This window comes from Oryctolagus cuniculus, chromosome 4 (genome assembly GCF_051225735.1).
Source record: "Oryctolagus cuniculus isolate XC-2025 breed Fujian yellow rabbit chromosome 4, ASM5122573v1, whole genome shotgun sequence".
NCBI classification, from domain to species: domain Eukaryota; kingdom Metazoa; phylum Chordata; class Mammalia; order Lagomorpha; family Leporidae; genus Oryctolagus; species Oryctolagus cuniculus.
The window spans coordinates 159,951,709-161,105,141 of NC_142870.1; the positions used below are offsets into that span (position 1 = coordinate 159,951,709).

General features: G+C 42.5%; 4 protein-coding genes, 1 long non-coding RNA gene and 2 pseudogenes across 42 annotated transcripts in view; 5 read left to right on the forward strand and 2 right to left on the reverse strand.

Annotated features, from left to right (window-relative positions):
• Positions 1 to 19,114: 19,114 nt before the first annotated feature.
• Positions 19,115 to 421,216, reverse strand: THRB (thyroid hormone receptor beta). Of its 14 annotated transcripts, none has more exons than XM_070072869.2 (11): positions 420,861 to 420,999; positions 244,612 to 244,681; positions 139,482 to 139,558; positions 129,365 to 129,428; positions 95,538 to 95,798; positions 54,251 to 54,351; positions 47,931 to 48,078; positions 45,164 to 45,369; positions 35,866 to 36,012; positions 28,465 to 28,723; positions 19,115 to 23,957 (listed from the first exon to the last, which is right to left on the reverse strand). In XM_070072869.2, the coding sequence occupies exons 4-11, from the start codon at positions 129,384 to 129,386 to the stop codon at positions 23,716 to 23,718; spliced, it is 1,386 nt and encodes a 461-aa protein (XP_069928970.1). In that variant the 5' UTR covers positions 129,387 to 129,428; positions 139,482 to 139,558; positions 244,612 to 244,681; positions 420,861 to 420,999; the 3' UTR covers positions 19,115 to 23,715. The 14 variants fall into 14 exon arrangements, with proteins under 14 accessions (XP_069928970.1, XP_069928971.1, XP_069928969.1 ...); XM_070072870.2 differs by having other exon boundaries at positions 139,126 to 139,558; XM_070072868.2 differs by having other exon boundaries at positions 420,409 to 420,869.
• LOC100350181 (complex I assembly factor TMEM126B, mitochondrial pseudogene) lies at positions 148,083 to 148,739 on the forward strand (annotated as a pseudogene).
• Positions 388,020 to 398,448, forward strand: LOC149127194 (uncharacterized). The gene is made up of 2 exons (XR_016233329.1): positions 388,020 to 392,598; positions 392,652 to 398,448. It is a non-coding gene; the product is annotated as an uncharacterized LOC149127194 (long non-coding RNA).
• On the forward strand, positions 420,777 to 426,494 carry LOC138849401 (uncharacterized). Its single transcript, XM_089331401.1, has 4 exons — positions 420,777 to 420,997; positions 421,106 to 421,749; positions 424,787 to 424,895; positions 425,552 to 426,494. Exons 1-3 carry the CDS (start codon positions 420,777 to 420,779, stop codon positions 424,864 to 424,866), a joined length of 945 nt encoding a protein of 314 aa, XP_089187527.1. The 3' UTR covers positions 424,867 to 424,895; positions 425,552 to 426,494.
• A 21,068-nt stretch (positions 426,495 to 447,562) lies between these two features.
• Positions 447,563 to 527,856, forward strand: LOC149127195 (uncharacterized). Its single transcript, XM_089331402.1, has 4 exons — positions 447,563 to 447,599; positions 450,169 to 451,116; positions 464,778 to 464,924; positions 527,748 to 527,856. The coding sequence occupies exons 1-3, from the start codon at positions 447,563 to 447,565 to the stop codon at positions 464,786 to 464,788; spliced, it is 996 nt and encodes a 331-aa protein (XP_089187528.1). The 3' UTR covers positions 464,789 to 464,924; positions 527,748 to 527,856.
• A 116,933-nt stretch (positions 527,857 to 644,789) lies between these two features.
• On the reverse strand, positions 644,790 to 645,397 carry LOC149127196 (high mobility group protein B1 pseudogene; annotated as a pseudogene).
• Positions 645,398 to 888,903: 243,506 nt separating this feature from the next.
• The window catches only part of RARB (retinoic acid receptor beta), a 794,145-nt gene continuing 529,615 nt past the window's right edge, over positions 888,904 to 1,153,433 (forward strand). For 6 of the 25 annotated variants that reach the window (XR_016233336.1, XR_016233332.1, XR_016233338.1 and 3 more), the window contains exons 1-3: positions 888,954 to 889,126; positions 889,232 to 889,307; positions 1,125,488 to 1,125,531. The gene's annotated coding sequence lies outside the window, so the exon portion shown is untranslated. Of the gene's footprint in view, positions 889,127 to 889,231; positions 889,308 to 917,088; positions 917,108 to 926,073; positions 926,816 to 945,796; positions 946,385 to 982,867; positions 982,887 to 999,217; positions 999,237 to 999,877; positions 1,000,164 to 1,031,161; positions 1,031,535 to 1,076,158; positions 1,076,178 to 1,078,791; positions 1,078,868 to 1,081,626; positions 1,081,882 to 1,098,971; positions 1,099,055 to 1,125,487; positions 1,125,532 to 1,128,597; positions 1,128,738 to 1,129,991; positions 1,130,024 to 1,153,433 lie in introns of those variants that run through there. The other 19 variants (XR_016233344.1, XR_016233345.1, XR_016233339.1 and 16 more) reach the window with 19 other exon arrangements.

Consider the following 1,153,433-nt stretch of genomic DNA (forward strand, 5'->3'; position numbering starts at 1 on the left):
AATTAGTGGTACTCAGTGGTTAGCTGCACACTGAAATCATGGTGGGAGCTTTGAAAAAATACTTTTGGTTTGGTCTTAACTGTGGTTAATGACAACTCTATGGGAGAAGCCCAGGCCTTTTGCTTGTGAGATATTTACCAGTGATTCTTCAGCACAGTGAGATTTGAGAAATATTGCTCTAGGTCTTTGCTACTCAAAGTGCGGACCTTGGACGGGCAGCGCTGGCATCACCGTTACTTGGGGTGTTGGAAATGCCGAGTTCCAGGCCTCACCCTGGATCTACTAAGTCTGCATTTTAACCAGAGTCACGTTAGGCACATGAAGGCTTGGGAAGCATTGCTCTAGAGCACTCCTATTTATACTCATTTGTTTCTTATCTGTAATACGAGAGGATAAATTCCTGAAGGGTGCACTTCTTGGTTAGTTAGTCCTCAAATCCAGCGCATCTAGCGTAGCATCGTGTTTTTCATATGTAGGCACTTGATTAATATTTTTGAATAAGTGGATTTTCCAGTGGGTGTTACCTTGGAGGTGCCTGCCTGCTTTTCCTATTCCCACCTCATGCAGTACCTCCTTCTACCTCCCAGGCAACAGAGACCTCGCTTTGCCTTCTCAACTCTGATTACCTCCCAACTCCATTTCATTACAAAGTATCCCGTGGGTAGGAATCATTTCAGACGTTTCTGGTGTTTCACGGAAAAGCAATCTGGACACTTCAGGCTCCATTCTTCAGAACATGTTGCTACCCAGAGGTCTGCTGTGCGGGCCAAGGCTTTGGTTCATAAAAGAAGTTCACAGTCTTCTCGAAATTTCCATCACCATGGTTACTGGTGCTGAAAGGCTTCCTTTAGAATCTCAAGTGCATTCCTTTAATTATTTTTTTGTGTAGTGTGTAGAAATTAGAACAAAGATTACAGATGCACAAATCACTTGGCATCAGTTAGTCTCTTCACTAAGGTAGAAGAATTTGAACATTTCTGTGCATGGTCAAGCTCAACAACCTTGAGAGTGAACACAGCTCAGGAAGCTTCTAGAAGTAGAATGTGGTTGGCAGAATAATGCCTCTCCCCTCTCAAGTCCCAGTCAGTCCTAACTATTCTATATCTGGCTCATCCCCTCCTCCCAACATGTGAATATGTAGTCTTGTCTGGCAGAGGGTCTCTGCAGATGTGGGCAGGGTTAAGGACCTTGAGATGGGGGTTATCCTGTGTGATCCCAGTAGGCTGTTGAAAGCAGAGAAGTTTCCCTGGCTCCAGAGAAGCAGAGAGATGGCAACATGAGGAGAACTTGACCTGCCAGGAATAGGGGAAGGGGGCTGGGAGCCAGGACCTGTGCATGGTCTCTAGAAGCAGGAAATGGCCAGGAAACAGACGCTGCCCCGGAGCCCTCCCGAGAGGCACCAGTGCTGCTGCCACTTAGATTTGACCCTGATGAGACCTGTGTTGGACTTTTGACCTGCAGAACCGCAAGACAACAAATTTGTATTGCTCAAGCCGCCAAATTCGTGTCAAGTTATTACAGCAATAGGAAACGAACACAGAGAGCCAGATAGTCTTGTTTCTAGGTAGTGCTGGAGGTCAACACCAGGTTGCAAACATCAAGGAAGGCGTCTGTTCTGTTGCATGCTTTTGCATTGTGTAAATCCTCCCAGTTATCAAATAACACTTTCGTTTTTGGCATAAACCCTGCATCTAAAATTTGCTTCCTTCCCAGCTCCTGATGTGAATGCACTCAGAGTATTCAGCGTCTGGATGGAAGGATCATGATGGCCATGGCGCAGCGTTTTGGGGGTTTGAAGAGTTACAGACACCATCTCACCATCTTCTGCCCCAAATAGCTACTCTACCCATTGTCTGAAATTCCAGTGATTTGTGTCTTCTTCAGTTGCCATAAGTTTCCTCTTATCACCAGCACTTACACCTCCAGAGAGGCAGCGACTATAGGCCCCTCTCAGAGAATTTGATTACCTCACCCCTGCAGGTGGCGCAGACATCTACAGGGTAGAGTATGTGGGAAAAGTGAGGGGAGGAGCAACCTGTTGTCTTCGTATTTTCCAGACTTATTTACCTAAAAATAATCAAGAATATTTGATAAGATGCCAAAGGGACAGTTTTCTTGGTGTTTATTTAGTGCCTACTCTGTGCCAGCTGCTTTATGTAGGCTGCCTCATTTGATATTTCAGTAACTCTGTGAAGTGTCAGGTACGGGATTTTATTTGACCCTACTCGTAAGCTAATAAGTTAAACTGTTGATGTTTGCAATGGATTTTCCAGTGAGTATTTGTGTCTTATTTCTGATGCTGGCAGGAGACAGGAGACTCTTTAGCCAGAGGTAAAAGACTTTACTACTCAGTGTCTCAAGTTTTCGCATTAGCATCACTTCACTTCATTGCCATGAGTCAGCACGGGTGACCCAGGTCCGGATGGATACCAGGTTACAGTGGGTTTGTGTTGTAGCAGGGCACCTGTGAGCTTGGGGAGTCTGCCACTTTCCGAGCAAGTAGTATGCTGTTCCTTATTCAAGAGTGAGGAGACACGTCTTCATTCCTGAAGGTTGCTCACTGCAAGAGTAAATAGCCAGGGCTTTGCACTCTTGGCAAAAAACCCACAGCACATATGTGTTCAGGAGATCCACGGGAAGAATGGTTCCTCCCAATACAAAATAGTACTACTACTGCCTTATCACAAGAAAATTGAGACAGAAGAATGTTAAAAAACTTGTCCAAGGGCACAAGAGGTAATGAAGCCAGGACTGGAATCCATATCTATATTCTGAAGCCCAGGATCTTTCCATCATATGCTGTTGTCCACTGGGAGAGTGTTGGAAAAATAATTATACCACATTGGTCTTCTATTATAAATCAGTAAGGTAATAAATGAAAACTTAATATTGAAAAAATTACTCATGGCTTCCATTAAAGCATCTGAGAACATTCCCATCCTCTGAGCTGTAGCTGGAGAGGATGCTAGAATCAGTGGCTGGTATTGAAAGCGCAAGTTGACCAATTTGGTATTGGGTGATTGCCCAGTCATCTCTGGGAACACCTGTCCATCGGGTCCTGGATGCATTCCGCTGCTAGAAGGCTATAGAGAATGCTTACGTCATGGGGAAATCTCTGCCCTCTAAGCTCCCATCCCAGTGCAAAGCCCTCACTCAATGTTTCCGTTGACGTCTGTATTCCACTGTACTTGAGATGTTTCTTTTGAGATGTCACCAGGGGGAGTTGCTCCACCTGTACTCACTTCTAGTTGGCATTGGAATTTCTGTTGGGTGTACAAAAAAAATTTTTCCCCCAATTCTTCTAGATATTATTATTATTTTTTTGACAGGCAGAGTGGACAGTGAGAGAGACAGAGAGAAAGGTCTTCCTTTGCCATTGGTTCACCCTCCAATGGCCGCCGCAGCCGGCGCATCACGCTGATCCGAAGGCAGGAGCCAGGTGCTTCTGGTCTCCCATGGGGTGCAGGGCCCAAGCACTTGGGCCATCCTCCACTGCACTCCCTGGCCACAGCAGAGAGCTGGCCTGGAAGAGGGGCAACCGGGACAGAATCTGGCGCCCCGACCGGGACTAGAACCCGGTGTGCTGGTGCTGCAAGGCGGAGGATTAGCCTATTGAGCCACGGCGCCGGCCCCTTCTAGATATTGTTAAAAGTCTTCTGTGTGTATGGCTCTGGGGTGGGCGTGGATGGAAAACACAGAGAGGCGGAGAAGATTGGAGAATCTGCTGGTACGTGGAAAGTCTCAGTGCCACTTAGCACACGGTGTTTTCCACATGTTCGAACTCATGACGAGAGAGTCTGGCACTTTGACATTCAGAAAGGTTGCAGTCACATCAGTCTCTTCTGTGGCTTCTCTGGGTTTTGGTTTCGTTGATGTGTAGCCTGGGCAGCTTTGGTGGATTTTATCAATGCATTAAGGAAGAGGATACATTTTGTCTCAGAAAAAACTCAAACTCTGTTTTTAAGGTCCAACTGCTAAAAGACACTTGGAATAATTTTAATGTGATTCATTAGAAGAATTCTTACAGTTTGAACACTCTGCTCGTATGAAAGGGCAAACTCATTTTGTTCTCAAAAGTCTCCAAGGAAAATGATGGTAATTGAGAGCTAAATTGGGGGCACTTCCACGTTTCCGATAAAAGCTGAGAATGAAGAGAAATTTTGGACCCCTTTGGCCTGACTTATCTAAACACATTGCTATCAGAAACAGTTAGGTTTGTAGACCAGGGGACAGAGAAATCCTCCACACCAAGAAAGCCCAGGGGAAAATAGTGTTTCAGTGTAATCTCTTTGACTTGTCCCATTCCCAGTTCTTCAATCCAGCTAGTCATGTGATTTTAATATCCCTTTGGATTAACCCCCAGAGGTCTTTGTCAGGAATCAAGTCCACATTAAAATTTGAAAATATGATTAACAGGCTTATGTTCTATTCATGTAAAAATGTCTGGAAGGATGTTTATCTGCCCAAATGTTAACTGTGCTTGTCTGTGGTCAAGAGATCAGACACAGGTCTCCTACATTCTCACCTAGGGGTGGAGAAGAAATTCCCTCCTTGCCCTTGGCTTTCCAAGTTGCAGTGGCCTCACCCTTGGGTTGTTGTCTGCAATTTTTTTTAATATTGCAACCAGCACATGCATTTTTAAAAAAGATTTATTTATTCACTTGAGAGACATAGTTACAGACACAGAGAGGGAGAGACACAGAGAGGTCATTTGCTTGTTCACTTCCCAAATGGCTACAATAGTTTAGCATGGCCGATCCAAATCCAGGAGCCAGGAGTTTATTTTGGGTCTCCCACATGGGTGCAGGGGCCCGAGGACTTGGGCCATCTTCTACTGCTTTCCCAGGCCACAGCAGAGAGCTGGATGGGAAATAGAGCAGTCGGGACTCGAACTGGCACCCATAAAGGATGCAGGCACTGCAGGTGGATGCTTAACCTACTGTGCCACAGTGCTAGCCCCACTGTGGTGCTTCTCTAATGCTGGTGGGTGGATGGATGTCAGATGGTGAGTGAGGAATAGGAAGGGTGTGTGTAAAAGCAATGGGGGGGTGCAATGGGGGGGTCATATAATTTTCCCTTGCATTCTTTTGGGTGATTGTAGGATTACAGTTGTTGGTTTCTTTGGCTTGCTGGGCCCTTTTTCTGTTAATTCATTTGACAGCTATTTACTGAGTGATGTTGGATGTCAGGTTCTTCCTGAGAACCCAGGATGGAGTAGTAACAAAGCAAATTTCAGGATAGGCGTTTGGCATAGCAGGCTAAGTACTACTTGGGGTATCTGCTTGTGTGTGGGCTTGAGTCCCAGCTGTGCCTGTTCCCACCTTCCTGCTAACGTGCACCTTGGGAGGCAGCAAGTGCTAGCTCAAGTGCTTGGTTCCCTGATACCCATATGGGAGCCCAAATTGAGTTCCAGGCACTTGGGTTCAACCTATCCTAGCCCTGACTGTTGTGGGCATTTGGAAAGTGAACCAGAAGTTGGGAGAGAATTCTTTGTCTCTCTGCCTGCCTTTCAAATAGAATAAATACAAAATTAAAAAAATTTTCTGCATTTATGGAGTTTATATTCTATTAGGCAGTTAAGGAACAAAACTGAATTATGACAGATTGGCATGAAGCACGTGAGTGGAATGGAGGAAGAGGGGAAGGAGCTGCTTTCTATCTGTAAGGCAGGAGTTCCTCTCTGATCAGGTGACACGTGGGCAGAGACCCCAGCAAAGAGAGGGGAAGAGCTGCTATTCCAGGCAGAGGGAACAGCACACAAGGTGCTGAGAGGGCCTGAGAAGGGAGTGGACTTGGACTTGCACTCCTCAAGGAATAACAGGTAGGTCAGGAGAGCCAGGGCAGAGGGAGTGAGCTGGGAGTGTGGGAGAAGACAGAGGGGCAGCTGGGCCCCAGGCCATGAGTGGCTGTAGATTTTCCCAGCCTAAGCTGAGATGCTCCTGGGGAATTTTGAGCAGATATGTGGCTTGATAGGATGTAGTGTAGACGAATTGTTGTTATCCTATCTGATTTATTTAAGGCACTGTACAATTGATGGTAGGATTCAGCACACAATGAACTGTTTTCATTAGTGTTAAAGAAACATAGCAGTAATTATTACTGGGGGTATGTAAGAGTCCCTTTCCACATTGCACTGGAGTAGGAGTGATGCTTTCTGGAAGTGAAAATAACCAAGTAGAGATTTAGGAAGCCATTTACCCATATCTCCAGGGTGAGTACAACCTTTGTCCTCATGCGCAGGTGTATGTAAAGAGTAAATCCTTGTTTTCCCATGCATGTACTCCCAGCTGAGCGCCATCCAGCTGGCTGTTCCATTTTATATTAGGGTTTCACACAGGCCAGAGGGTTAGGATGCAGCAAAACAGTGAATCTCCAGGAGTGGTCCCCGTGTTAGAAATGCGGTGTAGATATGCACAGTGTTAAGCTGCCACTTACGGCGCTGGCATCCATACTGGAGGGCTGGTTCGAGTCTTCATTGTTCCACTTCTGATGCAGCTCCACAGGGTGGCCCAAGTACGTGGAAGACTAGTATGGCGTTGTAGGCTCCTGGTTCTGGCCTACCCAGCACTGGCTGCTGTAGGCATTTGGGGAGGGAACCAGTGGATGGAAGATCTCTCAGTCTCTCTCCTTCCATCTTTACAAAATATAGAAATCTTTACATAAGTTGAATGCAGACTTTCAATCCCCACCCCGGGCCTCCTGAGGCAGCAGGACTCAGGGAGCTGTGAAAGCGAGCTCTCGCGGTCATTCTGATGCACATGAAATGGTGTCAAGTTCTGGGTGGGCACTGGCTTGTGCTGTTGTCAGCCTGTGACACCCAGAGGCAGCAGCTGAGACCTCTCGACTTTGTTGGTCCACGTAGGGCCCGGCTTCGTCCCTCATTCCTGACCACATGCTCTTTCCAGTCGACTTCTCTCCCTCGGCTAAGTGCCTTTCTTGGGCCACCACACAGATTCTACCGCTCCCATGTCCCCTTGAGCTAGAGGAAATTTTGTGCATTTGCTAACCTCAGACCAGGCTGGAGTTCTCTCAGCCTCATAGGATCCTGCTACTGTTTCTTGTTACTTTGAGGCCTGGGGAACTTGTATCTCCTGTGTCCATTTCTCTCATGGGGTTTTCCTGTCTTAGCCTCAGCCTAAGAATGGGAGCCCAAGTCCTCCCTTTTCTCAGATTGCCCTAAATTTAAAACCGCTTAATATTAAGATTTATTTATGTATTTGAAAGGTGGAATTACAGAGAGAGGGGGAGAGACAGGCTCAGAGAGAGATTTTGCAGCTGCTGCTTTCACTCCCTAAATGGCTGCCATGTTCAAGGCTGGGCCAGGCTGAAGTCAGGAGCTGGGAGCTTCATCCAGGTCTCCCATCATCCACTGCTTTCCCAGGTGCATTAGCAGGGAGCTGGATCAGAAGTGGAGCATCAGGGACACCAACCGTAGCTCATAAGGGATGCCGGCATTGCAGGTGGCGTCTTAGCCCTCTGTGCCACAATGCCAGCCCCAGAGAGCCCTGAATTTACCTGCAGTTTTATTCCCACATTGGACTCCTGGGTGGGGCAGATTGAATACAGTTTTCTCTCTCTCTCTTTTTTAAAGATGTATTTCTTTATTTGAAAGTCAGAGTTACACAGAGACAGGAGAGGCAAAGAGAAAGAGAGAGAGGTCTTCCATCCACTGGTTCACTCCCTAGTTGGCTGCAATGGCCAGAGCTGCGCTGATCCAAAGCCAAGAGCCAGGAGCTTCTTCCAGGTCTCCCACATGGGTGCAGGGGTCCAAGGACTTGGGCCATCTCCTACTGCTTTCCCAGGCCATAGCAGAGAGCTGGATCAGAAGTGGAGCAGCCAGGTCTTGAACTGGTGTCCATATGGGATGCTGGCACTGCAGGCGGCAGCTTTACCCACCACACCACAGTTCTGGCCCCGAAGACAGTTTTCTCAGGACTCACGAGAGCCAGAGCTCATTTTACTTTCCCTCAACAGCTAAGGGGATGTTTCCTGGTCTCAGGCAAGAAGATTTGCCTTTTTCTGGAAGACCCTAGCCTACAGCACAAGATAGGCAGCAGGCGGGGGAGATGAAGACACTATGGGGAAAGATTGCAAATGATACCTGGTATCCTGGCACTGACAAAACTACTGTGCTGTTTTAAATTATTAATAGAAAATATTGTTATGGCTGTAGTACACCTTTTAAGGGATGTACAGTTTGGGACATCCTGAGCTATATTCTCAACTGGAACAAGGCAGGCTGCCTGGCGCTTTGTTTCATTGACGACCGCAAAGCATCTCCTGGGCCCAGAAAGCCAGACACCATGGGTTTGGGTGTGACCTGCCTTATTTACGTATTAACGCCGATTTTTTTTTTTTTTTGGTATTTGTTAATAGTGGTAATTAAAAGGTACTATCAGACATGAAAGACATTATAAACACAAATGCAAATGAATGACTGAAATTCTGTCTTTGGTCTTGAGGATGATCCGGATGACTGAAGCGTACTTTATGGCAAATTTTAAAAGATATGTAGCGGCTGGCGCCATGGCTCACTAGGCTAATCCTCTGCCTTGCGGCGCCGGCACACCAGGTTCTAGTCCCGGTCGGGGCGCCGGACTCTGTCCCGGTTGCCCCTCTTCCAGGCCAGCTCTCTGCTGTGGCCAGCGAGTGCAGTGGAGGATGGCCCAAGTGCTTGGGCCCTGCACCCCATGGGAGACCAGGAGAAGCACCTGGCTCCTGCCATCGGATCAGCGCAGTGCACCGGCTGTGGCAGCCATTGGAGGGTGAACCAATGGCAAAAGGAAGACCTTTCTCTGTCTCTCTCTCCTCTCTCTCTCTCTCACTGTCCACTCTGCCTGGAAAAAAAAAAAAAAAAGCTATGTAGCACCTTTGACATGAAACCAGATATTGAAAAAAAAAATGAATAAAAACTTTGTTGAGAAAAAGTGTCCTCAGAACCCCAGGGATATATTTGGGTTCAAGTCAATAATCTACTTTTTTTTGAATCTCAGAGGTCAGTAGTTTTGTTTTGTGCGCCACAGACTTTGCTTTGCAGCATTGTGGTGGTCCCTGCCATCTCTGCCTCAGTTTCCCTGTGTGAATGCCAAGTATTTGCTTTTTTTTTTTTTTTCCAGGGAGAGCACAGGGTCTCATTTTGGGAGAAAAAGAAGCCTGCATGTGGGTGTGAAATGAAGGGGTTCCTGGAGATGATGAGATCGATTGCACTTGCGATGTTTTTGTAACTAGCTGGATGGCATCACCCCTCGTAAACAGGTGACACGTAATCACTGTTTTGGAGGAAAACGTTGCGCCAGCACATTTTTAGTCTCGCTTGTAATCCACTCTAATTCAGAGTGGTCAGGATCCAATCATGCCTGCCTTTGAAAGACATTCAAAATAAGCCATCTCCTTGGCTCTGAGGCCTCCCGAGCGCCCGCGCAGAAGCAGCTGAACTCTTAGAGCAGAACGTCAAAATGCGAACACCCTGTCCCATTTCAAGGCAGCCGCCTGTCCCTGGTGCCCTCCTAACTCCCCTGTTAGCTTTCTGTAGTGAACGACCATGGCACTGAATAACCGTGCTCTGAAACAGGGGAGAAGGATTAATTCCTTGCAGAACATTTGGGAAAAAAAAAAAAAAAAAAAAAAAAAAGCTCTGTTCTCTAACCCATCAGTTGTTGGAGAAGCTCCTCAAGCAGCCCGCTGGCTGTGTTTTTTGGCTACATCATTTCTCAGTCGAGCTGATTAAGACTCATTTTGGACAAAATAAATTCGTGCCTGGGCAAACAACCAACGTGCAGAGTCTCAACCAGCGGTAATGAAATCAAGATTCACTGAATGCTGCGGACTCTTGACAACCGTGGTGTCCAGCGTCACTCTCATGAACCAGTGGCACCAGTGCGTCCCCAGTGTGGCAGATTATCCTGGAATTTAGTTGCGGTATTTTTTCCTCACTTTAGAGTTGCTCTTTGATTCTGGCACATGATTCTCTCTGGTAATGGTTTTAAATCAGCCTGGCTGATTTATGGCCGCACAGAGAAATTTTCTCAGGAGTCAGTAGGATGATTGTTAAAAAATAACACAGAGGGACAGATGGTAGACTTTATTTTACTGGCTCCACTGCTGTTGTAGGGGATGATTACGCATTCAAAGCAAGTGGTACCAGAAGTCCAATCTGAGATCCTTCTCACGTGTTTCCTTGTAGACAACCGAAGATGCAGCTTCAGGGACAGCCCTGAACCCAAGCACGTGTTGGGAGCAGAACTTGGGACCCGGTCATGATGTGACCCGGGACACGGTCATGATGTGACCCTGGACCTGGTCATGATGTGACCTGGGACACGGTCATGATGTGACCCCAGACCTGGTCATGATGTGACCCGGGACACGGTCATGATGTGACCTGGGACACGGTCATGATGTGACCCGGGACACGGCCATGATGTGACCGGGACACGGTCATGATGTGACCCTGGACCTGGTCATGATGTGACCTGGGACACGGTCATGATGTGACCCCAGACCTGGTCATGATGTGACCCGGGACATGGTCATGATGTGACCCGGGACCCGGTCATGATGTGACCCGGGACACGGCCATGATGTGACCCGGGACACGGTCATGATGTGACCCTGGACATGGTCATGATGTGACCCTGGACATGGTCATGATGTGACCCGGGACATGGTCATGATATGACCCGGGACATGTTGTGACCCGGGATCCGGCCATGATGTGACCCGGGACCCGGTCATGATGTGATCCCGGACCCGGTCATGATGTGACCCAGGACATGGTCATGATGTGACCCCAGACCTGGTCATGATGTGACCCGGGACCCGGTCATGATGTGACCCGGGACACGGTCATGATGTGACCCCGGACCTGGTCATGATGTGACCCTGGACCTGGTCATGATGTGACCCCGGACCTGGTCATGATGTGACCCGGGACATGGTCATGATGTGACCCCGGACCTGGTCATGATGTGACCCGGGACGCGGTCATGATGTGACCCGGGGCTGAAGCAGGTTGGAGAGCTTCTTGAGCTCCTTAGCTCTCCCACCTTCCTATCCCTTCTCCAGCAGGGAGCAGCGGAGTCTTCTGGACGCCCTGAGATGGGGGAACGCTCTCCTTGCATTGCAGCTGGCAGACAGCTCACGTGGACATAGTTCTTGCTTTTTTTGAGCTCATGTTTTGACCTCTGAGACTTCCATTTCTTTTCTGTCTTACGTATTAGACTTTCACAGGTGATGTTGTTGGTTGGGAAATGGGTCCTGCAGCTGGAAGACCATTTACCAACTGGGACTGTCACCCCTTTCTTTTTGTTGTTCCCATAGTCAACGCCAGGTCACCCTTGACTTCATCTCTCTGGTTCTGAGGCTGTAGATTGTGTGCTCCGACACAGTTCTGTTATCCAGACATCTGATGCCCAACATCACGCAGCAAATGCTGTAACTTGTGTGATTCGGGAAAGAGAAAGCAGAGAGACAGTTAAAATTGTACATGTTGTTTATTTTTTCTTTCTTTCTTTTCTTTTTTGTTTTTTGAGGAGCGGGGGAGGGGAAGCCGCAGGTGCAAGGACTTGAGATAATCATGTTTCTCTTTGCAGAGTTGCTAAAATCGTCAGCCTATCAAGGACCTTCTGTTTTATTTCATTTCTCTTCCTCTCTTTTATGTAGACACCCGGTCTAAGATTCTTGATTATATATAGTTCTTTGTAAAATGTGTTTGTATTTTTCACAAAGAAAATTGTTTTCTAGATCTTGATTTGTTTCTTCCATGTCTCTCTTTTTAAAAGAAAGATTTGTTTATTTGATTATTCTGAAAGTCAGAGTTACAGAGGGAGAGGGAGAGACAGAGAGAGGTCTCCTGTCCACAGGTGCATTCCCCAGATTGCTGCAATGGCCAGCACTGAGCCAGACTGAAGCCAGAAGCCAGGAGCTTCTTCTGGGTCTCCCACATGGATTGCAGGGGCCCAGGTACTTGGGCCATCTTCTACTGCTTTTCTCAGGCCATTAGCAGGGAGCTAGATTGGAAGTAGAACAGCCAGGACATGAACCGGTGCTCCTATGGGATGCTGGTGTTGCAGTTGGCGGCTTAAGCCGCTGTGGCACAATATGGCCCCATTTCTTTCGTGTTTCTGTATATAGATTTATTTCTCTGTTTGGATGCTGCAGTGATGTCCATGGGAGTAGCCCTCCAGCCAGTATTTGTCTCCTCTTCCCTAGCCTGAACTCAATGCCATGCTGTTGTATAGGTTGTGAGGCTCATGGGCTAGGCTTGTGGATCTGGGTGAGGATGTGGGGTGTGTTCCCCCAGTGTGAATCCTGGTTGCAGGGTCATTGGCCATAGGAAATATGGGCTGAAGCAGTTCACACTCGTTGTGGTAAGAGATGGGGGCTCCATCCTAGGTTCCTGTTATCATCACTTGGTATTTTCTGTCTGCGTAAATTGTGGGTGTAAAGTGGTGTCAGTTCTGTATTTCTGATTACTCATGAGGTAAAGAATCTCTTCAAGAAGCCATTTGGGCTTCTTGTTCTATGAATATTTCATTTTATTATGGCATTTTAGGTCTTTCACATGTTGAGTTGCAAGACTTATCTATATCCTGGTATCAGTCACATAACATTTCAGATATTGCATATAACTAATCATAGACTTTTGGTTTGGCTTGTTAATATTTTGTTAAAGACTTTAGTTATCTTCCATTAACTGCAAGTGAGAGTGAAGGTTGGGTAAGGGAGGCCTTTACTATCACCTGTGGAAAATTCCACAGGACATTTAACTTACTAATTTATCCCTGGGTCTATGTGTAGTCTGCAGGAAACGTGTCTACCAGTGTCAGCTAGGGCCCTCCCTCCAGAGCTGGGTTAGGCTGCTTTGTAAAATTTGTCTTCAAATTCTTTGAAATGAGGTGGTCTTAGAGTCGTGTGAATTCTGGGATCATTATATGATCAAGATCCCATAGGCCGGCGCCGTGGCTCAATAGGCTAATCCTCCACCTAGCGGCGCCGGCACCCCAGGTTCTAGTCCCGGTCGGGGCGCTGGATTCTGTTCCGGTTGCCCCTCTTCCAGGCCAGCCCTCTGCTGTGGCCAGGGAGTGCAGTGGAGGATGGCCCAGGTGCTTGGGCCCTGCATCCCAGGGGAGACCAGAAGAAGCACCAGGCTCCTGGCTTCAGATTAGCATGGTGCGGCGGCAGCGGCAGCCATTGGAGGGTGAACCAACAGCAAAGGAAGACCTTTCTCTCTGTCTCTCTCTCTCACTGTCCACTCTGCCTGTCAAAAAAAAATCCCATTGCTTCAGGGTGCTCCTGTGGCAGATCACCCCCCTACCTCAATGCCCCTTCTCAGTTGTTTCCACGAGGAATTGGTCAGCTCCACACATTTGCCAATAAGCTGATCATCTGAAGTTTGAGCAAGTTATAGCATGGTGCCACACCCTGCAAGTGCTTCTGCTGTCTGATTTGCTTGTTCTCCCCTTTCCTGCCTACTCCTCACATGGGTGCAAATTCCTCTCCTTCCATGGTGCAGAGCAATGTGGCTCTCTCTAGACATGATAGCTCAGGCCCCCCAGTGCTTGGCAAAACGAACAGGTCCCCTTTCGGACTGACATCTCCAGAAGCCAGCTGGGTTACCAGCAGGTCCTGCCCAGAGAACTTACTCTTCATGTGCAGCCTCCACAGGTGGTTTTGCGATGGACACAACCTAAGGAGAGGCGAGGCAGCCTTTCTTCAGGATGTAGTGTGTTTTGCATCAGGGTAGGTGAGCCTTCTAGGAAGGGGAGTGGCAAGCATTTCCAGGGCAAAATTGTCTTTTGCATTAGGGGCCGAGACTTTCCCTTGGTCTTCTTTGTGCAGGTTGTAAAAAAGAAAAATACAGATCTTGGAACCTCATGGACTCGGACACTTGGCAGCTGTGTGGTATTGGATAAGTTGTTTGTTCCAACTGAGAATCCACAGACCTATTGTCAAATGACAAAAACTAACACCTTCAGTTGTATTCGGAGGGTTAGAGATAACATTCCTGGCATAGTTTAGCTGAACAGGACATGGTGGCCATTATTCCATACCCCAGCATGAGAGTGGAGGGCTTGGGAGGCAGCACAAACCCACGTACGTCCTGTTGGGTAGGGGGTGCTGCTGAGTCTCTCTGGTGGTAAGCAGCTGATGAGTGGTGTTTTTGTCAAAGTGCTGAGGAAAATGGAGGTGGATTTTCTGAAATATTCAACCAGATTCTTAGAAGGAATTCATCTACCAATGGATGATTCTTGGTGATCTCAAGCTCTTCCTCTTTGGATACAGTTTATTTTTTTTCAAAGACTCTACCTGATTTTGAGTTGAGTAAATGGAAAGAAATCCTAAAAGATCTCTTTAGGAAGAGGAGCTGTTCTGCTCCAAACATAGAGAAAAGATAACGAAATGGAAAGGCGTCTTCCTGGTATGACTGGTTGTCTTGTGTAGATGTGCTAAGATATTGCCTTCTACCCCATCACGTATTAAAAGTTAATCAAAACGAAAATAAAAAAGGACGGAGTCTTATAAGACGATTAAAGATGATTACAGTCTCTTGAGGGCTAAAAACATTCATTGAAAAAAATCATAAATCCCTTAGTGCACGAATGCATCTGCAAACAGGATTGTTTCTCGTAACTCTGTATCTACTGGGATTTGTGGGCACCAGAATTTTCTAATGGGTTAGCCTGAAGGTGGTTAACTCCATATGCATCTGCCTGCATCGCAGTGAGTGTTGCCTGCACAGAAGTTAAAAGGAAATAAGGGCCGGCGCCGCGGCTCACTAGGCTAATCCTCCGCCTAGCGGCGCCGGCACACCGGGTTCTAGTCCCGGTCGGGGCGCCGGATTCTGTCCCGGTTGCCCCTCTTCCAGGCCAGCCCTCTGCTGTGGCCCGGGAGTGCAGTGGAGGATGGCCCAGGTGCTTGGGCCCTGCACCCCATGGGAGACCAGGAAAAGCACCTGGCTCCTGGCTCCTGCCATCGGATCAGCGCGGTGCGCCGGCCGCAGCGCGCTGGCCGCGGCGGCCATTGGAGGGTGAACCAACAGCAAAAGGAAGACCTTTCTCTCTGTCTCTCTCTCTCACTGTCCACTCTGCCTGTCAAAAAAAAAAAAAAAAAAAAAAAAAAAAGGAAATAAGGAAGATGTTCTCCATCTGCCCTGAGAGGAGTGCTCATCGCCATTCCATCTGACTTCATTTTCATAGGCATTGTTTCCAAAAGGGTATTTTTTTAAAAGATATATTTATTTATTTGGAAGGCAGAATTACAGAGAGAGAGGGGGTGACAGACAGAAAGGGATCTTCCCTCTACTGGTTCACTTCCCAAATGGCTGCACCAGCTTCACCCAGGACTTCCACATGGGTGGCAGGGGCCCAAGGACTTGGGCCATGCTCTGCTGCTTTCCCAGGTGCACTAGCAGGGAGCTGGACCAGCAGTGGAGCAACCAACACTCAGACTGGCACCCATTTGGGATGCCAACATTGCAGGCATCAGTTTAACCCACTATGCCATAGTGCTAGTCCTTCAAACCCTTTCTTTCTTTTTTTTTTTCCAAAAGAGTTTTAACCAAAGGAAGTTTGGTATGGAAAAAAATTTCCCATGTACTTCTACAGAATTTTCAGTACATATCTACACAGAAAATTTCCCTTTGAAAGAAACCATCCATAACAAAAACTAATGTGGCATAATTCACTGATTTGCTTATGTGTATTTAATTTTTCAGCCAGTACAGGGAAGTCAATTTTCATGACCTGTTTGTGTTCAAAGCCCCTGGGGTGGGCATTTGGTACAGCAGTTAAGACTCTGTTTTGGTTGCCCACAGCCTGTATCTGAGTGCTTGGCTCTGCCCCTGATTCCAGCTTCCTACTAGTGTGCACGCTGGGAGGCAGCACATGATGGTTCAGGTGTTGGGGTCTCTGCTACCCACATGGTAGACCTGGATTGAGTTCCTGGTCCTGGCTTCACCCTGGCCCAGTCCTGGATATTGTTGGCATTTGGGCAGTGAACCAGAGGATGGGAGATCACTTTCTGTCTGTCTGTTTGTCTGTCTGTCGGGGAACTTGCCCTGGGGCCAGGAGTGTACACCCCAGTTTTGATCATGGGAGATGAGAGCCACTAGATAACTCGCTCCCAGGTGAACCTCACAGAGACGTGCCAGTTCACGTGGCTCCTTATGAGATGATTGTCTTGCACACTTGAATGTTCAGTTGTGCTTGATACTAAGTGTGGCCAACTCAGCAACGCACCCTGGTGTTCACTCTTTTCTTCCATGTCTTGTTCCGTGAGGCCTCGATTCCTGTTTCCTTGGGGCTACCAAGCGTAACCCAACTGTGGCATGTGAGCTCAGCTTTTTGGGGAGCTCAGGACAACTTTCTTCTCATTTGAATATAAACCCCAGGTGATCCCTTCTGATGGCCCAGTCTGTACACGGTGTAAGTGGATTCTGTCTTCAAAGAGTAGAGCATGGTATATTTTCAACAAGTAGCCCATGGGTTCTCCTGAGACACATGCTCAAAGAGTGCCTGCGAACACTCCTCTACATCTCAGGAGTTCCACCAAGTTCTGCTTTGGTTTGAAAAACAGTGTTGTGTTTTTTTTTTTTTTTTTAAGAAAAGCATGATTTATTCAATTTGGAAACCTCCTGCCGAAGCGGCAAGGAGGAGGGTTCCACGAGGAAGACCCAAAGGGCTGGTCATAGGAGGGTTTTTAAGCACAATCTCAGGGAAGAAACTGTCAATCAACCTCAGGTGGGGACAAACCCACCAGAAGACCTGATTTATATTAGATTTATTTTACCCTGTCCAGCTGAACAACACTTAATGTGTCAGAATTTATGTACCTGAACTTATTGGCAGTTCTACTTATTTACAAAACTGAAGTGCTCTGAGTAGCTAAATGTGAAACGAGGTAGAACTGTCATCTTGAGGGTGAGGCTGAAAACCAACTTCATTCTCTGATTCCTTTTAACTTCCTTCCCCAACCCCCGCCTTTGTTTGAGAGGTAGATAGACATACACACACACACATACACACACACACACACACAGAGAGAGAGAGGGAGAGAGAGAGGCAGGCAGAGAGGCAGATTCTACTGGTTCACTCCTGAAAGGCTGGGGCTGGGCCAAGGCCAGAGCAGGAAATAGAAACTCAATCCAGGTTTCCCCACATGGATGGCAGGGGCCCAGTTCAAGGAGCCATCGCCACCTGCTGCCTCCCAGGGTCTGCATCAGCGGGAAGCTGAGGTCAGGAACTGGAGCTGGCATGGCAACCAGGCATTCTAATGTGGGACACAGGCCAGATGCCCATCCTTCCCCTCCACCTTAGACAACTAGAACTGTCCAGGGTTGTCACATGACCTTGGCTCCATGACCTAAACTAGGTCACTAGATATTACATAGGTTTGGGATTGGCTTTGTTGGTACAAAGAGGTTAAGCAGTTTATGTAATTGGAACGTATATGTGAAAAACTCTCCAGAACAAAATGAAAAAATGTTATTTCTTGGGGTAGGGAAATATGTCCAGTAGGATGGAGTTGGGAAGCACATATAATATACTAAAGGCAGAAATAGAAAATTGCATTCAGTTCTTTGAAAACAGAATAGAACTGAGACACTAGTGCTCTGAACTGATGTAGCCCAGGGGAGCTGTAAATTCTTGTTCCACCTTAGCTGGACTGGCCTCTTCCAGAAGCCAGGGAAGATGTGACCAAAACTGTTGTTTTGTTGGTTCAAGTCCTGGCCTAATTGGTCAGAGTCTCCTGTGTATACAAGAGGGCCAGTTGCTTTCAGAGTAAAGTTTGCCGTGAGCACGTGTGGCTTTGACTTGCCCAGCATTCTCCCCCACTTCCTAGGGAAACAGGACTTAGACTTTTCTTTGAGGAATCACCCCTCCCCCAACTCTCAGCCCCGAGTGTAGGTGTGACTGATTGTCCCTCTTTCCTCTCCCAGTTCTGGGATTTCAGAAGATCCGGCTCATTAGCATATCTTGCCTCCTCACTACAGTGATTGGCTTGGGAATGGACACATGGCTGAATCTGAACCAATGAGAATTAGACCCATAATTTTCACTGACATTGTTAGAGAAAAGAAACTCTCTTTTCACTATACTTGGAGCTGCAGGGCTAAATTCTGGGGCTATGGGGGGCCTCTGTAAGATGGAAAGTTACGTGAATATGAAATCTACACGCAGAGAGGAGCTTCCCTGACAATTCAGGGGGCATCCAGATCTAGCCATGCCTGAAGCTGTCGTACCCACATACCTTCCAGACATTAAAATCAGTAACTTCCATTATGCTCATCTTAGTCATGTCATCTTAGCGTCTCGCCACTAGTCACAGAAAGATTCTTAACAGTTCAGGGCGGTGAGGATTGTGAGTGGCGGTTAGCGTTTGAATATACGTCCCCTCAAACCCAAATGTTTGTTCCCCAGACTCTTGTGTAATTGGCACCCAGAGGGCGGAACCGCGATCCAGTTTTGGTGTGCAGGGGTGAGGGCTTGAGGAGGCGCCCGGATTAGATCGGGTTGTTTGGGTGGAGCTCCGACGACTGAATCCTGGTGGCTTTGTAAGCAACCATACAGACGGACAGACGGACGGACGGACATGAGCGTGCCCTGCCTCTCGCCCTGTGGTGCTCTGCACAGCCTCAGCACTCTGCCAGCAGGATGCCATCACAAGAGGCCAGACCAGTGGACCCACCAGATCGTGGGAGAGTGGACCACGACGCCAAATAAACCCATTTCCTTTAAAGGTTAGGGTGCCTCCGGCATCTCATTGCAGTGATGAAAAGCTGACTAATACGGTAGCAGATGTGTCATCCTAGTGAAAATTCTAGAACATTCTGATAGGAAGATGAATGAGTCCAGGCGCTGCAAAAACTCTGCCCCTTTTCCCCTTCCTCCTCTGTGGCCTCTTCCAAAGTGGTTGACCCCCCATCGACATTTCTCTTTCTCTGCTCTCCATTCTCCCTACCCACCCGACTACATGTTTATTCCAGTGGGTGTTGAGGAAGTAAATGCGCTCCATCCCATGGCCCGCCCACTGGCAGCAGCTGAAGGGAGAGGGCCTGCAGCTCCACACCTATTAAGAAGATTAAGATATTTCAAGAAAGAGACAGGAAAGTACATTCATTATAAGCTTTTTCTTTTTTTTCCTTTTTTAGAATTTAAGCTTATGAGTTTGTCTACGCCCACTATATTCATAATTACAATTTAATATCTGCATACAAAAGCTATGTAAAAATCCATTTTTCCCAAATATACAAATTTTCTTTTTTGGATAGTTTAAAACATTTTGATCACAGATGTCAACAGAGTTTTAGGCTGAAAAAAAATATTACCAATCTAGCAATATCACTTAACACTGTTTGCAAACCAGAAGTCTTCTGATGACTGTAGATCTTTTTCTAGTCTGTAGCATTTTTCTGATTCTCAGGGCATAAACACATTACGGAAAAAACAATGTTTTCTCAGAAGGAAGGATGGAGAACTGATTTGGCTCTAGGATCACACTAAAAATGCCAAATGAAAGGAAAACCGAAAGAAAGCAATGACATACCGTCAGTCAGCTCCTCTATGCCCTGACAGTTTCTGCTCAACAATACATGTGTCAAGTGTCTTCTTTTGTCTTACATTGTGCTCCAAAAATTACATGAGTAGTATCTGCACCCTGCGCAGGGCAGATTCATATTTGATTGTCTTGTGCATACGGTGGGTCAGCTTTAACTGTGCAACGGAAAGCCACAAATAGCATTTTACCTGCACGATATTGCTCTTGAAGGCGGCATTAATTAATGTGGAAACACACTAGAAATGCACTTTTTGCATTTGCAAACATTTATACAACACAGTAAAAATTCTGTCATAAGGCCAAACCTTTTTTTTTTCTCCCTATCTTTTTATTTTATTGTTGTGTGTGTGTGTGTGTGTGTGTGTGTGTTTAAAGATTAAATTGTTTTCAATTGTAAAAAATACACACCGGGCAAATCCTTACCTGGATAATAAATATCTACATCACAGTACAATAAAATTTCTTCTCTATAAAATTTAAATATGGATTATAATCTATCACTATCAAAAGAAACACTATGCTACTATTTCCATATTATTAAAATAACAGGAAAAATTACGAGCTTATTTTAGAACCCGATGCCATCACCATTGGAAAGGGTGATGAGATCCAAATGTCTGTCATCATTCCCCTTGGGAAGAGGGACTGCGGCTGGGTTATTCTTCAACTCAGTTCATGAAAAAGGTTTAGCCTTACAAACGCTGGCTACATTTCAAAAACCATAAGACTGATTTCCTAATTGATGACTCATGCAGCAGGGTTGGTGTGACACCCACAGGTGACAGTTCCGGAGAGTAGAGCTGGGTTACTGACAACGACATGCTCTGAGGGTGCTCAGCGGTGCACGGAAGGGGAGTCTGGGGGCTTAGTGTTGTGGAGGGGCCAAGGCTTGTGCACCTGTTCACAGAGAAGCAACGCCAGGGCTGGCAGTCCACCCCGGCGGCTGCACCGCAGATGGAGGAGGTGTCACTTGGGGCACGAGTGAGGGGCATCGCTGGGCTGAGGCATCAACACGCCAAGCGCGCCATTGAGGACGGAGGCTCCTTTGACTAGAAAAAGCTCTGAGGTGGCACGTGGTGTTAGGAACAGCATCGTAAAGAAGGAAAGATCTTACTTGTTTGCATTATTTCAGGAAATACTGCACATTTAGATCGGAGAGCAAAGTACACTTGTGGGTTACAAACACATGCGCACACGCACACACACACACACAGCCCCACACCACACACCCATAAAAGTGATTTCTAAGTAAGAATCCCAGCAGGACTGTGTTCTCCTCTACTGGAATGTCTCCCCAGTTGGAGTTGGGGGGAGAGGGGCAGGACAGGTGCCAAGGTTGCTGCAATGTCAGGTCCACATCTGGTTTGAAAGCCCCAGCAAAGTCAGAAAATTTTTTTTTTTTTTTAAATTCAGAGCAAATCCCACACAATCAGGTTTTATGGGATGGGGACTTGAGATGCACTCGGGGCCTCAGTCTGTTCAGGAGGAACGAGGTCATTTTCACCATCAGAGTCGTGATTCTTTCAGTCCTTATAGCTTTTCCTTTCAACCTGAGGTACTCTAAGGCCCGTCCTACTCAGCATAAAGTGGCCAACCTTCGACAATACTTCCAGATCAGCAGTTTGCCTGTTGAAGGCATTCCAGGAGCTGAGATCCACCTGGGGCTGGCTGGATGACTGTCGCTTTAGGGCACCCTCTTAGCAGTTCCAGTCCTGGTGAGTCCCACAGCATTCTAATTCAGCGAGAGATCAGCTCCGAGCCGACGCTGGAGTCCAGGTCTGATGTACTGGGCCATCTCGGTCAGACAGGATGAGGAACCTTGCCTCAGAAAGCCTGTTGCCTCAGGAGTGGCTGAACCTGTCCAGGATGCCACCTGCTGTCCTTCCTCTCGTTCCCCAGGGAAGGAAGCTTTGCCCCACCCAGTGTTACCCCAGGCCTAGAGGCAGCTGGGTGTTTATCTCTGCAAGAGAGTTTGTTCTCCAAGTAGAGTCAACAGATGGAACTGAGATGGTAACAAAGCAAGGACTTGGGGGGACTGGCTAGAGGCTGCCTAGAAAAAACAAAACCCCCAAAGCTTGTCTTGTAGCTAAGGTCAAAGCAGGTCATCTGCCCATGAACTTCATGCTTGGAATTTTAATCTCTTCACTTATTTCCTTCCTCTGACGTGCAAGCTCCATAGCAATGTTCGGGTTTCCTTTTTCCCAGAAGCCAGTATCATTGTCTGCAGGCCGTAAACATGTCCGTCCCCTCCAGGTTACCTGCAACCGTACTTGGGATTCTTAATGGTGCTCCTCACCTTCCCCCAAGAGCATCTGCTTCCCTCCACATGGGGGAGCAGTTTTGTGTCAAGTTCGTGTTTTGAATCAATGCCAAATATATGTTCTTTAACTGTGAAGTGGGTCATACTTTTTTTCCTAATGAAGCTAGAAATTTGAATGTAAAAGAAATCATTAAAAGAGTCAGATTTCTCCCCCCCACCCCAAAATCCATACAATATTAACGGCAGGAAGGACTTCAGGACTCATGACTTAGTCCTTATTCCCCAGGTGAGAAAACCAAGATTTAAGGTCACAAATCTCCCATTTGGCAGGGCATGAACTAGAACCCTGATTTCTGGGCCAGTTATGCTCCACCAAACCTAGAAAAAGTCCACTTGGCTTTCCCAGTGACTTTCATTCCTTTGTTTTTAGGTCAATCACACCCATATGGCTTATTTTCCCCAATATTTCCAGGATAAGGCAGTAAAAGGCAGGCAGAGGAACCGTTTATCTCTACTGTGCCGGTGAAGAATGAGATACATTCAGTTGCATGGGTACATTTTTTGCCCTTTTTCTGACATTGAAGCAACGGTGTCACCACTCGGGGTCTGGGCACAAGCCACTCCAGCGTCAGTCACTGGGGAGGCAGGTGGGGCAGGGAAGGGGAGTGTGGGCGCGCCAGGTGTTCTCTGCAGGTGTTTCCTGTTGAATATCTGTCAGGGTGAGGCTGTGAGAGGGACGAGGGGAGGGGTCTGCAGCAGGACCGTCCTTGTTTAGAATTAGCTAGTCAGTGCCTCAGAATGGAGGGAAGAGGGGACTAGAAAACATTGATAAATAAGCAAAGAGCACGAGGATCTAAGGCCAGAAGGCAGCATCCTCAAGCTGTCGGGACCGGCAGGGGCTCTCGGAACACTGTTTTTCCACGGACTCAATGTAACAGCGCTAAGCTCTCCTCAGAATTCCTCCAGCTTGAAACTCAAACGGCAGCTTGCAACGTTCCTTGATTTGATCCATAAGGAAGTCCGTGGTCAGCTCAGCAAGGATGCAGGCAGGATAGACAGCTCTGGAGCTCGGGAGACAACAGATCGGATGCCACTGGAGTGGTGACCCCGGAGAATAGACTGGATTTCTGTGGACATGTTCTCTGATCCTAACCTGTGACTAAGCCTTCCTCCTGGGAGGCAGTGCTACGTGCATTTTGGGGGACCGTTGAGTCATGGATGTTGGTGAAGATTTCTAATTTCTTTGGGCTCGCTGAAGACAAATGTCTTCCCTGTTGGCCTCAATCAGTCAAATAAATGAAATCCTAAGTTATAAAAATGATACTAAAAAGGCAGCTGATTTCCTGTACATTCCAAGTGATGCTTCCAGAGGAGAACAAAAGAGTGCTGGAAACAGGCATGCTCTCGGATGGATGGAGATCGGTTGTTTGAGTCTTTCCCTAGGAAGCTGAAAGCCACCCCTAACCAAAGGTGATCTGTGCTCGGCTAACTTAAGCCTTGCAAAATTCAGGATCGGATCACCACTGCCGTTCTCCTGGCTTTAAGGCTTCTGTAGTCTTTTGCAGTGCCATTTCGCTTGCCGGAGTCTCCGGCCAGGGACAGGTGGGAGCTGGTGATGGCTTGGTGCTGGTGAATTAATGATGGTCCCCACCCCACCTCCACAACTGTAATACCTTCAAAGCATTCACATCAAAGCACTGGAGAACAAAATGCCAATAGTTACAAGTACCCGCATTCAAGGGGCAATTTCATCCATGTCTATGCCAAGGACTACCTCCCTTTACCCCCCCAAATCCTTCCCAACACAAAGAAACAAAGAAACAAACAGAAAAGAGCTAGGCATTGGAATGAAATGACACCCAGTAGTGCTGTGGGAATTATGAGAATAAATCCAGTCCTTAATCCTCGAACACTTCCAAGAACAAAGGGGGGAAGAGCTCCGTGGGGCATTCCACCTTCATGTGCAGGAAGCGGCTGGCATGGCAGGCGCCAATCATCCGCAGGTCTGTCACCTTCATCAGGAGTTTTGGCCAAAAGTGTGTCACATGGTGCTTTCGGTAATTGATATAGTGTTCAAAGGCCAACAGGAAGCTATCTTGGTATTTTTCTATTCTCTCAACACAGGCGAGCCCTGGGCGATCTGGGGGAAGAAAGAAGATGGATATTCATTCAGAGTGAAAGGAGGAGGCTTGCTTTGTCCAGTTCACGTCCTGTGGTGGCAGGTGGGCAGCTCTGGGACTCGTCAACTTCCAGGACGGGTGCGGATGGCAGTACGTGTGGACTTTGGGGTGCCAGGGTAGAGGGAATTATTTCTATGAAGGGTGTCAGTGCTCTGCTCAGCTAAATGTCTCTGGTTTAGAGCAATGGCCCCCTTGGGTGCAGAGGAGGTGGCTGCCATTGCTGCCCAGAAGACAGCAGAGGCCAAGGACAAGCATGCAGAGAAAGGGGGATGTGGGAAGCGACTGGGTCTCTGTTGGGGCTGGGGGCAAAGGAGTGACACTGGACTATGAGACACTCCCTGGAAGGCCAAGGAGCACAATAACCAACTGTGGGGAGCAACTCAGACTAGACTAAGTTACTGGAATTAAGACTTATTCTATGCATCTGCTCTCCCACAATATGGGCTGGGAGAGGAGGAAACAGCTTCTACACAGCTGCCTCCAGTTCAACCAATAAACAGCAGGACCTGCTCCTGATTGGAGGAGAGCAGCGTACTCGGCATGTGGGTAGCAGAGTTGGGATTGGTGGAAGAGGACTATAAAGGAGGAGAGAGACAACATGCACCAGGAACATCTAAGGGGAACATCTATCTGAAGGAACACCTGTGCAGCCCCCGAGAGAGCCAGCCGGCGGTGTGCCATTCCCCCGCGGAAGTGGGGAAAGTGGCTAGGGGGAACCGCCCTTCCACAGAGGTGGAAGGGATGGTAGCCAACCCGAGAAGAACCAGCAGCAAACCCGGGGAGGGCCGAGCAGACGAAAGAACAACTCAGGGTCCTGTGTCGTTCCTCCATGAAGAGGGGGAGCGACAACCAACGGTGAGTTGTTTGCCAGGCCCCAGGGGTCCCTCCCTCCCTTCCTCTTGTGCTCGCAGTAAATTCTGCCCGCAGTGGCCATGTGTTGTTGGGGAATTAAAAGGAAAAAAAAAAAAAGGGACATGAGCTGTGTTTGAGGCACCCTGTATAGAGAAGGAGGGGCTGCCATGGGAAGACCACACAACACTGCAGAATCCTCCCAAGTGGCGGGAGGACCGCTGGCTTCCCACAATATGTGGGGAGGAACACAAGTAATTAAAAAAAAAAAAGATAAGTAAAGGGATGGCAGAAAAAGGCTGGATGCGTTCTCTTTGGTTTTTGCTCTTCGCAGCTCACATCAATGAGTGCACTGTTCGTGGGTGCTGTTGTTGGGAAGCTAAATGGGGCTCTTCTTCAACTCCAAGGGCAAAGCAAACTATGTGAGTTTCGGGAACACTCTCTAGGGCTCAAATGGTAACTTGTGTTTTCTTTCCTATTTGATGCTGCGACTCTGTGGATCTCCTCACCCCCCTTCCCTCTCTCCTCTCTCCCTTTGGGTGTGTGAGAAGAGTTCTCCCCAGGATTCTTTCACTCTCCACCCATGTAGGAAGTCAACATAATAATGCATTGCCTGTATTCCTTCAATGGGATCGTAACAGCCGGGGATTTGCGCATCAGAACTCTGTCCTTTGATGAGAGATAAAGACAAGATGGTCACATAGATGACACAGAAAGAACTGACATTGTGATGAAGCTTACAACATGCTAAGCAGGTCTATGAAGACAGTCACATTTTAAAGACCAAAGACTGCTTTTAACTCCTTAAGACAAATTTCATCAAAGAAATGACTTTCAGGTCATTTCCACCTTCACTCTCTGCTCACCCCTTTAGGACTTAGCAGTAGTAGTGCTTGAAAAAGGCTTTGTAGGGAAGGATGATGCTATCGTGTCATTAAAGATGCCAAGTAAAGCATGGGGCTTAGAGGACGAGGCTGAGGAGGAACGAGGGACTCGGGTCTCTGAGCCTCAGTATCATTTGCCAAGCGAACACTACCTCGTAAGTGCACTCTGGTTCTGGCTGCATTAATGAAAAGGGTCTACATTACCTGGCTGGAAAAGATTTTAGAGTTGTTAAGCACGCCACATGGCTTTCAGGCAGTGGCAACCTTGTATAAGTTCCCAGAGAACTGGGAAGAATGGTTCAGCTGGGTGTTTGGCACTGCATTCACAATCCCACCATCTCCACATGCTTGCTTAGCTACCTGACTTAGAGTATTTATTTAATAATCTGTTAAATGGACTCACGACAGAGGAGATGGCATTTTGTTCAGTTATAAAAATCCATTAGCCATAACCAAAGAGGACTACACAAATGGATACATGGGAAACCTTAATTCAATTTCTGTTAAAGCTGCTTGCTGAAAATTCTATGCTTGAGACTGCTGTTTGTTCAACAGGGAGGTTAGCAGGTGTTAAAGACAGACTAGAACCATGCTGAATCTCTCCCACTGCCTTATTTAGGAGAAACCACTAGAAGGGAAATTGTAAAAGAAATGGCTTTCTCACTATGTCACTCAACCTTATTTAAATTTGTCTTTGAACCATTAAAATCTCAGCAGAAAAGTTACTTTGAGTCACCCAGGAATACAATTCCCATGGATGGAGCTCAATTTATTTTAAAGGTCACTGAAGCCCAAGGCAGTTGGGTCACACAGGGAGTCCTTGGACAAGCTGCAAGCTGTTTCTACAGAAGCCTGAGGCCTGGGCTTCTTGCTGGCTGTGGGACCAGCCTTGGGCTCGGGAGGCCTCTGCTGCGTCCCATCCTGTGAACTTTCCTAACACTACTGCCTCCCTCATGAAGCCAGAGGAAGTCTGGTGGCAGGAGGGACTCTTACATTGTTGTATGGAATCACAGGGCAACATTGACTTTGCAGTATTCTAGATGTGAGAAGAAAACCACAGTTTCTATGCACAAGGAAGAAAAGGGATTACAGGAGCTACCCTAGAGTCTATAAGCCAGTGTACAGGGTGTTCATGATACTGTTCAATCAACTTGCATTTGAATTTCTCCATAGGTGCTGGCATTGTGGCATAGCAGGTAAAGCTGCCACCTGTAATGCTGGCATCCCATATAGGCACTGGTTCATGTCCCTGCTGATCCATTTCTGATCCAGCTCCCTGCTAACGGCCTGAGAAAAGCAGAAGATGGCCGAAGTGTAAGGGCCCCTGCCACCCATGTGAGAGACCCGGATGAAACTCCTGGCTTCGGCCTAGTCCAGCCCTCGCTGTTGTAGCCATCTGCAGAGTGAGCCAGTAGAGAGAAGCTCTCTCTCCATGTCTCGCCTCCTCTCTCTGCAACTCTGACTTTCAAATAAATAAATGTCTTTACAAAAAAGAGAAATTTTCCATAATAAAAAGAACATTTTCTGTTAAAAGGTCTATCATATCTAAATTTTCTGTTGCAAATAAATTTGCAAATTATGCTTAATTAGTAACAATAATTATATAAATTATTTAGTTTCTTAAACAAAATTTGTCTAACTAGGAAGCATTGATTCTATAAAGGATTCTCAATGTACTTGACTGATATTTTGCTTAGCTATTCAGCCATTTATTCAATAAACATTTCTTGAATTCTAAACACTGGCCAGGTGCTAGGGGTACAATCAGACACACCCGTGTCCTCCAACTGCTGGGAGGGAGGTCTAAATAAGTGAAGCAGATAGCTACACTGCAGGTGACAAGTGCTACAGGACAGCTAGCTACACTCGGGTTGCTCTGCAAACTCAAAGTGATTCTGAAACTACCGTCTGGTTAAAGACCGGCATCCCTCGCGCGATGCAATGTTTTATGTTTTGTTTGTTATGATGTAACCCCTGAGGAAAAATACGCCAGCAACACTGTCTGCCTTTCACAGGTGGGAGCTAGAGAGTGTGACCGTGAGTGAGCTGGGTTACAGATGGCAGCCGGTCTTGCTGATTCTTCCCACCTCCAGGTGGACAGTCGAACGTGGGCCACACTAGGACTGCAGAATGTGGCTGAAGTTACGCTGTGTGCCTGGGCAACTCCTACTTTGCTCTGCTCAGAGACCTTCTTCTTGGCATCCGGCAGCCACAGCAGAAGTCTCCCTACCTTGCAGAAGGAAAAGTTGCATCGAGATGGCCTGATGCAGTGTTGGATGTACCAGCCCCAACTCCAGAGTCCTGATGTTTTAAGCTACTGTGTTTGTGGTTGGTGTGCCATACAGCCACAGATAATGAATCTGAAGTTGTAGCTGAGCCATGGGCAATTCTGGCTGCCACGTGTGGTTTCCACACACGGAACTTAACACCAAAAGGTGTGGTCATGCACATCTGTGTAGTCACAAAATGCTAACAGACGTGGAGGCCCACATACTACGGGGCAGCTTCAGTGGCATCTCAGGGAGAGGGGTCATTTTAGGATCTTTAGAGTGGCTCCTCCAGTTTCCGTCTACTATCCTAGGGTGCAGCGAAAGGCATCGGACACCCGCCACGCCCCTCCATTTCTCAGTCCTCTGGGAATGCCCCAGTTTCTGGAAACCTGGATGAAATGAATCAGCACCAGACAAGCCAAAGCTCCGATGCCCTGGCGTGGCACACGCGTGGGCACACTCACCTGAGGACATCAGCAGGACGGCTTGCAGGAGGGCTACTTCCGTGTCATCCAGGTTGAACGAAGACAGAGACATGCCCAGGTCAAAGATGGCGTCCGACACCACCCCGAGACCCCCGTTTTTCAGCTGGCCCCGCGTCACCGCCATTTCCCCGTTCAAGGTTAGAGTCTCGCTGTCCGGGTCGTAGCGCACAGCCGCGCGGAGGGACATGATCTCCATGCAGCAGCCCTTCAGGAGGATGATCTGGTCTTCGCATGGCAGCTGAAAAAAGCGGCGCGGTTAGCAGGAGCAGGAGCGGGCAGGTGCCCCGCGCAGCCCCGTCCGGGCGGTCACTCCCGCGAGCAGCACTGATCTCTGTTCTCGGAGCCTGCCATTTTCCCTCCCCTACATGGCTGCAGACCGCTTTTCATGTCCAAGAGGGTTGTAATCGTCACAGATCCTAATCTCAGTGGTTTGCATGTCTCTGTGCCAAATATAGACTCCAGCTTGCATTACAGGCATGTGGGAAACTGTGCTAATCACCCCTCGTCTGGAGGTTTGTGGTGCGACTCCCTGCGTGTTTTTGGTCTTGCAGCTCCAGGAGTTACCAGCTGACTCTACTGTTTTGCTGGCAACTGTGCATCTCTGATTTTGGAAGCTCCTTAAGTCAAAGAGCGCAGAACTAAAAGGTTGCTTACAGACGCACGCTACCTGGGAGGCCCAGAGACACAAGCTCTGCCCGAGGTCTCCCAGGGAGGGAAGGGCAGAGCTGGGATCAAATTCAGACCTTGGGCTCCTAAGGTTAGATTCTTCTCAGTACTTCAGACGCCAGACTACTCACACGCTGGAGTATGGCAATCTCAATATAAGCTTATTTGGTTATGCTGCCAATTAGTATTTGTGATAATCTGATAACATTAATCATGTACTTAAAAAAAAAACTTTGCTAAGTAAAATAATAAAAAATAGAAGTCTACTTTCTTGAAGGGAAGAGTGATTAAATGCCACTATCTGACTCATTTGAAAGGCTATTAGTGTGTGAGTATTTTTGATGAACTGGCGCCGTGCCAAAGTTTGCAGGCAATGCCTTGTTCAATCCTCACAAAGCAGCAAGATGGACATTCTAATTCCAATTTTATTTATAGATCTGAAGACCCAAATACTGAGGGGTGAATAACATCTGAGGGTCACAGGAATGCTTTGTGAATAAGGCTAGGATTTGAAACTAGAACTGTCAGAATCCAATACACGGAGAAGAAAAGAAACACTCTTTTGAAGTATCTCACATATCATTGTACCCATGAATAATGAACATATAAATTAGACCAAATATTTATCACCGCATTAAAGGAGTTACAGATTCTTTTTGGGAAATGCTCTTGATAACACCAAACTAGTTCAATTTATATTATTATGTAAAAGTACTACTACTGAAGTACATTAACATTATCCATCTATCTTATTTATTTAAAAGGCACAGAGAGGGAGAGAGGGAGATGGTTCCCATCTGCTAGTTCACTCCCCAAATGCTCACTACGGCTGGGATGGACCAGGAGCTCAGTCCAAGTCTCTCATGTGGGTGGCAGGGACCCAAGTATTTGAGCCATAACTGCTGACCTCTAGGGTCTGCATTAGCAGGAAGTTGGAATCAGAATCAGATCCGGGACTCGAACCCAGGCATTCGATATGGAACATGGGCGTGCAAAGCAGGGTCTTAACCACGGTGCAAATGCTCACCCCCGAATGGATGGCATTTCAAACACTGAGTGTTTCATATTTTTCACTAGCTCAGCGTCGTCACCTTACCATTTAATTTCAAACTGCTTAGCTTTTTCTACAGAGTACGAGTCATTTCATATTTGGTTCTAGAATCCATGCATATGAATGCTCTCCTTCCACCCATTTAAAAAGAAATCAGGGTGATTTGCTTTCCTTTAGGTTGATTCACATCCTCAATTACATCCTTGGATTCCTGGCCCAAGAGCATGATAGGAAAGAGCCAAGTCAAGCAGGGATAGTCTACAGGGAAAGTGGGGAACTGGCTGGAGAGGCCAAAGGCCAGCCCCCAGCCGAGGCCAGTGGTTCTGCATTTCAGTCCCACTTGGCTCACCGAGGGCTTGTCCGACAGCCTGCTGGCCTCTCCCTGGAGGTTCTGCACTTCTCCCAGTTCCCAGCAGCTCCTGCTACTGGTTTGTGGGCCCCATCTGACAACTACTGGCATAGAACAACAATGAGAGATAACTTACTGGATCAAATCTTTAAAAAAAATCTGTTACAGGGTAACAAGGCCTTAGGCCTAGTGGTTAAGACACTGCTTGGTTACCTGAATCCACTTCAGAGTGGCTCCAATCACTGCTCCTGACTCCAGTTTCCTGCTAATGCTCGCTGGGAGGCAGCAGTCATGGCTTAAGCAGTTGGGTGCCTGCCACCCACGTGCGAGACCTGTGTTGAGCCCCTGGCTTCCTGCTTTAGCCTGGTCCAGTCTAGGTTGTTGTGGGCATTTGGGGAAGTGAACTGGCAGGTGGGAGAGCTCTCTCTCTCTCTTTTTCTCTCTCTCTTTCTCTCTCTGTTTCTCAAATAAATAAACTAATTTTAAAAATCTGTCACAAATTATGGAAACCTGGGCAGGCCCCACTTTTGAAATCAAGTCTGGTTAGAGATAAAACAAAAGTTTTCTTCTTAAAACTGCTGATGATTAATTCAAATTTAAATAAAAGCTGAGTAAGTATTTGAAAAAAATCACCCAGGCTTTAAAAACTGGGCCAGAAGCCATTTCCTGTAAGTATGTAGGTTCCTGATGAGATCCGTTTCAACATGTGGGCAAGTCCCCTCTTAGGCATCTGCCCAAACGCTGTCACCGGGAGAACACGCCCGCAAAGGCCCGGCAGGCGGACGTGGGATCCTCCTACAGATAATCCCAGCGCCTTAGGAGAACATCACTCAAGCTGGTTGGCAAAGGTAACAGTACACCCCAGGAGCGGCTGTTGTGGGCTGTTTTGGCTGTGCTGCCAGCAATGACTTTGGGTCTTGGGAAGCCTCGGGTGTCACACTTACCTCATTGGGTGGGTTGGCACGGATCTTAGTGCAACAATGACCAGGAACGTAATTTGAGCAGCAAATGCAGCAGACTGCCTCTGGAAAGAGACTCTTGGGCTCTCCAGCCTGCTCCATAGGGAGCTCAGGGGCTACACCGTTCACTAGAGAGAGACCTTAGTAGTCCCCGGAGGCCACAGACACTGGAGAAGTATGCATCTCTGTTGTAAGAGTCACTGCCTCTCTCGCTCACTCTCTCTCTCTTTTTAATCAACTTGGAGACTACAGAAGAGCAGGACTGAAAGAGAGGTGGAGTCATGACAGTGAGGAAGGCTTAAATTTCTGGGGGAAACCTGAAGATTCGACAAATTTGCCACAACTCGTGCTTGCAGAGTTCCACTGTGACCCCTCCACGTTGCCCTGGGTGTTAGCAGACTCAGGGCGTTTGCTCCTAGGTGTGGAGATGGCTTCCTTTTCCTCTCCCTTTACTGGAAATCTCTCTTCAGTGGTTGGTTTATAGAAGGCTTACGTGTTACAGAAAAAAATCCTTATGGTGTTCACTCACAGAGCCATGTGACTGGTGGCTGGCTCAGGCTGCAGAGGGGGCAAGCTCAGTGGAACAGCTCTTCAGTCACCAAAGGCCAAGGGCTGGGGCCACAGCCAGGGAGGAGGACCAGAAAATGCCCAGGAACCCAATCACCCCACTGAACAAAAAGACAAGACTGTCACCCAGAGATGGCCCACATGAGAGCGTGCACACTCTCGGCCTCAAGGGCCATCTGAGCCTTAAGAGGGCCCTGCGTCTTGGTCCTTGTCTTCCATGTCTACCTGTGAGCGGTGGATCCACAAGAAACCAGGAACACTGGTCATCTTGATGGAGAACGGCTGAGGCTGAGGACCGTGTTGGGGAGAAACAAACCTTTCATGTTGCTAAATGTAGTATTTTCGTTCTGTTTGAATTGCTTTTTTTCATGTGTACATCTTAAAATATATGCAAACATAAAAGGGGGAAAATCCTGTATCTAGAATTTGTCCTTAAGCAGTAGTCATGTAAGTGGGGAATGTTACTGAAGCACTCACTGCAGCATATATATATTTTAAAGATTTATTTATCTGAAAGAGTGACAGGGAGAGACAGAGAGAAAAATCTTCTATTCTCTCATTCACTTCCAAAATGGCTGCAACAGGTCTGGGCCATGTGGCTAGCAGGTCTGGCCCATGCCGAAGCCAGGAGCCAGGAACCAGGAACTCTATCTAGTTCTCCTACACGGGTGGCAGGGCTCAAGCACTTGGGCCATCACCTGCTGCTTTCTCAGGTGCATCAGCAGGACGCTGGATTAGAAGCGGAGCAGCTGGGACTCGAACTAGCCCTCTGTATGGGGATGTTGAGATTCCAAACTGTAGCTTACCCCACTCCACCACAATGCTGCCATCCTGCGGCATATTATTAGGGAAAGACTGGAAATGAGATAGAGCTCCACGAAAAATAGATAACTTTAATTACAGTAGGTGCATTCTTTGGAATACTACGTGGTCATTGAGAATTTTGAGAAAGAATCCTTGAGTGATATGTCCTACCACTGAGGTAAAAAATGAAGCACAGGGGTGGTGTTTGGTACAGCAGTTCAGTCACTGCCTGAGATGTGTGCATCCCATGTCAGAGTCTCTGGATTCAAGGTTCAGTTCTGCCTCTACTCCAGCTTTCTGCTGAGATGCACTCCAGGAGGCAGCAGGTGATGGCTCAGGTCCTTGGGTGCCTGCCACACACGTGGGAGACCCGAATTTAAGTTTCAGGCTCCTGTCTTCGGCCTGGCTCAGCCCTGGCTCTTACGGGCATCTGGGGAGTGGACCAGTGGTGGAAGATCTTTTTCTCTCTCTCTCTGCCTTCCAGATAATTAATTAATTTTAAAGTGTCCATTTTGTATCTTGATCTCACTGCTGGGTAAATTCGCGAGTGGCACCCTTGTGGTATGTCTACCTGGCTCTTTAATAAAAAGCTAAAAAAGCAGTTCCATAGATAGGAGCACATTATGGTATAAAATGTATTTGTATCTATTTCACCTATCTGTGTGAGCGTCAGTGTGTCCATGTACACACAAATATTTGAAAATAGAAACAGGTTCCAAGATGTTAGCAGTATTATGGGCATTTTACCCTGAGCCATTGCCTGTATTAAGCTGTGTATATCTTGAACAAATAGGGACTCCGTATTGTCCTCCAAAATGTTAGTAAATGTTATTTTTTTAAAAACGGGTGTCAAAGGCAGGGAGGTTCCATGCCAGATGGAGATATAAGCAGAAATTCCTTCCCCGGGACAGGGTGAGTCCCGCAGAGACAGGGCGTGAGTGGTTCTCCTGTGGGGCTGTGGGTGCTAGCACATCCGGCACCCAAGGGGGAAAATCCCGTATCTAGAATCAAGGGGGAGGTGAGGAGGTCTTGAGAGCAAGGCCCTCATAGAACAGACCTGGAGGGCTCCCTTGTCCCGTCCACCACGTGAAGACACAGTGAGAAGACAGCTATCTATGACCCCGGAAGCTGGCCCTCCTGAGTCTGCTGGCTCCCTGATCTTGGCCATCAGCTTCCACAACTGTGAGAAGGACATTTCTGTGGCTTAGAAGCCACCCAGTCCATGGTATTTTTAGAAGCCTGAACAGACTGAGGCACTTGGGCGCCACAATGGCATAAGAGGGAGACGGTGCTGTCTCTCTTGCTCCATCCAAGGATCGGACACCGTGTCTGGAAGCCCGTTTTCCTGTCCTGACTGTGGCTGGCTATAGGCAAGGAGAAGCATCCCCACCAGTGTCTGATGTCTCTTAGCTGGGCTCCTGTGATTGCAAACCCAAAGGCACAAGGAGCCAGAAGCCAAGGCAGCGTGGAGTCATCCCAGGCAAGGAAATTCAACTCCTTTCTAAGTGAGACCAGGATCACTTATCAGGTGGCTGATCTAAGAGGCTCACAGCAGTGTGTGGCCCTGTTCTTCTGGGGCTCCTTGGAGGTGTGAACAACAATGGATTGGCACCTGATGCAGTGTTCAAATGGAAACATTCTCCAGAAAACATAACCAACCCATTTGATTCACCAAAGTTAGAGACGGAGGGGAAACACAACAGACAATATAACAGCAGTACCAGCAGCTAAAATTTATGGAACCCTTACTACAACCCAGGCACTGCCCAACCACTTGACCTGTGTTACCCCACTACGTGGTTCCAGCAGCAGCAAGGGGCAGGCAGTATTGTGATTCCCCCCACTCCTTTTTTTTTTTTTTTTTTCGCAGGCAGAGTAGACAGTGAGAGAGAGAGAGAGAGAGAGAGAAAGGTCTTCCTTTGCTGTTGGTTCACCCTCAAATGGCCATCGCGGCCGGCGCACCGCACCTATCCGAAGGCAGGAGCCAGGGGCCAGGTGCTTCTCCTGGTCTCCCATGGGATGCAGATCTGAAGGTAGGAGCCAGGAGCCAGGTGCTTCTCCTGGTCTCCCATGGGGTGCAGGGCCCGAGCACTTGGGCCATCCTCCACTGCACTCCCGGGCCACAGCAGAGAGCTGGCCTGGAAGAGGGGCAACCGGGACAGAATTTGGTGCCCCGACCGGGACTAGAACCCTGGGTGCTAGCGCCGCAGATGGAGGATTAGCCTATTGAGCTGCGGCGCCGACCCGTGATTCCCCTTTAACAGAGGAGATAACTGAGGTTTGAAGATGCGATGACTTGTTTAAGATTCCTGCTCACGCAGCTGCCTGCAGAGCCCATGCCCTGAGCCAGTGCATAGCAGGGATGCTAAAGGTAGGGGTGAAGTGTCCCAGGGGGAGGTCTGGGGGGCCTAGAGGGTGAGCTCTTTGTGGTGCCCTGCAGCTGGGACAAGGAAGACTGGGCTTCTAGGGGAGAGGGAAGATGTAAGGCGATACTAGGAGCCTTGCTCTGGGAGGGCCATTTCACTTATTCTTGAGGTTTAAGAAGCCACCACACAGTCATCTTGAAAGAATACAGATGCAGGTTCAAGGCATGGCACGGCCCAGGATACATTCCGTTCTCTGATCTTAATTTCCCATACCTGGGGGAGGGGGTTAATACGCGCTGTGCCACAGATCTGTAAGGACTGGATCCAATGTGGGCAAATTTGAACAGTGACTAGGATGCCCCTGGAACTGCACAACGGAAGCTGCTGCACTGATCACTTCCCGATGGGCCTCACGCGGATAAGGTAAGGAATGCAGCAGGAACAGAGAAGGCAGGGGAGGGTGAATGAAAGAGAATGCATTTGCATTTTTTACTGACGCTGCGTTCCCGTGACTAAGTCTCTGCTAATGAATAATACATCATAAATGATACCCAGCATTCCTGGAAATGAGCAGAGCCACAATGGGAAATAAAGCAGAAAGAAAAACTGTGTCCTTACCTCGCAAAACATAGGCAACTTTTTGGCAAAATCCACCACTCTGGTGATTGCTGGTGTGATGATTTTTGTAAAATGGCTGAAGGCTTCCAAGTCGACCTTTCCACCTTCCGGGGCGTTTACGATTGGTGCTTGTCCAATATCTTCCGGCTGAGGAGGAGAAACAAGGAGGCTCTGAATGGAGAAGCTGAAGGGTGCTTGATGCATTATGGATCTCATATGGCAGAAAATCTCTTCTGAATGGACGCCCAATTTTCACAGTGTTTGTTAGCAAACTGCACACTTTTCATGTTATTTTTTAAATTTTTTAAAAAATTTTTTGCCAGGCAGAGTTAGACAGTGAGAGAGAGAGAGACAGAGTAATAGCCAGTGAGAGACAGAGAGAAAGGTCTTCCTTCTGTTGGTTCACTCCCCTAATGGCCACTACGGCTGGTGCTGCGCCGATCCAAAGCCAGGAGCTGGGTACTTCCTCCCTGTCTCCCATGCAGGTGCAGGGCCCAAGCACTTGGGCCATCCTCCACTACAGCAGAGAGCTGGACTGGAAGAGGAGCAACCGGGACTAGTACCCGGCGCCCCAACCAGGACTAGAGCCCGGGGTGCCGGTGCCGCAGGTGGAGGATTAGTCAAGTGAGCTACGGCGCCGGCCTCATGTTGTTTATTTCTTTAAGCAAAGATACCTATCTTGGTCATGGCTTTAATAGGCTCCCAATGATACTGTTCACAAAATTGTTGGGGGGAGGGAGGGAGGGGAAAAAGGAAGGGGAGAAGGAGAGAGAGAGGAAGAGAGGGAGAGAGAGAGACAGAGAGAGAGAAGGAGGACAGGGATTTGAGGTCTGCCTCTGAAGACACCCATGCTGTACACTTAGGTCAGATGACATAAGTTCCAGGGCCTCTGGGTTGGCAATGGCAGAGCACTGTGCACTCTGGCATGTGTAGGAGGTGCTGTGGGTAGTGATGGGAGCATGCAATGGGTGAGACCTAGCAAACAGTGACCAATGAATTCATTCTTGCTTCAGACCCAGATTCTGGGGCTCAGAGTTCCTCTTTGCCCTACGGACTCAGTTTGGGGTGGTCTCAACTGAGGGCTGAGGAAAAAGATGTCCAGGAGCCTGAGGTGTGCAAACGTGGCAGCTCAATCTAGGGTGGCAGAGGGGCTAGTGCCCAATGTCCCCAGGGCATATCTCTGCCATTCACTTGCTCAGAAATGCCCCACGGTCTTGCCGCTCAACACTTGGTGCAATGGCTTGAGTATCACCTGGGGACACTCACAGGCCCTCCACCAGGTCTCCTGGTGCAGAATCAGCATTTTAGCCAGACACCCAGGCACCTGTGCAAATGAAAGTCTTGCCCATGTCCTCTGGAGCCAAATCAACCTTTTCTTGGCATAAAGTTAGTTTCATGGTGTTTCTTTGTAGTAGAAAGCTGCATTTCTAACACGCTCCTACAGATGCTGATGCTGCTGACCTGGCCCACGCTGCGAAGTCATGGCACTAGTGGGAACCAAAGCCCCCTGACAGCATCGGCCTTTTTTGGATTATCTAGCAGGTTCTTTTGCTTTTATTTTAGGTTATTGTTTGTTTTGGTGGCAATGAGTGGGTGAAACTTGGTTTCTGTCAGGTTTTCATAAAAAATGACAATGTTTTGGGGCAACTGTTGGCGTGCCAAGCCCAAGGAAGGTTCTGCTGGCTTTCTGGATGCAGATGGAGGAGGGAACAGTCCCATGTACAGCTTCCTCCTGCTGCCCTCCTTCTCATGGGGACTGAGCTGAGGGCAAATGTCTACCAGGTCCATCAGGGCCTCCTGGGAGCACTGCTGCTCCCCATATCCCGAATCCTTCAGCTCCTCCTGGCTGGTCTTCGTGACTGCTTCTCCCCTAAAGACGGGGCTCATCTCATCTACCTCGTCCACTTTGTAAGTCTGTTAGCAGGGTCCATCAATAAAAGGAATGTGTGTGCACATTCACAGAGGTAGGGAGTTTTACCTAAAGATTACATAAATATATAACATGTCAACCAGTCAATCTATATACATACGCTCTTCAACTTACAATGAGTTAACGTAAGTTGAAAATACTGCACATTAAACTCATGCAACACATCCAGTGTACATCACAGCCCAGCCCCACTGACCTTAAGTGCACTCAGAACACTGACAGTAGCCTACAGTTGGGCAAAATCATCTAACAATGTATTGGTTTATAATACAGCAATGAACAGCCCATGTAACTTATTGGACTTTATACTGAAAGTTTAAAAAACAGAATGGTTATGTGGGTACATTTTCACATCATCATAAAGATGAAAAATCACTGGAAGCTGGGGACTCTGTGTGTGTGTATATAAGGTTTTTTTCAAGAAATCAAAATGAAATAAAAAAATTATACTGACATGGTTTCAGCCTCATTGATTCCAACCACCTCATTAAATGTTGATAGCTCTAGTCTAATTATATTTAAAAGGCATCCAGAGTCCTTTGACATGGTGATGGCTAATGCTGATGTTCATAATTTCTGTTCCATCTATGTGTGCACAGAGTGTCTGAATGTCACCTGCCACCCCTTGAAAGATTTGAAAAAAGGAGGCAAATAACACAAGGGCACACAGCAATTCTAATTAAAATTATCCCACCAGAATGTAACTGCACGAGCTTTTCCTTTGAAAAATATATGTATACAAATGTTTCAAAAAGTCTGTAAGAAATGGAGTTGTGTAACTGGCACAAACATTTTGAAATCTATGCATAGTTTTTTTCATAATAGGTATTTTCATGAACTCTTTGAAGACCCCTTGCATGCACAGATTTCAAAACTTTTTGCAGCAAAATGAACTTATCTTTTAATTCCATTTTCCAAGGGTACTTTTTGAAGTACCCTTGGTATATCAGGGTGGAACAAACTTATTTTTAAGCCTTTGGGTATTTAATGACAAATACAATTGCTCAAAAAAAAAAAAACTATATACAAAGTAAAAGCAAATAATATACAAAATAAAAGCCTTATAGTATGTGTTAAGGTTTATCTCCATAATGGATCTTGGATACTAGGAAAACATGAGTATCTATCTATCTATCTATCTATCTATAATATAAAAACTGTGCATTGACCTGAGTTAACATCAGGTGTGGGAAATCAAGGTTGAGTAATGCAACTATGCCCATGACTTTCCTGAAGATTCTTCACCTATAAGGACAACACATAATTTGACATCAGTTGAATCTGTTTGATGTCTTATTGCTCATAGCCTTGTAAACCACTACATGGAATACATTTGCTCATACCCACACATATGTATTTATGCACCTGAGACTAAGCTCAGATACTGAAGAAAAGGCTCTGGCATGCAGATTCACCAGTGTAGACATGTTGTGGAAAGGCTGTGGATCCAACAGCCTTAGCTTAATCACGAGTGAACGTCCAGCACTCATTCTGACTTCCTGCCTTTTTGCCTCATGGACCTACTGAGCCAGTCCAGCCACCTCTCCACGTCTCCCCCACAACTTGCCTTGAACTTTTCTATTTCAGTGTGGCCTTCTCTCTGGACTTGCCACTTTCTCCGAAGCAATCCCTTTATGTCCCTCATCTCTGCCCATTCCAAATCCCACCCATTCTTCAGGATCTAACTCAATGTCTATCTTCTCCCAGAGGTCTTTGTAGATGACCTCAGTTTGATATGCGGTCTACTTCACTTGAACACACATGCTCAATCATGTGTATTGCTCATATGGCCTTCAGGCATGTCTGACTATAACATCATTGTAGTTAGGCAGATAGACATCCAAGAAGTGAAAGGGTATGGAACAGGCCTTATGTGCCTTTGTTTCCCGCATACAAAGCCACATGGTGGAGAACAGAATGTTAGTTGGTTGAGTGAATGAATACATGTGTGTTGATACATTTACTCAACCAATGTCCACTGAGCAATTACTGTGGGCTAGACCTAGTTCTAGAAACTGAAGTTATGGCCATGAGCAAAGCATCCTCAAGGAACTTGCATTGTAGTGAGGAAGGACACACCGCTCATAAAAGAACTACATGCATGGAAGAGTTTCTTTTTGCGATAGGACTGGAGGTGACATGATAGGACGTGGGGGTCAGGAGATGGGGTGGGTAGCATAGAGTGGAGGAAGAACATTCAAGGGAGCAGGAAAAGACAGTGCAATTCCTCAGGGACAGAAGGAGGCCGATGTGGTTATAGCCACGCAACGGCGTGAGAAGAGGGAGGGAGGAGAGCAGGGTCCCTTCGTGCTGGGCTTTGTGGACCAGGGAGAGATGGAATGCTTCTAAATGCAATGTGGCACCAACTTAGGGGTTGCACACAGGAAAGGGGCATGGTGAGGTTCATGGTTATTGCATGAAGCAGGGATGTGGGGAGCCAGGGAGTGGGACTGTCAGGCAACAGTAGGCTGAAGTGGGCTGGGCGCAGGTGTGCAGTTATGATGGAAGAAGAAGGATTCAAAACATATTTTGAAGGCTGGAGATGGCCTGGATGTGGGATAAGTAAATCCTTTGGCATAGAGGAGACAGAGGGTACCGACAGAGACATTCTGGTGTGTGCAGGTGTGGGTGTCAGCCCTTGCTTAGCACTGGAGGTGGCTGGAGTTTTCACAAGTCTCAGCTAAGTGGCTTTCTGCTTTGACTGCTTCATCAGTATTACTCAGCGTGAGTAGGAAATGCTGCCAGTTGACGCCTCTCCAGAGGCTGGCTCAGAGCCAGGGACTTCTAATGCAGCGCTTGGGCACACGCAGCGGGGTGGGGTCAGACAGGACACTTCCCTTCTGCTTGTTCACAAAGTGTCTCCTTGCACCTGTGCAAAGCTGGGCAGGAGGCTCCAGGCTGATGGTGATTTAAGAGCCCAGAGACTTGGGACAAGACTACAGGTTCACTGTTTTCCAGGGAGGAGGAGGGATGAGATGGTGAAGGCGGTGATGGTAGGAAAGATGCATGTAGCATTGTTGTTAATGATATGCCAAAAAATGTTAGATTTCTGGTATCTGTTGCTTTTATGCCACCTGGGAACCACAAAGAACTGAATCTTCGAGGGGTGAATTAACTTGCCCCACGTCACATAATTAAAAAGGAACAGAGGCAAGCCTTGAACCCAGGCTGTCTAGTTCCAATCTCCATCACATAACTACTCCACTACTCTGTCTTCTTCAGATGCCGCTGTAATAATTTGGGGGTGTCAGATGCATTGCTGACTTGATGGCCTTTGTCTTATGGCCTGTCCACATGGACCACACATTGCCAACTCACCTACCCTGCCTGAACCTTCTGTTATGCCCCTTCTTTGAGACTACCCAACCGTGAGTGTGTGAAATCAGAGAGTGGGGCTCTGCTGGGGAAAAGCAAGGTTGCATTTTAGCCTCGGGTAGAAAGTCCATCCAAAGCCATACCTTTGCGTGGAACCAAGGAAGAAAAATAATGCTACAGTGCCAACAGACAAAACCATTGCTAGTATGGGGTTTATGTTAAAGCGATCCCATGCTGCCCTGGCGGTATGGAAACAAGTTACCCTGGGTGGGGGAAATTTGGCATCAGGTGCTACTTGTTCCCTTCATCACCATGTCATTGTTGCTGGTGAAACTGGGCATTTTTGAAGCCACAGAGATTTGAGTGGATTAGAGAAAATTATACGATTTCAATGCTTTTGGAAGATGTCTTAAAGAGTGGCTTTAGATTTACATGAAAATCTACACAGCTTTTGCAGGAGTTCCTCATTTGCCACAGACTCTAATTTTCTCAAAACCCAAACACAGATTTGAAACGCAAGTCAACCCACCAGTCTCTGTTTCTAACTTGAGTCCTGGTGTTGGGGTGAGAGACGAAATACTTCCTCTGGGGAGTAAGCCACCTACCCATTCCTGATAAATGTTTTCACGACAAGATGCCATTGCAAAGACATTTTTGTTTTTAAATTTGAGAGGGAGAGAGAGAGAGAATGAACGAGTTACCACTTACTGGCTCACTGCCCAAATACCCACCATGGCAAGAACTTGCCAGGCTGAAGGTAGTAACCAGGAACTTAATCCACATCTCCCACTTGGGTGGCAGGAACCCTATTACTTGAGCCATCATTGTTGCTTACCAGGGTCTGCAATAGCAGGAAGTTGAAATCAGGAGCAAGAGCCTGGTATCAAACCCACGTACTCAATATGGGACACTTGCATCTTAACTGCTAGGCTAAATGCTCACCCCTAATTTTTAATTCCATATTACTTTAATTTTAATACCATACTATTATTAACATAATACACCTTCTCAAGTTATTTTCAGAACAAAGTGGGACATTGACACATAAAAAAATAAATGAAATAATATACACAACACTGTTGCAAACACAACGAAAGGGTACCAGCCACACACAGGAGATGCAAATCCTAGGACATAACAGATTGTTCAGCCATGGCTACCTTCCAGACATGAATATCATTTCGTAAGTCTGTCTTCAAGCAAGGGTTCTCAATGTTCTTGCGGGAGTAATTCACTACTCAGAAGAGTGACATTTTCACTCCGAGCATAAATACTCAGTGGGAGTCTCATGTGTAAATATGGAAACTGGCAGGCACACAGGGCTTAACTGTACTTTCCCCAAGGATGGGCCTGTGGAACTGCATGCTCAGTTTAACAAGGACTGCGTTCTCTTCTGCTTCCCTATTGCTTTGTAACAAACTGCCCTCAAACTGTGGCTTAAAGCAACAACTTTGACCTCCCACAGTCCTGGGGACCGACACACAGCTGGGGAGTTCCTTCTTGGGGTCTCTCCCACAGGGGCTGTCCCAGGGCCTAGAGGGCTGGTGTTGTAGGAAGACTTCTGCACGCACACTTCTGGGGCTGGGGCTGGTTGGGACTCTCTTTCCTCGTGGTCTCCACTGGCCTGCTTGGGCTTCCTCACAGCATGGTGGTCTCGGAGGAGTTTGACTTTTTACATAGCAGATACAGCAGGTGAATTTCCTCTCTAAAAGAACCAAGTGGGAGCTGCCAGGTTTCTAAAGACACAGGCTTGGAAGGCACTCAGGCATCCCTCCTGCCCCAATCCCAGCCAGTCCAGACCCAGAGGGAAAGAGAAATCGATTCCACCCCTCGATGGACGGAATGCATCCAGTAGGGGAGAGAATGGGACAGCTGCTGTCTCAGAGAAGCCATGGCCTGTCTCAGTCACACACAGGAGAGATCATGAAGTGTCAGTTTTCGGTGAAATACGGTCCTTACCCTTGGGAGAGGCAGGGGTGATCCCAGGCACAGAGGGGGTTGGCTGGTGGGAATAAAGCTCACTGTAGACACAGAAGGAGTAGTGGAGTGCTCTGATCTCCTCACCCTTCTAAACAGGACTTGGAGAAGGAGTCATTTCTATCTGGACCAAGAGGGATGGTGTTTATACGCTGACCAGACCAAGAATGTCAAAAGACACAGGTCAGCTCCACAGGGGAGGGCAGATTGGCGGGTCAAACAATTGTTCTGGACGTGTCAGCTTCCTGAAGCACACCTCTGTGCGTGGACAGTCTCATGGACCTCACAGAGAAAGGAACGGTTGGCCACTCTGTGCCAGACCTCCTGGGTTGTTCCTCTAGGTGATCAGAATGATGCAAACGAGTAGGAGCCTTTAAGTTAAAAGACAGACCTTCAGGCTCATTCTAGTGCCTAGGTGTGCTGCTATCTTTGCCAAAGAGACTGCAATCATGAGGAGATTCGATTACATTTGCCGCATAGTGTTGGTTTCTCTGCTCAGAGGCCTCTCCTGACCACCCTGCTCAGAGATATGAGGTCTCTCCCAACTTCTGTTCACCTTGCAGCTGGCCAGGGTGGTGGGCAGGTGCATGTACCCCGGAGCTGGCTGCACTCAGCACCACCACGTCCTCGCTGTGGGAGCTCAGCCAGGTCTCCTTAACTTCGCTGCCTCAGTTCTCTCTTCTGTAAAATGGAGCCATTAACTCCCATCTGCCTACAGAGTTGTAGAGGGAGTCAGTGTGTACAAAGCTCTTGGAAGGGTACCTGGCATGTGAGGCCATCTGAGTTTGCTAACTTTGCTCTGGGTCGGAGCCATCAATAAAGTGCTGGCATTTTTAGTTTTTTTAGGACAATGAAGGTAACTGTTTCAGAGCCGGTTGAATACAAGGAAGCTCATCCTTTTCAAAACTCTCCTTTAAAGTTGTTATTATACTATCTTAACAACAATACAAAAAGACTGATTTATCACGTGGATGTTGTGGTGCGAGGATGCCTGTGTTGCTGTACCTTCTTGTTCAGAAGGGGTGCTACTCTAACGTGCCCTGGGGATACAGACAGATCTGGACCACTTGATGCCCATGGTCAGTGGGGGGACTCAGAAAGGGCTTCATATCACCAACTAAGAGTAGGTCAGTGTTTCAGATGTCAGACCCCAGTGGGTGAGCAGTCCTTCTAACGAGGAGGGTGCCCAGCCTGGACTTGCAGCAAGAAGACCTGAGCTGGCCTTTGGCTAAGCCATTTTTTATCATTGTGATCTTGGGCAAGGAACTTTAGGCCTTTGGCTTGGTTTGTGTACCAGTGAAATGGGGATAACAATTCTAGCCTCACTCAAGATGCTAGGAAGCCCAAATGAGGAATGGGAAAGCTGATGGCTTTCATTAAATGTTGATATTCCAAGGGTCAGAAAGGGCCTGTTGGGGCTGGCGCTGTGACGTAGAGGGTAAAGCCGATGCCTGAAGTGCCGGTATCCCATGTGGGTGTTGGTTCTGGTCCCGGCTGCTCCTCTTCCAATGCAGCTCTCTGCTATGGCCTGGGAAAGCGGTAGAAAATGGCCCAAGTCCTTGGGCCCCTGCACCCACATGGAAGACCCAGAAGAAGCTCCTGGCTCCTGGCTTCGGATTGGCACAGCTTCAGCCGTTGCAGCCAGCTGTGGAGTGAACTGGTGGATGGAAGATTTCTCTCTCTCTCTCTCTCTCTCTCTCTCTCTCTCTCTCTCTCTCTCTCTCTCTCTCTTTCTTTTTCTTTGTCTCTCTCTGCCTCTCCTTCTCTGTGTAACTCTGACTTTCAAGTAAACAAATAAATCTTAAAAAAAAAAAAAAAAGGAAGGGCCTGTTTTCTGTGTACACCATCCTCTGCCCATTCTGCTTCCAATTCCCATTGTCTTTCTAGACTTAAGCTCATTTAAGTTAAATGCTTTGACTTCTACTGATAGAAAAATACATTTGAGCATTTTTGGGATGCTGTATTCTAGAGGTTGTTTTAAGTGGGATATTGTGGAATCCGCCTGGGGACAGCCTCTTACTGTCATCCAGCACCACTGGGAGGGGAGACAGCACCCACAGCTGGCACAGGGCTTACCAGAAATTTCCGTTTCTGCTTCCAGTGGCTGCCTTGGGCATTGGTGGCCACGTGGGCTTCGGTGACAGTTTTGATGAGGTCCCATTCCTCATCGGTGGGCTCCGGCTTGTGCCCGATGGACTTCTGCAGCTCCTCCCGCCGCCTCTTCTCCCGGTTCTCCTCTATCAGCTTCCTCTTGGCCAGCCTCTTACTGTCATCCAGTACCACTGGGCGGGGAAGACAAGATGAGACCCAGGGCTGACTGTGTGTCCCGAGAGCCCCAGGGGAGGGCCACCCACCCTCAGAGGGGGTGGATCCTAGGGGCCATTTTCTTCCCTTGGTAGCAAACTGCCATTGGCTAGCCACTATCCCACGTGAGACTCTATCAACCTCCCACTGCTCAGCCAGTTTTCAGAACAAAGCCTCAAGGGCTTTGGACACTGGGCATCCCAGCTCCATGGAGGGTGGTCCTAAAAAGGAGGGGAGCAGAGGGGGTAAAACCTGTGTCCCCACAGGATGCCAGCTACACCTGTCTAGCCCATCCTCTGGGTTCACTCTCAGGGTTAATGTCCCCACCCCTCCTCCAACATGGCTTTCAGTAGGGGGCACTTCAGGAAAGTTCTAGAGTGATAAGTGGGAAGGAAGCTCAAGACCCCTCCCCAGAGGGGAGCCAACTCTGCATGGCTCCCTTAAGTGATAATCAGAATGTGACTGGGCCGATCTTCTATCACTTTCTACGTCAACCCTCTAAGGTGGCAAAAGAGCCCAGGCTTTGGAATCTAGAGAGACTTGGGTTTGAATCCTGACACTACCACATTCTAGCTGTGTGACCTCTGGCAAGTTACTCAGGCTCTCTGGGCTTTCATTTCTTCCTGCATGAAATGGGGTGTTTATACCCATTTCACAGGGTGTTCAGTGCAAGAAGGCACTATTGGTGCTCAGGAAATGCAGTCACAACCTTTACGATTTATGCAAAAGGGACTTAGGGGCAGTCGCCAGACACCTGTGATTCTGTGGAGAATTTGTGAAGCTCAACAGTTGCACTGGACTCCTAGTGCCTCCCAGTGAAATGGCAAGGCTCAGTTCTCCACTGAAGAATCACGGTATTTAGGAACTGGAAGGGACCTTAGATTCAATCTGGTGCAACTTCCTCCATTCGCGGAGGAGGAAAGTGATCCAGAGAGGTCGTGACTTGCCTAACGTCACACAGCAAGTTCGTGGCAGAGCCAAGGCAAGGCCCAGGACTCCTGACTCCAGTTCTACATCATTGTCCTAGGGCCATTTCTTGACGACCTGGTAGGAAAAGAAAAAAAGCAGATGTAGCAGGAGGAAGAGAGCCAAGGTACCCAGCTAGACTGCAACCAGAATCGCTACAGAACCCATGATGATCACGTAGCTATGACTGGATGGTCAAAGTGACACGAGCATTTACAGAAGTGGAAATGGTGCAAGCGGCCCATGACGTCATACTTGGGTCCCTTACTACAGGGACAGGAAGGACGGGAACAGTCCCTAGAGCCGTGCTCACCAACGCCAGGGGTCGTTGCATTTGACAGGTATTACCTAATTTAATCCCGCAACTAACTGACGTCACAGAAGGGGAACTTGAGACTTCATTCTGGAGGTCACAAAGCTAGCAAGTGGCATCTGTGGGACTCAAACCGAAGCTTCTCTGATGAGCCTGAGCTCTCTCAATGCCTCCCAAGCGGGGAAGGGGCCCTCCGCCTAGATTAACTGAGTTTTAGCCTCATAAACGCTCCTATCTGAAACCTCTCGCTAGGACCATGAAATGGATGCTTCCGGGTAACTGCTCATCGCAAGCATCACTCTCAGCGCTTGGTTCTCGGTCCATCACACCTGCTGTCCTGACCAGACACACTGTTGGCAGCCCTCCGCCTTTCTGAAGATTCCTGACTTCATCTTCTTTCATGGGAAAACCAGCACATTCCACAGATTTTTTTTCTTCCCTGCTACTGGTATTTCTCACATAAAAGTAAGCAAGGACAATTTCCTCTTGCATCTGGAAAAGTCCTATTTGCATTTTCTTTTTTGTTATTGTTGTTTTTCCTCTCTTTTTTTTCCTTCTCTTTCTTTGTCCTTTTCTTCTTCATTTGTAACTACCAGTTGAAATCCCTCCCTGAGAGGTTAAAAGTGTCTGAAGTAGAAACCATTAACATGAGTGCCCGCCAAAGGGAGGCTCAGGATTCTGAATGACGTGCTCCTTAGTTTTGTGATTAATTAAAGTGACTGGGGAAAATCCCTCGCACAGAGTGGGCAGCGGAGACCCCGAGGGCTAATCTCAGCACCATATGCCGTGGCACTCTGAAAATGACGTGGGACCACTTCATAGAATGGCTCTATGGCTAAAAATAGGGCAGAGAGCAGAAGGTGGGCTGACTCATGCCATAGCATTCGACTTCGGACTCTTTACACATTTGGATACTCTCTGTTTTCTGCCAGTGCCTCATCGCCCCAAATGTCCAGAAAATAAATTCCTGCTTTTGAAAAATTCTGGAGACTAGTCCTTAAGACTTCCAGCAGGTGAATAGGGGCAATTTAGCCACGCCCACTGCCCACTGCCCACCATCTGGCTACTTGGGGAGTGAGGAGTTGACCAGAGAGGGGTAGGATGGAAGCCTCCTGCAGCAGCCCGGGTGTCGGGGGATAAGGGGTGTGCAGGAAAGCAAGGCGTTCCCCTCTCTTTCCTTTCTGCCTGGTTGATTTCCTGGAAGCAAACCCTTTCCCAATCAACACTCCTTGAGTATGAAGCAAATGAAGTTCTACTTACAATCTGTTGCCATGCCAACATATATGCATTTCTTAAAGCGACATTCCTGGCACTGATTTCGCGTGACTTTGTCTATGACACATTTTCCTTCATATTTACAGGAATAGGATGGATGGAGATTTTTCTGAATGGTTCTTCTAAAGAAACCCTACACAAAAAAGAAAGACCCAAGACAACAATTTCATATTTTCTAAGAAGAAGTGATTTTGGCATTTAGTGTCCACATAGCTGAGCTGCATTGTTTTAAATCTTAACCTTTTTGGAGCACTTGTCTACAGACTCAGAGACAGCACAATGGGCCCCAAAGACATCCAAAGAAATCTACATCTGGGCAGAAGGAGAGGCCATAGCCCCCAGAGTCAACATCGTTTGGCTTTTATTCAAGGGAAAGAAGCCAACAGGAGAGGTTAATGCTTGCTTTTAGCTTTTCTGAACACTGACTAATACAAATAAGTGACTTTATCTCATTGGGTGTCATCTACATCAGTCTATGAAGAGCTTTGCTACTTTATCTTGGGAGATAAAAGAAGTGGATACATGTGATATTTAGTAATTTGATCCTTTAGTAATTAGAGGCAAGAATGACCTTTATTATTATTATTTTTTGAAGGCTGATTTATTTGAAAGTCAGAGTAATAGACAGAGAAAAGGACAGGGTGGTGGGGAGTGGGGAAGCTCTTCTATCTGCTGGTTCACTCCCCAAATAGCAGCAACAGCCAGGGCTGGGCTAGGCCAAAGCAAGAGCCAGGAACTCCACCCAGGTCTCCCAATAATGGCCCTTAGAGCCTTAGTTTAATTATTTTTTAAAATAAAATGCTTATTAATATTTATTTGTTTGAAAGGTGCAGCAACAGAAGGAGGGAGAGAGGGAGAGCAAGGGAGATACAAGAGTGATCTTTCATCTACTGGTTCATTCCCCAAATGTCTTCAACAGCCAGAGCTGGCCTAGGCTGGAGGCAGGAGCCAGGAACTCCATCCAGGTCTCCTGCATGGTGGCAGGAACCTAAGCACTTGGGCCATCATCGGCTGCCTCCCAGGTACGTTAGCTGGAAGCTGAATCAGAAGTAGAGGCTGGACTCAACTCCAAGCATTCGGATACGGGATGCAGGTGGTTCATTCTGTGCTACAACGCCCGCCCCTAATTCTTGCTTTCTGTCTCTTGAGAGTCAGCTCACATATCCATTCAAACAATACTTAGGGAGTGGAAAGTTTCAGGTTTTCTATCATATCCCCCCCAACCCCGACTCAAGGACAATAGGTTTTTTCCTTTCATAACACTCATTTTCTACAGTATCTGCAGGCACACAGCCATAATTTCAGTGTATCTCTTCCTTTCTCAAGAGACTGGAGAGTGGCACGGTCACAGTTTGTGTCTAGGTCTCTCAAGAGTGTGCTACGCTAGAACCTGTCTGGATATGAGCCTCACATCTTGGCAGCTGGACTTTGTGGTGAGAATTCATTGCAAAGTGCTGAATGCAAAGGTGCATTCCACATGGTTCTGTCTTCCCCACAACCCTATGCGGGAGCTACTCTTACTGTCTAAATTGCAGGGAATTAAAAAACAGAGCCTCAGCCAGGTTAAATCTCAGGGCCCAAGTCACATGGATGCTGGAACCTGGCCTGCAACTCAGGAGTTGTACTCCTAATCCTACTGGTTCAACTGTTTCTGTGCTGTAAGGTAAGCAAATTTTATTATACTACATAAACGTTTAAATGAAGGGATTATGTCAAGAATCCCTTCCCATCCCCACTTCAAAAACACTAGGTTTTATTTGTTTTGGTAGAACAGTGAAGCAAAACAGGTTTTGAAAGATGTTCTCTGTTGAAGCTGAAGGGGGGCCTCTCTGTTAGACAAATGGTAGGACTGAAATGCTGTAGACCTGGATTCACAGCCTACATTTTTATTACTATTTATTGTTATAAATATTTTTATTTATTTATTTGACAGATAGAGTTACAGACAGTGAGAGAGAGAGACAGAGAGAAAGGTCTTCCTTCCGTTGGTTCACCCCCAGAAGGCTGCTAAGGCCAGCGTGCTGTGCCGATCCAAAACCAGGAGCCAGGTGCTTCCTCCTGGTCTCCCATGCAGGTGCAGGGCCCAAGCACTTGGACCATCCTCCACTGCCTTCCTGGGCCACAGCAGAGAGCTGGACTGGAAGAGGAGCAACTGGGACTAGAACCTGGTGTCCATGTGGGATGCTGGCACCGCAGGCAGAGGATTAACCTAGTGTGCCACCGCGCCGGCCCCTACAGCCTACATTTTTAATCATCCGGTTTCATTTTCCTTTGGTTTGACTATGTGCATATACCCACTGGCATAGTCCTTGCTCAGACACAAAAGCTCTTTCTTATAATGAAAAGGTCCAAGGTAGGATTTCATACTTTGCAAAGCAGAACAACATGGACAGATACCAGGAATAACTGAGAATCACGGGCTTCATTTTGGGGCATAGATGCAAACCCCTTATCGTTTCCGTTGTTCAAGTTCTAACAGGAAAACTATCATGTTATATTTGGGTTTTTCGTCCTTGAACACTTGAGTCGATTGCTTTGAGTGATGGGGATGCACTGGGCGGGACTCACGCACTTGCACCCAGGGCAGCCGTCTGGGGTGCTAGCAGTGACCCCCTGGGTGTTGGACGGCACATTCTGCCATAGCCTGACTGCCACAGAGTGAAAAACAAGTTCTCCTGCGAACCTGCCTCCTCTACTTCTGTTACCTTATCCCAAAGATAGGGAGAGAAACTGAGAGACTGCTGGCGAGGGGATGGACGTCACAGTGGGGAGAGGACCCAGGCAGCAAACCTCCTTCTGGGGAGACACCAATCCCCAGAGGTGGAGAGGCTGAAGTCCAAGGCATCTGGTGAGAGTGGCCACTGTACTGTAGGGGCGGGGAACCGTGCTCTTTCTGATGCAGGAGCGACCCCTTTCTTCCTGGGTCCCTGAGGCTGACTTGGGCTCCAGCATTGGCGGCCGTGGTGGTGGTGGTGGGTGGGAAGGGGGATCGCAGGACGTGTTGAAGAGCAGACAGCATAAGGAGAGGATGGGGTGTGATATGCCGGACACAAAGGCTACTCTGTGTACCTTTTAATGGCATGAATGAAATAATTAATGTTTGGCTTATTTTGCAGAAAGAGTTGATGTGGCTCACTCAACTGTTCATTGCATCACCTTTCCCAAGTCCTATGATGCTCCTTGGACACTTCAGGGACAAATCCCTTGTGAGATGCTGGCCACTCTTGAGCTATAATAAAGAATATTTTTGACGTTTGATGAAGGACTCTTCAATTTGAATAAAGGTCCTTTAGTTTTGAAAGGTGACAAAAATGAACTCCTGGAAGTGAACTTGATTGGAAGGTGTTTGAAACAGTCTACTTTAGGGTGGGTGTCCAGCTTAGCGGGTAAGAGGACTACATGCTATACTGCAGGGCCTGGTAATACATTGGCTCTGGCTCCTGACTCCAGCTTCCTGCTAATGCACAGCCTGGGAGGCAGTAGGTGATGGCTCAAGTAACTGGGTCCCTGCCACCCACATGGGAGACCTGGAATTCCTGGGTCCCGGGTTCATCCTCAAAGTGTGGGCATGTGGGGAGTGAAGTTGCAGATGGGTTATCTCTCTGTCTCTCAAAAAATCAAAATAGTCTGCTAAGAAAAACCCTTTTAGAAGTGAGTTGACAAGAGGAAGGTAGCAGGGAATAAACAAGGCTGTATGTTTCATCAATGAGTTGATGAGTGGGGGTCTTGACATCAACATCAGACTCGCTTTTCAGCCTTCTGAGAACACAGGATCTGGTCCTTTGTGGTTCAAGGTGAGGCACTACAGTGGGACAAATGTCACTTCCCAGTCCTGTGTTTGGGCCGCTGTTACAGAGATTGTCTATCGTGGGGCAGTGGCAACGCTCTTCCTATAAAAGATGCACAAAAGCTGGTGCATCACAACGGAGAAGACATTTCCGGAAGATTCTGCCCCAGCACACTGTAAGGATGGGGTAGAAGATTTCCAAGTTACAAGTCCATAAACAGAACTAGGAAGCATATCCTTTTTCATCTTTTGCCGCTAATGGTTTCACTTGGGAGACTCCTTCGTCTTTATCCAAAATGTTCTGCTGTTCTCTTCAGAGCTCCACACAGCCAGCCGCCGAAGGGTGAGTCCTGGTTCTATTATGGAGGCAATTTCAGGAACAGGGTTCCCATCTGAGACCCAGGCACTGTGGTGAGAAGTCTCGCTTTTTCCTATGCAGCTGCTTCCTTTAAAAAAGTCTCAACTGGAGCTGCACCCAGACATCCTGTGATCTTGGGAAAAGATGCTGTTTGGTTTCTTCATCGTCACAGAGAGCTAAATGAGGCAGGGCCATGAGGGCAGCAGGCTTGAAGCTCCCTTTGTTTAACTGAGTCACTAATAATACTTGAAGCCCTCTGCAGGGCACAGCCTGTCTCTACAGACCCTTTGGGTCTTTAAGTGTTAAATGGAATCTTTATTACAGTCTCTCCCAGAATCCAAAATTTACCATTAGAAAGAATTTTAAAAGAATCTCAACACTGCATAATCAGATAAATAAAGTCTTATGAATTGGTCATAATTTAGAGCAAAAGGGGGCCAGTTTCAATTATTTTTGGAATGAGAGAATGAATTGAGAATTATATGGTTTTCTTACTTTCAAATCAAGCCAATGAAACTGTGCTTTCAAGAGACAGTCTGCAAGCCTTCTAATTCATAGACTGGCTAGGACTTGCTTGTGTCACCTCCATCCCATATTTTCACAGACACAAAGGCAGCCTTGAGCCCACTCTTTGCTAAAAGACTCCACAATCCAGATGAGCTGGGTCTGGATGAATGAGAACATGTTATATCACATTCCAAAACACAATCTCGTGAATATAAGGCCTCAGGACCTTAGAAACAACCTCTTTCCAATAGCTGTATTGTCTCAGCACTTCTGGCAAACTTCTCCTAATTTGATATACAGAAAGCAGGGAATCTTCAGGGAAAATCTTCTGGAAGGCGAATGGGGGATACATGGGCTGGAAACATGTTGAGTTTTGGGGATTAGAGGCAAGTGCAGGAGGAAAGGGTGTGGATGAGGGGGAGGAGAGAGAAGAGGAGGGAGATAATGTGGGTGGAGGAGTAGAGAAGATGGACTTGTTTGATACATTTTAGCATGATTGCTTTAGAGTTTCCATCTCGTGATAACGTAGTTTGAATATAAGAGGCCAATGAACCATTTAATAGAAACATTCAATAAGTCTTTTCCTGATTTAAATATGTCCTCATTTATCAAATATTGGCAGAATACTGGATAGAGCACTGGGTTAAGCTTTATTTACACTCATGGTAGACTTGACTTTCCAGGCAAAGTTGTCAGATTGAAAGATATTTTGCATAAAGTTTATTTTAATTTGGGAGATGAAGATTGTAAGTAGGCAAATTTAGGCTCCTGTGGAAGTGAACGGGCCTGTGGTCACTGCTGTTACCAAGTATCTCCTGAGGAGGAATCTGCTGGCCCAACATTAGCTGCTGGAGGGACGGAATCTGCTCACGGCAGGCTTTGCAGAAAGCCGACTTGGATGCCTTTCAGAGCATAAGGGAATCCAAGCTGCCTCAAAGATGCTTCATAATGAAACGCTTCAAATGAGCATATCCACGCGGATTAACAGGGGAGGACAGCCAGGGAGGACCAGCCCTGCCTCCTCACACGCTGGAGATCAAATAGCAGGTTCTGTGCTTCTTGACATGACAACACATGAAAGAATATCTATGCTTCTCTAAACCCACAGTAAGTGTTCATAATTTCTTTTCATTTTAGTAATTCTCTCCCCATTTAGAAAATGCAAAGAAACCAGATAGCACACTCTGGCAATACTTCTTAGGCTATTTAGAATTTGGGGGGCAAAGTTCAGTTGTGAAAATGATGAGCACTGTGTGGGCAGTTAGCCTAGTGGTTAAGATGCCTGGGTTCCATTCCTGACTCTGGCTCCTGATTCAAGCTTCCTGCTGATTCAGACCCTGGATCCCGCATTAAGTGAGTAGCCATAAGTAACTGGGTTCCTGGCAGCCACATGGGAGACCTGCATTGTGTTCCTGGCTCCTGGCTTTGGCCTGCTCCAGCCCAGGCGGAAGGGTGTATTTGGACAAGTGAACCAGCAGATGGCAGCACCCTCTCTGTCTGTCTATTTTCTCGCTCACTGCGTCTCAAATAAATAAAAACTAATAAAAATGGAAAGCATAACTAGACGCCCGGATGACCACAGGCCATGGACGTGGGAATTGGGTTTTAAGCTGAAGTTGAACTTAATGTTCAGAGCAGACCCGGGACAGTTACCTTGCAGCCTTCACACGTGATACAGCGGTAGTGATACCCAGTGGCTTTGTCACCACACACCACACAGAGCTCGTCCTTGTCCAGGTAACTGGGGATGTACCCTGCGAGGGAGACAAAAGGAGGAATGTGAAAAAAATGGTAGATCGTCCAAGTCAAAGATAGATCACAGCTAAGGTCGCCAGGCCATCACCAAAACTGGTTTTCCAAGAGGAGGTGGTGACGACGGAAAAGATGCAAGTGTGTTACAGCTGCAGAGTTAACCTCGTGCCCAGGATTTCAGAACGCCTCAGCCGAGGGGGTGCTCCTGCTGCTGTGTGGGTGGGACCAGGAAGGCTGCGAGAGGCTGAGTCCAGCAGAGGCCAGGAGTGGAGGCACCTGGAGCACTCCGAGCGCTGCACTTTTTCACGAAGCTTACGATTTCAGAACTTGCTCTCAAAGGAGACCGGATCCGCTTGGGAATCATGTTCCACGCAAAAGACTGAGAAAACTGCACAGCTGGACAGGCCCTGGTGATCCTTGGGTACTTTTACAGTGAAGAAAGAGGCCTTCCGAGGCTTGGTCTTCCTCAGGGCCTCACTGGAAGCTACCAGCAGAGACAAAACCCCAGATCCAGCCCACCAGTGTAAGCAAGGCGGGCCTTTTTCTAAAAATAGAGCATTTAAGCAGCGTGAATAAGGCCATCTAAGAAAACTCTGGTAGATGTGACAGCAATGATGCACCGTCCCATAATGCTGGGCGGCTTGAAATCATACAGGTGCTTCTATATGTTAAGGAAAAACCCAACCATGGTGCTTCTCTTTATTTATGTACTCCAAGCTGTGAGCTTTACTTTCTTGACCCAGGAAGCTGCCCATTCCCCACAAGGCTTGGCCGCTTCCCTTTTTCTTGGGGACAATGCCCTCCCAGCAGGCTTGGATTCAGCAGGGCAAGGCAGTTCACACAGATCAACGCTTTGCCACAGATGCACAGATGAGGCCAACAAATCAAGGCGTGAGTGGTTGGGATGTGAAGCAGGGAGGGGCTGAGAAATTGCAGATTCTTCTTTCTCCTGATCATAGCTTTCATGAAGTTCGTTGACTCGGCACGTTTTCCTGGGTTTCAGAAAAGATTAGCTAGGTTGGAATGACACATGACTTATTGTATATTTTACCATGACATTTTCATAGGCCTTTTCTTAAATGAGGTCACCGAGGGCTTACTTTTCTGAAAAGAAGCCGTCTTGAAAACAGAGGAAAATGAATCCTTTGCATAATTTCTTAGAAATTACTTTACTCAGACTTTAATTTAGAAAAACGCTCCATCTCGGGAGGCAGATAAATGACTTCAAAGTGAGATCTGTACTGTACAGGATTATATTTTTAAAACATCACAGCTTTTCTTAGTTTACTTCTGCATCATGCAAACCATGATTCATCTGTTGAGTTCACTGCTAGGGTTTCAAAATGCTCATCAGACATTTTTAAAAAGAGAATTCGGGGAGGGATCTAGGAAAGAAAATGGAGAACTGGAATGGGCTGTGTGTTCATTCAATCATTCATCTATTCATGAATTCAGCATACATTTATCTAGCATCTACTAGGGCTTAGTGCTGTGCCAGGTGCTGAGAATATAAAAAATCAATAAGACGAGCTTGCTTTCTTTGGGAGGCATTTGTGCAAGCAACTGAATTGTTTCTCCAGGCCTGGTTATTCCTCAGTGAAAGAGAAAGAAGTGAAAATAAAGCAAGAACATGAACGCACGCTCCAGATCACTAGAAAACAATGCACATTAAACCCATAGTGAGATATCGCCTCCCACGCACTAGGAAGGTTCTAGCAGACCAGACAGATAATAACAAGTGTTGACAAAGACTTGTGCTCCTGTGCCTGTGCGTGCATGGGGACAACTACTTCACAAACACAAAGTAACCCAACTCTTCAAACGAGAAACTTGTTCTGAGGAAAGCTCCATCTTGACCTCTCACACCTGGAAGCTATGCACAGTTGATCCAACACAGTGAATTCTCCGGAGTCTTGCACATCAAATGAAGCTCGCAGAGCTAAGGGACGAAGAGGCTCCTGTCATGTGCAGGAGCCCACTGCAATCCAGCTGGACACTACGTCCTTGTGTCTCCTGTCTGAGGAGGGACTGCCACATGGTGTCTGAGAACATGAACCACAGTCAGGAAGCTGCAGATGAGTCATCCTATCACCACCCTCACCCTGCTTCATTCCTGCTTGCTTTACCTTGTGGCATTAGCAAAAGGACATCGGAGATTTCCCTCTCTCAGCAGCTCAACAGTTTAGGTAGGACAAACTGTGTGACATTACGGTTCCTGTGAACCTTGGAACTGGTGTGTGGAACAGGCTCTTTCCATTTTTCTGATTGCTCAGTGGATCACTGGTTTGCTTTATTCCCTTATTTCTCCTGGATTATCTTCTTAGTGGGTGGAGGTGAATAAAAGTCTTTAGTCAAACTATCAAGCCTTCCACAGAAACATCTGCTTAAGTCTCCGGCAGCTGCTTGCATGATCATACTAGCACACCACACCCCTCGCTTTCTTCTCTCTAACATATTAACTCCAAACCATCTTATTTATCTAAAACAGTCATCACAAGTAATGATATGTCAATCCCTATGCCTAAGCCCATTATTCATCGTTAAATAACTTCCATCAGGGAATACTAGCCTGCTTCTAGTGCGAGGTAGGTAGGGGATCTCTTCAGATCATTGGGTCTGGGATTCTTGAAATCACGTGCTAATCCAGTCTCCTGCAGAACTTAACCACTTCTTGCTGTTCTATTTCAGTATCTTTTTCATTTTTCCTGCTCGCTGAATGAATCCCTTACTGGCTGATATGCCCAGCTAAAGTAAACACACATGCAACACTAGTTACTGGGAGTGGGAACTGATGGACATCAAAATGTCAGCGTTGGGTTCTACCCAGAAACAAATACGAGAGACACAGTCATAGAAGCTACACCGTTCATCTGAGGAAGTGTCCCAGGTGACTGCTAAAGGCACTGGCTAATAACTCCCCAGTAAACAACTGAAACCGTGACAATGTGCAATTATTTCAGGGTGGTAGGCTTTCCCTAGCTTTTATTTGCATTGTTTTTCAGACTAATCAGTGATGCTGCCACTTGATCAAGCATATTTTCATGAAAGCAAACTCCATCTGCTTGTTCAACACAGGACTTGGCGGTTTTTCTTTTTAGTTGACATTTGGCAGTGTCTGATGAGTTGCTTAAGTATTACCTCACATATGAAATAGGTTGACATGGTAAAATATTACTTTTTAAAACCTTTTTGGGTAAGAACTTTATGAAGCTATAATTCACATACCATATAACTCAATGGCTTTAAATATATTCAGAGTTGTGAAACTATCACACTATCAATCTTAGAATATTTTCATCACCCCTCAAAGAAATCCCATTCCTTTGGAAGTCATCCCTCCCTGTGCTCTAGGCAACCACACATCTACTTTCTGTTTTTACAAATCGTCTATTCTGGACATTTTATATAAATGGAATCATACAACATATGGTCTTTTGTGAGTGGCTTAATATTTTGAAGGTTCAGCTATGCTGTACCGAACACTGAGTTAAAAAAGTTGATCCTCAGAAGTTCGTGCCTTTGCCCTCCAAATTGTGCAACAGGCAGTGAACTTGACTTCTTGGTTTGTGCTAGCTTCAGTGTTTTTCCCTGTAAGGGGAAAATCAGAAGGCTGCCTAGTTTGAATCTTTAAAAGTTTTTTCTTAGTTGAGAGGCAGAGAGGGGGAGGGAGGGAGGGAGAAAGAGGAAGAGAGAGAGGAGAGAGAGCCCACTTCCATCTGCTTGTTCACTTCCCAAATCCCCAGATGCCTGCAGTGACTGGGGCTAGTGGATCCAAAGCCAGGAGTCAGGAGCCCAATCCAGGTTTCTCACCACTTGGTGTTAGAGACCCAATTATTTGAGACATCAGTGCTGCCTCCCAGGGTCAGCATTGCCAGGAGGCCAGAGGCAGGGTCAAACGCAGGCGTCTGATGTGGGACACATACAGCTTTATCACTGGGCCACACGCCCACCCTAGCGCAATTCTCGAGTGAATTTTTACAGCATGTAACATAGCCTGGGAGGAGAACCACTGGTGATCATTTGGTCACCGTGAAAAACACGTAGCCCTTAGGGAACAGAGTACAAAGCAGATTGATCTTGGTAGATCTAAAGGAGAAGGTGCCGCTTAGGGAGGCAGAGGTGGCAGAATGGAGAGGAGCTGGGTTTAGAGATGTTTCCAATCTGGCTAATCCACATAAGACCCTTGCCCAGCCGAGCCAGCCCTGGCACCCTCAGGGAGCACTCGTTATTTGTGGTAGTAGAATCTACACAGTTCTTGTGGGCAACTGCACCTGCTGAAGATGCCAAGTAATAACAGCAACAGTGAAAAATAATAAACAGGCACGGCTTGGTTCATCTTGTCCAACTACCAACTCAGAGCCAGCAAGAATGCTGAGTGGCTTGGGATAGGATACAGGATGCGATTATACAGGGTATTCAAAAAGTTTGTGGAAAATGGAATGAAAAGATAAGTTTATGGGGCTGGCAGTGTGGTTCAATGGGTTACGCTGTCACTTGCAACAGCTGGTTTGCATCCCAGCTGCTCTGCTTCTGAGCCAACTCCCTGCCAATGCATATGGGAAGGCAGCGGAAGATGGCCCATGTACCTGGGCCCCTGACACACATGTGGAAGGCCTGGAAGAAGCTCCTGGCTCCTGGCTTTGGCCTGGGCTAGTTCTGGCCATTGCAGCCACTTGGGGAATGAACCAGAAGATATAAGATTTCTCTCTGAATCTCCTTCTGTCACTCTGTCTTCAAACAAAGAAAAGAAATCTCTAAACAAAAGGTAAGTTTGCTTTAGTGCAAAATTTGGAATCTATGCTTTTTTCATAACAAGCACTTTACACAAACTTTTTGAAGACCGGTTGTATTTTAACACCCTGAAGTAAGCTTTATTACTCTTTCAACTTTATTGTGAACGCCTTCAATTCAGCCTGCAGCTCAGACCTCTCTGATTTAAGCTTCTTTTCTGCCGGTACCTTCTTCCCTAAGCCATTTCTTTACATACTTAAAAACCTCGAATGGCTTATCCTTTAGCCTTTTCCCAACATACTAATCCTGATTCCTTTTACATTTAATTCTTGGCATTAGGAACCAAGCTTTGCATCATGTTAATCTTTAACCCTGATGAACACTATATTAATTCATTAGAACTGCCCATGCACTTCTTTATTTAATAAAACATGTACGGGCCTACTGTGTGTACGACCCTCAGCCCACTTGAAGCAGTATTCACTGTAGAGAGCTTCTCTCACTGCTGTTTGCGAACTTCCTACAGAACTGCTCTTAGAAGCTTTTCCTCAGTGCAGCACCGTCTCTGTCCTCATAGATCACGGAACATCTTTCCTTCACCCTCCACCCTCTGGCTGGCCGGGCCTGGTGCTGGGGGACAGCAGAAACCAGAGGCCCAGGGTTTGAATGCATAAGGAATGTGGGTGGAGGGAGGAGAGGAAGTAGGAGAAGGACCTGGTCAGAGATTCATCTAGAATGTGGGATGACGACACAATGACAACAACTTTGGTTGTCCACCTGAGATCTTAAGGCTGAAAAGGGGCAAAGCAATTTTGGATGATTTCTCCTGGCTCAAGAACTCCTAAAACTAAAACATATACACTTACTAATTTTAAAGACTGGGCTTGGGCATACTAACATTTCACATAGAGGAAGTCCCTTACTCAACTTCCCTGTCTTTGTCCTGGAGTTGCTGACATACTCTTTGCACCCACAGTTCAAGTTCAAATACTTGATGATGCAAATTACAAAGAAAGGAAACAGGCAGGTGTAATGAGTTTCACTCAGAATTCTAATCAGGAGAGCGTGTACACTGGTGAGCTACAGGGCTTGGCTAATGGAGTGCTTAAAAAAATAGCTGATTTTTAAAACTAGGAGCTTTCTTGTTTTACATGAAGAGCTAGAAATACAGAGCCCAGATTCTCAGAAGGCAGCTATCCACTGAGAAAGCAGCCCCATGTCCCCAGAAAGAGACGTCTTTTCCAGGGCTCCCAGGCAGCACTCAAATCCTGAGGCTTACTGTTCACCACCCTTTATCTGAGTGATTGCGTTATGTCATTCAGAAGTAAAGAAATATATATATATTTTTTTGACAGGCAGAGTGGACAGTGAGAGAGAGAGACAGAGAGAAAGGTCTTCCTTTTGCCGTTGGTTCACCCTCCAATGGCCGCCGCGGCCGGCGCGCTGCGGCCGGCGCACCGCCCTGATCCGATGGCAGGAGCCAGGAGCCAGGTGCTTTTCCTGGTCTCCCATGGGGTGCAGGGCCCAAACACCTGGGCCATCCTCCACTGCACTCCTGGGCCACAGCAGAGAGCTGGCCTGGAAGAGGGGCAACCGGGACAGAATCCGGCGCCCCAACCGGGACTAGAACCTGGTGTGCCGGCGCCGCTAGGCGGAGGATTAGCCTAGTGAGCCACGGCGCCAGCCAGTAAAGAAATATTTTACAGAATTTTTATGCTGATCAAAAGTGGGGAGACAAAAGGAGTCTACAAAAGGGAACATATTTATTTACAGAAGAGAAAATATTCTCATCCTACAGCATAGAAATATTGTGTGTCTTGGATGAAAAATGTCATTAAGCAGTCTTTAGGAAAGAACCCTCCTTTCTGTCTCTCTCATTGGTATTAGCGCTCAGGTACTTGTAAACATTGGAGTTTTAGAATCTTGGTACTAATGAAATGATTTCCTGTGTCAAAATGGAGTACATGGGGGTGGGCATTGTGGTGCAGTCAGTTAACCCACCTGTTGGCATTCCCAGTTACTCTGTTTCTGATCCAGTTTCCTTCTAATGCATCTTGGGAGATGGCAGGTGATGGTCTGGTGTCCTGCCCTCTACATGGGAGATTCGGATGCAGTTCCTGGTTCCTGGATTTGGACTGGACTTGCCCTGGTTGTTGTGAGTATTTGGGGAGTGAACCGGTGTATAGAAGATTCATTCTCTCTCTCTCCCTCTCCCTCTCCCTCTCTCTGTGTGTGTCACTGTCTCTGTCTCTCTTTCTCTATCACTCTGCCTTTCAAATAGATGAAAATAAATAAACACAAAAAATGTAGCATGCGTTGGAAAGCAGTGAGGCAAAGCTTATTATAAGAGTAGGAAAGCAAAAAGAAGCAGAACGCATCACAGCAAGTGAGTGAGAGTTGCCAGGGATTTTACTTTGAGAATCTGTCTATGGCTCTGAACTCATAGAGAGGCACCACCCATAGTTATTTCATGTCCTGCATCCTTTAGAAAAATGAGTCCTTTAAGAAAACCTGAAAATCTCAGAATGGAATTCAAGGTTAAAGCTGTAAAACTGTGGGTTAGTAACTCTTCAGGTGTCTGTTATGGGAAGGGGAAGGGGCTAGTGCCTTTGTCACCAGGGTCTCCTCATGGCTGGTATCGGCTATGTGTTCTCCTTGTTGATATGTCCTGCAACTGTGGAAGACATGCACCCTGCAGAGTGTGAAGTAAGAGAAGTTGCTGCTGATGACAGACCCAGGTTGGACACAGACCAGCACACATGACAAAGAGAACCAAATCTGGACAACAGATATGCTCTATAACACATGGCGGCAAGGATGGAGCTGTATGAGTGTGTCTGTGTGTTCAGCTGTACTCCACTTGGAGACCGCTCAAGAGACCAAGAGCTAAGGCATCTGCAAAGCAGAAGAGGGATTTTCACATTATAAAAAGATGTTACTTCAGATATTCTCTCAATATTAAGCTCTTCACCACTAATGCAGTGGCTCTCGGCTGGGGATGATTTTGCCTTCCCTGCCAGGGGACATTTGGCAATGTCTGGAGACATTTTTGGCTGTGGCAATTGGGAACTGGGCGGTTTGCTAGTGGCATCCAGGGGATACAGGCCAAGGTTGTTGCTAAACACCCTACAGTGCACAGGACAGCCTCACAGCAAAACATGGTCTGGTTCCAAATGTTGACAGTGCCAGATTGAGAAACTGTAGTCTTATACACTTTATGTATATAATTTATTGTCTTTTCATTCAATGAAAATACTTATTTCAGAAAGAGAGGTAGAGAGAGAGAGAGAGAGAGAGAGAGAGAGAAATTTCATATCTACTGGCTCATTCCCAAAATGCCTACAACAGCTGGGGCTGGGCTGGGTTGGGGCTTGAAGCCATGAGCCAGGGACTCCATCCATATGGGTGGCAGGGACCCAAGTACTTGAGGCATCACTGATGCCTCCCAAGGTCTGCATTAGTTGGAAGCTAGAATTGGGAGCTGGAGCCAGGAAGTGCACCCAGGTACTTGAATGTGAAACATGGGTGTCTTAACCAGAATCTTAATCACTAGACCAACAGCCTGCCCCCATTTTTTAAAAAGGTTGCTTACATAAATGATTGAAAACTGCTGTATAAAACAAGGGATATCTGCTTTAGAAGGCAGGGCTGGTTGGAAGCAAGGGTGATGGAGAGAGTGTGGTGCTGGCTAAACAGAAGAGGTTGGTGGGAATGAGCTGTCTGGGAGTTCAAGCGATGTAAGTGGAGCAGGGCAGGACAGCACTCAGGGTGTGGCTGGCAGCGGTGGTAGCTGGGAGACAGCAGCACGGTTCAGCGTTGGGGATGGTGCAGAGAGGAACCCACGGAGACACTGGCTTTGATGTCTGGAACAGAGGGTGTAAGCAGAAGCGTGAAGCCAACCGAGAAGCGCTGGTGTTTGACCTAACAGGTCACGGCCAAGGGCTGATGCCTTGAGAAGGATCCCTATGGTGGGTGCAAAGGGTGGAGAACTGTCACGAAGCTGCTGGGAGCAGAAGGGCTGGAGGGGGTGGGTGTGGAGAGGAAGAGGGCAGGGCAACATGGCAGGAGGGAACACCAGGTAAGAAAGGTGGTGTGTGTGTGTGTGCGTGTGTGTGTGTGTGTGTACACGTGCATGTGGTGGAGGGATGGCTGGAAAGCACCCTCTGTGGGTTCCCAGGAGAACCAAGAAGATTCCCCAAGGGCAGTTGGCAGTTGGCTCTAGGGGAGCCGAGAAGAGTGTGATACCAAGGACAGCTCATGGAACCTCAGCAGTCCCAAGGCTCTGGAAAGTGGAAGAATGGTGACCAGTTGGGCAGTGAGGAAACAGGAAGAAGACCAGTAAGGGCATGGGGTCATAAAAGCCGGACCAGCAGGGATGGTGGGAAGGGCAGCAGCTTGCCTTGAACCCAAATGCACTTGAGTGCTGGGAGCTGAGAAGAAAGCTCTGAGCCCACCTGTGGGAGGTGCCCAGGCAGGGATGCCAGATGGTGGACGTGAGTCCCGAGGACAGGACATTAGGCGTGCCACCACGTCTCCCCAGGCCCGCCACATGTCTGCTTTCATTTGCTCACGTAGCCACGGACCCTACCATTCATGTTCACCATAAAGATCAAAGGCACATGCTTTAGGATGAGGTTGGGGCGTCTGGTGAAGTCCCTGACAGCTGTGCCTTTGTCTGCATCTGTGCCTGATTTGGAGACTAGTACAGCTCTTTGCGTCCACGTCTGGGTGTGTCAAGAAGCCCTTTCATTTAACTTTTCGAAAATCAAATGTGTTCTGCTTGTTTAAAAAATGAGTAAAGTGGCATGTTTTCCAGAGCGCTATTGTCTCTTAATAGTATATGGTGGCAGTGCCTAATTTAAAATGCTAACCTTACATCCTCACAATTACATACACATTGTAGAAAAGTATACAACTGCAGGGGCACTTCAGTATTACATTTTACGGAGAAAATGTCTGCAATGCTCAACAGTTCCCTGGGTAGTCTGATTACCTCTGTGTTTAAATTAAACAGATGCAGCTAGAGAGGAAGAGTGAGGACCAGAGCAGGGGACAAACTGGCAGGGCGAGAGACTCTGGGGAAATTGGGGAAACAGAGAGGGCGGAAGCAGGGAACGAGGGAAAGGCTGAGAAAGAGAATCGAACTGTTCAGGTTTGTGGTTGTGAGTGACTGTGCCATGGCGTCAATAAGCCTTCCCTGGCTTGGTGTCTTTTCCTGCTACTTTCGATAGACTGCCTACAATCCTAGGGTTTAATGGAACCCGTCTTTTGCCGGAAAGATTTCGGAGCCTCCCCACTCCCCACTCTATGAAACAGCAATCCCAATCTTTCCCTGATTTTCAAAGAGGCCAAAGGAATTCTAACTAGAGGTAGTATTTCTTTGGGGCTTAACCCTGCTTTTCAATCCAGTCCTCTTGGTGTGAGTCACTTCGAACACCCCCAACTTATCATCGAATTTCCATTTTCCAACGTCACATGGAATCAACAGTTACAGAACACACACAGAAAAGCACAAATCCCGCCGTAGACACAAAAGCAGATTCAGGAAACAGGTGTATGCGGAGCTTCCACTCCCATGACTGATTTTTCTTCCTGTCGCACTAAAGCCAGAGCATGTGCAATCAAAAATGAACTGCAACAGGACAAACACACCCATCTCCTTGATTCTGGCTCCAATCCAGGACATGCCGGTTTGAGCGAGTGGATATGATATCCAGATCTGCACGAACGCTCTAGAACTTTCTGAACATGTATTTGCTCTGAAGAGAGCTGGCACCTGGAAGCCAAGCAAAGAATGGCATAAGGAGAGCTGCACAGGACGGACTCCGGGAAGGATTCCTTTGAAATATGACAGGCAACATGTTTCCAGAGCAGCCAGAGGCAGGCTGTTTGGCACTTGGGATGCAATTGGAATTTCTGGTGGAAACAGCCAGCCAAAACCGTTTTACAAAAAAGAAACAGAAAGAGAGCGCAGCACGCCAGCTGTCACTTGTCCTCTGACTTCCAAACTGACTCTCTCCTTCCTCCTGAACCTGTGGGCGACTGGAAGTGGGCAGGTGGAACTGGGTGTGCCGACTGATTTGAACACAACCAATCCTAACTACCTTACTTGAAAGACAAGGAATAAGGAGCACAAGTCTTCTGAGTTGGTGGGATTTTTTTGGTTTGCCCCTTTCAGCATTTTGTTTTTGCATATTCCTTCTGAGATATGACAGACACTATATGCTGCATGTTAGCTCTGCTCATTGTGGCAATTACATTGTCCCCCCTCCCTCAGTTCTTGATATTTTATTTCAGATGTGATCCCATGAACTGAACTCTGACTCCTCCTTCCTCCCTTCCTTCTGAACGCTTTAGGAGCTTGTTAACTTTTTCCTCTCTTGGCTACACATGAGAAAACAGAGAAACAGCAAAAACAAAAGACAAAATCATTCTAAAACCAACCAAGAGAGAGAACCAAGCTCAATAGCAAGGTGTGTAGCCTTCCTTTATTTCAGCAATGTGCACCTGTAATACCTTCCCTGGTTTTTCTTTTGTTTCTTTTTTTCAGGGCCATGTTCCTTCATTTTTTAAAAAAAATTATGACCATCCTCTGTATACTAGAAAACTCCAATTAAAAGCTAGAGAATAAGCCATTCTAGAAAAATTAAGACAGCTGCATTATTGAAGTTACAACACTGTAGTGACAGCAACAAACTCAGTAGCAATTATGAATTTCATGAAAACAGATAAGAACTCAATTGGAAAATGAGGACTGTCCTACTGAGCACCTGTTTATAATCTTAATTTTGCCTTAATGAGACACTACTGATGTCCTTCAGCAACAACAAAAATCAATAGTGGATCAATAGGGATAAATGTGTTGGGTATGACCTTCTGTCCTCAGAGACAGTTAACAGCTGGGTTTAGTTTGACTGGGATTTGCTGGAAGACTTGTAACAGTAAATAACAGTGCATTTAAGAATATTTGCCTGCTCTGGTTTAGTGTGTTTGGCAGGTGGCAGTAGCTTTCCAGTGGCATATGGGTTTGAGAAATTAAATCAATATATGCATATAATGTGTCTTTTCCTCTAGCTCATGCATCAAAGTAATTAGTAAAGAACCCCTGGTTTCACATTTTATAAGCAAATATTTCCCTGTGCTGGCTGAAGAAAATATCACGAAAAGACAAAAGGGGAAAGACCCTGAAGAGAGATGCAGGAATGTTTAAGAATGACAGGACACATAGATGGAGACAGAAGCCAGTATTTCCCTGTGATCCTACACCACGAAAGGCATTTTCAGGTATGTTTAATGAGGCAATGCTAATTTCTCCTTTTCAAAGGAACATTATCTATAATAGTAAGTGAGACAGAGAGTACACTCAACCTATCTCAAATTCCTCATTAGGGTGTTGACACGGTGGGACCCTTATTATAAATGAGAGACTCTGATGCCTTTCAAGAGGATGCAAAACTAAGTGAAAATACAGATGAACAACTGTGAATGAATTTAATACTCTCATCCTCTTCATATTGCATACTTAGGAGTTAAAGAATAGTGTTGAATATATGGTAAATGTTACATAGAGAATTTAGTTTTAATAAGTTCTGAATTTGTTTTCATTACAGGCTACTTTTAGAGTCACATTGAGGAAAGCTAATGGTAATTTTTATAGGAAGCACAATCAAACAAGTCATATTAGGTATCGACATTAATGTCACAGAGAAATTTTCCTTCTAAGATCGAAGGTCATCATATTTTGGCAGTTATGGAAATCCATAAAGTTGGTTCCCTATGCAATAACCTGTAGGGCATACACAGAAAAATCAAGTTCCTGGAACACCTGCAGTAGAATTTAAGATATTTCAAAAGCATTTCTGTCTAGCAGTTGCCACCAAGTCCCTGAACACTACCTGTTGACTTCTATTTTAATTTTGGTAACACACAAAATACTCTATTGATAGAACACGGAAACACTGAATAGTACTAGATAGTCACAGTGTCTAAGAAGGTAAATGGATTCTGTACTTTGTTTTAATATTGGATTATCTGAAGGGCATTTCGTTTGTTATCATATAAAGAGTTCATTCGACACAATTCCAGGCATGTTATACTTGGGGACACAGTAGCAAGGTAAAGCATATTGACTCCTGTTTGAATTTTACATTCTCACAAGTTTATATAGCTGCCAATAGATTCTTTTTGTTTGCCTGGATTAGCAAATCTATGGCAATGAACATTTACAAATCATAACGTATCATTATAGACCTGTCAAAGAGATCACTGAAATATTTTAGTCATTAACTAAAACAGACTTTCATTGAAACATCAAGGAAGAGTCAAGTGAAATTTTAATCTGGACCCGAACAGGGGAGACTTATCCCACTGCCAATGCCACAACACCTCTCCAGCAAGGGGAAGCCACTTACGTATTTTCTTCAGCAAAGAAGGCGGCAATACTCACTATGGAATAGATGTACACACACACACACACACACACACAGTCCCAAACCCATGCAAAATACAGCCTAGAAACCAACTCAATCCTGCTTTCATATATAAAGAAAACAGTGCTTGAGAATTTCTGTGTTCGCAGAGTCCTTCAATCACCTAGCAACCTCCCTCAGTGCGGATTTATTTTAGTTTCGAATATTCAGTGTTCAAATTCAAAGATCCGACGAAGCAGATGCAAACCGCAACTTTCAGACAAAACGGGAAACAGACACTGAAACTTTGACCCAATGGAAGCAACGTGGTCCCTACCTTTTTTTTGAGAGTACGACGGTGACTGCCCTTGAGAAAAAGTAGGCTTTTCTTCAGTGAAATAGTCAGGATGGCTGTATTGATTCAGGGCCATGTCCAAGTCAGAGTCCTTGCTTTTAAACATGTTTCCAGGGTAACTACAGGTGTAAGGCTGATTCAGTGCCCAGGCCTGTTCCATATATATGTTGTGGCTGGGCACAGCCTGAGCACCACAGCCACTGGAACCTGGACTGTCTTCCAGACACGCGTAGGAACCAGAGGGCTGCATGGAGCGATTGCTGCCGGCAGCTGGGTGCACTTCATATATTTCTTGCATACAGTAGTTCATTTTGGTATCCTGGTTCAGTTTCTACTTTACATATACACACCCTCTACACATGCATGCAGCAGCTCCAGGCCCCCTGGGAGCCAGGCATATACGCCCAGAAGCATACATCCATACACATGAAACAGAGGCGAGGACACATAAACACCACCCCCACACTGCAGCCCAGCCGGCTTTCCTGTGCAATAGCACCTGATGTGCTAAAATCCTATTTCCACGGAGGTGTCTTTTGAGCTCTCCTGCCATTCAAACGTATTGGAAAGCAGATTTATGACTAAAGGTCTTAAGCTGTACATGCAGCTAATTCCTGGGGAAGATGGTAGGCAGGTGGGAATGACCTCCACCCAGACAGGGGGCTGACAGGCGGGCAGGTTCCTGGTACTCCGATGCTATGAAGATTCAACTTACATGCTGCCTTTAACCCCTTTCAACATGATTAGAAGATGATTACTCATTGTTATGTCAGTTTGGTTGACAACTTAAGCATGAAACATGATAAAGACATCTTAGAGAATACCCGTGGCGCACAGACAATCCAAAAATCAATAATCTAGTTTATTAGCATGAACCGGAGAAAATCCAGGAGTAATGAGCTGATTCCAAAACATTAATCCAGTTGTACAAATGTTAGTGGCTGAATCTGTTGTTGAGTGTTTATGGGTTGGCTTTTAATAGCAGTATCCAACCATCTTCCCCTATAACAATGAGCCTGCCGGCTTGGCAACCGCGCCAAGGAAAGCCACACTGGGAAAATGTTGCAGGTGTCCCTATTCCGCTCCTCAAACCGGATGATTTTCTACTTCGGTAGCACTAAACTACACAAGCCCTAAAGCTTAAATGAACTTTGCCCAATTCTGGATTCATGCTTTGTTTACAAGAGCCTGAGACAGTGTGTGCCAATACCCCTGGATGGGGAATATCCCTAAATTACGGAGATTTTCCTGTTCTGCTTATGCTTAATAGTTGCCCGGTTATCAGGATGGGAACACTGTGTATACTCGGATAGTTGTCATTGTATTCCCATTCAAATCTGACTGTAAGATCATCGTCAAGCTGTAATGCTGTTTCAGTAGTATTTACACACGTGGCATTTAAAGACAGTGATCCAAAAGGGACAAAGATTTTCTGTAAGAGAAAGAAGAAGGTAAAAAACACAAAGTCAGTGCTTGCTAAGATGATGCTAACGGCATTTCTCCCTGTGGATGGTGGCCAGTGTGTGTGTCCACATAGAGGCATGTGGTCCAGTTCATAATACTAGTAGGGGCGGGCTGCTTGCTTTTAAGCCAAGAGTTCCTTCTCTTCCAGAAACTGTTTGCAGGGCTGGGCTTCCAACCTCCAACCATGATGTTCACATCAGGGTTACTGCTGTTCCACAAATGTGTGACCTTGTTGGTATGTCCCTACTAAGGGACCACAGACAGAACAACACTGTGACATTCCAGACCGAGCCCTTTGCTTTGGCTGTACAGCTCTCATCACCATTGCACTATGGAGTACCAGGGCAGGCGCATATGGCAGAAGGGCATAAAAATCACTCAACAAAGTATGAAGTGTCTGTAGGGGACAGAGCAAAGAGGTAGGAGCCACAGGGACGTCTGTTAAAAAAGAAAAAACCCAACTCTGGTTTCTTTCCCTAAGTGGCTTACTCGCACATGTATTAAGTGTACAAGGTCAGGTGGATCAGTGCTGTGCAGTTTTTATGTGCTGATGTTTTTGTAAATGCAGTAAAGGGGCCATTGCCTCCAGGGAAGATGGTGAAGAATTAAAGAACAGGCAAAGGATGAGATAAAATATGAGAGGAACCCCAGGCGAGCCTGGGTGGATGGTTAGCCACAGGACTCTTCACAAAACTGCAAGTGAGCTACAAAACAAGGAAAGGAAACTTCCCAGTTTGTACACTTGAACCCAGGAAATGAGCTATAACAGCCTAGAAAGCATGAAAGGTACCCTAAAGAATAAAGAACACAGCTGACATCTTAGTAATGTTTTTCCTCTCTGATTACTCCTAAAACAAATGAATGATTTGTTTGCAAATGTTTTTAGGAACACATATATGTAACATTACAATTAACATTTCCTCCCCACTGAAAATGTCAAAACATTTTATTGGAAGCAGTCACTATTTTCTGCAAACCCTAGGAAAAAGGATCCAGGCCTTATGTTTTTTTGGTCTGATCTCATTTATTTATCTCAAATTTCCAAAAACTAATCTGAAAATTAACCTTTCAATAAAGCGGTTTTCTTTCCTGGCAAGCGCGCATGTTCCAAGGCCTCTTTTCTGGTTGGGAGCTGTGTGTTGAATCCATCCCGTTTTGTAGTTCTGCCCAGTGCACTTCCTGGCTCCCTCTCTGCTTCACAGAAGGCACAAATCCAGGCAATCTCTTGCTTTTCACCAGTTGCAAAATCAACTAAACTCATAGCCTCAATTTTCATTCCAAAGGAACACTTAAAAACAATTTCCAGAAATCTCTAACTGTGCTTAAAAATTAGTGTTCACCCCCGGCACTAGACATACATCCTTGCAACGACACAGGGAAGACCAATTCCTGAAAACCTTTCCCTTAATTTTTACTAAACATTTGGAAAATCTCTGAGCGTCAACATTTTTATTGACTCTAACCAACTCTGAATTCCTTCAGAAATAACTTGAATAGAAAAATAAAACCTTTCAAACCATATTTAAGAGAATCCACTTCCTCAGTAATTTCATCTTTCGTAGCAACCAGAACAACATTTTCTGGAATGCCAAAACTTTCCCTCTCATCCCAAGTGGGAATGCTGTTTACTTGGCATGAACGCGTGTTACTCTTATTACTGTTGGCTGAGACTGGAGCTCGGCACTGACACTGAAGTTGAAACATGGCCGCCCGCATCCTGATCGATGCAGTCACATCTGTTGCCTGTGACCAGTTGTGCGGCTTCCTTGGCGAGTCGATAGAGCAATCTGAACATCCTGTGGGTCACAAATGAGGTGAGCCTCAGCAAGGTTATGTTCTCATTCCCTTGACTGACAGCTCCAATTCAGTTACTTAAAGAAAAGCTTAAGAGTTATTGGACCCACAGTGCATCAAAGTGCCTTAAATAAACTTGGGAGGGCTTTAATAGTTCTCATCAGAGGTGTTTCAATCAATACTGATTCATTATGTAAATACACCTTTGTGTATGGCTCGCAGGAAAGAACCCCAAAGGACGAGACTAACTTCCTGTGTTCAGAAAGCCAAGGAGGTAAACAGCAAGCATTCAAAGTCCTTCAAAGAGGAGAATCGTTTCTCTCTTTCCCTCTACTTTTCACTGTGTTGGTTCTCAAATATGGCTGCACATCAAAATCACCTGAGAAACTTTAAAAACTACTGATGCTAAGGCTCCCCCTCAGAGAGTCTGATTTAATTAATGTGGGGTGAAACTTTAGCATGAAGGTTTTTAAAACTTCTCCAGGTTATTTGCATTAGCAGCAGAACGTGAGAACCACTGTTCTACTGAGTGCCTGACTCCAGCCCCTTCACCGTGGACTGGGGCATCCCGAGTACTCCTCCCATTTGCAGTTTCACTGCACACTTCCCTCTGTGCTTTTAAAACAATTTTTAGATGAACAAAAATCGTACATATTTGTGGAGTGCAGAGTGACACTTCAATAGACATATACACTGTGCACTGATCAAATCTGGGTAATCAAACATTTCTTCTTTGATGTTACTTTGTGATCCGAGGCTTGGAGCTTCTTTCTTCCATTTGTGCTTACAATATATATCAGGATTACAATGTTGTATATACTGTGCTTACAATATGTACTAGGGGATTGTGAACTTCAGCCTCCCTCTATGCGCTGTAACAGTCGGAACTTATTCCTTTGCTCTAACCTAATTTAGTGCCCATTATCCAAACTCCCTCCACCCCTCCCACCACTCTCAGCCACCAGTGATCACCATTCTGTGTTCACAATGAGTTGTTAAAGCTTCCACATATGAGGCAGAAATAGGCCATTTGTCTGTGCCTGACTTATTTCACATGAAGTGATATCTTTCCGTTCCAGCCATTTTACTGCAAATAACATCTTTCATTTTTTATGGCTGAATGGTGTTCCATCGTCTTTTCTGTATCCATTCGTCTGAAGTTGGATTCCTTGGTGGGTTCCGTATCTTCACTATTGTGAACAGTGCTACTATATATATATGGTGGAGAAAGTGTCTCTTGGACACATTGATTCCATGTCTTTTGGGTCTATACTCGGTAGGGGGATTATTGGATCATATGGCGGTTCTACTTCTAGTTTTTTAAGAAATCTCCATATTGCTTCCCATGGTGGTTGTACTAAATTACATTCCCATCAACAGTGTTTAAGAGTTTCCCTTCCCATCGAAAGCTAACACACTCAGGCAAAAGATGACCTAAATGAGATCTCTGTGAGTAAGATCCCAATGGAAAGAACGGGCCATCAAAGAAGGAGGCACCTTTCTCTGAAGGGAGGAGGGAGCTTCCACTTTGCTTATGGCCCTGTCTAAAAACAGACAGTGTCTGTGGACTCCAAAGGCTTCCATAGCCTTGGCAGCTCATGACAAGAGCCTCGGGTGATCACAGACATCATAAACAAGAGTGTCAATTGTTAAATCAACAACAGGAGTCACTGTGCACTTACTCCTCATGTGGGACCTTTGTCCTTAATGAGTTGTACTATGGGAATTAATGGTAAAACTAGTCTTCAAACAGTACTTTATACTTTGTGTGTCTGTGTGGGTGCAAACTGTTGAAATCTGTACTTAATGTAGAGTTGGTCTTCAGTGTAAAAGATAGTTAAAAATGAATCTTAATGAAGAATGGGATGGGAGAGGGAGTAGGAAGTGGGACAGGAGTAGGGGTGGGAGGGCGGGTATGGAGGGAAGTATGCTATATTCCAAAAGCTGTACCTATGAAATTTATTTATTAAATAAAATCTTTCTAAAAAAAAAAAAGAGTTGCCCTCCTCCTCTGCATTTGCTCCTGGCTTTTTGATAACAGCAACTGTAATAGGGACAGGATGATATCTCAGCATAGTTTTGACTTGCATGTGCCTGATGGTCAGTAATATGGAGCACGTTTGCTTTTGTTTGTCCTGTTTTGAACAACTGACCTTTCACATCTCAACCTGGTTTCCCTGGCCCTTGGGTTACCCAATCAAGTAGGGGAGAAAGTTGAAGGAGACAAACCAGGAAAGAACAAAGTACTAGGAAGTCTGATATACTTGGTATGGGGCCACAGGAAGAATCTGCCTAGGCAGCCAGAGATGCCTTCATAGAAGTGACCTGTGAGCTGGGTTTGAAGAGTATGTAGGCCTACAACAGTAGGCGGCTGAGATACGAGACAGCTGAGTAGAAATGTCTTCGGGAGAGCACCAACTTTATGAGAAGCCCTCAACAAGTTGATAGAAAATGCACGTTGTGAAAAAGTTATGCATGGATTTCAAATGTTTTTGCACCTACATACACTTAACTTTTAATTCCACTTTTCCATGACCTTTTTGACATACTTTCGTATTTGCAAAAAACTGCATAAAGAAAGATAATGAATAAACTTAAAGGTGCTCAGAGACTTCTGGCTTCTCCTCTATTGTTCTTACTTTCTGTTTGGGTAACAGAATTTCTATTTTTTGGGGAATATGTCCTATATGTATATATAGTCTTCCTTGCACCTAGATGTGTGCTGACTTCTGCCCAATGAGAGGTAACAGAAGGAGTGGTAGAAGTCGGTATCTAGGACACTTGAAAGCCTGTTAAAAGACAACCAGCATATGCCATTTGTTTCTTCTCCTTTGTTCTGTTTTCCTGCTGCCTGTAATGTGAATACAATGGCTGGAGTTCCAGACACCATTTTGGGCCACGAGGATGAGGGCCAAACTCTAGGGATGGTGAATGATCGAGCTGGGAGGGCTCTAGGTTGCTTACAGCCACAGAACTGCCATCCTAGCCCTGGACTGCCAACTTCTGGACTCTTTGCAAAAGAAAGAAATAAATTTACTTAGGTCACAGTTACTTTGTTTGTAAAATAGGGATAACAGCACCCATTTTATTGATAAACTATTCATCATGTTTGAAAAATATGGACAAGAGCCTCGGGTGATTACTGACATCATAAATAAGAGTGTAAATTGTTAAATCAACAACAGGAGTCACTGTGCACCTGCTCACAATATAGGACCTCTGTCTTTAATGTCTTGTACGATGCGAATTATCAGTAAAACTACTACTTGAACAGCACTCTATACTTTGTGTGTCTGTGTGGGTGCAGTCTGTTGATATCTTTACTTAGTATAGATTAAGTTGACCTTCTGTATATAAAGATAATTGAAAATGAGTCGTGATGAAGAACGGGGTGGGAGAGGGAGTGGGAGATGGGATGGTTGTGGGTGGGAGGGAGGTTATGGGGGGAAAAGCTGCTATAATTCAATAGTTGCACTTTGGAAATTTATATTTATTAAATAAAAGTTGAAAAGAAAAACAAGAAAAATATGGATAACAGAACGTATCTTACCGCATAGATGAAGTTAGGATACAGAAGTCAAGCACTTACAATGAACTGGTCTTGTAGGTGATATACTCACATATGCATAATAACAATGATTACTGAGTTGCCATAGCCCTGTCTTGGGCTACTTTCTCTTTCAGTCCACATGTTCACATTAGTTCAGGGTCAGTATATGGCCCGTCTCCTGCTTTATCAATAAAGCTTTAGTGGAACTCAGCCATGCTCATTTGTTTACAATTGTCTCCAGTTGCTATCGTGCTACAACACTTGAGTAGGTGCAACAGACCATATGGCCTGTGGAAAATATTTACTATCTGGCACTCCAAAGAAAAAGTTGGCCAGCCCCTGCTCTCCGGTGATCTAGTCCTGTCTCAGAGCTTTCTAGAACAGTCGCATGCTGATGACATCCAATGTGTCTCCATCCCAGATGTCACCTCTGAAATGAGAATCTCATATCCCACCAGCTGACAGCTGCATCTGCACAGCCATCACATCCAACTTAAGTCTTCCTAAGACCTGTTTCTCCCATCATCTTCCCATCTCAGTGCCACCTGCGGGCTTAAACAAACATCCTCGGAACCTTGCTTGAGTCCTCTCCTCCCCACTACCACCTACATCCAATCCATTAGCCAGTCCTTGAGATCTCCAGAAGATCCGATCACTCTGCTGCCCCCACTGCCATTATCCTCGCCCAAACGATCATCCCTCGTTGGGACACCCCAAATGCCCTCTACACTGGCCTTGTACCACTTCTGTTCTTCCTACAGCAAACAAGGAGTGATGTTTTTAACTGCCAATCAGATCATGGCCTTTCCCTGTTTGAAGCCTTCAGTGGCTTCTCACTGCAGTTGCAACAAAATCAAAATTGTTCAGCAAAAGGTAGCCCATCCTTACTTCACACCGACCCCCAGCTTCCACACACGCACTTGACTCCCCTGGAGCAGTGTCCTTGTTGTTCCTTGAACACTTGAAATTCTTGCTGCCTCAAGGACTCTTCCCGCACTCTTCCCTGCATTTTAAAGGTCCCTCCCTCCCACTCTTCACAGAATAGAGCCCTTGTCATCCTTCAGGACTGAACTGAAACGTCGCTTTCTCTGAATCTCAGGAGCCTCTCGATTCCATTGTTGGCCGGAAAGTCCCTGACACCCAGCGCAGCAGAAGCCCAACGGGCTCTCAGTACATCACGATCTTTGCGCACTTTTTTAAGAGAAAAATTTATATATTGCAACAAGTGGCTTCTTTTAGGCTTGAAATGTTCTGGAGAGACATTGATGTGCCCAAGACCAATCCATCCAGTTTTCTCTTTTATGTCTTAGCCACAAGAGCACAGAGACGGCTCAGTGGATATAACCTACCTGAAATGAAGTCATGGGACTGTGAACAGGCATCACCTCTGCTGATCACCTCCACCCCAAGAGAGGTTGTCAAAGGGGCTGAGACATTCCAGGTCCACGGAAGGAGCTACGCACGTGGAGGAAAGTCCTCATCATAAACGTCAAAGGGTGGGGATCCAGCTGTTATTGTGGAAGTGCCAGAAGTCTAGCTAAATGTCAGGCAGTGTGTGTGTGTGTGTGTGTGTGTGTGTATATATATATATACACACATAGAATATAATATATATATTAGAAACTTGAGGGGTGCACAGCAACTTCTGAGCATGCTTTTGATGGATAGAATCTTTTCTCTCATTGCTTTTATTGTTTTTATTTATTTATTTTTATTTTTATTTATTTATTTATTTTTATTTATTTTTTGACAGGCAGAGTGGACAGTGAGAGAGAGAGAGAAAGGTCTTCCTTTTGGCCGTTGGTTCACCCTCCAATGGCTGCCGCGGCTGATCCGATGGCAGGAGCCAGGTGCTTCTCCTGGTCTCCCATGGGGTGCAGGGCCCAAGCACTTGGGCCATCCTCCACTGCACTCCCAGGCCACAGCAGAGAGCTGGCCTGGAAGAGGGGCAACCGGGATAGAATCCGGCGCCCCGACCGGGACTAGAACCCGGTGTGCCGGCGCCGCCAGGCAGAGGATTAGCCTAGTGAGCCGTGGCGCCGGCCCTCTCTCATTGCTTTTAAAAAATGAGGACTCCCAACTACTACAACTGCAGAGATGGGAGCTGGGGCTCCACACCCACAACAGCCCTCTTCACACCCCAGCACATACGGGGACCCACGGAGGCCAAGGCCACTCCTTGGCTTCCCCACGGTCCCAGCATGTGACACCCAGAACTTGCAGGCTGTGAGTTTCAGGCTTATTGTAGTTGACTTGTGAGGAAGTTCAGTCCCACAGTGATGACGTGACTTGTCACCAAACAGGTGGTGGCTCTGGGACCAGGCCCCTTTCCTGCTGTGACGGTATCAGTGCTTGTAGGCTAGATGAGGTCTCCAGCTGCTCAGTTGGGCTGAGTGCTTTCGAGTTAGAACCTGCTATGGAAGGAGGGGATTCAGGGGCTTGTCCCGGGCCTGGGGCTGCTCCCCCCATCCTCAGGATTCCCATCAAATTATACAGAGACTGAAACCGCAAGGACCATACCGAACTCCAACCACTTCAGAGGATTTTATTCCCTCGGCCCCAGGTGGGTTAGTGAGCATGAGTCACCCTCTCAATGACTGTAGCTGTATAATCCTCATTAACTGAACATTGTGTCTACCGTATTAATAGTCAAACAGTATTCCTAAAGTGGTCCAATAAAACCTGCCCCAAGAGATGCTTTGAAGAAAAAAACAATACAGAGAGGTTCTATGGCCAGATGAGTTCTGAAAGCAATGTGTTGTGTACCTTCGCCTGGGAGAGTTGCACACAGACAGAATTACTGCTCTTTATACACTGAATTGTTTGATTTTGTATAGCAACATTTCCCAAACACACCTGATTACAGAGCCCTGTGTGTTCTGTAACATCTGTCAACAAGTGCTCCTTGAACCAGACTTGGAGAAACCCAGTATTGTGCTCTGTTGGATGTGTAGGCTGGCGCTAAGGCTGTTTGCAAGGATTTGCCACCTGGACGGAAGGTGTGTTTCTGACAATGCACCAGGAGCAGACAGGAGGAGCCCTGGACGCTGCAGAAGGGGAGTGCCCTGTTTTTGGTCTTTCCTTTGAAGAAAGACACTGGCCAGGAATGGCACCTGGACACGTGGAAGTGGGACTCCCTGATTGGCCACAGAACAAGACCAGGGCCTTTCTGTGTCATTAGGAATAGAAGTGCAAAGTTTTCCTCTTTTAAAATTTAAAATTTTTTCCTAACTTCTTCTCTTTTGGTATTTAATAAAAAGCTTTTGGGCCGGCGCTGTGACTCACTAGGCTAATCCTCCACCTTGTGGCGCTGGCACACCGGGTTCTAGTCCCGGTCGGGGTGCCGGATTCTGTCCCGGTTGCCCCTCTTCCAGGCCAGCTCTCTGCTGTGGCCAGGGAGTGCAGTGGAGGATGGCCCAGGTCCTTGGGCCCTGCACCCCATGGGAGACCAGGAGAAGTACCTGGCTCCTGCCATCGGATCAGCGCGGTGTGCCGGCCGCAGCGTGCTGGCCGCGGCAGCCATTGGAGGGTGAACCAACGGTAAAGGAAGACCTTTCTCTCTCTCTCTCTCTCACTGACCACTCTGCCTGTCAAAAAAAAAAAAAAAAAAAAAAAAAAAAAGCTTTTGGATAGTTCTGGACTGCTACAGCTCTACAAAAGGGTACCACGGGGAAAACTTGCCCATAATCTATCACCAAGCAGAATGTGTTTTTACAAACATGTGCTTGAAAAAGCAGCAGTGTGGTTTATTAGTATAAAAGGACTGGCTTCTGATCTGGGGCAGTGGAACAGGGCTGGCTATGACGAGAACAGTGCAGTGGGAACAAGACACCCCTAGGCTCACGTGGTAGAGCCAGACCCAGTTACAGAGAAGTTTCTAGAAGAAAGTCCTGGTGGCCTCCTCCACGTGGACCCTGTGTTTCTGGCAGTCAGTCCTGCAAGTTGTCTGTTTTGTTTCATTGCAGTGCAATGGCTGCCCGAGCACAGACACACAGAAGGCACCTCAAGCCTGGTTACGGCAGCCTTTCACGAGAGGGACTGTGTCAGTTCAGAGGGTGAGTGAGGTAAAGAACTCAGCCACAAAGATCACAGAGCAGACTCCAAAGTCTGGAGGTTAGGGAACCTCGCTCAACAGCAGCAGCAGCAGCAGCATCCCCCGACTGCTGAGAAATGCAATTCAGAGTGGACAGTGAGAGAGAGAGAGACAGAGAGACAGAGAGAAAGGTCTTCCTTTGCCATTGGTTCACCCTCCAACGGCCGCCGCGGCTGGCACACCACGCTGATCCGAAGGCAGGAGCCAGGTGCTTCTCCTGGTCTCCCATGGGGTGCAGGGCCCAAGCACTTGGGCCATCCTCCACTGCACTCCCTGGCCACAGCAGAGAGCTGGCCTGGAAGAGGGGCAACCGGGACAGAATCCGGCGCCCTGACTGGGACTAGAACCCGGTGTGCTGGCGCCGCAAGGTGGAGGATTAGCCTAGTGAGCCACAGTGCTGGCCAGAGAAATGCAGTTCTTCAGCCCACCGCACACCTGGCAGGCCCAGGGCAGGATGGAGCTTCCCAGCCCTGCAGAGAGTCTGGTGTCAGCTAAAGTTCAAGAACCATGGCGTCTGAGGAGGGCTGAAGTTGTGCCATGAGCTGATCTCCACCAGCTTTTCCAGCCTTGAGTCCTGGAAACTCAAGCTCCTTTCTATCTCCTTTTGTGTCTGTTCCACCTGGTCTTGGCAGGTGTATTGGCTTTGGCCTTCATCTGAACCATTTTAGGCCTAATTAGCAAAGAAGAAGTGGCGTGTTCCCTGTGCCCAGCTCAGCTCACCTTTCCTGGCCTTTACTTTGGGTTTTGGTGACCAAGCACTATCAGTATTTAGAGTTTATGAGTATGTAGCAAACTTTGTTATTGTCACTGAAGACTCTCACAGGGGGTGGTAACTTCTGTATCTCTGTTCTCTGGGCAGGATGCTATCCTGGAGCACAAGCACTCACCTTCCACCCGACCCCCGCAGCACAGCCTACTGAGGGCACAGCAGGAGCCCTGTACTGTGGAAACTTTGCTCACTGCCTCCTCTCTCGTGGAATAGCTCTTTCAATCTTCTTCAAGGATAATGTCCTCTGCCTGTTTTTTTTTCTTTTCTTTGTTTCTCTTTCCTTCTTTCCTTCTTTCTCTCTTTCTTTCTTGAGAAAGAGAGATAGAATCTTTCATCCACTGGTTCAGTTCCCAAATGGCTGAAACAGCTTTGGCCAGGCCAAAGCCAGGAGCCAAGAACTCCATCTGGGTCTCCCACATGGGTGGCAGGGACCCAAGCACCTGACCAGTCTTCTGCTGCTTTCCCAGGCATATTAGCAGGGAGCTGGATCAGAAGTGGAACAGCCAGGACTTGAACCGACGCTGTGATGTGGGATGCCGGCACCCAGTGCTGGCTGCTTCCCTTTGGTTCCATCCTTTGCTTCATCGACCCTCTTTTATCCATACACACGAGGGGACTTCAGGACATTCAGGGAAGTTGAAATGAAAAGATTAGCTTAGTTTAGAGCCCAAATGTTGAAAGCCAGGCCAGGCTTTTGCATATATGCATGTTGAAGCCCTATCGTGACCAGGTGATCTCATCAGCATCTGCAGATTCAGCCACTGCCCTTCTGTGCTGAGGGTGCTTAGTCCTCCTGCGCCCTCCAGACCTGCACATACAGGCACCCAGTAAACAAGGATGTCTCCAAGGGACCTTGGACCCTGGGACTAAACATATCTACGTGTCAGAGTCTGTGCTGGGTGTTGATACGCATCGCTTCATTTAATCTTCACCACTGTCCTTCAAGGGAGCCAGGACCTGTTCCACTGAAATTTTCCACAGTGGGTCACAGGGCCTGAAATTCGCAGGCCCATATGTGCTATTTCAAGGGCTGTCTGGCTGAGCATTTCTGGTGACGGAAGAGTTCCAGCACAGTGTCTTGCATATGAGAGCCCCAGCATGAAGATCAAATAATGATTCCTATGACAAAGGCAAAGCATCAAGTTCCCTGTGATTTGAGAGAAGGATACTATTCAAAAAGAGCTCCAATCTAAGACCCAAGGAGAAGGCTACCTTCACAGAAGTGGATAGAGAGAATAATGTCATTAAGGCTAGGGATTGAAAGAAGAAAAGGATGTTTGAAGGAGATTTCAGGGGGCTGGCACTGTGGTACAGTGGGTTAAGCCACCACCTACAACTCCAGCATCCCACATGAATGCTGATTTGAGTCCCGGTTGCTCTACTTCTGATCCACCTCTCTAACCATGTGTCTAGGAAAGCAGCAGATAAGATGGTCCAAGTGCTTGGGCCCCCACCCACCAATGTGGGAGACCCAGAAGAAGCTCCTAGCTCCTGGCTTCAGATCAGCCCAGCTCCAGCAGTTGTGGCCATTTAGGGAGTGAACCAGCAGATGGAAGACCTTTCTCTCTCTCTGTCTCCTGTCCCTTTGCATTTCAAATACATAAATCTTTTTAAAAAGGGATTTCAGATTGCTGTTATTAATATTGATTTCTTTTCTAAGCCAACAGTGTTTTTCATGAATCAGCAAACTTTTAACGACTCTGATGTAGGCTGATGGGGCGTGGGCATCACAGTACATGACAGATGACAGCATGTTAGTTTTGGTGGCCCTTTAATTAGAACATGGAGTAGGTGATCATGATGATGTCTACCGCATGGAACTCACTTGTCCTACTTCCTTAATGTTTTGAAAGTTTGGGGGCAACTTATTCTGTGTATCAGCACAAATCGCCAGCTCACTTTAATTATTTATCTCTTTTTTCAAAGATGTTCCTCATTAATTAATATATTTATTATGGTCAATCTGTTTGCTTCCCTTTAACTTTAGAAAACATATATGCTTTCAAATATTTTATGTTTTTTATGAATATCATTTATGCTTTGCATGAATATTGCATAGTCACTCATTCTATGGATTGTTAATCAACTATAGTAAGTAGATATGTTTTCCCTGGATTCAAAGTGTTAAGATAATTATTTCATTGTCATTCATTGAATGCTTTGATTTGAAAGTTGAGTGGCTATTGGAGTACAATGGTTTTGACATTTAATAGGCATCCTATACGGGCCGGCGCCGCGGCTCACTAGGCTAATCCTCCGCCTAGCGGCGCCGGCACACCGGGTTCTAGTCCCGGTCGGGGCGCCGGATTCTGTCCCGGTTGCCCCTCTTCCAGGCCAGCCCTCTGCTGTGGCCAGGGAGTGCAGTGGAGGATGGCCCAGGTGCTTGGGCCCTGCACCCCATGGGAGACCAGGAAAAGCACCTGGCTCCTGGCTCCTGCCATCGGATCAGCGCGGTGCGCTGGCCGCAGCGCGCCGGCCGCGGCGGCCATTGGAGGGTAAACCAACGGCAAAGGAAGATCTTTCTCTCTGTCTCTCTCTCTCACTGTCCACTCTGCCTTTCAAAAAAAAAAAAAAAATAAGACCTACTTCATGTTGACACCCCTGACATCCAAATCTAGAAATAGGGACATGAAATTCTTTATTTAACTTCAACTGCCTAAATGTTCTAGAAAGGTACACAGTGCATATCGCTTAACCTAAGATACACTCCAGTCTCAGCTGTGTACATTAAGGTGACTGGATTGTGGAAAGCAAAGAATGTCCGGACTAAGCACGAGAAGAGAAGGAAGTGCAGTGTCCGCTTGACCTCAGAAGAGCCTGCAGGGAGTGAAGGGTCTGCTCCAGACCCTGCTGCAAGAAAACCTGTTCTCCAGGTGGGGGTCACCCTGTCATCCAACCCTAAAAATGTCGGGGGTGACAGAGGAACAAGTAACTTTCCTCTTGAGGGGCTTACCCTCAGGGCACTGGAATGGTACTTGTAGGGATGACACTTTCTTCTAACCCAGTGGGAGAGCAGACCAGCTCACCACCAAGGATCCTGCCTTCTCACACACAGCACAGGTGGTTTGTGAGGTGGGGACCGATTTCTGACTTACACAGCAACATTCACATTTTTACAGGAGCAAACATCGCATGATGTGACAGTTTTTCAGCACGTCTGCCCCAAATGCATAATCTGATTCTAATCATGAGGAAACATCAATCAAACCTAAACTGAGAGACACTCTACAATACAGTTGGTCTGCAGTGTTTCAAATATGTCCATGCTATGGAAGACCAAGAAAGGCTGTGAGTCTGTTCCAGACTAGAGGAGATTAGCATGAACCTGGAGGACTTTATGCAGAGTGAAACAAACCAGGCATGGAGAGGTGGCATTACACGATCATTGTGTGTGGAGTCTCAAAAAGCCAGAGTCATAGACTCTGAGACCAGCATGGGGTTACCAGTGGCTGGGTGAGGGCTGGCAATAGGAGGGGCACATGTTGGTGAAAGGGTACAAAAAGTTTTACGTAGAGGGCAGGAGCAAGACTTGGAGATGTTGTACAGCTTGGTGACTCCAGTTAATCATGATGTATAGTACAGCTAAACAGCAAGAGATAGCGCCTTAAATGTTCTTTTCACACATACAAAAAAGGACATGGATGTGAGGTGATGGAAATGTTATTTTTCTTGGTCAACAATTTCAAAATATATACATTTATAAAACCTCACCTGGTACACCATGAGCATATACCAAATATACCTAAATAAAGCAGGGGTAGGGCTGGGAGACAGCAGACCACAGAGACAGGAAAGAACAGAGAGCATGCATGATCCCAGAGCCTGGACCAGAAAAGCAAGACTGGTAGAAGGACTACTGGTGGTGGTCTGGCCCCGCCCCTTCCAGGAGACTGACGTCACAGGAAATGGCTTAGATACAGCCCTGGTCCTTGCCCCGACTCCCTCTCCAAGGGTGGGAGATGAAGGTTTGCAGGATTTAAATGAAATCTGTAGATTAGGTAATAGCATACATAAATGTCAGGTTTCCTGATTGTGATATTGTACCAGGGTTGTCTAAGACAACTTCTATAATTTTAGGAGACAAATGGAAGTATTTAGAGTGAAAAGGGCAAGGTGCTGGCTTACTCTCAAATGGTTCTGAAAAAAATATATATACACACACAAGGTGATAAAGCCAAGCCAGTGGTGGACAAAATGACCATTACCGGTGAGTCCAGGTGAAGGGGATATGGGAGTTCTTTGCACTAGGGTGGCTTTTTGGTAAAACTGAGTTTACCTTAAAATAAAATATATAAAAAGGAATTTTTAAGTCTGCCCTAGAAGGAATTCCAAGAAAACCTACAGCTTACTCAAATTTGAAGACTTGGTCCTTGGCCAAGCCTTTCCAGCTCAATTCTCAGAAACAGACACAACTGACAAAGTGAGTCAATCTGTAATAAAACAAGTGCGATCAAAGTTGCCTTCAATTCATTCAGGAAAGTGAGTCAGATGGATTAGTGTCATTTTCTCACTTTTTAGTGGTGGTCACCAGGTTTCTATCCTTTACATTGCAAAGTCTGAAAAAGAATTCAGAGAATAGACATTGCTTTCCCTTTTGGGGGAAGAAATGGGACTCAAGAATAGAGCAATCAATCCAAAGGAAAGTTAGGAATGAGCATATCATATGTGACCAAGAAGGCATAACAAGAAAGCACCATTCTGGCTGTCTGCTCATAAATATTAAGTGGGTTGAACCCATTGCAGATACCTGTTTCCTTGGAAACACATTCAGCTGAGACTCCTGCAAAGATTAACATGTATTTTTTCCTCTTACAGGGCAGGAGCTTCTTTTACTTACACAGTTCTGACCTTTAGCTTTAAATCTTAGGCTTATTATAAGAAGTTCTTTCCACAAGCTAGGCAAACAAAGAGCCCAATAAGTATCTTTTCATTAGTTCTGAGGCTTGACTTAAAATAGTATGGCCTTTACAACTGCTCATTATGGGGCAACTATAGGGAGCAGAGGTAAAATCTACCACTCATAGACTATTGCCATCTAGACTAATACACCATCAACCAAAGCACACTCAAATGCCAAGTGGCTTTATAATATAGATCACTGAGTTAAACGGTCCTATTTGCAGCATTATTCTCTATTTTAAAAAGATGTGGTAAAGCTTAATAATGTCAAGTCTCCTGTATAAGCCACTAATGACAAATGTCATGGGAAAAGAGGTTCATCAAAGGTTATAATCCTGGGTCAGGCCAATGCCTTGGAGAATGGCCCTGGAGCATAGAGAATTTCCAACTCCCATCTCATTCCCGTAACTTGGCTGGTTCTGGATTTCTGGCTGCTTCTAGTTCTGCACATATCCTATCAATTCTGGTTCAGTCAAGGAGTCTGACTTGGTCCAGACCTGAAAGACGAATCTGGAAAGACAGCTTACTGTTAGAGTCAGGAATAGGACAGAATGACTGGAGAGACACGAGCTCTGTGCCAGGGCAGGTCCTGCGCCCGGGAGCAGCAGTTGCCCGGCACGGAGAACTCGCCTGCTCGCTCTGCAAGGCCACTACGAGAGGCTGTGTCTGCATCTCCAGGCTGCTCAGAAGCCCAAAGCCTCGCTGTCCCGGAGGACTAAGGATAGAAGCCACTTCCGGCCACCAGCGCCTTCAGGGGACTATGTCAGTTTTCAGAAACGGAGGGGGAGAAGAAGCCTACACTGTCTGGGGAACTGAAAATGGAGTCTGGACGCCCACGTCCCCAGGAGCTAGGACATGGAACGTGATGGTGTAGGGCCGCTCAGCCCGTAGTCTGTTCTGGAGTTTATACTATGCTCTCATGGTAATCACTAGCTTAGGTTTCTGTGCCTAAGTACTGAGTATTTTTGCCTTGTTTTCTTCCTAAGGGGAAATACGGTCATCATATTGGAGAGCTACTTTATTTAAAAATATTTTTATTTATTTGTGTGTGTGAGAGAGAGAGGTGGGAGGAAACATGCTCCCATCTGTTGGTTCATTCACCCAAATGCTTACAACAGCTGACGCTGGGTTGGGCTGAAGCTGGGAGCTGGAATCTCAACGCAGGTCTCCCACGTGGGTGGCAGGAAACCAGCCACTGCAGCTGTCACTGCCGCCTTCCAGGGTCTGCATTAGCAGGAAGCTGGAGTCAGGACCAGGGCTGGGCTTCTGACCCAGGCACTCCAATGCGGGACCTGGGAGTCTTAAGGGGTGTCTTCCCTGCTAGGTCCAAAGGCTGTCCCTGGAGAGTGACTTTTAAAATGGAATGTAGATTTATGTCCTTTTTTTAATTTAAAGATTTATTTTATTTATTTGAAAGACAGAGTTACAGAGAGAGGCAGAGACAGAGAGCGGTCTTCCATCTGCTGGTTCACTCCCCAGATGGCCGCAATGGCCGGAGCTGCGCCGATCCGAAGCCAGGAGCCAGGAGCCAGGAGCCAGGAGCCAGGAGCCAGGAGCCAGGAGCCAGGAGCTTCTTCTCGGTCTCCTACGTGGGTGCAGGGTCCCAAGGACTTGGGCCATCTTCTACTGCTCTCCCAGGCCATAGCAGAGAGCTGGATGGGAAGCAGAGCAGCCGGGACTAGAACCAGCACCCATATGGGATGCCGGTGCTTCAGGCCAGGGCTTTAACCTGCTGTACCACAGCGCCAGCCCCTGTCCTTTCTACCTTTGCGGTCAGTTAATCTCTGACTATGTCCTTGGTTGGAGAGAATCAGCGATTCACCCATGGTTAAATAACTGGTAAGTGTCAAAGGCAAGAATCAAACCGCAGTGGTCTGTTCTGAACATTCTCTATGTACCTGCTGGGTGCTGGGCAGCACCCCTAAGGCTCTGTGCAGGAGGCCAGCTGTGGAACCTGAGGATTCTCGAGATGTTGTGACGGCCATTCACACCTTTACTTAAATTTGTGTAGCTTCTTTGTGGTTTCAATCTGTGTTCAGCATCAGCCCTTGATGAGAAATGAGATAGGTGGCGTTTGTCTTCAGGATGTTGTGTCATAATCTTGACCAGGGGGTTAATGGCACTCTTACTTACAGCAGACAACCTGAGGACTTGTACAGTGGTACCTGGCAGTCTTGCTCCTCATCTTCTTTTTCTTTCAACTGCTAACTTCACCCTTGACCTCTTTCTTTCCATACCCACCTGGAGATGCTAACGACTTGACAAGATATCCATCCAGGAGGTTTGCATTTTGAAAGATCAGAGAGAAAGGGCAGCGATGCAATTACAGGCCCCAGGGCACCTCGCAGGAGATACTCCGGGGAAGGGAAGACTATGAATGACAGTGGTCACCCACAGCAACTTTCCCAACAAGAACTTTTCAACTTCCATGCAAAGTCAATAAATTAACCGTTCGCCTGTACGTGATCTTGTATGAAGACTACCTGTTAGAAGTATCAAGTGCAGGGCAGGCCTTTGGCCTACCAGTTAAGGTGACAGTATCCTACATCGGAGTACCAGGGTTCAATTCCCAGCTCCTGATCCTGACTCCAGCTTCCTGATAATGCAGACCCCGAGAAGCAGTGGGGATGGCTCAAGTTAACTGGGTTCCTGCCATGCACGTGGGAGACCTGGATTGGGTTCCTGCCTCCTGGCTGTAGCCTCCATCCAGCCTTGGCCATTGTGGGAATTTCGGGAATGAACCAACTGATGGGAGCTCTTTCTCTCTCTGTGATTCTCAAATAAATTATTATTAGTAATAATACACAAAGAAGAAGGGATTTTTTTAAAAATTGAAAGAGAGGCCAGCGCTGTGATGTAGCAGGTAAAGCCACTGCCTACAGTGCTGGCATCCCATACGGACGCCGGTTCAATTCCTGGCTGCTCCACTTCCAATCTCGCTCTCTGCTGTGGCCTGGGAAAGTAGTAGAAGATGGCCCAAGTGCTTGGGCCCCTGCACCCACGTGGGAGACCTAGAAGAAGCTCCTGGGTCCTGGCTTTGGATCAGCCCAGCTCCGGCCATTGTGGCTATCTGGGGAGTGAACCAGTGGATGGAAGAACTCCTCCCACCCTCTCTCTCTCTGCCTCTCCTTCTCTCTGTGTAATTCTGATTTTCAAATAAAAACACTTTAAAAAAATTGGAAGAAAGAGAAGTATGACAGGATCTGCGTCCTCTGCAGTCAGAATGTTCTTGGCTTTAGAAACGTCAGCCCTGTTGGTGCTGAGCAGTTAGCTATCCACACCCACAGGTGATCTGTAGCTCTAAGACCCAATCTGCTACTTGTAGTCTTTGCAGACGTCGGTAGGAGAATAGTACCTCCCACCGCGTGCCACGTGAGCATTCAAGAGTGCCTTCGTTTTCCCCATTCATCTTACAGACAAGAAAGCTGAGGCTCGGACAGAGTGATCTAAGCAGTGGCTGAGAGTGGCAGGACCGGAATCCGACCCCTGACTCTGAAGGTACACGTGTGCTGAGCCCACTGTCCCCATCCCGGAGGTCCGCTGTTCTGCAGCTTCGCCCAGACCAGCATTTTCCCTGTGTTTCCGGATTCCTCCCGCAGGGACACAGGGGAGACTGCAACCAAACTTCCCCAGCTCAAGTTTCAGTTGAGTTACTTCGTATTTTTCTTGGTTTCTTATTTAAGTTTTTATTTTTAAAAAGAGTCTGGAAACCTCCTTTGGTTGTTGCTGTGGACTTCTCTTTCTGGTGTTTAAGCCTCTACCAACGTTGTGTCGATGATGTTTTGTTTTGCTTCTCTGCATTTATGTTTCCGTAGTTCTCCAAGGTATTTCCAGGTCAGAAAGTATGGAAAAACAGCAGTGGGTATAGGCTCAGGGGACAATTATCATCTAAGGACAATTCAGCCTAAGGACAATTACCATCTATTTAGTGCCAATGAAGTTTCAGGCACCATGTTGGGTGCTTAAGGCTACCTTTGATTTGACAACAAATTTGAAAGCCATCTAGTATTACTTCATGGAAAACTAGGTGAATTAAGGGCCAGAGAGCTTAAAGTCTTGCCCTGATTCTTAAATCTGTATATATGAGATGCACAAAATTTGTTCACTTTATAAAAATTAAAAACAGAAAAAAATATTTCTTCACAGAAGAAAACAAAAATCCTGCCCTGAGCTGGTGAACTGAAGAGCAAGAAGCAAACTTAAGAATGTCTGATTGTAAAGTGCATGATCTTAACATTTCACAAAAATTACACATGTTGTTCATTAATGCACTCCTGCGAAAACTTTAGAATGAAGCTGCATATGGAGTTAATATCAGCATCCTCCCTACTCCAGCCTCTCCTTAAGGATCTACCAGAACAAACTGGATGTGTATATGAGCACTTTCTTCCATGCACATTCATGCATATTCAACTATATAGGATTTTTAAAAATTTACAAGACTTTTATTTTTAAAATATTTATTTATTTGAAAGGTGGTGTGATGGGGGGTGGTTCTTCCATCTGCTGGTTCATTCCCTAGGTGGCCATAATGGCCAGAGCTGGGCCAGGCCGAAGTCAGGGGTCCAAAGTTCCATCTGGATCTCCCACATGGCTGGCAGGGGCTCAAGTACTTGGGCCGCCTTCTGCTGCTTTCCCAGGTGCATTAGCAGGGAGCTGGACTGGAAGCAGAGCAGCCAGGACGTGAACCAGTGCTCTGATATGGGATGCTGGCATTGCAGGTGGTGGTTTAACCTGCTAAAGCTGGCCTCATAAATAGACTTTAAAAGCTATCATTGTGAACACAATATTCTTAATGCATGCTTGCTTTCATTAAGTATTTTTAAAATCACCTCTTTTTAGAAGCTTAACTTTTTTTTCTAGGTTACTTTAGATAGGATGTTATTTATTTGAATAATTTATTTGTATGGGTGGACATCTGGATAACTTCTAATGTATCAGTCACAAAAACAAAGGTGAAAAAAACCATGTCTGAACACAGATCTTCCTGTCCTGTGTGGCTGTGTAACTGCTTCTAGGGACACAGTATTGTAAGAGGGACCCCAGGGTCACAGGCACGGCTAAATTGTATCTCAATGAAAACAGAACTTGGACAGAACAGATTCTTGACTTTGGCATGACCTGGTTTCTGGCTTTTTCTCCTTTCCACCCTCGCTGATAGTTTTTCTTTCTTTTCTTGCTCCTCTGTTTCTGCTTGGCCTCCTTCTGGGGTGCTCTTCCCTGTCTTTGAAGAGTTAAATCACGCAGCTCTCTAACTCTGCCAGAAGTTGGTAGACAACCCGTATGCTCACGTTGATCACAGTCTATGAATCACTGCTGCTCTCAGCTGGGACGGCGGATCCTGATGCATGGTGAGGAGGGCAGCGTGGAGAGCAGAGATGGATGGGCCAGATGCTGGTGTGAGTGCGAGGGCTCAGGCTTCGTCATTTTCTACCTTCTGAAAGTCTCATTCGCCTGAAGATGTCCTTGTCCTTGACTTAAGGACAAAGATAGTGATCACCTCCTGCAAATGTGAGTGTCTCACTTGAAGGATGATCGTGCACACAATGGCTTGCATTTGTGCCTCGAGTTTTTAGAACGCTTTGTTATTTTGGTAAATGAGAACTGTACATCATTTAAAATTGCCATCACTGATTTGATTCATTTTTTTTCTCTTTATGAAGGTATGAGTTAGTAGTCTGTCCCTTTGCTGACACAAGATGCTGTTTTAAAAATTACTTTAACTTGTCTAAATCTTGAGTAGCGGTTTAATAAATTATGGTACATCTATAAGCAAGGATAATCTATAGCCAATAAAAGTCAGGATTCAGGAGAATATTTAATGACATGGGGAAATGTTCATGATATATTGTTAAGCATTAAAAGCTGGTTCAAAATCATTTGCCCAGTAGATCACATTTGTAACAAAAAAAGAAAAAAAAAAAAAGATGTGCCCAGAAGAAAGACTGAAATATAGTGAAAATTAGAGTGGAGCTTGTCCTTAGGGGATAGAATAATGTATGATTTTTAAAAATGATTTGTAATTGGGAAAAATTATGGAAAATTTTATTTTTTCTACAATGACAATATAGGGCTTTTTTTTTTTTTAAATCAGGAGATACAGTAACTTCTCACTAAAGTGACTTTGACTGTTGTCTCTTGCCTCCCTACATATCTGAGACTTGGGATTTTGATATTCAGAATCGAGCAGACCTGTGGGGAAGTCCCAGCGAGGTCACCAGATTGTTGCCATCTTTCTTCAGATACAGGCAGCGAGATGGGTCAGTCCCTGCCCTGTGTCTGCCACCAGGAAGGGCCTGAGTGACAGCACAGGCAAACGTCAAAGGATGGAGACCTCCGCCGGCTCTGTGGCTCACTAGGCTAATCCTCCGGCACACCGGGTTCTAGTCCCGGTCGGGGCTCCGGCACACCAGGTTCTAGTCTGGGTTGGGGCACCTGATTCTTTCCCGGTTGCCCCTCTTCCAGGCCAGCTCTCAGCTGTGGCCTGGGAGGGCAGTGGAGGATGGCCCAGGTCCTTGGGCCCTGCACCCCATGGGAGACCAGGAGAAGCACCTGGCTCCTGGCTTTGGATCAGCGTGATGCGACGGCCATTGGAGGGTGAACCAACGGCAAAGGAAGACCTTTCTCTCTGTCTCTTTCTCTCTCACTGTCTACTCTGCCTGTCAAAAAATAAATAAATAAATAAATAAATAAAAATAAAATAAATAAATAAAAAACCCACAAAGGATGGAGACCTGACTGGGTTCCTCAGGACTGGTGAGGTCCAGCTCCAGGCCTCCAGGCCTCTGTCCAGAAGCATCCCTGTGGGACTGGTGGGAGAGGACATGAGATGGCAGAGGGGACAGGCCTTGCAAAAACTCAGGAGAGGATCAGAGCTCCAGGCTAACAGTGTGGCACTTTCAGAAAGCCACAAGTCTCAGGGTTGAGTGTTCCCAGGTGGCGTGATTAGCAGCTGACCCTGCAACTGGCCATTAAGGTAGGCCAGGCCCAATCAAGAAATAAGCAACTCAAAGTCTTCCTGAGTACAATCAAGGAGGGAAAGAAAAGATGTACATTCCCCGAGTGCCCACTAGGTGGCACACCCTTTCCTAGACTAAGCACTTTCTGGAGGGCTGGTTCAACGCAGATTTCTGGGCTCCACTCCCCAGCTTGCAGTTCAGTAGTGCGGGTGGGGCCCGAGATACTCATTTCTAACAACGCCCAGGTGCTGCTGGTGCCACTGGTTGGCCGACAAGACTCTGAGCAGCGTTGAGTACGCATGTCAGACCCTGGGAAGGGAGGAGATGGACAAGGAACAGGATGTGGTCCACATGGCTGAGCAATCGGCTCACATTAGCACAGCAACTTCAAGGGCATGGAGATGGGGGATAGGTGTGGGTGGAGCCGGGTGTGTGGGGAAGTGAAGCGTCACTTGTTCCCACCGGACAGACTCTGATACTTGCGCACACTCCAGCTGTGGGCTCTGTAGTAGAATGTGAGGGCTCCAGCTTCCATTCTGGCTAAATGTGTTACAATTAATTTAGTTAAAATGCTTGCAGCAGACAGGGGCACAGGAGCCAATGAATAGAGAACCAGTATTCAGAGCAGGATGAAAAACATAACGCGAGATACAAACCAAAGATAATCCTAAAGAAAAAAAAAAAACACCTAAGATTACTAGAAACATAAATCAATGGTTCCATAGCTATTTGAAGTGAAAAAGCATTAAAAACAAATCTGGTCCATTCTGGACCAACGCCTGGTTCAGCGCAGGGCTGTGTTGTGTAGTAGTACTACTGCACAGTAGAACCATGGTTCTGAGCACATGTGACTGACCGGGCGAGGCTGACAACACTCAACACCCTGCTTGGAGGGATGGTTCCGCTGATCATGTATTTGCATGTCAGCTGCAATGCTCAGCCTCTCTCAGAGCTCCTGCAGTTTATCCTCAATTTCTGTACTCACATCAGTAGAGAGTGGTAATAGACAGACGGCAGAAGAGTCCTACCCACAAACCACAGAGCTGTACTGGCTTAGCCTGGCCACTTGGGGAGATGGGTTTATTTCACAACTTCAAGCAGCACCCTGCACTGTAGACTTTAATCTTTCTGTATCCTTCCAGGACACTTGGTTCTTATTGATTCATTTGGGGTCCTTCTGGAGCCACTGCTATGACTCTGTACTTGGACAAAAGGACAATGTAGTGCATGTAGTAGCCACTGGTGGATGAATGAATGGAACTGCCGCCCAGGATTGAGGTATTAGGTATAACAGCCAGCCAGGAAATGAGCATACAGCGTGAAGGGCATCAAAAAAGAACTCCCCTGACAGCGACTGCGCTTGTGTATGAGGTCCTTCAAAAATTAAAGGGGAACTTGATCTTGGAGCAAAAAATTTTGAGGAGCCCGTGCTGTGGCATAGTAGGTTAAGCCTCCGCCTGTGGCGCTGGCATCCCTTATGGGTGCCAGCTCTCTGCGAATGGTTTGGAAAAGCAATGGAGGATAGCCCCAGTGTTTAGGCCCTCGTATCCACATGGGAGACCTGGAGGAGGCTCCTGGCTCTGTGGATCAGCCCAGCTCTGGCTATTGTGGCCATGTGCGGAGTGAACCAGCAGATGGAGGACCTGTCCACAGTCTATCCCTCTTTCTGTCTGTAACTCTACCTCAAATAAACAAATCTTAAAAAAATTTTTTGAAACCTGTTCATATCAGGGATCTTTGAAAAGTTCATGTGAAATGTGTATTATGGAAAAAGTATGCATGGATATAAAAATTTTTGTAACAAAATTAATTTATTTTTAATTTCCATTATTCCACAAACTTTTTTGGAGTACTCTCATGGAGGTAACAGCCAAGCATAGTAGATGGAGAAGAACCAACTCCAGAAAGGAAAAAAAAAAAAAAGCCAATGAACCACAGTGTTTTCCTGGCCTCACTGGTGCCTCACTAAATCAAGGGTTCATTTGAGGGAGAGAAATTCAATTTATAAGATTCTGGGGCCATGAGGAGTAGATTTCCTAGTGGCATTTTCACGTTGAGTAAAGGCATTGCTTCATGCCCACATCATGCAGCTTCTGGGGTTCCTGTGGGAACCACAGGACAGTTTGCCTTAGTGGTTTCTCCTGGAATACTAGAATCTTGAGAAATGACTTTAATAATTTACTTCTACTTTCATATTAAACCATTTTCTGACTTTCAGTGAAAGAGAGCTGAGTGAATACAAAATGGATCATCAACTCTAACCACCTGGAAATGGTCTGCTCCACCCTACAGCTGTCTGTCATGCTCCTTGCTCCATTCCTTGCCAGCCACACAGCGCCAGGCAAAGAATTTATTTGATGTAATGTCGCATCCCTAATCATAATGGTGATAGCAATAATGAGAGCTGCTCTTCAGAGAGCACCAAGTGTCAGGTACTATGCTAAATGCATGCATATGTGATCTTGTTGAATTATTTCAACAATCAGATAAGTTTGCCAATGGACAGAAAGTGGAAGGGCTGGGATTCTAGCCAAAATATGTCAGTCTCAAAAATGTGTGGTCTTAACCAGTGTACCATACTTAGAGTCTTGGATTTCGACACAGACCCTTTCTTCTTGCTTTTAATGTGCACCAACAAAGTGAAAGGTGTAGGTTGGGGACTAAGTTACTGAAAAGTGATAAACATAGACGGATTCTGTGAATGAATGAATGAGCGGCTATGGGTACCACTGTGATGAATCCATCTTAGTTCACAGGGCCCCTAAGTCATGAGGACACTAGCGTTTCCTCTTACTATTTCACTGTCAACCAAAGACTGGCCCTGTTTAAATGTTAACCCATAAAATCTGAAGATACGATCTAGTCACAAGTGCTAAGACGGTCTCGATTGTATTTTGAGCAAATGTGCATGCGTGGGCGTGCTCACACAGGTATACCTCACCTACATCCTGACTCCTTTGAAAAAAACCTGGTTTAGCTCTTTTTCTAAATATTCCTTTTAACTTCTCCACTTTCCTACTAATAAATTTGAGAGACAGCTCAAACACCAATCTTTCCAAATGGGACACTGATCGCTCTCCTATCAGAGCTCATAACCAGATCTCACCATTCTATTTGAATATTTTCAACTGGGACAATCTGCACACTCAGTTTCCCAAGTAACCTGGTGCTTCCCATGTATTTCAGAAAAGTTAAAAGATCAGCTCTTTGGCAAGAATGATGAAAATGATTATGTGTTCACATTCCTTGGAACAGCTTGTAAAAGAACTTCATGGCTCATATATAGGATGCTTTATACACTGACATTCTTATACATTGGCATATGATTGCAAAATTTTTCAACACACCAAATTTTACCATGAGTTCCAACCCTTAACGAAAACACCAAAGATCTTTTTTTTTGTTTCTTTAAGCTTGAAAATTGAAAAATACAATGGGAAGGTACATGAACTTGGACGTTTAAAGACACAAATCGATTTAAGAAGCCAAGATTTTGGGAGCCCTAAGACAATAAAGTGATCAGCATGAAGACATCTGTCAGGGTGGAGGGCACTTGAGGCAAAGACGGTTTAATCTCATGCAAGTGGGAACTTAGGCTGCTGTAACAGTTTTTTTTTTTCTCCCTTATGAGGTGACAACCTGTTAACACCATAATCTCTCCTTTCAGGATGACACAAGGATTTCCTACGTAAAAGACAACAACTTAAAACCTCTCTTTTGAGCATGAATTGTCTATTTGGGTTAAAGGTAGGCTTTAAAATCCCTTTAGCTACTGGTACCCTTGGGAAGACACACATACGCACACGCACACGCACACACCCAAAGCTGGAAGTTATATAACTATAGCCATGTCTGTTTTTACTCGGATCCAAAAACAGAATGAAAGCCAAAACCAACCATGCTTCTGCTAATTAGAGAAATAAAAACGTCTTCTCCCCAGATGTCCCAACGCAACACGAAACCGAAGCACACTGCTCTCTTTGGATCCCACTTATTGATGTTTAAAAAGAAGGTTTGGGGATCAAGAATGCTCATCACAGAACAGTTGGGGAAAACACCCAGACAGGACCCCTCGAAGAAATGGCGACTGAGCGCACAGGTGCAACAGAGTGGTTTTCCTTGCTAAAACACACGATCATGTTCTTAAAGAGAAAAAGCTTAGTTACCTTTGCATCTCTTCTCTTCCGTCTGGAAGGGCTGGGCACTCGAGACGCTCTGATCGCTCACGTCCTCGGGGTCCAGGTGGAGGATGGAGCTCGTCCAAGTGGCCTGGATGAGATGTGGTGATGACTGTTCGTTTTTCAACGCGCTGCGCCTGTCCGGATGGCTCTTCCTGTGCAGGCAGGTTTCAGACATCCCTCCTAGCTTCCAGTCGCGGTCGCCGTCTGGACAGGGCTTCGGTTTGTCCCAGGCTGGAAGGCCATTTTCTGCAGGGTTGAAAAACAGGAGATGATGAGCTGTTGGCATTGTCAAGATTTTGCTGAAATGCAGAGTTTTGCAAGGCAAGTTGTTTCTCAATTCTTTTGGGCTGACAGAACTCACAGGTACCTCGGCTGGATGGCAGTGATAAGATGCAGAGGTTGTCAGCCTTGGGCATTTAGCCACGTCCTCTAGTTTGTCTGTTGCAGTAATCAACACCTTCCCCCTTATTTTTAGTGGCTGGGCAGACAGTAGCTGCTCCATGGCAAGGCTGTACTTTCGCCAGTCCCACTCCACATCAGTGGTCCTTGAGCGAGTTTCCACCCATTCATGTTACTGCTTAGATGACCATGTGAGGTCTGGAGAGTCAGGGCTGGCCGAGACCTGAGGTCAGAATCTTAGACCATAAAACAGCCAGGATTCAGCCTTGTTTGACTTGGGTTTTATCACAGGCTGACCTGAGGGACACCCTGAGCCTTACCTGGGACAGGCTCACGTGGCCACAGAGAGTGACAACTCTGTTCTCACACCCCTGATGCATTGAAAACACAACAGAACAAAACAAAACACAGAAAACCCTGGCTCTTTCAAATAGAAGTGCTGTAAATGGTTTCGGTGTAGCCCAGGAGAGGCAAGGAGATCAGTGGAAGGGAGTAGATAGGGCTTCAGTGTGGAGCAAATTAAGGGTCCCAAGGACAGAAGGATGAGCCCTACATGTTTCCTGCTGGGGTACCAGGTGGTTAATTATTTATGTAGATTATGTTGCTGTTTTCTTCATTCATCAGGACTTGAAGGTCTGCCTTCTAGAAAGTGGGGGGAAAAAGGAATAATACAATGAGAGTTGTCACACTAACTTCCAAGTGGCAAATTTTACCTCCTTGAATAGCTTTACTGTTCAAGGATAAAAACTAGAAAGCAAAAACGAGACAGCTAATAGACAGCCTGAGACATACATTTGTATGCATGCTGTCATACTAAAAAACCAGAATCCATCTGGTCATCCATATTTCCAGAAATTTGTTTTTCAAAATTAGGAAAAAATGTAGAGTCCTCCTCTTAAAGTAAAGAGTAATCTAAAGACTAGAAATTATATGTGGATTTTCTTTTATGCTGAAATAACTAATGACCACGGTGCCTAGAGAGACAATAGGAAATTTTAAGCTGCCTCTCAGACATTTAAAATGAATTTGGAGTTATACAACCCAGGGATAAGAACGCTTCAGGTTTTCATGAACACCTTCTGTGAGGCTCCCAGACATGTTCATTTGACGAGGGTTTGCATTTCCCCTTCCAGGTCTTCGCTCTACTAGGAGAAAGTGCCCAAGCACACTTCTATCCTGGGAGAAGACCATGAACAGCAGCGGCAGTAACAAAGTCATAACCAGCATCTGATTTCCTTGTTATAGGACATGAAAACGCCGTGGCTCGAACTAGCTTACATTTGGTAGTGAGCAAAGCCTTCTTTTAAAAACTGTGCTGGCTTTTTCTTGCAACATTTGATCTTATTCAGAAGAGAGCTTTGAAAGTTCCCTCTATGCAGAGAGCTGTGTGAGGCGATGCAAGAGGTAAGTTAAAGAAACACGGGTTCTTCCTTCTCAGAGTTTACCTCATTCACTGCGTGGTGACTAAAAAAGGCCTGGACTTTTCAACCATGGCAGTTACTGGTGCAATTACAGGCACTTATGCTCACTATCCATAAAAAAGGCACAGCGGATTGAGATCTTGGGAGACTGTGTTTCACGTCCAGCTAGCCATATCTATGTAGAGTTCATTCAGGTACCTCTTATCCGTGAGGGCTGGAGATTTTCCTGAGCTAGATATAAAGCTGCTGAGTGCAAGGGTTAATTCTGGGCCTGATTCCACACACATGAAAAGCCTTGTCTCCCATGCGAATGTCTCCCAGCCTTGTCTTCCATGTGAATGTCTCCCGTATCTACTTCATTTTCAGGAACTCCAAATCCTGAGCAAACTGCATCCTCTAAAGCTCAACTGAAACAAAGTGAAAGTTCTCCAGCCATTTTGTAAAGCCTCCAACTTTGGGTTTTTCTACAGAAATTCTTGAAATGTGGCGTTAATTCCCCTGCCCCAACAGAAACAAGGAAATAGAGCCCAACTGGGTAGTCACCACTGTCTAGAGAAACAATGCTTGCATGAGAAATGCTAAAAGCAACACCCCTCCAAGGGGATCTCTCTGCTTCAGGCACAGCCTGCAAAGCTGGCTCAGCACATCCCTGGGGCCGGCAGGAGGGGGTTTCTTCTCAGTCAGGGAGGCCAGGGGTGAGGCAGGAGTAGGACTGCCTTCCACTTTCCTAAGAGAAGCAGCTGAGGTGGTTCGGGAAAAGGGCTCCATTCACGAGAGGCATTTACAAGCTCATAATTACAGTCTGTAATTGCATTCACAATAATGACACTCAGTTGCTTAACTGGCAGGTTTATTGGTTGAGGCATTGCTGGGAAACCTAGAGGCTGAGAGTCCTGGTTGGGTCATGGGAAAATTCAATAGGGATTTATTAAATGAAGATTCTTGATTCTTATCCTCTCAGGAGCGGGGGTGGGTGGGAGGCGGTACATGTCATGTCCATTCCATTCCCAAAGAGCAATGAGACACCCACCACACCAGGCTTCTTGAATTCCGTCTACTGGGTGTTTTGTGAGTGGTGAGAACCACAAGGTACCTCTGTATGCATATGGTAGGAAACAAAGGTTTCAGGACTTGTCTGCTTTTACTACGTCTGATGCCCGTATCCTTTGGTTCCACCCAGAACTCACACTGATGAGATATTTCTTTATAGAGGGAGTAATATCTCAAAGTGGTAAGCCAGGGATTCTCACACTTTGGTTTGTATCAGAGTTCCCCGAGGTGCTGCTATAAAGTAACATTGAAACTCAGACTCCTGGAAGAAGCATGGGGCCTGCACAGGTAGAGGTCCAGTGGGTTTTCCAGGTGTTTCTTATACTCAGGGGGGTTTGAGATGCACAGGATGAAGGCACATTTGAGGTAAGACAATAAATTTTTGGCAGGTTTTGGATAAGTGTGATGTCTTGGAGGAAATTTGCATTGTCATCGAAAACATTCAGCAAGGTTTTGTATTTCCTGAGTGAAAAATTAGAAGTCAGATGATAATTGGATGTTATAGATTGCAGGTAGCGTTGCAAATAAGGGTTGTCATTTTTTTTATTAATTTTTAAAATTTTTTTGACAGGCAGAGTGGACAGTGAGAGAGAGACAGAGAGAAAGGTCTTCCTTTGCCATTGGTTCACCCTCCAACGGCCGCCGCGGCCGGTGCGCTGCGGCCGGCGCACCGCGCCAATCCGATGGCAGGAGCCAGGTACTTCTCCTGGTCTCCCATAGGGTGCAGGGCCCAAGGACATGGGCCATCCTCCACTGCACTCCCTGGCCACAGCAGAGAGCTGGCCTGGAAGAGGGGCAACCAGGACAGAATCCGGCACCCCGACCAGGTCTAGAACCCGGTGTGCCGGCGCCGCAAGGCGGAGGATTAGCCTAGTGAGCTGCAGTGCCGGCCAGGGTTGTCATTTTGAGCATTTCTGGGATATAGTGTACATACTGGTAGAAATTTTTTTTAAAAGGGAGATCCTATAGGGCCAGCGTTGTGGTGTAGTGGGTAAAGCTGCTGCCTGCTTTGCTGGCATCCCATATGGGCGCTGGTTGAAATCCTGACTGCTCCACTCCCTATCCAGCTCCTTGCTAATGTGCCTGGGAGAGCAGGGGAAGATGACCCCAAGGCTTGAGACCCTGTGCCTTCATGAGAGACCTGGAAGAAGTTCCTGGCTCCTGGTTTCCGCCTGGCCTAATCCCAGCTGTTTGTGGCCATTTGAGAGAACTAGCGAACTGAAGACCTTTCTCTCTCTCTCTCTCTCTCATCTCTCCCCCTCTCTCTAACTCTGCCTTTTAAATAAATAAAGAAATCTTTTACAAAATAAATAAAAAGGGAGATTCTTGAAATGATCACATCTTGTTATTCACATGAAGTATGAACCCTTTGCTTTTTTAGTGGATCCCAGCTAACACCTGGCTTTTTTTTTTTTTTTTTTTTTTTTTTTTTTTTTTACAGGCAGAGTGGAGTGGACAGTGAGAGAGAGAGAGAGAGACAGAGAGAAAGGTCTTCCTTTGCCATTGGTTCACTCTCCAGTTTCGCACTGATCTGAAGGCAGGAGCCAGGTGCTTCTCCTGGTCTCCCATGGGGTGCAGGGCCCAAGCACTTGGGCCATCCTCCACTGCACTCCCTGGCCACAGCAGAGAGTTGGCCTGGAAGAGGGGCAACCGGGACAGAATCCGGCACCCTGACTGGGACTAGAACCCGGTGTGCCGGCGCCGCAAGGCAGCGGATTAGCCTAGTGAGCCGCGGCACTGGCTCACCTGGCTTTTAAAACTTCACATTTTAGACACCAAGACAACTAACTAATTTGTCAGTTATGATGCAAAGTAATAAACAAATAGAAATTTAAAAAACAACTAGATAGTGATATGTGAACTGTAACTACAGTGACTAGATACACATTGAGCTGTGTGTCTTGAGGGAGGTGAATGACTGAGTTTGCCTTTCATGAGTGTCATTCTCACAGCTTTGAATACACAGCATTGACCTAAAGGGTTCTTTTGCAACACAGAAACATAAATCTCATTAGCATGGCTGCCTACATCCTATTTCTGCAGACTTCGCTGAAGATGACAGAAAGTCAGTTTGTCCACCGAAAAAAGGGAAATGATATTAAAATATTCAAGTATTTCAGGATATAAAAGCGAGGTGGCACCCTGGGAAAGAGCTAAGGCAAAGGAAATAGGATTATGACCGAGTGGTCACAGAGGGCCAGCTGAGTAGGCTGGGGCTGTCATGGTCCTCACAGGGACAGCATTTTTTAGCTTGGACTAAAGGCCATTAGCATTAGGTACAAGATGCCAAAGTGTATTCTGTGTTGGGGGGAGATGTATAGAATGCACTTTACAAATCCAAGGATTATGTTGAATTATCACTTCAGGGTACCAGATATTAGGCAAGAGGTCTCTACCTTCCATGTATACTTCTTACTATAACTCCTAAGTTTGAGCTTTGCTGAATTCATCGGCTATGTAAATTTCAACTCATTATTATTGTCTAGAGTCCTGGGTCACAGAAAGAGACTACTACTTGGCTGAGTACGGACAGTGGGCCAGGTGTGCAGCTACACATTTCCCCTCATCTCCACAAACACCCTGGGGAGTACACAGGGATTTGCTTTTGATTGACAAGAAGCCTAAAATTTAGGCAAGTGCTGTTGGTTGCTGCTTCTCTTTGGTGCTGTAAACAGATATGTTCCCATTATTGGCCTTATTTGATGAAGAGTAATTCATTTATTAGTAACTATGATTTGATTAGTGCTCTGAACGTTCCTTAGAAACTCTACTTACTGCTTCATTCAATTTTTCATTCATATTTGGAATTTGCTCTTGCTCTCAGCCACCTATAAACTATCGTCCACAGAGCAGCCAGAGTGACGGTTTTTGTTGGTTTAATTAGACAGACGGAAACAGCCTGACAGAGAGAGCTCCCTCCACTAGTTCACTCCCCAAATACCTGCAGCTGCCAGCGCAGAGCCACGTCAAAGCCAGGAGCCATGAACTCAACTCAAGTCTCCCATGTGGGTGGCAGAAACAAACCACCTGCTGCTGGAATAGGAGCAGAGCCAGGAACTGAACCCAGACACGACAACAGGGGATATGGAAAGCTTAACCAGTTTTTTGACTGCTAGCTCAAATGCTGCCCCTGAAGGAGTTCCTCAAAATATAAATCGGAGTATACAAGGGGTCTTCAAAAACTCCTCATGTGGACTGTGTATTATGAGAAAACTATGCATGGGTTTCAAAACAGTTTTTGCTCCTAAATTAACTTATCTTTCAATTTCACTTTCCATGAACTTTTTGAAGTACACTACTATTTCTCTCCTGCTTAAAATCTTCTGGTGGCTCCTCTCAGTATTGAGTAAGGTCCCCAGGTCTTCCTGGTCTTCCTGTGGTCCTTACGACAACCAGAGCGCACCCCTGCCTCTCCCTACGGGCCCCTCTCAGGTTCAGCTCCTCTCCTGCAGCTCTGCACCTTGCTCCTTGTCCTGCAGTCATGGCTTCTTTGAAACTCATTCCCACCAGAGAGTGCTGGCAGAAGCTCTTTCCTGTGCCTGAAGCACCCCTTTCCACATCTTTATATAACGCTGTCCCTGACATTTCAGAGAGCTTCCCTGACTGCTTCCCCAACCATTTTGTTACTTGATGCTCTTCCTAGTACTTACCACTCACTGGAACTTTCCTGTGTGTCCTCACTGGAAATGAAAGCACTGTGGGACCAGGGACTGGCACTGTCATGGTTATTACTACTTTTCTAGCACTTGGAGAAGAATCTTAGCATAGCAGGTGCTTGATAAATTGGCATGGGGGTGGGGTGTGGATATAATTATTATCCCCATTTTGCATATGGTGTTGAAGTTTAGTGAGGGACACGGATGTATATGATGCACCTGAACGCAAACCCAGGTCTTCGATCTGCTCTGGAAGACTTTTGAAGGAACGGCTCAGCTACATGTCTTGGTAGCCTTCTAAGAGCTGGTCATGAAAGAAGCAAGAAAAGAAGTTTGATTCTGGAAGTTTGGAGATGTGGGTTTTCGAAAATATACCATCGGTTTGATGGTTAAATGAGCAAATACAGTAAAAGGTCTTAGAATAGTGTCTGACAGAGAAACTCTAAGATCTTCTTTTATGCACCTGGATTACCATTCTTTTCCTTATTCCACCCTCCAAACCCAGGTCTCCCCTCCACACGATTTTTAGAGAATCCCCAAAGGAGTTTGATAAACGACTTCACATCACTGCGTTAACGGCTGAGACCCTGGGATGAGGCACTTAGCAGAAGCAGTTGTGTTTTCAAGAGGATTCTGGGAAAGTGTCAGACCATGGTTCAAGGAATGAATCACTAAAATTGGACTCTTGTTTGCTTGCAAGTAGGTAGGAGAGACATTTCGGTGGAGGGGGCATTTCCTTTAAGGTTGGCCTGACATCATCATTCCAGGCTTCATTAACTTGGTGGCTTAAATAACAATAATGAAGTAAGTGTACAGTAATAAGGTGCAGGTTTGATCCTTACTCAGTGTTCAAGGTCTGGCTCATCATCTAAGCTTCCTTGGAGCAAGCCAACCACCCTCCAACTATCCATATCACTTCCCATGCACCTCCCTCCCTCCCTGTGTTACCGTCCACCTGTGATAGAACCACTTACACATATGTACCTAATTTCCTTATTTGTTTCTTGTTGCTGTAACACGCATGGTCCCTAGCACAATATCCCAATGAATATCTGTTGTTCTCTAATCATCTGGTAACTTTGCAGAGAGAATACTGCCTTGGTGCAGAATCATTGGCAGGATTATTTTCCAAAAGCCACTGGTCTGAAAGAACGATTCATAATCACTGTGAGAAATGCAATGCCATTTTTCTACTTCTAATAGAAATGTTGTGAAAATTGAAACTGGTTTAGAGGCAGGATGCCATATACAGGCTCTGGTAGTCAGGGCTCAAATTCTGGCTACGATTTTGGACCAATTACATCTGTGGATTCCTTTCCTAAATATCATTAGCATTTGTCTATGTCTCTTTTGTCAGGCAAGACCTTAATATGTCCTCCTTGTAGTAGGTCATGGGTACACACATCCTTTCCCCTTACTACCCTGTGATCAAATTATCCATCTCTCAATCTGCGCAGCTCTAAGTACAATGTCTTAACAGGACAGGACTTCAATAGATATTTGGAAATAATTGAACATAATAAAGTCAGATCCAAATACCCTTGCAGCAGAACAGGGCACGGACAATCTTTTATTTATCCTGGATTTTCCCATTTCAGTTCTGGTCCCTCTCCCATGGCCACCTGTTATCCAGTCTACCTATGAGCTGTTTCCTTTGGAACACAGTCATTTTTGTCCTAGTAACATGCAATTGTGTGCTGTTTCTAAGATCTTATTAGAATATGTGCTAGCACTCCCAGTATGAAGTCTCAGGCCTCAAGTGACCTGAGTATTTTAGTGACTAGATACTATTTTAGTATTTTCCATAATTTAAACCTGCAAGGAGTGGATGTTCTGACCATTGAAAGACGCAGAGAGCATGGGTCACAGCCGGGAAGGAGGACCTTGCAGGCCACTGGCTTCGAAGGGAATTTGGGGTAGGGATGATGAGAAAAGCAGGAAACCATAATTATTGTTATGTGTAAGGTACTTGATATACATAATAACAACACAAGTGTACTTCAAAAGGTTTGTGGCAAAAAGAATTAAAGGATAAGTTTACTTTGGTGCAAAAATTTTTTTTAAAACCCATGTATACAAGGGATCTTCAAAAAGTTCATGAACATGAATTTTATGAAGAAACTATGCCTGGGCTTAATTTCTTTCACCAAAATAAACTTATATTTTAACTGCATTTTGCCACACACCCTTGGGAGTACCTTCCTACTACGAAGGTTAATGAAAGCCAGTGTTTACTGACTACTTACTACTTGCCAGATTCCTACATTAGGCACCATAAATGAAAATTACTGTTAGCTGAACACCTACTACCACTAAACACTTCTCATCTATGACCTCATCTAACTCATGCAGCTATAACAAGAAGCAAATGTGATTTCTGTCATTCCTGTCACCCAGTGAGGGAATGAGAGAGCAGCAGTTAACGGATGGCTGTTTCTGCTTAGCCTGTGTCCCACCCAACGCGCTTCAGTTACTGATTCGCCTGTTCGGTCGGGAGCTCCTGAAGAGCTGAGCTCTTGACTTGTTCACCCTCGCGCTCTGGTGTCTGACATGGAGCCGAGCGCATGGTTAGCGAACGCTCACTTCTTTGAGAGGAATGGAATTCAACTTAGCAGCTCTCCGCGTCTCTCTCCTTCCCTCCTCTCCCTGTTCTGCACCGCCCAGTGGGAAACAGGGGGCAATGAGACCCTCCCCCGGCTCATGCTGATCTTCCGCTGCCTACCAAGTGCTGCTCTCATGATCTGCCCTTGGTCCTCATGCTGTCTTCCCCAAACTTCGTTTCCTTCACCTGTGTCCCTTTCCTTGTGCGAAGTGTCTATGGCTATGTCAAGATCTAGAGCCGAGATCCCTAAAGAAACATGGCCCTGAGGTTTGGGAAAAAATGATGAACTTCTACTTACTTTTTTACTGGAAATTTAAAAGGAAATTACGCTTATTAATTTTACACGTACGCATGAACAGAATGAGTGAATGAGTGAGTAAAATCCTGGAGGGGGCAGTAATGTTGTCAAACAGTCCCATCAGGGCGCCCTCCTCTGGAGACCAAGTGTACTGCTTCACACCTGCGACTGTCAGCAAGGATTGCTGGGCTCCTTGTTCAGCCTCTGTCCAGCGACAGGACATGTGCTCTTAAAAATGTCTTTTTTGTTGGCAAAGACTTGTAAAATTAGCCTCTTTGTTCAGGTAGGCTGCCTTGCATTGCTATAGGGTTTTGTCTTTCTTTTGCCTGTTCATTTTCCTTGTGGGTGAGACTGGACCCCTCTGTCCCTGTGCACAGGTGACTCAAAGTGAGCTATCGCAGAGGGTTCTCCCATTTCACTGGCAGTCCATTAGGTGGGTAAGATTTGGGAGCTGCTAAGAGACAAACAAATCTTTTCCTTATCTGGCTGCTCTCACTTCTTTGGTTTTTCTGTGTATTCCATTAGGCAATCGCTACCCTAATGAAAAACAATCGTCACAGCTTCAGAAATCTCAAATAATTACTCTGAAACCAGAAACTACAGGATAATCTTTTGATAATAAGGGAAAACCATTAGCATTCTTAAAATGTGTGTGTTTAGGCCATTTAAATGGAATGCACATTAATCTATTTTAAAGTGTAGCCTGAAACAAAAAACAAAACAACAGTTCAATGGGTGTTCCAAGCCATGGTGGAAACTCCTCTTGGCTGTGTGGAAACATGGGGATGATGAGGCAGTGACTTACAACCATCTAACCACATAAGAGCAAACTAGCTACAGGGACATTGACCAAGAGGCCTCAAAGAGTGGGGCACAGCGGAATCTTCCCCTAGGAACCGTCATTTGGTTTTCCATATTCATTCTGGATTTAATCAGAGAATCCTCAGGTTGGATGACTCAAACTTTGAGGTAATTACCCTAAAGGCCACAGAGATTCCATTTAGGATATTAGAAAAACTACAGCTGTTCCAGAAACATCCCTATTAAAGAGCACAAATGCACATACAAGGGAACAGATGTTTACTGCTAGGATTAGATTTCTCCTGTGTGAAAGGTCAGAGTACAATGTTTATTCTTGTCGCCCATCTGAGTCTACATTTTTACAAACACAGAAGGTAGCATTAGGACTAGTCCCATTGTCTGTGCCCCTTCCCAGAGGAGGAAATCCTTGTGGCACTTCCAACTGAGGAAATTAGGATTGTGGTACGATTGGTGGATAGAGAACAAGCTTTGAGATTGACAGTTTCTCAAATTAAAAGGTAAAATGTGACCCCTGGAAAATCAGACCAATTTTATCCATCACACTGTAAAAGGAGTCTCATTTTACTTGGTTTATTCTTTCAACAGATTTTATTTAAGTCTACAAGTTGTTCTTCATGTAGTTTCATGGCATCTACTAGGAGTTTCCTTTTTTTGGTGAACAATGATTAGGATCAAGATCAATGCAGATACGGTCCTAGTTTAGGGGGGAAATATTTCAATTTGGAGAAGTGAGAGAGCAGGTGAGGCTCTCTGACAGGTGAAGATGCTGTGAGATTAGGTGCTTTGCACAGAATGCTGTCAAACCCTTCATAACCACACTCACTGAGTGGGCCCTAGAGGACCGGCACGGTTACCAGTAGGGAGTGTGATGTCCCCTAGGAGGCTCCAGTTTAACATCTACATCTTTCAGGTCCTGCCCAAAGGCAGAACTAGAGAGGGGAATCAGACAGTTTCCTACCTGCCTGTGTTGTGGAGGATAACTTAGCACCGCACGTGGGCAGACTGCTTGTTTCAAGCCGTTCTACAGTGTGTTAACCTTTCAGGAGAATCACGAGAAGTAGGTGGGATTTCTACCGTATTTTCCATATCTTTCTGTCTTATGTTTTTCTTAAACATTTCCATGACTTTAAATAGAGTCAGCAAGGTTGGGGCTGGAGAGAGGGCCAGGCAATGAGTTCCTGAGGCCAGTCCCCTCCCACCTGCCAGGTGAGCCTTATGTCCCCTCCACCCTCAGATGGCTTGAGAACACCTGTGGCCTTGTTACTTGGGTGTAATCTGAGGACCCAAAGCATCAAGATCACCTGGGAGCTTGTTAGATACGTGGTTTCCGGCCCCAGGCCTGCAGGGTCAGAATCTGCATTTTAACAAGATCCCCACCTAACTCACAAGCACATGGATGTCTGAGAATCTGTTTTAGGGGCACAGTCTCTATATAAAGCAAATAGAATTAGTCAAAATCACGGTTACCCAATTTAAACTTTGGTGGGGTTTAATGGTTACCATAGAGAGATCAGATCTGTGATTTTCCTATTCAGGAATCAGAGGGGAAGGTAGTATTTGATGGATTGCAGGCTGTGGAAACTCTATGCCAGAGATGAAAAAGGAGTGCTTTTTAAATGTCCATCTTTTCTCTCTCTCTCTCTCTCTCTCTCCCTCCCTCCCTCCCTCCTTCCCTCCCTTCCTTCCTTCCTTCGTTCCTTCCTTCCTTCCTTCCTTCCTTCCTTCCTCTCTTTATTTATTCATTTATTTGAAAGCCAGAATTATAGAGAGAGGAGGAGAAACAGAGAGAGAGAGAGAGAGAGTTCTCCCATCCCTGGTTCACTCCCCAAATGTCTGAAATGACCAGGACAGGTCTGGCCAGGCTGAAGCCAGGTTGAAGCCAGGAGCTAGGAACTTCCTCTGGGTCTCCTATGTGGGTGCAGGGGCCCAAGGACCTGGGCCATGCCCTTTGCTCTCCCAGGCCCATCAGCAGGGAGCTGAACTGGAAGTGGAACAGTCAGGACTCAAACCAGCACCCACATATGCCAGCACTGCAGGCCATGGCTTAACCTGCTGTTCTTATTTCTTACATGTTTAGTTGGTAGATTTAGTTCATGAAATGGAAAAATCCAACTCCAACATTTCCGATTATAATTTCATCTTATTTCTGTAGGTTCCCCCCCTCTAGAGACATCCAGCAAAATAATGACCGCAAGAGCTCACATGTTATGTTTGCTAACTGCATGTCAGCTACCCTTTCCGGAGTCCTTTTCATTCATTTCACAACAACTCCATGAGATAGAAATATTCTCCTTTCTCAGAAGAGGATGCTGGGGCACAGAGAAGTTAAACATGTTGCCCAGTGACAAAGTCAGGATCCAAACCCAGGTAGGTCCGGCTGACCATGCTGTATCCCGTCATCTTGATAGGACGTCAGCACCGAACGGCTTCTATGATTGCTACAGGGAGAAGATGTAAGTTCCATGGATTAAAATACATAGTTAGGAGTTTCAGGCAAAGACAGTCGGGCTCAGGTCACCCAGAAGGAGAAGAGCTGGGAGGGTCTTCTGCTTCTCTTCTGCGTCTTCCTCCCATGAGCTTTTAGTTGAAAGCATACCCGCTTTGGGATACAAGAAGGATGAATTGCTCAATCTCCATGCTGTTTCACATTCTGACATTTCCAGTCTATACCTCAAACACTGAGAGCTGCTCTTCTAATTAAACTCTGCCCTCGCCTTTTTTTTTTCTTCCAGTAAATTTACCAAACGCGAGACAGCTGTGCATCAAGGGATTCTATTTCCCACACTGGCTGCCCATGATGATTTTTTTAAAAGGTTAGGTTAACAATCGGCTCTGTCCCTGGGGCTCTAAAAACTTAGAAAAAAAAAAGGGCAAAACCAAAACAACCAAGGTGGAAACAACTTGTTTCTTTGCTGCCCATTTGGGAGGTTGAAAAGGCTGCCAGATATCTTAGAACTGACCAGTCATTCTGCGGACGATGCTTACGGAAGCCTATTCCAGGTCAGACTGGAGCATGCTGTATTCCACTACTCACTACAACAGTGCAGACAAGTCACAGATAGGAACACCTAGGCTGAGAGAGCTGAAAGTGTTACCCAAAGTTATAGACAGTGGGTGGGAAGCGGCGTCCACGCCACGGCGTCCCCGTGGCAAACACAGCACACGGAAGTAAAGCATCTGCCCCAGTCACAAAGCCAGGTAAGGGCAGTGGCGAGCCTGGCAGCTTCTTTAAAATGAGCCACCTGGCCTGACAGCTAGTGCAAACTTCTACAAAGATGATAGCAAACAAAGATGATAGCAACATGAACACCGCTTAGAGAGGGTCGTCTCTTCCTTAGGAAATGTCTCTGTGGGAACCAACCTCTCTCCTCGTGGAAGAATGGCATCCAAGAGTGTGTGTCTGTCTTTCTTTCTTTCTCCCTTTCTTTCTTTCTTTTTGACAGGCAGAGTTAGACAGTGAGAGAGAGAGACAGAGAGAAAGGTCTTCCTTCCATTGGTTCACCCCTCAAATGGCTGCTACAGCAGGTGCGCTGTGCCCATCCGAAGCCAGGAGCCAGGGGCCTCCCCCCAGTCTCCCATGTGGGTGCAGGGCCCAAGCACCTGGGCCATCCTCCACTGCCTTCCCGGGCCACAGCAGAGAGCTGGACTGGAAGAGGAGCAACCGGGACAGAATCTGGTGCCCCAACCAGGACTAGAACCCGGTGTGCCGGTGCCGCAGTCGGAGGATTAGCCTAGTGAGCCGTGGCGCCGGCCAGGTATATTTCTTTAGAACTGTTTTTAAGGACATTATGTCTGAATCACCAGGCTTGTCTCATGTCACCCACAGAGCAACAGAACATTGATGCTGAGCAACTTGAAGGCATAAAAACAAAGTCGCAGCCTAAAACGCAAACCTTTCCATCTTCATGCATTACGGCCTGAGATCGCTTCTGACCGAATCGTAATCAAAACAAAAAAACCACACTGTGCTGTTAGCAATGCTCCAGACAGTAGCTTCTGCAGCAAAAGCAGCGTTCCCAGAATGGTGGTGCCCAAGCACCCTCCCGGTTGGCCTGCTTTTCTTGTGTATTTTCATTGTTATGTCTCTTTAGGACCACGTGGCAACTTAGGTGGCGGTGAGAAAAGGGGGAAGAAGGCAGGAAGCTGCGGGAGTGAGGAGCCTGCTCTGGGAGAGACCCCATTCCTGCTCTTACTTCCCAGAGAGCACTTGGTGGGTCCATCGATTGGCTCAGAAAGAGATACCAAGACCCAAGATACCACGAGAGCCCATGGGGTTGCCCTGGGGCTGATGGTCTTCAGGTAGATTTTTAATTAATGTATTTTTGCCTCCCTAGGGCCACTCAGCAATGTCTGGAGACACGTTTGGTGGTCAGAACTTGGGGTATGTGTGTGTGCTACTGGCACCTGGAAGGTACAGCCCAGAGATTTTGCGAAACAACTTGTGATGCAGAGAGCAGCCACTCACAACAGAGAGTTATCTGTCTCCAATGTCAAAAATGCTGAGGTTGAGGAACGCTGCCTTAGAGAAAACTGTGAGGTGAGCAAGTGTCTCCTGCATCCTCCTGAAACTGCTCTTCCTCTGGCCCTGCGCTCTGGAGTTCCCAGTTTAGACCTGCTGTCATTGTGGAGTTCCTCACGGACACCTGCCAATCAGTGTGACCGATTCTGGGACGGAGAAGTCTGACGGACTCTCTACACTGTGAGGTGTGGATGACTGATGGAGTCAGTGCAAGCTTTAAATGACTACTCTGACCCAATGTGAGCTCCAGTGAATGCAAGCTTTACTGAGGGTGCCATGAGAGGGGTCTTCAAACTGGTAATGACTTTCAAGATTGTTTTGTACCAAAATGAACTTATCTTTTAAATCAATTTCTTACAAAATGATTTATTTATTTGAAAGGCAGAATGATAGAGAGAGGGAGAGAGAGGCAGAAAGAGAGAGGGGAGAGAATTCTTCCATTCACTGGTTCATGCCCCAAATGACTAAAATGGCCAGAGCTGGACCAGGCGGAAGCCAGGAGCCAGGAACTTCTTCTAGGTCTCTCACACGCGTACAGGGGCCCAAGAACTTGGACCATCCTCGACTGCTTTCCCAGGCACATGAGGAGTGAGTTGGATCGAATTCCATTTTCTCACAGCCTTTTGGAAGTATGGTTGTCATAATACGGACATGTATTTTTGGTAGGTGGGAAAGATGGTGGAATGTGTAGCACACTGTCGCTTCTGTAAGTCATAACCACCTGTGCACACCAGCGATGTGGCTGCCAGTGCAAAGCAGCCATGGGTGCCTCTTGTTACCAGCAGTGATGTGCACTTGGTATTCATCACGACCTCTCCCAGGGAGGGAGGAAGCGCTGTAGGAAGCTTCCCTGGGCCCTACCCAAACGTTCTTTTATTTCCCTTCTGGTTTGGATTGATACGTGTAGGTTTTGACCTGCCAGGTTTCTGTTAGGGATTTGAAATGTCCTGTCTCCATAAATCCCAGGGTGTCTTCTCTCCAGACGGAAGGAGACTTCTAGGTGGAGGACATGCACTATTTGCTTTTATCTAAAGCAATGAAGCGGATGCAGCTTGAACAACAACAATGATATGAGCAGCAGGGATAAGCTGCCTAGAAACGGAAGGTTTCACTCTTTATGCTGGCTCCCAGTGGTGCCAAGCTGAAGTGATCCTACCTTGGCTGACCCGAGCTCGGGGGAGTTCATGAATCATTCTCCCTCATCGTGCGGACTCTTTGCTCTCCGGATCATCATGGGAGGTCATGAGTGGTAATGGGCTGCAGTCATATTCATGCCCGTTTCAGAGGCAAATGAACCAGCTCAACTGTCCTAAGCCAGAAGGCTCCTAGTAAAATTCAGAGAAGAAGGGGGACTTACAGGGACCTTAGGGCCACTAATGGAACCGCCTCATCTGAGGTCCAGGAAGGTGATGCGATTTGGTCAAGGCCTCTTGGACAATTACAAGCAAAACCAAACCTTGACCCGTTGACAAGTGTGTTGACTCCCAAGACAACATTCCATCAGCCCACAGGAGGCTGCAGCACCATCTGGGCGAAACTGAGGGGAGGCAGGTGTCTGTCCTGTGGACAGAGCGACCACCTTGTCTCTGGATCTCTAACATGCCCTTGGGATTAAGGCAGAGGTTGACAATCCAGGATCAAATGAGACTGGACTGCAATATTCAGATGATTCCTTGTGCTGAGACAACTGGCAGACTTTCTGCATCCGTGTGTCCCTAGGGAGTGGCAAACAATGACATTCCATAAGGGGATGGCCAACTCTGGTGGTGTGGTGTGACGCGCACAGTGGGAGTGGCGACAGTGGTGAGAAGCTGCTGGGGTGCCAAGCACGGGAGACCCTCAGGTGACAAGTGTTCTCGCACACACAGGTAGGGCAGGGAACACTGATGTGGAAGCATTTTTGGTGAGATGACCACTGGACTGGCCCAAATGGTTCAGAAGCCCCATGCTCTGGCCAATTTAAGTTTTGTCCTGTTGGCCAGTGTATGTGAAGATCAAAGGCCTTTATTCAAGTGATTTGCGACACATGGAAAATTCTTGTGAAGGGTTAGGGCTTGACAGGATAAGGAAACGAAGAGCATATTCTTAGTCTTGGAAATTTGGACTCTTACCCCAGCCTCTGTTAGTTCTCCTAAGAAAAGGAGCTGGATAAAAACCACACACAACAAGGTCTTTAGGAATTCCTTGTCTGGAAAGGAGGGGACAATAAAATCAGATGTTTGGTGGAGGCAAGCCTGCAACAAAGGACCCCAGGTAACCATCTGCTCTTGGTACCTTCTGCACAAACATTCTAATGGGGTATTTCAAATTAATGGGTAATACTCAAGGCTCAGGCCTAGAAGATATTTCCGAGTCAGACCTATGATTCTACTTCTTGGACCATGAAATGGGTTGTTTAGGAAACTTGCAGGCATTTGTTTAATGGAGTGGATTGAATTCATTCTCTGGTGGTTTGGAAGCAAGATAACAAGACAGCTGCATTTGTTTCCTTAAGTCTTCCTGGCAGGTGCGTTTGATCAGTGGATATCGTGGTGGTAGTCATGGGTCATGATAATGGAATAAGTCATTTATTATTTGATGCTCACTACATTCCAGCCATAGTGCTAAGCACATCCATTATTTCTTTTGACTCTTACATTCCGCCACCCACATGGGACACCCGGTTCCTACCTCCTGGTCTCAGCCTGGCCTAGTCCTGACTGTTGCTACCATTTGGGGAGAGAACCAATGGATGGAAGCTCACTCTCTCTCTTAAAGTCTTTCCTTCTCTCTGTAATTCCGCCTTTCAAATAGGTAAAATAAATCCTAAAAAAGGAAAGAAAAAGTACCACTGGCCTTGAAGAAGGTCCTCTTCACTGATATTTCTCTCTTTATAAACTGTCGAGATGAAACTAGCATTGGTTTGTAGCTCCCATCACCATGTGTTAAACACTTGCAAATTAAACCTACTTCATAGAAACAAACATTCTCACCTTGTCAACTGAATCTCAAATGACAGGAACAACGTGAACCTTTCCCACTTGACCTATTCATCTCACAGATGTATCAGGATTCATCTGTTTATTCTATCTGGAATTTCTAGGAAAAACTCTATCTTCACAGCTTAGCATAGAGCTGAAAAGAAAAGGAACAGAAACGGAGGAATCCTATCTGATTTTCAGTGCAGACAATGGAGAGTAGCACAGGGAGGCAAGAGTGCTACATTCATTGAGTGTCTGCCCGTGACAATGACCGTGCATACCATTTACAGATCCGAGTCCCTTAACCTTTTGCTGTTGTTGTTGATGGCTATTTCTCCAGGTACACCACAGGGCTTGAGAAGTAGAAGGCTCTCAATAGATGCTGGCTGCTCTCATGATTAAAAGTTTCACTGCAACTCCAGGATGCTTTCTGTTCCTTTTACAATTTAACTGAAGACTCCAAGAGCTTAAGCAACCTGCTCGAAGTTACAAGGCTAATAAGTGACAAGCTGAGGATTTGAACCCATGGACACGATTCCAAAGTCTGCATTCTTTTTCCTACACTAATCCCAAGTCCAGAGGTAACTAGAAAAGGTGAGCATAGTAGACCATCCTAGGTCAGTCAAGAGACACTGATACTTCCAGGAGGAGGGTCAGGTGACCGGAACGAACACTGCAATATAAAGACCAAGCCAATCCTGAACTCATCTCCACACACTATCATGCACTTGTAAACCCTCTGTGGTACACGTCTGTGCACTCCCTGCTTCCTAGGCACACAGCTAGCCTGCATTTTTCAGCCTCCTTGGCAGTGAGATATGGCCATGTGCCTGAGTTCTAGCCAATAGAATAAACGAAAGTATGGGGCCCGTGGGGCCCATTATAGCCTCTGCCTATAATGCCAGCATCCCATGTGGGCACTGGTACAAGGTCTGGCTGTTTTACACTTGATCTCAGCCAAAAGGCCGAGAAACAATTTTCTGGCTGTTTTACTTCCAATCCATCTCCCTGAAAATGGCCTGGAAAAAAAAAGGCAGAAGATGGCCCAAGGGTTTGCATCCCTGAAACCCACAGGGGAGACCTGGAAGAAGCTCTTCACTCCTGACTTTAGTCTGGCCCAGCCCTGGTCATTGTGGTCATCTTGAGGATGAACCAGTGGATGGAAGATCTCTCTCTCTCTCTTGCTCTGTAACTATTTCTTTTTTTTTTTTTTAAAGATTTATTAATTTTACTTGAAAGTCAGAGTTACAGAGAAAGAGAAGGAGAGACAGAGAGAGAGAGAGTCTCCATCCACTGGTTCACTCCCCAAATGGCCACAAGGGCTGGAGCTGGGGAAGTCCGAAGCCAAGAGCTTCTTTCGGGTCTCCCACGTGGGAACAGGGGCCCAAGCACTTGGGCCATCTTCCACTGCTTTCCCAGGTGCATTAGCAGGCAGCTGGATCAGAAGTGGAGCAACCAGGAGTCAGACCAGTGCCCATACAGGATGTTGGTGCTGCAGGTGGTGGCTTTTTCCACTATGCCATAGTGCCAGCCCCTCTGTAGCTCTTTCAAATAAATAAATAAATCTTAAAAAAAGAAAATAGAGAGCCCCACCTCCAGCCTGGGCTGTAAACCACCTTTCATGGGTGGTGTCCTTTCTTGGGAGAAGAGGAAACTCTGAAGTTCGAGATGGGAAGGATCCTGGATGATGTTGACAAGTGTCACCTGCCAGCCAAGACCATATGGCACTAGATTGAACATGAGTTAGCATTACAATTCTATTCTATGAAGTCACTGTGATTTTGGAGTGTACCTATTATGGCAGAGTGCCTTATTTTACTAACAGATGCTCTATAATTCCAGTTTTATTATCTATGATATCATTAGCTATTTCACAACTCCCATCTGAGTCAATGCAAGCTAAAGGAGTCATAAGTGTGAAGAATCATCTATGAGAAAAACAAAGACATCTGCGTGGTGCTTTGCTGTGTGGTCACAACCATGTTACTGCAAGTTCACGGGCTTAGTTTCTCTTCCTGTAGCTCTAAGGCATTAAGTGAGACGGCTTCTAACAAACAGTCCCTCTGATTCTAAGCTACTGTGAACTGACTTCAAAAAGCTCATGGTAAAAAAAACTGTAAGTATGAGTTTATTTTCATGCCAAAAATATTTTGAAATCTATGTATGGTTTTTTCATAATATGCATTTTCTCTATATTATGAAAAAATTCTGATGCAGAAGTTCTTTTTGCATCAAACTAAACTCATGCTTTAAATTCCATTCTCAATGAACTTTTTAAAAAAAGGAGATTTATTTAAAAGGATGACAGAGAGGGAGAGAGACGGAGACAGAGACAGAGACAGAGAGACAGGGAGAGATCCACCATTCACTGGTTCACTCCCCAAGTGCCTCACCAGTTGATGCTGGGCCAGCCAAATCTAAGAGCCAGGAACTGCATCCCAGGTCTCCTGGCTGGCAGGAACCCAGACACTTGAGCCATCATCCACTGCTTTCCAGGTGCATTAGCCCGAAGTGAAGGTAGGACTGGATCCTTAGCCTCGTGATTTGCAAGGCAGGTGTCCAAGAGGTGGCTCAACCCACTTTGCCACAGTGCCTGCCCCTTGGTGGACCTTCTGAGGTACCTGGCTGTCTTCTCAGTCATTAAAAAGTATGTATTGATGTGTTCAGAAGCTCATCATTTGATATGAGGTCCTCAAAGGTAAGGACCATTTCTCAGCCATGTTTATATGCTTAGTATTCAATATCTTAAATGCTTAAAAAAATGCAAAATTTAATTAGAATTTTCTGTTGAAAACTCAAATTTAATTAGAATTTTCTGCTGAAAAACTCATTTACGAGTGCTCTGATTTATGCCAACAATTTCTTGATCTAATTTGGAGCATGGATTCCAATGACTGAAACCCCCATGAATATTTCATTATGCATTACTGAGTATGATAGGCTATTTATATTCATTTGCATAGGCTTAATCTTTGAAGAATGAGTTTATAATAATAATAATGAAAGACTTTTTTGATTAAAGGTAATGCCAGCAGTAATTGGTATTCTGATGGCTCCATTTATAGTTCTATTTAGCTAAATAATATAGGAGTATAATTTCTATTTTGAGTTGAGAAGTTTGCAGTATATGAACATTCAGAATTTTCTCATTCAAATGGCTTTGAAACTTGAGGTCCATAAAAACAGGATAGGGTTTTGTAATGAGCAGTTTAAAAACTGAGGGAAATGATACATTTACAGTGATATGATAATTTATGCTACTTTCATTAAAAAAAGTGAAAGAATTATTTTTCTTCTGTAGTGTTGGGAACATTGGCCATTACATCTTACTCATCAAAAATATCAAATTAGTAATTAAATGTATTTTTAAAAAGATTTATTTATTTATTTAAAAGAGTTACAGTTCACTCTCCAAAGGGCCACAATGGCCAGAGTTGGGCCAGGCTGAAAACAGGAGCCAGGAGCTCCTTCCCACCAGGGTGCAGGGGCCCAAACACTTGAACCATCTTCTACTGCTTTCCCAGGCACATTAGCAAGCAGCTGGGTTGGAAGCGGAGCAGACGGGACTTAGATGGCACCAGTGTGGGATGTCAGTGTCCCCAGAGGCAGCTCAACCTGCTGCACCCACTATTCCATCCCTAAATATGCCTTTGATTACTAAACACAGGTCAAGAAATTCTACAGTTTATTTTGGCAGCAAAAAGCACAGAGTTCAAGGGGGTGGGTCTGGTGAGGTCTTGGTAGAAGAATGTTGGGAGCCACCATCTGGTACTGTGCAAGTATAATAAAATGGAATTCTGAGAAGCTAGACTTCTTTTTAGTAGGAAGAATGGGAAGCTGTGTGCTCCTGCCCCTTTCGGGCTGTGGCCATGCCACTGTAAGTCCTATCCTCTGGGGAGGACTGAGCTCCCAGGAAAACCCTCCTGGGTGGGATGTCCCTTTGCTTTGGCTGGCATAGGCAATGATGCCTAGGAACCAATGAAATAATAATAATGATTCTAGTAAATGTCTTAAGGTGCTTGTTTGATCAGGGATTGCAGAAAGATAGAAACTTTTATTAAAAGTGACCTACTTCCTTTTGCATGAATGATTTGCTTCAAGTCTTATGTTTAATTCCTAGTTTATTAATGGGATGGGATACCTCAAAAAGTTCATGGAAAACACAAATTATGAGAGAACTTAATGGATTTAGAAAATAAACTTATTTTTAATTCCATTTTGGATACCCACACATCTTTCCTTAAAATAATAAAGAATAACAAAGGCATCTCTCTTTTCTCTTTCTTAGAAAAAGAAAAGGCCTCACAGTTACAGAAAATTCTATTAGGAAATCCTAAATAGGGTGCTAACTTTCAATATGACATGAATTAGTATGGGAATGGGCTAAACAAAGCTAGAAAAATTCAAGCTCATCTGCAAACAAACTTCCTAGAAAAAGTTACAGGGCAGGCACTGGGCCTTCCCGGTAAGAAGTTCCCAGCAGCCATCAGAGTACCCGGATTCCAGTCCTGGCTCTGCTGCTGATCCCTGCCTGCTTCCTGCTAAGGCAGATCCTGGAGCCAGCAGCTGAAGTCTCAAGTATGTGGGGCCTCGCCATGCACAGGGGGACCTGGATGGAGTTCCTGGCTCCCGGCTTCACCTATCTCTACTAGTTGCAGGCATTTAGGGAGCGAACCAATAGATAGGAGCTCCGTCTGTATGTCTTCTGTCTGTCCCTTTCTAACTGCCTGCCTTTCAAATAATAAATAAAATTTAAAAAACCTATCAAGATAAAAAATACACACACACACACACACACACAATTTCCTTTGTAGTACAGTAGTTCTATGGGCTGCCTCCCCATAGTTACATTAGTATTTGGTGAGGCTCTCCCTAAATGACTCTGTTGTGCCCCAATGCTCCAGACTCCATGTGAAGTGATTATTTATTTTTTAAAATATTTTATTTATTTGAGAGGCGGAGTTACAGACAGAGAGAGGGAGAGACAGAGAGAGAGAGAGGTCTTCCCGCTATTGGTTCACTCCCCAAATGGCCGCAACAGCCAGAGCTGGGGCTGGGGTGATCAAAGCCAGGAGACAGGAGCTTCTTCCAGGTCTCCCTGGTGGGTGGAGGGGCCTAAGGACTTGGTCCATCTTCCACTGCTTTCCCAGGCCACAGAAGAGAGCTGGTTCGGAAGAGGTGCAGCTGGGAGTAGAACTGGCACCGCAGGCGGAGGCTTAGCCCACTACGCCACAGCGCCAGCCCCTGAAGTGACTTATACAAACCTCATACCTCACTACAGCTCTTCTAGGAAGCCCAGCATTATTCATCAGGATTTTCAAAAGCTCCCACGTGCATCACAAGGTAGTGCAGGCTGAGCACCATGGCCCTGAGGCTACTGCTCACCAGGGAGCTAGCGCCATTCTCACGAGGCCCCAGATGGAAGGCATTTCATTTACTAAAAAGTGAAGTAAAGACAAATTACCGAAGTGCCACCCGCTAAATGCTGTCCACTCGAGAAGCATGGAATAGCATTGTAAACTCCATGTGGGATCATTCACAAAGAATCTGGGAGACAGAGAAACTGGTTTCCTCACGACTGTTCTATTTCTTCAGCAAAAAGTGCTGCCCTTGCAGACAATCCTAAAGGACTCTGACCATCTGAACTGGGGAGGGCGCTCCTCTATATAGGGCATTTAGAAAAGTGGAGATGCTGGTATGTGCTCTAAGGCGCAGTTTCATTCATGCGGGAAAGTTAGAAATAGTCCCATTCTGCGGGATGCAAGCATCAGTTACATTTCAATGTATTACCTTGGCCAGGGCGGGAGTGCTAAAGAACGATCATTCAGGGCTGTTGTTGTGGCTTAGTGTGTTTAGCCACTGCCTGTGATGCTGACATCCCACAGGGATACTGATTCGAGTCCCACCTGCTCCACTTCTGATCCAGCTGCCTGCTAATAGCCTGGGAAAAACAGCGGAGGACGGCCCAAGTGTCTAGGCCCCTCCACCCACCTGGGAGACCTGGATGAAGCACCTGGTCATTGTGGCCACCTGGGGAGTGAGCCAGCGGATGGAGGATCTCTCGCTCTGTCCTTCTTTCTCTGTAACTCTGATTTTCCAATAAATAAATAAATCTTTTTTAAAATGATCATTTAGATGTTTTTGGCATGTACTCAAATGCCCAAATGAACACCTTCCTAAGCATGTCCCATGGAGGGTTAAACCCCTCCAGATCAGTGGCTGTCAACCGGCTGTGAACCAGTCCCTGGACAACTAATCAGGCTGCGAAAGCCCAGGCACTTTGCACTTGTCATTGGGTAAGATGGTAGCACAGCGCTTTTGTTTTTCGCCTGATTTCCTATAGTTTCCAATACCTGCATCACCACATTTGAGAACACTCTTTCTTAAGAGAGGAATCACCACATTTGAGAACACTCTTTCCTTAAGAGAGGATGCACATTAGAATCCCCTGAGGAATTAAACACAGGTGCCAGAGATTCTAGACCAAGTCAGCTGGAGTGTCCAGGGGTGTGGCACAGACATCTATAAGTTTGAATGTCTCCCTGGGTGACCATAATGGACAGTCAGGGTAGCAAACCACTGTGTCCAGACTGTGGGTCTCAGACTAGGTTCGAACGACCCAGGGAGTTTTAAAAGAATATTGTCTTGGGTCTCCACCAAGAGATTCTGATTCTACTGGGCTGGGACGGCATGGACATCAGGATTTTTTTTTTTTTTTTTTGACAGGCAGAGTTAGGCAGTGAGAGAGAGAGACAGAGAGAAAGGTCTTCCTTCTGTTGGTTCACCCCCAAAATGGCTGCTACAGCCGGCGCGCTGTGCCCATCCGAAGCCAGGAGCCAGGCGCCTCCCCCGAGTCTCCCATGCAGGTGCAGGGCCCAAATACTTGGGCCATCCTCCACTGCCCTCCCGGGCCACAGCAGAGAGCTGGACTGGAAGAGGGGCAACCGGAACAGAATCCGGCACCCCAACCGGGACTAGAACCCGGAGTACCAGCCAAGTGAGCCGCGGCGCCAGTGGACATCAGGATTTTTGAAAATTCCCAGGATGAGTCTAACATGCAGGAAAGTTTGAGCAGGCAAAGTTAGATCTTCTGCGAATAGGGGGACCTGGGAAGACTGCTTAATGCACTTTTGTTGGAGATCCAGCATAAAGACCAAGAATTTCAGCTAAGCTCAGAAAATAAAATGAACCATCATTGCTACTTGAAACAATTTCACCTACCCACAGTTTCCCAGCCTTTGAAAACTGATGACCCAGAAGCACAGCAGTCCATGGGTGTGATCTTGGGCGAATCACTTCACCACACTGGTCTTAGCCTATCAGTGTGTCAACTCCAAGGCTTAGCGAAAAGGATTCTCACTTTGGCTCCAGCACGAGACAAGAATGTGCTGAACTTTGTGGATGGGGAGCTGCATTGCCACACTATTTCCTTTTTACAACCCAGCCAAATTCCAGAGTGAGAATGTCATGAAAGCCAGGACTTGAAAGGAAAGTGAAGATGGATACAACAGGAGCTTGAGTTGGGCTTTTCAGCTGGGGATGGTGGCAGGTGGCAGCCACATAAAAACAGCTCCTTGCTTGGGGCTTGCATTGTGGTACAGTGAGTTGAGCTGCTGCCAGTGATGCTGGCTCTCATATGAGTGGGAGACCCAGATGGAGTTCCTGGCTCCTGGCCCTGTCTTTAGCTTGGCTCAGGCTGGTCTTTGTGGTCATCTGGGGAGTGAACTAGCAGATGGAAGATTCATTCTATCTCTCCTCCCTCTCTCTCTCTCTCCTCCCTCTCTTCTTTTATCCCTCTTTCTCTGTAATTCTGCCTAATTAAATAATTAAATCTTAAAAAAAAAAAACCCTCTTGGCTCACTGTAAACCTAAACATGCCACATTTTCACTGTGAACTAAATTCATGTTGGGAAAAATTAATTTCAATTCCTTTGGGGAACTTGAATATACATATACACAATTGCTCCAGACTTCAGTGACCTGTGGGAGAAAGGAGAGGAACCCAGTTGTGTGACAGGTGTCATTTGTGAAGATTGTCATTCGTGACTGGTAGTGGATGCTGAGGGCAGATCCGGATTACAGCGTGAAGGAGGTGGAGATGAATTTGTCAATGATGGAGAGGATGGTGATGGTGATGATGGTGGTAGGGCAGAGTGTGAGGACAATGGCTGGGCAGGGGAAGGAGATAAAGCCAGCCATTGGAAAGGTGGCTCCCCGGAAGAATCCAGTGGTTGAGAGAGGAATAAATATTTCTCTTCAATCTTTGGCTCCCACCTCTTCCTCTCGATAAAGCCTTGTCCTCTGGACATTTTTAACTTCCTGTTCACCTGACTACAGCCCAAACCTGGAAACTGAAACTGCTCTAGAAGCAATTGTGTGAGAGTCCCCAGGAGTTCTCAGAGAACTTTCTTGTGAATGGGACTGGATTGGATGAGATTTCATTAACTCGCTGTCTCTCAGAAAGACGCCTGCTCTTCTGTAGCAAGTTTCTCCCCCAGGAGAAGTTCAGGAAGTTGAAGAGGGGCAGGATGGGGGTGGGACAGTGGCGGTCTGCACATGGGAGGGCCAGGCTTCTATAGCTGCCCCGCACCCTTCACCCACTCAGGTGGACAAAGGCCACTGTGCCTTCTGTGTGCTAAGGAGAAGGAAGCATTTGCTTCTGTTTTAAAGCGAAAGGTGATGTGACAGCTGCACAGAAATGCTCTTTTATTCTGGCTTCTTGATTTTTCCCCTTGCTATGGTGGAAATTGGATTTTCCCTTGTTGCAGTGGGAACTCATGAACTGAAGTGCTGGTCTCCTCTCCGCCCAGACACACACCAGTGTGTGTGTGTGTGTGTGTGTGTGTGACAGGAAAAGCATGTGAAAGTAAACATTTATGGTTTCCCCTTCCCTTGCTTTCAACCTGAGTGGGTTCCCCAGGAAGATGGTGAACTGAATTACTGAGTAACTTAGTAGCTGAAGATGTTACTGAGTGTTTTATCTTTAAAAATGAGTTGAGTGAGTTTGTTTCTTTTCCTTTAAAAAAACATTTTTTTTTGATGGAGAGAGAGAGAGAGGGAGAGAGGGAGAGTGAGCTCCCATCCATTGGTTCACTTCCCAAATGCCTGTAACAGCTGGGGCAGGGCTGGGGTTGAAGCCAGGAGCTGGGAACTCAACCCAGGTCTCCCGTGGTACCAGGGAATCCAACGACTTGAGCCATCACTGCTGCCCCCTAGCGTCTGTGTTAGCAGGAAGCCAGAGTCAGGAGCCAGACAGGGGTTTCTGAACCCAGGTACTCGGATGCACCTGGCCTGGTATCTGAACTGCTACGGTCACCCTCCTGCTGCTGAGTGGGGTTTTAAAAGGAGATGCACCTGGAGGAGGTGGAGAAAAGAGGCCAGGTGGAGTTGTGGGTTCTGGGGTGGAGGAGTGGGGCAGAGGGGAATAGGGAGAGAGAGGATTCCAGTTCCCGGCAGCAGGGGAGGGAGACTGCGCCCTCCACACAGGTTTTTGGCCGCTGAGGAGAGACAGAAGAGGACGGGGGAGGCGTGGCCGAGGGAGGGAGAGGAGGCTGAGGGGGAATTTTGAGAGGTCCTGCAGGATGCCTTTCCCGGAGGGCTGAAGCTTCGTTTCTAGTCCACCTGCCATGAGATTTTTATCTCTTTTAGAAGAGGGAGCAAAAGTACGCCGGCTGCATCTTGGCGCGTCCAAACACCCAAGAAATAAAATCAACGGTCTTTTTTTTTTTTTCTTCTGTAATTGGTCCCACGGGTGGCGGAGCTTCCTATTTGGGCAAGCCTCTATTTTTCTTTCTGCAGAACGACTCGTGGCAACATTTCTGATGTGTACAGTCAGCTCTATAGCAGCCAAGGCCATGTTTTATTTTTGGTCCCAACTGAGGAAACAGGAATTCGGAGAGAGGGAAAACCTCCTCCAGAGGCCCTTTAGGGCACAGGCGTCTCTGGGGCAGGCTGGGGCTAGAGGGGTGGGAGCTGCTGGTTTCCTGGTCTGCTTGGTTCCCATCCCCTCCTTTGCAGGGGAGCCAGTCCTAGTGCTGGGGGCTCCGCTGTCCTGACTCTGGGAGGAGGGGCAGAAGGCACCCCCAGCACTGTCAGGTTTTGCCCCCTTTCTCTCAAAGGCCACGTCAAGAGTGCTTTGAGCGTTTGGTGGGGTACAAAGGAGAGGGTGTGGTTGAGAAAATCTTCAACATTAACTGGATCACGCCTGTGTCTAATTAACAAGAACTACATGTCCAAATAGATGAGCTAACTTTTCCCGAGGAGCCCATTGCTTTCAGTCGCTCAGGGCTCACCAGCTGTCAACGCCAAGCTTGACAATAAAGAAATGCATCAGAAACTGACACAACAGAACTCACTTCATAGAAACTACACACTTGTGTGTATGCAAAAATGCCACAGCATCATGTCTACAAGTTATTTGTAAAGCATTTAAAATTAAAAAGCAGATGGATTTAGAGGAAACACAGCAAAGCAAATGTAATGAAACCTGAACCTTTGAGGATTTAGGGTAAGGGACACCTGAGAGTCCTTTGTATCAATCCTACAGCTTCTGAAATTGTTTAAAAAGGTAAAAGTTTTTAAGGCCGGCGCCGCAGCTCACTAGCTAATCCTCCGCCTTTGGCGCTGGTACTCTGGGTTCTAGTCCTGGTTGGGGCGCCGGATTCTAGTCCCGGTTGTTCCTCTTCCAGTCCAGTTCTCTGCTGTGGCCCGAGAAGGCAGTGGAAGATGGCCCAAGTGCTTGGGCCCTGCACCCGCATGGGAGACCAGGAGGAAGGACCTGGCTCCTGGCTTCAGATCAGCACAGCACGCTGGCCGTAGCAGCCATTTGGGGGGTGAACCAACAGAAGGAAGACCTTTCTCTCTCTGTCTCTTTCTCTCACTGTCTAACTCTGCCTGTCCAAAAAAAAAAAGTTTTTAAAAAGTAAAATACTGTCTGGGGCCAGCGCTGAGGCATAGTGGGTTGGGCCGCCACCTGCAGTGCCAGCATCCCATAAGGGTGCCAGTTCATGTCCTGGTTGTTCTACTTCCAATCCAGCTCTCTGCTATGACCTGGGAAAGCACTCTCTCTCTCTCTCTCTCTCTCTCTCTTTCTCCTTCTCTCTCTGTGTAACTCTTTCAAATAAATAAATAAATCTTAAAAAAAAGTAAAATACTGTCACAAACAAGAGACATATACTAAATCAGGAAAACTTCTTGTAACATTTATGATTGACAATGAGTTAATTCCTCAATAGACAAATCATAAGATAAAGACAAATGCCACAATAGAAAAGTTAAACAAATTCTAAAGATGAAGTTTATGTGGCCAATCAACATGTGTGCATGTGTCTAATTAAATTTATTATCAATAAGAAAAGTGTAAAGTTTTGATAAAATTTTGGCTTATAATGGCCTCCTAACATGCAAATAAGCTACCAGCAACTCCATGGTTGGAAAGTATACGGTTACAAATGGGGGTTGCAGTGCTGGTGGCTGTCTCAATTGGTCCAATAATCTGGTTACAGTTTGGTAATAGAAAAAGTTTTAAAAGCTGTTCAGTTCCTTTAATCTGTCACTTCCTTTACTTAGTAGGCTTTATCCCAAGGAAATAATCAGAGATATGCAAAATTATAGGCAAGAGAGTTCATTATAATATATATTCATCATATTAATATACACTCAGTCATTGTATACTCATCAGATATTATTTATACTAATATTACGTTGACAGCCTAACCATCCCATCAGGCACTGTATTCTGGATGCTGGGTTACTAAGTAGCTGAGAGCAAGACCCTTTCAGAGAAGGGTGATTATTGACTGTGGAAACGGTTAGCATTTTAAAATGCTACCTTTGAGTGGTGTCCCCATTTTGCTGTCAATAACCTTCTGACACCGTTGCAAGCTATTTTACGTAGGCTGTAGGACATTCACACCACTTAATTCTATTTCTGAAGCAATGGAGTAGCCATTAAAGAGTGGTTGAAAGCCTTAGGGAACAGCTGCCACTGCACATTTGAAAAATGACTTGGGTTTTTCATGAAAATACGGAGCTTTCCTGACTTAAACGTTTTGTTTGACTCTGAAAAACTGGTGCAGAAGGGAAGTCTCAAAACACACAGTGCATTTCTCCAAGGTTCACTGTCTCTTTGTACCCGACTATCCACGTATGCATGCTTTACTTTATGAAAATGTGATTTGTAAATGTTCAATTTTGAAATAAAGTGGAAGGAGAGCTAGAGATGAACTGACTCACATTCTCGTTTAGTTGATGAGGAATCAGATCTGGAGAGATCTGATTCAGATCTGACTTGCTTAGCTGATGTCCTTTAACAGTTAGAGGTGGGCATTGGGCCAGGTGGAAACCCTTAGGATGCATACATTCCAGAGTGCCCGGGTGCCAGTCCTGATTCTGCTCCTGATTTAAGCTTGTGACTGTGCACCCTGGTCGGCAGCAGGTTAGGGGTCATATGGCTGAGTCCCTGCCACCCATGTGGGAAACCTGCATTGAGTTCCGGGTTCTTGGCTTTGGCCTGATCCAGCCCCAGCTGTTGCGGGCAGTTGGGGGAGTGAACCAGTGGATAGGAGCTGTTCCTGTCTCTCAAATAAAATAAATAAATAAATAAATATTTATAATACCCTTAATACAAATATGTAAACAGCTTCTGTAAATAAGGACAAAAAAAGATAAAGACTACCATGGACAAATGGAAAATAAATATGAACAAGAGAGTTACAGATGAAGAAATGCAAATGGCCAACAAGTGTAAAAAGTACTAAATCTCAGGAGTAATAAGGGAAATTTAGATTTTTATAGACCAAAGTTACTCTTCATTTTGCTTAACAAATGAATATCTTTCAAAGCAAGCAAGCACAAGTCGATGTAAGATCACACAGTGGAAAATTCTGGAAAACAAAAACTGGACTGGCATCTGTCCATCCCTGCACCCATCACTCCCCTGGGACCCAGGACATACTCAATAATAATGATGCCTTATAGAGAAAAAAGACCCCCACACAACAGGGGAGTCAATGAACAAGGAAGTCCTGAGACAGCGCAAGGTGAAACACAGAATGAGGGCTATACTGTGCAGATGAAAGAGTTCATCGCAGTGTGGCTTTGAATTACTGGGGGCCCTGTCTCAATGAAAACGTCAAACCCTGTGCTTAGTTTATGCTGTACTCTAATTCATAAAGGCAAGTTCAGAGTAAACCTAACAGATCGTTCGTGTTGTCTCTTTGGGCACAATTAGGAGAGTTTGAGTTTTTTTTTTCTTTTTCAACCAAGGCCCAAAGCCTCTAACTTTGGTATTTAAAATCCTAGATATTCACATCTTAGAACAAATTCCTCGTTGCTACGAATCATGGTTTTATTCAAAATGGAGCTCATTATCATGTCATGAATGTCAGCAAATTCCCCTCAGATTACCTAGGAAGTGGTGCTTAATTCCACACCAATAAAATAGCACATTAAGGCACTTTCTTGCTTTCCTCTTTAAGAATCAGTCTTTTTCAATGACTGATTTACAGTTCTTAACTGCTCGAAATTAACTAGCGGGGGTAAAGCAGTGAGAGAATTTTGGCAAGACCTGACTTCATTGCAGCTGACATTAAATAACCCCAGAAATTAAACATTTTTTCCAATTGAGTAAATGCAAAATGCATAAATTCGATAAACACTGTGGCTGGAAGAGCCCACATCCCAAACATGCGCGTCTTCTATCGGAAAACGCTGGCTTGTGCACGTGCAGGAAGATGGAGTTGTTGTTCCTGACTGCTGCTCACTTAGAAAGCAGTTTTCTTTCCCTTAAGGGTTGGTTCATTTCCTGTGTTGCATAATGGGATTGTTACCTATCATGCTTTTCACCGAAAAAGAGGCATTAATTATGCTTTTAGACCAAGCACTTAGTTCCAAGGAATTACAACTCTATTATGGCCTCCCTTTAGATTTCTTTTTTTTTTTTTTATTTTTTGACAGGCAGAGTGGACAGTGAGAGAGAGACAGAGAGAAAGGTCTTCCTTTGCCGTTGGTTCACCCTCCAATGGCCGCTGCGGCTGGCGCACCGCGCTGATCCGATGGCAGGAGCCAGGTACCTATCCTGGTCTCCCATGGGGTGCAGGCCCAAGTACTTGGGCCATCCTCCACTGCACTCCCAGGCCACAGCAGAGAGCTGGCCTGGAAGAGGGGCAACCGGGACAGAATCCAGCGCCCCAACCGGGACTAGAACCCAGTGTGCCGGTGCCGCAAGGTGGAGGATTAGCCTAGTGAGCCGCGGCGCCGGCCTCCCTTTAGATTTCTTAAACATGTAGACCAAGCCTATAGCAAAGGAGAGAGGGGGAAAAGACACTTTAATTTCACACACAAACAAGGTGCTGAAGCAATGATGTCCTTACCTGAGCCCGTTGACACACTGAATACATATGTCCATGGAGCAGGCTTCTTTGAAAACAGAACTGAATTCAGTGTCTACACTTTGTGCAGATTCTGGAAGTGAAAACTCCCTGGTCCACGAGGGGGTGGTGGGGTCCCCACCTCAGCCTGCTGGCTAAAGCAGCCAAGTTTCCACAGGGTGGGGTAGAAAGCTGGCTTAGTCTGGAACTGTCCAGGAGGGAGCCTAGATTCCCACCTCAGCCTTTGAGCTGACTCAGCCTCCTGGGTCCTGCTGGGTGCTAGCATGGACTACAGCTAGAAGGGAACCTTTGGGGCCACCCTCTGCTGAGCACCAGGAAATGACAGTCCGTGGGCCAAAGCTGGCCTAGGAACTGTTTTGCAAATAAAGTTTTATTAAGACACAGTCAACTCCATTTATTTATATAAAATCGGTGGCTTTTCATGCTACAGTGGTGGAACTGAGTAGTTGGACCAGACAGCATATGGGCGGCAAAGCCTAAAATACCAACTCATTGGTCTTAATAAATAAATGCTTGCTAATCCTTGACCTGGGGGGCCTGGAGAGGGTGTTACTATTATACTCCATCTAGAACTAACCTCAGTCATCGTATGAGATGCTTTTATGCCAGGTTTTGCCATTTGCTTCTGTCTCAGAAGGATGTGTTCTTCAAGCTTAATCTTGGAAGCGAGTTCAGGTGGGCAAATTATGGAGTCTGGAGCCACCTGGTGTAGCAGTCGCTCTCACACTGTCCTTTTCAGAGGGGCCGCTTTCCCTGTTTTTGTTGTAGCATGGCTCCCTGCTGCCTAGTATCTGTGTTCATGTGGATTTGTGCCTGCAAAGGATTCAGCACCATCCCTCTGGCTGGAGATTCCCATTCGCACCAGCACGAACATGGGGGCTGCAGCTAAGGCTGCTCTGTAGCCATCCTCCACTGGATGAACAGGTTGATGAGCTAAAGGGGTGAGATTTAAGAGGTGAACAGTATGACCCAGGGGACAGTGCGACAGAATTGGGAGTGAGCAGGCTTTGGTAATGTTAATGGGAAGCAAGATGAAATGTGATTTTGTGATCCTCACAGCTCACAGGTGTGAATCATACTGGTATTCTCAGGTTCTCTTTTTGCTGCTTCAGGCCGGTACAGAGAAAGGGGACGACGCTGGGAGAGGTAATGTCTATGGCCATTTGGGGGGCTTCCAAACTTTCAGAAGGCTGCGTGGCAACGTGCAGTGGCTTCCGCTTCTCAGACTGGTTAAAGAAGGGGTTCTTGGAGGAATGGTCCTGCGTGTAGAGCAAGGGGACCTGGAAGACGCTCCAGGCTCCTGGGTTCATATCGGCCAGCTCTGGTCATTGTGGCCATTTTGGGGGGTGAACCAGCAGATGGAAGACTTTTCTCTCTCTGCCTCTGCCTCTCTGTAACTTTGCCTTTCAAATAAATAAATAAATCTTTAAAAAAGCATAAACATACTGAGTGTGCAAGGATGACTACAGATGGCTAAAGCTAACCTTCTACTGCGAGCTATCACCTCCTGCCTAACATCTTTCTGGCCAATGACGCATCTCGTGTCATTTCTGAAGGAAGTGCGTTTGTAGGGACACATTCATAGGGTTTGGAAATAATCATTGCTAAGAGCCTCAGGTTTGTCTTTTGGAACCTGTTTCCCTTTAGGTAGAATAAAAATGGAGACATATGAGAAAAGTTTAAAAAAACAGATACCTGTCATACTGTTGGGAGTCATGGGTTAGTTGTCATTCTGGGTCCGTTTCTTCACTGACATCTCCTACGGGGGAGAAAAAAAGGAAAAACATCATAAATTATAATCTCCATTTTTCCCCATAATGTTACAGACACTGGTATACACATTATTAGCTTGAGGCAGGATTTGCTGCCCTCCACTCTGAACCTGGGAAATTGAAGTACAGGTAGGCTAGGTGAATGTGTACATTTATAAGACATCTTAATTTCAACTCGGGGTTCCTACCACAAACACGATTTTTAAAATAACATTTTTAAAACTTTTATTTAATAAATATAAATTTCCAAAGCACAGCTTATGGATTACAATAGCTCCCCCCCCATAACTTCACTCCCATCCGCAACCCTCCCCTCTCCCACTCCTTCTCCCTTTCCATTCACATCAAGATTCATAAAATAACATTTTTTCAAAGTCACATTTTTCCATCTCAAGTTTTTAAGAAAGCTGCTGGCCCACTGATTGGCTGTTTTTCTTTAGTAGCTGAGATGTTTTAGCTTCTTGACTCTAGACATTTGCTTCTCAAAGGGTGGTCTGTAGACCAGCTTGTTAGAATATTTGGGTTCTGTGCCAAACCAACTCAACCAAGCTCTGCATTTGGGTAAGAACCCAGGTGATTGACATGCGACTGAATGCCTGAGACACACTGCTCTGTAGACGGAATTCGGATTTTTGTCTTTCCTTTTCTGACTTCACCTCAGTCCGACCTGAGCTCCCTCCCCCACTACCTGGATGAGATCCAACCACAGCACAGCCTGGGAAGGGGACCTGGAGGTGCCACAGGTGCACTGACTGCAGAGCACAGTACGCAGGTGGGTGACCCAGGTGGGCACCGGTGGCTGACGAACACAGGTCAGAGTTCTTCAGCTTACTGCTGATGGACCAGGGTTAGCTTTCCTTTCCTGGAGGGTGTTCTGTGTTCAGTGGTGGGCGGTGGCACCAGGTTGGCTCAGGGATAGCACTGAAGCCCAAGGCATGGGCTTGAGGGTCAATGTTGTCACTACAAGTAACCATTGCAAGTAATTTCAACGCATTGAACTTTATGATTCTTCAGTATAAAATGAGAAAATTAAATTCCTTCTCTATTTATTTCACAAGGCTGGAGTTTCTGAAGTTCAATGCTGATGTGAATGAAAGTGCTGGGTAGTCTACCATGTATGAGGGGACTTCAAAAAGTTCAGAGAAATGGAATGAAAATAAGTTGATTATGGTGTAAAAAATTTTAAAATCTGTGCATGGGGAGAGCTTCAAAAAGTTCAAAGGAAATGCATGTTATGAAAAAAAAAACTATGCATGGCTTTCAAAAACTTTTGTCTCAAAATTAATTTTCTTTCAATTGCATGTTCTGTGCACTTAGTGCAGTTCCCTTGTACTAAGTGCGTGGCCACCACTGGATGAGGAACCACCTTGATGGGAAGTAACAGACTAGAGAAGCACACGGAAGAGGAAGCATGTGGACTATGTTTTCAGCACACATGTAAACGTGGCCCTTCATTCTCTGTGTGCGTCTAAGACTGCAGCAACGCATTCATGCCTTGGACTCTAGGAAGTGTTGTATGGGAATCACAAAGTGTCCTAGGAGAGGGAAAAATATCTTAGTAAGGCTTCAAGGGTAGTGTTATTGCTACACCACTTAGTACTATTAGTTATTATATATAATACACATGTTATATATTATATAACATATTAGAGTACTATTAGTACTATTCCTATTTAGTACTATTTTCCTTCAACTATAGTAACAGTTGATACTTTAGTACTACAGTGTTACTTGTTACTATTTTATGGCAATAGTCTTAAAAATACTATGGGAAAATGGAATCAAAAGACATGTTTATTCTGCCACTAATATTTTTGAAATCAACATATACTTTTCATGATATGAATGTTTCATTAGCTTTTTGAAGATTCCTCTATGCATGGCTTTCAAAGTTTTTTGCACCCAAACACATTCATCTTTTAATTCCATTTGCCATGAACTTTTGTGAAGTCCTCTTGTATTACTATTCCCATATTACTTTAGAATCAGCTATTATTTAGCATCTAGTACAGTTTCCCTTCAGTGAGCTCCAGAATTGCAATTCCCACGAAGCCTCTGCCAGCCCCCTGGGATAGGCAGGTGTCCCAGAGCCGCAGTCCCTGGTCATTCTGTAATATGTCAGTGGAACGTTCTGTACCGGCTGGAGAAGCCCAGAGATGGTTCTCTCTTGAGCCACAGCTCAGCACCAGTGGAGGGAGATGTGCCACTTTGTGTGGTCTCTAATCCTTTTACACAGCTCATTCATGTGTGTGGTCAAGAGGCTTTGTTTGAGGCCAACTCTGCTCAAGCAAGGCCCTGGTTTTTGTTCTAGGACGATACTGCAGCCTGCCCATGAGGGGTGTATAATCTAACACAGAGAATCACAGCAAAGTAGAAAAATGGCCCAAGGATTCACCTTCAGTTGTAGACTCATGTAGACTGGGGCACAAGGGAGGCAGTGTTTCCTGCTGGGCTTATCTGGGAACGCTTCTGCCTGGAGGTGATTCCAGACCCTAAGGTGCTCTTCCTTATTTAAACATGTTTGTTTGTTTGAAAGGCAGACACACACATACACAGAGACAGAGACAGAGAGACAGAGACAGAGACAGAGAGAGAGACAGAGAGATCGTCCATACACTGGTTCAATCCTCCAATGTCTGTGACAGTTGGGATATGGCCAGGCCCAAACCAGGAGCCTGTAACTCCATTTGGATCTTCCACATGGGTGGCAGGGACCTGAGTTCTTGAGCCATCACCCACTGCCTCCCAGGAAGTTGGATCCTAAGTGGAGTAACAGACTCGAACCAGACCCTCCAATACTGGATGTGGGTGTCACAAGCAGAGGCTTACCCCATTGTACCACAACACTTGACCACTTTCTTTGAAATAGGCATGTTCCAGGTTATGGTTCACTCCTTTGTTCTCATTTATGAGCTCCTACGGCACAGGGACTACTCAGCAAGAAAGGAGCGTGGTGCAGAACTGGGGAACTCCAGTGCTCCTGTGAGTTTTGGGCAGGGGAAGTGATGAGATCCAGCTTGAGGTGTTGAAGCTTCATGGTGGCTGGTGCTTGGGCAGCAGGAGCAGTTGGGCATTTCCAGCTGGTATGGGAGCGAGCCAGAGGTGGCAGAGCTTGGGCACGCAGCAGAGGCAGCGAGAAGGCGAGGGGCGCATGGAACAGCCAGGAGGCAGAAATAAGAAGACATGATGATGACTGTGAGATGAGCCTTTAATACTGGGATAAACACTGGGGGTACAGATGGTTAAGATGTGACGTTCTCTGCCCTCGAGGAATTTACAGCCCATTTTACAAGCTGGCTAGGAGGCAGCAGCTAAGAATACAAGTCCCAGATGCCGTGACCTACGGGGTGGTGCTGAGACGGACTCAAAGCTGAACCTCCCTTTGCCTGGATCATCCACTCCCAGTCCACAGCCATATCCCTTAGATTGGTCTCGTGCCGTGGGGAAGAGTGGAAAGTGGACATTCACTTCTCACACACAACAACGCATTTCTATTTTAAAAATGCAAACTATGAGCAAATTGTTACTGAGTACTCTGAAATGGAAAAGTGAATGGCATTATTCACATCACTGAGAAAATAAGTCCAGGAACTTTGGAAGATGACAGGCTCCATGTACCCCACCCTGGGCTATGATGCCACTGACAACTCAAAGACCACCATAGACTGTATTTGTATATTCTGCATAGACAGAAATGCAGCCTGTAGGACAAGGGCCATGAGGGCTGCTACATCCTAAGAGAGATGTCTCATGCCAAATATCCTGGATGATGGAAGACAGCGTAAGCAAGTGCTGAAGGAAGTCTAGACAAGTGAAGAGCCGCAGGCAGGTGAGATAGTGGTCTTCAAATATCTGAGAAGCTGCCATGTGGGAGAGTCCAAGCGTGTTTAGTGGGCTGAAGGTGAGCAGAGATGCTGCTGACACTGCCAAGGGAGACTTTCTCTGCTCCCCCTTAGGCTCAACACCCAGGCAGTGGCAACTGCACAGATGAACGTGTCCTGCCCTCTTAAGGTTGTTTATTGTTCTCGGGGTTAATAAGCCCCTCCCAAGAGCCTCAGTGTTTTCATGCTGCAAAGCACAGGTACCGGGTGTGATAGGGTTCTAGTGGGAAAGTGAAAGTCTACTCCCTGCTCTCCGTTCAGTTTCTCCTCCAAAGCTCAGTGACTGTGGGTGTGTGTGACCTGCTCAGGGGTTGTAATGAAAGTTACAAGTTCCCTCTTGGTAAACAGGCAAGCCTTCTGGCTCATGCTTCCAGGGGGGTTCAAAGATACCACATGCATGTAAAATGCACTTTCAGATGCCACCTTAAGATTTTAATGGTCACTAAACTGCTAAGAGCTAATGGAAAAGATAAAAATTGATGTCCATAGAAGCGAGGAAATGGGATGGAAAGGAGATGTGGAAGCTCTTTGTGGTCTGGGGCAAAGAGGCAAGGACCTACCCACGAGCAGCTTGCTGGTCCCTTTGGAGAGGAAGAATGATGGGTTTCTAAGAAGCAAGGCTGGAGACTGAAGAGGAACCCTCCAACACAAGGCTATGGCTTAGGGCTGTCTCATTCATTCCATCAGACACCAGCTAGGGCTCTGGGTCATTCAAGATGAAATACAGAGCCTTTCCCCTGGGTGGGGGTGGGGCGCTTGGGTGACCAGCAGCATGTAGCTCAGGGACAGACGAGGTGAACAAGAGGGGTAAAAGATATTGCTTGAAAGGCACCAAGGAGAGTGGGATTGATTTTACTTCTATGAGGGGGCTCAATGGACATCTGAGCTTGGCTCTGAAAAAAAAAAAAAAAGAGAATAAGCTGGTATTTTCTGGGAGTGAGAAGTATCACTTGGGAACAACACAAGAGCACAGGGTACATGATTTTAGAGGGAGGGGCAAGTGGCCAAGAATGTTGTCTCTTGAATCCCTTCAGTGCTGTAGCTTTCCTTGGGCACAAGGAAACACAAGGGCTAACAGGTGTGTGGTCCCAGCAAGTACACGGTTTTCCAAGGAGGGTGTTTGTAGCTTTTTCGATCCACCTTCCTTGGTTTTCGTTGCCTGGCCTTGCTTAGGAGGAAAGGTAGCGGAGGTTCTGCAGGCTGACGTGTCTGCACGGTGAGACTAACAGAGCGTATCTAGTCACCTGCAAGTGTTTCACAGGCCCAGAGAGCTGTGGCTGTGGGGGGTTGAAGGCAGGAGGACCCTTCACAAACACTTCTCTTGATTAACTTGGAAAGGTTAGATGCCCATGTGTTAGGTTATTCCAGACTCTAGCCTGACACTGGTACCCCGGGAAGGCTCTCGGAGAAGGACTGATCCTTCTCACCTGGAGGGCAGCAAATGTAGAGGCAGCATCAGTGGCCACTCTGAACTTCCTAAATGGAAGGATTTTAGAGGCCACCTTGCTTAGGTGAGGGCATAGATTGGGGCTGTACCTTGAAGTTGTGTTTATGCAGCAGGCAACTGGTATCATGGGGTGTTGGGCACTGCTGAGAATTTTGGGTGGGACCAGAGCTCCTTATCCCTCCTGCTGGGGAAGGCAGGGGCTCCCCTCAGAGTGGGCTGCCCCCCATGCCAGGAAGTAGGAAGCCTGTGGGTTCTGGGTGCCTTTGCCCTCACTTTGGGAAGTGGAGTTTCCCCTTCTCTACCGCTGTCTCTCATAGAGAATGACCTAATTGCAGCGAGCCTTGACCCTGACATTTGGGAAGCATTTATAAGGGCAAGGTCCATCCCAGGTGTGGAGGAGACCTTGGGACCGGGGTCACTCCAGAGGGTTCATATTCCCAAGTCTCAGTTCTGGAGTGTGGGGATCTTAGAGAGGTTCCTTCATGGGGCTTCATTTGTAAAGTGGAACCATAATCGCTGCCCTCCCAGGGTTAACCTGGGGGTGGGGAGGAGGCAAGGGAGTTGGAAAGTGCTGTGTGAATGCTAAAGCCGGGCACCGACATGAGGTGCTAGAAGAGTTTTTCATTATCATGGTCACTCTCACTATGATCTGCTCATCTCCTAGCCAGACTCATCACCCCCAATCAGAGCACAAGTAACTGGAACTGTTATCCGGCCTCTACTTTAAGGTGCCCAGAGGTGGGCTAAGGACTCGTGCACGGCACAGAAGACCATGGCCTGGGACACCATCAACACCAAGATAAACTGGAGGTGAACTTGCTTCTCCCTCACCTGCCACTCTTCTCCTTCAAGGCCCTTTTTGATGTTTTGGGTTTTTTTCCTTTCCAGGTTATCTTTCATGTGCATTTAACCTTGTTAAGGGCAGGCAGGAAGGCTGGACATGGAAACAAATTTGTCTGCAACAATAAAGCATCCTAAATGCAGCTCCAATTGTCTTTCCTCCGGGTCTTTGCACCTTAAGAGTAAATCTAGGCCTCAGTGAGGTGAAAAAATGCAGTTGAATTTCTGATGGTAGGAATGAGTTAAGAACTCAGAAGGAAACAGAAGCAAAATGTACTTCAGTCTTACCAGGCTATGATCCACCTTTTATACTCGGTAACACTAACCCTATTTGAGAATGTAGAATCACAAATCGGTAACACGAGGGGCCCATGTTGCGGTGCAGCAGGTCAGCATCCCATATTCGAGTGTTAGTTTGAGTCCTGGCTGCTCTGCTTCTTATCTAGTTCCCTGCTAATGTGCCTGGACGACAGCTGAAAATGGCTCAAGTACTTGGTCCCTTGCCACCATGTGGGAGACCAGGATGGAGCTCCTGGCTCCTGGCTTCAGACTGGCCCACACCTGACTGTTGTGGCCATCTGGGGAGCACACCAGCAGGTGGAAAATCTCTCTCTCTCTCTCTCTCTCTCTCTCTGGCTCTGCCTTTCAAATAAATACAAGAATCTTAAAAAAAAACTCAATTAGAGGGACTCAATGCTCTCTCTGGTACCCTATGTGCACGTCCTGTCGCTGTCTCTCTCCTTCCCTTCCTCTGTTTCTGTGTCTCCCCAGGCAGAGGCACCATGGCATGTTGGAAGGAGTGAGGGCCCTGCTACTCACCAAGAGACTGGGGGTATTGAGAGTCAAGAGCTGCCTTCCTGACGTGGGCATCTGGTGCCCAGCTCAAGGGCCTGTGGGCGTTAGTGGGAGCAATGCACTTGCTTCCTCCTTCAGTGCCAGCCTCTGTGGCCATAGCCCAAGAGAACCTATTTCTGTTTGAGCACTAAGTCAGTAGGGGTTGAAGTGGGGCTCTTGGAGCCAGAACAAACCAAACAAAGAATCATCTGCCACATCGAATTCATTGTCACGCTCAGTGAAACAAGCAGCGGTTTTTAGCCAAATTATGGGATGACAGAAAAGTCAAGAAGAAACGAGCTGGGACAAGCCTTAATGAGGCCGGGCATGAAAGGATCCATTTGTCCACCTGCCATGGGCACAGTGCGTTTTCCCCATGGTCAGCTTTCTCCAGAGATGGCCACTCAGCTCAGAATGCTCCTGATAAACGCAGGCCAGTCTTAGCGGGAGAAAGCAGATGGATGGTTCTAGAGAAAAATTTCAACCCATGTCCTGCCGGCCAAAGCCCACCCTTACAATTGCTTCTACTGCCACCTGGTGGACAGAAGGATCGCTGCTTTGTGCCAAAGCAAAGCGAGGGAAAGTGTGTGTTTGTTGTGTGTGTGTGTGTGTGTGTGTGTGAGAGAGAGAGAGAGAGAGAGAGAGAGAGAGAGAGAGAGAGAGAGAGAGAGACACCAGGGAATTAAATAATTCCTGAGGAATGAGGATAGCATGCAGAACCAACCGCCAGATGCCTGCATATGTAATTGTGGTTAGGTGACTCATTGAGACACAAGCAAGAAAAACAACAAACAAGAACATGAAAATAAATCATTAGCACTGAAGCAAGTGATTTATTATTGATTTAAAATAGTGTCGTTTGATGATGAATAAGATAACAACAAACAACCCACTCCCTCCCTGGCCCTGGACGACTTCATAAAAAAGGCTACAGCACCTGCCCACTGGGTAGAGGCCCCACCTACAGTCATAACATAAAAGAAAACTCGATTTTGTGCCACGGAGACACTATCTCCCAGTCTGAGTTGGGGCTCTGCTGCCTCTGGAGTCGGCAGTGAGCTCCTAGTGGATTTTTTAGCCTGGGTGAGGAAGAATCGTTTTCCTAAGGAAGTGGTACAAAGACTGCTTGGCTCCTAAAATTCCTTGTAGATGAAAATAAGATTATCCTAATAAATATGGCTACAATTCATCACTACTTCGTCAAACATTGAGCCGAGGAGGAGGCTACATTGCAAAATTCCTACAGAAATAGGAACTAGATATTGTTCCCTCTCCTTCCTTTGGTTTCTGTTTGCTACTGCTTGGTTGAAGCCTCTTCATGCAACTTTATCAGCAAATTCAGCGGCTTCCTGTGGGGTGTCATGTGCCCGGCACAGTCACACTGAGTTTTGTTTAGAACGACTTGTTCCAAGGGTGATTTTCAGGAATGCCCTTGTGCGATGATTTCTTCAGATGTGCAAGAATGAACCTAGTAAGTGTAAGTTATGCAGAACGGGTTGGGAGAGTTTAGGCTCTTCTGATTTTTTTTTTTTTAGAAAGTGAAAGGAACCTGGGATAAGGATTGAGTCACAGAATGGGAATGGGAAGAGGTGGGTAGGAAGGCTGGAGAGGAGAGAAGCCCCTCAAAGACACACGTTTTTATCATTTTCTTTTAGGGTTTTCACCCTGATATTTAAGCCAGACTTAGAGTGTACATTTCCTTATGTGTGCCGGCTTGAATGCAAAATTCTGTCAGGAAGAATGAAGTCAAAATACACTGCTCCTGGGACAGCAATACTGTAACATGGAAATACCCACCTTTTCGGGTGCGTGGTACTCCTTATGTTTAATATTTTCTTCACCATGACCCTGGTTCAGAGGAAATACTTAGATGCTGTGTTGGTAAGTAACTAAGCCCAAACAGCCTAACCAACCTATATTTGCATGGTTTCTGGCATTTGTTGCTGTGTTTTCTTCAAAAGTTAAAAGTGCCCCCGCCCCCCCCCCCCCCCGCATTGGTGTGGCACTCCCAGGGTGCCTTGGGACAGAGTTTGGGAACCACAGCTATAGCAGCTTTGGGAATCTCCACAAAGCCCAAAGATCTCCTTTCACGCCTCACTCTTTGTGTCCACCATTTAGGAACATGGCGGGGACTCTGGGAGCATCCTGGCAGGCTACAGGTGGCTCAGGACGGGCACCCAGCTTCTCCACCCTGGCCAGCACAGAGCCTTCCCTAGACCACAGCCAGGGAAGAGGTGCTCACTCTCGGAAGGTCGGACCTCTTTGAAGGTGGCTTGCGTTTTTGATGGGCACCCCTGAATTTGGGACACTCCCCAATTCACTCCAGTCCTACAGTAATAAGATGATGCGAGACACGAAGTGTCAGAGAGTGACCTTGCAGTCTGCTTGTGTGTACACAAAGGCTCAGCATGGGAGCCACAGGGAGAACGGTTCTTGGTTCGCAAGGAGGAGGTTCGTGACAGAATCGCCTGAGAGACTCTGCTCTCCATCTCCAGGCCAGGCTCAGGCCTGTGTGCTGAAAATTCCTCGTGCATGATTCTTTTGAGAACTTCTGCTCCTGAGAGAAGCAGCTGAGTTTGAACATGAGTGTGGGGACAGTTGTCACCCTCTTAAAGTCATTTGCTGAGCTGCTGTGAGCCCACCTGAGTGCCTGCTGTTTGGGACCACTGGAGCTGACCCTACCGTGTCACGTTCTGTTCAGCATCCTCAGGCCTACAGAGAACTCCTCCCTGCCTCTTGACGCCTTTCCTGGGGCAGTAGCAACGTCATGGCCAGGCTGCTTTATCCGAAGCACATTGCTAATGAAAGGCTGTTCACTGTGTGCCGGAGACCTGCTACAGGACCAACAAAGCCGCGGCAGCTTTCTGGTGCACTTGGGGACTCAGATCACCCCCTTTTCACCTGCCCCAGGTTCTCAAGTGCGGCCCCTGGATCAGCAGAATCCGCATCACTTGGGGATATGTTGAAATGCTGAGTCTGGGCCAGCGCTGTGGCACAGTAGCTAGGCTAAGCCTCTGCCCGCGGCACCGGTATCTCACATGGGTGCTGGTTCATGTCCTGGCTGCTCCTCTTCTGATCCAGCATCCTGGCTGATGGCCTGCTTGGGCCCCTGCACCTGCATGGGAGACCCAGAAGAAGCTCCAGATCAGCCCAGTTGTAGTCATTTCGAGACCATTTTGGGAGCAAACCAGTGGCTGGAAGATCTGTCTCTCCCTCTGTTTGTAACTCTACCTCTCAAATAAATAAATATCAACTCATAAAAAGAAATGCAGATGCTGAGTCGAATGAGGTGGGGGTCCAGCAGCGTGCATTGTCATAAGCCCTCCAGGCAATGCTTCTGATACATGCATGGCTCTGAGAGTGACCGCTTTATAGCATTTCTGTCTTCCTCTGCCCACTGACAACTGAGAAAGTCTTCAAAAGGCAGGGCCCACTCTCCTTCCTCTCCCCACAAACTAGCACAATGGTCTGCACATAGTAGGACTTCAGGAAGCGCTTGTTATTTATTATAGCCAGGCAGCTCTGGCTCGGGTTCCTGAACGTAAATAAGCAGTGCCTTGGGTGCCACCTCCGAGGGGCTGCCCACGGTGGGTGGAAGTCGTCTCCCATGTCTTAGGGGTCCTATTATCCATATTTACAAATCAGCTCTTGCTAAATCCTCTCCAACGTTTTGACATTCCTTTCAGCTCAGGAAGCCAAAAAACAAGATGCCATGGTTTAGCCAGAGTCTGTTTCCTGCTGGGGGAGGGGCCTTTCTGCATGATTCTTAAATTCCATACTCCCAGCGTGGTGATTATTTTCCAAACAATGGGAGGAGATTGCTGATTCATGTTTGGCTCTCGGCTCCAAGCATCTTTTTCCCCTCCCGCTGTACTTGTGCCGATGCACACAATAATGTTCTATTCATCCCTCGGAATTAGAAATGCCAACAGCTCAGCTATGCGACGGAAGGTTCCCCCTCTTTCCCGGGCTTATTTAAAGCCTTCTCACAATTAACACACTCTGAAATATTACACGGTCTTTACTTCGAGCCATTTGGCTTGGGCAAGGATGGTGAGACTTTATCTTTGTATCAGCACCCCCTTGCACAATGCCTGGCACACCACCACGATTTTTCTTATAAACTGTCGAGTGAATCTCATATTCACTTCCTGAGGTTCAAGTCTTAACCTTCTATTCTGTCTTGACAAATCACAAGCCCCTCTTCAGTACAAAGAGAAAGCCTGCCTCTCACACTCAGGGGCTCACCTTTGGATCCAGCTAAAGACGGGGCTTGACTCAAGGTCAGCCGAGCCAGGTGGGTTCCAGCCAGCCCCAGCCTGCTCTGCGCACGGTCTGCAGTGCCAGCCCTGCCACCGCTGTAGCAGGGAAACCTCTGGCTGCCACTTGGCACAGCCTCACCAATCGGCCACAGACCTCATCTTGGGGGGTGGCGGCAGGGGTGGGGGTGGGTTGTTTCCTAGCAGCAAAGTCAAACCAGCATGGACACTTAGTGGTCCAAATGCTCCCCTGGGCATCCAAGTCACCTGGGCAGCTTGGAGGGAGCCCAGCGCTCCGGCTGTGCCCCAGACCACTGAGTGTTTTGGAGTTCACGGCTGCCTTGAAGCGGCCTCTACAGTAGTACCCGTGAGTTCCACTGTGTCTGCTCGTCTCCTTCTCTCTCTTCACGATGACGGTCGGGGTGGTCCCAGTGCAGTGCAGTTCAGCTGCTGCCTCCCCTCTGTTCCCTCCCTCCTCTCTCTGGTTCCTCTCCCTCTTTCAGCCTCACCATCCTGCAGGCTATTCCTTGAACACGTCATCTATGCCTCTCACCAGAGGGGTTTTGTGGCAGAAATTTTCCTCTGTCCCGAATCCTGAAAAATCTCCAGACCCCTGCTCAGGTAGCTCCTTCAACTCTGTTAAGTCTTGCACACCCCAACTCCCCAGTCCGTGCTATATCATGGCCCTGCCTGTCTAGACCCCTCACCCTGCTCTACTCCCCACAGTCATTGGCATCTTTCAACTTGCTCCCTGCTTCACTTCTGTACTTGACCACTGTTGTCCTGTTGTTTTGTCACCCCTGCTAGGAAGTCGCTTCCAGGGGGACAGGAATCTTTATTTGGTTCACTGATGACCCCCAGTGCTAGCACTGCGTGTGGCACACAGTAGGCCCTTAGTAAACACAAGCACCTGTTACGTAAGAGCAGTGCACACCTTTGTAGGTGACAGCAAAAGGCTGGTGCTGAGTGGAGGAGGGGAGGCTCAGTGAAACATGAAGAAAAGGAATTTTCTAAAAAAAATGACTGATATTAAGTTCACATTTTGGCCAGTGCCACGGCTCACTAGGCTAATCCTCCGCCTGCAGCGCTGGCACCCTGGGTTCTAGTCCCGGTTGGGGCGCAGGATTCTGTCCTGGTTGCTCCTCTTCCAGTCCATCTCTCTGCTGTGGCCCGGGAAGGCAGTGGAGGATGGCCCAAGTGCTTGGGCCCTGCACCTGCATGGGAGACCAGGAGAAGCACCTGGTTCCTGGCTTAGGATTGGTGCAGCGCGCTGGATGCAGCATGCTGGCCATAGAGGCCATTTTGGGGTGAACCAACAGAAGGAAGACCTTTCTCTCTCTCTCTCTCTCACTGTCCGATTCTATCTGTAAAAAAAAGGACACATTTTGTCATTTGCCTCTAATTACTAGGGACTGAACTGTGCACTTTCAGAGCAGAAAGTGGGTGAGCACTCGAGGGCTGGGTGGTGAGAGTGAGACTGGGGGTTGGTCTAGGGATGGGGATTCACCACTCATGGGTGCAAGGGTTCCTTTTAGGGGAATGAAAATATCCTAAAATGGGATTGTGATGATGGCTGCACAGCTCTGTGCATATGCTACAATCCATTAAATTGTCCACGTTTGATAGGTGAACATTGTAATGTAATATGTCTCAACACAACCACTAAAAATGCACTGTAAGTGACAGACACAAGCTAGAAAAGAAACACAGGCCACTGTTATTCCATAACTGGCATAAGGGTTGTCTCTGGCTTGGGTTTTAAGTGGCGGATGGGAGAGACTTCCTTAGCCTATTTGCTGCCAGGGACATTGATTTGTTGATAAAGAAATGTAACTTAAACTTCTTGATCAAGGCTTAACTCAAGAGTAATTTATTTGGACTAAACAGCTCTCCTTAACAACTCCCACATCTCCCAAAAGTCTTTTTTTTTTTCAGGACTTCAGGGCTGTTTGGGAAAATAAGCAGCCACTCTGCATGAAATGAGCTTTGTATAGATTTTCCACTTTCAAATTTATCATGCCAAGACAAACTCTAAGTACGGTGCCATTTTTACTAAGATGGCCAACTGTCTTCCACATCTCCAAGGTTACCGTGTCTGTAGCTGTAGACTGAGATGCTGCCGGCTCATAGCCCTGGGACCTGATGATCTGATAGCCTATATGGAGTACTAACAGCACATTGCGATATGGATACTAAGAACTCAAAGAAGACCATTTTTCCTCCTCTGGGAGTTCAGCAGCACTCACCGTTGAGCTCCAAAGGGGGACAGCCTTCTTTCTGCTCCTCTATGCAGGTCTCTGCTCAAAACCTTGCCAGAGCCCTGCCAGAGCACAGAGGTTCTGGGTGAACTAAGGTCAGGAGGCTGCCAAAGGCCTGGCTTCAGTGTTCTCACTAGGGACTCTCTAAGGGTGAGCAATGGGACGCTGTAAGGGGGTTCTTAGGGACAGCTGCTACGGCTCCAGAGAATTCCAGGAGGACACAGCTGCTATGTCATCAATAACCAGGACATCTGAAGGAACGGATCTTCAGAGTAGTTTCCTTCACCACGATGAAACAGGTCTAGAGGGACAGAGAACCTTGCTTTGTCTGGTGGCTGGAGAAAGGACGAGTTGGAATGCCAACCCAGGACGGTGCTCTGAACTGCTGAGTCGCACTGCTCCCCACTGCCATGTCCACACTACTCATTTGGGTGAAGGACACAAAGATGACTGACACCTACCTCTTCCTTTATGGCAAGTACAGCCTTGTAGAGATGACAACACACACACACACACACACACACACACACACACAAGATTCCAACAGAGGAGGTTGTACCTGGTCTACCGTGAGTGCAGAGTGCCATCGGAGTGTGTGGAAGACAAGAGTAACTTAAAAAAGAAACACATGCTATGCAGATCCTCATGGCTCCCTGCCCTGCCCATGGGGCATGCCAGTCTTCTTGGTAAAGATCTAATTTCAACTGAGCACCTTTCAGAATGTGGGCTAGGTGACGTGTAGGTGACAAAGCAGAAATAGTTCTGACCGTATAGCCTGCATCACTGGATACAATATCTATACCAACTTGTTTGAATATTTGTACATTTGCTCTCAAAGAAGAATAGTATGTCCCTTATGGACATATTATAAGGATTAGATGAGTTCATATGAGAAAAGTAATTAGGACACTGCCTTGCAGATAGTGAGTCCTCAGTGTGCTTGAGTTGTTGTTAACACATGGTTGATCACGGGTTCTGCAGAACTGAGTACTGGTGGTAGAGGCCTAAATCCACCCAGTCCTGGTATTTTGCCTGCATGGCCAGAGAAGAGCTGGCACTTGACGCAGTATTTTTGTCCTAGGAAGGGCATTGGGGGAAGGGAGAAGAGTGTTCACTAAGTGCTGTTGCCACCTGTTGAAAGCTTGGTTTCCTTCATGCATAGGCTGCAGAGTTGTAGTTTTGGTAAATAGCACCACATCAGATATGACATTTGTCAGAGCAAAATGATTTCTTACAAAATAGTTGCTAACATTTGGAAAGAGTGGGATTTCCAGGCCATGGTAGCTACTGTGTAAGACTGGATGAGGAGACAACTCAGTCCCCTGGGGACAGCAGGATTTGTAAAACTGACTCTTTTAAGCAGTGCTACGATAATTAATGGGTCCCATCTGAAATCTGTGTGGACCGCAGCTGCTATTTCCCCAGCGAGAGAACACCTAAATCAATATTTTTCACAGCTTCAACTTTCCCTCATAGAACACAGCTTTTATGGATGTGATCTGGGATTCTCCACTTGTCCCATCTCTAGAGAAAAGGGCAAGTTTATTGTAAACAAGACCCACTTACTAACTTATTTGCTTGTATGAAAAGGAAAGACAGTGGCCTTGGGCATCGACTTGAATTGCTGATCCTACCTATCACAGAAACATGAGTCATTTGATTCTCCAGGAAACAATTCCTGCAGCTTGAAGACAAAGATTTCCAGAGAAAGGGGAATAGTACAGTTTCTAAAACACCATAAAAATAACGTATATCCCACAGGAAATGCACAAATGTATATCTGGGACTATCTCTCAGCTCCAAGGCCAAAGCCAAGTAGATAAAGCGTGGCTCTGGGTTTTTTAATCAAAATTTGCAACAAATCTAAGGAGTTTCTATTTGTGTGTTCAGGGAAGCTGAGCAGAGAGGGAAGAAGATGACACTTTAAATATATTAATCACCACCCAGTTTGCACATCCCGTGTACAATATGGTTCCCTAAAAAGCAAGGATAATAATAATGAAAATAATAGACAACAAAAGCTATAACAGCATTTACTGAGTACTTACTATGTGCTCGGGATTCTGCCACTTGTCCTACATATGCTAGTTCCTTCCTTACTCTCAACAGCCTTTGAAGATGATACTGGCTCAGTTTTATAGGTGGGTGAACTAAAGTTACGAGAAGTGACATCCTTGTCTGAGACTGCAAAGATTTTTAAAGTGGGAGAGCCAGGTCTCAAGGACCCAGATTTTATGCTCCAAATCTACATGCATTTCTGCTTTCTCTTTATATGAGTTATTTCATCGGATGCTCACGATCTCCCCTTGTTACCTCTTTTGCAGGTAAGATTTTGAGGCTCAGATGCTGAACGTCTAAAGAGCAACACTGGCACACGGGACAGCGAGGACTTAACACTGTGCCTCCTCTAACCCAAACTCCCGCCTGAAGAATGAGGGCTTAAATCTGTTCCTAACAGAATGTTGAATAATTTTGATGTCACTACCTACGAAGACAACAATTGAACAACTGATTAACAATCACACCTACAGGATACTTTTTTTTTTTTTTAAATTAAACTTCCAGCTCAGAATATGAAGCAACTAAAATTGCGCTGCCTAAGAGACGGGATTTGGTCAGGCTGACACAAACCATTTTTAAAGTTCATTCTTTTGAGTCTGAAACTTTCACACACAGCCAACCTTGTATCAGCGAGACACTTATTACTTATGCGTCAGGGAGACATTCTTTGTTAGCCAGATGTTTTTGAGTTCAGTAGAGGTTACATGGCTGTTCAGAAAATTAGATGTTCTATTAATAATTACTGTTCCTTCTGATTGAGAATATTATTCCTATTATCTCAGGGTCCGGTTCATGAGAATAATACACCTTACGAATGTACTAATGGGGTGGGAGTTTGTATGAACTGTCCTTAAGTCTCCACCCCTCACAAATTGTCAGGCTCAATCCTGTTACGGATGCTGCTGGAGACATTTCTAGAAGGATTACCAATGAACACTCTCCTAAAAGGAAGCTTCTTTTTATGAAAAGCCAAGGGGGATTTGGAAGTGTAGGACAGTTGCCCAGAGGAAAGATTTAGGAGAGTACATGGGGTAAAGCTGGCTGTCACTTAACAGAACCATTGAACTTCCAACCCCAAAGCTGGCTGCCGGTTTGCACCTGCTGCCCTTGAGCTCCTCCAAGTCCACCCTTCTGTTTTCTGCTCCGTGATGCTGGGGCTGGGACTTTGCAAGCTGCTTCTGAGAGTTCTTGCTAGAGGGTGTTCTATGCAATTCTTCTGGTAGGACCCAAGGCAGAGTGGAGGTGAGAAGTGAGAAGAGACTTCCTTCCCTTACCGTCTCATGCCCCTCCTCAGAATCCTCCTGCAGCGGTTGCTAGCTGGGGCACCTGTCTCAGCATTTTCAGAAGCAGTCGGTTTTTTTTTTTTTTTTTTTTTTTCATCTCTCAGCAGTTGGCTGGCCCCTTTTCCTGAGGCTCTGAGCACCAGCTCACAGGACAGCTGCTCTGTTAATAGGGCCTGGAGTTCGCGTCTTTGCCTTCTGTCTCAGCTCAAGAAAGGAGATAGCTGCTTCCTGCAACTGGGCTACCTAGCACTCTTTTTTCCTCTTGTTCACTGCTCCAATATCTATGTGAGGGGTCTTCAGGAAGTTCATGGAAAACGTATATGATGAAAAACTATGCGTGCATTTCAAAACCATTTTTGAGTGGAAGTAAACTTAACTCTTAATTCCATTTTCCCATGAACTTTTGGGAACGCTCTCATATAACAAGCAATTCTCTGAACTAAATCCTTTTGAATGTGACTTTGCTTTTCTGCTTGGACCCTGACTGTTGCTTGTGGGTGGCAGGCTTGCAGCAGACAGCAGCTCCCAAGCAGTGCAGCGGCAGAAGCGATGCGATTGACTAAATTCAAACTCGTCCTGCTCAGTCTAAGAAATGATTATTTCCAGCCACAAACCGAGCCTGCTTAACAGGCTTTGTGTTCCTTGAACGGTTAGGTAGATAGCTTTCAGAAATGATATTGGAATAATATTATTAATACTGTTAATCTAGGTTTTCACACATAAAAAAAGAGAATAACAGAAAAAACAACTATAAAATGGAACCAATATTAGATGATTAAAAAAAAAAAACTTTCCCAGGAGGGACCGGTAACCAATCTTCCCACGATACAATCAACTTAGAAGCAAGTGAACAAACAAAAAGAATAGCAGATACATACAAAAAGAAAAATTACAATTAGCAGCAAACCCAAAAATTCTCTCTCTTTGTCTGAAAGGTAAATAAAACTAAAACAATAATACTTATAGTTAAATATATAAAGAATAATTGTGATCTATGTATGATCCTCAATGCAGTACTTAAAGGAAATGTCATAGTACATTAAGGCATAGTATTTGTTTTTTATGACTTAAAAATAAGTGAGTTAAGCATTTTTAGGAAAAGGACTATAAAGTAAAAGAAAGCTAGAAAAAATTAATAAAGACAAGGCCAAAAAGTGTCTAGAATTAGAAAACATGAGCGTTGTAACAGAACTGATAAGTAAATATATCCAAAAGTGGATTCCCTGGAAAAAATAAAAACAAAAGAATGAATAGATTTACTATCAGATAATCTAATTAATAAAAGTAAAAGAGAAATAAGGAATAAGAAAGGGGAATTAGTTACAGATGCTGAGAATTAAAACAATAATAAGAAATGATTTTGAGCAATTTTGTGCAAAAACATTGGATAACCTTGATCAATTTGATTTTCTTGAAAAAATATAAAGTGGAAACAAAAAGACAAATTTGTACAGATTAATAACTTTGAACAAATTAAACATGGTCAAGGAATTGACAGTGACTACGCCTTCCTGGAAAATGCCAAATCCAGATAGCTTTACGTCTGACTTAAAAAATTTGAAACTTTTTAAAAATATAAAGAAAGAAGAAACTTTCCCAGTGATTTTTTTGTGAAACCAGCATAATTCTGATACTAAAGCTATAAAAAAATCAGAAAACAGAAATCCGTCTAGATCAATTACTTGTATGATGCAAAGATCTTAAGTATCAGCAAATAGCTCTTAAGGATTCAGAGAACAACACAACAAGCAAAATGGGATAGTTCCACAACAGCAGGGATGATCAGCATGAGGAGTGAGGTGAAGCCTGCTCCAGACCTGAAGGATGCAGGTGTGGTGGGGCCATTCGGAGCTGGGGAAGTGCCCAGGGGCGCTGGATGGCAACGCACACTCATGTCAGCCCAGCCCTCCTCTATGAGATGCCAAACGCAGAAGACCCAGGGTCATCAAAATGACAGAAACAAAACCTGAATATCTTAGAAAAGACCTTAGATATACATGGAACAGTGTCCCTTGGAACAACAGCTGGTTTCTCTGACATATTGGCAAGCTTAATTTTCAGGTAAAACATGGTGCTTTGAAGACATATGCGTCATTGACTACACTTCCATTTTTGTCTACTATAGTTGCTTACAAGCTCCTTGTAAGTGCTGTTTTGTACTCAGGTAATAGAAGCAAGGGAAATTGTGTCCTTAGAAGTTCACTGATTGGCATAGTATGAGGTGTTTTATATCCCCATGGTTTGGCTTTTTCTAAAAATGGACATCTGGCAGTCAGGTATCATACAGTTCTAAGGGCCATCCAAAGGAAGGGTTTTACTTCATTGTGCTGCTGTGTCAAACAGAGATGGAAGCAATGGTAAATTCTCTAGTCTCCCAGACAGTGTGTGGAATACTTACTGGTCTACAGCATTATCCAGTATTCAAAGACACTTGAGAAAACTGTACATGAAAGTTAACCGAAGACTGAATAGATACTGACTCAGCACAATGTTTGTGTTTTTTATTATATTTCTTATGATGAGCACTTGCATATTGTTAAAATAATTAAAAGTCACTCTGGACAGATGATTTGTTTCTGTCTCTTTTACCAGCTATATAGCAGATACTTAATACTTATTCAGAAATTCAATAAATATAAATAAAAATAAATGTGAAAAATATGAGGAATGCTAAAATCATAGTAGTAAATCTACTAAGTGTAAAAGTATTTGATCTCCTTGCAATGTACTAAAATGGCATGTGATAACATTTACTGCTTGTTCTTGCTGACTGGAAAACCCATAGGAGGTTAAGACTATACAAATATTACCCTGATATAACTGAAAGTAGATGAACAATTTTGAAAAAGATGAGTAATGAGGGAAAATCAAGTCTATCAGATATTAATAAAGAGATGCAAGACTATCATATCACAGTGCCTTAACAACTAAAACAGTGCAGCATTGATGCAGGAAACGGTAGCAGATGAATGGGGCAGGACATGAATTCAGAAACAGACCTCAGAATACGTACAGAGACGTACAGTATGATAAAGGGTAGCTTATTCAATTTGCTTATTAATTACTTATTAAATTAAAATGGGATAAATAGTCAAGAAAACAATCAAAGTTGAATCCAAAACTCATATCCCATACCTGATTAAATATCAAGTGGCTACAAAATTTAAATGTAACAAAAGAAAACCCTAGAAAACAACAACACTAGAATCTTTTCATAGCTTTAAAATGGTGAAGATTTTCCAACTATGGTTCAAAATCTAGAAACCACTCATGATGGCATTTGTTATACACCTGTAGCACCCTTATCGTGAACCTCTATATGGCAATACATAAAATATAAATGTCCATCAAAGGACTTAGGTAAATAATACATATGATAGTCACCCAATGAATGCTATATGAACGTTTAAAGAGTGAGAAAACTCTTCATGAGATGATATAGAAAAATCTTTAAGAAATATTATGAGCAAAGTGAAGTGCATGGCATTATATTTGAATTCATGGCTATGTATTCAAAGAGAAAGAACCACATGACCAAGGATTATCTCTGGATTGACACATGAGAAACTAACAATTGCCTGCAAGGAGGGAACCTGAGTGGTTAGCAGATGGGGTTACTGCATTCATTTTAACACTTGGTGGGTTCTGAACCATGCATAGAGTTTGTTTTCTATTTGAAAGTATAAAACAAATACAATACAATGAAGTGGATGCAAATATGGTAGGTAAATTTGTGGGAAACTCAGGGGTAATGCACACTTTATGAAACTGTGAAGACTAAATACAATATTGCAAGTGGCATAAAAATAAATGCTAGAAAAGAAATAAAAGGTACATATGGTATAAATTTTTATACCTATAAAGGTAAATATTTGGGCTTTTTTTTTTGTCTATTGAGTATGACTCTATATGAAGGGCTGCAAACTCAGCTGCCTTCAGGGGCTGAGCATTCTTTCATTCAACAGACGTCAAAGTACCAGCAGTGAGTCAGGCACCGGGAATATAGCACTAAACAACTACAGGGAGAATAAATCTCTGCTCTCATGGAGTTGTTAGTCTCGAGGGAGATGGCCCTGGCAATGCCAGCAATCAATACCACATGGAACTACAAACAGTGACGGGGGTGAGCATGGGGTTTGAAACAGTGAGGTCACAGCGGCCAGTGGGGGCAGTGTGGGGTGCTGGTGTTGTTGCCTCCTTTGGGAGGAAGGCAGCAGGCACCCTGCTCTAGGAGAACACGGTCATGTGGAGCTGTGGGAATAGACTTTTCCAGAGGGGACCAGAAATCCAAATTTGTACTTGAAATTGCCTGATTTTTAAATCATGACTCAATTTTAAAATAAAACCACCATGTTGGCCAAACAAAACACATCTTGCTGGCCAAGGCTGGCTCAGTGGATGGCCAGTTCAAATCTCTAAAAAAAAGTGAGATTTAGTTTTAAAGCAAACATGCAAGTCTTGTAAGCCTTGTCATCTTACGAAGCTGTGTGCATTTTCCATTTCTTCCAATGTTTCTGGAATGCCTCACCAGGAACTGATCGCTCCCCAAGCATCACAGGAGAAAACCCGTGTCACTTTGGACTTACATCCCGTTTGGACCCGGATTATATTTACTAGATATGATACTTCATCACATTCGGGTTTCCTAAAAACAAGATCTACCCTCAAATGTCTGAGGATATTTAATGGTATACTCTTTTTTTTTTTATTATTTATTTTTTTGACAGGCAGAGTTAGACAGTGAGAGAGAGAGACAGAGTTATAGACAGTGAGAGACAGACAGAGAGAAGGGTCTTCCTTCTGTTGGTTCACTCCCTTAATGGCCTCTACAGCCGGCGCTGCGCTGATCAGAAGCCAGGAACCGGGTGCTTCCTCCTGGTCTCCCATGCGGGTGCAGGGCCCAATCACTTGGGCCATCCTCCCCTGCCCTCCCAGGCCACAGCAGAGAGCTTGACTGGAAGAGGAGCAACCGGGACAGAATCCGGTGCCCCAACCGGGACTAGAACCTGGGGTGCCGGCGCCACAGGTGCAGGATTAGCCAAGTGAGCCACGGCACCACCTAATGGTATACTCTTGACCTTGAAGGCAACCCCAAACAAGAAGCTGCAAATATTTGGAATAAGGGTAATGCCACTAAAATTAATACATATTCTTCTAAAGTATCTATTGAAGAGGATTGCACGTCAACATATAGGAGTCAACACACTACTCCCAGCTTTCTAGGCATTGAGTAAGAGAATCAATACTTTGGTTTCATTTCATTGCTCTCAAGTTGTTTTTCTGTTCTTTGTACCTGAGTGGATGCTATAAGGCTGTTCAGTCCAGGGATCTCAGCATGCACATCTGCCCAAACAAAGGCTTTATTCCAGACACAACCAGGACGTACACCCTTTTTATTTTCCTATGACCAACGGCTCAGTTTCTGTGGTCAGCTAACGACATTAGTCATGTAGAATCACGGTGAGGAAGAATGCAGAACTTTTAATGAGCTTGTGACAGCTTAGGTTTTCCTCCCTAACAAGATGTATGAATCAGAAGCCACAAGTTGGAGCTTTGGAAATATTTGTTCTTCAGAAAACACACACTGCACTTATTATTATTTGGTACATTCCCATGGAAATAGAGTGTCCTTGGGAAGGGGTCCACCAAGATACTGACTTTGATGCTGTCAAATGCTCATCTGTCCCTTGTTCTTGGTTAATGACAAATCTGCACAATATTTATCTAATCAGTCAGTATCTACACTAAAGTTCATTATCTTAGATCACATACATTGTAGCTATCTGTTTATCCATTCACCTGTCCCTCCCTTCCTCTATCCATTCTTTCATGAAACACTGTTTGAGCACCTACTATTGATCTACTACAGTGCTAGGTGCCAGGCACACAGTACAAAATGAATGTAATGCCTTATACCTTCTCATAAGGAGCTTGTTGTCCTTTGGGAGACAACACTAGATTAGGCACGTTAACTATGTAAAAAAAAGTCAGTGTAAAATTACAGGCATGGTGAGTGTCACACGGGCAAGACAAACACGCGGAATTTGACTTGGGGAAGGAAACCCCCCTAGAAGAAGTAAAGAGAGGGAAAAGATCCCCAGAAGGGCCTGCTAGGAGGAGCTTCAAGGACAAACAGGAGGAAAAGGACAAACAGCTGGAAAGAGACAAGAGCAATCTCAGATGTAGGTTCCAGGCACATGGGAGGGAGCCTGGCCTTGCACAAGGGGTGAGAGGAGGCAGGTGCAGGAGAGGGAGTGGGGCTGGGAGCACACGGGAGGAGGCGGGCGAGGCAGGCAAGAGCCTGGCCATTCAGGGGGGATTAATATTTGTCCTAAGTTAGAACAGGTTGAAAGGTCCTAAATGAAGGAAATGGAAATAATTGGATTTGCCTTTCAAAAATCGCCAAAGTCATTGCATTGCAAGGGTTGGGGAGGCCTGCATTAGCAGATAGGTGAGTGATGACTGAAGTGCCTGCGAGGGTGACACAGATTTCCAGCTGCAGGTGGGGTAAGAAGGTCCTGCACTACTGAAAAGTCAGGAGGCAAAGGCGAGTTAGGCAGGCGGTCTCAGGATCAAGTGCACAGGCGTGGGCATGGGAGAGGTACAAAGCACGCAGTTACACCATGGAATCCAAGGAAGGGTGCAGTGTGCAGAAGCAGAGAGCGGCTGGGGTACCGAATGCTGCTGAGGGGGTGGAGAAGATGATGGCTGGGAGATGGCCACTGACTTGGCAGCGCGGGATCCATCAATGACATCAGCAGGGTTGCCCAGTTGGCGGGAGCAGCTGAAGCCACAGAGATTGGTTGAAGAGTAAATGGGAGATGAGGACACAGAGACCCTGGTCTCTGGTGACACTGTGAGGAGCTTGGCTGTGAGTGGAAGGAGAAATGACTGGGAGTTAGATGCAGGGAATGTGTGGATGCTGGGCCTATGTGTCCATAGATTTATACATGTTTAGTTTAGAGGAGGTGTGGGAGAAAGGCAGAGAGAGAGGAGAGAAGAGAGAGAAGGAGAGAGAGAGAGAGAGAGAGAGAAAGAGAGAGGGGGGAGGAGAGAAGAAGAGAGAGAGGTAGAGAGAGAAAAGGAAAGGAAGGGAAGGGGTATAAGATAAGAGAACTGAAGAGAAGAGATTGCGGGGTGGGTGTTAAACACTTGCCTAGGTGTGTTCCAGAAGGGATCGCTCTTCTATTGTCATGGGAGGAAGGCAGGAAGGCCACATACTGCAGGGGGGTTCAAGTGTTTGGTGTCAGGACAACTAGAGTTTTATGAGATAGGTTGCATTTTCTCAAAAATAGGAGATAAGGTTATCTGAGGAGGGCATGGGGGGACGGGGTAGTTAAAGGTTCAAGGAAGACAATGGAATCTAAACCAAGATTTTTTTTTTTTGACAGGCAGAGTGGACAGTGAGAGAAAGAGAGACAGAGAGAAAGGTTTTCCTTTGCAGTTGGTTCACCCTCCAATGGCTGCTGCAGCCGGCGCACCGCGCTGATCCGAAGCCAGGAGCCAGGTACTTCTGGTCTCCCATGGGGTGCAGGACCCAAGCACTTGGGCCATCTTCCACTGCACTCCCTGGCCACAGCAGAGAGCTGGCCTGGAAGAGGGGCAACTGGGACAGAATCCGGTGCCCCGACTGGGACTAGAACCCCGTGTGCCGGCGCCGCAAGGCAGAGAATTAGCCTAGTGAGCCGCGGCGCCGGCTCAAAACCAAGGCTGTGAACAGAGACGTTTGGTAGGACCTCAGGGCAATGCTGGTGGTTATCTGGATTCACAGCAGTACCATTCAGCTCTGTTCAGTGACACTGTGTTTTTTTTTTTTTTTTTTTTTTTTTTTTTTAAGATTTTATTTGAGAGGTAGAGTTACAGACAGTGAGAGGGAAAGACAGAGAGAAAGGTCTTCTTTCCATTGGTTCACCTCCCAAATGGCTGCAAAGGCCGGAGCTGTGCTAATCTGGAGCCAGGCGCCAGGAGCTTCTTTCTGGTCTCCCATGTGGGTGCAGGGTCCCAAGCACTTGGGCCATCTTCTACTGTTTTCCCAGGCCATAGCAGAGAGCTGGACTGGAAGTGGAGCAGCTGGGACTAGAACCAGCGCCCATGTGGGACGCCGATGCCACAGGCGTAGGATTAACCTACTGTGCCCTGGCGCTGGTCCCTGACACTCTCTTTTTAATAGCTGGGCTGGCTGAACTCTGGGCAGGAGGTTAGGAGGACCTGGCTGAAGGGCTGAGACAGCCACAACTTATCATGGGACCTCACACTGGGCTGGTTCCCAGTTTCCTCAACTTATCAGATGATGACATCAGAGTTGATGAGACTTAAAGTCTCATACCAGCCCCAAAGAACCACAAATGTCCCCCACATTCATGGAGAGGCCCTTATAGCTCACCCAGAGTTTTCTGCTGATATATTTAGTTTAAACTTCAAGATGAAACAGATCTTCTAAAGATCTGTAGAAAAACACATTTCATAGGAAAGAAAAGAAAATTGCATCACTTCTATGGCTATCCTCAATAGGATATAATATTTGCAATCTCTACAATTGAATCACAGGATGGCAAACTTTTTTAACAGAACCAGGTAATAAATAGGCTTCTTAGACAGTCTTTTCTGCAACTACTCCACCAGGCCATATAAGGCAAAAGCCACCACGGATAATGCTAAGTGATGAGCACAGCCCAATAATACTTTATTTACAAACACAGGCAGCGGGCAACTTTGCACAACTTACACTTGGTGGATTATAGAATGCACCAAATACTCTAAGCAAGCAAGTGGAAGTGCGCTGTAAACACACTTGGGACATCTTCCACGGGCACTTTGAGGCCTTGTGAGTTACATGAAGGTATTTCCAAAAGTTTGTCCAAAACGAAACTGAAAGAGAAGCTTATTTTGAAAGCTTATGTTTGGCAGCCTGGACTAGTCTTTCTATGCTGTGTATTCCCCATGAGCTTTGTGAAGATCCTCACTTGCTTTGCTGGAAAGACTGGGGGGCTCAGGGAGGTGGCCGGGCCTCTCAGGCACAAAGCAACACTTCCAAAACAGCAAAGGCTTCAGCAAGAAACTGCTTGGCTTTTTGAGATCAAATGGGTGTAAAGCACTCTCTTTGTCTTCAGCTCTTTATCCTGAGTGCCTTTGAACAGATCTGAGCAGGGCAGGAAGAGAAGGTAGGAGGAAGCACGCCAGGAAGCAGGGTCAGGCTGAGCGGTTGGGGCCCAGCAATCTTGTAGGGGAAGAGGGGAAACCTACAAAGGGCACCCAGCGATGCAAACGACGCCTGAGAGCCCGCAGGCTGGGAGGGCCCTGCCAGTCTGAGGCATGGAGACAGGAAAAGTCTGAAGGGTCTGTGCTCGGGTAGCTCCCCTGGGTGGGCTTGGTTTCAAAAAGCAAAATAAACTTGGGAGACTTAGAGGAGGAAGGAAAGAAACAAACAAACATGCAGAGCTGCAGGGTAAGTTCTCTCCCAACCGGCGGTCAGGGCCTGAGCCAGGCCGCCTGATGCTGCCGGCCGTCTGTGTCTTGTCCACTGCTCTTCCTGAGGCCCTGGCTGCACCGACGCTGGCTTTGCACCCCCAGCCAGTAATAGAAGGATAAAGAGGCTACAGACCTAGAATGAGGTTACTCATAAGTAGCAAAACTGGGGCCGGTGCTGTGGCACAGTGGGTTAACGCCCTGGCCTGAAGTGGTGGCATCCCATTTGGGTGCCGGTTCGAGACCTGGCTGCTTCACTTCCGATCCAGCTCTCTGCTGTGGCCTGGGATAGCAGTGGAAGATGGCCCAAGTCCTTGGGCCTCTGTACCTTCGTGGGAGACATGGAAGCTCCTGGCTTCGGATCGGCGCAGCTCCAGCCGTTGTGGCCAACTGGGGAGTGAACCATCGAATGAAGACCTCTCTCTATCTGCTTCTCTTCTCTCTGTGTAACTCTGACTTTGGAATAAATAAATAAATCTTTCAAAACAAAACAAAACCAGCTTTCAAACCAGGTCACGTTGAATCTGGGGCGCTGCCTCCTCACCTCTCAGAAGTACCCTGCCCTTCCCAGGGATCAGAGTTGGATAGAACCCCAGAGATGCTTTGATTCAGCTCCTTATTTTTGGATGTGGAAGTGGAAAAGTGAGTGGCTTGCCCAAGGTCACACAGCCAATGGCTGAGAAGCTAACTTGGCCTTGGAACGCTTCCTTTATGTGTCTCCACGAGTACCCAACAACTCTTCTGCAAATATCTATCGAAAAGTCGAGGGTGAATGATTAGCCTGAACAGGATGTTTTTCAAGTGCTGCAAGGCGAGACATGGCATGCCACTAGGGCTCTTCCCGCACAAAGGCACACCGGCCAAGAGGAATGATTCAGGAGTTGCCTTAAATCATCAGCAACAGGAGATAAGTTTCCAACAGGGACAAGGGCACATTTCAACCACGGCACAAAAACGACTGTGCTTCTCGAAGCTTAGAACAAAGAAGCCAACGCGGAAGAGAAACGGAGGCCACGGTGAGTGCTCAGCCACGCAGCCGACTGACATGAGGATGTCCCTAACAGCACATGGCACTGTGACAGAAGAGGACCTCAAGATTCTGGGGGGAGAAAGAACCCAGCTTTGAACAGTGGAATTAACAGCAGCTTTCACCCAAGTTTTTCACAACAAAGCACTACGGAGTGGGAACTGGCTCTTCTTTTTTCTTTCCTTTTCTTTTTTTTTTAACTCTTAAAAGCAATTTTCCATATCAGAGACCAGAAAGTATGTTTTGTTTGTTTGTTTTTAATAGCTCTCAGCATGGATAGGCTCTCAGCATTTAAAGGGAGCTCTTTTTAAAATGAGGTGCAGGGGTCCTTGCCATGACACAATAGGTTAATCCTCCACCTGCGGTGCCCGCATCCCACATGGGTGCCAGTTCCAGTCCCAGCTGCTCCTCTTTCAATCCAGCTCTCAGCTATGGCTTGGGAAAGCAGAAGATGGCTCAAGTCCTTGGGCCCCTGCACCCGCATGGGAGACCCGGAGGAAGCTCCTGGATCCTGGTTTTGGATTGGTGCCGCTCCGGCCGTTTAGGCCATTTGGGGATTGAACCAGCGGATGGAAGACCTTTCTCTGTCTCTTTGTCTCTCCCTCTCACTGTCTGTAACTCTACCTCTCAAATAAATAAATCTTTTTTTTTTTTTTTTTTTAAAGTGAGGTGCAAAAGAAATCAGAGGTTTAAGCGACTTGGTTTTGCTTTCATGAGCAAGTCTTTGATTGTCATCTCTACAAATCAGTTGTATGGGTGTGTAAGTTTCCTGAATAGCTTTATTGAGATATAATTCCCATATCATGCAATTCACCCATACAAAATGTACAAGTCAATGGATCATGGTGTCTTCATTTTCGTCCCCACAGTCAATGTTACAACCTCAGAGAGAAACCCTGTGCCCTACAGCATCCCTGCCTCTCACCCAGCCCCCCAGCCTCCAGCCCTAATCAAGCACTTTCTGTCTACAGATTTACCCATTTTATATGAATGCAATCATACGGCATTGCAGTCTTTTGTGACTGGCAAGTTTAAGTTATGGTAATAATTTTGGTCAAATAGGGAAAGACGGTTAAGAGAAGTAGTTATTTTTCAATGAGTGCATGCTTTGTCTTACTGATTAGTTTGCCATTGGACTAGCCAGGCAGCCCCACTGTCTGTAGCTCCTGGGAGCCATGAACTGTGCTGGAGGCAAGATTCTAGGCCTGACTCTCTTAACAAGAGGCAAACAGCCTCAGCCTCCAGGCTGGATTTTGGACTCCCAAGAATCAGAGGTAGGCTGGTCTTCAGAGGATGGTACAATTTCCAGACTGGAAAGCAATATTTTCAAAAGAGAGAGAGGGTTAGACAAAGAGAGAGAAAAGGATACAGATAGATCTTCTACCTGCTGGTTCCCTCGTCAAACAGCCGCAATAGCACAGGCTCACCCAGGCCTACGCCAGGAGCCAGAAACTACATCCTGGTCTCTGATATACAATGCCGGCATTGCAAGCAGTGGATTAACACAAAGCGCCACAATGCCGGCCCCTGGAAAGCAATGTTTACCCATAAAGTTCAAATTTATAAGACATTAGTCATTTTTATTCATTTCCTCTGTTTTCCTCATTTGTCATGTCAACCCCAGCTGGACATAGCTGGAGAAAGACAGACTCACTGGTAATCTCAGTGTAGACACGCGACCATGAACCTTGGGCAGGCACTGAGTGTCCTGGGTGCTCACACTTGATTCCCACACTCACTCCTCTCCCATTTTCCTAGGTCACGATTTCAAATGGCTCCTGTTACCTCCATCCAGCCACTTTCTGATCTCCCTCTCAGCTGATCCCTTCCCTACATTTCACTGGGAAAACACAAGCCACCCAAAGAGAATTCCCCGCCCTCCCAGGACATCTATACGGGTTCAAGGGTACTTCGAGTACTTTGTCAAAACTGGAATTAAAAGATAAGGTTATTTTGGTGTGAAAGCTTTTGAAATCCATACATCCAAGGGATCTTCAATAAGTTCATGGAAAAAAATGTATTATGGAAAAAATCTATGCATGAATTTCAAAGTATTTTTTGCATCAAAATACACTTGTTTTAATTCCATTCCCATGAACTTTTTGTAGTATCCGGTGTAGTCTGTGGCTCTACGGCAGTGGCCTTTAGCAGGAAAATCATCAGCAGGGCTTGTTAAAGCTGACAATGGGACCCACCCCCAGAGCTTCTGAGGCAGTGGTTCTAGGAAGGACGTGAATATGTGCATTTCTAACAATTCCCAGGCCCTTCTGATGCTGTTGGTCTGAAGCCACGCCCTTGGAGCTTCTGCCAAGACGGTGTGGCTCCAGCCCTAGCTAAGGTCAATTTCTCTGCTTGTATGCCTTCTCCCAAGCCCTCCCAGTCAAGGACATGGTACCAGCAATTCTCCCCTTTCTCGTTAACCTGTTCACTCACCCTTCTTCCCTGGGCTGTCCTTCCCGCAGTCTGAGTGATCCAATCAGCCTTGACACCCGAACTGTCTTAGTGAGGGTGACCCATGATGCTCATCTTGCTATATCTGACGGCCAATTTGTGGATTTCGTTCCATTGACCCATCCACAGCATTTGATGTGGCCACCTCATCCAAACCTCCCTCCTTGGCTCTCCACAAGATGCTTTGTCGATTTTCTTCCCCATCACTGGGCACTCGTTTTTGGATCTTGCTGGTTCTTTTGCATCCACCCATCAGCACACGCCAAGACCCACTCCTTGGATACCTTTTATTCTTGTCTATCTGTGTGCACTCTCTTGGTGTTCTCATTCTGTCTCATAGTTTTGAATACCATCCATAAGCTGAGATTTTCCAAATGTTAATCTGCAGCCTAGACCTCTCTTTGAACTCTAGATTTGTGTATCTAATTGTCTGCTTTAATGGACATATAAATAGGACATGTCCAAAACTAGATTACAAACCTTCCCCTGTCCCTCTTAAAAACTCCAACATACTTGTTCCATTCTGTTTTCCTTAATGATTATAAATGACAATTCTAGATAATTCACAATCAAAACATTCTTCCTTCTGTCTCATCCCTCGCCTGGGTTATTGTGTGTTTTTATCCTTGTCCCCCAACATTTATTTTTAATGCAGTAGCTAGAGATGAATTTTCAAAATGTGAATGATAGGGGCTGGCATCATCTCACTGCAGGTTAAACCATAGCTTGAACACTGACATCCCATACTGGAGTGCCAATTTGAGTCCAGGCTGCTCTGCTTCTGGCTAATGTGCCTGGGAAGGCAATAGAGGATCCCCAAGTACTTGGGTCTCTGTCACCCATATGGAAGACCCAGATGGGATTCCAGGTTCCTGGCTTGGATCTGGCCCATCTGTGGTTGTTGTTGCCATTCGGGGAGTGAACCAGCAGAAGGAAGATCTCTCCCTCTCTCTCTCTCTCTGTCTCTCTGTTGCTTTACTTTCAAATTATATGTACATATAAATATTTAAAAAATAAATATATTTTAAAAAAAACGTGAACTACATCCCATGGCTCCACTGTTCATATTATATGTCAGTTCATTTCAACCCTCTGTGTCAACTCTGCAATGGCTTCCTATCACTCTAAGAGTAAAAATCAAATCCCCATTCCTTCGAGTCCATCTGTGGCTCTTCCTCTTCACTCGCTCCCCTCGTGGCTCACTGACCTCCTGGCTGTTCCTCAAACACATTGGTGTTGCTCCTGCCTCAGGACCTTTGAGCATGCTGTCCTAAAGCTGCCCTACCATCTACTATCGATCTTACCACCACCTTCTTCAGGTCTTTGCTCAAATGTTACCTTTTTTTTTTTTTCCCGATGGCAGGAGCCAGGTACTTATCCTGGTCTCCCATGGGGTGCAGGGCCCAAGCACTTGGGCCATCCTCCACTGCACTCCCAGGCCACAGCAGAGAGCTGGCCTGGAAGAGGGGCAACTGGGACAGAATCCGGCGCCCCGACCGGGACTAGAACCCGGTGTGCCGGTGCTGCAAGGTGGAGGATTAGCCTAGTGAGCCGCAGCGCTGGCCAAATGTTACTTTTTTAAAAAGATTTTTACCGAATCATGTTTAAAATTACACACCCCCTTCCTAATAATTTTCCAATTTTATTTCCAGAGGACTTTTCACCTTCTAGTGTACAGTATGGATTTCTGCTTTATATTATTTATTACCATAGTCTCCCCCTACATTAGACTGTAAGCATCCTGAGGACAGGCCATACTCCCACTCCCATTTTATTAGTTACTGTATCTCTAGTAGCTACAATAGTCCTGGGCACATAATAGGCATCAGATAGATTTGTTTGTTCAATTTTGTTCTGATAAATATCCTTTCAGCCAAAACTAAAACTGCCCATGTTTCTGGAGTACCTGGGCCCTGTACCGAAAGACCACGGATACCAGTACGCGACAGAGAGTGAAACTGTTCCCTCTTTGGTCTCAAAGGTAATAGAGGAAGATAACACTCATCAGCTTTTCTGTGCCTTCCTGCCAGGTACCTTTAACAGTAAGAAGTGTTGGTACTTTCAACTCTCTGCCAAGCCCAACTTGCCTGCGGGTCTGCTTCCAATGTTCTTTTCTCCTACCCTGTTCTTTTCCACCCAGCAGCTGCTGAGTACTGAGTGTGGATGCCAGGCCCTTTATTTTAGTTAATCCTTACAAAGCCTCTGCGAATTAGGGAGCATTATCTCTGTTTCTCAAGTGAGCAGACAGGCGCACAGAGAGGTAAGTGGCTTGCGCAAGATCACACCGCTAGCAAGAGGTAGAGAGAGAAGTTGCCAGGTTTTAAAACCCATGCTTTTAGAACCATAGTATGATGCTGCCTATGTGCATAATACATTCAGTTTCCTAGCATTTAAATGTTGGCCTTTTACCTTCCCAGTGATTTTTGAAGATGATACTGGGAACGATTTTTATAATATAGTAGATTGCAAACCGCATGTGGGTTGTGGTTCCAGTTACTATTTTTATTATTATTATTATTATTACTTAGGCTGACAATTCTTCCATGCCAGTACCAGGTCCTTGACAGCGTGGGAACTCAGTAAATGTTTATAAAATAGATGTCTGTTGAGTTAAACATAGACATAATTATATTGATGTCATTTATATTCAGAACATGTTTATCACTTATAAATTAGGGATTACCTCCTGAAGCTTTAAAGAAATAAACTGGTTGAAAGCAAAGGTTTTTCAGGTGTTAACACAACAGGCAGCTAAGCATATGAGTCTTAAATCCTCATCCAAAGTGATGTCTTAGTTCTTAGGATTTTGGAACCACTCCACCTGGGAAGGATGAAGAAATGATGTTTTTGCCTCCACTTGGCATTGGCTGAATGTATTTACTGGTTGCCAGATCTTACAGAAATCGTTTCATATCTGAACAAGCTCTCAGCCTTATTATATATTCGAAGAGACAAATAAATCTCTATGCTGACACCTTAGGCCTCTTAGTTGCTTAAAAAAACACTATGTTATTGCATCTTTTCAATTATTTATTTATTTCTCCTGAGAAGGTGCACACAATGCTGGGGTCGAGAGGACCAGTGTTATTCCGAGGTTTGGGAAGGGTTTTATTAACATTTCTCAAATCATCACCTTTTATAATTCTAAGTTAAATGAGATAATATATGAAAATCCCTTAGCACAATGGTTGTTACTGAGAAAGCACTCATTAAAGAGTATTATTTCACCAAAGTTATTTCACATTCTAAGTCATTCCTCTTCCAGATGGATTATACTTCAATTAATCTGCTATCTGAAAATCAGTAACTCCCAAGTATTTGACACTTGGAGAATCTCCAAACCAGCAAGCCTGCAAAAAAATGAAATGAGACTGTTTTTTAAGCAGCAATATCCTAAAAGTCCACAAGAGGGCAGTGCCTCTCACAGCAGAAGATATCAGAGAGGTAGGTGGGTGGCAGGGAACTTTTGATTCTGATCTAAGTCAATAATACCATCAGTAAGACCCATTTTTAAGATTCTTCGAGTAATACGCTGCATTGTGAAGAAAATAAAACAAGGTAATACAACAGATAACGACTCAAGGAGAAATTCATTAATGGGAACCTTAACTGTGTAGAGGACCAACCCAAAGAGGAGAAAGCGTTAGTGCCACTTCTCAAGGAGTAGCAGGGGCCAAGCTGGACATGTCTTGATCTACCTAGAGAGAGACAGAATGCCTGCATGGCTGGGGCATAGTAAGGAATGAGAAGTACACAGGGAGCATTGTATCTTCCAAATGACACAATAGGGATTAGCTCACAGGTCTTTCTACCCCAGATTTGTGCACTGAATCACTATGCGATTCTAAACTGCAGAAAAAGCCAAAGGGCACTGATCAAGACAATAAAATGGAAAGACTGAAACTAACTTAGGGAATGTGTCTTGGTACTTTTCATTAAATAAGATGTCACATGATTTTAGACCTTGAATTTATGAGGAAAAAGCACTGAAATACATCTAAAGTTATTCAAAATGAGTTATTCAAAATGTGTGTTCCAAGACTTCATCTGGAGCAAAGCAGATAAGATAAACAGTCTTCTTGATCTATAGCTCTCTATAATAATCACAATTTATTATAACATTCATTATATTATTTTGCTGACCCAAAGATTATTTATCTTAGAAATATTTTCATCAAAAAGCATTACTGGGACAGGGAATTTAGTCTACTGGTCAAGATGTTGTTTAGTGCTCCCTAATTCCATACCAAAATGCTTGGGTTTGATACTCGATGCTGGCTCTGGACTCCAGCTTCCTGCTAATGCAGATGCTGGGAGGCAGTGGTGAAGACTCAAGTGATGGTCCCAGCTGCCAACGTGGGAGACCAGGATTGCCCTCCTGGATCCTGGTTTTAGCCTGGCCCAGCCCCAGCCATTGTGGTCATTTGGAGAATGAGCCAGGGGATAAGAGATCTCTCTATCTTTCTCTCTATTTCTCTCTGTCTCTTAAATAAATAAATAATTTACAGAAGTATTACTGGGGCTGGTGCTGTGGTAGTGAGTAAAGCCACTGCCTGCCGTTCCAGTATCCCACATGGGCACCGATTCAAGTCCTGGCCACTCTAGTTTCAATTCAGCTCTCTGCAATGGCCTGGGAAAGCAGCAGAAGATGGCGCAAGTCCTTGGGCCCCTGCACCCATGTGGGAGACCTGGAAGAAACTCTTCGCTCCTGGCTTTGTTTCAGCCCCGCTCTGACTATTACAGACATTTGGGGAGTGAACCAGCAGATGGAAGACAGTTCTCTCTCTCCATCTCTGCCTCTGCCTCTCAGTAACTCTGCCTTTCAAATAATAAATAAATAAATCTTTAAAAAATACACACATTTTAAAAAATATTAAAAAATAAGTATTATTACATTTTAAGGGAAATATACCCTAATATTTATATGGTAGGATTTCAACCCATAATTCATATTAATAAAAATTATAAATAGCATAAATGTCCAACAATAAAGAATTATTTGAATATATTATCATGCTTCTAAGTTAGTAAAATGTTTCTTCCAAAGAATATTAAAGGCTCTATTACATGCTAATATGTACACAATGAGCAACAACATAAAAATCATATTTAAGGGTTGGTGTTTGGTGGAGCAGTTGAGATGCTGCTTGCGATGCTTACATTCTGAGTTTGAGATTGGGCTCCAGTTCTAAGTCCAGCTGCCTGCTAGTGTGCACCCTGGGAGACAGCGGATGATGGCTCAAGTGCTTGGGTTCCTGCTACCTATGTGGGAGACCCAGTATGTGATGTGGGCTCCTGGCTTCAGCCTGGCCCAACACCAGCTTATTGCAGGATTTGGGTATTGAACCAGTGGATGGAACATCTCTCTTTCTCTCTCTCTCTCTCTCTCCCTCTCCCTTTCCCTCTCTCTCCCTGTCTATTCTTGCCTTTCTCTACTTTTCAAATAAAATGAAAATAAATTCAAAAAATCATATATAAAAGGGAACCCACTTTCTAAAATCTATACACATAGAAGCAAAATATTAAAAGAAACAGCCAACTGATTTGAGAATGAATGGATTTTTTTCACAATGCTTTTTAAAGTTACACCTTTTTTTTCAAAATTTGCACTTATTTTATAATCACAAAAGCATTAACAAAAGTAAATTTTGGGCATGGTGGTTGGGATACCTGCATTGTATAATGGAGTGCCTGGTTTGAGTCCTGGTTGAGTTCTAGATTCCAGCTTCCTGCTAATGTGGACTAAGAGTTGGAGCATTTAACTGGGAGCAATATGGCTCCAACCCTCCATGGTTGAGAGGAGACAGTGGAAAGAGGAGAGTGGGCAGAATCCTGAGAGCCTCTGATGATAACTTCAGACCCTGAAAGGAGCGAATTGCGGGAAGTGAAGAGGTGACTTTGGAGAAAGTCAAGAAAAACACCTTAGAAAATAGTAGCTATTGTGCATGACCACAAGACCTTGCCAATGCCACGGGTCTGATGCAAACTGGGGAAAGAGCTGAAGCCCACAGCCACAGAAACTACTGCAGTGGGGGTGGGGACCTGGGCTTGGACACCTAATGGGATTTAGTACAGGGCGCCAAGCCCAGGTCTCCAGCAAATGCAACAGCTGCCCTGGTTGTACTGATGCTAGCCTATTTGCATGTACTTGCCTTAGGAAAGAACACGGAAGCCAACACCCAGCCCACAGAATGTCCTTAGAGAGGAAGATAAGGGGCTTAGAGATGACTTTGAGGACCAGATCCAGCAAAATTCATTTATACTCCCTAGAGTATGAGGAAGGCCTGGACTTGCCCAGAGGGGACTTCCCCCTGGACAACATTAAAGGCTGCACCTCTGCAGAGAGGCAGGAGAGGGGATAGAGAAGAAAATGAAGTTTCCTCTGAGTACTTCATTTAATAAAAGAAGAGAGTAAACAAGATTATGAAAGAATAGAATGAAATAAAAAGGGAGTGGGCAAAAATAAGGAAACTAATTGAGAATCTAAATGCCACAAAGATGGGAATAAAGATATCGCAGCAGTAAGGAACATAACACTAAAACAATGAGGAGAAGGAAGCCTCACGTCCCAGCCAAGGGAGGGAAGAAGTGGCCTAGATGACAGTCTGATCAGTGGGCAGAGAACAAAGACACCAGAACAGAGGGTAACTGGTCTTCCAGAGATGAGAAATAAAATAGAAATGGGATGTAAAGGCAGGAACATTGGACATTTTTTCTCCCCTGAAATAAAAGACGACTTGAAGCTACAGATCAAAGGGACATACAATGCTCTGGGAAAAAAGCTGACAAGGTACGCACAGGCTCCCCAATCTCTTCTTGGGTCCATCTGTGGCCTCCCTGTTGAAATTTAGCTTCTGAAAAGAGCTCTGCTAAGTCAGGTCAGCCCGAACCCTTCATCCTGCACACCTGATCACCCCCAGAGTCGGGTCAGGCTTCTGCACCACCTCGGGTGATGTCCAGCCATCCTGGGCTGCCTACAGCAAGAAGTAGGTGGGCTGGGCCACAATCTCCCCGTCCCCGATGCTTCCTCTTAGCTATTTTCCATCCATGACCCCCTCTCAGCGCCTTGGCTGGATCTGCCACCTGCCTGTGCTGTGCTGGAAGCCGAGTCAATCGGTTTCCTTCAGTGTTAAGTCCCACTGTTGTGGGCCCCTTACCTGTTGCAGTGGTCCTGAATCAAGTCTGCCTCCCTGTGCTTTCACAAGCAACACTGAATAAGGTTTTCCTTGACATTGCTAGCCACATCCTAGGTACTTTATCAGCGTCAGTGATAAGGAAGTCCTTTCTTGGGCAACTAGGCAGAAAGTCCCCTCTAAGGACAATAGTTTTGGCCAGCATAAGACTTTTCCTGAATCGGCAACCAACCCCCAAAGTAATGAGGCAATCATCTACAAAGTCCTGAAGAAGAGCGAGTGGACCCAGCCAGCACCACTGAGATATCAAGGAAGCACGTTCTCAAAAATGACGCACTCCGCAAGTTAAAGCCGCCCAGAGTGACTCGTGCCAAAACCAACAAACGCCACTGGCGAATGAAAGGCAGTCCGGCCTGGGACGAGAACAGAGAGGTCGTGGGGCAAGGGCTGCTGGTGAGCCCTGGGTGTTTACCTGCAGATGATGACTAAGCAGCGGGTCCAATGTCAATGTCAATGTTACAGACCCTGACAAAGTAATAGCAATAAAAGTAACAGAAGCTGGATGATGGTGTGGGTGAGGGGGCAGGAATGAGGTCCTTTAGAAACTGTGGTGGTCAATTAACACTGCTTCAGGGTGAAATACTGGATAAGAAAGTATGACCTCATCTAGAGTAATTTTTTGATTTTATAGGAATATTTTGAAATCCAACATCCCTTGGGTTAAAAAAACCCATTTTACCAATATTCAGCAATTTCTTCAATTGTTCTTCAATGCTTTTCCAATAAGTTCAAATAAAATTAAATTTAACCATTATTTTAAAAGTAGTATTTATAGTGTAATCCCATATTTATAAAATTATTTCTATTTACCCATCCTTCATTTCTTTGTTTTTTTCCTATTTTGTACATATACATGGAGAAATAATCTAGAAAGAATATCCCTCAAGTTTGATTGCTTATTATTTCTGGAGTATAGATGTTTGGGTTATTTTTGCTTTATTTCTTATATTTTTCCATTTTACTTTAACAGCAAATGCTACATTTTATCACATATACTATTTTTTTTTTTGACAGGCAGAGTGGACAGTGAGAGAAAGAGAGAGAGAAAGGTCTTCCTTTTCCGTTGGTTCACCCTCCAATGGCCGCTGTGGCCGGTGCACCGCGCTGATCCGAAGGCAGGAGCCAGGTGCTTCTCCTGGTCTCCCATGCGGGTGCAGGGCCCAAGCACTTGGGCCATCCTCCACTGCACTCCCTGGCCACAGCAGAGAGCTGGCCTGGAAGAGGGGCAACAGGGACAGAATCTGGTGCCCTGACTGGGACTAGAACCCCGGTGTGCCGGCTCCGCTAGGCAGAGGATTAGCCTATTGAGCCGCAGCGCCGGCCAACATAAACTATTAAATAATATGATTTATTATTTATATTTTATAAAAGAACAGTGTAAAAATAAGAAGAGGAAATAATTTCTTAATGCGGTAGCACTGGTGTTGCTGTGTAGACTGCACTGGTAAACAGGTGTCCTTGGCCACGCAGGCACAGTGCATGGCAGTGACCTCGTCCCATGAAAGGACGCGGAAGCATCACAGTATTGCCACATTGCTCCGTGTACAATGCGCTGATCCAACTACCTCTCCAGAAGTACGAGATGTCACCTTTTTGCCAAGGAATGTGGTCAAAGTAACAGAAATATATAACACGAATGGGGGAGGAATTAAAGTTTTAATGATTTACTAAAGCGACTTCTGGACAACAGGGCAGAAGTTCCCACCAGCTTACTGAATTGGAGATATATAATTTAAATGATTTCTGAGTAAGGGTAAGGACATCAGCTTCTGTGTCTTATTACTATTTTATCTTCTTTGACAAGTACTGTGGGCAAACAGACACTTTAGCAGACAGCAATGAAGTGTAAAAACTTTGATTTTTGATGTGTGTATTTATGATTTATACAAGAGTAATTTTGTTTCTTGTTTGGCTTTTCCTGAATGGTTTTCTCCTTAAACTCTTTCTTTTTGTTGTTACAACTAATGAGTTTGAGGATCAAAAAATGAAACAATACTATTTAACTTCTTACAAATAGGTTAGCATTTTCCCTCTTTTGGTGAAACATTTAATATATTTGAGCATCCAAAAATTAAACAATGGTATTTAACTTCTCACAAATGGGTAGGATTTACTCAGAATGGGAAGTTAAATTAAAAAAAAATGTAACCCTGAAGATCAGAACTTTATATTTTGGAAACACAGAAAGTAATAGATGGTTCTATTAAAAATAGCAAATTTGTACAACTGTACTTCTAAGGCAAGATTGTACATTTCCTTTTTATGATTTGCCTTGCGTCATGTCTTTGAAAAGCAAACAGGCCATTAAAAGCATGCTAAATTCTTAACCAGCTGTATTACTGGATGGGGTACAGTTTTATTAAACTTTAAACACATCTTAATGAGCTTCAGGTATAGTTTGTGCTGCAAAACTACCATGGATTTCTCACTCCCTGACTCACTTTACAAATGAAATACCAGTGTCAGGTCAGAGATGAGCTGGAAATCCCATTTAATTATTGAAATATTAAGACTGTAAAGGGATCTATGCTGCCATTTAATCAAGGCAGGCTGCAATCTTGGGTGCTAACATTATGAGCACTATCTATATGCTGTTACTCAGGCTGCCTCGAAATCAGATACTGGCCAGCCCTTCCAGCTGGGGCTTACTGGGAGCATTGCTAGCATCCATGCAATTCTTGTAAGGGTCTGAGAAGGTGCTCAAAGTAGCAGCGAATGAGGGTTAGTTCCCCAGGATGTAGAGAATGAAGTCAGACGGCATGCTGGGAACTGCACAGCACTGGGCGTTAGCAGTCGTGAATTCTGGCCTCACTTCTGTCCCCTGTCGGCCACAGGCTCTGGGGCAAGTCCCTTTACCCTTAGGATCTCTCGTAAAACAGAGAGGCTTCACTCATTTATATTTCTTTCTTCCCCAAACATGCTTTGGTAATGAAAAGCGTGAGTTTTCACAGAATCATGTGCAGACATAGATAGGATGCTCCCTGTCCAGTGATCTCTGACAGGTTCACGTATGATTCAAGAGTGTAGGCAGGTTCACCCCTTTCCATAATACCGTCCTCCTTGCGAGCTCCAGCCTAAGAGATTTGTCTTGGAGAGAGACATCCATGCCCGCTCTAGGCATCCGAAGACAACCTGTCCCTGTATCCTCAGAGTACATTTCATACTGGATGCTTTAGTTGTTGACCTTGTAGGGGTATGATCTGTGGCAGTGAAAATAGTCTGACTACCAAGAGGATATTCAGTGCTGGGTCCCAAAGGCCATTCCTTCTTGGTTTTATTCTTACAAAAATAAAGTCATCGTTTTTACAGAACTAGGCATTTTATACCTGAACTTATAAGAGTGTGGCTGAAGATAACACCAAACAAATCAGAACCCATTCTTTCTTCCCTAACCCACCTCCCAGAATGCACTGCTCTGGAAAAGGCCTGGTGGGAAAGAGCTTGCTGAAACTGGTTCCTTCCCCGAACGTCCTTTCCTGAGCGGGGCGAAGTGTGAAAAGCAGTGGGTGCGGGAACACATGCTGTGGTGCAAGGCCACCCTGCCGCCCACGTGGGAGCCCTGGATGGAGCTTCTCCCGGCCTGCCCTGCGCTGCTGTGGCCACGAGGGGAGTGAACCAGTGGAAGGAAGATCCCTCTCTCCACCTCTGTAATTCTGCCTTTCAAACAAATAAACAGATAGGTAAACACATAAGTCTTTTTTTTTTTTTTTTAAACAGCATTATGCATTTGGGCAGAACAGAGGTTCTCATCATAGGAGCCCTGTTTGAATTCCTAGAAGCTCCTAACATCATCAGAATTACTAAGAATGTAATAGTTTTCCTAGCCTCCAAGTATGCCTGGGATATTAGGTACAGCCCGATTTCTCAACCAAAGGTTTGTGTGTCTCAGCATATAACATGGGTGCTGTGACAACACTACGTTTTCCTTGAGAAACATCAGGGTATTTCAAAAGGTTATTGAAAAACTGAGTTGAAAAATAAATTTATCTTGGTGCAAAAAATTTGACATCCAGGAATATGAAAGATCGTCAAAAAGTTCATGAAAATGCATATTATGAAAAATCTATATGTGGATTTCAAAAATTTTTGCACAAAATAAACCTACCTTTTAATTCCATTTTTCATGAACTCTTTGGTGTACCCTCATACTTGTAAGCTAATTTGGTGGACAGGGTGTAGGGAACTTTGTTTTGCAATGTTAAAGTTAGATGGGAAAATATTTATCATGTATTAAATGGTGTGGAGAAAAGAATAAGGATCCTAAAATTGTATTTTAGCTCAAGATACCAGAGTGAAGATATATATTCAAACACATCTAAAAGAGTATAGGGTACCAAGGTTCAAAGCATAGCTAATAAAAATAAGGGGTTGGCTTAGCAGGTAAGACACCTGTTGGATGCCCATGTCTCACATCAGATTGCCTGGGTTCATGTCCCAGTTCCCCTCTGACTCTAACTTCCTGCTAATGCACACCCTGGGAAGCAATGGTCATGGCTCAAGTGAGCTGCTTCTGGCCACCCACATAAGAGACCAGAATTGAGCTCATGGTCCCAGCTTCTGCACCAGCCCTGTCACTGCTGTTGCAGGCACTGAGAAGTGAAGTAGAGAATGGGATCTCTGTCTGTCTAGTTTTCTCTGTCTCTCTAGTAAAATAGATAATTAAAAATTTTAAGAAGGGGCTGGTGCTGTGATATAGTAGACTAAGTCTCTGACTGTGGCACTGCCTGCATCCCAAATGGGTGTCGGTTCATGTCCCGGCTGCTCCTCTTCTGATCCAGCTCTTTGTTAATGGCTTGGGAAACCAGTGGAAGATGGCCCAAGTCCTTGGGCTCCTGCACTCATGTGGGAGACCTAGAAGAAGCTCTTGGTTACTGGCTTCGGATTGGCCCAACTCTGGCCATTGCAGCCACTTGAAGAGTGAACCAGTGGATGGAAGACATTCATTCTGTCTCTCCCCCTCTCTCTGTAGCTCCACCTCTCAAATAAATAAATAATCTTTTAAAAATCTTTAAAAAAAAAAACCACATCTACATTTATATTTGCAATGCTTGCAGAAAATTTTCTCCCAGTGACATCTTGTTCACAGACATCAGGTGAGTGAAGTACTTGAATTGGAAGCATTTGATATTAGCACCTCCCAGCCAGGCTCAAAGTCAGTGAGGACTGCAGACTTTTCCCTCTGCTAGAATCTCTGGATCATGTGTTCACACAAGAGCCACTGGCCCAATGTTGCTCTCCCCCGCCACTGCCGCCGGTACTGCCGAGAAGATGCGTCCTGTCTCAGCCAGTTGCTGTGCCCATGCACTAGGGCTTCTGCGGCTCCTGCCCAAACCCCAGGTGGCGCCTGCCCATTCTCAGCCAGACAGCGGGCACTGTTGTGAGGAAGTTAGGGCGAGATAAATGTGCCTCCTCTACTTGCACTGGGTCCACAGTAACCGCTAGCAATCACCAGTCTCCAGGGCTCCAGTTCAGACTCACGCCATGCTCTCCCTCAGGCTACATCCAGGGGTTGCTGCAGTCTCGTCTTGTGTCCGTCTCCAAGCTGCCACCCTTTTGGCTCTTGGCTGCTGAAAATTGTGTGTTATGTCCATGTTTGTGCTGCGTGTCTGCACCCTCCACACAGGTCCATGGCATTTCTCTTCCTCTTGTAGGATTTCCAGTGCGGGTTTCTCTCCAGTTCTCCCGAGAGTGCACTTCCTACCCTTCCTTCCTTCCTTCCTTCCTTCCTTCCTTCCTTCCTTCCTCCCTCCCTCCCTCCCTCCCTCCCTCCCCTCCCCTCCCCTCCCCTCCCCTTCCCTTCCCTCCCTCTTTCTTTTTCTTTTTCTTTTTCTTTTTCTTTTTCTTTTTCGTTTTCGTTTTCTTTTTCTTTCTCTCTCTCTCTCTCCACTATTTATCCCTAGCCTAGTGCAGTATGTCGTTCCCCAATCCGCCATCTTGGGATCTGCTACAATGTGCATGTTTAACCACATCCCCAGGTGATCTGCATTCCCCTTGATGTTTACAGGCGCTGCCTTGGAAGGGTGAGAGAGCAGATGGGAGACATGAAGGCTATAGCGGTGACTCTCATTGACTGTGATTTTTGCTGGCTCTTTTCTGTTTCCTTCTTTGGACTTTGATGAACTGACAGGGGGAAAACCAACAAAATACAGTAGCTTGGTGTATAGTTAAGTTGCCTGAGGATTTACAAACATGATGTGGAACACCGGGCATGTCCTTTAAGATTCTGATTCAACCAGCCAAGAGCAACTCCCCATAGCCCTCTTTCTGCATTTTGAAAATGTTTGCCAGGTGAGAACCACTGGTCCATATAACCTCCATATTCCTTCTCACATCTAAAATCGACAAGTTAGGCAAATTTGTTTCATTTATACAAAAATTTTGACTGGAAAGTTATGAGTTATGTTTATGTCACTTACCAACAAAGGCCATTCCACTAGTTGTAAAAATGTGTTGAATTAAGCTACTTAGAAAACTTAAAAAGTAAGTCTTCAATGTGCTGCTCTCAATTCAGCTGCTGCCTGTTGGATGGCCTCCCTTAATGGCTTTCTTGGCCAAAAGGAACATCACATAGAAGTCTGAGGTATGAAGAACTACTGGTACTCTCTCGAAAATTCAAGTTTGTTAGAATAAGTCAGCCCCTGGGCCTTTTTCCAAATAATCAAACATTTCTCATTTAAGGGGTGGCATCATTAATACACTCATGTACCACTAATAATCCAATGTTATTTGCACTCTGCATGGATATATTTTCATTAAGCTTGATTTTCCTTCCAAATAGGCAGGAGTCTAGTTTGTTTTTATCATCATAAGAGGGGTATGTGTGCTAAAGGTGGGCTAACAGAATCTATAATGATGGAGCATGGAAAAAATGTAGAAAAATCAAGGTGACCAGAATTATAGAGCACAGTATAGAAAGGATTGCAAGTACACATATTCATCCTCTCACTAATTCATACTTTCTTTGATAAAATATATAAAGTATATAAAAGATATTATGGCATTTGACTAATTTCCTTCTCCAGAATGGACAGAAACAGGCATAAAACATATTATTTGGAACTGGAAAACAAATGGGAAATAATGGAGAATTGTTAAAATTGGTAGATTTGCCAAGAGAGCTTGTGTAATGTATAAAGAATCAGGCAGATTTCAGTATATTTGTGAAGTCTGAGACTCTCTTGCTTAAAGACAGGAGGATAAAATAGTTGGCCTTGAAATCTTTGTCAGCATGTCCCATTTTTTCTTCTTGAATAGACAGCATGATATTGTAATTTTACAAAAGGACGACTTTTTTATTTAAAAAGAACCCCGGAGTTATGAAAAAGGGAGACATATTATATCAAAACCCTCTATTTAAGTTGCAACATTTGAGAAAACACGCTTAAAGAATCAGTAATCTCTTGTATGGAGATTGTCTTTTTTCTCGTCTGCAACTGCCTCCAGATTTTGAACTTCCTGTGGGCTGGAACCTCGTCTCCAGCTGCCTGAATTCCAGCAAGCAGCGCAGCACCCGAGGTAGCAGGTGCTCAGCAATGAATAGGCACCACCCATCCCTTATGTTTACATTTAATTTTCAGCTGTCACAGAACATAGCTCTATTGGTGTCTTGATTCCATTCACGGAGAAGTACAAATAGTCATAATTGGAAAAATGAACATGTGCACTCACCCAAGAGAAAACCAAAAGCATCTCATATTGCAAACCATCTGGAAAGTTCCTAAGGGAGAAGGGAATCCCTGTGGACCCAGGATGGCCATTCTCAGGAGTTCGCCCATCACGTACCAGCAAGAGCTCTTCTGATTGTTTAAATCAACTCAGAACTTCGTAGTTCACGCCTGCATTGCCTTGTGAGTCAGGCTGTAACCACAGTGTACTGAGGACGCTGCTGCTTCTCACCTATGACTCTCCCTTACTCACCTTGGGGGATTCTGGTACTTGAGGTTCTTAATCTGTGGTCCACAGGCCGTGATCCCCCAGGGTCCAAGGTTAAAGTTCTGTTTCAGTTTGATTAGTATCCTTTGTCTTCCTGTGAGCTGCATTTCATACACTGAAAAGCATTACTCTGAGAAGTAGTTCCCAGATTCACTGGGTGACCAGAGGGGTCCACGGCACAAAAATGCTTTACAAGCACCAGGCTGTCTTGGCTGCAAGATGATTATTTATTATCTCCCTCTCCAAAACCACTGGACTAATTTCTACTGCCCCACGAATCTTGTTTTCTTCCTGGAAGACTGACCATTTAAGCCAGATTTCCTGGTCTTGACCAGGTCTCAACTGCCTCCATGACCAGTGTTTCTGTGATCATATTGCAGAGTTATCTTACATCCTTAGAGGGAAAATGATTTTGCATTACACTGACCATTGAAGTCAGAAGGGCTTCACACTCTCTAACTCACACGTTGATGCCCTAATGCCCCGCGTGATGGGAGTGGCAGCAAGGTCTCTGGGAGGTAGTTAGGTGTCCATCAGGTCATAAGAGTGGGATCTTTCAGATGGGGTTAGTGCTCATGTAAGAAGAGTGAGATGGAGAGATTTCGTCCCTCCCCACCCATATGTACGCACAAGGACAGGCCAGTGAGGACGTATGGTGTCTGCATACCACAGAGTGAATCCTCATCTAACAGTGACTCTGCCAGCACACTGCTTTTGGACACTTCAGCCTCCAAAACTGAAGAAATAAATGCCTGTTGTTGAAGCCACCCAGTCTACGGTATTTTGTCACAGCAGGCAAAACAGACCAAGACATGCCTCCTCCCAGTCCTAAGCTTTCATCGACAACACAGAAAGCAATAATGCCATATTGCTATTATTACAGAAATAATAGCTTTCTAAAGAAAGCATTGTGTGTGTGTGTGTGTGTGGTTTTTTTTTTTTTTTTTTTTTTTTTTTTTTTTTTTTTGACAGGAAGAGTGGACAGTGAGAGAAAGAGAAAGGTCTTCCTTTTCTGTTGGTTCACCCTCCAATGGCCGCTGTGGCCGGCGCACCACGCTGATCCAAAGCCAGGAGCCAGGTGCTTCTCCTGGTCTCCCATGTGGGTGTAGGGTCCAAGGACCTGGGCCACCCTCCACTGCACTCCCGGGCCACAGCAGAGAGCAGGACTGGAAGAGGGGCAACCGAGACAGAATCCGGCGCCCCAACTGGGACTAGAACCCGGTGTGCTGGTGCCACAGGCAGAGGATTAGCCTATTGAGCCGCGGCGCCGGCCGAAAGCATTGTATTTTTAGTACTATTTTTCAGTTTGGTTCAAGAAGACACCCACAGATACAAAGAAAGAAATTCCACCTATGTCCATCTTTTCAACCTGTCACCCTCATGAGCAAAGAGGTCAGGGAGAAATCTTGTGCACACAGCTGACTTGATGCTTTTTTAAAAAACATTTGTGAGGCACACACACACACACACGCACGCACACACAGAGAAAGCTAGTTCCCACCCACTGGTCCACTCCTCAAATGCCCACAATGGTTGGGGGCTGATGTTGGGAGCTAGGAACTCAATCCAGGTCTCCCATGTGGGTGGCGGGAACACAATTGCTTGAAACATCGCCCCTGCCTCCTAGGGGCTGTGCTGGCAGAAAGCTGGAGGGGGGAGCCAGTGTCAGGAACTGGACCCAGGTGTCCTGATGTGGGATCTGGATGTCTTAGTGGGCATCTTAACAAAGTCTTAACCCCTACGCTACTTTTTAAAATGCTATGGTTTAATATTTCAGCCTCAACTACCAGACTCCTTTTTTCCAAACATCTCAAAAATCTGCATTTGCATGAACAGTTAGAGCACTTGTAGATATGACTGAAGAATATTGATCCATTCTAAAACAGGGTGCTTGATTCAAATTCAATCCATTTCAACAGAAGCTCTGTATATTCATATAGAAATTTGGTTTCAAAGCCTAATACATGGCGTGACTAGAAGAAACAGAAATACTATGCTGAAACAAAATTTTCTCATCACAACATCTCTCTCTCTCTGTGAAAACCATTCTTTACCTTTATTTCACTGGTGGGCAAGCATGTTGCAGTGTGAGAGAGTACATTCTACATTTTCATACCATTAGATTGGGTGGGGTTCCAGGAGGAACATACACACGGGGTTTAAAATTACTCTTCTCAATTCCAATTTCAATGTGCCTTTTAAATCAAGAAGTTGAAGATCAAAGGTGACAGAAATTGAGGTTGGGTAAATTCCAATGAGTAGAATCCGACATTCCTAAGAGGCAGGTACTGAAGCAACCCTTTCGAGGCCTTATATCTTGTAGAAATTCAGGCTCTCGAGAGCTTCCGGAAAGTCCAGTAGAAGCTGTAGACAACGCAGTGGGCACTGCACAGCCACATTATACAAGTTTCCTCCTCATGGTCTTTCCTTTGCCACTGAATAACTCTGCGTGGCTCCCCCTAGGTGGTGCCCTGGGTTTTACACGCATTTCCTTTATTCAGATCTAAGCCTTGCACACTTGCCGTAAAAGTCAGACTTTCAGGGCTGTGGGGACTTAATGAGATTCTCTTCTGCATTAGATCTGGACTGACGGGAAGCAGAAGAACCTAGCAGTTGGACTTTATGTTCGTCAGTGCTTTCATGAGTATTTATTTAATGCTCTCATCCATTCTATGAGTAGCAAAGGCCAAGAGTGGTTTTCTCCAGGGAAAACAAAAATCAGTCATAGGGCAGGGAAATTGCCACTGTTTTCTAGTTTGTAAGTGAAATGATGGTTGGCCTCAAAGGTGCTGATACCCTGGGAATGCTCTTCCAGTCCTCTCCGTTCCATTTGAGAGAGAGAGAGAGACGGAAACTAACCAACCTTCGATGGGAGAAATGTCCCAGCTTTCTTTTGCAATCCTCAAAATGTCCAAGAATCTTTATCAGGAAGCTCTTTTGATTGCCTTTTTTAACATTTTCTGGATGGCATGGGGAGTAGGACAATCTGAAGGCAGGACCTGATACTGTGTGGGAGTGAAATAATTCAAATTTAGGCTCCTGGACTAATTAGATCCGGTGTACTTTCTGTTCATCTGATGAATTCCCATCCTACTTTGGTATGTGTTTAAAAGAAAACACCAGTAGTTAAAGGCCAAGAGGAGAAAGGAACAACATTTGCTCACATAAATTATGAAAACTGCCAAGGATGGAATTTACTGTGTCCTTATCTTGAATTTTCTCTGCATTTACAGTGTCACACAAGCTCCAGCTCTGAAATTGTATGGAACAGTGTTGTGGTTTGGTAGATAAACACATCAGGGTTCAGGAGCCCTGACCATGAGCCACTGTGGGTTTTAAGAGCATCTTCTAGTCTTTGAAGAACTTCTGACAGTTTAGAAGTCAAGTTTTCACTCAAGTGGCCAGAGCAGAACACGCTGCATCCCACGGGAGTGAAAGGAATGCTGGGTGAAGGCCATGATGTGGAAGAAAAAGGGCAGTGATTGACAGCTCGGTTCCTGATCCCCCCAGAAGAAGTGTGACTGGCAGCTGCAGAGTTTTGACACCAACACTGTGGGCTCTCTTTTCCACAGCCTGCTTCTAAAACATCAATGCCTTGCTTACCACCTGGGAAAAGGCTAACCTTATTGCATTACCAGCTGAGAGCTGAACTTGGTTGCAAGTTCCCAAACTAGGTTCTAGGGGATTCCATCCACCTTCTGAGAGCATGTGGCAGTTGCTTTCTTCTTCTTCTTTTTTTTTTTTTTTAAGATTTTTATTTATTTAGTTAAGAGGCATAGTAACAGAGAGAGAGGTAGAAACAGAGAGAGAGAGGTCTTCCACCTGCTGGTTCACTCCCCAAATGACCGCCGTGGCCAGCGTTGGGCAGATCCGAAGTCAGGGGCCAGGAGCTTTCTTCAGGTTTTCCATGCCGGTACAGGGGCCCAAGCACTTGGGCCATCCTCAGGCCATCAGCAGGGAGCTGGATGTGAAGTGGATCAGCCAGACTCTGGCGTCCATGTGGGATGCAGGCACACCAGCCCCAGCAGGGGACTTAACCTGGTTTGTCACATTGCAGGCCCCCTGCAGTTCTTTTTTTTTTTTTTTTTTTTGACAGGCAGAGTGGACAGTGAGAGAGAGAGACAGAGAGAAAGGTCTTCCTTTGCTGTTGGTTCACCCTCCAATGGCCGCTGCGGCTGGTGCACCGCGCTGATCCGATGGCAGGAGCCAGGTGCTTCTCCTGGTCTCCCATGGGGTGTAGAGCCCAAGCACTTGGGCCATCCTCCACTGCACTCCCTGGCCACAGCAGAGAGCTGGCCTGGAAGAGGGGCAACCAGGACAGAATCCGGCGCCCAGACCAGGACTAGAACCCGGTGTGCTGGTGCTGCAAGGTGGAGGATTAGCCTAGTGAGCCTGGGAGCCAGCCCCCCTGCAGTTCTTTTCTTTAACCCTTTATATTCTGTCTGAGTCAGTCCTCCATTAATGTACTTAATACCTGTTTATTCCTACTGCTATTTAAAGAGACTTCTGATAGCTACCCAAGGATGTCTTCACTGGGTTCGTAGCAATGAACAATCCTGCCAAGATGTAAAATTCCCAGGTTGAATCAACTACACTAAAGCAGTGTTTTCCAAACTATAGGACCCGACCCATCAGTGGGTCGTGAAATCAATTTGATGGGTAGCAAGCGGTACCTTTAAAATGTGAAACAGAGTAGACTGGAAAGCATCAGAATCCATGGCCTTTATGGAGAGTAAGGATTGTTTGTGAAACTTTTGAGTTGCAGACACACACCTCTCAGTTGTTATGTAAAATATACATCTTATTGTGGGCTGTGGTCACCAGTCTGAAAGCCAGGGCACAAGGCAATGCCAGAAATGCTGAAAGCAGTGACTTGCTGAAGGAAATCAAGCCCTTGTGATTTCTGACTGTCGTCCAGAATGCTGGCTACAAAAAGGGAGGGGATGCTGAGACCCACGAAAAATGGACACGAGCCCAGTGTGGGGTTTCAAGCCAGAGCTTGCTGGCTAAATGGGAAGACTGGCAACTGGACAAACGAGGGCTTTATTACTGCCGCTTATTAGCTGCATGAAGACTAAGGAATTTTTAAAGAAATCAAGCACACAGGATTCAAAGCACAAATGAGACCTTCAGGTATGCAACTTCATACCTGTGAACCATGTCCCATACGCTGTGTGGTTGACGACTCACACAAAAGGCTAACCCCTTGGTAAAGGCAAATGAAAGTTCAAGTGAGTTTGAGATACATATTCTACTAGATCAAAACACAAAAAATTGCCAAGGCCTGGTTATTCTAGCCTACAAAACTGGCATTTTTAAATGAAGGTTCTGCCTTCAAGGAAACAGTACCCTTATTTTTCTTCTGGCAAACAGTCAAGTGTGTCAGTGTATATCTAGCAGTCTTTTCTTTTTGAGGGAGGAGACCTAGGATTACAATACAAGTTGCCTTTCAGAAATGAAGTGAAAGTTAAAATATCACTTGGCTTTTTATTACAGCTGCTCCTTAAAGAAAACCTAATTATCTTGAGGAATTTGTTTCTTGGTTAGTGGGTAGTAATTGCAGCCTAGGCTAAAACATCTGAAAAGGCTGCCACCTTTTTTTCTTTCATGAAATCCCTCTAAATTATTTTAAATACTCTGAGACTGAAGTCAATTTCCCTACTTACTGACAGGACAAAAATTCATTTTTTTCCCTAAAAAACAACATATATATATGTATATGTGTGTGTGTGTGTGTGAAAGAGAGTATACATATACATGGGCACACATATGAATGCTTCAAAAAGTCTGTGGAAAAGTAGAATTAAAAAGAAGTTTGTTTTGGAGTGAAAAGTTTTGATGTCCATGCAGCTCTTTCATGCAAAGCACTTTGCATGAATGTTTGAAGATCCAATGTATGTATGATTTCAAGGTATTTTTTGGGAGGGAACCAAAATAAACATATCTTTTAATTCCAGTTTTTCATGAACTTCCTGAAGTCCCCTCATAGATCAAAAACCCGGCGTATTGGGCTGTTCCCTATCAAGCCGACAAATCCAAAATCTCCTGATTCCTGTAGATTCCCTACCCACAGCAAAGACCTCCAGCATCTTTCATAAACGAGGTTCTGATTGCCAAGGGGATGCCTCACTTGTGCCTTCCGGCTTTCACCCGTGGCAGACACCGTGGCTCTCTGGCTGCCACGACCCAGGCGGAAGACATGAGCTACTCTGAGCTATATTTTTGTTCCCTCAGCCACCCAGAAGCATTTCTGCCCGACAATAAAGTTTTCCATAGTGTCTGAACTGAAAAAATAATGAGCCAAGAAAAACCCCAAGACACTGGCAAGAAAGGAAACTACTTGGTGCTTAGAGTTCTTTCTAGATACGCAGGGGGAGAATCTTCTAGAAGGTTTCCAGAGTTACTTTGGTTCAATGCAGCACACATGTTTCTCCTGGGCCAGGTAAGTCAGGGGTCTGTTTGCCAAGTTCTGCCAGCAACTGTATGAGGCCGAGCCTCTGTGGGCCCCTCGGAAGCGTCTGAATTTGACGTAAGAAGCATCTTGTCACTAAACGTTCTTTCAAATCAGCGCCTCATACTTGGCTGCATCCCTGCAAGCTTCAAACACGCTTCTCAGGGTTTGGAAACAAAAAGATAACACATCTCAGTCCCTCCTTAGATACATAAGAACTTTAGTCATGAAAGTTCTGATTTTCTGACAATGCAATTCAGTTTCTGCTCCAAGAGGCACAATGAAGTGACTGAAATCCTCCAGTTAATTAGCAGTTGGGAAAACAGTCTTTCTGAGAGGAGGAGCCTGTTCTTCCCGGCATGTGTTGATCCCAAGCTGACAGAGCTGCAGTCATGACGAACCAGAAAGCTTTTTACTCCGAGACCCAAAGCGGCCGGCTAGTCCCACAGGCCACTATGATGCTGTGCTCTGCCAGGCATGGCATAAAAGACCCCAAAACGATTCTTGAAGTTTCCATGACTAACCTGACTGTAGGGAGGTGACATGAATTCCCACAAATCTCCACACCAGAGGGCAGTGGTTGAAGCAGACCAGCTATAGACAGCGTGATCTTGGCCGGCGCCACGGCTAACTAGGCTAATCCTCCGCCTTGCGGTGCCAGCACACCGGGTTCTAGTCCCGGTCGGGGTGCCGGATTCTGTCCCGGTTGCCCCTCTTCCAGGCCAGCTCTCTGCTGTGGCCAGGGAGTGCAGTGGAGGATGGCCCAAGTGCTTGGGCCCTGCACCCCATGGGAGACCAGGAAAAGTACCTGGCTCCTGCCATCTGATCAGCGCCGTGCGCCGGCTGCAGCACCCCGGCCGCGGCGGCCATTGGAGGGTGAACCAACGGTAAAGGAAGGCCTTTCTCTCTGTCTCTCTGTCTCTCTCACTGTCCACTCTGCCTGTCAAAAAAAAAAAAAAAAAAAAAAAAGCCTGATCTTGAGTCTTGAGGCCCCAACAGGACTATGTTGAATTAAAATCAAGGACACCAGTTGGACCTCCTCCCCTTATTTTCCACACCTAATGGTAATGGAATGAAACCTTTACCTAAGACAGACCCACAAAATAGGTGTCTGGGACCACACTTCTCCTAGACAGGAGATTAGAAACCAAGTTGCACATGAACTCAAAGCTCAGGTAAGCTTTGAAAATAAATCCCTATGATGCAGCAGTTAAAGACTCCCGGAAAACCAGAGGCCTTTTGAATATTGAGCTCTGCCATTACCTTTTTTTTTTTTTTTTTTTTTAACAGGCGGAGTGGACAGTGAGAGAGAGACAGAGAGAAAGGTCTTCCTTTTACCATTGGTTCACCCTCCAATGGCCGGCGCGGCCGGCGCACCGCGCTGATCTGAAGCCAGGAGCCAGGTGCTTCTCCTGGTCTCCCATGCAGGTGCAGGGCCCAAGCACTTGGGCCATCCTACACTGCACTCCCTGGCCACAGCAGAGAGTTTGCCTGGAAGAGGGGCAACCAGGACAGAATCCGGCGCCCTGACCGTGACTAGAACCCGGTGTGCTGGCGCCGCAAGGCAGCAGATTAGCCTAGTGAGCCGTGGTGCCGGCCACCATTTCTTTTTATTAGTGCAAATGACACAGGGCTCTGCACAGACCTATCTCAAACAGATCTCCTTGCTTCCAAAACTCCAGCAGCTGCCCACTGGACACACAGGTTACTCTCAAGGACTTCTTGCACACAAGAACTTTAGCTGTCTTCAATATTGTCAATAAGAGTGCAAATTTGTTCGACAGTTTGATAATACAAGATCAACATTTCTCATCTGAAACCAAGAAAAGCTTCAAAATCGGAAAATTTTTGGTGCTGACATAACACATGTGGAAAACCTTACACCTGACCTTATGGGACAGGTCAGGATCAAAAGGCATGTGCACTAATAGTAATGTGTAACAATACCTTCAAGCTATATGTACAAGGTCTATGTGAAACAAATGGATTTTTACAAAGGCTTAGTTATTTAAAAGGGAGAGGGAGTGAGGGAGAGAGGGAGGTAGGGGAGAGAGAGAGAGAGGGGGAGAGAGAGAGAGAGAGAGAGAGAGAGAGAGAAAATCTTCCTTTTTCTAGTTCACTCTCAAATGCCTGAATCAGCTGGGGCTGGACCAGGCTGAAGCCAGGAGGCTGGACCTCCATTTGGGTCTCCCATATGGGTGGCAGAGGCCCAAATACTTGACCAGTCATTCTCTCTTTCCAGGTACAGTAGCAGGATCTTGGTCTGAAGTGGAATAGCCAGGATTCAAGCCAGGCACTCTGATACGGGATGCGCATGTCCCAAGCTGTGAAATACCCCGCTGTGTCACAATGCCTACCCCATAAACAAATCTTGTGTGTAGACTTGGGTCCCATCTCCAAGATATCTCATGTATACACAAATATTCCAAAATCTGAAAAAGTCCAAAATATGGAATAATTCTGGTTTCAAGCATTTCGGATGAAGGATATTCAGCTTATATCTGCCCAGATTCCAAGTTTACAAGGCCTTTGTCCTGTAGTTCTACCTCTTGGAATTTATTCCACAGATGCAATTCATTCTTGTAACACACACACACACACACACACACTCACTTATCACACTCTCACTTCTTTGCTCACTGTGGCTTGTGAGACATTACAACCTTCTGGAACTAACTGAAATGTCCATTAACAGAAGACTTAGAGGATCAATTTTGGAACATCTAATCATTCCGTGGAATACATGTAGCTATTACAGGGAATTAGAGAGAAATGCAGAGTAGAATAAAATTATATGGAGAAGTATAGGAAGATGTCAAAATATTACTTAGAGGAAAAGTGATATCTGTAAAAATATATGTGTATATACAAACGTGTGTATACACATAGTATATATATATGGGTATGTATACACACACGCATGCATTACACAGTTTCTAAAAGGGAGAAGGGAGAAGAGAAGGGAGGAAATATTGCTAGTGGTCACCTGCAGGAAACGAGGCCTGGGAGCTAGGGAGGGGACTTTCATGTTTCATTTTACATCCTCCTGAACTAGTCAATGTTATTTTTTACTATAAGCATACATCGCTTTTTATTTAAACACTCTTTGAAGAGCTCTGTGGTCATAGTAACTCCACAAATTTTGTCTTCCAGCCCCTAAGGGGCAGCAGGGACATACTTAATTCTGACACTTGTCTTTTTGGATGACAGTGAGGCTCTCAGCTGGGAGGTAGACACTGACCCTCCCCTAAGCTGGTTCCCTCCCCTAAGCTCTCTGTTTACTGCATCATGGGCACCACCTTACTCCATGCTTGGGGTCATGAACTATCTTTACTCATGAATGAATGAATCTCTGTTCCTCAGGGCTGTGTTTGGCAAATGTCAGACAACCAACAAAAAAAAATTTTTTTTTTGACAGGCAGAGTGGACAGTGAGAAAGAGAGACAGAGAAAGGTCTTCCTTTACCATTGGTTCACCCTCCAATGGCCGCTGCGGCCGGCGCACCGTGCTGATCTGATGGCAGGAGCCAGGTGCTTCTCCTGGTCACCCATGGGGTGCAGGGCCCAAGCACTTGGGCCATCCTCCACTGCACTCCCAGGCCACAGCAGAGAGCTGGCCTGGAAGAGGGGCAACTGGGACAGAATCCGGCACCCCGACCGGGACTAGAACCCGGTGTGCCGGCGCTGCAGGTGGAGGATTAGCCTAGTGAGCTGCAGCGCTGGCCAGACAACCAACAAATCTTGTAAGTCAAGGACTCAATGGCTTCAAATCAGCTAGAGTGCTAACAGATTATATTAAAGATTATGGTTAAAACGTCAATAGGGAGGGAGGCATCTTGCTCTGAGGCTTTTAGTAAAGTCAGCCATAAACTGCAAATTCAGAGTTTAAAGATGAGGCTCCGAACAGCTGGAGGTCCTTGAACCTGCACTCTGGAAGCCATTTTATTTAGTCTTTGGCTTTCATTTCCCTAATTCTTGCTAAAAGCCTTCTCCCTCTCTCCTGTTAAAGGACAGCTACTCCCACAACATGCATTTCAGTGGGATTTGAAACTGTGCTTTCTGGAGTCCAACTGTGCCTTCAGAAAATCTGGAAGAAGGATTTTGGCAAAATGCTCATTCAGATTGATTAAATTATTCCCTTTGCAGGATTTGTCGGGTGGGAGGGGAGAAGGAGGACTCAAGAACACACGGTTATAAAGAACTCCCTCGTTCTCTGTCCTTGAAAACCAGTAGGATGCAGTAGCTCAGCCTCTCTAGCAGTTCTGAGCCTTCTAAGTTCTAAGCCAAGCCCAGGGGCTCTCTTTGACCTTTCCTTGAGAGCCAACAACTTCCAGTAACTTTGAAGTCAAGGTGTCCTGCCTTGAAATCCAGCTCCAGCACTTCCCAGGTGTGAAACCTTACAATGCACCTAACCTTTCTCAATCCATTTCCTTAGCAGTGGAATTTGGATGATTGTCGTCCCACCCATGTCGGGGCTGTATAGAGTCAAGGAGCGGATGCCTGTAAGGAGTTTTGCACAGTATACCATTAATGGTAACAGATGCTATGAATAATTCTGTGTTTGTAAGTAATACTTTAAGTATACTTTCACAAAAACAATATCATAATGCTCTACCCAGGGGATTTTTAGCTGTAAACTCGGTCATATCCCTCTGCTTTCTGGTTCTCTTGTTGCTCTATGTCAGAGGTTCTCAGACCACGTAGAACATTGCTATGTACGTGGAGACATTTGCATTTCAGTACAAAACCAGAACAACTTTCACTTTAAAATTTAGTGAACCTTACCAGTTTCCAAAAATGCCATTTGATATAATTTCTCAGCTGCAAAGTTTTTGTTTCTCATCTTGTTTTGCACCTGCCACCACTCACTGGTCAGTCCCAGAATCAAGTGTAAAGTACTCGCTGATTTCACCCCAAATGCGGTATGCTACTTTTCAAAGTTCCCCACAGCATTCTCTGCGGTGCTCTGAGGCAGTGCCCAGCTACTCTGACACCTGAAGGCTGAAAGGTTGAGAGGTGTTGTTAATTAAGCTATTGAGCTTGCCCTAGAGTGTGGAGTCACCCAGCCCAGTGTCATAATTACTCTGAAGTGTCCCTGCTTCCTGGGCTAGCTCTTGAGAAAGAAGCGTAGAAAGAACTGAAAATCAACTAGAAATGTTGTTATTCTAAGAAAACTCCAGCTCCCTATGGCACTCTACCATTCATTTGTAATGTTATGTATGAGTACCATGGAACATGCATAAAAGTACAGAGGACAGAATAACAAAAGCAAGGACATGCCACTTCAGTTGATCAAACCTTGTCATTTTGACATATTGCTAAATTCAGTGTTTATCAATCCTACATACATTTTTATTCTGTTTACTGTAAATGTATGGTAATCTGTTCCTACCAATTAAACTTTCAAGAAAATAAGGCCAGCTTAATTCAGTTCTCTCAAATGAGATTCAGATTCAGCGTATAATTTCCTGAGCCTGGCATGCAGGAACAAGTAAGCCTCAGCCCATCTATGGAGGATATTTTCCAAGACTCGCAGGATTTGCCTGAAACTGTAAAGACTGAGCCCTATAGCCACTATTTTTCTTCCTACCCACATATATACAATTTTAATGCCTTTTTCATTTTAAACAAGCACTTTCACATGGCAGTAACTTTGACAGTGTGAAGCTGGACAGCAAAACCAGTGCAAATTTCTTTTTTCTTCACAATTTCACGGAGAGAAAAATCATTCCTACTGTATATCTTAGCAACTAAGGTATATGATTGTTTCTTATATCAAGAACTTTCACCTGTTTTACTGGCACCCTTTACAGATTCTTTGGTTTACCTGGATTCTCAGCATCATCCTCTTACACTTTGTTCACATTATTAACTAAAATAAAGCTTCCTTGAACACAAGCACTGCAATACCACAACAGGTGATCCAGTAAGCAAGGCAGACACGAAGTGACTGATGGGTGGGGTGTGTAAACAGTGTGGACCCGGTGGGCCAGAGAGTGTCTCAGGCAGGACAGAGGGGAATGGAATTTCATCACATTACTTAGAATGCAGCACACTTTGAAACTTATGTTTATTTATGGAATTTTCCATTGAAACGTTCAGACTGGCTTTGAAATGAATCCACGGAGAGAGAAACTGCAGACAAGGGAGACTGCTGTATTCCCAAAGGCTTAACTAAAGTTGCCCGTGTCCAGGTTATGGGCAGGGCAGCCAGGCAGATGCTACTGTGATGGCTGCAGCACCAAGGTTAGTTTAGACTCACTGTTCATGACCCTTCCTACTCGGATTCCTTCCCGCCAGGCACTCAGACTCTCTCACATATGCTTTCTCAGTGTGGCGCATCATTTCCACAAATGCCTGCAATAATTCCTCCCATCCTGCATGTTTTTGGCAACGTGACTTTGCTACTCCGTAGTGGACTCCCTCTGAATGGTGCTGACCCTGTGCCTTGCTTAGATCAAGAGTGCGTTAACTGACACTGTGTGACTTCTGAAAGTACTTGAAGAGGTCTTGTAGCTCCTGCTTCCACACTGTACTGGAGCAGTCAGACTAGCCCTGAGGCGACCACGCTTCGAAGAAGCCCAAGCCAGCCACGTGGAGAGACCATGTGAACACAGACAGGTGCCGGAGTGGTCCCTCAGGGAGGCCTGGGTGTTGCAGTTCCAGCAAACACCACCTGAAGCAGAAATACCACCTACGTGAGTCAAGTTCACACTGCAGAAGCAAGAGAATTGAGAAATTGGTGTTAAAAGCCACCAAGTTTTGGGGTGATTTGCTTCACATTATTGGGTAACTTCATGAGCCGTATGGACACATGGGTCAGCTCCGGCCAGTGTGATGTAACATGGAGAGGATTTCTTGATGAGATGTTTTTGTGCTGTAACTAAGACACACATGGGGAGGAGAAAGTGCTTCTCACTTGAACAGCCCTTGTCTTGACTGTTGAGGAACAGTTTTATTATTATTATTATTGTTTTATTATTTTCTTTTTCTACTTAATACCATTGGTTGAACTCTTTACTTAACACAGAATTATTCATAAGTGTTTAAATCCAATTGAAAATTCATTCCAGTAAAAAAATAAGAGTGGGAATAAGAAAGGGAGGAGCTGTACAGTTCGGCACACATTTCCAAAGATCTACCCCTAAGGGTAAAGCTAAAATCTTGCCATAGGACTCCAAATACCATTAAGCTGAGTGGTATTAATGTCATCTTACATGTTAAAGTGGTCATATTAAGTGTGTAATTAATCATATAGATAGGATTAAGTGTCAAAGGGGTCACATAAATAAGACCAAGTGTCTTATTAACAATAGACAGAATTTAAAAGGAGAGAATGATCCAACATGGGAAGCAGGCCACACAGCAAACTCATAGAATGACAAACGCCCTAAACAGCACTCTGGCCTCAGAATCAGCCCTTAAGGCATTTGGATCTGGCTGAAAAGCCCATGAGAGCATTTCAGGCATGGAGAACCAAGACATTGGCAAAAAATGATCTAGATGAAGGATCTCTGTGAGTGAGATCCCAGTGGAAAGAAGTGGCCATCAAAGAAGGAGGTACTTTCCTCTGAAGAGAAGAGGGAACTTCTACTTTGCTTATGGCCCTGTCTAAATATGGACAGAGTTCGTGGATTCAAAAGTCTTCCATAGCCTTGGCAGCTCATGACAAGAGCCTCGGTGATCACTGACATCACAAGAGTGTCAATTGTCAAGTCAACAACAGGAGTCACTGTGTACTTATTTCTCATGTAAGACCTCTGTCCCTAATGAGTTGTACTATGAGAATTAACAGTAAAACTAGTCTTCAAATAGTACTTTATACTTTGTGTGTCTGTGTGGGTGCAAACTGTTGAAATCTTTACTTAGTATAGAATTGGTCTTCTGCATATAAAGATAATTAAAAATGAATCTTAATGAAGAATGGGATGGGAGAGAAAAATAGGAGGTGGGGTAGGAGTGGGAGTGGGAAGGCAGGTATGGGGGAAGAACTACTCTATTCCTAAAGCTGTACCTATGAAATTTGTATTCATTAAATAAAGGCTTTCTTTAAAAAAAAAAGAAAAGAAAAAGAAAAAGAAAGTGCATCTCTTCAGGGCTTTGTATGCCGTACCTATGAGTCCTAGGGTTGTGACACTAAGGGCACTGCCTGGGACAAATGGCAATATGAGGACAACATGCAGGGCACCTGCTGACCCTGTCATGACACTAGGTTAATGGACTCTGCAACTAACCTCCTGCAGAATTCTCGCTTTGTGTGACAGCACAGCAACTCACTCTGGGTCTAGAATTCTGCCATTTTCAGTAAAATAACACAAACACTGTTGATTTGACTCAAGGGAGGAGAGGAAACTTCCCTTTAACACTAGCTGCACGTTGCTTTCGAATAACACACTGGCTCACAGCCCAGTCATCCAAGGTGCTAAAAGAAACAGGAGAGTGATGTCTTCACTCCAAAGTAAGAAGATAAATTACCTGTGAATGCAGTGAAATCTCTCATGGCTTTCTGAAATACCATGTCCAAAAAATTGTCCCTATGACTCCAGCTCAAATTCTTCATATAATCTCAAAAGCTGTCCTACTTTTGAAATCCCACTGCCTTAGTTTTTGAAAACTCAATCCAAATATATAATGGAATTGGTATTTTTCTATAGGAGGTAAAAAAATGGGCATGGTATTGTATGAGGGTTCTCTGAAAGCTTGTGGAAAATGAAATTAAAATCTAAGTTCATTTTGGTACAAAAGAAAATCCTTACACACAAAAGCTCTTGAACAAATTCACAGAAAATACATACTATGAAAAACTGCGCATGGGTTCTTAAATTTTTTGCACTCAAATAAACTTATCTTTTGATTCCATTTTCCCATGAGCTTTTTGCACTATCTGCCTTTTATGGAAAGAAGCTGGAGATGTAAGTATTAGAAAGAAATCTGAACATCTATAAGCAAAAGAAAGGTTGTAAAGCCTGGTAATTCACATGCATGGATGATAAGTGATACCTCTAACCACAAGCACTAGGACTTGGAAGAAGCAGATGTCCACGCTTCTTTTGGGGACATTTTACTGTACAATAATGGAAAACGACTCTATGACAGCAGCCACTTGAATTTAAGTGTGTGCATATGGGGATATTAGCATGCAACTGTCTTACCCGATGTTAAATTGGGTAATTGGATGGTGCACTTTTTAGAGACATGGTTTAGTATTTTGATTTAGGAATAAAGATATGTTCTGTTCAGAAGTTGTTTTCCATTTAATATAAACACCACGCCATGGATTTTTAACTACAAATTACATTTCTGTAAGTTTGCTTAGCATGCCAGCACTGAACAACTATTTTGCACTTTTGAATTCAACTGCAACTTGCTAGCCTTCTTCATTTTCTTTGGCTCACACAAATTATATGGTGAAAATGGGCAAACCCAACCCCAGTAGTGCTATGAGGCTAGCCCAGAGTTCCTGTGGGCTGGATCCAGACCTAGGCCAATGGTGCTTCCCTGGATCAGCTACCGAACATCTCTAGCCGTCCGCTTCCTTATCTGGAGAAGGATGGGATACACTCAGCACTGCTCAGTAGATTTTTCTTGTTTACGCAATGTTCTATATCTTCGTTGTCCAGTGTGGTAGCCATTAGCCCCAAGTGGCTATTGAACACTTGACATATGGCTACCAAGACACTGAATATTTACCACTGCTTAATTTGATCATCTATAAATACTTGTGGCTAGAGGCTCTGGTATGGGTCAGCATAGACGGATGATCTCAGTCCTTTGTTCCTCCTACTCCCTCAGCATTCACTAAGTTTTGTCTTTCCTACATTCACCCACACAACAACTCTCCTTTGCCTTTTTATTTAATTAGAATTAAAGGTCAGATACACCCCCCATTATCACTGCAGCTTAGATTCAAGAGCTTAGAATGAACCATCGGCATGAACCCATTTCTTGAAACACAGAAAAGAACCAGGTCTTAAGAAGCTCTTTGATCTTCCATTAGAGCCCTGTTGGGAAGTCAGGAGTTAGAGGGAATGAGATCCGATATTTACTGAGTCAAAAGGTAGCATTGTTGTGGCTTCCTATTTAGGATAATGTCAGCTTCAGTTAGAAGCTTTGCCCTTCAAAGCTTCTGATAGTAAACACAGAAGCACTGTCAAGACAGACAACTTGTTCCCAAACATCATCTATTGCAATTAGATGGCATGAGCCCTATTAAGTGCCAAGGCATTTGAGTAGGACTTAGGTCTCGGTCTGGACAGAGGAGTTTCTTTCCACTTCTATGAAGAACCCAGGTTTAACAGACAAGCCAGACCAGAAGGTAAACATTTATAACACACTGGGACACATCCTATGATCAACATGGGGGCATGGAATAGGCATTTGACACAGAGGTTGAAACGATCCTTGCAGCACCGGCATCCCAAACTGGAGCACCTGGCTTTTAGTCTCAGTTCCACTTCTGATGCCAGCTTCTTGCTAATGAGCACCTAAGGATCCATGCCGTCCATGTAGTAGACCTGGAGTGAATCCTGGGCTCCTGGCTTCAGCCTGACCCAACCCTGGCTCTTCTGGGCATTTGGGGAGTGAACAGTGGGTACAGGGTCTATCTCTGTCTCTCTGCCTTTGAAATTAAAAATATATGAGCAATATGTCTAAGGATACTGAAGAACAGGCACATCTTCAGCTTCCTTCGTGGAGAGTTGGGGACGCTTTCAGGAAGCATGGATTCCATGAAGGACTCTCACGGGTTCACCTCAGTGTCAAGGCAGAGGACCTGTCTCCTCCAGCAATGTGATGTAGAATAGGGCCATCCACACACTCTGTGATTCAGAGAACAAAGCAAGCAACGAGTGCTGATTTTTACCACCTCTCACTAACAAGCCCTTTCCATAGTTAAGCAATTTCTCAAATAGGTAAACCGATGCCAACCCAGGGTTCTGCATCTTTGTCAAGGAGAAACTTCTACTTCTGTATAAATGATGAGAAGCCCTTCCCCGCCCCAACCCCTTGAACGCCATCTCTTGTACATAGTACAGGAAATTACAAGGCATATTTGAGAGCAGACATCTCTCGCAGGTACAGATTGCCAGAAAGGATCCATTAGAAGTGAGGCAAAGACTAAAGAAGTGAGCCTGGTGACCTGAAGCATTGGCTTTGCAATCAAAAACCAGAGTGACTGCACCTTGAATACACACTTCACGCAGGAGAGCCTCACGTGAACCTCGGTGAAACAGGCATTTAGTCTTCCAGTGAACTTTATTTTCCTGCCTCTCCTCTTGCTACAGTGAAGTTACTGGGAGCAGATGTGACCCACCGTGCCGGCAAGGTGCAGAAGCAATTGCTGTTGCACTGTTAGCATCGCCTGTTTAATTGCGGCACTTAGCTTCCCTCACCCCTGCCATTTAGACATTTACACGCTAAAGAGAGGATGATGATGCAGACGGGATATTACGGTCCTATAAACAAACACGTATTCATTATAGAAACATATAATAAATATTTGCCTTACATGAAAGCCCCAGGCCAGAATAAATGGTAGGGTGCTAGCGAATTTGCCTTGAGGTCTCTCCCTGTTCTCAGCAGCTGTTGATAAACATATAGAGGTGAGTTCCCAGCTCTTTCCCTCTGCCTGAGACACCTGCTCCTGGGCGAAACTGCATATTAGACTTACCTGGGAGCTTTTAAAACCCCGATGCCCAGGTTGGTGCTGCACCAGACCAGCGAAGCCAGAAGCTCTGAGGGTGGGACCCCACCTGCGTAGGAGTTCTAAACTCCTTGGATGATCCCAACATCTAGCAAGTTTAAGAAGACATGGTTTAGATTTTGGAGCTAGTGGTTCAAGGAGACCCAACAGGCCAGCCCACTGCAAATGGCATTGATCGTTGATGTGGACAGCCAGGGCTTCAGCAGAAGTCAGCTTATGAAGAGCCCTGGCAGCTCTGCCAGCCAAGAGCTGGATCCCTGGAAACTGAACTGCCCTAACTAAGGGGTTGAAGGACTCCTGGGTCAGAGCCACAAACCCTGCTGTCTCTAAGCTGAGCAAAGCCCTCACTCAACCCAGCTTCCAAAGTAACCAGCGCTGTTGAGGAGATGGCCAAGTAGGGTCAGCAACATTGCAAACAGAACTGTAAATTTCCTTTTAGAGATGATGCCACCTACCTTTTATTCAGCCCAGCTCTCCTCCCAGGCCAGCTAGGTAATGGAAGTCAACAGGGTGGCTTCCCTAAGGAAGTTCACACCTTATGATGTCTCTTCCAGTACCCCATGTGAAGAGACAGATAGGCCTGGGCCTCGCACCTGGCCAGGCCTCAAAGCCCCCCTGATTATTATCAGGCCCCTTCTGTCTGGGAAAACTTGCTTGTGGTTTAGACAGCACTTTTCGTGTAAATCCTTTTTTTTTTTTTTTTTTTTTTTGGACAGGCAGAGTGGACAGTGTGAGAGAGAGACAGAGAGAAAGGTCTTCCTTTGCTGTTGGTTCACCCTCCAATGGCCGCTGCAGCTGGGGTGCTGCGGCCGGCGCACTGCGCTGATCCGATGGCAGGAGCCAGGTGCTTCTCCTGGTCTCCCATGGGGTACAGGGCCCAAGTACTTGGGCCATCCTCCACTGCACTCCCTGGCCACAGCAGAGAGCTGGCCTGGAAGAGGGGCAACCGGGACAGAATCTGTTGCCCCGACTGGGATTAGAACCCCGTGTGCCGGCGCCACAAGGTGGAGGATTAGCCTAGTGAGCCGTGGCGCTGGCCATATGAGTACATTTTTTAAAGGTTTAAAAGTGAGATTTATTAGAGTCAGACACCTCCAGCCAGAGGAGGCGGCTGATTTATTAGATTTAGATTTATTAGAGTCAGACACCTCCAGGCATGGAGGAGGGTGCTCCAAAAGAGGCAAAACCCCATGGGGCTAGTGGTAGTGTTTTTTGTTTTGTTTTGTTTTGTTTTTGAGGAAAAAAACTTGACAATCAGATTGACATTCAGTTACAAGGTGGGGATAAAACCCATCAAACGATGTGATTTGCAATCCTTTATCCTGTCTGGCTTGCTCAGGATGAAACAGAAGGAGCCATCAGAAGGGTGGGATGCCTAATTTGTTTTATAGTAAACTGGAAGCTCAGAAGGAATCTCCACTCTCCTGCTGTTCTCATGGTAAGATTGGAAGCTTTCAGGGAGTGGGCAGGCAGGCACTTTTGAACTTGGCTAAAGATTTTTGCACCCTCAATTTCCACTGGAACCACTCTGACTCCTCACCCCCCCCCAAGAAGAATGGACCCTAACTTCTGTTAGGGGAACTGGGTGATGACGGCTCTGGCTGCTTCATGCTGAAAGGGGGTGTCCTTGGGAACAGCAGCCTAGGCAGGGTCCCAGCAGGAGGTGGCCTCTGGAGGGGGACGCAGTGCCAGCTTGCAGAAACTGCTTCCGTCCCAGGTTTCATGTGCATGGCCACCTAGAATTTCACTGTTTCAAGTCTGGAGGAAATGAATCTAACAAGCAGATTAAACTCACAGGGTCTAAAACAAAGGACTTAGGCCGGCACCGCGGCTCACTAGGCTAATCCTCCACCTTGCAGCACTGGCACACCGGGTTCTAGTCCTGGTCGGGGTGCTGGATTCTGTCCCGGTTGCCCCTCTTCCAGGCCAGCTCTCTGCTGTGGCCTGGGAGTGCAGTGGAGGATGGCCCAAGTCCTTGGGCCCTGCACCCCATGGGAGACCAGGAGAAGCACCTGGCTCCTGGCTTCAGATCAGTGCAGCACTGGCCGTAGTGGCCATTTGGGGGATGAACCAATGGAAAGGAAGACATTTCTTTCTGTCTCTCTCTTTCTCTCACTGTCTAAATCTGCCTGTCAAAAAAATAAATAAATAAATAAATAAAGTTTCATTTGTTCCAATTTGGTACAATTGTGGTATAGCTGGCCTAGTTAAATGCTAATGATTATTGAGAGCTAATTAAGAAGCCAATCGTTTTTGGAGGACAAATGACCTAACATATCTTGTAATGCTCTTGTTTATGGTTATTGGAAACAAGAAAGAAGAAAATGAGGCCAGAAGACGGACTGTCCTAGATGTTCATGTATTATTAGTTACAGGGTGCAATTTCCAAACACTTTGTAACATTAAGTTTAAGCCTTGGAACTATTAGGGAAAATAAAAGTTATCATGTACTTAACAGAAGAAAAACGGAGGCATGGGGTGTTTGGCATCACAGTTAAGAGAGTGTTTAGGACAGCTGCATCCCGTATTGCAGTGCCTGGGTTCCAGTCCCGGCTTCCTCCTGATGCACACCCTGGCAGGCACAGTGATGGCTCAAGTGGTTGGGTCTTACCCACTCATGTGGGAAAGCTGGACTGAGAACAGGCTCCTGGCTTCAGTCTGGCCCCGCCCTAGTTGGTAGCTAGTCGGTACTCCTAAAGGGAGCGAACCAGCGGATTAGAAATTTGTCTTTCTCCTCCTCTCCCCTCTGGCTCTCTGCCTTTAGAAGAAATAAAGATTAAAAAAGCAAAGCAAAACGGAGCTTTGAGAGGAAGTTAATTGCCACGATTTGGCCCAGGGACCTCTTGTGTGGAAGTGCTTTGCCTTCACACAGCAGGCACATCACTACCAGCTGAGAATTTAATCTATGGAAATCAGCCTGAAAAAAGGTCTCTAAGCAGGCTTATGGGTTGTAAGTAATTTGGTTGTTTCTTTAAATAGTGATTTCAAAAATACTTTGGGGACTGTGATTCTCAAATCATACAGATAAGTTTTTTTAGATAATATGCTGCCATTTCTGATTAAAAATAATTCATTTTATGGTAGAATAAGACAAACACACACTGAAGAAGAAATTAAGACTCATGAATTATATGTAAGTGTTCTTTAAAAAAGGAAGGGCCTTAGAGAGCCCGGGCTGGGTAGGGCCCCAGCCTTGCCTGGAGCAAAGAGAATGAATTACTAGATCTTTGGATGCTTTTCAAAAAACTTGCTGTGACTAACTTATTTCTAAGTCTTCTAGAGTTGGTCCAGACCTATGTTCCATGCCATACTGAGTGTGAACAATTTGAAAGAGCCAATAAAGTCTGCCTTTATTTTGTATTTCTCCCATAATATTAAAAAAAAGTTTTTATGATCAAAATAATCAAAGAAACTTTCTTGCCTTTTTTTCCTATTAGTTAATAGTATTCTGAAATGATGGTATTTAGAGATTTATCATCAGTACATATGACTTCTTAACAAAAATTCCAGAAAGACTTGAGGTTTCTGGGCAAGTGTGCCTTTTTTTTTTTTTTTTTTTTAAAGCAAACATACCAGAGTTTATACCTTTAAACACATGTGGTTTTCTCCAGAGGAGGAAGCTGTATGCACTTTTCAGTGTTCCCATTGCTGGGGGAATTACAGGAAGCAGGAGCAAGGTGGCTTTGAGCTGCACATACCCAATACCAACTCAGTTCCTGGACTAAATGGCACAAGGATTTTCCTCACTTGTTCCGTGATGCCACCATCAGAAGCCACTGATACAGCTCTACATCTATCCAGTCTAATCACAAAACCATGTTCTCAGTGTGCCTCAGGGAGAGTCAAGCCCCTGGAGGAGACTCCCAGAAGGGAGTAGATGCTCCCAGGCAACGAACTGGAGAGATCTACAATGCCACCTCCTTGCCTGAGGTTGAGCTACCAGAGTGCCGGATGCATGTGACTGTGCTCAGCTATACCAAGGAGGAAGGACACAGTTGATGCATTATCCCAGGCTGTGACTCATAACAAAGCAATCTTTTTCACTTAAATCCTCCAACATAAATTCTGGCACCTACTACCAGTCATTTTTTCCATCAGAAAGTCTGCACCTTGTCCTCCCACATAGTTCTCAAATACCTTGTGTCTACATATCGATAATGCTGGTGTACCACAGTTACTTTTCCTTCCAATCATTCTGCTATTGTTGGGCATTCCATTTGTTTCCAGATTCTTCTTTGCCTTACCATAACAATGATGCAATAAAATTCTTGCATATGGATTGCTGCATATTAGTGTTTTATTTTTATGGGCAACTTTCCAGAAGCTGAGCCATATAATACATGATATGTGTGTGTGTGTATGTGTGTGTTTTATTAATAGAGTTTGCTAGATTGCTTTTAAAAAATTCACAAGACCACAGAAATATTTGAGGGTACTTCAAAAAATCTGTAGAAAAATGAAACTAAAAGATAATGGTTTTTTGAAGACTCCTCGTATAAGCTCCCCCTCCCCCACCATGTCTTCATGGGTATTATCATCGTTGGACGTTTTTAATAACTTTGTGGGAAGGATAGTACCTCATTTCAGTGGCTGAATGTAGCTCCCCAAGGTATTCTTGCAACATGATCCCTAGAATCTGTGACTATGATTATTTGGGGGAAAAGTCTTTGCACATACAACTCAGGTTCTCTAGAAGAGATCATTCTGCCTTGTCTGGCAGGTCCTAAACCCAGTGACCAGTGTCTGCATAACAAGCCCACGGGGCAGACAGAGCCACAGTGGGGTAGGGGGGCCACATGAGGATGGAGGCAGAGCTGGGAGGAGCACTGGCAGCCACCAGATGCTGGAACAGACAGGCAAATCTCACTCCTAAAACCTTCAGAGGCGGTGTGGCCCTGTCAATACCTTGATTCCAAACTTCTCATCTCTGGAACAGTGAGAGAGTGAATTCCTGTGGTTTTAAGCCCAGGTGTTTGTGGTCCTTAGTCATGGCAGCCCTAAGAAACTGATACATTGTTACATACATAAACTTGTGTGTTTCTCTGAAAATAACTGAGGTTGAACCATTGATCATTTGGGTTTCTTTTTCTATGAATTCATATCCTTTCCCCAATTTTCAAAGGTTGCTTTATCCCTTATTAATTTTTTTAAAAGATTTATTTATTTGAAAGGTAGAGTTACAGAGAGAGGGAATGGAGGAGAGAGGAGAGAGAGAGAGAGATCCATCCATCTACTGGTTCACTCCCCAAACGGCTACAATGAAGGGGGCTGGGCCACGCAGAAGCCAGGTGCCAGGAACTTCGGGGTCTCCCGTGTGAGTGGCAGGGGCCCAGGGCCCAGGGCCATCTTCTGCTGCCTTCACAGGCCATTAATAGGGAGCCAATCAGAAGAGCAGCAGCTGGGACACAAAAAGGTGCCCATATGGGATCCCGGCCCCGCAGGCGGTGGCTTTACCAGCTATGCCACAACACTGACCCCCTACCCTCCCTTATTAATTTTTATGAATGCTGTGAAAATACTGACATTAAAACTTTGCTACATGTCATAATACATCTAGCCTGTATTTTTTGAGTTGTTGATGTCATTTTTGGTCATAATTGTACCATGAAAAAATTACATGCTGTAATATGCTTTATCTTTTCATTTATCCTTTATAAGTCAGTTCCCTGTTCATTATCAATGTTTTCCTAACAGGTTATAAAAACATGGTAAATTCTAAGACATTTGTGCTGGACACAGAGATGGTCGCCACAGGTGTCCATGCCCTTGCTGTGGAACCTGTGGGGATACTTGCTTATATGGCAGAAGGGACATTGCAGGTGCGATTAAGGGGAGAAGCTGACATGGGGGATTACCCAGGGGTTCTGACCTCGCTCCTGGTGTCCTCAAGAGGGAAACCCTTTCCCCACTGTGGTCAGAGGGACCTGTGGCTATGGAAGAAGGCCAGAGAGATACGATTTTGTTGACTGTGAAGGTGAGTGAAGGGAGCCTCAGCCAAGGAGAGTGGGTGCTGTCTGGGACTGGCAAGACATGGGTTCTCTCCCTGACTCTGCAGAAGGGGAGGCAGCTCTGTGCACACTGCAGCCCTGCAAGGCCTAGGTCAGACCTTCCCTGCAGGACCACAAGTGCACATTTGCATTGTCTCACGGCTACGCTGAAAATGCCTTGTTATGGCAGGAGCGAAGAATAAAGCCACGTTTACTGCTTAATTGAGAAAGGGGCACCTTTATGTGTCCACCCATTTTTCTTGGGTCTTGGGCTTTTATAGTCCTTGTTTTGTGACCTTCAAATTATGATTTCTTATTATGTGTATTTCTTGTTATGGAATATTTCACAATTTCTGTGGTAATGGAGACAATTCCATCTGTATTTTTAATTCACAGTTATTTAAAAAATTAGAACGTTGAGAGGGAGAGGCAGAGACAGAGAGAGAGAGAGAATGAATGAGATACAGCAAGCTCCCATGTGCTGGTCCACTCCCCAAATACCCAGAGTGGCTGGGCTGGAACTGGGAACTCAATCCAGTCCCATTTGATGGCGGGAACTCAATTACTTGAGCTGTCACCACTGCCTCCCAGGAACCACAATGGCAGGAAGCTGGATTCAGGAGCTGGAGCCTAGAATTAAACCCAGGGACCCTGATGTGGGATGCAGGTGTCTCAACTGCTAGGCTAAACGCTGCTCTTTGCGATTCTTACAGCACACACCACATCCCATCCTGTCTCCAGGCCTTTGAACTTGCTGTTCCCTCTGCCTGGAGTGGAATGTGCTTGTCAACAATTATCTTCCTGGTACATTCCTTCTTGTGGGCCTGGAGTCTGCTCAGAAGCTAACTGACTCCCATTGATGCCCTACTGATTAGACCGGAGAAATACAGCACAGCCGCCCGGCCGACCACCCTACCTGCTAAGCACTCACTGGTCTCCTTCTCTGCCTTTCTGTTTTTCTCTGAAGCACTTGCCGCCGTGTGGCTTATTTACTCATCTGTGAATTATTTTCCATTGCTCCCAACTAAAACACCAGCCCCATGAAGAAAAAGATATCATCCCCTTTGTTCACTGCTATTTCTCTAGGAACCAGAGGAGTGTTTGGTATTCAGACGTGTTCAGTAAATATTTGTTGAATGAATGACTGTAAAGAAGACCTATTGATTTTTCTGCGTTTATTTTTAAATCAATCCGCTTTGTCAGGTATCCTTATTGATTGTCACAGCTCTTTTTTTAGACTGAAGTCCTTTGACATTTATGTGTATCCAATCATACCATCAATAAGAAAAGATAATATTATTCTTATGGTTGCATTAACTATACTAATTATGCTGAATTCACTGCATCAGTGATGAATGATACCGGTGGAGGCAAGGTTCTGTAGAGGACTGCATACAGGGTCTCACTTTTTCACTCCTCTGTGTAGCAGTGTCCTTGCGTGAATCTTGGCAATGCTCTCGTACTTGGAGTCTAAGCTTAGCCATGTGAGTGCTTTGGACAAAGGATTGCTAGCAAACACGATGTAAGCAGGGGCCAAAAAAGTGACTCTGACAGTGGGTTTGCTCTTGCTCTTGCTCCTCTACCACTGCAGGAGAACACGCCTGTGCTAGTCTGCTGAGTGAGAACACACTGTGGAGAGGACAATGTTCCCATTGTTCTAGTGCAGGCCATAGCCAGCCAGTGCCAGAGACCCGAGCAGGCCCAAGCAGCATCTCAGACCCACCTAGATGATCTACAGTCAATCATGGAGAAGGTCCCGCCCACAGCTCCTGAGCCCCATGGACTGGAAGCCACACACCTATTTATTATTATGTGCCGCTGAAGTTTGGAAGTTGTTACACAGCATTATTATAATAAAAGATAATTGATACTCTCTCTTATGCCTGACATTACTGCAAAGAACTTGAGCTTCACCATTAAAAATTTTGTTAGTTCTTAATGGATAGACTTTTTCACATCTGAGTAAAACAGTTATTATAATTAGATTTTTAAAATTTATTTGAGAAAGAGAGAGAAAGCAGGGGTGGGGGAGGGTATACAGACCAGACAGAAAGAGCTTCCATCTACTGGTTCAAGTGCCTGCAATGGCTGGGGCTGGGTCAGGGAAAAGCTGGGAGTCAGAACTCAGTCTGAGTTCCCCAGCTGCTTGAGTTATCATTGCTGCCTCCCAGGATCTGCCTTAGCAGGAAGCTGGAATCAGGACCTGGAGCTGTGAGTGGCACCTGGCCCCTCCGATAAGGAAAAGGAATGTGGGTGTCAACCTCTGTACTAACTGCTTGGCTAACTGTCTGCCTCTTAAGATTTAACAATGAAAATGGCTGCTGAAATTTACAAGTAACTTCACTTGTACTGCTAAAACCTTTTTTCCCTCCTTTAAGTTACCAATGAGACAAATTACTTGAAAGAGCTCCCAATTTTTAACCACATTTATATTCTTGGTCATAGTGTAGTATTCTTTCGAGGTGTGTTTACATCTTACTTAGAGAGGGAGGAAGAGGGTGGGAGTGTGGGTGGGAGTGGGAGCATGGTGGGAAGAATCACCATGTTCCTAAATTTGTAATTAGGAAGTGTATGACGCTTGTAACTGTAAAGCTGTATAGTTCTGCATACATTCCTAGAGAATTACTTCTAAGGGTACATTTTAAAAACTTGCCATGGGATGCCAAATCCCCTTAAATGAGGTGGTAAAAATAGCATTTTAAGTGTTAAAGTGATCATAGGGATAGGACTAAGCATTAAAGAGATCATATAGATAGGATTAAGTGTTAAAGTGTGATCATATAAATAGGATTAAGTGTTTTATAATATCAATAAGTGGAATTAAAAAGGTGTAATGCTCCAACATGGGAAGAGGTCCACACAGCAGATTCAGAGAATGATAATCGCTTATAGGAGCACTCTGACTTCAGAATCAACACTTAAGGAATTCTGGTCTGGATGAAAAGATCACAAGAACATTTCAAGCGTGGAAAGTCAAGACACTGTGGCAAAAAGTGTCCTACATGAAGGACCTCTGTGGGTGAGACCCCAGTAGAAAGAAGTGGTCATCAAATAAGGAGGTACTTCTCTCTGAAGAGAGTAGAGAACTTCCACTTTGCTTATGGCCTTGTATAAATACTGAAGGAGTTCAAAAGGCTTCCATAGCCTAGGCAGCTCATGTCAAGAGCCTCGGGTGATCACTGATGACATATATAAGAGCGTTAGTTGTTAAATTAACAACAGGGGTCACTGTGCACTAACTCCCCATGCAGGACCACTGCCCTCAAAAAGTTGTATTTTGAGAGTTAACAGTAAAACTTGTTCTCACAGATTTACTTCATTTTAGTGTATTAAGTGGAGGATGTTCTTATGTCTCATAAGTTTTACACAAGCCCAAGTGCCCAATTCCATTGCTTCTTTCCTTAGGTGCTTCTTTAATTAATGATAAAACTGTTCTCAAAGAAAAAAAAAGAAAGCATATTATCACAAAAATTAAAAGGAAAATAAGAAAAGAAGTAGGAGGAAGGGTGTGAGTGAGGAGGGAGGGAGGGAGGAAGGGGTGGGAAGTGTCATTATGTTCTTAAAACTGTATGTATGAAATACATGAAATTTGTTCCATTTGTATAAATAAAAAAGGTGTCATAAAAGTCTTAGTAATATTTCATTTCAAAATGTTCCCCTAATTGTTTATGTAGATACCCCCTTCTCCCTTTCCTCAGTCAGTATTTTCCTTGTCTGATTTTGGAATAAAAGTTCTCATGATTCAGGGAAGCAGTTTTGGAACTTTCAGAATTGATCATGGAGTCCAAATACAAGGAAGGACATAAGGGTCTGAGTGACATAATCTAAGGTTTGAATGACAGCCAACTTAGTAGATTTGTATGCAGAACTCACATCATATGAATTAATATTCGGTTATTCTGTGAACATCAGTAAAATATAAATTATAAGGCTAAGGAGAAGACTTTATTTTTAAAAAGTAGATATTTTCAAAGGCCATAATCTTAGATCACAAGCAAATAAAATTGACAGTAAATAACAATGCAATAGTAGCGAATTTTAACTACTTGCAAAATAAGAAGCATTCTTAAGAATAATTTTAGGATTAGTGAGAAAAGCAAAACAGACTGGTTTCAATGAGAAAGATAATATTTCCTATGAAAACTGCATGGAATACAGCTAAAACTATGCTGAGAGGAAAATGTACAGCTTGTAGCTGCAATAGCTTCATTATTGAAAGATTAATAAACACACACGGTACTCAGTTTAAGACACTTCATAAAGAACAAAAGAATAAATGTAAATACAGTCTGAAGGAATTAAAGACAAATATTGAAGTAGAGTAGGAAGAAAGAACAAAGAAAATTCAATAACTGATTCTTTTATAAAATACATAACCTTCTCACGAGTGTTATTAAAGGGAAGAACACACTCAGGATTGAGAAAAGAGAATACAAAGACGTAAAACAACTTTAAGAAAGTACTACATTTAACCCTTTTGCAGTAGATGTAAAGATCTAGAAAATATGGATGGATGAATTCTTAGCAAAATAGCAATTAAGTGACCCAAGAAGAAGTACAAAAATTCAATGCAAAAATTGAAAGTGATTAAATGTTTATCACTTAAAAGGAGGAAAAAGTATCAGGACTAAATAATTTCACAGCTAGGTTTCCTCTAACTTTTAAGGGGCAGATGATTCTGTGCTATTTAAAGTACTCCAGGTGATCAAAAAAGATGCAAAGCTCATAAGCTCATTTGATAAGTTAGATAGATCAGAGGTTCTCATAGCATTTCCTGGACCAGCAGTACCAGTATCCTCTGGGACCTTACTACGATGCACTTAACTGGTCTCACCCAGATCTCTGGGTAGGGGGTGGGGAGGTTCCAGGAATTTAAGACCCTCAGGTGATTCAAGTGCATGCTAAAGTTTGAGCACCATTGCTATAAGATGGAGCTGACATACATTTTTTTTAAAAGGCTATAAACTGCTTCACGTTCAGGAATATGTTTCCTACATTGTTTTCTTTTCTCTCACCCTTACATTCTATTTTCCAGATATGGTACCTTGAGCCTGTCCATAGAATTTTTTCCTCTTTCTTTTTGCAGAACAGTTCTCTTTCACGTCTGGATGTACACCTGAGCATTTACTTGGATTACCTGGAAAATCCCTTCTGTGGAGTGCAAGGTAGAAGAAGCAGGTGGGGTGGGGTGGGGGATGTAGCATCTGCATCCTGGGCTGGGGCTTCTGGATGTAACAGAAGCTGCATGTGGGGGTGAGGTCAAGGGCTTTGGTTCAGGTATCAATATTAGGATCTGTTTATATAAGAGTGTACTTCAATAACACCCTGGGAAATGGAATTAAAAATAAGCTTATTTTAGCACAAGAATCTTTTGTAATCCATGCATATAGGGGTCTTCAAAAAGTTCACGCCTATTATGAAAAACCTATGTGTGGATTTCAAAAAAATTTTGCACCGAGGTAAACTTACTTTTTCAAAAATATATTTATTTGAAAGGCAGAAAGTGAGGCAAGTGGTATAGATAGATAGATAGATAGATAGATAGATAGATAATAGGTAGATATACAGCATGAGCTTTCATCTACTGGTTAACTCCCCAAATGGCAACAACAGCCCAAGTCAGGAGTCCAGAACTCCATCCTGGTCTCCCATGTGGGTGGCATGACCCAAGTACCTGGGCTATCCATTCGCTGCTTCCCATTAGTAGGAAGCTGGATCGAAAGTGGAGCAGCTGGGCCAGTGCTGTGGCTCAGTAGGTTAATCTTCTGTCTGAGGCGCTGCCATCCCATATAGGTGCCAGTTCTAGTCCCAGCTGCTCCTCTTCCAATCCAGCTCTCTGCTACAGCCTGGGAACGCAGTAGAAGATGGCCCAAGTCCTTGGGCCCCTGCACCTGTGTTGGAGACCGGAGGAAGCTCCTGGTTCCTGGCTTTGGATTGCTGCAGTTCTGGCCGTTGCAGCCATCTGGGGAGTGAACCAGCAGATGGAAGACCTTTCTCTCCATCTCTCCTTCTCACTGTCTGTAACTCCAACTCTCAAATAAATAAATAAAATCTTAAGAAATGGAGCAGCCAGGACCATTGTTCTCATGGCATGCTGGTGTTGCGAGTGGTAGCTTAACCCATTGAACCACCACACAGGCCCCAAACTTACATTCTAAATCCACTTTTCCATGAATGTTTTCAAGTCCCCTCACATTGGTAGAAGTAATAGGTGGCAACTGAACCAAAACTAACCTAGACATGGCCATTTGCATCTTGCTTTCGAATTAATTTCTAAAGGCAAATTAATATATTTTAAGAATGCGGCAAAGGCATATGTGAACTGCATGCCACAGAAACCAGGCATTTTATCTCCCTTCTTTATTTTCTTCTCTATCTACTATAAAACTAGTTATGACTACCTTTATTTTTTGGATGAGGAAAGAAACAAGAGAAGTTCAGGAACGTGCCCAAGGACACCCAGGTCTATGCAAGATTCAAAATCAGGTTTGCTTTTCTGGAATCCTGCCTGGGCTCCTCCCCGTAAGCCTCTTAGCACTTTTTTCTGAGACTGAGTTGACTCCCAAGAAATCCGAGTCTGCCTCCTCCCCCAGCGGACTCCAGTGTCCTGCGCCCCAGATAACATACTTCCTCCCTTGTGAACGAGGATCGCTTCAAAGTTTAAGTCCTTCAGTCATGTTTTCACTGCTTTGGCTCAGAGACTAACAAATAGTTACACAGGCTACATAAAAGAAACCATTTTAATATTAATAGCGCAGTCATCTGGGAATTAAGGGTTTGGGGTTTACTTTGGCAAGCGGAAGGAATATTAGTTACCTATAATTCTGGTTTCCAGGAGGCTCATAACAGTGATAGATAACAGCTTCCCAAATCACAAGTTCCTGGCGCAGGGCAGGCCTGTGTTGGGAAGCTCTGATTTCCTGGCTGTGGACCACCCACGGGAGGAGCAGGAGACTGTCAACAGTGTGGTCTCAGCCACAAAGCCGCCTTCCACCGAGGGCTCTTGTCCTCACACTGAGACACAGTGCACACGCCAAGATGATTGGGCTGTCATAAATATAGACTCCCCAAGAGCAGAAATTATAAACAGGGCTAAGGAACGGGGAGGGAAATTCTCCCCAAGAGGAGCATAGATTTTATTTGCATTTGCCTGTGTGTAGCTAACTAACTTGGCCCCTAGGAATGGACGCGAATGCATCAGCCCATTTTTAAGGTGATCAGGACAAGGAGTCGCTTTCCCCCTGAGGCTCAGCACAGTTTGACAACTGAGTGAGGAAAAAAGTGTGGGGCCTGACATGTTGCACAGTGGCTAAGATTTTGCTTTGGCCCCCATGGACTCCAACTCAGAGTGACTGGTTCAAGTCCTGGCTCTGCTAATGTTCAGCAGGCGCTGGCCCAAGTACTTGGATCCTTCCTGCCCAAATAGAAGACCCCGATTGAATCTTAGGCTCCTAGCTCAGGCTTGGTCCAGCCCCAGCTGTTGTAGGCATTTAGGGAGTGAACCGCAGATGGACGATCTCTCTCCCTCTGTCTCTCTCTCTCTGGCTTTCACACAGAAAGAGAGAAAGGAAGGAGGGAAGAAAGGAAGGAAGGAAGGAAAAGAAAAGAAAGAGTGAAGTTCACATCTTCTCCTTCCGGTCTGTTGCTCAGTCCTTGAATGAATGTAATTCTCTACCATATAGAAAATAATATGAAACATTGTAATCTTGTTGGGTTTTGCTGGTTGACAGAACTTCTAAAGAGTACTAAAAATCTATCTGCATGAAAACAGATTTTTCTCTGTTTTCCTACAATTAACTGATAAAATTTAATTGAATAGAGAGGCACATTATATATTATGATCCAGTTAACTAGCCTATCATATTTGTTCTAACAAAAGTCACATTTCAAAAGCAAAACGAGATTATCAATCGTTCTCTTTTTCCTTATAATAAAGAATGCAGTCTCCTTTGAGAGCTCTGCGTGGTTTGTATAAATACTTCTGCTATAAATTATAAAATGCTAATATTGCTTTATTACTTAGCAATATGTTGTGATAAAATGAACTAAGTATGAACTCATTGATACTGGCAAGTAAATGCCTTATTACACTGAACACTGTCCCAAAGCAAGAATTACTTTTAAATTCACTGAAGAGAAATCACATGGCAATAGTGAAACATAACAGAAACACAAGCTAATTGTCAAAAAATAAAAAATATTGTCAAATAGACATTAGTAATGCAAATATCCAATCTCTGAGCTCTTGTTTCCTGTTGTTTTCCTATGAATCTGTTTTATCTGTAGTTGAAATTGTATCATAAATTCCCATTTTTATCCTTTCTAATATTATTATAATTTAAAGGTTTTGCCATAAACAGCACTTTTAATGACTTCAATGAGACTACAATACAGCTATAACATTATATATTTAAAATTATCCCATTGAAAGATATTTGGGTGACTCCCAAACACAAATAATGCCACAAACAACAATTCTGTGCCGACATTTGTTTCTGAACTCTAGATTATTTTTTTATCTTTTTTTTTAACTTTTATTTAATGAATATAAATTTCCAAAGCACAACTTATGGATTACAATGGCTTCCCCCCCATAACTTCCCTCCCACCTGCAACCCTCCCCTTTCCCACTCCCTCTCCCCTTCCATTCACATCAAGATTCATTTTTGATTCTCTTTATAAACAGAAGATCAGTTTAGCATACATTAAGTAAAGATTTCAACATTTGCTCCCACACAGAAACATAAAGTGAAAAATACTGTTTGAGTACTAGTTATAGCATTAAATCTCAATGTACAGCACACTAAGGACAAAGATCCTACATGAGGAGTAAGTGCACAGTGACTCCTGTTGTTGACTTAACAAATTGACACTCTTGTTTATGGCATCAGTAATCACCCTAGGCTCTTGTCATGAGTCGCCAAGGCTATGGAAGCCCCCTGAGTTCACCAACTCTGATCATATTTAGACAAGGCCATGGTCAAAGTGGAAGTTCTCTCCTCCCTTCAGAGAAAGGTACCTCCTTCTTTGATGACCCGTTCTTTCCACTGGGATCTCACTCGCAGAGATCTTTCATTTAGGTTTTTTTTTTTCCCCCAGAGTGTCTTGGCTTTCCATGCCTGAAATACTCTCATGGGCTTTTCAGCCATGCCTTAAGGTCTGATTCTGAGGCCAGAGTGCTGTTTAGGACATCTGCCATTCTATGGGTCTGCTGTGTATCTCACTTCCCATGCTGGATCATTCTCTCCCTTTTTTATTCTATCAGCTAGTATTTGCAGACACTATTCTTGTTTATGTGATCCCTTTGGTTCTTAGTCCTATCATTGTGATCAATTGTGAACAGAAATTGATCACTGGGACTAGTGAGATGGCATTGGTACATGCCACTTTGATGGGATTGAATTGGAATCCCCTGGTATGTTTCTAACTCTACCATTTGAGGTAAGTCAGCTTGAGCATGTCCCGAATTGCACATCTCTTCCCTCTCTTATCCCCACTCTTATATTTAACAGCGATCACTTTTCAGTTAAGTTTCAGCACTTAAGAAGAATTGTGTATTGATTACAGTATTCAACCAAAAGTATTAAGTAGAACAAACAAAAAAAATACTAAGAGGGATAACATATTAAGTTGCTCATCAACAGTCAGGGTGAGGGCTGATCAAGTCACCGTTTCTCATAGTGTTCATTTCACTTTAACGGGTTTCCTTTTTGGTGCTCAGTTAGTTGTCACCTTATAAGGAGAACAAGTGGTATTTATCCCTTTGGGATTGGCTTATTTCACTCAGCATAATGTTTTCCAGATTATTTCTTTAGGGAAAAAAATTCAGAAATGTTCCAAAAGATTCCAAAATCTTTTATTCATCTGATATAACTGATTGCAAATTGATACCCCAAATCATTTGCTTAAAGGGTACAACATCAAGAATTTCCCTGTGACTTCGCTTTGTCCACACTTACAAGATTTTTACTGGATTCCAACTGCCTTGAGCTAAAGCATAAAATGTCATGGACAGGTTTTTCAGACCATCCGCCATGGCCTGAGGACACACTGTCCAGTGTAGTCAGGCCTATGAGGGAACAGGGCAACCACGAGAAGTGCTTTCGCTGCTCCCTCTGCAGCTTCTGTGAATTCTACTTACCTGGTGAAGAAAGTGGGAGGTCCAGCTTTGAAGAGGCTGTGGGCTATAAGTTGGTCAGAAGACAGGGGAAGAGATACTAGACAGGACTGTAAAAGGAGTTCTATCAAGTCCTGGCTGCTCCGTTTCTGATCCAGCTTCCTGCTAATGTGCCTGGGAAAGCAGTGAAGGATGGCTCAATCCACAGGGCCCTGGCACCCACGTTGGAGATGTGGGTGAAGCTCCTGGCTCCTGGCTTCAGACTAGCCCAGACTCACCATTGCAGCTGTCTGGGGAGTGAACCAGCAGATAGAAGATCTCTGTCTCTCTCAAGTCTGCCTTTCAAATAAATAAATATATCTTTAAAAATAAATACATTAAAAAATGGGCCCCAGACCAGATGGTCTTCCTGATATAGCAAGGAGATAGAGGACATTAAAATACTAATGCTGTATCAACAATAATGTTAGGTTTGTTACAAACACAGACATACCTCCTACCAAAGGGCTGCTGGCTTTAGAACTTGGAATTCAATGGAAGAATTAGGGAGACTCAAAGTGCAGAATTGGAGTGTTATAGAAGTTTTAAGTCTCTTTGTAGAGCTTTATTTAAAATCCCTACTATGAAAAATTACCGACGGATATAGAACATGCCTCTCTTTTGAAATATAGAACAAAGCAGGTAGATAAATAGTCAGAAACTGCTCTAAAGTGAATAAATTCTTTATTATAATACCAGAGGAAAAATGAATTTGAGGTATGTGGAACAGGCCTTGTAAAAATGAGAATAGGTGACTGTTTTATTAAATAGTGCAAACTATACTTTCATATTGTATTATGCTATTTAAATTTTATTAAATGAAGAAAATTATAAGTAAATTATAATCTGGTCTTTTGTGTATATATATACTTGCATGTTAAAACTCTTGTTCATCTTTGAACCCACCATAGTTAATGCTTTGCCCACGGTAAACACTCAAATACTTGCCTGGATTTTAATTACATACGTTTCTATTGTTATTTGAATTGGGGATTTGCCCTATTTTTGGAGTGAAACTCTATTGTGTTTATGGAATCAGTTCATGCCTCCCTTTAGTTTTTGTGCCTCTATCAGCCGAAAGTTCCAGAATCTCCCTTCCTGAGGAAGAAGGAGACCAACCGTCCAGTTTCTTTGTCATTTAGGTTGCCATACCCCAGCAAGTCAGGCCCCAGGCAGAACCTTCCCCCTTGCTTCTCCATTTCTCTGGAAGACCCCTCCCCCTCTAGTCTTCTTGCAGACTGCTCTCCTGGGACAGGTGCAGCTAGAAGGCCACTTCATGAGAAAGGCCAGCCCCCACCACGCAGTGGAAGTGGCTCCCACCTCCCTGGACTTGCTATTTTCTGTCTCAGTCCCTTGGCCTTTTCATAGCATGCCTTACAACTTGCAATCTTCTCATTTATTTCAGTATTTTCAAAGTTTCAGTACTTCTCGAACTTTTTAAGTGCAGAGAGTTTGATGAAATGACACTTAAGTGTGGTAGAATGAAGTCTGGTTTCTTCACTTCATTTTGGTTTGTTTGTTAAAGAAACAATCCCAAATTCTGTTGTGACTCACTAAATGATCTCATAGCCTACTAATAGGATACAACCCAAAATTTGAAATATTGGGTTGTTTTCTCTCCATTTCTGCCCACACCCTGCACTTGGCCTACAAAAGACAAAATATGAGCTCCATGAGGTCTAAGAATATATATTGCTTTTTCACTGCTACACAGTTGGCATTTAATACTTTTTTCTAATTAATATAGGATAATAATAATTAAATTAATGAAGTCTTGCTAAATTTATCTTCTTTCTTTTGGCATACTTGTGTTTTTATGTAAAAATTATTATTTAACTGGCACATCATTTCCATTTCTGATAAAATGATTTTTTGGAACCCAATTTAACACTCAGGGATCCATTACAGCATTTCAGGGAAGATAATGACATTTCACACAATTTGAAAATATACTTTGCCACAGACTGAACAGGACTTGGCTCCCGAACTCATGCAGATGCTTAAATCTTGAAGTTTTATATTAACAGTGACGGGATTAATGCTAATGGTTGATGGATAAAGGGGGGAGACTTGATCCAATTATGGCACCCAAGAGGCAGGCCTGGTGGGAGATCTTTATGTCACTGGGGGCTTATCCTCAGAAAGTCCTTCTCTCAAGAGAGTTTTTTGCTTTTAAAGATTTACTTGATTATTTACTTGAGAAACAAAATGACGCAAGTGGTGAGGAGACAGATAAAAGATCAGTCTTATATCTGCCGGTTCACTCCCTAAATACTCTCAACAGCCAGGGGTTGGCCAGGTTGAAGTCAGGAGCCTGGGACTCCATCTGGGTGCCTCACATGGGTGGCAGGGAGCCACGGACTTGTGTCATCATCTGCTGCCTTCTAGGTGTATTTGGAAAAAGCCAAATTGGAAGTGGAGGGGCCAACGCTGTGGCTCAGTGGGTTAAAGCCCTGGCCTGAAGTGCCAGCATCCTATATGGGCACAGGTTCTAGTCCCGGCTGCTCCTCTTCTGATCCAGCTCTCTGCTGTGACCTGGGAAAGCAGTAGAAGATGGCCCAAGTCCTTGGCCCCTGCACCCATGTGGGAGATCTGGAGGAAGCTCCTGGCTCCTGGCTTCCGATTGGTGCAGCTCCAGCTGTTGCAGTCATCTGGGGAGTGAACCAGCAGATGGAAGACCCCTCCTCTCTCTCTCTCTCTCTGTAACTCTGTCTTTCAAATAAATAAAATAAATCTTAAAAAAAAAAAAAGAAATTGGGAAGTGGAGCAGTGAGGATTCAAGCCAGCAGTGTGATCTGGGATTTGGGCATCCCAAGTGATGGCTTAACACGCTGTGCTGCAACTCTGGCCTCAAGAAGACGGATTCTTGCAGCCATGTTCTGCCTCTTGTCTCTCTCTTGTCTACCAGTTCTCCTGCGATCAATCCTCCACATGCTCTCCACCATTCCCAGCCTCCACCAACTACCACTCCAGTCAGCCCCCCAATTCCGAACTCCAACTTCCAAACTGTAAATCAAAATAAGCCTTTCCACCCCAAGATGCACCTCTCACGTGTTTTGTTTAAAGTAATGAAAAGTAGCTACTACATACTTGAAAAGTAGAACTTTGAACTTTTATAATTTGTACTCACAGAATGCATTATAAAACTGCTGCTTAAACAAATCAGAGAACTCAATTCTCCTATTTAGTGCTGTTTTGGTAGAAAAGGAGAGAGTGAACAAAGGAATAGAAAAGTAATAGAAGGAAGTTAACAGAGAAGCTTTCTCTTGAACAGGTGTCTACTTCGCTTCCCCAAAACAACAGTGTCCTGGGTCAGGCAACTGACCCGCTAACCTGAATGGAAGCCACATATAACATCGGAAGCTGCATATCACAATCCTATTCTACTGGCAAAATGTATTCCTTGTGCTTATTGAAGATCACTCTTTGTCTGGGACAGTCCAGAGGAGGGAACTAATGAGTAATGGGTACACAGGTAGGGTGCATGAATAGAAGGAGTAACTTCTAAGTTCTAGAGTACAGTGGGATAATTGTGGTTGACAATAATTGATGGCATATTTCAAAATAGCTAGTAGAGAGGATTTTTACTGTCCCCAGTAGAAAGAAATGATGACTGGAGGATGGATACGCCAGTCACCCTGATCTAATCATCACACAATGCATACCTTATATTGAAATGTCATCCTGTACCCCAGAAATACACAGTTACTGTGCCAGTTAAAAGTTTAAATATATAAAAAGCAAAATAAAACCTCTCTCTGTCAATCTGATACCCATACTATCATTGTTTGATATTTGTAAACTAAGGAAAAAGAGTACAAACTTTTCATGTGATTTAAAAATTATCTATTTATGAGAATTTTCATGATAGGAAACAATTTATCAATAAGCTTTGCCTTTCAAAAAATAGCCTGGGGGTGGGCATTTGGCCTAGCAATTAAGATGCTGGTTAAGATGCCCTTGTCCCACATCAGAGTGCCTGGGTTTGATTCCTGGCTCCAGCTCCTGGCTCCAGCTTCCTGTTAATGCAGGTTATAGGAGACAGCAGGTGATGACTCAAGTAATTGGGTTCCCTGTCGCCATGTGGGAGACCTGGATTGAATTCCTGGCTCCTGTCTTTGATCCCTGGCCATTGCCGACATTTGAAGAGTGAACCAGTAGATGAGAACTCTGTGTTTCCCCCATCTGCCTCACTGCCACTCAAATAAAAATAAACATGAGATGAAGACAAGGAGGATATTTCCTTTATTCAAAATCTTTTTTTTTACACAAATAGCTATTTCTCATGAAATTTTTGTGACTTTTCATTTGCACTGGAGCAGTGGTCTTCAAGCTCTCGTGTGCACCAAAACCCCTGGTGGCCTTCATGAACACTGAGCACTGAGCAGGTCTAGGTGGTGCCAAAGAAGTTGTGGTTCTGACAGATGTTCAGGTGTTGCTGATGGTCATTCTGAGAACCACTGCTTTAAAGCAATTATGCCAATTCGGGGGCGATTGTGTCCTCCAGTGGACACTGGGCAGTCCAGGGCCACATTTTAGTATCACAACTGGGTGTGGGGTTTTTCTACTGAGATCTAGGGGGTAGAGGCCAGCGATGCTGCTGAACACCCCACAATGCACAAGACAGTTCCCCACAACAAAGGATGATCCTGTCCCAAATGCCAATAGCGCTGCTGTTGAGAAACCTGGCTCTGAAGGAAGTCTCTTTCTCATGGAAGCACATTGTTTAACAAGAGTTTAAATAACAGGTAAAACAAGAGGTACTCATTTCAGAAGCCTTCAAGTAAAGTGGGATGATGTCACAGACATTAAATTAATTGGGTGGTGTCTCAAGCGGATATCTACTGTCATCTTTTTCTGTGTCTGTCTCTCCCACATTCACATGTCCATTAAGCTTATAAAAGACCACGGAGCCCAGACATTTCCTCATCCGAAATGTAAATGAGGGCCTATGTTTGGCTGAAAAGGGACTTGGAGCCAGTTGGGATGAGAAAACATCTTTACACATTCCCCAGGGGCTGCCATTACCTTGTCCAAAGCAGATAGGATTCTGGAATACCTTGACCATGGAAAATGTAAACACCAGGCATCACAGCATAATGGACTTGGAAAGGCCTTGCTATCACCCAACAAACTCAACGTTTCTTCTTAATACTGTTTATTCAGGATGGTAGAGCTTGCTTGGCTTTGTGGCTAGGGCTTAAGCAAACTTAGGAGGGACTCCCTGATTCTCATCTCTGCTCTCTTTCTTTCATGGACTCTTTCCTCCATCTGTTTTCAGAATTTCCAGAGCCCATGCCACAAAGAAAATCTGCTCTATAATAAAGCAAAAATGCATTTTGCAATCAGATGTGACTTCTCTCTGTCTTCCTCATGGCTCTTCTCGTGCCCGAGTGCCTGTCTCAGCAAGTGCTCCATGGTGGGGCCTCAGCAACCATTCGTACTGCTGTTCTCTCCTCATCCCGAACCATGCAGGCCAAGTCCAAGTTCTGTGGACTCTCCTTTTGAAATATCCCTTCTGGATTCTCCAGCCTTTGTACTTGCACATTGGTTCACACCAACAGTATTTCTCGTCTGCATTGCAGAGCAGCGGCTTGAGTGGCCTGCCGGCTTCTGGAGCCTTCCCTCTGCTCCCCTCACCTTCCCATCGTGTCCCAACTAACCCACACTTTTCTGGGTTCCAGGAAGGTGCATGTTCTCCCTTAAGTCTGCCCCTTGCATGTGCTGTTTCCCTTGCCAAGAACACCTGAAGATACTTGGTCCTGCATAGCTGTGTGTTCTGCTCCTACAAATTCAACCATCTGCAGATCAGAAATATTGAGAACAAAAATAGCATCTGTAATGAACAGACACAGACTTTTGGGGGGGGTCATTATTCCCTAAACAATGCAGTACAACAATTATTTACACAGTGCTTATGCTGTATTAGGTATTGTAAGTAGTCTGGAGATGATTTGAGTCATACTAGGAGGATGTGCATGGGATACACCCAACTACCATATCATTTTCCTTATTGATGTATGTATTTTGTTTATTTGAGAGGCAGAAAAAAAACAACAACAAAAAAGAAAGGCAGAGAGGTAGAGACAGAGAGATTTTCCTTCTGCTGATTCACTCCCTAAAAGTCCTTGAGGTCTGGGTGGGTGGGTGGGTAGGGGTGGAATCTAAGCAAGGAGCCCAGAACTCAGTCTGGGTCTCCAGTGTTGGTAGCAGAGTCTCAACTTCTTAAGCCGTCACCACTGCCTCCAAGGATACGTATTTGCAGGACACTGGGGGCAGGAGCAGAGTGGAACTTGAACACAGGCACTCTGGGTATGGGATACAGTCATCCCAAGCGGCCTCTCAACCTCTGTCCCTCCTGTACCATTTTAGATAAGGGACTTGAGCATTTGTGGGTTTTGATATTTCCTCAGGGTGTCCTGGGAACCAACCCTGCCCCACATAAATCCAGAGGAATGACTGCACTTGCCCCCCCCCCCCCACTTCCCTAATTCTATTTGAGATTTCAACAAGAATGGCACTTCCGTTGAAAAGTCGGGATTACATGCCCTACCCACTTGTTCTTGTGGTACTTTGTAAAAATCCTCATTGCAATTATCTTCTGTTCTAATTGTCAGGTTCTTCCATTTGTTTGAAAAATGCCAAGAAGATAGGATTCCTGTGTCTCTTTTTTATAAATCCTCATAGCTCCTGTACCTAGCACCATACCCGACACAGTAAGTGTTGATGGTATATCTTGGTATAGCCCTGGAAAAAGAATTTAATGAAACTGGTGGAGAGATAAATTTTGAGATACAAAAGGACCCTTCCCAGGGGTCCCTGAAAGCAAATGCTGCTTCCTGCATTTTCTACCAACTGGCCCACATTTGCGTGGCAGAATCATTCTAGAACCAAGCCTTGTTGCTCATTTGGAGACCTGATCTCTTTCTATAGCCTTTGATCTTTGCACACCCTTTGTTCTCTATTGTGCATCTGAGTAGATCACAGAACCACAGGAAAACCAGAGTGGCTCAGCCATGGGAGCAAGTGGAGAGGAGGAAGGGTGAGATCAGTGGGGCTGGCCACAACAGGCAGGGTCTGGTAGGCCATGGGGAGGAGCTAAAGATCGTATTTTCAGCTGATCGAAAACCTTTGAAGAGTTTAAATCAAGGCAGTGAGTTCATCTCTCTGGCTACTTTGTGGCAGATGGATTGGAAGATGTGCCAAAAGTGGAAGGACAGTGACTGGTTAATAGACCACGGGACCAAACATTTCAAAGGAGTGAGGGCGGCTTGATCCAGGAAGACAAAAATGGCGGCAGTGGGGATGTGCAGACTGAAGAAATACGTTGGAGTAGACTATGTAGGAGCTGCTGAGAGTTTGGCTGGGGAGGTGAGGGAAAGAGGAAAGAAGGGTGATTTCTAGGTTTTTAGATGAAACACCTGGACACATGACCTGCCATTTTCGGCGACTCCTGCCCAGGACAGGTCTCACCTCCTCCGTAAAGGCTGTCATCATTTCCGACCTCCAACCCTCTCTCTCTCTCTCTCTCTCTCTCTCCTCTCAACACCTGGGGTGGAAAACCACTGCCTGCATCACCTGTCTATTCAGAAGTGTGTGCTAAACTCCCCAGCCTGGCTTATGTTTCTTGAAGGTGAGGAGGAAGTGAGGGACGCGCCCTAAACCCAGCAATACCTGGGACGGAGCCTTGGACGTAGTAGGAGCTGCATATAATTTTGCTGCCTGGTGAATTAACTACCATTCACCAGGCAGCAAATACTCTGAAAGCTGCTAAGAATATTCTACCACCTGCTAACTGTTCACATCCTACAGATCTTATCCCAATTGGACAGCTCAAAAAGCCCATTACCAAAAGCCTTTGGAAATTCTGTTTTTCTCTAGACTCTTAAAGACAGGCATTCAACTTCTATTATGTACTCTGTTATTACTTAGTATTACCTCTTTCACTTGATATGAAGTTACTTCTCTTTCCCATGATTAAGTATTACCTTAAAGTGCAGCCTCATTTCCTTTTCTATTAAATAGAAATTGAGAGTAAGTTTCTCCTCATTGAAAACACTCGGAATTATTTCAAGTATATTTCATTTTCTACAATGTTCATTCACATTTTGGTTAAAATGCTTTAAAAAAACACCTTCCAGATATCATAATATCACCTTTCATTCATTTTAAAAGTTTTCAAAAAATATAAATCTGATGCCTATTTGGAGTTAGACATTTACTGTACCTTCCCACATAGAGCTGCAGTGCTGTGTATAATATTCGTAACAGTAAAGACCTTATGCTGAAGCAGGAATTAAACTTTTCCTTATTCTTCCTATCAATGTACAACCTTAGAGAATTACTTAGAAAAGTTTATTTCTGTTCATAATCCACTCTGGTGCTGGGGTAAGTATAACAGAATTTGCCTCCATTTCACAGTGCGTGGACGCTGAGAGTGATTAAATAATTTCTGTGTGCACACAGCTAGAACCAACTCCATCCAGATCGTGCTGAGTCCCAGCTTTGGGCTCTCTCCTCTACACAAACCATTCACTCAGCTTCTAGTGACTGGGAGTGGATCCCTAGGGAAACTCCAGTCCACTGTAGCACTTCCCAGGTGGTTTGGGAATCCTTCCTTAAATCAAGCCAAATGCGAAAGTTTCCATTCACTCTCAGCCCAAGCATCTAGAGCATGAGTTCTTGACATGGACTTCACAGGGTTGCATGCAATCCCTGTAGTACGTACCAAACTGCTGATAACAAATGCGTGTTGTCAGGAGTAGGCCTGTGTTGTTTTCTAAACATCAGGTTTTCAAAGGGGCCTGTTAGCCCCACTCCCCCAGAACCAAACCCTTCTCCCTAGGGAAACACAAGACAAGTGTTCTCCTCACTTCTCCCCCAGGCCTGCTCCAGCGGAGAAGAGCGTTATTCCCACCTGCACTGTTTTCATCCGCAGGTCGAACACTTTCAGTGTTCTTCCCTGTCTGCAACACTGCCGTCCCCAGCCTCAGCTGCTGTAGAATCGTTCTTGGGGACATTTCCAGTTCCCTTAGGGAACTGAATGACTTTCAACATATGGCACTAGGGACAGATGACAACTTCACATTCATGTATTCGTTCAACATCTTATTTCAAAAGAGAAAGGTAAGTGATTTTCATTTTAACAGTCCTCAAAGAGCTCAAAGTTCAGAAACCCCAGCCATAGAATCTATGTCTTTTTGTTATCCTTGTTTCTCTCCCATCCCCCAGCAAAAATGCTTCAGATCCAGGAGTTATATTTCCTTTCCCTTTAAATTCCGAGTCAAGACATATGAAAATTACTGGACACGTTTGTGTAATCTTGCCCTTAGCAAGGGTAATATTGGAACTTTAAGAGAAGCTGATCATTGGAAACCCATGCCTGGGATATGGACGGATCCTGACCCACCCACTGCTTGTGACCCAGAGAGCATCGCAGAGGTGGTTCGACACTTACCCTGCTGTCCTCCGCGCTTTCGGGAGCTGCTGACATTTCCACACCCTCAGCACGAGCTTCCGTTGCTCTGCTTTCAAATCAGATGGAGTGAAGGCTTCCTAAATTCAACACACTGCTCGCAACCCAAAGCCACGTCCTGCACTTCAGCGGCTGAGCTGTCCAATTATACGCTGTTGAGATGCATCTGGGATGCCTGTCTTGGCTGACGCTGGTCTGGCGTCATGCGTGTGTATGGATTTTGCCACATAATGCACCCCCCAGACAAACAGCTCACCACATCAGGCTGTCCAGTCTCACTGGGGGCTCCTCACCATGCCTCCCGGCTGGCGACCAGAAGCCAATCCTGCAGCAGGAAGATGAGTGAAACTCGTGGTAACCTAAACCCGGAGTGAAATGAGACTCCTCCAGCTTCGGAGGCTGCCTTGACAGCTAACACCTGACATGCTACCTTATCCATGTCCACAGGCCCTCTGATGATTAGAACTTCTACGCCCCTCCTGACTCCAATTCATGTCCACCCCTCCCGACCACAATAAGAATTGCAGAGAGAAATAATTCGCTAATTATGCTGCTTATAACCAGCAGAGAGGGCAGCAACAGGATGGCTTGACATAAGATTTTTTTTTTTTTTAATCTCAATGTATTTGAAGTTGCCATGGGTTGGAAACCACCAAGACTTGGGGCTCACAATTGTGGGGATGAATGAGACATGCCTGTGTTTGTTTGTGTCTGCCTTTTGAGAAAAATGATTATTCTGAGAATGCCCATGTAGCAGAACTTGTCTGCTGTGAGGGTGCCTAGGAGAGAATCCAATTTGCTCACTGCAGTCTTTGGGGAACATGTCTCTGCGGGCGTGGAAGGCCTGGAAGCTGTCTGCATGCCAAGGCAATGCCCCCGAAATGAAGTCTTACATAAACCTGACAAATTATCTTCAGATAGAAGCAATCTCCACGGGCTATTACGGAGCCATGAAAATAACTGCTAGTGGATTACCAAAACAAAAATCTGGCTGAGCAAATGCTGCAAAAATTCTGTCTCTTAGATAGCACCAGTAATATTTCGCTGGGGATTTTTAAGGTACAGGTGTGCTTTCTTCTCTCTTGTCTTCCCATCCTCTCTTGCCTTCCTCTTGTCTTTTCCTGCTCTCTTCCGTTCTTTCCTCCCTTCCTTGTATTGTTTGATATGCATGGGTCTCTCTGTCCCCCTCTCTTTCTCCTCCTCTCCCTTTTGCTCTCATCTGCCTCCCTCACGTAACTTATATCCTCTACACCTGCGATCAGCCCGGCACCAAATTTTACAGTCAACCCACCTGATGCTCCCAGAGCCCAAATACCCCGTGCTGCTAATTTTCACCCTCTCCTGGATCATTGCCTTGTCATCCAGGCCAAGACCTTCCCGAAGGTGGTTTAACGCCTCTCCCCTTGGCCTAACAACCTTCACTGGCTTCCCACTGGGTACAAGATAAAGTCCTACTCCTTGGCACGCACACAAGACTCCAATCCAACCCCGACGGCCAAGTGCCACCCTCCCACCAGTCCCGTCCCTGCCTTCACTCTATACTGCACACCCCAAACGCCTTCCACCCGCAAGCACCCCACACACCTCCCAAACAAGCCTCGGCTCATCACAGCCCTGGCAAGTGCTGTCTCTATTCAATCCTGCGCATGGCAGATCCAGCCTGCCTTCCAGGCCCAAGCCCTCCCCTGCCTTCCTCAGGCAAAGTCAGTTACCTTCCAGACAGCCTTGCATTGCAAATGGTTACTCCCATCTGTCTCCCCAAGTAGGTGGAGAGTTCCTGGGCCAAAGGTGTTGCTGACTCACCCACCAGGCAGTTGCTCAAGAAGTGTTTGCTGAATGAACTCTGTTTCTTTGAGTTTCTGCTGGATGTCTTACAAGTGTGAAGAACGCATCATGGGGCAGTGTTTACAAGTGTGAATGTGTGGCTTCAAATTCCACCTGTGACTTCACCAAGTTACTTAACCTCTCGGTGCCTCAGCGTTTCCATCTGCAAAATGGAAATAATGATATCGTCCAGCCCTAGGGTGACCGTGAGAATCAAACGAGTTGCTCTGTGTCATGTAATTAGAATGCAGCCCAGGTAATGGAAAGCGATCCAGGCTGCCTGCGTGTTTGTTTGAGAGAGTGGAGCTGATTCTGCTAGTCTACGGCTATCCCAGTTGTGCTTGAGGGAGATGGTTCCAGACACCATTGGGGCTGGTGTGATTTAGATGAGTAGATTTTATTAGGAATACATGTCTGCCTTCCTCCTCCAATCAAAAGGACAGATGCCGATACCATGAATAAAATTCCATTCCACAAGAAAGCTAGCAGTGGGTTTTTGCCACACCCAAGGTTACAGAACAGGCTGGAGTGTTGGGTCTGGAAAGCAGACAAGAAGAAACCTAGTTATAATGCCACAGTTCTTTTCTATTATTTATTTGAGAGACAGAGAAAGATAGATAGATAGTCAGATATATAAAATGAGACATATATTTTACATTTGTTGGTTTACTCCCCAAATGCCTACAACATCCAGGGATGGGTCAGACCAAATTCAGGAGCCTGGAACTCAGTCTAAGTTTCCTACATGAGTGTCAGGGACCCAGTACTTGAGCCATTACCTACTGCCTCCCAGGGTGTGCATAAGGAAGCTGGAATTGGGAGAGGAGGTAGGACTCTAACTCAGGCACTGCCATATGGGATATGGGTATTCCTAGTGATCTTAACCTGTGTTCCAAATGACTGCCATCTGAAACTATGATTCTTAGGCTGCTATACTTAGGAAAATATATTGGTTTAAGCTGTTTACTAGAAAATGTGTTTTTATCCACAAGAGAAGCTAGAAGTCTAACATCAACAACAACCTCAACAATGAGAAGTTAAAAGTATTCAGACAACAGCCAAAAGGAAGTCTTGATTCATTTTCTTGCAGGTAAGCCAAAAAGGAGATTCTCTGGGCTGAATGTCTGTGAACTGTGGTTTCACCTCAGTAAATCCTTCCCAGTGGTGCCTGCCTGCACCTGGCCACATCTCTCGTGAGTGCCTCCTGCTCTATGCTCTAGCTGTCCCAACGACAATGGAGACACCCACACAGAGGCTTGCCCCCTGCCACTGCACCGGCAGCTACAATGCCTCCCGCCCTCTCCCTGCTGAAACACTCATTTGGGTTCCCACTGTTCCTTGCTCATTCCAAGGCCCTCAAAGCCCACTGAGCACGTGGATTTCTCAAAGCCCTTATCACACTGCACGACAGCTGTGCAAGCACTTTGTCTCCTTTCTAGACTATGAGACTTTTGAGAGGGGAATTATGTCTAATTCCCTGCTGCTTCCTCAATGACTAGAACGGTGCATGAAACAAAGTAGGGATTCAATAGATGCTCGCTGGCTTTTACTAAACAGCCAGGCTGTCCTATGTCTGCAGTGGAAAATTTATTTGTGAGGGGCTGTCCCTTGTGCACTGTATGTCAGCGCCACACCCCAGAGATATCACAGGATGGGTGTGGCTCAGGAATTTCCACATCAGACAAAGCTGGAATGATGGTACAACTAGGCAGCACGTCTCTCAAGGAGGGAAATAGTTAGAATTCCTTCACAGGGTTAGTAACTATTGCGTGTGTCACATTTGAGCCAAGAATTTGAAAGCTTCATGAACTTCAACAATATCGATGTCTCACTTATTTGAGGTGATGATGCACACTGTGGTCACAATGGGAAAACACTACACATCCATCAGAATGACTGGACAAACTGGCCTTCCCAAATGCTGGGAAGAATACGGAGCAACTGGAATTCTCATACACTGTTAGTGGCAATGGCAATTTGTACAACTGCCTTGGAAAACTATTTGACAGATTCTAATAAATTTAAGAGTATCTCTACCCTATGGCCTAGCAATTCTATACCCAGGGAGACAAATAGGGGGAATACATCAGAAAAACTGCCCCAAATTAGAAACAACAGGAGACTGAGTGACCAGTAGTGATGTATCATATGATTAATAACTACACAGCAATAAAAAAGAACAAAGTATTGATATGCAACAAGAAGTATGAATCTCACAGACATTATACTGAGAAAACATGTCAAACATGAGAGTTTGTATGATGTAAGAACTATATAAGAAGTTCAAGAACAGGTGGAAAGTCAGAGTAGAGGCACCTCCAGGGGTTAAGGGTAGGTCCTGACAGGGAGGGCGGGAAGGAAGCTTATGGATACTGGAATTGGCTTACATCTTTTACTGAGAGTTCATTATGTGGGTGCAGACCTCTATAAGAACTCACTGAGCTTTGAACACTCTTATATGCATGTCACACTTCACTAAACAGTGTTTATTAGATAGGTACATAGGTAGATATGTCGCTCCCCCTCTTCGTGGAGGAACGACACTGAATCCTGCCTAGGCTTCATATCCGAGTCACGGCACCATTATGTCGCTCCCCCTCTTCGTGGAGGAACGACACAGGACCCTGCGCTGTTCTTTCGTCTGCTCGGCCCTCCCCGGGTTTGCTGCTGGTTCTTCCCGGGTTGGCTACTATCCCTTCCACCTCCGTGGAAGGGCAGTTCCCCCTGGCCACATTCCCCACTTCCGCAGGGGAGCGGCACACCGCCGGCCGGCTCGTCTCGGGGGCTGCACAGGTGTTCCTTCAGCTAGATGTTCCCCTTAGATGTTCCCCATAGATGTTCCTGGTGCATGCCGTCTCTCTCCTCCTTTATAGTCCTCCTCTGCCAATCCCAACTCGGCTGCCCACACGCCGAGTACGCTGCTCTCCTCCAATCAGGAGCAAGTCCTACAGTTTATTGGTTGAACTGGAGGCAGCTGTGCAGAAGCTGTTTACTTCTCTCCCAGCGCCATATTGTGGGAGAGCAGATGCATAGAATAAGTCTTAATTCCAGTTAACTCAGTCTAGTCCGGATTGCTCCCCACAAGATAGATCCATTGATCACCAGAAGTCCATGTAAGTGCAAGGGACAAAACAACCCATAACTTAGAGAATGGATCATACACACCCCTTTTGGTTCAGGGGAAAAGAGACCATCAGTGAACAAAACATGACAAATAACTCAGTTGACCTGGCAGGCTAGTGGAATACAGCATTGCAATAAACTCAATGTGTGCAAACATCAAAGGGCCAGTTTATCCCTCAGCCTGGCTCATCTGCTGTGGCCATCTTGGGGAGTGACCCAGCAGGTGGAGGATCTTTCTCTCTGTTTCTCTCTCTCTCTATAGCTCTGACTTTCAAATAAATAAATAAATCTTTTTTAAAGTCAGAGTTACCCAGAGAAAGGAGAGGCAGAGAGAAAGAGAGAGAGAGAGAGAGAGAGAGAGAGAGAGGTCTTCCATCCGATGGTTCATTTCCCAGATGGCAGCAACGGCTGGAGCTCTGCCAATCCGAAGCCAGGAGCCAGGAGCTTCCTCTGGGTCTCCCACGTGGGTGCAGGGTCCCAAGGACTTGGGCCATCTTCCACTGCTTTCCCAGGCCATAGCAGAGAGCTGGATCAGAAGTGGAGCAGCCGGGTCTCAAACCGGCGCCCATATGGGATGCCAGGCCAGGGTGTTAACCCCCTGTACCACAGCGCCGGCCCCAGTCTTTGGAAAAATCCATCCAAGTTACCTGTCCAGCCTTTGCTGGCATTTAAGTCTGCAATCCTGGCCTTGAGGTGAGACCTACAGGAAGGTCAAGCATCCAGCTACTTGTTTCCTTTCTCTTTGGTCTTTGGGTCTCACCGATTGGATTATGGAACAAGGAAACAGGTAAAGAAGATGACAGAACACCGCCCCAGGTCTCTTCTTTTTACCTTTTTTCCCTGAAGAGGGAAGTGATTCAAGTGTATCTTTTGGCAAATAGAATAGGAAAGAAACATCAGTGGAAGAAAACAGAAAATCTTCAAGTCAGGAACCACATCAAAGTGAGTGACCTTCTCAGTTAGATATCTGAGTTTCCATCTCACCATACAGATTTCATGAAAGATGAGTTTGGGTGGTAGGTCTGTAGCTGAACAATTTTATTTATTATCTCTAAATATCAGGTTACAACAGCTTCATTCCTGGATTCAAGAAAGGCAGGTATTTCTAAATATTTTCCAATCCCTTCATGACTGTTTCACCCCACATACTATTTTTCCTTTCTCACAAAACTGTATTTATATGTCAAAATTACAGAGATTATTGTAAAAGAAGGCAAGATAGAAACTATTGGCCCAACTTTGGTCTGAAAATCTTTTATGGGTAGACAATTTTAAAAAGTTAATAGTAAAATATTCTTAAGTTATCTATTGCTTTTGGTAAATTAGAGTTATTTTTCATGTATGGAAATGATAAACTCTCCTTTAAAATAATTTATTGGGGGGGGGGGCGGTGCTGTGACGTAGCAGGTAAAACCACTACCTGCAGTACCGGCATCCCATATGGGCGCTGATTCGAGTCCCAGCTGCTCCACTTCCCATCCAGCTCTCTGTTACAGCCTGGGAAAGCAGTAGAAGATGGTCCAAGTCCTTGGGACCCTGCACTTGCAAAGGAGACCCGGAAGAAGCTCTTGGTTCCTGGCTTCAGATTGGCACAGCTCCAGCCGTTTTGTGGCCACTTGGGGAGTGAACCAGAGGATGGAAGACATCTCTCTCTCTCTGCCTCTCCTTCTCTCTCTGTGTAACTCTGACTTTCAAATAAATAAATAAATCTTAAAAAAATAATTGATGGGGGCCAGCATAGTGGCATAGCAGTGAGGCCACTTCCTACAATGCTGGCATCCTATATGGGTGCCAGTTTGTATCCCACTTCCACTTCTGATCTAGCTCCCTACTAATGGCCTGGGAAAAGCACCAGAAGATGGCCCAAGTGATTGGGCCCCTGCCATCCAAGTGGGAGGCCTGGATGAAGCTTCTGGCTCCTGGCCTTAGCCTGTCTCAGCCTTAGTGTTGTTACCTCTTGGAGTGTAAACCAGCAGATGGAAGATCTCTGTCTCGCCCTCTCTCTCTGTAACTCTGACTCTCAAAAATGCATAAATAAATATTTTTAAAACAATTTATGTAAATCCAAAGGTCAAAATTAAAATAATATAAGACTTGTGATGGGATTGTGGCAATTTGGGATGACCTGACCCACTGGGATGATCTTACCTCTGGGGCTCCAAGATGGACTTCTAGGACTTCATAAATCCCCTGACCATCTGTGTAGAATTGTGCACTTGAGCTTTTCTGGGGGGAAAGTTCACAGGTGTCATGAAGTTCCCTAAAGGACTCTGACTCCAAAATGCTAGGGACGGGTACCCTTGAACCTGGGCTGAGCTGCTCAATACAGTAGCCATGGCCCACTCTGCTGTGCAGCACTCGATTGGCAGCTGTGAAAAGTAAGATGGGCAGCAAGCTACAGTACACACCATATTTCAGAGACTTAGCATGAAAAAGAGAATGTAAAATAGCTTGTAAACAATTTTTGTTATGTTGGTTACTTATTAGGAAGATATTTTGGACATGTGAGTTATAGAAAATGTAGTATCAAAATAAATTTCACCTGTTCTTTTCTTTTTTAGTGGGGTTACTGCAAAATTACATTCATGACTTGAACTTGTGGCTCGCATTATATATTTGGTAGACAGTAGTACTGAGTTATGGTCTAAAGCCAAGAAAAATAAAATTATTTCAGAAGTCCATGAGAAATTACAGCTATGACTGTATTTTAAAGCATATGTATAAAGCTAGAAACTAGAGATAGATAGGGAGAAAAAATAAAGTTTTGTAACATTGTAACATTCTGAGAAAACTATATAATACAGGTATAAGTTTCACTTTGTCCCCTTAATTACTAAACCAAGTAATTAAGCCAATAGTAGGAATTTAAACTTTTTTTGGTCTTTCCAAACCCAAAGTTTAATTTCCATGTTTCCAAACACAGATAGAAAATAGTAATTTTTTAAAGGTTCCTGGGGAAAAATAGGTGAATGGGTTAAGTTTCTTTATTTTGTAACCTAATCTATATCCACCAAATAAGGAAGACTTTATTGTGTTTGCCTTGGGCCAGGCCTGGCTCCCCACCGCAGTTCATGGCCCACACAGGGTAATTGCACGGTGCAAAGTATTTAGAGGAGCTGGGAGCTCCAGGAAGGCAGCTTTCCTCTCTGGGTCTGCAGGTCTAGGGGCAGCCTGGTGTCCCCTCAGCTTTCCCTTTGGAGCTGAAAGCCCACTGCCTCAGAGCTGAGCCTCCAGGCTCCAGGGAGCAGCACGCTGCACTCTTAGGAGCAGTCCACTGAAACTCGCTTCTGGTCAAAGGTGCTTGTGTGGATGGTCGCGGACCAGCATGCGGGTGTAGTCTCACGTTCGCTTTATTACACACTCCTGCACGTCATCTTTACAGACAGGGTCACACCCTTCAGCGCCGTGGCCTCTCCCGACTATCCTGCCCCCTTTCCCAGCACAAAGACGGTTGCCTTGCTGGTGACTGGGGCAGTCCCAGGTTGGTACCCGACAGAACTCACGGACGAATTTAGCTGCAATGGTGCATGTTCCAAGGGGCTCTACACTCACTCTCACGCCCACTTGTCTCCCATTCACGCCACTCCTTACTCCCACCCCAAATTTAAAAGCACCACTTTGGACGTCCAGGGTTTCCATAAAATGACATAATTTAGAAGAGCTTTCAGTGGCACATTTTTCTCAATGAGCTGACTTGTTCAGACACACTCAGGCCTCACGCAACCACAGCTCCTAAGCTCGGGTTTTGGATCCCCGTCCTCTCTGCATTTCCTGGGAGCAGCACTTCTGCCCTTTAAGAGGACAGCAGCTCCACCAGCCGAGCAAGGCAGCAGCTGCACTGGCTTGGCTCGGCTCTGTTTTTGAGCCCTCTTAGGGTAGCGAGGACAACACCCATGGCCGGCAGCCATGGTGGAGGTGCAAGAGCACAGCACACAGACTCAGGCTTCTACAGTTCCATTGGGCATAAGAGTCCCCCGGGGATCTTGTCGGAGCTCCGATGCCGACTCTAAGCTGGCGTGGGCCCCATGAGTCTGCGTTCTCAGCAGGCTCCTTGTTGGGGCCTTTGCTCCTGGGCCACAAACCATGCTTCGAAAGGCAAAGAAGACCATCTCTAGAAACCCATCAACTCTGGATTTCTATAATTTTCTGTGACCAGACACACTGACAGCTGGTATAGATAGGGACAGATTCTCCTTAGGGACGTTCCGCTAGAAGACTCTGGAAGTCATAATGACTTGGCAGAACCAGCAGGAAGACTAGGTAGGACTAGCTGAGCCCGAAGATGTTCCTAATACTTTCTGCCTCCAGCCCTGCATTGTCACTCCCTCCTTCATGTGTCACTCCGGTACAGCCACTTTCCCATGAAGCACCTGTGTCTCATCCGGAACCAGGAAGGAGATGCCGTGAAGGCCATGTGAAAGTTAAGCACCACTTGGAGGTGCCATGGAACTCCCGGAAACCCTCACACACACCAAACTATACCTTGTTTGTCCAATGAAGGCACTACCCCCAGCCCCAGAAAAGTGGCTGTTACATGTGGGAATGCACCCTCTTTTGCTTTTGACTTCTGGCCCTTACTTCTGGGTCCTTCTCTGGCCTCCCCCCGCTCCAAAGACAACTTTCTGGCCAACTCATGATGGGGAAACTCTCTGTGTGAAATTATATCCACTCTCTCAGCCGGCCACGGCTCAATAGGCTAATCCTCTGCCTGCAGCACTGGCACTCCGGGTTCTAGTCCCTGTCGGGGCGCCGGATTCTGTCCCGGTTGCCCCTCTTCCAGGTCAGCTCTCTGCTATGGCCTGGGAGTGCAGTAGAGGATGGCCCAAGTGCTTGGGCCCTGCACCCCATGGGAGACCAGGAGAAACACCTGGCTCCTGGCTTCGGATCAGCGCAGTGCGCCGGCCACAGCGCGCCGGCTGCAGTGGCCATTGGGGGTTGAACCAACGGCAAAGGAAGACCTTTCTCTCTGTCTCTCTCTCTCACTGTCCACTCTGCCTGTCAAAAAAAAAAAAAAAAAAAAAAAAAAAAAAAGAAATTATATTCACTCTCTCTCTCTCTCTTTTTTTAACTTTTATTTAATGAATATAGATTTCCAAAGTACAGCTTATGGACTACATTGGCTCCCCCCCCCCCCCTTTTAAATAAATCCTGCTCTCTCTCCTGCAACTTACTTATGCCTCTACTCTGAATTCGTATCTCTGGTGGTAGGGCAAGAATGTGGATTAGTATTGAGATAATGACCCCCATAACAATAATGCTAGTTGTAGGTATTTCTCTAAATAAGAGAGTTCAGAAATAAAGTTTCTGAGTCTATCCTCAAACCATTTCAGGATCTTGTAAAGAGTGGTGCATGGATCAAAGCCATTACCTGCCAGTCCTTTCAAATGCATATCTAGCTAATTTCTTCCCAGCATAGCTGTGCAAACAGACCCTCTTTATGCCCCAGCAAGGACTTCAATTATGGTAGGTGCAAAAATGTACCTTAAGCTTATTCAGTAACTTGTTACATGGATCAGTTATTTTGAATCCTTATGTAAAGATGGATTTTGCTAAATAAATATTTATTGCTCAATCTATCTGTTCTGTAAATGCTAATACTCCCATGGAAGGTGTGCTTAAGTTAGGACTTATCTCTTTCAATCCACAGCTGAGAAGTATGAAAAAATAATTTATATTCATGACAAACATAAAGAGCTGCAGATCCTTCTATCACACCAATTGTTTTTCAATCCAGAGTCAGGTCTGCTGCCCAGTGTTTGATGCTGAGATGCAATTTCTTGGTATACATAAATTTAAAAAATGCAGTATGCTAAGTGGAAGTCAAAATGAAGTACAAATGTGATATTTTTAAAAAATATTGATTATTTTATTTGAAAGACACACACACACACACAGAGAAGCAGAGAGACAGAGAGATCTCTCATCTGCTGGTTCACTCCCCAAATTCCTGGTACAGCTGATGTTGTGCCAGGTCAAATCCAGGAGCCAGGGCCTTAATCTGAGTCTTCCTTGTGGGTGGCATGGACTCAAGTCCGTGAGCCAGCACCTGCTGCCTCGCAGGTTAAGAAGCTGGAATTCCAAGCAGAGCTGAGGCTCAGACCCTGGCTCTCTGATACGGGATGTAGGCATATCAATTGGCTAGTTAAATACTGCATCAAATGCCTGCCCCAGTGATTTTTTTAAAAGATTTATTTAGGTATTTGAAAGGCAGAGTTACAGAGGTAGAGAGAGAGAGAGATAGAAAGTCTTCCATCCACTGGTTCACTCCCCAAATGGCTACAACGGTCAGAGCTGGGCCGATCTGAAGCCAGGAGGAGCCAGGGGTTTCCTCCAGGTCTCCCACATGGGTGCAGGGGCCCAAGGACTTGGGCCATCTTCTACTGCTCTCCCAGGCCATAGCAGAGAGCTGGATCAGAAGAGGTGCAGCCGGGACTTGAACCGTTGCCCATATGGGATATCAGTTCTGCAGGCAGTGGCTTTCGCTGCTGTACCACAGTGCCAGCCCCCACAATTATCTACGTGTGTGTGTATGTATGCGTGTATATATATCTGTGTATGTATACATACAAACACACACACACATATTATATACACTTCTCTTGGCTACTGGCAAATGATTTTGCCACAGGCATACTATGTGCCAAACATTGTGTCAGGTGTTGGCAGTTGGGAGTGAAGGGTGAGAGACTGGCTAATACCAGCCACCAGACCCAGGTTCTCTTGAGTGGGGTTGAGGGAGATAGGAACCTGACTATATATTTCCAATAGAACATGACTGTGGAGACTCATCTATGAAACACAGAACAGAGATAGAACTGAATAATGACCTGGTGGTCATGTTGGCCTCTGAGACCTAATGCAGTTGGAAACCTAACAGAGTCTAAAGTTTTGAGGGAAACTACAGGCATGCATGCCTGGGTAACTTCTTAACACATTCATAATTCACATTAATTTGAAGCAAAGGCAGGAAGGGAATGAGCAGACTTCTGTTGCACGCCTCATGCTTTGCATAACTGGTGCCATTTAATCCCAAGGTTCAGAAAGGTCAAGATCACGAGGGTGCATGCAGCTGGCTAAGCTGCTGCTTGGGACGCCTGCATCCCATATTGGAGCACCTGAGAGCTGGCCCTGCCTCTGGTCTGCATCCACTTAAGCTTCCTGCTAATGTGCCCCAGAGACAGCACGGGACAGCTCAACCCCTGAATCCCTGACAAACACGTGGGAGACCCAGACTGAGTTCCTGGCTCCTGACTTCAGCTTGGCCCAGCAATTTGGAGACTGATGGAAGACTATAATGGATGGAAGACCTCTCTGTCTCTGTCTTTCTGTCTCTTTCACACTGGTTTCAAATAAATGAAAATGAATAAAAATTTTTTTAAAAAGCCAGGAAGGTCAAGGTCAGGAGATGGAATCTGAACCTGCCTTTGCTCATATCAGGTTTGTTAAGAAACTAACAAATTAAAAAATTCTCAGCTCTTTACAGGACTAGATTTCTTTCCCCAACCTCCCGCACCAAGTAACTACGTAAGCAATCATAGCAATAACAAACAGCAGCAGCTAACACTTAAATAGTTCATTTCTGTACCAGGCACACACCATTGTAGAGATTTTTGTAGATATTTACTTTTTACAGCAACCCCATGAGATATTATCTCCATGTTATAGCTGAGAAAATAGGAGAAGGTAAGCTCAATCATTTCTTTGCAGGCACCCAGGTAACGTGGCAAACTGGGATCTGAAGCTGGGAGATCGAGCCCCAGAGCCCCTCTGCTGCTCCGAGTGGTGTGTGCACAGCACCACGGGCATGACTCAGAAGCCCTGTTAGAACCACAGTCTCACATCCTGCCCTGGACCTCACGATTCAGAATCAGTGTTTATAACAAGCCTCTCTGGTGGTTTGATTGTTGAAACTCATGCAGCTGGTGCCACGGCTAATTAGGCTAACCCTCCGCCTGCAGCGCTGGTAACCCAGGTTCTAGTCCCAGTTGGGGCACTGGATTCTGTCCTGGTGGCTCCTCTTCCAGTCCAGCTCTCTGCTTTGGCCCAGGAGTGCTGTGGAGGATGGCCCAAGTGCTTGGGCCCTGCACCCCATGGGAGACCAGGAGAAGCACCTGGCTCCTGGCTTCGGATCGGCGCAGTGTGCCAGCCACAGCAGCCATTTGGGGGGTGAACCAACGGAAAAGGAAGACTTTTCTCTCTGTCTCTATCTGTCTTACTCTGCCTGTTAAAAACAAACAAACAAACAAACAAAAATACCTCATGCAGCACAGGTCCAAGGCACCATCATATGCTACATCTGTTGATGAAAGCCTCCTCTCTCCAAGCTTCCATCTACCCTGGCTCTACCCCCATTCTGAAAAATAGTTTTAAATTCCTCCAGCCTGTGTACACTGGCCCTGCCTCAGTTTTACCTCACGTTGACCTGAGCAATAGCTGTCCTGCCTACAGCAGATCCACCGCTGTCACACATCAGAGTTTCTCCACTGTGGATCTGAAGGTTCCTAGAGAGGACTTGCTTTGTTAGTCTCTGTCTTCTCCCTGCTGTAGTGCACAGTATTGTTCATTCATCCATCCAATCCATCTCTCTCTCTTCCTCCTTCTCGCTAGAGATGGCCCAAACCTCCCCTTGTCTCCTACGAAACAAATCCACCATCACCCAGATCCTCTGATCCTGCTCCAAGCCTGCTGGTCAAGGCATTTGTTTCCAAACAGTGTCAATCCCTTCCTTAGAGGAAGAACTTCTGTTGCCAGTTGTTACTAGATACAATTTTGTTGTGCTACAGTTACTTCTGTGCTAGCTGCTTTTTAAATGGTGAAAAATAACACACTTACAGAAAGCTGCATACACACTCCTTTCTTAACCTTCTATTTCTGCTCTCTTTCAATTTAGTGGGGAAAACAGTTGGTTTTCATTAACAAGCTATTAAATAAAAATATGAGTCATGTCATTTAGTAAAATGGCCATCGTCCATGGACCACACTTAAACTAGAAAACTTGATGTCCATGCAATCTGTTGTTTGCTAATGGGATACAGTGGCCTGTCTACTTCTTATGCTTTTTTTTTTAAAGATTTTATTTATATATTTGAGAATTGGAGCTACACACAGAGAGAAAGAGAGGCAGAGAGAGAGGTCTTCCATCCTCTGGTTCCCTCCCCAAATGCCTGCAATGGCCAGACCAAGATCAGGCCGAAGCCAGGGGCCAGGAGCTTCTTCCAGTTCTCCCATGTGGATGCTGGGGCCCAAGCACTTGGGCCATCCTCCACTGCTTTCCCAGGCCATAAACAGAGAGCTGGATCAGAAAAGGAGCAGCTGGGATGCGAATCAGGGCCCACATGGGATGCCAGCATAGCAGGTAGAGGCTTAGCCTAGTACGCTGGCCCCAATTTCTTATTCTTGATTGTTAGGAAACTAAATAGGCAAATGCTCTTGTATACAGTGAGCATATTCCAGTGCAAGGTTTCCTCAATGCAAAATTCATTTTATATTATTTAATGGGAAGTGGGAAGTGTAGAGGATGTGTGATAGTATTTTGATTAAATGGGAACAGCTAGATAAGAAGAATAAAATGGATAGTTTTAGGCAGGCTCTTGGGTCATCAGGGTCTGTCTCTTCAGATTGTGGATTAAACTACTTTGGGCTTCTTGCTCTCTGCCTTTCATCCTTGGACAGATAATATTAAGAAGCAATAGAATCAGCCAAATGTGTAGTCTATCAGATGGAATTTGTTCTTTATGAATCATTTTCGCATAAGATTTGCTGGAAGAAAAGGTTAAACTCATTACCAAACGGTGGTCTCTAGATCCTGTGAGAGAGGGAGCCCACCAGAGCAGTCTCTGTCTCTGTCAACATTGATCTCTAGTGCCTGGCACAATACCTGCCACATTTAAAGGCTTTCTCTCAAAGGAAGACAAACAGTACTGAAAGAAAGTGATTTTGAATTGCAAATGGTTTGCAAAGAGCAGGGAGCACACTTGTTATCTTTTGATGATCAGTCTAAATATAACCATCCTTACTAGATTTTCCTCATTGATTAATTTTGACTTTAAAACCTTGTCAGTGTGTCAAATATCTAAAATAAAGAAAAAAAACCTTTCAGACATCTATTCAAGATAATAAAACAATGGTCCAGAAATGAAATCATCCACTGCCTGTCGCTCCCCCTCTTCGTGGAGGAACGACACAGGACCCTGCACAGGACCCCCTCCGTGGAGGGGCGGGCCCCCCTGCCACTTTCCCCACTTCCGCGGGGGAGTGGCACACAGCCGGTCGGCTCTCTCGGGGGCTGCTCAGGTGTTCCTTCAGATGTTCCTCAGGTGTTCCTGGTGCATGTTGTCTCTCTCCTCCTTTATAGTCCTCTTCCACCAATCCCAACTCTGCTACCCACACGCCGAGCACGCTGCTCTCCTCCAATCAGGAGCAGCTCCTGCAGCTTGTCAAGTTGGTGAGAGGCAGCTGTGTAGAAGCTGTTTACTCCTCTCCCAGCACCATATTGTGGGAGAGCAGATGCATAGAATAAGTCTTAATTCCAGTAACTTAGTCTAGTCCGAGTTGCTCCCCACAACTGCCTACGATACCAGCAATGACAATATGGAAACAAAGTATCAGCATAAAGTTGGAAATGGGATTTTACATGGATAACCCTGCCTCTCCCTTTTCCCTCTGCTGTAGAAGTTAAATTCCGCTTATTCTTCTAGGCATGATACAGATTCTATTCCCTTCAATAAAGGTTACATACATCACCACCATCCACCAGTACCTCTTCCTCTTCTTGGCATCTTGAATATATAATATCTGTTCCATTCATTTGGATTTGTCAAAAACACAGATAACAACAAATAACTAGAATTCTGTTGGCCTTTTTGTGTACATGTTTCTTGACTCTGTGAAGAAAGTAAAGGTTCTTCCTGGAAGTATAACTGGCTGTCCTTTTTGCATCTCTCATTGGCATAGTGTGGGGTTTCACATAGAAAAAACTTATAGATTCACTTGACAACACATTTTCCCAAAGGGAGGCAGCAACTAGCTGTACCATATGCTACTAACAGGAAGCACAACCCCAAACGAGACACTGCTGGGCCTCAGTACAGTCTCCTCACATTTCAAGAAAAAGTTGTCTAATCATTAATGTGGTGTCTCAAAGGTTTTCCCTTAAGGAGGTTTAGGAAAGGAATTGACACAACACAGGAGTCAACAATTGCAAAAACTTGTGTTTAAAATAAACTAGGTAATTAGATCATTTTGCTAACAAGATGAATGTTTTTGATGAAATGTTTTGTTCATCCAAGTAAATGCATAGGGACCTCTGCTCATTTTCCCATTTCTAATGGGAATTAGGGATTAAGAAATTTGAACTTTGCTTCTAACTCAACCACAGACTTGCTGTAGGGATGCTGAAATAAAAGGGTTGAAAACACTCTTCAGTAGACAATGGCACACACTCACAGCTCTAATCAGACCTCTTATAGGAATTTAATACAGGATTTTCAAAGGTTACCTTATAAACTAATGACAAACAATGGAGTACTTTAAATAATTAAAAGTTGATAACTTGCAGAAAATACCTGGTTCAATATTATCATCTCACACTATATACTTAAAATATAGGCTATATGATTTAAAGAGTAATTATTTTATTTTTAACACTTATTTCTATTTGTTTGAAAGGCAGAGAGAGAGAGAGAGAGAGCGCACTTCTGTATGATGGTTCACTCCCCAAATGGCTACAGTGACCTGGGCTGGGCTAGGCTGAAGCCAGGAGCCTGGAGCTCCATCTGGGTCTTCCACCTGAGTGGCAGGAGCCCAAGTACTTGGGCTGTCTTCTACTGCTTTCCCAGGTTTGTTAGCTGGATCAGAAGCGGAAAAGCCAGGACTTGAGCTGGTGCTCTTTATGGGATGCCAGCGTTGCAGGTGGTGGCTTAATCCACTGCATCATGACACTGGCCCCTGAGAGTAATTATTTTAATTTTAAGAAAGCTTAAAAAAAAGAAACAAGAAAATGCAGCTGACTATTTAATTGATCTTCCAACTGGGAAAATATTTATAAGGACACAATGGAAGAAATAATAAAGGAAATACTGATTAAATTTTGAAAGTCTAGGACAATAGATAAAACTATAAAAGCAGTCAGTATTTATTTAACAGAAACGTACCCAGGCATTATTCTGGGTGCTCAGGCACCCAGAAAACAGGAGTTTCCTGTGTCTTGCTACCAAGGAGCTTACATTTTAGTGGATAAAGACTGGAAATGAAAGAAATACATCATATGGGGAAAGCAAAAAGTGCATTGGGAAAAAGAAAGGTAGAACAAAGAAAGGGGTTTAAGACTACTGACAGCTGAGAATACTGGGAAGTCAAAGTATTAAGTAGGGTGTCAAGGTGGACTTTAATACAAGCATGAAATTTGAATCAAGACTTGCCAGAGGAGTGAGATATTTCAGAGAAGCCTGAGAGTATTCCAGGAGAGAACCATCCACTGCTATAGCAAAGGCAAATGAAAAATGGAAAAACATTGGCAGTTCACAAGATGGGCAAAGAGGCAATATCCTAAATAGGGAATAAAAGAGTCTTGAAAATCAGTTTTTTAAAAATCCAATATTCTATGGAGAATGGGCCCACAACATGAACAGACGACCCCTGGAGAAAAGCCAACAGAAAGTGAAAGAAGTCAAATTGTACAATTAATGAGGCAAGTATCCTATCAGGATATCCAATTTATAAGATTAGGTGATGTTGGTGAGATGGTGGTGAGACAGACATTTTCCAAATTGTTAAGGAAACAGTGAAACGACACATCCTTTTGTAAAACAATTAATTTGGCTAAATTTCCCCATAGGTTTTATTTTTAAAATATTCCTTTTGGAATCAGAAACTAAGACAAATTTTGTGGAAAATGTAATCAAATGATAAGTTTATTTTGGTTCAAAGAATTTATTTTTGCATGTGAAGGTTTTTTTTTTAAATCATAAAAAGGTATTTTAGGAAACAAGTATGCACAGATTTCAAATTATTTTTCCATCAAAATAAACTTATCTTTTAAATTTATTTATTTATTTAATTGAAAAACAGAGAGACATACAGAGAGAAACAGAGACAGACTTAGAGAAAGATCTCCATTGCTGGTTCAGTCCCCAAAGGCCTGCAACACCCAGGGATGGGCCAGGCTGAAGCCGGGGGCCAGGAGCTCCATTCGGGTCTCTCGGGAACCAGTAACTTGAACTTCCCCTCTGGACTCCCAGGGTGCACATAAGAAAGAAGCTGGAGTGAGGAGCAGAGCTGGGACTGGAACCGAGGCACTTTGATATGAGATGTGGACCTCCATGCAATATTGTAACCACTATGCAAAACACCGGCTCCAACAAACTTATCCTTTAATTCCATTTTTCTGCAAACATCTGAAGTACCCTTGTATTTCCTGCATGATTATCTATAATAACACATAAACAATTAATACCTGAATATTGTCGAAGGTGAAATCTCCAGCTCAGGACATGTCTTTGAACACATGGTTCCGCTACAAGCCTGCTCCATAAATACCCCAAACTCCGTGGATCCAAACCCAAACTCACTTTCTGTAGCCCCTACTGCAGCCCTCAAATCTTCTCCTCTTGTCTCGTTCAGCAAACAGCACCAACATACACCAATTGCTTAAGACACAAACCTATGAGTCATCTTTAATAGCTTCTCTCTCATTTCCTGCCTTCTATTGGCCCTGGTGTTTTGCCAGTTCTGCTTTTGTAACATCTTGGATGCATCTCATTGAATCCATTCACACTGGAACCACCTTACTTCAACCCTCAGCATTTTGCACCTAGACTAATGAGTAGCTCATTACCTGGCTCACTGTGGCCAATCTTACCTCCAAGCCATCTGTTACATTCTTGCCATAGGATTTGTTCTATAATACAAAACTGGATCCAATCATTACTTCCTTCAAATGTTTTAAAGAGCTCCCCACTGCCGTCAGATTAAAATCAAAATACCTTGGAAACTTTCCTGATGTAGCCCCTGATGGTCAGCTCTTTTGTCCTGCCAACCTGAATTCCTTATCCACCCACAGTAGTCTTACTATGGATTACATATCATGTCTCTGTGTTTTGCACATGCTACTTCCTCTGCCTGCCTCCTGCCACGTTCACTGGTCCCTTAGTAACTTCTCTTCAGCTTTCCGGATTCTACAGAGGAATCCCATCCTTTAAGCTTCGTCTGATTCTCTAACCCTGATTCATGGGTTTGGAGGTCCTGTTTATTTCTGAAAGAACATTGTGCATGTTAATAGCAGTATGTCTTACAGTGTTGGCAAACATTGGCTTGCTTCTTCGGCTCCCGGGATTACTGCATTTGGCTGCACTGCAGTGTTAAAGTGGGTGCCATACACACAGTGTCCAACTTGCATAATTATACTGGGCCATTCTACTTCCTTTGTACTGGGGAGAAACCATTTTTAGGTCTCTTTGTGGAATGCTTGGCCCAGCTCAAGTGCTGCAATATACAGGTACAGGGGGCCTTCAAGAAGTTCATGGAAAATCCATATTTTGGAAAATGATAAATGGATTTCAAAAAATTTGTACAAAAATAAGCTTACCTTTGAACTACCTGCACTGTTTGAAGCACTCCTGCCTTTACACAGTAAGCATTTGTTTAAAGAATGAAACTGAGCAGTCCATCAACTCCAGTTTCCTAGAAAAATTCTCTGAGGCCAGTGTTTCTCAAAGCGTGGTCCCTGGGCCAGCAGCTTGAGCATTACTGGGGAACTGGTTAAAATACAGATGCTTGGGCCCCGCCCAGATCCACTGAGTATGAAACTCCAGGGGTGGGACACAGTAACCTCTTTCAACAAGCCCTCAAGGTGATTCCGTTGCATGCTTAACACTAGCTCCAGCTGCTTAGAACCAAAAGTAAATATTTCATTCAATTACTTTTCTGGTAAGGGAACATTTGCTTAATTTTGAAAACAATTTTAAATTTTGACACATTTCCCAAAAAGTATATAAAGTGTTATTAGCACCCACCATTCAGATTTACTGTACTGTCTTCATTTTCCCATGAGACATAAAGCAACACATCACCAATGGCCTATCTCCTTCCTCTCGCCCTTTTCTCACCCATGCTAACCTCTAATCTACAGTTGGTGTGTGTTTTGCTCATGTGTATCTTTATATTTTTGCTATGCAAATATATAGGCATTTTCTGGTTTTCTAATTTAAAAATTTTATTTATTCTTTACTTGAAAAGGAGAGAGAGAGCGAGAGAGCAAGAGAGCACTTCCATTTGCTGGTTCACTTCCCAAATGCCTGCAACCATTAGGATGGGGCCAGGCTGATGCTGGAAGCCAGAAACTCAATCTGGGTAACCCACATGGGTGGCAGGGACCAAGTACTTGAGCCATCAATGGTTGCTTCCCAGTGTGTGCATTGGCAGGAAGCTGGAATCAGGAGCGGAGACAGGACTTGAACTCAGCCACTTTGATATGGGATGTGGGTATCTCAAGCTGTGGCTTAAACACTGCACCAAATTCGTGCCTCTAGTTTCTTATGAAGGTTTCTTAGTTATCTTTACAATTCCTCTTCCTCTCATTCCCTTTAAATGCCTATAACATAGCCCCCCTTTTTAGCTTCCCTTTCTTTATCCAAGTGATTTTTAGTGATGCTCAAGTTTGAAAAATCACTGCTACTGGTGTTAGGGAGCCCTAGGAAAGTTCTACGTTGTGGTTTTTGTTGTATGTCTGCCTATACTTATTTAGTATTATTTATGTATTGCTGATACACTGCTCCAGTAAATCCTAAGTCAATTTTCTGTATAGAAAAACATAATGTAGTTTTTTGTTTATCCAGATGGTTTTTCCTAGAAATGCAAACGTCTATGCCTTTCTGAAGTTGCCATGTACACATTGTGCATAGGTACATGAATACACACAAACACATGAAATGTGTTCACCTTTATACACACAACCACACACATGTGTGTGCACATATGTGTATGTGTGTGTGTGTCTGAATTATGTGGCTAATTAATAATTGGTCACTTCATCCTTCCCAAATTCTATCACATATATCTATTATCTTCTGTCCTTTGATATCACCTCACTAATATAAAACTTTGTTCACCACAAACTGGCACCCTCACAGCTACCTTTTACTGCTTCCTGTTTTATCCATTGCACGCTTGGCTGCAGGGTGAGCCCCTAAAAGCACTGTCCTGATCATTTCCCTCCGTAACTCAAGAGCCTCCAGTGATCACGTACTTGTGACCAGGTCTGCTAGGTGCCTCCAGAATATTCCTTCACAACCAAATCCCACTTTCATTTTGGTGGCAAGGCACCAAGTGAAACTGTCCAGCTTTCTTTGCAACTAGGTGTTGCTAGATGAGGTTGTAGGTAGACGGTTTTGACTGGGAATGCTGGTAAGGTCCCTTAAAAAGGAAAAAGCGTATCTGGCAGTGGGTGCCTTTTAACATCCCTTCCCCCGTCTTTCCTGTTGTCTTAAATTTATATGTGAGAGCTAGAGCTGCAGCAGCTGCCATGAACCAGGAGGAAATCTTGAAAATAAAGTCATATACTAAGAATAACAACTCAGAAAGAAAGACGTTCCCTATATCCCTGATGATCAAAGAGCCATGCCCACCTGCTCTCGAGAGAAAAATAAACTTTGGATGTTTAAGTCACTTCTGTCATTGTTACTATGGGCAGGTCCCAAATAGTAATTTAATTTCTTCACAAATTTGGCTGTTTCTCCAGTTAAGCCAATGTTTTGTGCCATGTTTGTTTGGACCGATTGGCTCTCTCCTGTGAACTGGGGCTTGCAGATAGCAAGATCTGAGCTAAGGCTGAGCCCTTCAGCTCAGCTTTGGTAACTCCTCAGGCTCTGCTTCCAACTCTGTCAGCCTCAGTTTCCTTGTCTGAAAACTGAGCATGAAAAATACTACACACACGATACTACGTGTTACTTTTCTTTCAGCCTGCTTTTTGGTTGCTACTAGCCCAATAGCATGAATAGAGAAAAGAGTTGACGTAATGAAAGGAGACAACTCAAACCAGGATATTTTCTCCTTGGTTAACAACCTTACAGGCAGCTTGTTTGTTGGATACATTCATTTTGCTGCTTAAAAAAAAAAAAAGAAGTCCATGAGGAAAAATGTCACCAAAGTACACTTCAGTTATTAACATTTACCCTTTTTCCATTCTCATGAGTAACTGAAATCTGACTATACATGTGTTGCACTACCCACACAACAGAGAGAGAGAGAGAGAGAGAGAGAGAGAGAGGAGTATGTGTATGGAGAGAGAAAGAGAGAGAGAGAAAGAAAACAAACTCAAGAACATTGGCTCCAAGAGGACCACTTGCCCAAAGTCACAGGCACAGACAAGACATACAATTTCTGCCTTGGTATTTTCCATCTGGCTAAATTGACTCTTCATGCCTTGAAACAAGCCCTTTCAAATGGAATTGCAAAAAAGCAAATTCTGCTCAAACTCATACATTATGTAATTTCATTTCTGCTCTGATGCACATTAAACCAAACTGGATGGAGAAAAATCTTTTGCTAAATTAAATTTGGTTTGATTAGGAAATTTGCGTCATGTGCAGGCAAAGCACGATGTGTGTGGGTTAAAAAATGTCCTGGTTATTTAAAATGTTTTTTTTAAACAGATGATTCAGTTTTACCATAGCTTCATTAGTGAACTAAATTTGTGTTCACGTGGAGCCCTGTTGTGCGTATAATGGGTTTTGGTCCTTCGTTGGGAAATCACTCAAGTAGCAGACAGTGGGTCCTTCCTGGAGGAAGGTAATACAGTTTGAAAGGCTGGAGCCCTTGGGTCCCTCGAGATCCTTCCTGCTCTGGCTGCACAAGACCTTTCCTTGCCATTTCCCACACTGCCATCATTTCCTTCTCAAGAACAGTGTCCTTGCTCTTTCCAGCCCCAGTTTTCTCAACAGGCTTCCAAAGGCAGAGCTCACCCCCAGGTCTCATCTGTCCTGGTCCCCGTCCTGAGCTGTATTTCAACCCAAATAAGAGGCTTCCGTGTACCGCCTGGCTTCCGAAACACACACATAGGAAAATTTAAATAGGGTTGCTTCAAAGTATTTCAAGGAAAAAAAAAGTGCTTTGTAGAGGGTCAAAATGCCTTATGGGAGGGATACAGGCCCAAGGTTGCCATTTGGTAATTCTTGACACCTGCTAAAAGCAAAAAGTCCCTTGTTCTCCAAGTGTCATCGGAGGGCTGTCTTTCAACCTCAATCACAGGTTCTACCATACAAAGGTAGTTGAGGAGGAACCGTGCATTTTCCAGGCCATTGTAAAAATTATTCAGATAAGTAGGAGAAAAGCTTAAAAAGTTATGAAGAATCTGCCAAGTATTAATAGTATACATTGAAGTAAAGCATAAAGAAAGTAAGGTTTAGATCTGTGAAACACAAAGTACTGAACAATACACAACACCAACTTAAATAGCATTTTGGGTCCCTTCAGGAAGGGTTCTCCCCAAAGCAACCTGATTCTCTAGATAACGACCAACACCACACCAGACAAAGAGTTGACAGTGACCACTTAGAGCCCAGTACTGCCATGGGGCTCCCAGCTTGTTTTGAATTTTCCTCTGTTTCAAAAATATTGCTGATTGGGTCAAAATTCTCAAAATGGGCACAGGAGAGAACTTTCTTTTGGTGGGTTGTTGAAGTCAGGGTTTCCCATAATGCTTGGTCTGAGACTGAGTCGATGAGGTTCTGTTGCACAGGCCTGGATGTGCTAGGTCTGGGCCAGGGTCTGTCTGCACAGCTTAGCATGTGAAAGCCCAGGGTGCTTCCTGGAGCAGTATCATGCATGCTATCTTGTCGCTCAAGAAAAAGAACAGACACCAGCGTGATATCTAGTGAATTGGCTGCACGTTTTCACTTGTGGACCTCTCTATGTACATAGAATCTGATCAAAAGCCCAGTAGAGACTTGGATGGAATTCTTGGACCCTGGCTTTAGTCTAACCCAGATCCATTAGTTGTGGCCATTTGGGAAGTGAAGTAGCAAATAAAATCTCTCTCTCTGTCATTTTGCTTTTCAAATAGATAAATATTTATTTAAAAAACAGGGGGGGTGTTGGCACTGTGGCATAGCAGGTTATGCCTCCAGCTATAGCATTAGCATCCTACATGGGTGCTGGCTGGAGTCCCAGCTGTTCCACTTCTCATCCAGCTCCCTGCTAGTGGGCCTGGGAAAGCTTTGGGAGATGGCCCAAGTGCTCGGGCCCCTGCACCCATGTGGGAGATGCAGGGGGAGATCCTGGCTCTGGCTTCTGCCTGGCTCAGCCCCAGCCATTGGGGTCGTTCAGGAGGTGAACTAGCCAGTGTGTGTGTGTGTGTGTGTGTGTGTGTACATGTGTGTATCTTTCTTTTTAACTCTACCTTTCAAATAAATAAATAAATCTTTAAAAAAAGAAAAAATAATAAAAATAAAGGAAGAGGCCCAACAGCCAATCAGTGAAAAGTCATGGTCAATCCACATCTTGGGTAGGTGACTTAGATTACTTTTTCCAAAGTGGCTTCTAAGGGGTTTCTCGGGGTCTGTAATGCTCAGAGGACCCGCACTTGGAAATGGATGGCTCTCTTGGGCTCCTGGCACTCTACCTGGCCCCAAGTGCGAAGGGCAATGATTCTGGCCTCCGGGGTCAGTGGAATCAAGTATTGTACTAGAGACTATGACCCAGGACTCCCAGGTGTCATACCTCCCTCGGGACTCCAAAGTAGTTCCATTGTCTGGAGTTCTCTGAGAATTTCTCCCCCTGATTTTGTGGGTCATTGAACAAAGAAAGTATTGGAAAAACCACATGGTCTCCAGCTTTCAGAAACTTCTCACAATGGTCTTAGACTCCATAAACAGCCCACATTGCTCTAAAGGTGTTGACTGAGTTCAAATATTGGGCTACAGTATTTTCACTCATCAAATGCCTGATTTGTTTTTTGCTTTATTTCCCCCCTCTCTTTTTTTAACAGAAGGGTAATTTACAGAGAGTGAAATGCACAGAGGAGTTTTGACAAATGCCATGTAGTCCATACTTCTGTAAAGATAGACATCATTTCAATCACTCCATCAAGCCCCCTCATACCTCTTGCCAGGCAATCTTCTCTTCTCCCTGGGGCAGTCACTGCTTGATTCCTATCACCACAGATTCCTACTGTCTTTTCCAGAGCTATACAAAAACCAACTGATGCAATGTGTGTGCACCCTTTTCTGTCTACTGCTTCATGTACTGAGCATCTGTTGCAATCTCCCCTTAATTTCTGGTATCAGTAAGTTGAGGAGACAGCCCTGGAAGGCTGCTGCAGGTGTACAGGGGTGTCCAAGTTCTCCTGGTGTGGCAGGGGACCCTCAGAGGCCTCTCATATTGGGTGGGATGAGGAAGAGGGGGAGAGTGGAGCTCCAAGTCACCCTTTTCATCTTCAAACATGACATCTGTCTTTCCCCATTTTTTTACAAAGTGGGGGTCTGGTGGAAGATTTCATCAGAGAAAAGAAGGGGGTATTTGCCAAAAAAAAAAAATCCAAGTTGGAGAACCATTGGTTTCAAAGATTCCTAGTTCCCTTGTCTTTGAAAGTTCTATAAATGACAGCGTTTTTTGATATGAGAGCTGTGACGGGACCCCCTCCAGGGAGGGCTGCAGACAGAGGCAGCCAGACTGGGGGCCCCGAGGGAGGGCCCGAGCACCGACAGCTGTAATATTAGTACCAGTCACAATCAGATAGCACCGGCCCAACCGAGGCACCCAGACAATAGGCCAGAGGCCACGGGCAAGGGGAGGCACAATGACCGCATTCAAACGACCGGACTCTGCAGCCAGCGAGCATTTCTGCAGAGTCCACCAGAGCCTGGCCAAGCCTGGACGTCGCCTTCCGCCAGAGAGCCGCTTTCTCCACGGTGAGCTTTTAAACCAGCAAAAAAAACAAACACGGAAAGGAAAGCGCTGACACCGCCTCCAATGCAGAGACAAACCGAAACTGTGTTGTTGTTATAATGTAAACAGACTCGGTTCCAAATTATAACCCCGCTTTCCAAACAGGCTGCCCGGGAGCCCAGCCCTGGGACCAGGGGGAGCCTCCCCAAGTCTCCCAGGGGGAGGACGCGGCCCTGCGCTGCACAGGTGTGTGCCATCTCCGACTTGCTCCCACCACGGGGTGAGCTCACACGTTTGCTTGCCTTAGCACTCAAGGAAACACACATGGGAGAGACTGGTGACTCCCCCCGGCTGGGTTTTCCCCTGTGACCAGTGGAAAATCGGCCTCTTTTCCCCACTATCCTGAGATCACTTTTTTTTTTCTTCCCCCAGTAAGTCTGTAGCATGCCTTTTCTCTGTTACATCTTTTTTAGCCCGTTTAAAATTTTCTATTTTTCCCAAATACATTCATGGTTTAAAAATGATGTTAAAGGACAACAGCAGCAATGGCACAAATGAGAAAATACTTCCCGTAAGGTTAAAACAGCAACAAGTAATAGCAAAAATCAGAAGTTTGCAAAAGTTGTCAAGCCTGACATCTAACCTTCTTATTCATTCAATCGTGGGTGCGGCGCCGCCCATGCAGGCCAGCCAATGGGAGGGAAACCACCAATCTGGAAGAAAGGAAACACAAGAAGAGAAATATTAGTTTTCTTGCTTAAATTCTCCAACATTTGGTTAATCGACACCTACTCTTCTTTCTGTTTAAATAGGGTCTCCTTTCAGAGTCGATTTAGTCTCTGATTTTGAATAAATGCCGATTGAGTTAGATAAAAATCTCATTCTGGAGGGGAGATGGTCCCAGGGAGAGGGACTTGAACAGGAAAATTGTAACAGCACATTCCAGGCACCGGGCAGCTCCCATGGAGCCCACAGACCTACTTTACTGTGGCTTTTCAGGAATAGGATCCAAAAGTTCTGGACTCCCAGGCTTACTAAAAGGCACACATGAATCTCAGATGGGTGAGGTCTTTGTGCTACACACAATCCAGCTTCCCATCAGCAGATGGTTCCTGGGACAGGTCTTCACCTATGGAAGCCCTGGCTGTCCCTCATCCGGGCATTGGCAGCTGCTTACAGATCTGCACCAGAACACGAACTACAGAGGCCCTAGACTGCGACGGGTGCACGCAAGCTGGGAACACGTCCCCCAGATACAAGCAAGAGAGAAGGGCCCTGCCACCAGTGAGCAGCATCTGCTCCACCACAGAGGGCACATCTGAATTTGTCCTTGAGGCTGGGAGGACCTACTTTCTGGGGCCCTGTGGTCCTACAATGTGTGTTGTCATCCTGCAACTCAGAAGCAGAGAAAAACAACCGAGTTGAGTGCAACCAACGCCAGGGTTTCCACTACCCAGGGTGGACCATTGTTAACACGTTGTCATTTCTGCTGTGCTGTTTTTCAAATTAAATATGTAAAGACCTATCCCAGGAACCATTTTTAATTACATTAAAAATTTTAAAAGAGCATAGGTATAACAGTTCACCCCAAGCCCAGATCATGGATTTGTTTCTATTTTTCCAGGCCACTTTGTTTATTTATTTGTTTTTACATTCACATACATATCTGTATCCAAGGCAATGAACAGTGTTTGTGTGTTGCTAATGAACCTAAGCGGTATGAATCTCTGCAAATGTACCTTTCATTCTCCACTAAAAAATTCTGTTCATCTTTATTTGAAAGGCAGAGAGAAAGAGAAAGAGAGAGAGAGAGAGAATCTTCCATCTGTAGCTACTCCTCAAATGCCCTCAACAGCTGGAGTTTGGGCGCTGAAGCAAGGAGCCCAGAACTCCATCTAGGTCTCCCATGTGGGTGGTAGGGAACCAAGTACTTGATCTACTACTACCTGCTGCCTCTCACAGTGTACATTAGTTGGAAGCTGGAATTGGGAGTGGAGCTGGCCCTTCAATGCAGGCCCTCCAGTTTGGGATGTAGCCCACCCTTCATTCTGTACTTATGACTTAATATGAGAGCTCTTACTATGCTGCTAACAGCTCCCTTCCTTTAACTGCCACGCTGAATAAATAAACACTCGGTTATTGTCTCTTTACCCAGGAGCCAACGTCTATGGCACCATAAAACTGCTTGTTATATCATTAAAGTGATTGTTGGTTATGTGTGGGTGTGCGTATGTGTGCACGTGCAAATTTTCTCTGCTGCACTATCTGGGCTTCTGAAGATGCTGCCTGGCCTTGTTTTTATGGTGGCTCTTGCATACCACAGCTCCATGTAAAATGGACACTTCATGCGTTGAAAGGGAATTTGCTCATTATTAATTGTCTTCCTTTAAAACAGAGCATTAGGGAAGACTTGGGAATTGTATTTATCTATTTTCTTCAAAATATCTCTCTACAGCTCTTGTCCTGCACTTTCAACTCCAAGCCCTTCAGTGCTCTCTCACTGTTTTCTAAACAAGAAAATGACTGTGGCAGGCTGAAGAGCAAAGTATTTAAAAAGCATACCATAGTCCAAAAGCACTCTCAAAAGCTACATTAACAAATCCAGGGAGAACCTTGTGTTTTTTAACTGTTAGTGCCTTATGAATATTATGAATAAATATACACCATTACATCTGGCATTAGTAGCTAAAAATAAACAGTGCTTTTGTACCAAAACAGTATTGGACGTCACCATATTTTTCTGAGAATATAATTCTGATTCAGACTTTGAAGAGAATTGTTTGAACTTGACTCCAGGAAAACAACCTAAAAATTCTCACATGATAATAAACATTTTTACACATAATTTTTATTTGGCAAGCTTTAGGGGCTGGGTTGTGCTAACTATTTAAACTGATTTAATCCTCACACTGACATTTAGGGCAGATAGTATTAATAAATCCATCTTCCAGATGAGCAAGGAGGAGGCAGAGAAAAGTTAAACATTTTGCTCCAACAGTGAAGGGGAGGCTAGCCAGGAATCTCACCCAGGCACTCTGGGGTCATGGGCTTTGTTCTGAATGGCTGAGAACAGGCTAGGGTTTTAAAGAAACTGCTAAGAGGAGAACAAAATGGCATCACCGAGGTAGCTTCCAAATTGTGTGAAAACACAAACACTCGGCATCTTTTTCACGGTATGCCCCCAGTTGGGAACAAGTCAGACTTCTTCCAGTGGACAAATTCAAAGTGAATTCCCTGTGATGGCTGGGGGTGGGGGGGTGGGGGGTGGGGAGTGGAGGGGGGGGGTAGTACAGGGATGTGAAACAGCAGGGTCAAGGCCCAGACCCTCTCCAGCAGGGTCAAGCCCCAAACCCTCTGCATAAACACACCCATTTTTAATGCCTCTCTTCTTGAGAAAACAGGGAGCTGTGACTTTACGCTTGACTCCAAGGAGACTGCCTGGGGTTTTGTTTACACAAGATTCAAAGCAAAAATGAGAATTGCTCCCTGGGACAACTTTAGCTCAGAATATGTGTTCTTTACACATTTTTAATTGGGCCACAAATATATTAGCAGTGCGGTTATTTTGTAGTTTCAAACGAATCTATTTTGTAACTGATTCATATTTATATTTGGGATGCATTTATTTGTGGGCATGAAGCAGTTCATTTTGCTAAGCCATCTGACCCAGGTGAGGTTGGCATTATTTCCATGACTGCTCCCAATGAATGCAAATTGAAGGTTAAAGGATAAATAAGCCCCTTTAACTTGGTTTACTAATATGTTATTTATAAATGGCTCTTTACTTGGCTTTTTTTTTTTCTTTTTGGGGCAACAACTTTGTCCAAATGAAAAAGCACAGGACAAATTAACAAATACATGATGTGTATTCTATTGTAAAGTTTCAAATGGGTTAGATTTAAATTTAATTTTAAGACAATTAATATGCCCAAAATTAATCCTATTTATCTTACTATCCCTCTTCAAATCTTAGCAGTCTGGGAAAGACTGTACTACATTAATAGCTTATATTCTACTTTTTGGAAACAGCTTACTCAGTCCTTTTGATTTTTATTTTGACAGTTACATAGTATCCCATTTTATCATTCATCCAAACTCACACTAATTGAAGGTCAGTGAAGTCTTTCCTTCTGCTATTTCAAGTAGGGCTACAATGCATACCTTTGCATAACTGCCAATTCTCACATATGTAAGTTAATTTATGACAAATTTTAAGACATGAAATTAGCCATTCAATGGGAATGGCCATTTTACATTTTGATTGATGTTTCCAAATTAGACTATAGAGAGGTTGCTTCAGTTTAAATTCCACGTCTGAAAGTCCTGTTTCTCCAGACTTTGCAACATGGTATGTTATTGACCATTATCTCCATAGGAAACACATGGAATCCTAGTTTGAATTCACTTATCTCTTGAGGGTGAGGGAAGCTGAGGATCTTTTGATAAGTTTTAAAGTTATTTGTATTTCTTACTCTATAAATTCTCCTCCCTCTCCTTCCTCCTTCCTTCTTCTTTGTGCTTTCTTCCTATTGGGTTGACAGTTATTTTCTTATTGATATGGTGATACTTTGTATCTTCTAAAGAACTAAATCCTTTCTCTTGGCTTTGCTTTTGGAAACTTCGTTAATGTGCGCCCCCCCCCCCCCCAATTTGGTTTTTCTTTCTTTTCTTATTGGGGTAAAACATTTAGCATGAGCTCTACAATTTTTAACAAAAACTTTTAAAGATTTATTTATTTATTTAAATTGAAAGGCAGAGAGAGAAAAAGAGAGGGAAGGAAAGGGAGAAGGAGAGAGGGAGAGGAGAAGGAGGAGGAAAAGGAGGAAGAGGAGCTAGATTTCACATCTGCTTGGTTTATACTCTAAATGGAATCAACAAATGGGGCTGGGTCAGGCTAAAACCTGGAGCCAGGAACTCAATTCAGGTCTCCCATATGGGCAGCAGGGACCCAACCACACCAGCCATCGCCTGCTGCCTTCCAAGGTACGCATTAGCAGGAAACTGGAATAGGCAGCAGAGCCAGGACTTGAACCCTAGGCACTCCGATGTGGATGTAGGTGTCTTAAGCAGTATTTTAACTGCTTCACCAATTGAGCACCCCTTAACCCACTTTTAAGTGCACTATATTGTATTGTTAACAGTAAGTGCAGGGCTTTTCCCATCCCTGCATCTACCTTTTTGTCATATAACTTCACATTTCTGCTCACCCAAGAGGTGGATTCTATTTTCCTGTATCCTTTGGTTCACAGGAGTGAACCAAATCACAGGAGTGCTTTGGCCAATGGAATACTACCAGGTAGGCTAAATATAGAAGTTTGGAAACATTCTTGTTATGTTGAAGTATTTTCCTTGGCTCCTCTGAGACTGCCATGGGAACATGCCCTAGCTAGACTGCAGGGTGACTGACACACAGTACAATTGACTAATATCAATTGTCTCCACCAAGGCCAACCTAGATCAGCCTAGACCAGCCCAGTCCCACACTTATGAGGGAGCCCTATTAAGAGGGACAGAGCCCACTGTCTGCCCACACAGCTGGCCACAGAAAAATGAGTGAGCCCAGCTAAGATTGCAACAAGCATCCAGTTAACCCCTAGATTCATGAACTTATTAAACCTTTGAGTTTTGAGGTAATCTGTTACCAACCCGGGATACCCCAAGCAATGTTATTAGGTACTAAAAATGGTTATACAGGACTTACTCCTGTTTCACTCAAAAAAGAGATACCCACAAAGAAGATGGTTTAAAAGTAGGTAATGAAGTCTGCAGATATCCGCCAAATGCCAGGTGCATCAGTCAAGGTTGATACAGGCAAACACAAGTATAAAATGATCTACGAATCTCAACAGAAGGATTATCATACAGGGAACTGATTATACAAGTGAGGAAAAGATGTGAAGTCAAACAGGGGAGAATGAGGCACCCAGGAACTCAGCAACAGCAGGAAACTCCTACGATATCTGGACAAGAATGGAGGTTTTGATTTTGGAGATCTGGGACCAACACCACCCAACACAAGCTGCTGGCAACAAAGGGCCTCTCCGGTAGCCAGTGCAAGGATAGAGAAGACACAGCTGTTAGACTGAGGCAGAGACAGAAGAAATACCCTGGCTGCTGCCTGTCTTTGGTCTTCCAGTCTCTCTCCAAGGCTTTCTAGTGGCTGAACCCACAGGATCTCCAAACCTCAAGGAGTGACCCCTCAGTAACACAGGGAAAGGGGAAGGCAAGGATGTGAGGGCAAACAGGCAGCGGCACCATCATGGTATTCAAGGAACTATGTAAGGTGCTGAGCTTCCGAGCTACAGAAGACACGCTCAGTGCTGAGTGCTACATGGAAACGACTGAGAATCAGAACCAACACTGGGTTTGAAAGTTCAAAAGGGCTCTCTAGAGTGCAGTGAGGGGAAGGATGCCCAGCTCAGGCGGCGGCAAAGTGCAGCAAATACTGGGGGGACAGCAAGGATTCTGGTTTGGCTTAGAAGATGGTGCATTTGGGAGGGGAAGCAAGGGTGGAGAGCGTGTGATGAGACCACAAAGGCAGAAATGGGGCCAATAATTGGAGAGTTTTGGATTTTTAATCCAAGCAGGTTGGATTTTTGTTTTAAAGCCAACAGGAAATTCAGTGGTTCTGAGCAGACGGTAACGTGATCCAAACTGTGCATTAGGAATATTAATCTGATAGAAATTGAGGCATACATTGAGACAAACTAGACTAGGAGTTATTACTGAAGTGCAGACTTCAGGGATTCACAACCCTCTTTTACTCATTTGCAGAAGTTTGGGAAGCATTCAGTTTCCTGAGAGATGGTGCACAGCTTTCACAGGGAGCCCTAACCCTTGACCCCATCAAAGTGTCTCAGCACCAGAGTAAGGAAGCCATTTAAAAAGCTTCTGTTCCAAGTCTTTTAATGAGGACCAAACCTCAAACAGTGGCAACAACAACAGAAATGAGTAAACAGACACAAACACTTATGAGACAAAATCTCATCAAATAATCTAGATGGACTTGAACAGAAATAAAAGAAGAACAAGAGGTGCTGAAAGATTTAACTCTTGGTAACATCAATCTGCTACTTTTTTCCTTCCTTTTATGAAACGGGGGTAACAGCTCATGTTTCCAAGCTATCATCCAGATTTACTAATCTGGAAAGTTCCAAGGTAACCACAGGCACATGTCTTGTCACCACTGTCTCTTTCCATAGTCACCACATGCAAACTTTTCTGACTGTGAGTCCAAATGAAACCTCCAAATATTTGTCAAATAGCACCTCGTGCATCCATTGCCAACAGGTGGTGTCAATATTTGTCTACAGCCACTATTTTACTTTGCTGACTGTTCTTTGGTTTTTAAATATGAAATGAATGCATATATTTGGTAGAATGTATTACATGCAAATATGGTTTGCATATATGTACTTACATTCATACTTTCCACATGTGAGAATCTTCCTGGAACTAGCTAGGTCTTACCCAAGTTCATGAGTCCACTTACTGTTAACTCAAACATAAATTCGAGTTAAGCTGAATTAAGTGGAATGTTTTTGCTTGTATAAGCCCTTATTCTATTATCAAATACACATAAAAGTTTTAAAATTGGCCTGTTACCTCAGTCAACTAGGATTGACTTCATCATTAGGATAATTTTAAAGGATCGTAGGTAAGTAGACATATGGTATCACTATAAGCTATCTACCTTTCAAAGTTGGGTTGTTATTTGAATGTCACTGTGGTTATTTTCTTACTTGTGACATTTTTTAATATGACATTTGAAGGGAGATATAATAACCAGAGTTGCTTTCAATATAGAACCATAACAAAGACAGATTCAGATCAGTCAAATTTTTTCCACTCGAGGTTGAACAGCAAGAAAATTATTATTACTCATGTCAACATGAAGACTTTCCTTGCTTACCTCAAACTCCAAAGTATGATCTATTTAATTTGAAACAAATAACATTTTGACAACTTTATATATACAAAATATTTCCACAAAATTGAAAAAAGTATAAAGTAATAAATTCCCGGCAGTAATTATTTGACCATGATCTGCAAAAATAACTTGTTTCCATCTTCGTGTGTGTGTGTAATATAGATATACACACAATATATATATATATACATATACACACATATATACATGCACACACACACACACATACACACACACATATATATATATATACAAGTACAGGTGAGGATATGTATATCTAACTAAAGTGCAGGTTCCACAAAATAATAAACCTACTCATTTGAGGCACTTGGAAGTTTTCCTTACCATCAAATTCTGCCCTCTTCTATTTTATACACAATTTCATTTTAAAAGGTTAGTAATGACCTGCTAAACTGATTTCATTATCCACTAATAGGGCCAATCCACAGTTTGAAAAACACTACTGTAGCAAAATGACCAAAGCACTCTGACTTTATTCACCCATGTAAACATATCCACAAAGACCAATCCTGTACAACTTAGCAAGGGAAAAAAAATCTCTTGGCTTGTTCCCTAGTATCCTGGACGAAGCCAAGGTTTGCGGAGCCAACTTTTGTACTTGGTGGTTGACAATGACTGAAAACTGAAAGGCAGAGATCAAATCCTCACTCTCGCTCTCAACACACCTCTTCCGCTGGGTAATTCACACTGTGCAAGTATCAAGCTATTCAATTTTGCTGTCATTTACTGTTCTTTTTCCAACAGCAATGGAAACACAGCATCAGTTAACTGTCTTCTCTCTTAGGTAGAATTAGCTTATTCTCCCTCCTACCCTTGTGAACAAGGGCGGCATTCACGGCTCTGGAGGGCCACCCTTGAAGCTATCTACAAAGAAACCATGGCAGGAAAGTGCTACCCATGAAGGAGCAAGAGCAGAATCTGAGAACTGAGGCTGTCAGTCCAGATTATAAGCAAGAACAAGCTTGGTAATGACTCCTCGGATGAAGTCGGCACAATTAGAACTGGAGCAACGTAATTACCAGGAAAAACAAACAGACCAACCAACCATAAAAGCTGTGTGTTTCCATGCTGTCTACCACAACAAAGCTATTTATTGAAAACATTCCAATCTCTTTTCTCCTTTTACGAAGAAAAAAGTAAATAGATACTGTGCAATCATCACACCAGAGATTATCTAGGGTCTTTCTTGCCAATACTCTGGCCCTGGAATATCCTTTCTTCTATGTGGTTATTTTGACATTCATTCACTTTGGCATTCAACCATTTACTGTGCATCCTCCCCCACACCACAGTCAATAAACAGTGAGTGAGTGGACCAAAATGCTCCAATTTTTTTGCATTCTTTAATTTGGCATTCCTACTTTGCAAAACTTGTCTTAGATAAAGAATGATCATGGCTATACTTATTTGCATGGATTTCAAACATTTTAGCTTAAATTTCCATGAGCTTTTCTGAAATCTCCTCATTTTGCAAATTTGCAAAGGTTTAGTGACGTGGTGTCATTTATAATAGCAAAAGGCTAGGTGAATATACAGTTAATTGCTAAAACTGGTCATCTCTGGATGGCTGGATATTGGTGATTTCAGTTTTATTCTGTGTTCTTATTGCTATTTTCCAAAGTAAAAAATAAGACAAATGGATCAACATAACATGCCTGTGCTTGACTCTGGCAACTCTTCTGGTGGGAGATCTTCACAAATCTGATGTCATCCCTTCCAAGAGCACCAAGGCCCTGCCCCGCCCTGTGTAGGTATGCAGGACACAGGTGCTCCTGGGCTTCCACAGCAGGAAAACGGGGACAGCAACAATACCTAATGCATGGAGTTACGTTGAGGACTAAATCAAGTGTGTTACTATTACAGCGTTGAAAGTGCTGAGAAGAGTGTCTGGCACACAAAAGCATGCTATGTGTCCACTGTCATTGCCATTGTCATTTTTGCTAGCACAGGAAATGGATGGGTATTCAATTCTTTTCTGTATCAAATGCAAAGGCTCTGTCTGCACCCTACCCTGTCTTCCTTTCAAATTAATAAAACAAATAAATACTTTTAAAAATTAAGGAAAACAAAATAAAAATCCTAGATAAATGCTATTCAAATGATACAGACAGCGTAGTTTTTTGTCTTAGTGGTGAAGCTCTTGACGAGGGCACCTGCATCCCATGTGGGAATGCCTGGGTTCAACGCCTGGCTCCAGCTCCTGATTCCCAGCACTGCTAATGCAAACACTTGGAGGCAATGGGTGGTGGCTCAGGTAATTGGGTTCTTGCCACTCATGTGGGAGACCTGGATTGAATTCCTGATTACTGGCCTCAGTGCTGATCCAGCCCCAGCAATCATGGAAATTTGGAGAGTGAACTAGTGAAAAGTGAGGTGTCTCTCAAATTAATATATACTTCTTTTTTTAGAAAGAGATGCCTTTGGATAAGGATACACAAGGTGAAAAAAGAATTAAAATATATAGATTATACATTTTTATGACAGTTAACTTAAAAACAAAAGATACTACTATAAAGAAAAAATATTTCATGAATATGAAATAATCAAACATAGGAAGATGTAAGCACTCTAAATCTGAATGCACCTATTACCAACTCTCAAGATACATAAAGCCAGCCTGCTAAAATTAAAAAACGAAGCAAGCAAATTCACACACAGTGTGGAAGACTGTTAAAAAGGAGAAAGGATATAGATATGGACAACATGATTAATGCATTTAATCTAATTGACCTATTTAGAATATTGTGGCTAGGCCGGCGCCGCGGCTCACTAGGCTAATCCTCCGCCTAGCGGCATCGGCACACCGGGTTCTAGTCCCGGTTGGGCCGCCGGATTCTGTCCCGGTTGCCCCTCTTCCAGGCCAGCTCTCTGCTGTGGCCAGGGAGTGCAGTGGAGGATGGCCCAGGTGCTTGGGCCCTGCACCCCATGGGAGACCAGGAAAAGCACCTGGCTCCTGGCTCCTGCCATCGGATCAGCGCCGGCCGCGGCGGCCATTGGAGGGTGAACCAACGGCAAAAGGAAGACCTTTCTCTCTGTCTCTCTCTCTCTCACTGTCCACTCTGCCTGTCAAAAAAAAAAAAAAAAAAAAAAAAAAAAAAAAAAGAATATTGTGGCTAATAATTACAGAACACACAGGATGCTAATTTAATATCTACCAAAATTCTCCATGTGCTGCACAATAAGTAAACTTAAACAGATTTCACAGATAAAAATTTATATAGAGTATGTTCTCCAATCACAAGGAAATTAAGTAGACATCAATAATAAAATAGCCAAAAATTACATGAATTAATGGGAATTAAACAATACACTTAAAAATTTTTAAAACTTATTTGAAAGGCAGAGTGACATATAGAGAAATAGAGCGAGATCTTCCATCTGTTGGTTCATGCCCCCAACACCCGCAACAGCTAGGAGCCCAGAATTCAATCTGGGTCTCCAACATGAGTGACTGGGACCCAAAAATTTAGCCATCACCTGCTGTCTCCCAGGCAAGTTGGCTCAGAAGGAGAGAGGGGACTCTAATCCAGGCACTGATATGCGATGTGTGCATTCCAAGAGGCAGCTTAGCCATGGCATCAACTCTCTGCTGCTGTAACACACTGGGGATTAACGCATAGGTCAAGTAGAAAATACAGTGGAAATTAGACAATACTGTGTGACATGTAGCTAAAGGTGTGATTGGAGGAAAAATTTTATGCCTAAGTGTATGTACTGGTAAAGGAGAAAGTCTGAAAATCAATGATTTAACTACCAATGTCAAGAAGTCATAAAGAGAATACCAAATTCAAGTCAACAGAAGTGGGACGAAGAAAATAATAGGGAACAGTAACTAACAATACAGAAAACAGGGGAATAGTAGAGAAAAGTGGTCAGGTTAAAACTGGGAGATGCTAATAAAATTGACAAGCCTGTAGCAAGATTAATCAAGAAAAAAGAAGATAAGGCAAAAAAATTACATTATAGAATGAAATTACTATAAATTCTACAAACATCAAAAAGATAATACATGAATATTTTATGGAAATATTTGAAAATGTCAATGAAATGGACAACTCACTAAAAATATTTACCAAAACAGGGAAAAAATAAGAAAAATATGAATGGCTCTATATCCATGAAAGAAATGGAATTTGTACATAAAAATCTCCTCACAAAACATTGTCTATACCTCAGCTGCTTTATTGGTGAGATCTATCAAACACTTAAAGGAAAATTAAGTTCATCTGGAATACAGAAGAGCAATCATGCCTCACCTCTTCCTATGAAACTATTTTAGGTCAGCAGAGCTTCAATCTCATAGTTAAATAAGGATGATACTAGAAAAGAAAATTACAAGCTAATGTACTTTATGAATCTAGATGAAAAACATTAAACAAAGTGATAACAAACTGAGTTCTGAGATATTTTTTAAAAATAATACATTATGAACAAGAAGGATTTATTCTAGAAATATATGGTTGATTTAATATTGCAAAATCAACCAATGTATAGTACCCTATTAATTGAAAGATGGAAAAAAGATTGAGATTAGATCATCTCAATGGATACAGAAAAAGCATTTTATCTCACTCAGATCTATTCACACTACAAAAAAAAAAAAGTCAGTAAACTAGGTATATTGTAGATTTGTAAAACTTTGTTTTCCTGATGTCTTAATCCCCACCAGCAGGCTGTGAGCATCCTGCCAAGGCAACCAGGTATATCAGTTTGATAAGGTCCCTGCCACAAGCTCTCCTTGCTCTCCCCTGAGCTAGTGATATTCAAATATGCCAACAAGCCCTCCTATATCCACCTGTATACTCCATCCTGACCCCAACAATGTCACTGGTCCGTGGATCTCACTGTCTCTTGGCTGCCCTGATGCTCTACCCATGTGTGAGAATAATGAGTCCTTTCATTTCACACACCTCTCCCACTGTGTTTCCATGGCTGTGATGGAGTGATCCTGAATGGCCCAACAAGAGGGACTTCCGCTCCCATTTACAGCACACTGGGATTCAGAGAGAACGTTCTAGTGTGATAAAACCCTATAGCAACCATCTTACAGCACACTGGGATTCAGAGAGAACTTTCTAGCGTGATAAAACCCTATAGCAAGCATCTTACTCCATGGTGAATATGGAAAGCTCCTCATGAGACTAGGACTGAATCCAGGGTGTCTTTACAACCAACGCTATACAGTACTAATACCAGATATTCTGTCTACTGCAAGAAGGAAAAAATGTTTTAAAGAAGGAAGAAAGAAAACTGAGTATTTTCTATAGCATAGTGATTATAAGGAACATCAAAATATTCTACAAAGAAATTACTGAAATACCAGTAAGTGAATTTTGTTGTATCAAGTGACTGGATTTAAGAATATACAAAATTCTATTGAAATTCTACATCCCAGCAACAAATACCAGAAAAACCTATATTGGCATAAAAAATGTAAAGTAAATAAATAAAATAAAAAATAAGCAAAATTTCTCTATAGAAATTTTAAAACCTTCTTGAGAGAAGAGAAAGGGGGGAGGGAATACAAAATCATAAACTGGAAGACTCAATGTCAGTTCTCCTCATACCAGGATGTAAGTCAGCATTATCCCTATGAAATCCCATGAGCATTTTTGGTGGAAGTTAGTAAACTAATTCTAAAACTTATATGGAAAAGCAACAAGCCAAGAGTATTTAAGGCACCATCAAAGATAAGAATGTCAGAGAATTTTTACACTACTGGGTACAGAGGTCATGTTTATATTAGCTAAAAAAAGTATGGTACTGACCCAAAGATAGACAAGTAGATCAAAAAGAGCCCTGGCATATGTACCTCCCCTCACATGATACAGAAAAACTACTTCCAGATGGACTTCTGGTGTAAAAGTAAAAGGCAAAACAGGGAAGCTTCGAGAAGTTCTATTGGTGAATATGTTTATGATTTTGAGATAAACAAAGTTTTTGTAAACAAGGCACAAATAGCACTAATAATAAAGGAAAAAAGAAAGGAAAGAAAAAAATAAATTTTGAAAGGAAATAAACAACAAAGAAAAAATAATAAATTAGAGTCTATTAAAGTTAGGAACTTCTGTTCACCAAAATTCACCATTATGAGAGTGAAAAATTATTCACAATTTACATGACTGACAAAGGAATCAGATTCAGAATATAGAGCTCCAGATCAATGAGAAAAGACAGACAGCTAACCATAAAATGGCCGGAAGCTGTTGATATTCTAACATAAGAAGATTCTCAAATGCAAAAAAGCACATGGAAAAATTTATCCATCCTTGTCTAACTCTGCCTGTCAAAAAGAGTTATCCATCTTATGTATCATGGGAGTGCAATTTAAAAACACAACGAGGTATCTACACACATCAAGAACAGCTAAAATTAAAAACTACTGCCAGTATCTGGTGATGGAAGAGGTGTGGAGAAGCTCCAACTCTCACACATAGAATGCTGGTGGAAGTGTAATCATTTGCACTGGGAGTGCAATCATTTGGACGGTTCTACAGTCTTCTCCAAAGCTGAGTATACAGATGTTATGGACTAGCAATTCCACTCCCAAACCCAAAAGAACGTGTATGCATGTTCATCAAACTACCCGTGATAGTCGCAAGCTAGAAACAATTCAAATGTTCATCAGCAGAATGGGGGAAAAGCTGTAACCTACAGACGCAGTGGGGTAAAAGTCAGCAGCGGTAGTCTTCAAATGCAATATTGAGCACAGCCAGCCCGACATAAGAAAGTCCGTTCTATTTCAGTGTGTAATATAAAGTTCGGAACAAAGCATGGTTAAGCTCAGGTTTTAGAACTCCGAGACTCCAGGCTCCGTTTGGGGAGAGACTGAAGAGGGTATGAGGTGTTTCTGCGTCTCATCAATGTTCCATTTCAGGGTCTATATCAGAGGTGGGGACTGTCTGGCCCTCGGGCCATACAGGGCCCAAGAAATCATTAGGTCTGGACCTGCCAAGACAATGACAGGTGAGACTCGAAATTCAATAAATCTACAGCAGGTTAATGTTTAAGTTGATCATTCTGTATGGCCAGCGAATGATCTTATAAATATCCAAATGGCCCTCAGCAGGAAAAGTGTTCCCCACCCTGTTCTAAGTGGGGGTCACAAAAAACATTTACTTTGTGAAAACCTCTACTGTGTGCTTCTGATTTGTTTACATCTCTGTCTCTGAACGAATGTACGGTTAGCTTTAATAAATAAGTTTACTTGAAGAATATCATATGAGTGGTTCTTCCCTAGCACCGAAATAACGTAAGACATGTGGGGTAACATAGGCATTGGGGTGCAGTGGATTCAGCTGCCGCCTGGGACACTGGCCTCCCGTGTCAGAGTGCTGGTTTGAATCCCAGCTGCTCCACTTCTGATCCAGCTCCCTGCAAACACAGCTAGGAAACCAGCAGATAGTGGCCCAAGTGCTTGGGTTCCTGCCAACCGTGTGGAAGAACTGGATGAAGTTCCTAGCTCTGGGCTTTGGCCTGGTCCAGCCTCGGTTGTCGAAAACATTTGGAGAGTAAACCAGTCAATGGAAGATCTCTCTTTTTCTCTCCTTGTTACTCTGCCTTCCAAATAAACAAAATATATCTTTTTTTTAAAAAAAGATAAAAGCACACATCAGGGCAAAGTTCAGCCACCTTATAGGATGTCTGTCTGCCACCTCACATGGGGTTGGGGAGGGGAAGAAGCAAGCAGAAAGCCTTAGGCTATGAGAATTTTCAGCAGTGCGTCTTTCATTTTTCCCTTTTGAATAACAGTAGATTTGCTTTCCTTGTGTGTCATCATGAAAGATTAGCACTAAAGATTGTGTAATGAGTCAGTTTCTCCCCTTCCCATTGGCTTCCAAAAAACTCTACCCTAAATTGGCGTATACTCTTAGATCAGTCATTTCCAAACTTTCTTTACCACGGCCACAGATGGAAACCCAATACACAAACACACATATGAATCTGAAATATACATTTAAGGAAAAAACAGCCTACTTTGTTTAGTGCCCTCTGATACCTTCTATTCTGTTTCACGTTTTAATTCATTAGAAATGGAAGATGGTTTCATGGACTAAGAATGTGGCACAAATAAGTTTGAAAAACACTGTCTTCTAGAATTCCTGGAAAATATTAGGAACTCAATTTCAAGTTATTGAACCAGGAATGGTAGGCATTTTGCATATTTACCTGACCCCTAGCTTGGTGTTGGTGTGTAGTCTTGCCTTTCCTGGCCTGCTCACCTGCTGTTCTAATGTACATCCACTTACTATGGCACATGCATCTTTATAAGTTGTCTGATTGCTTCCAGAATAAGTTTTTAAACAATACTTTCACAGGCATACAGTAAACCAGCCAAGGCAGAGCCGGTGTCTAGGAACAGGCAGCCCAGTACCTGTAAGCCAGACACATCCAGTCGCACCTCTGTAGCCAGGTCTACAGCACCAGGGCATCTGAGAGCAGAGGGCTCCTGGGACTAGGTGACAGGTGCTCCCTGCTGCCCTTCCAGGGAGCCACTGTCACTCTTGCTTTCCATGAAGTTTTCTGGCATTTCCGACAGATGGGAGAGAGGGAGCCAGCTCATTTGGAGAAACACAAAGACACTTTTTGAAAGAGGAACAAAGCACTCTGCAACTAACAATGAAGAATGGTGTGAGCATCTACGTGCATCACTGAGATACAGGCACCCATGGTCTAGAATTTCCTTTATCTGTCTTTTCAGGGTGCAAAGTCTTTCTCAGGTCATTGAAACCGTGTGTCTACAGAGGCATTAGCTAACATGTTGGGAGGAGCTAGTTCAGGCATGTGAGAATAAAGCTTATCTTTCTAACACAGGGACAAATTTCACCTTAATAAAACTTTCATTTTAAAGTATTCTCTTTGGTCCTATTAAACAGAACTTTCCCTACAAAAGGTTCTTGGATCACTTTTGGGCAACTTGCCCGTCCTAGCTTATCTTCCACACTCTAAGAAAGGTAGACATGTTTTGGGCCAAGCCTCATGGCCCAAGGTACTGATGCTGTCGCTGTGAGGGAGGGCCATGGGCTAAAGAAGGGTTGTGAATGTCAGCTCCCAAGGGCCAGACTGAAGAAGAAGGTGAAGGGCTGCATGCATTAGCCGCCGCAAATGCAGAGAAAAATTTACAGGCGCAGATGTCTCTCAGGGGCCAAACTGGGGGTAGGAGTAGTCTTCAAAAGTGATTGTACAACTACTAAAACAAGTGTAAACTCACAATTCGAGAAATCACTATAATAAAATGTTGAATGAAAAACCATCCATATAAACTATCGGTTTGATTGTATTTTTAGAGCATATATGTGCAAGGGTACTTGATTAAATTTTGGGGGAAATGAAATTAGAAGATAACATTCATTTGTATGTAAAACATTTTCAAATCCTAGGGTAGATTTTCCACAATATACGTTTTCCTTGAATTTTTTGAAGACCACTTGTTATACATGATTTTAAATTTTTTTGCACTAAAATAAAGTTATCTTTCAATGCCAATATCCATGAACTTGTAGTGCCCTTGTATATTACATATTCACCCAAAAATTTTTGGAAGAAAAAAAATGCTGAGAGGAGCTATAAACATGGGCTAGTGAGATTAAAAGCAATAGTAAATTCCTCCTTTATTCTTTTTTAAAGATTTATTTATTTATTTGACAGAGTTACAGAGAGAGAGAAGGAGAGGCAGAGAGAGAGAGAGAGAGAGAGAGAGAGAGGTCTTCCATCCTATGGTTCATTCCCCAGATGGCCGCAATGGCCTGAGCTGGGCTGATCCAAAGCCAGGAGCCAGGAGCTTCCTCTGGGTCTCCCACGTGGGTGCAGGGGCCCAAGGCATGGGCCATGGCCATCCTCCACTGCTTTCCCAGGCCATAGCAGAGAGCTGGATTGGAAGTGGAGCAGCTGGGACTTGAACCCGCACCCATGTGGGCAGCTTTTACCAACTACGCCACAGTGCCGGCCCCTCTCCTTTATTCTTTACTTTTCAGAATTTCCTCTACAGTAAGGCTTGCTTTTACAGCCAGATTTTTAAAAATCAAAGCTATTTTTGGAAAATGTAACGATGCCTTTCTTTATGAACCCTAGCTTGTTCATTCCGTGACTCGTAAATATCTGGAAGAAATCTTATTCCCTTCTCTTTCATGACAACTTCAGGTATAACACTTCCAATTCAACAAGGAGAACAGGAAGAGTATATGCACAGTGAATCATCAGTTAAGTAAAAGCCACACATGGTTCTTACCCGCCTGGTATGCTTGCAAGAGGGAAGATCAACTGTGAAACAAAATTTCCAGAAGAGCTCCTTGTCTAATACACATATTTTTTTAATGTGGGATGTGTGGAACAATTTAAAACTACAGATTATAAATAATACTAAAGGCTTAGAAGGCCTAGCAGAAAGTGCACACAATCAGTGACGATGTCTCACAGCCGTGAATTCCCCAGTCCCTTGGCAACTCTGGTCACCCAGCTGGCTACCTGCGGAAACGCACAGCAGACCAATCTGCACAGCTGTTTGAAAAGGAAATGAAGGCAGTGCAAGGAGAGGCTGCATTCTGCAAGCTGGGAGCACAGCGCCCTCCCTGAGCCTTAGCCCGGGCACCAGCACATGGGTGAAGTCAAGCATCTTCCTCTTGCCCGTCACCTTCCTGAACTGTGCTGCCCAGTGTGGCACCTCCCCCAGGGCTCCAGGTTTCCCTGGCCAAGTGCAGAGAGCAAAGAGACAAATTAGTCTACTTTATCATTTACTTCTCTGACTTTACCCATTTGAAAGAAAATTCCATCTGGTGAAAGAAAAACAAAGGAAAGGAAACTCCTACTAAGAAATCACGTTACTGTGAGTCAATCAAAAAAAAAAAAAAAAAGGTCTGGTTTTATCCCTTAATTTAAATAAAAGGAAATTCAGTAAGCAGGTCTGTGTAGCAAATTTTAAATGTTGAGATTCTGGCAAGCAACCCCCGCTAAGCCCTGCTAACATTTTAGAACAGTTTCTTAGTGAGGTGCATGAATACAACACCACCTACAAGGTAATCTTATGACCTGATCTCAATGAAAGGTTTCTACATAAAGGTTTTAGAGGTACTTCAACTTCTATCTTAAATTGAATAGAAACATGTTTACTTTGGAAAAGTACTTGAGGCATACTGGAAGACCAGGATTTGGGTTTTCTTGTTTATATTGGTAAGGTAAACTTCTTTTTTTCTTTTTTTTTTTTTTAAAGACTTGTTTATTTGAAAGAGAGTTACAGAGAAAGGTAGAGACATAGAGAGGTCTTCCATCTGCTGGTTCACTCCCCCAAATGGCTACAGCATGGCCACAGCATCTGGAGCTGAGCCAATCCAAAGCCAGGAACCAGAAGCTTTTTCCAGGTCTCCTATGTGGGTGCCTGGGCCAAGGACTTGGGCCATCCTCCAAAGCTTTCCCTGGTGCACCAGCAGGGATCTGGATCCGAAGTGAAGTAGTGAGGACTCAAACCTGCGCCCGCATGGGATGCTGGTGCTGTAGGCTGAGGCTTCAGCCTGCTGTGCCTCAGCACCAGTTCCAGGAAGATAAACTTTTTAGCGTCTTTGAGTATCTTCTAATTCTTAGGCTGAGATGTTTGCAACTGACTTGAGAACTGACACTGGAGCCATTGAGAGGCCTCTTTGGAGGGAAGGGGAAGGAGCCTGAATACATAGGGACGGAAGCTGTGTTCTATCTGGACTACTTCTCAAAGAAGGGCCTGCAGTATTAACCCATGTGTGGAAGCGCAAAAGCTGAACTTCCAGTGAAATGAAGAACTTGGTTTGGAAACAAGATTCAGACTCCTATGGCTGTGAAGGCATTCTTGTGCATCCACCCTCCCACTATCCCATCCACAGGCAGCCCCAAGGTCATGGCAAGTAAACTGCAGCCCATGCTCAGTGATCTTGAGGGAGGAAATCTGAGACGTCTCAACACCGTAGGGTGGAGGATTTCTCCATTCGGTGTACACTGATGAAAATAAATGTACAAATAAACGAGTAACTAGGAGAGAAGAGAACGCTCTTGCTCAGAGTGGAATGCCGACTAATAAATACAGACCGAAGGACGGTGCTGGAAAACCATCAGCGGATGCTGACACTAGTGGGTGCAAATGTGGGGAGGGAAAAGATGTTTGCAAAGGCCCAAGGTATTTCCTCTCAAGCAACGTATACTAATTGCAAAGAGGAGAACAGTAACTTTACAGTGAGAAAAGCTGGCAGACAGCACTTTAACCAAGAGACTAAAATTATCAATAATGGAAGAAACTGACACTATGTCCTTCCTGATCTGACGCATTGAGAAGTAGGAAAGATCACTACTGTTAGCATAACCCAAGATTAAGGAAACAAAAAAATCCAAATGGGAGAAATTCTAGAAAATTAATTGGCCTCTGCCCCCCAAAAATGCCAAGGTCAAGGAATACACCCAAACACACGCACACACAAATTAAGGAATTATTTCCCAATAAAGCAGACTAATGAGACAGGACAATTAAATGCAACATGATTTTCTGGACTGGATCTGCACTGGGAAAAAGAATTACAATTAAGAACATAATTGGACAATTGACAAAACTAGAATACAGAATGTCAGTTTGATAATAGTATATATTAATGTTGAATTTATTGGGTTTGAAAACTGCTGTGGCAATGCAAGAGAGTGTTCTTGTTCTTAGGAAATACATGCTGAAATATTTAGTAATGAGGGTAAAAAAGACAACAAGAAGAGTGACAGAAACTTAGTAGTACAGAAACCCTATTTTCCCCCACCTGGAATTATGCCCTGGCCATTCCAGAGAGTAAGGCCAACTGGGGTGAGGCCAACTAGGAAGTGAGGCTCCATACATTCTCTGAAGGGAACAAGGATATGCACACGTTGTGCAAACACCTGGTGACAGCTGGGTTGGGGGCAATAATTCCAGCGACAGCAACGTGCACAGGAACCTGGCTTAGCATGGAAATTCCTAAACTTGGGCTTTATACAAAAATACAGGCACTCCACTCCAGCGGCCCCCGGAGTCTGAAATCATTCCAGTACCAGCCACGAAGTCCAAAGTCTTACCTAAAGGTGATCTAAATCAGAGATGAGTGAGACTTGAAGGTGACCCATCCTGAGCTACAATTCCTCTCAGCTGTGAACTTCTGTAATCGGACAATTTCTGTGCTTCCAAAATACACTGGTGGGACAGATGGAGGATAGACACAAAGTATGAACAGGAAAGAGGGGAAGGGTGAGGAGCCTCAGGCAAGTTCAGCCTCTGGCAAGGCGGATTTAATCAGATCTTAGACTTGAGAAAAATCCTCCTTGATGGGAGGATCTGCCTTTCAGTTCCACTGGAGTGGGAGCCCCATCCCCAAAGCCAAGGGCACTCAGGGTTTCCTGCCCCCAAGGCTTCAGTGGGAGATTGTCTGCCTTGTTGAATACAAAGTAGTGGCCCTGATGATCTCTGAATTGCCTTTGGGACTCTGCTTTTAGTAAATGTTTGCAGATATACAGTTCCATGGTCCGATCTTATGGACTCCAAGAAATTCAATGGCATATCTTCACTTTGCCGTATTCTTTCCACCTCCTTTTGTCCACACTGACAGTGTCTCTGCTAATATAATATATTCCTGGCTGTGCTGGGGATCCCACTAGAATCACCCTTCACATCTATATTTCCAGGAGGTGAGTCAAACTCTTTCAGCCTCTAACCATTACTCAAGTTCAAAGCCACATACACAGTTTTAGGCATCTGCTCCAGCAGCAGCCCAGTAACACAAAAGTCAGACAGGGCAGAGGGCACTGCGTGTACAGGCAGGAGGGAACAAGCTCGGGAGGATCCAGGGCTCTCCTTCTGCACACCTCTTACAGTGTTCTTACCAAAGGCCAGGTCTGCTGTGCTGGCCAGTACTAAGAACTTTCTTCTTGGGAATGGAGTATCTGCAAGTAAAACGATAAATTGTCCTTTGACAATATCCAGAGGCCTACACTGCCATTTTTTCAGCATCTTGCCATGATTCTCAATGACTTACTGCCAATAACTAACCAAAATGTACAGTTCTTATTTACTAGAGATCAAAATCAATGAAAACCTGGTGGCAGCCGTGAATGAATTTTGTTGTTGTTGCTTTTATGTATTGTTAATTAATATTATGTTTTTTACAAAAGGAACACGAATATTTCAGATCGTAGAGCTGTAAGGTGCATGTAGAAGTTACAACATTCAAGTTCCTCTCTGCACATCTTGGGAAGTGAGGAGAGGACAGATGAAGAATCTGTGTTGTGGACTTGCACCAAGACTGGAAGTCCCTCGTCTCTTTTGAAAAATATGATCAGAGTAGAAATAAAACACACTTGCAGTTGAAAGAATTTAAAAAGTTCAGAAAGGTATCCCACAGAAATTGAGCCCCTCTAGAGCTGACAACCCTTATTTTTTCCTCTCAGCAATGTTTCTTGCATGAAGATGTACCTGTACCCGCACATTCTTTTTGATTTCATTGAAGAGAGATCATGTCTGACTATATCTTGATAATTTTTTTGGCTCTTAACTTAGACATCCATATTTCAATTGAATGCCTTTTCCGAGTCGGTTGCATACTATTCCATTGTATTTAATCCTTTTATTTTATAAGACCATTCTCCTACTGACATACTTTATGGTTGTTCGCTGGTTTTGGTATCGAAAATGATGCTGTAGACTTTCAGGGTTGGGGAAACTTTCCTGCCAAGGGCCATTTGGATACTTATAATATCATTTGCAGGCTGTACAACACTATCAACTTAAAAATTAGCCTGCTATAGATGTATTGAATTTCGAGTCCAGTCTGCAGTTGCCTTGGCAGGGCCAGGCCACGGCTTTATAAAGCCCATGGGCTGCACCTTCCTCAACCCTCCTAGAGGTTGAATGTTATCTTTCAGCTGTGTCCATCTTGCACGCTTGTTGCCATATCTGACAACTTCATTAGCAGATGCTCCCCATCGTTCTTTATTCCATTGCTTTGCATAAGTTTCCATTGCAACATTCACCACTGCCTGAAATAGAATGTAATTGACTTAACTTAATTTAATATTTTTTTGTGCACTGGAATGGAAGCGCCATGGGATCAGGAGCTTAGGTTTATTTATTGCTGTCTTCTCAGTCCAGAGAGCAATAACTGGCTCTTGGTAGGAATGTGATAAACACTTGATGGATAAGTGAATGAACAATTTAGTGTTGGATGATTGGTCTTTTTCTTATTGATTCTTAAGAATTTTAATACAGTCACTAACTAAAGATTGTTTAAAAATCATTTACCAATATATTTCCAATGTGGTGATTTGACTTTGTTGATATTATTCTTTGCCATAAATGTTTATTACATAATCAAACATAAAATATCTGTTCTTTATTTTATAGCCTTTGAGTTTTGTGTCTTGGTTAGGAAGGTCTTTTGCACTTCAAAGTTATTTTTAAAAATGTGTCTGGTACTTTAATGGTTTGTTTTTATTCTGGAATCTTTGATTCACTTGGAATTTATTTTGGCATAAGTAGGAGCTGTATATTCAACTCTGTTATTTTTCCCAAGTAGTCAGCAGACTTAACATTAATTAAAGAATAATCCATACTTTTCTAAAATTCCTATAAATATTTACACCCATATCTAATCCCTATTCTCCTCTGTTCACTTGCTGTCTAGTCTTGTTTTGGTACACGTTTATTTTAATTCCTTAGCTTTATCATAGATTTAACGTCTGAGCAAGATGAGTTCCCTTGACCCTTTCCTGGTATAATTTTCTTGTTAATTCTCATATGGTTATTTTTCCTTAAGAGCATCAGAAGCCACTGAACCTGCTGATAATTCCAAAAAAAACTCTCTTATTATTCTATTAAGACCAGTTCATTGTGCAGATTAGCTCAGAAATAAACATCAATACAAAAACCCATCCAACTCCTGGATGTTCTTTTTCCTCTCTTAACTTCCTTGATTTACACAAATAAAATTCAACTTTTGTCAATGGGAAGAGTGAGTGTGATTTTTACAGCAAAAAAATTTGCTATGATGCAAACCAGCCCAAAAGTTAGTGGCTCAAAACAACTCTCTTCTATGACTTCTCATGATCTTGTGCATCAGGAATCCAAGCCATGCCCATGAGATGAGCTTCCCACCTTCACATGGTACTCACAGGGATACTCAGTGGTGTTCAGCTGGGGCTGGTCTGGTTGACAAGTGCAAGATGGCTTTATTCATTGTGACAGTTTATAGGGATGACAGGAAGGCTGAGCTCATCTGGACTGCCTCCCAGGGTACCCAGATGGAGCCCCAGCCCCAGTGCAGCTGGGACTCTTAGATGGTAGGCTCAGGCTCCAACAGCAAGCATTGTAGAGGACAAGGGAGAAGCCTTACAGCTGAATCTCAGAGGTAACAAGGCAGCTCTCCTATTGTCCTCTACTGGTCAACAAGGAAAAAAAAAATGATCAAGTTCAAGGAGGGGAGACATAGATTGCCACCTCTCCATGGGACACTGCTAAAGAATTTGTGGCCATGCTTTTCTGTACATTAATAGCACTGATTTTTCTTTTTTTTAATGAGAGAGAGAGAGAGAAAGAGGAGAGAGATCCTATCTATAGGTTCATTCCCCAAATGCCTGCAATAGTTGGGGCTGTATGAAAGCTATGAGTTAGGAACTTAATCCAGGTCTCCCAAGTGGGCAGCAGGAACTCAACTACTTGAGCCATTACTGCTTCCTCCTAAGATCTGCATTAGTAGGAATCTGGAGTGAGGAGCTGAAACCAGGAATGAAATTCAGGCACTCTTACGTGAGACATGGGTATCTTAATTGCTAGGCCAAATGCCTGCCCTTAGACTATTTTTTATTAGTTTAATAATGCAAGATTTCTCTACAATCTTCCTTCCCACTCCATCACTCTTTTTTTTTTCTTTTTGACAGGCAGAGTGGACAGTGAGAGAGAGACAGAGAGAAAGGTCTTCCTTTGCCGTTGGTTCACCCTCCAATGGCCGCCACGGCCGGTGCGTACCGCGCTGATCCAATGGCAGGAGCCAGGTGCTTCTCCTGGTCTCCCATGGGGTGCAGGGCCTGAGTACTTGTGCCATTCTCCACTGCACTCCCTGGCCACAGCAGAGAGCTGGCCTGGAAGAGGGGCAACTGGGACAGAATCCAGTGCCCCAACTGGGACTAGAACCCGGTGTGCCGGCACCGCAAGGCGGAGGATTAGTCTAGTGAGCCATGGCACCGGCCTCCACTCCATCACTTCTGACACTACAAACATTGACTTGATGCAGAACTGGAAAGTATTTAATTTTTAAAAACAAATGTTCAGATGCACTAATATTCTTTGCCTACATCCAAGGGAATGGCCCCAGGCCCCAGCAGGACTTTCTACTTCCTCCTAGCCACTCCAGAGCTTGCTGGTGTCTCCAGCAGAGAGAGGGAGTGGCAGGAGCAGAGGAACAGAATCTAAGTTGTCAATTTCTAACAAGGTATGACTTGGCAGCAATTTTTACATAAAGACAGAAAATTAAAATTAAAGTATATGTTTAGAGGATTAGCTGTGAAACTCAACCACACGTTGTAAAGAACACAAGAACTGCCTGTTCTTCCTACAATTCAAGGCCTTCTTTCAAAAATCCTTAAGGAAATATTCCAGGAATCCTACACACCTTCCTTGATCATGACTTCCTGTTCCAAATTCCAGAGATTAATTGATGATCCATGGTGTTAAGTACTTTATACATGTGAGTTATTGCATTCAGCACTAACAGTACGCCAAGGTGGGAACTGTTAATATGCACTTTGCAGTTGAGGATGCTACTGCTCAGAGATTCCCTCCCAGGGTTACAGAGCTAAATGGAACAGAGCCTGTTCCCCAACCTTTGACCTCCAAATGTGTTTAGTGGACCCGTAGCATCAGCATCTTCTGGGGTCTTGTTAGAAATCACAACGCTGGATCCAAACCCAGACCTGCCACACCAAGAGCTGCACCAGTCAAAGATCCCTTGGTGGTGCATATTCCTTTTTCCAGTTTTTTTTTTTTTTAATTTTTTTTTTTTGACAGGCAGAGTGGACAGTGAGAGAGAGAGACACAGAGGAAGGTCTTCCTTTGCTGTTGGTTCACCCTCCAATGGCCGCCACGGCCGGCGCGTTGTGGCCGGCGCACCGCACTGATCCGAAGCCAGGAGCCAGGTGCTTCCTCCTGGTCTCCCATGTGGGTGCAGGGCCCAAGCACTTGGGCCATCCTCCACTGCACTCCCGGGCCACAGCAGAGAGCTGGCCTGGAAGAGGGGCAACCGGGACAGAATCCGGCGCCCCGACCGGGACTAGAACCTGGTGTGCTGGCGCCGCAAGGCGGAGGATTAGCCTAGTGAACCGCGGCGCCAGCCAGCATTATTTATTTTTTTAACTTTTATTTAGCAAATTTTCAAAGTACAGCTTATGGATTACAATGGCTGTCCCCCCACATAACTTCCCTCCCACCCACAACCCTCCCAGTTCCTGCTCCCTCTCCCATTCCATTTGCATCGAGATTCATTTTCAATTATCTTTATATACAGAAGATCAATTTAGTAAATATTAAGTAAAGATTTCAACAGTTTGCACCCACACACAGAACATAAAGTGTAAAATACTGTTTGAGTACTAGTTATAGCATTAATTCACATTGTACAGCACATTAAGGACAGAGATCCTACATGAGGAGTAAGTGCACTCTTCCAGTTTTTAAGGTACTGCTATGTATTCTTGGCTGTTAAAAAGTCTGCTCACTAGAATCTCATGAAGGGCTTTTAAAAATCATTTATTGATCTGAGAGGCAGAGAAATAGAGCTCCAACCAACTGATTCACTGTCCAAGGCCAACAGCTAGGACTGAGCTAGGCCAAAACTTAAACCAGGTCTTCCACGTGAATGGAAGTGGCTCAGTTACTTACCACCTGATGCCTCCCAGGATCTGCAGTAGCAGGAAGCTGGAATCAGTAGCTGGAGCTGGAAATAAAGCCCAGGTGCTCTGATGGGAGACAGAGGGGTCTTAACTGCCAGGTCAAACACCCTCTTGAGAAATTTTTAGAAGTTTTGATACCCAAGTTTCTCTTCTCCCTCTCAATTCCAATATCATTGATCTGGGTGCAACCTGAACATTAAGAGTTTTCAAAACTTGCAAGGTAGTTCTAATATGTAATAACATTTAAGAATCATTATTTATAGACAAGTATACTTCAAAATGTGGAAAATTATTTTGGAGCAAAAAAACATTGAACTCCATGTATAGCTTTTTAATATGCATTTTCCATGCATTTTTTAAAAACTCCCTCATGGCTCACTTGGTACTAATCTTATCTTATATCTGGTATGATTGGTTATCATCATTTTATACACATCCTATATCTATAAATTGGTATGCATGTATCAATTCTGTTTTCAGGATAGTTTCTTGCACAAAATATGTACTCTGTAAGCACTTGCTGCTATTGCTGTAGCTGAAATGGCGCTTTAATTTGTTTCAAGCAGTAGCACTTTTGAAAAAGCTCTTCTTCTATTGTGCAGTCAGGGTTGTGAACCACTGGGTTGGCTCCTACAGCTCCAGGTGATGGTTGCTATGGAGAAAATTGGGTGGAAAAGTGCCAAATGCCAAATGTTCTGATTTTTGAAGAAGAACTTTAAAGTCTGTGTTTTTATAAGAAATGTTGACAACAAATTCCGATTATAAACCACACCTGCAGGCTGTGGGTGCCCACGTGTGCATGTGCATCTGTAGAGGTATGGGAGCCCTGAATAGGTGTAGGATCATGCACTTGGGGATCCATGACCTCGCTGGTGTCTGATGGTCATAAATCCCACCACTATTGCTGCCTTGAAAGAAACACATCAACATCATTGTGTAGCTACCCTAGCCTTAAAACAGTCAATATATTGTTTCTGTCACCGAATGAGATGAGATGAGCCCAGCAAATGAATACCAATACGCATACTTGAGATGGTGAAATCTCGGAGAAGTGTAATCCGTGCCTAATTTTTGTGTTCTAGGCAATGACTGGGTGTCCCAACAGAACCAGGGAATGTGTAACAAAAAGAGGAGGTAGGCAGCATCTGGAAGTTTTGTGAAGAAAGTGCAAGGTGCTATGGTCATGAATTCTTTCCACCGCCTAAGCTCCATTCAGTGACCAAGCCAAACCCAAGAAGAACCAGAAAGGGAAACACACGCAAGAAACCAGGGTATGCAAGAGAAGCAACACAGCCAGAAACAAGTTTTCCACCTGGTTTCTGCACCACTGGTGGTTCCTCACGTCTGGGCTCGTTTGCCTGCACTGGTAAACAGTAAGGGCCTGTAATAAAGCGAGGGCAGCGGCCTTGAGCCATGCAGCCTATGATGCTTTGAGTGAAATGCCCCAGATACTGAGTTTGCTGGCTCTAGCACCTCCTGATGATCCAGCTTTGGTGCAGATGACAGAGGACCCCAAACCTGATCCTGATGGCCCTTATCCTTGCAGTTGTCTTGTGTTGATAGGGGAGACAGAGAGGCAGGATCAGTATCAAAACAAACAATGGTGGTGTTGGTGTTGGTGCTGCTGCTGCTACTTCTACCACCATCAGTAGAGCTGTTATCAATGCCCAAAGGCTTACCATGGGCCATATCTGTTAGGCACCTTACATGTTGTTTCTCATTTATTCTCAACACAATGTCTAGACTGATCCTTTTAAAAGAGTAGCAAGATCTTGCTCTCCTCTCCTTAAAACTCATCAGTGGCCAGCGCCGCGGCTCACTAGGCTAATCCTCCACCTGCGGCGCCAGTACCCCGGGTTCTAGTCCCAGTTAGGGCACCGGATTCTGTCCCGGTTGCTTCTCTTCCAGTCCAGCTCTCTGCTGTGGCCTGGAAGGGCAGTGGAGGATGGCCCAAGTCCTTGGGCCCTGCACCCGCATGGGAGACCAGGAGGAAGCACCTGGCTCTTGGATTCAGATCGGCCCAGTGCCGGCCATAGCGGCCATTTGGGGGGTGAACCAACGGAAGGAAGACCTTTCTCTCTGTCTCTCTCTCTCACTGTCTAACTCCGCCTGTCAAAAACAAAACAAAACAAAACAAAACAAAACAAAACAAAACAAAACAAAACAAAACTCATCAGCGGCTCCCATTTCACACACTGTACAAGGCAAGGTCCCTTCCTCGTTCCGCAAAGCTCTATGTTCACCAACTGCTCTTCTGCTTCCCTGCTCATCCTCTCTCTGATCTTCTACTCTTGTCCATCCCACTCAGTCCATCCCATTTAGCATCATGCAAGCTCTGCTGACCCTCAGACAGAAAGTCCTTGCACTGTCTGTCTCCTTGGCAGGAAACTCTCTTCTTCCAGATATGCAAAGTATCATTTCTGTCATCTTCTCAAGGAGGATTTCTTATCCCAACTTTTAAAAACTGAATCTCCCCATTCCACATCCTGAATTCTTTTTCTATGTTCTCCATAGCACTTACTAACTTCTAATATCCAAAATCTTATTGACTTTCTAAATTGTGTCTTAATCCATTAGACTGTAAACTTCATGAAGGTACAGGTTTTCTTCTGTTTTGTTTGTTGCTGTACTCCCAGTGTCTAGAACAATGCCAGACAAATAGGTGGCACTTGCTAAGTATTTTTAGAATGCAAAAAATGAATGAATTTCATGCTCAGAACCAGCATAAAAGAAAGATGCTATCACCATTCTGCTTTAACAAAGGCTGGACATAAAGTAGAGAGAGGTGGCCTTCATCCAAGATCACAAGTGAGAAATTGCTAGAGATGTGAGCCAAAGACCATCTGACATTAGTGTGTATGCAAGCAATTCATGACTCAACTCGTCATTTTAACAATCTGAGGATTATCTTTGAAAATGATAAGTGTAACAATTAGAAACTGGAAGGAGAGCTATATCTTGGGTGAATTGACACCAGGGCCGTTACTGTGAATGCGTGAACAGATGCAGAGAAAACTCCAAAGTTGATTATTTTTATTTCCTCTGGTTAGATTAATTCTTAATTTTTAGAGCAATTAATACTATTTCTTGGGGGATGATCATTTGTCGAGGGGATGGATCTTCTGAAGTATTATGGTGATGGGAAATAAATCAGGAGTTAACCAGTCATATTTCCTTGGAGAAAAATAAGTCAAGGGCCCATTTGGATCTCAAGTTGCTTAAGAATTTCATTCCAGTGAGAGCCAGCTACAGGGATTTAAGAGTCCAAAGACACTGAGGGAAATGGCGACAGCAAACAGGTCCCCGGACTCTTATGGGCTCTGCAGGGAGCTCATTAACTTAGATTTTAATGTTTCCAGCATTCCCTCCTCCAAGAATATATCAGATAGAGTTCAAGTCATGCCAAATGCAGGGTGGCTGAGTGGGTGGGTTGTGCCTAAAGCCTTGGGGGCATTTGGTAAATATCGTGCAATCTACTTGAGTCTGAGCTTTCAGTGGGTCAAAGGACTTGGTCCATAAGGCATTCATTTTTATGGTGTTTGGCTAAATCTCAAGGAAGAGATGAAGAAAACATTTTTTTTTTGGAGAAAAATAGTTTCACGCATCTCTTGAAAGCTGTCTGAGAAAAAGGTATATAAGCAGGAGGTATCTATGGGATGAACTTGACAGAGGAGTTTCTTTCGTCCTTCGAACAACTTAAGGACAAGAAATAAACTAGGGATTTGTCATTTTAAGCTCATTAATTTTAATTAATAAATCTTATAATCTACATGAACATCATGTATGTCTATTTTGCAAGTAGCAAGGAACAAAGCAAATCTTAAAAAAATCAAGCAGCATTTTGTGTTCTAATATGCATAAACATATTAAGCAATTTATGGTTATTTTCCATTTCTTATATAAGGACCTAATTGTGTACTTTATCACTAGGGATGGATGGAGCCAGGAAAGTAATACAAGGTTCAAAACCACATGTCTGGAATGGCTGTCTTGAATCACAAATATTATCATTCTACTCAAGCCTTCTTGAAATAAAACAGGTGCTAGGTTCAGTTATAAAAGGCCTTGCCACCTTTCATACAAATGTTTATTTATTTAGGGCTAGCTGGCAAATCAGTATTGAAAAATAAACCTGAGAGAGGGAGGGTTGTTTTGAAAATGGCAACAGAGGAGAATTTGTGAAATGTAAACAGATACGTAAGAGACGTCAGTTACAATAAAAGAGTTTCCATCAGTGTCCTCAACCTTCTGAGGGCCTGCGGGAGTGGAAACCTGCCGGTACCAGCCTGAGTGAGACAAGGCAGGGGTTCAGGGTGGAAGGAAGCGACACTCTGCAAATGTGTCCTCGATGTCAGACTTTTAATAATATTAGCTACTATTCACTAAAGGTGTACAATATAAAAAGAACTTCACACAAATGATTTCGAATCTTCACAAAAATGCAGTGAAGCGGACACTGTTGTCCTCATTTTACAGGTGAGAAGACTGAGCCTGAAAAGGTTAAAGTGCTTGTTCTGCATTGCCTAGGTAGTAAGGAGATCAGAATTCAGACCTAGGTCTGATTCCACGGCTTACCTGAAAATGAGCTGTGGCACTCTGATGTGACTTGTGCTGTTCCCTAGGGAAAGGGCCACTGAGTGTGTTCATACAAAAAATGCAAGAGTGAAAAAAAATTTAAAAAGTAGTTCTCTACACCTTTCAAAGAAATAACAGAACAACAGGCTTTGAAAAACTCTCTTTATGAGGGCAGGCACTTGGTCTAGTGGTTAAAACACCACTCGAGACACCCACATCCCATACTGGAGTGCCTAGGTGGGTGTCTTGCCTCTACTCCCAGGTCCAGATTCCCATTAATGTGCACTTTGGAGGGCAGCAGGTGATGGCTCAAGTACTTTGGTCCCTGCCAGGCACGTGGGAGACCCTGACTTTCTGGCCTTCAGCCATTGCTGTAGGCATTTGAGGAGAGAACCAACAGATGGGGGTTTTGTCTTTATATGTATCTCTCTCCCTCTTTTTCATTTTAAGTGAAAATTTTAACACATCTCTTCATGGGACTATTTTTCTTTTTTTTTTTTTTTTAAATTTAGTTTTGTTTTAGAGAAATAAAAACACCAGACCATATCACATTTCAATGAGACAATATACATAGTATTATATGTCTATGTATAAACTCTAGATTTTTCACTTCAGAATGTTCCTTTTAAAAAAAAACCTGTATTCATTTTATTTTTAAAAAAGATTATTTATTTGAAAGGCAGAGTTACAGAGGCAGAGAGAGAGAGAGAGGGAGAGAGAGAGAGCGCCCTTCCATCTGTTAGATCACTCCCCAAATGGCCCAAATGGGCCAATCCGAAACCAGGAGCCTGGAGCTTCTTCTGGGTCTCCCGCATAGGTGCAGGGGCCCAAGTACTTGGGCCATCTTCTATTGCTTTCCCAGGCCATAGCAGAGAGCTGGATGGCAAGTGGAGCAGCCAGGACTCAAACCAGCGCCCATATGGGATGCCGACACTGCAGACGGTGGCTTTACCCACTACGCCACTGCATCAGCCCCCATATTCATTCTCACATTTTGTTTCCAGACTTGCACAGAATATGCCAGAAATGGATTCTCTATTCCCTCCATGTTAGAAGTAAACCGCTTTAAGGCCGCACAGCAGACTCATAGAATGACAAACACCCTAAACAACACTCTGACTTCAGATCTGCCCTTAAGGCATTCAGATCTGGCTGAAAAGCCCATTTCAGGCATGGAAAACCATGACATTGGCAAAAAATGATCTACATGAAGGATCTCTGTGAGTGAGATTCCAGTGGAAAGCGGGGGCCATCAAAGAAGGAGGTACCTTTCTCTGAAGGGAGGAGAGAACTTCCACTTTGATTATGGCCTTGTCTAAATAAGGTTGGAGTTTGTGAACTCAAGAGGCTTCCATAGCCTTGGCAGCTCATGACAAGAGCCTCAGGTGATCCCAGAGGTCATAAATAAGAGTGTCAATTGTTAAATCAACAACAGGAGTCACTGTGCACTTACTCCCCACATAGGACCTCTGTCCTTGATGAGTTGTACTATGAGAATTAACAGTAAAACTAGTCTTCAAACAGTACTTGATACTTTGTGTGTTTGTGCGGGTACAAACTGTTGAAATCTTCACTTAGTATAGAGTTGATCTTCTGTATATAAAGATAATTAAAAATGGATCTTAGTGAGAGAAGGAGTACAAGGCGGGATGGGAGTGGAGGTGGGAGGGCAGGTAAGGGGGGAAGAACCGCTATATTCTTAAAGCTGTACCTAGTAAATTTGTACTTATTAAATAAATGCTTTCAAAAAAAGTAAACTGATTTATATGAAAAAATATCTCTAAATTCTGTGTTGATAAGAAAAATAATTTACCTGCCACTTTGATTTCACTGCCCCCTCTCCTTTTTATGCAGGAACACAATTCCCTTTCTTCTTTTCCAAAAGTCACTTGAAAGAGTGCACTAGACCAGCAAAGAGTCACTGCATCAAGTTCACCCCCTGTGAGCTTGCAGGCATCAGGAGTGTGCAGGAATGGGCAGAGGGCAGCTTGGACACTCCCTCCGCCCCTGTTTGCCAGTTGACACACTGCGGAGAGGAAATGATTAATGCCACAGAGTCTCCAGCCAACTTCATGTCACTGGACTTCATGAAAACAAATAAACTAAAGCTTTCAACACTCTAGAACTGCTTAAACAACCTTAATATTGTAACAGCCTTATAATGTCCCTGGGCAGCTTAATCGTTGGGCATGTGGGCTGTCGATAAGATTCATTGTAAGAACACATGCATTAACAGCTCACTAGTGTCACTTTGACAATCCCAAAGATATACGGCAACAGCAAGCAAGATAGGCAATTATATGGATAGTCTTCATCTAGAACAAATAGATTCCCTAAAACACTCAGTTTTATTTTTAAGAATTTGAATTTTAAAAGTTAAAAAACTGCATGGTGTGTTATTTTCTGAAGTCTCATAAAATGACACATTATGCTTCCTGTGCTTTGCCTGTCCCTCCTTAATAACCACAGTGCTTACTTTATATGGCTTCCAGCAGCTCATGGAAAATACTAATTCATTTAGAGTTTATTTTTTTCCTCATTAATAATCTCCAGGTATCAGCAAACAAATAAAAAAGAAACTTCTAGTACCCTTTGTTACCTCTGGAAACCTTAAAAAGAAGAGAAGGAACCAAGATGTTCTAACCAGGAATATTTTGACCACAATCAAACTCATCAGCTAAAAATACATGTGATGCATTTGTAAGATTGGAATTATTTTCTTACTTGGCTACTTTCAATACGAATTAGTTGGGCTAGGCACATTATTTACATATTAAAACGTAGCATTGTCTTTTCCAAATGAAAAAGCAAAATGTTTCTGACAAATATATTTAAAATACAATGGGATGAATATTTTGAGAACCAGATCATGTAATTATCAGATCTACAGACATGCCAATCATTATACAGATGAGACCCTCAAGACCACCTTGCCCAGTTCTAGTTTTTGGCAGTAGGGAATTTATATGATATGCCCATGGTACTTGTAGCTGTCAATCATCGTTGTCAAAGGTGACTCAATCCCTATAGAACAAGCACTTTCCACTAGTTCTGACTGTAGTTGTTATTGTACCTGCTGGGGACTGGATGGAAGGGACAATTCTATAGACTAGCGTGAGATGAATCAGAGACCAACAAGATTCCCTCTTCCACTTCACTTTCACCCCTGCGCTAGGGGAAAGTCATGAGCAGGTGGCAGCAATGGTGGGACTGTGAGGCCTTGGCCCAATCTCTCTTGTTTCCTTTCTCCCCCTCTTCTTTGGCCACCAACAAGTCAGCCCCTCTGCTCCCTGGAAGCATATGCACTCTGGTCACTTCAAAGACTGCCACATCGGGGCTTGTGTGATGGCTTAGTGTGTTAAGCTGCCACCCATGATTCCTGCATCCCATACGGGCCCCAGTTCGTGTCCTAGCTGCTCCACTTCTGGTCCAGCTCCCTGCTAATGGCCAGGAGAAAGCACTGGAAGCTGTCCCATGTGCTTGGGCCCCTGCAAACATGTGGGAGACCCAGAAGAAGCTCCTGGCTCCTGGATTCAGCCTGGCCCAGTGGTGGCCTTTGTGGCCATCTGGAGAAGGAACTAGCAGATGGAAGATCACTCTCTGTCTCTCTCTTTCCTTCTCTTTCTGTGACTCTGAATTTCAAAATAAATCAATAAATCTTTCAAAAAAAGACTGTGAAGTCAAGTTATCTATATGGTCATCCATTAGGTTTTTGGTTTCATCAAATCAATTTGGTGTGTATGTGTGATGGTGTGATCTGCTCCCTTTTAAATAAAGCTAAATAGTCTTACTTAATTTTATAAAATCAAGAGTGACTTGATCGGCCCTTGTCCTGACTGTTGATGTACAACTTAATACTTTATCCCTTTTAGTTTTTTTTTGTTCTACTTAATACTATTGGTACTCTGGCAAAAAAAAAAAAAAAAAAAAAACCCTACATGAAAGATCTCCACGAGTGAGATCCCAGTGAAAAGAACAGGTCATCAAAGAAGGAGGTACCTTTCTCTGAAGGGAGGAGAGAACTTCCAATTTGACTATGACCTTGTCTAAATATGATCAGAGTTGGTGAACTCAAAAGGCTTCCAAAGCCTTGGCGACTCATGATGACAAGAGCCTAGGGAGATTACTGATGCCATAAACAAGAGTGTCAATTTGTTAAGTCAACAACAGGAGTCACTGTGCACTTGCTCCTCATGTAGGATCTCTGTCCTTAATGCGCTGTACATTGTGATTTAATGCTATAACTAGTACTCAAACAGTATTTTAAACTTTGTGTTTCTATGTGGGTGCAAACTGTTGAAATCTTTACTTAATATATGCTAAACTGATCTTCTGTATATAAAGAGAATTGAAAATGAATCTTGATGTGAATGGAAGGGGGGAGGGAGAGGGAAAGGGGAGGGTTGCGGGTGGGAGGGAAGTTATGGGGGGGGAGCCATTGTAATCCATAAGCTCTACTTTGGAAATTTAATATTAAATAAAAGTTAAAAAAATACTATTGGTTGAACTCTGTAATTAACACACAATTATTCTTAGGTGTTTAAATTTAACTGAAAAGTGATTTCTGTTAAATATAAGAGTGGGAATAAGAGAGGGAGGAGATGTACAATTTGGGGCATGCTCAAGCTGATTTGCCCCAAATGGTAGAGTTACTAATGTACCAGGGGATTCCAATTCAATCCCATCAAGGTGGCATGTACCAATGCCATCTCACTAGTCCAACTGATCAATTTCAGTTCACAGTTGATCACACTGATAGGATTAAGAGTCAAAGGGATCACATAAACAAGACTAGTGTCTGCTAATACTAACTGATAGAATTAAAAAGGAGAGAATGCTCAACATGGGAAGTGGGATACATAGCAGACTCATAGAATGGCAGATGTCCTAAACAGCACTCTGGCCTCAGAATTAGCCCTTAAGGCATTCGGATCTGGCTGAAGAGCCCATGAGAGTATTTTAGGCATGGAAAGCCAAGACACTCTGGCAAAACAAAAACAAAAACAAAAACAAAAACAACCTAAATGAAAGATCTCTACGAGTGAGATCCCAGTGAAAAGAACAGGCCATCCAAGAAGGAGGTACCTTTCTCTGAAGGGAGGAGTGAACCTCCACTTTGACTATGACCTTGTCTAAATAAGATCGGAGTTGGCAAACTCAAAAGGCTTCCATAGCCTTGGCAACTCATGACAAGAGCCTAGGGAGATTACTGATGCCATAAACAAGAGTGTCAATTTGTTAAGTCAACAACAGGAGTCACTATGCACTTACTCCTCATGTAGGAGCTCTGTCCTTAATGTGTTGTTCAATGTGAATTAATGCTATAACGTGTACTCAAACAGTATTTTACACTTTATGTTCTGTGTGTGGGTGCAAACTGTTGAAATCTTTACTTAATATATACTAAATTGATCTTCTGTATATAAAGAGATTGAAAATGAATCTTGATGTGAATGGAATGGGAGAGGGAGCGGGAACTGGGAGGGTTGTGGGCGGGAGGGAAGTTATGGGGGAAAAAGCCATTGTAATCCATAAGCTGTACTTTGGAAATTTATATTTACTAAGTAAAAGTTAAAAAAATAAATAACACTAAATAAATAATGCTAATAACCAACATTTGCAAAACTGTTGACATATGGACAAGTCCTTTAGCAAACACATGTACTGAGCGCCACTTGTGTGCCAGGGACTGGACTTGGGGCTGAGAAAATAGTTAGCTCACTTGGTGGAGTCCTCACCTTACAGAAGCTTCAAATGATTGGGAGGTTGGACATCGGATTAATCATAGCAACCGGCAGAGGTAAGGCTCAAGCTCAATGGAGACCCCTACGTGTGAGCTTGCATATGGAAAGAGATCACGGAAGCCTGCAAAGTCAGAGCAGTGGTTCACTATTTGGTCAGTTCCAGGGAGGACTGGCAAAGGACTCTTCTATATGAAGCAAAGATTAATTACTCTTAAGGTCAGAAACTGCAGCCAGGGGAGGAGTCCTGCCCTGGCATTCAACCACACTGGGATTAACAAGCACGTGAAATAACAATTCCTTGGGTTTATTTCTTCAAAGGGCACACGCCAACAATCGGGCTGCAAGTATCAGTTATGATGTAGTCTAGTAGGCTAGCTTTGGGTTCTGGGCTCTGTGTAATAGGTTCAAGCCCTATTCCGTCACCTAGAGCTGAGAGACAGTGGGCAAGCTGCCTAAGTCTCTGGTTTGTCCTCTGTCGTTTAAACAGAAGTCATGCAACATACCTTGAAGATTTCGACTTTTGCCAGGACTTCTTGCAGCAGCACAAATAGATTACAAAAAGCAAATGTTTAACATGCTGCCGGCCTTGCAGAAAATCTCTAAAAAGTACAGTGAACTTAAACAAGAAAGAGTGAGCACTGACCAAATGGGTGAACTGAGATTGCCATGGGGGGTCCGCGCCGTGGCTCACTAGGCTAATCCTTTATCTGCGGCGCTGGCACCCAGGGTTCTAGTCCCAGCTGGGGCGCCTGTTCTGTTTCAGTTGTTCCTCTTCCAGTCCAGCTCTCTGCTGTGGCCCAGAGAGGCAGTGGGGGATGGCCCAGGAAGGCAGTGGGCCCTATCTGCCATTTGGGGGGTGAACCAATGGAAGGAAGACCTTTCTCTCTGTCTCTCTCTCATTGTTTAACTCTGCCTGTTAAAAAAAAAAAGATTGCCATGGGGTTCATGGGGTTCATGGGGTTCAATACTGAACAAGCTTTTCGGGGCTCAGTATGAGGAGGCAGAATTAACAGGAGACTGAGTTAAAAATTCTTAAGGGAACTAGATTTGGACTTCTTCCTATGCATCATTAGCAAAAAAAAAAAAAAAAAAAAAAAAAAAGGTGGGGCATAGTTCTTTGATTTCTGAAGGAAGACAGTAATAATCCTTAACCTAAGTAATTGCTTTATGATTGATAAAATCTTTTTAAGATCTTACCTAACTTGATCCTTGTACAACTCCTCAAAGTTAAGTACAAAGCAAAAGGCCAATCTTCTGTCTGATAGGGCATGTCATCAAAGTTAGGTATAAACCACATATAAGACAAAATGCTACAACTTCATAGAAAGGCTAAAGAAAAATCAAAATGCTCTTTTGAAAAGTCAAAAATACTTTTTTGGGGCCAGCGCTGTGGTGTAGCAGGTAAAGTCACCACCTGCAGTGCCGGCATCTCATATGGGTGCCGGTTCGAGACCCGGCCGCTCCACTTCCAATCCAGCTCTCTGCTATGGCCTGGGAAAGCAGTAGAAGATGGCCCAAGTCCTTGGGCCCCTGAACCCATGTGAGAGACCCAGAGGAGGCTCCTGGCTCCTGGCTCTGGATCGGCGCAGCTCCGGCCGTTGCGGCCATCTGGGGAGTGAACCAGCGGATGGAAGACCTCTCTCTCTCTCTCTCTCTCTCTTTCTCTCTCCCTCCATCTCTCTTTCTCCCTCTCTCTCTCCTGCCTCTCCTCTCTGTGTAACTGTGACTTTCAAGTAAAATAAATAAATCTTTAAAAAAAATACTCTTTTTGTTGCTACTAATAGTGTCAATTATCCTGACCACAAAAATGAAATAAATTGCTTTGGCCTAGTTATGTCCTGCATCCTCTCTTTCATGTATGTTTGCCTTTTCCTCAGAAGCCAGTGAAATCGCATCAACACACCTCTGATGGCCACCTGAACTAAGCTGTTCCCCCAGCAAAGGCCAAGAAGAAAAGCCGATTCTTCCAGATTCACAAGGAACACATCACCTCACAATGCGCCACATTTCTTCTTCCCACTTTGTATGTGCAAGGTGATTTTATTCATGTAGGCAGGATTTACACAGCATTTTAGATTTAGGTTGTAGCTCAGAAATTCCCTCATTTGCATTTCCAGTTGGGGTCCAGAGTGTCAGAGTGGATAGGTCAGGTTATAAAGAGTGATCGTTAGTTCTGGAATTTTTACTAATTGCATAGGTAAAGTACTGTAAATATCATGCAGAAACTACTTTCAACTCATGAGATCTATAAAAACATCCACTTGTTTGTACTGGAGACACAAGCAAATGTCAATGCACGAAAAACGATAAAGGTGGATTTAGAAGAGAAAATTAATGTTGTATCTATGATGTGAGACATATGGTACTTTGATAAGTTAACACCTTCTGTCCATTAGGAAATGGAGATTAAACGATGCAGCTCAGTCCTCCCACATATGAGCGACAGTGAGGTCTATATTGGCTTCGAAGAGACTTTTATTGCAGAAATTGCTTCCACAACAGAGAACTCTGTATTTTGGTAACAACTGCAGAAAGGAAGTAGTATAACCAATTCCCACTGTAAGATGTTATAAGGTAGAAATCTATGGAGCAATCCACACCTCACACTGGAACTTATCTTTACATTTTGTAACACTCTCCTCCTCTCTACATTTTTTTCAACAGTAATACCATGAAGCAAACAGATTTCACATTTAAATAAAATCTGTACTTACCAAAAGAAAATAGTTTACCTCCCAGTGCACACCCTGTTTCTCTGTGTTAAATTTAAATTACAAATGAAAATTCCAGGTTGTCAAGTATTATGAAAGAATGAAAATAACACAAGATGTACATGCATTGCTTTGATCATACAATCACTGAGCATCCATCATTTGTTTTGAGTCTGTTTAAATGCACAGTACCTAACAGCCCAAGGGTTGGAGAAACAAAATGTACCCAACACACTGAATGTCATTCCAAAGCCTTAGGTACTAACTCTGGAAACTAACACGTGTAGTCAAGTCCCATGTGCTGGGGCCAGCTGGAAAGCTGGAAACACTCCAAATTAATTTCATTTGAATTTATGTTTGTTAAAAGACAGGTAATAAAAGGTGCTAATTTGGATCAGAAATATAGATTGGTAAAACTCAATAGTAACTTCAGCAATTGTTTGGATCTTAGATCAACACAATGTAATTTTCAAGGTAAGTATTTTGTGACTGACATTGCTTACAATGGGTATGATAATAACAAAATGTCAGCTTTTTTTCAGTTTTATCATTGCTTTAAAATTCTCTTCAGATAGTCTTTCTAATTGTCTGCAGTGCCTGGGAAGATTCCCTTGGGGTACCACTGCCTAGGAATCTTCATTTTGGAAAAAAAATACAAGGATGACTCTTCTTTCTGGCATACTCTATGCACTCTCCACAGTGCTCTGCGCTCCTCTCTGTACTCCCCTGTGTATTCCGGTGTTGCCTCTGGGTGTGTGTCAGGTGTGCATAAAGGAGCCAGGTCAGAACACTGCAGCATGGGATGCAGCATTCAAGCTAATGAAGAATCCATCACATGCCTACCTGTGTGGAATAATGTTCCACTATTGCAGAATATTCTCTAATGACACCCATTACTCTAGGGAAAGTCCCCTAACCAGACGGACACTCTTCAAGCACCACATCACTACTTTCTGATCAATGTCAACTTTATGTCTGATGTGTTCTGATGAGCCAAAGGCTTTCCACGCTGGGGGTTGTTGATGTGAGCTTTGGCCACTCTGGCTCCAGTTTCACCACAATGGCATTGCTGGTCAACATCCTTACTGAAGTCATCATTTGAATTCGGGCCAAGTTGCCAATCAACTCATCCTTTAAACAGGTTAATGACAACATTAATTGGGTTCTGTTTGCATGTAATTTTCAAAAGAGCCTTAGGAGAGAGAGACTATTTTTTTAGTCCCATTTTGTGGAGGAAGAAAAAGAGGCTTAGTAAGGGCAGGAAACTTTCACAAAGTCAGAGACCCATCAGCAGTGGAGCAGGAGTTGCAACAGTAATTCCCTAATCCATCCTCAATCGGTATGCTCTATTTCTTAACTGTAGGAAGATTAGAAATCCTATCTACAGCAGGCAGACCTTCAAAGTGATAAATTTGGATTACAATTGAAGTACCGAAAAAAAGAGAGATGAAGGTTTGTCTCTTTGCAATGTTCATGAATATATTTTAACCCAAGGACCCTAACTATCCCAGGTAACATCATTTGCAGAAAAGAAAAAGGGTTATAGCTGAATACCTAACATAAGATTTCAGACATGATTTTTACCATGCCTTCAACCAATAGGTGAAGGATACTGTGTGCCTTGAAGTATACTTGGTGGAGATTTGCTATTACTATCTCTTCATAGTAATCATCTGACTGTAAACCACATTATCTGAGAACTTTGCTTTAAATTTCACTTGAAACCTCTTGCAAAAATTGCTGGCAGTACTAGGATTATTCATGATTACCTTTCCATCCATCCAAATCCTAGTGTGGATAAGTTATACGGTCAGAGTTGTCTAGCTCCCGGCTGAAAGGAGAAATCCAGTCCCATCTTGTCGCCTGTGCTGTGTCATGGGAACATTAACAGAAGCATCCCATGGCTGAACCCAGGACACTTCGGAAAGTGGTGTTCACAGAATCTCTTCAGTACTCAGGGTCCCCACACCTGGGACGTGCTTATGGCATTTTCATGTATCAGCCTACAGCTCCACTTTAAAGAATGGCTCTAAGCACATTTCAGAGCAGTTCAACCTACATTTGATATTTACAGTTGTTTAAAAGCATATGCAATTTTGTGTTTAATAGATCCAGAATCAGTGACACTCTATGTGTTTCTTGAAAGCAAAGAGGTTCATTGCATGCTCATCATGTTCTTTCTCTGTCCTCTCAATAAACCCCTGAAATGAGCATGCCACCATTTCCACTGCCATCGTTTTGGTTTTCAAAGCTCTTTAACATACACTTGAACTTCCACAACAAATGGGCGAGAAAAAAAAAAAAAGAGCAGGTATTGTCTTCCATATTTAATAGATGACAAAATTGAGGCTTCAAGTGTTCAGTAGGAAGACTAGGTCTATAATTTTAGTCCTACACAATGGTTTGCTGGTAAAACACCCACTTCCTCACTAAAATATGCCCCATTTCATAGCACTTACTGACACTGTAAGCATCTATAATACGGAACTCCCTTTTAGGAACTCAGCTGCAGACATTCTTCTGCTTGCACAGATGTACTCGAGTTCTAGTGATCCGACCCTGGCTACAGCATGTTGGATCAGGGAAGTGTGCCCTTACGTGTTCAAGGTATGTTCCTTTATACGGACCTGAGTTAGAGATCAAGAAATCCTTTCAGGCCAATGCAAATGACATCACATCTTCTAACCAAAGACCTCTGGGTTTTTTCTACGTTTATCTGACCATCCCTATTTTACAGATATAGGATGCCAAAGTCTTGGAAATGAAATGACATGCTCCAAGTCAGCTAGTACATTAGTGTTGGGGTCATGAGTGGAGGTGGCTGGGCCATTTCTGGGGGCTTCTAAGCTGCACCAGGATTCTTTATTCATCGTTGTGAAAAACAAAGACTTCTGGAAACCATGGTGGAGAGCACAGGATACCCATGAAAGTAACAGACATCCTACGTGGTCTGCTTCTGGTGTGGTCTTCTGACTATGCTCTGTGGAATCGCAAGGCAGCCCAGGAGGAGCTCCGGACTAAAGAAGCAAGACTCTGGATCCCACACTGAAGGCGAATTAAGACACATCCTCTGCATTCGTCTGTTCCACACATTGGCTTTAGATTAAGATTTCTTTTGAAGAAAAGGTTCTATGACTTTAAAAGAAAGGTGGAAAACTCCAGCAAAGACCAAGGTCTAGATTGTTAATTTTCAATCAGCACTCCTTGATGTGAGATATTGGCTCTCATAAACCAAAGGCTGCTCTTTTCCCACGATCTGGAGAGATAATGTATGTGTAAACACACTGAGAAGAGAAGGTGTATGTAAACTGAAATCAACACAGGCCCTTCAACCCCAGTTTAAGTCTTTCTCAAAGAAGTGGATTTTTCATTGTCGTATGGCAACCTTACTGGTGATTCCTCTATCGTATGCTTTCTCAAACAACCCTCACTCTGCAGGTCTTAAGTTGACATATTGGAGGCCAGCCACGGCTCCTGGCTGTCTGAACAAGTGCACAAAAGTAACCACTCTTCCCATGTTTGTTGGGTGATGGTGTCATTGGCCACACAGACCTCTGACAAGTCCTCTATGAAAACAGACAAGGCAGCTAGGAATCATGTAAACAAGCACCAGGTTTCCAGACCTACAAACATGCAGTCATTTCATAATGCATCTCAGATGGAAAACCAGAGAAACAAAAGAGAAGTGTATTCTTAAGTAGGCAAGACAATTCAATCACTTTAAGCAGAAAAGGGAGACGCTGGTGATGCACCAAATAGTATTGATTTAATTTGCACTGACCTGCATTAACTAAAGTCTACTTAGAACAGATATTAAACACTATTTTCAGAGAAAGTATCATAAGCTTGTAGGCAAAAATAGACCTATACTCAAGTACATAGTGTTTTTTTTGTTTGTTTGTTTTTTGTTTTTTGTTTTTTTTTTTTGGACAGGTGGAGTGGACAGTGAGAGAGAGAGACAGCGAGAAAGGTCTTCCTTTGCCGTTGGTTCACCCTCCAATGGCCGCCTAGGCCGGCGCGCTGCGGCCTGCGCACCGCGCTGATCCGATGGCAGGAGCCAGGTGCTTCTCCTGGTCTCCCATGCGGGTGCAGGGCCCAAGCACTTGGGCCATCCTCCACTGCACTCCCTGGCCACAGCAGAGAGCTGGCCTGGAAGAGGGGCAACTGGGACAGAATCCGGTGCCCCGACCGGGACTAGAACCCAGTGTGCCGGTGCCACAAGGCGGAGGATTAGCCTAGTAAGCCGCGGCGCCGGCCTCAAGTACATAGTTTTTAAAAAGTGACGCACAATAGAAAAGCACACAAGAAGAGAATATGAGGGTGCTTTAAAAAGTTCATGGAAAAATGAAATTAAAAGGTAAGTTTATTTTGGTGCAAAACGTTTTGAAATCCATGCACAGTATTTTTCTTAATACACATTTTTTTCATGAACTTTTTGAACATTCCTTATAGACCTGGGTTTCAAAACTTTTTTGTACCAAAATAATCTTATCTTCAATTTCCATGAATTTTTGAACTATCCTTGTATGTGTGTGTGTATATATATATACACACATATATTTAAATATATATGAACTATTTAAATACATGCATGTGGGGAGCAACTTGGACTAGACTAAGTTACTGGAATTAAGACTTATTCTATGCATCTGCTCTCCAACAATATGGCGCTGGGGAGGAGTAAACTTCTACACAGCTGCCTCTCACCAACTTGACAAGCTGCAGGAGCTGCTCCTGATTGGAGGAGAGCAGCGTGCTCGGCGTGTGGGTAGCAGAGTTGGGATTGGTGGAAGAGGACTATAAAGGAAGAGAGAGACAACATGCACCAGGAACATCTAAGGGGAACATCCGGATAACACCTGAGCAGCCCCCGAGAGAGCCGGCCGGCGGTGTGCCGCTCCCCCGCGGAAGTGGGAAAGTGGCAGGGGGAACCGCCCTTCCACGGAGGTGGAAGGATCGGCAACCAACCCGGGAAGGACCAGCAGCAAACCCGGGAAGGGCCGAGCAGACGAAAGAACAGCGCAGGGCCCAGTGTCGTTCCTCCGCAAAGAGGGGGAGCGACACATGCATGTGTATGAAAGTGCTCACACATATGATTACATGTCTATTTTTATTTTTTATAGACTATTAAAGTATTTTATAGCTTCTTGTTGTAATGTAAATGTTAGGACTGGCAGTCTGATTAAAAAGGAATTAAATAGGGGCTGGCACTGTGGCGTAGTAGGTTAAGCCTCCCCCTCTGGCACCGGCATCCCCTATGGGTGCTGTTTTGTGTCCTGGCTGCTCCTCTTCAGATCTAGCTCTCTGCTATGGCCTGGAAAACCAATAAAAGATGGCCCAAGTGCTTGGGCCCTTGCACCCACATGGGAGACCAGAATGAAGCTCCTGACTTCTGGCTTTGCATTGGTCCAGTCCTGGCCATTGCAGCTATTTAGGGAATGAACCAGCGGATGGAAGACCTTTCTCTCTCTTTTCCCCTCTTTCTGTCTGTAACTCTAGCTCTCAGATAAATAAATAAAAGTCTTTAAAACGGAATTAAATAATTCTAAATATTTCAAAATATATGAATGAAAGCATTTGTAGAATCCAGGTTTGAATGCTAAAACCTATTAGGATAAGGATTTTTTTTAAGATTTATTTTATTTATTTGAAAGACAGAGTTACAGAGAGAGGTTCACTCCCCAGATGGCCACAATGGCTGGAGCTGCACCAATCCGAAGCCAGGAGCCAGGAGCTTCTTCCGGGTCTCCCACATGTGTGCAGGGGCCCAAGGGCTTGGGCCATTCTCTACTGCTTTCCTAGGCCATAGCAGAGAGCTGGATCGGAAGTGGAGCAACCAGGACTAGAATCGGCGCCCATATGGGATGCCAGCGCTCCAGGCCAGGGCATTAACCTGCTGTTGCACAGCGCCAGCCCTCAGGATAAGGATTCTTAAATATTTTATATTGTCCGAGATTTTAGTGAGGATATGAAACAAATACAAACAGGAATGAAAAGGAAAATGAAGCTAAAATTAAATTTTAGCTTATCAGGTCTTGTTAGTTCACTTCCTTTGGGAAGGGTAGATAATGAGAAAAAGTGCCTGGATCAGCTTGGTTGTGTCATAAATGATTGTAACACACTATGAATAGTCATTGGTTTCTTACTAAAAATCCAGAACACAGGTGGAGATGGAAACTACTCCTCCCTAGTATACCCGAGGCTTAGATTTCAGCATACTTGCCAGGCCTGTGAAAAGTTAATCTTTAGCAAAGCTAAAGTGCTTAAAATAGTCTATTGTTCTGAAAAGTTATAAACCTGGATTGTAAAGCTGTTAAACACTAGAGATACAAAACTCAAATACATAAATTCTTCAGCATACTTTTTTCTTCAGTACTTTCTTTTATAGAGCTTCGAGTTTTATGACTGAAGGGTTCAAAATAAGAAGCCATGCAAGCTTCTGTAGGGAAAGCCAAGTGCTCACAGCTGTATTTTAAAGTAGCATACATTGTCTTTCCTTAATAATTTTGCATTTGGTTGCTTCATCATCATGAAGCACTTTGTGTTCAAACAATTTATTAATCTTCTATTTGGTTATGCAGAAATAAAGAAAAAAGCTGTTTCAATGCCATCTAAAGTTGGGTTTTCCTAGTTCTGGCAAGCTATTATTGATGAAAAATAACAACAGTCTGGAAAATATTCTCAACATTCTCATGACCCTGAAGATTGGTATTCCAACCCTGTTTTGCATCCAAGTGACCTCAAGCCTGAGATCTTGAAGTCTACTGGGATGTGAACTCCAGTTTTCAGATACCAAGACCATTTCTATGAAGGTGATTCAGCAGATGTCCATACACCTATTTAAAAGAAAGTAAGATGATAACTTGCAACAGTGTTGACAAATTAGGAAAGAATTACTCATTTTCCACAAAGGATTCACTCCAGATTAAGTCACCAGCTCCCATAGCTCATTTAAAGAGGCTTAAACTTGTCTTGAGTATTTTACCAAAACAGCCTGCGAATATGGAGCAGCTTTGTCCATAGAATCAAGTGTAGTGAGTGACCAAATCAATCTGGGCTTCAGCTGAGGCAGCATAGAAAAAGGTGTCTGTAAGGAAGAAAGGGCATAACCAGCTATTACCCTAGACAAACGCACAAGGAAACACCTTAGCAGGCTCTGGACAACAGGCAGAACATGGTGGGGGGCCCTGGGAAGAGTAAAATAACAGGGGATGACTCCACCGTTCCCTGGGCTTTCTCCCTTTGGGCACTTTTCAAATCACAGCTCAGGGAAGCAGAGCCCCATTCCAGAGCACCTGCGTGGAGGAGGAAACAGATCAGATTTCAGGGTGGCAGGCAGGACAGGAATTTGTGGGGCAGGGTACTGGAGAAGAAGATGCACAAAAAAAAGCTACATCAATACGCATAGTACATCTCCTGGACCTCAGCCAAATATTAAACAAAGCATGAGTAAGATCCCCCCAGCAGCTCTGGTGGGGGCAGAAAGGAGGGTATACAGGCTGCAGAATGTCAGGATCACCGGCGTTTCATCTAGATGGAGGAAAGAGACTGCTGGGCACGCTCGAGATCTGGGGGAGACTCCGGCATTGCACTATCTTTGAAAGGCCACTCTAGTCCTAGAGTAAGGACCACCCTAGATTTGTCCTAACAGAGTCTAAAACCAAGCTTTGACTAGTTCCAGCTGTTCTGCCAGAAATCTAAATGCTTGCCAGAACAAAATTCACCACTCTTTATAGTTAGACAATGACATCTGAAGTTTCAGCATTGTCCTATCCACCATTAATTCAAAAATAATTGCCTGTGTGGTCTGGCAGACCTCTGAAGTGGAGAGTTGTTGTTTCTGCCTGCCCAATGTGTCTGCCTCCAAACTTGTAAGATCACGAATTCACAGCAAGAGAATCCCCTTTCATGTAGGGAACATATTGCACTGGGTTCAGCATGGCCAAGAGATCAGGAGAAAGAGAATGTTCTATCACTTGGATACAGCAGTGGGCACATACTGAAGTTGGATCAGCAAGTGTCCTCCTTGGCATCTGTCCCACGTACATGTTGCCATTCAAGATAGTGTGATATGACAGTGGGTGTGTTGATGCCACCACACGTGCTACAGAAAGGAGTCTGCTCAAGAGACAGAAATGCAGGAAAGTGGCTGCTCTTAGATTTAGCCATTTCAAAAAGACTTCGTAAAGCTAGGGTGGTGTTCTTGTTCTAGGGAAGTGTTCTTGTTCTAGATTGTTAAGGACTAAGAGTTCTGACATGACTTAGATGCTCACGGTAGCGTGTTTGCTGCACTGTGACCTAGGATTTAATTTCCTAGTGAGAGAATCAACACTGGATGGCTGAAAATCCCTTGAAAAAGCTGAATTTTTAGGGGATCAATCTCCCTCCCACCACCTGCATTCTCTACACTGAGAAGAGCAGCTCCTAGGAATCTTTACAACTACAGCATTCCGTGGGACTTAGTCAACCAGAGGGAAAGTTAATGTTAATTTATAAAAGTGATGTATTCAGGCCAACACAGAAAGGATGTATGATGAAAGATAGAGAAATCCAGTGACAAAGCTAGGAATAAAATCTTACATACGCTCTCAGTGCCCCAATTTGCTGTTTCTTTGACTAATTTTTCTCCTCTTCCTTGCAAGGTTGAACAAAGCCAACTCTACCATGCAGTAACATGGGCTCCCGAGAAACTCGCTGTGAATTAGGCAGAAATTGCATAAGGCAAGGATACTGTCCTCTCTCAGCCCAGCTGTTTCATACTCTTTCAAATTTTTAGCATAAAATTACTCACGCCCATTTAGAATGGATGCTATAAATAAAAGGGAGACAGGACACTGTGCAAATACTCTGGTAAATGTGGTGAAAGTTTGTTTGCCATCTCTACATTGTTAGGGTGCTCAGGAAGTGCCACAGAGGATGAGCACTTGCTTTAGATCTAAAGGGAGCTCCTGGTTCCCGTTAATGAAAACACATGCTACGTGGGAATTTCTCACTGTTTCTGCACAGAGACTACACTACTCCTAGTTTAGCCTTGTGATCGTGGAAGGGTTGGTTCTTTAAAAAAAGGAAGAACAGAAATGTGAATGAAGATAAAGCGACTGTGAACTATATAAACACTGAGTGTTTGCTTTCTAACCTGATGGCCTTAAGGCTGGGTGTATTTGGGGCCACTGTGCTTGTTGTGCTCATAGGATCACTGGAGTTTCAAGGAGACCACAGAGGGGTGCCCTCCATAAGAACCCAGGGAGCGGGGCCGGCGCTGTGGCGCAGCAGGTAAAGCCATCATCTGTAGTGCTGGCATTATATGTGGTCATGGGTTCAAGTCCCAGCTGCTCCACTTCTGATCCAGCTCTCTGCTATGGCCTGGGAAGGCAGTAGAAGATGGCCCAAGGCCTTGGGCCCCTGCACCCATGTGGGAGACCCAGAAGAAGCTCCTGGCTCCTGGCTTCAGATCGGCCCAGATGCGGCTGTTACAGCCATTTGGAGAGTGAATGAGCGGATGGAAGACCTCTCTCTCTCTCTGTCTCTGCCTCTCTATAACTCTGACTTTCAAATAAATAAATAAATCTTTAAAAAAAAATAAACACAGGTACTGAGAATGCTGCACTCAGAACCCCCTCAATAAACATGTATGAATTTTTAAATTCACAAATACTATTCTAAGAAGCACATTTTATGAATAAAGTGCTTTTACTATATCAATTTTGTCCTTTTATAAAGGATAACATTAGAAGAAAATTTAGGAAACAGGATATAAGCATAAACAAGGCAAAATCTGGCCGGCGCCGTGGCTCATTAGGCTAATCCTCTGCCGGCAGCACCGGCACACCGGGTTCTAGTCCTGGTCTGGGCGCCAGATTCTGTCCCGGTTGCTCCTCTTCCAGGCCAGCTCTCTGCTGTGGCCAGGGAGTGCAGTGGAGGATGGCCCAAGAGCTTGGGCCCTGCACCCCATGGGAGACCAGGAGAAGCACCTGGCTCCTGGCTTCGGATCAGCGCGGTGCGCCGGCTGCAGCGCACCGGCTGCAGCGGCCATTGGAGGGTGAACCAACGGCAAAGGAAGACCTTTCTTTCTCTCTCTCTCTCTCTCACTGTCCACTCTGCCTGTCAAAAAAAAAAAAAAAAGGCAAAATTTTCCAAAATCTTATACATTTCCAGTTTATTTTAATGCCAGCACTATTTGAAAGTATTTTATAAACATTATCTCATCTCACCAGTTGAGCAACTATATGAGGTAGGTATTATTCATATTTTGTAGATGAGGATCAGGTAGCTCTGCCTAATTCCAAAGTCTGTGCATTTAAGCACCATACTGATTTCGATGCATCCATATGAACATATAAATTGTGTGTGAATATGTGTGTGTATGCAAACATATGTGTTCAAAAATACCAGGATACTTCAAAAAGTTCATGGAATAATGGAACCAAAAGTTGTTTATTTTGGTATAAAATTTTTCTTTAATCCATACATAGTTTTTTTCATAATGTGCGTTCCCCATGAACTTTTTCAAGACTCCTCAGATTATGCATAGATTTCAAATATTTTACACCAAAAATGTGTCTCAACATACCCTTATACACATATATATTTACAAATGCATTTATGTGGCCACTTCTGCATTCTTGTGTCCACAAATACTCATAACCATAGCGTGAATATTCTAACTATACACAGAATTTTGTAATTTATACTTCTCACCACATATCAAACACAGGTTTCCAATTAGGTCACAGAAAGCAACAGACCGAGAGATAAGAAAGTTCAAGTGCTATTTGTCAGCTGCTGAACTCCCAGAAGGGAAGGCTAAGTGCAAAGATCTCAACAGAATGTTGTCTGGCATGACAAGGGATCCCTGTCTAGAGCCAGGGGAAACCCCACAGTCAGGACGCCTGGGGTGGAAAGGTTTTGAGCAATGGTAGGAGATGGGTGTTTGTTCAGTGCTTGCTTTGTCTGAGCCACTTTTACTCAGCCCGGAGTGGGAGGAACTGCTCAGCACGAGGACTCTGTGACAAGTCTCCACATTGCACGACAGAGAATCAGCAAGCAGACTTGACATCTCTGCACTCTGCCTCATCAGGGAATGTTTTAGCCTCCTGAGAGTCATCATACCACTACGTGATCAATCGGCTTTCCTCCTCCCCTACTCCTGGGACTCAATACACAGCAAACTCAATCTTACTCTCCTTAAATTGTTTTATTTTCAGTCCCCCCTTACTCCTTTTTAAAACCACTGTCACCACCAGTATCCTAGTGTCTCTAGCAGAAAAATTTGGACTCACTTTTTTTACTCTTTCCTCTACTACTCCCTGGCAACCTAACACATTGGATTCTATCAGGTCTTCCTTTTTGATATCCTGCCCATTGCCTGGGCCTTGGTCAACATTTTTATGACATTCTCATGACTGTCCCCATTATTTCACTATGAGCTGCACTGAGAAAGGGATCATTGGTAATTATTCTGGGACAACAGGCTTAAGTCTGATTGTCCTGAGACACAAGGTATATGTTCACCTACTTATGGGGCTTCCTCATCCACCCCTCCTGCCTTCCAGTTCTTTGACTGGCACTGTCACTCCTCTAAACATTGTTTTAAGTACAACCAAATCCCAGATTCATTCTACATTCAGAATACATCCAGATTCCTCAGTCAGGTCCCTGCTTATCTGTATAAGTTTGTCTCCTGCTGCTCTTTCCTAGAGCCCTGCTTTTCCAATGCAATTGTGGTAGTTGGTTTTCTCCAAAGACACTAGGTATGCTCTGTCCACAGCTTCTTGGTTTATAGTCTCCCATCTCCTTTCCACCACAGAATTCTTCTTCCTTCCAAGACCGTTTCACTTTACACAATAGCCCTGCACGCTTAGCCTTCAAGTCCTTTGTAGGAATATGTATTTACCTTTCTAGTGCTCAGACTATAACAAGAGTTTTAGAGCTCACAAAGCACCTTTAATATCTTACCTGACCAGGTCTTACAAAAGTAGAAAGAGTAAAAATAATTTGCTGTCATTTCGAAAAGAAAATTAGACCCCCAAACACTGAACAACATAGCCAACATCACACTGTCAAAAATATTTTCCTCCAAATTTAGTAGAAAGGATACAAATTTCAAACATTCAACCAAATATATCAAGAACGTTCAAATAAAGGACTAGATAAAGTCTAGTAAGATAGTATTTGTGAGATGGTAGTTGGGGAAAGAGAGACATAACCGTGTAGGGATCTAAGAATAATTTTGCTCTGTCTCCAAGCAGTTCTAGAAGATAAAATCAATTCAAGTAGAGTGAGACAGAGTTTTGGGAAATCTTACAAATGCCCTATAATTCAGAGGCAGCTGTTCAGTTGACAGCGTGGGTGGTAAATGTTTTTACAGAGTGAGCTTTTAGAGGAAAAGTCCTGACCCATCACCACCACACTGAGACCTCAGGGTGCAGACGGCACCTTGCAAGCTGCAGCTGCAGCAGGGGAAGTAAGTGCATTGGATTACATGTCTATCAACAACCAAAGTTCCAGAACTCTGTCCAAATGCAAAATAATAAGAATCAGGTTCCAATGATAGCACTGGATTATGGTTCTGGTTTTAGAAGAATAGATGCCAGTATGAAATGTTCAATGAAACCACAGAACTCAAACTATCCAACAAGAGCTACAAATGATCCTGGCTGAGTCCCCCTTCTTTCACAAGCAAAAAAAAAAAAAAAAGCTCCGTAATACCCAGCCCTTGAACTTCAGTGCTCAGAGAAGATAAACAGGTTTTAGAAACAGAGGAAACAGAAGGAAAGATTCATAACAAATATTTTGCAAATATTTTGCATCATACCAGAACACTAATGAGGGTGATTTTTGAGACAGAATTAGGTTAAAGGTGAGTCAAACAGATAGTAGAATGAAGAGAAAAAGGCGACTGTAAAACTTAGGATACAAAATAAAGATCAAAACACCATTGGAGAATAAATAAATTAGAAAAAAAAATTAAAACTAAGTTGGTAAACTTTGTTGAATGCTTTTTTGGGATCCATGGCATCTATGGGAGTGATTTATATTTTTCTCCTTTTGCTAGGTATAAGACTAATACTCTAAATAAATAAATATCTTCTACAAATCAAAGAGAAGTTCATTAGACAAATGGATGAAGATTAGGAACAAGTTAGTCATAATAAAAAGTGGCCAATAAACACACACACACACACACACACATTCTTAAAGGTAACCACAGTGTTAAAGTTATTTAAAGTTATTGATAGAAGAGGGAACAAGCTGTCTCATAAACTATTGGTGATGATGTGATATGCTGCAACGTTACGTGAGGACATTTTGACAGTATCTATCAGAAGTGTATACATTTTTAAAACTTAGATATTACTCCGATGAGAATTCATCACAGATTTGTTTGCTCAAATCTATCAAGGCAAATATCTAGTATATTTATGTTAATTGTATTAGTTTGAAAAAGCAAGAGTAGCCACTCACCTTCCACCCCTTAAAATGAACAAACCAACAACAGAAACAAACTATATGTTCATAAATGAGGAACTGGATACAAAATTATAGCTCATTAAAGAGATATTTTTGGGATAAAGGGCAAATCTTCAAAAGATATTAAGAGAATAAATGCAAGTTCAGAAAAGGGAATCTAGAAAAAGTCCATGTTTCTCAAGAAATAAACATAGATAAACAAAGTGACTGGATACCTGTTTCTTTGTTCATTGCCATTTATATCCAGTTATTAAAACATATGGCCTTTGTTTTCTAAAAGAATGTGAATTTGCATCCATTTTCTTCCAATCACCTGCTAGTTCAAGCTGTCTTAATTTTTCCCTTACAGGACTGAAGTAGCCTCCTTACTGCGTTCTAACCTAGCACTTGCCCTCACTGCTGCTCAGTCTACACTCCAGTCATTCTGGGAACCTGCAGTTCCTTGAACGAGCTTTGGCACTCCTGGTAAAGAATCTTACACATGCATGTTGACTCTGGCTGCAACATTCCCCTCCAGTGCAGCTCACTTTTCCATTCTTCCTGCATATTTCAGAAAATCAGCCTTTCCTCAGAGACACTCACAGATTCTTTTTTGTTGGTACTTAATTTATGACTATATGTAAAATTTACCTGTGTGCGATTCATATCTATTTCTCTCTGCTAGTCTATCAGCTCTAAGAAAGTTGGCAGTGTGTGTGTTTTTGCTTATCATAAAATCTCCAACAAAGCACTTGGCCCAGAAGTCAAATAAGCATTTCAGTCTTTTTCTCTTTCTCTCTCTTCCTCTCTGCCTCCCCATGGTTCTACCTGAGTACTTGTTTGTCTATCCATCATCCATCCATCCACCCACCGTGTGACTACACTATAGGTATTTGAAAGAAATCATTAGCCATGATTCATACACAGCAGGAAGGAATGGGGTAAAGCTTGCTTTTCATTTTAAATGTTTGCATTTGCATATTTGTTACCTACACTGGATAATAAAAATAATTTATCTTAATAAAACTGTTACTTTCTTGTTGATGACATGATATCAAATGTGCCCTAAAAATTTCTTCAGCTGACAAAGATAATTAACAGTAACTCAACATCCTGTCACTAGGACTATAATCATGTCACCGAGAAACTTCATACTAACATAATTCTCTTTCCTCGTCAGTTCAGTTCAGATCTATGCAGAGTAGTAAACAGACTTTTTCACAAGTGCTCTTCTCTCTGTTTGTACACTCATGGAGAGACACATCCTTTTCCTCATTAAAGGTGTTAGAAAATCCCCCAAAGAAATTCAGTCACATTGTCATAGTCTTTTCTCAGAAAGGAACTATGTGTAGGAAACAGATTCTCTTGATTTTGATGAATGAACAAAGGAATCTCTTTCATCCAATTCACCTTAGATAACCTTCCCTTGATGGAACTACTGGCTCCTACAATAATCCAAAAAGGCAAATTCTCAATAACTAGGGAACAATTCTTGGAGTTGATAGCTGAAGTGATTTTTCTTCTCTGTTTCTACTTGACTCACTGGTTAGTTCCCCTGAGCAGGTTTTTAGGTTTGGAGAATTATCTCAGTAGCAATAAGTCCCATACTTGATGTGACCATTTTTAAATGTTGCCATCAAAAACCCTTTAAGGTATCACATTTTTTGAAGACATGGGACTCAGACCTCTAATTATGGTGTCTAAACAGGAGCAATTCTGCACATAGACTGAAACCACACAATGACTCTGGAGAAGCCCTTTGGGTTAGAAGGAAAAAAAAAGCCTCTCTGGGGTTGTTTCCAGGATTCTTGATTTGTTACATAAGAGAGATGGTCTTGTCTTGCCATTTATCAAATTCTACATTCTTATATGTTCAGTATTGTCACAACTCTTAAGAAACCCTGGAGACAAGCCATGGTGTATTAAAAGGCATCACCCATACAAATCTCAAAGAAAACTCATCTAGATAGTACCCAGTTAAATACCTGAGCGTGGGGTAGTGGTAAAAGTGGGAGGAATTCAGTAGGTATTTGATTCAGTGAGAAATCTATGTCCTCTTTTAGAGGGCAGAAATCCATAAAATCATTCACCCTGAGCACAATTTCCACTACTGATATAATTTACCCTCAGTATAGTCTGGCTTTGCCATTTCTGGCAGGGATTAGTCACTTGAGCAGAAAGAGTTCCTCTTAAACAAATGACCTCTGGAAAGAAGTCAAGAGTACTTCCTAGTACTCCAACACTCTCCAATAAATACAGTTTAGACTTGATTGCCAGGGAAGTATTGCATTTCAAACTTAGGTATCCCTAACGAATGACATTGCAGTCAGAACACTGGTTTACCTTTGGGGAGATGTGAACTGTGAAAAGCCATGAAAGAATGAGAAGTCAGAAAATCTCCTAATAAAAGTACAAAGGAAGTCTAAAGCAAAAAATACAAATATATATGGAAAATGGTAAGACCAAATCATTACTTACCAATAATAACCTTGAATGTAAAGGACCTAAAATCTCCGATTAAAGATAAAGATTGGCTGGCTGGATTAAAAATAAGACCAATCTATTTGCTGTCTACAAGAAACACATCTCATCAACAAATATACATGCAGACTGAAAGGGAAAGGATGGAAAAAGATATTTCATGCTAACAGAAAGCAAAGATGAGCAGGTGTAGCCAACTTAATATCAGACAAAATAGACTTTAACACAAAAACTGTTAAACCAGACAAAGAAGGGCATTATGTAATGATTAAGGAATAAATTCAACAGGAGGTTGTGACTGTAATAAATATATAGACACCCAATGCTAGGGTGCTTGACTATTTAAAATAAATCTTAACTGATTTAAAGGCATACATAAACACCAACACAGTGGTAATGGAACACTCCAACACCACACTGTCATGGAAGCATCAACTGGAAAGAAAATCAATAAAGAAACAACAGAGATAATCTACACTATGGAACAAATGGATCTAACTGATATCTACAGAACCTTTCATCCCACAGTTGAAGAACACATTCTTTTCATTAGTGTATGGAAATTTCTTTAGGATAGACAATATGCTAGGCCATAAAGAAAGTCTCAGCAAATTCCCAAACAACTGAAATCATACCATGTATCTTTCCTGATCACAATGCTTGAAGATGGAAATTAACTACTTAAGAATATCTAGAAAATATGCAGACATGGAAACTGAAGAATATTATCCTGAATGAATAGTAGATCATAAAAGAAATAAAAGGGAAATAAAAAAATTCCTGCAAATGCATGAAAATGACAAAACATACCAAAATTTATGGAATACAGCAAAAGCAGAATTTAGAGATATTTATAGCAATTATGTCTACATAAAGAAATTAGAAAGGCATCAAATAAATGAGTTACCAATGCATATCTCAATGACCTACAAAAACAAGAACAAACCAAACCAAACATTAATAGAAGGAAAGAAATAATTAAAATTAGAGAAGAAATAAACAAAATTGAAACAAAAAATAATAATACAAAAGATCCGTGAAATGAAGAGCTTTTTTTTTTTTTTTTTTTGGAAAAGTGCATAAAATCGATATACCATTGGTACAACTAACCCCCTTCCAAAAGTGAAAAGACCCAAATTAATAAACTTAGAGATGAAAAAGCGGATGTTACAACATGGGAAAAAAAGAACCATCAGGAATTACTACAAACAGCTATATGCAAACAAATTAGAAAACCTAGAAGAAATGGATAGATTCTGGGACACATGCAATCTACCAAAATTGAGTAATGAAGACACAGAAAACCTAAACAGACCAATAACCAAAATGGAGATTGAATCAATAATAACAACCCTCCCAACAAAGAAAAGTCCAGGACCATATGGCTTCACTGTTGAATTCTCCCAGAATTTTAAAGAATAAATAATTCCAATTCCTCTCAAACTATTAAAAATAATTGGAAGGAAGGGAATTCTCCCAAACTCCTTCTATGAAGCCAGCATCACCTTAGTTCCTAAACCACAAAAAGATAAATCAATAAAAGAGGACTATAGTCCAATATCACTGGTGAACACAGAATCAAAAATCTTCAACAAAATACTCGCTAATTGAATCCAATAACACATCAGAAAGATCATTCACCTAAACCAAATGGGATTTATCCCTAATATGCAGGGATGGTTCAACATACACAGATCAATAAATGTGGTACATCACATTAACAAACTAAGGAACAAAAACCATATGATTATCTCAATGGATGCAGAGAAAGCATTTGATCAAATACAACATCCTTTCATGATAAAAACCTTAAGCAAATTGGGTATAGAAGGAGCTTCCCTCAGCACAATGAAGGCAATATATCACACACCCACAGCCAGCATCTTACTGATTGGGAAAAAGTTGGAAGCATTTCCACTAAGATCTGGAATCAGACAAGTGTGCCCACTCTCACCATTGCTATTCATTATAGTTCTGGAAGTTTTAGCCAGAGCCATTAGGCAGGGCAAAGAAATCAAAGGGACACAGATTGGAAAGGAGGAAGTCAAATTATCCCTGTTTGCAGATAATATGATTTTTTATATAGGGGAACCAGAAGACTTCAAAGAGACTATTGGAACTCTTTTATGAGTTTAGTAAAGTTGCAGCATATAAAATCAACATACAAAAATCCATAGCCTTTGCATATACAGACAATGTCACAGCTGAGAGACAACTTATAAGATCAGTCTCATTCACAATAGCTACAAAAAATTAAAATACCATGGAATAAATTTAGCTAAACAGGTGAAAGAGCTCTACAATGAAAATTACAAAACATTAAAGAAATAAATAGAAGAAGATATCAAAAAATGGAAAAATCTTCCATGTTCATATTGAATCACAACATTTGGAAGTATGAAGCAAGACTTATACCTTATACAAAAGTAACTTACAATGGGTCAAGGATCCAATTCTATGACCTGAACACTGGGGAACTCTGCAAGACACTGGCTTAAGCAAAGACTTCTTGGACAAGACCCCAGAAGCACAGGAAATCAAAGCCAAAATAGACAAATGGAATTACATGAAGCTAAGAAGCTTCTGCACTGCAAAGGAAACACTCAACAAAGAAAAATTTGCAAACTATGCAACTGATAAAGGATTAGTATCCAGGATCAATAAGGAGCCTAAGAAACTCAACAACAACAAAACCAGCAATCCAGTTAAAAAATGGGCAAAGGTGGCTGGTGCTGTGGTATAGTAGGCTAAACCTCTGCCTTTGGTGCCTGCATCCCATATGGGTGCCAGTTTGTGTCCTCACTGCCCCTCTTCCAATCCAGCTTTCTGCTTGTGGCCTGGGAAAGCAGTGAAAGATGAAGTGCTTGGGCCCCTATGCCCATGTGGGAGACCCGGATGAAGTTCCTGGCTCATGGCTTTGTATTGGCTCAGCACAGCTGTTGTGGCCATTTGGGGAGTGACCCAACAATGGAAGATATTTCTCTCTGTCTCTCCTTCTCTCTGTAACTCTACATCTCAATAAATAAAAATCTTTTAAAAATGGGCAAAGGACTTGAATAGGCATTTCTCAATAGTGAAATTCAAATGGCCATCAGATACATGATAAAATGCTTAGGATCATCCATCATCATGGAAATATAAATAAAAACCACAATAAGGTTTTACCTCACTCCCCTCCCCCTTGGAATGGCTTTCATAGAAAAATAGAAAAACGATAAATGATGGTGAGATGTGGGGGAAAAAGTATGCTAATCTATTGTTGGTAGGAATGTAAACTGGTACCGCCACTGTGGAAGACATTATGGAGATACCTCAGAAACTTGACTAAAGACCAAGCATATGACCCAGCCATCCCACTTCTGGGAATTTACCCATATGAAATGAAATCAGCATTTGAAAAAGTTATCTGTATCTCCATGTTTGTTGCAGCTCAATTCAAGATAGCTATGATATGGAATCAAGTCAGATGTATATCAGCTGATGACTAGATAACGAACATGTGTCATATTTTCACTGTGGAATACTACTCAGCTGTAAAAAATAATAAAATCCTTTCTTCCTCAACAAAATGGATACAACTATAAACCATTATAGTTAGTAAAATAAGCCAGTCCCAAAAAGACAAATATCTGTTTTCCTATCTTTGGTAACTAATATAGTACAAAAATGTAATATATATGAGCAAAATTGACATTTGAGATTTGATTATTGTTACTGCCCTTGTCTCTTTTGAGGAACACTGTTTTTTTTCTTGTTACTATTTGTGAGTTTTTCACTTAGTGGAGAGTTAAACTTGTGACTGTAAAGTGGGCTTGGATTATGTCATTGTGAAAATTAAAGGAAAGAATAAGAAAAGATGAGGAGGAAGGGTGGGGATCGGGTAGGGAGGGGTCAGGTGGGAAGTGTCACTGTGCTCCTAGGTCTGTGTATATGAAATGCATGATGCTTGTTCACCTTATATAAACAAAAAATTGAAATAAATAAATAAACAAAAGAAAAAACAGAGGGAGGGTGAGAGTGAGTGATGGAGGGAGGGTTAGGTGGCAAGTATCATTATGCTTTTAAAACTGTATAAATGAAACACATGAAGTTTGTTCCCTTTTATTAATAAATAAATTTTAAAAAATATTTAGAAGATCTGCTTGTGCTTCGATGTTCAGCTACTCTTTTTCAGAAACGGAAATCACTCTTTGCTTTTCTGCCTTGCATTGTGTTTTAGTGGTTGTCATAGAATTTTCTTCACTCCCGTTCTCACTCACTCATTGCTTTCTGAGTCTCCAGTGGTATTGCTAATTCAGCTTTTATGATTGTGGCTCTCCTCTTGTCTCACGTAGGTGAAAATACAGATTATCTCAGGAGGAATTTGCTGCCTTGTGCCTCAGTCTCTGCCTGAACACCTTTTGCAGGGCTTCTGGAGGGCCTTCTTCTCTGTACTCTGACTGGGGGCACTATCACAGCCAGCAGGTGGAGAGCGGCAAGAACCCTCATCTCTGACAAGACAATTATTCATTTTCAGTTTGTTTAATTATATTTGAGTTGCATGATTTAAGAAAATCTAAATAAATTCAGTAATGAATCTTAGAATGACAAAGAACATGTGCTATCTTTTGGACCAAATGCATTATAAGGAATAACACAATAATATAAAGGACTTGAGGAATAGCATTGCTTAAGAATGCTGACGGGGCTGGCACTGTGGCGCAGGGGGTTAAAGCCCCAGTCTACAGCACCGGCATCCCATATGGGCACCAATTTGAGTTCCCACTGCTCCACTTCTGATCCAGCTCTCTGTTGTGGCCTGGGAAAGCAGTAGGAGATGGCCTAAGTTCTTGGGCCCCTGCACCCACGTGAGAGACCCAGAAGAAGCTCCTGGCTCCTGGCTTTGGATCAGTGTAGCTCTGGCAGTTGCAGCCATCTGGGGAATGAACTAGCGGATGGAAGAACTTTCTCTCTGTCTCTCTGCCTCTACCTCTCTGTAACTATACTTTTCAAAAAATACATACATCTTTAAAAGAAAAAATAATGCTGATGAGCATTCAGTGAATACTTTGTGAAAATACCCAGGGAAAGTGTCTGTTTTAACATTTTAAAGAAAGAATGTATTCAATGAGATAATGTATCATTTGAGGATAAAATAAAATATTTTCTAAAAAGAAGGCATGAGAGAGGGAGGCTGCTGGGTGCTGGAATGTTCTAGATTTGGTCCGGATCATTTGTGCTCTACATGAATATAATACTTTGATTAAAACAAAATTTAAGTAATGGTACACTTTTTTTCTGGAAGACTAAGTGACGCTGTATTGGGGAGTCTAATTTTTAATAAGAAAAACAGTACTGCCTGATTTGAGAATTTTAAGGTATAATAAAAACCTCTTAAAAAAGATGCTTTGTAGATGGTCTACAAAGGGACCCCAATAATAACTGCAGGAGAAAGAGACTGTAATTTGAAATGCTCCATTTTTATTAAAGATCAGAAAACAACTACTAGCCTCTGTATTTTTACTAGGGAGTATCAGCTATGTCGAAAATTTCTACAACACAATTTTTCCAATCTTAGTTTTGAGAATTCCCACTTACATCTGAAAAGCACCCAAATTGTTGAAGCAATGCCAGAGAAAACTCAAATACACTACATTTCACACATGTGAGCGCGCGTGCACACACACACACACACACACAGCATTTTTGTGCGCCACAGGAGCAGGGGGGACCTGGATGTGTTGTCCCACCCTCCACATACTGGGGAATTGCTTCTTTTGCATCTAGCATAATCTACTGCTAAATCCTTCATTTTGGACTACATATCATATACACGGCTCCTGCAGTTCCATTTTTATTACAATAAAGCTACACTTCTTCTAAACAAGTCAGAGCCAAACAACAGCAGAGGATGATTTAACATAAAATTGTATAAACCAAATAGCCAACAAGCAGATGAAGTAGCTGGAACTCCCTGAGGTTACTACCATGAATGGAAAGATAGGTCTGTGTACTCAAATGGAACTGACTAGGAATCCTGGCTTCTCCTAAAACACCCTACCTATCCTAAATATCAGTCCTTACTCTGAAATCAATGCCTATGTGCCTCTTTTTGCAGCCTGGCTGCAGTAGCAGCTCCTGTCATATGAAATGACATGACTTTTAAAAAAATCATTTCCATTGCCCTTTGCATTTCCATACTTTTCAGCTTAGAAGTCCTTTCTTCAATAACTTCAATCATTTCATCCAAACCCCAGCATCTCCCTGAACTTCCAAGCAGGTGATTCTGTGGTCTTGTCTGGACAGTCTGAACCTGAGCTCAGGCTCTCTCTGCACCCCCACTTTATCAACCAAATACCCGCATGGATCATGTTATTCAAAGTGGGTATCTCCACAAAAAGAATGTAAGGAAATTCTGTCATTTGCAACAACATGAATAGAACTGGAAGGCATATGTTAAGTGAAATCAGTCAGGCACTGGAAGACAAATCCTGCATGTCCTTGCTCATAAGTAGAAGCTAAAGTAAATATTAGAAAGGTAGGGAATAGATCAGTGGTTCTCAAAAGTGAGGAGGGCAAGGGTTGGTGACGGGGGTGGAGAGAGGACGGTTAACGGGTAGAGAAACAGTTGGATAGGAGGAAAGCATCTAATGTTCTATGGCACAGTGGGATGACTATGGTTGACAATAATTAATTGAATATTTCAAAATGGCTAATAGAATTTTGAATGTTCCTAAGATAAAGACATGATTTATGTCTGAGATGATAAGCATACCAGCTGACCTGATCTTATCATTACACATTATGTTGAAATGCCACGCTGTTTCCCACAACTGTGTAATATTACTATGCATCAATTATGAAATACATTTGAAAAAGTTAGAAACAATAAAGTGGTCTTGAAGCACATAGAAACTAACCCACTAATCAACTAATGCACTAGCTACCAAACCATAAAGTGTTTGGCATGTAACAGGCCATCTAAAAGCACATGTTATAAAAATGAGTACCGTGTCACATCCCAGGGCCCCTCTATATATTTAGATTAAAATTGGTCCTTACAAATGTGCCACACACGGTCTGTAGGTCAGATCAGTGGAGCTTCCAGGGAGGTTAGAGATGCTGTTCTAGTGGCTTCTGTGGGAGGCACACAGGCCAGCAAGATGCAAGGAAGGAGAGAGGCCCAGAGACAGGATGCGACTGGGGAAAACAGTGCATCTGTGGTCATCTTTCTTCTCTTGGGCATGATGTCAGAACAGTCCAAAGACGACTGCAACTTAGCTCTTTTCAAGGCCTGCCTACCACTCTGATAGGGACTGTAATGCCGTACCTGACTCCCCTTTGAGAGGGATGGGCTGACTTCCCAGCTTCTGGGAGTGTAGCTGTCACCAACGCATATTCCTTTGGCTAAAGAGAGCTCCTCACCCAAAGTTATACCCCATCCTGAGGCAACTCACGTTGAGCAACTGGTTCATACAATAGCATAAAGGCACAGCCCCCTTGCCCAACTTGGAGCTACTCTGAAGGGCCATCCCAGTTTCTGTACCTCTTGGAGGTTGGCAGACTTCCAGGGAGAATCCATCACAGCCCAGCTTCTCCATCTCCGTTTCCCTTTCCTACTGTAGCTCTTGTTCTCAAAAACACTTCCCAGTCAACCTCCTTCTGACTTAACTGACTCAGACTCCGCTTCTCAGAAAACCTAACCTGTAACAATAAACACACCAAAACCCAGAGGTGGCGAATGGGCCCACTTTGTGGGTCCCTAGAATTGCTTGCTATGGACCACACAGAGTTTAAAAATTGTGAACTGGCAATCAACACTTAAAAATAATTCTTTGGATAAAGGTTAAGCTCTAGCAACAATGGGTCAGTACAAGGGTACTTCAAAAGTTCATGCAAAAATTGAGTTAAAACATAAAGCTAATTTGGTTCAAAATATCTTTGAAATCCTTGCATCATTTTATAATATGCACTTTCCATGCAGTTTTTGAAGACCTCATATTTGCATATGGCTCTAGGCGTTAGAGGTGAGGGTTGGTGTTTCCTCTGAATGGTTCTCACATGTTCTGCTGCAGTCCAGTTCCTACCAGTATCCTTCATTCATTTCTTTTTATGCCCGGCTCTGAGGGCATTTGAGTTGATAGTCATGACTGATCCAAGATTCCAGTTTCTAACCTCGAGGCAGTTACTTCCTTGGTCAGCTTAAATCCCACAGCAACACACACCTGTCCTCTGACAGGTCACACAAAACATGCGAGTCTGTGTGGTGTGGTCCTGGGAAGCTGTCATCTTGGTAGCTTTCCCCTGCAGATGCCCTGGGCTGGTGAACAAACAATGGTTCAAATCGCACTTGCTAGCCTAATACATTTTGAATAGAAAACCTAGAGCACTCCGTGAGTCCCAGAGGCAGTGTCCACTATCTTAGAATATTCAGGAGACTCCATAACCTTCTGGATGCATGGGGACATTTTCCAGACACACAGAGAGAAGCCAGACTCTGCTCTCAAGCTTAAGAATGAGAACAGGTTGTTGGAGTGGATTAAAACCCAAAGGCATTTCACAGCCCATATCCCAGACTGTGTTTCACGTTGGCTGACGTCCCCCAGAGCAAATCTCTGGAGAACTCAGTGGTGCAGGGCCCATGTGCAGGTAAATGGCTTAAGTAATTGCTGCCCATGGGCAGCCAGTCATACCATAGCATTGAGACTATAAAAGGGTAAGTGTTCCCACGGAGGAAAAATGATCAAGTATTGTTAGAGCGAATAATATGTGACTGCTGACATTTCACCTTTTATGATTATAGCGATGCTTTAAGAAAGAAACGTAGTTAAGGTTGTCAGAATTTCATTTTAACCCCCTCTTTGAGGCTATTAAAAATTCACTCAAGCTGAAACTTGCCTTTCAGGTTCTCAGCCAGATTTGTGCTTTGTTTTCAAGCCTTGTTCTCTAATGGAATGCAAAGCCAATGCAGGGAGAAGTTTTTTCCAGGGAGCTTTCTGCGAAGGCTTCCTACTGCAGTTCCCTTTTCCTCCTCTGCCCACCCCGTGCTCTGCCAAAAGTTTGGCTGTAACAACAAACACAACCCCAAAGATACACTCGACTGCGAGAGGATGAAAGGCTGCTGGCAGTGTTTATAAAAATAGCTTCAGCAATAAGCAACCCTCCACAAGTAGGAATCCGTTCTGCTGTGTGCACCAAAGGTGATGGTCATCTTGGAAAGCTGTCAAGGTCCATAAGCAATGGAGTTGAACCAACAGGTATTTCTAGAGCTGTCGCTGAATAGAAGGCAACCAATGACAGTTTGAAAATGTCCTCAGAGGGGTGACCCGGAGGTGACACTCTGCTAGGAAGGAGGAACCAGAAAAACTGGCCCAGGTATACCTTTGCATAGAAAACCCACTGGTTTTATTTAGACCCTGTGCTCTTGGCATTCATATCTCCCCATGCCCTTCCCCCAAGCCACTTCCCTCTGATGACAATAGAAGGGAGAGGGAGCTGATGATTCACTGGAAAGCTACTATGTGCCAGGCAGGATGCCAGGCCCCTTATTTTCATAGGATACCCTGAAGCTATCAAGAAGCACAAGAACCAAACTCCCAATTCCTACTCTCCAGCCGAGATATATTTTAGGTACATCCACTTGTGCATAAATGGCTTAAAACACTCCCATGCTTGCTTTGCTTATCTTAAAATAAAGCAGCCGTCCAGTTAGGCTTATTATGATGATTGGTATATGAGATATCCCCATACATAATAGAATATTTACTTTCAGAGACATCCCGCCAGCTTTTGACAGACATGTTAGGTCTTGCATGTGCCATTCTTCTTATTACAGTAGTCCCAGAACCTGGGAAAATGCTATAATTAGTCTTTTATTATCACAAGCATTTCTGTAATACTTTCCATTTGAAAACTGCTGAACAACCAAGTCTATTCTGTATGTCTCACAAGAAATTGGGTAGGTCACCACTTGTTAGCTTTGTTTTATGGCCCTGAATCCTCAGGCCCAGGGTTCCAAGAAATCAAGGGTTATGCAGCCAGTTCAGGCTTCAGACTAACACACAGCTGCTTATGTTTAGTCGGCCACTCAGCCTGCTCCCCAGCTGCTTCCTAATCCTTTCCCTGAAGATATATACGGATTATTTCTAAACCTTTAGAATTAAGAAAATTATGGTAAGGATATTGGCCCCTATTCTTCATTTGTAGCAGGAAGAAGTCAGCCTGGGCCTGTGCCAAATATTGCTGGATTGATCCCAGCAGGTCTGAGACAGCCCTGCAGACAATTTCCCCAGCTGGTGGGAAAACAAAGATGAACCTCCTTAGGGGCCACTTCATCTGTCCTGGAGCTGAGGCCACAAGGAAGCAAGGTGCATCTCAGGCAGAGTTCAAGTGCGTTGTTCAGCTGCACGGAGGCAGCAGTGGAACTGATGGGACAGGTGAATGGGGAAAGCTGGTTCGTTTTGGGAAACTTTGGATGACAACAGAGCTACTCAGGGACACTTGTCACAGCCACAAAAAAGTGAGGCCTGGTAGTTCTGGCCTCTCAGCATGAGATATTTAGCCGTTGTCTTAGAAAATGGATGACAGACCAGCGCCGTGGCTTACTTGGTTAATCCTCTGTGGCACCGGCATCTCATATGGGTGCCGGGTTCTAGTCCCGGTTGCTCCTCTTCCTGTCCAGCTCTCTGCTGTTTCCCGGGAGTGCAGTGGAGGATGGCCCGAGTGCTTGGGCCATGCACCTGCATGGGAGACCAGGAGGAAGTATCTGGCTCCTGGCTTTGGATCGACACAGTGTGCCAGCCGTAGCAGCCATTTGGGGGGTGAACCAACAGAGGGAAGACCTTTCTCTCTGTCTCTCTCTCTGTCTCTCTCTCATTGTCTAACTCTGCCTGTCAAATAAAAAAAAAAAGAAAATGGATGGCAAAATATGGTCAGAGGCATGAATGGATGTGTGCAATTCAGCTTTGGAAAAGGTCTTGTAGACAGACGTCCCTTCTTTGGAATCAGGCTGTTTTGTCTACCATTCTTGAATAATGCCGTCATCCCATATTTGTGGCAATAAAAACATTTATTATCCCACATCATCACTTAATCTCTGTTAACACTTGCTATTAAATCTGGAGACACTGCTTCCTTGTTAAATTTGTTTGAAACAAGCATCTTCCTGGCTCCATATATATGAGCCATAATGCTCAACCTAGTTCATGTTTAAGCTATGCTAAGTTCTGCTTAATAGAATTTTTACCTGCATCAATGAGAACAACTGTCTCACCTTAGAACACATTTATACATTAGGTATCCCTTCATTCTAATTCTAAGCCAAGTTTGTTTCTAATATTCTCTCTACTACTCTTTAAGCTGATTGTGTCAGCTTGGCCATCTCCTGTTTTCAGAACAACATCCTACTTTCTCTTGTACTCTCCTTTCTTCTAATATATTTGTTGCATCCTCCACCTCCACCACCACCTCCACCTCCACCACCCTCGCTTGAGCATTTTCTGTGGGCTGGGCATTGTCCTGAGAAATGCACATATGCTAGCTGCTAGATTCTTCGCAGCAATAGTGGGAACTATTTGTATCCCTATTTCAGAGAGATGGATGCTGACTGGGACACAGAGAGGTTAAAGAATTCATACAAGAGAGCCATGCCGGAACTGGCACACACCAATTCCGGCTCCAAGTCCATGCTCTTCTGCTGCTCATGGCGGGACCCTGCTGAGTATGTTGCCATTTCCAAAGCACTTTTTTTGTACATCTTTTGGTTTGATTCTTACAGCCACACATAAGGTTTTGTTTAAGCTGGAAACCTCCATTTTATTACATCGAAGTCTGGGGAAAATATTTAACATTTTATTATTGTTGACTTTATTAAGAATTTGACTATTTTTCCCAGATGAAAAGTATAGATTCAATCAGTAATTTATTCTAGACTTACTCTAAAGGAACACTGTGAACTTCACCTAAAAATGTTAAGGTTGTAGTTAACCACAAATCACCCTCAAATTCTTACCAATGGCTTCCTTTTTCCCATTATAAAGCAGAGTCCTACATTTCTCAAAGGGATGTGCTAGACTCAGCAGAAACAGGGAGTATATTTAAATGTGTCTTAAGTTATAACTGACTACATTTCAAAAATCAAATATTTTAGTCTTTACATATTTATAGTTATATGAGTAACATTTGCACTTACATGTTTAGATTTATATATACCAGGACACATTCCAGAAAGGATTTTCATAGATTTAGAACATTTCCTGCCTGGAATTTATATACACCTTTCTTCTCTTCTGTGATATGGAGAATAAGTAATTTATTCTACCTCTTATTATGTCTACTTATAGCCACATAGTTTGAATAAAGGACAAATGTGATCATACTAATATAAATAAATGCAAATTCTTCATAAATTAACATTTCTTTTCATTCTTCTTTATTTGTCGTGCTCCACTTCATGGTTCACATTTTTTTTTCTTTTTGTGGTTCACATTTTTGACACATCATCATTAGGCACACTTCTGAGTGTTTTGGTAGAAACAACTGGTCTTAATTCCATGGGAGTACAGGCAATACAGATGTCACTAGTAGGACCCACACACAGTTCTGGAGTAGAATCTTTCCATGCCTGTTATCTTACTGACCTCCAACACATTTTAGGGAGACCCATCGATGAACAAATCAGTATTTCCACATCATGCAAAGCTAATGGAAGTCCTCAAGAAGGGAAAACACCACTGTCACTCAAAGAACCAAGCCAAATTCCATGATGCTTCATAGTAACTTCTGAGCAGGGCCTCACACGGTTGTCAGCGTAAACATCTCTCTCCTGACAGTCATGCAGTATTCCTGCTGAATCATCAACCATTCAGTAAAGCATCTCAGTGAAGTCTGGGCTCAAATCCAGTGCCGTGGTCCATAGGTGTCTGCATCAGCAGCTCTGTGGGCTTGTGGGAGAGGTTGGTGCACAGACCTAGGGCCTAATACATTCTACTGCTTAACCTAACCAAATGACATAGACTAAGAAAGTGTTTCCAAAAGCAGGCAGCTCCATTTCATCTTTGCATATACAGACCAAAGAAAATAAATGCCTGCTGTTTTTAACAGCTGGGTACTTTGCTGGAATGCTGATGGATCACCAAAGTCATGGACGGTAGTGGTGTTTTTCTTAGGGTGGCAGGAAGACCCCATGAAGGGAGTCTCTAGAGCTTGCCAAGGAATGAGGCTACAAGACCACTGAAGGAATGGAATGATACAGGAGACACATCCGATGTGTCCAGTTGTAAATCCAACCTCATTTAGGCCAAAGGCCCTTTTCATACTTTGGATTCAAGATACAACAAATAAACAAAGTTTAAGACTTGGAGTGAATGACATCTTTGGTAATGAAAGGGCCAGAGGGATAAAATGTATCTAACTCCAAACTTTGGTGAGAGATTTACATTAAGTCTCTCAATATATCTAACAATGACCTTCACTGATATTTTTATATCGTCACAACATGGAAGAAGATGATATTCAAAGAAATAACTCACTGAACGTTACCCTGGTGGGTGGTGTGTGGTAGAGCCCGCATTTGGACTCAGGTGTATACAATTCTGTGCCTATTTTCCTTGTTGCCTTCTTGAGATAAGAGTATTTGGGGCATTTACGGGAAGTGATGGGAGTATCACGATGGCCCTCTGGCATGTGCTAGCACATCAATGAGCTCTCCTCCAGCTCAGCATGCAGAAAGACCTGTCTCAGAAGAGAAGCACAGAGGACATGAAATACGAACGCAGCTGCATGAGAATCTTTACTTTCGGAGCTGAAGAGAGGGGAGAAACTTGACATATTCCTAATCTTTGGCTCTCAGTCTAGTGGCCGGGCTGATACAGCTTTTCTCTATTTGCTGGTGGAAATGCTTCTGATTCTCCCACCTGCTGCCCCCAACAGCACAGAGCTGTGGTTGTGCATGATAGCAGCACAGCATTGGCCTTGCCTCATAGGCACACGTGATGGTTGAAGTGTATTGTGTGGGTCAGTGTAGTCTTCATTTGATTCCTAAGTGCCCTCCCCCCAGGAGGGAGACCTCCATTTACCACACTGAGGCTGTGGCATGTATTCTTTGATGGTTCCAAGTGTGTGTGAATGGTCAAGCAGTGTACCAGGGTACAGGCTTCCTAGGAGGCAGCAGAAAGAAGCTGGAACTCTGACAGTTCATTATCTGTGGAGATGCTCCACGTGCCAAGCCCATGAAGTTCAGCACACCGCCAGTTTTCAACAAGATATTCAGTCACATCAGCGAGGTTGCTCTTTACAAAACTCAATCTAGATATTTATACGACCCAAAATGAAGGTGGAACCTTCCTCACACCATAGAGAAAAATGAACTAACCATAAGAATTAAACTATAAAACACTTAGAAGAAAATAGCGGAGAAATTTTGCATAACTTTGGGTTATGCAAAGCCTTTTTAGACACAACACCAAAAGCACAAACAACAATGAAAATACAAATAGATTTGAGTTCAAAATTAAAAACTTTTGTGCTTTAGGGAAGATCTTTAAGAAAGCGGAAAGACAGCTATCAGGTATATCTGCAAATTGTACATCTTACTAGGAACTTGCATCTAAAATACAAAGAATCCTTACAATTCAATAATGGTAAGATGGGAAAATGGGCAAATAACCTAAGGAGGCATTTCTCCAAAAGTGGTACACCAATGGACAAAAAACCAGAACAAGATGCTCAACATCACTAGCCATGAGGGAAATGCAGATGAAAACCGTACTGAGGCATCATTTCACACCCACTTAGGATGGCTGTCATCAAAAAGATCAAAACAAGTGTTGGCAAGGATCTGGAGAAATTGGAATCCTGATACACTGCTGATAGGAAAGTAATTGGTACAGCTGCTTTAGAGAACAGTCTAGAAGTTTCTTCAAAAGTTATGCATAAAGTCACTGTAAGACCCAGAAAAGTATTCTAATGCCTACCCAAGAGAAATGCACATATATGTCCACATAAAACTTGCAGCAGCATTATTATTTTTAAAAAAATTATTTGAGATGCAAGTAGGTTGTGAGGAAGACAGAGAGGGAGGGAAGGAGAGAGAGAGAGAGAGAGAGAGAGAGAGAGAGCAGACTGCGACATCAGCGCCTCTCTCTCCACCCAGGCGATGCCTATTGAGGCCAAAGGTGAAAACACGGAATTTTCCTCGACCATTGATTGACCTCCATCCCATGGGTGCTTATGTCTCCTGCTACTCTAGGTGACACCTGGGAAGTGACATGTCACCTCAGACCTGTGATGCCAGTTGGTGCTTTTAGGATCACTCTAGGGAGAGGCCAAAAGATATGAGAAGGCTTGAGTGCTCCCTCTCCTACAGGCCACAGAGGACAGACCATGTACCAATGCCCATGGAAGCTCTAAACAGGTGTCTCTCTGAGTTCCTCTCTTTCACGGGGGAACTGTGATGCAGGTCCCTAGGCTCCTACTTTAGAAGCTTTGAAAGGCAGTGTTTGGAAAGGTGTTCTGTAGGCAAATGCACACAACCAAAACTTCAGCCTAATTATTTGAGGAGTTTTGCTTTTGTTCTTTTCATCTAAACCCCACAGTTTCAGAGCTATGCAGTTATGACTAGAATCACGTACAGGAAACCCACTAAAAGGGAGCTGTGCCTGCTGCCTTGCCAGTTATCCATACCAGATACACTACATTGTTGAGTAGCCAGATGCCTTCTCTTTTAAATTTTACCAATCCTTTCTTCAGTATTTTTCAGCACAAGTGTAAATCAAAACACAGGTTCATGTAACTTAAAAATAAAGATAATACACTTCCCAATGTAGAAGTTAGGAACCAGGGTAGCAATTAGAACTTGACATAGAGTATCACTTAGGTGAAGTTTTGTGGAGCAAAAAGATGACAATTTAGAAGTATACAGATATTAGCCGGCACCGCGGCTCACTAGGCTAATCTTCTGCCTGCTGCGCCAGCACACCGGGTTCTAGTCCTGGTTGGGGTGCCGGATTCTGTCCCGGTTGCCCCTCTTCCAGGCCAGCTCTCTGCTGTGGCCCGGGAGTGCAGTGGAGGATGGCCCAAGTGCTTGGGCCCTGCACCCACATGGGAGACCAGGAGGAAGCACCTGGCTCCTGGCTTCAGATCAGCGCAGCGCCGGCCGTAGTGGCCATTTTGGGGGGTGAACCAATAGAAAAGAAAGACCTTTCTCTCTGTCTCTCTCTCTCTAACTCTGCATGTCCAAAAAATGTATACAGATACTAAAGGTCTGCTGCACTCAATTTTTTTTTATTTTTATTTTTTTTATTTTTACTTTTTACAGGCAGAGTGGACAGTGAGAGAGACAGAGAGAAAGGTCTTCCTTTGTCGTTGGTTCACCCTCCAATGGCCGCGGCCGGCGCACCGTGCTGATCCGATGCCAGGAGCCAGGTGCTTCTCCTGGTCTCCCATGCGGGTGCAGGGCCCAAGGACTTGGGCCATCCTCCACTGCACTCCCTGGCCACAGCAGAGAGCTGGCCTGGAAGAGGGGCAACCGGGACAGAATCTGGCGCCCCAACCGGGACTAGAACCTGGTGTGCCAGCGCCGCTAGGTGGAGGATTAGCCGATTGAGCCACGGCACCGGCCTGCTGCACTCAATTTTTAATTAAGTGGAATAACTATTTATTAACTGAAGGCAAAAAGCATTTTGGAAGACTCTGAACACTAGAAGAGGCTTAGTTTGAAATAGACACTTTGAGTAGCCCATCAAAGAAATTTACAGTCATCGATGTTATACGTAACATGGCCATATGGCGGCTTAGAGATTTGCTCCAAGTTTCTGAAACCAGACTCATGACATAAAACCCCACCGGCCACCAGACCATAGAAACCCTTCCCTCTGTGTCTCGTTCTTTCATCGCCGTCACACAATACCGCAGGAGCCCAGAAAGCCGATGCTTCTTGCAGTCACACAGGCATTTTTATCAGGGTTAACATTCACAATCCAGCGGGCTCCTGCATGAATGCACACTTTAGCACCTTTAACAAGTCCCTTTTAATACTGCATTACCTTCTCACAGTCCATGGTGGCTTTCTATTTCAAAAGGAGAAAAGGAGCTCATCTGGTCTGAAAAACCAGCTGTTGATAGAAACAACCCACATTACACACAGAGAGAAATCCCTCTACTGGTGGCATCGGACCAAAGATTTATCCTCCTCCCTAGTTGTCAAGCTGTTGCAATTGTCGCCTCTCCAGAGACATTAAAATGTACAACATGGTGCTAATCCAAAGCCAAAAGCACCCTCTATATTGTACTGTGACTGCTTATGTGGCAATGGAGAGATGATGCTGAGTGAGACACTCAAAAGACAGGGAAAATACCTCATTTTTAAAAAATGAATTGAGGCAGGGCAAGGAAGCAAAGAAAGAAAATGTAGGCAATCAGAAATGCAGAAAACTGAAAGCAACCTCTCAAATTCACACACAAAAGTATAATGCTAACAAAAAAGCATTATACTTTTCAGTTCTCCCTCAAAGATACAATTGTAGAAAAAGTGCCCAATTTGAGGTCATCTCTGTTTTTTTTTTTTTTTTTTTTTTTCATCTAGTAAACACATTGGAAAACATACATCTCCAAAAGTCAGAACTGGCTGTATACTTTGCCTGGGTCAAAGAAAAAAGAAAATGCAGGGCCCTTGTTGGAAAATCATTAAGATCTGCAAGAGGGTGACAGCAAAGCATGGAATCAAGTTCAGAGCTCTCCCCAGCACAGGCTGCAGCCACGGAAGCAGGCCCTGTCCAGAGGTTAGACGGAAGGGACACAGGGTCAGCGCGAGCCACACACTGACCCATTGTCTTCCAGCTGGCTCAGCCCCTCTTGCCAGAATGCACACATTTGCAGCTTCTTCCGGCTGAAGACGGTTTCAGAATTTCCTTGTGTCACTTTCTCATTTATAGAAACCAACACCAGAGAAATGAAATGCCTTGTCTAAGGTTATGAGTCCAAGGACAGAGCCAGCCCTAAATCCCAGGTATCACCATTGCCACACTAACAACATGCCTCCCTCCAGTTTAAATGTCAACAACCAGAAGAGAACAACTACAAAAACAACTACAAAAAAAATTTAAAAAGGAGAGGAGAGAGTTACCTGTGCAGATCTTTCTTTGCAACTTTGCTGTCATAAAAACACATGCAGTTTTAAAGATTCACAGGCATTTTCTGTGCCATGCTTCCAAGTCCCAAGTAAAGAAGACGGCATGTGATAGCTTCAAACCGAGCGAATCACCTTTGCTGAGCGCTTGCTCCAGCCCCAGGAGCTAACAATCACAGGCAGGGTGGTTATTAGCAAATGGTTATGAGGTAACACGTTGGTAAACTAATCAGTGTTCCCGTACAAATATTTAAAATAATTCCAAGACCTTCAACACGGAGCGAGCCAAACACATTTGTAATCTGAACCCAAGGTCCTAATAAGTTACCGCCTTTTGGATGTCCTTCAACACAAGGGACATTTTTAGAAAGATTAACACTGGAGTGGAAACATAGACTGACATTTTCAATGTAAACATGAGGTCTGGGCTCCTTTTATACAAAACCAAATGCATCTCTCTTCCTGATTCAGCTACCGTCAACGTACCTGCTGTAAGGGCACAGTCATCGAAAGCTACTGTACCAATGAAATACAAATGAGACTTTGAAAACTGATGGAAAACACTCAAGCAGGCCATGAAAGAGTTCAAGGTAGCTGACAATAGTTTGATGCAATTAAAAAAAAAAAAACAAAAAACAAAAAACAAAAAACGGGCAGGCAGACAAAAGCCAGTGCTAAACTCCTTCAAACAAGACTCCACACTCCCAGCTTTCATGCCAGACAGATCTCCAGTTGGAATCTTTGGTCCAAATACACAAAGGAACTTCAGAATATTCATGGAAAACAAGAATTAAACATAAATTTATTTTGGTTCAAAAATGTTTGAAATCCATGCATTTTTTTTTTACAATTTGCATTTTCCACAAACTTTTTGAAATAGCCTATTTCGTGTTTGCAAGCTATGGTGAATTCATTTGCCAAATGGGTTTGACAATGAAGCCAAATGGCTGGATCCAATGCTTTCTACCTGTTTCTCAAAACTGAAATCCATGATTCATTCATATACTTTCAATTTCACCTTGCTGAGTGGTCCCCCCAAAAGTTTCACTGGGAAGTTAAAAATCAGTTTTGCAAGTCCAACACGTTCCACAATCTAATGCTCTGTAGGTAGCACTAAGGAAAAACAAAATACTCTGGCTCGGATGAATTTTGGCATAATTACAGGTCTGGTGTTTGGAAAATGAGGGCCAGATGAAAACGGTACAGAGACATGAATAACCCGAAGTGTCTCATTAACCGCCAATTACGGTATTCATAATTTAACACAAAAAGGAAAAACACAAACGGGCTTTTAAAAAAACATCCCTTTTATCTAGACTTCAGTTTATACTTTGCCTCTAAAGGCAGAATTAATGCAATAGGTTGAGAAAGGGAGTAGTTAGATTGAGCAATAAAAACACTTTTGATAACATGGGAGGCTGTAAAAATGGCTTGGCTGAAGCTATTAGCCAAAGACAAATAATACCCTGCAGGAGGAAAAGAAACAGCCTTTTCTGGATCATAAGGTCTGGTCTGTTTTTAAAGGTCCTGCTTTCGCTGGAAATGTAATATGCTTCTTTTAAAGAGACATTTTCAAAATTCATGGTTTCACGATATTCTTGTATCCGAAATCTTATCTCTCCTTTGGCAAGACCATGTTTTATGAGTTCTGTCCAAATGTGGGAAGCAAAATGGTCCTGAGTTATTTAGGTGGTTATTTCATTATTAATCTTATTATGACTAATGTTTCTATATTACTATTGCTATTCTTATTATTGTTGCCCTTAGCACCACTACCAGTAACGCTGGCGCCTTGCATCCTAATGAGGATATAGTCTCAAGTTTAGTGTGTTGATTGCATTTCTGAAATCTGGTGAAAACATTTTATTACTCAGTCCCCTTGCACTGGCTGGCTCTCTCCGTGAGTCTGTTTCACTCTCTGTCGGTGTGGTCCCTGGATTGGGAGCTTATTAGAAATGCAAATTCCTGGGCTCCATGCCAGTCCTGCAGAATCAGAAGGTCTAGAAGCTCACTCAAGATTCCAGTGCTCCAATTTGAGAAGCTTGCTCAACAGAGGAAGTGACTCAGGTGCTGGGGAGAAGAGGGAGGAGGGATGGTGGTGAATGGAGGATGAACACCTGAGCCGCCACCTGCAGGCTTCATCTTGTCTGTTGCGGGGCAGGCTGCCAGAGTCAAGGAGAAGAAAGCAAAATCTAGGGCAGGTTTTCAGGAAAGCGAACTCCCTCCTGACCTAGCCCGTGGCTCCGACGGCAGCTGCCCTCAGCGGTGAGGCTGCCATGAGGAGGCAGAACCAGAATCTTCCCCCAACGATGGTTTCTCTTTTGGCTGCCGAATATTGAAAATGACAAGACTCCTTATTTTTCATGGATGTTTGCATGTCAGCTCAAATTAGTCACTGTTTTGAAGTGGGTATGCCTCAAGATGTAAGTTCTGTGCACTTCAGGGCATTGCTCATCTTCCATCCACCCCCCCCCCCCAAACCAAAATCTCTGGAAGCTGTTCTGTGCTCTCACTGGACTCCTGTGCGCTGTCATATATATATATATATATACATATATATATATTTGACAGGCAGAGTTAGACAGTGAGAGAGAGAGACAGAGAGAAAGGTCTTCCTTCCGTTGGTTCACCCCCCAAATGGCTGCTACAGCCAGCACTGCACCAGGAGTCAGGTGCTTCCTTGGTCTCCCATGCAGGTGCAGGGGCCCAAACACTTTGGCCATACTCCACTGTACTCCTGGGCCACAGCAGAGAGCTGGACTGGAAGAAGAGCAACTGGGACAGAATCTGGCGCCCCAACCAGGACTAGAACCCGGGGTGCCGGCGCTGCAGGCAGAGGATCAGCCTAGTGAGTCATGACGCTGGCCGCACTGTCATATTTGAGAACTACTGTTCTACTTTTTTAGCCTAACCTGACAGTTATTTTGGAGTAAGGTTTTCAAAGAGATCCTTCAGCCCTTTCTTCTTAATTTGTAATAATGTTTCCTTGATAACAAAAGTAACTAATTAAAAAAAAACACAAAGAAGAAAATAAAAGTTATCTGTACTCCCATCACCTACTTTAATAAATATATAAGTTACAAGTATCAGTTACAAAAAATAAGGACATAAAATGACTACACAGCCCATATTAAAATTTATTCAACTATTTACTGATAATTAAACATCTAGAAGCTGTTATCCAGGTTTTCAGCTTTATAAATAAACAGTTGCATACAATAAACAGCTTTGCACAAAAATCTTTATCCTCATGCCTGATGACCAAATGACCTTCATGGTCAACATTTAAAATTGGTGTTTCTGGATCAAAAATTATGCTTTCTATTGAAGTATTTGACACAGTTGCCCCAAGAGAATACCAGACTAGAAATAGCAAGATTGTAAAATAGGGAAAGCCATGTCGGAGAGAACTTGACAATATCCCTTGGAAAACTGACAACCCAGACTCAACATCATTTAATTAAATACTTGGAATAGTAAAACGCTGGAAACAATCTAAATATCTGTTAATTCCAAAATGATGAGGCAGATTTCACACAGCAATTAAAATATATGCACTGGATCTATGTATCCACATCAACCTCTCTATAAACTTAACAGGAAATGTTGAAAGAAAAAAGCCAGCATACAGAATGCATTCATTTAAGGAAAATTTTAAAAAATATACTGGTGCAGTCCTCCTTCCAGTTTTCCCTGAGTCTGCAGGATGTAGTCTTAGCCACCTGCTCTCCCAGTCCCGGGTCTCCCCCCTGCTCCTTCCTGTCCTGCGAACATTGCCATCTTCTGCCCAAAGCAGAGGCCTAGGTGTGGATCCATGGATGATGAAGCCCTAATTTTGAAGAAGGGCATTGCTCATCTTCCATCCACCCCCCCACCCACCCAAACCAAAATCTCTGGAAGCTGTTCTGTGCTCTCACTGGACTCCTGTGCGCTGTCATATATATATATATATATATATATATATATATATATTTGACAGGCAGAGTTAGACAGTGAGAGAGAGAGACAGAGAGAAAGGTCTTCCTTCCATTGGTTCACCCCCCAAATGGCTGCTACAGCCAGCACTGCACCAGGAGTCAGGTGCTATCATGACTGTTGTTACATTGCATGGAAAAAGGGAATTTGGACAGGTAACTCAGGTTACCAGTCTATTGACCTTGAGTAATCAAAGGGGAGATTGTCCAAGAGAGCCTAAGCTATCCATACGGGGCTTTTAAAAGCAGCGAGTTTTGTCTGCCTGGGGGCAGCGGCAGAGGTCAGAGAGATTCAAAGAAGGAAGAAGGCTTGGTCTGCCATTGCTGCCTGGAAGATGTTTGGACTACGCAAGAAGGGCAGCCTATGGGAGTAGACAGGGATCTCACCTCCCGGTCAGCAAGAAAGGAGAGCCTCAGAACAACAGCCACAATGAACTGGAGTCTGGAGAAATGTTTCTTCCAGGAAAGAACCGGCCTGACCTACACCTTCACGTTGACCTCTGAGAGCCCAGTCGAGTGTGTCTGCTGCTTATCTACTGGACTGGGAGCTGGTGAACGGATGCTGGTCCATACAATCAGTAAAACAGTGCTGCGGGCACTATTTACTCACATACAAAATCATGGGCAGAAAGGATATCCTTACTTCAACACAGTAAAAGGAGACCGGGGGAGAAGTTGTAGGAATTTTAGCTGGATCCATTGTCTTTATTTCCTTAGTAATTTTTGAAGGAAGCAAGGTACAATGTTAACTTCTGTCAAACCTAGGGGTCAGTTCTCAAAATGTGGGTGAGGACCTTTGGGGAGCTTTAAGGCTCCTGTCAGGTATCCACGATGTCAAAATAATTGTCACGGGGACACTACGCCATGCTTTGCTGTTTCACTGTGCTGACACTCGCCATGTTGGTAAAAAGCAGTGGGAAGTTCTTGGTACAAGTCAAGGCAAGGAGAGCAGCCCTATGGGTACTCACACTTCTGCACAGCACACACTTGCAAACAAGGCAGTTCACACTTTCAATGTTCTTGAAGAAGCAGTAAAAATTACTTCAGCTACATCCAACCCTTGAGCACTGCTTTTTTTTTTTTTTTTTTTTTTTCGGACAGGTAGAGTTATAAACAGTGAGAGAGAGAGACAGAGAGAAAAGTCTTCCTTCCGTTGGTTCACCCCCCAAATGTCCACCACAGCCGGCGTACTGTGCCGATCTGAAGCCAGGAGCCAGGTGCTCCCTCCTGGTCTCCCATGTGGATGCAGGGCCCAAGGACTTGGGCTATCCTCCACTGCCTTCCTGGGCCACAGCAGAGAGTTAGACTGGAAGAGGAGCAACCGGGACAGAATCCGGCACCCCAACAGGGACTAGAACCCGGGGTGCCAGTGCCGCAGGCAGAGGATTAGCCTAGTGAGCCGTGGTGCCGGCTGAGCACTGCTTTTAAAACACTCTGAGCAACAAAATGGCACGAAGGCCTTCGGCACTGACATTGCTGAGTCAAGCACACTGCTCATCTTGTGGAAAAGCCCTTGTATGGTTGTTGCAATTGGGAGTCGAGCTGCCTGCTTTCTTCACTGAATATCATTTATTCTTTTAAAATATTTATTTATTTGAGATGCAGAGTTACACACAGAGAGGAGAAGAGTTACATACACAGGGAGAGATCTTCTATCAGCTGGTTCACTCCCCAAAATGGCTGCAATGACTGGGGGCTGGGCCAGGTTGCAGCCAGGAGCCAGGAGCTTCTTCTAAGTCTCCAATGTGGGTACAAGAGCCCAAGCACTTGGGCTACCTTCTGCTGCTTTCCCAGGTGCATTAGCAAGGAGCTGGATTGGAAATGGAGCCCTGGGACTTGAACCGTAGCACATATGGGATGCCAACACTGCAGGCTGTGGCTTTAAACTGCCAACCCCACGTCATCTGTTGTTGGTATTTCAGAGGAACAAACTAGTGATTCAGACTTGGATGTCTGGAAGACTTTTTCTCAAAAGTGAATGTAGAGCCTGTCACTTCCACAAAAACCATTGACAGTGTCTTAATGATAAAATTTGAGCATTCAGATGAAGATCAGACTTGTGGAAAACTTACTTCCACTTTTAGGGGCTTGACAGATTCTCAATAACAGAAGACTTTTCTGAGATATAGTAGATGGAATCATGAATATCGTATAATGAGTCTGCACATGGAAGATCTACTCCGTGAACCAGTCTTTTCAAATCAATGCATGATATTATGAAATCATGCACAGATAAGAGCGCCACTGAAATAATTGTTCTTAACTTTTGGAGACAATTATTTTGATAATTCACTGGATATTTTGCATTTCATTTCTTCTCACATGAATTTTTAAACTATTTTGTCACACTGCTGCAAGAATCAGTGCTTCTCATCTCGGCTGCATTACATTGTTGGATTACTTTGGAGAGAACTTACATATGTAAACTACTGATTCCACCTGTCAATGAGCTTAGAATGTTTCCCTGCTAAATCCTATCTTACTCCAAACTGTTTTATAGCTTTTACAGGGTAGTTTTATAAATTTATTTTTGTGTTTATTACTGGTTATTTTCTATTTTAGAGTTGCAAATGTGAGATGTGTTTTTTTTCAATTTAGTATAACTAATGAGCACATTCTACGGTTGTAAGTAGATGCCAGACTGAATTCTTGGAAGTTTTTATAGCTTTATTTCCCAGTTGGTTCTTGTAGATTTTCCCTACAGATGAAAAGGAGTTTGTTGGCATTCTCCTTCATGATCATTTTATCTAATTTTCCTTTTGTCATTATCTTGGGGAGACATTGAGAAAAATAATTATGAATTTATATTCATTTCATTGTTTCTCATTTTGAAATACATATAGAAATTTATGAATACATATTTCATTATAATAATAATCAGACTTCTATTTCTATTTCATTAGAAATTTTCATCAGCAACAAATATTAAATCAGGTATGTCTGTATATCTATGGGAATGATAGAAATTTTCTCATTCATCATTGATAAGGTGAATAGCAATTTTAATTAACAGTAAAAGTCCTTTATTTTTAAGAACAATTTCTTCCAGTCATGGTTTGTTTTCCCTTTAATATTTGCTCAGTTGACTTTGCTGGCATTTTATTTGGGACTTTTCAACTGATGAGGTTGATTTTCTAGGTTTTTTTGTGACATCTTCATTAGGATTACCCTGTCTTATAAAAGAAAAAGAAACTGGGTCTGGTACTGTAGCCTGTGATGCCAGCATCTCATCTGGGTACTAGTTTGTGTACCAGCTGCTCCATTTCTGATCCAGCTCCCTGAAGATGGCCTGGAAAAGTAGAAGAGGATGGTCCAAGTGTTTGGGCCCCTGCCACCCATGTGGGAGACCCACATGAAGCTCCTTGTTCCTGGATTTGGACTGGCCCAGCCCTGGCCATTGTGGCCATCTGGCAAGTTAAGCAGAGGATAGAAGACCTTTCTTTGTCCCTCTCTCTATATAACTCTGACTTTCGAATAAATAAATAATAAATGAATCTTTAAAAAAAAAGAAATTGAGGATGGTCACATCTTTTTTTTCTATCCCTGAGATAGATTATAGCTATTAAGACTATACTTATACAGATTGTAAGTCATAAATCAGGGTACAAAAATTTAAGATAATTAGAATAAAATATGGTATAATTTACCATACTAGATCATCATATAGAGATACCACAATCATGAGGTTAAAATAGCAGCAAAAACAAGAGTCAGACTTATACTTTAACTTCCTGATAAAGAGGGGCAATAGTGATATACCCCCACTCTTCCAAATAACAAATTGTAGATAAAGGAATAAATTTCCCTTGCAAGCCTTGAAATAATTAAGTTAACATGTCTAGGTCCATGAGGATAGGCAACGGACTGAGACCAACTATAGAGTTAATCCATTATATTAAAACACCCACAAAAAGAAAAGGTCAACTATTGGAGCCTGGACATTTTAGATGAAATAAGCTAAAGCAACACACACACACACACACACACACACACATGCTCAAACATTGGCAATGGTTGTCAGGCGCTATCCATAGGAAGGGATTAAATAGCCCAAGAGCTATAAGCATCCAGTGATGAAAAATATGTCCTCTAGTGGCGGCACAGGCATCTGCCCAGCTTCCCCACGCTCCGGAGAGATCTTCAGCAGGAATACACGCCTTTGCTGGCTCCATGCACACCACCAAACTGCTCATAAATTGGACACTTTCTGCTGATCCTGGGAAAGGTTGTAGGAGGGACCCAGATGCACAGATTGCAAAGATTTTCTGCATGGAAACATCACCCCTGTGACTTCAGGCAGGCTCATTGCCACACCCATCTCCAAGGTACATGCATGAAATATCAACCCTCCCAGCTGAAACTACACTGCGTTCTTTACCATGTGAAATACAATTGAGTTAACGAGATATTTTAGATGCTTTCAAATACATTTCAGTTTATAAAAGAATGTAGTAACTAGCTATTTTCAAAATATTGAATACTGGAAACAAATCACATGCAACATCCCTCACTGCTCATGGCCAGTCAGTCCGGACCCTCTCAGTGGGTAGCTGAGAGCTGCTGGGTGGATAATCCAGTGGGATTTATTTCCACAAATCTATGGGCCATTTCATTTAGTTATACGTTTCTAACATGGTGCAGGGGCGTTTCTTGGAAGAGTTACCATTTGACCACCATTTACTTTTCTCTGGGATTACTTTTTGTCTGAAGGGGTGGAGAACGTGTGACCCACAAAATCATTACGTCTGGCCCTGCCAAGGCAACCACAGGTGGGACCGAAATTCAATAAATCTATAGCAGGCTGATTTTTAGGTAGATAATGCTGTGTGGCCTGTGATCGTTGCTACAAAAAGCCAAATGGTCCTTAGGGGAAAAAAGGCTCTCCATCCCTGTAAGGCAAAGGTATCAAGATGCTTGAAAGAATTCTCATTGTAATTTTTGGTGAATTTGCTGTTAAGGAAGAACTACTCTATCCTTAGCGCTCCTTGTGGATGTCATGATTAAAAATGTACTGAAAATATTTGACTTGCAAGCCAGTTTTCATTTCAGTAAGTCCATTCTGGAAGTTATGCCTTTCCATACAATGAGAAAATGTGCCATCTTAAAAAACACAGCAAGAAATATTAAAAGGAGAAAAGTGAATATAGGAATTATTTTTCTGTTAGACTGAACTCTATGAATTTGCTTATACCATTTTTGATGAACAATAGATCTATTTTGAACTTTAGGGCAGTAACAGTCAAATATCAGGAATTTCATCCCATATATCTCAACCAATAATGGTTTGTCAGCCTATCTTTTGTTATAGGTGAGCAGAAATATATCCAGCAGTTTACCAATGACGAGAAAGTTACACCGAAATAAATTGGTCCTATTTCTCACTCAATTATTCAGACATAACACTTCTGAGAGGGGAATGACATTTGTTTTATGATTTACTGTCATTTGGCTTTTCTTCCTGCATCGGAATGAATGAAACAATATTGTGCCATTCTGCTGTTGTGATCACACCGAGTTTTGACATATGCTTAGTGTCTGGTTCTAAGTGCCACTGTGTCACCAGGTTCACATTTAGATCCATATTGGAACACATGTGTGTGCATGTGTGTGAAAGTGCACGCAATCACATTTGGACGTTTGTTTCCTGCTAACAGAAAGCCAAGCATATGTTTGAGACCAAGCTTCCCTTCCTTTTTGACACATTTTCTGTGATTAGATGGATTAAGAAATACAACAATGACATTAAAAATGAGGGGGGGGGGTGTGAATCTGTAAACATCAACTGTGGCTATGGCAGAGACCTGTATGTCAACTAAAATGTGTCTGCTGGAGCCATAATCCAGCCAACCGGACACATTTTCATTTACTTTATAGCACAGTTCAAATTATTACAGAAGGAAAAAAATTTTTCCATAAAAAATAGAAGTGCTGAAATAACACAGGGCTTATTTGAACATTAAACTGTCCTCTATAAAAATGTCAGCCTAACAGGATAACTTCCATCAGTGCTGGGAAAATGGAATTGGCAAATGAGATTTTGATGGCAGCAGTGAAAAAAGAATTTTTTTTCTGGTATTTCATTCTTGTGGTTTATGAGGTTACTAAAATCCTCAATGCAATTATGGTTTGACACTTTCTATCATTTTTTTTATTTATAGTCTTCTAAAGGAAGTGGTGCAAATTGCATTCTTTAAAACATCACTGAACATGTTGTTAAGTACCCAAAATGTCACAGAGAGAGAAATACAATGACTCAAAATGTGAACCAGTCTCTAGCTGCAGATTTAAAATCCATGAAAATCAGAAATGAAGTCCAGCTCCTAGTTAAATTAGCACCCAACAGGCTACATTCTGTAGTAATCCAGGTTTGGGCCATATGAAAGATTCTTGGGTATCATTTTTACTTATTTGTTTTTAATCAAATGTGCTATATAAAATCATATTATTCTTAGAAATTAAAAAATATTTCAAATTATTATGATAATGACTATCTAGAGGCAGCAAAGTCTGGCAGTTAAGAAGATGGGCTCTGAATTCTTACAGACCTAACTCAGGTTTTGGTTTGGTCATGTGTGAGTGGCATTTCTAGTACCCTGCACCTCTATCCAGGTGTAATCCTCCATTTCTTTAGTTGTACAGGGAGATATCAACAGCAGTTAGTGTATGCATTGGGTCACTGAAGAAATGAGATGGATTAATCCATTAAGACACTTTGCACAATGCCTGACATTGAAAAATGTTAGAACTCTTAGAAAGAAGGGAACATCAAGCATTCTGAGACAAGAGGTCCTGAGTACAACACTACTAATGGTAACAGACAGACATTTGAGGGGAAATGTGGTATCCGTGCAGCTGCAACCGTAGAAATCAGTTTAAAAAAAAGAAAAAAACAAATACCAGGATTCCATATGCTTCTGAATTCATTGGTTAAGAAACAAGCCACAGAAACAACTGTGGATATTCTTGCATTCAAGGCCCAATCTGGCTGACTTGTCCACTGTTACTCTTGTGAGACTCTGTGTGTTTAGGAGACCTTTGATGAGATGCAGTAAATACCAATTTCTAAAAGTTATTTTCTCTAGAAGCCACTAAAGCTTATTGCATTGTGATAAATGCATTTTAGTAGAAGAGCCTACAGTTGTTCATCACAAGAATACAATACCAACATTGTTGGTAAAATTTCTATGGATTTCTTGATAAGCCAAAGAAAAATTTTAGTAACAGTGAGAAAGGAAAATTATTGCATAAATGTTATTAGGTTCCAGGAGCTTGCCACTAGCAAAATGTGGCCTGTGATTGGATGAGTGTCATCAGAATTCAAAGACCAGAGAAAATTGGAAAGAAATAAATGTATGTTAATGCCGGGACTGAGACTATAAACAAACTGGTCTAGCTTCAAGGGCAATCATCCAATTTGACAGAGGCAGTTCAGCGGGAACAATGCAGACATTCCCAAAGCAGAATTGAGCACAATCTTTGAAATAAGGCCATGTTTCCAAGATGGTTACAATTTATATAACACATAAAATAATACTAGGGCAATCAGTCCTATGGTTCCGTTTTAATACTCTTTTGACAATGCAAAGCAAATATCAAATGCAAGTAAAACTCTATCTCATTTCAACACTTAACAAAAGTCTTTCCATTTCAATGAAGTGATCACCTGATTGAACCATTACATTTATATAGCAGAAGGCAAATATATGCTCCTAATAACCCAGCTCTCTAAGTGAACCATTCAAAAATAACTTCATGTGTGGCAGAAGTATACTTAACTTCAAATATACAGTTAGTGTTGCAACTTCAAAAACAAAAATCAAACCTGCTTAAATATTTTATAAAACTACTTCTATTAAAAAAAAAAGCGAGGGTCGGAGGGGTAACACAAGTTTTGCCTTAATGATCTACATTGGTAAACAGGCAACTCTGAGTTGTGTTTCTGTGGTGAATTGGTGTAGGAGTATAATAAGGACAGCCCGTCATCATCAAAGAGACACGACCTCTGCTTGTCCAGGCTAAATGGTCTAGGGAGTGCTGAGTTGGCAACATTCTCTGGTCTCATCTTTCTTCTGGCCATTGGCTGAGCACGGTGGTCAGGGTTAGCGGTTCAGTCTGCCACTGTGAAGCTAATTGAAACTGCAACATTGGCCTCATTATCATCTTGTAAACCCCCTCTGAGCTAACTAACTCAGACAGCCATGGTGATATGCTAAAATTGAAGGCAAGATGATTCAAAGAATCGTGGACTTAGAATTTGGGCCACTTTCTACATATCAAATGTTGTAAGACTAAAATTCAGAGCATAATTCCTTTATATATATCAATATGGTTATCAAATTGACAGCTTTCCAATATTATCATCAACATCAACTAAGTAGGGATGAGAAGTCAGAAGAGATCTCTGAGATGTTTTACTTTTAGCAATCATAATACTATTCTTCCTATGGTGGTCTTGTTAAAATCACATGGCCTTGCGCTGAGGTTGATTTTTTCAAACCCAGTGACAGTAGACCATTGTGTGATTAATTGGATTGCTCTAGGTTCAACCTGATTATATTACTGAGATTACAAAAATAATAATAAATGAATAAAAGTTAAATAATTTTATTACGATGCATGCTGGCTACTTTGATCAAATCAATAGTTCTCAACAAGGGCAATTTTGTTCCACAGGGGATACTTGGCAATATCTGGAAATTTTTTTTTGATTGGAACAATGAGGCTGGGTGGGGGAGGGAATAGGGCTACTGGAAACTAATGGAAGATGCTGCTAAATATTATCCAATGTCATGACACAATGGAGAATTATTTAATCCAAGATATCAGCATTGCTGAGGCTGAGAAACACGGATAAGCAAAGCAGAATGTAGGGATCTGACGAGTTGGAAAGCATTTGGCCATTACTATGGCTAAGGGAAAATCAGCATGCTGAGCAATTTATATGTCCCAGGACACTTCTAAACACAATGCATCATTTAGGGTTTGGGGAGAGAGAAGGAGAGGAGAGGGGAAAAATAAAACATTCTATGTACAGAGTACTCCACTATAAGGAATCATTAAAAAGATTAGTGCTAATTTATAGCAATGAAAGCTAATATAAATTGTTGGAAAGATCATCTATATGCTAGCCAGTTTGATTTTATTACACGGAATGACAACATTGCATTTGAGCAAAAGAGTAATTAGAGACATTTGATAACTTTATGATCTGATTTGCCTGTATATTAAAACATATTGTACAACATCAATCATTTCAGTCTCTCATATTTGCCAAAAATAGATTACTGGAACAGCATAAAGATCCTCCAAACAGACTTCAGTGTCTATGAGAACCTTACAAAATTACAAAGAAGCCATCACATCAAGAATACAGGGATGGGCCAGCGCCGCGGCTCACTAGGCTAATCCTCCGCCTTGCGGCGCCAGCACACCGGGTTCTAGTCCTGGTCGGGGCGCTGGATTCTGTCCCGGTTGCTCCTCTTCCAGGCCAGCTCTCTGCTGTGGCCAGGGAGTGCAGTGGAGGATGGCCCAAGTGCTTGGGCCCTGCACCCCATGGGAGACCAGGAGAAGTACCTGGCTCCTACCATCGGATCAGCGCGGTGCGCCGGCTGCAGCGCGCCGGCCGCGGCAGCCATTGGAGGGTGAACCAACGACAAAGGAAGACCTTTCTCTCTGTCTCTCTCTCTCACTGTCCACTCTGCCTGTCAAAAAAAAAAAAAAAAAAAAAAAGAATACAGGGATGGATCATCCACTAAAAATGATTTTGAGATAGCTGTTTAATCATACAGGTATTTAGTTATGACCTCAACTTCTCTCCACAGAACAAAATAAAAGTACAGATGCATTATCCAAAGAATCAGGATAAAATCAGATACATACATCTAGTCTCAGATGTGGGACAATTTTCTCAAATTCTCCTGTTTTTGCCATGGAAGAACACAAACAGAATGCAATGCCGCTTGATAAAACACTCCTGTATTAAAGAACTTAGACTTCTGTTTGTCAAAACCCAAAATCATCAAAAATCGTCAAAATTCAAAAGCAAATGACAGCCTCAGAAAACATTCACAGCACAAATTTAAAAGTGTCACTATTATCAACAATATGGATTTCATATGATTGTTAAAAAAAATTACCCAACAGATTAAGTGGTCAAAGGACACAGAGAATTTTACAAAGGAAAAAATCTGATTAAAAGATAAGGGAAAACATTTCCTTTCATTTGTGCTCAAAGAATACAACTTAAAACAAAATGCTACTTTCTATTCATCAATATACTAAAACCTTTTCCTCTGCATAGGAAGGAGCAGTTAAAGATATTTTTCTCAGTCAGGTAGATTCTAAGTTGGTACAACCACTCTGGCCCACTCAACTCACTTCTGAAAACTAAGGCAGGAGGGGCAGAGTTGTGGACAAACAGGCTAAACTGCAGCTTGCCACTCAGAATCTCATATCAGAGCACTGGTTTGAGTCCTGTCTGCTTCTAATCCAGCTTCCTATGAAGGCGCCTGGGAAAGCAGTGGAAGATGGGCCAAGTATCTGGGCCCCTGCCACCTACGTAGGAGGCCTGGATGGAGTTCTGGGTTCCTGGCTTTGGCTTGGCTCAGTTCTGGCCATTGTGGCCATTTGGGGAGTGACCCAGCAGATGGAAGATCAATCTCTCTCTGTCTCTTCCCCCATCTTTCTCTGTGCCACTCTGCCTTTCAAACAAATAAATAAATCTTTTTCTTTCAAAAAAATGAAAATTAACAGGAGAAAAAAATCTCAAATATGGAAAAAACAGCAATAGGAAAAAGATATACAATAAAGATGTTACTACAGTATTATTTTAAAGAGAGACTTATTCTGAATCATTTTAATATTCAGCCATCTTTTGAAGTGATGGTTAGTTAGGACACATTTGATGATGTGGCAAATATGATGTGACAATTCGAAAAGATGCAAAGAATTTGAATAAAATGGAAGCATTCTTACTTTCTAATATGAGGTTAAAAAGTTGCTAAAGGTAAGCATGGTGGATAAATTGTACCCTCACCATCCTCCCAAAAAAGAAATGTCCATATGCCAATCCTCTTCTAAGAGTGCCATATGGTAAACTCTTTGGGGATTAAAAACAGAGGGGAATATGCTGAAACATTTAGCCAATACTTTTAGTAAATTAAGTCTGGGGCAGGCACTGTGGCACAGCAGCTTGAGCTGCTACTTAGGATTCCCACGGCCCGTATTAGAGTGCTGATTCTAGTCCAGGCTACTCCACTTCCAGTCCTGCTTCCTGTTGGTGTGCATCTAGAAGGCAGCACATCATGGCTCAAGGACTTGGGTTCCTGTCACCCATGTGGGAGATCCAAATGGAGTTCCAGGCTCTTGGCATTAGCTTGGCCTAACCCCAGGCTGTTGTGGAAATTTGGGGAGTGAACCAGTGGGTGAAAGTTCTCGCTCTCTCTCTCTCTTTCAAATAATAAATATAAAATATAAATATAAAAGTCATAATATTTTTATATACACAATAAATATAAAATATAGACAGAAATACAACTACCATCAATAAGCTTTGACATTTTAAAATTGAAATAAAAATATTGATCTTTTATGTCATACAAGAAGAAAATCATGAATAAATAAAAACAAAGATCTCCATGAATATTATATTATTAATAACCTTTATAAATGATATCTATTTTAGCAGAAAAAACAATTTCCTAGAAAACTGAATTAACCAAGGTGCATGCTTAAAATGAAACGGCATCTACTGGAATACATCCCTAAAAGGCTAAAATAAATGTGTTCAAGAATACAGGCTTTTCCATCATGTTGCTGGAGAAGTCCCCAGGAAACTTTCAATGTTTTGCACATGTTGTGAGTAGAGGCACCTACTGCCTTTGTTCCAGGCTAGCTTTCAAGGAAATTTGTGCAATGAACAGACTTGGAGGATGGAGACAATCTTTCACTGCATCAAAGGCAAGGCAAGCTTATAGGTTACTATAAAAGATGTCACCTGCACCCCTTTGTAGTACCCTTTGCGGACTGGAACTCAGGGAACAGGCAGGAGAAAATGCTGATACTCTGCCGCCTACTACTGTGAGTAATAAACTCTCCTTCATGTCTGACCCAAGAATATCATGTTTGCTGCCATCATTTAGGAAACGGTGGCTGGCTTATTTGTTTGCTTGCAGGTAGTATGAAAATCTCAGTCTTCACAACTTTTCCCATGCAAGCATCATAGAAGGGATTGACTTCCTTTTGATCTTGAAGGATTGCCTGCGTGGTGAGTTTAGAGGTCTGGGATTAAGTTAACTATTTCTGCCTAATTTTGGATAACTACTTGCTCTTTCCTAAAAGGAAAAGACCTGAGTCTGGAGACTGTGGAAGCTAAATTATTACTGGTATTGTTACAGGAATGATTTTAGGGAATTTGATGACACCTACAGTTGAAAGGGAAAAACAAACTCAGTTTGATAAAACAAAACTATAAGATATTAGCAAACTGTTATTCTTATAGAACCATAAAATGCAGATTAAGGGATTAGAGAAACCCAGAACAATAGAGGTAGAATTATGAAGTTCATACATTTTTCACATATCCTTGTGTTTTTGCTGTGGAAATGTTGGATGGGTAACATGTCTCTTCAACATAACCCTAACTTACTTACAAAAAGTGAACCCCATTGTATTTCATAGGACAGACCCACTTGATACTTAATGACTCTAGTTTCTGAACCAATCCTCCAGACCCAAGTCCCAGCAAGTACCTCGGCATATACATGGTGATAATGGAATGGAATATGTGAAATCTATACTGTTTCAGAAAGACTGTTACAAAATGTAATTGTGTTGGATATTCCAGGCTATAATTTTGAAACTCCAGGCCAATTACCTGGAGGCATATTTTAAAAGTATATTAATGATACTGCCTTATAAGAACACAGTTATTTACTTTCCGCCCTAAGTGCTTTCCTATGGACCTGCAAGGAGTAGACATCACAAAGATGGGAAATGAGTGTAGAAGACAAGACACTTAGACCCAGAGGTAGCACAGCCCACCCGAGGAAGGTGCATGAGATACACTATAACAGCTAGCAAAAACCTCCCAGGAAGTATTGCATATAAATAGGTTGCAGAAGAGAGAACCAAGTCTTGAAAAACTCCCAGTGCCTCCCAATTCTCACTGCAAGCTGTCTTTCTGTGTTTGGAAGATAAAGAGCTAATGAGCAGTGAAAATGACTATAAAGGGGGGAACAGAACAAGAACCTGTTAGCCTTCCTTGGAGCCTGTCCCATGTATCAAGCACTCTCTTCATCAAAGATCATTTCTGTTGTTGAAGGGGGTGGTTCTTTGGGCTGAGCTAGGACTCTCCCTTCAGAAAAGTCTGTTCTTCTGCTCTCATTCCGTATTCATCAAGCACCCCATTAACCTCATCTGACCTTAAGCTAACCATGCAGGCTGCAAGGGAAAAATTCTAATAGACCACTTGGACCAGCTGGTTGTTGAATCAGTTTTGGGGTTGTTAAAAATGCAGATTTCTGGGCCTGCACCGCGGCTCAATAGGCTAATCCTCCACCTTGCGGCGCTGGCACACCAGGTTCTAGTCCCGGTCGGGGCGCTGGATTCTGTCCCGGTTGCCCCTCTTCCAGGCCAGCTCTCTGCTGTGGCCAGGGAGTGCAGTGGAGGATGGCCCAAGTGCTTGGGCCCTGCACCCCATGGGAGACCAGGAGAAGCACCTGGCTCCTGGCTTGGGATCTGCGCGGTGTGCCAGCCGCAGCGCGCTGGCCGCAGAGGCCACTGGAGGGTGAACCAACGGCAAAGGAAGACCTTTCTCTCTGTCTCTCTCTCACACTGTCCACTCTGCCTGTCAAAAATAAAAAAAAATAAAAAATGCAGATTTCTAGGCCCCACTCCAGACATCCTGAATCAATCTCCTTGGGTGAGTCCTACAGAGCTCTGCCTAGGGTTTATTTCTGTGAAGAGGTTTTTATACATTGAATGCTCCTTTGCTTTGGAACTTAATGTTTTTGAAAGTAGGCTCAATTTAGCCAAAAATTCTTCTCCAGAAAGCAGATATTTCTTCTGTGTCAGGAAGGAAAGTCAGTCTCACCAGTCCCACAGTCATCTCTTGAATCTATTTTCATTTATGCAAAATTTTCTTCTACTGATTCACTACATTTTAAAAACCACACACACACACACACACACACACACATAACACACTCTCTGTTAGGAATGATTATCTGACTGGATGTGCCCCAAACTGAAGTGTCTAACCGATAAAGCACATTTTCTACAGCTGTTTAAGAGTGAATTCATTAAATGAATATTGTGAGTTTACGCAAGTAGACTTGAGAGCACACGCTAATGATGTAAAATGAGGCAGAAAGGACAGAATGCCAGCACCGCAGTGCACCGCTCCTATCTGGCCCCTGATTCTCAGAGTCCTGGCAACCGTATTTAAATCTCTGACTACTTCACTCTAAAATACCCCTGGTGACAAGGAGCTTAGGGAACGTTTCCAGAAGTGTTGCGTTGGGTTGGGGTGTGTCAGTATACGACCAGGAATTTAGCCATTCTGCCCTCTGAAATGAAGTTGTTCTCCATTTCCTTCCACGAGTCTGCTGTCATTAAACTGAAACCCTCAGGTCCTGGCTGCCAGACTCACCAAGCACCCAACGCCTACGGTCTGCATATGACCATGAAATGAAGACCAGGGGCGGAATCTCACCTATTTGTTCTTCCCAACCCCTGAGTTGTTCGCAGTTTACCCAAGCGAAAACACTCTGCTTTGCCTGACAAGGCTTCCCCATCAGGAATCTGGCTGGAAAACTCTTATCCTTCAAAGCCAAACTCAGATATCCTCCCTTCAATAAATGGGAGTGATCCCATCGTTGGAAACATGGTTGCTTGGCTCTGTCTCAGTGTCCCCATAGCTTTTGCTTCCCATTCAAGCTTGTGAGGACAAGGACCCTGGGATCACACATTGGAGAAGAACTTAAGTTCAAAATATTTTTGTTGAACCAATGAACTGATTAATTAAGGTACATTTTGGGGTAGTCTTGACTTTAGGGAAAAGTCTTCGGCCTCCAGTTCTAGAGGCTGGTGATGCCTGTTATTGAAACCCCCCCTTTTTTTCCTGGTTCTTTTTTTCAGTTTTTTTTTTTTTTTCAGGTATGGTAATGGTGCCTCAGCGATGCTCACACCTGCTCTCCCAGGCAAATGAGGCCACACTGAATAACATCCTCAATTAGCTACACTTTGAAAGAGAAAGTCATTCTAGTTTTGACCTCTCTCCAATGAACACCATCAATTGTGCTTACTGCATGCCTGCACTCTATGTGTTGTTTTCCCTGTTAACTCTCGCCATCCTTTGTGCCAACAGTTGTGTTGTTTCCATTATTATCTGTTTCCACAAATAAGGATACAGGGATCTAGAGGAATTAAGTAATTAACTAGTTATCAGAGACCTGGTTATGTGGCAGTGTAACCTTTAGACTCAGGTTGCCTGGTCCAAAGTCCATGTCCTTTAACAAAATTGTCCTGCGCTCATGTGACTATTTGTTTTATTTGTTTTTAATTTATTTATTTGAAAAGGATAGGGGGAGGGGGAGGGAGGGAGAGGGAAAGAGCGAGAATCTTACATTTGTTGGTTCACTCCCCTAAATAGGCACCACGGCTGGGGCTGTGCCAGGTAGAAGCCAGGAGCCAAGAGCTTCTTCTGGGTTTCCCACATGGGTACAGGGGCCCAAGGACTTGGACCATCTGCTGCTGCTTTCCCAGGTACATTAGCAGGGAGCTAGATCAGAAGTGGAGCAGCCAGGACTTGAACCAGCATCCATATGGCATGCTGGCACTGCAGGCAAAGGCTTATCCTTCTATGCTCCCTATTTGTTTTAATTGCAGGACCTTTTTTAGAGCCTTCTAAACATTTGTTCTCTTCTTCCTCTTGCCTTTCCTGCCCCTGCCCATTTAAACCTAGGGCTGCTTACCACCCAAGACGCTGGCCATTGTTTAAAGTAAATTGTACCCTTAAGCTGTTACTGTGGTTTCCTCCAACCCTGTTCTCCTTTCCTGTCTGCACATTTATGTGTACACACACATGCATGCTCTCACCTCAAGGATACAAGAATGACAAAAGAAACATCTCTGTGACCTTTCCTAGTGTTGCCTGGTTGAGTAAGCTATGACTATGGGACTTTTTTAAAAAGGTCTTTTATTTGCTCCTAAGATTATTTTTTAAATTCAGATCCCTCAGGCTTTATACAGAATAATTTATTGAATCAAACTCTTTGTATTTTATGAGCCTCTACTGAACTCTAGTAACATTTGCAAGTGCTACCCACTCTTAGTACAAATGAAAATATTTCCAACTTAAAAAAGAAATTTTTTCTTAATTTTATAAAGAAGAGTTATCCAACCCACTTCAACACACACATACACACATGTACATCAATCCCTGGGGAAATGTGAAACTGTAGACTGCTGAGCCTTTTCATCCAAAGGTTTTCTAAATAAGTTTAGGAGGGGGCACAAAAATCCCCATTTTAAACAAGCTAACTACATGATTCTAATGCAAATATTCTGTGTCCCACACTCTGATAATCAGTACACATGTCATGTTTTCCATTTACATAGAGTAAATCCTCTAATAATGACTTGTCCAACTTTTGGGACTTTTTTATTATAGGAACCACAAATTTAACACTAACAGCAATAGATGCTCAGTCATCCAACAAATACTTCTTGGAAGTCTACCTTGAGCTCGGCATGGAAAATACTGATAGATGGGATGCAAGTCACGTCTATCATCCCCCTTACATTTAGTGCCTATGACAGCCATCACTTATCAAACATGACATTCTCTTCAGCTGAGCCCAGACTCATGACTGTGAAACCATTCCCTGTTCAGCTTAGAGCAACAGCTGGGACATGGCCATTGGGTCTATGTCCATCCACAGGACACTGAAATAGAAAGCAAAAGAATTATGACTGAGAAATATTGGTATGAATGTAAAATAAAATGTAAAGATCAGTTGTATTTAGTGCTTTCTCCCATCTTCCCTCCTCCAACAAGCATCCTGTACTTTCTCCATAGCTGTGTGGCAGGCTCGATGTTATGCCAGGCCAGCCACTCTGGCTACTGGGGACAGAGAGTGAAATGTGCATTGACAAGTGAGGAAGCCAGCCCACCAAGGAAGCTTCAGTGCTCTGGGATGGGGGGGGGGGTCCCTCCTCTCATCTCTTTCCTCTTCTTCTTGCTTAAAAACTTTTCTATATGGAAAGCCAATTTGAGCTGGCGCCGTGGCTCAATAGTCTAATCCTCTGCCTTGCGGCGCTGGCACACCAAGTTCTAGTCCCGGCCAGGGCGCCGGATTCTGTCCCGGTTGCCCCTCTTCCAGGCCAGCTCTCTGCTATGGCCCGGGAGTGCAGTGGAGGATGGCCCAAGTGCTTGGGCCCTGCACCCACATGGGAGACCAGAAGAAGCACCTGGCTCCTGCCATCGGATCAGCACGATGCGCTGGCCGCAGCACGCTGGCAGCAGCCATTGGAGGGTGAACCAATGGCAAAAGGAAGACCTTTCTCTGTCTCTCTCTCTCACACTATCCACTCTGCCTGTTAAAAAAAAAAAAAAAAAAGCCAATTTGGACTTCCTGCCTTTGGTATAAAAAAAATTCTACTTAGGGTTCTAACTATGATGAAACTTTTTTTTTTAACTGTGACTTCTTCACTGTAGATTCTCCACTTTCAATCCCTAGTTGAGACTCAGGGAAACCAAATTATTTACCTAAAGTTATTTGAAGTCAAAAGTAGAATTCAGGTCTCTGGACTCCTAATTTATTGCTACCCATATATTTAAGAACCTTGATGCAATTAGCTTATGAAAATAACACTGCATTGTCCTTTGTCCAGTATATCATGACTTGTGCATGTGAAGGTACTTTAAAAATTTTACAGAAAATTGACTTAAGAGATAATTTTATTTTGGTGTAAATGACTTGTGAAATCCAGGCATAGATTTTTCATAATATGCATTTTCTCAGGAGCCTTTTAAAAAGAATTTATTTGAGATGCAGAGAGAGTAAAAGAGAAGAGAGAAACAGAGGGCAGATAAAGAGTTCACTCCCAAAAGGCCTGCAATGGCCATGGGTGGACCAAGCTACAGTGAGGAGCTGGGAACTCAATCCAGGTCCACCACATGGATTTTGCAGGAACCCACTACTTGAGCCATCTCTGTTGCCTCTCAAGGTCTGCATTAGCGGGAGGCTTGAACACGGAGCTGGGCATGGGAATCAAACTCAGGCATCCTGATATGGTATGTGGGCATGTTACACATCTTAACAGGCTAAGCGTTTCTACGACACATTTGAAGACCTCTCCTACTTACATATCAGTGTTTCTCTGAGAACCTTTCATTCAGGTTCAGGTTCAGCTAGGAATAAGTTTGCAGATAGCAACTCTGCATTATTCTAAACTATATGTTTTAATAACAGTTTAATACGTTTCAGCAGAGATGGAAAAAATCACTTCACAATAATGCCCCCGCAAGGAGTAGGTATTTATTATCTCAACCATGGAGTAGACTGGAGTGGTTTAAAAAATAAGAGCATTGAAGTCAAGAGCCCCATATAAATTACTTAGTCTCTCTGAGAATCTGTCTCTTTAGCCATAAAGTGATAAACATATTTACCTCACAGAGTTGTTGTGGAGGTAGAATTAGTTAATGTATGAAAAAATGACATAAATATTTGCTTGGTATATGACAGGTACTCAACAAATGTTAACTCTCTCTCCCCCTTTTCTTTGCTGTACCAGAAATACCTTAGTCCTTAGTGTCTCTCAGGACTAGTACTGTGATTTGTGAAAATACATGGCTATTTGTTCAAAAATAGTTAAAAATTTCAAGATGGCACCGGCAGAGCAGTAAACCAAGTGTGGGGCCCTTTGAAAAGACTGTGCAGGTGACACGTCCTGGCAGGCTGCCTCATGTGTGGAAGTGTCTCTGGACAGACTTTCTCAAGTCTTCTCTCTGGCCTCGCTTGGCTGGTGCTGAAGTTCATGGTGAACAAACAGCTCAAGCTCAGAAGTCTGCTGGACTCAGACCCCAGCTCTACTACTTACTTCTCTATGAACCCTCCTCAAGTCAAAAATCTCTGAGTCTTGTTTCCGCTCCTGCAAATGGGTTGAATAATTACACTTTCCTTATAGGGTCCATGCACAGGCTAAATGAGATTAATCAGGACAACGCACTAATCCAGAGTCTACCACCAGGACCTGAATCTTGGCTGGTGTATAATGTATGTCTTCTCATACCTCTCCCAAATCTTCAGGCTTTGCTAATCCAACAGATTTGTAATTATGACTGTTTCCACAAGAAGTGGCACTTGGGGACCTGCCAAGGCACCCACACCACGCAGCAAAAAGTTGCAAAATGGGCCAAATCTGCATCCTCAATCATTTCAATGGGCAATTCAGATCTAAGCACAGTGGACTGCCCTGATTCAACATCAAATGATGATGAGGCTATTAATAGAATAAAGGAAAGAAACTATCTGGCGTTTATGGAGGGGATTTGTCTGCTAGCACTTTTGCTGCATTATCTCATTTGCTAGCCCCCTCCCCACAAGCATCTTATCCACAGAGTACATCACCATCTTCATTTTACAGGTGAAGAAACAAGGGTTCTAAAACATTTTGTGTTTTTTTCCCCAAGACCCACACTTACCCAATCCCTAGTTCAGTGCTCCTTCTACACCATGAGCAAAAATATTGCTCAATAAATGATAAATGAATGCCACATTTATCTGTCTCTCCATTATCATGTCAGCCAACAATGACTACACAAAGAATTTCATTAGTTTTATTAAGAAACAGGGTTTTTTTTTCTTCTTACTGCTTGTTGAACTCTTAGTGTAGTATTAATCTTGTGAGTATAAAGTAAACTAAAGTAGATCATTGTAAAAATTAAGAGAGTAAATAAGAGAGGAAGGAGGAGGGAGAGTGGGAACGTGGGTAGGAAAGAGGGTTGGGTGGGAAGTATCATGATGTTCCTAAATCTGTGTTTATGAAATACCTGAAATTTGCATACCTTAAATAAAATAAAATAAAAATTTTAAAACAAATTAAAGAGATACCAGGCAAGGTAGTAGGTAATTCATTTTACTTGTTTGTAAGTAGCTTGGTGGAACTTGGCAAAACATTTAAAGCTTGGAGTTCTGTCCACCTGCCATTGGCCACAGAGTCTACCTATTATGCTGTCAATTCCATAAAAATTGGACATTTAGGAAACTGAGTGGTGTGAAGAATGATCATCCCAAGCACAAGCCCACGATGAGGGCTTGTGATCCTCTGAACTTGGGACAGGATATGCATTTTATCTGTACAACACCTTGCAGAGGTTGGTATTTTCCAATCCTGCTTTGCAGGGATAACAGAGAGTGACAAGGGCCAGGCCAGGCCTGTACTGCTTGCCTCTGAAAGATGAATTCCTTGTTGCCTCCCTTTATTCTGGGTTTCAATACTTTGAGTTGAAAGTAATCCCAATCTGCTTCTCCCTTCAGTTTCCTCCCCGGATGAAAACTCATATTTCTGATTCCTTAATGACAAAATGGGAGTTGAAAGGGGTATGTGTGTGACTTCATCATTCTTTCAGCTGTGACTGATGATCTCTCACTTCTTTGGGCTCCACTAAACTTACCTTTGGGGACCTGGTGGGTCCTGCTTTGCAGAGTCTAGGCCTCACATCTCAACCTTCTCTAGACTCTCACAGAGAAGGGTGCTATGGAAGCCAGTCGCCAAAGACAGCTACCATCAATTTGCTCCTTCCCAGTGTGCACACACCATTCTTCCTTGGAGAAGTGGGGTTCAGGGGCCAGTGCTGTGGCATAGAAAGTCAAGCCTCTACCTGCAGCTCTGACATCCCATATGGGTGCCAGTTTGAGTCCTGGCTGTTCCACTTCTGATCCAGCTCCCTGATAACGTGCCTAGAAAAGTAGCAGAAGACGGCCCAAGTAGTTGGGCCCCAATGCCCATGTGTGTGACTCAGAAGACACTCCTGGCTCCTGGTTTCAGAAAGGCCCAGCCCTGGCCATTGTGGTCATTTGGGGAGTGAACCAGTGGATGGAAGATGGAAGATCTCTTTCTCTCTATGTCTGTATCTCAGCCTTTCAAATAAATAAATAAATCTTATTAGAGAAAATATGGTTTTTTTTTCTTTTAAAATCTAGAGTAGCTGTATAACTAGCTTTGACCAACAGATTTGAAGGAAGTGGTGTTCAGGTTCCTGGGACTTCATCCAAGACATGAGAGAAGTCTGGAAGCTTCTGCCGCTTCCCTCTGGGAAGCCAGCTTCCATGCCAGCTCTCAAATTATCCTAAAACAGCCACACTGGGAGGAAGCCACACAGCTATGTGGCAAGGCCACATGAGAAGCACCAGCTCACCAGCTAGTTGAGTAAATCCTTGTTGGGGATTCCAACAGCTACCAGCCCAATAAGGCCGAGTGAATGATCTCTAACCAATGCCAAGTGGAACAAGAACTGCTCAGCCAACCTTACCTGAAGTCCTGACCCAGGATTGTGAGAAACAGTCTATCATTGCTATCTGAGGCCACCAAGTTGTGGGGTGGTTTGTTATATGAACCAATAAATCACTGAAATAGCTGGGTGATCTATAGTGCAATGGAGAATATTTAGGAGAAAAAGAGAAGAAGGACTGATGAGAAAAAATACTTCACTATCAAATTCTAGTGGCTCCCAGTATCCCAGCACTGAGACTTTTTAAAAAGTGGAATTCACAACATAGGAAAATAAATTCTGCATTCCGAAAAATGAAGCTACAATGCACAATTTGGAATACAATTTTTTCAGGGGTTGGCAGTTTATTCAAAGCACTTCAGCTCTCATTCCTGAACTGGCATTAAGTTCTGATGTTCACTTATGTGTTAGACTAACGCTTTGAGTGTGAAGCACACTTGCAAGCCCAGTGCCAGGTTTGTCCTAAGCAATGCTAAGAAGGTGAGTAAAAATGCTGTACTATTGTCTCTACGCTGTAGCTGGTGCAGTGCAGTGTATCTAACATGATTATGGGTAATTTTATGTTAATCAATGCTTTTTATGGCAATCCGTTTATTGAATCTGGTTTCATTCTAAAAGAAAAATGAATACCTAAGTACATATGACCTACTCATAGCCTTTACTTACTTCACCACAAAAGGTTCTCAGATTAAATTTCTCTGCTCCAACGCAGCAGAGAAGATATTTAAATACAGACATTTTATAAAAGGGCTTTCTAGGGACATATCAACCATGTCAATGGAAAATCATTTTACTAAAACTACCTGCTTGGTTACTAAGGATCTTCAAAGTATTTATAGTTCAGTTAATTTAAGACAGAAGACTCCAGCTTCTTAATTTCTGAAATTAATATTAAAATAGTAGTTTAAAAGTGTGGTGGTAGGCAATGGTTCTCAACTCCAGTTGGCCCCAGAAGCACTAGGATCCCTTCCTCTCCCCCCCTCCCCACTCCTAAAGATTTGATTGTAATGTTTTGAGGTGGACACCTGGCAACAGGAATTTTTTAAAATATTTTTATTTTTCTATTTAGTTTTATTTCAAAGGCAGAGAGAGACAGACAGACAGAGAGTACAGAGGGTATTTCCCATTCACTGTTTCGCTCCCCAAATGCCTGCAACAGCTGGGGCTCCATTAGACCAAAGCCAGGACCCAGGAACTCCATCTGGGCTTCCCATGTGGGTGGCATGGGCCCAAGTACTTGAGCCATCACCTGCTGCCTCCCAGAGTGTGCACCAGCAGGAAGCTGGAAATGGAAACAGAGAGTGAACCTGAACCCAGGCACTGCAATATGGGATGCGGGCATCCCAGGCAGCATCTTAACTGCTGTGCCAAATGCCTGTCTCAACAGGAATTTTCTAATGCTCCCTAGGTGACTCCAGTGTCCTGCTAAATTTGAAGATAATGGTTGAAACAGTGTGGGCTTTGAAATCATCCCCGCGTTTGAATTCAAAACCCTGCTTCTATAACCTGGGGCAAATGGTTCTCAGAGTGGGTTCCCTCAGTGAGTAGCATCAGCAATATCTGGGAAACTCAGAAATAGACAGGAATCCCACCCAGGTCCACAGAACTGGAGTTATTCTCCAGCCTACAGATGAGTGTGCCACAGGCCACCGTTTAAGAAGCTGGAGAATCACTGTGCTATGTGATGAGAATCAAAATGATAACTGACTCTGTGTCCTTCCATTGTTCCTCCGCATCTTCCAGAATTTTTACAGATCTACAGCTCCTTTCCTGTTGTCAGATTATCTTCCTTTTTGTAGGACTGCGAAAGTCCAACAGCAGATTTTCAAACTATTAAATATATTGTTTTATTTCTGATTGTTTAGTTCACTTTTCTGTGTTATAATAAAAAAGAAGACATAAAGAATAAAAATAACTTTAATACTTCTTTGTAATAGTATGATCTCGGATTTTTACAAAAAGTGTTTGGTCCTCTACCACCCACATGGGAGTCTGGGATGAAGCTCCGGGCTCCTAGCTTCGGCCTTGTCCAGCCCTGGCCATTGCAGATATACAGGGAGTGAATCAATGGATGGAAGATCTCTCTCTCTCTCTCCCTCCCTCTCTCTACTTCCCTCTCTCTTTCTGTCTCTCCCTCTCTAACTCTTACCTTTAAATAAAAAATAAAACTTCTTTTAAAAAAAACTCCACTGAGTAACATTAGAATGCGTTAACATTAATTTCTTGTTAATAAAAATTAGCTGTCAATATTTGGGGTGGATTGTACTATTGCAAACCTGTAGCGAGTCTGTGCATTTCCCTTTCCTGAGACCGTACTAGACTGAACAAAATGCAGTCCTTCTCTGATGACTGGACATCTTGCCTGCCTCAAGCTGATTAGTCTGCATTTCCCATTGTGCAAAGGGACAGGGATTCAATCAGCCTGAGTCCTGGCTGCACTGGCAACCAGCTGGATGGTCCCGACTGCGGCAAGCGATTCAACCTCACTCACAGCGTTCTGGTTTCCTCATATCTAAAACAGAAATACCAAACACCCCCACCCAGTACGCTACCATGGGACCCAGTGTATGTAATGAGTAAGCACACAGAATTCAGAGCCTCACTACTGGGATTCGAATCCCAGCTCTTCTATTTCATATCTATGTGACGTGGGCCAGTCCATGATCCCTCTGGCCCTTAATTTCTTTATGTGCAAAATGAGAATAGTAATAGATGTTATCCACCAGGGTGGTTGTAAAGATTACATGAGCGAAGATTTCGTATATGATGATCTGTCTGTCTATCTACCTATCTGGCAGGCAGTAAGCACTATGTTTTAGCACAGTAATAATTATCATGAAAACAGAACTTGCCTATGATGTGCTGTCTTAACTGCAGTCCCCCAAAAAACACCAGTGAGGGCTATACCTGCTGGAGAGGCCACCAGTCTTGGTAGTTGTGCAAAACTGTGCTGAATCTCCACCAACGAAAGGCTGTATTCTGGAAATGAGTTTCTGAATAAAGTGTTGGCATCAATTTGCTTCTTGGTAATTCTCCTCTTTCTACTACATGCAGAGTGCTGGAAAACCAATCTGGTTTTTGGTGGCTGGATACTGACTGCAAAGCTAACCCTGTGAATTGATTGCATGCCTCCAACCCAGGAACGCCTCTTCAGCAGACAACCCACAAAAGGATGGTATCCAAGGTGCCCGGGGCAGGGCTGCACCAGGTTTGCTCTCATGAAACAGAACATCAAACTGATTTTGAGATTCACTGTCTACAGTTAGGTCAACTCAATTCTGTGTTCTCTCATCTATGCCCTGTGTCAGCTAACTGGGACATCTTTGGTGTGAACTCCTAATATGAATCATAACTAATAGAGAAGATGATTAAAAGAATCTCTCAGCATTTTGGTCATTTGATCAGATAAAACTCCCACTTTTGTCCCTGTGATTTAGGCTGCAAAAAAGAAAACACACCCATACGGAATACGCTTATGAATCAGAAACCAAACCAGTGCCCAAAATACAAATCAAAAACACTGTCTAGAACAACAGGCCTCAACTAATGAATTAAAATGATTGCTGGTTTCTTTAAAATATTAAGCCCATCGATGCTTGCCAAAAACCCCTTGGCTAGCTGAGGGATTCAAACTGCATTGTTCAGCTGGAGTTTGAAATCCTTCCATTCATCACTGACATGTGAGAGACAAGACAAGGTTTTTGACAAAAAGGGGATGAGGCGCCAGATGGTTTCCATCTGTATCTCCATTGATTGTACAATGAAAACCCACCTTCCCTAATCAGAAGGCTGTGCAATACATGGAAAATGAATACCCAGTGTTTTTAAAGAAGCATAATCGCCCCTTCCCAACCATAGATGTATAAATATTAATGAACACAATCTGGTTCTAAGCAAATTTAGCATGAACTTTTAGCAACCCTCCCCTGACAACTTCCTCCCTTTTTAACTGAATTAAGCTTCTCAATTCTGTGATTAAAAATAGCAAACCCTGCACTGAAATTGGATCTGCGATGGAGGAAAACCTCTCCCTTCCAGCTAGTAACCAGTTAACACAGTTCACACCATTGTGCATTTTTATCACCATATAAGGATCATAGTTTGAGTGATGGTTCGCAAACGCGAATAGTGAGAGATGGAGTCAATACAAATAGGCAGGGAATTGATTACTAACCTATCAGTTATGCCAAGCCTAGTTCCAAAGAACTTGAGCAAATATAGAGATCATTATAAGCAATCCTTGGAGAGAGTTAAGCAACTTAATTTCTGCAAATTCCTAAACTGCATCATATGGTGACCCTTAATTTTAACTTTCCTGCAAACTAATAGTATTGTGATAGTTTTGATTACTAATATTCAAAAGAAAACATCGGATGCTTTTCTGGAATAGTTGAACCTGAACCATTACTACAACAATATCTCTAACCAAGAAGACTTTATTAACCCTCTTCTTTCTTGGCTCACTCACTGGTTTTCCTCAGAAATATAAGGGACTTCGATGCGAACATTTCCATTAATTCCTTCCTTTGCTTGCTTTTCTTTTAGTTCAAACAAGGAAGGTTTGCATACTTGCTCTGGCTTATGTCTTTAATCTGTTGAAGCAATTCCATGTTTTCACCACTAAGAGCTCCCTGTGGACCAAAGTGGTCAGAATCTTAAACTGAAAAATGTCAAATGGGTCCAAAGATAATATGAGAAATTAAATCCATACACTCGGCTTTAGTCTTCATGTGACTGGAAGAAATGAATCTCTTTTTTCCTTCTTACTCAAAGGTCTTGTTCTCATTCTGTCATAAACAGATGTTTATTGAGTACCTACTGTGTGTGTGGTATTGGGGAAGGCACTAAAGATGAAAATGACAGAGTGCTGCTATTCTCAGGCACAGATGTTATTTCAGAGCTGTCCTTTGGTATGGGGTAAAGAATGTTCTTTGCCATATGATAGCAGTTGTGGACAGAGTTCCTAGGTGTCCCCATTTGAGGTGACCAAAACCTCTCTAAGCCCCAGATTCCCTTTTGGGGAAATGCTTAGTGGGATCCTTTGGCAGGGTCACCTGTTTAAGGTTCAGCTTTTTTTTTTTTTTTTTTTTTTTTTGACAGGCAGAGTGGACAGTGAGAGAGAGAGACAGAGAGAAAGGTCTTCCTTTGCCGTTGGTTCACCCTCCAATGGCTGCCGCGGCCGGCGCACCGCGCTGATCTGATGGCAGGAGCCAGGTACTTCTCCTGGTCTCCCATGGGGTGCAGGGCCCAAGCACTTGGGCCATCCTCCACTGCACTCCCTGGCCACAGCAGAGAGCTGGCCTGGAAGAGGGGCAATCGGGATAGAATCCGGCGCCCCGACCGGGACTAGAACCCGGTGTGCTGGTGCCGCAAGGCAGAGGATTAGCCTACTGAGCCGTGGCACTGGCCATGGTTCAGCTTTACCATGTCTTGACAAGTTTCTTTTCCTCTCTCTCTCTCTCTCTCTCTCTTTTTTTTTTTTTGTGACATTTCCTAGCCCAATCTGGTGGTCAGCAGCATGAACAGATGCCAGAATAACATCTAAAAGGCTGGAGCAAAGGATGAGCTAACGCTTCCAAAGCAAATGCTGAGCTTATCAAAATGCATTTTTGGTGGTGTTCAGGGCAAGGACAGGAAGGGCAGGACATGGGGCTTGAGACGGATGGTGCAACGTTAGCACTTGACAAAGGGGAAGGAAACCAACATCTTCTCTGCATTCTTTTGTAATTATCACCAACTAGAATGATCTTCAAACTGCAGAGAGGAGATCTGAAATGGTTAATTTTAGTAGTAGACTGAAAAAAAAAGTGAAGATTGAAAGTGGGAACTGAAATATGGCTGAGACTCTAGGCTTAGGCACATTGGATGATCGGAAGTAACAGAGGAAAAACAAACAAGCAGTAATAAAATCAGCTTTTTTGTTTCATATATGAAAAAAGTAAATTTTCTCCTGATTATCAAAAATGGGATCTGGGACAGTGTGTGTGTGTGTGGGGGGGGGGGTGATGGGGGGGCAGCTATGGAAATCAATACCATATCCTTAGAAACAGAAATTTTAGAAGTCATTTAAAATATGAGGTTTATGAGTAACATTAAAAGACAGTGCTAAAGTAGTCAACAAGGGGTTGGGGAGGAGACACAAATAAATGTGTAATATATAATACATGAGAAGTGATATTTGAAATATGATATATTATGTGATACATTATACACATACACACACACACACATCTCAAGGTGTACAAATGGCATACATTTATTTCAGCAAGATGCCTGACCATGTCTTGCAAGATATCCTTAGGGTAAGATGGCAGAATATGACCTGAATGACATACAAGGAATGGATGAGTTGAACATTGTTAATTAATCAATTTTAGTTGGAAGATGGAATGTAGAAATGGGCCTCTGAGTTCACTCCTATCAAGAACTTCATTGCAGTTGGAGAGAAGATTATTGTCACAGTAGATTGACTGTGGGTAGTTGATATGATACAATCATGCTTCAAAATTAATGTGAATGCATTTAGAGAATAAATATAATGCATTGCATTTAAGATAAAAATTTAAATCAGCAAGTGCAGGGTTCAGGGTTGGGGGAGACTCGGATGATAGCTGTTAAGAGGAAAAAAATGAGTCAACAGAGTAATATGGTGGCAAACATGGGAAAAAAGTGCAGTGAGATCTTAAAGAAAGAGTAACAGGACATAGTCTTTATCCTTTTCACTCTCATATCCATTGTCATCCTGGGGATGATGGAGGTTACACATACTCACAAGTGCTATGAGAAGAAGTTAGCATGAAAAAAAGGATAGTCCTCCTTGACCACACCTTGGATATGGTGTGGCTGGGGAGAGAAAGCATCTCCTTAAAGTAGCTCCGTGTCAGGTGTGAGCTTTTTCAGGAGAGAGCACACTTTGCTTTGTTACTGATCCAGGATGGAGACGATCAGGTTATTCCTAAGGAACTGGCTGGTCTGGGACATAAATGCTCCAAGGATGATAAATCTAGGATCCTTACAGGAAACCTGAAGAGTAGAAAAGGAAAGAGGGAAAGAAAGGCACACATGAGGTATTAACAGAGAAACAGACAGATTTGCCAATGAAATAGAACAGGAAGAACATCTCATTTATGTGAACCTTAGCATTGAAGATCAAAGGGGCAATCATGGACCATTCAACAAGTTATACTATTCCGACTGTTCTTCATATGGGAAAGGTGAAATCAGATCCATACCTCATGCCATATAACAAAAATCCAGGTGAACTGTATACTTAAATATAAAGAAAATAAGTAAAAACTCATAAAAGAAAATATAGAATGGGAAGGAGAGGATTTCATAAAAATTTTAAGGAGCTCCTAACCATTAAAGAAAAGACCGATAACTGACTACATTGCAGATGAGTCCTGACAGAACGGCTCCCACAGAGAAGGGGGGTGAGAAGCACTGTTCTATCATCAGAGAGGCAGTGACCTGAGAACACACTGCTAAAATTCACAAGGGCATCCAACGAACGGCCTTCAAGAACTCAAAATGATTTGTAAGTTTGAAATCAAGGATATGGAAACTGCAAATGCGTACATCAACACCAGTCTCAATAAAGAGACTTGATCTTGCCTTGATCCAAGGAATGACAAATGCCCCACACTCTGTGTGCAATTGGCAAGAAAACAAAAGGAGGATGAAGACTCACCAAGCAAGCTGTATATATTGATTACCTACATACATGTCACCACCTTCAGAACCATGAAGGTGGATGAGATCCAACCACTGATTGTAGAATAAAGCTACAAGCTAACACATGTGTTCATTAAAAAAAAATGCAACGGAAACCCAGAAATTTGCAGAATATTTACAAAGGGTTAGCATTTCTCTCTCACTCTTCCTCCATACACACTCAACACACATGTGCACACATGTGCATATATATACACACACACACAGGAAATAACCTAATTTCACACAGAGAAGAACAAAAGTGGGATATAACAGAATATTATACGGTAATGGAAAATGGACCAAAAATAGCTTTCTATACCAGATGAATAAATCTTAGAACTACAATTATGAATTTAAAAGGCAGACTGTAGCAAAGTATATATGGAATCCTACCACTTGTAAAGTCGACAGAGTAGTCAAATTCTGGAACAAATTGTTAAGGGAAACATACACATGCATGCAATAAAACTAAAAAAATTCAAATGATGAATGAAAAATTCATAATACTGGTTATCTCAATGGAGTAAGGTACAAGATGGTGTCAATGATGAACACCATTTGTTCAATATCAACATTATTGCTGAGGTCATATTTCCTAAAATTGGTGTTGGCATCAGAAATTTAGTTCATTATTAAGTTTCATGACATGCCAGTGTGTTTTTTTAAAGATTTATTTATTTATTTGAAAGCTGGAGTTACACAGAGAGGAGTGGCAGAGAGAGAGTGAGATCCTCCATCCGCTGGTCCACTCCCCAATTGGCCACAACGGCCGAAGCTGCGCCGATCCAAAGCCAGGAGCCAGGAGCTTCCTCCGGGTCTCCCACATGGGTTCAGGGGCCCATGGACTTGGGCCATACTCCACTGCCTTTCCAGGCCACAGCAGAGAGCTGGATTAGAAACGAAGCAGCCAGTTCTTGAACCAGCACCCACAGGGGATGCTGGCACCGCAGGCGGCAGCCCTACCTGCTATGCCACAGTGCCAGCCCATCAGTGTGTTTTAACTTGTAAATTTATTTACAAATAAAATGAATTAATGGAAGAGAAGCAAACAGACAGGGGAGAGACAGTCCAAGAAACACAGAGCTTCATAACCTTTCAAGGCTGATCATGTAGACACTGACAGCAACAAAGGTGGAAAGGAATGCTTTCTTTCTTTCTCTGTACTCAGAGTGGGTTATCAGTCAAGCCACAGCTCAAGATAGGGCTCTTCCTGTGTTTGTCCAATTTTCCATTAATTCCATGTCAACTGGCCCAGGTTATAGAGGTACACCTTTCAGGTGAGGAAGGAGAGCCTCTGTGCGTTTTCAGCACTATTTAAATTATATCTGTAATATCATGTTTATCTCTTGGAAATGTATTTTATGTGAAGTATTTGACAAACTAGAGAACTTCCTGGGAAAGTTGATGCAGACACTGAGGTGTTGAAAATCGATTTTCACATGAATGGCTAACTGAACATGAATTTGAGATATTCAGCTGAGAGAAATGCCTAAAGAACTTAGGAGAAATGTGATAGATGACTTCAAACATTAAGAGAAAAAAATGCTGTGAAGTTTAAAAACTTTTAGCTTTATTCTGCATATAGAGTGGCCTCCTACTGCCAATGAATAGAAATGTACTGAGACCGACTTGGGCTTTGAAAATTAAAATATCAGTTCACAGTAAGTAGCAGGATGACTAACTCTGGATGGTGGCCTATTATAGTACAGTACTCCCTACAGCTGTGAAAGAAGCTGAATGGTAAACATCCAGAACCTCCATTTTCATTGTAATGGACTATATTTTATAATTCAGGTGATAGGCTTATTATATTTTTAACCTTAAAATATAATGATACCATATGATATTTATTATCTTAAGTTATATCATGTATTAACTATTCCTTCTAACTCAATTTCAGAGAGAATGGTTAAGCAATGAATGACTCTGTTTTTCAATAACTACCTAACAGTATGGAAGTTACTCAACCTGTCCAAGCCTCAGTTTCTTCCACCCTTATTGTCCAATAAAAGTCTTTATCTGTATCAGGCTGAATAATGGCCCCGTAAACAGGTCCACATCCTAAACCCCAGAATCTGTGAATATGTAGCCTTACATATCAAGAGGGACTTTGTAAATGTGATTAAGGGTTTATGATGTGGAGATCAGGCTACAACTATGGTGAGCCCAGTATAGCCACAAAGAAGAATGATGCATGAGGGTCAGAATCAGAGGAAGAGGTTATATGATGACAAAAGCAGAGATAGCAACAACAGCCTTTTTAAATGGAGGAAGGAGGTGAGCAGTTAGCCTAGTGGTTAGGATGCCCACATCCTACACTGAAGTACTCAGGTTCAGCACCCAGCTCTGGCTCCTGACTTCAACTTCCTGCCACTGCAGATTTTGGGAGGCAGCAAGTGATGGCTCAAGTGGTGTGTTCCTACCACCTATTTGGGAGAACTGGGTTGAGCTCCTTCTCCAGCCCAGCCCAGCCCTGGCATTATAGGCATTTAATGGAATCTCTCTCTCTCTCTCTCCCTCTCTCCCTCTCTCCCTCTCTCAAATAACTATTTTTTTTTTTAACAAAGGAAGTCGCAAGTCAAAGAAACAGGCAGCCACTAAAACTGAAAAAGGCAAGGAGATGGATTCTGCCCTTAGAGCCCCCAGAAGAATCTAGGTTTGTAGGCCATGGACTTGAGCTCCACAAAATCCATACATGAATTATGACCAACAGAATTGTTAAGACGATGCATTTTGTTGCTCAAAGCTACTCAGCTTTTGGTAATTCGTAACAGCAGCAATAAGAAATGAATAAGCTCTCTATCTCAGGGGTTTTTGTGTGGATCAGATGAGCTCAATCAGGAAAGACTTCTTCATTTCTATTACTATTTTTTTTTGACAGGTAGAGTGGACAGTGAGAGACAGAGAGAAAGGTCTCCCTTTTCTGTTGGTTCACCCCCAAATGGCCGCTACGGCCAGCGTGCTGCGCTGATCTGAAGCCAAGAGCCAGGTGTTTCTCCTGGTCTCCCATGCAGGTGCAGGGCCCAACCACTTGGGCCATCCTCCACTGCCTTTCTGGGCTACAGCAGAGAGCTGGACTGGAAGAGGAGCAATCAGGACTGAATCTGGTGCCCCAACCGGAACTAGAACCCGGGGTGCCGGCGTCACAAGTGGAGGAGTAGCCTATTGAGCCGTGGCGCTGGCTGATTTCTATTACTATTATGACCCACTTGCTCACAATGAACCATATCATTGTGCCTTCAGCTATTCTCCCTCGGAAGGCATTTTTTTTTTGACAGGCAGAGTTAGACAGTGAGAGAGAGAAAGAGAGAGAGAGACAGAGACAGAGAGAAAGGTCTTCTTTCCATTGGTTCATCCCCCAAATGGCCGCCACGGCTGGCGCGCTGTGCCGATCCAAAGCCAGGAGCCAGGTGCTTCTTCCTGGTCTCCCATATGGGTGTAGGGGCCCAAGCACTTGGGCCATCCTCCACTGCCTTCCTGGGCCACAGCAGAGAGCTGGACTGGAAGAGGGGTAACCGGGACAGCATCTGGCGCCCCAACCGGGACTAGAACCCGGGGTGCCGGCGCCGATTAGCCAAGTGAGCCGCGGCACCAGCCTCGGAAGGCATTTTTCTAGCTCTGTTACATTAACGAGGTGGGGAGAGGACGCTGGACAGGAGGCAGGAGTTCACAGCCACCCACGGTGAAGGTCCTGACAGCTGCTTGACTTCCTCAGGCTTTCATTCCTCAGCTATAATTAGAGGCGGATAATTTAAGCGCTAAAATTCAATGGTTATATGCTTATGCAGGTAGCTCAGTAAGTGCCTTCGGAATCCGTACTCTGTTCCCCTCTCACGGATGAATCTGTAGCTAGTGTTTGAATTCTTGAGTGCCAGCTCCTACTAGATTATCTGCATTTTGAGCACTGAGGCCTAATTCCATGATTAAAACCTAAAGGAGGGGCCAAGCGCTGTGGCACAGTGGGTGAAAGCCCCAGCCTGAAGTGCCGGCATTCCACATGGGCATCAGTTCTAGTCCCAGCTGCTCCACTTCCGATCCAGCTCTCTGCTATGGCCTGGGAAAGCAGCAGAAGATGGCCCAAAGTGCTTGGACCCCTGCACCCAGAAGAAGCTCCTGGCTCCTGACTTTGGGTCAGCTCAGCTCTGGCCATTGTGGCCATTAGAAGTGTGAACCAGTGGATGGAAGATACCTCTCTCTCTCTCTCTCTCTCTCTCTCTCTCCTTCTCTGTAACTCTGTATTGCAAATAAATAAAAAATAAAAAAAATAAATGGAAAAGAAAGGAGTGAGCATTTAGCCTAGTGGTTAGGATGCCCACATACCACAAGAGGGCCTGGGTTCAATTCTTGGCTCTGACTCCTGCCTCTAGCTTCCTGCCAATGCAGACAGACCCTGGGAGGTAGTGCTGTTGGCTCAAGTAGTTGGGTTGCTGCCACCCATGTAGCAGACCTGGACTGAATTCCTGGTTCTTAGCTGTTGTGGATCTTCAGGATGATAACCAGCAGATGGGAACTCTCCTTCTCTATCTCTCTCTTTCTCTCAAAAAATTTTAAAAAATTAATGCTTCAAAAAAGGAAGATGACAAGAGGAGTAGTGGCTCTTACTTTAACTTTATGCTTTAAAAAAGAGCTACTTGGTGTTTTACAGAGTTTTTTCTTAGCATAAAATCCTAGCTTTCAGAGTCCATATGGATTTCCCCTGACTCCTTCTGTCTTCAATTCCAAGCAGGCGCTGGCCAGCCACCCTCACCAAGGGTTCAGCCCAGGTCCTGCTCCTTCTAAGTGGCAGGATGCTTGACACACTTTCCTTGTTGCTAAAACTGCAGATAATAGTAAGTGGGGGATCAAACGTGACTAAAGTAGAACAGACACCACAGTGCTGTTGAACACAAGCTTCCTTTCACATCTCCACTTTCTCCAGCTCCCCGTGGAGGAAAAGTCTGTGAAAAAGCTTTGCCATCCATAAATTATTCTGCAAGTGCAAAACAGTCCTGTTTCTTTTAGCTCAGCATGGGGTTGGACGTTGGTGATGGGGACCAGGATGACATTCAGCCACATGCAGGGGACGAGGGACTTCAACATGCAGGAGCCCTGGGAGCTACACAGGGGACCCTGGAGCTCTGCCAGCTGGAGAAGGCAGGAGGCACATTTTTGGGGGAAAGGAGGGAGATGTGCAAAGGCTGAGAGGCATCCCTTCAGACAGGAAGGAGTTAGCCTGCGTGGCATGGAGGGAGGAGAGTGTGGACGGGAGACAGAGAGGAGGCTAAGTTCAGTGGCTACGGGTCCGTGCTTGCCGTACTGGGTGCCTGAGCTTTATCATGGAGAATTTAGCAACCGAAAAAACATCTGAGGGGGTGGGCATTTAGACTAAGGGGTAAGATGCCTGCGTCCCACATCACAGACCTTGAGTTCAGCTCCCTGTTCTGGCTCCCAAGTCCAGCTTCCTGCTAAATGTGCACCCTGGGAGGCAGGCAGGTGCTGCCTCAAGGATTTGGGTTCCTGCCACCCACATGGAAGACCTAGACTGAGTTCACAGTTCCTGGCTTCCGTCCTGGCCCAGCTCCAGTTGTTGTGGGTATTTGGTGCATTCACAGCAGATATGAGCCTTCTCTCGTTGCCTCTCAAATACATAAATAAAAACCGAGCAAAAGCCAAAAAGTTAAGTAACTGTCATCATGGCTGAGGCATTCTAAGATTGTGTTGCTGTTGTTGTTTGTTGTGGTGCAGGGGGTTAAACTGCCACTTAGAACACCACATCTCATACCAGAGTGCCTGGTTTGAGCCCCGGCTAGTCTGAGCTTCCAATCCGGCTTCCTGGCAATGTTCCTGGGAGGCAGCAGGTGATGGCTCAAGTACTTGGGCCCCTTTCACCCATGCAGGAGACCCAGATGGAGTTTCTGGCTCCTGGATTTAGTCTGACGTGGCCCTCGCTGTTGTGGGCATTTGGGGGGTGAAGCAGGGGATGGAAGGTCTCTGTCTTTCACTCTGCTTTCAAATAAATAAATCTTTAAAAAAAGGAAAACCTGGCAGAGGAACCCAAGAAGCAGCAGTAGTAGGGTCTGTGGGAGGGTCAGGGAGGACCAACTGGATGTCATGGACGGGGGCAAGGTCTTCAATGACCAGGAGTCTCCAGCTTGGCTGATTCTGTGCATGGTGGCCTCTCCAGCCAATCTATTGAAAACCAGGGCACAGGCAGAGAAAACAAAGCATGGAAATGCAGGTACTAAACAGAATAACAGGGAGATAGGAAGCACAGGGAAAAGCAGAACCCGGACATTGGAGCCACTTGGGCCAACTGAGGCAAAGAAGTAGGCAGGAAATGCATGGATGGGGCAATGCAGGGGGCAACAAGAGAAGGCTGGCAGAGAACCTGAGTGGGAAAGGATGGACGTGGAGGGTGCTGGTCTGCTGGGCCACAGGCAGCAACATGGTCTCCTGGTCAATGACAGAAATAGCACCCCAGGGCCATATGTACAGTCCCAGAGCCCTGAGCAGCTCCACGTGGAGATGCACATCTCTCACCCTGCCTCCATGAGAGAAGTCTCGGGGCACTTGGCCTTGTACGAGGTTCGGGTTGTGTTTGCTCCGTGCAGCCAAGGACAATGAGGCTATTCCCTATTTCCTAGATGTCAGAAGGTGGAGCTGGCTCCAGCCACATTCTTTGAGCACTGAAAATCATGAGACAATGTGTAATGTGGGCCCGGGAACGAAACCGAAGCACAGGGCCACACACTCAATCAGTGGCAACGCCAGCTGCCTCCCTGGCCCTTCAGGTTGTTCCGGGAGAAGACACTACGTGGTCTCACTGTAATCGATCCTCTTTCACAGAAGTAGAAGTTAATTGCAGCTTAAGTGACTAGAGAAATCACAGAACTACATAAATGCTTATCCACACAATCATTCGATGTGCCCTTGAGAGCAGTGGCAGGGGAAAGGGGCTTGGAAGAGAATAAAAATGGACGGTTGGAGCTGAGAAAGGAATTACACAGACCACAGGGTGAGTCAGGAAACAGCATAATTCCCATCCAAGGAAAAAGAGGGGACAGAAATACTATTGGGAGGGCCTACCGGTGTCCCATAGTGCAGTGCTCGTTTGAGTCCCAGCTGCTCTGCTTCCAATCCAGCTCCCTGCTGATGCACTTGGAAAAGCAGCAGAAATGGCCCAAGTATTTGCCCCCGGAGTTTTTGGATCCTGGCTTCAGCCTACCTCAGCCTTGGAGATTGTGGCCATTTAGGGAGTGAACCAGTGGATGAAAGATATCTCTCTCTCTGTTTCTCTTTCCCTCTCTCTCTCTCTTCTCTCTCTCTGTCACCCTAACTTTCAAATAAATAAATCTTTAAAAACTATTGTGGGAACAATTGGTATATACCTGCAGTTAGGTGCAGGGCACTGTGCCTTTCTTATAATAAGGAATGTGTAAAAGAGATCACAAGAAATGCTGTCTTCCAAAAGGGAACAAACAGAAGCAATGCTAACACAAGAGGCTGAATCACAGACAGGAAAGCCCAGCACCACGAGGGGAGATAGGAACTGTGTGCACCCTTCTGGTGCTGCGCAGCCTTTGGGAAGGTCAGCATACTTTATAAACAGAGCAGGAGACAGGGCAAGCACTGGCCCATGGCAACTAAGTAAGAGTCAAAACTCCAAGTTTGCGTTTTCTTATAGAAAAAAAATAAATAATACATACACACAAGTACTTTCAAAAGTTCATAGATGTAATTAAAAGATAAATATATTTTCAGCCGGTGCTGTGGCTCACTAGGTTAATCCTCTGCCTGCAGTGCCGGTACCCCATATGGGCGCCGAGTTCTAGTACCAGTTGCTCCTCTTCCAGTCCAAATCTCTGCTGTGGCCCGGGAAGGCAGTGGAGGATGGCCCGAGTGCTTGGGCCCTGCACCCACATGGGAGATCAGGAGGAAGCACCTGGCTCCCGGTTTTGGATCGGCCATTTAGGGGTGAACCAACGGAAGGAAGACCTTTCTCTCTGTCTCTCTCACTGTCTAACTCTATCTTTCAAATAAATAATAAAAAAAATTTAAAAAGATAAATATAATTTGGGACATGCTCAACTGGACTTGCCCCAAATGGTGGAGTTAGAAATGTGCCAGGGGATTCCAATATAATCCCATCAAGGTGGCATGTACCAATGCCATCTCACTAGTCAAAGTGATAAATTTCAATTCACAATTGATCACACTGATAGGTCTAAGAGTCAAAGGGATCACACAAACAAGACTAGTGTCTGCAAATACTAACTGATAGAGTAAAAAAGGGAGAGAACGATCCAACATGGGAAGTGGGATACACAGTAGACTCGTAGAATGGCAGATGTCCTAAACAGCACTCTGGCCTCAGAATCAGCCCTTAAGGCACTCGGATCTGACTGAAGAGCCCATGAGAGTATTTTAGGCATAGAAAGCCAAGACACTCTGGCAAAACAAACAAACAAAACAAAACAAAAACAACCTAAATGAAAGGTCTCTGCGAGTGAGATCCCAGTACAAAGAACGGGCCATCAAAGAAGGAGGTACCTTTCTCTGAAGGGAGGAGAGAACTTCCACTTTGACTATGACCTTGTTTAAATAAGATCGAAGTCAGTGAACTCAAGAGGCTTCCATAGCCTTGGAAACTCATGACTAGAGCCTAGAGAGATTTCTGACGCCATAAACAAGAGTGTCAAATTGTTAAGTCAACAACAGGAGTCACTGTGTACTTACTCCTCATGTGGGATCTCTGTCCTTAATGTGTTGTCCAATGTGAATTAATGTTATAACTAGTACTCAAACAGTATTTTACACTTTATGTTCTGTGTGGGTGCAAACTGATGAAATCTTTACTTAATATATACTAAATCGATCTTCTGTATATAAAGATAATTGAAAATGAATCTTGATGTGAATGGAATGGGAGAGGGAGTGGGAGATGGGAGAGGTGCAGGTGGGAGGGAAGTTATGGGTGGGGGGGAAGACATTGTAATCCATAAACTGTACTTTGGAAAATTATATTTACTAAATAAAAACAGATAAATATATTTTGGTGTAAAAAAGTTTTGAAATCCATGCATAGTTTTCTAATAATTTGCATTTTTCCATGAACTTTTAAAAAAATTATTTATATATTTGAAAGGCAGAAAGAGAGAGAGAGAGAGAGAAAGAGAGAGAGGTCCTCATTGCTTCGTGCCCTAAATGGTCCCAACAACCAGGAGATGGGAGACTGGGCCAGAAAAAAGCCAGGAGCCAGGAACTCCACCTGGGTCTCCCAAGTGGATGGCAGGGGCCCAAGTACTTGGGCCATTCTCCACTGACTTCACGGGAGCATTAGCAGGGAGCTGGATTATAAGTGGAAGCAGGCAGGACTTGAACCTGTGCTCTGATATGGCTGCTGGTGCCTCAAGCGGTTGCTTAACTGGCTGTACCACAAGGCTGACCTCTCCATATGCCTAGATGTAAAAAGGTTTTTATTCCAAAGTAAACTTATTTTTAATTCAATTTTCATGAAAGTTTGAAGTATCCTAAAATATATACCATTAGGAATAATGACAACTCAACTCATCAGAGAGCATCCTGGCTTTCAGACATTCTGGCACTGCCCTGGAGCCCTGATTGTTACTCCTGAGTTGGGTGGTCTAGAGGATCATGGTCATTGAATTACCTGGATTCATCTTCTTTGAAATGCTCTGAGCGCATTTCATTTTCCAGGAAAGATTCACCTATCTGTTTAAACACACGACAATAAAGTGAAGCTCTTTGCATTATGACCAAAAATCCAGGAAATCAAGAGACATACTATAGAAGCATTTTCAATTCTTAGGTCTGGATGGTGCCATAAAGTTCTTTCAGACAAAGTATATCTTTGGGGTCCAGCTTTGTGGCATGGCAGGTTAAGCTACCACCTGTGACACTGGCATTACATATGAGTGCCAATTCAAGTCCTCGTTGCTTTGCTTCTGTTTCAGCTCCCTGCTAATATGTCTGTGAAAGCAGCAGATGTTGGCCCAAGTGCCTGGAGACACAGTTCCAGGTTTCTGAATTCAGCCTGGTCCAACCCTGGTCATTATAGACAATTGGGAACTGAACTAGCATATGAAGATGGCAGATCTCTCTCTCTCTCTCTCTCTCTCTCTCTCTCTCTCTCTCTCTCCCTTTCAAATAAATAAGTAAATATTTTAAAGAACAGAACACAAAAGAGAAAAGAAAAGGAAAAGGATACCCTTGAGTCTCATTGCAAAACGTTGATTCAGAAGAGACCTCTCAGTCCTTACACCAACAAATGTGTATGGACCAGACCCACTTTTCCACTAAGCACATAAAGGGGAGACAGAACTTTGCAATTTCTCTGGATTTACTCAAGGATCCTACTGCCTACTGGTCCTGAGTCAGAGAGCAGACAGAAGCAAGAAAATGAACACCTTCTGGGTCCAAGGAATAAATTGACCCAGCAGGAAATGGGTTTGCCCTCCTCTGGGCTCCTACAGAACTCTGTACCTCCTTGATAACACAGGTCAGCCCCCAGCTTAAATCGATATGATTTGAGTTCACATGTTGGCTCTCCTGCTATTTTGCAAGCTCTTCGCAAGCGGGACTGTGTCTTAATATCCTAGCAGATTAACAAACAGCTCCTGTTTGTCCAGGGCTCTACACTTTCCTAACACGCCCTCGGATGCACTACCTCCCTCGGCTTCATGAGCCTGTCAAGTTAGGTGGGGCAGGCACATGACACTCATTTCACACGTAGCCTACCGAGATTAGGAAAGGTGAAATGACTTGAAGGTCGCATGACTGCCCTGCTGATCCCAAGTCAGGAATGAAGCACAACCCAGGCTCCCAAACCTGGACTCTTGCCCCCTACCCAAGCTTCTCCTCCTCCTTTCTCTCTGCCACTAATACGGCTGGTGGTCAGCCAGATGCCCGTTAAGAGCAGGATGTCTGAAAAGCAGAACAAAGGAACAGATATGTAAGGTGGTTAAAAAAGAGAAAAGTAGAGGCTGAGCTTGGCCCAGCAGTTAGTACGCTGTTGGGATGCCTGCAGCCTGTAACACAGCACATCTTGAGTTAGAGTCCTTGCTCTGCCTCTGACTCCAGCTTCCTGCTGATCAGACCCTGGGAGACAGTGGTCAAGTACTCAGGGCTCCCTGCCACCCACATGGGAGACCCAGATTGAGTTCCTGACTTCTGGCTTGGACCAGGCCCAGTGCTGGTCACTGTGGGCATTTGGAGAGTGAATCAGTGGACGGAAGATCTCTCTGCCTCTCTCTTTCTGCCTTTCAAGTACATTTTTTTAAATAAAGAAATTGAAAGAGGAAAGGAGTTGGACACCACTGGCCTTCAGGGCTCTCTAATCTGACAAGTCCCTGAACGCTGCTGCCAAACACGCAGTGACTCCAGTCCTTCATTTCCATGGCAGAGTCAGCACTATTGCCATGGTAGATGGACCAGAAAGAAGGTTGCAAGTGTGTGTGCATGTTTATGTACATCCTTTATTTGCAGAATGAAGGGGCGTTGGGAGACTTACAGATCACTGATGTTGGGGTGGGAGGGCCCTGGTGGATGTCTGTTTCAGTATTGTTGAAGGGTCCTCAGCCAGAACAGAAAACAAGGCTGCTGGAGAATGCTCTGAAAAATGAGCTTCGCTGTCCTCAGGCCCAGAACACAAAGGGCTGGTGTCTTGGCCCAGTTATTGGCATCAAACAAGAAGGCAGAAGCTCCTACAAGTACAGGCACAGGCAGTTATACACTCCCAAAAGAATGGCAAAGGCAGTGCCATGGGTCCAGGATCCCCAGAAGTGAAGCTTGAGAAGACGCTTCCTGGGCAAGTCAGGCTCTGAGGCGAAACTTCCGAGGGAGTGAGGAAAGCATGACTGGGCAGAGGAAAAGGCAAAGAGCTGCTGTGAGTAGAGCTGTCAAGTGTGAATTACTCAGAGGTCATACTACACAGAGGCAAGGAGTCAGTGTCCCTGCCCATCAGCCGGTCTCAGGCCAAGGGCTGCCCTTGAGATAGGACTGTAATCTCCCAGGCACCTCTGGCTGAGCCAGATGTCATGCTCACGGGCAGCTCTCTGGAGGGACTGCAGCTGTGAAGACCTGGCAGCCAAACCTTGCAGCAGCTGGAGGACAGGTGCACGTTCCCAGCGAAGGCACTAGTAGCAGGTGCTTCTCAGGGAGCTTCTCACCCCTCGAAGAGCAGCATTCCTGTGAATTAGCTCTGGTCTAAGTCAGAGCTGGGTGCCCTCACATGGGCAACTGTGGTAAACCTGGGGAGCCAGTTCTCTGCCTGGATTCTACCTGTACAGTTTAAGAAACCATATCCATACTTTCTGCATGTTTTGGAGTCTCTACATTTGTTGGTATCTTTCATTCAATCACCATCTCCTTGTGGCAATGCTCATAAAAGACTTCTTTCTAGGTCTGTTTTCCTCCACCCAGATTTTTCAAGGACAATGGGATCTGTAGCTTCCAAAGGAAACCATTGTATTTTGCTAGTAACAACATGTTAGTACCTTCCTTAATAAACCAAAAATCCATTTCCTTATCATTTCCATTCACTGAAGTCATCAGAAAGAGGTCTAGCCCTTAGATACCTTCTCCTCTACAGGTGAAAGACCTGCACTGCAGATTATTCCACAATATAGGACATGATTTCAAATCTGCCTGCCCATCTGGTTCCTACCCAATGGAGAAATTCCAGTGAGTACGTGACCCCATTTAGGGAGGTACCCAGAACAACCCAACCCTCCAGGAGTGCTGTGACCCACATGGATCAACACAGGACTTTTCCACTTGTTTGGACACAGCAGTTCAATTAATGCAGACTAAAATTAACTTCAGGATTCGAATAAACTCTACTACAAGACTCATTATGCCACTGATTTACACTGACTTGTAAACAACTCATCTGCATATTTTTGCATGCACATTCAGGCTCACCCCATCTTTAGTTTCCAGATTGATTTCTTTTTTAACTTAAGTACAGTCGGCCTTCAACTTCCTTGTGTCTAAAACATTCAGGGAAAAGGATTACATTTGTATTGGACATGCACAGGCTCTTCTTGTCTTTATTCCCTAGACAATCCAGTATAAGAACTATTTACATAGCATGCACGCTGTATTAGGGATTATAAGCAACCTGGAGGTGATTTAAAGTGTATGGGAGGATTGGGCAGGTTGCATGCAAATTCTTTGCATGTTTATAGAAGGAATTTGAGCATCTGAGGATTTTCGTATCTGTGGGGGTCCTGAAACCAGTTCCCTGTGACACACAATGAAGAATGACCATAGAGGCTTTTATAGCTGTTCAATTCAAGCTACTCTTGGCCCACCATTGTTACTTGGATCCTAATTCTGTTACTAAAAGTGTTTGCAGTGCCTGCATGTTTTATGGCAATCATAACTTTGATACATACACTATCTATATGCTCATTAAAATTACTGATCAAAACGATACCTTGGTAGTTCTGAAAGTGGATTGTCATAGCTCACCAATAGAGGTCATGCTCCCAGAAGCCACTGCAGCTCTCCTCCAGTTGAATTCATGCTTTTCCAAAACCCAGCCTAAAGCTGACCATTCATCTCTTCAGATATTTACACTGATATAACAATTCCAAAGAATGCAAAATCATTTACAAAATATTTAGTTACATTAGTTTACTAGAATATAAAAGTAACATGAAACTGGTATTAATTTTCTGAGTAAAAAGAATCCAAGGAGGGGCAGGTACTTAGCATAGTAGTTAAGATGCATATTAAGACGGACTCCTATGTTTCACACTGATTCTTGGCTGTGACTCCTGGCTCCAGCTTCCTGCTAGTGGTCCCTGGGAAGTACTGGTGATGTCCCAACAAATTGGGATCCTGCCGCCCACATGGGAGACCTGGTTTGAGTTCCCCTGGTTTCATTCCTGGCTTAGTCCTGGAAACTGGGGACATTTGAGCAGTGAACCAGTAGATACGAGCTCTCTTTTTCTCCTCTTTCTCTCTCTCTCTTCCTTCCTCCCCCCCTCTCAAATAAACAAATTTTTTAAAATCCAAGGAGACAAAAGCCAACTATAAAATATGATTTCTTTTCTTTTTCTTCCCTGTGAAAGAGGATGACAAGTCTGAGAGGGCAAAAGGGGGACAACTGAGCCCGGGATAGGGACACCTGGATGCAAATTGTAGCATGGAAAACAAGTGATCCAGGACAAGAGACACCAGAGACTGACTGTATTGCTTATCCACTGATGCATAACCAATTCCCACCAACTTAGCCACTGAAAACAAAATTCATGCATCTCAGTTTCCGTGGGTCAGGAGCCCAGGCTCAGGGTAGCACAGCCCTCTGCTCACATCTCACCAGGCTGAAATTCAGGTGTTAGCTGGGGCTGCAAACTCACTTGAGGCTATGGGTCCCCTTCTGAGCTCACTGGTTGCTGGCAGAATTCAGATCTTTGCAGTTGCAGAACTGTGGCCTCTACTTTCTTGCTGGCTACCAGCTGGGGGCTGCTGTGAGCTCCTAGAGGCCACTGGCCATTCCCTCCCTCCACGTGCCCTCACCAACGTATGGCAATTTGCTCTTCAAGGCCAGCAGTGAAAACTCTCTTTTCTGCTAGGAAGGGGGCCTTAGATTATGTAAAGTAGTCTAGGGACTGTCATGTCACCATATTGACAGGTCCCATCTACAACAAAGAGAGGGGGCCATGTGGGAGTGTGTACACGGGGAATGGTGGGGATCTACAGGGTTCATCCTTGAATTCCACCTGCACAATGACTGCCTGAGACACAGGGAGGACCCTCAATAGGAGAAAGACTTGGACAGGCGTCTGCTAGGATCATGAACTTCATCGTGAAAGCAATGGAGGTGCATTAACAGATGCCTCTGCCCTTGGGGAGGTACAGGAAAAGGTTAGTGACAGAGGTTAATATCCCAGAAAGCATGCACTCTGAAAGAGTGTCACAGAATGAACTGAGACAACAGAGGCAAACACGGAGTAACCCAGCCATGCAACTTACTTGCCTGTTTATGATCTATCATCTCATGAGCCTCAGGACAGCTGCAAGAAGCCAAGACCCCGCGGGCTCTGTTGCCATCATGGTTAAGTGTGTCCTTCACACACCAATGACAAAAGAACATGTGCCACAGCATCAGAGAGCCTGTCGCAAACAGACACTCTACCTTCTAACACCAATCCCCAAAGTAAAATTAAAAAAAAAAAAAAAAAGAAAAACAACCACAAGACTTCGAACCGTTTCCTGGAAGTTGCTGGCTCCCTCAAAAAACATCTTTATCTCTGCCTTTTCGATACAGACATCTGTGGATATGAGAGGAACACACAGATAGGACAACATGTGAGGAGCTGATGTTTGTTCCACAATGAGGAGGCTGAACGGATTAACTGTAACTTTGTGGGTTATTTATTTTTCTTTAAATTCTTGCTTCACCCTTTACTAAAAGAATCCAGTTTTTCTAAAGGCTAGATTGCCCTCTAAACATTACAAATAGACACACTGCAAGGTCCAATTTGTCTTTGAGTTTTCTGTTCACCATTGTGTCTACAAACGGCAACCTCAAGAACAACCGCAGTGTTTAGTCTCGCAAACAATAATGATGATGTCTACAAGCTACTTATTATAGGCCAACCACTATCCTCAGAGCCTCACATCTTCACAGTCAGACAAGGAGTGAGGAAACAGGGGCACTGACTTCTCGGAGTTCTCTGGCTTGTCCAGGGTGGAGCTGGGGTGTGAGTCCGGGCAGACTGGTTTACGAGAGCTCAGGCTCAGAAAGAAAATGGGCGCCCATTGCTTCCTTCAAGGAACCTGTGAGGCACTCGGAAAACAACAGCTGACTAGCAGGGACCGCTGTGGAGGTGGGACAGTCAACAGCATCGAAATTCAGCTGTAGGCGCCACAGAAGTGAGGGGCAAAAATTCGGTAGGATAAATAAATACAAGAGGTAGCACGTAAAAATAAGCCAAGTAAACCTCAGAAGTATACATTAAACCATGAAAGAGAGAAGGATAGATTTTAAAACTGTAGGAATTATAAGAGAATATTGTGTTCAACTCCATGCTTCCTACTTTAAAATATTAATAAAAGGCTATTTTTTAGATATAAAATGAATTACTAAAATTTATCCAAGGAGAAATGAAAGCACTTAACAGACCAACTAATTAAAGAGAACAAACAGCAAACATAAATCACCACAAAATCTTAAAATGTTATAAAAATATTATCTGATTCAAAATGTAATTCTGCACAGATAATTTTAGTGGAAGCTTCCATCAAATTCTCAAAAATATAATTCTTCTAGGCCTCAGGAATAGAAAGAGATAAATTATCATATGAAGTTAGCATCATTCTTATATCAAACCTTTGAAGTAAAAATAAAAATGTAACCAAAGACAAGCCAACATAAAAATTGATTGAATATTCTGAAACAAATACTGAATATAGCAGTGAGTTAACAAAATATTTCAGCATGATTAAGCAGACTTTACTCCAAGAATAAAATGATGATTAAAGAATTTAATAAATCTGTGATTATCACACACTATTTAAATAGATAAAAAATTTACACAAAAATGTAAAAGAAAATATAACCGTATCAAGTGTGTTATTAAATGTATTATGAACAATGCTCACTTAACATTCACAAGACAGTTATATGATTACCCCAATACTACAGCGTAAGAAACTAAGATTGGAAGAGGATGAAAATCTCAGTCAATGATACATAATTCTAAAAGGAAGAGGTGTGACCTGAGCCTAAGTCGGTCTGGGCATAAGTGTTATACTCAGGCAAGAAATTTTTCAACATCTCAAAACCCATTTCTGATTTTAAAGTTAGCAGCATACTAGGAATGCAATAAAATTGCTTTCATATAGTTAAGGAAAACTATCGTGCAATACAGAGCTATTAAAATCAGAAACAAGATAGAGTGTCAGTATTTGTAGCATTTCTGTGGAAATTCTAGCTAATAAAAGAAAGTTGTTTGGAAAGGTTATAGTCATTATTTGTTAATTATATGATTGTTTACTAATGAAAACAGGAGAATTAAATGAAAATATGACTACCATTGATAAATAAATAGAGGCGAAATAAATTGCTTTCATAGAACAGTAAACAGTAATTAGAAAACAAGAGAAAAAAATTCCAAATACAATTAAATAAAAAGTATCTAATACCTATAAATAAACATTAAAAATGCACAGGATGTCTGCATGGAAACAATTTTTTCTATCAAGTCATATAAGACTTGAAGAAACACAGAGAGAGGTTGTGATGTGATTGAAAATTGTGAAGATGCAAACCCCTTAGGAATAATGCATAGTGTATACATAATTCACTAGAAAATACATCGATTTTTAAATTTGAAAATTAGTTCCAACATTGCCCTTGACGAATTCTCTGACTATTATTGTTCATATACATTTGAAATACAGAATAGTGAAGGGGTTAGAGGCAGCCATATCAGAAACAGAAACGTGCCATACAAATTTTCATGGGCCACACAAGATGGTAACAGGTTCTGCTACAGAAATCAATATATGGTTAAAGAAACAGAATAGGCAGCCCCAATGCAGAAATAGATAGATTTAACCACAATACAATAAGAAGACAGGGATTGTTTAATAAATGGCAGTGGATTAGCTATTTGAATAGATTGAAAATAATATTCCTATCTTATACAGCAAGTATACATCAAGACAAAGTATAGATGGATTATTTGTTAGGTGTAAGAATAAAATGATAAATGATTGTATAAAATATAGGTAACTATTGGGTCAAGCAAAACTTCTAAACATGAAAGTAGTGGAATGTATCAGAAAGTAATGGTAAATCCAACTATAGTAATAAACATGAAAAGTTCATTAACAAAACACTCAGAATCAAAAGGCAGATGCCAGATCACAGAATTAATTTCCAGAGATACCACCAAAAAAAGACAATTTATAAACAGAATACTAATATTCCAATGGATAAATGAACAAAGAACATAGTCAACAAGTCACCAAAAAACTATAAATAGTCGGCAAGCATCCAAAAAGTGTTTAAACGTGCAATGCTTCTGCGAATGCTGAGAACACAGTCTCATACAGTGTCTGTGGGAGTGTAAACTGATTTCTTTGGCCATGTCTAAGAAGAATCAGAAGTATCCATGCCCTTCGTAGGAACTGTCCAGCAGAAGCAACTAAAAATGTGGCAGAAGTAGTAATGTGAGGCTATTCAAGGCTGCATCATTCATCCTAGAACAAGCAATAACATTCTGGTATAGATGTACTTCTGAATATGCAGTTTTATACAGTCTTTGAATAATCATCTTTTGAAGACCTGTGAGTGGAAGACTAGGTAATTTTTACTTTCTATGATGAACATCAGAATAAAGACGGAATGATTGTTGACAAGAAACCAAACACATGGACATGATCTTCTGAGAAAATAAGGAAACCATTGCTCTTCATGTCTTTCTAATTTTACTGCACTACCTCACAGGGACGTGAGCCACGCAGGTGTGCCCTCAGCCATGTCAGCCTTTGGGAGGAACAGAGACAATCAGATCAGGCTGATGTCCTCTGCTCCTTCCACTCTGGCCTCTGCCTGCTCAACTCAGCCAGTCTCCACCTTCTTCCTACTTGGTGTCTGACCACAGCCAAACCACCCCAACTGAGGAAGTAGCTCTGGAGGGAGGGCAGTGTACTGGGAGATTCTCAAGGGACTGGTATCTGTTTCTGCACAAATGCATCCCTGCTAAGTTCTCACTGCATAACACTGTGCACATAAGACTCCTCAAAAACATCTATACCCTCGAAAATTCTTGCTAGGCCTACAGTGATGTCCATTTCTCCTTCACCAGTATAGCTCTGGGAGTTTTATCCTAGCCATTGCATTCAGTGTCTCAACATCATTCAGTAAATACTGACCAGGTGCCCTCTATGGTTCTGGGAAATACTATGTGAGAAAGGATGGCTGAATGATGGTCCCCAGAGACATTTACAACTTACACTGGATCCTGTAAGTTGCAGTTACCTCCCAAGACAAAAGGGATTTACATACGTGATTGAGGTAAGGATCTTTTTTTAAAAAACATTTATTTATTTATTTGACAGGTAGAGTTACAGACACAGAGAGGGAGAGACAGAGAGAGGTCTTCCATCCATTGGTTCACTCTCCAAATGGCTGCGATGGCCAGAGCTGAGCTGATCTGAAGCCAGGAGCCAGGAGTTTCCTCTGGGTCTCCCACATGGGTGCAGGGGCCCAAGGACTTGGACCATCTTCCACTGCTTTCCCAGGCCATAACAGAGAGCTGGATTGGAGGAGGAGCATCAGGGACATGAACCAGGGCCCATATGGGATGCTGGCACTGCAGGCGGAGGCTTGGCCTACTATGCCACAGCGCTGGCCCCCTATGGTAAGGATCTTGAGACACTAATTGGGCATTAAGTGGACCTAAAACAATCACAGGGATCTTTATAGGGGAAAGAGGTGAGAGAGTCAAGAGAAAGAGGTGTGAAGGCAGAGGCAGAAGTCAGAAGTTAGAGTGACATGGAGCCACAAGCCAAGGGATGCAGGCAGCCTTGCATGACAGCAAATTCTTCCCTTGCATCCTCCAGAGAGAACAGAGCCTGCTGCATTGACTGTGAACTTCTGACTTCAAGAGCTCCCACATAATCAACATGTGTTGCACTAAGCTACTAAATTGGTGGTAATTCGTTATAGCAAGTCATTGCACTGAAATCTGGAGCCACCTCCTTGTAGCCTTTTTACCAATAAAGCAACTCCTGCTTTTGCCAGAATTTCCCAATGTGTTATAGTCAGTGTAAGATATTATATATAGAAGCTGGTTTCAGGGGTGGGCACTGTTGCATAACAGGGGAAGTTACCATTTGGGACACTCACATCTCATATTGGAGTGCCAATTCAAGTCCTACCTATTCTGCTTCCAATCCAGCTTCTTGCTAATGTGCCCAGGAAAGCAGAGGATGAGGGCTCAAGTGGTTGGGTGTCTGCCAGCCATGCTGGAGATCTGGATGGAGTTCCTGGCTCTTGGTTTTGGCCTGGCTCAGCCTTGGCTGTTGTGGCTATTTGAGAGTAAACCAGTGGATGGAAGGTCTCTCTTTCGCGGTCTCTCCATCTCTCTCTGTCACTCTGCCTTTCAAATAAATAAATCTTTTTTACAAAGAAGTTGGTTTCACTTATTTTTAATCAAAAATTTTCCAAATGTTTTTGACCACAAAAGCTTTTAAATATTTGTTGGCACTAATATCACGAACAGTATCAAATATCTGTTGCTTTGGATGTGGGCTATGTGTCAAGCACTGGGTTCAGTCCTGAGATACAGGGGTGAATCCTTTCTTTAAACTACTTGCAGTTTACACAAACACTTTGATCAACCCTTTCCAGCCTGACAGCACTTGAAACACAGCAGGGTTTTCGTGTCTCACTTTATTTTACCAACAGGAAGTGGTTTTTTGTTTGTTTGTTTGTTTTGACAGGCAGAGTGGACAGTGAGAGAGAGAGACAGAGAGAAAGGTCTTCCTGTGCCGTTGGTTCACCCTCCAATGGCTGCCGCGCTGATCCGATGGCAGGAGCCAGGTGCTTCTCCTGGTCTCCCATGGGGTACAGGGCCCAAGCACTTGGGCCATCCTCCACTGCACTCCCGGGCCACAGCAGAGAGCTGGCCTGGAAGAGGGGCAACCGGGACAGAATCCGGTGCCCCGACCGGGACTAGAACCCGGTGTGCCGGTGCCGCAAGGTGGAGGATTAGCCTAGTGAGCCGCGGCACCGGCCAACAGGAAGTTATGTTCCTGCAAGGCAAGACTACTTCTTCACCTTAAACCTCTCAAATCCACAATCTATAGCACGGCCTTCGGGGAGCTCATGTTCCCGGGATAGGACATACACACAGGTAGGAGAAGTAAGATCTTTTATGGAAGAAAGGGAAGGGAGTTTTGCTCTCTAATTTGACAGGTAAACACTGTTTCTAGGAGATTAAGCCAATTGTTCCAGAGTGCTTTACTTGTAACGTCCAAAAAAGCTTCCTGTATGGTATGAACTTTTACAGCCCTGAAGAGACCATCACCCTTAGGGTGACCCAGCATACACATCTGGAGTCTCCTCTTTCAACACCATGTTCCTCTCAGTGCCCCTCCACTCCCTCTACTTCCAATCTTAATCAAAGTCCGGGCTCTTGATCATAGAATTTATTTGACTTAGAAGGGTGTAGTGGTACAGCTGGGTATTCACTGTATCAATAACACTATTATAGAAAATTAATTACACCCCTATTTTTTTCAAAGGAAATAAACCACAGTTCAACACACATTAATTCTAGACCAGCTGCACACCATTTGTTATCTTTGCAAAGTATTTTTTGCAACTTCCAATCTCCCATTCTCACAGGGGACATAGTCACACACATAGCACCTCTGTTTTTAAGAAATCAGTAATTTAAAAATAAAGCCAGATGCAATTTTTTAGCAACATATATTTTAATTACAAAATTAGTAAGCACAGCCTCCACACTTTAAAGTTACTTTTCAACTCAAATTAATCGAATTTCAAAGAATGGCTACGCACATATTTTTTAAATTCAATTAAGAAAAAATCTGAAGCACTAATGAATGTTATTAACTATAATAAATTACTGTGAAAAAACTCCATCAACCTTTTTTACCCACTATTGAATATTCTATACAATCCTCCATTCTGAACCAATTAACTAAGGTTAGCCACAAAAGAACACACAAAAAAAAGAAGCTCCTGAACTTAAAATGATCTTAACAAGTCAAACAGGTCTAAGTGAACCTGCAGTAAACGAACCATGAGAGCTTTCTTTTTAGTAAGGAGAGAGAATGCCTTTTGTCTCATCTTGTCCTGTTAATATATTAATTCTACCAAGTTCGATTGCCAGGTATCAGTTTGCAGTTGGCAACCCTTATGACACGGAGATGTCAGTACTTGCACTCCCCTCCTACTTAGCCTGGGTGTAATCGGAGGCTCGCTTTCCTTCTTCCTGGGGATGAATGGTGGTAGTCACGCCTAATGGTCATTTAAAGTACTCTACATCAAAACTCTACTCTGAGCACGGAGTCCTGGCAGGGCAAAGATGAGCAGGAACGCTGATAAATCACCAATGAGGGCCTTGAGAACTTGTGAGTGGCCATGTCTGTGCTCACAATGTGTCAGAGGTGAGCACGCTGCAAGTGGGAGGGAGGACCACTAAGGCAGTGGGCACCCCCTGGGTCTCATGGGGTCGGAACTGGGAAGAGGCAGAAATTGCTGCTTGCGGCCAGCAGGATGGCCATGGGCTTGACAGAAACAGAGAAGTGGTCATGATGACCACTTCGTTCTGTGAGCATTTATGAAGTGCCTTCCACCCTCGATGACAGACACTCTCTCTCCTCGAAACCATCATGTTGATCTGCAAGGAGCAGCTACTTGTCTCTTCACAGGACTTTAAACTGTGACAGCGTTGGGTGTCCCCCTACACCCCACAGAGCTTTCTTTCTGCACCTCTCATTTGCAAAGGGCTGACCCCTAACACATTATAAGCACAGAAGTGGTCAGGCTCTCTGATGGTCGCTTGTCTCTCATTGGTAATTTGTCATTAAAGAAAGGAGTAGGAATTGGTGCTGTGGTTAAGTCATCATTTGGGATAGCCACATCCCATATCACGTGCCAGGGTTCGAGTCCTCCCTCTGCTCTCCATTTCAGCTTTCTTCTAATGTGTACCCTGGGAAATAGCAGGTGATGGTTCAAGTAGTTGGGTCTCTGCCACCCATGGAAGAGACCTGAATTGAATTATGGGCTCCTGACTTTGACCTGGCCCAGGTCAATGTTGTGAGCATTTGATGAGTGAATCAGCAAATGGGAACTCTCTTTGTATCTGTCTCTCTATCTCTTTTTCTCCTTTTGCCTATCTCTCTGCCTTTCAAATAAAATGAGTAAATAAATAATAGTTTAGAATAACAATAAGAAAGATGAACATAACTAGTATAAAAATTGCATGCATGAAATAATCAGCATGATCATATAGAAACACAAATCAGGGGTCAAAAGACTATTCAAAAAAAGAATCTTTTAAAAGTCTCCATTAGAAAAACTCTTACTGCTTAACTTTGAGAAAGAAGATGCTCCCACAAGAGGTTAAAAGAATGAAATAGACAATGTTGGTAACATTATTGATCGCTTTACATAACTATACAAATGATTTTCCAAAGACAATTGCTATGGATTGGGAAAGCCAAAATACAAAGTAGGCCTTGCCCTGATTTGTTCCATTATATAAGGAAGCAGCCTTACAATGTGGTCTTTATTACGATAGACTGACAACTGTAGATCTCCCATCTTGCTAGGGCTGCAGCCTAAAAATTTATTTTCTGAACTGAGATATATCCCATTGCAGAACTTGTCATGAGATTACAAAATCATATAAAAAGTAGAAACTTTGGTCTTTGAACGTTTACCACAGATTCAGGTTGTTTGACTAAACACAGATTAAAATGGCCAAGGGTTAGCAAGTTCTGGGTGTGAAAATTAGCATCTGGACATGGGAAGGTCCTTGCTGTGGCCAGTGTTGGAGAGGAAGGAGAATGCAATCCAGCAGATGACAGTAAAGGACCGTGTGCCTCCAGTTAAAAATAAATGACAGGGGAGCCCACACAGAGGCAGACCAGGGAGGTGTGAGCTCAGAGCACAAAGCAGCCAAAACAAAGTCAAAGACAAAGCGAAGTCAAAAGGAAGCAGGAGTGTGACGACAAAAGCAGAATTCTGAATCTGATGGAGGGGAGTGATGGAAACCGTGCGGCTATCTAGTGCGGCACAGAGCACTGGTTCAAAAGTTGGTCCATGAACAACACAGAGAGGACAGCAGAGAATCAGGTCTTCGGAAGCCATGATCACAAATTCTTGAATGCAAGCTACTTGCACTCAGATCGCCATCTAAGCATGGTGACCAGGGTATTTCAGGATAATGAATGGTTCACATACACATGACCCATTTCTGAAATCAGAGCAGGGCACTTTCATATTAAAATGCAGTTTGTCACACCACTGTCACATTAACCGTTCCCAGGAACGTCTGAAGTTGGTTGACGGAAATGGGCATTTTGACAAGAAAGCCCCAGGACCAAGGAGCCCATGCAGGAGAACAGCACTGGAGGGAGGACAGGAGGACTGTACTTTAAGGGAAAGAGGCTAACTTGTTCTCCGTGCTCATTAATAGGCCAACATTTCCTCCAAAAGCTGAAGTGGAACTTTCGACTTTCTGCCCCAAAAACTCAAAGTCAAGTTAATGATTTTCTGCATAATGCTTGTCTACAAATTCTGTGACTGTATGCGTATGATTTAGGGAGGTAAGAAAAGAATGTTTAAAATAAGTAAGTTATTCTAATGAATATTAGCCTTTCAATGACACTGTGTGGGTGAGGATATCTTAAAGGACACAACATACTGATAAGATTTCCTGCACAAATTCCACTTTTAGCAATTGCTTGTAATAATGGGAGAAAAGAAGATTGAGTTGGGATGAATAACTGAAAGCAAAAAAATAAAAAGTATACCATCTCAACTTTAAGTTCCTAGTGCAACTCACTGTTCTGATTTAAAAATAATAATCGAAGAAGTAAGGCAATCTAACACCCAAGCACTTAAATGAACATTCTAAGAGTAACTGAGGAAAGAAAGGAGGAAGGAGGGAGGAAACTAGATCCTATAAGTATTACCACTTCATTTTTAACATTCTTACTTTATACAGTGGGAGATCTTGTTTAATTTTACAGAATCGTAGCTCACAAAGCAGGTGACATTTATTCTTAGTCTGAGAAGTCTTCATGTTAAGTCTTAGGAAATGGAGGCTGAATACTCAAAAGAGATACGTGCAGAGGGACTGGTTCCTGGACAGCATGTTTTACGGCAGACCCCGGAGCTACATGACAGCAGATTTCACACAAGCTGATTTGTCCTGGCATTTACTCTGCTTTCAAGCTCCCAGTTACCAGTTTCAAAGTTTGAAAGATACCTCATTACTCTCTTCCCCTGTGTGCATTTAAATACATAGTCTACGATTTTTCTGAAAAAGTGACTATTTGATTTATCTGCAAGGATGGACTTTCAGGCTCAATTCACAACAACCCTTGTACTTATTTTTTCTAAACACTCAAAGATGAGTTTCTGAGTTATGTAATAATGAGCGTCATCCTTCAATACAAATTAAGCCAGGCGTTATAAAGCATCAGTAAATGAAAAACTGAGTTTAAAACACACACATAGACACACACACACACACAAACAACTGGCCAATCTGTAGTAGGCTCAGCTGTTTTTGCGCGAGATTAAGGTGCATACAGTCAACTGGTATGAAGGTCACCGAACATGATGTTGCAATCTTAAAGTGCCATTGACATGGAGCTGGCACTGAGTCAGTGGCAGCGGTTTAGGATTAATCCAGGTCATCATTTTACTCTTTATCTTTTTGCCCAAAGTCATTCAGAAACATACATTACCATGGATATTTGAAGCAAAATGTTCTGAAAATCAGGATGCTTATTTCTTGAAATTGAAACAAAAATACTTAATGTAAGTTTTTAAAATGCAGCTTCCCACACTGGTTTTGTTTAAAGGAAAAGTGACCCACAGGCTCAAAATTCCACGCCTGACTTCCTCCAGAGAGATAGGAGTTACAACAAAGCTGTCCTTTAATTATTCCTTATGCACCTGCTGTCAGTGTTGTAATTAACAAATTGCCACAGTAGGGAATTTGCCAATTGTGCTAGGAAACAGCTGAAAGCCCCAAGCCAGCACATGTACCTTTAGCTTTCTAAGTCCGAGTCAGATGTCTGCAGTCCTGGTCCCATGGCCCTCCTTTCATGAGTTCTGCCTGCTCCTGAGCGGCAGTTTTCCTGTTGGCAATGACAGCTCCTTGCAAAGCAGATAGCTCGCACTCAGAGTGGAAATGCTCATCTTCTCAGTCCATGTTGCAAGCACAAACTTTCCTGGGAGTCATTTTGGGAGTGAATACAACCAGCAGCCGATAAGCACGTAGCTGACCTTTAAACTCCAGCCTTTAATAGAGCATTGGCTTATTTCATGTTGTGTTTGCTCAACAGTCCAGGGGTCACAAGGTCTGAGGTTATGGAGGTGGGGCGGACTGGGGACATTGCTCCAACTCCCATGTTGCAACTGATAGACGAGGGTTGGGGGCTGGGCCAGTAGGGGACCTCAAGCCCCGATCTCCAGTGTACCCCATATCTCTAGGCTGTTAGAACTCTTCAGCATCTCCACATAACTGGCTCACCCAAGTCCCCTGATGACAGCTACCAACTAGGGAGAAATGAGAATCTTGTCCATCACTTTCACAGTGTCCCAGAGCTAGGCCAAGCAAGAGAGCTTGAAACTAAAAAAGAACTACTAATCATGATCCTGTATTTATTCAAAAATTAATATTTGGTTTGTTATGAATATGTTGGCATTGATTTGTACATTAAAATAATATTTATCTTGATTACTTAGATTTGGCATGCCCCCTTAAATTCTGTGACCCGAGAGAGTGTCTCACTGTCCTCATCTTAGTCCTGGCCCTGCTCTGTCACCTCACTGTCCCCAGCTTGCACTGTCTGTCTAAGAATGGAAGCAGATCTAGGCAGATTGGTAGACATGCTAACAGCTGAGAGAGAAGAGTTCAAAGTCACACAGGAGAGGTATCACTGGGGCATGGATTGTGTACCAGGCATCTTCTCTACACCCTTTCTGCTCCTCACCTTCGAGAAAGAACTACTAACTTCCAGCTGAGACTGCAAGGAGCATGCTTCTAACTGCTTTCCTCCATCCCAGAAACTGGCTGCAAAAACCACTTGGTGCTCAAGCAGAGACCTTGGAGTTGGCCGTGATTCCTCCTCTGCATTTCAGGAGTTCTGTCGCCAGCCTCTCTAAGTGTTCATGATCACCCACGTGGTAAACGCAGGATGTCATTCAAAGTCAGTCTCTTTGATGACAATACCTTTACTCCTTTTTTCCTCATCTGCCACCCCTCCAGAGCAAACAGGACTCACTGAATTGTTTTGCTCTCCTATTGATCCATCCAGAGCAAGGCTGAATTATTTCCAAGTGCTAAGATATACCCAGTATATCTTAGTTGCATCTGGAACACAAACTGTGACCCAGGATGGTTCTCTGAGCACCGGATTCCAGCTGCTGGACATCTCCCCTACACTAGTGCACATCTGAACCCCATGTCCAAGACCAGACTCCTGATCTTCACCCCTCCCCACACCCCACCCTACACTCTCCACGCCTGACTTCTCTCCAGTTTCCTCCATCTTGGGAACTGGCACTATCAACCACCTGTACTCAAGCCAGAAACCTGGCAACTGTCTTTGACACCTCTCTCTTCTTCCCCATCCAAACCATCACCAACACTTGTCTATTTAAGCAGTAAACACAATGAGTAACAGTAATATTTCTCAAAGCATTCTCTATATGCCAGGCACACAGAGCATTATTAACTCATTCGATTTTCCTAACAACTCCAACAGATGGGCCCTGTTATTATTTGCATTTTACTACAAGGGACACAGTGCCAAAAGGATGCTAATTTTCCCAGCATCACACAAGTAGTAAGAGAGGGAATTTGTATGATATCCCATTCAACCTGTCCTCAGAATACACACTCTGAATCGTTACACTATATTCCCCAAGTAATACTAAATCCATTCTTTTATTGATTTTCTCACTGCCCCACCTTAGCCTAAACCACCATCATTACTGATGCTAGGTACTGCAAGCACCTCCTTCCTAGTTATCTCTGTTCTATTTCTACCTTACTTCTACACATCAATCTTCACGAAGCAAGCAGTATGATCTTTTTCTTTTTAAAACTGTATTTATTTGAGAAGCAGAGAGACAGAGACAGATAAGGAGGAAGAGCAGGCGGTAGATCCCATCCACTGGTTCACTTCCAAATGCTTGCCCTCGTTAGACACCAGGAACTCATTGAGGGCAGAAACTCAATTACTTGGGCCACCACTAGAGGCAAAGGCAATCAAAGCCAAAATTGACAAATGAGATTATATCAAATTGAGAAGCTTCTGCACTGCAAAACAAACACTCAGCAAAGTGAAGAAGCAAACAACAGAATGGGAAAAATTATTTGCAAACTATGCAACTGATAAAGGATTAATATCCTGAATATATAGAGTCCTTGGGTCCTTGCACCCACAAGGGAGATCTGGAAGAAGCTCCTGGCTCCCAGCTTCGGATCAGCTCAGCTCTGGCCATTGCAGCCATTAGGGTGTGAACCATCAGTTGGAAGACCTCTCTCTCTCTCTCTCTCTCTCTGTGCCTCTGCTTCTCTGTAACTCTGCCTTTCAAATAAATAAATAATTTTTTTTTAATCAACAAACAACAAATGCGGGTGAGGATTTAGGCAAAAAGGTACCCTAATCCACTGTTGGTACAAATGTAAACTGATACAGCCACTGTTTAAGACAGTATATGGATACCTCAGAAATATGAATATAGACCTACCATATGAACCAGCTATCCCACTCCTGGGAATTTACCCAAACCAAAAGAAATCAGCTTCTGAAAGAGTTCTCTGTACCCCCATATTCATTGCAGCACAATTCACAATATCTAAGATATGAAATCAATCTAAATGTCCATCAACTGTTGACTAGATAAAGAAATTATGGCATACATACACTATGGAGTACTACTCAGCTGTTAAAAAAATGAAATCTTGTCTTTTGCAACAAAATGGACACAACTGAAAATCATTACACTTGGTAAAATATGCCAGTCACCAAAAGAGAAATACCATAATTTTTCCACGATCCAAGGTAACTAATAGAGTACCTGAAATGTAATGTATTGGAGTGAAATTGACATTTTGAGATTCAATTATTGTCTCGTTTGTTGAGGAACAGTGCTTTTTTTCTCCATACTATTTATTGAACTCTTTTATTTAGTGTAAGGATAACTTTACAATCATTAATTTAACAGAGAGTAAATCTTTGTAAAAATTAAGAATGGGAATGGGAGAGGGAGCATGAAGAAGGGTTGGAGCATGGGTGGGAGGGAGGGTAGGGGGGAAAATATCACTATGTACCTAACCCTGTATATACGAAATACATGAAACTTGTATAACAAATAAAATTTAAAAAATAAAACAAAATAAAAAGGTAAAAAAAAGAACTCAATAATAAAATGACTACTACATTTAAAAATAAGCAGTGCATCAAAGGAGACTTTTAAAAAAGATATTAAAATGATCAATAAACATGAAAAGATGTCAAACAACATTAGTCATTAAGGAAAACACAAACCAAACCAAAACCACAACAAATACCATGTCACACACACTAGAATAGTTGTCTTAAAAGCAATTGTTGGCTAGGATGTAGAGAAACCAGAATAATACTGCAGATCAGAATGACAAGTGATCAACACTGTTTAAAATTCATCAATATTGTTTAGCAATTCATCAAAAGATCAAAGTTACTATGTCACCCAGCAATTCTACTCTCAGGTATACCCAAAAGCAATGAAAACATATGCCCATGCAAAAACTTGTACACAAATGTTCAGAGCAGCATAATTTATATTAGCCAAAAGACGGGGCAACCCAAACGCCCAACTGATGGATGAATAACTAAAACATGATATTTTATATAATGGAATATTCTATGCAAAGGAAAGAAGTAGATTCTGTAACATGCCATGATGTCCACTCTAGCCAAATTTATACACAGAGAAGGTAGAGTAGTGGTTGCCTGGGGCTGGGACTGGGATGGGGATCAAGTACTAACATGTGCGCGTTTTCTTTTGGGAGTGATAAAAATGATCTAAAATTAGATGGTGATGTTGGTTGCAAAAAGTAAATATATTAAAACCACTGAACTGTATATACTTTAGAAGGACGAATTGCATGCTGTGTAGATTATGTCTCAATAAAAATGTTATAAAAATGAATGGCTGACAGTTTTTACTACATGTTAAAACTGAACCTGTGTTTGGCATTTACAACTGTGTGGCTTAACTATAAAGTATCTATCATTCACTTCTGAGCAGAGAAGATGGGTCTCAGATGAAATTTTCTCATAAAGAATTTATTATTTCCCCTTCTTCTCAGAGCCGAATGGACATAAGAGATCACCTAATGTTCTATTTTAGAGATGAGGAAATGGAGACTTGGAGAGGATAAACCTTTCCAAGATCACAAATGTAAGGAGAATCAGAATCAGAACTTTCTACATTGAAGCATATTTCTTTTCTTCTGCTTTTTTTATTTGAGAGGCAGAGTTAAGACAGTGGGAGAGAGAGACAGAGAGAAAGGTCCTCCCTCCGTTGGTTCACCCCCCAAATGGCTGCTAAGGCCAGCATGTTGCTCCAATCTGAAGCCAGGAGCTCAGTGCCTCCTCCTGGCCTCCCATGTGGGTGCAGGACCCAAGCACCTGGGCCATCCTCCACTGCCCTCCCGGGCCACAGCAGAGAGCTGGCCTGGATGAGGAGCAACCGGGACTAGAACCCAGTTCCCATATAGGATGCCGGCGCTGCACATGGAGGATTAACCAAGTGAGCCATGGCACCGGCCCCACATCTTTATTTTCTAATAGCAAACGTAAGGTAGTGAATGATATTTTCCAAAAACAAAAACAAACAAACAAATTCCAGCCCTGAGTTCTTCACCATTAGGTTGCATGTTTGGGAAAGAAATCCTGTTTGAACTGTGAAAAGAGCAAGGACAAAATGCACACAGCGATGGCCTCTTCTTGGGCTCATTGCTTCAATAAGCCTTGATGGTGTGCTTGGCTTGGTATTAGAATAAAGGCATTCTCTGTAAAGCAGCATAGAGTAGAGAGCCGAGATTGGAGTCCCTGACCCCAAGAGTGAGGTCTGCACAGGCGATGAATACCTACACTTGCTACCTCCATTACTCAGGTTTAAGTTGACACAGAAGGCATCTGACACACATGTTACGTTTGACTTTGAATTCTCTTTTCAAGTTTTCCACCCAAAAAAACTCTCTTCTACTCCTAGATAACATGCCTTTCCCTTCTTTCCCTTCTCTGTCAAACAACTGGTTTTAAGATCCTGATAGATCTCACCCAATCTGGGGGCTTCTATTATCCCATATTTTCTTCTGTTGGCATCGGTGAGAAATGTGAACTATAAGATTGGTTTGATTCTTAGTGTTGCTGTGAGTTAATGATGCAAGCTAACTTCAGTTAAATCCTTATTAGGATTCAAATTAAAACAGTGGTGTCAATACATTTCTTAAAAACATAATCAGACTCATCACTCCGTTCAGATAAGACTTTTGAACCCAAAAGTTCATTTTTTATTTTTAGTTTTCCTTTGTCTACAGCGCTCCTTTCCAACTTTCCTCTGTTTCAGAAAATCTAACGGGCCTAATAAAGAATTCTGTCCCAAAGCGTTTGATTAATAAGCAGAAAGAGAAAACTGTATTATGAGAGTCAGTGGCATATAGGATTCATGTTGACTGGTCCATTTTAGCTGGTTGCTAATGAGAAATGAATGTGCTAGGACCAATGCCCGTCTAGTGGACTGGAACAGTTGGAGGTGCTACTGTAACATCATCATCATCATCTGTACTCAACTCTCTGAAAGGTAGTCTTAAGAATTTTACCAGCGGCATCCTTGAATTTCTCTGTAAACCATTATCCACTCAGACAATTCAGTAACAAAGAAAGCATACAGTATTTTCTTGATTGTCAGAGCAAAGCATTTAAAAATAAGTTGATCATGTTTATGCAGCTTATAGAAATGCATTCATTCAATCTCTTTTAGTTGTCACCAGATAGAAACTGCCTTTAAGGTAAGCCAGGTTCCTGTCTATTTTATGGAGCCAGGAAATAGAGTGCTGTACATGATCATGATAAAAATATGTAACTATCTTCCTGTCACTCAGCAACCTGCGTGGATACGACTTGGCATGTCAATAATTCCCTTGCAGAGACTTCTTTCATTGGATTCGTTAGTTTCACATCTGTCCTAGGTCGACAGTAAAGGGACAAAGATGGTAAACAGTGATGTCACCTAATTTTTAATTTGTCATTTTAGAAACAGTTTAGGACTTGTGACAGAGGCACGCCATGTTGGAGTGCAAGTTCAAGTCTATGCTGCTCTGCCTCCATTATGGCTTCTTGCTAGAGCAGCTGGAAAGCAGCAGAGTATGGCCGAAGTACAGGCGCCTCTGCCACCCATGTGATTAGCAGGCAGCTGGACTGGAAGTGGAGCAGTTAGGACTCGCGCTGGTGCTGACATGGGATGCTGATGTTCTAGGAGCAGCTTAACCCACCTGTACTACAATGCCGCCTCCCTATCTTTACTTTTTTATGATGTAGCAATGTTTTAACATCCATATGTCATTAGCAACTCACTGAAACAACAGATTACCAGGGAGAATGTGTAAGTCCCAACAGACAGGAGTCTAAGACACTTCTAGTCCTGAGAAACAGCAGGTCAGACTTCCCGAGAGAGCCTGGCCTCGCTGATGAGGCACCTTTGAAAGCTACATGAATTCTTCAGGGTCATGAGAGAGGTGATCATTCAGTAATTGCTTCGGGGTTTCACAGCAGTGCCTCTCAAACACGGATGAGTCACATGGGCCTCTTGTTAAGAACAGATTCTGGTCCAGCAAGTCTGAGGTGGGGCTGGGGATTCTGCATTTCTAACACATGTCCAGGGGATGTCCATGGGGCTGGCCCATGGCCCACACTACCAATAGCCAGCTTCTAACAAAATGAAGCGAGGTAAAGGAAAAGGAGAACACTTGGCTGATAACACCGGCCACGCCCATGGTCTCCATGTCCTGTCTTGTTCCTAATGGGTAAAGCCGCTGAATTTGGTTCTCTGCAGCCACACTCTCTTCAGAGATGCTTAGCCAGCTCAAGACCCTATAGGAGGGACTCAAGTGCTGTAGTGTAGTGAGCTAAGCCTCCACCTGCAGCCCTGCATCCCATATGGACATGGGTTCTTGTACCAACTGCTGCTCTTCCAATCCAGCTCTCTACTATGCTATGGCCTGGGAAAGCAGTAGAAGATGGCCCAAGCCCTTGGGCCCCTGCACCCGTGTGGAAGACCCAGAAGAAGCTTCCAGCTCCTGGCTTTGGATTGCTCCAGCTCAGGCCTCAAGGTTTGCAGGGGGAAGGTGAATCAGCAAATGGAAGACCTTTCTCTCTGTAACTCTGCCTCTCAAATAAATAAATAAAATCTTTAAAAAAAAAAAAGACTCAACTGGATAGCAGAATCCTGGAGAAAGCAAGACCACAGAGAGTGTTTTAATCAAAGAAGCTGTTAATAAAAACTGATTTGGGGACCTGTAGTTTATGTTCAGAACTGTCTTTTGAATATATTCTTAAAAAAGGCTTTCTTCCCCACCACTGGAACTCCTCTCGGTGAGTTCAGCATTTGCAACCATTTCAGGCCACTCCGTGGGGTACTGGTTAATGCACTGGCTGCTAATCATTTAGCTATTGGTTTTCATTTCCTCCACCAAACCTTTTATAAATGGTAAAATTACCTGAGTCAAGCGTCCTCTCCCTCCCCCAGAGTGCAATAAATGTGGGATCAGTAGCTTGAAAAAATGAGTGTTCCTCTGTGAACAGCCAGCTTACTACCGAGGAATGAGTTAAGCCCTGGGAGAATTAGAGTCCAACTACTCCCAAAGAGAAGCCAAACTGCCAGTCAGCAGTAACGCCACAGGAAAGATGACAGTTCGCAGAGTGCACACATCCATGAAGGGTGGCCATGCACTCTCCAGGATGCTCTGCACTACGAATGTCTGAGAAGAAAAGGCCATCAGGATGCCTGGCTTTGATTCAAATATCTTTCCTGTAAATATTTCTAATTGAGGATGTACTTACTTGTATTTCGGGGACCCAATGCCTTTTTACTTTCACATGGCATTTCAGTAAATAGAGCAATGAAATTTTAGCTGTTCAACTAATTGTTTTAATTTCTTATTTTACTTTTCATGTTTAAAGGCAGAGGAACTGAGAGAGAAAAAGAGGGAGACAGAAAACGCTCCCATCCACTGGTTTATTCCCCAAATGCCCAGAATGGTTAGGTCAAAGGCAGGGGCTAGGATTCAACCCAGTTCCTCCATTTGGGTGGCAGGAACCCAGCCACATGAAGCATCCCTGATGCCTCCCTGAGTGGCATTAGCAGAAAGCTGGAGTGGGGACCGGAGCCAGGAACTGACCCCAGGCACCCAAATGGGAGGCATTCGTAACTGCTCGGCCAAACACCTGCTCCTTAGCTGTTCAACTCTAAGAAATCCCTTCAGACCTCAGAGCCAGACAGTACGTACCATCTTACCTGCAAGGCCCATTCCTTGGCTCCTACTTCCTCTAAAGAGAACCTTATTCTTTTTACTCTAAGGTGAACGAGTCACTTTAAGTTGATTCTAACTAGCACATGTCCTCAATGGCATTGCATTATCTGGTAAGCTCTGTCATTTCAACAGTGAAAGCAAAAACTAAAGAGATAAGCTTAGTTGCAATTTATCTTTCCAAAGTCGTGTAGAAGTTATTATGTATTTTCTTGCTTTATGCCACATTGGGAAGATAAATCCACTGGTTTGAATTAAGAAGCTAACATCATTGGGGGAATCACAGAGTTCAGAAATGATCAGATAAATTGTGATGAAAAACAGTTTACTCCCAATTGTGTGCCTTGGTAATGAGAGAAGTTACACAGAAAACGTTCAAACCACTGCCTTGGTTTTGTAATGTTTATGATTTTTTGAAGCAACAGTAACAGCTTTCTTTTTATCTTAACACATTGCACAGACTAATATTTACATAATTACCTTTCATTTCTTTAGCCTCCCTTACTCTAAGGGGGGGAGGGGACATGAAGGATTCACTTCATACCTGATTAAGTGGCCACTGACCATCCTGAGAATGAATTATTTGGCCTGATATCACATGCTGGGACTTAAGTGTCAGGTACTAAAATTGTTAGGGGTCTCATCAAGGACATGGAAAAAATGAGGAATAAGTAAAGTCTGCATTTATTAACAGTCTACCCCCTCCCCCAAAAGTCACCATTTTAACTGAAAAACACTTCATGGGTTCCTATTATGGGGTAATTATATTTTAGCAGAAGATTCCCAAGCACTGAAAACGTGGGAAGACCCAACGAAAGCCTTTAAGTGAAGAGGTTTTCAAGCTAGAGGTTGAGTAGTTCTGAAATGTGATTCAAAGCTGTGCATGTTTCTATATACCATTTTCTAGGCAAAAAGAGAATCTCAAATGGATCTGCAGTCCTCAAAAGGTTAACAGCCACTGCTGCTACACGAAGTCTCAATAAGAAAACAGACTATCAGAATGATTTTGGAGACATTGGTCTCTGTCTTGGATTTTCAAGCGAGGCAGGCCTGGGTTCAAGTTTGAATTCAGCCACTTACTGTGCAACAGCAGAGTAGTCACCTAACCTCTCTGAGCTACAGTTGTTTCTATGGTGAAGTGATGATAAAGTCATGCCTACCTTACTGGGTGTTTTGAGGTTTATGTGTAATGTTTATAAAGAACTTGGCACATGACTTTGTACACTCTCAATAAATAGCAGGTGCTGTGTTTATTATGATTGCCATTATCTGTTTTGTCAGCATTGTATATCACAGTGTGAAGGTGGAGGCTTTATTTACCACGTTTAGGTAAATTATTCTAACACTTTTTGCAGCTGGCTAATAAAAGAGGGATTAAGCCATCCTTGACCAAGTCAAACCCATTTGTTCCCAGAGGTGATCTGATTCCATTTACTTCTACTACAGGAAATCTAAGCTGCTGAAATCTAGCGAATGAAATAACTTTGGGTTTCAAAGACACCCTGGCCTTCCAAGAATTTCCTAAATTATGGAACCATTATAATACGTGTACTGCGGAGTTTTCATGTAGCATGTGCAAGATGCGAGGATTTATATCCAGTCATGTTTAAGACAATATCTCTGTTAACACACTGGAGCCTTCCCAGATGGCCATGAATGACACCTAATAGGTATCAGAGTTTACCTCTAACACTGGTTGCCATCTAGCCATTAGAAACAATCTTGAGGAATGGTGTGCAATGACACATGATCATGTTCATCATACATTAAGTAAGAACAGCAGTCCACAAAACTTTATGAAGTCTGATCCTGCTCTTGAACCAGAATGAGCACAGAAATTGCTGGAAGAAAACACATCAATATTTCAACAATGGGTGTCAAGATTATGAGTGGATTTCTACAATGGTCATTTATTGCCTTTGTGATCAGAATAATAACAAAAAGGCATTAAAAACAAATGGTAAATAATTAAAAACTTATCATCAATTGGGTTCAAGGCCAAGACACAGGCATATAATTTTTTAAAGATTTATTTATTCATCCATAGAGAGGCATACTGATGGGGTAGGAGCAGGAGACATACACACAGAGACAGAGAGAGAAAGAGAGAGAGAGAATCATTCATCTGTTGGCTCACTCCCAAATGGCCACAACAGCATAACAGCTGGCTGGGCCAGGCTGAAGCCAGGAGACAGGAACTCCATCCACGTCTTCCACATGGGTGGTGAAAGGCCCAGTCCTTGGGCCATCTTCTGCTGCTTTCCTTTAACAGGGAGCTGGATCAGAAGTGGAGCAGATGAGACTCTGAAATGGGCTGCTGGTGTTGCAAGCTGCAGCTTTAACCCACCGCGCCACAGTGCCGGCCTGACGGGAGTATTTCAATAATATCCTCAGACAAGTTCCTGTCCCTCGTCAGAGCCAGATGCTGATCCTAGGAACTGAGAAGTTGCAATTAGATGATCTCTATGTCCAGCCTTGTATTCTAGAATATTAACCTGATAATCATCTTCTAAAGTCCCTGCTGACACTATGTTTGTCAAGGCACAGATAATTATGTTACAGTTACATGAAGTGAGTTTCTGCCATGTGTTTCAGGGTATTTTTTTTTACACTGGCCCACCCAATGGTAAGTGGTACCACAAGAGGGTTGTTGGGGGTAGGTCCTTTTATTTTCAATAATTCCTGTATTGTTGTTTTTTTTTTAAATAAGAATGTTATTCCTTTTAATTAAGAACAAAATGAAACAAATCATTTGAAACAGGTAAGGGGTTCAACATCAAAATGAGCTCACAAATAAGCTACACCATGCCACATAGTACATAGTGCACCTTTCAATGGATTAACACTTCATTTGATCTAAGCACATCAATCAAACACACACACACACACACACACACAACTGACAGCTACAGTCCTGGAATGGAAGACCCAAGTTGAACAAAACAGACCCTTGTTATGAAAAAATGGTGGTTTTCCAAGGAAATTCTCAGAAGTGAAGAAAAACTGCTTGATTAAATTGGAACTATCATTCACTGTGTTTGAAGAGCAAGGCTTTGTTGAGATCATAGTCCTGGTCCAAACTATTCAATATTAGGAAAATATTTATGCAATTAAAGTTAGTTGACAGTAACTAGTAGCAAGGAAATCCATTGACTTGAAGCCTCAAAATCCAAACAGTACAAAACATGCTTTAAACTGCTACCTGTGGGCTCTGTGTTTAAAATGCATGTGCAAAATCCCGCTCTCCATGAATCCTGAAAGATAGAAAGGGCAGAACATTCTTTTGTGCCTGCCTGGATGGGTTCTTCCCCTGGAACCAGTGGGCTCTCCCACTGCTAATGAGACCTTTTCCTCGAGCTGCTCCTCAAATGGCACCGGAAGCCAGAAGCAGTGACCCAGAAGCCTGGGGAAATACCCTGGTTCTCAGGCTACAGCCCCACCCTCTTCTGGGCACGGCACCCAGGTGAGTGGAGCTGGTACCCAAAAGCTGAGCAGCTTCCATGCATGGGGGAAGAAGGATTTTCCACCCACGCCATGCACCTCGCGCCCGTTGCAGCTGTAGGGTTACACAACTTGGCTTCCCTCCTGGACTCTGGGGAAGACGCATCCCACAGGATCTACTTGAGACCTACTATTGAACAAAGAGATCCGATTGGCCTGATTAGTAGGAACATGGTGCTGCTGCTTGTAGCCAAGGCCAGTGAAGAGGAGAGCGGGGGGAGTATCTGGAACCTAACAGTATTATTCCCGTGAAGATTTCTCCGTAACTTTGTTCCTCGAAAAAGTTAAAATGACTATCTTCACAGCATCTCAAACTTGATAATTATGTCTTAGAGCCCCGCTGATACTATATTTGTAAAGGCATGGGTCACGATGTTACTGTTACATGAAGCCAGTTTGAAAATAAAACAAGCAGCAGGTGTTTAGCATTGTAGGTAAGATGCCATTTGGGACACCTTCATCCCATATCAGAGGACTTGGAGTCAAGTCTCAGCCCTGCTCCCGATTTCAACTTCCTCCGTATGCACATCCCCTAAGGAAGTAGTGACGGCTCAAGTAGTTGGGATCCTGCCACCTGTGTGGGTGACCTGCATTGAGTTCAGAGCTCCTGACTTCTGCTTGGCTGAGCTCCTGCCTGTTGTAGGCATTTAGGGAGTGAAACAAATGGATGGGATCTCTCTCTCTCTCTCTCTCTCTCTCTCTCTCTTCCCCCTCTGTCTCTGCCTCTCAAATAGACTAAAAAAATGAAATAAGTTGCTTAGGGAATTTTGACCATAACTAGAAATCACATCAAGCAGTATACTTGATTGGGACCTAGAGTTTCATTGCAAAGAAACTACTTCCCAGGAATCAGGAATTAGGGAGGCGACTGGGAAGCTGTCAACAAGCACTGCCAACAGTTCTCTGAGTATTAGCGAACACTCATCAGTGCAGAGTTACTCATTTAGGTCATAAGGCCACCACTTAGGACACATACAGTAATCTGTTAAGTGCTATCCTCTTTGAGAGAGCTACTGACACTTGAAAAATGCATAAGAACATCCTTAAGAAATCACTGCATTAGCTTGGTAAATAGGGCGTCTTTCAACACAAATGCATGGATAAAGATAATTGCTATTAAACTGTGGTCAAATTATCCTTAGTGATATTATACTCTTTTTACGTCTTGTGCTAATATCTCTTTTTATCTAATATGAATATTGCCATTTTGGCTTCGTTTTAATTAGTATTCCCTTGACAAATCTAGTTCCAGCCCATTACTTTCAAATATTTTGAGTCACCATATTTTAGGTCTGATGCTTATAAATAGTACATAGCTGGATTTTACATATTTATGAAATCGGTAGTCTTTGTCTTCAGATCAAAGAGTTTGATTCATTTATCCTTATTATCATTAAATCTATACTTGCACTTATTTCAATGATCTTATTTTGTTGTAGTTTTTGACTGGTCATATCTTTCCTCTGGCATTTTTTTTTCTCTTTCCTGTTATCTATTGAATTGCTTTATTGAGTTTTCTTTATTCTCTTCCACTGGCTTGTGAGTTAAACATTCTATTTCTATGAGGATTATCTCTAAATGTGTAAAAAACTCTTAAAAAATCATTATCTCTAACCTTCCCTAAAATAAATCAAAGATTGTGAAAGATATTACTTCCATTTCTTCCCATCCATATTATTCTAGTAGTTCTTCATTATTATTTTTAAGAAACACTTATCAAAAAATAGTTTGTTGGGGCTGGCACCATGGCTCACTTGGTTAATCCTCCACCTGTGGTGCCGGCATCCCATATGGGCACCGGGTTCTAGTCCTGGTTGCTCCTCTTCCAGTCCAGATCTCTACTGTGGCCCGGGAGGGCAGTGGAGGATGGCCCAAGTGCTTGGGCCCCTGCACCCGCATGGGAGACCGGGAAGAAGCACCTGCCTCCTGGCTTTGGATTGGCGCGGCGCTGGCCATAGTGGCCATTTTGGGGGTGAACCAATGGAAGGAAGACCTCTCTCTCTCTCTCGCTGTGTAACTCTATCTGTCAAATTAAAAAAGTTTGTTGTTGTTTTACCAACAGTGCTTGTGTAGATTTCCCTTTCTGGTGGGCAGTGCTTGGGTTTACTTTCTTGTCCTGCATTGTATCCCTCCTGTCTTGGTTAATTCTCTGCTCTCACATGTGTCTCTTAGTAGTTCCCCCAGCAAGGGTGTGTGAGGGGTTAATTAGTTCAGTGTCATTTATCTGAAGACTTTTAATACATTCTCAGTTTTGAATCATACTTTAGTCAGTACAGTACGTGGGGTTCATGATTTAGCCCAGCAGTTTGAAAAACACATTCCACTGCTATCTAGGTTCTTCTGTTGCTGATGAGAACGTAGCTAGCTGTTTAATTGTGAGTTGCTTGTATCCCCTCCTCACAGCCTTTACATCTGCTTGGTTGCTTTTCTATATCCTGCCTAGGACTTAAAGTGTCCCTTCCACTTGAACTGCTGTGTCTGACCTCCAGGCTACATGATTTCATCTCCACTTCAGGATTGTTTTGCTTATCTAAATCTAAACTATTCTTTAACAAGACTTCACAAATTTTTTTTTGGTTCTTATTCTAACCAAATTTATTCTGGCAATCAAGTGTTGGATAAATGTTATAGGATTTGTTACGAAAAACTACTACCTCGTTTCCCCCTCCTACTTCCCCCTCCCTGGGGGAGATAACCACTCCAAGTTCTTTCATTTATTTATGGAAAGCGCCCTTTACTTCCAAGTCCATAATAACATGGACCATATTACATGACATTTCTGTTTCAGCCATCATTTATTTACTCCCTTCTACGGAGAATGAGGAAACATCTCGGTTCTTTCCCTGCCCACCACGCACAACGACCTTTCTCAAGTAGTTAATTAGCTGTTATTGAGCTCCTTCACCCGTACCTGATACTTCTCTTATTAAGATGTTGAAGGGCAGGCGTTTGGCCTAGTGCTTAAGACACCAGTTAAAGTGCCCACATCCCACATCAGAATACGTAGGTTTGGTTTCCACCTGTGTTTCCTGACTTCAAGTTCAGCCTAATGCAGACCCTGCGAGGCAGCAGATGATGGCTCAAATATTTGGGTTCCTGCCAGGACACCTGTATTGATTTCCCAGTTCCCAGCTGCAGTACAGCCCCACCCCTAACCATTACAGGCATTTGGAGAGTGAAACAGGGGGTGGTAACTCTTTCTCTCTCTCTCTCTCTCTGCTTCTCAAATAAAACTTCATAAAAATGTTATTGATCTGCCTAACCTGATCCTTCGATTATCTGGGTTTTCTCCTATTTACTGTTTCCATCTATTCCCTCTCCTTTCTGGATGATTGTCTCCACTTTCCCGTTCATCTCATCAATTGATATTGTTGGGCAAAGTCTAGGGTACCTCAATCAGTATCTTTACATCTTTCTACTTGAGTTTCTCAGATTTCTCTTAGAAGACTTGTTTGACTACTGCCTAGACCCTAAAGGCTTGGCTGGTGGAGTTCTGAAACCGAGCGGTAGAAGAGGCCGGCAGGTTTCTCAACCACATCTGGAGGTCCTCAATCTAGCAACACACACACACACACACACACACACACACATCCCAGTGCCTTTGCCAGGCTGACTATGCTAATCATTCAAAACAGATAAGCATCCCTTCCTCCGTGCTGTCTGCTCTCTTCTCTTAGGTAGACACCCCTGCTGAGCCATCTCAGAACTGCTGTCTGCTCCTGTCTCTTAGGTAGACACCCCTCTCAGCCATCTCAGAACTCCCTCTTTCTTAGCAGAAGACAAGCCCGCGGCTCTGCAATTGCTTCATGAACCATCTATACTCCTCCAGAACCAGCTAAACTCATCTTGGATTCTTGAGCCCACAGCACAGTTACTAACACAGAATAAGCTCAATAGTTGCATGCACTATTAATTAGTATCTACAGCAGCCTAATTGAGAGCTGCTCCTACATGCAGGAGCCACAGAGAAGCCAAGAAAGCAACTCAAGTGAACTCCACGGTCATGGGCCTTGGGCATCAACATCAGCCTCATTGTGCAACCAACCAAGGAGCCCGGCACAAGCCTGTCCTTCAGATGTCTCAGACGTTTACATGTGTAAACCAGAGAAAGCATCCAACTTAACCTTTTGAGAGCATACTGAAACATCTAAGAAAATGATTACCATCGCTTTAAAATAGGACAGTGTCAGATAAAGGCAAAATTCAAGATACATAGTTACAAAGGAAAACTGAGGTGCAAGAAAATCAAGTAATACATAGCCAGAGAAGAACACAATTTATTAACTTGTGTGGAGGGAACTTCTGAAGAGCAACAAACTATGCACAGGTGTCTGTGCCTGTGACAAGTGAGGGATGAGGAAAGAATGGAAAAGCGGTTTGGGTAGCGTATTTTTATAGCTGCCTTTGCTGTGACAGGCAGAACTGCTCAGAATCCACATAAAGCTTCAAGCAAGAAAAGGCAGACGGTAGATCAATCTGATGAGGACTGACACCTGCAGTGAAGGAAGCCAGCACTTTCTAGAGCTGTAGAACTTCAGTCACTGTGTTCACCAGTCCAGCCTCCTCCTGCAGCCCAGCAGGCAATCCATGACTGTCCTTAGAAAGGGTTGTGTCCATGACCGTCCCTTCTAGAAGCCCATTTGGACTCCAAGACAGCCCCAGGCTGGCACATTCCTGGATCCCATCCCTGAGAGGTAGGTCTGGCTGCTCTTGAGTCGTATGAGAGGCACACCAACTTTACCCAGGCTGTCACAGAAGCCTAATGCCCTGTTTTAACAATGAAGTGACTGAGTCACAGAGACGTTGGTGATGTTAGTAAGAACTCACAGCCAAGCATCAGAGAGGAGCCCACAGTGTAGAAGCAGTGCTGTGCAGTATCTAAGAATGTGGACTCCAGGTGACAACCTGGATTTGGATCCCAGTTCCACGGGGTGCTGGCTATGTGACCTTAGGAAGGTGGTTCAACCTCTCTGATCTACCCTAGGGTCGTTATGAGTGTTATAGGAGTTAACAGATGTAAAATATTTGGAACAGTGCCTGGTACTTAGTAAGCACCAAAGCACTGTTTATTAAATATATAAAAGGGGGCCAGAACTATGAATCAAAGCCAGGTTGATCAGCATCCAATGTAGATGCTCTTAACTAAGACTCTTCAACATGTTGATCTCACACGTGTCTGAAGGCAGCAACTTTCTCTCCTCCATCTGCTCCTCTTTCCTCAATGGCCCTGAAATTCCCAGAATTCTTCCCAAACTTTCTGCATCATGTCCTGACTGAAAGAGCGGGACTGAAAAATTACTACAATTCTTCAGCACAGGACAGTAAAACGATTGCCTCCCTAGATATGAGCAACATTGCTCCTCCCGCACAGTCGTTTCCAAGGCAACAGTTCCGGGAGCCTCAGTGGCATCTGTAAACTTGCTTGAGAAGTAAATTCTGCGTCTGCACCCCAGACCTTCCAAGGCACCAACTCTGGGGGTGCAGCCCAGGGCTCTGCAGCCCAGTTTTCACAAACTTTCTAGATCACAATGCAGCTCAAGGCTGAGACATATGGTGGAGGCACTCACATCGATCTTCAGTTTATGTTAATAGGATCATGGGGTAGTCTCTCAGAATCTGGGCCTCCAAGATGTAAAGTGGTGGTTTCAAATCCTCCTGCTGACCTTCTCGATTTAGACTCACTGTTCCAAACCGGCAAACTCTGAACGCACACTCTGAACGTGGTCTTTGGGTTCACCCCTCTAGCTTTGTGCCCCTGAACTTTTGATAAGCCTGCCATTCGTGTCTTCATGATGTCCCTCACAACATCCACAGAGAAGGCTGGGCAGAAAGCCAGAGGTCCTTGGCAGATCATGCCTCCTCCAGCCGGCTGCTAATCCATGGAAACGCCCCAGACATATGGTTGTTGAACTTGTGAAATTTCCTATCAGCAGCCTGCGCATCTCCATCTTGTTCAAGGGGACACCATGCGAGATTTGGAATGCTCTAAGAATAAAACTGAGACAAAAATCCTTATGTGCAGAGAAGTTATGGATATTTATCTTAAACTCCCCTTTGTTTCTTCCCTTATCCAAATCCTCCCTCTCCCACAGCCAGGAGAAAACAGCATGGAAGCCTCTGAAAACCTTCCAATCACAGGCATAGCTCTGTGAAGACCAGTTTCTTTTTCAGGTAGTCCTACTCTTCATAATTCTACATGGTAAGCAATATTTTTAAACAAACATTGTTATAGAATTGGAAATTGAAACTCAAAGAAGTTAGGCAACTTTTCCCAAGATTACATCGGCTAATTAGTAGGGGCACCCATTTTTATATTCCTGTCTGTCCACTTAGGTTCACACTGCCCGCTATGTTATATTAACATAAGCGAGACTGTACTGGATGTGGAGGGATAGATAAAGATGTTCAGAAGATATTTCAGACCCTCACAGCCTACCCTTCATTCCAGACAATGCTAAAACTCAATTACTGACTGTCCAAATAACACAGATCCCAGCTATCTGAATGGTATGCATCATCTTGAAGCATCTAATGAGATCTGGCCCTCAGTCTCTTCTGCAGGAATCTCTAAGGTGTGCAGGTACCACTGGCCACAACTCATGGTGTCCTGGAGATGACCAGTCTCTAAGTAAGAATGTCAACTCTGCAACAGGCAGTAACACAAAGCCAATTGTCTCCTCCTACTCTCTCTGCCAGTCTTGGCAAAGTCAAGTCCTGGGCTTGCTGAAGGAGGTGATTCATCTCTGTATGGAAAGAATGCCAAAACCAACTGTACAAAAGATTTCTTTCTTCACATCCTTACGTTCTGAGGTCTTGATAGTCACCTACTGTATTGTAAGTTACAATCAGCTTCCAGGTTTGATGGGCAGTTTACGTAATAATGAAAGTAAACGCCATTCAGGCCTTTTCATGGGTAGATTTCAAGACAGTCCAATCAAATTGACTGGCAGAAGACTCAGTTCTTCTTGGTGAAATAAACACAGGTACTGGAGACCACCAAGAGCAGTTTTATACTTTTGTACACTCTGTCAATTCTTCTGTCTTCTGAGGTTTGCAGAGCCATGGAGTTTGCCTGTGATTCCCCACCTGCCTTATCCTCTCATTGACAATCTATTTGCTCTCTGTTCTTCATGCAAAGGGAATGGCCAGAGCTTCCCAATAGGGTGAGTATTGAGATTGAGAACTAGAATAGACCATGAACGTGATAAATCACACAAACACAATTTCAACACATTAAAATATAACTGAAAATGTTGTCTGCCATTTTATTTTGAGAACTGGGCATGCTTTGGAAAGAGTTCCAACCATTGTTGACACTTCACTGCTTAAAGTACTATGATTATACATTTATACATAGTCTCGAGACACAGAAAACCAAAAGAGACAACCTAAAAGTTCACGATATGCTTTGTTTTACATGCTACTACTCCCAATCTGTCAGGAAACGCTTACATAGTTGCCTTGATCCACAGAGGAATTTTCCAATTCCCTGTTGAAAGAATTCTTCAGAACAAGTACAATATCCATTTAAAAAGTACAACACATAAAGCTACAGGTAAGATAATGGTGTGGGCCCAGTGTTGTGGTACAGGGGGTTAAGTGGCTGCCTACATCACCAGCATCCCACATGGGCCCCGGTTCATGTTCTGACTACTCCACTTCTTGTCCAGCTTCCTGCAAATGCACCGGGAAGGCAGTGGAGGATGCCCTAAGTGCTAGGCTCTTCTACCCATGTGGGAGACCTGGAAGAAGCTCCCAATTTCTGCCTGGCCCTGCCTCATCCATTGTAGTCATTTGGGAAGTGAACCTCTCTCTCACACTCTCCCTCCCTCTCTACAGTGGCTCTGCCTTTCAAGTAAATAAATAAAAGGAAAGAAAAGATAATGGTGCAATATCTTGAAAATGTAATCTTCATCAGGTATGGAGATAGGGTAAGAAAACACATTCACACAGCCCATCCCTCTCCCATTTCTCTTCTGTAGCAGGCATTACTAATCAATCACAACACTCTTTATTGCTAACCCCAGAAGTCTGGCCTTATACTTTTTAAACACATTAGCCCTAATAACCGCAAAACCTACTGGAGTTGACAAAAAACTACTTGCTACCCTAAGCTTTGGAACAGTTCGACCAGAATTTGTATGATTAATGGTTACTTTTTTAGTTCAAGTTTCTTATGCAAGGGAAAAAATAACCAGTATAATAATTTAAATACATATTACTTTCATCAAGGATGCTGCCTTTAGTACTTTTTTAAAAAATCTATAATTTTTGATGGATCTGAAGATAGCTGCAGACCATGCATGCTACATGTAGCTAACCATGGAGGAAGTATGGAGGAAGTTCAAACTTCGAACATTTACAGACTGGAAGAGTTCATCCAACTGTGTGGACTTGTTTCAGATGGGTGCATGCAGACACACTTGCTTTTCTTATTAATTTGAAAAGTATATATGAAATCTGTCCAACATACTGTAGACAGAATGACTTACTACAATCAACTGCACTTTTTTAATCAAAAGAACATTATATCTATGATAAATCACAAGAGGAAATCACTACACTAATGTGTGGTTTTCTATAGCCAATGTTCTAAAAACATCATGTTCTCTTTGGCACAGACCTCTTAATTGGTAATGTTCTCATTAATCTTGACAGCAACAGCACTACTTTATATTACTTTAACCATTGTACCATCATGCTACAAGAAACCAGAGCTTGAAATATGATTTTAGGGACTTTGTCTTCAAATTAGCAAAAACCTGCTACAAATACATTATGACCGATATGAACAGCTACAATCCAATATTATTTGAATTAATGTTTTATTTTGTAAAATAGAAATGCAATTTGTGAACAAGTATAAAATGATCAAACACAATGTGGAGGAATTTTAAACTAATTCAATTAGAAATAAATGTAAACAGTTATTCCTTTATAATGTCTCCTACATTCTAATATTGATTTTCAAATTATATGTTTAATCCATATGTATCAGAATGGTATATATTCCATTAATATAATTTATAATTTATATTACATCCTATCTCACTTTTATATATTTGAAGGGTCTTCAAAAAGTTTGTGGGAAATGCATATTTTGCAAAAACTATGAATAGATTTATATTCTTTGTTTTTTTTTTTTTTATTTCAAAGAGTTACACAGAGAGAGGAGAGGGAGAGAGAAAGAGAGAGAGAGAGAGGTCTTTCATCCGATGGTTCACTCCCCAGCTGGCCACAATGGCCAGAGCTGTGCTGATCCAAAACCAGGAGTCAGGAGCTTCTTCCAGGACTCCCACGTGGGTGCCGGGGCCCAAGGACTTGGGCCATCTTCCACTGCTTTCCCAGGCCATAGTAGAGAGCTGGATCAGAAGTGGAGCAGCCGGGTCTCAAATTGGTGCCCATATGGGATGCTGGCGCTTCAGGCCAGGGCATTAACCTGCTGCGCCACAGTGCCGGCCCCTTAAATTTTTTTGAACCAAAGTAAAATTATCTTTCAATTTTTTAAGGTGAACTCTTTTTGAAACCCCAACATAGATAGATAGATGATAGACAGACAGAAAGAAACACAGACACACAAAGGTCAGGTCTGGCATTTGTTTCCACGTCTCTTCCACATTATTTGTATACATAATCCGAACAGGCCATTCCCTGGCAAAAACATGGTACTATCAATGATTAGTTTTGTAGCCAAGAAACTTTTTTTTTTCCGAATGAGCAAAACCATACTTTAACACTCACACATGATAGAGAACACTAGCTGTCTCATCTTTTATACCACGTAAATTTTTAAAGATTTATTTATTTATTTAGTTGAAAAGCAGAGACGGGGGAGGGGAGAGAGATATCTTCCATCCACAACGGCCAGAACTGGGCTGATCTGAAGCCAGGAACCAGGTGTTTCCTCCAGGTCTCTCATGTGGGTGCAGGGAACCAAGCACTTGGGCCATCCTACACTGCCATCCCAGGCTCATTAGCAGGGGGCTGAATTGTAAGTGGAGCAGCCGGGACTGGCGCTGGAGCCCATAAGGGATGCCAACACTGTAGGTGGTGGCTTTACAGGCTATGCCACAGTGCAGGACCCACATAAAAATATTTTTAAATTCTCTCCAAAACACAGCATTTTTCAAGAATGCAGACAGCCTCATTTTTTTAAATTTTGATAAAGCAAAGACTCTACCTAACCGATTTACTAATTATAGAAGAAAATGAATGAAACATATGCACAGTTTCTTAAAAGCATAATTAAAATCATGTTTATGAAAATACAACAGGGCCAGCACTGTGGTGCAGCAAGTTAAAAAGCCTTGGCCTGAAGCACAGTCATCCCATATGGGCGTTGGTTCTAGTCCCAACTGCTCCTTTTCCTATCCAGCTCTCTATTGTGGCCCAGGAGGGCAGTGGAAGATGACCCAAGTCCTTGGGCCCCTGAACCCATGTGGGAGACCTGGAAGAAGCTCCTGGCTCCTGGCTTCTGATCGGCGCAGCTCCAGCCGTTGCAGCCATCTGGGGAGTGAACCAGTGGAAGGAAGACCTCTCTCTCTGACTCTACCTCTCTCTGAAACTCTTTCAAATATATCAAATAAATCTTAAAAAAAAAAATACAGCTTTACATAACTGCTGTGCTTCTTTCTAAGGAATTTCATGAACATCAGAGACCCTGAGGTCTGTGGGCAAGTTCAGAAAGGGGATGAGCCAGTGGGGAGGCTCCAGGGAGCTGCTGCAGTCCTGGGGCAAAGGCACTTTCAAAGACAATTCAGGCGCTGGCACCGTTCCCGCCTGCGAGGTTGAAAGGCCTTCCCTGGAACCATGTCTCGGGCTGGCATTAGCACCTCCCGCACAGAGCCTCTCGATTTCAGCCTGAGGACTGGCTCTTCCCACACGTGGTGAAACCTGAGTCTGCAAGGGTGCTGGGAGGTACGGCGTCACTCAGGTTGGCACCAAGCAGTGACTTGGTCTCTGCCCCTTCCACGGGGTCTTTCCGTGTCCTCAAGGGTGACTGCTACAGACTCACAAAGGACGGGTTTGGCTGTTTGCTTACTAAATTTCTTTTGCACTCATTCAGGTGTGTGAATTTTACATCACAAAGAATCGGCCATTTCAGTGGCTGCCATCTTCGATCAGAGGGACTGAAACAGAAAATGAATATGAAAAATTTACTTTTGAAAATCTGCCACACTAAGTGAGTGCTGAAGAAATGTAAGTGATGAAGTTTCCAAATAATTTGTTGTAGCTGTGTAACATTTATGCTTCTGAAAACAATGAAACCTAAAACTGCACTGAAACCACGTTGGAACATCCTGTATATCTCAGAACCTAGGGAATTTCTTTTGGGTTCAAAATATTTATCCTCCTCAATTTACTGTGGTCAGCCTACACTTGTTTTCTTGGTGTTTTTCTTTGAAGATATCCTTTTTTTTTTTTTTTTTGAGATATTCTTTGATCAAGCATTGTTTTCTTTCTTTTTTTTTTTTGACAGGCAGAGTGGACAGTGAGAGAGAGAGAGACAGAGAGAAAGGTCTTCCTTTGCCATTGGTTCACCCTCCAATGGCCGCCACGGCCGGCGCGCTACGGCCGGCGCACTGCGCTGATCCAATGGCAGGAGCCAGGTGCTTCTCCTGGTCTCCCATAGGGTGCAGGGCCCAAGGACCTGGGCCATCCTCCACTGCACTCCCTGGCCACAGCAGAGAGCTGGCTTGGAAGAGGGGCAACCGGGACAGAATCTGGTGCCCCGACCTGGACTAGAACCCGGTGTGCCGGCGCTGCAAGGCAGAGGATTAGCCTAGTGAGCCGCGGCGCCGGCCAAGCATTGTTTTCTGATACCAAATGGAAATTGAAATTCTTGTTGTAATTACCTTGCAATTGATATAATTTTAACTTTCCTATCTGCTATTTAGAATTATCATTCAGGAACGTGAGCTGGAGATTATAATCTTATTATGTCAAGTGATTATGGAATGCATGCATTTGAACACAGAAGTACTTCAAAAAGCTCATAGAAAACAGAATTAGAAGATGTTTATTTTGGTGCAAAAAAAAATTGGAAATCCATGTAGGGATTTCCCATGAGCTTTTTAAAGACTCCTTGTGTGGATGGACTCGAAAGGGTTTCGCACCAAAATAAACTCACCTTTTAATTCTACTTTCCAGGAAATTTTTGAAGTACCCTGTACTCTAAAGAGAGATATTAAGTCTTTGTGACAGTGGTTGTCAAGATTACCTCTTTTTTCAAACTGTAATCCCATCAGAATTTCCCTTGAAGTCATTAGGCAGGACATATACATAAAGGCATGTGTGTATGTGTGTGTGTATGTGTGTTCACATTGTTTTAATGAAACAAACATTCAAAAAAAATGCAGGGATGAACAGTTGGCACAACAGTTAATACACCATTTGAGACACCTGCATCTTATATCAACGCACCTATGTACAAGTCCCAGCTCTACTCCCAAGTCCAGCTTCCTGTTAACGCACACCCAGGGAGGCACAGGGACTCAAGTGCTTGGGTTCCTGTCATTCACCTGATTTTGAAATCTGGATTGAGTTCCCAGCCCTAGGTTTTGGTTTGGTTCAGCCCAAACTATTGAGGGCATTTGAGAAGTGAACCAACAGATGGAAGCTCTGTCATCCGTCAGTCTCTGTCTGTCTGTCCATCTGTGCCTCTCAGCCTCTCAAATAAACAAACAAACAAACAAAAATGTGATATACCCTAATACTTATTATTTTAGTCCTTGCTACTTGAATTTGTTTTTGATCTTGACTCCTTATGCTAACTCCAGGTGCATTGATGTGTAACCAACTTTGAAAAATAATAAACAGGGCTGGCACTGTGGCGCAGTAGGTTAAAGCCCCAGCCTGAAATGCCAGCATCCCATATGGGCGCTGGTTAGGGTCCTGGCTGCTCTATTTCTCAGGTAGCTCTCTGCTATGGCCTGGGAAAGCAGCAAAAGATGGTCCAAGTCCTTGAGTCCTTGCATCCATGTGGGAGACCCAAAAAAAGCTCCTGGCTCCTGGCTTCAGATTGGCCCAGCTCTGGTCTTTGTGGCCATCTGGAGAGTGAACCAGCAGATAGAAGACCTTTCTCTCTCTCTCTCTCTTTCTCTCTGCCTCTGCTCTCTGTAACTCTGCCTTTCAAACAAGTAAGTCAATCTTAAAAAAATAAATAAATAAAAAACAATAAACAAGGACAGGCTTACCCCAATTACTCATTTTGGATTCTGCTTTTTGTTTTGTTGTTTTTGTTTCCTTTTCTGTTCACTTAAAAATAGAGCAGGGCCCTTCTCAAACCCTCAGATGCAGATGAATTCCCCTGGTGATCTTGTTATATTCAGATTCCTGTTCGGAAAAGCACCTGGCTCCTGGCTCCTGCCATCGGATCAGCGCGGTGCGCCGGCCGGTTCAGCTTCTGAGCTGAGCCCTATAATCTGCATTTCCAACTAGTTCTCAGTGGCATGGAGAAAGTCAGACAGAGAGAAAACAGAGAAAGGCAAAGAGGGGGGGAGGAATGGGGAGGGGTAGAGAGTGAGAAAGAGAAAGAGAAGGAATACGATTTCTGATGTCTGGGTAGAATGGAGTATGGGAAGATGGGACAGGAGGTGTATCAGGATCAAGTGGCAAAAATGTTCCAGATGCAGTGAAATAGAAACAGCTTTGGGGCTGCTGCGGAGGTGTAGAGACAAGCCTCTGCCTGCAGTGCCAGCATCCCATATGGACGATGGTTCAAGTCCTGGCAGTTCCTTTTCTGATCCAGCTCTCTGCTATGGCCTGGGAAAGCAGTGGAAGATGGCAAAAGCCCTTGGGCCTCTGCACCCATGTGGAAGACCCAGAGGAAGCTCCTGGCTCCTTGCTTCAGATTGGCGCAGCTCCGACCATTGCAGCCAATTGGAGAGTGAACCAGTGGATGGAGGACCTCACTCTGCCTCTCTTTCTCTCTGTGTGTAACTCTGACTTTCAAATAAATAAATAAATCTTAAAAAAAAAAAAGAAATAGCTGCAAAGGGACATGCCACCATCTTATAACTCATGCCACTGAACCTAGGAGCCTCGCCCTCTTAGCATTTCCACAGGACACGTACAGCACACACCCTCAGCCAAAGCACGCAATCCCAATCCCCTTCAACGAAACATCAGTGCTTTCCTACCCCTCTCCTCTTTGGCCTTTGCTGGACTTCCTTCCTCCAAAACATACCCCAGCCAAAACAACACAAGCAACACAGCCTATTTCTGAGGGCTCTCAGACTAGGAGCAAATTACCTAAAAACGTGGAGGATGGCTAGATCAGGCGAAGCAGGAACGGGTCAGCAAAAACTATGTTAAAAAAAAAAAAAAAAACAGCCAGCGCCACAGCTCACTAGGCTAATCCTCCGCCTGCGGCACTGGCACCCGAGGTTCTAGTCCCGGTCGGGGCGCCAGTTTCTGTCCCAGTTGCTCCTCTTCCAGTCCAGCTCTCTGCTGTGGCCCGGGAGGGCAGTGGAGGATGGCCCAGGTGCTTGGGCCCTGCACCCCATGGGAGACCAGGAGGAAGCACCTGGATCTTGGCTTTGGATCAGTGCAGCACGCTGGCTGTAGCGGCCATTGGAGGGTGAACCAACCGAAGGAAGACCTTTCTCTCTGTCTCTCTCTCTCACTGTCTAACTCTGCTTGTCAAAAAAAAAAAAAAACAAAAAAAACAAAACTATGCAATATTCATTTACGCTTCATTTAAGAAATTTAAACCCTGAAACTGGCTTGCTGAGGTGCACTGTCTCAGTGTGACAGGAATAAATTCTATCATTCAAAGCACAAATCCATAATTCTCAACCTTGACGCTAGAATTCTCCAACTAGAAATGCCCAGCCAGTCACTGCACCTGTTCCTGGTTGAAAATCAGGCTCTATACTTTCACCTCCAGGACTGGGGGTATGCCCACATTGACAAAGCAAACATCGTCTTAGCCGCGGTAAGTTATCCTTTCCATTGTCACTTTATGTACATACCTGGAGGGACAGAGACTATATTGCTCACCACTGCACCCTAGCATGTACCTGGCACATATCTGGTGCAGACAAATGTTTGATAACAGAAGAATGAATGGACGGACATAATTTTTAAACACAGTCTGTTCCCTCTTACTATATAATTTACCAGCTGATTTCCTGAGACAGTATTTGCTGCCCTGAATTGAGTAAGACCTTTGAAAAGGAAGCAAGATGGGACCGGCATTGTGGTTTACTCCATGCAACCAATTTTACAACTTTTCTAATAATAAAATGGGGCCAGTGTTGTGGCGCAGTCGTGATGCCCACATCCCATATCAGAGCAGCAGCTCAAGTCCCAGCTGCTCTGCTTCCCAGCCAGTTCCTTGCTAATGTGCTTGGGAAAGCAACAGAAGGAGGATCAAGCTCTTGGGTGTCAGTCACCCATGTGGGAGACCTGGATGGAGTTCGTGGCTAGCTCTGGCCTGGACTAGCCAGGGCTGTTGCAGTCATTTGGGGAGTGAACCAGCAGATGGAAGATCTCAATCTCTCTCCCTCTCTCTCGCTCTCTTTCTGTCCTTCACATAAATAAATAAATCTTTTAAAAATAAAAAGCTTATGGGAAGTAGAATTAAAAGCTCAGTTTATTTAAAAAGGAAAAGGAAAGAAGGTGAGAATAAGTGCATTACAGGGACTCACAATGCAGATGGAGAAGAAACAGGAGGAGAAGGGGGAGGGGAGAGGAAGAGAAACCGGGTCCTGGTTTCTGGGCAGCGTAGGGTATGGGAAGACGGGGCAGGAGATGCATCAGAGTGAAGTGAGGAACACATTCCAAGTTCCTAGATTTTGGAATGCCTCCTACTATCCCATGAGAACTAGGATCATAAAAAATGGGTCACTATAACTTATGAGAAGCTTAGGGGAGAGAGGGATTAATATTTGGAAGTAGGGGCTGGGCATTTAGCCCAGCAGTTAAGATGCTGTTTAAGACACCTGCATATAAGAGTTTCTGGGTTCAAGTCCTAACGCTGGCTCCTGACTCCAGCTCCTGTCTAACGCAGAGCCTTGGAGGCAGCAGGTGATAACTCAAGTACTTAGATCCCAACTGTCCATGTGGGAGACCTGGATTGAGTTTCCAGCTCCTGGATTTAGCCCAGGCAAGCCAGGCATCATTCATCATTGGGGGAATGAAACAGTAGATGGAAGATTTCTCTCTCTCTCTCTCCCTCTCTCCCTCTCTGCCTCTCTCCCAAATAAATAACTTTTCAAAAGCTATTTGGAACAGAAGCTTAAAGCAGTGCTTTCCAATGGAGATGGTTTTGCCCTTTAAGGGACATTTGGCAACACATGTAGACATTTTTGGTTGTCACAGCTGAAGGTGGAGGGGAGTGCTAATGGCGCTTGTCAGGTAGAATGCCAATGACAAGAAAATCTAAAGCATTGTGGATGCTGCCAGTGCCCTGACCACACACCTGTGCACACCACTTCCATGTCCACTGTATTGACTTCCTTTTTTAAAGATTTTATTTCTTTGCAAAACAGAGCAACAGAGAGAGAGAGAGAGAGAGAGAGAGAGAGAGATATTCCATCTGTTGGTTCATTTCTCAAATGGTTGCCTTCACCAGGGGTGCCAGGGCAAATCCAGGAGCCAGAAACTCTATCCAGGTGACCCACATGGGTGGCAGCAACCCAAGCACTTGAGCCATCATCTGCTGCCTCCCAGGCAGATTAGCAGGGAGGGGGAACAGCTGAGACTTGGACCAGCACTCCAATATGGGATACTGGTGACCGAAGAGGCAGCTTAACCGGCTGCACCACAATGTCGGCCCCTGCTTTGTCTTCTGATTGCTAACATCTGCCTTTCTTTGCCTGGTGGCTTGCTCTTGGCTACCCAACTGGAAGTCCGGAAATACCAGGACATCAGTCACCTCCAGAGGCAGCTCACCTAATGCTTGCAGGTTTTCTGAATGTGTACCCACTCCCTTGCCTCTTGGGTGGGACAACCACTGGGCTCTCTCCAAGGGCTCCCCATCGCTCCCCCAGCGGCAACTGGCTTGATAGTGCTTCCTTTATTGGCGCTGCTCCTTCCTTGGCTTATTCCATCTCCCTCCTATCGGTGTTTTCTTCACCTCCTAAAATATAACTCCTCCTAAAAATAACTTCCACGTGAATGTTCAGAGTTTGCCTCTGGGGAGCCCAAACAGATGGCAAATGTGTTAAAGGAATAGTAGGCTGAGGGTTACTCGATGATCACGTGATTCTGATGTACGTGCTCCCTGGGTCCACCGCCTGCCTCCCATGGGAGGGGTCCAGGAGTACTAGAGACTGGTCAGTGTTTGTATATTGGGGTCCCGAATCTTCAGAGTCCTTTGAAACCCAGGCTCTGGCCCCACTTCTTTCATTTGCTGAGAAACACAATTCCAGGCACGTCCCATGCTCTCCCATGGAGTGAATAAGCAAACCATATCTTTAGCTCATGAACTGTAGGGATCCACTGACTTGGGAGCACAAACCTAGCCTCGGTTGGTCTCCAACAGCCCTGAAGTCACAGTTGCACAGGAAGTTTCCTTAGTATCATCGCTGACTCAGAGAGGAGGGTCTCACTGCAGAGCTGGGAGGAGGCAAAGATGAATAGGAACAATGGCCCCGGTTCAAATGAAACTTGAATGAATTACCAGTGGGCATTGAAAACCACAAAACAGCAAAAATGAAACAGTTATTTCAAAACACTGCTAGACAATGAAGAAAAATGAACCATAAAACTCCCTCGGGGCGATGCCCAATCATTCAACCTACATGTAATGGAAATTCTACCAGGCTAAACATCTTAGGGAAAAAGATGGCCACAGAAACAGTTAGGAGTTGTGAAAGCTGTCACAGGAGCTCTACACCCAAGGGGCTCTTCACAAAAAGGAAACGTAAAGAGAGAAGTCGCCTGACACTTGCCAAACAATCTCAGAAAGTTGTTCCTGCAGAAACCTGAACCCATCTCCAAGGGAGGCCCTCACCGACCCGCTAGGGTCCGGCCACCAAGGCTGGGGTCTGTTCACAGTGAGTCCATCTCCTTGCACATCCTCTGCTTCTGGACTTTTCACTGGGTTCTGTCTCTGCAGAGAACATCCCCTCCAGGGTCTTGAATCCTTGCTAACTTAGCTGATGAGAACAAGAGTCCTTCTATCTCATTTCTTACACGTGTGGATGGCTTTCTGAAAGCAACAGTTTTTTGAAGGGAAAAGAGCAGCAGAGCTTTTCTACAGGACAACCTATTCCCTTATTTATAATGCAGGACAGCAGGGCCTTGTAAGTGTATATTCTGGTTCAGCTGAGGACACAGCATGGTTCGCTTTAAAATTAGATTCATCCTAATTATATGAAAACAGCCCGCGTGGGGTTGGCCGAAACATCAGAAAAGCATTACTCAGCACCTACCTACTGGTCCTGCCTTCCAGGCAGCACCAAACTTGATGAACACACAGTCCCTGCCCTCTTGGAACTTAAAATCTAGCAAAGAAATATCTCATTGACAAATATGCAGTCTGGACACTGAACAGTGGAGAAATAAATATAGTCAATGACAGCGCCTGTGCACACAGGGGTGAGGGGAACGTCCCTGAACTGGCATGTGACCGCAGGCACACAGACAGGAGCTGGGTCTCGACACTAACTGCCCAGGGCAGGGTTTCAGGAACTACTTGAATAAAGGATATTGGGAAGTGGGACTGACACATGGGCAGGGGAAAAGGCAGACTGGATGTCAGGGAGCAGAAACGTGAATGTGGCCAACAGACAGAGCAAGAACACAGGAGGGGAGGGGTGGCTGTGGACAAAGGAAGGGCAGTGCTTGGCTAAGGCACCACATTCAGCACGAATGGGACAGCCAAGTGGCGTTCCTGGGGCTGGGATTCTGTGCTGGTAACTTAACATCTCGTACTCTGCAAACCCTGAATGTCCACCACGAATCTCAACAACAACCACGGAACACGCTTCTTGGAGGCTGAGAAGTGCTAGGGCATCCAAAAATTAGACAGCTACCAGTAAACATATCATCAAAATTTAAAAGCAAATAAAAAAAACAAATGCCACAAAATGGTCAAGGAGATTTAGAGGCTGACTTTTGGATCTCTCTCTTTGATTGCTTGCCTTTTGGAAAGTATCACCCTGTATTTTCAGGGTGCAAATATACCCCATGCCGCCAATTTTACAGTTTTTATAATAATAAAAGGAGGGCTGGCTTTGTGGCACAGTGGGTTAAACTGCTGCTTCCAATGCCCGTATTCCATATTGGAAGAATGCTTTGAGTGACTCCCAGCTGTTCGGCTTCTGATACAGCTCCCTGCTAATGTGCCTGGGAAAGCAGGAGAAGATGGCCCAAGTCCTTGCACCCCTGCCGCGCACATAAGAACCTGGATGGAGTTCCAGGACCCTGGCTTTGGCAAGGCTCAATCCCAGCGATTGTGAGCATTTGGGGGATGAACCAGCTCTTGAAAGATCTCTGTCTCTCCTTCTATCTCTGTCACTCTGTTTTTCAAACATATAAATTTAATAATAATAACAAAATGATCATCAAATTTGTTCCCATGTATTGTGCACTCACCAGGCAATAATAAATCCTGGCTATGCAGTTTAAAGCCAATATCTCATTTACTCTATCCCACAGGGTTGTGATGTAAGTATACTAGATCCTCTGTATCTGTGGGGATCCATATCCATGGATTTAAGTGACTGTGAATCAAAAATAGTCAGAAAAAATGCACCTGCACTGGCTATGCACAGACTTTCTTGTTGTGTCATGATTCCCCAAACAGTCCACTCTAGCAATAATTTCCAAGGCATGCACATTGTATTGGGTATTGTAAGTAACCTAGAGAGGATTGAAAGGATACAGAGGGGTGTGTGGGGCTCATAGGTAAATACGATCCACTTTGCATAAGCGCTTGAGCATCTGTGCATTTGGGTATCTGCAGGCCTTCCTGAAACCAGTCCCTGAAGGGTAACAAGGGACGAGTCCATCCACACTCATGTGTGACAGTGCCTCCCGCTGTGCACTGCCAGAGTGAGTGTCTCCTTTGGTCGGAGTTATTTCAAGTCCCAAGTGTTTCTGAGGTTGCAATTAAAAAAAAAAAAAAAGATGTATTTATTTTTTGAAAGGCAGAGTTACAGAGAGAGAGAGAGAGAGAGAGAGATCCTCCATCCACTGATTTACTCTCGACATGATCACAACAGCCAGGACAGGGCCAGGTTGAAATCATCAGGAGCCAGGAGCTTCCTCCAGGTCTCTCACGTGGATGCAGGGGCCCAAGCACTTGGGCCATCTTCCACTGCTTTTCCAGGTGCATCAGCATGGAGCTGGACTGGAACTGGAGCAGCTGGGACTTGAACCTGAGCACTGTGGGCAGTGACTTCACCTGCTGAGCCACAGCGCCGGTCCCATGAGGCTGCAACCTTAGAGTGTTTTCTTCACCCAGCCACTGAGAGTTCCACAATCTGTACACCATATCAGTATTATTTCCATTGTACAGATGGCATGACTGAGGCACAAAGCAGTTCAGTAACTTGCCAGGGAGATCATGGCTAGGAGGTGGCAATGTCAAGCACACATTCCATCCTCCTTCCAATACTTGTGTGGATTTCCATTGCCTAGTCTACCATTTCACCTCCACCTACCTCTCTAGTGCCCAGGCTCTCAACTAATCCAGGACCCAGGACACCCAGCCTCATACCCTCCTGCAATCACTAGGTCAGTATGGGGATGGGTTTTTTATTCTGCTTGCTCCGTGATAGGAAATTAACACAGGACATCCCAGGAGCCCACGCTGTGGGATTCCTTGAGCCCCAGACACTCCAATCGTGGACCAGAAACAAATTGGGAATTGAGAACACTGCTTGTTCCTTATTGAACAATACCAATAATTACCTGAATTTTGTGCCTAAGTGCCATGTCAGGATTAACTTCCTAATACTGCAAGTTTAAATTTTCTCCAAAACATTTCAAAACATTTTATAAATACAGACTTGTAGCATAGAACATAGTCTTATCCAGGCCCATGTAAAGGCAAGGAACTTCTCATTTTTTCTTGTCCCAGGCACGATACTTCTTTTCCTTGGACAGTCTGACTTCTTAGTAACCTGATTGCAAGTGCGCTTTGTGTCCCCTTACTTCTCAGAATAAGGCATTTTAATAAAAGTTAAGTGATAAGGTTTCGGAGGGGTAAAATGTGCAGTTAGAAGGTGAGGGCCTGTTCTTTGCAGCACCCTCTATTACCCATGCCTCTCTCAGGTTTCCTTTCAGAGGAAACCTTTCTATAGACTTGGCTAAATATTTGATAAAGCACATTTATAATTTGGGAACAAAACACGCGAACATCCTTTTTGACTAAAAGACAAGGTGCTCCATGGTAGTAAACTATTATAGGATAAACACTAGAATAAATACTAGGAAAATTCTTTAGTCAAGATATTATGTAATGAGTCATTTAAATAGTCTAAAGCTCTTAAAACTATTCCAGGAAAATAGCTGCAATACCTCTGTCAACATACCAAGAACTAGCTCGGGCCTCTGCTCTCGGCATCTCAATTAAGGCATTTACTTTTTTTTTTAAAGGGGAACAAACATTGTATTAATAACTAATGATTAATATACTATTATTCTATATTGATCCAATGCAGTAATATTTTGAAGATATCAAATAAAATAAAATATGGTATTGAAACTTACTGGCTGCCTTTTACTTATTTATAATGTGGTTGCTAGAAGACTTTAGACTGTATGTTTGGTTGACATATTTCTGTTGAACAGCGCTGGCCTGGTGGGGATGAGCAAACTACAGTCTACCACCTGCTTTCATAAATAAAGTTTTATTGGTACACAGCTATGCCCATTTGTTTACAGATTGTCTACACTGCCTTCATACTACAATAGCACACTTGAGTGGTTTCAACAAAGACAGTTGTGTCCTGAAAAGCTGAAAATATTCACTACATGATCTATTACAGAAAGTGTTTGGCATTCCTTGGCTAAAGATAACTTTGAGATTATCTAATTCATTTATAATTACCACTGTATGACTAAGGAAGTTAAAGCTCAGATGAGCAAAGAGATTTGTTCAAAATACTTTCATTTCAGTGGTATTTCCATATACCATTGTCTCATTCATTCTCCACTTATCTCTCCTCTTGATCACTATAGAAGTAAAATCTCCATCAGGTAGAAAATCAATATGTAATCCTAAATGATGAAACACAACAATGTCAAAGTTATTTTAATGCAGGCATGCAGAAGTATGTTTCTGTTTGGCAGGGGAACTGTAGGGATATAAGTTGAATGTCGGACATACCCTTGGAGTTATATTTAACCATGGAAAGGCTGTGAGGTGGTCTTTAAGTTAAACTAACTCTGAAAACACTTTTAAGAGAATCTATCGTGTAATCTATTTGCAAATGAAACTTGAAATTCCCTCAAATGTAGAGCTAACCTGCTAAAAATATTCATTATTAGAATGAAATTAGAGAACTTTTGCCACATGTTGGAGGAAGTGAAATCTTTTCCCACAGACAGACCTGGATCTCTCAGGCAAGTTTTCCCAGGGTCCCTAACTTGGCTTGGCACCTCCAGTCTCCGTCTCACTCAAGACCTTCCCCCAAAGACTCCTCTAAGATACAAATCTGATTTTCTGAACATGCTTCAGCCTCCTCACGCTGTCAGGACAAAGTCCATCTTCCTGATTGTATCCGAACAATCCTCACCATCTGGTTCCAATAGCCTCATTTACTGTCCTTTGCATATCAGTCAGACCGAGCTCTGTGCAAGGCCCCTTCCCTTCCCCCAACCCACACACCATTTTCTGTTTGTGCATCATGTTCCTTCTGCCTAGAACCCTCCCCACCTGTGATGATGTCCCCAGTGGACACTCTGCTTCCCACATCACTGAACTCATCAATCAAATTGCAATTTCCTGTTGAACTATTGGTACTGTCACCACTACGAAGAGCTAATATTTAGGAACACTTAACTGTGGGTCAAGCACTACATTATTCCATTTGATCTTCACTTATAATGGATAAGGGATCTAACCACACTCAAGGAAGCCAGGTGACGCCAGGATGTGAATGCACACATTCTGACTACGTAGCCCTGGTTCTTAACATCTGCATCAGTGGTTCTCAATGAGGCGATTTTGCCTCCCAGCAAACATTTGATAATCCCCGGAGACATCGCTGGGTGAGTGAAAGCTACTGGATCTAGCAGCATCCAGTGGGCAGAAGCCAGCGGTGTTGCTAAACATCCTATGATACACAGGATAGTCCTCTTGCCGCAAAGAGTTATCTGGCTCAAAAGGCTGACGACTCAGAGGTGCAGAAGAAATTGTCCCAAATGCTGCTAGTACCTGTTGCTGAGAATCACTGCTGTACACTGAATCACTCCCCGCAGATCACCCCAGGAGACTATGAGCATCTCTACGGCAAGGAGTTTTAAATGTTCACATGATGTCTTGTACATACCATCGTTCCTGGCACCTGTTAGGTGTCCAGTGCATTTAGGACGAATGGAAGGATGGACTTCGGGAGAAAAACAAAGTTTATTTATTTTAAGGCTCATTTTTGTGTGTGTATGTGTGTGGCAACTTCAATACAGAAATCTGAACACCTATATAAAATGAATAGAAAACATGCATGTGGAGTCCACTCAAGATCGTATTTCCACCTTCTCAACATCTTGTGTTTATTGGTGCACAAAGTCTGAGGTTACATTAATAAGCCAGGTGCCCAAGGCCACAAGGAGACATTTTTCAAATTTTGTCTAACTACTGTGCCACAGAATAAATTGATAGATTCACCATCTACCTAGGCTATTAACTTAAATTAACCTTAAAAAAAGATATTCTGAAGCCAGAGTTGTGACATAGGGCGTTAGGCTGCAGCCTGTGACACAGTCATCCCATATGGGCGCTGGTTGGAGACCCAGCTGCTCCACTTCTGAACCAAATACCTGCTGGTGTGCCTGGGAGACTGCGGAAAATGGCCAAAGTTCCTGAACCCACATGGGAGACCCAGAAGAAGCTCCTGGCTCCTGGCTTTGGTCTGGCCCAGCCTCAGCCAGTGCGGCCATTAGGGGAATCAACCAGCAGATGGAAGATCTCTCTCTGACTCTGTCACTCCCTCTCGCTCTGTGTAACTCTGCCTTTCAAATAAGTAAAAATAAAACCTTTTTTTTTTTTTAAAGAAAGATATTCTGTAAAAAGTTCCCCTGGTTTCTTCTTCTTCCTTATTTTTTGAAGTAAATAATGTAAGAGTAAACAATACTATATGTCCCCTATTGCTGCTGGAAGTTAGAACTAAACCCATTTTCTCTATCTCCGGTTAGTGGGATCAGAAATCACACTTCGGAGAAACCAAAAAAAGGCAAACACCTGCACAGCACAAATAAGCTAGTCTCCAGCTCATGTAACTCAACCAAGATGGTCTCTGACTTAGAATGGTTCACTCATGCTTTCTCCGGGAAGGAGATGCGTATTCAGTGGAAACTAGACTTCAGATTCGGGATTTTGATCTTTTCCAGGACTTCGGACCGGCGTGTGATCCTCTGCGGCCACGGTGGGCGGGAGCGGAGAGCAGCTCGCCGTCAGCCCGGCGGTCAGGACGGGGAACTCCCGGCGCTTTGCAGCGCCCCGCGCGGCCAAGCGGTGCTGTGCAGCAAGCACTTTACACTCACATTTTCAACTTACGATGGGTTTGATCGGGCATGACCCCATCGTAAGTCGAGGCACATCAGTACACAAAAACATCAGACATGAGGAAAGATATAGATCATGCTTTCAATATTTTTAAAGCAACCGGAATTGTAGCAAGATTTTTTACATCATCCCAGAACTCTTCAACAATGTATTGACCTGTGTTGTACACAACTGCTGGATTTTTTTTTTCTGTGAAAAAAAGCAAAACACTTCTGCTGTGGAGCACGATGCTGTTCCTTTGATTTGTCACTTGGTATAAAATGTAGTAAGAGGTCAAAATGGAGGAGGCTAACTTGCAAGTGTAATAGAGTGAACTGTTCCTAAAGATCTCTTGTACTGAACTTCAGCCCCTGGAGGTTTAACACACTCACACATTGCACGCACAGACACACACACACACACACAGATACACACACACACTCAAAAATAGGCAATCAAACAAGCTTTTCTACCTCCTCCCTCACCACTGCCTTGGACAACGCACACTAGTATAAAAAACAGCTCTGAAAATTTCTGCATTATGTTGTTCAACTCAAGGTTTCCCAAAAGTAATTGATCATAAAGTAAAAAAGAAAGTAGTAAATAAAAACAAAGTCGATTAAATGAGGATCTGCCCACGTATTCAGGAGTAAGTAGAAGGGACTGGAAACGAGACTAGAGGCTTGGGACACCAGCTCACCTGTGCCATGTTTCATCACCATCTGGAAGCTGGGAATGGAAGCACAGCAGAAGGCAGAGGCCTGTGTGCCTTTCTCACTGTATGTGCGAACCTGACACACATTTGTCACAGAGACAGACTCCGCATGCACAGACATGCACGCTGGTGACACATTTACGCATATGGGAGAAAAACATGAGAAAGAGGACCAAGCCGGGGAAATGTCACGATCGTAATCACAGAACATCATTTTCTAGCCGCTTGCTCTGGGTAGGCCTCACTGACATCTGGGAAAAGCCAGGGTCAGGGAGAAAGTCTACCCCACAAAGTCAGGGAGAAGCAACATATGCCGAGAGCAGCAGAATCCTCAAGAAGTTCCAAATGTCACAAATACTATGACAGAACCACGACTGCCATCTCAACTCTCCCCAGCACTAACATTCCTGGGTCCCCCAGGAGTCAAATAAGCACAGGACATTCATGGAGAAAGAAGACACATGCGCTGTCAATGTGCGTGCCTTTGGTTGGTCATGCTTTTGCATCAATCAACTCATCATTCATGACTTTCTGATAAATCCCTAAATTCTTGATCACAGAAGGGAAGCCAAAATTCCCTGAAGGCCTTCTTTTGGAACTAGCAAGTTGACTGAGTAACTGCAGATCTATCCTTTCCTAATTACTACAGGTGCCTCATCTATTGTCTACTCTTAGAGCACACACACATATAATACCTATATACTTATACATGCGTGCACAATGATAAAGAGTAAAATATGAATTTCTTTTAAAAGCAGGATCAGGAAACATCAAAATACACAGACAAGGAAAAATAAATAAAGCAAAGCTCAAACATGTTAGCCAGAACCCTCCTCATCCTGACAAGCTGGGCCATGAATTTGTCTTTTGATTTCCTGTTCTTCAAACACTTTCATGCAAATGTCATTTAATTTTTGGTAATTGTCGCCCAGCAGACAGTTCAAGGTTATATTTTCTGGCAGAAGCCTCAAACCAGATATTCTGGCTTGTTAAGAGCAGATCCACAGAGTGTGCAAGAGGGTGAACACCGTGATGAAGCGTCTTCTGGGAGCTGCATGTTAGGAGGTCTGACCGTCATGATGGGAAGGCTCCAGCGTGACTTCCTGGACCAGCAGTTAAGGATCCTGGGTTCTAATTCCAGGCTCCCCGGAATTGCTACTTGGAAGAGATACCTAAGTTCACAGCAGAGCTCCGTTTCTCACTCAATAAAAATAGTACTGCACAAGAAGAGCTGCCAGTACAGAAAGTCTCCGAAGTCCCCAGAAATTAGGACAGGAGAGACCAGAGAACATTAGCATTGAACGTGGATCACTATTCCAGCTGTCAGTTGGCCAGATTCCTGAGAGGAGGCTATGGAAATGCATTACTTGTGACTCAGTGATTTGGAGCCTGCCCGCCACTTGCTTAAGTGACATAATTGACTAACAAGTTTGGGAACTTAAAGGGCAGAGTGAGCATCCTCCTGCAGAAACTTACCGGCCTAATACATTCAGCGCACGCCACTTTGACACAAGAGAATCCTGGGTGAATCCCGCTGGAATTGCACTAATACACACAGGCTGCAGAAACCACAAAACAGCTCCCTCCTCGGGGATAAAACAACTTTTATTTCATTTGGGGTCATATGAGAAATTCTAATGGGCTATACATTTCATCACAATGGATGATTATTTATTGTAACACATGTACATCCTCTTATGGGTCACTGGGCTGCACGCTGAACTGTCAGACGCCTAGCAGGACCAGGCACACAGTAGGTGCACAGACATACGAAGGCTGAAAGAGGAGTGACAAGCAAAGAGTCAACAACTTTAAATAAAGCAAGGGGTTAACTTGCCATGCATTGCTCAACCAGCTCTGACACCAGAACAAGCCCTTCTAGCAAAACAGTCAGCTGTGATCTGGACATATGATGCAATCCAGGCAGCAAACATTCACTTTGGACAAAACCAAGTCAGAAGATGACACTTAATACCCTCACAGAAGGGAAAGAGGAGCACCGGCCCTCCCCACACCACCTTCCATCCATTCCTCCAAGTGTTTGATCTATGCTCCAGCGCTCAGCTCTTAACTGGGCCCTGGGGAATCAAGGATAGACAAACCCACACACAGCCCCTCACCACACCATAGAGGTGGCAGCAGAAATTGAAACTGACTGCTCTGTAGGAGGAGAAGGGCCACACAGACAGAAGCGCAAAGCATCAGGGCGGCTCGTTCTGAAAGGTTTATGGTCATCGAGCCATCTTCAAGCGCTGGGATGCCCTGTCTTCTCAGATTGCTCTCAGACACTGGATATTCGAGAAAGTTAGCTTAAAAAGGAATTGCTGCCCATTCATTCCTCTAGGTTTTCTGAGCTCTGTTTCTGCACTGGGGACTATGGCCAGCACCTCCACCACTGAACCATCCCAGGTTGGGCCCCCAGAGCCTAACTTGCATGCTGGGTTCCCTTTTACCGTTATGCCTTCTGGACACGTTTTCCTCTTGAAGACTGGTGAAAGACGTGACCATACAAATGGCTTTACCGCACTTTCTGTAGAAGTGAAGCTCACGTGTTGTCTATGGTACCTGAGTGTATACTAGTTGCAGGTGCCATGGTAAGCACTCTATTGTTATCTGGTCTGTCTTTGCAACTTTCATCTCCAGTCTCCCCTCTTTTTTTCCTGTTAACTTGCCTACCAAGAAGCTCAGAGCCAAATTAAATATTCTAAAGCAGCAAACACTTAGGATTTTAGATCATCTTCCAGCTTCTGCAAGACTTTGTTCTTTCTCTCTCTCATTTTGTGAGATTCTTATTATGCATTTACTCAGACACATTTCTGAAAGTTGATACTCAATAAATAAAAACAAATGATCATAATCATCACGGTCATTTCCTTTATTCCCAATTGGCAAGAATTTCCATTAATAATTAATTTGAAGATGACCCCTTGAGTATCATGTCCTGGCCACTTGAAAACTCAGATAATGCAATATTTCCCACAACCACCTGGTTCAGAATATTTTTATGAAAATGTGAAAGCGACAAGGGGAAAAGTTGGCTGATCTAACTACAGCATGTAGTAATTACCAGGCTATCTCCAGATCTATTGCCAAGGGCTACTTCTCTTCTGCAGGGTCCTGACTGTCCCTTTGTGCCCCTTCCCCATCAACCACTACTGCAGATCAAACCATGCCACCACACACTCATGGTCCCCGTAGGGCTGCCAAGGCCAGAGACACTGCCAGGGCCTGCTGAGTGAGAAGATAATGCTATCACCCAGTGATGTTTGGTCCCTGGAATCACTCTTAGCCTTGACAGTGCCTCTGGAACTCACGATTCTGCTGAAATTCAGGGAGCTGGAGGATGGTGCCGTCAGAGACTCTAGGTAACAAGCAAGGCACACTCTGCTCCTGAGGATTTCCGAGTGCTGAAGGCACGAGCTCTCGGGAGAAACTCACAGAAATGACTGCATTGTCACGGCACAGAATGGAGGGCCAGCTTTTGTCTCAAAGAAAAAGAGAGAAAAATAAGCAAAGAGTGAACTCTATGCACATACAGCACAGATCTTGGCTGCCCAGTTGGCGCCCACTTGGGAAGCTTCGTCAGACATTTGGGGGAACACAATGATACTTGGGTGCAACAATTAATTTATTCAACAAGGATTTACCCAGCACCTACTCTGTGCCAACTACTATTCTATATGCTGGAAAATCAAGCATGAGGCACCATGACCTCTATTCTCCTGGGTTCTATATTCTAGGGAAGGCAGACAGGTAATCAACAAGTATCAGTGGAAACGAACAATTCAGATCCCAAATAAGATCCAAGCAGGAAAAAGAAGGAAGCAACCAAATAGCTGAAAGGGAGTAAGCGCCTCCCTTTGCTCAGGTGGTCATGAAAGAGCTTTCTAAGAAGGTGACATATTGTTTTACACTAAAATGAGAAAGAGCGAAAGAAACCAATCACCTTGACTATGATTTCCATCAAAAGGATGAGCTTACTATAAAAAGAAACATGCAACCCATTGGTAGTTCCACACACCCCATGCTGCAAAGGATTGCAAAAATCCCAGAAAGGAAATGGAATCCACAGCCTTCTCTCATCTTAAGGAGGTTTTAGAAAATCATCCTCACTCAAATAGACTGAACTAAAAGGAACGTCTTAACCCATCACCAAATTACAGCAGAATTCACTACAAAGCAGTTAAAGGGGAAAATGAAATATTTATTTCCCTTTGTAGCCTAAGTTTATGAAAGAATGTTCCAATGTCATTGGGATTATGGGTTTGCATTGTAATGCCAACAGAAATTGCTTCCTTAAAAAAATCAAAAGCAGTTCTGTAGTTATATTCATCTACTTTGGCTCCTTATGAAACAAGGACAAATTGTATTTACTAGCAGATGGTTCCACTTCCAATATATAGTAAGCCCTTGAAATTAAATGAAAATAAGATCCTGACAGTATCTGTTTAACACGCACAAATAATAAATGGGGGTTTGTTCACCAATGCCTTCACAGAGAATACCCCACACACATCAATTAGTACTGATTTTCTGTTAGAGTCCATCAAAACGGCACGAAAACATGCACTGTTCAAAATACTTTGCACTGAACCACCTTTCTCATGAATGCTTTCTAGCGTCTGACTTCTTTCAAAATTAGAAATAATTAAGCAGCAGTGAACTGGGGAGCAAATCAGTCACCACGAATACTCAGAATGAATCACAGAACATTTTGACCGAAATGCGATTTTTACCCTTTTGCAGTGCAATGCATGTAACATACTGTTACAGCGTACATAAGCATACTCAACTAAGGCCAAATCATGAATGAAAATATGGCCCAACAGGTGTACGCGACCTAATAATATATTTGCCATGATAAAAACTGCTGTTCTCTGATACCAACACACTGCAAGGTATGCCTCACTTCTTCAACTACAGAACAGGTCTTTAAAAAGTGAATCTCACGCCTACCTCAGACCAAAGACCTGCTAAGTGGAAGAATTGATTTCCAATGTGTTTACTGATGGATCTAGACGTGCGTGGAGAGGGCAGGATGGCAGTCTGAACCTGGCTTTTCAGGTAACCGCTCTCTTCCTCCTCCGACTCACTTTACCAGTTGTTATGCTTCTAGACTCTTCTTTTAAAAATCTCGCGTTTGGCGTAAATCGCATGCTTTTTTAACCTTTCATTAATAATAACAACAACCACCCTTCGCGTTTCCTCCTCCGTGGAACAAATCAGAAGGCTTAAAATTAGCACTACGAATAATCTCACAATGGTCATTGGGAAGTCCTCCAACAAAAATGACAGCGGCAGCTCGCGAGGACGAAACGCAAGCTCCCCCGTGGCGAGCCCGACCCTGAAGGCTGGGGGGCGCACAGCCGGCACGACCACCCGGAGGCCACCCGGAGGAAGAGGCGCCCGCCCCGGGTGGCTGCCCAAGCCGCCGCCGCTGTGTGTGCGTGAGGGGGCGGAGGGAGTGGAGTCGCCAGGCACCCGCGGCAGCGCACGCCAGCCTTCGGGATCCTTCTGCTTCCAAACCCCGAATGCCCAGCCAGGAGGGAAGGGTCGGGCGCACGAGGGTAGCTGCAGGCTCACAGTCCCTTTAAACTGCCCCCCCCACCCCACCCCCGAGCCTGCCAACCTTTTCCGAAGCCCCGCGTCCTACAACTTCCTCCTCATGGAAACTTCCACTGCGCTCGGCGCTGAGGATGCCAAACTCCATTTCACAAGGAGCCTGTCAACAACTGGGCTTGGGTCGCAGGCACAGAGCGGCTGCTATCCTAGGGGGCTCCGGCCACCCCGGCCCGCCGCTGCCCACGCCGCGGCTTCCCTGGCCGCCCCCGCCACCGCGAGCTGCCCGACGCGAGCCCGGGGGGCGCCTTCTCCAGACCCGGGCGCCGCAGCCCCGCGGAGCAGGTAGCGAGGGCGGCTGACACCCCCGCCGCCCGCCCGCCCGCCCGCCCGTGCGCGCGCCCGCCCGCCCGTGCGCGCGCCCGCCCTTCAGGCTCCCGCAACGCCCGTCACCACCCCCGCCGGCCCTCCGGACAGCTGCAACTGTCGCCCCTCAGCCGCCGCCCCGACCCCTGCCGCCGCCTCCGCGCGCTCCTCTCGCCCAATTACCGGTGCCGTGGAGCCGGTGGGGTCGAGCGCCCCTGCCCGGGGAGGCAGCCTGCGGGCGTTTGCCCGAGCCCGGGAGCAGAAGGTCTCCTCTCCCAGCGCACTCACATTATTCATGCAAAGTTAATCCCCGCCGCGTCACGGCCGCCCGCCCGAGGATGTGCGCCTTCCTTGGCCAAGCCCCGCAGTCTCCACCCTCCTCCGCCCCCTCCTCCCGGCGGCGGGGTCCCGGGCAGCGCCGGCGACGGGGCGTCGCGCGACTCCTACAAAATGTCAACTCCCCGGGCGACGAGAGGCGGCCGCAGCCAGGGCCGCGCCGGCCCTCCCCGGCCACTCCACTTTTATAGGCGTAGCGAGCGAGTGCGGCCGGGATGCCCGAGTCTCCGCCTCTCCGAGCCCCCCGCGCGCGCGCCCGGCCCGCCCCGGCCCGCTTCGCGGCGGCGGCGCTGCCTTACTCCGGGCCCGGGGCGGCTGCTCCGCGCCGGATCTGCGAACCGGTGACCTGGATTCCCCTCCCGTCCTCCCGGCTGTCCGGTTCACGCGGCGGCGGCGGCGGCCAAGAGCAGGCAAACCGGGCTCCACCAGGGGCGCAGTGAGGAAATGGCCTCCTGGCCGCGCACCCCGCCGCTGCCGCCGCCGCCCCGGGCCACCGGGCCAGGACCGATGCTCCCCGCCCCCCCACTCCCCTCGCCTTTCCGAGGCCAGAGCTGCCCCATGCTCACCGCGCCTGTTTTGCGCACCCGGACCCCGGGCCCTGCGCCCCCGCCACCCCAGGGTCTGCCGCCTCCGCACCTGCTTTCCCAGGTGCGGCGCCCCCCCCCCCGCGCCCCCGCCTCCGGCGTGCCCTCCCAGGGGTAGTGACGTCGCCATGGGTTGGGTGGCCTCGCGTCCACCCACCCGACTGCGTGCGCGCGGAGGTGCGCATTTGGGCGTCATTCCTCCAGTTGGAGACGTGGAGGGAACGGGGAGCGGGTGGCACGGGCTCGCGGGGGGCGACCTTCCGGGGCACGGCTGACAGCGCGGCCCGTGCCGCCGCACCGCTGCCTCCCGCGCCCCCGAACCACTTGTGGCGCGCGCGTGTCAGGACAGCGCGGCGCTCTGGCTCCTCCTGGGGCCGCCCGCCCGGCAGGCCGTCTGGCGGTTCTCTTTGCACCACCACCCGGAGAATGGAAGTTTGGAACGTGTCCGGCCGGCCCGGACAGGGGACGCCCTTCGTCCCTGCTGCGCACACGCTGGGGAGAGGTGTGTTCGGGGCCGGGTCCCTCCGCAGGTCCCTGGCGGGACGGCCCGGGAATTCGGCTCTGCCCTGTCAACGTACGCAGCAAACCCGGAAGACAAAACCGAGTGAGGCTTCTGGGCGAGTTCTGTCCCCGGAGAACGGGGGCCACCCACCTCCAGTCCTGAGGGCCCGAGTGGGCGGGGGGCGGCTTGGGAGGACGCAGGCGGCTCGCGACGTGAACGGCCAGACCTGGAGCCGTACTGCGCACCCAGGCTCCTGAAATGGGGGCGGTGGGAAGCTGCGGCGGCGACAGCCCCTTTGGGCGGCTGAGCACGTTTGTTTTCTTAGACAATATTGACACAACCCCGACCTCGTAACTCCGTATACACGCTTATTCGTGTGGCACAGTGTCATAGAGCCACGGCGGTTTGTAGCTTCCACCGTCCGGGGAGCGTTCTAGATCTCCCGCTGGGGACACGTGTTGTTTGGGTCCAGCGTCCCCTGAGCATCCCAGGGAAAGGGGCCGGAGGCTGCCGCCGACCCTGCAGACCGCAGGGCACAACCACAGCGGTGGAGAACTCTCGCCGCCTCCTGCACGCGCAGGATCTGGGGAGCAGGCTGCAACCTCCCCCCCCACCTCCCCAGGCTCTCCCGCTACGGGAAGCAGCCTTTCTTATCGGGCTCCCCGGATCCAGTGTTCCTTGGGTTCTTCCAGAGATATCCGTGCCTTTCTCCATCGCCCAGAATAAGGTGGCACCCCAGGACTGGCGAGCGCCACGGTTCTCCTAGGCAGGGAAGTTTGCTGGGCTTTGCTCCAAAGCTGCCCCGGGGTGTTTTCGGTTGGTTAGGAGGGAAGCTGTGCAGTCTACACCACTTCTTCCAAAAAGGCGGCCCCCTGGTGGCTAACGGTGGGTGGAAAAGCTGCGGCTGAGGAGGAAGAGGCCCGGGGCAGGTGGGCCATGACCTTGAACCAGCAGATCTTCCTGCCTTGCAGGGACCACGGTGCGTTGTGGTCTTCTGCAAACCTTGAAACGAGGGGGAGAAGCGGTCACGCAAGGCCTCCTTGGAGACAGGCCCTAAAGTCTGCTGGTTCTCTTCCTGAGTTTAACTTGGAGCTTTTTTTTTTTCTTTTGCTAAAAAACTGTTGCTTCCCTTCGTTGGAAACAAAACTGTTCTTTTCATCTCATTTTCCTGGAAACTTCTGGGTCGATTCAGGCATTAACGAAACAACCCTGCATTCAAACAATCTATGAGACTGTGGCTGTAAAATATTATTTAACAATATTATTTAATGCACTGTCATTGAAGCAACAGGAACTGCTAGGATTCCATTGGAACTGACCCTCAGATTGGCCTGTTGGTAAATGGTTAACAACAAAACAGGACACTCATTTTCATAAGCCAGGACCCTGCAGGAGGATGCCATGAGGACCTGAATGAAAGCAGAATTTATTATCCAAATTTCGGAGCATGTGGGTCTGTGTCGCCAGGCAGCTCCCCGAGAGGGCACGCCATGGCTGTTTTCAGGACTCGTGATCACATTTCACCAGGTTCTATAAATTTCAAGCTGATGATTCAGTTCAAGGAAGCAGTTCATTCATAGATTCATTCATTCAGCAGCCACTGGTGTAGGAAAATGAACCACAGGATCCAAAGGGCTGAAATTAGTCCATGGTGAGTGTGGCTGGAGGTACAAGGTCTGAGCCCTATTTAAATTTTCAGATATTGTATATTATGGGTGATTATTGCATTATTTTTGATTTTTAAAAAACTTTCCATTACTTACTGAATTTTTTGGCATGTCCTTCGATTTTGTACCTAGGTCAGCTAAGCCTAGATCATGTCCTGCTGTGCCCTCGGTGTTACCAGAGTTAAATCAGAGAAGTAAAATTCAAGTTAGAATTTAGCCTGTGTGAAAGATAATTGTTAGATGGCAAGGGAGGGAGGGAGAGAGATGGAGGTGGGAGAGAAAGAAAAATCAAGGAAGGGTTCCCTGAAAGAGATGTCATTTGAAGCTGTCCATCAAGCGTGGACCAGATTTGTGAAAGCGTGTGTGGACTCTCGGGGGTACCATTCTGAGACAGAACCATGGGTATTCTTTCATTCATTAGATGGCTGCATCCCTCTGCAGCTGGCTGTGCAGCCAAATGGCTTAGCCCTGGAGATTCTGATTCTGTCTCTTTATTGTTGGTTCCTAGAACTTAATTTTGCTCTGAGGGCCCCAGGGATTGTGGTCCATAAGAGCTGGATGGGAAGATATGATCTTCACAGCCCTTTAGAAATGACAGACTCTTAGGGAAGATGACAGGTTCAAAGGGAGTTCAAGGGTAAGGGTTCAGTGAGAAAGGTATGAATACAGTCACCTCTCAGTATCAGAAGGGATTGGTTCCAGGACTCCTTCCCCCAACAGTATCCGTATCCGCAGGTGCTCAAGTCCCTCCTACAAAATGGCTTGGCATTTGCATATAACCCAAACACATCCTTCCCTATATATCAAGTCATCTTTTTCTGGATTCCTTAGAACACCTAATGTACTGTAAATGCTATGAAAATCATTATTATACTGTATTTTGGGGGAAATTATGATGAGAAAATTTTCTGTACATGTTCAGTACAGATGCAAGTTTTGTTCCCAATCTTTTTGTCTTGTGGTTGGTTGACTCTAAGGATGGGACATCTGCAAATCTAGAGGGTCAACAGTATATACCTCTACGTGAGAGCTATCAAGGAGACCAAGATAGAGCTGGAAGAATGAGAGGCTTCCAGGGAGGATTTCCTACATAAGGTCACTAGGTGGAAATTTTGATAGAAGCCAGTGAGAGGGAAAGGCAGAGCTTGCTGTGTTATTTGCAGGACCGATACAAAATGAAAATTGAGAGCTCTTTACTGAAGAAGCTGGGAAAAATGGCACCAAAGGTACAAAATGTAAAGCTGTCTCCTTTTTCCATGTTCTGTCTTTGGAATTGTCAGGATTTTTTTTATTTGTTGTTAAATGTCCTTCTAAGTAAGGGGAAACAAACCTGAAATTTTAGGTCATCTTAGTATTTTGCAGTGTCAATTTTCAGTGCAAATATAAGAGCATTGGACTCACATGTGAAATTAACGAAATTATATTATCTGTATTTTGTAGCTCACATATACATATGTGTTTTGTTCTACCAGAGCAGTGGAAACATGACATGAAACTGCCCTTCTTCATACCTGCCCATTCTACCACCACTCATTGGCTTACTGACGAGTGAGGACGAATTGCAAGGAAAAGGAATTACATGTAGGTTACTCCATTTTTCCTTTTCTTTCTATGTCATCATTTTCATAGTAAGTGATTAGTTAACACAGGGAGGTAATGTGAATAAGAAAGGACATGGTTGTTGCCTTCTTCGTTCAAACAAAGTTCCGTTTGGAGCAGAAGGCATGTGTTGTAACCTGCTTACTTCGTAGCCCCCATGAGTTTCCTGAAGTCCTGCAGTTTGTGGGTCCAATGGAATTCAGTGCTTGTGAGTGCTGTCTGTGAGTGTAGCAGTGAAAAATTGCTGTGGACATGCATGTGATATGTACATCCCATGTTCAAATACATGTGCCACTGCCCCATCAGACTTCATTTACAAGGTAGAAGTTCAAACATAAAATTATTAGGAATTTCAATCTGATGATAATAGGATATTGAACTCAGTGCCAGTCCCCTAGCCAGGCTCCATGTGCACAGCTTTAGTGACCATGAACCTGGCCTTGGGGAACAAACTTGATCCTTTGCTGTAGTAGAAGCCTAGAGTATGTTGAAGTGCAGTAGACATTTTGGCATGATCAGACCTAGCAACTCATGGCTCCTACCTGTATAACATGGCTAAACAGGATTTGGGTACTGTCCTGAATCCTCCACATAGTTTTCAAAGAACTCAAAGTATTGTTTTGCACTCCATTCCCTAGATGGGCAAGCTGACACACAGGATGACACAAGAACCTGCTCAGGCTCGGGCCCAGGTGCTGTGGCAGAGGGTGTACCCTCAACCATCCCATCATCATCATCACATCACCTGTGTGCACTAAAAGAGATCGCAGGGCAAGTGCATGAGGCTGGAAAAATGGGAGCATGTTCTGGGAGTCATGAGTCATCTTCATAGCTCCTTGCTGAAGGGACTGCTGTGCCCCAGGCCAATCAGAAGAGGGCCAGGCAGGCATTTGGTGTTAAGAGTTAAGATGCTGCTTGGGACACTTGCTTCCCATATAGGAGTGTCTGGTTTGAGTGCCAATTAACCCCCCAATTCCAGCTCACTGCTAATGTGCACCCTGGGATGATTGGGTGATAGCTCAGGTGGTTGGTCCCTGCCTCCCACATGGGAGACCTGGATTGAGTATCTGGCTCCTGTATTCCACCTGATCCAGCACCAGCTGTTGTAGGCATTCGGGTAATATACAAACCAATGGAAGCACACGCTCTCTCTCTCGCTCTCTCTCTCTCCCTCTCTCTCTCCTTTCTCTCTCTGAAGAAAAGGAGTGGTGGGGTGAGCAGGGGGGAGAAGAAGGGAGAAAGAAAAGGCCTTTTTAAAAAGTCATGCATGTAGGTAAGGCTGCAGTCTGTGATGCCAGCATCCCATATGTGAGGTGGTTCAAGTCCTGGCTGCTCTGCTTCCAATCCAGCTTCCTGTTAATGGCCTGGGAGAGCAATAGAAGAAGGCCCAGGTACTTGGGCCCCTGAACCTGTGTGGGAGACCCAGAAGAAGCTCCTGGCTCCTGGCTTAGGATCAGTGCAGCTCTGGCCATTGTGGCCATTTGAGGAGTGAACCAGCGGATGGAAGACTCTCTCTGTGCCTGTGCCTCTGCCTCTCTGTAACTCTGCTTTTCAAATAAATAAATAAATAAATATTAAAAAGGAATCATTTTTTTTCTTTAACTAGACACAGCTAAAATAATGAGATAGGTATGAGCTTATTAAACATGAATATGAATATAGGTCCTAAACAGAAGATTGGGCTAAAAAAAAAGTTCAGGGTGATAATATTTTAGGTATGTCTTATTTACATATAGTAAGAGAGACAAATTCTAAGTGTTCGGTTTGATGAATTTTTATATTTGTATATCCCCAGAACAAGACAGAAAATATTCCCAGAATGTAAAACATTTGTACTTTTTCTCTGTCGATTATTACCCCCTTCTGCACGTAACCACTGTTTTGAATTCTGTCACCATTGATGAGCTTTCCGAGAGCTTGAACTTTAAATAATTGGAATCATACAACGTGTTCTCTCTTACACCTGGCTGCTTTCACTCAGTGTAATGTTTTTAGATAACTGTACACTATTGTGTGGATCAGAAAGTGGTTCTATTTTTAATTTCTGTTTGACATTTCATATATAAATATAACATAATTTGTTTATTCATTTTCCAGTTGATAGACATGTAAGTGGTTTCTGGTTTGAACAGTTTGAGAATATCACAAACAAAGCATTATGAACATGCTTGAACAATGCTTTTTGTGGATATGTGCTCTCGGTTGTCTTGCGTATGTGCTTAGGAGAGGAATTGCTGGTCATAAATCATCTCTGAATGACTCTGCAAGTTCTCTGGGGTGTTAGCGCAGTCCTGAGCAACACAAAGATGATCAATTAGCATCTTCTGACTTTGGTTCATTTTTACAGTGATCACAAACAGAATAGTGAAAGTCTGGTAGAACCTAACTTGAGTCAATATTATACAGTATCACAACATGAAGGTGCTAAAAATAATTAGAATTGAAAATCAATATTGCCTATATACCAATTATCTAATTGCTGCTGCAAAACATTTCTTAAGAACTAAGATACAGACTAAAAACCTGTGTAAAAATGAAGATACTCATGTATTACAGTGCATCAAGAAAAATGTAATGGGGGAAAGGAATGTAGGAACACCATAGCATTTACTAATGAAGGCTTAACTTCCTCCTGTTTCAGAGATAGTTTTTTTTTAAATTTTTTATTATTTTTTTTATTTATTGACAGGCAGAGTGGACAGTGAGAGAAAGAGACAGAGAGAAAGGTCTTCCTTTGCCGTTGGTTCACCCTCCAATGGCTGCCGCGGCAGGCGCACCGCGCTGATCCGATGGCAGGAGCCAGGTGCTTCTCCTGGTCTCCCATGGGGTGCAGGGCCCAAGCACTTGGGCCATCCTCCACTGCACTCCCTGGCCACAGCAGAGAGCTGGCCTGGAAGAGGGGCAACCGGGACAGAATCCGGCGCCCCGACCGGGACTAGAACCCAGTGTGCCAGCGCCACAAGGCGGAGGATTGGCCTAGTGAGCCGCGGCGCCAGCTTCAGAGATAGTTTTAAGATGACCTCAGTCATTGCTACTGGACTGTAATGACCTATGCTCATGATGAGTGCACAAAAAATTCAATACTTTGTTAATTATTTGTCAGTCACTGAAGAAATCTAATGAATCAAGACACATACATTTTCCCAACACATGTCAATTAAGTTAACTTCTACTTCTCTTTTGTAATGTTTATATAAATAAAAATCAAAATGTAATTTTAAAAATTTAGTTAAAATACTCTTTCTGCTTAGGAATGGAATAAAGTGAATCTTATTTATTTTCATGGAGAAGATGGATGTGTTTAGATCTGATACCACATATAACATGATGATCATGATTATGGACGATTTTGAGATCTTTAAAATTCCTGAATGGGGGCCAATGCTGTGGCGTGGAAGGTTAAGCCTCTGCCTGCAGTGCCAGCATCCTATATGGGTAGTCCCAACTGCTCCACTTTGACCCGGCTTCCTGCTAATGTGTCTGGGAAAGCAGCAGAACATGACCCAAGTGCTTGGGTCTCTGCACCTATGTGGGAGACCAGAAAGAAATTTCTGGCTACTGGCTTTGGCCTGGCACAGCTTCTGCCATTGCAGCCATTTGGGCAGTGAACCAGCAGCGGAAGATCTCTCTATTTACCTCCCTCCTTCTCTCTCTGTATTTCAGCCTTTCAAATAAATAAATAAATCTTTTTTTAAAAAAATTCCTGAATGATTCAGATGTGCAGAAACAGTCATAAGTTTGAATTTACTTGTTCTGTCAGCTTAAGTGAGCTTCTCAATTTGAGGGCAACACAGGTCTTAGCAACAGCTCCTATTTTCATTCAGTGTTGTTCTTTTAGGATAAAACTCCCCTCATCCTTGGCTTACAAAGCAAGACACAAAATATTCATAGGGAGCGCCTACAAACACAACTGCAAAAACACATTCTGAATGCCTGTAACTGCAACGCTAGGAAAAACAATCAAATCCAGTGCTGATGCAAGAAAGCCCCGGGTTTTCAGTTATGCAGGCTGAGAGCAAAGCCATCCCCGCTGGGTAACACAGGTAAGGTGCTGACGAAGGATGTGAGTTTCGGCTTTGTGTCCTTTCTGTTCCTGTGATCTGGGGACATAATTTCTAAGCCTCAGTTTCCTCATCTGGAAAAAAAAAATGGACACAACTATCATACCCATCTCACAGGGAAGTCTGTAATCCTAGATGGCCAATGCTATGCAGAGGCCACGGGCGCATACTACTTAGCTTATCAATGTGATCTCTCCTTATTTTGGAAACTTAGAAAAATGACAAAAGCCCAACTTTTATCCTGAAAGGGAAAGGGCCTTTTTTTTATTTTCAAGTTAACTACTCAACAAATACTTACAAATACTCCTAACAGCACACTGCCTGCTACCCAGGCAGGCTATTCTGGGTGCTAAAGTAAGCAAGACAGCCAAACTCTTTCCCTCTGTGAGCCTTCAACGTCATTGAGTGGGATGTCAGTTCTCTGAAGGAGGGGCTTGTCTATCTTTGGCAAAGATGAGCCCAAACCTAAATACATGGCTGAATTCAGACTTGCAGAAGCGATGTCTTCTGGAGACAGATTCCTTTTGCTGATAAACAAGCACTAGCTTCTAGCAGTGGCCTTTTGGAGGAAATGACTCAATTCTTAGGGCTTTTTGTGAGTAGTTTCCCTGTGACATAAGCTAACTGCTGCAAAATTCTTAAGTTTCTCTAACATGAAGCATCTAGAATGTTGGTAACTTTTTTTTTTCCTCCAACACAGGACAAAATAGAATCATCCGGAAATCTCCAAGTATTGAATTTGTAGCTAACGTGGTCTGAACCAGGCTCATAGTTACTAGAGTGCCCTTGGCCTAGTCATTTCTTTCCTGGTCGTCCCACGCATATGAATAAACACAAGGGATCACTCTAAGTGAACCCCTCCTAGCTCTTGTGTTCTAAGAGTCCATGCAATTGTATTTCCATTCAACAATCAGAGAAAGGTCTTCATTTTGAGGAGTGCTCTCTATACTTTCTAATAATATCTTTGTATTCATTGACTAAATGAAGGAACTTAAGAATTTAATGATTTCAAAGCAAGATCTGGTCCCCTGAATGGGGTAAAAATGAAATGGACTTAAGTTCCATTCACAATGGAAGGCTCTCTGGGGAAGACATGAAAGTGCTTTCCTTTTTTTCCTGATGATTTGTAGGCATTTTTTTTCCCATTAGATGCATATATCTAGTAGCTGGAAGCTTTTATTTGCTTGTCTGGGTGAACTACAGATTGAATTTCCCATCACTTTTGCTTTTAATTAGTTGATGGTTGGAGAAGCTGAGAAGCTGTACATTCAGATCATGAAATGTTCTTTTCTGGTATTCCTTTCAATGATTGCCGCTCCATCTTCCACTCATTCATGACATTTAAAAAATGACAGTGAAGTGTGGGACTCTGCATGAGAGCATTCAAGATTTCTAAGTGGAGAACATTTCATCTAGATTCAGATTTTAAACCTCTTTATCTCTGGCCATAAAAAGTGTTATTGATTCAAGCTGTTGGGTTGATTGACTCGAGAGTATCCCTACCAGGAAGTGTCTCGCTCCCATCAAGTGTGTGCCTACTCCTTCCTTCTTCCTCCAAGCTTCAGTGCAGTATTTGAAAGAAGGCTTTGTGGCTCCTGAGGTTAGAGGAAACACCAGCAACAAGAAAGAATGTTGAATCATTCACATTATTGCCTCTAGTTCATTTCCCTGAGCCCTATGTTTCTTTCCATCTGCAAAATGGAGAAAAAAAAATCTTAATTTCTAAGGAGACTATCAAAAATCTCATTTAAAAAATGTTGAACAATGCCTTGATCAGTAAAGTTTAATTTTCCTATTCTTTTCACAAATGATCTTTCTCAGGAGTGAAGCCACATCATTTCATGATTCATGGCCAGAATAAAATGCACAAAAATACCTAAAAGGCAGGCAGGGAGCAGAGACCATGTCTCCTGAAGGGAGGCAGTGTTGGGATGCCTATCGGCTGGGTCTCAATCCCCTGTCACTGTTGACAATGTAATTGCTAGAGCCTGCATATTCAGTTTGCCTAACAGAAGAATGGTCATGTGGAGAACAAGTCTCGGTTTTCTTTACTGTAACATGGACATGTGATTTCTGTCTTTCCGGCTTCATGAAATTAAATTATGAAGAACTAATCAGATAATACAGAAGGAATAGTACAGAGGCAGTGTGCCCTGACCTGCGAAATCACCGGCTCTTCTGTAAGCCAGAGGCAAGGACTTGGAGCCTGCATTTACTTCTAAGCTGAGAACTGAAACTAGCAGACCTCAACAAGCAACCATGATAGGTGAGCAGCTTCCTCTTCTTGACTTTTGGCCCCTAATTTTAATTCAAACTTCTTGATTCTTCAAGTTCCTGTTTTTCTACTGTTTCTAATGTTTGTTTAATCAGAAAAACAATTCAGTCTAAAGCTGAGCCCCAGTGGACCCTTAAGGCCATAACCTATGAAAGACAGCCACCCATAATTCATGTTGTGATGGGTGACAGAGACCATGGCTTGCTATGACAGCAAAGACCCTTATAAAATTAATTTTTGCTATACTATCAACGTAGCAAGTTCAATTCTGCCTCAGGGCCTTTGTACATATTGTGATCTCCCTCTAAAACTGTCCTCCTTGATCATTGCATAGCTGAGATTTCTGATGATCAGAATCCTTTCATCACCATGTCATCCAATAGAGCAGCCTCTGATCACTCTCTCGCCCCTTGGTTCTCTAAATGCAACCTTCCCATCCTTGGGATCAGAAAGTCCCTTTTTGCACCTTAAACAAGTTTAAGGGACGGACGAGTTCCACAAACACTGCCTAACTCACCACTTGTAGCCATCCTGAGCAGTCAGATAGGAATGTGCTGTCTGTGATTGTATCAGTTAGGTTTAATTGCTTAACAAGCCACCCAAACATTAGCAGTGCAAAACAGAAATCATGAATTGCATTTAATAGATCTGTGGGCTAGCCAGGCAATCCCTTAACTTGGGTTTGGGTAGTCTATGATCATGTCCCTTACCTGTCTGCTGGTTGGCACACTGGTGTGTCTGGGGCCCCTCAGCCAGCATGGATTAGCCTTGCTCTTATTATAGCCTTTGTCTTCCAGCAGAGTAGCCAAAGATCCTCCACATGGTGGTACCCAAGTCCAGAGACCAGCAAGAGAGTAAGCCCCCAAGGCACAAGCACTTTTCCAGTCTCTGCTTATGTCACATTGCTAAACTTCTATTGGCCAAAGCAAGTCACATGTTCAATCCAGATTTAAGGGCAGGAAAGCATAGGCTGTTTCTCTTGAAGGGAGGATCTGCAGTGTCATGCTGCTGGGATATACTTAGAGGCACACACCAAACTTCTGGCTGGAGAAGTTTAAATGAAAACAATCACAGGTTCCATTCACTCTCCTCTTGGAATTGAGCAAAATCTTCAAGGGGCCCCTTGTGATCTCTGGTGCCTTGATCTGTGTAAGGGACTCATCACACACCAGGAATTTTTTTTAAAGATTTATTTTATTTATTTGCAAGGCAGAATTACAGAGCAAGAGGGAGAGAGGGAGAGAGGGAGGGGGGGGAGAGAGAGAGAGAGAGAGAGAGAGAGAGAGAGAGAGGTCTTCTATTTGTTGATTCACTCCCCAGATGGCTGCAAAGCCAGAAGCCAGAATCTTCTCCCTGGTCTCCCAGGTGGGAGCCCAAGCACTTGGGTTTCTTTTGCTGCTTTCCCAGGCACATTAGCAGGGAGCTGGATATAAAGGGGAGCGACCAGAACTAGTGCTCACATGGGATGCCGGCACTGCAGGCAGTGGCTTAACCCACTACACCACAACTCCTGCACCCACATACCAGGAATTTTAGCCAAAGTGTTCCCACAGTGCTTCAGAGATGGGGCCCAGAGCCAAACACAAAGGCTGTTGTGTACTTGAGTTGTAAATTGGTCTTGACCAAACTATGACCCATAGTGACAGGCGTGGGCTCACTCCCATTTTATGCACATGCACAGGGAAAATTAGGCCGAGATCAGATAATAGAGGGTGTTTGTACCTGGAGCAACCATGGCAGGGTGCACTCACCTTATCACAGAGAAGGGAAAGATCCACGCTTCAGGGATTTCAGTAGTGCTGGCAGGCAACGTACCTTGAGTAGGTAGCTTTTATTTCACCCATCCAACATTCCTTGAGGGCAAGGTGCCAGGCTCTGGAAAGATCATGGTTGACGAAGTAAATTGAGATCATCCTTTGTGAAATTTTGAAACAAGTGAGATAGAAAGACATTTAAAAGTATATCCTCCCCCCCCAAAAAAAGAGAAATAAGTATATTCCAATAGAGAGATAGACTTTGAATGCTCTCATCACAGAGAAATGACCAATATTTGAGGTGGCACCTATGTTAATGACCCTGATCTTATCACCAGCATAATGCATACATGTATCAAAACACATTGTGCCCCACACATGTTCTTATGGTCTGCTAGTGTGTGTCAATTAAAAATAAAACAAAGAAACAAAATACTGCCACCCAAGGCATGATGACTTTGAAAACTGATCTTAAGGGAAAAGCAACATAGTTAGAGAAAGGATTTTAAGGGTGGTTTGGTTATACCATTTGGAGAGATTGAAGAAAAGGCCAAGGCAGATGATGAGGAGTGGGCTTTGGAATGTAAGACATGAAATGACAAAAGAGATTTAACTGTGGAAAAGTAATAAGCACTAGAAATGTATAACTGATTTTCCAAAGGAAAGCTGTTCAATGTGTCTTAGTGTAAAGAATTTTGGGAGTGCAATGGAGGATGGCCCAGGTCCTTGGGCCCTGCACCTGCATGGGAGACCAGGAGGGGGCACCTGGCTCCTGGCTTCGGATCGGTGCAGCACGCGGGCCGCCACGCGTTGGCCATAGCGGCCACTTGGGGGGTGAACCAACGGAAAAAGGAGGACCTTTCTCTCTGTCTCTCTCTCTCTCACTGTCTAACTCTGCCTGTCCAAAAAAAAAAGTTTGCAATATGGTCTTTTACATACAACAAACACATCCTTACTAATACACCAGGGAACACTTTGATATTTTTGCTCATTTGTTAATAAACCTATTGTTGTGTGTTTGGGGAAAAAGTATAGCCAGGTAAATAGATAGCTAGATGAATGCATGGATACAGAAATGGAGTTCGAGAAAAAGAAAGAGAGGCTGTCCAAGCCAGGCTGGTGGGTGAAGGACTTGACTGAGATTGGATAGCCATGGAGACTCTCTAACAAAGTGGCATTTCCGCCAAGAACTGAGGGCTGAGCAGAAAAGACCGCAGGATACACAGCAGAAAGCAAAACCAGGGAAATCAGAAAGGACAAATGAAAGACACAGAAAGAATTAAGTGGCAAAAGGGCACCCGAGAAGGTACCCTAAAAAGGAGAGATCTGGGGCAGGTGTTGTGGTGCAGTACGGTAAGCCATCCCCTGGGACCTTCACTTCCCTGAGATCACGTCTCACCTTCACTTCAGATCCAACTTCCTGCTAATGTGCCTTGGAGGCAGCAGATGATGGCCCAAGTACCTGAGCCCCTGCCACCCCCATGGGAGCCCTGGAGGGAGCTGCTGGTTCCTGGCTTCAGCCAGGCCCAGCTCAGGCTGTTGAAGGCATCAGCATATGGGAGCTCCCTGTTTATCCATCAGTCTGTCTCTCTGTCACTCTGCCTTTCAAGAAAATAAACAAGCAAATAATTTTTAAAGGGGAGAACTAACACTCCTTGTGAAAATTATAAAACTCTTTATCCTGAAGTCTCACCAGTGTTTCCCAGGATTTTTTTTTTTTTGCATTTTATTATATTGCTGGATTTGAGCAAAAATTAGTTTAGAAGCACATCTGCTTTAAATTATCATCCTGTTTGAAAGACTGTGTTCTATAAGCAGAACAAAAAACACAAGGATAAAATAAACTTCACAAGTTAAAGACCACACTTAACCCCCACTTAGAAAAAGGAAGAAGAAATTTCATGGTGACTGGGCCTGCTGTATGCTGATTTTATAGTATATTAAATTAAAAATTATAGTATATTAAAATTAAAAATAACTAGCCGGCGCCGCGGCTCACTAGGCTAATCCTCCACCTAGCGGCACCGGCGCACGGGTTCTAGTCCCGGTCAGGGCGCTAGATTCTGTCCCGGTTGCCCCTCTTCCAGGCCAGCTCTCTGCTGTGGCCAGGGAGTGCAGTGGAGGATGGCCCAGGTGCTTGGGCCCTGCACCCCATGGGAGACCAGGAGAAGGACCTGGCTCCTGCCTTCAGATCAGCGCGGTGTGCCGGCTGCAGCGCGCCGGCCACGGCGGCCATTGGAGGGTGAACCAGTGGCAAAGGAAGACCTTTCTCTCTGTCTCTCTCTCTCACTGTCCACTCTGCCTGTCAGAAAAAAAAAATTAAAAATAGCTAAGCTATCTGAGGGAACCAACAATGGCCAGGATTCACTGTGAGGGTTCATGGAAGTGTGTTCCTTATCGCTCTTCAGACACGCAGGAACCTGTGTCTCCTCATTCCCTAGCTGAGCTCCTCCTTTAGGGCTGCTGTAGTCTCACCTTTGAAAAGGACCATGACTCAGTACGCAAAGTGCACACTGCCTCAATTGTTGTCATTGGTATTGGTACCCAACGCAAGCTTGCAGGCCCATGTCTCACAGTCTTAGCACTACAGAAATTCTGCACTGGGCAGGTCCTTGCAGGAGGCTGTGTGTTGCCCAGTAGGAGGCTGGCAGTAGGCCTGGCTTCTACCCACTTGGTGCCAGAAGAACACACATGCAACCCTCCCCCCACATCCCTCAGGTTATGACTACCAAAAATGTTGCCAGACTTTGCCAAATGTCCCTGAGGGGACAAGGTAAGCACTTCTGTTCTACCTGACCTTGTCAGAAAATCTGAGTGTTGCTGTTACAGCTTAATGATTTTCTTAGATTAAGACATGGTTGGGGCTGATGTTGTGGCATGGCTGGTTTAGTTGCTGTCTATGACACAAGCATCCCATATTAGAGCGCCACTTCTAATAGGGAGGAACCTGGGCTGTTCCACTTCCAGTCCAACTCCCTGGTCATGCATCTGAGAAGCAGCAGAAGGCCCAAGTGCTTGGGTCCCCGCCACCCATGTGGGAGACCCAGTGGAGTTTTAGGCTCCTGGCTTTGGCTTAGACCAGCCCAGCCGTTGTGTCCATTTGGCCGGTGAACCAGCAGACAAAGATCCCTCTTTCTCCCTCTTTCTGTTTCTGTCTCTTCCTCTCTAGCTCTCTGCCTTTCAAATAAACAAATAAATCTTTCTTTTTAAAAAGATCTTGCTGATGGGCAAGATCTTTAGCATCTTAAAGAAAATAAGAGAAAAATGTGGATTGATTAGCAATATGCTATTTTATCCATTACTACCTTAAATCAACCAAATTAAATAAGAATTTTAATGTTTTCCTCGGAATAGAGGGCAAATAAACATTCTGAAGCCTAACACTCTAAGTAATACACTTGTCACAAAATGCCCAATAAGCAAGTAAAAATGCGCCAAAAAGAAGATGATTTTTACAAACATTGCTGCAGAGGAAAAAAAAATCCATTAACTAATTATGAATCACCTGCAATTCTCTGGTTTGGCAATTAGTTCCCCGAAATGTAGCCAAGGGAACTAATTGCATTAGAAATACACAGGGGCCGACAGTGTAGTGTGCTGGGTAAATCCTTCCAATACAGTGCCGGCATCCCCTCTGGGTGCTGGTTCAAGTCCCAGCTGCTCCACCTATGATCCAGCTCTCTGCTACTGTGCCTGGGGAAGTGGCAGAAGATGGCCTAAGTGCTTGGGACTCTGTACCCTTGATGGAGATCCAGAAGAAGCTCCTGGCTCCTGGCTTTGGATCAGCCCAGCTCCAGCCATTGTGACCATTTGGGGAATGAACCAGCAGATGGAAGATCTTTCTCTCTGTCTCTCCATCTCTCTTTTTAAAAAAAGAAATATTGTGTCATAAAACAATTCATCTTTTTAAAATACATCAGCAGCAAACTAATCATGTTGAATGGACCCTAAAAAGGTTAATTTTTCCCAGGCCGTTGATGAGACAAAGTAATGTGCATTAACTGCTACTGCCAACATCATAAAATCACAAGAGCCAAAAGGACCTGGTTTACCCAATGGAGATTAGCTGTCCAGCGATGATAAATTAGCAGGGAGTTGTTAATGTGCCTGCCTGACCCATGACTAGTTAGCAAAATGTTTACTTCCGAAATAAAAGCTTCAGTCAGGGGAAAATTCACAGGTCATTAGGAAAGATGAATGGAAGGGCTGTCTGACCACAGCCCATCCTTGACTGAAAACATTCACTGACCATGGGACAGAGGTGGAAATCGGAGTGCCCATCACATAAAAATGACATTTTCTTAAGTGGGGCCTTACTAACATGCTGCCACCCAGGGGAAGAAGATGTGGAACAACGTGGGGAAGTAAAATGAGATTTGCTCTAGTTTTCTCTGAATTCCTTTGTATTTAAAACATTTCCTCATCCACCATCAATTGTTATACCCTAGAGCCATAAGAAATGAGAAATTAGCACTTACAAGAACTTCAAAAAAGTGGTGGAATTTGCAAAACATTTTGAAATCCACACATATAAGGGGGTCTTCAAAGAATTTATGAAAATGTGGGGCCAGCGCTGTGGCGCAGCTGGTTAACACCCTGGCTGGCCTGAAGCACTGGCATCCCATATGGGCGCCAATTAAGACCCAGCTGCTCTCTGCTGTGGCCTAGGAAAGCAGATGGGCCAACTCCTTGGGTCCCTGCACCCACATGGGAGACCTGGAAGAGGCTCCTGGCTCCTGGCTTCAGATCGGCGCAGCTCTGTTGCGGCCATTTGGGGAGTGAACCATCAGATGGAAGACCTCTCTCTCTCTCTGCCTCTCTTCTTTCTGTGTAATTCTGACTTTCAAATAAAAAAATAAATCTTTTAAAAAAAGAATTTATGAAAATGCATATTTATGAAAAAACTATTCCTGGATTTGAAATCCGTACAAAGATACAGGGCAATTGGCTTAGCATTAAGTTTGCAACCTTATTTAATGAACAACAAATATATCCTAACAGAACATACAGCAGTATTATTTTATACATTTGTAGCAACCTTTTGTAAATTGCCTTTTAGTGAAACACAATTTGTCTGCGATCTGAATAGGTGGTCGAGTCTCACCATAATACACAACTGCTCTAGAGACCAAAGTTTTAACAGTTTCATTCTTCTGGACATAAACATAAGAAATGAGAAAGCAATTTCTAAATAGCCAAACCCCACAAGCAGTCTCTGTAGTCCTCCACCCGTCTGCTGACTCAGGCATTCATACTCCTTGTCAAGTTAGTCTCTCTGGTTCTACACACCTTAGCAATGTTGAAACAGCAACCTACACACAGCTTGGGAGATGAAAACCTGTGACAGGGTAAACCCTAGGAGGGCAGAGGAGTATTGTTGAGAATTAGAATTAATTTGTTATCCTCCGGGCAGCATGGACTAGAATGCTTAAAGCTATCACCTACATGTGTTGGCTGGTATGCCACGGGGTGCTATCAGGCAGCTCTCTGAGGGTCAGAGTTCCAGGGTGAATGAAGCCTCTAAATGGACAGGAACTTTCCCTCCTGGCTTCAAGCATTTTCTTTATGCTGCCTGTCAAGAGAACTGAGCCTATGTTTTCACACTCACGTGGAATGGTAATACACTATATTCTGGTTCGTTCAGTAAGTGAGAAAGAATAAGGACCGAGGACAGGACTTCCTAGCTTACTTAAGAAACATATACCCAAGATGGCAGTCATCCATTAATCAATTCATTAATCAATCAATTCATCTATTAATTAAATGTACTTCTCGATAGTGCTTTATGCTTGCATAATTTCTCCCACTCGACAATCCAGCAATCAGAACAATAAAGGATACAAAGTCAGCCTTCCATATCCAGGCTGGCTCAGAAATTTTATCACCATCTTTTTAAAGAGATCTAGACTTTTACCAACACATTTTTGCAATGTTGTTCAGATTAATTTTAAGTCAAAAGACTACACTTTTTTTTAATCACTTATGAAATTAAGAACTACTTGATGACTTCAGTGAGACAGAAAAGTTCAATCATATTTAAAGTCCCCTTCTAGGAGAGAGAATTTTAAAAATGATTCATTTCGGAAAACCTTAGTCAAAAAATGGATAAAAATGAGAAAGTGTCCAATGGGAGATCAGTTTTGCTTTTGTGGAAAATCATTTCCAGGGATCCCTCTTGTCAGATATAGGGAGCAATTCTGTGGAGTGGTTCTCCAAAAGGGGTCCCCACTCATCATGGCATCACCTGAGAATCCACAGAAAGGTAGGGTCTGAGCTCCACCCAAGAACTACTACCAGAATCAATCTGTGTCCTAAGAAGCTGTCCAGCTGACTCTGCTGTACCCTGGAGTTTGAGCATCACTGATACAGAAGTTAAAGTAGAATTTCCAGTGTGATATTCAGCCTTCAAGCACTCCAGACTTGCTAATGGTGATGAATAATTTTAACAGATAGCCTTATCTGAACGTTTAATTAGGTACTTAAGTCTTGTGCTAAAAACCCAAGGCACTCTGTATTTAATTGTCATTAAGGTCCAGTAAGGCACTGTGGTTATCCCCATCTTCTAGAGGAGATAATGAAGTTGAGGAAGATTAAGCAACTTGCCCAAGGTCGGCCATTAAGTCTCAGATATGGGCTAACTGCCCAGGTCTAGTTCACACACACACACACACACACACACACACTTTCACAATCTAGTTTCTTCACAAACATGTCATGCTGCCTTCCAGAATCAAGAAAATAGTAATCTTTCAACTTAAACTCTCTCTGTACCCACGTGGGAGACCTGGAAGAAGCTCCTGGCTTCGGTCTGGTCCAGCCCTTGTCTTTGTGGCCATTTGGGGAGTGAACCAACAGATGGAGGATCTCTCTCTCTCTCTCTCTCTCTCTCTCTCAACTCTGCCTTTCTCGCTAGCAGTGCAGAGTCTCAGGCCCCCTCCCAGACCTGATGGATCAGGATCTTCATCCTTAGATGATCCTCCAGTGGCTCCGTGCACACTGAAATTGGAGAAGTAGTGGCTTATCTAGATCTAGCCCCTCATTTTAGCTGGGGAAAGCCAGATCCAAGGAAATTAAATGACCCAATCAAGGTTACAAATCTAGCTAAATTGGGACGGATCTCCAGTTGAACGTGCTTTTTTCTACATCTGTTCAGGCTTGAACTTTATGCTATATAAGCAATGCTGCTGCTGCTGCTGCTGCTAGCTACAATTGCTGATTTTTCCTGTGTTCTGGAAAACAGAGTGATAATCACTGTACACTGACTATCTCGTTTACTGCTTCACCACATTATGTGAATTCTGTACTATTACTGTATCCACTTTTTTTCTTTCTGATAGAGAATCCGAATCCCAGAGAGGTCGAAGGACTTGGCTGCAAATCATGTAACTTTCAAGTGGAAACCAGGGATCAGAAATCATGGAGCCTATCTGAAATCAGTAACTACTGGCCTGCATGGGTAGCTTTAAACTTTTCTATGACTCTGAAGGCTCCTGTCTGTCAGTCTGTCTGTCCCAATATTCACCTGCCCATCCATCTCTCTCTCTTCCACTCTATTTTCATTTATTTATCTGGTTATCAGGAGAGTAAAGAGTGTATAAGCTGCAGTCATTGTGTTTGAAATCTCTGTTTTTTATTTATTTTTTTCATTTTATTTGAAAGGCAGAGAAACAAAGAGAGAGACAGACAGACAGACAGAGACAGAGAGAGAGAGAATCTTGAGATCTTCTATCATCTGTTTTACTCCCCACATGCCTGCCACAGCTAAGGCTAGGCCCAGGACTCCATCCAAGTCTCCCACATGGGTGGCAGGGACCCAAGTACTTGAGTCACCATTTGCTGACTCCCAAGATGTGCATTAGCAGGAAGTCAAATTAGAAGTGAAGGAACCAAAACTCAAACTAGACAGTCTGCTGCCCCTCTCTATTTTAATAATAGCAGTTCTTTCCTATGGCTGCTTGCAAGGGAAAGCAACAGGTCCTGTAACATCCAGCCCAGCCTCTCACCCTTATGGTTTAGTTGTTCATTCAGGTCTTCCTTCTTAACCCCTCTCCTGGTTTGACCATCACTTAGGACTTGGAGGTTGTGAAGTCCACCGTTTTGTAAGGACTGGAGGGCTGTTGGTCACCCTTCCAAGAAGCACTCAGAAGGCATAGGGAAAAAAAGTGTTTAGAAGCAGTTATGATAGAGCCATGCTTTAGGTAAATTAATTACTTGTGTGTGCTTTCTTGAAATGAAGCTTACAAGAGGTTATTTCCAGTAAAAACTTTGGCATTCCATTCAACTTCATAGATGAAATGCAACCCAACAGCAAATTGGAAAGAGTCTATGTTATATTCTGATATAATTACAAAACTTCTGGTTCTCTGTAGCACCTTTAAAAAAGTGTTTGAATGTTTCAGGTAAAATGATTTTCCTTAATAGCCCCTTACCATTATGCATACATATTTGATAAGCAAAAACAGTATAGGAAAAACCCTGATCTATGGAAATGCTTAAATTTAGAATATAGCTTTTAAAGTTAAATTTGGATTAATTTTTTAAGCATTAAGAAAATAGTAGTGCATTGGCACAAAAGTCAACTTCTAAGAGACTGACTGGTAAATATAAACAGCTGAACTGCATATACTTTTGCTGGGGTCATTACGGATCTAGACAGTAAACAGATACTTTGGGAATTGTTGCTATGTGAATCACAAATAATCTTACTGCATGATTCTGCAACATGTCCAAAGGAAAATACTCCATATCTGAAAGAAATCTCTCTCTCTCTCTCTCTCTCTCTCTCTCTCTCACACACACACATCATGTCTGATTCTATTAGACTCCAGCATCCTCAAGGTATAATCCTTGCCTTATTTGAGTTTTAATTTCTCTTATTATGGTAACATGTTTTCTTGCCTTAATAAATGTTTGCTCATCTGAATACTGTACCTTAACTACATATAGCTGGCATTTTTGTTGTGAACTTTATTTAATGGGAAATGGAAAAGATTTGTGGGTTTTGTGAGACTGTAATTTTCAATCTCCTGATTTTGTGATTTTGAAGGGCTGGCCATAATGCTATATGGTTCTCTGATTTTATTTTTTTGGTACAAAAAAAGCAAAATGAATGAATTGTGATTGAGCCTTGGAACCCAGTTGCTTGCATATGTAATAGGGATTCTAAATTACTGCATAAACACAGCTGCAGTTTTTCAGTCTGAAGGCCTTGAGAAGCACGCCGACTGGTGAGTGGGGGTATTTGGAACTCTAAATTTAAGTGCATTATTATGAGCTGCGATAGACAATCATCCCGCCTTATTTAAATCTCTGGGCAACTATAAAACTAGAGTTAGTCAAGTTTCTTATCTATGCCCAAAACTGAACAAGCAAGTTTAGCTCCTATCTTAGAAGTTGAGAAATTGTGCTTTATGCTATGTCATTGGCTGCTGCACTTAGGAAGTCAGCAGAAGGTTAATGGTTTAAGGACAATATACATTTAAATTATCTCATTGTAAAAGTTATTTCAGAAGTCATACAAATTGATATTGCAGTGCAAATAGCCCCATGCAGGAAAGCAGATCAGAAGATTTACTTCTCTGTATTTTTCTGTAAACACACACACACAAGCTAAAAGTTCTATGCCTGAATTTTAGCTTGCAAAGCAATGAGAAAACATATTTAAAAATATTTTTTCACACTATTTGCCTAATCACTCTTATTTAAGGAGAAACAATAGCTTGAATAGGCCTTGTTTACTAAATTCATTTTTCAGGAAATGTGTTTCATGATTAAAACAGTGCTCTTGTAAAATTTATATATTAAATGCCTTCATTTAGATATACTTAATAATATTTAAGAGCCTTTTTAACTTAAATTAACTAATCATTGATGGAAAACAGAATCCTATTTCATGCCTGCGGGGTTCTGAACTATTCAGTTTTAGTAAGTCAAATCAGGAAGGTTTTACATACTAAATGAAAAGACAAATATCGCCTTTTCCTGATACTAATTCACTAGTACTAATTTGGGATCAGAGTGAAAGGTATCATTTGGCCATTTTTTTTCTAAGGTAAGCTAGATGTAGAAGGGTCTATTGACAAAGGTCAAAACCGGGTGACCTGCATTATAAATTACCCACTTTGTGATGTGACCCAGGACATTACAAAACCAAGTCCAATTCTGTTGTGGGTAAACTTCCTCCATCTCCACTTCAGGAAATTCAACCTAAACATTACCGTTAACCCAAATAGTGTTGAACAATAAACACTATCACAACAAACAGGCAAATAAAACCAGAATAGGTAACCTACCCCTTCACCCCTAACTATCTCAAATCATAGAGATTTGGGGTGCTGATCATAAAGCTGAATATTTCCTGCTCATTCTACTCACCATTAAAAATGTTTGCCATTGGGAATTCTTTTAAAAAATTTTATCTCTTTGAAACAGTCAGGAAAGATCTTCCACCTGCTGGTTCAGTCCTCTAAGCTCCTCAAGAGCCTGGGTTAGAACAGGTGGAAGCCATGAGCTCCATCAAGGTCTCCCATGTCAGTGACAGGGACCCATGTACTTGAGCCATCACCTGCTGTCTCCCAGACACACATTAGCCGGAAGCTGGAATAGGAAACAGAGCCAGGACTGCAACTCAGGTTTGTTTTATTTATTTATTTATTTATTTATTTATTTATTTATTTATTTATTTGAAAGACAGAGTTGCAGAGAGAGAGAGGGAGAGTCAGAGAGAGAGAGAGAGAGATCTTCCTTACAATGCTTCACTCTTCAAATGGCTGAGGCTGGGCTGGACTAAAGCTAGGAGCCAGGAGCTTCTTCTGGGTCTCCCATGTGGGTGCAGGGGCCCAAGTACCTGGACCATCTTCTGATACTTTTCCAGGCCATTAGCAGAGAGTTGGATTGGAAGTAGAGCAGCGGGGACTAGAACCGGCACCCATAAGGGTGCCAGCATCACAGGCAGCAGCTTAACAAGCTACACCGCAATGCCAGCCCCAAGCCAAGTCTTTGATGTGAGATGCAGGTGTCCCAAGTGGCGGCTTAACCACTGTATCAAATGCCTGCCCCTTAACTATTTTTTTAGATTTATTTTATTTGAAAGGCAAAGTTACAGAGAGAGGGAGAGAGAGAAATTTCCATCCACTGGCTCACTCCCCAAAATCTCTTAACTATTATTAACTGACGAAGTGTTTTTAATGTTTTTTTTTTTAAGATTTACTTTTTATTTACTTGAGAGGCAGAATTATAGACAGAGAAAGGAAGAGAGGAAGAGAGAAAAAAGAGAGAGGTCTTCCATCTGCTGATTCACTCCCCAATGGCCCCAATGGCCAGAGCTGGGCAGATCCAAAGCCAGGAGCCAGGAGCTTCTTCAGGTCTCCCACACAGGTGCAGGGGACTAAGGACTTGGGTCTACTTTTATTGCTTTCCCAGGCTATTAACAGGGAGCTGGATAGGACGTAGAATGGCAGGAACTTAAACTGGTGCCCATATGGGATGCTGGCACTGCAGGCGGATGCTTAACCTACTATGCCACAGCGCCAGTCCCCTTTTATGTTTTCTTAACAGAAGTAGCATTTCTATCATTTTTCAAGACACATGACTAATTCAAACAGCCATAAAAGACTCACATTTCCCCACCACATTAATATTTGATTTTCCGCAAAACAAATGCATTAACTATATAAAGGGCCAGCAAAAGGATTACTTTCTAGTGATTCCAGTTAATCCAACATTAACAAAGCCAGTACACATAGTACTCTATGTCTTCATCAAAATGTATATTCATGGGTAACACATCAAATATCATCAAACATTTGAGAAAGAACACTTAGAAAGTCCACATTTTAGAATCATAATACTAGAGAGTGGGAAGGAAGTTTGCTCCTGGAGATCACCTGGCAGGAACCCTCTTGCTGACCAAGAAAATTGAAAATGCCAAGTGGAAAGCAGTGACCTCAAACTGTTGTAAACCTTCAAATATGCAACACCTGTGTCTAATTCCGGGTTTCTGGAAACTGGATTATCTCAGGATCATCACCCCTTCTTCTGCAGTGAATGCCTAGCAGTCCATCTGTGCAGAATGAAGGCTGGGAGGCCACGCTGCCTAGCGCCCCCTGCATCTTCTCTGGGTCAGAGGAATACGTTCTGGACAACAGACACGAACACTAGTGCTGTGTGGTTGCATCCGAGTAGTCCTCTTGGGCGCTGTCACTTACTTTCCACATTTTACTTCTTCTTGCTGGTTGGATCATTTGAACAAGGAGCAGAGAGAGAGAGAGAGAGAGAGAGAGAGAGAGAGCCATCTTGGGAGACCTTGGCAAGGGGGTTCACCCTGGAGAAGCAGCAAGGGGGAAGGATTCCAAATTTCTCAGGGGGAGTCCTGGATCCTTGATGTCTACACCTTTCAAAGAGAGAAGATAAAAAAAGAAAGAAAGAAAAGAAAAAAGGCTATTTCATTGAAGCAATGGCTCTTATTTTTTTTTCTATCAGTCCTAGTCAGATCCAAGCTAATTCCACTCTGCTGTGACATCTGAGTCCAGCACAGTGACTGACACATGGGGATTGTTCAATAGATGTCTGCAGCAACCCGAGGCACCCTGGCCCCTTCACCTTTCCCTATATTCAACCCAGCTCTGAGTCCTGTCAGTTTTATCCCTTGACATCTCTCAGATCTGTGTACTTGTCCTCACATCCCTCTGCCCATGGGAGCTGCAGCTCTTGCCCTGCCCTGCCAAGCCTCTGCATGATCTTGCCACATCATACCCTTTTCATTTGAAACTTGCTCTTTGCTCCTTATGGAAGAAATAGCTTCTAGGCCTCACTGCACGCCATTTCAACCTTGCTATCTGACTCTCCACCCTTGGCGAATTCACTTTGATGAACCCTTCAGGCTGCCCCTCAACACCTCGGAAAGAGTTCCCTCTCTTCAGAAAATCTCCCATTGTCTCCATACAGCACCACCTAGGTCTTGATTCCCGTGCTCAGCACAGTGTGTCTTTCCCGCTACATTCTGAGCCCTAAGAAGGCAATCACTGGGAGTGCTTCGCATTATGTCCCTAGTATCTAGCAGGCTGCCTGGCACACAGCAGTTGTCTAATAAATGCCTCCTGAATGAGTAAGTGGTATTGCAAAAGCCATGTTGAGGATTGGAAATCACTGGGATGGCAATGACTGAGTTTTAAAAGAAAAAGAGGAACGGAAAGAGACAATATGCTTCAATGCCACAAAATATATTTTATGTCTTCCTTACAGAATAGCCATTTACTCACTGGATTAATCAAACACTAAGCTACTCTTACTGTAGGACTGGAGGAGCTAATAGTTTGAAATCCACTGCTTCCCCATTGCTGTTCTGAGCCTGGGATTCATTAGATCAGCAGTCCTCCTAGTGATTCAAAGAACTCCTGGGGGTCACCAAGACCATTTCTGGGGTTCATGGGACCCTCTATTTTCCAATCTGGGTGAGGCCAGGTCTTCTTCAAATCCTTTTTTTTTTTTTTTGACAGGGAGAGTGGACAGTGAGAGAGAGAGACAGAGAGAAAGGTCTTCCTTTACCGTTGGTTCACCCTCCAATGGCCACTGCGGCCAGCGCACTGCAGTCGGCGCACTGCGCTGATCCGAAGGCAGGAGCCAGGTGCTTCTCCTGGTCTCCCATGTGGGTGCAGGACCCAAGTACTTGGGCCATCCTCCACTGCACTCCCGGGCCACAGCAGAGAGCTGGCCTGGAAGAGGGGCAACCGGGACAGAATCTGGCGCCCCGACCAGGACTAGAACCAGGGTGCCGGTGCCACAGGTGGAGGATTAACCTATTGAGCCGTGGCGCCGGCCCTTCACATCCTCAAACCGAACAACGTCCAGTAGCAGACTGAGTGCAGAAACAGCTATGGGCCCCAGCTGGTTCCAGCTGTCTTACCATTAAACTATACAGGAAAAAAATTTGCAAAAAAACTAAAACAATGTCATTCTTTTCACTAAATACTTTCTTATTTTGGAATGTATAGTTATATAAAAATGTGTTATTTTTATTATTTATTGTTATTTTAATGTATTTATTTTCATTGTTATTTGAAAGGCACTAAGAGAGGAACTAATGGAAAGAGATCTTCCATTGCCTGTTTTACTCTCCAAACGCTTGCAATGGCTAGGGTGGGGCCAGGTTGAAGTGACAGGTACAGAACTCAGGGTAAGTTTCCCACATGCGTGTCAGGGATACATGTATTTGAGCCAACATTTGCTGCCTCCCATGGTGTTCATTAGCAGGATGCTGGGTTGGAAGCACAGTAACCAGGACTCAAAATCAGGCACTCTGATACGGCACATGACTGACCGAAGAGGCAACTTGATCACTGCACCAAACGCCCCTCTAATCGTTGGTGCTTTTAAATGAATTACTAAAAATATCCTAAGTATTTCTCATATTCTATTCTAATGCTAGTGATGGACACAATCTTTGAGTTCTTCAGTAGGTTCTGAGAGTGTGGAAAGGTCCCAAGAACAAAACGTTTGTGAACTGCCGCATTGAAGGTCATTTCTCTCATTGAAGACTTGATTTTCTCTCAGAGTGCAAACATGTATGACAGCAGAAGAGAGAACCCAGACCTTGGAGGTCAGTAGATGTGGCCTAGAAAGCTGATGCTGTGGCTGGCGCCACAGCTCACTAGGCTAATCCTCTGCCTTGTGGCCCCGGCACACTGGGTTCTAGTCCTAGTCAGGGCGCCGGATTCTGTCCCGGTTGCCCCTCTTCCAGGCCAGCTCTCTGCTGTGGCCAGGGAGTGCAGTGGAGGATGGCCCAAGTGCTTGGGCCCTGCACCCCATGGGAGACCAGGATAAGTACCTGGCTCCTGCCTTCGGATCAGCACAGTGGGCCAGCTGTAGTGCGCCGGCTGCGGCAGCCATTGGAGGGTGAATCAACGGCAAAGGAAGACCTTTCTCTCTGTCTCTCTCTCTCACTGTCCACTCTGCCTGTCAAAAAAAAAAAAAAAATTTAAAGAAAAAAAAAAAAACTGCCAGGGCTGGTTCAGGCCAAACCAGGAGTCCAGAACTCCTTCTGGGTCCCCCACATGGGTGGCAGGGATTGAAGTACCTGAGCCGTTTGCTGTAGCCTCCCAAGATGTGTAATTCCAAGAAGCTGGATTGGAAGAAAAGGCAGAACTGAAACTCAGGCACTCTGATATGGGATGCGGGTGACTTAAGCACAGTACCAAACACTTGCCCCCAAACTTATCTTTCCCTTACTTTCTCCCACTTACTTTCTGAAATACCCCTAGATGTGTTTGGTATCACAAAATATTAAATTCTGTCACTAACTATACATTGGTATGAATTTGTTAAGCTTTTTTTCCCCCAAATATCTGTTAAAGGTGGGAGGTGAGTTGCTGTGGTATGTATTCAAAGTTTAACCACTAGCTCTCTGGACACAATGAAGTCTGCTTTTCAGCATTTTTTGATTGCCATGGTGTAAATAAACCCCCACCTTGGTCAATGTAAATGCCAGTTGGGAAGAGATGGGCTCAAATCAGCTGTTGTGGACAGGTATAAGCCAGTGTCAGCATTAACTGTTCTGGTGCCTGCCTGAGAACTAGGCAGAGGAGTTGTAGAGTGGGAGTCTGAGTCCTGAAAGCAAAATGTAAGCTCATTCAATAGTTTGCTTCAAGTATGGCCTTCAACAGAGTTCCAGCTTCCGTTTTGGGGGAACTGTGCCCTTGGGAGGACCCCTGGAGAGTGCTGCAAAGACTCATGTACCCAAACTCTCTGTCATAGGCTCTTACAGTACACAGTAGAGTGGTTAGGGAGATAGCTTGCCTGGAGAAGCTGGTTAAAATGAGGCATCAGTGACATCCGGGCCATCTTAGGTGTCAGCTGGGAGCAGTCATCCTATCCCGCCTCCTGAAAGCACTCTGCACACAAACTCTTCCAACGTGACTCTTGGTCACTGGCTCCACGTCTAGAAAACCTGACCGAGACCCTGCGTGTCTTCGTTAGGCAACTCTGCACTGGCATCTGACTTCCCTAATTATTAACCGTGTGACCGGGGGTGAGTTAGGCAATCTCCCCAGGCCTTTGTTTCTTTCTTCGTTAAGTGGGGTTAATGAAGCTAATGATGACACCCACCTTTAGGGTTTGCTCGGGAATGAAAGGAACAGGGTGCAAAAGTCGTCCACCCCACCCCCCACCCCCCACCCCCCGCACAGGGCCTGGAGGGCGGCGCCCAGGGCCTCCTTTCATCTTCCACTGACCTGCCCTTTGGCCTTGGGCACGCTCCTCTGTTTTCTTGTTTCCTTCGCCGGGGACTCCCCGTGCATTTAACACCCGGCTACCTCATCAATGACTGGAAGTCAGAAATATGTTTTCAAGTGGTGAGCTACTTGGCAAATCCAGAGCGCATAAAACATAATGAGCACTAATTATACAACCGAGAGTGGGAATATCATGAGAGAGGTGTGGCTCAGAGTTCACAGGCCAGGTGGGACCTCCGCTCCAGCCAGGGGCTTTCCCAGGGCTAGCCCACCCAAGCAGGAGTGCAGGGGACTTAAAAGAACTTGGAGGCTGCAACCTGGCTCTGCCCAAGTCTGGCAAGCGTAGTAGAGGTGGAGGCAAATAAGCGCAGGGGAGAAACCCAACAACTCCAGGTGCACGGCCGGTCCCGGTCCAGGGTTCCTTCTTTGAAGGCTGGACTCACCACCAGGCAGTAACTCGTCGAAGTGTTTGTGGATTGTCTCTCCTGCCAGCACTTAGCCTGCTCCATCCCGAGCATATAGTGGATCCTTAACAAATTGTTGGCCTTGCAGCCTTTGGAAATCTCATAGGTGGATGTTAAAGAGGCCAAGATTCGCTGCACTTCCGAAATCTCTCTGGCCCAGCCAAAATTCCGTTTCTAAGCATCTGTCTATGCCTGTCTGTCCACCAAAAGCCAGGTACTTACTAGAATGTGCACGCTATGAGAACCACAAAACCTAGAAGCCACTCAGCTTCTCATCAAAATAGGACAGATAAGCAAATTGTGGTTTATTCATAAAAAAAGAAACACTATATAGCAATGAGAACCCACTGTCGTCAACCACAGGCCAAACTATGGCTGAATCTCCCTCCCACGATGTGGAGTGAAAAGGAACCAGACATCAAACAGTACATCGTGATCGCACTTATATAAAGTGCAAAAACAATATTGGTGTTAGAAGTCAGGATAGGAGCTACAGGTGGCTGGGGGCGGGGGGGCTGGAAAGACCTGAGCGAGGCGTTGAAGACGCTGCTGGTCAAGTTCAGTTTCTTTTTACCTCAAAACCAACAAAAACGTGCCGAGCCCGACCAGCGAGGGCGCCCGGGCGCCGGGCCCGACTTGGGAGCCTCAGGGAGGCCAGCGCCCGAGCGCCCCGCGCGGTCCCGGGTCCGGAAGCCCCAACGCCGCCCCCAGCACGGCCGGACGTTCGCGGCGCCCGCGGCAGCCCGGGAGCAGGAGCAGGGTCCGCGGGGTCCGCGGGGTCCGCGGGGCCCGCGCGCGTCCCAGGCCCGGCACTGGCACGGGACTGCGCCGCCGCCGCCGCCACCCGAGGCTGGGGCTCCGGCCGCGGCGAGGGCGGGAGACGGCGCCTGTCCCGGAGTGACCCGGCGGCGGAGGCAGGGCGGCCCGCGGCGGCGGCGGCCGCGGGCCCGGGGGACGGAGAGGGGGCAGTGCGGGCCCCCGGAGCCCGGCGCCCGGCGCGGGCAGAGCGTGCGAGCAGCCCTGGGGCCCGGGGCGGGGTGTGGGGGGTCCCTGGAGAGCACGAACCAGGGGGACAAGGGAAGACGAGGAGGAAAGACAGCTTCCCTTCCTCCACCGCGTACTAAGGGAAGGAGGGAATGGGGGCCCCGCGAGCCCAGCTCCCGGGGCTGGAGAGGCCGGGGCGGCCCCTGCAGGCTCTGGGCCGGGGGCGGCGGGGAGCTGGGGGAGGGGCACGTCCTAGAGAAGCGCACGCGACCGCCACGCGTGAATGCGCCCGTCCCGGCTCGGGCGACTTGGTGTTTTCGCTGGCGGCCCCCGGCCCCGAGAACCCCGCGGAGCCCACCGTCAGCCGCGCGGGCTTGCCCGCCTCTGCGCCGCCCCGCGGTGGAGGCGGCCGCCGGGGCCCGCTGGGCTCTGCCCCCAGGTACCGTCCATCCCGCGTCCGCACTGCTGAGGTGGGGCTGAGGCCGGGCCAGGCGGGAGGCGGGTGTGCGGCCGCAGCGCAACTCCGGCTTCTTCCAGGAAAAGTCCTCACCCCCAACCCCAGGGTCAGAGGGCCCCTTCCCTGTCCCAGGAGACTCGGCCCTGCTCGGAACTGCAATTCTGAAGCCAGTCCCAAGCGGCCACGCAGTTTCTTCGTGGTCGCCGATTTCGAGTTTCCTGAAGTGATGTTGATTTTCATCTTGGGCAGCCAGTGATAACTTCTGAAAACACCGAAGACAGAAAAATGTGCTGGCGCTCCGACTCACTAGGCTAATCCTCCGCCTGTGGTGCCAGCACACTGGGTTCTAGTCCCAGTCGGGGCGCCGGATTCTGTCCCGGTTGCCCCTCTTCCAGGCCAGCTCTCTGCTGTGGCCCGGGAGTGCAGTGGAGGATGGCCCAAGTGCTTGGGCCCTGCACCCCATGGGAGACCAGGATAAGTACCTGGCTCCTGGCTTCGGATTGGCGCAGCCGGAGGTTAGGGTTAGGGTTAGGGTTAGGGTTAGGGTTAGGGCCGGCCGTAGCGGCCACTTAGGGGGTGAACCAACGGAAAAAGGAAGACACCCCCCCCCCCACTAACTCTGCCTGTCAAAAAAAAAAAAAAAAAAAGTGCAGGAGAAAGGACGAGGGGCTCAGGAGATCAGGAGAAGGGCTCCAGGAGGCTTCTCAGAGCCCCAAATCTCAGCTGGTTTGCAAAGACCAGTGCCCTGGGTGCATTGCTTGCCCTGGTGTGTGGGGGAGATTTTACGAATACATCTTTTCCGTTTTTACCCATATCCTTTTTTGGTGCTATTTTACTTGGTCGAAGAAACACCTGTATCATATACTCAGAATTTCCCCTTAATTATAAGTTTCAAAAAAGAAAAAAAGAAAAAAAGAGGAGGAGGAGGAGGCGGAGAGGGAGGGGGAAGAGAGAAGAGGAAAAGAGACCAAATGGAAAGTGCTGGAGACGTGCGTAGAAGCCATCAGAGCACTATGAAAAGAAGGGTACTGAAGTGACCCTTGGGTGAACTGGGACCTTGCTCTGCCTGTAATTTCTGTCAGGTGACCTGATTTTTCTGCCTTTGTTTCTTCAGCCAAATGAGTGTGTTATCATAGGTGACCCGGGATCTCAAAGTCAGTTTGGGAGGAGATTTTAAAAAACGGATCCCAGTCAGTTTCCATTGGCTGTAGGGCTCCATATCCACTCCCCTCCTGTTTTAACCTGAGCAGTAGATGTCTGAACCCCTGTTACCTCGCCCTAAATCCCTTTGATCCTCTTGCGATGTTCAAAGTGCACTGCCGATGTCTGCCAGGCTTTTAGATCAGCCTGTACGGCTTGCAAATGTAGTGAGGATTACGGAGGAATGGAGGCAAGTGTGGCTGCAGGGTTTCTTGGACCTAAGACTCTCACACTTCTCTTTCCATTTTCACTCTCATTACCACACAACTTTTAAAAGTTGGCCTGGGCACAGCAACACTTTCACACATCCCTAGCTAAGATCCATGCTAATCTTTCCCACGGGACGCAATTCAATTGAATTGACAGTCTAATAAAATACTGGCGAAGACGCAATCACAGTTTCCCGGTGGTGTGTAATTAAAATAGCACATGCAGTTGCTTACGCTTCTGATAATGGCTTCCTCCATATTGTTGCTTATGAAATTCCGGGCTCTGCATTCCTGGATGTTAATAGAACATTTTAAAGCTATTCTTTCTTTTCTTTTCTTTTTTTTTTTAACATAGCTCATTGCAGTCTTAGTTTGTCATCGTTAGGAATGCACTGAATAATTCTGTTTTCAGATTGGTTTCCTCTGGCAGCTCCATGCAAAACGGCCTTTTCATCCAACTTTTTGCTTTCTGGTGGTGGCTGAGTGAGGCCTCTCCACCACCTTCAAATCTTGGATATAGATTTGTAGCAGTTTGGGGGCTGCTTGAATTTCCCAAGTATGGCATTTGGAAAATCTTCATTTTTCTAGAAGACTAATGACAGGAAGATTTGCCTAGGGTAATGAAACTCAGATTTTACTATTGCTTTTGTTTCCAAACTGTTTTGTACTGACAAATCTGCCCTGCTTTAGCACTGTCCTTGCCAACCCTCTACAGAAATACTGTGTACTTTGCATCCATCTCACTTAAAGCTGTAGTTACAGCATGATTGATAACCTTTAGGTTATAAATTAACCTATAGATAAACTTAACTGAACAACTGTACCCTTGATAGTTTTTGTTTTATGGCCAAGAAACAAGGAATTTTATGAAGGAGATGGTGAGAAAGAGGCACGTTTCAGGAGAAGGTTGAGTAGTTTTGCCCCACCTGTATTATGAAGCCGTTTGAATTAGTTTTTTCATTCCCATAATGAAATACTTGAGATAGGCTGCTTCTGAAGTGAAGATGCTTATTTCTCGTAGAGTTTTGTTTTGGAGTTTAAGTCCACACAGCATGGCAGGCTTTGGCTCTGGTGAGGGGCCCATTGTGGATGATGGATAGTGGAACAAGTGCATGGGAAGGGTTATAGGAAGAGCCAGGAAGCAGAGGGAGAGAGAGGCTGCAGCCAAATTCAGGCTTTGATCACAATCCTTCTGAGGACATGCCTCCAATGACCTAAGCACCTCCTGCTAGGCCTTCTTAAAAGTTCCCCCACCTCCCAGTAGTGCCACCCTGGGGAGCAGCCCTTCAATGCATGGGCCTTTGGGGGGCATTTCAACATCCAAGTCATGGTGCCAGTTTTTAAATTGTGTTTGTGTGTATATATATGTATGTATTTGGCAGAGCATCTGAGTTGGGGTGGCAGGTGTGGGGGTGGAGAGAGAAATCTTCCATCTGGTGGTTCACTCTCTAAATGGCTACAACAGCCAGGGCTGGGCTAGGTCAAAGCCAGAAACTTCATCTTGTTCTCTTATGTGGGTAGCAGAAACCCAGGTACTTGGGCCATCTCCTGCTACTTTCCTAGGCATATTTGCAGGAAACTGGATTGGAAACACATAGGACTCAAACTGGTGCCCTGATATGGGACTACGAGTATTGTGAGCAGCAACTCAACTCACCGTGCCACAGCACTAACCTTCTACCATTTTTGGCAGTGTTCTTACCTAGATGTACACAGTCCTATAGCATAACTTTATGGATACTGTATATTTGTGACATTCATGATATCTGATTTGGCAATGAACCTGAGTTCTGGAACACCTTAGGTAGAGGGTAAAGGTTATGTTGGAGCTGGGAAAGCCCACATCTTTTATTGGGGATCAAGGTATTTAATCACTGTTGACTCACAGATGAACTCTAAACTACTTCTACCCTTTGGAGATAGATGCTGAATGCCCAGGCCTGTGAGGAGGGGCGGGACTGAAAAGGAAACATTCCTCTGCACAGGGGAAGCTGGTGTTTGTGTTTGGATGGAGTTGAAAGAGTGAAATAAGATAGTATTCACCCGCAAGTCCAGAACCAAACAGGAGCAAATCCAAGTTCAATGCCTTCAGAACCTTCTAGTTTAGTGCAACCCAGAATGTCTTAGAATTAGAAAACTATACTCCTTATTTTTGCATCCCTTTTCCTCTGGAATTTCAATAATGCATTGCCCCCTTTCCATGTGCCCAGTTTGGACCTTATTGACAACTACTTCTAGAAAAAAGGAGGGGCTCATGTATATCTTAGATTTGTGCAGCACGAACGCTATTGGAAAAAGCTCAGAAAGAAACCTACAGTGTGGAGATACACAGAGCAAGGCCCAGCAAGAAACTGAACATTTCTGCTTGGGTTCCTGAAGACACTGCTGACCTGCTGGATCAAGAGTATTGTAAATGGGATTCCTGGCTTCTTACCAGCTGCTTTAATTAAGTGAGATAGACTGATGTAACAAATACACTTCAAAAATAAATAGTGGCATGAAGAATAGCCCATGAATATTGTTCTTGGCTGGGGTACCCTGGTGACCATACTCATTCATGTAGTTTTCTGGGACACTGGCTGCTTCTGTCTATGGCTCCTTCATCTCCCAGGGGTGGGGTGTGAGTTTTTGCTTCTAGGTGGGGTAGAAAGGGCACCAACTTTTTAAGATCTTTAAGCTGGAAGTGACAGAAAGTTCTCTGGGCTAGACCTCAGGCAAATAACCCTTCTTCTCTGTGAGAAAGCTTGGTCTGTACAACTTGACTGGTCAGTAGGGACAGTAGGGAGGAAGAAGAAAAGGAGCTGCAGTGGACAGCTGGAGCCTGGGCCATACCATCCTGTGGTCCCAAGAGTTGTGGTCACAATGACTACTACTTATTAGTATTTATTATGTGCTAAGAGCTTCATAGACCCCCCTCCCCTGCCCCACACCACACACACACTTAATCCACTCAACAATCCTATGAGACAAAGAAACATTCCAATTTCAAAAATGATGATACTGAGGTTTGGAGAAATTAAAAAAAAAAGTGTGCAACGCTGAACAGCAAAGGGAGAGCCAGGATCCCCACTTAAAATGCTGAAGGGTCAGTGTTCTTAGTGCTGGGGAAGTGACATGGACAGGGAAGCAGAGGAGACAGCTTGCAAGTATCTTCCCCATTTTTTGCAAGGGATTTAAGACCTGCTGCACCTTCCCTCTGTGCTTACAGATGCTGGGAGGCGAGAGGCTAGTGGGAGAATTGAAGGAGGGAGGTGATTCAATCACCTTCACTCTGGTTGAAAATCTCCATTTTCAAAAGCTTTCTGTTTTCACAGTGCCGAGTCTGTGAGACACTGGCCCCATTTAGAGCCAGCAGAAGAACAGCAGGCAACTTCTGACAGACTGCTTGGTGATCCAAGGTACCAATTGTATTTAAATTTCAGTATCAGTAACGCTGGCTGGCTGGAACCACATGCAACAAAAGGAAGGAAGGGTATCAGCGTACATTTTCCCTCCTTTGACTGCCCTAGGGGCTAGACATGGAAAGTTTTCTATGATCAAGTTAATTTTTTGCAACTTGAAATTTTCCTCTTCTTCAAAATTAAGGCAGCCTAAGAGAGCCATATATTTGGGCCAATATAGCAGCAAATTTATGAAGTGAAAAAGTGGAGGTTTTCATGGTGTCATAAGCTCACCCACACTGTACATAAATTTATTACTTAGAATGCTCCAGATTTTAGTTTTATTATAGAGCAAACGTGCTATGAACAAATTAACTTTGGATTATAGAGTTTTTGAAATTAAATAGCAGCTCTTAGTGTTTAAGTATTGACTTTCTTATCTCGTGTGTGTGTGTGTGTGTGTGTGTGTGTTTTATAGCACTGTTATGTCTTGAAAACAAACAACAAACCAGGGTCTTAAAAGCTTCCACATTTGTACCTAGATATGGAAAGTCAGAAACCATTCATTTTTAATTAGGCCAATGTTTGGAACTGAGAATTTAGAAATTCCTTTAAACAAAGTATTTTAGATGATCATGTTTAATGCATAATGATACTTATGTATCCAGAAGATTTGAAATCAATTAATGAAGGCATAGAAGTGGGACTAAAGGTATTTTTTTAAAGGCAGTTTTCTAAACTTCCCCGCGGAGCTCTGTTTATCCTGACCTGGCAGAGCTGCTGTATTTCAATGCAGGGCTTCTTTTGCATACAGAAGTACAGACTTGCTGAGCTGAGCCAAATCTGTCTATCCAATTACTGGGTAAGAGAGCTGACTGTAGCTTTAGGCAAAACCTGTAATCTGTAAAACACATAGTATCTGTGGCAGCCTGATGAAAGGGAAGGACCAATAGTATATATACGAAGCTAGAGGGATACACAGGTGGAGTTCCCTCTACAAAGAGCACACTTCAACACTTACACCAAAAAGCAATGAAACTTACACAGCCTGGATCAAAATATCATTTGTGTGTCTATAGCAATTTTGGTATAGAATGGTTTACAAATGGACAAATTTTCAGCCTTGTGCTGTGGATCACTTAACTGAGGATTGGTTTAAATGCATTTATGACATTTAATAAACATTTGATGTAAAAGTCTTACTTGCAGCATCTCCTTTGGCTACTTTGTAACATATGGTAAAATTATGTTTTGCTAAAATGTATGTTATTGGTAAAGAAAAGAAACTCAAGGGTAGGGTTTGATTACCTGTGGTCATATGAAATTCAATAATGATTTTAGTTTAAAATATAATATTAATCTGTATTAAAACATAATGTCAAGTAAAAAAAACTGTGTGCAAAAGTTTACATTTTGAAATATAGCAGTTATATAAAATTCAAAGGCAGACAAAAATCTCAATCTGTCACGTTAGAGGTCAAGAGAAGGCATATCTTTAAGGAGGGAAGAAAGCAGAAATGTTTGAGGGTGGAGAACAAATGCAATTTTAGGGTGTGGATAATGTTCTATTTCCTGACCTAGGTCCTGGTTACTCTAGCAAGTTCATTTTATGATAGTTAAGTGAACTATAGGATTATGATTTGTACACTTTACAGTATTTGTATAATAAGTCAATTAAAAAGGTAAAGATGTTAATCTCTACAGTGTAACATTCATGTTTTCAGAAAGAAGGAATTAGTGAACAAGAGTATAGATTGGGTATTTTTGAGTCAGATATTAGCTTTGGAACCGCAGAAGAGCTAGTCAAAGACTTTTTTAAAAGGAAATTCAGATTACTTGACACATTAGTTTATAAAAATGATATCTTTTTCTATGGGAAAACAGAATTGATTCACTCTATATTGGATTGCAAAGGGAAAGTGAATTCTTTTTTCTCATGCATAGCAATACTGGCAAGAATAAAATCAGGGCAGGTTCTACTTGAGAAGATATTTTAATTCATGTTATCAGTATATCTTGTAAGAAATCCAAAACCTCTGTAAGCAAGGTTTTGCTGTGGCCAGCATTTCTAGTGGTAATGAAGTTTCATGGCCATTATCACAATCATCTGGTAATCAATACCTGGGATATCTACTTTAGTAGAAATAAAAACCCTGGTAAAATGTTTCCATTTATAGCTCTTTAAAAAAAAAATTGAAGTGGAGCCGATAATAGATAACTTAGTAAATGTATGCTTCCATGTTGAGCAGTTACACAATTTTTAATAAATGATGGTTTAATTTTGATTTAATTTTTGTTTTAATTTCTTTCATGTGAATTTAGCTTCATTTCATAACAGCAAGACAAATGACTCGAGGCTTTTCTTCATTCCGCCAGAGTTTGTTGAAGAAGGCTTTGTGTTTGCTAGGTCACTGGGGAACAATGGTGCAGGAGACATGGGCGATGTTCTACAGGAGCTTACAGTCTAACAGGAGTATTCAATCACTCATTCAATAATGATTTATAAAAACATTTACTGCGTGCCAACCTCTGTTCTAGGTTCTACAGAGCTGGAGAAAGAGACACATTGAAAAAAAATCCTTGTCTTCATGGGATCTACATTCTACCAAAGGGGACAATGAACGTTGTATTTGAAGAACTGGCTACACTTTTTTATAACTTGCGTGTTTCTGGCAAACAGAATGTGGCTGGGTCTTGCTTTCCTGTCTGTTCTGACAATCTCTGCTTTTTGATTGAACTATTTCTTTCAATTATGCTTTCCAGTGGTGCATGTTTCCTGCCAACCAAGACACTCTCTTGCACATGCATAATACCAGCATCAGAATCAGGGAATTTCTTTCTTTTTTCTTTTCTTTTTTTTTTTTTTGACAGGCAGAGTGGACAGTGAGAGAAACAGAGAGAAAGGACTTCCTTTGCCGTTGGTTCACCCTCCATTGGCCGCTGCAGCCTGCGCGCTGCGGCTGGCGCACCACACTGATCCGATGGCAAGAGCCAGGTGCTTCTCCTGGTCTCCATGGGGTGCAGGGCCCAAGCACTTGGGCCATCCTCCACTGCACTCCCTGGCCACAGCAGAGAGCTGCCCTGGAAGAGGGGCAACCGAGACAGAATCCAGAACCTGGTGTGCCGGCGCCACAAGGTGGAGGATTAGCCTACTAAGCCACGGCGCCGGCCCAGAATCAGGGAATTTCAACGCTAGTTTGTTACTGCCACCTGATCTCCAAGCTCAATCACATTTTGTAAATTGCCTCAATAACATCTGTTATGTAAAGCAAAATGGCCCACTTTAATGTCATATATTACATTAAAATTTTTTTTTTATTTTTTTGAAATGCAGAGTGTCACAGAGAGAGGGAGGAAGGGAAGGCGGGAGGGAGAGAGAGAGAAATAGAGAGAGATACTGTGGCATTGTGGGTATAGCCACTGCCTGCAGTGCCACATCCTGTGCGGGCGCTGGTTCAAGTCCTGACTGCTCCACTTCCGATCTAGCTTTCTACTATGGTTTGGAAAAGCAGTAGAAGATGGCCCAAGTTCTTGGGCCCCTGCACCCATGTTGGAGACCCAGAAGAAGCTCCTGGCTTCAGATCTGAACAGCTCTGGCCATTGTGGCCATCTGGGGAGTGAACCAGCAGATGGAAGACCTCTCTCTCTCTCTCTCTCCCTCCCTCTGTCTCTCTGTAACTCTGCCTTTCAAATAAATAAATAAATCTTAAATAAAGAAGGAGGGGGTAGGGAGGGGAGGGGTAGAGAGGAGAGGAGAGGAATCTTCAATCTACTAGTTTATTGCCTTACTCCAGCTAGGTCTCCTACGTGGTGGTAGAGACTCAAGGTCTTGAGTCATCATCTGCTGCTTCCCAAGCACGTTAGCAGGAAGCTGAAGCAGGAGTGCAGTAGCCAGGACTCCAACCAACACTCTGCTAAGAGATGTGGATGTACCAAGCGGCTGTTTAACCCACCACACCACAATGCTGCCTTGGCCCATGTTGCTTTTAGTTTTCAGGTCTCTTTAGTCTGGAACTATTCTTCTGGCCTTTCTTGATTACTGTGATCTGAACACTTTGGAAGGCTCAAGATGCCTTAATTTTGTAGTCTTGCCCTTCAACTTTTTTTTTTAATGGTTTTCATATGTGTCAATCATGTGTCTTTGACAAGGGTAGGAGAGGTTATGCTGTGTTCTTCCTGTTGTATTACATAAGGTAGCACACAGTTCTGTCTCTTTACGGATGCCATTCACCTTGTGTATTTGATTAAGGTGATGTGTGCCTGGCATCTGTACAATAAACTTAGTGTTTTTAGCTTTATTATCAAACCTATTTTATGGAGATGTACTTTGGAAGCAAATATCCAGTTCTTTATAAGCTTTGAATTTATTCATACACACACACACACACACACACACACATGACTCAGTGATTCCAGTTTTGGACAATAGATTATAATCAATGACTTTCGTTATTTATCTTGTGGCTTAAATTTATTTGCTTATTTATTTAATTTATTTGAGGAGGAGGAGGAGAGAGAGAACACTCCCATCCACTGGTTTACTCCCCAGATGTCAGGGTTGGGCTGGGGCCACGGCAGAGGTTCAAGAACCCTGCCAGAGCCGCCTCCTGCATGGAGCCCTCCTCATCCTGCTTTCATTGTTCTTCACGTGTTTTCCATTTCCAGTGCTCCTCAATCCTTTGTGTAGATCTGGGTTTCCGCCCAGTATCATTTTCCCACAGCATGAAGTTCTTCTTTTAACATTTCTCATAGAGCAAATCTGATGGCGGTACATTCTCTCGGCATCTGTTCATCTTGAAATATTTTTAGTTTGCCTTCATTTTTGAAGGATATTTTTGCTAGATATATAATTCATGGCTGACAGCTTTCCCTTCTAGCACTTTACAGATGTCATAGCATTGTCTTCTGACTCGCTCTGGTTCTTGGGAGAAACCAGTGCCACTGCTCACCATTGTTCCCCTAGAAGGAATAATATGTCATGTGTCTTCTCCCCTCTCCTTTCAGGTCTCTTTTACATTTTTTCTTTGCCTCGATTTTAACATCACATTACAAAGTATCTATATGTAGTCTTCTTTTTTTCTTATCTAAAAATTTTTGCTTGCAGAGATTTGAGATTTTTGGATTAGTAGTTTTGCTTTTCTCTCAAAATTGGGAAAAAATTCTCACCTGTTTTTTAAAAAAACTTGCCTTTTTTTTAAAAAAAGATTTATTTTATTTATTTGAAAGGCAGAGTTACACATAGAGGGAGAGAGAAAGAGAGGTCTTCCATCTGCTGGTTCATTCCCTAAATGGCTGCAACAGCTATGGCTGGGCCAGGCTCTAACCAGGAGCCAGGAGCCCCATCTGGATCTCCCATGTGGGTGGCAGGGGCCCAAGGACTTGGGCCATCTTCCTCTGCTTTTTAGGTGCATTAGCAGGGAGCTGGATTGGAGGTGGAGAAGCCAGGACTCTGGCACCCATGTGGATCGCAGGCATTGCAGGCAAGTGAAACTCCTTATGGCACAGTGCCAGCTCCTGAGAACATTCTTTCCTGAACCCTTCCTGCCCCATTTGCATGCACAGATGTCTGCTTGACATCTTCCCACAAGTCACTTGTGGGTTAGAACGCCAGTGGCCACCAGTCCTGTGCCACTCTGGGCTCTCTGTCCAGCTTATTGTTTTTGTGGAGTCATCTCCACGTGCACAGGTTAGTGTTCAGGTAATGCCAAAAGGGAACCTTTGAGAACTTTTCCGGAGCTTCTTGTCTGTGCAGCTGCCTTCTCTCCAGTGCCCTGTCTGTCACCCCAGCAGCGCCCAAGTCTAATCTCTCTCCTTGTTCAGCAAGATCAGCAGCTCTGCTCAGGTTCCGCCCCCTGCATTGTGGCTGGGACAGTGCCTCTGGGCAGAATGCCAGGGCTTTTGTGGGGCTCACCTAGAAATTTCCCTTCTCTCAGGGACTGTGACCCTGTGCTGCCTATTGATCAGTATATAAAATATTTGTTTCATGTATTTTTTCTAGTAGATATGAGTAGTGCCAATTTAATGCCAGTTACTGTCTCATCACTGGGAATGAATAGTTAATATGTTAGAAAGTGACAAAAACAATAGAATCAGTTATAGAACATGGGTAAGGTGGAAGGAGGAGCTAGAATTCTAAATGGCAGATTAGGGAACTGGCATTACAATTCAGCCCGGCAGGTGTAAATGCGTCAAGCACCTGCATGAAGGAGTAACAAGCATCTATCTCAGTGATCTACAGGTGTCTGGGACCTAGACATGAACAGTGAATAGGAGTTACCTGGGCAATGGGATAGGTAATGAGAATGCTGGCAAGTCTTCCAAAATATTGGAAACTGAGTATTCTTTTTCAATGATTTATTTTATTTTATTTATTTGAAAGTCAGAGTTACAGAGAGAGGTAGAGACAGAGAGAGAGGTCTTCCATCCACTGGTTCACCCCCAGATGGCCCAACGGCTGGAGCTGTGCCGATCTGAAGCCAGGAGCCTCTTCCAGGTCTCCCACGCGGGTGTAGGGGCCCAACGACTTGGGCCATCTTCCACTGCTATCCCAGGCCATAGCAGAGAGCTGGATCAGAAGAGGAGCAACTGGGACTAGAACCGGTGGGATGCCGGTGCTTTAGGTCAGGGCTTTAACTTGCTGCGCTACAGCGCCGGCCCTGGAAACTGAGTGTTTTAAGGACTCAATGAGAGGCATGAGAAGAGCACAGCCATTTAGCTGTATGTAGTTTCCTGTGGCTGGGGTAATGAGAAACAGACCAAATCATGGAGGGCTTGCACAACCCCCTGAGAAGGTTGCATTTTGATTTAGGGGCCTTGAAAAGCATCACAAGATGTAAAGAACCTCTGAAGTTCCATATCCCTATCTGTAGAATGAGCATGTTGGAACCATTGCATCAACATTTTCCTTTTTTATTTTTACTTTTTAGGTATTTTATTTATTTATTTATTTGCAAATCAGAGTTACACAGAGAGAGAAAGAGAGGCAGAGAGAGAGAGAGAAAGAGAGGTCTTCCATTCACCGGTTCACTCCTCAATAGGCCACAATGGCCGGAGCTGCACAGATCTAAGCCAGGAGCCAGGGGCTTCCTCCAGATCTTCTCATGTGAGTGCAGGGGCCCAAGGACTTGGACCATCCTCTACTGCCTTTCCCAGACCATAGCAGAGAGCTGGATTGGAAGTGGAGCAGCCGGGACTCAAACTGGTGCCCATATGGGAGGCTGACACTGCAGGCAGTGGCTTTATCTGCTACGCCACAGAGCTGGCCCCAATATTTTCCTTTTATAAATCAATATATGTTTTAAATAGAGTCTTATGTTTACATGAAAAGCCAATGTTAGACTGTCTAATATAAGAAGTCCTTGAAAAGACAATGCTTTTTTTTTTTATTTGACAGATAGAATTAGACAGTGAGAGAGAGACAGACAGAGAGAAAGGTCCTCCTTCTGTTGGTTCACCCCCCAAATGGCTGCTATTGCCGGCACGCTGCGCCGATCCGAAGCCAGGAGCCAGGTGCCTCCTCTCAGTCTCCCATGGGGTCCAGGGCCCAAGCACTTGGGCCATCCTCCATTGCCTTCCTGGGCCACAGCAGAGAGCTGGACTGGAAAAGGAGCAACCAGGACTGGAACCTGGCGCCCATATGGGATGCCGGTACTACAGGCGGATGATTAGCCAAAATGAGCCACAGTGCCAGCCAAGACAATGCTTTTCAAACTTGTGTACCACATATAGAGTAATCTCAATATAATAAATGGATGGTGAAACTAAGAACATAAAACATTTGATTCCTCAATCATCACCATTAAAAGATGTGAAAGATTGAATTATAATAGAGGATAATCAATTGAATTATGACATTTGTGAATACATAAAAAAATCTAGACAGAGTGAATGAAATGTTTATACTGAAGGGTTGGTAGAATCACAAAAGATAAGGAGACTAGAAAAAGCAAGCTAGCAAACAAGAAATCAGTGTCTTTATTTCCATGCCAGATGGGCTAGATTAAAAAAAAAGTTTCTTTTTCTATTTTTTTTTTTGATATGATACTTGATTCAACAAACATTTATTGGCTTTCATGCTAGGTACTAAGGGAATGAATAAAAGATGACTAAGAACATTTTCACACCAAAGGCTTTTATAAACTTTTGGGGAAGCAGATGCTTCGTGTTATTTGTTACAAGTGGCAGAATAAAATGAATGACTTCTCTCACAAGGAGGAAAATAGTGAGCACTAAGGAGTACTTAAGAACATGCACAATAGATGCTACAAGAGAGATACAAATAGATTCCCATGGGAAACATGGAGTTAATAACTCTGAGTTAGGTAGCCAGTGCTTTCCCAGAAGACAGAGGTTTGGATTGCATGGAGGCGGAGTAAGTCCTCCACAGTTGCAGGAGGTAGAATGGTTATGGGATGATGGATGGACAGGCATGTTGAGAGAATAGCAAGTATTCATGAGGGACAGGAGCTGAGGGCAACAAATCAAGATGTTTGGCGATGGTAGGAGAGGCTGGTGCCCTGCCCCATCCCTTTTAAGAAGCGGGGAAACCTTTCTCTGCCACAGACCATCAAAATGATCAACTTAAAAATGAGTCTGCTATAGATTTATTCAAATTTGAGACCACTCTGTGGTTGTCTTGGTAGGACCAGACCACATGCCGTCTCAGGCCTTAGATGGCCTGCCTGTGATAGGCTCCCCACACCTGCTGTTGTCCCTCCAGCAAACTGCGGTGAGTGTGGGCTGCTAACAGGGTCTGAGCCCTGCACCTTCTCAAGGAAGTGCTTTTGGCTCCATGGAAGCCAGCTCGACAGAGGGCTTAACCAGCTCCTTCCTGTTTCTTGTGCCCAACCTGCAGCCAATGAGTGACAAGGAGTTGGGAGGGAGCAGCCCTTGGGGCTCCAGGTGGGTGGTTCAAGCTCCAGAGCTCCCCAGGAATCGGAGCGAAGAAGGAGTGCACCAGAAGGCTGGATGGGACCAGACTGGGAGAGTCTTGATTGCCATGGTAAGTCTATATTTTTGTTCTTGGGGCAGTAGAACAGAACTGAAGGGCTTTGAATGGGAGGAGGGCTTGCTCTTGGGAGGTAACTTTGACAGAAATTTAAATACAAATGAGATGAAAACACTGCAGACTTTTTGTGTAGGACTTGCTCAATGAGTGGATGTCAGAGAGGAGGGAAAAAGAGAAGAAAAGAGGTACTAGTGGAAAGCCAATGTGGAAATGTCCATCTAAAAGTTGGAGACTAAACCTGTGGCTCGTGGACATAATTGCAATGTTGGTTCAGGAATCAGCACTCCTTCAATTAACACGTAATTGTTTATCAACACAACCACAGATTAGACATTGTCTGAGGCAGACCCAGAAATGTCACAAGTATTTCAATAGGAAGGGCTAATTATGTAATACATTTACATTCAAGATCATGGTAGAGTAATTTATTTAAAGTAACAGATAATTCACCAAAGAGGCACACGCTAAATATCTGAAATCCATTGTTTCCTTTGATTCCTGTTGTAAGCACTTAGTGAAACTTATCCCATTTACATTGATCTAAGAATAATTTAATTAGAAAAGTACAAGACTTTTTTTTTTTTTTTTTTTTTTTTTTTTTTTTTTTTTTTTGACAGGCAGAGTCAGAGAGAGAGAGAGAGAGAGAAAGGTCTTCCTTCCGCTGGTTCACCCTCCAATGGTTGCTATGGCCAGTGCGCTACGCCGATCTGAAGCCAGGAGCCAGGTGCTTCCTCCTGGTCTCCCATGCGGGTGCAGGACCCAAGCATTTGGGCCATCCTCCACTGCCCTCCTGGGCCACAGCAGAGAGCTAGACTGGAAGAGGAGCAACCGGAACTAGAACCTAGTGCCCATATGGGATGCCGGCGCTGCAGGTGGAGGATTAACCAAGTGAGCCACAGTGCTGGCCCCAAGACATTTTTAAAAAAAGAAAGGAAAAAAAAAAACAAAACCTATGCAACATTATAGAGAGGTGTAAAAGAGGCTCTTATTAGGTGTAAAAGAAACTCTTGAGAGACAAACCATGCTCCTAAACAGAAAGTTCATATTAGGACAATGTCTATCTTTTCCAACTATATGTCATTGTAATTTTCTTAATAAAATTCCAGTGAGAATTCCAATGGAATTTGAGGAAAACTTGTCAGTTTGATAGAAACAATCACCTTTTTAAAAAAGCCCTGGGGCTGGCATTGTGAGGCAGCAAGTTAAGCCACGATTTGTGACACCTGTATCCCATATCTAATCACCAGTTTGAGTCTCAGCTGCTCTGCATCCAATCCAGCTCCCTACTAATGCACCTGGGAAAGCAGCAGAAGATGGCTCAAGTAGTTGGGCTCCTGCCAAGCATATGGGAGACCATGATGGAGCTCTTGGCCCCTGGCTTTGGTCTGACTCAACCCTGGCTGTTGTGGGCACATGGGGAGTGAACCAGTGGATGAAGATCTCTCTCTCTCTCTCTCTCTCTCTCTTTCTCTCTGCCTTTCAAATAAAAAAAAAGTGAATGAATAAATAAATATTTTTTAAAAGTCTGTGTGAAAACAGACACTGTTTTGAAAATGAAGGATGAGCATGGCACTTGTCTTCCTGATAGTATAGGAATCAAGAAGTCCTATAATGTTTATGATGCTGGCATGAAAATGTAAGCGCTTTCAAGCAACAGTAATGCAAGCTTACACAGATCCAAGAATGTATAGCAATTGAATACACCACACATTTCCCTCAACTGATAGATTATTCAATAAAGTATGTAAGGATATTTTTCTTTTTGGAAAGAAAAGAAACATAGGTCTCCATCTATAAGACATACACATATGTGCATGTATGTGATGTATCAGCTGTAATATATTAACTTGGATAAGGGAAAAATGCCTTCTTAAAAAAAACATGAAATCTAGAATCCATGGAACAAGAAGTGTGACCACATACAATTTAAAATGTCTGTGCTGTTATAAACTGGTACAGAAAGACAAGCAACAAATTGGAGAAAGATGTATAATACCTCTAGCAGACCAATGGTTAATGTAATTCATATTCAAGGAGCTTCTACACAGCAATAAAAATAAACAGCATAAAAATGGGAAGATTATAAGAACAAGCCAAAAATACAAATGGCCAATTAACACATAGAAGCTCAACTTCATTCATAATTGCAGAACTGAAAATTAAAAGAATGATACCATGTTTTCTACTCAATTGGCATTTGATCAAAATATGTTTAGAATTAGCAGTTTGTCAAATGTATTCTACACACCCCCTTGCTTTTACCCTTTTATTGTTTGCCATTTGACTTTATTTACTGTATGTTTGCTTGTAAAAATGACAAACTTCTGGATATCTACCTGTTTTTTTTTCCTAGCCATTTTAAAATTTTACTTAAAAAGATGTAAATCTTTTATTGTTCTGGAATTAATTTTGCTGTAAAGAAGTAAGTAGCAATCTTGCTAAGTTTTCCAATTAGTATTCTGCTTTCAAATACCTTTGATGAAATGTCTTTTATGTATTGACTCACAATGGCATCTTTTTTAAGATTTATTTATTTGCAATTCAGAGTTACAGAGATAGAGAGAGGGAGAAAAAGAGAGAGAAGGCAGAAAGATCTTCCATCGGCTGATTCACTCCCTGAAATGGCCAGGGCTGGGTCAGGCCAAAGCCAGGAGCTTCCTCTGGGTCTCCTATGTGGGTAGCTGTGGCTCAAGCACTTGGATCATCTTCTGCTTTCCCAGGCCATTAGCAGGGAGCTGGATTGGAAGTGGAGTGGCCAGGACTTGAACTGGAGTTATTATGGGATACCAGCATTGCAGGCGGCGGCTTAACCTGCTGTGCCATAACGCTGGCTGTCACAATGCCGTCTTTATCACAGACTAAGTCCTTATTTCTATCAATGTCTGGGTTCTGTTTCATTGCTTCATTCACCCCCCTACAAGCATAATACTACTATGATTTTAAAATTTTAAAAATGCAGATCTTTTTTCATTCCTGGTTTCTCTTAGCTATTTTTACATACTTATTTTTCCAGTGGATTTTCAGAGTCATCCAGTTTTTCTCAAGTCTTGCTCCTCTCAGCTACAAACCCTTGAGTGGTTTTTTTAAAAAACTGGGTTTCTATTAATTTTGGCAATCATTGAGATTACTTTGCGTTTTTGATGTTTCCTACCTAATATCAAGACATATATTCCCGTATTCATTATTTTTATGGCTCTCTGTAGAACTTTAAAGTTTTCTTTAATGGGGTTTGTATATATCTTATATAAGTGTTTTGAAATTTATTTATAGATTTTATTAGCTACCCAGTTCTTGTTTGTATAAAAATGTTATTGATTTTTGTGGAATTATTTTGTAACTCTTTAGAGTTTATACCTGAGATCTTTTTAGCCATAGGCTTTTGTTTTTATTACTGTTTTTTCAACTTGTAAATTTTTTAACCTCCAAAGATCAGATAAATCTTGTCTATTTATATAGTTTTTAAGCAAAAGAAGAAATACTTTCCTAATTCCGTTTGTGAAGCCAGCAAGCACTCTTGCATAGATAGTCCCTCCAAAGGAAACAGATGAATCATGTCTTTTACCATTTTGCAAGACACTGAAGAATATCTTATTGCTTCTTAATTTATTCCTTCAGTTCCTTATCTTAAATTTTTAGTGCACACTGGTACATCATCTTCAAATGGCTACAGGTTTACCTTCTCTCTCATATTAATACCTTGTATTTCTTTTGTCTAAATTCATTATTTGGTATGTTGTTTTTACAAATCTAGCTATTTCTTTTTTTTTTTTAAAGGCAGAGGGATAAGGACAGACAAAAACCTTCCGTTTGCTGGTAGGACACCCCCCCCCCCCCCAAATGCCCACAAGTGCTGAGGTGGACAAGCTGAAGCCAGGAGCCGGGAACTCCATCTGGATCTCCCACATGGGTGTCAGAGACCTAACAACTTGAGCTATCACTTGCTAGATCCTAGGGTGCACATTAACAGGAAGCTTAAAATGGAAGCCAAGCCATTCCTGGAACCCAAACACTTTGATATGTGCTGTAGGCATCCTGGGCTGTGTCTTAACCACTGTGCTGCTCATACCCACCTGTTTGGTACTCTCTGAGCAGTGAGAAGGGAGTTTTATCTCTTCCTGACATCAAGGCCCCCCACCCCCCATTTTTCACTATTAAGCTCACTGAGATGACTATCAGTATCATGTCAAGAAAGTACCACCTGCAGTGCCAGCAATCCCATATGGGTACTAGTTCGAGTCCTGGCTGCTCTACTTTGATCCAGCTCCCTGCTAATGTGCCTGGGAAAGCAGCAGAAGGTGGCTGAAGTCCTTGGGCCCCTCAACCTATGTGGGATACCCAGAAGAAGCTCCAGGCACCTGGCTTCAGATCGGCCCAGATCCGGCCATTTGGGGAGTGAATCAATGGATGAAAGACCTCGCTCTCTCTGCCTCTGCCTTTCTATAACTGTGTTTCAAATAAATAAATCTTTTTTTAAGGAAAATATCATTCAGTCCTATTTTTCTCATTTCTCTCTCTCTCTCTTTTTTTTTTAAGATTTATTTTAGGGCCGGCGCCATGGCTCACTGGATTAATCCTCTGCCTGTGGCGCCAGCATCCCATATGGGCACTGGTTCTAGTCCCGGTTGTTCCTCTTCCAGTCCAGCTCTCTGCTGTGGCCTGGGAGGGCACTGGAGGATGGCCCAAGTGCTTGGGCCCCTGCACCCGCATGGGAGACCAGGAAGAAGCACCTGGCTCCTGGCTTTGGATTGGCGCAGCGCTGGCTGTAGCAGCCATTTGGGGAGTGAACCAATGGAAGGAAGACCTTTCTCTGTCTCTCTCACTGTCTATAACTCTATCTGTCAAATAAGTAAAAAAAATTTAATAAAAGATTTGTTTTATTTATGTGAAAGACAGAGTTACAAAGACATGTAGAGACAGAGAGAGAGGTCTTCCTTCCACTGGCTCACCCCCCAGATGGCAGCAAAGGCAAGAGCTGTGCCGATCCGAAGCCAGGAGCCAGGAGCTTATTCTGGGTCTCCCCCATGGGTGCAGGAGCCCAAGGACTTGGGCCATCTTCTGCTGCTATCCCAGGCCATAGCAGAGAGCAGGATTGGAAGAGGCACAGCCGGGACTAGAACCGGCACCCATGTGGGATGCCGGCGCTTCAGGCCAAGACTTTATCCCGCTGCACTACAGGGCCAACCCCTCTCATTTCTTTTTAGGAAGAAATGTAATTTGAATTTTACCAAAGGTATCATTTGGCCTCAGTTGAAGCGACTGTTAACATTTTCTCTGAGTAGTGTGCTATTTTAAATTACTAAATTTCTTGAACTCTGCCCCCCTCCACTTTTTCTAAAATATGAGGGGTTTCCAAAAAGTTCACAGAAAATGTACATTACAAAATACTGTGCATGAATTTAAAAATGTTTTTATACCATCTAAACTCATCTCCTAGTTCCATTTTCCAAACTTTTTGAAGTACTCTTGTGTTCTATTTGCACATAATTTATTTAATATAGTTTTCATAAAGAGATCTAATGTTTCTTTTTAATGGGCTGTCTCTGTCAGATTTCTCATCAATATTTTGCTGGATTTACAAAAAATATTGAGAGTTCCTTTGTTTTGGAGCAGTTCAAATAGACTGGATATATCTGAAACTTGAAAATGCTCCCTTTTTGAAACTTACAACTAGAAAAATTTTGATAGAAAGTCCACTGTATACTCGACTTTGGTTGTGAGCTTATCTGTGAGTTATTTCTGCTTCTTTGGGGAATTTCTGAAACACAAATATTTTATATTAAGTATAATAAAAAGAAAGGGCTGAGAAAGGGGGAAGATACTTTAGATAGGATGAATACTAGTGAAAGTGACAACAGGTTGATTATTGACACACATATTATAAGATTAAGGAAAGAAAGATAAATATATGAAAGGCAGTAGCCAGAATGGAAGGGGCCACATAGAGTTGGTTGTTAAAGGCTGAAGGCTGCCTGCAACATGTGGGGAGCAAACCGGACTAGACTGAGTTACTGGAATTAAGACTTATTCTATGCATCTGCTCTCCCACAATATGGCGATGGGAGAGAAGTAAACAGCTTCCGCACAGCTGCCTCCAGTTCAACCAGTTAACTGTAGGACTTGCTCCTGATTGGAGAGCAGCGTACTCGGCGTGTGGGCAGCCGAGTTGGGATTGGCGGAGGAGGACTATAAAGGAGGAGAGAGACGGCATGCACCAGGAACATCTATGGGGAACATCTATGGGGAACATCTAGCTGAAGGAACACCCGTGCAGCCCCCGAGAAAGCCGGCCGGCGGTGTGCCGCTCCCCTGCGGAAGTGGGGAATGTGGCCAGGGGGAACTGCCCTTCCACGGAGGTGGAAGGGATAGTAGCCAACCCGGGAAGAACCAGCAGCAAACCCGGGGAGGGCCGAGCAGACGAAAGAACAGCGCAGGGTCCTGTGTCGTTCCTCCATGAAGAGGGGGAGCGACAGCAACATTACAAGGATACATTGATGACGTAAGAGAAAGTGGAGCTGATGTCAAAATCCTAAGACACAGCCAAGCAGATACTCATAAAAGGCACTTGGTAGTTTTATGTGAGTAAATTAACCTAAAATGGGACTAGCCCTAGCCCACGTCTCAGCCAAGGACACAGAAGGGATAAGGTTGGAGAAGTTGGAAGAGAGTCAGATGACACACTGACCTGAGACAAGAAAGCAGGGAGCTTCCAGGAAGAGGAGATGGTCTTCCGGGGGCAACATGGAGTGGAGATCTCCTGGGATTAGCAGATGATTTGCAAGGTTGAGAGCGCAATCTTCAGAGTAGGTGGAGAAACCAAACAGTGAGTGAATGGATGAGGAGTGAGAAGTTTTTTTTTTTTTTTTTTTTTTTTTTTTTTTTTTTTAAAGTAAAACAAAAAGACTTAAGTGTAACTTAAACAGTATTTGGTGGAGGGAAGGTTTTTTTTTCCATATGGGGAATGAATTGTAGCCAAGTTCTTGGCTAAGTAGACCAAATTGTAGTTTGCTTTGGATTTTTTGTTTGATTGCAGCCATAACAGCCGAGAGAATAATTTATTTCTTTGCTACACTGGATCCAGTTGAATCATAAAATGACTAGAATAACTCAGGAATACCCTTTTCATCCCATGATCTAATGCCTCCACATTGCTCTGAAATACGGTTATTTCTGGTCTTTGTAGAATTCTGATTATAGGCAGTTTCTTTGTAGCCTTTATTTCCATTCTGCGCAGTACCAATGAAGCAGAGTTAAAATTCACTCTTCCCAGATAAGTGGAACAGAATCTACAGGAATTCAAGTTGAATATCCACCCCCCTTATTGATGAGGGAAAGCAGAGTGGGAGCTTGGAAGTCTTGTGTTTTGGGAGCCACGTTTTCTCTCAACTGTTGCAAGGTTCATTTTGCCAATTCCTTATCTTGGTGTTTCGTTCTGAAGGTGCCCTGTCTTTGGAAGTTGGCATGGATGTCACTTGGGGAAGTGCCACCTTGCTCACAGACCTCGATAGGGCCAGGAAGCCCTTGGCATGATTTGATAGCAAATGGGGAAAGGCCAACCCTGCACTCAGTGTTGTCAGAGCTTCACACACTCCAACAGTTATTTTCTGGATGATACTAAATGTATTGTAGGTAATGGTATCCTATTTGTTTCAATTACTCAATTGCTGTTTTTTTCAGAGAGATGAAGTTATTCTGTAGGCCTTATAATCACTGTGCAAATATTGTATTATTCCTCTACTGCATCTTAGCTTGTTTCTAGGAAGCATGAAATATGTATGGTAATTGCAACATTTTTCTGTTTCAAAATAACAGAATCACTTCCATAGACTAGTACTTGAATGAAAAAAAAAACAAAAACACCTGTGTGTGTACCAAAGTATTAACTATAGTATTTTCAGTGATGACGTTGAATGACCCTGTGCTCACCTTACCTTCACTAGTATTAACTATAGTATCTTCAGTGATGACGTTGAATGACCCTGTGCTCACCTTACCTTCACCAGGGTCAATGGGAAGCTCCGGTCCAGGATTAGACAGTCCCTTGTGCAGGCTTCTCAGCTTTTGAAAGCACATACTTTCCCATCACTGCAACCTACGTAATGACTTTGTAAAGATTTAGATTTTTTTAAGGAAACATCCGATTAACAGTACATGGATAAGCTTCCTTTGAGGAACAAAAATGGATAATAAGAAGTTTGTTAAAATGTTAAGGAAGGCCAGGGGATTTACAGTTCTCCACTGGGATTTTTATTATAGACAGTTTTGTAAACAGATGTGTCCTGGGATCACTGTTGACTGCCAGAAACATGGCTTGACAGGTACAGATGTTGACAGGAGCCTTGGAGATGGATTCCAGGAGTGTGCTTGGCGTTCCCCTGAATGTTCCTCCCCTGTGCTCTTCAGTGTAGTGGGAGCTGTGGCTTAGTCAGGAGGGTCCTGGTCTCCCACAGGCCTCCTGCACAGCTAACAAATGGCAAAATACTGAGATCACCCCCAAGTCCTAAGTAACGGCCAAGCAAAGGCCTGGGGGCATGGCCTGCTCCTTTTTTTTTAAGGCTTTTATTTAATGAACACAAATTTCATCTGTACAGCTTTTAGGAATATAGTGTTTCTTCTCCCTGTTCCCGCCCTCCCACCCCCACTCCCATCCCACATCCTACTCCCTCTCCCATTCCTTTTTTCATTAACACTCATTTTTAATTGACTTTGTATACAGAAGACCAACTCAATACTAAAAAGATATTTCAACTGTTTGCACCCACACAGACACACAAAGTATAAAGTACAGTTTGAAGACAGTTTTACTGTTAATTCTCATAGTATACCTAATTAAGGACAGAGCCAGGCTAAGGGAGCCAGAGCCAGGCTGTCTAATATGGTACATGAGCATCTTAACTGCTAGGCCAAAAATGCTTTGTTTCTGATGATACTTCTGTACTTACCAGCCAAGCGGAATGCAAGGGTCAATCTTGAGAGGGTCCCTCAAGAACCAAGGCCTTGTCCTATAAAAGTAGTGGAGCATTTGTTTGGCATTTCTCAACGAGTGCCTTCTGTGAATAAGGACAGGTGTGGTGGTGAGCTCTCAGAGGCATTCACACAAAGACGGGGAGAACTGTACTTTCCAGATCTGTGGAGTTTCAGGAACTTTGTCTTTATAGTCGACATAATTGATCCTCTTTGCAACTATATGAAACAAGCATATTCATCTTTTTACACAGGAGAAACGCAGGAATCATAAGGTTAAGATTTAAGATAGAGTCAGGGGTGGGCATTGTGGCACAGTGAGTTAAGTTGCTGCCTGTGGTGCCAGTATCCCACATGAGTACTGGTGCCCCATTACCCACATGGAAGACCAGGATGGGGAACCTGGCTCCTGGCATCTGCCAAGGCTGGGCCAACCTGTTGTGGCCATCTGGGGAGTGAACCCATGGATGGAAGTCTCTCTCCCCAACCCCCAACTCTATCTTTCAAATAAAAAATAAATCTTTTTAAAAAATAACAGTAGAGTCACCATTTTTCTTCACTTTGACCCACTATGGGCCTCACAATTCAGTGGATTACTCCATATCTCTGCCTGAGCCACCTCTATGGAGGTTGGCAGCCTTGTACTCACTCTTCCAGTCACCTGTGCATCCAGGTTGGCCATGGGACCAGACCTAGTTATGTAAGAGGATGTCTCTTCTTGGGGCTTCTGGAAAAGCTTTTGAAATACTTTCGTGAAGAACCAGATAGTATTTTTGGCTTTTTGGGCCATATGGTCTCCAAAAACTACTTGACCTCTGCCCTTGTAGAGTGACAACAGCCATCGACATGACAAAAAATGGGTCTGATGATTTTCTAATAAAGCTTTATTTACAAAGAGCAGGCAAGGGCTCCTGCTTAGCAGAATAGCAAGATGTTGTTGAATGAAATAATCTGATTTTTTTCTTCATATCTGTCTATTCTTTACTACCTTGCTTAACAGTTAAAAAAGTTAGTAAGACACTTGCCACATAAAAACCAAAATGATCATTTAGGAATACAAGTTTCCTGTGTCACCTTTTCCATTGAAACATTTCTTGCCTTCCAGGCTTCCATTCTTATACAAAGACTTGATGTAAGCCTTTGGCACGCAAGGTGGGTGTGCCTAGACCTCATTATTCTCTGTCACAGATTCCTCATGTGTTTTCCTCCCAAAACCTACTACAATGGATGGTTGTATGTTCAATTATGCACATATTTATTGAATATCTGACCCATCAGGGCTGGGACAGTGTTTTCTGATGTTCACATATGGGACACTTGAAAAAGTGGAAAAATGGAATTAAAAGATATGTTTGTTTTGGCACAAAAACATTTTGAACTCCATGTATAGCTTTCTCATAATGTGGATTTCCATGAACTTTTGAAGACCTGTCATATTACACAGCCCATAGAAGATAGGTAATATTTGTAAGATAAGGTGCTTCTATGGCATTCTTCACTTATCATTTTATAGACTTAGAATATTAAGATAATTTTTAAGCTACTTACATGATGCATTTTATTGGTGATCAGTTAGAAAACCAAGACTTTGTGAAGAAACAGAATTAAGAAAAACAAGACTGCAAAGCTGCTATGAGGCAAGCTAAGGACAGGAAGTCAAAATACGGCTGCCTTGAATATGGGTCAGTTATGGCTGCCTCACCATGAAAAGGGGTGGGGGTGCACAGAAACTATGATAACATGGGATTGTTAACATGCATTCCAAGTGAGCAGTGGAGCCTCGTCTAGTCTTGTTCCCTTCAGCTTGGGAGAAGTTATGGTGAAGAATCTGGGAGGGGTTGGGGCCACACAGACAAAAGGGGGACACAAGGAAAGATGATGAGTTATGTATGAGTGAGACTGGGAGCTGGATTGAGACAGACTCACTTCTCGCTCTGATCTTCACCTGCCCAAGGGCATAATAGAACAAGCAGTGTCCCAGCCATGGTGTCTTACCTGTGGAACCAGGTGAACAGTGAAGCTAACAATATATTGAAGATTTCAGAGACTTTACTTTTTTGGACACTGGGTGGGATTATCAAGTTTCTATTTTTTGTAGTTCTTAGAGGCCCACAAATTGCATAAGCTTTAGGTTTTACAGAATTGAGATGTTTTGTTTATTTGTGGTAAAAATATGTACAGTAGCTTGGAATTAGAGACATTGGGACAGCCTGATTCTCAGATTGTATTTCTTCTTCCAGAAGGAAAGAAAGAAGAGAGGCAGAGAGGAAGGAAGAAGAAAATTATCCATTATTCATATACCCAGTGATAACACTGTTAACATTTTGGTATACATACTTTCATTTCTTTCCAACTCACAGATGTATTGGATATATTAGAGATGGAAATTTGTATTAGAGATGAAAATTAGCTTTGATGTTGAATTATGTTTAACAAGTAGTGCCAATAATTCTGGATTTTCTTTATCAAAGAGCTACTTAGCATTCCTATAAAAGGAAGGTTTTGGACTGGATAGAGGAATAGCAGAGTTCTTCCCACAATTGTGTAGATGGAGCTTGGAGCCCTGCTTAAGCTTGCATACCGTGTGCCTTGTGGAGCAGACTGGAATTCAGAGCCACCTCCCATCTTCCTGCCTGTTGTGATCTGCAAAGTGTCACAGAACAAAGTGGTTCTCAGCTTGTCTACCTACACACCGGAATCACTTGAGGAGTTTTTAAAGGTACTGATGCCCCAGAAATCGTTGTTCAATTAATTTGGAGGTAGCCTGGGCTTTAAGTTTGTTGTCAACATTGAGCCGGGCTGTTCAGCTCTGACAAGTAAGGGTAGAGAGTGACAGTCAGCTTAGGTTGGAAAGCGTTACTGTGGAGATGGGCGAGCTCAAGGGAAGGTAAGTCTGCAGGTTCACATTCATCTCCCACTCACCGGTGTGCCTACCTTTTTCTCAGGAGCTTTGAAGACACTAAATGTGGTTCTCCAACCATCTCTCATTTCCGGATGCCCTAGTGTTGATACCTATGCCACTATCGTAGTGTTTTGGCTGAATTCTTACCTTTAAAGATTCCAGAACATTTTTCAAAAATCGCTCTAATCATTCCATCAGAGATTTTGATCTTCAGAATACATATGGCATTGCTCTTCCTTTCTCACTCAAGACCATTGAAACCATTCTGAAGCACTGATGGTCGATGCGCTGATGTGAACAGTTGAGGGTGCTCGTGAGATGCCCCCTTTAAAGAGGTGTTGGGACGAAATCTCTATGCAGGTCCCTTTCTCACCTGCTGTGTGAAAGCTGATGCTCCTTGGAATTTGGCTCTCCTGACTTTGATGGATGGCCACTTCTTGCCCTTAGCATGTCCACCTTTTAGTCAAGGGTGTGTTGGGGTTTCCTAAAGCTCTGTAAATATTTACTGAATGCTGAATGATGGTGAAGGATGAGCTACAGGTGCTGTTCTGTGTATAAGCTGTCCTTGTCTCTTGGGATGTGGGGTCTCCTCTATAGATCTGGAGGGAGAGAAAGCTCCTTATTCCATTGCAAGCTCTGTGGGAGAAATTTGTAGTCTTTGGGAAGAAAAGGATTAGAAGACAAGATCACTGGAAAACATGTTTATTCCTTCAAATATATTTTAATCCTTTCAAATATAAAGTAGGTAGCAGATTTTATGTCTGGGAAAGTCATGATTTTTAAAATAATAAATGCTGAATTACTTTTCTCAAAGAAATTAGATTAGAGGGAGAAAACAAAATATATGTCTATTTTTGGAAATGATGTATTTTGAAAACATGCAAGTACTTGATTATTTTGTCCCATGGAAAATGAGAAGTTAGCTAGCATATCTATAAATGACGGTTCAGGATATGTGTTCTAGGTTGAATAGTGTCCCTTCAAATGTCATGTCCTTCTTGGAACCTCAGAATGTAACCATATTTGGAAATAAAGTTTTTGTAGATAGTTAAGTTGGAGTCACACTGGAGTTGGGTGGACCCTTAATTCATGATTGGCATCTATATAAAAAGAGAAGAGACAAAAGGACAGCACCCACATGAGGCAGAGGTGGGAGTGATTCTGACGCAAACCAAGGAATGCTGGGGCTATGAGCATCTACCTGGAAAAGGCAAGGACCCCCCCCCCCTTTTGCATAGAGCACAGCCTGGGTATACCTTTATTCCAAACCATGAGAAAATATACACATTTCTATTGTCTTAAGTCATCACAGTCTGTGGTACTTTGTTATACGTCAGGAAATGAACACCAGATATAATCATAGTGTGAATGTTTGAGAGGTCATGGAAAAGGTCTGAATATTGGGAAACAAGTTATATATCAATAAAATACTACTGCCTATAAATCTGACAAATTGTAGGCTATAGAGATACACCGTCACATTACATATGAACAGTGATGACGATCATGTAAGAACTGCATATGTATAACACTAGAGGTTTAGAAAATACCTATATTCTTTTAAGTAGCTGTTAGAATATGGTAAACAATTCTTGTTACTATTTTTTTTACTATTTAGGCATGAAAACTTAATATTTGACATCAAAACCTAACAACTGGGGGTTGACATTGAGCCTAGCAGTTAAGATGCTCATGCCTCACATCAGAGTACCTGGCTCCAATTCCCAGCTCCAGCCTCTGGTCCCAGTTTTGTGCTAATGCAAACCTTCAGAGGCAGCCAAGATGGCTCAAGTAATTGGGTTCCTGTTTCTTGCATGGGAGACCTGGATTGAGGTCCCAGCTCCTGGCTGTGGTCTGGCCCAGCTGTAGTTGTTGCAGGTATTTGAGGAGTTTCCAGCAGATAGGATCTCTCTGTGTGTCTTTCAATCTTTTTCTCTCCTTTTCAAAAACAAAGGAATATAACAATAAGTCACAAAGCCAATTTGACATAAAAATCCTATTTAACTGACTTTAACTGAGATTTAAACTAAATTTATTTCATGCATATGGCTTAATGAATTTTTCCCTCTTTTGTTGCTTTTAACCCATTTAAGCAGTATATATTTTAAAATGAAATATGTGGCCTTTTAAAGAATTATAGTTTACAAAAGACTTTAATATCTACAGGTTATATCAGTTCTCTAAAATGCTGAACTTTCTGCTAACTAGAACTGAAATATAGTGAACAACAACAAAAATAGTTACAGCCAAGAAACTTAGGGTCTAACAGGCATAGATGTTTTCTGCTCTGTTTTTGTAGAATTTAAACTATAATTAATACTTCAAACCCACAAAATGAGCAGGATTGGAGGATTTGGCTTCTGAAGAAATATTTGCAGTGAAAGTTAAGAAGCTGGCAAAACAGCTTATTAAACTAGCCCATCCCATATAAATACCATAGTCCATGTAGTGATGAAATCTTGCTGGAAGCCTCCAAGAGATTTCAGAGCCAGGGTCAATTTTCGTTATACAACTGGAGTTGGCCTTTTTGCAGGCCGGCTGGCTTCTTTGTGCAAAGTATGGTCTTTTTGGCTCCTGTAAAAATAAATAATTGCCCCTTCTCTCTCTACCAGGCCATTTTTGGACATCAGTTTGTCATTTTGGTAAGTTACAGGGATATCCATGAATATCAAGTGTGGAAAAATCATAATACAATGCAATAAGATAAGGAATCCTTGCATTGCTGACCACACCCATGTGAAATTCAGTTGCATTTTTATTTGTGGAGCATAACAGGAAATCATTCTAGAAGTGAATCATTTAGTAGGAATCAATTTACAGGGTGATTTGCATCCCTTCACCAAACCAGCAGTATTTAAAGCACCAAAGGCTTTCTGAGTTTTCTAATAAGATTTTTTCTAACTGACAACTAGAAGAACATGAATGTTGATGAGTCATAGTCCCCATCACAAAACAATCCATTCAGTAATTTCCTGAGAAAAATGTATCACTGAGAGACGTAAAGGCTATTGTTGTTGTTGTGAATTTGGATTTCTTTCCCTACCTGGGAAGGAATAGGAAAGGTGGTCTTGTAATCATCAGCAGATTAATCTTGGTAAAAATCTCGCTCAGTGGTAATCACAGGAAATTAAAGTGCACACAAAATTAAGGCACTAAGAGAACATGCACACATGGGCACACATTCAACTTCATTTTCTGATATATGGTTGAACAGTATGGTATGCAATTGAACAGCATGTAGGTCCCAGTGGGATGCTGCTTGTCTTTTGGGAATATATATATGCACACACATACCTGTACATAGTACATACATACATTCATTGATTCTGGAAGCCATGCTGGCGCTGTCTGACCCACAGTTCTTGCAGGGGAATCTGAAAGAGGCCCATGAATAGGCTGTTTTGGATGTAAAGGGTAACAAGCCTTCCTCCATACAGAGAGGGATCTAAGTGTCATCTGAAACATTTCCTAGGTTGAAATACAATCTCCAAATTGGCATTGTGGATGTGAGAATATGCAGTTGTATCTTTCAATCAAATAATCATAAAAAGAAATCACGTCAGGCCTGTCCCCTAACGTTAAGATGATTGCCACATTGCTGGTGTTATTTCTCCTTTTTCTAAATAGGCTCCATGTTCCCAAGCACACAGAGATGAAAACAAGATTGCCTGCTCTTGCCTGGGTGCTTCCTATGCAATTCCCCCACTGGTGGCTCTTTTTCCATTTGAAGATGCCTTAGTGCTTGAGTGGTGCTACCTTTTGCAAGTGACACCAGGAGTTTGCATATGTCTTTTTATGAGGGGTGATTTTGTTTGATTGCCCATAGAGAGACTTGGAATAGACATTTCTAGACTTTACATATCCTCCAGGTCATAGTTGGAGCATGAAAAGTGAACTATTTCCTGTGAGTATTCTGCAGCTTGAGGAATTTTAATGTTTTCCTTTATTGGCACTTTCTGGAAAGGATGAGTCTGAAACACATTTTTTTTTTTTTTTACATCTAAGCACTGTTAATTTCAGGGTTGAAAATTCCAAATACAGTTTACTGAAAGCCAAAAAGCTTATAATTTTTAGGCTGTTTCTGAGCTTTATGGAGCTTTATTGATGTCTGTCTTGTCTGCCAGCCCCAAAAGGGACAAAATGCAATCATTTCATGGACTCCTGGCAAGAAAGCAGATTTTAAGGGATATGACGTTACTGACGGGGCTTGTTCCCATCAGTGCCATTCATAGTGATGTCATTCTCCTTACCTCCCCTGTGCAGTGATAAAAATTACCCAAGGAAGGGCGTCTTGTTATTTAAGTCAAATTCAGGAATCCTCTGTTCTTTTACTTTACATAATTATTGAACAATAAACTATTTTCACATTTTTGGCTGTAGCTACAAAGCAAAACATGGTGAGTACTGAGTGTGGATTGGCCGGATGACTCTGTGCCAGAACACTGCGTATCTGCAGTACTGATGAGTGCCACAAATACACTACAGACAGACTAGATCGGAGAATGTCAGATCCCAAGGAACTATTTGAGGTGGATCTTTGAGGTGAGGGGATATAGGGCTGGCCCAGATTGACATTCTCACACTGTACGAGAGCAGTTTCAAGTTGAGCATTTGGTGATTCTACTCTAAGTGGTGATGGTGGTGGTGGTGGTGATGATGATGATGGTGCCCATTAACATTTACTGAGGGTACCTACCAAATAACATGTTTTCCAGGTATTATTGTATTTAATTCTACCTCTAGCCTTGAGAGGACAGTCTTATATTCACAAGAGGTAAAGAATTGCAGATTACATTGTTACTTATTTACTCTAAAAGGTAAATGTTCCTGAATTAGGGAACACTGCAAATGGAACTAAAGTTCTAGAAATCCTACGCTCCACGATCATCCAGAGAGCCATTCTTCAGGAATGTTCTATGGTTTATGGCACAGATGTTGTTGGGTGGGCAAAGTGCTGTGGCCAATTTGAACTTGTGCTAAATGCCAAGGAGATGTGAGCAAGCCACTTCAAAGCTAATCTTTGTAATCTTTGTAAACAAGGGTAAGGTTTGGAAGTGAATGACCAGCACTTTAAACCAATTTCAGTTTGTTCCTTTACCCTCACGCCATCCCCTTCACCACCAGCAATTCATTGTTTGCCTCTTAGGTTTGGATAGCGATTGTGCTGTATAGCTTATTTAAGACTGCTGGGGGCTTTATTGCTACTGGACTCAAGTAGCAATTAAATAGCAGTTTCAACTAGAGTCACTGTTATATTGTATCCATTCCTATGCCCCCTAACTACCTAGTATTTTTATCAACCCCATGAGGTGAATGCTGTTATTGCTGCTGTTTTATAGGTGAGGAAACAGTTTCAAAGAAATAGGGAATCAGGCCAAGATCACAAAGCCAGCAAAGTGTAGAGACCCAGTACTTGAAATACGTTCTATTTAACTTCTGAGTCTGACCTAATCTTCTTGATATGTGTTCCTAGCTTTGAAAACTATACAGGTATGTAGTTCCTGATGTGCTCCAAGATTCCTGGATCAGAGCATTTTGTTCTTCAGTTATTATCTCAGGATCTTACTTCTGTCTATTATGATGTCAGTGATACTTCAGAAAAATTATTTGGAAGGCAGAGAGAAAGGCAGAAAGATGGAGGCAGGCAGCAGATGGAGAGGGCTCTCATTTGATGGTTTACTCCCAGCAGCTCTCAACAGCCAGGGCTGGGCCAGGTCAAAGTCAGAAGCCAGGAACTCAATCCGGTTCTCCCTCCTGGGTACAGAGACCCAGCTGCTTCAGTCATCACCTGCTGCCTCCAGGGTGCACATGAACGGGAAGCTGTAATTGGAAGCCAGAGTCTGGACGCAAACCCAGGCACTCTGACATTGGAATGCAAGTGTCCTAACCAGTGGCTTAATGGCTACTCCAAAAACCTACCCAGTAATAACTTCTTTAGAGCTATTTTTAATTGTGTACTCTCTTTCCCCCCATTTATTCTTTTCTGGTTGTCTGGCTGTAATCAGAATCACCCAGGGAGTATGGAAAAAATACTCAGACTGCTCATCTGGTCATGCACAATCAAATCCTATCAGAACAAGTTTTTTCAAAAGCTTATCACCTGTTTCTTTCTTTTTTTTTGTTTAAGATTTATTTATTTACTTGAAAGGCAGAGCCTGGTTTTAATGTATAAACTAGGAGCAATTCTTTAATGTCTATATGTCTGTTTCTGAGAGTGGAAGTGAAAAAGCTAATTGGAAAATTTGTGTCCAGATGGTTTAGTTGATAAATTCTATTGAATGTTTAAAGAATAAATAATACTAGTATTACACAAAATCTTTCAGAAAGTATCAGATAATATACTAATTCAACTCATTTTAGGAGGTCAATATCACACTGATACCAATGCTATATAGAAGCATCGAAGAGGCACATAGAAAGATACATGTGTACTTATGAATCAGTATTCCCTCATGATAAATATTTCATCAAATTAGAAAAGGGAAATTCCTTACTCTTCTAAAGGCCAAAAATGGAAGAATCTACTCTGAAGCTCATATTGAGTGAAGTATTAACTACTAACCGGCTAAGATCAAAGCGAGGACACCTACTCTTAAAATTTGCATTCAGCATTCTTTGGGAGAGCCTGGCCTTTGCAATCAGACAAGAAAGGGAATAAAAGGCTTTAAAACTCTCTTTCTCCAGAAATAGCAATGTTTGCTTACATGGAGTATCCTAAAGAATCTATTAACAACTACTACATAACATTGTTAAGCTAATTTAGAAGGATTACAGGCTAGAAGACCAACATGCAAAATAGGTTGCTTCTTATATACTAAAAGTCAACTATAATTCTCAGCATGAGTGGGGACAGTTGCTATTTTAGACAGTCTGTGTGGTTGTTTCTTAAGCAATGCTGGTGATATTCTATATCCTTATTCTTGAGCAGATTGGATCCCCTCCAGAGCAGTTTTCCAGTTTTCTGATAAGCGGGTAAATGCATGACTGCCGATATTCTGAGGTTGGGATTTTTAGTTCTCAATAAGCAGATGTTCACTTAATCTCTGGTTTTTGTCCAAAGAATATACTCTCAGCTCTCCTTGGCATTCCAAGTACAAAGGCCTCCACTGTACCCTCTCGGGAGAATGAATCTGTAGTCTTGGGTGAAGGAAGAGATTTCTCTCATTGTTATGGAGTCAGAGAAAGGTTCAAGGGTCTTTGAAGTCTTTGAAATCTCTCCTCCTTCAGCCTAGTCCACAAGTGCCTGTTGCTGCCAGTCCCGGAGTCCTGTAGGCGTTCTGTTGTAGATCACATTGGTTCTCAGCATTCTCACTGCTTGTACAGAATCCAGGCCTGCAAAACTGGGGACTGCCTGTGCACCTGCTTTCTAGCTTCATGTCTTCATTGCTGTGTTCTCTTCTTCTGTTCCCAATCTTTGTATGTGTTTTTTAAGCAGCTCTATTATCATCTTTTCCATAAGATACCACATGGCTACTTCTCATGTGAAATTGAAATGTGATCATTGGCTGATTTCAAGGAATGACATGTTATAAAATATTCAACCATTTGTTACTTGTAGTAATATGTTATATAAATGAAGAATAATTGGGCATCTCACTTATAGAATTTAGAATAGCAGGTGTTTTACTTGGAACAGTCTTAAAACTGGAAAGTTTTAAGTTGAGATTAGAACATTTTATTTCCATTTTAAAAAGTTCCATTAAAATAAGATTATTTTAATTTCCCAATATCAATAAGGTACTTTTTATTTCATCCTGCCTCTTAAAAAAGCAGAAATATATACCTTACATTTTCACAGTAGTTTGAAAAATTTGGAGTGTAATTATACTTATGGCCCTAAAGAAATGAAAAATTCTATTTTGAATGCAACGTCAGTCAATTCTATGAAATACTTAGCATGAGACAGGCAGTGTTCCTGCTTGCTAGAGTAGGAGAAGTAAACAAAACAAACACAAATTTCTCTTCTTCTGAGGATTCCATTCCAGTCAGTAGTTTTCTGGCATTAAAGTGAGCATAATGGGGTGTGGAGTGTGGTGCTTGGACAGTGCTGTGGCATAGTGGGCTAAGCCTTCGTCTGTGGCACCAGCATCCTATATGGGTGCCGATTCTAGTCAAGGCTGTTCCTCTTCTGATCCAGCTCTCTGCTATGGCCTGGGAAGGCAGTGGAAGATGGCCTAAGTGCTTGCGCCACTTCACTGATATAGGAGACCAAGAAGAAGCTCCTGGCTCCAGGCTTCAGATTGGCCCAGCTCTGGCTGTTGCAGCCATTTGAAGCATGAACCAGTGAATAAAAGACTGGACGGTATGGGGGGGAAAGCCATTGTAACCCATGAGTCGTACTTTGGAAATTTATATTCATTAAATAAAAGATAAAAAAAAAAAAAAGAATGCATCTCAGTAATAAAATCTTATACTTGACTAAACACAATTTATAAATTGATAATAAAATAAAAAAAAAGACTTTATCTTTCCCTCTCTCTGTCTATAACTCTACCTCTCAAATAAATTAATCTTTAAAAAAATGAGCATAAAGGGGCAGATGTTGTAGGACTTCAGGTTAAGCCATTGCTTAGGATACAGTATCCCACATCAGAGTCCCCCTGCTTCTGATCCAGCTTCCTGCTAATGTGCACCCTGGGATGTAGCAGATGATGGCTCCCATGACACCCACAGGAGAGGCCAGGATTGAGTTTTTAGTTCCTCAATTTGGCGTGGCCCAGCCCTGGCTGTTGTGGGCATTTAGAGAATTAACCAGGAGATGAAAGATATGTTCTAACTGTCTATCTGTCTGTCTATCTGCCTGCCTGTCTATCTATCTATCTATCTATCTATCTATCTATTGCTCTTTCAAATAATAAAAAGAGAGAGAGAACATACAGTTCTCCCCAGAATCTCCATCAGTGAATTTCATGGAATAGGATGAACATTTCTTTTGGTACCGTTGTATATGTTGTTGACTTGTATAGTAGATATGGTTAGGAAATTGGATTTTGACTTAACCACATTTTTGTTGCTTGTTGATTATTATATCTCTTGATAATTTATGACATATTTCCAAGATACCCAATGTAATAAGTCAAAGTAGGTCTGAAAACTGAAGCAGAGTGAGAATATAAGTAGGAAAATAGGATAAAGCTAAGAATAACCTCAACATAAAAAAATGCATATCGTGAAGTCCTATTTCTTGCTAAGCACTGGCTAAGCACATATTTTCTTCTATGTTTTTGCAGGTATCTTAAAGATAGAAACATGATTAGTTTTCATAAATAAAAAAATTCAGTGATCTAGATAATGTGAAAGTATAGAAAGTTCTCCCATATATCTTCATATCTTTGTTGGAAAATATAGTAAAGTTAATTCAAAAAACACAATTATAAGTTCCACTAATTGTTTTTTCATATCTTCCAACCATATTAGCCTAATGTGTGAACTCTTTACTTAAGAGAGAGTTAAACGTCTGTTTATAGAGCCAACTGAAAATATGTATGAACTAAAGTCTAAATTAAGAAAATTCTAGAAAATATATTTTATTATTTGAATAAATGTGAATTTTGCTTTGTCCATGAACTTATAATAAATTTTCTATCATTTTTAGTTTACAAAATACTTATATATGCAGGATCCTCCAAGACAACTTTCAGGCAGATAGCTTCATACTCATAATTTTAACAATGAATCATACTTCCTGTATCTGGATGACCAACAGAGTGCTAAAATATGTCATTTTAAGAAACACTTAAATCAAGTTACAACATACAAATTGTAAAGGAGATAAAATGTACTAGGTGTGGGAAATTGAAAATTTCATGTGTAAATGCTTATGCCGTAACCACGCAAGAGGCAGAATATTTATTTTTTTATTCATTCATTAATTTTTTTCCAAACTAAACCTTTTATTTAAGGAATAAAAACTTCATGTACTTCATACATACAACTTTAGGAATAGTGATTCTTCCCACCATTTCCACCCATGCTCCCACCCCTCTTCCTAGCCCCTCTCCCATTCTCTCTCCCAGCCCCTTTCTCCATTAAGATCCATTTTTGATTAACTGTATACACAGAAGAGCAACTCTATATTGAGTAAAGTGTTCAATAATTTGCATAAAAAGCTTCATCAAGACAAGGGCTGTTTCATGTCATTGCATTTAAATTAATTTCACTTTAAAAAAAAAACTTAATTAACTTCAAAGAAGCACCCAAGAATGATAAATCTTTTGGGAGCATTTAGACATAATTATACACAGCTCTTTGAGGACAGAGGTCCTGCATGGGAAGTTAGTGCACAGTGACTCCTGTTGTTAATTTAACAATTAACACTGTTATGTATGACATCAGTGATCACCTGAGGCTCTTGACAAGAGCTGCCTAGGCTATGGAAGCCTTTTGAATCAAAAAACTCCATCAGTATTTAGATAAGCCCATAAACAAAATGGAAGTTCTCTACTTCCTTCAGAGAAAAGTTCCTTCTTCTTTAATGACCACTCCTTTCCCCTGAGGTCTCACCCACTGAGGTCCTTCATGTAGGATATTTTTGCCACAGATTCTTGGCTTTCCATGCCTGAAATGCTCTCAAGGGCTTTTCAGCAAGACCAAAATGCCTTAAAGGCTGATTCTGAGGTCAGAGTGCTATTTAAATTGATGTCATTCCATGAATCTGCTGTGTGGGCTGCTTCCCATGTTGGAGCATTCACTCCTTTTTAATTCTATCTAATATTATTACTAGACCCTTAATCCTATCCATATGATCACTTTAAAATGTAAGATGGTATTTTTATAACCCAGCTTAAGGGGATTTGGGGTCCCATTGGCAAGTTTTTAAACTGTACCCTGAGAAGTAAGTCCATTGGAATATATGCAGAACTATGCAGCTTTACAGTTATAAACTTCATACATTTCATAACTGCAACTTTAAGAACATGGTAGTTCTTCCCACTGTTCCCATCTTCCCACTCATCCTCTCACCCCTCTTCATTTTCCCTCTCTTATTCCCACTCTTATTTTTTACTGAAATCTATTTTCAATTGGCTTTATACACATATGCTTAACTTTCTGTTAAGTAAAGAGTTCAACAAATTATATGTAAAAAAAAAAAAAACAAAAAACAAAAAAACAAAACAAAACAAAAAAACTGTTCCTCAACAGTCAAGACAAGGACTGTTCAAGTCATTGCAACAGATGAGCTGTTGCAGCTGTTAAGTATGTCCAAAATGGTGCCCGTTCTCTATTGACTTGTTACAGGATGCCATTGCCCACTGATCAGGGAGAGAGAAGCATGCCCCCATCCTTTATTCTTCTCTAGTTTGGCAGGTACACTATACCCCACAGGGCTCCAAGCCAGATTACCTCCAGGCTCTTCCTACAGCTTTATCACCAGTGGCTTCAGCTGCTACAGTCTGGTTTCCCCTACCTCTCCAAAGCTGGTGCAAAGGCTCCTGGTGGCTGGGGTCCTGAGTCGCGCGTGTCCGTGCCCTCCATATAGGTCCAATGTGCCCTTCTATTTTTGAGGAGTTTCCTCTGCCATTTTCTCCCTAACTCTTTGAGCCAGAATATTAGTAACACCCCAGAAGTTTCCCTGTGCTCCTTCATCGACCTTCATCCTCCTGGAGGTAATCAACAACTGGACCTCCATGCATGAGTCACACTGTATATGTGTGTGTGCTTTTTAAAAATTTATTTATTTGAGAGGTAGAGTTACAGAGAGAGAGAGAGAGAGTGAGAGAAAGAGAGAGAGAGGTCTTCCTTCCGCTAGTTTACTCCCCAAATGGCCACCATGGCTGGAACTGGGCTGATCCAAAGCCAGGAGTCAGGAGCTTCCTCTGAGTCTCTCATGTGAATGCAAGGACTCAAGCTCTTGGGTCATCTTCCATTGCTTTCCCAGGCCACTAGCAGGGAGCTGGTTTGGAAGTGAAGCAGCTGTGACTCAAAATGACACCAATGTGAGGTGCTGGGTCCACCGGCAGAGTCCTCGCCTACTACATCACAGCACAGCCCTACATTATATGTTTTTGTGTTGTTCTTCTGCTCAGCATAATGTCTGCAAGTTTCATCTGTGATGTATATGTCATCTTTGTACCAGTAGTTGGTTCTTGCTCTTTTTTTAAAAAAACAACTTTACTGACATTTATTTCACATACTATAAAATCCATTCACTTAAAGTACATAGTTCAGCAGTTTCTATTATATTAGAAGAGTTGTGCAATTATCATCTAAATCTAATTTTAAAACATCCTAACACTCCTCATAATTCCATACAAGGTATCAGTTTTTCCCCATTCCTTCTTCCCCATCCTCCCTGCCTCACTCTGCCTCAAACCTGCCCCATACTAGGGGTGACCACTAATCTGCTTTTTCTCTGAATGGAATGGCCCATCGAGCTATTTCACATAATTGAAACTACAGTTTGTGGTCCTTTGTAACTGGCTTCATTTATTTTTCATAGTGCTTTCATGGTTCATCCTTATTGAGCACGTATGCTTATTTCATTGTTGTTTGCTGTAGTATTTCTTTTATGAATACACTGCATTTTGTTTATGCATTCATCAGCTGATAGGCATTTGGGTAGTTTCCTCTTCTATTAACATAAAGTTGTACCGAATGCTTTTGCACAAGTTTTTGTTGGGGTGTATGTTCTCATCCCTCTAGGATTGATTCCCAGGAATGTAACTGATGACTTGTTACCTATATTGCACATTTCGAGGAACCACCAAACTGTTTATGCAGTCGCTGCACCACTGTACACTTCCACCTGTGATGTGTGAGGGGTTAGCTTCTCCACATGCTCATCAACACTAGCTGTTGTCCATCTTTTTTTATTATTAAAATCATCCTAGTGTGTGTGAAGTGAATCTCATTGTGCTTTTCATTATGTTTCCCTGATGGCAAGTGATGCTTAGCATTTTCCTGTGTTTATTGCCCATTTGTATGTCTTCTTTGGAGAAATACATATTTAAATCATTTCCCTATTTTAAAAATTGAGTTGATTATTGTTGAGTTGTAAATTTATTCATATATTCTGGATATGAAACTCTTTGGGGTACAGGTTGAGTATTCATTATCTGAAATGTTTGGGACCAGAAGTATTTCAGATTTCAGATGCTTTGGATTTTGGAATGTTTGTATCTACTTAATGAGATAGCTTAGGTGTAGGACCCAAATCTAAACACAGGATTCATTTATATTTCATGCACATTGTATACATGTTAAATGTAGATGGAAGATAGTTTTATATATTTTTTCAGTGTGTTTGCATTTCAATCAAACCTGTACATGAGGTCAAGTGTGAACTTTTCCATTTGTGATATAATACTGTTGTTCACAAGGTTTGGAATTTTGGAGTGTTTCGGATTAGAGATACTCAACTTTACAGAACAGTCTTCAAAAATTTCATGGAAAATGTATATTATGAAAAAACCATGCATGAATTTCAAATTTTTTGTGCTAAAACATCGTTTAATTCCATTTCTTCACAACTTTTTGGAGTAACCTCATATGCTTTGCAAAGATTTTTTTCCCATTCTAGAGGGGGTTTTTACACTTTCTTGATAGTGTCTTTGAAGAATGAAATATTGTAATCTTAATTAATTCCAGCTTTTCTTTTTTTGGTGTAATATCTAAGAATACATTGCTTTACCCGAAGATTTACTTTTATATGTTCTGCTAGGAGTTTTACAATTCTAGCTATTCTCTTTAGGTATATGACCCATTTTGGGCTAAATTTGGTGTAAGGCATGAAGTAGAGGTACAAATTTCCTTTTGCATGTAAATATTAAGACTTCCAGTTTGGGGCTGGTGCTGTGGTGGCAGTGGGTTAAAGCCCTGGCCTGAAGTGCTGGTATCCCATATGGGCACCAGTTCTAGTCCTAGCTGCTCCTCTTCTGATCCAGCTCTCTGCTGTGGCCTGGGAAAGCAGTGGAGGATGGCCCAAGTCCTTGAGCCCCTGCACCCATGTGGGAGACCAGGAAGTAGCTCCTGGCTCCTGCCTTTGGATCAGCGCAGCTCCAGCCATTGTGGCCATCTAGGGAGTGAACCAGTGGATGGAAGACCTCTCTCTCTGTCTCTACCTCTCTCTGTAACTGTCTTTCAAATAAAGTAAATCTCGGATGTAAGGGCGATCTTACTGCAACATCTGTCACCCCATTGATTGCCAGGGTTGATTCAGCTAATCTGGCTGGCTAGGCGGGTGTCCCCTTCCTCCCTCACCACTCCATGTGCATCCCTCCCGAAGCTGCGTGCTCCGTCGAAGAGGACGACCTTCTGCTCTAGAGGAGGACCGGTCTTCGGTCAAGGGTATACGAGTAGCTGTGCTCCCCTGCTAGAACCTCCAAACAAGCTCTCAAATAAAGTAAATCTTTAAAAAAATAAGACTTCCAGTTAACATTTTCTGGAAATACAATTCTTTTCCAACTGAATTGGTTTAGGACACTCATAGCAAGTCAGTTAACCATACATGTGAAGATTTATCTCTGAATTATTAATTCTGTTCTACTTATCTTTATGGTTTATTTTTTGGGCCAGTACCTGACAGGCTTGATTACTATAGCTTTGAAATAAATTTGAAAATCAGAAAGTGTGCATCTCTCAACTTTGTTGTTTTTCAATTTTTTTTTGTTTGTTTGTTTTTTTTGACAGGCAGAGTGGACAGTGAGAGAGAGAGACAGAGAGAAAGGTCTTCCTTTGCCTTTGGTTCACCCTCCAATGGCCGCCGTGGCCGGCGCGCTGCGGCCGGCGCACCGCGCTGATCCGATGGCAGGAGCCAGGAGCCAGGTGCTTTTCCTGGTCTCCCATGGGGTGCAGGGCCCAAGCACCTGGGCCATCCTCCACTGCACTCCCGGGCCACAGCAGAGAGCTGGCCTGGAAGAGGGGCAACCGGGACAGAATCCGGCGCCCCGACCGGGACTAGAACCCAATGTGCCGGCGCCGCTAGGCGGAGGATTAGCCTATTGAGCCGCGGCGCCGGCCCTGTTTTTCAAATTTGGTTTTAGCTATTCTTGGTCCCTTCTATTTCCATATGAATTATCAGATCAGATTGTCATTTTCACTGAAAAAAGGCATCTGGGTTTTTGATAAGGTTTTTATTGAATGTTAGATAAAGCTGGAGAGTATTTCCATGCTAAAAATATTAAGTATTGTGATTTTTGAACATGATATCTTTCGATTTATTTGATCATTTGTTATTTTCTTTGGCAATATTTCATAGTTTTCACTGAAGGATTTTTTTAGGTTTTAGCTGTTACTTTTAATATTTATTTTTAAAGAACATTGTTTTGCAGAAACAATAAAGAGAAATACTGTACATAGTATGCACCATGACAGTATTAGCTAATATTATTATTGTCATTAGGTAGACTCCATTTTTTTTTAAAAAAAGAACAAATTTCATACACTTCATATATACAGATTTAGGGACATAGTGATACTTCCCACTCTACCCTCCCTTCTGCTCATGCTCCCACCCTCCTTCACCTTTCTCTGTTACAACTTTCTTAATTTTACAATGATCTATTTCAATTTACTTTATACTCATAAGATTAACCCTACACTAAGTAGAGTTAAAAAAATCATAAGAAGAAAAAAATACTGTTCCTCAACACTAGAGACAAGGACTGTAATCAGTCTTCAGATCTCAAAATGTCCATTTTACTCCTATACATTAAGTTTTTGGTACTCTAATAGTTATCACAGATCAGGGAAACCACATGGTATTTGTCTTTTTGGGACTGGCTTATTTTGCTAAGTATAATGGCTTCCGGTTGCATCCATTTTGATGTAAAAGACAGGGTTTCATTCTTTTTTATGACTAATATTCAGTCATGTATATGTGTGTATACATATGTATATTGTTTTGGATTGTTATATATATTGTTATTATATTATTCATTTATAATCCATCCTTTTTGTTTCAGTATAACATTTTATATTTTTCCGTTATTGAGGAATATTTTATTCTTCCAAGTTTTAGGATATTTTGAAAATTGCTCTTTATGAATAATTTTTAACTGGCTTTTTTGTGAACATAGATAATTTCTTGAATGTATACATTTAAGTTAAAATTTCTGAGCCATACCATAGACATAGTTTAGCTTTTACAAAGATTACAAGTCAATTTAGATGGTTTACTTTTGTTTATGTACTTTGGTTCTATCAAGAGCCAGCTTAATTAATTCACCATGATTTTTATCTGTGGTAGATTGGTATTTATCAAAACTGAAGAAATGGAGAAACTCCTGAAAGAGTAGATTAATGTGGTGCAACTGAAGTTGTGAAATGGATAGGAGGGTAAGAGGATGCATCTGAAGAAGGACAGAAGAATATGTAACTTAAAGCATCTTGAATAGTTTTTATTTTTCTAATAGAAACTATACAAGGTAAATATTGAAAACATTTTTTTCGCATTTGGACTGCTTTAGTGATCATATGTGGAGTTTAATTTAATATACATATTGTTATTGGATTGCTGGTTCATATGGTATGCCTATTTTCAGCTTTGTGAGGTATCTCCATTCTGTCTTCCACAATGGCTTTACTAGTTTACATTACAACAACAGTGGATTAAGGTACCTTTCCCCTCACATCCTCACCAGCATTTATTGTTATTGTGTATTACAGTCGTTCTAACTGTGGTGAGGTGAAACCTCATTGTGGTTGATTTGGATTTACCTGAGAGTTAGTGATCCTGAGCATTTTTTCATGTGTCAGTTGGCCATTTGAATTTCCTCTTTTGAAAAATGCCTGTTCAAGAACTTTGCCCATTTCTTTCTTTCTTTCTTTTTTTTTTTTTTTTTTTTTTTGACAGGCAGAGTGGACAGTGAGAGAAAGAGACAGAGAGAAAGGTCTTCCTTTGCCGTTGGTTCACCCTCCAATGGCCACCATGGCCGTCGCGCTGCGGCCGGCGCACCGTGCTGATCTGAAGGCAGGAGCCAGGTACTTATCCTGGTCTCCCATGGAGTGCAGGGCCCAAGCACTTGGGCCATCCTCCACTGCACTCCCTGGCCACAGCAGAGAGCTGGCCTGGAAGAGGGGCAACCGGGACAGAATCCAGTGCCCCGACCGGAACTAGAACCCGGTGTGCCGGCGCTGCAAGGCGGAGGATTAGCCTAGTGAGCCGCGGCGCCGGCCCTTTGCCCATTTCTTAATTGGCTTGTTTGTTTTGTTGTTGTTGAGTTTCTTGAGCTCTTTATAGACTCTGGATATTAGTGCTTTATCACTTGTATAGTTTACAAATGTTTTCTCCCATTATGTTGATTTCCTCTTCATTTTGTTGAGGTTTCCTTAGCAGTGCAGAAGCTTCTCAGTTTGATGTAATCCCATTTGTGTATATTGAATTTGATTGAGTATGGTTCTGGGGTTTTTCCAAGATGTCTTTGCCTATGCCAATGTCTTGCAGAGTTTCCCCATGTTCTTCTGTAATAATTTGATGGTATCAAATCACAGATTTAGATCCTTGATCCATTTTGAGTTGATTTTTGTATTAGGTGTAAGGTAGGGGTCTTGTTTCATACTTCTGCACATGGAGATCCTATTTTCCCAGCACCATTTGTTGAAGAGACTGTTCTATCTCCAGGGATTGTTTTTAGCTTCTTTGTCAAATATTACTTGGTTGTAGATGCATGGATTGATTTCTGGGGTTTTTATTCTGTTCCCTTGGTGTATGTGTCTATTTTTGTGCCAGTACCAGACTGTTTTGATTATAGCTGCCCTGTAGTATGTCTTGAAATCTGCTACTGTGATGCCTCTGGCTTTGTTTTTGTCATTTAAAATTGATTTAGATACTCATGGTCTGTTATGTTTCCATATGAATTTTAGCATCTTTTTTTCTAGATCTGAGAAGAATGTCATTATTATTTTGATTGGGATCACATTGAATCTATAAATTTCTGTCAGTAGTATGGACATTTTGATGATATTAATTGCTTTAGTCCACAAAAATGGGTTTTCCATTTTTTTGTGTCTTATTTTACTTCTTTTGTTAATGTTTTTTAATTTTCATTGTAGATCTCTTTCAGCCCTTTGGTTAAATGTATCCTAAGGTGTTTAAATAACTGATCTTACAAGTTGTTTCTCAGCCATGGCATTTTCTGTGTATACAAAGGCTACGGATTTTTGTTTTATTCCTTGCAACTTTACCAAACTCTTATGAGTTCTAATATTCTCTTAGTGGAGGCTTTTGATTCTCCCATATATAGAATCATGTCATCTATAAATAGGAATAGTTTTACTTCCTCCTTCTCAATTTATATCCCTTTGATATCTTTTTCTTGCCTACTGGCTCTGGATAAAATTTCCAGGACTATATTGAATAGCAGTGGGGAAATTGGGCATCCTGTTTGATTTTAGATCTTAGTGGAAATGCTTCCAACTAATATACTACTGTAGTTTTAATTACCTGTGATTATTTTAAAATTTACTGTATATGTGTGAAGTGGGCATTTTTTCATGCTGAACTAGGGTCTTTTTACTTTTTACTTGTTGTCTTTGGTGTAACATTATTAAGCCTTTGACTATAATGTGAATTACAAATGTTACATTGAGCATGGTGCTATCGCGCAGTGGGTTAAAGCCTAGGCCTGCAGTACCAGCATCCCATATGGGCACCAGGTCGAGACCTGGCTGCTCTGCTTCTGATCCAGCTCCCTGATAATGTGCCTAGGAAAGCAGTGGAGGGTGGCCCAAGTCCTTGGGCTCCTGTACCGATGTGGGAGACCCAGAGTAAGCCCCTGGCTCCTGGCTTCAGGTTATCTTGGCTCTGGCCATTGAGGTCATTTGGGGAGTGGGCCAACAAATGGAAGATCTCTGTTTCTGTCTCTCTCTGTAACTCTATCTTTCAATTAAATAAAAATAAATCTTTAAAATATATGTTACATCAAAAATTAAGGAAGGCAGAAGATGGAGGAAGGGAAATAATATTATATTTTTAGAATTGTACCTATGAGCAACATTGAATGTGTTCTTTTTGTATTACTATCATATTCACATGAGAGTTGGTGAGAAATGTATTGTATTGATTATCATGCATTCGCTGTGACCATGAGACCTAATGTATTAATACATTTCTTAAAAAAAGAAAAGTAAATATTGCATGAAAAGTAATTAAAATAAAATGTTAGTTAAACATAAAGAAGATGCGTATAAGTAATTTAAAGATTGTTGTTCCCATCTTGTAATTCTCATCTGATGAAAGTGATATTTTCTAGCCTAATTAAAAATTTTCAATATTAATAATCCCGTGGGTTCTTGCCACTTATTCAGAGAAGAATTCTGCATGCTGGCTTAAGTAGACCATACAACATGGTAAGTTTTTAACGATTTTATTCAGTGATAGAAATGCACAGGAAAGTGAGGGCTTTAATTAGGGGAGAAAGAAGCTAAGTTGGGACCCTGCCAGGCAGAGAGCAGGCCAGGAGCGAGCCACATGGAGCAAGCATGTAGTTAGGAGCAACTGCCCGTAGATTAGTGTGGGTAACAAAGAGAAGGCAGAAAGTGACTTTTGGGCACTCCTCACCTTTTATATGCTTTCCAAAGGGAAGTGGTTACATGGCCTGATGGGCATGAGATCATGCAGGGTGTGGTGAGTGTGTGGTCTCTAGCTTACAAATCTAATAGATTTTATCCTGCTTGCCTATATCAAAAGAAATCTGAAAAATACGTCTAATAAACAGTATTCTCATTAATCAAAGAATAGTGGTGAAGTTCGCTGTTTTCCCTTGAACAAAACCAGTGCCCACTTGTAGAATCCTTGAATAGATTGTCCCAAAGTTTCACGTGGAAAGATAGAGAAAAAATCATGAAAATGTGTTTAAACTTTAACTAAAAATAGTAAAGTGATACATTTCAACATTGGCAAGATTTTGGATCTTAATGAGAAATGAAGAGGAAGCCAAATTTGAAGGAAAAATTTTAAGCGTATTTAAAGTTTAAGGAATTTATTTTGTGGGCACTTTCTAGAACATTTTGATTGAGTATTTTTGGATACAGCTGATGGATTATAAAGTTCTCTCTCTTAGAAATCAACTTACTAGTGATCTGAAAGTTCAGAAGATTCTTATTTAAATTTTTTTGAAAAAATGATTTGACAAGCAAATTGTACAACTTTATGGAGTACTATGTGATGTTTTGGTACACGAGTATATTGTATAATGTTCATCCAGGGCAAATATATTTATCTACTCAAACATTTAGCATTTCTTTATAGTGAAAACATCCAAAATCCTACCTTCTAGTATTTCTTAAATAGAGAAATATATAGTACTTAACAATGTCACTGTTTTTATTTATATCATCTATATTCCTGCTTTCTTGCTGTATTTTTCTCCTCTTTTTTCTGTTTTCTGTTATTGATTATGTTAGTATCTGTGTTTATAACTTTTCCAATGTGTTGACTCAATGGTTTTGTCAGCCTCTTCACTTTCCAATAACTTCTCTGGGTTGTTCAGTTTGTCTGAGACTGGTGAACATTCCTGGCTTTGAAATTTTTCTATTCAATCACAGCTTCACCTCACTCATTATTTTCTTATAGAATCTGTTCTCTATCACTGAAAAATTTTACCTCCCTTTATTTACCATTCCATTGTTACCTATCAGCACCTTGCTACTTTTTGGTAAGTCATAATTAATGCTATTTTTAAAAAAATACTTATATGAATGTTAGAGTTACAGAGATAGAGGCAGAGATAGAGGGAGAGGCACAGGGAGAGGAAAAGAAAGAGGAAGAGGAAGAGAGAGAAAGAGAGAGGGAGAGAAACGATCTTCCATCCACTAACTCACTCCCAAATGGCTGCAACACTTGGAGGTGGGCCAGGCCAAAGACAGGAGCCAGGAGCTTCATCCAGGTCACCCATATGGGTTCAGGGGCCCAAGTACATCTTCTACCATGTCCCAGGCCATCAGCAGGGAGCTGGATTGCAAGTAAAGTAGCCAGGGTGCAAATCAGTGCCCACACGGGATGCTGGTGCTGCAGGTGGCAGCTTAACTCGCTACGCCACCATACCAGCCCCTAATTAATGTTCTTGTAGCAGCACAGAAAATTAGCTCTTTTTTAAAAAACTTTTATTTAGTAAATATAATTTTCCAAAGTACAGTTTATGGATTACTATGGCTTTTCCCCCCCATAACTTCCCTCCCATCCGCACCCCTCCCATCTCCTGCTCCCTCTCCCATTCCATTCACATCAAGATTCAGTTCCAATTCTCTTTATATACAGAAGATTGATTTAGTATATATTAAGTAAAGATTTCACCAGTTTGCACCCACATAGATCATAAAGTGTAAAATACTGTTTGAGTACTAGTTATAGCATTAAATCTCAATGTACAGCACATTAAGGACAGAGATCCCACATAAGGAGTAAGTACACAATGACTCCTGTTGTTGACTTAACAATTTGACACTCTTGTTTATGGTGTCAGTAATCTCCCTAGGCTCTTGTCATGAGTTGCCAAGGCTATGGAAGCCTCTTGAGTTCATTGATTTTGATCTTATTTAGACAAGGTCATAGTCAAAGTGGAAGTTCTCTCCTCCCTTCAGAGAAAGGTACCTCCTTCTTTGATGGCTTGTTCTTTCTACTGAGATCTTGCTCGCAGAGATCTTTCATTTAGGTGTTTTTTTTTTTTTTTTTTTTTTTTTTTTTTTTGCCAGAGTATCTTGGCTTTCCATGCCTAAAATACTCTCATGGGCTCTTCAGCCAGATCTGAGTGCCTTAAGGGCTGATTCTGAGGCCAGAGTGCTGTTCAGGACATCTGCCATTCTACGAGTCTGCTGTGTATCCCACTTCCCATGTTGGATCGTTCTCTCCCTTTTTGATTCTATCAGTTAGTATTAGCAGACACTAGTCTTGTTTGTGTGATCCCTTTGACTCTTAGATAGGGGTGAATTTACCCCAGGTGATACTTGGCAATATTTAGAGATACATTTGCTTGTCAGGACCAGTGAGGGTGGGTGTTACTACAGACCCTGGTAACACAGAACTATCAAATGTCAGTAGTGCCATGGTGGAAAAACTGCCCTGAGCTTAAATAGAGCCCTAATTTTGCTTCTGTAAGAAACTTACCTGATATTTTTATAATTCTGTTTGCCTCTTTGACCTCTTCTGTCCTCTGCCTCACTTTGTTACCACAGAATCTCAGAATGGAAATGAACATGTACTGACGTAATTTCCTTACATTCTACTCATATCACTGAAAAGTACATCATGGTGACGAAAGTTGCTACTCATAAGAAATTATTAAGGTTTTTTGAAAGATGAATTTTGGCCTGGCAGAGTGGCATAGTGGGTAAAGCCGTTGACTGCTGTGCCAGTATCCCAAATGTGTGCCGCTTTGAGTCCCGGGTACTCCATTTCCAATCCAGCTCTCTGCTATGGCCTAGGAAAGCACTAGAAGATGGCCCAAGTCCTTGAGTCCCTGCACCCACGTGGGAGACCCGGAAGAAGCTCCTGGCTCCTGGTTTTGGCCTAGCCCAGCTCTGGCCATTGTGGCTGTTCGGGGAATCAACAAGCAGATGGAAGACCTCTCTCTCCCCCTCTCTCTCTGTGTATCTGCCTCCGTAAATCTGCCTTTCAAATAAATAAATCAATCTTAAAAAATACATCTTTTCCTCTGGAGCTTTTTACAGTGAGCTTGCAAGTGAATAAAGCAGTGGGAACACTTCTCCTATCCCAGCCTGTGAATTGATTCTTAGCAACAGCAGCCTATGAACCTGAACCAAAATAGTTCTTTAAATGCTTGCCTTATTACAGTGAATGAAAAATTATCCTCACTGATTTTTGTGCTGAGAATTTCTTGACAATAAGTTCCTGAAACTTAGCATTCTCAAAGATAGTTAAAACCCAAGCAAGAAAATTATTTTCTGCAAAATGTGAATACTTTTGAAGCAATAATAGAATCAATTAAAAAATAGGTTGCTTATCCAGATGGGACCAAATTTGTAAGGCTCTGTTGTGGGTGTGGCTGCTCACAGGGAAGCTCCTGTTCTCAGAAACCTCAGCAGATGCCGCACTATTTATGGATGCAACTTGCCCCAGACATTTGCTTCCCGGCCTTCTCAGGGTTTTTCATAGGATATTTCTAACACGTCAAAAATAGCAAATTTCTAGTAAAATAGGAACTAACCCTAAGTTCTTCCTTTATCTTGTAACTAGCAAAACCAGTTGGAGGAGTTGCTTGGAGTCTCTAAACTTGGAAGTGATTTCTTATTTTCCTTCTTGGAGGAAAAATGCTAAAACATCCTAGGGCAAAAACCACAGATAAAGTCTTTGATTCCCATGATACAGAGTAGCTTCTATGGTTGTATTTTTCTTTGACAGAATTTTTTTTTTTTTTTAATTTCTGACTCTTTCAGGTAACTACTGTCATGCAAATCAAAACCTGCTGTGAACAGGAAACCTGTACAGAGGCCAGCATTATGGCTCAGTGGGATAAGCTGCCTCATTAGCATCTCATAGCAGAGGTTCAAAAGCTCTGCTACTCTGCTTCTTATTCTACTTCCTGCTGATGTGCCTGGGAAATCAGTGGCTGATGCCCTAAGTACTGGTCTTTGCCACCCACATGGTAGACCTGGATGGAGTTCCTGACTCCTGACTTCAGCCTGGCCCAGCCCTGGCTGTTGCAGTCATTTGGGGAGTGAACCAGCAGATGGAAGATCTCTCTGTTTCTCTCTCTCTGTCTCTCCCCTTCCTGGTCAAATAAACAAATGAAAAAATCTTCTAAAAAATGAAGATAAAGCTGGTGATGAGGATAGTACCTCTGAGGTTAGACATTTTGATACATACATGCAAAAAGTGTACATACATGCTGCAGTAGTTTTAGAAACTAACCACCCGCTTACTGCTTCCAGTGAAAGTCTCTTGAGAGTATTTCCTTAAGGATTGCCAGTGATTCAGAGAATTTTTCTGTCCATGTTGTGACCCAAGAGCAGACACAGTGAATTTCTACCAAATATGTCATGAATATAGACCATCAAACTCCATTACATTCTTTTATATTTTTCTAAGTTGTCAGGCCACACTATAAAATATTATTTATTAGGCAATGATATAGGTAGGAACTTTTTTTTTTTGGGAAAGCAGTCTGGCTAGCTGGGTGGAAGTGTTCTGAGAGCAAAGGTATGAGCTTGGAAGTGTATCAGGAATAAGTCAAAGCCTAATCCTAAGTATGACACATGCCATTAAGGTGGTAGATTTGGATGATTTTCATGCTCATAGAAAATGACTTATTTCACAATCTTCTAGAAAATTGGCACATAATTCTTTGTATTTTTCTCAAGAATTTTTTCAGAAATTAAGAATATCTAGTATGAATGCCTTTAAGTCATCTGTATAACATACCTTCCCAAAAAGGAATGATAAAATTTATAGGTGACAACTTCAGCTCTCTCTAAATCATTCATCTGAATTTTTAAAAATTCAAAATGAAGAACATAAAACAGGAAAATAGCTAAAGGAATTCAACAGAGTTCTTGCTTGACAGTAACTGGAAACCAGTGATTGCAAGCACTTGGTGCAATATGTTCTGCACAGCGCTCTTTGCATTTTATTCTTTACCCTTTCAGTGCTGCTTAAGGGAAACAAATGTTGAAATGAAATACTTGCTTGACTGCAGGAAGAAGTTCTGAAAAGAGAACTGCATTTCTGATGGACAAATTTGTATCTTATTTCATGTTTTAGAAAAAAATTCTCTTTCTTTTTTTTTTATTTGACAGGTAGAGTTATAGACAGAGAGAGAAACAGAGAGAAAGGTCTTCCTTCCGTTGGTTCTCCCCAAATGGCCGCTATGGCCCGCACTGTGCCCATCTGAAGCCAGGAGCCAGGAGCTTCTTCCTGGTCTCCCATGTGGGTGCAGGACGCAAGGACTTGGGCCATCCTCCACTGCCTTCCCGGGCCACAGCAGAGAGCTGGACTGAAAAAGAGCAACCAGGACTAGCATCCAGTGCCCATATAGGATGCTGGTGCCACAGGCAGAGGATTAATTAACTGAGCCTTGGCGCCAGCCCACAATTCTCTTTCTTAATTAAAGTTCTAAATCACCAACCTGAACATCAGAAGATGACAAAAAGAAAATACCAGTTTTGGGGTGCTGGCATTGTGGTGCAGTGAATTTAGCTGCTGTTTGTGAAGCCAGCATCCATATGGGAGTGCAGGTTGGCTCCGCTTCCTACCCAGCTCCTTGCTAATGCTCCCAGGAAGGGAGCAGATGATGGTTCAAGTGCTTGGTCCCTGTCATCCATGTGGAAGACCAGGATGGAGGTCTTGGCTCAGACCTGGCTGTGGTTGCAGTCATTTGGGGAGTGAACCAGCAGATGGAAGATATCCTCTCTCTCTGTATATGTGTGACTCTGCCTTTTAAATAAATACTTTTTTTAAAAAAGAAGAAAATACAATTTGTGAACTCAGTTCAAGGACTTGTATGTATTAGATAACATTTCTTACTTATGATTTATTAGTTAGAATCCTGACAGGAAGCAAATGGCACCCTCAGTGGATTCAGTTGAAGAGTTTAATGAAGGGACTATTTGTAGACTTGGACAGGCTAAAGGAAAACAAGCAGGAGTGTGCAGCAACCAGATATCAGCCCCAGCAGGAAGCTTCCTGTAGTCCCCAGGCCAAAGGACCCACCTAAGGTGTTAGTTGGATCTCAGGGATCTGCCCAATACTGTAACCGTAGATAGGCACAGGCACAGCAGGTGTCAGCACATGGTCTTCAATAAGGGAGTGGGGAAAAAATGGCCCAACCATGCTCTCTCTCCGCTCTAGCCTTTCCCCTGCCCTGCTCTGTGTGGCAGAGGCTGACCCCTGCAGGCTGTGCTTCCCAGAACTGCTATGTGGCTTGGCCTCCTGCTTGGCTGGGTGGATTCAATGCGCTGCTGGTGACTGGGGGACAAGTGGAAGGGAGAACCCCCAGTGCTGCCTCCCTGTCTCACACAGTGCTGGTTCCTGCTGGTCAGGAGCACCACGGTTCCAGTCACTGCCTGGTGACCTGGCCCCTGGCTCCCTAGTGCCACCATTTCCCACCTTGATGTTGGAATTGATCCTTCTGCCGCTCATCTCTGGCTTGGCTCTTGTCCTACTTTCCTCCTTAGCTTTTCTGTCATCTGAAATCAACTCACAGGTCAAAGTCTCTCAACTTAAAAATGAAAAACAGTTACAAATCCTGATGATATTTTATATTTTTAATTGTGAATCCAAGTAGTATGGTAGTTTTCTTTATCTTACCTAAAATCTGTATCTTACTATACATCACTGACATAGATTTTATATATACACCAACCTGGCTGTATTTAACATAATTTAAATGTTTTATTAATTAAAATGTGTAATGATTGTGTTATATTTTCAATTTTAAAAAATGCTTGCATATCTTATTTATTTTGCTTTGGAAAAGATTTTAAATCTTATGTTCAATGGTAGTAGATATATTAGCATTCTTTTGACCATAATCTTAATTATAATTTATAATGTTGTAGTTTTTTAGATATATAGATGTTTTCAAATTAAGAATGTTTCTATTTCTAATTTTGAGTGATTTTAATAAAAAATTTAGCAATTTACTTTACCATTACTTTTTTATTTTTATTTTTATTTATTTGACAGATAGAGTTAGACAGTTAGAGAGAGAGACAGAGAAAGGTCTTCCTTCTGTGGTTCATCCCTGAAATGGCCGCCACTGCTGAAGCTATGCCAATCCAAATCAGGAGCCAGGTGCTTACTCCCTGTCTCCCATACGGGTGCAGGGCCCAAGCACTTGGGCCATCCTCCACTGCCTTCCCGGGCCACAGCAGAGAGCTGGATCGGAAGAGGAGCCGGGACTAGAATCTGGCACCCATATGGGATGCTGGCACTGTAGGGGGAGGACTAACCAAGTGAGCCATGGCGCCGGCCCCCACCATTATTTTTTAAGTATGTGTTTAAATAATCATACACTTTTCTCTTTTAATTCTTTAATATGATGTACTTTGTAGATAGAATTCTTGATATCAAAATTTCCTTTCATTACTGGAATAAATCTAGGTTATTTATTTTTTCTTTTATAGCTTTATTTGTATTTAATAAAGGGGAAACATTTCATTTTTTCAAATAAACAGTTTCAAGAGCATAATGGTATTTCCTAACCTACCCTTCCTCCTCCTTCTCTTCTCATTTTTATATTCTTTACAATGACATACTTTCAATTTACTTTTCAATCACAAGTTTAAACCTCCACTAAATAAAGAACTCAACAAGTAGTAAGTAGAAAAACCACTGTTCCTCAAGAGTATAGACAAGAATTATAAACAATAATCAAATCTCAAAATGTCAACTTCATTCACATATATTACATATTTTTGTATTCTGTATATGTTTCCAGAAATCAAGGAAAACATTTGATATTTGAGTTTTCTAAAATTACATTGGCTAGAAGGTTTTTGTTCTATCATCTAACATCTTTTTAAATAACTGTAGATTGGATCCATATCCACATACAAATAAGGTATTTTGCCTATGTTCTATCTTGAGGTCTTTGAAATTTCAGCTTTTGTTTTGTTCAATTTTTTTTGTTTTTGCCTTTTTTTTTTTTTTTAGTGTTCTGGTTCTTTAATGACTTCAGTTTATCTTAATTATTGCTTTCATTATAGTTTCTTTGGATTTTCTCTGCTGTTCTTTTCTCAAGTTGCTGACTCCCTCCCAGCTGTTCCTGGTGGTTCTTTGCTCCTCTGTATATATTTTGGAGAAAGCATGTCAAATTGCAGAAAGCTTGCTTTTACTTCTTCCTTTTTTGGAATGAATGATAATTTTGGGGCTTTTATTCATGAACATTGCCATTCTTCCTATTTTTCATAATCCTTGTTAAATTGTCGTACTTTTTAATGTAACAGATGGGTTTAGAGCACTAGGAGGAATCTATTCTTGCTACCACTGCCTGGTTCTCTGTGAGGCTAAAGTGATCAACACCACAAGCAAAAGGCAACCTCCTATATGAAGTGCTGCCAGCCTCAGTCCTCTGGGGTCTGCAGGCAAAAGGTATCACCTTGAGGCCAGTTCAAGTCTACCAGACCCAGCAGCTCTCTATCCTCCATGCTATTAAGTTCTGGCAGTTATGGTTTCAATAAGATTTACAATCATATTGATAGAGAGGGTCATCCCTTTGAAAACCCAGAAAGGCAGAACTATGCAGGAGACTGTCACTCAATTTTTTTGTTGACTCAGGTCCCTGGGGGAGAATGGAAAAAGAATAAAGTATACTACTCACTTCTCCCATCATCTAAACAAGAAGAAAAGCAATGCATCGCAGTGTATCGGTGGGCTGCCATCTGGGTTTTCTCCACGCAGTTCCATCAGCTTGATAGAGATTTCTTCCAAATGCTGCTCTTGGATAAGTTATACTAATTTTCAGAATTTTTATAAGCTTTTGTGGATCTCAGGGACTTCAAAGATACTTTGGTTGGAAAGTGAAGAGGTTATCTCAACACCCCTTTAGGTGGAAACACCCAACTTTACCAGTGTTCACATGAAATAAATTTATGTCTTTTGGCTACACACACAAGCACACACCCAATACATACTTGTTACTGAAATTATGATTTTCATAAATGTTTAAATAAAATCCATATTTTCAACCATGACTATTTTCCCCCTTTTATGGGCATGTCATCAATACTGTGAAAACCCTAGAGGCAAAATAAATGAAGAGAAGCACGCCAGAATCACAGATGATAGTGAAATGAGTGCGGATGTCTTTCAAGATTTTACTATTTCTGTTTCTCATATTTATTCCAAGAATATAATAGTTCAGTTAAATGCTTTCCAGAGGGCCAACTATTTTGTGTGTTTGATCAACAGCCATTCCTTAGAACTAATTATGTATGATATAATATGGCAATCTAATGCCAAAATAGTATTTGCATAGTTTTCTGGTATTGATAAAAAACAATCCTTACAAATATGTTTGATCTTTTATATTCTGAATATTTAGTTCTAAAATGAAAAAATCACCTTCTTAAAGATCAAACTTATTTTTACAAATTCTTGTAGCCAGGTCTTGTCCTGTTACAACCACCAATTGCATAGAGTTTTATCAAGTCCCAGATAGCTAATACAAAAATGTAAGTTATAATAATACCTACTTTATAGATTCATATGACATTTACTTCTGTAGCAAAGTGCTGACCATAAATGAGCATTCTTGAAAAATTGGCTGTTGCCAAATATGGTTATCCCTGTGAATTTTACAAAGACTAATTAAAGTCTTCTTCTGGTTGTGTGTCTTTTAGAATAGTGGTTTCTAAAACCAATACTAGAATCTAATAAGCTATTTATAGACTGTATCTCACAAGTGAGGAAAAATCTAAACTGTCCTCATTTGCTGAACTTGGAGCATCTTGAAGGAGACTTAGAAAAATCATAAAATATGCCTGCCCTTGAAATCTTTGGTAACATTGGCCAAATCACGTCGGGATACTTCTGTTAGTCCTGTATTGAGTATGGAAGGACATACAGCTTTTAGAAACACGGCAATTCAATTGCTGTGTCTTAGTATGTTCCATCCCAAACCAATTAGAACCATATAGGATAGGCTCTTTTTGAAATGCAGTTGGGATTTTGTCCTTTCAGGAATTCAAACATCTGGTTTCCATCTCAAATATCTAATTTCTGTCTCAAATATAAAATGGAGAGTTATTCCAATAAAGACATCTGCTTTCTGTGTGTTAATCTGATATGCACACAGAAAAATTCTGATTGTGGTGTTTTTACTCAAAATGGGTCTCCTGACCAGAGAAATGGTAATGGATGCTCCAAGTTAGATCCACACCCATGAGCACCCTGTACTGGGGAGAGAGATAGAGGAAACTCACTCATGGCAATGTCTCCAATCTTCCATTGCCCTAAACAATCGAAAGGATTGGCTGCAAACACACACTCAAACACACTCCACCTGTATGTAATCGCATCTAGTCCTTTCTGTTGTAAGGTGGTTTAGTGATCCTTAGTGATCATATGAGTATTCCTTACAGATTTCTTAACATCTACTCTAAGTGGTTTATTAAATTAGTCCTACAAATCACACACACTATTGTTCTGGTTAGCTAATGCTGCATCAAAAATTTCCTGAAAACTGAGTGGCTTAGGGACAGGTGTTTGGTACAGCAGTTAAGAAACTCCTTGGGATACTCCCATCTCTTAGCCAAGTGTCTAGGAGTCCTGGCTCCACCTCTGATTCCAGTTTCCTGCTAATGCACACTCTGAAAGTTAACAGGTGATAACACAGGTAGTTGGGTCCCTGCCACCCATGTGAGAAATCTGAATTGAGTTTCCAGATCTTAGCTTTGACTCAACCAAGTCCTAACCATGGTGGGCATCTGGGGAATGAACCGGCAGATTGGAGTTCTCTCTGTCTCCTTCTTAAGTAAAACAAATATTTTTAAGTTAATTGATTTAGAGTGTTTATAATTTTATTTTTTCCATGATTATAAAGATCAGAAATTTATTCAAGATTTGATAGGGGCAACTCTTTACTAGAAACACTTGGAAATATTCAGCTGATAGTCTAAAGGGTTCAAGATATGCCCATTACCTTACAGTATAGTGCCTACTGCCTTCTCTTTCTCCTGATGGTTTCAGGGGCTCTCCATGTGGTCTCTAAGCAGGCACAATGGACTTTTTCATAGCCAGAGTAAAATTCAGAGTGAGTGCTCCAAGAGAACAAGGTAGAAGCTATAAAGCTTTTTCTGACTTAGCTTTTGAAGTCACGAAGAATCATTTCTACCTGACGCTGATGGTAAGAAGTGTCATCCTTGGCCCAGATTCAAGGAGAGGGAGTATGAAGACACTAGAAGACACAGCCAGGGTTCATTGGAGGCCTATCTTTAGTGTGCAGTCTTGGAGGAGCTTAGATAGACATAGTACTTTTTTTTTTTTGACAGGCAGAGTGGACAGTGAGAGAGAGAGACAGAGAGAAAGGTCTTCCTTTGCTGTTGGTTCACCCTCCAATGGCCGCCACAGCTGGCGCGCTGCGGCCGGCGCACCGCGCTGATCCAATGGCAGGAGCCAGGTACTTATCCTGGTCTCCCATAGGGTGCAGGGCCCAAGGACCTGGGCCATCCTCCACTGCACTCCCTGGCCACAACAGAGAGCTGGCCTGGAAGAGGGGCAACCGGGACAGAATCCGAAGCCCTGACCAGAACTAGAACCCGGTGTGCCTGCGCCTCAAGGTGGAGGATTAGCCTAGTGAGCCGCGGCACCGGCCGACGTAGTACTTTCAACTTGATATTATTCCAGTGTTACCTCTCTGGCCCATACAGTTTGGAAACGTGAGTACTAGCTGGATAGCCTACCCTTTACTCAGCCTTTGTTTCTGCCATTGACTGTATTAACTGTTCTGTGGGGTACGCCTACATCTTTGTGGGCATTTGGTTAACCTGAGTTCATTTCAAGAGCTTGATTATTCTGTGTGAATTGATATAGAATCTAAGTTAGTAGAACATAGGCTCTGGTGATTGGATTTACCCCTCACCCATGGTAAACTAGCTGGGGTACTAAGTTTGTGCCATTTCATTACCATTTAGCTTATTCTGATGTATGCTTAATATACAACATTCCCTCGGTTTGATAAGTCACAGTTATTCTGATATTGATGATTTTTTTTTTGGCAGGCAGAGTGGACAGTGAGAGAGAGAGAGAGAGAGAGACAGAGAAAGGTCTTTCTTCTGTTGGTTCACCCCCAAATAGCCAAGGCCGGCGCTGCACCAATCTGAAGCCAGGAGCCAAGTGCTTCCTCCTGGTCTCCCATGCAGGTGCAGGGCCCAAGGACTTGGGCCATCCTCCACTGCCCTCCCGGGCCACAGCAGAGAGCTGGACTGGAAGAGAAGCAGCTGGGACAGAACCAGTGCCCCAACCGGGACTAGAATCCGGGGTGCCAGCGCCGCAGGTGGAAGATTAGCTTAGTGAGCCATGGTGCCGGCCTTGATATTGATGATTTAACTGATAACAAGATTTGCTATTTATACAGTGTGAGATTGTTTATTATTGAAATAGGCATCTTCATGTTTTTTTTTTTTCTTTAGTACTTCCTCCCTAATAATTGAATATCTAAGGATATGTCAAAAATATACTATAAATCATGATCAGAACCCTTCAATGGCTACTATTGTTATTCATTAAATCCAAGATCTTACAGTGACTTGTGAGGCCCTATGTGATCTACATCCCCTTCTTTCATCTGTTCCCTTACATTCATTCTTTCTGTAGGTATTTATTTAGTTCTTACTATATGATGAACACTGTGTATAGGATAAAACCATGAATGAAGTAAAGAAAAATATCTGTTTTTATGAAGTCACACCTCACTAACTCTTCACCTGTGTTGGCCTCCTTGCTGTTTCTGGAACATCTTAAGGAAGTTTCTGTTACTCGCCTTTGCACTTGCTGCTTTCTCTGGGTAGATATCCATATGACTTTCTCCCTTATTTCATTTAGTTCTTTATGTTCAAACACACCTTCACAGTGTCTACCACCATATGTAAAATAGCAGCATCCTCATGATCAGAGAAATATCATGATTTATCATATGTTTTGGATGTACTTCTATTGTTTAGAGATATGTTAGAAATATTTGTCACCTTTTGACAAACTATGTATGCAATTTGCTTATTCCTTATCTGAGTCTTTCTACTAGAATGGAAGTTCTCTGATGTCAGAGTTTATCTATGTTCTTTAGTGCTATAGCCTGGTCTTAATCATAGTGTGCCTTCAATAAGTGTTTGTTGAATGAGTTTTTGGATCAAGAAATTGAAATTCTGTTAACAAAAGCCAGACAGATCCTTACTGATTATAAGTCCCATACTTATTTATCTGGATTGTTCAACCATGCAGACTAGATTGTAGATTAGAAATTTATTCAGGATTTGGTGACTTGATTCCGTTCTCTCAAGGTTAAATATATTATAATATATGTTTACATATAGTAGTATGTGGTGGTATATTATGGTAGCTGATTTGACTGGACCAACAGATGTCTACAGAATTGGTTAAGTGTTACTTCTGGATGTATCTGTGAGGTTGTATCCAGACAAAAAGAGGTGTGTGGATCATCTGGGTGAGGAAGACCTGTTCTCAGTGTGCTAGGGTTCCCATCCATTGGAATAGGGACTGAATGGAACAGAAAAGCATAAGATGGGTGAAAGTCGTTGGTTCTCCCTTCTGAAGTGGGCATGTTTCCACCTGCTGCTGCCCTTGTACGTGAAATGCTCGGTTCTCTGGACATTGGTCTCTGGAACTTGGGCCAGCAATCCTCTGCATGCTTTAGACCTTTGGCTTTGCACTTGGGGCTGTACCATCAGTCTCCATGGCCCTGTGGTTTCTATCTTCTTGGAGTGAGACATACTACTCTCCTCTCTGACTCTCTCATTTGCAGACATCCATTGTAGAACTTCACATCACCTCAGTGATTGCATAAGCCAATCTCTTAAAAGAGTCTCTCTTTTATATGTACAAATATATATCCTTTATTGCTTTGATTCCTCCAGAGAGCCCTGACTAATACAGTAGCATAAGGAGAAAGGCAGCAGAAACCCTACTCTGTGATTCTACACAACAATTAAAAGCTTCTTTTCAACTTCACTTAGAGAAAAACATATTTGGGAGAAAGATCTTGAGTCATCATCTTTAAATTATTCATATTTTCATATTCAAACACTACTCTCACTCCCAATTTATTCTGCTAGGCAATGAAGCAGCAAATGTTGTTTTTTTTTTAATTAAAAAGCTATTCAGATTAAACCAACATTATTTAACGTTATATTACATTAAGCAAGACCTTCATACATCATTTAGTAATTAAAACTACACTAATATAATGGAGAAATGGATAGAATATAAAAAATGTCATCAATAATGCCCAAATCAATCAATTTAGTCACAAAATGTTACTTATGTGTCATTCATAAATTTTGATAATGCTTTGCTGTGTCATGCTGATTATGTAGACAGTTTAATTTCAGTCTTTCCTGTCTTCCATTTTCAAGTTACATAAAATTTTCCTGATATATGGTAACTAATAGAGTACCTAAAATGTAATGTACTGGAGTGAAATGGACATTTTGAGATTTGATGATTTTTTATAGCTCTTGTCTCTTCCACTGAGGAACGGTGGGTTTTTTGTTTTCATACTATTTGTTGAACTCATTTACTTAGTGTAGGGTTAACTATATGAAAATTATGTAAGCTGAAAATAGATTTTTATAAATTTAAGAGTGGGGATGTGAGACAGAGGAGGAAGAAGGGTTGGCGCATGGGCAGGAGGGAGGCTGGAGCAGGGAGTATCACTATGTTCCCAAATCTGTTTATAGGAAATACATGAAACTTGTATACCTTAAATAAAATTTAAAAAATTAACACAAATTATAAATTCTAAAAAGTTTGGTTATTTAAACAATTTTTAACTCAAAAAAGGGAAAAAGTAATAATTTGTGTTGATTTCTTCTGTTAAGTATAAAAATATGAAATAAATTGTGATCATTAACCAAAAAGGAATTCTGAGTGGACTTCGTAGTTCAACAGAGAGGCAGCAAACTGAGGCTTACAGGACTCATCCTGGTCACCACGTACTTTTATTCAGCCCGAGAGCTAGGAGTGGTGACTAAATTTTTAAATGGTTGAAAAAATCAAGCAAAGACTATTTCAGCAGGTGTAAAAGTTTTATGAAATACCTGTTGCAGTGTCTAGAAGTTAAATCTGTCTTGGGAAACTCTAAAGCTCTGCAGGCAGTCCATGGTTTCAGTAGGTTTGGGACTCATACACTCACTGCACCAGGAGAACTTTAATGTGTCCTCCTGGTCAGTCCCATTAGGAATTTCCTTGTCCATTATATCCCATCTATTTTGTATACAAAGGAAAATTTTATCTCCAGCAAGCTAATGCTTTTGTTAGTTAAAAAAAGAATACTGTAGAAAATAGGTTTATTTTGCTCATATCCTTAGAACATTTTTGTTACATTTTCTGGAAATGTGGTAATTTAAATAGGTTCACATAATTTAAAATGACAAGATCTATAAAGTGATTTTACAGATATGCTACTTACCATGGAGAACAGATTAACTGCCAGTGTTCCTAAGCAAACTATCCCTAGTTTCTCATTGATTTAAATTGGGAGTGAAGGTGGTGCTCAGTTATGAATCATGCCAGGAAAAAAAATAGACTGGGCTCATTTATTGAATAAGATGTGGAAACTTGCATTCCAGTGGCTCACACATGAGCTGAGATACTAATCCACATGATCTGCATGCATTACTCTATGTCAAATGTTGGTGAGGATTTTTACCTAATTTGGAGGTAAAAATTTTTGCTTAAGTTGGAGGTACTCATTGAAACTTGAGAAATCCTCGATTTGTCTTTGATCTCTTTTTTAAAATTCTTTTTAAAAATTGCTGTGACTTATTTATCACATGAAAATATTTTTATTGTGTAATATTGTTATTTTCTTCAGGGATTACCTATCAAAAAAAGGTCAATTTTAAAATGTTTTCTTTGGGACCATATAACAAGAAATAAAGGGTAAAGAGCTAAATATGATTTGTATGACTTTTAGCTTAAAGGTGGGAAAATGAATACTTGCTCTCTTATTCGGAAGTCAAACTAGAAGAATAGTCATCTCAGTTTTGTAGATTTGTTTTCTCTAGTTTTGATGCAAAATATATTTCTAATGGAATCTCATTGTGATATCTGTAGATTCACATGCAGTTGTAAGAAATAATAGTGACCCCGTGCACCATTTACTAAGTTTCTCCTGAAGGAAATACTTTACACGATTATAGTAGAGTATCACAATCAGAATACTGACACTGATAAAATCTACCTATTTTATATATGTTTCCTCAGTTGTAATCTTCCTTGTGTGTTTAATTCCATACAATTTTATCACACACACACACATACACATATATTTATATTCTTTTTTTTTTTTTTTAAATTAATGTTTGCCTGGCAGATGTTTCTCTTTTATTTTTTTTAACCTATGTTAAAATTGAGATGAGTTTCTTCTCTGTTGGGTCATTTTTTGAAACCGTTTCTGCAATCTGTGTTTGGCTGGAATATTTAAATCATTTGCATTTCTGGCAATTATTGATTTGTCACTAATTAAATCTGCCAATGTATTAACTGACTTTTTGTGACTTCTAGTTTCCATTCCCATGTTCTATTTTCTTGCCTTCTGTGTGTTACTCAAACATTTTTAGAGTTCCATCATTGATTATTTATGGCATTTTTGAACATCACTCTATAATTTTTAGGGGGTTGTTCTGGTCATTACCATATACACACATGGCTCATCACAGACTGCTGGTCTTAGCATGCAGTTGTACCACTGCATGAGAAGTAAGGAAGCCACACTTCCATTTAAGTTCCTTTTCTTCTTCATTTCTCAGTGTTACCATAATGAGTATCAGATGGGTTATAGATTGCATTTCAGTCATCAAACACAATTCATAAAATCATAAGGAAAATGATCGTCTGTTGGATGTACCTATATGTCTCTTTGTTCTTTTTCTCTGAAACTCCAGTCTTTATTTAGTCATTTTATTTCTGTTTGAAGACCATCCTTTAGTCAATATGTAAGGGTAGGTCTGCCAAGGACAACATTTTCTAACTTTTCCTTCATTTGAAACCAAAGCACTTCTGCTGGTGTGGTGACACTTGGCTGGTGGTCCCTGCAAAAGACATGGTCATCTCAGAATCAGCCAAGGCATTCAGATCTGGCTAAAAAGCCCATGAGAGTATTTCAGGCATGGGAAGCCAAGACACTCTGGAAAAAAATGACCTATATGAAAGATCTCTGTGAGTGAGATCCCGGTGGAAAGGAGGGGCTATCAAAGAAGAGGTACCTTTCTCTGAAGGGAGGAGAGAACTTCCACTTTGACTATGGCCTTGTCTAAGTAAGGTCAGAGTTAGCGAACTCAAGAGGCTTCCATAGCCTTGGCAGCTCATGACAAGAGCCTCAGGTGATCACTGACATCATAAATAAGAATGTCAATTGTTAAATCAACAACGACAGTCACTGTGCACTTGTTCCCCATGTAGGACCTCTGTCTTTAATGAGTTGTACTATGAGAATTAACAGTAAAACTAGTCTTTAAACAGTACTTTATACTTTGTGCATCTGTGTGGGTACAAACTGTTGAAATCTTTACTTAGTAAAGAGTTTATCATCTGTATATAAAGATAATTAAAAATGAATCTTAATGAAGAATGGGGTGGGAGAGGGTGTAGGGGATCGGATGGTTTGCAGGTGGGAGGGTGGTTATGGGGAGAAGAACCACTATAATCCAAAAGTTGTACTTTTGAAATTTATATTTTTTAAATAAAAGTTTTCTTTCTTTCTTTCTTTCTTTTTTTTTTTTTTTTGACAGGTGGATTTAGACAGTGAGACAGAGAGAGAGAGAAGGGTCTTCCTTCCGTTGGTTCACCCCCCTAAATAGCTGATATGGCCGGCGCACTGTGCCGATCCGAATCCAGGAGCCAGGTGCTTCCTCCTGGTCTCCCATGCGGGTGCAGGGCCCAAGCACCTGGGCCATCCTCCACTGCCCTCCCGGGCCACAGCAGAGAGCTGGCCTGGAAGAGGAGCAACCCGGACAGAATCCGGCACCCTGACTGGGACTAGAACCCGGGGTGCTGGCGCCGCAGGTGGAGGATTAGCCAAGTGAGCTGTGGCGCTGGCCTAAACAAAAGTTTTCTATAAAAGAAAAATCTCATGGCCATGTCCTCAGTGTGGGAACCTGTGAATGTGACCTCATTTGAAAAAAAGGCTTTCACAGATGTAATTAAGAGTTTGGAGATCATTCTGGCTATTCAAGAGGGCCTACATCCGCTGACAATTATCCTTGAAAGACAGAATAAAGGAGGTAGAGAGAGGGAGCAGAGAAGGGCGTGCGGATGTGGAGCAGGATTGGAATTGTGTAGCCCTCTGGCAAGGAATGCCCGGAACTCCAGAAATGGGAAGAGGCAGAGAACAGGTTCTTTCTTGAAGCCCTGAAGGAACTCTAGTCCTACGGACATCTTGATCTGGGCTCGGGTCCTCCAGAACTGTGAACGACCACATCTCTGTCATAAGCCACCCAGTGTGTGGTAACTCACTGCAGCCGTCCCGGGAAAAAACCCAGCTGAATATAGAACGTGTGGCTGACAATACTTGAAAATCGTGTCACTTTCTTCTGTCTCCTTGGGTTCCAAGGAAAGAACCTGCTGTCATTCAAGCTGGTGTTTCCTTAAAGGTGTCGCTGTTTCCCTCTGGCTTTTTTTGAAGCCTCTTTTCTTTCTGTTTAGTTTCTAAAACTTTAATTATAATCTGCCTGATTATGTATTTCTTTGAGTTTATTATATATGGGGCTCAGTCAATCTCTGGAATATATAAATTTATGTCTTTCCTCCAATTTGCAAAAGTTTCAGGATTATTTCTTTGGATATTCTTTTAGCCTCATTGTCTGTGCACCTGTAACTCGGATGGCGTAAATGTTGCATCTTTTCTCATGGCCCCATGTGTTCCTGAGGTTCTGGGTATTTTCTGCTCCACTTTTCTCTGTGTTGTCTGAGTGTATAATTTCATTTTTCAGTCCTCAAATTCACTGATTATGTCTTCTGTCATCTCCACCTTGTTAAATCCATTCAGCTAGTGATTTTCTTAACTGTGCTATTGTATTTTTCAGTTCTATAATTTTCACTTGCTACATTTTAAATAACTTTTATTTGCTTTTATTTTATTTTCAGTCTTTTCAAGGAAACGTGTTCTTGATCATGAAAGCATTTTTATGGCAGCTGATTTTAAATCCTTATCAGATAATTCCAATGTCAAGTTCATCTCAGTATTGGCCTCAGTTGATTTTCATTCCTCAGTCAAAGTGTAATTTTCTTGGTTCTTGGTATGACAGGTAATTTTCATTGTATCATGGACATTTTGTCTATTATATTAAGAGATTCTGGGTTCTGTTTAAATCTTTTTATGTTAGCATGTAGCCATTCTTAGATGCAGAGCTTGGTGTATGTTTGTAGGTTGGGGCTCCAGTGATAGTTTAACTTGTAAAGTTTGTGTGGTGTTATTTTGGTCTGATTGGGTCTGTCTGGTGCCACTGGGACTCTCAGTGGTCCCTTCCAGTGCTGTCTTTAGGGAGGGAGAAGTTTCTCCTTACCTGGCCACTTGGTGTTTCTGGGTGGCAGAGGGGACTCCCAGGCTTGTAAGACAAAGAGTCTTCCCTGGGCAGGCTCTTGTGGTGGGAGCATTCCTACCTGTGGGAACAGAGAAATTTCTCAGGCCAGCAGCACAGGGATGGGATATCCCATGGACACTTCTGGTCCTGCGTCCCAGGCTGCAGAGATGAGGGCCTTCCAGCCAGGCTTGTTGTGGAAGGAGGCCTCTTGCTGGTCCTATGGGATCCCTCTGTGTTTTCTGGGAAGGAGGGGCATCTCGGGCCTGGTGAGAAAGGAGAATGATTTTCTTGGCCATTCATTGCTGGTGGGGATCCTGACCAATCCCCTTTCCCAGAGGGGCCAGAGGCTTAGCTGGTGTTGTCAGGGCGTCTGCTTTATCTTCAGTAAGAATGAGCCCGCTAAGACAGCCTTCTGTTGCTAATTTAGGGTCAGAAAATGGTGGGTTTGGATCTCCTTTTTTTTCCTGGGTGGAGAGTATAAGACTCCTTGCTGATAGTCCCCAAGCAGTTTCTCTTCTTCTTGCCGCATTTTAGGGTTTTCCTTTCATTGACTCTTGTTTGCTATTTCCAGGATTGGCGATTTTACTAGGCAGGAGGAGCAGAGAGAAGCGGTTTATTTTATCTAGTCTGCACCCAAAGTCTTAGGTTAATTTGCTACTCAACTATCAGCTCTGTGTAGAGAAGGAATACCCTATGTTATGGTTAAATTGTATCTCCCAGAGAGATGTTCAAGTCCTTACCCCTGGTGCCTTAGCATATCACTTTATCTGGAAATAGAGTTGTTACAGTTATAGTTAGTTAGCCTGAGATATTACTGCAGTAGGATGGACTCTCAGTCAAATATGATAGATGCCCCTGGAAGACGAGAAGGTACAGACACATGACGGTGGAGCGCCGGGTGATGATAAAGGCAGAAACTGAAGTGTTGCAGCTGCAAACCAGGACATGCTAAGGTTCTCCAGCAAACCACCAAAGCTAGGAAGAGGCACAGGAGGTGTGTCCTCTCCAGGTTCTGGAGAGAACTTGGCCTCACCAATGCCTGGACTTCAGAATTCGGCCTCAGGAACAGGGAGACAATGTATTTTTGTTGTTTCAAGCCCTTCAGTTGTGGGAAGTTTGTGACAGCAGTGTAGGCAACTCATATGCCCTAGAGTTTGAAAACCTCTTTTAGCCAAAGGAAATAAGACGTGATGAAGATATTCAACAGCTAAGGCATCGCAGAAGTGTCACCTATTTTCCTTGTTCCTGATCTTATTAAGGCTACTGGCTGCTATGAGCAGCTTTAGTATTCAGATTTTTTTTAAAAAGATTTATTTATTTACTTGAAAGGCAGAGTTAGAGAGAGGCAGAGGCGGGGAGAGATGGGCCTTCCATCTGCCGCTTCACTCCCCAGATGGCTACAATGGCCAGAGCTGCGCCGATTCGAAGCCAGGAGCCAGGAGCTTCCTCTGGGTCTCTGACATGGGTGCAGGGCCCAAGGGCTTGGGCCATCCTCCACTGCTTTCCTAGGCTACTGCAGAGAACCGAATCAGAAGTGGGGCTGTCAGGACTTGAATCAGCATCCACAATGGATGCCAGCACTGCAGACGGCAACTTTACCTGCTACACCACAGCACCGGCCCTGTAGTACTCAGATATTTCTAAGGGAGGGAGCCCAAAGTTCCTGCGTGCTTCATTCTCTACCACTTTCTATTTGAACACCTACTCGCTGTGATGCACTCGGAGCCGGGGGCTTCACTGCTGCGTGGGCGACTTTTATTCAACGTCTCCTGTTGACTCCCTGTCCGTTTTCCCACATTTCCCCCTAAATATCTCCTACACTCTGAATTGTCAGTTTCCCTCTTCCAAGCACACTGTCTCCAGAAGACCTTTCCTCCTACTCGTTTTATGAAATGCAGGCTTCATGAAATGAGTCCTCTCCCCTTCTCTCCCAGCATCTCTAAAGCAGTGTTCAAATCAGCCTTCTGTCTCTTCCCACACCTTTGTGCAAATGTTCGTCTTTGAAAATAAAACAGCTTCAGGTCAACTAAACCCATCTGGAGAGGAAGTGTTGGGTAGCAGAGAAAATAGAGTTTAGGTGTGCTGCTTGGTTTTCTTTCTTTTTTTTTTAAGATTCATTTTATTTATTTGAAAGTCAGAGTTACACAGAGAAGGAGAGGGAGAGAGAGAGAGGGAGAGAGAGAGAGAGGTCCTCCATCCACTGGTTCACTCCCCAGTTGGCCGCAATAACCAGAGAGCTGCACTGATCTGAAGCCAGGAGCCAGGAGCTTCCTCTGGGTCTTCCCACGTGGGTACAGGGGCCCAAGGACTTGGACCATCTTCTACTGCTCTCCCATGCCATAGCAGAGAGTTGGATCAGAAGTGGAGCTGCCAGGATTTGAACCTGTGCCCATATGGGATGCTGGCACTGCAGGTGGTGGCTTTATCTGCCACACTACAGCGTAGACCCCATTGCTCGGTTTTCCAGAACCTGCATAAAAAGGAGGATGTGTGGTTAGAGTATCTTTAAGGTTCCTTCCAACTTTAACCAACTGGACCCGATTTCACAAAATCATTTCAGGTGACTGACAAACCAAAGCATGGGCTATGCTATAGTAAGGCATAAGGTGTGCCCAGGAGAACTTGGCAAGTCATAGGCTAACTCCTTGTATTACCTACACTTCACTTCCTGATAGTGAGCAGTAGGCCAAGAGGGAATCCAGATGAGACTGGAAAAATCGGAGGAGTCAGTTCACACAATACAGGGGCAGACAAGTGTCCAGCATGGTGTGAAAACCCAACGGACTTACTAAGTCAGTTTCCTAGTCACAATGTATTGTAGCACTGTCATAAAAATGCCATATGAGGCAAAAGCGCAAGCCTCACACATGAGAAGCAGGAGATGAAATCAACATATTAATATATTTTATTTCACCCACCATACTGAAAATATTATTTGGAGCCAATATAAAAAGTAATGAGGCACACTATGTTCCTTGTTTTGTACTAAGTCTTTGGAAGCCTGTGTGTGTTATTTCACTTACATTACATCTCTGTTTGACAGTTTAATTGCTGTGCTCAGTAGGCCCATGTGGCAAGTTGCTACCATACTCCACAGTGAATGCCTTCACTACTTAATATTGATGACTTCTAGGAGTGTACACACTTCTTGTTTCAATCACCACCATTTATAATTTATCCCCTAGCTTTTAGGCTTTTCTTTCCTGATCTCATCACTGTTTTTTTTTTCAGTTTCCATTTTTTGTATTTAATTCTTCAAATTAGGATTTGCAAGGACAGTAGTGATGCTTGCTCACCGTTCCTTACCTTGCCTACATGAGAATATGAAAGAAAACGCAGGAGGAAAAACTCTGCAAGTTGTTTAAGACAATAGTTCATGTATTTGTGGCATTTGGCGATTCACCACGTCTCGTAGCTACAGCATCTTGTTTAATTCTCACAATAATACTGTGTTCCCACCTGCTTTCTAGACATACCTGAGGTGTCATATGTCCAGTGCTAAGAGGATAATTCTTCTGTTCTATGTGTATTTTTGTTTCTCTATTCTTTTTAAAAAGATTTAGTAATTTAAAATGTAGAGTTATGGGGTGGAGGATAAAGAGTGAAAAAGAGATCAATGTTCCTTTTTACAAATTTTATTTAAGGAATATAAACGTCATGCATTTCATATATACAAATTTAGCAACATAGTGATCCTCCCTCCCATTCTCCCACCCTTCTTCCTGTTCCCTATCCCGTTCCCATTCTTATTTTTACAAAGATCTACTTTCAGTTACCTTTATACTTAGAAGATTAACGCTATACTAAGTAGAGAGATCAACATGATGAAAAATGCTAAACAACAAACAAACAAAAGCCTTGTTCCTCAGCAGTCAAGACAAGGGCTGTTCAAAATCATCACATCATAAAGCGTCGATTTCACTCCTAGGGATTACCTTTTATATACTCTATTGTTCACCCCAGATCAGAGAGAACATATGATATTTGTCATTTTGGGACTGGCTTATATCACTAAATATAATGATTTCTAATTGCATCTGTTTTGTTGCAAATTACAGAATTTCATTTTTTTAACCACTCTGTAGTATTCCAGTGCTTATATATGCCATCAATCTTTATCCAGCCATCAGTTGATGGACATCTGGGTTGATTCCATATCTTAGCTATTATTGATTGAGCTGCAGTGAACATGGGGGTATAGGTAACTATTTCAGATGCTTATTTCACTCCCTTTGGGTAAATTCCCAGGACTGGGATAGCTGATTTATATGGTAGGTCTATATTCAGCTTTCTGAGGTTTCTCCATGCTATCTTCCACAGTGGCTGCACTAGTTTACATTCCCACCAGCAGTGGATTAGGGCACCTTTTTCTCCACATCCTCACCAGCATTTGTTGTTTGTTGATTTCTGTATGAGAGCCATTCTAGTGGGGGTGAGGTGAAAGCTCATTGTGGTTTTGATTTGCATTTCCCTGATGGCTAGTGATCCTGAACATTTTTTCATGTGTCTGTTGGCCCTTTGAATTTCCTCTTTTGAAAAGTGCCTTTTCATGTCCTTTGCACATTTCTTAACTGGATTGTTTGTTTTGTTGTTGTTGAGTTTTTTGAGTTCTTTATAGATTTTGGAAATTAATCCTTTATCAGTTACACAGTTTGCAGAAATTTTCTCTCATTCTTTCAGTTGCCTCTTCACTTTGCTGAGTGTTTGTTTTGCAGTGCAAAATCTTCTCAGTTTGATGCAATCCCATTTGTCAATTTTGGCTTTGATTGCCTGTGCTGCTGGGGTTTTTTCAAGAAGTCTTTGCCTATGCCAATGTCTTGTAGGGTTTCCCCAGTGTTATCTAGTAATTTGATGGTATTGAGTCATATATTTTGGTCTTTGATACATTTTGAGTGTATTTTTGTATAAGGTGTAAGGTAAGGGTCTTGTTTCATACTTCTGCATGTAGAGATCCAATTTTCCCAGCACCATTTGTTGAAGAGACTGTGTTTGCTCCAGGGATTGATTTTAGCTCCTTTGTCAAAGATAAGTTGGTTGTAGATGTGTGCATTGATTTCTGGAGTTTTTATTCTGTTCCATTGGTCTACACATCTATTTTTATTCCTGTACCAGGCTGTTTTGATTATAACTGTCCTGTTGTATGTCTTAAGATCTGGTATTGTAATGTCTCCAGCTTTGCTTTTGTTGTTTAAGATTGCTTTAGTTATTGAGGTTCTCTTGTGTTTCCACATGAATTTTAGAATTATTTTTCTAGATCTGAGAAGAATGTTGTTAGTATTTTGATTGGGATTGCATTGAATCTATAAATTGCTTCCAGTACTATGGACATTTTGAAGATATTGATTCTTTGCTGGTTCACTGCCCAGATGACTGCAATAGGGGTTGGGCCAGGCTGAACCCAGGAGCCTGGAACCTTGTCGGTGTCTCCCATGTGGGTGCAGGGGCTAAAGTACTCAGGCCATTGTCCATTGCCTTCCAGGTGCTTTATCAGGGAGCTGGATTAGAAGTGGGGCAGCTGAGACTCCAACTGGCACCCCTATAGGATGTTGGGACCATAGGTAGTGGCTTAGCCTGCTGTGCCACAATGCTCACCTGTCTTCTTGATTCTAAAGAGGCTTTATCATTTGCCACATCAGCCTACCTGGCATACAACCTAGACACCTACTTTACCTTCACTCTCCTTTTCTTAAGCTCCATAGCTAATTAATTACCAAATCCTGCTGATTGTCTTTTAAATAGGTCTTAATTCTAGATGTTGCTGCAACTTTCCAGATGACATATATATTTTTTTAAAATTCATCTTTTTTCCAGATTTATTTATTTATCTGAAAGGCAGGATGAAATATAGATAGTCACACACACACACACACACACACACACAGAACGAGAGAGAGAGAGAGAGAGAGAGAGAGAGATCCTTTATCCCTAAGTGATTGCACTGACCAGGGCTTGGTTACGCCAAAGCCAGGAGCCAGAAACTACACCTGGGTCTCCCATTTGAGTGGTAGGGGCCCAAGCCCTTGTGGCATCTTCTACCCCCTTCCATGGTACATTAGCAAGAAGCTGGATTAGAGGCAATGTAACTGGGACTGGAACTGGTACTTTGATATGGGAAGCCAGCATTGCAAGCCATGGCTTAGCCCATTGCACCACAATACCAGCCCCCCACAATTTCTTGATGTGTGAACCCACATCATTTCATGCCTAAACTATTTTCGTATCCTTTTAACTGGTCTCCACATCCATGCTTAGTTCCTACACTATCCTTTACAACCCTCTCTCTGTGTGTCATGACACTTGCCCATAGGAAAGTTAGTGACCCTTCACAGCCTAGATCAGTTCTTCTCTAAGTTTGATATGAGCTCAGAGTCTCTTAGCATCTTGCTAAGTGCAGATTCTGATGCAATAGGTCTGTGGCCCTAGCTCATGTGCCTTGAACAGGTGATGACAATGTTGTTGGGATGCAGTGATGGAGGTAAGAGTGAGACAGATACTTCACGAATAAACAAGATAATTAGTTGGTGAAAAATGAAGGGTGCTCACCGTGTGAATGTTTACTGTGATACAGTAAGTAATCAGAGATATTGGCATCATGGGATGGATTAAACGATCATAACTCTAGGTTACAGGGTGAAGTATGTGTCTCACTCATAGCCTTTAAGAAATGTTATGTCTCTTACCTCACAAGTTTTGCTGTGAGGGAAAGTGGATTTTGGTAATCTTGGGGGTCCTGGAGCCAAGTGCCAACTCTGTTCTGAGCACCCCCTTGGAAGCAGATAGCTGCATAGTTCCCAGTGCCCCTTCTCAGAAGAATCTCATCACAATGCAGTAAAGTAAGGGGGCCTGTCATGCTTTGGAAATTACCTGGTTAACTTTGTCCACCTTGTATACTTTCTGTGGTTTTAGCATTGTTAGTCTTTAAGAGAAAAAAGAAGGCTTTTCCTCAGTCTGTTGCATAAGTGAAGAAAATGGGACTCCGTATCAGCACAGTCCCCCATTTCTGCACTAGCAGAGGGCAGGGAAGTGATTTAAAAAAAAAAAAAAATCCTGCCGTGGAATCATGGGTCACCAGGGCTGACTGCTATCTCTGGACATCCAAAATGCTGCACATTTGAACGGAGAAGAGAATTGACTTCCAGAGGGCTTTTCTAACGGTAGTATGGGCAATATTTGGACTTAGGGAGATTTTCATGAGAACTACAGTTAAGGCAAAGTGATGAGTCACTGATACAGTGATAGTCCTAATAGTGCACTTGTGTGTCTACCAAACATACATATGAGAGGTATCCAAAAAGTTCATGGAACATGTGTTATGAAACACTATGCATGGATTTCAGAAATGCTTTTTTTTTTTTTTTTTTTTTTTTTGCACCAAAACAAACTGATCTTTTAATTCCACCTTCACATGAACTTTCGGAAGCACCTTTCTATTGAGAGATCTCTCAGGGAGTAAACCATGTAGCACAGGGAGGTAGGAAGTGAACAGACGTCAGGCTCTGGCCATGCAGGCATTCAGCAGACAGCCGTCTCCTTGAATTCAAGTCAGTGCTTTGCCTTGGGGTTGCTTTCTGATATAATTGGATCAATGAACCCAAGCACAGTTGAAAAACTTTTAAAGTCACAACTAAGCAAATGTATAAAATTGGGTAGATGAACAGAGAGCGAACTTGCAACAGCAGACTCAGTCACGACCTTCTTGGTCACCACTTTTAATTATCCAGAATTTTAGAGAAAGAGCAAAAACATCAGAAAATAAGATGACAGCAGTGTTCAGAATCTAACATTCTATCAGCCTCAGAAGTAGCACAGGGTGAAAAATATGTTCTCAATTATATAGCTTAAAAACCGAAATGACTCAAATCATGATTATTATGTATCTATTCTTTAGACTTTTGAATAAGGCAAGAAAATGAAACAAAAATTCAAATAAGAATTGAAACAAAATCAAAGTTTTATAACTAGAAAGATGAGAGCAGGATAACCACATCTTTTTTACATTCTGGTTAATTGAGGCCACTTTATACCTGTTCTCTCCGGGGGATGTGGAGCGTGTAAGCCTTATTGATTTGAGGGAGTTATGGGGATCAGCACAGTCTGACTGTGGTAGGGTGGTGGACTATCGTCTAAAACCCAGCCTTCTAGCTGAGCCAGCCAAACCCTCTGGGCCTTAGGGAATTTTTCTGTGAATCAGGCAGTCAGGGGTAAATGGAGTGCTTTGAGAAATTTCCACTTGGGGGGATCTGCTATCTGATTTCTTCTCTCTGGTGCATCCTCTGGGGTACTCTCAAGTGTGCTTTAGAGTTATTTGAGCCTTTTCCTCCAACTTATCTCCCAGTTCTATCTGTCTCAGCCCAAAGCTGCCTTGGCAGACAGCTTGGTCCCACAAGCTTAACATTGCAGCAGCAGGGGCATAGCACATTCTGGAATCTCCATACGACTCTGTGTGGTCACCAAGAAAGAGGTGCAGCCTTGTTCTCCTTAAATCTGCACAGATCAGGGACATGACACAGGCAGCTGAGTCAGTAAGGAGCCTTTGGAACAATCTTTATTCCAAACCCAGACTGATTTCCAACCCACCATTTTTTTTTAACTTAAAAACAAATAGATAAGTATGTACACATATTTCATTAAAAGCAATATAAACAAATCAAATAAAAATGGAAAGCTGGAAGGGAAAGAAGAAAGAAGGCAAGGGGCAGGAAGGAGAAAGGGAAGGAGGAAGAAGAGAAAGAGGAAAGAAGGAAGAAAGAGAAAGGAAGTGTTACGGGGAGACAGGGATAAATCACTATACCCTGTCCCCAGGGTTGCCGTAAACCCCCCTCCCACAGCCAACAACCTGAAAACACTATCGTAGCAAAGCTACTGCCCAGAACCAGGGCTGACCGAAAATACCTAACATGGCTGCCGGCTACGTCTCCATGAAGATCTGCAGCTTATTGGAATAGCAGATCCCTAGCTGACAGTTCTGTCATGCACCTGATGCTGTGACACTTCTGAGATGTCCTAGGAGAGCCAGAAGGTGGGCAGTCACCAAGTTCCCGGAAATCCCTCCCTTTCCTGGGAGACTCTGCCCACCACCCCCATGCCTCCAGAACACAGAAAGGATGACCCTGAACTTCACATATTTCAGCTTACTCGAGAGCATTGCTTCTAACTGAGTCCTTTCACTTTGCTGAGGAAGCTCATTCCTTTGCTAACCTTTCTCTATATCTGGTCCTTGCTGAAGACAAGAACCTGAGCCCTCCCCACACCAAGAGAAGCAAGGTGGGTGGTGGTGAGAGGGGAAGGGATTTGCCAGGCTGTAAGTATAAAGCTAATTATGAAGATGTGGAAATGACAACTGAGAGAGAAATCCATGCCTCCTCCACCAGGAAACTGCCCAGAGAACATCCTTAGCTGTTTCTTAAAACTTGCTATTAAATAGTAAGAATATTGCTATCATCAACATCATTAAAAAATTGGCGGTGGTAGGCAAACAACAGAAAAAATTTGCTTCCATTTTCCACTGTAGCTGCTGTTAATAATTACATCATCTCATCTTATATTTAGATAATACAGCTCAGTACAGGAAATTTTGTCCATAGGGGCATAATGTTCACAGAAGGGATCTTAGTGTTTTTTTTTTAAGATTTATTTATTTATTTGAAATTTGGTGTTATACAGAGAAAGGAGAGGCAGAGAGAAAGAGAGAGTCTTCTATCCGCTGGTGGAGCAGCTGGGACTCGAACAGGTTCCCGTATGGGATGCTGGCACTGCAGGCAGCGGCTTTACCCTCTATGCCACAGTGTTTGCCCCAGGAATATTTCTTTAAAAAATTTATTTACAGGGGCCGGCATTGTGGAGTAGCAGGTAAAACCACTGCCTGCGATGCCGGCATCTCATGTGGGTGCTGGTTCAAGTTCCAGTGCTCTGCTTCCAATCCAGCTTCCTGCTAATGGCCTAGGAAAAATAATAGAATATGGTCCAAATGTTTGGTCCCCTGCCATTGACATGAAACACCTGGATGAAGCTCCTGGCTTTGGCCTGCCTCAACCCTGGCCATTGTGGCTACTTGGGGAGTAAACTAGTGAGTGGAAGACCCCATCCTATCCCTCTCTCTGAGTTTCAAGTAAATAAGTAAAATCTTTTAAAATTTTTTATTTGCTTATTTGGAAGAGAGACAGAAACAGAGAGAGCTTCTACCCTCTGGTGTATTCCCCAAATGCCTACAACAGCCAAGCCTAGGATGCCCCCAGTGAAATTTAGGATGCAGGATTCTGATCTGAGTCTCCCTTGTGATTTGCGAGGATCCAACTACTTGAACTTGTCTCCTGCTGTCTCCCAGGATGTGCATTAGCAGGAAGCTTGAATTGGGAGTAGAGCTGGGACTAGAACCCAGACCCTCCAATATAGGTTATGGGTGGCATCCTAAGTGGTGTCTTGACTACTATGCCAGATACCTGCCCCAGAAGAAAGATTTCTGAAGTGGAAAAAAATTGGGACTGGCATTGTGGTGCAGCAAGTTAAGCCTCCCCCTATGATGCCAGCATCCTGTATGAGCACCAGTTCAAGTCCTAACTGCTCCACCTCCAATCCAGCTCCTTGCTAATGTGCCTGAGAAGGCAGCAGATGATGGCTCAAGTACTTGAGTCCCTGCCACACACGTGGGTGACTTGGATGGAGTTTCAGGTTCCTGGCTTGTGGCCATTTGGGGAATGAACCAGCAGATGGAAGATCTCTCTGTGTCTCCATCTCTCTTTCTGTAGCTTTGACTTTCAAAGAAATAAATAGATATTTAAAAACAATGAGAGAATAAAAAGGAAAATATGAAGTGGAATAACTGTTTTCTTTGAAGAAATTGTTTGCTCCTTTCCCTGTGAAAGGAGTTATCCTGTGTGGACTCTCCAGTGTATCACTCACACTCCGTGACTTGTCTCCCACTGTAGCAGTTACTATCAGAGCCCCCCCCCCCTACTTAGAGCCCCCATTTCTGGGCACCCCTGCTGTGAGCTCCTGTGGCTTTCTCTGGCCACTGGAGTCCACCTGGTTCATGCATGAAGCAGACAAGAAATGCCACACCTCCTGGGAGCCACCCCCATCCACACTGAGGACAATTGGTAGGAAAATAACCAGGCTGCTCACCCTCAGGTGGGACAACACTGAAGCCTGTTCTGTGCCGTTAAATGGAGTGGCCCAAGGAGCTGGTTTCCAGTTCTCCACCTGCTGGGATTACATGCCAAAAAGACTTCTATCACATCCTTGTCTTAGGGCAGGTTTGGGGAGTGGAATCCTGCCTGCGATATCCATCAGAGGCCAAATTTCCCCCACTTTCTTGCTTTTCTGTCCCTAACTCCCACCTGCAGTCACCTACAGAGCATCTACTGGAGCCCCCACCCCCACCCCCCCGGAAACCCCACCCCCCCCACTCTCTCCTTACCCCTGACCCAACACACGTTCATCCTTGTAAGCTGCCATTCTCCTGGAGAGGGTGACCATGGCTTGTTCTTGTTCTAAAAAATGAAGCTGTACTGACAAAATAACAGATGGAAAAGATAGGTGCTTATCAACTTCCTGCATGAAACCTTTATCAATTCATTAAGACTGGGATTTCTGAGGAACATCCGGAAATCCACACATTTCCTTTGATTGTTGCAGCTAAGATAAAAGTAAGCAGAGCAAATCTCTGATTCTACGTTCACCACCCACTCTTCCCACACTCCAGGATAATAAATTGTTTTAAATAGTTTGAAAGTACCATTGCTTTTGCTCTCATGATATATCGCTTCTGTTATTGCTTTCTATTTATACTTCTGGTCCAACAGCTCTTAGAACTGCTGATGCGTGAAGCTTAAGCCCACTGCGAGAATCTGAACAAAACTGACAGTTCTCTGTGGACTCTCTTACTAGGAAAGTCTTCAAGGCAGAGAACTGGTAAGAAAAGCAGCAGTCGTTTCAAAGCAGGTACTTTGTGATCTGGATCAGTGAGAGCCCTTCCTCTGCCCCCTGATTCGCAGTGTGTATTATTTGTATTCCATGGTATTCATTCTTTTATTTTTATTTTTTAAAAATTTATTTATTTATTTGAAAGAGTTACACAGAGAGAAGGAGAGAGAGAGAGAGAGAGAGAGAGAGAGGGGTCTTCCATCTGCTGGTTCATTCTCCAATTGGCCGCAATGGGTGGAGCTGGGCTCATCTGAAGCCAGGAGCCAGCATCTTCTCCCAGTTCTCCCATGTGGGTGCAGGGGCCAAGGATTTGGATCATCCTCTACTGCTTTCCCAGGCCACAGCAGAGAGCTGGATTGGAAGTGGAGCAGCCAGGACTTGAACTGGCACCTATATGGGATGCTGGCACTGCAGGCAGTAGCTTTACCCGCTACACCACAACGCCGGCCCCTCATTCTTTCATTTTAAAAATATTTATTTGTTTATTTATTTTAGAGGCAGATAGAGAGAGAGAGAGAGAGAGAGAGAGAGAGAAGTCTTCCATCTACTGGTTCACTCTTCAAATGGCTGCAACAGCTGGAACCGGCTGATCCAAAAACAGGAGCTTGGAGCTTCTTTTAGGTCTCCCATTCAGGTGCAGGGGCCCAAGCACTTGGGTCATCTTCTACTGCTTTCTCAGGCCATTAGTGCAGAGATGGATCAGAAAAAGAGCAACCAGGGCTTGAACTGGTGCCCATATGGGATTCATTCACCGTAGCTGGAGGCTTAACCTACTATACCACAGTGCTGGCCTGGTATTCATTCTTAAACATTTTGTTCAGTGGGCTGTGGCTTTGTTCTGACATGCATTTACTCTTTACCAGTCATGTAAGCCCCCAACATGTATAATTTTGGATGGACCAATGAGTTTGCAGAGTTTCCCACAGTGGGGTCCCAGGCTATCCACATCAGTACCACATGGGGCAGGGATTACAGCAGAAGATACACATGGTTTTCCTTGGCTTGTCTGACTCAGCACAACTTTGAGGAGACACCAAGTGATTCGTGTATACAGACATATTTGCAAAGCACTGATTCACGTGTTCAAACATGCCCACAGGGTTTAGACTGTAAAGCTCAAACCTAATCCTCCTTATATCTCCCAGGACAGAATTCATAGCATTGACCTCACTAGCTGGCTGTAGAAAACTAAGCTAATACAAGGTGCTCATTCCTAGGAGGGACAAACACTCATGCTGAAAGCAAAGAAAACAAAGTAAATAATTGTTTCCAATGAATAAAATATACCCACATTTTCTAATGGGAAAAAATATGACGTGCATAAGCACAGCAGTTTAGGGGGCAGGGACATGGCTCATATTTTTATCATTTAGTTGGCTTTCCCTTTGGGATCAAATCTTTCAGAAGAGAAGTTCCAGTTTCTTAGATGATAAAGAAAAATCAAGGAGATTGATTTGTATTTGTGTTGTGGAGAAACATGTTTTTGGTTTCCTTGTTTCCCTTGGAGATCAGGGATCCTGATTTTGGTGATATTTACAGTTGCAGTCCCCTGTGGTCTTGTATAAATGCTCGTGCTTTTTCATCTGTCAAGATGCTATTAAGTAAACTCACTCTCTTCAGAAATAATCATTGTTTCCTGGCCCTGGGTGTGGAAGCATTTCCAAAGAGGATGACAGAAGCTTGGAACAGCCTCCCACTTGGCATTGTTGTGGCAGGAGTTGTTACAGGCAGGCAGTGCATAGCTCAGCTCCGAGGGGCGGGATTTTCCTCTGGAAGTCGCAGTGAGTGTGTTTGTGGAAGTCGCAACTCACTGTGAGAAGAGAGATGCGACTGTTGAGTGAACAGATACCTTCTTCCTGGGTAGAGGATGGGTTTCAGGATTGGTTGATCCAGCAAAGACCAGAACAATCTGAATATCTCCTTAAAGCTCTCCATTTTCAGAACGAGATGTGAAATGTGTGTCTTTTGATGAATTTCACATTTGCTACTGATAAGAGGTGGCAGCCTGTGACATTTCCCATAAAATGTTTGTGTTGCTCTTTAGATCCTGCAGCCTGTTCTTCCATCCATCTGCGCGAATGCTGTCGTTTGTGGCGTGTCATTCCTGACTCATCTGAGATCTTATGTCAGCCCAAGTTTCATAGGGAGGTGTTTACTGTAAGAGTTAGTTCATGGGAATGTGGCTGATGAAAGGATAATGGGTTCTGCCCTTGGAATGGATGTAGAGCTCCCCTGTCTCTCAAGCCTGATAAGTTATGCGTTCCCTATCCCATAGTTCCCTACTTCTTTACGACCAACCAGAGATTTTCCAAATCAGGATATCTGAAAGCTCATCTATATCACTGGAGATGTGAATGAACGAGACTTTGTACTGAGTTCCTCTTTATGAATCACTGGCCAAAGGAGCATAAAGCAGTTTTTTCAGTCTTTAAATTTTTGGAACTTTTGTTACTCTACTCCTAATTCGTGTCCATTGTCTTTCAGAGCCCATTTATATATATTTATTAAAAGCAACAGTACTAAATGAAACCAGAGAATCCTTTGGAAGAGACACTGTTCCATATCTTTTATAAACACACAAGTATCCCTCTTAACAGCTTTTCCAGACAAATCAAAAGTTCTAACAGTTAAAAATTACTATTTAGTAACTTTTCCTCCATATTTTTTTCTATCTGAATTTCTGTCTCTGCATATAGTTGGCCAACTCCTTGGACATAATTATTTGAACCAATCTAAGTACTTATTTATTTATTTTTGAGAGGCAGAGAGAGAGAGAGAGAGAGGCATAGACAGAGCTTACATATGTTGGTTCATTCTTTAAATGCCTGAGACAGCAAAGTCAGGATCTCGGAACTCAATCCAGATTTCCTACATAGGTGGCAGGGATCCAATTCCTTGAACCGTCACCTGCTGCCTCCCAGGGTCTGCTTTAGCAGGAAGTTGGAGTCAGAAGCCAGAACCAGGGCTTGAGACTATTTGCTCCAAGGTAGGATGCCTTAACTGATAGGCCAAGCACCCACCTCTCAAAGTACTTTTAAATAAATTTACAAATCATATAACTCTTTAAAATACTTTGCTTTAATCAATGGCTTTTCTTTTTGTACAAGTTTTTAAAAAGTGGACTTTTAGACTTTCTGTTTCAGTTTTCATCCTAAACTCAATTGACAAACCCCAGTTGAAGCTAATAATCTGCAAATCCTTGCCACTGATGATAATTGTTTGGTCCGTCTGTGGGACCAAGCACCTGGGAGCTTGTTAGAAATGCAGAATCTCGCCGGCGCCGCGGCTCACTAGGCTAATCCTCCGCCTAGCGGTGCCGGCACACCGGGTTCTAGTCCCGGTTGGGGCGCCGGATTCTGTCCCGGTTGCCCCTCTTCCAGGCCAGCTCTCTGCTGTGGCCAGGGAGTGCAGTGGAGGATGGCCCAGGTGCTTGGGCCCTGCACCCCATGGGAGACCAGGAAAAGCACCTGGCTCCTGGCTCCTGCCATCGGATCAGCGCGGTGCGCCGGCCGCAGCGCACCGGCCGCGGCGGCCATTGGAGGGTGAACCAACAGCAAAGGAAGACCTTTCTCTCTGTCTCTCTCTCTCTCACTGTCCACTCTGCCTGTCAAAAAAAAAAAAAAAATGCAGAATCTCAGGTCCCATCCCAGACGTGTTGAACAGAATCAGCATTTAGTAAGATTTCCTAAGTGATTCTTGCACATCTTAAACTTCAGAAGGTCTGTCCTAACCTAATACTCCACTTTACGGTAGATTTTCTGAATTAGAGGAACTCAGTGACTTGGTTTAGTGAATGTCTTAAAAAGATACTGTAATGACCTGAAGATAGTGCACCTTTGAGGTAGAAGGCATTTCGAGGAGGGGCATCCGTGCTGAGTGCTTTCTGGCAGCCCACTCTGCGTCTAGGGTTTCTAAGTGCTAAGAAGCCTACATGATGTACTCCGGGCACTACGTGGGAGCTGGGGATGTGGTTGGGATGTGCGGCGAGGAAGCTCATAGTCGAGAAGAGACTCACAGGTGAGTGTATAAATGCAACACACTGTTGAGAGAAGAGTTACAGAAGTGGGACAGAGGGAGTGATTAATTCTGTGGGTGGAAGGTGGGGCAGAGGACAGATCAAGAAGGCTTCCCAGAGAGGATGACTCGATTTTAAGCATTTTACCCTGTGGGCAAGTTGGAGTATGTTCCAGGCAGATGGGCATAGAGACAGATAAGCGTCGCTAAGGAAGTTCACGTGCTTTGGTTTTGCTGAACACGAGGTGTGTATGTGTAGGTGTGTGTCAGGGTAGTAGATGGGTGTAGACCCATGGAAGTGATGGGAAATGAGGTTAAATAACAGACACAAATGGGCAAGTGTCCTAATGAGGGTAACTTTTGTCATAGGGAACCTGAAGAATTTTAAATGGAGGAAGGCCATAGCCAGTTTAGTTTCTTTATAGGTCATTTTGGATGTAGTGTGGAGAAGGGACTGGAGGCAGGGTGATACAAGAACAGAGTCAGCGAGAGCAGAGTGGAGGGGGCTGCAGTGGCCCAGGAGAGAGAGAGTGGTTACCTGGCATGAAGAGGTAGCTCCAGGAAGGGCAGCTCAGAGAGAATTGAAAAATAAAGAGAAGGAACTCATTTCCAGATGAAAAAGTTGACCTTTCTTCTACAAACCTTTCCTTCAAACCTTCCACGATGACAGTTCCTTGGTAAGTCTTTGCTTATTCAGAGCAAGTATCTCCAGGTCCTTGAGTCACTGCTCATGTGTCGTGACCTTGCATCCTTCTGCAAGTACTTCTCTTTATTTACATACCTTGCACATTGGAGTGTCAAGAGTTGGAGAAAAGCAAAGCTGAGTGATAATAGGGAATGAAAAATTACTGGATATGTCAATATGCCGGGTGTACCACAGGCATGGGCTCACTTCAATTTCATAATCCTATAAAGTAAGGATTATTACCATTTTTTAGATTGAAAAAAGAATGAGGCCTTGGAAATTGAGGCTCTCACCTTACTGCTACTAGCTGTTAATGGCAGACCTGAGGTTGCCCTCAGAAATAAATCTGCGATTTACACATCGAATTATCCGCACTGCAAGGATGCTTAGAGCAGCTCAAACTACCATTCCCCAGTGGTCAGCTGAATATATAAGGTATGATAACACTGATTTCTTTTGATACCTACCTTGTCTTTTTGACACATTCTGCAGAACCGAGGGTAAATGGAGAAGCCCTCTGAGCAACCAAGTAGATGCTACAAAACCAGATTCTCTGGAAGAAAGCATATCACAGACAGAACTGGCTGGCTTTGTTTGGATAAAATTCACCAAGCTTGGTCATTTGTTTTTGCAGCCCACAGATGATTAGAAAGAGCACATTAAGAATGAGTGGGGAGGAAATGAGATGTAATGGTTGACAGGCTGACATGAAGTGAAGGGACAGAAAAATGTAGAGTCATAGATACAAAGGCTCAAGAAGCCCAGGTCAAAGTTTCAGACTCTAACAAAGAAGCAGAGAGTTCTACAGACTAATGATTCCCAGGGCATAATTGTTACAGCACAAACTATAGACCATTACAGTCTATGCAAGCCTAACCTCCAACCCAAAAGATAAAGTCTTGATATAATGTTCCAGACCAGAAAGACATTTTGCTTCTAGTTAGCCCTTACTGGAGTAAGAAATGCATCACTCTGCATGACAATACACATCTCTGTTCTCATTAAATATCATTAGCAATGACAGAAGAGTTTTCAGGTCTGCCAACCCAAATCTTTATATTTATAATATCACCAACTGACCAGTAGTTTGTGTTTTTTAATAAGATAATCATGCAAATGTGAGGAGCTCAGGGCTAACAGGAGAGAATGGTAATCAGAAACCCCAGGACTCATGAGTGGTTTTCCGGGGCATATTCTACTGTGTCTCTCAGTTCAGTTCTGGCCTGTTCAGAGAGAGTACTCAGCTGCCTGCTATGGCAGGCCTGTGGCATTGCTACCCAATCCTAGGAAATGAAACGGTCTGTAGTAACTTTGAGCTGTAAACAAGAAGTGATCCAGTGGTATTAAGTGTTTAATCACATCTATTAACTGATTCTTAAGTCTCCTGCCCCCACCCCACCCCACACACCATGCCTGGCCATTAGGAATGGGGTCCATTGTTCATATCCCCAGCTTCGTACTTGCTGCTCCAAACACAGTGAGCTCAATAGGAGAGGGAGCAGAGTTAGGAGGCAACAGGAATGGTCTTACTTGACTGATCCATTTTACAATGGTTCCAAGTCTCAAGATAGAAGGTGCATATTAATCACGTGGACAGTCTATTTCAGTGAGGATTCTGAGGCCATAGGCTTGGGTGATACCCGAGATTCTGCATTTCTAATGGGCTTCTGGGTGATGCAGATGATGCTGGTCCATAGACCATGCTTTGAGTAACAAGAACTTGGTGCACTGCTTTTAGGCCCATTCACTGCAATTCCTGTAATGCAGACAAGACCCCTCATTTGGTGACTTGTCTTTCAATTATCCCCCTACTAGAACACAAGATTACTGTTTATGGCTGGGGAGTCTTCCCCTGGCAGGCTATTTCCTTTTCAGGGTAATGTTAGGTTCAGTTTCAAGTGGTGACACACTGGGTGTTTGGATTTCCTTGGTTTTATCTTTCATTTTAAGACAATAGCTGCTACTTCCCTAATAGTCACCAGCTGAGCAAGCTCAGAACACTGTGAGTTTCAAAGAATGAGTCAGGCCACAGTGCCCCTGTCCCCAAGATGCAGAAATGCAAGCAAGCTCTCCTGCCACATTGAAGACCACCCACTGGGCTTGGGCTTGGGAATGAGAGGATGGAAACCCACCATATAACTTTAATGTAAGAAATTGTGTCACATTTCTTCTCTCGTTATCCAAAAGTCTACCTATTTTAAATTCTCAACATGGATGAAGACTCAGGTATCCCATAAGCAGGACTAATATCTTTGAGAATTTACTCCTTGGTGATTGCTCTCACAGCTAAGTTTGGTAACCCAAAAACTACAATATATGTTTTCTCTTTGACAAACATCCCATTCAAACCAAATATGGTTTCTGAATATTCACCATTGTCTGGGTGCCTATCTTTTAGTATATTCCTTAAAATGAAGGTATCTGGAACGAGATATAATACTCCACATGGAGGCTGACTAGCCCAGAGTTACATTAAGGAGATGTGTTTACGTCTTCCACGTGTTTGATTTCTACTAATGCTCCTGACAGTTGAGTGTTGAAGGAAGGCAAAGAGAAATGAGGGAGAGGGCAATGATATTTGTAGTCTTGAGTTTATCTGGAAAATAAAATATCCTTAATAGAAGATAAAAATTCAGGTAAGGAGACTGAAGAGGGTGGTTGTCTCTTCTATACAAAGTTAATGCTACCCACGATCAGGAGAGGACAGGCTGTAATTTATCTTTTCTACCTTAAAAGATGGATTTGGATGCACTTGTCCTTCCAGAGTCCAGCCATCTACTCTCAGAGTCCTCTATGATGAATAAACGTTATTTTAAAAAAAAAATTTATTTATTTATTTGTAAGGCAGAGTTACAGCGAGAAAAAGAGGAGGAGAGACGGAGATAGAGAGAACTTCCCTCCACAGGTTCACTTCCCAGATGGCTGCAGCAGCTGGAACCGGGATGGGCTGAAGCCGGGTCTCCCATGTGGGTGGCAGGGGCCCAAGGACTTGGGCTGTCCTCCTCCACTTTCCCAGGCACACCAGCAAGGAGGTGGATTGGCATCACAGGCGGCAGCTTTACCCACTATGCCACAGTGCTTGCTCCATGAATAAACTTCTTTAGATGGAAGCTCACAGCTGATATTTGAGTAGATGACCCTGGCTTTCAGCTAAATTAATTACCTACTTCACACTCACACTGATTTAGGGTTTATATATAATATAGATTTGGGATATATTTAGGAAATAAGTTCAATAGAATCAAATATTTACCTCTAGTGATTCCATTTTCTAAATATGTGCTGAATCCTTCTTCTCTCTGTTTCCCCAGCTACCACCTTAGTCAAGTTCATCATTGTCTGCCTCTTGGATGGGTAGCATCCTCACTGGTCTTCCTTCTAGTCTTGTCCAAATCACCTCCAGTCCTTTCTCCTCAGTATGACTAGAGTGTTCTTTATTAAAAAAAAAAAAAAAGATTTGTTAATTTGAAAGGAAGAATGATAGAGACAGAGAGAGATTATTCATCTGCTGTTTCACTCCCAAAATGCCTGTGATAGCCAGGGCTGGTGCAGACCCCAATCAAGAGCCCAGAACTCCATTTGGCTCTGCTGTGTGAGTGACAGGGGTCTATGTGCTTGGACCATCATCCACTGCTTCCCAGCCACACCAGCAGGGAACCGACTATGAATCAGAATAGCAGGGACTTCAGCTGGCCCTGTGATATGAAATATAGACCCCAAACAGCGGCCTGACCACTGTGCTTCAATGCCCATCCCTCGAGTGTTCCTAAAATACACATCTTCTTGTTCCTGTGTATTTCTCTAGTTTCTCTCATGTTAAGCTTTCTTTACCTTGATTTCTTTTTTTTAAAGATTTATTTATTTATTTGAAAGCCAGACAGTTGGCTGGCGCCATGGCTCACTTGGCTAATCCTCTGCCTGCGGCGCTGGCACCCCGAGTTCTAGTCCTGGTTGGGGCGCTGGATTCTGTCCCGGTTGCTCCTCTTCCAGTCCAACTCTCTGCTGTGGCCCGGGAGGGCAGTGGAGGATGGCACTGCATCCGCATGGGAGACCAGGAGAAGCACCTGGCTCCTGGCTTCGGATTGGTGCAGTACGCTGGCCGTGGCGGCCATTTTGGGGGGTGAACTCCCTTTCTCTCCCCTTTCTCTCCCCTTTCTCTCTGTCTCTCTCTCTCTTACTGTCTAACTCTGCCTCTCAAAAAAAAAAAAAAAAAAGTCAGTTACACAGAGAGAGAAGGAGAGGCAGAGATAGAGGTCTCCCATCCAATGATTCACTCCCCAATTGGCCGCAACGGCCAGAGCTGCGCCGATCCAAAGCCAGGAGCCAGGAGCCTCCTCTGGGCCTCCCATGTGGGTGCAGGGGCCAAAGGACTTGGGTCATCTTCCACTGCCCTCCTGGGCCACAGCAGAGATCTGGACTGGAAGAGGAGCAGCCAGGGCTTGAACCGGCGACCACATAGGATGCCGGCGCTTCAGGACAGGGCTTTAACCTGCTGCATCACAGCGCCTTCCCCATACTTTGATTTCTTTAAGTCTCACTGGTTTTCTTATGATCTCTCTTAGTTCCTAAGGTCCACCTGGCTTCAGGACCTTGGGGTATGCTATTCCTCTATCTGAGACACTCCCTGGCTCCTCTTTTCCTGGAGAGCAACTATGGATTTTTCAAACATCCTGAATGTCAATTTATTAGAGCAACTCTCCACTGTTCCCAGAGCAGACGGTGCCTGTAATGTCCTATGTTGTAATGGCCCCAGCCCATTTTGTACAGTTTCCCACCACTGTGGGATTAAGTCATAATTTGTCATTAATTCTGTCTTCAGCATGCAGTTGTTTGCTTCATGCAAGTGCAGTTTGGGTCTTTCTGCTTCACCACTGTTTGTCCAGTACTTTGACGTAGTGTTTGATCTTTATGTGCACACAATACATTAAAAACAAGAAAACGTTTGTATTTAAAATGTTGTTTTTATATAGATTTATATCTTTAATTATATAAGATAAAAGTTGGTCCGTGTCTTAGGGATGGCTGCAAGCTGTTGTGGGACCAAATATTTTAAAGATTTATTTATTTGAAAGGCAAAGTTACAGAGAGAGAGAAGGAGAGACAGAGAGAAAGATTTCCCATCTGCTGGTTCACTCCCCAGAAGGCTCCAATGGCCAGGATTGGGCCAGGCTGAAGCCAGGAGCCAGGAGCCTCTTCCAGGGCTCCCACATGGGTATCAGGGGTCCAAGCACTTGAGCTATCCTCCACTGCTTTCCCAGGTACATTAGCAGGGTTTGGAAGTGGAGCAGCCAAGACCTGAACTAGCACCTATGTTGTATGGTAGCCTTGCAGGCAGTGGCTTAACTTGCTATATCACAATGCTGGTCCATGGACTAAATATTTTAATATTGAGAATTTGGCCACATGAACTCAGGAGGTCATCACTAAGGCTGAAAGTGACATTGGACAGCTTATTAGTAATTTTCAATATTAATCTTGTGGGTTCTTGCCACGTATTCAGAGAAGAATTCTGAATACTGGCTCAAATAGACCAGACAACATGGTAAGTTTTTAAGCTTTTATTTAGTGAGAGAAATGCGCAGGAGAGTGAGGGCTTTATTTAGGAGAGAAAGAGAGCTCTAGAAGCTAAGTTGGGTCCATACCAAACAGAAAGCAGGCCAGGAGCCAGCCATGTGGAGCAAGGGTATGGTTATGAGCAGCCACAGGTAGCTTAGCATGGGTAGCAAAGCAAAAGCAGAGAGAGAGATTTTGGGGTGCTGCTCGCCTTTTATATGCTTTCCAAAGGGGAGTGATTACATAGTCTGATGGGCAGGTGGGCGTTCGGGTGGGATCAGGTAGGGACGTGAGATCACACAGAGGGTGTGGTGGAGGGCTCTGCCTCCAGCTTACAAATCTAATCAGTTTTATCCTATCTGCCTGCCTATATCAAAAGGGCACTGTCCACATGGCTTCCTTGAGTTTGTGTTTCATTGTCCATTGATAATGTCATTTATTGGGGGGCTGGCAATGTGGCACAGTGGGTTAAGCTGCTAGGTGTGATGCGGGTATCCTATATTCAAGTCTTGGCTGCTGTTTCTGCTGCAGTTTCCTGTTAATGTATCCAGGGGTGGAAGATGGCCCCGCCCTACTCATTTGGGAGAGCTGGATGGAGTTCCTGGCTTCTGGCTTTGGCCTGGCTCTCCCTTTCTCCATCTCTCTGCCTTTACCTCTCTCCTTATCACTCTTTTAAGTAATTTTTTTTAAAGTCACTTGTTGATAGTTAAATGATAGTCAAGAGGATTAGGAGTGGAAGATGTTGAATAAATAGCATTCATGGCCATGACTATGAGAAGGAGGTAGTATGCACACTGAGAGGTATTATTAAGTAGGGACTAAGGAAATTATACAGATAGAGATAAAAGGAATAAAGATGTTTTCTGAAAAAGATCCATTGAATAGACTTTAAGGTTAGAGATAAGTCAGTAGTTTAGGCTGGACTAGGTTACTGAGAAAATTCAGTAATGTCTTCCTTTCATAATTAACATAGAATTGTTTTACGAACACTGAGACAAAGGTCAAGGCATGGGTAATGTTTAGAGAGAGAGATGGGGTTCCATTAGATAATTTGCTGGAAACACCTTTAGTAAACACATGTGAGAATAATGTGGAGTGTGTCTCATGACAATGAATTTGTAATCATCCATTCACCAAGAAAGCTGTAAAATAATTTGCAAAGTGTTCTGTGATAATGGAAGACTATATAAACAGTCTTACCCTAGCAACTAAAATGATAAATTAATTTTTTAGAGGATCCAAACCCTGGTATTTTGTTTCCTTGAGTGATGAGAGTAAATTGGTTTATGATATTCACCACTTCTTCACTTTTATTAAATGATTCTATATTTGAGAGATCTTTAAAAAGTTCATGGAAAGTAGAATTAGATATTTATTTTGATGCGATACGTTTTGAAATCCAGGAGTCCTTAGAAATCTCAGGGAAATGTGTATTATGGAAAAACTTCTTGAATTTCAACTATTTGCACAAAGATAAACTTATCTCTTAATTTCATTTACACCAGCCTTTAAAAGTCCCTTCATATATATACTGATTAACTATTGGCAAGGGCTGAGAACTGCTGGTGACAGCTTCAGTTTTACTTTTGCATTTCATTAAAAAATTTCAAGATTCAAAAAATGACATTTCGAGAAACACATCTGGCATGCAAGGCATCGGTGAGTTTTAAGCCTATGTATTGTGCTTGGAATGAGGCCTCTGTAAAAGCACGTGGAGAAACTCAGCATTCCTGCAGGCTGTAACTATACTGGCTTCCCCAAAGGTACTAAAAAGAGAGTTAGTGGTGTGGTTAAAAGAGAGGGAGGAAGAGAGGGAGGGAGGGAGAAACAGAGCGACAGAGACAGAAAAGTAGGGGGAGAGGGAGAAAGAGTAGTGGCAGGGAGAGGGAGAGAGGGAGGGATAGAACAAGAGAGAGGGGACAGAAGTCTCCAAATGCTGATACTCTAAATGCAGGTGTATTACCACAGAGAAGCAGAGATTTGTAACTGGCTGGATTCAGTTTTAGTTTCTTGGAGGAAGAACTTCTTCATCAACAAATCCCAGTTCAGTTCCCTCTTGGCTAATTTGTTTTCCTTGCTCCCTGGAGCTTCTCAGGGTTCAGTGAACCTGTAAACCCAGGTTGGTATTCTGGCTGTTAGTTGCCACACTACAAACCCACCAATAACACTTTTTACGTCCATGATGGATTTCTCTGCAGGTTTATAATATGCAAAGACCACGTAGGCAAGGGCTGTCTAATGGGGGCACTCTGATAATATTCAGCAGAGTCCACAGAGCAGAAGTCCACGTACACTCAAGTTGCGTGTGATTTTTAAATTGACCACCATGGTGTGTTAAGAGGGTCCCACACTTGGTAAAAGAAAATGTTGCATGGCCTCAGTGGGAGGGAAATGTTCGCAGAGGTTTAATTTATCTGTTGTCCTGTGATCAGGAACAGGTTGTACTGTCCAAATTTACTATTGTAGTTTCAGTAGAGTTAAACCTGAACAACTAGAAATTACATTACTAATTATATGTAGTGTCAACTGAAATTACTAGTCAATATAATCCCGGTAGGAGAACACATGTATGGGATTAACTACTCACAACTTCATTGGTTGCTAGGCCTGAGTAGGCTATAGGTTAGCTAATTAGGTAACATCTACTGCTTATGCACACACAGGCACAGATTATTCTCTTCCTAAAAATCTCAGGTTAACAGTAGGATAAAGGACTGATGAGCCCTGGCTCTTGACCTGTGGTGCTGCTTAAATATTCTAAAACCTGAAGCATTTCAAAGAATATTGATGCCCAGTCTCCATGGTCACTGAGTCTGTAGATTGGATTAGAGCAGGCCTGAGAACTCCTATTTTTAAAAACATTTCCAGGTGATTATAATGAGAGTCCAAGTTTGCTAGCCACAGATAAATGCCATTTTCCTGAGTCTCCTGATACCCTTAGTAAGTAGGCTTTGCCATTATAGTCTTGTGCATCAAGATACTGGCAGTGTAGTGCTAAGGCTTGGACTTTCATTTTCCATATTTTTAAGTCTATGACTTTCCCATCAATTTGAATGAGACCAGGAATTTTCATGGAAAGATACTTGCAGCTATTAAGAGAGAAAGGTCAAAGCAAATTCAATTACAGCGGATAGGCTAAAAATAAAAGATTTATTTAAACTTTTGAGCAACAATGTCTTAGGAAATGCATTGAAACTGTTAAGGTGTACCAGTATGGAGACACTCAGGAAACTTAGAAATCGGGAAATGCCCCCTTTGGAAAACCTGGCTCTGAAGTTTCAAGCTCCTCCCATCCTCCCCATTAGACATGTGAATCTTGAAAACAGGCCCCCAGAAGATGATACCTCAGACAGTTTTCTTCATATGCATTTTAACATTCTGGAAAACAAGATTTCAGTTTCCTTCATAAAAAGTGGAAAATAATCACTGTTACATATCTACCATTGTGTCGTTGTCGGGTATTTTCTTGAAATCTCTCTGCTCCTGATATTGATGTGTGGGGAATAAGAGGAGGATATGGGATAGACAAAATATCATTGTGGCCATCTTATCCCTACTGCACCCTCAAAACACAAATCATGAACCAAGTGCAAAAGTATCAGTCTGAGCTCCAGGTAGGACAGGTTTTGTCTGCGATCATGTTCTGTTTGCCTTTCCTTCCTCCCGTTTTCATTTGCTCCTTGGCACAGCATTTGCTAGCAGATGTAGTAAGAAAGTAAGGGGACGCCAACATGCTTAATCAAATCCTTATGATTGTTGTGGCTGTCACCTCAAATGTCAGATGCAGAAACACAACTTAATCAACCCATCCGCAAATGATCAGGTTCTCCAGGGGAGGAGTAATTTGCATTGACAGAATTTACAAGCAATCAGTTTGTAAATCACAATGCCAGCTTGTGAAATTACAGTGGAAAAGAATCTTGGCTCCAGAAGATTTTGCTCACAGGGGTCTTCATCTTGATTGTTACCTCTTTCAACTGCAGTTTATTGAATGCCTGTTTCTTATAAGATATTTTCACATTGGATGGTCTTCACAGTGCGACTGACTGTAAACCAGAAATGTTTTTGGTTGTTTATTGGTTGCGAAGGACAGAAACATACTTGGCTTGTTTGAGTTAAAGGAAGTTTGTAGAAAAATAATGAACACATTCTGAAATTGAAAATAGGGGTGGATATTTGGCTGAGCAGTTAAGATGCCAGTAAGGATGCTCATGTACCACATCAGAGTACCTGTAGATCCTGATTCCAGCTTCCTGCCAATGCGGATCCCGGGAGGCAGCAGTGGTGGCTCAAGTACCTTTGGTCCTATTACCCATATAAGAGACCTGGATTGAGTTCTTGGCTTCCAGCTTTGGCTTGGCCCATCCCCAGCCATTACAGGTATTTGGGGAGTAAATCAGAGGATTGGCACCTTCTCTCAGTCTTTCTGCCTCTCAAATACATTTTTTAAAAAGTAGAAATTAAATATAGCAAGTCCACTGGACTTACAGTGGTAAGTTACTATTCTCTCAGCTGCTCTTGTGCCTCCAGACCCAACATTCTTTCGTAACTACAGCTCTCTGCACACTGGCTCCTTTGCACTCAAACTTCCATTGCTTGTCCACAGCCTAACGTGTCTCCAGACTGCCATGGGTCACTAATTTAGAATGCACAAGACCCCACAGCCAGCTGCAGTGTCCGCCCCTTCAATCTGTTTAGCTTCTGGGCATCTTCGTTCATACCCCTTTGAATGGAGTCTCATTGGCTTGACCTAGACTATGGATATTTTCCAAGGTCACACATCAGATTCTGTCCCAATCATAGTATACACATTTACACCTGAGCCTATTCCCTCTTCTGGGGGGCAGGGAATTCAATTTCATGAGAAGGAGTGTGGATGAGAGAGACTTGGAGAACATTTAATGTGTTAGTGAACATGAAGCATTCTTTTCACATTCTCCTGGTGAGTGTGGCAGTAGACTTAGTGAGGGCTGTAGAACTGGGGCCAAGGGGCCATCATTGTGGTATAGTGGGTAAAGCTGCCACCTGCAATGTGAGCATCCCATACATGCATCAATTTGAGACGTGCCTGTTCCACTTCTGATCCAGCTCCCTGCTAATGTGCTTGGGAAGACAGCAGAAGACAGCTCAAGTGCTTGGGCCCCTGCACCCACAGAGGAAACCTAGAAGAAGCTCCTGGCTCCTGACTCCTGGCTCCTGGCTCCTGGCTTTGACCCGGGCTAGCTCTAGCCATTGTGGCCATTTGGGGGGTGAACCAACAGATAGAAGATCTCTCATTCTCTCTCTCTTTCTCTGTGTGTGTCTCTCTGTGTGTAACTATGCCTTTCAAGTAAATAAAACTTTAAAAAAAAAGCAAACAGACCTGGGGCCAAGCTGATGGGGCACTGGAAGGGAATGTCCTTTCTACACACCGTTGTACCATAGAATAAAGGACAGGACTGGGAGGCAGGACCAGTAGGACAGGGGCAGCACCCCAGAAATTCCTATGCTCCTGAGTACAGTTAGAATGGCACGTTGTCTCCCACGTGTAGTGTTTTCGTTCTGTTTTCTTTTCAATCTGAGCTCTTCCTGTCCTGCCCCAGGAAGCAAGCTTTGTAGAGCCCCTGAAACATGTTTGAGGACAGACAGGCCAATACCAGAAGATAGAGGTTCAAGTCCACAGAAAGAGGCTAAAACCCACAAAAGGCACTCAGTCTTTCTGGGAAAGATGCTGGACACTAGGTATAGTACCTTGACCAGTGGTCCCCAAAAGATGTGCCCGAGTCCTGAATGTAATTTCAGATGTAGTTAAGGTAAAGATCTAAAAATGAGATCATCCTGGATGAGGGTGGGCCCTAATTCCAATGACCACAGGTGTCTTTTAAGAAACAGAAAAGGAGAGGCACAGAGGCCTATAGGGAAGGTCGCATGAAGAGAATGGTTTAATGCTGTCACAAGCCAAGGAATGCCGAGAGCCTCCAGAAGCTGGGAGAGGCAGACATCTCCCCCAGAACAGAAATCTTCCCCAGAGCCTTTGGAGGGAGGCTGACCCTATTGACCTGGCTTTCAGACTTCTGGCCACCAGCACTAGGAGAGAACGCATTTCTGTGGTTTTCATCCAACAAGCTTGGGGCTATAAACGACAGCACCTTTGGGAATGAGTATGTCGGGCTGATGACACTCAGGGCGCTTTAGGAACCAGGTTTGAGCTGGGGAAGTGACAGTGCCTGCATGCATTCCTTGGCTTTCTTCCGTAGCATCTCCAGACCATGAACACAGTGAACATAGTGCTGTGAGGTGCTCAGACCCCAAGGGTGAGGTGGGGTGGAGCGCACAGTCTCAGCTGAGTCCCAGACTGAGCTAGACTGGGCAGGAGGATCTTTGCCTGCTGTGTCCATGAGATTGTGAAAGATGACCTTGGTTCAGGGTTCACTTTGCCACTGACCCCTGCATACCCACGTGCAAGCTCCTCCCGCTCTGAAGATTTCAGTACCATTAACCATCTATTTAAGCAATTATACAAAGTGACCTTCACAGGTCCTTATGTTTGGGATCTTGTGGTTCCCAGGCCTACATGGTTAGAGGAAGGGGGGCAGTGAGGCCTGAGTCAGCAGGACTTGGCCTTGAGGGCTGGCTCTCTCTGTTGTTTGTGCTAGCAAGGCCAGGTATCATGGCCTTGCTCTCCTCCCCCCCCCGGCCCGACTCCCTGACCGCCTTCTTGGACCTGATCCTCCTCGTGTCATCACCCTTACATGGAGCCAATAGGTGCTTTGTGAGGATTTGGCTCCGGAGTTCCTGCTTATAGTCTGCGTCCCTTGGAAACTTGTTTACACAGAAGTCCTTGCTGGATGTCCCCTAAGGCAAATCCTCTTTAGGACTTAGCCAAGGCTGGAGTTTTTCAGGTGACTTGGAGGACTGTGAGTGAGCTACAGGTAGCCTACCTGAGATCCTTTTTGGGGGACACAGTTTCATTTTCTAAAAAACATTTAGTTATTTATCTGAGAGGTAGAGTTACAGTGAGAGGGAAAGACAGAGAGAAAGGTCTTCCATCTACTGGTTCACTCCTCAGATGGCTGCAATGGACAGAGCTGGGCAGATCTAAGCCAGGAACCGGGAGCTTCTTCCAGGTCTCCCATGTAGGTGCCAGGGGACCAAGCACTTGGGCTATGTTCTGCCATAGCAGAGAGCTGGATCAGAAGAGGAGGAGCTGGGACTAAAACCGGTGTCCTTATGGGATGCCAGTGCCACAGGTGGAGGTTTAGACCAGTATGCCACAGCACTGGATCCCACAGTCATTTTTAATATGGAAGCCATCAGCTATCATATTGTGGCTTTTTAAACTTTAAATTAAAATTAAATTTAATTAAAAATTAAATTTAAAAATAGTTCAACTTCCCAGTTTCACACTTCAAGTGCTCAGTAGTCACAGATGGCTAATTGCTGCCATGTTGGAGTTGCAGAAACAAGCAGTTTCCATCATCCCAGAAAGTTCTCTTCGGCAGTGCTCCTCTAGAACCGTGCTTTAGATTATCTGAACAACTTGCTAAACTACAGGTTCTGATTCAATGATCTGTGTTGGGACCTGAGATTCTGCTGTTCTAGAAATGTTCAAGGTGATGTTTATCATGGTGTTTAATGCCCGTACTTTGAGAGGGAAGACTATAGGGAACATTACTGCAGGTTAAATAGAGTTCCTGTGTGAGCTGTTGTGTTGGATGGTTTGGGGGGTAGGAAGGGACTGGGGTAGCTTGGTTGGAATAGATATTTCAGAGAAGAGAGAAATGAAAGTCACTGGACTTTGTAAATGAGAACATAAATGTCAGACTTTTTCCTATGGAGCAAGGACTTCTGACCAATGTGGGAAACATCCTAGTCCAGGGACAGGCACACTTTCTTTGTGAAGGACAGTTAATTAGTATGTTAGACATTGTAGACCATGTGGTGACTCAAGTGTGCTACTGTGCATGAAAGCAGCCATAGATGATACGTGAACAAACAAATGTGTCTGTGTTCTAGTTCATCTTTACCTACGAGAACAAACAGCATGCTAGACTTGGCCCACTGGGTGCCCTTTGTTGAGCCTTGCACTAGTTGTCACAGTAGAGAAGGGAGTGTGGGGTGGGGTTATAACTTGTCACTTACAAAGTCCATATAGCCCAGAGTCTGTCTTAGCTGCACTCTGTATACTTATTGCTAATAAAAGAACAGCTAAATATCTTCCATTAGTATAATGGGTTCAATTTCAGACTCAGAGCAACAATGATTCAATTCATATTTACGTTTTTGATAATATTGAGGTTGAACTATGGTATGCAGAAATTACAGGCTGCCCCAGAAACATACAATGAAACAAAGTCTAGATAATCAATTTAAATAGAGAATCCCCTAGCTGACACCTTTTATTATTGTGTAAAAACAGAAAATAATTGTCTAAATCACAAGTTGTAGAATTGCCTTGTTTATCTTGAGTGGAAGCAAAGCCCTAGGGAGAGTCACTGGTCAATGTCCACAGTTTAATGGTTGGCCAAGATAGGATAAAACCAGGGCTCTTATTTCTTGAACACCATTTAACCCTTGCACAACATGGCATTAGTCAAGTACTATCCAAGTTATGCAAGACCCTTGTACAGACAATGCTCACTAAGCTCCAAGAAATGATACTGTGTGTGGCCGTGAACACAGCCACAGTTCATTGAACATGCCATAAATCATTTTCTTGTATTCTTAGTCTTTTGGAAGAAGGATCTAGATGATAAACATCTAAGTAGCTACCCAAGAAATTTTAAATGAAGCCTCTAGACATTCAGCAAGAAATTCATTGTGACCAGCAAGAAAATAAAATTATTTCATTTACTATCTTTTTTTCTTTTTAAGAAATAGACCATTCTGTGCCACAGTTCTATTGGAGGCAGAACTGACCCAAGTGGTATGATCTCTTAGGTCCAGGGAGGGTCTTTAGAGGCTCCTGATGGTTTTGTGGACTGAGATTCGAATTCCAGCTTGCCTTGGTCTCGCCTAATCCTCTGGTATCTTTTCATTGTAGACATGTTATCCCCCCAAAGACTTAGCTTTCTTCATATTGCTAGTTGCCGGTCATTCAAGTCCTAGATCACCATGTACAGAAGAGCAGGCCATTTCAGGGAACCTCAGGACTCTGAGGCGGGAGTTAGTCTGCAATCCCACGCCACCTCTGAGACGTGCAGGATGAGAGAGAGTGATCCCTTCTTATGGACGAGGAAACTAAGGCTTCCCGCCACTTGGAAAGTGTCATACCAGCCTCCACCTGCAGCTCTGTCTCCAAAGCCAGGTCTCTTCCTTACACTGAGTTTCACTTCTGGCAGTCTTGTCATTTTTTATATGTCTGGTGGTACCTTGGGTAGCAACGGGGCCCAGTCACAGTAGAGATAGAATATCCCAAGAGCCACAGGTGATAGGAGAACTTGGGTTCCAAATTATTTTTGTTGAACGAGATGAAGGCAGTATTTCTTGAACCTTAGTTTGTGGACTGATATTTATAAGGTGTGCCAATGAACAAGAAGCTACTCATGTGAGAACATTGTTTGTTGCCTGTGATAAGTCTTGGTCTCCATGAGCAGCACTGGCAAACCAGCATCTGGGTCTAAGTTTTGTCCTAATTCATCACAGTGATCAGTGACCAGTTTAATTTTAAAACAGTGACTTATTATTGGATTTTTAAAAATCATAAAATTAATAAATCCTCATTACGACAAGTAAAGTTTTACAAAGACACATGAAGACAAAACTCAGTTTCTGCTCTTTGGTCTCGGCTTTTCCTCCAGACCCTGACGTAATTAGTATTTTGGTGTGTAGCCACTGAAACATGAGAGTCTTCAAAAAGTTCATTGAAAATATGAAAAAAACTATGTGTAGATTTCAGATTTTTTTCACTAAAAAAATTTATCTTTAATTTTATTTGACTTTCTGTGAACTTTTTCAAGTCTCCCCTCATATATCGATAGATAGGGGCCAACTTTCTTTTCTTTCCTTCCACTCTCCATGTCTCCCTTTCTTCCTTCTGTATTTCTAAACTAAGACCACACTATAAATACAGTAAAAACTTTATAACTTGTTTTCTTTGCTTTGTGAAAAATTGCATCTTTTTGTTGTCTCAATTTCCTAAGCTAGAGTGAGATTGAGCGTATTTTCATATACTTAGTCATGATTGGTATTGCCTATCTTCTGCTTATTTTTGTATTTCACTTGCTGACATGCTGCAGATTTTAATATGTCAGGAACACTGACCATATGACTTCTAAATAACTTGCCTCTGTATACCATTTGCTTTAGTTTTTGATTATGGCATCTTTACTGCACTATTTTTTATTCTGGTGTATCTAAATCCACTTTTTCTTTTGTGATGTCTGATAAACTTATCTTACTTAAGACATTCCTCATCCATCCTTAAATTATACACAGCCACCTAGCCTATCATATTTTTATGTATAAAAATTAGATCTTTACTCCATTCATTTTTGGTTATATATGGTGTGAGAAAAGGGTCAAATTTTATTTATTCCAGGTTGATAGGCAGTTGGCTGAACTGAATTAAATAAATTACCCATCCATTTCCAGTGGATTGGAATGGGGGCTTTATCACTTATTAAATTCCTGTATATTGTAGGATATGTCTTTGAAGTCTCCTTATATTCTACTTATCACTTTGTTAGTTCATTTGGCCTCTTTTTAGAAGTTTCCAGAGCAGAAGCTTCTACCTGCTCCCAGCTCCTATTCCATGGATGAATTGTTCAGCAAACATGTATGCTCATTTCTGTGTAGAGCCTGACATATTCCACATATTTTTGTAGAACAGAAGAGGGGCTTTTGATGTGCTAAGCACAGCCTCCTATCTCCCTGTGATATCTACTGAACCCTGGCATCCCACCCCAATAATGTGAGAAAGGAGAGGGGAAGATTCTAAGGAAAATGTACACCAAGGTGTACGACACTCCTCAGATGTCTAAAATTGCTGTCTGTCAGCTTTTCTTCCAGATGCAACGTGGTCCTTCCTTAATCTCATCAGTCCTGTGACATGGTTGCATCGAAGCCAGGTCCATCCTTCAGCTGCCCATTTAGCTCTTTCTGATTCGACCATCCTCATAAATCAGACACCATAGAATATAAGGAATCCACAACAAATGAAATATTTTTTCTTTAAATACTTTGAAAATTAGAACAGTGAAGTTTAAAATTATCTCCTGGGTCTGAAGCCCTATTAAGAAAAACTGGAAATGGTAGGTTCTAGTCCAAGCTTTGATCTCCATTTCAGTTTCCTGCTACTGTGTATCCAGGAAGGCAGTAAGTGATGGCTGGATTGGTTGGCTCCCTGTCACTCATGTGGGAGACCTAGACTGAATTCCTGGCTCCTGGCTTTGGCCTGACCCAGCCTTGACTGTTGTGGGCATTTGGGGAGTGAACCAATGAATGGGAAATCTCTTTTTCTCTGTGTCTAAAATAAATGAATTAAAATTTAAGAAAAACTTGGACTGATGATAACCTCAGAGCTATTTTCTAAGGTAAGATAGAAATAACAACAATAATGATGATAATAATATACCAAAAAGTGGAAAAATTGCTTTAAATTGTTTTATGTAAGAAAATAATTCCCAACAGCTTTCTCTCTCTCTTCCCCCTGCCCTTTTTTCCTCACACTCACCAGAGACTTCAAGTTCCTAGGTAAAAATAGTTTTAAATGTGCGGGATGGCATCCTTTGGGGCTCAAGGTCTCAGTGTAGAAAGGAAATGTCTTAAATTACTCACCGGAATGGAAGACGGGGAGCCTGTCTTTTGCACCATTAAATCCTTCTCCAATGCATTAGAAATTTTTCAAGATAGCATCAAGCCATTAATTAAGATAGCATCTTAATTCTTTAGGATAGCATCATAGTTTGGGAGGGAGGGGCCCAGCTGCTAGCCATAATCTGGCCTCCATTCGAGCCTGTGACCATTTTTGACTAGAGCTCACCTGGAGACTTCAGAGCTTTGAACTCATCTGTGAAGGTGGGTTTTCAACACCTTGAGGCACCTGTGTGCCAGCCACTTTCCCCAGAGGACAGAATTGGACAATTTTGGTTACTAAATTCCTTCCAAGGGATCTAGGAAATGGCAAAAAAAAAAAAAAAAAAAAAAAAAAAAAAAACATACAAATTCAGAGAAAGACCCTACCTCTGCCTCTTCGGAATCTAGAGAACTTTGTGAAATTTATTGCCCACAAGGGACAAAAGAGCAAAACAGATGGTGGAATTTCATGCTTTTTCTGGAGAGTTAAAAATATCATCAATCACGTACTTAGAAATTGGCAGGAACTGAATTCTTGTCATTCCGTAGGTTATACCAGACAGAAAGTTTTATAAGCAAAAGAGCATAGGTGAACCACCAGAAGTAGGCATTCGCCAGTGCCTGTCTGCCCAGTGCATTGGTAGAACCCAGAAAACCCATTCTCGGCTTCAGTAGATCGTGTGACTGTGGTTCCACCTGTCAGGCACACTCGCATCCTCAGTTTGGGAGTGAGCAAGCTGAGAAGGAAGACCACATGGACTCTGCTGTGATGGCAGTAGGGGCTCCAGATTTGGGGGCACCCACAATTGCAAGCCGTAGTTTCTATTCCAGTAGTGGCCTTGATGAGAGGCAAGGGCCATTTTCCTTCACTTGTCATCAGGCCATTTCTGCTGTAGGGTTGTGGATGCTGTTCCTGGAAACCCAGCTTGGATATGGTTCTCTTTTCTCCCAACAGTTCTGTGAAATGCCCAATATTGTTTTCATAAACTCCCTTTCTGATTTATAAGCCCAAGTCTTCTGTTGCTGGCAATCAGAAGTCCCAAGTGAGGGCTGGGCATCTGGCCTAGTGATTGGGAAGTCAGAGAAGATGCCACGTTTCCCATCAGAGTGCCTGGGCTGGATTCCCAGCTTGATCTACTTCTGGCTTCTGCTAATGCAGAATGACTCAAGCAGTTGGGTCCCTGCACCCCAAGTGGGAGACCTGAATTGAGTTCCCATCTCCCAGATTTGGCCTTTGCCTAGTCGTGGCTATTGCATGCATTTGGGGAATGAACCAGCAGATGGGAAATCTCTTTTCTCTTTCTTTCTTTCTTTCTTTCTTTCTTTCTTTCTTTCTTTCTTTCTTTCTTTCTTTCTTTTTTTTTTTTGACAGGCAGAGTTAGACAGTGAGATAGAGAGACAGAGAGAAAGGTCTTCCTTCTGTTGGTTCACCCCCAAAATGGCCGCTACTGCCGGCGCTGCGCCGATCCGAAGCCAGGAGCCAGGTGCTTCCTTCTGGTCTCCCAGGCGGGTGCAGGGCCCAAGCACTTGGGCCATCCTCCACTGCCCTCCCGGGCCACAGCAGAGAGCTGGACTGGAAGAGGAGCAACCAGGACAGAATCCCGTGCCCCAACCAGGACTAGAACCCGGGGTCCCGGCGCCGCAGGCGGAGGATTAGCCTAGTGAGCCGCAGCGCTGGCCTCTTTTCTGTTTCTGTCTCTCTACCCCTTAAACAAACAAACAAATGCAAAAAATAAATTTTAGAAAGAATCCCTTAAGAAAATACTTGTCACTTTTACTTGTATATTGTAAGTGAATATGCATCCTATCTGATTTACGCCATGAATAAATTGAACTGGACAAAAGAGCTCTAAGGTGCCAAAACCTTAGGGGAGGCAGGTCTTGGAACACCCAGACATCTTTCCGGGCCTTTGAAGAAATTCACAGGACCAAAGAAAGCAGCAACTGACTGATGTGGGTCCAAAGCCCTCAACACCTTCGCACTTAGGAGTGATCATGCTCAAATCATCTTGTGTACTCCAAATCTGCAGAGTTGATGAGTTGAGGAGTTAATCTCTTAGCGCATATGAACAATTTCCTGTTATCTTTCTTTGAACTATACATGCCCTACTCAAAAACTCATGCATGAATTATGTGTGATGTCTTTTCTCATTCTGATTGAAAAGTCTGTTTGTCAGCAAGATGGCTGGAACGGATGTCCCAGGTCTGGATGAGACCCTTGAGGAAGACTGGTGAGTTAGAGACATAGTATTTTCTCAGTAAGAATTGTGAAGCATAGCACACATGCACAAACATGACTTTTAAAAACTAACAATAATGTGAACACATATATTATCATCATTTAAATGAGACTAAAGAGTGTTGCCAATAATCCACAGTCCCCCATATTTGCCCCAATAGCATTTTCCCTTCCTGCCCTTTCAGAAGTAATGATTTTCCTAACTTTCTGAGGCAGCATTCTATTGCCTTCCTTCATATTTTATCTCCCGCATTTAAATCCCCAAAATCTTGTTTAATTTTTCCTGTTTCTAAATTTTACATCAATTTACTATATGTATGCACTTGTGTCTTTTGCATAATTCTTTGGTAATGGAATTTGTCCATATTGTTGCATGTGGATGTACTTCATTCATTTTTCATTGCTGTGCAGTATTCTTTTGTAAGAACAGAATATTCTACCACTATCCACTTATCCATTCTACTTTTGATGAAAGTGTGGGTGGTTTCCAGTGGTGAGCCATGGCAATTACTGCTGTGTGAGTGCATCTTAAGGTGTGCACATGCACATATATACATGTAAGCCCAGCAGTGGGCTTACAGGCTGTGGCATATAGATGTTCTTCACTCTTCTGAGTAATGCTACGCTGTTTTCTCAAGTGGTTGCTTCACTTCAAGTGTCAGCAGCCATGTGTGAGTTCCACCCTCCTAGGCAAGCGTGGTGCTCGTCATCGGGCAGCTGTGTAATGAAACCGCAGGGTAGTAATAGGATGCACTCCCCGAGTGAGCCTTAGTATGTGTTCTTGCTTATTAATCTACTGATAACTAATCAATTGATTCAAAATTTCAGATTTCCATGAACGGCACTTTCAAATCCTCCACCCATTTCCATGTTGGGTTTTTTTGGTTGTTTCAGATTGGGTTTCTCAGAAAACAGAGCTTACAACAAGTGAACATGTGCTAATATTTTGTAGTGGGGCATGCTGGGAGTTGTGAGTGTGGAAGAGGAGAGGGAGGCCTGGGAAGAGGGAAGGCACAGTAAACACATTTTAGGACTTTTGGCCACCACAGGATACTATTTCTGATTAAACAAGATGTACTTTAGTGTTACAATGACTTGTTAATAACTGTTTATAATATTTAAGTGGAAGCATATATTTTCCCAAGATAACTCAGTACTATAAAGATACCCAGTTTTCTAGTAAACTTAACAAAATTTGAACTTTCAAGAGAAAGCAAACATCTTTTGCATGAAATATGGTTGGGAAAAACAATATAATAAAATAATGAAAACTAAGACAAATGAAAAGATTGATAGATCTGTCCACAAAATATTTAAACTCTCTACTGAAAAACACACTATAAGATGAAGTCTAAAAATAATCTAGGAAAAATAACTGCAAGATATATATTTATAGAAAAGAAAAAATAGAAGTCTTGCAAGTTTTAAAAAAATGATAAGCCACCAATTCAGAAAAAATAGCAAACTTCACAAAAATGCAAATGATAACATGGAAATTGCTTACATTTGCAGTAGAAATCAAATAATTTTTTTCTCTTAATATATTTTCAAATATTTAAAAGATCAACAAATCAGTGTATGAGACAATGTGGAGAAGCAGGAACTTCCGTACAAGTGTGGTGTGTTTATGAATTGTTAGAGTTCTACTTCGATGTGGGCATTCCATTTGAATCATAATATCACTTGAGAAATTTGTAGCATGGAAATAAACACATATACACAAAGATGTTAAAGTGTTGTTTATAAAAGTGAGAAATATAACTTTCAGTGTATTTACTAAGAGACAGTTTAAATTATATTCCACTCATATAATGAAATTTTATATTGCCATTAAACTTGGTCAAGAGTAGAATGAAATAAAATCTCAGACGTATAGTCAGTCAGAAGTAAATAATCTCAAATAAGTAAAGAATGAATCTTGCATTTAACAGAGAGAGAGAGAGAATCACTTGACCCCAACAGTTCCCATAAGATATAATAAAAAGGAAACCTGTAGTTCTTTGAAAAGTGGGGGTCTCACAAGTGTAATATGTCTAACACAATTGAAAGAAAATCACATGCCCTTAAGACTGTCAGCCAGAAAGGACAGCACAGGGTCCAAGCCTGTGTTGTAGGATAGCAAACCTTGTCAGTGTGCATGCTGGTTCAAGGAGATGTAGTGGCACATTTAGTTTGGGCTCCAAAACTGATTGCATGGTGGGTGGTACAGACAGAAAGACTGGGTAGAATCCCGAGTGGAGTCCAAGAGGAGGACAGTAACAGAAGGATTTGGCATCAGCTGTATTTGACAACTTCCCTGAGGTTGCACACCTGTGGTTCACCCCGGAATCCAGGCACTAGTCAGCTAAGAAAATGTATGCTAGGAAATTGGCGGGGATTTGCTGCTTTCTCCCATCGGTATCTGGAAAATTGGGCTTCAAGATTGGAAAAATGGGGTTGTGGTGGGGTGAATTAGTATTTTAGGGGTCCTGACAGCTTACCTCAACTCATAAAGGTTATCTTTATCCTTTATACTTGAAGAAAAGGGGAACAGTGTAGCGTTTATCAGCCTTAAAGGCCATTGGCGTTTTGGGTGGCTATAACTTTGTGCGATGACACCTGCTCTGTGCCTAGCAGGATGGTTAGCAGCATCCCTGGCCTCTACCAGCAGGATCGGTGGTTCTTTGTGTCTAGTTGTGATAATCCAGGAAGTCTTCAAATAAGACCCAATGCCCCTGGGCAGAATGGCTTCTGAGGGAGCGATACGGAGATTACTGCCAGGGGATATCTGGTGGGGGATGATATTGTCACGTGGGGAAGGCACGTTACAAAGCAGAACATGCATCTGCATCCCACATTGATTTGAGAAATGCATACTAGCACACAGAAGTGCATTAGGAGCTTGATTATGAGTGATGTCTATTTAATTCTGTGGGAGTTTTGGTATTTTCCAATATTTTGAAAATAGACATATAATTGTTACACTGAAAGAAAAACATAGATATTTAAAATTTTTAGAATATTTGCATACATACATAGAAAAAAACTCTGAAAAGCTCACAAAGGCATACCGTTCTTGGGTTCTTCTTCAAAGTTAATTAAGTTTCTCAAAAAATATAAATTAATCCTTATTTCTTAAGAAGATCTTGTTTTCATCTAGTATATGGTTATTTTTTCCCAATCCAGGACATATTATAGTTTAGTATGTTTTGTAGCTGAACTGTCATTTCTTTATTAGCTTATTTTTCTATTGGTAACTGGTTCTGTGACATTGTGATGTGCATATTTCCTATTATTAAATTCTATTAGTACAAATCAATCTTACAAAAAAAAAGAAGTATAGAGAGTGGGAAACTGAAGGTCAAGCGAGGGTTGAAACCTCTCACTTTATGGATGAGGTAACAGGTCTTGAGAGATTAAGCTGCGTGCGGTTGCACAGCGTCCTTAGCATCAGATCCACACTTAGCATGTGTCCAGTTCCTGGCCTCCAGTCCAGGTGGTTTCCTCTGAGCCCCATTCCCCCTTTTCCCCAAACCTGTTAAAATGGATTAAAGCACAGTGTGCCCAAGGCTGCTTTCCCTTAATGCAATGCTGGGTTTGTGGAAGGCGTGGGAACGCTGTGCATGATCCCTGGTGGATGAGTCTGCTCTTGGTGGATAGTTCCCAAACCTTTTGTATGTAGAAGGGAAAAGTGGTGAAAGTTGCTATTGAATCCCAATCCCAAAAGACAAGTTGTCAGCCCCAATTAGCAATAGCAAGGTGTTAAAAATGATGTGTGCTTGGTGTGGGCAGTGGAATGCAGCAGGTTAGACCCACGCTTGGGACACCCTCATCCCATGCTGGAGTGCTGGTTTGAGCCTTGGCAATTCTATTTTCTGTCTGGCCTCCTGCTAGTGCGCCTGGGAGGCAGCAGATGATGGCCTGAGTATGTGGGTTCCTCCATGTGGAAGACTCGAGTGCAGTTCCTGTCTCCTGGCTTTGGCCTGGCCCACCCCTGGCTGTTGCAGGCATTTGAAGTGTGAGCCAATTTATGGAGTCTCTCTTTCTTCCTGTTCTGTTCCTTTCTCACTCTGTCACTCTGCCTTTCAAATAAATAAATAAACCTTTAAAAGTTGTGTTCTCTCTCACAGCATGTCTGAAACTCCAGCATTTCATAATCAATCGAAGGGCTTGTTAAAAATCAGGATGCTGGTGTTTTGGGCATTTGGTCTAGTGGTTAAGAGTCCCACCTCTCATATCAGAATACCTGGGTTCAATTCCTTTCTCTAGCTCCTGACACCAGCTTCCTGCTAATGCAGACCCTGGGAGGCAGTGGTAATGGTTCAAATAATAGGTTCGGGCTGTCCATGTAGGAGACCTAAATTGATGTTCTCAGCTCCTAACTTGGGCCACTGTGGAAATTTGGGAACTGAACTAGTGGGTGGGAGTTCTATATGTTTGTACTGCTCATCTTTCTGCCTCTTAAATTCAAAAACAACAGGAAAACATATAGCTGGGCCACCTTCAAAAAGTTTTTTTAATATATTTTTTTGTTTTAAAAAGCTCAACAGACGTATAAAAATTGCACATAGTTATGGGGTACTGTGTGATACTTTGTTGCATGTATATATTGCATAATGTCCAGTCGGAGTAAATGCATTTATCCCTTCAAGCATTTAACATTTCTCCACAGGGAAAACATCCAAAAGCTTGTCTTCTTATTTTTATAGAGGAAAATGCAGTAAATTAACATTACTTGTTTTCTCCCTACTGGGTAGTAACAGAACCTCAGAACTTCTTGCTGGTATCCAGCTACTGCCTAGTACCCATCAATCATCCTCTCCCCATCCCTCCCTCCCACTGTCCCTCCCAGCCTTTGGTAAACACCATTGTATTTTTAGCTTCTCTGAGATCATCTACTTTTTTAGACTCCATATATGAGTGAGATCATGTGAAATTTGTATTTCTGGCGGTTGGCTTATTTCACTTCACATAATGACCTCTAGTTGCAGCCATGTTACTGAAATTCACAAGATTTCATGCTTTTTATAGCTGAGTAATAGTTTGTTATGCATAAGTACCAGTTTTTTTAGACATTCATTAGTGAATGGATACGTAAGTTGTTTCCATTTTTTGGTTATTGTAAGTTCAGTATGTTTTTTGGGGGTGAGGTTTACATTTTCGGCATAGTCCAAGGTGAAGCTAAGGGCGCTGGTGTGGGCTATGCTTGGACAGGCACTGATATGTTTCAGCATCACATGCTCATACACAGACATGCACACACACATGCATACGCACAGACATGCTCATCCATACATAGATACATATGTGGACACATGCACATATACACACAGACACACAGACACACACACACACACACACCATACATGTAAGGCAGGATTTTCACATTAGAGAATTGGTATGTCAGGCATCTATGAGTATACTTTAAAAAAGCTCATGGAACTAAGCAATACATTTATTTTTGATACAAAAATTGAAATCTATGCATGATTTTGCAAAACTATGCATTCGCATGAACTTCCTGAGGACCTCCCACATTTGGACAAAAACACCATCACCTAATGTGAAAAAATGCTAAGGTTTATAAATCACAGAAGACAGTGTTTTCACATGTGGTTTTCAGTGTCTTCGTCTGCTGGTCTCCGCTTGGTGGAAAGGCGACTGTAGAAACTGCCTGTGGAAGACATGTGTGCCGCAGGTGAGAGAGGGAGTTCTTTTCCTGACATATTTACAGATTGTATTCTATTGCCTTTGGGAATTCTACATATTTAGGAGAAGCTTAGTAAGCTTCCTTGTGAATCATTTACAACATTTATAGCTGTTAACCCATCATTAATTCTCACAATAGCTGTTGTTTTATGACTTAAGTAATGAACTAAACAAGGTTTCACAAGCATTTTAAACAACCTTTTACTTGAAGGGCTTTAATGTATGGACAGGAAAACAACTGAACAGATTCACTGGCTCTGGGAAAATGCTTACCTTGTCCTTGGGTTTCAGGGGCTGTAGCTGCTTTGCGATTGATCTGTCAGCCTTCAAGTGCAGCTCCCAAGCTCTTTGCTTTTCGGAGACAGACTTCTATTCCGAATGGAAAAACACATTTCTAGTCCCACATTTTTCTAAAGAGAAGCACATATGCTTTCCTTCTACATTTAATTTCAAGTCTTGCTTCTACACCATCTGTCCTCAAATGAAACCCCCGTGTTGCCTTCAGAGAATCTTCACCCAGCGGCTCCTCTCCATCCTGGAGGACTGCATTGACATGGCACCTCCTCAGGGATTCCATGACTGTGTGAAGACTGTATGCCCGGCACTACAGGCTTGTTCTTCCAGACAAGTTTCCTAATTGTGGAGTCTGAGCGTTTGACCAGAAGTTAAGGTACCATTCGGGAAACTCACACCCCACATCGCAGGGCCTGGGTTCAAGTCCTGGTTCCACTTCTCATTAAAGCTTCCTGCTAATGTGAACCCTGGGAAATACAACAGGTGATGGCTCAACTTGTTGAGTTCCTGAACTCACGGCAGAGCTCCACTGAGGTTCTAGCTCCTGGCTTTGGCCTGGCCTAGTCCTGGCTATTGTGGGTGTTTGGGGGAGTGAATAAGTGGGTGAGTCTCTCCCTTCCTTCCTTCCTTCCTTCCTTCCTCTCTCTCTCTCTCTCTTTCTCACTCTCTCTCTGTCTCTGTCTCTGTCTTTGAAATAAATACATTTTTAAAAAGTGACAACTTTGTTGGTTTAAGGTCAGGTTTGTTCTTAGACTGGAAAACTCGTGCAAGATCTCCTGTGTTTTTCCGCCTGGTGCCCAGGGCCGTTGCTTAGCCAATAGAGGGCACTGTGGCGGTCATCTTCTAGGACAGCCCCCTGATGCCCACTTCCTGGTGTCACACCCAGGTCAGCCGCCTCCTGCACAGAGCAGAGCTGGTCTGTGTAACCAATAGAGGACGGCAGAGTGATGGCACATGGCTTCAGAGACGGGGTCCCGGCAGCAAGGAGGGGCAGCCTTCCTCAGGGCTGTTCTCCTGCTTGATGGCTTTTCTGGCGAGGGCTAACTACTCTGGTGTGGGAAGCTCCAAGGCTTCTGGTCAAGAGCAGACAGGGACCCGAGCCTGCCCCCAACCCCGTGAGATGACCACAGGCCAGCAGCTTTCTACGATAGCTGAGACCTGAGTCAGAACCAAGCAGCGAAGACGTGCGGACATCCAAATCCCAGGAAACTGTGCCATCTTTGGTATTTGTCATTTTCAGCTGCTGGGTTTGGGGTGATTGATTATACAGCAGCAGATACCTAATAAAGTGCTGGATACATATATGATGACTAAGTGAATAAAAGGTCTAGGAAGGAATAGGATTCACATAATAACAATTCATTACAAGTAATTTATTTTAACTGCTGGGACATTGTCTTGCTTGTATCAGAACAAAGAATGATACAGATCAGGAATCAAAAGGACACGACGTTCTTTCATTATCTTAAACTTCTGTTTTAAAGATGGTATTTTTATATGTAGGTTGCTTACAGATTGGCAGGAAAAATGGGTTTGCCCTCATCTGTTTTTCACTAGTATTTTTTACAGTGGAGAAATTGTTGTCTGTGTCAAGAGGTAGCAATTTATTTGGCATGTGCTGTAGGCTGGTTCCTTGGAAAGTAGCCTTGAGATACATATTAGCATGCAAGGGATTTATTGGTGAATGCTTCTTTTTTTTTTTTTTTTTTTTTTTTTTTTTTTTTTGAACAGTGAGAGAGAGAGAGACAGAGAGAAAGGTCTTGCTTCTGTTGGTTCACCCTCCAAATGGCCGCTACGGCTGGCGCGCTATGCCGATCCGAAGCCAGGAGACAGGCACTTCCTCCTGGTCTCCCATGCGGGTGCAGGGCCCAAGGACTCGGGCCATCCTCCACTGCACTCCTGGGCCACAGCAGAGAGCTGGACTGGAAGAGGAGCAACCTGGACTAGAACCTGGGGTGCCGGTTCTGCAGGTGGAGGATTAGCCTAGTGAGCCGCGGTGCCGGCCTATGAATGCTTTTGAGATCAACACCTTTGGAAGGAAAAGGGAATAGAGAAGAGTAGGACTGGGTAGAGGGAATAGCTGGGCTCTGATGTAGTCTCAACAAGGCATAAGCCAGCCACCTGGCAGATCTGGCACTGGGATGGCTCCTCACAGATGTTCAGAGTTGGAGCAAAGAGGACTGGCCATTTCACCCTGTATTGGTTACAGGTCAGAAGGCTGCTTGCCTCAGGAAGGAGATGTGTTCCTAACAAAGTGGGTATCTTTAGCAATGACAATCCAAGACATGAGCTGCCCACGCGGTACCCTAGAGCCAGTCCATCATCTGTAACATGTTTTATTAAGATAGCTTTATTTTTCTTGGGGTAATTTCCTGACTTTTTGTTGTGTTCAACATGATTAAGTATACTGGATTGTTGTGTCATTTTGCTTATAATATACTGTAATTATGCCACATTAGTTAAGGACAAATGCATTTAAAAGGGAATGTTTTCTTAAGTATGCATTCTACTGTCACACTTTTGAAACAGCATCTATAATTGGTAAAAATTGCACCACTTATTGTCTTTAATTGAAGTTTTAGTCACAGAATAGCATTGCCTCTACTATCCCACTATGTTTTTGGTAACATTTTCAAATTTATGTTTGGTAAATGTGCTTCAAATCAACATTCCATTCACTATACTCCAATAATTCACTGAAGGCCACACTTCATTGTGTAGTTGTTGGAAACTAAGTTTAAAAATTGAGTGGCATTGAGATTTTTATTTTATAGTTCACTAATCAAATTTTAAAGTATGCAGAAAGGGGCAGTGGTTAATATGCTACTGGGTGGGGGCAGTGCTGTGGCCTATGGGTAAAGCTGCAGCCTGTAGTGCCACCATCTGATATGGGCGCCAGTTCAAGTCCCAGCTGCTCCACTTCTGATCCAGCTCCCTGCTAATGCACCTGGGGAAGCAGCAGAGGATGGCCCAAGTGCTTGGGCCCCTGCATTCATGTGGAAGACCCTTTAAGAAGCTCCGGATTCCTGGCTTTGGTCTGGGCCCTAACTGTTGAACCAGAGGATGCAAGATCTCTCTCTGTCTCTCCACTCTTTCTTAGCAACTGTCTTTCAACTAACTAACTGAATCTTCATATCTATCTATCTATCTAAAAGATGCCAGTTGGGACACTCACATCTCATATTGGAGTACCTAGGTCTGAGTCCCAGCTCCGCTTCTAATTCCAGTTTCCTCCTAATGTGCACCCCGGAAGGCAGTGGCTACATGTCAAATACTTGGGTCTCTGCCACCCACATGGAGAGACTCAGATTAAGTCCTCGAGTCCTGGCTTCAGCCTGGCACAGCACTGGTTGGTACAGACATTTGAGGAGGGAGTGAATCAGTGGATGTGTGATCCCTCTCAACCTCTGCCTCTGTCTCTTGCCTTTCAAATAAAATAAAATTTAAAAAAGGAGTAAATAATTATGTAGAAAAAGAACAAAGTATTCCACAGAACTTTTCTATTTTAGATTCTTTTGTTATAAGCTAGTTTGCTTTCCATATATATTTGTGGCATTGTTGTATCCCTAGAATTGCAAGTAATTTTTGTCTAGATTTGGTTATAGAAATTATTCATGTGTGTGTATAGTCATATTATACTGGAAAATTCCCCAAAATGTTCATAAAAGGAAACATTTATATTTAGGAGAAGCCATTAATCTATTAGTAATTGTTATCTATTTTACATTGTTTATGTCAGGAGTTGAGAGTGATTTAGGAATATTCAGAATTTCTTATTCTAAAAGATTTCATTCATTGAATATGCTATAATTACATTTACTTGATTTTGTATTATATGCCCTCAGCTATTGCAATATTTTGATTTCATCATTGGTATTCTTAATTAGTATTCTGACATGAAATTTTTTATATCTCTACCAACTGAAGAAAATCACCATTATCATGCTTCTAAAATTTTATGGAAATAGTATAAAGTAACTATTTTACAGAAATAATAAATTATTTACTAGAAATTGAATGTGGAAACAAATAGAGTAAGTCCAATTTAAAGTTTATAAGGAATATTAAAGGGCCCTGAAGAGCCAAAACACTTTTCAAAGAAGAAGAATGTTGGAAGTCTCAAACTTGCTGATTGACAAATCAACTAGAATGCTCCAGGAATCAGCACAATGTACTTCTGTTATAAAGACAGCCGTGGGCCAGTGCTATAGAACTAAAAGTCTAAACATAAACCGTTGCATAATGGTCAAATAATTTCTGACAAGGATACCATGGCCATTGAATCAGGAAAGAATAGCCTTTTCCACAGGTGGTACTGGGAAAACTTAAGTATCTTCATGCAAAAGAACGAAGCTGGACTCTCACCTTAAGCCATATGCAAAAATTAACTAAAACCAATCAAAGACACAAATATTAAGAAGTAAACTAAAACTCTTGGAAGGAAACATAGAGGTAAAGCTTTATGTAACTGAATTTGACAGTGATTTCTTAGATAGGATACAAATGCACAAGGAGTAAAAAGAAAAACAAATATTTTAAAATCTATTTATTTTAATCCTCAGGGCTTATCATACAGAATTCTTAGAAGTAGATTTATTTTTCTATTTGAAGGGATTTGTGTTCAATAACTTTCTGAAAACTTCTTACTTAATCCATCTTTTGGAAAATTGAAATTTCATGCTTGAGGTGAGTAATATCTAATGAGAAAGACTGTTTATTATTTGAGTTATGCTGTTTTATAAATTCCTCTATGAGAAAGAGAGAGAAAGAGAGAGAGAATGAGAACACTGATTTTTGGGTAAATTTTTCTTCTTATCCAGTTTTCTTTGGGATCCATCCATTATAATTGAGAAGGAGTTGGATAATAAATTCCTACTCTGCCCCTTTGTGATTTAATTGTGAGCTATTAGCTCTAAAAATAGAAATTACTAAAAAATATCTAATTCAAATTATTAACTCTAAAATGTTTTTATTTCTTCCACCTATTTTCCCCAACTTTATGTAATTCTGCTTAATACCTCATCATTCTGTTTTCTCATCTTAACAAAATTTTCTGTTTATGTCAAGAGAAAATTTTTTTTTCATCAACTCGAAAGAGAGAGAGAGAGAGAGAGAGAGAGATCTTCTGTTTACTGTTTTACTCTCCAAATGCTGACAACAGCGAGGGCTGGGCCAGGTGGAAGGCAGGAGCCCAGAGCTCCACCTGTGTCTGCATTAGGGGTGGCAGGGGCCAAATTACCTGGGCCAACATGCACTGCCTTCCCAAGAACTGGGTTGGAAATGGAGCAACTGGGACCTGAACAGCACTCCGTTGTGGGGTGTGGGTGCCCTAGCTGGTGGTTTAACCTGCTGTGCTATAAAGTCTTTTACCTTGGAATTTATAACACTTTAACCTGATTTTTTAAACATTGGTTACTCTTTATATTAATATAATTTCTATAATACAATTACCACAATAAAATTAGTGTAATTTTGTTTAGTGTTTATAGGTCATTAAAGGTAACAAAATTCATTTGTTGCATACTGTTTAATGACATATTTAAACAACTTACAGATTTTGATTTTGGTACTCAGCAACTCCACTTTAAGTATATACATGGCAAGAACATGTAAATAGCAATGTGGAATCTCAAATTTCGCCAATGCACAGGTAGAAATATTGAAGTGCAGCAGCTCCTTATGTAGCACTAAAGATTACCTGGAGATGTTGTTAGATCGGTCACAGATTTTAATTGTCAAGCTTCTTCGTGAAGCTGGTGTTGTGGCATAACAGGTAAAGCAGCTGGAATGCCGGCATCCCATATGGGCGCTGGTTCATGTCCCAGCTGGTCCACTTCTTTTTTTATTTATTTTTAGACAGGCAGAGTGGACAGTGAGAGAGAGAGAGACAGAGAGAAAGGTCTTCCTTTGCTGTTGGTTCACCCCACAATGGCCGCTGCAGCCGGCGCACCGTGCTGATCCAAAGCCAGGAACCAGGTGCTTCCTCCCGGTCTCCCATGCGGGTGCAGGGCCCAAGCACTTAGGCCATCCTCCACTGCATTCCTGGGCCACAGCAGACAGCTGGACAGGAAGAAGAGCAACCGGGACAGAATTCTAGTCCTGACCGGGACTAGAACCCGGGGTGCCGGCATTGCAGGCAGAGGATTAGCCTAGTGAGCCGCGGCGCCGGCCTGCTCCACTTCTGATGCAGCTCTCTGCTAATGGCCTGTGAAAGCAACGGAAAAAGGCTCAAATGTTTGGGCCCCTGCCACCCGCATGGGAAACCTGGAAGAAACTCCTGGCTCCTGGCTCCTGTCTTCAGCCTGGCCCAGCACTGGCCATGCGGCCATCTGGGGAATGAACTAGCAGATGGAAGATCTATATCTGTCTCTCTCTCTCTCTCTTCCTCCTTCTCTCTCTATAACAGTGACTTTTAAAATAAGTAAATAAATGTTTCAAAGAAATGAAACAAAAAGCTTCTTCCTACTTTGTAAGTTTTCATAAAATGTTTTAACCTAGTAAGAGTAAAGCATTTTATTTCTAGCTGTAAGAATACTGACAATATATACTTATTTGGCTAGAAGAAGAGAACTTACTGCCATCTGTCAGAAAGCTTAGAAAATTATGGAATAAAATTGGTCCATTATAAGAAAAACATGTCAAAATAATAAAGATATTTATGATACATATGACAGAAGTGGGGCACCTGTGTGCAGGGTACCACCCAACAACCAAAGGAGGGCACCCTTGGAAAGAGCTGGCAGAATGAATAATTCGAAGAAGTCTTGAAAAGATATCTATGAAGAATTACTGTGAATGTAAAACCTCTATTAAGTGTATAAAATTGGAAACCTTTTATTTTCTTTTTTTAGAGATGTATTTATTTAATCGAAAGTCAGCATTATACAGAGAGAGACACACAGACAGACATCTTCTGTCTGCCGGTGTGCTCCCCAGGTGGCTGTGATGGCTTGGGCTAAGCCATGCCTAAGCCAGGAGCGGGGAGCTTCTCCGGGTCTCCCGTGTGAGTGGCAGAGGTTTAGTAAGCATTGGGGCCGTCTTGCACTACTTTCCTAGGCTCATTGGCAGAGATCTAGATTGGAAGTGGAGCAGCCAGGACATGAACCAGAATGCGTATGTTGGTTTTGCAGGCCCTCTACTTTTTCTGGATAGGTTGGAAATACCTTGGTTCAATACTCATATAAAGTCTTCCCCTATAGTAAATAGTTGAAAAATGTTCATAGATTATTTCCTTTGCTCTGGAGTAAAATGATACATTTTTAAGACTTTTAAAAAACAATCAGGCTACATAGTAGACACTGAATAAAATATTTGCTAAATAAATAAATGAATCAAATGAGATTTTAGATATTCACAAATATAATTACAATTAGATAAAATCTAAACTTCATGTGGAATAAATTCACAAAACCGTACTACAGAATTATATATATATATACATATATCATAGGATTAAATTGTTTATATACTAAGAAAAATAAACTAGTAACATATATTCTCAAAATCTCTTATTTTGTCCAAGTGGTATGTAACTTTTGATAATAAAATCAATCAAGGTGGAATGGGCATTTGGAGTAGTTGCTAGGGCACTGGTTGGGATGCCTACATCTCAAATTGGAGTGCCTGGGTTCAAAACTTGTCTCCACTTCTGGTGCTAGCTTCTTTCTAATGCACACCCTAGGACCCAGGAGGTGTTGGTTCAGGTATTTGGGTCCCTACTACCCACGTGGGAGACACAGAGTGAGTTCTGTGCTCCTGGCTTTGACCTGGCCCACTAGCTGTTGTAGGCATTTGGAGTGAACCAGTAGATGGAAGATCTTTGTCTCCATCTCTCTCTTGCAAATAAAATGGAAACAAATAAAGAAAAAAATCACAAAAACTAGTAAATACGAGAAATTGTTAGTATACTTCTGGCCCTGGGGAGTATTTCTGTGCTGGCTGAATATCATCATGGTTAAGTTTCACAATTATGTTTAACATTACTTCTAAAAGCACAACACATTTTAGTTATAAAACTATATATGTATATGTTTGTATATGGTTCAGATATTAATGCTATTAGAAGAAAACTCAAACAGCTTAAGAAACAGCTCAAGATTCTTATACAATTTTGATTTACTACAGAAAAGTTATGTGCAAACATTTCTCACATAGAGATAAAACAGTGTTTTATGCTTAAGGAGAAAGGTATACAAAATGATGCATTGAAAAAAATTAAAAAGATTTTTAACTTTCACAGTCAAAACTATCAGCTTAGGGACAGATAACTCTGAAAATATCTATTTTCTCTTCATCACTTCCAATAAACAAGCAGAGACTCAATAGATATTTATAGTACAAGTTTTGGGCACTTACTATGTGATCTACAAACACTTATAATGTGTCACCTAATTGATGGGTATATGGTACACCTGTTTCTTCTTTTCACATTACCCACTCTTGTAATTTTGAGAGAAAACTCTGATTTATTCCTTTCTACACCTACTGGCCTTGTCTGCCATTGGCTGCTTCTGGAACTTCTGAAAGAGTTTGGAATTTTAAGATTCCATAGCACACATGCACCTGATTTAAAAAAAAAAAATCTATTTCTTGATGATTGCTGTTAATTTCTTGCCACCAAAAACAAAACAAACAAAAAACAAAATCAAAACAAAATTACAGAGAGAAACAAAAAAGAAACAAAAAAGAAATGTCAATGAGATAAACATCCTTTCAGTTCGTCTTGATTAGAAACGCCCTATTTATGGTGTGTTTTATAGAAGAAGGCCTCTGTAGATTTACTTGAGTTCTTTGTCTGTTTATATGCTCTTTCTCTGATGGGCTTTTTCAGTCTGTTAGCTGGCTGTTACCTTTGTTTATAATGTATGTAACTGAACAGAAATTGTAAATGTTAATGTGATCAATTCATTTTTTTTGCCCTCCATGGTTTGTGCTTTTTTACAAAAAATTTATTTATTTATTTGAAAGGTAGAGTTACAAAGAGAGAGAAGAAGAGGCAGAGAGAGAGAGAGAGAGAAGGGGGGGTCTTCCATCAACTGGTTCAATCCCCAGATGGTCTCAATGGCTGGAGCTGTGCTGATCCTAAGCCAGGAGTCAACAGCGTCTTCCCGGTCTCCCATGAAGGTACAGGGGCCCAAGGACATGGGCCATCTTCTACTGCTTTCCCAGGCCATAGTAGAGAGCTGGATCGGAAGAGGAACAGCTGGGGCTTGAACTGGCACCCATATGGGATGCCGGCACTGCAAGTGGCAGCTTTACCCGCTACGCCACAGCGCGGGCCCCGATTTGTACTTTTTAAGTTTGTAACTATGAAGTTCCTTCTCTGAGTCTCACTTTAGGTCACAAAAGCATTCCTCCACATGGTCTTCACTTAACAGTATTGGTTTCCACCCTGAGGTTTTTAATCTATTATGAATCCATCTTTATGAGATGTTAACCAATTATCCAGTTTTATTTTTCACCATGGATGGACCAGTTTTCTCTGTGCTAGTAAAAGGTTATTTTCATATTGGTTTGTGGTTTTCTCTTAAGTTTTCTCCCAATACATGTTTTCCCCAGAGTCTCTATTTTGTTCTATTGGTTGATTTCTCTGTTCTTGAACCAATAGTATACTGTTTTATAATTTCAGCCATACATGTTTAACACCTGATGGGACAAGCCTACTTTATATTTCAGTCAACTTAGCTTTTCACATGCCTTCATTCTTTTCTTTATTTAGCTTATTGAATTCCTAAAAAAAATCCAGGAAATTTTCATTTTGATTGCATTGTATTTATATCTATTATGTTGACATTATTATGATACAGTAACTCAATCTAATAATATGAAATATAATATGTTTGTCTAGTATGTTTTTTCATCAGTTTCTAGAAATTTTCCCTGTGGAGTATTTGTGTGTGTTTGTGGTTTCTGGATACTCTATGATTTTTGATCACATCAGGGCTATTTTTAAATTTTTGTTCATAATTTCTATTTGGTTGTATATGGTGTTGAGAAATTCTTCTAAAGTGATCTTGAATCTACCAATTTTCTTAAATTTTGACACTGTATGAGGAATGTTTAAAGTTTATGAAAAGTATGTGCTATAAAAACTATGCATGTATATAATTTTTGTCCTAAAATGAATTTATCATTTTTTTACAAACTTTTTACAGGTATCCTTGTATTAGCTTCAATTTTTTTATTCAGTTTTCTCTTTTTTTCTTTCTTAGTTTGAGAGGCAGAAAGAGAGAAACAAAGACAGACATGTCCCATCCACTAGTTCCCTTCCCAGATGTCCTTGAAGACAGCTGGAAGTCAGGGGCTCAGTTCTGGTCTCCCAATGTGGTAGCAAGGTCTTAACTGCTCGAGTCATCACTGCTGTCTCCTAGGGGTGTGAATTAGCAAGAAGCTGGAATCACAACCAGAGCCAGGGTTGGAAATTGAGCCTCGGTACTCTGACATGGGATGCAGGCGTCCTAACACGACTTTCAACAACTAGGCCAAATGCCTGTATCATTGATATCATCTCTGAATGATGACAGTGTTATCTCTATTCCTCCATTCCTTTATTTTTAATTTGACAGGCAGAGTAGACAGTGAGAGAGAGAGAGAGAGAAAGGTCTTCCTTCCGTTGGTTCACTCCCCAAATGGCTGCCACGGCTGTTCCAATCCGAAGCCAGGAGCCAGGTGCTTCCTTATGGTCTCCCATGTGGGTGCAGGGACCCAAGCACTTGGGCCATCCTCCACTGCCCTCCCGGGCCACAGCAGAGAGCTGGACTGGAAGAGGAGCAGCCGGGACTAGAACCCGGCGCCCATATGGGATGCCGGCGCCTTAGGTGGAGGATTAACCAAGTGAGCCACGGCACCGGTCCCTCCTCCATTCCTTTTTTTAAAAATATTTATTTATTTGAAAGGCAGAGTTACAGAAAGGAGAAGGAAGAGATGGAGAGAGAGAGACAGACAGACAGAGACAGAGAGAGACAGAGAGAGACACACAGAGAGATACAGAGAGAGAGAGAGAGAGAAAGACAGAGAGAGAGAGAGAGAGAGAGAGAGAGAGAAATCTTCCCTCTGCTGGTTCACTCTCCAAAATGCCACAACTGTCGGGGTTGGGCCAGGCCCAAGCTGGGAGCCCAGAGCTTCTTCCAGGCCTCCCACACAGGTGCAGGGCCCCAAGCACTTGGGCCATCCTCTGCTGCCTTCCCAGGCTCATTAGCAGGGAGCTGGATCAGAAGTGGAGCAACCAGGACTCGAACCAGTGTCCATATTGGATGCTGGCATCACAGGCAGATGCTTATCAGCTAAGCCACAGCACTGGCCCTAAAGCCTCCATTTATTAAGCCTCTTCGTTTTTTAATGTATTTGCAGAGTTGGTCAGGATTTCAGCAGGAATGAACAAAAATTTGCAGAGCCTGCATTGTGGCATGGTGGGTTAAGCCACCACTTGCATCCCTGGTTTCACATATTAGAGCAGCAGTTTGGGTCCCAGATACTTTGCTTCTAATCTAGTTCCCTGCTAATGTACCTGGGAAAGCAGGGGAAGATGGTCCAAGTGTTTGAGCCCCTGCCACCCATGTGGGAGACCAGATTGGAATTTCTGGCTCCTGGCTTCTGCCTGGCCCAGGGCTGGCTGTTGTGGCCATTTGGAGATTGAACCAGTGGATGGAAGATTCTCTCCCCTCCAACCACTGTCTGTTTCTCTCTCCCTCCCTCCCTCCCTCTCTCTTTGTTGCTCTACCTTTCAAATAAATACATCTTTAGGAAAAAGAAAATTTTCATCCTTCTCTTGTTCTCCAGAACATAACAGGATACATCTGAAGCTTCAACATTAGGTGTTCTATTTGTTCTGTTTTATTCTTTTTGAAAAGGTTTATTTGTTGGTGGGTGGATGACACAGTGATTAAGCCATCATTTAGGTGCCTGCATTTTCAGTTTGAGTCCCAGCTTCTCCACTCTGGTTCAGCTTTCTGTTAGTGCATCCTGGGAGGCAGCAGAGGACGGCAGAAACCCAAATACTTGAACCACATTCTCCTGCCTCCCAGGCACATTAGCAGGAAGCTGGATCAGAAGCAGAGCCAGGACTTGGGCCCAGGCACTCTGGATATGGGATTCTGTACTTGCTACACCACAATGTCTGTCCTTAACTTCTTTCTTTCGTTTTATAAACATTAATAGGTAGATTAAAGTTTTGGTTTTGTTAATGATAAACACGTTAAACTTTATCAAATTATTTTCTCAGTGTTTTGAGATAGTAATTACTGTTTTGCCCTTTCATATATTAATGTGGAGAATGACATTGAAAGACATTCTGAAGTTGAATAATCCTCTTATTTCCAGAGCAAATTCTACTTGATCCTGATTAATTATTATCAGTACACTTTTGGAAATACCTAGCCCCATGTTATTTAGAACATGCTTACACCTATATTTATTGTATGAATGGAGTTTCTTGTATTTTTGTTGTTCTAGTTTTGACTTTTTAAAAACTTTATTCCATAAAAGTTTTCATATCTGTTAGCACGGACATTTCTATTGCCCCTGTAGTTTTTCCATTGCATTTTTATTTATCTTCATATACTCCCATACTTTTGACTAGTTCTTCCATGTCTTACTAATCTTTTAAAAGAAACATCTTTTAACTTATTGACCATTTCTATTGATTTAAAAAGTTATCCTTATTTCATTGTTTTTATCTTGATTTTTTTCCATCATGTTTCTTTGGTGCTATTTTTTCCAACTTCTTGAGTTAAACTTTTAGCTTGCGATTTTTAACTTTCCTTGTTGCCTGGTCAATGCACTCAAAGTCGTAAATCTCCATGTGTTGCTGTGCAGTGGCAAATGAATTTGGATGTGGAATGTTTTATTACCTTCACTTTTAAGCAGGTCATTACTCCTTTTTTAGTCCGGGAGTTCTGAACCAATATATTCGTTTCTACACATACAGGAATTTTAAAATACGACCTTTTATATTAATTTCTAACTTTATTGCATTATGACAAGAGAATATAGTCATTATGACAGTGAAACTGTGTAATTTATCAAAGTTACCCTTTTGGCTTAATCTGTGGCCAGCTTTTATGACTATTTCTCATCTGTTCAGAGAATGCATTTTCCATTTTTTGCTCTTGGGTTCAGGGTCCCATGTATAAATTTGCTAATTACATTTTGTTTCATCTATCTGCTTACTTTTTGCTTGTTTGAACTTAGTTTCTAAGACATAGCATAAAAATTCTCAGCTACAGGCTGGTGCCGCGGCTCACTAGGCTAATCCTCCGCCTTGCGGCGCCGGCACACCGGGTTCTAGTCCCAGTTGGGGCGCCGGATTCTGTCCCGGTTGCTCCTCTTCCAGGCCAGCTCTCTGCTGTGGCCAGGGAGTGCAGTGGAGGATGGCCCAAGTGCTTGGGCCCTGCACCCCATGGGAGACCAGGATAAGTACCTGGCTCCTGCCATCGGATCAGCGCGGTGCGCCGGCCGCAGCGCGCCAGCCGCGGCGGCTATTGGAGGGTGAACCAACTGCAAAGGAAGACCTTTCTCTCTGTCTCTCTCTCTCTCTCTCTCACTGTCCACTCTGCCTGTCAAAAAAATTAAAAAAATAAATAAATAAAAAATTAAAAAAAATTCTCAGCTACAATTATTGATAACTGTAACCTCACTAAAATTTTGTAAATATTCTCACACTGTATTGTCAGGAGAGTATAAGTTTATGGTGACTAAACTTCTTGTCTCTTATGTTTCTTAAACTGACTTTTGCTTTGAACTAAAACTTGTCAGATATTAAAGTTTCCAGGATTGTCTTCTCTGTTAATATTCTCCTTTTATACCATATTTTATCCTTTTATTTTTAGTCTCTCTGCTGTTTGCTTCCAGATGTAGCTCTTGTAAGCAAAGTGTTGTTAAATCTTTGATTTTTAAAAACCCATGGCTGTCATTGTTTTCCCTTTCTTTCTCTGCACTTTTACAAGTTTCCACAGATGTTCTCAGCAGGAGGGCTGGGTTGATACCAGCTACTCTGTCACACTGAAAATAGAAAAATGCATTTTAAATTTTCAAAAGTCGTCTTGGTTGTTTCAGCTAAATGAGATTAAGGCCATTGTTGGAGGAGGCAGGATACTTTCTGCTTAAGGGTTTCAGACACAGGGATGATAATGCACTAGTTAATTCAGAATTCTTTAAAGGTAGGTGAACATGATTCATCAATCATTCTTGTCTTTCATGTGGTTTTTAATACCAGAATCTTCCTCACTTAAATATCAAATGTCAGTTCTGAAAAAGTACATATTTGAATATAACATCAAAACCTATGACATTCCCAGACTGATTCACTGCACAAGAGTGTTACCGGCCTGGCACAAATGACCATCACAGACAAAAGCCTTTGACATTAGAGGTTTCTCAGTTCACAGCATCGAAACGCTTCGCCCCTAGACATTTTCTTAATTTATAAATCTACTAAATGTATACTTTAGTGGTCGTTATGCATATACTGATAGCTAAGTTTTGCATGCTGTGATGAAATAATTACCAATTCATGATGTGACTTGGCTACATTGACTAGCATTGATTGTGAAGATAGCGAATGCCATTCCGGCAGTTTATTTTTGTTTGACTATTTAGAAATAACTTTTTGAAGATCATGAAGACTGCATCTTGATAGAGGGAGTGGCTGTGTCTTCATTGGATGCCCTTGTAGTCTCAGAATCTGGTACAGCCCCCAGAGTACGTAGTAGGTTTACCAGTGGAGGGTTCTACGCTTCCTTCATGAAAAATAGTCATCTTAGATATAATTCAAAGACAAACCCAAGAACTTCAAGACTTGCTTATTTTTCTTTAATTAATTATATTTAGAGGCAGAGAGACAGAGACAGGCAGATAGACAGAGACATCTCCCATGGACTAATTCACTCTCTGAATGTCTGTAACAGCTGGGTTGAAGCTAGCTGAAACCAGGAGCAAGGAACGCAATCCAGATCTCCTAGGTAGGTGACCAGCACTCAAGTATTTGAGCTGTCACCTTCTGCCTCCTAGGATTTAGCAGCAAGTTGGAATTAAAAGAAGAGCTGGGATTTGAACCCAGGCACTTCGATATGGGATGTGGCTGTCCCAAGATATGGCTCAACCACTGCATCAAACTCTTATGCCTCAAGACTTGTATTTTCTAGATCTATTGTGTCTATAACATCATGATAAAGGCTGGTGCGCCAATTCCATTCAAATCACTTAGGTGGAGCTCTGGTAAAAATAGCTTTGTGAATTCTATCTCCCATAAATGAAAATTGACTACTGTATGGCAGTCAGTAAATGTTAAATGTGTGAAGTGATTAAAAAAAACTCTTTATAGAATGTTTTCTTTATCAATTTGGTTAATTCATTGAAAAGGAACTTTTAGGACATCTGCAATTTCTGCAAAGGAATATTAAGAATATGTGGTAAATATAGACAGTGTCTTGTCTGGCTTACACACATGTTCCCTTGTGCTTAACTCCCTGGGGAAGAGAGTGAGGTGGCAGCGAGACACCAGTTAAAGACACAGGCTGATATAATTCCCACCCATTTTTGCAGGAACCCATGAATAAGATCTTGAACTTCTTAATCCACCATCCCTTTCTTGTAGTGATGACAAGAGACAGAATGGGTGAGTTAAACGTGGATTTGAGACTGCACGATGTATTTGCACTGACTACAACAAATATGGCGGAACAACAGCATACGGCAGCTATCTAGAGGTTCTCTGGACACAAGCTCAGCTTTAACCACTTTTACGCAGAAACCCAATCCCAATACTTATCGTCACATATTGTGTGTGCTGTGTATAACTTCTCCCAATCTCTCCTCTAGGGTTAGTTCCAAGAGGGAGCTGATGAGACAACCTATTTTCTATGCTTCGAGGTTTCATGATACCAGCATAAATATCTTCCTATTTCTATATCATGACATGCAGAGGGCACCCTTCTACTGTAGTAATTGGGAGTGAGGAATTACTGGGGTGGTTGGTAGATGCAACTTCAGTATTGCTGGGTTTTCAGCTCTGTTTAGTTAAGTCCACCTGTGATCTTGACTTATGTCACAGTTAAAGTCACAGTGTTGAAAAATCACAGAATATGTCCTTTACTATGTAACTGATTAACTGGGAAAGTATTCTCCAATGTTCTGTCCTGCACATTCTCTCCTATCAAGTAAAAAATTATAAGAAGGTACTTCAAAAATTATGGAAAAAAGAATTATAAGGTTAGTTTATTTTTGTGTAATTTTTTGAAACCCATGCATAGTTTTTCATAATATGCATCTTTTAAACTTTTTGAAACCCCTTATGTATATGTACACACATAAAATTCTAACACAACCACTGTAAAATACTTTAATATGTTTTCCTTTTAAAGAGTTATGCCTTGGGAAAAATGATTTTATTTCTTTTCTAGAAAAATACAACTTGATATAATAGAATTCCCTTCTTTCTACCATGTGGCACCATAGATAATTCAAAGGAATTTGAATAAAATGAATAAAGTACATGGAAAATATCAGTTGCTAAGATTAAAAAAATGAGTTAATAAGTACAAGAAATATCACCTCATTAGAGTTTCCGCATTAGAAATTTTATTCTTTAACCCTCCAGAGAAATCAACCCTGGTGTGAACAGAAAGAAGTGACAGTGATAGGATTATCGTGTCCAGATTTAAAGACAAACTAGAATGGTTTACTCCACAAATACAGAAAATATGCATGGCTGAAATTATGAATGCCTGCAGCTATTAATTGCATTTTGCTAATTCCCAGATATTACACCATTTAGAAAAAGAAAGATCGAGAGAGAAGTTGTAGGAATTAGGCCTCTCTAAGTGGGAAGGCAGCTGTGTCCCCTCTCAGTTTTCCAGTGAAGAGGAGGTTTCCAAAGGGAGCACTCAGCATAAAATGGCAGGAGGGTCACAGAGGCGAGACCCAGATCTAGACCTGGGGTACAAGCCCAGTGCAAGATGCAGGGGTACAAGCCACGCACCACAGCGCCAACTCCCAGGACACTTCATTGTACTTCAGTATCGGTATTCAAAAAATAACACTTGTAGTTAGGTTTCCTTCTTCAGAAAAAAAAAAAAAAAAAAAACTTTAGCTTGTGACTATAGCCTAGTTTTTATGTTACATATTTTACTTAGAGATATGTAGGCCATAAACTCAATAAATGAGTCACTCATCAAAGTTGGTTTATGAACTCTTTTAAAACCTGAAAACATACATACTGCTGTCAGCACAATTTTTGTAAGAATCCTAAGTCAACACATCTTTATGCCTCTTGAGTAAGCCTTGGCAGAGCGCTGAGCAGTAAATCATCTTTACTGCTCCAGGATGGCAGAAGCTGCAGGGTTATCTCAAACTTCCAGTTGCTTCCCTAGAACGTTTCATTTGCAAATCTCTGACGAATGATACTGATGAAAGGTTCGTTAGGCCTGTGATAATCTATATAAAAGGGTTTGTTCCTCCCCTTCCTGTCCACCACCCGTCTCCTTCTCTTGCCCCTCTATTTAATTTGCCTGTCCAAAACTCTTTGCTCCTAGCCGTTCCTTCGAAGGCCAGCCTGACCTGGCATCAAATGCGTGGCTTGTACATTGTCCCCAAGGGAATCGGTCCACTGCTCTTATATCAGATGTGACCAGCTTAGCTTTCTTTGTGAATGAATTGATCGCATTCTTTCGCTGCCCAAAGGGTTCTTTATTTAAAAGTGTTAGCAGTACATCCCTTAGCATTCACTGCCCTGGGTCAGTGTTATCTGTATGATGGTTTTCCTTGTTGATATATACATTTAGGTCTTTGTTAAGTTTCAGGAACATTGTTTGATGTATTTTAACATTCATGTTATTTCAGGGTTTTGGTTTTCTTCATCAGAGATTCCACCTGTGGCTGTATATGATAGACTTTGCAGTCTTCTGTCACTTTTCTTTCCTTACTGCCATTTTGTTTCCTGGGACACTTCCATCCTGAATGATCCCCATTTCCTGTGGTATCTATTTTCTATCATGCTCCCTGTTTAGTATGTGTTCAGAAATGACTGCATTTCTTCCTTCTGTGTCTCCTCTGAGTTTACCAGTTACTGTGTCCCCTTCTCCTACAGCCTGGCCACCTTTATCTGTATTCTTTTTACAGTTTCATGGCTGTGCTTGCCTCACTTTTCTTTCTGTTCTTTTTTTCTTTAAGATTTTATTTATTTATTTGGGAGGCAGAGTTACAGACAGGGAGAGGCAGAGAGAAAGGTCTTCCATCCGCTAGATCACGCCTCAAAATGCTGCAACAGCCGGAGCAAGGCCAATTCGAAGCCAGGAGCTTCTTCCAGGTTTCCCATGCAGGTGCAGGGGCCCAAGCACGTGGGCCATCTTCTACTGCTTTCCCAGGCCATAGCAGAGAGCTGGATTGGAAAAGGAGCAGTCTGTGCCACACTACACACCACAGCCCACTGTGCCACAGTACTGGCCCACTCATGTTTTCTTTTTAAATTTCAGGCCCAGGTGCTGTGGTGCAGCAGGTTAAGGTGCTGCTTTGTACACCCGCATCCCGTGTCGGAGTGCCTGGGATTGAATCCTGCCTCTGCTTCCAATTCCTCTTCCTGCTAATGTGCAGCCAGGGAAGCAGCAGGGGATGAATCAATTGCTTTGATCTCTGCCACTCACATGGGGATCCAGATGGAGCAGGCGTACATTTGCTGTGCTTGGAGAACCGATACAGATAACACTATTACCGCAAGTCCATGCCTGCAACAGTTCCCTTGACTTGTTTTTTCATTCCAGAATTCCATCCAGGGGGCCACATTACCTTTAGTTGTCGCCACTTTAGGCTTCCTTTGTCTGTGACAGTTTCTCAGTTTTTGTTTTGGTTGACCAATGATGGTTTTGAGTTTTTTGTTTTTTGTGTATTTTAGATCTAAGTTATTTATTAGATGTGTGTTTTGCACATATTTTTCGCCTTTTCATTCTTTTAACTGTGTCTCTCACAGAGCAGAATAAAGTCCCACTTAGTGATTTTTTTCTTTCTTGGGTCACACTTTCCATCTCACTGACAGTGTCAAGATTACTTCGATTTTGTCCTATGTTTATTCTAAACGTTTTATAATTTTGCACTTTCCATATGGGTCTATAATTCATTTTGAGTTGATGTTTGTAGAAAGTTGATTATCTGTGACGAAGTTCATTGTTTTGCATACAGACACTGAGCTTTTTGGTACCATTTGTTGAATGCTTCTTTTCTCCATGGATTTGCCTCCCTTTTGCCAAGTGTCAGCTGAATACATTTGTGTGGACCTGTTTCTGGGTTCTCTGTTCAGTTACTTTGATGCATGTGTCTGTCTCCTACTGACATATCCCTGGCTTCGTATTATAGCTTTCTAGTAATTCTGAAATGAGATAGGAGGCATTCTCAGATTTTGTTCTTCAGTGTTATCTTAGCTGTTCTAGGTTTTGCATTTCCATACGAACTTTACACTCAGTACGCCAATAGTTTCTCAATATCTTGTTGGAATTTTGATTGATATTGCATTGATCTATGGATCAAACTGGGAATAACTGGTACCTAAAACGTATCAAGTCTTCCATCAACAACTGTCTCTTTTAGGTTATTAGAACAAAATACTAGAACAGGCTGGCTCACTTTCTAAAGAAAAAAGGTTTCTTGTGGCTCAAGGTTCTAGAAATTCAATGGCTTGGGGATTCTTCTAGTGATGGTCTCCTTGCTGGCAGAACCCCAAGGCAGCACAGGGCATCACATGTCAAGACATGTGGAGCGCCATGTACATGTCTGTCCCTGCCTCTGTTGACAGAGCCACCAGGATTCAGCCATGGTGGCTCCAACCTGTTGCCCATACGAGGTCCTCAGCAGTCCCCAGGGACCCACCTCCAAGCACCGTAGTCAAATGCAGTTTCCTTAACACCTGACAGAGGTGGTTACATTCCTCATGTGAAGCCGTGGGAGACAACCAAGCTATATCCAAACCATAGCACGGGCTGTTTTTGCATTCATTTAAATCTGCTTTGACTTCTTTTATCAGAGTTTGATAATTTTCAGCACATAGATTCTCTATATTTTGTTATATTTCTACCTAATTATTTTATTTTAGGGGTACTATTTAATGTTTTTTTTTTTTTTTTTTTTTTTTTTTTTTTTTTTTTTTTTTGACAGGCAGAGTGGACAGTGAGAGAGAGAGAGACAGAGAGAAAGGTCTTCCTTTGCCGTTGGTTCACCCTCCAATGGCCGCTAAGGCTGGTGTGCTGCGGCCAGTGCACCACGCTGATCCGAAGCCAGGAGCCAGGTGCTTCTCCTGGTCTTTCATGCGGGTGCAGGGCCCAAGCACTTGGGCCATCCTCCACTGCCTTCCCAGGCCACAGCAGAGAGCTGGACTGGAAGAGGAGCAACTGGGACAGAATGTGGCACCCCGACTGGGACTAGAACCCCGGGGTGCCAGCGCCGTGGGCAGAGGATTAGCCTATTGAGCCGCGGAGCCGGCCACTATTTAATTTTTTTAAAAGATTTATTATTTATTTGAAAGGCAGAGTTGCAGAGAGGCAGCAGTAGAGAGAGAGAGGGAGATCTTCCATCCACTGGTTCAATTCCCAAGTGGCCACAACAGCTGGATCTGGGCTGATCCTAAGCCAGGAGCCAGGAACTTCTTCTGGGTCTCCCACATGGATTCAGGGGCCCAAGCACTTGGGCCATCTTCCACCGCTTTCCCAGGTCATAGCAGAGAGCTGGAGTGGAAGTAGAGCAGCCAGGAACCAGTGACCATATGGAATGCTAGCACTGCAGGCAGTGGCTTTACCTACTGTGCCACAGCGCCGGTCACTTTGGCAGCTATTTTAAACGGTATATGTTATATATATGCATATAAAATTCCAGTTGTTGGCCAGCGCCGCAGCTCGCTAGGCTAATCCTCCGCCTTGCGGCGCAGGCACACCGGGTTCTAGTTTCGGTCGGGGCGCCGGATTCTGTCCCAGTTGCCCCTCTTCCAGGCCAGCTCTCTGCTGTGGCCCGGGAGTGCAGTGGAGGATGGCCCAAGTGCTTGGGCCCTGCACCCCATGGGAGACCAGGAGAAGCACCTGGCTCCTGCCATCGGATCAGCGTGGTGCGCCAGCCACAGCGCGCCAGCCGTGGCGGCCATTGGAGGGTGAACCAACGGCAAAGGAAGACCTTTCTCTCTGTCTCTCTCTCTCACTGTCTACTCTGCCTGTCAAAATAAATAAATAAATAAATAAATAAATAAATCATCAATATCAAGGCCGGCGCCATGGCTCACTAGGCTAATCCTCCACCTGCGGCACTGGCACCCCGGATTCTAGTCCCGGTTGGGGCGCTGGTTCTGTCCCAGTTGCTTCTCTTCCAGTCCAGCTCTCTGCTGTGGCCAGGGAGTGCAGTGGAGGATGGCCCAAGTGCTTGGGTGCTGCACCCCATGGGAGACCAAGATAAGTACCTGGCTCCTGCCTTTGGATCAGCGCGGTGCGCTGGCCGCGTCGGCCATTGGAGGGTGAACAACCAATGGCAAAGGAAGACCTTTCTCTCTGTCTCTCTCTCACTGTCCACTCTGCCTGTCAAAAAAAAAATTCCAGTTGTTCATTATTGGTACATAAAAACAAAATTAGCCTTACATCCTATGACCTTGCTACATTCATTTAGTAGCTGTAGGATTTTTTTTTCCCTTGGTTATTCTGGGGAATTGATTTCCCCCCCCCTTTTTTTTTTTTTAAAGATTATTTATTTGAAAAGTAGAGTTACAGAGAGAGGGAAAGAGAGGGAACTCGTGAGCTAGAGAGAAAGATCCTACATCCTCTGGATCCCTCCCCAGATGGCTGTAATAGCCAGACATGGGCCAATCTGAAGCCAGGTGCCAGGAGCTTCTTTCAGGTCTCTCACGTGGGAGCAGGGACCCAAGCACTAGGGCCATTCTCTGCTGATTTCCCAAGCACATTAGCAGGGAGCTGGATCAGAAGTGGAGCAGCTGAGACTCAAACCATCATTCATTTGGGATGCTGGTGCTGCAGGCAGCTGCTTTACCTACTATACCACAGCACCAACCCCAACTGATTTTCTACATACACAAATTATCTACAAAACAAAGACAGCTTTATTTCTTCTTTTCCTATATGTATCTCTTTATTTTATTTATTTATTTTTTTTTTTTTTACAGGCAGAGTGGATAGTGAGAGAGAGAGAGAGAGAGAAAGGTCTTCCTTTTCCGTTGGTTCACCCTCCAATGGCCGCCACGGCCGGCGCACTGCGGCTGGCGCATCACGCTGATCCGAAGGCAGGAGCCAGGTACTTATCCTGGTCTCCCGTGGGGTGCAGGGCCCAAGCACTTGGGCCATCCTCCACTGTACTCCCAGGCCACAGCAGAGAGCTGGCCTGGAAGAGGGGCAACCGGGACAGAATCTGGCGCCCCAACCGGGACTAGAACTAGGTGTGCCGGCGCCGCAAGGCGGAGGATTAGCCTATGAAGCCACGGCGCCGGCCTCTTTATTTCTTTAAAAAAATTTTTTTTGATTGTACTGGCTAGGACTTCTGATGTGAAGTAACTGGGAGGTGTGAGAAATGACATGTCAGCCTTTTTCCCTCACAAGGGAACCATCTAGTTATTTAGTTCCTCATCACTAAGTATGATACTAGCTGTAGGTGCTTTGATGTTCTTTATCAAGTGGAGCAAGTTCTTCCATTTCTATTTTGATAAAAATTTTTGTCACAAATGCACATTGGCTTTTGGCAAATGCTTTTATGCATTAACTGGTAAAATCATATTTTCTTCTTCAGACTATTGATTGTTATGTCTTTTTGGAGATCCAACCCTTTTATCATCATATAATACTTTTGTTTAGCCATGATAATTTTTCTTGTTCTGAAATCTTTGTCTGACATTAATATACACATTTTAGCTTTGTTTTTGTTGGTGTTAGCATGGTATCTCTCTTTATCCTTTTATCATTTACCTATCTAATCCTTACATTTAAAGTGAGTTTCCTAAGAATAATTGTTTGTTAATCAGAGTTCAACCAATAGTACTAGAACAAAACAAAGAGAAAATACTAACATGGATAAAGTATTACATTGTACATCAACAGTCAGGACAAGAGCTGATCAGGTCACTGTTTCTCATAGTGTCCATTTCACTTCAACAGGTTTCCCCTTTGGTGCTCAGTCAGTCACCAATCAGGGAGAACATATGATATTTGTCCCTTTGGGACTGGCTTAATTCACTCAGCATGATGTTTTCCAGATTCCTCCATCTTGTTGCAAATGACCGGATTTCGTTGTTTTTGACTGCTGTATAGTATTCTATAGAGTACATGTCCCATAATTTCTTTATCCAGTCTACTGTTGATGGACATTTGGGTTGGTTCCAGGTCTTAGGTATTGTGAATTGAGCTGCAATAAACATTAATGTGCAGACAGCTTTTTTGTTTGCCAATTTTAACTGAAAAGTGATCCCTGTTAAATATAACAGTGGGAATAAGAGAGGGTGGATATGTACAATTTGGGACATGCTCAATCGGACTTGCCCCAAATGGTGGAGTTAGAATCGTGCCAGGGGATCCCAATACAATCCCATCAAGTTGGCATGTACCCATGCCATCTCACTAGTCCAAGTAATCAATTTTAGTTCACAATTGATCACACTGATAGGTCTAAGAGTCAAAGAGATCACACAAACACGACTAGTGTCTGCTAATACTAACTGATAGAATCAAAAAGGGAGAGAATGATCCAACATGGGAAGCGGGATACACAGCAAACTCATAGAATGGCAGATGTCCTAAATAGCACTCTGGTCTCAGAATCAACCCTTAAGGCATTCGGATCTGGCTGAAGAGCCCATGAGAGTATTTTAGGCATGTAAAGCCAAGACACTCTGGGGAAAAAAAAAAAAAAAAAAAGATGACCTACATGAAAGATCTCTGTGAGTGAGGTCCCAGTGGAAAGAACGGGGCCATCAAAGAAGGAGGTACCTTTCTCTGAAGGGAGGAGAGAACTTCCACTTTGACTATGACCCTGTCAGAATAAGATCGAAGTCAGTGAACTCAAAAGGCTTCCATAGCCTTGGCAACTCATGACTAGAGCCTAGGGAGATTTCTGACGCCATAAACAAGAGTGTCAAATTGTTAAGTCAACAGCAGGAGTCACTGTGTACTTACTCCTTATGTGGGATCTCTGTCCTTAATGTGTTGTCCAATGTGAAGTAATGCTATAACTAGTACTGAAATAGTATTTTACACTTTGTGTTTCTGTGTGGTGCAAACTGATGAAATCTTTACTTAATATATACTAAATCGATGTTCTGTATATAAAGATAATTGAAAATGAATCTTGATGTGAATGGAATGGGAGAGGGAGCGGGAGATGGGAGGGAAATTATGGCGGGGCAGCCATTGTAATCCATTAACTATACTTTGGAAATTTATATTTACTAAATAAAAAGTAAATAAAAATAAAAAAGAAAGTGAGTTTCCTATAAACAACATAGAGTTGTCTCTTATTTTTATCACCTTCCCCAATCTACATCATATCATTTATCTATATTCTTATGCATGTATGCAAGTATATACCATTCACATTTAATTACTGATAGAGTTGAATTAAAATATATCATGTTTGTAGTTCTTTGTTGCCCTTATTCTTTGTTCCTTGTCTTTATTTTTCTGTCCTGTCTGATTTGAAATTAGCATTTTATATGATTTAATGGTGTATCCTCTAATAGCTTATTAAGTATGCTGTTTTAAAATATTTAAAATTATTAACTTGGATGCTGCAGTATACATTTACAACTAATATAAGTCTACTGTCAAATAACACTTCATGGGTAGGACAGGATTCTTATGACAAAATATTAACTATTTCTTCCTCCCATTCCTTATCAAATCATTGTCATTTATTTCACTTATTCATATGCTACAATCACTCAATATATTATGTTTACCTCAAACATTTACCTATTATATTGATTAAGAACAAGAAAAAGCCAGTGATTATATTTTACTTTTGTCTATTATTTCTGATGATTTTTCTTTTATGTGAAGATATGGATGTCTGTCCTCCTTTATGAAGTACAAATGCATTGTGTCCAGCATGTACCATGATAGTATTATAAAAAATAGTTTTGTAATTGCCTAAAAAATTCCCAAGCTTCACTTGTTTAACCCTTTCCACCGTTCCTTCTAGTATTTCTTTCAGAGAAGATCTGCTGGCAATAAATTCCCGTTTTTAGTTTTCTGAGAAAGTCTATTCTCTTTTGAGGCAGTTTTCTGGATATAGAATTCCAGGTTGGTGGGTGTTTTTCTTTTAGCACTTTACAGTTTTACTCTACTCTCTTTGTTTCAATGTGATCTGATGAGAAAATCTGCTTCAGTTCTTTTCCTTAATAGGTAAGTTATTTATTTCTCCAGCTTCTTTTCAAGATTTTCTCTTATTTTTGAATTTCTGCAGTTTGCATATGGATATGTAGATATAGATATGTTGATATTTATCCCTCTTTATATTCTCTGAGTTTCCTGAATCTGTGCTTTGGGGACTGTCAGTAATCGTGGAAAACTGTCTTTCGTATTCATTCTGTCATTTCTTTTATTCACTTCTTCTTCCTTCTGGTATTCCAGTTACAGCTAGATTACACCATTTACAACTGTCCCATAGTTCTTGGATGTTCTGTTCTGTTAGTTTTAAGTTCTTTTCTTCTTCTTGCATTTCAACATGGGAAGTCCCCACTCTCATATATCTTCAAACCAATTGTTTCTTTTACTGCGCCCAACTTCCTGATCCATTCATCAAAGACACTGTGTCCTCTTTCTTTCTGTTCTGATACTTTTGATTTTTAGTATTGGCTTTTTGTTTTTGGGATTTGCATCTGACTGTTTATATTTCCCATCTGCTCTTGAATATTGTCTACTCTTTCCATTAGAGTTCTTACTATACCAACCACATTGATTTAAAATTCCCTGTCTGATAAATCTTAAATCCGTGTCATATCTGAGTGTGGTTCTGCTGGTTGTGTTTTTTTTTCTTGCCTTTATTATGCTTTTTCATTTTTTGTTGTTGAAAGTGTATCTTAATAGGAATTGCATCAAATCAACTTTTAGATTGAGATTTTAGTTAACTTGGAATGGAGTTTGCCTGTTTCTTGTTTGCTGTACTTGTTGTTTCCAAGGGCTTCCAATTCCTCCAACATTCTTATTTTTAATTCCCTATTGTTTTTGATTTTCCCCAAGAACTTCTACTCTAGGTACATTTGTGTCTTTTAAATTTTATTTTATTTAATTAATTAATTAATTTATTTATTTTTGACAGGCAGAGTGGACAGTGAGAGAGAGAGACAGAGAGAAAGGTATTCCTTTGCCGTTGGTTCACCCCCCAATGGCCGCCGGGCGCATCGCGCCGATCCGATGGCAGGAGCCATGTACTTCTCCTGGTCTCCCATGGGGTGCAGGGCCCAAGCACTTGGGCCATCCTCCACTGCACTCCCTGGCCACAGCAGAGAGCTGGCCTGGAAGAGGGGCAACCGGGACAGAATCCGGCGCCCCGACCAGGACTAGAACCTGGTGTGCCGGCGCTGCTAGGTGGAGGATTAGCCTAGTGAGCCGCGGCGCCGGCATGTCTTTTAAATTTTAATCCACTATTACACTAATCCAGTTGGTATGGTGGTAAGGTGTTGGGGAGGGGAAACAATTTATAATCTTAAGATTCAGTATCAGTGTCTCAGTGAGTCTGTGTCCCTTCACATCCCTCCTCAAGTATTTCCTGATGTTTTCCTTCTTTTACTGAGCACAGGGGAAGATGGAGGTAGAGAGCGCCCTACCCTGGGTGAGATAAACTCAGTAGTGTCTTCACCCCTAGGAGTTGAGGCCTCTGTTACAGAGAGTGCCTTGGGAACAAGTGTATTTCACAATGGTTAGCTTTCCTTGTTCTTCTTAGAGCCGTAAAACAGTTTCCTCTTAGAAACTCAGTGTGAAAACTTGGTGGGATTCCTGGAGGTAAAATTTATTAATGGGTGTGGCCCCCAAGATATCCTCATTCTCAAGCTACTCCTTAAACAGCCTCCAGCTATTCTCCATAATTCCTATTATATGTTTCCCACCAGTTTACGGCTGACAGCCGCTTCAGATCTTGGCTGTGACTCTGTGTTCACTTGTCTGCAGATTTCAGGGTGGTAACTTGCTTTGCAACTTCCACTCTGTGAGATTCAAGATGAGTCATTGATCTGGTTAATTTTTTTGACCTTTTATTGTATGTGTAGAGTGATGATTTCTGAGCTCCTCATATGTCGCAGGTGAAACTGGAAATCTGCTTATACTTTTCCTGAATGACTTGGCTTGTCATGGACCAGCTGTTTGCAGGAGGATCTTCTGTTTAGAGTGTGGGGATATAAGCACCGAGGACAGCTGAGTTTTTAGAGGTTATTTTTTTTACTTCTTTTGTTATAAGAATATGTATAGTATCTTAGGTTTTTTTTGAAGTATTCATTTTATTTGAAAGGCAGAGTTACAGAGAGAGAAAGGCAGAGAGAGAGAGAGAGAGAGAGAGAGAGGTCTTCCATCTACTGGTTCACTCCCCCAAATAGCCATAATGGCTGGATCTGGGCTGATCCAAAGCCAGGAACCAGGAGCTTCTTCCAGGTCTCCCACATGGGTGCAGGGGCCCAAGCACTTGGGCTGTCTTCCACTGCTTTCCCAGGCACATTAGCAGGGAGCTGGATTGGAAGTGGAGCAGCCGAGAGGCGAACAAGCACCCATATGGGATGCTGATGCTGCAGGCGGCAGCTTAACCCGCCATGCCACAGTACCAGCCCCTGTATCTTCATTTTATTCAAAGTTCTTTTCCCTACAGAGATAAGAATTCAAGGAAGAAGCATAAGTAATGTGTGTAAGCAAGAGCAGTATTTATTTAAAATTGAGAGAATGAATATGCATTCACAATTTTGTGTGGACAAACCCATATGGAGTGATACCCATCAAGAGTGAGCCAGAGAGCTGCCTTCAAGGAGAGAACCTTGGAGGAGGCCAGAAAAGGACCAGCAGCAAGGGCAAGAAACCGAAAGGCAAACAGGACGGCTGCCCTGTGTAAGTGTCCTCTTTGTGGTGTAGGGTGTGGTCCGCTAACTGAAAAGTCCGACTGGATGAGATTTGGGTGGGGTTTAGCGTAGGTGAGATTTTGGGGGAGTTTCGTGGTGCCTCCATGAGCAGTTAGTTTAACTGCCATGTGGCCATCATGGTGTGTCCTCCTTCCTGGTTGCAGATAAAGCGCAGGCTCCATTGTGGGCAGGTGGGCATGCCAGATTGACAGCGAAGGGGTGCAGTGACGATGCAGGGCTAAAGGCAGAGAGTGTGGGGAGATCTTCAAGTTCATTTATTCCTACCAACTCTGCTGCCCCTTCTCCCCATTTCATTGCCTTTGTTAGTAGTATGAGGTGCTGTTTCTTGCTAACAGGGCCTGGCTTCCCGTGGCTCTAAGAAGCTAACTGGATTCCAAGGTCCTCACCTCCTGAGGGTCCTTTACTGGCTATCACTACTAGGAGACACAGACCTTGTCTTCTAAGACATTCCTCTTCTTTTTCAAACAGGGACCCTTTTTTAAGATTTGCTTGCTCTGGGTTCTGCTCAGAGTGTTCATGGCTTTCTCCAGCTCCCCTAGCACTTATGCCTTGTTATTTTTAATTTCAGTGAAAATAGGTCTTACATTTGTTATGTCTGACATTTGATGCCAAGGACCTCTGCTCTGTTCTCCATTCTCCCCCACTACACTGTGGCAGCTTCCGGCACAGGGCTTGGCCACATTCACACATAATTTGGAGTTTGCAGATCTTTCCTGGCTCCTCCTTTCCCCAGAGATGAAGTTCATGGCTTTATTTTTATTCCCTTTGTTGCTCTGTTTTTTGTTTGTTTGTTTGTTTGTTTGTTTTTCCAGGAGGAGTAGGAAGATTCAAAACTAACCAGTTGCCATGTTCCTAAGCTCTGTTCCAAATTTGGAAATAATAAGAAACAATGAGAAAGTTACTTCCAGGGTCATTGTGTGACCTGTTGTGCAGGGCAGCGTGGACGGGGCCCGCTGTAGTACACTAATGCCACAGCCATCCCAGAGCACAGCCTCCTGGCTGTCCTCTTCCCACTGCCATCTGGACCTTGTGTCTTCTTGCTGTTGTGCGCTCCCCATGTTCACTTTGGTAAAGGAAAGGATGGTGGTGTGAATGCAATGTAATGTGCTCTTACTTGGAAGAGCCAGACTTTGAGAACTTGACTTTGATGAGATAAAATAGGTGAGAAAGGCAATTAAACTTGCTTTAAAGAAAGATTCATTTGTTTATTTGAAAGGCAGAGTGACAGAGAAAGAGAGGGAGAAGAAGAGACACAGAGAGATCTTCTACCCATTGGTTCACTCCCCAAATGCTGTACTAGTCAAGGCTGGGCCAGTCCATAGCCAGGAGCCTGGAACTCCATCCAGCTCTCAGACATGGGTAGAAGGGGCTCAAGCACTAGGGTCATCTTCTGCTGCCTTCCCAGACACATTAGTAGGGAGCTGGAGCAGAAGCAGAGCAGCTGGGACGCAAACCGACACTCTGATATGGGGTCTGGCATCAGGAGCAGAGGTTAACCTGCTGTGCTATGACAGCAGCCCCTAAAGTTTTCTTTCTTTATCAGTTTTCCTTTCTTTATCTGTGAGCCAAAACCATGCAAGCAAACTTTTCTAAATGATTGTGGAAGTCCCTCCTACTACATTAATACACACACATTCATATAGGGGGATTGCTTTGTGTATATACATAGGCAATCCAATAAAGTCTTCAGGAGAGAAATATTGAAATAATCTTAGTAGTCAATTGCCAGCTTCCTTCTGCAAGATAATTTTAAAACAAAAATACTTACATTCAATATGGTTTTCACATTGCTTCTGACTAATTGCTTACATAGTAATATCAAAATATTTTAAATATATTTGCATATATATAATTAACTATGTCCATGTTATTTGTGTTTAAAAGAAATCTGGATACTTATTTAGGGAGCTAAAACAAATATCAAAATCTGTTCTCAATAAAAACTATTTTAAGTTTTTATAAGAATGTGTGTTGGAAGAGAAATGGAATTTATTTGGTGTCAGTCATATTTTATGACAAAATTAGGCATAGATGACATAGCTTTGACTGCCTCATTAACTTTCCCCTCAGAACAGCTTACTCTGCCCCACACATTTCTGCCTGAACAGTGCAGTAGCCCTGGGGAGCAAGGTTGTCTGAAGACATTTCCAGAGCCCCTGCACACCTGCAGGGCTTAGTACAGCCTTGCTCCTAAAAAGTCTGGCCCGAGCACCTACTTTGAAACTGGAAACAAAACGGCCAGGATTACACACTCCTGAAAAAACTCTGGGAAAGGCTGGGTGCCCCTTGCCAACCCTAATGGAGCAGGTAAGACCAGACATGCCCACGGGGGAAATGAGGACTTGGAAGACAGGAAAACTTCCAGGAAGCTCTGAAGTGGCCATCCTGGGAACGAGTAGGAAGAGAAGACAGTGACAGCGACACGAAAAGCCTGTGTGGTCTAAGTCTCCACAAATGGTGAGCCTTGAAGGGGTGGAGGGGATTTGGGACATCTATCAAGGTGTAGGGAAAACAAGAGGGAAAGATTCACTTTCACCCTTGAACCTACATGAAGTTTCTCTTGAGTTTGGAAAACAGAGAGAGGAAGCAACAAAGTAGAGGATCTTTGAGTCCTACTTCCTGAACACAAACATTAGGCAGGAGGGAGCCTCCTCAAACAGCCATGGGCTTGCTTTAGTGCTCGGCTGCCACCTCTGGAACAATCTCCATGGGTTTATCTTTGACTTTGTGTTGTGTAAATGAAGTCTGATGAGAACACGGAACACGCACGTGACTAGAGGAACAATTTGGCGGTGCATCATGAGCTCACAATTCCAGAGGACACCAAGCGAGTCCTGCTTTCTCCGTGACTGGCGGAGCAGGTGGCACTGCCAATGCCAGAGTTCCTGCCTCTCACTGGAACCAGAACTTGCCTCAGATGAGAAAGACGCCACTCAAAGAAACACGATTTACCAGAACTAGGGAATCCTACCTATCCTTTCCACTGTGCTATTGCCCTTTAGTAACCACCCCGCTGTGGTGAATGGATGCCACAGAAAGAAGGGAAACAGGCAGATGTGGTTCCATTTCCCTCCAGTCTTATTCATCAGTAACCTGAAGGCAGAGTATGTTAGCAGAATGTGCGCCTATCAAGAAGCGAATCAAAAAGAGTTGAGTTAGTTTTGTGCAACATTTCTACTGTTCTGGTAAAAACAAAATACAGTCTAGCTACAAATGACAAATGGTGTAATTTAAGAGATTGGGTATTAATGCTCCCATAGTTGCACTTAAAGCTGTCACTGCACAATATCAAGGTGAACCGCAAAATTCATGCTAATGTTTTCAAATTATAACTATTCTTTATAACACATGGTGCCGTGTCAGATTGGGAGAGGCGTGGGGAAAAAGAAGAATCTTTATACTTGGTGTTTTAATGACACATTCCCTCCAGATTACTTAGCTGCCTCTAGAAGCAGCAGATGAGTTATCAGCAGATGAGTTGTCTGAGGAAGCTTCTCCAGCTCCTGTGTGCTGCAGAAGTCCTGTGGCCCAGCCGGCGCCGCGGCTCACTAGGCTAATCTTCCACCTGTGGCGCCGGCACCCCAGGTTCTAGTCCTGGTTGGGGTGCCGGTCCTGTCCCAGTTGCTCCTCTTCCGGTCCAGCTCTCTGCTGTGGCCCGGGAGTGCAATGGAGGATGGCCCAAGTGCTTGGGCCCTGCACCCGCCTGGGAGACCAGGAGGAAGCACCTGGCTCCTGGCTTCGGATCGGCTCAGTGCCAGCCATAGCGGCCATTTGGCAGGTGAACCAATGGAAGGAAGACCTTTCTCTGTTGTCTCTCACTCTCTCTCTCACTGTCTAACTCTGCCTGTCCAAAAAAAAAAAAAAAAAAAAAAAAAAAAAAAGTCGTGTGGCCCAAGGATCGCAGCAGCCACTGTGTAGGCCAGGAGGGGCTCTCCCCCAGCATTGCATCACTGTGTCACAAGCCCAGGATCTCAACACTTGCCTGTGCAAGGAGAGGGCACTCAGTAAGACTGAGGTCTACCTTCCTGTCTTGTAGTTTTCTCTAATAATTGACTGCTCTCTTAATAAATTAAAACAGGTCTGATTTCAAACCAGGTCTGTAGAGCTGTGTTCCTTGGAGGCTCTGCAGGAGAGCCCTTTTCCTTACCCTTTCTGGCTCCTCGAGGCCGCCTACACTCCTGGGCTGCACGGTCTTTCCTGTAACCCAGAAGCCAGCAATGTGATGTCTTCTCTCCCTGCCTGTATATTCATGGTGCCTTGTAAGGGTACTCATGACTACATCTAATCCATCCATATAATCTAGGATTTTCTCCCTATCCCAAGATCCTTAACTTCAAATCTGCAATGTCCCTTCTGCTACATACGTTATTATGTGTACAGGTTGCAGGGATTAGCAAGCAGACGTTTTGGAGGGGCCATGGTTCAGCCTACTACTCTTGCCCTCCAGTAGATCAAGGGCTCAGCATAGAAATTAAGCTGAGTTGTAACAAATAAAACACATTAAAGTTGAACTTAGGCAAAAGGAATAAAATAAAACAATCACCATTAACACCTCCATCAATGCTAATAACCAAAAGATAGTTTATATTGAGTAACAAGGGATACTTACCCCCGGAGCTCCTCTGTGATTACTGCTAAAAGCATTGTGAAGAAGGAACGACGTATATTTTTAAAACATCCAGTTATCCTTCAGTTCATCTATTACCATATTTGATATTCCTGACAGAATAAAACGTACCCAAATTAAAGAAAAATTGATAATGTCCTTTGTTGTGGAAGTTGGAGTTTAGCAAGTCCATGCACACTGGACCTTGCGACTCACCATGAAGCACTGTGGTCACAGAGGGGTGGTGGGGCAGGTGCAGGCCTGCCCAATGACTTCTGTCAGCCATGAAGACTTCCACCAAACCCACTCTTGATTTGTTGGGTGCTTTGCCCTTTCCTTTGAAGGCAGTGCCACTCCAACTTCAATGTGCACATGGATCTCCCAGGGAGCTAGAAAAAAGAAGATTTTGGTTTTCCAGGTCCAGGGAGGGGCCTGAGGGTCTGCATTTGTAACAAACTCCTGGGGTGCAGATGCTGCTCCTCTTTGGACCAAAGTTCTTGGCGTGAGAGTTTTGAGGACAAGGATAACATTTCTAGTTCTAAGATGGGAATCCTGAGTAGCCAACACCAAACATGGTAATCCCATTTCACTTGCCAGTGTTTGGACTGGGAATGTGAGTGTTGAGTAGTCTTTCCTTTGAGAATGGCTTACTGCTCCTGAGTATGCAACCGAGAGATCTTTTGCTCCTTCCACTCCACTTGCTGGAGGTAATTATGAGTGCTGGAGCTTCAGTGGTCATCTTGGGACTATCTGGTGAGCCAGAATGGATGAAGAACTACCCCCTAGAGGGAACAACAGTGGAGGCATAGGAAGAGCCAGCTCTGGATGCACTTGCCACCCACGCAGCCATCCTACATGGAGAATGTGTTTCCTTATTGTTTAGGCCCGTAGTTTGGGTTTTTTTTGTTATTTGCAGCCACTGTATCCCAGCTTAGGGGAAAGAGATCAAATAGCAACTTTGGAGACATTTGTCATTTAAGAAACCATCCTGGTGGGATGGTGGTGAGGGCAACAGATTTCCCTGCTTGCCAATAAGAAAGACTCATGACCACTTCAGTGCTTATGGTTGGTTTTAAAATAATGCTATGTATCAAGTAATTGCCATTTGTCCCTCCCATCTGAGGCAAATCCAGGAGATGCTGGCAGAAAATCAGCTTTGTCACCTGCCAGCTTCTAAGCTGGAACTCTGCAGGTTGGCAGCCCCATTTCCTGGCCTCCCTCTTTCCTGCCTTCCCCCACAGACTCCTCAGGTTGGCAGGTTTGAGACAGCAGTTTTCAGTTTGGGCTGCTGTTGGGATTGATTGGTGGGAATAAAAATACTTATGCCTAGGCCATACTGCCACAGATTTTGGTTAGTTTCCATAGGACTCAGGCATGGCCATTTGTTTAAGTTTTTAAAATATGTATTTGTTAATTTAAAAGTTTGAGCGATGGGGGATGAGAAGGATTGATCTTCCATTTACCAGTTTTCTTCACCAATGGCCCCACTGTCTTGGGCTGGGCCAGGCTAAAACCAAGCCAGGAACTCCATCTGTGTCTCCCATGTGCATGGCCAGAGACCCAAGTACTTGAGTTGTATTCCACTTCTTTCCCAGACATGTTAGCAGGGAGCAGGATTGGAAGTGGAGCAGCCAGAACTCAAACAGCACTCCAATACAGGATGCCAGCATCGCAAGTGGTAGCTTAGCCCACTCTGCTGTGATGGCAGTCCCATTTGGTTTGTTGTTTATATATATATTTTTTTGTTTTACAATCTCATATTTACAGAAAATTAGCCAGATATCTTTCATTCAAATTACTGCCACCCTCCATATGTCTGTGTGTGTGTGTAATTATTTTTGGATCTCTCTTTTTTTAAAAAAAAATATTTTATTTATTCATTTGAGAGGTAGAGTTACAGACAGTGAGAGGTAGAGACAGAGAGAGAGGTCTTCCATCCACTGGTTCACTCCCCAAATGGCTGCAACTGCTGGAGCTATGCCGATCCAAAGCTTCTTCCTTTTCTCTCATGCGGGTGCAGGGCCCAAGGACTTGGGCCATCTTCTACTGCTTTCCCAGGCCATAGCAGAGAGCTATATGGGAAGAGGAGTAGCCAGGACTAGAACTGGTGCCCATATGGGATGCCAGTGCCACAGGTGCCGGCCCCTATTTTGGATCTCTTTAAGAACAAGTTGTAGATGCAGTATTCTTTCATGCCTAAACATTTTATAAATACAAGGAATTTTGTACAAAACCAAAAAACAAATTTGATTGTAAGGACTTAACAATAATGTTATCTAATCTATAGCCTGCATAGAGATTCTTTCAGTGGTTCTGGTACTAGTGTCTTGTGGAGCAAAAGAAAGTCAGGGTCAGGAGTGGCTGTGTTTAGCATATCTCACCTGATGCTGGTTTGCAGCTAAGAACTGGAAAACAACCTGCATTCAGCCAAATTGTGGGCTTCAGGAGAAGGCGCTGGTGGTTACTAATGCCCGTGGAAGATTGCTGGCACTCTGCAAGGAGGTATTTGCTGGACAGTGCTTGAAAGCTGACAAGAATAGAGACAATGAAGGGTAGGCATGGTGTAGACAGCCAGTCTGACACAGCGGCTCCTCAGGCCTTGCCCCTGCTCCTCACTCTCCTCTCCCTTTCTCCTCTCCTTTCTCATGGGAAAAAGGGAAAGTCTTGGGTTTCTCATCAAGGCTGCTTTGCATTCCCTAAGGGTGGAAGTGGGTGGGTTCTTCCAACTGAAGCTGATTTTCCTGGTAATTGTACAGGAGAAGGTGGCTCGCTGAGGGTCCCTGCACCTAGCAGGTGTGTAGTGTGCTGTCGCTCCCCGTCTTCGTGGAGGAACGACACAGGACCCTGCGCTGTTCTTTTATCTGCTGGTTCTTCCCGGGTTGGCTACTGTCCCTTCCACCTCCGTGGAAGGGCGGTTCCCCCTGCCACTTTCCCCACTTCCGCGGGGGAGTGGCACACCGCCGGCCGGCTCTCTTGGGGGCTGCACAGGTGTTCCTTCAGATGTTCCCCTTAGATGTTCCTTGTGCATGCTGTCTCTCTCCTCCTTTATAGTCCTCTTCCACCAATCCCAACTCTGCTACCCACACGCCGAGTACGCTGCTCTCCTCCAATCAGGAGCAGGTCCCACAGTTTATTGGTTGAACTGGAGGCAGCTGTGTAGAAGCTGTTTCCCTTCTCAGCGCCATATTGTGGGAGAGCAGATGCATAGAATAAGTCTTAATTCCAGTAACTTAGTCTAGTCCGAGTTGCTCCCAGTTGCTCCCCACAGTGTGCAAGGACATTGCCAGCATGGACAGAGCAAGTGCACTTCTGCCAGTGCACCCCTGCCAGGCAGTGTGCACTGGCAGCTTCCTTAGTGGCCGCCTCAGCCATTTATGCCTAACAGGGGCACAGGGTCTGCCCATGGCAATGAGAGCCACGGCTGGTAATCTGGTTGGGTCAGGAGAGGTGTGGCCTGGTGACAGAGGGTGATTTCAGTGATATCAAACAGCTTGACTTCCTGTCACCTGTTCCTGGTAGAGCCAGAAGTGGGGAAATAAGCAGGGGATGCCATCGTGCCTGTGTGATTTTCCCAACTCTACTGGTATCTAGTAGGCAACAAGAGATGGTTAAAGAATGGATAGCAGCAGGATAGGTTGATCAATCAATGTTTAACACAAGAGGGGAGATGCCTTTCTCTATTTGTTTTGGTTATCTATTACTACATAACAAAGCACTCAGAAAGTTTGAGCTGAAAATAGCCATTTTGTTATTTCTCAGCATCCTGTGGGTTGACTAGGACTTAGATGAACTGGTTTTTATTTTACTTGATTTATTCATTTGTTGGTCTCATTTGGGGTCTTCTGAACAAGTGCAGCAGATGGAGACCATGACTGGAACATGAACAATGGCTTATCTCCATGGTCCTGGTGGGCGTGGCTGCAAGGCAGGAAGCCAGGACCACATCTCTCTCTGTGTGTCTGTGGTGTGTCTGTCTCTCAATCTCTCTCTCACTTTTCCAAGTGACCCTTCCACATAGTATCAAGCCTCTTTGCATGGTAGGTCAGGGCTCACCAGACTGCAGTACTGGAAATTGCCCAGCCCTTTGGGCTTAATCTCAGATCTGCTACCTCTTCTGACACATTGTGTCTATTCAAATGAGTCACAGATTCAACACTGCTCAATGTAGAAAGGGCGGATCCAAGGGTGTGTGTCCCAGGGGTCATCGCTCTTTTGGGACCTGCCTTTGGAGACTGCTTGCCACATTATTCAGGGAGTACTGATGATGTCCCAGCCAGAGACTGTAAAAAATGGGTGCTGCTGGCAACAAGGTAGTGGGAGTGTTTGTAGCTATCCCTTTGATGTGCAACCGCACATAAATAGGTTGCGGTCATGTGACACACTTAGGAGAGATGAGAACACTGAGTTCTCAGTGTTTGCAGATATTTCTGTGCCACCAAAGCGCTGACAGAACAGGAGGGACTGTGTGAACCAGGAAAGTTGGTCTAGGAGAGCACACGGGTTTGGTGTTGATGTAGGGACATTTCCAAAGCCCCTCCACCTTCCACCGCCAAACCTTGACCAAACCTCTGTGGCTGCATAGCTGGCATCTGGGGAGGTGGGTGGCACTGAGAATGGCTAAGGGTGAATATCTGTAATTGATGTGATGTGTATTTAAAGAGAGTAACATTAAGACATCTGTTTGCATACTTACTTTTGCAGCTTGAGGGCAGCTATATTGGTTTTTCATTTGATGACATTCTAAAACTTCCTTGAAGCTGTCATGATGCCTTGCTATCTTCCACATCAAGCAAGTTTTCCTACACATTTTGTTACTATTTTGCCTACTCTACTCCTACTTCATAGGTTTAATTTTAAGAGGATTATGAAAAAAATGAAATAGAATTAGATAGGATTTGAATACTTGACCAATAATTTGTAGATACATGAGAATACCAAGGGAAATAGCAATGATAATAATCTCAGCCATTTCTAGAGAAAAATTTTAAACTGACACAGCTATGTTTATATAAAGCATTTTTGTCTGATATCTATTCTTTCTCTGTAATTAGATAATCACGTTTTAAATCATCAACATTTTCACTGAAATTTTAAGGTTTTAGTTATTTTTATTAACAGTTCCTAGATGATATACTTATCATTTAAGTTTAGAATCTACTAAATTACACTATAATTTGAGTATTTTTCCTAACATTAAATATTTCTTCATGTTCTCAAGTAGGATTTAAATAACTCTAATTGTTTAAACTAGAATGCTTTGGGAAACTACACTGTAAAAAATTAAAAAGGCCAAAGCTTTCCATTTGAACTACTGGGCTTGTGTCTCCAGGGAGGAACACAGAACCAGGGAAGGGGACAGGCAGCAGAAGCCAGCCTGGTCCTCTGGTGCTGCCCGACACCCACGGCACTCACTGTCTTCCTGTAGATGCCATTTCTAAGCAGTCTGGCATTTTTGCTGTTGGTGGTAAATTGTCCTCCAAAAATAACATCTCTGGCTTCTCAATTACAGCTGCTAAAGAATGACAGACCTTACAGCATAGCGCATCTCTGGGAGCAGTAAAGGGGAGTCTTTCTCTTTCCCCTGGGAAACGTGATTGTGTTGTCCTCTTCTCAGTAATCATGACTCTTGTAACGTGGGAAGTGCACCAAACCCTCTTTTGGATGATGGATGTTATGTGCCAAAGAGGGTTAAACTGTGTATTAAAGCACTCATCATGGTGCTTGAATTTTATGTTGCATTTTAGAGCTTAAAAATTGGCATAGCATAAAAGTAGAAAAGAAAATAGAAGAAGATTTTGCAGTTTCCCAGGGTCAAGGCAGGAAAATATAAATCAGACAGGGAAAGAAAATTGCCTATAAATGTAGAATATACTGAGTGAGAATGTTTATCTTCCTTTAAAGTTTGATGTAAGTAATAAAATTGTAATTCTTCTGGGCAAATACACATGATATATTATGTAAAAGATACAACTAACTTGAGACATTTGCATAAAACAAAGTTTGTTAAATAAGGAATATGGATTGGGACTTACAAAATGATAATTAGCTTGCAACGTGAATAAAATATGAGATTTCCCTTAGAAAGTAAGGACTTAATATAGTTTGCAAATTACTCCCATAATGAGTCCATTTACAATGAATGTGAGTTGCTTCTCTATTTTCATAATAATGAATGAGGTTTTAATGAATCACATTTACTTTAACATCCAGCAGAAGTATGGAACAATAAAGCATAGAATTGAAATAGTCCTTATGATAAAATTAAATAGAAACATTACTTACGAAAATTTTCAGGTTTTGGCTTACAGATGTCAAAAAATACATACTTAAGAATCATTTTTTTGCAATTTTGTTTTTTGTGTATTATTTATTTCATTATTCTGAAAGGTGGAGAGCCAAAGAAAGAGACAGACAGAGTTCTCCCTATCTATGGTTCACTCATGAAATGCCTGTAACAGCTGGGGCCGGGCTGGGCTGGGCCAAACCCAGGAGCCTGGAAATCAATCCAGGACTCTAACATGTGTAGCAAGGATTCAACTACTTAAGCTATTGCCACCACCTTCTGGGGTCTGCATTAGCAGGAAGCTGGAATTAGAAGCAGAGCTGGGCCTTAAACCATGGGATGCAGGCATCTCAACAGATGCCTTAAGTGCTGTGCCATATGACTGCCCTAAGAATGATTTTATAAAATGCATCCTTCATCAAGTTGGCTTGGAGGTTGGTTAATCATCATTTAAAAGCTAACTAACATCCAATGAAAAAAGATCAAATACATTTGTTGGTATAGCAAATGAAAAGAGAAAAGTACTGGTCTTTGTTCAAAAGCAGGACCAGCAGTATTTCTGCAGACGTCTTAAAGGTAACACAGTGCTGTAAGGTTTTGCAAAGCATGCTTCATTCATCCATTCAACAAATGTCTGCTGAGTGCCTATTGTTAGGAACACCTATAGTATGTGCTGTGCTTACAGAACAGCAGAATGGCATTTGAAGAGTTCAGTTCCAGTTTGAAAGATGATCCCCAGGGGATTCTCATGACTCATAATATTATAGTATACTACCCTAGTGAAGATTAAATTTAACCTTGTCTCATTCAACTTCAGAGAGAAGTTTTCTCCATCAGAGGGTGGTCACATTTCCCTTTGATGGATTGAGGATAATTTACTTTAAAAAGGTATTAACATATAATTGCACTTTTATATACGTTACAATGCATTATTTCCATAATGTATAAAATGTGGAGTGATCAAATGAGTGAAATTATCATTTCCATTTCCTTACTGCTTCTTTATGTTTGGAGCCTTTGAGTTCTCTCTTCCAGTTCTTCATGAAATATGTGGTAGCTTATTGTGAATTAGTGACCCCATTGTGCAGTAGAATTCTAGAACTTTGTCCTTGTATCCAACCGTGTTTTGGTACCTGTTATCAAACCTCCATCTATTCTTTCCCCTCCCAACCTCTGATATTATCACTATTATACATTAAGGCTGACTTTTTTTTGGCTTCCATATATGAGAGAGAGAATGCACTATTTGTCTTTCTGTGTCTGGTTTATTTTGCTTAACATGACATCCACCAGTTCCACCCATTTTGATGCAAATGATAGGATTTCATTTTTTTTGGCTGTTTCATATTCCATTGTGTATATCCACCATATTTTCTTTATCCATTCATCTGCTGATGAGCATTGAAGTTAATTTCTTATCTTGGCTATTGTGAATAGTGCAGCAATGAACATGCTGTTAAATACCTCTTAGTTTCGCTGATTTCTTTTCCCTCGAATGTGTACCCAGAAGTAGGAGAGCTGGTCTTATGGTAGATCGTCTTCAGTTTCTGAGAAACTCCATATTGCTCCCCATAATGGCTACACTAATTTTCATTCCTGTCAACAGCATGTAAGGGTTCTCTTTTGAACTGAGGAGTTCTGATCTCATTCTCCAGCCTCTCCAACCCCATAAGCATTCTCTCCCCCAAGAAGCATAGGGCTTCATTATTTGGAAATGCAATGCAATGATGCATTTTTATGTTTAAAATTCTGAAAAGACAAGATTCTAGACATCAAAGATGCAGGACATAGGGAGAGATGTGTAGGTAATTGAAGTCACAGTAGCTCCTATTCTCATCTATGGAGGTAAGGTGTGTTCTCAGAAGTGGACTCCCAGCCCCCAGGACAGAAGTCACAGCCAATAGCCAGCCTCATTGATTCTCAGCTGGGGTGATTTTGCTCCCCAAGGAGCACCAGGTACTGTCTAGAGGTATTTTTGATTATCACAACTAGGAGTGCTGCTACCGGCCTTTTATGGGCAAAGGACAGGAATGCCACTCAAATTCTGCAGTGTGTAGGAAACACCCAGAGCAAAATATCCTCCAAGCTATCAGTTGTTCAGGACATCAACTGTGCCAAAGTTGGAAAACCCTGCTGTAGCCTGAGAGTTTAACCACTGTGCCATATAATATGTCAATAAATTCTTGTTGACTACATGAATGAATGCATGTTCCAATGACTAAATCATATCTTACTAAAATTGTCTTCTTTGGAAAATGATTACTTCTATCCATTAGGTGTGATACTCTACTCTTTTTCTAGTTGGACCAAAGGGACCAATTACAAATTGGCAAATGGCAACCACAGAAAAAGCAGATTTCTATAACATACCACTATTATCCTGCTGTTTGTTGGAATTAGTGTATTTTTCAGGTTTATATTCATTTAATACATATTTTTGACTACCTGCTATGTGTTAAATGCAACTCTAGATACTACTATATACAAGTTAAAGAAAAAACAATTTGTCTTGTCTTATGGAGCTTGTAGCCTGCTTAAGTAAGGGGGAAGACTACTGTATTTCTACAGATACATACATGGGTGAATTTGGAAAAAAACATGAATTTTTAAACAATATTTAGTTCTACAGAGTAGTATAGGTTTTGGCATGTTGGGCAAGGAAAATATCTTTAATGTTTGAATATTTTTACAAGAATATATTTGAGTATATTTGTGAAGTATAAACTAATTAAAAATTGACTCTTGAAAAGTAGTGCTATATGCCTTGAAAACATGAATTTGCTTTATTTTGTTAACATTTTTTTTAATTTCACATGTCCCAGTATTTGCTACATTTTTTTTTTAAACATACAGAGAATTTGAAAGAATTATACAGTGAAATTCAGGAATTTCATCTAGATTATGCAGTTAAGTAATGTTTCAACAAGGTTTTGTGACAACTATGTGCTTCTGTCCATCAGTCTATATACCATAGTTTTGACATATTACAAAGTAAGTGATGCCGATTGGTGTATTTCTTTATAAATACAGCAGCCTGAGTATCATTTATTTGAACTTAGGATTTATTCACAGTTCAGGCATTTTTAAACTAATACTATATGGTATATTCAACAGCAAATGAATGAAATGTAAACATGAGCTCCGTTGTATGAGTCTACTACTGATTGCTTTTATATAATCTGTCCATGGAGGGTCAAGATTAGAAGTAATGATTGTTATCAGACTTAAGGAGCACCTCCCTTTAATAACTTTGTATTAACTATGATTAGTCAAAGACTCCATTAGGTAGAGCCATTATTCATATTTTGTAATGAAAGAGCCCCTCCCCTGCCCTGCCCACCCCATTCCAAGTTGAGAAGACTCAGAATCGGTAGCATCCTCAGTGGACCAGCTGGGTGATAATCTGAGACAAGTGGTTTGCATATCCAGAGAGCACCGCAAGGGGTGGCTTTGGAAATCCTGCCACAGTTGGGTGTGGCAGCTTTTCTAGAATGGATATAGTGCCTGCTGGGATGAAGACAGGCAGGAAACTTGTCTCCTTTCTTATATCCCTGGTACACAGTTGAGTGATTGGCAAATAGTAGGTACTCGACAAATATTTGCTAAATGAATGAACAGGGGCCTCACAGAAAAATTGGTTTGTGGAAGGTTTCTTGGGAATTAATGAACCAGAAGGCCTGTAGAAAGGACAGGATGCTGATGACCTGTACTCACTAATTCCTACAGACCACCCCTGCTGGCATTCTAAGACATCACTGTATAGCATATTAGGAGTAATTTTTGAGAGAAATATTGAATTCAATTACTTCACAATAGAAACGAAACTACAAAGAATCACCATAATTACTTGGGAAATATTGGCTAAATGTTCACACAAACAACAGAATAAATTTTTATCTTTGTCTATTATATTGAACATAGCATCTAAATGTGTTACGGTCTTTAAAAGTGTGGCACTCATTTAGGTGGGAAAGGATGGTGATGAAGTGATCTTGATGTTTTTGCAAACATTGTATTAAGGAGGACTCCAAGACAGAGGAATAGGGAGGGAGCTTATGGCTCTCGTCTAGGGAAAGATAGCTTAAAAAAAGAATAAAAGTGAGGAAGAGTTGGAGAGAAAACAGCAGAGGAAACACCACGCAAATTAGAGGCACATTATGGATCTACATGGAGGGTGTGGAACAGCTGGACGAGAACCAGCATCCCTGTGGGATGCTGACACTGCAGACGGTGGCTTTATCTGCTATGCCACAGTGCCCACCCATAAACTTTTTTATAAAATGTAATTTTTAGGTGTTTTATACTGCATCTTATTTTTTGATTTATTACCACAAAAGTTGTTATTAATATATTTCTTTAGTGGAGGATCTGTAATTATTTTTCACTACTGCTATCAGTTATTTGTGTTTTCTTATCTCTTCTTGATGAGTTTTGGCCAAGGTATATACATTTTATTAATTTATTAAAATAGAAAAATACATTTCGTCATTGCTTTTATTCTATATTTTTCAATTTTTTTTACTTTCTGATGTTACATTTATTATTTTCTTTTCCCTGCATTTAAAGTTTAATGCAATATTCTTTCTCAGACTTGATAAGATGGACAAATTGATGTATGTATTTCATTCAGTTTTTTTTTTTCTTTTTCCTCTAGGCATCACTCCATATCAGTGATTCTCAGCCTGGGATGATTTTGTCCCCAGGGGACAATTGTCACAGCTGGGGGCAAATGCAACTGGCATTTATGAGGGCAGGACTCAGGCATGCTAGCCATTCTCCAATGCTCAGGGCAGCTTGCTGCAGCAATGATGTATCCAACCTAAATACCATTTTTACAGATTGAATGAACTTATTTAGGGCATTCTGTGTGTTTTGAAATGTAGCATTTTACAATGATTCAGTTAAAGCCACTTTCTAATTTCCATTTTGATTACTTGTGTGATCTGTAAACTTGAAGGCTTCATTTAAAAGCACATGGAAATTTTCTCCTTTTCATTTTTGATTGAAGCTTTTAATTTCCTGCCTAAATGGATTGTGATCAGAAAATTTTCTCCATGTCTTTATCAGTCCTTTGAAATTTCTTGGGACATGCTTTGTGGCACAGCAAATAATTAATTTTCTAAATGTTCAGTGTGTTTGTGAAAAGGAGGCATTTCTGCAGCTCTCGGGTAAAATGTTCCGTGTATGTTAATTTGTTGTTTATGATTAGATGGTCAGTGTTTTGGTTATATGTTTGGAAAATTCTCAAAAAATACTTTAACATTTAGCTTTGTGGTGCTACTTAATTTCTTATTGTAGAAGTATTTATCTCATATTTTGTTTTACGTATTTTGAAGTTGATTTTAGGTACATAAAAATATAGAACTCTCATGCAGGAAAATATATAACTTAATCCCTTCCTGATGAGAAATCATTGTGAACAAATCATCATGACCCTAAATAACGTTCTTTGTCCTAAAATTTACTTTGGTCTGCTGGTGTTACAGCTATGTAATCTTTCTTGCAGTTAAGGTGTATATGATGTATCTTTTGACATTGTCTTTACTTTATTCTTGGTGAACCCTTTTGATTTACGTATTTTGCAAATCATGTACATGCATGTGTATACAAATCTAGCTGGAGAACCTTCATCTGCATTCCACGTAGGCTTAGTATAATTAGTGAGACATTGTGCTCATGACTGAACTAAGGATTGACTGCCTACTTTGTGTTGTCATGCCTGTTCTGTTATTTGTGGGTTTCTCTTTCTTTATGATTGGCAACGTTTTATTTTCCTGTTGTTCCCTCGATTAGTTTTGAGGTTAAGCACATGAATACTCTTTCTCTTAGCTGCTTTTCTAAAAAATACAATCTGCGTTCTTCAGGAGTCAACATGTGAGTTTCCTTTGTTCTTATCCTTTTCTCCACACAGGAACTTGGAATACTTTCATTTTCCTTTCTCCCAACTTACATGCTGTTACTTTGAATTCCTTCAGTTCTTTCCATGTTTCATGTTATGGAGCCCCATTTTCCCTTACTGCTCATGTAGTCAAATTTGATTTAGTTCTGCTGGTGTTCTTCATCCTTCCCTCTATCTCCAAGCTTCCATTATTATTCCTTCTGCCTTCTATTTTTAATTTTTATTATTGTAGTATTTTTCATCTTCTATTTTTGCTTTTTTGTTCCTGCTCTATTTTTCATAGCGTTGGTCTGTTCACAGTAAATTTCTTGGATTTTGTTTGGCAAATTTTAAAAATTTTACCTCTAATCTTGAAAGATATTATTGGGTGTTTAAGTTCTTGGCTGATAGATTTGAGAGGATATATTGAAAAGATCACCCTGCTACTTCTCTGATTTCCGTTATTGTCTAACCACTGTTGTTTTGTAATGCTTTCTACCTCATTCTGCTCTTGTGACTTTGTTTAACTTTCTGAAGTTTTGCTATGATGTGTCTAAGTGTGGATTTGGTTCTTTCAACTTAACCTTCTTGTGAGGCCTTGGGACAGGCATTTGGTGCAGCTGCTGCTGGGGATCCTTGCATTCCACATCAGAGAGCCTGGGTTCTAGTCCTGGCTCTGCTCCTGATTCAGCTATCTTCTAATGTGCATCCTGGGAGGCAGCCGGTGATGGTTCGAGTAGTTGGCTACCTGCCACTTGCATGGGAGACTTGGATTAAGTTCCTGGATAGTGGCTTGGGTCTGGCCCAACCCCAGCTGGTACAGGCATTTGGGAAGTGAACCAGTGAATGGGATATTTCTTTCTGCCTCTCAAATTAAAAAGAAAAGTAAGCCCTCAAGGAGGTGATTATATTGTGACAGCAGAGAGCTCGTGAATGAGAATAGGGGGCCAACGTGGCATAGTGAGTCAAGCTGCCACCTGTAGCATTGGCATCCCATATCAGAGCACTAATTTGAGTCTCAGTTACTCTGCTTCTAATCCAGCTCCTTGCTAATGCACCTGGGAAGCAGTGGCCCAAGTAGTTGGCCCCCTGCCACTCATGTGAGAGACCCAGATAGAATTTTGGGCTTTGGCCATTTGGGGAGTGGATAGAAGATCTCTTCTTTCTGTCTCTCTCTCTCTTCATTTCAAATGAAATAAATAAATTTTTTTAACTTTTATTTAATGAATATAAATTTCCAAAGTACAGCTTATGGATTACAATGGCTCCCCCCCCCATAACGTCCCTCCCACCCGCAACCCTCCCCTTTCCCACTTCCTCTCCCCTTCCATTCACATCAAGATTCATTTTCAATTCTCTTTATATACAGATCAGTTTAGCATACATTAAGTAAAAATTTCAACAGTTTGCTCCCACACAGAAACATAAAGTGAAAAATACTGTTTGAGTACTAGTTATAGCATTAAATCACAATGTACAGCACACTAAGGACAGAGATCCTACATGAGGAGTAAGTGCACAGTGACTCCTGTTGTTGACTTAACAAATTGACACTCTTGTTTATGGCATCAGTAATCACCCTAGGCTCTTGTTATGAGCTGCCAAGGCTATGGAAGCCCCCTGAGTTCACCGACTCTGATCATATTTAGACAAGGCCATGGACAAGATGGACGTTCTCTCCTCCCTTCAGAGAAAGGTACCTCCTTCTTTGATAACCCCTTCTTTCCACTGGGATCTCACTTGCGGAGATCTTTCATTTAGGTTTTTTTTTTCTTCTTCTTCTTTTTTTTTTTTTTTGCCAGAGTGTCTTGGCTTTCCATGCCTGAAATACTCTCACGGGCTTTTCAGCCGGATCCGCATGCCTTAAGGGCTGATTCTGAGGCCAGAGTGCTGTTTAGGACATCTGCCATTCTATGGGTCTGCTGTGTATCTCACTTCCCATGTTGGATCGTTCTCTCCCTTTTTTATTCTATCAGCTAGTATTTGCAGACACTATTCTTGAAATAAATAAATATTTTTTAAAAAATGAATGGCATTGGAACCCTTATCAGAGGTTTGAGGGAGTGGGTGTGCCCTGAATGTCTTTCACTATGTGGGCACACAATGTTCAGCACACAGCAGCAGTGAGTCACCTTGAAGCAGAGGTTCACCCTCACCTTGGGAACACCCATATTCCAGAACCACAAGAAATAAATTTCTCTTATCTATAAGTTAACCAGTATTGGTTTTTTTTTTGTTATAGTAGCACATATAGATTGAGGTAGACATATTTTATCTTTTAAACTTTATTTCCTAAAGAACTAAGAAATAACTCAGATAAAAACATGAAATCTTAAACAGAAGCGCTTAGGATGATTAATGAAATCAAAATAAGTTATGCTGATTTCACAAAGTAAATTATAACAAAACATTTCTGGATTCAGAGCCCAGAACACTCACCATTATGCCATGGGAACCCAGAAGTAGTATCAATTGAGTAAGCCTAAACTGAAAACATGAATTTGAAGATTTTACAAAATTTGTAATTTTTTGAGCATTGACTTGATGCCACAAATTTCTACACAATGAAACTTTGTTTCATGCACAAACTAATTTAAAAAATATTACATAAAATTACTTTCAGGCTGTGTAAATGAGGTGTATAGAAAATATAAGTGAATTCAAGGTTTAGAATTATGTCCCATCCTCAAGATACCATATTATGAACAGGGAGATCTTAAAAATGTTCATGGAAAGCTTGTAGCATGATTAGATTAATGATCTCTCCTTTTTTAAAAAAAAAAAACTTACAATCATATTAAATATGGCTATATTAGTAACATATTTTATTAAAGCATTCTAAACTGTACTTCCAATTTCATTGCAATCCCTAAGACAAAGCACAATCAAAGCAGTGGCTATCAAGAGGTTGAACTGGTCCAGTCAAAGCAAATGTGAACTAATCAAGAAAAAATGCTGTATCTATTTTGTGGGGCTGCTCAAGAGGTTTGGCCAAAGAATGATAGTGTTTTCTTGTTAGGAGACTGCTTTGAGGAAGTTAAGGCTTTAGCAGAAAACACCCTGAAAATCTTCACCAGAGGGTCAATTTTAACCACGACGATGCCCCAGCTCAAACCTCTCATCAAACATGGAAAGTTCTGTAAAATTTTTTGGTGAGAAATATCTGGGTATACATCTTTTAGTCCTGATTTGGCCCCTTCTGACTTATTTTTGCTTCTCAATCTTGAAAAAAAAAAAAAAAAAAAAAAAAAAAAAAAAAAACTTTAAAGGGCACCTACTTTTCTTTAGTTAATAGTAGAAAAAAGATTGTGTTTATATAGTTACACTTCCAGGACCATTATTTTTTTTTACTTTATTTTTTATTATTTGACAGGTAGAGTTAGACAGTGAGAGAGAGAGAGAGAGACAGACAGACAGAGAGAGAGAGAGAGAGAGAAAGGTCTTTCTTCCGTTGGTTCACCCCCAAATGGCCGCTATGGCTGGAACTACGCTGATCCAAAGCCAGGAGAGCCAGGTGCTTCCTCCTGGTCCCATGCAGTTGCAGAGGCCCCAGCACTTGGGCCATCCTCCACTGCTCTCCCGGGACACAGCAGAGAGCTGGAGTGGAAGAAGAGCAGCTGGGACTAAAACCCGGTGCCACAGGCAGGGGATTAACCAAGTGAGCCACTGCGCTGGCCCCAGGCCCATTATTTTTTAGAGATATACTAAAGCACTGATATCATTGCTTACAAAAGTGTCTTGAGCCTGGTGGTTTTTATGCTGACAAAGTTTATACTTAAAATGTTTTATTCCAAAGAGAGAAATACAGAGAATCGGAGGGCTTCCAATTACAGGTTCACTCCCCAAAGTGCCCACAATGGTCACAGTTGGGGCAGGGCTGGAGCCTGAAGCTGAGAATTCAATCCAGGCCTCCCAGATGAGTTTCAGGAACTCAATCACTGAAACCATCACTGCGAACTATCAGGTTCTACATTAACAGGAGCTGGAATTGGGAATGGAGCCAGGAATTGAACCCGGCTACTCTGATACGGGATATAGGCATCTTAACTGCTGGTCCAAATGGCCACTCCAAAATGTTTTTGGTTTTTATCTTTTAATTCCAGGTCCCATGAATTTTTTGAAGTTTCCTTGTATGCAAATATTTCAAAATAAAAAAAATCCATAATCTAAAATATTCCTTCCTGGTCCCAAATATTTTGAATAAGAGATATTCAACTGATACCTCAATCAGAGGATGAGCTAAAGTTCAAATAGAAGTGTGAAATGAATCTTAGATTGTTTTGTAATCCAACTAATGAAAAGAGGTGAGATATACCAACAATGAGAAAACATTTAAGTCCCATGTTGTTTTGACAGGAGATGTTACCGTTGCTGATAAAAACATACAACTTGTAATATGTCAGTTTAATGAGGATGAAGATGACAAACTGCATATTGAATAGCATCAATTTAGGAGCGTGTAAGATTGGTCACAGTACTAGAAAATATAATAATGCCCTGAAGTCTTCCAGCACAAAATGAAGAATCAGTAGAGGTTTTCCTATACTTGAAAATACTAATAAAAATGCCCACGTTACCAATAACAAGACGTAAGGCAGAAGGAAAGCATTTCAAACACTGACTTGAAATTTTTTTGTTGAAAGATATTGGAAGAAAGACTAAATTATAATTGTACTTTCTGAATAGAATTTATATGATTACCATCTTATCATATGAAGAGGTGATTGAGGAATTTGTACCAAAAGTGTAGGAAAATACTATTAAAGTGGTGTGTGAAGCAATTTAACAAAACATGCATTGTATGCATATATGTACACCTAAGTATATATGGTAATCTTAGAGTCAAGCAACACTATTTGTATATTCAAGTAGTTATTTGAAATTGTTTTAACAAAATTCCTAGGTAGTAGACTTCTATCTCATTCAACTTATAAAATCAGGCTATCATGTAAAGATTTTTCTGTCTTGTAGTTGTTAAATTTGGATGAGGTTGTAGAATCAGTGAAGTCATCTCTGGTGGGTTCTAGTTTACTTATTTTACTTGACATTTAGTGGAAGAAAAAAAAGATTTTTATTCTTAAATCTTCTTCTAAATGACTAAAATGAAGCCAAATCAAGTTTAGATGAACTGTTAAACAACTAAATCAAGGTTGTAGATAGCTTTATATTTTTTGCCAAATTTTATGAGTTGGTAGTAGCTGTCTGGAATAGAGAGATTTTAAATTTTACTTTATTTATTTTTTTTTTGAAAGGAATTTGAGGCTGTGTCTTGCTTGAGGGGACAAAGTACATTAGAAGATTACTCAGGAGTATTTTCTCTCACTGGCCCTGTAAAACTAGTTAGCAAATATCTATAAATCTTTCTCTCGGAGCTAAGGAAGACCAAATTGATGTACTGGTATATCTCTACATCATATACTGTTATTAAAGGAAAAACAATGAAAACAATGGTCTTTCTGAATCCAAAGGAAGATTGGGACAATGGACTTATTAATAACATATATTTTTATGGATGCAGAGCCAAATTTTCTATTCATTAATGATAATTCTGCAATGAAAGAACAATTAAAATAAGTCTTTGTGTAGGCTTTGATAAAAAGAATCATCAATATTGTAAACCATTTTATCCTGATATAAACTCTATAAACAATTCAAATGCTAAAGTAATACGTTAATTACCAGGTTATTTTGTTACCCATGTAGCTCCTCTATGAGCTTTCTCTGTTTTCACAGCTCTGAATGTGTTCACTTGCTAGGAACAGAAAATCTGTTTTTGGTGAGCTGAATAGACAAGTTCAGTTCATTCGCTCAGTGAGAAGTTGGTCGGTTGGGGAAGCTGGAGCTGGTTCAGCTGTTTTAACAGGACTGTTAAGAGCCCAGATCTTACAGTCATTCTGCTCCATCGTCCTGAGCAAGTTGGCTTTTACTCACATGGATCTGTGTCCTCAAGTGACTGTGACAACCTGACACCACATACGCACATTCCAATTGATCAAAAGCAAGAAGGCCTTCTCCTCAGGACGGTTAGTCTTCTTATTTGGAATTTTAGCCAGAAACAGGTTAATTGTCCACTCCTCAGCACATTGTTTGGAGATAGGAATTGCCATGGCTTGTTTAATTTCCTAGGGCTGGAGAAGGCTTCCTCCCTCGAGCCAGAGATCTTTGCCCACTGTCTCAATGCAAAACTGGCATAGTGGCTGTGAGCAGTAGACATGACATCCCCAAAACACAAAAAGGTTTTAGGGAAAGCAGAGCAATACCATTTGAATTGGAGCATACTTTTCTTGCCAAAATACCTTGTGATAAATATTTGCCAGCTTCTTGGAATTTGAAATATAGACACATTTCTTGCAAACAAAAACAAATAAGTAAGAACATAGCCACTTATTGAACTATTGGTATAGAAGACAAATCATCAAATGATTAGCCTCCATAGTGCAAGAAATCCTGAGCAAGTCTAAACAAAGCTAAGCATAGCTAAATTGGTCATGTTCCATATCAAAAAATCTTGAATAAACTCTGGACAATTATTATTTTAACTTGTGAGTGAGAGAGTGGAAGAGAGAGTATGTGAGAGAGAGAGAAAGAAAGATACAGAGAGAGCTCCTGTCTACTGGCTCATTCTCCAAAGGCCCTCAGCAGCTAAGGCTTGGTCAGTATGGAACCAGGAGCTTGAGAAGTCAATCTTGATCTCCCACATGGGTGGTAGGAACTCAGTCACTTAAGCTGTGACTGCTGCCTCCCAGGATCTGCACTGGCTTCAAGCTTGGGTTAGCAGATCGAGCTGGGAACTAAGTCTAGGAATCCAGTGTAGAATGCTGGCACCCCAGCCACTAGACTAAGTGCCCACTCCTATGTTATTTTTGATACATTGCGTTTTTCTCATAGTCCAAGCTGCTATTTTAAATCTAAGGCTCTATTTCACTGCAGTGCGCTTAACACAAATGGGTAGCTGGCAGTGTTGGGCTTCTGGGAGAATGCTCCAGAATGTTGCTTCATTGCTCTCTTAGAGTCTGAAACACTAGACGTTAAGTCTGAACCTGTGAAGCATCTGTGATTTTACTCCAATGGCAAACTAATGAGTTATCCATCACTGTTTTGCGTACACATACTGACTGAAGACCCCGGACTCCTGGTCAGTCTGAGATGAGGACAGTTTAGGAGAATCAGCAGCCAGAGCAGCACCTTCTGTCCATTCCCAGTGACTTAATTCAGATCACAAGGTGTGTCTACTGCCACATGTTCATGTGCATGGCCAGTGCTCCACAGGAAAAGGAAGCCTGAGTTGAGGAGACACTAAGCTGTTATGGGGCTGTTGACATACCTGTCTGTCTTCCCTTTCAGAGGGGGAGGTTCTTGACTGCCGTGGGATCAGAGCGAATCTCCCCAGGCAGGACAGGCGAGCACTCCAGCTTTATCATTCTGGGGTATCTCAGATCTCTCCAGAAGGGCCCACTATCTCTAGCTTCTAAGGTTATTTGTTACGCCAACATATTATTTGTTTAGAAGCCATGAACCATGAAAGAACATAAAAGATAGAGAATTGTCCAGCAACATTGGGTTGACACTCTGGAATTGCAGGCTTTATTGAAGTCAGTAATTTTCACAAGCTAATGACGTTTAATATTTATAGCAAATAACAAAAATGGTAAATGATTTGTAATATATATTATAAGAGACATCAACTATTCCATCAATTTTTTTCTTAAATAAATGCATATCCTCATTTCAATACTACTAGGGTAATCACGAAGAGAATGTGAAAAGAAGGCATATTATGTATTCAGAATTATCTTCCACAGTGGATTTAATGACTTTTTACCATGCACTTGAAGAGTTAGACAACTTGGCTTGATCACTTTGCACTCCTGTAACAAACTCGTGTTATAGCACTATGGGTGGTTTTAAAAACAGAAGTATATTTCTCACAGTTCTGTAAGCTGGAAACTCCAAAATCAAGGACACAGGGGCATGTGGCGAGGGTTCTCTTGCTGTTTACACATGACTGTCTTTTCATCGGATCCTCACGTGGTGGGAGGAGAGAGCTCAGGACTCTCCCCCATAATCCCTTTATGGGGCCGCTGCCCTATGACCTCATTGCACCTAATTACTCCTCAAAATCTCACCTCCAAACATCATGACATCACGGAGTGGGGCTTTAACAAATGAATTTTGGGTAAACAAATTGAGTCCATAGCCCTGCTCTTTGAAAAATGACCATACTTTTTTGGTAAAATATTTTCACCCCAAACATTGAATAAATATAATATAAAAAGTAGTATCTAAATATTAGAGTTTCTGGCAAAGAAAGTCTCACCAGGTTTCTTGATTCACCAAGAAAGTATTAAATGGAACCATCTGAATTATGTGCTGCCTTCAGAGGTACCCCAAACATTTTGATTTGTTTTTATGTGCTAAGCAATAGAATGAAGAGGTAGTATCTTCAGCATCTCTTCCAGCTACTTCCCACAAATGCTATTACCCTGTTTTGCAGCTCTCTGTGTTTAGCTCACATTTGATGGTCAAGGTGATTATTTTTAAGTGAATTTGAGTTTCAATATAATGAGCCACCAAGAAGCTAAAAAAATTAATGAAAAATGTCTTGCAAAAAATAAGTACAATGTATACTAATCATATATTTTAAAAATATTATTTAAGATATTTATTAAAACATGCTTATATTTTGTTGACTTTTTTTTAAAAAAGTGTGAACTTTGATTGCAAACTAAAAATGAAGTTCTTAAGAATCTCAACATGACCAGATATGAAGCAATTTAAAAACCTTTAAAGGTTTATTGGCTGAAACACCTGAAACACACACACACACACACACACACACACACACTTTGTCATTACCTAAAAGAGATGACTGTAGGAAAAAAATAATAAAAACCCCATGCTGAATGGATAACGTAGAGAGTTCTAGCAATCTGGTTAACAGGCAAACGGCAAACATTCAAGATCCTCAGCTCCAAAGTTCTGCTTGTTCTTGTCGCTGGAATTTCATATTTCTTATTGGAGGACCAACAGGGACGATGGTGACGATGGTGGCCAGCGTCACTCAGCCTCCAGCAGGGACAAATTCTCGGCTGGCGATGGCTGCTGAGGGAGCCTCTGCGTCTGTAACTGAGCTGCAGCAGGACTGTGCTGGTGTTGGCAGCTGCCCTTGGGGCTCCCTGACGTCCCTTGTCCTGTCCTCTCTGGACTGCCTAGGTGAGGAGGGTCCCTGTGCAGTCAGGGGCTACAACGCCTTGCACATCCCTTCTCACTTTGCTCCTCTGCGCCCTGGCTGTCCGTGCCTTCTCTGCTTCCTCCTGCCCAGGAGGGTTGAACCACGACCCACGCCCAGAGAGTCCCAGCAGGTGTTTGGGTGGGAACCTTGGCGTGCCGGTGGCTGGTGCTGTTAAGGCAGGCCTTGAGCGTGCGCTGCAATCCCTCCTTACCTTCCTAGCGCTGTTTGGGTTATTCCCGGCCCTGTGCCAAGGTGCCCATGCGGGTAGCTGAAGGCGGAGGGTGCAGCCATACCTGCCTCACTGCTGACTGACGGTCCTCAGGTTTACCGGGACTCCTGGGGGCCTGTAATCAGTGTAACCTCTGTACACCTTTCACCTGCCCAGACAGCAGACTCCACAGCCTTCGTCCCCTGCACTGCCACGGCCCCTCCTCAGTTCTTCCTCAGGGCAGTGTGGCCCACCAAGTCTTCTTGTGTTTCCAATTGACGCCACCGTAACACTTTCTTCCATGAACCATTTTACTGTTCCCCAAGCCCCTGTTGCTGTGAGAACCTCATTGTCCCTGCAGGCTTGTTTGCAGTGCCCTGCTGGTGCAGGGCTGGTGCCCAGTGCCAGGAGAGCAGCTGCAGGTCTGGGCCTGGTGCTCCTGGTGGCAGTGATGGTGACCATGGAGGCTGTGGGGGCAGCCGAGGACCCTTTGAGGTCTACTCTCTCCACTACTGCCGTGGGTTGACCTCCATACTGTGTATGTGTGTGTGTGTGTGTGTATTTGAAAATCAGAGTTACAGAGAGAGGGAAGAGACATAGAGAGCTCTTCCATCCACTGGTTCACTCTCCAGATGACCACAGTGGACAGGAGTGGGCCACTCCAAAGCCAGGAGCCAGGAGTTTCATCTGAGTCTCCCATATGGGTGCAGGGGCCCAAGCACTTGGACCAGATTCCACTGCTTTTCACAGGCCATTAGCAGGGAGCTGGATCAGAAGTGGAGAAGCTGGGGACATGAACTGGCTCACATATGGGATGTCAGCATGAGATGGCAACTTTACCCACTATGCCACAAAGCCAACCCTACTTACCATGTTTTACTTACAAGATATTTTCTTGATTTTCTTTCACACATTAACTTGCTTTTGTTATTTAATATATATATATATATATATATATATATAAGATTTTATTTAACTGAGAGGTAGAGTTATCGACAGAGGGACAGACAGAGAGGAAGGTCTTTCATCTGCTGGTTCACTCCCCAAGTGGCTGCAGCAGCTGGAGCTGGACCTGTCCCAAGCCAGGAGCTTTCTCCTGGCCTCTAATGTAGGTGCAAGGGCCCAAGAACTTGAGCCATCTTCTGCTCTCCCAAGCCATAGCACAGAGCTGGATCAGAAGAGGAAAACCAGGACATGAACTAGATCCATATGGGATGCGGGCTAGAACCATAGGTGGAGGCTTAGCCTACTGCGCCACAGCGCTGGCCCCTAATTTGTATATTTTACTATCTGTGAAATTTGCTTGGATACCGCTTTGTATTGGAATCCATTGTATTTTATTTCCTATTAACATTTTACAACTTCTCAGTGAATGGCAAGTTTGTCAGAGATGAACTAAATAAATTAAGCTGAAAATAGGTTTATCAGCTTGTGAAGCTGTGCTTCTGTGAAGTCTACCCAAGCCCCTCCTCTCCCAGCCACATCTGAGGGAAAGACATGGCCCCTAGGCTTAGAATATCATTGGTTATCTAACATTTCTCGGAGACAAAAATTCACTGAAGGTGATGCAAATGTCACTTTATCATTGGGCATCATTCTGATTGTGACATCAATAATAGAAAACTGATATAATTGAATTACAATGAGGATGAAAGTTTATTATAGGAAAGACTTTTCTGTTTCTTTTAAATATTTATTTATTTATTTATTTGAAAATCATGGTGGTAGAGAGAAAGATATCTTTCCTCTGCTGGTTCACTCTCCGAATGACCACAAAAGCTAGGAGCCAGAAATTCCATCCAGGTCTCCCGCATGAGTGACAGGGGCCCCAGTACTTGGGCCATCTTCCCAAGTACAGTGATGCATTAGCAGGAAGCTGGATCAGAAGCAGAGCAGCTGGTATTTGAAAAGCACTCCTATATAGGATGCCAGCATTGCAAGCAGTGGCTTAGCCCACTGTACCACAATGCCAGCTCCAAGCTTTTCTGTTTTACTTAAGGAAAAAAATGCAATCATCCATTCTGGTCTAAAAGGAGACATGAAATCCTTGGGCAGGCTGATAAATAGGACACCTAAATATCAATCTAATACCTTTTATTTGCTTAACATTAATTAAAAGATTCAAGAGAAAAAGAAAGGATAAGAAAGGTGACCTGGCCACCCTTGTATCTTCTGTTGGCCCAAGCAATTCAGCTCAGGCCTGAAACTTGCACTCAACTCAGTGAATGAAAACCCACCATTCACCAGGCCCCTCTCCCAGGAAGGCTGTTTTGAGTTCATGCACCAGCGATTGAGTCTGGCACGTAAAGATCTTGGCATTCACAAAAGCCAATTATCCACATGTTTCTTCCAATTACACTTAATGTTTTCCCGGTAAGGGTTCCTGTAAATGAAATCTTTTTCCATCTTGTTAGGTCTTCAGCATCCTGTGTAGACTGGCTCTCCACGCAAGTGCCAAGGAGCGCCAAGGTGACCTGCATTTGGATCTGTCCCTCCAGCCACTCACTCTTTGATCCCTACAAAGCACCTGCCCTGTGCTGCACATGTGGTAGGGACAGATGTGTAGCCAAGGGCCACCCCCACACAGAGGTTAGATGCTGGCAAAGGGGGCAGACAGCAGAGTGGGGAGAGACACAGCTGTGTTTCGCCCCCGTGATGTTCTGTGAACAAGTGAGCAGGATTTGAGGAGGGCAGGGACAGCCTCCCAGAGAGGGCAGGAAACTGCAGCAAGAGCAGAAATAATCCAATCAGGAGGCTGGGGAGGGGAGGGTTGTTTACCCGCAGAGGATGCACCTGTTTAACAGAACGAGAATGGAGGGAAGGTGTCCAGGGAACTGGGGAAACTGTCGTGGGACAGCGATGTGGACAAATGAGAGTGAAGAGCGTGAAAGGTGGGGTCATCAGAAAGGCTCTTGGGCCCCATTGCAAGGTGTGAGGAGGATGTTCCCTGGGAACACTGGCACATTCCAAAAAGGCTGGAGCAGAGTACGGTCACAACAGGCTTGCATTTAGAGAGGGTCCCTCTTGCTGAAAGGTGGATATGGGGATGTTAAGGGCAATGTTACAGACACGGAAATCTCTGCTGGCTGTCTTAGTTCTCCAGAAGCTGGATCTGAAATGAGGGTTTTTATAGAAAGGATTGAGTAAGGATGTGCTGCTAGAGGAGACCTTAAGGGAAGTGGAGGAAGCAGGACAAGGCAAGGGGAGAAAGCCACGCAGGGTTCAGGCTCAGATGTTGTTCCAGCTACAGCCTGTGTTTCCTGCACCTGCCAGCTGGTAACTGGCTATGGGTTCTTTCCAGAGAAATGCAGACTCCCAGGTACTCGGAACATCTCCTTCTATGAAGGAAGCTGCTGTAGGAGACCAAGGGAAGACAGCTCACAAGTGCAAAGTGGAGGACTTGAAGCAGGAGCAGGTGTTGGGCTTGACAGTGAAGGTACTGGTTAGGACACCAGGTAAGATGCCATGTCCCACACTGGAGGATTCCCACCTCTGCCTTCTGACTCCAGCTTCCTGCTAATGCAAACCCCAGGAGGCAGTGGTGATGGCTCTAGCAGTTGGGTCCTGGCTCCCTGGCTTTGGCCTCTGCCCAGCCTCAGTCATTGCAGGCATTTTGGGAGTGAACCAGTGGGTGGGCTCGCCCTCTCTCTCTCTCTCTCTCTCACTCTCTCTCTGCTTCTCATAAATTTGAAATTTGAAATAAATTCTCATTTATTTGAAAGTCAGAGTCACACATAGAAGGAGAGGCAAAGAGAAAAAGAGGTCTTCCGTTTGCTGGTTTACCCCCCAATTGGCTGCAACAGCCAGAGCTGCGTCGATCTGAAGCCAGGAGCCAGGAACCTCTTCTGGGTCCTCCATGTGGGTGCTTTCCCAGGCTACAGCAGAGAGCTGGATTGAAAGAGGAGCAGCTGGGACTAGAACCGGCACCCATATGGGATGGTGGCGCTTCAGGCCAGGGTGTTAACCCGCTGAGCCACAGCACCGGCCCTATTATATAAATAAACTTTAGAAAGAAATGAAGTACATGCAAGCCTGGAGAGGAGCACACGAAGTTGGTGTCCTGCAGGGGCAGCTTTAGTAAGCCAGAAAATAGCAGAGAGGGAGAGTGTGGGAAAGGGGCATTTGGAGGAGAGAGGGAGAAGCGCATATGGCAGCAGGGATACGATTTTTATGTGTATATATTGAACTTGATTAATAAGTATTACATCCTCTTTTCTAAATGGTAATAAGATTCTAAAACAAGAAACAAAACAGATTCTGTTTAAATCATTGAGAGGGATTTTGCAGTATTCAGAAAGGATCCAGGGTGTCTTTCTCTATGGAATTCAAAATAACACTGGTAGCCCTTGCCCATTTTGGAGTGTGTCCTACAGACAGGATAGAAATACTTTCCATTTCAAAGACCGGGAGCAGACTAGCAATGCAAACCGTCACTAAGAGCCAATGGGTGAAAGAGATAAATGCATAAAACACCCCTTCCCCAGCTACTTCCTATCTGTCTTAATCAGACTGCTGCTTTTCTGATGAACCTCAAACCATCAACTCAGTCTGGCTGCCCAGCGGGATTTGAAAGGTATAACCAGACTTCTTTTCTGCCATATTTTTTGGGCTAATCTCTCAGAGTTGATTTAATGAAAAGAAGAGAACATATTAATTTTTCTGAAAGCCTGTTTGTTTGGATGCCCTTGGCAAAGCCAACTAGATGAATCAAGAAATTAGTTTCATTAGACAATATTAAAATTCTGCTATCTCACTGAAACATTTCATCGGCTGTTCAAGTTGATTTCACTAATGGAGAGACTGGCTAGAAAAACATGTAGGAAAACAGAGTGTCCTGATGTAATTCAATAATTTCCCTTGGAGCGCCTTGGAGAAATGCGTTTCTGAAAATGGAATTTTTATTTAACATTTTCAAAAGAGCACTCAGATAACTTAGAAAATGGGTCTGTCAGTGAATTCTTTGCCTGATGTGTATTTGACAAAAAGAGGCAGCACTGACATTCTGAAAAAAGAAAATTCTCATTGGGAGGAACAAGGAAAGCTTCTTAAGAAGAGTGAGTTCCGGGGCTCCAGAGCAGGAGGAAGCACACAGGGGGAAGTTAATGGTGCCTTATAAAAGCATGCGCAGTGCTGATGAGAACAGCACCCTTTCACCCTCCTGTCCACTGACATCAGACATACTCTTAATTCTCCTTAGCCTTTTGGGGGCCAAAAGCACTAACAAAATCTTTCTGACATTAGTAGGATTTTGACTGTGTTCACCATAAACAAGATGATAACTGTTGGAGGAGATAGATATATCTACCCTGATTTGGATGTTATGTAAAATAAATATGTATCAAAATATCACATGATACTCCATAAAATGCACAATGTTTATATGCATGAACAATTTACAGCTTTTTAATGTAAATTTTATAAGAATGATCATGGTTATACATAAATTATTAATTTTGCCCTTGTGATTTAAACTTATTGTATAAGTGAATAATATTGGGCTGTATAATTGGCTGTAATGTAGCTTTTGTTACACTTGTTTTACATTTGATTTTGTGGATTCAAAATACAACTCTTTCTGAAAATATTTCCTGTAAGAGCCTTGTAAATAGGAGGGCGCCCCCTGCTGGCATCTCATTCAATAGGGTGCAAGCTCTCCACTTCGAAAGACTGGCCTAGGGTTTCCCTGATTAACACTAACTCTCCCTCTGTAGGTAAGAGAAATCCCTAGGACCAAGAACCGTGTCATCAGCCACCGTTCTGAGCTGGCATCAATTCTGTGGTAGAGTAGGAGTGAGAACAGAGAGTAGAGAATTGTTCATGGCAATCTTAGCATAGGCCACAAGTTTTGTTTTTTTTTTTTCCTAGCTTTTTTTTTTTCTGGATGTCTATAATTTGTTTAGAAATGATATATAGAATAATAGATTAATTGTTTTTGTCCAGTGGGAAGAATTGCACCATCCAAATCAGCTGTCTCAGAATTTGACCAATTCAGTAAATTTTGTCTGCCAGACCCCAAATACTCAGTCCTTTAAAAATATAAATATCTGGGCCGGCGCCGCGGCTCACTAGGCTAATCCTCCTCCTAGCGGCGCCGGCACATCGGGTTCTAGTCCCGGTTGGGGCGCCGGATTCTGTCCCGGTTGCCCCTCTTCCAGACCAGCCCTCTGCTGTGGCCAGGGAGTGCAGTGGAAGATGGCCCAGGTGCTTGGGCCCTGCACCCCATGGGTGCAGTGCACCGGCCGCGGCGGCGATTGGAGGGTGAACCAACGGCAAAGGAAGACCTTTCTCTCTGTCTCTCTCTCTCACTGTCCACTCTGCCTGTCAAAAAATAATATATATATATATATATATATATATAAATATCTGACTGTTTAGATGACAACCACTGTAAGTTAAGCTATTATTAATGGTTTAAATTTTTCATTTTTAACAATTTACTTATTTTGAATGCCAGAATTACAGAGTGAGAGAGAGACAGAGAGAGAGAGAGACCCTCTTTCCACTGGTTCACTCCCCAGATAGCCACAGCAGCCAGCCCTGGGCCAGGCCGAAGTCAGGAGCCAGCAGCTTTATCCAGATCTCCCACAGCTCCAAACACTTGGGCCATCTTCTGCTACTTTTCTCAGACTATTAGGAGGGAGCTGAATAGGAAGTAGAGCAAATCAGACATGAATAGATGCCCATATGGGATGCCAGTGTTGTAGGCAGTGGCTTTACTCATGATGCCACAATGCCAGCCCAGGTATTACTAATGTTTAAAGGCAGGTCAATCTCAAGTTTGTATAAAGCAACCCTATTTAAAAGCTCATGGTGACTTACCTGAACAGGGACCTCAGTGTTAAATGTGTAGTCCCTTAGTCATTCTCTACTAGCTATTTGTCCCATTTTCCTATTTATCAAATAACAAAATATTCTCACACCTCTTAAATTTGTAATTTAATCCTCACCCTTCTTGCCCCTCAGGACTTGCATGCCTTGGTACAATGCACACACACACACACAAATACACACACATGTGAACATAAACACAATGCACACATACACATATACACGTATACATAATTACACATACATGTAAGCACACATAGGAACATGTACGCACAGATACAAATATGCACATGTACATATACACAGACACACCCATGCATATATACATGCAAATACACACACATACACACACATACATACACATACACACAGATACAAATATGCACATGTACATACACACAGATACACCCATGCATGTATACATGCAAATACACACACATACACACATACACACAGATACGCATACATATACACAGGTATACACATGCATATACATGAACACACACACATAGATACCCACACACCCCTATTTTTCCTCCAAGCTCCATTGTGAAAGATCCCACCATTTCTGCATCACTCCCCTCTAGCCTTGCCTGTATAGGGTTGGAGAAACTGTAGTTAGAAATCCTCACACACCATTTCTATTAAACACCAGGAACCAATCAACTTCACCAGACGTTCTTTCTACATAAATAAAATGGATTGATTTTTTCCCTTGGATAGTACTGTAGATACCCAGAATTATTTTAATGCTCATTTTTCTATGTGCCACTTTTTCATTGGCCATTATATAATCATATATATGTTGTTGCTTTCACAATGCATACTATTATCTATATTTACAAGATACTTTATTATATTTAATTTAAATATTAGAAGTCTACTAATCTCATTAAACGTTATATGTTTTCAAGGTTTAGGACCAGAATGCCTATTATTCTCACCCACTCCCACTCCCTAATCCATCTCATTCACATGCAGTAACTAGCTATATGTAAATTGTCCACATTTTTTTCTCTAGGCGAAAACTCTCTTTGGAACCTATATTTCCAGGAAGGTTTATTTGGCACTTACTATCAAACAAAGTAGCGCATTTCCAAACTCCACTCTTAGGGAAACAAGAGGAGAAACAACCTTGTTATTGTTTGTTTTCTGCATGTTCCATGTATCCACAACTCCAGGACCCTTTTGTTTGAAGTTGTAGACTTTTAAGAAACTGTTTATTTGTTTGATAGGCAGAGGGACACAGTTACCAGCCAGTGGTTTACTCCTCAAATGCTCACAGTGTTCAAGGTTCCGCTGGGGCCCAAGTCAGGAGCTAAGGAGTCAGTCCAAGTTTCCCATGTGAGTGGCAGGAACTCAGTTACTTCAGCCATTGTTGCTGCCTCCCAGGGTCTGCTCAGCAGGAAGCTGGAATCGAATCTGGAGCTGAGAAATTGAGCGGGTGTCTTAACCACTGGGCTAAATGCCTGCCCCCGAAGTTATGTGTTTTTAATTTTTATTTTGAGGTTGGTTACTTCCACAGACTTAAGAATATTTTGCCCAAGACCTGCTTTTAGTCCTGTTACTGTAGATTTTATGTGCTGTATTGTCTACTACCTTGGCCTTTCAGCCATGGAAGGGAGTTCTCTGTTGTGGATTTCAATTTGCCTTGATGTCTGCCATGCATCTTCCCGCACCACTGTCCAAGGACTTCTTGAATGCCTACTCACCCAGGTGAGAATAGAATGTCTATGACATTCTCATGGGGAACTGACTTACAGTGAGAGGAGTAAAGAAATGAGCTCCCAGGACTCACTGGTTTTATCGTGTACTGTGTTTCTTGCAAAGACAACGTAGCCTAATAGAATAATGGAATTGTTCCTTGCAACGGTAATGGCGCCAGCTGGGAGACTGCATGCTCTATTGGGTGCTCTCTTGTAAGGTTTGTCTGTGGTCTGAATGAAGGACCCAGATGGGATGTACTTTTCTTTCATACCTTACGTTAGGGCTGAAGAACCAAGTGATGGGAGGAAGGACCATGCCCATCACTACTTTTCCTCATGAGTAACTTGGGGCAAAATGTGTTTTCTTCTCCTATGATGCCTGGTTTAGTTTTAGCACTGGAGAAATGAATCCTTATAGTCAAAGCTGCTTTCTTTGAATTGTCACAGAGATTGCCACCTGGACATCTGGGGCTCCTACTGCCTTTGGGTGAGCAGGCCACAGGGGGTTACAGAGGTGGTTTGGTAACTGATACTGGCTCTCAAGGAGAAGTAGAATCGCTGCTATACAAAGAGGCAGGGGAGAGTGAGTGCGAGACTTGCAGCATTGCTCCCTGTGATGCCTAGAACCCTCAGAACTAAGCTTCAGGCCATCGTGCCAGTTAGAGAGTCCTGATCAGCTGCAAATCAGTCATTAATAGTTGAGAAAGTCCAAAAGAAGGCATAAGTGGTAACTGTGGCCAAGTGACCAGTTGTAAAAATGAGTGCTATAACCCTAGTATTTTTACCCATACATTCTTTTTTGCTAGCATGCGTATATGTTTATTAGGCTAGCTTTTATGTAATCTATGCTCTTTGTAAATGTAATTATCCTTTCTTTTTAATTATGCTAGTCTGTTATAACTTTTTTTTTTTTTTTTTTGACAGGCAGAGTTAGACAGAGAGAGAGACAGAGAGAAAGGTTTTCCTTTTCTGTTGATTCACCCCCCAAATGGCTCTACGGCCGGTATGCTGCGCTGTGCTGATCCGAAGCCAGGAGCCAGGGGCTTCCTCCTGGTCTCCCATGGTCTCCCATGCAGGTGCAGGGCCCAAGCACTTGGGCCACAGCAGAGAGCTGGACTGGAAGAGGGGCAACCGGGACAGAATCCAGCACCCAGACCGGGACTAGAACCCGGTGTGCAGGCGCCGCAGGCAGAGGATTAGCCAAGTGAGCTGTAGCGCTGGCCTAATCTGTTGTAACTTGCATGTTGGAAATGGCTGTGCAGGTGAGTCCAGAGGATGTAGGAAGACAGGATGTGACAAAATCAGAATCTACATCACCTGCGTTCCTAACCTAGATTTGGGTGCAGTAAACAATGAAATTTGAAGTTTTCTCCCATTGGCAAGACTGAATTGTTAGGAATACAGGTTGAGTCATCCTTACCCTGCAATATCCTTGGGATTAGAAGTGTTTCATATTTCATAGTTTTCTTAGATTTTGGAATATTTGCATAAGCTTTACCAGTTGAGTATCCCCAATCCAAAAATGTGGAATCCAAAACGCTCCCAAATCCAAACATTGCTGAGTGTGGTGGTGGTGGTCAAAGCATTTTGGACTTTGAGGCAGTTTGGATTTCAGCTGTGTAGATGACCGCGTATGAGGGTCCACGTATTAGACCAGGCAGGAACAGCTTCAGAATGTAAGTGCTGGGGAGCTAAAGGGGCGGCCTGTGGAGGAGAGCTGCAGTTTCTTTGTGCTGCTGAACACCCCAACCCCTTCTCCTTGTCTGAGAAGTCCCCATCTCAGAGGCACAGCCTATTCAGCCCATTTCCGCTTAGAATGTCAGAAGGCTGCATGACCGATTGTCTGGTGTAACGGGCCACCGAGAAGCAGGTAGCTAGCATAGGTGGGCAAATCATACTTACTTGGCCTTGATTCACGGCTTGTGAAAGAAATCCAAAGAAGCAACAAACCAGCCAATGATGCATTTTGCATCCAAGCAGCATCAAGTTTTTCGAAGTCCTCCTGGCTGTGGGTCTTCAGAGGAAGGGACCGTGACGACCGTGACGTCTCTCTGACGGGTCTGTGTCAGGCATGGCACGGCGACTCGCTGCCTCCCGGTGGTTCCTGAGCCCCGCTCCTTGGCCTTCAGGAAGATCCTGGCAGCGGTCTAGCACCTTTTTTAGCAAGTTGTTTTCTTGCTAAGACGTTTGAGCTACACACCAGGGAGCCCACGTGAAGGCCCCTCGCCGAACCCACAGGCCTGCCGACTGCGGGTTATGTTTCCAGCGGAACCCAGGACCCGGCTCCCTCAGAGTCCCCAGAAACGCCCGCGTGGTTGTGAAAGGAAGCGTCTATATACAGATGTTTTTCCTCAGCCATGGAGGAGCAAGCTTCGTCCTGTGGTTGCCTGGCCTGCATGATTCGCGGAGACAGCCTCAACGGTCTGAGTCATCGAAAAACCTCACGTGGGCCGTGGAGGCCCCGGAAGCATTTGTGGTATTTTCATCCTGATGTTGCAACAGGAATATGATCTGCAAATCCTGCCTTCTGGCCTCAGAAGGCCGAAAAGACATTAACATAAGCCTTAAAAAAAAAAAAAAACTGAGTGAACCCAAGAGGGACAAGCAGAAGGAAGTGGGAGCCAAAACAAGTGGCTGTTATTTCATTCACAACCATAAGAATGTTGGGAGGCAGGGCCGAATTTTCACCCTGTAGAAAATCAACAAGGAACTCACAGAAAAGACAAGTTTCCAAATCAGCAAAAAATGGTTGAACCTTTTTTGTTTGTTTGTTTTTGTTTTTCTGAGCAGTTTGTGAGCTCATTAGCTAATCTCAGGCCTAAAGGGGCAATCTGAATTACCTCGCTGTTTATTGGAAAAAGGAAGCTGGGGCATGGTTATCTGCTTTTTAATATGAAAAATACGTGGGTGTTTAGAATTCTCATAACTAGGGAAGAATTATTGAAAATGTAGCCATGGCAAGCAAATCAGATACCAGAGATGAGAAAGGGGGCAGGTTCGTGCGCTTAGGAGGGCAAATGAAAACAATTTGAGATTGAATTGGCCCTGAATGGTGCAGAAGTTCAAGTGCTGGAAGGGAATTTTGTGGCAAGGCTAGAGGAAGAAAAACCCAGTGTTTAAAAACATGGAAGGGTATATTGTGAGGCCCTGTGTAAGGGAATTTCACTAAAGGAAGGCTGTTGAGATGAAGAAAATAGTTATATGAAAGACAAAAATAAGGGCCCGTGCCGCGGCTCACTAGGCTAATCCTCCACCTTGCGGCGCCGGCACACCAGGTTCTAGTCCCAGTCGGGGCGCCGGATTCTGTCCTGGTTGCCCCTCTTCCAGGCCAGCTCTCTGCTATGGCCCGGGAGTGCAGTGGAGGATGGCCCAAGTGCTTGGGCCCTGCACCCCATGGGAGATCAGGAGAAGTACATGGCTCCTGCCTTCGGATCAACGCGGTGTGCTGGCCGCAGCGCGCCAGCCGCCGCGGCCATTGGAGGGTGAACCAATGGCAAAGGAAGACCTTTCTCTCTGTCTCTCTCTCACTGTCCACTCTGCCTGTCAAAAAAAATAATAAAAATTAAAAAAAAAATAAGGACGTATTACCGTTGGGGGACTACTCAATGTTTTACATTCATGCAGAGTAGCGGCTAATAATGGTGCATTGAAAGCAGTTGGTTATTCAGGATTACTACAGTTGTGGTGTGAGCGGGCAAGGGCTCGAAATGCATGGGGCCTGATTCGAACTCCGGTTCCGTGGGGGTCACCATTTGCTGGGCTGTCGCTCCCCCTCTTCATGGAGGAACGACACTAAGCCCTGCCTAGGCTTCATATCCGAGTCACGGCACCATTATGTCGCTCCCCCTCTTCGTGGAGGAACGACACAGGACCCTGCGCTGTTCTTTCGTCTGCTCGGCCCTCCCCGGGTTTGCTGCTGGTTCTTCCCGGGTTGGCTACTATCCCTTCCACCTCCGTGGAAGGGCAGTTCCCCCTGGCCACATTCCCCACTTCCGCAGGGGAGCGGCACACCGCCGGCCGGCTTTCTCGGGGGCTGCACGGGTTCCCTTAGATGTTCCCCATAGATGTTCCTGGTGCATGCCGTCTCTCTCCTCCTTTATAGTCCTCCTCCGCCAATCCCAACTCGGCTGCCCACACGCCGAGTACGCTGCTCTCCAATCAGGAGCAAGTCCTACAGTTTATTGGTTGAACTGGAGGCAGCTGTGCGGAAGCTGTTTACTTCTCTCCCAGCGCCATATTGTGGGAGAGCAGATGCACAGAATAAGTCTTAATTCCAGTAACTCAGTCCAGTCCGGATTGCTCCCCACACTGGGCCTGCCCCCAGGCCCCCCAGTCTGGGTGGCTCATGCTTTCTCACTGTTCTCTCGTGGCTCTCACTTCTCTTCCCAGAAGCCCAGGATGGAGGTGTGGGCAGGGCTGGGTCTTCCATGGAGCCGCGGGCTCGGGCTTGTCCTACGCCTCTCTCGTGCTGCCCGTCTGCATCTTGTTCCCTCTGCCGGGGGCTGTGGTCACGTCTCCTCTGCTTCTGAAGACACCAGTCACGGGGACTAGGTCCCTGCTAATGACCTCACTTTAATTACTTCTTCAAGACAGTATTTCCAAACAGTGCCTTTTAAAAAACCACCTGATGCTTTGTCTCATGTTCATATGATACTCTGAGAACAGATTCGTTGTCGTTCAGAGGTACAATTCTAAGAATAAAGATACTCCCTCCCTCCCCTCACAGCTCTCGCTCTCGCTCTCTCTCTCTCTCTCTGGGACAGTTTGAGGTACCAGGGCTTAATACTTCAGCCTATACATTTTGTGGGTGACACAGGACACAGTTCAGCCTGTAACACTTCCTTGCTTTGCTGTCATGGGAAAGTCATTTAATTTCCCTGGGATATCATCTTTACCTTTAATGCAGAAGTAGAGGTTTGTAGGATTAGAGGGACATCAAGAGCAACTATGGCTGGTTCACAGTGCAAACTAAAAAAAGACATTACCTGTGACTGTTATGGTCGAATTCAAGTTCAACAAGAGTTATACCTGAAAAGCAAGGAAGAGGGAATCCGTGCGCGTTTCAACCTTCCGTTGGCGGCAGCCCTCAGAGTTGGGAGGGACCTTTGCACCTCGCGGATCCTGTCTCGGCCCCTCACCGTCCTGTGTGGATGGATTTCAACCCCCTCTTCTTTCCTCGCCCTCCCCGTGATGGGCAGTCTCTCAGTCAAGGGGGCTGAGCTGGCCCGGAGCGAATCGCCACCAGGAGCAGCCAGCAGAGGGCAGCAAAGTGCCAGGCAGCCGAGGCTTGCTGGGACTTAGTGGCAGGAGCCTAGGGAGCCTGGTTGGGGCTGGCTTCCCGTCTGGCAGAGCTGCCCCGTAGAACCTTCTCTGGGACATGCGAGAGCTCCTGGGCTTAATGTCCAGGTTGCATAAGTAACTGCATTGGAGATCACTTAAATTAGCATGGAGGGAAGGATGCAGTGGATGTGCTGTGGGAGATTTGGGGGTGTATGAACCAGCACCCAAGAGGCCCAAAGGAGGTCGTGTGGGATTTGGGGAAGGACTGGGGCTGTGAAGAGTGACGAGTAGTTGGGTGTATTACTCAGATCTAGACACCGACCTCGAGCGAGAGGGCTTCAGGATTTGTGAACTGTGACAAGATTGGAAGAAGGGATGTGTGGGTCTTTTTTTTTTTTTTTGACAAGCAGCGTGGACAGTGAGAGAGAGAGACAGAGAGAAAGGTCTTCCTTTTGCCGTTGGTTCACCCTCCAATGGTCGCCACAGCTGGCGCGCTGCGGCCGGCGCACCGCGCTGATCCAATGGCAGGAGCCAGGTGCTTCTCCTGGTCTCCCATGGGGTGCAGGGCCCAAGGACTTGGGCCATCCTCCACTGCCTTCCCGGACCACAGCAGAGAGCTGGCTTAGAAGAGGGGCAACCGGGACAGAATCCAGCGCCCCGACCGGGACTAGAACCCGGTGTGCTGGCGCCACAAGGTGGAGGATTAGCCTAGTGAGCTGCGGCGCCGGCCGGGATGTGTAGGTCTTTAAAAGCTGGCCTTCAAACACATCAGATCCATGGGTGCTGCTAGTAAATGAGATGTTGTTCCACAGGTCTGATTGATGAGACTTGGCAGGTGCAAAGTGGAAGCAGATCCGTTCCGTAAGGGTAGGAGTGGAAACAAGGGAACGTGACCCACAGAGCAGACAATGGCTGACGACTGACAGGAGCAGAATTAGCCACCCACGAGCCCCTTGCAGAAGGCATGGCAGTGCTGCCCATAGCTGAGCCCAGGCACGCCTTTGTCCCATGAACTGCTCTGATGCGGATTCAAAGAAATGAGTATGAGCCCCTGAAGTCTAGAAAGCATGAACTGGGAGAGGCTTTTAAAGAGTGTCTGTGGAAGGAGAAGTTGCAGACCATAGAATTACATGGTGAGGGAGAGAGGAGAAATCTGGCTGTACTAACCACATCTGTAGCTTCCCGGGCAGAATCAGGGTGTAGCTGGGATGAGTTGATGATGGCCAGGAGGGAGAGTGACTTTGACTGCTGAATTGGGGGTGTGTTCATGGTGACTGCTGTGTAGAAGGTGGTGTGTGGTGCTGTGACTTTGTCAACCATTGGGAGAAAGGGAAATGTTGTTCCATGATGGAAACAACCTTGGATGGTTTCAAGCATCGTGGTGGTAGAAAAATAAGACAGTTCACTTAAAGTTCTGAGCGATGAGAGGACACCAGCAGCCTGCTTTGAAGCACTGGTGTTCACAGTTTAGTGCGCATCAGGTCTGTTAGAAGCTGGGTGCCCCGAGTTTCTAATTCAGTGGGCTTGAGGATTTGCTTTTCTTGTGGGTTCTACAGCGATGCCAATGCTGCAGGTTGGGGGGCTCTGCTTTGAGAACCTCTGCTTTAAAGGAAGATGTTCTGCCTCTAGGAAGAAGGATGGAGGCACAAGGAGAGTGCTTGTGTCTCTGCTAGGCTTAGGTCAGGCATTTCGACTTTGTACCAATTGCCTGAGTTCCATTAGACATGGATTCCTGGGTCACACTCCCAGAAAGCCCATTGTGACGGCTTTGCAAGTGGCCTAAGTTTCAGGGTTTGAAAAATCTGCAGGTTGGGTTTGAGAGCTGATGGGTAGCTAGCCCACCCCTGGTTCCCGCTGGTCTTATCCTGTGTCTCAGGATAGACCCAAAGCTATGCAAGCAAGATGATGAACCTGCTCCGGTGACATCTGTTGTAAGCTTTTGCTAGGTAAGTGCCATTTGAAGCGCTGCATATGGATTATCTCATTTAAACTTTGCAACAAGAGATGTATTATCCATTACCCATAAAGGCACCATGTCCAGGGTCTATGGCTGTAACAAAATGTAAAAACAGTTAAGACTGTATTCCCACACACAAAAGGAAACCTGTAAAACAGAAACTAATATTAATCCTTTCAACAATAAAATGATAGAGCTCCCTTACATGTAAAAATGATTACTCGTGTCTAATAAGACACATTAGTGAACCAACGGAAAAAGGAAGACCTTTCTCTCTGTCTCTCCCTCTCTCACTGTCCACTCTGCCTGTCAAAAAAAATTATTTATTGAAAGGCAGAGTTACAGAGGGGCAGAGAGACAGAGACAGACAGAGACAGAGACAGAGACAGAGTCAGAGGGAGAGGGAGAGGGAGAGCGATCTTCCATCCGCTGGTTTACTCCCAAGTAATGGCCAGAGCTGTGCTGATCTGAAGCCAGGAGTCAGGAGCTTCTTCCAGGTCTCCCACATGAATGCAGGGGCCCAAGGACTTGGGTCATCTTCTATTGCTTTCCCAGGCCATAACAGAGAGCTGGACTGGATCGGAAGTGGAGCATCCAGGACTCGAACCAGCGTCCCTATGGGATACCAGCACTGTAGGCGGCGGCTTTACCCGCTACACCACAGCACCAGCCTGAAGTGCCCTTTGCCAAAGAATGTCTTAGAATAGCTCTGTTCACAGCAAGTTTATGTGAGAGCAATTACTGGTAGCCTCATTTTATAGGGAAACAGGTTTTAAGTAATTTGTTGTCACCCACCCAGCTAAGTAAGGGATAAAGAAAGAATTCAAACTTGGAAATGGTGCCTTTGTAGCGTTGTGGCACAGTGTAACACACTGCCTCTTTTTACACAAACATGGACACACACACACACACACACACACAGGTCTTTTGAAAGGAATTACCCAGGGAAGTTGTAAAGGAATTGCAATTTGAACTTCTGTTAAAGGCTTCTGCAGAAGCCACAGATCACTAAGCTATTGGGCCTGTAGTGCTACAGGGCAGCACCACTGATGGCACCTGCTCAGGATGTTGAAGGATGCCCTGTGCACACAGAGCTGACAGCCGGGACCTCCGGAGTCAGGCGACGTCACAGACTGGCATTAGGACCACTAATTCACATACCTGCACAACAGAAAAGATGTTGTTTATTGTCCAGAGAGAAGAGAAGTTTAGAAAAGTATTCAGGGGTTGGCGCTGTGGCGCAGTGGGTGAACACCCTGGGCTGAAGCGCTGGCATCCCATATGGGCACCAGTTCAAGACCCGGCTGCTCCACTTCCGATCCAGCTCTCTGCTATGGCCTGGGAAAGTAATAGAAGATGGTTCAAGTGCTTGGGCACCTGCACCCATGAGGGAGACCCAGAAGAAGCTCCTAGCTCCTGGCTCCTGGCTTCAGATTGGAGCAGCTCCAGCCGTTGTGGCCAACAGGGGAGTGAACCAGTGGATGGAAGACCTCTCTCTCTCTCTCTCTCTCTCTCTCTGTCTTTCCTCTCTCTGTGTAATTGACATTCAAATAAATTAAATAAATCTTTTAAAAAAGAAAAGTATTCAGAGGATGCCCTTAGCTCTCCATAAACTGGTAAACCCCTGAGTATTATACAGCTTTTGCTGTCCACTTAGAGGTAGCCCCAAGCGCTAGGCTCCTGTGACTTGCTCCAAGTCCTACTGCCAGGTAATGGCAGGCCCTGGGCCCCCAGAGACTAGTACCCATGATGTCCACTGGCATCTTCTGTGGCCAAATTTCGGTTACCAGGGGTGTCAAGATATTACTACAGAGGTTTTTGCAATCTGTCCTGAACTAATTCTGGTCAGAGCTGCCTATGTCCTCACAGCAGGTGGAGAGGAGGCAGTTAAGCTCATGGCTTAGCTGACCAACGTTTATTTAAGCCATCATCACCTCTGGCATGCAAACGCATTACCAGTGCTTGGTTAGAATTCGTTCTCCTCTCCTGCCATCTGGTGGAGCTTCTGAGCTACACTTGAATTCAATGGTCCCGGATTCCAAGAGTCGTTTCTACAAAATTTGCTTTGTTTTCCAGGTCATTACTACTCAGATAATGAAATCCCAGTCTTAAGGAAATTTGGTGTTTTTTATTTGATATCCAGGACAAAACAATGGCTTAAGTTTCTCTGTACACAGCAGAACATTTGCTTTCTGCTGTTTTGCTTCTAAAATTTGAGTCAATCATGTTGTCGAATCATATGAACATGAATATATAAAAATCTACATTTTATAGAGAATGGAAAAATCAGGGCATGCAGTTCTACTGGCCTGGCTATTTATCTCAGCATATGAATCTTTACTTCCTTTGGTGTATCCAGCAATGGAAGAGAAAAATGCTGTTTAAAACATCTTGTGAACTCACCACTTGTCTGCAGCGCTGATTGCTGTCCTCTATCTCAGGTGGCTGCCAGCAGTTCAGTTGGAGGTAACACCAACGAGGCTCCTAGCACTGTCTACAATTGTTTTCTGTTAGGGTGGGGATTGGGCAGAGCAGTGAATATGCGACTTGAGATGCCCACATCCCACTTGGGAGTGCCTGGTTTGAGTCTTGGCTCCTGCTGATGAATACTCTGGAGGCAGCAGGTGATAGCTCTGGGCGCTGAGTCCCTTCCACGCGCATAAGGGATCCAGATGCAGTTCCTGGCTCCTGGTACTGGCCTGGCTCAGCCCTGGCCATTGCAGGCAGTTGAGGGAGTGGACCTAATCACTCTCTGCCTGTGAAATAAATAAAAAATAAATGATAATAAGTATTTGTTAGATACGTGTGTAGAACGATCCTCAACTCCTCTGCCCTCCTGCTGGTCATGGAGGTTTTATATAAAATCCCAACTCAGTGGCTTCTTTGAGAATTACGCCAGTCTGGCAAACGTTGGCTCACTCTATCAGTGCCGTCTTCTCTGTAACATGGTTTGCCTACTTGGTCTATGCCTTAGTGATCCTGAGACAGGGTCATCTCCCTTTCTTCCTAAACTCCAGTCTGGCAAATGTTTTCCCTTGGAGCCCTGGCCAACCTTACTAAGCAGTGGAGAGAACCCCCACTATATAAACATCAAATCAAAGTTCTCAATAATGGCTCAAAGGCTGAAAGATACCCTTCGCTATCACAGCCACATCTTCAACTCAAGCTAGCAATTGGAGAAATGAACAGAAAAATGACATACACATGTTGGGTGAGTGAACAGCGTACTTCCATTTACCAAATGGTAATGTGTAATTAGTATTTATTTTCAACCACACAGAGGCAACTGGTATACAAAAGATGACTGAAGGTGGTTTGTTGATTAAAGAATACAATAAAAATTATTTTCAAATTCTTAATTGCAAAGACATTTTAAAATATTGATATTAAATATTAACCAGAAATTAGTATAATTGCTTGAAAATTATTAGTCGGCTGAAAGGAAGTGCCCATAATTTGTTGATTACAGACACAATGAACATAAATGCTTGCAGGTCATTGTTTTACCAGACACACACCACTTGAATCCTCTCTGAATTTCTGGCTTGCAGTTCTTATCTGCTCGATGCTTGTGGAAAGGATGAAAAAACACGAAGTCTCCAAGAGTGTTTCATGAAATTTGATTAATGATTTGGTACCAGTGTGCTCCTTGTTCTAATGCACAATACGTCTTATTCCTAAGCTTTTAGCTTCTTAAGCTGAAGATGTTTCTGCAGGTTCGCAGTCAGGCTACTGCTCTTCTCCTTCTCCTTGCAATGTAATTTTAGAACTAGAAAACACTGGAAAATTGTCCACCTGATGGCAGGAAGCTAAAGGACAGAAAAGGGTCTTCATTTGCCCAAAATGTGCCCAGCGCTGGAAGTAGAGATGAGATGAATTTCAGGTTCCTGGCCTGTGTGCTCACTGCACTGCCCTGCACAATAGCGAAGAAATCCCAGCCAGAATGAACAGCACGTAAAGTTCTGTCCTTTACATGAAAATGAACTGAATCCTTTAGAATAGTACTTCTACTTGGTGTTTGAAAGGTGGTATATAGACAGCCTCTCAAAAAACAGGAAATCTCATCATTTGAGACAAGGATGAACCAAGAGGATATCAGGTTGAGGGAAATAAATGAGTCACAGAGAGACAAACTCCATGTGTTCTTATTATGTGCAAGCTTGTATAAAGTCTAGAACACAGAAATAGTGGGATGGTTATCAGAGGCTGGGGGAGGGAGGGAAATGTGGAAGGTTAGAGACTGGCCATCAGGTGCAAGGTGTCAGGCAGACAGGAGGAATAGGTTCTGTGGCTCTCTGGCCCAGTAGGGTGACTATAGATAACAATGTACAGAATACTTCAAGTAACTAGAAATTGAGATTTTAGTGTTCTTATCACAAAGAAATGATAAATATTGGCGTGTAAAGAATTTATTCCTTGGATTTGATCATTCCATAATGCATATGTATCAAAATATTATTTTATACTTTATAAGTATATATATGTAAATAAAATTATTTGGTGAATATAAAATAAAAAAGGTCAATTTTCTCATGAAGTCTTCTTGGGTAGGCAAGAATATAACAGCCTTGGCAGGCTAGGAAGGTGGAAGAACACTCCTCAGTGTGGATTTTCCTCTAAGAGGTTGTCTTACTCCATTCTGGCTATTGTAACAAAACACCAGACAAAATGACTTATAAGTACACTGTTACTGCTCACAGTTCTGGGGGTTGGTAAGTGTAAGACTGAGGGATTGGTAGATTTGGTGATGGCAAAGGTCTACTTTTTTGGATCCTAGAATGTAGTCTTTTTTGTGTCCTCAGTTGGCAGAAGGGGCAATGTGACTCTCTCCAGCCTTTGGATGAAGGCCCTGAACCCATCCATGAGGAATCCATCCTCATGACCTAATCACCTCCCAAAGTCTCTACCTCCTAACATCATTATTTGGGGGATTACGATCTCAGCACCTGAGTTTTTAGGATGTATCAGTCTGTTTTATAGCTATAACAAAATAGTAAATAATTGAGAAAGAAAAAAAAGGTTTATTTTGCTTCTGGTTCTGGAGGTTCAAGAGCATGGGGGTGGCTTCTGTCCTGCTCTGTTGCGTGCACCATGGTGGGAGCATGTGTGGGAGAGATCGCCTGGTGAGACAGGGAGCCAGAGGTGAGGGGGCAGTTTTGCCCCTTTTACAACAACTCACTCCAGGAGATCAGCATTAATCCCTTTCAGGAGCAGAGCTCCCCATGACCTCATTCTCTCACACTGAACCTATTTCTTGAAGGTTCCACCACCTTCCACCATTGCCTCACTGGGGACTGATCTTGCAACACATAAACCCTTGGGGGACGTGCTGAAGCCATATCCAAACCATGTGGTACACACACCTTTGATACTTCTGTCTGCACACTGCTAGACCCAGAAAGCCCCCAGACACTCACCTAATTGCCAAGATGCTGCAGCCTCCGCCATGGGTTGGATGGAACATTCTACAGGAGCCACAGGGCAGTGGGGCCAAACAGGACTCTGAGAGCCTCACAGCGGGCAGCAGCTATGAGGATAATGGATGATTTTGTGTGCTTTTAACTCTGATTTTTGAAAATTACCTTTTTTTCACCTTTTGTCCAGAACAATTTCAAGTGAGGACATGCCTAGTTTCTGGCAGTGAGTGAGGTCAAGGTTGGAGGCGGTGGACACTGTTTCTCATTCTTCTCCCAGAGCTTGCTACAGAGTTGGTTTCCCCGAGACCCTTGGACACCACGTTCAGAAACTGTGTTTATAAAAATGAAACTGCAGATCACTTGCCCACTTCTGGATCAGCTTGTTGTTTCCTAGCAGCTATCTTTGGCTTTGAGATGGGAATTCAATGCACTCCAAAGTATAAAGTCATCCTTTAGAGAATGCACACAGCTTAGTCAAATACATTTGCTCGTAAAAACTCTGGCTCTTCAATAAGCACTGAACCAAAGATAGGTATATTCTCAGTACCTGTCATTGAAAATGCTCTTTGAACACCCCCTGAAGCGATTCAAGTTTAGGTCCATGTACAATATAGCTTTTGTTCAGCAGTTTTATTTTAATCTGAATGTGCAAAGACTTTCACCAACTATTCTTTATGGGCCTGCATGCCACATAATGTTGACAAACCAGCACTATATTGACGCATAAAAGCCTTTCTAGTCAAACAAGTAGGCATGGCTATCTATTTTTCCCCTTAATATGAATGTGAATCTTGTACTTCCTGGTTCAGATAGTTTGAAACCTTACAATGGGCTGTCTTTGTACTTGCTAGAAATGCACCTCATTTAACTCTGCAGGCATTTGATGCAGGAGTGCATCCATTGCCACCCATCAAGACATCGGAGCCGTCTCCTGCTTAATGGCCTGTTGGAGTTCTGTGACTGTGAGTTCTAAACTCAGAGGACTTTGGGGGGACACCAGCTGCTATGTGAGATGTCTGATCTCACTGACACCACCGTGTGGGCGAGAATGCATGTAGGCACTGGCTTGGCAGTCCAGCTTGGCCACCGGCGCACAGTGCCACACACTGCCTGCCATGTGAGTGAGCCATCTGCATCATCCAGCTAAGTGGAACCCAGATGATAGTACCTTCAGTGGATTTTTGACTAAAACATAAGATGCCCCAACAAAAATAGCCCAGCTCAGCATTTTGTTCAGAAGGAATTTTGGAGGGTCACGGGGCAGGATGTTCATTAAAAGATTGATGAAAGAACCAGGGAGTACAGATGCTAGTGGTAGGATGATATATGTCTTATAAACCCACGGTAATCACAAATGTGACTCCCACTTTCCAGCTATCAAGGCAAAATCACTGGGACCCACGTGGTGCACTTCTACATAAGCTCTTTCCAAGAGTCTACAGCCATTCTGTGACTTTGTCTTTTCTTGGAAGCTTCTCTTGAACTTACCTGTCACGTGCATGTCTGTGAAAGTACAGTTTGCCCTTTCTTCCCCCACACAGCTCAGGACTGGAGCCCTGGCTCTCTGTGCATCGCTGGTTCTCTAGCTTCTCACCCCTGGAGTACCAGTCTTTGCTGCTGTACCATCTTTTCCCCTCCCACTTATTAGCCAAATTTGTTTCTCCTTCTTCTGTACGCTACCTTTCTTTGAACTGAATCGTAATTGATTATGAACATTTTATTTAGAGCAAAGTTTCGAATGGTAATTGCTGTGCATGTCTGGAGCAAGGAAAGAACTTCTTGGGTAGTTTGCTTGGAGAAATTATTGTGCAGAGCATTTCACAGAAATGAAATAGGAATCCTCTGCACTTTGGTTAAACAGAGCAGGTGGGTGCAGCCAGGTGATGGGGAAGACGTGACGGGAATTAACCTCCTCCACATGGGTTTTTTTCCAAGCAATGACTACAAGATTTGTTCTTTACAAGTATTTTTTAAAGATTTATTTATTTATTTAAAAGAGTTACAGAGAAGGAAGGCAGAGGTGGAGATAGAGAGAGTTCTTTCATCTGCTGGTTCACTCCCCAATGGCTGCAGTGGCCAAGGCTTGGCTAGGCTGGAGCCAGGAGCCAGGAGCCAGGAGCCAGGAGCCAGGAGCCAGGAGCCAGGAGCTTCTTCCGGGTCTCCCACATAGGTGCAGGTTATCAAGGACTTGGGACATCCTCTGCTGCTTTCCCAGGAACATTAGTAGGGAGCTTGATCAGAAGTGGAGCAACCAGGACACTAACTGGTGTCTGTATGGGATGCTGGCACTGCAGGCAGCAGCTTTACCAGCTAATGCCACACTGCTGGCCCCTACAAGTGTTTTTTAATAACCATCTTTGTAAATTCAATTTAAAGCCATCTTGTTGGGATAGGTGGTGTGGCACAGTGAGTTACCACTGCATAATATATTTCTATCTCATTGAAGTGCCAGTCCGAGTCGCAGTAGCTCTGCTTTCAATCCAGCTCTGTGCTAATGTACCTGGGAAGGCAGTAGATGATCGCTCAAGTACCTGAGTTCCTGCTACCCACACAGGAGATCTGAATGAAGTTCTTGTGTCCTGGCTTTCAACCTGGCCCAGTTCCAGCTGTTGTAGTTATTTGGAGGAGTAAACCAGTGGGTGGAATATCAATCTCTCTTTCTGTGTCTCTGCAGTTCAAATAAATAAATGAATAGATACATAAATCTTTTAAGAAAATAGTTACCCTGTCTAAAGTAAACCTTTGTCCGCTGCTAACACTACTATCATTATTAGTTCCAGCACTCCTTTTCCCTTTATAGCATGAATGTCAGTTTCTTTGTGAGCACTATAATCAAAACATTTATGTGATGTCGTAAGTTAGGTTTGGTAGTTACTATTGCTTATTTGATTCCTTAAAGACTCCTCCACTAGAGAGTAAGCTTTTTTGGGAACAGGTGGGGCATTGCTCTGCTATCTTTCTGTGCTACTGATTCAGAAGCACAAAGCATAGATCTGGACATACAGGGGGTCTTTGAAAGGTTCGTGAAAGGTTCGTCTAGCAGGAACAAACACCGTATTTATGGTGAAGCTTGGGTGGACGGATGATAAAGTCACTGAAGCTTTATGAAAAGTGTATGTAGACAATATTCCGAAGAAATCAGCAGTGTGTAAGTGGATAATTCATTTTAAATAGAGATGAGAATGTATTGGAGATGAAGCCCACCATGGCAGACCATCCACTTCAATTTGCCAGGAGAAAACCTCGTTCAAGCCATAATTAAAGAGGACTGGTAATTAACAGCAGGAGTACTACTGAGCACCACAGCCATTTCAGTTCATTCTGCTTAGAGAATTAAGAGTGAAAAATTAAAGTGGAGCAAAATTTCTGCTCGATGTGCCAAAACTGATCCCTGAGATCAGCTCCAGACAGCAGCAAAGCTTTCGATGGGGATTTTGACAAGTGAGATCAAGATCCTGAGGCATTTCATTGAAGAGTTATAATAGGAGATAAACCATGGCTTTAGCCAGGATAATCCTGAAGACAAAGCACAATTAAAACCATGGCTACCAAGAGGTGGAATTGGTCCAGTCGGAGCAAAAGGGTTGGGATGCTCAAGTCATTTTGCTTGCCAGTTTTCTGGAAGGCCAAAGAATGATAACATCCGCGTATCGTGAGTGTGTTTGGACAGCTAGCCAAAGCTTTAGTAGAAGCATGCCTGTGAAATCTTCACCAGAGAGTCTCCACATGCAGTGCCCCTAGTCCTTCTTCTCATCGAATGAGGGTAATTTCCATGGCAAAGCATTAGGCATCCGCCTTAAAGTCGTGACTTGGTCCCTTCTGACTTCTTTTCATTTCCTAATCTTAAAAACATCTTTAAAAAACACTTTTTCCGGGCCGGCGCCGCGGCTCACTAGGCTAATCCTCCGCCTTGCGGCGCCGGCACACCGGGTTCTAGTCCCGGTCGGGGCGCTGGATTCTGTCCCGGTGCCCCTCTTCCAGGCCAGCTCTCTGCTGTGGCCAGGGAGTGCAGTGGAGGATGGCCCAAGTGCTTGGGCCCTGCACCCCATGGGAGACCAGGAGAAGTACCTGGCTCCTGCCATCGGATCAGCGCGGTGCTCCGGCCGCAGTGTGCCGGCCGCAGCGCGCCGGCCGCGGTGGCCATTGGAGGGTGAACCAACGGCAAAGAAAGACCTTTTTCTCTGTCTCTCTCTCACTGTCCACTCTGCCTGTCAAAAAAAAAAAAAAAAAAAACCACTTTTTCTTCAATTAATGATTTTATTTATTTATGTGAAAGGCAGAGTGATGGGGGCAGAAGGGGAGAGAGAAGGTGAGAGGAGCGGGGGAGGGGAGGAAGGGGGAGAGGGAGAGCGAGAGGAAGGGAGAGATCTTTTATACGTGGGCTTAATCCCCAAGTGGCTGCAATACTTGGAGCTGAGCCAGGCCAAATCCAAGAGCCAGGAATTCCATCCAGGTCTCCCACATTGGTGCTGGGGACCCCTGCAGTTAGGCCATCATCTGCCCTCCCAGATGCATTATCAGAAAGCTGGATTGGAAGCAGAGTAACTTTAACAAGAACAGGTTCCCCAGTATGGGATGTGGGTGTCCCAAACAGCGGCTTAACCCACTGCAACACAATGCCTGCTCCATGAAGGACAATTCCTAGAAGACTCAATTGACATGGTTACATTCTCAGGACCCTGTGTTTAGGGATGGACTAAATGATGGGGTCTTTTTTATTTTTGTCTTTTAATTCCATTTTAAAAGATTTATTTATTTATTTGAAAGGCAAAGTTATGCGTTGGTGGAGAGGAGGAGATATCTTCCATCTGATGGTTCACTCCCCAGATGCCCACAACAGCCAGGCCAAAGCCAGATGCCAGGAACTTTATACATATCTCCCACATGGATGGCAGAGGCTGAAGTATTAGGGCCATCTTCTCCTGATTTCCATGGGGGTATTAGCAGGGAGCTGGGTTGGAAGTGGAGCATCCAGGACTCGAACCAGTGCTCATATGGAATACTGGCATTGCAGGTGGTAGCTTAATCTACTGTGCCACATACTAGCCCCTGAATTCCATTTTTTGAAGAATGCTTTTCTTGCACCTTGAGTATAGTAGGTGCTTAATTAAAAACTTATCGGGGTCGGCACTGTGGCATAGCTGGTAAAGCCACCTCCTGCAGTGCTAATATCCCATATGGGCACCGGTTGGAATCACGACTGTTTGACTTCTGATCCAGCTATCTACTAAGGCCTGGGAAGGCAGTAGAAGATGGCCCAAGTCCTTGGGCCCCTGCACCCATGTGGGAGACCTGGAAGAAGTTCTGGCTCCTGGCTTTGGATCGGTGCAGCTCTAGCAATTGCAGCCAATTGGGGTGTGAACCAGTGGATGGAAGACCTCTCTCTCTCTCTCTCTCTCTCTCTCTTTCTCTGCCTCTTCTTCTCTCTCTGTGTAACTCTGACTTACAACTAAATAAATAAATCTTTTTAAAAAAGGTTATCAACCAAATGCTGGTAATGTAATCAAAACTATCATAACAGCATTCTTATAGCTAAAATAATAAGTCTATAATATAATGTGGGCATTGGGCCACCAGAATATTTCATGGGTACTATTTTCATAAAAAGGTACAAAGACAGCTATAGCAAAGTTTGTCCAGAAGAAAGGCTGACAGTAGTGATTTCTCTGGTCATATTTTATATTTCTCAATTCTAGACATACCAGGAAAAAGTATTTGAGTATTAACAAGGTATCTTAGCAAAAACTCATAGACTTATTTTCTTATAAACAACAGAAAATCATTTCACACAGTTCTGCATACTGGAAATTGTAAGATCAAGATGACAGTAAATTTGGTATCTGGTGAGAACTGGTTTCCTGACTCTTAGATGACCATCTTTTTCCTATAATCTCACATGATGGAAAGGGTAGGGAATCTCTCTGAGGCTCCAATCCTATTGCCAAGGGTGCTATGTTCATGAACTAATTACTCTCCAAAGACCTTACCTCCCAATGACATAATCTTTGAGGTTAGGATTTCAATATATGAGTGTTGGGAGACACATTCAGAGCATAGCATGAGGACCATTCTTTCTTTTTTAAAGATGTATTTATTTATTTATTTGAAAGGCAGAGTTGCACAGAGAGAGAGAGAGAGAGAAAGAGAGAGAAGTGGGGGGGGGGAGAGAAGCCTTCCATCTGCTGGTTCACTCCACAGTTGGCCACAACGGCGGGAGCTGTGCTGATCCAAAACCAGGAGCCTCTTCTGGGTCTCCCATATGGGTGCAGGGGCCCAAGGACTTGGGCCATCTTCTATGCTTTCCCAGGCCATAGCAGAGAGCTGGATCAGAAGTGGAGCAGCTGGGACTTGAACCAGCGCCCGTATGGGATACCAGCACTGCAGGAGGTGTCTTAAACTGCTACACCACAGCACCAGCCTTAAGAACCATTCTTAACATTTTAAAAATAAAAGTCTTTAAGATCCCAAGAAATGAACTGATTTTGCATGTTGTGTTTATGAAGTCATGATGGGAAGGGAGTGGCAAGGGTTTGGGCAGAGCTATTTTTAGGTTTTTTAAATTTTTAGCATTCTAGTACATATTTTGAGCACATGATTTTGGAAGGAACTATAGATGGTGAATTTGGGGTTTAGTGTCCTCATGGCCACCTATGTGATCAGTGACCTCATTTAGACATTCTAAGACTCATTCCCCCTACTCCATAAGTTGGAGATAATAATTCCAAGATTTTAAATAATTATGTATGTGAAATGTTACTCATAGCAGCTTAACATATACCAATGTCCTGATGAGTAATCCAGGAATCCCTATTCTATGATTCTGTGATTATAAAAATTAAACATCAACATTTGCCCCAAATTTTTACATAATGCTTGTTATTTTCCCCAAATTAGTAAACAGCAAGACAGGATGACACATAAAATAGATTAAATCTAGTTTTGTTTCATTTACTTTTACTTCTTTTCACGTACATTCATGTATAATAATGTACATAAATCTTAAATTCATAGCTTGATGAATATTTTTGATCCATATGCACATGTGTAATCACCCCACTATAAAAATACAGGACATTTCCTATACCACCAATGGCTCCCTCATGTCCCACTCAGTTAATACCACCTCCAACAATAACTACTACTGTAACCCTATCCTCTATTGAGTAATTGTTTCCACTTTTCAATTTCATATGAGCAAAGTCACCCAGCAGGTTTTACTTTGTGTTTTACACCTCACGTATGTACATGTTTTTGCATGAGTGATCATGCCATTTTAATGAGCAGTCCTGAACTTGACAGAATTCTTTTCAGAAATAAATATATCACCTCATCTCCTCCCAAAATATTTGTCCGCTTTCCCCTGAATAGAGTCTGGGTGTACTCATTATTCCTCGTGTACCTTTCTGCACGGTTGTCTTCTGTTTGCTCTCTGTGATGACCCCCTCTTTATTTCTGCCCTTTGAAGGGCCTGCTCATCATATCTAATTACATAACCTAAGTCCAGCTCCATTTTGCGGTGCTATCAGATAAATAGCGACGCCTTATATGCTGGCAGTCAGGCATGAAAGAGCGCGGGGAACTGAAATTTTCACAGGTCCAGTGTCAAGGGCTTGCTGCTATCCCAAGGGTAAAATTGGTGCATTTGTTTCTGCACTGCTGATTTCATCATTCAGTTTGATTTCCTTAGGGAGCAGAGTGTTGAATGTCCCTCAGGGTCAGGTTTTGGAGTATTTTTACTTTAATTACTACAGACAAGGAGGAGGAAGTGAGAAAGCCTAAAATAGAAGAGAAATAAATTTAACTGCTCCATAATATGGCTAGCATGACTCTTGTATTATATTAAAGACCTGGCACAAATCTGACTCGACATTTTGCATTATGGGGATCTAATGTCGTTAAACATTTAAATTCTGTGACTAATTGTTCTTGTTTTATTCCCATGCTAACTACAAATTGTTATATTATAGATTGGCATGAGCTTTACCTTAATAAATATATGGAGGTACTTCAGAAAGTTTGTGGAAAAATAGAATTACAATAGAAGTTTATTGTGGGGGCCGGCACCACGGCTCATTTGGTTAATCCTCCATCTGCAGCACAGGCATCCCATATGGGCAGTGGTTCTAGTCCCGGTTGGGGCACCGGATTCTGTCCCGGTTGCTCCTCTTCCAGTCCGGCTCTCTACTGTGGCCGGGAAAAGCAGTGGAAGATGGCCCAAGTCCTTGGACCCTGCAGCACCCGCATGGGAGACCAAGAAGAAGCACCTGGCTCCTAGCTTTGGATTGGAGCAGCGCTGGCCATTGTGGCCATTTGAGGAGTGAACCAATGGAAGGAAGACCTTTCTCTCTGTCTCTCTCACTGTCTGTAACTCTAACTGTCAAATAAATAAATAAAATTTAAAAAAAGAAGTTTATTGTGATGCATAAAATGAATTTAAATACAGGCACAGCTTTGTACTTTTTTTTTTTTTTTTGACAGGCAGAGTGGACAGTGAGAGAGAGAGAGACAGAGAGAAAGGTCTTCCTTTACTGTTGGTTCACCCTCCAATGGCCGCCGCGGCCGGCGCACCACGCTGATCCGATGGCAGGAGCCAGGAGCCAGGTGCTTTTCCTGGTCTCCCATGGGGTGCAGGGCCCAAGCACCTGGGCCATCCTCCACTGCACTCCCTGGCCACAGCAGAGAGCTGGCCTGGAAGAGGGGCAACCGGGACAGAATCCGGCGCCCCAACCGGGACTAGAACCCGGTGTGCCGGCGCCGCTAGGCGGAGGATTAGCCTAGTGAGCCACGGCGCCGGCCAACAGCTTTGTACTTAATATGTATTTTCCCCACTGCTCATAGAGCTCGTTCCAAATTAATTAATTGGTATAGAGTTTGTGTACATCAGTCTTTGTGAGACTCAGTTGTTTGAGACTGATCCTGGATCAGAACAACTTTGTTGCACTGGAATTTCTGAGTCTGCCAGGTTGAGGATCTGTCCCCAAGATATGTCTAGCTTGTCTCAGGCAACACCCTAATGAGAAGACTGCACTCAATGCCAAGATTCCTCCGTCAGAACCGAATGTTTATTTGCTCAGCTTTGGGGTGGTTGCCCGCAGTCACGTCTCTTCTGGAATTGTGTTTGCTGAAGACAGTCACCTTACCCAGGCTCGTGTCCCTTACCAGCATACCCCATGGCCTTAACTGGTCAGTTAGGAGAATAAAGGCTCTGTTCACTTTTTCTAACCGTGACAGTGCTGATGTCCAGCTTCACAGTCCCCAGTGGAGCCAGGTGAGATCCTTTTTGAGATCTGTTCTTGACCAGTCGATGGATCACTTTTACCACTGCTGTTCAGTGTTTTACTGGGGTCCTAACCAGAGCAATTAACCATGATAAAGAAGTAAAGGCATTTAAATTGGAAAAGAGGAAGTCAAACTTGTTTGCAGATGGCATGATCTCATACATAAAAAACCTGTTAAGTTCCATTGAAAAAACGGTTAGAACTAATAAACGAATTCACTAAAAATGAAGGCTACAAGATCAACATAGAAAAATCAGTAGCATTTCTGTAAATCAATACCGACCCAGATAAAAAAGAAAACAAGAAAACAATCTCATTTGTAATGGGTGTAAAAAATGCAAAATACCTAAGAATAAATCTATTTATTTATTTTTAATTTTTTAAGGAATAGAAATTTCATAAGTACAACTTTAGGAATATAGTTATTCTTCCCACCATACCTGCCCTCCCACCTACACTCCCACCCCTCCTCCCCCTCCCTCTCCCCTTGCCAGTCCCGTTCTGCATTAAGATTCATTTTCAATTAACTTTGTACACAGAAGACCAGCTCTGTACTAAGTAATGATTTCAACAATTTTTACACACACACACACACACACACTCACAAAAACTGTTTGAGAACTAGTTTTACAGTTAACTCTCTTAATACAACTCATTGAGGACAGAGGTCCTGCATGGGTAGTTAGTACACAGTGACTTCTGTTGTTGATTAATTAATATATTTATTTATTTTAATAAAATTGTATCACTTAGAAGCATTCAGAATGTCAACAAAACAGCTGCAACTTTTTTTTTTTGAAATTATAGTGATATTCAGTTAACAGAGCAAAAATTATTTCATACAAGCTGCGTCGGAGACAACTGAAGATGAAAGAAATACCATCCCCATATATAACTAATCTGTGCTGTGCACCAACAAGAACATGCTTTAAATTTACATGCTAATTTACATTCCACACACTGTACCAGGCAAAGTTAGTGGCTATTGAAAATACCACCAGGACAGGGCTATCTAAAGACACATTCAGTAGTATGTTAGCTATACAAAAACAAAGACACTGTACAGTTTATTTTTTTAAAGATTTATTTATTTGAAAGAGTTACACAGAGAGAGGAGAGGCAGAGAGAGAGAGACAGAGAGAGAGAAAGAGAGAGAGGCCTTCCATCCGATGGTTCACTCCCCAATTGGCTGCAACGGCCAGAGCTGCACCAGTCCAAAGCCAGGAGCCAGGAGCTTCTTCCGGGTCTCTCACATGGATGTAGGAGCCCAAGGACTTGGGCCATCTTCTACTTCTTTCCCAGGCCACAGCAGAGAGCTGGATCGGAAGTGGAACAGCCGGGTCCCAAACCCATACCCATATGGGATGCAGGCGCTAAGGCCAGGGTGTTAACCCCCTGCACCACAGTGCCGGCCCTGATACAATACAGTTTAAAAACAAATATTAGGCCCTTAGGCCAGCGCCATGGCTCACTAGGCTAATCCTCCGCCTGCAGCGCCAGCACCCCGGGTTCTAGTCCCGGTTGGAGTGCCAGATTCTGTCCTGGTTGCTCCTCTTCCAGTCCAGCTCTCTGCTGCAACCCGGGAAGGCAGTGGAGGATGGTCCAGGTCCTTGGGCCCTGCACCCACATGGGAGACCAGGAGGAAGCTCCCAGCTCCTGGCCTCAGATCAGTGCAGCGCGCTGTCCGTGGTGGCCACTTGGGGATGAACCAACAGAAAAAGGAAGACTTTTCACTCTGTCTCTCTCTCTCTCTCTCACTGTCTAAATCTGCCTCTCAAAAAAAAAAAAAAAAGCAAATCTTACACATCCTTTCTTTTCGATTTTTTTTTCTTTAAAAAATGAGTTGTGTACAAGGAGATTAAATGCTTTATAGACAAGAAAGAAATGTGCTAGAACCTAGAACCAACTTATCCCTCATAATCCTCTTATTTATCTTCTTCCTCCTCATCCTCTTCCTCTCCTTCATCTTCCTCCTCTTCTTCCTTTTTCTTGCTCTGTTCAGCCTTGACAACTCTGTTTTTGCTGCATCAGGTTTCCTTCAGCTCAGTACGCACCAATATCCTTTTCGTATTTCTCCTTCAGCCTGGCAGACTTCTCTTCGTAAGTCTGCTTGTCATCGGCAGCAGTGTCGTTCCACATCTCTCCCAGTTTCTTTGCACATCACCAATGGATAGGCCAGGATGTTCTCCTTTGATTTTGGGGTGATACTCAGAACAGAACAAGAAAAATGCCGAAGGAGGCCTGTTGGGTGCATTGGGATCCTTGAACTTCTTTTTTGTCTCCTCTTTAGGTTGGATATAAGTTTTCATTTCTCTTTCATAATGAGCCTTGTCTGTCTTTGCCATGTCTTCAGATTTTCCCTTCTCTTTAGTAGACACGGCCTTCCACCTCTCTGAGAACTTCTTAGAAAACTTTGAGAAGTTGATGGAAGCATCTGGGTGCTTCTTCTTGTGCTCCTCTCAGCAAATTTACACACAAAGAATGCATATGATGACATTTTGCATCTTGGCTTCTTAGGGTCTCCTTTGCTCATCTTTAGTTATTTTTCCTCAGTGAGGTACAGAGTTGCCCAGTACCCATCTGGCTCTCACTTCCCCCAGTTCTATCTCTATGGAGCTTAACGTACTGCAATCCTTTTGTTAATTTAACAATTAACACTCTTATGTATGACACCAGTGACCACTCAAGCCTCTTGACATGAGCTTCCTAGGTTATGGAAGCCTTTTGGGTCCACAAACTCCATCAATATTTGGACAAGGCCACAAGCAAAGTGGAAGATCTCTCCTCCCTTTAGAGAAAAGTGCATTCTTCTTTGATGGCCACTTCTTTCCGCTGGGGTCTCAATCACAGAGATCCTTCATGTAGAATACTTTTTGCCACAGTATCTTTGCTTTTCATGTCTGAAATGCTCTCACGGGATTTTCAGCCAGACCAGGAAGCCTGAAGGGCTGATTCTGAGGTCAGAGTATTACTTAAGTGATGGTCATTCTATGAGTCTACTGTGTGGACTGCTTCCCATGTTGGAACATTCTCTCCTTTTTATTTTTATCTACAATTATTACCAGGCACGAACTTATTTCTAAGGGTACAGTTTAAAAAATTGTCATGGGACTCCAAATCCCATTAAGCTTGGTGGTACAAATGCCATCTTTATTATTAAAGTGATCATATTAAGTGTTAGAGTGAACATATAGATAGGGTTAAGTGTTAAAGTGATCATATAAATAGGATCGAGTGCCTGGTAATAATAATAGGAATAAATTTACCTAAGGAGGTAAGAACTCTACAGTGAAAACTGTAATATACTGAGAAAGAGATTGAAGAGGACACAGGGTGCCATTCTAGGCAGCAGAAAGTGACACAGTGCACCTCTTCTCTGCTTCTGCTCCTGCCAGCATCATAGTCAGAGTCAGGGCAATGTGTGGGGCAAAGAACAGATCCCCTACATCCTGCGGAAATTTGTGGGCATTAGTCCCAGAGCTAAGTTTACACACTCTGAGATGGGGGGATCTGCCTTAGCTTCTGGGAGTTAACACCAGAAGCAGTCCAAAAAAAAAATTTGCTTCCACCCAGGGAGATTTGGGTAATGACCTCATTATACCATGTAAGACCAGGACTGTGACAATTCATTCTAAATTTCCTGGTGCCACTGGACTCTACCCAGTGGACATAGGGAAGCACCTATCTGCATTCTGTCTCTGGACTCATGGCCTCCAAAGTAAAATCATTCATATACCTTGTAGTCACCCTGTAAACAAGATAAAGTTCACATTCCCTAGTCTTAATACTAGGGTTGTTGGTATTATAAGGTATAACACCAGTTGGAATCTCCTAGCAGGACCTGAGGAAGGGTCTATCTGCATTACCTAGTACCAGAGCCACAGCAATTGGTGCCATAAGCTGCAGCATCACTCAGGATTGCTAATAGAACAAGGAGACGGGCTGGCACTGTGGCTCAGCGGGTTAATGCCCTGACCTGAGGCGCCGGCATCCCATATGGGCACCGGTTCGAGTCCCGGCTGCTCCACTTCCAATCCAGCTCTCTGCTATGGCCTGGGAAAGCAATAGAAGATGGTCCAAGACCTTGGGCCCCTGCACCCGCATGGGAGACCTGGAAGAAGCTCCTGGCTCCTGGCTTCGGATCAGCACAACCCTGGCAGTTGCGGCCAACTGTGGAGTGAATCATCGGATGGAAGACCTCTCTCTCTCTTTCTCTTTCTCTGCTTCTCCTCTCTCTGTGTAACTCTGACTTTCAAATAAATAAATAAATCTTAAAAAAAATAAAAAGAACAAGGAGACAGCCATGCCTATGACCCTCAGCACCAAGAACAAGGCTCTGACTATCAAATTCTCCAGGGAGACTGATACTGCACTCTCTGTGGAACAAAGATACACACCCAAGGAAACTCTTGTTCATCTCAAAGCCACACTCCTATCCTTATGAACTGCAGCACAACTGACATTGATTACGACAAAATAAATCACTCCAAGACTATACTCCTGGGCTCACCCAAAACCAAAGCAGAAGGAACACGCCAAGTGACACCCTGCATTCCGGCTCAACCATGAACTCTTTTCCAATAAAACCTACTCCTTTAAGAAGGGACAAGTACACCAGTTGGTCAGATTTCCACATAGGAACCCAGGAGACATGAAGAAGCAAGGTAGCATGACACCTCCAAAGGAACACAATAATCCTTTAGAATTAGATCCTGAACTGAAGGAAACTATGAAATGACAGAGAATTCAAAATAATGATTGTAAAGAAACTCAGTGAGACACAACAGAATACAGATAGACAAATAAATGAGGAAATCAATGAGCTGTATGAATGAAAATATTGCTAGGGAAGAACTCATTAGGAAGAACCAAATAGAAATTTTGGAGATGAAATCTTCATTCAGTGAAATAAAATAATGATGGAGAACTTTAAGTGGAAGAAAGAATTTCTGACCTACAGGATAAGAATTTTGAAATAACCCAATCAGATAAAGATAAAGAGAAAAGATTAATAAAGAATGAAGAAACGCCTATGGGAGATATGGGATACCATTAAGTGATCAAATATGCCTACTATAGACATTTCTGAAGGCAAGGAAAAAGAAAAAGGTGTTGAAAACCTGCTAAATGAAATAATAGTTGAAAATTTCCCAGGTATTGAAAAAGACATGGGCATTTAAATGCAAGAAACTCAAACAATCCCAAGCAGACTAAACCAAAAAAGTCTTTTCCAAGACATTTTGTCAAATTGTCAAAAATTAAAGACAAGGAAAGAATCCTAAACTAGTAAGAGGAAACTGTCAAGTTACATATAAAAGAAAAGCAAATAGATTAATGTGACTTCTCAGTGCAACTCCACAGGCCAGAAAAGAATGGGATGATTTATTCAAGGGCTTAGGAGAAAAAACTTCCAACCAAGAATATTATATCCATCAAAGCTATCCTTTAAAAGGGAAGGAGAAATATTTTCCAGGTAATCAAAAGCTGAGAGAATTCACCACCACCAGACCAGCCTTACAACATATTCTGAAGGGTGTCCTGCATTAGAAGTAAAAATGAAACACATGTCATCACCAGATTCACTAACAGAGTAGGCAGTATCATTATCCAATCAACAAAATGGCATATCTTATTCTTATTTACATTGAATATAAATGGATTAAATTTGCCAACCAAAAGACTTGTTTGCTGAATGGATTAAAAAACATGACCCCACTATATGCTGCTTACAAGAAACTCATTTCACAAACAAATATAAACACAGACTGAATATGAAGTGTTGGAAAAAGATATAGCAGGCACAGGGCTGGTGCTGTGGAGTAGTAAGCTATGTCTCCACCTGCAGTACCTGAATCCCATATAGGCACTGGTTCATGTTCTGGCTGCTCTTCATCAAATCCAGCTCTCTGTTAATGGCCTGGGAATGCAGTGGAAGACAGCCCAGTTACGTGGGCCCCTACACCCAAGTGGGAGACCTGGAAGAAGCTCCTGGTTCCTGGCTTCAGGTTATTTTGGCTCTGGCTGTTGCAGTCATTTGGGGGAATGAAGATGGAATATCTTTCTCTCTGTCTCTCCCACTCTCTGCCTGTAACTCTGCCTCTCAAATAAATAAATGTGCCTTTTTTAAAAAAAATCAAGAATCCAAAATATTTTTAAAAAAGATATACCAGGCAAATGGAAATCAAAAGTGAGCAGGTATAACTATCCTGATATCAGATAAAGCAGACTTTAAATAAAAAACTGTAAGGACCAGCACTGTGGCATACAAGGTTAACCTCTGCCTGAAACACTGCCATCATATATGGGCACTGATTTGTGTCCTGGGTGCTCCACTTCTGATCTAGGCTCCCTGCTAATGGCTTGAGAAAACAGCAGAAGATGGCCCAAATGCTCGGGCCCCTGTACCCATGTGGGAGTCCATGAAGAAACTGCAGGTTCCTAGCTTTGGCCTGGCCCAGCCCCAGCTGTTGCAGTCATCTGGGGAGTGAACCAGCAATGGAAGATCTCTCTCTCTCTCTCTCTCTCTCTCTCTCTCTCTCTTTCTCTGCCGCTCCTCCTCTCTCTTAATTCTGTCATTCAAGCTAATATAAAAACTTTTAAAAATTCCTTCAAAAAATAAAAAACTATAAAAAGAAATAAAGTAGGGCAATATATTTTTATAAAAGGTTATTCAGCATGAAGAAATAACAATCATAAATATAAATGCATCCAATACAAGACCTCCCAGATATATACAGCAAATACCATTAGGCCTAAAGGAAGAGACAGACTCCAATACAATAACAGTGAGTGATTTCAACAATCCACTATCATCAATGGACAGGTCATACAGACAAAAACAAATCAATAAAGATACATTGGAATTGAAACATACCTTGAGCAAATGGACCTAAGAGACATTTACAGGATATTTCACCAAACAGCTACAAAATACACATCTTCTCATCAGCACATGGAACATTTTCTAGGGAAGTCCACATTTTAGGCCATAAATCAAGTCTGAGCAAATTTAAAAAGACTGGAACAGTGCCGTGTATCTCCTCAGACCATAAAAGAATAAAAGTGGAAATCAACAGCAAGAACAATAGAACACTCATAAGTACTTGGAAATTAAACAACATGCTGCTGAATGATCATTGAAGAAATTAAGAAAATCAGAAACTTCCATGAAATAAATGAAAATGAAAACACAATATATCAAAACTTGTGGGATACAGACACAGCAGTGTTAAGGGGGAAAGTTTATAGTGTTAAGTACTTATATTTAACAAAGGGAAATGTCTCAAATTAAAGATCGAAGGTGCATCTTATGGACTTAGAAAAGAATGAACCAAACCCCAAATCAGCAGGTGAAAAAAAATAAGGATCAGAATACAAATAAATGAAATCGAAAGTAAAAAAAATTACAAAAAATTAACAAAACAAAAAGTTGGTTTTTGAGATGATAAGCAAAATAGATAAACCTCTAGCCAGACTAACAAAGTAAAAAAGAAGAAAAACTCTAATATACTTAGATGAAAAAGGAGACATTACAACCAAAACCACTGAAATACAAAGAATCATAAGAAACTACCATGAAGAACTATATACTAATAAACTAGAAAATGTCAAAGAAATGGATAAATTCGTGGATTCATATAAACTACCAAGATTAGGTCAAGAAGATATAGACAACCTAAGCAGACCCATAACAACCAATGAGATTGAAACAGTAATCAAAATTCTTCCATCAAGGAAAGTCCAGGTCCTGATGGCTTTACTATTGAATTTTACAAAACATTAGAAGAGAAAATAACCCCAATGCTCTTCAAACTATTTCAAAATTTTGAACTGGATGGAACTCTGCCAAACTCATTTTATGAAGGCAGCATTACTTTGATTCCAAAATCTAATACATGACATTAAAAGAAAACTTTAGGCTATGTCCTTAATGGACATAGATGCAAAGATTCTCAGCAAGATTCTAGCAAATTAAATCTAAAACCATGTCAAAAAAGATTGTATATCAGGCTGGTGCTGTGTCATAATAGGTTAAGGATCTGCCGGTGGTGCTGCCATCCCATATGGGCACCAGTTGGAGTTCCAACTGCTCCACTTATGATCCAGCTCTCTGCTATGGCCTGAGAAAGCAGTAGAAGATGTCCCAAGTCCTTGGTCCCCTGCAACCATGTAGGAGACCTGAAAGAAACTCTTGGCTTCTGGCTTTGGATCAGCCCAGTTCTAGCCATTGCAGCCATTTGGGAAGTGAGCCAGCGGATGGAACACCTCTCTGTGCTTCTGCCTATCACTGTGCCTTTCAGCTAAATAAATAAATTTTAAAAAAGATTATGTATCATGCTCAAGTGGGGTTTATCCCAGAAATACAAGGTCTATTTAACATTTGCAAATCAATAAGCATTCTAAACCACATCAATAGAGTGAAGAACAAAAAACATATGATCATCTTTAATAGTTGCAGAGAAAGCATTTGATAAGATTCAACACCCTCATAATAAAAACTTCACAAATTAGGTATAGAAGGAACATTTCTCACAATTATAAAGGCTATGTATGACACACCAATAGCCAATATCATACTGAATGAGGAAAAGCTGAAAGCATTTCCCCTCAGATCTGAAATAAGACAAGAATGTCCACTTTTGCCTCTCTTATTCAATAGAGTACTATAAGTTTTAGCAGAGCAGTTGGGGAGGAGAAAGAAATCAAGGACATCACAATTGGAAAAGAGGAAGTCAAATTATCCATATTTGCAGATGAAATGATGTTGTAGATGGAAAAACCCTAAACACTCCACCAAAAAAGCTGTTTTTCTTTAAGCTAGAGTGCTTATTTCATTAATATTTAAAATTAAATAATTGACATGACCAAATTTAAGTCTATCACTTTACTATTAATTTTCATTTATCTACCCAGATTTTTTTCCTTACCAGATATTTTATTTCACATAATTCTTGCACATTTTTATAAGGTATGATGCAATATTCCAACACATGTACATAAACAAATCAAACCAGGCAACGAAACTTTCCATTTTCTTATTTTTTCCTTTGTGTCTGGAGCCTACCAGCTCCTCTTTTCCAGCTCTTTATCTGTCGTTGTGAACTGCAGTCACCCCACTGTGCTGTGGAACTCTAGAACTTGCTGTTTCCATCTGCTCTGTTATCCGACTCCTCTACCTCCTCTCCTCTGCCCTTCCCAACCCCTGGCAATCACTATTGTAGCTTCAGGTTGACTTTAACTTCCACATATGGTTAGAGCATGCCATGTTTGTCTTTCCGTGTCTGGCTTATTTCAGTTAACATAATGATCTCCACTTCCATCGCTATGAATGTCAACATTTCATTCCTTTTTATTGCTAAATAATATTCCCATGGGTATGTGTTACATATGTTCCTCATCCATTTATCCTTCAATGAGCATCTAGGTTGATTCAATATCTTAGCTGTTGTGAATAGTGCTGCAGTGAACATGGAAACACATGTATGTCTTTATTATGCTGATGTCATTTCCTTTGGATATATGCCAAGAAATGAGAGCGTCCTGTTGTATCAGGAGCTCTAGTTTTAGGTGTTGGAGGAACTCTCCATAATGGCTGTACTCATTTGAATTTCCTCCAATGCTGTGCAGACTCCCTTTCCTCCACATGCTTTCCAGCATTTTTTTTCTTTTTGAAAAATGCCATTGTAACTGGAGTGAGATTATACTTCATTGCCGTTGTAATTTGCTGCTGAGGGCTGGTGATGCTGAGCACTTTATCATGTATTGGCCGTGTTTTGTGTTCTAAGATGTGGTCTATCCTTGAAAGTCTTCCATATACTGATGAAAAGAATGTGCATTCTGTAGCTCCTGAATGGAATGGTCTGTAAATGTCTGTTGAGTCCATTTGGTTGGTGGTATATTTTAACTGTGATGTTCCTTTGTTGAGTGTTTTGTCGGTATGATCTGTGAATTAATGAAAGGAAGGTTTTGAAGTCCCCACTTTCATCAATGAAAGGAAATTCATCAATATATTTCATCAACTTTTGTATTGTGATTTTTTCTCTCTCTTTTAATAATGTTGGTTTTAGAAAATTAAATGTGCCACCATTAGGTACATATACACTTTCAGTTATCATATTTTTCATTGAATGATAACTTGTTATATAGTGACCTTCTTAGTATCTTTTTACAGTTTTTGTCTTTTTTTCTTTTTACAGGCAGAGTGGACAGTGAGAGAGAGAGAGAGACAGAGAGAAAGGTCTTCCTTTGCCATTGGTTCACCCTCCAATGGCCGCCGCACCGCGCAGATCCGAAGGCAGGAGCCAGGTGCTTATCCTGGTCTCCCATGGGGTGCAGGGCCCAAGCACTTGGGCCATCCTCCACTGCACCCCCGGGCCACAGTAGAGAGCTGGCCTGGAAAAGGGGCAACTGGGACAGAATCCAGCGCCCTGACCGGGACTAGAACCCGGTGTGCCGGCGCTGCTAGGTGGAGGATTAGCCTGTTGAGCCACGGCGCCGGCCTCAGTTTTTGTCTTAAAGTCTATTTTATCTGTCGTAAGTATAGTTATTACTGCTCACTTGGTTTCTGTTTGCACTATCTTTGTCCATTCTTTTGCTTTCAGTCCATGTGTGTCTTTACTGGTGAAATGAGTTTCTTGCAGGCAGAATATCAATGAGACTTTTAAATCCCTTCAGCCATTTTATATTTCTTCTTTTGAGAAATGTATACTCAGATATTTTGCCCAGTTTTTAAACTGTATTGCTTATTTTCTTATTAGTGAATGTTTGAGTTCCATATTTATTGTGGATATTAATCCTTAGGTGATGATTTCAAATATTTTCTCCAACTGTCTCTGTTATCCCTTCCCTCTGTTGATTGTTTCTTCATGCAGAAGATTCTTAGCCTGGCACAATACCATTTGTCTATGTCTGCTTTTGTTGCCTGACCTTTATAGTTCTTACCCACCATGCCAAATTGAAGCATTTCTCCTAAATTTTCTTCTAGTAGTTTCATAGTTCCAGTTTTGATCTTTTTTTTTTTTTTGGGGGGGGGGAGCTTTTAAAAAATAAAGTGCATATAGGTAGGTGAGTATCAGGTTGCAATCTCTGCTTATGGATATCCAGTTTATTTATTTTTATTTCCCACATGGGTAGCAATGGCTGAAGTGCATGAGTCACCATCTGCTGCCTCTCAGGATGCATTAACAGGAAGCATAATTGAAAGTGGAAGTGCTAGGACACAAACTGGTACCATGATATGGGATGTGAGCATCCTAAGAGGTGGCTTTGCCCACTGCACCACAGTGCTGCCCCACCACATCATTTATTGAAGATTGTCCTTTTTTCCGGAATGTGTTTTTGAAATCTTTCTCAAAAATCAGTTGGCTGTAAATATGTGAATTAATGTCTGAGATCTCTGTTCTGTCCCATTGGTCTACATGTCCATTTTAACACTAACACCATGCTGCTTTGGTTTCAATAACTCTTCAGTAAGTCTTGAAATGTAGCATTATGATTCCTCCTGCTTTTTGAGATTGTTGTTATTGTTGTTCAAGATTTCATTGGCCATTTGTATTTTCATATGCAATTTAGAATTTTTTTCTAGTTCTATGAAGAATCTCTTTGATATTTTGATGGACATTTTATTGAATCTGTAAATTCATTTGGATGGTATGGGTTTTTTAATAATATTAATTCTTGCAATCCATGGACATGGGGGGATCTTTGATTTTGGGGGATCATCTTAGATTTCTTTCATCCATTTTATAATTTTAATTGTAGAGGTCTTTCTTTCATTTTCTTTTTAAAGTTTATTCCAAGACATTTATTATTTTTATAGCTATTGTTAATGAGGTTGCTCTTTTAATTTCTCAGTACGTTTGCTACTAGTATATAAAAATGCTATTTTTTGTGTGGTTTTTGTGTGGATTTTGCACCTTTTCTGAATTCATTTATAACTTCTAATGGTCTGTTGGGTAGATTTAGGCTTCTCTCTTTCTAGAGTCACGTCATCTGCAAATGGGAACAATTTGACTTCTCCCTTTCTTGTTTTTTTTTTTTTTAATTTCTTTCTTTTGCCTAATGTCTTTGGCCAAAACGTCTAGTATTAAATTGTATAAGAGCAGTGGGAATGGATATCCTTGTCTGTGTTCAGGCCTTAGAGAAAAGTCTTTCAACTTTTCCCCATTCAATATGATGTTGGCTGTGGGTTTATCACATATATCCTTTAGTTATTTTATTGAGATTTATTTATTTATTTGAGGGGCAGGATGAGAGAGAGAGAGAGAGAGAGAGAGAGAGAGAACTTCCATTTGCTGGTTCACTCCCCAAATGGCTCCAATGGCCGGAGCTAGGCCAGTTTGAAGCCAGGAGCCAGGAACTTCTTCTGGATCTCCCACGTGGGTACAGGGGCCACACTTGGGCCATCTTCTACTGCTTTCCCAGGTCATTATTAGGGAGCTGGATCTAATGAAGCAGCCAGTACTTGAACTGGCACCCATATGGAATGCTGGCATTGCAGGCAAAGGCTTAACCTACTATGCCATGATGCCAGCCCTAACACATATGTCCCTTATTATGTTAAGGTATGTTCCTTATATATCTAATTTGCTCAAGGTTTTTATCATTAATGATTTTTTATTTTGGAATTATTTTTTCTGTTTCTTTTGATGTAACCATATGATATTTATCCTTTATTATGTTAATGTGATGTATTATTTATTAATTTATATGTTGAATTATCCATGTGTCCCTGAGATAATTTAACTTGATCATGATAAATAACCTTTTTGTTGTGTTGTTGAATGTGATTTGCTAGTGTTTGTTAAGTGTTTTTGCATGTACATTCATCAGGGATACTGATCCATAGTTTCCTTTTTTTCTGTTGTATCCCTGACTGGTTATGGAATCAATGTAATACAGTCCTCACAGAGTGAGTTTTGGAAGGTTTCCTCGCTTTCAGGAGGGAGATTTTTTTTAGAATAATTTGTGAAGAATTAGTGTTAATTTTTCTTTAAGAGTTTGGTAGAATTCAGCAGTGAAATCATCTCATCCTGTTGTTTTGTTTGTTGGGAGACTTTTTAGTACTGATGCAATCTCAATACTATTGATGTCAGGTTTTCTTTGTCTTCATTGTTCAGTTTGATATATATTAATATACAATATATTTACATAATATTATATCCATTTCTAGCATCATATTGTAGGTGGCTACAGGGTCACTCATTCCATTCTTTCCCCAAACGTGAGCACAACATGGAGAGAGTGATTGTCTGCTTGGGGCAAGAAGAGATAGGTGGGTGCCAAGATACTGCACAGAAACCTGGGGCTGTATCTGTGACAGCTAGCGTACCCCTTCCAGATTGAGGTTCAGTAGTCTTGCAACCCAAGAGCCCATCTCACAGGCTGCAGTCAAGACCCTCATAGCCATTCTGGGTTTGAGAGAAGCACCCCACACCCCCATGCTGCTGCCATTAATTGCTGTTGAAGAAGATATAGGAAGACTATACATCAGCACCCTCCTGGAAATGGAGATGGTCTTGCAGAGACACAATATGCCGGTGAGAAGCTGGAGGTGATATAGGTTGAAACATTTGTCCATCCTATCAGGGTGCAGGTCTCTTCCTCAAGCTAATACAGATCTAGAGGCTGTATCTCTGTGTGACGATCTGGAAATAGAGACTCTTGGTCTTTTTCTGGTTTTGGATCTCATAGCAGTAGTACTAGCTCTGAGCTTTAAGCTCACTTTCCTGTCCTACCTGCTTCCCCCACCCCGTAGCAGCTGGAGTCTTGCTCAGCTGTCTTCCAAAGGTTGGGAGTGGGACAGCAGATGCAGCTCCTTGTTCACCCAGGCTGAAACTAAGGCTGAAACATACCGAGACTCAGACCCCAGGCACTGTGCAGTCTCGAGGGTCTGCTCCCGACTGACACAGCACAGGTAGTGCAACAGGCTGAAGTGAGTCCATCTCACCAGGGCTCAGGCCTCGGCCTGACGCTGGAGCAGATCAAGAGGATCTCTGTGAGCCTTGGCCTGCAAATAGAGGCCTTTGGGCTTTGTCTGGTGTTGAGTTTCACCATGGCAGGCCCAGCACTGAACTTCAAGGCCAAGCCCGAGGGTCACTTTTCCATCCTACTCCCCAGCAGCTGGAGTCTCACTCCACTCTCTGCGGTTGAGAGAGGGTTGGTGGAGGTGATCCCTTGGTCAAAAATCCAGATGTCCTGGGGACAGAGGCCATGGGGCCCTCTCTGACTCTAATTCCCACCAGAGCAGCCCTGGTGCTGCATCTCAAGTCTAAGGTCTGATCTCTATTCCCTCTCCCACCTCTAAGTGGAAGGTGTCTCCCCAGGCTGCACGACTTTGAGCTGGAGGAGGGGCCACAGGGCAGCTTTCTCCTTCCAGACTTCTTCGATGCATCTTTTCTCATTATTTTATTAAAACCAAGTACGATGGTCTCTCATCTGACTTCCTGGCTTCTGTGAAGCTAACTTGAGGTGTGAATAGCTACATTCTGAAATACATGTATAGCTTTTTCATGATACCCATTTTCCATGAACTTCGCAAAGACTCCTCATATGTATGGGTTTCCGAATTATTGCCTAAAAATATACTTTTAATTTTGTTTTCCCTGAAGTTTTTGAAGTATACTCAGATGTAATTTTTGCTTCAAATTGTCTTAAGTATTTAAAGCTGTTAAAAATGAAATGTTTTTATAATTATTCACATACTTCTTCCAGTACTCTTCATTGTTTTATGAAAATTTACATTTTTATTTGATAACATTATATTTAGGCTGAATCAATGCTTTTGGTAGCACTTTTTATTACAGTTTCAGGTCTGCTAGTGATATAATCTCTTAGTTTTCTTTCATCTGGAAATATCTTTTTTATTTTATTTTATTTTTTAAAAGATTTATTTACTTATTTGAAAGTCAGAGTTACACAGAGAAAGAGAGTAAGAGAGAGAGAGAAAGTCTTCCATCTGCTGGTTCACTCCGCAGTTGGCTGCAATGGTTGGAGCTGTGCCGATCTGAAGCCAGAAGCCCAGAGATTCTTACAGGTCTCCCACGTAGGTGCAGGGGCCCAAGGACCTGGGCCATCTTCTACTACTTTCCCAGGCCATAGCAGAAAGCTGGATCAGAAGTAGAGCAGCCAGGACTTGAACTGGGACCCATATGGGATGCTGGCAGCATCTTCATCTGCTACTCCACATCACTGGCCCTGAAATATCTTTGTTTTAATTTGCGGAGAATATCCTGGATGAGTATAGAAATCTGGATGGCTTATTATTTTTTAGCTCTTGAGGATTTTATTTTTTCTCTTTTGACTAAAACTGTGTTAAAAATATAGCAATATTGTGATTTGTTCACTGTACATAATGTCACTTTTCTCTGGTTTTAAAATTTTCCTCTTTAGAATTTAGTTCAACAGTTTGGACAGTTTATACCTTGGTGTGTTTTTCTTTGTAGTTGTCCTATTTGAGCCTTATTAAACTTCTTCAACTATGCTTACTTATCTGTTTCACCAAATTTGGAGCTGGTTTTTTTTTTTTTTTAGATTTATTTTATTTATTTGAAAGAATTACAGAGACAGGTAGAGACAGAGAAGTCTTCCATATACTGGTTTACTCCCCAGAAGGCCACAATTACTTGAGCTTGGCTTGATCTAAAGCCAGGAGCCAGGAGCTTCTTCCAGGTCCCCCACTAGGGTGCAGGGGCCCAAGGACTTGGACAATCTTTCTTGCTTTCCCAGGCCATAGCATAGAGCTGGATCAGAAGTGCAGCAGCTGGGACTGGAACCAGTGAACAAATGGGATGCTGGCACAGTAGGCGGAGGCTTTACCCACTATGCCACAGTGCCAACCCCTATTTTAACTCTTTTAAAAAATATCCTATCCTGCTCAAAATAATGATCTTTCCTTTGAACATTTTCCTTGTGATTATGAGATTTTGAGTTTTCCTGGGATTCTTCATGTGTAGGCAGATACGTTACCAAAGCAGTTACTAGATTAAACAGGTGTGACCTGAAACCAGTAGTGGATTTAGACGAGACTTTTGTAGTTTAAGGCATTCATAGTACCACGTGACAGCTTCTCAAACCCCAGGAAATTCCCCTGGCTGTTTGTCTAGTGAGTTAGAACACTGGATATTTCATCTTTTGTTTAGAAGACAAAGTTACATTACTGCAATGTAATAGTTCCATTTTGTGGACAAGGATAGAAGCATCAGTAATGGTGTTGATGACAATACCTCTGGATTTATGGTGGTATTATTACACAGAGTGAGTGCCATGAGAATGAGAGTTTGGGAACTGGAAGGTTTTGCTATATTTCCCTACTGCTTCTGCTCCAGACCTTGTATACATATAGGGATCTAACTCAACTTGTTGACTTATTTTAAAGATTTTATTTATTTTATTTGAGAGTTAGAGTTACAGACAGTGAGAGGGAGAGACAGAGAAAAAGGTCTTCCCTCTGTGGGTTCACTCCCCAAATTGCCACAATGGCTGGAGCTGGGACTAGGGAGATGGCATTGCTACATGCCACCTTGATGGGATTGAATTGGAATCCCCTGGTATGTTTCTAACTCCACCATTTGAGGCAAGTCAGCTTGAGCATGTCCCAAATTGCACATCTCTTCCCTCTCTTATTCCCACTCTTATATTTAACAGCAATCACTTTTAAGTTAAGTTTCAGCACTTAAGAAGAATTGTGTATTGATTACAGTATTCAATCAAAAGTATTAAGTAGAACAAACAAAAAAAATACTAAGAGGGATAACATATCAAGTTGCTCATCAACAGTCAGGGTGAGGGCTGATCAAGTCACTGTTTCTCCTAGTGTTCATTTCACTTTAACAGGTTTCCTTTTTGGTGCTCAGTTAGTTGACTTTTAAAATGAAATCCGCTCATCAGTCTTCTTTAGGATGTTTTTCCCAGGATTTAAGGCTTTTCTTCAGCTATTCACACACACACACACACACACACACACCCCTTGTCCATGAAGACGGATGTCAGCTTTCAATGATATGAAGATTTTTTTCATTGAGATAGCACTTTATTCATTTATCACTACATGAAGTTCTTCTAGAAAACATCACCACACAGCACATGGCCCAGGCCAATCAAGAATGTTTTAAATTATTGGTTATAACTTTGCTAAAATTTACATGAAGTCCATTCTGAGCATCCTTTTTTAAAAAAGATATATTTATTTATTGAATGTCAGAGTTACACAGAAAGAAGGAGAGGCATAGAGAAAGAGAGAGGTCTTCCATTGCTGGTTCACTCCCCAATTGGCCACAGGTGCTTGAACTGCACCGATCCAAAGACAGGAACCTGGAGCTTCTTCTGGGTCTCCCACATGGGTGCAGGGGCCCAATGACTTGGGCTATCTTCTACTGCTTTCCCAGGCCATAGCAGAGAGCTGGATCAGCCGGTACTCAAATCGGCGCCCATATGGGATGCTGGCACTGCAGGCGGCGGCTTTATCTGCCACGCCACAGCGCCAGCCCCAATTTATCCTTTTCAACCATGATTTTGTGACTTCTACCGCTTTCAATCTTTGTTGCGTATTTGGGAGTTGATTGTGTTTTGTTTTGCTTTGTCCTCCATAAACCTAGAGAAACAGCTAAGTATCCGTCACATTCTAGAAAGGGAAATATTGGCCTCTGCTCAGTAGATGATGGGGGAATACAACCATGGTTCTGAGAACTAGAAATGTTTCCAGAGATTGCCAGATGTCCTCTTGGGGAGGCAGGAGGATTATCCCTATCCAAGAACCACTCCTCTAGGGGCTCAGTAACTATCAGACAGAAAAGTTATAACTACATGTTATAACCGTATGTTAAAACCGAGAAAGTGTCTTAAAAATTCAAATGTAAGCAATGGTATCATTCTTTTAAATAAGAGAACATATCAAATTTTGAAAATTTGTGAAGTCTGGTGACCATCTCAAGGAATGAGTTTATTAGCCTCCTAGGGACATAAATAATATACCATTTCGAGTAAACAGAGCAAAAGAATCTGTCACCTGCTTGTGCCCAAAGGTAACTATTTCGGGTTGGCAATGCTCTCATTATTCCTCCAAAGTTTTGGATCATTCACTTAAAAGGTTTAGCCCTCTAATTCAATCCAATCCTGTCCTATTAAGGCCGGGAACTATTGCCAAAGGAACATTGCCAGATTGGTAACATTCCAAAAGCTCTTCTAGTTCTAATGAAATTGTACAACCCTTTAAGAGAATAACAAGTTGCATGTGGTTATCAAAATAAAGGAACTTTATGATACAGAATTGAAAGCATAGAAGTGACATTTATAACTGACAACATTATCAGCAAAGAGGCATGCAAATAATGGATAAGGGAGAAGAGAACTCTATACCACTATTTCTTAGTGGTTTAAATTCCATCATCATTACCTAATAGAATCAATATCATTTAAACGAAATTTTTCATATATGATCAGGAGCAGAAATTTGGAAGGTTTTGACTGCTTTTCATTTTTTTCTTGCTTTATAGAATTTTCAATGACATCTTGTGGTCTTATGTAATAATCCATGACCAATGAGTCATCGTTTATTTCAGATCCCTATTTAATCCTATGATTTGCATCAAAGAGGCGATGCATGGTAAATGGTGGAAAGTATCACCTGCCAATGCAATGAGATTTGTGTTAAGCCAAAACCAAAGGATGGCGAAGGAATGGGTGGGTTTTATTGAAAATTAGACCGTTTCAAGGATGAGGGAGTATCATAAGGATGAGGGAGTATCTTAAAGACTTACAAGCATATGCATGAAAGATGTCCAGAAGAACAAAGGGAAGGCTTAAAATTTGTGCAAATGGAAGAAAGCAGACGTGTTTTGTCTAACTATCATCCATGCACATCTGAGATGCATTCCACATGTGAAAACATTTGTATTAAGCTGGGTTTTAAAGCAGCTGCTGCAATTAGGATGTGCCCAGACATTAAAGAAAGGGAAAAGTAAGCACAAAAGGAACTACTGGGAGATCTTGCAGATTGCATCTACAGAGGCAAAGTCCCCAGCAGACAAGGTCAAAATGTGGAGTATTTGGAAATTTCCAGATGTTCCAGGGAACAGTGGTCTCTTGGGCAGCAATAAATCAGATGCTCCTTTGTTGCCTTTTAGCCAAAATGTGCAGTAGGTACATCTAGTAGTAAAGGTTAACATGTATTGAGTTCTGAATCTATGCCTGAAAAATGATTGAATCCTTGCAATGATACTGAAGCAGGTGCTTTTGTTATTTTCATGTTACAGATTAGAAAGTTGAGGCCTAGCAAGGTTAAGTAACTTATCTAAGGTCACGCAAGGATTTTCATCTAAGCCTGACATATCTCAATGCTTAAGCATTTGTCCATCTTAAATCATAACACTTGGGCATGAATGTATTCTGCCAAAGGAGGAACTAAATCAGCTGTACCCTCTCATTTGGACCTATTTCTTCCCTTCCTCCAGGACACCTAAGCACCCAGATGATTTCGTGAGGTTTTTCTTGAAGCTTTGGAAAGCATACAAGATGATGATCCCCAGATTAAGGCCAGCTGTCTTGCTGAAGCCACAGTGAAGTTGTGGTGGAATTGCACCAGGAAGAATGGAGTATAACTCATACAGAGTGAATTAAGCCAGTCCCAGAGGGACAAATATAATATGTTCTCCCTGATCGGTGACAACTAACCAACCACAAAAAAGGAAACCTGTTGAAGTGAAAGGGACACTATGAGAAACGGTGACTTGATCAGCTCTTGTCCTGACTGTTGATGTACAATTTAACACTTTATCCCTTTTAGTATTTTTTTTGTTCTAGTTAATACTATTGGTTGAACTCTGTAATTAACACACATTTATTCTTAGGTGTTGAAATTTAACTGAAAAGTGATCCCTGTTAAATATAAGAGTGGGAATAAGAGAGGGAGGAGATGTACAATGTGGGACATGCTCAGTCGTACTTGCCCCAAGTGGTGGAGTTAGAAATGTGCCAGGGGATTCCAACTCAATCCCTTCAAGGTGGCATGTACCAATGCCATCTCACTAGTCCAAGTGATCAATTTCAGTTCATAATTGATCACATTGATAGGTCTAAGAGTCAAAGGGATCACACAAACAAGACTAGTGCCTGCTAATAATAACTGATAGAATCAAAAAGGGAGAGAACTATCCAACATGGGAAGTGGGATACACAGCAGACTCATAGAACGGCAGATGTCCTGAACAGCACTCTGGCCTCAGAATCAGCCCTTAAGGCATTCGGAACTGGCTGAAGAGCCCATGAGAGTATTTCAGGCATGGAAAGCCAAGACACTCTGGCAAAAAACAAACAAACAAACAAAACAAAACAAAACAAAACCAAAAAAAAACCAAAACACCTAAATGAAAGATCTCTGTGAGTGAATCCCAGTGGAAAGAACGGGCCATCAAAGAAGGAGGTACCTTTCTCTGAAGGGAGGAGAGAACTTCCACTTTGACTATGACCTTGTCTAAATAAGTTCGAAGTCAACAAACTCAAGAGGCTTCCATAGACTTGGCAACTCATGACAAGAGCCTAGGGAGATTACTGATGCCATAAACAAGAGTGTCAAATTGTTAAGTCAACAACAAGAGTCACTGTGTACTTACTCCTCATGTAGGATCTCTCCTTAATGTGTTGTTCAACGTGAATTAATGCTATAACTAGTACTGAAACAGTATTTTACACTTTATGTTCTGTGTGGTGCAAACTGCTGAAATCTTTACTTAATATATACTAAATCAATCTTCTGTATATAAAGATAATTGAAAATGAATCTTGATGTGAATGGAATGGGAGAAGGAGTGGGAGATGGGAGGGGTGTGGGTGGGAGGGAAGTTATGGGGGAGAAAAGCCATTGTAATCCATAAACTGTACTTTGGAAAATTATATTTACTAAATAAAAGTTTTTAAAAAATAACTCATACAGAAATTGTAACTACTGTGTGATTTGTAGATTTTTAGCACTCAAAGGATAATGCAGATTTATGCAGAATTTTCAATTAAATGTGAGCAGAATCAGCCCATTCCATAGTAACCCTGAACTACAGTTGCAGCAGTTCTAGGGTGCTAGTCAGAAAGAGTGGGGGATTCTGAACCTGGTCACTTTTTCTTTGTCTGTGGACTTCAAAAGCCAATTTATTTTCCTTCCTTTGACACCCTCATAGCATATACGTGACTGGGTAAGAGCATAATCTCTAAAAAGCTCCACGAACATTCTGATTCTGTGAAATCTCAAGTAGAATGAGCATTTGCTGAGAGTGATACCAAGCTGTGTTTAACAGTTAAATGACCATTCACAGTTCAGTGAAAGGTGGCTGTAACATATTGGCTTTTGAAGGTAAAGAAACATACTGGATTCCTTCTCCATCTCCATCCCATAGAAAATCTTGCATATAGATCTGTGTGATTTCAGTGTTTAGGAGTTCTTCTAATAGGCTGTTTGCCCAGACAGTGTATCAGGTGTTTGCCTTTCTTTCTTTTTTTTTTTTTTTTTTTTTTTTTTTTTTTTTTTTTTGACAGGCAGAGTGGAGAGTGAGAGAGAGAGACAGAGGAGACAGAGAAAAAGGTCTTCCTTTGCCATTGGTTCACCCTCCAATGGCCGCCGCAGCCAGCACGCCGTGGCCTGCGCACAGCGCTGATCCAAAGGCAGGAGCCAGGTGCTTCTCCTGGTCTCCCATGGGGTGCAGGGCCCAAGCACTTGGGCCATCCTCCACTGCACTCCCTGGCCACAGCAGAGAGCTGGCCTGGAAGAGGGGCAACTGGGACAGAATCCGGCGCCCCGACCGGGACTAGAACCCGGTGTGCCGGTGCTGCAAGGCGGAGGATTAGCCTAGTGAGCTGCGGCACCGGCTTAGTTTGCCTTTCTGTTGCTTTCCCATGTGGGGAGCAGGATCATGTGGTGGTGGGAATCCGGCACATATAGCTATGATGAACCAAGTGGGGTCCTTGATTCTGGCACTTATTACTTGTGTGGCCTTGAAAAGGTGAGAGATTGTTCCTGTTTGCCAATTGCTATACTTCCAATACCAGAAAGTTAAACTGCATAAAAGCATAAGAATTAAATATGCTATTGCATGTAGCATTAAAAATGACCGGAGCTGAGCTCTAACTGGCTCAAGCTAAAAATGGATTTTATTGGCTCCTTTCACCAAGTCTCACTTCAAGTACAGATAGATGCAGATGCTTCAAACTTTTCATCAGAAATCTTCTCCTCCCGGTTTAGGTTCTACATTTTTTCACTCTTGATGTTAGCTTAATTCCCTGGCAAGCTCTTCTTACTAAAAGATAAAGATGGCTGCCAGCATCTTCAGTGTGTTGGAGTGGGAAGAGAGAGCTTCACTGGGGGAAATCTCAGGTGGACCTCTTGATGTCCTGCTTGGGTCCTGTTTCCATTCCTGAACGCACTGCTATGTTTAGAAAGATGGAGCTTGACAGCTGGGCAGGTATGCCAGGGCACTCTTAGCAAAGATGACTTACGGCCACCCAAGGGGACCTCCATATTCATGCCATGTGATGATGCCTCCTGGGCAGAAAATTAAAGGAACCTTGTTGAAAAGCCCCTTTGAGCTATTTCAGAGTACAAATTGTTTATCATTTTGTGGAAGCACTGTTAGCACTAATTAGAGCCGGATTCTTGGTCAACGTTGCTTAAAACATCAGGCTTTTGTCCTGTGCCTCTCCAGGAGCCTAGAGTGGGGTCTGCCTTATTCAAAGAAAATTAATTGAGGGTGTAGGATAGATGATTAAACCAAAGAAACACCAGGGTGCAGTTAACAGAAGAAAAGGGAAATGAATGCTGGGAGGGCAAAAACAACTATGCTCAGTGCTTAGCATATAACCTGGCACACTGATCCTGATAAATGTTGTTATCTATAGAGTTTCAATAAACATTCTGAATACTTCAAGCTAAGTCTTAAATACTGGAGATGTAACAACAGAGGATATGAGGCTAATGTTGTGGTGCCACGGGTTGAGCTGCCACTTGCAATACTGGCATTGCTTATTGGAGGGATGGTTCAAGTCCTGGCTGCTTAGCTTCCATCCATCTCCCTGCCAATGTGCCTGGAAAGGCAGTGATTGATGGCCAAAGTGCTTGGGCCCCATGTGAGTGGGAGACTTGGATGGAGCTCCTGGTTTTGGCCTGGCCCAGTCTTGTCCATCACAACCATTTGGGAAGTGAACCAGTGGATAGAAGATTCTCTCTCTCTCTCTCTCTCTCTCTCTCTCTTTCTCTCTCTCTCTGTCAATCCTCCTCCCTCTTTCTCACCCTCCTCCCTCTCTCTTCTGTTCTGCCTTTCAAATGAACAGAGGATCAAGAAATCTAAAGTTGAATAGAGGAAGTAAAAAAAAAAATTAAACAAGTGATTTAACTGATGTTGAGTAGTCCACAGTAGGGTGTAAAGTAGCAATGGGAACTGGCTAGGGAGCAAAATAAGTCTTGGTCAGGAAATAACTTCCCAGAAGTGGTGACAGCAAAGCTTGGATGCCAGGTGACTGATAGGAGTTAGTCAGATGAAAAGCAGTGTTCCTCTAAGTCTACCTGGCCTGATGTTTATTGTTAGCACAAGACTAGTAAATATCACATATCTTAAAGCCTTTGGGGGCCATTGAATTCAGAGGATAAAAACAGGGTAGCTGACTTAGAAGCATGTTGTAGAAATTCCAAGGAATCATTTCCAGTACAGTAAAAGCTTATTTTGGGTGTGAGTATTCATTTGTGGGATGCCATGTAAAACATTTTTAAAAATTTTATTTTTTTATTTGTTTAAGAGACAGAGACAGACAGAAATCCCATCAATTGGTTCACTTTTCAAATGCCTACAGTAGCTGGGGCTGGGCTAGGGCCAGAGCCAGGACCCAGTAACATATTCCAAGTCTTTAAAAAGAACTCCATTCCTTGAACTATTGCCACCATCTCCTAGGATCGGCGCTGATATTAAGCTGGAGTTAGGAGCTAGAGCTAGGAATTGAACCCAGGCTCTCTGATGTGGGAAACAGGTGTTGCAGCCACTAGGCTAAATGAACACTTCTAGAAATATTTTTAAGAATAAGAGACTCACCATAATAGATCTGATTTTGGATGTTAAACACAATAAAGATTTAAATAAATTAGCAAAGTAGGCATTTTTCCAGAGGGACGAAAACATGAGATTTTCTGGAACAACAGTTTTGGCAAAGGCCCTCACCCAACTGAATGGGACCCAGCATTTGTAGTTATGAAACTAGGAGCTGGCTCAAATAGCAGTTATTTGGAGCAGAGGGAAATCAGGTAGAACTGGGGTGAGAACAAGAGAACTATTGGAAAGTCTAAGTCAGGTCAGACAGGAAGTCTGTGGAGAGAGTTGAATGTCGGGGTTCATCACTGCTTCTGTGTAACTTACAAATCTAAGCATTTAATTGGCTGACAGCATAGCATCTTATGTTTGAGAAGATCTGTTTTTTCAAAATTGTATTCAGGTTGTAGATCTAACCAACCTTACGTAACTTAAACCAGAAAATCAGAAGAGTTAAAAGAATGCTGGATAGTTTATAGACTGAGAAAAGTATTGGGAAACCAGTCCTCAACACGAAGGCTTCTGGAAATAAGTAATTGTCAAGTTTGGTATCTGAGCCAGAAACTTCAGTATCACTTTGAAACATGTTACAGTTGGAAATGCTCATCCTTATATCAGACCAAAAGAGTCCAACACCTAGAAGGGAGAGCATCAGTTGTTCCTCTATTCAACTTTAGATTTCTTGATCCTCTGTTCATCAAGGCCTCAGGGGATTCCAGTGCAATCCCAGGTTGGAGTCTCGTTGCCTACAGCCTAACACCAGAGCATGCTCATTTGCTTCTCCAGTACCACCCATGGATGACTCACTCTAAAACCATTGGTTTCCCTAAGTGTTTCCACCCAAGAATCGAATCCTAGAAAGTAGAGTAATTGGCCTCCTCTGATTATGTACCCCCTCCTGTGTCTGGGATGAAACATGTGATATGATTGACATCCCCCTCTCTCAACCACCAGAACTACATGTGATGAAAAATGGAAGTTTCGTGTGGCAAAAGAGAGCAGAACTGTTTTAAACAAGAACTGGAATTCTGACCAATTGAAAAATACATCAGATACAGGTTTTGAGAGATGAGGTGGAATTTGTATCTTGTAAAAATGTTTTTTGGCTGGGGCTGGTGCTATGGTATATTGGGTTAAGCTGCTACCTGTAGTGCCATCATCTCATATGGATGCCATATGAGTTTGAGTCTTGGCTTCTCCACTTCCAATCTATCTCCCTGCTAATGCACCGGTAATGCAGTGGGAGACGGCCCAAGTCCTTGCACCCCTGAACCACATGAGACCTGGAAGAATCTTGTGGCTCCTGGTTCTGAATCAGCGCAGCAAAGGCCATTGTGGACATTTGGGGAGTGAACCAGCAGATCAGAGATCTCTCTCTCTTTCTCAACTCTGCCTTTCAATTAAAATAAATAAATCTTTTAAAAATGTTCTTTGGCTGTATAACCGGTTGGTCCATAAATTTAGAAACACAAAGAAAGTGAGCATTTTGCCTAATGGTTAAGGTATCTCTGATGTCACCCAATTCCCACAGCAGAGTGTCTGAGTTTGACTCCCAGGTCTGGGTACTGATTCCAGTCTCCTGCTAATGCACACCCTGGGAGGCAGCAATGATGTCTCAAGTAGGATCATTTCTGACAACCAGGAGAACTGGATTGAGTTCCTGTCTCCTGGCTTTGATCCCCTGGACATTGTGGGCATTTGGGAATGAATCAGCAGGTAGGAGTGCTCTCTCTCTTTCTTTCTCTGTCTCAAATAAATGTTTAAAAGTAAAAAAAAATAGAACTTTACAGAAAGAAAGGGGATTTATTGTGTTCATTTTTCTCTCCCTGTAAAAATTCCAAGTGATTAAAATACCTAACTTATTCTTTCTGGTGATACCAATGATTCAAGTTTTCCAAAAACTTTTTTGTTTAAATTGTAAAGAAAAGGAAAAGAGCCAATACTGCACACAGACAAAGTATCTGAAAAGTGCTCCTCTTCACTAAGGATGTTCTTGTACTCTTAAGTGTCATAAAACTCTGGAGTGTTGTTAGAGCTGGGGGGAAAAAAACTAGAAATAATCTAATCTAGTTGTTCCATTTGAGAGATGAGAGTGTTGATGCCCAGAGAGTTTGATAGACTTGCTCAAAATCACATAATTTATTCTAGTTTTCAATGGATGGTATGACTATGTGGTTGGATATTAATCCAATATCTATTTTCCTATCCATGGCCAATTAAGAGAAAACTAATCCATTGGCAGTGTCTGCCTCGTAATAGATTTCTTTCTGACTTCCAGCATTCTCACTTTGGCTTCTGCCCTTTTTTTCCTCTTTCAGTCTCATTCATTTGTCCAGTCAGCCAACTAGCCATATATCCATCAACCAGTCCATCTATCCATCCAGGCAGGTAGCCAACCAGCCATTCAGCCAGGAAGCCAGAACTCAGCTCTCCATTTAGAATTCAATTAATGCCTCTTAAAAGAGCTAATCATATAAAGATGAACAAGTCATCAACTTGCTCAGATGCAGGCTAGATCACTTCTTACAGATTAAAATAACTAATAGACTTGTTGGGGATATTATGGGACCAGGAGCCAAAAGTTTGACTCAGCCTTGGATTGTCCTTCTGCCTCCTATAATTTTATTCTAATTTTTACTATGTGTAGAGTTAATGACTTAGAGTTTTCTATTCTTTGAGATGCTGGAATGAGCATTTTTGTGACTGTGGTACCAAAAAATAATCGAATATAACTACCTAGTAAACTTCTACAATCCTGCCCTAGAAAAAACACCACCGTGGTATCTGGGGCAGGGGTGGAAGTGATCCCCTTTAGAGATACTACATACTGTTTTCTGCAAAAACAAAGCTCTATCCAGCATTATATATGAAAATCCACCTTTAATTCTTCCATGTAGTTTTGAGAGATAGAGAGGAAACATTTACAAGGTTGGGAGGTATAGGTGGCAACAGCTTTGAATGTGGCAAGGGGAGTTGACCCAGTTCTAGTGCCTAGAGTTCTTTAGCCCCTAATACACCCACTCTTTAATTCTTCATCCTAACCTCCTTTACCAACTGTTAAATCTGTGGAAGTGGCTTCTACAAGTTGGTGGTGAAGTGTAGTCATACTGCTCTTTTGTTCATTCCTTGAGAACACAAAAGTCACAGTTCCCTCCTCAGTGACTTTGCATGTACTACTGCCTCTGCCTACCTGACTCTTAATTCTTCCCATGACCAACTCATTTTTCCTGCAAAAATCACTCCAAGAGGCTTCTCTGACTACTGATTTTTAAATGGCCATGTAGTCACAAGAATATATTAATTAACAAATGGAAACAACTTGTCATTACTCTCTGTATCCACAGTGTGCCTCCCATTAACAGGTAGACTTTACCTTGCCACATGTGAACCTGGGCTGGTGTTCCAGAGTTTAATCTGGTTGATGGACTGAAACTGATTTGACAGAAAGGCAAGATTATGGCTAATAGAGGATGACAGCCCTAGAGTGGAAGAGTGTATTTGTCTCACAAGGTCAGCTGATCCCCAAACATGTAAGAGACTCAGGAGAACTACCCACCCCTGCTGACCACTGACAATTGAGGGAGCCTTCCTGAGTCCACTATTGATTTAAGTCACTGATTTTTGTGGTAATCTGCTACATGACACAGGTATAGCATCCCTTACCTAGAATGCTTGGAATCAGAAATGTTTCAGAATTTAGAGTGACTTGGATTTTGGAAAATTTGCACAGACTTTATCAGTTCAATATGCCTGATTCAAAAATCCTGAATCGAAAACTTTCCAAAATCTCAGACTTTTTGAGCGTTGTGTCAGCATTCGGTATGTTTTAGGTTTTGGAGAATCTTGGAATTCAGATTTCCAGATTAAGGATACTCAGCCTTGATTATCTAACTAATATAATTACTATTTTATATTTACCACAATCTTAAATTGCCTTTTGAGTTACCTAAATTTCAAGTTTTATTTATTCAGTCATTATACTCTCCCTGTAAAGCTCTTCGTTGATCACAGTAAACCAACAAGTACATTAATAAATAGTTGCCCAATAAATATTTAACTGGGTGAATAGAAGGAAGTATTTTTATTCCTTTTACAAATGAAAAGCAAGAAACTTAAGTAATATGAAAAAAGGCCAATATATAGGAAGTTGGTTTCCTATATGAATGTGTGAAACCTACAGACCAATGAAGCTGCTTATTGGTATAGGAAAAATCACATTCTTTAGTGATGTTACATCACTTTTTTCTGTTATTGTTTTGGTGGTGTATAAATATAGCATTTTATTCCTTTAACATACTTAAGACATCAATGATGCAAGCCAAAAATAATTCATAAAGTTAAATTATTTACATGAACCAAAGTCTTACATTTTCTAAGTTAGTTAACAAGAATTCATTGTGACAGTTTTCTGATGTGTCTTTGAAAGGAAATAGCAACGCAAGGGTGGGCCTCAGGGCCGCTGTGCTTTTCGGTGGGAGCTGACACTGTTAGAAAACCTTGTCACGAGGGGAGGCTCTCAGAGCCCCTGTGTCTTGATCAAGGCTGGGCCCTCAGACCCTGTCTGGCCCGGGTCTAGTAAGGCTCATCTTCTCTACAGAGAAAGGAACCACAGGATCAGGGTCCTTAGGGGTAGGAACTAAAGGAACTAATCCCCAGTCCCATGGAGGGGAGCTGTTGCTGTGGCCTCATGGGAGACTGAGCTTTGTGTGTGGGATTTGGGGGAAGGAATATAGAAGACGATGAAGCTTTCTTTTTTTAACATTAGGGTAAGACAGGTTAAAAGAGAAAACCCTTGAAAATGAAATTTCTAAACACAGAGATAAGCAAGGAACTGAACCGCCAGGGATGGTTGGTTTTCAGACCTGTCATACATCCATCTCCAGTCCAAAAAATCAAGGGCAATGAGTGCCACATGACTGCCCTGCTTTGGACATCCAGAACTCGTAGGCATACCCAGAAACAGCTCAGTGTGATGGATATGTGACCTTCCCGAGGTGGCAATAGCGAGCAACACCACGATTTTGAGTTTGCTTTGTGCAAAGGAATCCAACGTCAAGCTGTGTTCAAACCAAAGTGTTGTGTGCAGAGGGGACATAGGCTGAGCTTCAGAGTGAGTGCAGATGGAAGTGCTATGAGCTGTGGGGAAAATGCCATGCCTCTCCAACCTATAAAAGTACCTGTTCAGCTCCCTTGCTCCCTTTGAGAGCTATTCAGTGGAACTTCTTGCTGCTGTGCTGTTTCTCTTGTGTTTAAGCAAAAAGTCTTATCTGTTTTCCACCTTGGCCTCTTTTCAATTTGCAAGTGAGCCAAAGAACCTGAGGTCAGTAACTATTTAGGAATCTCTCTCAGCCTGCACAAGCACTGTGTCAGGTATGCTGATCTAACTATGCACTTTACGTGGCAGTAAACTGAGTCTCTCAAGGTTACTCAGCTTTACCCAGGTCAAGCTGTTAGTTCCTTCCTCCTCTCTTAGGTGAATGCTCTAGAATTTGCAAGAGTTTAATGCCATTCTCCAGGAACACCCAGACTGTTGACATTACCCTTCATTTCATGTATGGTTTCTGAAAGAAGCTCACTGTCAACACATAAAGTATTTTCACCATACAAATAACAGAATCTATATGAATTTTGATTTATATTCCATGTCAACAAATACATAATATGAAAATCAGCTTATAGAAGAACTACACATCAAGAAATAGCAATTTCAGAGGTGTAACTATTCTACCAGAAAAGCTTCCTTCTCAAGAAAAAGAAATTGGCTTCCATCTGAGTCTCATATCCACATAAACTTAACTCTACATATGGTAGAAATAGAGTTACAGAGAGAGAGAGGGAGAGACAGAGAGAAGGGTCTTCCATCCACTTGTTCCTTCCCAAATGGCCCCAATAGCTGGAGATGAGCTGATCTGAAGCTAGGCGCTTCTTCCAGGTCTCCCATTGAGGGGTTCAAGCGCTTGGTCCATCTTCCTCTGCTTTCCCAGGCCATAGCAGAGAGCTGGATTGGAGGAGGAGCAGCCAGGACATGAACTGACACCCATAAGGAATGCTGGTTCCACAGACAGAGACAGTCTGCTACGCCACTGCACCAGCTCCTACATATAGTTTTCATTGAAGGTAAGTTTATTCTATTTTAGGAGCTTTCATTTAGCTTAATGGTTAAGACAACTGTGTTCCATCTCATAGTACCTGGATTCAACACCTGCCTCTAGCTCCTGACTCCAGCTTCCTGTCATTGCTGACCCTGGGAGGCAGTGATAGTGGTTCAAGCAGTTGGGCTCCTGTCACCCATGCGGGAGATCTGGGCTGAGTTCTTGGCTCCTGGCTCCAACCTCAGGCCTCCCCTGACCATTGTGGGCATTTGGTGAGTGAGCCAATAGATGGGAGATTTCTCTCTGCCTCTAAAATGGAAAAAAATTATTTAAAAATTGTTAAACATATCTATTCATCTCTGTTTGCCTAGAAGAAATAGAAAGTAAAGTCAAATATTAAAATGACTAAACATTTTATTGCCATATAGTTATTTTATATAAATATTTGGTTTAAAGAATGCCATTATTTGAATCCATTCCTGTTTTCCCTTGAACTGCTTTTCCTTGCTAGGAGAAGAGAACTAAACTTGATTTGCTCCTAATTATCCTCCAGCCCTCTTGATTTTGTGGACTGTTTGCTGTTGGTGGCTCTGGCGTCTCCGTCTGCAACCCCAGGAAGCTTTGTTCCAGAGGAGAGAGTGAGGAGTCCATTTGCTGTGAAGCTTGTATCTCTCTGTTCTTTAAGCAATTAGCTATTATTTGGATTTCTTCTCTCTTGATGATTACAGGTAAAAGTCACATTTTCTCTAAAAGCAACTCAGAAAAAAAAGACAAGTGGAAACTTGTCTCAGCTTCAAGAACACCTCATCCATGTCAACAGAAGACAGGACGGAATTGGTAAAAGTAGCATGAATGCAAATTTTGCTTCAATCCTGACAACGTAGGACAAATTCTAAACACTTTGGGCTAAAGAATTAGAGAAAGGAAGAGATGCCCATGTTCTGGTGATATCGTATCACAATGGTACGTTGCTGCAAACCATGCTTACAGTAGAAATAAATATGGATAGGTTTGCCTCCTATGCCTCAGTGAGATCATAAACATCGGTAATGGGGAGCCAGACAAAGCAATTGGAACCATGGACACATCACTGTGCCCAGGCAGACACAGTGCAGTCCCAGGCCCAGAAAACACCCACGGAGCTCTCAAACAGGGCACCAAAGAAAGCAAGGCTGCAGCTTTCCAGCAGGCAACAATAGGAGACAGAAAACCCAGCCGGGCTGAGCGTGCCCTTCCCAGCTGGCATCAAAAGAACATTGCTGGCAGAAAACATTGTGAAACCTGGCAAACGGAGAGCCCGAAATAAAAGCAGTACTTTAGCAAATGGTGGGGGGAAAGGACATACTCTTTATTTCTTTTTTAAAAATAGCATGTTTGCAACTTTGCTAATGGTATGTATTATGTCAAAACAGTCTGCTTGCCAGAACAGGAGTAGGTGCTGTTAAGATGTTCCGTGAAATGCAGGGACTTCCTGCTAGGGTAATACTGATGGCTGTGGATTTACACACAGCCTCAACTGCTTGAGACCATTGCAAGATGTTGTTGGTTTCCTGAGTCCTCCACAAGAACTTCTCAAACTTGAATGTGCATAGTACAGTCGCCTGGGGATCTTATTAAAATGCAGGTCTGGGTGGGGCCCGAGTCTCTGCGTTTCTAGCCAGTTCCCAAGTCGTAGCAACGGTGCAGGCCCGTCAACCACATTTTGGCTTGCAATGCACTCGCAAACTTCCATCAGCTTAATGAGAAATGGGGATGGCAAGTTTGGAATTAATTCTGTTATATGCTCAGGATGTGGCAGGAGAAGATGAAGGACTCCAGCATGGGGCAGGCCTGCCGTAGTGTGGGATAGCAAAGATTTCACTAACTCCCAGAAGAGCCACGCTTTTCCTGAATGCAGAGGCTGCAACGGAAGCCGCATTTTGTAACCTACCATCATCTTTGTGGCAGGAGATGTTGGCAGACATAAGGGGTGCACTCACCTGGGGTGTCATCAGACAATCCTCCTCCCGCAGGAGCTGCTCTGAGGGACAAGTGAAGGAGACGGTGGGAAGGTAGAGTTCCCTAACGAAACTGCCCCCCTGAGAAGCGGTCTGCTAGGGTTCAGGGAGTGGCCAGGATGTAGAAAAGGGGGCAGGGGAGGCCCTTCTTGCTCAAGCAACACTCATCTTCACACGTCCTGTTTTCAGAAATCTGACTCGGGTGGGTTTCTTCCAGCCTCCCTTGTCCTGGTGGCCTGGTCTCCTCCTTTCCCAGAACAAGCTCTGGAAACCAACTCAAGGGAGTGAGCCATTTGCAGTCCTCTGTCTGGGACCCTGTGCTCCTCTCCAGCCTCAACCCTACCCTCAGGGATACAAAGAGTTATCAGAGGTGACCTGTTAGGTGAGTCTTCGGGCGCCCTGTGCTGTACTGCTTCCACCAGGCCAAGGGCTACCCCTTTGTGCTCTGAATCAGTGCAAAGACTTCCTCCCATTTTAGTGTGTTAATTTCCTGTGGTCGTCATAACAAATCGCCACAAATTTAGATTGTCTCAAAACAAGAGAGAGTTGCCCTCTTAGGGTTCTGGAGCCAGAATTCCAAAGCCCCTATCGCTGTGCTGCAATCACAGTGTCCACGGGGCTGTGCCTTTCCCTGGGCTCTAGGGGAGAATCCACCCATTGTTGGCCTATTCCTGCCTCTGCTGGTTTCTGGCAATCCCTGACTCACAGTGGCACCACTCACATCTTCAAGATCAGTATCTTTTTTGTCTTTTCTTTTTAAAAATTTCTTATAGAAAAATTTTATTTAATAAATATAAATTTTGGAAGTACAACTTTTGGATTATAGCAGTTCTTCCCCCATAATCACCCTCCCACCCACAAACCATCCCATCTCCTACTCCCTCTCCCATCCATTCTTCATTAAGATTCATTTTATTTATTTATTTATTTATTTATTTATTTATTTTGACAGGCAGAGTGGACAGTGAGAGAGAGAGACAGAGAGAAATGTCTTCCTTTTGCCGTTGGTTCACCCTCCAATGGCCGCTGCAGCCGGCGCGCTGCGGCCGGCGCACCGCGCTGATCCGATGGCAGGAGCCAGGAGCCAGGTGCTTTTCCTGGTCTCCCATGGGGTGCAGGGCCCAAGCACCTGGGCCATCCTCCACTGCACTCCCTGGCCACAGCAGAGGGCTGGCCTGGAAGAGGGGCAACCGGGACAGAATCCGGCGCCCCGACCGGGACTAGAACCTGGTGTGCTGGCGCCGCTAGGCGGAGGATTAGCCTAGTGAGCCGCGGCGCCGGCCAAGATTCATTTTTGATTATACACAGAAGATCAACTCTATACTAAGTAAAAATTTCAACAGTTTGCACCCACACAGACACACAAGTATAAAGTACTATTTGAAGACTAGTTTTACCATTAATTCTCATAGTACAACTCATTAAGGACAGAGATCCTACATGAGGAGTAAGTGCACAGTGCCTTCTGTTGTTAACTTAACAATTGACACTCTTATTTATGATATCAGTAAACACAAGAGGCCCTTTTCATAAGCTGCCAAGGCTATGGAAGCCTCTTGAGTTCACAAACTCCATCATTATTTAGACAAGGCCCTAATCAAAGTAGAAGTTCTCTCCTGCCTTCAGAGAAAGGTATGTCCTTCTTTGATGGCCCCTTCTTTCCACTGGGATCTCACTCACAGAGAACTTTCATTTAGGTCATTTTTTGCCACAGTGTCTTGGCTTTCCATGCCTGAAATATTCTCATGGGCTTTTTAGCCAGATCTGAATGCCTTAAGGACTGACTCTGAGGCCACAGTGCTGTTTAGGGCATTTGTCATTCTACGAGTCTGCTGTGTATCCCGCTTCCCATATTGGATCTTGTTCTCTTTTTTAACTATATCAGTTATTATCAGACACTGGTCTTATTTATGTGATCCCTTTGACACTTAATCCTATCCTTATGATCATTTATGAACTTGAACTGGTCACGTTAACTAGTAAGATAGCATTGGTACCTGCCAACTTAATGGGATTTGGAGTCCCATGGCAAGTTTTTAGCTTTACCCTTAGGGGTAACTCTGAGGGAGCGTGCGCTGAACTGTACATATCCTCCCTCTTTTATTCCCACTCTTATTTTTTTTTAACAGGCAGAGTGGACAGTGAGAGAGAGATACAGAGAGAAAGGTCTTCCTTTGCCATTGGTTCACCCTCCAATGGCTGCTGCGGCCGGTGCGCTGTGGCCGGCACACCGCGCTGATCTGATGGCAGGAGCCAGGTGCTTCTCCTTGTCTCCCATGAGGTGCAGGGCCCAAGCACTTGGGCCATCCTCCACTGCACTCCCGGGCCACAGCAGAGAGCTGGCCTGGAAGAGGGGCAACCGGGACAGAATCCGGCGCCCCGACCAGGACTAGAACCCGGTGTGCCGGCGCCACAAGGTGGAGGATTATCCTATTGAGCTATTGAGTGGTGCCGGCCCACACTCTTATTTTTAATAAGCATCAATTATCAATTGGATTTAAATAGCTAAGAATAATTCTGTGTTAAGTAAGGAGTTCAACCAATGGTATTAAGGAGAAAAAGAAAATACTAAAAAGAGTAAAATAGTAAACTGTTCCTTGACAGTCAGGACAAGGGCTGATCAAGTCATTGCTTCTCATAGTGTCAGTTTTTCTTCTTCAGGTTTCCTTTTAGGTGCTCAGGGAGAACATATGACATTTGTCCCTTTGGGACTGGCTTTATTTCACTCAGCAAGATGTTTTCCAGATTCCTTCATTTTGTTGCAAATGACCAGATTTCATTTATTTTTACTGCTGTATAGTATTCTATATAGTACATATACAATAATTTCTTTATTCAGTCTACTGTTTATGGGCATTTAGGTTGATTCCATGTCTTAGCTATTGTGAATTTAGCTGCAATGAACATTGAGATGCAGACAGCTCTTTTATTTGCCAATTTAATTTCCCCTGAGTAAATTCCAAGGAGCGGGTTGGCAAGGTCATGTACTAGGGCTATATTCAGATTTCTGAGGAATCTACCAACAGTGGATTAGTGTGCCCTTTTCACCACATCCTCGCCAGCATCTATTGTTGGTAGATTTCTGCATGTGAGCCATTCTAACCGGGGTGAGGTGAAACCTCATTGTGGTTTTGATTTGCATTTCCCTGATTGCTAGTGATCTTGAACACTTTTTCATGTGTCTGTTGGCCGTTTGGATTTCTTCATCTGAAAAAATGTCTGTTTAGGTCCTTGGCCCATCTCTTAAGTGGGTTGTTTGTTTTGATGTTGTGGAGTTTCTTGATCTCTTTGAAGATTCTGGCTATTAAACTTTTATCAGTTGCATAATTCGCAAATATATTCTCCTATTTTTTCAGTTGCCTCTTCAGTTTCCTGACTGTTTCTTTTGCAGTACAGAAACTTCTCAATTTGATGTAATCCCAGTTGTGAATTCTGGCTTTGACTGCCTATGCCTCTGGGTCTTTTCAAGAAGTCCTTTCCTGTGCCTATATCTTGCGGGGTTTCTGCAATATTCTCTAATAATTTAATGGTATCAGGTCATAGAATTAATCTTTAATCTATGTTGAGTGGATTTTTGTGTAAGGTGTAAGGTAGGGTTCTTGCTTCATGATTCTGCATGTGGAAATCCAGTTTTCCAAGCACCATTTGTTGAATAAACTATCCTTGCTCCAGGAATTGGTTTTAGCTCCTTGATCAAATATAAGTTGGTTGTAGATGTTTGGATAGATTTCTGGTGTTTCTATTCTGTTCCATTGGTCTATCCATCTGTTTCTGTACCAGTGTCAGGCTGTTTTGACCTGGTATTGTGATGGCTCTGGCTTTGTTTTTGTTGTACAAGATTGCTTTAGCTATTTGAGGTCTCTCATTCCTCCATATGAATTTCAGCATCATTTTTTCCAGATCTGAGAAGATTGTCTTTGTTATTTTGATTGATATCACATTGAATCTATAAATTGCTTTTGGAAGAATGTACATTTTGATGATATTGATTCTTCCAATACATGAACATGGAAGATCTTCTATTTCTTTCTTTGAAGTTTTATAATTCTCATCATAGAGATCTTTGACAATCTTGGTTAAGTTTATTTCAAGGTATTTGATTTTTTTGTAGCTATTGTGAATGGGATTGATCTTAGAAGTTCTTTCTTAGCAATGTCATTGTGTATACAAAGGCTATGTTTTTTTGTGTATTGATTTTTTATCCTGATACTTTACAAAGTTCTTCTATAAGTTCCAATAGTCTTTTAGTGGAGTTCTTTGGATCCCCTAAATAAAGAATCATATCATCTGCAAAGAGGGATAGTTTGACTTCTTCCTTCCCAATTTATATCCATTTGATTTATTTTTCTTGCCTAATGACTCTGGCTAAAACTTCTAGTACTATATTGAATAGCAAGGGTGAGAGTGAGCATCCCTGTCTGGTAACAATTCTCTGTGAGAATGCTTCCAACTTTTCCCCATTCAATAGGATGCTGGCCATGGGTTCTTCATAAATTGGCTTGATTGTTTTGAGGAATGTTCCTTCTACACTCAATTTGCTTAGAGTTTTCATCATGAAAGGCTATTGTATTTGATCAAATCCTGTCTCTGCATCTATTGAGATAATCATATGGTTTTTCTTCTGCAGTTTGTTAATGTGATGTATCACATTGATTGATTTGCAAATGTTGAACCCTCTCTGCATATCAGGGATAAATCCCACTTGGTCTGGGTAGATGATCTTTTTGATGTGTTGTCGGATTCTATTAGCTAAAATTTTAGTAAGGATATTTGTGTCTATTTTCATCAGGGAAATTGGTCTGTAATTCTTTTTGTCTGCTGCATCTTTTTCAGGTTTAGGAATTAAGGTGATGCTGGCTTTGTAGAAAGAAATTGGGAGGATTCCCTGTTTTTCAATTATTTTGAATTTTTTTGAGAAGAATTGGAGTTAGTTCTTCTTTAAATGTCTGATAAAATTCAGCAATAAATCCATCTGTTCTTGGGCTTTTTTTGTTGGGAGGACCTTTATTACTGATTTAATTTCTGACTTGGTTATGGGTCTGTTTAGGTTTTCTATGTCTTCCTGGTTCAATTTAGGTAGGTTGCATGTGTCCAGGAATCTCTCCATTTCTGATAGGTTTCCCTGTTTGCTGGCATACAAGTCCTTGTAGTAATTTCTGATGATTCTTTTTATTTCAGTGGTGTCTGTTGGTACATTTCTTTTTTCAATTCTAATTTTATTGATTTGGGTCTTCTCTCTCCTTTTTTTGGTAGTTGGCCCAATGCTGTGTCAATTTTATTTTTCCAAAAAATCAGCTCTTCATTTTGCTGATCTTTCATAATTTTTTGATTCATTTTTGTTGTCTTCTTCTCTGATTTTAATCCTTTCTCTTCTCCTGCTAGTTTTCGGTGTGGTTTGCTGTAATTTTTATAGATCCTTGAGATGCATTGAAAGTTCATTTATTTGGTGCCTTTCTAATTTCTTGATGTAGGCACCTATTGCTATAAACTTTCCTCTTAACACTGCTTTTGCTGTATCCTATAAGTTCTGATATGTCATGTTGTTATCTTCATTTGCTTCCAGACAGTTTTGATTTCTTTTTTCATTTATTCTATGTCCCACTGTTCATTCAGGAGAATGTTGTTCAGTCCTCATGTGTTTGCATATGCTCTAGAGATTCCTGAATTGCTAATTTCCAGCTTAATTCCATTGTGGTCCAAGAAGATGTATGGTATAATTTTGATTTTTTTGAATTTGCTGAGATTTACCTAATGGCCTAGCATGTGATCAATCCTAGAGAAAGTTCCATGCCCCTTTGGGAAGAATGTGTATTCTTCAACTGTAGGATGAAAAGTTCTGTAGATATCTTTTAGGTCTATTGGGTCTATAGTGTCGATTAAATCAGCTGTTTCCTTGTTGATTTTCTCTCTGGTTGATCTGTCCATTGCTAAAAGTGGAGTATTGAAGTCCCCCAATACTATTGTATTGGAATCTAATTCTCCCATTAGATCCCTTAACATATCTTTTAAATAGTCTGGTGCCCTGCAGTTAGGTGCATACACATTTATAATATTACATTTTCCTGTTAAATTGATCCCTTAATTATTATATATTGCTCCTCTTTGTCTCTTTTAACAGTTTTTGTGTTTAGTCTATTTTGTCTGATATTAATATGGCTATTCCAGATCTTTTTTAATTTTTGTTGACATGGAATATCTTTTTCCAACCTTTCACGTTCGGTCTGCAAGCACCTTTGTTGGAAAGATGTGATCTTATAAGCAACAAATAGATGAGTTTTATTTTTTAATCCATTCGGCCAGTCTGTGTCTTTTAACTGGAGAGTTGAGCCATTTACATTCAATATGACTATTGATAAGTAGTCACTTTGCCCTGCCATTTTTCCAAAGATATTTCTAATTTATATTTTGAACTTCCTGTGATCTTTTACTGAGAGATTTTCTTCCTTTACCTTCTTTCATATTGATGACCGTGTTTCTGTGTTTCTATGTGTAACACATCTTTACGCATCTTTTGCAGAGCTGGACAGTTGGTGATAAATTCTTTCAATTTCTGTTTGTTATGAAAGATCTTTATTTCAAAGGGGAGAGTGATCCAACATGGGAAGTGAGATACTCAGCAGACTCATAGAATGGCAGATGCCCTAAATAGCACTCTGGCCTCAGAATCAGCCCTAAAGGCATTCAGATCTGGCTGAAAAGCCCATGAGAGTATTTCAGGCATGGAAAGCCAAGACACTCTGGCAAAAGATCTCTGTGAGTGAGATCTCAGTGGAAAGAACAGGTCTTCAAAGAAGGAGGTACCTTTCTCTGAAGGGAGGAGAGAACCTCCACTTTGACTATGACCTTGTCTAAACAAGATAAGAGTCGGAGAACTCAAGGGGCTTCCATAGCCTTGGAAACTCATGACTGGAGCATAGGGAGATTACTGATGCCATAGACAGGAGTGTCAATTGGTAAAGTCAACAACAGGAGTCACTGTGCACTTACTCCTCATGTAGGATCTCTGTCCTTAATGTGCTGTGCATTGAGATTTAATGCTATAACGAGTACTCAAATAATATATTTCACTTTGTGTTTCTATGGGGGTGCAAACTGTTGAAATCTTTACTTAATGCATACTAAACTGATCCTCTGTAAAAAAAAAAAAAAAGAAAAAGAAAAGAAAAGAAAAGAAACTATCAACTCCCAACTTGACTCTCACTGGGATTAAACATGACAATAGGTCTGATCTGATTTCATCATCATTAAAAAAAATCATCTATTATTTTTCACTTTATGTTTCTGTGTGGGAGCAAACTGTTGAAATCCTTACTTAATGTATACTAAGCTGATCTTCTGTATATTAAGATAATCGAAAATGAATCTTGATGTGAATGGAAGGGGAGAGGGAGTGGGAAAGGGAGGGTTGTGGGTGGGAGGGACGGTATGGGGGGGAAGCCATAGTAATCCATTATTCGTACTTTGGAAACGTATATTCATTAAATAAAAGTTAAAAAAAAAAAGAAAGATCTTTATTTCACCTTCATTCACAAATGAGAGCTTTGCAGGGTATAATATTATGAGATGACAGTTTTTTTCTCTTAGGTCTTAGGCCATCTCTCCTCATTCTCTCCTAGCCTGCAGGGTTTCTGATGAGAATTCTGCTGTGAGTCTAATTGGAGATCCTCTGAAAGTAATCTGGCATTTCTCTCTTGCACATTTTAGAATCTTTTCTTTACATTTCACTGTGGTGAGTTTGATTACAATGTGTTGTGATGAGGATCTTTTCTGATCATGTCTATTAGGAGTTCTGTGTGCTTCCTGTACTTGAACATCTCTTTCTTTCTCCAAACCCTGAAAGTTTTCTGCTAGTATCTCACTAAAAAGGCCTTTAATCTTTTCTTTCTTTCCTTGCCTTCAGGAACTCCTAGAACCCAATTTTTTTTTCTTTAGTATCCTGTAGATTCCCAACAATGTTTTCTGGATTTCTAATTTCCTATTCTTTTCTTTGACTTGACTGTATACTTTCTTGTGCTCTGTCTTCTAAGTCCAATATTCTCTCTTCTGCCTTACTGATTCTGTTTTTAAGGCTCTCCACTGCTTTTTTTATTTGTTCTATTGATTTTTTCATTTCATTTTGATTTCTCTTCAACATCTCAATTTAATGTTCTATTTAATTCTTCATTTCATTTTGATTCCTCCCTAAGATTTCATTTTCATGGGAGATTTTCTTTCATGTCCTGCATGGATTTCAGTAGTATGTGCATTTGCTTTTGATTACTTCTAAATAATCTTATCATCAATATTTTGAGTTCCATTTCTTGAATTTCTTCTATCTCATCATCTTCATAATCTTGTATTGAAGTGTCATGTTCTTTTAGGAGTGTCATGTTGTCTTCCTTATTCTTGTTGCTTGGATTGTTGCATTTGTTGTTCGGCATTTGTGGAGGTACTTGGTTTCTTCTTTTTTTTTTTTTCCACTGTGGTGGCTTTTATCATTGTACTATGACTCTGTAGATAAGTGGACTGTTTGCTTTCAATGAAACTCTAGAGGCTTGTAGTGGCTGTGGTCAGATATCTCTGTTCAGTTTTCCAGGGTTAAGGGCATGCCTAGGGTTACAAATTTGATGTAGTAAATCTTCTCTCTTTTTTTAATTGGAAGGGAAGTGATTCTACTCAGCTGAGCTCTTCTTCTTGATGGAGATCAGTGCCTGAGCACTAGCCCCAGTGGGTATAATATTCATCTACTCTGTCCCAAGGACCACAAAAAGGATCTGTGCAGTCCACAGTGTATGTTTAGATACCCCAGCAATGTCTCTCACTGGGTAACCAGGACCGCCTGAGCTTGTGGCGTCTCCTGTTGAAACTGTTCAAAGTCTCAGCCACACCGTGAGTTCTTCCACACCCCTTCAGTTTTTTTTTTTCACAGTCCTGGTTCAGAAGTTTCACACATTCACAAGATCCTAGCACCCTGATATTTCTCTGCACCAGAGTCAGTAGTCTCCGCACAGCTGATTGCTGAGTGGCAGACACAACCTGTTGCAGCTGTTATGTATGTCCAAAATGGCGCCTGCTCTATCAGCTTGTATGCCTTTGTAAGGTGATCAGAGAGAGAGAAGCATGTCCGTACTGTCCTTTTTTTCCTCTCCTCTAGTTAGGCTGGTGCACTTTCCTGCATGGGGCTTCAAGCTTCGGTCCCTCTAGGCTCTTCCTGCTGCTTTTTTGCCAGTGTCTCAGGCTACTGCAGTATTGTCTCACCTCACTTGCCAGTGCTGGTGCGTAGACTCTTGGCTATTGGAGAACTGAGTCATGGGCACCCATGCCCTCCACGTAGGCACACTGTGTCATCTAGTTTTGGTAGTTTCCTCTGTCATTTTTTCCCTAACTCTTCCCTGAGAATACACTATCTTTTTTTAAAGATTTTATTTATTTTATTTGAGAGTTAGAGTTACAGACAGAGAGAGGGAGAGACAGAGAGAAAGGTCTTCCTTCTGTTGGTTCACTCCCCAAATGGCCACAACGGCTGGAACTTCACCGATCTGAAGCCAGGAGCCAGGAGCTTCTTCCTGGTCTCCCATATGGGTGCAGGAGCCCAAGGACTTGGGCCATCTTCTACTGCTTTCCCAGGCCATAGCAGAGAGCTGGATTGGAAGAGGAGCAACCTAGACTGGAACTGGTGCCTATATAGGATGCTGGCGCCACAGGTGGAGGATTAACCTAGTGTGCCATGGTGCTGGCCCCACTATCTCAACTTTTTTTTAAACTATCTTCTCCTGAGATAGAGCAATAAGCTTCCTCCCTATTCTGCCATGTTGGAACCCCCAAGGTCAGCATCTTTAAATCACTCATTGCACTGTCTGCCCATTGCTTCCTCCTCTATAATCTTAAGGAATCTTAGGCTTTCTGTTATGAGGACCCATGTGACTATATTAAGGGCCCTTCTGGGTAATTCAGGGTGCTCTCCCCCATTCAGAACTCTTGATCACAGAGCTAAGCCTTTTGGTTCTTCCAAATAAGGTAATATTTATAGGTTAGCACCTGGTACTTTGAGGTTAGCACCTGGTACTTTGAGGGCTTGTGTTAGGTAGTGCACATAGCCAACTACTAGGGGAGACATGAATTATGCAGAGAGAGATTCTCCAGCATGGCGGGTCAGGATTAAGATGAATGGGGCCACTGTTGTGGCACAGTGAGTTAAACCACTGCCTACAGCACCAGCATCCCATGTGAGCACCATTCGATTCCCAGCAGCACCACTTCCAATGCAGCACCCTATTAATGCACCACAAAAGACTCGGATGATGACACAAATGTTTGAGCCCTTGCCACCCTTGTGGAAAACCAAGAAGGTGTAGTAGTCTGCTGGCTTCTGCCTGATCCAGCCCTGACCATTGTGGACATTCAAGTAGTGAATCAGCAAATGGAAGATCTCCCACTCCCCTCACCCCATATGTGTGTCTCCCTCTCTCTGTAACTCTTTCAAATAAACAAATAAATATTTTTTAAAAAGATTAAAATGAACACACATTTATTCTTAGGTGTTGAAATTTAACTGAAAAGTGATCCCTTTTAAATATAAGAGAGAGAAGAGATGTACAATTTGGGACATGTTCAATTGGACTTGCCCCAAATGGTAGAGTTAGAAATGTGCCAGGGGATTCCAATACAATCCCATCAAGATTGCATGTACCAATGCCATCTCACTAGTCCAAGTGATCAATTTCAATTCACAGTTGATCACACTGATAGGTCTAAGAGTCAAAGGGATCACACAAACAAGACTAGTGTCTGCTAATACTAACTGATAGAATCAAAAAGGGAGAGAACGATCCAACATGGGAAGTGGGATACACAGCAGACTCATAGAATGGCAGATGTCCTAAATAGCACTCTGGCCTCAGAATCAGCCCTTAAGGCATTCGGAACTGGCTGAAGAGCCCATGAGAGTATTTTAGGCATGGAAAGCCAAGACACTCTGGCAAAAAACAAAAAACAAAAAACAAAACAAACAAAAAAAAACAACTAAATGAAAGATCTGTGCGAGTGAGATCCCAGTAGAAAGAACGGGCCATCAAAGAAGGAGGTACCTTTCTCTGAAGGGGGGAGAGAACTTACACTCTGACTATGGCCTTGTCTAAATAAGATCGAAGTCAGTGAACTCAAGAGGCTTCCATAGCCTTGGCAACTCATGACTAGAGCCTAGGGAGATTTCTGACTCCATAAACAAGAGTGTCAAATTGTTAAGTCAACAACAGGAGTCACTGTGTACTTACTCCTTATGTGGGATCTCTGTCCTTAATGTGTTGTCCAATGTGAATTAATGCTATAACTAGTACTCAAACAGTATTTTACACTTTATGCTCTGTGTGGGTGCAAACTGATGAAATCTTTACTTAATATATACTAAATCGATCTTCTGTATCTAAAGATAATTGGAAAGGAATCTTGATATGAATGGAATGGGAGAGGGAGCGGGAGATGGGAGGGGTGCAGGTGGGAGGGAAGTTATGGGGGGGGAAAAGCCATTGTAATCCATATACTGTACTTTGGAAAATTATATTTACTAAATAAAAGTTTTAAAAAAAAAGATTAAAATGAGCAGTTTGGGACAGGTGTCAGCTGAAGTACCGAGACTGCCATTCATGTAATGCTGGTTTCACTGCAGATAAAGGTCTCGGTGCTCTTGATGCCTTGCTCCACTTAGTAAGGCACTGGTAGACGGCATCGTCTTCAGGAGAGTTTGGATGCTGGGCAAGTCATCTCACAGCTTGCCTTCTGCTCCCAGTTAGCAAGCATTGCTCTGTCCTTCTGTCCAAAAGCATTTCCTCTAGGACAAGAAAAATAACTCTATTAAAATAAAATCTTTGAAATGTTTATTTCAAATAGTTATAGATTCATAGGAAGTTGCAAAGAATGGACACTGAGGTTCTTGAACCCCTCCCCCAGCCTCCCCGAGTGTTAGCATCTTGCAAAACTATAGTACAATATCTTACCCAGGAATTTTTATTTGTATTTGTGAGGCAGAGTGACACACACACACACACACACACATACACAGATGGTGAGGATAGAGCTTCCATCAACTGGTTCATTTCCCAAAGGCTTACAAATGTCAGGTGGAAACCTGAAGCCAGGAGCTCCATCCAGGTCTCCCTTGTGGGTGACAAGGGCCCAAGTACTTGAGTCATCACCTGATTTCTCTAAGCCTACACATTGGCAGGAAGCTGGATTGCAAGCAGAGGTATGCTCAATAGTAGGCACTCTAGTTTAACCCATTGTATCACAACACCCACCCCTTTCAAAACTAGGAAACTGATACTGACAGAATCTGTTAGGTAGCAAGTCAGAAATTTAGCCTATGTGTATGTGGAGACAGGCCTGAAGACCAGTGCAGACCAGCACCTACTGCAGAAGCTCCAGAAGCCCAGCATCTTGCACTTCAAAGTCATGCTCAGACCCTGATAACATCCCAGCTGGTCCCAGTCCTTCTCCCAAGGAAAGCTCCCAGGAGAATCTCTCTCCTCAGGACCAAATGGGTTACCTGATAACATGGAGCAGTAAAACCTTTACAGATGCCCTAAGGGAAGCCCCCCTACTCTACCCAGGGAAAATCTGGTGATGAATTTGTTAATTCTCACCCAACAGACCCCTCTGGCAGCTTCTCCACCAAATGTCCTGGAGGAGAGGGGGAGGTGAGTAAACAGGCTCACTTAAAAACCTGGGGAATACTACATAGCAGTAAAAAAAAAGGATGAGATCTGGTCCTTTGCAACAAAATGGAGCAAGCAGGAAAACCTCATACATAGTGAAATAACCCAGTCCCAAAGAGGCAAACACCATATGTTCTCCCTGATTTGGGAGAATTAATATTAATAGCACAATGAAAATGAAAGCTATAGAAGGGAAATATTCACTTTTAGAACAAATGTCTTCAAGAATCCTTGACCTGATTGTCGAGAGATGGTTAACCATTGTTAGTTTTTAATGTGTATATCCTTTTTGTTTTGTTTTGTCAGTTTTTTCCCAGTTTCCTTCTCTCTCTCTCTCATCTCTACTTCACACTATATGCTGAACTCTCTCTATGTAACACAGAGTTAATTATATATATTTTAAGGCAATTGGAAAAGATCCCAGTTAAAAACAAAGGAGAGAATAAGAGATGGAGAAGGTAGTATAAAACTGTACAGCAGTATAGTTCTGCATACAGGCACATACAGGGTACAGCCTAAGAACTGATCATGGGGCTTCAAACCCATAAGAGTCGGTGGTATAAACACCATCTTCACTGTTACAATGAGCATATTAAATGTTAAAGGCAACAGATAGACCAGTCTAATTTTAAAAGGGATGATCAAGTACCTGGTAAAAATAATAAAATTAAAAAAGGAAGAAAGGACCAACATGGGAAGCAGTCCACACAGAAGACTCCTAGAATGACTTTTGCTGTAAATAACACTCTGACCTCAGAATCAACCCATAAGTCTTCCTGGTTGGGCTGAAAGGCCAGCAAGAGCATTTCAGGAATGGAAAGACTAGACTCTTAGGAAAAAATCCAACACGGAGGATCTCTGAGAGACCTCAGAGGAAAGGAAGGGTCATCAAAGAAGGAGACACTCTTCTCTGAAGGGAAAAGAGAACATCCACTTTGCTTAAAGCTGTGTCCAAATACCGACAGAGTCTATGGTCACAAAAGCCCTCCATATCCCTGGCAGCCCACTGCAAGAACCTCAGATGATCACTGATGTCATAAAAAAGAGTGTTAATTGTTAAAGGAACAAGAGTAGTCACTGTGCATTTGCTTCACAGGTAGGATCTTTGTCCCTATTGAATTGTAATATGAGAATAGACTGCAAATTCTCTACCCAAACTTTACTCTATATGTTGTGTGTGGGCGTGGGGGCAAATTGTTGACATCTATGATTAGCCTAGAGTGTGCCCTCTGTATATAAAGTCATACAAAAAATTTTCCATAATGAATTATTAGATGGGAGAGGGAATGGGAGGTGGGATGGGAGCGGAGTGGGGAGGATAGGGGAAAGAACCACTGTATTCCTAAAGTTGAATCTATGTAAAAATGCATTCATTAAAAAAATAAAAATCTAGGGAGTCCAAACAGACTGTGCACTCAGCTCTTTGCCTCTCTGCTCATCTGCCTGCCTACATTCAACCTTGTAACCTTGCTTTCCTCCAGTCTGAGCCACTGGGCGTGCTCTCTCTGTCCCTTCCATTCTGAAAGGTGCCCTATCCCCAATAAAGCCTTATCACATCACTCACTGTCTCATGCCTGAATTCTTTATTACATGAAGACAAGAACCCCACGGCTTCCACAGCCTTTCAACTGGTGACAGATCCACAGAGTTTATTTAAAAAACTCACACTTCAACTGATTAAGTAATAATAATAATATGGGCAGTGGGATACACAGCTGACTCATAGAATGGCAGATGTCCTAAACAGCACTCTGGCCTCAGAGTCAGCCCTTAAGGCATTCGGACCCATGAGAGTTTTGTAGGCATGGAAAGCCAAGACACTGTGGCAAGAAAAAATGACCTAAATGAAAGATCTCTGTGAGTCAGATCCCAGTGGAAAGAACAGGCCATCCAAGGAGGTACCTTTTTCTGAAGGGAGGAGAGAACTTCCACTTTGACTATAGCCTTGTCTAAATAAGATTGGAGTTGGTGAACTCAAGAGCTTCCATAGCCTTGGCAGCTCATGACAAGAGCCTCCGGCGATTACTGACGTCATAAACAAGTGTCAATTGTTAAATCAACAACAAGAGTCACTGTGCACTTACTCCTCATGTAGGATCTCTGTGCTTAATGTGTTGTAATATGAGAATTAACAGTAAAACTACTACTAAAACAGTACTTTATACTTTGTGTATCTGTGTGGATGCAAGCTGTTGAAATCATTACTTAGTACATACTAAGTTGATCTGTATATAAAGATAGTTGAAAATGAATCTTGATGAAGAATGGGATGGGAGAGGGAGTGAGAGATGGGATGGTTGCGGGTGGGAGGGAGGTTATGGGAGGAAAAGATGCTATAATCCAAAAGTTGTACTTTGGAAATTTATATTTATTAAATAAAAGTTGAAAAAAAGAATTAGTGTTAAAAATAATAATAATAAGCTTTTCATTTTGTATTTGTTTTAGAAGTAAATGAGCCGTTGTTTCAGCCTGATTCAGCACACAGAGATAAAATAGATGCTAAAGATTGGAAGTATAGAAAAACAATGGCCAGGAGAAGGCACCTTAAATGTAACAATGCAGTTTAAGAAACTCAGGAGCCAGGAAATCCATGCAGTCACTTCTCATTTCAGCTTCCCAGTGTTTCATTTGTTACAATATAACCAGGAATGAATACGTTTAAAGAGGTGAATCCAGCATTATTTTCCACATAAGAATGTGAGGTTGTTTACATGGATAGTTAGTGTATTTACACCAGAAATTTTGATTTTCATAGTGGAGCTTCATGAATACTAAGGAGTTGTAAAATACTTTTAGGGAAAATTATTATTTTCTGTGGAAAGAATATTGTTCTTTGGATGTGAAGGCTTGCATGTTCTTTGCTTTCCATTTTCCACTGCTTAGGCTGAGGATAGAAGAAAGTATTCAGGACAAAGATCAAAAGGAAGCCACTGGGTATGCAAGGAATCAGGGTCCAGCCCACTTCTTCATTAAGGTTCGAAAAATGGGGAGGGAAATAATTTTGGAGATCAATGGTAATGACTATTGATTACATTCAAATCTCTCCAAACTCCTAGTTCTTTTTCTAAAAAAATTAATAAAAAATTCGATTTCATATATTTCACAGGTATAATTCTAAGAAAATAACCATATTTCTTTCCTTTGCCTCTCTCCCTTCCTCTCTCTCCCACTCTCAATCCTCCTCCTTCCTTGCTTTTTTGTTTTTTTTAATTCTTGCAAAAATGTAATTTCAACCCACTCTATAATCACAAGGTTAATTTATTACTAAACATAATATTCAACAGGAGAAAATCAGAAAGAACACAGTTATATAGGAGTATGAATAAGATCTAAAAACAATAATCAAATCACAAGATGTCTGTTTCATTCCTATATATTTTTTGTAGAATATGTTAACTACCACATATCATAGAAAACATATGATATTTGTCTTTTGGGGACTGGCTTATTTCACTAAGCATAATGGCTTCCAGTTGCATTCATACAGGGCTTCATTTTTTTTTTTTTTTTGCTGAATAGTATTTCATGGTGTATACACATATCACTTTTTCTTTACCCAGCATCAGTTGATAGACATCTGAGTTGATTCTATATCTTAGCTATAGTGAATTGAGCTGCAATAAACATGATACTACAAATAATTCTTTCATATGCTTATTTCATTTCCTTTGGGTAAATTCTCAAGAGTCGGAGGCCTAGATCGTATGGTAGGTCTACTTTCAGATTTCCAAGGAATTTCCATTCTGTCTTCCCTAATAGTTGTTCTACTTTACATTACCACCAACAGTAGAATAGGGTACTTTCCCCTATATCCTGGCTAGACTTAATTGTTGATTTCTGAATGAGAACCATTCAAAGTGGAATGAGTTGAAACCTCATTGTGGTTTTGATTTGCATTTCCCTGATGGAGAGTGATCCTTATCATTTTTTCATGTGTCTGTTAGCCACTTGAATTTTATCCTTTGAAATATGCCTATTCATGTTCTTTGCACAGTTCTTTTTTGTCAGGCAGAGTGGATAGTGAGAGAGAGACAGAGAGAAAGGTCTTCCTTTTGCGTTGGTTCACCCTCCAATGGCCGCCATGGCTGACGCGCTGTGGCTGGCACACTGTGCTGATCCAAAGGCAGGAGCCAGGTACTTATGCTGGTCTCCCATGGGGTGCAGGGCCCAAGCACTTGGGCCGACCTCCACTGCACTCCCTGCCCACAGCAGAGAGCTGGCCTGGAAGAGGGGCAACCGGGAAAGAATCCGGCGCCCCAACTGAAACTAGAACCTGGTGTGCCAGCGCCACTAGGTGGAGGATTAGCCTATTGAGCCACGGTGCCGGCCACCCAGTTCTTTTTAAATTGTTTTTAATTTTTAATTGTTTTCAAATCTTTTTTAAGGTGAACACATTTCATTTATTTCATATATACAAATAAAGCAGGATAGTGCTGTTTTTCACCCTATCCTCCCTTCTGTCCACACTCCCACCCTCCTTCCTCCTTTTTTTCTTGTTCTTTTAATTTTCACAATGATCTACTTTCAGTTTGTCTTAGATTCATAAGATTAACCATATACTAAGGAAAAAATCCAACAAATAGAAGAAAAAAGCACTGTTCCTCAATAGTAGAGACAGGGCTATAAAGAATAATCAAATCTCAAGTTGTCAATTTTGCTCATGTAGTTTACATCTTTTGCACTCTATTAATAACCACAGATCAGGGAAAAACAATGGTATTTGTCTTTTGGGAACTAGTTTCTTTCACTAAGCAAATCATTTCCAGTTGCAACCATTTTTGTTGTGAAAAACAAGATTTCATTGTTTCTAACTTATGAATAGTGCTCCATAATAAACACACACACACACACACACACACACACACACATAACAATGTGTTTAGTCATCAGTTGATAGTCATCTGTAGACATTTGTGGTGATTCTATGCCTTAGCTCTTATGAATTGAATTGCAGTAAACATGGAGGTACAGATAACGCTTTTATATGGTGATTTCTTATTGCTTGTGTAAATTACAAGGAGTGGGATGGCTGGGTCATATGGTAGATCTGTTTTCAGATTTCTGATGTATCTAGATATTGTCTTCCACAATGGCTGTATTGGTTTACATTCTCCAAAACAGTGGTTAAGGAGCCTTTATCCAAATGTTTTTGTCAGCATTTATTTTTTTTTTTATTTCCTAGTATAGTCATTCTGACTAGAATAAGGTGAAACCTCATTGTGGTTTTGATTTTCATTTCCCTGATGGCTAGTGATTGTGAGCATTTTTTCATTTGGTGTTGGCCACAGTGCGGTATCACATTCTTTGATTTGCATATGTTGAAACATCCTTGCATACCAGGTATAAATCCCTCTTGTTCTGAGTGAATGATCTTTCTGATGTATTTGTTCTTATATGTATTGATATATTGTTTTATTGATGTATTGGATTCTTTTATTTTGTTGAGGATTTTTGCATCTCTGTTATTTAGGGGTATTGGTCTATTATTCTCTTTCTTGTATTTATTTTTTTCTGTTTTTGGAATTAAGGTGATGTAGGCCTCATAAGGAGTTTGTGAGGATTCCCTCCCTTTCACTGATTTTGAATATTTTGAGAAAAAGTAGAATTAGCTCTTCTTTAAAAATGTGGTAGAATTCAGTTCCGGAGGGTCTTTATTATTGATTCAGTCTCCACTTCGGTTACTAATTTGTTTGTTTTCAATGTCTTCATGCCTCAGTTTTGGTAGACTGTATGTATCCAAGCATCTATCCATTTCTTTTAGATTTTCCAATTTGTTGGCATATAGCCGTTTTTAGTAATTGCTGATGATTCTTTTTATTTCTGTGATATCCGTTATCAAATATCCTTTTTTATCTCTGATTTCAATGACTTGGGTTTTGTCCCTCTTTCATTGCTTATTTGGTATATCAATTTGGTTGATTTTTTTCAAAACAACAGCTCTTCATTTCACAGATCTTTTGTTATCTTTATTTCAATTTCATTTATTTCTCCTTTAATTTTAATTATTTCTTTTGTCCTACTAATTTGGGGTTTGGTTTGTTCTTGTTTTTCTAGGTCCTAAAGATGCATTGATAGCTCATTTATGTGTGGCCTTTCCATTAATTGCTATAATCTTCCCTCTCAACACTGCTTTTGCTGTATTGTATAAGATTTTATATGTTGTTTTGTCATCACTCATTCCTAGGAATTTTTGTTTTTTGGACAGGCAGAGTGGACAGTGAGAGAAAGAGACAGAGAGAAAGGTCTTCCTTTTCCATTGGTTCACACGCCAGTGGCCGCTGTGGCTGGTGCACTGCAGCCAGCGCACATGCTGATCCAAAGCCAGGAGCCAGGTGCTTCTCCTAGTCTCCCATGCGGGTGCAGGGCCCAAGGAGTTGGGCCATCCTCCACTGCATTCCCAGACCACAGCAGAGAGCTGGACTGGAAGAGGAGCAACCGGGACAGATTCTGGTGCCCCGACCAGGACTAGAATCCGGGGTGCTGGCATCGCGGGCGGAGGATTAGCCTGTTGAGCTGCAGCGCCAGCCAGGAATTTTTAAATTTATCTTTTTATTTCTTCTATGACTCACTGTTCATTCATGAGCATGTTGTTCAATCTCCATGTGTTTACATATTTTAAAGAGATTCTTCAGTTGTTAATTTCCAGCTTCATTCCATTGTGGTCAGAAATGCTAGGTAATATGATTTCAGTTTTTTAAAATTTGTTGAGTCATGCTTTGTGACCTATCAAATGGTCTATCCTAGAGAAAGTGTCATGCAATGATGAAAACAATGTGTATCCCACAGTTTTGGGATGAAATGTCCTGTAGATGTCAATTAGGTCCATTTGTTGCATAGTCTAGATTAGCTGTGTTGTTTCTTTATAGATTTTCTGTATAGTTGATCTGTGCATTGGTGAAACAGGGGTTTTGAAGTCCTCCATTACTATTGTATTGTAATTTATGTATCCTTTTGGATTCATTAACATTTGTTTTAAATAGCTAGGCCCCCTGGTATTTGGTGCATATACATTTGTTATAGTTTCATCTTGCTGTTGAATTGATCCCTTAATCATTACTTAGTGCCCTTTCTTGTCTCTTTTAACAGGTTTTGTGTTAAAGTCTATTTTGTCTTATATTAGGATGGCTACACCAGCTAGTTTACACGTTTTGTTAACATGGAATACCCTTTTCCATCATTTCACTTTCAGTCTGCCTGTATATTTGTTAGTGAACTGTATTTCTTGTAGGCAGCAAATAGATGGCATTTTGCTTATTAATCCATTCAGCCAATCTTTATCTTTTAATTGAAAAATTTAGGCCACTTACATTCAGGGTTACTACTGACAAGTTACAACTTGGGGTTTCCATTGTTCTATAAATATTCCTATTGTTTGCTTTAGATATTCTTTGTACTGTTACCAGGAGATGTTCTGCCTTCACATTCTTTGATAATGATGACTATCTGTGTTTCTGTGTGTAGCACATTTTTAGGCCTCATTTGTAAGGCTGGATGAGTGGTGACAAATTCTTTCAATTTCTATTTGTTATGGAAGATCTTTATTTCACCTTCATTCATAGATGAGGACTTTGCAGGGTACAGTATTCTGGGTTGACTTGGACTAAGTCTGGTTGACTTGGACTATGTCTGACCATTCTTTCCTATCCAATAGGGTATTTGATGTGAAATCAATTATGAGTATATTTGGAGATCTTCTGAAAGTAATCTGGCATTTCTCTTACACACATTTTATAATCTTTACTTTTTACTGTTGAAATTTGACTACAATGTGTCACAGATTCTCTGTTGATGTAATTTTACCTTATTTTTAGTGTGTGATTTTTTTACATTCCTTCATTTAATCAATGATAAAATACCTTATTAATTGGGAACAAAGCCTAAACATCATCTCTTATGTTTAATCACAAATACAGTTTGTTAAAAGTGTATGGACACAGAACACAAAATGTAGTTTTTACCTAAAGAGTTACATGAATGAGACTGTTTTTATGTTTCTTCACTGAGAATCCTATTTTAACCATTGAACCATTGTACTTAAATTAACAATAATAAAAATGTAAAAATTCAAATTTAAAGATGAAAATATGGAAAACAACAAAAAAGAACAAGAACTATTTTCATTATTAATAGATTAACAAATCTGCAGACACTCAGATACTTTCTGAGGCATATGAAAACACCTACATCAAAGGTTACATTCATTTGAGAGGTATCAATACATGTTCAGTGCTGAGAGTATTTGTAGCACTTACAGTATATACAAAGCAACATACTGTGGTTCACATTTGAGAAATACATATTTAAGCTTTATGGTAAAACTTGCCTATTTAACATTATAGCTAACAAAGTGACTGTTACTCATTTCATATTTTTTCTTCTGAAACTCAATAAGCAAATTATCACTTATGCTCATGGAATAATGCCCTTTTTCTTTTTTTTTTTTCTTTTTTTCTTTTTTTTTTTTTTGATAGGCAGAGTGGACAGTGAGAGAGAGAGACAGAGAGAGAAAGGTCTTCCTTTGCCGTTGGATCACCCTCCAATGGCCGCCGCTGCAGCCGGCGCACCGTGCTGATCCGATGGCAGGAGCCAGGAGCCAGGTGCTTTTCCTGGTCTCCCATGGGGTGCAGGGCCCAAGCACCTGGGCCATCCTCCACTGCACTCCCTGGCCACAGCAGAGGGCTGGCCTGGAAGAGGGGCAACCGGGACAGAATCCGGCGCCCCAACCGGGACTAGAACCCGGTGAGCCGGCGCCGCAAGGTGGAGGATTAGCCTAGTGAGCCACGGCGCCGGCTCCCTTTTTCTTGTAATACTAAATTTTTGTTAAATTTTATTTAATGAATGTAAATTTCCAAAGCACAGCTTATGGATTACAATGGCTTCCCCCCCCCATAACTCCCTCCCACCCGCAACCCTCCCCTTTCCCTCTCCCTCTCCCCTTCCATTCACATCAAGATTCATTTTCAATTCTCTTTATATACAGAAGATCAGTTTAGCATACATTAAGTAAAGATTTCAACAGTTTGCACCCACATAGAAACACAAAGTGAAAAATACTGTTTGAGTACTAGTTATAGCACTAAATCACAATGTACAGCACATTAAGGACAAAGATCCTACATGAGGAGTAAGTGCACAGTGACTCCTGTTGTTGACTTTACAAATTGACACTCCTGTTATGGCATCAGTAATTACCCTAGGCTCTTGTCATGAGTTGCCAAGGCTATGGAAGCCTTTTGAGTTCACTGACTCCTTTCATATTTAGACAAGGTCATAGTCAGAGTGGAAGTTCTCTCCTCCCTTCAGAGAAAGGTACCTCCTTCTTTGATGACCTGTTCTTTCCAGTGGGATCTCACTCACGGAGATCTTTCATTTAGGTCATTTTTTTTTTTTGCCAGAGTGTCTTGGCTTTCCATGCCTGAAATACTCTCATGGGATCTTCAGCCAGATCCACATGACTTAAGGGCTGATTCTGAGGCCAGAGTGCTGTTTAGGACATCTACCATTCTGAGTCTGCTGTGTATCTCGCTTCCCATGTTGGATCATTCTCTCCCTTTTTTATTCTATCAGTATTTGCAGACGCTATTCTTGTTTATGTGATCCCTTTGGTTCTTAGTCCTATCATTATGATCAATTGTGAACAGAAATTGATCACTTGGACTAGTGAGATGGCATTGGTACATGCCACCTTGATGGGATTGAATTGGAATCCCATGGTATGTTTCTAACTCTACCGTTTGGGGCAAGTCAGCTTGAGCATGTCCCAAATTGCACATCTCTTCCCTCTCTTATTCCCACTCTTATATTTAACAGTGATCGCTTTTCAGTTAAGTTTCAACACTTAAGAATAACTGTGTGTTGATTACAGTATTCAACCAAAAGTATTAAGTAGAACAAACCAAAAAAATACTAAGAGGGATAACGTATTAAGTTGTTCATCAACATTCTGGGCAAGGGCTGATCAAGTCACTGTTTCTCATAGTGTTCATTTCACTTTAACAGGTTTCCTTTTTGGTGCTCGGTTAGTTGTCACCTATCAGGGAGAACAAGTGGTATTTGTCCCTTTGGGATTGGCTTATTTCACTCAGCATAATGTTTTCCAAATTCCTAACAGGGATCACTTTTCAGTTAAAATTTAAACACCTAAAAATAATTGTGTGTTACTTACAGAGTTCAACCAATAGTACTAGAACAAAAAAAAATACTAAAATGGATAAAGTATTACATTGTTCATCAACAGTCAGGACAAGAGCTGATCAAGTCACTGTTTCTCATAGTGTCCATTTCACTTCAACAGGTTTCCCCTTTGGTGCTCAGTTAGTTGTTGCCGATCAGGGAGAACATATGATATTTGTCCCTTTGGGACTGACTTAGTTCACTCAGCATGTTGTTTTCCAGATTCCTCCATCTTGTTGCAAATGACCGGATTTCATTGTTTTTGACTGCTGTATAGTATTCTATAGAGTACATATCCCATAATTTCTTTATTCAGTCCATTGGTGATGGGCATTTGGGTTGGTTCCAGGTCTTAGCTATTGTGAATTGAGCTGCAATAAACATTAAGGTGAAGACAGCTTTTTTGTTTGCCATTTTAATTTCCTTTGGGTAAATTCCAAGGAGTGGGATGGCTGGGTTGAATGGTAGGGTTATATTCAGGTTTCTGAGGAATCTCCAGACTGACTTCCATAGTGGCTTGACCAGTTTGCATTCCCACCAACAGTGGGTTAGTGTCCCTTTTTCCCCACATCCTCGCCAGCATCTATTGTTGGTAGATTTCTGAATGTGAGCCATTCTAACCGGGGTGAGGTGAAACCTCATTGTGGTTTTGATTTGCATTTCCCTGATTGCTAGTGATCTTGAACATTTTTTCATGTGTCTGTTGGCCCTTTGGATTTCCTCTTTTGAAAAATGTCTATTGAGGTCCTTGGCCCATCTCTTAAGTGGGTTGTTGGTTTTGTTTTTGTGGAGTTTCTTGATTTCTTTGTAGATTCTGGTTATCAACCCTTTATCAGTTGCATAGTTGGCAAATATTTTTTCCCATTATGTCAATTGTCTCTTCACTTTCCTGACTGTTTCTTTTGCAGTACAGAAACTTCTCAATTTGATGCAATCCCAAATGTTAATTTTGGCTTTGACTGCCTGTGCTTCTGGGGTGTTTTCCAAGTAGTCATTGCCGGTACCTATATCTTGCAGGGTTTTTCCAATGCTCTCTAATAATTTGATGGTGTCGGGTCGTAGATAGATTTAAGTCTTTAATCCATGTTGAGCGAATTGTTGTGTAAGGTGAAAGGTAGGGGTCTTGCTTCATGATTCTGCATGTGAAAATCCAATTTTCCCAGCACCATTTATTGAATAGACTGTCCTTGCTCCAGGGATTGGTTTTGGATCCTTGATCAAATATAAGTTGGCTGTAGATATTTGGATTGATTTCTGGTGTTTCAATTCTGTTTCATTGGTCTATCCATCTGTTTCGGTACCAGTACCATGTTGTTTTGATTATAACTGCCCTGTAGTATGTCCTGAAATCTGGTATTGTGATGCCTCCAGCTTCGTTTTTGTTGTACAAGATTGCTTTAGCTATTCAAGGTCCCCTGTTTCTCCATATGAATTTCAGCATCATTTTTTCTAGGTCTGAGAAGAAGGTCTTTGGTATCTTGATTGGTATTGCATTGAATCTATAAATTGCTTTTGGGAGAATGAACATTTTGATTATATTGATTCTTCCAATCCATGAGCATGGAAGATTTTTCCATTTCTTGGTATCCTCTTCTATTTCTTTCTTTAAGATTTTGTAATTCTCATCGTAGAGATCTTTAACATCCTTGGTTAAGTTTATTCCAAGGTATTTGATTGTTTTTGTAGCTATTGTGAATTGGATTGATCCTAGAAGTTCTTCCTCAGCCGTGGCATTGCCTGTGTATACAAAGGCTGTTGATTTTTGTGCATTGATTTTATACCCTGCTACTTTGCCAAAATCTTCTATGAGTTCCAATAATCTCTTAGTAGAATTCTTTTGGTCCCCTAAATAAAGAATCATATCATCTGCAAAGAGGGATATTTTGACTTATTCCTTCCCAATTTGTATCCCTTTAATTTTTTTTTCTTGCCTAATAGCTCTGGCTAGAACTTCCAGAACTATATTGAATAGCAGTGGTGAGAGTGGGCATCCCTGTCTGATACCAGATCTCAGTGGAAATGCTTCCAACTTTTCCCCATTCAATAGGATGTTGGCTGTGGGTTTTTCATAATTTGCTTTGATTGTATTGAGGAGTGTTCCTTCCATACCCAGTTTGCTTAGAGTTTTCATCATGAAAGGGTGTTGTATTTTATCAAATGCTTTCTCGGCATCTATTGAGATAATCATATGATTTTTCTTCTGTAGTCGGTTAATGTGGTGCATCACATTGATTGTTTTGCATACATTGAACTATCCTTGCATACCAGGGATAAATCCCACTTGGTCTTGGTGGATGATCTGTCTGATGTGTTGTTGCATTCTATTGGCCAGAATTTTATTGAGGGTTTTTTACATCTATGTTCATCAGGGATATTTGTCTGTAACTCTCTTTCAATGCTGCATCTTTTTCCAGCTTAGGAATTAAGGTGATGCTGGCTTCATAGAAAGAATTTGGGAGGATTCCCTCTTTTTTGATTGTTCTGAATAGTTTGAGAAGGATTGGAGTTAGTTCTTCTTTAAATGTCTGGTAGAATTCAGCAGTGAATCCATCCGGTCCTTGGCTTTTCTTTGTTGGGGAGGGGGGCTTTATTACTGTTTCAATTTCTGTCTCAGTTATGGGTCCATTTAGGTTTTCTATGTCTTCCTGGTTCAATTTAGGTAGGTTGCATGTGTTGAAATCTATTCATTTCTGATAGGTTTCCCTGTTTGCTGGCATACAAGTCCTTGTAGTAATTTCTGAGGATTCTTTTTATTTCTGTGGTGTCTGTTGTTATGTTTCCTTTTTATTTTTTTTTTTATTTTTTTATTTTTGACAGGCAGAGTGGACAGTGAGAGAGAGAGACAGAGAGAAAGGTCTTCCTTTGCCGTTGGTTCACCCTCCAATGGCCACCGCGGCCGGCGTGCTGCGGCCGGCGCACCGCGCTGATCCGATGGCAGAAGCCAGGAGCCAGGTGCATTTCCTGGTCTCCCATGGGGTGCAGGGTCTCCCATGGGGTGCAGGGCCCAAGCACCTGGGCCATCCTCCACTGCACTCCCTGGCCACAGCAGAGAGCTGGCCTGGAAGGGGGCAACCGGGACAGAATCCGGCGCCCCGACCGGGACTAGAACCTGGTGTGTCGGCGCCGCTAGGCGGAGGATTAGCCTAGTGAGCCGCGGCGCCGGCCATGTTTCCTTTTTAATCTCTGATTTTATTGATTTGGATCTTTTCTCTTCTTTTTTTTAGTTAGTTGGCCCAATGGGGTGTCAATTTAGTTTATTTTTTTTCAAAAAACCAGCTCTTCCTTTGGCTGATTTTTTGTAATTTTTTTTTTTTTGGATTCAATCCTGTTGATTTCTTCTGTGATTTTAATTATTTCTCTTCTCCTACTAGATTTGCATCTGGTTTGCTGCAGATTTTCTAGATCCTTGAGATGCATTGAAAGCTTATCTATTTGGTGCCTTTCCAATTTCTTGATGTAGACACCTATTGATATAAACTTTCCTCTTAACACTGCTTTTGCTGCGTCCTGTAAGTTTTGTTATGTTGTGCTGTTATCCTCATTTACTTACAGAAACTTTTTGATTTCTCTTTTAATTTCTTCTATGACCATTGTTCATTCAGGAGCATGTTGTTTAATCTCCATGTGTTTGCATATGCTCTAGGGATTCCTGAGTTGCTAATTTCCAACTTCATTCCTTTATGGTCTGAGAAGCTACATTGTATGATTCTAATTCTTTTGAATTTGCTGAGGATTGCTTTATGGCCTAGTATGTGGTCAATCCTAGAGAAGGTTCCATGTACTGCTGAGAAGAATGTAAATGCTTTCTGTGTAGGATGAAAAGTTCTGTAGATATCTGTTAGATCCATTTGGGCTATAGTGTCATTTAAATCTACTGTCTCCTTGTTGATCTTCTGTCCTGTTGATCTGTCTATTTCTGAGAGTGGAGTATTGAAGTCCCCCAGTACTATTGTATTGGGGTCTAAGTCTCCCTTTAAGTCCCTTAACAAATCTTTTAAATAAACCGGTGCCCTGTAATTAGGTGCATATACATTGATAATCGTTATATCTTCCTGTTGAATTGATCCCTTAATCATTATATAGTGCCCCTCTTTGTCTGTCCTAATAGTTTTTGTGGTAAAGTTTATGTTGTCCAATATTAAGATGGCTATGCCCACTCTTTTTTCATTTCTGTTGGCATGGTATATCTTTTTCCAGCCTTTCACTTGCAGTCTGTATGCATCTTTGTTGGAAAGATGTGTTTCTTGTAAGCAGCAAATAGATGGGTTTTGTTCCTTAACCCAATCAGCCAATCAGTGTCTTTTAACTGGACAGTTCAGGCCATTAATGTTCAATGTGACTATTGATACGTAATAACTTTGCCCTGCCATTTGCCAAGGATATTTTCTAATATATGTTTTGAACTTCCTGTGATCTTTTGCTGTAAGGTTTCCTTCGTTTACCTTCTTTCATATTGATGACCAAGTTTCTGTGTTTCTGTGTGTAACACATCTTTAAGCATCTTTTGCAGGGCTGGATGAGTGGCGACAAATTCTTTCGATTTCTGTTTGCTGTGAAAGGTCTTTATTTCACCTTCATTCACAAATGAGAGCCTTGCAGGATATAATAGAAAATCTGAATGCTTTGTATCAAGGCAACTTTGCCTAGTTGTACAAAGGCTCTCAAATACAATACAGTCATAAAGTTTCTTCTTTGTAGATTCCATTAATTTATAGTTATTTTAATATGGATAAATGCAGGACTCTTACAGATTACCGGGCAACAAAAATGTCAGTGTTGCACTATCTCTATTTAAGTATGAGCACACCACAACCACAACCATGGCAAGTAAATACCCTCACATGTCCTTTACTGCTCCTGGTGTTCCTTTCCGTGTCACAGGAGCTAATTTAATTGATACTGTTTGGTTTCAACCTATGTCTCAAATTTCCTTTATTAAAAATTTTGAAACTTAACCAATGGAGGATCTACAGTCTCAATAAGCTAGTTTTTTTTTCCTTTCTTCACTAACCAGTTCAAATATAATATGTAATGCTTTAAATTTTTACAGACACCTTATTAAAATGATTAATGGTATCTATAATACTATTAGTGCGTGAAATGTTAACCAAAAATGACACTAAGACTATTTTTGAGACTATTTTTTCCTAACTAAAAAACGCTATGGTATTCATAATGAACACAGATACAATGACACTTTAATCCTGCTGTTTTACAACATCAATAACAAGATTAAATGCATGAAACACAGAAAAGAAGAGCAGGATTTCAAGGAGAAAGATCTAGTAAACACTTGAATCTTGGATGCCACAAATATAAAAGGGTTCACAGTGCTTGTAAGCACTCTCATTATTATCAAATCTTTATTCATTTCTAATTTTATTCAGAAATAAAACCCTAATTCATTACATAATGTATCTTAACAATTTCAGTTTTCAAGTATTCTAGTAATGGAAACCCAAGTAATTTCTTTTTAGGTAACAACATACTTATGGACTGAGCTTCAAAGATAGATTTAAAATAACTGATATAAACTTCTGTCCAAAGACATAATAACTTAGACTTAACACTGTAATCATACAAATGGTATATAATAAGAGAAGGAAAAGAAAGATGGTTTAATATAATCCATGCCTTCTTTAAAAAGGATTCATAAGATGATTGTGTTAATATGTGGCTTGATTACCAGTAACAGGATATTCAGAAATCAAAGGAACTACAAATGAAAAACCAAAGTTCAATTTCCCTGCCATTTTCCCATAAATGTTCCTATTGCCTACTTTGGATTTCCTTTGTAATTTTACTGGGAGATTTTCTGCTTTCACTTTCTTACGTAGTGGTGACCATGTTTCTGTCTGTTGCATATCCTTAAGAATTTTTTTAAGGCTGTAGGAGTGGTGAAAATTCTTTCAAATTCTTTTTGCTGTGGAAGGTATTTATTTTACCTTTATTTATAAATAAGAGCTTTGTAGGGTTCAGTATTCTGGGTATATGCTGCTCCTCCACACGCGGAGGAGCCGCACCGGACCGGGCGCTTGTTGTTCCCTTTTTTTACAAGTCCTTTCTATAGTAAAGTAAGAATAAGTAAACAGCAAACTCCCAAAGCAAGAATGAGTAGAGAGAAATGAGAAGGAACGAAGTAACGAACTTCCCCGCGAACTCTCCAATGCACTCTCCAACCAACCCACACCACCATGCCGTCTCTCTCCTCCTATATAGTCCTCTCCACCAATCCCAACTCGGCTGCCCACACGCCGAGCACGCCGCTCTCCTCCAATCAGGAGCAAGTCCTACAGTTTATTAGCTGAACTGGAGGCAGCTGTGCGGAAGCTGTTTACTTCTCTCCCAGCGCCATGTTGTGGGAGAGCAGATGCATAGAATAAATCTTAATTCCAGTAACAGTATAGTCCGAATTGCTCCCCACAGATCCCCCTTTCTTTTTATTTTTTGGCGTTGATACGCGCCTGTGTAAAGTTCAGTGTGATCTTCATGCTATTGACTCTTGTTTGTCGTGCTACTTCAGAGTTTGTTGAAAAATGTCCCGTATTCCAAAGATCCCAGGGATTGGTTATTCATTGTTTTCTTCCTCAAATGGAGTTTTCTTCTTCTAGATCTTCTGCTGGCAGGTTTATCAACCGAATTCTTCTCTCAGGGGTCCATATTGGTTGTGCCGCACCCTGTGGAAAAAAACAAACGGCGCCTCGTACTCTTCTGAGTAAGGGGAACGGGCCTTTCCATTGGTTGTCCTGTAAATCCTTCCACATTACCCACTGTATTGATTCCTTATCAACTGATTGAGTATGCATTTCTGCAGGTGTTTTACCGTTCTTTTTCTTGTTCAAAAAATTAATTGTATAAAGAGCTAGGGCCAAGACATCCTTGTTGGATGTGGCCATTTCCCCTATTCCCCCTTTTTGTTTAATTATTAAATTTTTTAAATATAAGTGAGCGCGTTCTACCACAGCTTGCCCCTGTGGATTGTATGGAATACCGGTAATATGGGAGATTCCGAATTCTTTCAAAAATGCAGCAAAACGCTTTGATGTATACGCTGGGCCGTTATCCGTTTTGATCACATGAGGAACTCCCCAGGCTGCAAAAGCCTGCAAGCAGTGTTGGATTACTTGTTGTACTCCTTCTTTATTCATGGCTGTGGCCATAATTACACCTGAGTATGTATCTACAGTGACGTGAACACAGCTTTGTCGCCCAAAAGAGGGGATATGTGTAACGTCCATCTGCCAGATATGTCCTGGTTTAAGGCCACGGGGATTGGCTCCCGCAGGAATCTTTGGAACTATGGTAACAACGCACTTTTCACAGGATCTAATGATATCTTCTGCTTGCTTGCGGGGAATATTAAATTTAAAACTTAAAGTGTGGGTGTTAACATGCCATTTAGAGTGATATTCTTTAGCTTGTTCCAAAGCGGTGCATGCAAGCAAGAATCTTGAATAGTGATCTGCCATCATGTTTCCTCGAGTAAGTGGGCCAGGTAAATTAGAATGAGCTCTTATGTGGCCTATGTAAATAGCATGCTCTCTTTGATTTAATAACCCCTGAATTTCACTTAGATAAGAATAGACTGAGGAGGATTTAAGAATAAGGCACTGTGTAGCGAGCATCTGAACTGCATTCACCACATATGCACTATCAGACAAAATATTCATGGGTGCGCTCTCTCTGCGTAATACTGTTGCGATAATAGCTAATTCTGCATGTTGTGGAGAAGGGGATGCTGTTAAAACAAAATATCGTTGATTGTTAAATATAGCTGCTCCTGTTCCGCCTTTAGCTCCATCCGTAAATACGGTAACTGCCCCTTGAATTGGATCCCTTCGCACCTTCTGCACCCGTTTTATTGAAACCTGTGTGCAGAAGTTAACAAATGGATGGCGAGGGTAGTGATTGTCAATCTCTATTTGTAGAATGAGAACTATGTATGCCCATTGCCAGCATTCCCTTGTAAAGGCTTCTACTGCCTCTTGAGCAAAGGGAACTACACATCGCTTTGGAGTCTTCCCCGCCATTTCTGTCGCCTTTTTTATTGCTGTTAATATTAAATCAGCCACCGCAATGCCTTGGGTGTATAGTACACGTGGTGCATGTGAATGTGGGTATACAAACAACAAGGGTCCTCCTTGCCAAATGACTGCGAAGGGATACAGCTGTTCCATAAAAATTAATATTTCTAGGGCTTGTTGTGGATCACATCTTTCCATCTGCATTGCTTTAATTTGTTTTTCAATTTTCTGTAACGCCAAGCGGGCTTCTATTGTCAATCTACGAGGGGAATCAAGCTGGGCATCTCCTTCTAAAATATTGAATAATGGCATCATATCTTCGGTAGTTAATTTACAATAGGGCCTCAACCAATTTAAATTGCCACATAATTTTTGGAAGTCATTAAGGGTCTGTAACCCATCTATTGCAATTTCAAATTCTAATGGGGTTACCTTTTCAGAAGTTACTTTAAGTCCTAAGTACTGTACTACTTCCCCTTTTTGTATTTTCTCTGGCGCTACTTGTAACCCAACTTTTTCCAAATATAATAGCAGCAGCTTATATGCTTCCATTAGGTGACTTTCACTTTCAGCCGTTATTAACAAGTCATCCATGTAGTGTAAAATTTGTACCTTTGGGCACTGTTGTCGAACCGGCTCTACTGCCTGGTCAACATATAGCTGGCATATGGCAGGACTGTTGGTCATTCCTTGGGGAAGCACCTTCCATTCATATCTTTTGTCGGGACCTTGATGATTAATGGAAGGTACGGTGAAAGCAAACCTCTGAGTGTCTTGTTCATGTAGAGGTATGCTAAAAAAGCAGTCCTTCAGATCGAGTACTATTAGTGGCCAATGCTTTGGGATCATAGTAGGAACCGGGAGTCCGGGTTGCAATGCCCCCATGGGTTGCATCTGCTGATTAACAGCCCGTAAATCATGCAACAACCGGTATTTCCCTGATTTTTTCTTTATCACGAATATTGGCGTATTCCATGGGGAGGTTGATGGTTGCAAATGGCCTGCCTCTAATTGTTGTGATACTATATCATTTACCGCAGCCAGCTTTTCCTGGGTAAGGGGCCACTGTGGTATCCACTTTGGCTTGTTGTCCAGCCATGACAATGGCAGCGGCTGCATCTCAGTGGCCCCCACGAAAAACCCGTGTCCTGTCTTTTAAAATCGCCTTTGGGCTGGGCTAGGTCCCTTCTGCCTTCTCTGGAGCCTAATCCTCTCTCCTGATATCCCTTTTTATACATAATACGCCGTCCTGTAGAACTCTCCAATTGATCCTCATTTGTTAACGTCAGTCCCAATTGTTCTAAAATGTCTCTTCCCCATAATGTGATGGGGAGTGCACTAACATAAGGTTGCACATTTCCCTTGTTCCCTTCTTGATCCTGCCAATGAAGCACCTGAGCACTCCTTGATGGTGTCATGGCTGCACCTAGGCCTACTAAAGTATTATCTCCTGGCTGAAGGGGCCATGACTTCGGCCAATCATTTTCCGAAATTATACTTACATCCGCACCTGTGTCTAGCAGGCCCTGAATCGACTTTCCTCTAATGGTTAAGGTCCACAGAGGTCGATCTGCTAGAGATAGGGACAAGGCTGCAAATTTCTCCCCTTGGGGTCCATGAACGTCCTGCGCTCCAATCATGATCAGTATTTGAGCCACAGGTTCTTCTGGTTTGATTTGAATAATACCCTTTGTAGATTGTATTAGCACTTTTAACTTATCAAAAGGTAATTGAATGACTCCGGTGATGACCATTAGGCCTCTCAAAGCATTTGTTTCTTTTCCTACGATTATTCCAAGTCCGTTATGCTCTGCTGAAATTGTTTCTGCCCTCACCTCTATTGCTTGTGGCCCCATTTGAGGTGTTAGTACCGAATATTCGGTGGCTCGTAACTCTGCGCGGTAAATATTTGGTTTTGGGACCGTGGCACCCACCGATTGTTTTGGGCCCGGGGTGCAGGGGCCCACATTCCGTTTTTTTGCTGTTGACCATATACACCTGATCTTCTTATGGGGCCTGGCTCATTTGGCATCCTCAGGGGATTGCCTGCGCTGTTTATTTTAAAGTAACATTCACTGACCCAATGATTCCCTCTTCTACAGCGTGGGCAAAGGCCTGGTCTTCTCGAGTTCTCTATGCCCTGCCGATCTCGGGCTGGAAATCTGGCCCTACATTCCCTCATTAGATGCCCTTCTCGACCACATCTAAAGCATACACGTCCCCTCATGTTCTGTCTAAATTGTCGGGTTACTGCTACTGCAGCATGTGATCCAGAAACTACATCATCCATGACATCCCTACAGATTTTCAAAAAGGTAGGGATGTCCTTATGCTGCCATGGTCTAAGAGCTTCCCGACATGTTTTATTGGCCTGTTCATACGCCAATCTTTTGACTAAGGGCATTGCTTCTTCCACGGTTTCGAAAATGTTTCCTGCTGCTTCCATTAATCTGTTCACGAAATCAGCGTAAGGTTCGGTAGGGCCCTGTACTATCTTAGTTAGGCTGTGTCTTACTTCTCCTTTTCTGGGTATCACCTTCCAGGCTCTTCTTGCTATCTCTCTCACCTGTAAGAGGACAGCTGTTGGTAATCGGGCCTGCTCATCGGGACTGGCAAATCGCCCTTCTCCATTTAACATTTCCTCATCCCATGCTTGATTCCCTGTTTGATAGTTCTGCTTTGAATATTCTCGTGCAAATTCTTTATAAGCAGCTAACCACAAGAGGAAGTCACCCCCGCCTAACACCGCCTTTACTAAGTTTCTCCAATCCTCAGGTATTAGGCCTTGCTGCCCAATGTTATCAAGGATTGCCTGAGTGTAACTTGCATGGGGCCCATACAATTGTACTGATTGCTGCAACTCTTTAAGTAATTTATGGTCAAGAGGCGTCCATCCCCTGTTTCCCTGTGGATCCTGAATTACAGGAAACACCTGGCCTGGTTCCTGGTACTGCTCCCAAGCAGGTTTTCTATAAACAGCTCCCCTTTGCTTGTTTTCGGTTCTTGGCCTTTCTAGCTCCTCCTGCATACCTACTCCCTCCATCACTCCTTCTTCTTCCTCCCACTCTTCTTCAATCTCATATGGAAAAAAGGGGCTTTTCTTTACAGGGGGAAACTTTGGTAGTACCAATGGGCGATACCGGGGTGGTGATTCATCCTTTATGGTTGAATTTGCCAGCCTTGTATGGCCAGGCATCTCTCTCGGGGGCGAGGTTCCCTCCTCAGCTTCCTTCTCCCCCCCATAAGCTTCCTGGCTCTCTAAATCCTTCTTTGATTTTCTTCTCACTTGTTCGTTACAATAGTTGCTCGCCTGGCTGCCCTGCCATAATTCTTCCTGCAATTCACTCCTCTCATTAAGCAACAACTCGATCCCTTCCGTGGGGTTCTGAAGCACCTGATCAACGAGTTGCCACAGCTTCAGCACTTCTATCGATTCCCCAGCCTCGCGCATTTTCCGTCCCACCTGCCTCCACTGCTGTAGAAACCAGGGGGACGTCTCTACGATTGCTCTTACGAATGCATGAATTTTCCTCCCCCCTCGTTTCCCTTGCTTAGAGGAAAAGCTGCGAGGAGGTGGGGAGTAGGAAGAGAGAGAGAGAGAAACCATATTTAGCCCATGGATGATCTTTAGGGAGAAACAGAGGATGGTGCCCAGCAGGAGGAAGAGGTAGCCAGTGGGCAAAGAGTAGCCAAAGAACTCCATTGTCTGTACCGTCTGTGACATGTTGGAGCAGTGGGCGCAATGGAAGACTGAGTCTCCCAGACGTTCCCAGTAAATACCTCTTTCCTAGCTTCTAATTTTCTTCCCCCGCGGCTTTTTTCCTAGGTTCTAACTAGCTTTTCACCGGCACTCTTTCCGTCCGGCCTTCCCCTAGGCTCTTTGCTAGTCTCTCTCTCCGGTAATTTCCCACTTCTTCCCGGTCTTTCCCTCCTAGGTTTCCTATCCGAGTCACGGCACCACTTGCTGCTCCTCCACACGCGGAGGAGCCGCACCGGACCGGGCGCTTGTTGTTCCCTTTTTTTACAAGTCCTTTCTATAGTAAAGTAAGAATAAGTAAACAGCAAACTCCCAAAGCAAGAATGAGTAGAGAGAAATGAGAAGGAACGAAGTAACGAACTTCCCCGCGAACTCTCCAATGCACTCTCCAACCAACCCACACCACCATGCCGTCTCTCTCCTCCTATATAGTCCTCTCCACCAATCCCAACTCGGCTGCCCACACGCCGAGCACGCCGCTCTCCTCCAATCAGGAGCAAGTCCTACAGTTTATTAGCTGAACTGGAGGCAGCTGTGCGGAAGCTGTTTACTTCTCTCCCAGCGCCATGTTGTGGGAGAGCAGATGCATAGAATAAATCTTAATTCCAGTAACAGTATAGTCCGAATTGCTCCCCACAGGTATACAGTTTTTTTCTCTTAAGACTTGGAATATATCTTGCAACTCTTTTCTAGACTGTAGGATTTCTGATGAGAAGTCAGCTGTGAATCTAATTGGAGATCCTCTGAAAGTAATCTGGTGTTTCTCTCATGAACATTTTAGAATCTTTATCTTTTACTGTGGATAGTTTGACTACAATGTGTTGTAGTGGTGATCTTTTCTGGTCATGTGTATTAGGAGTTTTATGTGCTTCCTGTACTTGGACATCCCTTTCTTTTTCCAAATAAGGGAAGTTTTCTGTAATTAACTTTCTAAAAGGCCTTCTAATCAATTCTCTTTCCATGCCTTCAGGAACTCCTAGAACCCATATGTTGGGTCGTTTGTTAGTTCCCTGAATATTAAGCATATCTATATGATCAATTTGATACTTAATATGGGCAATTTAATGCTTAGGATGGATTTTTCCACCCAGTTTAAAGAGTTTTGGGGTCCCAAGGCAAGTTTTTAAACTATACCCTTAGAAGGAAGTCTGAAGGAATGTACTCAGAACTATACAGTTTTATAGTTATAAACTTTCTCCTCCCTCTCTTATTCTCATTCCTGTTTTTTACTGAGATCTATTTTCAATTGACTTTATACACATATAATTAACTCTATGTTAAGTGCAGAGTTCAACAAATAGTATGAAGGAGAAAAAAAATCTGTTCCTTGACAGTCAAGATAAGGGCCGTTCAAATCTTTGCTTCTCAAACTGTCAAATTCACTTATACAGATTTCCTTTTAGGTGCTCTATTATCACAGATCAGGCAGGACATATGGTATTTGTCTTTGTGGCTTATTTCACTAACTATGTTGTTTTCCAGTCTTATCCATTTTGTTGCAAATGACCTGATTTCATTTTTTAACCACTGTGTAGTATTCCATAGAGGACATATTCCATAATTTCTTTACCCAATCTTCAGCTGTCAGGCATTTGGTTGATTCGATGCTTTAGCTATTGTGAATTGAGCTGCAATAAACATTGTGTGCAGATAACTCTTTTATTTTGCTGATTTCATCTCTCTTGGGTAAATTCTCAGTGGAGTTGGGGGATGGCTAGTCATCTGGTAGATATATATTCAGATTTCTGAGGTATCTCCACACTGTCTTCCACAGTGGTTTTACCAGTTTACATTCCCAACAACAGTGGATTTGGGTGCCTTTTACCCCACATCCTCCCTGGTATTGTTTGCTTGTTGATTTCTTTATATGAAAGCCATTCTAACTGGGGTGAGGTGAAACCTCATTGAGGTTTTGATTTGCAGTTCCCTGATAGCTAGTGATCCTGAATATTTATTCATGTGTCTGTTGGCCATTTGGATTTCTTCTTTTGAAAAAAAAAATGTCTATTTATATCCTTTGCCCATTTCGTAATTGGGTTGTATGTTTTGTTGTTGTGGAGTACCTTGATCTCTTTATATATACGGTTATAAATCCTTTATCAGTTGTGTGGTTTGCAAATAATTTCCCCCAACCTGTCGGTTGCCTCTTCACTTTACTGAGTATTTCTTTTGCAGTACGGAAGCTTCTCAATTTGCTGTAATCCCATTTGGTATTTTTGGCTTTGATTGCTTGTGCCTCTGGGGTCTTTTCCAAGAACTCTTTTCCTGTGCTAAAGTCTTGCAGGGTTTCCCCAGTGTTCTCTAATAATTTGATGGTATCTGGTCATAGATTTAGATGTTTAATCCATTTTGAATGGATTTTCGTGTAAGGTAGGGGTCCTGCTTCATACTTCTGCATGTGGAAATCCAGTTTTCCCAGCACTATTTGTTGAACAGGATGTCCTTGCTCCTGGGATTGGTTTTAGTTCCTTGATCAAATATAAGTTGGTTGCAGATGCTTGGGTTGATTTCTGGCATTTCTATTCTGTTCCACTGGTCTATCCATTTGTTTTTTTTCCAGTACCAGGCTGTTTTGTTTATAAGTGTCTTGTAGTTTATCTTGAAATCTGGTATTGTGATGCCTCCAGCTTTGTTTTAATTGTATAAGATTGCTTTAGCTATTCGAGGTCTCCTGTGTTTTCATATGAAATTCACCATCATTTTTTCTAGATCTGAGAAGAATGTCTTTGGTATTTTCATTGGTATCACATTGAATCTGTAAATTGCTTTTGGAAGAATGGACATTTTGATGATATTGATTGTTCCAATTGATAAAAATGGAAGATTTGTAATGTTTTGTATCTTCTTCTTTATTTAATGTTTTGTAATTCTCATTGTAGAGATCTATGACATCCTTGGTTAAATGTATTCTGAAGTATTTGATTATGTTTGTAGGTACTGTGAATGGGATTGATCTTAGAAGTTCTTTCTCAGCTATGGTATTGTCTGTGTATGCAAAGGCTGTTGATTTTTGCGTATTGACTTTATATCCCGCTACTTTACCAAACTATTCTATGAGTTGCAATACTCTCTTGGTAGAGTCTTTGGACCCCTTATATATAGAGTCATGTCATCTGAAAAATAAAGATAGTTTGACTTCCTCCTTGCCAATTTGTATCCCTTTAATTTCTCTTTCTTGCTTAATGGCTCTGGCTAAAACTTCCAGGACTATATTGAATAGTAATGGTGAGAGTGAGCATCCTTGTCTGGATCCAGATCTCAGTGGGTATACTTCTAACTTTTCCCCATTCAATAGGCACTGGCCGTGGGTTTGGCATAAATTGCCTTGATTATGCGAGGAGTGTTCATTCTATACCTAATTTTCTTAGAGTTTTCATCATGAAATGGTGTATTTTATCAAATTTCTCTGCATCTATTGAAATAATCATATGGTTTTTGTTCAGCAATTTGTTAATGTGATGTATCACATTGATTGATAAGCAAATGTTGATCCATCCCTGCATAACAGGGAAAAATCCCACTTGGTCCAGGTGAATGATCTTTCTGATGTGTTGTTGGATTCTGCTGGCCAGAATTTTGAGGATTTTTGCATCTATCTTCATCAGGGAAATTAATCTCTACTTCTCTTTCTCTATTGCATCTTTTTCAGGTATATGAGTTAAGGTGATGCTGGCTTCATAGAATGAATTTGGGAGGATTCCATCCCTTTCAATTATTGTGAATACCTTGAGAAGAATTGGAGTTAGTTTTTCTTGAAATGTCTGGTAGAATTCAGCAGTGAAAACATCCAGTCCTGGGCTTTTCTTAGTTGGAAAAGTAAACTGTACCCTTCGAAGTAAGTCTGAAGGAATGTACTCAGAACTATACAGTTTTATAGTTATAAACTTTCTCCTCCCTCTCTTATTCCTACTCCTGTTTTTTTTACTGAGATCTATTTTCAATTGACTTTATACACATATGATTAACTCTGTTAAGTGCAGAGTTCAACAAATAGTATGAAGAAGAAAAAAAAATCTGTTTTTTTTTTTCCTTTTCTTAGTTGGGAGAGCCTTACCACTGATTCAATTTCTGTATTGTTAATTCATCTGTTTAGGCTTTCTATGTCTTCATGCTTCAAATTAGGTAGGTTGTATTTGTCTAGGAATCTATACATTTCTTCTAGGTTTCCCAGTTTGTTGGCATACAGCTCTTTGTAGGAATTTCTGATGATTCTTTTTATATCTGTGGAGTCTGTTGTTACATTTCCTTTTTTATCTCTAATTTTATTGTTTTGGGTCTTCTCTCTCCTTTTTTGGTGAATTGGGACAGTGATGGATCAATTTTGTTTATTTACTTCAAAAAACCAGCTCTTCGTTTTGCAGATTTTTTATTCAAATTTCATAAATTACTTCTCTATTTTTAATTATTTTCTCCTCCTAGTTTTGGGTTTGGTTTGCTATTTTTCTAGATCTTGGGGATGCATTGATAGATAATTTCTTTTATGCCTTTCCAATTTCTTGACATAGGCACCAATTGCTAAACTTTCCTCCTCACATTGCTTTTTTTTTGTACCCCATAAGTTTTGATATTTTGTATTGTTATCTTCATTTGCTTCCATAAATATTTGACTTCTGTTTTGACTTCTTCCATGACCCACTGTTCATTCATTGGCATGTTGTTCAGTTTCCATGTGTTTTTATTTGTTCTAGAGATTCCTGCGTTGCTGATTTCCAGCTTCAATCCATTGTGGTCCAATAAGATGCATGGTATGGTTTTGATTTTTTTTAATTTGCTGAGACTTGCTTTATGTATTTGCTTGTGGTAAATCCAAGAGAAAGTTCCATACACTGCTTTGAAGAATTCTTCATCTGTAGGATGAAAAGTTCTGTAGATATCTGTTAGGTCCATTTGGTCTATAGTGTCGATTAAATCTGCTGTTTCCTTGTTGATTTTTCTCTCTGGTTGATCTGTCCATTGCTGAAAGTGGAGTATTGAAGTCCCCCAGTACTATTGTATTGGAGTCTAAGTCTCCCTTTAAGTCCCTTAACATACCTTTTAAATAGCCAGGCGCCCTGTAATTAGGTGCATATACTTTTATAATAGTTACATCTTCCTGTTGAATGATCCCTTAATCATTACATAGTGCCTTTCTTTGTCTCTTTTAACAGTTTTGTGTTAAAGTTTATTTTATCTGATATTAGGAAGGCTACAGTAGCTCAGTTTTGGTTTCTGTTGTCATTGAATATCTTTTCCCATCCTTTCATTTTCAGTCTGAATGCAGCTGTGTTGGTGAGATGTGTTTCTTATAGGCTGCAAATAGATGAGTTTTGTTTTTTTAATCCATTCAGCCAGTCCTGTGTCTTTTAAGTGGAGAGTTGAGGCAATTTACATTCAAAGTGACTATTGATAAGTAACAACTTTGCCCTTCCATTTTACCATAAATATTCTTGTTTTTACTTTGGATTTTCTTTTTACTTTTACTGGGAGATTTTCTTCCTTTGCCTTCTTTTTTTTAAAAATATTTATTTATTGATTTGAAAGTCAGATTTACACACAGGGAGAAGGAGAGGCAGAGAGAGAGTGACTACCCAAAGTCCCCACCACACCCTGATTCCTCCCACACAGCCTCAGTGTTTTCCCAGTCATGAGCACCCAGCCCCCTGTCTGTTATCCCCACCACTTGGCTGATTGCTGCGCATGGACATGGGCTGGTGCAGCTGTTACATATGTCCCAAATGGTGCCTGCTCTCTATCAGCTTGTTACAGGATGCCATTGTAGGGTGATCAGGGAAAGAGAAACATGCCCCCTCCCTTTGTTTTTTCTACTCTAATTTGGCAGGTACACTATCCCCCACAGGGCTCCAAGCCGGATTCCCTCTAGGCTCTTCCTGTAGCTTTTTTGCCAGTGGCTTGAGCTGCTGGAGTCTGGTCTCACCTCACTCTCCAGTGCTGGTGTGGAAGCTCTCAGCTGCTGGGGTCTGGAGTTGTGTGTGTCCACACCCTCCACATAGGTCCACTGTGTCCCTCTAATTTGTGTAGAATTTCCTCTGCTGTTTTTTCCCTAAGTCGACCCTGAGACTACTCTCTTTACACTTTTTTTAAATTAATTTTCTTTTTTATTATTATTAGCTAATTTATTTACCTGACCCAACAAACACCCATTACTAAGCATGGTTCTAGACATTGGTGATGCAGAAGTTAAAAAGAGAGTGCCTGTCCTCTGGAAATTCATGATCTAGTGAATGAGAGACCTATATAAATAAATAAGATATAATATGTGATAAAATAGAAAGCATAATGAACCTAATGTCATGGAAACAAAGAGAGCTATTGGGGAAGTAAGTGAGGTTTCACAGAGTTGGGTTTTGATTTCATTTGGTAGTATATATTTCTATTTGGTATGACTTAAAATTTCCATATAAAAACTGTCTTCTCCTAGACTAGAGTAGCAAGCTACCCCCCTACTCTGTATCTTAATCCTGTTCTCCACAATCAGTTTTTTGAATTCTGTTTCTGGCATTTCTTCAATCTCTTCATTTTCACATAGTGTTGTGTTCCTTTGGAAGCATCATATTGTCTTCCTTATTCTAGTTTCTTGAATTGCTGTGTTTATTTTTGGGCATTTGTTGGAATATTTTTTCCCCTTTGATTGCTTTTATCTTTGGACTATGCCTCTGTGGATTAGTGGAGTCTGCTCTTTCAGTGAGTGCCCTTGGATGCATGCTGGGTGTGGCCAGAGACCTCTCTTCAGTGCCCTAGGGTAAGGGGAGGGAGTATCCAAGGTGACACCCAAATTGAGCGTAGTAAATCTTTTCTTTTTCTTATTCTTTTTTTAATCAGAGGGAAGGATTAATCTGCTCTGTTGGGGTAGCCTCACACTCACCTCCTCTCCTCCAAGGAGACCAATGCCTGGTCGCTAGCCTCAGTGATTATATTATTGGTTCACACTGCCACAAGTGCCACACAAAGGATCCATGCAGTCCTTGATGTGAGCATGGATCTTGTGACAATGACCCTCACCAGGGAATCGGGGAGCCCCGAGCTTGTGGAGCTGCCCACAGTAACTACCCAAAGACCCAGCCATGCTGTGTGCCCTTACGCACAGCCACAATGTTTTCACAGTCCTGGCACACAAGGCTCCCACAGTCATGAGGGCCCAGCACCCTGGCAGTGCCCCCAGCCAGACTCAGGCATCTCTGCTTGGCTGGTTGCTGAGTGGGAAGACATGACTGGCACAGCTGTTATGTATGTCCAAAATGGTGCCCGCCTTTGTGGTTAATTACAGGACACCAGTGCCGAGGTGGTCAGGCAAGGAGAAACATACCCCCACCCTTTTTTCTGCTAGGTTGACATGTACACTGTCCCCCACAGGGCTCCAAGATGTACACATGCCAGGATCTTCTTGCAACTTTATTGCCAGTAGCTTGGGCTGTTGAAGTCTGGTGTCACCTCACCCTCCAAAGCTGGTACTGAGGCTCTGGGCTGCTGGGGTCCTGAGTTGTGTGTATCCTCATCCTTCATGTAGATCCACATGTCCCTCTAATTTTTGTGGAGTTTCCTCTGCCATTTTCTTGCAAACCATTCTCTTAGATTAGATTCTCTCTGCATTTTTAGGTGTGTTCCCCTAGACTAAAGCAGTAAGCTCCCTCTTTATTCTGTCATGTTGTGTTTCCTTCATCTGCATTTTTATTTGATATATCAGATTCTTCATTTCTAATATTTCAGATTGATTTCTCTTCAAAATCTCAATATCTTCTGAAAATTTTCATCCAATTTATGAATGGTTATTTTTTTAAAAAAATTATTTATTTATTTGAAAGGCAGAGTTACAGAGGCAGCAGGGGAGAAAGAGAGAGAGAGAGAGAGAGAGATGTCTCTCCACTGGTTCATTTACCAGATGGCCACAATGGCTGGAACTGTGCAGAGGCCAAGGACTTGGGCCTCCCTCCATTGCTTTCCCAGGTCATAGTAGGGAGCTGGATCAGAAGTGTAGTAGCCAGCATACAAGCTGGCACCCATATGTGATGCCAGCATTGCAGGCAGCAGCTTTACCTGCTGCACCACAGTGTCCACTCTGTGTGGTAATCTTTAACTTGTAAATATGTTTCTCACTGCTTTTGAGTTGTCCTATGGTCATCCTTTCAAGCACTTCTTTTTTTAAAATTAAAAAAAAATTTTTTTTTGACAGGCAGAGTGGACAGTGAGAGAGAGAGAGAGAAAGGTCTTCCTTTGTTGTTGGTTCACCCTCCAGTGGCCGCCGCGGCTGGTGCGTTGTGGCCGGCGCACCACGCTGATCCGATGGCAGGAGCCAGGTACTTCTCCTGGTCTCCCATGGGGTGCAGGGCCCAAGCACTTGGGCCATCCTCCACTGCACTCCCTGGCCACAGCAGAGAGCTGGCCTGGAAGAAGGGCAACCGGGACAGAATCCGGCGCCCCGACTGGGACAAGAACCTGGTGTGCCGGCGCCAAAAGGCGGAGGATTAGCCTAGTGAGCTGCGGCGCCAGCCCTCTTCACATTCTAATATTGAAGTGTTGTTGTGTTCCTTTGAGGGAGTCATATTATCTTCCTTGTTCTTGTTTCTTATATTTATGCATTTATTTTTAGGCATTTGTGGAAATACTTGTTGATTTTTTTCCTCTGATGGATTTTATCTTTCAATTATGCCTCTGTGGCTCTCTGTGGCTTAGTGGAATATCTCTTTTTCAGTGAATACCCAGAGGCATGTGTTTGGTGTGAACAGGGAGCTCTGGTCAGTGCTCCAGTGTGTGGTGAAAATCCAGGATGACACCCAGTCGAGCATGGTAGATCCTCTATTGTCAGCAGGGCAGATGGTACGATCTTTTCTATTGGTGTAGTCATAACCTCAGCTCCTATCTTCCAAGGTGATCAATCACCAGGCTTAGCCTTCAGTCAGTACAACCCCCATCCATGCTGTCACATGAACAACAAAAAGGATCTCTGAGGTCCTCAGTGTGAGCAAGGAACCCTTTGCAGTGACACACCCCAGGCTGTGATAGAGCTCTAAACCCCGACACTAGACACAGTGGTTGCCCTGAGACCCAGATACATCCTGCACCCTATTGTTCAGTCACAGAATTCCCACAATCACAGCATTCAAGATTCCCACAGTCACAGGTTGCAGAGTATCCACTCTTCCCTGTGTGCCTGTCCTTCCTATGGAGACAGGAGAGACATCCAAGAGCAGCTGCTAGTGGGTGCTCTGCTTTGGCAGTTTGTGTCCTGGAGCTTGTGGTATATTCAGAGGATGGGTCTACTTAGAGTCTTCATTGTGTGCCCATGTCCAGTCAACTCTGCTGGCCAGGCTCAAAGTCAGTGGAGAACATATATTTTCCCTCTGATTGAATCCCCTGGTCACATGCATGCATGAGAGCTGCCGCAGCCTCTCCTGGTGTCAAGATAACACCTACTCCATGCCAGTTTCCATGTGCCTTTTTTGGGCTGATGGGGAGAAAGAAACATGCTTTTCTTTCACTGAGATAGGTGGGTAACTTGCCCTTCATTAGGGCTCCAGGACATATGCAAAGACAGTGTGGTCTCCAAGGCTCTCCCTCAGGCAATATCACCAGTGGCACGGGCTGATGTAGTCTGCTCTCACCTTGCCCTCCAAAGCTAGTGTCTCCTCCAGTCCCTTGCTGTGGGAGTCTTGTGATGCATTCCTGCTTATAGCTGTGTGTCCACACTTTCCACACTACTCCTTGGATCCCTCTTTCTTCTGTAGAATTTCCACTGCAAACTTCTCTCTAACTCTGTCCTGGGAACGAACTTCCTACACTGTTATTCTATTTTTCCTTGTCAAAAACAGCATGTCTTTTTCCTTTTCAGCCATCTTGCAATACCTTTGACCATTTGTTAACTGGGTTGTTTGTTTTGTTGTTTTGAGTTGTTGAGTTTTTTATAAGTACTCGATATTAATCCTTTATCAGTTTCACAGTTTGAAGATATTTCCTCATTTTGTCAATTGCCTTTTCACTTTCTTGAGTGTTTGTTTAGCAGTGCAGAAGTTTCTTAACTTTATGTAATTTTGTTTATCTGCTTTTTCTTTTATTGTGCTTCTGGGATCTTTTCCAAGGAGTTTTTGTGTATTCCAACGTCTTGCTGTGTTTCTCCTAAGTTTTCCTCTAGTAGTTTGATTGTATCATGTCATAAATTTAGATCCTTTATCCATTGCAAGTTGATTTTTTAAGGTGTAAGGTAAGGTCTTGATTCATACGTCTGCATGTGGAGATCAAATTTCCCCAGCATTATTTGTTGAAGAGAATGTTCATTCTCCAGGGATTGACTTTAGCTTGTTTGTCAAAGATTATTTGGTTGTAGATGCATGGATTGATTTCTGGGGTTTCTATTATCTTCCATTGGTTTTCATGTCTATTTTTGTTTCAGTATCAGGTTCTTTTGAATATAACTGCCATATTGTGTGTCTTGGAATCTGGTATTGTGTTGCTTCCAGCTTCGTTTTTGTTGCTTAAGGTTGCCGTAGCTATTTTGGGTCTCTTCTGTTTCCATAAGAAATTTAGCACTTTTTTCCTCTATCTTAGTAGAATGTCTTTGGTATTTTGATTGGGATTACATTGAATCTATAAATTTCCCTGGGAAGTATGGATATTTTGATGACATCAATTCTTCCAATCCATGAACATGGAAGATTTTTCATTTTTGTGTGTCTTCTTCTGTTTATGTCTTTAATGATTTATAATTTTCATTGTAGAGCTCTCTCACACCCTTTGTTAAGTTTATTCCAAGGCATTTAAATTTTTTGTAGCTGTTGTAAATGGGAGTGATCTTACACTACCTTCCTCAGTCATGGCCTTGTCTGTGTATACCAGAGCTACTGATTCTTGTGTGTTGATTTCAGATCCTGGAATTTTACCAAACTCTCTTATGAATTCCAATAGTCTCCTAGTGGAGTCTTCTGGTTCATCTATATATAGCATCATGTAATCTGCAAACAAGGATAATTTGACTTCCTCTTTTGCAATTTGTATCTCTTGATTTCTTTTTTCTGGTCTAATGGCTTTGGCTAAAATTTCTAGAACTATATTGGATAGCTTGGTGAAAGTGGGCATCCTTGTCTGGTTCTGGATCTTAGTGGAACTTCCAACTTTTTGCCGTTGAGTAAGATGCTGGCTGTGGGTTTCTCATATATTACCTTGAATATGTTGAGGAATGTTCCTTATTTATTTATTATTATTTATATTTATTTGAAAGGCAGAGTTAGAGAGAAAGATAGATCTTCTGTTTGCTGGTTCACTTCCCAAATGGCTGCAATGGAAGGTCTGGGCCAGGCAAAAACCGGGCCAGGAGTTTCTTTTCAGTGTCCCACATGGTTTCAGGGTCCCAAGAACATGAGATAGTCTACTGCTTTCCTGGGTACGTTAACAGGGAGCTGGAATGGAAGTGTAGCAGCCAGGACTCAAACCAGTGTTGATATGGGAAGCTGGCATTATAGGGGGAGCTTTACCCATTACACTACAATGCCAGGCCTGAGGAATTTTCCTTCTATACCCAATTTGCTTAAGATCTTATCATGAAAATATGTTGTATTTCATCCAGTGTTTTCTCTACATCTACAGAAATGATCATATTGTTTTTATTCTTCATTTTGTTAATGTGATGGATCACATTTATTGATTGGCATATGTTGAGCCATTTCTGCATATGGGGAATAAACCCCATTTTCTGGTCTGGCTGAATGATCTTCCTGATGTGTTGTTGGATTCAATTAGCTTGTATTGTGTTGATGATTTTTGCATCTATGTTCATCAAAGGTATTGGTCTATAGTTCTACTTCTTTGTTCTATCATTTTCTGGTTTTGGAATTAAGGTGATGTTGACCTCATAGGTAGAGTTTGAGAGGATTACCTCCCTTTCCTCCCTTTCAGTTCTTTTGGATATTTTGAGAAGAATTGGAATTAGTTCTTCTTTAAAAGTTTGGTTGAATTCAGCAGTGAAACCATCTGATCCTGAGCTTGTCTTTGTTGAGAAGGTCTTTATTACTAAATCAGTCAGCATTTTATTTTTTGGTATACTTAATCTTTCTGTGCTCTCATGACTCAATATTTGTAGATTGTACTAACCAGAACTCTGTTTCTTACAGATTTTTCTACCTGTTTGTACATAACTGTTTGTAGTATTTCTTGGTGATTTTATTTCTGTGGGATCCATTGTAACATTTTTGTCATCCCTGATTTTATGAATTTGGGTCTTCTCCCCTTTTTTTCTTGGTTAATTGGGCCAATAGTATATCAATTTTTTTAAGCATCTCATTTCACTGATCTTATGTATCTTTTTTTGGGGGGGGGTTCAATTTTACTTATTTCTTCCCTAATTTTAATTATTCTTTTCGTCCTACTAACTTTGTGTCTGTTCATTCTTGTTTTTCTAGGTATTTCAGGTGACTTGTTAGGTCATTTATTTAATGCTTTTCCAGTTTCTTGATGTAGGCATTAATTGCTGTAATCTTCCCACTTATTACTGCTTTTTCTGTATCCCATAAGATTTTTATTTATTTATTTGAGAGGCAGAGGAGTTATGGAGAGACAGAGAAAGAGAAAGAGAGAGAGAAGGAGGGAAAAAGGAGGGAGGGTGGAAAGGAGGGAGGAAGAGAGAGAGAGAGAGAGAGAGAGAGAGAGAGAGAGAGATCTTACATCCACTAGTTCACTCCCCAAATGGCCACAATAGTTGGAGCTGGGCTGATCCAAAGCTAGGGGACAGGAGCTTCTTATGGGTCTCCCATGTGGGTGCAGGGGTCCAAACACTTGAACAGTCTTCAACCGTTTTCCCAGGCCATTAGCAGGAAGCTGGATTGGAAAGTGGAGCAGCCAGTACCCATATGAGATGCCAGCATTGCAGGTGGAGCTTAACCTAGTACTCCATAGTGCCATCCCCTATACACCATAAGATTTTTTATGTTATATTGTCATCTTCTTTTGTTTCTAGGAATTTTTATTTCCATTTTGATTTCTTTTATGACCCAGTGTTCATTCAGGAGCATGTTGTTCAGATTCCATGTGTTCATGTATTTTCTAGTTTCTTAAGTTGTTAATTTCCAGCTTAATTCCATTGTGATCAGAAAGATACATGGTATGATTTCAATTTTTTTGAATTCGTTTAAATTTGTATTATGGCATAGCATATGGTCTATCCTAGAGAATGTTCCAAGCAGTGATGAAAAGAATATGTATTTTGCATATCCCAAATATGTATTTGGGATAAAATGTTCAATAGATATCAACCATTTGGTCCATGTGTGGATTAATTCTGTTCTTCCTTTGTTGAATTTTTATCTAGTTGATATGTCCATTGATGAAAGTGGGGTGTTGAAATCTATTACAGTGTATTGGAGCCTATATCTCCTGTTGGATCCATTAACATTTGTTTTAAGTAGCTAAGCATCCTGAAATTGGGTGCATATTTATTTATTATAGTCACATCTTCCTGTTGAATTGATCCTTTAATCATTACATAGTACCCTTGTTTGTCTCTTTTAACAATTTTTTGTTAAAATCTATTTCATCTGATAAAAGGATGATACATCTGCTGGTTCCATTAGCCTCGCCCTTCTCTGTGCCAAGGTGAACCGCTCTGTGCCCTCTCCCCCAAATCACTCAGGTGCATGAACTGCACAAAGAAATCTGTGCTGTGTGAGCATGGAGTCATCCTGGGTGATAGCACAGTCCCACTATTCCCACAGTCACAGGATGCAGGGTACCTGCATTCTGAGACTGTAGGGGATCCACTGTGTGCCCAAAGAGCTGCTCTGTCCCTGAGCTGGACACCTTGGTGGGGATGGGAGGCAAGGCAGTGTGTCCTCTCTCTGTCCACCGAGTTAAGTGGGCATCCTGTCCCCTCACCAGCTCCTCTGCCCAGATCAAAGTCAATGGGGACCAGGGATTTCTAATTCTGGCAAAAACTCCCAGAGGCAGACAGACTGCCACCACCCCCGGTTGCCTTATTCAGGGAAGATGGCACTTTCCTCACTAGTGTGCCCTCTGTTCTAAAGGTTAAGTAGGCATTCTGCCCACCGCCAACTCATCCTCCTGGAATCAGAGTCAGTGGGGACCATGAGTGTCTTCCCCAGACGAGATCACCAGCAGAGCATAGGCACCTGCAGAATCCTCTCTGCTAGCTCTGGATAAATGTCCTCCCCACCAGTGGCTGGCAGCAGGAACTGTGGGCTGAGGGAGTCGCTGGTGGTGTCCAGCAAGTTGCTGTATGTCTGTATACTCCTTGATGTTTCACAGAGTCTCTGTTCTTACTGTAGATTTTCACTGAAAACCTCTCCAGCTATCTCCTAGGAACACTGATCCTCCCATTTTGCTGGTATTTTCCCATGACCAAACTCAGCCATACTGGAATCCCTAGTTCTTTCTACAGGTGACGAGAAAGAACAATTTGAGAGTCTGGTATTGTGCCACAGTGGGTTAAGCTGCAGCCTCTAATGCAGGCATCCCTTATCTGAGTGCTGTTTCCAGGCCCTCTTGTTTCCCTTCTGATCCAGCTCCCTGCTAATGCATCTGGGAAAGCAGCAGAAGATGGCCCACTCCATCTCACCCCTCCTCTCTGCGTCCCTGTGCTTTTCAAATCAATCAATCTTTTTTTTTAAATAACAATGATGATTACATAAACTCCATCCATGCCTTTTGGTACAGCAAACTCCATATTCTAGGTGGGTGTAAAAATGAACACTGCTTTCCACAGAAGCTTTTCTTTCTCTCTCTTTTTAAAATAAGATTTATTACAGAGAGGAAGAGGTAGAGGCAGAGAGAGATGAGTTTTCCATCCACTGGTTCACTCTCTAAGTGGGTGCAATGGCCAGGGCTAGGCCAGACCAAAGCCAGGAGTCAGGACTTCTTCTAAGTCTCCAGTGTTGGTGCAGGGACCCGAGTACTTGCACCATTTTCTGCTGCTTCCCCAGGCACATTAGGAGGGAGCTGGATTGGAAGTGGAGCATCCAGGACTTGAAATGGCGTCCATATGGGATGCCTACACTGTAGGGGGCAGGGTTGTGGGGAGCAACCTGGACTGGACTGAGTTACTGGAATTAAGACTTATTCTATGCATCTGCTCTCCCACAATATGGCGCTGGGAGAGGAGAAAACAGCTTCTACGCAGCTGCCTCCAGTTCAGCCAATAAACTGTAGGACTTGCTCCTGATTGGAGGAGAGCAGCGTACTCGGCGTATGGGCAGCCGAGTTGGGATTGGCAGAGGAGGACTATAAAGGAGGAGAGAGACGGCATGCACCAGGAACATCTAAGGGGAACATCTAGCTGAAGGAACACCTGTGCAGCCCCCGAGAAAGCCGGCTGGCGGTGTGCCGCTCCCCTGCGGAAGTGGGGAATGTGGCCAGGGGGAACTGCCCTTCCACGGAGGTGGAAGGGATAGTAGCCAACCCGGGAAGAACCAGCAGAAAACCCGGGGAGGGCCGAGCAGACGAAAGAACAGCGCAGGGTCCTGTGTCGTTCCTCCACGAAGAGGGGGAGCGACACAGGGTAAACTGCTGCACCACAGTGCCAGCCTCAAGAGGCTTCTCTTAAGCCTCCATTTCAAGCTGTGTCAGAGTGGGTGGGGGTGGGGAGGCGGTACAACTGTGTGAAAGCAAAAAAGAAGAAGATTGGTTGAAAGTCATCCCTAGAAAAAAAGCACCCACAGGAAATAACTTGGCATATCATCAGCACATGGACCTCAGGGAAAGGATCCAGCACAATAGGGTATCCTGACAGAGGGCCATGTCTGTGAGAGGCTCCCTCTGGGGAACAGGGTGCATAGGCGAAAAAAGCCCATAGTGATGAAGGGAGGGGTTAAGGGGCCAGCACTGTGGTACAGTGAGTTAAGCCGCCACCTGTGACACCAACATCCCATGTGAACAACTTGTTCCAGTCCCAGCTACTGCTCTTCAGATACAGCTCCCGGCTAATGAATGTGAGAAGGAGTGGAAAATGACCCAAGTGCATAGGCCCCTGCACCCAAAAGGGAGACCTGGATGGTCTTCTGGGCTTCTGGCTTTGGCCTGGCCCCATCCTCACCATTGTGGTCATTTGGAGAGTGAATCAGTGGATGGAGGACCTGTGTGTATGTGTGTGTGTGTGTGTCCCTGTCTTCTGTAATTCATCCTTTCAAATACATAGAAAAAAATTTGAGGAAAAGCAAAAGACCTAATTTCAAATAATAATAACCAGTATCCCCTGGGTGGAGTTAAGATCCTGTGGGGTGAAAGAACCCCCCCCCCCAATACCTAAGGTCATGTGATATCTTTGGCTGCTGCCCACACCCCAGTGTAAGGAGAAAGATCAGAAGTAATACCTAGAGCAGAGTGGATATTTTGAAAGTGATTGCATGAAAACCTTAGTTATTTTGATGGCTGGGTTGTTTGGTACCCCCTTAAATGATGTTGCTACCTCATTTCACACTTGTCCTGGTACTGCCTCAGTGGTCTACTGGGCAGAGACAAGCTAGCTGCCACTAAGTGTCGTCCCACAGGGAAATCCAACAATTCCAGCTCTCTGCCAGTGCTGATAGGGCAGCTCGAGGTAGGCTGTAGGTGCTGACTGGTGGATGTCAGAGCCCCCCGTACATAGTAGGATTGGTGGAGATCTGGGGGCAGTGCCCACATTGGTTGAGCAGAGGCTGTTTTCCATCATTGACCCTTCACAAGCCTCTCAGCTTCGTCCCAGCACCAGTCTGGCTGTCCTTGGCCGTAGTAGTTCTATGGACTCCCTTGATTTGTTCTACTAATAATAGCTATATGTGAGTATACGCACAGCCAACCCACTGACAGGCAGGGCCCCTCAACGTGGATGGAGCAGCCATTGAAGAAGGCCGATGGGCAACGGCTGACAGAAGTGGCCTTGGGAGAGCTGAGCCCTTGTCCTTTCTCAAGGACTTCATTAGCACCACTGAACTAAATGAGTTACAACATCTTCTCTCTGTTCTATCTTCATAGAGTACACCTCTTAATAAGCAGGGCATCTGGCAGGTCATGAGGATGTATCAGCACAAATATGGGGCCATTATTGGAAAACACATTCAAAGTAAATAATAGAATGGAGGTAGATAAAAGGCATAATGTTTGCATTTGAAAATTGTCGTGTGTTTCCTATACACAGTCTCTGTAGCTCTGCTCTGTAGGAAGGGAGGATGTGCATCAGTGAAGATAACTAGCAACAATTTTCCCACCCTATATGAGCTGCTACAGAATTTGGGGAAAAATTCAGAATGTTATTCTGAATATGATTCTGAATTTTATTTTAGAAGTAAACCATATATTTATTATGGCATGCATTCAGAAAGATTCAAAAATTGTAAGTGTACTACCCAGCAGATTTTCACAAAATTAGCATACCCATATGACAAGCACCAACATCAAAAGCTATTATCAGGGCCGGCGCCATGGCTCACTAAGCTAATCCTCTGTCTTGCGGCGCCGGCACACGGGGTTCTAGTCCCAGTCAGGGCGCCGGATTCTGTCCTGGTTGCCCCTCTTCCAGGCCAGCTCTCTGCTGTGGCCAGGGAGTGCAGTGGAGGATGGCCCAAGTGCTTGGGCCCTGCACCCCATGGGAGACCAGGAGAAGCACCTGGCTCCTGCCTTCAGATCAGCGCGGTGCGTTGGCCACAGCGCGCTGGCCACGGCGGCGGCCATTGGAGGGTGAACCAACGGCAAAGGAAGACCTTTCTCTCCGTCTCTCTCTCTCATTGTCCGCTCTGCCTGTCAAAAAAAAAAAAAAAAAAAAAAGCTATGATTAGAAGCCCTCTGGCTCCCCTTTCCATAGCAGCTACCCCACCTAATGCCTCACCTGCCACTTAATGTTGTAGACCAGTTTTTGTAATCTGTACTATATTCTGTATGACTTTTCACCTCTCATATAACTGTATTTGTCACAATAAGTGAACCAAACTCAGATTCCCCAATCTTTTTTAAATTCCATACTCCTTTTATTTCTCCACACTTCTCGGCCTCTGGTAATCAACATTCTGGGTCCAGATTATATGTTTATTTATTTTTTTTAATTTTAGCTCTCATATATAAAGGAGAATATGTGGTATTCATCTGTTGTATACAGCTTATTTCACTCACAAATTGATGTCCTTTAGTTCCAACTATTTTGTTGAAAATGGGTGGTAGAATTTAATTATTTTTATAGCTAAATATTCTGTTGTGTATTTATAACCCATTCTCATCCATTCATCTGATTATAGACACCTTGGTTGATTCTGCATTTTGGGTACTGTGAACACTGCCACTATAAATATGGCAGAGCAGGTAACTCTGTGCTACAGTGAATTCCTATCTTTGGAGTTTATACCCAGTAATAGGATTGCTGGTTCCTATGGTGGGTCTATTTCTAGTTCTTTAAGATAGCTCCCTACTGTTTGCCACAGTGGCTTGCACTAATTTACATTCACATCAATAGTCTATAAGTTCCCCTTTCTCCATTTTCACACTAGCTCTATGTCTTTTGGATAATACCTATTGTGACAGAGACATTAGTGTGGTTTTGATTTCCATTTACCTGATGGCTAGTGATACTGAACATTTTTTCATCTATTCGTTGGCCTTGTGTATTTCTTGTCTTGAGAGCTGTCTATTCAGGTCCTTTGCCCATTTCTTAAACTGTTTTGTTGTTGAGGCTTTTGAGTTGCTCATATATTCTGGATATGTGTGTGTGTGTGTGTATTCATATCCAAGTTTGTTGGGTAAGTGTTGGCAAATATTTTCTCCAATTCTGTCAGATGTCTCTTCACTTTCTTAATGGTTAACTTTACTGTGCAGAAGCATATGAGTTTAGTATAATCCCCTATGTCTGGTTTTGCTTTTGTTGCCTGGGCTTTGGGGGAGGTTTATCCAAGAAAACATAACCTTCACCGATTTTTTGGAAGTGTATCTCCAACATTTTCTTCTAACAATTTTAAAGCAATTTCTTTTCATTAATGTATGTCCTTGATCCATCTTGAGTTGATTTTTATATGTGTGAGGGGTAGGGATCTAAATTTACTCTTTACATATATGCATCCAGTTTTGCCAACACCATTTATTGAAAAGACTATTCTTTCTCCAATGTCAGCTTGGTCACTTTTGTCAAAAATCAGTTGGCTATATGCACATGGATTAATTTCTGGATGTGCTATTATGTGTATGAATGACTTGCTTTTCACAAGCACCATGTGAGATTCAGCTGTATTATCTGTAGAAATAAGTTCTTTATTGCTCCTGCTATAAAACATTCTTTTGCGTGATTATTCCTCAACTTATTTTACAGTTGATGGACATTTGGGTTGTTACTTACTTGGGACTATTCTGTATATGACTACTGTGAAAATCCTTGTGCATATATTCTTGCATTCCTGATCATATCTGGAAACATATGAATATTTTCCTTTAGGAATTAAATTAGGGGCCGGTGCCATGGCTCACTTAGTTAATCCTCCACCTGTGGCGCCAGCATCCCATATGGGCGCCAGATTCTAGTCCCGGTTGCTCCTCTTCCAGTCCAGCTCTCTGCTGTGGCTCAGGAAGGCAGTGGAGGATGGCCCAGGTGCTTGGGCCCTGCACCCACATGGGAGACCAGGAGGAAGCACCTGGCTCCTGGCTTCGGATCAGCATAGCTCCAGCCTTAGCAGCCATTTGGGGGGTGAGTTAGAAAGTGGGAAAGAAGACCTTTCTCTCTGTTTCTCTCACTTTCTAACTCATCTGTCAAATAAAAAATAAGGAATTAAATTGCTGTGTTGAATTAAAAAAAGATTATGTGTTGTAACTAGAATTATACATGCCTAGCTCAAGTGATGATTTCTTGGGACAGACAATGTGCCTCCTCCAATGGCATGAGTGTGTGGTCATCATTTAATTCGAATTTGGTAATTAGGAGAACGTTTTCCAATATGGCAATCCACTCTTCTAGTCTAATTATATCATTGCTATTATATTTAGCATCTGACTTGCCAGAGTTTCTCTTGTACATGGACATATTATCAAGCATTTTCAAAACTGAGGCAACACAGCAGAGTAGCATCTAATCTACCTCTAACAGGCAGGTAGGTCATCTCAAATCAGCACTGTTATATTTGCACTAAATGAGACATGTGCAATTGTGCCTACCAGTTCAGAACTCTGTTCTTCATGTTTTTATTCTATTGCAAAGTCTTACATGTCACACATTCTATGAGACTAGCTTCTTAAAATGTATCCAATTGTAAGACTTGCCTGTAATACTTGTTCACATAGATTGGTGTTCCAACAAGATCACCATCTGCAAGGAAGTTCTCAGGAATAACTTTTTAAAAATCAATTTATATGGTCGAGCAAGATTTAGGAAAAATACAAAAGAGTATCAAATAATTGTGATTTAGCCTTTCCTTGACATATTTGATATGTGAAAGTAATGATGGGGAGTCATGATTTCCAAAGCTTAGATTTTTTTAAAGTGTAAATAATGTGGCCAGCCCCCAGATGGTACATCTATTAGGAATAAATTACTATCCTTCAATCTTTATTCAATTATTTGTTATTATTGGTCATTCATGGAGTCTTTTTGTTCATGTAGCATTGTTTTTCAGTGCTCACAATGAATCCTGTCTTTTTTAGGAAGTTGGCTGTAATATCTCCTACCTGAAAGGGTTTCATATCTGACACACAGAACAACATCCCAAATCATGGCATTACTCTGTGAACAAAATGCCATGGGGTGTGCAAAAGGAAAATTTGTTCCTGACACCCTTTTGTCTTTCCTGCTTCTCTTTGCATATTCATCGTATTTATCCTGCTTTCACTCCTTTATATGAATAGTATTTTCAGTTAATAGGCACTCACTGGAATGTATATTAAATCTTATTGTTTATTAAAAATACAAAATCAGGAGTAGACATTTGGCATATCAGTTAAATTGTTGCTTGTTTTACCTGCATCCCCTACAAGATTACCTGGATTCGAGTCCCAGCTCCACTCTCAATTCCAGCTTCCTACTATTGCACTCTGGGAGGCAGCAGATGGTGGCTCAGGTATTTGGATCCCTGTGACCAACGTAGGACATCTGCACTGAGTTCCTAGCTGCTGGGTTCAGCCTGGTGCAGCCCTGGATGCTGTGGGACTTGGGGAGTGAACCAGCAAATGGGGTATCTCAGCCTGATTGTCTGTCTGTCTGTATGTCTGTCTCTCTTCAAATAAATAAAATAAATACCTAAAAATAGAACTCATCAAAGAGTAAATGTCAAGGTTAATATTTTAACAGATCAAATTAGGAAACTGGAAGAATAACAGCACATAATGCTGGCTCATTAGTTTCTCACCAAAATCTAAGCTTCTTAAAGACAAGAAAGATGATGATTTGCTCACTGTCCTTTTTCCAGCTCTAAGAACTTGTAGTAATTACTCGATAAATATTTGCTGAATGAAGGATGTAACTAAGTAAAAACTTAGTTACACTACTGGTGATAAAGTATATTTTATTAAAATATTAAATATTAAATAATTAAATAATATATATTTAATATAAAATACAACATCATATCATATATGTTTAATATAAATATTAAACAAATTATTAAATAATAAATAAAATATTAAAATATTAAATATTAAAAATAGATGTACCCTTTGACCTTGTGATTCTCATTTGAGGAAAGAACCTAAAAGAAAAAAAAAATCACTGTTAAGCAAGTAGGTAATCGTGGCTCAGAAGACTGATTTTCATTGACAGTCGTAATAGAAAAGAGCCTAACAACTGGATGGACGTGGATTCTGGAGATGGAATGAACTTGGATGCTAAGTCTCACCCTGCCTCTTACAGAGTGAAATGGATTTGACAATAGCAATTTCTACACTCATAAGGTTGGTGTGAGTATAAGAGGAGATAATGTGGATAAAATGAAGCCCACTGAGCAAAGCCTGGCACACAGCCAGCATTTAGAAACAAGAGCTGATCATGTGCACCTCAAACCAAGTCCTTTTTTGGATATTTTCCTGCCCTCTGTGGGAATATTGACCCAGGAATTGTGTGAATTTATGGTGACTACGGTTGTGAATGATGGCCTGTTCTTGTCACTATCATTATTACTACTAATGCTGTTCTATTGTTAGAATAAAAATGCATCCTAACTATTCCAAAAAGCTGTCTAATCTACTTGACTCAGATATACAAATCGAGAACTTTTATCGGGAGAAAAAAGTTTTATACAAACAAGTCTGTATAAATATATTGTCTGTTGGTTCCAATTTTAAAGTATCCACTAATTTCTGTTATAATACTGGTGTATAAAGATTTAAGTATCCCTTATCTGAAATGCTAGAAGTGTCTCCAATTTTTTGAGAAGGGTGTGGGATATTTACATAGATTCTACCGAATGAACATCCATAATCCAGAAATATGAAATTCAAAATGCCCCCAAATCTGAAAATGATGCAAAATCATGTCAGCATTCAAAATGTCTTGGATTTCTGAGCATTTCAAATTTTGGGTTTTGGGATTAGAAATGATCACTCTTTATAAATGCACATATTTAGATATTTATATCCACCAGCTATGTAGGTAATTTCATAGAAAATTCATGAAAAATGTGGAGTTTCTGGAGAAAGATTTTAGACTAAACCTCAAGGAAGACATGGGAAAGGAAGGAAGATGGGAATTCAAGAGAAAGGGGATGGGTGTGTAAGATGATGGGATGCTTCAAAGATCATTGTTTTTCAAGTTGCTATATTTTGAATGTTCAAGTAATTACACTATATAGAATGTTTCCATTGAATTTTCTTATCCTCTATATTGACATTCATATTTAAATGTTTTATTATTATAAAGAGAACGCATTTCATATATTTCATATGCACAATTCCAAGAAAATAACCATACTTCTCTCCCTTCTCCTTTCCCTCCATAAATCCCCACTTTTCCTTCCTTGCTTTTTTTCTTTAATATTTGCAAAAACATAATTGCAGTCCACTGAATAATCAATGTAATATCAGGTGTAAGGTCGGGGATTTGTTTTATAGCTCTGCATCATAGATACAATTTTCCCAACACCATGTGTTGAAGACTGTCTTGCTCCAGGGATGAATTTTAGCTACATCGTCAAAGATCAATTTGTTGTAGATATGTGGATTGATTTCTGGGGTTTCTATTCTGTTCCAGGGGTCTACATGTCTATTTTTATGCCAGTACCAGGCTGTTTTGATTACAACTGTCCTTCAGTATGTATTGATATCTGGTATTTTGATGCTTCCGGCTTTGTTTTTGTTCTATAAGATTGCTTTAGGTCTTTGGGGTTCCTTGTGTTTCCATATGAGTTTTATTTAGCATTATATTTTCTAGATATGAAAATATTTTCCTTTTGATTGGGATCACACTGGATATGTAAATTGCTTCTGGTATTATGGACATTTTGATGATACTAATCCTTCCAATCCACAAACATAGAAGAAATTTTCCTTTTTTTTTTTTTTTGTCTTCTTCTATTTCTTTCTTTAGTGTTTTGTAATTTTCATTGTGGGGATCTTTCATATGCATGATTAAATTTATTCCAATTTATTTGAATTCATAAATGTTTAATAAAATTTCCAGGAAGTCTTGAGGGCTCTCTACTACATTTTGAGTTTAAGGAGACAGAAGGGATCTATTTTCAGAAAAGCCTACACCTGTTTCCCAAATTGGGCTGGTTTCTTGTTTATACATCAAGCAACGTCTGTCTTCCAACTTGAGCATATTTCTTTCTAGGAATGGAAGGAAGACATGTCTCTTTGTATATTCCCCAGTCAAGCTACAGCTATTACTTGATTAATACATTATTTTAATTTTGTCTTGTTTTTCCCCATTTATACCACATAGTATAATTTCCTGCAATATGCAATTTAACTTATTTTACTAATATTGGAGATCATCTTGTGACTTTTAATGTTCTCAATAATTAGAGGAGGATTAATTTGGTTGGCTTGAAATGAACTCAATTGTGTTTTTAAATTAGTAAACACATGTTCATCCAGATAATCAAATGCTAGAAGGGTTCTTCTTCAAGGGCAGAACTGCTGGTTCTACCAATTTTGGCTTGGAAGTACTGTGGCAAGAGAACCCAGTGGCCCTGATTGTGGATCTGCACTGGAAGCACATTATAAAATTTTTCACAAGTAGAAGAAATATGATAATACAGAAATGGTTGACACTGTTCACATTACTGATAAAATAAATCAAGTTTCAGCATCGTCTGAACAGTCCACAGAGGACTTCTACAAATATATCTATGAGTACAGCCTCCCACCCCTGCCCCAACCTCATGAGGTCAACCTACAGTCCATATTTTAATAGTAAAGACAATGAAGCTTAGGTCAAATGTTTTTTTCAAGGGCTAGTAATTGGACTAATTCCAAGCTAGTCATGCCGTGGTCAGATACTAAGTAACTGATAGTTAACAGACTTAAATAGAATTTTGGCCCATTTGTTTGGGACCTTGAACCAAAGCATTTCTTTCTCCCCCCATTCACCTTTATTGAAAAAGTAAATTAATCTTTGTAATTTCGCTGAATCAGCAGCTTGATTGAAGCAGTATCACTGAGAGAAATGAACTCTCTTTAATTATATTAATGGGGAGTTAATTTTAAGATGTAATTACCAGAAACATTGTCCTTTTGCACTTATGGTAGCCTATCCAGAGCTTCAGAACACATTTAGTTGTTGTAATTTTATTTCATTCTTATTTGAATGTAGAGCATGTTGCCCAACGAAGAGAACTCAAAAGGCAGGAGTTTCGTCATTAACAGTTCAGCTTTGGATGTGGGCAGATTTTCTTCTGGTGCTTTTCTACATTAAGGTGTTGATTCCCTAATTCCTTGTCCTACAGTCTATAAAAATGTAATTTGCTAGACATGCAGACATCTCTAATTTGTCTCGAAATCTGATCAGACATCTTTAATGTCTCTTCCAAATCTATCACAGAAAGTGGGATCATATTCCTGAAAAGCCTTAAATTTAGACTGCGGAATCTTCTCCAAATCAGGATGTTCCAAGAGCTTCCTCATAGAGGAATTCAGAGTGTGGGTTCTGGAGTCAGTGCACTTGGTTTCCAATTCTGGCTCCACCTATAGTACTGGGTGACTTTAGGCAACTCACATAATCTCTTTCTGTTTAGATTTCTCATCTGTACCATTGGGGTCATAGCAATGTGAAATTGTTGAGAATGCAATGAAAATATATGCTTTACACACCTTAAAATAATCTTGTCTATTGTTAAATTTATGATATGTTAAAAGTATTAATTGTCCTGTATAACATTTAAAACACAGCATAATTTTTGTCATTATAATTAACACATAACATGAAACCTGTCCTTTTGAAGTAGATAGTATGTTATTATTAATTATAAGCACACTGCTTCCCATTTGCATGCTGAAATTCTGTATCCATTAAACAGCAACTCCTAATTTCACCCTCCAACTTCTGATAACCACTATTCTATTTTCTGTTGCTTTGAGTTTAACAATTTAAGATACTCGAATTAAATGGAAATACAATCTTTGTCCTTCTATGACTGGATTATTTCATTTAGCATAATTTCCTGGAGGTGATGCACATTGTAGCACGTGTCAGTACTTTGTTCCTTTTTAAAGCCTAATAATATTCTATTGCGTATATCCATTACATTGTCTTCATCCGTTCATTCAGTGATGGACATTTGTATTATTTCTATCTCTTGGCTATTGTGACTATGCTGCAGTGAACTTGGGAGTACAAAGATCTCACTGAGATTCATAAACATGTTTGGGAATTTCTTTAAATTGTTGACGAAGTATTAAATCTCAAGAAATGGAAAGCTTTCTGCTCTTTCATTATAGAATTCCTTTTGGTAACTTACACATGGGTTCGTGTGTTGTTTAAAATTACATAACACTCATGAAAATCAACTATGAAATAATGCTAGTCATTGAATTCTAACAGTCACTCTCCATTCTGGAAATGCAATTTGTGGATCTACTGATTTCCAAAGCAAAAATAATAAATTAATCCTAGGGGCAGTGCAGGTCCCTCCCTGGCTGCGATGCTCTTCTTGATCTTTGCAGCTCCCAGGGTTATCTCCTCGCTGAGCATTAACTCAACTAGATGTTCACTGTCCCTCCTTTAATGCCTATATAATTCCTTTTGTCTTTAGGCTTATGAGTGTGGATTTTTTCCTCCACTAGTAGATATCAAGGTCTTTTAAGGTGAAGACTCTTTTGCAATTCACCAGTTGCCTCCCTATCCCTCTGTCTCACATGTCCATGAGCATTCGCTCCTTTATTACAGGTGCAGAGCCCAGGTGCTGTTAGTATTTCCTCAAGACATCCATCTGCAAAAAGGCATCTCAAAGGTTTCAGAAAAGTGTGCGGATTGTTTTTGCGGAGGCTGATGGTGAGTAGTCCCATGGCAGAGTATGTAAACAACCTCCATCTCTGTAATCACTCTATCATGGTGCCATCTGCCCTGCCTTTATGCGATTGCCCATTCAGATTCTTCTCTCCTTAGTATTTTGGTTTTTTCCCCACCATCCTTGGATATTTGAGGGCAGCCAACTGCTAACAAAAAATTTGGGTGAACAAAACATATTCTCAGACTTTCTACAGCTTTTGTTTCCCCAGAGAATCAGTTGGCACAGCAATGTGTGTTCCACAGGGATTTAAGTGTTTGTTGGCCCAGTGAAGACATTAAATAGTTTAATATGGTAGAAGCAGGCTTGGTAAGTGGGGACACATAGTGAAGGCTTCCTGGAGAACCTTGGAAACAACTCTCTTGGGCACAGAAAGGCACTTCTCTTCTAGAATCCCCCAACAAGAGGAGCTATTCTTAGTAATAGTGGAAGCATGTTAAGCAAGGTTCTGTTCTCAAACTAACCACTACCCTTCTGGAACCCATAACCACAGGTAGACCTAATTATCATTGGTAAGCTTGTCAACAGCATCTCAATCCATGCTAAATGCTTGTGAGGTTTTATTTCTGTTAACTCTAATGCTTTAACTCTGTAGAAAGATCATAAAGGAATCCTAAACTTTCATTGAATATCTACGCAGTCCCACTATGCAGACGATGAGTAAGTAACAATCTAGGTATTACTCCCTCTGCGTGGCAATTCAGGTCAGGGGTCTCCATCTTTTTCCCTTGTAACAGGGAGAAAAGTTGAGGCTTCCCAGAACCAAGGGTACAGAGAAAGCATATTCTTTTTTAATAACAGTGGAACAGGGATAATTCCTAGCTGATTTCCATAGGAAAGAGCCTTGAGAAAGAGGTTCAGGTACTACACAACAGGCCTGGAGAGGAGATGCTGCCTGTATGTTCCTGAGGTGGTTGGGGGATAACATACTACAAGGCCAAGGGCATTGGAGTTGGGGAGAGGACCTGCATCAGAAACAGAAGTGCAGACTCGAGTATGAGCATTGTTAGAAGAATGAAGAGTACATGCAAAGACACACTTAAAAGTTTGCAAGAAATATAATTAAAAGATAACTTAATGCCCAGCTGTTTGGTACAGCAGTTAAGTGGCTGCTCAAGACACTTGCACACCATATCAGAGTGCCTTGTTTGACTCCCAGCTACTCCATGTCTAATCCAGCTTCCTGATATTGTGCACCCAGGGAAGCAGCTGGTGATGGCTCAAGTACTTGGGTCCCTGCCATCATGTGAGAAGCTTGAATGGAGTTCTGGTCCCCTGGCATTTGTCAGACCCAAGCCTGGCTCAGCCTTGGCTGATTCAGGCATTTGGGGAGTAAACCAGGAGGTAGAAGATCTCTCTCTGTATCTCTCTGCCTCACTGTTCTCTACCTTTCAAATAAAATGAAAACAAATAAAAATGTTTAAAAATAGATAAGTTTAATTGGGTGAAAAATTGAAATCCATAGGATGGGTCTCCTAAAAGTTCATAAAAATTCATAGTATAGAAAACTATGAGTGGATTAATTAATGCTTAAGCAACAGCTCTCAAAATGCAAAAGCTGCATCATACCTATTTGAGGATGGATAGACCAGCAATACCCAAAGTGTAGAAAGCAATATAATTGTGGGTGGCCCATAGCTCATTTAATTGTGCCTACACTTATGTTTATTAAAATGGGAAGAACATAAATAATTAGTATGTCAAACCCTATGACTTCATAGCCAGGTGGCAAATAGCAAGAACTGTAGATGCTGTACCCAAGCATGTCCATAATTGGTTCGAGACTTTGGGTATAGAATCTGTCACCAAGTCCATCTGTAGTCTGGTTAGTACAGATAATTTGGGCAGCTGGAATGGACTCGTGTACATTGGTCTTCCACATTCACCATCACATGCTTCCGGGAATGTGAGAAAAGTGAGGGGATGGGGCTGCTTCTCATGAAGGTGGTATATGAATAGCCAGATTTATGACAGTAGGTTAGACAACCACTTGGTGGAGATGTTGCAGGAGAGATTTAGGAACTTACTGGGACAAAATGAGCTTTGGGGTCCTTCCACTGCTGGAGATTGTATGATTATAGGCCCTGATGAGAGGTACTTTATAAAGAAAGAATACTGCAGCAGTCGTCAAAAGATCCAAGATCTCCTTAACATTCCCATAATGAAGGGCACTGGCATTATGAGAGTAGGGGTCAGTTGTGACATCTTGCACTGGTGGGGGATGCCCTCACAGTGAACGAGTGTGCATCTCACACAAGCTTCGCATGTCCTGCTGGGCATTTAGGTAAAGAACCCTTGATCACTATCTAAACCTTAACCTTTAGCCTATTTAATATACAAATGGTACCTTTTCATGTTTTTAATATAAATCCATTTTTCTAAGGATGTAATTTTCATATAATTCGCAGGGACATTGTTTGAAGAATGAAAATTCATATTAGTTTTCAATTATGTTTACTCCATTTTCTACAAATATTAGCACATAGTGTTAACTTTTAAGAAATTATTAATTTACTTGGATTCTATCATCCATTAATTTTATAGCTGGTTTTCTTTGACAATTTCTGAAGTTGTAGCCTGCTTTATGCATTTTTTCATCAACAGAGCTTCCATTCATCTGCCCCCAAAGGTCTGGTGTTGTGATCCGGTAAACATCTTATTCGGGGCTTGTGTGCTACAGCGCTTATAAACACTGTAATATCCAGGGAACTCTTTACTTGAAATTGCACATCACAGCCTGAAACTCTCTGGATGTCGACCCTCTGCCAGTCCCAAGAGATATTAGCACATTTATTAGACTGCAGATTAAGAAAGATCTCTGTCCTACAAAAATAGTCGACCCCCTATTCTTCTTCCACATTTACTTGTCATGAGATTTCAGTGTCCATTGCATCACCTGGGCCACATGTATAAAATGCATGTTCCTGGATCCTGTCATCACAGCTCACATTTCTGATGTCAGCGGTAGGTGAACCACAAGTCTGAGCTCATGCAAGCCACACTAGGTTGAAGAGTGAAAGCTACTCCTGGACCCACATGTACCATGGATTCTGTTGTTACAGATAGAGATATTCAATTTTTAAAAGCCAGTTTTTCAGGCCAGCGCCACGGCTCACTAGGCTAATCCTCCGCCTTGCGGCACCGGCACACCGGGTTCTAGTCCCGGTCGGGGCGCCGGATTCTGTCCCCGTTGCCCCTCTTCCAGGCCAGCTGTCTGCTGTGGCCAGGGAGTGCAGTGGAGGATGGCCCAAGTGCTTGGGCCCTGCACCCCATGGGAGACCAGGAGAAGCACCTGGCTCCTGGCTTTGGATCAGCACGGTGCGCCGGCCGCGGCGGCCATTGGAGGGCGAACCAACGGCAAAGGAAGACCTTTCTCTCTGTCTCTCTCTCTCACTGTCCACTCTGCCTGTCAAAAAAAAAAAAGCCAGTTCTTCAAATAGATCCCTCGGCTAACAAGGAATTATGTTGGTTTCAAAATATATATCTCAGAATGTGGGTATAAATGCATTAGAATGAATACAAAATAATGTTCCATCTAAATGACATATTTCACTATATCTCATAAATTTGTTTATTATATACATCTCCACTTATAAAACTGCTTAAGACTGAAACAGAAAAAAATTTGGTTGATATTTATTTGAATATCGATCAGAAAGCTGTTCTAAAAATTTTACATCAAAATAAACTTAGTTATTTTGGGGTTAGATTTGGCAAACGATACACCAATATTCATGTGACATTTCAGCTGCCAATTTGTGTTTAAAACTACATTTATCTAAATGGCTTTGAAAGTCTACATGGCATTAGAAAGTCTGCGAATCACCTCAAAATGGTAGACACTGGTTAGTGAGTGCATTAGTAAGGATTCTTAGGAGAAGCAAAATTGTAATATGTGTGTGCAGAGAGAGAGAGAGAGAAAGGATGAGGAGGAATGCAAAAGGGGAGGGAGAGAGTAGGTCAGAGGGAGAGATATTGATTTTAAGGAAACAGTTTGGTGAATGGCCTTTGTAGGAGCTGGTGTATCTGAAATACACAGGACAAGGCACAGGCAGGAAGTTACATCAGAGAGTTGATGTTGAAGCATTAAGTCAAAAAGGAGCACAGAAGCCAAACGCTTTCTTCTTCATGGGACCTCAGCCTTTCTCTTAGAGCCCTCAGCTGATAGGATAAATCTCATGTACATTATGGAGAGTAATCTGCTTTACTCGGTCTAATGATGTACAGATGTGTACCATATCTAAAAAAATCTTCATAGTAATGCCTGGACTGGTGTTTGGCCAAAACTGGGCACCATGGCCTCTCCCAGTTGACCCATAAAATTACCCATCACAGTAAGCTAAATAGCGACTAACCAAAATAGAACATAATAAAAGCCCTACTTAAAATATTGGTGTCAGCTTTGAAAGCTGTGCTATAGCTTTACTTAAACTAAGTTGGTTTCCCCCCATAATGATGGAAAATGCCTATTTTAGGGAAAATCTTGGCCCTTCTCCATGTCTTGAGTTAATAGATTGTATATATAAGGCAGTCGATGAAAGGTTTAGTATGCGAAGAGTCTTAAAACAAGCAGAAGCTGTTGCTTCAACTCCCTCCCCACATCTTAGCAGGAGAATATAGAGTCGCACGTAGTAGTGAAAATATTTTATTTCCTCTGGTGAAGAGACCCACCAGAATTGTTGGTGTCATTGATGACTGATGACACTATGCAATTGCTGTACAAACCTTCCATTCTTCTCAGGAGCAAGAATGGACTTCTTTTGTTCTCTATAACTATGGTTTTCCTGAGGAATATTTTGCGCTCCTGTGACATTGGGCAATGCCTGTAGACCTACTGTGGTTGTCAGCCATGGCAGGGGAGGGTACTACTGGTATTGAGTGGGTAGAGGCCAGGGATGCCGCTAAACACTCTGCAGTGCACAGGATATCTCAACAACAAAGAGTTGTCTAGTCCAAAGCATCAAGGGGGTCCAAATTGCAAAAAGCTGCTCTAGAATAGCTAATCCTGGGAGGCAAGGAGATAGACATTTTCATGTCCATGGAGTAAGATATAAAATGAACACTATCACATGAATTAATTCCCTAATTGTGTGGTAATATGAAATAATCTTATGGAATGGGACAGCCCAAGCCTTCCAATACTATGCTTTCCTGTCTGCCTCCAGCATGTTGTAATATAGCAAGTGGTAAAAGGTCTGAACCAAGAATCTTTGTCTGGTGACTCCTCAGAGAAAGGCATTTGTACCTATATGGAATTGTGTGGATGTCTACCTGGCATATATTTACTATAATTGGCTCTTAATTATGAGAGGTATGAATCTGTCTTCCTATGACTTTTCTAAATTGATTTGCTTACACAAATACTTTGGTGATAAGGTTCATCATCTTCCTTTAGTTCTTCCAGTTAATTCTGGGAAATATTTCAAAGAAACACTTCCAGTTACATGATGAGATTGAGGCAAGCTGTGCTCCTGGCATCTTAGCATCTTTGTTGATAGAAGAAAGGGGGTGGGTTAAATGGTTGCAGTTTTCCAGAGGACAGCCTGGACACTGAACTTAGACGTTTGAAAGACATGCCCTCCAAGCTGGTGAAAGCGCAAGCTCAGAGAGGCTGTGACAGGACACAGACAAGTCATTGTTGAATAATTGGACAGGTGAAGAAACTAAAAAACTGTGTAGCTCTTTCAGAATCAAGACATCATAACACCCACATCAATTAAGTTCCTGGTATCTTTAAAAGATTGAAATGAATGTGTCCAAATAGCATTGATTTCTTTTGAATCTATACAGAAATTAATTTTAAAGTGTTATTCTTTCAAAATGAGCTACCTGTGGTTTCCTTTCCCCTGTAGCAAAGCAATAAGGTAAGATGGAGGTTCTATAAGCATCAATGTAGAATATGTCTTGATAGTAAATAAAGACTGAAGCCTACACTGTATTACAATGATAAGGTCGTTGCAGGCGGAAGCCATGCCTCGTTGATTTCATAGCCAAGCACAGTGCTCAATAAGTGCCTGTTGAATAACTGCAGAAATCAAATATTGATTGTAATTAGTGTGGCATGAAAATAAGGGATATATATAAGAACACCTTGAAAAGTTCATGGAATATGTGCTTTGCCTTTAATTTCATTTTGATGAAACTTTTGAAATAGCTTCATATTAATAACTAATTAATTCATTAACAATCTTTAGACTTTTATTTAAAGTATTCTCTGAGAATTCGAGAATGATAGTTATGGCCAAATTTGGATGGAATGACTTATCTCTTTGTAACATATAAAATGATGACTTAGTTCTCAGCTTCATCTTATGGATGATAAAACTGAATTCAATTTGGCTGCTGTTTTCTGCATCTTGTGATTTTATAACTTAATTCTGAATCAAAACATCACTACTCAAACCTCATGGCCAGATTTTAAGAGGGTAATGCATTATTTATTCAAAACAAATAAGCAAATCACTCTATATTGATCTTTCTATTTGAATATTGTCTTACTAAAGTTCTTGGACCAACCCGATGCACAGATTTCTTCCTTGAGGAAGACCTTAGGAAACTCTCAATTTCAGATTTCCCTTGATTACCAGCCTACGTGTGTGTGTCCTCAGACCCTGCTACTTGTTCTCTGCCCGTCACAGTCCACTTATCTGTGGCCTAAGAATTATCCAGGAAGTCAGACAAGGGCTTCCCTTTGGTCAAGGATGAAACTTCTTTCCTTTCTCCAAGACTCTTTGTGAAGAAATGCCAGTCACATGTGTGTTGGCTTCCTTGAGGCTAATGGCCAACATTTCAGAGGGCTCTCTCTCCCCCCAGGCCCCATGTCTGCTGTGAGCCCTCCCAGGGCCTTGGGAATGCCTGCTTATTCATTTTCTCACCTCCACGTGCATGTGAAAAAGGCATGCCTGATTAGGTCCCTGCTGAAACCATTTTTCTGCCAGCCACAAACATTCTTTCTTAAGGAAACAACCTACAGCTTTGCTTTCTCACCCTCAGCTTGCAGAAAGCAAACCCAGGCTGATAGCGTTTGATTTGTGTCAAAGGCATTATTTATGTTCATTAGGAATATTGTGAACACACAAGACCTGTGTACATGTAGGAGCATTTTGCTATCCCACATTATTGCTGACTTGTTAAGTATTAACCCGTATGATTGATTATTAAAAATACGTAATTATGTCTATTTTTTAGTTCATGCAAAGTCATAAAATGTTTTATATATATTTATAAGGCTCTGTGGGTGCTTTCCTGAAAAATGGGCTTTTAGATAATGAGTCTAATAAAAACTAGTATATTGAATCCAAAGTAAAACTCACTATACTTCACTGAGAAATAGCCTCTATGTTTTTAGCACCTATGATTCATGCTTTAAGAAGGTTGTAAGAAGGATTCAAAAATGTAGAACCTCAATGTGTTTTTAGTCAATGGAAGCACTAACTGAAATTATTTATTAATTTAAAATACATTCATGGAGGGCCAGCTAACTAACTGCCAGGCGCTATGTCACTCACATTCTGTGTGAAGTGAACATCCAGCATGCAAGGTTGCAATTATCACAAAGCTCCAGTGACTGAGTGAGTATTCTGTAGGGTGAGAAATATTGAACATGTAAACCTAATAATAATAATGAATATACATGAATACCTTCAAGTAACAATAAAGAAGAATTTAAAGGAGATGGATAGGGGTATAAGAGAAAATGAAGGATTCAGTTGTCATTTCTCTGGGCCTGTGTGAGTATACCAGCTGCTAGAATAATCAAGACAGAGATACCAGGTCTTTAGTCTAATTAGGGGAAACAGCAGATGAAGCCAAAGGTGGCACCCGCTGCAGTGGGTTCTGTGATAACCCTCCTGAATGACAGGTGACGTATCCTGGGGGCCCTAGGAGCCTGACTCGCTGCATGGATGTGCCACAGAAGGTCTTCGGAGGAGGGGCCATACCATCTAGAGAGAACTTGATTATTTCATTTATGAGCACAGGGCAGGAAACATTTCCCCTGACGTGTGGATGACTTCCCTGTCCTTGCTGGAGGGAATGGCAAGAACCTGGACTGGGATGAGGGTGGAGAACTGGGGAAAAGTGTTCAATGATGCCTGAATATAGAAGTGAAGGCCTTTTGTCTCATTGCTTGTCCTGCAGTCTGTGCAGTTGAACATTTCCTTGACTTTAGACGAGAAGTGTTAATAATGTTAGGAAGGGTCATTGCCCTAAGGGGTAAATCAAGGGGAAATCCTTTTTCCTACAGCCACTGCTGGTACACTCGGAGCCCTCAGATGGGCTGTCATAAGAGAATGTGTTTTATTGACTTTCTTAGAACTTCTTGCAAAATCCAGAACTGAGAAAATTGATATTTAATAAATATCTGGTGAAGGATGAATGAATCATCAGTACAGCCATGGGCTCCTAATACCTAGTCTAGCCAGTGTCTCCAAGAGTACCATAGCTTTCAGAAATAATTCTAAGCCTGGTGCACTACAGGTTTATTAGTTGTCTATTTGTGTATCGATAAATGGATCCGCTGTCCTCTGAAGACTTGACTAAGGCTGGAAGATTCATTTCAATGTTGGTTCCGTTCTACTATGGCCTCTTCCTGACACTTCTATCTCCTTGCTGTAGGGAAGCTGCCTTCCATGGAGTGGGCAGTCCAAGGTGGATTCCAAGGGAGAAATTGTAATGCTTTTTATAACCTGTCCTTGGGAGTCACATGTGTTTGTTGTATCCTGCGGGTAAATAGGGACCATGTTTCATTGGGAGGTGACAACATGAGGGAGATAATCCCAGGAAGGGGAGATCCACTGAACCATCTCGGAGGCCCATTTCCGCTGCAGGCTTTGTAGTCCTCTCCTCACTATTTGAGAGAGGGCCCAGGGGATCTTCTTCACATGGCCATACCCCAGAGGATTTTTCTGGAAGGCCACAAAGAGGAGGTTAACCCCATGAGAAGCTACTCATGAATCGTCCATTATCTGTTGACAGGTGAAGAATCTTTGGCTTATCTCCAGCCTTTTACCAGTGATCCCCTGTGTCCCTTGGACAGCACAAATAAGTGTGTACCTCTTCAGTGGGTGTTATTTTCCTTATTAGAAATGAAAAGTTAGGGTCAAAGCACAGTTATGGGTGTAGCCTAAGGGTACACCATACATCACTGTCAGAATAGGGATTACAACTTGTAGTACCTGAGTTTCAAACTTATGGTTAGACTACACAGCCTCTGTTGCATCATGATCTGTGGTGTGTACTAACTTTTTTCAGTTTCCTTTTAATTCCACCTACCCCCTAATGAGCTAAACCCCTAACCACTCAATACCCCTCCTTCAACACATATGCACACCCGTGCATGCACAAGCACAGACATACATATGCACACACACACACATTTACACAATCTCACCTTTCCCTATATCTTCTGAAAACCCAGATAGTCCCTCTGTGACAGCCTCTTTCTTGGGCCAATAGAGGGCCCCCTGGGGATATCTTTAGAGCAAGAGCTGAGGACCCCACCTTTAGAATGAGAAAGCTGTAATTTTCATATTGTGTCTCCTTGCCAATTGTAAATCAGTATTTTAAGGATGCTTCCCATTCTTGTTTCCCTTCAGGCAGCTCTTATTCCTCTCTAGAAAAAGAAAAGATTTGCTTTATAGCTAACTGCAGGACTGAAATGACATATAAAATAGCAACAGCAGGGAACAAATGTGTCCCTAAAGTGGCAATATGGTGCCTTTTTGTGTGTTTTAAGGCTTTGCAGCAAGAGGCAATTTTTCTTTTCTGGCTTCTATTTGAATAGTTGTTGAAAATTTAGAAAACAATATGAGGTGTGTTCAGTAATGGGACCTGACCCAAGTTGTCCCACACTATTGGTAGTAGGGAAATATATATTTTTAATACATTCCAATATTACTCTGGCCAGCTACTCTGATGATATTTGTAGGGCAAAGCTATCAAGCTAATAACAAAGGTTGTTCTGTTATTAGGTGTGGGTACTTTTGTTTATTATATCATACTTTCCCACCAAAATCATTGGTGTTCTATATCATTAATCGAAAAACCGTGGAATAAAAACCAATTTTATTCCCTCCTTTATCTTTCCTTTTCCTGCCTTTCAATGTAAGAAATAGCCATTCTGACTGTCAAGGCTATTTTCTTTCATTTTTGTCAAATAGGACAATTCAAACATTTCTTTTGAAACAACGAACCCCAAAGCCATAGTAATGTCTCTATTTCTTCAAATTCCCTATAGTATCAATAAATCCAGAGGGCTGACAGCATGGGGACAGTTCTGTTCATTTTCCTCCATATTAGCAAACAGTGTGGCTATGGGGAGGGGCGGGGTCATTGTCTGGAGCCAAGACCCCTGTGTGACCTGCCTTCCCCACCATTCTGCCTGCCTGTGGTCTCCCACCCAGCCAAGCCAGCAGGCACCTTTCAGACCAGGGAAGCACCGCCTGAGCTTTCTTCTTCCCTTCTCTTGCCCCTTCCCCGCATCTCATTTTATGCTGCTAACCCACACATTCCCCTGTGCACATTAAGGTTCAACACATACAATATTAATGGGGAAATGTAATCCCTGAGGCTGGCTGTTCTGACACAGGGAACTTTCCCAGCATGCCCAGCAGCGTGGCTCAGTGATGAGGGCAACAGCCTGGATTCCCACTCTGCCCAGGTGACCCTGTCCTTTACAATAGCCCTTGACATTTATACTATTAGGACAATCTCCTTACTAGTAAGAATACTGAGGCACAGGTAGTTGAGCAAGGTGCCCAAGGTTGTGTCGCTCTTGTGTGGTAGAAGTGGCATTCACAGCCTGTACCTGCTGCCACTATACCAGTCCCCAGCAGGTGGTGGGGAGCATCATTCCCTGCTGTGGCATTCAAGGCAAGCTGAGCAGAGAGGACCACCTGACAGGGCCTGGGTAGGGCCTTGAACGGGTGAGCACTGGCAGTGTTCCTCCAGGAAGAGAGATGCTTTAAGTTATGGGCAAGGTGAGAATGTAGAGAAAGGGAGAAATAGTTCATCCTCCAGGGACAGCTCAGTTCTGAACGGCAAGAAAACCCAGTGCTACAATCCACATTGCAGGATAAGAAATGAGAGTCTGAATGCCTTTTGGGGAAGTCTAGCCCCAGAATGGGAGAAACAGGATAAGTTACAAATTTTCAGGGTCTAGTACAAAATGAAAATGCAGCACTCCCTGTTCAAAATTGCAAAATTGCCAGGAATTTCAAGATGCTTAACAACAGATCATTAAAGCAATCACAGAACCCATCCAACCATGGACCCCTGTGTCTGTCCAGGTTACCTGTCCAGGATGCCAGCCCTCATGGCAAGTCCAAAACTCCCAGACATAGGCCATGCCGCAGGTGAAGACTTCTCCTCTAGCCAAGACAACAACATCACTACCCCAGTTCGATTGATGTGACACTGAAACCTTGCTTACAGTTGCACACTGGAATCAGCTAGGGCCTTTTTATAACTACTCATTCCACATGGACACCACTTTTGCCAATTGATTTGGAAACTCTGGGTTGGGTCCAGGGAACTGGTACTTTCTGAAAGGTCTCCCAGTGGTTCCAGGGAGCAGCAGTGTGAGAACAGTGGTTTAATTTCTTGTCAATTCCAGCATCCTCAAAAGAATGCTGAGGATGGTTGTGGTTCTAGAATTTTCCTTGTGGAGGTCCTCAAGTCTGGGGTGCTGCTCGAGAGGGCATGTGAGCAAATGAAGAGTGCTGGATCTTGGAGAGACAGAAAGGAGCCCTAGAGACATTTGCAAACCCCAGAGATGGGGCAATATATAAGGCTCCTTGGTCCTCGACCACTTTTGTCCCAAGGAAAGCATCTTTGAGTGGCCAGACTTAGTTGTTCATCAAGGATGTCCAAATTGTTGAAGGAAGCCTAATGTTTACATGCCCTGATGCAGTGAAACAAAATCAGGATGAGAACAACAAAAAAATCCCCAGTGATGCTGTTCTGGCTCCACAGAAGAGTAGCGGAGCTGGCATACTACAGGAGAGCAGGTGACTTAAACACTCCTGGAGCTGAGGTTTCCCTGCATTCCCTCTGCTTGGAGAAGGGGTAGAACCCAGTCACACTGTGAGCTCTGAGCCAGGCCAGACACAGAACACAAGGGTTCTAACCCCATGCCTGTATCGTTTTCCATCATGTTGCATCTTATTTGGAGAAGAAAGACAGATTCAAAATTCAATGATTCCTCACATAGGGGTTGAAGACAAAGGGTATCTAAAAGTTCATTTCACATGAAATGCATTGTTCTCCTGATGACTTAAATTGCTAGATATGGTTTGAATTAATGCAGATACTATTTTTGACTCTATTTTTCATGCACCTAGAATGTGTGCCTGGCTTTTGGCAGTTGCTCAGTAAATATTTATTAAATGAATGAGCAAAAGAATGCATTTCACAGAGACACAGCCTCCCTAGGTACTGGTGTTTTTTTTAATTAAGGAATTCCCTAAAATAATAACTATATTGTTAGATGATACTGTAATCTGCTTGCTTGTGGTACTCAGAATATAAATCAGTGCTATTCTCCCTGAATTGAATCACTCATTGCAGAAATAGAAATATGGCTCCAACTTAAAAGTAGTTAAATTGATCAGTTTAAGTTCATAACTGATCATAAGGATAGGATTAAGTGTCAAAGGGATCACAAAAATAATACAGTGTCTGCTAATAATAATTAACAGTATTTAAAAGGAGGGAATGATCCAACATGGGAAGCGGGGTACACAGCAGACACATAGAATGACAAATGCCCTGAACAGCACTCTGACCTCAGAATCAGCCCTTAAGGCATTCGGATCTGGCTAAAAAGTCTATGAGAGTATCTCAGGCATGAAAATCCAAGACACTGTGGAAAAAATGACCTAAATGAAAGATCTCTGTGAGTGAGATGCCAGTGGAAAGAAGGGACCATCAAAGAAGGAGGTATCTCTCTCTGAAGGGAGGAGAGAACTTCCACTTTGATTAGGGCCTTGTCTAAATAAGGTCAGAGTTGGGGAACTCAGAAGGCTTCCATAGCCTTGGCAGCTCATGACAAGGGCCTCAGGTGATTACTGATGTCATAAATAAGAGTGTCAATTGGTAAATCAACAACAGGAGTCACTGTGCACTTGCTCCTCATGTAGGATCTTTGTCTTTAATGTGCTGTACTATGAGAATTAACGTTAAAACTAATCTTGAAACAGTACTTTATACTCTGTGTGTCTGTGTGGGTGCAAACTGTTGAAATCTTTGCTCAGTATAGAGTTGATTTTCTGTATACAAAAATAATTAAAAATGAATCTTAATGAAGAATGGGATGGGAGAGGGAGTAGGAGATGGGATGGTTTGCAGGTGGGAGGGTGGTTATGGAGGGAAGAACCACTATAATCCAAAAGTTATACTTTTGAAATTTATATTTATTGAATAAATTTTCTATTATAAAAGTAGTCTGTGAACTTATTTTTTATTTTTTCCCATTCTTTTTATTCTTTATTGAAATTTGCAGAATGCCAAGCAACATGGTGCCAGGAAGGCTCCCTGACTAGATTTGGACACCTTGGATTTTCAGACCTTCCTCAGATCCCATGAACCTAGGGAGCAGTAGAGGACCATCAGAAATGGTCCTCCTTTTTACAGCCCTTGCTTCACTGCTCCCTTGCTTTACATGTTGGGGGCTTTTAAATTGACACACACAGTGGACCAGGTCTTAAAGTGCATTTGGATCATGTGAATGAGGGCACAAGGGTTTCTGGTGTTTTATTTCTGTGCCTAGATATGAGTGATAATGAGCTTTTGCAGGGCAGCTGATGGTTTTGTGGGCCATTTCCCATATAGGATGGGTGGTGAATCCTATCCTAGCTCTGTGAGGGAGGAGAGTGCTACATGTATCATGACTCCAGGTTCTTGGACAGAGAATTCTCATTTGAGCGAGCATCACTGTGCTGAAGATGGTGGAGCTGAGATGTTTGGAGGCCAGCCTTTAAGAACTGTTTGAAACATCAGGTTATTTAGGGAGAAGGGCTATATATCTACCCTGTATCCTATCAGATTGTTGATCCCTGAAAGCAAGCAATGCAAGAACAGATCATGGGGATTGTCAGGGACACAGAGTCAGAGGTACAAGCAGGGATGGTTTGTGTTTGGAAGAAGGGGCTAGTCTGCTTGGACCATTCTCCTCCCCCTCCCATGTTCAAAGATGTATTAATTTGAACAATGGAGTGATAGAGAGGAAGAGATAGAGACATCTTCTAACTGCTGGTTCATTCCCCAAATGCCCACAATGGCTTGGTAGGTCAAGCCAAAGCCAGGAGTCAGAAACTACCTTGTGCTGTCCCTTCCACCATCACTTTGAGTCTCTGAAATGACTGTGTTAACAGAAGGGAAATGTGATAGCAAGGGAAGCCAATTTTGAGAAATGAAGTGGGTGTTAGGAAAATCTAGGCTCATTATGTTCATGGCTAATATGAAAGGAATTTGTGAAAGAGAATATTAAAACAAACAAATAATTTAAAAATAATAACTTCTACTGACTCACCCTGACTTTTTCTGGTCTGGTTAGCTACTGGACTTCAACAGACTGTTTTATTAGCTGATAATTGGTTAAATATTAACTTACAAAAATAGCAACTTCATAGTTTCCCCCTAATGTCTTCAGTATGTTATACCTTTCATTATAGAGAAATTAAATTTGATTGTTTTAAATCTCCTCTGAGGATAAATAGTGAAAGGATTTGTAATGGATGTTCAAAAAGTTCTTGGAAATGTGAATTATGAAAAAGAAACTCTGTAGAGTTTTAAACATTTTTGTACCAAAACAGACTTTTAATTTCATTGTGTATCTTCAAGGGACGATATTTATTAAGGGGGGAATTACAAGGCAATGACAGGGTGGGGCTGAGCAGCTGGTAAGACCCTGGGAGAGGAACCTTCTTCAGATTAGTTTAAACCTTGACATTGCATTTCTTTGCCTGAATAATTAAACACACTGACTGCTGGGGCCCTCTGCTGTCTATTGCCATAGAGGTGTCAGTGGTATTTGGGAGTGACAATTACTACAGTGTATTGAACATACAGCCTGTCAGGAAATCTATGAAGAATGTTATATACACTATCTCAATTGCTCCCTAAACAAATTAACAGTAAAAAAAAAAAAAGCACATGGTGGTTATTGCTCCATTTTACAGACAAACAGGTTCAGAGACGTTTAGTAACTTGCCTAAAGTCACATGGCTTGTAAATAGAATAAATAGTGTTTGTCTAAATGCGGAGAACTGCTCTTCACCATTATATTCTATGGGTTTCCAAAGCCAGCACTCATTTATCACTAGAGCAGCCCTGTAGGGACCAAAAACTGCACCTGCTGTTGAAAGGCTATTCTATTGGTTTCAACTGCTTGGCATTGGTTTTCCTTTTCTACTGGTCAGTTACTAAATGTGTTGTATACGTTGCTGTATGCCCTTCCCAATGCCATGACATGGAAATAAACGTGGGCTTTTCGATCCAAACCAGGGAGATAAGGAAGCAAGGTTGAAAGCTCGAAGGAAAGACAGAGAAATGATGAGGAGGCTGGAGGCTTGTATATTCCTGGAGTTAGATGGAGTCTGAGGCTTCCAACCTTGGCAGAAGCTTTGGAGATGTCCCCTTGCCCTGTGGGCAGATGCTGGGGCAGGCTGATGGATGGGGTACATGTGCAAATCATAAGACCACAGATGCAAAGCCTTTTCCAGGGTTGGATGTGGATTGGTAAATTAGCAGGGCATCTTACTGACTGAGCTGCTTAATCCTCAATAAAGTTCAACATCAGTGCCATTTTTGGACTTAGGAGTGTCGATAGGCTGGTTGCCCTTTGATGATAATGGTAGTTAGTAAACATTAGGTCCATATTCCTTTATGAAATCTCTGGTCATCAGAACAACAACCAGCAATTATTCCTTGTCCGCGGTATAATTGTAGGGCCTTTGGTTATGCGTCCCTGTGTTCATGCTGGAGGAGACGCATCATTATCCCTTTATTAAGTTTAAGTAAACAGAATCACTGAGCTCTAGGAAAATTAAATGGATGGCTCAAGGTCATTCAGTCTTTGTACCCACATCTGCTCAACTCACCACCTGGGATATTTGCCCTGTGAGGTCTCTGTTAAGGACCTGGGTGGAGGGGTGGAGTTAGACACAACAGAGCATAATACACACCTTGCTCTGTGGACATTAATAGAAATATCAAGGGCCATAGATGTGTAGATGGATGCTTGCATCCTGGCTCTGGACTGTTACTTATTAATGCAAATTTGGCCAAATTGCTTGGCTTCCCTCCCTCGGTTTCCTTTTCTGAGAAATGGACATCTAAAATTCCCTCCCTGCTGATGGAGTCATGACTATTGAATGAGAAATCCCTTCCAGGTCTGAATGGTAAGAATAAAGGCCAAAAAGCTCCACGAGGGCATGGCCCAGGTCTGGCCCACATCTCCGCTCGTCTTAATGCTCCTGAAATTCTGGCCACACTAGCCCTTCAGCTTTGTTCGGTGAGCGCGGCTCTCTCGGGCCTTACGACCCTGTGCATTTCTTATATCTTCTGCTTGCATCACTCTGCCCTTTGCTCCCAAATGCCACTTTTTCAGAAAAGTCCTCATTTCCTCCTATTCAATTCAGATAAATCTCTAAGCCCTGCTATCTCCCTATCATTTCTCTTCGTGGCTCCAGATGGTAGCTTTAATACATTAGTAAGATGATTTCATTAACCTCTCTTCCCAACTAGACTATAAACTTGTATTGGCTGGGCCTCTGTCTCTCTGGTGACTGCATCCCTAACATGTAACTCAGTGTTTGGGACGTAGACACATTAGATCTCTATTTGTTGGATCAATGAATAAAACTCACACCCTGTGTCTGGCATGTAGAAAGCATTCAAAAATAGGGTATTGCTACTATTATTAACTGAAGTGTCAAGAATCAATTGGAAGAGCGGGCATTTAGTGTGATGGTTAAGACACCACCTGGAACACCCATGCCCCATACTTGAGTGCCTGGGTTTGAGTCTCAGCTCTGCTTCTGATTCCAGCCTCCAGCTAATGAACACCCTGGGAAGCAGCAGGTGATAGCTCAAGTAGTTCAATATCTGCCACTGACTTGGGAGACTTGGATTGAGTTCTAGACTCATGGCTTTGGCCTGGCCTAGCTCCAGCCCTTGCAGGCATTTGGGAAGTAAATCAGTAAGAGATAGCTCTCTCTCTCTTTCTTCTCCCTCTACCTCTCTGTCACTTCCTTTAAAACAAATTTTTGAAAAATTTAAAGGGGAATCAACTTAAGAGTTACATTAAACAGTTGACAATACAAGTGATAGGACAAAGACAGTGTATCAGTTAGTTATCACTGCAGTAATGGTGAGTAACAAACAACCAGAAAACTCAGTGGCTTGAAGCCTTATGTATTCTTTGAAAATCTGCAGGCTGGCCAAGTGGCTCACTAGTCCCACTGCACCTACTTCTCGGCTGGAGGTTATGCCCATCTTGGCTCTGCTCGTGCAGTTGTCAGGGATTGCCTGTGCTGAGACACCTGGGGCAGCTCCACTCCACTCTTGTGAGTTCAGCTCCAGCTGACTGGCCTGGGGGGACTCATGGTGAGACCGAACCGTGCTGTGCTCTATCCTGGCCACACGTTGCACTGACTTTAGGAGGTGTGCATGGACCGGAAGAAGAGGAGATGAGGTAGGAAACAGTGGTTTCTTCCCTCGTATTAATGTTGGAGAATGATCATCCAGCTGCCAGTAGTCACAAATCGTCAACAGGAAATGGAAGAATAAATCAAAGGTTACCTGTTGGTGTCCTAAACATGGGAAAGTTTAGTCCCTGACGTTCCTGGGAGCATCTTCCCCCCAAGCAGCAGCTCCTGGTGAGTTAACTTGAGGCCACAGAGCTAAAGAGCAGGAACAGTTCCGGTTAAGCCTCTGACCCCATGGAGGCAAGATGGATACCTGGGTGTAATGAAAACGCTGAGGGTTAGATCATCAGGGCTGTGTCAATGGGCAGTGGCATTTGGAGTCCACAATGCAGGTCAGCTGATGGACTGCCCTCTGGAAAGCGCTAGGATTGCTGTGGCTGACTGATTATGAGATCACCTCTGTTCATCTCTCTATCTTCATTTTGCTTCCTTTTCCTTCCTTTCTTCCACCCTGTTTTTCTCTCTCTTTCCTCCACCAAATGACCCTTCTTCAACAATGGGTAATGAGTTATGATCTGCAAGTATTTGTCGCTCAGAACGTGGGAATGACTTCTCTTGTACTCTCTGCACAAATAGTATGTTTCCCATCACATTTTATAATGAATGCTCATGCTTTGGGAGCACTGACTCCAAGGTTTTAGATTTTTTTTAACTTTTATTTAGTAAATATAAATTTCCAAAGTACAGTTTATGGATTACAATGGCTCCCCGCCCATTAACTTCCCTCCCGCCTGCACCCCTCCCATCTCCCACTCCCTCTCTCCTTCCATTCACATCAAGATTCATTTTCAATTATCTTTATATACATAAGATCAATTTAGTATATATTAAGTAAAGATTTATCAGTTTGCACCCACACAGAACATAAAGTGTAAAATACTGTTTCAGTACTAGTTATAGCATTATTTCACATTGAACAATACATTAAGGACAGAGATCTTACATGAGGAGTAAGTGCACAGTGACTCCTGTTGTTGACTTAACAATTTGACACTCTTGTTTATGGCATCAGTAATCTCCCTAGGCTCTAGTCATGAGTTGCCAAGGCTATGGAAGCCTTTTGAGTTTGCTGACTTCGACCTTATTTCGACAAGGCCATAGTCAGAGTGGAAGTTCTCTCCCCCCTTCAGAGAAAGGTACATCCTTCTTTGATGGCCTGTTCTTTCCACTGGGATCTCACTCACAGAGATCTTTCATTTAGGTTTTTTTTTTTGTTTTTTTTGTTTTTTGTTTTTTTTTTTTTTGCCAGAGTGCCTTGGCTTTCCATGCCTAAAATACTCTCATGGGCTCTTGGATTGATTTAATTGTCAAGGTAGAAAATTATCAATCTGTATATTCCAGTTAATTATCCAAAACTGGTTAATATGATAATAGGTGCTAAATAGAACAATTTGTTATATTTCTCGTCACTACTATATTCTCATATCTAAATATTTAAAAATTCTTATTTCCAAATTATAAAAATGTATAAAATATCATACACCAAAATAACCTCTAATTTTACAAGTGAGAACATCAAAATTATAAAAGAAAGTGGTTGTTAAAAATGATTGAAGGGCCGGCGCCGCGGCTCACTAGGCTAATCCTTCGCCTGGGGCGCCGGCACACCGGGTTCTAGTCCTGGTCGGGGCGCCGGATTCTGTCCTGGTTGCTCCTCTACCTGTCCAGCTCTTTGCTGTGGCCTGGGAGTGCAGTGGAGGACGGTCCAAGTGCTTGGGCCCTACACCCACGTGGGAGACCAGGAGACGCACCTGGCTCCTGGCTTTAGATCAATGCGGTGCACCAGCCGCAGCGTGCCAGCTGTGGTGGCCATTGGAGGGTGAACCAATGGAAAAAGGAAGACTTTTGTCTCTCTCTCTCACTGTCTACTCTGCCTGTCAAAAAAAAAAAATGACTGAAGAATTCATGTAATTCATGAATATGTTCCAGTTCCTAACCAGGGAGCCATGTTGAGGCTGACTGTGAGATTTTGACACTTCTGACGAGGGCAATGAGTACCAAGGACAGGCACATGAAGGTGATCCATCTTGTCCCTTATTTCAGGTGGTGGTTCCTGGAGGTTGAGGCGAGTGACCTCTCATTTCAGCCATTCAGCTCATCTTCATAGGCTCTAGCTACTTTATTGAGCAATGCATGAACACTCATGTTTTTAATCCCTGGAGAGGCAAGCAGACAGAAGCCCACAGGATGCCACAGAAACATCTGATTTGAAAAACTCTATTGAACAGCATACTTTGGAGAAAAATTTAGTTGTTCCACGTGATGGCTGTCTTTATGTGTCTACTTGACTGGGTTACAGGGTTCCCAGATATTTAGTGAAACAAGAATCTGAGTGTGCCTGTAAGGGGGCTTCTGGATCAGGTTATATCTGAATTAGTAGATTGGGTCGGGGAAGCAGATGGCTCTTTTTTAAAAAACAAACAAACAAACAAAAAACTATTTATTTATTTAATTATTGTGAAAGTCAGAGTTAAAAGGAGGAAAGGTGGGAGGGAGGAAGAGAGAGATATCCTCCATCTGTTGGTTCACTCCCCAGATGGCCACAACAGCCAGTGATGGGCTAGGCTGAAGCCAGGAGCCAGGGACTTTATCCGGGTCTCCCATGCTGGTGACATGGGCCCAAATACTTTGGCCATTTTCTGCTGATTTTCCCCAGGCCATTAGCACAGAGCTGAACTGAAAGTGGAGCAGCAGGGACAGGAATTTGCATCCATATGGGATGCTGGGGTCACAGGTGGCAGCTTTACCTGCTATACCACAATGCTGGCCCCAGGTTGCCCCTCTTCATGTGGGTGGATCTCATCCAATAAGTCCAAGGTCTGATCAGAACAAAAAGTCTGAGCCTCCTGTGACAAGGAGGGAATTCTCCTTTCCTGACTGTCCTTGAACTGGGGCCTTTGGACTAGAAATGAAGTATCAGCTTTTTCTGGTCTTTGCCTTACCTGTCGTGAGACTGGAACCACACCATCAGGGTCCCTAGATGCTCAGCCTTCCACGTGCAGAGTCTGGAACTTCTCAGCCTCCGTAATTATATGAGCCCAGCTTGCTCTTTCTTCCACAGCCCTCCATTTTTTTTTTTCCTTTGTGGATCAGAGGTGATTTCATTAACTCCTTTCTACCACCGCCTTCCTCCTAGACCCAGCTTCCTGGAGCTGGTTCCCTTGAGTGATACAATTTATTGTCCAACCCAGCCCACAGCCCTGTCACACTTGTCTCTTTGCTGCCTTATGGTGTTTGTTTTCACCCTCCTGCCAGAGACTATAGCACTGGTTGAGGCCTTACCATGCAGAACAGACTGTACCAATGGTAATCGGCCAAGAGCCTGGACCTTCCATTGTTTTCCTCTCTTTGCTTCCCCCAAAACGGTCCAGCTGCTGGAAGAGTTTGTCATTTCTCTCTCTGAGGATGCTCTCTCATCACCAGCTATGGGGGAGGGCTGGATTTCTAAATACTCTCTCCTGTCACCTCCACCTGAGCCTGGTTCCCGCATCTCTCCTGCTGTGACTGCAGGTTCAGCTCCTCTTGTTTTGCCCCTTGGCTACACCTAATGAGTCTTTGCCAGGACACCTTGTAGGCAGTGCTTAGAAAAGGTCATGTACTAGAGAATTTCTAACATCCCTTAAAGCATTATGATCAAATGGCCCACACATGGTTGTTGTTAATTACATCAGATTTTGACTCTTTAGAACCAGTGCAACGTTCCTATGACATAACTGTTATGCCAACAGAGTTTCCAATATCCTCATCCAACCTGTAATTCACTTCAGTGTGGATAGTTGCTCAATGTCTGAAATTAATAGCACATTAAGTAAAATCACTGAAATTGTAACTTTATTATATTTTAAGTTAGATATGGGTATGTTTAATGAAGGAAGAATTGATAGAAAATAGGCTATTGTGAAAATCATCCTTGTGAATAATTTTTTATTTTGACCTATACAACATGATTATTAAAGAATTTTAAGATCCAAACAAGATCACAGGTTACTGCATATTAAACCTCAAAATAAGATTTGGAGAAATTAAATTTCTAGGATCATAGAATTTATATCAGTTGCACAGCTGGGCCAAGACCATAACAGAAAATAGAATATAAATAAATTTCAAATATGATTATCTTGATAATAACCTTCGTTATTTTAGAGAGTTAGGCTGAATTGTCTAGACTAATGAAGCTATGCTTTGCAGAGTCCATATACTGGGTAAGAGTCAAGTCAACAGTGGCTGTGCTAAAATCAGAAACACGGGTGAATGCCAAGGTGTCAGGCAGAGTCATCATCTGCAGAAGTCATCACCGGATCATTCTGTGTAGGACAGAGGTGAAATTTCAGATCCTGGGACCAGTGTTATGCAGGGAGGGTTAAGCTACTGCTTGCAATGTGAGCATCTCCTATAAGAATGACAATTCAAGTCCCCAGCTACTCTAAGACTGACCCAGCTTCCTGTTAATGTCACCAGGAAGGCTGCAAAAGATGTGCCAAGTACTTGGGTTTCTGCCATCCACATGGGCAGCCTGGAAGGAGCTCCTGGCTCCTGGCTCCTGGCTCCTGACTCCTGGCTTTGGCTTGGCCCAGACCTGGCCATTGTGCACATTTAGGTAGTGAACCAGAGAATGAAAAGTCTCTTTCCCTCTCTGCATGTGTCTCTCTCTCTTTCTCTGTTGCTCTGCTTTTCAAATAAAGAAATAAATCCTTCAAAGAAATTCTGTATCTCTTATACTCCAGTCTAATCCTTTGGAAGAAATCATTAAATGAAAGGGGATATTTAAAGCAGTATTTTGATTTATTTTCAAGAAGGCAAATTAATAACCAATGTCCCCACTCAACCACACACAATGATTTGGTGTGCATATACCTCTATCCCACCTGTTTATATAAAGAATCATCCGCACATTAAGGTGCACCTGACATCTGCCTATTAGTGAATCATCACTGTATTAAGAAGCTTTCAGCACCCAATCTTTCTAATGTTGTTAGACAACCTTGACCTTCAGTTTCTTGAAATGTGAATAATATTGAATCATATCTACACAGAACAGTGTAATCATCTTTTCTATTCGCAGCACTAAGACAGTCAACAGTATTTGATACAATCAGCATGTGTCTTGATACGGAAGGCACATGGTGACAAGCCTAACTGAATGTAGTTATTCGGCTGTCATGAAATGCACCTTATGGTGATAAACTTCCACCATAAAATTGGAAGACTATCACATAAACATGTTTCACGAAGAAATACACTAGCAGAATTCACTGCTGGGTTATTGTTGGAAAACAGTGTTCTATTTATTGTGCTGTGATTTTTACAGTATGTGTCACTGTTTGGATGCTCGTTACGTTTTACAGTGAAGTAATTACGGGGTGGTGATTTCTTTATCCTGGACAACAATACTATCTAATTAGTGAACAATAAATTGAAGCAGTTAGATTAGGAAAATTTGAATCAACATAGCAGGGCAGGCTGATTTTCAGTTTATAGAATCATTGAGTTTAAATTTAGGTTCCCAGCTACATACACATTTTTCAACTTTATGGTAAATTATTTTTTGCTATCCAACAGCTTTTCTTTTACCACAGTTTCTGCCTTCTCTCTGTCTTTGTTGCTTTCCTCTCTTTTTTTAAATACTGTTTTCTAATAACATAGCATGTGAATGTTATTGATGCAAGACTTGAGATAGACTCTTGAGGTCAGAGATAGAATCATCAAATGTTGTACTTCTCTAGCCCCTAAACTGAGGAAATAAAACTATTTAAAGACCTTTACTCTTAAGTTTTATTATGACCCTGAGGGTGATATTCATATTCTAACCTGTTCTCCAGCTCTAACGGATGGAGGAAGGAGCTGCTTATGGAATCTGCATGCTGGAAAACATTGGTTTTATGGAAGAAAAAGCTTAAGATATCATTTTCCCTTACAGGCCTAGGAACTCTGTGTTTATCTGTCACAATTGCTATTGCATATCTTAGAGATTTAGTCTCTACTATCTTGTAGACTCGAAAAATACAGTCACCTCCAAATTCTATGAATAGTAATTATAGATACTTTTTAAGAGATTTTTTTTTATTTGAGAGTGAAAGAGAGAAGGAGGGAAGGAGGGAGGGAGAGAGAGAGAGAGCGAGTGAGAGAGAGAAAGAAATATTCTCCCATTTCCTGGATCACTCTCAGAATGCCTGCTATGGCTGAGTCTGGGCCAAAGCGCAAACTAAAAGCTGGAACTCAATCCAGGTTTCCCATATGAGTGACAAAAACCCAATTACTTCAGCCATCATTGTTCTTTCTAGGTTCTATATTAGCAGAAGAAGACTGGAATCAGAGTCAGAAGTCAGAAACAGGTGTTGAACCCAGGCAGTCTAATGGGGTATGGCATCTTACTAGCATGTAAACCATTTGGCTAAATGCCCACTCCTGAAGACATGTTTTCAAAAAGTGAAAAAAGCCAAATCCAAATCATAACGAGTATTTCGAGGGCTGTAGGAAGCTGACCCAGTCTTTCCACTGCACCTGACTTCTGAGGATTGGATGTTAGTTTGAGTGCCCCAAAGGCCCATGTGTTAAAGGGAGCACTACGGGGACGTGGGGGAAGCTTTAGGATGTGAGGGCTTAGGTCATCGGTGGTGTGCTCTCAGAAAAACCTCTCACAGGAGAATTTGTTGTAACAGCCTGTGTTGGGCTCAGCCATTACCTCTGCTTCCTGGATGACCATGCGATCTTTCCTCTGCAGGAATGTGCCATTGCTATCTGCTACCCTCGCCAGACGCAAAGCAATCCGGCAGCCTGATCTTGGACTGGAACCTCCAAAACTGTGAGCTAAATTGACCTCTTTTTTTCATGAGTAGAGCTTGTCTTGGGAATTTCACTGTATGAATGAAAGCAAACTGATACACCATCATGCTGCCTGATGGTCATGTGGCTATGCTTACAGAAGTCTCAATAACCTCTTACATGATAGCCTAAGGTGCTGATGGGAGATCTCGTTCTTAGAATCTGAGTGCATAAGTGGAGGAAAATTCAGAACCTCCAGAAAAGAGGTAAAGGCTAGAATGGAGTTAAGGATTAGGCAAATAAGAGAGTAGAAGAGGATATAGTTGGAAAATAATAATCGAAAGAGAATTAACGTCACTGTGCTAACACAAAAATAAATTTTGAAGAAAACCAATTGCTAGGATCAAAAATAGACACCAAGTTGTCACCAAAAGAGCACTCCACTAAGTATATAGACTGCTGTCATGAATGTGTATGAACCTAGCAGTATAGCTTTAAAATGTATACAAGAATCACCAATGATTGATAGGGAGGAAATGAAATATTACAATTATTGCTGGAAATTCTGTCACTTGACTGATGGAAACAGACTAGAAAAAAGTTACAAGGATATAGAAAAACTAGAGATTTAAAACATCTTGAGAGTCCATTGGAAGGGGGCAACCACTACTCAGCCTCGGGGTTTTGTGGTCAGAAGGAAATGCAGACCCAGGATTGCCACAATGGGACAGGATGAACTAGAGAGGCAGGCAGGGGGCTGATCCTGTGGAAGACTGTAGGCCAGAGAAAGCTTTGAGAGTTGTGTTGAGGGTTACAGAAAGCACTGGAAAGCTGAGAGTAGGAGAGATGTATGATCTGATGCACATTTTGAAATGATCTCTCTGGTTGCAGTGTGGAATTATATAGCTCCAGTTGTCATGTGCTACCATTTAGGTGGGGCTATTTTTCCCTTGTCTGTCATTAAAGTTTGGGAAATACTGGAGGCTAGAACTCTAATATGAAGTCTTGGATAAATCTTCTACTCCAAACCTCAGTTTCCTCATCTGTCACATGGAGCTAGTACCTACTTGGCCTTCCTCATGATGTTGTTCAGGTGATTAAATGGGGGCAATGAGAAAGAGACTGAATTGGCCACCTATCATACACATGTAAAAGGCAATGGTTATTATTAACCATTACAGACTGAGTTCATACAGCAACAATTCCATTCCCAATGGGATGACATCAGGAGTCAGGACTTTTAGGAGATAATTAGGGTGAGAGAGTAGAGCCCTCCTTCTTCCACCTGAGGACACAGTGCAATGTACCATCTGCATTTAAGATTAGAAGAGTATTTCTAGAACACTGTTGGAATGCATTCATTTTTTTGTGAGGGTATACCTCAGCTTAGTAATATGAGCTAACTCTAATCTTGGTATGGTAGACGCCCAGAGAGCAGACTTTTGAAGATACCTCTTTGTGCCTTGTGGAATTCTGGAGTTATCACAATCACAGTACCTGCAAGACATCTTCTCTTAGTAACAACCCCTACCCTGTTGGGGTGAAAAGCACTTGAGACAATCCACTGAGACATGTTTTCCCAGGACAGCACCCCTCCACACTTACTACAGAACTTCATGTAAAGTTTCAGACTCAAAATACTTCTCATTCCCATCCATAGGCCTCTAGCTCACAACTCCCTCAAAGATTTTCTTTTCTAATTGGGAGAGGAAAATGAATCCTAGCTTACGGACTCAACTTGGTTGTACAATCACACATGAGATTGTCCAGGAAGGAGATGTGAGGGTGGGGATTGGTGAGGAAGGTGTGTGGTAGACAGTGTTCTTGGGAGTCACCCCTCTGCAAGGGAGAAGAGGGCAGTAGAATTGAGCAGTTAGAATCTGAGCTGCGGTGTGTTCTTTTTTTCTTTTTCTTTTTTTCTTTTTCTTTTTGACAGGCAGAGTGGACAGTGAGAGAGAGAGAGACAGAGAGAAAGGTCTTCCTTTTTGCCGTTGGTTCACCCTCCAATGGCCGCCGCGGCCGGTGCACTGCAGCTGGCGCACTGCGCTAATCCGAAGGCGGGAGCCAGGTACTTATCCTGGTCTCCCATGCGGGTGCAGGGCCCAAGCACTTGGGCCATCCTCCACTGCCCTCCTGGGCCACAGCAGAGAGCTGGCCTGAAAGAGGGGCAACTGGGACAGAATCCGGCGCCCCGACCAGGACTAGAACCTGGTGTGCCGGCGCCGCAAGGCAGAGGATTAGCCTATTGAGCCATGGCGCCAGCCTGCGGTGTGTTCTTAACAATGGCCTCAGATATTCCCAGGGAGGCCTCCGGAGGTAAAATGTCTTTTTTGGGACATCCAAAGTTGAAGCAATTGGGTAGGGCTCCTTCAGCGACCAGCCACTGGGCATGAACTTCCCTAGGTGAAGTAGTTCATTTCAGCTGAGGCCGTCTTAAAGGGGGTTACAGCTGAAGAGAGCTACTAGGCCTGCTCTTATGAGATTAGGTAGTGAGTGCTTCGATCTTGAAGAAAGAATCTGTGTCACATAGAATAGTGTTCTCCAGATCAAATGAGCAGCCGGAGGTGACAGAGTATTTGCAGAACAGCTGAAACTTGGGTCCAGTCTCCAGATTCCTGGTTTAGTGCTGTTTTTATCCCTACTTAGCCTCTTGTCCATTGCTTGTAGTACATTCAATCCCATAGTCAAAACTCCAAATCTCACCATTTTTCTCTACCCAGAGTCTCAGGAAGGAGCATTTTGTTAAACATCATCAAAAACTCTTTGTGTAGATTTTGGTTTTGTTTTGCTTTTTATATTTTTGTTTGTTGGAAGGCAGAGACAGAGACAGAGATGGGCAGAGAGATTATTTTCCATTCACTGGTTAACTCACCAGATACAACAGCCAAGCCCAGACCAAGCCGGGAACTCAATCTAGGTCTCCCACAAGCACTTGAGCCTTCATCTGCTGCCTCCCAGGATGTGCCTTGGCAGAAAAGTGGATCAGAATAGTGGCTGGGGCTTGAACCCGGGCACTCCAATATGGTATGGCGGTGTCTCAATTGTGCCATCAATGCCTACCCCATAGATTGCTAACTATCTTCCTCCTTTTGTGCAAGACCAAATAACACCTGCAACTGAAAAAAAATAAAAGAACCTAATATTAAATTCCATTAATCAGCTCGGGAGCACAACAGACAGAAAAGGTTCAAAAGGGGGCAATGAAAACAGAATTGAGTCACAATAGAAGTATATGGAATAATGAGTTTAATTTCTCCAATTCTCAATTACCCCCCTCAGTTCCAAGCATGCTTTTTTGTATGCAATTTGGCAATAATTTCAGGGTAACCTTACAGTGTATCGACTAAGAACTAATTAGTGTGTTCAAACCTTTAATGTGTCTGATTTGGGAATTGCAACTTTTGGAGTTTTTCTTTTCCGGGCAGTTTGACCAAAGCAGAACCATCTTTTGAAATACCACCTTTGAAGATAAAATCTTTGCTGGCAAGGAGGTCCCACAGATTTCTGATGGCAGTCAGGAAGCAAAACAAACACATCTCTCAGCCTGTTCTAAACTGTAAGAGTTGTTTCTCAAGAAGAGCCCTGCTGTCTAGCTGGGATAGAAATGGAGGCCACATTCACGTTTTCCCTCCTCTGGATTTCATTGGCACCTGCATCAGGGATCTTCCACAATGAAACCAGACCCATCATAAAGAACGGTGTTGGCACGACAGTGCTGTAGTCTATCCTATAATCTCAGAAAGAGTCAAGCAGTCGGTGTGCATTTGTTACTGAGTACTATCGTCAGTTTCCCTGGGGTTCCCCAATAAATAGCTCTGCTCTTCTCAGCATCCTGTTTGTCATTGGATGCCATTACCTACATCTGGCCAATAAAATGCTAGTGGTGTATCTTGTTTCCAAGCTAGGTCAGGAGAAACCCCATGAATTATTCTCACCTCATGCATCTGCTGCCCTGGTGCCAGGAAAGGAGGTTTTGTGTGGGTGATGAAGTCCTCTCGACTGCTCACAGGAGGGCTCCTGCTGGGATCCTCCAGTCGTCCAGACCCACAGTGAACTCTGACCACTGAAAATCAGTCTCTGCCTTGTGAAGCCCACACGATTTTTGCTGCTGTAATTGTAGTGTGGCCTGGCTTATGATGACTATTATACAGGGCTTCCTCTTCTGCCTCCACTCTTTCCCTGCACCAAACTCTGATCTAAGAAGTATACAGATTCCTAATCTTTTCCTGTCTGGTCTGTAACAGACAGGCTTTGCCATTGTGTTCTCAGAGAACACACGTGGATTAAAGTCTTCTGCACATTGCTAGCTTCTAAGATACGAGGTCTTCTTTCTTTATCCTCGTAGACTCTGACCTTCGTACAAGCTTAGGTTACAGTCAGTATTCAATAGATGTCTTCCTTTATTGAAAGCAGTGAATTGATGACTGAATGTTTCTCTTGGAGCCGGTGTGCAGGTATTTTTCACTAATGCTTTATAAAAAACATTTAATTCAGCACCAGTTCTAGTTGATTCTTCTCGAGTATCTTACAGAGAAGGAAAAAGAGGATGTCATAGATCTCAGAGAAAATAAGGCGCAGGCTTTGGAATCCTCATTCTCTCTCACCATTTACTGCATCTGTAACCTCAGGCAAGTTACTAAGTTTCCTTAAACTTTATTTACGTCATCTGGAAAAATGATGCTAATAGTACCTACTTTGCAGAATTTATGCAGGAGTCATATGAGGCCAGGTATGTAAAAGCTTAGCATGACACCTGCTCAGACAACATGGTATACAATTACGTACCCTCTGTGATGCCCTTCCTTTCCTTTAGCTTCCTTTCTCTACTTTTCCTCTGTCCTTGTCCCCACACAGTCCAGATGTTGATGGCTCTTCCAAGCCTGTCCTCTTTAGACTATGGCATGGACAACACAAGTGTTAATCTCCTGTGTCAGTCTGTTTCCCATTACTCTAACTAAACTTCCTGAGAGGATCCACATAGGGAAGAAGAGATTTGTTTTGATTTACAATTTTGGAGGTTCATAGTCCAATGTCAGATGGCCCCAATAGTCTGGTGTCTGATGGAGGCTAGCAGTGGTGAAGTATGTGTAGATAAACAAACATGTGGTGATCCCAGAAGGAGAGAGACACAGGGAGCTCACTTGGCTTAAATAACAAACCTTCTTATGAAAACTACCTTCCGGGGCAAGTCTCTAATGACCTAAAGATCTCCCACCAGGCCTGTCATTCAGATGACATAATTAGATCAAGCCTACCTTCTTATACCCCTTAATCCCTAAATGATTAGCAGTAATCCATTAACTGTTAACACAAGACTTTGGAGTTTAAACTTTTACATGAGTTTGGGCTATAAAATCCTGTTCAACCCATAACATATCCCTTTCAAACTATAGATAGCTATTGGCTGAAATAAGGTAAAAAAATCTAATGTCTAACACTACTATTAACTGAGAACATATCAAAAACTAATCAGCAATCTCTACCAAAACCATGTCTAGATATATGAGGTAGGAGGATTATTGCAGATTTTGCATCTTTTTTTAAAATTTCATTTGCAAAGTTGGCATTTAGATTGATACTGTCCACTCTCAGACAATTGTCAAGTTAAATTTCTATTATTGCGGGGCTGGTGCCGTGGCTCACTTGGTTAATCCTCCACTTGTGGCGCCAGCATTCCATATGGGTGCCAGTTCTATCCCAGTTGCTCCTCTTCCAGTCCAGCTCTCTGCTGTGGCCCAGGAGTGCACCCATATGGGAGACCAAGAAGAAGCACCTGGCTCCTGGCTTCAGATTGGTGCAGCGCTGGCCATAGCGGCCATTTGGGGAGTGAACCAACGGAAAGGAAGACCTTTCTTTCTGTCTCTCTCTCACTGTCTATATCACTGTCTATATCTACCTGTTAAATTAAAAAAAAATTATTATTGCTTCCTTCAAGTATTTCACAGCATCCATATAGTATCATTGATTCACATTCTCAAAACCTTTCCAGAACCTGAAGCTGAAAAATATAAATCGCTAAGGATCAGTTAATTCTGCTTTATTACACTATGCATGTACCAAATATGGTGAATATTCATTTGTTCAGCAAGCTCAAAGGAAATTCCACTGTCCTATGATAAGTTTCAACTTCCATGTGACTCTCTAGGCTGGATGTCTTCACCGTGGGCCCTGGAAGTCAATCTGTACCTTCTCCATGGAAGCATCTTCCAAGCAAGCCAGAGGACTTCCTTGCTTTCTGGCTTTAAGTGCAATCAATGAGAAACTCAGGCTAAAATTTGCAGGAGGGGAGGAGAATGATATTGAAGTATTTATTTCTGTGCCTATCTCCTTGCTGCATGACCACGGGTTGATAGAGTCCCTCTGTGGAAGGCCATATCTCCTGGGTTTCAATCACCGCCCTGTCTCCTCGGCATTCAATGTCTGGGGTGCTAATGGCCCCTCACTGCAAGTGACCTCTGGATACTACACCATCCTAAGTTGTCTTTACTAAGTGCTGTTTACACCTTTGCAAATTCTTATTTAAGATCTCATTGTTTCTTCCATGACCTTGAAACACTTCCACCAAGCTGCTTTATTTGGGACCTGGTACTGCGTCGCCCAGAGACCTCTCATCTGGTTATAGAACGTGGCTTCTGGTATCTTGGGAAAACATGTACATTTAAAGTTCCTGGACCCAACAGAGTGATTTCTGCTTATTTTGTGACAGTGTGCTGTCTTCTTTTTTTTCTCCTTAAGATAGTTCAGCTTATCCCTGGTCCAGGGCTGGAAGCAGGCTTCCAGAAAGTCTGACAAACGCACAAGCATGTCAAGCTGTGACAATCTCAATGGGCTGAGATTTGAAAAATCTTATGAAAGGTAGACTTTGAAGTGCCTTATTCAAAAGCAGTCAAAGCCCTTTTTGTAAGAGGAAGAGATTCTAATGTGGCCTGATAATTAGCAGAGAGTGGGAGCCTCCCCCTGCAAGGAACGAAGCGCCATGGCTGCAATGTGCCCTGAACTCATGTGACTGCACGAAGAGCCTAGGTCTCACTCCTGAAATTTATAACCATATCAACTATCGTTTTATGAGATACGGCATCATTTTTTAAAAAGGCTTGAACTCTTACAGAGCTATTCAAATAACCGTTGAGTCATTTGAACTGAAATAGGAGTTAGTCCAAAGTGGCAGTTCATAAATTAGAGGTGCTGTTGTTTCAAGGAGAGGGCACGCAAGGCGGGCAGTTGGGCTGACGCACTAGTTTGCTTGTGGTTATTGTGCTCTGTGTAGAGCAGTGGGGGACAGAGCAGGCAGAATCTGACTTTTAATTTGACCTTACACTGTAATTAGAGGCCATTGCACATATACATAACACACTTCGTGGGCACATTTGTTTATTCATTTATTCATGCAGCATGTTTTTTTGAGGTCAAATTATATGCCAGAGTGGAAAAAATAAGTGAATAACAAGGCAGCCCTTCAAGGTTTTTCTAGGTTAATGAGAAAGACTGTAGAATAGGATCCTGCTTCAGCATTTCCAGGGCTTTGAGGCAGTACTAGGGAACCACGGTGTATGGAAGGAAAGGTCCTGATGTAGGGACTGAAAGTGGGGCTGGGGCACAACCAAGGCAGACTTTTTGCATGATGACTGTATGAGTCTCTTCTTACTAGACCAGTGGCAGTGTTGCAGGAGTGTCAGGCCGGGAGAAACTTCCCAGCAGAGGATGTATAGCTTTGATGCCGTGGAAGCAGGAACAATCCAGAAAACTTGAGGTGCTCCTTAAGGGTTGGAAGGAGATGTTGACAGGTGGCAGGGTGGAAGGTGGCGCCTAGGTCTGGGGAGCATGGAACATTAGGAGATCTGAACTTGAATTCAAAGGCAGTGGCAATAAGCTGCAGCATGCGTTCCTATCACCAGAACTGGCAAAAATGCTGATTACAGGGCCCTGCTGCTTGGCATTCTGATTCAGAACATTGGCATAAAATTTAAAAATATGCGTGTTAAAAAAATTTGTTTTTTTTTTTTTTCCATATTTTGGGAAATGCTTCTAAAGGCGATGGAAAGCCTTGCAGGCAGCTTAAATATAGGGTGTCCAAAAAGAATGGGCAACAGGACAATGAAATTGCTTGCTTAATGAATTGAAAACTCAATTCTGGAACTATTACCAGGAGACAGGGTGACTAGTAAGGAGAGATGAGCTTTGACCAAGCTTAAGATGTCCTGGAATCACAAGGAAAAATAGAAAAAATATGTTGAATTATAAATTTTGCATTGTTTAAGGAAAGGGGAATTTATGTATTAGTGATAAATATTTTTGGTCTTCAGTTCAAGGATGAATTTGTACATGAGGATATTTTAAAGTTTTATGGGAAAATGGAATAAAAATGGAAGTTTATTTTGGAGCAAAACAATTTGAAAATTATGCATAGTTTTTTATAATACATATTTTCCATGGACAAAGTTTTCAAGATCTCTCAAATGTGTGGATTTCAAATTTTTTGTGCCAAAATAAATGTAATAAATGTATCATCTAATTTTATTTTCCACAAATTTTTGGAGTATCCTCTTACAGTGGTCACAGTCAATTATAGTTTTTTGAAAAGCAGAAAATGTGTTCCTAAGATTAACTTTTCTTCTTAAAATTTTAGATAACTGTACCTATGGAATGCATGAAATAGTTTCTCTTCCTATATATATATAATAAAAATAAACTTAAAAAAGACAAAAATGTATAAAGATTTTTAAAAGTTTGTAACCTAGTTATAGAGATGTACCAACACAATCAGAAGAAACTAAATAAAAGCTGTTTGCTGGCAAAAACGAACAACAGCAAAAATAAAGAAACCAAACTTTAGATACCAAAGCGGAGAAAGGGTCTAAAGGCTTATAATTGCAGCTAAATCATTTTTAAAGTATACTTCAAAAGTGTTGAACCTGGAGAAAATGTCACTGTACAGTAAAATGATTTATTTTCTCACCATTAGCATAAATTATTCTGAAATGATTGTTTCCAAAGTTCCCCTTCGGCTCACTAGGCTAATCCTCCGCCTTGCAGCGCCAGCACACTGGGTTCTAGTCCCGGTCGGGGCGCCGGATTCTGTCCCAGTTGCCCCTCTTCCAGGCCAGCTCTCTGCTGTGGCCAGGGAGTGCAGTGGAGGATGGCCCAAGTGCTTGGGCCCTGCACCCCATGGGAGACCAGGAGAAGTACCTGGCTCCTGCCACCTGATCAGCGCGGTGCGCCGGCTGCAGCACCCCGGCCGTGGCGGCCATTGGAGGGTGAACCAACGGCAAAGGAAGACCTTTCTCTCTGTCTCTCTTTCTCTCACTGTCCACTCTGCCTGTCAAAAAATATACATATATATATATATATATATATATACAAAGTTGTAGTGTCTTAACTAGATTCAACCTAACCCAGTTCTGCTCACTATGGCAACATCAAGGTGGTCACTGCTTGTAATGGCTGCCTTGATAACCAAAAGCTCCTCCTGCTTGGGTTTCTAGAAAGAATTCCTGTTGAAGTAATCTACTTAAAACCTTTCTGTCTGGTGAATAGATAAAGGGTAGTCAAACTCTCATCTCTGGAAATTTCAGCTTCAGGACTTGGCATGAGGATAATTGACCCGGTTTTATTTGTGGAAGTCATCATTGCCCGACTGGTCACTCCACTTTGCCCTGAGATACTGTTTTGATTAACTGTGGCCCCAAACTGATTATTTATGTGCCCACAGCTTTGCTGTCTGAGCCAGGCTCAACAGCAGAGACAACTTAGCCCTATGTCGCATGGTGCAAGTTTGGCTGATCACCTCAGTCTGGGTTATGCACTTGCATGCTGGCCTCATTGACATGGTGGACAAGATATTGTTAGCAAGCTGCTGACACTTGGGGCTGTTAGTGGGGGTCTCAGTTTTCTGTGTGGGCTTCTTCATGTGTCTGATTTGACTTCCTCACAACATGGCATCCCGATTCCAAGAGAATTGTAGCAGAAGCTACCAGTCTTCTCCAAGCCAGGACCCAGAGCTGCACAACATCATTTTCCCTGTATTTCCTCAATCAAAGCACCACAGTGCCCAACACACACAGTCAATGGGATGAATAAATGAGTTTCACAGAACCAAAGAGCTGGTGGCTAACTTTAATTCACCAAAGGAACCCAGAAAAAATACTTATCATCTTAAATTTGCTGGTAGTTCACATTTTGAGATTTTTTTTTAAAGCAAGTCAGTGTTTAGAGTTCAGTTTGCATTTCCCCAAGAAATCATCTTACAAATGATGCTTATAAATGTACTTTAGCTTATAGTGGGTACTAACCTAAGAAGGTTAGGGCAACAGGGTTTATTATCAAGTGGCCTGACTTTCAGTCCCATTTCGTGTGAGCATTACATTTGACCAGTGCAAGCCCTAGTTTTATCATCTGTCCAGTGGGGGTGGGAATAGTACTCGTGGCAGAGTTTTGACGACTAAATGAGATAATGCACCTAAAGGACTTAGCACGGAGCCTGACATACGGTAACTGCCCAGTAAATGTTGCTCTTATTATTTTTTGCCCATTGAAGATTTGTGAACTGATAAAATGAATGAGCTCTCTTTGAATCCAGGGACCCCAAACTCTGAAGTTGTCTTCAACTGTAGCCTGCATTTCTGATGAGCCCTGCATCTGAGACTTGGCAAAGCAGCGTCAAAAGGGAAACAGTTTTGGCTTGAAAGAGTTTCTGATGCTAGACCTTCCAATGACAGGGTAAAGGGGCCTGAGAAGGTTGGATAGAATGAGTAGAATGAGTAAGCACAAATGGAATCTTAGCCAGCAGCGATTGCCTAGACCAATGCTTCTCAACCTTTTTAAAAAGCCTCCCTAAGGTTCTGTTTTTATGTATTTTTTCCCTAATTGTTTCCTGATTATATTTTAATATTGAAGCTATACCATATTTCTGGTCACTTATGTGTGTCTGCTTTATAAATTAAAATAATATTAGTTTTCATCTCTGCCAAATCCACTTTTCATGTCCATGGAGGATATGCATAGTCTAGACTAGTTAATCTAAGAAAACATCTAAAAATCATCTTGTCATGTAACTGACAACTTGATTCACTTTTTTTTTTCCAGAGGTACACTCTAACAGTGTGGGTTCCAAGAATGTATGTAAGATCAACCCATGAGGCAATCACTTTTGTTGTCTTCATAAATAATTAATGAAATAACTCATTGTGAAAATCTTGCTTAATATCCTTCTTACTCAGTTATACGCTGTGTAGTGGCAGGAGCATGCCTTAGCCATTGTTGAACAGATTCCAACACAAAGTAGGCAATCAATGTATCTTGAATATTTTAATAAGAATTTTTCTTTTTAGAAATATTTATTAGAAAGAGAAGTAGGAAGGGGAAGGGAAGTATCATTACATTCTTGGGATTTTATCTTTGAACTGCATTGAATTTGTTCTTTCTGTATTACTATCACATTAACATGAGAATTGTGTTATAATTATCATGCATTGACTGTGAACTTGAGAATCTAATGTATTAATAAATTCCTTAAAAATGCATTATTTATTTGAAAGGCAGAGTGATATAGAGGGAGAGACAGAGAGAGAGGGATGTCCCACCCACTGGTTTACTCCGCAAGTGGCTGCAGATCTGGGGCAGACTGAAGCCAGGAGCCAGGAAGTCCAACTTGTTCTTCCTCTTGGGTGGCAGGGACCCAAGCACCTCAGCCATCCTCTTCTGCCATCCTAAGTCTGTCAGCAGGAAGCTGCCTTGGAAGCAAAGCCACAGGGCCTAGAACCAGAGATCTGATATGGAATGCTGGCATTGCAAGCAGCAGTGACTTAATCCACTGTGGCACACACCAGGGCCTATTAACAAGAACTTTAATCTCTAGTAGGGAAAACAGGAGAAGAGATAAAACAAAAAAGTAACATGAGCTTATTTAGAGTTCTGTATAAGAAGAAGCAAAGGCGGGAAGAACTGAAACAGCCAAGGTCATATTCTTTTACATAGCCAAGGTGTCATCTCTCCACTGAGGGGGTTTCTAGACCAAAGCTTGAGCATGGAATCCCGTCTTGTTCATTGTCAAATGCTATAAAAGTATTAACACAATGCCTTCCAAATGGTGGTGGCTATTGTTTGAATTTTCAATGAATAGTTAAGATAGAAAGCAAGTCTTCAAAAGAAACGTGTAAGTCTTCTTCTTTTATTCTTCTTTATTTAAAGATACATTTAAATGATCCCATTTTAAAATCTTTTATTAGGAGCTTTTCCAAAGGAAGCATTTTATATTTGAAGAAAAAGTATTTTTGACATGTCATTTAGGTTCCTATCTTTTATTTTTCCCTCTCTTCGATTCATCTAAAACATTATGATTCTTTCCGCTCTTTGATTTTCTAACATAGACTCTACAAACCCAATTATGACCCCTTTGGAAGATAAAAGGGCTGTAGGGAGATAAAAACCTAGAATGATTTGGATATATTGGTTCCCTTTTTTGTTACGTTTTTGTGGCTGCCGTGGGAAGACTATAAAAGCTTCAAGTCTGATTTCGTGGATGAATTCGCCACGACCTCCCCTTTCAAGGAGTGATCAGTATTATGGACCCAAAGGGGGGAGTGGCATTTCTTCAGGATGCCCATTTGATTTTATTTTTTGCAGCAACCACCTTTGTAAACCACACTAACATGTCAGAAATATGAAACTGTCTTCAGTTCATTGCCCTGTAAAAGATGTGTGGTGGAAAATAAAAAATAAATAAATAAAGCTAGGAATGCCTGAGTAAGTAATTTTATTTTTTATGATTCAAGCCCCAAAAGGTCTTGAACTGTCAGATTTATTGTCTATCCGATTTTATGACTTTTTGTTGTATTTATTCTTGGATGTTTACCATCCGCTGTGCCTACGTGGACTGTGGTCTGTGGGCTTTCCTATTGCTAAATCATTTTTTAAGCTTTAGTTGTAGCTTCTATTTAGCATCAATCCCCCGAGACACACCATTAACATGAATCATTTCTGAAAGTGTTTGGTGCAATATGAACTCCTTGTTGAGTCAATCACTCTCGAAGATGGAAGGAAATGATGACCTTCTCAGAAATACCCATCGCAGCTAAATCACTGGCTCACCGGTCAGGGACTTCTGATTGGGGTGCGCCCATTGACTTCATCTTTGCCCCCAAAGACGGAGATTGGGGGGGAGGGGGTCAGTGCAGCTTCTAGAGGGACACAGAAAAAGGCGGAGGGGAGGAAAGCTGCTGACCCGAACCACAAGTCTTTCATCAGAGGGTTGGCTCTTTCTACCTGGGTGAGTGAAATTTCCACAGCAGGGATTGAGGCTACATCAGCATTCCAATGTTTCCTCTTTAGTGCTTTATTTCAGACTCTCAGCTGTGTTTTCCTTTGCAAAAGTTTTGTGCTTACCTTCTCTGATTTTTCTTCTCTGCTATGGCCCTGCTAAGTTTTTTTTAAGATTTTATTTATTTATTCTAAAGGCAGAGCCACAGAGAAGCAGAGGGGGAGGAAGGGAGGGAGGGAGGGAGAGAAAGAGAGAGAGAGAGAGAGGTCTTCCATTCGCTTGTTCACTATCCAGATGGCCCCAACAGCCAGAGTTGAGCTGATCCAAAGCCAGGAACCAGGAGCTTTCCCCTGGGGGTCTCCCACACGGGTGCAGGGGCCTAAAGACTTGGGCCATCCTCCCCTGCCCTCCAAGGCCATAGCAGAAAGCTGGATTGGAAAGTGGAGCAGGCGGGACTTGAACTGGCGCCCACATGGGATGCCGGCACTGCAGGCAGCGGCCCACCCACCAAGCCACAGTGCCTGGCCCCCTGCTAAGTTTTGATATACTCTATATTCAGCTGCTCAGTAAATACACACCGGGGGTGGGGGACATCTCATGAGTGACTAAAAGGATTCTGAAAGAACCAACTATCATTATCACCAGTAAAGGATGTTTTTCTTGGTGTGACCCAGTGTCTAGATATTTTCAAGTTATGGGTCAGAGTAGAAAACCCTGCAGAGGCTGGGTCGCAAACCACTTGCAGACCCTCTGGTTGGCTGCCATTCTTTTGCAGCATAGATTTGATTATGTTTGCTTCCAAATCCTCCCGTCCCTCACCTGTGCCCCAGGTTTCTCAATGTCTTTTTCAAAAGAATAAAGAAAAATGCTGCACACTCTGTGAAGAAAGGAGAACACGCAGGTGTATTGCAGACTGAGCTCAGAAATCTGCAGCCCGCAGGCCAAAGTTGGCCCACTGACTGCTTTCATAGAACAATGCAACAGGAACAGAGCTGCAGCTGTTCATTTAGTTTTTGTCTGTGACTGTTTCCACATAGTGCAGTGACAGGTGAGTAGACTTTATGGCTCCTAAAGACTAAGACATTTACTCTCTAACCCTTTATACGAGGAGTTGGCTGATCCCTCTCCTAAGGAGTAGCTATTCAGACATAGTCACATTTAGTAACTGAGCTATTAATGGTTATACTTAGTGAGATTATTTCAAACTAAAAGATTAGATTATTGAGTAGAATACCAGCAAATTTGGGGGGAAAAAGTGAAGGAGAGAGCTTCTCTCCTCACTTTGGTAACTTGCTGTATTTCAGACATCCTTTCAACTGTTAGGTTTTTTTTTTTTCTGCTTAAATGAATTTTGTCCAAATTACAAATTAAGAGATAATGTAAAAAATGTATATTTTAAACTTCTAGAGCCAGTCTTGAGGTGTTTTTGTCTAGTTGTTCCTTTACACATCACTTACATTTATTTAATGCAATTTAATTAAAATTTGACAATCTGGAACAGAAAATGTGTTTTTTTTTTGTTTGAATCTGCTTTTTCTTTTTCTTTGTTATTTATTTGGCAGGTAGAGTTATAGACAGTGAGAGAGAGACAGAGAGAAAGGTCTTCCTTCCGTTGGTTCACTCCCCAAATGGCCGCCACGGCTGTTCCAATCCAAAGCCAGGATCCAGGTGCTTCTCCCCAGTCTCCCATGTGGGTGCAGGGGCCCAAGCACTTGGGCCATCCTCCACTGCCCTCCTTGGCCCCAGCAAAGAGCTGGACTGGAAGAGGAGCAGCCGGGACTAGAACCTGGTGCCCATATCAGATGCCGGTGCCGCAGGCGGAGGATTAGCAAAGTGAGCCACGGCGCCGGCCCTTGAATCTGCTTTTTCATAATTTCACAGTGGAATTTTTTTCCACATTCGTTGGTTGTCTGTATTTATTCTTTGTGACTTCTCCGTTCATGTCCTTTAACATTAATGTTGCAAAACAAGGTTTTGCTCAAATTCTTGACTAAATTTTTCGGATTCTGTATCTGTGTAATCCAGTATAGATATTCCAAATAGAATTCATACCCCTGTCAGCTCAGCCACTTATGTAAGAAGACATTTAGAACTCCCTGAGAATATGCTATAGTATCTTATATGTGTTTATTGCTTTAAAATATAACAAAATATATTTGACAGCAGAAATAAAAAACAAAGAATAAGTTAATGCTTTCAGGAAAGGCAGTAGTTCTATTAAGGATTAGGATCTCATATTTTTATGTTTTTATTTTTACTTATTTGAGAATCAGAGAAAAAGAGTGCTCCTGGGCACATGTCTACTCCCCCAGTGTCTGCAAGGGTAGGGGCTAGGCCAGGCTAACCCTGAGAGCTGGGAACCCAATCCAGGCGCCCCAGCTGAGTGGCAAGGACCCAACCATTGAGCCAATACCTGCTGCCCCACCAAGGTGACATCAGCAGGAAGTTGGAATCAGGTGGAGCCAGGACTCAAACCTAGCACTTCAATAACCCAGTAAGGGACGAGGGCATCCTGCGTGGCAGCTTCACTGCTGTGCCAAACACCCACCTAGGGTTTTACGTTGTAAAAACATGGAGCTGTTTCTAATTCACTGAGATTATAGCAAATTATATCTCCTCTTAACTGAACAAGAAATTGAAAATTGCTTGCAGTAGTTCCTTATGCCCTTACCTTACTTTTCCTAAGCCTCAATGTGCTTTAGGGCTCCTGTGATTTTTATCTGGCATGATGAAGTGTAATTGAATGGGATACTTACTTCAAGATGATCGATGCCCATGATTGAGAAGAAAGTGCTTCGTTTAAATAGTATCTGACTTATGAAGATGAATGTCTTGTTAGTGCAAGCAGCTTTATGTCTAGTTAATTTAAAAAAAAAATGTGAAACTAAAGTATCTAGCCACTCTAGGCTATTTGCATGGCGTGTCTGTGCACGTGTGTATGGCTTTATGAGGAGAGAGGGACCAAGTATATTAAACATGCGCACACATGGAATGCCCTGCTGCAGTAGAGAATGAATAGAGATAATCTCCTGATTTTTATTTTTAGTAGCCAAAAATAAAGCTGGTGGGCAAAGCAGAACTCATTTCCTTAGCTAGGGAGAAACAATGGTCATTTTCATTCATAGAACATTTCATTCATAGGGGTCCCAGAAAGAATACTATGTTGATGAATGTCAAAGAACAGGGATATAATTCACAAAGTATATGTGAAAATTAGTTTCCAATGGTGACCATCTTCAGTTCTTTCCTTGTCTGTAATGACTTGTGTGACCACTTTTTTTAAAAAGATTTTTTTTGTTGTTTACTTGTGAGGTAGAGTTACAGAGTGAGAGAGAGACACACAGAGAGGTCTTCCATCAGGTGGTTCACTCCCCAAATGGTCAAAAGGGCCGGGGCTCAGCTCATCCAGAGCCAGGATCTTCTTCCAGGTTTCCCACATGGGTGCAGGGGCACAAGCACTTGGGCCATCTTCTACTGCTTTCCCAGGCCATTAGCAGAGAGCTGGATTGGAAGAAGAGCAGCTGGGATGTGAACTGATGCCATGTGGGATGTCGGCACTGCACTAGCCTACTACGCCACAGCACCAGCCCCGTGGGACGACTTTAATGTAGTGGGAGTGACATACTGGGGCTTTCCAGGCTATGTGGCTATCAGTCCATCACCTTTGTCCCAAAGCTCTTTGAATGTTGCCTCATGGAACCCAGCCACCATCCTGTGAGAAATCCAAGTCACATAGAGAAGCCATGTCCAACAGCCCACATCTCCTGCCAGCCTTTGTGAAGGACCCATCATGGATTTCTAATCTTGTGGAGTCCTGTGTCCCTGCTCAACCTCCACTTGATCGCAGCTTCATGAAGTACCCAAAGTGACAGCCTCTCAGCCGAGCCAGGCAAACCATAGCATTGGAATACTTAAGAAAACATTGTTTACCATTGTTTGTAAAGCAGCAAAAGATAACTGATATGCTATAAAACAGTCTGGAAGCATCAAAGCAATGCAACCATTCAAAATGCATCAATAGATCAGCAAGTTTAACATACCCCATACAGCAATTATTTTGCTCTCTGCCTCCCTCAAAAGTACCTCTCATGACCAAAGAACAATCTCCCATTTATCTCAGCCATGGAGCTGGGGAGCAAGCTGGAGCCAAGAGTCTGGACTTCAGTTTGGTTCAGATGACAAAACAGATTGTACTAAGATTTAAAAAATTGATAAGAAAAATCAAAATGGAAGTGTGTATCTTAATAGTTAGGGTTAACAAGAAGAAGACTGAAAACAGAATATGTAACTTTCAAACCAGCTAATGCAGGTTTGAACAACTTATCCAGAAGATTGAGAAACAAGTTGAAGGTATAAGGAAATAAAGTAAGCAGAAAATTTCGAACACAATGTCAAAAATTAGTCTCTAAATACCAAGTTTTCATGAATACAAAAAACCATAAAATTCAAAGCTGTCATTTAAGAAGAGAAACTTTTTGACTGTGTTTTTGAAAACCCACGAATGCCTTGTCTACAAGAAGTGTACTTACTGATATACTTGTCATTTTTATCTGTTGTTTATACTCCTGTGGAACTATGGTCTTCTTACTTTTTGATTGTTGAATATTATGATTAGTGGCAAATGAAGGCTGTGAATATAAAGTGGATTCAAAATCATGTCTACAAAAACTGATGAAGAGAAGGGAGGGAGTGAAGGACATTGGGGATGGTGGGCAGGAGAGTGAAGGAAGTTGTCTTCTTGGAACTGTACCTATGGAATGTGTAAAATCCATTCTATTTGTATTAATAAAAATTTTTAAAAAGGAAGCTATATAAAAAAAGAAAATGCATGTAGAAAAATAAAAATTGAAGAAAACTGGTATAGCAATTTAGAATTTAAGGTTAAATTATACATGTAAAAGAAACTTTGAAGTAAAAAACAGACTGAGATATTACAATAAGGACTGGCATTGTGGTGAAGCAGGTAAAACTGCCACATACGACACTGGCATGCCATGTAGGCACCTGTTGGAGTCTTGGCTGCTCCATTTCTGATCCAGCTCCCTGCTAACATGCCTGGGAAAGCAGTGGAAGATGGCCCAAGTGCATGGCCCCCTGCTACCCATGTGGGAGACTCAGAAGAAGCTCCTGGCTTTAGCCTGGCCTGGGTCTGTTTGTTGTGGCTACTTGGGGGATGAATAGGTTGATGGATGATCTCTCTTTCTCTCTTTCCGTCTCTCTCTCTCTCTGTCTCTCCTTCTCCTTCTCTCTCTGTAAATTTGCCTTTCAAAAAATTAAATCTTTTTTTTAAAAAGTTACCATAATCATTCTGACTACAGCTGCCCAATGGCCTTAAAATACAGGAAGCAGCAAGCCGGTGCCGCGGCTCACTAGGTTAATCCTCCACCTTGCGGCGCCGGCACCCCAGGTTCTAGTCCAGGTCGGGGCGCCGGATTCCGCCCGGGTTGTCCCTCTTCCAGTCCAGCTCTCTGCTGTGGCCAGGGAGTGCAGTGGAGGATGGCCCAGGTGCTTGGGCCCTGCACCCACATGGGAGACCAAGAGGAAGCACTTGGCTCCTGACTTCAGATCAGCGCAGTGTGCTGGCCGCAGCAGCCATTGGAGGGTGAACCAACAGCAAAAGGAAGACCTCTCTCTCTGTCTCTCTCTCTCTCACTGTCCACTCTGCCTGTCAAGAAATAAAAAATACAGAAAGCAACAAATGACACACCCCAGTAACGATGGTCATCCCTGGTTCTTTGACTGTGATTTGTAAACCATTCTCCAAGAAAAGGAACAGGACTGTTATAAAAATGAATTATTATAAGATGAGGCAGGAAATATATAAGTTAAGCCTGGAGCATCTTGTACTGTTGGAAAGTAAGTAAATGCTAAAAAAGGGAAAATTCCCAAAGAAACAAACAAACAAAAAAGCATAGCCATACTGATATGTTTGTGTCAAAAGGAGACAGGAGCCAAGCAGCTTCCAATGGCCACAGATGAATGGTTCAAAGAACAAAATAAAAAAAAAATGGTTTATCATCTGAAATATAAAATAAATGTCCATGAACCCATATTGATGTAAACAAGTGACTGATTGGATAAATTAACAAATGGGGGTGGGGGAGAAGCAAATCTTCCATGTGGAACAAGTCCAGACACTTTCTGTAAATATTCTGCCATAAGAGAGGGGAAAACGTAACACTGACCGCTGAAAGATTGGCTGCACCTGCACATGGTGACCGTCCAGTGAGTACAGAATGGAGAGAAGTGGAAATGGCTACTGTACAGTGGAGACACGCGGTGAACGCTGCCCCAGCCAGACGATCCAGGCCGATGGCAAAAGTCCTGCGCCATGTTGATATGATGTGCTCTTCCTCCAAAAACACCTGCAACCCTCCGTGAATGAAGCGGATGTTCATAGAGCAGTGTCCCACAATGCACCTGACCAGCGATTGCTCCAGCCCCAGGTCTGAGAAGCCACCGCCGTCCAGAGGAGCCACAGCAGCCCTGATGATTAAATGGCCAGCGGGCTCTTGGATTGTGTCCTGGAAATGAAAAAGAAAAGGAAGGAAATCTAAGCAAACTATCTAGTTCATAATAATGTGTTGATAGTGGCCTATTAATGGCAACACATGTACCATGTTAAAATGCATGGTATTATATTAGTTAAAAGGGGGAAACCCTGGGCAGAAGTACATGGGAGCTCTCTGGACTCTGTTCTTAGGCTTTTCATTTTGTTTTGTTTGGTAAATCTAAAGCTGTTTGGAAACAACCCTGTTAGAGAAATAAACAAGACAGGATTACCATGGGAAAAACAAGTGAAAATTTACTCCAGATATTTTAGTGCATCACCACACATGTGCATTCTTCATGAGTACACATTGAACATTCATTAAAATGTGGCTTTGTAGTAGCCCAGACAGGATCATCTCTCCATGATGGTGCAACCTAGGGTTCTCTTCAGAATTTATCTTTTGGTGCATACCCATCTCCTGTGTGACTTCATACCATTCTTGTCTTTAAATACCAACCACGTGCTGATACTGCACAGCCTGGGTCTCACCACCCGATCACCGGTTGGGGTATGTGAGGCTGACTTAATATTTGCCCTTATTTTTCTAATGCACAGCTTGAAGCTATCACTTCCCAAACCAAGTATCTGCTTTTCTCCCACATATCTGTAAGTAACAACACCATCCTTCCTGTTGCTCCGATGAAAAACAAAGCAACATAATGCAAACAGATGAAAACCTCTTTACCTTGGCCCACCATGTTTTAGCAACTGGTAACATGGTTGGTCCTAACCTTAGTAGTGTCCTGGGCTTTGGCATTCATAGTGGATTTTTTAAAACATCTGTCACATACATGACAACATTACTTGTAGTAATAATCATGAAATAAAAATAGTAATAATGATGCCCCAGGAAGAAATGCAGACAATAGTTTAGTTTCTTTCACTGAACTTCAAATACAAAAATATTCCAGAGAAAATGAACACTGCAAGAAAGTAAAAAGAATAAAATTATAGTACATAAAAAGGATAAAAGTAATGGATGAACACTTTTTGAATGTATTATTTTTAGTTAAAAAACAAAAATTGCACTCATGTATCTACATTTTGTATTAGTGAAGTTTTGGGGCCACAATTTCTGTAAGATTCTGAATGACTTAGACTCAATTGATTTTACATATTCATATTTGATAGAGTAGAGCGAGATTTGTCAATATTTCTCCATGGCTGATTAAGGGACACATTTTGTAAATTTATATGAATCAGATCCATTGTCATAAGAGTCTTAAAGCTAAAAATCTCATTTCACAATAAAACCCAGGAATCTTTAACGCAAAATCTCTGAATGTTCCCATTATTTGAGAGCACTGAGGTCGTTTGAGTACTGTCTCTCCATCTTTATAACCACTGTGCTCCTCTAATTTTGAATCTGCAGCTTACCTGCAGTATAGGTGGTGCCACCTGGGTCGGGTCCCTAAAGAAAGCCTCAGGGATTCCCAAACGCCATACAAAGGCTCTCATCAGTGCGGGCAGTAGAGTCTACCTGTGTGGATGGCTGACCATGTAACCAGGGAGTTCTCTGAAGCAACATCCATGCAGCACACAGTGTTTAATTGCGGATATGCTAAATTATAGCTCACATGTTTGCTATTAAATATCAGAAGGGGATGGGAACTGAGGCAACATGGATCAAGCTACTCTTTGAGACACCATCTTCCCATATGAGTGCTGGCTCTTCTGTTTCCAATCCAGCTCCAAGCTAATTGCACCTGGGAAACCAGCAGAGGATGGCCCAAGTGCTTGGGCTCCTGCCACCTACATGAAAGACGTGCATGGAGTCCTGGGCCCCTGGCTTCACCTGGCCCTGTTCCGGTCATGGGGGCCGTTTTGGGGGAATGAACCAGTGAATGGAAGATCTTTCTATCTCTCCCTCTCCCTCTCTACTTCCTTTCTCTATCCCTCACCTTCTGTCTCTATCATCTCTCTGTCTCTGTTACTCTTTCAAATAAATTTTAGAAAAAAATAATAAGAAACCACAGTTGTTTAGAATTTAGACTAAGAGACATTTTCTTCACGGAGGAGTGTTTTAGCACTGGCATTATTTAAAATTACACATGCGTGGTGATGATATAAAGCAGTGTTAGCTTTAATGTCCTATAGTTTTATGTCCTTAGTTTTAATGACTGAGTTTTAATGTCCTTTATTCTCATTACTGTGTGTGCCTGAAGTGGATGGCTTCCACTGTGCCACTCTTTGGATGCCAGTGATGTGGGAAAGCTTAGATAGATAATTTTAAGTTCATGAGCTGGAAGCCACACCTCCTTCGCTCTGTGTTGCCATGTTCATCTACTTGTCAATCAGGGACCCCTCCCCAGGAAGTACCGCCTCTTACCCAGGACGTGAGGGTGGTACCACATAAACACTCCCATTTTTCTAAGCGCATAAAAAGCTAGGAAGAACGGACGCTCATGCTCTCCTCCTCGTGGACTTAGGATGAGCAGAGCAGGGTATGATAATTTCCGTTCTTTGGCCCATTCTCCCTAATGGACCTGTGTATTTTTCTTACTTTGTAAATAAAGTTTATCACATTGCATGCCATGTTTGGGCCTTATTTGGATTTCTGTAAGTAAAAGGCAAGAACCTGGAAAATTAATTTAGCCCAAATCCTAGCCCATAACACCAGCACCAATTATATCAAAGCCCAACATTTTTCCACCCCTCCATTAGCAGGTTGCCCAAAGAAACCACTGTTTAATACCTGAATCAGTGCAATTGCCTCATTCCTTTATAACAAGACTCACTGCTCACCGCTTACAACTTTCCCCACTTCCCCTCTATTCTTCACACAGCAGGTGGAAATCTTTTTAAAAATGATTTCCTTGGGGCTGATGTGGTGGCTCACTTGGTTAATCTTCCGCCTGTGGCACCGGCATCCCATATGGGCGCCAGGTTCTAGTCCCGGCTGCTCCTCTTCCAGTCCAGGTCTCTGCTGTGGCCCGGGAGGGCAATGGAGGATGGCCCAAGTGCTTGGGCCCTGCACCCGCATGGGAAACCAGGAGAAGCACCTGGCTCCTGCCTTCGGATCGCACATTTGGGGCCATTTGGGGGGTGAACCAACAGAAGGAAGACCTTTCTGTCTCTCTCTCACTGTCTAACTCTATCTGTAAAAAAATAAATAAATAAATAAAAATTATTTCCTCAAAACCTTCAGATGTAATTACTTTTCAGGTTAAAAGTCATTTTAAGAACAAGCTACAAACTAGGAGAAAATGTTTGCAGATCACATATTGGTAAAGGACTTTTAACCAGAATATATTTTAAAAAATCTTAAAATTCAATCCTAAAAATATGCACATACGGTTCACCAAAGAAGATCAACTCATGGCAAATAAGCACATGAAAAGGTACTCAGTATCACTAGTTATCAATGAAATGTGAATTAAAGCAATAATGTGATACACCTGATGCTCATTAGGGTCTGAGAGCCCACCCCCAGTGTCAGGGAGGGTATGGGGTAACTAGAACTGTTCTACATTGCTGGAGGGGAGGGGATGTGAGCTGGTTCAACTATTTTGCAAACTAATTTGTCAGGTTGTTAAGTTAAACATACCTGCCATATGGCTTAGGCTTCCACTCTTAGATATTTACCCAAGATAAAACAAAACACAGTGGTACGCACAATGACTTATATGTAAATGTACATCACACCTTTATTTGTAATAGCCAAAAATTGGAAGCAACACAATGTCTAACAAGAAGTGAATGCAGTCTGCACATAAAATAAGATATTAGACAACAGTAAAAACAAAACACACAAAAACTATGCACTATTGAAACACGACAATACGGATGAATCTCAGAGTAATTCTAGATCAAAGGAGTCAGGCAAGTGTCATATGATTCAATTTGTGTAAATTTTTGGAAACTGAAAACCAATTTATAATTATAGAAAACCAATCAGTTTTGTGCTTGCCTAGCAATGGGATAGATCTGCAGACCCATGTCTCTACCTGCCACAACCAATGACACTTCTGCCATCACTGCCATCAGTTTGGGCCAGGCTGAACTCTGGGGTCTCTGAAACACCTTTAATCACCCAGAGACAACTACTGTGTGTATGCCATGGACAGAGGCCTGAGTCTATGCCCATGTGAGCTGCTCCTACACCACCACTGATGGCTCTGCTCCTGTTGGGCACATCGCATCTGCTCGCATGCATACTCCATTGTCCCATCTGACTTCATTACAGGACACAAGTTCAAAGATAGAATTACAAAGAATTTAAAGATGCTGATATGAGAGCATTAAACCAAGTGTACAGCTCTTCTCCACTAAAGAAGATGCACATCTTGATTTTCGTGAAATGAATAAAAATATAACGGACTCATCATGGGAAGAATCAACTAATGCATGCATCCTAGGGAGGACCTGGCATTATTTAGACAGATACACAGATTCAACAACCTCCAAATTCCACTCAGAGAACGTCCCCAGGCCCACAAAGGGACATACGAGGATGCTTGTTGAAACATTCCATGTAGTAGCAGAGAGTAGGAAGAAAGGGAAGCATCCACAAAAAAAAAATAAATAAAAAATAAATGAATGAATGGATGATGTTGGAGGCATACTGTGAAGCAATGACAAGCAATGAACTTGATTAGTCGTTCTCAACTCAGCTACTCAGTTGAAGAGTTTTAAAAATTATTTATGTCTAAACCCCTATTCCTGAATTAATTGATCTGGAATGGGGATTTATATTATTTAAAAGTTCCCCAAGAGATATCCAAATTGAAAACCACAGAAGATGTTGGAATATCTCAATGTGCAAGCGTATTTTAAAAATTAGAATATGTGACACGTATTTTACTTTCATTGAAAATGCAGCAACCAGATCATATGTAAATCATACATGTATACACAAAGTATGTTTTCTTAAGAAACGTACATTGTCAAAGAAAATATTTAATAGGGGAGAGTGGTTGTGGGAGAGGAGTGAGGAATGATAAGCAAGTGCTTAGTATCTTAGGACAGTGTCGTAAATAAGAAAGTTTATGCAAAATGATGATGCTGGAGCTTAATTCTGAGTCTCAGTATAAGATAAGTTTTGGTAGCTACCAAGCACTGGTTGCGTTCCAGCCATTCTTCTTTCTAGGTGCTTTAATTTCATTATTTCATTGAGTCTTCATAATGATTTTGTGAGGTGGATACTGTTATCTCCATTCCGCAGGTGAAGGAAATCAGTCGCCTGAAGAGTAGAATGGGTTATGCAGATCACAGCACAGCTGTGTAGCTAGAGTTCTGTCAGCATCAGACAGGAGGCACTAGAGTTCTGCTCTTCACTGTTGTTTCTCTCAACAAAGGTGAACAGGGAGAGGAAAGAGGTACAGGAAATGAGAGACAGTTCTTGCCATAGAGAAAGCAGGGGAGAAAGAGACGACAGAATGAGGCAGAGAGTGCCCCCGACAGCTGTATTAAGCATTACTGATCCTGACGTCTAACTGAATTGGCATTGGTCATAGATGATCATAGTGATCAGTAACTGCTTAACATAACTGCTGCAAGTTAAAAATTTAGTGGTGGTTATGGGATCCAGGGAGGGAAGTGAAGAGGGAGGTATAGGAAAAGGCTGACACAGATGCGAGGTTAGAGCTAGATAGGAGTAAGAAGTTATAGGGTTCTATAGCACAGTAGGGTGACTATAGATTAAGTTAATGTACTGTGTATTTCTCTATGAAAAAGAGCTAGTTGACAGAGGCTGGAGTTATTCCATTGGTTAAGCTGCTGGCTACCATGCCAGGATCCCATATAGGCACTGGTTTTAGTTCTGGTTGCTCCACTTCCAATCCAACTCCTTGCTAACGCACCTGGGAAAGCATTGCAAGATGGCCCAAGTACTTGGGCCCCTGCACCCACATGGGAGACCTGGAGGAAGCTCCTGGTTCCTAGCTTCAGCCTGGACCAGCACTGGCTCTTGTGATCATCTGCGCAGTGAACCAACAGACGGAAGATCTGTGTGTGTGTGTGTGTGTGTGTGTGTGTGTCTTTGAATTTTCCTCTGTGTTAAACCTGACACTGAAATAAATAAATATTTTTAAAAAAGAAAAGTGCTAGAAGATAAGACTGCATATGTTCACACTATAAAGAAATGTTAAATGTTTTAAAGGGTAAATATATTTACCAGGCTTGGACATTACACAATATATACACATAATAAAACATTGCATAATAACCCAAAATATATGCAATTAGATGTCTGTAATTTTTTTAAAAAAAGTAAATGTTTAAAAACAACATTCCTCAACACTGACTTTTTTTTTACTATGAAAAAGAGGAATTTCAGGTAAACCTAGGTTACTATGTTAGCAATTCAAAGGTTAAAGTTAACAATAATAATTATTATTAATAATAATTATTAATAATAATTGACAATAATGTGAGGATAAACTTATGAGGTAGAACAACAAAAAATCCACTAAAAATCTATGTGAACTGAAAGGAGCAGGGAGCAGACTCTTGACGAGAGTACCACGGAGAGGAGGTGCGCTGCTCAGTGCCTCCTGCAGCCTCACACCGTGGGATCCATGTGCTTTGTTACTGGTGATGGAACCTTGATCCTGAGATTGAGGAGGGCCTGCTGGGTTCTCCTCTAAAAAAGTTCCTATTTTTCCCTTTGTCATCAATAATGATCTTGGGAGAGATACTTTGTGTTTATGAAAATAATCTAATTCTGATCATATCCTCATCCACTTATTGCAGTTTTCACGGATGCATTTTGTCTGTAACAATTAAGATTACTGTGTTGCTTTAGTATTTTCTAATTTCCTCGCTTTTTATAGGCTTATTCATTGTAATTCTTCCATAAGGAAGAGCTGTTGAATTTACTTGTTTACCCGTGTGGTCTTATGAGTGACTACTGTATTCTATGAGTTGTCTCCCAGTATATCACTGTTGTTTTTTTTTTTTTTTTTTTTTTTTTTTTTACAGGCAGAGTGGACAGTGAGAGAGAGAGAGACAGAGAGAAAGGTCTTCCTTTTGCCGTTGGTTCACCCTCCAATGGCCGCCGCAGCTGGCGTGCTGCGGCCAGCGCACCGCACTGATCCGAAGGCAGGAGCCAGGTACTTATCCTGATCTCCCATGGGTGCAGGGCCCAAGTACTTGGGCCATCCTCCACTGCACTCCCTGGCCACAGCAGAGAGCTGGCCTGGAAGTGGGGCAACCGGGACAGAATCCGATGCCCCGACTGGGACTAGAACCCGGTGTGCCAGCGCCGCTAGGTGGAGGATTAGTCTAGTGAGCCGCGGCGCCAGCCCTCACTGTTTGTTTTGTTGTTCCTGTTTTCCCAGCTGTGGCCTTTGAGAGTGCTCCCGCTCTTTCCTGTGGTTTTCTGCAATGCCCCACACCTTGTGAGCACTTTCTGACATTTGGCATTGCATGATGCAGCAGGCTTAGCGAGTGCGTTCTGACCCCCAGACTTGAATCAAGTATCTGAGGTGCCCTGGCATCTTTTATTAGGGAATGAAGATCTGGACGCTGGACGCATGTTCATTATGGGCTGCTCCCCAGCCGTCATGGGAGATGGAACAAAAAAACCACAGATAAGTATACTAAGGTATTTTAGAAAGTGTGTGGAAAATGGAGGTGAAAGATAAACTTATTTTAGTGTAAAGAATTTATGAAATCTATGCATAGTTTTTTCATGACATGCATTTCCATGAACTCTTTAAACTACCCTCAAGTGTGTATACTAATCCATGTATCTCACAAATCTACATTCACTTCAGTAGTTACCTGCATATACAAAAATAATAATAAACAAGAATTTATATTGATTATACCTATTCTGATCCAATGTTATAGGGTTTGTTTCAGGTTTTCCCCATTGTTGCAGTGAGTGTTTGGCAGGTTCTGTTTAAGATGCCTGCATTCCATATTAGAGGGCTTGAGTTCAAATCCTAGCTCTGCTTCCAATTCCAGCTTCTTGCTAACGTGCACTCTGGGAGGGAGTAGGTGATGGCCCAAGTTCTAGACTCCCTGGCACCCACATGGGAGACTCACATTGAATTCCAAGCCTTTGACTTTAGCCTGGCCCAGTCCCAGCTTTGCAGGTGTTTGGGATGTGAACCAGAAAGTGGAGGGTGTGTCTCTCTGCCTTTTGAATAAATTAAAATAGAAAATATTTTCCTGTAAGTGTTCCCTCCAATAGTGAGAAACTTACAGTAGGTTTAGTTACCTGTTCACCTCTGATGTATTCATAAAGGTTTAGAATCCTTACTGTATGTAAAGTTCAGTGATTGTATTTAGTATAGTTGTGTTGTGTATGTGAACTTACACCATCTAATCTGCATTATTTCAGTTAGAAAGTATAAAAAATTCATCTAAGTTGCAGCATATATCAATAATTCTTTACCCGGTAGTACTGGGAAGTATTCTGCTGTATAGATGGGCTGTCTGGCTTATCCATTAGCCAGTTGAATTGCATCAGGTGATGTTGAATAAAGCTGTTTATTATGATAACTTGTTCCATTGATTTAGGAGTCGGGTATTATAGTGAAGAATATTTTTGTGAGTCTGTGTATTTCTACAGTCAATTTTTGCTTTGTGCATTTTAAAACTGCTATTAGGTACACAGTCATATAAAACTGCTGCTTTGTAGGGATTTGACCTTTTTAATATTCTGGATTATTTATCCCTGATAAACAATAAATATCTACTCCTTATACTAGAGTCAATTTTTCTGATACTAACATGAGGATACTTCAAAATGTTTACAGAAAAATAAAATAAAAAAGATAAATTTGTTTTGGTGCAAAACAATTTTAAATCTATGTGTGTTCTTTTTTTTTTTTTTAATACACATTTTCCATGATGTTTTTCAAGTGCCCTTGTATAGTCCTTCTGTCTTTCTTTGGATTTATGCTTGTGTGGTATATCTTTTAGCATCCTTTTACTTTAAACATCTCTGTATCTTTATATTTAAAGTAGATTTCTTAGGCCGGCGCCGCGGCTCAATAGGCTAATCCTCCACCTAGCAGCGCCGGCACACCGGGTTCTAGTCCCGGTCGGGGTGCCGGATTCTGTCCTGGTTGCCCCTCTTCCAGGCCAGCTTTCTGCTGTGGCCAGGGAGTGCAGTGGAGGATGGCCCAAGTGCTTGGGCCCTGCAACCCATGGGAGACCAGGATAAGTACCTGGCTCCTGGCTTCGGATCAGTGCAGTGTGCCGGCCGCGGCGGCCATTGGAGGGTGAACCAATGGTAAAGGAAGACCTTTCTCTCTGTCTCTCTCTTTCACTGTCCACTCTGCATGTCAAAAAAAAAAAAAAAAAAGTAGATTTCTTGTAAGCAGTATGTAGTTGGAACTTGCTTTTGTACCCAAAATGAGTCTCTCTTGTTTAGCTTGTATACTTACACTATTCAAATTTAAAGTGATCCTTAAATGATTAGCTTGAAGTTAACCTATTGATATTTGTTTTAATTTGCATAAACTATTCTTTCTTCTTTTTCTGGCTTTCCTGTCTTCTTCTAACAGAATAATTGAATATATATTATTGTTATTCAATTTTGTCTCAATTCTTGATGTACTAGTTACATATCTGATTACAATTTTTAGAGATTGCTGTACAGTTTATAAAATATAATTGTGGGGCCAGTGCTGTGACATAGTAGGATAAGCCTCTGCCAATGGCACCGGCATCACATATGGGTGCTGATTTGTGTCCTGGCTGCTTCTCTTCCGATCCAACTCTCTGATAGTGGCCTGGGAAAGCAATAGAAGATGGTCCAAGTGCTTGAGCCCCTGTACGCACTGGAAGAAGCTCCTGGCTCCTGTCTTTGGATTGGCCCAATTCCAGCCATTGTGACCATTTAGGGAGTGAACCAGCGGACAGAGGACCTTTCTCTCTGCCTCTCCCTCTGTTACTCTGCCTCTCAAATAAATAAATACATCTTTAAAATATATTTATATATAGTAATTATAATGAGTTTATCTTTAGTGGCTAAATACTTAATATTTAGCTTAAGAACTCTAAGAAGATTAAATGTTAGATTCCCAATTTTGCATTACTGATAACATACATTTTACATTTACCTTTGATGTAAACATCAAATACATTGCTACTATTTCTGCTCTAACCAATTAATTATCTTTTAGAGCTATTAAAATGACTAAATGAATGTGTTTACTTTTACTTATTCTTTTTCTAGTTTTGTTTATTTCTTTGTGTAGATTTAAGTCTCCTGTATTTGGTATCCTAGTCCTCTTGCCTGAAGAATATCATTTCCAATTTCCTTCATTGTAGGTTTTCTGGCAATAAAACATCTGTTTTCGTTTGTATGAGAAAAAACTTCTTCTTCACTTTTGGAAAGTGTTTTCACTGAATCTAGATCCTGAGTAAACATTCAATTTTTTAAGAAATTATTTTATGTACCATCTACTGGTTCACTCTCCAAATGCCTGGGAGTTTCCATGGGGGTGGCAGGAATCCAAGTAGTTGAGCTGTCACCTGCTACCTCCTAGGACACCTGTTAACAGGAAACTGGAATAGGAGTAGAGCTAGAACTTAGTCATTGGTAGGACACAAATATTTCTCCTGACCTCTTCCCTCTATTTTAGTTTTGTTGGGCTATTGGATTGTTTCATATAAATATATAGCTCTTAATTATTATGTTCTATTTTTATTTTTGCAGTTTTTTTCAGTTTTACTTTGGCTAATATCTAATGACCTTTCACTTTCCTGCGCTTTCCTATCTGTATCAGTCTATTTACGGACCTGTTGAGGTCATTTTTCATCTCTGCTATGGTGCTTTTCACTTCTACCTTCCTATTCATTTACTTCTTAGAGAATTTTATCTCTATTGAAATTTCCCACCTGATCACTCATGTTTTCCCATATTCTATTGCAATCTTTAACACGTGACTCATATACGTTTTATCTCTCAGTTGCAAAATCAGAGTCATGTCTGAGTCTGTTCTGATGGTTGCTTTGTTCGCAAGGTGGCTTTTTTTATCTTGGCTTTTTGTATGTGTCACAATTGTTTGTTGAAAAGAGACATCTTGTATTGGATGACAGATTCTAAGGTAAGTAGCTGTTATGCATACAAGTAAGCGTGTCTTTTCTTTTGCTGGGTTTTTGTTCCTCTTTTTCTGATAGTCTTTCAGTGTGCACATGTAAGTTCATGTAGCCTGGAGTTAGAGTTTATTTCATACCTGTTATTACTATGGTTACCCTCAGTGCTCCACAGACTTCAAATTCTTCTGAGGAAACCCTGTGTTGTGTGTGGGGCTGGTTTGCGACTGGAGTTTACTTAGTATCTGCTTCATCCTTAGTTTTAGATATTTCACTTGCACTGTGCCTTAGATAGTCTCCATACTCTTGCAACTATTCCAGCAGTATTCTTTTGTTTCTTTTTAAATGCATGCTGATAAGCCCAGTTTAATTCTAAAATCTTAGGTGCAGTCAATCTCAGCTGTATTCTTCTCAACACTCCTCTCTATCTCTCAGCTATGTTCCCAGATCCAGCAAATATATATTGAAGATCTTTCCCAAGACAGCTTTGTTTTCTCTTCCCTTCCCTGGCTGCAATGTGTTTTTACCATTGCAAACAAGCAACCGTGTTTTTTCCTCTTTGCTTCACAGATGACGGCTTTCCCTTTCCTGGTGGAGATAGGAGAGAAGGTCTGGGCTGGATATGTGCTTCCCACTCCAGTACTTGCTAGTTTACTTCCCTGAACTGCACCATGAAGTTTGCTTTCTTGGGATTCTCACCAATCTGTTTTGAGAACCTTATGGGATCTGTGGAGAAAAATCTTACAAAAGTAAACTGACCCCTGTATCTTCACCTCAGTGGCTCCACAGTCGCTTCCCAGCCTGATTCTTCCTGCAAACACCCAACTGTGTCTACCTTAGTGAAGCAAGCACTCCCGACACTCTAGCGAAGCAAGCACACCGGACGCTCCCTGCAGGAACATCCATTGGTTCACTCCCCGAAAGGCTACAATGGCCAGGACCTGGACCAGGCCGAAGTCAGGAACCAGGAGCTTCCTCCAGGTCTCTCACAGGGGTACAGGGGCCCAAGCATTTGGGTCATCCTCTGCTGCTTTCCCAGGTGCATTACCAGGGAGCTGGATCAGAAGTGAACCAGTGGCTGCATGGAATGCCAGCATCACAGAAGGCTTTACCCACTACACCAGAAAGCCCGATCCTCCACAACTTTTAATGGTCCCTCGTACCATCATATCAGCAACATTGAATTTGAGACTGGACAGATAAAAACCACACAAATGCTTGAAGCCTTTCCTGTGAGGTGGCAAGGTTCTGGTCTGCTCCACTATGTTGGAGTCCCACAGAGCACAAGCACAGTCTTAACCATCAAAGTGCCCTTGAGCTACAGGACTTGCATTCCCTTCTTAGAAGGCTTTTATTGACTCTACCATTGCCTGCCATTTGCCTTTTGAATCTTCTCTCAAAGCAATTTCATAAAGGATCTTTTGCCAATACAAAGGTACTTTCCCTGTGAGGAATGTGAGAAATAATTTTCTCCCTATTATTACAGTTGTATGCTACAAAATAACAGTTTTAAAATAAAGAAAATTGGTCACTTTTATGTCATCTTGAAAAAATTACAAGAGATTTGACTTGTACAAATGAACTGGAAGAAATACCTGTTTTCCAGTGGTCTGTAGACACTGGGCTGGTTTAATATCTAAGTCCCTTGTGGGTTTACAGGGATGTGATCTGTGTGAAGTCTGATGAGTAATGCAGAGTCACCCATGATTTGAGGCACCTGATAGGTGGCCCAGTGCAATTTAAATGTGTCCTCATCGTTGTCATCATAGGGGATGATGTGAAATTTCTCAGTAATGCACAGCGCCTCTCCGTACGACATCCCACCTCCTTTCAACAGTTTAGAGGTTCAGGCCTTATACTCTTTCCCACAAAATCCTTTGTGTTGTTTTAGAAGAAAACAAAATGTTACAAACAAGCAAGGTAAAAATAGCTTGGTAAAAGGTAACCATTGACATTCAAGGTTTAACAGACTTTCCTTCTTTTAAAATCTTGCAAAACATAATAACACTGCATCATTTACCCAGGGACATAGACCAAAGCATTTGAGTTTTTAAAAGAAGGTCTTGGGATAAAAGAGTCATTCTGCATCATCACTTGGGACTGTGGTATTTAAAGGTCATCAGAAAAGCATCTTTCTGACACATCGCATCAATGGCAACCTCTTGGGATATGAACTGATAAATATACATTGTTAAAAGCATTGTGTGACAAACGGAAATAAGAATGTTTGTCCTCAAATATTTTCTGCCGCTTGTATAAATAGAAAAGACAAGGCTCATGGTATTTATTCTTCTGTCTCCTAGAACATGTTAATATTCCTATCAGAGCTCTTTCTTTATATAGGTATCTCATATGGACATATAACAACCTGCAGTGGGTTTTTAGCTGCTGATAAGTGTATTTTTGTGTTTCCTGCCAACCCCCGTAATAATATGAAATATGCTGCTTGCACTGAAGTGAGAGTAACAAAGAAAAATTTGTTAATTCAGGAACACTAAGTCACTGCATGGGATCACATATAATTATGTCTACCCTTGGATCTCTGGGTCAAATGGCATTACTTTAGTAAAATTGTCTCAAAACAGTTTCATTTTTCTGTCATGATAAATAATAGCAAATGCAGATGATCTTTAAATATGAATCCAAGAATTCCAAAAATATCTCAAAGGAAAGGACCAATTGCTATGGAAATCAATATAAGTTAGAAGATTGTTTCTGTATGTATTTTAAATTTTCCTAATTTTACATTTCAAATAATATAGCTTATTTCTCCAGGTAAAATTAGTTTGGAAGCAGGAAGATTGTGAGCTTTCTCATTTCACAAGGGTATTCTGAGAAAATTAAAATAATATTTCGTTTCCATGGTGCAGAGTTTCCCATTGAAGCTTTCTGTATTGAAACAAATTCATTTGCAATGTGAAGCACTTGGATTGGGTTTTACTTGTGAAAGACAGTTCCAGTTCTGAAACCATTACCACAGTTCAACTATAATCCTACATATTATATAATATCCTATTATTTAGTATCATATTTGGCACTTTCTTAAATACATCATTTGTTGTTGTTGTTGTTGTCGTGAACAAACCTGTAAGTATAGTTTGTGAAATAGGATGAAGTATTCTTGGTCCCAGAAAGTAAGTAGCAGACTCAACAAGTTCAACTGAAGATGAAAGAAATATTTTGAGGGTCTAAGCTGGGTTAAGGGAACAAATGAGGAATGATCAAGAACCCTGCATGGAGCTATTGCCAGCATAGACTGGAAAGAACAGTGATGAGGGTGCAGTGTTATAGGAACCTGGAGGTAGCCTCGTGCTATGGGAGAGGGACACCTGCCTCCATGAGGAGTTGTCACCCTTTCTCCCACCACAGTGCAGAAGGGATGAGGAAGGGAGATAAATACTGCAACTTCTGCATCCTTTCTGTTTTCCTTGGTAAATTCAAACCAGAAAACCACAGAACTAGGGACCTTGAGTTTTGTAACCTGTATATACCTGTTGATGTGTCATTGATATCCCTGGGTTCTGACCTCCATATCTCCAAAGCTGTTTGCTCTGGTTCACTCAGCCACCAATCCCAACTCATACACAAGAGCTTGTCATCATCAGTAATAGCACCACATCTCACTCCAGTTTCAAGCATTCCAGTTTCTAGCCACTCTCTCTGTATTTCCAATGTAGTAATTCCTTTGACCTTTGTGAGAGATCTCTGTATCTGACATTATTAAAACTTCATTTTGGAGAGACTCAAAGAACTACTTCTGACCACAAGAACATAAGAAAAAGGGAGGAACTGCATTCCCAGGGTAGTTGGAGAGAAGTTTGCAATGGAAATTCTAGAAAAAGAAGAGATGCTATAGAGCAGTGGAGACAGGACAATGTTGCAGCAGCAAGCAGGACACTACCAGCAACTCCCACAGCAAGTGGCTGTTGGGGACACCGTTGTCTTGGAGCAAGACATCCAGGAACCAGCAGGGAGGAAATGCCATCTTAATGAAGTGAGAAGAGCTGCTGTGGCCCATGTGTGACTGGGATATTTTACCGAGGGATAAATCTATGGTCCCCACTGACTTTGAGTCTGGCCTGGAGGGTTGGTGGGGAGACAGGATGCACACTTAGGCCCTTGATGTGCTCCCCTCCTCTCTATCAAGGTGCCCAGACTTAACTTGCCAAGGCAGAGCACTGACCGACCTGTATCAGTTAAGCAGCTGACTCTGGGTTATTTCTATGGATGGCTTGTGGGGCTGAGTGGATCCTCTGTACCTTGTGATTGTGTGAATTCAGTTTCTATGCCATAGGATGTGTGATAGAGCATCGGTAGGTCTTTGGGCAATCACTTTGTATGTACCTTTATGGGTGAGGTACTTAAGCACTGGGCTCAGCCTAGGCAGTTGGTTCAACTTGACAGAAAGGGGCTGATGCTGTGATTACCCCAGCCCAGCTGATCATACTCTAGCCCTTCAGGAAATAATGCAGATCTACCCTTCCCAACGAGAGTGTCACCTTGGACTTTTTCCCTACCCTTGGGAACTGGCCAGAACTCCCAGGTCCCAACCAGCAAATACTTCCAGATATCCACCAAAGGAGCAGATACTCTGCTAAGCCAAAGAGGCATATTTCAAAGATAAACGTCATCAGAGGATAAAACCAACAAGTGGTTCTATAAATGCCTAAGAACAGGTGTATAAATACAAGAAACATGAACAGGTAAGACAATATGACTCCCCAAAAGTTACACAAGAACACTTCAGTATTAGAATGTGAAGATGGATAGATTGATGAAATGCCTGAAAAAGAATTCAAAAGAATAGTTGTAATGTTACTCAAAAACACAGAAAAGCAAATGCATAAGTTAAAGAAATCCATACACAATATGGATGAAAAATTCAACCAGGAGATAGAGATATTGAACAGAAATTAAATTGAAATATTAGAAATGAAGAATTCAGCATGTTAAATAAAAAAATATATATAGTGGAAGACTTGGTGAAGCAGAAGAAAGAATATCCAAGTTAGAAGACAAATCTTTGGAAATACCTCAGTCAGACAAGAAAAACTGAAAATAGTGTTCAAAATGTATGGGATACTTTCAAATGACCAACATGTGTGTCTTAGGAATATCTGAAGGAATTGAAAGAGAGACGGGATTAGAAGACCTATTCAGTGAAATAACAGCAGGAAACTTTCCTAATTTGGAGAAAGATAGGGACATCCAAGTACAGAAAGCACATAGAGCTGCTAATAGACATAATCAGAAAAGATCTTCACTGTGATGCATTATAGTCAAACTTTCAAAGGTAAAACATAAAGAAAAGATTCTAAAATGTACAGGAAAGAAATATCAGAGTACTTTCAAAGTATCTCCAATTAGACAGAGCTGATTTCTCATCAGAAACAGGCTAGCAGGAAATAGACATTGTTCAAGTCATAAAATATAAAAAAGTCAGCCAAGAATATTGTGCCCAGTAAAACTCTCATTTATAAATGAAGGTAAAAATAAACACTTTTCCAAGCAAACAGAAATGGGAAGAATTCATCACTGCTCATTCTAGCCTTACAAATGATACTTAAGGAATTGCTACACAGAGAAACACAGAAGATAGTCATCACCATGAAAGAATGTAAGGCAGAAAATCTCCTGGTAAAAGTACCAAGGAACACAAAAATAAAAAAGGAATATTTATGGAAAGATGGAAGGACTGAGTCATTACTTATAAATAATAACCTTAAATGTAAAAGGCCTAAATTCTCTAATTCAAAGATACATACTGGTTAAATGTATTGGAAGATAAGACCTATCCAGTTGCTAATTTCAAGAAATATAACTCACAACAAAGGTACACACAGATTGAAAGTGAAAGGACGAAAAAAGATATTCCATGCTAGCAGAAAGCAAAAATGAGTAGGTGTATCCATCCAAATATCAGACAAAATAGACTTCAACACAAAAACTGTTAAAAGAGATAAAGAAAGGCATTATGTAATGATTAAGGATGAATTCAACAGGAAGATGTGACTCTAGTAAATGTATATGCACCCAATGCAAAGTCACTTGGCTATTTAAAATAAATGTTAATGGATCTAAAGGGAGACATGGGCATTGATAAATAATAATGGAGACTTCAGCACCCTACTTTCACCAGTGGACAGATCAGCTAGACAAAAAAATAAACAAAGAGCTAATCTATAATGTGGAACAAATGGGCCTAACTGATACAATGGACCTAATTGAAACAGAACATTTCATCCAAGAGCTGCATAATACACATTCTTTTCACCAGTGCATGGAACTTTTTCTAGGATAGACCATATGCTGGACCATAAAACAAGTCTCAACAAATTCAAAAAAATTGAAATCAGACTATAATTTCTGACCACAATGGAGTGAAGCTATAAATCAACAACTTAAGAAATTCTGGAGAGTATACAAACACATGGAGACTGAACTATATACTCCTGAATGAACAGTGGACCATAGAAGAAATCAAAAGAGAAATAAAAAAAGTTCCTAGAAATGAACAAGGATGATGACTCAACATAGCAAAACTTATAGGATACAACAAAACAGTATTGAGGAAAGTTTATAGCAATTAGTGCCTACATCAAGAAATTGGAGTGGCATAAAATAAATGATCTGACAATGCATCTCAAGGACCTAGAAAAATAAGAACTAACCAAACCCTAAATTATCAGGTGCAAGGGAATAATAAAAATTAGAGAGGAAATAATCAAAACTGAAACAAAACAAAAAAAGATACAAAATATCTATGAAATATGGAGCTGTTTTTTTGAAAAACAAGCAATAGTGATACACTATTGGCTCAACTCACCAAGAAAAAATGGAAGAGACCCAAACTTATGAAACAGAGATGAAAAAGTACATGTTACAGTGGATACCACAAAAATAAAAAGAATCAAGAATTACTACAAATAGCCTGTATAACAAGAAATTGTACAACCTAGAAAAAAATAGAGATTTCTGGACACAATCTACTAAAATTGAGTCTAGAAGACACAGAAAGTCTAAGAAGACCAATAACCAAGACAGAGATTGATTCAGTATAAAAGACCTTCCCAACAAAGAAAAGCCTGGGAGTGGACGGCTTCATTGCTCAATGCTACCAAACTATCAAAAAATAGCTAATACCAATTATTATCAAACTATTTTAAACAACTGAAAGGGAAAGAGTCCTCCCAAACTGTATGAGAGAGGGGAGGCAAGGAAGAAGGAAAGAAGGAAGGAAATGTAGGAAGGAAGGAAGGAAGGAAGGAAATGAAGGAAGAAGAAGGAAGGAAAAATCAAAGGCATGTGAATTTGAAAGGATGAAGTCAAATTATCCCTGATTTAAAATGGCATTATCCAACATATGTGGGAACCAAAAGTGTCTATTAGGTTATAATTTGAACTCATGGGAGAGTCTGATAAAGTTCCAGGATATAAAATCAATACAAAATATCAATATTCTTTGTGTACACAAAAAATGCCAGAGCTGAGAAAAACATGTATTATCAGTCTCATTCATAAGATCTCCAAAAAATTTAAATATCTCAGAATAAATTTACCAAGAATATGAAAGATTTCTACAATGAAACTCACAAATAATTAAAGAAATAGAAGAAGATATAAAAATTGAAAAATCTTCCATTATCATGGATTGGAAGAATTATATCATTGAAATGTCCATACTACCAAAGCAATTTACAGATTCAATACAATCCCAATCAAAATAACAGGAGCATCTTCTCAGATCTGGAAAACAATTATACTAAAATTTGTATGGAAACACAAGAGACCCTGAATATCTAAGGAAATCTTAAACAACAAAAACAAAGTCATAGGTTCCAAAATGCCAGATTTCAAGACATACTGCAGGGTAGTTATAATCAAAACAGCCTGGTACTGACACAAAAATAGACATAAACCCAAATGGAACAGAACAGAAACCCAAAAATTAATCCACATAGCAATTAAGTCATCTAATTTTTGGCAAATGAGCTAATATCAATCCCTGGAGAAAGGACAGTCTCTTCAATAAATGGCACTTGGAAAATTGGATCTATGCATGCAGAACTATGAAACAAGACTCCTACTTTTCACTTTACATAAAAATCCATTCACAGTGGATCAATGCTGTAAACCTATGATTTAGTACCATTAAGTTAGTAGAAGAAAACTTCAGGAAAACCCTACAAGATATTGCCATTGCAAAAGACCCCAGAAGGACAGACAATTAAAGTAAAAATCATAAATGGGATTACATAAAGCTAAGAAGATTCTGCACGGCAATAAAACAATCCACAAGGTAGAGGCAACTGACAGAATGGGAGAAAATAGTTGCAAAACTATGCAATGAATACAGGATTAATATTCAGAGTCTATGAAGAGCTCAAAAAACTCAACAACAACAAAACAACCTAGTTAAGAAATGGGCAAAGCCATCAACGGTAGACTGGATAAAGAAATTATGGGATATGTACTCTTTAGAATACTATACCGCAGTAAGAAACAACGAAATCCAGTCATTTGCAACAAAATGGAGGAATCTGGAACACATCATGCTGAGTGAAATAAGCCAGTCCCAAAGGGACAAATACCATATGTCCGCCCTGATCGGTGACAACTGACTGAACACCAAAAAGGAAACCTGTTGAAGTGAAATGGACACTATGGGAAACGGTGACTTGATCAGCATAGCCCTGACTGTTAATGAACAACTTAATACATTATCCCTCTTAGTATTTTTTTTGTCTGTTCTACTTAATATAACTGGTTTAATTCTGTAATTAATACACAGTTATTCTTAAGTGTTGAAATTTAACTGAAATGTGATCCCTGTTAAACATAAGAGTAGGAATAAGAGAGGGAAGAGATGTACAATTTGGGACATGCTCAAGCTGACTTGCCCCAAATGGTAGAGTTAGAAACATACCAGGGGACTCCAATTTAATCCCATCAAGGTGGCATGTACCAATGCCATCTCACCAGTCCAAGTGATCAATTTCAGTTCACAATTGATCATAATGAAAGGACTAAGAGTCAAAGGGAGCACATAAACAAGTCTAGTACCTGCTAATACTAACCGATAGAATAAATAAAGGGGAGAGTGATCCAACATGGGAAGCGAGATACTCAGCAGACTCATAGAATGGCGGATGTCCTAAACAGCACTCTGGCCTCAGAATCAGCCCTAAAGGCATTCCGATCTGGCTGAAAAGCCCATGAGAGTATTTCAGGCATGGAAAGCCAAGACACTCTGGCCAAAAAAAAGAAAAAAAAAAAAAAAAAAGAAAAGAAAAAAAAACCACCTAAGTGAAAGATCTCTGTGAGTGAGATCCCAGTGGAAAGAGCAGGTCTTCAAAGAAGGAGGTACCTTTCTCTGAAGGGAGGAGAGAACCTCCACTTTGACTATGACCTTATCTAAACAAGATAAGAGTCGGTGAACTCAAAAGGCTTCCATAGCCTTGGAAACTCATGACTGGTGCATAGGGAGATTACTGATGCCATAAACAGGAGTGTCAATTTGTAAAGTCAACAACAGGAGTCACGGTGCACTTACTCCTCATGTAGGATCTCTGTCCTTAATGTGCTGTACAGTGAGACTTAATGCTATAATGAGTACTCAAACAGTATTTTTCACTTTGTGTTTCTATGTGGGTGCAAACTGTTGAAATCTTTACTTAATGTATACTAAACTGATCTTCTGTAAAAAAAAAAAAGAAGAAGAAATTATCAATTCCCAACTTGACTCTCGCTGGGATTAAACATGACAATAGGTCTGATCTGATTTCATCATCATTTAAAAAATCATCTATTATTTTTCACTTTATGTTTGTGTGGGAGCTAACTGTTGAAATCTTTACTTAATGTATGCTAAACTGATCTTCTGTATATAAAGAGAATCGAAAATGAATCCTCATGTGAATGGAAGGGGAGAGGGATTGGGAAAGGGGAGGGATGCGGGTGGGAGAGATGTTATGGGGGGGAAGCCATTGTAATCCATATGCCGTACTTTGGAAATTTATATTCATTAAATAAAAGTTAAAAAAAAAAAAGAAATGGGCAAAGGACATGAACAGGCATTTTTCAAAGGACGAAATATAAATGGCTACCAGACACATGAAAAAATGCTCTGGATCACTAGCCATCAGGGAAATGCAAATCAAATCCACAATGAGGTTTTACCTCACTACAATTACAAAAGATATCATCCAAAATTCACAAAGTAATAAATTCTGGCAAAGATGTGGGGGAAAGGGTACCCTAATACACTATGGGTTGTAATGTAAGCTAGTACAACCATTATGGCTGAAAGTATGGGGATTGATCAGAAAAATAGATCTACCATATGAGCCAGTTATATCACTCCTGGAAATTTATCCCAAGGAAATGAAGTCAGCATATGAAAGAGTATTTGTACCCCCATGTTTATTGCAGCTTAATTCACAATGGCAAAGACCTGAAATCAACTCAGATGTCCATCAACAGGGTCCCACTTTCCTGAAATCAAATCTTCTCCTGTTAGTGAAGACAAAGGAGACAGGAATGACATATGTGGACTAGCATGTAACTAGGGGAAACACCTTCTGGTATAAATATGAGTATCTGAGTATCTCGCACTTCTTATTTGTCATTCAGACATGTACACCACTGTAGGTCATATTTAGACCTACAGTGGCTACATTTTGGTGGAGTGTTATGACTCTTCAGCTTCCTGCTAACATACCTGGGGAGGTAGCTGCAGATGGCGAAGTGGTTGGGTCTCTATCACCACCCAGGTGGTCGACTCCAATGGGGTTCCTTGATGATTTCACCCTGTCTCAGTTCTGACTGTTGTAGGGATTTGGGAAGTGAACCAGAAAATGAAAGATCTCTCTTTAGGAAACTGGATCAGAAGTGGAGTAGCAGGGACTTAAACAAATGTACCAATATGGGATAATGGTATTCCAAGCAACTGCTTAGCCCATTGCAACATGATGCCAGCCCTGCCTAGGTTTTTTTTTTAATCCTCCCTTCAACATGTGTGAAATTCATTTACTGATAATTTTTTAAAATAAAATTTGTCTAGTTGATTTAAGTATAATTAGTGTATATATATGGATTTACTTCAAACACTTTGTGGAAAATGCAAATAAAGATAAGTTTATTTTGGTGCAAAGAATGTTGAAATCCATACAGAGAATTCTTTATAATATGTATTCCCCATGAACTTTCTGAAAGCCCCTTGTATGAATTGCTTTCAATATTTTTATACCAAAATCAGCTTATATTTTAATTCTATTTTCCATAAATATTTTAAAAATACCCTCATATATTAAAAAAGTTCCAAACTGAATATCTATAATTGGATTTGCTGATTGTTAGTGTTTGTTATAGAGCAGCGAACAGCTAACATCATGGTATAATGTATAGATTTTTTGTATATCTGGTAGAATACTAAGATTCAAAACATGTTCTTAAAATGATGATATCTGGGAAAGATGGCAGAAACTCCTTGGATTTCAATAGTGAGCAATTCTTCCCCATCCTTGGTGGCACATGGATTGTCACTGGTAGTTTTTTCTAAATGTTTCCCAAACCATCATCTGTTACCAAACCCAAGATAAGGTAAAGATAAATCTAAAGAAAATGCCGAACTCCTAAAGACACCTGGAGTAAGAGGACCAGAGCAGGGAAAGCATGATGTCAAAGGTGTCACTTGTTTCAAATGTTCAGAAGAAGTGACTATCAAATAAATGTTACCTCCCCTCCTGGCAATGATTTGTAACCCATAATTACATTGATGCATGTGCTGTGTCAGTGGCAGCAGTGAAATTCATAGTATTTTTATGTGAAATGCACTGTTTTATTGCATTAATTCACATTTAATGTGTACACAGTAATAACCATAAAGTATGATAACCAAAGTTATACATTTTCTTCAGAACATTCATTTAGAGAGCTTTCAAGAGTCTGAGGAAATTAAAATATCAGTCAGTTTACCTGCAGGATATAGAGCCAAAGCAGAAAGCAGTATAACATCTTTTACAAGCCACCCGTTTCTCCCCATGTAATGCCCTTACTTCTGGCTGATAAAATATAATAGTCATAACCCTGTACATATTTTTTAACTATGGTACACAAAACAAAGGTTTCTGAAGTGAAGGAAAATATACCTCCATCCATAAAACTGCAGGGCTTCCATGGTCATGATCAGGAGAGCTGAAGGCAAGAGAAAGTGGTGACGGTGGGAGTCCCCAAACCCCTCGGCAGAGAACGGGCCCTAGAAAGATGGAGCCCATAAAGGCAGGGAGTCTTATGGAAGGAGTAGTGCAAAGCACAACCAGAATGAAAAGTCTTCGTCATATTGAGGGCTGAAAAAATATCAAACAACAGGACAGGACATGATGTCCTCAAATTCTAGGAAAAAATGAAACCAATCAATGGCCAATTTACAACACAAAATGGTTCCATAAATACAGGCCACTGCCTGTTTTTTTTTTTTTTTTTTTTTTAATCTCTTTGAGGTTTGCATATCCTTGCTGCCCCTTACTCTGTGTTCACAGGAAAGTTCACTGTCCCAGACTAAGGCTTCCTTCCAGACGCGGTTCATATTCTAGGTCCCTCAAGGGACTGCTCTTCCCTTAGTTGAACTCCTTTTGCCTTCGTGTCATTTACACAGCTTCTGCATTCGTTCATTCTTTGATTCAGTAGGGATTTATGTTTCTGTAAGTAGATGACTATGACTGCAATTTATCTGTGCATCAGGCTGTAATAAAAACATGTATAGTAATAATGTATGATGATTGAAGATTTTTTGTCACTGTTTAAAATCATTTTTAAACACAAACCATGCAGACATAATTTTTTAAAACTCGAATCAAAAAGAGAAAGAGTGTAACACAGAGAGTAAAGCTTCTTTCCTTGCTGCAACTTTAATCTCTTTCTTTACAATAACTCCTTGTTATTTTCTGGAATATTCATGTAGAAAAATAGAATATGCATATTAGTTTATAGCTTCATTTCCTAATTTTTTAAAAGATTTATTTATTTATTTGAAAGTCAGAGTTACAGAGAGAAAGGGAGAGACAGAGATATTCTATCTGCTGGTTCATTCCCCAAATGACTGTGGCTGAGCCAAGCCGAATCCAGGAGCCAGGAGCGTCATCTGGGTCTTCTACATGGATGGCAGGGATCCAAGCCCTTGAGCCATCTTCTGCTGTTTTTCCCAGATCATTGGCAAGGAGCTGATTGGAAGCAGAGCAACTAGGACATGAACCAACACCCATATAGGATGCCACTGTCACAGGTGGTGGTTTTAACCACTGTGGCTTAATGCTGGATCCTGGTATATACTTTTTTTAAAAAATTTATTTGACAGAGTTAGACAGTGAGAGAGACAGACAGAGAGAAAGGTCTTCCTTCCATTGATTCACCCCCAAAATGGCCATTACGGTCGGCGTGCTGTGCCCATCCAAAGCCAGGAGCCAAGTGCTTCCTCCTGGTCTCCGATGTGGGTGCAGGGGCCCAAGCACTTGGGCCATCCTCCACTGCCTTCCCAGGCCACAGCAGAGAGCTGGACTGGAAGAGGAGCAACTGGGACAGAACCAGCGCCCCAAGTGGGATTAGAACCTGAGGTGCCAGCACCGCAGGCAGAGGATTAGCCTAGTGAGCTGCGGTGCCAACAATCATTAAATTTTTTAATTGAATTTGAAAAGCAGAAAGACAGAGATATCCCATCGACTGATCCATGCTCCAGATGCACACAGCTCCCTGAGGGAGATAGACCCGGGTGATACCAGGAACTAGGGACTCCTTCAGGGTCTCCCATGGGGGTGGCAGGGTCCATCTACTTGAGCTATGGCCTGCTGCCTCCCGGGATGTGCATTCCAGGAAGCTGAAATGAGGAGCAGAGTTGACACCTTGAACCCTGGCCTTGCAATATGGAATATGGGCATCCTAGAAACTATTCTAAGCATTACGCCAAATACCTGCTCAACTAATGGTTTTAATGTCTAAAGAGAGCTTAATGCATGTTTTGTAAGAACCATAATTTATTTATGCCATCCCTTAACAATAACCATTTAAACTGCTAGTGGCCATTGTTATTGAGGGTACCTTCATCTTTGGTTATCTCCATAGGAAAAATTCTGAACAATAGAACTGTGCATCAGAGACACATACCTTTAAAACTTTGGTGCTAGGGACCAGCTTTGTGACATAGCAGGTCAAACTGCTGCCTGTTCCACTGACATCCCATATGGGCACCTGTTCAAGTCCTAGTTGCTCCACATCCAATTCAACTCCCTGTTGATGGCCTGGGAAAAGCAGAAGATGGCCCAAGTGCTTGGGCCCCTGCTACCCACATGGGAAACCCAGAAGAAGCTTCTGGATCCTGGATTTAGGTAGGCTCAGCCCTGGCTGTTGCAGCCATGTGAGGAGTTAACCAGTAGATAGAGAGCTCTCTCTCTCTCTGTAACTCTGACTTTCAAAGAAAGAAAGAAATCTTTAAAAAACTAAAACTTGGATGATTTGGCAGCCATATTAACTTTTTATTTTGGCTGATTTTTTTCTCCCAACAGTGTTTGAGCATGTCTCCTTTTTCACATCTTCACAGATTCTTGGGTATCATTAAATTGTTATTTTTCCAATCTAATCAGTGAAAGTTTATTGTTTTTCATTTGCAATTTTAATTTTTTTGTGTGAGACTGTCTTTTCATGGTGTGTTGGCCATATATTTTGCTTTTCCTGATACTTGAATGCCTATAACCTTTTCAGATGTTTCCAAAGGGTTATTTGTCTTTCTCTTTTTGATTTATAACAGAACCATAAGCTGCCTAAGAAAGATTATGTATGATATTTCTTGATTTAACTCCCAGCACAGTAGCTAAATACATTTGAACAATTTTTACATAGTTGAAAATACTTTCAGTTTTGCACTTCTTACCACAACTGTATAAACTGTTATCCTGTGTATTTTTAAGGAAGAGGAAATAGGGAGGTCAATGACTTATGAAGGTCAAATAACCATTAATTGGAAGAGCTGGGTAAAAACCCAGGATCTTCAGGGTGAGGTCACAAACTGTAATGGAGTTTTTTTTTTTTTCTATATGCACCTAATAGATTGCTAGACCGAAAGTGCCCAGTAAAATCATCATCATTCATCATTCATTATTCCCCATCAATTACCATCAAATAGAACAAAGTAATGGAGCTAACATCTAAGTAAAGTAGTTTACAAAGATCATTCTTTACAGATACCTACAGAAGATATTTAAAAATGAAACCCTTCCTAAGAAAATGACCAACTCAAGATCTAGGTGTGTATTGAACAGTAGCCACTGATGGATTCCAGCTGTAAAAATGGAAGCTGTTCAGTCCTACTTATTTCATTCATAATCCATTTGAGAGCATACTTTAAGTTCACTTTGTGCTTGGAATTTGATGACGAACAGTTAAATTCCTGCCCTGGAGGAACTTCAAGATTTCTAGAGAAAAATTTATTGCAAAAACATAATGGAATTACAATCCAGAGCTACTTTCCTGTAGTTCTCTACAGAGTTCCATTAAGCACCTAGAAAGGTATCAGCAATTACATTTATAATTTCTGGAAGCAGGTTCACCCAGGAGATGATCTGTAGCTACTGGCAGAGGTGTAATTTTTCTGAATAGGAGAGATTAGCTATTTTGCTAAAAGTTGAGGTTTGTTTTGATAAGTAATCACCCATATCAGGCAAAATGTCCTAAGACACATGAAACTAAATGTAGTATGGCACTAGTGGTCACAAACCACTTGGCATTATTAGTTCCCAGCATTTAGAACTTAGAAGGTGACAAAATATTCTATTCATCATTGTATTTCCCAGGGTCTGCAGCTTAGAAGGAACTCTAAAAAATATTTGTTGAACTAAATTAAATTGTATTGAATGTGATCTAGGATTCATATACCCTGATCTTAAGGCTATGTAGAACTTACAGTGATAAGATATTATTCTATGTCATTATTATATCTTCTAATAAAACAGAACAAATCTATAAAGAAAAAGTACCAGGAACAAAGATGACATCCCACACCTCCCAGTGGCACAGCTCTAAGTGGCTCTGACTGGGCAAAGGGAGAAATCAGTTGTGGTAGAAGGTAGTTGTTTCCCAATGATTTTCAATGCCCTACCCTGACACCCATTGTTAATGATGTAGACTTCCAGAGAGAAATGGCTCCTCAACCAGGACTACATCTCCCAGCATCCTTTGCATCTGGGAAGGCCCATGTGGCTAGTTCTCACCTATGGGATGTGAATGGTGCCTGTTGCCCACAACTGTCCAATTCCCAATCACCAGCACCTGCTTCTTTTTCTGAAGCCTCTCTTTGACCTCTGGGACCTTCTTTGCTCACTCACTCAGCAGGTTAACAGTGCTTTGGGCTTAACACCTACTAGACATCATTCTAAGCAAATAAATAGACAAGATGGGCATAAGTCCATCTTCCTCATTTTTTTTTTTTGACAGAGTTAGACAGTGAGAGAGAGAGAGACAGAGAGAAAGGTCTTCCTTCCGTTGGTTCAGCCCCCAAATGGCCACTATGGCCGGCACTGCACCGATCCAAAGCCAGGAGCCAGATGCTTCCTCCTGGTCTCCCATGTGGGTACAGGGCCCAAGCACTTGGGCCATCCTCCACTGCCTTCCTGGGCCACAGCAGAGAGCTGGACTGGAAGAGGAGCAACCGGAACTAAAACCCGGTGCCCATATTGGATGCTGGTGCTGCAGGTGGAGGATTAACCTAGTGAGCCACAGCGCTGGCCCCAACTTCCTCATTCTTCAAGAGGATGAATCTGAGCATGTGACCTGCACTGTTCCTGATATTTTGCCAGCAGGACCAGCTCTGCTAGTCCACAGGGTTACCTTGCTGGATAGCATCCCTCTGAGCAGCTGCCTTCTTCCTTGTCTCACTCCTTCCACTTCTTATTGGCCCTCAGATCCCTCTCTGCATTTGCTTCTGGACTATCCAGGCTAAGGCGATGTATTTCACTTGTTAAATGCTTCTTTCTATTGTTTTCTCTTGATTTGTTGGAGTATACCCTCTAGTAACTTTCTGGAAATGATTGATTGAAGGAAATTTTTTTTTTGTGCATCTAAAATTATCTGTCACACTGGGCTTATAGTTTGTACCTATATTGGATTTATAGTTTAGCTATAGGCATACAATGATAAATGTAATAATAGTTATCCTTAAGAATTATCATGTACAGTTATGCTAATTTTCAAAATAACTTCTCTTTAACCTTCAAATGACTGATCGTGTGCTTTCCCGCTTCCAGAGTTGCTCCTGAGAAGTTCAGTGTCACTGCAAACTCTGATTATCTTATGCATGATATTTTCTCTTTCTTTGAAATATTTCCTAATCTTCTCTTTAACTGTATTTCCTGAACTTCAATAATTAAGAACCTTGGTGTTGTTTATATCATCATTTCTTCACTAATCTGGATACATTAAGGAATTCTCACAACTTGGGTGCTCAGGCCTCTCAAATCTGAAAATTTTTCTCCTATAGTTTTTTTTTTTTTTTATAACCTCCCCGCTTCGTTTCTTGTTCTGTCTCCTTGAGATGCCCAGTATTTGGATATCCAGGCACCTCATTACATCTCTCATTTCCTCTATTAAAAACCATTTATGTCTTTGTTTTGTTATGTTTATGCTACAATTCTGCAACTCTCTTTATCCATCTTTCTACAATTTTAAATAAAATCTGATATACTCTAACCAGAAGTCTTGGAATTATAGCATCGAAATATATGGGCTTTTTTAGAGGTAGGTTAGTGAGGGTAAAGAACAAAAATGTGTCTCGGAGTACTAACCTCACGTGGGATAAGATTTGGTGCCAAGGGCTGCTTCTCTTGTCTACCTCTCTCTAGACCCCCCACCCCGCCCCGATTCCCTCTGTTGATAACATTCACGGTGTCCACCAGTGTAGAGTCGGGAAACTGAAATCACTCTAGTTATTTCCAACAGGAGGAACTTAACAAAGCATTGTTTACAAAATGTTTGGAAGGACTGGGGAATCAAGAAGAAGAGTGAGCTGTTACTCTGAGATAGTAGCTAAGAAGAGGCTGCAGCTCCAGAACTGGATGGACAAAAGGGACCGTGCTGTGCCCTGGATCCCGGTGCTGGCAGCTGAGCGTACTGGAGTGTCATGAGCAGCCAAGCTGCTGTGTGACCACTACCTCCGCCACGTGCCATGTCTGCAGGAAGCTGGGAGCCTGCATTCCTGCTGATTGTGCAGGTGCCCTGGAGCCCGGCTTTGCTGATGCCCCTGGAATGGCAGCCCCCACCTGTTTGTTTCTGTGCTGCAGCTGCCATAACCAAGCCACTCATGCGGCACCTGGCAGTCACTCTGCTGCAATCAGAGTCCATGTTTCTGAGTCTTTGGGGACTCTGCTGCTGCCACGTCCGGAGGCAAGGGGGACAAAGAACAGAGAAGAATGCTTTTCCCTGTCTTTTACTCCTCTACCAATATCTTCGAATGGTTACCAGGGCTTTCATGCACTGGAATACAGCTCAGAGTCCAAAGGCAAATCACAAACTCCTACATTTCATGAGCACTAAGTAGATGCTAGGTTTTTTTGTTTGTTTGTTTGTTTGTTTTTTTGACAGGCAGAGTGGACAGTGAGAGAGAGAGACAGAGAGAAAGGTCTTCCTTTTGCCGGTGGTTCACCCTCCAATGGCCGCTGTGGCCGGCGCACTGCGGCGGGCACACCGCGCTGATCTGATGGCAGGAGCCAGGTGCTTCTCCTGGTCTCCCATGGGGTGCAGGGCCCAAGCACTTGGGCCATCCTCCACTGCACTTCCGGGCCACAGCAGAGAGCTGGCCTGGAAGAGGGGCAACCAGGACAGAATCTGGCACCCCTACCGGGACTAGAACCCGGTGTGCTGGCGCTGCAAGGCAGAGGATTAGCCTAGTGAGCCGAACCGTGGCACCGGCCACATTATCTCACGTAATCTTCCTAACAACCATTGATAACAGGTACTGTTATCATTCACATGTAATAGAATGGAAACCAAGGAGTTGAGCAGCTTGCCTACGATTACATAGCAAGGAAGATGGAACTCAGTTTGTGTCATTCGTATTAAGTCCTAAGCGCATGGCCGGTGCGGAGGCTCACTAGGCTAATCCTCCTCCTGCGGCGCTGGCACCCTGGGTTCTAGTCCTGGTTGGAGCGCCGGTTCTGTCCGGTTGCTCCTCTTCCAGTCCAGCTCTCTGCTGTGGCCCAGGAAGGCAGTGGAGGATGGCCCAAGTGCTTGGGCCCTGCACCCCATGGGAGACCAGGAGGAAGCACCTGGCTCCTGGCTTCGGATCGGTGTAGCTCCAGCCATGGCGGCCATTTGGGTAGTGAACCAACGGAAGGAAGACCTTTCTCTCTGTCTCTCTCTCTCACTGTCTAACTCTGCCTGTCAAAAAAAAAAAAGAAAAGAAAAGAAAGAAAGAAAGAAAAATTACAGGGGCTGGCACAGTGGGTTAAAGCCCTGGTCTGCAGTGCTGGCACATTAAAAAAAAAAAAAGTCCTAAGCGTTTGACCATTCGACTTCCTACAGTTCTTCAGTGACTTGCCCAGCATGCCTCCCCGCTGTCCTTGGCCATGCGATCCTCCTCTGAGTCCATGAGCACCTTTGTTTTTCTCCCTTGTGCTCAAGGGAAGTCCCTTCTGGTTGTGGAGACCAGACGTTTCATTGAGGTTTCCTACAAGAGAGTGATCCTCCTAAGTGACCCAGCAATCTTCCTGAGCATTGCTACTCAAAGTATGGTCCTTGTGCCAGCACCATTAGTGTCCCCGAGAGTTGGAGAAAATACCAGCCCCTGACGTGCTGAGTTGAAACCTACATTTTCACAAGAGCCTCCGCTGATTCTGGTTTCCTTCAAGTTTGGGAATGGCTGTTCCATTCCACACTTCGGCCCTTCCCAGAGTAAACTTATCTTTTGGGGAGGTGCAAGAAAAGATGATGGAGTGGGAGTCACAGTTTTACACTATACATGGACCCATCACTCCCTTGAAAATTTATTTTTTTTAGATCAGTCTACCATGACAGATTTGTTTCTTTATGTTACTGATTTGCTTTAAGGGACCATATTATCTCTGTCCTAATAGGTTTTTAGAATCCCATTCTATCACAAGGGTCTGACCCCAAGTGTGGACTAGTCTGTGGGTTCAATAACAAGTCCTCCTTGCTCAGTAGGCCTACCTGGGGGTCTGGGAGGATCATTCAATACTCCTAGGCATTCCATTATCACAACAAAAGAGAACCCCACCCACTAGCACTCTAAGGCAGCAGGAAGCTTAGTTTGTCCTCATCAGAACATACAGCTATTCCCTTTACCTACCTGAATCCCTATCTAATTGCATTATTCATTCCCATAGACAGCAAACAGATGGTTGTGTGCCAGAAATAGAGAGAAATGAGAGGGCATGTCCCCATTTGCTCTTATTTTCTATTTCTTGTTCTTTTGCCTGATAAACGTTTAATGCCAGGCCCCCAAGCCCTGCCTGCACCGCCACCTTGAGTGATGAAAATAATACACTTGACTTGTGTGATCACCTTCAGTTTGTTTCTGGGAGCTGTTGCCAAAACCAGAGATCTAAAGAGCATGATATGAATAGACTTTTCAAGGAAACCGTAGTCATATTTTCAAGCAATACATCGTTTATTCTGCTTCTTGAACAGCTTCTTAATTCTCATTGGAGTTTATTAGTCACCCTTGTTCCCAGCTGAGTAAATTTCTTTGTAGTTGCTTCCAAGATTATATTGACAGATATTGCTCCTTAAAATTCTGAAGCAACGTTTGTGCAGGGTGTGTGCTGACAAATGCAAAAAGTGAGTGTGTCATACTGTATAGATCTGATTTATCTTTTTTATTTATTTTTATTATGATTGGGAGCCAAATGAACAGGCTGACCTTATGCAAGTAAACACAATAGAACTTAACTGGGTAAGCTGTAGAATGACTATCGTTTAGGAGATAAAGTTTTGGGGTGTGTTGTAACTGATATCCATTAAAATGATATGGAAGGAAAATATAAGTTGCTTTTAAAATGCATTTCTGGTTGAATAGAACTGGTTCTCTTTCAGTCTGGATGATTTTGAGGAGTGAGAAGCAGGTAAGACATAACGCATGAGAAAGGCTGGCTTCTTGAGTTATTCGATTTCATTTACAGAATGAAGTTTTCATTTGCAGAGTACAGATGTTAATAATCTGCACAGTTGCAAGGATGCTTGTGGTACTTAGTAAAAGTCAGTCCATTCATACATATTTTGTAGATGTTTACATGTTAGAACAAGGAGGAGTTAGTAACTTGGTTCCCCATGTGCAGATCCCTGAATCTCAGAAGAACACAGATATCATTGGCCTCTGTCAGCATTTGCCTTTACCTGGGGATGATGATCTGGTTCCCAGGTGAAGTAGTGCTGGTGTTTCGGACTTTCTGACTGGCACAATCAGCCACGGCAAGTTGGCTTGAAAGAGCTCACAGTTGGTGGCTGTGAGTAGGAGGCACTTATAGCTTCATGCATTCTTTTTGTTGAAGGATCAATGAATCTTTTAGCGTCCAAAGGAAAAGAATTAAACTACTTTGACTTTTTTAAAAGCTGTCATTGGGTATTGCATGGATAATCAGTATCTAAACACAGTGTAAGTCCCACAAGAGCGGGGATTTTCTATGTTTTATTCATTGCTCTTTTCTCAGTGCCTAGAACAGGGAGGGGCTCATGATGGCCCCTTCAAAAACATCTGTGGAAAAAAATGAATAAAAACAAGCCGTGGTTATATTGCATGCTGTTTGTTAACAGACAGGACTGGGATGTACAAGATAACCTCAGTAATTTGGAGAACATGTGCTCTGGCTTTTTGTGATGTCTAGGATGATCTGTCTTGTAGATGTGATTAAGGATTATTCAATTGGTCCTGTTAAGCACAACAAGGGCAGAAAATGATCTACTGGATTGCATTCTGCTTGATAAGTGCCAATTGTGTTTGATAAGTTCTTAGGGGTGTGAAGAAAGAGAAGACCTTTTTGCTGTCCTTAAAGGGATGATGACTGCATTATGATTCAATATATTTACCTTGTACTCTCCACTGCATGACTCCTGCCTTGGTTCTCTCTCTTGGGGCAGAACAAGGTGGGTAACAAGCCAGACTGATTAGCTTGTGTGCAGTGAGCATTGTCAGGGAAAGGAGAACGTGGAAGGTGGACAGAACCTGGGCTCTGCAGAATAGGCTTATCCTGTAGTCAAGGACAAAATAGACGCTGGAAATATGGTGCAAATCTGTATGCTGAGCAAAAGTAAAAATTGGAAAATAAGCTCAGAGCGTGATCCGGGTGGTCTCAAGAATAACAGAGGCAACTATTTAGAAATTGTTCAGAATGAGTGATCGGAAATAAGGGTTTTTGTTTGTTCTAGTTTCTTTAAATATTATTTATTTATTTAATTTACTTGAGAGGCAGTGAGAAAGAAAGAGAATACCATCTGTTGATTCATTCCCCAAATGTTTGCAACAGCTACGGTATGGCCAGGATGAAGCCAGGTTCCCAGAACTTGAACCATTCCCTGCTGCCTCCCAGGGTGCACATTAGCAGGAAGCTGGGATAAGAACCAGAGCCAGGACTCAAAGCCAGGCACTGTGGTATGAAATGTGGGTGTCTCAAGTGATGTCTTAACAGCTATGCCAGATTTTTTAAATAAACAATGTCAGCTGAAAGTTAAAAACAAAGCTGATAGCGTAAAGTTGCCACTCATGAGTGGACACTATTAACTTTTCATCCTCTTAGATTTGGGGTCCACTTCCATTCATGCAAATAAACCATTATTCCGTGGGTTTCCAGTGACATCCCATTACAGTTACTTTTTCTCTTTTGTGCTCCAGTCCTTGCTCTCTAAACACCGTTTTGGTGTTCCATCTTGTATGGATCTGACCACCACATAATGATCATATCTAAAATAACTACCAACTCATCTCTGCTCAAAAATTAGTTCTTTGGCTTCCAGATAAACTAATTAATTGTGAAAGTGCGAGGCGGTGCCAAGATGGCGGAATAGTGAGGGCGCGCACCGATAGTCCGGGAAAATTTAGTTTAATAAAAGGGGAGTTACGGTAGCCTCAGAAAAAAGAACCAGGAAAATATTGCAGAGGAAACTCTTCTGGATCGAGTGGCTGTGAATCGGAGGACCTACTGGGAGAACAAGGTCGCCCACTGCACGGAAGCCGAGCCGCGGGACCGAGCCGTGGAAGCCGCAGGGTCTGCGCGCCAGTGCTCGAAGGGGAGTGCATGCCACACAGACAACAGCGGGGAGACTTGGGACGTCCAGGGCTCCGAGTCCACACATCGGCGCTGGAAGGGGAGGTGAGCTCAATAACCCGAGACATTGGTGGGGAAACGGGGGTCAGAATCTAGAGGGGGGCCGGAAAGTGCAGCAAACTCACTACCGGAAAGAAGGAAAAAAAAGCTTCGGGGTTTCTCTTCCCGCTAACCTTGCAAAGCTTGCAAGGCTGCAAGGCTTGAAGAATCCCCAAGAGACAAAGAGCAGGCCCCCTCTCTGGATTTACATATCAACAGGTGAGAGCTAAGGAACTGAGTCACTACAATGCAGTAGCCTAGGCAACCCAGTGGGAGTCCAGAGGAGCCTAAACGGACTCTGGGGGTAGAAGCCAGAGACTGGAAGCTAAATACCATCAATTCTGCACAGCCGTGCCGTGCGGTGTTACTTACCCCCTGAATAAATAAAATAAATAAATAAATAAAAAGAGAGAGATTTACCACGCATAACCTGAGGGTGTCACCTTTGCACACCCTTAACCAGGAAGAACCAAGCAGAGCTCTCAGGCCACACCCATCTCAGGCCTCCAAGGCTCTTCCAACAGCAGGCAGTCCACTTAACACGGACATAGTATAAAATAAAAAAAAAAAAAACGCACAGTGACTCAAGAAGAATTAACTATGCCAAGTAACAAACACAGAAATCGAGGGAACAAGATCAACGATGACACTATGATGCCTCCAAATAAACAAAACACCCCAAACCAAGATTATGAAGATGATGAGATAGAAGAAATGCAAGATACGGATTTCAAAAAATTTATGATAAGAACATTTAGAAGTTTTCAAAAGCAAATCCTTGAACTACAGAAATCCTTATTGGACAAGATTGAAAATCTCTCTCGTGAAAATGAAATTTTAAGGAAGAATCAAAATGAAACTCAGAAACTAGTAGAACAGGAAAGGGTGATAGTGAAGAGAAATCAAAATGAAATGAAGAGCTCAATAGATCAAATGACAAACACATTAGAAAGCCTTAAAAACAGAATGGGTGAAGCAGAAGAGAGAATATCGGACTTAGAAGATAGAGCACAGGAAAACATACAGTCAAACCAAAGAAAAGAAGAGGAAATTAGAAATCTAAAAAATATTGTTGGGAATCTACAGGATACTATTAAAAAAACCAACATTCGAGTTCTAGGAGTTCCTGAAGGCATGGAGAGAGAGAAAGGATTAGAAGGCCTTTTTAGTGAGATACTAGCAGAGAACTTTCCAGGTTTGGAGAAGGACAGAGACATCCTAGTACAGGAAGCTCATAGAACCCCCAATAAACATGACCAAAAGAGATCCTCACCACGACACGTGGTAATTAAACTTACCACAGTGAAACATAAAGAAAAGATCCTAAAATGTGCAAGAGAGAAACGTCAGATTACTCTCAGAGGATCTCCAATCAGACTCACAGCAGACTTCTCATCAGAAACACTACAGGCTAGGAGGGAATGGCGAGACATAGCACAGGTGCTAAGAGAGAAAAATTGCCAGCCCAGAATATTATATCCTGCCAAGCTCTCATTTGTGAATGAAGGTGAAAAAAAGACCTTTCATAGCAAACAGAAATTGAAAGACTTTGTGGCCACTCGTCCAGCCCTGCAAAAGATACTTAAAGATGTGCTACACTCAGAAACACAGAAACACGGCCATCAATATGAAAGAAGGGAAAGGAAGAACACCTACCAGTAAAAGAGCATGGGAAGCTCAAAGCATATACTAGAAAATATTTCCAGGAAAATGGCAGGGCAAAGTCACTACGTATCAATAGTCACATTGACATTAATGGTCTGAATTCTTCAGTTAAAAGACACCGTTTGCTGACTGGCTCACAGAACACAACCCAACTATTTGTTGCCTACAAGAAACACATCTCTCTAACAAAGAGGCATGCAGACTGAAAGTGAAAGGTTGGAAAAAGATATTCCATGCCAACAGAAACCAAAAAAAAGCAGGTGTAGCCATATTAATATCAGACAAAATAAACTTTAATACAAAAACTGTTAAGAGAGACAAAGAGGGACACTATATAATGATTAAGGGTTCAATTCAACAGGAAGATGTAACTATTATAAATGTATATGCACCTAATTACAGGGCACCGGTCTATTTAAAAGATATGTTAAGGGACTTAAAGGGAGATTTAGATTCCAATACAATAGTACTGGGGGACTTCAATACTCCACTCTCAGAAATAGACAGATCATCCGGACAGAAGATCAACAAGGAAACAGCAGATTTAATTGACACTATTGCCCAAATGGATCTAACAGATATCTACAGAACATTCAACCCTACATCTACAGACTTCACATTCTTCTCAGCAGTGCATGGAACCTTCTCTAGGATTGATCACATACTAGGCCATAAAGTAAGTCTCAGCAAATTTAAAAGAATTAGAATCATACCATGCAGCTTCTCAGACCACAGCGGAATGAAGCTGGAAATTAGCAACTCAGGAAACCCCAGAAAGTATGCAAACACATGGAGACTGAACAACATGCTCCTGAATGAACACTGGGTCATTCAAGAAATCAAAAGAGAAATCAAAAACTTTCTGGAAGTAAATGAAGACAACAACACAACATATCAAAACTGATGGGATACAGCAAAAGCAGTATTGAGAGGCAAATTTATAGCAATAGGTGCCTATATCAAGAAATTGGAAAGGTACCAAATAAATGAGCTTTCAGCGCATCTCAAGGACCTAGAAAAACTGCAGCAAACCAAACCCAAATCTAGTAGGAGAAGAGAAATAATTAAAACCAGAGAAGAAATTAACAGTATTGAATCCAAAAAAAAAAAAAACACTACAAAAAATCAGCCAAGCGAGAAGCTGTTTTTTTGAAAAAATAAACAAAATTGACACCCCATTGGCCCAACTAACTAAAAAAAGAAGAGAAAAGACCCAAATCAATAAAATCTGAGATGAAAAAGGAAATGTAACAACAGACACCACAGAAATAAAAAGAATCATCAGAAATTACTACAAGGACCTGTATGCCAGCAAACAGGAAAACCTATCAGAAATGGGTAGATTCCTGGACACATGCAATCTACCAAAATTGAACCATGAAGACATAGAAAACCTAAATAGACCTATAACTGAAACAGAAATTGAAACAGTAATAAAGGCCCTCCCAACAAAGAAAAGCCCAGGACCAGATGGATTCACTGCTGAATTCTACCAGACATTTAAAGAAGAACTAATCCCATTTCTTCTCAAACTATTCAGAACAATCGAAAAAGAGGGAATCCTCCCAAATTCTTTCTATGAAGCCAGCATCACCTTAATCCCTAAGCCAGAGAAAGATGCAGCACTGAAAGAAAATTACAGACCAATATCCCTGATGAACATAGACGCAAAAATCCTCAATAAAATTCTGGCCAATAGAGTACAACAACACATCAGGAAAAGCATCCACCCAGACCAAGTGGGATTCATCCCTGGTATGCAGGGATGGTTCAACATTCGCAAATCAATCAATGTGATTCACCACATTAACAGACTGCAAAAGAAAAACCATATGATTATCTCAATTGATGCAGAGAAAGCATTTGATAAAATTCAACACCCTTTCATGATGAAAACTCTAAGCAAATTGGGTATAGAAGGAACATTCCTCAATATAATCAAAGCAATTTATAAAAAACCCACAGCCAGCATCCTATTGCATGGGGAAAAGTTGGAAGCATTTCCACTGAAATCTGGCACCAGGCAGGGATGCCCACTCTCACCACTGCTATTTAACATAGTTCTGGAAGTTTTAGGCAGAGCCATCAGACAAGAAAAAGAAATCAAAGGAATACAAATCGAGAAGGAAGAAGTCAAACTATCCCTCCTTTCAGACGATATGATTCTGTACTTAGAGGATCCAAAGAACTCTACTAAGAGACTATTGGAACTCATAGAGGAGCTTGGCAAAGTGGCAGGATATAAAATCAATGCACAAAAATCAACAGCCTTTGTATACACAAGCAATGCCATGACTGAGAAAGAACTGCTAAGATCAATCCCATTCACAATAGCTACAAAAACAATCAGATACCTTGGAATAAACTTAACCAAGGACGTTAAAGATCTCTACGATGAGAATTACAAAATCTTAAAGAAAGAAATAGAAGAGGATACCAAAAAATGGAAAAATCTTCCATGCTCATGGATTGGAAGTATCAACATCATCAAAATGTCCATTCTCCCAAAAGCAATTTATAGATTCAATGCAATCCCAATCAAGATACCAAAGACATTCTTCGCAGATCTAGAAAAAATGATGCTGAAATTCATATGGAGGCACAAGAGACCTCGAATAGCTAAAGCAATCTTGTACAACAAAAACAAAGCCGGAGGCATCACAATACCAGATTTCAGGACATACTACAGGGCAGTTGTAATCAAAACAGCATGGTACTGGTACAGAAACAGATGGATAGACCAATGGAACAGAATTGAAACACCAGAAATCAACCCAAACATCTATAGCCAACTTATATTTGACCAAGGATCTAAAACCAATTCCTGGAGCAAGGACAGTCTATTCAATAAATGGTGCTGGGAAAATTGGATTTCCACGTGCAGAAGCATGAAGCAAGACCCCTACCTTACACGTTACACAAAAATCCACTCAACGTGGATTAAAGACCTAAATCTACGTCCTGACACCATTAAGTTATTAGAGAACATTGGAGAAACCCTTCAAGATATTGGCACAGGCAAAGAATTTCTGGAAAAGACCCGGGAGGCACAGGCAGTCAAAGCCAAAATCAACTATTGGGATTGCATCAAATTGAGAAGTTTCTGTACTGCAAAAGAAACAGTCAGGAGAGTGAAGAGACAACCGACAGAATGGGAAAAAAATATTTGCAAACTATGCAACAGATAAAGGGTTAATAACCAGAATCTACAAAGAGATGAAGAAACTCCACAAAAACAAAACCAACAACCCAATTAAGAGATGGGCCAAGGACCTCAATAGACATTTTTCAAAAGAGGAAATCCAAATGGCCAACAGGCACATGAAAAAATGTTCAAGGTCGCTATCAATCAGGGAAATGCAAATCAAAACCACAATGAGGTTTCACCTCACCTCAGTTAGAATGGCTCACATACAGAAATCTACCAACAACAGATGCTGGCGAGGATGTGGGGAAAAAGGGACACTAACCCACTGTTGGTGGGAATGCAAACTGGTCAAGCCACTATGGAAGTCAGTCTGGAGATTCCTCAGAAACCTGAATATAACCCTACCATTCGACCCAGCCATCCCACTCCTTGGAATTTACCCAAAGGAGTTTAAACTGGCAAACAAAAAAGCGGTCTGCACCCTAATGTTTATTGCAGCACAATTCACAATAGCCAAGACCTGGAACCAACCTAAATGCCCATCAACGGTAGACTGGATAAAGAAATTATGGGATATGTATTCTTTAGAATACTATACCGCAGTAAGAAACAACGAAATCCAGTCATTTGCAACAAAATGGAGGAATCTGGAACACATCATGCTGAGTGAAGTAAGCCAGTCCCAAAGGGACAAATACCATATGTTCTCCCTGATCGGTGACAACTGACTGAACACCAAAAAGGAAACCTGTTGAAGTGAAATGGACACTATGAGAAATGGTGACTTGATCAGCATAGCCCTGACTGTTAATGAACAACTTAATACATTATCCCTCTTAGTATTTTTTTTGTCTGTTCTGCTTAATATAACTGGTTTAATTCTGTAATTATTACACAGTTATTCTTAAGTGTTGAAATTTAACTGAAATGTGATCCCTGTTAAACATAAGAGTGGGAATAAGAGAGGGAAGAGATGTGCAATTCAGGGCATGCTCAAGATGACTTACCTCAAACGGTAGAGTTAGAAACATACCAGGGGATTCCAATTCAATCCCATCAAGGTGGCATGTACCAATGCCATCTCACTAGTCCAAGTGATCAATTTCAGTTCACAATTGATCATAATGAAAGGACTAAGAGTCAAAGGGAGCACATAAACAAGTCTAGTATCTGCTAACACTAACCGATAGAATAAATAAAGGGGAGAGTGATCCAACATGGGAAGTGAGATACTCAGCAGACTCATAGAATGGCGGATGTCCTAAACAGCACTCTGGCCTCAGAATCAGCCCTAAAGGCATTCCAATCTGGCTGAAAAGCCCATGAGAGTATTTCAGGCATTGAAAGCCAAGACACTCTGGCAAAAAGATCTCTGTGAGTGAGATCCCAGTGGAAAGAACAGGTCTTCAAAGAAGGAGGTAGCTTTCTCTGAAGAGAGGAGAGAACCTCCACTTTGACTATGACCTTGTCTAAACAAGATAAGAGTCGGAGAACTCAAGGGGCTTCCATAGCCTTGGAAACTCATGACTGGTGCATAGGGAGATTACTGATGCCATAGACAGGAGTGTCAATTGGTAAAGTCAACAACAGGAGTCACGGTGCACTTACTCCTCATGTAGGATCTCTGTCCTTAATGTGCTGTACATTGAGGCTTAATGCTATAACGAGTACTCAAACAGTATATTTCACTTTGTGTTTCTATGGGGGTGCAAACGGTTGAAATCTTTACTTAATGTATACTAAACTGATCTTCTGTAAAAAAAAAAAAAAAAAAGAAGAAGAAATTATCAATTCCCAACTTGACTCTCACTGGGATTAAACATGACAATAGGTTTGATCTGATTTCATCATCATTTAAAAAAAATCATCTATTATTTTTCACTTTATGTTTCTGTGTGGGAGCAAACTGTTGAAATCCTTACTTAATGTATACTAAGCTGATCTTCTGTATATTAAGATAATCGAAAATGAATCTTGATGTGAATGGAAGGTGAGAGGGAGTGGGAAAGGGGAGGGTTGTGGGTGGGAGGGACGGTATGGGGGGGAAGCCATTGTAATCCATAAGCCGTACTTTGGAAATTTATATTCATTAAATAAAAGATAAAAAAAAATTGTGAAAGTGCATTTACTTTCTGTCTCTTCACATCCAAGTTCAGTGAAGGCATAAAAACTGAGATAAACCCATGAGAGCAAAGAAAATGGGAGGAATATTAGTGGATAAAAACATCTCTGTGATTCTGTAATTTAAAAACAGGTATAAGAGTGACGCTTGGTAAAAAGATCAGGTGAGTACTTTCTTTAAAAATATTTAGAATGGAACCTGAAAAGGGACAATGTGAATGAAGGGAATACTTTAAATCAAAGCCCGTCTCATTCTGGCATTTATAGCATGGGTAGACGAGTAACCAAGCTTCCTCTGAGCAGTGTGTCATTGATAAGCCCCGCTCAGGTCTGTGTAGCTACCAGCTAGGCTTCTGTCCTGTATGACTCATACTTGTGAATGGAACCCCAAGGACCATTAAACGCTTGAGAACAGCTTGTAGAAACAGAAGAACAGAAGAAAAAGGCAAGAATAAAATCTGAACCATGATAGAGAAAAGACTAAAATAAACAGACTGATAACCTGATCCAAGAAAATATTTTTAATTCTGTGTAGTGTTATCAAAGGTGACCTATTAATATAGCACACCCATAGACTAATGTATGTTTAAAAAATAAGACATTCTAAAAATTCTAAAAATCTTAAAAAAATGGATTTTATTTTAGGAAATAAAATTCAGTAGGATTTTTGAATGACAAAATCATATCGCTGTAAAAATCATGTGCATACAATAGAATCCTTGCTTGTTAGTATATATAATAAACATAAGGATTAAAGACTTATAAGTAATATAAAAATTAGTTGTTTTAAGATAATTTAGGAGAAAAACATTGTTATTTGGAATATACTAGGGCATCTTTTATTTATTTTTTGAAAGTCAGGGGGACAAAGAGAGCTACAGACAGAGAGATCTTCTATCTACTGGTTCACTTCTCAGATACTCAAAACAGCCAGAGTTGGACCAAGCTAAAACTGGAAGCTAGAAATTCAATCTGAGTCTCCCGTGTTAGTGGCAGGGACCCAACTATTGCTGTTGATTTCTTCTGAAAGGATTCCTTCTGAGAGGAGGAGCGTGGTGGGGGCAAGAGGTGCAGAGTCACCACATAGACCCCACGGGTCGGGTGAAAGCAGGCCAGAGGTGAGCAGCCCGCAGACTCGTTTATTTCAGTTGCTACAGCTGCTTATATCGGCAAGGCAGCCAATCCGGTCAAGGGGCGGTCTATGCTCTAACCAATCACAGCCTGTTGCCAGTCAGGCTCTTGTTGCCAGGCAGTTTCTGAAACCATCCAATCATGGCCTGCTGTCAGTCAGGCTCTGTTGTCATGTGGTTTCTGAAGCTATCCAATCACGACCTGTTGCCAGGCAGTTTCTGTTGTCAGCGGCCATCTTGGCATGATCTTTTCACCTCCTCATTCCAACACACCCAATTACTTCAAATCACCTGCTGTTTCCTAAAGTACACATTAGCAGAAAACTGGAATTGGAATTGGAATTTCAGCTCAAAGCCAGGCTCAGATATGGGACACATGTGTCCTATGCAGCACCTTAACTACTGCATGAAACACACAGATAAACCCTAGTTTCTTAAGCTGGACCCCTCCCCATCCTCAGTAACTCTCTACAGAAATAACTGCAATGAACAGTTGTTGCATGTGTGCTTCTAGAAGATGATTTTTATCTAGGCTACATATTTAAAATACATACAAATACCTCCATGCCCACATATATATATAAATGAGATGATACATGGGAGTTCATGGAAATTGAAATTAAAAGATTTTTATTTTGAGTGAAAAGATTGAAACCCATGCATAGTCTATTTGTGATAAGAATCTCCATGAACTTTATGAAGACCCCATGTACACATAGATTTTAAAATATTTTTGCCCCTAAATAAATGTATCTTATAATTACATTTTCTATGAACTTTCTGAAGTACCCTCATATATTTATTACTTTATCCAAATTATTTCATGCTATATATTCATTTCATGGGTTTTTATTTTGTTTCAGTTTTGTTCTACTTAATAACACAGTTCAGTAATCTTTTCATGTTAATACATATTTAGAAACCACATTCTTATCAATGACTAAATAGCATTCCACCACTTAATATGTCATACTTTTGTTTTTATTTGACAGGCAGCACTAGAGGGGGGTTGGGGAGGGAGAGAGAGAGAGAGAAAGAGAGAGATCATATCTGCTGGTTCATATCCCAAAAGCCTACAACACCCAGCACTAGGCCAAGCCTGAAATTAGGAGCTAGGAACTCAATCAAGATGTCCCATTTGGATGGCAAGACCTATCACTGCTGCCTCCCTGGGTCTGCATTGGCAGGAAGCTGGAGTTCAGAGCAATAGGCAGGTAGCAAACCCAGGTATTCCAATGTAGTATCTTAGCTATTAACTGCTAAGCCAATGCTTAACCACATCATATTTTTATAACTACTTTGAGTTATTCATATATTCAGAATATATAATTTAAGTCAGACTTCACAAATAATATGTATATAATATGTTACATATAACCTTCATAATATAAATATGTAATATATTGTGTGTATATATGGAATGATTTTCCTATTAAATGGCTTTTTAATTCTCTTATTGATATACTTGAAAAAAACCAATTTCATTACCTCTTTCTTCAATTTAATTTCTTTTTTCCTTCTGTTATCACCTCAATTATGCTAATTGATTTTTTTGAATGCAAATACTGTATTTTTCAGTTCCAATATTTATATTTGACATTGTTAGCTCTTAAGTGGCCTACATTTTTAATCACTATATTTTACTTTACCTCTTTTAATTTGTTAAAAAAGATTTATTTATCTATTTGAAAGACAGAGTTACAGAGAGAGAAAGAGAGACATAGAGAGATCTTACATCTTCTGGTTCACTCTCCAAATAACTGCAACTGCTGAGGCTGGGCCAGGCTGAAGCCAGGAGCCAGGAGCTTTATCCACATTTTCCACATGACTGGCAGGGGCCCAAGCACTTGGGCCATCTCCTGCTGCTTTCCAAGGCTCATCAGCAGAGAGCTGAGTCATAAGTGGAGCACCCAGGACTTGAACTGGCCCTCTTATGGGATGCTGCCATCACAGGCGCCACTTGCATCATTGTGCCACAATGCCAGCATAATCCTCTTCTGATTTTTGTTATAATAACTATAATTGTTTACAACTTATTTTCTAATATTTCTAGCATTTTGGTTAAAGTTGGAGGCTTCCTTTTTTATTGTATTTTCTCTTGAAAATGGCTTATATTTTCTTGGCTTTGTATTTTTTAAATTATTTTAAGTTAAATCCTGAACGTAGTAAATCTTATGTTGTAAATACTCTAAATTTTGTTATATTCTTCCAAAGAATGTTGATGTTTTTGTTTTACAGATCAATTAACTTGGTAAGGCTTAAACTGAAAATATTATGTTGCTTATGGTGGGTAGCAGGTCAAACTTCAATTCAGTTCTTGACACTAGCTACAAATCTATATTGAGTCTTTGTCATATATATGGGCCAATTTTATGTTTAGAATGTGAGAGTTCTTTGCTCTGGTCTCTGCTTTCTAGGATTTCCTACCCAGTTCCTAGTGGTTTCCAATGTTTGTTGTTCCAGGCTCTGCTTGTATCTTTTTTTTTTTTTTTTTTTTGACAGGCAGAGTGGATAGTGAGAGAGAGAGACAGAGAGAAAGGTCTCCCTTTGCCATTGGTTCACCCTCCAATGGCCACCATGGCTGGTGTGCTGCGGCAGGTGCAACGCGCTGATCCGATGGCAGGAGCCAGGTGCTTCTCCTGGTCTCCCACGGGGTGCAGGGCCCAAGGACTTGGGCCATCCTCCACTGCCTTCCCAGGCCACAGCAGAGAGCTGGCCTGGAAGAGGGGCAACCTGGAAAGAATCCGGTGCCCCGACTGGGACTAGAACCTGGTGTGCTGGCGCCGCTAGGTGGAGGATTAGCCTATTGAGGCGCGGCGCCGGCCTCTGCTTGATTCTTAGAACAGAACAATGGCAGGTTTTCTAAAAAAGTTGAATTGCTCCATGTCTTATCTTAAATATTTGTAACTTTTGGGAAATCTGGAAATAAGAAATTTGTCTCATACCATTCACTTCTTCAAAGTTTCATCTCCTCCATAAACATATTTTCAATTAATTGTTTTGAAAAGCAGAGAGAGGGTGATACAGGGAGGGATGGAAGGAGAGAGAGAGAGAGAAAGTAGGATCTTTCATGCACAGGTTTGCTCCCCAAATGTCCACAATAGCTGAGGCTGTGCCTGACTGAAGCCATGAGCCAGGAATTCTTTCTGTGTCTCCCACATGGATGACAGGACCTCAGATACTTGGGCCATCATCCACTATTCCTCCAGTGCATTAGCAGGTAGTTCAGTTAGAAGCAGAATAGCTGAGACTTGAACCAGTCTCCCCTATGGAAGGAGGGTATCCCAAGCATGGCTTAACTTGCTGTGCCACATTTCCTACTCCTACAGAAAAATCTTTCCTTCTTTCTGCCCCCTTTCCTTTTTCCCTTTCCCTTTCATCCCCCCCCCCCCTTCCTTTCTTTCTTTGGCTCTTCAGAAACTGAAGGTGTTTAATTTGGATTTTATTTAGAGTCTGTAGTTGTTAATTGCAACAAAATCAGTCTTTTACAAGCCCACATATGAAACTGACTTTCTTGACTAACTTGTTTGGAGTCACCCAAAGTATAAAATAGAGATCCTGCTTGTAATGTGTGTGTGTGTGTGTGTGTGTGAGAGAGAGAGAGAGAGAGAGAGAGAGAGAGAGAGACACCCACGTTCTATCTGCCATGTATAGCAGCTTCACCAGGAAGGCAACCCCATAGCTGTACTCCAGCAAAGAAAGGACTGCTGGGTAATCCCATTTCTCTTGCAAGCTGACAGGTTACAGCATAGTCTTCTGCTGACTCTTCTGTTGCTGGTGGCCAGCAGTGGCTGCCACACCCTTTCCAAAGCCTGGTCTCCTTACCCAAGGTGACTGGGCCTGTGTTGCTGAGAGATTCGAACAAAGATTAAGGACCAGTTGTTAATAACACACACATGGTTTCAAAATTAAGTGCAAACAAATGAGGAAATGGGAAATCTCAAAATATGATTTTTTTTGCTCTGTACTTCATTTAACTCAACTGACTGAATGCCACATATCCAGGATGAAGTCACAGACAATACTGCTTTATTTAAATCAGTCATTTCTAGCCATTACAATTATATTTCCTCAGATCCCTGTTCTCTCAGGACTGTCAGGAAAGTTTGTAATAGTTGCATCATTCTTTATGTGTGTCAATAGCTTAGGAAGCACAAATGACTAATGAACCCAATGCTTGTGTTTCCTTTATTGCAATCTTCTTGCATTAGGGGTTTTATACTGAGGGCACGTTTGTAGGGTGTTCTCCCTTGGGGGTGGGGCTGGGTGGGAAGAGGTAGAAATTCAGTTTCCTTAGGCACATGAGGCCGTTGCAGAGGTGGCTCATGTTGGAAGGAACTATTGCATCGCTTCCCCTCCGGCCACGGTTCCTTTCCCCCCAGCTCCTTGGTGTGGTGGTCTGTTGTGTGTTAACATGGCTCTCTCCGTCTCTCTGCAGAGACTGCTGCTGCTCCTTTAGGCACTTGGCAGGTGCATAAAGACATCATGCTAGGGCGCTTGTGGATTAACTAATGCACTTCAAATAAAATAGAAAGTGTGGATGTGACAGATCCTATAGGGCTTCTTTATCTCTAGAAATGCTGCTATTTAACTTGGCATCATTGAATTTGTCCATTGATTCGGATTAGTCTGAGTGAGGAAAACAACATTATATGGGGGATAGACCCCTTTATGTCTTTCATTCATGGATTTAATAATGAAGCAGCCACACGTTGCATGTTGTTTGCATCTTTGGAGATTTCTTCAAAGAGGATTTGCATAATTTTACTTTAAAAAGTCTAGCATCAAACCACATGCATTTGTCTTCCTCAGCAAGTGAGTTTTGTCTACTACAGACCATGTCTGTTTTCTTGATCCTGGCCAAAAATATAAAGCTGATCAAAGCCTAGTCCATCATCCACTGGTATGACCCCAGCATGAGATTCTGGAAAGCCACAGAGTGGGAGTGGCCAAGAGCTGCTGGATGGGAGATGCTCCATGGAGACCTGCATCTGTTTTCCTGATCTAAGAGGCAGAGGCCAAGTTAGTGCCAAGAGAGATGCATATCAATAACAGAGAAACAGGTTTCCTCCTTTTAAAGGGGGCTCAAATGCCCAGCATGTTTTTGGAGTGAAAGAATTGATGGTTTTAGCACTTTCTTGGCAGCTGCTGAAAAGGTCTCTCCTGTGTGTGATGGAGCCAGGAACTCATCTGCGCCCCCAATTCCTCTGACCACCCTGAACATTCTGCCCTTCCCTGGTCACCAGCCTTCCAGGTCCACTGCTGCCCCATTTCACTGAAATGAGGATATGGACAATCTGATGTTTGCGACTCAGCATTTTTCCTATATTAAGTTCAAAGAGCTCATGGGAAATAAAAGATAAGTGTATTTTGGTGAAAATAAAATTGAAATCTGCCTGTATGAGGGGGTCTTCAAATAGTTCGTAAAAATGTGTAGTATGAAATAAACAATTCAGGGGTTTCAAAGTTTTTTCAACAATAATACACTTATTGTTTAATTGCATTTTCCTCAGATTTTTTTGAAGTACCGCTGCATTCACTGCACGTGAATGCAGGAACTGCCTAGGCATTCACAGAAACGAGCCATTGCACTTGGTCTGCCCTAAACCGCTGTTGATAAAGAAAGTTCTCAGATGCTGCTACAGAGAGCCTTTGGTGGGTGTATATTGCCAAAGAATTGTAAGGAATAGGTTTTAATAAATGGGATCACGACTTACAGACAGATAAAGAAGTAAAAAAAATCTCAAACTCCTTAATCTATTAATTTCTACTACTATACTAGCCTTAACTTCTTAATCTTCTGTATTTATAAAAGTCCCACACATGCTTGCTCTCTCTCTTTCTCTCATATTTGTCTCTATGATAATTAAAGGCATGTTCCAACATAAGTTTTTTTATTTATTTATTTATTTTATTTATTTATTTATTTATTTATTTGAAAGTCAGAGTTACACAGAGAGAGGAGAGGCAGAGAGAGAGAGAGAGAGAGAGGTCTTCCATCTGTAGGTTCACTCCCCAATTGGCCCAACGGCCAGAGCTGCGCCTATCATAAGCCAGGAGACAGGAGCTTCTTCCGGGGCTCCCACGTGGGTACAGGGGCCCAAAGACTTGGGCCGTCTTCTACTGCTTTCCCAGGCCATAGCAGAGAGCTGGATAGGATGTGGAGCAGCCGGGACTTGAACAGGTGCCCATATGGGATGCCGGCGCTTCAGGCCAGGGCGTCAAACCACTGCACTACAGTGCCTGCCCCTCAACATAAGTTTTAAGGGCCCTGACCTACGTTAAAGGCCCTAAAGAGTATGACAAGGAAGATAATGGCACTGTTGTTTTAAAAATACGAATATGACAAAGAGATGGACTTGATATGGTTTTCCTTGGGGAAGGAAATAACAATAAGAACATGGTGTCACTATGTTTAAAAATGGCAGAATAGGGGCTAGTTTCTCCAACACAGAGGTGTGAAACCACTGGCATCTAATATCAGAGTGCTGGTTCTCGTCTTGGCTGCTCTGCTTCCAATCCCCCTCCCTACTAAGGCTCTGGGGAAAGCATGGGATTGATGGCCTGAGTACTTGGAACACTGCCACCCATGTAGGAGACAAAAATGGCATTCCTGGCTCCTTCGTGTGGCCATCTGGGGAGTGGACCCATGAGTAGAAGAGCTTGCTCTCTTGCTCCCTCTCTCTCACCTCTGTTTCTCAAGTCTTTCTCACTCTACCTGTCAAATAAAAAACCAAACAAATTAACACACAAATCTTTTATTTACAAAAGTGAGCAGAATACTTATGTGTACATAAGAGGTATGATGTGCTGGATTCATTTTTTCATAAGAAGCATTGAATATATCCATGTACGGATCCTTATGTGACTTCTATAGCTTTCTTCAAAACCTTATTCAAGGGCCGGCGCCGCGGCTCACTAGGCTAATCCTCCGCCTTGCGGCGCAAGCACACCGGGTTCTAGTCCCGGTCAGGGCGCCGGATTCTGTCCCAGTTGCCCCTCTTCCAGGCCAGCTCTCTGCTGCGGCCAGGGAGTGCAGTGGAGGATGGCAAAGGTGCTTGGGCCCTGCACCCGCATGGGAGACCAGGAGAAGTACCTGGCTCCTGTCATCGGATCAGCGCGGTGCACCTGCCGCAGCGTGCCGGCCGCGGTGGCCATTGGAGGGTGAACCAACGGCAAAGGAAGACTTTTCTCTCTGTCTCTCTCTCTCACTGTCCACTCTGCCTGTCAAAAACAAACAAACAAACAAACAAACAAAAAAACACCTTATTCAACACACTATGCCTGAATATACCCCAAGGATTTCAGAGATTCTGCAAGGTCTAGAGTAAAACATTAAAACCTGGTGCACCACATATTACCTTGTTTAGTTTCTACAATGTATTTCACTTTGGTGGTCCTACAGTCACAGTTTGCTTTGGTCCAATGGCCTGATTTTCTCATCTGTTCATATGCCAGTATCTATCCCTGAGCCCCATCAAGAACTTCTTGGTCATTATTTAGGCAATTTTAATTTGATGGGCAGCAGAATGTTGAAGCTTTGATGCCCTACACACCAGGTCCAATCCTGATTACAAGCCCTTGCTATGGGCCTTAGACAGGTACTAACTTGGCTGGGCCTCAAGTTTCCCATCTATGGATGGAAATAGTAATGATTAATTATCCCAAATAAGATCATGCCTGCTAGAGGTCTGGTGTATATGTGCTTAATAAATCCTGGTTTGGCTTCCCTGTGCGTCCCTTTGGAATTAGAATCAATCCCACCTGACTTGTGAGGGACACTCCCCTGCCTCCCCCCTCACTTCAGCAAGTGATATTTCTCCACTGATGTTGTTTTAGGGCACTTCTTCCCAGGCACATTAATATCCCTTAAATATTTATTGTTTTAAATCTTGGAATCTTAAATGACAAAAAGCATGTAAAGTGCTTCACATAAGACTGAACACCAAGTAAGTGCTCCATAAATATCCCTGTGGCTGCTGCTGCTATTGCAAAGGCAACCGTCACTCATGTGCCGGTGATGACAGTTCTTCCACTGAGGGGCAGAAAGGAAGAACAGTGAAAAGTTACAAGGGAGCAGGCGTCATGTGGGGCAGCAGTTCAAGGGCTGCTCGGAACACCCACATGCATCGAAGAAGTGCCTGGATTTGAGTCCTGCCTCCACTTTTGTTTCCAGCTTCCTGCTAATGTGCACCCTGGGAAGCTTAAGTGCTTGGGTCCCTGCTACCCATGTGGAAGACCCAGATTGAGTTCCTGATTTCTGGCTTTAGCTAGCTGTTTCCAGCCTTTAAGTGGTAAACCAGAAAATTGAAGATCTCTCTCTCTCTTTCTGTCTCTCTGCATTTCAAATAAAAATAAATAAATAAACAAATCATTTTACAAAGAATCCTGGTGAAAGGCATATCCTTGGCAATGAGGTTGCCTGGTTTAAAACCCCAGCTCTTACAACAGCTTTTGACACAGTAGCCTACCACTCTTGACTTTGAATACCCACAATAGTTATTCATCCCAAAGAGTTATCATGAGTATTACAATGTAGAAAGAACTTAAATACTAACAGAAGTATTTAATGTGCATGGGCTGTTGCTTGTTTTTGTTTGCTTGTTTGTTTGTTTCTTAGCATTTTCAATCCTGATTCCCTCAAAGCTTTTGAGGGCAAAGGTGTATATTTGTAGTGATCTCATCAGTTCATGGGAGCAGAATGAAATAGTAAATGGTTTGGGTAGGACTAATACAGAGCCTGAAGCACTGTGAAGTTCCGTACTAATTTTTCCCTTCTCTTATACCTTGGAGGGTAGTTCTAGGAATTTTTGTTTCTCAAGAGAATAAGTAATGTTGATTTTTCCTATATTTCTAAAGACTTCTGGATGGCTAAATAAGGAAAAAGATGTGTTAATTTTGATCACAGGAAGATAACAGAAGGAAAGGGGAGGGATTTCTTCTCCAGGGGACAGTTGGAGAGAAGTTTGAAGTGGAAAATTCTACAGAAAAAGAAAGACACCATGGAGTAGCAGAGATGGTACAATCACAAAGCATTCAAGTAGGACACCATCTCAAAAACACAGAGAAGAAAACACATGAGTTAAAGATATCTATACATGACATGGATGAGAAATTCTGTGGGAGATAGAGATATTAAAAATTTCAAACCAAAATATTGGAAATGAAGAATTCAATATGACAAATTAAAAATATAGTGGGAAGCCTTATCAACAGACTTGGGCAGGCAGAAGAAAGAATATCTGGGATAGAAGGCAAATCCTTGGAAATATCTCAGTCAGACAAAACAAAAGCAGAAAAAAAATAGAAAAAATAGTGTTCAAGATTTATGGGATATTATCAACTGAACAAACATACATGTCTTAGGAGTTTCTGAAGGTGTTAAAATAGAGAATGTATTATAAGAACTATTCAGTGAAATAATAGCAGAAAAATTCCCTAATTTGGAGGAAGAGAGGAACATGAAAGTACAGGAAGCACATAGAATTCCTAATAGACATGATCAGAAAAGATCTTCATCATAATACATTATAGTCAAACTTTCAAAAATAAAACATAAAGAAAAGATCATAAAATGTGCATAAGAGAAACATCAGATTACCTTCAAATGCTCTCCAATTGGACTAACATCTGGTTTCTCAACAGTAACCCTACAGACTAGGAGAGAATATAGTCCAAATCATAAAAGAAAAGAAAAAAACCTGTCAACCCAGAATACTATTCCCAGCAAAGCTCTCATTTATAAATTAAAGTGAAATAAAGTCCTACCAAAATAAAGTGAAATTGAAAGAATTTGTCACTGCTTATTCAATCTTACAAATGATACTTAAGGATGTGCTGCACGCACAGAGAATGATAGTCCTCATGAAAGAAAGTGAAGGGAGAAAATTTCCTAGTAAATCCAAAACAAACAATAGGAATATTTATGGAAAAATGGCAGGATGAAGCTGTTACATATCAATGATTATCTTGTATGTATATACCCTACATACTCCAATAAGAAGATATATACTAGCTGAAGGAATTGAAAGCAAGACCAGTCTATTTGCTGCATGCAAGAAACACAGTTATCCAACAAAGACACACAGACCGAAAATGAAAGTATGGAAAAAATATTCAATGCTAATGGAAAGCACAAAAGAGCAGGGGTAGTTATCCTAATATCAGATAAAATAGACTTTAGCACAAAAACTGTTACAAGAGATAAAGAAGGGCGTTAAGTAATGATTAAGAGCTCAATTCAACAGAAAGATGTCACTCTAGTAAATATATGTGCACCCAATGCTAGGGCACCTATTTAAGGCAAATGTTAATGGATCTAAAGGGAGACATAGGCTCCCATATAATAATAATGGGAGACTTCAACATCCCACTTTCATCAATGGACAGCTCAAGTAATTAAAATTCAACAAAGAAAGAACAGAGCTAGTCTACATTATGGATCAAATGGACCTAATTGATATCTATAGAACATTTTATTCCACAGCTTAAGAATACACATTATTTTCATCAGTGCATGCAACTTTCTCTAGTATAGACCATATTCTAGGCTATAAAGCAAATCTCAACAAATTCAAGAACATTAGAATCATACCATGAATCTTTTCTGACCACAATGGAATGAAGCTGTAAATTAACAACTCTGTAAAATATTCAAACAATGGAAACTGAACAATGAATAATGAATCTTAGAAAAAATCAGAAGTGAAATAAAAAAAATTCTAGAAATGAATGAAGATAACAACACAACATACCAAAACTTATGGGATACTGCAAAAGCAGTGTTAAGAGGAAAGTTAATAGCATTCAGTGCCTATATCAAGCAATTGGAAACTATAAAATTATTACAATGCATCTCAAGGATCTAGAAAAACAAGAACAAATCAAACAGAATATTAGTAGGAGGAAAGAAATAATTAAAATTAGAGAAGAAATAAATAAGATTGAAAGCAAAACTTATACAAAGGATCAGGAAAATGAAGAGCTGATTTTTTAAAAAAGATAAACAAAATTGATACAATCTTGGCCTAAATAATCAAAAGAAAAATTGGAGAAGACCCAAATTAATAAAATCAGAGATGAAAAAGGAGGTGTTACAATGGATACCACAGAGAGAAAAAGAATCACCAGGAATTATTGCAAACAGCTATATGCCAACAAATTGGAATACCTAGAAGAAATGCATAGATTTCTGGACACATACAATCTACCAAATTTGAATCATGAAGACATAGAACAGCTAAATAGACCAATAACCAAGATGGAGATTGAATCAGTAATGAAGACCTTCCCAAAAAAGAAAAGCCAAGAACTGGATGGCTTCACAGCTGAATGCTACCAAGTTTTTAAATAAAAACTATTCCCAATTCTTCTCAAACCATTTAAGACAATTGAAAAAGAAGTAATCCCTCCAAACTCTTTGAGGCCAGCATCATCCTAATTTCAAGAATAGAAAAACTTCCCACAAAGAAAGAAAATTATAAACCAATATCTCTGATGAAAAAGGTGCAAAAATCAACAACAAAATACTAGCTGATCAAATCCAACAGCACATCAGAAAGATATGCCCGGACCTAGTGGGGTTTCTCGTTGGGATGCAGGGATGTTTCAATACAAATCAATGAATGTGATATATCACATAAACAAATTGAATAATAAAAACCATATGATTATCTCAATAGATGCATAGACAGTGTTTGATAAAATATAATATCCTTTCATGATAAAAACTTTAAGCAAATTTGATATAGAAGGAACATACCTCAACACAATCAAGGCAATACATGACAAACCAACAACCAGCATTATATAGAATGGGGAAAAGCTGGAAGCATTTCAATTAATATCTGGGACCAGACAAGGATATCAACACTCACCATTACTGTTCAATGTAGTTTTGGAAGCTTTAGCCAGAGCCATATATCAAGAAAAAGAAGTCAAAGTTATACAAATGAGAAAAGAGGAAGATAAATTATCCCAGTTTGCAGATGATACACTCAGATATGTAGTAGAACCAAAAGACTTCACTAAGAGATTATTAGAACTCATAAGAAAATTTGGCAACCTACAGGATTTAAAATAAACATGCCAAAATCCGCAACCTTTTATATATACAAACAATGCTATGGCTAAGAAAGAACTTGTAAGATTAGTCTCATTCACAATAGTGACAAAAACATTTAAATACCTCAAGATAAATTTAAGCAAGGATGTGCAAGATTTCTACAATGAAAATTATACAATATTAAAGAAAGGAATAGAAAAAGATATGGAAAAATCTTCCACGTTCATGGACTGGAAGAATTAATACCATCAAAACAGTCATACTACCCAAAGCAATTTACAGATTCAATGCAATGCCTATCAAGATACCAATGACATTCTTCTCAGATCTGGAAAAAATAACCCAAAAATTCATATGGATTCAGAAGAGACCCCAGGTACCTACAGCAATTCTAAACAATAAGAATAAAGCTAGAGGCATTGCAATGCCTGACTTCAAGACACATTAAAGGGGCCGGCGCCGCGGCTCACTAGGCTAATCCTCCGCCTTGCGGCGCCAGCACACCAGGTTCTAGACTCAGTCAGGGCGCCGGATTCTGTCCCGGTTACCCTCTTCCAGGCCAGCTCTCTGCTGTGGCCAGGGAGTGCAGTGGAGGATGGCCCAAGTGCTTGAGCCCTGCACCCCATGGGAGACCAGGAGAAGTACCTGGCTCCTGCCATCGGATCAGCGCAGTGTGCCGGCTGCAGCACGCCAGCTGTGGCAGCCATTGGAGGGTGAACCAATGGCAAAGGAAGACCTTTCTCTGTCTCTCTCACTGTCCACTCTGCCTGTCAAAAAAAAAAAAAAAAGACACATTAAAGGACGTTTATAATCAAAAAAGTTTGGTACTAGTGCAAGAATAGACACTTAAACCAGTGTAACAGACTGAAGCCCCTAGAAATTAACCTATGCATCTAAAGTCAACTAATTTTTAACAAACAAGCCAACTTTAATCCCTGGAGAAAGTACAGTCTCTTCAACAGGTGGTGTTGGGAAAGCTGGATCTACGTGTGCGGAAGTAAGAAACAAGACACCTATAATTCACCTTATACAAAACAGCTCACAGTGGATCTGTGATCTGAATGTAAGGCTTGAAACCATCAAATTACAATAGGAAAACAAAGGGGAATCTCTGCAAGACATAGGCATAGGCAATACTTCTTGGTTAAGACCCCAGAAGTTTAAGCAATGAAAACAAAAACAGATAAAAGGGATTTCATCAAGCTAAGAAGCTTCTGTACTGAAAAGGAAATGCTCAGAAAAGTAAAAGGACAGCCAGCAGAATGGGAGAAAATATTTACAAACTATACATCTGATAAAGAATTGATACCCAGACTATTTATGGATCTCAAGAAACTCAATAATAATGAAACAGGCAATCCAGTGAGGAACTGGATAAGAATATGAACAGGCATTTTTCAAAGGATGAAATAAATACAAAAGGCCAGCATACACATGAGAAAATGCTCATAATCATTAGCCATCAGGGAATTCCAAATGAAAACCAAAATCAGGTTTTCCTTCACCCCAGTTAGCATGGCTATCATTGAAAAATCATGAAATAACCAATGTGGGTGAGGATGTGGGAATGTAAGCTTATGGCAGACAGTATGAAAATTCCTCAGAGATCTGAAAATAGATCTGCCATCTGACTCAGCCATTCCACTCCTGGGAATTTACCCAAAGGAATTTAAATCAACATATGAAAGAGTTACCTGTACCCCCATGTTCATTGCAGCTCGATTTACAATAGCTAAGATATGGAATCAATCCAGATGTACATCAGCTAATGACTGGGTAAAGAAATTGTGGTACATATATGTTATGGAATATTACTCAGTCATAAAAACAAATAAAATTCTGTATTTCACAACAAAATGGAAGCAAATGGAGACCATTATTCTTAATGACATAACTCAGTCACAAAAAAATAAATATCCTGTTTTCCCTGATCTGTGGTAACTAACATACAGAGTACAAAAAATGTAATGAGGCCAACAACTGTGAAGGGGTGACGACAGTAAGATTGGTTATGTTGCACTCTGATGCAATCCCAGCTGATCAAATGGAGAGCTCTGAAATTGGGACCCCTGGAAGGCAGCTCCTGGGAGGCAAAGATGATGGATAAAGTAGTTAGGTTTGTCCCACCCATGTGGTAGACCTGGATTGAGTTCTGTACTCCTGGCTTTGATTTGACTCAGTCGTGGCTATTACAGGCATTTTGTGAGTGAACCAGCAGGTGGAAGCATACTCTCTCTGTCTCTCTTTGTCTCCCTCTCTGTTTCTGTCTATTGAATTAAAATAAAATGTAGCAACTTATTATGGCTTGTAATACTGTTTACTAAGATTCTTTTCCTCTTAATTAATGATTAGGTAATGAGATGGATGAAAAAGAATGTGATATAGTAATATGTTTTTTTAAAAAAGATTTATTTATTTATTTGGAAGTCAGAGTTACACAGAGAGAGGAGAGACAGAGAGAGAGAGAGAGAGAGAGAGAGAGAGAGGTCTTCCATTCAATGTTTCACTCCACAATTGGCAGCAACGACCAGAGCGGTGCCAAGTCAAATCCAGGAGCCAAGAGCTTCCTCTGGGTCTCCCACATGGGTGCAGGGGCCCAAGGACTTGGGCCATCTTGTACCACTTTCCCAGTCCATAGCAGAGAGCTGGATGAGAAGTAGAGCAGCCGGGTCTTGAAACGGCGCCCAAATGGGATGCCGGCACTGCAGGCCAGGGCGTTATCCACTGCGCCACAGCGCCAGCCCCTAGTAAGGTGCCTGTACAGGTGATCAATGTACTATTCCATCTTCTGCAGAGTTGAAAATTTTCGTAAGTCTGTTGGGAAAAATATCCTTATTTTCATAAGATTCACTGTGTGTTTATAAAAATATTGAACTGAGCTGGATCTTTAGTAAAATAAGTGGCAGAGAGTTCATATAAGCCCCATATTTTCATAGAACCTTGTGATGAATTAAGGGCACCTCTGGTTGCATAAAACGGTAACCTGAGATTCTATGAGTCGTTCATCTTTGGAATGGAAGATGAAGGGGCATCTGGTAGTAGTGGCAGTTATTTTATGGAAGGAGACAGCAAAAAGAGATATCTTCTGTTGAGAATGAGAATCCCAAGTCTCAATTAAAATATATAAAGAGGTTAGGGATAATTGGTTCTTGCTTGCTCCTTTTTTTTTAAACTTTTATTTAGTAAATATAAATTTCTAAAGAACAGTTTATGGATTACCATGGCTTCCCCCCCATAACTTCCCTCCCACTCGCACCCCTCCCATCTCCCGCTCCCTCTGCCATTCCATTCACATCAAGACTCATTTTCAATTTTCTTTATATACAGAAGATCGATTTAGTATATATTAAGTAAAGATTTCATCAGTTTGCACCCACACAGAACATAAAGTGTAAAATACTGTTTCAGTACTAATTGTTGTCCAATGTGAATTAATGCTTGCTCCTTTTAAAGGCAAGAAAAGAGAAGAGGCAGTTGAAGAAACTTGTCAACAATCACAAAGCTAGTTTGCATCTGAATAAGACTTTATTTCTCCTGGAAAGACCACTTCCCACACCCCTACTTCCTCCCAACTGCACACAATCAAAGATCTAATGGCCAAAAGCTTGCATAAATTCTGTTTGTTGTGCAGTAACGAATTCACCAGGTGCCATGTGGAGAGTCCCTGTTTGAAATATCATTCCAATGACCTGTCATAATTACTTAAATCATTAGAAATTTTCTAGGAATCAAAAGCCTAACAAATATCTGTTAAGTGGGTTAGGCAGTGACTAGGCAAAAGATGGAATAAATTACTTACTAAGCTATTATCATTCCTCAGCCAAATTGATTACCACATTAACTAATCAGCCTTTGAAATGAGAGGAAACTGGGCTGGCATTGTGGCACAGTGGGTTAAACCACTGCCTGTAATACCTGCTTCCCTTATCAGAGTGCTGGTTTGAATCCCTGGTGCTCTGTTTTCCAGTCCAGCTCCTGATGACCCAAGTACTTGGGTCCCTTCCACCCATGTTGGAAACCCAGATCGAGTCCCAGACTCCTGGCTTAGTCATGTTTGTTGCAGCCACATGGGTAGTAAGCCAGTGGATAGATCTCCCTGTCCTCATCTCCTCTTCCCTTCCCCCTACTTTATCCCTCTCCCTCTCCTTCTCCTTCTCTCTTGTCTATCTGCCTTTCAAACAAATAAGTCTTTTAAAAAAAAAATAATAAATGAGGGGAATGGGCCCAGGGACATGAAAGTTTTGATAAGGAAGAGGAAATGAAGTAGGGTTTATCGAAAGCTTGGCATGCTGCCTGAGAGAGATGCTAATGAAAGACTCCGGGAAGTATGAGCAGGAGTGGTGGGGGAATGGCGAGGATGGGAGAATGTTAACAAGACCTCTGTGGCCAAAGACAAGAATATGTAAGAGGACTTTCTTTATATGTTTATTCTCTAGAAATCTCACCATGTCCAAGGGTTGTCATTATGTTGGGAGTGCACAGAAAATTGGGAGCCTCTTATGGGAATTGGTGTGGAGAATGCCTGATGTTCTCAGAGAATGATGTTTTTATTTTTTTTTATTTATTTTCATTTTACGTGAGAGAGAGTGCTAGAAGCAGTAACTTGACTGCTGCACCAAATGCCCAGCCCACAAAAGCAGAATTTGGTGTAGAGTCAAGCTCTAGAATAAGTTTCTTTCTTCAGTTGTTAATTTTAATTAATAATTTATAATTATAAATCGCCAAGTGGTTTATTTGGTTTTGTTTGTGTTTGGTTTTGCCATTGCCTTAGATTAGTGGTCTTCAAGCTTGTTTTCCATTGTGAAGTCCTTTATTTGCATGTAAGTTCTTCATGGAAGGGATACAATTGTGGTGGTCCTTTTTGGAGTAGAACAAGAAGAGATTGGAGGACTTAATTAAAGCGCCCTATCCCAACCATGGTCCTTCCTAAGAATACTGAGGAGCCCAGGAACTCCAAAGAGCACTGTTAGAAAAGCAGTGTCTTAGAGAAAAAGGGAACACATCAAGGTCATCCGAGACCAGAGGGGAAGCAACCACAGTGTGTCTGCTTTAAAAACCTTGAGCTCTTCCAGGCATGGAAATGTTGTTTGTTAGACTCCCCCTTTTCTTTCACTGCAGGTGGGGATATAACTGATAAGCTTGAATAGGTTTTGTTTCCTACCAAAACAAGGCCAAACTGATATTGAAAACGTATTCCAGTAAATCCCAGTGTCTATTCTGATGTGGGAATAAACATTCCTTGCATCACAGAGGTACAAAAACATGTTTACACCCCTCTCAGATAATTGATCTCAGAGCCTCATTTCTGCCTTCTCAGAGGTGGCTGTATTGATGTGATTTTCAGTGGATGACTCATGTTAGAACTTCCACATCACGTGATGTCACGTCTGTGCCCTCCTCCACCCTGTCTTTTTGCCGTTCACATCCTGTCTCATTTTGAAAACACATTAGTCGATTTTCTACTTCATTTTGTGGGAATCTGTACCAGCTTAAACACTGCTTATAATACCTCCTTGCTGTTGTCCTTCACAACTACTTACTTGAAGGAACCAAGTCTTGTCTTGTACTTTCATCGCTTATTGGACTGATAGATTCTTGGTGCGGTAAATCAATAGCTGATTTTGTGTGTTACTGTTGAATTATTAATGAAATGTCTGCAGCATGCCTCACATTGTCAAATTGTTCACCCCCACCTTGAAGTTGCACCAACTTCCTCAAGTGCAGCTCTTGTAGGTCCCCTTGAGCTTCATCACATCATGTAGATAATTCCCCTATGAATGGAAAGAGAGGTGGTGAGGAGAGAAGGGGAGAGTGAGGTGGAGTCTGGCTCTAGGTTGCACGTATGGCATGTGTATAAACATGTTTATAAAAGACAGTGTTTATAAATATTTCTCATTACCTCAGAGGCCAAGAGTATTAGTTCAGAGAGCATTCCTGAGAAGATTTTATTTGTCAGTGAAGTAAGAGCTGTTTTCTTAGTAGCAGAATTCAATTCCAGAGTTTTAACAGAAAAATGTTTCCACTAATTGAAATACAGTTGGAAGAGGTAATAACTTAATGAGCAGTTACATCGTCTGCTCAGAGAAAGTATTGAAGAATGGAAATCCATGGTTGTGTAAGATGGAAAATCTAACTGATATATTGGATTGAAATGCAATTCAAGAAGCCTTACATCTCTTGAAAAATGTTGCTGGTACCGTGATAGCCAAAGAATATTTAGCATGGCATGGAGTGCTCAGTGGTGTGTAAGTATTTGATCCACTTGAGTTTTGTTTTTTAAGAGTAACTTTCAGATATGCTACTGCCATATGTTGTAGACTTTTGTTACTTGGGGATACCTCATATTAAAACCAAATCAAAATAATAATACACTTAATTCCTATTAGGAAATAATCCATTATTTCACATGTGCAGCCTTAATAGAAATATAAGCCTTGATGTCTTGTCTCTCCCTCACCAAAGTGTATATCCATGAACACAACATGGCAATTTGACTTTCTCTTGACATTTAATTTTCACCAGAGTAGTAAAAAAGCAGAGCAAAATGTTTGGAAGTGATTCATTCTAATGGCAATACTAGCACGGCTGTTTTCATGGCTTCAGTACATATCTACAAATCCGTTTACATTCTTCCTTTCAAAAGATGGAACCTCATTTCTTTCTCTTTGAATTTGGCCCAGACTAATGACTTGCCTATAAGGAATAGAATGTATAATTTCCATTCAACCTTCAAAGGTAGGCCATGTAAATGATCCTATTTCTATATGGCTTCCATTCTCTCTCTCTCTCTCTCTCTCTCTCTCTCTCTCTCTCTCTCTCTCCCCTATCCCTCCTTCTCTCCCTCCCTCTCATTTCTATCTTTATCCTCTCTTCAGTGGGAGTGATCCAGCTTGATGTGGGAACACTCAAGCAGACCTGGAAAAGTCCAATGTTAAGAAACCAGAGACTCTTGCTAAAAGCCAGCACCACCTTGACACCCATGTGCGTGAACCACCTTGGAAGTGGATCTTGTAGCCTGGTTAAATCCTCAAATGACTGTAGCCATGGCCAACATTTTACCAGTGACCTCATAAGAGATCCTGAACTAATAATGAGCCAAACTATTCCCAAGTTATTAACCCTTGAAGCTGGGATATAACTGTTTATGACTGTTTAGGCTACTAACTGTGGGGGGTGATCTGTCAAAAGCAATTGATGACCAATCCATGCTACCAAGATTTTCTGTGGCTCTTTGACTTCCTTTTGCTTCTTCTGTCTCCTTGGATCTCCCCTTTGAATCTATAAGCCAACTTCCCCCAATTCATTTTTCTTAAGTCAGCTTCAATTGTGTTTCAATAAAGAAGCAACTTTATAACAGTGGAAATCATTATTAATTTCAACCAAAATGTGGCTTTGTTTTTGTCTATTTGCTTGTTTCTTCAGTCTGAAATATTTAAACACAGTATCTTGGTCTCCTGTGGATTTTATTTTATTTTTTAAAATTAGAGTTTTGTATACCTGCACATTTCAAATGTACACAAATTAAAGATTGCACTTCATTTACTGGCATTGTACACATCCAGTGTGATCCACCACTGATACATATGTCTCTTGATGAATATTCTTTATCACATATCATTTGTAAAGATTTATGTGATCATCTGCTATAAGGAATGTGAGTCTAAGTTGTAAAATGAAACTAAATGTTTGGTAATTAAAAAATATATTCTTTGTAGATTTAATTGTTGAATGGTTATGTTGATTTACCCCACATAATGAATAATTCAGATTTATGGCTTTGTATAGTTTGACTTTTAGCATGTTGCCCTTGTAAGTATGTGATGCTATTTTTTCTTCTTTATCTGTTTGTACAGATTTGCAAAATATTCAGATACAGAGGAAATCCACGTATTATGAAAACACATGAAATTATTCTCAATCAAATTAATTTGTTTAATATGTTAAAACAGCAGTCTGAAAGAAGAACTTTGGCTGAGAAAGTCTAATATAATAGAATTTTTGTTTACTATGTTAATACTATCAAATATTTAATGTACTAGTAAGATAGATGTCTACTCTTAAAAATCTACAAATAGGTTTTTTTTTAAGGAAAGCATACTCAGTGTGAGTTAAGAAAGTCAAAACCAAATGTCTTGACTACTCCCTTCCTTCTAAAATGTGTGTATTTCCCTCTGATTTGAGTGTTCTTATCAGTGATGATGTCTTCCAGTAAGTGTCCAGGCTGGTATAATGAAGGCACAATGGAAGATAAAGACAGAAATAAATGGGCATGTTGGTATTTTTCACACTTTATAGTCTGGTAATGAGGTGATGTGTTGGTTAGTTTGATAGACCAATGTAAGGTCTTGGTAAACTGATTGAAGACTGATTTCATTTATCAGATTACAAATGAATTTAAAATTACAGCATACGGAAGAAATAAAAGAATATATGTTAAGATATATTCTGAAATATATGCCCTATTTTTTTTTTTTTTTTGACAGGCAGAGTGGACAGTGAGAGAGAGAGACAGAGAGAAAGGTCTTCCTTTGCCGTTGGTTCACCCTCCAATGGCCGCCACCGCAGCATCGAGCTGATCCGATGGCAGGAGCCAGGTACTTCTCCTGGTCTCCCATGGGGTGCAGGGCCCAAGTACTTGGCCCATCCTCCACTGCACTCCCTGGCCACAGCAGAGAGCCGGCCTGGAAGAGGGGCAACCAGGACAGAATCCGGCACCCCTACCGGGACTAGAACCCGGTGTGCTGGCGCTGCAAGGCAGAGGATTAGCCTGGTGAGCTGCGGCACCGGCCACCCTAATTTTAATATACTTATTTTCAAGTACCAAAGCAAAATAAAACAAATGTCATAATTCTGATTCTAACATTGATTTCAAGAGAATTAACAGAATGTAAGTTTTAATTGAGATTTAAGTAGTCATAGACAGAGAAAAATGTTCCATAGCAGTGGTTTCTTTGGAGACTGAGTATTAAAGGGGTGTTCACCAGGGATCCCCAGGATAGAAATGCCATGTGACAGAACAACCTTGCTTATCACACCTGTCTTTCCATGTTGGCTTTCTATAAAGGATTTCAATTAAAGAAACAATGCTTTGAGAGGAAAACTGAGAAGCCAAGAACACTGATGATTATTTTAGAAAATGTGTGTACATGTAGAAGCAAATCAAAATTCCAACTTGTGTTTGTTATTCTTTTTTAAAAAAACTTTATTTTCATTTTATTTGAAAGGCAGAGGGACAGAGAGACAGAGGGAAAGACAGAGACAGCTTTTCATCCCATCGGTTCACTCCCCAAATGTCTGCAACTGCTATGGCTGGGTAAAGCAGAGCCAGGAACCATAATCAAGCTGGGTCTCCCATGCAGATATCAGGGAGGCAGTGTTAGCACCTGCCACCTCCCAGGCCCCAGGGTATGCATTAACAGAAGTTGGCTTGGAAACAGAGGAGCTAGGATTCAACCAAGGACTTTGATATAGGATGTGGGTGTCCCAAGTATCATAACCAGTGTGCCAAATGCCCACTCCTCCTGTTTATATTATTCTATAAGTTAAATGTGGGTGGATAATGGACTACTAAAGGCCCTCTCTCCAAACTGTTTGCAATGTATGTGGTTTTGAATACCCTGAAGTAGGTTTAGGTACGAACACAATTTGCCATTTTCCAATGCTCACCTATCTTTAAATGCATGTATGTAGCATACTTTTAAAAAATTATATTTATAATTGCATAAAATATGCAAAAATTTAAAATCTATTTGACCTTACCTTTTTGATTTTGGTGCTTTGACTTTTAAAATTTTTATTTAAAAATTAATTTAGTTGCTCATATTTATGGGGTACAATGTGATAATTTAATAATGCAGTCATTGGTGATGATCAAATCATTAGCTAGTATTTCCATCTCCTTAAACCTCTATTTAATTTTTTGATTGAAACTTAAAAACATATTTATAGACAGAGTGTGATGTTTCAGTAAATGCATACATGATATACTAATCAAATCAGAGCAATTAATGTTTTCCTCTCCTTGTCATTGCTTTATGATTGGAGACTTTGAGATCCTCTCTTCTATTTGTTTATAAAATGCATAATAGATTATTTTGAATTATAGTCACCCCACTATGCTGTAGAGAAGTAGAATTACTAGAACTCATTCCTCCTATATGTGTGTTGGTGTTAGGTAGGAAGTTAGATATGATCTTGTGTGTGTGTGACGAAGGCCTAAAGAGAAGATGTCTATGTCCAGCATCTGCATCTGCATCTGCATCTCAAAGTCATCCCGATAACTTTTCAGGGGCAGCCCAGTATCTGCATCCTGCCCTGCCCCCTCCTACCCGATAACCTGCCAGGTGGAGGTCCCTGCCCCTTCTGCCTGAGAACCTTCCAGAAGCAGCCCAGTATCTGCATTTCAAACACCCTTCTCTAGAGGGTCCTGCTCACCCTTCCTCTAAACTCAGGATGGCACCAGCCAGGCTTCCTCCTGTCTGATACCTTCAGGACAAAACTCAGATAGGAGCTTCTTAATATTTACATCCATAAAATCCTTTGTTTCAGGAGGAGATGTGTGAAGACAAAGACCCATCTCCTTAAAAACCCCCAGCCTCAACCGGACTTCGAGCTCAGCTCTCTGCCTCTCTGCTGAGCCACCCACCTGGCCTGCCCAGGTGTAATCTCTCCACTCAACCAAGTAACCTCACTCCTCCCCTACTCCAATCCCAGTGACTGGGCACTCTCTGTCAGGTCCTGTCTGGAGAGGTGCCCATCCACTCTTATGGAAGTCCTTTTCCCTAACAAACTTTGTTACTTTACTTTCCACTACTCTGTCTCATGCCTGAATTCTTTCTTGCACGAAGACAAGAACCCTTCCATTCACCAGTAACATTGGTACTATGATTTTCCTAAATGATTTTCTCCTCTCAGAGGTAAGAACAAGATACCCCAAAATACGGCAACTTGGCAAACTGACTACTTGGAACTGAAGGGTAGAAGCACATCAGAAGCAAGGTCTTTTCACCGTCTTCCTCTCCTAATCCTTTTCCCAGCATGTCATGAAAACCAAAATTTCTCTCTCCCAAAGCCAGCCATCAAGCCTAGGAAGGTCTCTAACCTCCTCCCTTCCCCCAAGTGTCCTCATGTGGCAAGTGCCTTACTCCATACCCAGGAGGAAGGAATGTCTTACAAAGAGTCTGAACACACACACACACACACACCATGCTCCTGAGGTCCTTTTAATGTCCCTCAATTCTCTTCTCAGTTTATCACCATTAGATCTCATCCTTTTTATCCACTGGTGTTTTTCCACCACTCTGTTCTTCTTTTATCAGATTTAGCATGAAAACACAATTTTCCCCAGGTCTTCAAAGATTCATTCTGAACGCTCCCAAGATACACACACACAAAATTGGTAAACCAATTTGCTATGCTTTTCTCTTACTACTCTGTCTTTTGTTACAGGAGTGTTGGCAATGACCTTGTGATGGGTGGGGAAGAGGTTTGATTTTTTTCTTCCCTTTACTTCCATGAAGTTAAAAGAAAAATGAGAAATACTTCAGCTATACCTCTGCAATTTTTATCAATGCTCACTCAAGAGATTTTGATATCTATCCATGTTTTACAGTCTGCACAGCTAATATTGTACCACTTCATGTAAAATGTGAAAACCTTACAGCACATAGTTTCTCTTAGGTCTGCCCTTTGTGAAATTGTGTTTGTGCATCTACAACTATAAGTCTCATATCCTCTGTTATAAATTTACCTCCAATAATATTTTAAAAGACTTTTTGAAGGTTTTTATTTAATGAGTACAAATTTCATATGTACAGCTTTTATGGATATAGTGTTTCTTGCCCCCATTCCTGCCCTCCCACCCCACTCCCATCCCCCCTCCCACTCTCTCTCCCATTCCATTTTCCATTAAGATTCATTTTAATTGACTTTATGCATACAGGCTGAGTACATAAAGAGAAAGAGAAAGAGAGAGAGAGAGAGAGAGAGAGCAAGCTTTCATCCAGTAGGTCACTCCTCAAATGGCCACAACTGCTAGGGTTGGGCTGGTCTGAAGCCAGGAGCCAGGAGCTTCTTCCAGGTCTCCCACGTGGGTGCAGGGGCCCAGGGACTTGGACCATCTCTCGCTGCTTTCTCAGGTGCATTAGCAGAGAGCTGGACTGGAAGTGAAGCAGCTGAGACTTGAACTGGTTCCCATATGGGATACCAACGCCACAGGCGGCGGCTTCACCTGCTAGCCACAGTGCCAGCCACAATCAAATGTGTTTAAGGGAAGAAAAGGAGAAAAATTATAGTGCTTAAATTTGCTCACATATTTAACATTTCCGTTCTTTTCTGTCAGTTTGAGTTTCTATTTATTGCATTTTTTTTTCAGCACAAAGAGCTTCTTTTAGCATATCTCCCAGTGCTAGTCTATTGCTGCTGAATTCTTTATGTTTTCATTTATCTGAAAATACTTCTGTCTCACCTTCATGTTTGAGGAATTTTCATCTAGATAAAGAATTTTGAGGGGCTGGTGCTGTGGCATAGTGGGTAAAGCCACTGCCAGCTTTATATAGGAAATCTAGATTACGTTGTCTTCCTTAGACAATGTTGAATTTTTTGACAGCTGATAACTAAATCACTAGTTAATACTTTTGTTCTGGCTGGTGCCGCGGCTCACTAGGCTAATCCTCCGCCTTGCGGCGCCGGCACATCGGGTTCTAGTCCCGGTCGGGGCGCCAGATTCTGTCCCAGTTGCCCCTCTTCCAGGCCAGCTCTCTGCTGTGGCCACGGAGTGCAGTGGAGGATGGCCCAAGTATTTGGGCCCTGCACCCATGGGAGATCAGGATAAGTACCTGGCTCCTGCCTTCGGATCAGTGCGGTGTGCTGGCCACAGCGCGCCGGCCGTGGCGGCCATTGGAGGGTGAACCAACGGCAAAGGAAGACCTTTCTCTCTGTCTCTCTCTCTCACTGTCCACTCTGCCTGTCAAAAAAAAATTCTTTTGTTCTTCCCAGGTATGCATTTATGTTTCATTACAGCTTTATTTGTATTTAGTGTTTGGTGTTCAACTTCATCCTAGGGTGTGCCCTTGCACTAGAGCCTAGTCCTTATGCTTCAGGTGTGATTTTTGTGAATCTCAATTGAATGACAAGCAAAGTCTCTTTACTTTGCCTGAGCTAAGAAGCCAATGAATTCCAGCACTGCATGCCCTCTGCTGTTACTTTTCAGCACTCAGCCCTGAATAACACAATTTGTGCTAGACTTTGTGGAGCTTCTCTGCACATAAGCAGTCCAAAACCTGGCCAAGGACGTACAGTCAGTCTCCACAGATACTGCTGAGTTCTGCTCCAGTGGAGAGTCACATACAGTAGCAGTTCCTCTGTCATAGTTGAAGGTGGAAGTCACTTCCAAGTGGATTTTTTAAACCAGTTTTCTGTAATGTTTCTGTACTTTCTTAGCAGTAACATCAGCCAGTGAGTTTCTAAACTAATCCTCCAAAGAAATGAACAAAAACTCAAAAAGCCACATTCACCAAACATATGCCATATACATTATCAAAACAGAGAACTCTCTTGATCTTTCTGTATAACATGGATTAACTCCATTTTAATAGGACCAGATTGGCACAATTGTGCTTCAGAATCTGATTAATGCCATTACTTTTGTATGCATAAATGGAAATATGATAACTATATACTTACGTGCTATATTAGGCATTGTTTTGTTTTAATGGCTTTGTATTTATTTATTTTTATTTGAAAGAAACAGAGAGACATAAGAAGGGAGAAAGAGAGAGATCAATCTTCCATCTGTTGGTTCACTCCTCAAATTCCAACAGTCGGGGCTGGGCCAGGCCAAAGCCCAGAGCCTGGAAATTCATCCAGGTATCCCACATGGGTGGCAGGGACTCCAATACTTCAACTATAATCTGATTCTTCCCAGGATACATTAACAGGAAGTTGGGTTGGAGAAAGGGTAGCCAGAACTTGAACCAGCACTCCAATATGGGATGTGGAAGTCACAAGATGTGGCTTAACTGCTGAACCACAATGGCTGTCCCTAGCATTATATTTTAAAATACTCTACCTTTATTTAGGGGATAAGAGGAGCACTATTATTTTGAATTCACCTCTGTACAGAGTTTAGAAATTATATCCAATTCAGATAGAGACTTTGTGTCTTAATGACAGGGTTCAACTAACCACACCAATTTCCACTAGGAACTTTACTTCAGTGGAAAGAAACTAAAGAAATGCCTTTGCCATTAATGTTTCTGTGTTTATATAATATAATAACAATCTAAAATTTTAAAACTCTCCTGAAGATAGAATGTCTCATCTCAGATACTTTTAACTAAACTTAAGCCGGAGTAACACTTGAAGAGTTTTGAAAGTATTTACAACATTGTTTACAGATTGCAGCTAAGAGCTTTGCACAATCCATCTTGCAGATTTAGACACATTAATGAATTTAAGTGTATTAATTTTCCTCTAGCATTTAAAATTTATTATTGGCTTGGTTTGGTGGGGAAGAGTTAAAAGGTTTTTAAGGTCTGAGTGAAATGCTTTTTAAGCGCATTGAGAATGATGAGTTATATTCATTTTAACATCACCGTGTCCTTATAAAGGCTCTGTGCTGTCGATGTTAAAGTTTTTAAATCAGAATTTCTTTTGATAAATGCCACATTGAAAGAAAAGGCCAGAACAGGCATTTAACAAACCAGGAAACACATTAAGCCAATAAATTTCTGAAAAGTGCAATATTCTACAAGTTCTTATTAATAATGTGGGAACCACAAAATAAAACCGCAATGAGATATCATTACCTGTCCAACAGATTGGCAACATTTTTTTAAAATTTGAAAATGCCAAATATTGGCAAAGATGTGAAGCAAGCAAAAACTTTCATGTGAAATACTATGGTAAGTGTAAATTGCTACAATCACTTTGGAAAACAACCGGGTATTTTTTAGTAAATTTAAGTGTACATATACTCTGCAGCCTTGCAAACCCACTGACTGTGTATACTCTCAGGAAAGTGGTGTGTGCTAACATCTGGAACAGGACAGCCAGAGCAGCATTGTTGGCAATAGGCCAAGTCTAGGAACAGCTCTGGGAAGTTGTGTTGTGTTGTGCATTCAAATACTGTACTGAAAAGCAAGAAGATTGGCTGCAACCCCTTGAAAGAGTACTGGTGAATCTTTGACTGTCATACCAAGCGAAAGAAAGCAGTTTAAGATAGCACATAATATGCTAGTCATATAAACTTACAAAGAGTGAAAGCTAATGGCATTGCTTAGGGATGTATGTGTAAGTGGAGAACGACACAGAAGACAAAAGTAGTGAGTGCTATAGAAGTGAGCTGTGTAGAAATGTGTAACTGCTGTTTCGGAAGACTGTGGTTACTATGGAGGCAGGGATTGGACAGTGGTGTTCTGAGACTTTGTGGAGCTGATCATGTCTCATTTCTTGACCAGAGTTGTCGCTCCCCCTCTTCGTGGAGGAATGACACAGGACCCTGCGCTGTTCTTTTGTCTGCTCGGCCCTCCCCGGGTTTGCTGCTGGTTCTTCCCGGGTTGGCTACCATCCCTTCCACCTCCGTGGAAGGGCGGTTCCCCCTGGCCACTTTCCCCACTTCCGCAGGGGAGCAGCACACCGCCGGCCGGCTCTCTCGGGGGCTGCACAGGTGTTCCTTCAGATAGATGTTCCTCCTAGATGTTCCTGGTGCATGTTGTCTCTCTCCTCCTTTATAGTCCTCCTCTGCCAATCCCAACTCTGCTACCCACACGCCGAGTACGCTGCTCTCCTCCAATCAGGAGCAGGTCCTACAGTTTATTGGTTGAACTGGAGGCAGCTGTGTAGAAGCTGTTTCTCCCTTCTCAGCGCCATATTGTGGGAGAGCAGATGCATAGAATAAGTCTTAATTCCAGTAACTTAGTCTAGTCCGAGTTGCTCCCAGTTGTTCCCCACACAGAGTGATGTTTGCTTTCCAACAATTCATTATATTCTGCATTCATGTGTTGTCTCATTTTCTGTAAATGTACTATGTTTCATCATAAAAATGTTAAAGTATATCCAGAAGATTTGATAGAAATAATTAGAAACAGAAAAATAGGATGGAATGAATAAAAGTGCATTAAAATATATTACGATTCCTTTGTCTGTAAGTGACACAACCTAACTCAAGGTAATCAAAATGATAAATTGTATTATCTTATAAAAGAAGAAATGCGGACGCTCCAGGTTAGATGAATAGAGAGGCCAAAGAATTTCATCAAGTTTCCAGGCTCCTGTTCTCTTTTCACTCTGCGTTTTCCGTCATATCATCTTGCCCCATTTTTGTAACATATTTGCCACAAATGCAGATCAGCGTATCTCTCCCTTTATTGATGGGAAAAAAACTATTACTATGTGAGTGCATGTGCACACACACACTGTCTCACATACCCTCACACTTTTCCTCTTGACCCACTGGCTGAAGTCCCATCCATGTCCCCACGGCAGGAAAGACTTAGAGCAGTTCTGTTTGACCCTGTGTGAGGCTTGGCTTCCCACCTCCCCTGAAGCACAACTCTGGGAAGGAATGCAGACCCTAATAGAATGGAGGTTCTGTCAGCCCACACAATGCAACTATCTGCTATAAAGTAGAAACCAGTTTCCCCCAAAAGCCTGAGGCTTCAGGTGAAGGTGTACTTAAGAGTATAAATCAACATTACCAAAGGTGGCCAATACTCAGGCATTTCCGAGTGAACCCAGTTAATTTTAAAAACTTGGGATTCCATTAGGTAAATGCCATGCAACTCAACAATCAGGTTGTATCACAATCTCAATGCTAAAATAAAGAAGGAGGAAGCTCCACAGAATTTTAAAGGGAAATATTGTTTATGTCTAAGTCTATGTATGCCTATTTAGGCCATTCTTTCTAGCCAACAAAAAGACACCAGTAGACATACATGCTTAGACATACAATGTCACTACCTTCAGGAATCTCGAGGAAAATGAAAATTGACTGAGAAAGGAGTTCCTGGTTTTCTAGCAGTGAAGGAAAAAAATCAAACTAAGAACTGAAGAACTGGGAAGGAGTGGTATTTCAAGTGGCGTTGAGTTACAAAGTTTAAAATTTAGGCTCAGTGCTCTCCTTGTCCTATAAGTTCTCATAGTACTAATGAGAAAATACACATAAAATGTTTAGTATATTTACAGGAATGGGGAGTAACACCACAAATACCTGTTTTGTTTTTTTTTTAAGATTTTATTTATTTATTTATTTGACAGGTAGAGTTACAGACAGTGAGAGAGACAGAGAGAAAGGTCTTCCTTCCGTTGGTTCACTCCCCAAATGGCCGCAACAGCCGGAGCTATGCCGATCCGAAGCCAGGATCCAGGTGCTCTTCCTGGTCTCCCATGCAGGTACAGGGGCCCAAGCACTTGGGCCATCCTCCACTGCACTCCCGGGCCACAGCAGAAAGATGGATCAGAAGAGGAGCAGCCGGGACTAGAACTGGTGCCCATATGGGATGCCAGTGCTGCAGGCAGAGGATTAACCAAGTAAGCCACAGCGCCGGCCCCGGCAAATACCTGCTTTTAATAACTATTAAAATGTCGTGCTCCAATCTCGCAGTCATTTCTCCAAGAGGCCCCGGTTCTGTTTATTGAGTTGCTGGGTACATTCATTGCTTCTGGAATGTCTTTATGTCCACGCCCATTCAGTTGATAGAGCAAGAGAAGCACATGTACCTACAAACCAGTTTATCCTAATGTTGCCACAAATATTTCTTATGCAGCCATCTGCATATGTTTGTTAAGTTCAACAAAAGCTGACACTCTGTCTCCTCCTCCAACCATTGCTCATGGGTCATTCAAGCCTCCTCTCCTTGCTTCTCTGTCACCACTCACTCCAGCAGTGAGAAACTTGGCTCCCACAATCTGCCAGTCCTACATTTACTTAGCTGTTTAATTCCAGTGTGTATGTACAGCAGCACTGTATCTCATTAGCATGGGTTTTAAAGTTGACATGAGAGTTATAAATACTTCCTGGAAGAGCATGTATGAGTCCTAAAGTTATAATGATACCTTAGATCTCACATTTCTCTCTCTCTCTCTCTCTCTCTCTCTCTCTCTCTCTTTTTTTAATTTGGAGTACTTTGGGGGGAGAAAGGTGGTGAAGGTATACAAAAATATTATATCTTGCAGGTAGTTCAATAGAGTCATTTAATTCTTGATAAAGATAATGAAATATAGGCTAACCTGTCTTTTAATGACACATAATAAAAATTATAACTTCTAGATCACTAGAGAGAAAGAGGAGACATGCACAATCCTTCTAGTGAGGAGTGGGAATATTAAAAATTAAAACATCTAATTCCAAAACTGTCCTTTGTCCTATACCAAATTAATACATAAAATTCCAACAAAAATTCCCAAGAGATTATTTCTTGACAGTCTACAAATATAATTTTAAAATTTGACTGAGTAAATGTTTAGTAATGGTGAGCATAAAGAAAACAAGTGCAAAATGCTTTGGAATAAGCCATTTATATAAAAAAAAAATACCACTTTCATCCATATGAGTTTACATGCTCCAGGAATCTGGCCCCAAAACCAGTGATCAGTGAGGACTGCGTCTTGTTCATCTTCATAATAATAGCTCTTAGTTCACAGTGAGCAGTCAGTAAACATTAAAGATGACCTTCCTTCACTTCTAATTTAAGAAGAGGTGAATTATTTAATTATAACTATGTAAAAATCAGGAGAATTGCCCTTGTGGATATACACATCACTGGACATTTGTGATGGAATCTAATTCCATTTTAAACTCCAAATAAAACACTAAAACAGAATTACTCCTGGGGTTCTTTAAATTAATGAATACCACAAGTGTATGTGTGTGTTGGCTTTTCAGAGCATTAAATACTTCTGAGGCTTGATTTGGTTGTAGACAGATGTCTGAGAAGCTGAAAAAGAGAGAGGGGGGAAAGAAGGGTAAAGATCTTTTGGGATTAAACATGGTCTTCTAAATAAGTTAAATCACCCCTAGTATTGTAACAGAAACCAGTTACAAAACTGATGTGAAATTTATAGAATTCTGATGAAGAGTTTCAGATATATCCTTTTGTGTTGATTGAAGTTGACCTAATTTCATCGTTTTCTGAAAAGCTAAAAAGGCTAGAAATAGGCTCCTTTTTTGTGCTATATGAATTTTTGGAAGTTTTACACACACATTTTAATGTGTGGTAACATCAGAAATTTGGAATATTATCTATATATTTTAATTGATTTTAATAGTCCTTATGTAAATAAAATATGAGTTTAACTTTGAAAAATCCCTATCCAAAACAACTATGCAATTGAGCTGAATTCAACAAGGAAAAAAGATTTCTGGATACAGAATTCCAGAAGTGAATTGTGTTAGACTCATGGTACAGCCTCCATAAATACTGATTTTTCTCAGAATTACATTTTGCCCTATCACTGTTATTAATATCCTGAAAACTGAGCCTTTAAGAAACAGTATGAAATAGCAGGGAAGGAGTTTTTTTTTTTTAAAGATTTATTTATTTATTTGAAAGAGTTATGCAGAGAGGAAGAAACAGAGAGATCTTCCATCTGCTGGTTCACTCTCCCCAGATGGCTGTAAATTTCCCAGGTGCATTAGCAGGGAGCTGGATCAAAAGCAGAGCAGCTGGGACTCGAACCGGACCCACATGGGATGCCAGCATCACAGGTGGTGGCTTTACCCACTGTGCCACAGCACTATCCCTGGAAGGAGATATGTTTTAAGTGGTTAGTATGAGCAGGGTCATAGGATTATCTTTCTTCCAAAGCAATTGCTACCTTTGGGTGATTAGTAGCTCACCTCCCTTCTGAGATGTTCAAGTCTAAGGCTACAGCCAATAACCAAACATTGGCAACCTATATTCAGTTATTCCTGGGCAATTTTTTTTTTTTTTTTAGATAATGGTGTGACATTAATTGATACCCTAAAAAGTGATGCCCATGGTGGAGGAAAGGGTGACTGTGAGTTCCTCCCAGGTAGCGGATTGATTTTACCACCATTAAGGAAAGCAGGGGAGGGCTGGTGGAGAGCAAGGAGGCTGTGGAAGGCAACCTATCTTTGCGGCATTCTAGTAAACCACAAACCACTCTACTTTTACTTTCATGATTGATGACGCCACTGAAAGCCCTCCGTGGGACGACTATACTGTCTTGAATCTCAAACTGGAGGCCATTCATTATGCTGTGTGTTTTGTAGCCTGGCCTGATATTGATGTGCACTGTGTTTAATGAATCATATTTATCACACTCCGTTTCAGAACAGGATGTGCTGTGTATCTTATCTTAGACTCATGGTCCAAGTGGGAAATGGAGCAAGTAAAGTCAGGGCATAGAATCCGACCAGAGGGCAGGGTAGGGAGAGCTGGACAGGAAGGAAGGTGAAAAGGACTGAAGACTTGGAATCTGGACACTGTGTCTTCTAGCTGGAAACACACTGCACATTCCAAACACGAGTGCAAACAAACAATAGGCTCCTGCCATCTGGAGGGTGGCAAAACGGAAGTGTCTGTGAAACCAGGACTCTCAGCTTCAGATTGCCATCCACATCCGCCTCTCCAACTAATGATCCTAACAGTTGCCCAAAGTGTTGAAGCCATGTGTGTATACCCAGTGCCAAGCATGCCCCCACATAAAAGCCAAGTGTTTCAAATATGAGCATGCATCTAAACTTTTTAGAAAGCTAGAATTCCAAGACAGGTTTCTTTTGCTGCAAACCATTTTTTGAAATCCATGAATTGCTTTTTACATAATACACATTTTCCATAACTGTTTGAATATCTCTCATAGCTACAAGAACTTGTAAGTAAAAAGTGAAGATGGAGTCAATTGTATGCATATTTCTAAGCTGGTGCTTTGTGCCTGACCCAACCAAAAGGAAGCAGAACAATTAGACACATGTATCATTTAACCACATATAGTTAAATGGCAGCTTTTCCTGCGTGCATTGCTAGTATCTCCACTATGTCAAGGCACGTGATGGTCAGACAGCAGGAGCCCAGTAAACACCAGTGTGGAGGCTCAGCTAAGGTAGGAGAAGGGATTCGAGGACACATCACGGGAGATAGCCAGGAGTAAATAATCCCAGATATACCCAACTTACAGCAGAGACTGAAGTGTAAACATGGAACTGCCATGTCTTGTTCAAACTGCGGATCCCAAATGCACTATATCAAATCTCCCTCCGGTCGCAGGCAGGAAATGCCTTAGCAAGATCTCGTGGGTGGATGCCATAACTTCTGGGTCACCAATGTAGAGCCCTTTTCCTGCTCACAGACCAGCCTAGGAGGGTGAGAGGGTCTACTTATTTTTTTTAAGTTTTTAATTTATTATTTGAAAGGCAGAGCTACAGAGAGGCAGAGGCAGAGAGAGAGGTCTTCCATCCACTGATTCACTCCCCAGGTGGCCACAATGGCCAGAGTTGGGCTGATTTGAAGCCAGGAGCTTCTTCCAGGTCTCCCAAACAGGAGCAGGGGCCCAAGAAGTTGGGTCATCTTCCACTGCCTCCCCAGGCCACAGCAGAGAGCTATGGAAGTGGAGTAGCTGGGACTCGAACTGGCACCCAAATGAGTTGCTGGCACCGCAGGTGGCTGCTTTACCCACTATGCCACAGCGCTGGCCCCGAGAGAGGGTCTACTTTGCCACTCTTCCCCAACGAGCACCAAGGATTTGAGAAAATCCCAAGTTTCATTTTGACATGTCTCTCTTCTTTTCACTTCAAAGCATGATTTCTTTTATCCTCTGGTTTAGGGACTGAACGTGGAAGAAGTGGAAGGGAAAATTCTCACTCTTCACTTGCCCTTAATTCTCACGTTACCTGCCTTTGTGCAGGCTGCCCTGACTTCTCTAAGGTGTCCTGGTTGTCAACGCATTGTGACACCAGGCACCCAGGGTCTGTCTCTCTCAGGTGACAAGGTTATGAGGACACTGCCATGTGTGGCACACGCTAGTTCTCACACCAGGTGTGATGTTGTCCAAGCCCCCTGGATCCCCGTAGTGTCCCACACCCTAGGGCACAGCACAGCCACTTGCAGCTGAGATTCCCTTTCCCAGTGTTGAGCCCTCTTGGGCGGGGTTTCAGCCACCCACTCATGTCTGGTGCCCAACAGGGGAACTGACAGTGAAGTAGACAAAGTCCAACCAGCCTGGGTACTCCAGAGTGTTTTACCTGTGTTTGTGTAACATCGCATCTCCAATCAGCAGCAACTTTGCCTTTCCCTTGAAGAACTATCCCCCCAGCGACTTGGATCAACCAAAACGCCAAGCAGGGTATGTCCCCTGGGAGACTGTTTATCAGCAAATTGCCAGGCACTCTCTTCAGTGAGTTTGGATATTCTGGAAGCTCAACTTAAACTCCAGAATCTAATCAAACCGTGCCAACTGCACTGGGATTTCTGGACCCTTCCTTGGCTTCCTATCCGTCCTCATTCTGTACCCTATACTCTGACCTCCGTACCCTTCTGGTTTCTCTTGGGAGCGTTTTTACAATAAATCACAGGAATCCTCACTCGGAGTCCATCCTTTGGAGCCTAGGAGCCCTAGCCTTGACACACCACTAGGCAAGCAGAGAGCCCGCCATGCTCCTCCATTTCCAGCCACCTGTTTCCAAGCAAACCCAGGCACTCCTATGTGGGACATAGGCACCTTAATGGGTAGCTCAGATTCCTGCTCCCATTGGTGTCATTTTTGATGAAGAAGGAAGGCCCACTTGCTCTGGATACCACTGGCAACGTTTTCCTAAGGACCAGAGCTTCAGGCTTCCAAATCGACCCAGAATAAGAGTTCAAAGCCAGAATCAGTTCCTAAAACCAGCAGTAGAGGCGATGGCAGTGCCATCGGTTGCTTCCTGTGGCAAATGATGGTCAGTTCCTCCTGCATTTTAATAATGACTGACACTCTGCAAAGTACAGTAGGGGGAAAGAGTGGGGGGAAGGACGCTCACGACAGATAAAATAGCCAGGTGAGTGACGAGCTAACTTTTACATGTTTTTATAACTTGAGCCAAGTGATTCCTCAGGAAGTTGAAAGAAGGATAATTAAAACAGCTTTGTTGGCAGGAGCTGGGGCTCCTTGTCTCTGATACACAGCACTTATGAATGAAAGTGCCCGGCATCCCGATGGCTCTCCTTTTGAACCGGCGCATCCATTACGGGGGTAATGATTTTCCGTCCGGGCAACAGCACAGCCTAACGCCGATTACACAGGCCACATAAAGTTAAAAAGACATTAGGCACGAAGCGCTGGCTCCTGCCGCCTTTTGCCAGCCCTTCCCCAGAGAAGATTGCCTGGTGCCGACACGTGTTTATTACACTTAATAATGTTTACATAATTCTTCCTCGAGCTCATTAGAGCTGTCAGATCAGAAGTAAATGTGTTCCCCCCTCTGTTTATCTGCAAAGACTTCGCAGTCAATAGAGAAAGATGAATGACGTCCAGGGCGCAGACAACCGCACTCAGGAGCCTTGCAAACCTTGCCAAGTCCAAGCCTGAGCCGGCACGGGCTCCGCCCGGGTCTCAAGACTTCTCCGGCCGCTTCGCTCCCCAACTTTTGCGTGCTTCGGGATCGCCCCAGGAGTTTGCTGCAATTCTCAATGCTGGGCCCCATCCCCAGGGATTCGGAATCAGGAAACGGGGTGGGGCGCAGAAATCTGCATTTCCAGCAAGCTTCCAGGTGGTGCCCAAGCTGCAGGTGCCTGGCCCTGTTCTAGAGGTCATTTCCAATCTTCCCCTCGGCTGGCTGACGGGTAGCCCTAGGTAATCTGGGATCTGCGGACCTGTGCCACGCACCGGCGAGGCGGCGACGGCGCGGGGACGAGCAGCAGCGGGTGAAGCATCCCTGCCCGCCGCCGCCGCCGCTGCCGCCGCAGCTCGCGCAGAAAACCCGCGGGGCGCACGCGGCTCGGCTCGGCGGCGGGCCGGCGTGGAGAGGCGGGGCCTGGCGCCCGGGGGCGGGGCCTGGCGCCCGGGGGCGGGGCGCGGTTCGCAGGGCTCCCGCTGTCTGCTCCCGGCGGCGGCGGCAGGGGCTGAGGGCACAGCCAGCGGGCGGCGCGCCGCGGACTCCCAGGCAGCCCGCGGAAAGGTAAAGCCGGGAGAGCGCGCCGGCGGGGCTTTCTGCTGGCCGAGCCCAGGCGTCCGGGCGCCCAGGGCATTTGCACGGCATCCAGGGACCGGCTGTCCAGCGGGGCTTTTGCGTGTAGCGTGGCGGGGCCCGGGGCTGGGGGCACGAGGGTCCGCAGCAGGAGCCCGCGGCGGATCTCTGGACGTCGGGACTCGGAGACAACTTTGAGCAGCGGTGCTCCTCCAAGTTCGCTTTATTGCTATTGTCTTAGCGCCTCCCGTCTAGACAGTCTCTCCCGGGACTCCAGCTTTGTTCTCATCGGGCCAACCCCGCGGTCCCCAAGGGCGTGAACCCGGGAGTCGGGGCAAGCTGCACCTGCCGGCCGGTTCCGCCTGGGCTGCTTGTGCATTCCTGCTGCATGCAGCGCTGTCCTGTGCACACCAGGGCTGAGCGCAGCGGGACCCGGTGTCCATTGGAGCGCAGGTTCTCGCCCTCTTCCCTGAGGGGTCTGGGCCTCGGGTGGGGGCGTCAGGGCCTCCTGGTTGCTTATGATTGGGGGCCGGAGAACGGGCGAGAAAAAGTTTGGAGCCCTGGCTGGGCCTGGGGAGTCAGCAGCGGCAGACTGCACATAGTGGGAGGCTGGAGAGAGTGCCAGGGGCTAGGCAGTGGGACCCGGGGCGGACAGAACCCTGCAGACTGGGGCTCCAAGCCGCGACTGTCAGCCGGGACCCGGCTTGTGTGCGTGGGTTGGCAGAGGGCTGTGTGATGGCAGAGATGATGGGTGGAAAAAGGGGATAAGAGACGTTAGGACCGCTGTGTCTACCCCGACGAACTTTTCCCTCCCTCTGCGTATTTTGGTGCCTTGTGGTCCCCGAACTCTGCCAGGTTGGGAGTGGGAATGGGAAGGATCGATAAGTTTTTTCCCAGCGCCGCAGCTGGCTTTGAAGACGAACAGGTGACAGCCGGTGCATGTGTGTGCGCGCGTGTGCGTGTGAGCGTGCGGATGTGGATGCGTGTGCGCGTGTGTATGGGTGCGTGTGCGCGTGTGTATGGGTGCGTGTGCGCGCGTGTGCATGTGAGTGTGTGGATGTGGTGTGTGAGTGTGCGGATGTGAATGCGTGTGTGTGCGTGTGCGCGTGTGCGCGCGCACAGCCGCTGGGGACGCTCGGGGTCTCCCCGCCGCGCGGCGAGTTCCCTGCCACTCCCGCCTGAGGCTGGCAGGCGACAGGCGAAGTGACGGCTGTGGAGAGGAGCAGACAAAAGGGTGCGCTCGGCGACCCTGGGCGGGCGCGGCGGCTGGAACGTGGCCTGTGTGTGTGTGTGTGTGTGTGTGTGTCAGCTGGGAGACACCAGAGCCAAGGCAGGTGTGCGAGCGGCGGGAAGAAACAGGAGCAGGGGACGTGACAGCCGAAATCACGAACGGGCTTGCGAGACAGACTGTAGCATTCTAAGTTCGTTTTGCCAAAAGGTTTTACAATTTAAAAAAATTGGGGGTGGGGGGCGAGTGCCTGAAGCTAAAATTTTAGAGGATGGGGGCGCAATGAGTTTGAGTGTTTAACAAAGGTATTTTATGGAACGATGAGAAAGTAAGACTGAAACGAAAGCCCCTCCGAAGTTTACTGCGGGTTTTAGATAATCTCCGGTAGCACGCTTCTCCAGCACCCGCTCCGGAAGTACCTTTGACTGTCAGAGAGAAGTAAAAGGCATATATACACAAATAAAACGCAGCTAAATGAAGTTTAAATGAAGCTTTGAGCAGGATTAAATGGCTTGTGTAACTGCTGAACGTTGCTAAAGTACTGTCAGGGCCATAAAATAGCCAGACAAAAATAAAGGAAAAAATAATTGTAACAAGAAAATGAAGGCTTTGCAAGAACTTCAGTAATGAACACATAACAATTGATGGTATGATGCAGTAATTATTTTCGTATTTACGCCATTAACGATTGTAATTTAACGTTAATGTCCTGGTATTTTATTCCTTCTCATTTGCAGACAAAAGCACATCTGAGACACCATCAGGGAGTAATTCGGTAATATAAAGTCATGAATAGAAAACACTAAACCATGCTCAGAACTCTGACAACATAAAGCGCAGAGCAAAATAACCTCATTTGCTGTTTATTATCTGTCTTTATAATTCTGTTTACCATCATTTGCATAAATGAATAGCTAAGTTGTATAGTATATCTCTTTTTGTAAAAAATACTTGATGCTTATAGATAAACTGGAGGAGAAACTAGTAGGTAATCCTTATATTAAGTATGAAGGGGAAAAAAATCTTCGTGGGACTAGAAGCCATCTGCAAATGATTGAAATGCAAATCCCACCTAGTTTAAGCATCCTTACTGTATTTAACTTGACTCAAGTAGTTTTTAACAGTGTATATATATATATATATAGACAGACCGACCCTACCCTGCTTCTATGACTAATTCTAGCCAAACCCAGCACAACTTAAACACCCCACTTTCCACCATGAGGAAATTTGTTCACCTGAAAAAAATCACTTTTTTCCTATTCAAACTTACAAAGAGTAAATTTTTTGGAAAGTGGGAAGGAAGTTCCACAGAAGCTCAAAGCAAAATTCTTCCCATAGAAACTTAAGTTGTTAATAAGACAAATATCAGATTATACACATGTTACAGCTACTGTGTACATTTTTGTTTTCAGAGTCTTGTTAAATCATACGGTAAAGGGAACAATTAATAATTGTATTAGGATAGTTCTGAAGTGACATGCCAGCCACACAGCCAGGCAAAACGTGTGACATGGGGTGGGATCAGTCAATCACATGAATCTTTTATAAAAGCCATGTATTATTGCCTGGCACACAGCATATCATCATGATTGAGAGCACCTTTTCCATTCTGTGTGAGTATGTGGGTCTCGTGTGGAACAGCACAATGAACCCAGTATTACCTGGGAATGGATTCCATGTGGGAATACAGATGCACTTGAACTACAGAGAAAAATAAAAGCACAAGTGAAGAGTGAGCTGTTTATTACAGTGGAGAATGTAATTGTATACAAATGGGGCAAGTTCTTGGTTGGCTGTCGTCATTGTATACAAATGGGGCAAGTTCTTGGTTGGCTGTCATCGACAAACTCCAGCAGTGCGATAAGTGTGAACAAAAGGCATTTTGAAGACAGGTGTAATCACGCTATTCATCCTCAGAGAACTCACTGTTACTTTGCTTCACTTTTATATCCTAAACATTTCAAAGGCTGACCAATTTCACTGCATTTTCATTGTTCTCTGAAACGTTGTTCTGAAGAGAGATTCTATATTTTTCTTTTGTTTTCAAAGCTAAAATCTGGCTTTGGATTAATTCATTTATTCACGTTTGCTGCATACATTTATTAAGTACTCATTACTTTTTAAAGCATATTATTTACTTGATAAGCAGAGAGAGAGAGAGGAGAGATGGGAGAGGAAAAGAGAGAGAGAAAGAGGGACAGAGAGAAGGAGAGAGCTCTCCCATCCACTGGTTCACTACCCAGATGGCTGCAATGGTCAGGGGCTGAGCCAGGCTGAAGCCAGGAGTCATGAGTTTTATCAAAGTCTTCCTTGAGGGTGGCAAGGGCCCAAGTACCTGGCCATTGTTCGCTGCCCTCACAAGCACATTAGCAGGAAGCTGATCAGAAAGCAGAATAGCGGCCGGTGCCGCGGCTCACTAGGCTAATCCTCTGCCTTGCAGCGCCGGCACACCGGGTTCTAGTCCCGGTCAGGGCGCCGGATTCTGTCCTGGTTGCCCCTCTTCCAGGCCAGCTCTCTGCTGTGGCCCAGGAAGGCAGTGGAGGATGGCCCAAGTGCTTGGGCCCTGCACCCGCATGGGAGACCAGGATAAGTACCTGGCTCCTGCCTTCGGATCAGCGCAGTGCACCGGCCACGGTGGCCATTGGAGGGTGAACCAAAGGCAAAGGAAGACCTTTCTCTCTGTCTCTCTCTCTCACTGTCCACTCTGCCTGTCAAAAAAAAAAAAAAAAAAAAAAGGCAGACTAGCCTGTTGTGGTACCGGTAGCATCACCACAAAGGGCCCTTAAGTGTTCCTTATTAATCATCTGGTGTTTTACTAAGTACATGGGATTCCAGGATTAGTTAGGATCAGTTCTTGTATTTAGGAAGTTGGTCCTATAATATATGCCATTGTTATTTGTCAATTAAAATAGAATAATTTTTTTTTAATTGAGGGACTAAGTTAATGGATAAAGTCAATAAAAAGTAGTACATTGTGGTCTAACCTGTGACTTTGGAATGAGATAGACTGCCACCAGCTTTCAGCTTTGCCGCTTACTCGCTGGGAGAAGTCGAATCACATATTTAAACTTTCTGAGCAGCAGTGAGTTGGCTGGCTTCTGTGAGACCAGACATTTCCAGTTCTCTTTGTTAGGCTTTTGTATTTCTCAAACTGGCTTCTTCTTCATTCCCTCATCTTTAAAGCCTGGGTCTTTCCAACCTTAGGGCTCTATCCTGGATCCTCTGGTATCTCCTCCTTCCATCTACCTTGGGTAATTTCTTTCATTCTTATGGTTTTATTTTCCTCTGATTATTTTTGAAATTTGTATGTACTTATTATTTATTTGAAAGGCAGAGAGAGAGAGATTTTCCACCCACTGATTCACTCTCCAGATGCCCACAATAGCCAGAATTAACTTGGGTTAGAACCCAGGCACTCCTCTATGGGGTATGAAAACACCAGTGTTCATTCTCATGGTTTTTTAAATAACACCCATATGCTGACTCAGTTGATGTCCCTAATCCATACCTGGCCTCTGAGCTCCAAAAACATCTAGTGAAAAATCTATTTAACTTCTCTGTTTGGATGTTTTACAAGTCTATCTAACTTCTTACATCCAAAATTAATGTCTTTATTACTTCTACCAGCAACTTCCTAAAATTATTCCCCCTTTCAGTTTTTTCAGTTTGAGAAAGGCTTGGCCACCACACTCAATGGCTCAGTACAGAAACTTAGTTGTATCCCTTTATACTGACAGATTTCTTAATTCTTCATTGTGCATTTTGTGTTCAGGATGAGTGTTTACCTGCCATAGACAGGTAGGGCTGCCAGTGCTCCTGGGTCCCATTTCTTCTGATTAACCAGTACTCTGGCCACACTGGTTGACTATCTTCATTTCTTTTGCAACCCCCAGAGTACAACCTAATGTTCTCTTTCACCTATTGTTTTTGTCCTTATTTGGTAGATTTATGCATAAATAAAGGGCCACTATTTAATACTACACTGATCTACTCTATTTTATATTGATATGAAATAAGTTCTACCCAATGCAACGCTAGGTCGTTGGGTACCAATAAAGAGAAGTTCACACTTTGCACCATCACTCACCAGTTTAAGGTCAAGGTTAATAAGGTAGACGTACTTTATGGCCTGAGAAATATGCTTCATGGATCCCAGACCAAAAGAGCAGATTATGAAAGTTCACTTTTGCCAAACTGGCACTTTCCAACCTTAGGAAAATGAAGTCTGATTAAAGTTCTACCACTAGAAAAAGTAAATTTAAGTAATCATAACCTTGAATGATTCTTTTTCCCCCATGGCTGACAGAGGACATTTAATTAAAAACCTAATCCAGCATATTTACAAGACTGAGTATCAAGCATATTCAATCTCGGCACACAGTTTTTGACAAGCAGAGGAAGTGAAAACCAAATAATCTGAGTGAGATGGATCATCAGTGTCCACTCCAGAACTGTGTGTCATCCCCGTGTTCCCACAGTCACAAGGAGGCCGTTGTTCTTAGCAAAATGTGCACCCTGAGGGCACTGCCCTTCATTTGCTGTGTGTCTCTGAGGCAAGAGGTTTTACCTCAGCAGTGCTGCGATGTTATCTGTGCAATCACAAGACTCAAGCGATCACTCAGGGATGTCCTAAAGAGAAGTGCAAGCTTCCATTTTTAGAGGTAGAGACATTTGCATTCGCGAAATGCAGGAAGAACTCATCCATTGTAGGTACAGTCGGTGTTCTTGGGTAGTGTGATTGTGTTGACTCAGACTTGTGCCCTGTGCATGGCTGAGAGGCAGAGCTGTTCTCCCAGCAACCCGGTTCTCCTTGTCTTTGCCTCCCTTCTCTCCTCCTTCTCTTCCACTGTTTATTTCCTCCCTTCTTCTTCATGTCGTCCTTCTCCCTTTCTTACTTGGTTATTCTTTTCCCTGCTTTCTCTCCTCTCTTGTCATTTTCCCTTTGTATTGTCTTCCTTCATCTTTTTTTTAAAATGAGGTTTTCTTTATCTATCACTCTTTTAATTTTTCTTTGAAAGGAAGACAGACAGGGACAGAGAGAGACAGAGAGACCTTCCATCTGCTAGTTCCCTCCCACAGTGCCCACAGCAGCCAGGAGCCCAGTGATGCCAAAACCAGGATTTCCTACACAGGTAGCAGAGACCCAAGTACTTGAGCTATCACTGGCTGCCTTCCAGGGTGCACATTATCAGGAAGCTGGAATTGGGAGTAGAGCTGGGGCTAGAACCCAGGCAGTTCTACATGGGATTTGCATGTTTGCATAACCACTGTGCCAAGCACCTGCCCATTCATCATTTTTATACAAGCAAAACAAGCAAAATAGATCTTCCTGAGCTTTTTCCCTGACTGTTTCCATCTCTGTAGGATTTTGTCTGTAGCGTTGCTGGTGTTTTGTACTTGGTGACCTATGCATCTATCATGTGAAACTTACATCAAGGACCTCAGAATTCTGGTGTTGTTTTTCTCTATGCCAACAAAGCAACCTCCAAGAGATGGAAGAAAGGTAATGACAAAGATAATGAAATGCCTTTGTGGATCCGTACTGCCATGCCCTAAAGTGGGCTTTTCTCTTGTGAGTCATCTTCCCAGTCAGGTCATATAGAGGTAGCCAACAAGGCAAATGATGGCTTCCTGAGTTCGGGTACTGTACAGGAATGTGCACGCCCTTCTTCCCAGGGTTGGTGGGAATTACCATACCAGTCTATGTGCTGATACCTGGTATGTATAGAGTGCCTGCTTGTGCCAGTCTCTGCCTACTTATTCCCCTCAGCATGCGCGCCTCTGTTCTTGGTGAGGAAAGAAACTGATTCAAGTTACAGGACTTAAGCTGAAGTTTCAGAATGAAAAGTCACCAGGTAGATTTCAAACCCTCCTAACTGCTGTATACATTACCGTAGTGGGGGCACCTCCTCAACCGCGAACAGGTCCATGTTTAGGAGTAGATTCGTGTTGACAGGGAGCTGCCCTGACCGCTGCTTTCCTGTGGGCCTGTCTCAAAGAGATGATGGGGGGTGATGGTGGCAGTCTCTGGCCCTCAGGGCTCCAGCCGCTCATGGAATCAGCTGGCGGATCTTCAGGCTGGATCCTTCCCAGTGACATGTAATAGAAGCAGTGCAACGTGGGGCTCTCCAGTGTGGTTACTGGAGTCCAGTGGGATTTTAGTCTGGGATGGCTGGCGTGTCAAAGGCTATGGACAGGATTAGAGTGGCTTCCTCAAAGTGTTCTACATTCTCTATCAAGACAAGGTAAACTTGGGGAGAAGTGTGGTATAGTTTGTGTTTTGAGGCCATGAATGATAGCACTGGAGCTGAGCAGAGGAGAGGCTAGATGCCATTGCGTAGATACAATGAAGCCTCCTCCTCCATAAACTTAGGTAGTTACAACTGGGCAGGGCAGGGTGGGTGGTCTCTTGAGTTCTCTGTAGAGTCACTGTCCCATGAACCTATGCGTGTAGGGGACTGGATATAAAAGAACAGTTGGCAACTGGTGTCTTACCAGGTGAATCCTGTTTCCTAACAAAATTCGCTTGGGAACCCGTTTGCTTTACCTGAGAGTCTGGGCAGTCAGCAGCACAGAAGTATTCCAACAGCCTCTGGACTGGCAGCCTGCTCCTGCCCTTGTCTCACAGGACAGCCAGATGGGCCTTAAGAGGATGTTAATCAGAAGCCGGCGCCGCGGCTCACTAGGCTAATCCTCTGCCTTGCGGCACCGGTACACGGGGTTCTAGTCCCATTCGGGGCGCCCAATTCTGTCCCGGTTGCCCCTCTTCCAGGCCAGCTCTCTGCTGTGGCCCGGGAGTGCAGTGGAGGATGGCCCAAGTGCTTGGGCCCTGCACCCCATGGGAGACCAGGATAAGTACCTGGCTCCTGCTTTCAGATCAGCATGGTGGGCCGGCCGCAGTGCGCTGGCCGTGGCGGCCATTGGAGGGTGAACCAATGGCAAAAGGAAGACCTTTCTCTCTGTCTCTCTCTCTCTCACTGTCCACTCTGCCTGTCAAAAAAAAAAAAAAAAGATGTTAATCAGAACCTGACCCATTGTGTTCGGTCTTCCAATGTCTCTGCCTCGCATTCTTACTAAAAGCCTAAGACCTTATAGGATCCTAGGAGGCTCTTTCTGATCTCTCTGTCATTTCCCCGACTTCATCATTTGTCCCCTTTGTTGAGGGAAGGAAGGAATGAATGGATACATGAGCCAGGCAGTGTGTAAGGTGCACTAGCATTTGTTCAATAAATAAATAATGGGAAAGTTCGCTACTTAATGGAGGTACTTTAGAGAAAATAGTGTTATTTAGTGAGCAAACGAGGATAAAAATCTGTGAGAACTACTGGTTACTTAGCAACCATTTGTTGAGCACCTACTGTGTACCAGCCAGTGAATGAATCAAAGGCTAAATGTCAATCAGTGAACAAGAAGGCACGTTCACTGGCCCCTTGGGACTGATGTTCTATTAGGAGACAGATATTATATAAAGTAACGAAATAAAACTATAATTGCAGAGAGCAGTCCTTCCTATGATGGAAACCTCAGCGTACAGCTTAGCTCTTGAATCTCATCCTTTGCCCCTTTTGTTGAATTGTTGAACAGATGTCTCTGAGCACACCAGGAAGTTCCCAAGGAAGAGGATAGTTGTTATGACAGAACCCACACCTTTCTGCTGCCAGGCATGGAACACCAGGTCATGTGTCTCCCCTTGAGCTGCACATGGTGCAGATTGCAGGTGTGAGCAAAGTCCGAACCATCTCGTGTTGGGAGAATGTATACTTTTGTCTCCTTTAAGATTTTTTCCACTTGTGAAATAAGGCTTATTTTAAGAAGTAATATTTGATTATTTCAAACATTTTTTGAGAAACTATTTCATAAAAAATCTCAAAGTGATGGCCTCTGTGAATGTGCTATGCATTTCATTTTAAGACAGTATTAGCCCGGCGCCACGGCTCACTAGGCTAATCCTCCACCTTGTGGCACCGGCACACCGGGTTCTAGTCCCGGTCAGGGCGCCGGATTCTGTCCCGGTTGCCCCTCTTCCAGGCCAGCTCTCTGCTGTGGCCAGGGAGTGCAGTGGAGGATGGCCCAAGTGCTTGGGCCCTGCACCCCATGGGAGACCAGGAGAAGCACCTGGCTCCTGGCTTGGGATCAGTGCGGTGCGCCGGCCGTGGTGGCCATTGGAGGGTGAACCAACGGCAAAGGAAGACCTTTCTCTATGTCTTTCTCTCTCTCACTGTCCACTCTGCCTGTCAAAAAAAAAAAAAAAAAGACAGTATTAACTGTTTTATTATTACAGTGGCAATTGTAGCATGCTCTGGATAAATAATTTAACAAATAAGTCAAACGTAGACTAGGTAGGTTTTTCTCACCTCTCATATCAATACATTCAATGTTACAATTCAGAGTTGATTATTGGAGCCTGTAAAGTGTGGGAGAGATAGAGACAGGATAGAAAAATGGGGGAAGGTGGGTGTGGTTTATTAATCGCGACAAACATACTGAAGTGGATGTAACAATAGGGGAAACCACGTGTGACATAGAAGAACTCTGTACTACTTTACAATTTTTGGTTTGTAAATTTAAAGCCATTCTGAAATAAAAAGGTTTTTTTTTTAAAGGTACCACTAAAACAATTAAATCCAAGGGATTTGGTTTCCATGCGATTTATACGTCACTCAGTATATTGTCTCAGTACCCATTTTGTTCCTTTTATTTCCTGTCCACGTTAATTCCTTGTGGCACTGGTAGAAAATAATACAGGCTCCAAATCACTACTATCGGCTTAGACACATGCATGATGAAGAGTAAAGTCCCATCAAAAAGGAAGCAATGAGTGCTGTGAATGAAGAAGCCTCTGCACTTCTCTGATGCTGCAGACTGGGGACCTCCATGGCCATGAACCTGAATTACTTCCTACCACTGCCTTGAGAAACCAGCACAAACTCAGTGGCTTAAAGTCACCAATTCATCATCTCAGTTTTCAAGTCTGTGTCTTCTGCCTAGGGTCTTCCATGGCCAAAAATTGAGGTTTGCAGCAGACTGGGCTTTCATCAGAGGCTCTGGGGAAATCAGCGCATCCAGGCTGGAGGCAGATTTCAGCCCATGTGCTCAGGAGGGAGGTCCCGATGTCCTCACTGGCTCCAGCCGGCTTGTTAGCTCTCAGAAGTATCCCTTGCCCTCTAAAAGGATGAGGGTATCCATCTTCCAACCAACAGTGAATTGAGTCTTTCTTGTGTTTCAGATCTCCCTGATTTCTTCTCTTCCCACACATGCCTGCTACCTGCAACCAGATAGTTTTTTTTTCTTTCTAAGGACCTTGGAATTAGATTGGGTCCACTCTGATATTCCAGGATAATCTCTCTCTCTCTCTCTTTTAAGACCAACTGATTAGTGACTGTAATTGCACTGGAAAGATTCCTTTTGCCATAACATATTTACAGAAGTGAAAACAGTCAAAATTACAAAAATATGAGGGCCAAACTTTTGCTTACCTGTGTGTTTTCCTCTGGGAATCTGGTTGTCACTGAAGACCCACCTGATAACCTGAAAACTGTGAGAAACTGTAACCTGACAGCCGTATTTGGAAGATGGTAATATTTTGGCAAAGGAGAAAATGGTGTTCTTTTAATACCTTCTCTAATAAAGTCACTATGGATTAAACACACTAATGGTATGAAACAAAGCAAAAAAAATAAGTTATTTAATTTGATGAGACATGGCTCCAAAACAGTAAGCTTAAGGAAACGGAGAGGGGCTTGTATTGTAGCACAGGGGTTAAGCTGTTGCGTAGGATCTCCACATCCTCTAAGAGAGTACCGAATTAGAGTCCTGGCTACTCTGCTTCCAATCCAGCTTCTGGCTGATGGGACTCGGACAGGGTTCAATGATGGCCCAGGTACTTAAGTCCCTGCCACCCCCATGGTTGACCCAAATGGAGTTTCTGGTTCCTTGTTTCAACCCTGGCTGTTGCAGCCATTTTTGGAGTGAACCCGTGGATGGAAGATCTATTGCTCTCTCCCCCTCTCTCTATGTCATTCTGTCTTTCAAATAGTTAAGTAAACAAACAAACAAATCCTTTTAAAAAAGAAACAGAGACATAGCTATGCGCTGGGATAGAACAGTGCGATCAGGAGTCAGGAGGGGAAGAAGCCAGGTTATATGGCAGTAGCAGTATGGACGAAGACCCCCAAGGAGGGAGCCCTACCTCGGCTCCAGGCACTGGCTTTACTCTGGAGCAGTTTCAGTCTAGGAGTGACAAATGTCTGACATTAAGTGTGGGCTTTGAAATATGAATATTTGCTGGATCTGGGAATCTGTGTAAAATCTCCAGCTTTTTTTTTATGCCAAAGGAATCAACATTTAAAATAGTAGAAGCGCTAAGAGCTAATATATTGGGGGCACTAAGTAAGTATGGCTTGCTGGCTGCCAGGTAGTAATTTATGGTTATACTCCCACTGAGTAAAGTGCATGTTTGAGTAAATAAAGTATTCAATATGTGGAAAATACTTGAATTAGGAATTGGCATCGACCACAATATTAAATCACTCCAATATAGTAAGACGAGGAGGTTTTGGACTTCAGATTTCAGATGTAATAGTACAACTTTAGTGGTCGCTGTTTGTTAACCTATGGTAGTAAACAAACAAGTTAAACAGCTAATGCTATAATGCTGTTGTTAGGTGTTGCCTTATGAGTGCTAGAATATATCTTGTCTTGCTTTTTTCTCTTCAAGTAGGCACAAGCGAAAGGGATCAGGCTAGAGTGTGAATTAGCCCACTGCCTTTCAAAGGGTGTGAATGAACCATTTGAATAGCTGGGACACAGATCAAACAGGCACAAAATTCATTTGTCTTTAGAGCAAGGGTGTATGAACTTTAAAAAAAAATTCCTGATGATGTATCAAAATGCATGAAATCTTATGCAACAGACTGACTTTGAGGTTAAAACTGCCTCCTGCTAGGTGGGAGCAAAGGTGGGACAGAGTGAGGCCGAGAGCACCGCTCTAGTCAGACACATGGGACTTTGAATTAGGGCTCTCCCACTCAGCAGCAGAGTGGCCTTTGCTAAGGGCCTGTCGCTTCTCTGAGGCTGGGTTCCCTCTCCTGCAGGGGGATGTTAGGATGTCAGTGTCTGTGAGGATTACTTGGAATGATGCCTTCACAGCACTTGGGTATTTCTGCTGTTACTCCTGTTCCATGCCTCTCCCTCTGTGCACCTGCAGCTTAGCAGCTACCCGAACAGCTGTAACGGACCAAAAAGCCCTTGCATAGTTTACCATCTCCTAGAAGGTGTATTGCAGTTCTAACGACTGTAGAATACCATGTAGTATAAGGCTATGCTGGGAATTCGATTTCAAGGGAAAAATATTCAAACAAATTTATTATAACTTCCTATATAAAAATAGAGCACTAGTTCGTCCATTTCATATTTTAATGAGTAAGAAAATTTAGACTGATAGAAGACAAATTTATTAAATAATTCTAATCCTAATAGTATTTTTAAAGTGTCTAGTATAACAACAAATAACTAACACAATGGTTTACCTTTAATGAAATAATTAGCAAATAAAAATAGAAAGTTGTATATTTATGAATGATGATAGATGGGTAATAGATTTGGACAATATAAAATGTTCAAATTTTAGATATTAGTATGTTGTGGTTATTAATGTATATGTATTGTGAATTTTATATTCTTTATCTTTCATATTATTACATGTAACAAATCACTAAACCAAAATGTGAAAGAAGCTATTGGGCAATGGCCTATTTTTATTTTAAAAACCAGAAAACATATTCCTGCATCCCTTTTTTTAATTGATATTGTCTCTTTTTGTGCTTCGAGTTCCTAATGACTCATTAAGAATTCTGCGTTTTGGTTGGCTTGATTTTCTACTGAGCAACATTCCTGATAGTCGTAGAGTGAAGCAGGGAGGCTAAGACTGAGAACTGCCCAAGATGGGCTACGGTTATGGAAATAAGCAAATGATGGGGAATAATTCAGCTTATTTTCATTTTTACCTCTTTTCAGAGATTCATTGGACTTAGATATAAAACATGGAAACCATCCCATTATAAATCCAAAGCCATAGTTAGATCAGCATATTAAAAGCTACTTCAAAATGGAATTGTTTTATCATTTTGATTCCTTTATTTCCCTTTATAGAAAAATAAATGCCAGTTGGGCTGCAAATTACAGAGGATTATCTTCTTTCCTTCTAAGGGTTAGTAATATAAATATCATTTTGTGGGGAATTTGATTTGGGGGTTGAGGGAGTGATCTTATTAGCACAAGACCCCCTTGGCCAATAATCTCATAACTATGGGCTATATATTAAATCCTTTTCTATTTATATTCTTGGCAGGCCGTTATTCACTGTTATGGTGGAGATTTTGTTAAGTAATAGTTCTCTTGAGAAATCATGGGCTTTTTTTCGAGGTCCTGATTTCCTATGAGCTTAGAGAGTGGGCCATACATCCTCTCGTTGGTTAAGAACTCACTCTGTGTTCCTTTTCTCTGACGCTGCTTTCTTCCGAGAACTTAAGCATGATGGATCACTGTTTATTTTGTGAAGTAAAATTGATTAGAGGAAACAATAAACATAATTCTTTAACCATGAGACCCAATATATTTTGAGTACTTGGCTGTGCTGCATAACCATAGACATGTACTCCCTTCCCAGAGACGGCAGGACTGAGTCAAAGACCCTGGAAACGGGCCTCCCAGTGTGCTTTCTGAAGGTTCAAGGACTCTTCCTCACCCTTGGCCTCTGTCTTTATGATCTCCTGTGCCCTGAACTGATGAATGTCCTTTGCCTTCTAGATACTTGTGCGTGTTCATAGCCATCAGCTCACAGCCAGCAGGGAAACCCAGCTGGTTGGGTGTTTTTTGTTTTGTTTTGTTTTGTTTTTTCTTTTGTTGTTTTCCAATATCCACCCTGAGGTTTTAATGATAGCCATGTCTTTTAAAAATTGGATTAATTGAGACTGCTGCTGAGCAAAGAACCACACATTGGGCTTTACTGAGTGTCTGGGGTCACCTGAGGGCAAGTCCCCCGTCTGACTGTGAGGCACGTTAAACCATCTCTTCCAGACGGGTGGCACTAAATAGATAAAGAGACACGTTAGGGGAGTGCGTGCAACATGGGTTTCAAAAGACAGACAGGCTGAGCTTCCAATCTTGTTTTGAATACTCACGAGCTGTGGGACCTCAGATGAGTTATTTCATTGCTCTGGATTTACGTTTGCTCACCTGTGAAAGAGAGGTAAGCACACCTACCTGTGAGAATTCGCCGAATTTACACAGGCAAAGTACCTGGCACGATGTAGGCTCATTATACACTGGGTTCCACACACTCATTCCCCTCACGGGAACAAAGAAATCTGAATCAAATATATACCTCCTGCCTGCCCACACAACAGCCAACTAAAACATGAGATCAGCGTGGAAATTAGATAAGCCTTTCACCGCGCCAACCCTGGTCCTCAGGTGCACTACATCCTCGTCACCTGGGAGCTTATTAGAAACGCAGAACTAGGGTCCGGCCCTACCCTGCCGAATCACAATCTGCAGTGCAGCCAGAGCCCCAGGTGACCGGCACGTGTGGCTACGCTGGAAAAGCACAAAGACAGTGACATTTATCTTTTGACAAAGTTGATCACTTGTGCTACACTCCGTCCATCCATTCCTTTCACCACTCCTGGAGTTTGGTAACTTGGTGTGGATAGAAACACACACACACACACACACACACACTCACACACGTATTGTCTCAGCCCTTGTGCCTTGGAACAGGTCAACGCATGCTCGCTTGCACACAGACCGGTGAAACAACCCTCAGCATAGGGCCTGGCACAAGTAGGTCCTCAATAAATGTTTATTGAATGAAATAAAACAGCCAACCGTCAGACGAGCAGACGCTCCCATCTGTTCTGCAGACGCACAGCAGCCCTAGGAGGGCCTGGGGAGAGATGAATGTGCTCCAGATCTTTGCCAGGAGGCATTACCCATGCCCAAAGGGGAGGAGGGCTCAGTGCTGCTGCTCTTGCCACAAGATCCGCTGAGCTCTGAACGCCTGTCAAGTGCCTGCAGCCAGAACAAAGGCTGGGAGCTGCTTTTCTTCTTTCTTCCCCCACCTGCGAGGCTGGTGCCAGTGCTGGGGAGCAGTTTTCTCGCGGTGCTTGTGAGAGACAAAGAAGGAGGCACAGTAGCATTTCCCCAGGGTCCCAGGGTTCACAACACTGGGACTAACTGGTCTACCTCGCAGAATTTCTCTATTGGATTCGAATTTCCGAGTTGCTGGTTCCCAGGCTGGCATAGGAGGAAACGGGGGAATATTACCCAGAGAAAGATGAAATGGCTGGGGGAACTTGCTGCTTTAGGGATTGTGAGAAATAGGGAATGCAAGCTCTTGAAGCTGTGGGGAACTAATTGTATCACATGATCTTGAACTAATAAAACAGAATGCTTCCTTAAGGTGAAAAATTATGACAAATATATTTACGTTGATTTGCTTTTCATTTTATTTTACTTGCAAGCAAGAAAGGGAGAGAGAGGCAAAGATCTTCCATCCACTGCTTCATCCCCAGTTGTTTACAACAGCTGAGACAGGGCCAGGCTGAAGTCAGGGAGCTAGGGGTACCATCAAGGTCTCCTTACTTGGTTGGCAGGGGCCCAAGGACATGGGCCTTCATCCACTGCCTCCCAGGGTGCGCATTAGCAGGAAGCAGAGCTAGGACTTGAACCCATGCACCAAATGCCCACCTGTGACGAATACGTTCAAATGGAGTTTTACCAGCTTCATCCTAGAGTATATTTCAATGAAGTTGACACCACTAGTCCCTGGAGAATCTGCACCCCAGCAAGTTAGCACTGGAATGTTCACTCTTGTCCCTTCTGCCAGGACTGGTGCTGGCAAAATTGTCAGTCAAATTACTTCTATCGGGAGACTCACCACCTCACTGGTGGACTCTGCCTTGATCTGGGGAATCTGGTGAGCTCAGAAGGACCTACATCCCATTCAGTTAACCCCTCCATCATTGCTGCAAACTCTACCACCCTCCACTCAACCATCAGAACTCGCTCTCCCGGGCTGGGAGCAAGTTTTCTCAGACAGATGAACCAGCATGTGAGAATAAAGTCTCCCCTATTCCCTGAAAGGCTACTTTTCCTTTCTAACTTATGTAGAATCTTTATTCATGGGAATTTGCAATAATGCAGGGCACATACAACATTGCCTCGTGCTGATTTTTGAGGAAAGGAGACATCGACTAAAACTCTGGCTAATACTAACTGTGGTATCAGGAAAATCTCCACATTTCAATGACTTACTGAAATTAAATTTTATGTGACTGGCCGGTGCCGCGGCTCACTAGGCTAATCCTCTGCCTGCGGCGCCGGCACACCAGGTTCTAGTCCTGGTCGGGGCGCTGGATTCTGTCCCGTTGCCCCTCTTCCAGGCCAGCTCTCTGCTGTGGCCAGGGAGTGCAGTGGAGGATGGCCCAAGTGCTTGGACCCTGCACCCCATGGGAGACCAGGAGAAGCACCTGGCTCCTGCCTTCGGATCAGCGCAGTGCGCTAGCCGCAGCACGCTGGCCATGACGGCCATTGGAGGGTGAACCAACGGCAAAGGAAGACCTTTCTCTCTGTCTCTCTCTCACTGTCCACTCTGCCTGTCAAAAAAAATTAAAAAAAAATTAAAAAAAAATTTTATGTGACATGCAGGAAACAGTATAACGATGGCACCCCTCGACTAGGGAGGCAGAGTGGAAGAGAATTACTCCAGACAGTGTTTCAGGGACACAGGCTAACACAGGTTTTGCTGTCTACTTTTCCCACATTGCTCTGGATGAGCACCTAGGGGGAGAGAGAGACAGAATCAGGTGTGGGAGGTTTTCATGGGGCATGACTTCTGCTCACATCTCAGTGTCTAGAACTAAATCGTGCAGCCACGTTGTACTGCGAGAAATGAAGCCCGGCTGAGTGCATCAGTCACTGCCACAGCCGTGTCCACGGACGCACAGCCCATTCCCTTTATCTCTCTCTCCTGCCACTCAGCTGAGAGGTTGGGCGTCCCCTCTCCCAACCTGAGAGTCAGTTCTCTGCCGCAGAAAGCCCCCACCACCCACCTGGGGACCAGGAATAGAATCTTGGCATGCCGCAATTTAACTCTTGCCAACAATTAATCCAGACTCAATTTCCTCGGCTTCACAAGGATGTTGTGAGAATTAATGAACGACTTTGGACGAATCCCATTCCTGAGCTCATTGCCTTCATCCTGCACTGTTTCAGTTCACACAGCGAAAGCACAGACGTGCAGAGCACCTCTGTTGGGGGGCAGAGAGCATCCTCGTACCCTAGTGACCACAGAGGGGAGCCAAGATGCACACAGGCTCACCGCCCTACCCAGGGCTGCAGGGTTACTTCTGTATGCACCTTTTCCACTACAACTTTTTTTAAAAAAACTAAAGTTTTCTGGAAAGAAAAGGTAAGATAAAAAATGAGGGTTTAACAGTTTTTTTATTAGTCTGCAGAGTCTGGAATCTGCCTGCTGGGTGACCTTGGGACCAGGTTTACTCCCTGTCTCAATTTCTCTAATCTGTAAAAGGGTACTAATTCTTGTAGCTATCTCCTGTTTTTTTTGTTTGTTTGTTTGTTTGTTTTTTGTTGTGTGTGTGTGTGTGTGTGTGTGGACTAAGTAACATCATGAATGTTAAGATAGTATCTGGGGCCCGGCGCCGTGGCTCAATAGGCTAATCTTCTGCCTTGCGGTGCTGGCACACCAGGTTCTAGTCCCGGTCGGGGCACCGGATTCTGTCCTGGTTGCCCCTCTTCCAGGGCAGCTCTCTGCTGTGGCCCGGGAGTGCAGTGGAGGATGGCCCAAGTGCTTGGGCCCTGCACCCCATGGGAGACCAGGAAAAGCACCTGGCTCCTGCCTTCGGATCAGCGCGGTGCGCTGGCCACAGCGTGCCAGCCGCGGTGGCCATTGGAGGGTGAACCAACGGCAAAAGGAAGACCTTTCTCTCTGTCTCTCTCTCTCACTGTCCACTCTTTAAAAATATATATATATATATATATATATATAGTATCTGGGACATAGCATGTGCTTCATAGATATTAGCTATTATTATTAGCTATTATTTTCCCCCTTTACTTCTAAAAGAACTGCTATCCAGTTCATGGAATCCAAATAAGGAATAACAAGATAATGTGGTCTTATGTTACTGGCAAAAGTGAAGCAGAGGTAGAAGATGTGATGACAGCACTGTGTTTACAGAGGGAAATATGCTGTATCTGAGTGAGTTGAACTGACAGGGAATCTCACCTTGCTACAAGCCACAGTTAGAGAAGAGCAGGGACTGTGGCAAAGGGCCGGGCATTCAGAGGTGCATGGGTGGCTGGCGCTGGTTCTGAGTGTGCTGGGCTCCATGGAGCGATAGTGTCCCTGCAGAGAGCCGGTCTGACGTTCCTTGAGCCAGTGCACTTGCTCTGTCAGGGGGGAGTGAGAACTCTTTTGTTCTTGTGTGGAAGGTTATGTGTTTCATCTGTCCTGATCAACAAGTCTGTGTCTCTGTGAGACTATAAACTTCCTCTTCGTCCATGGCCAAAATTTATTATTAATTATTTACTGAGTTGAGAGACAAAGAGATAGGCTGAGAGAGCTGACTGACACTTACAGGTTTACTCCCCAAATGCCTGTAACAGCTGGGGGCTGGGCAAGACCTAAACCAGTAGCCAAGGAATCAGTTCGGGTCTCCCATTGGGGGACAGTGACCCAAGGTGTTGAGCCATCACCTGCTGCGTCACAGGGTGCCCATTAGCAGAAAACTCAGTCACTCCCATATAGGATGCGAGTGTCACAAGTAGCATCTTCTTTTAAAAAAATCATTTATTTATTTGAAAGGCAGAAAGAGAGGGAAGCATGGGGTGGGCAGAGTGAGACAGAGAGAGATCTTCCATCCTCTGGTTCACTTCCCAAATGGCTGCAACATTCAGAGATAGGCCAGACTGAAGCCAGGAGCCAGAAAATCCATCCAGGTCTCCCAGCATGTTACTGGCAAAAGTGAAGTGCAGGTAGAAGCCGTCATCACAGCCTGGGTGTCAGGGTGATAGGGACCCACACACATGGGCCGTCTTCTGCTGCATTAGTGGGAAACCTGGAACTCAAACTGGAGCTCTGATCTGGGATCCCAGACTTGCATGCAGTGGCTTAGGCTGCTTGGCCACAAAACCAGCTCCCCATGAGGCATCATAACCAGTAGGCCAAATACCTCCCCCCCTGCACAAGATTCTGTTTTTATTTTTGGAAGGCAGAGATACTGAGAGACAGATGGGGGAAGATTTTCCATCTACTGGTTTACTCCCCAAATGCCCACATCAGCAGGGCAAAAGCCAGGAGCCAGGACCTCCATTCTGGTTCCCCAAGTGGGTGGCAGAGTCCCCAAGTATTTGAGCCACCACGGCTGCCTCCCAGGATGAGCATTAGCAGGAAGCTGGATTGGAAGCAGAGTAACATGCTTGAACCAGGCACACCTTATGGGATGTGAGCATCCAAGCAGTGTTTAACTGCATCAACTTAACCCTGTGCCACAGACATGCTCATCCCTGTGTTTGATTGTATTCACTACTTCTAGGTTTAAACTGGACAGTGTGAATTCCCACCAGCCCCCCTCACACACGGATTGCCCCCGCCTGTTGATTTTCCACACTTCGAGTGGCAAGGCGGTGCATCATTTTGTTTAAAGATTTATTTTATTTATTTCAAAGAGTTACAGAGAGAGGTAGGGACAGAGAGAGAGGTCCTCCACCCACTGGTTCACTCCCCAGATAGCCGCAATGGCTGGAGCTGCGCCTATCTGAAGCCAGGAGCCAGGAGCTTCCTCCAGGTTTCCCACGTGGGTGCAGGGGCCCAAGCACTTGGGTCATCTTCTACTGCTATCCCAGGCCATAGCAGAGAGCTGGATCGGAAGAGGAGCAGCTGGGACTAGAACCGGTGCCCATATGGGATGCCGGCGCTTCAGGCCAGGGTGTTAACCTGCTGTGCCACAGCGTCGGCCCCAGTCATTCTTGGGATACAGAGAGTTAGTCTTTGTACAGATGGATCAGGGGTGTCCCACAGCCACCTAAACTCCAGATAGGCTACTGGGCCCTTGCAAAATCAGAAAGCATTTTAGGGCCCTGCCCACGGCTATAGGATTGTGAGTTTTACTTTTCGTACATGGCAGTGCCAAAATCTCGGCTCCCCTGTGCGATGAATCAGCTCATCCAATCTGCAGATTTTCTTTTCTTTTCTTGTGCCTTAACGCCAGGACAGGTGATGCCTGTCGAGTCATGAGTGAGGCATTCTCAAGCCTGTCTCCTCATTTCGTGTCCTTCGATTTAATACTTGCCCTGGTTTGTGCTGAGCATCTGCAAACAGCCTGGGCCATGACTGTCTATCGTTCCTGGTCTTGTCTCCGTCTTCTGAGCAGCGCAGCTGTCCTTTGGTTTACAGCTGCATTGACCACAAGGTCTTCTGCTGTTCGCAGCGCTTCTCCTTCTCAGCGTAATGAACTTTGCTGTATCTGTGTCCCCTTTTCCTAATTGCAACACAGCAGCACATCCTAGTGCCCATCTGTTTCCATGATTGATTGTTTTTTACTGCAGGATGTCCTAGAGGATTAGTTTAAAAAAATTCCAGGTTCAGTGTGACCTTTCAGATCATCATAAACTGTGTTTATATCTAGGTCTGCTTGCTTATACTTTATGGCCACACAAAGGGATAAGAAATAACTGATTTTTGTGTCAATGAGTTGATTTCTCCTTACCACTCACTCTGGACAGGGCTGCCCTGGACTAGCTACCTTGTGATGCCTACTTGTGTCTGCTTCTGTCCTAGCTTGCACCTTTATGGCTTTGTGCCTTATGTGTTGTGGACAGAATGAGGATGGCTGTGCCTGGGCCAGAGTTAGTAATGGAGCTCAAGATGCTGCAGGCCATAGAAGTTTCAAAGTTGGTTGGTTTGCTATATAGTTAATTCTAGGTATTCATGGTAGTTATGTTTTTTGAATTGGCAAATACTGAATCATTGTAACAAGGGGAAACATGTTACGTTCCTGGGAGCCCATGCTCACAACATCTGATCAACTGATCAATACACAATTTTATTTCATATGTGTTTCTTTTCAAAGACGTAGTCTTTAATATACATGAGTTCATTAAATTGAACTCACAGCCAATAGCATTGTGTGCTTCATGCCTGAAGGAAGCTTATCTAATATATGCGTATTTTTCTCTTGGGAACACCAGATACAACTCCAGTACTATGTTTGGGGCCATATTAAACAGCAAAGCCACCAACAAATTCAAAGTCTATGAAAATCATGGCACTAAAAATAGCACAGAAAGAACACTATATACAACATGAACCAAAACAGTACGGTATAGAATGTTGCCTTGTTTGGTCTCGCCTGTTGTGCCCACTGGACAGCTCAAGCCTTTTAAGCCTTTGCACGTGTCCGTGACTGACAAAGTGTTGTAAGTATTGATTTTGGAGGTTATCAATACATTTTAGTGAATAGGCAAAGTCACAAACACAGACTCCACAACTGATGAGGATCAATTAATTGTATATTTTGCATAGCCATCCTCCCCATAGCTGGTCCTGCCTCTCTGTGGGTGGATAAGGATGCATTGAATGTCCTCTCGGAGAGGCAATCAATGGTGTTTGTCTTAAGCTGTTGAACAGCTGCTGCTTGTGTGTTGGTAGAGGTCGGCCTTTTATTTAAATGAAGATTTGTCAGCACCTTAGCCACTCCTTCCCAGACACCAGTGTCCAAAGCCCTCCTTTTATGTGCAAGCTGGAAATGATATGCAAGACCCTAGGACCAATATAAGGGCCCTGTGTTTCAAGGAACTTGCAGTCTGTGAGAAAGGCTGTTCAAATGCAGCATGGTAGCCAATCCATGCCTAATGGATAGTACAATAGATGTTAAAAAGTTTCAGATGCACTGAAGTTTGATTATGTAAACTGATTGTGTCCTAGGATTGACAGAATTTAGCTTCAGCATACTTTTCCCCCTAATATTTTAATACAAGAAATTACAAATAGAAAGATTAAAATAATATTACAGGGAATATTTGCATTTCTGCCATCTCTATCAACCACATGTTTTTATCCTTGCTTCATCACTATATGGACACTATATGTCCATCCCTCTACCTACTCATCCACCCATATCATTTTGGTATCTCACTAGTATCTGGTGAGGAACTTTTACGCAGCAGAAGGTGGAAGGGCAAGAGATCACATCTTCTCTGGCAAGTCCTCTTTATCTAATTTTTAATTATTAGAGAGAGAGAGAGAGAGAGAATGCTGTCACCTGGTGGTTCACTCTCCAATGGCTAGTGATGAGGTAGTGTTGAAGCCAGGAGCCAAGAATGCAAACCAGGTCTCTCAGGTGGGTGGCAGGAACCAATTATGTGAGCCATCACCTCTGCCTCCCTGAGTCTGCGTCAGCAGAGAGCTAGAACTGGGAGCTGGAACTCAGGCACTCTGACGGGGGGATGTGGGCATCCTAACCAGTGGCTTATGTGGTAGGCTAAATGCCTGCCCCATGAAGCTCTTCTCTATATTAGCATTAAATCATTTGTTAGAGTAGAGACCTCCTCCTCAAAAGCCCCACCTCCCCCACACTATTGCAATGGGGGATTAAGTTTCCCACACATGATTTTTGGGAGACACATTCAGACCATAGCTCACTCATGTAGTGTCTAAGGCTGCTTTCTCATCACCATGCTAGAGTGGAAGAGATCAAATACTGTACAAAGTCAAAATGTTTACACTCTGAACCTTTCAAGAAGATGTTTGTTGAACCTTGCTGTACAAAAATAAAAATTATAATGTAGACTGGGTTGAGGGGGCAACTGGAAGGGAGAGATAAATGATAATCCTGAAAATATTTTGGCAGGGTAGCATAGGACAAGGATACATCTTACAGTCCTGACAATTGATGAGTGAGTATACCTCTATATGAGAATCCTCTCTGTTATTTTTTTAATTAAAAGAAAGAAGAAAGTAATAATAAGTCAAGGTGAATCAGAAAGGTTTTGCTAAGGTGTGATGTGACAAATGGACCTCAAATCTCTATGGCCTCCAACAGCAAGTCTGCTTCCCTTCCACAGGTCTCCTTTGGTCCTGTGCCCTGTTCTCTCTGTACTTGAGTTAGTAGAGCCCTCACTCTCTGGACTGTGGCCAGTCTTGTGGCAGGGGAGAGAGAGGGAGTGCACATACAAGACATCGACTGACTCTGAAAGCTTTGCTTAGACACGTATCACTTTTGCTTACATTGGCCAAAGCAAGTCATGTAGGCAAAACTGGGTTAAACAGGATGGGAATGTTTAACAGTCCCACAGAGACAGGAAGCAGATAAATGTGAACAATAATGCACTCCTTCTCAGTCAAGAGATGTCGTTATTGTTTAACAGGGAGCTCCTTTAGCACGTGTAGGAGCAGAAGGAAGAAACCTATAGAGAGAAAGAGAAGGAAGAACTTTCTGAGCAATTAATGTCTCCTGGTGTTACTCCTAGTAGGGGCGGACTTTCAACTGGTACTGAGTTCTGGCTCTACAGACTGGATCTGGGAGACTACTTCCTGGGAATCACCTGGGAAGCTTGCTAAAGTGCAGATTCTGCTCAATAGGTCAGGGGTGAAGCCTGAAATTCTGCATTTCCAACAACCTCTCGGAGGATGCCTTTGCTACTAGTCTGTGAGCCATATTTTAAACAGCAAAGTTCTGGTTTTGCTGCCACAACAAAACAGGGAAACAAATATTCATAAGCAAACCATCTGTGTCAGTTAGGTCTACTAATGACTCTAAGAGAATGAGGGCATCTGTCCTGAATTGTGGAGCATTTGAAGCCAAATCTTCAAGAATTTGGTTTAGGAGCACAGCATGGCTTTTGAATGACAAGAGACAGATCTCATGGAGTCCTGAGTGGTGGTAGGAGAATGGGTGGGTTGAATAAGAGCTGGTGGCCAGGGAAGGCAGTGACTTCAAGGATTTTCTGCTGGAGCAGTTCCATTGGTGTCTTTGGCCACCATTCTATCAAAAACCTATTTGTAATAGAATATGAGGCACATGAAACATCAAAGCTTTTCAGTCACAGATGGGACTCCTGAAACTGACAATGAATGTGTTTTGGACACTCAGACATGAACAGCAGTTGTGAGAATGTGCATCTTTTGATGGTAGCAAGTGATGCAGTATAGTTAATAAAAATAATTCAGCATTTTCATTGCTATGAAGTATGTTTCATTTGAGTTTTAATTGTCATTAATATCTTGCTGGTTAAACCCTGAATCAGACCTGAAACTGTGGGATTTCATATTTGAAGAGAACATTTCAAGGTGAAATTGTTCCGTAGAGTTTAGGTATACCTTGTGTCGTCATTACAAACAGTTGGATATATTGCTTGTTTGTTCCTCTCTTTGATTGGCATTAGTAGAACTTCCTTGGCTCTGATTGATAAGATGAAGCCCATGTTTATATTTAAAGTGTGCCTTGACTCTTTCATGACTGATGTTTAAATTAAAGTTTTATGTCATACACCTCTGACGTTGAATTCAGATTTGCCTGCTTGCTGGTATTTCACGGGCAAAATTTTAACATATCTTTTCCTTTGTAAACTACAGATGATGTCTTGTTGTGTTAACATAGGTTAGCAGTAATATACTTAAAAGGCCTCACATAGAGCAGACTCTCAATAAATGTTGAGTGCATTTTTATGTGTGTGATACAAATTTGAAAGCACCCTTTCACATTTCTCAACATTACACGTGAGCCTTGTGTAACTATATTCTAGAAGATAATAAAGAAACTGGAACCTTCATATTGCTGGTAGGATTGTGCATCTGCTTTGGAAAACTGCTTGCCATTTTCTTAAAATGTTAAACAAAATTTGCCGTATGACTTCTAGGAAATTACCCAATGGAAATGAAAATATGTCCCAATAAAGGCTTACCTACAAATACACATAATAGTCAACTAAAATGAGTGTTCATCCACTGATTAATGAATAAACAAATTGTCAGACATCCACACAATGAATACTATTTGGGAATAAAGAAGAATAAAGAATAAATAAAGAATAAAGAACCATAGATGAACTTCAAAAATACTTCGTTAAGGGAAAGTAGTCATATACAATGGCTTGTATGATACCGCATATATGGGATTGTCAGAGCATGCAAATATGTGGAGACAGGAAGTAGATTGGTGTTTGGGGCTGCTGGGAGAAAGTTACAGAAGGGCTCAGGGCTTCTTTTTAGGATGAAGGAAAAGTTCTAAAGTTAGATAGTGGTGATAGCTGCCCCACTCCGAACTGCATGCGAACAGGTGAATCTTCTGTTCATGCAAATTATTCCTTTGAATGCTGTGTTTTTACACTTTTAAGAGTGAATCATGTTATTTTTAAGATTTTGATGAGCTGGCGCCATGGCTCACTAGAATAATCCTACACCTTGCGGCGCCAGCACACCGGGTTCTAGTCCCGGTCGGGGCGCCGGATTCTGTCCCGGTTGCCCCTCTTCCAGGCCAGCTCTCTGCTGTGGCCAGGGATTGCAGTGGAGGGTGGCCCAAGTGCTTGGGCCCTGCACCCCATGGGAGACCAGGATAAGTACCTGGCTCCTGCCTTCGGATCAGTGCGGTGTGCCGGCCGCAGCGCGCCAGCCATGGCGGCCATTGGAGGGTGAACCAACAGCAAAACGAAGACCTTTCTCTCTGTCTCTCTCTCTCACTGTTCACTCTGCCTGTCAAAAAAAAAAAAAGGTTTTGATGATTTCTGTGTAGGTTACATTTTAAGAGGAAGACAATTAATGAATTTTTTTTCAGCTTTCTGAAATGTGTTGGATTCTCCAAGCTGCTGCTTCAAGTCAGCAGAGAAGCCTTTGAATTTCAGGAGAGGGAACCTAACCCTGACAGTAATAGCCTGCAGGCACCTGCAGAAGATACTAGCCTGTGAAAACAATAGACGCCTGGTCCCTAAATGCAAATCAATAACACTGGCTGATGATTCCAGTGAGTGAAAAGAGATTTGTAAGATGGAGTGTCTTCACGCTAGCCATTAAACTTCTCATTCACCAGTTCTTCATTAAATGCCTGTCTTAAACAGGGCAATTGAATCTAAGATATCAGACATGTTTGAATTATGGAGATCAACTGCTTCATTGTTGGCCTTGGGCACAGGATAAAAGGAATTGAATTTAATATCCACCTCCCCCCCCAAAATGATGTCAGGAGAGGTAATTGGCAGCACCTGGGAGATACTATCTTGATGTGAACAACGGCTAGCGACGTGATTAGAGACCTGCAAGTACAGTCAAGACACACCAGTTCCCAACTGTGTTAAAATGCAAGGGACCTCACTCAAGCATCAGACTGAAGAGCTAAGAGAATATGCATGTGTGTTAATTATCTGGCCTTACTTTTGGAAAATGGGAGTTGCGTGACAGGTGGTTGTAAGCCCCCACCGTGTAGCTTCAACATCTGTGAGTAGAAAAAGCAGACTTGCATTTGACAGTTTGTTTCTGTTGTAGGACTCTCACAGCGGATTTTAATCCGAGCATCCCCAGAGGCTATTAGGCAAGTCGGGACAAACCCTCGAACTCTATTCACTTATTTTGGCTCTACATGAGCTAAGGGGTCTGTAGGAATAGAAGAGGTGTCAAATTTGCTTCCTCAACACCAACCAGAATAAAAAACAACAACTATATTTTCTCAGTGCGTAACAGAAGGATCACTGGTGTCAGAATCGATGTGTGGATATGAGTATGAGTGTGGAATGCGGGAGGGTGGTGCTGTGAATAACAAATTAGCAACTCTAGTGTCCTAGTGATCACACAGTAGCCAGGTCTCTAGATACTGCAAAATGTTCACAGGAGGTGGGGAGAGAGATGAAGCCATTCCGTACTGAGAACTTGCACACTGTGGCGCGGATATGCACAACCCTGTAATGTTAGCACAACTGCAATGATATCTCTGGGTGTGGGAATGAGGAATCTGTGTTTTAAAGAGTCCTGGTGATTCTGACACTGCTAAGGTTTGAAACACCATCCTAGAGGGAGAGCCAGTCAGCAAACACTTAAATGTGTACGCAGAAGGAATCACTGGGAGTGATGAGTATGCACGCTTCAGATGTGCCTTTGCTCTGTCCTTGAATGTGTGTGTGTCAGAAGGTTGGGGAGACAGGGATGGGGGACAGGGTGTTCTCCCTGAGAAGATTCAACTTGACCAGAGACTGAGGAAGTCAGGGAGTCAAGAGACAACGGGGAAGAATGTGTCATGCACAGAGAAGAATAAAGCAGAGCTCCCGGGGCAGGAGTTCCATAGGCTGCAAGGACACTCAGTAGACCAGAGTGCCAGAGTAGACAGGTGTGGCAGAAGTGTGGTTGGAAAAGAGGTGAGAGAAGTCATGAGAAATCCAAGAACAAGCTCTTCTTATTTCTGCATGAACCAGCTGTGTGTCTTGGAGTATATTCTGTGATCTCATTGGATCTCAGCTGTCACTCCTTTAGAAAGAAAACAGGAGAAAGTTGGAGACATAACATTGTCCCCTGTAGGTCTGCTCTGAGAAGATGGAAAATTAAACCTGAAGATGGATTTATGTTGGTGCAAAGAATTGAAATCCATCACAGATTTTCATAATACAAGATATTCATGAGCTTTATAAAGACCCCTCATATTGTTCATGATACACAATCAATAAACAATCAATAAACATGAGATATATTGCAAAAAAAAGGTTAAAATTAAGAGTGACCACATCATAATCCCAGAGTCAGTATTCCAGATGGAAGGAATAGACCTGTATTGAGGCAAGTTTCACCAGGTGATTTGTGAATGTGCACAATATTTTGAAAAATCTTCATTCTTCTCATATTTGCATCCTAGTTTTCTTGTAATTGTTTTACATGCTCTGGAAGTGGACTTTTGCTGGCATAAACCTATGAGACTCTTGAGGGTAGGCCAGGATTTGGAGCCACAATGACAGGCTCAAGGGATCATACTGAGGGACTTCCAATGCCCTTGGTGAAGGTTCCTGAATTGAATTTCAGGAAATTCCTCACAGAAACAAATTATTTTTTGGTTTACTGAGGCCAATCAGCAATATTAAGAAACAAATGTTTTTCCCAGTGCACTCTGTGATAAAATTAACTCTGAGGTTGATATGGTCTTATGTCCACCATGATGTCATTGAGGTTCAAAAAGTCACCCAAGGCAAAAGACCCCCTGTGCCTAATCTACTTTTTCTCTTGCTTTGTACTCACTCCTCCCTGCTTGGTTGGCCTATCTGTGTCACTGTGCTTTGGAACCTCAATATGATAACCTTGAACTTCTGCACCTTTGACCTTCCTAAGTGCCTGGTATTTCAGACCATTTTCAGTCCTTAAAAATGAACCATTCTTCAGCATGTTACGCTGGTGATTTCACTCGTCCTTATTCGCCGTAGGGAACCTTGAAGATTAAATCTCACCAAATCCTGAAGCTGCCAACAGTTTGAACTGCTAGGTTTTTCCTGCCTTAATTTCCCCTCTGTGAGTTCAAGAGGTCAGGCACAGTCTGAGGCAACACTTAAGGAGTCTGGATCTTGAGAGAGTGATTGGATTAGTTGGTTTGAAGCCCTTTACTTTTTTCATATTGAAATCATGGGGGCTGATGGGGTGGAGGAGTGACAGGTAGGTTTTAAATTGATTTATTTGCTAGAAAAAAAAATACACCAAAGCCAAAGGGAAAGCAGTTACTAAGCTCCACCTGATAGGGAATGGGGCGGTCTGAGACCAGAGTGGAAAGCACCCAGTTTTTGTTTATTTAATTCTCTTGGACATTATAAACATACTCATAAATTGAGCATATTTCCCACTAACATTCATACCCAATCACCATAAGGATGTTCAGCAAACTAAGGATTCTCCCATTCATCTTATCAATGGACAAGCATGACTTTCACAAATTTCTCATTCCAGGCCCTTCCAGCATTTAGACTTCACAGCCCTTATTTCTTGGTGAGGAGAACTGAGGCTTAAAGGGATTTGGGCCTGTTTCAAAAAGTTTTTAAGTTCTTTGATCTCCCAAGATTAGTCCTAACACACTTGGTGAACTTTTCCTTCACTGCTTGTTCAGCAAGATGTATTTTGGATTCAAGTTGCTTCCAGGGCTGTCAGATAAAATTCAGAATGCCCACTTAATTTGAATATCCGATAAACAACAAATATATGGTTAGTATTGTTATGTTCCAAATATTGTATTTGTTGTGTATCTGAAATTCAAACATAACTCAGTATCCGGTCTATTTTCCCTTATTAATTTTGTCAATCCTAGTTATTCTACTTTGGTCTAACCCCATTTGGATTTCAGTTGAGACAATTAAACTTCAGCCTCAAAGGCAAGTTATTTTGCTTCCCTATTGGAAGGAAATTAAGAAAATCAAATTATTTTCTCTGAATACAATGTAATTTAGAAGTTAAGCTAAAACTTCTTAATTTTTTAGGAAGAACAAAAAGTAGAAGTCATAGTCATATTTCCCTAAGGTAGCTGAGGCTATAATCGGAAGTATTTCTCAGTAGAGCTTTCCTAGGACTTATTTTATCATTAGAAATAGTAAAACCAGGAAGATCATAGCATGTTTCCTTGATTTCTCCATAATTTTCGAAGGCGCAGACTGTAGTAGAACTTCTATCCAGTGTTCTGATTCGCTGTTGAGCCAGCTGTGCAGCCTCGTGCGCAGGCACCATTACAAGGAATTGTGTCAGCTGTGTAAAGTCTTGTGCCTGCTAAACCGCCTTAGCCCACACCTGAGCCCGGTTACCAGGAAGTGCAGCACGAGGGGGCGGGGTCTACACCCATCACGTGATTCCCTCCATATTGACGGGCTCAACTGCAGCAGAGGTGCTCTGGTGGGGCTCGAGGTTTGTTCCGGGAGGTTGGCGGCTCTTCCTCACTGAGACGGGCGAACATGGCGCCTGCTGGAGAGGAGGTATGTGAAGAAGCAGCCAAAACCTCCGGGCAATCGAACTAACTTTAACTTCCTTTTCTGTCTTGTTTGGCTTCGTGAGGCTAAAGAAGATCTTTGCTCTTGCAGGGTCCTGAAAGGTGCCATGGAGAAGGCGTTCATCCTGCTCATCTAGAAAATTCTTCTTGGGATCTCCAGGAAGCAGGTCTGTTCTCAGTTAGCCTTTCTAAATCCCTTAGCATGACAGCGTGCGGTAATCTCTCTGTATCTGCCCCTGTCTGGTTTTTGGAATGCTTACTACAGTTAATGAGTTTAATCCATGGCAACATTTTGTCAAGAAGAGCTCGGACACGAAGAACTGAGTTGGTATTCTGCTGTACTTGAAGTGTGTCTAAAAAAGAGCTGGTCACGGGGCTTAGAGTTGTTTGGTCCTACTTGTAGTAGGACAAAAAAAACTGCAAGTGAGGTCAGATTTTGGGGTTGCCTTAGGGCTATGTGGGGAAATACCAACTGAAGTGGTTGTTTTGTTTTAAACAAGTTGTGTAGTTTTGATAGGTACTTGTTAGTGACTTTAGGTGCCATGTTGTAGTACTCACCTGGAAGGTAAAATGTGTTAAGTGGCTTTCTCGCTTGAGGGACATTCGGTCTCAAACCACACCACATCCTGACAGTTCCAAGTGTGCCCATCTTTCTCACGAGGCATGTTCTACAGAATTCTGAACTCGGCCAGTGTACCAGGTCTGCTTTGCTTGGCCATTAGGGTTTCCAGGAAAAATCATGTGAAGGTGTTAAAAGAGGAGGTATAGCTTTGTGTACTTCAGGTTTGGGAAACTGGAGTGTTTAATTCAGGTGTCCATGAACTGTTGCTATGAAAGTGCAGACAGTAATAAATATCCTGGGATTTCTGTGCGCCATACAGTCAGAGCTACCCAACTCCACCGTGGCACCAGTAAAGCAGCCCTGTGTAACATGTAAAGGACCTAAAGGGCCGGGTGTCTTGTGTTGCCAGAAACCTTTACTCAGGGACGCCGAAGTCTATTTTATTTTCATGTCACAAACTTTTTCTAAATCAAAGCCTGGAAATACAAACCATGGGTGGAGGGCTGGCTTGGGCTTGCAGATTGTGGCTTCTGACCTAATAAAGCAAACTGGTTTCTGCGACTCTATCCCTAGTTTGTTTTCCCTGACCTTGCAGGGTGCTTGTATTGTGCTCATGTTGGGTTGAGCTTTTCCCAAGTACTGGCTGAAGTTGGGAGTTAGTGCCTCTGAGGTCAGGCATCATCTCTTCAGCTGTGCACTGTGGGAGACAGCAGCAGTATGGACTACAGGGGCTTATAAGCTTTCTCCCAATAGTGTATTCCATGATCATGTTGACATTGAAATGATGACCTTGGATACTTGACCTCTGTTACTTTTGTAAAATGAGCCTGAACAGTGTGAACTCGGAGGGCTACTGGTGTGCTCATCCCATAGAAAGATAAGGCAAAATATGTGAATTGAAGTAGAAAAACCTTGAAACTGTTCAAGGGAACATGTTTCTTAACTGGTGTTAAGGATTGGAAGGTGTTCCTCTGAAATTCGGGTGTTGAAGTGCTAACCTCCAGGACTTTGTAACTGTATTAGGAAGTAGGACCTTGAAAGAGATAATGAAGGCTAAGTGACATCCTATGGGTGGATAGCACTGTCAAGTAAAGTAGCAAGTGTTCAAGAGTGTAGAACCCTGGTCAAATGTTTGCAGTGCCCCTGAGACAAAGATAGCAAGGGTGGGAACCCACAGAGTGAAGGCCACGTGGTAAGAGGACACTTAAACCCAAGAAGGCAACTCGGAGAACCAGAAGCTGCAGGCATGTTGATCCTAGACTTCAGCCTTGTTACTGTGAGAAGTTGGTTTAAGTTGGTCAGGCTTAAACCTGGCATGGACGGATGGTGTTGTAAAATCTGCATAGCAGTGACTCTCCTGAGCTGATCTTGGAGAGCAGAGGCGAAAGGAGCAGTGTTGCCTCCCCACTGAAGCTCCCCTCAGTTCCCCATGGTTAGGAGAATTAGGTGCAGTAGAACTGGAAAGCACAGCTGCTGATTGGATTGTGTGGACTGTCCTCAGTATTTTGCATATCAATTACACATAAATGCATATAGGTTGTGACTATCTTTCACATGTCTCACGAGAGTATAGAATTATATTTGGCAAACATGTCATATACCTCTATAAGAGAAGCACTTCCAACTAAGTGTCAGGTTCCCTTTATACTCGAAAAATCATGGGGGCCTCAAAGGTGTCTTAAACATGTGGGATGTATCTGGGTATCAGAAGTCAAACACTTGTGGGTTATTTAAAATAAGCCTTGTATATTTAGAAATAAAACTTGAACTAAACTGTAGAACATGGATTCCAAAGGTGACCGTTCAGTTGGACAGACTCGTGGCCTCTAGAATCAACTGAGATGAATATTAGGACTTGGTGGAATTGCGGCAAACCTTGAAGTACAAGGAGGGGATTGGGTGGCAATAAGAAACCCAGAGGAAGGAACAACCCGGGCACAGGCACAGGGGCAGGGGTGACTGGGAAGGACAGGCTTATTGGCAGAGTGCACGTGGCAGAGTAAGGAGATGCGAGGCTGACTGCGGGGTGATGCAGCCAGACCCAGCCCAAAGCAGAAGCGTCAACTTGGAGAGATGCTTGCAGACAAAGGGCTTGTGAATGAAGCAGCCCTAACTGCTTTGCAAAGGTTCCATCAGATTTTGGCCATTGAACTTCATGAATGAACCAACCCGGCTAACCAGCCACAGATGTCTTGTTTATAACCGGAGAAATTCATGTGAGCTTCGTGATGACATTTCCCTGTCTATAAAACACTGATAGTTAAACAGTGATACTGTGTGAAGCACTCGGAGCCTCTGTCTTGAGAGGCAGTCCTTGAGTGTAATGGTTTAATGGTCACTTAGCACGATGGGCCTTCAGAGTATAATATCATTTGCCTGCCAGTTAAAATGAGTGCTTCTCTGTGGGAAGTCAAAGATCGTGTCGGCATAAGCCTGGGTAGGTGAAGGAGAGCATCGAGAGAATGCCAAGATAGAGAATAGGGAATAAAATCTGTCATGTTAGCCTGTTCATAAATCCAGTGTGATTGGAGCGCATGGCTAATCTCTCTAACTGGAGGGGAGGAAGATATGTATTCAGAATTGCCAACAAGTTTGACTTTATTTTTCTAAATAAATGCTGTTGTATTTCCATTATGTTCAAAATCTGACACTTGCGCTAATCTTAATTGATATCTTTATCTCTTATTGGAAAAGGGGAAGCTTTTAAAAAGCTGAACTTTGTGGCCACCTTGACACTACTCAATCTGTCTTGATTCCACCTGCCTCTAGGAGGGTCGGTGTGGGTGTGTGTGGAGGGGGGTTTGTCTTGTCCAGTGCCAGTCCCCTGATCTGAGGCTCCTGGTGTCACCCTTTCTCAATTCCTTAGTGGTCCCCCCTCAAGTTACCCCCTCTTTTGTCTTTAGTATATCTTCGCTCAGGAATTCACTGCTCATTTAAGCTGAAAAATGGAATCATTGCATGGGCTTGCTCCTGTCCTGCTGCTGCCCTTTGAACATTGACTTCACTCCCACACTGATCTGTGAGGGTATGCACAATCACTGGTAACATCCGGGTTACAGGCACTGTTCGATCCTTACGGTACTGTAGGGACTGCAGCAGTTAGTATTGTGCCCAGTGTTGGAAGAACTGCCCCTTCCTTCCTTGGTTTTGGTCTCTGGTACATAAATCTGCATCTTGGGTAATTTAGCTGCTGTTGCTGGCTGGTCCTTGGAATTCCTCTCCCGGTCATCTTTGCTCAAGCGCCCTGTGTCCTGTGAGTGATGTTGGTAGCACACATTTTTATGATCCTCTTGTCCTAATTCTACTCTCAGCCCTACTTTATTAAAAGCTCTAGAAATAGTCAATGGGAAATTCACCCTTTCTACTCAAGTCAGAATTTCCCCCAAACTTAGCTTCAGTCTTCATCTTACTTCTTGCCAGTCTGAAGGGTTGGCATTGGCATCCCAAAGCAGGTGTCCACAAGTGTGGCCAGTGGGCCAAACCCAGCTGCTCTGTGTAAGTGATTTGTTGCAGTACAGCTATACCCATTTTTAAAAACCAGCTGTGAATGTTGACTACATAAACCTAGACGGGGAAATGATGCCAACCCCTGAGAACATCAGGATTATTTACAGAGCTGGGGAAAGCAGAGTGTTGGGTCCTGCTCATGGAATCTTGATTCAATGGCATCAGAATTCATATTTTCACCAAGTTTCCTATGAATGATGTTTTAGGGACCATACTTTGAATTCATTCTAGTAACAGTGCTCAGGATGGTTATCATTTCTATTTTCCATACACTAAAGCAGTTGAATTTTTATTGCACCTTTTCCAGTGCTCCCAGAAGTCTATGGTAATACCCATCTATATTAGATAAGTAAGGGACTCATCAATAGGTGTTTACTGAAGATAAGTTATGGATCCCAATCAAAAATGATGAGGATCCCAAGAGTTAGGAGCTTGAGCTATTGTTACTTGGTATCAATCACCTTACATCATTAATGCATTGAATTCCCACAGTGACCCATGTAGTAAGAACTCATGCCCATTTTCTCGATGAACAAACTTGAATTCCAATGACAATGCCACACAGCAGAAACATGGTGGTATAAGTTCTGGTGACCATGCCGTACTGAGACTGACGGCTGTCTCCCACCTTTGCCCCATGGTGACTGTTTCACTATCATAGTCTAAACCTCTACAGATCTAAACCAAGATAGGTTGACCCTATGCTGATAGTTCCTGTGCAACTATCAAATCGAGCCAAAGTACATGAAATGGCAATTAGAGAAGTTGAAGTAAGCATTAACTGACACATTGCTGCCTTACTCAATCTTAAATTGAGCTAACCGTGCATCCTGAGGGCTTGTTACTTTCAAAATCTCAGGAAACTTATATAATGTGCTGTCTGAATAAGTTGATCCTCCACTCTGATACTGCCAGTAGATAGTACAACTTGTCAGCTCACCAGCTAGAGAAATAGATGGGTCCTGCATCCCCCAGGGATGGTGGCTTCCCCAGAGTCCAGTCTGAGGGATGCCAGCTCCCCAGGCTGAAAGGTGACTCCTAGCCAGGCTGGAAAGCTCATTCACTGCCCATCCTGCCCACCTCTCCTGGCTTCCTTCCTCTCCTATCCATTTACCTTTATATTTCACATTTCACCGATAGTGAATTGTTCTGCAAGGCCAAATCCTTGTTGAACTGATGGCTTTGGGAATTTGTTCATACTTTCCCTCCAAATGACTCCTCCAGTTCTGAAACCCACCCTTGTAATCCATGTACTCTGGATTCTAACTGATCCTTTAAAACCCTACTTGAGCATAGACTGAGGAGCATGTGGGGAGACGGGCAAGTGACTGACCCACCATAACATAAGACAGGGTCTTCTGGGCTACCTCTTGAGTGTGTGGGTCAAGATAAAGCCACACTGTGCATTTATGTGGGATTTAAGAAATGGACTTGATGGAAAAAGGAAAACTGACACGTGTCATCTGCAAGAGGCAGAGATACTGGTTTCCCGGCCTCCCCACCAACATGCTGCTGAGTCACAATTGTATGCTAGCCTCACACTGTGTATTGGTTTTTCATAATACATGCTATTCTTTGCCTGTTTGTCCAGGGAATCCCGAGGAAGTAGATCTGGTAGAGGAGTTCTGGGGCCAGCTTGAAACCAGACTGGACTTTGGCATAGCAACTCTGCATATAATGGTGCCTGAAACTTGACTCCTTATAACCCCCTAAAAGTCCAGAGGAAGTTGCTTATCCCTCCTGTAGGAGAGGCATCATTGATCCCATAGCAAGTGGACTTTGGGTGCACAACCCTTCCCTGGTAGAAGGAGGAGCTTGTCCAATGTCCTTATGAGAACTGGGATCATTGTCACAGGTACTTGTTGATTTGCTGTTGGGTCCTGCCTTATCAGTGGTCCATTAGTTAAAAAATCAACTTTGGAGATGAGGGAAACATGGCAAATTGACAAAGGTGCATGGATAGAGGCTCGGAATCTGTCCTTGAGATGAAGTGAACTACAAGATTGCCACGTAGTGTTAGGTGATGCCCCGAGGAAAGTACTTGCTAGGGGATACCAGGTGCCCACTGGCGTGATCAAGTTTTGAAATGATCCCTTCTTAATGAGGGTTGTAGAGAAAATGGGATCTGATAACTGAGTTGTAAGAGCTACCTATGAAATCACAAGAACTGTACTGGGACCATGCTTGCAGTGAAAACTCAATCTCTTCAATGCCGTCTACATAACAGTATAAAACTACATGAGTGTGAGCCTCTTCTAAAATATATTCATATGGTATTGTCTAGAAATAGAAAATTGAAGGTGTTAAAATTCCATAAAGCAAGACACCAGAAATGCATCTAACAAAATGATGCCAAACTTACCTAGTGCTTAATCTGTGGATAAACTTTTACATAAGATTTCTGAATCAAATCATTGTCAAAATACTTAGCATGTTAACTCTAGTTGTGGCTATTTCCTTTTAGTTGTATAAGGCGAGAAATTCTTTTCTCTTTTGTCGATGAAATTGAGTAATTCTTGAGTGGTTCCTTATTCACTTAGGTAGAACATTGTTGAAAACATCTTGAGTGTATAAACGTGTAAAAGTGCTGAATAAGTTACTGTTTGCATGTCTCACATTGTTCACAACGTGGAGTTGAAGGTTTATGATCTAGTCAGTTTGGCCACCTGTGCATAGTCTTTTGCCATCCAGGAAAACCCCAAGTAACATGCAATCAGCACAGTTTGAGTTTAGGATTTGTGGCCTCATGTAAACAGTTTACCCAAATTGTGCTTCATGAGCCTTAAAAAAATGGATGTAACACTTCTTTGCTTAAAGATTTATGGGTATGATAGTGAAAATAGGAGAAAAAGAATCAAGGAGAAAATCCTGAAAACATTGTTAAAAGGTGTATATATAAACATATAAAAAGTATAAATGATAATTATTCTTTCCCAAGCTAAACTAAGTTCTGGAAGAAACATGTTTTCCATCACTAAATATTCTTTAGAGTTGGGAAATTTTAAGGACCTGCATAATCTCTTACGGATTACCACAGCATATTTGACCATTCCCTTCTGAATATAAAATATTAAATTTTATAAACAGAAATAATTGTTTGTCTCTGCCTGACAGTACTCTATTAAATTTTATTCATCATTCCCAAGTTTGTTCATCATTCCCATGTTTATAATTCTGTTCTTGGTAAGTTGAAACAGTATGGTATGAGCATTCCAGTTGGGTATGTGCAACCTCTTGTGCTGATGTTTCTGTACTGGGTTGATGTGGGCAGTGTCTGATTGCTGAAATAGGTAGATGGCAACTACAATAATCAGGTGCATTAAGTTGAGTGAACATCTCTAGTTCATCTTGCATGGAACACCTATGATTTTTTTTATATTGATTTCCAGAAGTTCTTTGTATTATCTGGAGAATTTTCTCTTGTTAAACTAGAAGTGTTGCAGTTTCTTCCACCTTGAAACATATCTCCATCTTTTGAAGAACACATTACTAATTTTGAGTATCTTTATTCTCAACTCTAAAAATAAGCTAGATACATATTTAGATATTCAAGTCTTCATTTTTTTCATATTTGTTACTACTTGCTGTAACTAATGGTGAGGTAGGGATTTAATTTACCCCCTAACATGGAAACCGGTTGTTCCAACATATTGACCTTATAGTCCATCCTTATCTTACTAACAGTGTTGGTCATAGATACAATGACACAGAAAATAGGGGAATATTAAGTTTATATCAACACTACTGTCCATTTTATACTGAGTCTACATTAGTGATAACGGAAGTCTTCCCCCTTTCCTACTTGGAGTATCCTAGGTTATTAAATTTCCAGAAGAGCCTCTTCCAATTGTAAGATTTTTGCAAGGATTCCGGTCGGCATGGCTTTGCTATGTGGCTCAACTTAGCAAATGATGTGCCTTTTGTAATACTGAGCTATCACTTCATGAATATGGTATTGGCACTTCAATTATGGTATTAAACTTTCATAATTGAGATGGAAGTTCCATAACTTCTGTGTGGATTATTCCAGGGTTTTCTTGATAACAAGTATAGCTCTTAAAGAAACTCATGTTACTAATAACTACTAGTCGGGAATCATCTGGGAGTTCTCTCAGTCATCTTGCTCTTCATGTGTGTGTTTGGGGTAAGAGTGGATGAACATATATTACACTAATAAGAATTCTGATAGGTTTTAAAGTAGAATTTGTTAAGGTGGGCAGCATTGCCCTTTAAAAAGCAATTTAGTACTTTATCCCTTTTAGTATTTTTGTTCTACTTAATACCATTGGTTAAACTCTGTAACACAATTATTCTTAGGTGTTTAACAGATCACTTTTCAGTTAAACTTAAATATGAGTGGGAATAAGAGGGAGAAGATGTACAGTTTGGGACATGCTCAATCGTACTTGCCCCAAATGGTAGTTAGAAAGGTGCCAGGGGATTCCAATTCAATCCCATCAAGGAGGCATGTCCCAATGCCATCTCACTAGTCAAAGTGATCAGTTTCAGGTCACAATTGACCAGAAGGATAGGACTGAGTCAAAGGGATCACATAAACAAGACTAGTGTCTGCTAATACTAATAGAATTAAAGAGGAAAGAACAATCCAACATGGGAAGCAGGATACACAGCAGACTCATAGAATGGCAAATGTCCTAAACAGCACTCTGGCCTCAGAATCAGCCCGTAAGGCATTCAGATCTGGCTGAAGAGCCCATGAGAGTATTTTAGGCATGGAAAGCTAAGACGCTCGGCGCGGGGAGGGGGGGGGGGGACCTAAATGAAAGATCTGAGTGAGATCCCAGCGGAAAGAACAGGCCATCAAAGAAGGAGGTACCTTTCTCTGAAGGGAGGAGAGAACTTCCACTTTGACTATAACCTGGCCTAAATAAGATCAGAGTCTGTGAACTCAAGAGGCTTCCATAGCCTTGGCAAACCATGACAAGAGCCTGGGGTGATTTCTGACGCCATAAACAAGAGTGTCAAATTGTTAAGTCAACAGGAGTCGCTGTGTACTTACTCATGTAGGATCTCTGTCCTTAATGTGTTATACTATGTGAATTAAAAGTATAACTAGTACTCAGTACTTTACACTTTGTTTCTGTGTGTGCACACTGCTTAATATATACTAAATTGATCTACTTAATATAACTAATTGATCTTCTGTATATAAAGATAATTGAAAATGAATCTTGATGTGAATAGAATGGGAGAGGGAGTAGGAGGTGGGAGGGAAGTTATGGGGGGTAAAGCCATTGTAATCCATAGCTGTACTCTGGAAGTTTATTAAATAAGTTTAATATCTTCAACTTCAATTAAGAGTTTATTTAAGAAGGGGCAGAGGCAGAGAGGTCTTCCATCTGCTGGTTTACTCTCCAGTTGGCCGCAACGGCCAGAGCTGTACCAGTGCAGAGCCAGGAGCTTCTTCTGGGTCTCCCAAGCAGGTGAAGGAGCCCAAGGACTTGGGCCATCCTCTTCTGCCTTCCCAGGCTGTAGCAGAGAGCTGGATCAGAAGTGGAGCAGCTGGGTCTTGGACCAGCGCCCATACGGGATGCTGGCACTGCAGGGGGTGGCCTTACCAGCTGCAGCACAGCACCGGCCCCTTGGACTTTTTTTTAAAAAACAGCATTGACTTTCTTGGTGACCTCTAGGCTTCCCTGCCTACATCTCCCAGGTTTCTCTTGCCCACACCCTTCTTGCAGACGCCAAATGTGGGTGTTCCACGGCTTGGCACCTCTAGTTCCATACCAAGCAAGTACATCAAACTTAAGTCTAAAACTGAACTGATGTTCCATTCACATGCCTACCAGACCTGTGCCAAACATGGATTTTGTGCCAAACGGTTCTCTGCATCATGGCCCCTAGGGTCTCTGTTACAGCTACTCAACTATAACAAAGTGGCCATAGCACAGAAAATACTAAAAGCTTTTGGTTTGTGATTAAAACTTGACTTACAAGGGGCCGGCGCCGTGGCTCACTTGGCTAATCCTCTGCCTGTGGTGCCGGCATCCCATATGGGCTCTGGTTCTAGTCCCGGTTGCTTCTCTTCCAGTCCAGCTCTCTGCTGTGGCCCCGGAGGGCAGTGGAGGATGGCCCAAGTTCTTGGGCCCTGCACCTGCATCTGAGACCAGGAGGAAGCTCCTGGCTTCGGATCGGTGCAGCGCTGGTCGTACAGCCATTTGGGGAGTGAACCAATGGAAGGAAGACCTCTTTCTCAGTCTCTGTCAAAAAAAAAAAAAAAAAAAAAAACTTCCAGAAAGTTAGTATGTTATACTTTGCCCATGAGCTATCCTTTATTAAACAGTCTTATTTTGCTTGTTTGTGTAAGGCAGCATTATGTACAGGAATAATTAAAGCAACCAGCAATGCCTGGCAATTGGGCAAAGGGGTTACATTTTACTCATTCTATTAATAGATGCAGAGTCAGTTATTTTGGTGCTTCAGTCACTTTGAAAAGTCAGAACTAGATACTTTTTATAAATCTCTTTGCCTCTGGCCATGTCTTAATTCTGAATATTAACATTTCTCTTAGACTTTGGCTATTACCAGGGAAGTTGGTGTGTGGTGGTGTAATTTGTAAGTCTTTGAAGAAATTTCAGAGGTGTGTTTTCTTTTTCTGTGCTTTCTAATGTGTTAACTTGCCAACTTCTCATTGTTTTTCCTCAGTAACTAGCTTATTCATCTGTCTCCCTCCCCCCCCCCAACTCCCCACTCGAGCATTGACACTAGAAATTGCCTGTAAACAAGTTAGGTGACTTTAACCCATATACTGCTATACATACATGGCATTAATATTGTTTAGCTTTCAATAGATTTCAAATAGTTAAGATGTGTTTTTTTTGAACTCTAATTAGGTACCAATATGATTTTTAAACTTGAGTTTTCAGAGAATAGAGATGGGGTGCCACTGTGTCTAACACTGGTTGCCTGTTGCTTTATGGTCCATGATGCAGTTCAGCATTAGAATTTCCTGTTTTTGTGACAATATTATGCTGTGCGCTATGGATGTTCACTAAATCGAACCTGCTAATCTTGTTCATCATTGCCTCTCTTTATCCACTAACTTACAATGTCACATTGTTTATTTTGTACCATGATAGTCCTGAATTTATGTAACTGTCTTTTTTCCAGTTTAGTCGGCTTATTGTCTTGCTGCTTTGATATCTGGCTTCTATTCTAAGGCTTTCCCAAGCATTGAAGTTCTTTCCCTCTGCTACAGTAGATGCTTATTTCCCTCCTTTTAGTGATTACCTTAGAGATGAACAATTAGGTCTAACAAATCGTTTCTGCTAGTCAAAATACTTCTCCCTCATATGTAAACCCAAGAATGCCCTAAAAGAAGTCTTCATGTGTTTGTGTTGCACAAAATTTAGTTTTTTTATTCTAATCTCATAAATGCAACACTACACTATGATCATTTGAACTTATGTGCATGTTGTATTTTCCGCTTCTTGAACTTAGTTTTACAGGTATTTGGGGAAGCCTGTGTTCCTGGCTAAGTTGGTCTCACACGTTAGAAATTTCTGCTGTTGAAGGTCGAATGTTGGATACTGTCAAACCTCTTAGGATGGTCTAGGCTTAGACCATCTGTAAGTGATTGGATGTGCGCACAGTGCCTCAACATGCTGGCTCTGTGCCCAGATCTGTTAGCATTATATGATGAACATGAGATCTTGAATAAGTTCCTTCTATACTTTAAGCCTCAATGACTTCATTTGTAAAATAGGGATAATTATGACACCTACTCGGACTTCTTGCAAAAATGGGTTAAGTTACTCTATTTTAAAAGGCAGAGAGATCCTGTTTGCTGGCTTCCTCCCCAGGTGCCCACCATGTCTGGAGCTAGTTCACTAACATGGGTGGCAGGAACCCAACTACACGAGCCATCACTGCTGGCTCCTAGGGTCTGCACTGCTGCAAAGCTGGAGCCAGGAGAATAATCTGGGTACTCTGAATGGAGTTGTGACCATCTTAACGTGCTCCCAAGGTAAAGCACTGAAGAACTTAACACAGTGCCTTGGCTAATACAAGCATTCCAATATAAGCTTTTCAATTATTACTACTTGTTTATAACTTTAAATTCAGTGTAAAATAACTTTAGAAAAATTAGAGGTGTATCTGGTAGTTCCTATATAAAAGGATACGTAAAAAGGTTTGTAGGGGAAATGAAGTTACTATGTCTGAACAGTTCTAAAATCCATGCATAGTATTTTCATGAGGATTTTTCCATGAAGAATCTCAAGGTTCATATCTTCACTTGGCTTGCCTTCACTTCAGTACCTTCTGTGACCTTAAGACAATGGGCAACACCAAGAAAATAACAATCATAGCCTTCATTAAAACCTAATCAACTTTCCCAATAGTGTTTTTCCTGTTCTGAGATTCAGTCCAGGCTTGCCTGACACATTGAGTTGCCATGTCAACTTTGTCTCCTGTAACTGGTGATAGCTCTTATCTTGGTATTTGACTAGTGAGGAATCCCTGGGTTTTGTGTTTGAGTGTCCTTCAACTTGGACTTGATTTCCCATGATCACACAGGGTTGTGTACTTAGCTGGTAGTTCTTGTTGCATAGTACTGGGGATTGTGTCGCTATGTCCTCGTATGATCACTTGGATCTCTGTTAAGGTGATGTGTATACTATGAAGTCACATTTTTGTTTCCCATTGTGATTAATATTTTAGGAAAATTACTCCAGGGCTATGAAAATACCCTTTTTTAACTTTGAACCATTGACTGTATGAGTAGGTATGTATACATACATATACATGTGTAATGTATTCTTGGCCTCCATTGTTGAATCTTGACTATAGTAACTACTTTGAATTTTTTTAAATTAAAAGGTAGAGTTAACAGGAGAAAGAATCCATTTATTGACTTCCTAAATGGCCACAATAGGCAAGACTGGGCCAGACCAAAGCCCGGGGCCTGAAACACTGGAGCTAGGTCTTGCTATTCAGAACTACACATCTTATGAAATTCTCATGTAGTTAATCCAAAGTCTTGACTGAGTTCACCAATATGTCGTTTAAAGACAACATTTGTTGCTGGAAATCTTCAACTTGGAAGAAACAAATTGCCATGTTAAACGAAAACCTATCATTTGCTCATGAAATAACAGGGTGCCAATTAGAAAAATGGAATTTAAATGGTATTTTATTAATTGGATACTTAATACTGCAAGTACATACAAGGCCCATCAACTCATTCCCAGGCATCAGTGTACTGAGAAATGAAACATAGGTAGATCTGTTATTAAACACTGGTAACAAGATTTTACTAACCAAGATGCTATTTTGGGTTATTAATAGTTAGAACTGAGGTCTAATAGTACAAATTGAAACTACAAGATACATGAATGCATTATCACTACTACATTTTGTCATTCAGGGTAATAAATTGGAATAATATTTAAGGTAATGATTGGCATACTACATGAAAATAATACTTGGATGATTTTTTGGCGAACGATAGCTCCAGTTATAAATGGGAGCATTCCTTAGCTGCAGCTTCTTAAAGTTCGTTACAAACTATTTAAATGAAGTTTTCAAAGGGGATGAATGCTAAGTTAAAGTTTGGCATAGAGAATCAAATTTTCTTCAATCTGAATTTTCATAATAAAATTGAAACAATTTTTAAAGTAACTTTTTTCTTGATGAACTAACATTGCTGTTCCTGAAACTCTAGAACAATTTGGGAATAAACACCAGGAACGCTGTAGAAGTAGGGTATGTATATGGCTGAAAGTAAGGGAACTTGTTGATAAAGAAGCAATTTTGGTGACTTCAACCACAACAAAACCCTAAAGCTTCCCGGAGGAAGATGGAGATCTATAAGGACATAGCAGATCTTACCAGGTTCCACTAAGGGTTGGTACATCCCTAATGCGGGACTTTCCACAAAAATCCCCATGCTGAAGAGGGAGACTTCTAAATCTAATCTCCCACTTGGGTCTGACGGCCGTAACTGTCAGCTGTCCTCCCTGATGGGAGAGCTCTGTCCTGAGACCTCTGTTTCCTGTGTTAGTGGTGAGGGCCTGTGTGTGAAATGACCCACAGCCAACCGCATAGGGAAATGGCCTGTGTACATGCCAACATGCGTGGACTTCCTAATAGGGTTTTAAAGTATTACCAGATTTTACTTTTGTCAAAATAGCTGACGTAATAGGCATTTTTTTTACACTTTCTTAGCCAAAAGGCCGAGAAGCGATAATTAATAGGCATTTTTTACAAGGCGGATTTCTTAAGAATTCTTATTTGAGAGGGAGAAAAGAGCTTTTCCACTGGCTCACTCTTCAGATGCCTCCAGTCCCCAGGGCTGGTTGAGGCTGAATGCAGGAGCTGGTAACCTGATTGATCAAGCTCTCCCACATAGATGAGGGGTACCCAGCTTCTTAAGCTATGACCACAGCCCCTTGGGGTGCACCTTAGGAGGAAGTTGGAATTCACAGCTGAGCCACAACTCTGAGCCAGGCACCCTGATAGGGGATGCTGGTGTCTTGGTGGCTAGGCCAAATTCGTGTCCTCGGACACAGGTAGACATAAAGGGATAAGCTGATCACTTCACTACTTGGCACCCTCTCTGCAAAGGGATGATAAAGTATGTCCAAGATTGCAAAACTAGAACAGTAAAGGCATGGAGTGAGTGTTCGCAAGCTGACAGGAGTGTTTACAATCTTTTTTTTTTTTGTCTTAATGAAACTTGCAGATCTTGCCCTGTCAAGCTGTTTTCTCCAGTCCTCGTTTGCCAATAGCTAGACAACTAGACCAGTCTTTGTGCTGGAGGCTTCCTGGCTGGCGTTCTTGCCACCATTTTTTTTTTTTTTTTAAGCTTCCCGTATTCATGTCCCTTTGTAGCACAATCTGATTTCTTGTTTTTGAAGTTTTCTTCTGACTTGGTGTATTTCCATACTGCTCTTTTTTCTTCTAGCTTCTATTTTAAATGCTTACCTCGGGTAGCTGGCGAAAGCCTTGGTTGACTGCAGTTTAGAATGGGAAACAAAATGGCCACTGGAGGGTCAGTGGACACTGTGCATGGTGAGATACTGTAAGGTAGGATTCTCAGTCTGTGGTATTGACACTTAGGGCCAGATGATTGCACTGTGGGATGTTTAGCAGTAACCTTATTTGCTACCCTGCAGATGCTGTTAGGACTCCCCAGTTGTGATAACATAAATCACTTCAATTGTCTCTAAGCACGCCTAATGTTCCTGGTATGGGAGGTGAGGCATAAACCTTGCTTGGCTGTCACTGCTGTAAGTTACCTGTGTAGGTCATGTGTTGGATCCCCTGATGTCAGATTTTTGTGGATACTGTTGCAGTGACGAGATTGCCCAAGCAAAAGCCAAAACTTACTACTTTCTTGTCAAAGAACTGGTTGAAGGTCTTTTGGTTTTACTTATTTTTTGGAAGATGTTATTTGAACGAGCTTAAAATAACTAGTCTTGCGTCTGCTGGTTAATTTCCCAGATGGCTGCAATGGCCAGGACTGGGCCACACTGTGGGGAGCAACTCGGACTAGACTAAGTTACTGGAATTAAGACTTATTCTATGCATCTGCTCTCCCACAATATGGTGCTGAGAAGGGAGAAACAGCTTTTACACAGCTGCCTCCAGTTCAACCAATAAACTGTAGGACTTGCTCCTGATTGGAGGAGAGCAGCGTACTCGGCATGTGGGTAGCAGAGTTGGGATTGGTGGAAGAGGACTATAAAGGAGGAGAGAGACAACATGCACCAGGAACATCTAGGAGGAACATCTATCTGAAGGAACACCTGTGCAGTCCCCGAGAGAGCCGGCCGGCGGTGTGCCGCTCCCCCACGGAAGTGGGGAATGTGGCAGGGGGAACCGCCCTTCCACGGAGGTGGAAGGGTCGGTAGCCAACCCGGGAAGAACCAGCAGCAAACCCGGGGAGGGCCGAGCAGACGAAAGAACAGCGCAGGGTCCTGTGTCGTTCCTCCACGAAGACGGGGAGCGACACCACACCAAAGCCAGGAGCTTCATCCATCTCTGAATACAAGGGCCCAAGCACTTGGGTCATCTGCTTTTACTTCTCCAGGTGCATTATCAAAGAGCTAGATCAGAACTGGAGCAGTCAGGACTTGAACTGGCACCCACATGTGATACCAGTGTTGCAGGCGATGACTTTACTTCTTACACCACAATGCCACCCCTTAGACAGTCTATTTGTATAACTTAAGTGTTTTTCAAAAGAATGAATAATAAAAATGTAAGATATAGCAATCTCAGTACTAGTAGTCTTCATCGGTCTACTATATCAATTGGCTTGCATATCCGGTTTGCTTTTGTTTCAAAGTTGTTTCCCCAGAAAAGCTTTGGATTTCAAAATTTTTCTGATCATAAAGACAAGTTAAGTGAAACCCACCAGAGAATCAGCTGCTGCTTGTCTTACCTGGGAGAACAGCCAGTTAAGAATCTAGTAAAATTCTTCACTCGATGGGTTAAGGATCACCATTGTAGGGCTTAATTTGTCAAACTGGAGTGAGAGCCTCCTATGACTTAGAAATTCTCAGTGGAACAGACTGACATAGAAGAGACATAACTCAAAGCTTTTAGGATCTTTTTCTTTTTTAAACGTGAGATGTTTGAGAATGTTAGCTGCACTTCGGCAATTAGCCCAGGTGGTCCAACATCTGGCAAATTGGAGAAATTTCTCAGCTCAAAACTTTGAGTGATGGACATGTTTGTATGTTAACAGGACTTATTTAGTTCTTTGTAAAATGGATTAATACACATGACCACTACATCGTAACCTTTCAAAACCCTGAGAACCAAGAGAAAATGCTGACTATCTCGTAAAAAAAAAAAAAATCACATGTAAGCATTTGAGAAGCATCATGACATTGATCTTTGCAAATGAAAACCTGGAATCTGCAAGATAATGGGCAGTGCCTTAAAACCTGAAGGAAATGAGGGATCCAACATGAAAGAGCAGCCAGTGGTGGCTAACAGGTGGTCCCAGAACCCCCTGCCCCCATGACTGTTACAGTCCCAGGGCCCCCATGCAGAATGGAGAAGGTAGGCTCCCGTAAGTGATGGCTGCACAAAATGATGAAGCTGACTAATCTTTGCTGAATGGATTGGATTAGAGTTGCCCTTCATCAATTTGTGAATAGGGTACTGGAATTAAATGAGCAAAACTATGCCAGAAACAATAGCTCAATTTTTAGCTCTAGGGAAAACACAATTTGCAAAATCAAGATACATAAATATGTGCTGCATGGCTCACCTGTAAATATTTAGTCGCTAAAAATGACATTGAACAAGCAAAATTTCCAAATCATTTTTGGAAGTGATGAAGTTTAGTATATACGGTGAAGACAGAATGGTAGGTAAGAGCTAGGCAGTGAGTAAAATTGCAAATTGAAAACCTGATAGCAATATGATAATTAAAAAAAATGGAAGGGTGTAAGTGGCAGCTCAAAGACTTGGAAGACTTGTTAAACAGTACTGATTGGATTTTACTGTAATCTGGTATCCTATAACTACCACTTCGATATCTTGGCATAACTTTAAACCTATCTCTATCTTGTATATTTGCTAGAGAACAGTTGACTACATTTCCACTTTGACCCACTACTCCGCTCAGGCCAAGTATGTTTAGAAGGTGTCATTTGTTACCCAGTAAAGACATCCTGAATATCCTCTACAGGCAAGATGCCTATTCGGTCCAGAAATCTCACCTTCTCTTAGACATGTGCTTAATCAACACTGGAACTCCTGTTCTTCTGACCACTGGTAGTTGACAAATGCTTGTGTAATAGAATTCTGACCAGTTACATCTAAAGGAGGATCTGCAGTGGTGGTGGTGGTGGTGGTGGTGGTGGTTATGGGGTATCTGGAAATGGCTTCCTTACTAGGAAAATATGTGAGGATGGACTTCTCTTTGGATGGGTGAGGATTAGGCTGGGTGTTGTGCCTGGAAAGGTGTGGGTGCAGAATTCTAGGGAACCGAAGACAGAAGAACCTGGGTGGTTATGTTGTAGAGTCACTAAATGAGCAAACCCTGGAGCCCTGCTGCAGATTGAAGCAAACACAGGAGCAGTAACAAACATCCCTTGGTTTTAATGGTTGGTTTCACTTAAGCCAGTCAATTAAGCCTGGGTTTTTTTTTTTTTAACTGCAACTTGTTTTAATCTTTCCAGAAGCAAGTTGCATTAGTCACTTTGGCCTCTAAATAATCCTCTATGCGCTGCATCCTTTGATACTCAGGTGAAAGACATTTACTAAGACATGTTTGAAGCCAGACTATCAAATCAGAATATGGTGTTTTTTTTCTTCCCTCACTAAGACATTTTTAAACTACAGGACTGGTGGTCTATGAAGCAAACTTTTAATAACTATGAAGTGAAGGGATTGAGAGAAGGGTGAAGCAGGAACACGATTGTTTTGACATTCTAATTACAAATACATTAGACGGTGCAAAAATCATCAAACCATCAGTCTTGCCGATGGTTAAGTTAATTCACTTTTTGAAGTTCAATAATTCATCTGTGAAGTGTCAGCAGCTGGGTCTTGTTAATGGTAAGCCTTTCATTCCTGTTAAATCAATTGTAAATAATAGAACCCCTCAGAGAAAAATGATGAAATAAGCATTGATTTCCAAATTGGGTGTCAGATACAGAGCATTAATAAAACACATTGGAAGCAAACAAGTACCTAATACACTCTGATCGCTGAAATAGCAATCAGAGGGAAAAAAATCAATGGATTTTGTGTAAGTTGCTAGTATTTTAACATTTCATTTGTATCTATGTATGATCAGACTTGTGATTGGAGCCCGCTGTGGTTATTTAATTTTGATTATACTTACACAGAACTACTTGGGTTTTCTGGTAATGTTAGATTTGTTGCTCCAATCTTTTGAGTAGATAATGTGTATCTGGTTATATTTTCTCAGTTGCCTGATGCTTTATTAAATATTATACAATGGCTATTTATATAGCAAATCATTTAAAACTGAAGAATAAATACAACAGCTCTTAAGATGTTCAAGGAAAGCCAAACTGTCCAGCAAGTGTCTACTTCCTACTCATTCATTGTTAAACTTAAATGCCATATAGGGTGTACCAAATGGAAAGTGGGTCTGAGACTAGTTATCTACCAAAAGAATTTGGAAGGGCAATGCCATATTTTCTATTCGACTAGAATTCGAAAGGAACCACAGCCCTACTCCTTATGCATTTCATGAAGGATTAGTTGGAAAGCATGAGTTTGCCTCAATCCATAAATGGGGCAGAAGTAGAAATACCAAAGGTACATTACTCAGGAGTACCTCTAAACTTGGTCATGTTGTAAAATTTTTCCCATGGCTGACTTATAAAAAAAATTGCAGTGACATGGTAATGGTGGGTTTGGGTTTCACTGTTAGATTTTGGTGCATTTCCCTCAAACTCCATTACTAATTGAATTTCGTAATTTGTTTTTCTTAACTCTAGTTTTTGTGAACCCTCAAGTAATTCAAATGTATAAACCACTATCAAGTGAGTTAAATACTATCAAGTTTCATCATACTGCCTTTGGCATCAATAATGGGCTAATTAACTCTTGGTAGGAGCCTCATTTTGAAGAGTAAGTAGGATAGTCCTTGAAAACGTAGTTGGAAATGGACGGTATTCACAAGAAATAGAACTTGAAGATGAGATGTGAAGAGAATATTGAATGTAAGCAATGCATTTGCTAAGTATAGTCCAACACTACTCCTAAATCCACATTGAAACACTAACAGATCTTCAAAAGAAAGGTGGTGAACATTTTTTTCTAAAAACGAATTTGCTTGACAGATCTAGAGAGGTGGAGGCAGAGAAGTCTTCCATCTGCTGGTTCACTCCCCAATTGGCTGCAATGGCTGGAGCTGGGCTGATCTGAAGCCAGGAGCTTGGAACTTCTTGCAGGTCTTCCATGTCTGGGCAGAGAATGACACCCCCTGCTGCCTTCCCAGCATATTAGCAGGGAGCTGAATCAGAAGTGGAGCATCCAGGACTCAAACTGGCACCCTTCTGGGATGCCAATACTGCAAGCGGCAGCTTAACCCACTATGCCAGAGTACCAGCCTCAGGTAACAACTTTAAATTGTGTCAAGTTAAGGGTATTTGGAGGACCTGGGAGATAAACTGGTAGATGAGACTTAGACTGAGGTCATCTACTCTCTGGCCAAGATCTGTCATGTTAGGTCATAAACTTATTTTCCAAGGATGAATACCTTTTGGAAAGAATAGGAGGTGCTGTTAATGATTGGGTTGGGACTACCAGTATCTCCAGAGACTGCACTAGGGAAACATGCTGTGTGGTTATCAGAGCTTTTGAAAAAAGCTGGACTCCTGGCCTCAAAGTATCCAGGAGGATCAAGTTTGAAAGAAGGACTGTAGGGAGGGTAGCAATCTAAAAGGGCTTCTAAGCATGTATGGAGTGGCTGAAATGAAATGGCTTTGGGAATGGTCACTTCCAGTTAAGAGTTGCTCACATGGAGTTCGTAAGAGCATCTGACCAGAACATGTTAGGGGGATTTGGGCCTCAGAATTCTGCTTAGACCAAGTGAGTTTTAATGTTGCTATTAAACCTTGAGGATACATGGTTCTAAATTTTAAACAAAAGTCTGAAGAAAAACTGAATTCTAGAATATGTGCAATCTAATGTGGTTGTGATATTATACTCATAATGTGAAAATGAGCCTAGCATGAAAGTTAGCTGGGAGGAAACCCTAAGGCCCTATATTGAACATTAGGGCTCAATGCTGGGACTCCTTAAGGTACCGTTAGAATCGGGTTAAGACAAAATTAAGGCATCTGAAGACCCTGGTACATGAAGCAAAATTCCCTTTGAATCGGGATCTGTAATCTCCTAAAAGGTTGTTCTTGTGGACTTCGAGGAAGCCAGGATGGTGTTTCAAATAGAATAACATACCTGAAGTCTTCAGTCAACTTTCGTGTACAGCTTTATTCTAGCAGGTTTGAACCATAAGCAAATAGGTTAATTCTATAAAATGTACTTGTCTTATGTACCAAGTATGCTTTTGTATAGTATACTTCATACGGTGGCTTAAAGGATTTTCAAGAGCAATCTGATTTTTAGCCTCTTGCTAATGTGTATCTGACTCTGCATGCGAGGTTAATTTCTATGCACATGACAGCTGCTTTCTTTCATATCCGTCCCAGCCTCCTGTTCTCTGTAATCTCCACCAGCCATGGGAAAGGTTGTGAAATTGTCTTAGCCTGGGTGCTCTTTATCTGCAAGAGCAACGTAATTGATGTATTTGGTTGCATTGTTGAGTATTGGTAACTTGGTTGTATCTAGCCTCTCTAGATACCATGCTAGTTAGTGGAAGGGCTGGTGAATCTCCTTGAAACCCACCTGGTGCTGCGTACCTAATGCATGGTTGTTCATCTGAGCTGGGCTAACTTAACCATTGATAAGTTATATGGAGATGTGCAAGCTAGAGATGTCATGATGCCCCACCTCCATCCCAGCTGATGGTATCCATTGGTTAATCTTGTTAAGCTAACGCATGGAGGAGACAATGAGTGAAATTGTTAGGTCCATTGTAGTGTGTTTTCCTATATTAAATGCCTTTGTACAGAAATATACCTTTATTATTTGAAAGGCAGAGTGACAAAAGGGTAAAAATCTCCCACTCTGGTCTGCTCCCTAACTGAATGCAACAGCTAGATCAAAGCCAGGAATTGGAAATCCCGTCCAGGTCTCCCACGTGGGTGACAGGGTCCCAAATAATTGGGGCATCCTCTGCTGCTTCTGAGGCATAATAGTGGGAAGCCAGATCAGGAGCCGAGCAGCTCGGACTCAACTTGGCCCTCCAATATGCGATGCCAGTGTATGGAAGAACAACTCATCCTGCTGTACTACAATGCTGGCCCCTTATACTAAGTCTCTAGGATCCATGGAATAGGTTATGTGCCCACAAAGAATCTCATTACAAGTGTACTCTCTACCTTTGGGAATTTTGCATATAAACTGGCTAATCTTAGGTTCATCCTTCATGTAAACTGCTATTAATAGTTGCTCAGATAAGAACCATAGATGACTACTCATTTCTGCTATTGAATTAATGCCATGGAGGCATGAAAACTGGCATGTTGTGAGCACCTGCAGATTCAGCCTTCATAAGGAAGGACCATGAACTAGTGGTCTGTGCATAGGAGTGCACAGGATTTTAAGTGTGACTTCTGTTAACTGGTGAGCGTGAGAAAGATGATGTATGGAGAAAAATGTAGGGGGTGGGGGAGAGAAGAAAAGGGTACTTCAAGTACAAAAGCCTTTTTCCTCAATGTTTATATCTGCTACAGGAAGTTAAATTTCAACTGAGGCCAATTCATTATAGCATGTCTCATAATTCCCTCTGGGCAGTGTTTCATGAATGTGCATATTGAGCCTTATTTCTCCAAGTTACATTGCTCTTTAAGAATCGTCTTTAAGATTTGAGAGGCAGAGTTAGAGGAAGAGACCAGAGAGGTCCTCATCTGCTGACTCACTGGCCAAATGGCAGCAAAGCTGGGGCTGGGCTAACCCAAATCCAGGAGCTTCCTCTGGATCTCCTACACGGGTGCAGGGGCACAAGCACTTGCACTCTGCCTCACTAGGTTTCCAGGCCATAAGCAGAGAACTGGATCAGAAGTAGAGCAGCTGGGACTTGAACTGGCAGCCATATGGGATGCTGGCATGACAGGCAGAGGCTCTACCTACTATACCACAGTACTGGCCCCAAGAGTAGTCTTGACTACACCTTCTTTGAAGCTTAATACTACATCGTAACAAGAAAATAGCGTGGCTATGTTTATGTGGGAAGTTAAAAAGTTTGTAGAAACGGTACAAAACTCTTGCTTTTGAAATTTAATTTGGTTCTGAAATCCATGTGTTTTTCCCATAACTCTTGTTTGCATGAACTTTCTAAGGACTCCACCATCTTGAATATACACTAAATGGCTTGACTAGTAGGGGCAGCAACTAAGTAGATAATTTCCCTTTACTGTCGAGGAATGCAACCTGTAGGCACTGTTCAGGAGTAATCGCCTTGCACTGCTGCTACTGCTTAATGTTAGTGTTTTGTGACCTCCTATGGCTTGATGATTTATCTTCACTCTTGACCTTGTATAAGCCACACCCCCACAGCTGTTGACCACTCAGGAGGTGGGCACCATTGAGTTGTGGCACCTCTTTCAGGTTTGAATGTTACCAACAGGATTGACAAGCAAAGGTGTTCTTGGCATGCAAAAGGAAGAAACCGGACGTCCTAGGCAGAAAGACGGCACAGAGTTAAGGCAGCCTACCTCCCATGGGTGTCTTTCTCCTCGATCTTGGTTTGTATGTGCTGTGTGACCACTAGGTTCAACAGCATTTGAATACCTGTGACAAATAGGCCCATATTAAATACCGTAAGGATTACTGTCGCTCCCCCTCTTCGCGGAGGAACGACACAGGACCCTGTGCTGTTCTTCTGTCTGCTCGGCCCTTCCCGGGTTGGCTGCAGTCCTTCCACCTCCGTGGAAGGGTGGTTCCCCCTGCCACTTTCCCCACTTCCACGGGGGAGCGGCACACCGCCGGCCGGCTCTCTCGGGGGCTGCTCAGATGTTACCCGGATGTTCCCCTTAGATGTTCCTGGTGCATGTTGTCTCTCTCCTCCTCTATAGTCCTCTTCCACCAATTCCAACTCTGCTACCCACACGCCGAGCACGCTGCTCTCCTCCAATCAGGAGCAGGATCAGCTCCTGCAGGTTACTGGTCAAACTGGAGGCAGCTGTGTAAAAGTTGTTTACTCCTCTCCCAGCACCATATTGTGGGAGAGCAGATGCATAGAATAAGTCTTAATTCCAGTAACTTAGTCTAGTCCGAGTTGCTCCCCACAGATTACATGCCTCTTGATTAGCGATTAAATGACTGTAGATCTTCACTTTGAAGGATGGGAAACCCACCCATGATGGGAATACTGGAATGGTGAAGCACATCCTTTACTTTTTTTTTTTTTTTAACAAATCCTGAAACCTGAAGAATGGGCTGTTATTCATGGGGTATCCAGTTCTCATGTAAGGCATTGTAACTATAATATGACAATAGCAAGCACTTGTATAGTTCATGCTAAGAAGTTATTTATGTTGATCAATGTAAGAACCTTATGAGAATTGATGCCAAAATGGTAAAATGAGTAACATGGATACTACTGGCAAATATTTGAACTCAGTTAAAGCTTTTGTTAACTACGCATAGTGGCTAAACTTAAGATTCGGTAAATAAGCCAATCCCAAAGGGACAAATACCACATGTTCTCCCTGAGAGATGACAACTGAGCACCAAAAAGGAAACCTGTTAAAGTGAAATGAACACTATGAGAAACGGTGACTTGATCAGCCCTCACCCTGACTGTTGATGAACAATTTAATATGTTATCCCTCTTAGTATTTTTTGTTCTACTTAATACTTTTGGTTGAATACTGTAATCAATACACAATTCTTCTTAAGTGCTGAAACTTAACTGAAAAGTGATCGCTGTTAAATATAAGAGTGGGAATAAGGGAGGGAAGAGATGTGCAATTCGGGACATGCTCAAGCTGACTTGCCCCAAATGGAAGAGTTAGAAACATACCATGGGATTCCAATTCAATCCCATCAAGGTGGCATGTACCAATGCCACCTCACTAGTCCCAGTGATGAATTCCTGTTCACAATTGATCATAATGATAGGACTAAGAGCCAAAGGGAGCACATAAACAAGACTAGTGTCTGCAAATACTAGCTGATAGAATAAAAAAGGGAGAGAACGATCCAGCATGGGAAGTGAGATACACAGCAGACTCATAGAATGGTAGATGTCCTAAAAGCACTCTGGCCTCAGAATCAGCCCTTAAGGCATGAGGATCTGGCTGAAAAGCCCATGAGAGTATTTCAGGCATGGAAAGCCAAGACACTCTGGGGAAAAAAAAAAACCTAAATGAAAGATCTCCATGGGTGAGATCCCAGTGGAAAGAACGGGTCATCAAAGAAGGAGGTACCTTTCTCTGAAGGGAGGAGAGAACTTCCACTTTGACCATGGCCTTGTCTAAATATGATCAGTCAGTGAACTCAGGGGGCTTCCATAGCCTTGGCAGCTCATGACAAGAGCCTAGGGTGATTACTGATGCCATAAACAAGAGTGTCAATTTGTTAAGTCAACAACAGGAGTCACTGTGCACTTACTCCTCATGTAGGATCTCTGTCCTTAATGTGCTGTACATTGAGATTTAATGCTATAACTAGTACTCAAACAGTATTTTTCACTTTGTGTGGGAGCAAACTGTTAATCTTAATGTATGCTAAACTGATCTTCTGTATATAGAGAATCGAAAGTGAATCTCCATATGAATGGAAGGGGAGGGGGAATGGGAAAGGGGAGGGTTGCGGGTGGGAGGTATGTTATTGGGGGGAAGCCATTGTAATCCATAAGCTGTAATTTGGAAATTTATATTCATTAAATACAAGTTTAAAAAATTCGGTAAAGAGTCAAAACTGGGTTGAAATTCTAGAAATGGAGTACTTAACAGGCAATCTCTTACATAACTTTATGAAGCTTTAGTAATTTAGATCCCCAGCATAATGTTAACTTACACCCTTACAGTGCCACCATTATAAACAGCACTATGACCTGGTGGATACAAACTATTGATATTGTGGGCTCATGTGAGGATCTGAGAGGCGAGTGGTGCTGGTGTCCGTTTCAGAAGGGGTATGCTGAGCATTCGCAGCAGGGCTGCTGTACTAGTAATGTGATAGTCTTTGCCTCAGGTCTGTGCTTAAACTTGATTTATTTTCAGCAAGTTTACCTCACTTTGTAGCTCATAGTCCTGGATCATTTTGAATGGAAAGACAACTGTCAGACTAATTTCCTCTTAATATTGTGAATTTCCTTCTCTAATTGGATAACAACGTTACTGGGAGTTTTGCAAATAGAAGGGGAGGTCTGCTTAGGGCAGGAAGTGATAGACCTGTGCTGTCCTTCATGAGGGCTCACTGTGCAAAGTTCAACACGACAAATGCAAATAGGTAGACTTGTCAAGATGCACAGACCTCCCATCTTTGTTTCAACTTTCTTGCTGCTATTGGGAGTGCTATAACCATGAACGTTAACTATTGGATATTCTCATTCTGTTTTCTTTTGAATTCGTCCTGTGGCAGCTGACTTTTCACTAACAAGTCAACCTCCTGACTTTCAATGTAAGCTGCTTTTTTTTTTTTTTTTTGACAGGCAGAGTGGACAGTGAGACAAAGTCTTCCTTTTCCGTTGGTTCACCCCCCAATGGCTGCTGTGGCCAGCGCATCGCGCTGATCCGAAGCCAGGAACCAGGTGCTTCCTCCCGGTCTCCCATGCGGGTGCAGGGCCCAAGGACTTGGGCCATCCTGCACTGCACTCCCGGGCCACATCAGAGTTGGCCTGGAAGAGGGGCAACCTGGACTAGAATCCCGTGCCCTGACTGGGACTAGAACACAGGGTGCCAGTGCCGCAGGTGGAGGATTAGCCTATTGAGCCACGGTGCTGGCCTCAGTCTAAGCTTTTAGTAGCAGAACAAAGGATGAGAAAATCTTAACTGGCAACAACTTTTCTTTTACCCTCCAATTGATGTTAAAACTTGTACTACCTTATATCTGCTAAACTAGCAGGAGCAAACCATAATTCTCTCTTGAGATAGTGTTTCCTCACATCTACTGACTCCTCAAGTGCCCCAGAGCTGGGAACTCCATCTGGGCCTCTGTTGGGCAGGAACCCAAGTATTGCTGCCTCCTAAGGCACACATTAGGAAGCTGGGATTTAAATCCAGACAATTCAATGAAGGTGTCCCAAGTGGCATCTTAACCATTAGGCCAAACCCCTGCCCCACAAATCATAATTCTATTTGCAAAGCAACCTAAGTGTTGATGAAATTATATAATAGGAACATTCACCAGATTTGCTCTTGAAGTCTCACACTTACAGATAGTTTTATAATACCAGATATCTCCCCACCAAATATATTTTGTTACCTCAAACTTGTGCGTGCTCCTCCACACCTACACTTTAAAGGCATGTGCAGGAACAGCACAAACCAGTGTTTTTGTTGTTATGGTACAAGATAAAGTGCTTTAGAAATAAAACCTCTGAAATTTGGACAGATGATTCCAAGAGGTTACCTCCAGGATAATAGGTATGTGTGTGTACATAGGGGAAGAGGCACCAAAAACTCAAGTTTGTTAGACTGCCTTGTCGCTCCCCCATTCGCGGAGGAATGACACCGGACCCTGCACTGTTCTTTTTGCCCGGCCCTTCCCGGGTTTGCTGCCGTTTCCTCACTCGCAGAGGAACGATGCCATCCTGGGTTAGCTGCCGCCCCCCCCCCCCCGGCTTCCGCGGAGGGGTGGCACCCCCGCTGCTTTCCCCACTTCCGCGGAGGAGCAGCACACCGCCAGCCGGCTCTCTCAAGGGCTGCTCAGATGTTCCTCAGATGTTCCCGGTGCATGTTGTCTCTCTCCTCCTTTATAGTCCTCTTCCACCAATCCCAACTCTGCTACCCACACGCCGAGCACGCTGCTCTCCTCCAATCAGGAGCAGGATCAGCTCCTGCAGCTTATCAGTTGAACTGGTGAGGCAGCTGTGTAGCAGTTGTTTGCTGTCTCTCAGAGCCATATTGTGGGAGAGCAGATGCATAGAATTATTCTTAGTTCCAGTAATTTAGTCTAGTCTCAGTTGCTCCCCACAGCCACAAATTATAAAGTGATCAATAGTACATGTATCAGTCACATTGCTATTTTCTTCTAGTAATAAACTTACAAAAGAATTAGGGTAACACAGGATAAGGATGACTTACTGGCATGTCTCAACATGGATTTGTTATTTCTCATTTCTACAGGTGGTTGGTGGTTCCCCTAGCCTCTAGACCACTAGTCTTCAATAGCTGCCCTGTTGGTGCTGGGAAATGGAGTGACTCTCCACCCAGTTGGTGTTTTGTTAATCCTGTACCTGTGTCCTATCACTTGGACTCCCTGACGATGGCTGGTGTTGAAGGTGCTCACACTTGTATTTCGGCACTATCCATGGGAATGCCAGGAAACCTGAAATGCATTGGCATGTTGACAGTTTCTTAGACTTTGAAGATTAGGACTTGAGTTTGTTGGGCAGCACCATAGAGGACTGTGACTGGGTTACATTTCTGACTGTAACATCCTAGTGGGGACCCCATAGAACTTGGAAACCTGGTTATAAAGAAAAATGGGCAGGTCTAAAGAATCTAGCTCTGAACTAAATCTGAGTGTTTTCCTGGGCAAAGTGCTAATGAGGCAGGTGCCTCTGTCTTGAGGGTGTTGCACATGTGGGTTCTGGGGTTACTCAGATGGAGGTCAAGTTTGTCAAGCAGTTTCACATTGACAGATGACCTGGGTGAGCCCCCATTTCTTCATCTGTAAAATGGAGATAACGACAGTTATAGATTAGCAACTTGGTTGATAAAAGCATGGATGCAGTAGCACATAGAAATGCCCGCAGTATTTTTTTTTTTTTTTTGACAGGCAGAGTGGACAGTGAGAGACGGAGAGAAAGGTCTTCCTTTGCCGTTGGTTCACCCTCCAATGGCTGCCACGGCCGGCGCGCTGCGGCCGGCACACCACGCTGATCTGATGGCAGGAGCCAGGTACTTATCCTGGTCTCCCATGGGGTGCAGGGCCCAAGCACTTGGGCCATCCTCCACTGCACTCCCTGGCCACAGCAGAGAGCTGGCCTGGAAGAGGGGCAACCGGGACAGAATCTGGCGCCCCAACCGGGACTAGAACCCGGTGTGCTGGCGCCGCAAGGCGGAGGATTAGCCTAGTGAGCTGCAGCGGCCGGCTGCCCGCAGTATTTAACTGTATCGGAAGTTGAGACCAAATCAGCTCAGGAAACTGAATTATGAAAAGTTCTGAATGCAAAACCCTATGATCCCATGAATGACTGCAGTTTTGGGGAGCTATATTGTGTGTAATGGCAAAACATGACTATTGGTCTGTAGGTCATGTGTGAGCCTGTGATATGGGGTAACTTGGGCTAGAGATGGTTTATGGTGTCCCCAATGAATAGTGTAGATAGCAGAGCCCAGAAAGTCTGCACTGGAATCTTGGCAGTTACTCAGCCTCCTTCCCATCTGGTAAGAACAGCTCCCTCTGAGGTTAGTGGGGGGAGTTATGAAACACTGTAAGTGCCCTATATGCTCTGCAACATAGTAAATACCCAGTAAACTGGCCCCCATCTGTTAGATTCTGATGAAAGAAGCACTTTATAAACACTGTCTACAGCTTAGAAGTACTGTACTGATAACGGGGAAATCAAGTACCCATGAACAAATGCAGGAGATGATAAAGCAAAGACCGTCTTCTGGCCTGTGGGAAGTGAAGGAGATGCAGAGGAACAAGGTGGTCAAACATTGTAGAATGGGTGAGTTGTAGGATGAAGCTGCATATTTCACCTATTTAGGTCCCTGGTGAGGGCCATCTGACTCCTAGGGGAGCACTCCTAAGCTAAACCTTGTGGAGTCACCTCGATGGTAGAGGTGTATCCATCAAAGAAGGGGAGAGAAGGTGTGGGGAACGGAGGCCTGCTAACAGAGCTGGTCAGGAGCCTAGTGGTAGCCCAGTTAGATTTATGAGGGAGGAGGAACTTCTGGGGAGATGGTGGGTTTTGACATATGCTACCAAGCAGGGGATCTTAAGGGGCTAGAAGTAGGTAGATGGAAGCCATGGTCTACAGGAAGTATCACCATGTACCTTGATGGAGGAGGAAAACTTTAATCCATGTAAATGCTGCCTTAGGAAGGAGAGATTATAGCTGGCTGTTATCCCTAGGGACAAACTGAAACTCGATCTAGTTGATGCTGTAAACTGCTCACATGCTTCCTTATGGTAACCAGATACAGGGAATTTGTAGAGGAGGCCAGATGAAATGGGACAAAACAAGTAAATTTTTTTTTTGTATTACACTGTGAGTTAAACTTAGTAACTCCAATCAATGCAGCCAAGATGAGTGGTTTTGGTGGAATTGTGAGCATTTTCTAGGCATTACTACCAAAAATCTCATTTTTCTTCCTAGGAGTTGGTGAACTTAAAACTCCTGGAACATTGGCTAATTCAATTCCTGAATTCCTAACACAAAGAAAATTCTTGCTTTTATATTAGCATGTTTTTTTTTTAAACACTTGTAACTACAGAATAGTACATCACCAAAATGTGATGCTGGGACTGGCATTGTGGCATAGCAGGTAAAGCCACTACCTGCAATGCTGGCATCCCATATGGGCACTGGTTGGAGTCCTGGCTGCTCCACTTCCACCAGCTCCCTGTTAATGGTTTGGAAAAGTGGTAGAGAGTCCAAGTGCTTGGGTCCCTGCTACCCATGTAGGAGACCCAGAGGAAGCTCTTGGCTTCAGTTTGGCCCAACCCTATTGTAGCCATTGGGATGAACCAGAGGATGAAAGATTCATTCTCTTTGTAACTGACTTTCAAATAAGTCTCCTAAAGATGTGGTAAAGAAGTAGCATATACCACCTACCGTGTTCCCTTGTTAACATTACTATGATGTATTAGTCCTAATGAACACATCAGCTTGCTGTACTCCTAATCGAACTCTATTGTTCCCACCTCCATCTCCAGTAATCGTGTGTACGCACTCACATGAGGGAGCCTGTGTGATTTTTGTCCTGGTGTGTCTAGGCTCTCATGTATCATGAAGCATTCCAGTCTCATCAGTTTGGCTGCAAATGACAGCATTTCATTGTTCTTATGGCTGGAAACTGCATATGTTAACAGACAACACTTCCGGAGTTACCTGATGGACACCTTAGTTGATGACATACTTGGGCTGATGGGAACAATGCTGTAGTAAACATGGTGGGGCAGGTATTTTGGAATATAATAGTCAATGTCAGCCAGCCCTGTCATTTTCCAGCATGTATTAATGTTGATTTGTGCCAGTAAATACAAAAGATGCCCAAAACATGTTAAGTTTGTATAAAATACTATGGGGACAAATGTTGGAGTTCTGAAGCAGAACAGTAAAATGCTTACTACTGGACTGTTACCAGGATGGGATAGTGTCAGTGATATTTTGACAAATGCTTTATCATTCTAGATGACATTCTTAGCCTTAAGGGGGTATTAAAAGATCAGTATTTAAAGATACTGATGCAAAAACATTCTAGGTGTCTTTCCTGGACATGCATACAGGGTGACAGTTAACAGGGGTCTGGAGTTGTTCCCTTACCTGCCCAAAGGGTCCTTTGAACTCCACTGAAAGACCTGCCTAGTGACATTCTCCCAGAAGTTTAACAATGGCAGAGAATTAGCATGTGAACCACATTGAGATACTTACCAATTTAATAAATTAAGATTGACCAACACTGAGGTTCCCTGAGACAAGAAGGAATATTTATACCTGGTTAACTAGAATTGTTAAATCAATACAATCTCAATAATGAAGATTGGAAATGGATTGACTAATACTCTAAATGCTGAAGACTTTGACAGGCAGAGTGGACAGTGTGAGAGAGAAAGGTCTTCCTTTTGCAGTTGGTTCACCCTCCAATGGCTGTCATGGCTGGCGCGCTGTGGCCGGTGCACCGCGCTGATCCGATGGCAGGAGCCAGGTGCTTCTCCTGGTCTCCCATGGGGTGCAGGGCCCAAGCACTTGGGCCATCCTCCACTGTACTCCCTGGCCACAGCAGAGAGCTGGCCTGGAAGAGGGGCAACCGGGACAGAATCCGGCACCCCAACCAGGACTAGAACCCGGTGTGCCGGCGCCGCTAGGCGGAGGATTAGCCTATTGAGCCATGGCGCCGGCCAATGCTGAAGACTTTGATAACTTAATTTTTAACCATCCCTCCAGGGCAAAGTGTTCCATGACCCAGAGAAAGGTAAGAGGCAGCTCTTAACCTCAAGGGCTTGTCCTGGTGAGATTAGAATGCCTGTATGTGTGGGGCCAGCGCAGTAGATTAATCCTCTACCTGTGGTGCCAGCATCCCATATGGGCACCGGTTCTAGTCCTGGCTGCTCCTCTTTCTATCCAGCTCTCTGCTGTGGCCTGGGAAAGCAGTAGAAGATGGCCCAAGTCCTTGGGCCCCTGTACCCGTGTAGGAGACTGAGAAGAAGCTCCTGGCTTCAGATCGGTGCAGCTCCGGCCGTAGCGGCCATTTGGGGAGTGAACCAACGGAAGGAAGACCTTTGTGTGTCTCACTGTAACTCTACCCATCAAATAAGTTTTAAAAAATGCCTGTACACATGAAGTCTTTAACACATGTAGTCCTGTGCATTCTCCAGAAAGGTTGCCTAATATTTTCAATAGGTTTGCAAACAAGTTACTGACTACAAAAGCTCCAGAAAAATTGCAGTTCTTTTATAGTTACTGCAAAGTGCTGTTCAATGAGAATTAGTGTTTTGTGACTCCATGGTTCTATATTGGATAGTAATGATAAAACTATACCAGTGAACATTGAGCATATGAGATAACCATATACCATGTGTTAGCTGTCAGAGTAGCATGAGAGTACAGTATATTCACTCTTAGAAACCAGAACCCGGTATGTACATAATGGTATAGTACAAGCTATATTGAAGTTTGAACTGATAGTGTGGGAGAAATGGAGAGTGGCATAGTTTGTGAAAAGAACCAGCACTTAAGTTGAACACGTAGAAAGACTCCTGGCTTTAACCAGGAGATGGTTTTCATGTCTCCTTTTTTTGTTTCTCTAATGTATTTTTATCTTCTGGAACTTAAGTAGGACTTAATCTCTTGTTTTAGCAAAGTGTAAAACTGATGACTGACCAGATAAGCTAAGCACTTTGGTAAGAGTTCTTTGACTTAATTGGTTTGAGTTGTCAGTATTACCTTGACATCTTCAAATGAAACTGAAGCTCATAGTTATGGATTTTCTGACATCATACCACTAACTCCTTAAATGGGAGGAATAAAAGTAGACAGTTTAACTTACAGGTAGCTGCAGGTTAGACTGATGTCTTCATTAATCCTGAGCTCTGGATTAGTGACTTGCAGATCTTACGTATGTCAGAATTGGCCAGAAGTAGTGTTAAAATGTAGATTGCTGGGCCTGCCCTCTAGAGTTTGTGCTAGGAAGAACCTGGGTGGAGCCTTAAAACTGATAGACCACATCTTAAACCAAGGCTCTAAAGGAAAGAAGGCCTACTCATGCCTGTACTGAAAATGCCATCAGGAATAAATACAGAAATGGCTTTTGCCATATAACCACTTGTTCCTGATCATTGGCCATTTTAAGGTATCTATGAACTTGGATGGCCATTATCAAATATAAAAACGCATGTTGAAGAGGATGTGAGGAGATGCGCATGTATGTGCCATTCATTACTTGAGGGTAGGCAGTAAAATGGTTGCAGCTGCTGTGGAAAACAATGGGCAGTTCATCAAAAGCTCAAACCTGGAACTGACATCTTCCAGCGATTTTAATGTCTGTAGCCCAAAGAACTGAATGCAGAGACCGGTATCCTTGCACTCACGTTCACAACAGTATTATTCACAGCAGCCAAGAAGTAGAATGCTCAGACAAATGGATAAACAAAATGGGATGCATAAAGTAAAATATTATTCAGCCTGAAATGGGAATGGGATTCTGATAAATGCAACATGAGTGAACCTTGACAAGATTACACTAATTGAAATCAGACCAAATGGAAAAACAATACACAGTACCAAGTTCATCGTGACAGAGGCTTGTCGCTCCCCCTCTTCGTGGAGGAACGACACTAAACCCTGCCTAGGCTTCATATCCGAGTCACGGCACCATTATGTCGCTCCCCCTCTTCGCGGAGGAACAACACAGGACCCTGCGCTGTTCTTTTGTCTGCTCGGCCCTCCCCGGGTTTGCTGCTGGTTCTTCCCGGGTTGGCTACCGTCCCTTCCACCTCCGTGGAAGGGCGGTTCCCCCTGCCACTTTCCCCACTTCCACGGGGGAGCGGCACACCGCCGGCCGACTCTCTCGGGGACTGCTCAGATGTTATCCGGATGTTCCCCTTAGATGTTCCTGGTGCATGTTGTCTCTCTCCTCCTTTATAGTCCTCTTCCACCAATCCCAACTCTGCTACCCACACACCGAGTACGCTGCTCTCCTCCAATCAGGAGCAGGTCCTGCTGTTTATTGGTTGAACTGGAGGCAGCTGAGTAGAAGCTGTTTCCTCCTCTCCCAGCGCCATATTGTGGGAGAGCAGATGCATAGAATAAGTCTTAATTCCAGTAACTTAGTCTAGTCCGAGTTGCTCCCCACAGAGGCTGAACAGTGATGACTGCGAGCTGGGAACAGGAAAATGGGAGCTTGGAGGGTACAGTCTTACTTTTTTTTTTTTTTTGACAGGCAGAGTGGACAGTGAGAAAGAGAAAAAAAGGTCTTCCTTTGCCATTGGTTCACCCTCCAATGGCCGCCACAGCCGGCGTGCTGCGGCCGGCGCACCGCGCTGATCCGATGGCAGGAGCCAGGTGCTTCTCCTGGTCTCCCATGGGGTGCAGGGCCCAAGCACTTGGGCCATCCTCCACTGCACTCCCGGGCCACAGCAGAGGGCTGGCCTGGAAGAGGGGCAACCGGGACAGAATCCGGCGCCCCGACCGGGACTAGAACCCAGTGTGCCGGCACCGCTAGGCGGAGGATTAGCCTAGTGAGCCGCGGCACCGGCCCTTACTTTAGGATAATGTAGAAATCCTTATCAATGCCACTAAACCATGCACTTGAAGATAGTAAAATTCTATGTTGAACAACAAGGAAAAGGGAATTTGAAGAATATTGCACATACCTTCCCTTTTCCTCTACTCCTTATTCAAATCTTGCTGGAATAATCCAGATAGTCTCCTTTGAATGACTGATTAACTTGGTATAGGGCAGTCTACTCTACAGTAGAACAATAAAATGTATTTTAGACAAGTCTCACACCAAGACTTGAGTTGTGATGTAAACTAAACTAGAAAAATGCAAACACTGAACTTGATTAGTTAACCCTTAACATCCAGCCATTGGTCAGACTTTAAGGAAAACAGCACGTCTTTACTTGTCTGAACAGAAAGCAATCATTGGTAGGTTCAGCTCATAGAAAGCACTGGAAGTTGGAGGTTATCTGACTTGGCATCTGTGAAGTCTGTCTCTGACACTCACGTCTCAATTATGCTGCTGCTAATTAAATAAACGTGTAAAGTCGGCTTCATGCCCTGTGTCTCCTCCTTCATAAACCAGGACATTACCGTTTCGGGTAGTTGTCGGTATTCATCACTTCATAATTTCTAACCTTAGGGAGAGCTGTTTAACTCGATTAAAGTGACCAAAATGAACTTTGCAGAAAAGCCGAATAGGAAAACAAATGCATGGGGTGAAATGCTTAGAGATGACTTCTGCAGCTCAAGATCTATTAACTTTGAACAGATTGCATACTTCTTGGTGGTAATATTGTACAAAGGTAACTCCCTTTGTGTGAACCCCATGCTTTTGAGAAGATTGTGCTCTATGAATAACAGTTTCATCTCCGAGGAGTTGCCAAGTTTCCTAATCCTTGTGAATAGTATCACTATAAATGATAAAATTTTACAAAGATTAAACTACAAAGTTAAATGTTGAATGTAGGATTAACATACCATAGTAACTTTATACAGTTGTTATTCTTGTCTAATGTTCTTTATACTGAATAAAATCTTAGGACCAGAGGTGCTTCAATCTGAAGTATCACAATATGTAGAAAACCAGAAAACAAAAGATCTTTCTATCCTTATTTCTCTATGCCTTCTAAATGAAAACATATGAAAAAATTAAACACAATGTTCTGAGATGCTTATCAATGTTTTTGCCTGAAGAAAGTGGTGATTTGCTTAATGAGTTGGGCAAATTTTGCTTCAAACAAAGCTTACAGGTTTCCTATGAACCTTTACTTGCCTAATATTCACTGTGAATGGCCAAGGAGGAATGTGCAAACTTAGTCATGTAACACTTATTATGGAACATTTTAATTTTCTCAGAGGCACCTCTTAGAAGTAGGGGAAAATAAGATGGACTTTGAGAAAGTTAGTCCAAGTCTCTTTATTTGGCAAATAGAGGAAATAAAGACTTCAGATAGATGTTAAAATTTGTCATGGAATGGGGAGTCAAGACTGGAGTTAAAGATTCCATTGGTTGGCTTGCTGTCACCCTTAGACTTGGCTGTAGCACTGATGCTGTCACCAGGTTAAGGCATTGCCTCCTCCTACTCCAAGATCAGAATTGGAGATCGTATTTGTGAGATGACCTTGCAGACTGAAGCAGGAAAAACTGTATCATGTTGTGAGTACAATTAGATAATAGGCTCAGGGCTGATACATAACTTTTCACTTTGATTTAATATTATAGTAGGATTACAGCAAAGCCTTTATAGATAGGGTTTGGGGTGTGTGTGTGTGTGTGTGTGTTTTCCAGCAAATGCTGGAAGGCACAATGCCTAAAACAATACTTTTTTTTTTTTTTTGTAAGAATCTGGGGTATTTTCCTTACAACTTGGCATGCCAACTGTAGTGCATTGATTTCTTCCTCTGATCCACACCATAAACTCCTCTCCTGTGGCTGATGTATCGGTCTCGGAACACCTGCTGTAATAGCTGCCGTTAACTCTTGGGCTCTAATACTCAAGTTTACCTTCTGTTCTCATTGTTATGTGATTGCTCTATGTCCAGCCTCCGCTCTGCTTTCTAGGCAGCAGCAAGAGTAGAGAATCTACTTCCTGGAAGGGTTCTGTTTTTAATCAGAGTTGTTTCTCAGCAAACTTAAAACGTATTTGCCAAAATTGCTTTGTAAAGACATCTCTTGAACAGGTCTAGGAAAATCAAATGTTTGTCATTCTAGCATCTAAAACATGGTCTTCAAGATATGGCTCCTGGACAATGAGAGCAACATGACTTGAAAAATGTTTAAGAAACATGGAACAACTCAAACCCTGCATATGACCTTTTGCTGTAATACTTAGTTTGTGGGGACCGACGATAACTGAAAATGTGGAACCCATTGAAGAACCCAAGATTTCAAGACAGACGATTAAAGTGACCATGGGGCCTTTTGAAGCAGGGCCCTTGTGACAGCATAGGTTATAAGCTCAAGAAGCTGGCCCTGCGTTCTGTAAGTCACAAGCTGTCCTGGTGATGTGATGTTACACGTTAAGGTTCAAGGACACTAAAGGAGCAGGTTTGCTGGCTGGCATTGCTACTTAATTATTTCAAGATTTTTACAGCATCTTGGGAAAGCTACTGGGCAGCTCCCTGTTTTGAAAATGTTCAGTCAACAGTGATCACGTGAGGCAGAACGTTATACGACTTCTGTGGCTACTGGAGAAAAGCATCTCTTGACATCTGTGTCTCCCATCATTAGAGACGGAAGCCTGATGGGGACCGAGTAGGACCCAGAGGAGCTTCTATCGTCCAACAGCTGTGGCCAAGGATAAATTCCACACTAATAAGCTGAGCAGTGCTGCTCCCCTGATGAATGGTCGTTTCCAGGGAAAAAAAAATTGCAGATGAGCCTTCAATGAAAGTGAAATTAAAGTCATTTATCCCAGATCATTTGGAAATACCAACTTCTTTCTTAAAGAATGAAAACATAATAAAGCTCCCTCATAAAGTCATAAAATATTTAACATGTGACTTCTGCTTGGTACCAACATAACCTCTTAATAGTCCCATTATTTCGTTAGATTTAACTTCAATGAAAAATTTAGGAGGAAGGATGGGCCAATGTTGAACCCAAATCAGGATTTCTTTTGCCTGAAATCTGTGATTACATCATTGGCACATTTATATTGCAAGACATTTTTACGATATAAGCATTTTTTCATTTGGACAGCAACCATAATAAATTGAAATAAAATTCAGTCTTGATTGATGTTGGAAGTGTCATGTATAGGGCAGGTCCCATCTATTAAATGTGGTTTGCCAGGGCAGCAATAATAGTAGCATTTGAATGTTTTTCTTATTAAGGAGAAAAATGGTCAGTAATGTTGGTTTGGTGGACTCCAAGGAGCCCGGTAAATGGAAAATGCTGGCAGCATATGTGACTCCTTGCATGGCTTAAGGAAGAACATGGCCAGAGGCTGCAGCAATTGTTTCTCCTGTTTTAAAAAATTAGGATAAACTATTACAGTTTGTGGAATGAAAGAGAGAGGCTGATTACAACATAATGGAGTGTACCATATTCATCTCTTTGAAATATGACCTCACCAGGCCTTTTCCATTTTACAATCGATTCTCTCATTCCCTTAATGAACCTTTGCATTCATGAGTCTTCCTTGGAAGTATGCACATGAAGTATTGCTGGAGCAAAGAGTAATTGTCTGCCAAGTGAGTAAGAACAAAGTGCCTCTCTTGTCGTTTGGTTCAATAACATTAGAAACCGTTAATGCATCATCTCGGGCACCGTATTGTTTTGCTTAATAATTATCTAATTTGCCAAAGCTTGCTGTAAATAATGCTTCTTGAAAACTGGCACAACAGAGTTTGTCTAGATGGGATGAGAGGGATGGTGTTAATGTGTTAGTTACAATGTAAATTTTCAAAGATGTGGTCAGGCATGCCTAATTTGAACAAAGTAACACACTAAGTTTGACCAGTAACCCTGTGAAAGTGACTGACAAAACTATGGAAAGACGTTGGGCAATGGTGATGGAAAAGAAAGAATAAAATGCCTTGGACTTATAAAGGTACATCCACAGAAGATCCATTGACCTGATGATCGTAGACAGTATGACTGGCTTTGCAAAACCTACCCAAGACTTAAATACACTCAAGCCTTTTTTTCTTCCCTCTGCTAGTAAAAACTTAGGTTCTGTTAAATACATTGGTTAGGTATGTGACACATTGTCAGCTGGGGGGGAAAAAGCTTGGTCTGAGATGGTGGGAGATGTGAGACAGGAAGTTGGCAGACTAGTCATGAGAAGGCCAGCCATGTAATGATTCCATAGGCTAGGTGCTTCCTTGGGAGGCTGGAGACTGATTGCCAATGCATGATGGGGTAGTTAAAGGAGCCCAGGAGTGTTACAGGAAGGCACAGAATAAGGAAATCTTTCAAGGAAAATGGAGTGGGAAAGAGTGGGCATTCCCATCGGCCCATATCTTGAGTGATGGAATAAACCACAAACATCTGGAAATGCCAGTGGGTATATTGTCACTAAAGTCTGTGAAAACCAGTTCTTGGAAGCATGGATACAAACCCGTGTGCATGGACTCTACACCGGTAAATAAGGTTCCTAATGCCAGTCCAAGAAACCCAACAGCTCCCTTCTCTGCATCAAAAGGCTCACCTTCTTGCCCTTGGGAAGTCTTTTTTTCCCCTATCAGAACCCTTGTCTACACTGTTGACATTTTTTTTCTAGTTGAACTCTTTACTTATTGGAGGACTAACCTTAAGGTTATAAAACGAAATGAAAATGTCTTTGTAAAAATAGGAAAAGGAGAAAGGGTGGGAGCATGGGTGGGAAGGGAGGGTGGAAGAATGATCATGTTCCAAAATGATGTACATGAAATAAATGATATGTGCAAATATGTTCCCCTTAAAGTCTTGGCCACTCTGACTCACTAGAGTAGCCATCTCGGGCTCACTGGTGTTTCAGTACACAGCTATATCGGGTGCAGAGTGTTTACCCATAGAACTTCATTTTCCCCCACTGTTTCTAACAGATTCAGGTGATGAAGTGTCTTGTCCATAGCTTAGGTCTGAGAAGGAGCATGTCTTGAATTTGACAGATGAATTGGTCCCAGAGAAATGCTTTCAATGTGGTTTCAAATAACATCTTGTTGGGCTTCTAAGTATGTGGCATAACTTCCTAGCTAATCATCTAACCTATAAGCCTTTGGGAGAAGAAAGTAAGCAAAAGGAATGGAAGAGTAGGTATCTCCAGAGAAGGACTTGACATCAGTGCTGAAACCATTCTTCCTTTCCATTATTCAGCCACTGTCAGGACAGGAATAGCATCCACACTTGGAAATCTTGCTGTAGAGCTTTGAGATTTAGGGACACAATGTGAAGGAGCGTGAGATGGGATGGCTAACTCGGGTTCTGTTGGGAATTTCTGAATTGATTTGAAGATGAAGAAACCATCCAGTGCCCTCTTCGATGTCTGTCATAGAGCAATCGCCTGTCTCTGTATGTCAAAAAGGTTGCTATAGCAATGTTGGAGAATTAGTAGTAATCCTACTTCTTTGTAAAATAAGTACTTTGGCTGACTGGACAATAAGAGCTAGCTCTGCCCATCTGGATATTTTACATGAATTATGTACACTAAATCTGCAGTTATATGTATAGCAAAAATACCTAGACCTTTTCATATACCTGGATCATTACAAGGGTGAAGATGATGTTCTAAAATTTTTTGACTTTTCAGACGGTTGAGATAAGGAGCCTCTAAGCAAAATGGGTATAATGAAGTCATTGAAAGTCTTAGATAAACTATTACTGTTTTTAAATAAACTATTACTTACAAACTTAATTTTGTGCTTCCAAAATTAATCACAAGAAAAACCCCCATGGCTAACATTTCTACTGTAATTTCTGCCTATGTTGAGTAGCGTAACTCCTTTTTTTTTTGACAAAGGATAAGTAATGCAAATTAAAATAAGCTTTACTTTTTAAAAATAGGGACAGCACTAGGATACCAGGAAGTAAAATTTTCAAAGTGATGCATTATTTTAAAGTAGAATTAGATCTGGAATATAAAAATAGAAGGTACAGTTGTGAGTAATACAGGAAGATAAATGCCGTTATAAGACTAACAATGTAGCATTTCAGCTTTTGGGTGACAGCTTATCCATGAACTTGAAATTACATACATGGATATGAAACCTAGTACTTGCAGTCCATCAAATACATTTCAAAGTTTTCCTTTACATGTATAATATGTAAATCACTATCTACTGTTAAATAACAATAAATGCCAACAACTTACATTACATTTTTAGAGGATACTTAATATAAAGAGGTATGCGATCTTCAAAATATTAGAACTTAGGCTGGTAATGCACTTGAGAGACTGTCTCCTGCTCAATGATCTTGCGTAATACTGTATGGTGACTGTGAGGTATAAGGTATTGATTAAAAATGGAATACAGAGTCTGATAAGTCTTAGCTTCAGTGAAGGGGGGTATATTTTGAGAAATATTTTGGGTCCTGTAATTAAGGGTAACCCAAAATATGAGTCTTGTCTTAATGTGAGGTAGCTCTCACCTGCTGGTTCATGCCTCAAACACAACAGTTGGGGCTGGCCAGGCTGCAACCAGCCAGGAACTGAATCCGAGTCTCCCACTCAGGTGGCAGGGACTGAACAATTTTGGAGTTAGTGCAAACTCCAAGGATGTACATCACATGAAGGTGGAATGAACAACAGCTGGGTTTCAAACCCAAGCACTTGAATATGGTGTGTGGAAATCCTGACAGCTTTACCACATGTCTGCCCCATACCTAATACAGATTGGTAAAAAGAATATTGAGGGCTGGCATTGTGGCATAACAGGTAAATCTGCCACCTACAACATTGGCATCGCATATGGGCACCAGTACATGTCCCAGCTGCTCCATTTCTGATCCAGTTCCCTGCTAATGGTCCAAGTGTTTGGGCTCTACTACCCACATGGGAGACCTGTAAGAAGCTCCTGGTTGGCCTGGCTCAGTCCTGGCTGTTACAGCTTTCTGAGGAGTGAACCAGGGGATGGAAGGTATCTCTGTCCTGTAACTCTGGTATTAAAATAAGCATTTAAAAAATGTTCAAGTCAATTATAAAGTATACTACCAGAGCTTTAATAAATCCGTGTTTTATAGGGTATTAGAATACTAGTCAAGTCCTAAAAATAAGCCTTTCTTTAAAGAAATGCTACTTGCCAGGTCATTTATGACCCTGCCTTAACTTCCATCTATGCTTTGTAGAATCAATTTTCTTATGCAGAAGAAAAGTGTTGATTCAAAACTTGTTGGATTCTTTATCTGGTTTCCAACTTCAAGATCCAGAATACACGAGTTCTTGAATTTTCATCTCTTATTTCTAACATGTGAATGCTGGCCTCAAAGGACTATCATGAGAATTAGATAAAGTAATATATGTGGTAGTATAAGTCCTCTGAGCAGAAGATACCCCAATGGGATTAATGTTAAAGGTGTAAGCAGAAGAATCACCAATGCAAGAAAAGGAAGACCAAGAGCTGTTACGATGCAGTGATGCAAGTCTCACCTCCAGTGAAGAAGGCAGGACAGAAAGGTGCAGAGAGCATTTGGATTGCTGTGCAATCCAAGGAAAGTTCAGCTTGGCAGGTAGGGAGCTTGGGTGGTAACTGTCCCAACAGGCCGAGGTTAGTGAGGCGAGTGCTTCCGGCTACCCCAGCATATGAAGATGGCTGGCATACAGCAGGCGCTCTACTCCACTGCGTATTGATAAACTAGCAGAATCCTAGCTCATTCTTCCACGAGTTTAGTGTATTCTTCCAAACTGTCTTGACTCCATTATCTTGGAAACATTAACCAAATCCTCTACAACAAACAAGGCCAGGGGATGGCCTAGTATATCATCCATCTGTTTTCTTACCCTTGGCCCTAAGGGGTTCCTGAAAGGGTTGTTTTAGGTGTGATGACAACGGGTGGTGAAAACAAGTATCCTAGAAGGCAAATGCAGTTAACATCTCATTTTCTTTGTCTCATGCATCCCTCTAGCACAATATGAGAATATCTCCATGTACTTGATTGTCCTGACCACATCTCCTCCCAATCTGCCCATCTTTACCAGTGACACTGGCGAGGGTACCCAGTGTTGATGGGCCACCTCCAGCCTGGGGATTGATGCACTTTGTACCACATAGACATGGGTGCACATCACTGTGTGTGTCTTGCCATTTTTTTTTTTTTTGACAGAGTGGATAATGAGACAGAAAGGTGTTCCTTTACCATTGGTTCACCCTCCAATGGCCGCTGCAGCGGATGCACCGTGCTGATCTGAAGCCAGGACCCAGGTGCTTCTCCTTGTCTCCCATGTGGGTGCTGAGCCCTAGGACTTGGGCCATCCTCCACTGCACTCCTGGGCCTCAACAGAGAGCTGGCCTGGAAGAGGGGCAACCGGGACAGAATCCGGTGCCTCAACCAGGACTAGAACCTGAGGTGCTGGTGCTGCAGACAGAGGATTAGCCTATTGAGCCACGGCGCTGGCTGTGTCTTGCCATTTCTAATAGAAGTAGTCTAAGCTTGATGAGCTTTCAAGGATTTTGTTCCTTGACTTCCACATGTAGTACAAACTTAACACTGGGAAATGAAATACTTGCCTTATGTAAGCCAACAAAGATGAACAACTCTAACACAGTAAGAATCTCAGCACAGGTTGAGCCTGAGTTCTTGAAAGCATCACTGAACAATGGCACTAGCCAATATTGTCTCATCAGTCAACTTACAGGAATTAGATGAGGATCTACTTACACTGTTGGATCATGTGTCCTGTTACTTGTAACCAAATGGAATCCTGACTACTTGATGATTGTCCTATTGCAGCACATAAGAACTTCAGTTTTCATTAATGGTTTCTTTGTCTACACTAGACAAGAAGGTGGCTCTTGGTGGTTTTCCTCAGTGTGTTCTGTTGAAGTGAAGCTAAGGAATACAGAAGTACAGCCACAAGTGTTATAGGCACTAAACATGAGACCACAAGGACTGGTCTTAGTTTATGTATTACAAGGATCTAGTCTAGGCTGGAGGGGCTCATGGATAGCATGACTCCTCATCTGATAATAGAAGTAGCCAGAGGGCCGGCACTGTGATGTGGTGGGTGAAGCTGCCGCCTGCAGTGCCGGCATCCCATGTAGGCACTGGTTTGCATTTCAGCTGCTCCACTTCCAGTCCAGCTCTCTGCTATGGCCTGGGAAGGCAGTAGGAGATGGCCCAAGTCCTTGGGCCTCTGCACCTACATGGGAGACCCAGAGGAAGCTCCAGGCTTCAGATTGGCACAGCTCTGGTCATTGTGGCCATCTGAAGAGCGAACCAGCACATAGAAGACCTCTGTCTCACCTTCTATTTGTCCTTGCCTCTATCTCTAACTCTGCCTTTCAAATCTTAAAAAGGTAGTTAGAGAATGAGTGATGGCAGCACAAGGATGCATACCTCTGGAAGCTTGGGGTGGGGGGGAGCATTTAGTGTTCAAACATATGAAAGACATGTACAGTAGAATTGAGAAAATGGCAAGAGAAGAAGAAAGCATAAACTGGGGGGAACTGAAAGCTGTGATATGGTCTGGCCCATATTTTATTGGCAGTAGTAAACATTGTTTTTTGCAGAGAAAAGGAGGCAAGGAGAGTTTTGAGAAGTTTGCTGTGGCTACTACTATCTGGATAACAGGTTGTTGGGGGTTGTGTAGGAGGGAGAAATAGACTCATGTTCCAGGGAAGGATACTGAAGTCAGAAAGACTGTAGTATGTTTGCTGCAGAGTGAGTGGATTTCAGTGCTTCAACTAACTGAATGTGGAAGATGCAGGCAGACAAGAGATCAGCGGCTTTGCCGATGTTTGGCTTAAGGAAAAACAGTATAATGAATAATACTGCTTAGATGTGGTTTATATTGTTGCCCAAAATACCCAAATGAAAACCAGGATTCTGCCCTTCAGTAGCTTCAAGATACTGGGTAAACTAAGCCTATAATTTTAAGATTTTTATCTTTAAAAACCGTGCTACTGAGACAACTTAAAAGAAGCCAGAAACATAGAAATAACATTTGGTATTCATTGTTGGATTGAGTTACAGGAAGGAAAACAGTATTGGATAGAGTGAATTGAAGAGGCCACGAGATAAGCAAATAGAGTAGGACTTGGAGCTGGGCTGATTACATCGACTTGGAATTAAACAACACTTAGGAAGCAGCAACCATGTGATAGGTATTGTACTAAGTACTAGAAGAGTTGACAGTAGTTGAAGCTGGGTGAAGAAAAAGGCATGGACAAGCCCTTGAACCAGAGTCTTTTTGTTTTGTTTTGACAAGCAGAGTGGACCGTGAGAGAGACAGAGAAAGGTCTTTTCCATTGGTTCACCCCTCAATGGCCGCTGCGGCTGGTGCACCGCGCTGATCCGAAGCCAGGAGCCAGGTGCTTCTCCTGGTCTCCCATGTGGGTGCAGGGCCCAGGGACTTAGGCCATCCTCCACTGCCTTCCCGGGCCACAGCAGAGAGCTGGCCTGGAAGAGGAGCGAAGGGACTAGAACCCTGTGTGCCAACGCCGCAGGTGGAGGATTAGCCTATTGAGCCGCGGTGCCAGCCGAACCAGAGTCTTTAAGGGCATAGAGTAGTAGTTTTCAACTGCAAGTATCGGAGTCGCCTGCCTACCTTGTTAAATCTTTTTGGCCTTACTCTGGGATCTGATGCAGAATGTAGGAAGATGGGACTTTTTTAGTAAGTGAAAATTTGAGGCCGAAGCCCTGCTGTTGCTGTTGGGCTAGGGCCCAACTTCGAGTGATAGACCATAAAAGGGAGTTAACTATGAGACAACTAAGTAGATCTAAAGGGATGCAGTGAGGAAGTCGTGAAAGGAAGCAGGTGTCTGCTAAATGCGAACAGCTGGACTTAAGAACTCAAGTGTCCACAGTTGAGTGAGGAAGAGCTCGGCGAATGCATCACCACAACTGGAAGAATGTGAGGAGTGAGCACGTGGGACGGTATGTTATCAACTCAGCATTGCTCCTGAATACGCAGAACCTTCGAGTACCTACTCACAAGAGAACGGGATAGCTTAAAAGGAAGGTTTGATAGGTAAATATCTAGTATACTTCCCAAAGTAGAGTCAAACAGATTTGTCACCTTTCTGTGCCTGAAAATACAAACGTGGTTGCTAATGGAAGAATCCAGTAAGTAACATTCGTCAAAACTACTTGGTAAGAAATACTTCTCTGAATGGCCTGTTGCTTTAGAGATAACTTGAGGAAGGAGGACCCTTTAGAAATGTTGACTCTGATTTTTTTTTTTTTAAGCTTTATTTGAAAGGCAAAGTTGGGGGGGCGGTATTCTATCTTATCTACTCCAAGTAGTCAGAATGGCCAGGAGTGAGCCAGGGTGAAGCCAGAAGCCTGGAACTTGGTTCACATCTCTCACATTGAGGGCAGGGGTCAAAGCACCTAGAGTATCCTCCACTGCTTGCCCAGGTGCATTAGAGAGCTGGATCAGTAGTGGAGAAGCCTGGATACCAACAGGTGCCCATATGGGATGCTGGCAGCATGGCAGGCACTGGCTTAACCTGTACCACAATGCCCCTTCTGCGCCCCCACCAAACACCCCAAACTACTCTACAATTCTAAACGTTGACATTGATTCTGGAAGTCACTGGGGTGAGGGAGCTTTGATGCCTTTATAAAACACCCTAGAGTAACCTAGAATTTGAATGGATTATATTTACCCTCTTAGACCTGTGATTTACCCACAGTTCCCAAGCATTCTCTACAGTACTAGAGCATATTCCAGGCCTTTGGATGACAGTGGAGAAAAGTAGTGGTTCTTGTCAGATACCTGGCCTCCTGGAAGATTTTGTCAGGGTGACTATTTAAGTCACTTGCTCCCTTAATTGTCTTATAGAAAGTATCTCCAGGAAACTTTTAAAAAATAATATAAGGGTGTGTAGTTGCTGTGTTTTCTTGCAAACACCTATTTTCTTGAATAAGTAGCAGTAGAGTATACTAGAAGAGATTGCAGGTACCATATGCTGTGTACGTTGAAAGCCAATACACCCGCAGCTTCAGACAAGGAAAATCAGTGAAGCAAGCACCTTAACAACCTGGATCCTCGTGTTAAGACTACACTTGCATGCAGCTTAGTTCAACATAATGAACAACAGTCAGATACTTTGAGTGGTAATGCTTTCTTGAAGAGCAGAAAGGAGGTCAAGTCGGGGATGGAGAATAAATTGACCAAAGGCTTCTTAGTTTTAAATTCCAGAATTAGAAGAAACAAAAATGGTTACTTCAAGAAAGATCTATGGAAAAACAAAGGAAATGCTTAGCCCTGAATTGGCACTTAGTAGGAGAACTTCATTTTGCCTTTAGTTGTCTTTTTTATTTTTTCTTTAAAAGGGAGAATGGGTGGGTGGGTAGGTGGGTAGGTAGAATGTAGGGGGATGGAGGCAGAAAAAGATCTTCAACTCGTCGGTTCACTCCCGAAATGGCCATGCTGGGCCAGGCTAAAGCCAGGGGCTGCTTCTTGGTCTCCCACGTGGGTACAGGTGCCTAAGCACTTGGGCCATCCTCTGTTGCACATTAGCAGGGAGCTAGATTGGAAGTGGGAGTAGCCAGGATGTGAACCAGTACTCATATGGGATCTGTCATCACAGGTGGCAACTTAACCCGGTATACCACAACACCAGCCTCCACATTTGTAGATGAGCCATCAACATTAATGTCTATAGCTGACTATCTGAATAAAACTTCATTTTTTCCCCAACTGCTATGCTTTGATCCGTTGTCTCTGGCTTTCCACATCCTTCAATCCTCCTTATCAGTGTTATATTAAGATCCTGCTGAATCTCCTTTTTTCCCATGAAGTTTTAATTTGCAGTAGATTTAAACAGAATACAATTCTAATGATAATATAGATAATGATCTTTTGTATAATGTACTAGAAGTATCTGAGCATTTTTAGAAGTTATCCTTTTTAGTCATAGCACTGAGTCTTTGTTAAGAAGCCAAGTTTCTAAGCAGTTTAAGACAGTAACGTGTAGAAGAGGCTCCCAGTCAGGATTTATGCTACAGATTTTAGACTCAGTCCTATATTAGTCTTTTTCTCCCTTTCTGAGCTGCTATGGTGCTTATGTATTCACTCACTCAAATTGCATACTGTGCACCTGCTGTAGTCTGTTGTAAAACATGTCGGTAATGTCGAAGCTCACGGACACGCCTGAAGGTAGCAAGTTATAGGGGAACAGTTGAGTACATGGTGCTGCTTTTGACCACTCTTGATCCAGTGGGGTTAGATCTGTTCTACCCTGGAAGCCTTTCTGATCCTGCTTGTCCTCATCTTTGGGGCTTTTTAACCTCATTTCCAAGAATTAGCTTTTTATTTACTTGAAACAGGCAGAGCGAGATGTTCTACCTGCTACTCACTCCCCAGATTGCCACAAGATCCAGGGCTTGGAGAGGCCAAATCCAGGATCCTGGAACTCCCATCTAGGTCTCCCAAATGGGTCGCAGGGGCCAAGCACTTGGGCCTTATTCTGCTGCTTTCCCAGGCACGTTAACAGGGAGCTGGACTGGGAAGTAGAGCTGCTGGGACATGAACTGGTACTCCAGTGAGATATAACGGCTTAACCCACTGCATCACAATGCAACCCCAAATACTTGAGTTTTAACCTACTTCCAATAAGCTTATCTCTTTTTTTTTTGTTGTTAAATTCCTTTTACATAGAATAAAATACAATAAACTGTTCCGTCTTAAGATACCAAGGTGTTTTTTCTTTTGGGGGGGGGCAGGGTTTCGATTACAGTCTGCATTTATGCTCTGGGGACAAAGTTGACACTTACATGGACAGAAACAAAATAAATAAGAACATCATTCAGTAAGTTTCTTGAGAGGTAGACATGGGTACAGGCACATGGGAGAACTCCCCTAACTGTTTCCCTCCATAGTTCTCAGATAAGAGCCAGCAGTGTGAACCAGGTGTCCATGAGTATGGAAAGTACTCAGCCACTGCAGCCATCACATGCTGCCTCCCAGAGTCTGCACTGGCAGAAGCTGGAACTGAACCCAGGCGCTCCACGGACATGGAATATGGGCGTCTTCACTAGTGTCTCAAGCTCTAGACCATAATGCCTATTTTTTTAAAGGACACTTCGAATGTGTGACTTTGAAGGATAAAGGGTTGCACTTACAGGAGTGGGGACAGATATGAAAGGGAGTTCCCGTCTCCTAGTGCCCTCAGCAGATGTCTGCAGAGTCCCCCGACGTGAAGCCAGGAGCTCAGTCCAAGTCCTCCAACGGGGCAGGGACCCAGTGACTTGAGCCGTCGTCACAAGTGCCTTCGGAGTGTGCATTAGCAGGAAGCTGGAACTAGGAGCTGGAGGGCAGCATCGGACCTCTGTTCTGATAATGGGTGAGGGCATCTGACTGGGAAGCCGATGTCCATCCAGGACACGGGATTCTAATTATGCACATGTTAATGCTTATCCGCTGAGTAACCTATGTGGTATTTCCTTGCCTGTGTTTGTGTTCTCAACAGTAAAGTGCTGGATTTCTGTGTAGCTTTGAGACATGCGTCCTAAAATTAAGATGCCAGCTTCCATTGTTCTAGGCAGGGATTGTGGAAAAGCCCCCACCTGCTAGATAATCGATCATTTCATGTAATTGTCACAGCCACCCTGTGAGTCTGAATCTTCAGTTTTCAGCAAAGGGTTTGAGTCTTGCATAGTATGTTTTCCCATGGCCACTTTATATTTTCCTCAACCTAAACACTGAACTTAAAACTGAAGAATTGCTTTCTCTAAGCCTAAAACTTGAAGTGTCAGCAAAAATGTTAAATGGCACTTGATATTTCCCGTAGCCCATCTAAGACTTTAAGGAAAACTTCATAGGTTGCCCCTTTGATTCAGGCCCCCAGTACTAATGTGTGTCTTTTCTGTGAAATGGATTCCTATTACAACATAGACAGGTCTTTTGTTTGCTGGCTCACTCCCAAAATGCCAGCAGCAGCCAGGACTGGGCCAGGCAGGAGCCAGGAGCTCCAACCAGGTCTCCCATGTGGGTAGCAGGGGACCACAGACTTCAGCTATCTGTTTTCCCAGGTGCACTAGCAGGCAGGTGAAAAAGTGGAGGAGCTGGGGAAGTGAAAGCCATACTCCTATACTGATAAGGTTTACTCCACTGCATCACGGTGCCTGTGGCATGCTAACGTCTCTTATCCCAAAGCCTGTAGTAACTGTTTCAGTAGACGCTGTATTAAAGATCAACCCTGGGATAACTGGATGGCATCATGATCAAGTACAGAGTGTGTACAAAAGTTGGACACAATGTGTATAAAGAAAAACCTGTACTTTAAACTGTTTTGGACCAAAATAAGCTCCTATTGTAACTCTACCTTTCTATGAACTTCTTGGAGTTGTGTCTGAGCTTGGTGTTTTTCTAGCTTCACAGTTACCAGTTTCTAAAAGGGAGCTATTAATTAAAACATGGCTAGCTAACATACAGATGCTTCCCAACCCCCAGGCTTAATAGAGCAAAGTTTGTCACTTGCCTACCAGTTCCACCTGGGGGGCTTCTAGGGGCTTCTAGTCTGGCCGCTTTGTTCCAGTCTGCAAGTCGGAATCCCCTTCATCATGCTACAGACTTTCAATGCGCAAGTCTCGGGCTGCCCTGGGGCTTCCCCATCACAGCCACTCAGAAGCAGGAAAAGGCCAGACTTAGAGGGGAGAGTTCAGGGTGAAGACCCCAAAATGACACACATCCCTGCCACTGTGTTCCTTGGGCTGGAGCTCCACTAGGTCTTGAGGCTATACTGGACTGCCAGGGAAGAGGCAGCTGCACTGTGTGCACAGAAGGAAAGAACTCTTCTGTGCACAGCTAGCTGCCTTCTGCCACAGGGCCTACATAAGTGCTCTAACGGCTCAAGTTTTACATCTCAAACTATGGCTTCCAGCAGAATACATCTCTCTGTGGCAAGCTGTGATAAACGTTACAACTGGATTTTATTTTATAGCACCTCTGCTCCATTCCCTCCAAATTGCCTTACTCTGTTTCGTTATGGGCACTAATGATAAATTGGACTGCTTAATAATTAAAAGTGTCTCTAAAATAAAACCATCTTCTCACTTGGAGGGAATCTCTTCAGCTTTGTTCACAGCTGTAACACTTTGTGTAAGAGTTAGAATTCTTAAAATGAGCAGACCTCGCCACAAGTGGCATTAAAAGGATAATTCAGTTAGTCTATAAAATAAAAACCTGTATTCAAACAGCTTTTTACCAAGAATACAGAAATAGTTGTTCTAGGCCTCAAAAAACTTAGAGGATGCTAAATCTATAGCACTATTTTGAAGGAAAACGCATGTTTGAGGAGGAGAGAAGACTGGTCCCGATAGTTTCAGATAAACATTATCTAATGTAAAAAGTGTTAGCAAAACAAGGTTAAGCGAAAATTGGGTATGAAAAATTGAATGAACCTGATCCCTGTGGTTCCTCTCCGGATGGCATCAGAGGACTGTTGGACAATGTTTGGGGCGATGGGAGTTGAGGGTGTCTTCCTAGGGGAAAAAGGTTGATAGTTACCATCAGATCTCAACATGTCCAGTTAGACTTTGCCTAAAAGTCTTAGGACTCTGCTGACTGAAGAAGAAATTGATGTCGAGACTGGCAGAAACATAGTAGAGGCCAAAGAAGATCAAATTCCAGGCCCTGAGGACGACATTCTGGAATTGTAAAAAAGCATCAGTGTGGAACCTTAGTCTCGGGTGGGTAACAGTCACTTCTGAGCATATTCAGCAAATACTGCCTCCGTGTCATTTCCGTAACTCGAGCTGTGCTTAAATACCCTAATAGATAACAGTTGCTGGGAACATGCAAATAAGATATAAAGGAGGAAGGGAGTGTGGCTCTAAAAGGTACATGAGCTCAAATGTGGGTATGAGGCTCACAGGGGTGCACACACATCTTGAATTTCTTGTCTATGTCATCATTGGATGAGTTGGGGAACCTTGTCATGTCTGTGTCCTTCAAAAGGATTCAGTAGACATATTAAGAGTGAATAAAACATACTTGAGGTAGTACCTGGTACAAACTAAAATGTCGGTCATTATTGGACACCTTTAAATACTTGAGAAACCCTCAGGTGTAAGGTGAGTTGAATATACTATGTGTGGCCCTTTCGTGGAGGAGAGTAACCAATGGGTCTGTTGTAGGAAGGGACATTTTAACTGAATGTAGAAAAATTTAATTAAAAAAGGATAGACAGATTTGGAGCACAGTGCAATGAACTCCCACCCCAGAAGGACGTCAGTGTGAAAGGTCTCCACTGAGCAGAATAAGGATCTTTCAACACGATCAAATTAAGTTGTACCTGATTCTATTTGTAAAGTGAATGTTCTATGATTGCTCTCAGTAACTGTGCTTAGAGGCTAGGTAGTTAGCACTTGAGTCTGAGATGCTTTTGGTTTCCATATCTAAGAAAACCTGTAACTCATTAGACTTCTCAACTCCAGCAAGATACTGGAAGATAATGACGATTGCCTCTCATGTGGATATCGTATATGAGGAAAACTTGACATGTGGCTCTCTGAAGTGACAATGCATGTAAGATGCTGACTCTGCTTAACGGAAGGTTTTTCTGCTTGGATTTACTTGAATTTAGACAACCGATGGAACAAATGCATGAAGTGAAATTGCTCAAGATCATCTATAGTGAATGTAGGGATACAGTTAAAATGTCTCAACTTGATTGCAGAGTGAGAAACTTAAGGATTGAATTTGTACATTAATTTTCCTAGTGCCACAGCATTGAAACTAAAACTACATCAGAGATTTATAAAAATGGCTCCCTATTTCTGTTTATAGCAGACAGCCATGTACCAGGGATTTGTTTCATCGCAACAAAATTAGTGGCAGGCATTTGGTATAGCAGTTAAAGGGTGACCTGTGACTCTAATGTTGGATATCAGACTACCTGGGTTTGAATCCTGCCTCTGCTTCCTATTCCAGCATTATCAAATACCTACCCTGGGAGGCAGTGTGTGATGATTGATTTACTCGGGTCCCTGCCACCTTTGAGAGACCTGAGTGACGTTTCAGCTGCTGACTTCCAACTGAATTGGGCCCCAGCTATTAAAGACATTTGGGGGTAAACCAGCAGACTGAAGCTCACTTAGACTCTTAAGTGTCTTATTTCTCTTTGCCCCATTGTCTCTCTTGGCCTCTCCTGGCCTTTTACCTACCATGAAGACCAGAAAAACAAAACAAAACAATGAAATCACATGGCTTTAAAACAAAATAATGCATATATCTAAGTTGGTCTAGTACCCAACATGATAATCTGGTCATAGTCTGATTAGAATCCCAAATGCTAAACTACTCTGAATAAATAGGTATCCACACTAATTTTAATTACCAATTCAGTAACTGCATTTTTCCTCCAGGAAACTTATTTAAGGTATGCAAATTTCATGCATTTCATAAACTCTAGAAACATGATTCTTGCCACCCTACATACCCTCCCACCTGTACTCCCATACTTCCCTCCACCCTTTCCTATTCTCATTCTTTTTACTGAGATCTATTTGCAATTAACTTTATATGCATGTGATTAATTGTATGTTAAGTAAAGAGTTCAATAAATAGTACGAAATCTGTTCCTCAACAGTGGAGAAGAGAGCTGTTCAAAGATACTGCATCTCAAAGTGTTAATTTCACTTCCACAGATGACATTTTTGGTGCTCTATTAGCTATCACTGGTCAGTGAGAATAAGTTATTTGTCCTTTTGGAATTGGGTTATTTCACCAAGTATGATGTATTCCAGTTACATCCATCTTGTTCCAAATAACAAGATTTCATTTTTATCACTGTAGTATGCCATGGCATATGTGGGGAGCAACCCGGACTAGACTAAGTTACTGGAATTAAGACTTATTCTATGCATCTGCTCTCCCACAATATGGTGCTGAGAAGGGAAACAGCTTCTACACAGCTGCCTCCAGTTCAACCAATAAACTGTAGGACTTGCTCCTGATTGGAGGAGAGCAGCGTGCTGGGCGTGTGGGTAGCAGAGTTGGGATTGGTGGAAGAGGACTATAAAGGAGGAGAGAGACGGCATGCACCAGGAACATCTAAGGGGAACATCTAGCTGAAGGAACACCCGTGCAGCCCCCGAGAAAGCCGGCCGGCGGCGTGCCGCTCCCCTGCGGAAGTGGGGAATGTGGCCAGGGGGAACCGCCCTTCCACGGAGGTGGAAGGGATAGTAGCCAACCCGGGAAGAACCAGCAGCAAACCCGGGGAGTGCCGAGCAGACAGAAAGAACAGCGCAGGGTCCTGTGTCGTTCCTCCACGAAGAGGGGGAGCAACAGCATACATGTCCCCTAATTTCTTTATCCAGCCTTTAATTGATGGACATTCGGGTTGTTTCCATATCTTAGCCAATGTGAACTGAGCTGCAATAAACATGGGGGTGCAGATAACTCTTTGATATGCTGATTTCATTTCCCTTAGGTAACTTCCCAAGCATGAGATGGCTGGGTCATACAGTAGGTAGACTTCTGAGGTATCTCCCCGTTGTCTTCCATAGTAGCTTTACCATTTTACATTCCGATGAGCAGTAGACTAGGATACCATTTTTCCCCACATCCTCGCCAGCATTTTTTGACTTAATTTCTGTATGAAGGCCATTCTAACAGGGGCGAGGGGAAACCTCATTGTGGTTTTGATTTGCATTTCCCTGATGGCTAGTGATCCTGAGCATTTTTTTCATGTGTCTGTTGGCCATTTGTATTTCCTCTTTGGAAAAATGCCTCTTTAAGTCCTTTGCTTATTTCTTAACCGGATTGTTTGTGTTGAGTCTTTTGATCACTTTATATATTCTGTTTATTAATCCTTTATCAGTTGTATAGTTTGCAAATAATTTCTCCAATTCTGTTGGTTGCCTCTTCTTTCCTGAGTCTTTTGGGCAGTACAGAAGCTTCTCAATTTGATGTAATCCCATTTGTGAATTTTGGCTTTGATTGCCTTTGCCTCCGCGGTCTTTTCCAAGAACTCTTTTCCTGTGCCAGTATCTTTCTGGGGTACCCAAGAAATAAAACAAAGAGGAAAATATGAAAGTTCTTTGTAATATAACACTCTCTTATGATGAAGACTAAGCAAACTTAGTATAGAAGAATATTCCTCAACAAAATCACACCAGTTGATGACAAACCCATGGCCAGTATCCTATTGAATGGGGAAAAGTAAGCATTTCCATTGAAGTCTGGAAACAGATAAGGATACTCACTGTCACATGGCTATTCAGTATAGTCCTGGAAGGTTTTTAAGATTGATTTATCTGAAATTCAGAGATACACAGAAGGAGAGCCAGGGAGAGAGAGGTCTCCATCCGCTGGTTTACTCCCCAATTGGCTGCAATGGCCAGAGCTGTGCTGATCCCAAGCGAAGAGCTAGGAACTTCCTCCCGGTCTCCCACGTGGGTGCAGGAGTCCAAGGACTTGGGCCATCTTCTTACTGCTCTTAGGCCATAACAGAGAGCTGGATCAGAAGTGGAACAGCCAGAACTCATATGAAATGCGGCACTGCAAGTGGCAGCTTTACCTGCTAAGCCACAGCACTGGCCCCAGTCCTGGAAGTTTTAGCCAGACATTGGGCAAGAAAAATAAAGGGATACAAATTAGGAAGAAGGACGTCAAACTATCCCTATTTGCAAATTACATTTTATATATAGGGAATCCAAAAGACTCCACTAAGAATACTGGAACTCATATAAGAGTTTGGTAAAGTCACAGGATATAAAAATCAATACACAAAAATCAACACCCTTCGTGTACAGACAATGCCATGGCTGAGAACTAAGAAATCCCATTCTTAACAGCTACAAAATCAAATACATTGGAGAAAATTCAACCAATTATGTCAAAGATCTCTACAATGAGAATTACACAACACTAAACAAAGAAATAGAATATACTAAAGGAAAAATCTCCCATGTTCATGGATTGGAAGAATCAGTGTCATTAAAATGTCTTTGTTTTGTTGTTGCAAGTTTCTTTTGGAAGTAATCTAGTTACAAGATGGGCAAGGATGTAAACAGACACTTTTTAAAAGAAATCCAAATGGTCAACAGACATAGGAAAAAAAGCTCAGAATCACTAGTCATCAGGGAACTACAAATCAAAACTGCAGTGAGACCTCTGAGGTCTTTTCTAAGAAGTCTTTGCTTATGCCAATGTCTTGCAGGGTTTCCCCAGTGTTCTCTAATAGTTTCATGGTGTCAGGTCATAGACGTAGGTCTTTAATCCATTTTGAGTGGATTTTTCTGTAAGGTATAAGGTAGGGGTCCTGCTTCATACTTCTGTATGTGGAGATCCAGTTTTCCAAGCACCATTTCTTGAAGAGACTGTTCTTGTTGCAGGGATTGGTTTTAGCCCCCTTTTCAAAGATAAGTTGGTGTAGATGCATGGGTTGAGTTCTAGAGTTTCTATCCTGTTCTATGTGTCTGCAAGTCTGATTTGTGCCAGTTCCAAGCTGTATTGATTATAACTGCCCTATAGTATGTCTTGAAATCTGGTATTGTGATGCCTCCAACTTTGTGATTTTTAAGATTGTTTTAGCTATTGGAGGCCAATGACTTTTAACAGTCTTTGTTTTGACTGTTGAAGTCTTTTTATACTATTTGTCAAACTCTTTACTCAATGTGGAGATAATGTATGTGTATAAAGTTAATTGAAAATGGATCTTAGTAAAAGTGAATAAGAGGGAGGAGGAAGGAGGAAGGGGTGTGGGAATGTGGGTAGGAAGGTGGGCACTGTAATCATGAAATCTACAAAGTTTGTAACTGCAAAACTATAGTCCTGCATACATTCCTATAGACTTACTTCCAAGGGTACAGTTTAATTCCTCTTTTTTTTATTTGACAGTTGGAGACAGAGAGAAAGGTCTTCCTTCCATTGGTTCACCCCCAAATGGCTGCTACGGCCAGAGCTACGCCAATCCAAAGCCAGGAGCCAGGTGCTTCCTCCTGGTCTACATTGTGGGTGCAGGGGCCCAAGCACTTGGGCCATCCTCCACTGCCTTCCCAGACCACAACAGAGAGCTGGACTGGAAGAAGAGCGACTGGAACTAGAACCCGTGCCCATATGGGATGCAGGTGCTGCAGGTGGAGGATTAACCAAGTGAACCAGGGCACCGGCTGCCAAGAGTTTAAAAACTAGACATGGGACCCCAAATCCCCATAAACGGGTTGGTTTAAAAATAGCATTTTAAATGTAAAAGTGAAATACAGATAGGATTCAGTGTTAAAGTGATCATATGGATGGGATTAAGTGTTTGGTAATAATAATAAAATTTAAAAAGGAGTGAATGCTTCAACATGGGAAGCAGTCCATACAGCAGACTCATACAATGACAATCTCTTTAAGTAGCACTCTGACCTCAGAATCGGCCTTTAAGGCATTCTGGTCTGGATGAAAAACTCATGAGACTATTGAAGGCATGGAAAGCCAAGACATTGTGGCAAAAATATCCTACATGAAAGACATCTGTGGGTGAGACCCCAGTGAAAAGAAGTGGTCCCTTAAGTTTTGATGTGTTGTACTGTCATCTTGATTTGTTTTCAGGAACTTTTTGATTTCTCTTTAGGTTTATTCAGTGACTCGCTGTTCAATTAGAAACAAGTTATTCAGTTACCATGTGTTTGCATATGTTCTAGAGATTCAGTTGATTTCCAGCTTCATTCTATTGTGGTCAGAAAAAATGCATGGTATAATTCTGATTAATTTTGAATTTGATGTGACTTGTTTTATGGCTTAAGACATGGTCTCTCCTAGCAAAAGTTCCATGCATTGGCAAAAAGAATGTGTATTCTGCAACTGTAGGATGAAAAGTTCTATAGATGTCTATTAAGTCCATTTGGTTTATAGTGTCAAGTAACTGTTTCCTTGCTAATTTTCTGTCTATATGATCTGTCCATTGCTGAAAGTAAGGCATTGAATTCTCCAATACTGTCATATTTATCCATCTCCTTTTAGATCCATTATTTAAATAAAATAGCCAGGTGCCCTATCATTAGGTGCATATAGTCACACCATGTTGAATTGATCCCTTAGAATGACTGTCTTTTTTTAACTTTTATTTAATATAAATTTACAAAGTACAGCTTTTGGACTACAGTGGCTTTTCCCCCCCATAACTTCCCTCCCACCTGCACCCCTCCCATCTCCCACTCCCTCTCCCATTCCATTCACATCAAGATTCATTTTCAATTATCTTTATATACAGGAGATTGATTTAGTATATACTAAGCAAAGATTTCATCAGTTTGCACCGAAACAGAAACACAAAGTGTAAAGTACTGTTTCAGTACTAGTTATAGCATTAAATCACAATGTACAGCACATTTAGGACAGAGATCCTACGTGGGGAGTAAGTGCACAGTGACTCCTGTTGTTGACTTAACAATTTGACACTCTTGTTTCTGGCATCGGTAATCACCCTAGGCTCTTGTCATGGGTTGCCAAGGCTATGGAAGCATTTTGAGTTTGCCATCTTCAATCTTATTCAGACAAGGTCACAGTCAAAGTGGAAGCTCTCTCCCTTCAGAGAAAGGTACCTCCTTTTCCTTCTTTGGCCCGTTCTTTCCACTGGGATCTCACTCACAGATCTGTCATTTAGGGGTGTGGTGTTTTGTTTTGTGTGTGTGTTTTTTTTTTCCAGAGTGTCTTGGCTTTCCATGTTTGAAATACTCTCATGGGTTCTTCAGCCAGATCCGAGTGCCTTAAGGGCTGATTCTGAGACCAGAGTGCTGTTTAGGACACCTGCCATTCTATGAGTCTGCTGTGTATCCCACTTCCCATGTTGGATTGTTCTCCTTTTTAATTCTTTCAGTTAGTATTAGCAGACATTAGTCTTTTTTGTGTGATCCCTTTGACTCTTAGCCCTATCATTATGATCAGTTGTGAATTGAAACTGATCACTTTGACTAGTGAGATGGCATTGGTACATGCCACCTTGATGGGATTGAATTGGAATCCCCTGGCACATTTCTAACTTCTGCCAGGAGCTTCTTCCAGGCCTTGCACATGGGTGCAGGGGCCCAAGCACTTGGGCCATCTTCTTGTGCTTTCCCAGGCCATAGCAGAGAGCTGGATCAGAAGAGGAGCAGCCAGGACTAGAACCGGTACCCAAGTGAGATGACAGTGCTTTAACCCGCTGTGCCACAGTGCCGGGTGGCAAATGACTTTGTCTCTTAAAAGTTCTTGTGTTAAAGTTTATTATCTCTGATACCAGAATGGCTACTCCTGGTCTCTTGCTTTCTATTAGCATGGAATACATTTTTCCATCCTTTGACTTTCAGTCTGTCTTTTTCGTTAGATGTTTCTTGTAGGCAGCAAATAGATGGGTCTTTTGTTTTAATCCAGTTAGCCAGTCCATCTTTTAACTGGAAAGTTGAGGCCTTTTACATTCAAGGTGACTATTGATAAGTGGTAAGTTGGCCCTGTCATTTTTCCATAAATATTACGATTTTTTACTTTAGATTTCCTTTGCACTTTGGGAGATTCTCTGCCTTCATCTTGAATAATGATGATCATGTTTGTGTTTCTTTGCATAGCACATCCTTAAGCATCTTTTCTAAGGCTGATCAAGTGGTGATGAACTCTGAATTTCCGTGTTATGGAAGGTCTTTATTTCACCCTCATTCATAAATGAGAGCTTTTCACGATACATACAGTATTCTGGGTTGACAGGTTTTTTTTCTCTTGATGCTTGAACTGAGTCTCACCATTCTCCACTGGCCTGTAGAATTTCTGATGAGAAGCCAGTTGTGAGTCTAACTGGAGATCCTCTGAAAATCTTTCTCTCATGCACATTTTAGAATCTGCTATGTTTTACCGTGGAGGGTTTGACTACAATGTGTCATGGTGAAGCAGTTTTCTGGTCATGTCTATTAGGAGTTTTATGTGCTTCCTGTAATTGGATGTCCCTTTCTCCAAAATACAGGAGTTATTTGTAATTATTTCACTAAAGACTTTACAGTCCTTGGTCTTTCCACACTTTCAGGAAATCCTAAGACCTGTATGTTGGGTCATTTAGTAGTATCTCATAAATCTACAAGACTGTTTAGTTTTCAAATTTGTTTATTTTCATCTGATGGTAAAATTTCCAGTAGTTTGTCATTTAGCTCAGATATTCTTCATCCTCACCAAGTCTGTTAAGGCTTTGCTCCACATTATTTTCTGTTGCATTCTTCATTTCCAATGTTTTATCTTGATTTCTCTTTAAGATACCAATTCCATGGGAAAAATTCATTCATGTCGTGTGTAGATGGCTTTAATTTATGGATTTGCTTCTGATGACTTAAGTAATCCTACAGCTGAGTTTTTAAATTGTTTCTGGCATTTTTTCAATCTCAGTCTTCACATCTTAGCATTGAAGAGTTGTATTCCTTTGGGGCCATTGTGTTCTTTATTCTTGGTTCTAGAATTTCTGCATTTATCTTTAGGCATTTATGGGAAGGACTTGTTGGTGGTTTTTTTTCCCCTGATGGCTCTTTTGTACTAGGCCCCTGAGGCCTAGTGGGGTCTATACTCCTTGAGTGAATACCCAGAGGCGTGTGCTGGATGTGGGGCCTGGGAGCTCTGTTGGTTGCGGCGAATCTTTATTTTCATTTTTGGAGGGGAGTGTCTGATCAGCTGTTAGCATTGTCAGGCTTGCTGCCTCTCCAAGGAGACCAGTGCCCAGGTAGGAGCCTCAGTGGGTACGATATCCATGTGCACTGCCACAAGAGCCGCACAAAGGATCCCTGCAGTGCTTGGTGGGAGCATGAATTCCCAGCAGTGACTCTGGGCAGGCAGTCGTGGAGCACTGAGTGTGGAGCTGCCCACAGTGACTGCTCAGACCTGCCACACCCTGTGCCCTCCCACACAGTCACAGTGTTTTCACAGTCCATCCAGGTACACAGGACTCAGTCACAAGTGCCCAGCCCCCTGTGATTGTCCTTAACCAAAGTTAGACTTCTCTCAGCAGCTTACTGGGTGTGTGGGCATAATTGGCACAGCTGTTACATATGTCCAAAATGGTGCCCACTTTCTGTTACTGGACACCAGTGCCAGGAGGTCAGGGAGAGAATGTGCCCCCTTTTTTTCCTCCTATAGGTTGGTAGGTCTACTGTCCCCAACTGGGCTCCAAGCCAGACTCAAAGCCAGCTTTATTGCCAGTGGCTTGGGCTGCTTCAGTCTGGTGTTGCCTCGCTCTCCAAAGCTGGTGCTGAGTTGTGCACATCCACACCCTCCATGTAGATCCAAGGTGTCCCTCTAATTTACGTGGAGTGTCCTCTGCAGTTCTTTACCTAACTCTTCCCTGATATTTCAAACTTTATTTTTGTTTTTTTTTTGTTTGTTTTTTGTTTGTTTTTAATCTTAGACTAGAGCATCTCCCTATTCTGCCGTCTTGGAATCTTGAGCCTATGCCCTCAGTAACTGAATTTATCAATAAATCTAAAGCAGCATATGGTGTAGATGTCCAATGCGGGACAGTACTCAGGTGCTACCCCTTAACATTGTATATTCACTCTAGGTCTTAGAGTATAATGTAGAAATTAAGCTCTACTCCATGTAAAGCCAGTTTGTCTTGTTTTTCTATGCAGTAGAAATAGAAGTCAGCCAGATGTGGAAGGTAGTTACAGCCATAGTGAGAAGGGCATGGCCCAGATAGCACAAATCACACATGGAATTACATTGCCTGTAATACCATTTGTATAGTTGTATTGAGAGACAGCATCTAAGAAGTTGTTTGTACACGTCTTCCCACATTCTACCCTCTGTGTGTTGCTACAGGGAAAAGCCTGGGGGAAAAAGGTATGGGATTGTTGAATTGTTCTCATAGCCTTTAGTGGCACAGCACGGAGTAACCCATGCTTGGTCCACTGATGTATTCCAGGGCTTTGCATCTCAGTAGTGAGTGTGTACTGGGTCCTTGGTATACATGCTACTCAAGCTTCAAACATCTTGATGGTGGGAGATGTCCTGTTCTGCCTCCAATAATTGTACAACAAGTATAACTTCTGGGATGAGTCTTGACCTACATGGAGGAGGCAAGTAAACTACTTGGATTTGGCACGTGTAATAGCTTTGGCCATTATGTGTAGAACAGTTGCCAGAATGATGGGGTCATCTCAGTACTAAAATAGCACCAGTCTATCTTAACCACATGCATTGTCTTAATATAGTCACTGTGGTGTGTATTACACTCCAGGTTGGTTTTGCTTTCTAAAGTGGATATAATACTGAACTTTGCAGAGTAGATATAGCTACTGTGGTTGGGCATTATGCAGGTCCATATTAATTTGACTTTTTATGAATCTGACCTGAAAAAGATGACCAAAGTCAAACTCTGAAGTTACTGGAGCCTAAAAAACTGCACTTAGTGGAGGGTAAAACATGACTTGAAGGTAGCAGCTACTTGGGATTCTTGCATTCCATATTGGAGTACCAGGGATCAAGTCCCACCTCTGGTTCTGACCCAGCTTTCTGCTGGAGGGTGGCAGATGATGGTCCAGGATACCAGGGTTCTTGTCTCCCACATGAGACACCATTGATGGAGTCAGTGACTTCTGGTTTTGTCCTTGCCCAGTCCCAGCAGTTAGGGACATTTGGAGAGTGAAGATCTATTTGCCAATTGCTTTGTCATTCCCATAAATGTTTTCTTAAAGCACTATTTCATATGAGAGGCTTTCATGAAGCCCTAGTTCTGTTTGCTTTATATTGGAGAAGCTAAAGTTGAAGTAAACAAGGACAAACTACTTTGAAAGACTATGGTAAAATGCCATAAATCCATGTAGTTTAAGAGATGGAATGTAACCAGTCCAGCTCTCTGCTGTGGCCCGGGAGTGCAGTGGAGGATGGCCCAAGTCCTTGGGCCCTGCACCCGCATGGGAGACCAGGAGAAGCACCTGGCTTTGGATCAGCACAGCATGCCGGCTGTAGCGGCCATTTTGGGGGTGAACCAACGGAAGGAAGACCTTTGTCTCTCACTGTCTAACTCTGCCTGTCAAAAGAAATATGCTGTGTTGTATAATTCAGTTCCAATCTTCCTATCCAAAAGGGAAGGCAAAAAGTTCTTGGATGCTTCTCATTTTTAGCTTGTCTAAGATGTCCACCATAGAATATCCAAGTGATAAAATTCGTCCATTTGATAAAAACATGGATGAATCTCAGTAGTACTTTGCTCAGTAAAAAGGGTAACACAAAGACATGCTATCTGATTTCATGTCAATGATCTTAGAGTTGAAGAGACAGAGTAACTTAGGGGGAAAATAACAGTGGTCAAAGTTGGAGGTAATGCACTGGGAAGGGGCATAAAGAAAATTTGGGTGGTGATATTTTATACATTAGTAGAGTTTAGGCTAACATGAATCTTCAAAGCTCATCAAATTGTACACCTAGGATTTGTCCATTTCACTATAAATTCTTAAAAATGCAACCAAGCAATGTTGTATAGTTTGATACATTTTAAAATAACTGAAATCTAACAGGGTGAACTGATACATACATACATACATATGTAATAAAGTGAACACAGCAAATGTTGCTGTAGTAAGCATGTGGACTATATAATTTAACTTAAATGTTTTGAAAGTTTTCATAGAAGTTTGAGGGATATGCAATAACTTGTAAACTTTGGTACTAAGGTGGGAACAAAGTACTTGAGACTCCTGAACTAAGCCATTAAACAATCCAAAATGGATCACCAATCTAAATTATGAAACTTAGGAGAAAAACTCCTTACAATCTTGACTAAACAGGCTTTAGCTATGACACCAAAAGCCCAATTCATAGTAGGAAAAGATTAGATAAATGAACTTTAAACAGTCTTAAAAACTAAGACACTCAGACTAGGAAAAATACTTCCAAATCACTATTTGATGGAATACTGGTGTTTAAAATATACAAAGCACCTATCAGATAACGAAGTAGTAAAATGGATCAATTGAAGATGGGCAGTTGTAAGCATGTGAAAATCTCCTTGTTACTAACATTCAATGAAAGCAAGTGCTGCTGGAGGTGTGGGGAATCTGGAGCCCTCGTTACTGGTAGAAATCTGAAGTATAGCTACTTGGGAAAACCACTTTTTTTTTTTTTTTTGAAGCTAAACATACAATTTCTATGAGGCACAAGTCAACATCTAAGGTAGTATGTAAGCAAAATAAACACGTATGCACACCAAAGCTTAAATTATATTCAAAACAACAGTCTTAACAAAAACTGGAAAATGGAACCCAATTACCCATCAACTAGTGAATTCTAAATGAAATCTTATATTCAGGCCATGGAATGTTTCTTGGCGAAAAGGAACATCTACAAACTCGGGCTGCGATTGGGTTGAACATAAAGGGGGCCAAATACTGCAGCACTGCAAGCTGTCATGATGATGAAACTTCACTACTTTCTGCATCTATAGGTTTTTTCTTGAAGTTTCCTGAGGGGAACAGACTGAACACGAATGAGCAAGAAGGGTCTTCTGGATGTGATGGAAATGTTCTCAAACAGCATTGTCGTGATGGCTGTGTGATTGATTACATCATTTAACTAAAACTCACTGTAAATGCAACAAGGTGCATATTATGGCGTGTTGATCTCTAAAAGCTTTTAAAAACATAAAATGAATAGAACTAAAAGTTTTCCCTAAAATGCTACATGAGTAGTTCTGTGGCTAAGAGAATGGAATTTGGTGGATGACTTTCTCATCCTTACCATGTGATTCGGGGAATTTACTTAAGCTCTGATTTATTTTACTTGTCTATAAAACAGCCATAATTGTATGTACTTCACATTAACATTAAGAAAATTGAAAGAGATAAGCAGTGTTGAGCACAGTGTTTGACACATTGAGAGCTTAATAAGTATCATCTCTTATTACTATGATGATGATATGGGGGAATTGGCTATAATTCCACTTAATCTTTTTGGTTCAAAAATGAAGATTGAATGACTATACCTATTCCCCAAATTTGGAAGTCAGTTGCACAGATGTCATTTCTGAAAGATGATGGATTTCTTTAATTCCTCTGCTAGCTTATAATTTTACTCTATTTTCCTCTTTGCCATGATGCTTTTAACTTCGCCATCAGACTTTTCAAAGATCTGCTTTTAGCAGCTCCCTATTCTTCATGCTCCTTTGTAACTTCATGTGGTGCAGCTTAACTGAACAGCCTTGACACAATTGAAGTCTAAATTAGTTACATTGAATCTGCAGTCTTCCCCTACAAAGCAAAAAGTTTGGGGTTTTAGCATGCTTAGATTTCCAGCTTTGTGTTGGTCTGATTATTTACCTGAGAGGTAGTGAGGCAGAGTGCTCCCATCAGCTGGTTCTCTTCCCAATGCACTGAGCTGCTGAGGCTACAGTGAACCAGAGCCAGGAGGTGGGAACTTAACCCAGCTCTCCAGCTTGGATGGCAGAAGGCTAATTACTTCAGCCACTACCTGTCACCTGTCACAGTCTGGTCATGTCTATTAGGAGTTTTATGTGCTTCCTGTAATTGGAATCTGCAGGCAGGAATTCAACCCAGGCACTCCAGTATGGGACTTGAGTATCTTAACTGCTTGACTAAATGATCACCCCTTGGCATTTTCAAATGGAGCTTTGAGTGGATCTCATTGAAATAATCTCCGGCTAAGACAAGTAGCAGGGTAGTGTTGAACTTCTTAAGGTGTGGGTAGGTATAGGGAGAGGTTTGACTTAAAATTGAGAGGTTGTGGAAACATAACTCATACAAACTGAAGAAATGGAATGAAAGATGACTTGGAAATGCAACACAACTTTTCTAACTGAAAACATGAATTAACTGTTAAGTGTTTTTCTTGAAGGGGTTCTGCTGGCACATCTTGTAATCTGAGAATTAGCCAATTTGCATACAAATAATATGCTGAAGTTCTTAAACAGTTCATCTCTATCCCCAGTGAGGATCAATATCCAAAAGAAATCTTGTTTTAGTACTGCTGATTCATAGAGCAAACACCATATTTACATTGTGCTTTTAAGAAATTGTCACAGCTCAGAATAATAAGATCTAAAATTTGGAAACTTGGATTACATAAATACAGATATATCAAATGACAGTATTGCTCATACATTGTCAGCTCTGATGCTGCAGTGACTGTTTAAAACTGGCAGTGAGGGGCCAGTGCTGTGGCTCAATAGGTTAATCCTCTGCCTGTGGCACTGGCATCCCATATGGGCACCAGTTCTAGTCCTGGCTGCTCCTTTGAAGTTCTCAGCTATGTCCGGGGAAAGCAGTGGAAGATGGCCCAAGTGCTTGGGCCCCTGCACCCATGTGGGAGACCCAGAAGAAGCTCCTGGCTTCGGATTGGCACAGTTCCAGCCATTGTAACGCTGCCTCTCGAGTATATAAACAAAACCTGAAAAACAACAAAACTGGTGAAGATACTCTATCACTTTCCAAAAAAAAAAACTCAGGAGTTCTGACCTTGGGCACATCTTTCTGTTGGAAGCTGCACTGTATTGGAACTCTATTCCTGATTGTTAGGAAAAGAGTTGCACACTGGTGCCTGCTCACACGGGGCACCAAAATGTTAGGAAAAGAGTCATAGAACAGAGAGGAGGCAGTGCACGAATTTACAGCCAGACCGAATTTATTCGGAGAAAATCCACAGGTGGGTGACCAACTGCCTGTTTGTACAAGACAGAGCATGTGGCAGAAGGCCCTGACCCCAGGTGCCAGGCCATTTTAAGGAGGGCTGGGGTGGGGGGATGTAGGGGGCAGCAGGGAGGGGAATTCCTGGCACGGGGCAGGGCCTTGGGAACCTGGAGAATGCAGGATGGGGCGTGAAGGCAGTAGGGTGTTAGACCCAAGTGAGTCTCAAGGGCAAGGAATACATGCCAAAGCTGATCTCCTTTGGGCAATGAGGGAGAATTGCTGAGGCTTATGTCCTTGTTCCATCACTGATGACCAGTTCTGGTTTCTGTCAACTGTTGAGTTCTTAGGGTTATATCACAACCATTTGTACTGTGTCTTCAGATCCATACGTCATAAACTCCCCTAAAGAGTGAGCTTGCTGCTCATGGCTTAGCTTTTCGGTTTGCCTTGCTTATCTTGGTATATCAGTTTCAGACTGGATGCTGTGCTTAGTTTTTTTCTGTTTCCTAATGCAGACGCTCTATTTAGATGTCATACTTTGAGTGTCAAGAGTCAGTGCAATTAGCTCTTAATCGTTGTGTGTGACATCACCAACCCTGATGCTAGTCTAATTCCCACTATAATAGCCATGGCTTTAGGTCAGAATTTACTAGTGCAGACACTGAAGAAATGCTAATGGGTCAAAAGGCACAAGGTGGTTCTTGCCTGTTAAGAATGCTTATTAGTTCCAGCAAACTAATGCTTGTGCCAGTTGATGGTTCCTATTTTAGGAATGAAATGCGAAATCCAGGTTTTTATGTAAAATCTTCTGGTTAGTCTATGCTAGAAGACAATTTTGAATTTAAGCAGTAAATATTCTAAGCATTTTGGGGATATTGCCCATGAGCCAGTTGGTTTGACTTCTAATTTAATCTCCTGGATTGCTGCATTTCAACTGGATATCCTGAAATTCTTCCTGCACCCAGCACTGCACAGCATACTTCATTGTAGAGTGAATAAAAAGGTTGCTTTTATCCCAGAGTAATAAACTTTCTTGCCTCCCTCTGCTCCCTAAAGCTGAAGTTGCTAGAAGAATGCACTACCCTTGCTTCTGGCTTCATGGAATGTCAGCCCTACGCCACACTCTGGAGCCCAGCTTGTCATTGGTTAAAGAAAGCATTCCTGTGTCCTTGTGTCAGCCTAGCCCTCCACTGGTCCTGCTGAGCATCTGCCCTCAGCTTCCCAGCAAACCTCCACCTAGTTGGTAAACACAGGGGGTACGGGTAACAGCTTGACCTTACTCTTCAGGTCAACTTGGCTTCTTCACATCAGCCGTGGCTACTTCCTCCCAGCACCTGATCAGTAAAGACTCCCTTTTGTAACTGGAGCCCCTTGTGTTGGCTTCACTCTCCTCCCAAGAGTCCACTTTGCTTCATCATCCCCATCCCAATTTATCCTCACTTGGCTTCTATGCTGATCTTGCTAAGGTACAGTACCATAGGTATTTCTTAGAGGAATTGAGAAGTGATTATTTTTAATGGTTTATAAAATTTATGTTCACTAACACTGCCTTTTCTTTAAGATTTATTGAAATATTGTTGGACCTAGATCAAGAAGTAAAAATAGAACAGTTTAGATAGAATTTCTGCAGAAGTTCTTGGATGCTACAGTTCTGAGAAGTGATACATTGCAGACACTCTGGTCATGGGATTAAGGAATCCCTGCCTTTGCAGACTTAGATTTTGGATGCGCTCTGTCTTGCCTGCCCAGCATGGCTGCTAGATGCACAGATCTCAGTAGAGGGTCTTGTCCTGCAGACTGTGTCCCTGAGGCAAGGAGATGCAGTTGAGGCTGTTCTGCACACCATGATCCTGTGATCTAAGGCAGGTCGATTTCACAGGGTGCCATTTGCTCACAGAGAAAGTGAGCCTCACTGCTGTCTTGTTTGAATGTGCCTCCTGTATCAACAGTTACACTGAGGTTCTGGAGCTCAACCTTGGTTGAAGTCCTGGTTACTGCCAGTGCCATCTGTGGACGCCTGTGGTGGCGATGGAGGTAGTCCCCTGAGCTGATGCTTCTGAATACTTTGAGCATATCTGGCACTTGAAATCCCAGGTTAGGGGAGACAACAGTGGTGGTGGGCTTCTGGCTCTGACTGTGCCCTTCAGGGAAGACACAATAAGGAAAGCTAATCTGTTTCAAGTACTTCAGCCTTCTCAGGTACTCCACTGAGCACAGCACTGAATCATTGAATCCTTAAAACTATGTTGGGCTGTAGGTTTTCACAAGGAGCTACTTGTTACCTCCACTTCACAGATGAGGAAACTGCATTTGATAGATGTTAACGATTTTGTCAAGTTAAACACGGACACCTGGAACATACAGACTTTCTACAAATTTACTCCCTTAACCGCTAAGTCTTGGTACCTTATAGATAGCAAAAAAGTGCCAAAGATGGGTTAGCTTGGGTTGAAGAAACACCAGGGGTGCTATGACGGGCAGCTGGGACACTTGAGTCTGACAGAGCCTTGGGTTGTGGTATAGAAAGACTAAGTGTCAACTGCTCCAGCTTCTGCATCTAGCTGTGGCCAGCCTCTCCCTCCAAAAAGCAAGGAGGATGTATCTGAGGCTAGTCAACCCTCGGGATCTTCGTGGTTCAGTTAGCCAGGGATAACCAAATCCTGAGACCATAGCAGGAGACTAAATTTTCAAAAAACAATTGTAGTTTTAACTTAAATTGACACACTACATATTTTTTCTTTGTTCTTGGTCGCTTTATTTATATCCTGCAGACTTTGAGAATGATGACTTGCAGGAGGTTACAACAAAAGACAAACAATAGAAATGTTCATACAAGGGTAAAAGGTCAAGAGACTGGGTATCTGAGCTGTTCATTTAGCACACTATTTTCCCAGCTGAGAAATCGACTGCAAAACTGAACTAAGATCAGAAGGGTGCTTCATAAATATATAGGTTAATTCTAGCAATATATTTGAAGTGCTTAGATAGCAAACCTCTCTGTATTTCACTATAATGGCCCAGCTTAATTTGTCATTTTTTCTCTCCTTTGAAAGCATTGCTGAGACTTTAAGATACTCATTGTGAATTAATTTGGGATTTGGCATAATAACGTTAATCATGCTAAAAGAATTCATTTGACAGTAATGCAGTATAATTAGTGATGTACTAAATCCATTGAGATCTACCAATAATTATGGAATCGTTATTTTAAAACCTTATATAGGCAGTCTTTTTTTCTTGCTCTTTTTGTCTTCTGTATTTTAAATCTGCAGCATGCAAAGGCACAGTCATAGCTCTGACAATTTGCTTTTTGAGATAGTGGGCAAGAACAAGCCCCAGCAGACTTAGGCACTAACCTTAAAGGCCCTTTGCTTAGGGCAAGATATAAGAATTTCCTTAAAGAGGTGTATTTAATCTTAGTGACAGCTGGACAAATCACGTAGAATTATTCAGAAGACTTGAGAAAATAAAAGGGACTGAGCACACCTAGAGTTTAATAGCTTATAGAGCTTAAAGACTGGTAGAGCATGAGGGAATACCTCCAAATTTGTACTCCAAGCTTGTTGGGAATGCTTAATCTTTATTAAAAGGACTAACAGGAAATTAGGAGTGGGGAGGAGGAATGGACAAGGTAGTTCTGTGACCATAGATGTGTTTTTGTTTTTTTTTTTTTTTTTGTTTTCAGGCAGAGTGGACAGTGAGAGAGAGAAAGGTCTTTGCCGTTGGTTCACCCTCCAATGGCCATGTTTTAGGTACTTCCACAGAATGAGATCTTAGAAATTAATGGGCCAAGTAGTTTCATTTTGTGTAATAAAAACTCTGGCCCATTAGATTGCACAGCTTTTTCAAATACACTGCTGGGTTTGCACGCCAAGTGTCTATACTCCACAAATCTAATCTTTAGTTATAAATTCTGCACTTTGATAGGAGTTAGGAATCATCTCTTAATAGAGAGAAACCCCAGTAGTCTAAGGTGTTCCTTGCATCTAGAATTGTAACAACTATAGTCCATCTTTGAGAAGACGACAATTCAGATCAATTTGAGGAGCTGCACTTGATGAACACTGGCCCAGAACACGGCAGTGTGCTAGAACTGTGTGTTACTGGAGGTGTGCTGTTGGAGTGCCATCCAATACACCTTGCTGTGAGAAATGTTCAGTATTTCTCCACTACTGTGGTAGCCACTGGTCAGATGTGGGTGCTACAGACTTGAAAAATGTGTGACTGAGGAAGTGTCTTAATTTTTTTCTACTTTGATTAAATAGATGTTTGTGGCTAGTGTATTAACATAGCTCTATAAATAATTTGACTTGGTCAGTATATGGAGCCATATAACAGTTAGTGTTGTCAGTAATCTATACTATTGTATGTGAATATACTTGGGTATGTGTACTCCAAATCCTGTGTTGTAGGGAACTACAGCATTGCACTGCATAGGGTAGGACCTGCAGGGCTTTGGATAAAGATCCAGCTCTGTGAAAAACCTGTGAACTCAGGCCAACTATCTGAGCTTCTTGCAATGTAACTACCCTTGCCTCATAAGGCTATAGTGAAGAATGCAGGTGTTAGTAGATGAAAGCTGCTTAGAACACTGCCTGACCACTACCGGTGATTAAACCTCATGCCAGGTTGAAGGCTTCCACCATACCCTGCTACTCGCCCTGTATCTGTTTAGCACAAATGAATGTAAAGCAAAAAGGTCTAATTTTGACATTCTTACATTCCTTTTCCTATTCTTGGCATATGCATCGATTTAAAAAAAAACTTTTCCTGAAATACTGATGACGTGCAAATACTTATGAATACCATCTTCCATCTTCTAATTTGTTTTTAATTATAAAGTTTTTAATCATAAAAATAGGTTTAGAAATGAACACGTTGCCATGCGTGTTGCATACCTCCTTCATAAGACCTCTCAAGATGGTGGATAGTCTGGAAAAACCTTCCACTCTGTTGGGAATGCAGCAGGCTGTCTACAGATCTCTGCCTTCATTTTCATGTTCAAAACCGTCTGTAGCACTTAAAGTGGGGCATTGAGATGAGTATAGGTTGTCAATGTTTGTTAACTTCTCTGCCTGTGGGCTTGTGTCTCAAGGAGCTCTTAATTCCAGCTGCAAGTTAATTGGGGTTTAAAATGACTTACCTTTGAAATTAATGTCCACTGTATCTGGGCACATGCACAGTGCCAATTGCAGGAGGACGTGCAGTGTGTGACCTGAGAATCCCTCCATGCTGAGTGAAATCGTTCAGACAACTTGAAGTGCTAGATGCTTACAGAAATTGTGGTCTTTGGCCTATTTTTAGAACCTCTGATTTATAGGATTCTAATAATGAGTCTGGTTTGAGCAAGAACAAGGTGAAGCAGCAGGACAATGTTTGAAAAACAGCAGTAGGGAAGCTGATGGTAATGCTGAGACAATATAGTGGATAACCTGTAAAGGCGAAGGTATTTTCTGGATATATATGCTACTACACATGGTCTGAATCAAAGTATTTCACAGGAATTCTAAATAACTGGCTAATTTCAACAGTTCTTGAAATGCTGGTCTGCTCTGACAGGCTCAACTGGAGAGAGGCCGCTGACCCATAGATCTGAACTGGAAAAAGGAACCTTGACTGTGGATGTTGTTAGAATAGCATTGGAAGGTGGGCACCGTGGCTCACTTGGTTAATCCTCCGCCTGCAGCACCGGCATCCCATATAGGCTCCAAGTTCTAGTCCCGGTTGCTCCTTTTCCAGTCCAGCTTTCTGCTGTGGCCCGGGAGGGCAGTGGAGGATGGCCCAAGTGCTTGGACCCCTGCACCCACAAGGGAGACCAGGAAGAAGCTCCTGGCTTTGGGTTGACTCAGCGCCTGCCATAGTGGCCATTTGGGGAGTGAACCAATGGAAGGAAGACCTTTCTCTCTCTCTCCCTGTCTATAACTCTGTCAAAGAAAGAAATAGCATTGGAAATGCAAATTGCCAGAACCGGCTGATGACTGAGATGAATGGGAAATAAAAAGGATGTGTTACTAATGGCTTTGGGGTGTTAGAGCCTGAGAAAGTCCAAGTGTTGCATAGAGGGTAGAAACAGTGCTGAGAATTGTTGTTTTTAGTTTAGTTTTTTTTTTTTTTTTGAAGTGGGAATGAGAAATCTGATTTAGGATATATCAGAATCAAGATAAGAGGTGTATTTAAATGGTATGCTCTTGAAAACCCAAACTGCCAGGTGCTGTGTTTTAATGGTTACATGAGGATAAATCACCCAAATGAGGCTTAACATGGTGCTTGCATTACTACTTTATTCTCAACCAAATGTGCTCAACTTAAGTGATGAGAATGTTCTGAATGTTCTCTTGCCATAACTCAGCTGAACTTGCAAGCAAAACCCAGTGAAGCTGGATTGGGTTAATTGACAATGCACATAATTCTCTTAATGACGGAGAAGCTGGGACTCTTAACACTTTCCAGTCACTGTCCCAGCAGAGTAACCTGATCTAAGGATGGTACCCCACCTCCCTCATGGTCCTATAAGGATTTCTTGGAGAACACTCTATCATGATGGTGTCAGGTAAAATACTGCAGTAGACTGGATGTTTGACTACACCCTTTTACTTAAAGAAAATAAGACTGAGGCTTCCATAAAGGAATTTTAAAACTATCTTAATACATGAATGACTTTATATGGCTCCACAAGTTGAGTTATTGAGTGAGATTGTAATCCACTGTCTCAAATGATCATTTTCTAAAAATCTTTAGAATGGATCTGATTTGTGTTTTTGCTGCAATTCATAGTTGACACACAGCAATGGAATGCAGTTGCCTTCTTGTCTTTGGTTATGGGTATGTTGCTGTAAAAAAGATACATAGTGCTTTTTTTTTTTTTTTTTGACAGTTAGACAGGCATAGTGCTTTTATCCAGTCAAAAGCATTTGAGTGTCTGATCATCCTGAAAGAAATGGAAGAGTTGACCTGGAGCCCAGAAACATGTAAAGGAACTCATGGATTTAAGAGTTAGTGTAGCCAAGAACTACTGACACTCTGAACACATGTTAAGTACTCTTTTGAACAATGGATTGGTATATGATGAAACTCACCTGTCTATTTCCACACCCTCTGAGTACACTGATCTTAATAAAGTTCACCACTTGACTTTACGCTAGAAGACACTGAAATGAGTAGGTTCTAAATATTTGCATGTTTTCAGCACATACTGATGCCAGTGGGTAGAGGACTCAAGAATTTGCTGTGCTTTAAACCAGAAGTGACAAATGCTTGCCAAAGGGTTGCTTGGTGTCCTCTAATCTAAGTGTATTCCCAAAGGAAATCCTCATTGTTCAGAGGTTGGATCCGATAGGGAAAAGAGATCCAATGAGTTAAAATGTTTGGGCACAACATCAAAGGATAGAAGAAGATAGTAAATTAGCAAAAGCAAAATTTGCCTTGTGAAATTTTGAGGTCTGAGTGGACTTACATCAGTGGAAATCAGCAGTCAGTCATTGTCAGTCGTCAGTATTTCCATTGCTTATACAGTATCATAAATAAAAAGGTTAGCTCAACCCCTTCTTAAAGTATGTTCTTACTAGACTGAACTTGAAAGGTGGTAAGATTTTGTGCCAAAAGTATGATTTACCTCTTGAGCACCAAATGTGTAATGCATACTCAGACCTAAGTAAAGCCTATTGGAACTGCACTGTAGCAATTTTTGGTATACCATGGGGCAAAGAAATGCAAACGCCTGAGTCCAGCAGATGTCTAATCCTTAATGTTTTGTATTTACCTTCAATTGGAAAGGTTTTTAAGTCATGTGTGTTTTTTTTTTTTTTTTTTTTTTTAGATTTTACTTATTTGAGGCAAAATGACAGGGAGAGGCTTGAGAGAAAGGTTTTCCATGCCCTGGTTCACTCCCCAAATGGCTGGAGCTGGGCTGATCCAAAGCCAGGAGCTTCCACATGGGTTCAGGGTCCCAAGCACTTTGGCCATCTTCCATTGCCCTGCCAGGCTGTAAGCAGAGAGCAAAATCAAGAGTAACAGCAGGGATAAGAACCTGGAACCTGTAGCCATATGGGATGTTGGTGCCACAGGTGGAAGATTAACCTATGCCACAGTGCCAGCCCCAGAAAGGATTTTTTAATTGTTTTTTTCTGTTATTGTAGCCATAATTCTTATTAATCTATATAAAATCTCTACAAGTTGATATTGTACTGGTGTTTCACCTGTATGCTTTTTAAGCAGAGTGTCATCTGTCAAATTGGACTTCTCAAGTTTTCAGCAGAGCTTCATAAAGTCTACATATCCCTACTCTCTCGCTCTCAGACTCTTTCACATGACTACTTTACATTCTCAGCCCCCAAATATAGTCCCTTCAATGAAAGCATCTTTTCTATTTAGATGTTATCTCTCGTTTGTATACAAAGTAAGGGTTGACAAATCATATTATGCTGGAAATTGAGTTGGTTTTAATAAACCAATCATATCCTCAGAAAACCTTGAAATGGAAGAGTATTACCACTCAGAAATTACTATTAGTATTAGGTCTTTTAGGTTTTCTCCCCAGCTTTATTGCATACTGTGAAATGCCTGTTTTGTTTAGAAATGTAGCTTTGAAAAGACATGATAAAGTAATGGTAAGACACTTAATTAGCAAATACATTAATCTGGAGAAAACATTTAAACATTTCAAGAAGCATAGTGAGAACAACAGGTTGCTAATGGAATCTCCTAGGAGATGAACCAGGGTCCTGGCCTTACTTAATATTTTAATAAATGATTTGGAAGTTAGAGTGCATCATGAAATCTCTGCGTTTGCACATTACACTGGCTATTCTTACGGATAAATTACAGGAAGATAACGCCATGCTCTGAGAGTAAGCAGAAAAGTGAATGATGGTCTTCAATAAGAATTCATTGTAGGGGGAAACATGTCCTGAGCTGTAGTTCATAATAAGGTTTTGGAACCAGCACTTAAAATAGAACTAAAGCGGGACTTTGTTGTGCGTCTTAAATAGTTACAGGCAAAAGTCAGCAAATGTTAACATTATCCATTGATTCCACAGCTGACTGTTGAATCGAGGGACTTAATTGTAAACACCATGCTGCGTTCTGAAGCTGTTGTGTTTAAAAACAAAAACCCGGCCGCAGCACACCGGCCGTGGCTGCCATTGGAGGGTGAACCAACGGCAAAGGAAGTCCTTTCTCTCTCTCTCTCTCACTGTGCACTCTGCCTGTCAAAAAAATAATAAAACAAAACAAAAACCCGGGCCGGCATTGCGGCTCACTAGGCTAATCCTCCCACTGGTGGCACCAGCACTCCAGGTTCTAGTCCCGGTTGCTCCTCTTCCAGTCCAGCTCTCTGCTGAGGCCTGGGAATGCAGTGGAGGATGGCCCAAGTGCTTGGGCCCTGCACCCCATGGGAGACCAGGAGGGAACACCTGGCTCCTGGCTTCAGATTGGCGCAGTTCCAGCCGTGGTGGCCATTTTGGGGGGTGAACCAATGAAAGGAAGACCTTTTTCTCTGTCTCTCTCACTGTCCACTCTGCCTGTCAAAAATAAAAATGAAAACAACCCAACAACTCAACTTTGATTTCTGTCTTCCTAATATCCCATCTGAGTTTGGCTCCTAGCCCTTTGAGAAAGGACCAGAGCTTCTAGACTCTGCTTGATGTCCACGTTCAAACAAGTTGGGCTCTCTGTGCTGCCCAAGCAATGCTGCTGCCTTTATGTTGATGGCTTAAAAGTTAAAGTAATGACAAAGAATGTAGTAATTACAAGGAATGATTCTTAACAGATCTGCAGGTTGATAGGTACCTCGTTCTCCTTGTTTTCATGTGATGCTGTTTAAGACTTCTCTTCCCTGTTTGCTTGTTAATTGAGGATATGGGGAAGAGTATGATAATGCAACAATTTAATGTCTAGTTGTGCTTAGAGCGGACTATTTGCAACATTATGGAATCTACATTGATAAAACTTCAATTTGTATTAAAAAATGGTTTTGGTCATGCTGTCAAACGTTCCTACAATGAAATTAGAAACGATGTACTAAAACAATGACAAGAGGAAGTGGGAAGTAAAATTAATGCAACAGCTGTCTGAATTGAGGTGAAGTGCAGAGAGCTCTCCTTTGAGGGCTGTGTTGCAGGAATCTTGCCCTTTTATGATTCGAAATGAAAGAAAGTAGTTAAAAGGTGCAGGCATCCAGGGGCAGAAGCCTTAACACCATTAGTTTGCTATCTGAGTGCTGCTGGAATTGAAATTATGGTCGTCCCTAGCATCATAAAATTCACAACAATATTTCCCAACGTGAGTAATTTTGATTGGCGATCATAAACCCAGTAGTGCCTTGAATGCTGCTTAGCTGGGAATCCCATCATTGCAGGTGGATTCTTCTCTGTTGTCTTATATATCGATGCCTGGCATGTGACAAAAGCTAATTGCTTGTCAAGAACCAGTTACTTTCTTCAGCCTCATGTATACCAGACACTTTACCATATTTACCACATTTTCACATATTAACTACTGTCTTCACCAGCAGCCCTGTAAGATCCACATCCCAATAGGGATGAGGGAACCTAAACATTAAAAAGTTTAAATAATTTGCTCAAGATCACACAACTTGTAAGTAAAGCATCTGAGATTGAAATCCAGGTAGTCTGACTGCTCAGTGGATACTTATAACTACTCCGCCATGCCTCATTGAACTCAATATAGACATGTAATTAATGTCTCTATTTTCCATGCATATATTTTTAATGATGCACCTAATTATCTTTGCCGCCTGAAAATTGCCCTACACTCCAGTAATACTAAGCAAAGGTTGTACTTCTTGGCATTTTGTTAAAGACTTTTCCACTTGCTGCTGTTTCTTATTTCTCAGACTCGCTCCATGGCTAGGGTACAAGATGAAGAGACCTTAACACTATGAACAGGCTGCTGTGTAGTGGAAGAATCTTGACTTCCCCTTGCCCAACCTTGGCCATAGTTTTACAGACCCATCAAGGGTAGGTGAAACGTCATCAGTGCCATAAGATCGACAAGGAATTGTCTTATTTTCTATATAATCCAGGCTTGACAAAAATACTTGGCAGAAAGTGCTGGTGGTTTAATTGCACCAGTTGGCACTGAGCAGCTCCCCCAGCTGTCAAACGTCTGTGCAGGATCTGCACACACATCTTTACACCAACCCGACTAGGTGCTCTCATCTGCTGCAGTGTGAGTAGGTGCACCCTGGACTCAGTGGGCCCACCCCGGGCAGTGCTGCCAGAAGCCTATAATATGGATTCAGTAAGGTTCTGTACAATGACAGTGAGGCGTGTGATTGCTTTCCCAAGGCCAGAAAATGTCAGACCGGGCTCTGTTTCTTTGTAACTTACAGGGTATTGCCCATGTAGTCAGTTTGGGACTTCAGTTTAACAATTTACATCTCCTTGCATAGAACTTAGTAGAAAAAAAGAGTGATTCCAATGGAGTATCACACTATATCGCTGGAAACCTTTGATTTCCTTGAACAGAAACACCCTATTTCGGGAGTTGAGTGGGGGGAAAGTTTCATCTTTGACTGCTCCAGGTACCACATGCCCTTATGACATTGAAGCGATGGTCCTCACAGTTCATCTCCCATACTCGGTGATACAACCTCTTGTGATCTGGAGAGGAAGCAGAGAGTTACTCGCAGCAGTCTTCTGAAATCTCCATCCTAAAACTAGACTGGAATTTCCTCCTCCTCAACTCTACTGCAACAGGAACATGGGGCATGAGGAAGGGGAATTGCTGTAACACTCATTTGTGTAACGATGGACTATGTACTAGAATCATTTAAGCTGCTAATAAGTATTTTATTGCTTTAGTTTGAGACTAATTTCATTAGCAGCAGTCCCTCTAAGAGCTCATTAAATGTGTTCTTAGTGTCTTCTATTGAATATTTGTTACTTTCTTTTTACTGCTGCCAAAGTCATCTGTATATTTGTCATGGTTAAGTGGTTGAGATTTTTCCAAATTAATATATTTAGGAAGTAAAAACGTACATATGGGGACCCATAGCATTGCACTTAGTAGGTGTTCCAGAAAGGACTGTATGTTAACAGACTTGAATCAGTGGCTGGGAAAATACTGCTTGTAAACCTAGAAATAACCCATGAGATCATACCATAATTAATTGGAACTTTGAGGAACACTACCACTGACTGAATTCATGGTGGTGTTTATCTCCCGTTTTTATTTTCTTCCCTGCTTAGAGAAGAAATCCACATAATTTACCAACAAAATATCCTTAAATGAAAGGACTAGTGGATTCATTTAAGTGGGTGAAGAGATCTTTTTAGAATAGTTAAGTGATGGAGATTTGTAATATTTCAATGTGTAGTTCTAGTGTCATAAATCAAATTCTGAGGAAAGCAAAATAGAGCAAGAAAAACATCTTGAAAGTTATTTTCCTATATATTACTATATTTTTAATAAGAAATAATGGAAAATAAGCAACTCCTAGAAAGCATAGGTTCAAATCATGTATCTTTTCAGTCTGTTAAACAAGAATTGGTTTTTTTATTTCAGGAGCAACACCAGTAAAAGTATTGTACTACAAATCTGATCCTCATGGAAATACTAGAATAATGAATTTGTTAGGCTTAGAATGTCAAAGAAAATTTTCCTACTTAAAAATCATCCTTCAGTGAAGTTTGTAAGCACAACTAAGGAACTTCTAAGAAGTCAGTTAAAATTGCAAACTTCTTAGTTTTGTTAGATTCTCCAGTGAATCTCACCTTTCAGTCTTGTGTTTGACCAGAGCTTTATATGTCACGACCTCAGCCAGAGAGGCAGTGTTGTCCGATGGTTAGAGCCAGTGGGGGACTCTGTACTGTGTGCATCCGTGGCTGATCTCTAAGAGCAGAAATGCAAGAAGTTCTCTGATATCAGAACACACCCTAGATAAGAGCCATTTTAACCTTTTGTTTAGATAAAGACATTTACTTCTTTGAAAGAATTATACATAGAAGGACGCTCTATCCACCGGCTCGCTCCCAGTATGGTCACAACTACCAGGGTTGGGCCAGACTGAACCAAGATCCAGGACCTACATCTGGATTTCCTAAATGGGTATAGGGGCACAAGCACTTGACTTGTCTCATGTTCTTCTCCCAGACCACCAGCACGGAATTGGATTGGAAGTGGAACAGACAGGACTGGAACCTGTATCTGTATAGGATGCCAGAGTTACAGGTGGTGGCTTCACCTGCTACTCACAACGCCAGCCCTATGTTAGCAATCTTTGAAACAATTGACTTGAGAAATAAGGCCAAAATATCAATATGTTTTTGGTAGCTTTTTCTGTAATCTCTACTTTGGTTTAATTGTGTATGGTAAGACACAATGTAGTATAAAGAGCATCAGACAAAATATTAAACAAGAAAATTTGTGTTATAAACTATATGCAGGTAAAGCTGTGAATTTATATTTCTTTGTATACCCCAGTAAGGTAATAAACTATATGACTTCTAATAAGAATGTAAAAACCATTCTTAATATCTTTGGCACCTTTATGCAGTTTTAAGTAGACTTCCCACAGCCTCTGTGGAGCTCACTTTGAAGAGTGCGATAATAAATAATGGGACTTTTTCAATTGTCACTTTGCCAGAAAGGTTTTGTCTGAGGTTTTTGTGTTCATCGTGGCTTGTGACATTCAGCTGTGTCCTGGGTATCGGTTGCCATAGGAGGGAAAAGCAGCGCCCTTTCATTGTGGCTTTTCCCCAAAGTGAAACACCAAGTACTAGGCTGCCCTCTCTGGTCTGAGAGCTGCTTGCTGCTGTTCCAGCTTGATGAGGGGTACAGTTTCCAGCACTTCTTGCCTGAACCAGGTAGCCCACAGATGATCCAGCAGCTCTTTCTGGTAGGAGTCCCTCTTCATACATTGCTTAGATGACTTTGAACACTTGCATTGCTTTTGTCTTTATTAGTTGAGCATCAACTGAGGGCTTTATACCATGTCCTGTGGATTTCTTCCTTTTTAGAGTTTTACTGGCCCATAGAAACTTATGAGAAAGCTCCAAGTCTCATCCTTAATGGAAACTTGTGTCCTCTTGGGGTTCCCACATGAAACTGCTTATTTCACGCTATTTATACTACAGCTATGTTTAGTTATCATGAGTTTTGTTTGCTTTACTAATGAAAACAGAAGTTGTTACTGCTATAAATGATAATAACCATCAAAGAAGAAAATACTTGGCTGTATTCCTATATTGTAAAGCCCAAAGTCCATTTTATTTCAAGTTTTTATTAAGGCATTTGTTGCAGTGGAAAGTTTTTGGAGGGAACTGTTGTAAAGTATAACATGAATTGAGTCCGTGAATGACAACCAAAATTTATCAAGCAGCAAAAAGCAAATTGGCATATTTAAAAGTTAATAGTATTTTGGAGTACCAAATTACAGTGGGGATATGACAAATATTTTGCAATTCCAAAAAGCACCCTAAAGACTTGGAGTGTTTAACGAACCATATCATGTGGTATTACAATATTGGTTTGCATTCCTTTTGGACTGATTGCATTAATGTATGTTTTCCAGAGGTGGCTGTTTATTAATATTTTGTCATTTTCTCTGTAAAGATCCGTAAAGGGCTATAGCTGGCTGACTTAATCCATAAGGGACTTTGATTCTCTGTTGCAGTTTTTAAACAGAAGTCAAATTTCTTTGTTAGGTTTAAGTATAGAACAAAGGCATTCAGTCAATCCTATATGTACACACCTATCTCACTGAGCCCTTCTAATTATCAAGAGAAAATAGTACTTAATTCCCCATCTTACTGGTAAGCAGTAGGTATGTTACCTCCAAAGTAGATGACCAAATACCTTAAATAAAAGGAAGCAAGCCCAGGACAGTCTAAACAAACCTGATAAATAGGATATCTTGTTGAAGCTCTGCTGCCTGGCGTCTCAGCCTCTGGTGTCTCTTCAACCCTTGCTCATCCTGTAGTCTGCTATGATTTCACAGCAGACGTGAATGTAACTTGAGAAATCTGTTCATGTTTTGAAACATTGACATCCATAATTGTATAGGCAGATACTGGGGAAAGAGGTTTGTGCTGATTCCTCACAATGCCTAGGATGTAGAATGTGCTGCCATATGTTCTGCTACAGCAACATGGGGTGGGGGACTGGTGGAGTGTTTGCAAGGAGGCCTGGCAGGATGAGTGAATCTCGTTAAGATTCAAAAATTGGATTGTTTGTTTGCACTTTGCTCCGAGATGACTCTAATACGGGATAATCAGGACTGAATGGCAACAAAATGCAAGTTACTGGCTTATTCTTAGCAGGCCTGTTGGCAGCTCTGTCTGATGGGTCATTGTTTCTACTCATGATCAATCTTGTTTTGAAGACTGTGTTCATGCCAAGTAGGTGCATGAGAGAACATATAAACTGGGAAACAAACTGGAGGGGATCTGATTGTTTTCTGGAACCTCAGTGTTGAGAAACAGTGTCGTTACCACGGGACCAATATGTACCTCGTTAAGACAGCCTTGTAGGCTCCCAGCATTTATATTGCTGCCACCCCTGGAAATTTGTTTTAATGATTAAAGTTGTCACCCTGTGCATGGTCCCTGTTTGGAACACAGCATGAATAGAAATGCTTTGCAGAAGGCATTCTCACCTGAAGATGTCTGACAGGGTGCCAAATTATTCCTCTGATTGTATTGGTTTTGCATATGAATACATGGAGTAAAGTTTACTGAAATGTAATTATTGGGGCCTCAGTTCACTCAGTCACATAAAAACAGGCCAGTCCTGCTTTAGATCTGTAACCGAATGTTCTACCCTGTCAAGATGCTCGACTTGAGATAATCGTAGTATAAAAGTCACAGAACAGAAGACGGAGATTCAGAAAGGCATTGTTCACATCAGCTTAACCAAGAGCCTTAAGTGAGGCAGCTAACAATCAGCCCAAATGACTAATTTGATTTTCTACTTCTCTTCCTTTCCTTAATCAGAATTCTGATAGAGGGATTAATTAGCAATAAAGCAACATGAGAAAGAAGGAAAGAAAATGAGGGCATAGATAATCCACAAACTATATATAATCATCTCTGCATAATCAAAAGTTAACTGTCATTAACATGACATTTGCTTTTAAAGCCAAGCAGAAAATTATGATTTTTGGCACTAACCTAATCTTTAATTATAGCACAGTACCCTTCTTCGCCTGTGTTAGTTCAGATAGCTATAAATTATATTAGTCTAGGGCTTTTGTGTCATTTCCTTTCCTTTTCTATGATTTATGTAGTCAGAACACTGACCTATAATTAAGTGTACTTGAGAGTGGTCTCCAGTTAATTAAATGCCGTGGAGTGTGTAGGGTGCGCTCTGCCAAAATTCCACAGGAAAAGGCCATTCCTAGGTTAAATATCTAGGAGGGGCCCTGGATAAGTCGTCAGTGCTAGTCACATATGACTGCTAAAGCTGTTAGGGAGAATAAAAATGAATCTCTCTCGACTATTGTCTGTAAAAGAATATAAAATTAGTCTTGTATAATTTAAGGCTATCACTTCAAAAAGCAATTGTCTCATTTGAGGCATGCCCCGGTTTTGAACAACTGGTAGAGCAGATTTATTATCATATGGAGACTAAAATTAAAGTCTTGTCTTCCTTCCTCTCTTTATTTTTGCTCTTTTATCTTTCTCTGTAACAAACCTCCATTCTCTGCCAGGAACAACTAGTCGGCACTCGGTTGGATTTCATGCTTGTGAATTGTGTGTTAGGTTCAGGGCAGTAGGCTGGGCAGGGTCTCTCAATACAACAAACTCTCTGGCCCCCACTCAGGAGCCAGAAATTGCTTGTAACTCCAAGAGTGAAGTTCAGACTTTGTCAAACTATCTTGCTTTTCATCGCTAGTACCTTCAAGAAACGCCTCCACGCCTAAAGGCACATACGAGTGGTCTTCAAAAGTTTCATGGGAAATGCATGTGAAGAAAAACGTATGCATACATTTCAAAATGGGCCAATATTAAAATGAGAATAGGGCAAGTGGTAAGGTAGCCTTCCCAGTGGTGAAACATGAATTTGCTCTTCACCTAAAATATTAAATATCGGCAATCATATATATATGTAAAATCCACTCCGTACCCTTTTAAAATTTCATGGCAGCCGTGCAGTTCCCATTGGTAACTGAGGTTTTCGAGAGAGCTGTCTGTTTTCCGTTTAGTCTCCTAGGGTTGCTGTGCCTGAAGGTCTCATTTTAGGGAGTATCTGCCACCTTCATTATGCCACAGGTAAATATTGTTGGAATTTGGAGGAGACCACATAGTGAAGTTTGCATCTGCTAGTTCACTTCCCAAATGCCTGCAATAGTGGGGAGGACATTATGGTATAAAACTAGAAGCCAAGGACCTAATCCAGTATGGTTGGCAAGAACCCAACTAACAGGACAAACGCCTGCTGTCTCTGAGAGGCTGGATTAGGAGGTGGAAGCTGGAATACGGAGCACAGCTATAAAATGAACCCAGGTTCCCCAGCATGGAAAGCAGGCGGCCTAACTAGCATCCACACCACCGTATAAAATGTACCTATAGGTGTATTTTTATTTCAAGCCCAGCAGACACTCATTTTCTCTGTAATTAAAGCAATTTAGACTCACCTCTTTAACTCAATTCTTATTTAAGTAGAAGCTTAGAGTTCTATATATGATTTGGTAAAATGTAGCAGTTTTTATGGTTTTAAACGTTTTTAGGTGGATGAATCTTTGTCATTAAGCACTTGCACGGTGTTGTGCCCCATCGCCACTCTGTTTCCTAAACTTTCTGGTTATTTATAACAGTAACTTCTCATTTAAAAAAAATTAAACTTTTCTGCTTCCCAAAGCTCCTGCTGACATCCATTCTACTTATGTCTCTGTAAATCTGCCTATTCTAGGAAACTCATCAGAGTTCAATCACATAGTGCTTACCATTTGTGTCTGGTTTATTTCACTCAGCATGTTTTCAAGTCTCATCCATGCTGTTGTTTGTGTCAAAATTTCACCCCTTCTAAAAGCTGAACAATAATCCATTTGTGTATGTATAGCTATCACATTCATCTGTTGGTGCGCATTTGATTTACTTCGAATGTTGATGTACAGCTATCTGTTTGAATACCTATTTTCAATTGTTTTGAGTACATATCTAGAATTAGAATCCTGGATCTTGTGATAATGCTGTGCTCAACTGTATGAGAAACTGTCATACTGTTCAATATTGTAAAACTGACAAATGCAAACTGCATTAAATGGCCCTTTTAAATCCAAGTACTTACTTCCTTCTATATTGCAGTAAACTCGGTCTCTTCACTTTTTTCCCTAGACAGTAGTCATTGGGTCAGAAAGTCGAGTTTTTCCAAGATACTTGAATTGAAAAGTTTCACTGATATGAACTTCTATCAACACTTAGCATTTTTCAAGCCTACATAACTGCACACTTTAGTTTCAGATTAACTGCTATTGTAATCACTAAAATCCTAATTCCTTTATGAGAACCATCACACTGGTTGAGCATCTTCTTGGAAAATGAACAGTTGCACTCCTTTCATTCTTTGAACACTGGAAATTAATTTGTTAGCATACTTGATTTAGGTTCTACCTAAATAGGTCTTTGCAGTCATACACTTGTGGTTATATTTTGATCATAAATGATACAAAAGCATGTTGAGGAATAAGTATAAAACAGTCTACACACAAAGATAACATTTTGTGCCATGTTTGCTTTTCCTTAAAAAGAAATTCACTCACTTGACATAAATTTTGATGCCCAGCAAGACAATGTCCTCTTTCACTAAAGCACATTCTAATGTTACTATGCGAATGAACTCCAGGGATGACTGTAAAGATAAAGTGCGCTCTGGAAGCCTTCATTGTTGGTTTTAGAAGAAAAATGGCACTGTTGGCAGCAGTCTAGACACGTTTCCTTTAATTGGTGACAATGGTCTGTCTGCAAAGGTGTGGTACACTGTTTGATCTTTTCATAGCACAAAAAGGAGTTTCATTTGACAATTTCATACCGAATAGTGCTTTCTGTTCAACTGTGGAAATAATGGGAACAGCTCAGTGGGTGGGAACTTCATTAGATCCACGAAGACTTCGACTATGGATACAAGTCCATGATGTTGACAATGTGGATGAGGACAAGGAGGAGTTAGGTTTTGTGTTTAAAATTGAAATTCTGTTTCCTCTTACTTTATGATAGAAGATGGGGATAAGAAAGATGATTTAAGTGAAGTGCCTGGCTAGGTTACAACTCCTGCCCCTCCATTCAATTCTTTTCCTATGTCTTTTCCTTGTCTTGTATCTCTGGCAGCATTGAACTGGATGCCATTCTTTATGGAGACCAAATTGAGTCTGTCCTTAAGGTAACTGGGAACTCAAAACTTCACATACACACACTGGAGGAGAGGCATGAGCAAGTTACTACCAAGGTTGGCAAATTGGACTTGGCAGTCAATAGGCCCTGGATATGGAGTCTGTACTGTCCCAAATGGTTTTGTCACCTTGGGCCACTCACTTAGCATCTTGGAGCATCATGTGTTCTCATCAGTTCTTTTAGGGAAATGAAGGAATTTAGGAAGAAAAATGAAAGCTAGGACTTTGAGAGGGAAGGCCCTTCAGGAGTTAACTGGGTTGCAGTTGCCCAAGGGACACCTAAGAGCAGGGCCAGCCAAGATTAAATTTTAAACTGCTTTATCATTCCATGCTAAAATAGAACTCCCCTTCCATCACTACTAACCAGGATAACAAAGTATTTTTTATTGGTGATGCTTTTGAATTAGGGGGTGTTAAGAGAAACAGAGCTGCACTTTTGCACCAAGAAGCTGTGGAAAGAAAAGTCATAGAAGGTTATAGAGGATAGGGAAAGTTGTCAGAACTAAAAGTTACTAGGGGAACTAGAGCCTTCTTGGGTATCTTTGAAGATAGTGAGCTGACTTGGAATTACCAGGTTTCTTTTAATTTAAATGATATTCCTGGAAAACGTTATTAAAAGATGTTTTCACGCAGTTGGAGAGACAATCACAATAAAACACTGTCTTCTAAATTGAATAGCCATCTCTCCATACCTGTGAGTGACTATTCTAGGACCCTCCCCCTCCAGATACCAAAAAATCTCAGAAAATTAAAATGCTGTAGTATGTCCACGTAATGTATACATATCCCCCTGTATACTTGAATTCATCTCTAAGTTGTAAGTACTCTGTAAATAGCTGTGAGGCTGTATTTAAGTAGTAATGAGGAAAAAGTGTAATACAGATGGAGTTTTCGAAAAACTGCCTATTTTATTTTGAAGGAGACAGAGCATACTTTTTAACTTGCCTGCTTTTTCACTTCCCAAAGGCCCATGACAATTTGGAATGGGCTAGTAGGAAACCAAGACCCAGGATTGGTACTGGGGTCTCATACATGGGTGGCAGGGACCCAAGTATTTGAGCAACCTTCTGCTACCTTCCAGAGTGTGCATTAGCAGGAAGCTGGGTGGGAAGTAGAGGTGGGCTGATATCCAGGCACTGTGATGTGGGATGCAGGCTCCCTACTTGGCACCTTAATCTGCTCACCAGGATGCCCACCACATCAAGTTTTACTTTCAGTATTTCTATCTGCAAGTGCTTTAACTCATGGATGTAGAACCCATGGACCTGGATAGCTGATTATAACATGGTGGAAAATTTTCTGCGGTATCCATATGTAACCACTTGTCGGTGGACTGTAGGACGTGTCACTTGGAGCCCAGTGCTTAAGGGTTTTGAATCCAGATTCCAATCTTTTATTCTGAAGCTACAGAAAGCTATATCTACATAAAGTTAGCTTGCCCAATTTACATGGTTATGAGGCCAAAAACTTCAGGATACGTTCCAACTTTGAATTTATAACTTTGTATCTCATCAAAGTTTCTCATGAGAAAAAGTATGGCTAATTTGAATCCTCAAGCTGAGAATAATTGCTTTCTTCCCACCACAAAGAGGAAAAAAGTTGGCTTTGTAGCATTAGACTGATACTGCTACATTGATGTGGAAGTGTGCTTTTTTGTTGTTTGGGTCCTTGTTCTTATAGATATTAACATTTAAGAGTTAGCTGTGAAATCTTGAATAAATAAGTTATTTTTTCTTCAAACTGGGATCAACTCCTGATTTCTGACTGAACTTAGACATTGACTGACTTCAACTTCTCACGTATGCTGTCCTAGCATTATGTGCTAGGATATGAGTGTAAACCAGACAGAGCTATGCTCATCATTGTTGAGACTGGGAACATACCATTCAGAAAACGGCAATTATGGGTTTAAATATGAAATGGACCTTGTGGTTTGTTCTAGCTCACAGTTGGAGACAATGGCATCCTGATTTCAGGAAGTGGCTTAGGATGAGCACAGGTTGGAGCAATTCTGAGATTAACAGTCAAGAAAAACTTGATGGCCACCTACAAAAGCTTAGAAAAATCAGATACAAAGAATACAGGAATATGACAGCATAGTAAATAAAGGCATAGAGTTAGGAGTTACCTGCCATTGCTGCTCTTTTACTTTTATTTAATATAAATTTCCAAAGTATAACTTATGAATTATAGTGGCTTTTCCACTCATAACCTCCCTCCTACCCGCAACCATCCCATCTCCCATTCCCTCTCCCATCCCATTCTTCATCAAGATTCATTTTCAATTATCTAATATACAAAAGATCAACTTAGTCTATACTAAGATTTCAACAGACTGCACCCACAGACACACAAAGTATAGAGTACTGCTTGAGTAGTAGTTTTACTGTTAATGACCATGATCAAATCACATCTCATCAGCTTACTCAACTGTGAAAGCTCTAGTTTTGAGAGTTTGGTGGGAATCAATGGGTATGTGCTGTTAGGTTGCAAGGTAGCTAATAAATATTATAATCAAGAGTTTTAGTGTTGATAAATGAGAAATGAAGTGTGTTCAAGGTGATTCCTTCTGTTAAATTATAGATTCAATATTAGATTTGTGAACCCTTTGGTATTTAGCTCCATCAGTTAGCCACCTTTTCTCATTACCTCATTCTTTAACCACCTTTTTAAAAATAAATGAGAATAGATCTGGGCTATCATAAGTTACAGAAAGGCCAACATTTGGAATAAGGATTTAAGGCAACACTAGCAGAAAGGCAATTAAATGCACCCCAAGGTGAGAGTGGCCTCTGTGTAGACCAAATGTATAGAGTGTAGATCACGAACTATTAGTAAATGATGCCAAGAAAAAGGCTTGACTTAGATTCCTAAATCAGGCCATACAAAAGTGAATTTTGTTGAGGTAATCTTAGTTGCTAGCCCTAGTTTGTAAAATTCTTTGGAGTTGAAGGGGAGAAATAGTAACCAAAAGCATCACATAAAACAAACTTCTATTTCCTTTTATTGCACTTGGTGAAGGTTATTAAGAATGTAATTCTTTCTGCTTGCTATGTGATTAGCAGCCAAACCTTTTGGGGGTAAATTTCCATTGCTACGCTCTTGTTATTGTAAATGGAATTTGCATGCCTAATTCTCTTCCCTCCATATTGAATCTATACCCCTTTAGGTCTAACGGCATGCTAAAAATGATTCCAAACCTCCAATGTTGATTGTGGGCCATATGTTAGCACTAATTATATAAATGAGACTTGGTGGAAATGTGACATGCTAAGCACTCTGAGCTTAAGGAATTATCTAAATGAATTCTAGCTTGAGTTAGTGCTAGTACAGGCAAGGAAATGCAGGCACAGGTTTTGAGCAGATGTTAACAGGTCTGCCTGGCTCTTCATTGTCTTTATTTGTCTAACTATAAGGACTGCTGATGGAACATTGTGTCAGAATATTTTAGGGTGCCATTTTCCTTGAATTGCATTTTATACCTACAGATGGACCCATTTTCTGAATAAACATAGTGGAATGACAGAATATCAAATGTCAGGAACTGTCGTATTCACATTTGAAAAGTTAGGATTCATTGGGATCAGTTCTCATGGGCATATGTCACGGAGACTGGAGACTTCAAGAAGGATTTCAACATTGGATAATATCTAAGTCTTCATTTTCAAACTGGGAGAAAAGGAATTGTTCTGATTCAAAGCAATGAGTGGAAATAGAGATGTAGCACTTTCCATACAATAATTCAGAATATAGAGCTTGGAATATGTTCATGGAAGTGACCAGGAAAGATTTCAGACCCTAAGTAGTGTCAAAATTTAAGTTCAACTTGCCCTTTTACTGAGAAATTGTGAAGCCCTGGATGGGCAACCGACTCCTAGTTAGAGAGTCTATGGGCAACCTAGCTGACATTACGGCTTGTCCCTCATAAACTTTGTGGGGTTTTACCCAGCTGTCTTCTCACGTATTCTCTACAGAGTTGGATTCCCTTGGGGTTATGAACTTCTTCTCTGGGTCCTCAGCCCAGTTCGTCATATATAGTGTTTTACATACAGTTACTGCTGAGTAACTTGCTGAAACTCAAGAAATATCTACCATTTATAGAAACCAAGTAAACAGCTAGTGTTTAAAGGTACCTAACTACTTACTGAGTGGCATCTTTATCCCCAGTAATATTAGATGAGGACTGTTCTTATTTTACAGATGTGGGAACTAGACCTAAAGCAAATCTTAAAACTTGCCTACAATCACACAAATGGATATGATAGAACTTAAATGTTAAACCGAGGATTGTCAATCCAGCCCTGTGCCGGTCATTGTTACGGCATATGGACTTTCTCTTGGACACTTCTTTGCTAGGTTGATTGTTTTCAAATCAGGTTTCCAAGAATATACTTCAGCACTGAGAATATTCAAAAATATACTTGAGCACTGATGAATTTCCTCAGGTGAGTTGAGTACTTGTTTTAGTGCAGTAATAGTCTAAGCAGGGTGAGTAGGGGCATGTTCTTGATAGGCTGGCTGGCCATATTGGCGGTAGTGTTTGTGATGTTAGTGCCAACTAGTGTTACATTGATGGAACATTCAGAGAGCAACAGAGACAGACTATGGAGATAATAATGTGTTTGTGCCAATGAAGACTCAGTGACATTAAAGGTTTTTGAGGGGTTTAAATGGAGAATGGAATGGAAAATAGTAACTTCCACAGGACATAAAGCAAGTAAAGCTTTTCTGCTATACCATGGGACTTGCACAATTTCAGAAGCCCACATGTATTTTGGGGAACAGTGACATACTTTCAGTGACTAAAAGACCTGTTATAAGTAGTTAATCAAATTTTTTACTGTGCACAGAAAATTTTAGGCATTTTAGTTTTATGCTTGTAATGCAGATTAGATAGTTCAGTTTCATGTTCATATTTATGTAATGACAAATAGAAACCATCAACATTAGAGAGAGCCATAATTAACCTTCTTACCCAGTATTTCCAATCTGTACACTCTGAGATGACAGTTCCTGAATTGGTTTTGTGTATCATATACTTCCTAGGGACTGTACTAAATGAAGATATTGGTGGCATATAAGTTCACACGTGTTGATAAGCATGTGTGCATGGGTTGCTTGTTCATACACATGAAACATGAGTGACAGAAGTGGGATTTGGAAGAGGGATATCTAACATTTCCTGGGACTTAATTCAAGCAACATTTAATGAAGCAGATTTCTCCCCACTGATGGCTGCTCAGGGTGTCTTGATGGTAATCCCTATAGTACCAAATAAAGATAACCTCCTGGAGCATATTTTTAGTGTCTGGTTTTTGGTAGTCCTCTTCTTGCCAGAATTCATCTGACACACCTGATCGCTGTAGCACCTTTGTACATTGGCCACCGAGCAAGCCTGAACACAATTGTATTTCTTGTTCTCCTTGACAATTTACACAGCTGTCAGTGCCATGATTTTTTTTTCTCTGAAGCTGAAGAGTTCATGGTTCTTAGGAATGGTGAACAGTGACACCAGTTCATCATAGTTCATTCTCTGCTTTCAAACTGAATTCATTCTCAGAAGCTGACCTGCCACTTTTCCTCTTGGAAACTCCTTGACACTCATGCATCAAGCTGCTTTGAGAACTCTAACCTATTAGGCATCACTGAAATTCAAGTGTTTATATACATGGTACACAGAATCTTCAGAATCAAGTCTTAATTCTGTGAACACTCAGCTAGTTCCTAGTGATCATTAAATAATGAGGGTGGTGGGAAATTGGAGACTGTCAGTATATAGTGAATACCATCATCTTTTCCTTGGAATGTTTTTCAAACATGGTGACCCAAGCATGGTAAGGCTCATGGGGAAAAATGAACTTACTTATGTAATTCACTGAAAAATATTACATTATGAAAGTCACATATCAACCTATATAATGTCTTCCTTAGGATTATATCATTCTTCTGTTGATCAACCCCATTGGGTTAAGTAGTGTTAGATGTACATTTTGTAGCAAAACAGACTGAGCTCATCAGTATATCGCAAAGATAATGCACCTCATTGTATCTTGGATATTAGATGTATGAGAAGTAGTTTCATTTTTAGAAACAGAATGAGTGTAAATCATGAAGTGAAGCCTCAGGCTATGAGCCAACATCTCCTCTACTCCATGGAATCATGTACATCTTTATTTATGATACCTAGGGGATCTGTTTTCATGGCTGCCAGGAAGGCTCATATATACAAATGACCTTGCATGCAATGGTTTGAGTCCAAGATTTGCCATCAGCCTGGTGGGGTTACAGTAGCTTGGTTGGTTTCATTACCCTAATAAAGCATGATCCTTAGCCATAGCATGCAAAGAGGAAAGAAATCACTTAAGGCTATTTGGAGATCAGGTTCACAAAATACAAGTGCAACCTTGCCCCAGTAGTTCTTTAGTGTCTCTGACTCTGGCTTTTAGAAAACTGGTTTAAAAACAAGGCAAAGTTATGCATGCTCAATAACATTACCTATTATCTTTTTGAAAGGTGACAATATGAATGACAGTATAATTCTGCTTCGAATGCTAGTCTGTGCCATCCAGAAAAGTCCCCACTTGATGCCATTGCAGTATGAGTCTATTTTGTTTATGCCCAAGGCATAACTGTCGAGCCAAATGGCCTTGAGAATTAGGCTCTGGCTACTGGAGGCCATTGAAGTGGCCCTTGGGAAGGAAGAACTGCTATGACCTGAAGTCTTTGGTGTGCCCATTGTGGGAACAAGTATAAGAAGGAAATTCCTTCCAGCAATGGAAAGTGTAGGCAAAGGGGAGTTGGAGAAAAGGTAATACAGAGAAGAACAAAATTCTGGGTTGAAATCCTCATTTCCCATCTGACAATGATTTCTTGATCTCTAAGATATGGAAAGTTGACTACACAGGGTCAGGATGAAGGGAACCTGAAAAAAATGTTGTCCATGCTTTGTATTGGGTCCCTTTCTCTCGGACTAGGGAACCTCTGTAGCTTCTTCCCTATAAACCCATCTTGAAGAAATTCAGGGGAAAAATGGGCAGCAATTCAGTGTCTTAGTGGCCCATTTATATAACCCTGATAATCGCCACCCTTATCTGATGCCAGTAGGGAAACACTGTGGCATGGTTTCTGCTTGTCAGAGCAAGGTTAAGCGCTATATCCTGGTCCACTGAAAGATGGAGCTTTCCTAGCCCTAGGAACCACTTGGCTATGTCACCAGTTGCCTCCTGGTACTGAAAACCTGTCTGTACTTGCTCCACCAGTCTCTAGAACCACAGCTTTCCAATAGCAAAACCACAGTTGAAACTTCCACTGTGTAGGGGCAGAGGGGCTTGTCTTGCTCCTGGCCTCTGGCAGTGGAAGCCTAGCTGTAGCTGTGGACTTTTTTTTTTTTAAATATGCATTGCAGAGGGAGCCATTGAGAGAGCAATGCCACAGAAGCACATAGTGTTCAGCTGATTTGGGCACTCTAAGAACCTCCTGAGATTATGGGAAATTAATTCCTGATATTAATTGTTCCAAATAGGTGGACCTCTATGTCACCTATTTGGAAAGGAGGTACTTGGCAAATTGCAGATTAAACAGGAAGAAAGACAAATGGTCAAAAATAGGGAGCTTAATAGTGACTTAAAGTGATAACATACTTAATATTTTTGTGTTCTCTCTGAGGGTATATCTCAAACTTTAAATATCACTATTAGAATTTGAAGTAAAAATTTGTACGTCTCAATTTCTAATCTAAAAATCATTTAGATAATTGCATGAAGGTAATTAAACTCATGGAGAAATGAAAAGATGAACTTATTTTGGTGCAAAATTTTTAGATTCCACTTGAAATTTCTCATAATACAACTTTACCATAAAATCTTATTTCAAAGAAACCTTGTATCTGCTAGTTCACACCCCCAAAACCCTCAAGAGACCCTGTCAAGAGACAGGGTGAGGCCAAGCCATAGCCAGGAGCCTGGAACTCCATCTAGGTCTCCTATTTAGGTGCCAGGGAGCAAACTGGTTGAACGATTATCCACTGCCTCTCTGGATGCACATTAGGAAGAAGCAAGATCAGAACTAGAGCTGATGGACAACCAAGCTCTTCCGTATGTGACGCTCACATCCCAAGTAGAGACTTCACCACTGTGGTGAGTATCTGCCCCTCCATGAACTGAGGAGCATTTCTGTGGTTCCCCTTAGACCTCAGAATCGGCAAGATGCAGTGGAGTAGTCTCCCATTCCAAAAACTGATTCAGAATTTGGATGCTTTCTGAATAGCTACAAGGTTAATTTGACTTGTTCCTTTGACTATGCCTCCAGTATCCAAGTGTCCAGTAAACTCAGAGTGTGTGTGTGTTTAAAATACTAACCTGGATTGGCACAGATGTATGGAACTGACACACAAGATTGACCAGCCAGCCATGTCTTTGTATCTTTGGATCACACCCAAGATAGAAGGAAAGGGTGAAGAGGCAGATTACAGCAGTTTCAACAGTGTGTAACGAAAATATTGAGCCATTGAAATGCTAATGTAGGTGAGCGTCACCTTGCAAAAATCATTGTTAGAAGGCAAGCCTAACCACTTGAATCACAAAGACTGATTTTTATGGGAGACTTCTTATTTTATTCTTTAGGTATTTCATTTTCATTCTGTGTTTTCTTTGGAATTAATAGAGCCTCTTAAAAACCGCTGTCTATAAATTTTCTCTCCTACATATGTCTCGAAACAGTTTCATTTCTTCATTTAAAACATTACAGCCATTTCAAAATGCCCTATTTTGTATTTAATTTCACCGTCTCATATAAAATACATGTTCTTCACATAATTATGTAAAAATGGGTTTGCCAATGCCCTAGAGATCCATATGATGGGCACATTATAGGATTCTAAGTAATAATAATCTCCTGTTTACACGAGACCTGATTTTCATGCCAGTTTTTTTTTTTCTTACATTTTAATATATCCAGAACACAGCTTTACTCAAATATGCGCGTTTATTCTGGTCCATGAAATGCATTTGAAATATCGTGGATGAGTTTGGCAGAAAACATAGCTAACGTCTGGTGTTTTAGAGGTGAACATAACGGAGTGAGACGTGGGAACCGTTGTTTTCCTGGTGGGTACCAGTGTAGTTCAACAAAGCCCAGCAGGGCTACTGGGAGACAGAAGCATAGACAGGACAGGAAAGGAAGAACAGAAACATAAATGAAAGATAAATTGGCCAAAGGAAGAAGACAAAAGGGATTATGTTAAAGTGAGAGTTGGCAACGATTTTTTTGGGGGGGTGGGTACAGGCAGAGTAGACAGTAGTGAGACAGAAAGGTCTTCCTTTTTCTGTTGGTTCACTCCACCAGTGGCCGCTGCGGCCGGTGCGCTGTGACCGGTGCACCGCACTAATCCAAAGCCAGGAGCCAGGTGTTTCTCCTGGTCTCCCATGTGGGTGCAGGGCCCAAGGGACTGGGCCATCTTCCACTGTACTCCTGGGCCACAGCAGAGAGCTGGACTGGAAGAGGAGCAACTGGACAGAACCAGCGCCCCAATTGGGACTAGAACCCTGGTGCCAGTGCTGCAGGCAGAGGATTAGTCTATTGAGCCGCGGCGCTGGCCTGGCAATGATTTTCAAAGTCTGTTCCCTGAGCAAGCAGTAGCTTTAAACTTGGTACAAATGTCCATGCACACCACTCTTGCATCAGAAGTGATGGGGGAGGGGTCTAGGAAGCTGTGCCGAAAGTCCTCCTGGTGATTCAGATGAGAAGGACCCGGCTACCTGAGCAGCTTTCATTCCGGGTGATAGCAGTCCTGAGATACTGTGTGTACATGGATGTTAAGGAAGGGCACGTGGCTCATTAGCAGGAGCAGGCAAAAGCAGAGATCGGACAAGAAGGTGACGGGCAGGGGAGATCTGTGGAAGTAGTGGATCCCTTGGAGCAAACGGTTTGAGATTACCCTTTCAGTGACATGGAAGATGACGTGGCATGGCAGAGAGAAGACAGAATGAACCACAGGCAAGGTGTGGAAAAAAGCTTGTCTGAGATTGGTGCATTCACTGGCATTACTCATTGATGGGCAGCTCCCTTCATGAAGTCCTTGCTGCCCAAGCTCAAAGTCACAGTATTACAAGGAGGGAAGGCAGAAGGGATATTCCATGTTGGAAGACGTAGACAATGCAGGGAAGGAGGGGGTTGGTGTTCTGGAGAATTGGGTATGGTCAAGCATAGAAAAGACTGCAGGAACCATGGCCAGAGACCAGGCCACATGTGGGATGCTCAGGAGGTAGGCTGAAGGCGTGAGACATCCAAGAAGAATTTCAGTAATACGTGTTGTCAGTAGGGCTGGTGAGAATTAGCATAATAAAACTTTTTTGCTGGAGGGGTGTGAGATAAACCCCAGGGACTAACTGGGGTCCTGTGGTAGCTGGGATCAGTAAAGTCATATACAGCTCCCTCCTAGGTACTTAGGGAGGGGCTGTGGGCTTTCCTGTGGGTTCTGACTTGCACATCTAGCTTTGATACCTTTGTAAAGGTCTCATCTGTAATTGGTGTAAATAAAAGCCGCATAGCCAACCGGAACTAGTGTCAACTACCCCAAAAGAAGCCGAAGATGCCAAAATAGATACACTGTTACTTTGCTCAGACTGCTCTTCCATGTTCATGAATACATTCAAGGTCACAGAACTCATCAGTTAACCTTGCTGGTAAATGAAAGATAGCTTTCAGTCAAGTGGGCTTTAATGAGAAGAGTAGTTGGTGTGAATTTGGATTGTTTAAATATGGTAATAGACCCTTGGGCATATATACATGCACTGTCATAATTTGCAATTATCATGACACCTGGCTCCTTTTGAGGTACATACAACTAATTCAATCTTAGGCATAACTTTCCTTATTGAATAATACTTGTTTAATTTTAAACAATACAGGGGGATGTGGTGTTATACTTTTTACCTTAAATTTGAGTTTCTCCTCAAATTTCTGTTAGACACAAAGCCCATGGTTTTATTTGTTTTTTGTTTTTTACCCTCTCAATAATTGTTGTGTAGGTTTTCCTTTCCTAAAAGTTACTCTGCTCTTGGCTAACCCCCAGTGCTAACTAACCACTTGCCTCCATTTAGCCCCTTGTTGAAGTCAACAGGCCTTTGCCTTTAGTCTCTTTTTTTTAAAAAAAAAATTTATCTTATTTGAAAGACGAAGTTACAGAGAGGTAGAGACAGAGAGGTCTTCCATCTGCTGGTTCACTCCCCAGTTGGCCAAAACAGCTGGAGCTGTGCCAATCCGGAGCCAGGAGCTTCTTCCTGGTGTCCCATGTGGGTGCAGGGGCCCAAGGACTTGGGCCATCTTCCAATGCCTTCCCAGGCCATAGCAGAGAGCTGGATCAGAAGAGGAGCAGCTGGGACTAGAACCGGTGCCCATATGGGATGCCTGCACTTCAGGCCAGGGCTTTAACCTGCTGTGCCACAGTGCTGGCCCCTGCCTTTAGTCTTATAAAGGTGAGATAATGTGAACTTGGCTCAACCTGGCCTCCTGGCTTCTTAGCATCATGTGTGGCACAGCAGGTGTTCAATAAACACTCATGAAGCCAGTCAGTGACTCCTGAAGATAGCTCTGTGTACCTGCTTTTTTGAAGCCACTGTCTGTCCCATTATCTCTTGTCTTCTCATTGATAGACTCATTGGACATTAAACTTCACCCTCCATTTCTCTAAATCATCTGAAACTTGATAAACAATGTTAAAAGCTAAAAGCCCCACAGTGAAAGCTAGTCTTTTTTTTTTTTTTTACATCATAGGCTGCATAATTGAGGGGCAAGACGTAGCTCCCAATGCACATAAACTTAAAAGAACATATAAAATACATCTACTGAAACTACTCATGGTAGAAAACAAACAAAAGGTGCTGTTTGCATCATTGAGTAGTAAGCGGCCTGCATTTGGCTGTAGCACCTTCAAGGGAGAGCTTAACAGAAGTGGGAGCTGGGGTTTGGAGGGGATATAGATGCTCACAGATAAGAGTTCATGGGCAGGGTTACATGAAATCTGAATGTGAAGTGGTATTATGCATCTATCTTTTAAATAACCTAAAATGAGTAATTCACTCCCTAGAACATCTGACAAAAGCGCTTGGACGTTTGCCAGCAGGCACGGTGGGAAGAAATGCATATTCAAAAGGAAATGAGAAAGAAAACTGTAAAGCAAAAACCTGTAGAAGCCATCTTTACCTGATTTATTTTTCTAAAATAAATGGAAACATCTTGATAAGAATTTGTTCGAAGGCCCAGGGCTCACTAGGTTTCCCGTAAGCAGTACAGTCGTCAAGAAACTCGAGCTTAGAAGCAGTGGGGTCTGTGAGAACAGGACCCAAGAACTCCTTCTGCACATCTTGTTCACCTCAGGCGACAGATTCCGTGAACCGGGAGCTTGGTTCTGGAGTGTCAAAACACCTACGTGCAGTAGTGATGGTTGCCATAGAGATAACTGGGTGATAGATAGCTAGATGATAGATAGATGCTGAATAGATAGCAGAGAAGTGAGCTCATATGTCAGAAGAGGCCTTTGTGCCTAGGAAATTACTGATTTTTTTTTTCAAAAAACAATTCTTCTGTCAAAATCAAAAATAGAACTCTCCGTGCTTTCCTCCCACCCCGTGTGCGTTCCCCTGCTCTTCCAAAGCTGCTTTCTTATCACGTTTATGATGTGTTCCGCCCATTCGATTCCCACTTGACTTCTTGTTGAAGAGATTAACTTGCTTCAAAGGGATGCATGTACTGCATGTACTGCTAATGCTGCAGGGCAAGAGGATTGGCAAAGGGCCCCAAAGTTTTCTTTATTTTACAGTAAATAGAGCTTAATTTGTTTTTCTATACTGAGATCAGTTGTGTGTGTGTGGTTTTTTTTGCACTTTAGTCTAATCATTTCTCCATTTCTCTTTATTTCTCTCCTTTCACCCCTGCTGCGTCCCTCCTTGGACTTTTCTGCCTCCTGTTTTCTGTCTCTGGAGATGGAATGGGCACTTCTGAATTTACAGAAATTTAACACTTGGGCCATTTGGTGAATCCCCTTGAGTCTTAAAATAAGACAGTTCCATATGAACATTCTAGAAAGCAATAGTGAGATGAGTCTTGAAAAGCCTCTTAAAATGTGTTATTTGTCTAAGTGGTCTGGATTGTAGAAGCCACTTGGATGAGTAAGAGTGAGAAGGTGAAGTTCTGTCCGCCTGACAGCCTGCAGGGTCCTGCCCCTTTTGATGTTCCAGTAACAACGGAGTCCGACAAGGATAGAAGCCCTGGGAAGTCATGAAGTCAAAAATCAACATGTGCTCCATGTGCTCTTTGGGGCAGATCCAGGCAATTGTAAAATACATTCAGTCCCCTCGTACAGATAAAACCTTGGGATACAGAAAACTTGTGAATTGCTCAATGTTTTGTAATTTCAACAATTCCAAACTGGAAGCTGAGGATTAGATGTGAGAAAATGGGGGGGTGGGGGAGGGTTGTTTCTAATGAAACAGAATTTGTGGTCCTTCCCCAATTCAGAAGAAAATGTAGAAAGAAAATTTTTAAGACATTGAAGCTTCTTCAGATAACTACTGAAAAACATCTCGGTCTGATTTGTTGAATGTGGATAATATCTTCACTGAAAGTTAAGATTAAATGAGAAAATTAGCTTAATATATAAAATACACTCAAAAGCAGTAATTTTTGTTTTGAATTTGTGATGGAACTTTTATTCAGCCTATCTTGCATGAAGGTATTAATGGTAAGGAGTTTTTGAGGATGACTTTAAACACTTTGAAATTTATTACAGAGCAAATAAAATCTACCTGGCTATGAGACCAAGTTCTGAAGACTGGCCTCAAGCTGTTTATTCCCTGCTGTTGTAACTCCAGCTACTTGCTAGCTTGAAAATGCACTCTGGGAAGATGATATACAAATTGACGAGATGACTGTTGGCCTCAAGAATTAATTGAATACAAATGCATGTACCTTGTTCTCGGTTCAGATGAAGCTGGATCCTTTGGATATCTTAACACTGCAGTGACTGCTCATGAGCGTGCTGAGGCTACCAATTTTGCTCAACTTCACCAGTGAACAGTTAACTGGATACTTGTACACAGGAGGATTATTGCAAAGATCCTTTGGTTTCTGGCTTCTTTAAAATAAATTTATTTGAAAGGCAGAGTTACAGGGGTAGGGTGGAGTGGAAGGGTTAAGAGATCTTCCATCTCCTGGTTCACTCTCTAAATAGCCACAATGTCCAGGGCTGGACAAGATGAAAGCCAGGAGCTTCTTTGGGGTCTCTCACTCGAGTGTGGGGGCCCAAGTACTCAAGCCATCTTTCATTGCTTTCCAAGACATATTTGCAGGGAGCTGGATCAGAAGCAGACTAGCTGGGACTAGAATTGGCACCTGCATGAGGTGCAGGTATTTCAGGTGGCTGCTTTACCCATTATGCCCCAATGCAAGCCTCTGGTTTCTGTCTTTGAAACTGAATGAGAATACTCAATCTGACAGAAGGAGGATTTCAGTACAATTCTATTGGCCAGTAAAGATGTGGACAATTCCTCTGGATGAAGTTAAACAGTTGGTGTGGTTCGTTTGCGCAAGATTGAGGCAAAGGAGATGAAGAATATTCAAGGCATCTGTCTTCTGTTGAGAAACATTGTTTTGGAGGGCTTCAGCCAGGAGCCACTTCAAGGGATAACTGGCAACTTCAGCTGATGGGGGGCCTCAGTTGTCAGATTTAGGAAGTAGAGGAAACATGTAAATCATCTTGGAGCTGGCTTCAGCTTCTATTGGGATGGTGACCACACAAGGAAATCTTTGGTGTATGCATTCAGAATTGTGAAGGAGAAAGACTGGTTCTGACTACAACTATGATTATTCATGGAATTTGAAAAACAGCAATAGATTTGTTGGGGGGGTTGAAAAATAACCAACTCAAATGCTATTTTTATCTATTGTGACAGATCTATTTTCAATTGAATTTATATACCTCTAATTAGCTCTATAGTAAGAGTTCAACAGATAGTATGAATAAGAGGAAAAAACTGTTCGACAGTTAAGACAAGGGCTGTTTAAGTCATTGCTTCTGAAAGTGTTAATTTCACTTCTACAGATTTCCTTTAAGTTGCTCTATTATCACTGATCAGGGAGAAAATATAGTATTTATCCCTTTGGGACTGGCTTACTTCACTAAGTATGAAGCTTTCCAGGTTGATCCATTTTGTTGCAAATGACCAGATTTATTTTTTTTTACTGCCATGTGGTATCCATAGAGTACATACCTCATAATTTGTTTATCCAGTCTTGAGTTGATGGGCATTTAGGTTAATATCTTAGCTATTGTGAATTGAGCTGCAATAAACATAGGGGTGCAGATAACTTTCATATTCTGACTTCATTTCCTTTGGGTAAATTCCCAGGAGTGGGATGGCTGGGTAATAAAGTAGTCTATATTCAGATTTCTGAAATATCTTTTACCAGTTTACATTCCCACCAACAGTGGATTAGGATACCCTTTCTCCCACATCCTCACAAGCATTTGTTGTTTGTTGATTACTGTATTAAAGCCATTCTAACTGGGATGAAGTGAAAACTTCATTGTGGTTTCGATTTGCATTTCCCTGATGGCTAGTGACCCTGACCATTTTTTCATGTGTCTGTTAAGAATTTTTCAAAACAAGAAACCCAACTCTGTTACCATCTCTTGACAGGGTTGTTTGATGCTATGGAGTTTCTGTATTTCTTTATATATTCTGGTTATTAATCCTTTGTCAGTTGCATAGTTTGCAAATTCTTGCATTCTGTCATTTCCTCTTCACGTTGCTGAGTTTCTTTTGCGGTGCAGAAGCTTCTCAAGTTGATGTAATCCCATTTCTTAATTTTGGCTTTAATGGCCTGTGCTTCTGGGGTCATTGCCAAGAACTCTTTGCCTGTGCCAGTATCTTGCAGGATTTCCCCAATGTTCTCTAACCTGATGGTATCGGGTCATAGATGTAGGTCTTTAATCCATTGTGAATGGATTTTTGTATAAGGTATGGGTCCTGCTTCATACTTCTGCAAGTGGTATCTGGTTTTCCCAGCACCAATTGTTGAAGAGGAGGTCCTTGCTCCAGCGATTTGTTTTAGTTCCTTGATCAAATAAGTTGTTTGTAGATGTTTGAATTGATTTCTGACATTTCATAGTATTCCATTGGTCTATCAACCTGTTTTTGTACCACTGTCAGGCTGTTTTGACTATCACTGTCTTGTAGTATGGTGATGCTTCTGTTTTGTTTTTGTTGTATAAGATCACTTTAGCTATTTGAGATCTCGTATGTTTCCATATGAATTTCAGCATCTTTCTAGGTCTGTGAAGATTGTCCTTGTTACTTTGATTTGTATTGCACTGAATCTGTAAACTGATTTCAGAAGATTAAACATTTTGATACTGATTTTTCCAATCCATGAGCATGGAAACTTTTTTTTTTTGCCTTCTATTTTTAATGTTTTATAATTCTCATCATGGAGATCTTTGACATCCTTGTTTGAATTTGTTTCAAGGTATTTCTTTTGGAAGCTATTATGAATGGAATCGATCTTAGAAGTTGTTTTTCAGCCTGGCACTGTCTGGGTATACAAAGGCTGTTATTTTTGTGTATTGACTTTATAATCTGCTACTTTACCAAACTCTTCTATGAGTTCCAACAGTGTCTTGGTGGAGTCTTTTGGATCCCTTATATATAGAATCAAGTTAAGTGCAAATAGATAGTTTGACTTCCTCCTTCCTAATTTGTATCATTTTGATTTCTTTTTCTTGCTTAATAGCTCTGGCTACATCTTCCAGGACAGTATTGAATAGCAATGGTGAGAGTGGGCTTTATTGTCTGGTTCCAGATCTCAGTGTGAATGCTTCTAGCTTTTACCTATTCAATAGGATGCTGGCCAGGGTAGGTCATGAATTGCCATGATTGTGTTGAGTAATGTTCCTTCTAAACCCAATTTGCTTAGGGTTGTAATTATGAAAGGGTGTTATATTTTGCCAAATGCTTTCTCTGCATCTATTGATAACTATATGGTTTCTGATCTTCAGTTTCTTGATGTGATGTATCACAATGATTTGCAAATGTTGAACCATCTATGCATACCAGGGATAAATCCCACTTGGTCTGGGTGAACAATCTTCCTGTCTGTTGGATTCAATTGGCTAGAATTTTTTTTTTAACTTTTATTTAATGCATATAAATTTCCAAAGTACGACTTATGGATTACAATGGCTTTCCCCCCATACCGTCCCTCCCACCCACAACCCTCCCCTTTCCCACTCCCTCTCCCCTTCCATTCACATCAAGATTCATTTTCGATTATCTTAATATACAGAAGATCAGCTTAGTATACATTAAGTATGGATTTCAACAGTTTGCTCCCACACAGAAACATAAAGTGAAAAATAATAGATGATTTTTTTTAATGATGATGAAATCAGAGCAGACCTATTGTCATGTTTAATCCCAGTGAGAGTCAAGTTGGGAATTGATAATTTCTTTTTTTTTTTTTTTTTTTTTTTTTTTTTTTTTTTTTTTACAGAGGATCAGTTTAGTATGCATTAAGTAAGGATTTCAACAGTTTGCACCCCCATAGAAACACAAAGTGAAATATATTGTTTGAGTACTCGTTATAGCATTAAATCTCAATGTACAGCACATTAAGGACAGAGATCCTACATGAGGAGTAAGTGCACAGTGACTCCTGTTGTTGACTTTACCAATTGACACTCCTGTCTATGGCATCAGTAATCTCCCTATGCTCCAGTCATGAGTTTCCAAGGCTATGGAAGCCCTCTGAGTTCTCCGACTCTTATCTTGTTTAGACAAGATCATAGTCAAAGTGGAGGTTCTCTCCTCCCTTCAGAGAAAGGTACCTCCTTCTTTGATGGCCTGTTCTTTCCACTGGGATCTCACTCGCAGAGATCTTTTGCCAGAGTGTCTTGGCTTTCCATGCCTGAAATACTCTCATGAGCTTTTCAGCCAGCTCCGAATGCCTTTAGGGCTGATTCTGAGGCCAGAGTGCTATTTAGGACATCTGCCATTCTATGAGTCTGCTGAGTATCTCACTTCCCATGTTGGATCACTCTCCCCTTTATTTACTCCATCAGTTAGCATTAGCAGGTACTAGACTTGTCTATGTGCTCCCTTTGACTCCCAGTCCCTTCACCATGACCAACTGTGAACTGAAACTGATCACCTGGAACAGTGAGATGGCATTAGTACATGCCACCTCGATGGGATTGAATTGGAATCCCCTGGTATGCTTCCAACTCCACCACTTGGGGCAAGTCAGCCTGAGCATGTCCCAAATTATACATCTCTTCCCTCTCCCATTCCCACCACCATGTTCAACAGGGATCACATTTCAGTTAATTTTCAACACTTAAGAATAACTGTGCATCAATTACAGATCTAAACCAGTCATATTAAGTAGAACAGATAAAAAAACTACTAAGAGGGATAATGTATTTAGTTGTTCATTAACAGTCAAGGCTATGCTGATCAAGCCACCATTTCCCATAGTGTCCACCTCACTCCAACAGGTTTCCCTCTTGGTGTTCAGTCAGTCGTCACCGATCAGGGAGAACATATGGTATTTGTCCCTTTGGGACTGGCTTATTTCACTCAGCATGATGTGTTCCAGATTCCTCCATTTTGTTGCAAATGACTGGATTTCGTTGTTTCTTACTGCGGTATAGTATTCTAAAGAGTACATATCCCATAATTTCTTTATCCAGTCTACCGTTGATGGGCATTTAGGTTGGTTCCAGGTCTTAGCTATTGTGAATTGAGCTGCAATAAACATTAGGGTGCAGACCTCTTTTTTGTTTGCCAATTTAAATTCCTTTGGGTAAATTCCAAGGAGTGGGATGGCTGGGTCGAACGGTAGGGTTATCTTCAGGTTTCTGAGGAATCTCCAGACTGACTTCCATAGTGGCTTGACCAGTTTGCATTCCCACCAACAGTGGGTTAGTGTCCCTTTTTCCCCACATCCTCGCCAGCATCTGTTGTTGGTAGATTTCTGCATGTGAGCCATTCTAACCGGGGTGAGGTGAAACCTCATTGTGGTTTTGATTTGCATTTCCCTGATTGCCAATGACCTTGAACATTTTTTCATGTGCCTGTTGGCCATTTGGATTTCCTCTTTTGAAAAATGTCTATTGAGGTCCTTGGCCCATCTCTTAAGTGGGTTGTTGGTTTTGTTTTTGTGGAGTTTCTTGATCTCTTTCTAGATTCTGGTTATTAACCCTTTGTCTGTTGCATAGTTTGCAAATATTTTTTTCCCATTCTGTCGGTTGTCTTTTCACTCTCCTGACTGTTTCTTTTGCAGTACAGAAACTTCTCAATTTGATGCAATCCCAATAGTTGATTTTGGCTTTGACTGCCTGTGCCTCCCGGGTCTTTTCCAGAAATTCTTTGCCTGTGCCAATATCTTGAAGGGTTTCTCCAATGTTCTCTAGTAACTTGATGGTGCCAGGTCGTAGATTTAGGTCTTTAATCCATGTGGAGTGGATTTTTGTGTAAGGTGTAAGGTAGGGGTCTTGCTTCATGATTCTGCACATGGAAATCCAATTTTCCCAGCACCATTTATTGAATAGACTGTCCTTGCTCCAGGAATTAGTTTTAGATCCTTGATCAAATATAAGTTGGCTGTAGATGTTTGGGTTGATTTCTGGTGTTTCAATTCTGTTCCATTGGTCTATCCATCTGTTTCTGTACCAGTACCATGTTGTTTTAATTACAACTGCCCTGTAGTATGTCCTGAAATCTGGTATTGTGATGCCTCCGGCTTTGTTTTTGTTGTACAAGATTGCTTTAGCTATTCGAGGTCTCTTGTGCCTCCATATAAATTTCAGCACCATTTTTTCCAGATCTGAGAAGAAGGTCTTCGGTATCTTGATTGGTATTGCATTGAATCTGTAAATTGCTTTTGGGAGAATGGACATTTTGATGATATTGATTCTTCCAATCCATGAGCATGGAAGATTTTTCCATTTCTTGGTATCCTCTTCTATTTCTTTCTTTAAGGTTTTGTAATTTTCATCGTAGAGATCTTTAACGTCTTTGGTTAAGTTTATTCCAAGGTATTTGATTGTTTTTGTAGCTATTGTGAATGGGATTGATCTTAGAAGTTCTTCCTCAGCCATGGCATTGTCTGTGTATACAAAGGCTGTTGATTTTTGTGCATTGATTTTATACCCTGCTACTTTGCCAAACTCTTCTATGAGTTCCAATAGTCTCTTAGTAGAGTTCTTTGGGTCCCCTAAATACAGAATCATGTCATCTGCAAAGAGGGATAGTTTGACTTCTTCCTTCCCAATTTGTATCCCTTTAATTTCTTTTTCTTGCCTAATAGCTCTGGCTAGAACCTCCAGAACTATATTGAATAGCAGTGGTGAGAGTGGGCATCCCTGTCTGGTTCCAGATCTCAGTGGAAATGCTTCCAACTTTTCCCCATTCAATAGGATGTTGGCTGTGGGTTTTTCATAGATTGCTTTGATTGTATTGAGGAATGTTCCTTCCAAACCCAGTTTGCTTAGAGTTTTCATCATGAACGGGTGTTGTATTTTATCAAATGCTTTCTCGGCATCTATTGAGATAATCATATGGTTTTTTCTTCTGCAGTCTGTTAATGTGGTGTATCACATTGATTGTCTTGCGCACATTAAACCATCCCTGCATACCAGGGATAAATCCCACTTGTTCTGGGTGGATGATCTTTCTGATGTGTTGTTGCATTCTATTGGCGAGAATTTTATTGAGGATTTTTGCATCTATGTTCATCAGGGATATTGGTCTGTAATTCTCTTTCAGTGCTGCATCTTTTTCCGGCTTAGGAATTAAGGTGATGCTGGCTTCATAGAAAGAATTTGGGAGGACTCCCTCTTCTTCGATTGTTCTGAATAGTTTGAGAAGAATTGGAGTTAGTTCTTCTTTAAACGTCTGGTAGAATTCAGCAGTGAATCCATCTGGTCCTGGGCTTTTCTTTGTTGGGAGGGCCTTTATTACTGTTTCAATTTCTGTCTCAGTTATGGGTCTGTTTAGGTTTTCGATGTCTTCCTGGTTCAATTTAGGTAGGTTGCATGTGTCCAGGAATCTATCCATTTCTGATAGGTTTCCCTGTTTGCTGGCATACAAGTCCTTGTAGTAATTTCTGATGATTCTTTTTATTTCTGTGGTGTCTGTTGTTACGTTTCCTTTTTCATCTCTGATTTTATTGATCTGGGTCTTTTCTCTTCTTTTTTTAGTTAGTTGGGCCAATGGGGTGTCAATTTTGTTTATTTTTTCAAAAAACCAGCTCTTCGTTTGGCTGATTTTTTGTAATGTTTTTCTTGATTCAATCCTGTTAATTTCTTCTCTGATTTTAATTATTTCTCTTCTCCTACTAGATTTGGGTCTGATTTGCTGTAGGTTTTCTAGATCCTTGAGGTGAATTGAAAGCTCATCTATTTGGTGTCTTTCCAATTTCTTGATGTAGGCACCTATTGATATAAACTTTCCTCTTAACACTGCTTTTGCTGTATCCCATAAGTTTTGGTATGTTGTGCTGTTATCCTCATTTACTTCCAGAAAGTTTTTGATTTCTCTTTTGATTTCTTCTATGACCCATTGTTCATTCAGGAGCATGTTGTTCAATCTCCATGTGTTTGCGTATGCTCTAGGGATTCCTGAGTTGGTAATTTCCAACTTCATTCCTTTATGGTCTGAGAAGCTGCATGGTATGATTCTAATTCTTTTGAATTTGCTGAGGCTTGCTTTATGGCCTAGTATGTGGTCAATCCTAGAGAAGCTTCCATGTACTGCTGAGAAGAATGTAAAATCTTTAGCTGTAGGATTGAAAGTTCTGTATATATCTGTTAGATCCATTTGGGCTATAGTGTCGTTTAAATCTACTGTATCCTTGTGGATCTTCTGACCGGATGATCTGTCTATTTCTGAGAGTGGAGTATTGAAGTCCCCCAGTACTACTGTATTGGGGTCTAAGTCTCCCTTTAAGTCCGTTAATAAATCTTTTAGATAAACTGGTGCCCTGTAGTTAGGTGCATATACATTGATAATTGTTATATCTTCCTGTTGAATTGATCCCTTAATCATGATATAGTGTCCCTCTTTGTCTCTCTAAACAGTTTTTGTGGTAAAGTTTATGTTGTCCGATATTAAGATGGCTACACCCGCTCTTTTTTCATTTCTGTTGGCATGGTATATCTTTTTCCAGCCTTTCACTTTCAGTCTGTATGGATCTTTGTTGGAAAGATGTGTTTCTTGTAAGCAGCAAATAGATGGGTTTTGTTCCTTAACCCAATCAGCCAATTGGTGTCTTTTAACTGGACAGTTCAGGCCATTCACGTTCAAAGTGACTAATGATAAGTGGTAACTTTGCCCTGCCATTTGCCAAAGATAAGTTCTAATATATGCTTTGTATTCCCTGTGATCTTTTGCTGTGAGGTTTCCTTCCTTAGTTTCCTTCCTTTACCTTCTTTCATATTGATGACCGTGTTTCTGTGTTTCTGTGTGTAACACATCTTTAAGCATCTTTTGCAGGGCTGGACGAGTGGCAACAAATTCTTTCAATTTCTGTTTGCAATGAAAAGTCTTTATTTCACCTTCATTCACAAATGATAGCTTTGCAGGATATAATATTCTGGGCTGGCAGTTGTTCTCTCTTAGTACCTGGGCTATATCTCGCCATTCCCTCCTAGCTTTTAGAGTTTCTGATGAGAAGTCAGCTGTGAGTCTGATTGGAGATCCTCTGAGAGTAATCTGACGTTTCTCTCTTGCACATTTTAGGATCTTTTCTTTATGTTTCACTGTGGAGAGTTTAATTACAACGTGTTGTGGTGAGGATCTCTTTTGGTCGTGTTTATTAGGGGTTCTGTGGGCTTCCTGTACTAGGATTTCTCTGTCCTTCTCCAAACCTGGGAAATTTTCTGCTAATATCTCACTAAAAAGGCCTTCTAATCCTTTCTCCCTCTCCATGCCTTCAGGAACTCCTAGAACCCGAATGTTGGGTTTTTTAATAGTATCCTGAAGATTCCCGACAATATGTTTCAGATTTCTAATTTCCTCTTCTTTTCTTTGGTCTGACTGTATCCTTTCCTGTTCTCTGTCTTCTAAGTCCGATATTCTCTCTTCTGCTTCACCCATTCTGTTTGTAAGGCTCTCTATTGTGTTTTTCATTTGATCTATTGAATTCTTCACTTCAGTCACTATCACAGTTTCCTGTTGTACTAGTTGTTTCCAATATGCCAAATAACAAACGCAAAAACCGAGGTAATAAAAACAAGGAAGTCACCATGACGGCCTCAAATGAAAAAGACACCCCAATTCAAGATTATGAAGATGATGACATAGAAGAAATGCAAGAAGCAGATCTCAAAAAATTGATAAGAACATTAAGAAGTTCTCAAAAACAAATTCTGGAACTACACAAATCCTTACTGGACAAGATAGAAAATCTCTCTCGTGAAAATGAAATATTAAGGAGGAATCAATTGGCTAGAATTTTGTTGAATTTTTGCATCTATGTTCACCAGGGAAATTGCTCTGTAGTTTTCTCTGTTGCATCTTTTCCAGCTTTAGGATTTAAAGGGTAATGCTGGCTTCATAGAATTTGGGAGGATTCCCTCACTTTCAATTGTTTTTGAATAACTTGTTATGAATTGGAGTTCTTTAAATATTTGAGAATTCAGTGAAGCCATCTGGTCCTGAGATTTTCTTGGTTGGGAAGGGTCTTCATTACTGATTCTGTTTCCATCTTGGTAATGGGTTTGTGTGGGTTTACTATATAATTATGGCTCAATTTATGTAGGTTGTATGCGTCCAGAAATCTATCCATTTCTTCTAAGTTTCCCAGTTTGTTGGTATACAGGTCTTTGTAATAATTTGACGATTCTTTTTATTTCTGTGGTACCTGTTACATTTCCTTTTTGTATCTCTGATTTTATTGAGTCTTTTTGTAGTTGGGCCAATGGTGTGTCAATTTTCGCTTTTCAAAAAACCATTTTTTAAAAAAATTTTGCTGATCTTTTGTGTTTTTTTTTTTTGATTCAATTTTGTTAATTTTCTCCTAGTTTTGGGTTCAGTTTGTTTTTCTAGATCCTTGAGATGCATTGATAGCTCATTTACTTGGTGCCTTTCTGATTCCTTGATATAGGCACGAATTGCTATAAACTTTCCACTTAACTCTGCTTTTGCTGTATCCCATAAGTTTTGATATGTTGTGTTGTCAACTTCATTTGCTTCCAGAAATATCTGACTTCTCTTGACTTCTATGACCACTGTTCATTCAGTAGCATGTTGTTCAGTCTCCATATGTTTGCATATGTTACAGAGATTCCTGAGTTGCTGATTTCTGACTTAATTCTATCATGGTCTGAGAAGATGCATGGTATGATTTTGATTTTTTTTTTTTTTAAATTTGCTTAAACTTGCTTTGTGGCCCAGCTTCTAGTCAATCCTTGAGAAAGTTCCATCATTACTGAGAATAATGTGTACTCTGCAACTGTATGAAAAGTACTATAGATATGTTAGGTCCATTTGATCTATACTGTCGATTAACTGTTTCCTTGCTGATTTTCTGTCTGGTTGATCTGTTCATTGCTGAAAGTGGAGTATTGAAGTCCCCCATTACTATTGTATTGGAGTCTGTTTCCCTTTAGCTCCCTTAAGATTTCTTTCAAATAGCCAGGTTCCCTGCAAGTAGCTGCATATGTTTATAATAGTGATACCTTACTGTTGAATCAACCTCTTAATCATTACATAGTGCCCTTCTTTGTCTCATATAACAGTTTTCATGTTAGTATATTTTGTCTGATATTAGGATGACTACACCAGCTCATTTTTGGTTTCTGTTAGCATGGAATATTTTTTTACATCCTTTCACTTTCAGTCTGTGTGCATCTTTGAGATATTTCTTGTAGGAAGCAAATAGATGGGTTTTGTTTTTTAATCCATTCAGCCGGTCTGTATTTTTTTTTTTTTTTTTTGACAGGCAGAGTTAGAGAGACAGAAAGGTCTTCCTTCTGTTGGTTCAACCCCCCCCAAACCCCCAAATAGTTGCCACGGCTGGCGTGCTGTGCTGATCCGAAGCCAGGAGCCAGGTGCTTCCATCCTCCACTGCCTTCCCGGGCCACAGCAGAGAGCTGGACTGGAAGAGGAGTCCCGGGACAGAACCAGCGCCCCAACCGGGACTAGAACCCAGAGGAACTAGAACCCAGAGTACTGGCGCCGTAGGTGGAGGATTAGCCTAGTGAGGCGTGGTGCCAGCCAGGTCTGTGTCTTCTAACTGGAGAATTGAAGCCAATTACATTCTTTTTTCTTTTTATTATTTAATAAATGTGAACTTACAAAGTGCAACTTTTGTTTTGTTGTGGCTTCTGCCCCCAACCTCCCTCCCTCCCGCAGCCCTCCCCTCTCCCAATCCCTCTCCCATCCCGCCCTTCATTGAGTTTCATTTTCAATTACCTTCATATACTGAAGATCAACTTAGTATATACTAAGCAAGGATTTCAACAGGCTGCCCTCACACAACCGCACAAGGTATAGGGTATTGTTTGACTAGTAGTGTTGTTTTTAAGTTTCATAGTAAAACACATTAAGGACAGAGATCCTACATGGGGAGCCTGTACCCAGTGACTCCCGTTGTAGATTTAACAATTGACACTCTTACTGATGACATCAGCAATCACCCGAGGCTCTTGCCATGAGCTGTGTAGGCTATGGAAGCCCCTTGAGTTCACCAACTCTGAACTTGTTTAGTCAAGGCCGTATCACAGTGGAGGTTCCTTGCTCCCTTCGGAGAAAGGCGCCTCCCTCCTTGATGGCCTGTTCCTTCCACTGGGGTCTTGTTCACCAGGATCTTTTATTTAGATTGTTTTTGCCACCATGTCATGGGTTTCCATGAAGCCAATTACATTCAAGGTGACTATTGATAAGTAACGACTTTGCCCTGACATTTTTCAATAAGTATTTGTATTTTTTACTTTGAATTTCCTTTGAACTTTTAGTGGTTGATTTTCTTCCTTTACCTTCTTTCGTAGTGATGACCATGTTTCTGAGTTTGTGTGTGCAGCACATCCTCAAGCATCTTTAAGGCTGGATGGGTGGTGACAAATTCTTTGTTTTTGTCATGTAAGTTATTTCACCATCATTCATAAATGAGAGCTTTGCAAGGTATAGTATTCTAGGTTCACAGTTTTGTTTTTTTTTTTCTCTTAAGACTTGGGTTATCTCGCCATTCTCTCCTAGCCTGTAGGGTTTCTGATGGTCTGCTGTGAGTCTAATTGGAGATCCTCTTTAATCTGGCATTTCTCCTGTGCACATAGTAAAATCTTTGTTTTGCCATGAAGAGTTTGATTACAATGTGTCATGACAAAGATCTCTTCTGGTTATGTCTATTAGGAGTTCTATGTGCTTCCTATACTTGGATGTCCCTTTCTCCAAATTAGGTAAGTTTTCTGTTACTTTACTAAAAAGGCTTTCTAATCCTTTCCCTCTTCTCATGCCTTCATGAACTCTTAGAAACCTGTATGTTGGGTCTTTAGTGTTTTAGTTTTCTCATTTATTTTTCTTGTGTTTGGTTTGACCATGTAATTTCCTGTGCTTTGTCTTCTAAGTCACATATTCTTTATTCTGCTTCACTGATTGTTAACTTTCCACTGCATTTTTTTTATTCAATTGAATTCATTTCCAAGATTTCATTTTGATTTCTCTTTAAGGTCTGAATTTCATGGGAGAAATTTTCATTTGTGTCATGTGTAGATTTCATGAGTTCATGCATTTGCTTCTGATTACTTCTAAGTACTCCTGTGAATAATGTTTTGAATTCCGTTTCTGGCCTTCTTCAATCTCATCTTCACAATCTAGTTTTTAAGTGTTCTGTTTGGGGGCATCATGTTGTCTTCTTGAATTGGTACATTTGTCATTTGTTGAGATACTCATTGGTTTGTTTTTTCATGCTGGTGGCTTTTATCTTTGGACTATATGTGGGTTAGTGGGGTGTCTGCTTGTATGGAATACCTAGAGGCGCGTGGTGGGTGTAGCCAAGGAGCTCTATTCAGCTCCAGAGTAAAGGGCGTGTCTAAGATGACACCCAGGTTTGGCCTGGCAATCCTTGTCTTTTTTTTATGAGAGGGGAGGCTTGTTCTTATCTACTGGTGTAGACTCAGCCAGGGTCCTCTAGGGTCCAGTGCCTGGGTGCTAGCCCCAGTGGGTATTACTGTTCTGCTCTGCCACAAGAACCACACAAAGAATCTGTACAGTCCTCGGTGTAAACTCAGATACCCCAGTCATGCCCCTTGCCAGGTAACCAGGGAGCCCCAATCACATGGAGCCTCCATGGTCATGTCCCAAAGTCCCAGCCACACATTGAATCCACACAGCCTCCTACAGTCACTAGCACCCAGCCCCCTGTTTGTACTCCCCACCAGACTCGGGAGTCTCTATCCAGCTGGTTGCTGGGCATGGACATGAGCTGGTGCAGCTGTTAGGTATGTTCAAAATGGTGCCTGCTTTCTATCAGCTTGTAACAGGATATCGTTGCAGGGTGATTGGAGAGAAAGAAAATGTACCCCCGCCCCTTTCTTTTTTCTCTAGTTTGGCAGTTATGTTATGCCCCACGGGGTTCCCTCTAGGCACTTCCTTCAACTTTTTCACCAGTGGCCTGGGGTGCTGCAGTCTAGTCTCGCCTCACTCTCCAAATGACTTGTGGAGGCTCTCGGCTGCTGGGGTTCTGAGCTGTGCCTGTCCTCGCCCTCCATGTAGGTCCACTGTGTCCCTCCAATTTGCGTAGTTTGCTCTGCTGTTTTCTTCCTAACTCTTCCCTGAGACTGTACTCTTTCCACTTTTTTAAATCTGTCTTCTCCTAGGCTAGAGCAGCAAGCTCCCTTCCTACTCTGCCATCTTAATCCTGCCAGTCCACAAAAATGTCATAGATTTTGGAGCCTTGCATCTGTTAATTGACTATTTGGAAGATCCAAGCACAACCCTAGGCTGAGCTCTAGAGTATTCGAGGCAGGCAGGTTAGCCTTGTTTTGTACACACTCAGGACCATTGCTAGAATAGACCATCTCTAGAATAAGCCGGATCCTCCTCAAATATGGAGCAGAACTTTATACGGTGCTGAGAGCTCCTGGTATTAAGTCTCATCTCCATTTCTTGGTGTAGCAATTTCAGCATCAATTTGATGGAGTTAATGTACTCATTGATCTGTTGAATGAGCAAAGTTGACACTAAGTAAAGTGCTTGGTCTGAATGTGAAACATTATGAATTACTGTGTGAAGTGCCAAAGATAATCTGGATACTTCAGCCTTGACCCTGCTGTACTAAGGCCAAATACCTCTCACAAGAAATGCTAATACAGTCAACATTTGCCCACCCCACCCCAGGTGGTTGCTCTGCTTAAAACACTTTTAAGAAACCATATAATGAACAATGCCGTAAAAGAGCTAGCATCCTTCTACTTCTCCATCTTTCTTGGTTCACTCATGTCCTGCCTGTGGCTATCAGTAAAATCTTGCTGAAACCATCAATAAACTTCTCAGAAAACAGCACTATCATGGATGGAATTGGAGTGCATTATGTTCTGTGAAAAAAGTCAGATGGAAAAAGAAAAATACTACTTGTTCGCCCTCAGATGCAGAAGCTATTCAGTCTATCTGCTCATTTAATAGTGATTACTAGAAGCTGGGAAGGGTGGGAGGAGGTAATATACCAGGCAGATGGGTAATGGGTAAAAAACACAGCAGTGATAAGTTCTAGTATTACATGGCACAGGTATGCAACCAGTGTTCAAAGTAACCTAGTAAATAGTGTATGAAATAAAACGAAGAGATGAACTCAAACTAGACAAATATGGGGAATGTTAACTTTCTAATTTGGTAGTACAAGTTGTATGCATGTTTTGAAATAGCACATTGTGCCTCCCTTACTATATAGTGTTGCATATTAGACATTTTAAAATGTTCAAGGAAAGGAAATGCTAACTTGTCCTGATCAGCATTACTTAAACACACAAATGCAATTGTCATTATAATCCATAAATATATACAATTAATATCAAATAAGGAGCAAAGAGCACCATCTTAGATTCACTTGCCAAAGGCGGAAGTGTGGAAGTTACTTGAGTGGGTTCATCTTCTGTACGTTGTGCATTGAATGGCCTCAAAACCCTAGCTGTTCTGTCTTCTCAGCATCTCATCTGTGTCTTCATGATTTCTACTACCTCTGTCTTAATTTGTCTTAATTTGTGCTCAGTTGTCTCTTACCTAAAAAGTTGGAGAAATTGGGCACTCTGTAAATTTAGGTGAGCCCCTTCCAACTGCCTTCTTTGCCACCAGTGTTAAGATCTTGGACAAATCCTAAACTGTTAGCCTTTTAGTCCTCTAGGAAAAACTTTAGATTCCTTTGAGTGTCTAAAGTAGATCCTCATGATCTCTCACCTTCCTTTCACCCTCAGGAACATCAACTACTTCCTCCCTGAAACAAGTTCCCTTACAGTTTCTGCCATTTTCCGTAGCTAGATGCATCGTTCCTTCCCAGGTTCAACTGTTGGTCCCCAGACTCAAGCCTCATCGCCATGTGTGAAGTTGCTGCGCCCACCCCAACCCTGTCAGATGATTGGCCATCTCTGTGCTCTGATGGACTACAAAAAAATTAATGGAAAATTGAATTCAAATATGTCGACTTTAGAAAATTTTAAAAGTGCCTACTTTTTTCCTGATAGTGTTTTCCATACACTTTTAAAGTATTTGAGAGGCAGACCATTCATTTTGGCTGATTTGTCCCCAAATGTCCATGATGGCTACTGCTGTATCACGCCAAAACTGGGAGCTGGCAACTCAACCCAGGTCTCCCATTTTGGTGGCAAATGCTCAAATTCTTGAGCTACCACCTGCTACTTCCCAGGTGTTCATTAGTAAGTAGTTGGAATTGGAAGGAAGCTGGAACCATAGACCTGAACCCAAACACTGATATAGGATGTGGGTATCCCATGTGCCATTATAACCACTAGGCTGGTTATCTGCCTCTCCATGAACATTTGGGAGAAACCAGGCAGGGATTTCAAAAGATTTTTTTGCACTGAAATTTTAAATTCTGTTTATACAAATTTTCCAGGATGCTTCTTAAATTGTCTAAGAAATGTACAAAGTCTCAACTATGAGTTAAGAGGTTGAGTTGTCAAAAGAGAAAACTTCCTTCTCTGTATTTACCCAGAACAAGGTGTAGAACTTCCTGCTTGGCCAGAAATGGTTATCAGTTGAGTATCTGTTGAGCAATTTTGGGCATGAAGATCTGTACATAATGCTTTTACACCTTAATGGCAAACTTGCCTTCTAATTACAACATGGTATTAGTCCTTTAGCTCAATAAAATATGAAATAAAAAGTATTTTCAAACCAAGTTAATTAAAAGTGCTCAGAGGTCCCATAGCTATGGACACTACATTATTCTTTACTATGCAGAAAGAACCTATTAAATAACTCCCTCTCTAGTTGACTGTAGATTTTAATACGCCTTAATTCACTGCATGATTTTGTTAGGTCTATTTCCCCAGGTTCTCGTAGTTATTGCTTCAATTTGTATCTGTATGAGAAGGAAAGTCACCGAAGGTATCTCAGATAAGAAGTGACTCTAGGAGTGTGTATGGGGACATGAGAGAGACAAGTCAACTAAAATAGGAGACTGCTCTGGATCCAAGATGACCCTGGAAATCTTTTGTGCTACCATCACCATAACTTAAGATGTTGGCCAGTTAATGGATTGACTGCTTTAGGAACAGGTACTATCTATTGTCCAGTTTGTCAAAGTGTCCAGTCATCAAATGCAAAATGTGGCTGCCTTTGATATGGGCAGAGTAAAGCCACTTGAGAAAAAATGGGTAGGTAGAACAGAAAGACTAAGACCCCCAGCGTAACTTCAGTAGTCCCCCTTGCCTTAATATTCATACTATGTAGTTAAAATAAATGTAAACATGCCCAAGATAATAGTAATGTGTAACCAAAGAACTTGTAAATGAGTTTGATTGTATACATAATTTTCTATCAGTGCCATATTTAATAACCTCATCAAAATCCCTGAAGGTGTAATGTCCAGTTCTCATGAGCCAGAGAAGCCAGATTTGGCACATCAGATAGATTCCATATGAATGGCTTTTTATAATCAGACTTACAAACTCAAATGTTGACAGTGAAAGTTATCAGGGAGGTGTTCGACGTTTGGACTGGCTAAAAATGTCACACCATCTGAAGAGGATGCGAGTCTTGGCCAGGTGCTCCAAAGGTATCTGTGTCTCTCCATCATGGAGAACTGAGTGAACCTGAGAATTGTTCCTCAAAACTCATTCTCTTTATATGCCCTGTATTAAAGATAAGGGGAAAAATCGTTTCTATTCTTAGTGATGCAGTTCCCAGTTACCTGACAAAGCAACCATAACGGAAATTTAATTAAACAACAGCAAATAAAACAGTCATTCAACTTGTCTCACACCCTGATTTTTAGAAACGTGTGCTGCTCTCTACAGGTTTTGCTTTTCAGTGGTGGGGAGTTCATTTGGTTAGTTCCAGACAGGCCGTAGGCAGTGCCAGTTTGCATTATGCAGACGGGGGTAAAAATCGGTGAGGTTCTCCATCTTTGAGAAGTGAAGACTGCAAGCATGTGTGCAATGAACGGAACTTACAGTCCTGGAGTCCATGATGTTTGTGATTTGCCAACAAGGTGACTGCTGCCTGGTGGGATGAAATCTTGGGCGCTGAGTACTTGAGTTGGATGTATGCTGTGATCTGTGCTCTGGGCTGCTGCTGTCTCTTCTAGGACCATTTTCAAACAGGTAACTAGAACTCAAAGCAGGAATCACTACAGGATAAATTGATAAGGAGATCTTGGTGGTCATCAAAAATTTGGGATTGTGTAGGGAATTGGAATCAGAGTTGGAGGGAAGGGGATGGAGCAGGATAAGCGTTCACCCATGTCCACGCCATTTATTTTATATCTGTCTTACTTCGTCAGCAAGAATCCTGTAAATTCATCATACTGTTGATTTTCGCCCTTGAGAAAATGGGCAGCCAGAGAAGCTTAGAGACCATATTCAATTTAAAATTGAATTTGAAGTTTGAATCAAGATTTAATCTCAGGGTACTGGCTACTTATCAAAAATATGGCACACATCCAAACTAGCCAAAAATCACAAAGAACGGAAGTGAGTTGAAGTGTAGAATGGAACGGAAGAATGGAAGTGAAAATGTGACACCTCCTTACCTTCTAACTTGATAGATACAACTCAGCTTCTTCTACTTTCCTAAACTCAGAATAGAAATTGTAGCTGAAGAACCTCATTTAAACTGGTGTTTTAAGTGCTCACATCTCTGAATATCACAAGATTGCCTTACAGGCTGGTGCTGTGGCTCACTTGGTTAATCCTCCACCTCTGGCACCAGCATCTCATATGGGTGCCCGGTTCTAGTCCCGATTGCTCCTCTTCCAGTCCAACTCTCTGCTGTGGCCTGGGAAGGCAGTGGAGGATGGCCCAAGTGCTTGGGCCCCTGCACTCACATGGGAGACCAGGAAGAAGCACCTGGCTCCTGGCTACAGATCCGTGCAGCGCCGGCCATGGTAGCCATTTGGGGAGTGAACCAACGAAAGGAAGGAAGACCATTCTCTTGGTGTCTCTCCCTTTCACTGTCTGTAACTCTGTCAAAAAAAAATTCCTAACAAATATTACTTATGGGCAGGTGCTTGGCCTTGTGGTTAAGATGCATGTTACAATGCCTGTATCCTGTAAATACAGGTTGCTGTATTTGGGTTTAGGGCCTAACTCTGCCTCCAATTTCAGCTTTTTGCTAACATGAACTTCAGGAAGCAGCCAATGATGGCTCAACCAGTTGAGCCCCTCTACCCAAGTGGGAAGCCTAGATTGATTTTTGGGCTTCTAGTTTGGCTTGGCCCAGCCCAAATAGTTGGAGGCACTCGGGAGTGAACCAGTAGGTTGGAGCTGTATTGGTCTGTCTCTTGGACACTCCAATAAAATATAGATCTTTAAAAGTTCTTTAGATAAATCTTACAAAATTGACATAGTGATGAAATCATACAGCCCTACTACCTGCTAAACTAAGGTGTGTGTCGTCATGACTTACATAACTTTTGAGATGTATCTTAAAAACTTTAAGGAAGTATTTTTTTCTTTCATACTATGAGCTCCACTCTTTTGCTTGATGAGACACCTTCCGTGTGTGTGTGTATGTGTGTATTCACATATTTGTTCCAGAAATACATGGTTATACAGCACAGGGGTATGGTATTGTCAAGAGACAAAGTGGGAAATGGGGAGTTATAGATGCCTTCCAGATAAACTAAATCAAAATATACAACCTATTGAAACTGAAACAACAAAACTAAAATCAAATGCTGTGGATGGAAATATTTAATGCCTGACAGTAGTTAAAACTGTAGACTATGTGAAAGAATAAACTACAAATGCCAGTTGAAAATAATGTTTTGGGAAATCTTAGATATTTTTCGTTTCTTGGGATACTCCTCAATTATATAGTTCAGGATTAAAAGTATGAAATCCTTAATGGTCTACTTTGTTCTTTAAATAAAACTTGAATAAAATCTGATTTTTAGTCTAGATGTCTGACAGAGAAGGTTTGGAATTTAGAATGATGAGTAGAAACATCAGAAGGGAAAAGAGGAGGTTGCAGAATCTGGACAGGGGGTGAATAGTGAGGATGGAGTGGGAGTTGGTGGCAGCAGGGTTGAACCTGTTAAGTCCTAGTACTGTTGTTGGTCAGGTTTGGTTAATATGTTTGGCTCAAACTACTAAAAGGAGACCTAAGGAAGCATTTTAGAAAACTGCCAGATACTGTTACGTTGTCATGACTTTCTTTGCTCTTAGCATTATTAAAGATAACTAGGAATGTATAATTCCTTTGCAAGATTTGGTTGAGACACCAAAGACTTTGTGTTGCACTTAATAAAGTAATGAGCATCTTGTGTGCCAGGCATCTTCTTAGGGTACCCAGTGACTCTAATTTCCCCATGTGTTTCTAGACCAGTAACAAATGTGTAAACTCTGTGCTATGAGTAACTGCCGATAAGTATTCACCTTCTCATAGAAATCTGTGTAACAGACCAGCAACTTCATTGGTCAGTTTTCAGGATATTAAGTGATGCTGAAATTGATAAATGATATTCTGATTGGTCATTCTCTGTATCTGAGTTTGTAAAAGCAGTTTTTTTTTTTTTTTGTCTTTTAAGATCAAGCACTCTACTAATACTGGCCAGAAGTCATGGTTTTGAGGTGATGTATCATTTGAGACTTTGCAGGTCATCCGGGGAGACGTGGTCTGGGTTTTGGAGTTCTGATGAGAATCCAGGTGTCTGAGAAGGTTGGAAATGAGACTGAGGCACAGCCATATCCTGCCGTGGTCAGGAAACCAGGGGTGCAAGAGGCCCTGGCCACCAGCAGAGTCATGACTAAAGGCAGTTAGTGTAATCTACACTATCTACTCTGAAGGCTTGAGCACCATGTCCTTAGTGTCTACAGAAGGAAAGCAATTCAGTTTTCCAAATGTATGCATGTGAGAACAATAGCTGTAACAGACTTGATACTCCCTTCAGGATTTCTTCTAAAGTGCAAAGGAACTTCTTAGAGTTCATGGAAAAATAAAAGCTAGAGAGAAGTTTATTTGGGAGCAGAACTTTTTTTTTGGGAAATTAATCCATAGTTTTGTGTGTACGAAGGATGGACATTTTTCCATGATCTTTTTGAAGACCTATCATATCCTTAGATCTTGGTTTCTTGACCTTGGCATTGTGTTGACATTTGGAGCCAGGTAAATACTGTGAGGAGCTGTCCTGTATATTACAGAATTTTTAAGAACATACCTGGAGTTTAGTTAGTAAATAATGGTAACATTCCCAGTCCTTCTAATCAACTTTCTGCAGGTACTGAAAAAATACTTCATGAAGGTAAAACCACCCTGGTTAAAACCAGTCTTCAATGTGCACTGAATGATGTGTGTGATTATAATAATATCAAGCAGTCTTGTTGGTCTGTTTTGTGCGTTGATCATCTCGGCCACTTTCCAAGGAAGATTCTAATTAACATCCCTATTTTGTAGATGAGGAACTGACACATAGAGGTTTAGTAACTTGCACTCAACAGACTTCATCTCCAGCCTCGCTACACAGCCCTGCAGCCTGGATCATGTCTTCATTTTTGTCCCACATGAATGACTTGTGCCTGCTAATAAACTACGCATTTTAATACCTTGTGGACTATCCTTCAAGTGTCTTAGAATTTTTCAGGGAGGTTGTTCGTATTTGTCTAAACCTTGCTATGTCTTTTCTCATAGTGCATGGCAGTTGTTTGATTGGCACCCGTGGCTGTTTAAAAGGGGGTAAGCTCTGGGCAAGTCCTTTAATATAGACACTGATGAATTAATGAAACAGGCTCTCAGAGGCAAGACCGAGGAGCTCATCTACGTCCTTGGTCAGTGGTGCTGTGTTCAAAGCATCAGGGCCTAATGGCTTCCCTCCTTGATGGTTTTTTGATCTAGTTTGCCTTCTCCTGCTGTCTTTGGTCTTGAGCCTTTCATGAGATTGAGATTGCTTTATATTACATTCGACTTATTTACTTAACAAACCAAATGAGAAAGCTCAATAACTTTTCAGACGGAACCCTCCAAGTCCTGAAAAATGTGGTAGTCGTGGAGAACTCAAGACACTGGGCTAATGCTCAGCCGTCAAAGACGAGTACTGTTTGCCCAGTACTAACAGGGAGATACTCTGCATGGGCAGAGGGTCCTCCGGGGAGTGTGGTTCATGCTTTCAGTCACAGATAAGCTTCCACCACAATTAGGAGTTCAGAATAAGGGACTCTCATATCCCTAGAAAACACATTATTTAGGGTTGATCAATATTTTATCTTTAAGGAAATCTGATACTTGTACAATCTTTGAAAGGAGATTTGAGCACTATTCCAGTTCTAGTGAATTGCTTCGTGTGCAGTGTTGGCCAGCAGAGGGCTTCCATACCTGACAAATGATGCCTGAACATCACAAAAGGAGCAATCTCAATATATGAGCAGTGTTTTCCTTATTTCTCTCCTGTTGTGATCATTAAAGTCCTTAGAAGATGAGTTTTTTAACTCTGGAATGCCTTTTTCCCCCTTTCCTGTACATACTAAGATATAATCAGCTCTCTTACTGTTAAATGTTAGTTGGAGTTAAGGGAATGTTATCACACTTTATAAAGGCTATGCTTCTTTTGATATTGAGCAACTGATGATTTGTAAATTCCTAAAAAAATAGAAAGGTGGGAATCTTCTATAGCTAACCTTCAGTAAGACAGTAATCCTTTTTTTCCTTTGTACATCTCATGAATTAGCTTTGTAATTCTGTTTGGTTTTAGAAACCATTCCAGAATCTTCTCAGGACCTGATTAAGAAAATGTGTTTGATTAGATACTACCCTTCAGAGTCTATTATTTTCTAAGCTTCTAGAACATGTGGAGATCTTGAGATTGTGAGAGCACACTGAGACTTGGAAGGTCTGGTCCATGACTGCTGTGAATATGGGATGAGGGAGATGATGACTTTTGGGTATGATGATGCTTGGGTGTGTCTTGCCCGTGGATAGATGCTCATGAAGCTATGAATATGGGAGTTCCCACTGGCTAGCTTGTATTTTTTTTTTAATGGCTAGTTTGTATTTTTAAGTGCCAGTGTGTGAGAGTGCAGAAGACCCTCACACTTCTCCAGCCAGGCACCTGGCACATGCTCGGTAAAGCCCTGCAAAGGTAGTGCCCTCCCACTGGGTTCTCTGTTGAGGGAGCTCTGCGGTAGTGGATGCTTCCCGTACCCTCAGCCCGATGTGGCAGATACTATACCACATTGACAGCCTTGACATTGTTGACACAAAGACCCTTCATACTGGTTGCACTTCCAACCGTTGGTTGTAGTTGGACATAGTAAAGGATTCCAAAGGGTTGATAGAAAGTGTGATTAAAAGATGTTTGTTGGCATGCAAGAATTGTGAAATATTTGCATTTCTTTCTTAAAACTTATTTCCCATGAACTTTCTGAAGAGCCCTCATATTGGCAACAAAAGATGATGTGGCAGTCAGTTGCTTTGATGTGAACAACAAAATGAACTAAACACTGGATTTACAGAATCTTACTCATGTAATAGCTTCTTGCTATTTTGGCTTTTGGTAATTTTAGTCATGTTTACTAGGCTCACTTCTAGGAGGGCACAGGAGCTCTTGATATCAACATGTATGTGATTCTCATTAGTTTTCTCCTGATTGTCTTGTATTGAATGTTTTGTCAAGTATTTTGTGCCAACAAGAGTTAATAGTAGACAACATCATGGAATTTGCATATTCTGCAGTTGAGTAATCACACCACAGCCTAACGAAGTCCACATACCTGAAAGCAGAAATATGTGTGTTGGGATATTTTGAGGAAGGTTAATGTTATATCCTCCCTAAACTTGGGGAAAAAAGTGAATCTTGTCTGAAGACTTCAGTGCAGCAACTAAGGGAGAGTCGAAAGGACAGATCTGGAATTGGGGTCAGAGTTTGCAGCGTGGAAGCAAGCTATTTGAAGACCAGGAGGAACATGAACTCTGGGCCTGGATTATTCATGTGAACTCTACGGCCACCTCAAAGATCCCTGGATGACCAGCATCAAGTTACTTTATTTCTCTGTACTTAGATTTTTCACCTGTAAAATATAGGAAAACATGGTATCTGCATCTCTGTTATCAGAATTAAATGGAATAATACATGCAAAGTATTTGAAAGATGCAGCTGCAGGTGAAGCCTCAGTAAACCCTTGTACTATGACAGCTATCTGGTTCTGTCATTTCTGTTACAGCTGTCACATTAGCTGAATCCCCATTTCCTTGTCTCCTGATTCTCAGAAAAGAAGCGCAGTACCTTATAATCTTCCTGGGAATGTCGAGGGAGATAATGGTGAACACATTTGTCATTGTGAAGCACTAAAGCAAAGCACCATGGTATTTATCATCTTATATGCATGTCTTTAGTTTTATATTTCAAAAAATATATCCATGTTAACACTGAGAAACATACTAGCGTGGTTAGCTTCTGTGAAGTATGTTAGTAGGAAGTTGACTTGGGGTGGGCAGAATTCTTAAGTGCAGTGGAAATGGCACCTCCACCTTCAAATTCTCTTATAATTTAAATGGATGTTAAATTACTTTGAGCTCTGACCTGTGGTATTTTTAATTAATCTGACAGATTCCAAGAAAAGAGTGGCCATTTATTCCTTATTGAAATTTGGGCAAGTAAGATGAGAAAGGGACTGTTCTATCAGCCAAGAGTAAGATTGGGGACAACAAGGGTAGGGAGTTGGAGATCAGTACCTAATTGCGGAGAAGAAACAATTTTTAAGCTTGAAAGATGTGGGCGGGTGTTGGTTTAACACTTGAGGCTCTTTTTCACATGTGTCTCATCACTTCTTCCATATCAGCAGGTGTCTTAGTTTACAGCCAGCCCCTCTGTCTCATTTCCCTGGTAATATTTTATGGTTTCCACACCTCACTGTGTGTTTTTCTTAGCACACTCCTTGGTCTGATTAAGTACAGAAATGTCAAGGGTCGCTTCTCCCATCATCTGAGTGACCTTGGTATACACTTGTCTCTTGCTCTGAAGTCCCTAACAAGAGGCAGAGCAGTGGAGATACTAGCAGATGTCTGACAGATTGGGGGCACGTGCAGTAAAGGCTAACCTACTTGAAAATGCAACAAAATTCATATTGCATTTTTACCTTTGGTTATCAGTACAAATTCTTTATAGATAACTTATGTGTTCATACATAGCTCAGTAGGATGTTAAATAAGTTAATTAGTAACGCCCTGTACCCTTCAGCTATGTTTTTTTTTTTGAGACATGTACTGTACTCATCATGATTTTTCATTCCTCCGTGGACTCGCCGCACAGGATTTTCTGCCTTGGAAGTCACAGCAAGTTGCTCCCATTCAAATTTAAATCTGTTGATGGCTATTGTGTATGAAGTACATATACTTCAGAAGTAAATGAGTGCGCAGAGAACTATGGATTTCTATATTTTGTAAAGTTAGAAAAGCAACTCCTGGCCAGTGAGCTTCCATAGCAGTGGATAAGGATTCCTGGTGGCAGACACCTTGCTTTGTTTTAAGCAATCACTCCTTTTGACTTTCCTGCACCTTGACTGAATTCATTCCATGAAGATACCTGTGTCTCTAGTAAGATTAACGCTTATGACCTTGGAGTAGAAGCTAAGTCAAATGCTAGGTTCTTCCTAGGTTTGCCCAAGTAATTGATTTATTGCTCCCCATCTCAAATTAAGTTTTTAAGCTTTTACTTTTTTCTCCTCTTGTAAGATGACCAGCTTTTAAGAGCAGAATGCAGTCTCGCCCCACTTTATCTCTCACAGCACCAAGTGTAGTGTGGCTGCCTCATGCTTGTGTCTTGGAACATATTTCCCAGGGTAGAGAATGAAGTGGTTGAGTGATAGTAAGAGCCTAGGAATGAGTTATTAGCCCATCACTGGCCTTTATGAGCTCCTCTGCAGTCATGTAATTAAGAAGGCATTCACAGTTTGCTTTATAGCACTATCAAAGTTTCCAAAATGAATAAAATAGCTTCATTATTAATAATTTGGATTCGTCATCTTTGACCCAAAGGCATCCCACACTGGAGACTTCAAATATTATTTTAAGCAGTTTAATGGATTATTGGACAAGTAACTAATGGATTAACAGGTCAAATAAATTAATGGATAAATTGATGTGAACATGTGGTTGAATGACTTTCCAATTGTAATTGTAACTGTAAAAGGCAGACACCCTAAGGGGGAATTAAGCAGTAGCAACAAACACCATTATCATTAGAGTTTCCGGAAGCAAGCATAACAGACAGGATGTTCTCTAATGAAACTGTAAAACAATTATAATAGCTCTTTGGAGCTTTGGTTACTTTTTTTTGTTTGGTTTGGTGCTTTTTCTACTGTAAGCAAAGGAAGAAGCTGGGTTAGTCTCAGCCAGTTGAAGTATCACAGTTTATTATAAATAACCATCTACTGCAGGGGCAAAAGATGGACAGCAAAGTAGACAATTAAACATGTGCTACATAAATATGTATAAATCTAATACCATCTGCCACATTATGCAATTTGACTCGTTGTCTTTCTATGCTTAGCACATAAATCACTTTTAAAGGGCTCCCTAAAGCAATATTCCTTATAATGATGGCTAAAAGATCTTCAGTCTTTAGCTAACAGTCTTCTGCTTCTCTTGACAAAAATAACGAAATTTGCTTTGGGGGGTAGCGAATCTGTCAACATTGCCATGTAATAAACCACCTTCAAACATAGTGGCTTGAAGTAATAACTGCTTATTGTGCTCCTGGTTGAGCACTTGTTCTGGCCTCGGTGAGTTGGGCGGATTTCAGCAGGGAGACTTCGTGGTGCTGCGGTCATCCGACAGTCAAAGCTGGGGCTGGCTAATCCCCAGTGGCCTTTCTCACATGCCTTATGACTGGCTGGCTGTTAGTGGTGATGTCACCAGTAAAAGGGATACAAAGTTCTCATTCTGCTCCAGGTTCACCCAACCTTATTCACATGGGAATCAGAGAGCAAAAGGAGAAGACAACACTCAATGTGGATGTATACTTCATGTTTTTGCTTCCTAAATGCTGTTGAACCATTGGCCAAAGCAAGTCACATGACAAGGTCCACAGCCTGTGTAGCAGCAGACTACCCAAGGATTTGGAAGCAAGGATGCATTGAATAAGAGGCCATTATTCTGATGGTCCACCATAAGCATTCAGATTTCCTATGTGCTAAGCACTTTGCTTGGTAATCGTAAATACAAACATTGGATTATACTTTATAAAAATAAGACTCTTTATAAGTAAGTTACCTGTTTACACAGAGTTGGAAAATTGTGATTTGTCATCCTGATGTAAAATTCATAGTGAGTTACTTACAGAACAGTTTGTAAACAGTGAGTTTTGAGGTTGTATAAATTCATCTATATGAATATTACACAAATGTAAAGGCATTTGTATTTGTCACATTTTTATGCATATTTCCCTCATCCTGTTTGCTTATCTATAAAGACTGTAGCAAAATTACAAACCTCTTGGAGCTGTTACAAAGACCGACAAAGCTAAGCTTAGTGCCCAACACAAAGTACTCTCTCAAAGCTCTGGGAGGAGCAGTTTGGGTGCTACTGCTGCTGTAAAATAATAGTAATATTGGTAACAGCTTGCTTCCAACAAGCGAGATTTTGATCACACAAAGCCCCAAATCTCTCTGCAGGCCAGCCATTGTTTCTTGTAATTTCTCCACACTTCTCACACATTAAATACAATCTCTGTAAAACTTGATATGTGGTTTCCCTGTCTTACCTATCAATTCATTTTAGCACACTAGAGCTTAGACACTTATTATATTCAATACATCAAATTGCCAGCTAATTTTGTTTAAAGAAGGAGCAGAGGGAGAGCAAGCAGGTTGGATTTCAATTACCCCTTCTGCATGAAGCCTTTTCTGTAATTTCCAATGACTATGATGAGGCAAGAAGTTCTGCTTCAGAGCTTTGGATAATAGATGTGGAGAAGATGTGTCCTCAGAGGGTGGTGTGTCCACGTGGACCATTGCAATTTCATTGTAAAACATAGTTGGAGCTATGCATTTCTTTCCCCGCCTAACTTGATTTGTGGCTGAGCAGCTCTATGGGCTACCCAGTGCTCACAGCTGTCAGTTAAATCTTTGATGGGACAGGTCATTATATACCTTCACCTAATTTTAAACGTAGTTGAGGGGGGTGGAACCTATCACCTAAAACAGGAATTGAAGCACTTGTGTAAATGGCTGGCTAGTAAACTTTTTGGGCTTCATTCATAGGCTATATGGACTCCGATGCAAATATTCTGCTAAAAAACAGATGTGTTTGTTTGAAAGAACATCAGGGAAGGAGGGAAGCAGTGCTGAGAAAGAGGTTTTCCATCCTCTGGTTTATTTCCCAAATGGTTGCAATAGCCAAGGATGAACTGAAACTAAGAGCTGGCAGCTCCATCTGGGTCTTCCAAATGAGTGGCAGGGCTCCAGGCTCATTGCTGTGTCGGTTTGCCTTCCCAGAGACAGTAACAGGGAGCTGGATGGGAAGCATGGCAACTGGGACTCAAACCTGTACTCTGTTAGGGGACTCTGACATTGCAGGTGGCAGCACAACCCGCTGGTCAACAATTCTGGCCTCACAAATATTCTACTCTGCTTCTGTAGTGAAGGAACTACATACAGCTGGCACCGCGGCTCACTAGGCTAATCCTCCGTCTGTGGTGCCAGCACCCCGGGTTCTAGTCCCGGTTGGAACGCCGGTTCTGTTCCGGTTGCTCCTCTTCCAGTCCAGCTCTCTGCTGTGGCCCAGGAAGGCAGTGGAGGATGGCCCAAGTGCTTGGGCCCTGCACCTGCGTGGGGGACCAGGAGGAAGCACCTGGGTCCTGGCTTTGGATCGGTGCAGCACCAGCCATAGTGGCCATTTAAGGGGTGAACAAACAGAAGGAAGACCTTTCTCTCTAACTCTGCCTGTCAAAAAAAAAAAAAAAATACATACAATAGGTGCATGAATGATCCAGAAAGAATTCTGAATCTTTTAAGTAATCGGTACATAGAGAGGAGCATCTGTTTCTTAAACTTTCAGACATTGTTATCAGTTATTTATGGTGGTGGTATTCATAAAATACTTGAGATAACTAAACCAGAAGTTCTGTTTTCTTTATGATTCCATATTTGGCCACCTTCTGTGTTCTTTACATGAGGAGATTGGATATTGATAATCGTGTACTCAACTGGAATCTTGAACTTCAGAGACCAGTAAATGAAAATCTGTTGACCAAAACTTGCTAAGTAAATGAGTTATCTTAAACATTGAAACATAAGGACATACATCCTTTGCCACCACCTACCTCAGCACCTACAAGAAAGGCATTTCATGCTAGTACTGAGAGTAGAGAAAACTTGAGATAGTCCTTTGAACTGAAAACATGGAGTGTGAGCCATTCCCTGTGTTTTCCTGTTCCTCCTGATCATCGGGTTATGAAGTCAATCCAGGTTGTGAGCTTACACTGGACTGTTTGATTTAGGGGCTGCTATCTCAACTATTTGCAAATGATGAAAATAAGAACACTTCTAAAGGTCTTTATACTTTGTCACTTGGATAGTTTTTTTGTTTGTTTGTTTGGTTTTTTTTTGTTTGTTTTTTTTGTTTTTTGTTTTTTTTTTTTGACAGGTAGTTATAGTGAGACAGAGAAAGGTCTTCCTTCTGTTGGCTCACCCCCCAAATGGCCACTATGGCTGGCACGCTGTGCCGATCTGAGGCCAGGAGCCAGGTGCTCCCTTCTGGTCTCCCATGCAAGCACAGGGCCCAAGGACTTGGGCCATCCTCCACTGCCTTCCTGGGCTACAGCAGAGAGCTGGACTGGAAGAGGAGCAGCCAGGTGCCCATATGGGATGCCAGCACCACAGGCAGAGGATTAACCAAGTGAGCCACGGTGCTGGCCCCTGGATAGCTTTCTGTTGGATGCCAAAATCATGGGTATTTTCTCAGCATTGATTGTTTACTAATTTTTATGTTGTCATCTAACTGCTAGTTACCTGAAAGAGAATAGAAATCTATCTACTGGTTCATTTCCAAATTTCTGCAGTAGGCCTTGTTGGACCAGGCTGAAGCTAGCTGTGAACTCAATCCAGGTTTTCAACAGCAGTGGCTGGAACTGAAGTGCTTGAGCCAGTATCTGCTGCCTCCCAGAATGGGAATGTACAGGAAGCGGGAATTGGTAGCTGGAGCCAAGACTTTGAACCCAGACACTCGCATGTGGGACAGGGTAAATTACCCATTATCTTAACCAGAAGGCAAAATGCCTACCCCACTTGCAGTTACTTTCTGAATCTGGCCAGGAATCTTGTGAGGTAGGCATTCATTAAGCCCTGTTGGTGTATAAGGAAACAGACTTTGAGCATGTGTGGAACCAGCCAATTTGATGTGGGCAGTCTGAGCTGGGTTTGAACCCACCTCTCCATGCCAAGGTGTTCATTGTGCTATTGCTGCTCCTATTGGCAGCAGCCTATGGCTGTGGTGAGGCATGCAGTCCTGCCATTCAGCTCAGAGCTGGACGCTTGGTTTCACCCCCTGGGCCCAGTTTATCACTCCGATGCTTTCAGGATCTTGTTCTACTGTTGCTGTGTTCTTACTTGATCAGACCCAGAGAAGGAGACTGGGAGATGACAACAGTCTACTGAGCCTAACAGGTGAGATGGCTTGAATGATAGGGCTACTGACCTTTGTGGAAGGTGGACTATGTCCTAGGTTATCTGAGTGGTATCATATTTTTCAAAACAAATCCATGAAATGGATAAAATTCTTACTCAACAGATGAGCAAACTGAAAGGAGGAGGTTAGTCATTATAATCATTCGATGTTTGTATTCTAGCTAGGAAGAAAAATGTCAGAAAACATTACATATATTTTGGATAACTAATAGTTATATATTTTAAAAACTTGTACATTATTCTAATAGGATAACCTTAGTACTTAAATACATTGGCACTAGTGATACTGTGGCGTATTTCTTAATATATTAATATAATTAATATAATAATTTAATAATTACAGCTTATTAAATGCCAAACATAAAATATCTTTTTTTTTTTTATTTTTTTTTTTATTTTTTTATTTTTTGACAGGCAGAGTGGACAGTGAGAGAGAGAGACAGAGAAAAGGTCTTCCTTTGCCGTTGGTTCACCCTCCAATGGCCGCCGCGGCTGGCGCGCTGCGGCCGGCGCACCGCGCTGATCCGATGGCAGGAGCCAGGAGCCAGGTGCTTTTCCTGGTCTCCCATGGGGTGCAGGGCCCAAGCACCTGGGCCATCCTCCACTGCACTCCCTGGCCACAGCAGAGGGCTGGCCTGGAAGAGGGGCAACCGGGACAGAATCCGGCGCCCAACCGGGACTAGAACCCGGTGTGCCGGCGCCGCTAGGCGGAGGATTAGCCTAGTGAGCCGCGGCGCCGGCCCAAACATAAAATATCTTTTTAAATGAAATGTTTTGGAACACTTTCTCTAAAATTGGTGTCCACATATGCACCTAAAGACATACATGCTCCCCAGGTCAGAAGTGGCTTCAACTACCTGGAGGCAGTGAGAATCCCCGTTTTCTGACTGTGAATAAGCTTTTGTGTTAATGGAGCTTGGATTTGTATACCAGACAGGCAGCATGCACCAGCAATTGACATTTGGAACTCTATTGGCTATTCCTTCAAAATTGAGTGGACCAAATAAAATTCGGTGATTCCATGTTAGGCGCTGACATGTTCTTACAAATCCTACATTTTAAAAGTCCTGTCTTTGAAAAGAAGCCTTCCAGTGGGTGAGAGCTGTGCAGTAGCTGCTAGCTGCTCCATTCATGGATGTCTTACACATGTGTTCCTTGGTCCCAGTTCAGCAGACACGAGAGTGTGACAGAATGAACTGGCTTGGCTCGACATCAGCCACTGAGGAAAGGTGAGGAGAATCCCATTGTATTTACTGTCATTCCAGTCATCTCTCTAAATAATGGCATTCACTCCCAGCAAAGCTGTCTATGCTATCATTAGGCTGTTGATACAGATGAATTTACCAATGTTTGAATAAACACATAATGTCCTCAAATCTTGGCTTTAATTTTTCCTCTCTATACTAAGTGTCAGCAAATATAATACTTGCAGCTTTTTTTTTCCAGCCGCTGAAATACCAACAGAAATGCTTCAGTTTTGCCATAGGCCTTTTTGAAAAAGAAGGCTTTGGGCCGGCGCCGCAGCTCAGTAGGCTAATTCTCCGCCTGCGGCACCAGCACACCGGGTTCTAGTCCCGGTTGCCCCTCTTCCAGGCCAGCTCTCTGCTGTGGCCCGGGAGTGCAGTGGAGGATGGCCCAAGTACTTGGGTCCTGCACCCCATGGGAGACCAGAAGCTCCTGGCTTCGGATCAGTGCAATGCGCCGGCCGCAGCGCAGCAGCCGTTGGAGGGTGAATCAATGGCTAAAAGGAAGACCTTTCTGTCTCTCACTGTCCACTCTGCCTATCAAAAGAAAAAAAAAAAGAAAAAGGCTTTGAAGGCCTTTGCAAATGGCTGGAAGCTCTGACACTTCAGCCAGCACTGTCAAGTGTATTTCACAGTGATGGAAGTCTACTACAAGGTTTGTTGAGCTTGTGGAGGCTCATGGCCCATCAGTGTGGTAGCCATGAGTCTACTAAATGGCATTTGAAATGTGGCTAGCATGACTAAGGCTGTCAATTTTAAATATTAATATCAACTGAATCGGAGTTAACTCCAGGGTTAGACTGAAGCAAGGATGTGCTTGTACCCCATTCCAAGTGAAGACTAAAGTGACTTGGAGTTAGAATCCACAGTGCATTGGGTGAACTATTGAAATTAAATGCTGACTCTTGGGGTAAGAGGTAATATGGATTGGTAATTAAATTTTATGTCCTTAATGTGACTTAATGATTGTTTCTATCTGTATTAGTATTAAAACAAAGATTATTTCTTGAGTCAGGGAAATTTTTGAGCACCTAATGCATGCTGGGCACTGTCGTAGGAACTGGGGATCCAATAGAAGAGAAAGTGGATATGGCCTTCATGGAGTTAATGCCCTAGTGATTGTGAAGAAAGTCTCATAAAATGATTTGAACTGCAGATTTGCTCATACTACATTGATGTTCAATGATATATTTAATGTTTCTATAATTTGCACTTTTATCTTTTATTCAACATGGAGGAAAGACAGACATAAATGCTTAATTGGATTCTGTCCATTCTGTCCAGCGTTTTGTCTTGGGTTCAGTGCAATAATGTGGAGTTGCTTTTAGAGGGTAACTTGAACTCTGTTAAAGATGCACTTTCTCAGTGTGTTGGATTCCTGGGGTCTGGGTACCCATTTCTCTGCGTGTCTACAGGAGTGTGGCCATCGCACCTTAAATTGCTCAGGAGAGGGAGGGAATCACGGCTCTGCCTTCAGCTTCTCTTACTGCTCCATGGATCACGGCCAACCTCAGCTGTGGGTGCTGCTGTGTGTGGCCAGATGACCTCTGAGATGGTGGGTCCTGTGCCCTGGGCTCCCTCCATATGTTGTCAGAGCATAGCTGCTCTTTGTAGCTAACTTGGCCCCAGCTCTGCTTTCCATAGGTCTACAACCTCCCAGAGACCTAGCTGCGACTCTGACCAGGGTGGCCCACCTTGTAGCTCTCTGCACGGGGCCATTTTATCCTCCTCATGGCCGATTGTTCTGATCCAGTTTTTTCCCAGAGTCCCAGCTGGTTTCCACATCCCTTCTCAGAGTATGGGGGACTTTGTGGCTTCCTTGCAAATGACAGAGGAACTGATGCTGGGTTCAGAAAGCTAAACGTGACCTCTGCTTCAGTCTGACCATGCTCTGCCACTGTTGGCTTCATTGTACTTATTTCCTGTGGGAGGCTGGGATGCAGTGGTCAGGGAGGCCACCTCCTTTGCCAGTCTTGGGTGGGAGGCTGGATGCCTCCATCTTTGGTTTTGCTTTCTGCTTGGAAAATATTCTCGTGGAGAGAAGAAAGATCTGAGCACAGGGGTTCAATGGTTCCTCATCTTTGTGTAATTCCTTGGCAGTGTAGATTTAAGTTTTTGTCCTCTACTTAGCTCTGGTCTCTATCAGTAGCTATTAGAAATAGTTCATAAAATGTTGGGTCATTTAGTTCAGGGATGCCAAACCTCTTAAAATGTATGAAAGCCCCATCCTGCAACACAAATGATAGGACTTCAAGAAATGTGGAAAAAATGACTTACCACAAGTTTATTTTCCTGCAAAAGTCTTGAAATCCATGCATAGATATTTACAAAACACATTTTCCATTAACTTTGTGGCTTTTTAAGAATTATTTGAGAGGCAGAGTTAGGGATAGAGATAAAGGTCCTGCATCCACTGGTCCACTCCCCACATGGCCACAATGGCTGGAGCTGGGTCAATCGGGAGCCAGGAGCTTCTTCCAGGTCTCCCACGTGGGTGCAGGGACCTGTGGGGAGCAACTCGGACTAGACTAAGTTACTGGAATTAAGACTTATTCTATGCATCTGCTCTCCCACAATATGGCGCTGAGAAGGGAGAAACAGCTTCTACACAGCTGCCTCCAGTTCAACCAATAAACTGCAGGACCTGCTCCTGATTGGAGGAGAGCAGCGTACTCGGCGTGTGGGTAGCAGAGTTGGGATTGGTGGAAGAGGACTATAAAGGAGGAGAGAGACAACATGCACCAGGAACATCTATCTGAAGGAACACCTGTGCAGCCCCCCGAGAGAGCCGGCCGGCGGTGTGCCGCTCCCCCACGGAAGTGGGGAATGTGGCAGGGGGAACCGCCCTTCCACGGAGGTGGAAGGGACGGTAGCCAACCCGGGAAGGACCAGCAGCCAACCCGGGAAGAACCAGCAGCAAACCCAGGGAGGGCCGAGCAGACAAAAGAACAGCGCAGGGTCCTGTGTCGTTCCTCCACGAAGACGGGGAGCGACAGGGACCCACGCATGACACTTAGGGCATTCTTCTGCTTTACCAGGCCATTAGCAGGGAGCTAGATTGGAAGGTGGAACAGCCGTGACCTGAACTGGTGCCCATGTGGGATGCCAGCTCTGCAGGCATCTGTTTAACCTATGCCATAGTGCCGACCCTTTTCCACAAACTTTTTTGAAGATTCCATGTTGGATCAGCATTTATGACTTTGACATGTCCTTCCTGAGATTTGCATAAACATACATCTTAAAGTTATTGAAGCCTGTCACATAACACTTTGTACACAAACACAAATACTTAATGTATGCAGAATTTTCCAAGAATGTAGTGACCAAATGGAGGTTTTGATTTTATTGATAAACTTACACACGTCACTGGAAGCAATGCCACTCTTGGTATCTGAGTTACCAATGAAACACACATGTTCTAGTCAGCCTTTGCATCTGTCGCATTCCTGATACTGCATATAGGTGTACACTCCCGCCAACCTTGTTATGTTTTCTGTTGGATTTGGCCCTGCAGAAATGCATACTAAAGCAACGATCACGTTTGTTTTCTTAACCCTCATGTTACTGTGGGTGAACTATTTAGTTATTTTAAATTGAGGTTTGTGATCAGGTTCTGTTTTCGATGAATTTAGTTTTAGATGTCTTAGAAATATCTGTTAGAGGCCCGTGTTCTGCTTCCCTTATGAGACCTCGGCCTCATATCTTAATCAAGATGCGAGCAAGAGAGCCATTTAGAACACACGGGGGCTGTTGTTCCCTAGCCTTGAAATAAGATCCTAATGAATACGAAAGATGATTCAACTATGGGATAAATACAATTACCCCCCAAAAAGACATGTAGACATAGGCAATGCAATAAAATAAATGAAATGAAAAGAGCAAGCAATTTCCGATTAATTTTCTGTTTAGTTTTCATTTTTTATGTTTCTCACTAATTCTAATTTAGGTTGTGATGGAACTGTTCGGCTGTTGGTATCATCATTGTAGATTAATAAAATTATTTGGGAATGCAATTTAGCTATATAATCCAGAGTCATTACAATGTGCATTCCTATTGATCTGGTAATTCTTTGTTGAAAATTTAAGCTAAGCCAAGCAAAAGGGAAGAAATAAACCAAACAAATGGTGTTCATTGCAGTGGAAAAATAACCAGAATGGCAAAGAACAGTTGGAAATGTTAATAAATATAAAGCAATAGCAACATGGAAGCAGGCATAAAACCATATACTACAAAAATACGTTTGTGACTGTTCATTTGTTCAGTTAATACTTATTGATTACATACCAGCAAGATGCTCTGTTTGGTTCGGGGGATGTCAGAATGGGAGAATAGGAAAAGGAGAAATGTGTGGGATAGTAAGCTTTTAAAAATTCACGCAGCATCTTTAACTTTGAGGCATTTTTATATCATAAAACATTGCTTTTTCTTGATCTTATTTATGTGTGGAATCTAAGTCAAATATGTAGACACAGTAAAGCAGTGCTTTACTGGGGAAGGGGAAGGCTTGGTCAAAGGACTTGAAGATTTAGGTAGGATAAATATAGAAGTAGAATATACACCATGAGAACCGTAGTTCACAATATAAGGTTATTTCAGAAAGATTATGGAAAATAGTATTATGAGAACTTTTTATGCTGAATGTTTTGGAAATAGAATTTTCGGGGCCAGCAATGTGGTGTTGTGGGTTAAAACTCTGACCTACAGTGCTGGCATCCCATATGGGCGCTGGCTCTAGTCCTGGCTGCTCCACTTCCATTCCAGCTCTCTACTATGGTCTGGGAAAGCAGTGGGAGATGGCCCAACTTCTTGGGCCCCTGCACCCACGTGGGAGACTTGGTAGAAGCTTCTGATTTTGGATTGGTGCAGCTCTGGCCATTGTGGCCATCTGGAGAGTGAACCAGTGGATGGAAGACCTCTCTGTGTCTACCTCTCTCTGTAACTGTCTTTCAAATAAAATCTTCTAAAAAAAATTTTCCTTCTCAAGCATTTTCTGATGGACTTTTAAGAGTACCCTTGTGCTACATCATAAACTCAAAAGTTGCTCAGACTTCAGATGCTACAAAAAAGAATAAGGAAATAGATAGGTTTACATTCTCCCTGTGATAATTGCTTCACTATGCACTCAAACATGTTGCACAGGTAAGATCTTTAACCCACAGAAAACATAAGTTTATAAAGCAGTCACCTGTAACCTCCCATGTTGAGCTGAACTTGTCACCATCTGAGTTTGGGCACGTGGCTTGTACCTGCTGAGGTCGGCTCTGTAACTTATAAAATGGGGCTTTGACTTTGAGACCGTATCATTCAATTGACTCTGCAAATGCCTTCAATACATTTTTGAGTCTGTCTTTGCCATATTACAAATTGTCATCTCCAGTTAATCACCATTACAGCTAGCGTGGAAATGAGGGGTTGTTAGCAAATTCCAGGAGTTAATTTTAGTTTTTCCATGAAATTCAGTGGGGCATTGAAACTGTGCGTGAGCATCTGGTAACTTTAACACGTGAACCTGCTCCACTTACATTAGTGCCCAGCATTTTGCTTGTGGTTATTCTTGATGAGAATATTTCCCAACTCATATTTGTTATTTAATGAGATAGTTGCTATGGCTTTTTTTTTAAAAAAAAAAAAACTTGAAGGGGAAAAGCAGTGCAAATATTTGGTTGAACTTGTTGGATAATGGGTGATTTTACTCAAAGCAATTTGAAGAGTTTACCTTTTGGGAAAATTGAATCATGATCCAACAAATCAAAAATACATGTCAAGAGCCCTTTGATTTGCACTTTCAGATTAGCAAAATACAAATGTGTTGGCTTCTCTGAAAACAGGAGTATGTTGGTCTCTTGTTTCTAGAAATTTCATATTTTCTATTATGAGGCGTGCCTTTTCCAGAACAGTTACTCTTCTGTACTTCACACAGTAGCTACAACAGCTGTGTTAATTAAATAGATATGTCACAGCACTGGGGCCGGTGCCTGCTGTGACTCGGGCAGCCTCCAGCCTCCGCGCGTGGCCGTTTCCCCCTGCAGTTGGCTTCCCAGGCGAACTGAAAGGGCAGGGCAGAGATGCAAAGAGAAAAGTGATGAACTAAAAACACGGACTTAGCACTCATCTGTGTCTACATTAAATATGCCATCAAATATTTATGGAATTAAATATGAGTGTGTGTTTCTCTCCAGCCGTGGAGTATTTGAATATAATTCTAAGAGCCATGGGCGAGATCACCTAGAGTGGTGACAAGCTAGTTAAGTGCAGATGTACAAATTGTGCGATGCTGATTACCATGGAGTAGTGCTGGTTGACTCAGGATGTTAGTAGAAATGTTTACGTGTTCCTGCCCGAAAATAAAGCTGGAAATACGGAATTGATTAAAAATATGAAAACTACATAGGACATGCTGGATTCCAGAAAACACGTCAAATATAGTAAAAATGCAAAATGTGTATATATGTGTAATTTATTCAGTATTCCCATCCAAATTCCCAGCTTCCATGTCTCCTTCAAAAAGAAATCTGTATCAGGCAGATTTAGATGAAGGATCCAGAACATGGAAATTATTCAGAAACATAAAAAAGGCCCCATTCTGCAGTACTTCTTGCTCGAGTTTTACTTTGACCAAAATTAGTCTTGGCTGTTTGTTGATTACTGGGATTAATGTCCAAATGGGTTTTGTGGTTTTAGTTAAAGAAATATTAATAGTAGTTAATGTTGTGTCGCTGAAATTTAATTTGTCTTCTCTGGATTCTGCTTGCATAATGCTATTTTTTGTTCTAATTGATTCATAAAGATCATTAAACAAGAGAATAAAAACAATTTGTAGTTAATTTCTGGGAGAGTGCAGCGTGTGTGTTTTATGGTTCAAATAACAGATGTTATTTCAGAGAAGCTAAACAGTACTGTAACTTCCCTGGAAATCCACGGGGTGATTCACACGGCAGCCTTGCCTGTGAATGCCCAGTGGCTGTGCAGTGAACTCCTGCCCCCTTTGCCGAAACGGCAGAAAAGCAAACCTCAACAGTTCCACCTCTCTGTGGTTCTCTAAGCTTCAGCTGGGTAAAGATGCCAAAGGCAGCCCATCAGAACCTCGGGACCTAACTGCGGTCCTCTGTGTGTTCGGGAATCGGACTGTTCATAAAGATCGGAGCACATCAGTTGTCTCTTGGAAAATAATTCAGACTTCAATGTCCAGGTTTTAGTACTACTCACGTTAACTTTGAAGAGATTACTGGTCAAGATTTTTGGCCAGCAATAGTGTGTGTGTGTAGACACATCTATATGGCACAAAATTCAGAGGAACTTGTTAAGGAAAATGAACCTTTAGAAATCTTCAACTAATATTGGGCTGCAATTTGTAACTGAAAGTTAACATCTATTTTCCCACCCCACCCCACCCTTCCCCATTTCCCTAATAAAACGCTTTGAGGTAAAGACTGAGATCAGCTAAGGCACAGGATGGGTCAACAAGAAGGAAGTCAAACAGGGAAATAGCTTACTGACCATGGCAGGGAGATCAGGAAAGAACAGGTTCTTGAAAAGTAGACATGATGTAGAGCGGGAGGTAATGGCCTGGAGGGGCAGGTGGAATCAAGGGAAACGCATGTTGCGGGGAGAGTGAGGAAGGAAGGGACGATTGCTCTGATGGGAAAGGTTGCACTATTCACTTGCCTTGGGGCGATGTAATGAGTATATTGACTTTAAGACAAGATACTGAAATCTCCCTTGAGAGAATGCCTAGGTAACAGCCAGGTTTGAGTGAGCTATGGAGAGGTTTAGCTCTAACTACTGGTGGAAGTAGAAAAGATGGCTCAAGTTTGACTCCAAATACTTGTAATCTTTATTTGAAAGGCTGAGACAGATTACATGTGCTGGCTTATACCCCAGATGCCTGCAAAAACTGGGGCGAGGCCAGGCCCAACCTGGAACTGGAAACCATCCAGGTCTCCCATGAGTGGCAGAGTCCCAACTGCTTGAACTCTCATGTTGCTTCCCAGGGTTTGCATTAGCAAGAGGCTGGAATGTAGAACATGAAGTTGGGTAGTCCAGTAGAGGATGCCTGGGGCTTAACTGCCACACCAAACACCTACCCCAACTCCACATAGTTGTAAAGGCACAGGTTGAAAACTAGGTAATAAACTTGAGTTTTTGCTTCACAAACGTGTCCCAGCACCATCTCTGGACGCTCCTGCCCCCCAAACAGATATAGGCACAAACTTCTCACATGCATGTGTGCACATGGACAGATATGTGCACATATCCACAAGTGGAAGTACTGAAAAATGCAAATAACAGAACAAGACAATGTAGCTTCTATACTTTTGTCATAAATTTTATGAAGTTTCACTCCATTTTTCCTAATTATCACCCTTGGTTGTATTTGGAACATTCTACAATATTACAGAACTTGAGAGATGGTCTTAGGAATGATGTAATTATCCTATGTGATACACTTAACTAGGGCATTAGAAATACTTGGGGCTTGCGCCGTGGCACAGTGGGCTAAGCCTCTGCCTGCAGTACCAGTATCCTGTATGGGTGCCAGTTCTTGTCCCAGCTGTTCCTCTTCTATCCTCTCTGCCTGTGGTCTGGGAAAGTAGTGGATGAGGGGAGTGTTTGGGCCCCTGCACACATGTGGGAGACCCCAAAGGAAGCTCCTGGCTTTGGATCGGCTTCGGGAGTGAACTAGCAGATGGAAGACTTTCTCTGTCTCTCCTCTGTTTGTAGCTCTGCCTCTCAAATATATTTCTAAGTCTTGTCTTTTTTTTTTTTTTTTTCACAAAAATGTTCCTATCTCTGGATCACTTGTGTGATACTATCCTCCATGGATACTTATGTATTACCTGTATTTATATATTTTAAAAATATGATTAATGCAAATCTACTTGTTTGATATTTGGAATAGCAAACTAAAGTGAAAAGCATGCCAGGAGATTAGAAGGCATGAATGTAGAGATCTGTAAGTGAATCTGTGCTTTTCAAGGTCAAAATGGCAAGTTTTAATAAGCAGTTTTTAAAATTATATAGTATTTGAGCTACAGTCCCAGATGCCTAGAAAAATTTTACATCACAGTCTGATCTACCACACTCAAATACTAATTTGAATGCATTGAAAGTACACATTCCCTGTAGAGTTAAAGACTGATCCCACTGCACTCCTTCCCTTTGATCTACAAGTAGGTAATTATAACCCTAAAGTTGGTTAAAATACTTTTGGTGCATGTATTCATCTTTATAGAATTGGCTAATTATACGATTCTTATGTTGGAAAAATTTACATTAAGATACATTGAACAATATGAAATTATTCTTACCTGTAGATCTAATTCAACTGTTAAACTTCCATGTAACAGGAATCTGTTATGTGATGATACAATTGATTCATTTTTCTGTTGATGGTGACCGATTACTTTTGAGGTAATTCTGAAGTCTATTTCCTATATCTAGCTCTTACATGTTACTTCAGTGATATCAAAACATCTGGACAAAAGTAGATGCCAGCCGTAAACAAGTGCCAAAGGTGTGTAAGGCATGCAAGTGCTCTAAAGTTGCCCACAGGCGAATACCTTCAACTCAGAATATTGCACTGTAGGGAAAAAGCCAACTACCCACTTAGAATTGTCTCTAACATCGTATTTTCTTCCTCACTAGCAATATGAGAATTTCTGTTCTGCATCACTATGATCTATTGATATTGCAAGATGACTTAATGTTTCAAAGGTTTGAAGTCTCTCTCCTTGATGTTGAATGTTTCTGGTTATTGGTGAGGTCAAATGTCATACCATGTATCTAATAACCACCTAGGATGTCCCATCTGAATTATGTATTCCTATTTTCTCTTTTTCTATCTACACTTTATTTTATTGTGTTGAATCCTAGACCTTTATGATTACTTGCAAATATGGGTACGCAATCCAAAGCTTGATATTCCAGATTTTTTATTTTTTAAACATTTATTTGGAAGTCAGTTACACAGAGAGAGGCAGAGAAGTTTTCCATCCGCTGGCTCACTCCCCTGCTGGCTGCCATGGCCAGAGCTGCGCCGAACCAAAGCCAGGAGCTTCCTCCTGGTCTTCCACGCAGGTGAAGGGACCCAAAGACTTGGGCCATCTTCCACCACTTTCCCAGGCCATAGCAAAGAGTTGGATTGGAAGTGGTGCAGCTGGGTTTCAAACCGGTGCCCATATGGGATGCCAGCACTGCAGGCGGTGGCTTAACCTGCTATGCCACAGTGCAAGCCCCTCAGCTTTCATTATAAACATAACTTTATTAAATTTAATGTGACATAAATGAACTTAGACTTTCTTGTATAGTTTAAAAACTTTGTTTCTATTTTTAATTCCTGATTTTTTTTTAAAGTCATTTGTTTAGTGTGAAGGCCATGTTAGAAGCTTTCTTTCTTTCCTGCCCTCTATCTACTAGTTCACTCACTAAAAGACCGCAGCTGCCAGGGCTGGGCCAGGACAAAGCCAGGAGCTTCTTCCTGGTCTTGCAAATGGGTGAAGGGTCCTGAGCATTTGGGCTATCTTCCTTTGCTTTGCCATATGCCCTAGCAGGGAGCTGGTTTGGAAGTGGAGCAGCAGGGACTTGAACTGGCACCCATGTGGGATGCCAGCACTGCAGGCTGCAATTTACCTGCTATACCAGAGAGCTGGCCCCCATCTTGACTTTTTTTTTTTTTTTTTTTTACTTGATAGGTAGAATTGGAGACATAAAGGTCTTCCTTCCGTTGGTTCACCCTCAAATGGCCGCTGTGGCTGGCGCTGCGCCAATCTGAAGCCAGGAGTCGGGTGTTTCTTCCTGGTCTCCCATGCGGGTGCAGGGCCCAAGGACTTGGGCCATCCTCCACTGCCCTCCCGGGCCACAGCAGAGAGCTGGACTGGAAGAGGGGCAACTGGGACAGAATCCGGCGCCCCATCTCGACTTTTTAAGTGCAGTATTACTGAGATTGAATTTGTTCTGTTAAATTTCTCTCCTAAGTCACATTTAAACATGCTCAAGCTCTGTATTGCTGCTGATATTCTACTTCAGTGCTACCATGTCTCTGTCACTGCTTTAGTTTTAAATTTCATTTAAGGTAAACTTGATAAATTTCATATATATAGATTTAGGATCATAGTGATCATTTCTATCCTACCCTCCCTCCTGCCCACACTCCCACCCTTCTTCCCTCTGTTTTTCCTACTATTTACTTTTTAATTTATTTGAGAGGCAGGGTTACAGACAGAAGGAGAGACAGAAAGGTCTTTGATCCACTGATCCACTCCCCATATGGCAGCAACGGAGCTGAAATGATCAGAAGCCAGGAGCTTCTCCTGGGTCTCCCATGTGGGTGCAGGGGCCCAAGTGATTGGGCCATCTTCTATTGCTTTCCCAGGCCATAGCAGAGAGCTGGATTGGAAGAGGAGCAGCCAGGACTAGAACCGGCACCCGTATGGGATGCCGGCATCACAGGCAGATGATTAACCCACTGCCATGGCGCCATCCCCATCCCACTTTTAATTTTTACAAAGATCTATTTTCAGTTTACTTTATGCTCATATTAACCCTATATTAAGTAAAGAGTTTAACAAATAGTATGAAGTAGAAAAAAATCACTGTTCCTCAACAGTAGAGACAAGGGCTATTAAAAATCACTCCATCTCAGATTGTCAATATTATTCCAATACATTACATTTTAGGTACTTTATTACCACAGATAAGGTATGACATATACTGTCTCCTGGGGACTGGCTCATTTCACTCAATATAATGGTTTCCAGTTGCATCCCTTTTGTTGAAAAGGACAGGGTTTGAATTTTGAGTATTTTATATATATATAAATGCCAAAACTTTCTTACCTAGTCTGCAGTTGATGCACATCTGGATTGATTGCATATCTCAGCTAGTGTGAATTGAATTGCCATCAACATGGGAGTACAGATCATTCTTTCAAATGCTAATTTCATTCTGTCTGGGTAAGTTCCCAGGAGTTGGATTGTTGCCTCATAGAGTATATTTTAAGCTTTCTGAGGGATCTGCATATTGTCTTGCACAATGGCTGTACCAGTTTACATTCCCACCAACAGTTGATACTAGGGTATGTTTTTCACCAATCCTTGTCAGCATTTATTGTTCGTTGGATTCTATATGACAGCCATTCTAGTTGGAGTGAGGTGAAACCTCACTGAGGTTTTGATTTGCATTTTCCTGATGGCTGGTGATCCTGAGTATTTTTTGATGTCTGTTGACCACTTGAATTTCTTCCTGTGAAAAAATGCCAGTATAAGTTCTTTGCCCATTTCTTAACTGGATTGTTTGCTTTGTTGTTGAGTCTCTTGAGCTTTTATAGATTCTGGATATTAATCCTTTTCCTTTATCAGTTGCATAGTTTGCAAATTTTTCTCCCATTTTGTTTGCCTTTTCACTTGGCTGAGTCTTTGGCAGTGCAGGAGCTTCTCAGCTTGGTGTAATCCCAGTTTTCAATTGTGGCTTGGATTGTGCTTCTGGAGTCTTTTCCAAGAAGGCATTGCCTATGTCAATGTCTTGCTGAGTTTCCCCAATGTTCTCTAGTAATCTCTAGTAATCTGGTCATAGATTGAGGGCCTAATCCATGTTGAGTGGATTGTTAAGTAAGGTGTAAGGTAAAGATCTTGTTTGCTCCTTCTGCATGTGGAGATGAGATGCAGGTTTCCCAGCACCATTTGTTGAGGAGACTATCCTTGCTCCAGGGATTGATTTTTGGCTACTTTGTCAAAGATGAATTGGTTATAGATGTGTAGATTGATTTCTAGAGATTGTATTCTGTTCAGTTTGTCTACATGTCTGTTTCTGTGCCAATACCAGGCTGTTTTGTTTATATCTGCCCTGGAGTATGTCTTGAAATTTGATAATGTAATGACTAGCTTTATTTTTGTTGTGTATGATTGCTTTAGCTATTGGGGGTCTCCTGTGTATCCATATGAGCATTAGCACAGCTTTTTCTAGATCTGAGAATGTCATTTGTATTTTGGTTGGGATCACATTGAATCTGTTTTCAGCAGCATGGACAATTTTGATAATACTGATTCTTCCAATCCATGATCACAGAAAATTTTATCATTTTTGTGTCTTCCTCTATTTCATAAATGTTTTTAATTTTCATCATAGAGCTCTTTGACTTCTTTGGTTAAATGTATTCCAGAGTATTTATTTCCTTCTGTATTTACTGTGAATGGGGTTAATCTTAGAAGTTCCTTCTCAGCCATGGCATTGTCTGTGTATGCAAGGGCTTTTGATTTTTCTGTTTATTATAAGTCCACTTTACCAAACTGTTTCATAGTTCCAAAATTCTCTCAATGGAGTCTTTTGCATATCCTATATATAGCATCATGTGATCTGAAAATAGGGATAGTTTGACTTCCTCTTTTTTAATTTGTATGCTTTTGATTTTTTTCTAATTGCTCTGGCTAATACTTACAGAACTATATGAAAGTAATGCTGAATGTGGGCATTCCTGTCTTGTTCTAGATTTTAGTGGAAATGCTACCAGCATTTCCTCATTCACTATTTTGCTTGTTATGGGTTTGTCATAAATTACCTTAATTGTGTTGAATTTTCTTTCTATACCCAATTTGCTTAAGGTTTTCATCATGAAAGGGTATTGTATTTTATCAAATGCTTTCTCTACATCTATTGAGTTAATTGTATTTTTTTTTTTTGTTCTTTGGTTTGTTAATGTGATACATCACGATTACTGATTTGCAAATGTTGAACCATCTCTACTTACCAGGGGTAAATCCCACTTGGTCAGGGTGAATGATCATTCTGATTGGTTGCTGGATTCAATTGACTAGTGTCTTGTTGAGGATTTTTACATCTGTTCACTGGGGACATTGGTCTGTAATTCTTTTTCTGCATTAGGAATTAAGGTGATGCTGACCTCATAGGAGTTTGGCAGGATTCAAAATTCCTCCTTTCAATCGTTTTGAATAGCTTGAAAATAATTGGAGTTAGTTCTTTAAATGTCTGGTAGAATTCAACAGTGAAGCCATCTAGTCCTAGGCTCTTCTTTGTTGGGAGGGTTTTTATCACTGAAGTTCTGTCTTGGTTATTGGTCTGTTTAGGTTTTCTGTGTCTTCATGACTCAATTTTGGTAGATTTTGTTTCCAGGAATCTATTTCTTCTAGATTTCCCAGTTTGGTATACAACTCCCTGTAATTCCTGATGATTATGATTCTTTTTATTTCTGTGGTATCTGTTGTTAAATGTCCTTTTTCATTTCCAATTTTATTAATTTGGATCTTTTCTCCTTTATTTGGTTAATTGAGTCAATGGTGCATCCATTCTGTTTTTCTTCAAAAAACCAGCTCTTCATTTTACTTGTGTTTTGTATTTTTTGCTTCAATTTTGTCTATTCTCTAATTTTAATTATTTCTTTCCTCCTAATTTTGGGTTTGGTTTGTTTTTCTAGGTCCTTGAGACACATTGATGATTCTTTTATTTGGTGCCTTTCCAATTTCTTGATGTTGGCTCCAATCGCAATAAATGTCCCTCTTAACACTGCTTTTGCTGTATCCCATAAATTTAGTTAGGATGTATTGTCTCCATTCATTTCCAGAATACCTGATTTCTCTTCTGATTCTCTTCATTCAGGGGTATGTTGCTCTGTCTTTAAGATTCTCTAGATCATATGCAAATACATAAATTGTTGATTTCCATCTTCATTCCAGTTTGGTTGGAGAAGATGCATGGTATGGTTTCGATTTTTCTTTAATTTGCTGAGACATGTTTTATGGCTTATCATACGGTCTTTCTTAGAGAAAGTCCATGCACTGGTGAGAACAGTGTGTATTCAGCAACTGTGGGGTGAAACGTTCTGTAGATGCCAAGTTAGGTCCATTTTCTTCTTAGTGTTGTTCAGTTCTGTTTGATTTTACATCTAGTTGATCTGTCCATTACTTAAAGTAGGGTGTTGAAGTCCACCATTACTACTGTACTGGAGTGTATGTCTCCCTTTATATTCATTAACATTCCTTTTACATAGCCAGGTGCCTTGTAATTGGGTGCATATACATTTATTATAGTCACATCTTCCTGTTGAATTGACCCCTTGATCATTACATAGTGCCCTCCTTCATGTCTTATAACAACAGTTTTTATGTTAGTCTATTTTGTGTGCTATTAGGATGGCTATACCAGCTCTTTTTGGTTTTTGTTAGCATGGAATATCTGTTTCCATCCTTTCACTGTCAGTCTATCTTTTTTGGTGAGGTGTTTCTTATAGGCAGCAATGAGATTTTTTTTTTTAATCTATTCAGCCAGTCTGTATCTTTTAATTGCAGAATTTAGGCCACTTACATTCAATGTTACTCAAGATTAGTAACAACTTGGCCCTGCTATTTTTTTCATAAATATTCCTATTGTTGACTTCCATTTTCCTTTGTACTTTTACTGGGAGATTTTCTGCCTTCACATTCTTTAATAATGATGGCCATCTTTCTGTGTTTTTGTGTATAGCACATCCTTAAGCATCTTTTGTAAGGCTGGGTGTGTGGTGACAGTCTTTCAGTTTGTTATGGAAGGTCTATTTCACCTTGATTCATAAATGAGAGCTTTGCAGTGTCAGTATTCTGGGCTGACAGGTTTTTTTTTTTTTTCCTCTTACGAATTGGCTAGGAGAGAATGGCAAGATACATTCCTAGAGGGTTTCTGATGAGAAGTCATGTGAGTCTAATTGGAGATGATAGTTTTTTGGTATTAGCCCATGCACATTTTAGAAAATCTTTGTTTTACTGTGGAGAGTTTGACTACAACGTGTTGTGGTGAAGATCTTTTCTGGTCATGTCTACTGAAGTTCTATGTGTTGCTTCTTATACTTGGACATCCCTTTCTCCAAATTGGGGACATTTTCTATAATTATTCCAGTAAAAAGGCCTTCTAATCCACTTTTTTTTCTTGCAGGAACTCTTAAGTATGTTGGGTCATTTGACAGTATCCCATAAATCTCCAATACTAATTTTTAGTTTTCTAATTTTTTTTTGGCCTGACTAAAATTTCCAGAGATTTGTCTTCTAACTCAGATTTTCTTTGTTGTACTTCACCAAGAATGTTCTTAAGCATTTCCACTCCATTTTTTATTTGATCTATTGTATTCTTCATTTCTAATATTTCATTTTGATTTGTCTTTAAAATCTCAATTTCATGAGAAATTTTCATGTCATGTTATGAACTTAACTAATGGATTTGCTTCTGATTGCTTTTGAGTAATCCTATGATTAATCTTTTTGAATTACATTTCAGGCACTACCTCAATCTCTACATCTTCACATTCTAATATTGAAGTGTTGCTGTGTTTCTTAGAGGGCATCATGTTGTCTTTATTCTTGAATTTCTGCATTTTTTAAGCATTTGTGGAGATACTTGGTGTTTTCTTTTCCTCTGATGGCTTTTATCTTTGAATTATTCCTCTGTGGCTTAGTGGATTGTCTGCACATCGAGTGCATACCCAGAGATGTGTGATGGGTGTGGCCTGGGAGCTGTGATCAGTGCTCCAGTGTGGGGCAAGTATCTATGGTGACACCCAAGTTGGGCATTGTAGATCTCTTCTTGTTACTGGAAGGGAGGGCATGGTCATCTCTGTTGGTGTTATCACACCCATACCTCCTCTCCTCTAAGGTTATCAGTTTGTGGTGTTAGCCCCCAGTGCATGCAACACTCATCCATGCCACTATATGAACCAAAAAAAATGATCTATATGATCCCCACTCTGAGCACAGACTACACTGCAGTGACTCACTCCAGGCAACCAGGGAAATGTGAGCATGTGGAGCTGCACAGTGATTGCCAGAGACCCAGATATACCCTGCACCTTCTCCTATAGCCACAGAGTCACCATAGTCTCAGCTCACAAGGCTCCCACAGTCACTAGGTACAGAGGATCTCCACTCTGCCAGCCCGTCCGGTCCAAAGAGAGGTAAACTTTCCCAGAGCCAGGTGCCTGCAGCCTTGAGCCTTGGACCCTGTGGTATATTGGAAGGCTGAGGGCACCCCACAGCCTTATGTGGGTACCCGGATCCCAGTCAATGCTCTCAGCTAGTCTCAAAGTCACTGGGGTACACGCATTTTTCTGTCTGCTAGAATTTTTGGATCACGTGCCTACAAAAGAGCTGCTGGCTGAATGTTTAACTCCACAGCTTCACTAGAGCTACTGCCACCAGTACTGCTGAGAAAATAGTTTCATCTCAGCCCAGTTGCTCTGCAAGTGCACAAGGGCTTCCACAGCCACTGCTTATGCCCAGAATGGTGCCTACCCTCTCTGCCAGTCACTGGGTGCTGTTAGGGGGAAGATGGTGAGAATCTGAACACCCCTCCCACCCACCCCCCTTTTTTTACTGGGTCCTCAGGTACGGTGTACCCCTGAGGAATCCAGGCTAGAGTCACACCATGCTCTCCCTCCAGCTACATCACCACGGGTTGTTGCTGTCTCATCTCGCTGTCTCCAAGCTGGCGCTCTCGGCTCTCGGCTGCTGGAGTAGTGTGATGAGCCCATGTTTGTGTCTGCACCTCCACACAGGTCCAGGGCATTCCTCTTCCTTCTGTAGAATTTCCACTGCTGTTCAATAACTCTCCTGATAATTTACTTCATATGTTTTTTACTTTTTATTTTTATTTCTATTTTAGTGCAGTATATCATTCCCTAGTCCACCACCTTGGAATCGGCTCCACTCAAAGGCTTTCTACTGTATATTTTATTTGACATTGAATTCTTGATTTCTAATATCTGATTTCCCTAAGATTTCAATTTCATTGGACAATTTCTCATTCCTGTTATGTATGGATTGCTTTAATTTGTGAATCTGCTTCTAACTGCTTCTGAGTAACGTTATGGTTAATGTTTTGAAATCTATTTCAGGGACTTCATCAAGCTCTTAATCTTCAAGTGCTAATATTGAAATGTTGCTGTGTTCCATTGTGTGTGTGGGGAGTCGTGTTTATTCTTGTTTCTTGAATTCCTGCATTTATTTTTAGGCATTTGTAGAAATACTTGCTGTTTTCTCCTGATTGTTTTTTATCCTTGAACTATGCCTCTGTGGTTTAGTGGGGATCCAGGCTGGATTCAAGGTGTGCTCTCTCTTCTGCTATGTTACCAGCGGTACAGGTGGCCAGTCTGATCTCACCCGTCTCCAAAGCTGTCACTTTATCCAACTCTGAGCTACTGGGATCGTTTGTTGTCTGTGTTCATGCTGCACGTTGCTCCTTTCACACTGATCCAGAGTTCATCTTCTTCCATAGAATTTCCATTCTGGTTTTCTCTCCAATTCTCCCCTAAGAATGTATTCTCTGCCACTGCTTTTATATTACGTCTTGCTCTTGATTAGTTTTGTCCTGCCTCATTTAAGTTTTCTTTTTGACCCTTCTTGTTCTTTAAATTTTTACTTAAATTTATTTACTTGAAAGAGATCTCCCTTCTCTTGTTTAATTCCCCTGATACCCACAGTGGCCATGGCTGGGCTGGGCTGGACCTGAAGCCAGTAATTGGGTCTCAATGCAGAACTCTCACATTGATGCTAAGGACACAAGTATTTGGGCCATCATGATTGCCTCCCAGGAAGCACTTAAGGGGGAAGCAGGAATTAGCAATGGAGCTGGGATTGGAACCCAGGCACTTCACTATGGGATGTAGGCATCCCAGGCAATGTCTTAACTGCTGTACAAAACACCCCCACACTTTTTAGTTTCCCTGAATGTTTATCTTGCGTGTGAATTTCATGTTTTTCAATTGTCTAAGGAACCCCTGATGGCCTTTGGTTTGTAAGTGAATTACAGCCTAATTTAAGATAAAACATGTATTTTATTTATGCAAATTTTGCAAATTTGCTCTCTAAAGGTCTTGGACTTTTTTTTTTCAACAGGTTCTACATACTTCATAGCTCTTCATACTGTTGTGAAGACACTGTTTTTTGTTTTTTGTTTTTTTTGTTTTTGACAGGCAGAATGGACAGTGAGATATACACAGGTTTTCAAAAGTACATCTTTTTAATGGGAGGTTTTTACTGTATAAAGAATGTTAAAATATTAGTGTTTGGGTATTGGCATTGTAACCAGCTTTGACTTAGGAAATTTGTGGACTATTAGAATAAATAACCTTGGATTTCTAAATGGACATGCCATCTTTAAAAAAAAATAGCATTTGTCCTTCCTTTGTAGAATTGTTCCTTTCACTTAGTTTTCTAGTCCTGCATGCAGGAAAAGGCAGTATTTGATAGAATGTTTCGCAGCATCCCTGTAGTGTTTGATTTTGGGAAAATTTTTATGATGGTTTACTGTTAAGTACAGTTTGTATTATAGGTCTAAGGCACTTCCTGTGTGTAGTCTGGTAAGTTTTTAAATACTTACAGGTAATACCCTCCCTTTGAGTAGATGCAGTAAAAGCATCTGATAAAAGGTATTTTCCTTTGTTTTGGTCCTTTAATCTCCTGATGCTGCATGCTCTGCTGTGCCCCCGCCCCTACCCCAGGCTTGTGCTTGGACATCACTGTGCCAGTCTGTTCCCTACCTCCCCAAGCCTTCACCAGGATGGGTGTTAGTGCTCCACACCTCCCTGGCCCTGCAGAGTTGTGCCCTTTCCCTCTGCCAAGCCTCTGTCAGTGTGCCGTGGCACCCCTGTCTGGATGATCCACTTAGCAATCTCTACAGCAAGGAACTACTAATGTGGATACTTGTGCCAGTTCTGTAAGACTCTGAACACCTCTGTTTTGTTACTTTGACTCGCTCCTCCACACCTCCAACCCTAACGTGAATGCCTTTCTTGACTCGAAATGCTATGTTTTGTTCAGAAGGGGAGGAGTCAGATTTTTCTTTTTAATCTATAGTCCTGCCTTTTGAGAGAAACATGGTCCTTTGAATTTTTTTTTTAATGTTTGGAATATTTGCATCTGTGTTAATTACAACAACATATTTTTCCTTCACCTATTGACGTGGTTTTGATACCAAGATAATTAGAAAATAAGGAATTCATCTTTCTATCCTTGTTAAAAATATGAACACAGATGTTTTAAGAAGATTTAAGTTCAAAACAACAGACAACTGGGAGAGAGAAATACCTTCCATCTGTTGATTTTTCTTCCCAAATAGTCACATCAGTCAGGTCTGGCTCAGGCTGAAACCAGGGGCCAGAAACTCCATCTGGATTTCTGTCGTGGAAGGCAGGGGCCCAAGTACTCGGGCCATCTTCTGCTGCCTTCCCAGGTGAAAAACCAGGAAGCTGCATTAGAAAAACAGCTGTGATTCAAGCCAGCACTCCACTATGGAAGGCTGTTGTCACACATGGTGGCCTAACCCCCTGTACCACAACATCAGCCCCCTCTGTCATGTTAGCTGCTTATCTAAGATAAGGGATAGCTATCACTTAATAGATTACCCGTACATAATGGAGAGTCCTGTACTGATGGTTCTAAACCCAAAGAAACTACGGAAACTATGTCTTCTATGACCAAATCTGTTTCACCGTTAGAGGTTGTAGTAGTTTGCTAGTCTTGCTGTAACCAAGTACTGTAGTCTAAGTGGCTAACATAGTATTTTTTTTTTAATTTTATTTAATGAATATAAATTTCCAAAGTACGGCTTATGGATTACAATGGCTTCCCCCCCATACCGTCCCTCCCACCCACAACCCTCCCCTTTCCCATTCCCTCTCCCCTTCCATTCACATGAGGATTCATTTTCGATTCTCTTTATATACATAAGATCAGCTTAGCATACATTAAGTAAAGATTTCAACAGTTTGCTCCCACACAGAAACATAAAGTGAAAAATAATAGATGATTTTTTAAATGATGATGAAATCAGATCAGACCTATTGTCATGTTTAATCCCAGTGAGAGTCAAGTTGGGAATTGCTAATTTCTTTTTTTTTTTTAACAGAAGATCAGTTTAGTGTACATTAAGTAATGATTTCAATAGTTTGCACCCCCATAGAAACACAAAGTGAAATATACTGTTTGAGTGCTCGTTATAGCATTAAGCCTCACTGTACAGCACATTAAGGACAGAGATCCTACATGAGGAGTAAGTGCACCGTGACTCCTGTTGTTGACTTTACAAATTGACACTCCTGTTTATGGCATCAGTAATCTCCCTATGCTCCAGTCATGAGTTTCCAAGGCTATGGAAGCCCCTTGAGTTCTCCGACTCTTATCTTGTTTAGACAAGGTCATAGTCAAAGTGGAGGTTCTCTCCTCCCTTCAGAGAAAGGTACCTCCTTCTTTGAAGACCTGTTCTTTCCACTGGGATCTCACTCAGATCTTTCATTTAGGTTGTTTTTTTTTTTTTTTTTTTTTTTTTTTTTTTTTTTTTTTTTTTTGCCAGAGTGTCTTGGCTTTCCATGCCTGAAATACTCTCATGGGCTTTTCAGCCAGATCAGAATGCCTTTAGGGCTGATTCTGAGGCCAGAGTGCTGTTTAGGACATCTGCCATTCTATGAGTCTGCTGAGTATCTTGCTTCCCATGTTGGATCACTCTCCCCTTTATTTATTCTATCGGTTAGTATTAGCAGGTACTAGACTTGTTTATGTGATCCCTTTGACTCTTAGTCCTTTCATTATGATCAATTGTGAACTGAAATTGATCACTTGGACTAGTGAGATGGCATTGGTACAAGCCACCTTGATGGGATTAAATTGGAGTCCCCTGGTATTAACATAGTATTTTCTAAAGAAGCTGGAGACTAGAACTGCAAGATCAAGGTGCCTATAGGTGTGGTTTCTTTGGAAGTCTCTTCTCGTGGTTTGTTGACCATCGTCTCCCTGTGTGTCCCAGTCTGCTCTAGTAAGGACACCAGTCACATTGCCTAGAGTGCACCCATGTGACCTGATTTACCTGAACATATTTCAGAATACTGTGTTCAATCCCAGTCATGTTGTGAGGTATTGAGTTAGAATTTCAACATACAAAATCGAGGAGAACACGGTTCAGCCAGTAGCACAGACCCGTTTGAGTTTTTGCTTTCTTTGAGTCAGGTATTGGTACTGCCGTGGAAAGTTTCACCTATGTTTGTAAAACTGGAACAAAAGCATTAGCCACTTAAAATTGTAGAGTTCCCTAATACAGCTATAATTATAAATCCTTTTTCATTCCCAATATTGTGTATTGATATCTCCTTGATAAATTTACCCAGAAGTTGTTGATTGGGGTTTAAATCATTTTTCTTTTGATCCTTGATCCTTTAGAATTTTGTTACTTTTTCATTAATTTATGCTTGTGTTTTTATTTCTTTTGTGAGCTTATCTTTTTTCCCTAGAATTTTGGGTTAAAAACTCACTGATTTTTCAGTGTTAATTCTGCTTTGTGTTTAAAGTTGTACATGTGCCTTTGAGTAGGCAAAGGTTATGATGTAGAGTATTTTCACTGTTATTCAGATTTAAATATGCTGAAATTTCTGGTATAATGTGTTTGGATCTCAAATAACTATAATTTAAAATGCTTAAACATAACATTTTTGCTTCCTTTTTGTTTCCAATGACATTTCTACTTGGTTACTAAATTTTTACACTACATACTTCGGATTTATGGGAACTGGTGGGATCTTTCTGTGCTGTTTGGCATAAAATTTTGCAATTCTCATGGTTTTGTGTTTTGAATATAATATTTTCCTTATTTGCACTTACTACTCACTAGATTTTTCCTTATTCTCCCATTAAACCTATATTAATCAGTGCATATAAGTTTTAATTATCATAATCTTAGTCGAATAGTTCTTGTATGATAAAATCTTTGCAATCGATAATACTTTTTATCTCAGTGTATTTTTTCTAAGCATAGTATAGTTAGTAAACATTCTTTGTTTTTAAAAATCTTAATTCTAAGGATATTAACTGCTTTTAAACATGAGAAATATTTTTTCTTCAGAATAGGTTTCAGTCTTTATTTTATCCTTTCAAGAATTATAAACATACAGATTCTCTTGGACTACCTTAGTTCACAGGACTAATTCAGCAAATTGTCTTTTTGGATACTCCAAATGACATGGTAGTTTGTTTCCTTTTGATTTGTAACTCTGATCTTTTTCTTCTAAGTCCTGTGCACCCTGGGGCCCTAAGAATTTGAGTTACAGATGGATTCATAAATTCACTTTGTTTACAGAGCTCTGTGAGCTGCTAGGTTCCAGACTGATGTGCCCATGGCACGGATAAAGTGCTGGTGTTTTTAATGGAAGGCTTCCATTGTCACTACTGAGACCCCTGGCTGACATTAGCATTCCTTGCTGTATTGTACAAAAAGGAGATTTTACAGTAATCCCTATTGTGTTCAGGACAGGTGTTAGAAGGCCTAGGTTTTCACAGGCCTGTGGACACACATTCTGTTGTTAGTCTTTTCATCCTATGGAGTTATGTCTAGTTCAGTGTCTCTTCAGTTTTTATGGTCTCCTGGAAATTACCACTGTGGCTTTAAATTCCTTTTTTATTTATATCTTCTAGGGATTTACTTTTGTATCTGTCTCTGCAACTCCACTAGTTCGCACATGTCTGCTTCCTCTTGTTTAAAGTTCTAATACCCTTAGAGGAAGTCCACATTCCCGTAGACACTGTCACAGTGCTGCCAGCAACATGACTGCTACTGCTTTCATTCCATATTCTTGAAAAGTAGCATTGATACATACTACTACAAGATGCATGTCCTGCCAGGGACTGAGACGTGTCTGATTCTCTGGCAGTGTACAGGTGACCTGTGAAGTACTACCCTTTCCCCACAAGTGAGAGAACTTGGATTCAGAGATGAAAAAACTCACCCATGACCTCAGGACCCCAGCTGGCTCCGCTGCAGATGGCAATCAGTCTGACTTGTGTCTGATACACGTGGCTGCATGACATCCTGCTTCTTGATCATCCTTTTCTGTTGTATGGCTGAATAGACTCTAATGCAGAATTTACATATTTTCTCGATCTCTGTCTTACATGAAGTTAGATATGCCTGCTATGATCATGTCACTAATAGCACACTGCTGGCCATGTTGTGAAAACTTAGCATGTGTAGCATGCATCAATGTCTACAAAACCATCCACTGCCCATGCTTCTGTATAAGTTTTCTATTCACTGGGTACATCAGATTCTAATGTGCATGCAAGTTTGAGGAGGATACCTCAAGACCTTGAAACAAGAATTAGGGTGTCACACGTGCCTTGCAAAGTACCTACCATGGACATTGTACTATGAGACAGATCCAATTAAGGAATCAAATTTTATTAATAGGTACATTTTACATGTTTGCTTGAAGTTTTTCAAAGTCAGTAGTTGATATCAAATGATCAAACAGAACGGCAATGTATTGATGATAATAGACTGTTGGGCTAAGATTAACAGTCACAGAAGAAAAGAAAGGATGCTGTTCCTTGGGTCTCCTCTGGTTGTGTACGTAAGCAATACAGCTTAGGCTGGATCAAGCACCAGAGACTCGATTAGCTCTGATAGCTAAGACGCCCAAGGCAGAGGTGGAACTTCATTCATGGCAGGCTAGATCCTGTCATCTCAATCCGTCTCTCGTCATTGCTGTGTGCCTTGTAATTTCGGGGACATTCTCCCATTCTCGTCTCCACACAAAGCAAGAATGACTCTAGACAGTTCCTGGATTACTATTCCTGTATAGACATTGATGCAAGATTTTTAAAACATTCTTCCTTCCTCAACAGTTGCATTAATCCAAGAAAATATTCACACTATCTTGGCTTGAGTCATGAAGTCAGTCCCAGGATGGGTGAGTAGGAGAAGAGAGGCACTGGCCAGTCTGGGTCACATACCCTATTCAGTGGCAGTGGGGAGCAGGATTCAGCTGTTAGAAGGCGAGATGGGCAATTTTTAGTGGGAGAACAGTTTAGGTTTCCATAAGAAAGACAGCATGCCAAGTAGAAAAAGCGGCACATGTCTAAAACAGTCTATATTTGCATGTACGTGCAGTAACTTATGAATATTGATCTTGTGAGAAATTGAAGGAACTAGCACCCTGAGACTCGAATACAAATTTTAGGCTCATCCTGTGTATCCTGGTAAGTGTGAAGTCATACTTAGGTTTCGTAAACTGTCTAAACTCAAAGGAGTGCAGAGGCGGATAGAGTACTGCAGCCACTATCAGACACTTGTATGTGCTCAGTTACTTAGGGGTTTGTGTTCATTTGTTTTAAAGAGAAAAATCCTTTTTTGCATTTCATCTGGTTTCTTTTTCTTCATGGTTGCTGACCTGTAAAACTGGTCATTGAAGGTCCCCGTGCCCCTGATGTTTTAAGTCTTTGTTTCATTACTACTTACTCTACAGTCCTAGTATGGTAAAGCCTGACTTGCACAGGCACAGATAGAACACCATGTGTGTGTAAATGATTTTTTGGGTTCAGGATCAAAGTCCGATTCTGAGATTAATGTACCCTGCAATAAAAACGAATATAATTTTACTTTAAAAAGTTGTCAGCAACAGTTATACTCCTAAAAATGAGAGTCTAAAGGATTTTTGTTTTTGTTTTTCTAAGACTGACTTGCTTGAAGGTCAGAGCTACCAAGAGGGGAAAAGACAGATCTTCGTCTGCTGGTTTATACTCAAAATCACTGCAAGGGGTTAAGGTTGAGCCAGCCAGCAGTCAGCAGCTTCATCTGGGTCTCCTCCCTGGGAGCAGGGACCCATACATTGGGGCTATCCCACTGCTCTTCCCAGGCTGTTAGTAGGAAGCCGGATCTGAAGTGGAATAACTGGAACGCCGACTGGCACCCACATGGGATGCTGGCATGGTAGGCAGCGGCTTTACCTGCTGCGCCACAATGCCTGCCCCAAATGCTAGCGTTTACACAGTCTTATAGTACAAGAGTGCTATAGATTTCCCGCATATGCATTTGTTAATTGAAAAGCATTTATAAAGATTAAGTTGTGATGTTTTCAGTAGAAATGGTCCCAGATATATGTAGTTTGCATGTAACAGTATATGATTGGACGTTAACTACATTTGATTTTGAATAGGCAGAATTTGGAAGAGAGGCCCCACCAAAACATGGACTTGAGCCCTTAAAATTGGGCCATTGCAAAGAATTCTTGATCTCAGTGGCAATACTGTTGATATTTGGCTGAAACTTGAAGAAATATGTGAGGATGGAGAAGGAGATAAGGGGCCGATTAAAACCACTGAGTAGATGAGACAGATTTGCTCCTAGCACTGCTTAAGTAAAAGCCAGTCTCAAAGTTCTTTTAATACATAATATAAAGCCAGATGTGGCTTACATTTCTAAAGAAAAACCGTTGCCAAGCATGAGAGCCTTTGAAATGGCCGTGATTCGAGAATATGAAGACATTTGGTTGAGATTTCTTGATTTTTTTTTATGATGCAATTTTTTTTTCATTTTTGGGATACTATATTTTTAATCTATAATACAAAGGCTTAATGCTTCATTAAATAGTTCAACAAATAAAAATGAAATCTCATAGTTGAGCTGGAAAATAGACAAGAGCTATAAACAATAAATGAAAAAATTAAATTCTAAAAGTCACAAAATCACTGAAATGATAATACTACATAATTTGCTCAAAGGACAAAAGACTTAGCCAAGGTGCTTTGATCGGTCCCCAAGCCATTCAGCGAACAGTGCTGTAGATACTGTTGCCTTTATTCCTCTCAAGTATTGCGTCTCCCTTGTGGGGAAAAATGTTGAAGTGGCAAAGCTCTGCCAGGCTCTCTGACAGTCAGAAGCCTGGCTGCCTCACAAGCAAGCAGAAAGTCTCCTCTTCGCTCGGTGGCGCCGCTTCCATCCCAGTGTTCTTATTTCGCCTCTCTTCTGCAGGTAAGAAATCGGTTGAAAACAGTGATTGGAGAAACGATGATGCAGGCTTGCTCCTGATGAGGTGCCTGTTGAGTGCAACAATTGGCACATTTTTGTGTCTGAAATTTCTCAAACCTAAGTGCCATGGAGCTACTTGGATACTGGAAGGGTGCTATTTGGATTCTACAGCTATTTTTGTACTTGGGAACCTCAGAGGTAGACAGTTCAGGCATGCAATTTTGGTTTACCTCGTGGGGTCTCAAGTGAAACGTACGATCTTCAAGTAAAACAGCATTGACTCAACATCTGTTGGTTCCCATGAGTCTGTGTGGTAGGGTGTGAAGTCTCAGGACAGCACAATTCCTCTGCAGGCTTTTTGTCTCAAGACCTTGTATGTCTGTGAAACAAACCCCGCAGATGGTATTCTTACTGGGAAAATATTCCGTTATCACCAGTGCTTAGAACAGTCCCTTAGCACTAAAGAGACACTCGTGTGTCAACTGAAATGTGTTAACTGATAGGCAGGCAACCTGACACTGCACATTGAGACCCAAGTGCTTTATGTAGTTGACTTCAATTGATTTAGAATGCACTGCTTGGAGCCGGCCCTGTGGCATAGCGGGCAAAGCCGTTGCCTGTAGTGCTGACATCCCATATGGGCACCAGTTCAGGACCTGGCTGCTCCACTTCTTTTTTTTTTTTTTTAATCTTTTATTTAATGAATATAAATTTCCAAAGTACGACTCATGTGTTACAATGGCTTCCCCCCCCATACCGTCCCTCCCACCCACAACCCTCCCCTTTCCCACTCCCTCTCCCCTTCCATTCACATCAAGATTCATTTTCGATTATCTTAATATACAGAAGATCAGCTTAGTATACCTTAAGTAAGTATTTCAACAGTTTGCTCCCACACAGAAACATAAAGTGAAAAATAATAGATGATTTTTTTTTAAATGATGATGAAATCAGATCAGACCTATTGTCATGTTTAATCCCAGTGAGAGTCAAGTTGGGAATTGCTAATTTCTTTCTTTTTTTTTTTTTTTTTTTTTTTACAGAAGATCAGTTTAGTGTACATTAAGTAAAGATTTCAGTCGTTTGCAGCCCCATAGAAACACAAAGTGAAATATATTGTTTGAGTACTCGTTATAGCATTAAGCCTCAGTGTACAGCACGTTAAGGACAGAGATCCTACATGAGGAGTAAGTGCACAGTGACTCCTGTTGTTGACTTTACCAATTGACACTCCTGTTTATGGCATCAGTAATCTCCCTATGCACCAGTTATGAGTTTCCAAGGCTATGGAAGCCCCTTGAGTTCTCCGACTCTTATCTTGTTTAGACACGGTCATAGTCAAAGTGGAGGTTCTCTCCTCCCTTCAGAGAAAGGCACCTCCCTCTTTGAAGACCTGTTCTTTCCACTGGGATCTCACTCACAGAGATCTTTTTGCCAGAGTGTCTTGGCTTTCCATGCCTGAAACACTCTCATGGGCTTTTCAGCCAGATCCGAGTGCCTTTAGGGCTGATTCTGAGGCCAGAGTGCTATTTAGGACATCCGCCATTCTATGAGTCTGCTGAGTATCTCACTTCCCATGTTGGATCACTCTCCCCTTTATTTATTCTATCGGTTGGTGTTAGCAGATACTAGACTTGTAAACAAGTCTAGTATCTGGCTGCTCCACTTCTGACCCAGCTCTCTGCTATGGCCTGGGGAAGCAGTGGAAGATGGCCCAAGTCTTTAAGCCCCTGTACCTGTGTGGAAGACCTAGAAGAAGCTCCTGGCTTTGGATCAGCACAGCTCTGGCTTTTGCAGCCAACTGGGGAGTGAACCAGCAGGTGGAAAGCCTCTCTCTGCCTCTCCTCCTTTCTCTGTGTAACTCTTTCAAGTAAATAAATTTTTTTACATTATCAAATTTAGAGAAAGTTCAGTTAAATATATTCAAAAGTATAATTGTAGAGTCACTGAATATGTTGGCTAATTTCCTATTAGCACTTTTAATGCTACCTCTAAATTAACATGTGTATGTGAATATAAACATGTGCAAATATAAATTTGTATTTATGTACGTGTATATATCAAACATACACCAAGAGACAGAATTGTGCTGCGTTTATCCATAAAGACAACCGACATATTTTTAGATAAGTATCTTAATCATTACTGCCTTTATTTCATCTTGAACTTGGGATAAGAATGTTTCACAGTTGGAGCTGAGTTGAGTTTATATATATAAAATGCTTAGCAAAGTAGTACCTGCCTGATGTTATATAACAGTTATGATTAGACTTTGGACCGCTTGACAGCACTAGAAATTCCTTGTTTATAAACTGCCTGGCTATATAGTATTCTTGGAGAAGGTGCAGTGTAAACAAACTATTAATCAGTTGGTGAGTATTCAATTGTTCTTGATTTCTTATTCTATGTATTGGTATAATGGCCATCCTTGATGTCATCTGTCATGGCTTCTGCTGAACTTGGCTCCTTTTCAATTGATTGAATTTATCTTAATTAAAAGGCTTTAATGAAGGGAAATAATCCTGTTGAAATTAGTTTCATTAAGAATAAGGTGTTTAATTTCAGGAAGCAAGGCAGAACACATATGGGATAGTCATCCCAGCTGATCAGGGAAAGCTCAGCATGTTAGAGTAGACCTGTACCAATGCAAGTTAAGAGGTTGCAGTGAAATTACCAAAGAGTCTGTCCCTATGATTAAGTTAAAATCTATAACTACACAATATTGTCCCCTCTAGTCTCTACTTGCGTATTAGCATTGGTTTATAATCTTGGCAGGATCATTTATACTTCATAGTATGAAAAACAGTACAACCACATGATTTAGTAGATACAACACCAGCCTCATTAATATATCTAGCATTTATTTTATACCTTTTATGTGTAGACACTTGGAAAAGCAGATGATGAAGACAAAGTTCTTGGCTTGAAGGATTTGGTAATCTGTATCAATAAAGTAAGATCCGTGCTGTGGTCAGGGTATTTCTTAAATACCTGTGGGATGAAGGAAAAAGAAACCTCTCCTTGGCTGGAGGAGGTATAGACAGACACATTAAAAGGCTCATGAAAATTGACTTCCATTTTCACTGTTGGTCTACACTCCTGTGGCCTTGTAGTCTGCATAGCACTGTGATTGAGTAGCAGCATCAGGCTCCCTCCTGGCCAAGAAGTTAACCTGAGAATTCATATTGGCCTCCTGTGAGCAGGCAAAGCATGCGTGGTTGTGCGATGTAATAGGTTGGTTTCCTGCAATAGCAAACTCCAAATCTCAGGAGCTGAGCCTAGATCAAGTTTGCTTCTCACACAAAGCCTGATGCACATTCCTCCACATGGGCCTTCTCTGATGGAAGCTTTCTCTCACGGTGACACCATTTTGATTAACACCAGTAAGGAGAGCATCACGGTTGTGTGGTGTGTTTTCAAGACACATCATTTTGAGTCATGTGTTATTGGCCAGAATTTAGTCACTTGGCCCCAACCTAACAGCATGAAACTATAGGAAACAACATAATCTTTGGGTGTCCAAAAAGAGCCTAGTTAGCTGGGATCTGATGGAGATACAGTATCATCACTCCCCTAGTGTGACATTAAAATCTCTACAAGACGTTGAGTTTCTACTTTTCACAGTAGGTAGTCTTTCCTGCATTTTGAGGTATAAAATGAGGCTACTAAGAAGTTTAGCAGTCATACAATACTTACTAGCTATAAAACAAATTATCTGCTAATACTTTTTAGAGCTTTCTTAAATACAGTTCTATCCCTATTACCTTTCACATAGCGATAGGGTAGTTTTGTACAACTGATTATGTTCCCTTTACATTTCTCAACCCTATTCGTTTCAGCAGCTTACCCTATTCAGTCAGTGGAAATGTGGTTCTGCTAATCATTCAGACCAAAATCTGGGCCTCACTCTTGACTGCTTTTTTTTTTTTTTTCTTCTACCCCACATCAAATCACTAAGCAAATTCCATTAGCACCCCTTCTTAGCGTGTTTACTTACTATGTATCCAACCAATTCTCCTGAGTGACAGTGCTACCAGTTAGTCCAGAGTGCTAAATCTCTGGTATTAATAACTGCAGCTCTTCCCTCCTGGTCACGCCGTTCCCACTCTTGCTGACAGCATTTATCCGCAACTGTGCAAGAAACAGCACCAATACTTAGTGCTGTAAAACAAACATGGCTTACCTCTTGTCTGTGGCTCAGATGTAAGAACAGCTTGGCTAGTGGCTCTCCCTCAGGGCCTCTCCTGAGGTCCTAGTGTGGAGGCAGCTCAGACTGAAGGTTAATAGGGAGAGAGGATTGTCTTCCAAGGTAACTTAAATTGCTGGCAAGTTATACCGATTCAAGGCAGACAGATCTCTGCTACACAGGCGCCCCTAGGAGGCTTCGTAACTGTCCACACCACGTGGTAGCTAGCTTCTCCAAACCAAGTTATCCAAGACAGCAAGGCGGAAGACAGTGTCTTCTGGCACAACTTTGGAAGCCACGTGCCATTTGCTCCACACCTTGGTAGTTACAGGGGTCTGCCCAGCTTAGAATGGGAGCTGATAACACATGCATATGAATACTTAGGAGGGACTCACCAGAGGACACTTGGAGGCTGGCCACCACCCTCCCTATGGCCTCTACTCTGCAGAGAGCAGTCTTGTCATATGCAAGTCAGTTGTGTTTCTCACTGAACTTTGCCTAAAAATCAAAGTTCTAGGAGGTCCTGTGTTCTATAGCTCTTTTTTTTTAACTTTTATTTAATGAATATAAATTTCCAAAGTACAGCTTATGGATTACAATGACTCCCCCCCATAACTTCCCTCCAACCCGCAACCCTCCCCTTTCCCACTCCCTCTCCCCTTCCATTCACATCAAGATTCATTTTCAATTCTCTTTATATACAGAAGATCAGTTTAGCATACATTAAGTAAAGATTTCAAGAGTTTGCTCCCACACAGAAACATAAAGTGAAAAATACTGTTTGAGTACTAGTTATGCATTAAATCTCAATGTACAGCACACTAAGGACAAAGATCCTACATGAGGAGTAAGTGCACAGTGACTCCTGTTGTTGACCTAACAAATTGACACTCTTGTTTATGGCCTCAGTAATCACCCTAGGCTCTTGTCATGAGCTGCCAAGGCTATGGAAGCCCCCTGAGTTCACCGACTCTGATCATATTTAGACAAGGCCATGGTCAAAGTGTAAGTTCTCTCCTCCCTTAAGAGAAAGGTACCTCCTTCTTTGATGACCCCTTCTTTCCACTGGGATCTCACCCGTGGAGATCTTTCATTTAGGGTTTGGTTTGGTGGTTTTTTTTTTTTTTTTTTGCCAGAGTGTCTTGGCTTTCCATGCCTGAAATACTCTCATGGGCATTTCAGCCAGATCCTCATGTCTTAAGGGCTGATTATGAGGCCGGAGTGCTTTTAGGACATTTGCCTTTCTATGGGTCTGCTGTGTATCTTGCTTCCCATGTTGGACCATTCTCTCCCTTTTTTATTCTATCAGCTAGTATTTGCAGACACTATTCTTGTTTATGTGATCCCTTTGGTTCTTAGTCCTATCATTATGATCAATTGTGAACAGAAATTGATCACTGGGACTAGTGAGATGGCATTGGTACATGCCACCTTGATGGGATTGAATTCGAATCCCCTGGTATGTTTCTAACTCCACTGTTTGAGGCAAGTCAGCTTGAGCATGTCCCGAATTACACATCTCTTCCCTCTCTTATTCCCACTCTTAAATTTAACAGCGATCACTTTTCAGTTAAGTTTCAGCACTTAAGAAGAATTGTGTATTGATTACAGTATTCAACCAAAAGTATTAAGTAGAACAAACAAACAAAATACTAAGAGGGATAACATATTAAGCTGCTCATCAACAGTCAGGGTGAGGGCTGATCAAGTCACCGTTTCTCAGTGTTCATTTCACTTTAACAGGTTTCGCAGTTAGTTGTCACCTATCAAGGAGAACAAGTGGTATTTGTCCCTTTGGGATTGGCTTATTTCACTCAATATGATGTTTTCCAAATTCCTAACAGGGATCACTTTTCAGTTAAAATTTAAACACCTAAGAATAATTGTGTGTTAATTACAAAGTTCAACCAATGGTACTAGAACAAAAAAAAAATACTAAAATGGATAAAGTATTACATTGTACATCAACCGTCAGGACAAGAGCTGATCAAGTCACTGTTTCTCATAGTGTCCATTTCACTTCAAGTTTCCCCTTTGGTGCTCAGTTAGTTGTCGCCAATCAGGGAGAACATGTGATATTTGTCCTTTTGGGACTGGCTTAATTCACTCAGCATGATGTTTTCCAAATTCCTCCATCTTGTTGCAAATGACCAGGTTTCGTTGTTTTTGACTACTGTATAGTATTCAATAGAGTACATGTCCCATAATTTCTTTATCCAGTCTACTGTTGATGGGCATTTGGGTTGGTTCCAGGTCTTAGCTATTGTGAATTGAGCTGCAATAAACATTAATGTGCAGACAGCTTGTTTGTTTGCCAATTTAAACTCCTTTGGGTAAATTCCAAGGAGTGGGATGGCTGGGTTGAATGGTAGGGTTATATTCAGATTTCTGAGGAATCTCCAGACTGACTTCCATAGTGGCTTGACCAGTTTGCATTCCCACCAACAGTGGGTTAGTGTCCCTTTTTCCCCACATCCTCGCCAGCATCTGTTGTTGGTAGATTTCTGAATGTGAGCCATTCTAACTGGGGTGAGGTGGAACCTCCTTGTGGTTTTGATTTGCATTTCCCTGATTGCTAGTGATCTTGAACATCTTTTCATGTCTGTTGGCCATTTGGATTTCCTCTTTTGAAAAATATCTATTGAGGTCCTTGGCCCATCTCTTAAGTGGGTTGTTTGTTTTGATCTTGTGGAGTTTCTTGATTTCTTTGTAGATTCTGGTTATCAACCCTTTATCTGTTGCATAGTTTGCAAATATATTTTCCCATTCTGTCGGTTGTCTCTTCACTTTCCTGACTGTTTCTTTTGAAGTACAGAAACTTCTCAATTTGATGCAATCCCAAATGTTAATTTTGGCTTTGACTGCCTGTGCTTCTGGGGTGTTTTCCAAGAAGTCATTGCCGGTACCTATATCTTGCAGGGTTTTTCCAATGCTCTCTAATAATTTGATGGTGTCGGGTCGTAGATTTAAGTCTTCAATCTATGTTGAGTGGATTTTTGTGTAAGGTGAAAGGTAGGGGTCTTGCTTCATGCTTCTGCATGTGGAAATCCAATTTTCCCAGCACCATTTATTGAATAGACTGTCCTTACTCCAGGGATTGGTTTTGGACCCTTGATCAAATATGAGTTGGCTGTATATGTTTGGATTGATTTCTGGTGTTTCAATTCTGTTCCATTGGTCTATCCACCTGTTTCTGTACCAGTACCATGCTGTTTTGATTACAGCTGCCCTGTAGTATGTCCTGAAGTCTGGTATTGTGATGCCTCCGGCTTTGTTTTTGTTGTACAAGATTGCTTTAGCTATTTGAGGTCTCTTTTGCCTCCAGATGAATTTCAGCATCATTTTTTCTAGATCTGAGAAGAATGTCTTTGGTATCCTGATTGGTATTGCATTGAATCTATAAATTGCTTTTGGGAGAATGGACATTTTGATGATATTGATTCTTCCAATCCATGAGCATGGAAGATTTTTCTATTTCTTGGTATCCTCTTCTATTTCTTTAAGGTTTTGTAATTTTCATCGTAGAGATCTTTAACGTCCTTGGTTAAGTTTATTCCAAGGTATTTGATTGTTTTTGTAGCTATTGTGAATGGGATTGATCTTAGAAGTTCTTCCTCAGCCATGGCATTGTCTGTGTATACAAAGGCTGTTGATTTTTGTGCATTGATTTTATACCCTGCTACTTTGCTAAACTCTTCTATGAGTTCCAATAGTCTCTTAGTAGAGTTCTTTGGGTCCCCTAAATAAAGAATCATATCATCTGCAAAGAGGGATATTTTGACTTTTTCCTTCCCAATTTGTATCCCTTTAATTTCTTTTTCTTGCCTAATAGCTCTGGCTAGAACCTCCAGAACTATATTGAATAGCAGTGGTGAGAGTGGACATCCCTGTCTGGTACCAGATCTCAGTGGAAATGCTTCCAACTTTTCCCCATTCAATAGGATGTTGGCTGTGGGTTTTTCATAGGTCGCTTTGATTGTATTGAGGAATGTTCCTTCCAAACCCAGTTTGCTTAGAGTTTTCATCATGAACGGGTGTTGTATTTTATCAAATGCTTTCTCGGCATCTATTGAGATAATCATATGGTTTTTCTTCTGCAGTCTGTTAATGTGGTGTATCACATTGATTGTCTTGCGCATATTAAACCATCCCTGCATACCAGGGATAAATCCCACTTGGTCTGGGTGGATGATCTTTCTGATGTGTTGTTGCATTCTATTGGCGAGAATTTTATTGAGGATTTTTGCATCTATGTTCATCAGGGATATTGGTCTGTAATTCTCTTTCAGTGCTGCATCTTTTTCCGGCTTAGGAATTAAAGTGATGCTGGCTTCATAGAAAGAATTTGGGAGGATTCCCTCTTCTTCGATTGTTCTGAATAGTTTGAGAAGAATTGGAGTTAGTTCTTCTTTAAATGTCTGGTAGAATTCAGCAGTGAATCCATCTGGTCCTGGGCTTTTCTTTGTTGGGAGGGCCTTTATTACTGTTTCAATTTCTGTCTCAGTTATGGGTCTGTTTAGGTTTTCTATGTCTTCCTGGTTCAATTTAGGTAGGTTGCATGTGTCCAGGAATCTATCCATTTCTGATAGGTTTCCCTGTTTGCTGGCATACAAGTCCTTGTAGTAATTTCTGATGATTCTTTTTATTTCTGTGGTGTCTGTTACGTTTCCTTTTTCATCTGATTTTATTGATTTGGGTCTTTTCTTTTTTTAGTTAGTTGGGCCAATGGGGTGTCAATTTTGTTTATTTTTTTCAAAAAACCAGCTCCTCGTTTGGCTGATTTTTTTTGTAATATTTTTTTTTTTTTACTCAATCCTGTTGATTTCTTCTCTGATTTTAATTCTCTTCTCCTACTAGATTTGGGTCTGGTTTGCTGTAGGTTTTCTAGATCCTTGAGGTGAATTGAAAGCTCATCTATTTGGTGCCTTTCCAATTTCTTGATGTAGGCACCTATTGATATAAACTTTCCTCTTAACACTGCTTTTGCTGCGTCCCATAAGTTTTGGTATGTTGTGCTGTTATCCTCATTTACTTCCAGAAAGTTTTTGATTTCTCTTGATTTCTTCTATGACCCATTGTTCATTCAGGAGCATGTTGTTCAATCTCCATGTGTTTGCGTATGCTCTAGGGATTCCTGAGTTGCTAATTTCCAACTTCATTCCTTTATGGTCTGAGAAGCTGCATGGTATGATTCTAATTCTTTTGAATTTGCTGAGACTTGCTTTATGGCCTAGTATGTGGTCAATCCTAGAGAAGGTTCCATGTACTGCTGAGAAGAATGTAAAATCTTTAGCTGTAGGATTGAAAGTTCTGTATATATCTGTTAGATCCATTTGGGCTATAGTGTCGTTTAAATCTACTGTATCCTTGTTGATCTTCTGTCCTATTGATCTGTCTATTTCTGAGAGTGGAGTATTGAAGTCCCCCAGTACTATTGTATTGGGGTTTAAGTCTCCCTTTAAATCCGTTAACAAATCTTTTAGATAAACTGGTGCCCTGTAGTTAGGTGCATATACATATACATTGATGATTGTTATATCTTCTTGGTGTATTGATCCCTTAATCATTATATAGTGCCCCTCTTTGTCTCTCTTAGCAGTTTTTGTGGTAAAGTTTATGTTGTCTGATATTAAGATGGCTACGCCCGCTCTTCATTTCTGTTGGCATGGTATATCTTTTTCCAGCCTTTCACTTTCAGTCTGTATGCATCTTTGTTGGAAAGATGTGTTTCTTGTAAGCAGCAAATAGATGGGTTTTGTTCCTTAACCCAATCAGCCAATCTGTGTCTTTTAACTGGACAGTTCATGCCATTCACGTTCAATGTGACTAATGATAAGTGGTAACTTTGCCCTGCCATTTGCCAAAGATAAGTTCTAATATATGCTTTGAATTCCCTGTGATCTTGACCTCCTGACTTCATTGCCTGTTCTTTCCCTCTTTCTCATCTATTGCAGACAAACAGGCTTCGTTCTTGATCCTAAAAAGCCAATGGCAATTCCCCGCTCTGATCTTGAGCACAGAACGTTTCCTTCACGCGAGTGGTCTCCAACCAGACACACGGTGTTCACTCCCTCATTGCCTTTTGGTTCCTGCTTCAGTGTTGTATCATTGGGCAAACTGTTCTAAGTACCTTATGACATCTCTTGCTGGTATACTGTCTGCCTTGCCACTGCTTTGCGTTCATAGCACTGATACTAGTTTGTCCATCTCTCTAAATTCAAGCTTTTTAAACAGTCGTCTCTTCTGTTCTCTATATTAGTACTTCTTAAGTATTCCTGGTATATTGTGGTTTGAACCATAAGAAATTGTCTTGTAATTCGTATTTTCTTGGAGATAAGTCTTTATGTGATCAAAACATAGTGGATAAAACCTTGACTTTAAGATGTCAAATAAGGAACACCATGCATTTGGTGACTGGCTATGAAACTCTAACTTCTTAATGATATTGCTGGTTTAAAATCTCTAAAATATAGGGCACTGTGGCACAGCTGGTTCAATTTGCCACTTGGGAAACCTGACTCCCATATTGAAGTACTTATACAAGTTCCTACTGTACACTAGGATCCAGGTTCTTTGTAATGTACACTCAGGGAGGTAGCAGGAAATGGCTTAAGTGCTTGGGCTCTTGCCACCCATGGGCTCCTGGCTTCATCCTGGCCCAGGCCTGTTGAGGTCCTTTAGTGAGTGAACCAGTGGATGAAACAAAGTGGAAGGTTGCATTTTCATTCTGTTTCTCTCTTCCCCCTTTCCCTCACACTCTCCCTGCCCCTCCACCTGTGAAAACAAACATTTGAAAAAATTACTAAAGGCACTCTACTACTTACCTCAGAGAAAAAAACTACAATATCTGTCTTTGTGGGGCTGCCTTTTTTCACTAAATACAAAGGTTTCCAGTTGCAACCATGTTGCTGCAAAAGACAGGATTTCTTTACCTTTTTACAGCTCGGTAGTACTCCATAGTGTATATTTCCCATAATTTCTTTATCGAGTAAGTAGTTGAATTGTGCTGCAATGAACATGGGGGTTCAAATTCTTGCCTGCCAGGGTGCATGTTAGATAAACCTGGAATTAGAAGCAGAGTTGGAACTTGACCCAGGCACCTCAAAATTGATAGAGCTGTGTGAGAAGAGTCTTTCCATCTGTGCTAAACACTTACCCCAGAACGTGGATTTTTTTTAGTCTGCTTTGACCACTTTTACTCCAGGGATGGACACTTGATGCTAGAGTCCTCAATCAGTTTTTGCTATTTGTTGAACTTACACAATTTACAGACTGACTTAAGTGGCATTTTATTCAGCAAAAGCAAATGGTGTGTGTTCTAGAACTTAAACGAAATGGGAATGTCCGTGATGAAATGCTCTTCTGTGTAATGTCGTCTAGTAATCCGTAGGTTTTGCGTAGTCCTCTTGATTTTCTGTTTTCTTTATAAGAAAGACTATGAACATTGCAAACAATCCTGTGACTTTGAACCCGGAGTTTGATTTATACAGCATCTGCCAAACCCAAGAGGTGTAACACAAACACAGTGATAATTAAGAAACTTGCAATAAAGCAAAGTGACATGGGACCTGAATCTTGTGATTGCTACAAATAAGCAGGCAAAGGAAATTGCAACATTTGCCCTTTGATCTTGCCCAGGTCAGGGGACACGGCTGAGGAGTGTCTAATTGATAAAGGATGGTATCCTGAAAGTAGAACTCTGGGCTAGCTGCCACAGCCACACTGATGTTTCTCTAACAGCAGTGCGTGGTTTTGTTAGAAAACAAAAAATAACTGGAAAGGTAATAAAACTAGGAAGTTCTTAAGAATACTGACTTGGCAAACTTGAAGCTCCCACTACACAACAAATAGTGTTAAAAAGCATATTTTCTGAGTTAGGACTGATGCTTTACCTCTGTTTTAGATTCTAACATTTTAACTCTGCAGTGCTCTGCAGTCTGGGATTCATCTTGATAGTGGAGAGAAGACTGGCTGTGGGAGTCACATAATTGAAGTTTAATTCTATGCCCTGCAAGTCACCACAGGATGACCTTGGGCGGATGAAGGAGCCTAAACAATTGATATGGTGCTGCTGAATTTCCTACGCCTAACTCAAAGGTGGTTGTTCAATGATAAAATCTATACCAGGGGTGTCAGAAGTTGATAAACAGAGGCCGGCGCCGCGGCTCACTAGGCTAATCCTCAGCCTGCGGCACCGGCCTCCCGGGTTCTAGTCCCGGTCGGGGCGCCGGATTCTGTCCCGGTTGCTCCTCTTCCAGTCCAGCTCTCTGCTGTGGCCTGGGAAGGCAGTGGAGGATGGCCCAAGTGCTTGGGCACTGCACCTGCGTGGGAGACCAGGAGGAAGCACCTGGCTCCTTGGCTTCGGATTGGTGCAGCGCTGGCCGCAGCGGCCATTTAGGGGGTGAACCAATGGAAGGAAGACTTTTCTCTCTCTCTCTCACTAACTCTGGCTGTCAAAAAAAAAGTTGATAAAAGAATAAAAAGAATTTTGGTGCCAAAATTAACTTAACCTGTGCATAGCTATTTTTAATGTACATCTTGTGAGTTTTGGAGGAGCCGGCATATGTGTGAGGTCTTAGCATTGTTCTGGGGGCATATAAGATGCTACAATATTGAGTTGTGAAACCTCTTACAGAGACTTGTATTTGTAGTTCTTGTAGCAGCAAATCTTTTCCGCAGACTCCTTAGCCCTCGGACAAAAGTAAGAAAGTTGTTTGGTCAGGCAAAGTTGTCAGAAGTGTGTTTTCAATGCATTTGCTTAGTGTTCATTTTAGGATTTGCAACAAGCTTCTTTGCGCTCAGTAATTTTGTAACTTGGCCAGAAGTCCACCCTGTGCTATCCCAGCCATTTCTTCCTCTTCTGAGTTGACTGTGCTGACTGGAATCACCATACATCCATGTTGCTGACTTTGCTGTAGAAGGTGGTGTGCCTGTCACGCTGGCTCTGAACTCCAGTTCATCTTTTTATTATCACTTAAAGATGTTTATTCAAGAGGCAGAGTTACAGATGGAAGGAGAGAGAAAAAGGTCTTCGATCCACTGCTTCACTCCCCAGGTGACTGCAATGGCGGGATCTCGGCTGATCTGGAGTCGGGAGCTTCTTCCAGATCTCCCATGTGGGTGCAGGGGCCTAAGCATTTGGGCCAGCTTCCACTGCTTGCCCAGGCCATAAGCAAGCATCTGGATTGGGAGAGGAGCAGCCAGCACACAACCAGTGCTGATATGGGATGCTGGGGTTGCTGGTGGAGACTTAGTCTGCTGTGCCACAGTGCCTGTCCCTCTAGTTCATCTTGAGAGGAGGATACTAGCTCTACTGAAATCCTGCCTCTGAGCAGCCACTTTGTTAGCTTTCCAGCCCCCTGAAAACAGGGAAGTCAATGTGTAATAGTGGGCTCATCCAAATGAGGGTCATTCTTGGTCCCTGATGTTTCAGGTCTTGCCTTGGTATACCTTGAAAGAGTGAAGATGATCATGATAAATTGTTTTAAAAAATACTTGTTTTGAAAGAGGAGGAAAGAGATTGTCCATCGCTGGTTCATTCCCCAGATGGCTACAACTTCCAGTGCTAGACCAGGGGTTGCATCTGGGTCTCTGATATGGGTGGCAGGGGCCCAACTACTTCAGCCATCATCCTCTGCTTTCCCAAGCCATTTAACAGGGATCTAGATAAGAAATGCAGCAGCTGGGACACGAACTGGTTCCTGTATGGGATGATAGCATTGCAGTCAGTGGCTTTACCCACTATGTCACAATATCAGCCCCAATCATTAATCATTATCTGTGGGGAGCAACTCGGACTAGACTAAGTTACTGGAATTAAGACTTATTCTATGCATCTGCTCTCCCACAATATGGCGCTGGGAGAGGAGGAAACAGCTTCTACACAGCTGCTTCTCACCAACTTGACAAGCTGCAGGAGCTGCTCCTGATTGGAGGAGAGCAGCGTACTCGGCGTGTGGGTAGCAGAGTTGGGATAGGTGGAAGAGGACTATAAAGGAGGAGAGAGACAACATGCACCAGGAACATCTATCTGAAGGAACACCTGTGCAGCCCCCGAGAGAGCCGGCCGGCGGTGTACCGCTCCCCCACGGAAGTGGGGAAAGTGGCAGGGGGAACCGCCCTTCCACGGAGGTGAAGGGACGGTAGCCAACCCGGGAAGAACCAGCAGCAAACCCGGGGAGGGCCGAGCAGACAAAAGAACAGCACAGGGTCCTGTGTCGTTCCTCCGCGAATGGGGGAACGACAATTATCTATTAATTAATCCAGTTTTTCTAACTTTGTCAACAAAAATGAAACAGCTCCAAGTTAAGTCCACCATTGCCAGAAGGAAGCTTCTTTGGCTCTTGAATCTTGATTTGCACATTTTACCCCCCTGACCCTTCATCTTGGTGGCTGTAGGTACGGGAGCTTCCCATTGCAGCTGGTGGTAAATATAATGTTCTTGGGACTATGACCTTTTTCCTCTGTATGCTCCCTAAATTCTTAATCACGTGCAGGTTTTTATGATGTGAAACTTTGACTTAGCAATGATGATCTAAGTAGAATGTTGTAAGTAGTATTCTCTTAATGGGTTTCAGTTTCTGAACATAAGCTATTTCTAAAAATACTCTACTGGCTTCACAGTGAAAAGCATGGAAACTCAATCCAGTCACCAAAAAAGCAGTGTTGCCCATGGAGAAGCCCTCGGTCTACAGAATAGGAAACAAGATTTAGGCTTGGCTGCAACTGGTTAGCATCCTTGAGAAAATCACTTAACTTTGGATATATTTGGCCAACTACAAAATCACGTATCTAAAACACTATGAATTTAAGACAGAACCATGAGTGTGGAAGTGAATGATAGAAGATGCATGTCTGCTGTAGCCCATGATTTTATGGCTCGCTTAACAGGACAATTTGCCATTTAAAATGAATCAAATGTTGCATTTTTCCACATTTCAGATAGCCAAGTATCTAACGACCTCCACATTCTCTTCAAAGCAACCATGACCTTCGGCCTCTGTGCTTTGACCCTCCAACCCTTGTCACTAATGGACAGTTACAATTGGCAGAACTCAAATCCTGTAGGACTAATACCAAGCCCTCACTCTGGAGGGCCATTTTAAGTTGTCAGGTTTCAGGTCTTTCCATGAGGACTAGGAATCCCCACTCAAACATTGCTCCAGTTCCTTGCTGACAACACTGTGGGGCTGTAGCTGTCATACAGTCGGAGTCTCCCCAGGATTCCCACCCAACCCCAGCACAGTTGACCCTTCCCGACTCTGGCTTGCCAACTTCAGGGATTGTGACTTGGGTATAAGCCTTGTTACAGACGGGGGGTGGGAAATGTGCTCGTTTGCCTCGTTCTGCCTGGCAGAGGTCAGAGTGCAGTGACTGCGGTGTCAGGGTTAGGGGAAGCAGTGGAAGGGAGACAAGCAGGAAGGAAGGGATAATGCAGCTGAACCCAAGTTGAACCTCTAAGCAGTTCAGCTCAGGGACAGTACTGACGTCAAAGCTGTTTCTTATTTTATAAAAGCCAGGCTGTCTCCTAAGTAGTCCCCTCATACCTTTTGCCAGTCCAAAATGCTGGGTCATGACCCTTGGGCTGATGGTCCCTCAGCCTTCGTGCAAGGAGAGGTTTGCTTAGTGTAGCTTGCCCCTTACTTTGTTTTGTGACATGGCGGGAGCGGGGGTGGTGGTCCCAGTGTTTGCTTTAGAGAGGCTAAAAACAGATGAGCTGAGGAAAGTCACAAGGAATATGTTTGACTTTTACCTTATTCCATTAGATTCCATGTCCTAAATAACAGCCTCTCATACAACACTTGCAGGCCTTTCCCAGATGTAAATAAAAATACCTCTGCACTGTTAGAACTAGCATAAATGATGAGAATTTCAAAAATGAAGCCATACTTAAAATTGCTGTGACAGTTAACTTTATAATCATAATACATGCCCAAGATTAAAACCATTTCGTATAATTGTAATATACAATAAACTGACATGTGTGAAAAGTGTTAGAATTTAGTTTCTGTATAGGGTTGAAAAGGATGATCTTCCACTTTGAATACTTTTGTGATGGTATTTTCATCAATGTAGAGCTATGTCTTTCATTACCCCGAATCCTTTGTTCAGAGAGATGTTCATGTTGAACTTACAATGGAGACATTTCTACCTGGGTGCACCAACGTGGACACTTTCACTTGGGTTACTTGATGTCACTCTCACAGCATTGCTCCTCCAGAAGGGCAGAACGATACTGAGGGGTTCTATGATTGGCCCAGAGTTAGAACTCTGCTACAGCTACCTCCTGTGACACCTTCCATGAACCCTCCCTGATCCTTCTGTGTTCCAAGTTTTAATCACTCCATCTATGAAATTGAGTACGCTTGTAGCATACCTTGTTACTCTGCACTTGCACCCTGTAGCGTTATTTCCAGTTATCTTTGTCTAAAGCCCTTCTCTCAATGTGACCATCAAGAACAACACTTTGTTATCTCCTCCTTTTCCTTCTGAATGTCCAGCATGCATCTCGCCTGTCCATGTTCCTTAAATTCAATCATGTTCACCTGTATCCAATCCGTTACTATTGGTTGATTTCTTCATTGAACAAGTATCTGTTGAATGCCAATAATGTACTGGTGCGAGGGTTATAGAAGTGAATAAAGCACACAAAAATTCTTGCCTTCATAGAACTTACTTTCTAATGAAGGTAAAATTTCTCTGAAGAAAAATAATTGAACAAAACCTGAAGGAGCTGAGGCGAGGGTATATACATGGCATTAATGATTTTTTGAAGATTAGGGAGCTTTTTTTCAGGGCCACATCAAAGGTTGGGATTTCTGTACTCAGTTGTAGCTACATTATTAGATGAGAAGTGAGCTGAAAAATTTCCATGTTCTGCCTATGTTCTCCATTTAGTAGCTGAGGAGACTCGAGTTCAGTGAGGTCAGGTTCATATAATGTTGTTACCCTTAGATTAACCAAAAACTCTCAACAGCCTACTGAAATCTAACTGAACCTTAAGATCCAGGTCATTCATCCACCTATCACTTAGAAAGTTCTTAAGTAATGCTGACTCTTACTGCTTCAGGAATGGAAGCAATCTCAAATCTGCAGGTGGAAAACCAGCCCTATTCCCGAGAATCCAGTGTCTTTAAATCAAAGTAGGAATCCAAATTAAGAGCTTAATTAATGGGGTATGGAGTTCCACAGGAATCTGAATCTTGACCCACTCAGTAGAGAAAAGAGGCACCATTTCATTGGAGGAGACAGGGTCCTTGATAATTACATCATGTCCATTACTTGTAATGTTAACTGGACAGGGCTGACATCACCCAAGCTGGAATGGAAATCCCAGGGTGAGAAACGGGGACAAACACTTCAAATCTGTACACATTTCATGTCAGTGGGGAAATAACATGGACTAAGCTAACATCTCCATGTTTCTCTGCTTCTGGATCACACGGACTAAACACTGAACAGGAAACCAAAGATACTTCAAACGTGTCTTGACACAGGTTAAATATTCCAAGCTGATATTGACATCCTAAAATATGAATAATGTAGGCAATCTTTGATTTTTACAGCTATTTGTTTCTTGTTAAAAAGAAAGCATTCGCAAATCTGATGAGCTGAATCACCTGGGAAGTCTTTCAAAATCTACTTAGTCCCACACCCAGATGTTTTAATTCAGAAGGTTGTGAGTAGGGCAACAGAATGCCTACTTCAAACAAGCTCCACATGAATTCAGATAATCGGCAAGGTAGACATTTCAACATTCCATAGGACTATGAGATGCTTCAAGTGCTAGAAACTTGAATGAAGTACTGATTTCAATTTAACTGTCTTAACACACACACTAAAGACCTGAAAAGAAAAATATCCTGTGTCTTGTCTTCTGCAGGTTTGTGTATTGCGACTTTTTAATGAGTGAGCTTCTAAATGTTTGGGATGATTTACATTTCTTTTCCTCTAGGTAGCAAGAGATGAGACATTTTATCTTTTTATATGAGAAGAGTGATCTACCCAAATGCAATGATGATTATACAAACTCTGTACTCATGAAACAGAATGTATTGATGACTGTTTGGCTTCTTTATATAAAAAACGGCCCATCTGAAAAATGATCTTAATTTCAAGGTTATTTCCACGGATCAAATAAGATTGAACGTGAGGTACTTGGTGTAGTTTCTGACGACATGGTTAGGACTGCTAGTAATGGTAGCTGCTGCTATTGATTGAAGCGTAGCCTCGATGGCTTTCTCAGTTGGAAACTGCATAGGCTAGCAAACAAAAATGCTACGATGACCTAAGGTATTTGAAAAAGTTCAGATCTTTTTTAAAGCAGTTTTTTTAAAAAATATTTATTGGAAAAGCAGAGTTATAGAGAAGAAAAGGCAGAGACAGAAAGTCTTCCTACTGCTGGTTTGCTCCCAAATGGCCACAATGGCCAGGACTGCCAGACCAAAGCCAGGAGCTACATCTGGGTCTCCCACGCAGGTGCAGGGCACCAAGCATTTGAGCCTTCTTCTGATTTCCCAGGTGCATTAATAGGGAGCTGGATCGGAGGAACCAAGGCTCAAACCAGCACATATATATGGGATGCAGCGTTACAGAGGGCAGCTTATCTTGTCATGCCACAGTACTGGCCTCAATCACATAAATCTTAGTAAACAAACTCAGTCTCAATGAATTCATGCTAAACCATTGTTCTCATCTATTCTACTTTGCTGATTATTCTTGACAATCTCTTGAGTTTGTGATTTATCGTTTGTTTATCACCGTCTTGCCATGAGCAGCCTCCTGCCTGGTAGTCTGTCCTGGGCCTTGACCTCTGACTTGGCTCTTTAATCAAAATGTACCCTCATCTTCTTGACAGTGCCAGAGTCCACCATTGTAGGTAAGCAAACACTCATCTAGTTCTACACCAGGATTTTCAAGACAATTTGCCCTATAGCCCACAGATAGCCTTGCAAAGTGGCTAACGGAGTAGATAAAGACAGAATGCTGGTCAAACAACTTTCTCTCCCTCCAGGCATCAGGGTTCAGGTTGGAGGGACGGGACTAGCTCCTGTCTATATTAATAGATTTGACTGTGTCACTCAGAATTGTTTTTGATAACAAGTGACAGGAATAAAATAAAACTGGCATCCGCATTAAAAAGCCGTGTGTTGACTCAGAATTCTGAAAATTCAGAATAGTATGAGCTTCAGGCATGGTTGAGTTCAGATGCTTAAATAACATGTTTTATCAGAAATTGGTCTGGCTTTCTCCCTTTAACCCTTCTGAATTGACTCCATTCTGACACATTTTCTACTCTGGCATAAGATGGTCACTAGCATCTGTAGACATACTCTAGCCCCTCATCAACTCCAGTGGAAGCAGAACACTTTACTCCTAGTTACGGAGCTTAGGCCAGGTTGTGGAATTTGTATTTTCCCAAAGATGGCTTTCAATTCTATGTGACCTTGTGCATTGTAACTTCAAGAGCTAGTCCTTCCTCTTTGCCCTTGAAATGGGACATTGGACTTGCGACTGGCTTTGGTAAGTAGAATACTCAGTTTATGCTGTGCCATTTCTTGGGCCATGTCTCAAGAACCATGGGAGTTTCTGCTTCCCTTTTTAGATTACCTTAAACCTCATAAGGAAATTCGAGCTAATCCTGTGAAAAAGAGAAGCCACCTGTACAGAGGCCCCGAGGGTGGAAAACAATGTGAAAATAAGTTTGAAGGCAGAGAGTTGGATTTGCCCAGCTGACAGCCAGCAGCAAGGTCCATTCCTGTGTTCCAGCTTTCTGTTGAATCCCAGTGCTGGTGTGCAGCTGAATGCATAAATCTAGGTGGTACTACACCCCTGGGCCCTGCCTAAATTCCTGATGAGCAGATCTGTGTGCAGTTAAGTGGTGGTTATTTCGAATCACTACATGATGGGATAATATACAGTGAAAGTACTGGAACAATCCTGAAACCGCCCATGACTGTAGGTGGAGGGTAAGATCAAGCCTGCTGAAAACAAAAGGACCTTGGAATCCCATAGGAAGCAGGAGTGTATCACAGGAAAAATTATGCAGATCCCTCGGAAATTTACCTCCCCTCCTGGTTTGGTTCTCTTTCCACCTTCATCTGTACTTGTTTCTTTTGTTTTTATGGAGCCTTCTAAGAATAAAAGGATCCTTACTTTTTGTATTTGCATGTGATACAGACAAGAGTGTTGCTGAACTGCCAACAGATTTAAAGTGCATAGAATCATGACTTCTCCACATTTTGTGTTTTCCTGAGAAGTCTGGCTTTCTATGTGTGTGAAAAGATGGCTTACACAGTACATAGAAAAATGGAAGTATTATAGCAAAAATTAAATATGACAACGTGATTTCACCTCATAAATATCCATGAATACTGGCAATCATAACTTACATGCAAAGAGAAAGCAAAGAGGAAGTTATAGCTGCTTTATAGGATGGAATCCATAGACACTCAGTTTTTTTTTTAGTTCATTGTAAGTTTTGTATTGCAGTACATTTCAGAGTCAAGAAATATTTTGTATTTTCCATTAACAGTTTTTGTGAAGAGAATATTGTCTTTGTAAGTTGTTAATGCAATTGTGAAATCGGCTGAATCTTTGTCTTCAAACTAGGGCTGGTAGACACCTCTCAGTTGCATGAAAGAACTTTTTTTGAACCAGGTATACTGGGAAACTCTTGAGCAGGATCTCTAATTGCAAACCTTTGTGAAGAATTCAATGTAGTAACAGATAGACAGAGTCAACAATGATCCCGGTTCCTCTAGCCTTCCTCTTAAAGGGGTCGAAAATTCCTAAGAGTCACAGCTTCATCTCTGCTATTTTTGACTCCAAGCAGCGAGGCTGTCTTGGGTTTCTGGTCACAGAGGAAGCAGATTCAGCACTTTGCGACTGCATGCACGTGAACATGAACTGCAAGGCATTTCAAGGAGTTGGCCAGCACTTAGAATGAGACAAAGAGCTGATTGTGAAGATTGACAAACCCAATGTGCTTTGAGTTTCCATAAGTAAATCAAACCTGTGCTAGTGACTCTTCTACCACATGTCGACTAACTCCAAAGAATTTTTTTCTGACTTTGACTGTATACAGGGCATTTGACAAAAAACCTGGGAAATATTTCTTCCATGATGTTTTCCCAAGGTCTTCAAAACTGTCATAGAAAAATAGGGGCATGGTATTAAGTGGAGGTGGGTTTAGAGCTGCGAAGGGAAAACTCGGTGCAGGCTAAATAAGAGCTACCTGACTATAGGTTGTAACAATTTTTGGAAGTGCTAGTATTATCAAGCCATATTTAGAATACACTCCACTTCCAACTTTGAATGTAAGATAATAAATGAATCTAAGATTCTTCAATATTTTTATTACAGTAAGTGTTTGTTGCATTGATTAATGTCCAAGGAAAACTGTTGGATTATTAGGGATAAAATTGGTGTTTCCCACCTCTAGTACTGTTGACATCCTGGGTTGTGTAATTCTTTCTTAAAAGATTGATGTATTTATTTACTTGAAAGGCATAGTTATAGAGACAGATCTTCCCAAATGGCTGCAATGGTTGGGACTGGTCCAGGTCAATGCCAGGATCCTGAAACTCTTTCCTGGTCTCCCATGGGGATGCCAGAGCCCCCAGTACTTGAGTCATCTTCCTGCCAGGATACAGGCAGCAGTTGAACCTGCATCACAATGATAGCCTCCCTTTAGTTCTTAGTGAGAGGCTGCCTTAGGGGTTTTAGGATGCTTGAGGGTCTTTATGCTCTACCTGTTGCATGTCAGTAACACACACTCCCACAACTGAGATATCCAGCAGCCTTCGGAGATAGACCTATTTCTGCCGGTGATGGGTTGGAGCAGGAAATCACACAGTAAGAACCACTGGTTTTGGATAGTCAGATACCACACCTGGGGTTTGCCATCACTATGTCATAAATTAATGTCTAATAGGAACATCAATAAAAACCAGTTTTCCTACAAGCTCAGGAGAAAGTTGAATAGAAACTATCACCTGGGGGCCAGCGCTGTGGTGGAGAAGATAAAGCCACCGCCTGCAGTGTTGCTATCCCATCTGGGTACCATTTTGAATCCTGGCTGCTCCACTTTCAATCAGGATCTCTTCTGTGGCCTGGAAAAGCAGTGGAAGATGGTCCAACTCCTTGGGCTCCTAAATCCATGTGGGAGACCTGGAGGAAACGCCTGGCTTTGGATCAGCTCAGCTCTGGCCATTGCAGCCATTTGGGAAGTGAAGCAACAAATGGAAGACCTGCCTCTGCCTCTGTATAACTCTGCTTTTCAAATAAAATAAGAATCTTTTTTTAAAAAATCATCTGACTAAAAACTGAGATGTGCTAGAAACCAAACTTTATTTTTGGGGTATATTACTTAATCTTTCTGTTTTTCTAAATATATTTCAAAATTCATTGAAAGATACAGTGACAGGGAGGGAAGTGGGGATGGATGGAGAAAGGGAGAGATCTTTGATTTGCTGGTTCACTTAAAAAAAAATGGCCATAACAGCCAGAGCTGGGCCCAATCAAAGCCAGAATCCTGGAACTCCATCTGATATCCATGTGCATAGTAGGGATTCATGTACTTGAACCATCATCTACTTGCCAGGTACATTAGCAGGAAGCCAGGTTGGCAACAGAAGTTAGGAATCCAACTGGCCCTAAAATATGGGATGCAGGCATCCTAAGCAGGGATTTAGTCTGCTTTGCCACAATGCCTGCACCTTATTTTTAATTGGGAATTAACTGTATTTAACTATTGGATATAATATTCAAATGCATATATGTAATGTGTAATGATCATATGGTAACTGACACATTGGCACCCAAAATGTATGCCTGATTTTGTGTTGGGCACATTTAAAATCCTCTCTACTAAGTATTTGGAGATATGATTGTTACTATCCATAGCACAGTCAGTAGGATAACTGGTTGGTGATTCTATTTTGTGGTGGAAAGTTTTGAAATGATGCATAATTGTTTCATAAGGTGATTTTCCATGAACTTTGTGAACATTGAGTCATCCTGCTTGTCAAACTGCTTCCTTGAATGTGTTGACCTTCCTCTACTCCCTCTTCATCCCCTTTCCAGCCTCTAGTAACTAGTATTTCACTCTATGACATCAACTCTTGGAGCTTCCACATGTGATAACACAGAATATATGCCTTCCTGGATGTGTTTTACTTAGCTTTACATAGTGTCATCAAGGTGCATAGATGGTCCTACAGTTGACTTGACTTGATTCTCTCTTCTATCTGCTATGTAAAATTTTCTTTTTCTATTCATCTATCAATGGACAGACAGGTTGATTCAGTATTTGGCTACAGTGAGCAGTGCTATGATGAACATGAGATCAGATACATCTTTAGCATACTGATTCTCTTTATTTAGGATAGTATTCAGTGGTCTAACTGCTGGATCACACAGTAATTCTACTTCTAGTGCTTTGAGAAATCTCCCTACTGGCTTGGGTGTGCTGACATTCCCACCAACTTGTGTTACTCTTTCTCCACATGCTTGTCATCTTTTTGTTTGCTTGTCTTTTTTTATAATAGTTATTCTGATAGCTCTTTGTGGTTTTGATGTACATTTCCTTCATAAATAGTGATATTGAGCATTTTTCATATGCTTTTTGGCCATTTCTATAAATTTTTGTAAGAAACATCTACTTGAATCCCTTGCCCATTTCTTACATTGAATAACTTGATTTTGTTTTTGTTAGGTTTTGAGTTTAAGTTACTTATATATTCTGGACATTAACTTTGTCAAATGTATATCTAGAAAATCTTTTCTCCCATTCTATAAGTTGTCTCCTTACTCTGTTAATGGTGTTCATTGTGCAGAAGATTTTTACTTTTCTGGAAACAGATTTGTCAATTTTTGCTTCTATCTGCTTTGGCGCTCATATCCCAAAAGTTGTGGCCAAGACCAATGTCATGAAGCATTTTGCTTGTACTTCCATGAAGAAGTTTCATGCTTTTGGGTCTTATGTTTAAGTCTTTGATTCATTTGACTTGGTTTTTATACATGAAATATTTTTCCATCCCTTCACTGTGGTTCTTGGTGTCCCTTTCATTGAAATGAGTTTCTAATAGGTAGTTCCTTGTCATAGGACCTTAATGTTTTCATCCATTCAGACAGTGTGTGTCTTTTAATTGGGGAATTTAATTGATTTACTTTTAAGGTAACTGATACATAACAACTTATTCCTATCATTTTGTTCATTTTCTGGTTTTGTATACTCTATCTTTTCCTCTTTGGTTAATCTTGACAATTAGGTTGTTTTCTGTGGTAATCAGCTTCTCTTGTACATCTCCTCTACCAGTAAGTTACATAAGTTTTTTGTTTTCATGATAGTAATTGTCATTTTGTGTCTATATGTAAGACTACTCAAGTATTTATTGGCAGTCTCTAGTGGTGCTATTTCTGTATGGAGAGGCTTTATTTTTTTTTCATTCATTTCTGAAGGATAGCTTTGCTGGGTATGATATTCTTGACTGGCAATGTTTTCCTTCCAGCACTCTGAATTCATCACTGCATTGTCTCAGACCTGCAAAGTGTCTGCCAAGAAATCTAATTGGAATTCCTTATACTTTATTTTTCCTCTTGCTGCTTTTAAAATTACCTCTCTGTACTGGTAAGCTTGATTGCAAAATGCCTTTTAGAGGACATCGTTGGGTTGAGAAGTTCTTAGATTCACAAATTTGGTTGTTCACCTATCTTCCAGAGAATGGATACCTTCAGGTATTATTTGATTAAATATGCCTTCTTGCCTTCTGTGCTTTTCTGTCTTGTTCTCTTGAACTTCTTTAATGCAAACATAGGCTCACTTAAAATGGTGTCCCATAGGTCTCATTTTCTATCTTGAGTCTTTTTCATTCTTTTGTCACCCCCTAACTGGGCTAATTCAGAAGTCCAGTCTTCAACTTTAGCAATGCTTTTTTTTTTTACCTTTGTAATGCATGATATTTCTGAATTACATTTTTCATTCATTGAACTCTTTGGCTACAAGATTCAACGTTTGTTTTTTCTTATTTCTATTGAATTTTTCATTCACATGATAAATTGTTATATTTCATTTTACTGAGCATTCTTACAATTCTCACTTTGAATTCATTCTTAGGCATTTTTCACACTTTGGGTTCTGTTAATAGATAATAATGGTGTTAATAGATAATTACTGTGTTCTACTGGTATTATCTTATTTCCTTTTTCCTTCTTGTGTTCCTGTAGTGATAATTAGTATATCTAGTACATAATTTTCCTTCTAGAATTTTATGCATTTTGTTTTGGTAGACGTTGATTTTTTTTTTTTTTTTTTTGTAAATGAGTGCTAGGTTGTTAATCAGGTGTAGTGTATTTTGATTTTTGGTAACTGTAGTAGAGTGACTTAAGGCTGGTTACCTCAACTATGTTTGTCATCAACTGTGTGTATGATGGTACAAGTGGACCAGGCTGCAGGTGTTTCTGACTTGCGTGCCAAAGCACAGTTTTCTTGGAGACAGAACCACCACCTGGCTGAATTCTGGGTTTACCAGAAGGGTTGAAGATACTATCTAGATACAGGTTACAATGAATATGAGTGCTGCAGCCTGTCCCGTCCTGCGGGATGTCAACTAGGGCCGAGCACCTAGAAGGAGAGATGAAGGGACAGGAGACACAAAGATGGCAGGAAGACAAGGGTCCTGATCAAGCTGCAATTTTTATTTGACAACCACACTCTTTCATATCATAAAGGCAGGGTGTCGGGTGGGGGAAGGAGGGGCGTTTAGGAGGGCAGGACATCGGGTGTGGGAAGGGGGGAACTTATCTTGTAGCTGCAATGCTTGTGCAAGTAGGGGAAAGGTTACAAGGTCTTAAGGCACAAGGTCACACAAGGTTGCATTATCAGTACTCTCCGGTCTGGGCTGACTAGTCCTGCCTTAGTAGTTTTCCACTAAGAGGCCACATGCTGTGGTCCCTGACAGCAGCCAAGATGGTGGTAGCCTTGGTGGTAGATCTGCCATTTTGAAGTCAAGATCAGTTTCAGAGGGCTTGGGTACTGCTATGCGGCTAGCTGTGCAGCAGGGTTACCCAGATGGTTAGATCACTATCTGGAGGGCTACCAGGTCAGGCACAGGTGCACATAAGCATCCTAGGCTTCCAGCTATGTCTGTTTGCCCTCTTTGCAGGACAACCTGTTCAGTACAGGGTGGAATGCCGCATAGGTTTAGAAGCCAGTGTCTTGGTTTCTCTGTCCTGTTTAGTCTCTTAGCGTTCAGGATCATGGTGCTGCAGCCATGTTGTAAGTGTGGTGGAATCACAGTGGAGTCCCAAGAGTAGAGATTAACAGTTCCTACTAGCCCCTGCAGCAGGACTCAATCCAGCAGTGAAGGCATTTTCTTTCAACATAGTGCTAACTCTGGCAGATTAGTGCACAGGCGTAGTGTATGTACAACATCAGCTCCTACTTCATGACAGTATAGCTGCATGATGTCTGGACACTCTGCAGTCTTCTAGGAGCTTGTGAGGACTGAGAATGTCCTGTGCATACATCTGCAGCAATGGGAACCATTGGAAGTCTCAAACTTGGCTTTTCCTAATGAGTAGTCAAGGTAGGCTTTGAGCCAGTTTGGGCTGGGGATGCAGTATGAAGCAGTGAGGTTACCTTGCTCCCTGCTCCACAGAGCTCTCTTGGGTCTTCAGGTTCCACAGGGATCTCATCTTCCTGTTCCTCCATAGCTTCTTACTAGTCAAACAATAGTTGTTTGTTCAGTTGCCTCTTTTTGAGGGGAGGATGAATGACAGGCAACATTGTTAAACTGTTGATGGTGACAGCTCCTCCAACCTCAGGCCACTAGAGTGGCAGGAACTTAATCATAGCCAATTGAGTCTTTTTTTTTCCAGAGTACACCAAGCCACAGGTACAGAGTACTGAGGAAACAGGGTAGGGTTGTGTGTTAGAATCCCTGTTCTGTGTTACCCTCTTTTTGATGACTCTTATAAGTCAAATATTGGTAATAGCTAATCATGTTTTATTTCCCCTGTCTAGTTGTATTCTCCAACGTCTCTGGATTCTTAGTGTCTACTTGAAAAGATCACCTCAGGTGTTATAGGGATTCTGCAAAGCTTTCCTTGGAACACTCAGCATGCATGCATTTTGTGTGATGGAAATGTCAGTAAAGCCATCCCCATGTCCAAGGAGGGATTACACTTTTTTTTTTTTTTTGATGTGCACTGACAAGGTCATGTTGCAGAGGAGCACATGGGATAGGAGATGCTGTCATTTGAGATGCTATTTCCAACATTGTTAGTGGAAAGCAGTTTGCCACTCATGTGTATGGATACTGGCACTGTTGTTCACAGGTTGCCTGTTTTTTTTTTTTTTTTTTTCCTCTTTAGAGATTTGGGAGTTTAAAGCTCTTAAAATAAGAATTGAACTCAATTATGACTAACTTCTCTACTGGCTATAAATAAAATGTTCTCTGTATTTCCACATAGACTCCACATAACCCAGGCTATGTCTCCCTAAAGTTTAAATAAGTCATTCATCATGTATTAAAAAAAAATCAAAGACAAGAAAAATTCTGCCATTTTGAAGAATCTGCCGTCAAACTTCAAACATGAGATTGAAAAGCATTTTAAAGGTCAGGGCTTCCCTGGAACATTGACTTATAAGGAATATTTTATATCATGTTCTAAGATGGTAGTCCACCTAGTAACTGTCTCAAATTCACCTACTTGATCAGATAGTGCAGTATTTAAAGATGAACATAGGACAAAAGATAGAAACAGGAAAAACTCATAAATACTGTGTCAACTAATTATTTTAGGCAGAAAAAGAAGCACTGCTAAGTTTTTCTGAATTGGAGTTAGTGGTTAGAGTGAGATCTTCCATCTGCTGGTTTACTAACCAAATAGCTGCAGTGACCAGGGCTGGCCAGGAGCTTCATCTGGGACTCCCACGTGGGTTCCAGAGCCCAATTACTTGAGCCATCTTTTGCTTTCCGCGACACAGTAGCAGGGAGCTGGATTTCAAGTGGGGCAGCCGGGACTTGAACCGGTGCCCATAAGGGATGCCAACATTGCAGGTTGCAGTTTTATCCACTATGCCACTGTGCCAGCCCATAATTGCTGCTATTCTAAGTGGAAAATCAAAATAGTCTCAGTCCTTAATACTGTATTCTGGATGTCTATGCTGCCACCAACTTCACATTGAAGCCTAACCCCCAAGATGATGGAACTCAGAGGTAGGCCCTTGGGAGGGCTGTGCCTTCATGAAGGGAGTTAGCGCTCTTATCCCAGAGGCTTGTGGAGGACTATTGGCCCTTTGCGGTATGTGAGTATGCATCGTGATGGTGCCTTCAGGGAGAGCAGGCCCTCACCAGACCACCACGACTGCCCACACTTTGATCTTGGACTTTCTGAACTCCCAGACTGTGAAAAATAGATTGTTCCTATTTTGTTTCAGCAGCCCAAATGGGTTAAGACACTTAACGTGAAGATAAGTTGCAAATTTAAATGGCTATTTTAAGTGTTTGGAGAGATGGCATAATTCCCATAAACAGACATGTTGCAATAGAGCAAGTATATTTTTGCACTAAGAGTCACAAATCGCATTTCTCAAAGCAAATTTCTTTCAACTGTAACCATGATAAGTAGTTGAGTGCATTGTTACAAAGCATGTTGATAACCAGATAGGGTAATAATTCTAACCTCTCTGTCCTCTCACAAACTAGAATTCCAGTTGTTCATCTAATTCTTGTAGGTTGGGATCAAATAATGCAATGAATGGAAAAAAGACATGCAAGTTAAATTGTTCTTAAAGTTGTGAAGAACTTTAGCATCTTGAAAATAAGCTTCAGAATCTGAATACTTGGAGGAAATTTCTTTTATTGAAGCTGTTCCTCTCTTTGAAGTATGTTATGGATAATCTGTTATGAAGACGTTGACTCCTATGAGGGCTCTTGTAGAGGTTTATAGAAAATGTATGTCATGGAAAAGCATGTATAGATTTCAACTTCTCATACCAAAAATAAACGTTGATTTGTATGTTACTCACAAACTTTTTGAAGCTCCCTTCTGCACCTTGAAACTTAGGACATGTGATCAAATCAGATTCATTTAAAATGTTAAGGTAATGACATTCCACATAATTTAAAAGGCAGTTGTGTATGAATAAAAGAGGGAGGAGATGTACAATTTGGGACATGCTCAACTGGACTTGCCCCAAAGGGTGGAGTTAGAATCGTGCCAGGGGATCCCAATACAATCCCATCAAGGTGGCATGTACCAATGCCATCTCACTAGTACAAGTGATCAATTTCAGTTCACAATTGATCACACTGATAGGTCTAAGAGTCAAAGGGATCACACAAACAAGACTACTGTCTGCTAATACTAACTGATAGAATCAAAAAGGGAAAGAACGATCCATCATGGGAAGTGGGATACACAGCAGATGCATAGAATGGCAGATGTCCTAAATAGCACTCTGGCCTCAGAATCAGCCCTTAAGGCATTCAGATCTGGCTGAAGAGCCCATGAGAGTATTTTAGGCATGGAAAGCCAAGACACTCTGGGAAAAAAAAAAAAGACCTAAATGAAAGATCTCCACGAGTGAGATCCCAGTGGAAAGAATGGGCCATCAAAGAAGGAGGTACCTTTCTCTGAAGGGAGGAGAGAACTTCCACTTTGACCATGGCCTTGTCTAAATAAAATCAGAGTTGGTGAACTCAAAAGGCTTCTATAGCCTTGGCAACTCATGACAAGAGCCTAATGTGAATACTGATGCCATAAATAAGAGTGTCAAATTGTTAAGTCAACAACAGGAGTCACTGTGTACTTCCTTCTTATGTGGGATCTGTCCTTAATGTGTTGTCCAATGTGAAGTAATGCTACAACTAGTACTGAAACAGTATGTTACACTTTGTGTTTCTGTGTGGGTGCAAACTGATAATCTTAATACATTAAATCGATCTTCTGTATATAAAGATAATTGAAAATGAATCTTGATGTGAATGGAATGGGAGAGGGAGCGGGAGATGGGAGGGGTGTGAGTGGGAGGGAAATTATGGGGAGGGAAGCCATTGTAATCTATTAACTGTACTTTGGAAGTTTTTATTTAATAAAAAAGGAAAAAAAAGGCAGTTGTGTATCAAGTGAGAACATCTGAAAAACCCTACTTAAAATCTGACTCGGGAAGCCTGGAGCTATTCTGCCCATGCTTATTGACTGGGATGTGAAATTATGTGATAACTTTGAGCGCTTGAGTTCTGTTACATTGTCTATTTGTTAGACTATTCATTTTGTTCATTTGTCCCCTTACTATCCTATCTTAGGAGTTCATGCTACAAATCCATCTAAAACTTAGACTCCAAAGGAACTATGTTCACATTGATGACTCCTAATTGTACTGCCTGTTGAAACCACAAATAGAAGCAAAAACAGAACTTGTTCACATATCAAGCTAATTTTAAAGTTAAATGGCCTCAACTGAGTGGCATTTCTTGGAAAATCACCTTTTCTTTATCACTGTACAGTTCCAGTCAGGCCTTATTTGAACATTTCACCATATCATCTGCTGAGCTGTAGAAGGCAAAGAGAATTGTATGCCTGTGTCATTGAGTATGATGGTTATTTTTTAAAATGCCTTTAAAAAGTTGAATCAAATTAAAACTACATTTGAGTGTAATAAAAATTCCAATAAAGAGCATTTACAAAAGAAGCTACAAAGAAACAAAGATAAGGTGTGATAGGCAATATGAAGGTTAGTATGGAGGGAAATTAGCCATGTGGTGTGGATGGGCTCAGTAAGGATTAGCATCTGAAATGCAGTTTGCATGTGTGAGTTCCAGTGATGCCAAATTCCCCTCATTTTATGTGTCTTCATAGGTTTATAACCTTCTAAAAATAATTCTTTGTAGCTCGAGGTTCAGAAAGCTTAATTTGCATTAATACATGATGTGCTGAGAATATGAATATCAGGGCTTTTTATCTGTGCTTCAGAGAGAAGCATAGACAATAACCAACCTTGCAACTCACTCTAATGACAGACAGCTAGGGCGTTCATTTCCATTCCTTTCTGCTGCAGGGGGAGGGTGAAGGAGGCTGAGGCACACTGCAATTACTGCCTTGTGGCTGAGGAAGAGAACCAGCCCGGTGTGCAAGCAGAAGGATGGAATATTCAGGGAAGCAGTGTCATCCAGCGCAGACCCGCCTGGGCTGCAAGGTCTCAGCTGTGAGCTTTTGAGCTCTTGGATGCGGACATGTGTTTCATAGGCAATAGGCACAACCCAGAATTAGAACTTCAGAATTAAAGATGCACCCAGCGGTCAGGTTCAGCCCTGGAGAAAGAGCTTATGTTGTTTTCATGTTTATCTCTCTGGTGATCTATTCCAGCCTTCATGGAGAGAATGACCTTTCCTGTGTGAGAATGAGTTGAGGATTTTACCCAAAACAAGCCCTCAGGGAGAAGGTACAGATCTGTATTCAAACCTTGATAACTCATCTTATTTTGGAAATCGTCTTACAGTGACTTTATTTTGAACAACCAAGAATCCTGTTGGGAATATTGATGAGTCTAATATATCTTCTTTTAATGCTGGTTTTGAATACTTAGAGGGGTAACATGAACAGAAGTGCTTTGTCAAAAATGGAAAGGAAGGTAGCATGGTACTGGATTTCATTGGATACGTACTTTGGAAGACGCCTTTATAAGCGCGTAGAACAAGTCTTTGTATTAAAGAGGTTACCTCGTAGACACACCCAAAGGATGAATAGGCAGTCCCACATCCCACCACTTCGAAAATCCAGTACTAGAGTTTTGACTTAAATTTTCCAGAAACATCATTTTACATGAATTCAAAATGTACAACACCGGAAGTGAAAGTAAAATGATACATTCTGGGATATTCTTAGATAACAAAAGCGTGGTCCTCTGGATGGTGTCTTCACCATAATGTGAAAGGTGCATGTGCTAGGTTTTGATGCTGTTGTTTGAAAGATTTCTGAATGTAATACTATTTTATATCTTTAAGAAACTGAATATCCTAAATAAGTGTCCAATCATTTGATTTCCATACATAGAAAGTTCATATATTGTAGTTAACCTGGAGTTGTTTTCCTTGTATCAGCTGATTGGGAAAGTAGAACATTGATTAAAGTCCTGTCATTTGAAACTCACATATCACCTGTTCCTCCATTTAAATCAAAAATATCCTAAGATTTGAGCTTGTACGTAAGCTAAGACCACCTCATATGCTGTAAACTTGCCATAATGACCAAATATTGATGGGCTTTGGATCAAGATGTGATGAGCAAAGAGAATCAAAACACTTCAGGTATATAGTCTGAAGATTTAAGAATGGCCTTAAATATTGAAAATATTGCAACCGGGATGGGAGAAACTAAGAATGATTCATCAGAGCATTGCTGTTCACTAAGTACTCCACACTAGAGCTGCTTAATCCAATTTTGTGTACCTTCCATCCTCTATTTGCTCACCAAAAATCAAAAATCTGAAGATATGCAGCATCCTAAATACTACACTGAGTGCCAGAGATAGAATGCTGATTCAGAGACACAAGTCTTTAGCTCAGCCAAATCCAGGCTGGTCTAGAACATAAGTGGGCTCTAGGACATAGGCCCTTGGATTCCCAAGGCCATGCTTTGGGTTACAGAAGCAGTGTTGTATGATCATGTAACCAGGGACTAACATCTAGGAGAGGTAAGAGTGTGCACTCCTGCGTTTGTTCATTGCAGTTGAATGAATAGCAGGTGAATAGTGAGGTGCTAAGGTGGACCAAGGATTGCAAACAACAGTTTTATGGCCCTGTGGAGCTTTCAGTTCAGACTCCAAAGCACCTGTTGTCCTAAGTGCATCAGTCACTGCACTAAAGCAATGCCACCAATCAGCGTCGAGATTCTTAGAAACAGGAGCTGCAAAGAGTAAATACTTGTTACTGGCCAGAACCTACCTCGAGTTTTTGAATCTTTATCAAAGTGTGTGCAGAAAAGCAAACAGTAAACGTAGAGCTCAATCAAGTTCCACAATGTGATCAGCATCTAAGAAGCCTCGTCTGGCCACCGTCTTCGTTATTTACTCCAAGAGAAAGTGGCAACCACATGTCAAAGCTGAATTAATCTTTCCATTTGTGAACTCATAAAAAGAATCACATGGGTGGGTTTTTTTTTGAATCAACCTTGATTCAAAATCAACTTTGAGATTCATCCATATTTTTATGGCCACATTTGCACAGTATTTCATTCTACAAGTACACTTCAATTCATCCCTTCTGTGCATGAGCAATAGGAGTAGATGTTAATCTCTGAATTATAAATAGCACTATGATAATTCGAGTCTGTGTCTATTAGTGAAAACAGATACACACACTTGATAGGTAAGTGGAGTTGGCAGAAATAGAATTGCTAGATCAGGGTGTATGTGTGTGTTAGTAGATACCACCAAACTGTTGAAAGTGGCTGTACCATTTTGGATTCTTCAAAGTTCCAGGTCTTCCATGTGATTACTTAGAGCTTGGTATTCTAGTTGTCTTAAATTTTAACCCTTCTAGTCAAAGTTTCATTGTCATAAAACAATAGTTTTAAGTGAATTTATAAAGAGAGAGAGTGGGAAGGCTTCCCTGGAGAATTGCTACTTGAAGGGATGAGGGGTTTTTAACTAGGAGAGAACAGCACTCCAGGAAGCAGGAACTGTGTTATCAAGAGAATGGCCGCAGGTGCAATGAGCAGAAAGAGCTGGCAGTCGGAGGCAACAGGACAGTCATGTCAGGAGCGGCCTGGTGGGGAAGAATCTAGGAGGTCAAAGAAGTCTTGTGTTCATGCTAAGTGCAACAGAGTCATCGCCAGTCACCACTAAATTCGAAGAGGTTGATCAGATATCCTCAGATCACTTCAGCTGCTGTATGGGTGCAGGAAACTGAGGGAAGAGAAAAGGGAAAGAGGAGGAGGCTACTGTAAAGACCCAGGAGGGAACCACTCCAGTTCTAGGGTAAGGAGTCCTTTCTGGGTTGTTCACCTTACCTGGTGCTGGAAGTCCGTAGTAGGTCTAATGCATGAGCCTGATTTCACAGCTTACTCCTCTTGGATGTTTACTCACTTCTCCAAGCCTTGAGGGCTAGATTGCAGTAGAGAGAAATGTGAGGAAAGTATGGCCATGGGGTCAGTGTTGTGGTGTAGCGGGTTAAGCCATTGTAATGCTTGCATTCTACATAGGCACTGGTTCGAGTCCCTTCTGCTTCACTTCAGATCCAGCTCCTTGCTAATGGCCTGGGAGAACAGCAGCAGATGGCCCAAGTCCATGAGTCCCTGCATCCATGTGGGAGACCCAGGTGAACCTCTTGGCTTCAAGCTGGCCCAGGCCTGGCTGTTGTGGCCTGGGGAGTGAACCAGCAGACGGAAGATCTTTCTCTATCTCTGTTTCTTTGTTACTTTGCCTTTTAAATAAAAATTTTAAAAGTATGGCCACAATCCTATAATCATTCTGATTAATGAAGAAACCTACTTGGTAATTCCAAGCAATTGAGTAGGAAATTGATTAACCTAATTAAAATTATGGCTTCTGATCTGTACTTACTTGCTGTAACTGATGAAAACTGGCTTTGTCTTTTAAGTCATTAAATGCAGGTCTACAACTCATAGTTCAGTGTGTTTATGAGCACTCACAGGACATACTGATGCAACAGATTCATTTCAATATAAGGGAACTGTAGGTGATGAAACTAGACTCCGATAAAAACTAGCACCTTTTTTTTTTTAACTTTTATTTAATGAATATAAATTTCCAAAGTACAGCTTATGGATTACAATGGCTTCCCCCCCATAACTTCCCTCCCACCCGCAACCCTCCCCTTTCCCGCTCCCTCTCCCCTTCCATTCACATCAAGATTCATTTTCAATTCTCTTTATATACAAAAGATCAGTTTAGCATGTATTAAGTAAAGATTTCAACAGTTTGCTCCCACACAGAAACACAAAGAGAAAAATACTGTTTGAGTACTCGCTATAGCATTAAATCTCCATGTACAGCACACTAAGGACAAAGATCCTACATGAGGAGTAAGTGCACAGTGACTCCTGTTGTTGACTTAACAATTTGATACTCTTGTTTATGGCCTCAGTAATCACCCTAGGCTCTTGTCATGAGCTGCCAAGGCTATGGAAGCCCCCTGAGTTCACTGACTCTGATCATATTTAGACAAGGCCATGGTCAAAGTGGAAGTTCTCTCCTCCCTTCAGAGAAAGGTACCTCCTCCTTTGATGACCTGTTCTTTTCACTGGGATCTCACTCGCAGAGATCTTTCATTTAGGTAATTTTTATTTTATTTTTATTTTTTTCCAGAGTGTCTTGGCTTTCCATGCCTGAAATACTCTCATGGGCTTTTCAGTCAGATCTGCATGCCTTAAGGGCTGATTCCGAGGCCAGAGTGCTGTTTAGGACATCTACCATTCTATGAGTCTGCTGTGTATCTTGCTTCCCATGATGGATCATTCTCTCCCTTTTTTATTCTATCAGCTAGTATTTGCAGACACTAGTCTTGTTTATGTGATCCCTCTGGTTCTTAGTCCTATCATTATGATCAATTGTGAGCAAAAATTGATCACTTGTACTAGTGAGATGGCATTGGTACATGCCACCTTGTAGCATCCTTCTACAGCAATGAAAACTAGAGTTTGGATTTTGTGGGCTCTGGATCCCAATCACTAACGATAGAGGGTGAGGTTGTGCCACTGGGATTAGTCATGAGCATGAAATACGTAAATGTGGTGTATTAATGTTTGTATATAAGACAGCTGTGCAAGAATATAGTGTGCGTTCTTTGAGATTATCTTGTGAAACCTCAATAGATGAACACAGCTATTGAAACAGCCATTACAGTGAAAATGACATAAAATAATTTAGGGTAAGCTAAAAAGTAATCTACAGAAATCTTTCTGGAAGTGCTTAGAGGTTTTATGTGAAATGTGACTAGGTATGCTATTACTGTAGTCTGAGATTTGCCATTAACTTGATGGCATCTGACAAGTGACCATCTCCAGACGTGGTTGCCATACCCGTGAAATGTAAGACTCTGGTGTCAAACTCTTCCATTATTAATAGGCCATAGTAACCTGCTTTCCAATAAGCCCTCCATATTGGGATAACCAAAATATGTAGATTGTTCTGTGTAACCCCAAGAAGCACTAGGTTGTCTTTATCTAGTTAATACTTCTAAATAATTGCTTGATTTAATGCATATAGTCAAAATGTAATGATTTGGCTGGTGCCATTTATTGACTGTTAGTCAATAAAACTATCAGAATACTTCAAAAATGTTTGAGTGTGAATTGCCCTAACACAGACTCTGGAGATAGAATTGCATTGTACTTTTTAATCCATATAAACTGACATGATTAAAGGGAATAACATTTGAGAGTAATTATAGAGACTCTCATGAACATTAATTAGGGAACAAATTGTGCCTTTGAGATCAATTTCTATTTATCTTCTTTGCAGATAAGAGGCCTAGGATCAGTTTCTTATCAATAAAGTAACTGCAAATAGCCCCTAAACAGTAGGAGAAGTACCATAACTAACAGCCTAGAAAGCCATTAGCCAGTGACTTCAGCTGGAGCAAGATGAGAAATTAAAGGAAATTTTGAAATTTAAAAAAAGGAAAAATTGGTTAGAGCAGTCTGCCAAGAAAAGATCTAAGCATTTGTATGAATGAAAGCTTGATATTTCTCCTTTGATGTTGTCCTTCTGAAATATAGTAATTATGACATTTTCATCTACATAGCTCTTCCAAGATGAACTTTAAGTGCAATTTCATTTTGCTCAGATAACGGCAAATGCAGGTATAGAGTTATCAGCAAATCATTCTGTTAATAACTTTGATACCAATTGATTTTGAGTCTTGGCCCTTTTCTCTTTTTCACTTGTCTGCAAATATTATAGTTACATCTTGTCAAACTTAACCCTATAGGATGGTGCTGAGCCTTGCTGGATTTAGACCATGAATAATGGATTTTCTGTCTGTATTTATTGGGAGAAGGTGAGGGAGAGGGTAATTTGAACCCTCTGCTTTAATGCCCAACTACCTACAATAGACAGGGTGGGCCAGGACAAAGCCGGGAACTCCATCTGGGTCTCGCACATGGTGAGTGGGGACTCGAGTGCTTGGGAAGGCATGTGGAGCCTCCCCAGTGTGTTAGCTGGAAGCTGCATAGGAAACAGCTGCATCCTAGGCACTCCAATACGGGCTGCAAGCATCACCCACGCTGGCTTGACTCGATGAGCCACAAGGCCTGCCTCATTTTCTCCTTGTGTACCCCTCTGAATTACTAGGTCAGGGGTGTAAAAATTTAGAGTAGGAACTCTAAGTTACAGAGTTTGTCCTCCCACAAAGGGGCCTTCATAAAGTTCATGCAAAAATAGGTATTACTTTAAGAAGCATGGATTTCAAAAACTTTTTTTTACCAAAGTAAACACCTTTCAATTCTGTTTTCCCATTAACTTTTTAAAGTCCTTCATATGCTTAGAGCTAGTCAGGTTCTACAAGTGACCAAAATGCCCTGCTTTGGGAATGGGACAGCCTGTAAAGTACACTCCGCCCAGGGGGACCAGTAGTCGGGAGAAACATGGTCTGTATTTTCCCTGATCTCATTTTCATGGAAATCCAGAACCTGGGAGTTCGTCAGGCACTGATTCAGCTTGTAAACACTAGTAACTAATTCTTCCTGCAAATAATCTGTGAAACAAACATTACTCTAGGGAACATACAAATCATAATATACTATCAGAGCAAAGAAACTGGAGGAGGACCCCAGAGTACCTGTCAACTTGTATTTAGTTGAACCAGAGGAAACTGTCACTTCGTAGCTCAGACTGGTCCAATATCAGCAGTTTCCTGCAGCCTAATAGTTTGCAATTCTAAAAATACTGACATGGGTGGTGTGTGTCAGCAGAACTCACCTACAAGTTGAAGGAAACAGAAGAGTATGTAGTGAGGTTTTTTAAAATTATTTAATGAAAAGTCAGTTACACAATGAGAGGAAGGAAGATCTTCCTCCTGCTGGTTCACTCCCCAGATGGCCTTAGCCAAGCCAGGAACTACTTCCTAGTCTCCCACATGGTTGAGGGTCCCACGAACTTGGGCCATCTTCTGTTTTCCCAAGTGCATTAGCAAGGAGCTGGGTGGGAAGTGAAGCAGCCAGGACTCAAACCAGCACCCATATGGGATGCTGGTGCTGCAGACCGTGGCTTAACCTGCTGCCCAACAGCACCAGCCCTTTGAAGTGAGTTTTAAACCCTTAAGATTAATCATCTGGCCGGCGCCTTGGATCACTTGGCTAATCCTCCACCTGTGGCGCCGGCACCCCAGGTTCTAGTCCTGGTTGGGGTGCTGGATTCTGTCCTAGTTGCTCCTCTTCCAGTCCAGCTCTCTGCTGTGGCCCGGGAGGGCAGTGGAGGATGGCCTAAGTGCTTGGGCCCTGCACCCGCATGGGAGACCAGGAGGAAGCACCTGGCTCCTGGCTTTGGATCGGCACAGCGCGCCGGCCGTAGTGGCCATTTGGGGGATGAACCAACAGAAGGAAGACCTTTCTCTCTCTCTCTCTCTCTCTCTCTCTCTCTCTGCCTGTCAAAAAAAAAAATATTAGAACAAAGATGATTAATATTTTTTTTTTATGTACCTGAGAAATGTGGTAAGACAAGTGTGGTAGAAATGAGGACCTTCTGACACTGGTTATTTTGCATAGTGTTGTGGAGTATTAGAACAGGGAGTTCTGAAAGCTGAAATTGAAGAGTTTCAAGTTAGGGACTTACACATGATAAAGTGTCAGTATGGTACTGTACTAGTATGAGAGCAACCATAACCAACTGCTATGGATTGGGTAATGTAAAATAACAGGAAATAACTTCCTCAACATTTTGGAAGCTTCTGGTCCAAGATCCAAATGCTGGTAGGTTTACTTTAAAAAAACATTTTAAAGACCTACTGACTTACTTGAAAGGCAGAATCACTTGTCCCACATGGCCTCAACAGCCGGAGCTTAGCCAGGTCAATCCAGGAGTTTGATCTGGGTCTCCCATGTGAGTAGAAGGGACCCAAGTGCTTCACCCACCCTCTGCTTTCCTCAGATCATTAGCAGGGAATTGCATGGGAAGTGGAGCAGCTGGGACTTGAACTGATGCTCATATGGGATGCCAGAGGCACTAATAATTGTTTAACCTGCTACCCCACCATGCCAGACCCAGGGTTGCTTTCTTAAGAGGCATTGCCAGTTGGCTGGCAGAGGCAACCTCTCTGTGTCCTCACTCAACCCTGGTGTGTCTGTGTGTGTCTGCGTTTCCTCCTCTCATAAGGACCCTGGTAAGATTTGACTTGGACTCAGACGACCTCATTTAACTTTCAAACCTCTTGAAAAGCCGGTGTGTGGCCTAGCAGGTTAAGCTGCTGCCTGTGATGCCTGTTTGCCATATGGGCACCAATTCCAGCCTGGCTGCTCCACTTCCTATCTGGCTCCATGCTAATGCACCCGTGAAAGCAGTGGAAGATGATCAAGTGTCTGGGCCTCTGCACCCATGTGGGAGTCTGGATGGAGTTTGTGACTCTTGGCTTAGAGTGGACAATTTTGGAGAGTGAACCAACAATGGACGATGGCTCCATGGTTTTCTTCTCTGTAACTCTACCTTTAAAATTTTTAAAAAATCTATGTCTCAAAAATCTGACTTGGAAAAGGCTTTAACATGCAGATTTTGGGAGGAACATAGTTCATCTCTTAACAAGTGACATGCTGGTAATTTTTGCAAGTATCTAACAAGAGGAAGAAATCTTCATTAACATGTGGTAAATTTCCGTCATGCAGACAATACCACCACGGCTGCTTTCAGGTTACCAGCATGGAGTCCCTGACAATGTCCTTGGGCAGGAAGGTGCAGTAGTAAACGCACCCTTCCATAGCAGTTCTACCATTTGCATACACAGGCATCCTTAACCTTGTGACATGGACAAGCATGAAATAGGAAGAGATGAACTTTGAGGTTTTATTTTGCTTTTTTGCAAATTTAGAAAATTCACCTTTTAATAATGTCTGTGTTCAATAGCCAGCAAGAGAAATGCCTGAAAATTTTAGGTTGGGCTCAGGATGCAGTAGAAGTTGGCACCGGTACACCTCTGAGCCATGCAGCCCTTCAGCAGAACCGTGTCACCAGGAATCAAAGTAGCATAGCTTTCTCAGATTATAAAAGGATGATCTTTTGGACATGATGACCAATAAGATATGGAAGAAAATAAACTGGAAGAATCCAAAAAGAACCAATGAAGATGAAATGGGGAGTTTGGAAGGGGGACTGATTTTGATGGGGCGGTGAGTGAGTAATACATGATGGGAAGCAGGAACACTGGTGTCCAGTGAGCTGAATCGCTGTGCCAATTCTACCTAAACAAGCCAGATAATTTGAGGCAAGGCCCACCTTATGTGAACCCTCATTTCCCATTCTGAAATACATCTCCTCTGTGAGTTTCCAGGAGATACAAAACTCAAAAGTTGTGCAACTCAATCCCTTACTACACTGTTGCCAAGCCATTTTCATTTCTTTGTCTCTAAGCTAGTGCAGAAAAACAAATCCATAGCTGGGGTGTGTCTCCCTCACATATATGGTACAGGCACTCCAGAAGCTCACCTTATGGAAAGTAAAAAAAATTCTGTTGTATAATAGTTACCAAGAGCATACAAATATTTCTATCAAAGCAATTCTCTGTTCCCCTAATGACCCTGAGAGACAATTAGAAGCAGCATATTTGAGTGTGCACCTGGCTTCGAAGACAGCCAGAGTGAAGTTTATCGGAGATGCAGGCAACTTCAAAGAGCATTGGCCTGCAGCTGGGGAGTCGAGCCTCATCGTATGCATTGTGATCTGACTGCATGAGGGCAAGGCGCACTGTTGCTGTACTCTTGAACAGGTCATTTACAGAGAAATGGGTGTTCTACCCACTTCAGACTTCATCTGAAGAAGTGAAAGTCCCACATGGTTTCTGGGTTTGCCCACCTCTTCTGCAAATCGGTTTGCATAGCTCCCACAAAACTGTCCTGAATTGGTTTCAATCATCAGCTCGTTTTCTAAAAATCAGAACAATCATTCTACTAGAAAACCTACCTGAGTGCTGTCAAAGCTACAAGTGTCCTGTAAAAAGTTTGTGCAAACTAGAAATAAAGATCTTTCCAAGGTGTGCATTCGCAGGAGGCTAGAATTAGAAGCAAAGCTAGGACTCACACCCGACACTAGGGTATGAGAGGCAGGTACTCTAAAGGATGACTTGTGGCCGGCGCCATGGCTCACTAGGATAATCCTCCGCCTTGCAGCGCCAGCACACCGGGTTCTAGTCCCAGTCGGGGCGCCGGATTCTGTCCCGGTTGCCCCTCTTCCAGGCCATCTCTCTGCTGTGGCCAGGGAGTGCAGTGGAGGATGACCCAAGTGCTTGGGCCCTGCACCCCATGGGAGACCAGGAGAAGCACCTGGCTCCTACCTTCGGATCAGCGTGGTGCGCTGGCCGCGGCAGCCATTGGAGGGTGAACCAACGGCAAAAGGAAGACCTTTCTCTCTGTCTCTCTCTCTCACTGTCCACTCTGCCTGTCAAAAAATAAAAAATAAAAAAATGATGACTTGATTTCGCTACTAAGAACCTCCACCTCCACTGCCTTCACAAACGTCTGGAGGGAGCTCTGAATGGTCCCTTGACCAGCAGCAGAAGTATCGTGTCCTGGAAACTCGTTAGAAAAGCAAACATCACTTGAAATAATGGACTCGGCTGGCTCTGTTTGAGTTCTTAGACAAAAGTGTGAGTGATAAAACCATCAGTTGAAGGCAAAGAGTGGATTTTTTTTAAGATGTATGTATTTGAATGGCAAAGTGACAGAAGAGATCTTCCATCCACTGGAGTCACCCCCCAAATTACAATAGCCAGAATCCGGGAACTTCATGGGGTTCTCCCATGTGGGTGGCAGGGGCCCAAGTACCGTCCCCAAGGCCATCTACTGCTGCTTTCCCAGACTCAGCTGCAGGCAGCTGGATCAGAAGCAGAGCATCCGAGGCTTGAACTGGTGATCTGACATGGGACGCCAGGCAGCAGTTTCACCTACTGAGCTGCAACATTAGCTCCTGGGGTGGATTTTAAAAGAGGGAAAAGCAGCACTGGGACGCATGATTCTGTGGTTTCAGTTGTGCTAGGAGAAAGGGTAGGCCAGGGAGAGCAGTGAGCTGTTGATGGAGGAGTAAAGAGTACTATGCCCACCACCTCTTGTGCCTAAGGGGTCATGCAGTGTTTTGTCCCACAACTTTGCAGAAGTCCTGCAGCTTTCTAGAAAGGTGTGCTTGTAGAGCTGCCACTGTGTCCTGCTCTAAGACTCTGTTGAATCCATGGGAATGTGCCCAACCTAGTCCCCCCACACCCCAGCCTGTCCTATTCTTTCAGCATTGGCGCAGCTGTCACCATCCACACAGGGGAGCCCAGTTGTGTTCTCATCACAGCCAGGAGAATCTTTTCTAACTGGACAAGGCTCATTTGGGCAATGATAACTCCACACTTATGAAGCGGGTATTTCCAGAGGGAGACAGTGTCTTGGGGATGACCTGTTCCCGATGTGAAACTGAGGCTACAGGTGGCCTCCTGCCCCCCGGGATTTGTCCCACTAATGATCTTCCAACTCCTATGGAACATAGCCTGCAGGAACCCAACAGTCACACAACTGATTCGTTCTCTCTGCTTAGAAAGTAGAAGCCCCTAGTAAACAAGACAGATTGCCAGGGTAAATACATTAGATGAGTTGTCCAGAGCTTGGCCCAACTTTGATTTGCATAATTGCTTCAAAACTAGTGCCCTGGGAATAAATTCCAGTAGAAACTATTTCCATGTTTCGTTTATGGAGAACTGGCCCACGGGAGCCTTTTCCTAGGTCTTCACTGATGAGCTGCCTTAGCTTTTCCAGTGTGTGGCCAGTGGGGAGTTTGCTTTTCTCCATGTGCCTCTGACCCATTTCTCAACCACTTCACCGACACCCTGCAGCCCCATTTAGCTCTCTGGGGTACCCTGTGTATCAAAGATGATCCTTTGAGATATCTCGGTCCATAAACCAGTGAGTAAGTCATTTGTGGCCCAGCAGTGCTGCTTTTCATCTTAAGAATGGGCAATGAGGGTCACACTACTATTTCATCCAAATGGGAAAAGATAACTAACATGCAGCGGAGTGGAAGTTAGAAATCCTTTCATTGTATTAAGCATCCACAGAACACTGGGCCCAAGAAACCATACCCGAGTGAGAATACCTGCTTGATGATGTATGAGATGGGGTTGCTGAATTTGGGGATGCTTGGGATACAGTGTCAGGCGTGACGAATCTCATCCTTCAGGGAAAGCCCTTTATTCCTCTTAGAGACGGTCACCCTGGGCATCAAACCGAGCTCTCAGTCTGAGAATGGAGTCATGGAGGGTGATCAAGAAGATTGTATGGCTGGTCAATACCTTTCCTATTATTATGTTACTGGAAAATGATTATCTTCTCAAGCCTGTGCAAGATTAGGAAAGACTGGGGAAAGGAAACACGCTGTAGAGTTGAATTTGTGTTTTATTTTCTGCCTTTACTCGATGTTACAGCCAGTGGTGCTGGCTTTAATTATTTAGTATTTTTTTAAACTGTCCCTTACAATAACTTTTTCTGCCTTTTAAAGTTATCAGTAAGCGAGATAGGGGTTAGAATCCCAGAGTCTGTAATCAAAGTGAAAGTATCAAACATGTATCAGTGATTTCTTCCACAGTCTATTTAGAGACTTGGTTTTGGTTAAAAACTGCATTCAGAATCTTCATAATGGCATCAAAAATGTGTAGATCTTGAATGAGAAAGTTTTGAGGTGTAAATGTAATGAAAGTTTGAAGTTTGTGTTGCATTGAAAAAGGAAGAAAAGGATGAGTTTGTTGCATAGTAACTAGAAAGCTAAAAAAAATGGATTATCTCCTGCCTCTTCCTGATGGCCACTAAAATCAATAAACTGGGACCTAGAGAAGTGGGGCTTTTTGCAGAATTGGGGTGCCTGGGGGACTATTTGTTTCTCCACGTAATTTTGAGGAAGTTCTATGGCTTTCTGGAAGGGCTGCGGGGACTACTTGACGCTGCTGGAGAGCTGGCTTCTACTTGTGTTCTGAGACACTTTGGAATCTACTCAATGCCCTCGTCTGGTTTCTGTGACCCTGGATATAAGTTCCTTAAGAGCAAGGGCCTTGGGGATCTTTTCTAATTGCTTCTCATTGTAGTTTATACGCTCAAGTGTATGCTGGTTAATGGGGGGAGGGGAATGCTTTCAAATATGACATAGGGCAAGAAATCAGTGTCTGAATATTCTCTTCCCCAGGTGTGTGTTCTGGGCAGCAACTGCCTGCCAGTCCCTTGCTATCATGGAACATGATACTGTCGTGATGGGCTGCTGGGGGGATTCTAACTTCAGCACGGTGGACGTTGAGGGCATGATGATGCATTTGTAGGTTTAGCAGTGGACCTGGCTTCATTTCACTAGGTGCTGGTAAGCACCCTACATTGTGATAACTAAAGTGTACCCAGATAATGCCAGTGTCTCCATGGGCAAAATTGCTTTGCTTTCTTCACACCCCACTCACACCCCTACACTGAGAACCACTGGACTAGGTTCATGCCATGTCACAGCCAACTCAGTTCTGTGAAAGTGTTGACAAACCCATTGGGGCAGCTTCCAGACTGGATAAGCTGCCCTCTTTATGGCCTTTAAGCATTTCCTACAAGTTCTCAAGAAAAGAGGGCTGGTTGGTGCAGTGACAATGTTGGCCAGCAGTCCTTGTCCTTGGAATATGGACTTCTCAGATTTGCATTAGCCCCTGGAGTGGGGCATTGTGGTCAGGAGAAAGAGGAAGGAGAACCCAGTGAGAACCACGTGGGTTTGTTCGTGTTCATTACTCTGGTGACCTCCAAGTTTGTCTTGCCACCCCACACTATGCAGTAAGTCCTCGTGGTAGAGACCCGAGAGGGCATCTGTTTTTGTTTTTTGAAGGAGGAACAACGAGAAGGGGCAGCTGTCACTAACTGCATGTCTTCATGACTTGTTCCAAGCTTTTACTCCAGTTTTAGAGGCTGATGTCAGAACTAAAAATCTGAAGCCAAAAGTTCTCCAAATCTGATATGAATAGAATCTACATGAGAAAAAAAAATACAGTGAGAATTAATAAGTTTGGTTTTCCTTAGCACTCTTTTTGGGGGGGTTAATAGTTTATTATTCTTGGGAGATTGGATCTTAATTAAAGCCATTAGAAATCATTTTCCACACCCATCTAGTCAGCCTATCATCAACACAGTATCAATTAAACTAAAATTACCTCCCTCTCCCAAAATCTATTAATAGGCCCACAATTAAGAAATTTTCCAATTGTTTTCCCCTACTACTAAGACCAGCCAGTGTTGGTGACAATAGCCATCATTAACCTGGAATTGTCAAAGACTGGTGAACTCTTATTTATCTTAATTAATAGTCTGCATAATGGAGCCTGCATTCCCCTACCTCCTTCCCTTTAGCTAAGACAAGCATGGTAAAAACAAAGACAGTAAAAGCTAATGTCCCTGTGAGCTGTGAACAGGAAGAACAGTGCTTTTTTCCCCCAAAGCCAGTTCCAGTCATTAGTTGCAGTGCTACATAAATGCTAAGTGCCCCTTGCTGGTTTATAAAGTTAATCCCGTCCCAGGATGAGACTGGTTTATTCACTGATTATATGGACCTGAAGTGAAACGGAGAAGAAAGTTCAGGCACAACTCTGTGTGCAAAAGAAATGTTCAGTTTAAGCCTGCAAAGCTGTTCTCTTTTCAGATTTAGAGATTAAAAAAAAAGACTTGAAAATAGGTGGAATTGATCAGAATGTGTGGTAAAAACTCACATGTATTCATTGTTGATGGAAGCATCAACTGGTAGGACGTGTTGGGAGGGAGATTTCAGCTGGGGGAAGGAAGGCAGTGCGCTGGAGCAGGAATGAAAACCAAGCCCATGCTTTGTTAACACACATTCTGAGAACACCTCCTGCAAATGTCTTGGCAGAAGTTCACAAAGAAGTAAGTACAGACTGGTGTTGTGGCAGTAATGGTGATAAAAAAAGAACACGACTCGCCAATTCATGGGCCAATGTACTATTCATGCAATAAGTGTCTTATTTTGCACCTCAGAGGTGCTCAGTAAAACCTGTGAGTTGAAAAGTTGGCCATCACGTGACAGCATAAGTCATTCCTGGTTGCTGGATATTCCTCTAGGTTTCCCTTCAGATAAAATCGATGCTTTCATTTTGAAGAGGGAGGTGGTTTGATAGTATCGTATTACTGATTCCATATCTTTGATTCCATTGGTATTTATTGAGGAAACACTGTTGTTGGCCTCTAGTGTCCCAGGAGTGAACAAGGACATCTGGCTTGCCTGGGAACTTAAGTTGCATATACACAGGTAGCAGCCACTCATCTCTTGTACGTCATTCAAGGTTCTGCCAGGGTAGAGAGGCTGCCACAAGTCTTAGGATTAGACAGTTTTCGTGGAAATCAGACTGTACTCAGTTGTGAAGGAATGGGCAAATTAAAAGTCAGAACAGAAAAGCCACCAACCAGTAAATAGGAGAAATGTTCACCTCCAGTCCCAGTGTGGGACTACAAAGAAGAGCATGTTGAAGGGTCAAGGGTGGCTGTGTGTCCACAGAGGTACTATCCTGGGGGGTCTCTGACAAACCTTGAGCAAGGGACCTCAGGACACTATTGGACACCCAAGTGCTCAGTCTAGGAGATGCAAGAGACTACATGGCAAGCCAGAACCACGGGTCACCTCGAGGATTTCAGAGAATCATGGCAGCTGCCTTATTTCTGTCTCTCAGATTTCAGGCAAATTCCTCTCTTTACTAACCGCAACTTGAAACCGTACAGGGTAGGGGATTCTGGGCAACGAACTGAGTCTTGAAAAGTTGGCCCAGGACAAAATGCCACAGTAAATATTTGCTAGTTTGAGCCTGCTTTCTTACATTTCTGACATTCAAGAGAATCGTGGGTGTTCCACTCTGAGCTGATGTAGTCAGCTGATGTGGTCATGAACTTAAGAGTACACTCTAACTGCTGGTCAGATCTATCTGCAGATGACTGGTGCCTAAAATCCTCTAGCTTTTCTGAGGCCATGGGACCTGGCCCCTCTCAGGTGGTCTTGAACCTCTGCTCCTGTGCTCAAACTGATGGTGGGTATTGGGATCTACCCCCCATCTCTCAGGACCAGCCATTGTGATGTGGACCTCGTCCTACAACTTTGCTCACAAACATGGTGTCTGTCACATAGAAGGTGCAAGATAAATATTGGGGGAGGGAGATGGAAAACAGTGGTTCACCCTTGCAGAGGGAGATAGGCACATATTCAACAGATCAGTAGCAAGAAAGGTGATGTCCAAAGTGCAAATCTTGAACATGAGCTTCTCTAATGCTTCATCAGGCTGTTACAGGCCCTTTCCAATGTAAATGTCATCTTCTATGCTGAATGTAGAAAGTTCTTCATATTGTCTTATTCCACACTGTCTGACCCAGAAAAACATCAATAATAATAATGAAGGCTACATGTGTTCTGAGTACATAGTGACTGAACATTTTACATCACTTGCCAACATGTGAAAATGGGAGACTTTGAGGATGTATCCAAATCTCCACCTCTCTTGGAAGTCCAGAAGACTTGGGGCTGTTGATGGGACTTTCTTACGTGACACCTGAGAATGAGCTTCATGGGCTGCTGCCCCCTTTGGACTAAGTGCCCTTAGGACTACCATTCTCTCCCTACCACAGTGAATGGTGCCTTGGCACAAAGGTGGCAGCACACCCCTTGCCATTTATCGTTGCCATGTGCAGTACTACGTTTCTCATAAGAAATATTGATGGTTGAGGAGGATACACCTGCCATTTAAACCGTTTGTATCTGAAATAATAAGTACTTGACAACTTTGTTGTTGTTGTTCCCTGGACTTTACCAGATACCTAGTCCATCAGATGGGAAAAAACTGAGATTCAGGGATGTAAGGAGCTAGGAGTTAATTCCCTGGAAGCGATGTAGTCAGCATTTGGGTGTAAGAAAATTGATGCCAACTGGAGAGGCTGTGCTTGTCAATATTGTGCTATGTGTGCTACACATAAGCTATATACTCATATAGGCACCGACAGACTTATTCTCTAAAGGGCCAGATTGTGAATGGTTTTGTCCTTGTGACCCCTCCAATCTGTGTTACAATGACCTAGATCTGCCCTTGTGACGCTACAGCAGCCAAGGAACATGACAAAGAATAGGTGTGTAGGACTGTGTTCCAGTGAAACTTTAGATATTGGCGTTTGGCCTAACCATTAAGCTACCTCTTAAATCCATGTGCCCCATGGGAGCACCGCTGTTCAATTCCCAGCTCCACTCTTGATTGAGGCTTTCTGCTAATGCGGATCCTGGGAAGCAGTGATGGAGGCTCAAGTGATTGGGTTCCTGCCGTCCCCGTGAGAAACCTGAATTGTTTCATGAGCTCCAGGCTTCAGCCAGGCCCAGTCTTGGCCATTGCAGGCATTTGGGAACAAAACCAGAGGATAGAAGTTCTTTATCTTTGTGTGCATCTGTCTCTGTGTCTATATCTCTCAAATTCATCAATTTTGTTATAGTTCGTGGAAAACAGAACTGAAATATGAGCATTTTTTGATAAGTTTTTAAAATCATGCATTGTTCCATAATCTGAATTTTCTGAAGTTTCTGAAAAAGCCTTTTACAAACAGAGGCCATTTGTGTTCTGAATTCACCTCTATTAAGTATATGCCTGCACAGAAACAACTAGACAAATAGATCGTCTTTCCCTGTAAGTATTCATTTTTTTTGCAACACTATCTGCTGGCTTGCTGCATGCCAGACCCTGGGAATGTGATGCTGAGTGAGGGAAGCACAGGCCTGGAGATGATTGCAGTAGACAGAGACAACCCATCTCTTGGAGCTGAGACCCCAGAATCAACTACGGAAACCTCAGGCTCTGTCAGCTCAGTGTGCTGCCAGCAATGTGAATTGACTTTGCGTGGAGGTTGCTTTGCATAGCAATGGGATAGCGTGAGTATCAGAAAGCCGGCTCTACAAGCCATGCGTCAGACTCCATCCCATGTGGGTTTGTTTGTGCTTAGGGTGGAGCCTAGGGATTTGACCAGATTCTTGGGCCTCATGACCGAGAGCTGCATTTTTCTGTCTCGTAAAAGCCGAGTTTGGTCTTCTAACCTGTGGTATGTTGGAGGCTGTGTGTGAGAGGTGTGCTCCGTGAGGATGGGGATTTAGCCCAGTTTGTGTGTGTGATGGTTTTTGAAAATTACTGCTGGCTCTAAAAGAGTCAAGAGCTCAAACTTGCATGAACTCTTCAACACCTTTCCAAATTCAACAAAACTGACATTTATAGCTTTGTTGAAGCAGAGACATGGCATTCGGCTTCAGCTTGTTTGGACTGTAGAGTGTCAGTATAAATAGCTTTGATTGACTTTTGTATCGTGCACATCTGGAAGCAATTTATGGCATTCCAGCTAGATTAAAGCGCGTTTTAAAGGAATTTCACCAGCTTTTTTTTTTTCCCCTGTTGGCCATGGTGAATAAAGTTTCAAAGAAGGTTTAGCTGCTGTTCTTCTTAATGTAGGCTGTGGTGAAGTCAAATTCAGGGCAAATGTGGGGTGGGGGGAGAAAGGGAAGGAGGGAGGTTTGTTTTGCCAAAAGAGCTAAGCACAGAAGTGACTATTTCTCGACTGTTGTGTTCACACTGAAATGAGAGAGAGAACCTTAGACAACAGGAAGCTGCTATCTCTACACAGAGCAATCCACTAAGTCATTTTTAAAGAGGTGAATGCATTGGCCTAGAAGGTGTGGGGTAGGGGGGGACAACTGTTCGTGATTTTGCTGTACAAGGAGGACAAGGAGAAAGAGCCAACACTGAATTTATTGAATACGTACCGAGATGTTCACTAGGCAAGTGTTGATGGCGTGCATGTTGGGGACAAGGGAGGGGTAGGGAGCCACAGTGTCCTGGGGAGCAGTGCTCGGCAATCGGCTGGAAGGGCTGCCTGGAAGGAGCTTCTACGATGGTACTGTGAGAAGGCACGTCATACCACGCTCCCTTCAGGTTATTCTGCTAGTATCATGAAGAACACTCACCCAGGGCAAGTGCAGGATGCCCTGCGTGTCTGTGGGCCTAACTTGGTTGCAAGGATCGGAGAAGGCTGCCTGCGAAGATGTGAGGGCTGAAACACACGAGGGGAAGAATAGTCCCTAACAGAAAAGCAAGTCAAAAGAGTGACACAGAAGAGTATTCTAGGCAGAAGATGCAAGGAAGAGGGGAATTTGATTTTCAACCCCCATAAATGGTACGGAAAAGCTTTGCAAGGTGCTGTTTAGTCATTGAGATAGGGGAAGATAAAGCTCAGATTGTCCAGAGACTCACCAGTTCCACGAAGCTGTTGCCTGTCATTTGCACCATTGAGTGCAACCCTTTATAACAGTCACTGAATCCTTCAGTTCTGACGGTCTGCCCTGGGGACCGTGGGGTCACATCACGTCTCTGGGCCTCAGTCTCTCCGTTCCTAAGACAATGGAATCTGATAGATGCTGCCTATACACAGCATCTTAGGAAATCGGGGCATCTAAGTAAAAAAGAAGTGGTGTGCACATCTAAATCAACACATAAAGAATGCAGGGAAAATGCTGCTGTTAACACCATTGAAAAATGAAAAGCTTCCTGATGGTCCAACGGGGAGTAGCTGTGAAGTCTCCAGGGGGAATGAGGACATAGCCTCAAGTTTCTCCAAGTTAAGTAAGGAAATGAAATACCCATTATTGAATGTGACTCATAGACTTGGAGAAAGCGACCCCCACACGTTGTTAGGGCTGTAATATATTGGTCATGGTAGCCCTGCGTTTTCTCGTTGTTGCTGAAGGCAAGTGATGAAGTGGTGCCAAGAAAGTGGCAAATTGCCCTAAAAATCACATAAAAGTGCAATTTAGCGCACACAGTTCTGCTGAAGAAAACCACCTTTGTTTCATTATTAGCTTCCCAGGGATTTCTCTCCTTGGTTGGCATTTAAGTGTGGAAACTTGTCCCTTTTTCTTAACATAATGAGACACTTCTTAGGTTTGAAGAACAATAGAGAGAAGCATGAAGAGTGATCGATACATTACTTCAGATTTATTCACTACTGACGGGAGCCTTATTGCCAACCTCTGGGTAGGATGTGAGCAGACACGGAGGCATAAACCTTAGTTGTTTTAAGGAAAAATAGAAGGAAATCTAATCTCTGAGACCAGGAGATGAAAAATGTTCCATTAGGGATTTGTGTTGCCTTTTCCCACTAATTCAGGTTCAGGCTCTGACCTGTAGACAGAGGAACAGCTACTTTGCTTAAAGGGTTTAGAACTAATGGGAAAGTAAACTCTGAAGTTATTTGTTGACATAATTTCTGGCAGTATTTTCCCAGCTTCTGTTTCATTTTTTTTTTTTCACTTGTCTGTACAGGCTTGACAAAAAATACATCAAAATCAAGCTGTGCTGATGGGATCGCATATCGTATTTCATGGACTCTGCATTTGATTAGGGGGAGCCACACTGAAAGAAGGGTGAGGCAGGGGAGAAGAAAGAAACTTGTGGTGTTGAGTCCCGGTGTAGTAGCAGGAAATAGCTAAAGTTGAGACGAAACCTCAGTGGAAAATGGGTTATGAATTAAGACAGCAGTGGGTCAGATTAGTGAAGCCATGTTTTATTCTGATCATGAAAAATAGACTGTTCTGGGTTAGCCCAGTCAGCAGGAGTTTACGGTTCATATGATGCACTCAATAACGCTCATTTTTGTAAATCAACACATACTTATGTGCCTCCAGTGTGCCAGGAATTACGTTGGGCAATGGGGCCGCAGTAGTGAGGACATGGATAAGATCTTAAAACTCACGTTCTAGGGGGTGCATGGACGTTAAATAACTATTCACAGTAGAGTGTATTGTTGAAGTTGTGTGTGCATTTAAAAGATAGAGAAAGCTATGAAAACTTTGGGGGGTGAAACTTGAGATACAAAAGATAAGCAGCTGTTTTCTTTGCCTCTTTCATTAAGTTGATTCAAAGGTAGAACTTTGGGCACCAGAGATTATTTTGGCTTCCTGTGGCCCTGCCCTGACAGAAGTCCCCCAGCCTGAAGAAAGATCAAGTGTAGTCCCAGAGATCTCTTTGGAGAGAGGTGGCCAAAGTGGAGGAGTCTTACATGCTCTGTGCAGAAAAATCAGGCGTGACCTGCAGCCACGTTCCGCCTGGTGATTCTTTGCTGACCAGAAGGCAGAGTGGTCTTGGTGACAAGTGGGAAATGGAGAGGCAACTGTGCTCTGAGGAGACTTTGACTTGGCTAAGAAAATAGAGATGTCAACTGGAGCAAGTGGACTTGATGGCTGCTGACTTCCTGAAGGTGAGGCCCACTGGGCAGGCCAGGGGCGTTTATGATAATGCAGGCCACAAGCACATTCTTACCTTCTGGTCTAAAATGCTGTGGAAGCAGAAGGAAAAAGAATTTGTCAATCCAGACAGAGTGGGGTTCTATGGGGAGGAAATAACCCAGCTGGAGTGATCCTGTGGCGGTAGAGTTGCCATCTTGTGTTAAGTTCTCCACTTGGTCTTATGGCAGTCACTGGAGTTGCGTTCTCGCAGCGACTTGGATTGGGTTTGGGAAACTGACATGTATGGGAATGTTTGGTGGTTGATGGGAGGATGGAGTCCACTACCATTGGTTTCTTTGACATCGTGACTGTTAAAGTAAGCTAAGTGGGTCACTGACATAGAATTTGCACCCAAACTTGGTAGAACACTTTGATGTTACAAGGCATTTTTCCTGGCCATTGTCTTAATAAATAGTCACAAGAGTCCCGGGAGATAGACTACCACGTCTGAGATCTGGCTAGAGTCTGATATGCCCACATGGTGAAAAGACAGAGTGTTGTAGGAACATAAACTCCACAAGGGCAGGGATTTTGGACTGTTGTGTTTGTACTGTGTTTGATGAAATCGATCAAAGTTCATTGAACTTACAGAATGATTCAAATCCTTCTGTGAAATTTTCTTTTATAAATTAAGAGGGGTGGGTGGTGGGAAATGTGGTTACTGAATGGTCTGTATTGGCATACAATGATTGAAAACAAAAAATGAGAATGAAATTGAATTCTGGCTGTTGCTAATAGTCTCCGATGTCTCAATTCCTCCCCTGTAAAATGAAGTATATTCTCCAGCTTTAACCAGCTATGTCTGGTTAATTTTTCTTCTCATAAATATTGTGAGCCAACATTTTCAAGGTGATACTTTAGCATTTAAATATTTGAATCCATCCTTAAGAACTTCCATTTGTTAAGTGTGTAGAGTGGTCTCTAGATCAAGCTCTCAAATGTACATTTTGTCTTTACTCCCTTGCCCAAATGTATCTCACATCCTTGAAGTGGAGGGGCATGGGGGACATGTTAGAGAACATGGTTGAGAGAGAGAACACTTGAAAAACTCGAGGGGCTGGCGCCGCTGCTCACTTGGTTAATCCTCCACCTGCGGTGCTGGCATCCCATATGGGCGCCAGGTTCTAGTCCCAGTTGTTCCTCTTCCAGTCCAGCTCTCTGCTGTGGCCTGGGAGGGCAGTGGAGGATGGCCCAAATGCTTGGGCCTCTGTACCCTCATGGGAGACCAGGAAGAAACACCTGGTTCCTAGCTTCAGATCGGCACAGAGCTGGCCGTAACGGAGTGAACCAATGGAAGGAAGTCCTTTCTCTCTGTCTCTGTCTATAACGCTACCTGTCAAATTAAAAAAATAAAATAAAAAAACAGGATGACACAGGCTCTCCAGCTAAGGTTTTTTATAATCCCTGCTACTCTTAAACTCTAAATTCCTCCTTGAGATTATGCAGTTCTTGAGCACAGAGATCATGTTTTATACATCTATGTCTCCTCCCTCAATTATTATAAAATATATAATTGAGAATGGAATGTAAACTGGTGCTGAAACCCAGGAATTAATGAATGGGGTGTTCACAAAAAGTGGAAGGAACTGTACCGTATCTGTGGAACAGGAGCATATAAAACACTACAAAGGTCAGATTGTCTGAACTAACGACACAGTTAAGGTTTGAAGGTGTAGAGGTCATCTCTCCCCTGGGAAGGGCGCATCAAGTCAGCAGAAGAACACTTCCCCCTGTTTTCACATCGGGAGAGTGGAGATCATGTCTCTTACTCCCAGACCTGGGACACCCTCATTCTACCCTTAGCTTTGAAATGTTGTCAGTCCTGATGTCAAGGTTTGGTCGTTCTGAGTAGAAAGAGCATCCCACGTCCCTGACACAGTCCTTGTCTGCACAGATGGGAACATTGGAAATGGAAGTACAGGGTTGTGAATTGGATGTGCCTTCATGCTACAGGCCTGTGGGGAGTGACCATCACAGACCATGATGGTAGGAGGCTTTTGTAGGAAATATAAGCTTCTTCAATGCTCTTCCTCGAACCTGATGATTTCCTTTTGTCCCCATTTTATGAGTTTAACTCGCCAAAACCATGTTTTGACAAACACTCGTTCTACCATTATTAGAATCCATTTCTCTCTTGAATGTTGAATTCACAAGCTGTATTTCAATGACATAATTATTTAGCAGTCACATAAAATGTGTGTCTGGTCACTCTTAACAGGCTCATTTATACGTGGGCCACATAAAATTTGCATTCTTATACCAGCGATGCATTTATTAATAGCAATAAATACACCAGGAACAGGCCAAGCACACTTGAGGCTTGTAACCTGAGAATGGTCAAAGGGAATGTAAAATGTTGTGCGTGGTATGTTTTGAGTTTGTCTTTTTAATAAGAAAGTTTTTTAAAGTTAATAGGATTTGGGAATAATGCAAAGGAAAAAAAATTGGAGTATTGTATTAATAGGATCAAAAATGTCTTTCTCTGGAAAGAAAGCTTATTTCTGCCACAGAGTTCAGGGAACGAGAAAGAAAAGTAGGCGTTAGAGATTGTTCAGTTTAAAAAAGACTATAATTACATCAAGATGATTTCTATCTGAATAGCTTATTAGACTGTAACCTAGGGCAGCCTTCAATGTTTTTTATGACCACTCGCCATGCTCCCTAAGATGCAAAAGAGGGTCTCCCATGGGTCAGGAAAGGACGGGAAACCTCAAGACCGTGGTAGGAGGTTAGACACACACAGTAAAAGGCCATCGTTTGGTGAAGATTGGTCAGAATTAATAGCACTTGATTTTGTGGCTCAGTGAGGAAGCGTGTGGCTGAAGCTGCTCAGAAGTCCTTCTAATGGAAGCCATGTGTTGGGTCCCTGTGCCTGGGCAGCTGCTCTCCACACCTCAGGTTTCCCCGTTTCTTCTTTAAATCAAAGCCTCGATCCAATGCAATCTTACAAAGTAAATGCAGGTAAGTCAACACAAAGTAAACAAGATCAGGGATGAATTTTAAACAGAAAAGGCATTTTGGCCATTTATTTTTGAAGATTGGTTTGAAAGACAGTTTCAGAGCATGTGGTGGTGGAGGTGGGGTAGAGAGCGTGTCGGTCAGGGAGAATCACATCCAGGGTTGTACCCTGTGCTGTTCGCTGTTCCTGACACTCTACCAAGGGTGTTAAGGGCCTTAATGCCTGCTAAAATGATGAAAGCCAATAATGGGGTATGTTTTATATATTTATATACATAAAATATATATGCTAGCATATATGTATGCTAGGGCTCAAAAAAAGCCTGAATACCCATCTGTCAGACTCTGGCCTAGTAATCGGAACCTAGAATTAGTCATCACAGCTCCGTGTGGTAGGCACTATAGCATATGACCAGCACATGTTCAGCCTGTAATAAATATTTAAGATCTATTTAGGTAAGAGAATGAGTGTCTCCCTTATTCTCCTGGGATCTGGGAAGTAGGAGGTAATCTGTTTGTAGACAGAATTAGTAGTTACTTGAAGTAAATGCCCAATATTATTCCAAGATTGCACAACTACATAACGTCTCTTCCTAGCAACACTGCTTTGTATGGGGTACAGTCCTCCTTGGACTGACTGGCTAGTCCTTTCATTGAACCATTTCTTCCCCTAGAGGCTAGTCCTCTCTCTGGATTTGTGTCCACCTGTCACTGTTTACATCTGAAGATTTATCGTTTGAAGAGAAATCATCAGCCCTGTGATCAAAGTCTGCTAGGCCTTACTTCAGTTCCACCCGGGGGAATGGACCAGGACCCGTGACTTCTGAAAGACAAAGTTCACACATCTGAAAAGTCTAGTTAGGGGCCATCAGGAGGCCTTAGAGGATAGGAAGCTGCCAGGTTTGTTCCCCAGAAATCGGGAGCCTGAAAGCTGAGACACGAGGGGCGGACACCTCCCTGCACAAGCAATGTTACCAGCGGTTGGATGGAAAACGGTATTTACCTTCACCTTCCAAGTTGGGAAGAGAGAGCAAGGTAGACATTTCTAGACCTTACAGTAGCTTTGTAGGTTACTCTTTGTTCTCTCTCCTAATGAACAGTTTAAAGGAAGATGAGGAGGCCTGCCACGGGCAGGAGGGTGTTGACGGAGAGGCCCTCGGTAAGGGATAGAAAGCAAAGTAACTGTTGGTATCTGAGAGGTTTCAGTTCACGGACAGCCTGTTGGCTCTCTTCCCAGCATTGGAAGCCAGAGCCCCTGCTTCCCAGGAAGTATATGGTTTCTGTGTGTTCATTGTTGGGGGCCCTGTTTGTGCTTAGCTGTCAAGATGACTTCAGTGATGTTGGTTCTACCGTGTGTGTGTATGTGCGTGAGATGTACCACAACAACATGACTTGACAGCTTTTCAGGTTTATATTTTAACTTTAGGAATACAAATATCATGCATTTCGTATATACAAATTTGAGAACATGGTGATTCTTCCCACCTTGCCACCCTCCTGCCCATACTCCCACCCTTCTTCCTGTACCATTCCCATTTTTATTTTTCACAAACATGTATTTTCTGATTATTTTTTTGACAGGTAGAGTGGACAGTGAGACAGACAGAGAAAGGTCTTTCTTTACCATGGTTCACCCTCCAATGGCTGCTGCTGCCAGTGCACTGCGCTGATCCGAAGCCAGAAGCCAGGTGCTTCTCCTGGTCTCCCATGGGGTGCAGGGCCCAAGCACTTGGGCCATCCTCCACTGCACTCCCAGGCCACAGCAGAGAGCTGGCCTGGAAGAGGAGTATCTGGGACAGAATCCGGCGCCCCGACCAGTACTAGAACCCGGGGTGCCGGCGCCACAGGTGGAGGATTATCCTAGTGAGCCACGGCACTGGCTTCTGATAATTTTATGCTCATAAGACTAACCCTATGCTAAGTAGAGAGTTCACCGAATAGTATAAAGAAAAACAGATTTATATTTTCTAACACCTTCTGAAACCTAGAAACACTGTGAGCTGTGAATCAATGGAATACAGACCCAGTTGTCATGGAGCTGGCATCAATTTCTTCAGTCAATTACAAGCACAGTAAATTCAGTTGTACTACTGAAGCTTCAGAAGTTCTTTAGGTTCCATATGTTCCTGAGTTCAAAAATAAAATGCAGTGTAGCTTTTATTTTTAAAATGGTTTAATGAGCCAGCACCACAGCTCACTAGGCTAATTCTCTGCCTGTGGCGCCAGTACCCCGGGCTGTAGTCCCAGTTGGGGTGCCGGAATCTGTCCTGGTTGCCCCTCTTCCAATCCAGCTATCTGCTGTGGCCCGGGAAGGCAGTGGAGGATGGCCCAAGTGCTTGGGCCCTGCACCCGCATGGGAGACCAGGAGGAAGCTCCTGGCTTTGGATCGGCACAGCACGCTGGCCGTAGCGGCCACTTGGGGGGTGAACCAACAGAAAAGGAAGACCTTTCTCTGTCTCTCTCACTGTCTAACTCTGCCTGTCAAAAAAAAAAAAATTGTTTAAGTAATGAACTATGGAAGGCAGTTCCAGATACAGTTAAACTAGGAACATGATTTAATAGTTTATTATGCATTGAAAGATGACTTGATCAGATTTAATATCGATTAGACCCAGCTGTTCAAAAGCTTGGATAGTCATTTCTGTATTAGAAATGTATGATTCCCCAAGCATAGGCCAACATGTTAGTTCTGCAAATCAAATAATCTCTCCAAATCTTGTGAGTAAATCAGAAAAAGGCTTTCACAAGCACACCGTGTCTGGGGCTGGCTGGAAACTGGGGGAAGGAGGTCAGGATGAAGAGAAGACGGCTGCACCTGTGGGTCTCAGAGCATCCTCGTGAAGATACCCTGGGGTGGAGAGTGTGCTCGCTGGTTGTATAACTTTATCGCACATTACTTGAAAAATGCACTGAGGAATCAAAACTGACAGTCTCCGAACTTATTCCGTAAGTGGTTAGAGGCGGAGCAACTGCAACTCAATCATAACCAATTTTAGGACATATTGAAGGCTTCAGTACTGTGGAGGGCAGATGCCTCTAAAGGAAGGCATACTACCAGGCTTCCACTAAGATGGGAAATACAATTTCTACAAGTACGTAGATTTTATGAAATATTAATCTTTGTTAATATGTGGGTCAGCCATCACAGATGCATATAGTTTAAAAAAAACACTTGCATCGAGTGCTTGCTAACGTGTTTCTAAATTGATGAGATGTGCACTCAACCACTGTTACTTTAGTTCAGGAACTCTTATTTCCTAGGACCCAGCAGGAAGAACCTGCCTCATTAACTTAGCTCATGCCCAGAGCCTTGCATTTTTCTCCAAATTTATTTGTGATGTATCATTGGGCCACCACCATGGTCACTAAGAGCTTCAGTGCCTCGTGTCACAGATGATGCTATTATCCCACATTCTTCTCCATTTTCCAAGACTTCTAAAGGAATTTCAGCCTCCAGCTCTACAGATTCTTTACTGAAAAGAGCCCAGGAGTTATTGCTATCCATTGGGTAATTAGGTAGTTCCAAGGAAAATAATAAAACTATTTTGTGCCTGGGAGATTAGAATGGCACACGGTGACTCATATTAGTCAGCTGAGTAATTATGTAATTACCAAAGAAGAGGAAGAAAACCCTCCAGATTGTTTCTCCTAAGAGGCCCTTTTGGAAGCGTTCCAGCCCATCAGGTACTTATGTAATTAGGTCGGGGGCACACTCCACAAGGAAAGGCTAGGGGGATTCATTAAAAAAATGTTTATGTAAAAGAACCCAACGGAAAAGGGAAAAGAGTTGTTAAGATTCATGTAGACAGACTCCCCACATACTGTATTGAATGCCAGAATGCCAAAAACATGGTGCTAAGATAACTTCACGTGGGTAAGTGAAGAGCAGTGGCCTATTTCAGAATCAAATAGCCTGCACTAGATTCTCTTTGCCAGTTGCCCAACATGGTGATTATTGTGCCTTTTCCTGTTTTTGCAGATAGTTAAAAAGAGCATCAAGAAAACCTAATGTATGTCCTTTAAGCTCCAACAGCTGCTCTTTGTCTTGCACCATGCTGCTTGCCAGCCCTTCCGGACTGCATGATCCAGGTTGTTCTCCTTGCATAGATTAGCAGAATAATTGCTCCCTTCACCTCTTCACTGTGTAGAAATACTGTCTACACAGTGAGAAACACTGTGTTGAGAAATGGTTAACTTGATGATTGTGGACATTTTAGTTACCCATTTGGATTTTATATATGCCTGATCAGAGCAGCTGTACCTTGATAACGCAGTGTACAAAACAGCCTCCCCACCCCAGCCAGTATATAAGATCGCAAATAAATGCATCCAGCTTTTGCATATTAAAACATGTCAATAAACGCAGAATGCCTGTTTTGAACGAATGTGTGATGAACATCAAAGGGCTTTTTGCATTATGCAGGTTTCCTTGAACAGATTCATGCCATTTGAGAAAAACTTGAGTAATTTGTATCTCTTTCTGTATCTATAGATATTAGATAAATCAATAGATAATGATTAATCCTTGTGATGACAGAAAATGGGTCCTCTGGCCAAGACACTTATTCTCAGATCACATGATTATCTGTTAAGCTTCCTCTAAGCATACACACATGGAGATAAAAAGGTTTCTTGTAATAGAAGAAAGACCCTCTTTTCTCTTTAGACCAGTGATAATATAGCTGCCTCTGGCATAGAGATAGAAGCCACAGTTTTCAGCTCAGTGGGAGAAGTCCCATGGATCATGCCACATGGGACTAGCTTCCAATAAGCCGTGGGTCTCAGTAGATTGGCCCTTGGAGGAACTGAGACCTTAAGAACTGGGATGGGGCCAGAGCTGTGGCATAGTGGGTAAAGCTGTTGATTACCGTGCCAGCATCCCATGTGGGTGCTGGTTCGTGTCCTGGCTGCTCCACTTCTGATCAGCTCTCTGCTATTTCTGGGGAAAGCAGTGGAAGATGGTTCAAGTCCTTGGGCCCTTGCACCTGTGTGGGAAACCCAGCAGAAGCGCCTGGCTTCTGGTCAGCACAGCTGTGGCTGTTGCGGCCATCTGGGGAGTGAACCAGCCACTGGAAGTCATCTTTCTGCCTCTGCCCCTCTGTAACTCTGCCTTGTTCAAATGAATAAACAAAATATTAAAAAAAAGAATTGGGAGAAAGAAATTGCATTTAGAAGGACAAACTAAAGCTCATTGAGATAAATTATGCATAAATTTGTATTCTGCAAACTCAAGCATCCATGTGATTTGACTGAGCATTGTTAAAGACACACCAAATACTGACTTAGGGTTACAAGAACTTTAGCGTTGAATCTAATGATCTAGTGTAATATGTATGAAGGGCTTCCAAAAGTACATGGAAACATTTTGCACTCACATTTTACATTCATATTGTAATTTTGTGTATGTACAAACATTTGTCAGTGCTACATACTTCTTACATAGTATAGAAAATTAAAGCATCTTAGCATAGTACTTTCACATTGATTGAACATGGTGATAGAGGCTGATGGTAGGCCATGGGCGATATCCTGTAAATTTTTATGAACATTTTCAGTATTTGGTGGAGCCACCTAATTTCCTGAACCATTTTCCATTTGGTAAGTGTTTTTCTGGCACTATGATTATCAAAGAAGATGTCCCCCCCAAAAAAAAAACCTCAAAGTATAGCAAAGGAAAAGACATGTAGGTTTGCAAATGATGGCAAATGCTATAATCAAAAATACAGGAAGGGGACGCTCAACTACTTGGTGGGTGGGAGGTGGGTTAAGTTTTATAGGAGGAGAATTTCCTCTGGACGTTAAAGTCTAGCTGAGGGTTTTCTGGGCGGGTGAACAAGGTCACTTTGGAGCAATAGAAAAGCATAGATAGCTGTTCCCACAGCAAACCTTTAGTCTAAAAACCTAAGAGGCACATAGGAATGACTACAATAAGCCAGGAAATCCTGCTTACCTTCCTGTCCCTCCTGGCTGTAGAAAGAAGGCGAGAAGGCAGTGTGTTCATTATGACAGGGTAGCTGCCTTGGAACAGTCTAGACACAAGTCTTTTCTTTTGTGACCAAACTTATTGTGAAATAGTCAATATTTTACTTGAGGATTCAGTTCAGAGATGAGCCTCATGCTAATATTGTAAGTGCGACTTATCCAGTGGCTCATGATTTTTTTAAAAAATTCGCCAACTTCGATCTTATTCTGACAGGGTCATAGTCAAAGTGGAAGTTCTCTCCTCCCTTCAGAGAAAGGTACCTCCTTCTTTGATGGCCCTGTTCTTTCCACTGGGATCTCACTCACAGAGATCTTTCATTTAGGTCGTCTTCTTTTTTTTCTTTTTCTTTTTCTTTCTTTTTTTTTTTTTTTTTTTTTTTTGCCAGTGTCTTGGCTTTCCATGCCTGAAATACTCTCATGGGCTCTTCAGCCAGATCCAAATGCCTTAGGGGCTGATTCTGAGGCCAGAGTGCTGTTTAGGACATCTGCCATTCTATGAGTCTGCTGTGCATCCCACTTCCCATGATGGATCTTTCTCTCCCTTTTTGATTCTATCAGTTAGTAATAGCAGACACTAGTCTATTTGTGTGATCCCGTTGACTCTTAGACCTATCAGTGTGATCAATTGTGAACAGAAATTGATCACTTGGGCTAGTGATATGGCATTGGTACATGCCACCTTGATGGGATTGTATTGGAATCCCCTGGCACATTTCTAACTCCACCCTTTGGGGCAAGTCCAATTGAGCATGTCCCAAATTGTACATCTCCTCCCTCTCTTATTCCCACTCTTATATTTAACAGGGACCACTTTTCAGTTAAATTTCAACACCTAAGAATAATTGTGTGTTAATTCCAGAGTTCAACCAATAGTATTAAGTAGAACAAAAAAAAATACTAAAAGGGATAAAGTATTAAATTGTACATCAACAGTGATGACAAGGGCTGATCAAGTCACTATTTCTCATAGTGTCCATTTCACTTCAACAGGTTTCCTTTTTGGTGCTCGGTTGTCACCGATCAGGGAGAACATATGATATTTGTCCCTTTGGGACTGGCTTAATTCACTCAGCATGATGTTTTCCAGATTCCTCCGTTTTGTTGCAAATGACTGGATTTCATTGTTTTTGACTGCTGTATAGTATTCTATAGAGAAAAAGATTTCACATTTCACATTGTGTGTGTACTTCCTCATCCCCTTTTTAGTAGCTATACCACAATTTGCAGTTAATCAGTATTTAACATTTATGTGTACGAAGATGCCACTTACACAATGAGGTCATGATATACTATGAATACATTTCTTTTGATTGTAAAAACTGCCTTGGTTCTTGGAGTCCATCCAGTCTTCTTCAACTCAAGTTAATGTTTTAATTCTCTCTGGTCTGCAGCTTCCCCTGTCCTTTGCAGCAGCCAATATTTTGTTGTATCTTTCACTTGCTGTGGTCTCCTCTCCCATTATCCTTAACCTGTTGGATTTATGCCTTTGGAGAGCAGTTAGAGAAGACTGTACTTTAGATATGCTATGTTGAACAAAAGTCTGATTGGCTTTTCTCTATGAGCCAACAGAAAGGGAAGTAGAATTACCAGTGAAAATGTCTGACCATTGAGAGGAGAAGCAGGTGTTGAGATAAAGCAAAGTTTAAACCACTTGTCAGGGATATTAAGAAACAGATAAAGCACGTGGCTGGAGGAGGACGGGAAAGGTGTAATTGTCCTTGTGAACAGCCTATTTGTAAACTTAAGAGAAAGGGAGTGTTTCCAGCAGTGAGATAGGTCTTGACCTGAGAGTTCTCAGGAAAGGAAAAAAAAGGAAGCTTGCAGATATTTTCAAAGAACTGTCTAAAGATGCTTCATGTTTAAACTACAGATCAACCTCTTTGAATCCTTGGTACATAAAAGTTTGAAAGAGCAAGAGAAAGATTTTAAAAATTAGAAAAATCAACTAGTAAGCCTCTGAATTAATAAATGGAGCTGCTTTAGTAATAGATTTAGGTTTTTGTTTTTCTGCTTTGCTGTATAAAAATAAGACTGTAAAGTCAACATTGCTAGATAAGTCTTGAAAAAATTGGTGGAAAATGCATACTATGAAAAAACTACACCTGGATCTCTAACCTTTTATACAAAAATGCATCTTTTAATTTCCACTTTCCCATGAATCTGTTAAGGGACCCTCATAATAATAGATTGGAATAGTTAGCTATGAGCAAGTAGATACCTGAAGGAAGTTAGAGTCCAGAGAAGATGAGATGAATGCATAAACACAGTGATACAAGGCAAGTAGTCATAAATACGGAAAGAGAGGGGGTTGGGAAAATACATAACATAAGTGAGCTTAAGAATTTATGCAAATCAGGTGCTATTCTTATGTTTAGAGGAGTTAACATCTTACACAGGTTCTGAAGGAACTAGTGCATTTTCCAGGCACAAAAATAGTGAGAAATGGATTCTGTATCACGAAAATGCATGATGAGGTATGATTGTAGAAGGGAGACAGCCAATAGTGAACTTGGGTAAGAACTTTGAGGTTGTTAGAGGACTATTTAAAGGGTTCATGAGATATGGTGACACAAAAATAGTAAAGGGCTGTTTTCAGGACTCTGGGAGCATCAGCCATATTCCTTCCCATATGGGTACTAAACATCTTAATGTGTAGGAATGAGAGACATATTAAACTGTTGGCAAAACTACCAGCCGGGGAAATATGGAGGATGTAGTATGGAGCCAGGGAAGTTAGGCTTCCTAAAATTCTACCTGTGTGATAGAGAAAGGATGCAGACAACCACAGTCCTCTAGATCAGAAGGGTTGGAGTCGGTGGAAAAAGAAGGGGGGCGTCCCATAACAGATGACTTCATGGGAAATCAAGCCAAGTGTCTACTATAACATGGATCAACACGGTGATCTTGAAGCCAGACTGAACAAGCTTGGAAAACATGGATATTTTTGTCAACTCTGCTTATTTGTAAGATGAGTGGAAAGTGAAATTCTTTTTGTAGGAATGAGGTGTAGAGACCCATCACCAAAACTGACTCCAGCTTAAAGAATTTGCGTGTTCAGGCACACCCAGAACCACTGCAGACTTCAGAGTAGGATACTAGGGCAAGGCTATACTTGGGAAGAAAAATCAAGCAGCTGTAGGTAAAATACTTCACAGTAAGGAGCAGAAGTAGAGTGAGAAGATGAAATACTGTGATTAACAGAATAAAAGTAGGAGTGAGGAATTGAAAGCCTCATATTGGAATGGGTATAGAAGAACTGGAAGAGTGACAGCAGGGACAAAAACATTATAGACAATTGGGACAGGGGAGCCAGAGGATTCAGAAGTCGGATTCAAATTTTGCAGGATAGATGAAGTGACTCAAATGACAGAACTGTAGAAGTTAATATAAACAATAACAAAAATATTTTTATTATGGATTTGAATAATGGACTAACCACAGGGCAATGTGTAATATTAGAAATGTCTATATAGACTGAAAAACATAAGCTCAAAGAGGATTTGTGCAAAAATAAGTAACATTGGCCTGGAGTTACATCACTATACATTGTTCAACTGACACATCCCCTTGAGGAAAGAAAAGGTGGAGGTGTGTGTCGGAACTAGTGGTGGGGACACTGGTTAAGATGGCCGCATCCCATAACCGAGTCCCTGAATTGAAATCTTGCCTCCACTCCTGGGGCCAGCTTCCTGTTAATGTGCCTTCCTGGAAGCAGCAGGCGGTGGTCCACGTACTGGGCTCCAGCCACCCACATGGGAGACCCAAGCAGAGTTCCTGGCCCCAAGCTTTGGCCTGACCCAGCCCTGGTTACGACAGGCATTTGAGAGATGAATCAGGGCACTTAGAACTGTGTAAACATATCTGGCTCTCTTGCAAATACTAAGAAGAAACTTAGAGGGGAGCAATGTGCCTGTTTCCACGAATCCTTTTCTCATTGCCACTGGTCTTTAGTTGCCCTGACACCATTACTAAGCCGCTATATTGGAAACTCTGAATTGAGGTAAGCAACCAAATCCCCTGTCCCCGTGACACGTCTAGAATGAAGACGGTGATACCTCGCGCCTCAAAGGGTGGTTGTCGGGATGCGGTGAGTTAACATTCGCAGAGTGCTGAAAACAGTCTGACCTGCCGAAGTCCAATAAAAGTGCTGCAGCTCTTACTGTGCTTTTGTTTCGCTGTTTGAGGTGATTGTACAAAGAATCTCAAGGTTCATGCAAAAAAATGACTTCTGAAAACGTCTGCATGGATTACAAATTGTGGACATCAACATACACTTAGTCACTAATTCCATTGTCCACAAACTTTCTGAAGTAGCTTCAAATATTGTTTGCGCACAGAATTTAGCAAGTTACACACAAAGCAGGTACTAAGCAAGTGCTCACTAAGGTGACTCGGGTTGAGAGGAGATTGCCATCCCTACCTTCATACTGATGCTGGACCTGTAATGCAAGGAGCCCAACATCCCGAAGGGAGTAAGTGGAAACTGAGGATTTGCGTGTATGTCTTGGGAACTAAAACCGCAATACTTTAACCTGAAAGCTAGGCTGTCCTGCAAGTCTCAGAAATGTAGCTCCTCCCCCACCAAATAGATTTTGTCACACGCACCATATGTCCAGTGTAAGGAACCCCATTTATTGTAGGTGCTCAAAGAATGGAGTAACAGAGGCCCATCTGAGCATGTGCCGCCTTGATGGTTAAGGGAGGAGAAAGGGGCGGGGCTAAATGACTACTCCTGACTTGAGCTGCAAAGAGGCCATCCGACTGCACCAGACATCCTGGGAGGAATACAAGAGTGTTTGTATTGCCATAGTGTGTGGCAGAGAACATGTGAGCTAATGGATGTCTGATTCCAGAACCTTCACTCTTGACCATAATGTTAAACTGCCTTCCAGATTCTAGTAGGGGTACATCAGAACTCAGTTTTGAGATAAAGTATGGTTGCCAGATGGAGTAAGCAGAAATGGACAGCTAAGTAAACTTGAATTTCAGATAAATAGAATTTCTAAGCAATTTCAAAAACATAGGGCTTGCATTGTATTAAAATTGTTTTAAGTTTTTGAATGTGTGATACTTGTACAGCTTTATGGAACCAAGTGCAATGTTTGAACATACATACACTGGCGAAACCAGGTATCTAGGCTTTCCATTTTCTCCTCTTTGTGTTTGGACTCTGCCAGCTCCACTCTTCCAGTTGTTTCTTTCTCCAGTATGTAATACGTTATGGTGAGCTGTGGTCACTAGACTGTGTTACTTCTGACTGTATTTCGGGCTTATCCAACATCCTTCTGTATCCCTGGCCAACCCTAGTAGTAATGAGTAATTTTTCATCTGTGTAAGTCTCATGTAATATTTGGGGCATGCAGCTGTGATCTTAATTTATTATGTCAGGATCTTACAGAAGGACCATAGGGGCCTGGAGTAGTACAGGAAAATGTGATTTTGAGGTAGAACATGGAAAGGCATTAGAGTTGGACTGTGTGTCTCATAAGAAAAGGTAACAGGAACCACAATAGGCTGGGGGAGTAGGATACAGTCTAGGTAATAGATGGGTGGGAAATGTGATGGAAAACCCATGCCATGGGTTTAGGTTGTTTGCAGCAAGCTATTTAATTCTATTTTTTCCATGAACTTTTTTGAAGTACTTCATATAAACCTGGAACATATGAGAATATGCCTTTCCATTTGGTGATCAAACCACAGATAATTTGGTGAAAGACTGTTCTCTTTCCATCTACCACTCCTCCAAATATACATTCCCTCTGTCTGCATCTGTGTATCATTGCTCCCTGGCCACATCACATAAAACAATCTGTATGACCTGGTTCCTGGACAACTGGCTGGTTACAGGAAAGAGATCAGTAACATTACACACTCTTATAAACTGTTAGAATGTGTGATAAGCTAGGAAATTAGACTCATTCCCTTTATACAAATGTAGAGGGCATCTCAAGGAAAGGGAGTACAACTTCGCACCCTCAGCTGTATCAAACATGAGTATTTTGCTTTCCTGTCTTTGTCCCTCCCAAGAGAGTAAGCTTTCTGAAGGTAGAGACCAAGTCTTGCTTGTCTTTGCCTTGTGTTTAACCCATGCTGAGCAAGGCCGCATGAAATGTTTTCTTAACTGAAAATAATTGACTCCTGGGCAGTGTCCGTAAGACCCTGCAAAGCCCTGTCCTGGCATTCCAGCTGGGAGCTGAGTGAGGAAGTCAGGCATCCTCTGCTCCAGGAAATTGTAAACAGTTACAACGCTATTCAACTTGACTTACAGACACAAAGAACTCTTCTGCCAATAAATCTATCCCATATGCCCCATGTGCTGAAGGGGGGCTGATAGGTTAGTGGGTTTGGATATAAAATTGCTTTAAATGTTGGGAGAATGTAAAACCATTGTAGAGCGCCTAAGTAAGGTAGGGGACTCTGGAGCAAGGTGAGGGTTAGCAGGTGTGGTCCCTGTCTCCCTCCTGCCCGGACTTCGAAGTGATCCCATAACAGATCCTGAAGAGACCCTGCCTGTAATAGGTTTCTTTTTGTTTTAAATTTTAAAAAGGGAGAAATTTCATATTTCACGTATACAGTTTTAAAATTCTTAGCCTATTTCTCTACCCCCCATCCCCCTCCCCCCCCAGTAAATTTTATCCTCCTCCTCCTCTTTCTTTGAGTTCTCTAAAGGTGTGTCATTGTCTGAAATGTGGCCTTTGGAAAGGAGAAAGTGATAGAAGTAGGGAGGGGTGCCATGCTGCTTTTCACTCTGCAGAAATGGCTCAACCTTTTCCACTGGGCCTAGTGCAGGTCACGTGGTTCTTCCCTTAAAGGAGTTCTGTCCAGTGGGAGATGAGTGGGGACCCAGGTGGACACAGATCCAGTATAACTTGATGAGGCAAACATCTGCATGAACAAAGGCTCTGAGGTCAGTTACTAAGACTGGTGGGCCTAGAGCGTATACTCAGATAAGCCTCTCTTGAGCACACACTCAGCGTTATTTCATTCATGGGTTTCTCTATTCAGATGTGTTATGTTAATGAGGAACATGCATAGTGAAGGACTGCTTGACAGATATGGATAAATGGCTTGTAGCTCAAAACCTACAAGGGAAGAGAGGACGGTGAATGCATTTCAGTGCAGGAGAGGTGCGGGTGGGCCTGGGGGCCTGGGTACCCCGTACTTCGGCAGGTCTGCAGAAGCTTAGTGGAGATGGCAGTCTTTCTCAGAAATCATGATACCGCCTTGTGTATTTATGTTTAGGCAGGAAGCTACTCTATTTTCTGATCAAGTTCTTGAGAGGCAGAGAAAAGGAAAGAGAAGAGCTTGCTTCACTGGCTCACTCCCAGCATGTGTTCACAACAGCTGGAACTGAGGTTTGCGGAATTCTGGAGCCAGGGATTTGATCCAGGTCTCCTAACAGGGATGGCAGGAAACCAGTTACCTGCTTCCCAGGGTCTGCATTCGCAAAAGCTGGAGTCAGGAGCCAGAGCCAAGCTCTAACGTAGGCCCTCTTACACGGAACTTGAGTATCTTAATGAACAGGCTAAATACCCCAGAAAGCCACTTTAAACAGAAAGCATGCAATGGGTGAAGGCAGGGAGGCTGGGAATTTCAAGATTGTGCAATTTTTTTTTTAAATACTTACCTTTTGGAGTAAGGCAGGCAGGAGACATGAGAAGAAGAGGGACTATGGATTCTGAAGACGAAGCAAAAAGGCTGGAAATGCGGCGTGTGAACTGTGTCTACTTAGCTATTTTGCCAGAGGCCAGTCTGCCCTGCTTAAGCATCTGAAAAGAAAACCCGGATTATTTATGTGCTCCCACCAGCAATATATCGAAGGCCAAGAGGAGCGGAGAGTTATTGAGCTAGTTCAAAGCAATCTCGATTATTGAAAATGAATGAAATTGAATTCCACTTCCTACAGAGTCATTTATTGAGAGACAAAAGCAATTAATATTGAAAATAAAATAATTGTGAACTTCTGAACTAAATTACCATGCAGATATAATGTACTGTCTCATCAGTCTTTAAATACATCATGTATTAGAAAATTGTAACACCAGTCTCTGATCCAAGGCCTTCTCTGTCATTAGCATTTATTCATTTTGCTTTTGCCGGAAAGCAATTCTCAAGGGTAACAAATCAAAAGCCAAAGTTTCGGAAATATTATTCAAAACTTAAAATACAGAAACATGTTGAGGTTTGGGATTTCCATTTGAAAATTAATCCTTTTGTTTAGGGGTGTTTTTAAAAAGCTAACCTGGTGAGGTATCTCAGTTCGTCTATAACAACAGACATTTTTGCATATTACTGCTAATTTGGCATTGTCCTGAAGTACCTACCATGGAGTGCCGTGCACACATTTGATGAATGGCTCTGCTATCAACAATGTTGTGTAACTGATTGATGGACCGAGGGCCTTTAAAAACTCCAAGCACAATATACAGACAGTCTTCGACTTAAGACTGTTCAAACATACGATTTTTCAACTTTATAATGGTGCAAAAGCAGTATACAGTTGCTATAAACCATGCTTTGAGTTTTCTGGGGCTGGCAGCATGAGGCATGACACTGAATACTGGGCATGTGTGCCAAGCTACATTCAGTAACCAATACACTCTAATGCTCTAGGTTGCCAGAATTTTCTGGATATGGGTAGTCTATAAACTGCCTGAGATACTCAACACTGTGTTATAAAATGGTTTCTCTCATGTGTTTTTGGCCAACTAAACGCTCAGGTCAGTGTTGTAAGTACGTTGATGGTAGGCTAAGCCATACTGGGTAGGTTAGATGTTCTTGTCCATTTGCTGCTGTATAAGACAAGGTAAAAAGTTCTTAAAGTTGTGGAAGCTGGGTCATCCCAGAGCCTGGTGCCAGCATCAGGTGAGGGCCTGCAGGCTATGTCATACTATGTCATGCTATGTCATACCATGTTGGAAGGGCAAGAGAACCCATGAGAAAGAGCATCCCCAGGGTCTCCTGCCTCCACAGAGACCTCATTACCCATTTGTGAGGATGGAACCCTTTTAACCCAGTGACCTCTGAAGGGTCTCACCTCACCATGCTGTCAGAGTCGGTGACAATTCAACCTGAAACGTAGAAGTAACATATAAACCACAGTATGTGCATGGAGTGTAGGCTTGGCATTAGATATGTTCAACTGTTGGTGGGTATATTGGAAGTAACCCCATTGCATGTTGAGGGGTGTCTGTGTACGAAGATGCTACATATGGTGTGACTCACATGAGTCCCAGTGGAGTTGCTTTGTTCGATGGAAACATTCCAGGGTCTCTGGAAGAGTTAGTCCCCCATGAACTTTTTCCACGTTTGAAGCAGGTTACACCAGAAGCAGAGCTTGTGAAGGTAAAATGACTAGGAAGACTTGGAGAGGAGGGCAACTGCAAAGGGAAGGAGGTGAATACAGGAAGATCAGCAAACCAAGTTGCATGGAGAGTAACACCGGTTCCATCTGGCACACAGTAAGTTAGGGAAACCAACCAGGAGAGGGCCTATCACTGTCAGAAGTCAGGCAGATAAAATCAGCGAGAGAAAGCACCAGGTGGTGTGTGGCAGCAGGGAAGAGAAGAAAGCTTTGGAAGCTGGAGAGATTCACATCAAAAGGCAAGGCAATTCAATCTTGAAGACTACTGGCTCAAAGGGAAATTTGTGAACACAATTTTCCCAGTAGTCTGTGAGTTTCCAGCGTGAACTTTTTTTTTTCACTTTTATTTAATAAATATAAATTTCCAAAGTACAGCTTATGGGTTACAGTGGCTTCCCCCCCATAACTTCCCTCCAACCCGCACCCTCCCATCTCCCACTCCCTCTCCCACTCCATTCACATCAAGATTCATTTTCAACTATCTTTATATACAGAAGATCAATTTAGTATATATTAAAGATTTCATCAGTTTGCACCCACACAAACACAGTATAATGTACCATTTGATAACTAGTTACACTGTTAATTCACATTGTACAACACATTAAGGACAGAGATCCTACATGAGGAGTAAATGCACAGTGACTCCTGTTGTTGACTTAACAAATTGACACTCTTATTTATAGCGTCAGTAATCACCCTAGGCTCTTGTCATGAGTTTCCAAGGCTATGGAAGCCTTTTGAATTTGCCAACTTCGATCTTATTCCACAGGGTCATAGTCAAAGTGGAAGTTCTCTCCTCCCTTCAGAGAAAGGTACCACCTCCTTTGATGGCCTGTTCTTTCCACTGGGATCTCACAGAGATCTTTCATTTAGGTGTTTTTGGTTGTTGTGTTTTTTGTTGTTGTTCTTTTTTTTGCCAGAGTGTCTTGGCTTTCCATGCCTAAAATACTCTCATGGGCTCTTCAGCCAGATCCGAATGCCTTAAGGGCTGATTCTGAGGCCAGAGTGCTGTTTAGGACACCTGCCATTCTATGAGTCTGCTGTGTATCCCACTTCCCACCAATATGTACTTTCTAAAACTACCTAATGTATGCATAAATATGAAACACAGGCTGGACATCATAGCGAACTTTGCAGAATACAGAAGGCAGACATAGTCAGCCCATGCAAACAACCACAGGAACATTGCATAAGCAATAAGTTTTGCTTCACATCCCACTCTGAGTCACATGACAAAATCGCCCACCAAGGCCTGCCTAGTACATGAATCCTCTTTCTGCTGTGCCCCCTCTGTATACATCACCTGTCTGCTAGTGTCTTATGATCCCACTCTGTCGACTGTCTTGGAATAGTTACTATTCCGTTCAGAAAATCCTTAAAGATGGTCCCAAAGCCAAAAATACTGACGACGGAAATTCTAATGAGCCAAAGAGAAGCTGCAAGGTGCTACCTTTGAAGTAGAAATGTGAGAGTTCTTGAAATGAAGAAAATTATGTGGAAAGGTTCCTAAGATCTGTCATGCATCTGTGCCGATTTCTTGTGCCTAATTTATAAATCAAGTTTTATTATAGATGTACTTTTAGGGAAAAACAAGATATATAAAACTGATGCTGTGAGATTTCTGGCATCACTGGAAGAGACGGATAAGGGGGTAATTATTCTGTAAAAGGAGAAGAGTGCTTGAACTCACCAGATACTTGACACGGGTTTCAAAGTTGGCACCTGTGGCCGACGTTCTGGCGCAGCAAGCTGGAGCTGCTGCGCATCCCATATGAGCGCCAGTTCAAGTTCTCATTGCTCTGCTTCTGCCCCAGCTCCCTGCTGATGTGCCTGGGAACCCATCTGGAGCTTCTGGCGTAGGCCTGGCCCAACATTAACTTTGTGGCTATTTGGGGAGAGAATCAACTGATGGGAAGATGTCAGTTTATATCCATCCTCTCTTCCGTGACTTTGCCTTTGAAAGCTTAAAAAAAATGAGCCTGTTAAGATGCTCCATTGTAAGGAAACCTTCAGTATATAACCAATATATATTGAATTTGTATAGTTCTATGATTCTGGGTATATTGCACAATTTGTACATACTTGTAATAAAGATTTTGGGCTTTAAGTGGAGAGTTTCACAATAAGTAGTTTGGAGGACACAATTTCACAGAATACAATGGTATTGAACTTTTTAAAAGTCTTTTTGGGCTTTTTTGGACATAAAGTGTAGGTGTTTTTGGTACAATGTGTGATGCTGCAGTACTGTATGCATGGCATAATTTTCAAATCAGGTTAAGCCTGTTTGTAGTTGCAAACATTTCTTTGAGGTGAAAATATGTGATATCCTTCTAGCTTTTATTTTTATTTCTTCTCTTAAAATACTGTCTTGGTGAATGCTTTCTTTGCCCCTTGGAATCATTAGAGAAAAATTAATTACCAATAAACCACTAAAATCCAGATAAGGAAGTGAATGCAACACTGGTGGCAAATATTAAAGAAAACCATTCTGTTAGTCCATGACCCTTCAGTATTTGGGTCTTCCTGAAGTTGTATTTCATGGTGCTACTCTCCAGTGTGTCTGCCTGTGCCCCAAGGCTGGGTACCTTGAAGCAAGTGGGTGGAGTCTGAATCATCCTGCCCTTTCTTGAAAGCAGCATTACATGTGTTTTTTGTTGGGAACATTGGTGCTTGTTGCTTTGAACATACAGCCCAGCTCTTGTTGTCACATACAGACCAGTAGGAGAAATAATTTGAGGAATCTCCTTCATTAAGTTTTCTGTGTAGCCACTATGAGTTGATACAAGATGTGTCTTCATTAAGGATCTCTTGGTTATGTCCAAGTGTTTGTCCAACTATATTTGAGAATAGAAGTAGAGTTTTGGTATTCTAGCTGTTTATACCCCTCACTTAAAATAAAAAAAAAATGCTTAAAGGCTAAATCTTAAATCTCTTATGGCTTAGGAAAATCCTAAACAAAAATAGGCTCAAAAATAGTCTCCATTAAGTAGATTGGCTTGCCTCACTGACATTTTGCCAGCTGAGTAACTTTCCTCTTTGATTGTTGCTTTGAAAACTTGGCACTGGAAAGGCTTACTCATTTGTGGACCCTATGGGATGAAAGCAGCTTCAAAGGAAAACTGAGGAGGACTTGGTTCCTGTTTCTTGACCTTTGAATTAGATTTCTTTACTCTTCTTTTTTAAGGAAATGATGAACCTTCATTCATTTGCTTACTAGAGGAAAACTAACATACATGATGGCAAATGCTCAATTGTCAATTATTTAAGAAACATTTTTTTTTTACTATGGAATGTGTATTCAGAGCTAGATTCAACCGTTCCCTGCAAGAGCTCTTAAATAAATTGAATTATTAGATAAGAATGATTTACATAATCCATGGAGTTGTTTGAAAACATCACATGCACTAATTGGCTTGGAAACCTATCTTTATAAGTGTTATGAAGATAGACTTCTGAACAATTAACATTACATTTGATTCTTTTTCTTGAATTATGCCATTCTCCTCTCAACACTGCCCAAACCAATATTTAACCAGGCACTTTCACTTTGCTCGGGTCATAAAAATTGACTTTAGAGCATAAACTTTTGGTACATTAACTTTTGCCTAAATGACACTGGGTTGCCATTTGTTTAATTATATTTGGAGTTCAAAGTTTTGATTATAGCTGATTTATCAGTTGTAATCTTTTAAAGGCATAAAATTAAACTACGGCAGTACAGGTAAAGACGTTTCCTAAATCATCAGGATTGATATTACTTCCCATAAACACACTGGATGTTGTTACAGAGAATTTTGCTTTTGTGGTTGGATTACATAAGCTCCAAATGGTTAAGTTCAGGGAACATTTTGCTAACTTTGGTCAGTTCCTGGAATTTGTAATGAATAAATCTAAAGCCTTTGGATTTTTTTAAGGTGTTTACAAGATTTAAGTAGTTTTGTTCTCTAATCTATTCCCATTGAACAAATGTTGAAATAGATCTGTGCTACATGAACCGTAAAGATACAATCTCTATTCTAATTTTGTTTTGGTGGGCACACCAAAACTAAGGGAAAGCAGCTAAGTTCAAGCACTACAGCTTGTAGTTAAAATAAAGAGAAGGGGGGGAGGTTTGAGCATGAGGGCTAGATGGTCTTCCTGTCTTATTTTCTTTAGTGGTCATTATAATTTTAATTTCCTTCTGTACAAGCACACTACCAATTGATTATGTAACACATCAATTATTATGTTCCAATAAAAGGATATACTTTTAAATTACTGAAATGATTTTTTCCATATAGGTATGATTATAAGGGAGGGTATAATCTAGACGTTTAACTATTTTCATACTTACTACAATTTATATAATAAATCTTAATATACATAGTCAATGCAAAAATCTTTAAACTTAACAAAAATATTTGCCCTTAATTCTAAAACCAAAAGTTAACCAGTGTTAATAGTTTGGTCAGTATCCTTCCAATCACTTTTTGAAAAATGCTTATATATTTGTGCCTATGAATCTGTACCAAAAATAAAGTTCTACAGCATATTATTTTACAGCCCTTGTTGGTTTTTAGAATCTGCATTTCCCATGGTCATTCACCTTTGTTTTAATGTAATTTTAAAGGCTGCCTAGTGTTCAATTACATTTTTGTGTCTCAGCTCAGTAAACCCTAGCTATTATTTATATACCTTTATGTTGTTGCTGGTTTTTCACTTTTATAATACTGGGATACATATCACTTTCCTTGCCTTTAATTACCTCCTCAGGGCATGCTCCTAAAAGTGGAATGGCATGGTTAAACTCTTGAGGCTTTGGATATATGATGAACAATATTCTCCCTATAGACCATACAGGTGTAGACTTGTAATACCTATAAGCTAGCTTGTCCGTTCACTTTCACCATCCCTCACTTTCATTAGGTACTTGCTCTGATTTTTAACTTTTGCCATTCCAGCAGTCAAAAAAAACCTTTAAAAAGTGCTGTATGTTTTATACTTCATGCTAAAGTTGCAGGATAGAAAATCAGCATTTTATACACAGACAAAGATCTTGCTGAGGAAGAACTTGTAAGAGAAGTCCCATTCACAGTAGCTACCAAAAAAACTAAATGATGTGGAGTCGATTTAACTGAATATGTCAAGTACCTCTATAATCATAATTACAAAACACTAATGAAAGAAACTGAAGACTCAGGAAAATAGATCTCCCATTTCATAGATTAGAATTATTATATAATTGTCTATTCTACTCAATTGTATTCACATTGAATACAATCACTATCAAAACACCAGTGATATCCTTCACAGAATTAGACAAAACAGTTCTTAAGTTCATATGGAAGGGAAAAACTCCAAGTTTGAAAAGCAATCTTGAACAATAAAGGCAAAGCTAGAGATACCACAATACCGGATTTCTAGATATTATACAGTGGCTATTGTAACCAAAGCAGCATGATCTGACATAAAAATGGAAAGGTAGACCCATGTAATAGAGCAGAGACTCTAGAGGTGAATCCACATATATCCAACCAACTTAAGTTTGACAAAGGTTATAAAAGCATTCCCTGGGGGAAAGGACAGTTTTCTCAAATGATTTGGGAAAATTGAGTTTCTATTTGCAGAATTGAAAACAAAACCCTTACCTAGCATTCTATCTAAAAATTCAACTCAAACTAGATCAAAGATAGAAATATAAGACCATAAACTATGAAACTGCTAGAGAAAAACAGGGAAAACACTCCAAGACATAGGCATAGGTAATGTTTTTGGATTAAACTCCAAGAACAGAGGCAATGAGAACAAAAATAGATGAATGGGATTATGAACTAAGTAGCTTCAACACAGCAAAAAATCGAGTGAGGAGAGAACTGTCAGAATGAGAGGAAATATTTGTGAACTGTGTATCTGGTAAAGCGTTGATGTCCATGTTACCAAGAAATTCAACAAAGCAAACAATCCAGTTAAAATGGTAAAGGATATAAATAGACATTCCTCCAAAGAAAATTTACAAATTGCCAAGAAACATGGAAAAATGCTCAGAATCCCTTGCCATCATGAAGATGGAAATCAAAATTATAGTGAGGTACCTCTTCACTCCAGTTACAATGGCTATGATCAAAAAGTCAAAAACCAACAAATGTGGAAAAGAAAGGTACTCTAATATGCTGTTGGTGGGGAAGCAAGTTAGCACAACCATGAGGGAAAGCCATTTGGAGATTTCACCAAAAAATCTGCCATGTGGCCCAGCTGTCCCACTCCTGGGACTATATACAAAGGAAATGAAGTTAACATATGAAAGAAATACCTGCTCTCTAGTGTTTATTACAGCCCAATTCATAACAATGAGGATATAGAATCAGCATAGATGTTAATTTAAATGATGACTTCATAAAGAAAAATGGTATGTATAGATGATGGAAAATTATGCAGTCATGAAAAATGAATAGAATTCTGACATCTGCAACAAAATAGTTGGAATTCAAAATTATTATAAGTGAAATAAGCTAGACCCATAAAGTCAAACACTTCATTATCACCTGTTTGAAAGTTAATAAATGCATAGTTAAAAAAGGGGGGAGGGTGCTATGTTATTTGATATGTAGATATTTATAAGTGTCTTGACTGAATTATATTCCTTATATGATGCACCCTTCTTTGCTCACTTTGTGGTCTTTATCATGAATCCCACATTTGGGGATATTCATATATCCATCTCTGCTTTAAGAGAAAAAATATGTATGTGTATTTATTTACATATGAAGTAAATATGACAAAATGTTTGGAAATCCATTTGTGCTCATTGAACTCCTATACCTGGCTGAGTTTAAAATACATTAAAATAAACATTGGAAAGGCAAAAAATGAGTTAAAAGTTTGTTTTGGTACAAGAGAATTTGAAATCCATGGTAAGATTTCAAAAGTTTATGGAAAATGTGTCTTGTGGAAAAGATTAATGAAATCATTTCTTTGTGTGCCAAAGTGAATTTTTAATGTCTTTTTTGTACCAACTTTTTACAGTCTGCTTAAATACTAGTGTTTTGGAATTCCCGTGACTACTTTCTTGAAGTTGTGCTAGAACTGACAGGAATTGTGTATGGAAATACATTGTACTGGAAATGGATAATTGTAAATTGTAGGACTTCTGACTAGGAGTTTGAAAATGTAATAATATGAAAACTGAGTGGCTGTTTCATACTGAGTTACAGAATGTTAAGATGAAAAGGGATCTCAAGATTGTCTAATCATGACCCTCATTTTTACAGAGTCCCCCACAGATGAACTGAGTTGCCCAAATGACCAATACCTGGTGAGTAATGAAACAATTTTTCTGTTATTTTGTTATTTTCCCCCAGAAAACTTTTACTTAAGGTATATAAGTTTCATGTATTTCATAAATACAATTTTAGGAACATAGTGATTCTTCCCAACCTATCCACCCTCCCACCCTTCTTTCTCCTCTTTCCTATTCTCATTTTTTGTACTAAGATTTATTTTCAATTAGCTTTATACACATACTATTAACTCTGTACTACGTAAAGAGTTCAACAGATAGTATGAAAAAAAACCTGTTCAACAGTCAAGACAAGGGCTGATGGATCATCACATCTCAACGAGTCAATTTCACTTCTATATATTCCCTCTTAGGTGCTCTACTAGTTACCACAGATCAGGGAGAATATATGGTATTTGTCCTTTTAAAACTGGATTATTTCACTAAGCATGATGTTTTCTGGTTGCTTGCATTTTGTTGCAAACAACAGGATTTCATTATTTTACCACTATGTAGTGATGTACTTATCCCATAATTTCTTTATCCAACCTTCAGTTGATGGACATTTGGGTTGATTCCATATCTTAGCATTGTGAATTGAGCTGTAGTAATATGGGGATGCAGATGACACTTTCATATGCTAATTTCATTTCCCTTGGGAAAATTCCCAGGAGTGGAATGGCTGGGTCACATGGTAGGTCTGTATTCAGATTTCTGAGGAATCTCCATACTGTTTTCCACAGTGGCTGTACCAGTATGTATTCCCAATAACAGTGGATTAGGGTACCTTTTTCCCCACATCCTTGCCAGCATTTGTTTGTTGATTTCTGTATCTAAGCCATTCTAACAAGGGTGAGGAAAAACCTCATTGTGGTTTTGATATGCATTTCCTTGACAGCTAGTGATACTGAGCATTTTTTTCTTGTGTCTGTTGGCCATGTGGATTTCCTCTTTTGAAAAATGTCTCTTGACGTCCTTTGCCCATTTCTTAACTGGGTTTATTTTTTTTTTTTTTGGTTGTTGTGTAGTTTCATGAGCTCTTTATATATTCTGATTATTAATCCTTTATTGCATAGTTAGTGAATAATTTCTCACATTCTGTCAGTTGCCTCTTTGCTGAGTGTTTCTTTTGCAGTGCAGAAGCTTCGCAAATTGATGTAATCCCATTTGTCAATTTTGGCTTTGACAGCCTGTGCCTCTGGGGTCTTGTCCAAGAACTCTTTGCCTGTGCCAATGTCTTGCAGGTTTTCCCCAAGAAATAAATTTAAACAGAAAAACCTGAAAGTTCCTTGTAATCTAACACCTCAAACACAATCATAGTTTGGGATAGAGATTTTTTTTTTTTACAGAGTTAGACAGAGACAGAGAGAAAGCTCTTCCTTTTTCCGTTGGTTCACCCCTCAAGTGGCCGTTGCTGCTGGCGCTCTGTGCCGATCCGAAGCCAGGTGCCTCCTCCTGGTCTCCCATGCAGGTGCAGGGCCCAAGGACCTGGGATAGGGATTTTTAAACATTTGCTTTTTTCAAAGTTGGTGGGGAAGAGGGAGAGATTGAGAGATAGAAATATCTGTTTTCCATCTCCTGGTTCACTCTCTGACCTCAACAGCTAGGTGTAGGCGAGGCGAAAGCCAGGAGCCAGGAACTCTGTCTTGTCTCCCAAATGTGTGGGAGGTGCCAAAATAGTCTTCCACTGCTTTCCCAAGCATCTTTGTAAGGTGCTGGATCCAGAAGCAGAAGCACCTGTGACTATCACGTATACTCTGATTTGTGATGCAAGCATTGCAAGCAGTGTCTTAACCCACTGAGCCACAATGCCCACTCTGGGACAGGAATTTTGAAAGTGTTCTTGATATGTGCATAGAAGTCAGAATTGAAAGTTTTTTTTTTTCTCCAGAAAGTAGAATCATAATAAATACATTTATTCTACATATTACCCTTTTTGCATATGTTATATAGCTGGATATTCTATTTTCTCCTAGGTAATAAATATATAGAGTAGAACAGAGGCTGTCAAACTTTGCATAGAGACACAATGTAACATTTTATGTTTAGTGAACCCTACAGTGTCACAACTACATGGCTATGCTATTGTATTGCAAAAATCAGCTATTGTTGATGTGAGAAAATGATACACTTGTGTTCTGATAAAAAAAATTCTTAATGAAAACGGGTAACATTTGTCCAACAGGTTATAGCTTGGTTATTCCAAAAATATAGAAGCAAGAAAGGTGAATGGTTTTATAAAACCATGAAATCGGAGGGGGAAATAGAATATCTTTTCTGAATATAGATGGTCGGGAACTGGGTTTGAATTTTCAGTGTCAGCCATGACCTTGAATAAAGGAGGTAAACTCACCATCCTCTGATTAAAGTGTGGATCCTGATAGCCACATTGCAGTTTTATTCTGAAGACCAAATGACATAGATTATGTAACTCATCCACTGGTAGATACGAAAAGTCTCTTCCCCTTGATTTGAGCATAAAAGCAGAATATATGCTTTTGAAAAGATGAACATTTGGGTAAGGAAGAAAAGGCAAGTTGACAGTTGTCTCAATCAAAGACTTGGGTCATGTGGACCTCTCAAATCGTGGCAAAAATCCTTCAAACTGGTAACAAAGGTGAAGTTGGCTTAACTATGACAGAACCATCCTGAGCTTTCCTGAAAAACGACTAGCAGCCTGCTTGCCATGAAACTTTGGCAATAATAGCAACCCGACAGTTTAATTCATAGTGATTTAAAAAGATAGAAGATTTTTGAGAGGGGAAATCTAATTATAGTGAAAATAAAATTTCATTTACCCATCATTTCCTTCATTATTCATTGGGTTTTATTGGAAAGATAAATATGTACAAAGAATAGCAAAGAAAAACATGCAAAAGTATACTGGGAGAAAAGGAATTAGTGTAATGCTACTTAACTATAACTGTATATATTATGCTCATAATCATATTTTTATTTAATTTTCAAGTGAACCTTTTGAGTCAGTTCAGTTGGTACTTTAAAACAATTTCTGCAGCAATTTCACATAACTTTATTGCTCTTCTAATTCATTTGGAATTTAATGTATTTTTTATGACTTGGTAACTTGGTTTTCTTCTCTAGTTGGTGCAGTCTGACATTCAGTTGAGTACTTGAAGGTCCGGACACAGAGAGCTTCCTTCTTTTTGCCTTTTTGTCTCTTAACAACTTAGAGATGGTTTATTCCATTTAAACCCAAATGTAAACTATATGTTGAAGAGAATACTGGTTTTATACTCCTTTAAAATTACTATATTAATTTGTGGCAATAAATATATGAATACAGTCAAAATACTTTTTAGAAAAGCTGGTCCAACCTACGATAGCAGCACCTTTTCTTAAAAACTGGCATCATCAAAGCACTTCACCGTTGGCTAAAGAACACGATCAATGCAACAGAACAGGGTCGAGAAAGAAATGTTAACTATTGACTTAATAGCACATGCATATGTATTTCCGCTTAATAGGAAAATAATTGTAGAACCAAGAATCGGTGAAGGGAATAGAACAAAAACACAAGATGTCTTTGTGACAAAAGATAAAGCTCAATCTTTTTTGTAAGCAAAAATGAAAGCTATGGAGACAGGCGTTGCACTGCAGTGGGTTAAGCTGCTGCTTGAGGTGCTTGTACATCATATCAGGGTGCCTGTATTCAGTCTTGCCCGCACTCCCTGCGAACGCACCTGAGAGGCGGGAGACATTAGCACAGTACTTGAGTACATTTCAGCCACGTGGGAGATCCCAATAGAGTTCCCAGCACTTGGCTTTGGCCTAAATCAAACCAGAGTGTTGTATTTGTACAGTGAATAGTAGAAGGGAAATCCTCTCTCTCTCTCTCTCTCTGCCATTCTTCTTTTCAAATAAATAAAAATGATGCAACATTTTTTTAAAAATGGAATATGTATATAAAAATATAAATAATTTGTAAGAACAGATGAATGACATAAACTGGATACTCAGAAGAAATCAGTGGACAGTAAACAATGAAAAAAGTGTTCAGGTGTACTAATATATATATAAAAATGTTTTGTGGTTAAGACAGCATTTTGCCTTGTACTGGCAAAATAAAGCCTTTATAAGTAGCTAGCAGTGGGGAGTATATGGGGAAGTCTGTATTCTGATTAATTATGGGTGGGTGGTAGTCTGGAGTGAAACAACTTGTCCAAGAATGAAAATGGCTAATATCTATTAAAATTTCAATTACAGTCATTTGAAAACCCAACTGCCTTACTTCTTAGAAAACCTGTGAGATTATTTAGTGTTCAGACTTTTATTATTCTTCATAGTAGAAAAAATAAAACCGAAAGCTAGCTAAATAAATCATGATATCTTAATATAACGAAATAATATATAGTTACTAAAATATGGTAAATCTGTGCCAAGTGATACAGAAATATACATAAGTGAGAAATACAAGTGCTATGAATAGCATAATCTTGTTTTTATTAAAAACAAAACTATAATTTTTGTCTATGTAGGAAATCGGAGGAAATCGGAGGAATGGTTAGGTGGGTTACCTATTTTGTTTTTCATTATTTTTAATGTGTTCTGATTATAAATGTTTGTGCTTAGTGTTTTTGTCAAATGTGTCAACATAGAAAATAATAGGAAAGTTAAACAATAAAAAAAGATGCATAGATCTATTTTATCCCTGTGCAGCTTGACTGAAAAATTGATTTGTTAAATCATCGATTTGGCACATGAGGCTCTCATTAAAATGCACCTCTTCAGGGTTGGCCTAGCAATTAGGACACCAGCATCCCACGTGGGAGTACCTGGCTTCACTTCCCACCCTCAGCTCCTCACTCCAGCTTCTTCCCAGCCCCTGGGAGGCAGTAGTAAAGGCACAAGTAACTGGCTTCCCGCCACTAATGTGGGATACTTGGTTCAAATCCCAGTCCTTATTCTGGACCCCAGCCAGTCCTAGGCTATTAGGAGCAAGGCGGGGGGGGGGGGGCGCAGTAGATGGGAGGACACATTCTCACCCTTCCTAAACCCTATGTGGAAGCCAGGAAGCCAGTCACTAAAGGACACAAACTGTGTGATGAGATGTGTATGAAATGTCTAGAAAATGCAGATAAAAAGAGAAAGCAGGAGCCAGAGTTGGGGTGCAGTGGGTTAAGCTGCTGCCTGCTGCACCAGCATCCTGTATCAGAGGGCCCTGATCAACACCTGGCTGCTCTGCTTCTGATCTGCTCCCGGCTCAGGGATCTGGGAAGGCATTGGAAGGCCTTGCCACCCAGAGGGAAGACTTGGATGGGGTTCCTGGCTCCTGGCTCGGGCCTGGCCTTGTGGCCATTTGGGGAGTGAAGCAGCAGAGGGGAGCACTTGTTCATATGCACCTTCTCCCCACCTCTGTCCCCTCCCTTCCCCCCAACCCTGACATTCTGCCTTTCCAATAAATCTTAAAAATAAAAGGAATTAGATAATTGATGACCTAAAGTTGGAGACAGGAAAGAAGGTGGATAGATTTATTCCCAGCAGGAATGGAGGATTTAAAAAAAAAATTACATTGTTCAAAAATGAAATGATGCTGGTAGTTGTACAGCTGTGAGTATACTAGAGCTACACTTTTTATTTTTTTAAGATTTATTTATTTACTTGAAAGTTACAGAGAGGCAGAGAGAAAGTCTTCGATTCGCTGGTTCACTCCTCAAATGGCCGCAACAGCTGGAGCTGAGCTGATCTGAAGCCAAGAGCAGCTTCCAGGTCTTCGATGCCGGTGCAGGGACCCAAGGACTTGGGTCATTTTCCACTGCTTTCCTAGCCCATCGCAGAGAGCTGGATTGGAAGTAGAGTAGCTGGGACTCGAACTACTGCCCTTATGGGATGCTGGCACGGCAGGAAGCAGCTTCACCTGCTGTGCCACAGCGCCAGTCCCTGAATTACACGTTTTAAATAGGTGCAGTGGGGCCGGTGCTGTGGCACAGTGGGTTAATCCTCTGCCTGTGGTGCCGGCGTCCCATGTGGGCACCGGTTCTAGTCCCGGCTGCCCCTCTTCCAGTCCAGCTCTCTGCTGTGGCCTGGGAAAACAATGGAGGATGGCCCAAGTCATTGGGCCCCTGCACCCATGTGAGAGACCAGGAGGAGGCACCTGGTTCCTGGCTTTGGATGGGTGCAGCTCCGGCCATTGCAGCCATTTGGGGAGTGAACCAACGGACAGAAGACCTTTCTCTCTGTCTCTCTCTCTCACTGTCTGTAACTCTAACTCTCAAATAAAATAAAATCTTTTAAAAATAGGTGCACTGTCTACTATGTGAATCAGGTTTAAAAATTGTTGAATAGGCTTTCTTTAAACATTTTGCAGTATTTTTTGAACTTCTACGTTTGAAAGACAAAGCTCAAATCTGCTGGTTCTCTACTCAGATGCTGCGATGGAAAGTTCTGGGCCAGGCTGAAGCTGGGAACAGGGAACTCAATCTGGGTCTCCCCGGAGGGTGGCAGAGACTCTTTGCTTGGAAGACAGAGGCAAGAATGGAAACCAGGAGTTAGGGTGTGGGATGCTAGGATTTTAATGCTAGCCTGAATGCACATAGTCAAAACTAGGAAGGAGGAGAATTAGGACATGGCAATCAGGAGTCGGGAACTGTTTTTCTGCAGTGGGAACTGTGTCAACTGGGGCAGCTTCTGAGACAGTTTGATAGAGAAAAGGAGTAAGCAAGGTCCCGGGTGCTTCGTCTGGAGTCTCAGACTGCAACACACACTCTGTTATCCTACAAGCTTACTCAGCAAATGCAGTCCACCCAGTGGTGGCGCCCAGGATAATGGCTTAAATTATCCTCGTGTCTCCATTATATCCTATAGTGAGGAGATTATTTCTTCCACTTCAAATTCTCCAAAACTAGTCGCTGTTACATCTTCTACAGCGCTCCACAACAAAGATACCAGTTACATTGGCTTTTCAGCTAGCAGAGCTAGTTTACTATTTGACGGTGTTAGAACTCGTTCATCTTAAATACACTAAAGTGTTTTTAAAAGTGCAGATCTAAATAAAAATAATCGAGTGTTAAATTTGCTCACCAATAAGGCAGAATTTGTGTAAGATGGAGTTGAATAACTGAAGTTGAAGGAACAAGCTTGAAGATAAAACCTGCCACATCTTCAGTCTTAAAGGGGTCTGTAGACCACTAGGTTTGAGACTGTTTTTAGAGGCGAGGATGCTTGGAGATGACAGCCCTGCTCAGGGTTCCCGTAGCTCATATTTTCAGTAAATAGAGAAGCAGTGTTAGGAATCAGGTCTTCAGCAGCACCAAGAAGCATTTCTGAAGTTGCGGTTTCGGAGAAATGAACCTGAATTAAGACCATCTTAGTGATTTAACAGCGCTTTTAGGGAAGAGTGTAATTACCAAGTGCCAAATTGTGACCACATCCCCATTTCTGGTTGCAGTTGAACGGTTTTGAATTTTTGTCATCAGAGGCCAGCATGCAGCTTGAAAGGGGGATTATGATGGAAAGAGGAGAGGTAAAACTAGCCTGCCTTTTTATACATGCCAAAGCTAATTTCAGTGATTGCTTTAGTGATAGAACGATAACCAAGATTAAAGCGAGCAGGCATCCACTTTAGGATATGAGGGCTGGAATTTTACAATTCATTATAAGATTGCCATCTCAACAAAATAGTAGTATAATGACAATGGATTTCCATTTTTTCTCCATTTCTGTTGAAATATTATCTCATAAATACACTGTGATGCTAGAGAGATCTCTCAGCTTTACGAGAGCTCTATTTTATTCTTACGCTGACTTATCCCTAAAATATCTTTTTGATGTACAGCTTCAATATTCTTGCCAATGTCCATGACATCAGCAATCAAAAATAGTATTTTTAAAAGTTCCCTGTTCCCCCCTACATAAAGTTGTAGGTTTTCCAAAAAAGCGGACCTCTGCCTAGTGCTCATGGAAACTTCCTTAGGGTGTTAACAAAGGATATTTAGGATCCATGTTGCTAATTGTCCTGGGAGGCGAGTGGAACAGCATCCATGAAAGCAGGCAGCTTCACCCAGAGCTGTTGTAAAAGGCAGGCAGAGAACCTGGGAAGGGAGCTAACCTTTATGTGTTAATTTATTGTGCACTAGAAGGAAGTGTTGTTTTTCCAAATTGTTTTAGGAAACTGGGGAGCCCTCGTGAGTCTTGTGAGGTAGCAGAGATTTGTGTGTGTCTGGCCGGCTCTGCAAGGAAAGCTCCCAGCTCTACAGATTGAGGTGCACACCTCTGCTGTGGGGCTCCGCCTTCCTAGACCTCAGCAACGTCTCTCCCTCCAAGAATCTATGAGATAGGGAAGTAGTGACGCAGTGTGTGGGGACCAGAAGTTTTCATTTGGTCGAACAGGAGGAAAAGGTGGCTTATGTACCCTGGATTTTGAGCAGTATCCTAGAGCTTCAGTTTTGTCTCTGGACTTTCTCCTCCTTTTGTGAGATCTTTTATTTAATTACTTTAATTATTAAAACCCGTTGCCAAGAATCTGAGAGTCTCCTGATTTGCATATACTTATGTTCTCCATCAAGTAATGCTTTAGCTGAAACTGTCTTTGGAACGTTGGGATTAAACTAGTCACTCAACACTATGTGTGCTTTCTCGAAAGCCCATTTAAACACAAAGCTGAATTTACTTTGATGTTCGGATAGTAAAGTTAAACTACTTGCAGAAGAAGAGCAGCACTAGCCATAAGCAGTTCTGATCATGCCATCCTGATTGGGGTACTACACAAGTGTCTGCGCTAGGTGTGCCACATTCACTGGTAAATTGTCTTGTTGCTGTGTACATGACAAAAATCTCTGAGCCACAGTCATGAGCCCAAAACTTCTACCAAGCCACAAGCACAGTTGATGCTTCTCGTCACAGGGGATGTCGGTTAACCAAACACATCTTTACATAATGAATAGTGCCGTATCTGAAAATCTAGGGTATGAATGCTCTCCGTTAACACCCAGCTCACATGGGCCACACCCAAGAGGAAGGTAGTCACAGATGTGTTGCATGAATGGAAGGCAATGGTCGCCATTGACTTCAAGCCACGTGTACCTGGCTCACCTCGTAATTTTAACACACTGGTGGTGTTTGAGGTAGCTCTGTAGAGTCACCCTTTTATAATTAAAGTATTTTTAAAATCAGAGATTTGTGCTACATTCCTCCATGATCCATTAACTAGTACAGAAGTATGCATTTTCTTCCTCACCTGAATACAAATGAGAGGATGTCAGACAATGCCAGCATGTAGAATAAACAGATTTTTTTTTAGTGACCTGAGGTTCCTTGTTACTGTGATACCTAAAAAAGTGACTGCTTTTTCATGTTAATTTGAGAAATGTTAATTTTCCTGCTGTTTATCCAAGGTCGTCAGGTAGGGAAAATATGCGCTCACTTTCTCCACTGTGGCATTCGATTTTCACTTTCCTAAGGAGCTGTTTGGATGACTTGAATTGATGACTAGCATGTCAGTATCTGATACTCATCAGTGAAGGTGGTGGACTGAGTTAAAATTCAGGAAAGCATATGTTAGCATCAACTTTGTTATCCATAAGTACTTTGCTATTTTTAATGCTTGAAAGCCAGGAGTAATGTACCATTGGAGTAAATACTTTGTCTTTGTTCTTTCTTGAAAGTCACTTAAAAGTAGTCAGTTTGGCAAACTATGGAAGAAAAATAGATTCCAACTCCTGCAACTCAAGCTGGGGGATTTTTATTACTGCATCATGTTCTTGTACGTTTGACCTTTTGTGACCGCCTGAGCATGTGCACGTAACTGATTCTCCTGGCCCCCTCATCACATGAAGCAGATATTATTAAAAGGTTAATTTTTAAAAATCTCCAATTATGAAAGTAGTCTATGTACAAGTAGAAAATTCTGTTACAACAAAAATGAACAGAAATATTTAATTCCTGCTTACAAGTTTTTGTCCTATTCTTATTTAAATCTCTTGTCATTAATAGAAGATCATCCAGAAAACGTTTTTATAAGTTACCTACCTCAGCTCCCCTGTCTGGTCATGTGTCCACTGTGCATGCAGAGTGACTTAGTATCCTGGCGTGGAAGGGTAAACTGATGGGGAAAGCCGCCAGCGAGGGTGTAGCTGATCCTGGGTGGGCACACCTGGAAGAGAGGAAATGCATTCCACACGTATAGAGGGGGCGTATAGAGGGGGAGGGAGCTACCAGGACAGATCATTTGCATGTCCTTGGCATACCGAAAGCAGTTGGGGCTGAAGACTGAGTGATACCATCAGAGTATGGAGAAGTGAGCACAGGACTGTACCTTGGAATTCTTGGCGAGAGAAGATGAGCTTGCAAAAGAAACAGAAGTACTTGGCAAACTAATTGGATACCCAGAAAGCAGAGGAAAGATGGAGGAAGGTAGGAGTCCATGGTGCTCTATGATGAGGTAGGAAAGAAAATAGGCCGGAGAGGAAGCAGAGGCACTGGCTACACTTCTAGGTACCCTGTATCAGGTTTTGTAAATGCAACTGTGCAGTGGACAGTTCTGACGTTTCCCTTCTTAATGTGCATTGACTAGATGTTATCTCTGAGACTCTATGACTCTGCCCGCCCAATGAAAAGCATTCAGAAAACATTGAGAAGGGAAAAAAGCTCCCAAGTGCTGGTTCATTTCCCGAATGCCTGTTATCAATTGGGGGACTGAAGCTGGGAGACCAGAACTCAATCCATTTCACCCACATTGGTGGCAGGGACTCAATTACTTGAGCCGTCCTCACTGCCTCCCAGAGTCTGCGTTGGTGGCAGGAAGCTGGAGTCAGGAGCCAGAGCCGGGGATCTAACCCAGGTGTTCTGATATGGATCACGGGCATGCTAATTGGCAACTTACCCTATGGGCCAAATGCCCACTCTGTTCAGTAAACATTTTCAGTAAATATCTTCTCAAACCTGTTTCCCCTTCAGTGCATCTACCTCGCAAGGAGACCTCAAACCTTATTTTGGTGCAAAAAACAAATTTGAAATTCATACATAGCTTTTTGAATTTGCTTTTTGTAACCATGCCTTTTATGGCTTTTTAGATGCCTTTTTTGTGTCCCTGTGGTCTTTGATGCATCCCTCTCCTTGCTCCCTGCGTTTGGGCTATCTGGGTACGTTGGTGGTTCTTGCTGCTTCTCTATCACAGGTCTTGGCTTGGAACACATTAGTTCTTGTTCCTGCAGGAACCTCACTCTTTTCTCGAAATTCTACATGCAGAAAACCTCCCTCCCCCATCTGTACTTTCTCTATCCCAGCCCTTCCCTTTTCTTCCCTCTTCTTCCCTCTTTCCCTTGCCTGTATGTGAGAATTCAGATGCTCTTGGGGCCCACATCTGAGTTTGTCCAAACGAGTCATTGATGATCACACCATCCAATGAAAAGACATTTGAAAGACAGCTTGAGGAAGAGGTAAAGATGGAGACTAAGGAAAAAAATGCTATCTGTGGAATGTTTAGATTAAATAGAAAGGATTAAGCCTTCTGTGAGTCTGCTAACTTTGCTTGGTTGTCACTTGCAAATAATAAAAACCAGAAGGTCTGAAGCGGGGTATTAGCTATTTCTCTCCATGCCCATCCAGGATGGTGTTTTAATCCCTAGATGCCCATTGACTAAGAGGACTTGACTGAGCTCCCGTGTCCTGTGGTGCAGTCCCTCAGTGCAGAGTGCTGCCCAGGCTGTTGAAGGATGGATCTGATTGAGGCCAGCAGCGCCATCCGTGCTGGCGGCGGCCCGCGGTGCCCTCCGCGAATGCTCCTGGGAGGAGCCGCTTATCTTCCGGATGGCCCATTCTTTATGGTTAGTATCAGAAATGAGCCTATCTGTCAGCCACATGAGACCGTTAAAGGGGCGCGAGGGCCATAAACTTTATGAAAAAGGCTGGAGATTGCATTCAGCCCTCAAGCAGATACACAATTACCCTAAACCCAGTTCAGGGCAGGGAGACTAAATCTTCTCTTAAGAAAAGAGAGAAAAACACACACAAAGTCATGACCAAACCCTCCCCTCCCAAGGACATCTATAAGCTATGTGACAGCTGATAGCACTTCTCAGACAAATATTTTCTCCAGTAGCTTTGCAAAGAATAGGAAAAAGGAGTGGTGAAACAGGGTAGGCAAGCAAAAGGAAGGGGAAAAAATTTTTTTTGCAATCTGTAAATACTTGCCTGTTTATGGAGTAAACACATTGATATGGAGAGACTTGGAAAAGCCGTTGATTTATTCACTGTAGGCAGAAGTTAGAGAAAATCTCATTTTCATGAACTTTCCCTCCTATCACTCAGTTCCCTGGTGACACTGAGAGTAAACCTCTCTCAGGGCTTTCCCAGACAGTTTGACATTCTGTTGAATTAACGGGTGTATATTGTACCAGATTTATATGCTGCATCCTGCCACCTAGGCAAGGAATGATTTCCCACTGAGTACCGTTCTGGGGGCACCAGGAGATGTCTGGAAACGTCCCTGAGTGACTGTGCTCGCACGTCTGCCTCGAAAATCCTCCGTGTCTCACGGGCTACCTGCGTGGATCTAAAAGACCTGGGGCTTTGTAAATCTGCGTGGGATTGTGCAGTGACTTGGTGCAAAGCTCCCTGTGTAGAGGCTGTCCTGATGTTTTATCTGGCATCCTTCAGAAACATCTGAAAAGGGAGGGAGGCAGCGACAGGTAGATGAATGAGCCGCACTTTTGCTTGCACACTGGAGTCCGTTTTGAACCTTGAGTAGCAAGTTTTCCTCGAATGCATGTCACACTGCAAAATGAACGGAGCATTTTGTGGCATGGCCCCTGCAACCCAGCTACTGATGGGAATGACAAGACTGAACTGTGACCAGGGATTCCTAGTGCTGTCATGATTAAGTATCACCAATTGGGTGGCTTAAAACATAGAAAGTTTGTTGTCTGAGACTTGCGGAGGCTTGGATGTCTGAAATCCGGGCATCAGCTCTGAACCTGTAGCGGACAATCCTTCCGTTCCTTTTCCTAGTTCGTGGCTGCTGACTGGCAGCCTGTGGAATTCATGCTTTGCAACTCCATTGCTCCAGGCTCTGCTTTTACCAGCACATGGGGTTCTCCTGGTGCGCTTCCATCTTGACAGGGCTGTCTTACTGATAGGAGGTTAGTCATGTTGAATTTGAGGAGCAGCCTACTTGGGGGTGATCTTGTCGTACCTCATAACACCTGCAGCAACCCTAGAAGTATTTCCAGCCAAATAAGGTCACATTCAGGGGTTAGGACTTAAATCTATTGTTTGGGGGAGGGGAGGGTGTAGGAATTGGGGAAGGCGGCTCCATTGGTACAGTTTAACCTATAACAGTGATTATGAGGCATATTTGAAGTTTTCATTGAGCACACTTAATTTTTTAAATCCAGTTCCAAGAGCACTTAGCTATAAGTCGTTGGTTTCAAGGATCATGGTAGGTATAGTTTGAGTTCTATGAGATCAAAATAAGTCTCCCCTCCTTTAAGTACTTAGGTAGGGGTAGAATAATCTTATGGTAGTATTTCATCATTGAAGATGCTTCAGATATAGAATTATAAAAACTTTGACATGAAATATGAGACACCAAGAATACACCAGTGCTAATGGTAGTAGTAAAATCTGTATAGCACAAAACCACTGTCCAAGCATGCCCGCGTGTTTCACATTTCTTTAGCCCTCAAATCAGCTCTGTGTGGTGAGTACAGGACAGATACAGACTATGTTCATGGAGCGTACATCCTCAAGGTTTGCATGTTTGACTCCCTGTTGGCCTCCTCATTTTGTGTGCAGAATGGGATGAAATGAACTTGGGTTGTTTCCTACTTCACCTGGCTACTGTACTGCAAGTGCAATCCTCGTTGCCTTCTTTCTGCAGTTTGTAGAGGATCCAGACATCTGCAGGTGTCAGCATTTAAACTGTAGCCAGGATGAATGAGGTAAGAGCTTCATGTGCTCCAGGCTGTTGAACTCGGTTACCAGACGAAGTCCACCAGGTTTTCTGAGTCCAACGTGCTGATAAAAAGAAGTGCAAAGCTAAACTATGAAATGAGAGAATTTAATGATCTCACTGAAAAACTTTAGAAAGCTAACTTGATGCAAGTCAAAAATTTTAACTCTTCATTGCTGTTTCTACAGTTTTCAAAAGGATAGTTTGTCCATTAATAGGTTCTCAGTAATATTTGTAGGATGAGTGAATAAATGCCAGTCATCAGGCAAGTCAGTCTGAAACCCCTGAGCACACCAAGGAAAACAGGTGGTAGCTTTTGGTAATCACAATTCACTTTACCTATAAATTAAAAATTGAATTCCACTTTGGATTTGAGAATTTGTACCAAAAAGTACTAGAAAGTCAAACAAAATGTCTTTCCTCTTTCAAAACCAACACTCAGGCATCCAAATGCCTTGTCTGACCACAGCCATTGAGGTATGTGTGCTTGTGGTTGCTGTTCTAAATCCCTCTGCTGGGAGCAGGGGCGGAGCCTGGCCATTGAGATGCTGGTTAGTGTATCTGCATTGTATAGCGGATATTTGATAGCTGTTTCTAGCTCCTGACTTGAGCTTCCCACTAGGGCATACCATGAAAAGAATGATGATGGCTTAACTATTTGGATTCCTGCCACCCAGGTGGGAGACCTGCATTGAGTTGCCAGTAGCCAGCTTAGCCATGATCCCATCCCAGTTGTCATACATTTGGGAAGCAAACCAGTGGATAGTAGCTCTGTCTTATAAACAAAAATGAGACAACTAATGCTTCCACACTGAAGGAGGAGAATCTAAACACGAATTTCCTTCTCTGTAAAATTAGTTCCTTTATCTCGCCACCACACCTTGGTGTTACATCTTTTTTTGGTAACGGTGTAATTGGCTGGCTTAGAGAAATGATAACAATTATAGGATGCTGACCTCTGATATGATTAAAGTTACAAATTTAAGAAGAAAGAAACTTTGGTTTTTAAAGTAAAAGATTGCTGAAATTCACCTGTTAGTCTGAAATGATAAATAGGTAATTTTAAAAAAAATTACCCAAGAATGCTTAGGAGCCATAAAATTGATGTCTGGATGGTTTGGGGGTCTCTTGTTTTCCAGGGAGATTGTGCCATGAGTGACCAAGTCTGCAGACACAAGTGTGGTATTTTGTTTCTGTGTCAGCCTTTCTTGCTAGAGGCTGTAGAATGATGGTGTGCACCTGTCCCTTGTAGTTTTCTGGTGTTCTCCATTCCCCTTACTATGTCAGAATTCTCCCGACTAAAACATGTTTCATTTTAAATCTTAGAAAATAATATCCAGTCCCTAAGATTTCTGATCACTAGGCAGTTTAATCTACCAGCTCAAAAAACCAAGAGTAGTATTTTGAAAATAGAAAATGAGGACCTGTCATAGAGTGCCTACAGCTTGCTTCTGGAAGCAATGCACCGTGGAGACCCAGTGCTGTTTGCTAATAAAGGAAACCGAATCATTCTTTTTTTTTTTTTTTTTTTTTTTTTTTAGAACCCCATGGGCCAGTAGAGCAGTTGTACAGATATATGCCTTAAAAGATAGAAAGCAGGAAATGAGGGCTAATGTCATTTGGAAGTAAAGATCTGTTCTGGGAAGTTCAAGCCAACCATTTTGTAGAATTGTTAGGTAGCATCCTCCAGTCCCCACAATCAGCTAAGTGTTTTGTGAGTTTTCAGTGTGGAGACTGGGGCAAGGAACACTTAAGAGGCTGAGGTGCTAATACGGTGGTGTCCTATTTCTGTGAAGTTGGTAAAGGTAGATGTAGCTTTGACCAGTTACAGGGAGGGACCATACTGACTACTACCTGCTGACATTGAAACACTAGCATTGCTATCTCCCGAAAGAGTGCTGAAGATAACCTAGTGGTTAGGACTCCCAGGCCCTGTGGTAGGTGTCTGACATAGCAGGATCAGTGCTGCCACACCAAGGCTGCTGTACTTCTCTGTCTTGATCTTGTGTGTGATCACTCAGCTTTAAAATGCAAGTACAAGGTGGGTCATCAGTTTGCAAAGTGTCTATTAAGGGATTGTCCCCATGGGTGCACCTTAGGATACTAGTTCTGCAAGATAGTGAGAGCTGTTCAAAATAAATTCCACGGTCTTGAGCGTCTGAGGAATACTGGTAGACAGTTAACCTGCTTTCACTACTGGAGGGCTTCTTGTAGCCTTAAAGGTGTTATTTGTGTGTGAACCTCCAAGAGGAAGCTCAGAATCTGAAGCATTTCCCAAATCCATCTGATCCTTGGATTTACTTTGTCTGGATCCTTCATCAAGATGTTTTGGAAGACTTTACAATAATTGACTTTGCAGTAAATAATGTGCCAGAGTCTGTAAATGACGAATCCTAGGGGAACAGTGTGTTTAAAACAAATAGTCTAGACACAATAAGGATACCTGCAAGTGACACTTGTAAATTAGAAGCCACAGTATCAACATGTAGAGTGGAAATGAGGGACAGTGTGATTTTCTTTTTTTAATTGGGTACCTAGCAAATGAGATTTTCTTACTTTATAGTGTTTGGAATTTTGCTTTAAATGGAGAGTGAAGCTTGAGATGGTAAAGTCAGGCCTTCGTCTATAAAAATCTATTTCTAGTGCAGGACAGAATATGGACTTCTAACTTGGACTCAATCAACAAACATTCCTGAAGCTCTTACTGTGTAACTCCTGATCTCAGCAATGCTGGTTCTAACCTGAATTCTGGAAACAGTGTGCATTTCCTATTCTCTTCTCTGCAGGATTTCTCCAACATTTTGAAAAATAATAGGCCAGCCACAAGTATTTTTGAAGTCAGAGCGTGGCCTGATATGGGTACATAGGAGGCTTCAAGTAACAAATGGTTTCCTCATCAGATATTGACAATCACAATGGTAGAGGTGTTTTCATTTTACACTGGATAGTTGTCACCAAAAATTACAAATATCACTCCCATTTTCTGTTCACTCCTAAGAATTCTTCCTTCCTCTATTCATGCTGTTGTCATTTGTTCTTTAATCCAATGGTGTCACCCTCAATCTCCAAATAGTTATAAACATTGAGGCCTCAGTCACGTGCCACACCACAATGTCACTTTTGACTCTTGAATCTGGTTGTAATGCTTCATCCTTTGAAGGTTGCCAACTTAAATATCTGCAATTTCCTTATTGTTATTTTACTTTCTCCCTTATATGAAAACAATAGATTGTGTGGTGTGTGTGTGTGTGTATATATATATACATATACACATATATATGCATGCATATATATACACATCTATATGCATATGTATATATATACATATATATATGCATGTGTATATATATGCATATATATACGCATGCATATATATGTGTGTATACACACACACACACACACACACACACATATATATATATCAAAGACCTGTTGTGAGTACTATGCTATTGCCGTGTACGGCTGACAGTTTCAAGTCAAATGGACACCAAGGTGAATGACCCTGCCAGCCTGACACTTTTGTAACCTGGTGTATGTCTGTCTTTCCCATTTCTTCCACGCTATGGGGTCGTAGAGGCCTCCGCTCATCTTCTATTTGTGGAGTACAATAACAATTACATGCCTGCCCAATAATTTACTGAATACTAACTTCATTTTCCCCAGTTTCCTCAATCTGTGTTCTCTGACCTAGACCTTGATGATGCTTCAACAAAAAAAGTTCATCTTCCTGAAAATGATTTATCCATTCAGTTTGGAAAAACCATCAACTCCTCCTCTGCATTGCTCAAACGGCAGTTGCATTTAAGGCTGAAATTCTCTGAGCTTAGTCATCAGGCACAGGGAATAGCGAACACAGTCTAACGAGCAGTCGTGGGCTTCTTCCAAGGATTCCACAAGTGCCCGCCACATGACAAGAAAATTACAACTCAATTAGTGTGTGTCTACTTGCATTTTGTCCTCAGGTTTGCTAAGCTTGCCTTCCTGGGCAGATCTGGCTCTACTCCCCTAAGCCCCATCTTTTTCTGTTATTGGAAACTGTTCTTCAGTCCCTGTTTATCCTTGAGCCAACAAACTAGCTTCGGTGGCAGCATTATGGTTACAGCCCACAGGAACCTTTTCTGCACAGTAATTTAGCTGTCAGTCTGGCAGCAGTAAAGCTGTAGAGAGGGATGCCGAGCCTGGGGCGTGCCTGAGCTGACACCCTGCGTGTCGCTACTTGGATGGGAGCTCATTAAAGTAGATAGGAAAATATCCACCCCCACAATTTCTCTTGGCTAATGCGATGTTATAGCTAGGGGAAAATATTTTTACTGGAATTCTGCTAATTGCGAAGAATGCTTTTGTTATCCACATAGAGTAGGGATGGGAAGGGAAGAGATCATTTAGTGAGAAAACGGTCCTCAGATAAAAAATGGAAAAGCAAATGGCTGTGGCATTTGTTAGAGCATCCCCTGATAGATTATTTTAACACAGTGTTTCAGATGTTTTGGGCAGGAAAGACAGAGATGGACTTGAGCGTTTGCTATCCAAGAGCTGGTAGGCAAAAATATAAGGATTTTAGGCCCATCAATTGATGATAGCATCCATCAACAAGTCAATGAATCACCTCTCTTGACATTCTGCTTCATACATTCACGAATTGTTTGTACAATTAGATGTCTAAAATAGCTGGAAAACTCACATTCAGTCTCAGGTTATCAAAATGATTTTTAAAAAGTAATTTCAAAGTAATGTGTTGTTCTATCTTGAAAAATTACTTAGGTTGAATCAGTCCATTAAGGAGTAAGCCCCCTGTGAAATGAACAAATTGGATACTTGGTCATATCCACAGAAGTACTTAATTTTTAAAACTTGAACATTGAGGGCTTTATATACATAGACTTCTTGGAAAAGACCCAGAAAGCATAGGCAGTCAAAGCCAAAATTAACATTTGGGATTGCATCAAATTGAGAAGTTTCTGTACTTCAAAAGAAACAGTCAGGAAAGTGAAGAGGCAATTGACAGAATGGGAAAAAATATTTGCAAACTACGCAACAGATAAAGGGTTAATAACCAGAATCTACAAAGAAATCAAACTCCACAACATCAAAACAAACAACCCACTTAAGAGATGGGCCAAGGACCTCAATAGACATTTTTCAAAAGAGGAAATCCAAATGGCCAACAGGCACATGAAAAAATGTTCAAGATCACTAGCAATCAGGGAAATGCAAATCAAAACCACAATGAGGTTTCACCTCACCCCGGTTAGAATGGCTCACATTCAGAAATCTACCAACAACAGATGCTGGTGAGGATGTGTGGAAAAAGGGACACTAACCCACTGTTGGTGGGAATGCAAACTGGTAAATCCACTATGGAAGTCAGTCTGGAGATTCCTCAGAAACCTGAATATAACCCTACCATTCAACCCAGCTATACCACTCCTTGGAATTTACCCAAAGGAAATTGGCAAACAAAAAATCAGTCTGCACTTTAATGTTTATTGCAGCTCTATTCACAATAGCTAAGACCTGGAATCAACTTAAATGCCCATCAACAGTAGACTGGATAAAGAAATTATGGGGCATGTACTCCATAGAATACTATACAGCAGTCAAAAACAATGAAATCTGGTCATTTGCAACAAAATGGAGGAATCTGGAACACATCATGCTGAGTGAACTAAGCCAGTCCCAAAGGGACAAATATCATATGTTCTCCCTGTTCGGTGACAACTAACCAAGCACCAAAGGGGAAACCTGTTGAAGTGAAATGGACACTATGAGAAACAGTGACTTGATCAGCTCTTGTCATCACTGTTGATGAACAATTTAATACTTTATCCCCTTTAGTATTTTTTTGTTCTAGTTAATACTATTGGTTGAACTTTGTAATTAACACACACTTATTCTTAGGTGTTGAAATTTAACTGAAAAGTGATCCCTGTTAAATATGAGTGGAAATAAGAGAGGAAGGAGATGTACAATTTGGGACATGCTCAATCGGACTTGCCCCAAAGGGTGGAGTTAGAAATGTGCCAGGGGATTCCAATTCAATCCCATCAAGGTGGCATGTACCAATGCCATATCACTAGTCCAAGTGATCAATTTCTGTTCACAATTGATCACACTGATAGTCCTAAGATTCAAAGGGATCACACAAACAAGTCTAGTGTCTGCTAATAATAACTGATAGAATCAAAAAGGGAGAGAACGATCCAACATGGGAAGCAGGATACACAGTGTACTCATAGAATGGCAGATGTCCTAAACAGCACTCTGGCCTCAGAATTAGCCCTTAAGGCATTTGGATCTGGCTGAAGAGCCCATGAGAGTATTTTAGGCATGGAAAGCCAAGACACTCTGGCAAAAAAAAAAAAAAAAAAAGTCGTGTGTGTGTATATATATATATATTTAACTGAAAGATCTCTGCGAGTGAGATCCCAGTGGAAAGAACGGACCATCAAAAAGGAGGTACCTTTCTCTGAAGGGAGGAGAGAACTTCCACTTTGACTATGACCTTGTCTGAATAAGATTGAAGATGGCAAACTCAAAAGGCTTCCATAGCCTTGGCAACTCATGACTAGAGCCTAGGGAGATTATTGACACCATAAACAAGAGTGTCAAATTGTTAAGTCAACAACAGGAGTCACTGTGCACTTACTCCTCATGTGGGATCTCTGTCCTTAATGTGTTGTCCAATTGAAGTAATGCTATAACTAGTACTGAAACAGTATTTTACACTTTGTGTTTCTGTGTGGGTGCAAACTGATGAAATCTTTACTTAATATATACTAAATAGATCTTCTGTATATAAAGAGAATTGAAAATGAATCTTGATGTGAATGGAATGGGAGAGGGAGCGGGAGATGGGAGGGGTGCGAGTGGGAGGGAAGTTATGGGGGGCGCGGAAAGCCATTGTAATCCATAAACCGGACTTTGGAAATTTATATTTACTAAATAAAAGTTAAAAAAAATAAAACTTGATCATTGAGGCCTCTATATACACAGTGGCAATTACTAGGACTTTGTGGCTGCTGCAGACATCATCCTGCCTTCCAAACCTCACTCTTGAAATTGCCTAAGTGTTCGCTGTGGAACTCCCAAGATTTTCATTAAATAACTTTACCGACAAGCAGGTTTGAAAGGATTCCCCAATAGATTCACATTCTCTGGAGAATATATATAAAATATGATGGGAAAAGCTTTAAAACTTAGCATTCGGAAGTTTTGTAAAATTTATAAAACAAGGCCAGCATTGTGGTGCAGCAGGCTGCCACCTACAAAGCCCGCATCCCATATGGGAGTGCTGGTGTGAGTCCTGTCTGCTCTGCTTCCCATCCAGCTCCCTGCTGATGTGCTTGGGAAAGCAACAGACGATGCCCCAAGTGCTTGGGTACATGTCACACCCACATGGGAGACTTGGATGGAGGAGTTTCAGGCTCCTGGCTTCAGCCTGGTCCAGCCCTGGCTGTTGCAGCCATTTTGGGGAGTGAACCATGGATGGAAGATGTTTGTCTTTCCTTCTCTCTTGCTCTGACTTTCAAAATACATTTTAAAAATCATCTTAAAAAGTACAGGGATTCTCAAAGCCCACTTAGAAGGCTGAAATCTTAAGTCAAGGCAAAAGCATTCCTGGTGCACCCAGGTACTTCCCCTGCAGATGGGATTTCTAAAAAGTGTCTGATCCAATACGGTAGCTATAGCCAAACATCGTAAGCAGGGACATCAGGTCACTTGTAGGCTTTGCCTATAAGTCTTGGTGTGGAGAAACAACAATTTGTCTATGGATCATTTACCCTTGGATATCTAAAGTAAGTTAACTCTACATGGAACTCAAGAATAAATGCAAGGAATCTTCACAAAGCTCAATGGAAATGTCCATTATGAAGAAGCTATGCATGAACTTCAAAGCTTGTTACACAAAAAATTATCTTGGAATTGGGTTTTTGTGACCTTCTTAAAATCCACTTGTATTCCATCCTTTCTAGAATGTTAAACCCAGTGTTGGTAACTGATGTTCTCCTCAGAAGTGTGTTCACTTCTCACACAGCTCAAGCTGACTTGCCCCAAATGGTAGTTAGAAACACACCAGGGGACTCCAATTTAATCCCATCAAGGTGGCATGTACCAATGCCATCTCACTAGTCCAAGTGATCAATTTCAGTTCACAATTGATCATAATGAAAGGACTAAGAGTCAAAGGGAGCACATAAACAAGTCTAGTAACTGTTAATACTAACCGATAGAATAAATAAAGGGGAGAGTGATCCAACATGGGAAGCAAGATACTCAGCAGACTCATAGAATGGTGGATGTCCTAAACAGCACTCTGGCCTCAGAATCAGCCCTAAAGGCATTCGGATCTGGCTGAAAAGCCCATGAGAGTATTTCAGGCATGGAAAGTCAAGACACTCTGGCAAAAAAAAAAAAAAAAAAAAAAAAACCTAAATGAAAGATCTCCGTGAGTGAGATCCCAGTGGAAAGAACAGGTCTTCAAAGAAGGAGGTACCTTTCTCTGAAGGGAGGAGAGAACCTCCACTTTGACTATGACCTTGTCTAAACAAGATAAGAGTCAGAGAACTCAGAGGGCTTCCATAGCCTTGGAAACTCATGACTGGAGCATAGGGAGATTACTGATGCCATAGACAGGAGTGTCAATTTGTAAAGTCAACAACAGGAGTCACTGTGCACTTACTCCTCATGTAGGATCTCTGTCCTTAATGTGCTGTGCATTGAGACTTAATGCTATAATGAGTACTCAAACAATATATTTCACTTTGTGTTTCTATGGGGGTGCAAACTGTTGAAATCTTTACTTAATGTATACTAAACTGATCTTCTGTAAAAAAAAAAAAAATTATCAACTCCCAACTTGACTCTCACTGGGATTAAACATGACAATAGGTCTGATCTGATTTCATCATCATTTTAAAAATCATCTGTTATTTTTCACTTTGTTTCTGTGTGGGAGCAAACTGTTGAAATCTTTACTTAATGTATGCTAAACTGATCTTCTGTATATAAAGAGAATCAAAAATGAAGCCTCATGTGAATGGAAGGGGAGAGGGAGTGGGAAAGGGGAGGGTTGCGGGTGGGAGGGACGTTATGGGGGGGAAGCCATTGTAATCCATAAGCCATACTTTTGAAATTTATATTCATTAAATAAAAGTTAAAAAAAAAGTGTGTTCCTAAACTATTCCTTGTAAAACTTGAAGCATTATTTTTTGAAGTTTCATTAATCAAATATGTACACACAGTGAAATACACAGAACAGAATTCAAAAATTATGACACATGTATACGTACAAGTGAAAAATGTCTCTGGTAAGATGTATTTCCATTTCTCAAGATGCTTCCCTAGGTCTGTCCTCAGTCTCCTCCCACTCTGAGTCCTCTAGTGTCCTGATTTGTTATCTGAAGTTTGGGGGCCAGCACTGTAGTGTAGCATGTTAAGCTGCCCCTAGTGACGCCAGTGTCCCAGCATCAGGGTGCCAGCTGCTTGACTTCAATCCAGTTCCTTGCTAATGAGCTGGGAAAGCAGCAGAAAATGGCCCAAAGTGCTTGAGCTCCTGCCACTCTTGTGGGAGACCAGAAATGAGTTCTGGGCTCCTGACTTAGGCTTGGCTCAGACCTGGCTGTTGTGGCCACTTGGGTAAACCAGTGGGTAGGAGATTCATTCTCATTCATATTCATTCTCTATCTCTCTCTCTCTCTTTCTCTCTTTCTCTATGCCTTTCAAATAAATAAGCTCTTTTAATAAAACTGTTAATGCAGTAACAATATTGATGACTCTCAAAATTATTTAAAAATTTTGTCTACTGTGGAACTTTCTATAAATACATTCTTTCAAGTACGATGGTTTAGATGCATCTACATTGTTATGGACTTCAATAACCTTTTCCTTTTTACTATTGAGGAATATTCAATGTTTATAGGGCTCAATCTGTTCATTACTTAGTGGTGGTCATTTGGTTATTTCCAATGTGGGTATTTATGAATAAAAGTGAATATTTTATACAAAATTTTATAGATAAGTCTTTTCATGTTTCTTGGGTGAACAACCAAGAATGGAACTTCTAGATTCTATAATTTATATAATACACAACTTTATAAGAAGCTACCTAATATTTTTACAAAATGATTTTTACCATTTTACAATATGGCCTACAATGGGAGCTATGGTTGTGCTGCCTTCTCACAAAGGTGTGGAATTGTGTTCTTAACTGTAGCTGTGTTTTTGATGTAAAGCAGTATAAAACATATAGCATGTTTTAGATGTAAAGATGATGACCAATCTGCATATCTTTGCTCAATAATGAGGCCACTATTTTTACATGGGTTTATTTGTAGTTCTTCCCTGGTGAAATTGCTGTAGAAGTCCATTGTGTTTGGTTTTTTTTTTTTTTTTTTTTTTTTTTGAGGATTTTATTTGAGAGGTGGAATTGGAGGGAAAGACACAAAGAAAGGTCTTCCATCCACAGGTTCACTCTCCAAATAGCCACAGCAGCGGGAGCTGAGACGATCTGAAGCCAGGAGCTTCTTCCAGGTCTCCTGCGTGGGTGCAGGGGCCCAAGCACTTGGGTCATCTCCCACTGCTTTCCCTCTGGCCACAAACAGAGACCTGGATTAGAAGAGGAGCAGCCAGGACACAAATGGTACCCATATGGGATGCCGGGTGCTGGCCCTGTTGCCGATTCTTAGTACCACTGTTTCACTTTCATAGAGCTTCAGTTTCTTTATGTAGACCTGCTAGAAATGCCTTGAGATAGCTCCACGGAAAAGTGCTTTCAGTCTTTGGATTTCTTTCTCATATTCTTCACTCTGAAGAGCAGGTTTTCCAGTGCACTGAATAATAGTTGTACTAATTTTTTCAGTGAATGGCTAGTGCTGTCTGCATGCTAAGAAATCTTTGCTTATGCAAAGGTCAAAAAAATATTCTTGAGTAACTTCTCAGAAGATAGAATATTTTATATGTTAGGCTCTTTTAAGTCACCAACAGCCAATTTTGCGTGGTGTGAAGCTGGGCTCTAAGTTCATTACCAGCAGGTTTTGCAGCATGGTTTGATGAATGGGTGCCCCTTTTCTTTTAGCTTTCTTTTGAATCTTTCATCAGAAAAAATCAATTGATCATCTAAGTGTGGTTCCATTTAATTTTCTATTTTATTGATGCGTTTATCCGTTTTATGACAGTGTCACATTTTCTTGATTACTGTCACTCTGTGGAAAATGCAGGTGCTACCAGTTCTCGCACCATTTCTCGTGTGTGGTTGTGATCATCTGTCTTTATGCTTTCATGTGAAACTTACATTTGGGATTTCGTTGTCACCTCTAAGTAGTTTGTGGTCTTCCATTGTCAGTGCTATTATAGTTTTTTAATTTCTAATTATTCACTCCTAAAAATTGGAAATAACTTTTTCTCTATTGATTCTATCATTCTACCTTGTGAAATTCACTTAAGATCTTTTTATAAACATCTTCTGATGTTTCTGTGGACATATCATGATTTTTGTGTTCTTGAATAAAAGTTGCCATCTTTTTTTATTTTTATTTTTATTTTTTCACAGGCAGAGTGGACAGTGAGAGAGACAGACAGAGAGAAAGGTCTTCCTTTTGCCATTGGTTCACTGCACCGCGCTGATCCGATGGCAGGAACCAGGTACTTATCCTGGTCTCCCATGGGGTACAGGGCCCAAGTACTTGGGCCATCCTCCACTGCACTCCCTGGCCACAGCAGAGAGCTGGCCTGGAAGAGGGGCAACCAGGACAGAATCCGGCACCACAACCGGGACTAGAACCTGGTGTGCTGGAGCCGCTAAGTGGAGGATTAGCCTAGTGAGCTGCGGCGCTGGCCCTGCCATCTTCTTTTTCAAATTGTATTCGTAGTCTTTGTCTCTCACATGGCTCTGCCAGCTCAGACCTCTAGTACAGTGTTGGGTGTAAGTAATGAAAATGGATGCTTTGGGGCCAGCACTGTGTCATAGCAGGTAAAGCTGCTGCCTGCAGTGCCGGCATCCCACATGGGCACCAGTCTGAGTTTCAGCTGCTCCACTTCCAATCTAGCTCTCTGCTATGGCCAGGGAAGGCAGTATAAAATGGCCCAGGTCCTTGGGCACCTGTACCCATGTGTACATACCCATACATTGGTATGAAGCTCCTGATTTCAGATCTGTGCAGCTCCATCTGTTGTAGCCAACTGGGGAGTGAACCAGAGCATGGAAGCCCTCTTTCTGTCTCTTTCTCTACTCCTCTGTGTAACTCTGATGGTAAATGAATAAGTAAATATTAAAAAAAGAATGCTTTGCCTTTTTCCCAGTCTTGGGGGAAAGCATTTAGTCATCTACCATGAACTATCATGCCAACTGCTGCTGATCAGATATTCCTTTTATTGAATTAAGAAAGTCTCCCCACTGGCCCACTTCCTGCTTGGATGCTCCGAGTTGTGAGGTCCCCTGAAGGTGGGATGCACGGTCCTGTGCATTTGGGCACTCTAATGGCCAGCAGCACGATGCCTAAAGGCTCCATCTGAATGAAGGAGATACACGGTGACTTCTCCATCAGAAGGAATGAACCAGAATTTTAAGGTTCAGAAGTGTTAAAATCTAGGGCTGACATTTGGCACAGCTGCCACGTGGGACATTTACATCCCATGTTGGAGTGCCTGGATTCGAGTCCTGGCACTATTTCTGATTTCCACTTCCTGCTAATGCACACTCCAGGAGGCAGCAAGTTCAAGTACTTGCATCCCTGCTACCCACATGGGCCCCTAGATTGTTTCTGGTTCCTAACTCTGACCTGACATAGCTTTGGCTGCTGTAGGCCCTTGGGGAGTGAACCAGCAGGTGGAAGATCTCGTTCTCCCTCTCTCTTTCCCTCTGTCACTCTGCTTTTCAAATAAATAATAAATCTATCCTACAAAAAAATCTCCCTTCAATTCCTGCTTCAATGTAAGTATCTATTATCCCTAGGCATTGAATTTTGGCAAATGTTTTCTCTGTATTTATGTGAATGGCCACAGGCCTGTTCCCCTTTATTCTGTTAATGTGAATAACATTGATTTTTAATAACTTAAATTACTATTTTCTGGGTTAAAAAGCTAATCATGATGTTGCATCCTTTTTCATATGGCTGGACTTGATGTCTACAGATTTTTTAGGATTTCATGGATGTGTTCATGATGTATATTTATCTGTGAATTCCTTTCCTTGTAATCTTGTATTTGGTTTTCCAGCTTTATGTAGGGAATTATCCAGCTTTAAATAGGGAAATGCAAAGTGTTCCATTTCTGTTCTCTGAGCATTTGTCTAAATTGGGTATTACTGGCCGGCGCTGCAGCTCACTAGGCTAATCCTCCACCTGCGGTGCCGGCACATCGGGTTCTAGTCCCAGTCGGGGCGCCGGATTCTGTCCCGGTTGCTCCTCTTCCAGTCCTCCTCTGTGCTGTGGCCCAGGAGTGCAGAGGAGGATGGCCCAAGTCCTTGGGCCCTGCACCCCACGGGAGACCAGGATGAGCACCTGGTTCCTGCCTTCAGATCAGCGGCCGCAGCGGCAATTGGAGGGTGAACCAATGGCAAAGGAAGACCTTTCTGTCTCTCCCTCTCACTGTCCACTCTGCCTGTGAAAAAAAAAAAATGGGTATTACTTCTGCATTGTCATTTAAACCATCTTAAGTGTACAACTTAGTGGCATTACAGACATTCATAGTGTTGTGCAGTTGCCATCAGGATTTCCAAACCTTCATTACCCTAAACAGAAACTCTGCCATCATTAAGCAGTAAGTCTCCCCTCTACCCTTCTCAGACCCTGATAACCTCCACTCTCATTGATGTCTCTATGAATGTGTGTGTTCGAGGTGTTTCGTGTAAGTAGAATCAGGCAGTGTATATGTCTGGTGTATGATTTATCTCACTGAGCAGGCTTTCATGGTTTATCCATCATGTTTCCTGTATCAGACCTGGATTCCTTTTCCTTGCTGAGTAGTATTGCATTGCCTCTATATTACACATGTTGATGTTCATCTGGTAGTGGACACTTGAGATGTTTCTATCATT

Bases quoted from the DNA above. Each gene is read 5' to 3' on its own strand.
- LOC149127195 (XM_089331402.1), top strand. From the start codon at position 447,563: ATGTATGACAGCAGAAGAGAGAACCCAGACCTTGGAG. The intron at 447,600-450,168 runs GTCAGTAGATGT...TATTGGTGTTAG, and splicing joins AGAGAACCCAGACCTTGGAG to AAGTCAGGATAGGAGCTACA.
- THRB (XM_070072867.2), bottom strand. From the start codon at position 129,386: ATGACTCCCAACAGTATGACAG. The intron at 48,079-54,250 runs GTAACTGTCCCG...TTTTTTGTGTAG, and splicing joins TCACGTGTGAAGGCTGCAAG to GGTTTCTTTAGAAGAACCAT. The intron at 45,370-47,930 runs GTAAGTAGAACT...TTCCCCGCCCAG, and splicing joins TGTTGGCATGGCAACAGATT to TGGTACTGGATGACAGTAAG.
- LOC138849401 (XM_089331401.1), top strand. From the start codon at position 420,777: ATGCCCGAGTCTCCGCCTCTCCGAGCCCCCCGCGCGCGCGCCCGGCCC. The intron at 420,998-421,105 runs GTGAGGAAATGG...CGCCTTTCCGAG, and splicing joins CGGGCTCCACCAGGGGCGCA to GCCAGAGCTGCCCCATGCTC. The intron at 421,750-424,786 runs GTGAGGCTTCTG...TTGTTCTACCAG, and splicing joins AACCCGGAAGACAAAACCGA to AGCAGTGGAAACATGACATG.